We start from the raw sequence: 1,111,881 nt of genomic DNA, 5'->3' as shown, positions 1-1,111,881 counted from the left end.
ATTTGGGCCTCACTTTACCTCTGCTGGAGACAGGAAGGTGGCAGGTGACCGGGACCTGCCAAGAGCAGAGCAGAAGCTGTGCCCCTGAGCAGTGGTGCCTGGCTCTCTCTCATTGGTCGCAGAGGGTCTGCAAGATTCGAGGGGGTTCTTGACGGCCCCACCATGCTGGCGAGCCGTGCCGTCTCATCTCATCGGGAATCTGACCCCTCATCAGCAAGCGTAGCCATGTGCCCGCACCCTGAGTCTCTAAACCCTTCCCAGACCATCGCTCGGCCCGCCTTCTCCTCTCGGGCAGAATGAACCTGGGCTTCTCTCCTGGGACAGGTCCTTCTGTGTCATGGGATGTCCTCTTTACTCCTATTGCCGGCAATAGGAGTATTGATGGGCTGCTCATAGGTCAGAGACTCCTCATTCGTATTACCCAGAGGCTTCTCTTCAGTCAGTAAATTTTGTTCCTTTGACCTTAAAGGGATTGCCTTTGAAGACTATCATTTCTGACCTAGTCGCAAACCGTCTCTTTTGAGGAACTTCCTTAGGGTTCCAGGGATTAAGACAGTTTGCTTCCATTGCAAAGGGCACAGATTCATTCCTCGATTGCAGGATCTAGATCTCCTGTGCCTCACACTCTAGCCAAAAAGGTATATTTTAAATATAAAAGGGCCAAGCATAAACCTACTACTTTCCCTTTCCATTATTATGATAATAATCTAATTCTCTTCAAGGCAACACAAATGTTTCTTACTAACTAGAAGGATCATGTCGCGGAAATTATAAAGAGAAAAACAGGGAATTACTTCATGATATCTCACTATATCCGTCTCTGATCCAGCGTACGAAACATCAAGGAAGTCCACGTGAAATATCATCTTTAAATAGAGCTCTCCGCTTTGAGAGGATAGAACTAAACTCATTAAAACTAAGTTTTCCAGCATGTGGCTGCTTTGAAATCTTGCATCCAACCAACAATTCTGGAACCTATGATAATTCGGAATTGAGTAACCGATGACACAAACACTCTATTAGTCAGGGGGACGTTTTGGATCGCCTGAGTTCTACGTTCTCAATGTTATCAAGCCAGACAACAATCCTCACGGTTTTTCATAGATCTTGTAATATCTTTTTTAAAATTTCAACTTTTTTGAGGTATAATTGACATACAACATTGCAAGAAATTGAAATATAACTGTGGTGGTTTCATGTGTTTACGATGTGAAAGGATTCCTCATCCAGTTAATTCATATCACCTCACATATTTCACCTTCTTTTTTTTTTTCTTCCCTCCATCTTTCCTACTTAGATTTTTATCTTCATATAAGATTTCATTTATACAAAACATGTCAAAAAGATTGCCGTGTTTTACGTTAGATCCTCAGACTCTATTCATCTTATAGCTGAATATTTGTTCCCTTTTACCAACCTCTCCCCATAGCCCTAGTAACCACTTTTCTACTCTCTGTATGAGTTTTACTTTTTCCGGGATGCAATATCAGAGCCAGTCCTGAAATGTCCTCCAATTGCAATTCTTCTCTCAGAGTCATCAGTCCATTTTGTGTTCTCTTTCATGTTTTACAACATTACTCCTAACCAGCAATGGAGCGGGTGTGGCAGGCAATGAGCCAAGAAGATTTACAGGGTGGCATCCACTTACTGTGGGAATTAACCACGGCATTGATCAGTCTATCAACCTAGAAAGAGATCACTGGACATTGCACAAAAATTTGCTTATTTCTTTGTAGAAGTTTGGCATTAAACTAAACCCTTAGTTTGGGATGGGATGGGATGGGGTGGGATGGGATGGGATGGGATGGGGTGGGGGGTGGGGGGTGGAGGAAACGGGAGCACCCAGAACGAGGAGGAGACTGTCGGCCGTGCCGAGACACGGAAACATCGCACGGCTGGGGACCCGTTCCTATCGTCTTCCCCGGGGTGTGAAAGAGACTTGGCCTCCCGTCTCCTGAGAGTTCATCTCCCCAGCAACAACGGTCAGGCAAGCTGTCGGGTGTGTGTGTGTTGCGGGGGGTTGGGGGGCGGGGTGGGGAGAAAAAAGAAGACACCTTTCAAGTGAAAGGAGGGAGCGTAAAGGTCACTGAACCCTCTGACAGCGGCCTTCCATTTTCCAGACCAGTGACACGTTCCCCCAAGTCGCCCGGTTCCAGAAAACGCTTTTCGGAAACAGAATCCTCGGGGCCCGCGAACTCCTGAGGAATCCTCGGATGAGCTTCCGGGCCAGGCTATACCGTAGGCAGCGTGCTTCCCCTGAAGCCAAAGCCACGGGCTCCAGAGGGCCGCGTCCAAGAAGCTGATCTCGTACGGAACCCGGTGTCTTCTTCTCTAGGACACTCCTAGAAGCAGCAAGAGTGCCAGTTTGTGAGACTCGAAGGTGAAGCCGGCACGACGTAAACCCAGCGATGTGTGCGGTCAGAGGCCCATCTAGATTCGAGCTCCAGTGCTGGAGGGGAGCAGTGGGGACAGGAGGGTGGCCTGCGAGTCCGCCGTCCCGTCCCCACTCCTCCTGTGAACATCCGCCCCGTGGAAGGTGTCGAGGAACCTCATGACCTGACCTGCGGGGTGAACCGTCGCCAAAGACAAAGAATTCCTCCAGCCAGGCGTCGTCCGCAGCCACGAACCCCTTCCCTCCGTCGCCCGGCCTTTCAGAATGCCACGTGGAGCCCTCTCGAGACGTGTGGGGCTTGGAGGTATGGGCCCCCGAATTCTCCTCGCCCGGCCCTGCAAGAAACCATCCCGGGCCTGCCCCACATGAAGACTTCTCGGGCTTTTCGGTGGACCGGGCCTCCCAGGGTGCCCCTGCACCCGGCACCCTGCGACACCCCGAGAGATCCCACGGAGAAACGTCTCCGGCCACTCGCGCGGCACCTGCCTCGCTGGCGGGCGCCCCTTCCAACCTCCCCAGAGATACGTGAGCACGGACGCTTCTTCCCCATCTGGGTCCCCTCACAGGCTCTGTGAGTTCCTGCGGTTCCGCACGCCCTCGACTTGGCTGTGGTTCGGGGCTCTGTTCTGTTCTGTGTTTGCTCTCCGGCCCACGTGATCTCTCTGGCTAGGGCACCCAGGAAAAGCGAAAAGAAATCGAGTCCGTGTGAGTACTATTCAGGCATCAAGTGGGGATACCTACCAACGACCTCTAACGTGGATCCACCAAGATGGCGGCCGTGTGGGGTTCAGGAGGATCATTTTGCGTTTTCTGGGGGCGCTGTTTGCTCTCAATGATTTCACGTGCCTTTGGGGCATGGCTCACGGAGATGGACGTGAAGCAGCAGGGCAGCCACATCTGGCGTCTCGGCCTAGCTAGGGCGGCTCCACGAGTGACCTCTCGGAACCGGGGCTGAGACCGCCATCCCTCCCCGGGCCCCCCTCGGTGGCTGGGTATGGGGGGGAGGAGGGGGAGGTTTCGGAGGGGAGACGGGAGATCTGGGCTTGTGGTTGGGGGCGCGCGGGGCCACACGTGTCCTGTCATGATATTCCTGTAACGCTCCAACGAGATACGTATTATTCTCTATTCTGCAGATTGCTATCTGTATCTGAATGGAAATGTATTAGACTCTTGAAATCTGAGCCTTGACGAGGGGTGCGCCCTGTACGTCTCGGGCTACAGGCAGCATACGGAAACTGAAGATATCAGGAATCACGTATAAAGGTTCAAGTCAAAGAAACGGACCTAGTTCAGGGGCAGACTTAGTCTTCCTCGCTGCAGCCTCAAGGTAAATGCTGGGGGTACCCAGTCTATTCTTGGGAAGATACAGTGTTTATCTTAACTGTTGCCAGCAGCGCAGCTTCTCCTCTACCGGAGTTGAAATTGAGATTTAGTTCTTGCAGCTAGTAGTTCTTTTTCAGAACATCTATCGGGAAGGATCTGAATAGCTTGTCATGTCCCTGAAAATATACTAGACAACATTTGGTTCAGCTCTCGTACCCAGAGACTGGGGAAATTAAGGGGGCACTAGAAATCGCACCTTTGCGTTATATAGTATCTTTCCTGGAAAACAGGCTGCTCTGAAACTCTAATTGTATCAAACAGTAGCAGGGATAAGAAGTGCACGATCCACAAGTTTCAGTAAAGCCGGCTCTCCCGCGCCTTAACATTGTATACATTGTTAACAAAAGTTTAGAACTGGACACTCGATGGCAACAAAGAGGCATCCTGTTTGGCGTTTCTTTGGACTGCAGCCGGGAGAGGAGCAGAGCCGACTTGTTCAGTCCCCGGTCCCGCTACTCCTAGGCCTTTCCTCACACTTGACCTTGGATGCTCTGGGGCAGGTTGTGTCTGCCACAAGCACTCGATGTGTCCGGAAGCACTGAATCCTCTGTTCGTTGACTTTGTTCCCAGGACTGTCTCAGGAGGTGACGATGTTTTCCCATGGGGGAATCTGTGTCAGAGGCTTGCCAACCATACTTTTCACGTGGTTCATGAAAAGCTCGCCCGTCGCCGGTCACCTGTCGACTCACCATCCGTACGAGAGTCAGCACCAACACGCCCGGCAGAGCTGAGCGTCAAGAAGGGGTTGCGTGGAAAGAGATTTGTGTGCTTGGTCCTGGTCCTGGTTATAGACAGAAAGTATCAAGGGGGAATAACTCCCAGAATAAGTAGGCTTGCCTGGAATGCGAAATAGTGAGAAGAGGCCTCGCGCTTGGAGGATGGGTCAGAGCTCTAGCCACGGGAGAGTGAAAAGGAAAGGCCCGGGAAAGGGCCGTGGGGCAGGGGACGGTCTGAGCCCAGCACCAGCGGTGAAGGACGAGGAGGCACCTTGAAAGAACGTGCTGTTCGGAGGTTTGTGGTAAGAGCACACCGGTGCTGCTAAAGATGAGGCTTGTGGAACCCAGATGGTGAAGAGGAGCCAGAAACAGGCCAGGAAGGATGAGAATCCTGTGTACTGAGGACCTGCACTTCACCAAGCCCACAGCAAAGGGTGCTGTCTAGATTCAAACCCAGTCACTTGCGCAAACGCCCCTCAGCCACCTCCTCATCTACAAGGCCGACAGATACTCGGTGCGTGAGGTGCGTGTACAGTCTAGGTGGACGGCACTCACATTATCGGGCAACCACACAGCTACTACGTGCTTTGAAAGAACCAACAGTGAGCTGATAGCTTTTTCTGGATCTGCCTATAAGCAAAGATACCGCTCGCTGCATACTGTGGATCTCGACTCCTGTCTCACGTCTCCATGAAGCCGTCAGAAAAGTCCTGTTCGTGCTCCCTCTCAGGCCAGGAATGACACTTAAAGTGTAACGTGCTCACGAAGTCCTCAGAGATTCATGGATTTGAATCGAGAAATTCCACCTGGTCCTTTCGCTCCCGATCCACTCCTGCTCTCACCACTACTACCACACGGGTCAGACACGAGCGAGTTCCCCTGAATTAGCTTGCACACGTGGGGACGGAGTTAGCTTTCGGCACACGGATATTTAGAAATTCCATGGCAGTAGGCCAGGTATTCACATTATGTATCGGATATTCGCCTAATTTGATAATAAGAGAGCTCAGGCCTCAGGCGTAACTTCAGGCAGATTTCCCCTCCAACAGAAACAGCTCAGATGGGCTGGCAGCCCGAGAAAACGAGCAACTGCCACTGACAGACTGAGACACCCATGGGCTCCCTCCGCGGGGAGACCTTCTGCCAAGGCTTCTCCCTCAAGGGCCGTGACCCAGCCTGCGGGCATCAGCTGAGGAGAAGGGGAGGTGGGTGCCCCGGAAACCAGCCGCGCTCGAGTCAGTCTCCCAGGAGCTCTCATTCCAGCTCTGGACGCTCACTCCCGGGCCTGGGTTCCCACTCCCGCTTTCAGATGGATCCCAGGCCCTTCTTCAGAGAAGTTCCTCCAGATGAGTCCCCAGCCACCAGTGGGCCTCATTCGACCTTGCGGGACCTCCCTCCCCTTCTGAAGCTAGGTTCCGTCTCTCTCTTCACAAAACTTTACGTCCAAAATAGATTGTTAACAGTGACTTGCCGTTTCCTTTTGTTCTCACCATTATTCTGACTACTTGCATTTAACTCCGCTCACCTTCGGATTGCTTATGACACTCCAGGCCACCGAAAAAAAGAGAGTTTCCGTTCTGAGCTCAAAGATCCTCAGGCGGCATTTGGGCCTCACTTTACCTCTGCTGGAGACAGGAAGGTGGCAGGTGACCGGGACCTGCCAAGAGCAGAGCAGAAGCTGTGCCCCTGAGCAGTGGTGCCTGGCTCTCTCTCATTGGTCGCAGAGGGTCTGCAAGATTCGAGGGGGTTCTTGACGGCCCCACCATGCTGGCGAGCCGTGCCGTCTCATCTCATCGGGAATCTGACCCCTCATCAGCAAGCGTAGCCATGTGCCCGCACCCTGAGTCTCTAAACCCTTCCCAGACCATCGCTCGGCCCGCCTTCTCCTCTCGGGCAGAATGAACCTGGGCTTCTCTCCTGGGACAGGTCCTTCTGTGTCATGGGATGTCCTCTTTACTCCTATTGCCGGCAATAGGAGTATTGATGGGCTGCTCATAGGTCAGAGACTCCTCATTCGTATTACCCAGAGGCTTCTCTTCAGTCAGTAAATTTTGTTCCTTTGACCTTAAAGGGATTGCCTTTGAAGACTATCATTTCTGACCTAGTCGCAAACCGTCTCTTTTGAGGAACTTCCTTAGGGTTCCAGGGATTAAGACAGTTTGCTTCCATTGCAAAGGGCACAGATTCATTCCTCGATTGCAGGATCTAGATCTCCTGTGCCTCACACTCTAGCCAAAAAGGTATATTTTAAATATAAAAGGGCCAAGCATAAACCTACTACTTTCCCTTTCCATTATTATGATAATAATCTAATTCTCTTCAAGGCAACACAAATGTTTCTTACTAACTAGAAGGATCATGTCGCGGAAATTATAAAGAGAAAAACAGGGAATTACTTCATGATATCTCACTATATCCGTCTCTGATCCAGCGTACGAAACATCAAGGAAGTCCACGTGAAATATCATCTTTAAATAGAGCTCTCCGCTTTGAGAGGATAGAACTAAACTCATTAAAACTAAGTTTTCCAGCATGTGGCTGCTTTGAAATCTTGCATCCAACCAACAATTCTGGAACCTATGATAATTCGGAATTGAGTAACCGATGACACAAACACTCTATTAGTCAGGGGGACGTTTTGGATCGCCTGAGTTCTACGTTCTCAATGTTATCAAGCCAGACAACAATCCTCACGGTTTTTCATAGATCTTGTAATATCTTTTTTAAAATTTCAACTTTTTTGAGGTATAATTGACATACAACATTGCAAGAAATTGAAATATAACTGTGGTGGTTTCATGTGTTTACGATGTGAAAGGATTCCTCATCCAGTTAATTCATATCACCTCACATATTTCACCTTCTTTTTTTTTTTCTTCCCTCCATCTTTCCTACTTAGATTTTTATCTTCATATAAGATTTCATTTATACAAAACATGTCAAAAAGATTGCCGTGTTTTACGTTAGATCCTCAGACTCTATTCATCTTATAGCTGAATATTTGTTCCCTTTTACCAACCTCTCCCCATAGCCCTAGTAACCACTTTTCTACTCTCTGTATGAGTTTTACTTTTTCCGGGATGCAATATCAGAGCCAGTCCTGAAATGTCCTCCAATTGCAATTCTTCTCTCAGAGTCATCAGTCCATTTTGTGTTCTCTTTCATGTTTTACAACATTACTCCTAACCAGCAATGGAGCGGGTGTGGCAGGCAATGAGCCAAGAAGATTTACAGGGTGGCATCCACTTACTGTGGGAATTAACCACGGCATTGATCAGTCTATCAACCTAGAAAGAGATCACTGGACATTGCACAAAAATTTGCTTATTTCTTTGTAGAAGTTTGGCATTAAACTAAACCCTTAGTTTGGGATGGGATGGGATGGGGTGGGATGGGATGGGATGGGATGGGGTGGGGGGTGGGGGGTGGAGGAAACGGGAGCACCCAGAACGAGGAGGAGACTGTCGGCCGTGCCGAGACACGGAAACATCGCACGGCTGGGGACCCGTTCCTATCGTCTTCCCCGGGGTGTGAAAGAGACTTGGCCTCCCGTCTCCTGAGAGTTCATCTCCCCAGCAACAACGGTCAGGCAAGCTGTCGGGTGTGTGTGTGTTGCGGGGGGTTGGGGGGCGGGGTGGGGAGAAAAAAGAAGACACCTTTCAAGTGAAAGGAGGGAGCGTAAAGGTCACTGAACCCTCTGACAGCGGCCTTCCATTTTCCAGACCAGTGACACGTTCCCCCAAGTCGCCCGGTTCCAGAAAACGCTTTTCGGAAACAGAATCCTCGGGGCCCGCGAACTCCTGAGGAATCCTCGGATGAGCTTCCGGGCCAGGCTATACCGTAGGCAGCGTGCTTCCCCTGAAGCCAAAGCCACGGGCTCCAGAGGGCCGCGTCCAAGAAGCTGATCTCGTACGGAACCCGGTGTCTTCTTCTCTAGGACACTCCTAGAAGCAGCAAGAGTGCCAGTTTGTGAGACTCGAAGGTGAAGCCGGCACGACGTAAACCCAGCGATGTGTGCGGTCAGAGGCCCATCTAGATTCGAGCTCCAGTGCTGGAGGGGAGCAGTGGGGACAGGAGGGTGGCCTGCGAGTCCGCCGTCCCGTCCCCACTCCTCCTGTGAACATCCGCCCCGTGGAAGGTGTCGAGGAACCTCATGACCTGACCTGCGGGGTGAACCGTCGCCAAAGACAAAGAATTCCTCCAGCCAGGCGTCGTCCGCAGCCACGAACCCCTTCCCTCCGTCGCCCGGCCTTTCAGAATGCCACGTGGAGCCCTCTCGAGACGTGTGGGGCTTGGAGGTATGGGCCCCCGAATTCTCCTCGCCCGGCCCTGCAAGAAACCATCCCGGGCCTGCCCCACATGAAGACTTCTCGGGCTTTTCGGTGGACCGGGCCTCCCAGGGTGCCCCTGCACCCGGCACCCTGCGACACCCCGAGAGATCCCACGGAGAAACGTCTCCGGCCACTCGCGCGGCACCTGCCTCGCTGGCGGGCGCCCCTTCCAACCTCCCCAGAGATACGTGAGCACGGACGCTTCTTCCCCATCTGGGTCCCCTCACAGGCTCTGTGAGTTCCTGCGGTTCCGCACGCCCTCGACTTGGCTGTGGTTCGGGGCTCTGTTCTGTTCTGTGTTTGCTCTCCGGCCCACGTGATCTCTCTGGCTAGGGCACCCAGGAAAAGCGAAAAGAAATCGAGTCCGTGTGAGTACTATTCAGGCATCAAGTGGGGATACCTACCAACGACCTCTAACGTGGATCCACCAAGATGGCGGCCGTGTGGGGTTCAGGAGGATCATTTTGCGTTTTCTGGGGGCGCTGTTTGCTCTCAATGATTTCACGTGCCTTTGGGGCATGGCTCACGGAGATGGACGTGAAGCAGCAGGGCAGCCACATCTGGCGTCTCGGCCTAGCTAGGGCGGCTCCACGAGTGACCTCTCGGAACCGGGGCTGAGACCGCCATCCCTCCCCGGGCCCCCCTCGGTGGCTGGGTATGGGGGGGAGGAGGGGGAGGTTTCGGAGGGGAGACGGGAGATCTGGGCTTGTGGTTGGGGGCGCGCGGGGCCACACGTGTCCTGTCATGATATTCCTGTAACGCTCCAACGAGATACGTATTATTCTCTATTCTGCAGATTGCTATCTGTATCTGAATGGAAATGTATTAGACTCTTGAAATCTGAGCCTTGACGAGGGGTGCGCCCTGTACGTCTCGGGCTACAGGCAGCATACGGAAACTGAAGATATCAGGAATCACGTATAAAGGTTCAAGTCAAAGAAACGGACCTAGTTCAGGGGCAGACTTAGTCTTCCTCGCTGCAGCCTCAAGGTAAATGCTGGGGGTACCCAGTCTATTCTTGGGAAGATACAGTGTTTATCTTAACTGTTGCCAGCAGCGCAGCTTCTCCTCTACCGGAGTTGAAATTGAGATTTAGTTCTTGCAGCTAGTAGTTCTTTTTCAGAACATCTATCGGGAAGGATCTGAATAGCTTGTCATGTCCCTGAAAATATACTAGACAACATTTGGTTCAGCTCTCGTACCCAGAGACTGGGGAAATTAAGGGGGCACTAGAAATCGCACCTTTGCGTTATATAGTATCTTTCCTGGAAAACAGGCTGCTCTGAAACTCTAATTGTATCAAACAGTAGCAGGGATAAGAAGTGCACGATCCACAAGTTTCAGTAAAGCCGGCTCTCCCGCGCCTTAACATTGTATACATTGTTAACAAAAGTTTAGAACTGGACACTCGATGGCAACAAAGAGGCATCCTGTTTGGCGTTTCTTTGGACTGCAGCCGGGAGAGGAGCAGAGCCGACTTGTTCAGTCCCCGGTCCCGCTACTCCTAGGCCTTTCCTCACACTTGACCTTGGATGCTCTGGGGCAGGTTGTGTCTGCCACAAGCACTCGATGTGTCCGGAAGCACTGAATCCTCTGTTCGTTGACTTTGTTCCCAGGACTGTCTCAGGAGGTGACGATGTTTTCCCATGGGGGAATCTGTGTCAGAGGCTTGCCAACCATACTTTTCACGTGGTTCATGAAAAGCTCGCCCGTCGCCGGTCACCTGTCGACTCACCATCCGTACGAGAGTCAGCACCAACACGCCCGGCAGAGCTGAGCGTCAAGAAGGGGTTGCGTGGAAAGAGATTTGTGTGCTTGGTCCTGGTCCTGGTTATAGACAGAAAGTATCAAGGGGGAATAACTCCCAGAATAAGTAGGCTTGCCTGGAATGCGAAATAGTGAGAAGAGGCCTCGCGCTTGGAGGATGGGTCAGAGCTCTAGCCACGGGAGAGTGAAAAGGAAAGGCCCGGGAAAGGGCCGTGGGGCAGGGGACGGTCTGAGCCCAGCACCAGCGGTGAAGGACGAGGAGGCACCTTGAAAGAACGTGCTGTTCGGAGGTTTGTGGTAAGAGCACACCGGTGCTGCTAAAGATGAGGCTTGTGGAACCCAGATGGTGAAGAGGAGCCAGAAACAGGCCAGGAAGGATGAGAATCCTGTGTACTGAGGACCTGCACTTCACCAAGCCCACAGCAAAGGGTGCTGTCTAGATTCAAACCCAGTCACTTGCGCAAACGCCCCTCAGCCACCTCCTCATCTACAAGGCCGACAGATACTCGGTGCGTGAGGTGCGTGTACAGTCTAGGTGGACGGCACTCACATTATCGGGCAACCACACAGCTACTACGTGCTTTGAAAGAACCAACAGTGAGCTGATAGCTTTTTCTGGATCTGCCTATAAGCAAAGATACCGCTCGCTGCATACTGTGGATCTCGACTCCTGTCTCACGTCTCCATGAAGCCGTCAGAAAAGTCCTGTTCGTGCTCCCTCTCAGGCCAGGAATGACACTTAAAGTGTAACGTGCTCACGAAGTCCTCAGAGATTCATGGATTTGAATCGAGAAATTCCACCTGGTCCTTTCGCTCCCGATCCACTCCTGCTCTCACCACTACTACCACACGGGTCAGACACGAGCGAGTTCCCCTGAATTAGCTTGCACACGTGGGGACGGAGTTAGCTTTCGGCACACGGATATTTAGAAATTCCATGGCAGTAGGCCAGGTATTCACATTATGTATCGGATATTCGCCTAATTTGATAATAAGAGAGCTCAGGCCTCAGGCGTAACTTCAGGCAGATTTCCCCTCCAACAGAAACAGCTCAGATGGGCTGGCAGCCCGAGAAAACGAGCAACTGCCACTGACAGACTGAGACACCCATGGGCTCCCTCCGCGGGGAGACCTTCTGCCAAGGCTTCTCCCTCAAGGGCCGTGACCCAGCCTGCGGGCATCAGCTGAGGAGAAGGGGAGGTGGGTGCCCCGGAAACCAGCCGCGCTCGAGTCAGTCTCCCAGGAGCTCTCATTCCAGCTCTGGACGCTCACTCCCGGGCCTGGGTTCCCACTCCCGCTTTCAGATGGATCCCAGGCCCTTCTTCAGAGAAGTTCCTCCAGATGAGTCCCCAGCCACCAGTGGGCCTCATTCGACCTTGCGGGACCTCCCTCCCCTTCTGAAGCTAGGTTCCGTCTCTCTCTTCACAAAACTTTACGTCCAAAATAGATTGTTAACAGTGACTTGCCGTTTCCTTTTGTTCTCACCATTATTCTGACTACTTGCATTTAACTCCGCTCACCTTCGGATTGCTTATGACACTCCAGGCCACCGAAAAAAAGAGAGTTTCCGTTCTGAGCTCAAAGATCCTCAGGCGGCATTTGGGCCTCACTTTACCTCTGCTGGAGACAGGAAGGTGGCAGGTGACCGGGACCTGCCAAGAGCAGAGCAGAAGCTGTGCCCCTGAGCAGTGGTGCCTGGCTCTCTCTCATTGGTCGCAGAGGGTCTGCAAGATTCGAGGGGGTTCTTGACGGCCCCACCATGCTGGCGAGCCGTGCCGTCTCATCTCATCGGGAATCTGACCCCTCATCAGCAAGCGTAGCCATGTGCCCGCACCCTGAGTCTCTAAACCCTTCCCAGACCATCGCTCGGCCCGCCTTCTCCTCTCGGGCAGAATGAACCTGGGCTTCTCTCCTGGGACAGGTCCTTCTGTGTCATGGGATGTCCTCTTTACTCCTATTGCCGGCAATAGGAGTATTGATGGGCTGCTCATAGGTCAGAGACTCCTCATTCGTATTACCCAGAGGCTTCTCTTCAGTCAGTAAATTTTGTTCCTTTGACCTTAAAGGGATTGCCTTTGAAGACTATCATTTCTGACCTAGTCGCAAACCGTCTCTTTTGAGGAACTTCCTTAGGGTTCCAGGGATTAAGACAGTTTGCTTCCATTGCAAAGGGCACAGATTCATTCCTCGATTGCAGGATCTAGATCTCCTGTGCCTCACACTCTAGCCAAAAAGGTATATTTTAAATATAAAAGGGCCAAGCATAAACCTACTACTTTCCCTTTCCATTATTATGATAATAATCTAATTCTCTTCAAGGCAACACAAATGTTTCTTACTAACTAGAAGGATCATGTCGCGGAAATTATAAAGAGAAAAACAGGGAATTACTTCATGATATCTCACTATATCCGTCTCTGATCCAGCGTACGAAACATCAAGGAAGTCCACGTGAAATATCATCTTTAAATAGAGCTCTCCGCTTTGAGAGGATAGAACTAAACTCATTAAAACTAAGTTTTCCAGCATGTGGCTGCTTTGAAATCTTGCATCCAACCAACAATTCTGGAACCTATGATAATTCGGAATTGAGTAACCGATGACACAAACACTCTATTAGTCAGGGGGACGTTTTGGATCGCCTGAGTTCTACGTTCTCAATGTTATCAAGCCAGACAACAATCCTCACGGTTTTTCATAGATCTTGTAATATCTTTTTTAAAATTTCAACTTTTTTGAGGTATAATTGACATACAACATTGCAAGAAATTGAAATATAACTGTGGTGGTTTCATGTGTTTACGATGTGAAAGGATTCCTCATCCAGTTAATTCATATCACCTCACATATTTCACCTTCTTTTTTTTTTTCTTCCCTCCATCTTTCCTACTTAGATTTTTATCTTCATATAAGATTTCATTTATACAAAACATGTCAAAAAGATTGCCGTGTTTTACGTTAGATCCTCAGACTCTATTCATCTTATAGCTGAATATTTGTTCCCTTTTACCAACCTCTCCCCATAGCCCTAGTAACCACTTTTCTACTCTCTGTATGAGTTTTACTTTTTCCGGGATGCAATATCAGAGCCAGTCCTGAAATGTCCTCCAATTGCAATTCTTCTCTCAGAGTCATCAGTCCATTTTGTGTTCTCTTTCATGTTTTACAACATTACTCCTAACCAGCAATGGAGCGGGTGTGGCAGGCAATGAGCCAAGAAGATTTACAGGGTGGCATCCACTTACTGTGGGAATTAACCACGGCATTGATCAGTCTATCAACCTAGAAAGAGATCACTGGACATTGCACAAAAATTTGCTTATTTCTTTGTAGAAGTTTGGCATTAAACTAAACCCTTAGTTTGGGATGGGATGGGATGGGGTGGGATGGGATGGGATGGGATGGGGTGGGGGGTGGGGGGTGGAGGAAACGGGAGCACCCAGAACGAGGAGGAGACTGTCGGCCGTGCCGAGACACGGAAACATCGCACGGCTGGGGACCCGTTCCTATCGTCTTCCCCGGGGTGTGAAAGAGACTTGGCCTCCCGTCTCCTGAGAGTTCATCTCCCCAGCAACAACGGTCAGGCAAGCTGTCGGGTGTGTGTGTGTTGCGGGGGGTTGGGGGGCGGGGTGGGGAGAAAAAAGAAGACACCTTTCAAGTGAAAGGAGGGAGCGTAAAGGTCACTGAACCCTCTGACAGCGGCCTTCCATTTTCCAGACCAGTGACACGTTCCCCCAAGTCGCCCGGTTCCAGAAAACGCTTTTCGGAAACAGAATCCTCGGGGCCCGCGAACTCCTGAGGAATCCTCGGATGAGCTTCCGGGCCAGGCTATACCGTAGGCAGCGTGCTTCCCCTGAAGCCAAAGCCACGGGCTCCAGAGGGCCGCGTCCAAGAAGCTGATCTCGTACGGAACCCGGTGTCTTCTTCTCTAGGACACTCCTAGAAGCAGCAAGAGTGCCAGTTTGTGAGACTCGAAGGTGAAGCCGGCACGACGTAAACCCAGCGATGTGTGCGGTCAGAGGCCCATCTAGATTCGAGCTCCAGTGCTGGAGGGGAGCAGTGGGGACAGGAGGGTGGCCTGCGAGTCCGCCGTCCCGTCCCCACTCCTCCTGTGAACATCCGCCCCGTGGAAGGTGTCGAGGAACCTCATGACCTGACCTGCGGGGTGAACCGTCGCCAAAGACAAAGAATTCCTCCAGCCAGGCGTCGTCCGCAGCCACGAACCCCTTCCCTCCGTCGCCCGGCCTTTCAGAATGCCACGTGGAGCCCTCTCGAGACGTGTGGGGCTTGGAGGTATGGGCCCCCGAATTCTCCTCGCCCGGCCCTGCAAGAAACCATCCCGGGCCTGCCCCACATGAAGACTTCTCGGGCTTTTCGGTGGACCGGGCCTCCCAGGGTGCCCCTGCACCCGGCACCCTGCGACACCCCGAGAGATCCCACGGAGAAACGTCTCCGGCCACTCGCGCGGCACCTGCCTCGCTGGCGGGCGCCCCTTCCAACCTCCCCAGAGATACGTGAGCACGGACGCTTCTTCCCCATCTGGGTCCCCTCACAGGCTCTGTGAGTTCCTGCGGTTCCGCACGCCCTCGACTTGGCTGTGGTTCGGGGCTCTGTTCTGTTCTGTGTTTGCTCTCCGGCCCACGTGATCTCTCTGGCTAGGGCACCCAGGAAAAGCGAAAAGAAATCGAGTCCGTGTGAGTACTATTCAGGCATCAAGTGGGGATACCTACCAACGACCTCTAACGTGGATCCACCAAGATGGCGGCCGTGTGGGGTTCAGGAGGATCATTTTGCGTTTTCTGGGGGCGCTGTTTGCTCTCAATGATTTCACGTGCCTTTGGGGCATGGCTCACGGAGATGGACGTGAAGCAGCAGGGCAGCCACATCTGGCGTCTCGGCCTAGCTAGGGCGGCTCCACGAGTGACCTCTCGGAACCGGGGCTGAGACCGCCATCCCTCCCCGGGCCCCCCTCGGTGGCTGGGTATGGGGGGGAGGAGGGGGAGGTTTCGGAGGGGAGACGGGAGATCTGGGCTTGTGGTTGGGGGCGCGCGGGGCCACACGTGTCCTGTCATGATATTCCTGTAACGCTCCAACGAGATACGTATTATTCTCTATTCTGCAGATTGCTATCTGTATCTGAATGGAAATGTATTAGACTCTTGAAATCTGAGCCTTGACGAGGGGTGCGCCCTGTACGTCTCGGGCTACAGGCAGCATACGGAAACTGAAGATATCAGGAATCACGTATAAAGGTTCAAGTCAAAGAAACGGACCTAGTTCAGGGGCAGACTTAGTCTTCCTCGCTGCAGCCTCAAGGTAAATGCTGGGGGTACCCAGTCTATTCTTGGGAAGATACAGTGTTTATCTTAACTGTTGCCAGCAGCGCAGCTTCTCCTCTACCGGAGTTGAAATTGAGATTTAGTTCTTGCAGCTAGTAGTTCTTTTTCAGAACATCTATCGGGAAGGATCTGAATAGCTTGTCATGTCCCTGAAAATATACTAGACAACATTTGGTTCAGCTCTCGTACCCAGAGACTGGGGAAATTAAGGGGGCACTAGAAATCGCACCTTTGCGTTATATAGTATCTTTCCTGGAAAACAGGCTGCTCTGAAACTCTAATTGTATCAAACAGTAGCAGGGATAAGAAGTGCACGATCCACAAGTTTCAGTAAAGCCGGCTCTCCCGCGCCTTAACATTGTATACATTGTTAACAAAAGTTTAGAACTGGACACTCGATGGCAACAAAGAGGCATCCTGTTTGGCGTTTCTTTGGACTGCAGCCGGGAGAGGAGCAGAGCCGACTTGTTCAGTCCCCGGTCCCGCTACTCCTAGGCCTTTCCTCACACTTGACCTTGGATGCTCTGGGGCAGGTTGTGTCTGCCACAAGCACTCGATGTGTCCGGAAGCACTGAATCCTCTGTTCGTTGACTTTGTTCCCAGGACTGTCTCAGGAGGTGACGATGTTTTCCCATGGGGGAATCTGTGTCAGAGGCTTGCCAACCATACTTTTCACGTGGTTCATGAAAAGCTCGCCCGTCGCCGGTCACCTGTCGACTCACCATCCGTACGAGAGTCAGCACCAACACGCCCGGCAGAGCTGAGCGTCAAGAAGGGGTTGCGTGGAAAGAGATTTGTGTGCTTGGTCCTGGTCCTGGTTATAGACAGAAAGTATCAAGGGGGAATAACTCCCAGAATAAGTAGGCTTGCCTGGAATGCGAAATAGTGAGAAGAGGCCTCGCGCTTGGAGGATGGGTCAGAGCTCTAGCCACGGGAGAGTGAAAAGGAAAGGCCCGGGAAAGGGCCGTGGGGCAGGGGACGGTCTGAGCCCAGCACCAGCGGTGAAGGACGAGGAGGCACCTTGAAAGAACGTGCTGTTCGGAGGTTTGTGGTAAGAGCACACCGGTGCTGCTAAAGATGAGGCTTGTGGAACCCAGATGGTGAAGAGGAGCCAGAAACAGGCCAGGAAGGATGAGAATCCTGTGTACTGAGGACCTGCACTTCACCAAGCCCACAGCAAAGGGTGCTGTCTAGATTCAAACCCAGTCACTTGCGCAAACGCCCCTCAGCCACCTCCTCATCTACAAGGCCGACAGATACTCGGTGCGTGAGGTGCGTGTACAGTCTAGGTGGACGGCACTCACATTATCGGGCAACCACACAGCTACTACGTGCTTTGAAAGAACCAACAGTGAGCTGATAGCTTTTTCTGGATCTGCCTATAAGCAAAGATACCGCTCGCTGCATACTGTGGATCTCGACTCCTGTCTCACGTCTCCATGAAGCCGTCAGAAAAGTCCTGTTCGTGCTCCCTCTCAGGCCAGGAATGACACTTAAAGTGTAACGTGCTCACGAAGTCCTCAGAGATTCATGGATTTGAATCGAGAAATTCCACCTGGTCCTTTCGCTCCCGATCCACTCCTGCTCTCACCACTACTACCACACGGGTCAGACACGAGCGAGTTCCCCTGAATTAGCTTGCACACGTGGGGACGGAGTTAGCTTTCGGCACACGGATATTTAGAAATTCCATGGCAGTAGGCCAGGTATTCACATTATGTATCGGATATTCGCCTAATTTGATAATAAGAGAGCTCAGGCCTCAGGCGTAACTTCAGGCAGATTTCCCCTCCAACAGAAACAGCTCAGATGGGCTGGCAGCCCGAGAAAACGAGCAACTGCCACTGACAGACTGAGACACCCATGGGCTCCCTCCGCGGGGAGACCTTCTGCCAAGGCTTCTCCCTCAAGGGCCGTGACCCAGCCTGCGGGCATCAGCTGAGGAGAAGGGGAGGTGGGTGCCCCGGAAACCAGCCGCGCTCGAGTCAGTCTCCCAGGAGCTCTCATTCCAGCTCTGGACGCTCACTCCCGGGCCTGGGTTCCCACTCCCGCTTTCAGATGGATCCCAGGCCCTTCTTCAGAGAAGTTCCTCCAGATGAGTCCCCAGCCACCAGTGGGCCTCATTCGACCTTGCGGGACCTCCCTCCCCTTCTGAAGCTAGGTTCCGTCTCTCTCTTCACAAAACTTTACGTCCAAAATAGATTGTTAACAGTGACTTGCCGTTTCCTTTTGTTCTCACCATTATTCTGACTACTTGCATTTAACTCCGCTCACCTTCGGATTGCTTATGACACTCCAGGCCACCGAAAAAAAGAGAGTTTCCGTTCTGAGCTCAAAGATCCTCAGGCGGCATTTGGGCCTCACTTTACCTCTGCTGGAGACAGGAAGGTGGCAGGTGACCGGGACCTGCCAAGAGCAGAGCAGAAGCTGTGCCCCTGAGCAGTGGTGCCTGGCTCTCTCTCATTGGTCGCAGAGGGTCTGCAAGATTCGAGGGGGTTCTTGACGGCCCCACCATGCTGGCGAGCCGTGCCGTCTCATCTCATCGGGAATCTGACCCCTCATCAGCAAGCGTAGCCATGTGCCCGCACCCTGAGTCTCTAAACCCTTCCCAGACCATCGCTCGGCCCGCCTTCTCCTCTCGGGCAGAATGAACCTGGGCTTCTCTCCTGGGACAGGTCCTTCTGTGTCATGGGATGTCCTCTTTACTCCTATTGCCGGCAATAGGAGTATTGATGGGCTGCTCATAGGTCAGAGACTCCTCATTCGTATTACCCAGAGGCTTCTCTTCAGTCAGTAAATTTTGTTCCTTTGACCTTAAAGGGATTGCCTTTGAAGACTATCATTTCTGACCTAGTCGCAAACCGTCTCTTTTGAGGAACTTCCTTAGGGTTCCAGGGATTAAGACAGTTTGCTTCCATTGCAAAGGGCACAGATTCATTCCTCGATTGCAGGATCTAGATCTCCTGTGCCTCACACTCTAGCCAAAAAGGTATATTTTAAATATAAAAGGGCCAAGCATAAACCTACTACTTTCCCTTTCCATTATTATGATAATAATCTAATTCTCTTCAAGGCAACACAAATGTTTCTTACTAACTAGAAGGATCATGTCGCGGAAATTATAAAGAGAAAAACAGGGAATTACTTCATGATATCTCACTATATCCGTCTCTGATCCAGCGTACGAAACATCAAGGAAGTCCACGTGAAATATCATCTTTAAATAGAGCTCTCCGCTTTGAGAGGATAGAACTAAACTCATTAAAACTAAGTTTTCCAGCATGTGGCTGCTTTGAAATCTTGCATCCAACCAACAATTCTGGAACCTATGATAATTCGGAATTGAGTAACCGATGACACAAACACTCTATTAGTCAGGGGGACGTTTTGGATCGCCTGAGTTCTACGTTCTCAATGTTATCAAGCCAGACAACAATCCTCACGGTTTTTCATAGATCTTGTAATATCTTTTTTAAAATTTCAACTTTTTTGAGGTATAATTGACATACAACATTGCAAGAAATTGAAATATAACTGTGGTGGTTTCATGTGTTTACGATGTGAAAGGATTCCTCATCCAGTTAATTCATATCACCTCACATATTTCACCTTCTTTTTTTTTTTCTTCCCTCCATCTTTCCTACTTAGATTTTTATCTTCATATAAGATTTCATTTATACAAAACATGTCAAAAAGATTGCCGTGTTTTACGTTAGATCCTCAGACTCTATTCATCTTATAGCTGAATATTTGTTCCCTTTTACCAACCTCTCCCCATAGCCCTAGTAACCACTTTTCTACTCTCTGTATGAGTTTTACTTTTTCCGGGATGCAATATCAGAGCCAGTCCTGAAATGTCCTCCAATTGCAATTCTTCTCTCAGAGTCATCAGTCCATTTTGTGTTCTCTTTCATGTTTTACAACATTACTCCTAACCAGCAATGGAGCGGGTGTGGCAGGCAATGAGCCAAGAAGATTTACAGGGTGGCATCCACTTACTGTGGGAATTAACCACGGCATTGATCAGTCTATCAACCTAGAAAGAGATCACTGGACATTGCACAAAAATTTGCTTATTTCTTTGTAGAAGTTTGGCATTAAACTAAACCCTTAGTTTGGGATGGGATGGGATGGGGTGGGATGGGATGGGATGGGATGGGGTGGGGGGTGGGGGGTGGAGGAAACGGGAGCACCCAGAACGAGGAGGAGACTGTCGGCCGTGCCGAGACACGGAAACATCGCACGGCTGGGGACCCGTTCCTATCGTCTTCCCCGGGGTGTGAAAGAGACTTGGCCTCCCGTCTCCTGAGAGTTCATCTCCCCAGCAACAACGGTCAGGCAAGCTGTCGGGTGTGTGTGTGTTGCGGGGGGTTGGGGGGCGGGGTGGGGAGAAAAAAGAAGACACCTTTCAAGTGAAAGGAGGGAGCGTAAAGGTCACTGAACCCTCTGACAGCGGCCTTCCATTTTCCAGACCAGTGACACGTTCCCCCAAGTCGCCCGGTTCCAGAAAACGCTTTTCGGAAACAGAATCCTCGGGGCCCGCGAACTCCTGAGGAATCCTCGGATGAGCTTCCGGGCCAGGCTATACCGTAGGCAGCGTGCTTCCCCTGAAGCCAAAGCCACGGGCTCCAGAGGGCCGCGTCCAAGAAGCTGATCTCGTACGGAACCCGGTGTCTTCTTCTCTAGGACACTCCTAGAAGCAGCAAGAGTGCCAGTTTGTGAGACTCGAAGGTGAAGCCGGCACGACGTAAACCCAGCGATGTGTGCGGTCAGAGGCCCATCTAGATTCGAGCTCCAGTGCTGGAGGGGAGCAGTGGGGACAGGAGGGTGGCCTGCGAGTCCGCCGTCCCGTCCCCACTCCTCCTGTGAACATCCGCCCCGTGGAAGGTGTCGAGGAACCTCATGACCTGACCTGCGGGGTGAACCGTCGCCAAAGACAAAGAATTCCTCCAGCCAGGCGTCGTCCGCAGCCACGAACCCCTTCCCTCCGTCGCCCGGCCTTTCAGAATGCCACGTGGAGCCCTCTCGAGACGTGTGGGGCTTGGAGGTATGGGCCCCCGAATTCTCCTCGCCCGGCCCTGCAAGAAACCATCCCGGGCCTGCCCCACATGAAGACTTCTCGGGCTTTTCGGTGGACCGGGCCTCCCAGGGTGCCCCTGCACCCGGCACCCTGCGACACCCCGAGAGATCCCACGGAGAAACGTCTCCGGCCACTCGCGCGGCACCTGCCTCGCTGGCGGGCGCCCCTTCCAACCTCCCCAGAGATACGTGAGCACGGACGCTTCTTCCCCATCTGGGTCCCCTCACAGGCTCTGTGAGTTCCTGCGGTTCCGCACGCCCTCGACTTGGCTGTGGTTCGGGGCTCTGTTCTGTTCTGTGTTTGCTCTCCGGCCCACGTGATCTCTCTGGCTAGGGCACCCAGGAAAAGCGAAAAGAAATCGAGTCCGTGTGAGTACTATTCAGGCATCAAGTGGGGATACCTACCAACGACCTCTAACGTGGATCCACCAAGATGGCGGCCGTGTGGGGTTCAGGAGGATCATTTTGCGTTTTCTGGGGGCGCTGTTTGCTCTCAATGATTTCACGTGCCTTTGGGGCATGGCTCACGGAGATGGACGTGAAGCAGCAGGGCAGCCACATCTGGCGTCTCGGCCTAGCTAGGGCGGCTCCACGAGTGACCTCTCGGAACCGGGGCTGAGACCGCCATCCCTCCCCGGGCCCCCCTCGGTGGCTGGGTATGGGGGGGAGGAGGGGGAGGTTTCGGAGGGGAGACGGGAGATCTGGGCTTGTGGTTGGGGGCGCGCGGGGCCACACGTGTCCTGTCATGATATTCCTGTAACGCTCCAACGAGATACGTATTATTCTCTATTCTGCAGATTGCTATCTGTATCTGAATGGAAATGTATTAGACTCTTGAAATCTGAGCCTTGACGAGGGGTGCGCCCTGTACGTCTCGGGCTACAGGCAGCATACGGAAACTGAAGATATCAGGAATCACGTATAAAGGTTCAAGTCAAAGAAACGGACCTAGTTCAGGGGCAGACTTAGTCTTCCTCGCTGCAGCCTCAAGGTAAATGCTGGGGGTACCCAGTCTATTCTTGGGAAGATACAGTGTTTATCTTAACTGTTGCCAGCAGCGCAGCTTCTCCTCTACCGGAGTTGAAATTGAGATTTAGTTCTTGCAGCTAGTAGTTCTTTTTCAGAACATCTATCGGGAAGGATCTGAATAGCTTGTCATGTCCCTGAAAATATACTAGACAACATTTGGTTCAGCTCTCGTACCCAGAGACTGGGGAAATTAAGGGGGCACTAGAAATCGCACCTTTGCGTTATATAGTATCTTTCCTGGAAAACAGGCTGCTCTGAAACTCTAATTGTATCAAACAGTAGCAGGGATAAGAAGTGCACGATCCACAAGTTTCAGTAAAGCCGGCTCTCCCGCGCCTTAACATTGTATACATTGTTAACAAAAGTTTAGAACTGGACACTCGATGGCAACAAAGAGGCATCCTGTTTGGCGTTTCTTTGGACTGCAGCCGGGAGAGGAGCAGAGCCGACTTGTTCAGTCCCCGGTCCCGCTACTCCTAGGCCTTTCCTCACACTTGACCTTGGATGCTCTGGGGCAGGTTGTGTCTGCCACAAGCACTCGATGTGTCCGGAAGCACTGAATCCTCTGTTCGTTGACTTTGTTCCCAGGACTGTCTCAGGAGGTGACGATGTTTTCCCATGGGGGAATCTGTGTCAGAGGCTTGCCAACCATACTTTTCACGTGGTTCATGAAAAGCTCGCCCGTCGCCGGTCACCTGTCGACTCACCATCCGTACGAGAGTCAGCACCAACACGCCCGGCAGAGCTGAGCGTCAAGAAGGGGTTGCGTGGAAAGAGATTTGTGTGCTTGGTCCTGGTCCTGGTTATAGACAGAAAGTATCAAGGGGGAATAACTCCCAGAATAAGTAGGCTTGCCTGGAATGCGAAATAGTGAGAAGAGGCCTCGCGCTTGGAGGATGGGTCAGAGCTCTAGCCACGGGAGAGTGAAAAGGAAAGGCCCGGGAAAGGGCCGTGGGGCAGGGGACGGTCTGAGCCCAGCACCAGCGGTGAAGGACGAGGAGGCACCTTGAAAGAACGTGCTGTTCGGAGGTTTGTGGTAAGAGCACACCGGTGCTGCTAAAGATGAGGCTTGTGGAACCCAGATGGTGAAGAGGAGCCAGAAACAGGCCAGGAAGGATGAGAATCCTGTGTACTGAGGACCTGCACTTCACCAAGCCCACAGCAAAGGGTGCTGTCTAGATTCAAACCCAGTCACTTGCGCAAACGCCCCTCAGCCACCTCCTCATCTACAAGGCCGACAGATACTCGGTGCGTGAGGTGCGTGTACAGTCTAGGTGGACGGCACTCACATTATCGGGCAACCACACAGCTACTACGTGCTTTGAAAGAACCAACAGTGAGCTGATAGCTTTTTCTGGATCTGCCTATAAGCAAAGATACCGCTCGCTGCATACTGTGGATCTCGACTCCTGTCTCACGTCTCCATGAAGCCGTCAGAAAAGTCCTGTTCGTGCTCCCTCTCAGGCCAGGAATGACACTTAAAGTGTAACGTGCTCACGAAGTCCTCAGAGATTCATGGATTTGAATCGAGAAATTCCACCTGGTCCTTTCGCTCCCGATCCACTCCTGCTCTCACCACTACTACCACACGAGCGAGTTCCCCTGAATTAGCTCGCACACGTGGGGACGGAGTTAGCTTTCGGCACACGGATATTTAGAAATTCCATGGCAGTAGGCCAGGTATTCACATTATGTATCAGATATTCGCCTAATTTGATAATAAGAGAGCTCATGCCTCAGGCATAACTTCAGGCAGATTTCCCCTCCAACAGAAACAGCTCAGATGGGCTGGCAGCCCGAGAAAACGAGCAACTGCCACTGACAGACTGAGACACCTATGGGCTCCCTCCATGGGGAGACCTTCTGCCAAGGCTTCTCCCTCAAGGGCCGTGACCCAGCCTGCGGGCATCAGCTGAGGAGAAGGGGAGGTGGGTGCCCCGGAAACCAGCCGCGCTCGAGTCAGTCTCCCAGGAGCTCTCATTCCAGCTCTGGACACTCACTCCCGGGCCTGGGTTCTCACTCCCGCTTTCAGATGGATCCCAGGCCCTTCTTCAGAGAAGTTCCTCCAGATGAGTCCCCAGCCACCAGTGGGCCTCATTCGACCTTGCTGGACCTCCCTCCCCTTCTGAAGCTAGGTTCCGTCTCTCTCTTCACAAAACTTTAAGTCCAAAATAGATTGTTAACAATGACTTGCCATTTCCTTTTGTTCTCACCACTATTCTGACTACTTGCATTTAATTCTGCTCACCTTTGGATTGCTTATGACACTCCAGGCCACCGAAAAAAGAGAGTGTCCATTCTGAGCTCAAAGATTCTCAGGCGGCATTTGGGCCTCACTTTACCTCTGCTGGAGACCTAGGAAGGTGGCAGGTGACCGGGACCTGCCAAGAGCAGAGCAGAAGCTGTGCCCCTGAGCAGTGGTGCCTGGCTCTCTCTCATTGGTCGCAGAGGGTCTGCAAGATTCGAGGGGGTTCTTGACGGCCCCACCATGCTGGCGAGCCGTGTCGTCTCATCTCATCGGGAATCTGACCCCTCATCAGCAAGCGTAGCCATGTGCCCGCACCCTGAGTCTCTAAACCCTTCCCAGACCATCGCTCGGCCCGCCTTCTCCTCTCGGGCAGAATGAACCTGGGCTTCTCTCCTGGGACAGGTCCTTCTGTGTCATGGGATGTCCTCTTTACTCCTATTGCCGGCAATAGGAGTATTGATGGGCTGCTCATAGGTCAGAGACTCCTCATTCTTATTACCCAGAGGCTTTTCTTCAGTCAGTAAATTTTGTTCCTTTGACCTTAAAGGGATTGCCTTTGAAGACTATCATTTCTGACCTAGTCGCAAACCGTCTCTTTTGAGGAACTTCCTTAGGGTTCCAGGGATTAAGACAGTTTGCTTCCATTGCAAAGGGCACAGATTCATTCCTCGATTGCAGGATCTAGATCTCCTATGCCTCACACTGTAGCCAAAAAGGTATATTTTAAATATAAAAGGGCCAAGCATAAACCTACTACTTTCCCTTTCCATTATTATGATAATAATCTAATTCTCTTCAAGGCAACACAAATGTTTCTTACTAACTAGAAGGATCATGTCGCGGAAATTATAAAGAGAAAAACAGGGAATTACTTCATGATATCTCACTACATCCGTCTCTGATCCGACGTAGGAAAAATCAAGGAAGTCCACGTAAAGTATCATCTTTAAATAGAGCTCTCCGCTTTGAGAGAATAGAACTAAACTCATTAAAACTAAGTTTTCCAGTATGTGGCTGCTTTGAAATCTTGCATCCAACCAACAATTCTGGAACCTATGATAATTCAGAATTGAGTAACCGATGACACAAACACTCTATTAGTCAGGGGGACGTTTTGGATCGCCTGAGTTCTACGTTCTCAATGTTATCAAGCCAGACACAATCTTCACGGTTTTTCATAGATCTTGTAATATCTTTTTTAAAATTTCAACTTTTTTGAGGTATAATTGACATATAAAATTGCAAGAAATTGAAATATAACTGTGGTGATTTCATGTGTTTACGATGTGAAAGGATTCCTCATCCAGTTAATTCATATCACCTCACATATTTCACCTTCTTTTTTTTTTCTTCCCTCCATCTTTCCTACTTAGATTTTATCTTCATAAGATTTCATTTATACAAAACATGTCAAAAAGATTGCCGTGTTTTACATGAGATCCTCAGACTCTATTCATCTTATAGCTGAATATTTGTTCCCTTTTACCAACCTCTCCCCATAGCCCTAGTAACCACTTTTCTACTCTCTGTATGAGTTTTACTTTTTCCGGGATGCAATATCAGAGCCAGTCCTGAAATTTCCTCCAATTACAATTCTTTTCTCAGAGTCATCAGTCCATTTTGTGTTCTCTTTCATGTTTTACAATATTACTCCTAGGCGTCTCGGCCTAGCTAGGGCGGTTTCACAAGTGACCTCTCAGAACCACGGCTGAGACCTCCATCCCTCCCCGGGCCCCCCTCGGTGGCTGGGCGCTGGGGTGGTGGGGGGTGGGGAGAGGAGTCGGGGGAGCTGGTCTAGGGGTTGGGGGCGGGTGAGGGCCAGGGGACCGTCCCCGGTGGTCCCGCTGAGACGTGAAGGCAGGTTCTGTCCCGCTGAGAACTTCCTGCCTTCGGGCGTGTGAGAGGAGCAGATTTCTCTCCAATCCAAGGCCATGCATCGTTTTTGGCCTGTTCAACAAGGCTAGACAAGCACGTATTTGTGTGTCTATCTTGGCTTGTTTTCTGACGGAGGCCAAAGACCTCTTCAGGCGTGTCCAAAGGATCTGCCAGGGTGGGAGGGTGCAGGTCAATCCATGTGTCAAGAGAGCCAGAGAATCTGTCACAGCTGTGACTCAGGCCTTTTTCAGAAACAGGCCAACTTTGATGATTCCCCTGGACAGGAATCACCGCAGAAGTTTCCTTGAAGGGATCGAGTTGCAGGAGTCGGGGGCGTGGCCCCGCCGCCGCCAGAGGGCTTCCTCAGCCAGGCAAGGCCGGCCGCTGGCCGGGGCTATTGTCTGTGGGCCCCACCCCCACCGCCACCCTCCACCCTCCCCTCCCCCTCCCCCTTCCCCTTCCCCTCCCCCTCCCCCTCCCCCTCCCGCTCCCCCTGCAGGGCCCCTCGTGGGATAGCTTCATTCAAATGCAGAACGCTTTCCAGTCAAGGAAGAGCCTTTGGACTTTGCCTCGATTGAATGGTGATCCGCCCCGACCCCACCCCCATTTCTCCACCTTGAGGCTGCCCCTTCAGCACCGCGCGGAGGAATGGCCTTGGGGGGGGGGAGGGAGGCTGAGGGACAAACTCGCCTTGGGTCAGGCCAAAGGAGTCTCCTCCTTTTCGTAACCCAGGAAACCCCGCTAATGCATGTGAGGATCACGGACGTGCGTCGAAGCAGCCATCATCTCTTGACATCTTCCTCCGTGGGAGGCGTTTTTCCTTCCTGCCTGCCTTCAGAGAGACAGAAAAGGAGGGAGGGGCAGAGCGTTCCGCTGGCGCTGGCCGGTTCTTAAGTCACTTGAATCCAAAACACTCCATAGGGCACGGAGGGGTGCGTGCGTGGGGTGGGGTGGGGGCGGCGGCCTACTCCGGACCCCAGGCGTTCCCTCCTCTGACACTTGCCTGGAACCCATGAAAAGCTGAGCTGGTGACTGTGTGTGTGTGTGAATGCGTGCATGTGCGCGTGTCCGTGAGAGAAGGCACGTGTGCGTGAGAGAAAAAGAGAAAAAGGAAGGAGAGAAAGAAAGAGAGAGAGAGAAAGAAAGAGAAGGAAAGAAAGAGAGAGAGAGAGACAGAGAGAGAAAGAAAGAAAGGAAGACAGACAGACAGAGAGGGAGGGAGGGGGAGAGAGAGAGAGAGAGAGAAAGAAAGAATGAAAGAAAGAAAGAAAAAGAAAAGAAAATCCAGAATGAAAGGAGGAAGGAACGAGGGAAGGAGGGAGGGACCAAATAGGTTAGTTAGTACGGGCCTCCCTGTCATGGAAAAGAGTCTCTGAGCACAGATCCTCCGTTCAGTGAACCAGTTCTCATATCTCCTCTCAGGAGGCTGTGATGTCGATGGACGGGTTTGGGAAAGCAGGCCTGGGGTGCAAGCAATCAGGTATTTCCTCAGAGGCACTTGTAGGGAAACCAAGGAAACACACAGGTTCATCCCTGGAGCGGATTCGAAACCAGTCGGTGCAGGGGGAGTCAGTCAAGGAGATTTCTAGATGTCAGGGTCGGGTCCTGGAGCGGGTTGCCATGCCCTTCTCCAGGAGACCTTCCTGGCCCGGGGATGGAACCCGGGTCTCCTGCATCGCAGGCAGACTCTTGACCGTGTGAGCCACCAAGGAAGCTCTGTCGGAAATGTTCACCGAGTCCTCTTGTTGTAGCCACGCGTTCTGGGAAACAAACTCACTCAGAAGGACCATGCAGGTAGTGGAGTGCAGTTTCTTACACCAGCGGGCCCAAGGCAGAGTCTTCTCTTAGCCAAGGACCCCAACCAGCATTCGTGAAAATCTTTTATACCTCAGGGGTATGTGTCTGAACCCACCACCCCAAATTCCTTGAGACTTACCTAAACAAAGGAAGGGTAAAGACAATCCCGATAACCCCATCATTCATGTGTTATAAGACGAGATACACAGTGGACATTTATTCACAGGCCTGTGGTCATATCCTGATACACATAATGGAACTGATGGCTTTGTTCTGTGACAGAGATAATTAGCATATTCTTTTAGGCCACGGAGAGTCCAAGTACAAGCCCCAAAGGCTGTTTTATCCGGGTGTGTGTGTGTGTGTGTGTGTGTGTGTGCGCGCGCGCGCACGCGCGGGCAGGCGCCTGCGTGTGTGTGTGTGCGTGTCCGGTTTTCCATTGGTATGCCCCTTCTATAGACACCGGGCACAAAGTTCAGAGTCCATTGGGAGGGTGACCGTGCGTGTAGCCTCATGTTCGCAGCCTGGCCTAAGATGGAGTCCAGCTCTGTCTGTTTCCTCCTTCACTCTAGCTTCCATCTGCAGAGCTTCAGGCACAGGGCCTTTTGAGTTCTCCGTCAGAAGGGCAAGAGATGGTGGCAAATGTCCCCCCAGAGAGGGTTGTCCCCTCTGACAGAGCTTCCGATATCGGAGGCAACTCAGAAAACTTCAGGATCCAGTCCCACTTTCGGGGGAAGCACCACAGGCAAAGGACCAAACACACGTGGCCCAGGAATCTCCCATCCAGAAGTGGATATCCCCGTTTCACAGAAACATCCTCTGGGCCCCTAAGGAACGTATGGAAATCACTCTCTCGCCAAGGAGAGAAGAATCCTCACTGAGAGTTTCTGAAGTCTGGAAGGACCAGGTAGAGAGAAAAAGAGAAACGATTCTATTCCGCTGACAGGGGCATTATTGTTTGAAGCGACCAAGTGGATGTCCGTCTTTTCCAATTCCCATTTTAAACATTGTGTCCTTTCCGGTCCTTTGTGGTCTCTTTGGATCTGGAAAGCAACAGAGTTAACGGTAAGGTCCTTTTTTTTTTTTTTTTTTTTTATGATTATGATTATTTTCCCCCCCTGCCTGTCTGCCTGTCCCTCCCCCTCTTCTCTCTGTCTCTCGCGCTTTTCACTCAGGTTAGGGAATTCACAACAACAACAACAAAAGTAGTGAGAAATCTGTATTTCTGCAGGTCAGGAAGCAACAGGTAAGAACTAGACATGGAACACAACAGGCTGGTTCCAAATAGGGTAAGGAGTCCATCAAGGCTCTCTATCATCACCCTGCTTATTTAACTTACATGCCGAGTACAGCATCACGAGACACGCTGGGCTGGATGAAGCACAAGCTGGAATCAAAATGGCTGGGAGAAATAGCAATCCCCTCAGATATGCAGATGACACCACCCTTATGGCAGAAATGAAGTATAGAGTGGGTTTACAAAGTCGTGCTCGTTTCGGGTTTTCAGATTCTTTTCCCTCAGAGGTGAATCCAAAGTAGGAAGCCTACATTTCCTGTGCTGCCTGGTAGGTGCTTGTGGATTGTATGATGTACATGTCGTATGTGTACACGTTCAACCCGACCTCCTAAGTGGACCGTCCTGCCCCTCCCCGCCCCAACGTATTTTCGTCAAGAAGTCAGGCATCCATTTGAGCATCCTACTCCTCAGGTCATCCGATCCCATGGAAGAAGTCAATCCTCCCGTTTTTCCATCGGTCCTCTACACGTCGCCTGATGATGATGGGGGGTGACCGGAAGACTGACAGTTCTGAAGAATTTTGCAAGAGATTCGGTGAAGGCTCCTAGGATTTGCTCAGTGAAGTGGGTGGCGTGTCAACCACTAGGGACCGTGGAAGGTATGCCCCAAGTGGCAAACAGCGTTACCTTCCACAGAGAAAGCTCTACCTAGCATACCAAGGATGCTTGACCACGCACCCGCCCCGCCCCCCCCCCAGGTGACAGGCGTGACGGGTCAGACTGTAGAAATCTTCCTGTCAAGGGTGTATTAACAGGCAGAGGCACCTTAGAGGCACCCTGTCCTGTGAAGCTGGAGGTGGGGAGGAAGGGGCAGAGGGACGATGAAGAAGGGAAGGAGAAAGTGAGGGACAGGGACACCACACAGTGTGTGTGGGGGGCGTGTCTGTGCCGTGTGTGGGTTCCACGTGGGTGTGTGCGCCTGTGGGTGCGGGTGTGAGGGGAGGCGGGCAGAGGCAGAGGCAGGGAGACACACAGCCAGGTCAAGGATAACATAATGTGTGTGGGGGGAGGGGCGGGGGTGGGTGGGTGCGTGCGTGCGTGGTGTGTGCGTGGGGGGGGTGGCGCACAGGACCGTGTGTGAAGGAGGGCAGTGTGTGGGGGGCAAGTGTGTGTGTGGGGGGGTGTCTGTGCTGTGTGCGGGTGCCACGTGGTTGTTAAGCGGGGGGTGGGGGGGAGGGGCGGGCAGAGAGACACACCCGGGCCAAGGACAACGTACTGTGTGGCGGAGCGGGCGGGGGGTGGGTGGGAGTGTGGGTGCGGGGTGTGTGCGTGTGTGCGGTGCCCCATAGGACCGTGGGGGGGGGCAGTGTGTGTGTGGGGGTGTGGGTCTGTGCTGTGTGCAGATCCCACGTAAGTGTGAGTGAGGGGAGGGGCAGAGGTAGAGGCAGAGGGACACAGCCAGGCCAAGGACAACATAGTTTGGGGGAGGGTCGGGGTGGGGGGTGCGAGTGTGCGTGCGGGGTGTGTGCGTGTGTGCGATGGCGCCTAGGACTGTGCGGGGGGGCGGGCAGTGTGTGGGGGGTGGTGTGTCTGTGCTGTGTGCGGGTGCCACGTGGGTGTGTGCGCCTGTGGGTGCGGGTGTGGGGGAGGGGAGCGGGCAGTGACAGCGGCAGAGAGAGACAGCCAGGCCAAGGACAACGTAGTGTGTGGGGGAGCGGGCGGGGGGTGGGAGTGTGGGTGTGGGGTGTGTGCGTGTGTGCGGTGGCCCATAGGACCGTGGGGGGGCAGTGTGTGTGTGGGGGGGTGTCTGTGCTGTGTGCAGGTCCCACGGAGGTGTGAGTGGGGGGAGGGGCAGAGGCAGAGAGACACAGCCAGGCCAAGGACAACATAGTGGGGGGGGGCGGGGGGGTGGGAGTGTGCGTGCGGGGTGTGTGCGCGTGTGCGATGGCGCATAGGACCGTGTGTGGGGTGTTGCGTGTGTGCGACGGCACATAGGACCGTGTGTGGGGTGTTGTGTCTGTGCTGTGTGGGAATGCCACGGGGGTGTGTCCGGGTGTGTGGGGGGGCGGGCAGTGACAGAGGCAGAGAGAGACAGCCAGGCCAAGGACAACGTAGTGTGTGTGGGCGGGGTCGGGGTGCGGGGTGGGAGTGTGCGGGCAGGGTGTGTGCGGAGGCGCCTAGGACCGTGCGGGGGGGCGGGCAGTGTGTGGGGGGTGGTGTGTCTGTGCTGTGTGCGGGTGCCACGTGGGTGTGTGCGCCTGTGGGTGCGGGTGTGGGGGAGGGGAGCGGGCAGTGACAGCGGCAGAGAGAGACAGCCAGGCCAAGGACAACGTAGTGTGTGGGGGAGGGGGCGGGGGGGAGTGTGGGTGCGGGGTGTGTGCGGTGGCCCATAGGACCGTGGGGGGGGCAGTGTGTGTGTGTGGGGGGGTGTCTGTGCTGTGTGCAGGTCCCACGGAGGGGTGAGTGGGGGGAGGGGCAGAGGCAGAGGCAAAGAGACACAGCCAGGCCAAGGACAACATAGTGTGGGGGGGGCGGGGCGGGGGGTGGGAGTGTGCGTGCGGGGTGTGTGCGTGTGTGCGATGGCACCTAGGACCGTGTGTGTAGGGGGGCAGTGTGGGGGGATATTGTGTCTGTGCTGTGTGCGAATGCCACGGGGGTGTGTGCGCCTGTGGGTGCGGGTGTGGGAGGGGCGGGCAGTGACAGAGGCAGAGAGAGACAGCCAGGCCAAGGACAACGTAGTGTGGGTGGGCGGGTTCGGGGTGCGGGGTGGGGAGTGTGCGTGCGGGGTGTGTGCGTGTGTGCGGAGGCGCCTAGGACCGCGCGGGGGGGGGCAGAGGTATGTAGGGGGGGGTGTGTAGGGGGGGTGTAGGGGGGTGTGTAGGGGGGGGTGTGTAGGGGGGGGTGTCTCTGCTGTGTGCGGGTGCCACGTGGGTGTGAGGGGGGCGGCGGGCAGAGAGACACACAGCCCGGCCAAGGACAACATAGTGTGTGGAGGGGGAGGGGCGGGGGTGGGTGGGGGGTGTGTCTGTGCTGTGTGCGGGTGCCACGTGGTTGTTAAGGGGGGGGCGGGCAGAGAGACACACAGCCAGGCCAAGGACAACATAGTGTGTGGGGGAGGGGCGGGGGGGTGAGAAGCAGTGTGGGTGCCGGGTGTGTGCGTGGGTGCGGTGGCCCATAGGACCGTGTGGGGGAGGGCAGTGTGTGTGGGGGGTGTGTGTCTGTGCTGTGTGCAGGTCCCACGTAGTTGTGAGTGGGGGGAGGGGCAGAGGCAGAGGCAGAGGCAGAGAGACACACAGCCAGGCCAAGGACAACATAGTGGGGCGGGGTGGGGGGGGTGGGAGTGTGCGTGCGGGGTGTGTGCCTGTGTGCGGTGGCGCATAGGGCCGTGTGTGTAGGGGGCCAGTGTCGGGGTGGTGGTGTGTCTGTGCGCCACGTGGGTGTGGGGGGGGGCCGGCAGAGAGACAGAGCCAGTCCAAGGACAACGCTGTGTGTGTGTGTGAGTGGGTGTGCAGGGTGTGGCCGGCGTGTGTGCGGGTGCTGCGTAGGGCCGTGCGGGAGTGCGTGCGCTGTGTGTGTACGCGTTGGGGGCGTGGGCAGCGTGTGTAGGTGGTGCGGGCAGAGACAGAAAGACACAGTCAGCAAAGGACAACGTGCACGGATATTCTTCTGAATATTTGCTTGTGTTTTCTGAGCTCATCACCTCCGGGATCAAGCTCACTCCCGTGCAACGGGAGTCTGCCCCCCTCACCTCAGCCACCACCGGCCAGCACTTGTCTTGGGCAGACAAGGGAGTGTTCCGATTTGGCCGGCGCGGGGGGGGGGGGTGGGGTGGCGGAGGAGTGGGGTGGGTGCGCAGGGTTTCGTTGTCACGAGGCGAACTTTGACCCTTGTGTTCTGCCCCTGAACCTCACTGGAGCGACTGGACCCGCGTGACCTGTCACGTCTTGGTTTCAACATCCTTGGCGGGAGAACTAAGATTCCCCCATGCGAAGTGATCAGGCCAGAGAGAAGGAAGTCGATTCCCTTGGGATCCAATGCCCGTTTTCTCGAATCCAGTTAAGTTTCGTCAAGATTTCCCACCCAAACCGAAAAGCCGAAGTGGCTACCTATCCCCGCCCCCTTGACCTCTGTCCCAAGGTGCCCCTCCCACACCGCCTCCTTCCACAGCCTCAAGGCATTCAAGAGTTAGCCGGCCCGGGCCGGCTCCATCCGTGGTCGCCCCGCCCCAAGACCCTCTGAAAAAGCGCCCGACAGGCAGGTGGCGCCCGACCCCCAACCAGCTATCCAGTGAGCCAGCCCCAGCATAGGAGCTTAGTGGGCGACCGACGGGGACTCGTTGCCAGACGGAGCCCATCCTAGTTCGCGTTTCTCCGCTCAGTCAACGGCGCAGACAGGAGAACGGGATCCGCCCACACTTCTCGAGAACGTCCCTGGGCGAGGGATGACGGACGCACGGACGGACGGGACGGGAAGGATTCTTGACTCCCCACCCACGGAGCAGCGGAATGCACTCCCATCCGAGGGGGATCGCAGGCCCACGTCAGACGGTGTGAGCACACGCCCCAGAACAACAACTCGCCAGCATCCCCGTCCGTGTCCCCGTCACCATCTTTGGGCACGCCAGGAGAAAGCCCTTTTGTGACCCGGACGACGGCTCTTTCGGCAAAAGCAACGTTGAGCAACGGCACAAATGAAGAGACTTGGATTTGAAACGACGCGTTCATATTGCAGCGCCTCAAGAGCAAAAGCACGCACTCGTCCCTCACATAACCGCAACCAACAAACCCGACGCACCTGAAAAAGAAAAAGCAAACGGAAGAGAACGGGTCGATCTGGCGGCTCGGTCGCCGAGACCAGATCAACCCCGGAAGGCAGGGCGAGCCGAGAGCCCACTCGGGTGAGGTCGAGCGGGATCAACACGGCAGCTCGGCGGCAGAGGTCGCGAGTGGGAGAGGCCCGGCCGACAGCTGGACCCGCGGGCACCGCCAGCTCGGCGGCAGAGTGAGGGAAGGAGGGAGGAGGGGCGGAGTCCCTGCCAGGCGGGCGACGCGCGCGCTCCGGCGGCTGGGCGCCATAGGTCGCGAGTGCGAGAGGCCCGGCCGACAGGTGGACACGCGGGCACCGCCAGCTCGGCGGCAGAGTGAGGGAAGGGGGGGGAGGGGCAGACACCCTGACAACCGGGCGACGGGCGCGTGCTGGCGGCTCGGCGGGCGAGGTCGCGAGTGGGAGAGGCCCGGCCGACAGCTGGACCCGCGGGCACCGCCAGCTCGGCGGCAGAGTGAGGGAAGGAGGGAGGAGGGGCGGAGTCCCTGCCAGGCGGGCGACGCGCGCGCGCTGGCGGCTCGGCGGCAGAGGTCGCGAGTGCGAGAGGCCCGGCCGACAGGTGGACACGCGGGCACCGCCAGCTCGGCGGCAGAGTGAGGGAAGGAGGGAGGAGGGGCGGAGTCCCTGCCAGGCGGGCGACGCGCGCGCGCTGGCGGCTCGGCGGCAGAGGTCGCGAGTGCGAGAGGCCCGGCCGACAGGTGGACACGCGGGCACCGCCAGCTCGGCGGCAGAGTGAGGGAAGGGGGGGAGGGGCAGACAGCCTGACAACCGGGCGACGGGCGCGCGCTGGCGCCTCGGCTGGCGAGGTCGCGAGTGGGAGAGGCCCTGCCCGCAGGTGGACACGCGGGCACCCGCAGCTCGTCGAGAGTTAGGGAAGGGGGGAAGTTAGGGAAGGGGGGGAGGGGATAGAACCCCGTCGGGCTCGTCGACCCGCGGCTCCTGGCGGCTCTGCGGCCGAGTTAGGGGAGGAGTGGGGGAGGGGCAGACAGCCTGACAGCCGGGCGACGGGCGCGCGCTTCCGTCTCGGCGGGCGAGGTCGCGAGTGGGAGGGGCCCTGCCCGCAGGTGGACCCGCGGGCACCCGCAACTCGTCGACAAGGTTAGGGAAGGGGGGGAGTCAGGGAAGGGGGGGAGGGGATAGAACCCCGTCGGGCTCGTCGACCCGCGGCTCCTGGCGGCTCTGCGGCCGAGTTAGGGAAGCGGGGGGAGGGGCAGACAGCCTGACAGCCGGGCGACGGGCGCGCGCTGGCGGCTCGGCGGGCGAGGTCGCGAGTGGGAGAGACCCTGCCCGCAGGTGGACCCGCGGGCACCCGCAGCTCGTCGACAGATTTAGGGAAGGGGGGTAGTTAGGGAAGGGGGGGAGGGGATAGAACCCCTTCGGGCTCGTCGACCCGCGGCTCCAAGCGGCTCTGCGGCCGAGTTAGGGGAGGAGGGGGGGAGGGGCAGACAGCCTGACAGCCGGGCGACGGGCGCGCGCTGCCGGCTCGGCGGGCGAGGTCGCGAGTGGGAGAGGCCCTGCCCGCAGGTGGACCCGCGGGCACCCGCAGCTCGTCGACAGGGTTAGGGAAGGGGGGGAGGGGATAGAGCCCCGTCGGGCTCGTCGACCCGCGGCTCCTGGCGGCTCTGCGGCCGAGTTAGGGAAGGAGGGGGGGAGGGGCAGACCCCCTGCCAGGCGGGCGACGCTCGCGCGCTGGCGGCTCGGCGGCAGAGGTCGCGAGTGCGAGAGGCCCGGCCGACAGGTGGACACGTGGTCACGCCAGCTCGGCGGCAGAATGAGGGAAGGAGGGGGGGAGGGGCAGACTCCCTGCCAGGCGGGCGACGCTCGCGCGATGGCGGCTCGGCGGCAGAGGTCGCGAGTGCGAGAGGCCCGGCCGACAGGTGGACACGTGGTCACGCCAGCTCGGCGGCAGAATGAGGGAAGGAGGGGGGAGGGGCCGAGACCCTGACAGCCGGGCGACGCGCGCGCGCTGGCGGCTCGGCGGCAGAGGTCGCGAGTGGGGGAGGCCCGGCCGGCAGGTGGACCCGCGGGCACCGTCAGCTCGGCGGCAGAGTGAGGGAAGGGGGGCAGGGGATAGAGCCCCGTCGGGCTCGTCGACCCGCGGCTGCTGTGGGCTCTGCGGCCGAGTTAGCGAAGGAGGGGGGGAGGGGCAGACTCCCTGCCAGGCGGGCGACGCGCGCGCGCTGGCGGCTCGGCGCCAGAGGTCGCGAGTGCGAGAGGCCCGGCAGACACGTGGACACGCGGTCAGCGGCAGCTCGGCGGCAGAATGAGGAAAGGGGGGGAGGGGCAGACACCCTGACAACCGGGCGACGGGCGCGCGCTGGCGGCTCGGCGTGCGAGGTCGCGAGTGGGAGAGGCCCTGCCCGCAGGTGGACACGCGGGCACCCGCAGCTCGTCGACATGGTGAGGGAAGGGGGGGAGGGGATAGAGCCCCGTCGGGCTCGTCGACCCGCGGCTGCTGTGGGCTCTGCGGCCGAGTTAGGGAAGGAGGGGGGGAGGGGCAGACTCCCTGCCAGGCGGGCGACGCTCGCGCGCTGGCGGCTCGGCGGCAGAGGTCGCGAGTGCGAGAGGCCCGGCCGACAGGTGGACACGCGGTCACGCCAGCTCGGCGGCAGAGTGAGGGAAGGAGGGGGGAGGGGCGGAGACCCTGACAGCCGAGCGACGCGCGCGCGCTGGCGGCTCGGCGGCAGAGGTCGCGAGTAGGGGAGGCCCGGCCGGCAGGTGGACCCGCGGGCACCGCCAGCTCGGCGGCAGAGTGAGGAAAGGGGGGGGAGGGGCGGAGTCCCTTCCAGGCGGGAGACGGGCGCTCGCTGGCGGCTCGGCGCCAGAGGTCGCGAGTGCCAGAGGTCGCAGCTCGTCGACAGGGTGAGGGAAGGGGGGGAGGGGATAGAGCCCCGTCGGGCTCGTCGACCCGCGGCTGCTGTGGGCTCTGCAGCCGAGTTAGGGAAGGAGGGGGGGAGGGGCAGACTCCCTGCCAGCCGGGCGACGCGCGCGCGCTGGCGGCTCGGCGGCAGAGGTCGCGAGTGGGGGAGGCCCGGCCGGCAGGTGGACACGCGGGCACCGCCAGCTCGGCGGCAGAGTGAGGAAAGGAGGGGGGGAGGGGCGGAGACCCTGCCAGGCGGGCGACGGGCGCGCCCTGGCGCCTTGGCGGCATTGGTCGCGATTGGGGGAGTCCCGGCCGGCAGGTGGACCCGCGGGCACCGCCAGCTCGGCGGCAGAGTGAGGAAAGGGGGGGAAGGGGCAGACACCCTGACAGCCGGGAGACGGGCTCGCGCTGGCGGCTCGGCGTGCGAGGTCGCGAGTGGGAGAGGCCCTGCCCGCAGGTGGACACCCGGGCACCCGCAGCTCGTCGACAGGGTGAGGGAAGGGGGGGAGGGGATAGAGCCCCGTCGGGTCGTGGACCCGCGGCTGCTCTGGGCTCTGCGGCCGAGTTAGGGAAGGAGGCGGGGAAGGGCAGACTCCCTGCCAGGCGGGAGAGGAGCGCGCGCTGGCGGCTCGGCGCCAGAGGTCGCGAGTGCGAGAGGCCCGGCAGTCAGGTGGACCCGCGGTCACGCCAGCTCGGCGGCAGAGTGAGGAAAGGTGGGTGGAGGGGCAGACAGCCTGACAGCCTGGAGACGGGCGCGCGCTGGCGGCTCGGCGGCAGAGGTCGCGAGTGGGGGAGGCCCGGTCGGCAGGTGGACACGCGGTCACGCCAGCTCGGCGGCAGAGTGAGGGAAGGAGGGGGGAGGGGCGGAGACCCTGACAGCCGGGCGACGCGCGCGCGCTGGCGGCTCTGCGGCAGAGGTCGCGAGTGGGGGAGGCCCGGCCGTCAGGTGGAAACGCGGGCACCACCAGCTCGGCGGCAAAGTGAGCGGAGGAGGGGGGAGGGGCAGACAGCCTGACAGCCGGGAGACGGACCAGCGCTGGCGGCTCGGCGGGCGAGGTCGCGAGTGGGAGAGGCCCGGCCGACAGGTGGACCCGCGGGCACCGCCAGCTCGGCGGCAGAGTGAGGGAAGGAGGGGGAGGGGCGGAGTCCCTGCCAGGCGGGCGACGCGCGCGCGCTGGCGGCTCGGCGGGCGAGGTCGCGAGTGGCAGAGGCCCGGCCCGCATGTGGACATGCGGGCACCCGCAGCTCGTCGACAGAGTTAGGGAAGTGGGGGAGGGGATAGAGCCCCGTCCGGCTGGTCGACCCGCGCGCGCCCGTCGTCCGGCTGTCAGGCTGTCTGCCCCTACCCCCCTCCTTCCCTCACTCTGCCGCCGAGCTGGCGGTGCCCGCGGGTCCACCTGCCGGCCGGCGCACCTCCACTCGCGACCTCTGCCGCCGAGGCGCCGGCGTTCGCGCGTCGCCCGGCTGTCGGGGTGTCTTCCCCTCCCCTCCTCCTTCCCTAACTCGGCCGCAGAGCCGCCAGGAGCCGCGGGTCGACCAGCCGGACGGGGCTCTGTCCCCTCCCCCCCGTTCCCTAAGTCTGCCGCCGAGCTGGTGTTGCCCGAGGGTCCACCTTCCGGCCGGGCCTCCCCCACTCGCGACCTCCGGCGCCGAGCCGCCAGCGCGCGCGCGTCGCCCGGCTGTCAGGGTGTTCGCCCCTCCCGCCTCCTTCCCTAACTCTGCCGCCGAGCTGCCGGCGCCGGCGCGTCCATCTGCCGGCAGGGCCTCTCCCACTCGCCACCTCTGCCGCCGAGTCGCCAACGAGCGTGCGTCGCAAGCCTGGCAAGGTCTCTGCCCCTCCCCCCGCCTTCCCTAACTCGTCCGCAGAGCCGTCAGGTCGAAGAGGCGTCCGGGACTCTGCCCCTCCCCCCTACCACCCTAACTCGCCCACAGAAAGGCCAGCTCCCGCAGGTCGACGGGCAGGCCGGGCCTTTATACCCTCCCCCCTTCCCCAACCCTGTCGAAGAGCTGCCGGTGCCCGTGGTTCCACGTGCGGGCCGGGCCTCTCCGACTCGCGACCTCGGCGGCCGAGCCGCCAGCGCTCGCGCGTGGCCCGGCTGGCAGGATATCTGCCCCTCCCCCCCTCCTTCCCTAACTTGGGCGCACAGCCGCCGGCGCCCGCGGGTCCACCAGCCGGACGGGGCTCTATCCCCTCCTCCCCCTTCCCTAACTCTGTCGACGAGCTGCGGGTGCCCGTGGGTCCACCTGCCGGCCGGGCCTCCCCCACTCGCGACCTCCGGCGCCGAGCCGCCAGCGCGCGTGCGTCGCCCGGCTGTCAGGGTGTCCGCCCCTCCCCCCCTCCTTCCCTAACTCTGCCGCCGAGCTGCCGGCGCCGGCGCGTCCACCTGCCGGCCGGGCCTCTCCCACTCGCCACCTCTGCCGCCGAGTCGCCAACGCGCGCGCGTCGCAAGCCTGGCAAGGTCTCTGCCCCTCCCCCCGCCTTCCCTAACTCGTCCGCAGAGCCATCGGGTCGAAGAGGCGTCTGGGACTCTGCCCCTCTCCACCTCCAACCCTAACTCGCCTGTGGCAACCCGCTCCAGGACCCGACCCTGACATCTAGAAATCTCCTTGACTGACTCCCCCTGCACCGACTGGTTTCGAATCCGCTCCAGGGATGAACCTGTGTGTTTCCTTGGTTTCCCTACAAGTGCCTCTGAGGAAATACCTGATTGCTTGCACCCCAGGCCTGCTTTCCTGAACCCGTCCATCGACATCACAGCCTCCTGAGAAGAGATATGAGAACTGGTTCACTGAACGGAGGATCTGTGCTCAGAGACTATTTTCCACGACAGGGAGGCCCGTACTAACTAACCCATTTGGTCCCTCCCTCCTTCCCTCGTTCCTTCCTTCTTTCATTCTGGATTTTCTTTTATTTCTCTCTCTCTCTCTCCCTCCCTCCCTCTCTGTTTGTCTGTCTTTCTTTCTTTCTCTCCTTCTTTCTCTCTATTTCTCTCTCTCTCTTTCTTTCTTTCCTTCCCTTTTCTCTTTTTCTCTCACGCACACGCGCCGTCTCTCACGGACACGCGTACATGCACGCATTCACAAACACACAGTCACCAGCTCAGCTTTTCATGGGTTCCAGGCAAGTGTCAGAGGAGGGAACTCCTGGGGTCCGGAGTAGGCCGCCGCCCCCACCCCACCCTACCCCACGCCACACACGCACCCCTCCGTGCCCTATGGAGTGTTTTGGATTCAAGTGACTTAAGAACTTGCCAGCGCCAGCGGAACGCTCTGCCCCTCCCTCCTTTTCTGTCTCTCTGAAGGCAGGCAGGAAGGAAAAACGCCTCCCACGGAGGAAGATGTCAAGAGATGATGGCTGCTTCGACGCACGTCCGTGATCCTCACATGCATTAGCGGGGTTTCCTGGGTTACGAAAAGGAGGAGACTCCTTTGGCCTGACCCAAGGCGAGTTTGTCCCTCAGCCTCCCTCCCCACCCCCCAGCCCCTTTCCTCCGCACGGTGCCGAAGGGACAGCCTCAAGGTGGAGAAATGGGGGTGAGGTCGGGGCGGATCACCATTCAATAGGGAGAAGCTGGAGGGAAAGTTCAAAGGCTCTTCCTTGACTGGAAAGCGTTCGGCATTTGAATGAAGCTATCCCACGAGGGGCCCTGCAGCGGGAGCGGGAGGGGGAGCGGGAGGGGGAGGGGAAGGGGAACGGGGGAGGCTGGCGGTGGGGATGGGGCCCACACACAATAGCCCCCGCCGTCCTTGCCGGGCTGAGGAAGCCCTCTGGCGGCGGCGGGGCCACGCCCCCGACTCCTGCAACTCGAACCCTTCAAGGAAACTTCTGCGGTGACTCCTGTCCAGGGGAATCATCAAAGTTGGCCTGTTTCTGAAAAAGGCCCGGTCACAGCTGTGACGGATTCTCTGGATCTCTTGACACATTGATTGACCTGCACCCTCCCATTCTGGCAGATCCTTTGGACACGCCTGAAGAGGTGTTTGGCCTCCGCCAGAAAACAAGCCAAGATAGACACACAAATACGTTCTTGTCTAGTTTTGTTGAACAGGCCGAAAACGATGCATGGCCTTGGATTGGAGAGAAATCTGCTCCTCTCACACGCCTGAAGGCAGCAAGGTCTCAGGGGGACCACCGGGGGACGGTGCCCGGGCCCGGCACCCCCCAAACCGTAGCCCACCTCCCCCTCCCCACCCCCCCAACCCCGATCTCCTCTCCCCAACCTCCACCCCCACCCCACCCCTCCAGACCCCAGCCACTGAGGGGGAGCCGGGGAGGGTTGGAGGTCTCAGCCCCGGTTCTGAGAGGTCACTTGTGAAACCGCCCTAGCTAGGCCGAGATGCCAGATGTGGCTGCCCTGCTGCTTCATGTCCATCTCCGTGAGCCATGCCCAAAAGGCAAGTGAAATCATTGAGAGCAAATAGCGCCCCCAGAAAACGCAAAATGATCCTCCTGAACACCAAACGGCCATTTTGGTGGATCCACGTTAGAGGTCGTTGGTATCCCCACTTGATGCCTGAATAGTACTCACACGGACTTGATTTCTTTTCGCTTTTCCTGGGTGCCTTATCCAGAGAGATCATGTGGGCCAGAGAGCAAACACAGAACAGAACATAGCCCCGAACCACAGCCAAGTCGAGGGGGTGCGGAACTGCAGGAACTCACAGATCCTGTGAGGTGACCCAGATGGGGAAGAAGCGTCTGTGCTCACGTATTTCTGTGGAGGTTGGAAGGGGCACTCGCCAGCGATGCAGATGCTGAGCGAGTGGCCGGAGATGTTTCTCCATAGGATCTCTCGGAATGTCGCAGGGTGCCGGGTGCAGGGGCACCCTGGGAGGCCCGGTCCACTGAAAAGTCTGAAAAGTCTTCATGTGGGGTAGGCACGGAATGGTTTTTTGCAGGGCTGGGCGAAGAGAATTCAGGGCCCCATACCTCCAAGCCCCACACGTCTTGAGAGGGTTCCACGTGGCATTCTGAAAGGCCGGGCGATGGAGGGAAGGGGTTCGTGGCTGCAATCAACACCTGGCTGGAGGAATTCTTTGTCTTTGGCGAAGGTTCACCCCGTAGGTCAGGTCATGAGGTTCCTCGACACCTTCCATGGGGCAGATGTTCACAGGAGGAGTGGAGACAGGAGGGCGGACTCGCAGGCCACCCTCCTGTCCCCACTGCTCCCCTCCAGAACTGGAGTTCGAATCTAGATGGGCCTCTGACCACACACATCGCTGGGTTTACATCATGCCAGCTTCACCTTTGATTCTCACAAACTGGCACTCTTGTTGCTTCTAGAAGTGACCTGGAGAAGAAGACATCGGGTTCCGTACTAGATCAGCTTCTTTAACGTGGCCCTTTGGAGCCTGTGGCTTTGGCTTCAGGGGAAGCATGCTGCCTACAGTATAGCCTGGCCTGGAAGCTCATCCAAGGATTCCTAAGGATTTCGCGAGCCTCGAGGATTGTGTTTACGAAAAGCGTTTTCTGGAACCAGGCGACTTGGGAGAACGTGTCACTGGTCTGGAAAAAGGAAGGCCGCTGTCAGAGGGTTCAGTGACCTTTACGCTCCCTCCTTTCACTTGAAAGGTGTCTTCTTTTTTCTCCCCCCGACCCAACCGCCCGCAACACACACACACCCGAAAGCTTGCCTGACCATTGTTGCTGGGGAGATGAAATCCCAGGAGATGGGAGGCAAAGTCTCTTTCACACCCCGGGGTAAAAGATAGGAACGGGTCCCCAGCCGTGTGATGTTTCTGTGTCTCAGGATGGCCGATATTCTCCTCCTCTTTTTAGGTGCTCCCCTTTCCTCCACCCCCCACCCCCCACCCGCCACCCCACGCACCCCACCCCACCCCACCTCACCCCACCCCACCCCACCCTATCCCACCCCTACCCAATAGTACAGTTGGTTTTCTAGATGGCCTCTATGTCCTCGAACCCATAGGAAAATACACTTCAGGTTTTGCCAGGTCTCCGACCGTTGCTTGGTGTCATGAGGAGGGCTCGCCCCTTGCCCGCCGCCGAGTCATGTCTCACGTGGAACCCGGAAGACAGAAACGATGCATGGCCTTGGATTGGAGAGAAATCTGCTCCTCTCACACGCCTGAAGGCAGGAAGTTCTCAGCGGGACAGAACCTGCCTTCACCTCTCAGCGGGACCACCGGGGACGGTACCCTGCCTCCCACACCCCCCCAATCCCTAGCCAAGCTCCCCCGTCTCCTCTCCCCAACTCAAAACACGCCAGCCCCCAGCCACCGAGGGAGGCCCGGGGAGGGATGGCGGTCTTAGCCCCGGTTCTGAGAGGTCACTTGTGAAACCGCCCTAGCTAGGCCGAGATGCCAGATGTGGCTGCCCTGCTGCTTCATGTCCATCTCCGTGAGCCATGCCCAAAAGGCATGTGAAATCACTGAGAGCAAATAGCGCCCCCAGAAAACGAAAAATGATCCTCCTGAACCCCAAACGGCCATCTTGGTGGATCCACGTTAGAGGTCGTTGGTATCCCCACTTGATGCCTGAATAGTATTTACACGGACTCGCTTTTCCTGGGTGCCCTAGCCAGAGAGATCACGTGCGCCAGAGAGCAATCACAGAACAAAACAAAGCCCCAAACCACAGCCAAGTCGAGGGGGTGCTGAACCGCAGGAACTCACAGATCCTGTGAGGGGACCCAGATGGGGAAGAAGCGTCTGTGCTCAGGTATTTCTGTGGAGGTTGGAAGGGGCGCTCACCAGCGATGCAGATGCCGCGCGAGTGGCCGGAGATGTTTCTCCATGGGATCTCTCGGGATTTCGCAGGGTGCTGGATGCATGGGCACCCTGGGAGGCCCGGTCCACCGAAAAGCCCGAAAAGTCTTCATGTGGGGCAGGCACGGAATGGTTTCTTGCAGGGCCGGGCGAGGAGAATTTTAGGTTTTGCCACATCTCCGACCATTGCTTGGTGTCGTGAGGCGGGCTTGCCCCTCGCCCGCTGCTGTGTCATATGTCACGTTGGAGCTGGAAAACAGAAACGATGCGTGCTTCGCTTCTCTCCTTGCTGGTGATGCGAACCTATGGACGATCCATCGACACGTCCAAAGGAGGAGAACCGTGGGAGGGAGGGCTGGGTGTAGGAATCCTGGATGCCTATCATCCCACACCTGGCAGAGCCCCATGAATTGCTGTCTCCACGTCTGAAAGGCGCTTCGGTTCAGTTTGGTTCCGTTCCGTTCCGTTCAGTTCATTTCAGTCGCTCACTCGTGTCCAGCTCTTTACGATTCCGTGGGCTGCAGCACACAGGCTTCCCTGTTCGTCCCCGACTCCCGGCGCTCACGCCGACTCACGTCCCTTGAGTAGATGATGCCATCCAACCATCTCATCCTCTGTCGTCCCCTTTTCCTCCCGCCTTCAATCTTTCCCAGCGTCGGGGTCTTTTCCGATGAGTCAGTTCTTAGCATCAGGTGGCCAAAGATTGGCGTTTCAGCGTCGGCATCGGTCCTTCCGATGAATATCCAGGACTGGTCACGTCGATTTAGGATGGACAGATTGGATCTCCTCGCTGTGCGAGGGACTCTCGAGAGTCTTCTCCAACACCACGGTTCAAAAGCATCGTATTCATCGGCGCTGAGCGTTCTTTAGAGTCCAACTCTCACAACCATACGTGACTCCCGGGAAAGCCAAAACTTTGACGCCACAGGCCTCTGTTGGCAAAGTCGCATCTCTGCTTTTGAAGACGCTGTCTAGGTGGATTGTGACTTTTCTTCCAAGGAGTGGGCGTCTTCATTTCCTGGCCATAGTCATCAGCTGCAGTGATTTTGGAGCTCCGGGAAAAGCAAGTCTCTCACTCTTTCCGTTGTTTTCCCATCTATCTGCCATGAAGGAATGGGACCGGGTGCCGTGACCTTAGTTTTCTGAAGGCTGAGTTTGAAGCCAACAGTTTCGCGCTCCTCTTTGACGTTGTCACCCAGAGGCTCGTTCGCTCTTCTTTGGTTTCTGACCGACCCGTGTACAGATTTCTCAGGATGCAGGTCAGGGGGTCTGGGATTCCCACGTCTTGAAGAACGTTCCACAGTGTGTGGTGATCCACACAGTAGAAGGTTTTGGCATCGTTGATCAAGCCAAACTTGATGTTTTTCCGAAACTGTCTTGCAGGGTCACAGAGGGAGCATTGGATGTGACGTAGCAACGGCACGACAGCCACAACAAGTGGGATGGACAAACACAAAAGTTGGGTTTTTTTGGACTATGGAGCCCACCTTTGTTTGTGTGTGTGTGTGTGTGTGTGTGAGAGAGAGAGAGAGAGAGAGAAGGGGGGGTGGCTTTGTGGTTCTAAGGCAAGCACTGAGGATTTAAGGACTTTCTTTAACTAACATATTTTCCTTCATTTCAGTGGTGATGGTCAATGATTTGGATGAGGACATTGAATGTTTCAGGGTAGATGATTTTCGAAGGCTGAGGGACTTCCCTGCCTGGTGGTCCAGGGGTGAAGAATCCACCTGCCGAGGAGGCAGGGGACAGGGTGTTTTCGATCGATCCCTGATCCGGGAAGACGCCACTGGGCTCTGGGAAGGTTCAATAAAACCTACAGAACAGACAATGCCTGGCGTGAGGGCTAGGCCAAACGGGGTGAGGGGGGGACGACTCAGGACGAGGAGGACTGACACTGACGTCTCGGTGTAGATGGGGTGTGGCCAGCACACTCATCTGGGGCAGGATGTTCCTAGGACCGTGGGGGAGCACGCACGGGAGGAGCAGGTGACCTAAGGGGACTCTCCGTCCTCTCTGCTCCATTTTCTCCCCAGAAGCCTCATCTACTCCAAGAGAGGATTCATCCTATGGAAAGACAAACCCACACGTGAGTGAACCTCCTTTCGGGTTCACTTGGATTCGGAAAGCATGACGGCCAGATTCACTCAACTCTCTGGATTTCTGTGCTTCCTGAGATCCCGGCCTACTCACTGGAAGAACACGTGGAGCCGGATGAGCTCTCCCTCTGCACGGCGGCTCCAGTGTGCACACATTTCAATGGCTATGGCTTGTGGACATCGCACCGAGATCCTGACCCTGGTGTTTCAGACGCCTGTTTCCACAGTGGGTGAACAGGTCTAACTGCGGGAAGCCCCAAACCTGCCACTGCCTGTTCGATCTGCAGTGACTCTGTCAAGAAAACACGTGCCCGTTCTCGTGACCGATCCCCTTTTCGGAGCCAGCCTGGTGCGTGATCTGTTTTCCAGGCCACAGGCACGCACTGGCACAGGGGAGTTGTGTTCCTCCTCCTCCTCCTCCACTCTGCCCCCACTCTCCCCCCACCAACATGGACGCTCCCCCACCCCCACCCCGCCTGGCTCCGGCCCGTCCGGGTCTCCCCCACCCGTGGAAAAGACCAGGAAAAAATGGTCCCAGAACAACGCAGCGGAGAAACAGTGGAAGTCCACTTGGATGCGGTTAGGAGACACCTGAGCATACCCTAGGCCAACAGTGCCACCGTGTGGGGTGAGAGGTGCCACCGTGTGGGGTGAGAGGCCAGTGGGAGGAGTGCTCAAGAGTTTGGAGGAGGAGGAGGAGAGGGAGGGAAGGGAGGGATGGGAAGGAAGCGGTGGGGTGGGGGGAGGGACAGGCTGAAGCTGTCTCAGGGCGATGACATGGGTGAAAACGTTCCCCTTCAGAAGGGCGCTCCGAAGAGAGACCTTGAGAGCACAAAGGGCTTCCTTTTGGAGGCTGATCTTCAAGCTGGGAACGGGGGTGGGGGAGGGAATCATTCAGACATAGGAAAGACAGCAGACCGAGAAGGCAAGACAGATGCTTTCCGAAAGTGAATCGGATGCTTTTCTGTCAATGTTGTCCATAATCAGACGATCATGGAAATTCACCCATCCGTCCACCCACCCATCCACCCACCCACCCATCCATCCATCCATCCATCCATCCATCCACCATCGTTTTGCTCCTTTTCTGTTCTCTACATTTTTAATGGCGGCCAGTGAGTGAGAGAGTTGTTGGGAGCCGTTCTGGATCTACTGACGGATGACAAAGTCACGGCACCACTCCAGAAGAAACTGCAAAGCCGTTTCTCTCCAGGATTGGAACCTTCGCTCCTTCTTGTTTCTGTGCCTTTGTTGTGGCTAGCTGTGTTTCTTTCCTTGTTGGCAGGATTTAAAGGGGCTTCTGTAGTGATTTCACGAGAGTTTAGGGGAAAGAAAAATGATCCTCTGTCCCAAAGAAATATTCCCAAAATGATTAAACCTACTGAGGCTCCTGGCTGACGGGTCCCTAACACTCAGCCAGGGAGTAAGGCCATGTTCATTGAAAGAACAAGCCCTAAGCCTATTGTGATTTGGCCTCATGAGGAGATGATGATTGATGACCGAAAACTTGGATTGTGTCTTAAGAAAAATTACAGAAACTAATCCAATTGCCTTTTCTCGTAAAGATTGGGATGCTAGAGATATTTGTGCTGCCCCCCCCACCCCCACGGAACATGAACACAGACAAAAAGAAATATGTGAGTCATATTTCAGGTAGTTTCAGAGTAGACTGTAAAAGATTTGTTTTTGCCACAAATAGTCTTGTGATATGTGGGTAGATGGTAAACGGACCCCCACAGACAATGGCTGTACTATGAAAGACTCTTGACCTTAAATCCCGCTATAGTGCTCATTCCTTGAAGCAAGATGCTGTGTTCGCTGAAGGAGATAGAACAATATGATTTATGACATCATGGATCATGTTTTTAGTCAAATAACAATAGGTTTCATGGTAAAAATGTCACCAAAATGTAACAAAAGACCAGGAAAGAACATTTCCATCTTAGATTCAAGAGATCAATCATCTGAATAGGAAACTATTGCCAAAGAATCCTTACATGAATCCACGCCCATCGCGAGATGAGGCCCTTTTCCCATGCAGGGAGTTGAGAGCAAAGCCCCGAAACCTCTCCGGGCTCGGACTGGGGCTTGACTCTTTGCAGGGGTCCCCAGGTGTCCCCCGAGATACCCGTGCCAACCTGAGAAGGCCTGGCTTCGCACCACAACCCGAGAGCGTCCTCGGGATCCCCCCTCAATGCAAGACGGGGCCCATTGCACCTGCAGTGCCTCGAGAGCCATCCTGAGTTCCCTCTGGCACTTGAAAGGAGGCTGGACTCACTCTAGGCGGCCCCAGAGGCTCCCTGAGATACCCCTGTCCCCACGCGAGAGGAACCCCGAGTCTCCAGGTGCGGCTCAACAGCGACCCCACCTCCCCTACGCCACCTCTTCTCGGGAGGGGGCCGCCGGCTTTGCTTCCACTCGACAGGAATCTCTACTTTGCTTCGCACCTCAAGAGGAGGCCTGCCACTTTTACTGACACTCGAGAGGAGGCTCCAAGGCACCAGTTCTGGCCCTAAGACGAAAGGTCACCAAGGAACCCCGTAACGGCACATGGGGCCCAATTCCATTGAAGCGACTCGAGGGGAAGCCCAGCGGCCCCTGGCAATGGCAAAGGAGGCCTGGACTTCCCAGTGGCAACAAGAGAGGTTCCCTGAGGCGCCATGCATCGGATCGAGAGAGGCAACCCCCGCTACCCGCTGAAACTCGAGGAAAAGCACGAACTTCGACCCTGCATTCGAGATGAAGCCCGATTTCCCCTTGCTGTGACCCGAGAAAAAGGCTGAGTCCCCTCGACTCCCTTTATGCCACTCCACAGGTGCCCAATATACCTGTCCCCTCCCCCCCGAGGGGAACCCCGAGTGTCCTACCTCAATGTATGACGAGGACCCAGGGCGCTGCAAAGCCTCCTGGGGAATCCCGAGGCTGCTCCCTCCCCTCGCTGCTCGAAAGAAGCCACCACGACCCCGCTGGGCCAAAGGGGAGACGGGCCAGGGTACCTGCCGCAACTCGAGAACACACCACCGCAAGTCGAGAAAACCCACGTGATGCCACGCCCATTGCGTGATGAGGTGCTTTTCCCTTGCAGGGCATTGAGAGCATGCCCTGGCACCTCTCCCGGCTCAGAACGGGGCTTGACTCCTTGCGGGCGACACCAGGTGTCCCCCGAGATACCTGTGCCAACCTGAAAAGAAGGCAGGGCTTCCCGCCACACCACGAGAGCATCCTCTAGACCCTGCTCCCTTCGAGATGAGGCCCTTTGTATCTGCAGTGACTCGAGAGCCATCCTGAGGTCTCTCTGGCACTGGAAAGGAGGCTGGACTCCCTCTAGGCTCCCCCAGAGGTTCCCCGAGATTCCTGTGTCCCCATGCAAGTGGAACCCTGAGTCTCCAGACGCAGCTCGAGAGGGGCCCCCCGTCGCTCTCGCCCCCTCCTCTCCAAAGGGGGGTCGAATCCCCTACCTGAACTCAACCGGAATCCCTACATTCCCTCGCACCTCCAGAGTGGGTCTGTTGCCTATACTGAGGTTCGAGAAGAGGCCCCAAGAGGCCAGTTCCGGCCCCAAGATGAAAGGTCACCGAGGAACCCCCCGTCGGCAAACGAGTCCAATTCCCTTTCAGCGACTCGAGGGGAAGCCCAGCTGCCCCGAGCAACGCCAAAGGAGGCCTGGACTTCGCAGAGGCAAAAAGAGAGGCTCCCTGAGGCGATCCTCTCGGGACGCCAGAGGCACAGCCAGCTTCTTGCTGCAACTCACAGAAAAGCACGAGCTTTGACCCTCCACACGAGATGAAGACTGATTTCCCTTTGCAGTGACCTGATAGAATGGCTGAGTCCCCTCCACTCCCTTTGTGCCACTGCAGAGATGCCCCGAGATATCTGTCACACCTCGAGGGGCACCCCGAGGGTCCTGCCTCAATGCTTGACGAGGACCTGTGCGCTGCAGTGACTCTTGAGGGATACCGAGGCTGAACCTCCGATCGCCGCTCGAAAGGAGGCACCACGACCATGCTGGGCTAACAGGGGAGACTGGCAGGGGTACCCGCTGCCACTCGAGAGCCCTCTGCCGTACGTTGAGAAAACCCACCTGAATCCATGTCCAGCGAGAGATGAGGCCGTTTTCCCATGCATGGCGTAGAGAGCAAAGCCCCGGCACCTCTCCCGGCTCGGACAGGGGCTTGACTCGTTGTGGGAGACCCCAGGTGTCCCCCGAGATACCCATGCCAACCTGAGAAGGCCTGGCTTCCTGCCACAACCCGAGAGCGTCCACGGGATCCCCCCCTCAATGCGAGATGGGGCCCTTTGCACCTGCAGTGCCTCGAGAGCCATCCTGAATTCCCTCTGGCACTTGAAAGGAGGCTGAACTCACTCTAGGCGGCCCCAGAGGCTCCCCGAGATCCCGGTGTCCCCACATGAGCGGAACCCCGAGTCTCCAGGCGTGGCTCGACAGCGACCCCGCCTCCCCTATGCCACCTCTTCTTGAGAGGGGGGCCGCCGGCTTTGCCTCCACTCGACGGGAATCCCTAGTTTCCTTCGCACCTCAAGAGGAGGCCTGTCACTTCTACTGACGCTCAAGAGGAGGCCCCAAGACACCAGTTCCGGCCCCAAGATGAAAGGTCACCTGGCACCTCCCATGGGCCCCTAACCTAACTCTAACCCTAACAGTAACCCTAAACCTAACACTAACCCCTAACCCCAACTTTAACCCTAACCCTTAGCTTAACTCTAATGCTACCCTAACATTAACTCTAACCCTAACCCTAAACCTAACCCTAACACATTCCTAGGTTAACGCAGGCCTGCCCATGGGGAAGGAGGCTGAACATTGCATTTGACCTCGCCAGGTGACATGATCGCAGTCACCTGGCCGAGGGTACGTGGAACCTCCCAAGGGCCCCTACACTAAATCTAACCCTATCCCCAACTCTAACCCTAACCCTAAATCTAACCATAACCCTAATGCTAATCCTACCCTAACCCTAACCCCTAAGCCTAAAATTAACCCTAACTCTAAATACTAAACCTAATGCTAACCTGACCCCTAACCCTAACCCTAACATATTTCTAGATTAGCATGGTCTTGCACATGGGGAAGGAGGATTCAAAGTGCATCTGATGGGACCAGTTGCCATGCTGGGTTCACCTGTCCGAGGGTACCGGGCACTTATCTTGGGCCACTGCAATAACCCTAACCCTAACCCTAACTCCTAACCCTAACCTAACCCTAAACCTATCCGAACCCAAACTCTAACCCTAATCCTAATCCTAACCCTAACACATTTCTAGGTCATCGTGGTCTTGCACATGGGGAAGGAGGCTTCAAAGTGCGTATGACGGGGCCGAGAGCCATGGCAGCGTCACCTTGCTGAGGGCATAGGGCACCTCCCATGGGCCACTACCCTCACCCTAAACCTAGCCCATCCCTAACCCTAAGCCTAACCCTAACCCTAAAACCTAACCCTAAGCCTAACTCTAACTGTAACCCTAACCCCTACCATAAACCTAACCCTAAGCCAAACCCTAGTCTAATACTAACCCTAACCCAAAGCCTAAACCCTAAGACAAACAGTAACCCTAACCTTAACCCTAACCCTACCCTAACTCTGCCCTAAACCTAACACTGACCCTAACCCTAACCTAACACATTCCTAGGTCAGCATGGTCCTGCCCATGGTGAAAGGGGCTGTGGAGTGCTTCTGAGGGGGCCTGGTGTCAAGCCGGGGTCACCTGGCCGAGGGCACCTGAAATCTCCCAAGGGGCCCCTACCGTAAAATTAAATGTATCCCAAAGCCTAACCGCTAACCCTAACCCTAACTTTAACACTAACACTAACACTAACCATAACTCTAACTTCTAACCCTAAAACAAACTGTAAGCCTAATTCTAACCCAAAATCCTAACCCTAATCCTGACCCTTCAGTTCAGTTCAGTCACTCAGTCGTGTCCGACTCTTTGCAACCCCATGAATTGCAGCACGCCAGGCCTCTCTGTCCATCACCAACTCCCAGAGTCTACCCAAACCCATGTCCATCGAGTCAGTGATGCATTCCAACCATCTCATCCTCTGTCGTACCCTTCTCCTCCTGCCCCCAATCCTACCAAGCATTAAGGTCTTTTCCAATGAGTCAACTCTTCACATGAGGTGGCCAAAGTATTGGAGTTTCAGCTTCAACATCAGTCCTTCCAATGAAGACCCAGGATTGATCTCCTTTAGGATGGATTGATTGGATCTCCTTGCAGTCCAAGGGACTCTCAAGAGTCTTCTACAACACCACAGTTAAAAAGCATCAATTCTGCGGCACTCAGCTTTCTTCACTGTCCAACTCTCACATACATACACGACCACTGGAAAAACCGTAGCCTTGACTAGACGGACTTTTGTTGGCAAAGTAATGTCTCTGCTGTTAAATATGCTATCTAGGGTGGCCATAACCTTCCTTCCAAGGAGTAAGAGTCTTTTAATTTCATAGCTGCAATCACCATCAGCAGTGATTTTGGAGCCCCAAAAAATAAAGTCTGACACTGTTTCCACTGTTTCCCCATCTATTTCCCATGAAGTGATGGGACCATATGTCATGATCTTAGTTTTCTGAACGTTGAGCTTTAAGCCAAATGTTTCACTCTCCTCTTTCACTTTCATCAAGAGGCTCTTTAGCTCTTCTTCACTTTCTGCCATAAGGGTGGTGTGGTGTCATCTGCATATCTGAGGTTATTGATATTTCTCCCGGCCTTCTTCATTCCAGCTTGTGTTTCTTCCAGCCCAGCGTTTCTCATGATGTACTCTGCATATAAGTTAAATAAGCAGGGTGACAATATACAGCCTTGACGGACTCATTTTTCTATTTGGAACCGTCTGTTGTTCCATGTCCAGTTCTAACTGTTGCTTCCTCGCCTGCATACAGGTTTCTCAAGAGACAGGTCAGATGGTCTGGTATTCCCATCTCTTTCAGAATTTTCCACAGTTTATTGTGATCCACACAGTCAAAGGCTTTGACATAGTCAATAAAGCAGAAATAGATGTTTTTCTGGAACTCTCTTGCTTTTTCGATGATCCAGCGGATATTGACAATTTGATCTCTGCTTCCTCTGCCTTTTCAAAAACTGGCTTGAACATCTGGAAGTTCACAGTTCACATATTGCTGATGTCTGGCTTGGAGAATTTAGAGCATTACTTTACTAGCATGTGAGATGAGTGCAATTATGCGGTAGTTTGAGCATTCTTTGGCATTGCCTTTCTTTTGGATTGGAATGAAAACTGACCTTTTCCAGGCTTGTGGCCACTGCTGAGTTTGCCAAATTTGCTGGCATATCAAGTGCAGCACTTTCACAGCCTCATCTTTCAGGATTTGAAATAGCTCAACTGGAATTCCATCACCTCCCTAGCTTTGTTCGTAGTGATGCTTTCTAAGGCCCACTTGACTTCACACTCCAGGATGTCTGGCTCTAGGTGAGTGATCACACCATCGTGATTATCTGGGTCGTGAAGATCTTTTTTGTACAGTTCTTCTGTGTATTCTTGCCACCTCTTCTTAATATTTTCTTCTTCTGTTAGGTCCATACCATTTCTGTCCTTTATCGAGCCCATCTTTGCATGAATGTTCCTTTGGTATCTCTAATTTTCTTGAAGAGATCTCTAGTCTTTCCCAATCTGTCGTATTCCTCTATTTCTTTGCATTGATCACTGAGGAAGGCTGTCTTATCTCTCCTTGCTATTCTTTGGAACTCTGCATTCAGATGGGGATATCTTTCCTTTTCTCCTTTGCTTTTCACTTCTCTTCTCTTCCCAGCTATCTGTACGGCCTCCTCAGACAGTCATTTTGCTTTATTGCATTTCTTTTCCCTGGAGATTGTCTTGATCCCTGTCTCCTGTACAATGTCACGAACCTCTGTCCATAGTTCATCAGGCATTCTGTCTATCAGATCTAGGCCCTTAAATCTATTTGTCACTTCTACTGTATACTCATAAGGGATTTGATCTAGGTCATAACTGAATGGACTAGTGGTTTTCCCTACTTTCTTCAATTTAAGTCTGAATTTTGCATTAAGGAGTTCATGATCTCAGCCACAGTCTGCTCCTGGTCTTGTTTTTGCTGACTGTATAGAGCTTCTCCATCTTTGGCTGCAAAGAATATAATCAGTCTGATTTCGGTGTTGTCCATCTGGTGATGTCCACGTGTAGAGTCTTCTCTTGTGCTGTTGGAAGAAGGTGTTTGCTATGACCAGTGCGTTGTCTTGGCCAAACTCTATTAGCCTTTGCCCTGCTTCATTCTGTACTCCAAGGCCAAATTTGCCTGTTATGCCAGGTGTTTCTTGACTTTCTACTTTTGCATTCCAATTCCCTATAATGAAAATGACATATTTTGGGGGTGTTAGTTCTAGAAGGTCTTGTAGATCTTCATAGAACCGTTCAACTTCAGCTTCTTCGGCGTTACTGGTTGGGGCATAAACTTGGATTACTCTGATATTGAATGGTTTGCCTTGGAAACAAACAGAGATCATTCTATCGTTTTTGAGATTGCATCCAAGTACTGCCTTTCGGACTCTTTTGTTGACCATGATGGCTACTCCATTTCTTCTAAGGGATTCCTGCCCACAGTAGTAGATATAATGGTTATCTGAGTTAAATTCACCCATTCCAGTCCATCTTAGTTCGCTGATTCCTAGAATGTCCACGTTCACTCTTGCCATCTCCTGTTTGACCACTTCCAATTTGCCTTGATTCATGGACCTAACATTCCAGGTTCCTATGCAATAATGCTCTTTACAGCATCGGACTTTGCTTCTATCACCAGTCACATCCACAGCTGGGTATCGTTTTTGCTTTGGTTCCATCTCATCTTTCTTTCTGGAGTTATTTCACCACTGATCTCCAGTAGAATATTGGGCACTTACTGACCTGGGGAGTTCATCTTTCAGTGTCCTATCTTTTTGCCTTTTCATACTGTTCATGGTGTTCTCAATGCAAGAGCACTGAAGTGGTTTGCCATGCCCTTCTCCAGTGGACCACATTCTGTCAGACCTCTCCACCATGACCCATCCGTCTTGGGTGGCCCCACACGACATGGCTTAGTTTCATTGAGATAGACAAGGCTGTGGTCTGTGTGATCAGATTAGCTAGTTTTCTGTAATTTTAGTTTCAGTGTGTCGGCCCTCTGATGCCCTCTCGCAACACCTACCGTCTTACTTGGGTTTCTCTTACCTTGGACATGGCGTATTTCTTCACGGCTGATCCAGCAAAGTGCAGCCATTGCTCCTTACCTTGGACAAGGGGTATATACTCACGACGGCCCCTCCTGACCTTGAATGTGAAGTAACTCCTCTCAGCGCATCTCTGCCCATGCAGCCGCTGCTCCATGGGCCTGGGGTAACTCCTCTCACTGCCACCCCTGGGCCCCAGCCCGGCCTAGCTCCTCTCATAGCTGCCCTCAGCCCCAGCTCGGCCTAGCTCCTCTCGGCCGCCGCACCCGGCCCCCGGCCCGGCCTAGCTCCTCTCGGCCACTCTTCTTTGTGGAGCCGTCGCAGCCACCTCGCTTCTGCGCGGAGCCATCGCAGCCACCTCGCTTCTGCACGGAGCCGTCGCAGCCACCTCGCTTCTGCGCGGAGCCGTCGCAGCCACCTCGCTTCTGTGCGGAGCTGTCGCAGCCGCCTCGCTTCCCTTAACCCTAATTCTAACGCTAACACTTACCCTAAACCTAACACTAACCCTAACCCTAACCCTTACCAAAACCCTAACCCTAACCCTTAACCCTAACCCTAAACCTAACTTTAACCTTTACCCTAAACCCTAACACTAACCCTAACCCTATCCCTAAAGCATAACCCTAATCCTAATCCTGGTGCTAACCCTATCACCTAACCCTCATCCTAACACTAACCCCTAACCCTAACCCTATCCCACACATAAACCTAACCCTCATCCTAACCATAACTCTAACACTAACCACAGGGGCCATTGCCACTGCAAAAATCACCTCACAGGCAGCACTTCCCTTCCTGTGGTGACTCTTAGCCAACAGGCACCTGGGGATGCTATCATCTTTGGAGGCAGGAGAGGCAGCCCCAGAGAGTAGGTTTTCAGGCCTCCATCGCATAGCCAATGTGTGGCACCTCAGACTCCAGACCTCCGGGCCTGTTTCCAGGGCCTCAATTCCTGAGTCAGGATCGAGTGTCTGCCTGCACTCAGCGAGTCTTGCCAACACATTCCCAGGTCAGCGCGGTCCTGCCTGTGGGGAAGGAGGCTGTAGAGTGCATCTGAGGTGGCCACAGGCCATGCCAGGGTCACCTGGTCAAGGGCACCTGTTACCTCCCATGGGCTCCAACCTTAACCCTAACAAAACCCTAACCCTATCCCTAAACTCTAACACTAATCCTAACACTAACTGTAACCCAAACTTCTAACACTTACCCTAACCCCTAAACCTAACCATAACCTTAACTTTTACCCTAAACCTAACCCTAACCTTAACCCCAAAACTCTAGCCCTAACCCTAACTCCTAACCCTAAAAGTCACCCTAACCCTAACCCCTATCCCCTACCTTAACCCTCACCCAAAACCTTAACCCTAACCCTAAACTAACCCTAACTCTAAACATAACCCCAGGGTTCATTGCCACTGCCAAATGACCTCGCAGCCAGCGCTTCCCAGCCGGGGGTGACTCTCAACCCACAGGCGCCTGAGGATGTTGTAGTCCATGAGGGCAGAAAAGGCAGCCGCAGAGGCTAGGTTTTCAGGCCTCCATCGTGTAGCCAGTGTGTGGCTCTTCAGACGCCAGACCTCCAGGCCTGTTCCCTGGACCTCAATACCGGAGTCAGGGCCGTGTGTCTGTCTGCACTCTGCGAGCCTTGCAAAAACATTCCTAGGTCAAGGTCAGTGTGGTCCTGCCCATGGGGATGGAGGCTCCGGAGTGCATCTGAGGGGGCCGGGTGCCACGACAGGGTACCTGCCCGAGGGCAGCTGGGAACTCCCAGAGGCCCCTAACCTAACTCTAACCCTAACCAGAACCTTTTTCCATAACCTTAACCCTAAACCTAACTCTAACCCTAACAATGAACCCTAACCCTACCCCTAAAACTAACTGTACCTTAACTTCTAAACTTAACCCTAACCCTAGCCCTTAACCTTAAACCTAACACTAAGCCTAACACTAAACCCTAACCCTAAACCTAGCACTAACCCTAACCTTAGGTGTCTTTTTCACTGCAAAATGACCTCCCAGCCAGCCCTTCACATCCAGGGGTGACTCTCAGGCCGCAGGTGTCTGTGGACACTATTGTCCTTGGAGGCAGGAAAGGCAGCCCCAGAGAGTGGATTTTCAGGACTCTATTGTGCAGCCAGTGTGTGGCTCAGGCCTGCTCTGTGGGCCTCAATTTCAGAGTCATGCCGTGTGTCTGCCTGCCTGTTGGGGGCCTTGCAAACACATTCCTAGGTCAGCGCAGTCCTGCTCATGGAGAAGGAGGCTGCGGAGTGTGTCTGAGGGGCGCAGGTGCCATGCCGGGGTATCTGTCCGAAGGCACCTGGCAACTCCTAGAAGCCCCTAAACTAACTCTAACCCTAACCTTTACCCCTAACCCTAACCCTAAACCTAACTCTAAAACTAACCATAAACACTGCTGCTGCTGCTAAGTTGCTTCAGTCGTGTCCAACTCTGTGTGACCCCACAGATGGCATCCCACCAGGCTCCGCCGTCCCTGGGATTCTTGAGGCAAGAATGCTGGAATGGGTTGCCATTTCCTTCTCCAATGCATGAAAGTGAAAAGTGAAAGTGAAGTCGCTCAGTCGTGTCTGACTTTTAGCGACCCCATGGACTGCAGCCCACCAGGCTCCTCTGTCCATGGGATTTTCCAGGCAAGAGTACTGGAGTGGGGTGCCATTGCCTTCTCCAACCATAAACACTAACCCTACCCTTAACACTAACTGTAACCCTAATTTCTAAACCTAATGCTAACCCTAACACTAAGCCTAACCCCAGCCCTAAACCTATAGCTAAACCTAAACCTAGCCCTAGCCCTAGCCCTACCCCTAACACTAACACTAAACCCTAAACCTAAACCTAACCCTTAACAGAACCCTAACCTTAACCCTAACCCTTAATCTAACCCTATCCCTAAAACTTAAACCTAACCCTAACCCTACCCTAACCCTAACCCTAAACACTTACCCAAACCCTAAACCTTAACTTACACTAACCCTAACCCTAACAATAAACCAAATCATTACACTAACCCTATACCCTAACCCTCAGCCTAACCCTAAATCCTAACCCTTACCCTACCCTAACCCTAACCCTCACCATAACCCTAACCCTAACACTAACCCTAACCCCTAACCCAAACACTAACACTAAATGCTTACCAAAACAGGAAACCTAATGCTAACCCTACGCCTGAAACTTAAACCTAACCCCTAACACTAAACCTATCCCTTACCAAACCCTAGTCTAACACTTACCCTAACCCAAACCTAACCCTAACCCTATCCCTAACCCTAAACCCTAATCCTAAAAGTATCCCTAACCCTAAACCTATCACTAAACCCTAACCCTAATGCTAAACTTAACCCTTAACTCTAAACATAAGCTTAACCCAAACCCTAGTCTAACCCTAAACCTAACACTAAACTTAACCCTAACTGTAATCATAACCCTACCCTAACCTTAACCCTAACCCTAACCGTAAACATAACTTTTAAACCTAACCCTAACCCTAACACAAAACCTAATCCTAAAACCTAACCCTAACACCTAACCCTAACCCTAACACCAAACCCTAAACCTAAACCAAACACTTATCATAACCCTAACCCAACCCTAACCCTAACCCTAAACTCTAACTCTAATCTTAATCTATCCCAAACCCTAAAACTAAAGCCTAACCCTATCCATAACTGTAACCCTAACCCTAACACTTACCCTGACCCTAACCCCTAACAGTAACCCTAAACCCTTACAATAACTCTAACACTAACCATAAACCCAAACCCTAACTGTAACCCTAACCCACGTGTGTGGGTCATGTGTCTGGGACCATGGGTCTGGGTCACGTGTCTGGGCCATGTGTCTTGACCACAATCTGAGTCCATGTGTCTGGGCCACTTGAGGTGGAGCATGAGTTTGGGTCTTGTCTCTAGGCCACGTGTCTGGGTCACATTTCTAAGCCACGTGGCTTATTCCATGTTTCTTGGTCATGTGTCTGGGCCACGTGGCTTGATAAATATGTCTTGGTCACGTGACTGGGTCACGTATCTGGGCCCTGTGACCCGGAGCATGAGTGTGGGTTACGTGTCTGGGCCACATGTCTTGGTCCATTTGACTTGGTCATGTGTCCGGGCCACGTGACTGGGTCACGTATCTGGGTCACGTGTCCCAGATCATAAGTTGGCTCTCCTCTCTAGGCCACACGATTGGATCACGTGTCTGTTCCACGTGTCTGGGTCACGTGACTCGGTCCATGTGTCTTGGTCATGTGTCTGGGCCATATGACTGGGTCACGTGTCTGGGCCACGTGACTGGACTGGGCCTTGGGTCTGGGTATCGTGTCTGGGACACGTGTCTGGGGCATGGAACCGGAACATGAATCTGGGTCTCATCTCTAGGCCACATGACCCGAAGCATGAGTGTGGGTCACATGTCTACGCCACGTGTCTGGGCTACGTTCTGGGTCACGTGTCTAGGCCATTAACTTGGTCCATGTGTCTTGGTCACGTATCTGGGTCATGTGTCTGAGCCACGTGACCCAGAGCATGAGTTTGGACCACCTGTCTGGGTCACGTGTATAGGCCACGTGGCTTGGTCCATGTGTCTTGGTCACGTATCTGGGCCACATGTCTGGGCCACGTGTGTGGGTCCATCTGTCTCGGTCACATGCGTAGGTCATGTGTCTGGGCCATGTGTGTGGGTTCTCGTGTCTGTGCCACGTACCTGTGTCACGTATCTGGGCCACGTGTCTTGGCCACATGGCTTGATCCAACTGTCTTGGTCATGTGACTGGATCACGTGTCTGGGCCACATGTCTGGGTCCATTTTCCTCGGTCACATGTCTGGGTCATGTGTCTGGGCCACGTGTCAGGGTACACATGTCTGGGCCACATGTATGGGTCCATTTGTCTTGGTCACATGTCTTGACCACGTGACCAGAACATGAGTTGGATCACGTGTCTGCACCACGTGACTTGGAGCATGAGTTTGGGTCCCGTATCTAGGCCACGTGTCTGTGTCACGTGTTTAGGCCACGTGGCTTGGTCCATGTGTCTTGGTGACATATCTGGGCCACGTGACCCAGAACAAGAGTCTTGGTCATGTGTCTGGGCCACGTGACCCAGAACAAGAGTCTGGGTCCACGTCTAGACTATGTGTCTGGGCCATGTGTCTGTGTCAATTTGACTCGGTCACGTGTCTGGGTCAAGTGTCCAGGCCACGTGACTGTGTCACATGTCTGGGGCATGGGTCTGGGTCCATTTGACTCAGTCAGGTGTCTGGGTCATTTGTCCAGGCCACGTGACTCAGTCACGTGTCTGGTCCACATGACCTGGAACATGAGTCTGGGTCTTGTCTCTAGGCCACGTGCCTGGGTCCATGTGTCTTGGTCCCATGCATAGGTCACCTGTCTGGGCCACGTGACCGGGAACATGAGTCTGGGTCTCCTCTCTAGGCCACGTGGCTTGATCCATGAGTCTTGGCCACGTGACTGGGAACATGAGCCTGGGTCTCGTCTCTAGGACACGTGTCTGGGTCACGTGTCAGGGCCACATGACCAGCAGCATGAGTATGGGTCACATATCTAGGCCACGTGTGTGGGCCATGTGGCTTGATCCATGTGTCTTGTTCACGTGTCTGGATCACGTGCTTGAGCCACGTGTCTGGGACATGTGTCTGGGTAATGGGTCTCCGTCAAGTGTCTGGATCACGCGTCTGGGCCACAAGACCTGGAAAATAAGTATGGGCCACATTTCTAGGCCATGTTTCTGGGTAACGTGTCTGGGCCACATGTATGGGTCACATGTCTGGGTCATGGGTCTGGATCACGTGTCTGGAGACCACGTGTCTGGCCCTCGATGGGGCCCTTTGCACCTGCAACACCTCGAGAGAAATCCTGAGTTCCCTCTGGCACTGGAAAGAAGGTTGATTCCCTTTTGGCGGCCCCAGAGGTTCCCTGAGATACCCTTGTCCCACTCGAGTGGAACCGCAAGTCTCCAGATGCAGTTCAAAAGGGGCCCTGCATTGCCCCCCTCATCTCGAGAGGGGGGCCGACTCCCCTGCATCCACTCAGCGAGAATCCCTACTTTCCCTAGAACCTCAAGAGGAGGCCTGTCTCCTCTGCTGAGGCTTGAGAGGAGGCCCAAGATGCCAGTTCTGGCCCCAAGATGAAAGGTAACCGCATACCCCTTCAACGGCACATGAGACACAATTCCCTTGCAGCGACTTGAGAGTAACTCCAGCTGGTCCCTAGCAACACCAAAGGAGGCCTGGAGTTTCCAGAGGCAAAAAGAGGGGTTAACTGAGGCACTCCCCATCGGAACTCAAGAGGCACCCCCAGCTTCCCGCTGCAACACGTGGAAAAGCACGAGCTTCGACCCTCCACGTGAGATGAAGCCCGATTTCCCTTTTCAGTTACCTGAGCGAAACTCTGAGCCCCCTCAACTTTAGGCCACTTCGGAGGTGCCCCGTGATACCAGTCCCCTGTCAAGGGGCACTCTGTGTGTCCTGCCTCAACATGATGAGGACCCAGTGCACTGCAGCGACTCCTGAGGAATCCCGAGGCTGCCGTTGCCCCTCGCTGCTCAAAAGGAGGCACCCTGACCCCACTGGGGTAACAGGGGAGACTGGCCAGTATACCTGCCACAACTCGAGAGACACCAGCCTCAACTCGAGAAAACCCATGTGATTCCACGCCCATGGTGAGATGAGGCCCTTTTCCCTTGCAGGGCCTGGAGAGCCATCCACTGGTCCCTCTCCCAGCTTTGAAGGGGGCTTGACTCCTTCTGTGCGACTACAGGGGTCCCTCAAGATACCCGTCCCAAACTGAGAAGAATGCCGAGCTTCACGCCACAAAGCGAGAGTGTCCATGGGATACTCTGTCAACACAAGATAGGGCCCATTGCAATTGCAGCACCTCGAGAGTAATCATGAGCTCCCTCTGGCACTTGAAAGGAGGCTTGAGTCCCTTTAGACGGCCCCAGAGGTTCCCTGAAATACCCTTGTCGCCACTCGAGTGGAACCCCGAGTCTCCAGACGTAGTTCAAGAGGGGCCCGGTGATCCCCCCTCCACTCGAGAGGGGGGCCGACTCCCCTGCCTCCACTCAACGGGAATCCGTACTTTCCCTCACACCTCAAGAGGAGGCCTGTCTCCTCTACTGAGGCTTGAGAGGAGGCCCGCAGACGCCAGTTCCAGTCCCAAGACGAAAGGTCACTGTGTACCCCTTCAATGGAACATGGGGCACAATTCCATTGCAGTGACTCGAGAATAACCCCAGCTGATCCCTGGCAACGCCAAAGGAAGCCTGGACTTCCCAGAGGCAACAAGAGAGGTTCCCTGAGGCACCCCTCATTGGAACTCGAGAGGCACCCCAGCTTCCCCCTGCAACTCGTGGAAAAGCACAAGCTTGGACCCTCCACGCGAAATGAAGTCCGATTTCCCTTTGCAGTGACCTGAGAGAAACACTGAGTACCCTCGGCTCCATTTATGCCACTCTGGAGGTGCCCCGAGATACCCGTCCCTCCTCAAGGGACACCTCGCATATCCTGCCTCAACGCCTGACGAAAAACCAGCTCGCTACAGTGACTCCTGAGGAATCCCGAGGCTGACCCTGCCCCTCGCTGCTCGAAAGGAGGCACCTCGACCCCGCTGGGGTAACGGGGGAGACTAGCCATGGTACCCACCACAACTCAAGAGCCCTCTGCCGCAACTCGAGAAAACCCACGTAATTCCATGCCCACAATGAGATGAGGCCCTTATCCCTTGCATGGCGTGGAGAGCAATCCCCCAGTCTCTCTCACGGCTTGGAATGTGGCTTGACTCTTTGCGTGCGACCCCAGGTGTCCCCCGAGATACCACCCAACCTGAGAAGAATGCTGAGCTTTGCACCACAATGCGAGAACACCCACGAGACTCCCCCTCAACATGAGACGGAGACCTTTGCACCTGCAGCGCCTCAAGAGCCATCCTGAGTTCCCTCTGGCACTTGAAAGGAGGCTTGACTCCCTTTAGGCTGTCCCAGAGGTTCCCTGAGATAAACTTGTCCCCACTCAAGTGGCACCCCGAGTCTCCAGATGCATCTCAAGAGGGGCCTCACGTTACCCCCTTCTCTCGAGAGTGGGGCCAACCCCCCTTCCTCCACTCAGTGGGAATCCTTACTTTCCCTCACACCTCAAGAGGAGGTCTGTCTCCTCTACTGAGGCTCAAGAGGAGGCCCCCAGACGACAGTTTCAGCCCCAAATCAAAAGGTCACCGAGTAACCCCCCAACGGCATACGGGGCCCAATTCCCTTGCAGCGACTCGAGGGGAACCGCAGCTGCACCCTGGCAAGGCCAAAGGAGGCCTGGACTTCCCAGAGGCAACAAGAGAGGTTCCCTGAGGTGCCCCCCATCAGAACACGAGAGGCACCCCCAGCTTCCCGCTGCAACTCATGGAAAAGCACGAGCTTTGACCCTCCATGCGAGATGAAGCCTGATGTCCCTTTTCAGTGACCTGAGAGAAACGCTGAGTACACTCAGCTCTGATTGTGCCACTCCGGAGGTGCCCCCAGATGCCTGTTGCCCCTCGAGGAGCACCCCAAGTGTCCTTCCTGAACACTTGACAAGGAGCCAGTGTTCTGCAGCAACTCAGGAATTCCGAGGCTGCCCCTGTCCCTCAGCGCTCAAAAGGAGGCACCCCGACCCCGCTGGAGCAACAGGAGAGACTGGACGGGGTACCTGCCACAACTCACCCCCCCCCCCACCGCAACTCGAGAAAACCCACATGATTCCACGCCCATCACTAGACGAGGCCCTTTTTCCTTGCCGGGCATTAAGAGGAATCCCGTGGTCTCTCTCCCGGCTGGGAAGGGGGCTTGACTCCTTCCGTGCGACCCCAGATATCCTGCGAGATAACCATCCCAACCTGAGAAGAACGCCAAGCTATGCGCCACAATGCAAGATCATACATGAGATTTCCCCTTAATGCGAGACGGGGCCCTTTGCACCTCCAGTGCCTCGAGAGCAATCCTGAGTTCACTCTGACACCTGAAAGGAGGCTTGACTCCCTTTTGGCGGCCCTGGAGGCTCCCCGAGATACCCTTGCACCCACTCGAGTGGAATCCCAACTCTCCAGACGCAGCTGGAGATGGGGCCTGTTTTCCCCCACTCCTCTCGACAGCAGGGCCGACCCCCTTGCCTCCACTCGACGGGAATCCCTACTTCCCCCGCATCTCAGGAGGAGGCCTGTCTCCTCTACTGAGGCTCGAGAGAAGGCCCCCAGATGCCAGTTGCGGCCCCAAGACGAAAGGTCACTGAGTAACCCCCCAATGGCACATGGGGCCCAATTCCCTTGTAGCGACTCGAGGGGAACCACAGCTGCCCCTGGCGATGCCAAAGGAGGCCGGACTTCCCAGAGGCAACAAGAGAGGTTCCCTGAGTCACCCCCATCGGTACTCGAGAGGCACCAACAGCCTCCCGCTGCAACTTGTGGAAAAGCACGAGCTTCGACCCTCCATGCGAGATGAAGCCCTATTTCCCTTTGCAGTGATCTGGGAGAAACGCTGAGTCCCCTCTACTCCCTTTATGCCACTCCAGAGGTGCCCTGAGATACCTGTCCCCTCTCGAGTGGCACACGGTGTGTCCTGCCTCAACGCTTGACGAGGACCCAGTGTGCTGTAGTGACTCCTGAGGAATCCTAAAGCTGTCCCTGCCCGTTGCCGCTCGAAAGGAGGCATCTTGACCCCGCTGGGATAACAGGGGAGACTGGCTGGGGTACCCGTCACAACTCGAGAAAATACACGTCATTCCATGCCCATCGGGTGATGAAGCCCTTTTCCCTTGCAGGGCGTGGAGAGCCATCCACTTGTCCCTCTCCTGGCTTGGAAGGGAGCTTGACTACTTTCGTGTCACGCCAGGTGTCCCCCGAGACACCCGTCCCGACCTGAGAACACCCAGATTCCTGCCACAATGCGAGAGCATCCATGAGATTCCCCCTCAAGGCGAAACGGGACCCTTTTCACCTACAGCACCTCGAGAGCATTCCTGAGTTCCCTCTGGCACTTGAAAGGAGGCTTGACTCCCTTTAGGCAGATCCAGAAGTTCCCCAAGATAGCTGTCCCAACTCGAGACGAACCCTGAGTTTCCTGCCTCAACGCTTGATGAGGACCCATTCCACTGCAGCGACTCCTGAGGAATCCCTAAGGTGCCCCTCGCAGTTCGAAAGGAGGCATCCTGACTTCCCTGAGGTAACAGGGTAGACTGGCTGAGGCACCTGTTGCAACTCGAGAGCTTCCGCTGCAATTCGAGAAAAACCACGGGTTTCTCTTCTCACTTGAAAGGAAGCTTGACTCCCCTCATGGAAGTCCAGGAGCCACAGACTGCTCAGGAAGAGGACACACACAAATAAGACAGCTGCAGTTCGTTCATAGAATACAAATCACAAACCTGCAAGGCTGGGGACAAAGTAAAAACAAAAATAATTTTGCCGAAGAGAAGAACGTCTCCAAATCTTCCTGGTTCTGACCAAGCCTCTAATGTAAATAGGGTGTAAGTTCTGAGTGGTTGGGCCCTGAAGAAACCTGGTGGAACGGACTGGCACTCCTTGGCAGGAAGTGTCTGTGCTCAATACCTGCTATCTTGTTCAGAGCCTCCGTAAATTAATAAAGTGTAATCTCACTTGTCAGCTGGTCTTGTTTGGGTTTGGCATGTGTGAATCAGCTTCTTGGAGGCTGACTATCCCCAGGGAACAAAGAAAACTGGTTTCCTGGGCAGGCAACAGTGAGGACAGACTCAGGGTGCAGAGAAGAGACTTTCCCCCTTCCTGAGCACATGCTGGGACGACAATAGTCCCCTGACAGCCAGTACTAACTGGCCCTTCTCCTTGAAAGCTGGTGGCCTCAAGACAAGCAAATGTGGGAGCTCCTTTCCACCAACTGCTAAGCTTTGCTGCTCAGAGGCAGCCTGGAGCAATGTGTTTTGTTTATTTTGTAGGACAGGAAACTGAGGCTCAGCACAGCTCCCTTTGGCAAAGCCTCCTTTAGCTAGGATTGGAACCTCCGCATGTCTCCCCAGGACGAGAACAGAGGGCCCAGGTTGGCATCTGCAGCCCTTGTAATACAACAACCCCTGTGTGTGCTAAGTCATTTCAGTAGTGTCCGACTCTTTGTGACCCTAAGGACTGTAGTCCACCAGGCTGCTCTGTCCATGGGATTCCCTAGGCAAGAATACTAGAGTGGATTTCCATGCCCTCTTTCAGGGATCTTCCCAACCCAAGGATAGAACCTGAGGCAGTGTAGGTGTGACCAAACCAGTGAGAGGGTCGGTGGAGAAAGGACCCCCAAGCCCTACAGTTCCAAGGAGTAGGACCCAGGCCTTACCCAGCTGTGCCCACAGTCCCCAGCGGCACTGATCCAAAGGGGATGGAATGTGCTCAAACTTCTCTCTAGGGGGAAGGCAGGTGCAGAAGGCCAGGGCCTGGCAGGCTAACTCCAGCCCTAGTCCCCCAAGTGCCCCAGGCCATTCTGGCTTCATCCCAGCCTAGTCCAAGAGGATGACATCTACTTCCTCCAAGGGCCCGAGCTGGAGGGCAGTGAGGGTGAGGCAGAGCAGGGGGCTGCTTTGTGGAGCCCAGTCCCAGGGGTTCATGGGGCTCAATCCTTGGAAAGCTTGGAGCAACTTGTAAATTTATTCCCTGCGAGGAGGAGTCTGAGAAGTCACCCAGGGGTGGGCAAGGCGGCCAGGGGAGCTGCTCAGAGAGGGGAGGATCTTGGCCAGGTCTCCCAAGCCTTCTTCACTCTCCAAACTTTCACCAAACTCTTGGCCCCCGCCTGCCTGAAACCAAAACACAACAAGCTCAGGAGGAGCGACGAGCAGCACCGCGGGGTAGGCAGACTCGCAGCGGCACAGAGCCTCAAGAGGCTGATGCAACTTTCCCTTTAAGAAAGCCACCTGGGCGCCCCGCGGTGCGGACTCAGCTCGCCTGGGTCGGGAGCTGCAGCGTGGGAAGGGGGGTTGGGTAGGGGGAGCTGCAGCCCGAGCCTCGCTCTATCCTGCCGGCGGTCTGGGTGTTTGGGGGCTCCACGGGGCTGAGCCCCAGGAAGAGCGAGAGCGCGCGAGCGAGTGTGTGCGCGTGTGTGTGATTGCACATGCATGCAGGCCTCTGTGGATGAGTCTGGGTGCACGCGTGGGGATGTCTGTCTCTCCGAAAGGTCGGGTAGGTGCGTACGTCTGGGTGTCACTACTGTCACCAAGGAGCTGCAGTGGACAGAACGGCGGCGGCGGGGGTGGGGTGGGGGGCGGGCCTGCTGCTGGAGGAGGGGAGCTGCTTGCTGCTGACAGTTTGGTCTCCAGCGGAGGGCACGTGTCAGTACCGGAAGCGCCGAAACCAGAGCTTCCGTTCCGGGCGCCAGTTGGGTCTTCACGCTGGGGACCTGCCGATGCCAGGAACTTCCAGCCGGCCTGCCTCCCTATCTGCCCGCCGGCTCGCCGGTCGGGTGCGGGTTCCTGCGTGCCCAAAGGTCCTGGGAAGCCGTGCCAGGGAATCTCGGTGCCCTCGGACCCTTGTCTGCCGCTATCGGCTTTGGGAAGGGGCTACCGCCGCGGTGTTCTCTGGCGGTTGCTCTCCCAGGAAGAATCCGCGCCATCCCCATCCCAACCGTCAATCCAGGTGCGCTTAGGGCAGTCCCAGTGGGCCGCAGGTGAGGGTAGGAGCCTAGCAGCCAGGGGCGTTCACCCCTAGCCAGTGCCCGCATCACGCAGGGGAGGGGAGGGGCCTAGCAGGCCGCGGTTCCCACCCCCAGCCGGTGCCCCGCACCCTGCAGACAAGGCCTGCGGGAGTGGACTGCGAGGATGGGCCCGGACGGGAGGGGGGCTTTCCCGGAGGGCCGGAGGGGCCTTTTCCCACGGTTCAGGGGCCGGCCTCTTCTGGGTGGACCGGCTGCTTCTTAAAGGAGCCACGCCCCCTTTCGGGCCAGTTCTCCGCAGGCCACGCCCCCTCGCTGGTCACTGGGGAAGGAGCCGCGTCCCCATCTCTCTGACAGCTCTCATAAGGCCTAGGTCTGTTTCTTCGCTGAAACAAGCTTGATGCTGCAGCTGGAAGAAGACAAAGGTTGTTGGGCCGAAGAGTGGAGAAGGAGAGAAGGGCCTGAGAGGTTAAAGAACCCCAAAGTGAGGGAATATCAGAAGATTGGAGGGTAGTGGGTGAGGGGGACTGGTTCTAGGAAGGGACTAATGGGCCCAAGTGATTCCGAGCACCACAAGAAAATGCCCCCTTAACTCGGCCTACACTGTGACTGAGGCTCAGTGCCCAGCTCTGAGGATCCAGAAGAATCACACCTCTGCCCTGGAATCTCTCCAGCTGGTGGGGAAGGCAGATTTGAACACAAGTAACCATGCTCCAATGGCTGCGTGTGAGGAACGTGTTGATCAGATGTACACTGGGTGTAACCAGGGGCACAGTGGAAAGACTGACAGCAAATGGAAGAGAAAGGAAGGCTTCTTGGTGGTAATGGCTTTGGAACAGGTTTTGAAGATGTTTGGGGTAAATACAGATGGAAATGGGGACAAGGGTGCTCAAGGAAGAGGGAATTGCCTAAGCAACGGAATGGAAGGCAAGAATCCTCTGGGGATGCTGGATAGTCCCACACGGCCCGCAGGTGGCCATAAGTGGCTGTAGGTAGCTGATTTTGGCTCTAGGCAGAAGTAAGGGCCCTCCCCCACTCCCACAGCCCCTCCATCCTCTTCTATCTTTCTCCTAAACTGTGAGGTTCTTGAAGGAGGGAAAGAACCTTGTCACCTTTCCATCCCCAGTAAAGACTTAAAGGCTTGGCCCAGATGGACCCTTAAAATTGATTGACCTGAAAATCCTGTTTGGAGGAGAGGAAGACTGAGCAATGAGATAGCAAAGATGGATCAGGTCCTATGATTATCCTCTCCCAATTCTCCCTTGGGTGGCTCACAGGCAGCTTGAACCCAGCTCACCCAACCTAGCTCATCCTCTCCCCCACTCCAAATCTGCAGCATCCCCAGCATTTCTGTCTCTGGTCTCTGGGATGGATACTGGCTTCTTCCTATTATACCTTTAGAAACCAGAGACCCCTCCTTATCCCTCACCCCCAAGTCCAATGCATCACCAAGTCCTACCAAACTTACCTTCTATATTTTTCTCAAATCTGTGCACCTCTCCCCACACCGTCATCAACTTCCTGAGCCAAGGCGCCTCATTCCTGGCCTGGCCTAGTCCTAATCAATGTCCTTTCTTCCCCTCTTCCCTCCCTCCAGTCCTTTCTCCATACTAATCTAGGTTGGTGTTTTCAAAATGCACACACCACCAATTGTTCCTCCTCTCAGTTACAACTCTGGTTTAAAGACTTCAGTGACAGTCATTGCCCTCAGGATAAAGATCAAAACAAGGCCCCAACGACCTTGACCCTGCTTTTGCATCCACCTTCATCTTTGGCCACTTTCTCCCTCACTCTCTGAGCCCCAGGCTCCTGGTCTTTTTCTGTATTATTTCATTTGCTTGAATCTCTCTTCCTCTTCTGTGGCTCACTGTTGCCTAATCATCCCCCCTCTGACTCTCAAACATCACTTCCTCAGAAAAGTCCTCTATAACACTCAGACAAGGCCAGGCCCCGCTGGTGTAAACTCTGGTTAAAGAGGATCTTTCACTTTTGCACCCTTTATCCTAGGCTCTAATGATATGCATCTGAGTCACCTGTTTAACTGGTTTCTCTTTCCACCCAGCCTGTAAGCTGCAGGAGGCCAGAGGCTGAAGAGTTCATGGCACTCAGCACAGGTCTGGCCCAGAGCAAGCCCAAAATAAATATTTGTGGAATAAATGAATTGAACTGTGGCCAGCCCTAACTGCCTGCTGAACGATTTAGGCCATATCCTGTTGGCTGTGGAAGACTATTGCAGGGAATCAGGGTTTGGGGGACTTTGGGAAGATTAATGGATTGGAGGGGAGGAGAAAGTGGAGGACCTGTAGAGTCAAAACTTAAGCAGAAACTTCAGAAGGTACAAAGCAAGTATAATTATCCCCATCTTCCAGATTGAGAAAACCAAGGATCAGAGAGGTTAAGTAATTTGCTTGAAGTCACATACCTAGTGAGTTGGCAGAGTCGGCTCTCCTCCCAGGTCAGAGTCCAAGCTCTTCATCACAAACTAACCTGACTCTGACCCTCAAGGCACAGACACCTTGTCAATAGTGGTCCATATGTGGGTGAGGGGCAGGCCTGGTGCCTGGGTAATGTGGATGCCCAACTGCTATCAGAGTGCCTGAACTATCATAGGCTTTCAGGTGGTACTTTTTGAATGGATGGATGGGGCCAGTTAACAGAAACAACAGAGGCAGGAGAAGCAGCAAAGCTTTGCACCCAACTCATTGTCCTGGGAGCAGCTGCCAAGCAGTCTTTTTTCCACTGAGAAAGAGAAGCACCTTGAACACAAGGGCCATGTTTGCATTCCTCAGGGATATCACCCTGTATCACAAGTTCCAGGACAGAGTGTCCTCAGTTTACTCATCTGACCAGAAGGCATGATGTCCAAGCCATGAGGTGGCTGTGCTTCATTACTGTCATCATTGTCATTATTATTTGTTAACCAAAGAGTGACAGCTTTGAAGAGAATAAGTCCAGAGTTTATAGCCTGGAGGGAGGGAGGTGGTGAATGAGAACAAGGGTATGATCACATTCCCTCTTCTCCTGACTGCCCCCAGAAGATCAAAGCCATGGGCAGGGACTTGTCTACATAGGCAGGAAACCTGGCCTGGGTGACTAACCGAAGGGAAACGGTCACAAGTCCCACCCTTGCCTGGCCCTGAGGAGGTTATGCAGCACACCTGGTGGCCAGGGGAAAGGCCAAAGGGAACCTAGGGTGGGGTTTGATTGAGGTCATACCTGAATGGTCTAGTGGTTTTCCCCACTTTCTTCAATTTAAGTCTGAATTTGGCAATAAGGAGTTCATGATCTGAGCCACAGTCAGCTCCCGGTCTTATTTTTGCTGACTGTAAAGAGTTTCTCCATCTCTGGCTGCAAAGAATATAATCAATCTGATTTCGGTGTTGGCCATCTGGTGATGTCCATGTGTAGAGTCTTCTCTTGTGTTGTTGGAAGACGGTGTTTGCTATGACCAGTGTGTTCTCTTGGCAAAACTCTATTAGCCTTTGCCCTGCTTCATTCTGTACTCCAAGGCCAAATTTACCTGTTACTCCAGGTGTTGGACTTCCCTCGTGGCTCAGATGGTAAAGCGTCTGCCTACAATGCAGGAGACCCAGGTTCAATACGTGGGTGGGGAAGGTCTCCTGGAGAAGGAAATGGCAACCCACTCCAATACTCTTGACTGGAAAATCCCACAGATGGAGGAGCCTGGTAGGCTACAATCCATAGGGTCGCAAAGAGTCGGACACGATTGAACGACTTCACTTTCACTTTTTCCAGGTGTTTCATGACTTCTTACTTTTGCATTCCAGTCCCCTATAATGAAAAGGACATATTTTTTCGGTGTTATTTCTAGAAGGTCTTGTAAGTCTTCATAGAACCGTTCAAGTTCAGCTTCTTCAGCATTACTGGTCGGGGCATAGACTTGGATTACCGTGATACTGAATGGTTTGCCTTGGAAATGAACAGAGATCATTCTGTCGTTTTTGAGATTGCATCCAAGTACTGCATTTCGGACTCTTCTGTTGACCATGATGGCTACTCCATTTCTTCTAAGGGATTCCTGCCCACAGTAGTAGATATAATGGTCATCTGAGTTAAATTCACCCATTCCAGTCCATCTTAGTTCGCTGATTCCTAGAATGTCCACGTTCACTCTTGCCATCTCCTGTTTGACCACTTCCAGTTTGCCTTGATTCATGGACCTAACATTCCAGGTTCCTATGCAATATTGCTCTTTACAGCATCAGACCACGCTTCCATCACCAGTCACACCCACAACTGGGTATTGTTTTTGCTTTGGCTCCATCCCTTCATTCTTTCTGGAGTTATTTCTCCACTGCTCTCCAGGAGCATATTGGGCACCTACCGACCTGGGGAGTTCATCTTTCAGTGTCCCATCTTGTTGCCTTTTCAAACTCTTTATAGGGTTCTCAAGGCAAGAATACTGAAGTGGTTTGCCATTCCCTTCTCCAGTGGACCACATTCTGGTTTGTGACATTGTACAGGAGACAGGGATTGAGACCATCCCCAAGAAAAAGAAATGAAAAAAAGCAAAATGGCTGTCTGAGGAGGCCTTACAAATAGCTGGGAAAAGAAGAGAAGCTAAAAGCAAAGGAGAAAAGGAAAGATAAACCCATTTGAATGCAGAGTTCCAAAGGATAGCAAGGAGCGATAAGGAAGCCTTCCTCAGCGATCAAAAGAAATAGAGGAAAACAGTATAATGGGAAAGATTTGAGATGTCTTCAAGATAATTAGAGATAGAGATACCAAGGGAACATTTCATGCAAAGATGGGCTCAATAAAGGACAGAAATGATATGGACCTAACACAAGCAGAAGATATTAAGAAGAGGTGGCAAGAATACACAGAAGAAATGTACAAAAAATATCTTCATGACCAAGATAATCACGATGATGTGATCACTCACCTAGAGCCAGACATCCTGGAATGTGAAGTCAAGTGGGGCCTAGGAAGCATCACTACGAACAAAGCTAGTGGAGGTCATGGAATTCCAGTTGAGCTATTTCAAATCCTAAAAGATGATGCTGTGAAAGTGCTGCACTCAATATGCCAGAAATTTGGAAAACTCAGCAGTGGCCACAGGACTGGGAAAGGTCAGTTTTCGTTCCAATCCCAAAGAAAGGTAATGCCAAAGAATGCTCAAACTACTACATAATTGCACTCATCTCACACGCTAGTAAAGTAATGCTCAAAATTCTCCAAGCCAGGCTTCAGCAATACGTGAACCGTGAACTTCCAGATGTTCAAGGTGGTTTTAGAAAAGGCAGAGGAACCAGACATCAAATTGCCAACATCCGCTGGATCATCAAAAAAACAAGAGAGTTCCAGAAAAACATCTATTTCTGATTTATTGACTATGCCAAAGCCTTTGACCATGCGAATTGCAATAAACTGTGGAAAATTCTGAAAGAGATGGGAATCCCAGACCATCTGACCTGCCTCTTGAGAAACCTGTATGGAGGTCAGGAAGCAACAGTTAGAACTGGAGATGGAACAACAGACTGATTCCAAATAGCTAAAGGAGTATGTCAAGGCTGTATATTTTCACCCTGCTTATTTAAGTTATATGCAGAGTACATCATGAGAAATGCTGGGCGTTTCTCCAGCACAAGCTGGAATCAAGATTGCCAGGAGAAATATCAATAACCTCAGATATGCAGATGACACCACCCTTATGGCAGAAAGCAAAGAGGAACTAAAGACCTTCTTGATGAAGGTGACAGAGGTGAGTGAGAAAGTTGGCTTAAAACACAGCGTTCAGAAAACTAAGATCATGGCATCTGTCTGGTCCCAACACTTCATGGCAAATAGATGGGGAACAGCAGCAACAGTGACAGACTTTATTTTGGGGGGCTCCAAAATCACTGCAGACGGTGACCGCAGTCATGAAATTAAAAGACGCTTGCTTGCTCCTTGAAAGGAAATTTATGACCAACCTAGACAGCATATTAAAAAGCAGAGACATTACTTTGCTAACAAAGGTCCATCTAGTCAAGGCGATGGTTTTTCCAGTAGTCATGTATGGATGTGAGAGTTGGACTATAAAGAAAGCTGAGTGCTGAAGAATTGATGCTTTTGGAGAAGACTTATGAGAGTCCCTTTGACTGCAAGGATATTCAACCAGTCCATCCTAAAGGAAATCAGCCCTGAATATTCATTGGAAGGACTGATATTGAAGCTGAAACTCCAATACTTTGGCCACCTGATGCAAAGAGCTGACTCATTTGAAAAAGATCCTGATGCTGGGAAAGATTGAAGGCAGGAGGTGAAGGGGACAACAGAGGATGAGATGGTTGGATGTTATCACCGACTCAATGGACATGAGTTTGGATAAACTCCAGGAGTTGGTGATGGACAGGGAGGCCTGGCATGCTGCAGTTAATGGGGTGGCAAAGAGCCGGACAGGACTAAGTGACTGAACTGAACTGAACCTAGGGTGGATTTGCAGAGGCAAAGAAAAGCTGTTCCGTCCTCTTTTCTAGCTTTCCAATGACTTCCTGGGTCTGTGAACTCTTGAGGTGGCTGTCAGGGAGGCCGAGTGACACAGAATAGCCTTTGAAGTAGAGTCTACTCCCTGAGAGTACCCAGAGAAGACCCCAGTCCTTCCTGTTACCAGGTCCTATGAAGGGTGAACATCCTTGTCCATCTGACCATGGGTTTTCCTCCCATGAGAGTGTTCTTTGTGGCTCTCGAAGGTTGATTCCGTTCCTGTGGCATGATTCCATTCCTGTGGCGTGTCAAAAAGTACCTTGTCTTCCATCTGCATCTGTCAAACATCAAATCTTCAGACGCCAGCAGATGCATGGCCGTGCCTCCTGTCAGTCCGTTTGCTCCCCACCCCCCACTGTCAGCCCCACTTAACTGTGAAAGATCTCTGCAGCTGACCTGGCTCCTGATTCCACGGCCTTGGTGTTATCCATTTCTCTTCAACTCAATTCCAGCAACACTTTCTGCAAGCAGAACTGGGCCCAGAAGGGTCAATAAAACACATCCAATCCCTCAGGGAACTGCCTAGCCCACAGTTGACAGACATAAGCAAATATGTCTAGAGTGAGTTTATAAGAACACTGGCAGCACAAAACACAAAAGAGGAAGCAATCTGTTCATTCTGGAGTGGAGTGGGGGCCGTGTCAGGAAAAGCAACAGAGGAGAGGTGACACTGAAGCAGGGTCCCAAAGGGTTTGTAGAATTTCACCTGGGGAGCAGGAGGGAAGGTGTTCGGCAGGGGCCGTTCTGAGCAAGGGCACGGAGGCGTGCCTGCATATGTGGTGTTTGCTGTGCCCAGAGCTTCTGGTCCAAGTTAGTGATGTAACTACTGATGCTTGGAGCCCAGGCTGAGCAGCATCAGGATAGGGAAGGCCCATTCTGACCGTCTGGCTGGGGCAAAGTGGGGGAGCATGTGCTCATCCAAGCTGACTCCCTTTCAGGGGAAAGGTTGAGGCCATTCACACAGACGATGAAGGAATTGGACCCTGTCCCAGTTCTGTGTTCATTTTTTTTTTTATATAGAATTGGGCGTCTGGAGAGTCAAAAATAAACCTTTGCCCATTGGGACAGGAAGCCTGGAGACCAAGGGTTTCAGGGGTAAGGTTTGGAGAAGAGTGAGGTAGGAACTGGATTGAGGGTCATCCAGAAAGGAACAGGATGGGAGGGAAGAGCGGCAGGTTGTCTGGGCCTTGCACTACCTGTTCTGGAGAGCCACACACGTCCTGCTCTGCCTTTCCCGTGCCAAATCCTCACCTCATTCTCTGCTGTCTCCACAGCTCTGGAAGCCTGTACTCTGAAAGGTGCTAGAAACAAAGCCTGCGAGTGTGATCCGGGACTCCAGAGCCCCTAACCCACCACCACCATGGCAGGAAAAGGTGCCAAAGGGATGCTGGTGAGTACAGGAACCAGACTGCAGCGAGGGGGTGGGGGTCATGAGCACCATCCATCCCTTCTGGGGCCTGCTGTCAGCTGCTGGCCCCGACAGGAGGGCTTAGGAGGCTCCACGGGACCCCAAGTCTGGCACTGCCAGGACTCCTGAGTGCTAGGACTATTGCAGGCACCTAGCAGGTTAGATACTGCCATGGTTCAGAGCCCACAGCAGGCAGATTCTGCTACAGAGCCCGAAAGTCATGCTGGGAGGCAGGAAGCACACTCCCTACTCTCATCACAAGATACCCTGGAGATCAGGCTGTAGTCCATCCTTCCGGGAGGGCTGTCCTGTGGCTGACACCCCGGCACCCTCATCCTGTGCTCTGCCTGCTGTGGGGATCATTCAGTAGGGGCTGATCAAGGAGTCCTCAGAGACTGATTTTTCTCTTCTTCCACTCGAAAAATAGCATAGAACATTTCATATTGAATCCTCTTGTGAGGTCTTTCAGGAAACATCCCTCTCCCCTTTCCCCAAGTCACCGCTCTTCACTGCCCACTGCCTCAGAGCACAGGAGAGGTGGTGCGAAGCAGAGGGGAAGAGCAGAGCCAGCTCATGGATGGATGGCTCATGGATGGTCGGAGCAGGCCAGCTCTGGAATCAGAAGCCAGGAAAATACCCCAAGGGCAGTTGCTGTCTTCCTTCTCTGGGGATATTGCCTCAAGAACCAGTGAGACTGGGCAGCTGACCGGGAGGAAGCCAGTGGCTAAGCATGGACCTTCCCTTGGCTCCTCCCTTCCCCACGTGGATTCTCCTGTTGCTGTCTCATTCAGTGAAAGACTGATTGACTTAGGGTCTCTTACTGAGCCCTCCCCAAACAATCCCTGTCTCTCACCAGGGATTTCTGGGACTCCGAAGTCCTCAGTCCAGAGAAATGCTGTTGGGGAGGGAACCAAACAGTTGTGCTCCAGGCTCAAGACCCTCTCTCTTGCCTGGTCCTTAACTTCCAGCATCCAGCCCCTCAGGCTCGCTCTGGTCTGGCCCACTCCTGATTGGAACAAGTCTGAATGAATTAGGCTTCTCAAAGTATTCCTGAGCCAGCCTGAGCTCTTGAGTGCTCAGATGTGGGCAGAGACGGAGGTCTCAAGACCTGCATACTTGCTAGGGGAGTAGATGCCATGATAGGATCAAGACTGGCTTTCTTCTTGCCAGAAGTGTTGGAATTGCCATGGGCCTGTAGCAGAAAGTGGAGTGCAGCTCTGCCCCTCCCTCCATGGAGATTCTGAGTGCCATGAAACTTAAGAAACTCTCTGAGTACTCATTGGCTGCTCTGCTTTCTCTGGAGTGACCCTGAAAGGACTGGGGCAGGCAGGCAGGGGTGATGTGGGACCCACATGGGCAGCACAGAGAGCCTGAATCCCAAGGCCCTAGAACCCCTGCCGGGGTTGAGCTTCCCAGACCCCAGGCTCTGAAGACTATCCCGTCTGTGGAAGGGAATGCCGCCTTGGGACGCCTGTTCCCAGCACCAGGATATGCCTAAAGATAGCCAGAGCGTAGTTTCCTTCGTGCCCTTTGACCTTTGACATCTGCCCCCTGCCGCTGCATCTGAGGCTCCATTACAGGTCCCCTGGGCACCCCCAGTGGTTGCTCGAGATTCTATTCCTGCTTCTTTCTCAGTTTTGCTTATGACCCTGGACTACACTAGTCTCAGGACTTAGTTGGAACCAGTGCTGCCTCCATGTAGCACTTGTCTCTGAGGAGCGTCATCCCTCTTAGCTAACCTGGGCAGCTGTACCTGGACTTCATTAGCTGCCCGTGGTCCCCTAAGGGCAGATCATGAAGGATGTTCCTTCTCTAGAGGCCACGGTGGGGCAGAACATAGGGAGCTGAGGGCCATGCGTGTAAACCAGGGGCACTTGGACCCTCCCAGTTCTGTGACTCCTGTTGCCAATTGTGTCCTGGTATGCGGGAGTAAGCAGCTGGCCCTGGCCACGAGGTCCTCACTTCCATCCCCCTTTGCCCCAGGCTTGGGTGTGAAGACATGGGCCCCCTGGGTCTCCTCAGTGTCTACCATGTGTCATCCTTGGAGCCTCTGCTGGGCTCTCCATGCGGCAGGTGCCCCATGGAGGGCAAGCCACTTCCCAGCACGTGCCCAGGTCCACATGCCTGCCACATATGTTCCTCCCCGCCACTCCCAGCCTAGACGGTCTCTGCCAGGCCAGCTCAGCTGCCTCCCTCATGCCTAAGCAGCTCCTCGGACAGGGCCATGCAGGAACCCAGCTGGCTAGGGTGCTTCCAAGCCTGGGAGCAGCTGGGATAGTTGGCGGCACCAGAGATGGAGGTGGGGGTGGTTCCTTTCATGGGGACCTAGTGCCTCTATTTATACATATGTAGAGCTGAGTCACCAGGGGCTCAGAGGACAGGGAGCTGGTAGAGAGGAACCCAGGACAGGAGAGCCCCACTGGGTCAGCTTTAATCCAATGGTTTCACAGAAAGTCCAACTCAGTCCCCTTCCCTGCGGGCATGGAGGAGCTCCTGGTCTCGGACTGACACTTCTACAGCCACCTGTGGTAGGGGTCAGCCCATGAGGGCTGCAGAGGCCCAGGAAACACGTGTTGATCCTGGGAGCTTGGTAGGATCTGGGTTTTGGAGTACGAGGAACAGAATACCAGACAGATACAAAGAGAAGCGCTTTGCAGGAAGAGGGATAACTACACGCAGATATGAGTGGAAGGAAAGACTTCATCCAGTGGCCAGTTATCCCTCAGGCTGGGATAGCCAGGCTGCGAGGACTGGGTTAGAGAGGGCTAGGGGCTGAGTGAGATAAATGAGCAGCAGCGTGTTCATCAGTGAATGGTAGCAACTTACGTCTCACATATCCTTATGAAGAGGGTGATGTTCCCATTTTGCAGGTGAGGATACTAAAGCTCAAAAAGGATGATTGACTTTCCCAGACTCTCACACAGTAAAGGGTAGCAGGACCCATGTGCAATCCCAGGCTCCAGATCTCCTCCTATTAGTACCATCTTGTGTTGTCTTTGTGTGAAAGCAACAAATTGTCTAGGAGAAATGGCGTTTGTGTCCTGAAGGCCTGGGGTGAAGCAGCATGGGAGAGTGAAGTTGGCTTCATCTGCCAGCAGCTGTCACCGGGACCTCAGCATCATCAAGGACCATCTAAACGTGTCTCACATTGACAAGGTTGCTGGACACCTGCGGTGAGGCCCCCAAGTGTGTGAAGTGGGGGTGGAGACAGGGAGGGTGGGACTGCGGATGGACCCTGATATACCACCCCTCACCTGGAGGAGGGTGTTCCCATCTGTTCTCCTTAGGTGGAACAGGGCATAGAATGGAATGCACCCGACAAGGACAGAATCATAAGGAAGCCAATGGCCTCGGCCCAGCTTGGGTAACTGTACTGATTGTAGGTGATGGATCCTGGTACTCGATCACCAGGAAGAGAAGAATCAACTGCAAAGAGTGGGGATTGGGAGTGGGCATGAGTCCTGCCCAGCCTCATGCAGGCCTTAGGCCTCCTATCAGCACTGTTCCCCTCCCTCTCCATTTTCCCAGACTAGAAAGAGACAATTCAGGGAGGGCAGGGGTGACATCAACCTTTGGGTAGCAGAAGAAGCTGATGGCACCAGGGGTCCGGGGTATGATGGGCAGGTGGGCACTGTGGAAGGGTAGGGGCCTGGCTTCTGGATAATCCTGAAGCAGGCAAGAAACTGTTCAGCTGCTGTGGCCTTTGGAAGTCAGTTATACTCAAAGATTTGCAGTGGTCCCCACCGCCTGCTGAATTAAGGCCAAATCCGTGTCCTTTAAGGCTTCAATGGCATTTCCCATCTACTAAGCATTTTTTGAATGTTTCCTCCAGACCTGGGAGCTCCTGAGATTGCATGAACTCTAGGTCTCCAGTGCCCAGCATAGCGTCTGGCACAATCTCATGTGCTGATCTGAACTGATTGACACAGGGAGGTGGGAGCAATGGGGGAAGGAAAGGGAGAAGTCCTGTCAGTCTATGGCTGCAGAGACGGCGATGGACAGCCGAGGGGAGGCTCCGAAGCCCAGAAACTGTGTCAGGCTGGGAGTGCTCTCAGAAACCGCTTTGGAAAGAGCCAAGGGACACCAGAGGTAAAGCCTAGGGTTGCAGCAAGAAAAATACTGCAGGAAGCAGAAAGATGGGCAGGTGGTTCATGGGCCACTTGGAGGGCCTGGGACAATGGGTGCTGCTTGTCAGGAGGCCTCAGCATACACTTCCCAAGCCGTCAGCCACATCCTGGAGCTCAGGCCCCTCCAGCCTTTTTAGTGACTAAATTTTAGAAGTCAAGACCCACATCCAGGGGATGCTGCACTTAGAGGAGCTTATAACAAGTTTCCTGAATGGAACTAGAGCCTGATTTCACGTGCAGACAAATTCTTTATTTGAGCTGACAGAAGGATGGAGTTTGTAGACTAAAAAAAAACAGATCTTTTCAGCACTATGAAGAAGTAAAGCCTCCAAAAGAAAACTAACAGCCTGGAAGCACGTGGTCCACAGAACCTGGCATCCTCACCCTAAGATGATTCCAGCCTGGCTTTCTGAGCACAGAGAGGATGCTGCAGGCTTTGCCTCAGTTTCCTGGAGACACCGGGCCCAGGTTGCCTCCTGCCTCCTGCCTGGGTGGTGCTCTGGGTCTCCCCACAGGGTGGCAGCTTCCTGGGAGCCCTGGAGGATGAGCTCCCCCAGGGAAGGTCCTGAGCCAAAGCCACAACCCCCGAGGGCACAGTGCTTGGTGGTGGCGTCTACCCTCCCCCGCCTCCCACCGCTTACAGGACACTTCCTCTCCTCCTGTTTCAAAGCTGGACCAGTGGCCAGAGCTGGTGCCTGTGCCAGGCTTGGGAAGATCCCACACCCCATGTGATGGAGTCCTCAGCCCCTCAGGGGCCTTTTTCTTTTCTCAGAAACATGAGCCAATGTGGAAATCTGGTGCTGACCTCTCTGTGGCACAGAGGAGCTGGCATGACAGGGAGCATGACTCCAGACACTGCCCTGATCATCAGGCTGACCCCTCTGTCACTCAGAGACGGCCCTGCCTCTTTTCTGTGGAGGGACCATTACACTAGCAAATCCCCCCCCCCAGCCCCTACCCCCATCCCCACCCCCAACTTCTCACCCTGATCATAAAGGAACAAAATCAGAAGGTTTGTAGTCACAGACCACTCCTCCTCCTAAACTTGTTTCTAGTGCAGCATGGGCCCAGCACGAACGCTCCAGATCAGACCACCTGCTTTGCATGAGGGCTCTGACTCTTGGAAGCTATATAACCTTGGGTCAAGTACTTAACATCTCAGAGCCTCAGTTTCCTCATCTGTAAAGTGGGGATAATAATGAAACCATGGCGAGTTGTCTCATGAGACTTAGTATATTGTTCCTGGTCATGGTGGGCTTTCCCTCCATCATTTCCACTCCCTGCTGGGGGGTCTGTCTTCCAGGTGTTGAATACTGGTGGAAACCCAGAACTCCCGTAAATGTACATAATGGACACACACATGATAGAGGAGATGATGACCAAGGAGTAGCTGGCCACATATTTGTCCATCAGCAGCAGCCAGTAGATGCCTGTCTACGGGCCAGTGGGTAGCTGAGTTGGGGGTGCCTGAGGCTACGCTCCCCTTCTCTCTGCTGTCTTCCCGCCATACCCTGGCAACTCCAGCCCAGCCTTCCCCTTGGTTCTTACCTGGCTGGTGAGGGGTATGCCCAGAAGGAAGCCAGCCACAGCCACACCCAAGGTCACATAAATCTTTCTCTGCAGGATCCACTCATTCCCTACCTCATCCACAGTGGCTGTGACCAGCGTCTCTAGGAGGCAAAACTGCAGGATACGGCCATCAGAGCAGGGGCCTACACTTGGCCCTGCCTCCTCCCACCCCAAGCCACAGGCCCGAGTCCTGCGCCTCGTACCTGAGTGCCCAGCCCCATCAAGATGAGCATGAAGAAGAGCATGGACCAGAATGGGGCAATGGGCAGCAGTGTGAGGGCCTCTGGGTATGCCACGAAGGCCAGGCCCGGGCTGTGGTCTGCCATGTTGGACACATCCACGCCCAGGTGATTGGCCATGACGCCCAGGATGGAGAAGATGACAAAGTTGGCATAGACACTGGTGGCACAGTTAGTCATGCTGATGATGACACTGTGTCTAATGGGGAGGGAAACATGTGGTCAGTACACGCAGCTTAGTTCCTCCTGCCCAATTTGGGCCAGCAGACTTGGAGACAGGGAAAGTTCTAGGAACAAAAGGACCCCCAATCTCCTCTCTTGTCTGTTCTTGGCCTCTTTAAGTGGGTGTGAGGCTCTTGAGTCCTTACAGACCCCTAGGGCATCACTAACGTCACCCCTTCTCTCTTTTGCCTAAGTGTTCTCTGTTCTGCAGTGACTGGAACCAGACCCGGCATTGCCAAGATCTGAAGGCTGTGAGTGGAAGGGAGGGTGCTGGTGGGCCAGAAGGCTGCACTGGATCTGGTGGGTCTGGGGGAAGCAGGGTCAGGCTGAAGAAAGGGCAGGAACAGGGGGCAGCCCCAGCGCTGGCAGAGAGACTCTCAACGGTAACAGTTGTTGTGGAACTTGTTGTAGGAAGCCATGGTGATGAGACAACCCCACGCACAGCCCAGCGAGTAGAAGATCTGGGAGGCGGCGTCCCCTCATACCTGAAGGAGTTGTGGTCAGAGGCTGGCGCCTCTCTGCCCCTCCTCGTCCCTCCAGGTCACCTTCCACCCACAGCCCACCTTGGCCTCCAGGATCTTGTCCCACTGTGGGGTCAGGTAGTACTTGATGCCTGTGGAGGCTCCTTCCAGGGTCACGTCACGGACGAACAGGATGGTCAGCACCATGTAGGGGAATGTGGCCCTAAAGTACACCACCTGGGGGTGAGAGGGGTCCCACTGGACTCCTTTGGGCTCTTCCCAATCCACCCCCCAACCTGCCCCCTCAACCACCACGGATCCCCTGGTCCCTCTTTCCCTCCGACATGCTTTCATCACTCTCCCACCCACCCCTCCACACACAAAACCCAGGCAGGGGAGGTAGGATATTTCTCGATGGACACAGATCCTGGAGGGAGGGGGACTTTCTTTCCTGAAGACCTGACCCCTTGGCTGAGGCAGATGAAGACGACCACCCAGGAGACAAGGAGACAGCTGAGGAGGTGAAACCACACCTACTCGAAGTTTCTGATGGCATTTGACAGCTTCAGCACATTGAGCCTGGAAGGGGATACTCTGTCACTGAGGGCCAGACGCACCATCCAGCAACACATTCCCAAGGCCAGGGCCCAGCCTTGCAGCTCCCTCCTTTCTCACGGAGTCCCAGCAGCCGGCTTGTCTGAGATGAGAGCCTTGGCGAGGCCCTAGCCTCAGCCTTCCCAGGCCTCTCTGCCGGCTGTCTTTCCCAGGATCCTCGAGGGTGTCTGCAGGCCACACCCCAGGCCTGGGCTAGCTTCCTCAGCCCCTGGGGAGTGGAGGTCTCCCTGTCCCTGCTCAGACCCAGCCCAGGCCTTTCCTTTAGGAAGGCCCTCTCCTCCAGACTGGACGCACCCTATCTGGCGTCACCTCCTCCAGGAAGGTTTCTGTGACACTTTCACCCACACTAGTCCTACAACTCTGATGAACAGAGGGAGGCAGTAGAGTACTCAGAAAAGACAGAGGCTTCCCAGGTGGCGCTAGTGGTAAAGAACCTGCCTGTCAATGCAGGAGACATAAGAGATAGGGGTTTGATCTCTGGGTTGGGAAGATCCCCCAGAGGAGGAAATGGCAACTCACTTCACTATCCTTGCCTGGAGAATCCTATGGACAGAGGAGCATGCAGGGCTATAGTCCATGGGGTCACAAAGAGTTGGACTTGACTAAAGCGACTTAGCACACACACTGGAGCACACAAGCCTAGATTTGAAACTGAATTCCTCTCCTGAGTATGCATGACTCTCTCTGGAGCCCTATACCATGCCAGCTGTGTTTCTTCAATCTACTGGACGTTGATGTGCTAAGCCCTTGCTAGTTGCTGGGCATATTGACCTAAATCAGGTGTTGTGGGCACTGCCAGGAGCGTCTTAACCCCATTTGGAGGAACACACTGGAAGCATTCCTGGAAGAGGGGAGGCTTGAGCCAAAGTTTGAAGAATGCAGAGAAAGTAAGTGAAGAGAAACGAAAGCACATGCCAGGCTGAGGACATGTGTCAGGGTCAGGTCATGACCCAGCAGGACAGGGTCAGGAACTGCCTGGGCATGTTGGTAACTCAGGAAGGCTGGAGGAGAAGGGAAGGTGAATAGATAAGGATGAAGATAGGAAGGAACAAGATCAAGAGAAGTTGTGAAGTCAAGGTGGAGAAGTTTGGATTTTATTCTGAGAGCAGTGAGAAGCTTCTGGAGGGTTTTTAGAAGAGGTCTCTCAGGGCTTCTCCTTGGCTCAAAACCTTGTAGCAACTCCCATCTCTGGCCGTGGAAAAAACAAAGTCCATACAGTGGCTACAAAGCCCTTCATGATCCACTATGTCCTAACTGCCATCTCTCAAATCTCCTCTCCTCCCTTCCCGCCTTACTCACTGCTCCAGCTGCATTGGGTTCCTTGTTGTTCCTTAAATGTGCCAGGCCCACTCCCACCTCAGGGCCTTTACACATGCTCTTCCCTGTCTGACATACTATTTCCCCAGATCTCCACATGTCCACATGGTTGTGAGATCTGTGCAGGCACACAGGTCCCCGTGCTCAGGAGGCCTTGTGCTTGGCTTAATGTCCTGCCATTGCCATCTTGAAATCCTGAAGGCATTTGAACAAGAGGCCCCATCTTTTCATTTTGCACTGGGCCCCACAAATTACACAGTTAGGGTTGTCGACATGGTTGCCTCCCTCCTTCTTTCCTTCAAATCTTTACTTGGGTGTCCTCTTTGCAAAGGGGCCTATTCTGGATACCCGGATTAAACCTGCAACCCCAGCCCCAGCCTGGCACACCTTACCCCATTCTTGGCTGTGGTTTCCTCCAGAGTATGTCTCTTTCTATCAAACTGTACATTTTACTATTCAGTTTGTTATCTGCTTTCTATGAAAGCAAAGGTTTTTGTCTGTTTTGTTCACTCTCGTATCCCTCCAGTGGTTCGCAAAGTGCCTGGCACAGAGCCATGCCCAATAAGCATTTGCTGAATGGATGAATGAATTGACATCATGGAAAATGGGCTGGGAAGTATAAAGGGGAGTATCTGGAGGGGGACTGGCTTAGCTGTTGGAGTTGTCCAGGCCAGAACTGATGAGCAGGAGACAAACTTTGACCCTCAGTCTCCTCATCTTTAAAATGGGCATCATAACTTCAACCTAGGATAATCTGTAGATAAATTTAGAAAAATACAGGCTCCTTTCCCCTCTTTCAGTGAAGACTTCTCAGCATAACTCATAGGCTGTTCTCTACTCTTAGCTATTTTTACTTTTTTTTTGCCAACTCTGTTCTCAAACTCATGAAAACATGTTTAATACCTTGTGATGGGTGGTCACCCTGGCCCCTCATGGGACAATGTGGCCACGTCCGGGATTTGCGTGTTTGGTCAGCCCACCAGCCTGTCAGACTTGCAAGCACCTTAGTAGGCCTCCTCTGCCTCAAATCTTCTCCTTCTTCATATTGTGACCTGCAGAGGGTGCTGACCAACACATCTGTCTTGTGCCAAACTCCTGCCTCTGTGTTGGTACACTCAACAGGCATCAGGGTCAGAAACTTTCCAGGCTCTCAGTCCATAGGGGAACTAAAGATAAAGGGATGAATAAGATCCACCCCCCCCTCCCAGGAGTAGCTCCTGGACCCTTGTGGCTGTGCTTTCCAATTTTTTTTCCCCTTTGGGATATGCAGAAAAAAATACTTTGGGCCCATGGGGCAAATAGACAAGGCCACTCAAAGCTGAAGGCAGCAGAGCTGGAGATTCTGGGCTGCCCAGGCCCGACCGGACTGGCACACTATTTAGGGCACATCGTGTTGGGAGGCTCTGCCTTCCAGAATAGCCACCGGGTCTTACTGCTACAGCTGAGAGGTGATTTACTTTAAGCACCAGCATTCAAAGTAAAGAACCCATTCCTTGCTCAAAAGACTCTCTAAAAACTTTGTCTAGTTACATATGTTAAACTGGTAGTGCTTTTTATTATTTTCTTATTGCAAGGGTTCATCATACAATACAAGGGGAAAAGAAGAAGTAAAACTCTCACTGTTTGCAGATGACATGATCCTCTACATAGGAAACCCTAAAGATTCTACCAGAAAATTACTAGAGCTAATCAATGAATATAATAAAGTTGCAGGATATAAAATTAACACACAGAAATCCCTTGCATTCCTATACACCAATAATGAGAAAACAGAAAGAGAAATTAAGGAAACAATACCATTCACCATTGCAACAAAAAGAATAAAATACTTAGGAATATATCTACCTAAAGAAACAAAAGACTTATATATAGAAAACCATAAAACACCAATGAAAGAAATCAAAGAGGACACAAACAGATGGAGAAATATACCGTGTTCATGGGTTGGAAGAATTAAGATAGTGAAAATGAGTATACTACCCAAAGCAATCTATAGATTCAGTGCAATCCCTATCAAGCTACCAACGGTATTTTTCACAGAACTAGAACAAATCATTTCACAATTTGTATGGAAATATAAAAAACCTTGAATAGCCAAAGCAATCTTGAGAAAGAAGAATGGAACTGGAGGAATCAACCTGCCCGACTTCAGGCTCTACTACAAAGCCACAGTCATCAAGACAGTATGATACTGGCACAAAGATAGAAATATAGATCAATGGAACAAAATAGAAAGCTCAGAGATAAATCCACACACCTATGGACACCTTATCTTCGACAAAGGAGGCAAGAATATACAATGGAGAAAAGACAATCTCTTTAACAAGTGGTGCTGGGAAAACTGGCCAACCACTTGTAAAAGAATGAAACTAGAACACTTTCTAACACCATACACAAAAATAAACTCAAATGGATTAAAGATCTAAACATAAGACCAGAAACTATAAAACTCCTAGAGGAAAACATAGGCAAAACACTCTCCGACATAAATCACAGCAGGATCCTCCATGACCCACCTCCCAAAATATTGGAAATAAAAGCAAAAATAAACAAATGGGACCTAATTAAAATTAAAAGCTTTTGCACAACAAAGGAAACTATAAGCAAGGTGAAAAGACAGCCTTCAGAATGGGAGAAAATAATAGCAAACGAAGCAACAGACAAACAATTAATCTCAAAAATATACAAGTAACTCCTGCAGCTGAATTCCAGAAAAATAAACGACCCAATCAAAAAAATGGGCCAAAGAACTAAACAGACATTTCTCCAAAGAAGACATACAGATGGCTAACAAACATGAAAAGATGCTCAACATCTCTCATTATTAGAGAAATGCAAATCAAAGCCACAATGAGGTACCATTTCACACCAGTCAGAATGGCTGCTATCCAAAAGTCTACAAGCAATAAATGCTGGAGAGGGTGTGGAGAAAAGGGAACCCTCTTACACTGTTGGTGGGAATGCAAACTAGTACAGCCACTATGGAGAACAGTGTGGAGATTCCTTAAAAAACTGGGAATAGAACTGCCATATGACCAAGCAACCCCACTGCTGGGCATACACACCGAGGAAACCAGAATTGAGAGACGCGTGTACCCCAATGTTCATCGCAGCACTGTTTACAATAGCCAGGACATGGAAGCAACCTAGATGTCCATCAGCAGATGAATGGATAAGGAAGTTGTGGTACATATACACAATGGAATATTACTCAGCCATTAAAAACAATACATTTGAGTCAGTTATATTGAGATGGATGAAACTGGAGCCCATTATACACAGTGAAGTAAGCCAGAAAGAAAAACACCAATACAGTATACTAATGCATATATATATGGAATTTGAAAGATAGTAATGATAACCCTATATGCAAGACAGAATAAGAGACACAGATGCATAGAACAGTCTTATGGACTCTGAGGGAGAAGGTGAGGGTGGGACGTTCTGAGAGAATAGCATTGAAACATGTATATTATCATATGTGAAACAGAACACCATTCCAGGTTCGATGCATGAGACAAATGCTCAGGGCTAGGGCAATGGGATGACCCAGAGGGATGGGATGGGGAGGGAGTTGGGAGGGGGTTCAGAATGGGGAACACATGTAAACCCATGGCTGATTCATGTCAATGTATGGCAAAAACCACTACAATATTGTAAAGTAATTAGCCCCCAACTAAGATAAATAAATTTATTTAATAAAAAAATTTAAAAAAAGAGTTTGGAAGGCTAATCTTATGAACTCTAACTTTCTTTTTATGACACCGTATTTAATGTTTGGTTTTGGTTTTGGACCATGTGCTTTTGAGACCAAAGAACTAACTGAAAAACTTTTAGAACCACGCATATTTGCAAGCTGGCTTTCACACAACATCTCTGGACTTATTCTGCATTATTTTTTAATTTCCCCAACCAGATGGTAAACACCTTGAGAACAGGACACTCTTGTCTATTTCACTGCATCTCCAGCAGTGGGTATCACTATGCTTACTGAGCACCCGTCACTGTTCTTAGTGATTTCTGCTACATCTTTATAATAACAATAATAACAAGAATGATGTTGTAACCACCCCCACTTAACTGATGAACAGCTGAGACTTAAAGAGGTTTGGTGACCTCACAAGGCCAAGCTTGTATGTAGCACAGCCAGGATTTGAGTGAGGTCTGTGTGGCTCTAGAGCTGGCATGAAGACTGGAGAGAGGGGTGCTGGGATCCAAGTCCCATTGTGTGTCAGGTGTCTGCTGGGGAGATGAGGGCATGGGCCTGAGCTTAGGGCCTGCCTGGCAGGCATCAGATCAGCTCTCAGAGGGCTGTAAGGTAATGCTGTAAAGACATGGTGAGGGCAGGGAAGGCTGGAGGCCAAAGGGTAGGCAAAAGGCAGATCTGGGCTCAGAAATCTGCCCGAAGAGCTCTTCTCCTTTAAAGGAGTCAATCTTTCTCTTGATTTGCTTTGTTCACTTGTAAAACGGGAATATTTTATAAAACCTGCACACACTATCTAATAGGGTTGCTGTGGGGCTCAAATGAGATTGTGCAGCTTTCCAAAGGGTCACTGGAGACTGTGGACCCAGAACGCCTACAGAGTATCATCAGCCTAATTCATATTAGGCACCAGGTACAGCAGGGCATGCATATCCTGACACATGTATACCCTGACACAGCATTGCGGCCCAGTTCCTTAACATCGGGGAATCAGTCTCTGAATCTGAAATTGGGGGTGATATCATATAATATGCCTAGCACATAGTTCCCTGGTGGCTCGGGGGTAAAGAATCCACCTGCCAATGCAGGAGATTTAGGTTTGATCTCTTGGTTGGGAGGATCCCCTGGAGAAGGAAATGGCAACCCACTCTAGTATTCTTGCCTAGAGAATCCCATCGACAGACGAGCCTGGAGAGCTACAGCCCAAGGGGTTGCAAAAGAGTTGGGCACGACTGAGCAACTTAACAATAAGGACATAGTAGGTACCCAGAAATGGGGGTGCTTGCTCACCTCATCTTGCTGAAGCCAGCTTGGACAACCCTCTCAAAGGTCACTTACCTAGGCTTTCCAGGAGGGGGCAGCATGGAGCCATCCTGAAGGGAAGGAGTCCTGCCTGGGACTGAGGTTCCTTAGGGAAGCCTGGCTCCAGCCCCGGACAAGGAGTGGAGTTCAGCGGGCCATCCCGTGGACCTCCTGACCCATGGCTAGTTTTCTTGGAGGGAAATTCTCCTCTAATTGCACTGGATAAAATCTCCTGAGCTTTGCCAAGCAGTAGCCCCACCCTGGAAGACAGCCCCTGGGGTGATAATTTCTGGAGCATCTCCGGACTTTGTGCTTCTGGAACCTTCCAGAAGGTTCTCCCTAGTCTAGATCAAGTTGCCCAGTCCACACCATGCCCCAAATGTAGCAGAATAACTAAGTGGGCAGAGTCTCTTACTCCCCACTCTGTTCCTGCTCTGAGTACAGTTCTCGGTACCTACTTGGTGCTCAGGAAATGACCCGTCCAATGACTGAACGACTGAATCTGCCCAGAGGTAATTTTGCCCAAACCTCACTGGGAGGCAACGGCTCTATGGTCTCCACCATGAGTCTTGAGGATGGTGACCACATCTTAACTGTCTTTGAACATCTATAGCGCAGCACAGGGCCTTCCCAGGTGGCTCAGTGGTAAAGAATCTGCCTGCTAATGCAGGAGGTGCAGGAAACACTGGTTCAATCCCTGGGTCAGGGAGATCCTCTGGAGTAGGAAATGGCAACCCATACCAGTATTCCTGCCCGGAAAATTCCATGGACAGAGGCACCTGGCAGGCTACAGTCCATGGTGTTGCCAAGAGTCAGACACAATTGAGCACGTATGCAGCAGCAGCAGCCCAGGGACACTGGGCCCTGAGGCTCTGAGTGCTGGCCCTCGGCTTTGAGGATGTGGACCTGCTAGGACTTTGAGTGTCACTGGGACCTCCACTGCTCAGCCCTGACTCTCCATCACAACGTGGAGAAGACCTCGAACCCTCTGACCAGCAGGGGAAGCCCTGTGCCTTTTGATGTCCTGGCCTCCTCTGTCCCAATTCTCTGTCCTACCTGCTCCCAACCCCAGCTCCAGTCTGCCACCTCCTGGCTGCAGTTCATCTGCCCATTTGCCCCAATCCTTCTATACTTCCTTTCTCACTCCTCTGGGAAGTCCTGTTTTTGTTTTTTTTTTTCTATGATTTATTTTTTGACTGTGTCATGCTTGTCATGTGGGATCTTAGTTCCCTGAGGAGGTATTGAACCTGTGCCCCCTGCAGTGGAGGCATTGTAAGCTCAGAGTCTTAGACACTGGACCTTGAGAGAAGTTCATGGGAAGCCTCCTCGATCACCTTCTGTTGCCCTCACCACACACCTGCATATACCTGCACTGAGGCCCCTGCCACAAACAGCATTAACTACCCATCTCCATTCTAGACTGTGACCGTCTCGTGGCATGGTCTCAGGACTGTTCATACCCCATGGGCACACGGGGCCCGGCAGAGTGGATGCCATAAGTGTTTGTGGAATGAATGAATGAGGCCTGCCAACCAGTCCACAAAACCCTCTTCCCATGAGCTCCCCAACAGGATGTGGCAATTTCTTCTAGGATGTCCTGCTGTGCCCTCACACCCACCCAGCTGGGACAAGATGTTTCAAACAGCCCCAGCAACAGCTTCCCTTCAAGCTAGCCCTGGGACTCCGTTCTCTGTCACCACAGAGCTCAGGGGTTCCAGGCTGCCCTTCCCAAACACAACTTGATAATGACAGCTCTGGGCTCAGGAAACTTCCACAGCTCTTCTTTGGTTCTGCTGGGTTAGGTCCACGCTTCATACTTGTAAGCCCTCCAAAAGTCACGTACTCCCTGTAGGCTACCACATGACTGGTGAGTTCCCCACACACCTGTTACTCCTCATCACAACGGCTTTCCCTCAGGCTCATCTGAGACTAAGGGCTTCTGCTCGTGCTCTTCTGCTTACCAGGAAGCCACCACTCTTTGCCTCGACCCTCCTCTTCTGACCTGCCTGACTGTTGGAGCCTCAATGCTGCTGTGTAAGGACTCTCACAAACTCACAAAGCTTGTGAGTCAGCCTCTCCTGAAGTGGGCTGTGAGCTCCTTACATTTCTTCCCACACCTCTGCCCTGCTCCGTTCCTGGCACTGTCCCTAGACTGCAGACTACTGCCCTTTGGCGAAGACGGTGGGCTGAAGATAGGCTCCCAGGGTAACCCCTAGAAGCCCAGGTCCCATAGGGGCCTCACCTATAATACTCCTCGCTGGGGCTTGTCCTCTTGAGGGTCTGGTTGAGTGCCTGAGAGACGTTGCCAGGCAGAGCAGGAGGCTGCAAGCTGTTGGTGATGTTGGGGTTATCCAGCAAGCTCACGTAGTCAGGCGTGTTCCAAGGGTTATTGCAGTAGGTCCAGGGCAGCACGGATGTCATGGACGAGAAGTAGTAGTAGAAGGCGATGCAGACGACCACGTTGTAGTAGATGCTGATGTATGTGGACACCACCATCATGCGGTAGCCCACACCTGGGGGATGGGAGGGGCAGGAGCAGCCTCACACACCTAGCTGAAGGACGTGAAGCTAATTTTGAAGGGCTTAACGGGCAGGCTTTCATGGAGGGCCACAGAAGGGGCAGGTCAAAGCCTTGGCAGGAGCGAGCTGGGAGCTGAGTGGGGAAGGTGGGCGAAGGGCTTTTGTGTATGCATGTGGTAGAAGGAGAGGGTGGAGGTCAAGTAAACAATGGATCCCAGCATGTATCCCTGGCCTTGGCCATTGATGCGGGCCTCGGGTCAACACCCGGATTCCATAGGGGTTGGCAGTCTTTATACAGATGGGTGAGTCAGCACGGCCCCCAGGAGCCTCTGTGTGTGTGTGTGTGTGTGTGTGTGTGTGTGTGTGTGCACGCACGCGCACACACACGCGTGCGTACACACGTGCACGTGTGTGTACCCCATCCAGGCTTCACCTTTGAACATGGGGCTGATCCTCCAGACCACCAGGCAGCCCTACTTGCAAACTGGCCAAAGGAGAGTTCCGTGAAGAAGAGGGGGATCCTGCAGAAGATAAGCATTATGAAGTTGGGGATCATGAAGGCTCCTGGTGGGCAGAGAGAGGGCTATCTCAGGGCCAGATTTGGGGGATCCCACCTTCTTCCTGCTCAGAATCCGACAGCAGAACCTTTGCAATTGGCTGGGCTTCCAAGAGGGTGTGCCATGCCCTGGACTGGAGCCTCAGTCTGAGGCACACTGCTCACGGCCTGTTTTTGAACTTGACAGGGGTTCCCAGGAAATCTGTTCTGAGCTGCACCCAGGTCCTAGAGCTGCCATGTTTGGGTGGGAATTGATGACTTAACCAAGCAATTTCACACACATTAGCTGATGGGGTCCTCAAATATCCCCTGAATCATTTTGGGGGTGGCTGTTGAAATGCAGGAGGTATAAAACTGAGACTTGAGAGGCTGGGTTGCTTTCCTCTCTACCTTTCCTCCCCTCGAGAGATTAGGCTGCCAACATCAGGGGGTAAAGGGTACCTAAGACAGGGGTGGGGGCAAAGGAGATTAGGGCCAGAGGCCAGCCTGTCTGGAGTGGGGTGTGTGCCAGAAGAGAGTGACTGGGCCCTGGTGGCTGGGCTCTATCCACGTGGGTGGCCCCTGCCCTGTGCCAATGGGTACCTCCCTCGTTGAGAAAGCAGAGATATTGGAAGCACCAGACATTACCAAGGCCCACGGCATAGCCCACACTCATCAGTACAAACTCAATTTGGTTGCCCCAGCTGCCCCAATGGAGGCTGCGGTCCTTCTTAGTGGCCTCGCTGGGCATAGCACGATTCTGTGCAGACAGGAGAAAAGCTACCATCAGCAAGGCATTGGCATGAGGTGCCTGACCCTTCAGGCCTCCCCCAGTGGGGACACTGTGGACCCTGCAGGCCCCAACCACCACCCTGGGCTTCCCCTCTGCTGGCAGGAACTGCAGGCAGGACTGGCAGAGGAGCACAGATGAAAGAGTGGCTTCCAGGGGGTGCCAAGCTGGGCCTCCCTCACCAGCCCCCCAGCACCCTGTGCTTGGGGCACCAGCCCACCTGAGGAGCTGCTGTCAGCATCTGAGAGGTGGGACACTGAGTGGGAGCTCGAATTGAGAGCCCCCCAGCCCCTCTGAAGCCTCCCCTCTCCCCTCTGGGTGAGGATCTGGGAACAGCTGAGCCTCATACTTCAGTCAAGCTTGGCTGGGCACGAAGGGGCCTGTGTCCAGACAGCCCCCCAACCCGCTGCCACCATATCCCCAGATTGAGCATGCTGCCCATGGCAGGTGGCTGTGGGGGAGGGGACGCTGGGCCCCTCCTGCAACTGAAGGCTTTTTCTAGGGGGCACATGGTGGTCAGGGCTGTAGGGTACAAGAAGGGGGAAGCAACTGAGCTGGGCCACACCCGAGGAAGGCATTCTGGGACTCAGGATGGGAGGGCCAGGGGAGCCATCTCTAATTCTCTAATTGCCCATGACTGAGGAGGGGAGCCCTGGGGAAGCTGACCTGCACTGGCGGGGGGAGTTGCTGGCCATGAGTTGGGGGAGGAGATCAGAGTTGTAGGCCCCATGCCAGACTTGGAGAACAGACTCTGGGGAGTTCTAGTTCCAGTTCCTTCAGGGGAACTAGAGGGAGTGACTCTGGAAAAGGGTCTCTGAGCTGAGAGAGCATGGGCTGAAGAAGAGGAAGCTGGTCAGGAAGGGCTGATGAGGGGGTTCGCCCCAAAGGAAGGATGTGGGCTTGCTTGCCTGGGGAGCTGTGGGGCCGGACTGGGTGGACTGAAGCCCCACTGAGGACCCCAACCCCACAGTTGAGACTAACCCAGTAAGTCCCTTTATAAGTGTGAGCAGACCCATCCCCCATGCCATGTCCCTTCCACCCTTCCCACTGAGTCAGCCACCCTGAACCAGAGCCTGAGGGGTCAGAGGAGTCTCACTAAGAGGCAAGGGAGGACCCTGAGAGTCACCAACAGAGAATCCCAGAGAGTCCTTGAGTGACAGAGACAGTCTCCCAATGGTGGACTGTTCTCTTGAGAGAAACGGCCAGGTGTCCCTGAGGACACCCAGGATCAGAGACATAGCCGCACGACCTCTGAGGGACAACGCAGTAGTGACACTGACCCTCAGTTTGAAAGAGACAGATTTATGGCACGCAGGCAAATAAACACACGGACCTGATGCTTTGATATGCTGCTGGACTCTGACACTGACCAACAGGCGCAGAGGGGGGGAATGGTCTCACCGGGCCTGCGCCTTCCAGGAAGGCCTATTTGGGAAGGCAGGCCCAGAGGCCCCAGCACCTGATGGTGGCCCTCCTAGCCACGCACCCTTTGCTCTCAGTGGGCACATCTGGGGGGCCACTTCGGGCATGTACAGCACGTGGGCACTACTGCACAGACACCCTTGTGTGCAAAGGTGTCACCTCCCATGCAGCACTGTCCAGAGGAGACCCTGAGCCTCACATGGCCCTGGGAGGTTTGGGGCCCAGTACCAGGAACCCTTCACAGAGCACCCAGAGCCGACTAGCAGAGCCTGTGTGCATTCATTCGTGGAGGTTTTAAAGCACCTACTATGTGCCAGGCCCTACCTCAGGCTCAGGAAATTCAGATGGGAACAAAACACACCCCGACCCACTCAGAGCTAGAAGTCCAGGGGGAAGTAAGCCATTAATGAGATAAACACATAATTTTGACATGCAACTTCAACGTGACCACAAAGAGGAATTTCTCAAGACACATGAGCGTGAAAGGATGACTAGGGTTGGGGTGGGAGCAGGGTGAGGTCACAGAAGACTGCCCTGATGAAGAGGCTTGAAGGCCACCTTGGCCCTGGGAGAGGGCAACTCCTAGTCCTGATGTGACAGGTCCCTACAGAATCCTGGTTAAGCCTGTCACCACCTCCTAGGGGGCCTTTTTTGGGGACAGGCCTAGCAACAGCGTGGGGTACAGGGGGCATTTTTTCAGAGGGAATGAGGCCTGCCTAACGTAGTTTATCCATTCCCAAACAAAACCCAGCCGAACAGGCTTCCTACATGTTGATCCTACAATAACAGTTTTATTCGGTCTAAGGCTTGTTTACTTAGGGGCACAATGGAGGATTGCAGCAGCTGCAGAGTACATGGATGAGGTCACGAAGCAGCAGTTATACCCATAAGAGAAACAACTGAGGATCCAGGGTGGCCTCATGGGTAGAACAAGAGGCAAGGCCTCTTGCAGAAACCGAGGTCCTAAGGTTTGATGTTCAAGGCCTGACCAAGTGTAGTAGGACGAGACTTTGGCCTCTGAGGTCACTGCCCCTCCCTTGGTGTGGAGGAGCCTGGGAGGGTGGCCAGCAGTGAGTCACAGGCTGACTGAGCCCTCAGGAGTCAGAGGTGGCGTTCACGAGCAGCACACTCCTGAGTCTTGCACTCAACACTTCAGCCCTGCTGGCTGTGCCCCTTGGAGGCCCGAGCCTGGGGGACTGGAGCCTGGAACTGGAGTTGGGGATGGGACCGTGGCAGGAAGTAACAGACAACACGAGGAGTCCGCTGTGCAGAAGGAGGTGCAATGATGCCCTGAAAGTGGTGGGAGGAGCTCCCAGCTGAAGCAGCACCACCACTGCTCCCTGGCCCTGTATCCCAGCCCTTCAGAGCCCCATTCAGAAGCTGTGGAGGGAATGCTGCCATGGGGGCCTGGTCCACAGCTAGGCCTCTGATTTTTCATTCCAGTGCAAGCTATGTGCAGGCAGTCTGACTGGTGAGGGCGTGGTGCTCAGCAAAGGACAGAGGAAGCCCACCTTCCTGCAAGAACACTAGAAGGAAGGGTCCCTTTGTGGGGGCACTGGGGGGCTCTAGTTCCCTTCCAGCTCTCCAATGGGGACTCCCCTCCACTAACTTCCTGGACAGCAATGTCCAAGGCTGGGGAGACATTTTTAATGCTGCACAACATTTTTTCTCCTTGCATAATTTTCCTCATTCTAAGCCCTCCATTCTTATTTACCTTCTGGGTCGAAGGCCTGTCACTGATAGTAACAATCCTTGCAGAGGTTGTTGGCTCTGAGGTGCCCACAAAAGAATCGCTTTGTGCTCATGGGTTTGACCCAGACAGGTGGCCCCTCTGAGCTTTCTGCCACAACTTGAGAAAAACCACGTTATTCCACACTCATTGTGAGATGAGGCCCTTTCCCTTGCAGGGCTTTGAGAGCAATTCCCGGGTTCCTCTCCAAACATGAAAGGAGGCTTGACTCCTTTCATGAAACTCCAGGTGTCCCCTGAAATACCCGTCCCAACCTGAGAAGAACCCCGAGCTTCCTGCCACAATGCAAGAGGACACACGAGAGTCCCCCTAACATGACACTGGGCCCTTTTTACCTGCAGTGCCTTGAGAACAATGCTGTTTCCTCTGGCACGTGAAATGAGGCTTGACTCCCTTTCAGCAGCTCCATATGTTCCCCAAGATACCCATACCAACTAGAGTGTAACCTCCAGGATCCAGACACAATTTGAGAGGAGCCCCGTGTTCCCCACAACCACCACCCCTCATCTCGAGATGAGGGCCGAGTCCCCTGCTTCCACTTGACAGAAATCCCTGCTTTCCCTCACACCACAAGAGGAGGCCTGTCTCATCCATTGAAACTCGAGAAGAAACGCGCAGTTCCTGCCACAAGACGAAAGGTCATCGAGTACCCCCCCCCAACGGCACATGGGGCCTAATTCCCTTTCAGTGACTCAGGAGAAACACTGGCTGCCCCTGGCAACTCCAAAGGAAGCCTGACTTCCCAGAGGAAACAAGAGAGGTTCCCTGAGGTCCCCCATCAGGACTCGAAAGGAACCCCTAGCTGCCTGTGGCAACTCATGAAAAACCATGAGATTCGATCCTCAACACCAGATGAAGCACGATTCCCTTGCAGTGACTTGAGAGAAACACTGAGTTCCCTCTGGAAACTTGGAAGGAAGCTGGACTCCCTTTGTGCCACTCTGGATGTTCCCCAAGATACCAGTCCCAACTCGAGAGGAGCCCTGAGTTTCTTGCCTCAACGCTTGATGAGGACCCATTCCGCTGCAGCGACTCCTTAGGAATCCTGAAGGTGTCCCTCGCAGCTCGAAGGGAGGCATCCTGACTTCCCTGAGGTCACAGGGGAGACTGGCTGTGGAAAGTGTCAGAACTTGAGAGCTTCTGCTCCAATTTGAGGAAAACCACGTGATTCCATGGTCATCGCGAGATGAGGCCCTTTTCCCTTGCAGGGCCTTGAGGGCAATCCCCAGGTTCCTCTCCCAACTTGAAAGGAGGCTTGATTCCCCTTAGGCAGCTCCAGAGGTTCCCCGAGATACCTTTGCAACTCAAGAGGAACCCTGAGTTTCCTGCCTCAATGCTTGATGAGGACTTATTCTGCTGCAGTGACTTCTGAGGAATCCCAAAGTTGCCCCTGCCAGCTTGAAAGGAGGCATCCGGACTGCCCTGAGGTCACAGGGAAGATTCGCTGAGGTAGCCGTTGGAACTCCAGAGGATCCCGAGCTGACCCTGGCAACTCCAAAGGAGGTCTGACTTCCCTGAGGCAACAAGAGAGGTTCCCTGAGATCCCCAGTCAGAACTCGGGCGGAACCCCAAGCTTCCCACTGAAGCTCGTGAAAAACCATGAGATTTGATCCTCAACGCAAGATGAAACCTGATTCCCTTGCAGTGACTTGAGAGAAATGCTGAGTTCCCTCTCGAAACTAGGATGGAATCCTGTCTGCCTTTGTGCCACTCTGGAGGTTACCCAAGATACCCGTCCCAACTCGAGAAGAACCCTGTTTCCTGCCTCAATGCTTGATGAGGACCCACTCTGCTACAGCGACTCCAGAGGAATCCCGAAGGTGCCCCTCGCAGCTTGAAAGGTGGCATCCTGACCTCCCTGAGATCACAGGAGTAATTGGTGAGGAACACGTCGAACTCGAGAGCTTCCACAGACTCGAGAGAAACCACGTGATTCCATGCTTATTGTGAGATGAGGCCCTTTTCCCTTGTAATGCTTTGAGAGCAATCCCCGGGTTCCTCTCCCAACTTGAAAGGACGCTTGACTCCTTTCATGCAACTCCAGGTGTTCCCCGAGATACCCATCCCAACCTGAGAAGAACCCCGAACTTCACGCCACAATGTGAGAGCATCCATGAGATTGCCCCTCAAGGCAACACAGGACCCTTTTAACCTGCAGTGCCTCGAGAGCAGTCCTGAGTTCCCTCTAGCTCTTGAAAGGAGGCTTGACTCCCTATAGGCAGCTCCAGAGTTTCCAAGAGATGCCTGTCCCAACTCAGGTGGAACCCCGAATCTCCAGAAGCAATTCAAGAGTAGCCCTATGTTCCCCACCCCCCACTGCACTCATCACGAGATGAGGGCCGAGTCCCTTGCTTCCACTCAACAGGAATCCCTAGTTTCCCTCGCACCTCAAGAATTAGCCTGACTCATCTATTGAAACTCACAAGGAAACGTGCAGTTCCTGCCACAAGAAGAAATGCCATTGAGTACCCCCCTCAACTGCACATACGCTCTAATTCCCTTGCAGCGACTCGAGAGGAACCTGAGCTGCATCTGACAAATCCAAAGGAGGCCTGACTTCCCCGAGGCAACAAGAGAGGTTCCCTGAGGTTCCCTGAGGTCCCGGGTCAAAACTCGAGAGGAACCACCAGCTACCCACTACAACTTGTGAAAACACATGAGAGTCGATCCTCAACGCAAGATGAAGCCCAATTCCCTTGCAGTGACCTGAGAGAAATGCTGAATTGCCCCTCGAAACTCGAATGGAAACTTGACTCCCTTTATGCCACTCCAGAGGTTCCTGGAGGTACCCGTTCCAACTCGAGAGGAAGCCTGAGTTTCCTGCCTCAACACTTGATGAGGACGAATTCTGCTTCAACGACTCCTGATGAATCCCAAAGGTGCCCCTTGCAGCTCGAAAGGAGGCATCCTGACTTTTCTGAGGTAACAGGGGAGATTCACTGAGGTATCCATCGCAACTCCAGAGCTTCCGCTGCAAATCGAGAAAAAACCACGTGATTCCATGCTCATTGCGAGATGAGGCACTTTTCCCCTGCAGAGCCTTGGAGCAATCCCTTGGTTCCTCTCCCAACTTTAAAGGAAGCTTGACTCCTTTCATGCAACTCCAGGTGTTCCCCGAGATACCCGTCCCAACCTGAGAAGAACCCAGAGATTCCTGCCACAACACGAGAGAATCCACGAGACTCCCCCTCAAGGCAAGATGGGGCCCTTTTCACCTGCAGTGCCTCGAGAGCAATCCCGAGTTCTCTCTGGTACTTGAAAGGAGGCTTGACTCCCTTAGGCAGCTCCAGAGGTTCCCCAAGATACCTGTCCCAACTCGAGTGAAACCCCGAGTCTCCAGATGCAATTCGAGAGGAGCCACTTGTCCCACCCCCCTCATCTCGAGATGAGGGCTGAGTCGACTGCTTCCACTCGACAGGACTCCGTACTTTCCCTCGCACCTCAAGAGGATACCTGTCTTCATTTATTGAAACTTGAGAGGAAACGTGAAGTTCCTGCCACAAGACGAAAGGACATTGAGTACCCCCCTCAACTGCACGTGGGGCTTAATTCCCTTGCAGCGACTCGGGAGCAACATGAGCTGCCCCTGTCAACTCCAAAGGAAGCCTGACTTCCCAGAGGAAACAAGAGAGGTTCCCTGAGGTCCCCCATCAGAACTCGAAAGGAACCCCAAGCTGCCTGCGGCAACTCGTGAAAAACCACGAGATTCGATTATCAACATGAGATGAAGCACGATTCCCTTGCAGTGACGTGAGAGAAACACTGAGTTCCCTCTCGAAACTCGAAAGGAAGCTGAACTCCCTTTGTGCCACTCTGGATGTCCCCCAAGATACCAGTCCCAACTCGAGAGGAACCCTGAGTTTCCTGCTTCAATGCTTGATGAGGACCTATTCTGCTGCAGCGACTCCTGAAGAATCCCAAATTTGCCCCTGGCAGGTCGAAAGGAGGCATCCGGACTTCCTTGAGGTCACAAGGGAGATCACTGAAGTAGCTGTCGGAACTCCAGAGGATCCCGAACTGACCCTGGCAACTCCAAAGGAGGCCTGACGTCCCTGAGGCAACAAGAGAGGTTCCCTGAGATCCCCAGTCAGAACTCGGGTGGAAGCCCAAGCTTCCCGCTGCAGCTCGTGAAAAACCATGAGATTCGATCCTCAACTTGAGGTGAAGCCCAATTCCCTTGCAGTGACTTGAGAGAAATGCTGAGTTCCCTCTCAAAACTAGGATGGAATCCTGTCTGCCTTTGTGCCACTCTAGAAGTTACCCGAGATACCCGTCCCAACTTGAGAGGAACCCTGAGTTTCCTGCCTCAATGCTTGATGAGGACCCACTGTGCTGCAGTGACTCCAGAGGAATCCCGAAGGTGCCCCTCGCAGCTTGAAAGGTGGCACCCTGACCTCCCTGAGATGACAGGAGTTATTGGTGAGGTACCTGTTGCAACTTGAGAGCTTCCACAGACTCGAGAGAAACCACATGATTCCACGCTCATCGCGAGATGAGGCTCTTTTCCCTTGCAGGGCCTTGAAAGCAATCACCGGTTTCCTCTCCCAACTTGAAAGGATGCTTGACTCCTTTCATGCAACTCCAGGTGTTCTCCGAGCTACCCGTCCCAAACTGAGAAGAACCCCGAGCTTCCCGCCACAATGCGAGAGCATCCACGAGATTCCCCCTCAAGGCGAGAAGGGGTCCTTTTCACCAGCAGCGCATCGAGAGCAATCCTGAGTTCCCTCTGGCATGTGAAAGGAGGCTTGACTTCCTTTAGACAGCTCTAGAGGTTCCCCAAGATACCCATACCAACTTGAGTGTAACCCCCAGTATCCAGATGCAATTCGAGGAGTCACTTGTTCCCCACTCCCCACCCCCTGCATCTCAAGGTGAATGCCGAGTCCCTTGCTTCCACTCCACAGGAATCCCTACTTTCCCTAGCACCTCAAGAGGTGGCCCGTCTCATCTACTAAAACTCGAGAGGAAATGCACAGTTCCTGCCACAAGAAGAAAGGTCATCAAGTACCCCCCCTCAACTCCACAAACGCCCTAATTCCCTTGCAGCGACTCCAGAGGAACCTGCTCTGCAACTGGCAAATCCAAAGGAGGCCTGACTTCCCCGAGGCAATAAGAGAGGTTCCCTGAGGTCCCACGTCAAAACTCGAGAAGAACCACAAGCTACTCGCTGCAACTCGTGAAAAATCATGCGAGTCGATCCTCAACGTGAGATGAAGCCCAATTCCCTTGCAGTGACTCAAGAGAAATGCTGAGTTCCCTCTCGAAACTCGGATGGAAGCTTGACTCCCTTTGTGCCACTCCAGAGGTTCCCGAGATACCTGTCCCAGCTCGAGAGGAACCCTGAGTTTCCTGCCTCAATGCTTGATGAGGACCCATTCCGCTGCAGCTACTCCTGAGGAATCCCCACGTTGCCCCTCGCAGCTAGAAAGAAGGCATCCTGACTTCCCTATGATCACAGGAGAAACTGGCTGAGGTACCCGTCACAACTCGAGAAAAACCACGTGATCCCACGCTCATCGCGAGATGAGGCCTTTTTCCCTTGCAGGGCCTTGAGAGCAATCCCCGGGTTCCTCTCTCAACTCGAAAGCAGGCTTGACTCCTTTCATGCAACTCCAGGTGTTCCCCAAGATACCTGTCCCAACCTGAGAAGAACCCCGAGCTTCTGCCACAACGCGAGAGCATCCACGAGATTGCCCCTCAAGGCGAGATGGGGCCCTTTTCACCTGCAGCGCCTTGAGAGCAATCCTGCGTTCCCTCTGTCACTTGAAAGGAGGCTTGACCCCCTGTAGGCTGTTCCAGAGGTTCCTCGAGATACCCGTCCCAACTCGAGTAGAACCCCGAGTCTCCAGACGTAATTTCAGAGGAGTCCCGTGTTCTCCCCACCCCCAACTCATCTCGAGATGAGGGCCAAGTCCCCTGCTTCTCCTCGACAGGAATCCATCCTTTCCATTGCATGTCAAGAGGAGGCCTGTCTCATCTATTGAAACTCGAGAGGAAATGTCCAGTTCCTGCCACAAGATGAAAGGTCATCGAGTACCCCCCTCAACTGCACATAGGGCCTAATTCCCTTGCAGCGACTCGAGAGGAACCTGAGCTGTCCCTGGCAACTCCATAGGAGGCCTGAGCGAACTCGAGAGGAAACCTGAGTTTTCCTGCTCAAAGCTTGATCGAATGTCCACCCATCACCCTGGAGCGCGTCTCCTTCGTGGCAGCCTCCTTGGGAGGTATTTCCCAGCTCCTCTCCCTCCCTCTGCGTCCTTGGTCGCGTTGCGTCGCGGCTGTCGGAGGCGGAGGCTGCAGGCCGAACTCATGCGTTTGGGCGGCTGTTGCTGTGGCGTCCTCAGCGCCCGGTGACAGCGACCCGTCCTCGGGACATTCGAGCCGGTTGTCGGGCGCCACCTGGCGGCCAATTTTATATTGTCGCTCCCCTCCGGACCTTTGGCGACCTTCTGGAGTGCTCTGACTCAGCCGCTGGGCCCGAGGCAGAGCTCTCAGAGACCAGCTAAGCTGGTGGCGACAGTGCCAGTGGCACCGAGCCCTAGGGACGTCCTGCTGTCGCCGGAGATTGGTTCTCTAGGTTTCTGAGGAGGTTGACCGTCGCGGCGGTGGTGTTCCAGAGCCGGGCTCTGGGGTGGCCTGAGCGGATCGACCAACATCTCCCCGTGCCCCTCCGGCCATGGAGACGGACTGGCCTGACCCTACCTGGGCCAGGCCACCGCGGTGGGAAGAGAGAGGGTCTTCCCTCCCTGGAGGGCCTGGGACTTGGCGTTCTGGCCTCCTCCTGGGCTACACTCAGGAGCGTTCGCTTTGCCCTCGGCCACGCAGTCCCGCAGCGCCCTGCTCCGGAGTTGGGGACTGGCCCAGACTGTGGCGTGGAGACCAGTGGAGGGCGCTCCTGGGTCTAGGCTCTCAGGCTCTTTCTGACAGAGGTTTTTTTATCCACGTCGCACTCCGGAGGTGGCGACCCGCCTGCCAGAGTTGTGAGGGGTGACCTGGAGAGGCCAGCCAGCATGGGTGTCTGTGGGTTCCCCCTTGGGGTCTGGTCACCTGAGCCGTCATCCTGCACACATGCTTTTCTTTTTCAAAGTCTCAATTGGTCCGGAGACGTGGATGGACCAGACCCTGCTTCCACAGGGAGGGCACACTCGACCCTTCAGTGTGCCCTCGTGGGTCTCAGTTGTCGGATGTGACTTTTTCTCACCCCTCCCTAACTCCCTGAATCCCGATCAGGAACCAACTCGAGTCGTCCTGGGTGCCCCATATAGGACGGTCTAGGGCCTGGGTGTGGTCCCTCGTTGGGGCCCGCTCATCTTGGAGGTGCCTCGCTGACAGTATTCTTTTTTCTTTTTGCAAATCGAAGCCAAATCCACTTTCGGAGACTTGGACGGATAGGTACACCTACCCGTGTGGGTGAAGCAGGGAGGGCATCCCCTGCCAGCTCCCTCTCCCTTGACGTCAGAGACCCCACTTTTTCCACCCTCCCCCCGCCCTGGTCGACCAGATGACCCCTGACAGCTCCGGGCCTGGTGTTCATGGTAGTGCTGGGGACAGGTGGTCAGGCCAAGTTTCCAAGGTCCCACTCTGCGAGTCATAGGTGGGGTCCACTGTCGGGTGCTGTCATTTTGCCACCCAAAATGGGCCTTTTTTGCCACCAGGTAAGTGCTGACAAGGTCTCTCTCAGTGTTTGCCACCAAGGACTTTGGGCCTCTGGATGCACGTGGGGTTCTGGGCCTTTGGGCTGCCAGCTGGCACCCAGTTCGTCCCTTCCCGCTGGAGCCACCCACCTGAGCCTGTGCACCGGCTCCTGTGTGGCGTGTCTGGTAGACCCAACCCGTGGCACCACCTCCAGTCTCTGGGCGACCCGAGGGGGAGGCGCCATGGGTCTTCTATAACCTGTGCGCTCCCCACTGCGGGCACCCGATGGCAGCTAGGACGTCCCCCACCCTGTAGGCTCCATGCCCCGTATCAGGCGTTCCTCCTCCTGGGGTCGTCAGCCACTCTCGCCCGAGGTGAGGTGCTGGGGGGAGGTTGTCGGTGGGACTTAAAGTGGGCCCCTCCAGTGACTGTCCTCACCGTGTCTTTCCCCCTCCCCCTTGGGTCAACGGATCGATGTGGTGTGGTCGTTCTCTCCTGGGCCGGGCCTAAGCCGTGCCGGATGAGGGACAGGCGTTCCTGGTGAACGTGTGCGGTCTTCTCGGTCTGTCTGTGGGGCCCCTCTCCTGTCTTTCCCCCTGCCCGTCGGGGAGGGTGAGGAAGGCAGGAGGTGGGAGCAGTCTCTGGCCGTGACCTTCACTCTCTTATATCCCGCCTCAGGGCGTCGGTGGGGCCGTCAGTTTTCAGAAACAGCAGATGCTCTTGCTTCCCCTTCTAGGAATGTGCCCCGTGAGTGGCCCTCCCCGCGGTGGGGAGGTCTGTGCTGCTGCTGTGCCACGCGCCCCACGTGGGTGGGTGAGCGTGCCTCGTTTGACCCTCAGTGGTGCCCCTGGAGCGCTCCACGTCGCCCCTCAGGTGCCTGAGGCCGAGCGGTGGTGTCGTTTTCCTTAACCCGGTGTCCTCCTCGGGTCCCCACCAAGGTGGTGTGTGTGTCCCGTGAGTGGCTCTCTTTGGGGAGGGGGTGAGACGGTAAGAGAGAGGCGTGCCTGTTCCCCTCGCCTCTTCCAATGGGGGCAGGTGCTGCCTCATCGTGGAGGCATGGATAATGCTCCGGCCCTGACCGTGCACATGCACCTGTGTGGTCGTCCGCTTACCTGTACTGCAGACCCCTCCCACCCAGTTGAGGACTGGCGGCTCATGGGGCATCTCCGTGGGCCTGAAGGAGAGGCAATGGGGTGAGGGACGGCGTGCCCTTGGTGAGAAAGCCTTCTCTAGTGATCCGAGAGGGAGCCTTGGGGTACCAGAGCCCCCAGCCACTGCCCCTCCTGAGTGAGCAATGGCCACCGTGGTGACTGCCAGAGCACGAGGGCAGAAGCCTCCCTCTCCTCTGTTGGAGGGGGGATGGGTGTGCTGGCCATGCATTGGGCCTGTGTGCTGCTTGTTGTCTACCACGGCCAATGCCTCCCCTCTCAGTCGGCGTTCTTCTTAGATTGGGACGGGTATCTTGGGGGATACATGGGGTCGCATGGAAGGAGTCAAGCCCCCTTCCAAGCCAAGAGAGGGACTGGGCGACTGCTCTCCACGCCCTGCAAGAGAAAAGGGCCTCATTCCACGATGGTCATGGAATCACGTGGGTTTTCTCGAGTTGTGGCGGGGGGCTCTTGAGATGCGGTGGGTACCCTGGCCAGTCTCCCCTGTTAACCCAACAGTGTCAGGGTGCCTCCTTTTGAGCAGCAAGGGGCAGGGGCAGCCTCGGGATTCCTCAGGAGTCACTGCAGCATACTGGGTCCTCGGCAAGGATTGAGGCAGGACACTCGGAGTGCCCCTCGAGGGGGGATGGGTATCTCGGGGCACCTCCAGAGTGGCCTAAAGGGAGTTGACGGGATTCAACGTTTCGCTCAGGTCACTGCAAAGGGAAATTGGGCTTCATCTCGCGTGGAGAGTTAAAGCTCGTGCTTTTCCATGAGTTGCAGTGGGAAGCTGGGGGTGCCTCTCGAGTTCTGATGGGGGGAACCTCAGGGAACCTCTCTTGTTGTCTCTGGAAAGTCCAGGCCTCCTTTGGCATTGCCAGGGGGCAGCTGGAGTTCCCTTCGAGTCACTGCAAGGGAATTGTGCCCCATGTGCCGTTGAGGGTGTACTCGGTGACCTTTTGTCTTGGGGCTAGAACTGCGGGTTTCCTCTCGGGTTTCAATAGATGACACAGGCCTCCTCTTGAGGTGGGAGGGAAACTAGGGATTCCTGTTGAGTGGAAAGAGGGGACTCGGCCCTAATCTCGAAAAGAGTTGGGGTGGGGTATGGGGCTCCTCTCGAATTGCATCTGGAAACTCGGGGTTCCACTCGAGTTGGAACGGGTATCTCGGGGAACCTCTGAAGCTGCCTAAAGGGGATCAAGCCTCCTTTCAAGTGCCAGAGGAACTCAGGATTGTTCTCAAGGTGCTGCAAGTGAAAAGGGCCCCGTCTCACACTGAGGGGGAATCTCGTGGATGCTCTCGCATTGTGGCAAGAAGCTCAGGGTTCTTCTCAGGTTGGGACGGGTAGCTCGGAGAACACCTGGAGTTGCATGAAAGGAGTCAAGTCTCCTTTCAAGTTGGGAGAGAAACCCAGGGATTGCTCTCAAGGCCCTGCAAGGGAAAATGGCCTCATCTCGCGATGAGCATGGAATCATGTGGTTTTTCTCAAGTTGTGGTGGGAAGCTCTCGAGTTGCTACTGGTACCTCAGCAAATATCCCCTGTTGCCTCAGGGAAGTCAGGATGCCTCCTTTCGAGCTGTGAGGGGAACCTTTGGGATTCCTCAGGAGTGCTGCAGCAGAATGGGTCCTCATCAAGTGTAGAGGCAGGAAAGTCAGGGTTCCTTTCGAGCAGGAACGGGTATCTTGGGGAACCTCTGGAGTGGCATAAAGGGATTCAAGCTTCCATTCAAGTTTTGAGAGGAAACTCAGCGCTTCTCTCAAGTCACTGCAAGTGAATCAGGCTTCATCTCGCGTTGAGGATCGAATTCTTGTGGTTTTTCATGAGTTGCAGCAGGAAGCTTGGGGTTCCTTTCGAGTTCTGACAGAGGACATCAGGGAACGTCTCTTGTTGCCTCTGGGAAGTCAGGCCTCCTTTGGAGTTGCCGGGGCAGCTGGATTCCTCTCGAGTTGCTGCAAGGGAATTAGCCCCTATGTGCATTTGAGAAGGGTACACGATGACCTTTCTTCTTGTGGCCAGAACTGCGTGTTTCCTCTCGAGTTTCAATAGATGAGACAGACCTCCTCTTGAGGTGAGAGGGAAAGTAGAGATTCCTGTCAAGTGGAAACAGGGGACTTGGCCCTCATCTACAGACGAGGGGGGTGGGGTGTGGTGAACACGGGGCTCCTCTCGAACTGTGTCTGGAGACTCGGTGTTCCTCTTAAGTTGGGACAGGTATCTCGGGGAACCTCTGGAGCTGCCTAAAGGGAGTCAAACCTCCTTTCAAGTGCCAGAGGGAATTCAGGATTGTTCTCGAGGCTCTTCAGGTGAAAAGGGCCCCATCTTGTGCTGAGGGGGAGTCTCGTGGATGCTCTCTCGTTGTGGTGGGAAGCTCGGGGTTCTTTCCTTGTTGGGAAGGGTATCTCAGGGAACACCTCCACTGTTGCCATTCGAGAGGTATCCCCAGTTTCCCATCGCAACTCGAGAGGAACCCCATGATTCCGGCCGCAGATCAAAAGGACACCGAGTTCCCCCTCAACTCAAGGACGGATTCCCTTGCTGCAACTTGAATGGAACCCCAAGTCTCCCCTTGCAAGTTGAATGAAGTTCTGACTCCCATGTTGCAATTCAAGAATATCCCAATGTCCCCCGCTTCAACTCGACAGGAGACCTGACACCCCTTTCACAACTGGAGAAGAAATCGGAGTTCCATGCCTCAACACGAGACAAGTCCTGACTCCCCTGTTGCAACTCGAGAGGAATCCTGAGATCCCTGGAGCAACTCGAGTGGAACCACGAGATACCAGTCACAACTCGAGAGAGACCCCAAGTTTCCGACTTCAACTAGAGTTGAAGCTCAATTCCCCTACTGCGACTCAAGAGCAATCCTGAGTTCCCCCTCACAACTCGAAAGGAGTCTGGCTCCTCTGAGGCAACATGAGAGATTCCCTGAAGTCCTTGTCTCAACTGGAGAGAAACGCTGAGATTCCCACCACAACTCGAGAAAAAGCATGAGATTCCCCTCTCAATGTGAGATGAGTCCTGATTACCCTGTAGTGACTTGTGAGGAACCCCGAGTTCCCCATCCCAACTTGACATGAATGCCAAGAAACTGATGCAACTGCAGAGGATTCCCAAGAGGAGCCTACACAACCCCAACTGGAGAAGAGCCCTGTACCACAACCAGAGAGGACGTTTCATACCACAAGTGAGGAGGAGGCCCGCCCTGCCACATATAGCCAGTAGCTTCCCACACTTCACAACTAGTAAAAAGCCCCTTTCCATTACAACCATAGAGGAGTCACCTACCTCTCAGTTTGAGAAGAGCACTCTACCTCATTTAGTTCAGCTAAGTTCAGTTCAGTCCGGTGGCTCAGTCGTGTCTGACTCTGCGCCCCCATGAATCGTAGTATGCCAGGCCTCCCTGTCCATCACCAACTCCTGGAGTCTACCCAAACCCATGTCCATCGAGTCGGTGATGCTATCCAGCCATCTCATCCTCTGTTGTTCCCTTCTCCTCCTGCTCCCAATCCTTCCCAGCATTAGGGTCTTTTCCAATGAGTCAACTCTTCACATGAGGTGGCCAAAGTATTGGAGTTTCAGCTTCAACATCAGTTCTTCCAATGAACACCCAGGACTAATCTCCTTTAGGATGGACTGGTTGGATCTCCTTGCAGTCCATGGGACTCTCAAGAATCTTCTCCAACACCACAGTTCAAAAGCATCAATTCTTTGGTGCTCAGCTTTCTTCACCATCCAACTCTCACATCCATACATGACTATGGAAAAACCATAGCCTTGACTAGACGAACAAGGATCCCAACTAACACACTTAGAGAGGAGTTCCCCTGCCACAAAGAGAGAGGTGGCTGCAAACGACAACTAGAGACGAGCTGATCCACAGCAAATAAAGAGCAGACACCCACTGCAATGAGTGGACTCCAAGCCGTATCTAGAGAGTAGCCTCCCACACATTGCACTTAGACACGGACCAGCTTGCACATCACTACTAGAGAGGATCTTCCTTACTCTAGTTCAAGAGGAGTCTCCACCACAACTTTAAAGGAACCCCAAGTCATATACTGCAACTCAAGAGGCACCCCGATTTCCCCGCTGCAATTTTACAGGATCCTTTGGCTGGCTCAAGAAAAGGGGCCAGAGTACCAAATGACAGAAGGACTCTCCGGCCAAAACTGAAGTGGATTTTCCAGGCACAACTTGAGAGGTGTCCCTCAGGATATCACACCTAGAGAGAAGACCTTCTGCCTCCAATGGAGACGAGCTCCCTGAAGGAAGTCGAGTGCAGGCCCTCATAACTAGAGAGCAGCAATCACACGAATAGAATTGAGACACCCATAGTGCCAAAAGCACAGAGGACCTCCCTCATGGAGACAAGCGCACCCCAACCAGAGAGGACACAGCCTCACCCCTCGAGAGGAGCCCTCCACCACAACTTGAGAGGAGCCCACTGGATATCACACACAGAGAGGAGCCCCTCTTCTGCTAATACAGACAAACCTCACACCACAAGCAGAAAGGAGCTTGCACACCACCACTAGAGAGACTTGAAATCCCCACAACTACAGAATGGACCCCAACCACAACGATAATCCCTTGCAAAACTAGTGAGCCACCACCTGTCATTGCAACAAGACAGGAGCCATCCTGCACATCCTTGCTAGAGACGAGTCTCCCCAAGAGAACTCGAGGGGTTCCCTGAGGTCCCCATTGCAACTCGAGAGTAAACCCGAGTTTCCTGCTACAACTCAAGAAAAACCACCAACTTCATCCCTCAACGCGAGATTAGGCCCGTTTTCCCTGCAGTGACTTGAGAGCAATCCCGAGTTTCTTCCTGCAACCCGAATGGAGGCTTGACTCTCTTTTTACAACTCTAGAGGTTCCTTGAGATACCTGTCACAACTCGAGAGGAACCCCGAGTTTCCGCCACAACTCAAGATGAACCCCATGTTGCCCACCTCATCTTGAGATGAGGGTCGATGCCCCTGCTTCGAGTCCTGAGGAATCCCGACTTCCCCTCGCACCTCAAGAGGAAGCCTGTCTCACCTATTGCATCTCCAGGTGATCCTCAAATTCTGCATTGCAACTCGAGAGAAACCGCAAGTTTCCCACCACAACTCAAGAAGAACCCCGGGTTCCCCATCCCAATTCGAAATGTGGCCCGATTCCCCTGCAGTGACACAAGAGGAACCCCAAGTTCCCTGTCCTAACTCGACATGAGCCCCAAGACCCTCATGCAACTGCAGAGGATGCCCAAGAGATTACCCCACCACAATTGGAGAAGAACGGTAGACCACAGAGAGGAAGCCTCATACCATAACTAACCCAGAGGCCCACCCGGCCACAAATAGCCAGTAGCTGCCTGCACTTCGCAACTAGAAAAAGTGCCCCTTCTCATCATAACGATGAAGGAGTCACCCACCTCCTAATTTGAGAAGAGCACTCTATTGCATCTAGAGAGGAGCCCAACTACCACAGTTAAAGAGAAGCCCCCCTGTCACAACAAGATAGGTGGCTGCAAATGACAACTAGAGATGAGCCGATCCATAGCAAATAAAGAGCGGACACCCACTGCAATTAGAGTGGAGCCCATGCTGCATCTAGGGAGTAGACTCCCACACATTGCACTTAGACAGGGACCAGCTTGCACATCGCTAGTACAGAGGATGTGCCCCAGATTCATGAATCTAGTTTAAGAGGAGTCTCCACCACAACTCTTAAGGAACCTCGAGTCATATGCTGCCACTCAAGACACACCCCGAGATCCCTGCTGCAATTTCACAGGATCCCTAGGCTGGCACAAGAAAAGGGGCCTGGGATCAAATGACGGAGGGGCTCTCTGGCCAAAACTGAAGTGGATTCCCCAGGCACAACTAGAGAGTTGTCCCCAAGGATAACGCAACTAGAGAGAAGACCTTCTGCCTCCAATGAAGATGAGCTTCCTGAAATAAGTCAAGTGGAGGCCCTGACAACTAGAGAGCAGGTATCTCACGAATATAAGGGAGGAACCCATAGCACCAAAAGCAGAGAGGACCTCCCAAGGGAAGACACTAACACTCCAACCCAAGAGGACACAGCCTAGCCCCTCGAGAGGAGCCCTCCTCCACAACTTGAGAGGCGCCTGCTGGACATCACACACAGAGAGGAACCCCTATTTTGCTAAGACAGATGAATCTCACACCCCCAGGGGAGAGGAGCTGGGACACCACCACTAGAGAGAATCAAAGCCCCCACAAATACAGAGGTGACCAAGACCACAATGATAGAGCAGTCCCTTTTCAAAACTAGTGAGCAGTCACCCATCATTGCAACAAGGCACAAGCCACCCTGCACATCCCTGCTAGAGACAAGTCACCCCAGGAGGACTTGACAGGAGGCCCCACCAGAAGTTGCCAGGAACACTGAGTACCAACCAAGCTCGAGTATAACTCTGACTTTCACAACAGAACTCCAGTGGAATCCTGAATCCCATGCTGTAGATCCATAGGAACACTGATTTCTTGCTGCACTTTGAGAGGCGTTCTCAGGTGCTGTGGCAACTCTTCAGCAAACACTGAGTTTCCAGCCACCCCTAGAGAAGAACCCTGAGTTTCTGCTGCAACTCGAGAGGAAACACGACTTCCTAACCTCAACTCGAGAGGAGTCTTGATTCTCGTTGCTATTCAAGATGTATCCCCAGATCTCCATCGCAACTCAAAAGGAACTCCGTGTTTCCCGCCACAAGTCGAAAGAACACCGAGTTCCCCCTCAGCTGAAATAAGGCCTGATTTCCCTGCAGCGACTCAAATGGAATCCCAAGTTTCCCCTCAAAACAAGAAGGGAGGTCTGAATCCCCTGTTGCAACTCGAGAAAAATCCCGAGTTCCTCGCCTCAACTTGAGGAGGCCTGACACTCCTTTCACAATTTGAGAGGAAAGTAGAGTACCATGACTCAACATGAGACGAACCCTGACTTCTCTGTTGAAACTCGATAGAAACCCCGAGATCCATGTTGCAACTGGAGAGGAACACCGAGTTTCCTGCCTCAACTTGAAATGAGGCCCTATATCCCTGAAGCGACTCGAGAGGAATCTATAGGTTCCCCTCACAACTCGATAGGAGGCCTGACTCCCCTGAGGCAACATGAGAGGTTCCCTGAGGTCCCTGTCACAACTCGAGAGGAACCCTGTGTTTCCCGCCTCAACTCGCGATGAGGTGAGGCCTGATTCCCCTGCAGCGACTCGAGAGGAATGCGGAGTTCCCCCTCACAACTCAAAAGGGTGCCTGACTCCCCTGAGGCAACAGGACAGGTTTCCTGAGGTCAACGTCGCAACTCGAGAAAAACCCCGGATATCCCGCCTCAACTCGAGATGAGTCCCTATTCCCCTACAGTGACTCGAGAGGAATCCTGAGGTGTCCCTCACAACTAGAAAGGAGGCCTGACTCTCCTGAGGCAACCGAAGCATCCCTAAGATCCCGTGGCAACTTCAGAGGAACCCCGAGATACCCGTCGCAACTCGAGAGGAACCCCGAGTTTCCAGCCTCAATTCGAGATGAGGTCCATTTCCCTTGAAGCAACTCAAGAGGAATCCTGAGTTTCCCATCGCAACTTGAAAAGATGCCTGACTCCCCTAAGGGAACACGAGATGTTCCCTGAGGTCCCTGTCACAACTCAAGAGGAACCCTGAGCTTCCCACCATAACTCAAGAAAAACCAGCAGGTTCATCCCTCAACGTGATTTGAGGCCCAATTCCTCTGCAACGACTCGAGAGCAATCCCAAGTTCCTCCTCGCAACTCAAAAGGAGGTTTGACGCTCTTTTTCCAACTGGAGATGTTCCCCGAGACATCTGTCGCAACTTGAGAGGAACCCTGAGTTTCACGCCACAACTGAAGAATACCGTGTTCCCCACCTCATCTTGAGATGAGGGCCGAGTCCCCTGCTTCGACTCAAGAGGAGTGCTGACTTCCCCCTCGCTCCTCAAGAGGAGGCCTGTCTCACCTATTGCAACTCCACAGGTTCTCTGAGTTCCCCGTTGTAACTCAAAAGAAACCCCAATTTTCCCACCACAACTCGAGAAGAACCCTGTGTTCCCCACCTCAACTTGACAGGAAACCTGACACCTCTTTTACCTTCCAGAGGAAAGCGGAGTTCCAAGCCTCAACACGAGACAAGGCCTGACTCCCCTGCTGCAACTCAAGAGGAACCCGAGATCTCTGTCACAACTGAAGAGGAACCCCGAGTTTCCCACCTCAACTCGAGGTGAGGCCTGATTCCCCTACAGTGACTCAAAAGGCATCCAGAGTTCAACCTCAAAACTCGAAAGGATGCTTGACTACCCACAGGTAACACAAAAGCTTCCCTAAGGTACCTGTTGCAACTCGAGAGGAACCCCTAGCTTCACGCCACTACTCAAGAAAAACCACCAGATTCATCCCTCACTGTGAGATGAGGCCCAATTTCCCTGCAGCAACTCGAGAGTAATCCTGAGATTGTCCTCGCAAGTCAAAAGGATGCTTGACTCCATTTTTGCCACTCGAGAGGTTCCCTGAGATACACGTCGCAACTCGAGAGGAACTCTGAGATTGCCGCAGCAACTCAAAAAGAACCCTGTGTTCTACACCTCATCTCGAGATGAGGGCGTATTCCCCTGCAGTGACTCGAGAGCAATCTTGTGTTCCCTCTCTCATCTCAAAAGGAGAACTGACTCCCTTTCTGCAACTCGAGAGGTTCCCGCAGATACAAGTCACAACTAGAGAGGAATCTTGAGTTTCACACAGCAAATGGAGAAGGACCCCGTGTTGCCCACATCTTGAGATGAGGGCCAATTCCCCTGCTTCAACTCCAAGGAATCCCGACTTCCCCCTTGCACCTCAAGACGAGGCCTGTCTCACCTATTGCAACTCGAGAGGATCCCCGAGTTCCCCATTGCAACTCGAGAGAAACCCCGAGGTTCACACCACAACTCGAGAAGTACCTCGAGTTCCCTGCCTCAATTGAGATATGTCCCAATTCCCCTGCAGTGACTCGAGAGGAATCCTGCGTTCCCCCTCTCAACTCGAAAGGATGGCTGACTCCCCTGAGGTAACAAGAAAGGTTCCCTGAGGTCCCCATCACAACTCAAGAGGAACCCTGAGCTTCCTCTCCCAACTCTAGAAAAACCACCAAATTCATCCCTCAAAGTGAGATGAGGCCTGATTCCCCTGCAGTGACTCGAGAGCAATCCTGAGATCCCCCTCACAACTCGAAACGAGGCTTGACTCCCTTTCTGCAACTCGAGATGTTCCCCAAGGTAGCCTTCACAACTCGATAGGAACCCCGTGTCCCCGACCTCTTTTCAAGATGAGGGCCAATTCCCCTGCTTCGAGTCAAGAGGAATCCTGACTTCCCCTTCGCACCTCAAGAGGAGGCCTGTCTCATTTATTGCAACTCAAGAGGATCTCCGAGTTCTGCATCACAAATTGAGACAAACTCAGAGCTTCCCACCACAACTCAAGAAGAACCCTGTATTCCTCATCTCATTTCTTGATGAAGGCCGATCTCCAGCTCCAACTCAAGAGGTATCCCTACTTCCCACTTGCTCCTCAAGAGGAGGCCTGTCTCACCTATGGCAACTCAAGGGGATCCCCGAGTTCCCCATCACAACTCGAGAGAAACCCCGAGTATCTTGCCACAATGCAAAACGAACCCTGGGTCCCCACCTCAAATCGAGATGCGGTCCAATTCCCCTGCAGTGACTGGAGAGGAACCCCGAGTTCCCCAGCCCACTTGAAACTAGCCCCAAGACCCTGATGCAACTGCAGAGGATTCCCAAGAGGAGCTTAACCCACTACAATTGGAGAAGAGCCCTCTATGGCAACCGGAGAGGAAGCCTCATACCACAACTAACCCTGAGGCCCACCCTGCCACAAATAGCCAGTAGCTTACTGCACTTCACAACTAGAAAAAGCGCCCCTTCTTACTACAACCGTAGAGCAGTCACCCACTTCCCAATTTGAGAAGAGCACTCTGCCGCATCTAGAGGGGAGCCAAACTACCACAATTAAAGAGGAATTCCGCTGCCACATGAGAGAGCTGGCTACAAACAACAACTATAGTTGAGAAGACCCACAGCAAATAAAGAGCACGCCCCCACTGCAATTAAAGTGGAGCCCATGCTGCATCTAGAGAGTAGCCTCCCACACATTGCACTTAGATGGGGACTGGCTTACACATCGCTGCTATGGAGGATCTGCCTCAGATAGATGAATCTAATTCAAGAGGAGTCTCCACGTCAACTCTAAAGGAACCACGAGTCATATGCTGCAACTCAAGATGCATCCCGAGTTCCCTCTGCAATTTCACAGGATCCCTAGGCTGGAACAAGAAAAAGGGCCACTGGACCAAACGACGGAGTGGCTTCCTGGCCAAAACTGAAGTGGATTCCCCGGGCACAAGTAGAGACGTGTCCCCCAGGATATCACACCTAGAGAGAAGACCTTGCGCCTCCAATGGAGACGAGCTCCCTGAAGGAAGTTGAGTGCAGGCCCTCACAACCAGAGAACAGGAATCCCATGAATAGAAGTGAGGAACCCATAGCACCAAAAGCAGAGTGGACCTCCTCCTTGGAGACATGCACAGCTCTACCAGAGAGGACCCAGCATCAACCTTCGAGAGGAGCCCTCAACCACAACTTGAGAGGAGCCTGCTGGCCATCACAAGCAGAAAGAAGCCCCTCTTCTGCTAAAACAGACGAAGCTCACACCACAAGGAGAGAGGAGCTGGCACACCACCACTAGAGAAATCATAGCCCCTGCAACTACAGAGTTGACCCTGACTACAACAATAGAGTAGCCCCTTTACAAAACTGGTGAGCAGCCACTCGTCACTGCAACAAGACACAAGCCACCCTTCACATCCCTGCTAGAGATGAGTCGCCCCAAGAGAACTCGACAGGAGGTCCCACCACAAGTCGCCAGGAACCCTGAGTACCAACCAAGCTCGAGGAGAACCCCGACTTCCGTGCCACGACTCCAGTGGAATCCTGCCTCCTGTGCTGCAAATCCAGAGGAACGCTGATTTCTTGCTGCACTTCGAGAGGAGCTCTCAGCACCTGCAACAACTCTCGAGGAAACCCTGAGTTTCCAGCAACAACTAGAGAAGAACCCCGAGTTTCTGCTGCTACTCCAGAGGAAGCCCGACTCCTCTGCTGCAACTCGAGAGGAAACACAACTTCCCCACCTCAACTCTAGAAGAGTCCTGACTCCCCTGTTGCCACTCTAGACGTATCCCCAGATCCCAATCACTTCTCGAGAGGAACCCCGAGTTACCCACCACAAGTTGAAAGGACACCGAGTCCCGCCTCGACTTGAGATAAGGCTTGATTCCCCTGCAGCGACTCGAATGGAACCCCGAGTTTCCCCTCACAACACGATGGGATGTCCGACTCCCCTGTTGCAACTCTAGAAAATCCCGAATTCCCCTCCTCAACTCGACAGGAAGACTGACACCCCTTTTACCACTCTAGAGGAAAGCGAAGGTCCATACCTCAACACGAGACACGGCCTGACTCCCCTCTTGCAACTCGAGAGGAACCCTGATATCCCTGTTGCAACTGGAGATGTAGCCAGAGTTTCCTGCCTGAACTCGAGATCCTGCCCTATTCCCATGCAGCGACTTGAGAGGAATCCCGAGTTGCCCCTTGCAACTCGAAAGGAGACCTGACTTCCCAGAGGCAACCCAAGCATTCCCTGGGATCCCTGTCACAACTTGAGAGGAACCCTGAGTTTCCCACCTCAACTCGAGATGAGGTTAACTCGAGTGGAGGACCTGAAAATTAGAGCAGAGCAATCTAACGAAAAACTAGTGAGGAGATCCCAGTGCCAAAAGTAAAGAGGATGCCCCACCTCACTGAGACTACCCATCAGTATTGAATAGGAAGCATCACCACAATTCGAGAGGAGCTCTGAGTCCACTGCCTCAACTCAAGAGGAGCCTTCCACAGTGACTTGAGAGGAACTCAGAGTTGTGTTCTGTACTCGAGAGGAATACGAAGTACCTGCTGCAAATTGAGGGAAGCCCTGAGTCCTCTGTTGCAACTTGAGAGGGACCTCGAGTTCCCTGTCACAACTTGAAAGGATCCCAAGACACCTGCAGCAATTTAAGAGGAGACACCACCAGAACTCAAGAGGAGCTCTGAGTCCCCTGCCTCAACTCAAGAGGAGCATGCTCGGCAAATCAAGATAAGACCGCAGGACAACTAGAGAGGAACACCACCCCACCACAAGAGAGGAGCCCAGGCACACATCACTATGAGAGAGGGGAACCCATGGCACAATTAGTACAATGCAGCTAGCCACAACTAGAGAGGAGTCCACACACCACATCTGGAGAAGAGCTCCACCACACATTTCAGCTATTGAGAAAAAGCCCTGTCCAATGCACCTAGAGAGGAGACCTCCACCACAATTAGAAACTTGACCACCTACCACAACTCGAGAGTTGAACCCCACAGCAACTAGAGAGGAGCCTTTTGGATAAAACGAAATTGGAAACCCCACCACAACTAGAGATCAGCACCTTGCACACAGCAACTAGAGTAATGCCTGCAACAACTTGAAGGAGCCACCACATCACAACTAAAGAGAAACCCACAGTACAGTGCAACTACACAGAACCCCTGGCCACAACTTGTGTGTTGACCATGCACCACAATGAGAGAGGAGCATGCAAACTACAAGGTAAATAGAGAGGAACCACTGAGTCCATTGCTGCAACACGAGAGGAGCCACTGACCCCAGTGACAGAGGAACTCCCACCAAAACTGGAGAGGTTTACCTTACCACATGTAGAGAGGTGACCAGGAAGACATCACACATAGAGCGGAGTTCCTCTGCTGCACATAGAGATGAGCCCCATGAAGTAACTCGAGAGGAGGCCCTCATAAGCAGAGAGGAACATCCATACAAAAATTTGTGAGGAACACTGAGTGACGAAAGAAAAGAGGAACTCCCTTCACAGCCACCCATCACCACCTAAGAGGAGAGTCCACTGAAACGCTAGAGGAGCCCCAAGTCCACAATTGCAACTGAAGAGAAGGGCTCCACTGCTATTCGAGAGAAGCCACAAGCCACAAGGTGAGAGCATGCCCCCAGACAACATACCTAGAGAGGAGTCACTCTGTGGGAGATATAGATGAGTCCCCCAACCACAATAAGGAGGCCCTGCACATTGCAATGAGAGTGAACTACCTGCAGATATTGCAGCTAAAGAGCCCATCACCATAAATAGAAAGGAGCCTGCACACCACAACTAAGAGTAGGCCACTAGCATATCAAAACTAGAAAAGAGCAGCCACACCATAGCTAGAGATAATCCCTAACCACAACTAGAGAGGAGCTTGCACATCACAATTAGGATCAAACCCACCACAACTACAGAGTTGACCACAACCACAGCTAGAGTAAAGACCCATGCCAAAACAAGTGAGTAGCCACTGGGAAATAGCAACAAGAGAGGAGCCATACTGCACAACCCTGCTAGAGAAGAGTAGACCCAAGATAACTCATGAGTAGGCTCCCCTGCAACTCAAGAGGAACCCTGAGTAACCTCCAACTAGAGAGGAACCTCGAGTTCCCTGCCACGGCTCGAGTGGAACCTTCAGACCTATACTGCAACTCGAGAGGAACCTTGAGTTTCCACCGCAACTCAAGAGGAGTTGTGAGTACTCTGCTGCAACTGGAGAAGGACCCCAAGTTTCTCTCTGAAACTCAAGAATAAACCTGTGTTCCCAACCGCAACTCAACTGGAGCCCCAGGCCCCCTGTTGCCACTTGAGAGGAACCCCGAGTTGCCTGCCTCAACTCAGGAAGAGGCACAATTCCCCAGGTGTAACTAGAGAGGAACCCCAAGTTAGCCCACTGTAACTCAAAAGGACCCCAAGCACCCTGCTGCATTTCGACAGGAGGCACCACCACAACACAAGAAGAGCTCTGAGCCCCTCACCTCAAGAGGAGCTCTCATGGAAAACTGAGACAAGACATCAGCAAAACTAGAGGAGCACCTTGCCACTACAAGAGAGGGACTCAGGCACACATTACTACAAGAGAGGAGCACTCACAGCACAATTAGAGAAGTGCAGCTCGCCAAAACTTGAGAGGAGCCCACATACCACACTTGGAGAACAGTCCCTCCTCACATTGCAACTATTGAGGAAAACCCCTGCCCAATGCAACTAGAGAGGAGACTCACCACCACAACTAGACAGTGGACCTCCACTTCAATTAGAGAGGAACCTGGATAAAACTAGATTGGAAATCCCACCACAGCTGGAGAGTATCCCTTTGCCCACAGCAAACAGAGTAACAACTGCAACAACTCAAAGGAGCCACCACACCAGAAACAGAGAGAAACCCCTAGTACAATGCAACTAGAGAGTGCCCCAGGTCACAACTAGTGTGTTGAACATGCTCCACAATAGGAGAGGAGCCGGCACCCCTAATCTTGACAGGAGTCCCCAGCATACTACAAAGATTGAAGAGCACCACTCCCCAATGCAACTAGAAAGGAACAACCGAGTACTTTGTTGCAAAACGAGAGGAACCATTGGCCACAATGACAGAGGAGACGCCCACCAGAACTAGCGAGGTTTCCCCCACCACAGGTAGAGAGGTGTCCTCCAAGACATCACAAATAGATAGAATCCCCTCTGTAGCAAATAGAGAGGACCACCTTGAATTAACTCGAGAGGGGGCCCTCATAAGTTGAGAGGACCAACCACGATAAAAATTGTGAGGAATGCCTAGTGCCAAAAGAAGAGAGGAACCCTCTGCAGAGCCCCCCTCCCCTTACAACCTAAGAGGAGGGACCACTGAAAACCGAGAGAAGCCCCAAGTCCACAACCACAACTCAGGAGGAGGACTCCACCGCTTAAGTGAAGCCACCAGCGACAATGTGAGAGTATGCACACAGACATCATACCTAGAGAGGAATCAGTATGCGGTAAATATAGATGAGTAAACTCCAACTCAAGAGGAAACACGAGTTCCTTGCCACAGTGCAAGGGGCTCCCTGAGTCCTATGCTGCACCTCGAGAGGAACCCCAAGTTCTTCAGTGCAACTCGAGAGGAACCCTGAGTTCCCCGCCTCAACTAGAGAGGAGGCCCAACTCTCCTGCTGCTACTCGAGAGGAACCCTGTGTTCCCCGTTGGAACTCAAGATAAGCATCAAGTCCCCTGAAGCACTTTGAGAAGATTCCTAAGACCACCACTGCAACTCAAGAGCAACCATGAGAATCCAGCTCAACTGAGAGGAGCCCTATTCCCCTTCACAAGGACATCCCCCAGAAACAAAGACAGAGAAACTCTCCCACCAGACAGAGAGGATCTCCTCACCAAAATGAGAGCGGGGTCCCCAGGACATCGCACCTAAAAAGGAGTCACTTGGCCACAAATAGAGATGAGCCCACTGAAATATGTTGAGAGGAGCTCTGCAAAATTACAGAAGAGCAATCCCATGAAAAACTAGTGAGGAGACTCAGTGCCAGAAGTAGAGAGGACACCCCATCCCATGGAGGCAACCTACCACAACTCGGGAGGAAGCATCACCACAACTTGAGAGGAGCTCTGATTCCCGTGGCTCAACTAAAGAGGAGCTTTCCATGGAAACTGGAGAGGAACTCCTAGTTCCTCTGTACTCGAGCAGAACACCGAGTACCCTCCACAACTCAAGTGGAGCTCCAAGTCCACTGCTGCAACTCTTGAAGAACCCTGAGTTCCCTGCCACAATTCAAAAGGACCCCAAGCTGGCTGCTGCAACTCGAGAGGAGTTCTGAGTCCCCTTCCTCAACTCAAGAGGAGGTCTCACGGCAAATCAAGATAAGACTTCAGCGTTACTAGAGAGGAACACCGCACCATCACGAGAGTCGGGTCCAGGTCGTATCACTACAAGAGAGGAGCACCCACAGCACAATTAGAGAAGTGCAGCTCTCCACATCTACTGAGGAGCCCACACACCACATCTGGAGAAGAACCCCACTGCACATTGCAAATATTGAGGAAAACCCCTGCCCGTTGCCAATAGAGAGGAGACCCCCACCACAACTAGAGAGTTGAACCTCACTGCAAATACAGAGGAGCCTTCTGGATAAAACTAGATTGGAAAACCCACCACAACTAGAGAGGAGCCCCTCACTGAAACTCGAGAGGAGTCCCAGATCTCGCCAGGATCTGCTGCCCCCTTTTAGAAGAGTCCCGAGCTCCCACAGCATATTGATATGTGCTTCCTGAGACAAATAAAGAGGAGCCCACAACCTCAAGTACAGAGATGCTCTCACCACAACTCGAGAGCCCAGTGAACACCACAATTAGCTTGGAGTCCCCTGCCACAACAACAAGTTACACCCTGACACAATTAGAGAGGAGTGTGCATATCACAACTAGAGAGAAGTTACCCACAACTAGCAAGGAGCCCCTGGAAATTGACTTAGAGAGGAGCCCGTTGACACAACAAAAGACAAGCACTGCACCACAACTCCAGACGAGCCTACAATCCTCATGCGGTGAAGAGCCACATAGGCATTCCTCCTATTGAGGAAAAGCCCTTTCCAATAAACAAAGAAAGAAGCACTCTCAACACAACTACAGAGTTGACTACCCATCACAACGAGAGAGAGTCAACCCCAACAAAATTACTGAGGAACCGCTGGTGCCAAAGGTGGAGAGGACCTCCCCTGTGAAGCCACCCACACCCCAACCAGAGAGGACACATCCCCGCAACTTAACAGGAGGCCTCCACCACAACTCAAGAGGAGCCCGCTGGACATCACACATAGAGTGGAGTCACTCTGCTGCTAATAAAGATGAACCTAACACCACAAGTAGAGGGAAGCGTGCACACTAAAGAGAATCAAACCCACTACAACTACAGAGTTGACCCCGACCATGATGATAGAGACGTTCCATGCCAAAACTAGTGAGTATCCACCCAACATTGCTACAAGACAGTAGCCACCCTGCACATCTCTGCTAGAGATGTCTCCCCAAGACAACTCGAGAGGAGGTCCCTCCACAAGTTGAGAGGGACCCTGAGTACTCCTCCCAAACTTGAGAGAAACCCCAGGTTCCCCACCACAGCTCGAGTGGAACCCTGAGACCCACGCTGCAACTGGAGAGGAACACTGTGCTCCCATTTCATCTTGAGAGGAGCTCTGAGTCCCCTGCTGCAACTCAAAAGGAACCCCAAGTTTCCCTCCACAACTCAAGATAAACCCAGAGATCCCCACTACAACTAGAGAGGAGGCCCTTCTCTGCTGCAAATCGAGAGAAATCCCGAGTTACCCAGAGCAACTCAAGAAGAGCCCCAAGTCACCTGATGCAACTCGAGAGGCTTTCCAAGAGGAGCCAAACCCACCACAATCTGAGAGGAGCACTCTACCACAACAGGAGAGGAAGCCCCATACCATTTCTAAAGAGTAGACCACCGCTCCCCACCACAACTAGAGAGGAGTCTGCAAACCACAACTAGAGAGGAGCTGAAACAAAAATGTCAGTTGACCCCACTGCAACTGGAGTGGAGCCCAATGCATAACTATACAGTAGCGTACCACACATAACAATGAGGCAGGAGCCAGCTGCTAATCGCTACTAGAGAGGAGTTGCCCCATGCAGCTCAAGAGGAGGCCCAATTACAACTATACAAGTCACCTGTCCGAATACGAGAGGAACCCTGAGTCTTCCACCATAACTCTACAGGACCCCTATATCATCACAAGGAAGGAGCCCCTGGCAACAAAGAGAGGAATCCCCCACCAAAACTGGAAATGATTCCCCTGTCAAAATTAGAGAGGAGCCCTCTGGCACACTGCACCTAGAGAGGTGGCCCTCTGCCACAAATAGAGACATGGACCCTGACATAACTCAAGATGAGCCTCTCACCATTAGAGTGGAGCAACCCCGTGAAAACTAGAAAGGAGTCCCCAATGCCACAAGTAGAACACTCTCCCCACAGAGAACCCCCAAAGGTTGCACCACCACAATTAGAGAGGAGCCCGGAGTTCCCACCTGAACTTGAGGGAAGACCTATGCCAAAACTCAAGAGAAACCTATGGCCACAATGATAGAGGAACCCACTCGCCAAAACTGGAGATTTCCCCACCACCACAACTGGAGAGAAGAACCAGGACATCGCACCTAGAGAGGGCCCCCTCCACCGCAAATAGAGACGAGCCTCTGCTGCAAGTCGAATAGAATCCCCTACCACCGACAGAGAGGAATAACCTCGACATTACTAGAGAGTAGAAGTCACATGCAACTAGAGAGGAACCCCCTGAACGTCGACAATTGAGAGCAGCATTCTTGTACATTGTGATTATACAGAAGCTTCCTTTCAAAACTGGAAAGGAGGCTTCCATGGCAAAACTAAAGAGGAGGGGCCATGTGATAATTAGAGAGTAGGTTCATGGATATCGCACCTGAAAAGAGTGCCTGTGCACACTGCTACCAGAGAGCAAATCCTCTCCATATTTTGAAAGGAACATTCGACCTCAACTCTAGAGGTGACCTCTGCCCACCATAACTAGAGAAGAGCCCCACTAATACAACCCGAGAGGAGACTGCACAACACTAGAGAGGAGCCCACCAACAAAACTAAGAGTTGACCCCCCACACCAACTAGAGAGGAACCCCACGCTGCAGGTAGTTTAGCCACCAACACATCACAACAAAACAGAAGCCACCCTGCACATTGCTACTAGAGAGGAGCCACCCCGCCTCAACTTGAGGGGAACACCAAGTGTCATTATGCAACTCAAAAGGAGTCCCTCACCACAACTAGAGGGGAGCCCACACACTGCAACTAAAGAGGAGCCCACTCGGACACAACATGAAGAAAGGAGGCCCTGTGCCCCGCCCCTAGAGAGGGGCAATCTCATACACCACGTCTAGAGAGGAAGTTTCACACCACTGCTAAAGAGTTGCCCCTCAAGCCACAAATAGAAATGAGCAAGCAAACTGCACCAAGAGAAGAGCCTCACAGCATTATGCAACAAGACAGGAGTTCCCAATCCAAAACTAGAAAGGACTTCCCCAGGCATAGCACAACTAGGGAAGTGCACCCCAGCACATCACAACTTTGAGCCCAACCGCCAAAACTAGAGGGCTGAATACATGCCAGAGCTAGATAGTTGATCCCCAGGTGCAATTAGTGAAGAGCACACTGCTGCAACTATAGAAGAACCCCCATCCCATATATCGCATCTAGAGTGTAAAACCACTGCCACAACTAGAGTGGACACCCCTGCCACAGGTAGATAGGAGCCGGCCCCACACATCACAGTTAGAGAAAAGTGCCCATGTCCATCAAAACTAGAGTGGAACTCCCACAGGGATCGTAATGAAAGAGGAGGCCAGCACTGCAATTAGAGAGGAGACCCATGCCGTAATTAGAAATAAGCCCCTGTGAACATTGCCATTAGAGAGGAGCATACTCACACCCACACATCACAATTAGACAGAAGAACCCTGCCATGAGTAGAGAGGAACCCACCATGCTGAAACTAAAAAGGACTCCTTCTGCCACAACTATAGAGTAGCCTCCTGCAAATCACAGGAAAAAGGGCCTAGTCACATCACAGAGGATCCACCCCCATCACAATTTGAGAAGAACACTCTATTGCAAGTAGAGAGGAACCCAACTACCACAACGAAAGAAGAGCCTCCCCTGCCACAACTAGAGAGGAGTCTACAAATAACAACTAGAGAGGAGCTGAACCACCAAAAATAAAGAGTGCACCCCTACTGCAACTAGAGTAAAGCCCCATGCTGCAAGTAGACAGTAGCCTGCACACTGCAACTAGATAGGGACCAGCCTGCACATCACTACTAGAGAGGATCTGGCCCACTGAAGCTCGACTGAAGGATCCACCACAACTCTCAAGGAAGCCTGAGTCACCTGTGGTAACTCATGAGACACCAGGAGTTCCCTGCTGCAATTTGACAGAAGCACTTAGCTGTAACAAGAAAAGGAGCCACTGGCCAAAATGACAGAGGGGCTCCCCAGCAAAACTAGAGTGGAGTCCCGCAGGACTTAGAGAGAAGATCCTTCTGCCCCAAATAGAGACAAGCTCCATGAAGTAAGTCGAGTGGAGTCCCTCACAACTAGAGAGCAGCAATCCCAATAATGTTAGTGAGGAACCCCTAGCACCAAAAGTAGAGAGGACCTCCCCCATGGAGGCACCCACACCCCAACCACAGAGGACACAGCCCCATAACTCAATAGGAGTCTGCTGGACATCACAGGGAGTAATGAGCTCTTCTGCTGCTAATAGAGTTGAACCTCACACCACAAAGAGAGAGGAGCTTGCACACCACAACTAGAGGAAATGGAAACCACCACAACTACAGAGTTGACCCTGACCACAACGACAGAGAAGTCCCAGGCCAAAACTAGTGAGTAGCCAACCGACATTGCAACAAGTAATGAGCTACCCTGCACGTCCCTACTAGAGATGAGTCGGCCCAAGACAACTCAAGAGGAGGCCCCACCACAAGTTGGGAGAACCCCTTAATAGGCCCCTAATTTGAGAGGAACACCGAGTTCCCCATCACGGCTTGTGTGGAACCCAGAGTCTTGCAGTGCAACACAAGAAGAACACTGAGTTCATACTGTGACTCGAGAGGAGATCTGAGTCTCCTGCTGCAACTCGAGAGGAACCCCAAGTTCCCCGCTGCAACTCTAGAGGAGGTCTGACTCCCTGTTGCAACTTGAGAGGAACCATGAGAATCCGCCTAAATTCAAGAGGAGCCCTATTCCGCATCACATTGAGAACCCCCAGCAACAAAGACAGAGGCACTCCCCTGCCAGAGCTGGAGAGGATGTCCTCACCACAACTCGAGAGGTGTCCCCAGGACATCACACCTTAAAAGGAGTCGCTCTGCCACAAATAGAGATGAGCCCACTGAAGCAGCTTGAGAGAATACCTTCAAAATTATAGAGGAGCAATCCCGAGAAAAACTAGTGAGGATTGCCCAGTGCCAAAAGTGGAGATGATGCCCCACCCCACAGAGACCACCTACCAAAACACAAGAGGCAGTATCACTGAAACTCGAGAGGACCTTTGTGTCCCCTGTCTCACCTGAAGAGGATCCTTCCATGGCCATTCAAGAGGAACTCCTAGTTCCGCACTGTACATTAAAGGAACACTGAGTACTCACCACAAATCAAGAGGAGCCCTTGTCCACTGCTGGAACTTGACAAAAAAAACCCGAGTTCCCTGCTGCAACTCAAGAGGTGGCACCACCAGAACTCGAATGGAGCTCTGAGTGCCCTTCCTCAACTCAAGAGGCTCTCTCACAGTAAATCGAGAATAAGACTTCAGCACAACTAACCAGTAGCACCATGCCACAATTAGAGATGAGCCCACACCACACCTGGAGAAGAACCCCACTGCACGTTGCAACCACTGAGGAAATCCCCTGCACAATGGAACTAGAGGGGAGACCACCACCATCACTAGAGACTTGACTACCCACCACAACAAGAGTGTTGACCCCCACTGCAAATAAAGAGGAGCCTTCTGGATAAAACAAAATGGCAAACCCCACCACAACTACAGAGTAGGCCCTTGCCCTCAACAAATAGGATAACGACTGCAACAACTCGAAGGAACTACCACACCACAACTAGAGAGAAACTCCTAGTACAGTGCAACTAGTGAGAGCCCCTGACCACAACTAGTGTGTTCACCACATGACACAGCATGAAAGGAGCTTGCAAGCACATCTGAAAAAGAGTTCCCCACAAACCACAGTGATTGAGGAACACCATTGCCCAATGCAAGTAGAGAGGCACCACTAAGTCCTCTGCTGCAAAATGAGAGGAACCAATGTCCAGAATGACTGAGAAGCCCCCCACCAAAACTGGAGAGATTTCCCCCATCACAAGCAGAGAAGAGTCCACAAGATATCACACACAGAAAGGAGTGCCTCTGCAACATATGGAGATATGCCTCCTGACGTAAATAGAGAGGAGGCCCTCACAAATAGAGAGGAACAACCATGCTAAAATCTGTAGGAACATCTAGTGCCAAAAGAAGAGAGGATCCCCTTCAGATCCTCTCATCACAACCTTAGAGGAGAGTCCACTGCAACTTGAGAGGAGCCCCGAGGCCTGTGCCACAAGTCAAGAGGAGGACACTGCTACTTCTTCAGAGAAGTCACCAGCCACAATGAGAGAGGAGGCCTCCAGATGTTATATGTAGAGAGAAGTCACTCTGTGGCAAATAAAGATGAGCCCCACCACCACCACAAGAAAGGAGGCCCCCGCACTTTGCAATGAGAGAGAAGTCCACACAGATATTTCAACTAAAGAGCCCCTTACCATAACTAGAAAAGAGACCACACATCGCAACTAAAGAGTAACCCACCAGCAAACCACAACTGGAAAGAAGCAGGTACACAACAGCCAGAGATAATTGCCCATGACAGCTAGAGAGGAGCCCCCACTGATATTGGAGAGGATCTCACCAGCACACTGCAACTGGAAAGAAACACCCATGCCACATGTAGAGAGGAGTCAACAACAACTAGAGACCCCCACTGAAATTCAAGAGGAGCCCCTTTGCTTCATCTCAACAGGATCTGTTGCCTCTTTTTAGAGGAGCCCGAACGCCCACAGCAAATGGATATGTGCCTCCTGACATCAATAGAGAAGAGGCCACCACCTCAAGTACAGAGATACCCACAACACAACTAGAGATTCCTGTGAAGACCAAAACTAGCATGGAGTCCCTGCCACAACAAGAAACTTGCACCCTGCCACAACTAGAGTGGAGCCTGCACATCACAACTAGAGAGAAGTCCCCAACAACTAGACAGGAGCCCCTGGAGTTCAACTTAGAGAGGAGCCCGCCGGCACAATGATACACAAGCCTCCCACCACAACTCCAGAGGAGCCTGCATTCCTCATGTGGAGGAGAGCTCCATACAAACTGAAACTATTGAGGAAAAGCCCCACAAACACAACTAGAGAGGCACTTCCTTACCACAACTAGAGAAATGACCACTCATCACAAAGAGAGAAGTTGAAACTCAAAATTAGTGAGGAAACCCTAGTGCTACAAGTAGAGAAGACCCATCACCATGGAGCCCCCGCATGACAAACACGATAGCAGGCACAACAGCAACTCAAGAGGAGGCCCGAGTACCTGCAGGAACTCTAGAGGAGCCCCGCGATGAAACTCGAGATGCTCCATGCAGCAACTCGAGAGGTGCCTCCTACTACAACTAGAGAGAAGCCCAGCCACAAATTAAGAGCACCACACACCCTGTAACAATCTTAGAGCCCCCTGCCACACCTGGAAAGGAGCACCTGTTCACAACTAAAGATGAACCTGCAAACCACAACTAGGGAAAAGGCCCCCCAAAATAGAGAGGAGCTCCCAATTGGATCAGAATAAGAGCAGAGCCAAACACAACTTGAAGGGAGAACCCCACCACAAATAGGCATTAACATCGCTGAACGTCACCACTAGAGATGAGCACATCCACATATGACAATTAAATATAACCCCCTTGTGATGAATAGAGAGGAGACCAACACATCACAACTAATGAGGATGCACCCTGCCACAGCTAGAGAGTGCCCTCCTTCACTTCACAACTGGAAAATGTGCCCCTTCACATGACAAGCAGAGAGAAACCACCCCAACCATGGTTCGAGAGGAGCATTCTACCGCAACTAGAGAGGAACCCCCATACCACAACTAAAAAGATTAACCCCACCACAACTAGAAGAGTCTGCAAACCACAACAACAGAGGAGCAGGAAAAAAAAAAAAACTGTCAGTCTAACCCCACTGCAACTAGAGTAGATCATGCCTTAACAATACAGTAGCCCACTGCACATCACAACTACACAGGAGCCAGCCTGCTAATCACTCCTACAGAGGAGCTGTAGTATGCAGCTCGAGAGCAGGCCTCACCACAACTATAAAGGAACACCAAGTCACCTGTGGAAATTCAAGTGGATCCCCGGGTCACCCAATGCATCTTGACAGGAGCCCGATGCTGTCACAAGGAAGGAGCCCTCGGCAACAAAGACAGAGGAGTTCCCACCCAAACTGGAGAGGATTCCCTGGTCAGAACTAGAGAGGAACCTTCTGTCACATTGCGCCTATAGAGGAGCCCCTCTGCTGCAAATAGAGACAAGGCCCCAGAAGTAAACCAAGATGAGCCTCTCACAACTACACCAGGGCCATAACCTGGACACTAGTGAGAAACCGCCAATGCCACAAGCAGAGAGAACACCCTCCCCACAGAGAACCCCCAGAGGTGGCACCACTGCAACTAGGGAGATGCCCCTCCTGAACTTGAGACAAGGCCTATGCCACAACTCAAGAGAAGTCCATGGCTATAACGACAGAGGAGCTCATCCAGCAAAACTGGAGAGTGTCCCCAAACCACAACTAGAGAGGTGATCCTGGACATTACACCTAGAAAGAGTCCCCTCCACCGCAAATAGAGATGAAACCCTCCTGCAAGTTGAGTAGATTCCCCTACCACCATCAGAGAGGCACATCCTTGCCACAGCTAGAGAGTAGACCCCATGCTGCAACTAGAGAGCAGCCCCCTGAACACTGACACTTGAGAAGAGCATTCCCGCACATTGCAATTAGACAGAAGCCTCCTTCCACAACTGGAGAGGGGGCCCCCACTCCACAACTAAAGAGGAGGGGCCATGCCAAAATTAGAGAGTAGGCTCGTGTATATCACAAAAGAGTGCCTGTGCACATTGCTACCCGAGAGGAAACCCCCACCACAATCAGAAAGGAAAAATCTACTGCAACTCTAGAGGTGCCCACCACACATCACAACAATAGAAGAGCCCCCCCAACACAACTTGAGAGGAGCTTGCACACTATAACTGAAGAGGAGCCCACCCAACACAACTAACAGCTGACTCTCCACACCAACTAGAGAGGAGCCCCATGCCACAGGTTGTGTAGCCACCCACACACCGAAACTAAACAGAAGCAAACCTGCACAATGCTACTGGAGAGGAGCCACCCCACCACAGCTCGAATGAAGGCACCACCACAACTCGAGAGGAACACGAATTCCCCCAATGCACATCGAGAGGAGTCTCCCACCAAAACTAGAGAGGAGCCCACCCAGACACCACAAGTAGAAAGGAGGCCTCACACCCTGTAACTCGAGAGGAGCAATCTCACACACCACATCCAGAGAGGAGGCTCTACACCACTACTAGAGAGTAGCCCCTCAAGCTACAAATAGAAATGAGTCTGAAATTGAACCTGGAGAAGAGCTGCACAGCACAATGCAACAAGACAGGAGTTCCCACTTCACAATTAAACAGGACTTCTCCAGGCACAGAACACTGAGGGAGGACCACCCCGTCATATCACAACTAGAGGGAAGCCCAACTGCTAAAACTAGAGTTGAATGCACACCACAACTAGATAGTTGACCCTCAGGCACTAGTGAGGAGCACAATGCAGAAAACTAGAGAGGTTCCATCTCCCCCCATATATCGCAACTAGAGTGGAGCACCACCTCCACAACTAAATGGACACCCCTGCCACAGGTAGATACAAGCCCTCCCCACACAGCACAATTAAAGAAAAGTGCCCATGCACATCACAACTAGAGTGGAACTCCCACATGGATCATTACAATAGAAGAGGGCAACGCTGGGACTAGAGAGGAGACTTCTTTCACAACTAGAGATAAGCACCCCTGAACATCGTCATTAGAGAGTAGCACACCTACACATCACAATTAGACAGAAGCCTCCTGCGATGAGTAGACTGGAGCCCACCATGCCATAACTAAAGAGGACTTCCACTGCCACAACAAGACAGTAGCCTCCTACTATCGTAACTAGAAAAAGCATCCCTTCAGTTCACAACCAGAGAGGAGACACTCCCAGCACAATTTTGAGAAGAGTATTCTACTGCAATTAGAGAAGAGCCCAATTACCACAACTAAAGAGAACCCCTCCCCCACCGCCGCAACTAGAAAGGAGTCTGCAATTGAGATTTAGAGAGGAGTCACTGCACCACCAATAAAGAATGGACCCCCACTGCAACTAGATTGGAGCCCCATATAGCAACTAGACAGGAACCAGCCTGCATTTTGCTACTAGAGAGCATCTGCCCCACTGCAATTCGAGAGGAGGCTCCACTGCAACTCTAAACAAACCACAAATAAACTGCTGCAACTCAAGGGGAACCCCGGGTTCCCCACTGCAACTTTACAAAAGCCCTATGCTGTAACAGGAAAGGAGCCCCTGGCAACAATGACAGAGGAGTCGCTCCCCCAAAACTGAAGTGGATTCCCCTGGCACAAATAGTGGAGTCACCCAGGACATAACACCTAAAGAAAAGCCACTCTGTCACAAATAGAGATGAGCTCCCTGCAGTAAGTTGTGTGGAACCCCTCACAACTAGAGAGAAGTGACCCCACTAAATATTAGTCAGGAATCCTAGCACCAAAAGTGGAGAGGATCTCCTCTGTGGAGCCACCCACACTCCAAGAAGAGAGGACACAGGCCCACAACTCGAGAGGAGCCCTCCACCACAACTCAAGAGGAGCCCAGTGGACATCACATATAGAGAGGAGCCCCTCTGCTGCTAATAGAGACGAACCTCACACCATAACTGTAGAGAATCTTGTACAGCACAACTAGAGAAAATCGAACCCACCACAAACACAGACTTGACCCCGACCACAACTAGAGAAAAAACCCATGCCAGAATTAGTGAGTACCCACCCACACACTACTGCAAGACAGGAGTACATCCTGTACATGCCTGCTAGAGACAAGTTGCCCCTAGACAGCTATAGAGAAAGCCCCACTGCAACTGGAGAGGCACACTGCATCCCCCACCACAGCTCTAGTGTAACCCTGAGTCCTGCACTGCAACACGAGATGAATCGCGAGTTCCCGCCAAAACTCCAGAGGAGCTCTGAGTCCCTGGCTGCAAGTCAGAGTTTCCCACCACATCTCAACAGGAACACTAAGTTCCTCACCTCAACTCAAGAGGAGGTCCAACTCTGTTGCTGCCACTCAAGAGGAACCCCGAGTTCCCTGTTACAATTCAAGACAAGCCTCAATCCCCCTGATGCATCTCATGAGGGTCCTAAGACCCCCACTCCAAATCAAGAGTGAGGATCTACCTCAATTCAAGAGAAGCCCTATTCCGAATCAAGAGGGTGGCCCCCGGCAACAAAAACAGAGGTACTTCCCCTCCAGAGCTGGAGAGGTTCCAATCACCGCAACTAGAGAGGTGCCCCCAGGACATTGCACCTAAAAAGGAGTCCCACTTCTGTAAATAGAGCTGAGTAAACTGAAGTAACTTTAGAGGAGACCCTCAAAATTAGAGAGTAGCAATCCCACCAAAAACTACTGAGGAGACCCCTGTACCAAAAGTAGAGAGGACTGCTCGCCCCACGAAGACACACACCCACCACAACTCGAGAGGAGCTCTGAGTCCCCTGCCTCAACTCAAGAGGAGCCTTGTACGGCAAGTTGAGAGGAACTCCGAGTTGTGTGCTGTATTTGAGAGGATTATCGAGTAAGCACCACAACTCGAGAGGATCCGCAAGTACACTGCTGCAACTCGAGAGGAACCCAGAGTTCACCACCACAACTCTAAAGGAACCTGAGCCCCTGTGGCAACTCGAGAGGAACTCCGAGTTCACCGACACAACTCGAAAGGGCCTGGAGCCCCCTACTGAAACTCGAGAGGAGGCACCACCAGAACTCGAGAGGAACTCTGAGTCCCCTGCCTCAACTCAAGAGGAGTTCTCATGGCAAATCGAGATAAGACCTCAGCACAACTAGAAAGGAGCACCACGCCACCACAAGAGAGGAGCCCAGGCAGACAAAACTACAAGAAAGGAGCACCCACGGCACAAATATAAAAGTGCAGCTCAAGACAACTAGAGAGGAGACCACATACCATACTTGGAAAAGTTCCCCACCCCACGTGCCTACTGTTGAGGAAAATCTCTGCCAAATACAACTAGAGAGGAGACCCACACCACAACTAGAGACTTGAACACCCACCACAACTAGGGTGTTGACCCCCAGGGCAACTAGAGAGGAGTGTTCTGGATAAAACTAGATTGGAAAACCCACCACAACTAGAAAGTGGTACCTTGCCAACAGCAACTAGAGTAACGATTGTAACAACTCAAAGGAGCCACCACACCACAACTAGAGAGAAACCCCTAGTAAAGTGCAACTAGAGAGAGCTCATGGTCACAGATAGTGTGTTGAACCCGGGCCACAACCAGAGGGGAGGCTGCACATCGCATCTGGAGATGAATCTGAAACATATTGCAAAGATTTAGGAACACCACTGTCCAAGACAACTAGACAGGAACCACCAAGTCCTTTGCTTCAACAGGAGAGGAGTCAGTGACCACAATGACAGAGGAGTCCCCCACCAGAACTGGAGAGGTTTCCTCCACCACAAGTAGAGAGGAGTCCACCAAGACATCACACATAGAGGAGTCCCTTTGAAGCAGATAGAGATGAGCAACCTGAAGTAACTCTAGACGAGGCCCTCACAAGTAGAGAGGAGCAACCACATTAAAATTTGTGAGAAACACCTAGGGCCAAAAGAAGTGAGGACCCCCATTGCAGAGACCCTCATCACAACCTAAGAGGAGGGACCACTGCAACGCAGGAGAAGCTCCAAGTCAAAGTTATAACTCAAGGGAAGACTCCACCCCTACCCAAGAGAAGCCACCGGCCACAATGCGAGAGGATGCCCCCCAAAATCATGACAAATATAGTTGATCTCTCCCACCACAACATGCACTGTATACTGCAATGAGAGTAAACTCCTTTCACATATTGTAACAAAGAGTCCCTCACCATAACTAGAAAGGAGCCCACATACTGCAACTAGAGAGTAGCCCACCAGCACACCACAACTAGAAATGAGCAGCCACACCACAGCTAGAGATAACCCCCACCACAACTAGAGAGGAGCCCCCATTGATATTTGAGATGAGCTCACCAGCACACTACAACCTAGAAAGAAACCTCCATGCCACAAAAAGAGAAGAGTCACAAAACATAACTAGAGAGGAGTCCCCCACCACTGAAACTCGAGAGGAGACCCATGCTTCCTCTCCATACAATCCTCTCCCTTGTTTTAGAGGAGCCCTGCACCCCCACAGAAAATTGATATATGCCTCCTGAGACAAACATATGCCCACCACCGCAAGTACAGAGATGCCCCCACCACAACTTGAGAACCCCTTGAACACCACAACTAGCTTGCTGTCCCCTGCCACAATAAGAAAGTTGCACCTTGCCACAACTAGAAAGGAGCCCGAACATCCCAACTAGAGAAAGGCCTGCACAACTAGACAGGAGCCCCTAGAAATCGACTTAGAGAGGAGGCTGATGGCACAAGAATACACAAGCCTTCTACTACAACTCCAGAGAAGCCTGCATTCCTCATATGGAGAAGAGCCATATACACACTGCAATTATTGAGGAAAAGGCACACCCAACACAACTAGAGAGAATCTTCCTCTCCACAGCTAGAGAGTTGACTGCCCATCACAACTAGAGAAAGTCAACTCCACCAAATTAGTGAGGAAACCCTAGTGCTAAAACTAGAGAAGATGCCTCACCCTGGAGCCCCGCACATGACATACACGAGAGGAGGCCCAACCACAACTCAAGAGGAGACCCGAGTACCCTGCAGAAACTCTAGAAGAGCCCTACAACACAAGTTGAGAGAAGCCGCTGTCCACAACGAAAGAGGAACCCTCTGGACATCACATCTAGAGAGGAGCCAATACACTGCAAATACATACAAAGCCCACACCACAACTAGAGAGGAGATCCCCTTCACATCACAATGAGAGGAGGGCCCTCAGACATCACAACTGAAGAAGAGCACCTCGCCGCACCTCGAGTGGAGCATGCGCACTGCAACTAAAAACAGGCCACCATTTTACATCTATAGAGAAGTCCACCACTGAACTTGGAGAGGAGCTGCCCACTGACTTAAGAGGAGCTCACCAGCACACCACTAGTAGAAAGGAGGCACTATACCACAGCTAGAGAGGAGTCCCCCACCACAATTACAGATGAGTCTCCCACAAAAACTCCAGAGGAGCCACCTACAACAAATCGAGAGGTGCCTCCCACTACAACTAGAGAGGAGTCTCAGACACAAATTGAGAGCTAGCTGTACCCTGCAACTAGCTTAGAACCCCCTGCCACAACTAGAAAGGAGCACCCCTCCAAAACTAGCGAGGAGCCTGCACACCATAACTAGAGATAAAGTCCCCACAACTAGAGAGGAGCTCCCACTCACATCGTAATAAGAGAGGAGCCCCACACCAAAACTATAGGGCAGAATCCCACTTTAGGAGACACTAGCCCCACTGAACTTTGCCACTAGAGAGGGGTACACTCACACATTACAATTAAATGTAAGTCCTCTGCCTTGAATATAGAGGAGCTCAACATGCCACAACTAAGGAGGGTGCCCCCGGTCTTAACGAGAGAGTATGCTGCTTCACATCACAACTGGAAAAAAGTGCCCCTTCACATCACAAGCAGAGGGGAGCTACCTCCACCTCAATTCGAGAGGAGCACTCTATCACTACTAGACAGGAACCCTCATACCACAACTAAAGAGGAGCACACCCCCCCTCCACCACAACTAGAGAGGAGTCTGCAAACCAAAACTACTGACAAACTGAAACAAATACATCATTGACCTCCACAGCAACTAAAGTGGAGCCACATGCCATAACTATACAGTGAAAGTGAAAGTGAAGTCACTCAGTCATGTCTGACTCTTTGCGACCCCATGAACTGTAGCCTACCAGGCTCTTCCGTCCATGGGATTTTCCAGGCAAGAATACTGGAGTGGGTTGCCATTTCCTTCTCCAGGAGATCTTCCTAACCTAGGGATTGAACCCGGGTCTCCCACATTGTAGGCAGATGCTTTACTGTCTGAGCCACCAGGGAAGTCTATACAGTAGCCTACCACATATCACAAGTAGACAGGAGAGAGCCTGATAATCGCTATTAGAGAACAGCTGCCCCACACAGCTTGAGGAGTTTCCTCCACAACTTTAAAGGAACCCCAAGTTACCTATCGCAATTCGAGAGGAACCCTGAGTTCCTCACCTCAATTCAACAGGCACCCTATGCCGTCACAAGGAAGGAGCCCCAGGCGATAAAGACAAAGGAGGGGACCCACCAAAATTTTAGAGGATTCCCCTGCCAAATCTTGAGTGGAGCCCTCCAGCACATTGCACCTAGAGAGAAGCTCCTCTGCCACAAATAGAGGTGAGGCCCCTGAAGTAACTCAAGAGGACCTCCTCACAACTACAGTGGAGCAAACCCATGAAAACTAATGAGAATTCCCCAATGCCACAAGTAGAGAGAACACCCGCCCCACAGAGAACCACCAGAGGTGGTACCACCACAACTAGAGAGATGTCCTGAGTCCCCTCCTGAAATTAAGAGGAGGCCTATGCCACAACTCAAGAGAAGCCCATGGCCACAACGACATAGGAGCCCACCTGGCAAAACTGGAGAGTGCCCCCCCCCCAACTAAAGAGATTATCTCGGACATCGCACTTAGAAAGCATCCCCTCCACTGCAAATAGAGACGAACCCCTCCTGCAAGTTGAGTAGATTCCCCTACCACCATCAGAGAGGTGCATCCTTGTCACAGCTAGAGAGTAGACGCTCCACCACAATTCAAGAGGAACATGAAGTCCCTTGACACACATCAAGAGGAGTCTCCCACCACAATTAAAGAGGAGCCCACACATGGAAACAAGAGAGGAGCTCACCACATGTAGGAAGGAGGCCAGGCACCCCATAACTAGAGAGGAGCAATTTCACACACCACATCTAGAGAGGAGGCTCTACATCACTTCTAGAGAGTAGCCCCTCAAACTACAAATAGAAATGAGCCAGCAAATTGAACCTGGAGAAGAGCTACACAGCATAATGCAACAAGACGGGAGTTCCCACTCCACAACTAGACTGGACTGCCGCAGGCACAGCACTAAGGTGGACTACCCCAGCACATCACAACTAGAGAGAAGCCCAACCGCCAAAGCTAGAGAGTTGAATATATGCTATAACTAGATAGTTGACCCTCAGGCACAACTAGCGAGGAGCACACTGCCAAAACAGAGAAGTGCTACCCCCCTCCCCACCGTACATTGAAACTAGAGTGTAGTACCACCACAACTAGAGTGGACACTCCTGCCACAGGTAGATACGAGCCCTCCCCACACATCACAATTAGAGAAGAGTGCCCATGCACATCACAACTAGAGTGGAACTCCCACATGGATCATAACGATAGAGGAGGGCAATGCCAGAACTAGAGAGGAGACCTCTTCCACAACCAGAGATAAGTGCCCCCGAACATCGCCACTAGAAAGAAACATACCCACACATCACAATTAGACATAAGTCCCCTGCAATGAGTAGAGTGGAGCCCACCATGCCACAACTAAAGAGAACTCGCACTGCCACAACTATATTGTAGCCTCCTGCTATGGTAACTGGAAAAAAGCATCCCTTCACTTCACAATCAGAGAGGAGCCACTCCCAGCACAATTTTGAGAAGAGCACCCTACCACAAATAGAGAAGAGCCCAACTACCACAACTAAAGAGAAGTCCCTGTGCTACAAATAGAGTGGAGTCTGCAAAGGAGATCTAAGAGGAGCCGCCTCACCACAAGTAAAGAATGGACCTCCACTGCAACTAGAGTGAAGCCCCATGCTGCACCTAGACAGGAGCCAGCCTGCATTTTGCTACTAGAGAGCATCTGCCCCACTGCAGTTCGAGAGGAGGCTCCACCGCAACTCTAAAGAAATCCCGAATAATCTGATGCAACTCAAGGGGAACCCCGAGTTCCTCACTGCAATTTGACAAAAGCCCTATGCTGTAACAGGAAAAGAGTCCCTGGCCACAATGACAGAGGTGCCCCTCTGCCAAAACTGAAGCAGATTCTCCGGGCACAAATAGTGGAGTCACCCAGGACATAACACCTAGAGAGAAGACCCTCTGCTGCAAATAGAGATGAGCTCCCTGAAGTAAGTCGATTGGAATCCCTCAAAACTAGAGAGAAGCAACCCCATTAATATTAGTGAGGAACCCCTAACGCCAAAAGTAGAGAGGACCTTCCCTGTGGAGCCACCCACATCCCAAGCAGAGAGGACACAGCCCACCAACTCAAGAGGAGCCCTCCACCACAACTCAAGAGGAGCCCGCTGGATATCACACATAGAGAGGATCCCCTCTACTGCTAATAGAGACGAACCTCACACCACAACTATAGGAAATCTTGTACATCACAACTAGAGAAAATTGATCCCACCACAAGAACAGAGTTGACTCCTACCACAACTAGAGAAAAAAATCCATGCCAGAACTAGCGAGTAGCCACCCACACATTGCCACAAGACAGGAGCCATCCTGCACATCCCTGTTAGAGATGAGTCAGCCCTAGACAACTCTAGAGGAAGCCGTACTGCAATTCAATAGGCACACTGTATTCCCCACCATGGCTCTAGTGTAACCCTGGGTCTGGCACTGAATCTTGAGAGGAAACTTGAGTTCCTGCCACAACTCGAGAGGGTCTCTGAGTCCCCTAGATCAACTCAAGAGGAGCATCCCGTGGCAACTCCAGAGGAACTCCAAGTTCCACGCTGTACTTGAGAGAAACACTGAATTCCCATTGCAATTCGAGAGGAGACCTGATTCCACTGCTGCAACTCGAGAGGAACACCAGGTTCCATGCCTCAGCCTGGGAGGAGGCCCAACTCCCCTGCTGCAACTTGAGAGGAGCCTTGAGTTCCCTGTTGCAACTCGAGATGAGCCCCAAGCCCCATGATGTAACTCAAGAGGATTCCCGATACCGCCAATGCAACTAAAGAGGAACGATGAGAATCTGCCTCAATTGAAGTCGAACCCTATTCCACATCATGAGGAGAGCACCCGGCAACAAAGAAAGAGGCACTCCCCTGGCACAGCTGGAGAGAATCCCATCATCACATCTAGAGAAGAGCCCCTAGGACATTGCACCTAAAAAGGAGTCACTCTACCACAAATAGAAATGAGTCCACTGAAGTAACTCAAGAGGAGACCAGAATGCCCTGGCGCAACTCGAAGGACCCTCAGCCCCCAGCTGCAACTCGAAAGGAGGCAGCACCAGAACTCGAGAGGAGCCCCAAGGCCTCTCAAGAGGAGCTATCACAGCAAATTGAGATAAGATCTCAACACAATTAAACAGGAGCACCACGCCACCACAAGAGAGGAGCCCAGGCACACATCTCTACAAGAGAGGAGACACCCACGGCACAATTAGAGGAGTACAGCTTGCCACAACTAGAGAGGAGACCACACACCACATCTGGAGAAGACCGCACATTGCAACTATTGAGGAAAACCCCTGACCAATGCAACTAGAGAGGAGACCCCCACAACAACTAGAGAATTGACCCACACTGCAACTAGAGAGGAGCCTTCTCAATTAAACTCGGTTAGAAAGCCCACCACAACAAGAGAGTAGCCCCTTGCACACTGCAACTACAGTAACAACTAAAACAACTCAAAGGAGATACCACATCACAACTAGAGAGAAAGCCAGGTACAGTGCAATTAGAGAGAGCCCCTGGCCTCAAATAGTGTGTTGACAATGAGCCACAGTGAGAGACGAGCCTGCACACCGCATCTGGAGAAGAGTCCCCTGCATACCACAATGACAGAGGAACACCAATGCCCAACACAACTAGAGAGGAACCACCGAGTCCATTGCTGCAACACAACAGGAGCCACTGGGGACAAGGACAGAGGAGACCCCACCAAAACTGGAGAAGCTTCCCCCATCACCAATAGACAGGAGACCACCAAAGCATCAAACTTAGAGAGGAAACATTCGGCTGCAAACAGAGAAGACTTCCCTGAAGTAACTCGAGAGGAGGGCCCTCACAAGTAGACAGGATCAACCACGCTAAAATTTATGAGGAACACCTACTGCCAATGAAGAGCAGAGGCCTCTGCAGAGGCCCCCATCACAACCTAAGAGGAGGGACCACTGCAACTTGAGAAGAGCTCCGAGTCCACTGCCACAACTCAAGAGGAGGACTCCTCCACTACTCAAGAGAAGCCAGAGGGCACAACGAGAGAGTATGCACCCCAGATATCACACCTAGAAAGGATTCACTCTGTGACAAATATAGAAGAGCCCCCACCACAACAAGAAAGGAGGCCCTTGCAGATTGCAATGAGAGAGGACCCCCCTCAGATACTGCAACTAAAGTGTCCCTCACCATAACTAGAAAGGAGTCTGCATACCACAACTAGAGATTAGCCCACCAGCACACAACTAGAAAAGAGCATCCACACCATGGCTAGAGATAATCTCCCACCACAACTAGAGAGAAACCACCACTGATGCTCGATATGAGCTCACCAGCACACTGCAACTAGAAAGAAACACCCGTGTCACAGATGTAGAGGAGTCCTTGACCACAACTAAATAGGAACCCCCCATTGAAACTCGAGAAGAGCCCCCTGCTTCATCTCAAAAGGATCTAATGCCTCCTTTTAGAGGAGCCCTGAGCCCCCACACCAAATCAATATATTCTGCCTGAGAAAAACACAGAGGAGCACACTACTGCAATTACATAGTTGTGCCTACCACAACTGGAGAGTCCTTGAATATCCCAAGTATCTTGGAGTACCCTGCCACAACAAGAAACTAGCACCTTACCACAACTAGAGTGGAGCATGCACATCAAAATTAGAGAGAAGCCCCTGACGACTAGACAGGAGCTCCGGGAAATCGTCTCTTAGACGAGCCCACCGGCACAATAGGGAAGCCTCCGTATATAGCTCCAGAGGAGCCTACATTCCTCATGCGGAGAAGAGCCCCATTCACCGCAACTATTGAGGAAAAGCCCCTCCCTACGTGACTAGAGAGGAGCTCACTCACCACAACTAGAGATAGAACACCCATCACAACTAGAGAAGGTAAACTCCACCAAAATTTCTGAGGAACTCTTAGCACCAAAGGTAGAGAGAACCTCCACAGTGCAGCCACCCCTTCCCCAACCAGAGAGGACACAGTGGCATAAATCCAGAGGAGTCCTCCACCACAACTCGAGAGGAGCCCACTGGACATCACACATAGAGAGGGACCCCTCTGCTGCTAATAGAGATGAACCTCACACCACAACAAGAGAGGAGCTTGCACACCACAACTAGAGAGAATCAAATACATCACGACTACAGAGTTGATCCCGACCATTTCTAGAGTAAAGACCCATGCTAAAACTTGTGAGTATGCACCCACACATTGCAACAAGACAGAAACCGCCCTGTACATCCCTGCAAGAGAAGAGATGCCCCAAGACAAGTCGACAGGAGGCCCCATGGCAACTCAAGATGAACCCTGAACACTCCCCCCAGCTCGAGAGGAACCCCGAGTTTCCCGTCATGGCTTGAGTGGAACCCTGTGTCCCACGCTACAACTTGAGAGGAATCCTGAGATCTTGCCACAACCCTAGAGGAGCTCCGAGTCACCTGCTGCAACTTGACAGGAACCCTGAGTCTCCCACCACTACTCGAGAGGAATCCTACATTCCCACTCGAAACTTGAGTGGAGCCCCAAACCACTATTTTAACTCAAGAGGAACCCCGAGTCTCCCACCACAACTAGCGAGGAAACCTGAGTTCCAAGCCACAATTTGAGAGAGGGCCTGACTCCCCTGCTGCAGCTCAAGAGGAACCCCGAGGTCCGAATCACAACTGGAGACGAGTCCCAAGCCCCCTGATGCAACTTGAGAGGATTCCAAATATCCCCAACGAAACTCAAGAGAACTGTAAGAATCCGCCCTAATTCAAGAGGAGCCATATTCTGAATCATAAGGGGAGCCCCCAGCAACAAATCAGTGACACTCCCCCGCCAGAGTTGGAGAGGATCGCCTCACCACACCTAGAGAGGAAGCCCCAGGACATCTCACCTAAAAAAGTGCCACAAATAGAGAGGAGCACACTGAAATAACTCGAGAGAATCTCTCACAATTGTGGAGGAGAAATCTCGTAAAAAACAAGTGAGGAGGACCCAGTACCAAAACTAGAGGGGACTCCCCACCCATGGAGACAATCCATCACAACTCTAGAGGAGACAAAATGAAACTCAACAGGAGCTTTGAGTCCCCTGCCTCAACTCAAGTGGAGCCTTCCACGGCAACTCAAGAGGAACTCTGAATTCCAGGCTGTAATTGAGAGGAACAAGTACCCACTGCAAATCGAGAGAAGCCCTGAGCCAATTGCTGCAAATGGAGAGGTGGCACCAAAAGAACTCGAGAGGAGTTCTGAGTTCCCTGCCTCAACTCAAGAGGAGCTATCATGGCAAATCCAGGTAAGACCTCAGCACAACTAGAGAGGAGCACCATGCCACCACAAGAGAGGAACCCAGGCATACATCACTACAAGAGAGGATCACCCTCAATTAGAGAAGTGCAGCTTGCCACAATTAGAGAGGAGCCCACACACCACATCTGGTGTAGAGCCCCACCACACATTGCAACCTCTGTCCAATGTAATTAGAGAGGAGACCTCCACCACGAGTAGAGACTTGACCACCCATTACAAATAGAGAGTTACCCAACTGTGACAAGAGAGGAGCCTTCTGGATAAAACTGTATTGGAAACCCCAGCACAACTAGAGAGCAGCCTCTTGCCAATAGCAAATAGAATAACAAGTGTAACAACTCAAAGGAGCCACCACACCTCAAATAGTTAGAAACCTCTAGTACAGTGCAACTAGGGAGAGCCCCTGGCCACAACTAGTGTGTTGACTAGGTGCCACAATGAGAGAGGAGCCTGCAAACCACATCTGGACAAGAGGCCCCACATCCCACAATGACTGAGGAGCAACACTGCCTAACACAACTATAGAGGAACCACCGAGTCCTGTGCTGCAACATGAGTGGAGCCACTGGCCACAAAAACAAAGGAGCTACCCACCAAAACTGGAGAGGTTTCCTCAGCCACAAGTAGAGAGGAATCCACCACGACATCACACATAGAGAAGAATCCCTCTGCTGCATATAAAGATGAGCCCACTGAAATAACTCAAGAGTAGGCCATCACAAATAGAGAGGAGCAATCATGCTACAATTTTGAGGAACACGTAGTTCCCAAAGAAGAGAGAACCGCCCTGTAGAGCCCCCCATCACAACCTAAGAGGAGACCTTGATGCAAATCGAGGAGCCACAAGTCCACTGCAACAACTCAAGAGGACTCCACCGCTCCTCGAGAGAAGCCACCAGCCACAATGGAAGAGAATACCCCAGACAGCATATCTAAAAAGTGTCACTCTGCAGCAAATATAGATGAGCACCCCCACCAAAAACAAAGGAAGCCCCTGAACATTGCAATGAGAGAGGACTCACTGAAGATATTGCAACTAAAGAGCCCCTCACCATAACTAGAAAGGAGCCAGCATACCACAACTAGAGAGCAGCTCACCAGCACATCAGAACTAGAAAGGAGCAGCCACACTGCAGCTAGAGATATTTCCCACTGATACTCAAGAGGAGCTCACCAGCACACTGCAACTATAAAGAAACCCCCAAGCAACAGGTAGAGAGGAGTTGCCAACCACAACTAGAGAAGAGCCTGCCACCGAAACTCAAGAGAAGCCACCTGCTTCATGTCGACAGGATCTACTACCTAATCTTAGAGGAGCCCTGAGGCCCCGTAACAAATTGTTATGTGCCTGCTGAGACTATTAGAGAGGAGCCAACCACCACAAGTACAGAGATGCAACCACCACAACACGAGAGCCCCGTGAAGACCACAACTAGCTTGGAGTGCACTGACACAACAAGAAACTTGAACCTTGCCACAACTACAGAGGAGCCTGCCCATCAAAACTATAGAGAAGACCTGCACAACTAGACAGGAGCCACTGGAATTCGCCTTTGAGAAGAGCCCGCTGTCACAACAGTACACAAGCCTCCTGCCACAACTTCAGAGGAGACTGCATTCCTCAGGTGGAGAAGAGCCCCACACACCCCACAACTGTTGTGGAAAATCCCCACCCAATGCAACTAGCCAGGTGCCCCTACAACCCAACTAGAGAGTTGACCACCTGTCACAATAGAGAGGGTCAACCTCACCAAAGTTAGTGAGTAAGCCCTAGTGCTAAAAGTAGAGAAGACCCCCCTCACTGTGGAGTTCTCCACATGACAAACGTGAGACGAGGCACACCCGCAACTCAAAAGGAGACCCGAGTACCCTGTGGAAACTCTAGAGGAGCCCTACAATGCAACTCAAGAAAAGCCACTGTCCTCAATGAGAGAGACGCCCTCTGGACATCACATCCAGAGAGGCGCTCCCATGGAACAATTAGACAAGTGCAGCTCACCCACATGTAGGGAGGAGCCTGCACACCACATCTGGAGAAGAGTCCCACGCATACCGCAATGATTGAGAAACACCACTGCCCAAGGCAACTAGAGAGAAACCACCGAGTCCTTTGCTGAAATATGAGAGGAGCCACTGGCCCCAATGCCAGAGGATCCCCCCACCAAAACTGGGGAAGTTTCCCTCACCACAAGTAGAGAGAAGTCCACCAAGACATCACACGTAGATAGGAATGCCTCTGCCGAAGATAGAGATGAATCCCCCAAAGTAACTTGGGAGGAGGCCCCCACAAATAGAGAGGAGCGACCACACAAAACTTTGTGAGCAAAACCTAGTGCCAAAAGAAGAAAGGACTATCCTGCACACCACCCATCAGAATATAAGAGCAGCGACAACTGAAACTCGAGAGAAGCCACAAGTCCACTGTCACAACTCAAGAGGAGGACGCCACTGATATTTGAGAGAAGTCACAGACCACAGTATGAGAGGATGTGCCCAGATATAGTACCTGAAGATGAGTCACTCTGAGGCAATTATAGATGAGCCCACCAACCACAACAAGAATAAAGGCCCCTGCACATGGCAATGAGAGAGGACTCCCCTCAGATATTGCAACTAAAGAGACCCACACCATAAATAGAAAGGAGCCCACACACCACAACCACAACTAGAGAGTAGCCCACTAGCACATCACAACTACAAAGGAGCAGCCACATCACAGCTGGAAAAAATCCCCCACACAACTAGAGTGGAGCCCCCACTGATATTTTAGAGGAGCTCACCAGAATACCACAACTAGAAAGAAACCCCCAAGCCACAGGTAGAGAGGAATCCTCAACCACAATTAGAGAGGAGTCTGCCACTGAAACTTGAGAGGAGCCACCTGCTTCACCTCAACAGGATTCACTGCCTCCTTTTAGAGGATCCCAAACCCCCACAGCAAATTGATATGTGCATCCTGAGACAAACAGAGAGGAGTCCACCACTGCAAGTACAAAGAAGCTCCCCACCACAACTTGAGAGCACTGTGAATACCACAGCTAGCTTGGAGTCCATTGCCACAATAAGAAAGTTGCACCTTGCCACCACTAGAGAGGAGCCAGAACATCACAACTAGAGAGAAACCCCCACAATTAGACAGGAGCCCCTGGAAATTCACTTAGAGAGGATCTTGCCAGCACAACAATACACAAGCCTTCTGCCTCAACTCCAGAAGAGCCTGCATTCCTCATGTGGAGAAGAGCCAAACACACACCATAACTATTGAGGAAAAGCCTCAGCATCAGAGAGCCACCCACTGAAACTTAAGAGGAGATCACCAGCACACCACAACTAGAAAGGCGGCCCCACATCACAGCTAGAAAGGAGTCCCCCACCATAATTACAGATGAACCCCGCACAAAATCTCGAGAGGTGCCCCCTACAGCAACTCAAGAGATGCCTCTCACTACAGCTAGAGAGAAGCCACGGCCACAAGTTGAAAACCCCATGCACCCTGCAACAAACTTAGAGCCCACTACCACAACTAGAAAAGGATCAACCCTCCACGACTAGAGAGAAACCTGCACACCTCAACTAGAGAGGAGCCCACCTGACATAATTAAGAGTTGACATCTGACATCAACTAGAGAGGATCCCCATGCTGCAGGTAGTGTAGCCACCTACACGTTGCAACTAAACAGAAACCACCCTGCACATTGCTAGTACAGAGGGCCACCCCACCTCCACTGGAGTGGAGGCTCCACCTCACCTCGAGAGGAACACCAAGGCCCCTGATGAAACTCCAGCGGAGTCCCCTACCAGAACTAGAGAGGAGCCCACACACTGCAACAAGAGAGGAGCCCACCTAGACACATGTGGAAAGGAGGACCCTAACCCTGCAACTAGAGAGGGGCAATTTTGCACACCACATCTTGAGAGGTGGCTCCACACCACTACTAGAGAGTAGCCCATCAAACCACAAATAGAGATGAGCCAGCAAACTTCACCTAGAGAAGAGACACACTGCATAAAGCAATAATACAGGAATTACAACTCCACAAGTAGAGAGGACTCCCCCAGGCACAGCAAATCTAGGGAGGAGCACCCTAGCACATCACAACTAGAGAGAAGCCCAACCGCCCAAATAGAGAGTTAAATACATGCCACAACTATATAGGTGATCCTCAGGTGCAACTATTGAGAAGCACACTGCTGACACTAGAGAGGTGCCTCCCAATACATCTAGAATCTAGAACTACTAACACAACTGGAGTGGACACCCCTGCCACAGGTAGAGAGGAGCCCGCCACACCCATCACAATTAGAGGAAAGTGCCTATGCACATCGAAACTAGAGTGGAACTCCCACACGGATCATAATGAAAGAGGAGGCCAACACTGCAACTAGAGAGGCTACCCCTACTTCAGTTAGATATAAGCCCCCCTGAACATCGCCATTAGAGAGGAGCATACTCACACATGTCAATTAGACAGAAGACCCCTGCCACCAGTAGAGAGGAGCCCACCATGCTACAATGAAAGAGGACTCCCACTGCCACAACTTGAGAGTAGCCTCCTGCACATCACAACTAGAAAAAGTGTCCCTTCCCATCACACCAGAGAGGAGCCACCCCCATCACAATTTGAGAAGAGCACACTACCGCAACTAGAGAGGAGCCCAACTACCACAACAAGGAGGAGCCCCCTGCCACAACTAGAGAGGAGTCTGCAAACAAAAACTAGAGAGGAGCTGACCCACCACAAATGAAGAGTGGAAACCCACTGCAACTAGAGTGGAGCCCCTTGCTCCAACTAGAGAGTAGCCTCCCACATATTCCTGCTAGACAGAAGCCAGCCTGCACATCACTATTAGATAGGCTCTCTCCCACTGCAGCTAGAGAGGAGGCTCCAGCACAACTCTAAAGGAACCCTGAGTCACCTGCTGCAACTCAAATGGAACCCCGAGTTCCCCACTGCAATTCTACTGGAGCCCTGTGCTGTAATAATGCAGGAGACCCTGGCAAAATGACATAGAAACCCCCCAGCCATTAGTGAATTGGATTCCCCTGGCACTATCAGAGTGGACACCCCAGAATATCACACCTAGAGAGAAGCCCCTCTGCCACACATACAGATGAGCTCCCTGAAGTAAGTTGAGTGGAGTCCCTCACAACTAGAGAGAAGCAGCCCCACTAATATTCATGAGAAATCCCTAGTGCCAAAATTACAGAGGACCTACCCCATGGAAATCCCCACAACCTAACCAGAGAGGACACAGCCCCACAACTTGAGAGGATCCCTCCACCACAACTCGAGAAGAGCCCACAAGGCCTCACACATAGAGAGTAGCCTCTCTGCTGCTAATAGAGATGAACTCACAACACAACTAAAGAGGAGTTTTCACACCACAACTAGAGAGAATTAAACCCACCACAACTACAGAGTTTACTCTGAAAACAACTAGAGAAAAGACAAATGTCAAAACTAGAGACTAGCTACTCACATATTGCAACAAGACAGGAGCCACCCTGCACATCCCTGGTAGAGATGAGCCGCCCCAAGGCAATTTGAGAGGAAGCCGCACCACAACTAGAAAGGAATCCTGCACACCCCTCAACTCGAAAGGAATCCCGAGATCCCCCCATGGCTCAAGAGGAACCCCTGAGTTCCATGCTGCAACTGGAGAGGAACACAGTGTTCTCGCCACTACTTGAGAGGAGCTCTGAGTCCCCTGCCTCAACTCAAGAGGAGCCTTCCATGGCAACTAGAAAGGAAATCCGAGTTGTGCACTGTAACTGAGAGGAACACAGAATATCCACTCCAACCCGTGAGGAGCCCTGATTCCACAGGTGCAACTTGAGAGGAACCACCAGCTTACTGCCACAACTCAAAAGGACCCCGAGCCTCCTGCTGCAACTCAAGAGGAGGCACCACCAGAACTCGAGAGGATCTCTGAGTCCCCTGCCTTAACTCAAGAGGAGCTCTCATGGCAAATTGAGATAAGACCACAGCACAACTAGAGAGGAGCATCACACCACCAAAAGAGAGGAGTCCAGGCACACATCATTACAAGACAGGAGCACCCACCGCACAATTAGAGAAGTGCAGCTCACGACAACTAGAAAGGCTCTCACACATCACATCTGGAGAAGAGACCCACCTCACATTGCAACTATTTAGGAAAGCCCTGTCCAATGCAACTATAGAGGAGATTCCCACCACAACTAGAGACTTAACCAAGAGCCACGACTAGAGAGTTGATCCCCACTGAAACTAGAGAGGAGCCTTCTGGATAAAACTAAATTGGATATCCCACCTCAGCAAGAGAGTAGCATCTTGCCCACACCAACTAGAGTAACGACTACAACAACTTGAAGGAGCAGCACACCACATCTAGAGAAAAACCCCTAGTACAGTGCAACTAGAGCCCCTGGCCACAGCTAGTGTGTTTACCACAAGCCACAGTGAGAGAAGCCTACACACTGCCTATGTAGAGTCCCCTGCATACTGCAATGACTGAGAAGCACCACTGCTCAATGCAACTAGGGAGGTACCACTGAGTCCTTCCATGAAACATAGCAATGCAACACTGGCCACAGTTACAGAGGAGCCCTCCACCAAAACTGGAGAAGTTTCTCCCTCCACAAGTAGAGAGGAGTCCACCAAAGCATCACAGATAGAGATAAGCCCCTGAAGTAACTCGAGAGGAGGTTTTCACAAGTAGAGAGGAGTAACAGCACTAAAATTTGTGAGGAACACCTAGTGTCAAAAGAAGAGCAACGCCACCTGCAGAGTCTCCCATCACAACCTAAGAGGAAAGACCACTGCAACTTCAGAGGAGCCCTGAGTACACTGCCACAACTCAATAAAAGAACTCCGAGCTACTTGAGAGAAGCCACTGGTCACAACACGAGAGGATGCCCACAGACATCATAAGTAGAGAGGAGTCACTCTTCAGCAAATATAGATGAGCCCCTCTACCACAACCAGAAAGGAGGCCCCTGCACATTACAATGAGAGGGGACTCCCCATAGGTATTGCAGCTAATGACCCCCTCACCATAACCAGAAAGGAGCCCATACACCACAACTAGAGGTTAGCCCATAAACACACCACAACTAGAAAGGAGAAGCCACACAACTGCTAGAGATAATCTCCTGCTACAACTACAGAGGAGCCCACCAGCACACCACAACTAGAAAGAAACATCCATGCCACAGGTAGAGAGGAGTCCCCAACCACAACTAGAGAGGTGCTTGCACACCACAACTAGAGAGAATTGAAACCACCACAGCTACAGAATTGAATCTGACCCAAACTAGAGAAAAGACCCATGCCAAAACTAGTCAGTAGCCATCCGCACATTGCAGCAAGACAGGAGCCCCCCTGAACATCCCTGCTAGAGACAAGTCACACCAATACAACTTGAGAGGAGGCCCCATTGCAACTTGAGAGGAACCCTGAATACACCCCAAATGGAGAGGAACCCTGAATTCCCTGCCACAGCTCGAGTGGAACACTGATTCTCACGCTGCAACTCAAGAGGAATCCTGAGATCCCACTGCAACTCGAGAGGAGCCCTGAGCCCCCTGCTGCAACTCGAGAGGTACCCCTACTTCCCAGCCACACCTCGAGTGGAGCCCCAGGTCCCCTGTTGCAACTTGATAGGAAGCCTGAGCTTTCTGCTGCAACTAGAGAGGAACGCTGAGTTTTCAGCCACAGTTCTAATGGACCATAATCCCCTGTTGCAACTTAAGAGGAACTCTGAGTTCTCTACCTCAACTCGAGAGGAGGACTTACTCCCTTCCTGTAACTCGAGAGGAACCTTGAGTTTCCCATCGCAATTTGAGACTAAATCCTAGCCCCCTAATGCAATTCAAGAGGATTCCCAAGACCCCGACCACAACTCAAGAGGAACCGAGAGAATCCACCTCAATTCAAGAGGAGCCCTATTCCGCATCACGAGGGGAGCCCTCAGCAACAAGGTCAGAGGCATTCCCACACCAGAGCTGGAGAGGATGCCCTCACCACAACTAGAGAACAGCCCCCAGGACATCTCACCTTATAGGGGTCACTGTGTCGCAAATAGAGATGAGCCCATGAAGTAACTCGAGAGGAGCCACTCAAAATTAGAGAATAGCAGTCCCTTTAAAAACTAGTGAGGAGACTCCAGTGTCAAAACTAGAGAGGATTCCCCACTCCAGGGAGACAACACACCACAACTCAAGAGGAAGCATCACCACAACACGAGAGAAGCTCTGAGTCCCCTGCCTCAAATCAAGAGGAGTCTTTCATGGCAATTTGAGAGGAAATCTGAGTTGTGCACTGTAATCCAGAGGAAAACTAAGTACCTGCCACAACTCGACAGGAGTCCTGGGTCCACTGCTGCAACTCGAGGGGAACCTCTAGTTCCCTGATGCAACTCAAAAGGACCCCAACCCCCCTGGTGCAACTTGAGAGGAGGCACCACCAGAAATCGAGAGGAGCTCGGAATCCACTGCCTCAACTCAAGAGGAGCTCCTATGGCAAATCGAGATAAGACCTCAGCATGACCAGAGAGGAGCACCATGCCACCACAAGAGGAACCCAGGCACACATCACTACATGAAAGGAGCCCCCACGGCACAATTAGAGAAGTGCAGCTTGCCACAACTAGAGAGGCGCCCACATATCAAATTTGGAGAAGAGCCCTACCACACATAGTAACTGTTGAGGAAAACCCCTGCCCACTGCAACTAGAGAGGGGAACCCCACCACAGCTAGAGACTAGACCACCCACCATAAATAGAGTGTTGACCTCCACTGCAACTAGAGAGGAGCCTTCTGGATAAAACTAGATTTGATATGTCACCTCAACTAGAGAGTAGCACCTTGCTCACAGCAACTAGAGTAACGACTGCAACAACTTGAAAAAGCCACCACACAACTAGAAAGAAACCCCTAGTATAGTACAACTAGAGAGAGCCCCTGGCCACAGCTAGCTTGTTGACCACACGCCAAAATGAGAGAGGTGTCTTCACACTGCATATGTATAGAATCTCTTGCGTACTGCAATGATTGAGAAACACCACTGCCAAGGCAACTAGAGAGGTACCACAAAGTTCTTTGCTGCAACACGAGAGGAGTCACTGGCCACAATGACAGAGGAGACCTCCACAAAAACTGGACAGATTTCCCCCAGCATAAGTAGAGAGGAGTTCACCAAGACATAACATGTAGAGAAGAGCTCCTCTGCTGCAAATAGAGAGGACCACCCTGAAGTAAATTGAGAGGAGGTCCTCACAAGTAGAGAGGAGTTACCATGCTAAAATTTGTAAGGAACACCTAGTGTCAAAAGAAGAGCAGAACCACCTGCAGAGCCCCCCATCACAACCTAAGAGGAGGGACTACTGCAACTCGAGAGGAGCCCTGAGTACACTGCCACAACTCAAGAAAAGAACTCTACCGCCACTAGAGAAAAGCCACTGGACAAAAGGCGAGACAATGTCCCCACACATTATACCTAAAGTGGAGTCATACTGTGGCAAATATTGATGAGCTACCCCACCACAAGAAAGGAAACCTTTGCACGTTGCAATGAGAGAGGACTCCTGTTAGATATTGCAACTAATGAGACCCTCATCATAACTAGAAAGGAGCCTGCACATCGCATCTAGAGAGTAGCCCACCAGCACACCAAAAATAGAAGGGAGCAGCCACACCGCAGCTAGAGATTATCACCCACAACTAGAGAAGAGCCCCCACTGACACTCGAGAGGAGCTCACCAGCACACCACAACTAGAAAGAAACCCCCATGCCACAGGTAGAGAGGAGTCCCCAACCACAATTAGAGAGGAGCCCCCCAAAGGAACTCCAGAGGAGCCTCCTGCTTCATCTCAACAGGATCCTCTGCCTCCTTTTAGAGGAGCCCAGAGCTCCCACAGCAAAATGATATCTGTCTCCTGAGACAAATAAGGAGGAGCCCACGACTGCAAATACAGAGATACCCCCACCACAAATAGAGAGACCCATGAACAACGCAATTATCTTGGAGTCCTTTGCCACAATAAGAAAGTTGCATCCTGCCACCACTAGAGAGGAGCCTGCACAACACAACTAGAGAGAAGTCCCCCACAACTAAACAGGAGAACCTGGAATTAGACTTAGAGTGGAGCCTGCCTTAACAACAATAGACAAGCCTCCCACTGAAACTGCAGAAGAGCCTGCATTCCTCATGTGGAGAAGACCCACAGACAAACCACAACTATTGAGGAAAAGCCCCGCCCAATGCAACCGGAGAGGGGTTCCTCATCAAAACTAGAGAGTTGACCACACGTCACAACTAGAGGGAGTCAACCACACCAAAATGAGTGAGGAACCATAGCGCAAAAAGTAGAGAAGACCCCTTGCCATGTAGCTCCCCACATGACAAATGCTAGAGGAGGCACAACCACATCTCAAGAGGAGTTCCAAGTACCCTGTGAAAACTCTAGAGGAGATCTTCGACCCAACTCAAGAGAAGCCCCCGTCCACAACGGGAGAGGAGCCCTCTGGACATCACATCTAGAGAGGAGCCCATTCACTGCAAAGAGAGACAAGCCTAATGTCACAACTAGAGAGGAGACTCCCTGCACATCGCAATGAGAGAGGAATCCCCACAGACATCACAACTAAAGAAGAGCACCTCACTACAACTAGAGAGGACCCTGTGCACTGCAGCTAGAAATAGTCCCCCATATTACAGCTATAGATGAGTCCACCATCACACCTAGAGAGGAGCTGCCCACTGAAACTTGAGTGGAGCTAAGCATCACAACACAACTAGAAAGGAGGCACCATGCCACAGATAGAAAGGAGTCCCCCACCACAATTACAGATGATCGTGTGTTAGCTGCTCAGTCGTCTCTGACTCTTTGTGACCCCATGGACTGTGTAGCTAGCCAGGCTCTTCTGTCCATGGGATTCTACAGGCAAGAATACCAGAGTGGGTTGCCATGCACTTCTCCAGGGGATCTTCCCGACCCAGGGATCAAACGCAGGTCTCCTGCATCCCAGGCAGATTCTTTACTATCTTAGCCACCGTGGGCCTATGATGAAAAGTGAAAGTTAATTCGTTCAGTAGTGTCTGACTCTTTGCAACCCCATGGACTGTAGCCTAGCAGGCTCCTCCCTCCATGGGATTTTCCAGGCATGAGTACTAGAGTTGGTTGCAATTTCCATCTCCAATTTCAGATGAGCCCCCCATCAAAACTCGAGAGGTGCCTCCTGCAGCAACTCGAGAGGTGACTCATGCTACAGCTGGAGAGGAGTCCCAGCCACAATTTGAGAGCCTCGTGAACCCTGCAGCTAGCTCAGAGCCTCCTGTCACAACTAGAAAGGAGCACCCTTCCACAACTAGAGAGGAGCCTACACAAGACAACTAGAGAAAAGGGCTCCACAACTAGAGAGGACCTTTCACTCAGATCATAATAAGAGGGAGCCCCACACCACAACTAGAGGGGAGAATTAGCCCCGCTGATCATTTCCACTAGAGAGAAGCACATCAACACATCACAGCTAAACATAAGCCCCCAGCTATGAGTAGAGAAGAGGCCAACACACCACAACAAAAGAGGATGTCCCTTGCTACAATTAGAGAGTATACTCCTTCAACTCACAACTGGAAAAAGTGCTCTTTCACATCACAAGCAGAGAAGAGGCACCCTCACCACAGTCCGAGAAGAGTATGTTACCACATCTAGAGAGGAATCCCCATACCACAACTAAAGAGGAACCCACCCCCCTGCTGCCACAACTGTAGACGAGTCTGCAAACCACAACTAGAGGGAAGCAGAAACAAAAATGTCAGTTGACCCCCACTGCAACTAGAGTGGAACCCTATACCGTAACTATACAGTAGCATACCACACATCACAACTAGACAGGAGCCAGCCTACTAATTGCTACTAGAGTGGAGCTACCCCATGCAGCTTGAGAGTATGCCCCTCCACAAATCTAAAGGAACCCCAAGTTACCTGTCACAACTCGAGAGGAACACCTAGTCCTCCACAACAATTCGACTGGAATCCTTTGCCATCACAAGGAAGGAGCCCCCAGCGAAGAAACTAGGAGACATCCCCCTCAAAACTGGAGAGAATTTCCCTGCCAAAACTAGAGAGGACCCCTCTGGCACATTGCACCTAGAGAGGAGCCCCTGTGCCGCAAACAGTGATGAAGCCACTGAAGTAACTCGAGAGAAGCCCATCACAACTAGAGTGGAGCAACCCCATGAAAAAAAAAAAGTTAGGAGCCCCCAAACAACAAGTAGTGCGAATACTGACTCCACAGAGAACCCCCAGATAAGGCACCCTGCAACGAGAACGGAGCCCCAAACCCCTCCTGAATTTGAGAGGAAGCCTATGCCACAACTCGAGAGAAGCCAATGGCCACAATGAAAGAGGAGCCTACTCCCCAAAACTGGAGAGTATCACCCCTACAACAGCTAGAGAGGAGACCTCTGACATTGCACCTAGACAGGGTCACCTCCACAGCAAAAAGAGACGAACCCACTCCTGCAAGTCGAGTAGATGCCCCTACAAATGTCAGAGAGGAACAAACTAGCCAAAACTAGCAAGTAGATCACACGCCACAAATAGAGAGCAGCTCCCTGAACATCAACACTTGAGAGGAGTATTCCAGCACAATGCAATTAGACAGAAGTCTCCTGCCAAAACAAGAGAGGAGACACAGATGCCACAACTAAAGAACGAGGGGCCATGTCAAAATTAGCAGGCTCATGGATATCACACCTGGAAAAAACGCCTGTGCACATCACTCCCAGAGAGCAAACCCTCACCACAATTCGAGAGGAACACTCCACCACAACTCTAGAGGTGCCCTCCGAACACTACAACTAGGGAAGATCTCGCTTAACAAAACTCGAGAGGAGCCTGCACACCACAACTAGAAAGGAGCCCCCCCCCAACCCAACTAAGAGTTGACCCCCCCACACCAACTAGAGAGGAGCCCCATGCCACAGATAGTTTAGCCACCCACACATCGAAACTAAACAGAAGCAACCCTGCACGCTGCTACTAGAGAGGGGCCACCCCACCAAAACTTGAGTGGAGGCCCTACCTCAACTCAAAGGAACAAGTTCCCCAACGCAACTCGATTGGAGTCCCCCACCACAACTTGGGAGGAGCGCAACACTGCAACAAGAGAGGAGCCAAACCGGACACTGCATGTAGAAAGGAGGACCTACACCCCACACCTAAAGAGAAGCAATCGTAAACACCACATCTAGAGAAGAGGATCCACTCCAATACTAGCGAGTAGACACTCAAACCACAAATAGAGATGAGCCAGCAAACTGCACCTAGAGAGGAGCAGCACAGCATAATGCAACAAACAGGAGTTCCCACTCCACAACTAGAGAGGACAACCCCAGGAAGAATGCAACTAGGGGAGAGCACCACAGCACTTCACCACTAGAGAGAATCCCAACTGCCAAAACTGGAGTTGAATACATGCCACAACTAGATAACTGACATTCAGGCGTAAGGAGCGTATCGCTGCAACTACATAATAAGGAGCATATTGCTGCAACTACAGAGGTTTCACCCCTGCCTTAAATCGCAACTAGAGTGTAACACCACTGCCATAACCTGAGTGAATAACCCTTGCACAGGTAGATAGGAGTGTGTCCAACACATCACAATTAGAGAAAAGTTCCCATGCACATCAAAACTAGAGTGGAACTCCCACACGGAGGAGGCCAACACTGCAACTAAAGAGGAGACCCCTGCTACAGCTAGAGATAAGCCCCCCTGAACATTGCCATTAGAGAGGAGCACACCCACATATCACAATCAGACAGAAGCCCTTTGCCACGAGTAGAAAGGAGCCCACCATGCCACAACTAAAGAAAACACCCACAACCATAACTAGAGAGTAGCCTCCTGCACATTGCAAGTAGAAAAGGCCCCTTCACACCACAACCAGAGAGGAGACGCACCCATCACAATTTGAGAAGAGCTCTTTACCACAACTAGAGAGGAGCCCAACTACACAACTAAGGAGGACCCCCTCTCCTGCCACAACTAGAGAGGAGGAGCCCCCCTGCCAAAGCTAGAGAGGAGTCTGAAAATGACAACTAGAGAGGAGCTGACCCACCACAAATAAAGAGTGGATCCCCACTGCAACTGGAGTGGAGCCCCATGCTGCAACTAGAGAGTAGAGTCCCACAAATTGCAACAAGACAGGAGCCAGCCTGCATGTCACTTCTAGAGGTTCTGCCCCAGTGCGATTCAAGAGGAGGCTCCCCCACAACTTAAAGGAACCCTGAGTCCCCTGCTGAAGCTCAAGAGAAATGCCAAGTTCCCCACTGCAATCTGACAGGAACACTATATTGTAACAAGAAAGGATAACCTGGCCAAATGACAGAGGAGCTCCTCTGGCAAAACTGTAGTGGATTCCCCAGGCAGAAATAGAGTGGAGTCCCCCAGGACATCACATCTAGAGAGAAGTCCCTATGCAGCAAATAGAAATAAGCTCCCTGAATTAAATCGAGTGGAGTCACTCACAACTAGAGAGAAGCAAGTCCACTAATATTAGGAACCTCTAGTGCCGAAAGTAGAGCGGACCTTTCCCACGGAGCCACCCACACCCCAACCAGAGAGGACACAGCCTGGCAACTCGAGAGGAGCCTGCTGGACATCACACATAGAGAGGATCTCTTCTGCTGCTAATAGAGACGACCCTCACAACACAACTAGACAGGAGCTTGCAGACCACAACCAGAGAGAATTGAACCCACCACAACTACAGAGTTGACCTCGACCATATCTAGAGAGAAGTCCCATGCCAAAACTAGTGAGTAGTCACCCACATATTGTAACAAGAGAGAAGCCAACCTGCACATCCCTACTAGAGACCAGTCACCCCAAGACATCACGAGAGGAGGCCCCATCACAACATGAGAGGAACCATGTATAGTCCCCCAACTTGAGAAGAAAACTGAGCTCCCCACCACAGCTCAAGTGGAACCCTGAGTCCCACGCTGCAACTCAAGAGGAACCCAGAGTTCTTGCCACAACTCGAGAGGAACTCTGGAGTACCCTGCTGTAACTCGAAAGGAACTCCAAGATTAATGCTGCAACTTGAGAGCTACCCAGTGTTATCAGCCGCAACTCGAGTGGAAACCCAAGCCCCCTGTTGCAACTAGAGAAGAACCCTGAGTTCCCTCTCACAACTTGAGAGGAGGCCTGACTCCCCTGCTGCAACTCGAGAGGAAACCCAAGTTTCTCGCCTCAACTCGAGAGGAGACCTGACTCCCCTGTTGCAACTCGAGGTGAAAACTGAGTTTCCCCATCACAACTCAAGAGGAATCCTGAGTTTCCCGCTGAAACTTGGGAAGAACCCTGAATTACCCACCTCAACTGGAGAAGAGGCCTGATTCCCTTACTGCCACTCAAGAGGAACACAGAGTTCCCTGTAGCAAATCGAGAACAGCCCCAAGCACTGAGGCAACTCGAGAGGATTCCCAACAGGAGCCACCTCCACCATAATTCAAGAGGAGAACTCTACTGCAACAAGAGAGGTAGCGTCATACCACAACTAAAGAGGAGTCCTACCCTGCCACAACTAAAGAGGAGTCTGCAAACCACAACCAGAGAGGAGTCCAAACCACAGCTAGAGAGGAGTGGAAACAAAAACGTCAGTTGACTCCACTGCAACTAGAGTGGAGTCCCATGCTCTAACTATACAATAGCCTACCTCATATCACAAGTAGACAGGAGGCAGCCTGCTAATCGCTACTAGAGAGGAGCTGCCCCATGCAGCTCAAGAGGAGGCCCCACCACAACTCTAAAGGAACCCCAAGTCACCTGTCCCAACTTGAGAGGAACCCCGAGTCCTCCGCTGCATCTCGAGAGAAGCCCTATGCCATCACAAGAAAAGAGCCCCCAGTGACAAAGCTAGGAGCACCTCCACCAAAACTGAGAGGATTCCCCTGCCAACATTAGATAGGAACCCTCCAGCACATTGCGCCTAGGGAGGAGCCCCTCTGCTGCAAATAGAGATGAGGAACCTGAAGGAATTTGAGATGAGCCTGTCACAACTAGAGTGGAGGAACCCCGTGAAAACTAGTGAAGAACCCCCAATGCCACAAGTAGATAGAACAAACTCCCCACATAGGACCCTCAGAGGAATCACCATCCCAAGTAGAGAGGAACCCCAAGGTCCCTGGTAAACTTGAGAGGAGGCCTATGCCGCAGCTCAAGAGAAGCCCATGGCCACAATGAGAAAGGAGCCTACCCGCCAAAACTGGAGAGTGTCCCACCACCACAACAGGAGACGAAACCCTGGACATTGCACCTAGAGAGGGTCCCCTCCACCACAAATAGAGATGATCCTCTGCTGCAAGTCGAGCACATTCCCCTACCACAATCAGAGAGGAGTAACCTCACCACATCTATAGAGTAGACCCCATGCTGCAACTAGAGAGCAGTCCCTTAAACATTGCCACTTGAGAGGAGCATTCCTACACATCACAATTACTCAGAAGCCTCCTTCCACAACTAGAGAGGAGGCTCCCATGCCGCAACTAAAGAGGAGGGGCCATGCCAAAATTAGAGTAGGCTCGCAAATATCACACCTGGAAAGAGTGCCTGTGCACATTGCTACCAGAGAGAAAACCCCCTTCCCAATTGGAGAGGAACATTCCACTGCAGCTTTAGAGGTGCCCCCCAAACAGCATAAATAGAGAAGAGATCCCTATCACAACTTGAAAGGAGACTGCACACCACAACTAGAGGGAAGCCAAACCAACACAACTAAGAGTTGACCCCCCACACCTACTAGAGAGGAGACCCATACCGCAGGGAGTTTAGCCATCTACACATCACAACTAAACAGAAGCCACCCTTCACAATGCTACAAGAGGGGAACCACCCCACCAAAACTCGAGTGGAGGCCCCACCTCACCTTGAGAGAAACATCAAGTCTCCCCCACCACAACTAGAGAAGATCCCACACACTGCAACAAGGAAGGAGCCCACCCAGACACCACATGAAGAAAGGAGGCCCCACACCCTGCCCCAAGAGAGGAGCAATCTCCTACACCTCATCTAGAGAGGTGGCTCTACACCACTACTAGAGAGTAGCCCATCAAATCACAAATAGAGATGAGCCAGAAAACTTCACCTAGAGAAGAGTTAGTTACACAGTTTAATGCAAAAAGAAAGGAGTTCCCACTCCACAGCTAAAGAGGATTTCCCCAGGCACAGCACACCTAGAGAGGAGTGCCTCAGCACATTACAACTAGAGAGAAGTCCAACTGCCAAAACTGGAGAGTTGAATATACACCACAACTAGATAGTTTACCCTCAGGCACAAATAGAGGAGCACACCGCCAAAACTAGAGAGGTATCCTGCCCTACCTTACACTGCATTTAGAGCGGAGAACCACTGCCACAACTAGAGTGGACACCCCTCCCACAGGTAGATATGAGCGCATCTCACACATCACAATTAGAAAAAAGTGCCCATGCACATCACAACTAGAGTGGAATTCCTATACGGATCAAAATCAAAGAGGAGGCCAACACTGCAGCTAGAGAGGAGACCCCTGTTACAATGAGAGATAACCCCCCCCTTAACATTGCCATTAGAGAGGCTCATACCCACACACCACAATTAGACAGAAGCCTCCTTCCACAAGTAGAGTGGAGCCCACCATGTTACAACTAAAGAGACCTCCCATTGATGCAACTAGAGAGTAGCCTCCTGCACATTAAAGCTAGAAAAAGTGCCCCTTCGCATCACAACCAGACAGTAGCCACCCCCATCACAGTTTGAGGAAAGCACTCTACCACAACTGGAGAGGAGCCCAACTACCACAACTAAAGAGGCCCCCTGACACAACTAGAGAGGAGTCTGCAAATGACAAGTAGAGAGGAGCTGATCCACCACAAATAAAAAGTGGACCCCCACTGCAACTAGAGTGGAGCCTCATGCCACGATTAGAGAGTAGCCTCCCACACAATGGAGGTAGACAGGGACTAGCCTGCTCAGCACTACTAGAAAGGATCTGCCCCACTGAAGCTCGAGAGGAGGTTCCACCACAACTCTAAAGGAATCCTGAGTCACCTGCTCTAACTCAAGAGGCACGTCGAGTTCCTTGCTGCAATTTGACAGGAGCCCTAGGCAATAACAAGAAAAGGGGCATCTGGCCATACTGATGCTGGGGCTCCCTGGATAAAACTGAAGTGGATTCCCCCAGAAAAACTAGAGTGGATTCACCCAGGACATCACACCTAGAGAGAAGCTGCTCTGCCACGAAGAGAGATGAGCTCCTTGAAATAAGTTGAGTGGCATCCTTCACTAGAGAGAAGCAACCCCACTAATGTTAGTGAGGAACCCCTATTGCCAAAAATAGAAGACCTTCCCCATGGAGCCACCCACACCCCAACCAGAAAGGACTCTTCAATTTGAGAGGAGCCCTCCACCACTACTTGAGAGGAACCCAATGGACATCACACATTGAGATGAGCCCCTCTGCTGCTAATAGAGACGAACCTCACACCACAACTAGAGAGAATCGAGCCCACCACAACTATAGAGTTGACCCTGACCACAACTAGAGAAATCCCATGCCAAAACTAGTGAGTAGTCACCCGCACATTGCAACAAGAAAGGAGCCACCCTGCACATCCCTGCTAGAGATGAATTGCCCAAAGGAAACTCGAGTGGAGGCCCCACCACAAGTCGAGAAGAACCCTGAGTAAACCCCCAACTCAAGAGGAACCCAAGTTCCCTGCCATGCCTCGAGTGGAACCCTAAGTTCCACCCTGCAGTTGGAGAGAACACTGAGTTCCCGTGGCAACTAGAAGGGAGCTTTGAGGCCCCTGATACAACTCAAGAGGAATCCCAAGTTTCTCGCCACAACTTGAGAGGAACCCCATGTTCCCCACTGCAATTCTAGAGGAACCCTGGAATCAGATTTCCACATTCTCCAGAGTGACACCCTTCACACACCCTGAAGCGGGGTCACACGTCCATGTTCACCAGGTTATAACCCCTCCCAGTTCGTGCACCTGGTCTCACATATCCACAGTCTCCAGGTTAACACCCCTCCCATTTCTTGTACCTGGCTCACACATCCACAGTCTTCAGTGTGACCCCATGTCTCAGGCTCCGCACCTTGTGTCACATAGCCACAGTCTCCAGTGTGACTCCCCTCTTCCATCTGGGGTCACACATCCATAGATTCCAGGGTGACACCCCTCCCAGACACTGCAGCTGGGGTTACACATCCACAGTCTCCAATGTGACCCCCCTCACCAAACTTTGTATCTCGGTTTACTTGGCCTCAGTCTCCAGGGTGACCCCATATCTCAGACCCTGTACCTGGGGTCATATTTTCATGGTGGCCAGGATGACAACCCTCCCCAGACTCTGTACCGGTGTCACATGGGCACAGTCGCCAGGGTTACCCCAACTTCCAGACTCTGTACCTGGGGTCACACATACACAGTCTCCAAGGTGAGCCCCTCGCAGACACTCCCCCTGGAATCACATATCCACAGTCTCCAGAGTGACTCATCCAAAATCCTGTACCTGGGGTCACACGTTTAGTCTCCAGGGGGACTTCCTCCCAGACCCTGCACCTGGGGTCACGTGTCCACAGTCTCCTGTATGATGTCACTTCCCAGACACTGAACCTGTGGTCACATGTCCACAGGCTCCAGTGTAACTCCCTTGCCAGATTCTGTAATTGAGATCACATGTCCTCAGTTTCCAGTGTGACCCTACCTCTCATAATCTGTACCTGGGGTGAGTTGTCCACAGTTTCCAGGGTGACCCCCTGCTCTCCAGACCCTGTACTTGTTTCCACACGTCCACAGTCTCCAGGATGACTGCCTTCTCCTACCCTGCAGCTGGATTCACATGTCCACAGTCTCCAGTGTGAACTCCATTTCACACACTGCACCTGGGCTCACACGTCCAGTTTCCAGAGTGACCCCCCTCCCTCCAACCCTGTACTTGTTTCCACACACGTCCACATTCTCCAGGATGACTGCCCTCCCCTATCCTGCAGCTGGATTCACATGTCCACAGTCTCCAGCGTGAACTCCATTTCACACACTGCACCCGGGCTCACATGTCCACATTCTCTAGGGTGACACTCCTTGAAGGCCCTTTACCTGTGGTTAAAAGTCTGCTGTCTCCAGAGTGAACCTCCATACACTGTACCTGGCGTTGAAAGGTTGTTGCGGAACCACGAAGAGACTCAGGGATTCTTGGCCTCCGGAGGAGAAGAATTCAATACAGGGCCAGAGACGAGGCTTGATCGCTTAGAGCTCTTGTGTAATAAAGTTTTATTAAAGTATAAAGGAGATAGAGAAAGCTTCTGACATAGGCCTCTGAAGGGGGCAGAAATATTACCCCCTTGTTAGTGTTAGCGATGGAATTATATACTCTCTAATTAATTATTACACTAAATCAAAAGAATGTCTGGAGGTTGTAAAGACCTCACCAGACCCACTCCCATAATTTACATTTTAAGATAACAGGATTATCCAGAAGGTTTTTTCCAGAGACTGTCCTCAAGCAGGATACATTATTGTTATATATTCCTAAGGAATGTAGAGGGGGAAAAAAAGTTTGTCCTTTTTTCCTCCTTGAGAATTCCAGACCCCTCTCTCCTTGGGGACCCCTGGACTTCTTATCAACCTGCCTAGGAAATGACTCTTTCAGGGTCACATGTCCAGAGTCTCCTGGGTCATTCCCGCCCCAGACCCTGTACCTGGGGTCACATGTCCACAATCTGCAAGGTGACACTCTCCCAAACCCTATACCTAGGGTCACACAGCTACAGTCCCCTGGGTGATCCCTCCCAGACATTGTACTTGGAGTCACAGGTCCACAGTCTCCAGGGTACCTCCTCCTGTCCGTTCCCCTGGGGTCACATATCCACATTCTCCAGGGTGACCACGCCAGTCCCTGTCCATGGGGTCACATAGCCACAGTCTCCAGGATGACACTCCTCCCCAGACCCTGAATCTTGGGTTACACATCCACACTTTCCAGGGTGACTGCACCCTCCAGACCAGAACCTGGGGTCACACATCCACCGTCTTCATGGTGAACATGCTCCCTACACCCTGCAACTGGGGTCGCACATCCACAGTCTCCAGAGTGACCCCACACTCAAGACCCTGTTTGTGGGTTCACACATCCACAGTCTCCAGGGTGACCCCACCACCCAGATCCTGAACCCAGGGTCTGATGTCCACTGTCTCCAGGGTGACACCCCTCCCAGACTCTGAACCTGGAGTCACACGTCCTCAGTCTCTGGGGTGACAACACCTCACAGTGCCTCCACCTGAGGTCAAATTTCCAGTCTCCAGGGTTATGCCATCCCAGACCCTGTACCTGCAGACACACGTCCACAGTCTCAAGGGTGACCCCACACTCCAGACCCTTTTCCTGGGGTCACACATTCAGTCTCCATGGTGAAACCCTCCCCAGGCCCTGTACCTGGGGTCACAGGTCCACAGTCTCCAGGGTGCCCTCACCCTCTAGATCTGTACCTGGGGTCACATATCCTCAGTCTCAAAGGTGACACCCCTCCCCACATCCTGTACTAGAGATCACATGTTCAGTCTCCAGGGTGATCCCACCCTCAAGACCCTGTACCTGGCTTCACAAGTCCACACTCCCGGGTGACCACACATCCCAGACTCCACACCTAGGCTCACACATCCACAGTCTCCAGGTTGACCCCACCTCCCAGTAATGTACCTGGGGTCACATGTCCACAGTCTCAAGGGTGACCCCACCTCGTAGACCCTCTACTGGGGTCACACATCCACAGTCCCCATGGTGAACCCACCTCCCAGAACCCGCACCTGGGTAGTGGTGACAACAGACAATGCAGAAATAGATGGATTATATTAGACTTGTATGAACAACTATGTGTCAGTAAAATCAATAAATGGAACAAATGGACAGATTCTTAGAAAAGTTCAGTTATTCAAGATTGTATCCACAGCATCCAAATTTGATGAAGGTTGAAACACACACCTGGCCAAAGAAGATAAAGAGATTGTAAATAAGCATACAAGAGTATACTCAAGATGCTGGTGGAATGCATGTACAGTCAACTTTGGAAGACAGTTTGGCACATTTCTCCAAATCTACAGAGTCTCACCTTAGGAATCAACAAGTGCACCTCTTGTATTTAGACAATTGCTTCGGAAAACTGAAATAAAATCTAGCATCAAGTAATGTACGAGAGCTCGATTCATAATTCATAATAATTAAAAACTTAAAAATATCAGGATATCTTCCCATAGATGTGTATTCATAGGTAAATTAGGGCACAGACATTTCAAGGGGAGCACAAAACAGCACACCTAAAATCTGCCCATTTGACAAAAGGATTATTTTAGACTGATTAGTTTAAAAAACAGCAGCCCTCAGGGAATCTGAAAACCAAGTAGAAATGCCATTTTATGAAGTAGATTTACATTTATTAAGGATATCTCCATCTGTAAGGATGTGTCCCTCTCTGAACAAAGAAATGGAGGATGACGAAATATCAAGAATGACTTGACTTGACTAAATATCAAGAAGATCTATGGAATGGACCTGGATGTTAATCTGCATAACCACCATACCTTTGTTTACTGTGCTTCACGTAATAATCTCCCTTAAATGGCTTCTTCCATTCCCTAACCTCCTTCTTTCATTCTTAGCTGATGATAGCATTTAAGGTAAAGTCTTGGACCATTTCAGGAAGTGACTCAGTATTCCCAGGTATCTTTCAACTATACAGAAGGTATGCATGGCATATATTAAACTTCTGATTGTTTTTCTCCAGTCCATCTCCCTTTCATTACGAGAATCTCAATGAAGAACATTGATCGTAGAGGGAAAATTATTTTTCCTCTCATATAATGCAATACAATAGTATTCAGAGATATAAAGGAATGAACGATGAACACATTTATAAAAAAGAAAAGAAAAGAAAAGAAAGGCATAAATCTAACACTTATATTACTAAATGAAGGAATCCAGCCTCAAGTGCTATACACTGTATGACCTTATAAGACATTTTAGAAAAGGTAAAACAGACATGATAAACAGTTTATGGAATATGTGGCTGAAATATTTCACATGGTATTTTAATGATGAATACCTGCCACTATGCATTTGTCTAAGCACACAGATGTTTGTTTTCAGAACCCAACAAGTAAATTACTACCTATTAACATTTATTTATTTATGGTATGGGAGTGTCAAAGACTGGAATGCAGAATTTAACAAAGAATCTAACAGATTGCAAAATATATGAAAAACTTCAGACTTCCCTGGTGGGCCAGTGGTTAAGATTCCATGTTACCAATGAAGTAGAGGTGGGTTCAATTCCTGGTCAGGGACCTAAAATTCCACATGCCACAGCACAGCCAAGAGATTAAAAAAGAAGAAGAAATTTTTTCAAAAGCCACTCTTAGTGTTAGGACAAAATTATCTGACCTAAGTTCACTGCGGAAATGAATAGAATCTGCAGGCCAAAGGCAAAAATGTATGAAACATAAGCAATGGGCTCTGTAAGTTCTTTCTGCAGGGTGTTGTAGCCAGCAGGACTGAAACTACCGTATCAGTCATCTAATGGAGCAAGCACTGAATTTGATAAATGACAAGTAGTGGAAGCCAGGCTTCTTACCACTGGAGTGGGAAGTTACAGGCAGACAAAGAGGAAAGGTTATAATACCTGTGTCATAAGAGATCAGGTTGGAGACATCATTATAAACTATCTTTAGCCTAATACAAAAACACGTAGCTCCATGTGAAAATCTTCATAACCGTGTGTATTCATAGTCTAGGATACATCCATATGTATTTCCATTCATTTTCTGCTGAGATTATTAAGTTCCCACCTGCAAATTTTTATTATCATTTTTTTAATCAAAAGGAACAAGGACACTTTAAATATGTGGTTGATACTAGGACTGGGGCAGTAAATATGAAAATCAGTATAATCTTAAAATATGAGAAAGAAGAACCAAAAAACCCCATGAAAGCTGAGTTATGTAAAAATAAAATCAGGATAGCACGGAAAAAGCTCTCAATAGCCAAAGCAAGAATGAGCTAAGAAGTCTAATTGGCTGAATTATAGTCAAAAGAAAGTGAAAGTGAAGTCTCTCAGTCATGCCTGACTCTCTGTGACCCCATGGACTGCAGCCTAAGAGGCTGCTCCATCCATGAAGTTTTCCAGGCAAGAGTACTGAAATGGGTTGCCATTTCCTTCTCCAGGGCATTTTCCCCACCCACAGATCAAACCCAGTTTTCCTGCATGGCAAGCAGATGCTTTTACAGTCTGAGCCACCAGGGAAGCTCTCAAAAGTTTAAAATAATTTTCAGGTGTCGAAACAGGTTTAAAAAAAAGCAACATAGATTATAAGAGTAGTGTTGAATAAAAATCTCTATGCAGAAAAATTCTAAATAATTGATACGGACACTCAGCTGTCCATCAAGCATGTGAAGCTAACTCCCCTCTCCTCAAATGTGGGTCCTACATTATGACTTCCTCCTTAATAAGGCACTCAGGATGGACGTGGGGAAAATCAACAATAAAGACTAATGACAAATGTTGGTGAAACTGTACAGAAATTGGAACTCAAACTTTACTTGTGAAGATGTAAAATGGTGCGATCTATGTGTGTAAAACCAGCATTTAATCAAAAACATGAAAATATAATTATATCACTCAGCAGTGGCCACAGGACTGGAAAAGGTCAGTTTTCATTCCAATTCCAAAGAAAGGCAATGCCAAAGAATGTTCCAACTACTGCACAGTTGCACTCATCTCACACGTTAGCAAAGTAATGCTCAAAATTCTCCAAGCCAGGCTTCAACAGTACATGAACCATGAACATCCAGATGTTCAAGCTGGATTTAGAAAAGGCAGAGGAACCAGCGATCAAATTGCCAACATCCGTTGGATCATTGAAAAAGCAAGAGAGAAAAACATCCAGAAAAACATCTACTTCTGTTTTATTTACAACCCAAAGCCTTTGACTGTGTGGATCACCACAAACTGTTGAATATTCTTAGAGATGGGAATACCAGACCACCTTACCTGCCTCCTGAGACATCTGTATGCAGGTCAAGAAGCAACAGCTAGAACTGGACATAGCACAATGGACTGGTTCCAAATCGGGAAAGGATTACAGCAAGGATGTATATTGTCACCCTGCTTATTTAACTTATATGCAGAGTACATCATGTGAAATCCTGGGGCTGGATGAAGCACAAGCTGGAATCAAGACTGCCGGAAGAAATATCAATAATCTCAGATACACAGATGACTCCACTCTTATGTAGAAAGCAAAGAAGAACTAAAGAGCATCTTGATGAAAGTGAAAGAGGAGAGTGAAAAAGTTGTTTTAAAACTCAGTATTCAGAAAACTAAGATCATGTTATCTGGTCCCATCACTTTATGGCAAATAGATAGGGAAACAATGGAAACAGTGACAGACTTTATTTCAGGAGGCTCCAAAATCACTGCAGATGGTGACTGCAGCCATGAAATTAAAAGACGCCTGCTCCTTGGAAGAAAAGTTATGACCTACCTAGACAGCATATTAAAAAGCAGAGACATTCCCAACAAAGGTCTGTGTACGCAAAGCTATGGTTTTTCCACTAGTCATGTATCGATGTTAGAGCTGTACTTCAAAGAAAACCAAATGCCTAAGAAGTGATGCTTTTGAATTGTGGCATTGGAGAAGACTCTTGAGAACCTCTTGAACTGCAAGGAGATCCAACCAGTCAATCCTAAGGAAAATCATCCCTGAATATTCATTGGAAGGACTGATGCTGAAGCTGAAACTGCAATACTTTGGCCACCTGATGTGAAGAACTGATTCATTGGAAAAGACCCTGATGCTGAGTAAGACTGAAGGCAGAAGCAGAAGAGGATAACAGGTTGAGATGGTTGGATGGCATCACCAACTCGATGGACATGAGTTTGAGCAAGCTCTGGGAGTTGGTGATGGATAGGAAAGCCTGGTGTGCTGCATTCTATGGGGTCACAAAGAATCGGACATAACTGAGTGACTGAACTGAATTATCATATGTTTTGGCAACTCCACTCCTAGATATACATCCAAAGAATTTAAAACAGGTGTTCAAATATAAACTTGCACACCAATATTCACAGCAGCAGTGTTCTTGAGAGCCCAAGATAAAAACAATGAAAATGTCCACCAACAGGTGAATGGAAGAGCAAATAAGGTAGATCCACCCATAGTAATCGATCCATGCGTTATTTTGCCATGTAGAGGAATATAGTAAAGTAGTGCCACAGCTGCAGAAAACAGTAGGGGGATTCTCAAAAACTTAAACACAGAGTTAACATAGAATCTACCAATTCCGGTCCAGGTTATACACCCAAAATATTTAAAACCAAGAACTGGAACAGATATTCAAACCCCACATTCATAGCAGCATTATTCACAGTAGCCAAAAGGTGGAAGCAACACAAGTGTTCAACAGATGGCTGGATAAGCACAATGTAGTGAAAACACAATGGAATATTATTCAACCTTTAAAAACAAGATAACTCTCACACATGCTATAATGTGGATGAAACCTCAAGTCATTATGCGAAGTGAAACAAGCCAAACACAAAAGGAAAAATGTGCTATGATCCACTAGTATGAGATATCCATATAAGACAAATTCCAAGTAGAATAAGATGGCCAGGGATTGAGGGTGGTGAGTGTTTAATAATTACAGTGTCACGTCAGGAAAAGGAAAAGATTCTGGAGATGAATGGTGGGGAAAATTTTTACAACAATGTGAGTGCAGTTAATGCTATAGAAGTGCATACTTAAAAGGACTCAAATGATAAATGTTGTTATATGTTTGTAAGCACAATGAAAAAATGACACATGGGACAACATGGAAAAGCACCAAAAACATCCCCAGTGAAAGAAACCACACAGAAAAAGCCACCCAGATCATAGTCATCTTGTCACTTTAAATCCATGAAGGTTTTTATTTTGAGGGAAAGCCCCAGTGATGGCTCCAGAAAATGAAAACTGCATTAGAATGGAGAGTCATTTGCACAAAGCTTGGGCAGCTGATGAAAGTTGAATTGGTCCTATGGATAGGATTGTAATGTGGAAGCCATAATTATCCCCCATTTTGGGGTTATGGGCTGGTTCCCCAGGAAAGTGACTCTGTTTTGGGTAAAACACATTGCAGTATTTGATGTGAATGTAGAAAACTTTGTACCACTATTTAAAGTCGAAGCATTTGAAATTTTACCAGAAAGTAAATTACTTTTCAATACAACCATGTAAGTCACATGCCAGAAAATTAGAGATGACATTGAACATTGCAACAGAGGCCAAGGCTTAATCAAACCACATTCAACTAAAGTTCAGTTCAGTCGTTCAGTCACGTCCAACTCTTTGCGACCCCATGAATTGCAGCACGCCAGGCCTCTCTGTCCATCACCAACTCCCGGAGTCTACTCAAATGCATGTCCATCGAGTCAGTGATGCCATCCAGCCATCTCATCCTCTGTTGTCCCCTTCTCCTCCCGTCCCCAATCCCACCCAGCATTAGGGTCTTTTCTAATGAGTCAACACTTCGCATGAGGTGGCCAAAGTATTGGAGTTTCAGCTTCAACATCAGTCCTTCCAATGAACACCCAGGATTGATCTCCTTTAGGATGGATTGATTGGATCTCCTTGCAGTCCAAGGGACTCTCAAGAGTCTTATCCAACACCACAGTTCAAAAGCATCAATTCTGTGGTGCTCAGCTTTCTTCGCTATACAACACTCACATCCATACATGACCACTGGAAAAACCATAGCCTTGACTAGACGGACTTTTGTTGGCAAAGTAATGTCTCTGCTTTTAAATATGCTATCTAGGGTGGCCATAACCTTCCTTCCAAGGAGTAAGCGTCTTTTAATTTCATGGCTGCAATCACCACCAGCAGTGACTTTAAAGCCCAAAAAACCAAAGTCTGACACTGTTGCCACAGTTTCCCCATCTATTTCCCATGAAGTGATGGGACCAGATGCCATGGTCTTAGTTTACTGAATGTTGAGCTTTAAGCCAACTGTTTCAGTCTCCTCTTTCACTTTCATCAAGAGGCTCTTTAGTTCTTCACTTTCTGCCATAAGGCTGGTGTCATCTGCATATCTGACTTTATTGATATTTCTCCTGGCAATCTTGATTCCAGCTAGTGTTTCTTCCAGCCCAGCATTTCTCATGATGTATTCTGCATGTAAGTTAAATAAGCAGGGTGACAATATACAGCCTTGAGGGACTCCTTTTCCTATTTGGAACCAGTCTGTTGTTCCATGTCCAGTTCTAACTGTGGCTTCCTGACCTGCATACAGGTTTCTCAAGAGACAGGTCAGATGGTCTTGTATTCCCATCGCTTTCAGGATTTTCCACAATTTATTGTGATCCACACAGTCAAAGGCTTTGGTATAGTCAATAAAGCAGAAATAGATGTTTTTCTGGAACTCTCTTGCTTTTTCAATGATCCAGCGAATATTGGCAATTTGATCTCTGGTTCCTCTGCCTTTTCGAAAACCAGCTTGAACATCTGGAAGTTCATGGTTAACATATTGCTGAAGCCTGGCTTGGAGAATTTTGAGCATTGCTTTTCTAGCATGTGAGATGAGTGCAATTGTGCTGTAGTTTGAGCATTCTTTGGCATTGCCTTTCTTTGGTATTGGAATGAAAACTGGCCTTTTCCAGTCCTGTGGCCACTGCTGAGTTTTCCAAATTTGCTGGCATATCGAGTGCAGCACTTTCACAGCATCATCTTTCAGGATTTGAAATAGCTCAACTTGAATTTCATCACCTCCACTAGCTTTGTTTGTAGTGATTCTTTCTAAGGCCCACTTGACTTCACATTCCAGGATGTCTGGCTCTAGGTGAGTGATCACACCATCGTGATTATCTGGGTCGTGAAGATCTTTTTTGTACAGTTCTTCTGTGTATTCTTGCCACCTCTTCTTAATATCTAAAGTAGTGATGCTAATTGCCTTGTACTAATCCACATGGTATTAAAAGACACTGTAGGAAGAGTATATTAGTAGACACCATGCCTTGGGTGCTGTGAATGACCCAGATGGAACTGAAACTATGAGATGTATTAATTCTAGTTTTCCACATCACACTACACCAAAGCAACTGTCAGAACTTAAAAGCGAATTCATGGACTTGCCTGACAGCCCAGTGGTTAAGACTCTGCACTTCCACTGCAGGGGGTACGAGTTTGATCCTTTGTCAGGGAACATGTCATCCAACATGTCGAGCTGCAGGGCCAAAAAAAAAATCAGTAGAACTGCAAGATCATTTGTGATTCTCTACACTAATAATGGACTATTAGAAAGAGAAATTAAGAAAATAATCCCTTTTACAATTGCATCCCCCCACCCCCGCCAAAAAACTAGAAATCTAACCAAGGACTTGAAAGACCTGCAAGCTAAAAACTACAAGACAATGATCAAAGAAAGTGAATGGACACAAGTAAAATGATAGCCTATGTTTATGGGTGAAAATACCATTAAAATATCCATTCTAACCAAAGCAACATACACATTCATGCAATCACTGCCAACATTTCAATGATATTTTTCACAGAAACAAAAGCAATCTTCACATCTGTGTGGAGACACAAAAGAACCAGAAGATCCAAAGAAAGCAGACCAGCCTGGTGGCATGTCTATTCCTGACTTCAATCTAGAGTATGCACCTAAAGTCACCACAAGACGTGTGGAATTGGCAGAGAAATAGGCACAGAGACAAGAGAGCTCAGAAGTAAACCTACAGGTACATGGTAATTAATTTACAATAAAGGAACTAAGAATATACACGCAGGAAAGGACAGTCCCTCCCAATAAACCATGCTGGAAGAAATGGAAATCACAGAACAAGGAGCAATACAGGACACCATCTTATACCACAGACAAAAACTGACTACAATCCCACAACTTTCCACATCAAGCCCTAACAGTCCTAGGTCCTCTTAAGGCAGACTTTCAGCAACAGCCACACACAGAAAGCTTCTTCCCAATTTTCCTCACATTTTCCTTCACAGCACCACCTCCTTGCAGATCTTGAGGAAACTAGACTCCCGTCAGACTCGACTAAACCCCACAATGTCCCAAAGCTGAAGCCCCAGAGGGTCCTGAGGATACCAGATTCCATCAGCCTGAACTGAACACCACAACGTCCCAAAGCCAAAACCACATGGGTCCTGTGGTGATCCATCTCCTGTCAGCCTGAGCTGAGCCCCACAATGTCCCAAAGCTGAAACCATGCGGGTCCTGTAGTGACCTATCTCCTGTCAGCCTGAACTGAACCTCACACTGTCCTGAATCTGAAGCCCCAGCAGGTCCTGAGGAGACCAGAGTCCTGTCAGTGGCCACCCACAGCCACTGGAAGTGCTCTAGCAGAGCGAGGAGTTCCCCTTGCGGTGGGGGGTGGGGGTGTCAGGGAGGTGGGCTCTGCATTATCACGGACAGGCATGATCAAGCAGGTTTGCAGGGGCTAGGACAGGGTGAAGGAGGCAAGCTCCAGCTCCAAGTATTGTAAGTCCCTACTTTCTGAGACTGTGTGACCTACGTGATCTAGACTTTGCAAGGAGCAGGAGGTGATTTAAAATTTTAACGTTTCCTCTTCAGGTACAGGAATATGGAGGCCTCCCAGGTTCCCAGTTCCTCGTGCCCCAGTGACTGTGAGCTCCTCCTCCAGTGTGTATGGCCAACCCCCACACTAAGTCCCCTCGACATCCACAGTCCTGGCCCAAGCCTAACCCCTCCATTAGGCCCTGACAAAGCTCCCTTCCCCCACAGTGCCTCTCACATCCCGTCCCAACGTGGTCTTTTTGAAGCCTGAACAAGACCATGCCCCTCTTCTCCCTGTGATTTCCCTTGCCTGATGAAACCAGGCCTTCATCCATTCCAAGTGACTCCAAGGGCCTCATTATCTCCACACTCCATGTGTGTGGCCACTGTCTGTACCCATCTATATGGTTCTGTGGTGATCTCCTAAAATGAGGGTTGTTTGATACACAGAGAATGGGGTGAATGGTGGCCACCAAAGATGTGTCCCTGCAGAACAGGGCCGTATCTGGGAAAAGGATCTTTGTAGATGTAGTTAAGGATATCAAGGTAAGGTCATCTAGGGTTAGGGTGACCTTCAATCCAACTGACAGAGTCCTTCGAAGAGCCAAATGAGGACACAGAAGAGAAGCCTCTTAAAGGCAGAGGCAGAGATGGGAGGGAGGGGGCCACAAGCCCAGGGACCCCTGGAGCCCCTGAAGCTGAAAAAGGCAGGAAGGATCCTATCCTGGAGCCTCTGGAGGGACCTCAGCCCTGTGCCACCTTGATCTCACGTGTCTGGTCTCCAGGACTGGGGGAGGATGAACTCCTGTTGTTTTAACCCACCCAGCTTGTGATCATTTGTTAGAGAAGCTACAGAGCAGCCACACAGACCCTGCTCTGTAAGATCCTAGAAGTGTGGGTCTCACTAAAGGCAGATAGAGCCTGGATTACAGAACCCTTAGAGTCATCACTGCTACTGCTAAGTTGCTGCTAAGTCACTTCAGTCATGTCCGACTCTGTGCGACCCCATAGACGGCAGCCCACCAGGCTCCGCCATCCCTGGGATTCTCCAGGAAAGAATACTGGAGTGGGTTGCCATTTCCTTCTCCAGTGCATGAAAGGGAAAAGTGAAAGTGAAGTCGCTCAGTCGTGTCCGACTCTTAGCGACCCCATGGACTGCAGCCTACCAGGCTCCTCCTTCCATGGGATTTTCCAGGCAAGAGTACTGGAGTGGGGTGCCATTGCCTTCTCCAAGAGTCATCACTGGGCCCTCAGAAATGCTAAAGCAGTAGCTGTACTTCAGAATGTTGAGGATCCAAGTCTGAAGCCTGTCCCTAGGGGTACTGGCTGCACACGCCTCCTCAGGTTCTTACACTGGTACATGTGGTGTAACATCTCAGTCCTGACTGAGGACATTTTTTATCACTGTTCATATTGCTAATTAAGAAGCTGCTAGTTACACAGGTGAAAACCCAATTAGGACGCTTGCTCCAGGGATGAGTAATTCTGAAGATAGTCAGGGGTGGGGACTTACTCATGTGCAGCCAGCAGCCCCTCCACAGTACCTACCCACCCCTCCCCTCCCAACAAGGGTCTTCAGTGGGTAGCTGGGAGACCCCACGGAGTCATCTCTAAGTAAATGCTGGCTGACCCCCAGGACAGCCACTCCCGAACCTCATCCACACTTCCCAGGTAAAACACTTGAATATGTGCAAAGACCTCACAGGCTGGAGAAAAGTGTTGGGAGCCACAGCCACTCCAGTGACAGCACGCTTACCAAATTGGCTCTTGTAGGTCAGGCAGGATGGTCCTGGCCTGGGTGATCTTCTGGAAACTTTCCACTTTCCTACCTGAGTTACTCCTCCTGTCCTGCTCCCACTGCCTGTTTTCTTGCTTCCTCACCTCTGCCTGAGAAGATTTCCAACAGCAGGAACAGGCAACACAGCCCATCCTTAGCAAGTGACAGCCTAGCACCTCCTGAAGAAGGTCCAGCAGAGCCCCAAAAAGACCAGATCCCCTGAAACACCATGGCCCCTCACTCTCTCTCACCAAACCATCCCTGCAATGTCTAAGCAGAAAAGACGGCATCAAGTACAGCTGCAGGCACTTGATGGGGTTTATATAGATCTCAACCCACGCACATGTGCAAAGGGCAGGCCAGCCAGGTCAGTCAATCACTGCCCATCTGGGCTTGTGGTTTCAGAAAATCGGCCTCATTGTGCTGGTCAAGGTTCCAGGAGCACGTGTGAGTCCTGAGGGTGAGGATGGATATGGGGCTGCAGCTCTGACTTGTCTTCTAATCATTTTATCTGGTCCACAAGAGAGAGAATTTCTCTCTCCACCTGGGAGAGAATTTCAGGAAGACCTTTTTCTAATGAGAGGGACCCAGGGGTTGGGGGTGGGGGTGGTAGGTGGAGACAGGCTCAGTGCCCAGGTGCAATGGAAGCCTCTGGAAAACCTGCTGGAAGGAGGCTGCACACAGTGAAGCCCAGGGTCACAGACCTGTCCAGAAGCTGCTGTTTGTTATCTCAGGTCCTGCTCTAAGGGGCTCAAGGTCAGATCTGTCCAACAGAGGGGCTGGGGGTGCTCTGCAATGAGGGCTTTGTGGACAGTTCCTGGGTGCTGAGCCCTGCGGAATACCTGCCCAGGTGAACTCCATATCTTGGGAGGTGCCTGCCCATAAGAATCCCGTGCTCCTGGGAGGTGTGAGTGAACAAGTATTCTCTCTGTGAAGTCATCACAGAGTACCTTAGCAACTCTCACATGGGCAGTGTTGGGATTAGATGAGAACAAGACATGCTGGGGGACATCCCCAGAAACACCCCAAGGCCCATCCAGAGTGAAGAGGTCAGTAGAGGGGTACTGGTTGCTGTGCTGGTGTGGGTACCTCTTGTTTCTTCCACCTGACACCACAGAGGCCTCTCCAGGACACGGAAGGCAGCCTGGCCAGGGACAGTAGGAGCTCCTGGTGACCAGGCATGGGATGTGAGAGGGAAGGACCAGGCCGAGGGGGCCTTTCTGTTCTGAGCTGGGAGTGGACAACAAATGGTGAGTGTGATCCAGGAAAGTGGCCCTGGTGATGGGAGACTTGTTGAGGCAGTCTGAGCATGAATTGAAAAAGAATTTCTAGACACAGAGTGTTTCAGAAGGGAGTGAGTTTTTATTATGAACAAAGAGCAGAGATAAAGTGGGCACTGTGAGAGCAGCAGGCCAACCTGGTGACAGACTAGGGAAAGTCGACAGCTTTTGTGGCTTCAAGACAAAGAAAATTCCTGCTGGAAGGTTGATGTTAGGTGATTGGTTGGGGCACCATAGGGTGTTTACTGGAGTGGGCATCTTTACCTGGTAGGGAGTCAGGAAGCTTGTTAGTGATGATCAGGGGCTTTTGGCAACAGTTGCAAATGGACTCAGTCAGATTCACAGGTGACCTTCGTTCTGGGCTCCATGTCTGTGGCCGTGGTGTGAGGCCTCCCAGCTGTGGCCTTGGGGAAGAACTCACCTCAACAAGACTCACCCTTCAGAGTAAAAGTTCCATTAACTTATCTCTGTAGGAGAGATCCAGTGATTCTAGGTCTGTTTGGAAAATTCTTGGATACTGCAGGGACAAATACTGAGTGTGAACCTTGTTATTAAACCCTGTTGGCAAAATTAGCATTTTCTCTCTGTTGGCGCTAAAAGGGTGTGGGCTGGCAGCTGCCTGATAATCCATTCAAATGATGTTGGTCAAACTTTTTCGATTTCTGGTGCAAGCAGGCAGCTTGCTACTCCTTGCTGCAGGATCATTTCCATTAGAATGTCAGCTAATCAAGGTAAGAACAGTATGGCACTCAGCACTCTTAGACAATTTCCCAAGCCTGTTTCCTCAGGGGCAGACCCAATATGAGCTAGGAATGGGTTCACAAGGCTCAGGAAATGCAGGGAAATATACTGCCTATGACTCTGGAAATTAAGGCCTCTTGCAAATCTGGAGTTCTCACATCTTAGAATCTAGACAGTTGCTGATAGATAGATGTCTGAAAAGCATTCTGTTTTTATGCCTTTCATTCATCTGGGAGGTGGGGTCACCCTGAGGACTGTGGATGTGTGATTCAAAGTGCAGATTTAGGGGAGGGTGCTCTACCTGGAGACTGTGGACATGTGATCCAAGGTGCATGCTTTAGGAGGGGGTCACCATAGAAACTGGATGTGCAACTCCAGGTATAGGGTCTAGGAAGTAGTGTTACCCTGCCGATTGTGGACATGTTTCTACAGGGGCAGGGTCTGGGGGGTGGGGTCATCCTGGAGACTGTGCCTGTATGACCGCAGGTACAGGGTCTAGGGAGAAGTGTCACCCTAGAGACTGTGGAATGTGACCCCAGGTGCAGGGTTGGGTAGGGGTCACCCTGGAGATAGTCGTCTTGTGATCCGGGATGCATGATCTAGGAGAGAGTCACCATGGATACTATGGATGTGTGCCTACAGGTTTAGGCTTTGGGGTTACCCTGGACTGTGGATATATACTCCTAGTTTTTCGCTCTGAGGGGTGGAGTCACCCTGAAGACTGTGGATGTGTGACCCCAGGTACAGTGTCTGAGGAGGGGTGTCACCTTAGAAACTGGAAATGTGACCCAGGTCCAGAGTCGAGAGGGTGAACCCTGGATATTGTGGACATGTGACCCCAGGTGCAGGGTCTAGGAAGTGGGGTCACACTGGAGACTTTGGACATGTGACCCCAGACGCAGAATCTCTGAGCTGGGGTTTCCCTGGAGACTGTACACATGTACAGTACAGGTTCTGGGAGGTGGGTTCATTAGGAGACTGTGGACGTGTGACCCAAAGTGCAGTGTCTGGGGAAGAGGCTGACCTTGGAGACTGTGGACTTATGACAATATGTATATAGTCTGGAAGGGGGAAACCCTGGACATTATGTACTTGTGACCACAGGTGTAGGTTTGGGAGGTGTGTCACCTTGAGACTGTAGATGTGAGAACCCAGGTGCAGAGTCTGAGAGCTGGGATCACCCTGGAAACTATGAACATTTGACCCCAGGTACAGGGTCGAGGAGGTGGGGTCACCCTGGAGACTGTGGACATGTGACCCCAGGTCCAAAGGGGGACACCTTTGGAGCTTGTAGATGTGCCTCCCCAGGTGCAGGGTCTGGGGGTGTGGTAAGCCTGGAGACTGTGGATGTGTGACCCAAGGTGCAGGTTATGGGGAGGGTCTCACCCAGGAGATTGTGGACATATGACCCCAGATATGTGGTCACCATGGAGACTGTGAATATGTTACCTCAGATGCAGGTTCTGGGAGGGGTTTACCCTGGAGACTGTGGTCGTGAAAACCCAGGGGCAGAGTCTGTAAGGTTAGGTCACCTCAAGACTGTGGTCCTGATGCCCCAGACCAGGGTCAGTGAGGTTGGGTCACCCTGGAAAATGTGGACGTGTGACCCCAAGTATACCATCTGGGGAACATTGTCACCCTGGAGACTGTGGACATGTGGACAGCAGGTGCAGAGTCTGGCAGGGGGGTGTCACAATGGAGACTGTGGACATATGACCCCAGGTGCAGGGTCTGGAAGGGGTGTCAACCTGGATACTGTGGACTTGTGAACCGAGGTGCAGGGTCTGAGAGGGGTGTCACCCTGGATACTGTGGACCTGTGAACTGAAGTGCAGGATCTGGACGGGGTCACAGAGGAGACTTTGGATATGTGAACTCAGGTGCAGTGTTAGGGAGTCATCACCCTGAAGACTGAATATGTGACCCCAGGTACAGGGTCTGGGAAGGGTGTCACCCTAGAGACTATTCATGTGTGACTCCAGGTGCAGGGTGTGTGAGAGGGGTCACCTTGGGGACTGGACGTGTGACCCCAGGACATGGTCTGGGAGGGAAATCACACTGGTGAGTGTGCATATGTGACACCAGGGAAAGAGTCTGGGAGGAGGGGTCACCCTGGGGGCTCTGGACCTGTGACCACAGATGCTGGGTCATGGAGGGGGCTCACCCTGGGATACATGGATGTGTGTTCCCAGGTACAGGGTCAGGGAGGGTGTTAGCCTGTAAACTGCAGATATTTGACCCTAGGTACAGGGTCTGTGAGGGTGATCACACTGGAGACTGTGCACAGGTGACACCAGGTGCAGGATTTGGGCGGGGATGTCATCCTGAATATTTTGTAAGTGTGACCTCAGGTACAGGGTATGAAGGGTGTCCTCTGAAGATGGCAGATATTTGACCCCAGGTACATGGTATGGGTAGGGGTTCACACTTAAGACTGTGGACATGTGACCCAGGTACAAGGTCTGGGAAATGACATCACCTCGGAGACTATGGACATGTGTCACCAGGTACTGGGTCTGGGAGAATGCACACGGTAGAGAGTGTGGATATGTGACCCCAAATACAGTGCCTGGGAGAGGTCACCCTGGGGACAGAAGACATGTGATCTCAGATACAGGATCTGGGAGGGTGTCACTCTGGAAACTGTGGACATGTAACACAAGGATATGGTCTGGGAGGGGAGTTCACAATGGAAACTGTGGCCGTATCATCCCAGATGCTCAGACTGATGTGGTAGTGTCACCCTGAAGTCTGTGGACTGTGTCCACAGGTACGGGTCTGGGGGGGGGGGTGTCACCCTGGAGACTGGAAATGTGACCAGAGGTTCAAAATCTGGGAGTGGTGGCCACCCTGGAGACTGTGTACACGTGACCAGAGGTAAAAGTTCTGGTGAGGTGGGGTCACCATGGAGAATGTGGACATGTGATCCCAGGTGTAGAGTCTGGAAGAGGCGGTTATCCTGGAAACTGAAAATGTGATCCCAGGTACAGGGTCTGGGCGAGGTGTCACCAAGGAGACTATGGACATTTGACCCCAGGTGCTTGTATTTCAAAGGGGTCACCCTTTAGCCAGTGGATGTGTGACCCCAGGTGAAATGTCTGGGAGTAGGGGTCACCCTGGACTGTGGACATCTAACATCAGGTGCAGGGTCTGGGGAGAGGGCTGTTTGTGGAGACTGTGGACATGTGACCCCAGATGCAGGTTCTGTGAGGTGTTTTCTCTCTGGAGAAAGAGGACGGGTGACCCAAAATGCAGTGTCTGGGGTAGAGGCTGACTCTGGAGCCTGTGGATGAGTAAAACCAGGTAAAGTGTCTGGAAGGTGGGGTCACCGTGGAGACTGTGGACGTGTAAACCCAGGTGAAGGATCTGGGACAATGTTCACCCTGAAGACTATGGACATGTGACCCTATGAATAGGGTCTGTGAAGGGGTTCACCAGAGAAACTGGCCATGTGACACCAGGTAAAGGATCTGACGTGGGGTGTGAACGTGGAGACTGTGGTCATATAACCCCTGGTGCAGGGGGGAAGGGGGTCACCCTGGGAAGTGTGGGTGTGTGACCCAGGTACATGGTCTGGGAGGGGTTCATCATGGAGATTATGGACGTGAAATTCTAGTTATAGGGTCTGGGAGGTGGGGTTACCATGCAGATTGTGTGCAGGTGTTTCTGGTTACTGGGTCTGGGTGGTGGGGTCACCCTGAGGACTATGGACGTGTGACCCAAAGTGCAGGGTCTGGGGAGGGGGCTCTCCCTGCATACTGTGGATGTGTGAACCCAGGGCAAGGGTCTGGGAGGTGGGGTCACCCTTGAGACTCTGGACATGCAACCCCAGGTGTAGAGTCTTGAGGCAGGTTCAGCCTGGAGAATGTGGACATGTGATTCCATGTACAGTGTTTGCAAAGCTGTTCACCAGGCAGACTGTGGCCATGTGACACCTGGTATAGTGTCTGAAGAGGGATGTCAGCATGAAGACTGTGAACATGCACACCAGGTGTTTGGATGTGGGCTGTGGTCACCCTGGAGACTGTGCATGTATGACCCAGTTTCAGTGTCTGGGATGTTTGTCACCCTGGAGATGGTGCACCTTTTACTTCAGGTACAGGGTCTGGGAGATGCTGTCACCCTGGGGACTGTGGACATGTGGCAGTAGGTACAGGGTCAGAGTGATGGGGTCACCCTATGGACTAGGGACATGTGATCCCATGTGCAGGGTCTGGAAAGGGGCCTCTGTAGATACCATGGATTTCTTACTCTAGGTGCAGAGTCTGGGAGGAGGTCACCATGAACACTGTGGATGCGTGACCCCAGGTACTGGGTCTTGGGGACAGGGTTGCCCTGGAGACTGTGGACATGTGACCCCAGGTACAGCATCTGGGAGGTGGGGTCAACATAGGTAATGTGGATATTTGACCCAAAGTATAGGGTCTGGGGAGAAGTCTAACCCTGAAGACTGAATGCCTGATTCACGTGCATGGTCTGGGAGGGTGTCACCCTGGAGATTGTGGATGCATGACTCCACATATAGGGTATAGGAGGGGGGATCACACTTTAGACTGTAGACATGTGACCCCGGTCCAGAGTCACCCTGGAGATTGTGGACATAGGATCCCAGGTGCAGGGTCTGGGAGGTGGCTCACCCTGGAGACTGTCACATCAGATCCCAAGTACATTGTTTGGGAGTTGGATCACCCTGGAGACTGTGGACATGTGACCCCAGGTGCAGGGTCTTGGAGGGGGGTCACCCTGGAGACTGAACGTGTGACCCCAGATACAGGTTATGGGCAGGAGGGACACCCTGTATATTGTCAAAGTGTGACCCCAGGCACAGGGTCTGGGCATTCCCTGATAGCTCAAAAGCTTCCCCCATAGTTCAGTCGGTAAAGAATCTACCTGCAATGCAGGAGACCTGGGTTCGATTCCTGGGTTGAGAAGATTTCCTGGAGAAGGAAATGGCAACCCACTCCAGTATTATTCCTGGAGAATCCCGCTGGCTACAGTCCATGGGGTCACAAGAGTTGGACACGACTTAGTGACTAAACCACCACCACTAAGGACTGTTAAGGGGTTCTGCTGCTGCTGCTAAGTCGCTTCAGTCGTATCCGACTCTGTGCGACCCCATAGACAGCAGCCCACCAGGCTCCGCCATCCCTGGGATTCTCTAGGCAAGAACACTGGAGTGGGTTGCCATTTCCTTCTCCAATGCGTGAAAGTGAAGTTGCTCAGTCATGTCTGACTCTTCACCACCCCATGGACTGCAGCCTACCAGGCTCCTCTGTCCATGGGATTTTCCAGGCAAGAGTACTGGAGTGGGGTGCCATTGCCTTCTCTTAAGGGGTGAGAGGTTAGTAAATAGAAAATAAATAGACAGGGTCTGGGATAAGGGGTCACCATGGAGACTGTGTACATGTGACCCCATGTACAGTGTCTGGAAAGGGTGTCACCCTGGTGACTGTGAACATGTGACCCCAGGTACAGGGTATGGAAGGAGGGTCACCATTACCCCAGGTACAGGGTAGGTAGCATAAGGTCACTGTGGAGACTGGACATGTGACACTAGGTGAGGGTCTGGGAGGGGTTCACTTTGGAGTCTGTGGACAAGTGACACAATGTATAGGGTCTGGGTGTGGGGATTATCATGGAAACTGGAAATGTGACTCCAGGTACACGGACTGGTAGGTGGGATAACCAGGGAGACTGTGAACTTGTAACAACTTGTATATGGTCTGAGAGTGGTTAACCCTGAGACTATGTACATGTGACCACAGGTGTAGGTTTGTGAAGGAGTGTAAGAGTGTGTTCAGGTGTGAGAGGGAATATAAGAGTGTGTAAGAGAGTGTAAGAGTGTGCAAGGGTATGTGAGTAATAGTGCATGAGGACATGCGAGGGAGTGTAAGAGTGTGCGAGGGTATGTCAGTAACAGTGCATGAGGGCATGTGAGGGAGTGTAAGAGTGTGCGAGGGTATGTCAGTAACAGTGCATGAGGGCATGTGAGGGAGTGTAAGAGTGCAAGGATGTGTGAGGGAGTGTAAAGTGTATAAGGGAGTGTAAAAGTGTGCGAGGGTATATGATGGAGTGAGAGAGCATGTGAGGGTGTGCAAGGGAGTGTCAGAGTGTGTGAAGGAATGTAATAGTGTGCAAGTTGTCTGAGAGTGTGTACGAGTGTGCAAGGGTGTGTGCAGGAGTGTAACAATGTGTGAGGATGTGTGATGCAATGTAAGAGTGTGTGAGGGTGTGCAGGAGAGTGTAAGTGCATATGAGGGAGTGTAAGAGTGTGCAAGGGTGTGCAAAGGATTGTAAGTCTGCCAGGTTGTGCCATGGAGTGTAAGACCATGCAAGGGAGTGTAAGAGTGTGTGAGGGTGTCCGATGGAGTGTAAGGGTGATCGAAGGTGTGCAAGGGACTGTAAGAGCCTGCAAGGAAGTGTAAGAGCATTTAAGGTTGTGAGAGGGAGTATAAGAGCATGATAGGGACTGCAAGAGTGTGCAAGGCTGTGGGAAAGTGTGTAAGAGCGTGTGTGGGACTGTAACAGTGTGTGAGGGTATGCAATGGAGTGTAATAGCATGCAAGGGAGTGTAAGAGCGTGTGATGGTGTGTGAGGGAGTGTAAGAGCGTGAGAGGTGTGCAAAGAAGTGTAACCGCATGTGATGTAGTGTAAGAGTGTGCAAGGGTGTGTGATGAAGTGTAAGGGTGTGTGACGGTGGGCGAGGAAATGTCAGAGCATTCAAAGGAGTGTAAAGAGTGTGTGAAGATGAGTGAGGGAGTGTAAGTGTGTGGGTGTGCAAGGGAGTGTAGGAGGGTGTGAGGCAGTGTAGTACTATGTGAGAGAGTGTAAGAGTGTGGGATGCTGTGCGAGGGAGTGGAAGAGCATGTAAGCTAGTGTAAGAGTATGTGAGGGTCTGCAAGGGAATATAAGAGTGTGTGAGGGTGTGCTAGGGCGTGAGATGGAGTGTAATAGTGTGAGAGAGTGTGCCAGGGAGTGGAAGAGCATAAGAGGGAATATAAGAATGTGGGAAGGTATGCAAGGGAGTATAAGAGTGTGTGAGAGTGCTGTCAGGTAGTGTAAGAGTGTGCTAGGGTGTGAGATGGAATGTAAGAGTGTGAGAGGGTGTTCCAGGGAATTTAAGAGATCCCAGGTGTAGGATAGGTTGAGAGTCACCCTGGAACTAGTGATTGTTTCAGAGATTGTAAGAACATAGGAGGAAGGATAAGAATGTGCGAGGGTGTGCAAGGAGTGTAAAAGCCAGCAAGGGAGTGTAAGTGTGTGAGGGTGTGCAATGGAACATAAGAGTGTGTGAGGGAATGCAAGGGAGTATAAGAGTGTGCAAGGGTGTGCAAGAGTGTGTGACATGGTGTGAATGAGGAGGTGTAAGACTGCAAAGGTGTGAGAGGAGTGTAACAATGTGTGAGGTAGTGGGAGGGAGTGTAATAGTGTGCAAGTGTGTGCGAGTGACTGTAAGAGTGTATGAGGGTGTGCAAGAGCATGCGAGGATGTGCAAGAGTGTGTGATGGTGTGCAAGGGCAGGCAGTTTCATTTGAGGATGTGTGAGGACGTATGAGAGCATACAAGGATATTCAAGGATGTGCAAGGTTAAGCAAGAGTGTATGAGGGGATGCGAGAGCATGTGAGGACATGGAAGGGTGTGTGTGGTCATGTGAGTATGAGGGCGTGTGAAGGCATGTGAGAGCATCCAGGGACATGTGAGACTGTGCAAGGATTTGTGAGGGCATGAGAGGACAGGAAATAGCGAGAGGGTGTGCAAGGACGTGGGAGAGTATGTGGGGGAGTAAGAGGCCGTGCAAGGGTGTATGAAAGCAAGCAAGCGTGAGGACGTGTGAGAGTGTGCGAAGACATGCAAGGGCATGTGAGGACATGCGAGGACACAGAGGGAGTGAGAGAGCATGTGAGGCCCTGTGAGAGACTGCGAGGGCAGGTGAAGCCATGTGAGGGTTTCCAAGGGTGTGTGAGAGCATGTGGGGTCGAGCAAGAGTGTGTAAGGGTGAGCAAGACCCTGTGATGGTGTGCCAGAGTGTGTGAGGCCGTGTTAGGGAGTGCAAGGACGTGAGAGGTCATGTGAGAATGTTCAAGGATGTGCAAGGGTGTGTGAGGGTATGCAAGGGCGTGCAAGGGCGTGCAAGGGCGTGTGAGGGCCTGTGAGAGGGTGAGAGGGAGTGGGAGGGCCTACGAGGTAGTTCAAGTGGGTGTGAGAGTATGTGAGTAGGTGTAAGGGGATGCGAGGGCATGCAAGAGCGAGTGAGGTCATGCAAGGAATTGCGAGAGTGTGTGAGGACACTCGAGAGTGTGAGGCCATGCAAGTACATGCAAGAGGGTGCAAGGACATGCAAGGGGAGACGAGTGCATGGGAGGACATGCAAGGCCATGTGAGGGTATGCATAGGTGTGCGAGGCTGTGTGAGGGCATGCAAGTGTGTGTGAGGACATGCGAGGAAGTGTGAGGCCATGTGAGAGCACGTGAGGGAGTGTGAGCATGTGCAAGAGGGTGCAAAGATGTGCAAGGGGATGTAAGAGCATGCACGGGTGTGCTAGGGCATACAAGTGCATGTGAGGGCATGATAGGATATGCGAGAGCATGCAAGGTCGTGTGAGGGTGTGCAAGGGTGTGTGAGGGAAGTGAGAGCACGTGAGGGCATGTGAGTGCATGCAAGAGGGTGCAAGGACATGTGAGGGGACGTGAGGGCATGCTAGGGTGTTCAAGTTCATGTGAGGGCGTGGTAGGGCGTCCAATAATGTGCGAGAGCATGCAAGATCGTGGAGGGTGTGCAAGGGTGCATGAGGTCATGTGAGGGCGTGTGTGAGGATGTTCAAGAGTGTGTGAGGGCGTGTGAGCACTTGAGAGGGCATGCGAGGATGTGGAAGGGCATGAGGGAGTGTGTGAGGGCATGAGAGGCCATTTGAGGTCATGCAAGTGCATGCCAGGATGTGCGAGAATATGCAAACATGGGCAAGAGTGTGGTAAGGCCTGCAAGGGTGTGTGAGGGTGTGTGTGGTCGTGTGAGGGCTTGGGAGTACGTTTGTGGCTGTGAGAGAGTGTGCAAGCGCATGCAAGAGAATTTGAGGGCGAACGAGGGTGTGCGAAACTGTACAAGGGCATGTGAGGGCATGCAAAAGCATATGAAGATGTTGGAGGGTGTGTGAGGGCTTGCAAGAGAGTGGGAGGACGTGCGAGAATTTGTAATGTCATGTGAGGGCGTGAGAGGCCATGTGAGTGTGTGCGAGAATGTGCAAGGCTGTGTGAGAGCAGGTGAGCATGTGCAAGGGTGTGCAAGAGCATGTGAGGCTGTGCAAGAGTGTGTGAGGGCTTGTGGGGATGGATGTGTGAGGGCATATGATGATGTGCGAGTGCATGTGAGGCCGTGGGAGAGTGTGCGAGGGCATGCAAGGATGTGTGAGAATCTACGAGGGCATACGAGGATGTGAGAGAGCATGCCATGATATGTGAGAGCTTACGAGAATGTGCGAGGTGTGCAAGGCCGTGCAAGGGCGTGAGGTGGCATGCGGGACTTGTGAGAGTGTGCAAGGACATTTGAGTGCATGTGAGGCTGTGTGACGGAGAAGGCAATGGCACCCCACTCCAGTACTCTTGCCTGGAAAATCCCATGGACGGAGGAGCCTGGTAGGCTACAGGCCATGGGGTCGCTAAGAGTCGGACATGACTGAGTGACTTCACTTTCACTTTTCCCTTTCATGCACTGGAGAAGGAAATGGCAACCCACTCCAGTATTCTTTCCTGGAGAATCCCAGGGATGGCGGAGCCTGGTGGGCTGCCGTCTATGGGGTCGCCCAGAGTCGGACACGACTGAAGTGACTTAGCAGCAGCAGCAGAGGCTGTGTGAAAGCATGTGAGGATGTGCGAGAATGTGTGAGGGCGTGCTAGGGCATGCACGGACATGTGAGGGCATGCAAAGATGTGCAAGAGCATGTGAGGACGTGCAAGAATATGTGAGCACAGGCAAGGGCATTCTAGAATGTGTGCAGGCATGTGAGGGCGTGCCAGGTCGTGCGAGAGTGTGTGAGGATCTGCGAGCATGGGCAAGTGTGTGCTAGAGCATACATGGGCATGTGAGGGCGTGTGAGGTCATCTGAGGGTGTGTGAATGTGTGTGAGTATGGACAAGAGCATGTGAGGGTGTGCAAGGACATGAAAAAGTGTGCAAGGGTGTGTGAGGACGTGTGAGAGTGGACGAAGGTGTGGGAGAGCTTATGAGAGCATGTGAGAACATGCAAGGACTGCAAGAGGGTGCAAGGATGTGCAAGAGGGTGTAACAATGTGCAAGGGAGTGCAAGACTGTGTGACAGTGTGCAAAGGTATGTGAGTGCATGGGAGAATGTGAAAGAGCATACGAGGACATGCGAGGGTGTGCAAAGGCATGCAATAGCATGCGAGGTCATACGAGGGTGTGTGAGGATGTGCAAGAGCATTCGACAATGTGCAAGAGAGTGCGAGGGTATGCAGGGGTGTGTGTGGGCATTTGAGGATGTGTTAGGGCATAGGGAAAGGTGGTAGGACGTGCAAGTGCGTGCAAGGTCATGCAAGGAGGTGTGTGGCCGTGTGAGAGTGTTCGTGTGCATGTGAAAGCATTTGAGGGCATATGAGGACGTGCGAGTGCATGTGAGGGCATGTGAGGCTGTGCAAGGACGTGCGAGAGCATTCAACAGTGTGTGAGATCACAAGGGCATGAAGGAGTGTGCGAGGGCATTTGAGGACATGTTAGGTTGTGGGAGGACATGTGAAGGTGTGCAAGTGTGTGTGAGGAGATATGTGGCTGTTCGAGATATGTGTGTGAGTGCAAGAGCTTTTGAGGGCATCTGAGGGTGTGAGAGGATGTGCAAGGCTGCCCGAGGGTGTGCATGAGTGTGTGGGCACATGTGAGAGCATGCTAGGACGTTCAAGGGCATGCAAGGGCTTGCAAGGGCATGCAAGGAAGTGTGAGGATGTGCAACCCCATGCGAGCGTGTGTGAGTGTGTGTGAAAATGTGTGAGAGTGGGTGAGCACATGTGAGGGCATAAAGATCATGTGAGTCCATGTGAGAGTGTACAAGGGCATGGGAGGACGTGCAGGAGTGTGCAATGGTGTGTGATGGCGTGCCAGGGTATACAAGGATATGCAAGTGTATGTGTAGCTACGTAAGAGTGTGCAAGGGTATGCGAGGATGTGAAAGGGAATGCAGGGTCATACATGAGCAGGTGAGGGCATGCGAGAGTGTGTGAGGAAGTTAGAGAGTGTGCAATGACCTGCAAGGGTATATGAGGACATATGAGACCATACAAGGGAGTTCGATAGTGTGTAAGGCCCTGTGAAGGCATGCAAAGGCATGCAAGCATTTGCGAGGGTTTGTGAGGACCTGCGAGGCTGTGTGATGGCATGCAAGAGCAGACGAATGCATGCAAGGGCTTTTGAGAGCATTCTAGGACGTACAAGAGTGTGTGAGGACGTGCGAGAACATGTGACCACATGAGAGGGCATGCTAGGGCATTCAAGAGCATGTGAGGGCGTGCGAGGGCCTTCGAGGTCATGCAAGAGCATGCAGGGGCATGAGAGGGTGTGGAAGAGCGTGTGAGGTTGTGCAAGGGTGTGTGAAGATGTGCAAGAGCATATGAAGGCATGCAATGGCATGCGAGGACATGTGAAAGCATGAGTGGACATGTGAGAGTGTTGGAGAATATGCTAGTGTGGGTGAGGTCGTGCTAGGGTGTGCGAGGGCGAGTGAGGGGGTGCAAGGGCATGAGAAAGCTTGCAAGAGCGTGTGAGTATGTATGAGAAATGTGAGGATGTACGAGAGCATGCAAGAGCATGTCAGGTCGTCTGATGCTGTGCAATACCTTGTCAGGGCATGCGAGGAGGTGGGAAGGTGAGCGAGGGCATGAGAGCATGCAGTGAGGGGTGAGAGCATGTGATGGCATACGAGAGCTTGCATAAGCATACGAGGGCATTTGAGGGCATGCAAGAATGTGTGAGAGCATGCAAGAGAGTGCAAAGACTTGCAAGAGCGTGCAAGAGCATACGAGGGTGTATGAGACCATGTGAGGGTGTGTGAGAATGTGAGAGGATGTGGGAGAGCATGGAAGGGCATGCAAGGGTATGTGAGGACGTGCAAATCTGAACAAGGATGTGCGACAGCGTGTGAGGACATGCAAGGGCATGTGATGGTGTGTGAGTGTGTGAGAGAACATGTAAGGGCCAGCAAAGACGTGCGAGGTCATGCAAGGGCGTGCAAGGGCTTGGGAGAATGTGCGATGATGTGAGGCCATGGGAGAGCATTCGAGGGCGTGTGAGGGTGTTTGAGGGCATGCGAGGATATGCAAGGACGTGTGAGACTGTACGAGAGCATGCAAGAGTGTTTGAGGACGTGCAAGGGTGTGCGAGCTTGTGTGAGGACATGCAAGGGCATGCAAGGTTGTACGAGGACGTGAAATGGTGGGCCAGTTTGTGCAAGAATGTGGGAGGGCATGTGAGGGCATGCAAATTCGTCTGAGGGTGTCCAAGGGCGTGCTAGAGTTTGTGAGGGCATGTGAGGACTTGCGAGAATGTGTGAGGGTGTGCCAGGACGTGCAAAGGTGTTCGAGTTCATGTGTGATAATGCCGTGCAAGTGTGTGCAGGATCATGGAAGAACATGTGGGAGTTTGCAAGGGCATGTGAGGGTGTGCAAAGATGTGCAAGGGCGTGGGAGGGCATGTGAGGATATGCAAGGGTGTGTGATGGTGTGGGAGGCCATATGAGAGCATTCGAGGGCATGAGAGGGTGTGCAAGGACACGTGAGGCCATTTGAGAGGATGTGAGGGTGTGTGAAGACCTGCAAAAGTGTGCAAGTTTGTGTGAGAGGGGCAAGGGTGTGCGAGAATGTGTGAGACTGTGGGAGAGCATGAAAGGTCATATGATTCTGTGAGAGGGTGATCTAGGACGTGTGAAGGTGTAGGCGGGCATACTAGGATGTGCAAAGGCATGTGAGGACATGTGAGAGCATGGCAGGGCATGGGAGAACGTGCAAGGGTGTGTGAGGATGTGCGAGGTCGTGTGAGGAAGTGCAAGAACTTGGGAGGGAATGCGAGAGTATGTGAGGCCGTGCAAAGGCCGAATGAGGCCGTGCAATTGTGTTTGGGACATGTGAGGGTGTGTGAGGATGTGTGAGGGCATCCAAGCTGTGCAAGGATGTGTGACGAACAGGTGAGAGGGAGTGTGGTGGTGTGAGAGAGTGTGCAAGGGTATGCGAGATTTTGCAAAGACGTGCTAGGTTGTGCAAGGGTGTGCAAGAGCATAGTGGCCATGTGAGGCCTTGTGAGCACGTGCAGCATCATTCAAGGACGTGTGAGTATGTGCACGAGTGTGCAAGGCCATGCGAGAGAGTGCAAGAGTATGCATGGGGGGGCAAGAGCAGGCGAGTCCATGAAAGAACGTGCAAGGGCATGCGAGGGTGTGTGAGAGCATGCAATGCCATGTGATGGCATGCAAGGATGCGCGAGGGTATGTGAAGGCGTGAGAGGTCTTGCAAGAGTGTATGAGGCAATGAGAGGGCATGGGAGGGCTTGTGAGAGGGTGAGAGGATGTGCAAGGTCATTCAAGTTCCTGTGAAGGTGTGCAAGGGCATGTGAGTTTGTGTGAGGATGCAGGAGGGTGTGTGAGGGTGTTTGAGGGCATGGAATGCCATGAGAGTGTGCGAAATGTGCAAGAGCGTGTGAGCTCGTGCAAGGACATGCGAGGGCGTTTGAAGTTGTGCCAGGACATGCAATGGCATGCAAGTTCATGCAAAGACATGCCAGGTCATGGGTGGGTGTGCTAGAATGTATGAAGACATGCAAGGACGTATGAGAGCATGGGAGGTAGGGAGAGGGCGTGCAAGAGTCTACAAGGCCATCTGAGGGCGTGCAAGGGTATGCAAAGGGCATATGAGGATGTGCGAGAGAGTGCAAGTGTGTGCGAGGATGTGCCAAAGAGTGCAAGTGGGTGCAAGGGCATGAGAGAGCAACTCAAGATGAGCCCCAAGACCCCTGATGCAACTCCAGAGGATTCCCAAGAGGAGCCACCCCAAACACAATTTGAGAGGAGCATGCCACCACAACAAGAAGCCCCATACCATAACTAAAGAGGAGAACCCCGCCCCGCCCCGCCCCCCCCCCCCGCCACAACTATAGAGGAGTCTGCAAACCACAACAAGAGAGGTGCAGGAAAAAAAAATAAGTTGACCCCACTGCAACTAGAGTGGAGCCCCATGCAATAAAAATACAGTAGCCTACCGCACATCACAACTAGACAGGAGCCAGCCTGCTAATCACTACTAGGGAGGAGCTGCCCCACTCAGCTCAAGAGGAGGCCCCACCACAACTCTAAATGAACCCCAAGTCACCTGTCCCAATTCGAGAGGAACCCCAAGTCGCCCACCACTACCCGACAGGAGTCCTGTGCTGTCACAGGGAAGGAGCCCCCAGCAACAAACAGAGGAGTGCCGTGCCATAACTTGAGAGGATTGCCCTGCCAAAACTAGAGAGGAGCCCTACAGCACATTGTGCTGAGAGAGGATCCCCTCTGCTGCAAACAGAGATGAGGCCCCTGAAGTAACTCAAAACAAGCCTCTAACAACTGGAGTGGAGCAACCCTGTGAAAACTAGTGCTGCTGCTGCTGTGCTGCTGCTAAGTTGCTTCAGTCATGGCCGACTCTGTGCGACCCCATAGATGGCAGCCCACCAGGCTCCCCCGTCCCTGGGATTTTCCAGGCAAGAACACTGAAGTGGGTTGCCATTTCCTTCTCCAATGCATGAAAGTGAAAAGTGAAAGTGAAGTCGCTCAGTAGTGTCCAACTCTTCGCAACCCCATGGACTGCAGCCTACCAGGCTCCTCCATCCATGGGATTTTCCAGGCAGGAGTACTGGAGTGGGGTGCCATCGCCTTCTCCGGAAAATGAATGAGGAGCCCCCAATGCCACAAGTAGAGAGAACAGCCTCCCCACAGAGAACTCTCAGAGGAGGTGACACCATAACTAGAGATGTGCCCTGAGTCCCCTCCTAAACTTGAGAGGGGGCCTATGCCAAAACTCAAGAGAAGCCCATGGCAACAACGAGAGAGGAGCCCACTGACCAGAACTAGAGAGTGTTCCACCACTCCAATGGGAGAGGAGACCCCAGACATCGCACCTACAGAGGGTCCCCTCCAATGCAAATAGAGATGAACGCTGTGCTGCTAGTCGAGTAGATCCCCCTACCACCATCAGAGAGGAGTAACCTCGTCACACCTAGAGAGCAGCCCCTTGAACATCGCCATTTGAGAGGAGCATTTCTGCACATTGGAATTATACAGAATCCTCCTTCCACAACTCGAGAGGAGGCTCCCATGGGACAACTAAAGAGCAGGATTCATGCCAAAATTCAAGAGCAGGCTAACACATACTGCACCTGGAAAGATTGCCTGTGCACACAGCTACCAGAGAGGAAACCCCCTCAACAATTCAAGAGGAACAGTGCACTACAACACTAGAGGTGCCCCCCACACACACCACAACTAGAGAAAATCCCCCCTAAAACTTGAGAGGAGACTGCACACCACAACTAGAGAGGAGCCCACTCGAGACAACTAAGAGTTGACCCCCCACATAAACTAGAGAGTACCCCATGCCACAGAGAGTTTAGCCACCCACACATCACAACTAAACAGAAGCCACCCTGCACAATGCTACTAGAGGGGAGCCACCCCACCAAAACTTCAGGAGGCCCCACCTCAACTCGAGAGGAGCACCAAGTCCCCCGATGCAACTCGAGAGGAGTCCTGCACCACAACTAGAGAAGAACCCACCCGGACACTGCATTAAGAAAGGAGGCCCCACACCCTGCCCCTAGAGTGGAGCAATCTTGTACACCACATCGAGAAAGGAGGCTCCACACCACTCCTAGAGAGTAGTCCCTCAAACCACAAATAGAGATGAGCCAGAAAACTGCACCTAGAGAAGAGCCACACAACATGATGCAACAAGACAGGAGTTCCCATCCACAACTAGAGAGGACTTCCCCAGGAACAGCACAACTAGGGAGGAGCACTCTGGCACAACACAGCTTGAGAGAAGCCCAGACGCCAAAACTAGAGAGTTGACTCTCAGGCACAAATAGTGAGAAGCACAAGGCTGTAACTAGATAGGTGCCCAACCCCTCCTGTACATCACATCTAGAGTGGAGAACCACTGCCACAACTAGAGTGGACACACCTGCTACAGGTAGATAGGAGCCTGCCCCACACATCACAATTAGAGAAAATTGCCCATGCACATCAAAACTAGAGTGGAACTCCCATATGGATCATATTGAAAGAGGAGGCCCCTGCTGCAGTTAGAGCTAATCCCCCCCGAATATAGCCATTAGACAGGAGCATACCCACACAGCACAATTAGACAGAAGCCACCCACCACAAGTAGAGAGGAGCCCACCATGCTACAACTAAAGAGGACTCCCACTGCCACAACGAGAGTGTAGCCTCCTGCACATCGCAACTAGAAAAAGTGTCCCTTCTCATCACAACCAGAGGGGAGTCATCCCAATCACAATTTGAGAAGAAAGTTCTACAGCAACTAGAGAGGAGTTGTCCTCCCACAAGAAGGACCCCCTCTGCCAAAACTAGAGAGGAGTCTGCAAATGAGAGCTAGAGAGTAGCCAATTCACCGCAAATAAAGAGTGGACACTCTCGGCAACTAGAATGGAGCCCCATGCGACAACTAGAGAGTATCCTCCCACACATTGCACTCAGACTGGGGCAAGCCAGCACATCGCTACTAGAGAATATATGCCCCACTTCAGCTCAAGAGGAGGCTCTACCACAACTCTAAAGGAACTTCAAGTCACTTGCTGCAACTCAAGAGGCACTGTGGGTTCCCTGCTGCAATTTGACAGGAGCCCTAGCCTGGAACAAGAAAAGGGGGGACAGGCCAAAATGACGGAGGGGAACCATGGCTGAAGCTGAAGTGGATTCCCCCAGCACAGCTAGATAGGAGTCCCCCAGGATATCACAACTAGAGAGATGCTTTCTGCCACAAATAAAGACAAGCTCCCTAAAGTAAGTTGAGTGAAGTCCACCACAACTCGACAGGGTCAAACAGCAGAACATCTTGGCAGCAAGTGATCTGGCTGGGAGCTCCTCTCCACTCTGGAGGCCTGGATACCCGGGTTGCGGGTTCTGTTGGGTTCTGTTGCCGGCAAGTGACATCAATTCCTTGTGTTCGTGCTAAGGTCCCTTCCCCAAAACTCCCCAAGGGAATCTCTGGGTTTCTGACTGCTCGACCACCCCCTTAGGCTATGTGCAGGCACAGTGACACACACACAGCCCACCCCACAGCCTTGGGGAGGCCTGGGTGCAGCCAGGGCCTGAGCTCCGAGGACCCCGCTGCTCTCAGACCAGACTCCTCCTTCTCATAAGTGATGTGGCCCTGGGCAAGCATATGCCCCTCAGGGTTTCCCCAGTCTCTCCATCTGCAGAGTGGGGGTCTTTCTCCTATCTGCTTCCTAGGTCTGTTGGCCTACAAGCAGCTCCATGCCTTTCCACCTGGGGCCGATATCACGTGGAGCTTGTGCGCTGAGACTTCAGAAAGAAAGATTCCATCCAGGGCTCACATAGCACAGAATGGGGCAGAACGAGGCCTGGATGTGCTGTGGTACCCAGGAAAAGGCACTCCTCCTCCTGACTGTTTTGAGACCCCGCATCCAAGTTGGAGGACCGAAAGGAAGACTCGAAGGTCTCCCTCTCTTATAGAAAAGAGTAGCCAAATTTCTGGTCCTCTGTTTCCATTGAGATTCTGTTCAAGTATCCCAGCTCAGCTTCTGCGGGTGGCTGAGCTTCTAATGGCTCCCTGCGTTCTTGTCTTTTACTCTCAAAACCTTCTGTCCTGTTCCCCCTTTTGGGGTGGATGGGGGCTGTCATTGCTTGCAACTTCGCGATAGATTGAGGAAAAGTCTGGAAAATCTACTTCTTTCCTCCCTTTGGTTCCGTGTCTCTCTCTGGCTGTGTCCCTCTCTTTTCCTTTCTAAATTCAGTCTGTGTCTTCCTCTTTCTCTCTCCTGTGTGGATGGATGGAGGCTATGAATGCACATGTATATGATTAGATGAGGGTTATGTTTTAGGGATAGGTTAGAGGGAGAGAACAAGTAGGATTTAGGTTGGAGTTGGTCATGGGAGAAGGGTCAAGGGTGGTGGTGGTGTTTCTTGGAATCTGAGGGCTGTGCATTCTTAGTCTCTTTCCATATGAACCCCTTCTCAGATACACCACTTGCAAGGAGTCTCTCGTGTTCCGTTTCCTATCATCTGGATTTGTGAATGCTTAGCTTTTCTGTTGGGAAGAGGTTCCATTGGATGGAAACCCATTGGTGTACTTCATTTTCTTCTTTCCCTTACTTGAAGTGACCCATTTCTATCTCCATCCACCAAATGGAAAGGGGATTCTGATGTTAAGGAGGCTTTGACCTACGCTTCTTTCTAGCTATCTCATAACATCAGTCTTTAGGGTGAGGTTTTTCCCGATATTGAGGTGGTCTGAGATAAAAACCAATAGCATTCTTCAGATGTAGCTGTCCGGTTTTCCCATGCACATTGATTGAAGAGGCTTTCTTGTTCCCATTTGGATATTCTCCCCTTCTGTGTCAGAGATGAGTTGATCATGGATGCTGGGGTTTGTTTCTGGACTCTCAACTTTAGTCCATCGATCTGGATCTGTGTATGTTGTTGTATTCCCAATAGCATACTGTCCTGCTGCTGCTGCTGCTGCTAAGTCGCTTCAGTCGTGTCTGACTCTGCGCGACCCCATGGCCTGCAGCCTACCAGGCTCCTCCATCCAGGGCATTTTCCAGGCAAGAGTACTGGAGTGGGTTGCCATTGCCTTCTCCGATACTCTACTGAGGATCCTAGTTTTGTAGTTTAATTTCCTTTCACACAACCTTGGATTTACATATCGGGGCTTTTTCGACGGATTGTATTGACAATTTAGGCTCTTTTCTGTTTCCGCACACCTTTTGGAATTCTTTGTTCGGTGCAATAATGCATTGGCATTTTGGGAGGAATAGCATCGAAGCTATGGATTGCCTTGTGGGGCTGTGACATAATTTTCCCAATCGGAATTCTTTCAAGCCATGAGCACAGCTTATCTTTCCAGTGATTTGTGTCAGCTTGATCTTCTTTCTTCTATCCCTTGCCGTTTGGTGAGAACAGGTCCTTCCTTCCCTTTTGGGTTACTTGTTGTCAGCGGGGGTGATAATTCCCTTCTCATTGGAAGACTTTGCTGTGAGTATTAGAAATGCAAATGATTTCTCTTCCCCTTCCTCCCTGTCCATCTCTCAGGGCCACCGGGAAACACAGGCCTCATCCAGGGTCACACAGGACTGAGGGAGTGCGACTAGACTGTGGTTTTTCAGGCCCTCAGTGCTGGACATCATCTGGGATACTCTGTGTGTGTCTTCCTCGGTCTGGTGTCCCTTCAGACCTTTCCCTAGTTTTCACAGGCTTGTTGTGTTGGTGTTCTTTGTCTGTTTGGAGACAAATCCTTGATAAGCTTTGTGTTTCCACTCATTCGTCTCGCGATGTATGACCTGTCTTTTGCTTTTGTAATAAGGTCTTTACCACAGCAAATAGCTTTGATATTACAAAGTCCACTGTATTCTCTGGGTTTTTTTGTGGACTGCCTTTTAGTTTTGTGTGTGAAGACTCAAAGCACGTGTCCAATTTCTGCTCCTTGTTCTTCTAGATTTGTGACAAGTTTTCATGGAAAATTTGTCTAGGGATAATTGGAAGTGAACTCGGTGTAAGGTGTCAAGTCTCCATCTCCATTCATGTCATCCCCTGCAGTTTCCAATTCCCTGTTCCTGAGTTGTTTTGGAGACCTTGTGGGAAGTTTGGTTGCATTTGAATTTGAATGTCCACCTTGATTAGATTCACACTGTTCTGCCCTCAGGGACACTGTCAAGGGGGAGTGAGGAGCAGCCTGCACTTCCAGCAGTGACCACACGGTGGGGCGAGTGCTGCTCTCCCCTCTGGGAGCCCCAGGCCACAGGCATCCCAGTGAGGAGCCAGCTCTGTGCTCAGCTGAAAGGAGTTAGTCTCTCAGGAGCCTCTGAGCCCTTGCCTTTGGGTCACCCAGGGTGGGCATTTACTGTGACAGAAAAAATTGCCCTGAATTCCATGGACAGAAGAGCCTGGCTGTGTAGAGTTCGTGAGTTGCCATGAATCAGACACAACTGAGCACACAAAAATTCAAAATATTAAAACACTTTTTTTTCGGGGGGGGAGGTGGAAGGGGGTGTTGTGGGTTTTTGTGTCTCATATAATGGCTAAGGGAAATCTAGTTTAAACCGAAATTCACGTAGATGGGAAAGGTATAGCTCTCCGTCACCCTATTAAAAAGAAAATAACTATTAAGTTTTTCTGAAAGTTTATTTAGTAGCCTCCTTGAGCAGTTCATTATGAAAGTTTTTTCTTTTTCTGTGAAGTTGGCCTCATTAAAAAGTACGGTTTACCTTTACTGGATAACTTTATTCATTGGTTTCTTAGGGAATCTTGGTAATATTTGAGTTTCCTGGTGAGTATGGTCACATGACCGGGCGCTGGCCAATTGGTGTGTTCCACCTCCCTGGCCACTGTGATTGGCTCCGGACTGGGGCAGTGCCCATTCGGGGCCAAGGGCGGGGCCTCACGTGGACTCCTGCTCGGGTAGGGGAAGGGGTGGGGCCGGGGGAGGTCAGGCTCCAGCAGTGGGAGGGGCGTGAGGTCCGCCTGCGGCAGTTGGTGACCTTCCTGCTCCCCTCAGGGCAGAGACGAGGGCCTGAGAATGAGGGCGCTGCTGAGCCCAGGGCCTGAGATGGCCAGGTGCTGCTGTGGTCCCAGAGCTCCACCCGAGACATGAGGGAAGCCGCCTGCCCATGAGTCTTCTCCTGCTTGTCTGTCAGCTTGTTTGAACCAGGCTGGGTTTTCTGCCCAGCTGGCTAAGGGGAGTCCCTGGAAATGCAAGGGTGTGGATTTTCGCTGACTTCAGGGAAGACATGCCAGATGACACTGGGAGACTCCAGCTTAATCTAGATTCAGGGGATATCTCTTCGGGCCAGATAGTAATTGTAGGATAATTCTAATGAGTCTTCACAGGATGAAAAGAGTAACGTGCTAAGGTAGCAATCGATGTCTCATTCGAGAGGATGAAGCTGGTGTTCAGAGAAGGGGGAACTTGGCAAGAGCAAGGAGGTGTGCACCCAGACAGAAAGCCCAGATCCAGCCATTTGAGCTCAGGGAAGCCACTGGTGTGGCTTGTCCCTGTCACAGGGGCTGAGGCACGCAGCCCACCCTGATGCCTGTGGGGGCCTGACTTGGGAAGTGCCATCTGGTAGCTTTGAGACTCACAAAACCAAATTGCACTGGAGAGAGGAAGGACACGTCCCTTCATCCACCCCACCACCCCCTCCGGATTCCCACATACCCTGACCCCTTTCTCTTGATTTCGGAGCCATTTCCAGAGTCCCGCTCATGTGACCTCATTAGACGTCCACTGTGGACAAGCTGCCGTCTTCAGCTGCTACCACAGCAGCCAAGGGCTTTTGCTCCCGAGTACCTCCCTTCCTTTGGAACTTGGGGGCCCTCTACTCCCCACTTGCACACCACAGACCTTTGCTGAGGATTGTGGGGACCCTCACTCAGTTTGCAGCACGTTGTAGCCATCACTGTCCTCTCAATAGCTCCCTTGAAACTCAGCTTGTTAGCTCCTTTGGAGCAGTGTGGCCCACCTGGCTGCAACGGAAGAGACACAGCTGACAGTGAAACCGTAGCTTAGATCTGACAGCCAGAAAGCTCTGTCAAAAGGGACCTCCCTCTTCACACCATAGAGGCTGTAGGAGCCGCCAGGGTTTCGGAACCAGTGCTGGGGCCAAAATGACTCCACAGCTGTTTTCCTTCCTGGGGAGGGTTCTGGCTCGAGTGGGAATGGCTCAAGTCTCCTGAAGTTCTGAAAGCCCACTGGATGCAGATTCACGGTACACAGAGAGGAGAAGGTGGAGTCCTGCCCTGGAGGTGGTCACAGCTCATGGATGAGCCAGGCAGGCAGGCAGGGCATGAGAACACCTGAGCTGCCTTCATGAGTGAATGGGGTAGGGGCAGAGGAAGAGAAGCCAGTCTGCTCCCACATGTGGTGCCCAGGGCAGGTTGTCCCCAGAGGAAACCCTTACGACGGTGAGGACTATCACTGCTGTTTCCAAAGGGGTTCCATTGGTGCGTGTCTTCCCCGGAGCAGTCAGGCCGTCTCTAAAGTACACTGGCCATGGGCATTGCCTCTCCTTGGAACTCCCCATGTGTTCTCTTTTGTATGGAACATTGATTTTCCAGAGGAGTTCTGGGCCACAAGGATGTTGGGTCATTTTCTAACCTTCTCTCATGAAGAACGCTTTCCTGGGTGTTGGGGTGGTTTGTTTTTTCAGCTCCCTTTCTTGGCTTCTTTTGGGAGCTGGTGCAACAAGAGGAGCTCAGCATCTGCCTTCTGGCTGAGATGTCACCCTTCAAACAGCAATGCCTGCCTGGGGATTATGATGGCATCTGCCAAAAGGGCTTCGTTTGGCACATGGTATCTTGAAAGGACGTAGACCGTCCTTTCAGACATCAAAGGCTAGTTCAAAAGTCATAAAAATGAGAATTCTCCAATGTAGTCTTACAGTACGTGGGGAGTACGAAAAAAAAAACTGCTTCAGTCATTTCACTGAGAGTCATTGATTGGGGACATCCAGAATATAGGAAGAAATACAGAAAGAAAAGATGAAATGGTGTACAGGATCAGGGGGAGGGATGAACAGGGCATGCTTGCCTTGAATCCAGGCTTTGTTGGGGGGTGTGGCATAAAGATCGAAAAGGTCTGAAACTACAAAGTGGTGATGGTAACACAGTATCACCAGAGTTACACAACAGTGTTCCCAAATTGCAATAATGATGATAAAGTTTACTAATCCCAACTTAACCAACAAAAATACACGGAACCATAGAAAAAATAAAACATCACCAGAAAGGTGGAAACAAACCAAATGCAAAGAAGTTCAGGGGAAAGGAACTCCATGTCCCCTGGGGGCGGACTGAGTTGACGGCGTCCACGGTGAGCAGACAGGGATGGAAGCTGCAGAGCCGACCGCTTGCTGGACATGGTGTTTCTGGCAAGAGCTCTGGGTCTCTGTCCAGAGCGGGGGCCCGTTCTCCCTGCAGGGGTGGGTGAGTCATCATGGGTGTCTGGGTGTTGCGCAGGAGCCAGGGCAGGCTCTCCCTGCTGAGGCGGTGAGTCCTCCTCTGCCTTGGGTTCTCCTGCCAAAGCCCGAGCAGGTGCAGGTGCATTTGGAGGTGGAGGTTCTCGCTGAGGGGGTGGGACATCAGTGCCTGGGGCTGCGGGTCCTGCAGACACAGAGATCCGATCTGCCCTGTGCGCTGGCCCGTACTCAGCTGGCCTGGTGTCTCTGTGAGGGCACGTCTCAGTTCTCCATCTCCCCTCAGTGGATCCCTGGGTCCTGCACCTGGAGTCACCACCTCTGTAGGGAAAGGTCTGGGAGGTGGAACCTGGTACCTGTTGGAGGCCAGTGCTAGAGCTGGGAGAGAAGAAAAGTTTGCCCACAGGCCAGCCTTGGCATGTGCGTTTCCCGGCACAGAAAGCTTCCAAGAGATTCCCAAAGAATACCCAGCGTCGGATGTCTTTTGGGACTGAGGTGTGCAAGATTGGTGGTGTGAGGCCAGCGCTTGCCCCAGGCCCAGCAGCAGCTTTCGGGGACTCGTCCCTGTGTAGCTCAGCACCCCCTCCCCACACACTCCCGTGCACCAGCCCCAGCGTCCTCACCTCTGTGCTCTGCCGTGCTGGGCTCCAGGTCCTCCTGCTGTCTCAGAGGCCGGGGTTCTTGGGGCTCTGGGTCAGAGCCGGGTGTGCTGAGCTCCGTGGCAGCCTCAGACTGGGCCGCCGGGTGTATCCTGGCTGGTGTCTGGGCAGCAGGCCTTGCCCGCTTCTGCTTTGCCCCCGGTTGGGCTGAAGACTCCGTGGGCACGCTCACCTGGAGCCTGCCCTGGGCCTCACGGGCAGGGGGGTGGTGCTCCGACCCCTCCCTCCAGGAAGTGGATGGGGTGTCCCCGTCCTCGGCCTCATCACGTGGGAAGCTCTGCAACGACAGTGACCGTCAGCTAGCCATGCTTGGAGTTTTCTGAGCTGGGCCTGGCCAGTGGAGCTGCTGCTTCTGCCCGCTCGAACTTCTCTTCCCAGAAGGGGCAGAGATGTGTGTCTGCTCAGATCCCCACCCGGGAGGAATGAGACCCACCTGAGGGCGTGAGGTCAGCCTGGGCGGCCGACGCTGCCCGCACTCTCCCCATCCCGCCCAGCCTGCTCTCCCCTGGGGTGTGGACACAACTTGTCCGCAGGCTTCTGACCCCACATCCACCTGGGCTTGCTTGAGGGAGAGACACCCCGAGAAACCCGCATCCACACACACAGGAAAGGACCCGGTGTTTCCGGGTGGCATGGGAGAGGTGGCCTGGCCCGGCCTGGGGCTCCCCGTGTTACCTTTCTGTTTCTCCGGGCAAAGGGCCAGAGGCCTCTCGGGGGGGCCCTGAGCCAGCATCGACAGGGTTCCCACACACTCTGCCTGTGAACTCTCCTGAGGCCCCGGCCTCTGGATAGGGGCAAACAGCATAACATCTTTGCAGCAAGTGATCTGGCTGGGGCTCCTCTCCGCTCTGGTGGCATGGATACCTGTGTTCCAAGTCTGTTATGTTCTGTTGCCGGGAAGTGCAATCATTTCCTGAGGTTTGTGCTGAAGTCCCTTCCCCAAAGCTCCCCACGAAATTTCGTGGTTTCTGACTGCTGAACCACCCCCTTAGGCCATGTGCAGGCACAGTGACACCCACACAGCCCAACCCACAGCCGTGGGGAGGCTTGGTTGCATCCAGGGCCTGAGCTCGGAATACCCCGCTGTGCTCAGACCAGGCTCCTTCTTCTCATAAGTGATGTGGCCCTGGACAAGCATATTCCCCTCAGGGTTTCCCCAGTCTCTCCATCTGCAGAGTGTGGATCATTCTCCCATATGCCTCCTAGGTCTGTCAGCCTATGAGCACGTCCATGCCTTTCAACCTGAGGCTGATATCTCTCTGCGCTTGTGCACTGAGACTTCAGAAAGAAGAATTCAATATAGGGCTGACATACCACTGAATGGGGCAGAACGTGACCTGGATGTGTTTTGGACCTAGGAAAAGGCAGTCGTCTCCCCTTCCTGACTATTTCAAGATTCCACCACCCTCCGCACAGTGGGAGATCTTGAGGTAAGATTCAGACCTCTCCCCTCTAATATACAACAACCTTCGTCACTCTCCTGTTCCATTGATATTCTGGCTCAAGTGTCCCACCTCGGTCTCTAGGGGAGATGGAGACTTCCCCTATGATGCCTCCCAGCCTTCTCTCTTTTACTCTCATCCCCTTGGGTCATATCCCCCCTTGCAGTGTGAATGGGCCTCTCATTGTTTCAAATCTTGAGATTGATTCATGCAAATTCTGTGAAATCTCATTTTCTCTCTCCTTTTTCAGTCTCTCTCTCTAGATGTGGCTGTTTCTTAACCTTTCTAAATTCACGCTATCAATTTTCCCTCTCTCTCTGACTGTTCTGTGTATGCATGCCTATGAATATATGTATGCATGTCTATTGTTAACCTATGGTTAAGCTTTAGGATTTAGTTTTCAGTGATATAAAGGATTGGGGTTGGAGTTGCTGTGAGGGGAAGGGATGGGGTGATGCTGTTGTTTCTGGTTCACTGAGTGGTGTGAGTTCTTAGTCTGTTTTTCATATGAACCCCTCCTCATAGACACCACTTGCAAATAGTCCCTCATGTTCAGTTTGCTACCTGTTTTATTTGTGAATGCTTAGCCTTTTCGTTGCAAAACTGTTCAATTGCATGGAAGCCCCGGGTTTTCTTTGGTTTCCTGTTTCCCTTACTTGAAGAGACCCATTTTTGCTTCCCACACCAAATGTTAAGGAGCCTAAGGCACATGCTTATTTCAAGGAGTTTCAAACCTCCCTTGTGGCTCATCCGGTAAAGAATCCACCTGCAAGGCGGGAGACCTGGGTTCGATTCCCGGGTTGGGAAATCCCCTGGAGAAGGGAAAAGCTACCCGCTCCAGTATTCTGGCCTGGAGAATCCAATGGCCTGTATAGTCCATGGGGTTGCAAAGAGTCAGATACAACTGAGCGACTTTCACTTTCACTCATAACTTCTAGCTTTGGGTTGACGTGTTTCATTGATTTTGAGGTGCTATGAGAACAAAAGCCAACGTGATTCCTCAGATGCAGCCACCCAGTTTTGCCATGGCCCTTTCTTGAAGAGGCTTTTGTGTTCCCATTTGCATATTCTCCCCTCCTTAGTAGTAGGTGAATTGACCATAGAAGCTTGGGTTTATTTCTTGGACTCTCAACTCTATTGTATGGATCTGGATCTGTGTGTATGTTTGTGTACCCAACACCATACTGTCCAGATGATCCTGGTGTTGCAGTCTAGTTGGCTATCAGGCATCCTGGTAGGCCCATATCAGGCCTTCTTTCCTTAGACTGTACAGACAATATAGGCTCCTTTGTGTTTCTATACCCATTTTGGAGTTGCTTGGTTTAGTGCCCTGAGAACATCCTTTGGTGATTTGAGAGGAATAGTACGGACCCTCTGGATTGCCTTCGGGGATGTGACATCATTTTACCAATAGGAATCCTTCCAATCCATGAGCTCAGCTTATTTTCCATCGGATCATGTGGATATCATCTTCTTTAATCCATCTCTTGCAGTTTTCTGAGACCAGGTCCTTCTCTCCTGGATTAGATGGATCCTGGGTATTTCTTCCCAGTGTATGTTATTGTCAATGGGGTTGATACTTACCTTCTCATTCTAAGAGACTGTGGTGAACATTGGAAATGCAAACGATTTTCCTCCCTTCCTCCCTGTCCATCTCTCTGAGCCACGAGGTAGAACAGGCCTAGTCAGGGTCACACGGGGCTCAGGGAGTGCAGCTAGACCGTGTTTCTCAGGCCCTCAGTGCTGGGCATCATTTGGTATACTCTCCATTGTCCTTCCTTGGTCTGGTGTCCCTTCAGACCTTTCCCTAGTTTTAATAACCTTGCTTGTGTTCTTTGTCTCTTTGGAGACACATCCTTTATCAGCTGTGTGTTTGCAAGTATTTGTCTGCCAGTGTGTGACGTGTCCTTTGCTTTTTTTCATAAGGTCTTTACCAGAGCGGAGACCTTTGATTTTGCACAGTCCACAGTATTGCCTTTCTGTGCATTGCCTTTCTGTATTGTGTGTGAAGATTCAAAGCTCATGTCTAGCCTCTGCTCGATTTTCTGCTGGATTTGTGAGATGTTTGGCATGGAAAATATGTCTCAGAAAAATTTGAAACGAATTTGGTGTAAGGTGTCAAGTTTCCATCCTCATTCATGTCATCCCCTCTGATTTTCAATTCATCGCTCCTGAACTCTTTTGGAGACCTTGTGGGAAGTTTGCTTGCCTTTCAGTTTGAATTTCTGCTCTTTAATAGATTCACCCAGTTGTGCCAGCAGGGACACGTGAAAGGGGGAGTGAGGGGCAGCCTGCACTCCCAGCACTGACCACACTGTGGGGTGAGTGTTGCTCTCCCCTCTGGGAGCCACAGGCCACAGGCATCCCAGTGAATAGCCAGCTCTGTTCGCAGCTGAAAGGAGTTAGTCTCTCAGGAGCCTCTGTGAGGTTGCCTTTGGGTCACCCAGGGTGGGAGTTTACAGTGACAGGAACCATTGAACTGCAAGTGAAGTAAGAACCCATATGACATCCGCCACTGCTCTTAAAGAGATGCACCTGAGGCTCCTTGAAGGTCCTGCACAGAGAGCTCTTTAGTGGGCATGCTGAAGACTCTGTTCCCTTGTGGGCTGCCCAGGACAGGATCTCACCAGTCCAGACATGGACCATGGTGATGACTGGCCCTGCTGTCTCCAAAGGGTTTTCATTGGTGCGTATCTTCATCTGAGCAGTCAGGCCATGTGCACTGCCTCTCCTTGCAACTTCTAGGCCAGTGCTCCTAGGCTAGAACTCTCAGGTCTAACTTGTAGGACTAGGCTACACTGGCCAAGTGCATGCCTGTCCTCACAACTTCACAGCTTTCTTCTCTTCTTTACTGCACATTGATTTTCAAGAGTGTGTTTGGGCCACAAGGATGTTGGGTCTTTCTCTAGCCTTGTCTCATGAAGTTGAGACAACCTCATTGTTTCTGGTTGTTGGTGTGCTCTCTTTTGCCCATTCTCTTTCCTGGCTTCTTTTTGTGACTTTGTTTGTGCCTGAGGAAGAGCTCAGCATTTCTCTTCTGGCTGAGACATCACACAACAGTAATGCCTACCTGGAGATTAGTTGCCAAAAGGGCCTCGTTTTGCAGATGACATCTTGAAATCACCTGCACTGCCCTTTCTGATACACAAAGGCTGCCTTAAAGGAAATAAAAAACAAGAAGTCCCAAGTCTAGTCTTAAAATATGTGGGTTGTCTAATGAAACCACCTTTTCTATGATTTCATTGATAGGCATTAACTGGAGACATCCAGAATATGGGAAGACACTGAGATATGAGAGAATTAAAGGTTGTCAGGGGCAAGGGAGGAACAGGGTGTGCTTGAGGTGAATACAGGATTTGCAGGGGGTGAGGGAGGGTTGGTCGTGGAGAATGAAAGGGTCCCAAACTAGAAAGTGGTGATGGTTGCAGAGGATTGTGAAAGTCCTTAATGCTCCAGAAATGTACCACCTAACATCAATTTTATTGATTAAAAATTTAAGGAAAAAATACACAAATCTGTGACAAACAAAATATAAATCAAGAAAATAAAATACAGAAAAACTGAATGAAAAGAAGCTCAGGGCAAGCGAATTCAATCTCCACTGGGTAGAGAGCGAGTTGATGGCATCAACGGGGGGCAGAGAGGGATGGAGGATGCAAAGCCAAACCCTCCCCTGGACACGGTGTTTCCAGAAATGGAAATTTGCAAAGGGCTCTGGGTCTCTGTCGAGAGGAGGGGCCCATTCTCCTTGCAGATGTGGTTCAGTCATTGTGGGCATCTGGGTCTTGGGCAGAAGCTAGGGCAGGCTCTCCCTTCAGAGGTGTTGTCTTATCCCCTGACTCAGGTTCTCCTGCCAAAATCCCAGCACGGGCAGGCATAACCGAACATGTAGGTGGAGGTGGAGGTGGAGGTTCTCCCCTGGGGATTGGAGCATTGGTGCCTGGGCCTGGGGGTCCTGCTTGCACAGAGATCTGATCTTCCCAGTGTGCTGGCCAATACCCAGTTGGCTTGGTGTCTATGAGAAGGCATGTCTCAGGTCTCGATCTCCCCTCAGTGGATCCCTGAGTCATGGACATGTAGCAACCACCTCTGTAGGGACAGGTCTGGGAAGTGGAGCCTGGTTGAACCTGGGAGCTGGTGCTGGAGCTGTGAGAGAATAAAAGGTTACCCACAGGCCTGCCTTTCCCCTTTGCCTCTCTGGAGACAATTCTACCCTGAGCTTTTGAGACAATTCTCAGTTTAGGAAGTCACAATAGGATGTCATCCTGACTGCAGTCCACCAAGCGGATGGTCTGAGGCCAGCCGTTGCTCCAGGCTCAGCACAAGCTTTGGAGGACTCCTCCTCTGTAGCTCAGGACCCCTTCCCCACACACTCACATGCACCAGCACCTACTCACTTCTGTGCTCACCGTGCTGGGCTCCTGGTCCTCCTGCTGCCTCAGAGGCAGAGGTTCTCAGTGGTCTGGGTCAGAACCGGGTGTGCTGAACTCCGTGGCAGCTTGAGACTGGGCCGCTGGGTGTGTCTTGGGTGGTGAGTGGGCAGCAGGCCTTCCCCGCTTCCTCTTCATTCCCATTTGGGCTGAACCCTCTGTGGGCTCGCTCACCTGGAGGCTGCATTGGTCCTCAAGGGCGGGGGGTGGTGCTCCGACCCCCCCCCCCCTCGGGGAGGTGGATGGGGTGTCCCTCTCATTGGCCATATCCAGTGGGGAGCTCTGCAATGACAGTGACCATCAGCCAGCCCTGCTTGGAGTTTTCCGAGCTGGGCCTGGTCAGTATGGCTGTTGCTTCTGCCTACTCAAACTTTTGCTCCCAGAATGAACAGAGACGTGTGTCTGCTCAGATATCTACCCGGGAGAATGGAGACCCACCTGAGGGTGTGAGGTTAGCCTGGGTGGCTGGTGTTGCCTGCACTGTCCTCATCCCACCCAGCCTGCTCTCCCCTGGGATGTGGACACAACCGGCCCACAGGCTTCTGACCCCACATCCGCCTTGGCTTGCTTGAGGCAGACACACCCCAAGAAACCCCCATCCACACACACAGGGAAAGGACACACTGTTTCCAGGTGGGATGGGAGAGGTGTCCTGCCCCAGCCTGGGGCTCCCCGTGTTACCTTTCTGTTCGTTTGGGCAAAGGGTCAGAGGCCTCTCAGGGGAGCCAGCGTCGACTGCATTCACACATACTCTGCCTGTGAGCTCTCCTGAGGACCCGGCCTCTGGGCAGGGGCAAACAGCAGAACATCTTGGCAGTAAGTGATCTGGCTGGGGGCTCCTCTCCACTCTGGAGGCCTGAATACCCGGGTTCCAGGTTTTGTTGAGTTCTGTGCCGAGAAATGACATCATTTCCTGGGGTACATTGCCGAGGTCACTTACACAAAGCTCCCCAAGGGAACCTCTGTTCAACCACTCCTTTGGCCATGTGCAGGCACACGAACACCCACACAACCCACCTCACAACATTAGGGAGGCCTGGGTGTAGCCATTGCCTGAGCTCTGAGGACACAGCTGCTTTCAGACCAGGCTCCTTCTTCTCATAAGTCATGTGGCCCTGGACAAGCCATGTACCCCTCAGGGTTTCCCCAGTCTCTCAATCTGCAGAGTGGGAGTCATTCTCCCATCTACTGCCTAGGTCTCTTGGCCTACGAACAGCTGCAGTGTCTGTTCAACCCGTGGACTGATATCACGTGGAGCTCATGCCCTGAGACTTCACAGAGGAAGGATTTAATACAGTGCTGACATAGCACAGAATGGGGCAGAAACAGACCTGGATTGTGCTCTGGGACCTAGGAAAAGGCACTCCCCTTCCTGCCTATTTCGAGACCCTCCACTGGGAAGATTAACAGTAAGATTAAGACATTACATTCTCTCGTACCTTCCTCATCCCCCTGTCCCATTGAGATTCTGCTTCAACTGTCCCTTCTCTGCCTCTAGTGGATACGGAGGCTGCCCCTATAATGGCTGCCAGCTCTAAGGCGAGTGCAGAAAAAAAAAGAGCAAGCAAGGCAGTCAGGCAAGAAAGAAAAAAAAAAGAAATTTATTAGAGGGAAAAGAGAGGTTGATCACCTCTTAAGGAGAACCAGTGTTCTCCCTTTCTGACGGATCTCTGAAGGAATGGTCACGTAGCCAGTGGTCTGGAATCTGGTGGTCTCACAGCTTTGAGAAGACAGGCGCCAGTGAGATAACAGGATGCTTTTTGGCAATTTGATCATTCTCACAGATCACTGTGATTTATTCTTTGTCTGTGAGGTCAACATAATGAACCGTCTTATTAATGAGCCCCCATGTGGGCCCTATCATTCCAGCCGTTTGATTTAGGATAAGGGCTGAAGGTCAGTCTTCTATAACTGCTTCCTGTGGGACAGGGGTGTCATGGGGGTAAGATAAGAAAAGGCTGCAATGCAGGTCATGGGGATCTGTGTGTGGTGGAAGTTCTTGATAACCTGAGTAGTTAGAAGGAACTCATGGATGGTTCAATTGGTGAAGGCTTAAAAGTGGTTCTGAAGAAATTTTGAAAAAAAGATGCATTCAGCAAAAACAAGACTGGGAGCTGACTGTGGCTCAGATCATGAACTCCTTATTGCCAAATTCAGACTTAAATTGAAGAAAGTGGGGAAAAGCACTAGACCATTCAAGTATGACCTAAGTCAAATCCCTTATTATTATACAGTGGAAGTGAGAAATATATTTAAGGGACTGGATCTGATAGACATAGTGCCTGATGAAGTAAGGACAGAAGTTTGTGACATTGTACAGGAGACAGGGATCAAGATCATCCCCAAGAAAAAGAAATGCAAAAAAGCAAAATGGCTGTCTGAGGAGGCCTTACCAATACCTGTGAAAAGAGAAGTGAAAAGCAAAGGAGAAAAGGAAAGATATACCCATTTCAATACAGAGTTCCAAAGAATAGCAAGGAGAGATAAGAAAGCCTTCCTCAGGGATCAATGCAAAGAAATAGAGGAAAACAACAGAATGGGAAAGACTAGAGATCTCTTCAAGAAAATTAGAGATACCAAGGGAATATTTCATGCAAAGATGGGCTCAATAAAGGACAGAAATTGTATGGACCTAACAGAAGCAGAAGATATTAAGACGAGGTGGCAAGAGTGCACAGAAGAACTATACAAAAAGACCTTCATGACCCAGATAATCACGATGGTGTGATCAATCACCTCGAGCCAGATATTCTGGAATGTGAAGTCAAGTGGGCCTTAGAGAGCATCACTACGAACAAAGCTACTGGAGGTGATGGGATTCCAGTTGAGCTGTTTCAAATCCTTAAAGATGATGCTGTGAACGTGATGCACTCAATATGCCAGCAAATCTGGAAAACGCAGCAGTAGCCACAGGACTGAAAAAGGTCAGTTTTCATTCCAATCCCAAAGAAAGGCAATGCCAAAGAATGCTCAAACTATCGCACAATTGCACTCATCTCACACGCTAGTAAAGTAATGCTCAAAATTCTCCAAGCCAGTCTTCAGCAATATGTGAACCATGAACTTCCAGATGTTTCAGCTGGTTTTAGAAAAGGCAGAGGAACCAGAGATCAAATTGCTTACATTCCTGGATCACTGAAAAACCAAGAGAGTTCCAGAAAAACATCTATTTCTGCTTTGTTGACTATACCAAAGCCTTTGACTGTGCAGATCACAATAAACTGTGGAAAATTCTTCAAGAGATGGGAATACCAGACCACCTGACCTGCCTCTTGAGAAACCTGTATGCAGGTCAGGAAGCAACAGTTAGAACATGGAACAACAGACTGGTTCCAAATAAGAAAAGGAGTATGCAAATGCTGTATATTGTCACCCTACTTATTTAACTTATATGCAAAATACATCATGAGAAATGCCAGGCTGGATGAAGCACAAGCTGGAATCAAGTTTGCCTGGAGAAATATCAACAACCTCAGATATGCAATTGACACCACCCTTATAGCAGAAAGTGCAGAAGAACTAAAGAGCTTCTTGATGAAAGTGAAAGAGGAGAGTGAAGAAGTTGGCTTAAAGCTCAACATTCAGAAAACTAAGATCATGACATCCGGTCCCAACACTTCATGGCAAACAGAAGGGGAAATAGTGGAAACAGTAGCTGATTTTATTTTGGGGGGCTCCAAAATCACTGCAGATGGTGACTGTAGCTATGAAACTGAAAGACGCTTACTCCTTGGAAGGAAAGTTATGACCAACATAGACAGCAGATTAAAAACAGAGACATTACTTTGTGAACAAAGGTCCATCTCGTCAAGGCTATGGTTTTTCCAATAGTTATGTATGGATGTGAGAGTTGGACTATAAAGAAAGCTGAGCACTGACGAATTGATGCTTTTGAACTGTGGTATTGGAGAAGACTCTTGAGAGTCCCTTGGACTGCAAGGAGAATCAACCCATCCATCCTAAAGGAAATCGGTCCTGGGTATTCTTTAGCAGGACTGTTGCTGAAGCTGAAACTCCAATACTTTGGCCACCTGATGCAAAGAGCTCATTTGGAAAGATGAGTCATTTCCTTGATGTTGGAAAAGATTGAAGTCGGGAGAGGAAGGGGACGGCAGAGGATGAGATGTTTGGATGACATCACCCACTCAATGGACATGAGTTTGGGTAAACTCTGGGAGTTGGTGATGGGCAGGGAGGCCTGGCGTGCTGTGGTTCATGGGGTCACAAAGAGTCGAACACGACCCAGTGACTGAACTGAACTTAAAGTTAGAATAATGGTAAGTAGAAGGAGAGGGCCTAGAAAAGGTATCCAATTCCAATTACTTAACCAGTTTTCCCATGAATTACTGGTGTGTTGGTGTCCCCTCTTTCTTGCTGCTTCCTTTACACTGCCTGATTTATTGGCGTACAATCAGCAGGCTTCCTCCAAAAATAGGCATAGCCCTCCTTTGTCTGCTATGAGGAAGTCTAATCCTCTTTTGTTTTGGAGGACCCTGGTTATCAGGGAATCTAGCTGGTTTCAGATAGTGAAAAGGCTGTTAGCTGTTTCTTCTAGGCTGTCAGTGAGGTCTTAAGAAAGGCTTTGATAGTAATTTAAAAGAGGTTGTGAGTCCAGCGGTCCTTGTCCCAATCCCAGTGGCTATTCCTAAACTTATTAACAGAGGAATGAATTGAATTGCCCATCTGGGTCAGTTACGAGTTAGTGGGATAAGAAGGGTTTGAGTGTTAGGAGCAATAGACATATCTGGGGCCAGATATACCAGGGTGCATGTTCCTGTCCAGTTAGTAGGAAGACATAAATAAGTAGTGGTTCCACAAAAGAAAAATATTCCAGGAGTAAGAAGACAACAGCTGAAATCAATAGCAAATAGGAGCAGATTACCTGCCCCCTCCTAGGAGGAAAATACTAAGAGGGGCCCCTGGTGAAACATCCAGGGCATACCCACTCACGGTCTAGACACTGAGTGGGGCTCGGTTGAAAGATACAGAGGAATTCCCACCCAGTCAAAAGATGCTGGGTGAGGGGGCTGGCTGAAAGATGCCAGGAGAATTGCCCACGCAATGGAAAGGTACTGGGTAGGGGGGCTTGACTGGGAAAAAAAAATCAACGAATACCCGGGGCTCGGCTGAAAGATGCCGAGGTAGCTCCGTTGTAGGGGACTGAATGGTCTTGGCTGAGTGGTCAAGTAAGAGGCTGATCTGACACTTTTCCTCAATGTGACTGCCATTATAGAATATGACAGGATAAAAGTGAGGAAAATACATGAGAGCTTTGCTCTGAAGAAAAGGGACAAGACTCCTCCCGGCCAGTTTCGGTTTTGTCCAATGACTGAGAAATTTACGGGAGTGGTGGAGGCCTAGTCCTCATACCGTTCGATGCTCCCATAGGAAACCCACTCATTAACTAAAATACCGGATCGTCTTCGGGTCGCACATGAGGACTGGCCATTCAGCCGTCTGAGCAGCCACAGTGTTCCTTGATTGCCGGAGGCAGAATCCAAGACATGTAAGATGAGGTGAAATGACTCTGGGGTGACTCCTGGAGGAGTTAAGCTCACAAGCAGCACATGGGCCCACTACATAAGTTCACTAGTGATTTTTATCCCTGAAAAATTCAGATTAAAATGGGAAATAGAATCTCTCAAAAACAGAAACAAACGGGTGTCAGAATGTCAGCCTCTAACACTCTAGCTAGCTTCATGTACAATACATATGGAGCTTATACTTGCAAGTACCTCGTTAATTGGAGAAATTATACTAAAAGGGATCTCAACCTAAAATGGCCAAATTGGGGCTCTTTTGATATTCTAAAATTGATATTTTTTGATGCACAGTTAAAAAACGCTGGCTGTGCTTTGAATGGTATCTAGAAGCTTGTAAAACAGAAACTGGTAGAGTCACTTCTTTGCAGAAAATCAACAAGAAATTGCTTGAAACTATCAGAACTAAAAAGGCTGCTAGCACTGACTCTGCCAGTTCACAGGTATAGTGGAACTGGGAAGTCACGTTTGGCATTTATGCCATTTGGTTTTTGCTTTTTGGGGCACTCTTGCCACTTGGCTTTTGATTTCTGGCCATCTCTTTTGCTTTTTGTTTCATTTGGAGTGTGACTCCTGGCTGGTGAAGTTCTGGTTCAGTCTGGTTTGTTGGTTTGGTTTGAGTGCACAGATATCTGGTACAAACTGTTGAAGCTAATATGTGAATTGCTCACTCTAAGGTTCTACACCCCACCTGGGAACCGCTTGGGGAAAGTTTTTAAGTGACTGGTCAATCTATAGCTGTGATCTGATTCCAAGAAAAATGGCCTAAAAATATTAGATCTTTATTGGAATAGGATAGGAAAATGGACTGAAGTTCCCTTACTTCCAGGACTTCCTCCGGTAATCAACAGCCAGGGGCTGATCAAACTGAGACCCCTACTTCCCCAGAGGGACAATCCCTCTGGGACCAATCTGCCCTTGTTATCAGAGCCAAGTTGGGCACTATCTGGTCTAAATTTCAGCTATAAAACTATGGTAACAAAAAAATACAATTTTTGACAATGTGGTCACAATATTTAGACTCCAGAGGAAGCTTGAAGAAAAAATTACCTCTTTAAAAATTCTTGCCCTGAGGAAATAACTCCTCTTATACATCTAGACCATATCTAATTCCTGAAACCAAAAGGAACATAAAGGAGGAAAAAGCCTTTTAAAATCTTACTCCACCCATTTTTTTATTCATAACTAAGTTTGGAAAACAAAGCTATAGGATCTCTTGTGTCTATTTGGATGTATGTATGTCTCAGTGCGTGTCTTTGCTTTTTTTTTTTTTGATAATATTGGTGATTGCTGAGATCAGTTTGTAAATGAGCTCTAATTTAACTGACCCTAAAAAAAAAAGTAAACGCTTACAAATGAATAATTCTAAATACAAGACATATTAACCTAAATGAATTTCAGGTTCATGTGAAATGGGAAATATTCAGTGTTAAATACCTGATATTAATGTTTATTTGTTGATCTAAATAATGTAAACATGTCTAAGAGTACTTAATATTAAGCAGAATATTTCCATTGTACCTAGGTTTAATATAAGTTAAATATTATTTTATCTATTACAAGGATGTCAGCAAGGAAAAGATCTCGAGTGAAAAGGTTTCTAAACAATGTATATGAGATATGAGCCTTTATATAGACACTATTAAAAATAATTATGCTCTTTAGGAAAATGTGTCTAAAATAGTCTCTCCAGATTGGGGTAACTTGAACTTCTAAGGGTTGTGCTAAACTAAGTGTTGGAAGTCTATTGAATAGCTAAGTTATTTCCAAGTAAAATAAGATTTTGAAACAGTTACTACTAAACACTAATTACCTCTTACAGAGAAACTAAAGAGATTTCAGATTAACATAAACATAAATGATGTTTGGTGCCATTCTAAAATGTTCTCTAAGAAAACAAAGGTTTTAAAAATTATCACTGGTATTTATTTATTTATAAAATTCTAATATAATAGTCAGTTCTTGGTTGCTTAAGGGAAGTTGGAAGTGTGTTTTCAGTAAAGAAGGTATGAGGAATAGAATTGCATTTGTGAAGGGAAACGGAAGTAAGTCTGACTTACAGGTGATGTTTTAGGATGGAAGAACACAGTAATGGGTACAGAAAGTGATAAGGTTTTTGTGAAAATTGAATCATGAGGAAAGAGTTATATATATATATATATATATATATATATATATATATATATATAACTGAGTTATATATATATAACTTAACTATATATATATATATATATATATGGTTAAGACTAAGTTTAAAATAAAGTTAACTAAGTTTACCTTTTAAGTAAAGTAAGCTGGTGCAAACACCTGAATTTATCTTTTTCTCTCTGTTAAGAGGACACCTTTTCTTCAGATAAAGAACTGCCTTTGACAATAGATTTAAGTTTCTATATCTCTTAAATGATCCATTCTGAAACTCTTTATTGTGACTTTGGCTAGCTGAACAGTACTGTTTCATAATGACCTGTAGTCCTATCTGACTGAGTTGTTCTAAACCTCTTTGCTATTTGTTGACAAAGCTTCTTAAATCATTGTAATGAAGAAGATGTCCAGCCTAACTTTGGGATGTTTCAGAGAGCCCCTGAAACATCCCAAAGAGAGATGTTACACTAATTAGGTTTGTTTTGTATACAGAATTACATGGGAAGCATTGCCAAGTGAGTAATAAGTCTCAGGTTATATTGTATGGTAATACGTTACTAATATAGATATCCTAGAAACTGTATGGAGTTCCTAAAGTTTTGATATGTTTGGGTAAAATGTTATCAGGCATAATTCTGTTACTATCTCAAAATATTGTCATAGCACTAACCAAATTTCACAAAAATGCTTCCTCTTCAAGATTTATAAAAAGAACTTTTAGATAAATACCAGTTTCTGAACTGAGGAAACATTCTAATGAAAAATCTGCTGACTTCACAAAGGTTAACAACAGAACTGAACGAACTAGTGAATATGCTTATCACTTTTATGGTTTCTAGTTTTCCAGGTTTAAGAAAAACCTTCCCCTCAAACTAATTATGATGGTAATTTGGTCAAATTATATTTTATAAACAAATTGAAACATTTACCTTTTCTCTCTATCTGAACCCTCCAGAGATTGGAAACTCTTAGTTTCCAGTAATTTTATCAGATAAGTTAGGAAGATGATTTCACTAACAGATACAGAAATCTGAAGGAACTTGAAGGAACCTGAGACCTTGAGAGAGGAGGAATTCATGTAGAATCTGTTAGGCAAAATCTGTGATAAACGTTTGGCATGACTTTCCTAGCCCTGAAAGGTTTTATTTTAAAAGTTCAGTCTGAGACTTTTATAGTCTCAGCAAAGCAAAAACGTCTATGATCAATTATGGTTATCCAAATCATCAGGCAAAGTTCATTGCGACCAGACCTATATTACAAACAAGTTTTAATTTGGCTATATTTGGTAAAAATGATGGTGATTTTAGGGAGAAAAAGATGTTTCAATGAATGTTAAGTCCCAGTTTGTTAATGGAGGTCTGTATCTACTAAGACTCATTTCCTGGATAGTTCTTTGTAGGGTATATTAATGTAAAATTTAATTGCATTATTAAAGGACACTCTAGGGTTGTTTCTGAAGTTTATTTTAGTAATCTGTCTTTGGATGAAGATCAGATGCCTCAGGCATGACCTGCAACCAAGACTGAAAGAAGACATAATTTAAGGAACTTTCCAAGCTGGATGGATGGACCTTTCTATCAGGTACTCTTAACTAGCTCATGCCCAGTGAAATTGAAGGAAAATTGACTCTTGGGTTAACTCCCACTTCCAAAGGTCCCTAAGCTGGACTGGTCTATAGAGAGGCCTGCTGACCTCAAACGCACCTTAAAACAATGCTCAGACAGAGGAAACTGCACTACACTAGGATGAGAAGAGGAGGATATCAGAAATAGACAGCGTGCCCAGGATGCTGATCTGAGTTTTATGATCATTTATCATGTTTTCTTGATTCCTTGGACTTATGACTACCAATCAAATCTTTTCTATCATGGACACGATTCTATGCTAGTTTAAAACTCAATCCAATTTTCTGATTGTGGCCAATTACTTATGTCTAGTACTTCTGGGTTTCCTTGGTGGATTTCTGTTCTCTAGGGATATGCACTAGGAAATTTATTTTAGGTGAGTGTTCAGTCTTGGCCTATCTTCATGATATTACAGATGGGATTCCCTCACCTGGCCAATTAATAATACCTGCTCTGGGGATGCTGGCCATAGATTTAAGTTTTATCTTAGGGTCATTTTAACTCAATCAGAGTGATGAGCTAAGTCTCAAATAAAAAAAATTAACCTCTCATCTGTGAAAAGGAAAATTCCCACAATTATGGGGTGGATCTACATGGTTAACACCAGACTATGGTCATTTAAATTTAAAAGCTCCTCTCTGTTGGGAAGGGTCAAATCACACTAAAAATTATCAACTTGGTAATTATGAGACAAGGCTGGGTGCTTTTTGAACTGTGACTCTTATTACCCTTAGAGAGACTGATTGGTATGGGACTCGGTGGATTTGTGGCACTAATTTATGGCCTTCACATCTACAGAGTTGGATACGAAGGTGTGGCCTGGGATTCCCATGAATTTTAGGTCATACATGTTAACGAGTTAGAGAGAACCCTAACCAATCTACCATTGGTATGATCCCAATGGGTCAAAGATCTGTATTCTATTGGTATGACCATTTAGCAGCTTGTGTGTATGCATGTGTGTGTGTGTGTGTGTGTGTGTGTGTGTGTGTGTGTGTGTGTGTGTGTGTGTGCCTTCAATGGGGCTGGAGTATGTAATTGACCATATCTAAGCCTTAACATCTTTCATAAGCTTTAAGTTAGAGTAACCGAGCTATTAGCCTATTGAATTTTGAGATCTCTATGATGAGAGAGGCAGTGCTACACAACTTCAAGGCCCTTGACACCTTAAAATATCTCAGGGAGATATCTGTGCTATAATGCAAACTGAATGCTATATTTTCATACCTGGTAAATCCTTTAATGTAACACAATTGAAAAACATGAAAAATCAGATTTCTGCTTTAAGTGACCCATTCCCTAATCTTGACGATCTTTTAAGAAAACTGGTGTGGGAGGTTCATGGCTAAAATATTTACTTTTATTTCCACTAGTGTTATTAACTATACCATTTGTATTTTGCTTGTTTCACAAGATTATCATTTCTTGTATTACCAATTGTATGAACCTCCAGTGAAAATGATGACTAGAATTGAAGCAGTTGATCAAATATATAGCTCGATATATGATCAATGATTGTAATAGTGTAACTCTAGGTTTGAACAGATGCAATGAGAGGGAATACTTTCCTGGACCATAACTAGAAGACAGGTGTCCAAAGATCTTTGACTATTAAGACCTAGTCCAGTAATAGCACATTGAGTGTCTTATCAACCAAAACCTTCAGAAGTGGGAACGAGCCTTCCCAGCAACGTGGAACAAAACGGTCATGAAATGACCCCCAAAGTATGATCGGATTTATGACCACATGGGGGCGTGTCAACTACAAATTGGCATATACCCAGAGCATTGTCAACGACTGAACAACGAAAGCGTCTACAGAGACTGAACCCCGCGCTACTATAGCTGTTGACCTTCAACAACCCCTGATGGAGTTCAGGGTGGAGTGAGGCACTCTGTGCTCCAGGGAATCTGGTGGGACAGGTCTTTAGATAATTGGATGTTTTTAGGAACAGATTTTATGATCTCAATCCTTGCATCTCCTCATATCTAGAGAAACACTAAATTCCTTCATGGTGATATCAGATCCTCATGACTAACAAAAAGCCTTTATAAAATGAGTGCTTCATGGTATTGAACTCCCCCTTTGGTAAAGAATCTGCCTGCAGTGCAGGAGACCCGGGTTCAATTCCTGGGTCGGGAGGATCCCCTGGAGAAGGAATTGGCAATCCACTCCAGTATTCTTGCCTGGAGAATCCCATGGACAGAGGAGCCTGGTGGGCTACAGTCCATGAAGTCACAAGAATTGGACATGACTTACCGACTAAAGGACTACTACTACTACTTCCCACAAACCTTATATATTGTTTTTCCCCCACTGCTGCTTGAGAGCAGTCTCTCAGAACTATCTGAGATGTTGCCTTCTGGGCTGCAGTCCTCATTTTGCCAAAAATAAAACTTAACTCACAACTCTCAAGTTGTACCTCTTTTTTTAGTCTACACACACCACTGTAAAATTACCCTAGGCTTCATAGAGGTGATGAGAGTTGGGGCCTGGGGCCCTGGGCACCTCCAGTATTTCAGCACTGAGCCTGAGGAGGCTGGGTAGAGCTGGGTCAGAGAACTCCTGCTCAGGACCAGGAGGGGATGTCTGTTTAGCTAGAGGGGTCCAATGTCCTTTTTTGCCACAGCTGTGACATGGACCTGGAGGGGGCCTTGGTTTTAGGCATGAGTAAACCCAGTGGTCTTCTTTGCCACATTTGAAGCAGGGCCCAGGTGGCTTCCTTTCTTTGTTGGTTGATGGAGGCTTGGAGCCATGTAGAGCAGGTTGTGAAACTAGATCTGGAGCTGCTGCAAGGGAATCAGGAGCTATAGAGGGTGGGCTGTGGTCAGAAAGGTCGAAGGAAGAAGAATAAAAGTCTGAACAGCGATCAAGAGACATTGTGTTTGGAGGATGTGGCCCAGAATGGGTTCACAGAGAGAGGGGCGAGAGCAAAAAGCAAAGAAAGCCTGAACATAGGAGATTTCTAACCACTTGCCATTGTGGTGGCAGAAGTTATTGAGGTCCAGTATAGTATCATAATCAAGAGTTCCATTTTCTTGCCATTGGGACCTGTAATCAAGTCTGTATTGCAGCCAGACAGTGTTAGAATAGTAAATAAGTCTTTCTGGTCCTATCTCTCCTTGGAAGCCCAAGGCTGTTAGGTTATGGAGAAGGCATCCTAAAGTAGTATATTTTGAGCGCTGAGATTGACATTTTCCCATTGCCACTGAATAGGGAGGTTAGACAAGGGTGAGAGAAAGCGAGGAGAAAGTTCCAAGAGAAAAGGCTTCCTCATTCTCTAGACTTTCTCTGAGAGTAGTAACAGTCTGCTTTGAAATGGGTGTCCCCTATTTCAAAGTCAGATGGGGTGCAAGGGCCATGGAAATCCTCCCACCCAGTAAGAGAGAGAGGATCCGAGAGAATGGAATTTCACTCACCTTTGTAACCTATGGATGAAAAGTGGGCCGGTGTTTGGATGTCAGTCCAGCAAGGCAAGTGGAGAGTCCCGGACGGAGATCGTCTCAGTTTCTTGGCAAGGTCCAAGGGAGGGGAACACCGGAGGTGGGCTCATAAGAGGAGTCCATCCAGTTGCCATGATTCTTTCTTCCAGAGTTTTGGCACCAAAATGTAAGGCGAGTGCAGAGAAAAAGAGAGCAAGCCAGGCAGTCAGACAAGAAAAGGAAATTTATCAGAGGGAAAAAAGAGGGTGAGTGGCTCTAAGGAGAACCAGGCTTCTCCCTTTCTGATGGAGTCCTTCTTATACCCCACCAGTGGAAAATTCTCTGAAGGGATTATCACGTAGCCAGAGGTCTGGAATCTTGTGGTCTCACAGCTTTGAGAAGATAGGCACCAGTGAGATTACAGGATGCCATTTGTGCAATTTGGTCAGTTTCACAGATCACTGTGATTTATTCTTTGTGAGATCATCATAACGAGCCATCTTATCAATGAGATCCCATGTGGGCCCTAGCACATAATATGCTTGTGCCAAAGTACTGATGCTGAAAATCAGCTCACAGGCAGCAGCTTGAAAAGTGCATAGGTCATATGGGAAAAAAGAATCATGGACTGATTTTAGGACAAGTGCCAAAGGGGCAGGGATTTGTTGGAACTTTCTCTAGGGATGAAAAAGCACTGACGTTTTAAAAAATCCTCCCTATACACAGCTGGCCCAGTGCTAGCAGGAGACATTTCTGACATTCCCCACTTACCTTGCTAGCACTGCTTGCCCTGCCAGTCTCTCTGTTCCCTGTGAAATACACATATCCAACCCAGCCATGCCCACAATGCTCCTCCAAAATGGCTTCCCCCTGAGGTCTTGGATTCCCCCACAATAGACTCCATCCCTACCACACACAGTGGGTGGACTCAGCCATGACTTGCATCCCCTCAAGGTGGTTCCCACTCCAGGTCAGATCCAGTCAGAAACACATCTGCAACTGTTGAGGTGGGGCTCAAGGTCAGCTGCACTGGTGGTCACCCAGACCCACAAGCATGCCCAAAGCAACGATGGTACGTCCAACAGTACACCACATTCAGCCTACACAGGACACACGGTGTATTTCCTGTCTCTGGTGACCTGGGACAACTGTTTTTCTGAGCCACAAAGGAGATACTGTACATAAGTCCACTAATTCATCTTGGTGACATAGTTCATCTACCTAATATTAATGTATAGGAAGAGAAAGATAGGCAAACTAAGGAGACAAAAAAAAAACCAAAAGTTTTGGTCCTCTGTTTCCATTGAGATTCTGTTCAAGTGTCCCAGCTCGGCTTCTGCGGGTGGCTGAGCTTCTAATGGCTCCCTGCATTCTTGTCTTGACCAAAACAAAAAAATCCCAGAGAATACAGTGGACTTTGTAAAATCAAAGATATCTACTGTGGTAAAGACCTTATTACAAAAGCAAAAGACAGGTCATACACCTTGAGAAAAATAATTGCAAACACATAGCTTACCAAGGATTTGTCTCCAAACAGACAAAAAACACCAACAAAAAAAGCCTGTGAAAACTAGGGAAAGGTCTGAAGGGACACCAGACCAAGGAAGAAACACAGAGTATCCCGGATGATGTCCAGCACTGACAGCCTGAAGAAACAAAAGTCTAGTTGCACTCTCTCAGTCCTATGTGACCCTGGATGAGGCCTGTGTTTCCCGGTGGCTCTGAGAGATGGACAGGGAAGAAGGGGAAGAGAAATCATTTGCATTTCTAATACTCACAGCAAAGTCTTCCAATGAGAAGGGAATTATCACCCCCATTGACAATGCCGTTCACTGAAGTGAAATACCCACGAGTCCATCTAACCCAGAAGGGAAGGAAGGACCTGTTCAAGAAAACTGCAAGAGATGGAAGAAAGAAGATGAAAGCCACACAAACCAGTGGAAAGATAGGCTGTGCTCATGGATTGAAAGAATTCCTATTGATAAAATGAAGTCACACCCCCACAATGCAATCCATAGGTTCTATGCTATTCCTCCCAAAATACAAATGGAGTTTTGCAGTGAGCAAAGAACTCCTAAAGGTGCATGGAAAGAGAAAAGAGCCTACATAGTCAATGCAAACTGACGAAAAAGCCCCAAGATGACCATACAAGGTTGTGTGAAAGGAAATTAGACTATAAAATTAGGATCCTCAGGACAGTATTGGAGAAGGCAATGGCAAACCAATCCACTACTCTTGCCTGGAAAATGCCCTGGATGGAGAAATCTGGTAGGCTGCAGGCCATGGGGTTGTGAAGAGTCAGACAGGACTGAAGTGACTTAGCAGCAGCAGCAGCAGAACAGTATGCTACAGGTAATATACAACAACACACAGAGATCCAGATCGATGGAATAAAGTTGAGAGTCCAGAAACAAACCACAGCATCCATGGTCAACTCATCTCTGACAATGAAGGGGAGAATATCCAAATGGGAACAAGAAAGCCTCTTCGATAAATGTCCATGTGAAAACCAGACAGCTACATCTGAAGAATTCTATTGGTTTTTAACTCAGACCACCTCAATATCGGTGAAAAACGTCAACCTAAAGACTGATGTTATGAGATAGCTAGAAATAAGCGTAGGTATAAGGCTCCTTAACATCAGAGTCACCTTCGCGTTTGGTGGGTGGAAGCGGAAATGGGTCTCTTCAAGTAAAGGCAACAGGAAAAAGAAGTACACCAATGGATTTCCAACCATTTGAACATCTTTGCAACAGAAAAGCTAAGCATTCACAAATCCAAAAGATAGTAAACTGAACATGAGAGACTCCTGGAAAGTGGTGTATCTGAGAAGGGGTTCATATGGAAAGAGACCAAGAATGCACAACACTCAGTCTCCAAGAAATACCACCACCACCCTTGACACTTTCCCCAATACCAACTCCAATCTAAAGCCTTTATCTCACTCTAACCTATCCCTAAAAAATAACGCAGAGTTAATAATATACTTGTGCATTCATAGGCATCCATCCATCCATACACGAGAGAGAAAGAGGAAGACATAGACTGAATTTAGAAAGGAAAAAGAGAGGCACATCCAGAGAGAGACATGAAAGAAAAGAGAGGAAATGAGTAGATTGTACAGACTTTTCAAAAATGTATATCAAAGTTAGAAGCAATGACAGGGCCCATCAACCCCAGAAGGGGGAAAATGACCCAAGGTTATGAGAGTAAAAGACAAGAATGCAGGGAGCCATTAGAAGCTCAGCCACCCGCAGAAGCCGAGCTGGGACACTTGAACAGAATCTCAATGGAAACAGAGGACCAGCAAGTTGGCTACGCTTTTCTGTAACAGAGGGAGACATTCGAGTCTTCCTTTCGGTCCTCCAACTTGGATGCGGGGTCTCAGAACAGTCAGGAGGGGGAGTGCCTTTTCCTGGGTACCACAGCCCATCCAGGCCTCGTTCTGCCCCATTCTGTGCTATGTCAGCCCTGGATGGAATCTTTCTTTCTGAAGTCTCAGCGCACAAGCTCCACGTGATATCGGCCCCAGGTGGAAAGGCATGGAGCTGCTCGTAGGCGGACAGATCTAGGAAGCAGATGGGAGAATGACCCCCACTCTGCAGATGGAGAGACTGGGGAAACCCTGAGGGGCATATGCTTGTCCAGGGCCACACCACTCATGAGAAGAAGGAGCCTGGCCTGAGAGCAGCGGGGTCCTCGGAACTCAGGCCCTGGCTGCACCCAGGCCTCCCCAAAGCTGTGGGCTGGGCTGTGTGGGTGTCACTGTGCCTGCACATGGCCTAAGGGGGGTGGTCGAGCAGTCAGAAACCCAAAGATTCCCTTGGGAAGTTTTGGGGAAGGGACCTCAGCACGAACCCCAGGAAATGATGTCACTTGCTGGCAACAGAACCCAACAGAACCCGCAACCCGGGTATCCAGGCCTCCAGAGCGGAGAGGAGCCCCCAGCCAGATCACTTGCTGCCAAAATGTTCTGCTGTTTGCCCCTGCCCAGAGGCCGGGGCCTCAGGAGAGCTCACAGGCAGAGTGTGTGGGAACCCTGTCAACGCTGGATCAGGGCCCCCCCGAGATGCCTCTGGCCCTTTGCCTGAAGGAACAGAAAGGTAACATGGGAGCCCCAGGCCACCTCTCCCATGCCACCCGGAAACACTGGGTCCTTTGCCTGTGTGTGTGGATGTGGGTTTCTCGGTGTGTGTCTCCCTCAAGTAAGCCCAGGTGGATGTGGGGTCAGAAGCCTGCAGACAATATGTGTCCACACCCCAGGGGAGAGCAAGCTGGGCGGGATGGGGAGAGTGTGGGTAGCGCCGGCCTCCCAGGCTGACCTTACACACTCAGGTGGGTCTCCTTTCTCCCGGGCGGGGATCTGAGCAGACACACGTCTCTGCCCCTTCTGGGAAGAGAAGTTCGAGCGGGCAGAAGCAGCAGCTCTACTGGCTAGGCCCAGCTCGCAAAACTCTAAGCATGGCAGGCTGATGGTCACGGTCGTTGCAGATCTTCCCACATGATGAGGCCAATGACAAGTACACCCCATCCACTTCCCCGAGGGAGGGGTCGGAGCACTACCTCTCTCCCTGTGAGGCCCAATGCAGGCTCCAGGTGAGCGTGCCCACGGAGGGTTGAGCCGAAATGGGGATGAAGAGGAAGCGGGGAAGGCCTGCTGCCCAGACACCAGCCAGGATACAGTCGGCGGCCCATTCTCAGCCTGCCACGCACCTCAGCACAGCTGGCTCTGAACCAGAGCACCGAGAACCCCTGCTTCTGAGGCAGAAGGAGGACCTGGAGCCCAACACTGCAGAGCACAAGGGTAAGGACACTGGGGATGTTGCATGGGAGTGTGTGGGGAGGGGTGTTGAGCTACCCAGGGACAAGTTCCCGAAAGTTGGTGCTGGGCCTGGAGCAAAGTCTAGCCTCAGAGCACTCATCTCGCACACTTCAGTCAGAAAAGACATCCTACACTGAGTATTCTTTGGGAATCTCTTGGAAGATTTCTGTCCCTGGATACACACATGACAAGGCTGGCCTGTGGGGAATCTTTTCTTCTCTCCCAGCTCTAGCACTGGCCTCCAACTGTAACCAGGTTCCACTTCCCAGACCTGTCCCTACAGAGGTGGTTTCTTCAGGTTCAGGGCCCAGGGATCCTCTGAGGGGAGATCGAGACCTGAGACTTGCCCTCGCAGAGACACCAGGCCAGCTGGGTACTGGCCAGCACACCGGGCAGATCGGATCTCTGTGCCTGCAGGACCCCCAGCTCCAGGAACTGATATCCCACCCCCTCAGCCAGAACCTCCACCTCCACGTGCACCTGCACCTGCTCGGGCTTTGGCAGGAGAACCTGAGGCAGAGGAGGAGTCACCGCCTCGGCAGGGAGAGCCTGCCCTGCCTCCTGCACAACACCCAGACGCCTACGATGACTCACCCACCCCTGCAGGGAGAACGGTTCCCCGCTCTGGACAGAGACCCAGAGCCCTTTCTGGAAACATCATGTTCAGGGGAGTGGTTGGCTCTGCAGCTTTCACCCCTCTCTGATACTGTAGATGCTATCAACTCGGTTCCACCCTGGGGAGATTGAGTTCCTTTCCCCGGAAATTCTTTGCATTTGGTTTGCTTCTAACTTTTTTGTGATGTTTTATTTTTTTATCGCTTCCTATATATATATATATTTGGTTAAATTTGGATTAGTAAATTCTATAATAATTGTTGCACTATGGGATCACTGTTGTGCAACTGTGGTGATGCTGTGTTACCATCACCACTTTGTAGTTTCTGACCCTTTCAATGTTTATGCCCCACCTCCCAACACATCCTGTATTCACAGCAAGCAGGCCCTCTTCATCCCTACACCCAATCCTGAACACACATGAATATTTCCTTCTTCAGTCCTTCTTATATTCTGGGTGTCCTCACCCAATGACTATCAGTGAGATGACTGAAGAATTTTTTATTCTGCCTCCCCACATATTGTAATACTACATTTGAGAATTCTTATTTTTATGTCATTTCAACCAGCCTTTGATATCTGAAGGGATGGTGTACGTCCTTTCAAGATATCATGTGCCAAACGAAGCCCTTTTGGCAAATGCCATCATAATATCCAGGGAGGCATTGCTGTTTTCAGGGTGACATCTCAGCCAGAAGGCATATACTGAGCTCTTCTTGTTGCACAAGCTCACAAAAGAAGCCAAGAAAGGGAGCTGGAAAAACAAACCACCTCAACATCCAGTAAAGCGTTCCTCATGAGAGAAGGCTAGAAAATGACCCAACACACTTCTGGCCCAGAAACCCTCTAGAAAATCAATGTTCCATAAAAAAGAGAACACAAGGGAAGTTCCAAGGAGAGGCAATGCCCATGGCCAGTGTAGTTTAGAGACAGCTTTACCACTGAGAGGAAGACATGCACCAATGGAAACCCTTGGGAAACAGCAGTGATATTCCTCACAGTCGTAAGTGTTTCCTTTGGTGACAACCTGCCCTGGGTATCACATGAGGGAGCAGACCAGCTTCTCTCCCTCTGCCCCCACACCATTCACTCATGAAGGCAGCTCAGGTGCTATCATGCCCTGCCTGCCTGCCTGGCTCATCCATGAGCTGTGACCATCTCCAGGGCAGGACTCCACTTTCTCCTCTCTGTGTACCGTGAATCTGCACACAGTGAACTTTCAGCACCTCAGGATTCTTGAGCTGTTCCCACCGGAGCTAGAGCCCTCCCTAGGAATCAAAACACCTGTGGAGTCATTTTAGCCCAAGCACTGGGTCTGAAACTCTGGTGGCTCCTACAGCCTCTAGGGTGTGAAGAATGAGGTCCCGTTTTACAGAGCTTTACAGCTGTCGGATCTTAGCTCTTGTTTCATTGTCAGCTCTCTCTCTTCCAGTGCAGCCAGGTGGACCACGCTGCTGCAAAGAGCTCACAAGCTGAGTTTCACAGGAGGTATTGAAAGGACAGTGATGGCTACAACGTGCTGCAAACTGAGTGAGGGTCCCCACAATATTCAGAAAAGGTCTGTGGTGTGCAAGTGGGAAGTAGAGGGCCCCCACGTTCCAAAGTAAGAGAGATTCTCGAGACATAGGTCCTTGGCTGCTGTTGTAGCAGCTCCAGATGGCAGCTCGTGAAGAGTGTACATCAAATGTGGTCACATGAGCAGGACTCTGGAAATGGCTCAGAAATCAGGAGAAAGGGGTCAGGATATGTGGGAATCCAGAGCGGATGGTGAGGTGGATGAAGCGTGGTGTTCTTTCTCTCTCCAGTGCAGTTTGGTTTTCTGAGTCTGAAAGCTACCAGATGGCAGTTACCAAGGCAGGCCCCCACAGTAACCAGGGTGGGCTGCGTGCCTCGGCCCCTGCCACAGGGACAAGCCACACCAGTGGCTTCCCTGAGCTCAAATGACCGGATCTGGGGGTTCTGTCTGGGTACACACCTACTTGCTCTTACGAAGTTACCCCCTTCTCTGAGCACCAGGTTCATCATCTTGAATGAAGGTATCTATTGCTACCTTAGCAGGTTACTGTCTTCATCCTATGAAGACTCATTAGGGTTATCCTACAGTTAATATCTGGCCTGAAGAGATATCACCTGAATCCAGATTAAGCTGGAATCTCCCAGGGTCATCTGGCATTTCTTCCCTGAAGGCAGCCAAAACCCACACTTTGCATTTCCAGGCACTCCCCTTAGCCAGCTGGGCAGAAAATCCAGCATGGTTCAAACAAGCTGACAGACAAGCAGGGGAGGACTCACGGGCAGACGGCTTCCCTCAGGTCTCGGGTGGAGCTCTGGGACCACAGCAGGAGCTGGCGATCTCAGCCCCTGAGCTCAGCAGTGCCCTCATTCTCGGGCCAGCAGCTCTGCTCTGAGGGGAGCAGGAATGTCACCAACTGCCCCAGGCGGACCTCACGCCCCTCCCACTGCTGGAGCCTGAACTCTCCCGGCCACACCCCTACCCCTACCCGAGCAGGACAAGAGCTCGTCTTCCCCTTTGTTTCAACCAGAGGCCCGGCCCTGGGCCCCGATTGGGCACTACCCCAGTCCGGAGCCAATCACAGGGGCCAGGGAGGTGGAACACACCGATTGGCCAGGGCCAGGTCATGTGGCCATACTCTCCAGGAAACTCCTGAGCTACTCACCCTGTGCCAGGGCTGGTGACTATGTGATGCCCCAAGAGCAGGGCTGAGAGTCCAGTCACTGTGTCCTCATGCTCTGGGTCCTGGTACATGTCTGTGCATCCTCTCTGCACACCATGCTGTCTTTTACAGACAAAATATTCTGGACACACCTCTTCCCTTCCAAGCCCTGTTTTACGCACCCAGGTTCAGGGGAGCAAGTCTTCCAGTTTGAAGATAGGTTTGGAGATCCTCTCCCAGGCTCTAGGCTTGTTGTTTGTGTCATATTACAATAACATATTCAGCCAAAAACCACCCACGAGCACTGCCACATTCTGCTCTGTGTTTTCAGGATTGTTGGCTGTTCTGAGTAGATGACATGGCCCAGAAGCCTCCCAAAGGGACTGCATTTTTTCCAGAGAAGTACCTGAAACAGGGAATCACTGAATCACTTTGCTGTACACATGAAACTAACACATCATTAAAAAGCAACAATACTTCAATTAAAAAAAAAAGATATTCACGACTCAAAAATTGTTATAAAATTTGTCAAGTTTTTCTTTCAATTGTTCATTCTTCTCATGTGTCTAATTGCTTTGGTGGTGTTTTGTGAGGTAAGGATCCAAATTAATTACTCACCCAATGGATATCAAAGAGTTCCAGTGGGCCTCCTTTCTCTATTTACATATTAAGAAGCATTTTCTAAAATCCCAAGAATCAAGGACTTCAGATCTTTTGTAATTTGTTAAGCACCCCAGAGGCAGGTGTCGTTTTCTGCAACTGCTCGTCATATTTGACTTTTGGGAGATTCTAGTATACACAAGAGGAGAAGGAAATGGCAACCCACTCCAGTATTCTTGCCTGGAGAATACTGTGGACAGAGGAGCCTGGTGGGGTGCCGTCTATGGGGTTGCACAGAGTCGTACACGACTGAAGCGACGTAGCAGCAGCAGCAGCAGCCATAGACACAAGTTGCCCCGGACAGTTCTCTATAGTGAAACATGTGTGTTACAGTGAGGACAGAGGATCTGAGCATGGAGGAGGGACTGAGTCCATAGTGACCACTGAGCATGCTGAGCAAGCCCAACATTCAGTCTGGCTACGACTTCCAAAGACACGGTTTGTGTTTCTTCCTTTGGAGTCTGCATGCACACAGTAAGGTTGGTGGATTGGGACTTTGGTCTCTGGGGCCTGCACAGTGTAGATTCATCTCCTCAGCAAATTAGACCCACAGAATAATTTTCCATTGTATATCCTCCATGTGGGCTCTCCTGAGCTGCTGTGGAGATATTTCAGATATACATTTCTGCTAAAGTCCTGAAAAGTAGTCAATCCTACTGCTTCCCATCCCCTGCCTCGTCTGTACTTCTGTCATTTTGCTAAATATATTTCATGATCAATGTTGTTAGCCCTTGTGTCATTCTGACAATCAGGCACCTGTGGTTTAATAGACCTGCAGCTCCCGAGAGCTCTTTTCCTGGTGGAGACAGGAAGAACTCAGGGAGCAGCACCACATCACACCGGAGCCTGGACCGTGAACCGTGAACTTCCAGATATTCAAGCTTGATTTAGAAAAGGCAGAGGAACCAGAGATCAAACTGCTAACATTTGTGGAATCATCAAAAGAGCAAGAGAGTTCCAGATAAAATATCTATTTCTGCTTTACTGATGATGTCAGAGCCTTTGACTGTGTGGATCACAATAAACTGTGAAAAATTCTTCAAGAGATGGGAATACCAGGTGACCCAATGTGCCTCTTGAGAAACCTGTATGCAGGTCAGGAAGCTAGTTGGAACTGAACATGGAACAACAGACTGCTTCCAAATAGGAAAAGGAGTGTTCCAGGGTGTATATTGTCACCCTGCTTATTTCATTTCTATGCAGAGTACATCATGAGAAACGATGGGTTGGAAGAAGCACCAGCTGGAATCAAGAATGCCAGGAGAAGTCTCAATAACCTCCAATATCCACATGACACTACCCGTATGGCATGAAAGTAAAGAAGAACTAAAGAGTCACTTGATGAAAGTGAAAGAGACGTGTGAAAAAGTTGGCTTAAAGCTCAACATTCAGAAAGCTAAGATCATGGCCTTGGGTCCCATGTTGCCAGAATTCCGGGGCTACTCCCACAGCCTCAATTCACGAGTCAGGCGAGGCCTAGTGTAGTGAGCTCTCTCTGACAGAGCAAACGTGATGGGACAACTGTGTGGAGGGTGCCTGGGTGTTCCCGGGCAGTGTGGGGGCCCTACACGGACGCGGGGGCCGAGCGGCTCTGGCCCCTAAAAAGTGACTTCCCAGCTAGCACTTGCCAGCCCCATGTGACTTTCAGCCCGAAGGTGGCATGACAGGCTCGCTTCCTCGGAGGGAGGAAAGGCAGCCCCAGAGAGTGGGTTTTCAGTCCTCCCTCCCACAGCAAGTGTGGGGCTCTTCAGACGCCAGAATAATGGGACTGCTCCCAGGGCCTCAATTCTTGAGTCAAGCCAGGCCTAGTCTCGCGAGCTCTCTGCTGCAGAGCAAACGTGTCGGAACAGCTGGATGGAGGGTGCCTTGACGTTCCCGGGCAATGTGGGAGCCCTACCCGGGCGTTGGGGCCTATTCGCTATGCCCCCTAAAAACTGACTTCCCAGCTAGCACTTCCCAGCCCCATGTGACTTTCTGCCCGAAGGCGGCTTGGCAGGCGCTCTTCCTTTCAGGGAGGAAAGGCAGCCCCAGAGAGTGGGTTTTCAGTCCTCCCTCCCACAGCAAGTGTGGGGCTCTTCAGATGCCAGAACAATGGGGCTGCTTCCAGGGCCTCAATTCCCGAGTCACACCAGGCCTAGTCTCGCGAGCTCTCTCCTGCAGAGCAAACGTGTCAGAAGAGCCGTATGGAGGGTGCCTTGATGTTCCCGGGGCCATGTGGGAGCCCTTCCTGTGAGCGTGTGCCCAGGGGCCATTGACCCTAAAAACTGACTTCCCAGCTATCACTTCACTGCCCCATGTGACTTTCAGCCTGAAGGCGGCCTGGCAGGCTCTCTTCCTTGGAGGGAGGAAAGGCGGCCCTTGAGAGTGGGTTTTCAGTCCTCCTTCGTACAGCAAGTGTGGGGCTCTTCAGACGCCAGAAAAAAACTCTTCAACCACTACCTCAATTCCGGAGTCAAGCCAGGCCTAGTCTCGCGAGCTCTCTCCTGCAGAGAAAACGTGACGGAACAGCTGTGTGGAGGTTGCCTTGATGTTCCTGGGCAGTGTGGGAGGCCTACCCGGAAGCGTGGGCACAGCAGCCATGGCCCCTAAAAACCGACTTCCCAGCTAGCACTTCCCAGCCGTATGTGACTTTCAGCCTGAAGGCGGCCTTGCAGGTTCTCTTCCTTGGAGGGAGGAAAGGCAGCCCAAGAGAGTGGGTTTTCAGTCCTCCCTGGCACAGCAAGTGTGGGGCTGTTCAGACGCTAGAACACTGGGGCTGTTCCAGGGCCTCACTTCCCGAGTCAGGACAGGCCTAGTCTCACGATTTCTCTCCTGCAGAGCAAATGTTACAGAACAGCTGTGTGGAGGGTGCCTTGATGTTTCCGGGCAGTATGGGAGCCCTACATGGATGCATGGGCCCACCGGCCATGGCCCCTAAAAACTGACTTCCCAGCTAGCATTTCCCAGCCCGATGGAACTTTCAGCCTGAAGGCGGCCTGGCAGGCTCTCTTCCTTGGAGGGAGGAAAGGCAGCCCAAGAGAGTGGGTTTTCAGTCCTCCCTCACGCAGCAAGTGTGGGGCTCTTCAGACGCCAGAACAAAAGTCTGCAACCACTACTTCAGTTCCGGAGTAAAGCCAGGCCTAGTCTCACGAGCTCTCTCCAGCAGAGCAAATGTGTTGGAACAGCTGTGTGGAGAGGGCCTTGATATTCCCAGGCAGTGTGGGAGCCCTACCTGGACTCATGGGCCCAGCGGCCATGGCCCCTAAAAACTGACTTCCCAGCTAGCACTTCCCAGCCCGATGGAACTTTCAGCCCGAAGGCGGCCTGGCAGGCTCTCTTCCTTGGAGGGAGGAAAGGCAGCCCCAGAGAGTGGGTTTTCAGTCCTCCCTCACGCAGCAAGTGTGGGGTTGTTCAGACGCCACAACAGTGGGTCTGCTCCCAGGGCCTTAATTCCCAAGTCAGGCCCGGCCTAGTCTTGGGAACTCTCTGCTGCAGAGCAAATGTGACAGAACAGCCATGTGGAGGGTGCCTTGACTTTCCCTGGCCTTGTGGGAGGTCTACCTGGGTGTGGGGCCCATGCGGCTATGTGCCGGGAGCCAGCTCACGAGATCCCACCTATGGCAAAGCCATGAGGAAAAGGACTGATTGAGCACAGCTTCTCAGGCCTCAGGGATTCTTGGAAGGCTGCCTTAGCACTCACCTTAAAGATGATATCTATCTTTCTGATGTTAGCTATAATAAACCTCTTCTTATTTTCTGTGACTTGGCCAAAAGGCTTTTCCTGGTTCTCTTCTAAAATAGATCTATCTGAAACCTCAGTTGATAAAGCCCCTGAACGGTAGCGCCCTAATAAAATTATCTAAGACATAGAGTATACTAATCCAAATTCCTCTTGCTAGCATATTAATATGTTTTTTAATAAATGTACCTGTGCCTTTGGAGCTAGTGTGCATGACTGCTCCTTAACAATAAAACAGTATTGAGAGCCTCCGCACAGAAAGCCCCAATGGGCACAGAACCCTTCGTAGGAAAAAAGGCTTATTAGGAAATATAAAAAATATTGCTTTATGAAACTGTCACTTAGTTTTTATTTACTCACTATGTTTTAGCTCTTAATGTATTTAGCCTATATAATGAAAGCATAATAGTTAGAGATTTATATAAATAGAAGTTTAGCCTTAATACAAATAATAAGACAATTGTTGATTTAACTGATGATTCTTACTTAGAGCTGACCTTCAGCTTGCTGTTCTATGACTTTATGGAACCACATTCTTTTCTGTTAAGCTCAAGGCATAGGATAGATTACCGAAAACAGGTTTTACCTTAAAACTTTCTATTGATGAATTCTTTCCTGCTGTGCCTGATACAAAAGTGTTCTGACTGATCAACCCTTATCAATGGAGAATCATAAGATGTTAGCAGGCCCCCAGGCCAGAAGATGATGTAAACAAAATGAGGCTGTCTGTAACTAAAGATATGCAAACGGTTTCAATGAGGGTCAAAACTGCCGACCCATTAAGCTGATTTGGTATGACTCTACACTTTACATTTGTTTCTATGTACCGCTACAAATATAAAAGCTGTCTTAAAAACAATAAAGTCAGAAGACACTTGGAAACACCGAGATTCGCTGTGTCTTCTCATTCACATCGCCGATGTCATCCATCCTGAGGGAACCCCTGGACCAGCTGGAGCTGGACTCCGGCAAGTGGCGCCCGAACGGGGACCTGAAGGTAATTCTCCCCATTGTTCAGTTTTCGGAGACGGATAGGCCCCCCACTGAGGGTGCTGTAGGCCCCCCTGCATAAGATAGGTAGGGTGAGGAATAGTGGGTAGGTCAGAACATTTTGTAAAGATTTTGAGGCCTCGAGAATAATTCTCAAAGAATATATATTTAAAAAAGATATTCTTGGAGGGGTTTTTGAGAACAAAAAAGATTAAGATGAGTAACAGCGAGTCAAAAAAATGACAACTTCTTATACAAGTCATCTTACAGTTGTTGAACAAAAGAGGAATTAAGGTGAAGAATGCTAGTGTCCACTTTTCTTCCAGAAGAGGGTACTGTTAACTTAGATACCTGGGAGAAAGCAGGAAAACAATTAAAAACTTATTATACTCTGCACGGTCCAGAAAAGGTGCCTACTGATACCTTTTCCTTATGGAACATGATTAGAGATGCCATAGATCCCGTGCATGAATCGAAAAAAAATACCTGATTAAAAAAATAAGAAAGAAGAGCCCAAGCTTAACTATCAACAGTTAAAAAATATGCTGGCTGCCATGACCACCGATGGGCCTATAAAAAATAAAAATAAAAAAGAGGAACAACTTTCACCCCAGGATGAGGAAAGTTTGGAAGCAGCAGCAGCTCTTTACCATTCTGATGAAAATTGGTCCTTCTTAGCCAAGGAAGCTCCTAAAAGTTTAAAAGAAATATCTCTAACTATGCCATCCATGAAATCTAATCAGGCTCCAAAATCAAAAAAGAAAACCAAAAAAGGCAAATAGACATTTTAAATTTGAAGTGGAAAACTGAGGTTTTTGTCTGTCCAGATTTATGTGTGTCTCAGTATGTTCTGCCTGTCGTTGTACAACATTGCTAAAGCCTAATTGGTCAATGAGCTCTATTTAATTGGCTTAAAAGAAAAGTAAGTGCTTACAAATCAGACAATTCTAAATACAAGAAAAATTAACCTAACTGAATTTCAGATTCACGTGAACTCAAAAATATTCAATATTAAGTATCTAATATTAATGTTTATTTGCTAATCTAATATAGACATGTCTAATAGTCATTAACATTAAGCATATTTTATTGTACCTTGGTTTACTACAAGTTAAATATTGTTATATTGTTATATCTGTCACAAGTTTGTCGATAAGGAAGGTACCTCGAGTGAAGAAACTTAAAATATATATATATATATATAAATGAGATATGAACTTTTAGATAAACTCTATTAAGATTAAAAATGTCTATCTAAAACAGTCTCTCTGAATTTCAGTAACCTGAATTTCTAGGGTTGTGCTAAACTAAATAACAGAAGTTTATTAAATAGCTAGGTCATTTCCAAAGAAAATAAGATTCTGAAACATGCATTACTAAATACTAACTTACAAAAAAAGATTTTGGACTATTAATAAATAATGTTTGATGCCATCCTGAAAAGTTTGCTAAAATTTTTAAAAAATTATCACTGGTATTTATGTTCACCAATCTATAAAATGCTAATATAAAGGTCAGTTCTTGGTTGCTTAAGAAAAGTAGGATGTGTGTTTTCAGTAAAGAAGGTATGAGGAATGAAGTTACATTTTATACTGGGAAAAGGAAGTAGGTCTGACTTACAAGTGGCTGTTTCAAGATGGGAGAACAAATGGGTAGAGTAAGTGATAAAAAGTTTTTGTGGAAAGTAGACCCCAAGGAAAGAGTTTTGCAAGTTTTCTTGAGATGTTGAACTGCCTTTGGTAATGAATTTTAAGTTTCTTTACATCTGAAGTGATCTGTTCTATGTTTACCTTACCTGAAATCTTCTTTGTTACTTTGGCTAAGTGAATATATTATTTCATAGTGATCTATTTGATTCTATCTGACTGAATGTTATAAACTCTTCTGATATCTATCGACAAAACTGCCTAAATAACTTGACTTCTAGCTACCTTTGGGATGCTTCAAAGGGCCCCTGAGACATCCCAAAGAGCTGTTAAACTACCTGAGTTCATTTTCCTTCAATAACAGATTATGAATTTCTTTGCCTTTAAGTGATTTATATTTGTTTTTAATGTCTTTTGTTACTTTGGTAAAGTAAATAAGCATTATTTAAGATTATGGTACATGTAAAAGCTTATTCTGAAAATCAAAGAGTCAGGGCTATGGGAAATCCAAGAGGGCCGCTTGGCTTTTCCCAGCTCCCTGACAAACCTCATTTTTATTTGATGGGTTAAATCCTCGATGATGAAAAAATCATGTTTCACCAAATATTAAGTTTTATAAATTGTTAAACTAAGTTTCTAGTTTTGTTAAATTAAAGTCTAGTGTTTACTAAGACTCACTTCTGAGATAGTTCTTTCTTATATTTTATTGCTAAAAGATTTAATTAAGTTATTAAAAAGGACACTCTTAAGTTTGTTTCTAAGGCTTATCTCAGTAACCAATCTTCAGATAAAGATCAGATGCTCCATGATGTACAACCAGGAGATTAACACCAGGCTACAATCATTTAACAAATGAAGTCAGATGATCTGGGGTATACTGGGCTGTACCTAATAAAAGTTCATGACTTATAATTCTTACTTATGACTTTACGAATAACTGCTAGCTATAGCTATATTATCTTCTATGTCACTTGTTTCAAAAGATTATTTCATACGTTAACAAATGTGTGACTGAGCCTGTGATGTAATGCTGATATGCAGTTCCATATGAGATCAATGATTATAATAATATAACTCTAGATATGAGAAAAAGCAACAAGAAGAAATATTTTCCTGGATCAAGAGGCTGGTAAGACAGTGGTCCAGAGACTTTTGCTACTTACAAGGCCTGGTCCAATAACAACGCACTGAGTGGCCTATCAATAAAATTTTCCCGAGACCTGGAAATGAGCTCTCCCAAGGTTTTGCCTCAGGGAATAAAAAATAACCCCACCTTGTGTCAAAAATTTGTGGATCAAGATGTGCAAAATGTTAGACGAAAATATAAAGATTTATATTTGATACACTATATGGATGATATTTTGGCTTCCCATAAAGATAGAGCCTTATAGCAACAAATCTTATCTGAATTGATTGAGGCCTCGAGAAACTGGGGTTTGAAGATAGCTCCAAATAAGATACAAGTAAATCCTCCTTTTTCTTATTTAAAAAGGGTGTTAAATACCCATACTGTGAGTCATGCTCCTTTGCAGCTGCAAAGAGATCGTTTACTAACTTTAAATAACTTCCAAAAATTATTAGGAGATATTAATTAGATACACTCACATTTAAGACTGACTACTGCAGATTTAAAGCCTTTATTTATTGCTTAAGGGGTGATCCTAATCCCAGTTCTAAGAGAAAATTGACTAGTGAGACAGAGTCGGCTCTTGTTAAAGTGGATGAGGCTTTAAATGATCAGTTAATTAGAATTAATATTACCAGAAGATGGGATTTAATTATTGTCACCACAAAACATACACCTACAGGATGCTTGTGGCAAAAAGGCCCAAGAATGACTCCATCTACCAGTGACCCCCCAAAAATAGTTTTGTCTTCTCCCAGCTTGGTGGCACAATTAATCATAAAAGGTAAAAAAAAAAAGTATAAAATTTTTAAAAAAGAAGTAGCAAGTATAGTGATTCTGTTCAATAATGATCAACTGCAACTTCTTTTACAAAATAGTGATGATTGGCAAATTGCCCTGATAGATTTCAGGGGACAAATTTTGTTTCATTTACCCTCAAGCCCCCTTTTACATTTTTTAAAAAACACATTCCGTGATTTTTCCAAAAAAAATTTTCTTCAACCTTTAAAAGGGGCAATTTTAGTTTTCACAGATGGTTCCTCTAAGGGTAAAGCAGTTACAATTATTACTAAAAAATTCCATGTTCAGGTAACTGTAGAGACATCTGCCCAAAGAGCTGAGTTAACAGCAGTTATTTGGGCTTTTCAACTTTTAAAAGACCATGCCTTCAATCTTTTAACTGACTTCCGATATATTGTAGGGATGTTTCCTCATATTAAAACTGCTAATATTCCGAAAAATAAGACTACTATCTTCTCCTTGTTATTTAATTTACAAAAAGAAATTAAACACAGAGATAAAAAATATTTTTGTGGGACATATTAGAGCCCATTCCGTCTTGCCCGGCCCTTTAAAAAAAAAAAATGCTTTGGCAGATGCATTAACTAAAATAATTACTCTAAACTTACATAAAAAGATTGACAAGGTTAAAAATTCTCACAAAATTCACCGTCAAAATGCAGCTGGTTTAAGGCATGAATTTCATATCCCTAGGGAGGCAGCTAGACAAATAGTCAAGTTGTGTCCAGACTGCCCAACATCTAGTCCATCTCTACCATTAAGAATAAATCCCCAAGACCAAGCCATAATAAAAAGGGCGCACCAGACTTCAAAAAATCAGACAGCTAAATTAAGACAGGTAAAATTTAAGTATTCCTCTCCACATTATGTTCTACACCATGCTTTGTTTATAATTAATCATTTAAACGTAGACTCACAGGGGCAGACTGCTATGATGAGACACTGGATTCCTGAAGGGGCTATGACTCAGCCCCTGGTTAAGTGAAAAGACCTCCTTACTAGAGAGTAAAAAGGGCCATTTGTGCTGTTAACTTGCGAGAGAGGGTATGCTTGTGTTTCCGCAGGATTCCACTTCTCCTGGTTAGATTCCTGACTTGACAAACACACAAAAAAAAGCCAAAAGGGAAATGACCTGAGGCTTCACTACTAGTACATTGCTTCAGGCACCTGGCGCTTCAAGAGAGACATACTGCTCGAGTCCATCTTCCACCGGCGCTAAAAAAGCAGCCCCCACCCCCTCCCAAAAACCCACAGCCTCTTTCAAAACAGGCACCGCCCTGTCAGCAGTTTCAGAATCTCACTCTGAACGACGCTTCTGAACGACGCTCCAGGACCCATTCGCCCCAGACGGCGACCTACACCTGTGCCGCACAGACATCCTCACCCTGCTGCTTCGACTAGAGCCACTGCCTTTCTACCTGGGGCCAAGTTAGGAGGTTGACTGTGGATGCTCACAGGCTCGTGGCCGAGCGGGGAGCTGCCACAACTCCCGGACATCTTTTTGTTGTTATTGTTGTTACGCTTACATTGCTTGCCTGTCACAGTAAATACCTATTGGTATGACAATTACGGTCTAGCTGTTCTGCAACAATTACAAGATTTAATGTGTCCCCGATGGTTTGTGGGACTACTTATATTAAGAATTTCAGCTTTAATAACAGCAATTACTTCTGTTACTGTGGCAACAATATCGTTGACTCAACATGTACATATTGCTCAATATGTCAATACTATATCCAAAAATATTTCTCTAACTTTAGCTATGCAAGAAATTATAGATAAAAAATTAAAAATGAACGTGGACACTCTAGAGGAGGCAGGCATGCATATTGAAACCGAGTTACAGGCTTTAAAAGTAAAGTTAACCTTATCCTGTCATTCGGACTATCGATGGATTTGTGTTACACACTAAAAGGTAAATGATACAGATTATAATTAGAAAAAAATTAAAAACCATATTTCAGGTGTTTGGAATAGCTCCAACATTAGCTGAGATCTGAAAAAACTTCATGATCAAATAAGGACCTTGGAGCAGTCCCGTCTAGATTTCACTACTGCAAGGGCCGCTAATGATTTCTTTCATATCTTTTCCAACTTCATTACTAAAAAAAAAAAAATCTTATCAACTATCTTCAGTTATGTTGCTGTAGCTGTCTTAATTCTGCTTCTCATTATAATCCTTCCTTATATTGTCAGAGCTCTCCGGCTGAGCACTCAAAATCTCGTGACTAAAATCCATCTGGCCGTCTTAAAAAATAAAAAAAGGGGGAGATGCCGGGAGCCAGCTCACGAGATCCCACCCATGGCAAGGCCATGAGGAAAAGGACTGATTGAGCACGGCTTCTCAGGCCTCAGGGATTCTCAGAAGGCTGCCTCAGCACTCACCTTAAAGATGATATCTGTCTTTCTGATGTTAGCTATAATAAACCTCTTCTTATTTTCTGTGACTTGGGCAAAAGGATTTTCCTGATTCTCTTCTAAAATAGATCTATCTGAAACCTCAATCAATAAGGCCCCTGAAGAGAAGCACCCTAATAAAATTATCTAAGACATAGAGTATACTAATCCAAATTCCTCTTGCTAGCATATTAATATGTTTTTTAATAAATGTACCTGTGCCTTTGGAGCTAGTGTGCATGACTGCTCCTTAACAATAAAACAGTATTGAGAGCCTCCGCACAGAAAGCCCCAATGGGCACAGAACCCTTCGTAGGAAAAAAGGCTTATTAGGAAATATAAAAAATATTGCTTTATGAAACTGTTACTTAGTTTATATTTACTCACTATGCTTTTGCTCTTAATGTATTTAGTCTATATAATGAAAGCATAATAGTTATAGATTTATATAAATAGAAGTTTAGCCTTAATACAAATAATAAGACAATTGTTGATTTAACTGATGATTCTTACTTAGAGCTGACCTTCAGCTTGCTGTTCTATGACTTTATGGAACCACATTCTTTTCTGTTAAGCTCAAGGCATAGGATAGATTACCGAAAACAGGTTTTACCTTAAAGCTTTCTATTGATGAATTCTTTCCTGCTGTGCCTGATACAAAAGTGTTCTGACTGATCAACCCTTATCAATGGAGAATCATAAGATGCTAGCAGGCCCCCAGGCCAGAAGATGATGTAAACAAAATGAGGCTGTTTGTAACTAAAGATATGCAAACGGTTTCAATGAGGGTCAAAACTGCCGACCCATTAAGCTGATTTGGTATGACTCTACACTTTACATTTGTTTCTATGTACCGCTACAAATATAAAAGCTGTCTTAAAAACAATAAAGTCAGAAGACACTTGGAAACACCGAGACTCGCTGTGTCTTCTCATTCACATTGCCGACCCCGTCCATCCTGAGGGAACCCCTGGACCAGCTGGAGCTGGACTCCGGCAGCTATAGCCCCTAAAAACTGACTTCCCAGCTAGCACTTCTAAGCCCCATGTGATTTTCAGCCTGAAGGCGTCCTGGCAGGCTCTCTTCCATAGATGGAGGAAAGGCAGCCCCAGAGTGCGCTGGGGCCTATTTGCTATGGCCCCTAAAAACTGAATTCCCAGCTAGCACTTCCTAGCCCCATGTGACTTTCAGCGCAAAGGCGGCCTGGCAGGCTCTCTTCCGTGGAGGGAGGAAATGCAGCCTCAGAGAGTGGTTTTTCACTCCTCCCTCGCACAGCAAGTGTGGGGCTCTTCAGATGCCAGGACAATGGGGCTGATCCCAGGGCCTCAATTCCCAAGTCAGGCCAGGCCTAGGCTTGCGAGCTCTCTCCTGCAGAGCAAACATGACCGAACAGACTTATGGAGGGTGCCTTGCCATTCCCGGGCACTGTGGGAGCCCTACCAGGGCACTGGGGCCTATGCCCTATGGCCCCTAAAAACTGAGTTCCCAGTGAGCACTTCCCAGTCCCATGTCACTTTCAGCCCGAAGGTGGCCTGGCAGGCTCTCTTCCTTGAAGGGAGGAAAGGCAGCCTCAGAGAGTGGGTTTTCATTCCTTCCTCATGCAGCAAGTGTGGGGCCCTTCAGACGCCAGGACAATGGGGCTGCTCCCAGGGCCTCAATTCCCAAGTCAGGCCAGGCCTAGTCTCGCGAGCTCTCTCCTGCAGAGCAAACGTGACAGAATAGCCGTATGGAGGGGGCCTTGACGTTCCCGGTCCCTGTGGGAGCTCTACCCTGTTGCTGGGGCCTGTGTGTTATGGGGGAGGGGAGAGAAAAAAGAAGAAACCTTTCAAGTGAAAGGAGGGAGAGTAAAGGTCACTGAACCCTCTGACAGCGGCCTTCCTTTTTCCACACCAGTGACACGTTCTCCCAAGTTGCCTGGTTGAAGAAAACACCTTTCGTAAAGAGAATCCTGGAGGCTCGCGGAATCCTTAGGAATCCTTGGATGAGCTTCCCGGCCAGGCTATACTATAGGCAGCATGCTTCACCTGAAGCCAAAGCCACAGACTCCAAAGGGTCACGTCAAAGAAGCTGATCTTGTACAGAACCTGATGTCTTCTTCTCTAGGACACTTCTAGAAGCAGCAAGAGTGCCAGTTTGTGAGAACCGAAGGTCAAGCCGACATGATGTAAACCCAGCAATGTGTGCAGTCAGAGGCCCATCTAGATTCGAACTCCAGTTCTCGGAAGGGAGCAGTGGGAACAGAAGGGTGGCCTGTGAGCCCACCCTCCTGTTCCCACTCCTCCTGTGAGCATCTGCCCCGTGGAAAGTGTCTAGGAACTTCATGACCTGACCTACAGGGTGAACCATCACCAAAGACAAAGAATTCCTCCAGCCAGACGTTGTTTGCAACCACCAACCCCTTTTCTCCATTGCCTGGCCTTTCAGAATGCTACGTGGAATACTTTCAAGGCGTGTGGGGCTTCGAGGTATGGGCCCCTGAATTCTCGCCTGGCCCTACAAGAAATCATTCTGTGTCTGCCCCACATGCCGATTTTTTGGACTTTTTGGTGGATCGGGCCTCCCAGGGTGCCCCTGCACCCAGCACCCTGTGACATCCCAAGAGATCCTGTGGAGAAACTTCTCCGGCCACTCGCGCAGCACCTGTATCGCTGGCAAGGGCCCCTTCCAACCTCCACAGAAATACGTGAGCACAATCGCTTCTTCACAATCTGGGTCACCTCATAGGATCTGTGAGTTCCTGCAGTTCAGCACCCCCTCAACTTGGCTGTGGTTTAGGGTTTTGTTCTCTTCTGTGTTTACTTTCTGGCCCACGTGATCTCTCTGGATAGGGCACCCAGGAAAAGCGAAAAGAAATCAAGTCCGTGTGAATACTATTCATGCATCAAGTGGGGATATCAACGACCTCTACCGTGGATCAATAAAAATGGCCGTTTGGTGTTCAGGAGGATCATTTTGCATTTTCTGGGTGCGCTATTTGCTGTCAATTATTTCACGTGCCTTTTGGGCATGGCTGATGGAGATGGACATGAAGCAGCAGGGCAGCCATATCTGGCATCTCGGCCTAGCTAGGGGGTTTCATAAGTGACATCTCAGAACCAGGGCTGAGACCACCATGCCTCCCCAGCCCCCCCTCAGTGGCTGGGGGCTGGGAGGGGTGGGGGGTTGGGGAGAGGAGACGGGGGAGCTGGACTAGGGTTTGGGGGCACGCAGGGCCAGGGGACGGACCCCGGTGATCCCGCTGAGACGTGAAGGCAGGTTCTGTCCTGCTGAGAACTTCCTGCCTTCAGGCATGTGAGAGGAGCAGATTTCTCTCCAACCAAGGCCATGCATCGTTTTTGGCCTGTTCAACAAAACTAGACAAGAACGTATTTGTGTGTCTATCTTGGCTTGTTTTCTGGCAGAGGACAAAGACCTCTTCAGGCATGTCCAAAGGGTCTGCCAGGATGGGAGGGTGCAGGTCAATCCATGTGTCAAGAGATCCAGAGAATCCGTCACAGCTGTGACTCGGGCCTTTTTCAGAAAGAGGCCAACTTTGATGATCCCCTGGACAGGAGTCACTGCAGAAGTTTCCTTGAAGGGATCGAGTTGCAGGAGTCGGGGGCGTGGCCCTGCCGCCGCCAGAGGGCTTCCTCAGCCCGGAAAGGTGGGCTGGCGGCCGGGGCTATTGTCTGTGGGCCCCACCGCCACCGCCACCATCCCCTTTCCCCCTCCAGCTCCCGCTCCCCCTGCAGGCCCCTCCTCACTGAAATGCAGAAAGCTTTCCAGTCAAGGAAGAGCCTTTGGACTTTGCCTGGAGCTTTTCTCTGCTGAATGGTGATCTGCCCTGACCCACCCCCATTTCTCCTCCTTGAGGCTGCCCCTTGGGCACCGCGTGGAAGAAAGGGGCTGGGGGATGGGGAGGGAGGCTAAGGGACAAACTCGCCTTGTGTCAGGCCAAAGAAGTATCCTCCTTTTCGTAACCCAGGAAACCCCGCTAATGCATGTGAGGATCATGGACGTGGGTCGAAGCAGCCATCATCACTTGACATCTTCCTCTGTGGGAGGCGTTTTTTCTTCTTTCCTGCCTGCCTTCAGTGAGACAGAAAAGGAGGGAGGGGCAGAGCGTTCCTCTGGTGCTGGCCAGTTCTTAACTCACTTGTATGCAAAACATTCCATAGGGCACAGAGGGGTGCGTGCGTGGGGTGGGGTGGTGTGGGGTGGGGGCGGCGGCCTACTCCGGACCCCAGCATTTCCCTCCTCTGACACTTCCTGGAACCCATGAAAAGCTGAGCTGGTGACTGTGTGTGTGTGTGAATGCATGCATGTACGCATGTACATGAGAGATGGCGCGTGTGTATGAGAGAAAAAGAGAAAAAGGAAGGAGAGAAAGAAAGAAAGAGAGAGAGAGAGAAAGAGAGAGAAGGAAAGAAAGTGAGAAAAGGAGAAAGAGAGAAAGAAAGAAAAGAAAATCCAGAAGGAAAGAAGGAAGGAATGAGGGAAGAAGGGAGGGACCCAATACGTTAGTTAGTATGAGCCTCCCTGTCATGGAAGGAGTTTCTGAGCACAGATCCTCCGTTCAGTGAACCAGTTCTCATATCTCCTCTCAGGAGGCTGTGATGTCGATGGACGGGTTCGGAGAAGCAGGCCTGGGGTGCAAGCGATCAGGTATTTCCTCATAGGCACTTGTAGGGAAACCAAGGAAACACACAGGTTCATCCCTGGAGCGGATTCGAAACCGGTCAGTGGAGGGGGAATCAGTCAAGGAGATTTCGAGATGTCAGGGTTGGGTCCTGGAGTGGGTTGCCATGTCCTTCTCCAGGAGACATTCCTGGCCTGGGGATGGAACCCGGGTCTCCTGCATCACAGGCAGACTCTAGACTGTGTGAGCCACCAAGCAAGCTCTGTCGGAAATGTTCACCAAGTCCTCTTGTTGTAGCCACGCATTCTGAGAAACAAATTCACTCAGAAGGACCATGCAGGGAGTTGAGTGCAGTTTATTACACAGGCGAGCCCAAGACAGAGTCTTCTCTTAGCCAAGGACCCCGACCAGCATTCGTGAAAATCTTTTATACCTCAGGGATATGTGTCTGAACCTACCACCCCAAATTCCTTGAGACTTACCTAAACAAAGGAAGGGTAAAGACAATCCCAATAACCCCATCATTCATGTGTTATAAGACTAGATACACAGTGGACATTTATCCATAGGCCTGTGGTCATATTCTGGTACACATAATGGAAATGACGACTTTGTTCTGTGACAGAGATAATTAGCATATTCTTTTAGGCCACGGAGAGTCCAAGTACAAGCCCTAAAGGCTGCTTTATCCGTGTGTGTGTGTGTGTCCGGTTTTCCATTGGTATGCCCTTTCTATAGACACTGGGCACAAAGTTCAGAGTCCATTGGGAGGGTGACCATGCGTGTAGCCTCATGTTCGCAGCCTGGCCTAAGATGGAGTCCAGCTCTCTCTGTTTCCTCCTTCACTCTAGCTTCCATCTGCAGAGCTTCAGGCACGGGGCCTTTTGAGTTCTCCGTCAGAAGGGCAAGAGATGGTGGGAAATGTCCCCCCAGAGAGGGTTGTCCCCCGATATCGGAGGCAACTCAGAAAACTTCAGGATCCAGTCCCACTTTCGGGGGAAGCACCACAGGCAAAGGAACAAACACATGTAGCCCAGGAATCTCCTATCCAGAAGTGTGTATCCCCGTTTCACGGAAACATCCTCTGGGCCCCTAAGGAACGTATGGAAATGACTCTATCGCCAAAGAGATAAGAATCCTCACTGAGAGTTTCTGAAGTCTGGAAGGACCAGGTAGAGAGAAAAAGAGAAACAATTCTATTCTGCTGACAGGGGTATTATTGTTTGAAGCGACCAAGTGGATATCTGTCTTTTCCAATTCACATTTTAAACATTGTGTCCTTTCCGGTCCTTTGTGGTCTCTTTGGGTCTGGAAAGCAACAGATTTAATGGTAAGGTCCTTTTTTTATGATTATGATTATGATTATGATTATTCCCCCCCCCCGCCTGTCTGCCTGTCCCTCCCCCTCTTCTCTCTGTCTCTTGCGCTTTTCACTCAGGTTAGGGAATTCACAACAACAACAACAACGGCAACAAAAGTAGTGAGAAATCTGTATTTCTGCAGGTCACGAAGCAACAGGTAAGAACTAGACATGGAACACAACAAGCTGGTTCCAAATAGGTTAAGGAGTCCATCAAGGCTGTCTATCGTCACCCTGCTTATTTAACTTATATGCCGAACACAGCATCACGAGAAACGCTGGGCTGGATGAAGCACAAGCTGGAATCAAAATGGCTGGGAGAAATAGCAATCCCCTCAGATATGCAGATGACACCACCCTTATGGCAGAAATGAAGTATAGAGTCGGTTTACAAAGTCGTGCTCGTTTCGGGTTTTCAGATTCTTTTCCCTCAGAGGTGAATCCAAAGTAGGAAGCCTACATTTCCTGTGCTGCCTAGTAGGTGCTTGTGGATTGTTTGATGTACATGTCGTATGTGTACACGTTCAACCCGACCTCCTAAGTGGACCGTCCTGCCCCTCCCCACCCCACCGTATTTTCATCAAGAAGTCATGCATCCATTTTAGCATCCTACTCCTCAGTTCATCCAATCCCATGGAAGAAGTCAATCCTCCTGTTTTTCCATCGGTCCTCTACACATCGCCTGATGATGGGGGGTGACCAGAAGACTGGCAGTTCTGAAGAATGTTGCAAGAGATTCGGTGAAGTCTCCTAGGATTTGCTCAGTGAAGTGGGTGGCCTGTCAACCACTACAGACCGTGGAAGGTATGCCCAAAGTGGCAAACAGCGTTTGCTTCCACCTTTCACAGAGAAAGTTCTACCTAGAATACCAAGGATGCTTGACTACCCCCCCGCCTCCCAGGTGACAGGCGTGACAGGTCAGACTATAGAAATCTTCATGTCAAGGGTGTATTAACAGGCAGACGCATCTTAGAGGCACCCTGTCCTGTGAAGCTGGAGGCGGGGAGGGAAGGGCAGAGGGACGATGAGGAAGGGAAGGAGAAAATGAGGGAGAGGGACACCACACAGTATGTGTGTGTTTGTGGGGGGGGGTGTCTGTGCCGTGTGTGGGTGCCACTTGGGTGTGTGCGCCTGTGGGTGCAGGTGTGAGGGGAGGCGGGCAGAGACAGAGGCAGAGAGACACAGCCAGGCCAAGGACAACACAGTGTGTGGGGTGGGCGGGGGATGGGAGTGTGCGTGCAGGGTGTGTGCATGTGTGGGGTGGAACATAGGACCGTGTGTGTAGGGGGGCAGTGTGTGTGTGGGGGGTGTCTGTGCTGTGTGCGGGTGTCACGTGGGTATGTGCACCTGTGGGTGCAGGTGTGTGGGGGATGGCGGGCAGTGACAGAGGCAGAGACAGACAGCCAGGCCAAGGACAACATAGTGTGGGGATGGGCGGGGTGGGGAGTGGGAGTGTGTGTGCAGGGTGTGTGCGTGTTTGGGATGGCGCATAGGACAGTGTGTGTAGGGGGGCAGTGTGTGTGGGGGCAGTGTTTGTCGGGGGGATGTGTCTGTGTTGTGCGGGTGCCATGTGGGTGTGTGCACCTGTGGGTGTGGGTGTGAAGGGGGGGCGGGCAGAGACAGAGGAAGAGAGACACATCCAGTCCAAGGACAACACAGTAGGGGGGGAGTGTGCGTGTGGGGTGTATGCCTGTGTGGGGTGGCGCAGAGGACCGTGTCTGTAGGGGGGCAGTGTCGGGGGAGAAGGTGTGTCTGTGCTGTGTGTGGGTGCCACGTGCGTGTGAGGAGGGGGGCGAGCAGAGACAGAGTCAGAGAGACACACAGCCAGGCCAAGGAAAACAGAGAGGGTGGGGGGGTCGGGGGGGAGTGTGCGTGCGGGGTGTGTGCCTGTGTGGGGTGGTGCATAGGACCGTGTGTGTAGGGGGGCAGTGTCAGGGTGGAGGTGTGTCTGTGCTGTGTGTGTGTGTGATTGGGTGGGCAGGGTGTGGCCGGTGTGTGTGCGGGTGCTGCATAGGGCCATGGAGGAGTGCGTGTGCTGTGTGTGTATGCGTTGGGGGCATGGGCAGCGTGTGTAGGTGGTGCAGGCAGAGACAGAAAGACACAGTCAGGCAAAGGACAACGTGCACGGATATTCTTCTGAATATTTGCTTGTGTTTTCTGAGCTCATCGCCTCCGGGATCAAGCTCACTCCCGTGAAACGGTAGTCTGCCACCCTCACCTCAGCCACCACCAGCCAGCATTTGTCTTTGGCAGACAAGGGAGTGTTTCGAATTGGCCAAGGTGGGGAGGGGGGTGGGTGGGTGCGCAGGGTTTTGTTGTCATGAGGCGAACTTTGACCCTTGTGTTCTGCCCCTGAACCTCACTGGAGCGAATGGGCCCGCGTGATCTGTCATGTCTTGGTTTCAACATCCTTGGCGGGAGAAATAAGATTCCCTCATGCGAAGTGACAAGGCCAGAAAGAAGGAAGTCGATTCGCTTGGGATCCAATGCCCGTTTTCTCAAATACAGTAAGTTTCGAAAAGATTTCCCACCCAAACCAAAAAGCCGAAGTGGCTAGCCATCCCCTCACCCTTGACCTCTGTCCAAAGGTGCCCCTCCCACACCGCCTCCTTCCACAGCCTCAAGGCATTCAAGAGTTAGCCAGCCCGGGCCGGCTCCATCCATGGTCGCCCCACCCCAAGACCATCTGAAAAAGCGCCCGACAGGCAGGTGGCGCCCGACCCCCAACCAGCTATCCAGTGAGCCAGCCCCAGCATAGGAGCTTAGTGGGCGACCTACAGGGACTGGTTGCCAGACGGAGCCCATCCTAGTGCGCGATTCTCCGCTCATTCCAGGGCACAGACTGGAGAACGGGATCCGCCCACACTTCTCGAGAACGTGCCTGGGCGAGGGATGATGGAGGGACGGACAGGAGGAGACGGGAAGGATTCATGACTCTCCACCCACGGAACAGCAGAATGCACTCCCATCCGAGGGGGACCACAGGCTCACGTCAGACGGCGCGAGCACCCGCCCCAAAACAATAACTCACCAGCACCCCTGACCGAGTCCCTGTCACCACCTTTGGGCATGCTAGGAGAAAGCCCTTTTGTGACCAGGACGACAGCTCTTTCGGCAAAACCAACCTTCAGTAACGGCACAAATAAAGAGAATTTGATTTGAAACTACGCTTTTGTATTGCAGCACTGGAAAGGAGGCTGGACTCCCTCTAGGCGGCCCCAGAGGCTTCCCGAGATCCGCGTGTCCCCAAGCGAGCAGAACCCCGAGTCTCCAGGTGCGGCTCGACAGCGACCCCGTCTCCCCTACACCACCTCTTTTCGAGAGGGGGGGCGGCCGGCTTTGCCTCCATTCGACGGGAAAGCCTACTTTCCTTCACACCTGAAGAAGAGGCCTGTCACTTCTACTGACGCTGGAGAGGAGGCCCCAAGACCCCAGTTCCGGCCCCAAGACGAAAGGTCCCCAAGGAACCCAACCACCGCACACGGGGCCCAATTCCCTTGCAGGGACACGAGGGGAAGCGCAGCTGCCCCTGGCAATGGCAAAGGAGGCCTGGACTTCCCAGAGGCAACAAGAGAGGCTCCCTGAGGCGCCACGCAGCGGATGGAGAGAGGCAACCCCCGCTTCCCGCTGCCACTCGTGGAAAAGCACGACCTTCCACCCTGCATTCGAGAGGAAGCCCGATTTCCCCTTGCTGTGACCCGAGAGAAAGGCTGAGTCCCCTTGACTCCCTTTATGCCACTCCACAGGTGCCCGGTATAGCTGTCCCCTCCCCACCGAGGGGAACCCCGAGTGTCCTAGCTCAATGCTTGACTCGGACCCAGTGCACGGCAGCGCCTCCTGGGGATTCCCGAGGCTGCTCCCTTCCCTCGCCGCTCCAAAGGAGGCACCACGACCCCGCTGGGCTAACAGGGTAGACGGGCCAGGGTACCCGCCGCAACTCGAGAACACACCGCCGCAAGTCGAGAAACACACCTGATGCCACGTCCCTTGCGTGATAAGGCGATTTTCCCTTGCAGGGCGTTGAGAGCATGCCCCGGCACCTCTCCCGGCTCTCAACGGGGCTTGACTCCTTGCGGGCGACACCAGGTGTCCCTCGAGATCCCCGTGCCAACCTGAAAAGAAGGCAGGGCTTCCCTCCACACCGCGAGAGCGTCCCCTGGACCCCCCTCCCTGCGAGACGGGGCCCTTGGTATTTGCAGCAACTCGAGAGCCAGCCTGAGTTCTCTCTGGCACTGGAAAGAAGGCTGGACACCCTCGAGGCGCCCTCAGAGGTTCCCCGAGATTCCCGTGTCCCCACACGAGCGGAACCCTGAGTCTCCAGACGCAGCTCGAGAGGTGCCCCCCGTCGCCCTCGACCCCTCCTCTCGAGAGGGGGGTCGAATCCCCTACCTGAACTCAACCGGAATCCCTACATTCCCTCGCACCTCCAGAGCGGGCCTGGCGCCTCTCCTGAGGTTTGAAATGAGGCCCCAAGAGGCCAGTTCCGGACGCAAGACGAAAGGTCCCCGAGGAACCCCCCCCCCGTCGGCAAACGAGTCCAACTCCCTTGCAGCGACTCGAGGGGAAGCACAGCTGCCCCCTGGCAACGCCAAAGGCGGCTTGCACTTCGCAGAGGCAAAAAGAGAGGCTCCCTGAGGCGATCCCCGCCTCCCAACGCCAGAGGCACAGCCAGCTTCCTGCTGCAATTAACGGAAAAGCACGACCTTGGACCCTCCACACGAGATGAAGACGGATTTCCCTTTGCAGTGACCTTAGAGAAAGGCTGCGTCCCCTCCACTCCCTTTATGCCACTCCAGAGATGCCCCGAGATGCCAGTCCCACCTCGAGGGAGCACCCCGAGGGTCCTGCCTCAACGCTTGACGAGGACCTGTGTGCTGCAGTGGCTCTTGAGGGATCCCGAGGCTGCCCCCTCCCATCGACGCTCAAAAGGAGGCACCACGACCGCGCTGGGCTAACAGGGGAGACTGGCAGGGCAACCCGCCTCCACTCGAGAGCCCCCTGCCGCACGTTGAGAAAACCCACCTGAATCCACGCCCATCGCGAGATGAGACAATTTTCCCATGCAGGGCGTGGAGAGCAAAGCCCCGGCACCTCTCCCGGCTCGGACCGGGGCTTGACTCATTGCGGGACACCCCAGGTGTCCCCCGAGGTACCCGTGCCAACCTGAGAAGGCTTGGCTTCCCGCCACAACACGAGAGCGTCCATGGGATCCCCCCCTCAACGCGAGACGGGGCCCTGGACTTCCCAGAGGCAACAAGAGAGGCTCCCTGAGGCGCCACGCAGCGGATGGAGAGAGGCAACCCCCGCTTCCAGCTGCGACTCGCGGAAAAGCACTACCTTCCACCCTGCATTCGAGAAGAAGCCCGATTTCCCCTTGCTGTGACCCGAGAGAAAGGCTGAGTCCCCTCGACTCCCTTTATGCCACTCCACAGGTGCCCGGTATAGCTGTCCCCTCCCCCCCGAGGGGAACCCCGAGTGTCCTAGCTCAATGCTTGACTCGGACCCAGTGCACGGCAGCGCCTCCTGGGGATTCCCGAGGCTGCTCCCTTCCCTCGCCGCTCCAAAGGAGGCACCACGACCCCGCTGGGCTAACAGGGTAGACGGGCCAGGGTACCCGCCGCAACTCGAGAACACACCGCCACAAGTCGAGAAAACCAACCTGATGCCATGCCCATTGCTTGATGAGGCGTTTTCCCCTTGCAGGGCGTTGAGAGCATGCCCCGGCACCTCTCCCGGCTCTCAACGGGGCTTGACTCCTTGCGGGCGACACCAGGTGTCCCTCGAGATCCCCGTGCCAACCTGAAAAGAAGGCAGGGCTTCCCTCCACACCGCGAGAGCGTCCCCTGGAACCCCTCCCTGCGAGACGGGGCCCTTGAGATGTGCAGCGACTCGAGAGCCAGCCTGAGTTCTGTCTGGCACTGGAAAGGAGGCTGGACTCCCTCGAGGCGCCCCCAGAGGTTCCCCGAGATTCCCGTGTCCCCACGTGCGCGGAACCCTGAGTCTTCAGACGCAGCTCGAGAGGGGCCCCCCCGTCGCCCTCGCCCCCTCCTCTCGAGAGGGGGGTCGAATCCCCTACCTGAACTCAGCCGGAATCCCTACATTTCCTCGCACCTCCAGAGCAGGCCTGGCGCCTCTCCTGAGGTTCGAAAGGAGGCCCTAAGAGGCTAGTTCCGGACGCAGGACGAAAGGTCCCCAAGGAACCCCCCCGTCGGCAAACGAGTCCAACTCCCTTGCAGCGACTCGAGGGGAAGCACAGCTGCCCCCTGGCAACGCCAAAGGCGGCTTGCACTTCGCAGAGGCAAGAAGAGAGGCTCCCTGAGGCGACCTCCCCTCCAGGAACGCGAGAGGCACAGCCAGCTTCCTGCTGCAACTAACGGAAAAGCAAGAGCTTGGACCCTCAACACGAGATGAAGACGGATTTCCCTTTGCAGTGACCTTAGAGAAAGGCTGCGTCCCCTCCACTCCCTTTATGCCACTCCAGAGATGCCCCGAGATGCCAGTCCCACCTCAAGGGTGCACCCCGAGGGTCCTGCCTCAACGCTTGACGAGGACCTGTGTGCTGCAGTGGCTCTTGAGGGATCCCGAGGCTGCCCCCTCCCACCGCCGCTTGAAAGGAGGCACCACGACCGCACTGGGCTAACAGGGGAGACTGGCAGGGATACCCACCTACACTCGAGAGCCCCCTGCCGCACGTTGAGAAAACCGACGTGAATCCAAGCCCATCGCGAGATGAGGCCCTTTTCCCATGCAGAGCGTGAAGAGCAAAGCCCCGGCACCTCTCCCGGCTCGGACTGCAGCTTGACTCGTTGCGGGACCCAGGTGTCCCCCGAGGTACCCGTGCCAACCTGAGAAGGCTTGGCTTCCCGCCACAACACGAGAGCGTCCACGGGATCCCCCCCTCAACGCGAGACGGGGCCCCTTGCACCTGCAGTGCCTCGAGAGCCATCCTGAGTTCCCTCTGGCACTAGAAAGGAGGCTGGACTCCCTCGAGGCGCCCCCAGAGGTTCCCCGAGATCCCCGTGTCCCCATGTGAGCAGAACCCCGAGTCTCCAGACGCAGCTCAAGAGGGGAGATCCGATCTCCCCGGTGTGCTGGCCAGTACCCAGCTGGCCTGGTGTCTCTGCGAGGGCAAGTCTCAGTTCTCCATCTGCCTTCAGTGGATCCCTGGGTCCTGCACCTGGAGTCACCCCCTCTGTAGGGAGAGGTCTGGAAAGGGGAGCCTGGTTCCAGATGGAGGCCAGTGCTAGAGCTGGTGGAGAAGAAAAGTTTGCCCAAAAGCCAGCCTTGGCATGTGCGTATCCCGGGACAGAAAGCTTCCAAGAGATTCCCAAAGAATACCCAGCATCAGATGACTTTGTGACTGAAGTGTGCAAGATGGTGTGTGTGTGTGTGTGTGTGTGTTTGTGTGTGTGTGAGGCCAGCGCTTGCTCCTGGCCCAGCTACAGCTTTTGGGGACTAGTCCCTGTGTAGCTCAGCACCCCCTCTCCACACACTCCCGTGCACCAGCCCCACCGTCCTCACCTCTGTGCTCTGCTCTGATGGGGTTCAGGTCCTCCTGCTGCCTCAGAGGCCGGGGTTCTCAGGACTCTGGGTCGGAGCCGGGTGTGCTGAGCTCCGTGGCAGCCTCAGACTGGGCCACTGGGGGTATCCTTGGTGGTTTCTGGGCAGCAGGCCTTCCCCGCTTCCGCTTCGCCACCGGTGGGGCTGATGTCTCCGTGGGTACGCTCACCTGGAGCCTGCGCTGGGCCTCACGGGCGGGGGGGTGTTGCTCCGACCCCTCCCTCCGGAAGGTGGATGGGGTGTCCCCGTCCTCGGCCTCATCACGTGGGAAGCTCTGCAACGACAGTGACCGTCAGCTAGCCATGCTTGGAGTTTTCCGAGCTGGGCCTGGCCAGTGGAGCCGCTGCTTCTCCCTGCTTGAAATTCTCTTCCCAGAAGGGTCAGAGACGTGTGTCTGCTCAGATCCCCACCCGGGAGGAAAGAGACCACCTGAGGGTGTGAGGTCAGCCTGGGAGGCCGGCGCTGCCCGCACTCTCCCCATCCCGCCCAGCCTGATCTCCCCTGGGGTGTGGACACAACTTGTCCGCAGGCTTCTGACCCCACATCCGCCTGGGCTTCCTTGAGGGAGACACACCCCGAGAAACCCGCATCCACACACACAGGAAAAGGACCCAGTGTTTCCGGGTGGCTTGGGAGAGGTGGCCTGGCCCGGCCTGGGGCTCCCCGTGTTACCTTTCTGTTTCTCCGGGCAAAGGGCCAGAGGCCTCTCGGGGGGGGGGGGGGCCCTGAGCCAGCGTCGACAGGGTTCCCATGCACATTGCCTGTGAGCTCCCTGAGGCCCCGGCCTCTGGGCAGGGGCAAACAGCAGAACATCTTGGCAGCAGGTGATCTGGCCGGGGGCTCCTCTCCGCTCTGGAGGCCTGGATACCCGGGTTGCGGGTTCTGTTGGGTTCTGTTGCCAGCAAGTGACATCATTTCCTGGGGTTCGTGCTGAGGTCCCTTCCCCAAAACTCCCCAAGGGAATCTTTGGGTTTCTGACTGCTCGACCACCCCCCTTAGGCCATGTGCAGGCACAGTGACACCCACACAGCCCAGCCCACAGCTTTGGGGAGGCCTTGGTGCAGCCAGGGCCTGAGTTCCGAGGACCCCGCTGCTCTCAGGCCAGGCTCCTTCTTCTCATGAGTGGTGTGGCCCTGGACAAGCATATGCCCCTCAGGGTTTCCCCAGTCTCTCCATCTGCAGAGTGGTGGTCATTCTCCCATCTGCTTCCTAGGTCTGTCGGCCTACGAGCAGCTCCATGCCTTTCCACCTGGGGCCGATATCACGTGGAGCTTGTGCGCTGAGACTTCAGAAAGAAAGATTCCATCCAGGGCTGACATAGCACAGAATGGGGCAGAACGAGGCCTGGATGGGCCGTGGTACCCAGGAAAAGGCACTCCCCCTCCTGACTGTTCTGAGACCCCGCATCCAAGTTGGAGGACCGAAAGGAAGACTCGAATGTCTCCCTCTGTTACAGAAAAGCGTAGCCAACTTGCTGGTCCTCTGTTTCCATTGAGATTCTGTTCAAGTGTCCCAGCTCGGCTTCTGCGGGTGGCTGAGCTTCTAATGGCTCCCTGCGTTCTTGTCTTTTCCTCTCCAAACCTTCCGTCCTTTTCCCCCTTCTGGGGTGGATGGGCGCTGTCATTGCTTCTAACTTCTAGATAGATTGATGAAAAGTCTGGACAATCGACTCCTTTCCTCTCTTTCCTTCCGTGTCTCTCTCTGGCTGTGTCCCTCTCATTTCCTTTCTCAATTCAGTCTGTGTCTTCCTCTTTCTCTCTTGCGTATGGATGGATGGATGCTAGGAATGCACATGTATATGTTTACATGAGGGTTATGTTTTAGGGATACGCTAGAGGGAGAGAAAGGCTTTAGGTCGGAGTTGGTCATGGGGGAAGGGTCAAGGGAGGTGGTGGTGTTTCTTGGAATCTGAGTGCTGTGCATTCTTCGTCTCTTTCCATATGAACCCCTTCTCAGATACACCACTTGCAAGGAGTCTCTCGTGTTCCAGTTCCTATCTTTTGCATTTGTGAATGCTTAGCTTCTCTGTTGTGAAGAGGTTCCATTGGATGGAAACCCATGGGTGTACTTCGTGTACCTCTTTCCCTTACTTGAAGAGACCCATTTCTACCTCTGCTGAGCAAATGGCAAGGAGAATCTGATGTAAAGGAGACTTTGACCTACGCTTCTTTCTAGCTATCTCATAACAGCAGTTTTTAGGGTGAGGTTTTTTCCTCGATATTGAGGTGGTCTGAGATCAAATCCAATAGCGTTCTTCAGATGTAGCTGTCTGGTTTTCCCATGGACATTGATTGAAGAGGCTTTCTTGTTCCCATTTGGATATTCTCCCCTTCTGTGTCAGAGATGAGTTGACCATGGATGCTGGGGTTTGTTTCTGGACCCTCAACTTTATTCCATCGATCTGGATCTGTGTGTGTTTTTGTATTCCCAATAGCATACTGTCCTGCTGCTGCTGCTGCGGCTAAGTCACTTCAGTCGTGTCTGACTCTGCGTGACCCCATGGCCTGCAGCCTACCAGGCTCCTCCGTCCAGGACATTTTCCAGGCAAGAGTACTGGAGTGGGTCGCCATTGCCTTCTCCGATACTCTCCTGAGGATCCTAGTTTGGTCGTCTAATTTGCTTTCACGCAACCTTGGATGTCCGTATCGGGGCTTTTTCATTAGATTGTATTGACAATTTAGGCTCTTTTCTGTTTCCGTACCCCTTTTGCAATTCTTTGTTCGGTGCGAAAATGCATTGGCATTTTGGGAGGAATAGCACTGAAGCTGTGGATTGCCTTGTGGGGCTGTGACATCATTTTCCCAATAGGAATTCTTTCAAGCCCTGAGCACAGCTTCTCTTTCCAGTGATTGGTGTGGGCTTCATCTTCTTTCTTCCATCTCTTGCCCTTTTGTGAGAACAGGTCCATGCTTCCCTTCTGGGTTAGATGGACTCGTGGGTATCACTTCAGAGAATGGCATTGTCAGTGTGGGTGATAATTCCCTTCTCATTGGAAGACTTTGCTGTGAGTATTAGAAATGCAAGTGATTTCTCTTCCCCTTCATGCCTGTCCACCTCTCAGAGCCACCAGGAAACAGAGGCCTCATCCAGGGTCACACAGGCCTGAGGGAGTGCAACTAGACTGTTGTTTCTTCAGGCCCTCAGTGCTGGACATCATCCGGGATACTCTGTGTGTGTCTTCCCCGGTCTGGTGTCCCTTCAGACCTTTCCCTAGTTTTCACAGGCTTGTTGTGTTGGTGTTCTTTGTCTGTTTGGAGACACATCCTTGATAAGCTGTGTGTTTCCACTTATTTGTCTCGCGATGTATGACCTGTCTTTTGCTTTTGTAATGAGGTCTTTCCCACAGTAGATATCTTTGATTTTGCAAAGTCCACTGTATTCTCTGGGTTTTTTTGTGGACTGCCTTTTAGTTTTGTGTGTGAAGACTCAAAGCACGTGTCCGATTTCTGCTCATTGTTCTTCGAGATTTGTGACAAGTTTTCATGGAAAGTTTGTCTAGGGATAACTGGAAGTGAACTCGGTGTAAGGTGTCAAGTCTCCATCTCCATTCCTGTCATCCCCTGCAGTTTCCAATTCCCTGTTCCTGAGTGGTTTTGGAGACCTTGTGGGAAGTTTGGTTGCATTGGAGTTTGCATTTCCACCTTGATTCGATTCACACTGTTCTGCCCTCAGGGACACTGGAAAGGGGGAGTGAGGAGCAGCCTGCACTTCCAGCAGTGACCACACGGTGGGGCGAGTGCTGCTCTCCCCTCTGGGAGCCCCAGGCCACAGGCATCCCAGTGAGGAGCCAGCTCTGTGCTCAGCTGAAAGGAGTTAGTCTCTCAGGAGCCACTGAGCCCTTGCCTTTGGATCACCCAGGCTGGGCATTTACTGTGACAGAAAAAATTGCCCTGAATTCCATGGACGGAAGAGCCTGGCTGTGTAGAGTTCGTGAGTTGCTGTGAATCAGACACAACTGAGCACACAAAAATTCAAAATATTAAAACACTTTTTTTGGGGGTGGGTAAGTGGAAGTGGGTGATGTGGGTTTTTTTCTCTTATATAGTAGCCAAGGGAAATCTAGATTAAAGCTAAATTCACATAGATGGGAAAGGTATAGCTCTCCGTCATCCTATTAATAAAAAAAAAACTATTAAACTTTTCTGAAAGTTTATTTAGTAGCTTCCTTGGGCAGTTCATTGTGAAGCATTGTTTTTTTTCTGTGAAATTGGCCTCATTAAAAAGTACGGTTTGCCTTTACTGGATAATTTTGTTCATTGGTTTCTTAGCGAATCTTGGTAATATTTGCGTTTCCTGGCGATTATGGTCACATGACCTGGCCCTGGCCAATCGGTGCGTTCCACCTCCCTGGCCACTGTGATTGGCTCCAGACTGGGGCAGTGCCCAACTGGGGCCCAGGGCCGGGCCTCACGTTGGAAGCAAGGGGAAGACGAGCTCTCCTCCTGATCGGGTAGGGGAAGGGGTGGGGCTGGTGGAGGTCAGGCTCCAGCAGTGGGAGGGGCGTGAGGTCCGCCTGGGGCAGTTGGTGACCTTCCTGCTCCCCTCAGGGCAGAGCCACCGGCCCGAGAATGAGGGCGCTGCTGACCCAGGGGCTGAGATGGCCCGTTGCTGCTGTGGTCCCAGAGCTCTACCCGAGACCTGAGGGAAGCCGTCAGCCCGTGAGTCCTCTCCCGCTTGTCTGTCAGCTTGTTTGAAGCATGCTGGGTTTTCTGCCCAGCTGGCTAAGGGGAGTCCCTGGAAATGCAAGGGTGTGGGTTTTGGCAGACTTCAGGGAAGACATGCCAGATGAGCCTGGGAGACTCCAGCTTAATCTGGATTCAGGAGATATCTCTTCGGGCCAGCTAGTAATTGTAGGATAAGCCTAATGAGTCTTCACAGGATGAAGAGAGTAACGTGCTAAGGTAGCAATGGATGTCCTCCTTCGAGAGGATGAAGCTGGTGCTCAGAGAAGGGGGGAACTTGGCCACAGCCAGGAGGTGTGCACCCAGACAGAACACCCAGATCCGGCCATTGGAGTTCAGGGAAGCCACTGGTGTGGCTTGTCCCTGTGACAGGGGCCGAGGCACGCAGCCCACCCTGATTCCTGCGGGGGCCTGACTTGGGAAGTGCCATCTTGTAGCTTTGAGACTCACCAAACCAAATTGCACTGGAAAGAGGAAGGACACCTTCCTTCATCCACCCCCCACCCCCGCCAGATTCCCACATACCCTGACCCCTTTCTCTTGATTTCGGAGCCATTTCCAGAATCCCACTCATATGACCTCATTCGAAGTGCACTGTGGACGAGCTGCCATCTGCAGCTGCTACCACAGCAGCCAAGGGCTTTAGCTCCTGAGTACCTCCCTTCCTTTGGAACTTGGGGGCCCTCTACTCCCCACTTGCACACCACAGACCTTTGCTGAGGATTGTGGGGACCCTCACTCAGTTTGAGCACATTGTAGCCATCCCTGTCCTCTCAATACCTCCCTTGAAACTCAGCTTGTGAGCTCCTTTGGAGCAGCGTGGCCCACCTGGCTGCCACGGAAGAGACACAGCTGACAGTGAAACCACAGCTTAGATCTGACCGCCGGAAAGCTCTGTCAAAAGGGACCTCCCTCTTCACACCGTAGAGGCTGTAGGAGCCGCCAGGGTTTCGGAACCAGTGCTGGGGCCAAAATGACTCCACCGCTGTTTTCCTTCCTGGGGAGGGTTCTGGCTCGAGTGGGAATGGCTCAAGTCTCCTAAGGTTCTGAAAGCCCACTGTGTGCAGATTCGCGGTACACGGAGAGGAGAAGTTGGAGTCCTGCCCTGGAGGTGGTCACAGCTCACGGATGAGCCAGGCAGGCAGGCAGGGCATGAGAACACCTGAGCTGCCTTCATGAGTGAATGGTGTGGGGGCAGAGGAAGAGAAGCCGGTCTGCTCCCTCGTGTGGTGCCCCGGGCAGGTTGTCCCCAGAGGAAACCCTTACGACGGTGAGGACTATCACTGCTGTTTCCCAAGGGGTTCCGTCGGTGCATGTCTTCCCCGGATTGGTCAGGCCGTCTCTCAAGTACACTGGCCATGGGCATTGCCTCTCCTTGGAACTTCCCATGTGTTTCTCTTTTTTATGGGAGATTGATTTTCTAGAGGGGTTCTGGGCCACAAGGATGTTGGGTCGTTTTCTAGCCATCTCTCATGAAGAACACTTTCCTGGGTTTTGGGGTGGTTTGTTGTTCCAGCTCCCTTTCTTGGCTTCTTTTGGGAGCTGGTGCAACAAGAGGAGCTCAGCCTCTGCCTTCTGGCTGAGATGTCACCCTTCAAACAGCAATGCCTGCCTGGAGATGATGATGGCATTTGCCGAAAGGGCTTCGTTTGGCACATGGTATCTTGAAAGGACGTACACCGTCCTTTCAGATATCAAAGGCTAGTTCAAATGACATAAAAATGAGAACTCTCCAAGGTAGTCTTACAGTAGGTGTGGAGTCCGAAAAAAACTCCTTCAGTCATTTCACTGAGAGTCCTTGATTGGGGACACCAAGGATATAGGAAGGAATTCAGAAAGAAAAGATGAAATTGTGTTCAGGATCTGGGGGAGGGATGAACAGGGCGTGCTTGCCTTGAATCCAGGCTTTGTTGGGGGGTGGGGCATAAAGATCGAACGGGTCTGAAACTACAAAGTGGTGATGGTAACACAGTATCACCAGAGTTACACAACAGTGTTCCCCAATTGCAACGATGATGAAAAAGTTTACTAATCCCAACTTAACCAACAAAAATACAGGAAACCATACAAAAAAGAAAACATCACCAGAAAGGTGGAAACAAACCAAATGCAAAGCAGTTCAGGGGAAAGGAACTCCATATCCCCTGGGGGCAGACCGAGTTGCTGGCGTCCACAGTGAGCAGACAGGGGTGGAGGCTGCAGAGCCGACCGCTCCCCTGGACGTGGTGTTTCCGGCAAGGGCTCTGGGTGTCTGTCCAGAGTGGGGGCTCGTTCTCCCTGTAGGGGTGGGTGAGTCATCGTGGGCGTCTGGTTGTTTCGCTCAGGGTTCCGCTCGTGTGGGGACACGGGGATCTCGGGGAACCTCTGGGGGCACCTAGAGGGAGTCCAGCCTCCTTTGCAGTGCCAGAGAGAACTCAGAATGGCTCTCGAGTCGCTGCATATCCAAATGGCCCCGTCTCACAGGAAGGGGTGTCAAGGGGACACTCTCGCGGTGTGGCGGGAAGCCCTGCCTCCTTTGCTGGGTGGCAAGGGTATCTCGGGGGACACCTGGGATCCCCCGCAAGGAATCAAGCCCCGTTCTGAGCCGGGAGAGGTGCCGGGGCATGCTCTCAATGCCCTGTAAGGGAAAAACGCCTCTTCACGCAATGGGCGTGGCATCACGTGTGTTTTCTCGATTTGTGGCGGTGTGTTCTTGAGTTGCAGCGGCTACCCTGGCACGTCTTGCCTGTGAGCCCAGCGAGGTGGTGGTGCCTCCTTTCAAGCAGCAAGGGGAGCGAGCAGCCTCGGGATTCCCCAGGAGGCGCTGCAGCCCACTGGGTCCACGTCAAGCATTGAGCTAGGACCCTCGGGGTTCCCCTCAGCGGGGAGGGGACAGGTATAGCGGGCACCTGTGGAGTGGCATAACGGGAGTCGAGGTGACTCAGCCTTTCTCTCGGGTCACAGCAAGGGGAAATCGGGCTTCGTCTCGAATGCAGGGTCGAAGGTCCTGCTTTTCCGCGAGTCGCAGCGGGAGGCGGGGGTTGCCTCTCTGGATCCGATGCGAGCCGCCTCAGGGAGCCTCTCTTGTTGCCTCTGGGAAGTCCCGGCCTCCGTTGCCATTGCCCGCGGCAGCGGGGCTTCCCCTCGAGTCGCTGCAATGCAATTGGGCCCCATGTGCAATTGCGGGGTTCCTCGGGGACCTTCCATCTTGGGGCCGGAACTGGTGTCTTGGGGCCTCCTCTCGAGCGTCATTAGAAGTGGCAGGCCTCCTCTTGAGGTGCAAAGGAAAGTAGGGATTCCAGTCGAGGGGAGGCAAAGCCGGCGGCCCCCCTCTCGAGAAGAGGTGGCGTAGGGGAGGCAGGGTCGCTGTCGAGCCGCACCTGGAGTCTCGGGGTTCCGCTCGCGTGGGGACACGGGGATCTCGGGGAGCCTCTGGGGCTGCCTAGAGGGAGTGCAGCCTCCTTTCCAGCGCCAGAGGGAACTCAGGATGGCTCTCGAGGCACTGGAGGTGCAAAGGGCCCTGTCTCGCGTTGAGGGGGGCATCCCGTGCACGCTCTCCGGTTGTGGCAGGAAGCCCTGCCTTCTTTGTAGGGTGGCACGGGTATCTCGGGGGACACCTGGGGTCTCCCGCAACGAGTCAAGCCCCGGTCCAAGCCGGGAGAGGTGCCGGGGCTTTTTTCTCCACGCCCTGCATGGGAAAAGGGCCTCATCTCGCAATGGGCGTGGATTCAGGTGGGTTTTCTCAACGTGCGGCAGGAGGCTCTCGAGTGGCGGCAGGTACCCCTGCCAGTCTCCCCCGTTAGCCCAGCGCGGTCGTGGAGCCTCCTTTCGAGCGGCGATGGGAGGGGGCAGCCTCGGGGTCCCTCAAGAGCCACTGCAGTGCACAGGTCCTCGTCAAGCATTGAAGCAGGACCCTCGGGGTGCCCTCGAGGTGGGATGGGCATCTCGGGGCATCTCCGGAGTGGCATAAAGGGAGTGGAGGGGACGCAGCCTTTCTCTCAGGTCACTGAAAAGGGAAATCAGTCTTCATCTCGTGTGGAGAGTCAAAGCTGGTGCTTTTCCGTGAGTTGCAGCAGGAAGCTGGCTGTGCCTCGGGTGTTCCAGGGGTGGTGGGGTCGCCTCAGGGAGCCTCTCTTCTTGCCTCTGCGAAGTGCAGGCCTCCTTTGGCGTTGCCAGGGGGCAGCTGGGCTTCCCCTCGAGTCGCTTCAAGGGAATTGGACTCGTTTGCCGACGGGGGGTTCCTCGGGCACCTTTCGTCTTGCGGCCCGAACTGGCCTCTTGGGGCCTCTTTTCGAAGCTCAGGAGAGGCGACAGGCCCGCTCTGGAGGTGCGAGGGAATGTAGGGATTCCGGTTGAGTTCAGGTAGGGGATTCAACCCCCTTTTCGAGAGGAGGGGGCGAGGGCGACGGGGGGCCCCTCTCGAGCTGCGTCTGCAGGCTCAGGGTTCCGCTCGCCTGGGGAGACGGGGATCTCGGGGAACCTCTGGGGGCGCCTAGAGGGAGTCCAGCCTCCTTTCCAGTGCTGCAATACAAATGGGTATTTTCAAATCAAAGTCTCTTTATTTGTGCCATTGCTGAACTTTGCTTTTGCTGAAAGAGCCGTCGTCTGGGTCACAAAAGGGCTTTCTCCTGGCATGCTCAAAGCTGGTGACAGGGACATGGACGGGGATCCTGGCTAGTTATTGTTTTGGGTGGGTGCTCACACCGTCTGAAGTGGGCCTGCAGTCCCCCTCGGATGGGAGTGCATTCCGCTGCTCCGTGGGTGGGGAGTCAAGAATCCTTCCTGTCCCCTGCCGTCCGTCCGTCTGTCATCCATCTCCCAGGGACGTTCTCAAGAAGTGTGGGCTGGTCCCGTTCTCCTGTTTGCGCGGTTGACTGAGCGAAGAAACGCGCGCTACGATGGGCTCCGTCTGGCAACGAGTCTCCGTCGGTCGCCCACTAAGCTCCTATGCTGGGGCTGGCTCACTGGATAGCTGGTTGGGGGTCGGGCGCCACCTGCCTGTCGGTCGCTTTTTCAGATGGTCTTGGGGCGGGGCGACCACGGATGGAGCCGGCCCGGGCTGGCTAACTCTTGAATGCCTTGAGGCTGTGGAAGGAGGCGGTGTCGGATGGGCACCTTGGGACAGAGATCAAGGGGGCGGGGATGGGTAGCCACTTCGGCTTTTCGGTTTGGGTTGGAAATCTTCTTTTCGTAACTTGATGGATTTGAGAAAATGGGCATTGGAACCCAAGGGAATCGACTTCCTTCTTTCTGGCCTTATCACTTCACATGGGGGAATCCTATTTCTCCCGCCGAGGATGTTGAAACCAAGACATGACAGATCACGCGGGCCCATTCGCTCCAGTGAGGTTCAGGGGCAGAACACAAGGATCAAAGCTCGCCTCTTGACAGCAAAACCCTGCGCACCCACCCCCCCCCCCGGCCAAATTGGAACACTCCCTTGTCTGCCAAAGACAAATGCTGGCTGGTGGTGGCTGAGGTGAGGGTGGCAGACTCCTGTTTCACGAGAGTGAGCTTGATCCCGGAGGCGATGAGCTCAGAAAACACAAGCAAATATTCAGAAGAATATCCGTGCACGTTGTCCTTTGCCTGACTGTGTCTTTCTGTCTCTGCCCGCACCACCTGCACACGCTGCACACGCCCCCAACGCGTACACACACAGCACACGCACTCCTCCATGGCCCTACACAGCACCCGCACACACACCAGCCACATCCCGCACACCCACTCACACACACACAGAATTGTCCTTGGCCTGGCTGTGTCTCTCTGCCCGCCCCCCCCCCCACTCACACCCGCACCCACAGGCGCACACACCCACGTGGCACCCGCACACAGCACAGACACACCACCCCCCAAACACTGCCACCCTACACACACGGTCCTATGCGCCACCCTACACAGGCACACACCCCACACGCACACTCCCCCCATCCCCCCTCCACACTATGTTGTCCTTGGCCTGGCTGTGTCTCTCTGCCTCTGTCTCTGCCCGCCCCCACCTCACACCCACACCCTCAGGCGCACACACCCACGTGGCACCCGCTCACAGCACAGACACACCACTCCACACATACTGCCCCCCCCACACTGCCCCCCTTCACACACGGTCCTATGCGTCATCCCACACACGCACACACCCCGCATGCACACACCCACCCCCCACCCCGCCCCCCCACACTATGTTGTCCTTGGCCTGGCTGTGTCTCTTTGCCTCTGTCTCTGCCCGCCCCCCCCCACACCCACGTGGCACCCGCACACAAAACAGACACACCACACACACACACACTGCCCCCCCACGGTCCTATGCGCCACTGCACACACACACACACACACACACACCCCGCACCTACACTCCCACCCACCCCCGCCCCCTCCCCCACACACTAGGTTGTCCTTCACCTGGCTATGTGTCTCTCTGCCTCTGTCCCTGCCCGCCCCCCCCAACACCCAAGTGGCGCACACACACAGCACAGACACACTTCGACCCCGACACTGCCCCCCTACACACACGGTCCTATGCACCACCCCACATAGGCACACACCCCGCACGCCCACTCCCACCTCCCACTGCTGCCCCACACACAACCTGTGTTGTCCTTGGCCTGGCTGTGTCTCTCTGCCTCTGTCTCTGCCCGCCTCCCTTCACACCCGCACCCACAGGTGCACACACCCACGTGGCACCCGCACACGGCACAGACACCCCCCCCACACACACACACTGTGTGGTGTCCCTGTCCCTCACTTTCTCCTTCCCTTCCTCATCGTCCCTCTGTCCTTCCCTCCCCTCCCTCCAGCCTCACAGAACAGGGTGCCTCTAAGATGCGTCTGCCTGTTAATACACCCTTGACATGAAGATTTCTACAGTCTGACCCATCACACCTGTCACCTGGGAGGCGGGAGGGGGGGTGGCGGTCAAGCATCCTTGGTATGCTAGGTAGAGCTTTCTCTGTGGAAGGTGGAAGCAAACGCTGTGTGCCACTTGGGGCATACCTTCCACGGTCTCTAGTGGTTGACACGCCACCCACTTCACTGAGCAAATCCTAGATGCCTTCACCGAATCTCTTGCAAAATTCTTCAGAACTGTCAGTCTTCCGGTCACCCCCCCATCATCAGGTGAGGAGTAGAGGACCGATGGAAAAACGGGAGGATTGACTTCTTCCATGGGATTGGATGAACTGAGGAGTAGGTGGCTAAAATGGATGCATAACTTCTTGATGAAAATACAGTGGGGAGGGGACAGGCAGGACAGTCAACTTAGGAGGTCGTGTTGAACGTGTACACATACGACATGTACATCAAACAATCCACAAGCACCTACTAAGCAGCACAGGAAATGTAGGCTTCCTACTTTGGATTAACCTCTAAGGGAAAAGAATCTGAAAACCCGAAACGAGCACGACTTTGTAAATCCACTCTATACTTCATTTCTGCCATAGGAGTGGTGTCATCTGCATATCTGAGGTGGTTGCTATTTCTCCCAGCCATCTTGATTCCAGCTTGTGCTTCATCCAGCCCAGCGTTTCTCATGATGCTGTATTCAGCATATAAGTTAAATAAGCAGGGTGACAATAGACAGCCTTGATGGACTCCTTACCCTATTTGGAACCAGTCTGTTGTGTTCCATGTCTAGTTCTTACTTGTTGCTTCCCGACCTGCAGAAATACACATTTCTCACTACTTTTGTTGTTGTTGTTGTTGTTGTGAATTCCCTAACCTGAGTGAAAAGCGCGAGAGACAGAGAGAAGAGGGGGAGGGACAGGCAGACAGGCAGGGGGGGAAATAATCATAATCATAATCATAAAAAAAAGACCTTACCATTAAATCTGTTGCTTTCCAGATCCAAAGAGACCATAAAGGACCGGAAAGGAGACAATGTTTAAAATGTGAATTGGAAAAGACGGATATCCACTTGGTCGCTTCAAACAATAATACCCCTGTCAGCAGAATAGAATCGTTTCTCTTTTTCTCTCTACCTGGTCCTTCCAGACTTCAGAAACTCTCAGTGAGGATTCTTATCTCCTTGGCGAGAGAGTGATTTCCATATGTTCCTTAGGGGCCCAGAGGATGTTTCCATGAAACGGGGATACACACTTCTGGATAGGAGATTCCTGGGCTACATGTGTTTGTTCCTTTGCCTGTGGTGCTTCCCCCGAAAGTGGGACTGGATCCTGAAGTTTTCTGAGTTGCCTCCGATATTGGGGGACAACCCTCTCTGGGGGGACATTTCCCACCATCTCTTGCCCTTCTGATGGAGAACTCAAAAGGTCCTGTGCCTGAAGCTCTGCAGATGGAAGCTAGAGTGAAGGAGGAAGCAGACGGAGCTGAACTCCATCTTAGGCCAGGCTGCGAACATGAGGCTACACATACGGTCACCCTCCCAATGGACTCTGAACTTTGTGCCCAGTGTCTATACAAAGGGCATACCAATGGAAAACCGGGCACAAACGCACACACACACACACACGGATAAAACAGCCTTTAGGGCTTGTACTTGGACTCTCCGTGGCCTAAAAGAATATTCTAATTATCTCTGTCACAGGACAAAGTCATCAATTCCATTATGTGTAGCAGGATATGACCGCAGGCCTATGGATAAATGTCCACTGTGTATCTAGTCTTATAACACATGAATGATGGGGTTATTGGGATTGTCTTTACCCTTCCTTTGTTTAGGTAAGTCTCAAGGAATTTGGGGTGGTGGGTTCAGACACTTACCCCTGAGGTATAAAAGATTTTCACGAATGCTGGTCAGGGTCCTTGGCTAAGAGAAGACTCTCCCTTGGGCCTGCCGGTGTAATAAACTGCGCTCCACTACCTGCATGGTCCTTCTGAGTGGGTTTGTTTTCCAGAACGCGTGGCTACAACAAGAGAACTTGGTGAACATTTCTGACAGAGCTTCCTTGGTGGCTCACATGGTCAAGAGTCTGCCTGCGATGCAGAAGACCCGGGTTCCATCCCCGGGCCAGGAAGTTCTCCTGGAGAAGGACATGGCAACCCGCTCCAGGACCCGACCCTGACATCTAGAAATCTCCTTGACTGACTCCCCCTCCACCGACTGGTTTCGAATCCACTCCAGGGATGAACCTGTGTGTTTCCTTGGATTCCCTACAAGTGCCTCTGAGGAAATACCTGATTGCTTGCACACCAGGCCTGCTTTCCTGAACCCGTCCATCGACATCACAGCCTCCTGAGAGGAGATATGAGAACTGGTTCACTGAACGGGGGATCTGTGCTCAGAAACTCTTTCCACGACAGGGAGGCCCATAATAACTAACCTATTTGGTCCCTCCCTCCTTCCCTCGTTCCTTCCTTCTTTCCTTCTGGATTTTCTTTTCTTTCTTTCCTTCATTCATTCATTCTTTCTTTCTTTTTTTCTTTATTTCTGTCTTTCTTTCTTTCTTTCTCTTTCTCTCTTTCTCTCCTTCTCTCTTTCTCTCTTTCTTTCTCTGTCTCTCTCTATTTCTTTCTATCTTTCTCTTTCTTTCTCTCTCTCTCTTTCTTTCTCTCCTTCCTTTTTCTCTTTTTCTCTCATGCACACCTGCCGTCTCTCACATGCACGTGTACACACACACATTCACACACACACTCAGTCACCAGCTCAGCTTTTCATGAGTTCCAGGCAAGTGTCAGAGGAGGGAACTTCTGGGATCCAGAGTAGGCCGCTTCCCCCACCCCACACCACACCACCCCACGCACACACCCCTCCTTGCCCTATGGAGTGTTTTGGATTCAAGTGACTTAAGAACCGGCCAGCGCCAGAGGAACGCTCTGCCCCTCCCTCCTTTTCTGTCTCTCTGAAGGCAGGAAGGAAGGAAAAACTCCTCCCACGGAGGAAGATGTCAAGTGATGATGGCTGCTTTGACGCACGTCCGTGATCCTCACATGCATTAGCGGGGTTTCCTGGGTTACGAAAAGGAGGAGACTCCTTTGGCCTGACACAAGGCGAGCTTGTCCCTCAGCCTCCCTCCCCAACCCCCAGCCCCTTTCCTCCGCGCAGTGCCGAAGGGGCAGACTCAAGGTGGAGAAATAGGGGTGGGGTCGGGGTGGATCACCATTCAATGGAGAGAAGCTTGAGGCAAAGTCCAAAGGCTCTTCCTTGACTGGAAAGCTTTCTGCATTTGAATGAAGCTATCCAAGAGGGGCCCTGCAGGGGGAGCGGGAGCGGGAGCGGGAGGGGGAAAGGGGAGGGTGGCGGTGGGGGTGGGGCCCACAGACAACAGCCCCCACCGGCCTTGCCAGGCTGAGGAAGCCCTCTGGAGGGGGCGGGGCCATGCCCCCGACTCCTGCAACTCGACCCCTTCAAGGAAACTTCTGCAGTGTCTCCTGTCCAGGGGAATCATCAAAGTTGGCCTGTTTCTGAAAAAGGCCTGAGTCACAGCTGTGATGGATTCTCTGGATCTCTTGACACATGGATTGACCTGCACCCTCCCATCCTGGCAGATCCTTTGGACATGCCTGAAGAGGTCTTTGTCCTCTGCCAGAAAACAAGCCAAGATAGACAAACAAATACTTTCTTGTCTAGTTTTGTTGAACAGGTCGAAAACGATGCATGGCCTTGGATTGGAGAGAAATCTGCTCCTCTCACACGCCTGAAGGCAGGAAGTTCTCAGCGGGACAGAACCTGCCTTCACGTCTCAGCGGACCACCGGGGGATGGTCCCCTGGCCCTGTGCACCCCCAAACCCTAGCCCAGATCCCCTGTATCCTCTCCCCAACGCCCCCACACCCCCAAGCCCCCAGCCACGAAGGGGGAGCCAGGGAGGGATGGCAGTCTCAGCCCCGGTTCTGAGATGTCACTTATGAAACCACCCTAGCTAGGCCGAGATGCTAGATGTGGCTGCCCTTCTGCTTCATGTCCATCTCCGTCAGCCATGCCCAGAAGGCACGTGAAATAATTGACAGCAAAGAGCGCACCCAGAAAATGCAAAATGATCCTCCTGAACACCAAACGGCCATTTTTATTGATCCACGGTAGAGGTCGTTGATATCCCCACATGATGCATGAATAGTATTCACATGGACTCGATTTCTTTTCACTTTTCCTGGGTGCCCTATCCAGAGAGATCACATGGGCCAGAAAGCAAACACAGAAGAGAACAAAACCCAAAACCACAGCCAAGTCAAGGGTGTGCTGAACCGCAGGAACTCACAGATCCTATGAGGTGACCCAGATTCTGAAGAAGCATTTGTACTCATGTATTTCTGTGGAGGTTGAAAGGGGCACTCGCCAGCAATGCAGATGCCACGCGAGTGGCCGGAGATGTTTCTTCATAAGATCTCTTGGGATGTCGCATGGTGCTGGTTGCAGGGGCACCCTGGGAGGCCCGATCTAGCAAAAAGTCTGAAAAGTCGTCATGTGGGGCAGGCACAGAATGGTTTCTTGCAGGGCCTGGCGAGGAGAATTCAGGGGCCCATGCCTCCAAGCCCCACACGCCTTGAAAGGGTTCCATGTAGCATTCTGAAAGGCCAGGTGATGGAGAGAAGAGTTTTGTGGCTGCAAAAAACGTCTAGCTGGAGGAATTCTTTGTCTTTGGTGATGGTTCACCCCATAGGTCAGGTCATGAGGTTCCTAGACACTTTCCACGGGGCAGATGTTCACAGGAGGAGTGGGAACAGGAGGGTGGACTCGCAAGCCACCCTCCTGTTCCCACTGCTCCCCTCCGATAACTGGAGGTCGAACTAGATGGGCCTCTGACCACACACATCGCTGGGTTTACATCATGCCGGTTTGACCTTTGGTTCTCACAACCTGGCACTCTTGCTGCTTCTAGAAGTGTCCTAGAGAAGAAGACGTCAGGTTCCATATTAGATCAGCTTCTTTGAAGTGATCCTTTGGAGTCTGTGGCTTTGGCTTCAGATGAAGCATGCTGCCTGTGGTACAGCCTGGCCGGGAAGCTCATCCAAGGATTCCTAAGGATTTCGCAAGCCTCCAGGATTTTGATTACGAAAGGCGTTTTCTGGAACCAGACAACTTGGGAGAACGTGTCACTGGTCTGGAAAAAGGAAGGCCACTGTCAGAGGGTTCAGTGACCTTTACTCTCCCTCCTTTCATTTGAAAGATTTCTTCTTTTTTCTCTCCCGCCCCCATAACGCACAGGCGCCAGCACCCAGGTAGGTCTCCCACAGGGTCTGGGAATGTCAAGGAGCCCTCCATATGGCTATTCTGTCACGTTTGCTCTGCAGGAGAGAGCTCGCGAGACTAGGCCTGGCCTGACTCGGGAATTAAGGCACTGGCATCAGCCCCATTGTCCTAGCGTCTGAAGAGCCCCACACTTGCTGCGAGAGGGAGAAGTGAAAACCCACTCTCTGAGGCTGCCTTCCTCCCTCCAAAGAAGAGAGCCTGCCAGGCCGCCTTCGGGCTGAAAGTCACATGGGGCTGGGAAGTGCTAGCTGGGAATTCAGTTTTTAGGAGCCATAGCGAATAGGCCCCAGCACACGGGCAGGGCTCCCACAGTGCCCGTGAATGTCAAGACACCCTCCATAAGGCTGTTCCGATACGTTTACCCTGCAACAGAGAGCTCGCGAGACTGGGCCTGGCCTCACTGGGGAATTGAGGCCCTGGGAGCAGCCGCATTGTTCTAGCGTCTGAACAGCCCCACAATTGCTGTGCGAGGGAGGACTGAAAACCCACTCTCTGGGGCTGCCTTTCCTCCCTCCATGGAAGAGATCCTCCCAGGCTGCCTTCGGGCTGAAAGTCACATGGGGCTGGGAAGTGACAGCTGGGAAGTTAGTTTTTAGGGGCCATGGCCGCTGGGCACACATGCCCTTTAAGGGCTCCCACACTGCCCGGGAATGTCAAGGCACCCTATATACGGCTGTTCCGTCACGTTTGCTATGCAGGAGAGAGCTCGCGAGACTAGGCCTAGCTTGACTCTGGAATTGAGGTAGTGGTTGCAGACTTTTGTTCTGGGGTCTGAAGAGCCCCACACTTGCTGCGCGAGGGAGGACTGAAAACCTACTCTCAGGGGCTGCCTTTCCTCCCTCCAAGGAAGAGAGCCTGCCAGGCCGCCTTCAGGCTGAAAGTTACATCAGGCTTGGGAGTACTAACTGGGAAGTCAGTTTTTAGGGCCCATGGCCGCTGGGCCCATGCGTCCGGGTAGGGCTCCCACACTGCCCTGGAACATCAAGGCCCTCTCCAAACAGATGTTCCATCACGTTTGCTCTGCTGGAGAGAGGTTTCAAGACTAGGCCTGGCTTGACTCCAGAATTGAGGTAGTGGTTGCAGACTTTTGTTCTGGCGTCTGAAGAGCCCCACACTTGCTGCACGAGGGAGGACTGAAAACTCACTCTCAGGGGCTGCCTTTCCTCCCTCCAAGGAAGAGAGACTATCAGGCCGCCTTCAGGCTGAAAGTCACATGGGATAGTGAAGTGCTAGCTGGGAAGTCAGTTTTTAGGGTCCATGGCCCCTGAGCACATGCGCACAGGAAGGCCTCCCACACGGCCCGGGAACATCAAGGCACCCTCCACACGGCTGTTCCGACACGTTTGCTCTGCAGGAGAGAGCTCGTGAGACTAGGCCTGGTGTGACTCGGGAATTGAGGCCCTGGGAGCAGCCCCATTGTTCTGGCGTCTGAAGAGCCCCACATTAGCTCTGCGAGGGAGGACTGAAAACCCACTCTCTGGGGCTGCCTTTCCTCCCTGCACGGAAGAGAGCCTGCCAGGCTGCCTTCGAGCAGAAAGTCACATGGGGCTGGGAAGTGCTAGCTGGGAAGTCAGTTTTTAGGGGCCATAGCACTATGGCCCCAATGCCCAGGTAGGGCTCCCACCCTGCCCGGGAACGCCCAGGCACCCTCCACAGGGCTGATCCGTCACGTTTGCTCTGTCGGAGAGAGCTCGCTAGACTAGGCCTGACCTGACTCGTGAATTGAGGCCATGGGAGAAACCCCGGAATTCTGGCATCATGGGACCCGAGGCCATGATCTTAGCTTTCTGAATGTTGAGCTTTAAGCCAACTTTTTCACACTTCTCTTTCACTTTCATCAAGTGACTCTTTAGTTCTTCTTTACTTTCATGCCATAAGGGTAGTGTCATGTGCATATTGGAGGCTATTGAGACTTCTCCTGGCATTCTTGATTCCAGCTTCTGCTTCTTCCAACCCATCATTTCTCATGATGTACTCTGCATAGAAATGAAATAAGCAGGGTGACAATATACACCCTGGAACACTCCTTTTCCTATTTGGAAGCAGTCTGTTGTTCCATGTTCAGTTCCAACTAGCTTCCTGACCTGCACTGCATGCGGGTTGCTCAAGAGGCAGATCAGGTCGTCTGGTATTCCCATCTCTTGAATTTTTCACAGTTTATTGCGATCCACACAGTCAAAGGCTCTGACATCGTCAGTAAAGCAGAAATAGATATTTTATCTGGAGCTCTCTTGCTCTTTTGATGATTCCACGAATGTTAGCAGTTTGATCTCTGATTCCTCTGCCTTTTCTAAATCAAGCTTGAACATCTGGAAGTTCACGGTTCACGGTCCAGGCTCCAGTGTGATGTGGTGCTGCTCCCTGAGTTCTTCCCATCTCCACCAGGAAAAGAGCTCTCGGGAGCTGCAGGTCTATTAAACCACAGGTGCCTGATTGTCAGAATGACACAAGGGCTAACAACATTCATCATGAAATATATTTAACAAAATGACAGAAGTACAGATGAGGCAGGGAATGGGAAGCAGTAGGATTGACTGCTTTTCAGGACTTTAGCAGAAATGTATCCGAAATATCTCCACAGCAGCTCAGGAGAGCCCACGTGGAGGAAATACAATGGACAATCAGGCTGTGGGTCTAATTTGCTGAGGAGATGAATCTACACTGTCCAGGCCCCAGAGACCAAAGTCTCCATCCACCAACCTTACTGTGAGCATGCAGACTCCAAAGGAAGAAACACAGACCTTGCCTTTGGAAATCGTAGCCAGACTGAATGTTGGACTTGCTCAGCATGGTCAGTGGTCACTATGGACCCAGTCCCTCCTCCATGCTCAGATCCTCTGTCCTCACTGTAACACACATGGTTCACTACAGAGAACTTTCCAGGGGTACTTGTGTCCATGGCTGCTGCTGCTGCTGCTGCTACATCGCTTCAGTCGTGTATGACTCTGTGGGACCCCATAGACGGCAGCCCACCAGGCTCCTCTGTCCACAGTATTCTCCAGGCAAGAATACTGTAGTGGGTTGCCATTTCCTTCTCCTCTTGTGTATACTAGAATCTCCCAAAAGTCAAATATGACGAGAAGATGCAGAAAACGACACCTGCCTCTGGGGTGCTTAACAAATTACAAAAGATCTGAAGTCCTTGATACTTGGGATTTTAGGAAATGCTTCTTAATATGTAAATAGAGAAAGGAGGCCCACTGGAACTCTTTGGTATCCATTGGGTGAGTAATTAAATTGGATCCTTACCTCACAAAACATGACCAAAGCAATTAGACACATAAGAAGAATGGACAATTGAAAGAAAAACTTGACAAATTTTACAACAATTTTTGAGTCGTGAATATCTTTTTTTTTATTGAAGTATTGTTGCTTTTTAATGCTGTGTTAGTTTCATGTGTACAGCAAAGTGAGTCAGTGATTCCCTGTTTCCAGTGCTTCTCTGGAAAAAATGCAATCCCTTTGGGAGGCCTCTGGGCCATGTCATCTACTCAGAACTGCCAACAATCCTGAAAACATGGAGCAGAACGTGGCGGTGCTCGTGGGTGGTTTTTGGCTGAATACGTTATTCTAATATGACAGAAACAACAAGCCTAGAGCCTGGGAGAGGATCTCCAAACCTATCTTCAAACAGGAAGACTTGCTCCCCTGAACCTGGGTGCATAAAACAGGGCTTGGAAGGGAAAAGGTGTGTCCAGAATATTTTATCTGTAAAGGACAGTGTGGTGTGCAGAGAGGATGCACAGACATGTCCCGAGACCCAGAGCGTGTGGACACCGTGACTGGACCCTCAGCCCTGCTCTTGGGGCATCGCATAGTCACCAGCCCTGGCACAGGGTGAGCAGCTTAGGAGTTTCCTGGAGAGTATGGTCACATGAGCTGGCCCTGGCCAATTGGTGTGTTCCACCTCCCTGGCCCCTGTGATTGGCTCTGGACTGGGGCAGTGACCAAACGGGGCCCAGGGCCGGGCCTCTCATTGGAACCAAGGGGAAGACAAGCTCTCGTCCTGCTCGGGTAGGTGTAGGGGTGTGGCCGGGGAAGGTCAGGCTCCAGCAGTGGGAGGGGCGTGAGGTCCGCCTGGGGCTGTTGGTGACCTTCCTGCTCCCTTCAAGGCAGAGCCGCTGGCCTGAGAATGAGGGCACTGCTGAGCTCAGGGGCTGAGATTGCCAGTTGCTGCTGTGGTCCCAGAGCTCCACCAGAGACCTGAGGGAAGCCGTCTGCCCGTGAATCCTCTCCTGCTTGTCTGTCAGCTTGTTTGAACCATGCTGGGTTTTCTGCCCAACTGGCTAAGTGGAGTCCCTGGAAATGCAAAAGTGTGGGTTTGGGCTGACTTCAGGGAAGAAATGCCAGATGACCCTGGGAGACTCCAGCTGAATCTGGATTCAAGGGATATCTCTTCCGGCCAGATATTAATTGTAGGATAACCCTAATGAGTCTTCATAGGATGAAGACAGTAACCTGCTAAGGTAGCAATAGATATCCTCATTTGAGATGATGAACCTGGTGCTCAGAGAAGGGGGTAACTTTGTAAGAGCAAGTAGGTGTGTACCCAGACAGAACCCCCAGATCCAGTCATTGAGCTCAGGGAAGCCACTGGTGTGGCTTGTCCCTGTGGCAGGGGCCGAGGCATGCAGCCCACCCTGGTTACGGTCGGGGCCTGCCTTGGTAACTGCCATCTAGTAGCTTTCAGACTCAGAAAACATTATTGCACTGGAGAGAGAAAGGACACCACGCTTCATCCACCTCACCATCCCCTCCGGTTTCCTACTTACCCTGACCCCTTTCTCTTGATTTCTGAGCCATTTCCAGAGTCCCGCTCATATGACCTCATTTGGTGTACACTCTTCAAGAGCTGTCATCTAGAGCCGCTACAACAGCAGCCAAGGGCCTTTGTCCCTAGAATATCTCTTCCTTTGGAACGTGGGGGCCCTCTACTTCCCACTTGCACACCACAGACCTTTTCTGAATATTGTGGGGTCCCTCACTCAGTTTGCAGCATGTTGTAGCCATCACTGTCCTTTCAATACCTCCTGTGAAACTCAGCTTGTGAGCTCTTTGCAGCAGCGTGGTCCACCTGGCTGCACTGGAAGAGAGAGAGCTGACAATGAAACAACAGCTAAGATCTGACAGCCGAAAAGCTCTGTAAAACAGGACCTCATTCTTCACACCATAGACGCTGTAGGAGCCGCCAGAGTTTCAGAACCAGTGCTTGGGCTAAAATGACTCCATAGCTGTTTTGATTCCTGGGGAAGGTTCTGGCTCCAGTGGGAACAGCTCAAGTCTCCTGAGGTGCTGAAAGCTCACTGTGTGCAGATTCACAATACACAGAGAGGAGAAAGTGGAGTCCTGCCCTGGCGGTGGTTACAGCTCATGGATCAGCCAGGCAGGCAGGCAGGGCATGATAACACCTGAGCTGCCTTCATGAGTGAATGGTGTGGGGGCAGAGGACGAGAAGCTGGTCTGCTCCCTCACGTGGTGCCCAGGGCAGGTTGTCACCAGAGGAAACACTTACGACTGTGAGGACTATTGCTGCTGTTTCCGAAGGGTTTCCATTGGTGCATGTCTTCCTCTCAGTGGTAAAGCCGTCTCTAAAGTACACTGGCCACGGGCATTGCCTCTCCTTGGAACTTCCCATGTGTTCTCTTTTTTATGGAACATTGATTTTCCAGAGGGTTTCTGCGCCACAAGGGTGTTGGGTCATTTTCTAGCCTTCTCTCATGAGGAATGCTTTACTGGGTGTTGGGGTGGTTTGTTTTCCCAGCTCCCTTTCTTGGCTACTTTTGGGGGCTGGTGCAACAAGATGAGCTCAGCATCTGCCTTCTGGCTGAGATGTCACCCTTAAAACAGCAATACCTGCTTGGATATTATGACGGCATTTGCCAAAAGGGCTTCGTTTGGCACATAATATCTTGAATGGACATACACCATCCCTTCAGATATCAAAGGCTAATTGAAATGACATAAAAATGAGAATTCTCAAATGTAGTATTACAATATGTGGAGAGACTGAATAAAAAATTCTTCAGTCATCTCACTGATAGTCATTGATTGAGGACACCCATAATATAGGGAGGAACGAAGAAAGAAATATTCATGTGTGTTCAGGATTGGGGGCAGGGATGAAGAGGGCGTGCTTGCTGTGAATACAGGATGTGTTGGGAGGTGGGGCATAAAGATTGAAAGGGTCTGAAACTACAATGTGGTGATGGTAACACAGCATCAGCACAGTTACACAACAGTGACCCCATAGTGCAAAAATTATGATAAAATTTACTAATCCAAATTTAACCAAAAAAAAAAAATACAGGGAGCCATAAAAAAAATCACAAAAAAGTTAGAAGCAAACCAAATGCAAAGAATTTCCAGGAAAGGAACTCAATCTCCCCTGGGTGGAACCAAGTTGATAGCATCGACAGTGCCAGACAGGGATGAAAGCTGCAGAGCCGACCACTGCCCTGGACATGGTGTTTCCGGCAAGGACTCTGGGTCTCTGTCCAGAGTGGGGGCCCGTTCTACCTGCAGCGGTGGGGGAGTCATCGTGGGTTTCTGGGTGTTGCCCAGGAGCCAGGGCCGGCTCTCCCTGCCGAGGCAGTGACTCCTCCTCTGCTTCGGGTTCTCCTGCCAAAGCCCGAGCAGGTGCAGGTGCACATGGAGGTGGAGGTTCTCGCTGAGGGGGTGGGACATCAGTGCCTGGGGCTGGGGGTCCTGCAGGCACAGAGATCCGATCTGCCCGGTGTGCTGGCCAGTACCCAGCTGGCCTGGTGTCTCTGCGAGGGCAAGTCTCGGTTCTCCATCTGCCCTCAGTGGATCCCTGGGTCCTGCACCTGGAGCCACCACCTCTGTAGGGACAGGTCTGGGAAGTGGAGCCTGGTTCCAGTTGGAGGCCAGTGCTAGAGCTGGGAGAGAAGAAAATTTTCCCCACAGGCCAGTTTTGTCATGTGCATATCCAGGGACAGAAATATTCCACGAGATTACCAAAGAATACCCAGGGTAGGATGTCTTTTCTGACTGAAGTGTGCGAGATGGGTGCTGTGAGGCTAGACTTTGCTCCAGGCCCAGCACCGACTTTCGGGGACTCGTCGCTGTGTAGCTCAGCACCCCTCGCCACACACTCCCATGCACCAGCCCCCGCGTCCTCACCTCTGTGCCCTGCCGAGTTGGGCTCCAGGTCCTCCTGCTGCCTCAGAGGCTGGGGTTCTCGGGGCTCTGGGTTGGAGCCAGGTGTGCTGAGGTCCGTGGCAGGCTGAGAATGGGCCACTGGGTGTATCCCGGCTGGTGTCTGGGCAGCAGGCCTTCCCTGCTTCCTCTTCATCCTCATTTCGGCTGAACCCTCTGTGGGCATGCTCACCTGCAGCCTGCACTGGGCCTCACGGGCAGGGAGGTGTTGCTCCAACCCCTCCCTCGGGGAAGTGGATGGGGTGTACTGTCATTGGCCTAATGATGTGGGAAGCTCTACAACGACCGTGACCGTCAACCAGCCCTGCTTGGAGTTTTGCGAGCTGGGCCTAGCCAGTAGAGCTGCTGCTTCTGCCCGTTCGAAGTTCTCTTTCCAGAAGGGTCAGAGACATGTGTCTGCTCAGATCCCCACCTGGGAGGAAGGAGACCCACCTGAGGGCGTGAGGTCAGCCTGGGTGGCCGGCACTGCCTGCACTGTCCCCATCCCGCCCAGCCTGCTCTCCCCTGGGGTGTGGACACAACTTGTCCACAGGCTTCTGACCCCACATTCACCTGGGCCTACTTGAGGGAGACACACCCCCGAGAAACCCGCATCCACACACAGGCAAAGGACCCAGTGTTTCCGGCTGGCATGGGAAAGGTGGCCTGGCCCGGCCTGGGGCTCCCCGTGTTACCTTTCTCTTCTTTCGGGCAAAGGGCCAGAGACCTGTCAGGGGGGCCCTGAGCCAGCGTCGACAGGGTTCCCACACACTCTGCCTGGGAGCTCTCCTGAGGCCCCGGCCTCTGGGCAGGGGTAAACAGAACATCTTTGCAGCCAGCGATCTGGCTGGGGGCTCCTCTCCGCTCTGAAGGCCTGGATAACCCGCGTTCCAGGTTCTGTTTGGTTCTGTTGCTGGGAAGTGACATCATTTCCTGGGTTTTGTGTTGAGGTCCCTTACACAAAGCTCCCTAAGAGAGTCTCTGTGTTTCTGACTGGTCAACCACCCCCTTAGGCCATGTGCAGGCACAGTGACACCCACACAGCCCATGCCACAACCTTGGGGAGGCCTGGGTGCAGCCAGGGCCTGAGCTCGGAGGAACCCACTGCTTTCAGTCCAGGCTCCTCCTTCTTATAAGTGATGTGGCCCTGGACAAGCATATGCCCCTCAGGGTTTCCCCAGTCTCTCCCTCTGCAGAGTGGGGGTCATTCTCCCATCTGCCTCTTAGGTCTTTTGCCCTAGGATTACCTCCATGCCTTTCCACCTGGGGCCGATATCCCATGGAGCTTCTGTGCTGAGACTTCAGAAAGAAAGATTCCATCCAGGGCTGACATAGCACAGAATGGGGCAGAACGAGGCCTGGATGGGCTGTGGTACCCAGGAAAAGCCACTCCCCCTCCTGTTTTGAGACCGTGCATCGAAGTTGGAGGACAGAATAGAAGACTCGAATGTCTCCCTCTGTTTCAGAAAAGAGTAGCCAACTTTCTGGTCCTGTTTCCATTGAGATTCTGTTCAAGTGTCCCAGCTCGGCTTCTGTGGTTGGCTGAGCTGTTAATGGATCCCTGCGTTCTTGCCTTTTACTCTCATAGCCTTGGGTCATTTTCCCCCTTCTGGGGTGGATGGGCACTGTCATTGCTTCTACCTTCAAGACAGATTGATGAAAAGTCTGGACAAACTACTCCTTTCCTCCCTTTTCTTCCGTGTCTCTCTCTGGATGTGTCTCTCTTTTTCCTTTCTAAATTCAGTCTATGTCTTCCTCTTTCTCTCTCGTGTGTGGATGGATGGATGCCTATGAATGAACATGTATATTATTAAATTAGGGTGATTTTTTAGGGATAGGTTAGTGTGAGATAAAGGCTTTAGTTTGGAGTTGGTGTTGGTGAAAATGTCAAGGGTGGTTGTGGTGTTTCTTGGAGACTGAGTGCTGTGTGTTCTTAGTCTCATTATGTATGAACCCCTTCTCAGATACACCACTTGTAAGAAGTCTCTCATGTTCAGTTTACTATCTTTTGGATTTGTGAATGCTTAGCTTTTCTGTTGCGAATATGTTCAATTGGTTGGAAACCCATTGGTGTACACTTCTTTTTCCTGTTTCCTTTACTTGAAGAGAGCTATTTCTGCTTCCACCCACCAAATGTGAAGGTGACTCTGATGTTAAGGAGCCTTAGACCTATGCTTATTTGTAGCTATCTCATAACATCAGTCTTTAGGTTGACGTTTTTCACCGATATTGAGGTGGTCTGAGATAAAAACCAATAGAATTCTTCAGATGTAGCTGTCTGGTTTTCCCATGGACATTTATTGAAGAAGCTTTCTTGTTCCCATTTGGATATTCTCCCCTTCTGTGTCAGAGATGAGTTGACCATGGATGCTGGGGTATATTTCTGGACTCTCAACTTTATCGCATTGATCTGGATCTGTGTGTGCTGTTGTATATTACCAGTAGGCTACTGTCGTGCTGCTGCTGCTAAGTCGCTTCAGTCGTGTCTGACTCTTTGCTACCCCATGGCCTGCAGCCTACCAGATTCCTCCGTCAAGGGTACTTCCCAGGCAAGAATATTGGAGTGGGTTGCCATTGCCTTCTCCAATAGTGTCCTCAGGATCCTACTTTTGTAGTCTAATTTCCTTTCACACAACCTTGTATGGCCATCTTGGGACTTTTTCGTCGGATTGTATTGAATATTTAGGCTCTTTTCTCTTTCCATACACCTTTAGGAGTTCTTTGTTCACTGCGACAATCCATTGGTATTTTGGGAGGCATAGCATCAAACCTATGGATTACCTGTGGGGGTGTAACTTCATTTTATCAATAGGAATTCTTTCAATCCATGAGCACAACCTATCTTTCCACTGGTTTGTGTGGATTTCATCTTCTTTCTTCCATCTCTTGCATTTTTCTAGAACAGAACCTTCCTTCCCTTCTGGATTAGATGGACTCGTGGGAATTTCACTTCAGTGAATGGCATTGTCAATGGGGGTGATAATTCCCTTCTCATTGGAAGACTTTGCTGTGAGTATTAGAAATGCTAATGATTTCTCTTCCCTTTCCTCCCTGTCCATCTCCCAGAGCCACGGGAAAACACACGTCTCATCCAGGGTCACACAGGACTGAGGGAGTGCAACTAGACTGTTGTTTCTTCAGGCCCTCAGTGCTGGACATCATCCGGAATACTCTGTGTGTCTTCTTTGGTCTGGTGTCTCTTCAGACCTTTCCCTAATTTTAACAGGCTTGTTTTGTTAGTGTTCTTTGTCTGTTTGGAGACAAATCCTTGGTAAGCTATGTGTTTGCAATTATTTTTCTCAAGGTGTATGACCTGTCTTTTGCTCTTGTAATAAGGTCTTTACCAGAGTAGATATCTTTGATTTTACAAAGTCCACTGTATTCTCTGGGATTTTTTTTTTTGGTCTCCTTAGTTTGCCTATCTTTCTCTTTCTATACATTAATATTAGGTAGATGAAGTATGTCACTCTGATGAATTAGTGGACTTATGTACAGTGTCTCCTTTGTGGCTCAGAAGAACAGTTGTCCCAGGTCACCAGAGACAGGAAATACAGCGTGTCACCTGTGTAGGCTGAATGTGGTGTACTGTGGGATGTACCATCGTTGCTGTGGGCATGCTTTTGGGTCTGGTTGACCACCAGTGCAGCTGACCTTGAGCCCCACCTCAACAGTTGCAGATGTGTTTCTGGCTGGAGCTGACCTGGAGTGGGAACCACCTTGAGGGGATGCAAGTCATGGCTGAGTCCACCCACTGTTTGTGGTAGGGATGGAGTCTATTGTGGGGGAATCCAAGCCCTCGGGGGGAAGCCATTTTGGAGGAGCATTGTGGGCATGGCTGGGTTGGATATGTGTGTTTCACCGGGAACAGAGAGACTGGCAGGGCAAGCAGTGCCAGCAAGGTAAGTGGGGAATGTCAGAAATATCTCCTGCTAGCACTGGGCCAGCTGTGTACAGGGAGGATTTTTTAAAAAGTCAGTGATTTTTCATCTCTAGAGAAAGTTCCAACAAATCCTTGCCACTTTGGCACTTGTCCTAAAATCAGTCCATGATTCTTTTCCCCATATTACCCATGTACTTTTCAAGCTGCTGCCTGTGAGCTGATTTTCAGCATGAGTACTTTGGCACAAGCATATTACGTGCTAAGGCCCACATGGGATCTCATTGATAAGATGGCTCGTTATGATGATCTCACAAAGAATAAATCACAGTGATTTGTGAAACTGACCAAATTGCCCAAATGGCACCCTGTAATCTCACTGGTGCCTATCTTCTCAAAGCTGTGAGACCACAAGATTCCAGACCTCTGGCTACGTGATAATCCCTTCAGAGAATTTTCCACTGGTGGGGTATAAGAAGGACTCCATCAGAAAGGGAGAAGCCTGGTTCTCCTTAAGAGCCACTCACCCTCTTTTTTCCCTCTGATAAATTTCCTTTTCTTGTCTGACTGCCTGGCTTGCTCTCTTTTTCTCTGCACTCGCCTTACATTTTGGTGCCAAAACCCTGGAAGAAAGAATCATGGCAACTGGGTGGGCTCCTCTTACGAGCCCACGTCCGGTGGTCTCCTCCCTTGGACCTTGCCGAGAAACTGAGACGATCTCCGTCCGGGACTCTCCACTTGCCTTGCTGGGCTGACATCCACACACCGGCCCACTTTTCATCCATAGGTTACAAAGGTGAGTGAAATCCCATTCTCTCGGATCCTCTCTCTCTCACTGGGCGGGAGGATTTCCATGGCCCTTGCATCCCATCTGACTTTGAAATAGGGGACGCCCATTTCAAAGCAGACTGTTACTACTCTCTGAGAAAGTCCAGAGAACAGGGAAGCCTTTTCTCTCGGAACTTTCTCCTCGCTTTCTCTCGCCCTTGTCTAACCTCCCTATTCAGTGGCAATGGGAAAATCTCAACCCCAGCCCTCAAAACCTACTCCTTTAGGATGCCTTCTCCATAACCTAACAGCCTTGGGCTTCCAAGGGGGAGATAAGACCAAAAAGACTTATTTACCATTCTAACACTGTCTGGCTGCAATACAGACTTGGTAACATGTCCCAATGGCAAGAAAATGGAACTCTTGATTATGATACTATACTGGACCTCGATAACTTCTGCCACCACAATGGCAAGTGGTTAGAAATCTCTTATGTTCAGGCTTTCTTTGCTTTTTGCTCTCACCCCTCTCTCTGTGAATCCATTCTGGTGCTCCAAACACAATGTCTCTTGATCCCTGTTCAGACTTTTCTTCTTCTTCCTTCGACCCTTCTGACCACAGCCCACCCTCTATAGCTCCTGATCCCCTTGCAGCAGCTCCAGATCCAGTTTCACCATCTCCACCTTACGCCCCCTACTCCCTCCCTCCTTCTCAGGCTGCAGCTCCCAATCCCCCTCCCCAGCCTGTGCCTGAGATAAGCTCTGAGACCTCAGCCCCACCCTCTACACAGAGGGTGCCAAGGCTTTACCCCACCTCCTTAGATCCCCTCCCTAGTACCCTGTCCCGAACACCTTTAAAACAGGAAACTCCACCACAGGAGTCAGCTCCTTTCTCTGCTCCACTCCTCCCTTTAGGGGAAGTAGCTGGGACAGAAGACATTGTTCGGGTTCGTGCCCCATTCTTCCTCTCTGATCTATCTCAGATTGAAAAGCGTTTTGACTCCTTCTCCTCAGAGCTTGATAATTATCTAAAAGAATTCAAGCATCTTACCCAGTCTTACAACTGAACCTGGCATGATATTTATATCATCCTTTCCTCCACTCTTCTCCCAGAAGAGAAGGAACGAGTATGGCAAGGGTCTCAGGCACATACTGATGAGATACACAGGACAGACGACATTAAGCCCATATGGGCAATGGCAAGGCATAAAGCTGTCAACTTTGATAAGCTCTCAGAAATAACTCAAGGGCTAGATGAAAACCCAGCACAATTTCTAGCCAGGTTAACAGAAGCGTTACAAAAATACACAACATTAGACCCCACTTCAGCAGAGGGCACCATTGTCCTCAATAACCATTTTATCTGCCAGTCATCCCCAGATATCTGAAAGAAACTATAAAAGGCAGAAGGTCCTCAAACCCCTCAACGAGACCTTTTAAATTTAGCCTTTAAGATTTTCTATAACCAGGAAGGACAGGCAAATCTAGAGAAGGGCCAACAAGATCAGGCCAAATGCCACCTTTTAGCCACTGCTCTACATGGTTCCAAGCCTCCATCAACCAACAAAGAAAGGAAGCCACCTGGGCCCTGCTTCAAATGCGGCAAAGAAGGCCACTGGGTTCACTCATGCCTAAAACCAAGGCCCCCTCCAGGTCCATGTCCCAGCTGTGGCAAAAAAGGACATTGGGCCCCTCTAGCGAACCAGACATCCCCTCCTGGTCCTGAGCAGGAGTTCTCTGACCCAGCTCTGCCCAGACACCTCAGGCTCAGCACTGAAATACTGGAGGTGCCCAGGGCCCCAGGCCCCAACTCTCATCACCTCTGTGGAGCCTCGGGTAATTTTACAGTGGCAGGTGTAGACTAAAAAAAGATTTACAACTTGAGAGTTGTGAGTTAAGTTTTATTTGGGGCAAAATGAGGACTGCAGCCCAGAAGGCAACATCTCAGATAGCTCTGAGAGACTGCTCTCAAGCAGCAGTGGGGGAAGACAATATATAAGGTTTGGGGGAATTAGTAGTAGTAGTATTCATTTAGTCGGTAAGTCATGTACAACTCTTGCAACCCCATGGACTGTAGCCCACCGGCTCCTCTGTCCATGGGATTCTCCAGGAAAGAATACTGGAGTGGATTGCCATTTCCTTCTCCAGGGGATCTTCCCGACCCAGGAATTGAACCCGGGTCTCCTGCACTGCAGGCAGATTCTTTACCAAAGTGGGAGTTCAATACCATGAAGTACTCATTTTATAAAGGCTTTTTGTTAATCATGAGGATCTCATATCACCATGAAGGGATTTAGTGTTACTCTAGATACGAGGAGAGGCAAGGATTGAGATCATAAAATCTGTTCCTAAAAACATCCAATTATCTAAAGACCTGTCCCACCAGATTCCCTGGAGCACAGAGTGCCTCACTCCACCCTGAACTCCATCAGGGGTTGTTGAAGGTCAACAGCTATAGCAGCGTGGGGTTCAGTCTCTGTAGACGCTTTCATTGTTCAGTCGTTGACAATGCTCTGGGTACATGCCAATTTGTAGTTGACACGGCCCCCATGTGGTCATAAATCCGATCATACTTTGGGGGTCATTTCATGACCATTTTGTTCCACGCTGCTGGGAAGGCTCGTTCCCACTTCTGAAGGTTTTGGTTGATAAGACACTCAATGTGCTATTACTGGACTAGGTCTTAATAGTCAAAGATCTTTGGACACCTGTCTTCTAGTTATGATCCAGGAAAGTATTCCCTCTCATTGCATCTGTTCAAACCTAGAGTTACACTATTACAATCATTGGTCATATTGAGCTATACATTTGATCAACTGCTTCAAGTCTAGTCATCATTTTCGTTGGAGGTTCATACACTTGGTAATAGAAGAAAAAATAATCTTGTGAAACAAGCAAAATACAAATGGTATAGTTAATAACACTAGTGGAATTAAAAGTAAATATTTTAGCCATGAACCTCCCACACCAGTTTTCTTAAAAGATCGTCAAGATTAGGGAATGGGTCACTTAAAGCAGAAATCTGATTTTTCATATGGTTCAAATGTGTTACATTAAAGGATTTACCAGGTATGAAAATATAGCATTCAGTTTGCATTATAGCACAGATATCTCCCTGAGATGTTTTAAGGTGTCAAGGTCCTTGAAGTTTTTTAGCACTGCCTCTCTCATCATAGAGATCTCAGAATTCAATAGGCTAATAGCTCGGTTACTCTCACTTAAAGCTTATGAAAGATGTTAAGGCTTATATATGGCCAATTACATCCTCCAGCCCCATTGAAGGCACGCACACACACACACACACACACACACACACACACACACACACACATACACACAAGCTGCTAAATTGTCATACCAATAGAATACAGATCTTTGACCCATTGGGATCATACCAATGGTAGATTGGTTAGGGTTCTCTCTAATTCGTTAACATGCATGACCTAAAATTCATGGGAATCCCAGGCCACACCTTTGTATCCAACTCTGTAGATGTGAAGGCCATAAATTAGTGCCACAAATCCACCAACTCCCATACCAATCAGTCTCTCTAAGGGTAATAAGAGACATAGATCATAAAGCACCCAGCCTTGTCTCATAATCACCAAGTTGATGATTTTTAGTATGATTTGACCCTTCCCAACATAGAGGAGCTTTTAAATTTAAATGACCATAGCCTGGTGTTAACCATATAGATCCACCCCACAATTGTGGGAATTGTCCTTTTCACAGATGAGAGGTTAATTTTTTTTAACTGAGACTTAGCTCATCACTCTGATTGAGTTAAATGACCCTAAGATAAAACTTAAATATATGGCCAGCTTCCCCAGAGCAGGTATTATTAATTGGCCAGGTGAGGGAATCCCATCTGTAATATCATGAAGATAGGCCAAGACTGAACACTCACCTAAAATAAATTTCCTAGTGGGTATCCCTAGAGAACAGAAGTCCACCAAGGAAACCCAGAAGTATTAGACATAGGTAATTGGCCACAATCAGAAAATTGGATTGAGTTTTAAACTAGCATAGAATCGTGTCCATGATAGAAAAGATTTGATTGGTATTCATAGGTCCAAGGAATCAAGAAAACATGATAAATGATCATAAAACTCAGATCAGCATCTTGGGCACGCTGTCTACTTCTGATGTCCTCCTCTTCTCATCCTAGTGTACTGCAGTTTCCTCTGTTTGAGCATTGTTTTAAGGTGCATTTGAGGTCAGCAGGCCTCTCTATAGACCAGTCCAGCTTAGGGGCCTTTGGAAGTGGGAGCTAACCCAAGAGTCAATTTTCCTTCAATTTCACTGGGCATGAGCTAGTTAAGAGTATCTGATAGAAAGGTCCATCCATCCAGGTTGGAAAGTTCCTTAAATTATGTCTTCTTTCAGTCTTGATTGCAGGTCATGCCTGAGGCATCTGATCTTCATCCAAAGACAGATTACTAATATAAGCTTCAGAAACAACCCTAGAGTGTCCTTTAATATTGCAATTAAATTTTACATTAATATACCCTAACAACAAAGAACTATCCAGGAAATGAGTCTTAGTAGATACAGACCTCCATTAACAAACTGGGATTTAACATTCCTTGAAACATCTTTTTCTCCCTAAAATCACCATCATTTTTACCAAATATAGCCAAATTAAGACTTGTTTGTAATATAGGTCTGGTCACAATGCACTTTGCCTGATGATTTGGATAACCATAATTGAACATAGACTGTTTTGCTTTGCTGAGACTATAAAAGTCTCAGACTGAACTTTTAAAATAAAACCTTTCAGGGCTAGGAAAGTCATGCCAAACGTTTATTACAGATTTTGCCTAACAGATTCTACGTGAATTCCTCCTCTCTCAAGGTCTCAGATTCCTTCAAGTTCCTTCAGATTTCTGTATCTGTTAGTGAAATCATCTTCCTAACTTATCTGATAAAATTACTGGAAACTAAGAGTTTCCAATCTCTGGAGGGTTCAGATAGAGAGAAAAGGTAAATGTTTCAATTTGTTTATAAAATATAATTTGACCAAATTACCATCATAATTAGTTTGAGGGGAAGGTTTTTCTTAAGCCTGGAAAACTAGGAACCATAAAAGTGATAAGCATATTCACCAGTTCATTCAGTCCTTTTGTTAACCTTTGTGAAGTCAGCAGATTTTTCATTAGAATCTTTCCTCAGTTCAGAAACTGGTGTTTATCTAAAAGTCCTTTTTATAAATCTTGAAGAGGAAGCATTTTTGCGAAATTTGGTTAGTGCTATGACAATATTTTGAGATAGTAACAAAATTATGCCTGATAACATTTTACCCAAACATACCAAAATTTTAGGAACTCCATACAGATTCTAGGATATCTATATTAGTAACATATTACCATACAATATAACCTGAGACTTATTACTCACTTGGCAATGCTTCCCATGTAATTCTGTATACAAAACGAACCTAATTAGTGTAATATCTCTCTTTGGGATATTTCAGGAGCCCTCTGAAGCATCCCAAAGTTAGGCTATAAATCTTCTTCATTAGAATGATTTAAGAAGCTTTGTCAACAAATAGCAAAAAGGTTTAGAACAACTCAGTCAGATAGGACTACAGGTCATTGAGAAACAGTACTGTTCAGCTAGCCAAAGTCACAATAAAGAATTTCAGAACGGATCATTTAAGAGATATAGAAACTTAAATCTATTGTCAAAAGCAGTTCTTTATCTGAAGAAAATGTGTCCTCTTAACAGAGAGAAAAAGATAAATTCAAGTGTTTGACTCTCCGACATAAATCACAGCAGGATCCTCCATGACCCACCTCCCAGAATATTGGAAATAAAAGCAAAAATAAACAAATGGGACCTAATTAAAATTAAAAGCTTTTGCACAACAAAGGAAACTATAAGCAAGGTGAAAAGACAGCCTTCAGAATGGGAGAAAATAATAGCAAATGAAGCAACAGACAAACAATTAATCTCAAAAATATACAAGCAACTTCTGCAGCTGAATTCCAGAAAAATAAACGACCCAATCAAAAAATGGGCCAAAGAACTAAACAGACATTTCTCCAAAGAAGACATACAGATGGCTAACAAACACATGAAAAGATGCTCAACATCACTCATTATTAGAGAAATGCAAATCAAAACCACAATGAGGTATCAGTCAGAATGGCTGCTATCCAAAAGTCTACAAGCAATAAATGCTGGAGAGGGTGTGGAGAAAAGGGAAACCTCTTACACTGTTGGTGGGAATGCAAACTAGTACAGCCACTATGGAGAACAGTGTGGAGATTCCTTAAAAAACTGGGAATAGAACTGCCATATGACCCAGCAATCCCACTGCTTGGCATATACACCGAGGAAACCAGAATTGAAAGAGACGCGTGTACCCCAATGTTCATCACAGCACTGTTTACAATAGCCAGGACATGGAAGCAACCTAGATGTCCATCAGCAGACGAATGGATAAGGAAACTGTGGTACATATACACAATGGAATATTACTCAGCCATTAAAAAAAAATACATTTGAATCGGTTCTACTGAGATGGATGAAACTGGAGCCCATTATACAGAGTGAAGTAAGCCAGAAAGAAAAACAACAATACAGTATACTAATGCATATATATGGGATTTGAAAGACGGTAACGGTAACCCTATATGCAAGACAGAATAAGAGACACAGATGCATAGAACAATTTTGTGGACTCTGAGGGAGAAGGTGAGGGTGGGACGTTCTGGGGGAATAGCATTGAAACATGTATATTATCATATGTGAAAGAGAACACCATTCCATGTTCGATGCATGAGACAAGGGCTCAGGGCCGGGGCAATGGGATGACCCAGAGGGATGGGATGGGGAGGGAGGTGGGTGGGGGGTCCAGGAAGGGGAACACATGTAAACCCATGGCTGATTCATGTCAATGTATGGCAAAAACTATTACAATATTGTAAAGTAATTAGCCCCCAACTAAAATAAATAAATTTATATAAAAAAAAGTCAAGTGTTTGCACCAGTTTACTTTACTTAAAAGGTAAACTTAGTTAACTTTATTTTAAACTTAGTCTTAACCATATATATATAACTCTTTCCTCATGATTCACTTTTCACAAACCTTATCACTTTCTGTACCCATTACTGTGTTCTTCTATCCTAAAAAGTCACCTGTAAGTCAGACTTACTTCCTTTTCCCTTCACAAAATGCAATTCTATTCCTCATACCTTCCTTACTGAAAACACACTTCCTACTTCCCTTAAGCAACCAAGAACTGACTTTTATATTAGCATTTTATAGATAAATAAATACAAGTGATAATTTCTAAAACCTTTGTTTTCTTAGAGAACATTTTAGAATGTCACCAAACATCATTTATGTTTATGTTAATCTCAAATCTCTTTAGTTTCTCGCTAAGAGGTAATTAGTGTTTAGTAGTAAATGTTTCAAAATCTTATTTTACTTGGAAATAACTTAGCTATTCAATAGCCTTCCAACACTTAGTTTAGCACAACCCTTAGAAGTTCAAGTTACCCCAATCTGGAGAGACTATTTTAGACACATTTTCCTAAAGAGCATAATTATTTTTAATAGTGTCTCATATCTCATCTACATTGTTTAGAAGCCTTTTCACTCGAGGTCTTTTCCTTGCTGACATACTTGTAACAGATAAAATAATATTTAACTTATATTAAACCTAGGTACAATGGAAATATTCTGCTTAATATTAAGTACTCTTAGACATGTTTACATTATTTAGATCAACAAATAAACATTAATATCAGGTATTTAACATTGAATGTTTCCCATTTCACATGAACCTGAAATTGATTTAGGTTAATATGTCTTGTATTTAGAATTATTGATTTGTAAGCGTTTACTTCTTTTTTTTTAGGGTCAATTGAATTAGAGCTCATTTACAAACTGATCTCAGCAATCACCAATATTATCAAAAAAAGCAAAGACACGCACTGAGACATACATACATCCAAATAGATACAAGAGATCCTATAGCTTTGTTTTCGAAACTTAGTTATGAATAAAAAAAATGGTTGGAGTAAGATTTTAAAAGGCTTTTTCCCCCTTTATGTTCCTTTTGGTTTCAGGAATTCGATATGGTCTAGATGTATAAGAGGAGTTATTTCCTCAGGGCAAGAGCTCTTAAAGAGATAATTTTTTCTTCAAGCTTCCTCTGGAGTCTAAATATTGTGACCACATTGTCAAAAATTGTATTTTTTGTTACCATAGCTTTATAGCTGAAATTTAGACCAGATAGTGCCCAACTTGGCCCTGATAACAAGGGCAGATTGGTTCCAGCAGGGATTGTCCCTCTGGGGAAGTAGGGGTCTCAGTTTGATCAGCCCCTGGCTGTTGATTACCGGAGGAAGTCCTGGAAGTAAGGGAACTTCAGTCCATTTTCCTATCCTATGCCAATAAAGATCTAATATTTTTAGGCCATTTTTCTTGGAATCAGATCATAGCTATAGATTGACCAGTCATTGAAAACCTTTCCCCAAGCGGTTCCCAGGTGGGGTGTAGAACCTTAGAGTGAGCAATTCACATATTAGCTTCAACAGTTTGTACCAGATATCTGTGCACTCAAACCAAACCAACAAACCAGACTGAACCAGAACTTCGCCAGCCAGGAGTCACACTCCAAATGAAACAAAAAGCAAAGAGATGGCCAGAAATCAAAAGCCAAGTGGCAAGAGTGCCCCAAAAAGCAAAAACCAAATGGCATAAATGCCAAACATGACTTCCCAGTTTCACTATACCTGTGAACTGGCAAAGTCAGTGCTAGCAGCCTTTTTAGTTCTGATAGTTTCAAGCAATTTCTTGTTGATTTTCTGCAAAGAAGTGACTCTACCAGTTTCTGTTTTACAAGCTTCTAGATACCAGTCAAAGCACAGCCGGCGTTTTTTAACTGTGTGCCAAAAAATATCAATTTTAGAATATCAAAAGAGCTCCAATTTGGACATTTTAGGTTGAGAACCCTTTTAGTATAATTTCTCCAATTAACTAGGTACTTGCAAGTATGAGCTCCATATGGATTGTACATGAAGCTAGCTAGAGTGTTAGTCAGAGGCTGACATTCTGACACCCGTTTGTTTCTGTTTTTGAGAGATTCTATTTCCCATTTTAATCTGAATTTTTCAGGAATAAAAATCACTAGTGAACTTATGTAGTGGGCCCATGTGCTGCTTGTGAGCTTAACTCCTCCAGGAGTCACCCCAGAGTCATTTCACCTCATCTTACATGTCTTGGATTCTGCCTCTGGCAATCTAGGAACACTGTGGCTGCTCAGAGGGCTGAATGGCCAGTCCTCATGTGCGACCCCCAGACGAGCCGGTATTTTAATTAATGAGTGGGTTGCCTATGGGACCATTGAACGGTATGAGGACTAGGCCTCCACCACTCCCGTAAATTTCTCAGTCACCGGACAAAACCGAAATTGGCTGGGAGGAGTCTTCTCCCTTTTTTTCAGAGCAAAGCTCTCATGTATTTTTCTCACTTTTATCCTGTCATATTCTATAATGGCAGTCACATTGAGGAAAAGTGTCAGATCAGCCTCTTACTTGACCACTCAGCCAAGACCATTCAGTCCCCTACAACGGAGCTACCTCGGCATCTTTCAGCCGAGCCCCGGGTATTCGTTGATTTTTTTTTCCCAGTCAAGCCCCCCTACCCAGTACCTTTCCATTGCGTGGGCAATTCTCCTGGCATCTTTCAGCCAGCCCCCTCACCCAGCATCTTTTGACTGGGTGGGAATTCCTCTGTATCTTTCAACCGAGCCCCACTCAGTGTCTAGACCGTGAGTGGGTATGCCCTGGATGTTTCACCAGGGGCCCCTCTTAGTATTTTCCTCCTAGGAGGGGGCAGGTAATCTGCTCCTATTTGCTATTGATTTCAGCTGTTGTCTTCTTACTCCTGGAATATTTTTCTTTTGTGGAACCACTACTTATTTATGTCTTCCTACTAACTGGACAGGAACATGCACCCTGGTATATCTGGCCCCAGATATGTCTATTGCTCCTAACATTCAAACCCTTCTTATCCCACTAACTCATAACTGACCCAGATGGGCAATTCAATTCATTCCTCTATTAATCGGTTTCGGAATAGCCACTGGGATTGGGAGAGGGACTGCTGGACTCACAACCTCTTTAAATTACTATCAAAGCCTTTCTAAAGACCTCAGTGACAGCCTAGAAGAAACAGCTAACAGCCTTATCACTGTCTGAAACCAGCTAGATTCCCTCATAACCATGGTCCTCCAAAACAAAAGAGGATTAGACTTCCTCATAGCAGACAAAGGAGGGCTATGCCTATTTTTGGAGGAAGCCTGCTGATTGTACGCCAATAAATCAGGCAGTGTAAAGGAAGCAGCAAGAAATAGGGGACACCAACACACCAGTAATTCATGGGAAAACTGGTAAAGTAATTGGAATTGGATACCTTTTCTAGGCTCTCTCCTTCTACTTACCATTATTCTAACTTTAAGTTCAGTTCAGTCACTGGGTCGTGTTCGACTCTTTGTGACCCCATGAACCACAGCACGCCAGGCCTCCCTGCCCATCACCAACTCCCAGAGATTACCCAAACTCATGTCCATTGAGTCGGTGATGCCACCCAAACATCTCATCCTCTGCCGTCCCCTTCCTCTCCTGACTTCAATCTTTGCCAACATCAAGGAAATGACTCATCTTTCCAAATGAGCTCTTTGCATCAGGTGGCCAAAGTATTGGAGTTTCAGCTTCAGCAACAGTCCTGCTAAATAACACCCAGGACCGATTTCCTTTAGGATGGATGGGTTGATTCTCCTTGCAGTCCAAGGGACTCTCAAGAGTCTTCTCCAACACCACAGTTCAAAAGCATCAATTCGTCAGTGCTCAGCTTTCTTTATAGTCCAACTCTCACATCCATATGCAACTACTGGAAAAAACATAGCTTTGACGAGATGGACCTTTGTTCACAAAGTAATGTCTCTGCTTTTTAATATGCTGTTTAGGTTGGTCATAACTTTCCTTCCAAGCAGTAAGTGTCTTTTAGTTTCATAGCTACAGTCACCATCTGCAGTGATTTTGGAGCCCCCCAAAATAAAATCAGCTACTGATTCCACTGTTTCCCCATCTGTTTGCCATGAAGTGATGGGACCGGATGCCATGATCTTAGTTTTCTGAATGTTGAGCTTTAAGCCAACTTCTTCACTCTCCTCTTTCACTTTCATCAAGAACCTCTTTAGTTCTTCTGCACTTTCTGCTATAAGGGTGGTGTCAATTGCATATCTGAGGTTGTTGATATTTCTCCTGGCAGTCTTGATTCCAGCTTGTGCTTCATCCAGCCTGGCATTTCTTATGATGTATTCTGCATATAAGTTAAATAAGCAGTGTGACAATATACAGCATTTGCATACTCCTTTTCCTATTTGGAACAAGTCTGTTGTTCCATGTTCTAACTGTTGCTTCCTGACCTGCATACAGGTTTCTCAAGAGGCAGGTCAGGTGGTCTGGTATTCCCATCTCTTCAAGAATTTGCCACAGTTTACTGTGATCCACACAGTCAAAGGCTTTGGCATAGTCAATAAAGCAGAAATAGATGTTTTTCTGGAACTCTCGCTTTTTCGATGATACAGGAATGTAGGCAATTTGATTTCTGGTTCCTCTGCCTTTTCTAAAACCAGCTGAAACATCTGGAAGTTCACGGTTCACATATTGCTGAAGACTGGCTTGGAGAATTTTGAGCATTACTTTACTAGCGTGTGAGATGAGTGCAATTGTGCGATAGTCTGAGCATTCTTTGGCATTGCCTTTCTTTGGGATTGGAATGAAAACTGACCTTATCCAGTCCTGTGGCCACTGCTGAGTTTTCCAGATTTGCTGGCATGTTGAGTGTAGCACTTTCACAGCATCATCTTTTAGATTTGAAATAGCTCAGTTGGAATCCCATCACCTCCACTAGCTTTGTTCATAGTGATGCTCTCTAAGGCCCACTTGACTTCACATTCCAGGATATCTGGCTCTAGGTGAGTGATCACACCATCGTGATTATCTGGGTCATGAAGATCTTTTTTGTATAGTTCTTCTGTGCACTCTTGCCACCTCGTCTTGATATCTTCTGCTTCTGTTAGGTCCATACCATTTCTGTCCTTTATTGAGCCCATCTTTGCATGAAATATTCCCTTGGTATCTCTAATTTTCTTGAAGCGATCTCTAGTCTTTCCCATTCTGTTGTTTTCCTCCATTTCTTTGCATTGATCTCTGAGGAAGGATTTCTTATCTCTCCTTGCTATTCTTTGGAACTCTGTATTCAAATGGGTATATCTTTCCTTTTTTCCTTTGCTTTTCACTTCTCTTCTTTTCAAAGCTATTGGTAAGGCCTCCTCAGACAGCCATTTTGCTTTTTTGCATTTCTTTTTCTTGGGGATGATCTTGATCCCTGTCTCCTGTACAATGTCACAAACTTCTGTCCTTAGTTCATCAGGCACTATGTCTAACAGATCTAGTCCCTTAAATATATTTCTCACTTCCACTGTATAATCATAAGGGATTTGACATAGGTCATACCTGAATGGTCTAGTGCTTTTCCCCACTTTCTTGAATTTAAGTATGAATTTGGCAATAAGGAATTCACGATCTGAGCCACAGTCAGCTCCCAGTCTTGTTTTTGCTGAATGCATCTTTTTTCAAAATTTCTTCATGACCACTTTTAAGCCTTCACCAATTGAACTATCCATGAGTTACTTCTGACTACTCAGGTTATCAAGAACTTCCACTCCACACAAATCCCCATGACCTGCATTGCAGCCTTTTCTTATCTTACCCCCATGACACCCCTGTCCCACAGGAAGCAGTTACAGAAGACTGACCTTCAGCCCTATCCTAAATCAAACGGCTGGAATGATAGGGCCCACATGGGGGCTCATTGATAAGATGGATCGTTATGTCGACCTCACAGACAAAGAATAAATCACAGTGATCTGTGAGCATGATCAAATTGCCCAGATAGCATCCTGTTATCTCACTGACGCCTGTCTTCTCAAAGCTGTGAGACCACCAGATTCCAGACCTCTGGCTACATGACCATCCCTTCAGAGATCCGTCAGAAAGGGAGAATGCTGGTTCTCCTTAAGAGCGGGTCAACCTCTCTTTTCCCTCTAATAAATTTCTTTTTTTGTTTGTTTCTTGCCTGACTGCCTTGCTTGCTCTTTTTTTTTCTGCACACGCCTTAGAGTTGGCAGCCATTTTAGTGGCAGCCTCTCCATCCACTAGAGGCAGAGAAGGGACACTTGAAGCAGAATCTCAATGGAACAGGAGGATGAGGAAGGTACGAGAGAGGGTAATGTCTGAATCTTACTGTCGATCTTCCCAGTGGAGGGTCTCGAAATAGGCAGGAAGGGGAGTGCCTTTTCCTAGGTACCAGAGCCCAATCCAGGTCTGTTTCTGCCCCATTCTGTGCTATGGCAGCCCTGTATTGAATCCTTCCTCTGTGAAGTCTCAGGGCATGAGCTCCACGTGATATCAGTCCACGGGCTAAACAGGCACTGGAGCTGTTCATAGGCCAAGAGACCTAGGCAGTAGATGGGAGAATGACTTCCACTCTGCAGATTGACAGACTGGGGAAACTCTGAGGGGTACATGGCTTGTCCAGGGCCACATGACTTAATGAGAAGGAGCCTGGTCTGAAAGCAGCTGTGTCCTCAGAGCTCAGGCAATGTCTACACCCAGGCCTCCCTAAGGTTGTGGGGTGGGCTGTGTGGGTGTTCCTGTGCCTGCACATGGCCAAAGGAGTGGTTGAAGAGAGGTTCCCTTGGGGAGCTTTGTGTAAGGGACCACGGCAATGAACCCCAGGAAATGATGTCACTTCCCGGCAACAGAACCCAACAAAACCCGGAACCCGGGTATTCAGGCCTCCAGAGTGGAGAGGAGCCCCCAGCCAGATCACTTACTGCCAAGATGTTCTGCTGTTTGCCCCTGCCCAGAGGCTGGGGCCTCAGGAGAGCACACAGGCAGGGTATGTGTGAACGCAGTCAACGCTGGCTCCCCCGAGAGGCCTCTGGCCCTTTGCCCAAAGGAACAGAAAAGTAACACGGGGAGCCCCAGGCTGGGGCAGGACACCTCTCCCATCCCACCTGGAAACAGTGTGTCCTTTCCCTGTGTGTGTGGATGGGGGTTTCTTGGGGTGTGTCTGCCTCAAGCAAGCCGAGGCGGATGTGGGGTCAGAAGCCTGTGGGCCGGTTGTGTCCACACCCCAGGGGAGAGCAGGCTGGGCGGGATGAGGACAGTGCAGGCAACACCAGCCGCCCAGGCTGACCTCACACCCTCAGGTGGGTTTCCATTCTCCCGGGTAGGCATCTGAGCAGACACACGTCTCTGTTCGTTCTGGGAGCAAAAGTTTGAGTAGGCAGAAGCAACAGCCATACTGACCAGGCCCAGCTCGGAAAACTCCAAGCAGGGCTGGCTGATGGTCATTGTCATTGCAGAGCTTCCCACTGGATATGGCCGATGAGGGGGACACCCCATCCACCTCCCCGAGGGAGGGGTTGGAGCACCACCCCCCACCCTTGAGGCCCAGTGCAGCCTCCAGGTGAGCAAGCCCACAGAGGGTTCAGCCCAAATGGGAATGAAGAGGAAGCGGGGAAGGCCTGCTTCCCACTCACCACCCAAGACACAGCCGGTGGCCCAGTCTCAGGCTGCCATGGAGCTCAGCACACCCGGTTCCAACCCAGAGCACTGAGAACCTCTGCCTCTGAGGCAGCAGGAGGACCAGGAGCCTAACACGGTGAGCACAGAGGTGACGAGGTGCTGGTGCATGTGTGTGTGGGGAGGAGGAGTCCTGAGCTACACAGGAGGAGTCACCCAAAGCTGGTGCTGGGCCTGGAGAAAAGGCTGGCCTCAGACCATTCGCTTGGTGGACTGCAGTCAGGACGACATCCTATTGTGACTTCCTAAACTGAGAATTGTCTCAAAAGCTCAGGGTAGAATTGTCTCCAGAGAGGCAAAGGGCAAAGGCAGGCCTGTGGGTAAACTTTCCTTCTCTAACAGCTCCAGCACCAGCCCCCAGTTTCAACCAGGCTCCACTTCACAGACCTGTCCCTACAGAAGTGGTTGCTACATGTCCAGGACTCAGGGATCCACTGAGGGGAGATTGAGACCTGAGACATGCCTTCCCATAGACACCAGGCCAACTGGGTATTGGCCAGCACACTGGGAAGACCAGATCTCTGTGCAAGCAGGACCCCCAGGCCCAGGCACCAATGCTCCAATCCCCGGTGGAGAACCTCCACCTCCACCTACATGTTCAGTTATGCCTGCCCCTGCTCGGATTTTGGCAGGAGAACCTGAGTCAGGGGATAAGAGAACACCTCTGAAGGGAGAGCCTTCCCTGGTTTCTGCCCAAGACCCAGATTCCCACGATGACGGACCCACCTCTGCAAGGAGAATGGGCCCCTGCTCTGGACAGAGACCCAGAGCCCTTTCCAAATTTCCATTTCTGGAAACACCGTGTCCAGGGGAGGGTTTGGCTTTGCAACCTCCATCCCTCTCTGCCCCCCGTTGATGCCATCAACTAGCTTTCTACCCAGTGGAGGTTGAATTCGCTTCCCCTGAGCTTCTTTTCATTCAGTTTTTCTGTATTTTATTTTCTTGATTTATATTTTGTTTCTCAGAGATTTGTGTATTTTTCCCTTAAATTTTTAATCAATAAAATTGATGTTAGGTCGTACATTTCTGGAACATTAAGGACCTTCACAATCCTCTGCAACCAACACCACTTTCTAGCTTGGGAACCTTTCATTCTCCACAACCAACCCTCCCTCACCCCCTGCAAATCCTGTATTCACCTCAAGCACTCCCTGTTCCTCCCTTGCCCCTGACAACCTTTAATTCTCTCATATCTCAGTGTCTTCCCATATTCTGGATGTCTCCAGTTAATGCCTATCAATGAAATCATAGAAAAGGTGGTTTCATTAGACAACCCACATATTTTAAGACTAGACTTGGGACTTCTTGTTTTTTATTTCCTTTAAGGCAGCCTTTGTGTATCAGAAAGGGCAGTGCAGGTGATTTCAAGATGTCATCTGCAAAACGAGGCCCTTTTGGCAACTAATCTCCAGGTAGGCATTACTGTTGTGTGATGTCTCAGCCAGAAGAGAAATGCTGAGCTCTTCCTCAGGCACAAACAAAGTCACAAAAAGAAGCCAGGAAAGAGAATGGACAAAAGAGAGCACACCAACAACCAGAAACAATGAGGTTGTCTCAACTTCATGAGACAAGGCTAGAGAACGACCCAACAACCTTGTGGCCCAAACACACTCTTGAAAATCAATGTTCAGTAAAGAAGAGAAGAAAGCTGTGAAGTTGCGAGGACAGGCAATGCACGTGGCCAGTGTAGCCTAGTCCTACAAGTTAGACCTGAGAGTTCTAGCCTAGGAGCCCTGGCCTAGAAGTTGCAAGGAGAGGCAGTGCACATGGCCTGACTACTCAGATGAGGGTACACACCAAAGAAAACCCTTTGGAGAGAGCAGGGCCAGTCATCACCGTGGTCTGTGTCTGGACTGGTGAGAGCCTGCCCTGGGTAGCCCACGATGGAACAGAGTCTCTGGCATGCCCACTAAAGAGCTCTCTGTGCAGGACCTTCAAGGGGCCTCAGGTGCATCTCTTTAGGAGCAGTGGTGGATGTCATATGGGTTCTCACTTCACTTGCAGTGCAATGGTTCCTGTCACTGTAAACGTCCACCCTGGGTGACCAAAAAGCAAGGGCTCAGAGGCTCCTGAGAGACTAACTCCTTTCAGCTGAGCACAGAGCTGGATCATCACTGGGATGCCTGTGGCCTGGGGCTCCCAGAGGGGAGAGCAGCACTCGCCCCACCGTGTGGTCACTGCTGGAAGTGCAGGCTGCTCCTCACTCCCCCTTTCCAGTGTCCCTGAGGGCAGAACAGTGTGATTCTAACCAAGGTGGAAATTCAAATTCAGATGCAACCAAACTTCCCATAAGGTCTCCTAAACAACTCAGGAACAGGGAATTGGAAATTGGAGGTGATGACATGAATGGAGATGGAGACTTGTCACCTTACACTGAGTTCACTTCCAGTTACACCTAGACAAACTTTCCATGAAAACTTGCACAAATCTAGAAGAACAATGAGCAGAAATTGGACATGTGCTCTGAGTCTTCACACACAAACCTAAAAGGCAGTCCCCCCCCAAAAAAAAACAATCCAGAGAATACAGTGGACTTTGCAAAATCAAAGATATCTACTGTTGGAAAGACCTTATTACAAAAGCTAAAGACAGGTCATACATCGCGAGACAAATAAGTGGAAACACAAAGCTTATCAAGGATGTGTCTCCAAACAGACAAAGAACACCAACACAACAAGCCTGTGAAACCTAGGGAAAGGTCTGAAGGGACACCAGTCCGAGGAGGACACACACAGAGTATACTGGATGATGTCCAGCACTGAGGGCCTGAAGAAACAACAGTCTAGTTGCACTCCCTCAGTCCTGTGTGACCCTGGATGAGGCCTCCGTTTCCAGGTGGCTTTGAGAGATGGACAGGGAGGAAGGGGAAGAGAAATCAGTTGCATCTCTAATACTCACAGAAAAGTTTTCCAATGAGAAGGGAATTATCACCCCCACTGACAATGCCATTCACTGAAGTGATACGCACGAGTCCATCGAACCCAAAAGGGAAGGAAGGACCTGTTCTCACAAAAGGGCAAGAGATGGAAGAAAGAAGATCAAGCCCACACAAATCACTGGAAAGATAAGCTGTGCTCATGGCTTGAAAGAATTCCGATTGGGAAAATGATGTCACAGCCCCACTAGGCAATCAATAGCTTCGATGCTATTCCTCCCAAAATGCCAATACATTTTCGCACCGAACAAAGAATTCCAAAAGGTGTATGGAGACAGAAAAGAGCCTAAAGAGTCAATACAATCTGAAGACAAAACCCTGATACGGATATCCAAGGTTGTGTTAAAGGAAATTAGACTACCAAACTAGGATCCTCAGGAGAGTATCGGAGAAGACAATGGCGACCCACTCCAGTACGCTTGCCTGGAAAATGCCCTGGATGGAGGAGCCTGGTAGGCTAAAGGCCAAGGGGTCGTGCAGAGTCAGACATGACTGAAGCGATTTAGCAGCAGCAAAAGCAGCAGCAGAACAGTATGCTATTCGAAATACAACAACACTCACAGATCCAGATCGATGGAATAAAGTTGAGAGTCCAGAAACAAACTCCAGCATCCATGGTCAACTCATCTCTGACACAGAAGGGGAGAATATCCAAATGGGAACAAGAAAGCCTCTTCAATAAATGTCCATAGGAAAACCAGACAGCTAAATCTGAAGAACACTATTGGTTTTGATCTCAGACCACCTCAATATCGGGGAAAATCCTCAACCTAAAGACTGATGTTATGAGATAGCTAGAAAGAAGCGTAGATCAAAGGCACCTTAACATCAGAGTCTCCTTGCCATTTGGTGCGCGGAGGTAGAAATGGGTCTCTTCAAGTAAGGGAAAGAGGGAACAAAGTACACCAATGGGTTTCCATCCAATGGAACCTCTTCACAACAGAGAAGCTAAGCACTCACAAATGCAAAAGATAGGAAACGGAAAATGAGAGACTCCTTGCAAGTGGTGTATCTGATAAGGGATTCTTAGGGAAAGAGACTAAGAATGCACAGCACTCAGATTCCAAGAAACACCACCACCACCCTTGACCCTTCCTCCATGACCAACTCCGACCTAAAGCCTTTCTCTCCCTGTAACCTATCCCTAAAACATAACCCTCATGTAATCATACACATGTGCATTCATAGCATCCATCCATCCACACACGAGAGACAATGAGGAAGACACAGACTGAATTGAGAAAGGAAAAAAGAGGGACACAGCCAGAGAGAGACATGCAACCAAAGAGAGGAAAGGAGTCGATTGTCCAGACTTTTCATCCGTCTATCTCCAAGTTAGAAGCAATGACAGTGCCCATCCACCCCAGAAGGGGGAAAAGGAGGGAAGGTTTGGAGAGTAAAAGACAAGAACGCAGGGAGCCATTAGAAATTCAGCCACCCACAGAAGCCGAGCTGGGACACTTGAACAGAATCTCAATGGAAACAGAGGACCAGGAAGTTTGCTACTCTTTTCTATAAGAGAGGGAGACCTTCGAGTCTTCCTTTCGGTTCACCAACTTGGATTCTGGGTCTCAGAACATTCAGGAGGGGGAGGGCCTTTCGCTGGGTACCACAGCACATCCAGGCCTCGTTCTGCCCCATTCTGTGCTAGGTCAGCCCTGGATGGAATCTTTCTTTCTGAAGTCTCAGCGCGCAAGCTCCACGTGACATGGGCCACAGGTGGAAAGGCATGGAGGTGCTCGTAGGCCGACAGACCTAGGAAGCAGATGGGAGAATGACCCCCACTCTGCAGATGGAGAGACTGGGGAAACCCTGAGGGGCATATGCTTGTCCAGGGCCACACCACTTATGAGAAGAAGGAGCCTAGTCTGAGAGCAGCGAGGTCCGCCGAGCTCAGGCCCTGGCTGCACCCAGGCCTCGCCAAGGCTGTGGAGTGGGCTGTGTGGGTGTCACTGTGCCTGCACATGGCCTAAGGGAGTGGTCGAGAAGTCAGTAACCCAGAGATTCCCTTGGGGAGTTTTGGGGAAGGGACCTCAGCACGAACCCCAGGAAATGATGTCACTTGCCGGCAACAGAACCCAACAGAACCCGCAACGTGGGTATCCAGGCCTCCAGAGCGGAGAGGATCCCCAAGCCAGATCACTTGCTGCCAAGATGTTCTGCTGTTTGCCCCTGCGCAGAGGCTGGGGCCTCAGGAGAGCTCCCAGGCAGAGTGTGTGGGAACCCTGTCAACGCTGGCTCAGGGCCCCCTCGAGAGGCTTCTGGCCCTTTGCCCGGAGAAACAGAAAGGTAACACGAGGAGCCCCAGGCTGGGCCAGGCCACCTCTCCCATGCCACCCGGAAACACCGGGTCCTTTGCCTGTGTGTGTGGATGCGGGTTTCTCAGGGTGTGTCTCCCTCAAGGAAGCCCAGGCGGATGTGGGGTCACAAGCCTGCGGACAAATTGTGTCCACACCCCATGGGAGAGCAGGCGGGGTGGGATGGGGAGAGTGCGGGCAGCGCCGGCCGCCCAGGCTGACCTCACACCCTCAGGTGGTCTCTTTCCTCCCGGGTGGGGATCTGAGCAGACACACGTCTCTGACCCTTCTGGGAAGAGAAGTTCGAGCAGGCAGAAGCAGCGGCTCCACTGGCCAGGCCCAGCTCGGAAAACTCCCAGCATGGCTGGCTGGTGGTCACTGTCATTGCAGAGCTTCCCACGTGATGAGGCCGAGGACGGGGACACCCCATCCACCTCCCGGAGGCAGGGGTCAGAGCACCACCCTTCTGCCCGTGAGGCCCAGTGCAGGCCCCAGGTGAGCGTGCCCATGGAGGCTTCAGCCCAACCGAGGGTGAAGCAGAAGCGGGGAAAGCCTGCTGCCCAGATACCACCCAGGCTACACCCGGCGGCCCAGTCTCAGGCTGCCACGGAGCTCAGCACACCCGGCTCCGACCCAGAGCCCTGAGAACCCCGGGCTCTGAGGAAGCAGGAGGACCTGGAACCCAGCACGGCACAGCACAGAGGAGAGGACGCTTGGGCTCTTGCCCGGGAGTGTGTGGGGAGGGGCTGCTGAGCTAGACAGGGATGAGTCCCCGAAAGCTGCTGCTGGGCCTGGAGCAAGCGCTGGCCTCACACCCCCATCTTGCAGACTTCAGTACCAAAAGACATCCGACGCTGGGTATTCTTTGGGAATCTCTTGGAAGCTTTCTGTCCCGGTATACGCACATGCCAAGGCTGGTCTGTGGGCAAACTTTGCTTCTCTCCCAGCTCTAGCACTGGCCTCCAACTGGAACCAGGCTCCACTTTCCAGACCTGTCCCTACAGAAGTGGTGGCTCCAGGTGCAGGACCCAGGGATCCACCGAGGGGAGATGGAGACCTGAGATTTGCCCTCGCAGAGACACCAGGCCAGCTGGGTACTGGCCAGCACACTGGGCAGTTCGGATCTCCATGCCTGCAGGACCCCCAGCCCCAGGCTCTGATTTCCCACCCCCTCAGCGAGAACCTCCACCTCCACGTGCACCTGCACCTGCTAGGGCTTTGGCAGGAGAACCCGAGGCAGAGGAGGAGTCAGCCGTTCGGCAGGGAGAGCCTTCTGTGGCTCCTGAGCAACAACCAGACGCCCACGATGACTCACCCACCCCTGCAGGGAGAACGGGCCCCCGCTCTGGACAGAGACCCAGAGCCCTTGCCGGAAACACCATGTCCAGGGGAGCAGTCGGCTCTGCATCCCTGTCTGCTCACCATGGACGCTGTCAACTCGGTCCGCCCCCAGGGGACATGGAGTCCTTTCCCCTGAACTTCTTTGCATTTGGTTTGTTTTGAACTTTCTTGTGATTTTTTTTTTTTTTTATGGCTTCCTGTTTTTTGTTTTGTTTTGTTTTGTTTTGTTTTTGGTTAAGTTGGGATTAGTAAACTGTATCATTATTGTTGCAATTTGGGAACACTGTTGTGTAACTGTGGTGACGCTGTGTTACCATCACCACTTTGTAATTTCAGACCCGTTCGATCTTTATGCCCCACCTCTGAACAAATCCTGTATTCAAGGCAAGCAGGCCCTGTTCATCCCTACCCACGATCCTGAACACACTTTCATCTTTCCTTTCTTCATTTCTTCCTATATTCTGCGTGTCCCCAATCAATGACTATCAGTGAAATGACTGAAGGAGTTTTTTGGACTGCCCTCATACTGTAAGACTACATTTTAGAATTCTCATTTTTATGTCATTTGAACTAGCCTTTTATATCTGAAAGGACATTGTACTTACTTTCAAAATTTCATGTGCCATATGAAGCCCTTTTTTCAAGTGCCGTCATAATGTCCAGGTAGGCATTGCTGTTTTAAGTGTTACATCTCAGCCTGATGGCAGATGCTAAGCTCTTCTTGTTGCACAAGCTCAGAAAAAAAGCCAGAAAGGGAGCTGGAGAAACAATCCACCCCAACAACCAGGAAAGCGTTCCTCATGATAGGTTAGAAAATGACCCAACATCCTTGTGGCCCAGAAACCCTCTAGAAAATCAAGGTTCCATAAAAAAGAGAACACATGGGAAGGTTCAAGGAGAAGCAATGCCCATGGCCAGTGTAGTTTAGAGACGGCCTGACCGCTCAGAGGAAGACACGCACCAATGGAAACCCTCTGCAGACAGCTGTGTCTGTCATCCACTGGTAAGTGCTTAGTCTGATGAAAAAATGCCCTGGGCACCACATGAGGGAGCAGACCAGCTTCTCTTCCTCTGCCCCCACACCATCCACTCACGAAGGCTGCTCAGGTGTTATCATGCCCTGCCTGCCTGCCTGGCTCATCCATGAGCTGTGACCACCTCCAGGGCAGGACTCCACCTTCTCCTCTCTGTGCACCGTGAACCTGCACACAGTGGGCCTTCAGAAACTCAGGAGACTCTAGCAATTCCCTTCTAGCCAGAACCCTCCCCATGCATTAAAACCCCTGTGAATTCACTTTGGCTCAAGCACTGGTTCTAGAACCCTGGAAGCTATGACAGCCTCTACAGTGTGAAGAGTGAGGTCCCTTTTTTACAGAGCTTCTGATCTGTTGTTTCACTGTCAGCTCTGTCCGTCTGGTAGCAGCCAGGTGGGCCACACCATTGCAAAGGAGCATACAAGGTGAGTTTCATGGTGGGTATTGAAAGGACAGTGATGGATACAACGTGCTGCAAACTGAATGAGGGTCTCCACAATACTTGGAAAAGATCTGTTGCGTGCAAGTGGGGAGTAGGGCCCACAAGGTTCAAAGGAAGAGAGGTACTTGGGTGCAAAGGCCCTTGGCTGCTGTTGTAGCAGCTCCAGATGGCAGCTCGTGAACAGTGGACATCAAGTGAGGTCACATGAGTGGGACTCTGTAAATGTCTCAGAAAGCAAGAGAAAGGGGTTAGGGTGTGTGGCAATCTGGATGTTGTGGTGGGTTGAATGAAGTCGGTGCCCTTTCTCTCTTCAGTTCAAACTGCTTTTGTGAGTCTCAAAGCTACCAGATGGCATGTACCAAGTCAGGTGCCCACAGTAACCAGTGTGGGTTGGGTGCCTTAGCCCCTGTCCAAAGACAAGCCACATCAGCAGCTTCCCTGAGTTTACACGGCATGATCTGGGCATCCTGTTTGGGTACACACCTCCTTGCTGAAGCCACGTTATCCCCTTCTCTGAGCACCAGTTTCATCCTCTAGAATGAGGACATCGATTGCTTCCTTAGCACGTTGCTATCTTAATCCTGTGAAGACTAATTTGGGTTACCTGAGAATTAATATCTAGCCCTTAGAGATATCACCTGAATCCAGAATAACTTGAGTCTCTCAGTGTCATCTGGCATTTCTTCCCTGAAGCCACCCAAAACCCACACACTTGAATTTCCAGGGTCTCCACTTAGCCAGCTGGACAGAACACCCGGCGTGGTTCAAACAAGTTGACAGACAAGCAGCAGAGGACTCACAGGTAGACAGTGTCCATCGGTCTCAGGTGGAGCTCCGTGACCACAGCAGGAACCGGCGATCTCAACCCCTGGGCTCGGCAGCACACTCATTCTCAGGCCGGTGGCTCTGCCCTGACTCGTGAAGGAAGGTCACCAACAGCCCCAGGCTGACATCAGGCCCCTCCCACTACTGTAGACCTACGTCACCCAGCCCCACCCCTTCCGGCAGAAAGAGAGCTCCTCTTTCTCTTGATTCCAGCTTGAGGCCCAGCCCTGGACCCTGATTGGTTAATGTGACAGTCCTGAGCCAATCACAGTGGCCAGGGAGGACAGAACCCACCGATTGGCCAGGTCCAGGTCAGGTGACCATACTCTCCAGTTTATGTGGGAGCTGCTCATCGTATGTCAGGGGTGGAGACAGTGCAATGCCCCACAAGAAGGGCTGAGAGTCCAGTCACTGTGTCAATGTGCTCAGTGTCCTGGGATGTGCCTGCTCCTCTGTACACACCGCCTTGTCCTATGCAGACAAAATATTCATAACACAGCTCTTCCCTTTCCAAGCCCTGTTTCAAGCACCCAGATTCAAGGGAGCAAGGCTTCCTGTTTTAAGATATGTTTGGAGATCTTCTACTAGTCTCTAGGTTTGTTTTTTGTGTCATATTAGAATAATTTATTTTGTCAAAAAACACCAGCGAGCAACATCACATGCTGCTCTGTGGTTTCAGGATTATTAACAGTTCTGAGTAGAGGACATGGCCCAGGGGCTTGCCAAAGGGAGTGAATTTTGTCCAAGGAAGCACCTGAGACACCAAACCACTGAATCCCTTAGCTGTACACCATGAACTAACAAATCATTAAAAATCAACAATACCTCAAGTAAAAAAAAGAAAAGAAAAGATACTTACTCATCAAAAATAGTTCTAAAATTTGTCAAGTTCTCCTTTCAAGTGTTGGTTCTTGGTATGTTTCTAATTGCTTTGGTGGTGTTTTGTGAGGTAGGGATCCAACTTCCTTTCCCAATGGATACTGAATAGTCCCAATGGGCTTCCCTTCTCCATTTACATATTAAGAAACATTTTTCAAAATCCTAAGTATTAAGAACTTCAGATCTTTGGCAATGTGTGGAGCACTCCAGAGGCAGGTGTCCTTTTCTGTGTCTTCTCCTTGCACGTCACCATTGCCAGTTTCTAGTACGCACAAGTACCTCCAGAAAGTTCTGTGTAGTGAACCATGCATGTTTCTGTGAGGACAGAGGATGTGAGCACAGAAGAGCGGCTGAGTCCATAGGGACCACTGACCATTCTGAGCAACCCCAACCTTAAGTCTGGCTGTGACTTCCTAAGGCAAGGTCTGTGTTTCTTCCTTTGTTGTCTGGCTGCTTACAAAAAGTTTGATGGGTTGAAACTTGGGTCTCTGGAACCAGCAGTGTAAAGATTAGATCCATAACCTGATCGTCCATTAATTTCTACCCTTTGGGCTCTCTTGAGCTGGTGGGGAGATATTTCTGATACATTTCTGGTAAAGGCCCGAAAGGCAGTCAGTCCTTGTGCTTCCCACCCCTTGCCTCGTCTGTACTTCTGTCATTTTTATCAATATAATTCATTTTCAATGCTCTTAGTCCTTGTGTCATTCTGACACTCAGGCACCTGTGGTTTAATAGACCTCCAGCTCCAGGGGGCTCTTTGCCTGGTGGAGACATGGAGAACTCTGCAAACAACACCACAACACACTGGAGCCTGGACCAGAGAGAAGGTTCTTCCCAGGAAGGCTCCATCCCTGCTGTGGGGAGTTTGGAGTTGTCACTTCTGATTGTACATCCCCCACGCTCTTGGTTCAGGCCCCACTCTGAGATCTGGAAAGGAGGTGGCTTCCCCCTCTGAAAAAAAACTAGTATTTTTTTTTTTTGCTTCGGTCCACATCCAGCCCCATCTGCTCCCCTGCTCCACACTGGACCCTCACCCACAGGTTGAGGAGAGCCCAGTTCCAGAAAAGTTTCACGCAAGGAGAGCCTGCTGGAGACCCTCCAACCCCCTGGTCTCAATAAGCCTTTCCTTTTAGTTTCACAACCCTGGGAGGAGGTACTGGTTTTGTATCCATTTTGCAGTTGCAATGGTTGAGCCTCAGGTCATTGTGTGATTTGCCCAGGATCACTCAGCATGTCAATGAGTGAGCTGGGATTTCAACCCAGAATTCCTGTCTCGGAATCCATGACTCTGTACAAGTCGTTGGGCTCCTGGTTTACATTGATTTCAAGGTATTTTATTCCTTTTGATCCATTTGTAAACGGGACTATTTTCTTCATTTCTCTCTCTGATGGTTCATATCCTGTTGTCTTGTTGAATTTAATAGTTCTAATAGTCGTTTTATGGTGGAGATTTTAGGGTTTCATGTAATATCAGGTCATAATCGAATAGTGACAGTTTTACATCTTCTGTTCCAATGCGGATGTCTTTTCTTTTCTTTTGTTCCCTAACTGTTCTGGGGAGGATTTCCAATACTATGTTGAATAAAGTTGGCAAAGCGAGCATGCTTGCATTATTCCTGATCTTTTGGGAAAACTTTCAAATTTTACCACTTAGTCAGATATTAGCTGTGGTCTTTTCTTATATAGCCTTTAGTATGGTCCATGTATAAACACTTTATTGAAAGTTGGAATGATATATAGATATTACACTTGATCAAGAGCTTTTTTTGCAACTATTGAGGTGATCATATGATTTTTGTTCTTTATTTTGTTTATATGTTGTATTGCATTGATTGAGTTACATCTGATGTCATCCTTGCATCCCTAGAAATAATTCCATTAGATTATAGTGTATGATGGAGGAGGCAATGGCAACCCATTCCAGTACTCTTGCCTGGAAAATCCCATGGACGGAGGAGCCTGGTAGGCTGCACTCCATGTGGTCGTTAAGAGTCGGACACGACTGAGCGACTTCACTTTCACTTTTCCTTTCATGCGTTGGAGAAGGAAATGGCAAACCACTCCAGTGTTCTTGCCAGGAGAATCCCAGGGACAGGGAGCCTGGTGGGCTGCCGTCTATCAAGTCACACAGAGTCGGACACGACTGAAGCAACTTAGCAGCAGCAGCAGCATAGTGTATGATTCTTTTAATGTATACTTGAATTTGGTTTGCTAATATTCTTTTTGGTATTTTTGCATCCATTTACACCATGGTCAGGCTTCTCTGGTGGTTCAGATGTTAGAGAATCTGCCTACCATGCAGGAGATCCATGTTTGATCCCTGGGTCAGGAAGGACCCCTGGAGGAGGAAATGGCTACCTGCTCCAGTATTCTTGCCAGGAGAATTGTTTGGACAGAAGAGCCTGTCAAGATACAGTCCATGGGTCACAAAGAATCGGACACGACTGAGTGACTAACAAACACAAGGGTCCCTCTTGACATTCTTTAAATTTAAAATGTTATTTAACTGAAAAAGTACAATCAAAGGAAAAATTACACAAATAAAAGAGTCTTTAGAACAAAATGACAATAAAGCATTACAGATGAAAAAATATTCCAAATAATGACTTTTCATAAGAATTTTAGATCTTCAGAGGAATTCTCTTTAAACTGAATTTAACATGAAAGGTTTAATTTTAAATATAAACTATTCTGGTATTATATTTCTATGATGAGACTGAATTTTTTCTAATTTACGTAAGATATTAGGGAAAAGGGTGTAGCGATTAAAATCATATTTCAAAATCATTTAAGGAATAAGCACTAAAATATATTGGGAAAGTAGCTATAAATAGAAGATGATCTCATACAGTTTAGACGACAGTACAGACGTATTGAGTGAGTGTTTCCAAATTTATTTATTTTTAATTGAGGAATAACTGCTTTACAATGTTTAGTTGCTTTCCCTCATACAACAACATGAGTCAGTTGTAAGTATATATATATATCCCCTCTTTGGTGAGCCTCCCTCCCACCTCCCGCCATCCCACCCTTCTAGGTCATCACAGAGTACTGTGTTGGACTCCCTATATTATATAGCAACTTCCCACTAGCTACCTATTTTACATATGGTACTGGCTATGTTTCCGTGCTATTCTCTCAAATTGCCCCACCCTCTCCTACCATAGCTAGGCAGACAAGTTTTGCCTTTGCATCTGTGTAACTATTTCTGCCTTGGAAAAAAATTCACCAGTACCATTTTCCAAGATTCCATATGTATGCACTGGTATATTATATTTGTTTATCCCTTTCTGATTTAGTTCAGTCAGTATCAATGGCTCTAGATTCATCCGCCTCAGTTAAACTGACTTGTATTTGATCCTTTTGAGAGCTCAATAATATTCCATTGTGTATATGTTCCATAACATCTTTATCCATACATCCGCCGATGGACATCTTGGTTGCTTCCATGCCCTGACTGTGTAAATTGTGCTTTAATGAACACTGGGGTACATATGTCTTTTTTCAATTATTATCTCAGGGTGTATGTCCAGGAAGGGATTGTTTGGTCATATGATAGTTTTATACCTAGTTTATAAAGAAACCTCCATAGAGTTCTCTTTAGTGGCTATATCCATTTCTATTCCCTCAAACAGTGCAAGAGGCTTCTCTTTTTCCCATTTCCTGTCCAGCATTTATTGCTTGTAGAATTTCTGATGATGGTCTTTCTAACTGGCATGACATGATACCTCATGAAGTTTTGATTTGTATTTCTTTAATAATGGGCAGTGTTGATCATCTTTCATATGCATATTGGCCTTCTTAATGTCTTCTTTGAAGAAATGTCTGTTAAAGTATTCTGCTTACTTCTTAATTGGTTGTTGGTTTTTCTGATATCGAACTGTATGATCTACCTGTAAGCTTTGAGATGAATCACTTTTCAGTTCTTCGTTTGCAATTATTTCCTCCCATACTGACAGTTGTCTTTTCATCTAGTTTATAGTTTTCTTTCCTTCCTGCTTAAATAGTTTGAAGTTTAGCTAAATGCCATTTGTGTTTTTTGTTTGTTTGTTTGTTTTTATTTCTATTACTCTAGGAGGTGTGTCAAAGAGGATCTTGCTTTGATATATGTCAAAGAGTGTTCTGCCTATGTTTTCCTCTAAGGTTTTATAGTTTCTGGCCTTACACTTAGGTCTGTAATCAATCTTGCATTTACTTTTGTGTATAGTGCTAAGAAGTGTTCTAATTTGATTCTTGTACATATAGCTGTCCACTTTCCCCAGAACCACTTATTGAAGAGGCTCTCTTTTCTGTCTTTTATCCACATTATATGCATGCCTCCTTTGTGAGAGAAAAGGTACCTATAGGTGCATGAGTTTATCTGTCAGCTTTGTATCTTGTTCAATTGGTTTCTATTTCTGTTCTTGTGCCAGTACCATACTGTCTTGATGACACTCGCTTTGTAGTATCGTCTGAAGTCAGAAAAGTTGATACCTCTAGTTCCACATTTCTTTTTCAAGATTGCTTTGGCCATTAGGGGTCTTGTTTTTTCTCATACAAATTATTAAATTATATGTTATAGTTCTTTGAAAAATGCCATGGGTAATTTGGTAGAGATGAATTTAATCTGCAGATTTCTTTGGGTATTACAGTCATTTTCACAATATTGATTCTTCCAGTTCGAGAACATCATATACCTTTCTGTTTGTATCATCTTTGATATTTTTCCTCATGCAGCATTCCTTGCTGCATACACATGTTTTGTCTCTTTAGATAGGTTTATTCCTAGGTATTTTATTTTTCTTGCAGTTGTGAATGATACTGTTACCTTAATTTCTATTTCTGATTTTTTATTGATGTTGTATAGGAATGCAATGGATTTCTGTGTATTAATTATGTGTCTTGTGCTTTACTAAATTCATTGAGTAGCTCTTGTAATTCTCTGGTTGTATCTTTAGGGTTTTCTATAGAAACAGGTCATCTGCAAACAATGAGAGTTTTACTTCTTGTTTTATAGTCTGGATTGTTTTTATTTCTTTTTCTTGTCTGATTGCTCTGGCTATGACTTACAAACCTATATTGTATAATAACAGTGAGAGTAGGCACCCTGGTCTTGTTCCTGATCTTAGAGGAAATACTTTCAGGTTTTAACCATCAGGAATAATGTTTGCTGTGAGATTGTCTTATATGACCTTTATTATGTTGAGGTAGGCTCCTTCTGGAGCCTATTTTCTGGAGCATGCCCATTTTCTGGAGTTTTTTTTTTTAAATCATAAATTGGTGTTGAATTTTGTCAAAAAACTTTTTCTTCTCCTACTGAAATCATCATATGATTTTTATCTTTCAATTTGTTAATATAGTGTATCAAATTGTTTGATTTGCATATAGTGAAAAATTTACACACCCTGGGATAGCCTCCACTGGGACTTGGTGTGCCATCCTGTTAATGTAGCATTGTTTTTTTTTTTTTTTCTTCTAGTGTTTTGTTCAAGATTTTTGTATCTATGTTCATCAGTGATATTGGCTTTTTATTTTCTTCTTTGTGTGGTATTTCTGTTGGTTTTGGTATCACCATGATGGCAGTCTCACAGAATGAGTTTGGGAATTTCCCCTGCTTGCAGTTTTAGAAAGACTTTGATCAGGATGGGTGTTAGCTCATCACTAAACCTTCGATAGCATTCACCTGTGAAGCCCTGGGCTTTTGTTCATTGTAGACTTTTGATCACAGTTAGTAGTGGTTGTGATTAATTATTCATATACAGAACTTGTGAAGAGTGTTAGTGACAGGCTCACTCCCAAGGAAAAATGGTTCCAATTTACACTTCACATCCCAAGAGAGGCACTTTGTCTTCAAAAGGAAAGTATTTAGTCATAAAAATAAGGACAGTTTTATCTGCATGCCACCCATGAGTTGTGACATAGTGATCACATATTGAAATGATAATATTTTGTGTATGCTGGATTAAAATATGATTTGAATATTAATTTCAACTGCTTCATTTTGCTTTTTAAATGTGGATACTAGAAAATTTAAGATTTTATATGGAACTTGAATTTGTAGTTCACATTACCCTCCATGGAAAGCTTTGGCCTAGAACGGAAGCCAGGTCAAAGTGACCTAATGACCATCAGGCTGGGAGCTGGGCACACCTTTGCCCATACAGAGTTAGACTATCCCCATTAGAGCCATGTGTGATTGAACTGGTTGTGGGCGTATAGAATCCTTGAGTGTAGTTTGTCTTCACAAAATTTTCATCGTTTTTTTTTTTTTTTTTTTTGGTTCTGACCAAATCTTGGTGGTTTTTGATTGATGACCGAACAAACAGGCCTGGAGTGCATTTCCTGTTAAGTGTATCTGAGCTGGGGCTTCCCAGGTGACTCTAGTGGTCAAGAACCCATCTACCAATGTAGGAGACATTAGAGACTCAGGCTTGATCCCTTGGTCGGGAAGATCCTCTGGAGGAGGGCACGGCAATTCACTCCAGTATTGTTGCCTGGAGAATCCATGGACAGAGAAGCCTGGTGGACTATAGTTTATGGGGTCACACAGCATCAGACATGACAGAAGCGACTGAGCACACACACGTATTTGCAGTTGAATGATGACAGCAGATTGAGACATGTCAGTGGAGGCAGAATGGCGGTGGAATGAGGGTGAGTTGAGAAAGGTTCTGGTTTCTGAAGCTGTACTGTGTTGTCCTTTTATGTTCTTCTTTTTCTTTCTTTAGTTTTAAGATTGCATGTTGGTGGTGGCAGGACAATACTGATTGTGTTTGCTAGAAGATGTCCTCATTAATTTAGATTTTAGAGACCAAAATTAAGGAGGGTGCACTATGCAATATGGAATAGGCAAATGAATATTTCATCCACCAAGTTCAATCTCTGAAAGCCTCCTGACTTCTGAAAACTATTTACAGGGCTAAATTATTGGAGGAGGGACATCTTTCTGTAACTGCCAATATCTTAGACTCTCATAGTTTTGAACTAGGATTGAAAATCTCTTTGATCATTCACTCCCTTCCTCCCCTATACTCCCTAACCTTCTGAAGTTTTGGGAAAGTCAAGAAACCTTAGTGAGAGCAAAGTAAATACAAATTTAAGAGCATGTAGAGTCCAAGGGCTTGGTCTAAGATTTAATAACCTCACCACCACACAGTTCCATTTACAATCTCTAAGCCAACCACATCAACCCAGAGAGTCGGTTCTTGCTGCAGGATCCAACTTCTGTCCATTTCCACTTTTCCAAGTGGTCTCATCACCCGCTGATCATATTGCCACAGTGTCCCCCAGGTACCTTGTCACCAGGTCGAGGAAATGATCCCCAAGATGTCAGGCCAGTGGGAAGTTGCTGCCACTCACCTTAGCAGCTGGCAGTCTTGTAAATCTGGTGATAACTTCACTAACCCTCAGCCTTCCCTGACTCTAGGTCTTCTCTTTGGCATTGTTCTTGTTAATTTGAGGACTTCTGTAGGACACGTATGACACATGGCTCTTCAGAAAGAGGAGCTGATGTCCTTGGCTGGCAGAATGAGGCATGGGGCTGTGTGCCAGGCTCCATTTTCTGAGAAGGAGAATGCCTCACTTCTAGCTTCCTTGAGCTCTCAGGCCCAAAGGAGACAGACAAAGAGTGTAGAAATGGTGGTAGGTGCTGAGCAGGAAAACTATGTGAGAAGGTGTTGCTACTGGCTGTGTCCCGGCTCTCGTGGGTAGTCCAGGCTCACCTGGAGAGGGAAGAGTCGGACATGACTGAGTGACTGAACTGAACTCAACTAGGGCAACGGCATCTGGCTTAGAGTTCTTCCAGGTGAAGCTGGAGGTTTGCCAGAGGCTTATCCCCTAGAGAAGGGAATTCCACCCACTGCAGTTTCTTGCCTAGAGAACTCCATGGAAAGAGGAGCCTGGTGGGCTACAGTCCATAAGTTCACAAAGAGTTGGATATGATGGAGCATCTACCACCACCATCATACACAGTCATTGGCCCTTGTCCAAGACCAACAGGTCTAACTCCCCTCAGCCCCTGGCACCCTTTTTCTACTTTGTCTTTGCAGTAGACTTACATGAACACTTCATAGTGGAAACATAGAATGTCTGTCCTTTTGTGTCTTGTTTGTTTCACTTAGCATAGTAACTTCAAAGTTTACTCACTTTGCAGCACGTTTCAGAATTTCTTTAGTTGTTAATAATATCACATAGGTTCAACATCATGTACTATCTGGGAATTACAGATTAAAATCGTGACATATCACACCACAACTTTTAGGACTGCTAAACTCCAAATATATGATTAAACCAATCACTGGAGGCTGAGCAACAATAGGAACTATCCCTCATTGCTGGTGGTATGCAGGTACAGTCACGTTCTGAGGCAGTTTGGCAGTTCTTCCCCAAAGCTAAACAAGTCTCACCTTGGGATTTAAAATTCATGCTTTCAGTATTTAGGCAATTGCTCTGAAAATGCAAACAAGGATGTGATTATGCACAGCAGTTCTATTCAAAATGGCTATAAATTTTAAGAAATCATGATATCCTTCAGTAGATGAATGTGTAGGTAAATTGGGTTACATCCAAATCAAGGGGGTAAGAACACGTCACCCTAAGATATGTCTCTGACATAGGGTTATTTTGCTCTGTTTAATCAATAAAATAAAAGAAGAAAAGCTGAGTAGAAGTTGCCCTTTTTTATTTTAAGATGTATTAATTTATTTTTGGCCATGCTGAGTCTTCGTTGCTTTGAGAGGGCTGTTTCTAGTTTTGAAGGGTGGGGGCTACTTTTGTTGCATAGCACAGGTTCCTGGTGTGCAGGCTTCAGTAGTTGTGGTGCATATGTTTAGTAGCTGTGACTCCCAGGCTCTAGAATGCTGGCTCAGTAGTTGTGGTGGATGAGTTTAGCTACTCTGAGGCATGTGAGATGCTCCTGGACCAAGAATCAAACCCTATCCCATGCATAAGCAGGCAGATCCTTAACCAGTAGAACACCAGGGGAGCCCGAGGTTGCCCTTTTGTGAGTTACATTTACGTTTAGTAAGGAAGTCTCTGTAAGGGGATGTCCCTCTTTGCACCTGAAATAAGATAGTTACATCTCAAGGAACTCTTATCAATGAAGAGGTCCCGACATAAATCTGCAGTCAATCATATGCTTGTTTACTGTGCTTTCCATGATAACCAGCCATAACTGGCCTTCCCCTTTTCCCCAAGGTCTTTCATATGTTTTTAGCTGAAGACAGTATTTAAGGTGATGGCTTTGGTCACTACAGGAAGTGACTCAGCTTTCTTTGGCGTCTCCCCCATATGCAAGGGGTATACATGTTATTAAACTTCTGTTCTCTCCTGATAATTTGGCTTCAATTATGGAGAAGGAAGGCTCAACCAAGAACCAAAAGGGCAGAGGGAGATGGTGTTTCCTCCTATACACATGCAAAGGAATAATACTCAACAGTGGACAGGAGTCAAAAGTCAGCCCTTGAAAGACAGGGAGACATGTTAGATGCATATGGCTAAGTAAAAGAATCCAGTCTGAAGAGGCTGCACACAGTATGACCACATTGATGACATTCTTGGAAAGGCAAAGCTACATAGATGTTAAAACAGATCCTGGGGTGGGGAATTTGAAGTGATCCTTTAAATGGATTCCTGTAGATATGCATTTGCTAACCATGTAATTTCATATAGTCCAAGGGGTCAATCACGATCTATTCAAATTTACTTTTTTAGGCTACAGGAGTGCATAGAACGGAATGCCAAATACAACAGAATCTAACTGTATTAGAAATGCATGGAAAAACTTCATCGTAGAGGATGGGGAAAAGGTGCTGACCTAAATGAACTGTAGAAATGAACAGAATCTCTAGACTAAAGGCAAAATGGACCATACATAAGCAGTAGGCTTTGTTTTATGGAGTTGTTTCCACAGTGTGAAAGTGAAAGTCACTCAGTCCTGTCTGACTCTTTGTGACCCCATGGAATTCTCCAGGCCAGAATACTGGAGTGGGTAGCCTTTCCCTTCTCCAGGGGATCTTCCCAACCCAGGGATCGAACCTGGGTCTCCCACATTGCAGGTGGATTCTTTACCAGCTGAGCCACAAGGGAAGTGTAGTAGCTAACAATCTGAAACCACTGTTTATGTAATCTGGAAAGGTACAATGCACAGATAAATGGCAGATGGTGGGAGCCTGGTTCCTCACTGTGGGAGTGGAAGTTATGGATAAGCAAGGGGAGATAAGAGATATAGATAAGCCCTCCACATCCTAGATCTAGGCTTCCTTGGAGGATGGTGTGGGGAGTTGACTACCTGGGAAAATGCAGATCTTCATACCTGGAATGCCATGCAGATGTAGTACCCTCACACACTATCATTCCACCCACATTAGCTGGAAATGAGGTAGAAGAGAGGCCCCAGACTGAGAACCTGGAGGCTCTCCTATGTGGACAGACACTACAAGATGAAGACAATAGCAGGAGGGAAAAGGAGCTGATCCCTGTTAAGATAACAGATAAAAGACCACAGAGTCCTCATTCTCAAGGTCGAGGAAACCTTTTCCACTACACATGTGAAGACAAGCTCAAAAGGGTCAAAGGGCGAGAGGGAACCACCTTAGAGTCAGTAAGTGACATCAACTAACCTTAGGCTTCCTTGCTAGAACCTGACTTGGCTAAGATATGCACACACATGGGAAGAACCCTGAGATAGACCAAATGTGGACTCAGAACCAGGCAGAGCAAGATGACTGGCCAGAAAACTTGAAAGAAACACTGCATATAAGTGATTTAAGCAAGCACAATGGTGAAACCTCTTTCTGAGTGCACCATTTTGTCTATTCACACATAGTGTTTTTCGTCCTAATAAGCACTGTACTTGTTTCAATACTGTCTGCTTCTTTGCGGAAATTCATTTCTATAAAGCCACTCAGCCAGGGCCTGGTCAATGACAACTGGTCTAGCGGTAAGGATTTAATTCTTTCACTGTCATTACATGACTGCATTCTCTGGCTCAGAACAGAAATCCTCATTCAGACAATGCTGGCCAAGGCTGCCTAAGACCAAAAACACTCAGATTCTTTTAAGACATGCTCATGTCTCAGCAGATACAGGAGTAAGAGGGTCCTGCTACCCCAAAGCCATCCTGAAATCCAGGCCCTGAGAAGTGGAACCATGATGGCGGTGTCTGTGCCTCTGATCAGCAGGTGAAAAGGAGGATGTCCAGTCCTGAGGGCAGAGATTGCCTTAAATATGTGAGCCATGGTGCCCTGATGGAACTTATTCCTGGGGTGGACATGAGCATAACTACCTTGTTTCTTTTTTTAATCCAAGCCCCTCTGATGAGGCTAATGAAGGGCTAGGCCCAGAAAACTGGTGGTGTCACAAACTCTGACACAATAGCATTACAAGGAACAAGAGTATATGCTTCAGAACATTCTAAAATGAGGGCGAGAAGAGTGAAAATCAGAGAGGTGAACCTGATGAGCTTTTCCTACAAAGTGCACGTTTACACTCAGATTTCAGGGTTTTTTGTTTGTTTTGGGTTTGTTTTGGCCATGCTGCTTGCTGAATATCAGTTTCCCAACCAGGGATTGAACTCTGGTCACAACAGAGAAAGAGTCAAATCCTAACCATCATGCTACCAGGCAACTCTCTCATCATTGATTTTAGCTATCCCTCCGGCCACCCCCCAAAAGTGGACTTTTAGCAGCAACTAAGACACCATTTTTCAGAGTGCATCATGAAAAACGCTGGGCTAGATGAAGCACAAGTCAGAATCAAGATTGCCAGGAGAAGTAACAATAACATCAGATATGCAGATGACACCACCTTTATGCCAGAAAGCAAAGAACTAAAGAGTCTCTTGATGAAAGTGAAAGAGGAGAGTGAAAAAGTTGGCTTAAAACTCAACATTCAGAAGATTAAGATCATCACATCTGGTCAGATCACTTCATGTTAAATAGATGGGGTAACAGTGGAAACCGTGACAAATTTTATTTTCTTGTGCTCCAAAATCACTGCAGATGGTGGCTGCAGCCATGAAATTAACAGACACTTGCTCCTTGGAAGAAACTTTACGACCAACCTAGACAGCATATTAAAAATCAGAGACATGATTTTGCCAACAATGGTCCGTCTAGTCAAAGCTATGGTTTTTCCATAGTCATGTATAGATATGAGAGTTGGGTTATAAATAAAGGTGAGTGCCGAATAATTGATGGTTTTGAACTGTGGTGTTGAAGAAGACCCTGAGAGTTCCTTGGACTGGAAGGAGATCCAACCAGCCCATCTTAAAGGAAATCAGTAGTGCATATTCATTGGAAGGACTGATGCCAAAGCTGAAACTCCAGTACTTTGGCCACCTGATGCAAAGAACTGACTCATTTGAAAAGACACTGATGCTGGGAAAGGTGGGAGGAGAAGGGGATGGCAGAAGATGAGATGGTTGGATGGCATCACTGACGTGATGAACGTAAGTTTGAGTAGGCTCCAGGAATTGGTGATGGACAGGAAAGCCTGTCATGCTGCAATCCATGGGGTCGCAAAGAGTCGGACGTGACTGAGCCACTGAACTGAACTGTTTATAACAGTTTTACTTAAAATATCAAAACTTTGTGGGAAAAGAAGCAATTGTTCAACAGATGAACAGTTTATGTCTGAACAATTCAGAAGTAGCTTAATAAATGAATGAACTGCAGATACACTTAAAATTTGTGAATATCAAAACATTATGCCTAGAGATCAAAGATGACACAAACAGATGGAGAGATACACCATGTTCTTGGATTCAACGAATCCATATTGTGAAAATGACTCTACTACCCAAAGCAATCTAGAGAGTTGTAAGGTAGCATTTAACAGAAGGCTTCCCGTATGCTGTTTTCGGTCTTGCATAAATCCTTTGTTCCTCATTAGCACCTGAATGCAGGCGCTGGAGGAGGCCCACGGGGTTCCCGGAATAATAACAACTTATGCATCTCGTTCATATGGAAAGCAGCTTCTCCATACGGTGAAAAGCAGCCATTTACAACTCTCTTCCCTCCTGATATGGAAAGTAACTTTTACAATCCCCTCCCTTGAAAATGATTCTAGCCTCAAGCTTCCTGAATAACTTGTAAGATTTTTTTTTATCCCTGTCTCTGCTAAAAAGGGCTATCTTGTAAGTGAGTATATATGCTGCTGCTGCTGCTAAGTCGCTTCAGTCGTGTCCGACTCTGTGCGACCCCACAGATGGAAGCCCACCAGGCTCCCCCATCCCTGGGACTCTCCAAGCAAGAATACTGGAGTGGGGTGCCATTGTCTTCTCCAGAGAGTATATATATATGAATAAATGCCTTTGTTCTATCAGAACACTGGTCCCCATGTCTTTCCTCATTTTGTTCGCTCTTTCTCTCTCTCTCTCTCCCCCTCCCTTTCATGCTGCTTCCACGGAGTACAGGTGTCCACCATGTCGACTTACTTGCCCAGGCTTTCAAGACCTCTTCGAGAGAGTGCCCTGAGCCTACGTAGACAGTGTTAGCTCTTTGTCCGAGAGTTATATTGGCATACTGTGTAAACCAGGGAATATCAGCCTCTTTTCTTCCTTCTTTCACTTTCTTATCGGTCGACTCTGTACCCCCAAGTTCTGGTCTATTAAAGAACCACAACAGAGAGTCAATGGAATCCCTGTCAAGCTACCAATGGCAGTTTTCACAGAATTAGGACAAAAATTTTTACAATTTGTATGGAAACACAAAAGCTCCCGAATAGCCAAAGTCATCTTAAGGATGAGAAATGTATCTGGAACAATCAGCCTCCCTCACTTCAGACTATATCACAAAGCTACAGTAATCAAGATAGTATGGCATCGACACAAGAACAGAAATAAAGATCAATGGAGGCTGAAACATAGAAGAAGACTTTGATGTCTTCCAAAGAAGACATCAGTTCAGTTCAGTTCAGTTCAGTCGCTCAGTTGTGTCCGACCCTATGGGACCCCATGAATTGCAGCACGCCAGGCCTCCCTGTCCATCACCATCTCCCAGAGTTTACCCAAACCCATGTCCATCAAGTTGGTGATGCCATCCAACCATCTCATCCTCTGTCATCCCCTTCTCCTCCTGCCCTCAGTCCTTCCCAGCATTAGGGTCTTTTCCAATGAGTCAACTCTTCACATGAGGTGGCCAAAGTATTGGAGTTTCAGCTTTAACATCAGTCCTTTCAATGAACAACCAGTACTGATCTCCTTTAGAATGGACTGGTTGGATCTTCTTGCAGTCCAAGGGACTCTCAAGAGTCTTCTCCAACACCACAGTTCAAAAGCATCAATTCTTCAGCTCTCAGCTTTCTTTATAGTCCAACTCTCACATCCATACATGACCACTGGAAAAACCATAGCCTTGACTAGACGGATCTTTGTTAGCAAAGTAATGTCTCTGCTTTTAAATATGCTATCTAGGTTGGTCATAACCTTCCTTCCAAGGAGTAAGCATCTTTTAATTTCATGGCTGTAGTCACCATCAGCAGTGATTTTGGAGTCCCCAAAAATAAATTCTGACACTGTTTCCACTGTTTCCCCATCTACTTCCCATCAAGTGATGGGACCAGATGCCATGATCTTAGTCTTCTGAACGTTGAGTGTTAAGCCAGCTTTTTCATTCTCCTCTTTCACTTTCATCAAGAGGCTTTTTAGTTCTTCTTCACTTTCTGCCATAAGGATGGTGTCATCTGCATATCTGAGGTAATTGATATTTCTCCCGGCAATCTTGATTCCAGCTTGTGTTTCTTCCAGCCCAGCGTTTCTCATGATGTACTCTGCATATAAGTTAAATAAGCAGGGTGACAGTATACAACCTTGACATACTCCTTTTCCTATTTGGAACCAGTCTGTTGTTCCATGTCCAGTTCTAACTGTTGCTTCCTGACCTGCATACAGGTTTCTCAAGAGACAGGTCCGATGGTCTGGTATGCCCATCTGTTTCAGAATTTTCCACAGTTGTGATCCCCACAGTCAAAGACTTTGGCATAGTCAATAAAGCAGAAACAGATGATTTTCTGGAACTCTCTTGCTTTTTCAATGATACAGCAGATGTTGGCAATTTCATCTCTGGTCCCTCTGCCTTTTCTAAAACCAGCTTGAACATCTGGAAGTCCACAGTTCACGTATTGCTGAAGCCTGTCTTGGAGAATTTTGAGCATTACTTTATTAGCATGTGAGATGAGTGTAATTTTGCGGTAGTTTGAGCATTCTTTGGCATTGCCTTTCTTTGGGATTGGAATGAAAACTGATCTTTTGCAGTCCTTTACAGATGGCCAAAACCCATGAAAAGATGCTCAGCATCACTCACTATTCTGTCAGTACTAGAGAAATGCAAATCAAAACGACAAATGTGGTATTACCTCACACCAATCACAATGGGCATCAACAAAAATCTACAAGCAATGCAGGAGAGGATGTAGAGAAAAAGGAACCCTCTTGTGCTCTTGCTGGGAATGCACACTGATATAGCCACTATGGAGGGCAGTATGGAGGTTCCTTAAAAATCTGAAAATAATACTGCCATATGACACAGCAGTCCCACTACTTGACAATACCCTGAGAAAACCATAATTTGAAAAGACACATGCACCCTACTGTTCATGGGGTCACAAGGAGTCAGACAAGACTGAGCAACTAAGCACAGCATGTGTGTGTGTGTGTGTGTGTGTGTGTGTGTGTATGGAATCTAGAAAAATGGTACTGATAAATCTATTTACAGAGCAGAAACAGCATAAGACATAAAAAACGAACTTGTGGACACAGCAAGGGAGGGAGAGAAGTGGACGAACTGAGAGACTAGCATTGACGTATATACATTACCATGTGTAAAATGGTAGCTAGTGGAAAGCTGCAAATTAGCACAGGGAGCTCAGCTTGGTCCTCTAGGATGACCTAACATGGAATGAAGGGTGGAGGGAGGATCAATAGGGAGGGGTATATACACATACAAATGATTCATTCATTTTACAGCAGAGACTAATTCAGCGTTGTAAAATAACTATAACCCAATTAAAAATAAGGAAAAAGAAAGAACAAATGAAAATATGAATATCTGGCACTCCCCTGCTGGTCCAGTGCTGAAAATTCCATGCTCTTGATACAAGGATCCCAGATTCCTGTACTAGTCAGGGAACTAGATCCCACATGCTACAGCTGAGACCCAGAGCAACCAAATAAAAAACTAAATTAAAAAATACAAACATCGCAGACAGCATAAATAAACAAAATGTTATGCATATATTTCTAACGAAAGTTATAAAGAATGGGTCCATTTCCTTTTAAGGAAAAGGCTTGAACTTTTAGAGAAATACATTAAAGAAATTTAAATAAATTAAGGAAATTTAAAAACAAACAAAAAGCAACCGAAAACTTACTATGCCAAACAAAAGATGTCAGACATAAAGAAAAATACATGATCCAATTAGTATGAAATCCTAGAAAAGAAGAACTAATCTCTGGAGATCAGCAGATTATTGGATGCCTGGGGTTGATTGAAGTGGTTGGGAAAAGGACAAGAGAATATTTCGAGTAATGGATGTATTCGGTATCTGTTACATATGTAGGTAACCCTGAAACAACACAGGTGTGAACTGCACAGGTCCTCTTACACCTGGATTGTTTAGATGAATGCATACTATGACATGACCCATGGTTTTTGAATCCACAGATGTGAAACTGAGGCTACAGAGGGCAGACTGTAAAGTGTAGACATAATTTTTGGCTACATGGAGGGCCTTAATACTGTTTTGCTTTCAAATAACTAAATTTTCTAAAGGGAATGGAGCTTAGAGGTATAAATTGTTACTATCATCTCCACCTGCCTACTTCCCATCTTCATGTTGGTATCTAAGAGATGCCTAAACCTCAGGCAAGTCCACAGCCATGAGTTGTCACTTCCCATCTGTTCCTCCAGGATTCTCCCCCATAGCCGTCACCGCTTCTTATTTCTCAGGCCCAAACAACAGTGTCATTCTTGGCTGTTTCATTTTCCACCTATTCCAGATATGAAGATATGCTGCTGCTGCTGCTAAGTCGCTTCAGTCATGTCCTACTCTTCACGGCCCCATGGACTGCAGCCTACCAGGCTCCTCCATCCATGGGATTTTCCAGGCAAGAGTACTGGAGTGGGTTGCCATTGCTTTCTCTGAACTGCACATGTAGATGGAATAAAATCAATCCAACAAAGTCAGTTCCAAGTGAACAGTGGCTCTAAATGGAAAGGTAAGAAAACCTGGAAGAAGACACAGGGGGATATCTTCATGATCTCAGGTAGGTAAAAATCCAAGGACAGGAAATCGTATCTGCTTTGTTTATGCCACATCTCCAGTGTAGATGCCCAGTATTAACAGAAAGAACATAAAGGAAATTTCAACGCCGTTTGGAGATACCTACACACATGCAAGTACTAGAGTCATTTTGAAGACATACACTGTTCTTAATGATCAGATTGAATGTTAGAAGTGTCACTTCTTATTAGTCTAACATCTAATGCAATCCTAATTAAATAACATTCAGATTGATTTTCAGGATAAACTGAGTCTAAGCTTCACACAGAAAAACTGAGCAAGAATTCCTAAGGAAACCTCTGAGGGAGAAAAATCAGGTCAAGCGATGAGGTGTGATAAGGCCTACCAGGAGATGAGACAGATTTTAAAGCCATGATTATTATCATTTTGTTGAATAATCCAGGCTACTGTATAGTACAAGGTGCATTACTGGCTCATGAACCACCACTAAAAATACTGCCTATTCTTAAGGTTCTGACTTGTTAAGTGCCTCCCAATTCAGAGATCTCAGAAGTGTGAAGACACATGTGCCTTGTACTGGCCTTGTTGCATGGATTCTCACAGAGATGAAGAGAACAATGAAAAAGCCAGATATAGACTCCCAAATAATGCATAATTTTAGTAGAAGATTAACATAATGTTTCAGACAGTTGGGAAAAGGGAGATCTTTTCTTGACTGATAGTGAGAAAACTAGGTAGTCATCTAGGAAAAAATATTCTTCTCTCACACTTTATACACAGACACACACACCTCCTACAACTGGACCAAAGATGTGCAACCAAAAGCCAAGAGACAAACAGTTGTGTAGAAGCCAAGGGATAACAATTATTACATCCTCAGAATAGGAAAGGCCTTTCCAAATATGCAAAGAGTCTACAAGCCACACAAACTGATAATCTGACTGCATAAAAACGAAGCCCAGTGGTGAGGCCAACCCTATCACAGAACTGAAGTGCAAACCCAAAAGGTAAGATTGGAGGTAGGCTAGCCCCTAGCCCCAGCCCGTCCTGTTTTCAGAGTCCTCATTGTCCCCAGAACCCCACCCACATGGCTGGTGTTGTTCCAATTTATATGGGACCTCAGTCAGTTCCTAGAAGAAGAGGGTCACTTTATATAGAAAGCAGATTGAATGGTGTCCCCGAAAGATGTGTGCCCCAGAATCTGTGAAGGGATCTTGTCTGAGAAAAGGGTCTTTGATATCAATAGACTTGCTCAAGAAAGGGCTGGTACAAACCATCGATTTGTTTATTTTTTTTTCCAAGGAAGTGATATGTGAAGGGCAATAAATCAAAACTCAGTAAGTCAAGACATGTCTGCACTTAGTGTAGCCTAGAAGGATGCCTCGTTGTCCCCTAGCCAGTGACCTCACAGAACAGGGTTATCCAGCATTGCAACTTCGAAATCTCTTGGAGCTGGCCTGTGTTCTGCCTCCTCTAATGTCCTACAAGCTATTCTGCTTTTAAGGGACTCTTAAAGTAACAGCTCTATTGAGATAAAATTCATATTAACATGCAATTCATCCATTTAGAGCTTACAATTCAGTGGTTTTTTATTATATTCAAAAATAGCCATTACACTATGTAATTTCAGAAACTTTCATCACCTCAAGGTGAAAACCAGGGACTTCCCTGGTGGGCCAGTGGTTGAGAGTTCACCTTGCAATTCAGGGGACTCAGGAACTGGAATCCCACATACCATGAAGCTGCTGGGTCTGTGCACCACAACTGCTGAGGCCTGCACACTCTGGAGGCCATGTGACACAACTGGAGAGTCTGTGCACCACAGCAAGGGGTCTGGCAAAATGCAGTGAAGATCCAACATGCAGCAACTAACATTCGACGAAACCAAATCCTTAAAATTAAAAAAAAGAAACATCATACTTAAGAGTGTTTAAAATTTTAATATTTTTATAGAAAAAATTTTAAATTCTAAGGTACTCTACAATCAAAAGTTTCACACGTGATTTCACCTAATCTCCTATATTCCCATAATAACGTTTTTCTTTATCCCCCACCCCATATTATTCTCCCCACGACTATATTTTATAGATATATAAAATCGTGAACTCTGAAAAATAATTGCAAAACACACACACACACACACACACACACACACACACACACATTGATGCAATGTGCCATCTTAACAGGGCAGGGTGATCCTTGATTCCCCTAGTGATTAGTGAGGCTGAATATCTTTAACTTGTTGGACATTTGTGTGTCTTTGTTAAATGTGTATTTAACTATTTCGTGCATATTCCAAACAGGTTGTTTATGTTCGGATTTAGGAGTTCTCAATGTTTAAGGTATAAATCCCTTATAAGATGTGATTTTATTACACTAGACTTAATGTTGGGGTTGCTCGGCATGGTCAGTGGTCACTATGAACTCAGCCCCTCCTCTGCGCTCACATCCCCTTTCCTCACAGAAACATACATGGTTCACTACAGAGAACCCTCTGAGGCACTTGTGTACTAGAAACTGGCAATGGCCAAATGCGAGGAGAAGACACAGAAAAGGAAACCTGCCTCTGGGGCACTCCACAAACTGCCAAAAATCTGAAGGCCTTGCTACCTTAGATTTTGAAAAATGTTTCTTAATATGCAAATGGAGAGAGGAGGCCCATTGGGGCTATTTTGCATCCATTGGGAAAGTAAGTTGGACCCCTGCCTCACAAAACATAACCAAAGCAATTAGACACATAGTAAGAACCAACACTTGAAGGGAAAACTTGATAAATTTTACAATTTTTGATGAGTGAATATCTTTATTTTTACTTGAGGTAGTATGGATTTTTAAAGATTTGTTAGTTTAAGGTGTACAGCAAAGTGATTCAGGGATTCAGTGTCTCAGGTGCTTCCTTGGACAAAATTCACTCAATTTGAGGGGCCCCTGGGCCATGCCCTCTACTCAGAACAGACAATGATCCTGAAAACACAGAGCAGCATGTGGTGGTGCTTGTGGGTATTTTTTTGACTGAATCAATTATTCTAACATGACACACAAAAGAAGCCTAGATGCTAGGAGGGGATCTCCAAACCTATCTTCAAACAGGAGGCCTTTCTCCCTTGAACGTGGATGCATGAAACAGGGCTTGGGAAGGGAAGAGGTGTGTCATGAATATTTTGTCTGCAGAGGACAAAGCAGTGTGTAGCGAAGATGTGCAGGGTCGTCTCAGGACACTGAGCACACGGACACAGTGACTGGACTCTCGGCACTGCTCTTGGGGCATCACACTATCTCCACCCATGACACAGGGTGAGCAGCTCCCACGTGTCCTGGAGAGTATGGTCACATGACCTGGACCTGTCCAGGTGTGTTCCATCCTTCCTGGCCACCGTGATTCGCACAGGACTGAGGTGGTGACCAATTGGGGTCCAGGGGCACGCTACACGCAAAAATCAAGGGGAAGAGGGGCTCTAGTTCTGCCGGAAGGGGCGGGGCCAAGTGAGGTCAGGCTACAGCAGTGGGAGGAGCGTGAGGTCAGCCTGGGGCAGTTGGTGACCTTCCTACTCCCGTCAGGGCAGAGCCGCTGGCCTAAGAATGAGGGCACTGCCGAGCCCAGGGACTGAGAGCCCCGGTTCCTGCTGGGGTCTGGAGCTCCGCCTGAGACTTGAAGGAAGTCATCTGCCTGTGAGTCCTCTCCTGCTTATCTGTCAGCTTGTTTGAACCCCGCTGGGTTTTCTGTCCAGCAGGGTAAGTGGAGACCCAGGAAATGCAAGTGTGTGGGTTTTGGCTGGCTTCAGGGAAGAAATGCAAGGTGACACTGAGAGACTCCAGTCTAATCTGGATTCAGGTGATATCTCTTGAACGTGAAGTGAAAAGTCCCTCAGTCGTGTCCGAGTCTTTGAGACCACATAGACTATATGATCCATGGAATTCTGCAGGCAAGAATACTGGAGTGTGCAGCCTTTCCCTTCGCCAGGGGATCTTCCAAACCCAGGAATCGAACCCAGGTCTCCCACATTGCAGGGAGATTCTTTACCAGCTGAAGCAGAAGGGAGGCCCAAGAATACTGGACTGGGTAGCCTGTCCCTTCTGCAGGGTACCAGGATTGTTGACCCTGGAATCAATCCGGGGTCTCCTGCATTGCAGGAAGATTCTTTACCAGCTGAGGTATCAGGGAAGCCCAATATCTCTTAAGGCCGGATATTAATTTTAGGATTACCCTAATGAGTCTTCACAGGATTAAGGTAGCAACCTGCTAAGGTAGCAATCGATGTCCTTATTCTAGAGGAAAAAACTGAGGCTCCAAGAAGGGGGTAACCCAGCTATAGCAAGGAAGTGTGTACCCAGACAAAACCCCCAGATCCTGCTGTTAGAACTCAGGGAAGCCACGCGGTGGGGCTTCTCTGTGTGACAGGGGCTAAGGCACCCAGCCCACACTGGGTACTGTGGGGACCTGACTTGGTAACTGCTGTCTGGCAGCTATGAGACTCACAAAAGCAGTTTGCACTAAAGAGAAGAAGGGCACCTCCCTTCATCCATCCCACCACACCTTTCAGGTACTCCCACACCCTGCCCCCTATCTCTTGCTTTGTGACGAAATTGAAGTCATGCTCATGTGTCCACATTGGCTGTCCACTGTTCGTGGGCTACCAACTGGAGCTGCTACAGGAGAGGCCAAGAGCCTTTGCCACAGAGTACCTCTCTTTCCTTTCACCATGGGGGCCCTCCTCCACACTTGCACACCAGAGGCCTTTTCTGAGACATGCAGGGACCCTCCCTTAGTTTGCAACATGTTGTATCCATCACTGTACTTACAATGCCTGCTTTGAAATTCAGCCCATGAGCTTCTTTGCCTGCATCACAGCCCATCTGGCTGCCACGGGAGGGACAGAGCTGACTGTGAATTCAAAACTCAGGTCTGATAGCTGGGAATCTGTGTATAAAGGACCTGATCATTCACCCTGTAGAGGCTGTGGTAGGCTCCAGGGATCCAGAACCAAGGCTTGGGCCAAAGTGATGCCCAGGGAGGCTTCTGGCTATAGTGGGGCTGGGGTGAGTTTCTTGATTTTCTGAAGGCCCACTGTGTTCAGGTTCATGGTGCATAGGGAAGAGAAGGTGGAGTCCTGCCCTGGAGGTGGTCTTAGCTCACGGATGAGCCAGACAGGCAGGCAGGTCCCGAAAGCACCTTAGCTGCCTTCATGAGGGGGTGGGATGAGGGCAGAGGAAGAGACCCAGGTCTCCTCCCTTGTGTGGTGCCCAGGGCAGGTTGTCACCAGACCAAACACTTACCACGGTGATGACCATCACTGCTGTCTGCAAAGGTTTACACTGGTGTGTGTCTTTCTCTGAGCGGTCAGGCCGTCTCTAAACTACACTGGCCATGGACATTACCTCTCCTTGGACCTTCACATGTTTCTTCTCTTCCTTACTGGACATTCACTTCCAAGAGGGTTTTTGGGCCATAAAATGTTGGGTTTTCACTAGCTTTGTCACATGAGGAACGTTTTTCTGGTTGTTGGTGTGGTTCGTTTTTCCAGCTCTTTCTTGGCTTATTCTGTGTATTTGTTTGTGCCACACAAAGAGCTCAGCATTTGCCTTCTGGCTGAGATGTCACACTTACAATAGCAATGCCTACCTGGAGATTCTGATCACATGTGCGGAAAGGGTGTCATTTTGCAGATGACATCTTGAAAGTACCTAGACTGTGCTTTCAGATACCCAAGGTTACTTCAAAAGAAATAAAAACAAGAATTCTCAGGTTTTGTCTTACAACATGTGGAGAGTCAGAAAAATCCCCTGGAGAAGGGAAAAGCTACCCACTCCAGTATTCTGGCCTAGAGAATTCCATGGACTGTAAAATCCATGTGGCTGTAGAGTCGAACAAGATTGAGAGACTATAAATTTCACTTTCAGTCAGAAAAAAATCCAGTTTTCTAGCATTTCAGTGATTGGCATTGATTGGGGACACCCAAAGGATGGGGACAAATGGAGAAAGAAGACTAAAGGTTGTTAAGGTGAGAGGGTAACAGACAGGAAGGCCAGGGGGCTCCATATGGAGGAAATAGGCTGCAAGTGTCAGACATTTTTATCTCTTAAGCGGCAGGAGGAAACGAACTGGTGGTGTGTGTGTGTGTGTGTGTGTGTGTGTGTGTGTGTATATATATATATATATATATATATATATATACACACAGTATATATATATACACAGTATATATATATATATTTCTCCTTCTCTACACAACTTTAAAAGGTTTCTCTTAAAATACTGTGTTGCCATAATGACACCTGATTCCACTTGAAGTTAACTATTTTCAAATCTTGAGTTAACCAATTCATTCTTCTTATGGAAACGTTTGTCTTAAGCTATGTTAATGTACTATGCATTTACCCCAAACCCTGTCTTCAAGTCGATTCCTCTTAATGGCTCAGAAGCGACTTGACAAACAAGTATGTTATACTCAGACATTGTTCCCCTAATCTATGTAAACAAAACTATTTGTATGGTAATCTGTCTTTCTACACAATTCAAGTCAATCGGTTTATGGCCCAGGATGACTCCTCTGGTGTCAGATTATCCCAAAATGCATCTTATGGATGAGGGGCCTGGTGCCATTCTGAGTTTTAAGGCATTCCTTTCTTTCATTAACAGACTGCTGATGACTATCTAACATTCAGCTAGGATCTATCAGGGGGTACTCTTTCTGCCCGCTTCTGATGCCTGTGTTAGAAGCTTTCTCTATCTCCTTTATACTTTAATAAAATTTTATCACATAAAAGCTCTGAGTGATCAAGCCTCGTCTCTGGCCCCAGATTGAATTCTTCTTCTCCGGAGGGCAAGAATCCCAGCGTTTTTTCATGGTTCAGCAATAACCTTTCATCTTGAGGGCACACCCGGGATTCTTCAGGACAAGGTAAGGATTCTTGGAGCTCTAGTTCTTTGTTCTCCTAGTGAACACGTTTTCTGCAGTAGTTTACTAACTCTACGGTGTGCTTGTGTGAATGAATGAAACGCCCTGCACGAAGCAAGTGAGGAGCTCTGTTCTGCGGTTCTGCAGTGACCTCATACGGCTTATGGCAGAAACCTGTTGGGGGTTTATACCTACCTGCCAATGCCAAGAGGCACACAATGTCTCCTCTGTGGATTGACCAGAAATGGGCAAAGCATGTGAACCGAACTCTCCTTTCTCGATCAAACTTTTCAGTCTCTTTGACCATTTCATAACTCCTTGAGAATTAGATGTACTAACCTGTCTACCTTATCATAGACTTTCAAGAGACTTGTGATCTATACTATTACTGTGTACTGTTACTTAGGTCCCAAACTTGGATTGGTAGTCAGGAAACGCCTAGCCTCACTAGGAATCGAAAGTTCAGAAGATAGATGGAGCTCTAGCTCCAAGAACATCTCTGAGGTTAAAGGTTACTCAGACTGGAACTACAATGTTTTATTTATTTATTTTTTCCTTTGGTAACACTGGCTCTTAGTGGACCAGAGGAGGCTCTTATACTGGTATGGTGACACTTGGAAGGAACACCTCAGTTTTATATTTTTATCGATCTTATCATGATCAGGAATATACTCAAGGTCATGCACAGGCACTCAGGTAACGTATGTTTCTCCCAGCAGTCTTAGCTTGGGAGGCATTCCGGAAGATTACTCTGATTGCAACCCTGGTGGCATCAGAGGCAAGCAAGGTTTTATTGGTGAGGAGCTGGACGTCAGTCAAGGATGCCATCAAGTCTACTCCTGTAGCATCCCCACCCCCTCTTGGTGATAGAACCAGGAGGGATGAGTACGGTGCCTGTGTCACTAAGGGACAGGCTAAGTCCGGCCAGGAAGGAAAAGCTTTGGTGTAAAGTCTGTCTGCAACCCCATCTAGAGCAGGGAGGGACACCTCCGGTAGAAAGATGGTGCTGGTCGCTTTTTTTCTCTTTTACAGATGGGAGCTAACAATTCCAGCCTCACTCTTTTGAACTGTATCCTGAAAAACTGGGATAGATTTTATCCCCAGGGCTTAAAGTAGACACACCTGGTCTTCCTGTGTGATACTGCATGGCTGTGGTACCCACTGGAGGATGACAAGCGGTGGCCAGTTGGAGGGTGTCTTAGGTATAATACTGTTTTACAATTAGACCAGTTCTGTAGAAAACAAGGGAAATGGGTAGAAGTAGCATATCTGTTGCCTCTTTTCTCTCTGTGAAATATGCCAGACTTCTGTCCTAAGGGTATAGATTTGGGTGTGACACCTTCAGCTCCCTCCTGTCCTCCTACTTTGCCCCCATACCCGGGGCTCCCAACTGAACAAACTGAAAGCCAGAGAAACCCCCCCCCTCCAAGAAGGGTTGCCTTGGTCTCAGGGGAAAGCCGAACTAAGATTCAAACTGCCCATGTAGAGGTCCAAACAACTCCTGTCTCAGTATGACCTCAGACTATTCTGGTTTCAATAGAAACTCAGACCTTCCAAATAAGAGATGAGATGGAGGACTGGAGACAAGGAGATAAAGAAAAGCAGGTTTCTCCAATCTATCCCTGAGATCATATGCTCAGAGAAGCCAGAGAGACTGAGGAACAGCCACACAAGCTGTTGCCTCTTCAGGAAGCACCCACCAGGAGAAATAATCAGTCTATGAAAATTAATAAGCCTTTTTCTTAACAAGCAATACAAAGAATCAAGGAGAATCTGGGAGAATATTTAGAGGGCCCAGAAAAATATATTAGTGTTTTTAAAGGTGTCACTCTGCTTTATGACCTTACTTGGAAGGATGTGATGTACATCTTGGGACAAACCCTGATTCCCGACTGAAAAAGTCAAAATTTGGGGAAAGCAGTTGCTTACGGAGATGAATGGCTTGGTAATGAATATGTAGGGAAGAGGGAGGACGAGATAGCTGCCCTCTGCATTGGGAATCAGGCGGTCCCCATTACAGAACCAGACTGGGACTACAACACAGCTAAAGGAAGATGGGATCAGAGTTATTTTGTCAGATGTATTCTTGAAGGACTCAGGCAGTTGTGTGCTAAGCCTTTAAACTATGGCAAATTGGCAAACATAGAACAGGAGGAGAAGGAAGCTCCTGGTAAATTCCTAGACAGACTGAGAGAAGCCCTCCACAGATTCACTGAGATTGATCACGAAAGTGAAGAGGGAAAAGTGATTTTAAAAGATAGATTTCTCACTCAGTCGGCTCCAGATATCTGCCGTAAGCTATTAAAACAGGCGTATGGACCAAATCAGTCTTTACATAATCTGTTACAACTGGCTCAGACAGTCTATTATGGTAGGGAATATGAGGAAAGAAAAGAAGGGCAGAAAAAGACAAAGGAACAGGTAGAAGCCTTCACAATGGCTATGAGAACCGTTCTTAAACAGCCTGAGAAAAATGCCTAGAGGGACCCAGGTGAAAAGGGATGGGCTTGCTATTACTGTGGAAAGGAGGTGCACCACAAGCGGGATTGCGCTCAGGCATCCAAGCTGCCCCCCGCTGTATGTACAGTCTGCAAAGGACCACACTGGAGGAGAGACTGTCCCCAGATGCATAGGTTTCGGGGGTCAGACTCTCAAGACAATCAGGACCGAATGTGCCCGCGGGTCCCCACACAAGCTCCCATCCTAATTACACCTGAGGAACCCTGGGTATTAATAACTGTGGGGGGCCAATCCATCTATTTCCTTTTAGATACTGGGGCAACTTACTCCATGTTTACTGAAGCTCCTGGCCCACTTTCTTCCCGATCCGCTTCCGTAATGGGACAGTCTGAACGAGCCAAAAGGTATTACTTCAGTGTTCTTTAAGTTGTAACTGGGACTCTGTGCTAGTTTCACACTAGTTTCTGATCATGACAGAGTTTCCCTCACCCCCTCTGGGGAGGGATATACTGAGAAATATCCATGCCTCTGTTTTCATGAATATGGAGCCCTCCCTTTCTCTCCATTTAATTGAACAAAATGTACATCCTAGACTATGGGCTAATGGAAAATCTGTGGGTTGAGCACAAAATGCTATTCCTGTAGCTGTCAAGCTCAAAGACCCAAACTTATTTCCACATAAGAAGCAGTATCCACTGAAACCTGAGGTTAAGGAAAGGTTAAAACCCATCATCGAAAATTAAAGAAGCAGAGACTATTAATTTCCTGTAACAATCTATACAACACTCCTATTTTGGGTATAAAGAAATCAAATGGTAAATGGAGACTAGCTCAATATTTACAAATAATAAATGAGGCTGTAGATACTTTACACTGCATGGTGCCTAATCCTTACACTCTATTGTCTGAAATTCCTGAGCGAGCCAAACATTTCTCAGTAATTGATTTGAAAGATGCCTTCTATTCAGTGCCTTTGATGGAGGAAAGTCAATTTCTATTATTTGCCTTTGAAGACCCTACGGAGCCAGCTTCTCAGTTAACCTGGACAGTTTTGCCCCAAAGATTTCGTGACAGCCCTCACTTATTTGGACAAAGTTTGTCACGAGATCTACAAAACTTTAATAGCTCTGAAGCAGTGGTGTTATAATATGTAGATGATATTTTGCTCTGTGCTGAGACAGAGGAAGCTTGTTCACGAGCCTCAGACGATTTCTTCAACTTTCTGGCAGGCTGTGGTTACAAAGCATCAGGAGAAAAGGCTCAGCTTTGTCAACAATCTGTTAGATATCTGGGCCTAATCATATCAGAAAGGACTAGGGCTATAGGCCCCGAGAGAATTAAACCTATACTAAATAATCCCCTACCTATGACTTTAAAACAACTGAGAGGATTTTTGGGAATCACAGGCTACTGTCACATTTGGATTCCGGGTTATGGGGAACTTGCCTGGCCTTTATATAAACTTATAGCTGAAACTCAGCAGGCCCAAACCGACAAACTGGTTTGGTCTTCCAGATACTCAAAAGGCTTTTAAGGTTCTTCAGACTGCTCTCCTGTAAGCTCCCGCTTTGAGCTTGCCCACAGGGTCAGAATTTAATTTGTTTGTCACTGAAAGACAAGGTATGGCCTTGGGAGTTTTGACACAACCCCGAGGGCCTCACCAGCAACCTATCACATATCTAAGCTGAGAATTAGGCATAATTTCACGTGGGTGGCCCCGCTGCCTAAGAGTAATTGGGGCAGCGGCTTTATTAGCGCCTGAAGATTTAAAAATAATTAATGGATGAAACCTTACTGTACTGACTTCTCATGATGTGAGTGGAATCTTAAATTCTAAGGTTAATATTTGGATGAGAGAGAGTAGCCTTCTTAAATATCAGTCATTGTTGTTAGAAGGATCAGTAACTAAGCTTAAAGTTTGTGGAAATTTAAATCCTGCCACTTTCCTTTCTGAGAAAGGAAATGAAACACCTAATCACGATTGTTCCCAATTTCTAACTTTAAACTATGCAGCTCGGGAAGATCTAATGGATACCCCATTAGACAATTGACATGGAAATATTTACAGATGGCAGTTCTTTTGTTCGGGATGGAAAGCATAAAGCAGGTTACGCCGTGGGGACAGCTGTACAGGTTTTAGAAGCAAAATCTCTCCCCCAGGGAACCAGTGCTCAGTTAGCGGAGCTTGTGGCTCTGACCCGAGCTCAAGAGTTAAGCAAAGGGCAGTGGGTAAATATCTACACTGATTCTAAGCATGCTTATTTGACTTTATATGCTCATGCTGCAATATGGAAAGAAAGACAGTTTAAAACAGCAACAGGAGAACCTATTAAGCATTTCAGAGAGATCGAGAGACTTTTAATTGCTATATATTTTCCTAAAGAAGTAGCTGTTATGCATTGCAAAGGGCACAGCAAGGATGGGAGTAAAGTAGCCAAAGGCAATCAGTTGGCTGACTGTCAAGCCAGAAAAGCGGCACTTTACGGAACCCCTTCACTACAGATGCCTTTGATCTGGACAGGTCCTGTGGAACAGGAATAACCACAATATACTGAGGAAGAATTAGAAAGATATGAGAAAAGAGGAGCAAAGATTACTGATAAAGGATGGTTATAGTCCAAGGATGGACGATTAATAATTCCTCAAAACGCTCAGTGGAAAATTTTTAAGGATTTACACCAGAGTTTCCATTTGGGTGCAGAGAGTACTTACCAGATGGTTTCTTGTTTGTTTGAAGGTAAAAATGTAATGAAAACTTTAAAGAACATTATCAAAAGGTGTGAGGTTTGTCAGACAAATAACCCAAAGACTGAAAAGCTAGCAAAATCTGGATTACAACCAAGTGGAAAGTATCCTGGAGAGGACTGGGAAATTGATTTTACTCATATGCCCAAAGCTAATGGATATTCTTGCTTACAAGTTTGGGTAGATACTTTTACTGGATGGGTTGAGGCTTTTCCCTGTCATAGTGAACAGGCTAAGGAGGTTATAAAGATTTTAATCCATGAAATTATCCCCAGGTTTGGGCTGCCATGGAGCCTTCAGAGTGACAATGGCTCTGCCTTTAAAGCTGCTGTAACTCAGGGAGTGTCTAAAGCTCTAGGAATAGAATATCACTTACACTGTTCCTGGAGACCCCAATCCTCAGAAAAGGTTGAAAAAGCTAATGGCATTATCAAAAAGACATCTGCACAAATTAACTCAAGAGACACAGGACAATTGGATTAAAGTCCTACCCATAGCTTTAATGAGGGCTTGAACTGCCCGAAAAAGGAGGGACTGTCCCCTTTTGAATGCATTTGTGAAAGGCCTTTCTTACGCACAGATATTGTTTTAGACCCTGAAGCCTTGGAATTAACTAATTATGTAACTCAGCTCTCAGCTTTTCAACAGGCATTAGCGGAACTCTGGGAGATGACTCCTGACCCAGCCTCTGAGTCAAGCAAGCCTCTAATTGAGCCAGGAACCGAGGTCCTCATTAAAACATTGGGGTCTGGGGGGCCCACCCCTCGAACCCCTCTGGGAAGGCCCTTACCAGGTTATTCTTTCTTCTCCCACAGCTGTCAAAGTGCCAGGAATTGATTCGTGGGTACATCACACTCGAGTTAGGAGGTGGAACCCTGACCAGAACTAAGTGACTTCATTTTATGTCTTTACTTTCTATGCTCTGACTTTGTACTTTTTAGATGGGCCTGATAATCTATGTGAGCCTACTTCTGCTGACACCAAAAATCCTGAGTCTGCCGTTTGATCCTCAAGACAATGACTTCCTGTCCTGGGCTTACTCCTACACTACATCCCACAATCAGTCTAACTGCTGGGTCTGTGATGAAGCACTCCTGTCTTCATCAGTGGAAGGCTTCCCGTGGTGGACAGCTCCATTTCAAGGAAGAGACTTCCTCCAAGTCTGCGAATACCTTCAACAACAATCATATGTGATGCCTATTCTTCATCTGATGACATCTAACAACCCTAAAATGGACTGGTGCAAAACTTTGTACTTTAACTATGGACATAGTGTGACTTTTAATTTTGATTATACATTGTCTTGGTTTAATGCTGATTGTTTTGTTTTTGCTCTTTGCTCCCTGCATCTGTAACAGTGTAACTGGATTTGTTTCTAGTTGCATGAAAGCTTCTAAGTTACAAACGGTTGCTCAAACTCATGCTACTGCTGCAGCTTCTTCCAACTACTACTTAGGGGCCCTGGATCAGAAATCCTCAGTATGAGGGTTATGAGAATATGTTGCTTCACCAATTTAAGGACAACACCAATTGTCAGCTTGGAAGCCGTTACGGAATGAGAACGACACCCCTTTTCCCTAGGCGACATAATTCTCCTTAAAGAAAAGGGGGGAATGAGAGGGTAACAGACAGGAAGGCCAGGGGTCTCCAAATGGGGGAAATAAGCTGCGAGTGCCAGACATTTTTATCTCTTAAGCGGCAGGAGGAAACAAACTGGTGATATTTTCCCCTTCTCTATACAAATTTAAAAGGAGGTTTCTCTTAAAATACTGTGTTGCAATAATGACACCTGGTTCCACCTGAACTTAAGTATTTTCAAACCTTGAGTTAACCAATTTATTCTTATGGAAACATTTGTCTTAACCTATGTTAATGTACTATGCATTTACCCCAAACCCTGTCTTCAAGTCGATTCCTCTTAATGGCTCAGAACCGACTTGACAAACCAGTATGTTATACTCAGACATTGTTCCCCTAATCTATGTAAACGAAACTATTTGTATGGTAATCTGCCTTTCTACAAGATTCAAGTCAATCGGTTTATGGCCCTGGATGGCTCCTCTGGTGCCAAGATTATCCCAAAATACATCTTATGGATGGGGGCCTGGTGCCATTCTGAGTTTTAAGACATTCCTTTCTTTCGTTAACAGACTGCTGGTGACTATATAACATTCAGCTAGGATCTAGTAAGGGGTACTGTTTGTGCAACCTTCTAGTGCTCTGTCAGAAGCTTTCTCTATCTCCTTTATACCTGAATAAAACTTTATCACACAAAACCACTGAGCAATCAAGTTTCGTCTCTGGCAGTGAATTCTTCTTCTCTGGAGACCAAGAATTCCAGCATCTTTTCATGGTTCAGCAACACCATTTCAATGGGCCAGTGGTGGGGGAGGGAGGAACAGAGAGTGCTTGACATGAATACAGGCTTTGCTGGGAAGTGGGGGGGGGGTTAGAATGAGAGGGTCTGAATGTAGACAGTGGTGATGGTTACACACCACTGTGAAGGCCTTAATATTCCCAAATTGCATCAATTAAGGTAAATTTTATTAATAAAAATTAACAAAAAAATACAGGAAGCTGTTAAAAAAATATAACATCACAAGGAAGCTACACACAAACCAGATGAAAAGAGGTTCAGGGGAAAGGAACTCAATCTCCCCTGGGTGCGGACTGAGTTGTTGGTGTCCACAGTGAGCACATAGGGATGGAGGCTGCAGAGCCGACCGCTCCCCTGGACGTGGTGTTTCCAGAAAGGGCTCTGGATCTCTGTCCAGAGCGGGGGCCCGTTCTCCCTGCAGGGGTGGGGGAGTCATCGTGGGCATCTGGGTGTTGCACAGGAGCCAGGGCAGGCTCTGCCTGCCGAGGCGGTGACTCCTCCTCTGCCTCGGGTTCTCCTGCCAAAGCCCGAGCAGGTGCAGGTGCACGTGGAGGTGGAGGTTCTGGCTGAGGGGGTGGGACATCAGTGCCTGGGGCTGGGGGTCCTGCAGGCACGGAGATCCGATCTGCCCGGTGTGCTGGCCAGTACCCAGCTGGCCTGGTGTCTCTGCGAGGGCAAGTCTCAGTTCTCCATCTGCCCTCAGTGGATCCCTGGGTCCTGCACCTGGAGGAACCACCTCTGTAGGGACAGATCTGGGAAGTGGAGCCTGGTTGCAGTTGGAGACCAGTGCTAGATCTGGGAGAGAAGAAAAGTTTACCCACAGGCCAGCCTTTTCATGCGTGTATCCTGGAATGGAAAGCTTCCAAGAGATTCCCAAAGAATACCCAGCATAGGATGTCTTTTCTAACTGAAGTGTGCAAGATGGGTGGTGTGAGGCCAGCCTTTACTCCAGGCCCAGCAGCAGCTTTCAGGGACTCGCCCCTGTGTAGCTCAGCACCCTCTTCCCACACACTCCCATGCACTAGCCCTAGCGTCCTCACCTCTGTGCTTTGCCATGCTGGGCTCCAGGTCCTTCTGCTGCCTCAGAGGCAGGGGCTCTCGGTGTTCTGGTCAGAACTGGGTGTGCTGAGATCTGTGGCAGCCTGAGACTGGGCCGCCGGGTGTGTCCTGGGCAGTGTCTGGGCAGTAGGCCTTCCCTGCTTCCTCTTTGTCCGCAGCTGGGCTGAAACCTCTGTGGGCATGCTCACCTGGAGCCTGCGCTGGGCCTCACGGGTGGGGGTGGTGGTGCTCCAACCCCACCCTCAAGGAGGTGGATGGGGTATCCCCATCATCAGCCTCATCACGTGGGAAGCTCTGCAATGACAGTGACCATCAGCCAGCCCTACTTGGAGTATTCCGAGCTGGGCCTGGCCAGTATAGCTGCTGCTTCTGCCCGCTCAAACTTCTGTTCCCAGAAGGGGCAGAGACGTGTGTCTGCTCAGATTCCATCGCCCCCCTCCCCCGGGAGGAAGGAGACCCACCGTAGGGTGTGAGGTCAGCCTGGGCGGGCGGCGCTGCCCGCACTCTCCCCATCCCACCCAGCCTGCTCTCCCCTGGGGTGTGGACGCAACTTGTCAACAGGCATCTGACCCCACATCCACCTGGGCTTACTTGAGGGAGACACACCCCGAGAAACCCACATCCACACACACAGGGAAAGGACCCAGTGTTGCCAGGTGGCATGGGAGAGGTGGCCTGGCCCAGCCTGGGGCTCCCCGTTTTACCTTTCTATTCCTATGGGCAAAGAGTGAGAAGCTTTTCGTGGGTGCCCTGAGCCAGCGTCGACAGTGTTCCCATGCACTCTGCCTGTGAGCTCTCCTGAGGCCCTGGCCTCTGGGCAGGTGCAAACAGCAGAACATCTTGGCAGCAAGTGATCTGGCTGGGGGCTCCTCTCTGCTCAGGAGGCCTGGATACCCGGTTCTGGGTTCTGTTGGGTTCTGTTGCCGGGAAGTGACATCATTTCCTGGGGTTCATGCTGAGGTCCCTTACACAAAGCTCTCCAAGTGAATCTCTAGGTTCCTGACTGCTCAACCACCCCCTTAGGCCATGTGCAGACACAGTGACACCCACAGAGACCACCCCACAGCCTTGGATAGGCTTGGATGCAGCCAGGTCCTGATCTCTGAGGACCTTGCTGATTTCAGACCAGGCTCCTTCTTCTCATAAGTGATGTGGCCCTGGACAAGTATATTCCCCTAAGGGCTTCCCCCGTCTCTCCACCTGCAGAGTAGGGGTCATTTTTTCAACGGCTTCCTAGCTCTGTTGGCCTACGAGCACCTCCATGCCTTTCAACCTGGGGTGAGTATCACATGGAGCTTGTGAACTGAGACTTCAGAAAGAAGGATTCGATACCGGGCTGACATAGCACAGAATAGGGCAGTACGAGGCCTGGATGCACTGCGGTACCCAGGAAAAGGCACTCCCCCTCCTGACTGTTTTGAGACCCCACATCCAAGTTGGACGACTGAAAGGAAGACTTGAAGGTCTCCCTCTGTTATAGAAAAGAGTAGCCAACTTTCTGGTCCTCTGTTTCCATTGAGATTCTGTTCAAGTGTCCCAGCTCGGCTTCTGCGTGTGGCTGAGCTTCTAATGGCTCCCTGCGTTCTTGTCTTTTACTCTCATAACTTTGGGTCATTTTCCCCCTTCTGGGGTGGATGGGCACTGTCATTACTTCTAACTTCGATATACATTTTTGAAAAGTCTGTTCAATCTGCTCATTTCCTCTCTTTTGTTTCATGTCTCTCTATGGGTGTGTCACTCTCTTTTCATTTCTAAATCCAATTTATAACTTCCTCGTTCTCTCTCCTGTGTGGATGGATGGATGCCTATATGAATGCACATGTATATGATTAGAAGAGGTTTATTTTTAGGGATAGGTTAGAGAGAGATAAAGGCTTTAGGTTGGAGTTGGAATTGGGGTTGGGGTTAAGGGTGGTGGTAGTGTTTCTTGGAGACTGAGTGCTGTGCATTCTTAGTCTCTTTACATATGAACCCCTTATCAGATACACCACTTGCAAGGAGTCTGTCATGTTCAGTTTACTATTTTTTGGGTTTGTGAATGCTTAGTTTTTCTGTTACATAGATGTTCAATTGGATGGAAAACCATTGGTGTACTTAGTTTTCCTGTCTCCCTTACTTGAAGAGACCCATTTCTGCTTATGCCCACTAAATGTGAAGGGGACTCTGATGTTAAGGAGTCTTTGACCTATGCTTATTTCTAGCTATCTCATAACATCAGTCTTTAGGCTGACATTTTTCACCGATATTGAGGTGGTCTGAGATAAAAACCAATAGAATTCTCCAGATGTAGCTGTCTGGTTTTCCCATGGACATTTATTGAAGAGGCTTTCTTATTCCCATTTGTATATTCTCCCCTTCTTTGTCAGAGATGAGTTGATCATGGATGGTGGGGTTTATTTCTGGACGCTCAACTTTATTCCATCGATCTGGATCTGTGTGTATTTTTGCATTACCAATACCATACTCTCCTACTGCTGCTGCTGCTATGTCACTTCAGTCGTGTCTGACTCTGCACGACCCCATGACCTGCAACCTACCAGGCTCCTCCATCCAGGGCATTTTCCAGGCAAGTGTACTGGAGTGTGTTGCCATTGGCTTCTCTGATACTGTCCTGAGGATCTTAGTTTTGTATTCTAATTTCCTTTCACACAACCTTGTATGTCCATATCGGGGCTTTTTCGTCATATTATATTGACTATTTAGGCTCTTTTCTGCTTCCATAAACCTTTGGAATTCTTTGTTCAGTGCGAAAACCCATTGGAATTTTGGGAGGAATAACATCGAAGCTATGGATTGCCTGGGGGTGTGACATCATTTTACCAATAGGAATTCTTTCAATCCATGAGCACAGCTTATCATTCCCTTGGTTTGTGTGGGCTTGATCTTCTTTCTTCCATCTCTTGCAGTTTTCTGACAACAGTTCCTTCCTTCCCTTCTGGGTTAGATGGAATCGTGGGTATTTCACTTCAGTGAATGGCATTGTCAGTGGGGGTGATAATTCCCTTCTCATTGGAAGACTTTACTGTGAGTATTAGAAATGCAAATGATTTCTCTTCCCCTTCCTCCCTGTCCATCTCTCAGAGCCACTGGGAAACACAAGCCTAATCCAAAGTCACACAGGCCTGAGGGAGTGCATCTAGACTGTTGTTTCTTCAGGCCCTCAGTGCTGGACATCATCCGGGATACTCTGTGTGTGTCTTCCTTGGTCTGGTGTCGCTTCAGACCTTTCCCTCATTTTAACAGGCTTGTTTTGTTAGTGTTCTTTGTCTGTTTGGAGACAAATCCTTGATAAGCTATGTGTTTGCACTTATTTGTCTTACGATGTATGACCTGTCTTTTGCTTTTGTAATAAGTTCTTTCCCACAGTAGATATCTTTGATTTTGCAAAGTCCACTGTATTCTCTGGGTTTGTTTGTGGACTGACTTTTAGTTTTGTGTGTGAAGACTCAAAGCACTCGTCCAGTTTCTGCTCATTGTTCTTCTAGATTTATGACAAAGTTTTCATGGAAAGTTTGTCTAGGGATAATTGGAAGTGAATTCGGTGTAAGGTGTCAAGTCTCCATCTCCATTCATGCCATCCCCTCCACTTTCCAATTCCCTGTTCCTGAGTGGTTTTGGAGACCTTGTGGGAAGTTTGGTTGCATTGGAGTTTGCATTTCCACCTTGATTCGATTCACACTGTTCTGCCCTCAGGGACACTGGAAAGGGGGAGTGAGGAGCAGCCTGCACTTCCAGCAGTGACCACACGGTGGGGCGAGTGCTGCTCTCCCCTCTGGGAGCCCCAGGCCACAGGCATCCCAGTGAGGAGCCAGCTCTGTGCTCAGCTGAAAGGAGTTAGTCTCTCAGGAGCCTCTGAGCCCTTGCCTTTGGGTCATCCAGGGTAGGCATTTACTGTGACAAAAAAATAGCCCTGAATTCCATGGATAGAAGAGCCTGGCTGGGTAGAGTTCTTGGAGTTGCCATGAATCAGACACAACTGAGCACACACAAACACAATATATTAAAATCAATTTTTTTGGGGGGGTGAAGGGGGAGTCGTGGGTTTTTTTTGCCTTATATAATAGCCAAGACAAAACTAATTTAAACCTAAATTCACATAGATGGGAGGGGTATATCTCTCCTTCACCTTTTTTTTTTTTTTTTGCAAACCTATTAAACTTATTTTAAGGTTTAGTAGAACCTTCCTTGAACAGTTCATTATGAAGCATTTTTGTGTGTGTGTGTGAAATTCGCCTCATTAAAAGTACGGTTTGCCTTTCCTGGATAATTTTGTTCATTGGTTTCTTAGGCAAACTTAGTAATGTTTGATTCATAATAAAGTTTTAATCTTCTTGTATAATTTTTGTCTCTAGGGCAAAATGGCCATATGCTGTCCCTATAATTGCACAGTCTTACTTGAAAGTGCCCAAGAATATATATGTTGGTACTTTGGACCTAGTTATAAGTTTCCTTGAGTTATTCTTTACATCTTATGAAGTGTATGCCTTTTTCACATTGTACTGTTCTTTGGCCTTTGAATTCATTTCAATATAAATTATTCAATATAAATTCATTTCAAAATAAAATTTATTTATTTTAGTTGGGGGCTAATTACTTTACAATATTGTAATAGTTTTTGCCATACATTGACATGAATCAGCCATGGGGTTACATGAAATTGGCCTCTTAACGAATCATTAGTGAAAACTGACCTTTTATTTAAATTATTGGTGATTAATTGCAAGTTGTGTAGTTCAGTCGATCAGTCGTGTCCAACTCTTTGAAACCCCATGGACCATAACACAACAGTCTTCGGTGTCCATCAGCAACTCCCGGAGCTACCTCAAATTCATGTCCATAGAGTTGGTGATGCCATCCACTCAGCTCATCCTCTGTCGTCCCCTTGTCCACCCGCCTTCCATCTTTCCCGACATCAGAGCCTTTTCCAATGAGTCAGTTCTTTTCTTCAGGTGGCCAAAGTATTGGAGCTTCAGCATCAGTCCTTCCAAAGAATATTAAGACTGATTTCCTTTAGGATGGACTGGTTGGATCTCCTTTCAGTCCAAGGGCCTCTCAAGAGTCTTCTCCAGCAACACAGTTCAAAAGCATCAATTCTTCAGCACTCGGCTTTCTTGAAGTCCGACTCTCACATCCATACATGACTACTGGAAAAACCATAGCCTTGCCTAGACGGACTTTTGTTGGCAAAGTAGTGTCTCTGCTTTTTAATATGCTGTCAAGGTTGGTCATAATTTTCCTTCCAAGGATTAAGCGTCTTTTAATTTCATGACTGCAGTCAACATCTGCAGTGATTTTGGAGCCCTGAAAAATAAAGTCTGCCACTCTTTCCCAATCTGTTTGCCATGATGTGATGGGACCCGAGGCCATGATCTTAACTTTCTGAATGTTGAGCTTTAAGCCAACTTTATCACTTCTCTTTCACTTTCATCAAGAGTCTCTTTAGTACTTCTTCACTTTCATGCCATAAGGGTGGTGTCATGTGCATATTTGAGGTTATTGATACTTCTCCCAGCATTCTTGATTCCAGCTTGTGCTTCATCCAACCCAGCATTTCTCATGATGTACTCTGCATATAAGTTAAATAAGCAGGGTGATGATATACAGCCTGGAACACTCCTTTTCCTATTTGGAACCAGTCTGTTGTTCCATGCTGAGTTCCAACTAGCTTCCTGACCTGCATACAGGTTTCTCAAGAGGCAGGACAGGTACTTCGGTCTCACTGGGAGAAAAATGCCGGTTGGGGCCCCTAGGCCCAGGATCCAGGTGGGTGCCCAGGGTGTTCTCCCCGCAGGAGCCGAGCAGAGTGCAGACAGGCCTATTCTCATGAGTTCTCTCCTGCAGAGCAAGTGTGATAGAAGAGCCATGTGGAGGGGGACTTGATATTCCCGGGCAGTGTGGGAGCCCTCCCTGGGCGTGGGGGCCCAGAGACCATGGCGCCTGAAAAATGACCTCCCAGGCAGTGCTTCCCAGCCGGGGGTGACTCTCAGCCCGCAGGCGGCTGGGGACATTATCTTGCTTGGAGGCAGGAAAGGTAGCCCCAGAGAGTGGGTTTTCAGGCCTCTCGCATGCAGCCAGTGTGGGGCTCCTCAGATGCTAGACCTCTGGTCGTCCTCCCAGGGCCTCAATTTCTGAGTCAGGTCAGGGAGTCTGCCCGCACTCTGGGAGCCTTTCAAAGACATTCCTAGGGCAGTGTGGTCCTGCCTATTGGGCAGGAGGCCGCGGGAGGGCAGTGGAGGGGGCCAGGGGACATGCTGGGGTCCTCCGGCTGAGGGCAACCAGCACCTCCCTGGGGCCCCCGGCAAGGGTTGGCGGGCCTGCCCCAGGCCTGGTCAACGCCACCGTGAGGAGCAAAGTTAGCTCCGGCAGAAGGAAGCAAAGAGCCCAGGATGCCTCCGCAGGCAGTTGTTGGGCCGCCCCGCGTGAAGCCTCCCCAGAAGAAAAATGCCGGTTGGGAACCCTAGGCCCTGGATCCAGGCGGGCACCCAGGGTACACTCCCCACAGGAGCCGAGCATGCTGCAGACAGTCCTAGTCTTGTGAGCTCTCTCCTGCAGAGCAAACGTGATGGAAGAGCTGTGTGGAGGGTGCCTTGACTTTCCCGAGCAGTGTGGGAGCCCTCCATGGGTGCAGGGACCCAGGGGCCATGGCCCCTGAAAAATGACCTCCCAGCCAGCGCTTCCCAGTCAGGGGTGACTGTCAGCCCACAGGCGGCTGGGGACGCTGTCTTGCTTGGAGGCAGGAAAGGTAGCCCCAGAGAGTGGGTTTTCAGGCGTCTCATGTGCAGCCAGTGTGGGGCTCCTCAGATGCCAGACCTCCGAGCCTCCTCCCAGGGCCTCAATTCCCGAGTCAGGCCAGGGTGACTGCCCGCACTCTGGGAGACTTGCAAAGACCTTCCTAGGGCAGCACGGTACCTCTCATGGGCCCTTACCCTAAAACTAACCCTATCTCTAACCCTAACCCTAACCCTAACCCTAACCCTAACCCTATCCCTAACACTAACCCTAAACCTAACCCTAAACTTAACTTAAACCATAACCTTAATCCAACCCCTAACCCTAAACCTAACCCTAACCCAAATCTTAGTCTAATCCTAACCCTTACACTAACCCTAACACTACACTAACGTTAACTCTAACCTAACCTTAAACCTAACCGTAACACATTCCTAGGTTAGCACAGTCCTGCCTATGGGGAAGAAGGCTGCAAAATGCATCTAAGCCGGCTGGGTGACATGCCGGGGTCACCTGGCCGAGGGCATCTCTAACATCGATTGGGCCCTTACCCTAAACCTAACGCTATCCCTAACCCTAACTGCTAAACCTAAGCCTAACATTAACCCTAACACTACCACTAACAATAACCCTAACTTCTAACCCTAACACTAACCATAACCATAATGCTAACCCAAAACCCTAAACCTAACCCTAACCATAAACCTAACCTTAACTCAAACCTTAGTCCAAACCTAACCCTAACGTTACCCTATCATTAACTCTAAACCTAACCCTAACAATTTCCTAGGTTAGGACAGTCCTGCCCATGGGGAAGGAGGATGCAATCTGCATATGAGCAGGCCGGATCACATGCTGGGGACACCTGGCCAAGGACACGTGGAACATCCCATGGGCACCTACACTAATCCTAACCCTAACCCTAACCGCTAACACTAACACTAATAATAACCCCAAACACTAACACTAACCCTAAACCTAAACCTTTCCAATGCCTTAACCGTAACCAATAACCCTAACACTAACTCTAACACTTACCCTAAGCTACCCTAACCCTAATCCTATCTGTAACACTAATCTTAACCCTAACCCCAACCCTATCCCTAAAGCATAACCCTAATCCTATCCCTAAAACATAACCCTAACCCTAACCTCTAACCCTAACCTTAACCTTCAATTCCCGAGTCAAAATAGTGTGTTACTCTGCACTCTGCAAGACTTGCAATCACATTCCTATGTCAACGTGGTCCAGACAATGGGAATGGAGGCTGTGCAATGCGTCTGATGGGGTCGGGTGCCATGCCATGGTCTCCTTGTGAAGGGAACCTGTCACCTCCCATGGGCCATACCCTAAACCTAACCCTAACCCAAACACTAAACGTAACGCTATTGCTAATCCTAAAACAAACCCTACCCTAACCATAACCTTAAACCTAACCCTAATCTGAAACCTAACCCCTAAGCCTAACTCTATACCAAATCCCTAACCCAAAACCTTGCCCAAAACCTAATCCCTAACAGTATTCCCAACTCTAGCCCTAAACGTAAACCCTAACCCTAACCCTAACTCTAACACATTCCTAGGTTAACACAGTCCTGCCCATGGGGAAGGAGGCTGCAAAGTGCATCTGAGTGGGCTGGATCACATGGCGGGGTCACCTGGCTGAGGGCACGTGGAACCTCCCATGGGCTCTTTACCCTAAAACTAACCCTATCCCTAACCCTAACCCTAACCCTAATCTTAACCTTAAACCATAAACTTAACCCAACCCCTAACCCTAACCCTACCCCTAACCCAAATCGTAGTCTAATCCTAACCCTTACACTAACCGTAACGCTACACTAAGGTTAACTCTAACCTAACCCTAACACATTCCTAGGTTAGCGCAAACAGGCCGGGGACACCTGGCCAAGGGCACCTGGAACCTTCCATGGGCCCTTACACTAAACCTAATGCTATCCCTAACCCTAACCGCTAAACCTAAGCTTAACATTAACCCTAATACTAACACTAACCATAACCCTGACTTCTAACCCTAACACTAACCATAACCCTAATGCTAACTGAAAATCCTAACCCTAACCCTAAACCTTACCAAAACACTAGCCCTAACCCTTAATCCTAACCCTATCTCTAACACTTACCCTAACCCTAACCCTATCCTAATCCTAATCTTAAACCTTCCCTAAACCAAACCCTAACCCTAAACCTAACCCTAACCAAAACCTCAGTCTAATCCTAACCCTTAACCTAACCCTAACGCTACCCTAACGTGAACTCTAAATCTAACCCTAACACATTACTGGTTAGCACAGTCCTGCCCATGGAGAAGGAGACTGCAAAGTACATCTGAGTGGACCGGGTGACATGCTGGGGTCACCTGGCCAAGGGCACGTGGAACCTCCCATGGGCCCCTTCTCTAAACCTTAACCCTATCCCTAAACCTAACTGCTAACCCTAACCCTACCCTAACTTTAACCCTAACATTAACACTAACCGTAACCCTAACCTCTAACCCTAAAACTAACACAAATACTAACACAAAACCCTAATGCTAACTGTAACCCTAAAACTTACCAAAATACTTACCCTAACCCTCAACCTTAACTTTCGGGAGCTGCGATAGGCATTACTGACAAAATGGAGGCACGGCCCCAACCCCCTCTCCTCATCCCGCAGGCACGGTCCCGGGATGAAGGAGTTAGGTCTTGTGATTCTGACTTGTCCTTTCTTTCCTCCGGTTGAGTTGGCTGGAAAGAATGTTACAATCCGTAACGTTAACTATTGACATTTGTTCAAGGATCTTTACAAAGAATGCTCCAGGATGAGCACATAGGCTGCAGCCTAAGATCATGGGAAACATTGTTATCTGAAACCTGCCTGTAAGGGGAATGTTTATGGCAAAAGAAGTTTGCTGAGTTTAGGGGTTAGGAATAATTAAGAATAGTTAGAAGCTAAACGTTTGAGGTATGTTGTAGTGTTGGCATATTTTACTATAGCTTATGGAAACTAGGTATTTTAGAGATACTAATAGCCAAAAGCCTGTTTATGAGATGATGAGCTTAAGTTACTAGGGGATAGCAGGATTTAAAGAGATAAGAAATAAACTGAGGAATGTAATATACAGCCCAGAGACAAACTTGAGTTACAATGTTATCACAAGGACACTTAAGAAGAAACTCTGAAGGACAACAATGATTTATGGAGACAGTAAATATGGGTGAGAGGAAACTGAAGATGTCATACCTCTGACCTAATGCTTTTGTAAAAGTATAAAAGAAAACCTGATGCTTAAAATAAACATGCAGCCCAGTGTTTTGAGCGAGAGACTGCATCATTTTCATTTGCTGACCCCATTCATCCCTTCAGGGTGATTCCCTGGCTGCCAGAGCTGGACTCTGGCACTTAATCCTAACTCTAACACTTACCCTAGGTTACCCTGTCCCTATCCCTAACCCAAAACCCTAACACTAACCCTAAACCTAAAACTAACCCTAAATCTTACCAAAACCCTAACCCTAACCTTGAATCTTACACTTACCCTAACCCTAATATTAACCCTATCCTAACCCTAACCCAATCCTTAGTCTACTCCTAAACCTTACCCTAACCCTAACACTACCCTAATGTTAACTCTAAACCTAACCTTAAACCTAACCCTAACTAATTCCTAGGTTAGCGCACTCATGTCCATGGGGAAGGAGGCTGCAAAGTGCAGCTGAGCAGGCCAGGTGACATGCCAGTGTCACCTGGCTGAGGGCACGTGGAACATCCCAAGGGCACCTACCCTAAACCTAACCTTATCCTTAACACTAACCGCTAACCCTAAGCCTACCCTGACTTTAACCCTAATACTAACACTAAATGTAACCCTAAATTCTAACCCTAACACTAACCATAACCCTAATGCTAACCCAAAACCCTAACCCTAAACTTAACCCTACACCTTACCAAAACACTAACCCTAACCATTAACCAGAACCCTAACTCTAACACTTACCCTAAGCTACCCTATCCCTAACCCTAAACACTAACCCTACCCTAATCCTATCCCTAAAGCATAAAGCTAACCCTATCCCTAAAGCATAAGCCTAACCCTAACCCTAACCCTATCCCTAAAGCATAAACCTAACCCTATATCCAAAGCATAACCCTAACCCTAACCATAACCCTTACAAAACACTAACCCTAATGCTTAAACCTAATCCTATCTCTAACACTTACCCTAACCCTAACCCTACCCTAACCATAACCCTAACAATAACCTAACCCTAACTTAACCCTAATGCCAACCCAAAACCCTAAACCTAACCCAAACCTAAACCTAACCCTAACCCTTACCAAAACACTAACCCTAATCCTTAACCCTAAACCTAACTCTAACACTTACCCTAACCCTAACCTTAACGCTACCCTAACCCTAACCCTAACCCTAAACCTAACTCTAACCCAAACCTTAGTCTAGTCCTAACCCTTATCCTAACCCTAACATTACACTAACGTTAACTCTAAACCTAACCCTAAACCTATCCCTAACAAAATCCTAGGTTAGCACACTCATGCTCATGGGGAAGGAGGCTGCAAAGTGCATCTGAGCGGGCCGGGTGACATGCCAGGGTCACCAGGTCGAGGGCACGTGGAACTACCCATGGGCACCTACCCGAAAACTCACCTTATCCCTAACCCTAACTGCTAACCCTAACCCTACCCTAACTTTAAGCCTAGCACTAACACTAATCCTAACCCTAACTTCTAACCCTAACACTAACCGTAACCCTAATGCTGACCCAAAGCCCTAACCTTAACCCTAACCCTAACCCTAAAACTTACCAAAACCCTAACCCGAATCATTAACCTGAACCCTAACTCTAACACTTACCCTAAGCTATGCTAACCCTAACCATAAACTCTAACCCTAAACCTAACCCTAATACTAACACAAAACTCTAACCCTAAACCTAACCCTAACCCTTACCAAAAAACTAACCTAAAGCTCTAACCCTAATCCTATCTCTAACACTTACACTAACCATAACACTACCCTAACCCTAACCCAAACATCTAACCTAACCGTAAACCTTCCCTAACCCTATCCTTAACCCTAATCCTAGACCTAACCCTAACTAAAACCTTAGTCTTACCGTAACCCTAACCCTCACCGTAACACTACCCTAACGTTAACTCTAAACCTAACCCTAAATCTAACACTGACACATTCCTACCTTACAGCAGTCCTACCCATGCGGAAGGAGGCTGCAAAGTGCATTTGAGAAGGCCAGGTGACATGCCTGGGTCACCAGCTCGAGAGCACGTGGAACTACCCGAGGGCACCTGCCCTGAATTTAACATTATCCCTAGCCCTAACCACTAACCCTAACCCTACCCTAACTTTAAGCCTAACACTAACACTAACTCTAACTTCTAACCCTAACACTAACTGTAACCCTAATGCTAACCCAAAACCATAACCTTAACGCTAAACCTTACCGAAACCCTAACCCTAAACATTAACCAGAACCCTAACTCTAACACTTACCCTAACCTATGCTAACCCCAATCATAAACACTAACCCTAACCCTAACACGAATACTAACCCAAAACTAACCCTAACCTTCCCAAAACACTAACCCTAAAGCTTAACCCTAACCCTATCTCTAACATTTACACTAACCCTAACCCTACCCTAACCCTAACCTCTAACCCTAACCCTTCCCTAACCCTAACCCTAACCCTAACCATAACCCTATCCCTAATCTTAACGCTAAACCTAACCCAACGCAACCCTAAGCCTAAACCTAACTCAACCCCAACCCGAACCCTAACCCTAACACCAACCCTAACCCTAAACCTAACCCTAACACAACTCTAACTCTAATCCTAACCACTAACCCTATCCCTAACATTAAACCTAACACTAAAGCTAACCCTAAACCAACCCTAACCCAAACCAAACCATAACCCTAACCCAAACCTAACCCTAACTCAAACTGAAACACTAAACGTAACCCTAAACCTATCCCTTAAACTAAACATAAACCTAACCAAAATCCTAACCCTAAACCTATCCCTAATCCTAACACTAACCCTAACCCAAATATACCCATAACACTAAACTTAATGCTAACTCTAACCCTAACCCTAAACCTAACCCAGCCATAACCCTAACCCAAACCCAACCCTATCTCTAACCGTAATCCTTTCCCTAACCCTAACACTAATCTTAACATAACCATAACCCTATCCCAAGTCCTAACTCTAACCCTAATCCTAACCCTAACCCAAACCCAACCATAACCTTAACTCTTGCCCTAACCCTAAATCTAACCCTAACCCTAAACCTAACCCTAACACCAAAACTAGCCCTAACCCTTTCCCTAAACCTAACCCTATCCCTAACCTTAAACCTAATCCTAACCCTAAATCTAACCCTAACCCTAACATCAAAACTAACCCTAACCCAATCCCTAACCCTAACCCTAACACTAACACTAACCCTAACCCAGCCCTAACACAACCCTAACCATAACCCTAAACCTAACCCATCCCTAACCCTAAACGTAACCCTAACCCTAACCCCAACCCTAATCCTAACCCTAGGACTAAACTTAACCCAAACTGTAACCCTATCCCAACCCTAACTCTAAACCTAACCTAAACCTAACACCAACCCTAACCCTAAACCTAACCTTAACCCTAATCCTACTGCTAACCCTACCCTAAAAACAACTGTAATCCTATCCCTAACCCTACTCCTACACCTACCCTGAACCCTAAACCTAACACCAACCATAATTCTAACACAATCCCTAACCCTAACACAGCCCTAACCCTAAACATAACCCTAACCCTACCCTAATCCTTACCCTAACCCAACCCTAAATCTAACCCTCATCCTAACAGCAACCATAACCCTAACCCTAACCCAAATCTAACCCTAACAATTACCCACGCCCCGAACCATAAACCTAACACTAACCCTAACACTAACCCAACCCTAAACCTAACTCAAACCCTAACACCAACCCAAAACCTAACCCAAACCTCATCTAACCCTATCCCTAACCCTAACCCTAAACCCAAACCTAACCCTAACCCTAATCTTAAACCTAAACTTGACCCTAACCATAATCCAATCCCTATTCCTAACCCTAACTCTAACCTTAACACCACCTCTAAACCTAACCCTAACCCAAATCTAACCCTAAAACTAACCCTATCGCTAATCCTGACCCTAACATGAAAACTAAACTTAACCCAATCCCTAACCTTAATCCTATCCCAAACCTAAACCTAACCCTAACCCAACCATATCGCTAACCCTATCCCTAACCCTAACCTTAATCCTAACCCTAACCCTAAGCATAACTCTATCCTTAAACCTAACATTAACCCACACCCTAACCCCAATCCTAACCTTAACCCTAACCCAACCCTAATTCTAACCCTAACCCTAACCCTAACCCTAACAATAACCCAACTCTAACCCTAATCCTAAACCTAACCCTAACCCAACACGAACCCTAACTTTTACCCTAACCCTAACCATAACCCTAACTCAACCCTAAACCTAACCCTAATCCCTATCCCAAACCCTAAAAGTAACCCTAACCCTACCCTAATCTTAACCATAACCCTAACACAAAGCCTAAAACTAATAGTGACCCTAACCTTAATCCTACCTCTACCCCTACCCCAAACCCTAAGCCTAAGCCTAACCCTAACTCTAATCCTAACCCTATCCCTACACTAACCCTAACCCCACTCCTAACCCCAACCCCAACCCAAACTCTAACCATAACCCAGCCCTAACTTTAAGCCCAAACCTATCCCTAACCTAATCCTACCCCTAACCCTAACACTAACCCGAAACATAAAACTACCCCTACCCCTATCCCGAACCCTAAACCTAAATCTATTCTAAACCTATCCCTAAACCTAAATCTATTCTAAACCTATCCCTAAAACTACCCCTAACACCAACCCTAACCCTAACCATAACCATAACCATAAAATTAACCCTAACCCTAACCGTAACCCTAACCCCAACCCCATCCCCAACCCCAACCCCAACCCTAACCCTACTAACCCTAACCCAAACCGAAACTCAAACCCTAACTCTAACCCTAACTCAACCCTAAACCAAACCCTAACCCTAAACCTAAAACTAACCCTAACCCTGACCCGAAGCCCTAATCCTAACCCTAAACTTAACCCCAACACTAAACCTAACCCTAACCCTAACCTAAAACAAACTCTTAGTCTAACCTTAACCAAATCGTAACCCTAACCTTAAACCTAAAAAAATCCTAAACCTAACCCTAACTGAAAACCAACCCTAAAGCTAACCCTAACCATAACCATAAAATTAACCCTAAGCCTAACCGAAACCCTAACCGCAACCCCATCCCTAACCCCAACCCCAACCCCAACCCTAACCCTAACCTAGAATTCCCGAGTCAGAGTAATGTGTTTCTCTGCACTCTGCAAGGGTTGCAATCACATTCCAATACCACTGTGGTCCTGCCAATGGCGATGGAGGCTGTGCAGTGCATCTGATGAGGTCGGGTGCCATGCTTCGGTCTCCTTGTGAAGGGCACCTGGCACCTCCTATGGGCCCTACCCTAAACCTAACCCTAAACCAAACCCAACCGTAACCCTATTGCTAATCCTAACACTAACTCTACCCTAATCGTAACCCTAACCCTAAGCTTAATCCGAACCCTAACCCCTAAGCCTAACACTAAACCTAATCCCTAACCCTAAACCTAACCCAAAATCTAATCCTTAACAGTATTGCCAACCCTAACCATAAAACATAAAACTTAGCCCTAACCCTAACCTTAACCCTAACCCTAACACATTTCTAGGTTAAGGCAATCCTGCCCATTGGGAAGGAGGCTGCAAAGGGCACCTGAGCAGGCTGGATGGCGTGCTGGGGTCACCTGGCTGAGGGCACACGGAACCTCCCATGGGCCCTTATCCTAAACCTAACCCTATCCCTAAACCTGACCGCTAAACCTGTCCCTAACCTTAACCTTAACACTAACACTAACTGTAACCCTAACCTCAAACCCTAACACTGTCCGTAACACTAATGCTAACCCAAAACCCTAACCCTAAACTTTAAACCTAACTCTAACCATTACCAAAACACTAACCGTAACCCTTAACCCTAACCCTAACTCTAACACTTACCTAACACAATCTTAACCCTACCCTAACCCTAACCTCTAACCCTGACCCTAACCTTTTCCTAACCCTAACCCTAACCCTAATACTAACCCTAACCCAAACCTTAGTCTAAACCTAACCCTTACCCTAACCCTAACACTGCCCTATCATTAACTCTAAACCTAACTGTAACAAATTCCTAGGTTACCACAGTTCTGCACATGGGGAAGGAGACTGCACAGTGCATCTGAGCAGGCCGGGTGACATGCCGGGGTCACCTGGCTGAGGGCATGTGGAAACTCCCATGGGCACCTACCCTAATCCTAACACTAATCCCATCCCTAACCGCTAACATTAACCCTAATGATAACCCCAAACACTAACAGTAACCCTAAACCTAAACATTTCCAATGCTCTAACCATAATCATTAACACTAATCCTAACCCTAACACTTAGCCTAAGCTACCCTAACACTAACCCTAACCCTATCCATATCCCTAAAGCAAAACCCTAACCCTAACCCTATCTCTAACATTTATCCTAACCCTAACCCTACCCTAACCCTAACCCTAACCTCTAATCCTAACCCTAACCCTAACCCAAACCTTTGTCTTACCCTAACCGTAACACTACCCTAACGTTAACTCTAACCCTAAACCTAACTCTAACACATTCCTAGGGTAATGCAGTCCTGCCCATGGGGAAGGAAGCTGCAAAGTGCATCTGAGCAGGCCAGGTGATATGCCGGGGTCACCTGGCCGAGGGCACATGGAATCTCCCATGGGCCCCAACACTAAACGGACAATTATCCCTAACCCTAACTGCTAACCCTAAACCTAAACCTAACACTAACCTAAAACTAGCACTAACCGTAACCGTCTTAATAAACCAAAACTCTAACCATAACCCTTACCAAAAGCCTAACCCTAACCCTTAACCCTAACCATAACACTTATCCTAACCTTAACCCTTCCTTAACCCTAAACCTAAAACCTAACCCTAACCTTTACCCTATCCTTAAAGCATAACCTTAACCTGATCCCTAAAGCATAACCCTAACACTAACCCTAAACCTAACCTTAACCCTAACACTAACACTAACCCTAACCCTAACTCTAACTCTAACCCTATCACCTAAGGCTAACCCTAACCCTAAAACCTAAACCCTAACCCTAACCCGTAAGCCTAAACCTAACCTAAACCCAAAACCTAGTCTAATCCTCGCACTAACCCTAACTATCCCTAACTCTAACCTTAACCCTAACACATTCCTAGTCAATGCGGTCCTCCCCATGGGGAAGGAGGCTACAAAGTGCATCTGAGGAGGCTTGGTGCCATGTCGGGTTCACCTAACTGAGGGCACCTGGCACCTCCTATGGGCGCAAATCCTAACCCTAACCTTAACTCAAACCCTAACAGTAACCTCAATGCTAACCCTGATGCTAACCATAAACCTAATCCTAATCCTACCTGAACCCTAACCCCTAAGCCTAAATTTAATCCTATACCTAAACACTAAACCTATCCCTAACCCTGAACCCTAATCCTAAAAGTAACCCTAACCCTAACACTAATCCTAACCCTAAGCCTATCCTTAAACCTAACCCTAACCCTAACAGTAACCATAACCCTAACCCTAGCCACTAACCCTAATCTTAAACCTTTACCCTAACCCTAAACACTAACTCTAATAGTAACCCTAACCCTAAACCTAACATTTACCCTAAACCATAACCTTAACACTAACCTTTAAACCTAACCCTAACACTAACAATAACCCTAATGCTAATGCAAAACCCTAACCCTAACCGTTACCAAAACGGTAACCCTAACCCTAACTCTAACACGTATCCTAACCCTAACCCTACTCTAATCCTAACACTAACCTCTAACCCTAACCCAAACCCTAAACTTACCCTAACCCTAAACCCTAACCCTAACACTAACACTAACCTTAACCCTAACCCAGCAATAACCATAACCCTAACCCTAAACCCTTACCCTAACAGTAACCCTAACCCTAAAGGTACACCCTAGCCATAACCTTAACACTAACCCCTAACCCTAAACCTAACACTAACACCTAACCCTAACCCTAACCCTCAGTTCCCAAGTGAGGGCAGTGTGTTTGTCTGTACTCTTCGAGCCTTGCAATCACATTCCTAGATCAGCGCTGCCCTGCCCATGGGGATGGAGACTGTGGAGTGTGTCTAATGGGGTTGGGTGCCATGCCGGTGTCACCTTGCGGCGGGCACCTGTTACCTCCCATGGGCCCTACCCTAACCCTAAACCCAACCCAAAACCTAACCATAATACTATCTCTAATCCTAACACTAACCCTACCCCTAAATGTAACCCTAACCCTAATCCTTAACTGAACCCTAACCCGAAAACCTAACCTTAAGCCTAATCCCTAAGACTAACACTAACCATAACCCTAAACCCTAACAGTAACCCAAAAAACAACCTAACCAAACCAGTAACCCTAAAACTACCCCAAAGCCAAAACCTATTCTAACCCTAACACTAACACGAATCCTAACCCTAAGCCTATGTCTAATGTTAACACTAACAATAACTCTAACCCTCACCCCTAAACCTAAACTTAAGCTTAAACCTAACCCTACACCCTAACCCTAACCTTAAACTTAAACCATAAACTTAACCCAACCCCTAACTCTATCCGTAACCCTAACCGCTAAACCTAACCCTACCCTAACTTTAACCCTAACACTAACACTAACCGTAACACTAACTTCTTACCCTAACATTAACGTAACACTAATGCTAACCCTACATCCTAATCCTAACCCTTGCCTTAAACCAAACCCTAACCCTTACCAAAACACTAACCCTAATCCTTAACCCTAAACCTAACTCTAACACTTACCCTAACCCTAACCTTAACGCTACCCTAACCCTAACCCTAAACCTAACTCTAACCCAAACCTTAGTCTAGTCCTAACCCTTATCCTAACCCTAACATTACACTAACGTTAACTCTAAACCTAACCCTAAACCTATCCCTAACAAAATCCTAGGTTAGCACACTCATGCTCATGGGGAAGGAGGCTGCAAAGTGCATCTGAGCGGGCCGGGTGACATGCCAGGGTCACCAGGTCGAGGGCACGTGGAACTACCCATGGGCACCTACCCGAAAACTCACCTTATCCCTAACCCTAACTGCTAACCCTAACCCTACCCTAACTTTAAGCCTAGCACTAACACTAATCCTAACCCTAACTTCTAACCCTAACACTAACCGTAACCCTAATGCTGACCCAAAGCCCTAACCTTAACCCTAACCCTAACCCTAAAACTTACCAAAACCCTAACCCGAATCATTAACCTGAACCCTAACTCTAACACTTACCCTAAGCTATGCTAACCCTAACCATAAACTCTAACCCTAAACCTAACCCTAATACTAACACAAAACTCTAACCCTAAACCTAACCCTAACCCTTACCAAAAAACTAACCTAAAGCTCTAACCCTAATCCTATCTCTAACACTTACACTAACCATAACACTACCCTAACCCTAACCCAAACATCTAACCTAACCGTAAACCTTCCCTAACCCTAACCTTAACCCTAATCCTAGACCTAACTCTAACCCAAACCTTAGTCTTACCGTAACCCTAACCCTCACCGTAACACTACCCTAACGTTAACTCTAAACCTAACCCTAAATCTAACACTGACACATTCCTACTTTACAGCAGTCCTACCCATGCGGAAGGAGGCTGCAAAGTGCATTTGAGAAGGCCGGGTGACATGCCGGGGTCACCAGGTCAAGAGCACGTGGAACTACCCGAGGGCATCTGCCCTAAATTTAACATTATCCCTAGCCCTAACCACTAACCCTAACCCTACCCTAACTTTAAGCCTAACACTAACACTAACTTTAACTTCTAACCCTAACACTAACCGTAACCCTAATGCTAACCCAAAACCTAACGTTAAACCTAAACTTAACCCTAAACCTTACCAAAACCCTAACCCTAAACATTAACCAGAACCCTAACTCTAACACTTACCCTAACCTATGCTAACCCTAATCATAAACACTAACCCAAACCCTAACACGAATACTAATCCAAAACTAACCCTAACCTTCCCAAAACACTAACCCTAAAGCTTAACCCTAACCCTATCTCTAACATTTACACTAACCCTAACCCTACCCTAACCCTTCCCTAACCCTAGCCCTAACCTTAACCCTAAACCTAACCCTAACCCAAACCTTAGTCTTACCATAACCCATACCCTAACCATAACACTACCCTAATGTAAACTCTAACTTAAACATAACCCTAACACTACACTAACGTTAACTCTAAACCTAATCCTAAACCTATCCCTAACAAATTCCTAGGTTACCACAATCATGCCCATGGGTAAGGAGGCTGCAAAATGCATCTGAGTGGGCCGGGTCACATGACAGGGTCACCTGGTTGAGGGCACGTGGAACCTCCCATGGACCGGTACCCTAAACCTAACCATATTCCTAACCCTAAACGCTAACCCTAACCCTAAACCTAACACTAAGCGTAATACTAACTTCTAACCCTATTTCTAACCCAAACCCTAACCCTAACCCTAATGCTAACCCAAAACCCCAACCCTAAACCTAAACCTAACCCTTACCAAAACCCTAACCCAAACTCTTAACCTTAACCATAACTCTAACACTTACCCTAATCTTAACCGTACCCTAACCCTAACCCTAAACCCTAATCCTAACCCTATCCCTAAAGCATAACCCTAACCCCATCCCTAAAGCATAACCCTGACCCTGATCCTAACACTAACCCTAAACCTAACCCTAACCGTATCGCTAACCCTGTCACCCAACCCCAACCCTAACCCTAACCTCCAACCCTAACCATATCTTTGAATTCCCGAGTCAGAGTAGTGTGTTTTGCTGCACTCTGCAAGGCTTGCAATCACATTCCTATGTCATCGTGGTCCTGCCAATGGGGATGGAGGCTGTGCAGTGTGTCTGATGGGGTCGGGTGCCATGCCACGGTCTCCTTGTGAAGGGCACCTGGCACCTCCCATAGGCTTTACCCTAAACCTAACCCTAACCCAAACCCAAAACGTAACCCTATTGCTAATCCTAACACTATCCCTACCCTAACTCCAACCCTAACCCTAAACCTACCCTAAACCTAACCCGTAACCCTAAACCTAACAAAACCCAAACCCTAGTCTAACCCTAGCACTAACACTAACCCTAACCCTAACCCTAAACATCTCTAGGTTAATGCAGTCCTGCCCATGGGAAAGGAGGCTGCAAAGTGCATGTGAGTGGGCCGGGTCACATGCCGGGGTCACCTGGCCTATGGCACGTGGAAGCTCCCATAGGCACTTACCCTAAACCTAACCCTATCCCTAACCCTCACCGTTAACCCTAACCTTAACCTTAACACTAACACTCACTTAAACCTAACTTCTAACCCTAACACTGTCCATAACCCTAATGCTAACCCAAAACCTAAACCTAATCCTAAACCTTACCAAAACACTAACCCTAACCCTTAACCCTAACCTTATCTCTAAATCTTACCCTAAACATAAGCCTACCCTAACCCTAACCCTTACCTCTAACCCTAACCCTTCCCTAACCCTAACACTTCCCGAACACTAATTCTAACCCTAACCCTAACCCTAACACATTCCTAGGTTAACGCTGTCCTGCCCACGGGGAAGGAGGCTGAAAAGTGCATCTGAGCAGGCCAGGTCACATGCAGGGGTCACCTGGCCTAGGGTATGTGGAACCTCCCATGGGCCCGTACCCTAAACCTAACACTACCCCTAACCCTAAACGCTAAACCTAACCCTAACCCTAACTTTAACATAAAACTAACACTAAATGTAACACTAACTTCTAACCCTAACCCTAACCCTAACCCTAATGCTAACCGAAATCCCTGACCTAACCCTAAACTTAACCTTTAACCCTAGCCATAGCTCTAACAATTACGTGAACCCTAACCATACCCTAACCCTAACCCTAAACCCTAACCCTAACCCTTAAAACTAACCATAACTCTAAGACTTATCCTAACCCTAACCATACCCTAACCCTAACCCTAACCCTAACCCTAACCTTATCCCTAAAGCATAACCCCAACCTGACCCCTATAGCATAACCCTAACCCTGACCCTAGCACTTACCATAAACCTAGCCCTAACCCAAACCCTAACCGTAACGTATTGCTAATCTTAACACTAACCTTACTCTAGCCATAACCCTAAACCTAAAACCAACCTGAACTCTAACCCTTAAGCCTAAACGTAAACCTAATCCATAAACCAAAACCTCATCTGAAACCTAATCCCTCACAGTATCCTCAACCCTAACTCTAAAACGTAAACCCTAACCCTAACCCTAATCGGTAACCTTAAACCTAAAGTAAACCCAAACCATAGTATAACCCTAGCACTAACCCTAACTCTAACTGTAACACATTCCTAGGTTAACACAGTCCTGCCCATGCGGAGGGAGGCTGAAAAGTACATCTGAGTGGGCCAGGTCACATGTCGGGGTCAGCTGGTGTAGGGCACGTGGAACCTCCCATGGGCCCTTACCTTAAACCTAACCCTATCTCTAACTCTGACCACTAACCATAACCCTAACCCTAACCTTAACCCTAACACTAACACTAACTGTAACCCTAACTTCTAACCCTACCACTGTCCGTAACCCTAATACTGACTCAAAACCCTAATCCTAAATCTAAAGCTAACACTAACCCCTTAATAAAACACTAACCCTAACCCTTAACCCTAACCCTAACCCTAACACTTACCTAACCCTAACCTTAACTCTATCCTAACCCTAAGCCTAACCCTAACCCTAACCCTAAACCTAACCTTAACCCAAACCTTAGTCTAAACCTAACCCTTACACTAACCCTAACAAATTCCTAGGTTAGCACAGTCCTGCCCATGGGGAAGGAGGGTGAAAAGTGCATCTGATCGGGCCGGGTCACATGACGGGGTCACCTGGCCGAGGGCACGTGGAAACTCCCATGGGCCAGAGTCCTAAACATAACCGTAAACTCTGACCCTAACCCTAACCCTAACCCTAAACCAAACACTAACCCTTAGCAAACACTAACTGTAATCCTTAACCCTATCCCTAACTCTAACACTTACTGTAACCCTAAGCTTAACCGTACTCTATCCCTAAACTCTAACCCTAACCCTAACGCTTCCCTAACCCTAACCCTAACACTAATGTTTAACTCTAAACCTAACCCTAAACCTATCCCTAACAAATTCCTAGGTTAGTGCACTCATGCCATGGGGAAGGAGGCTGCAAAGTTCATCTGAGCATGCCGGGTCACATCCCAGGGTCACTTGGCCAACGGCACGTAGAACTACCCATGGGCACCTACCCTAAACCTAACCTTATCCCTCAACCTAACCGTTAATCCTAACCCTACATTAACTTTCACCCTAACCCTAACACTAAACGTAACCCTAACTTCTAACCCTAACACTAACCGTAACCCTGATGCTAACCCAAAACCCTTACCCTAACCTAATCCTAGCCTCTAACCTAAACCATTACCAAAACCTTAACCCTAACCATTAACCAGAACCCTAACTCTAACACTGACCCTAAGCTACCTTAACCCTAACCCAAACCCTAATCCAAACCTAACCCTATCCCTAAAGCATAAACCTAACACTATCCCTAAAAGATAAACCTAACCCTAACACTAACCCTAAGGAGGCTGAAAAGTGCATCTGAGCGGGCCAGGTGACACGCCAAGGTCACTTAGCTGAGGGCACGTGGAACCTCCCAATGGGCCCCTACCCTAAACCTAACCCTGACCCTAACCCTAACCCTACCTTAACCCCAAACCTAACTCTATCCCTAACCCTTACCCTAACCCTAACACTACCCTAACGTTAACTATAAACCTAACCTTAAACCTATCCCTAACAAATTCCTAGGTTACCACACTAACGCCCATGGGGAAGGAGGCTGCAAAGTGCATCTCAGTGGGCTGGGTGATGTGCTGGGGTCACCAGGTTGAAGATACGTGGAACTACCCAAGGGCAACTCCCCTAAACTTTACCTTATCCCTAACCCTAACTGCTAACCCTAACCCTACCCTAACTTTAAGCCTAACACTAACACTAACCCTAACCCTAACTTCTAACCTTAACACTAACTGTACCCCTAATGTTAACCCAAAACCCTAACCTTAACCCTAAACTTAACCCTAAACCTTACAAAAACCCTAACCCTAAACATTAACCAGAAACCTAACTCTAACACTTACCCTAACCTATGCTAACCCTAACCGTAAACCCTAACTCTAACACGAATACTAACCCAAAACTCTAACCCAACCTTACCAAAACACTAACCCTAATGCTTAACCCTAACCCTATCTCTAACATTTACACTAACCCTAACCCTACCCTAACCCTAACCCTAACCCTAACCTTAACCCTAAACCTAACCTAAACCTTAGTCTTACCGTTACCCCTACCCTAACCATAACACTACCCTAATGTAAGCTCTAACCTAAACATAACCCTAACACTACCCTAACATTAATTCTAAACCTAACCCTAAACCTATCTCTAAAAAATTCCTAGGTTACCATGATCATGCCCATGGGGAAGGAGGCTGCAAAGTGCATCTGAGAGGGCCGGGTCACATGACGGTGCCACCTGGCTGAGGGCACATGGAACCTCCCATGGGCCGGTACCTTAAACATAACCATGTCCCTAACCCTAAATGCTAACCCTAACCCTAAGCCTAACTTTAACCCTAACACTAACACTAAACATAACAGTAACTTCTAACCCTAACCCTAATCCTAATGCTATCCCAAAACCCTAAACCTAACCCTAACACTTACCAAAACCCTAACCCTATCCTTAACCCTAACTATAACTCTAACACTTACCCCAAACCTAACCGTACCCTAACGCTAACCCTAAAGCCTAACCCTAAACCTATCCCTAAAGCATAACCCTAACCCGATTCCTAAAGCATAACCGCCCATGGGCCCTTACCCTAAACCTAATTCCATCCCTAACCCTGACCACTAACCCGAACCATAAGTTTTCCCTAACACTAACACTAACTGTAACCCTAACTTCTAACCCTAACACTGTCAGTAACCCTAATGCTAACCCCAAACCCTAAACCTAAATCTAAACCAAACCTTAAACCTTAAGAAAACCCTAACCCTAACCCTTAAACCTAACCCTAACTCTAACACTTATCCTAACCATAACCCTACCCTAACCCTAACCCTAACCCTAACACTAAACTTAACACTAACAATTACCCTAATGCTAATCCAAAACCCTAACCCTAATCCTAACCCTAAACCTAGCCCTAACCCTTATCAAAACACTAACAATAACACTTAACCCTAACCCTATTTCTAACACTTACCCTAAACCTAAACCTACCCTAACGCTAACAGTAACCCTTACCTCTAACCCTAACCCTAACCCTTCCCTAACACTAACCCTAACCCTAACCCTAACCCTAACCCAAACCCTAAACCTAACCCTAACACATTCCTAGGTTAACGCAGTCCTGCCCATGGGAAAGGAGGATGCAAAGTTCATCTGAAAGGGCCGGGTCATATGCCGGTGTCACTTCTCTGAGGGCACATGGAACCTCCCATGGGCCCGTACCCTAAACTTAACACTATCGCTAACTCTACGCTAACCATAAGCCTACTTTAACCCTAACACTAACACTAATTGTAAAACTGCTAACCATAACCCTAACCCTAATGCTAACCCCAATCCCTGCTCTAACCCTAAACCCTAAGCCTAACCCTTAACCTAACCCTAAAACTAACCCTATCCCTAAAGCATGACGCTAACCCGATCTTTAAAGCATAGCCCTAACCCTGACCTTAACACTTGCCCTAAACCAAACCCTAACCCTATAGTTAACCCTATCACCTAACCCCACACCTAAACTTAACCTCTAACCCTAACCCTAACCTTGAATTCCCGAGTCAGAATAGTGTGTTTCTCTACACTCTGCAAGGCTTGCAATCACATGCCTATGTCAGCGTGGCCCTGCCAATGGGGAGGGAGGCTGTGCAGTGCGTCTGATGGGGTCGGGTGCCATGCCACGGTCTGCTTGTGAAGGGCAACTGGCACCTCCCATGGGCCCTACCCTAAACCTAACCCTATCCCTAACCCTAAACGCGAACCCTAACCCTAATCAAAACAGTAACCCTAACCTTATCTCTAATACATACACTAACTCTAACCCTACCCTAACTCTGATCCCAAGCAATACCTCTAACCCTAACCCTAACCCTTCCCTAACCCTAACCCTAACCCTAACCTTTAACCCTAACCCTTCCCTAAACCTAACCCTAACCTCTAACCCTAACCCTATCTTAATCCTACCTCTAACCCTAAACCTAACTCTAACCCAAAAATTAGTCTAATCCTAACCCTTACCCTAACCCTAACACTACCCTAACCTTAACTCTAAACCTATCCCTAACAAATTCCTAGGTTACCACACTCCTGCCCATGGGGAAGGAGGCTGCAAAGTGCATCTGAGTGTGCCAGGGTTGACATGCCAGGGTAACCAGGTTGAGGGCACATGGAACTACCCGTGGGCACCTACCCTAAACTTAACCTTATCCCTAACCCTAACCACTAACCCTAACCCTACCCTAAATTTAAGCCTAACACTAACCCTAACCCTAACTTCCTACCCTAACACTAACAGTAACACTAATGCTAACCCAAAACCCTAATGTCGGCAGCTGTGATAGGCATTACTGACAAAATGCAGGCACGGCCCCAACGCCCTCTCCTCATCCTGCAGGCGCATGGTCCCGGGATGAAGGAGTTAGGTCTTGTGATTCTGACTTGTCCTTTCCTTCCTCCAGTTGAGTTGGCTGGAAAGAATATTATAATCCATAAAGTTAACTATTGGCATTTATTCAAGGATCTTTACAAAGAATGCTCCAAGATGAGCACATTGGCTGCAGCTTGAGACCATGGGAAACATTGTTATCTGAAACCTGCCTGTAAGGGGAATGTTTATGGCAAAAGAAGTTTGCTGAGTTTAGGAGTGAGGAATAATTAAGAATAGTTAGAAGCTAAAAGTTTAAGGTATGTTGTAGTGTTGGCATATTTTACTATAGCTTATAGAAACTAGGAATTTCAGAGATACTAATAGCTAAAAGCCTTTTTAGGAGATGATGAGCTTAAGTTACTAGGGGATAACAGGATTTAAAGAGATAAGAAATAAACTGAGGAATGTGATATACAGCCCAGAGACAAACCTGAGTTACAATGTCATCACAAGGACACTTAAGAGGGAACTCTGAAGGACAACAATGATTTATAGAGACAATAAATATGGGTGAGAAGAAGACCTGACGAGCAAGGCAACTCAGGCCTCAGGGATCTTGATAAGCTGCCTTGGCGCTCACCTTAAAAATGATATGTATCTTTCTGATGCTTGCTATAATAGACTGCTCCCTAATTTCTGTGGCTTAGGCAGAAGACCTTCCCTGATCCTTTCCTAACCAGGTCGATTTAAAACTCTAATCCACATGCCCCCCGAATGGCAGCACTCTATAAAATTATCCATAAAAGAGAGTATTTTAATCTAAACTCCTCTTGTAAGCATCTTAGTTTGTTTGATAAATGTGCCTGTGCCTTTAGAGCTAATATGCATGACTGCTCCTTAACAACAAACAGCGTTGAGAGCCTGAACACATAAAAAGTCCCAATGGGCACAGAACCCTTCGAAAGGGAGAAAGTCTATTAAAAAAAAACACAAGAAATATTATTCTGTAAAATTGTTATTTGATCTATATTTACTTGCTATGCTTTTGCTCCTAACATGTTGAACCTGTATTGTAAAAGTATAATAGTCAGAGGCTTATATAAATAAAGGTTTAGCACTAATATAAAAATAATAAGACAATTGTTAATCTAGCTGGTATGTTCTGTGCCTGACACAAAAATACTTTTAGAAAAGGTGTTCTGGCTGATCAACCCTTATCAATAGAGTCATAAGATGTTAGCAGGCCTCCAGGCCAGAAGATGATGTAAACAACATGAGACTTTTGTAATTAAGATATGCAAAAAGTATCCTGGTTTCAATAGGGGTCAAAAACTGTTGACCCATTGAGCTGATTTGGCATGACTCTACATTTTACATTTTCCTCTATGTACAACTTAAGATATAAAAACTCCCTTTGAAAAATAAAGCTGAGACACTGCTTCACACATGCCTAGACTCACTGTGTCTTCTATTCCCTTCACAGACATCGCCAATCCTGAGGGAACCCCTGGACCAGCTGGAGCAGGACCCCAGCACCCTAACCTTAACACTAACCCTAACCCTAAACCTTACCAAAACCCTAACCCTAAACATTAACCAGAACCCTAACTCTAACACTTACCCTAACCTATGCTAACTCTAACCATAAACCCTAACTCTAACACTAACACTAATACTAACCCAAAACTCTAACCCTAACCTTACCAAAACACCAACCCTAACGCTTAACACTATCTCTAACATTTACACTAACTCTAACCCTACCCTAACCCTAACCTCTAAACCTAACCCTAACCGTTCCCTAACCCTAAACTTAACCCTAAACCTTACCCTAACCCAAACCTTAGTCTTACCGTAATCTATACCCTAACCATAACACTACCCTAACGTAAACTCTAACCTAAACATAACCCTAACACTACCCAAACGTTAACTCTAAACCTAACCCTAAACCTACCCCTAACAAATTCCTAGGTTACCACAATCATGTCCATGGGGAAGGAGGTTGCAAAGTGCATATGAGTGGGCTGGGTCACATGACAGGGTCACCTGGCTGAGGGCACGTGGAACCTCCCATGGACCGGTACCCTAAACCTAACCATATTCTTAACCCTAAACGCTAACCCTAACCCTAAACCTAATTTTAACCCTAACCCTAACACTAAACATAACACTAACTTCTAACCCTAACTCTAATCCTAATGCTATCCCAAAACCCTAACCCTAAACCTAACGCTAACCCTTACTAAAACCCTAAACCTAACCCTTAACCCTAATCATAACTCTAATTCTTACCCTAACCCTAACCGTACCCTAACCCTAAACCTAAAGCATAACCCTAACCTTGGTCCTAACACTAACCCTAACCCTAACCGTATCGCTAACCCTGTCACCCAACCCCAGCCCTAACCCTAGCCTCCAACCCTAACCCTATCCTTGAATTCCCGAGTCAGAGTAGTGTGTTTTGCTGCACTCTGCAAGGCTTGCAATCACATTCCTATGTCAGCATGGTCCTGCCAATGGGGATGGAGGCTGTGCAGTGTGTCTGATGGGGTCGGGTGCCATGCCACGGTCTCCTTGTGAAGAGCAACTGGCACCTCCCATGGGCCCTACCCTAAACCTAACCCTTACCCAAACCCTAAACACTAACCCTATTGCTAATCCTAACACTAACCCTACCCTAACCAGAACCCTAACACTAAACCTAATCCCTAAACCAAAACCTAATCCCTAAACCAAAACCTAACCCAAAACATAATCCCTAAGAGTATCCCCAACCCTAAACCTCAAAATAAAACCTAGCCTTAACCGGTAACCCTAAACCTAACCTAAGCCCAAACCCTAGTCTAACCCTAACCCTAACACTAACTCTAACACATTCCTAGGTTAACGCAGTCCTGCCCAAGGGCAAGGAGGCTGAAAAGTGCATCTGAGCAGGCCAGGTCACATGCAGGGGTCACCTGGCCTAGGGCATGTGGAACCTCCCATGGGCCCTTACCCTAAACCTAACGCTATCCCTAACCCTGACTGCTAAGCCAAACCGTAACCTTAACCCTAACAATAACTGTAACCCTATCTTCTAACCCGAAAACTGTCAGTAACCTTAATGATAACCCAGAACCCTAAACCAAAATCTAAACCTAACCCTAAACCTAAAGAAAACCCTAACCCTTAAACCTAACACTAACTCTAACACTTACCCTAACCATAACCCTTCCCTAACCCTAACCCTAAACCCTAACCCTAAACCTGTCTCTAAAGCATAAGGCTAAACCTAACCCTAACACTAACCCTAAACCTAATGCTAACCCTATCACCTAACCCTATCCCTAACCCTAATGATAACCCAAAACCCTAACCTTAACCCTAGCGTAACACTAACCCTAACCTCTAACCCTAACCCTTCCCTAACCTAAACCTAACCCTAAACCTAATCTTAACCCTTACCAAAACACTAACCCTAACGCTTAACTCTAACCCTACCTCTAACACTTACCCAAACAGTAACCCTAACCTAACCCTAACATTAACGCTAAACCTAACACTAACACTTACCCTAATGCTAACCCAAAACCCTAACCCTAATCCTAAACCTAAACCTATCCCTAACCCTTATCAAAGGACTAACACTAACACTTAATCCTAACCCTATCTCTAACACTTACCCTAAACTTAAACCTACCCTAACCCTAACCCTAACCCTTACCTCTAACCCTAACCCTAACACTTCCCTAATCCTAACCCTAACCCTAACCCTAACCCTAAACCTAACCCTAACACATTCCTAGTTTAACACAGTCCTGCCCATGGGAAAGGAGGACGCAAAGTTCCTCTGAGAGGGCCAGGTCATATGCAGGAGTCACTTCTCTGAGGGCACGTGGAACCTCCCATGGGGCCGTTCCCTAAACCTAAAACTATCGCTAACTCTAAACGCTAAACCTAACTCTAACCCTAACTTTAACCCTAATACTAGCACTAAACGTAACACTGAGTGTTAACCATAACCCTAAACCTAACCCTAATGCTAACTCAAATCCCTACTCTAACCCTATACTTAGATAGCGTATTTAAAAGCAGAGACATTACTTTGCCAACAAAGGTCCGTCTAGTCAAGGCTATGGTTTTTCCAGTGGTCATGTATGGATGTGAGAGTTGGACGGTGAAGAAAGCTGAGTGCTGCAGAATTGATGCTTTTGAACTGTGGTGTTGGAGAAGACTCTTGAGAGTCCCTTGGACTGCAAGGAGATCCAGTCAATCCATCCTAAAGGAGATCAGTCCTGGGTGTTCATTGAAAGGACTTATGTTGAAGCTGAAACTCCAATACTTTGGCCGCCTCATGCGAAGAGGTGACTCATTGGAAAAGACCCTAATGCTGGGTAGGATTGGGGGCAGGAGGAGAAGGGGCCGACAGAGGATGAGATGGTTAGATGGCATCACTGACTCGATGGACATGGGTTTGGGTAAACTCCGGGAGTTGGTGATGGACAGGGAGGACTGGGGTGCTGCGATTCATGGGGTCGCAAAGAGTCGGAAATGACTGAGCGACTGAACTGAACCCTAAACCTAACCCTTAATCCTAGCCATAGATCTAACACTTATTGTAACCCTAATCATACCCTAAACCGAACCCTAAACCCTAACCCTAACCCTTAGCCTAACACTAACCCTAACACTTAACCTAACCCTAACCCTAAACCTATTCCTAAAGAATAACCCTAACAAGATCCCTAAAGCATAACCCTAAACCTGATCCTAACACTTACCCTAAACCTAACCCTAACCCTATCGTTAACCTTATCACCTAACCCCAAACCTAACCTTAACCTCTAACCCTAACCCTAACCTTGAATTCCAGAATCAGAATAGTGTGTTTCTCTGCACTCTGCAAGGCTTGCAATCACATTCCTATGTCAGTGTGGCCCTGCCAATGGGGAGGGAGGCTGTGCAGTGCGTCTGATGTGTTTGGGTGCCATGCCATGGTCTCCTTGTGAAGGGCAACTGGCACTTCCCATGGGCCCTACCCTAAACCTAACCCTATCCCTAACACTAACCATAAAACCTAACCCTAACCCAACCCTAACCCTAACCCTATCCCTAACCCTAAACCTAATTCTTACCCTAACCCTGCCCCTAATCCTGCCCCAACACTAACCCTAACCCCAACCCTAACCCCAACCCCAAGCCCATTGCTAACCATAACCTAACCCTATCCATAACACTGACCATACCCTAACTTAACCTTAACCCTAAATGTAACCCTAACACTAACCCTAATTCTTAACCTAACCCAACTCTAAACCTATCCCTAACTGTAACACCAACCCTAAGCCTAAGCCTAACCCTAACCCTAACCATAACCCTATCCCTAATCTTAACCCTAAACCTAACCCAACGCAACCCTAAGCCTAAACCTAACTCAACCCCAACCCGAACCCTAACCCTAACACCAACCCTAACCCTAAACCTAACCCTAACACAACTCTAACTCTAATCCTAACCACTAACCCTATCCCTAATATAAAACCTAACACTAATGCTAACTCTAAACCAACTCTAACCCTAACCAAACCATAACCCTAACCCAAACCTAACCCTAACTCAAACCGTAACACTAAACGTAACCCTAACCCTATCCCTTAAACTAACCCTAAACCTAACCAAAATCCTAACCCTAAACCTATCCCTAATCCTAACCCTAACCCAAACATAACCATAACCCTAAACTTAACGCTAACTCTAACCCTAACCCTGAATCTAACCCAACCATAACCCTAACCCAAACCCAACCCTAACTCTAACCATAATCATTTCCTTAACCCTAACACTAATCTTAACATAACCATAACCCTATCCCAAGTCCTAAATTTAACCCTAATCCTAACCCTAACCCTAACCCCTAACCCAAACCCTAACACCAACCCTAAGCCTAACCCTAACCATAACCATAACCATAACCCTATCCCTAATCTTAACGCTAAACCTAACCCAACGCAACCCTAAGCCTAAACCTAACTCAACCCCAACCCGAACCCTAACGCTAACACCAACCCTAACCCTAAACCTAACCCTAACACAACTCTAACTCTAATCCTAACCACTAACCCTATCCCTAACATTAAACCTAACACTAAAGCTAACCCTAAACCAACCCTAACCCAAACCAAACCATAACCCTAACTCAAACCTAACCCTAACTCAAACCGTAACAGTAAACGTAACCCTAACCCTAACACTATCCCTTAAACTAAACCTAACCAAAATCCTAACCCTAAACCTATCCCTAATCCTAACACTAACCCTAACCCAAATATAATCATAACCCTAAACTTAACGCTAACTCTAACCCTAACCCTAAACCTAACCCAAACCCAACCCTAACTCTAACCGTAATCCTTTCCCTAACCCTAACACTAATCTTAACATAACCATAACCCTATCCCAAGTCCTAACTCTAACCCTAATCCTAACCCTAACCCAAACCCAACCATAACCTTAACTCTTACCCTAACCCTAACCCTAAATCTAACCCTAACTCTAAGCATAACCCTGTCCCTATTCCTAATTCTAACCCTAATCCTAAACCTAACCCTAACACCAAAACTAACCCTAACCCTTGCCCTAAACCTAACCCTACCCCTAACCTTAAACCTAATCCTAACCCTAAATCTAACCCTAACCCTAACATAAAAACTAACCCTAACCCAATCCCTAACCCTAACCCTAACACAACCCTAACCATAACCCTAAGCCTAACCCACCCCTAACCCTAAACGTAACCCTAACCCTAACCCCAACCCTAATCCTAACCCTAGGACTAAACTTAACCCAAACTGTAACCCTATCCCAACCCTAACTCTAAACCTAACCTAAACCTAACACCAACCCTAACCCTAACCCTAATCCTACTGCTAACCCTACCCTAAAAACAACTGTAATCCTATCCCTAACCCTAACCCTAACCTACCCTGAACCCTAAACCTAACACCAACCATAATTCTAACATAATCCCTAACCCTAACACAGCCCTAACCCTAAACATAACCCTAACCCTACCCTAATCCTTACCCTAACCCAACCCTAAATCTAACCCTCATCCTAACAGCAACCATAACCCTAACCCTAACCCTAACCCAAATCTAACCCTAACAATTACCCACGCCCCGAACCATAAACCTAACACTAACCCTAACACTAACCCAACCCTAAACCTAACTCAAACCCTAACACCAACCCAAAACCTAACCCAAACCTCATCTAACCCTATCCCTAACCCTAACCCTAAACCCAAACCTAACCCTAACCCTAATCTTAAACCTAAACTTGACCCTAACCATAATCCAATCCCTAATCCTAACCCTAACTCTAACCTTAACACCACCTCTAAACCTAACCCTAACCCAAATCTAACCCTAAAACTAACCCTAACGCTAATCCTGACCCTAACACGAAAACTAAACTTAACCCAATCCCTAACCTTAATCCTATCCCAAACCTAAACCTAACCCTAACCGTAACCCTAACCCTAACGCAACTCTAACCTTAATCCTAACCATAACACCAACCTTAAGCCTAAGCCTAAGCCTTACCCAAACCTAACCCTAACCCTAACCCAACCATAATGCTAACCCTATCCCTAACCCTAACCTTAATCCTAACCCTAACCCTAAGCATAACTCTATCCTTAAACCTAACATTAACCCACACCCTAACCCTAATCCTAACCTTAACCCTAACCCAACCCTAATTCTAACCCTAACCCTAAACCTAACACTAATTCTCAACCTAACCCTAAACTTAACCCTAAATCTAACCCAAACCTAACCTTAACCCTACACTAACCCAACCCTAACCTTAACCCTACCCTAACTGTAACCATAATCCTTACCATAACCCTATCCCTAATCCTAACCCTAACCTGAACCCGAAACTAACCCTAACCCTAACCCTAATGCTTACCCTAACCCTAACCCTAACCATAATCCTATCCTTAGTCCTAACCCAAACCCTAACCCTAACCCTAACAATAACCCAACTCTAACCCTAATCCTAAACCTAACCCTAACCCAACATGAACCCTAACTTTTACCCTAACCCTAATCATAACCCTAACTCAACCCTAAACCTAACCCTACCCCTACCCCTACCCCGAACCCTAAAAGTAACCTTAACCCTACCCTAACCTTAACCATAACCCTAACACAAAGCCTAAAACTAATAGTGACCCTAACCTTAATCCTACCTCTACCCCTACCCCGAACCCTAAGCCTAACCCTAACTCTAATCCTAACCCTATCCCTACACTAACCCTAACCCAACTCCTAACCCCAACCCCAACCCCAACCCTAACCATAACCCAACCCTAACTTTAACCCTAAACCTATCCCTAACCTAATCCTACCCCTAACCCTAACACTAACCCGAAACATAAAACTACCCCTACCCCTATCCCAAACCCTAAACCTAAATCTATTCTAAACCTATCCCTAAACCTAAACCTAAATCTATTCTAAACCTATCCCTAAAACTACCCCTAACACCAACCCTAACCCTAACCCTAACCATAACCATAAAATTAACCCTAACCCTAACCGTAACCCTAACCCCAACCCCATCCCCAACCCCAACCCTAACCCTACTAACCCTAACCCAAACCGAAACTCAAACCCTAACTCTAACCCTAACTCAATCCTAAACCAAACCCTAACCCTAAACCTAAAACTAACCCTAACCCTGACCCTAAGCTCTAATCCTAACCCTAAACCTAACCCCAACACTAAACCTAACCCTAACCCTAACCTAAAACAAACTCTTAGTCTAACCTTAACCAAATCGTAACCCTAACCTTAAACCTAAAAAAATCCTAACCCTAACCCTAACCCTAACTGAAAACCAACCCTAAACCTAACCCTAACCATAACCATAAAATTAACCCTAAGCCTAACCGAAACCCTAACCGCAACCCCATCCCTAACCCCAACCCCAACCCTAACCCTAACCCTAACCTTACTCAACCCTAACCCGAACCGAAACTCAAACCCTAACTCAACCTTAACCCTAACCATAAACCTAAACCTAGAATTCACCCTGACCCTAAGCCCTAACCCTAATCCTAACCCCAACACTAAACCTAACCTTAACCCTAACCTAAAACAAACTCTTACTCTAACCCTAACCAAATCCTAAACCGAACCCAAACCCTAACCCTAACCCGAACACTAAAACTAAACTAAACCTAACATTAACCCTAACCCCTATCCCTACCCCTACCCCTAACCCCAACTTCAAAACTACCCCAACCCTAACTCTAACCCTAATCCTAACCCAAACCTAACTCAACCCTAAACCTAATCCTAACCCTAAGCCAAACCTAACCCTTACCCTAATCCTACTCCTAAACCTAACACTAACATAACAGTAACCCTAACCCTAATACTAACACCAAACATAACTCTAAACATAACCCCAAACCCAACCCCAACCCCAACCCTAACCCTAACCCTAAACCTAACCCTATCCTCAACACTAACCCTATCCCTATCCCTAACTCTAAAACTAACCCTAGCCCTAAACCTAACTCAAACCTAACCCTAACCCTAAAACGAACTCTAACCCTAATCCTAACGCTAACCTCAACCCCAAACCCAACCCTACCCCAAACTCAACCCTAACCCCTACACTAACTCTAATGCTAACCTTAACCCTAATAATAACTCTAACCCTAACTCCAACACGTGCACTAACCCTAACCCTAACTATTATCCTAACCCCAAAACTAACCCTAACCATTACCATAAACCTAAAGCTAACCCCAACCCCAAACTTAACCCTAACCCTAACCCTAACCCTAACCCTAACCCTAACCCTAACCCTAATTCAACCCTAACCCTAAACCTAAACGTAACCCTAACCCTAATCCCAACCCTAACCCTTAACCTATCCTAGCCCTAACCCTACCTCAACCCTAATCCCAACCCTAATCTGAACCATTACCCTAACCCTAACACTAACGTTAACCCAAACCCCAAATCTAACCCTAACCCTAACCCTAAAACTAACCCTAACCTTAACCCTAACACTAACCCGTATCCCAACCACAACACTAATGCTAAAGTTAACCCTAACCCTAAGCCCAAACCAACCTGAAACCCAACTCTAAATTTAACCCTAACACTAAACAGAATCCCTAACTCTAACCCTAACTCTAACCCTAAACCCAACCCCAACCCCAACCCTAAACCTCACCACAAGCCTAACTCAACCCTAAACCTAACCCTAACCATAATCCTAAAATTAACCCTAAACCTAACACTATCTCTAACCCTTATCTCTAACCATAACCATAACTCTAAACCCAACCCCAACACCAAATCCAACCCCAAACCTAAATCTAACCCTACTCAAAACCCAACCCCTACCTCTAACCCTAACACAAATCCTAATCCCAAACCCAAACCCAACACTAACCCTAACCCTAAATCTAAAACTAACCCTAACCCTAACCCTACCGCTAATCCCAAACCCAAATCCAACCCTAACCCCAACCGTAAACCTAACCCTAACCCTAAAACTAACCCAATCCCCAACCTTAATGCAAACCCCAACAAAAATCCAAACCACACCCTAAGCCAAACCCTAACTCAAACCTAACCCTAGCGCTAACCCTAACCCTAACGCCAACCCCAAACCCAACCGTAACTGTAACCCGAACCCTAACCCTAACTCAATTCTAAACACAACCCTAATTCTAACTCTAAACAGAAAACTAACCCTAATGCTAACCCTAACCCTAACCCAAACCCCAACACTAACCCCAACCCTAAACCTAACCCTAACCCTAATCCCAAACCGAAACCTAAAACTAAAACTAACCCTAACCCTAACCGAAAACTAACCCTAAAGCTAACCCTAACCCTAATCATAAGATTAACCCTAACCCTAACCCTAATCCTAACCCTAACACCAACCCCAACCCTAACCCTAACCCTACTCAAACCTAACCCTAACCCTAACTCAACCCTAAACCTAACCCTACTCAAACCTAACCCTAACCCTACTCAAACCTAACTCTAACCCTAACTCAACCCTAAACCTAACCCTAATGCTAAACCTAAAACTAACCCTAACCCTGACCCTAAGCCCTAACCCTAACTCCAACACTAAGCCTAAGCCTAAGCCCTAACCTAAATCAAAGTCTTACTCTAATCCTAACCTAATCCTAACCCTAACCCTAACCCTAAACCCAACTCCAACCCTACCCCCACCCTAACTCTAACCCTAATCCTAACCCAACCCTAACTCAACCCTAAACCTAATCCTAACCCTAAGCCAACCCTAACTCTTACCCTAACCCTACTCCTAAACCTAATACTAACACTAACCTTAATAATAACCCCAAACATAACTCTAACCATAACACCAACCCCAACCCCAATCGAACCCTAAACATGAAACTAACCCTAACCCTAACCTTAAAGTTAAACCTAACCCTAACCCTAAGGCTAACCTCAAACCCAACACCAACCCTAACCCTAACCCTAGCCCTAAACCTAACTCACCCCTAACCCTAACCCTATCCCTAAAACTAACCCTAACCCTAACCCCTTACTCTAACCCTAACCCTAAAATTCATCCTAAACCTAACACTAACACTAATCTCTTACTCTAAAAAAACCCTAAACCTAACCCCAAACCCAACCCTAGATCAAACCCTAACACTAACCCTAACCCCTAACTCTAACCCTAATCCCAAACCCAACCCCAACTCTAACCCTGACCCTAACTCAAACTTAACACTAACCCTAACCAAACCCTAACCTTAACCCTAAAACTAAACCTAATCCTAACTCTAACCCTTATACTAAGCCTAATTCTTCCCCTAAACCTAAACCTAACCCGAACCCCAACCTTAACCTTAACCCTAACTCTAAACCTAAAACTAACCCTAACCCTAACACTACCCCTAACCCTAACCCCATACCCTAACCCTAACCCTAACCTCTGATCCTAACCCTAAACCTAACCCTAACCCCAACACTAACCCTAACCCTAACCCTAATTCTACAACTAACCCAAACCCTAACCCTAACGCGAACCTCAACCCAACCCCAACCCCAACTGTAACGGCAAACCAAACACTAACTCAAATTTAACCCTAATCCTAAATCTAAAACTAACCCTAACCCTAACACAATCACCAAACCCGACCCCAACTCTAACCCTAACCTTAACTCACCCCTAAACCTAACCCTAATCCTAAAACTAACCCTAACGCCAACCCCAAACAAAACCCTAACGCTAACCATAAACCTAACTGTAACCCATGGGGTCGCTAAGAGTCAGACATGACTGAGCGACTTCACTTTCACTTTTCACTTTCATGCATTGGAGAAGGAAATGGCAACCCACTCCAGTGTTCTTGCCTGGAGAATCCCACGGATGGCGGAGCCTGGTGGGCTGCCGTCTATGGGATCGCACAGAGTCAAACACGACTGAGGTGACTTAGCAGCAGCAACCCTAACTCAACTCCAACTCTAACCCTAACACTTACCCTAACCCTAAAACTAACCATAAACGTAACACTAACCCCTAACTCTCACCCTAACCGAAACCTTAACTCCATCCCATTCTAACCCTACCCTAACCCTAACCCTAAAAGTAACCCTAAACCTAACTCAACCATTACCCTAAACCTAACTCAACCCTAACCCTAACCCTAAAACTAATCCTAACCCTAACCCTAAAACTAACCCTAACCCTAAACTTAACCCTAACCCTAACCATTACCCTACCTTTAAAACTAACCCTTGCCCTAACTCTAACCCTAACCCTAAAACTAACACTAACCTTAATCCCAAACCCTAACATTAACACTAACACTAAAACTAACCCTAACCCTAACTCTAACGCTAATCCCAATCGGAACCACAACCCTAATACCAACACTAAATCTAACCCTAACACTAAACCTAATCTCTAACGCTAACTCTAACACTTATCCCAATCCCAACCCCAACCCTAACACTAAAACTAATCCTAAACCTAACTCAAACCTAATCCTAACCCTAAACCAAACCCTAAACCTAAACCTAAAACTCACCCTAAACATAACACTAACCCTAACCCCTTACTCTAACCCTAAACCTAACCCCAACCCCAACGCCAACCCTAAATCAAACCCTAACACTAACCCTAACCCATAACTCTAACCCTAACCCTAATCCCAAACCCAAACCCAACCTTAACCCTAACCCTAATCCTGACCCTAACTCAACCCTAACCCTAACCCTAACCTAACCCTAACCCTAATACTAACCCTAACCACAAACACTAATGCTAACCCTAATCCTATCCCCAAACCCTAACACTAACCTTAAACCTAACCCCTAACCATAAACCTAACCCTAACCCTAACCCCAACACTAACCCTAACCCTAATCCTCACTCTAAATCTAACACAAACCCTAACCCTAACACTAACTCCAACCCAACCCCACTCCTAACTGTAACAGGAAACCTAACACTACTCAAACCTAACTCTAAACCTAACCCTAAAACTTACCCTAACCCTAACCCTAACGCAATCCCCAACCCAACCCTAACCCTAACTCACCCCTAAACATAACCCTAGTCCTAACCATTACCGTAACCCTAAAACTAACCCTAACCCTAATCCTAAATCTAACCCCTAACCCTAACCATAACCCTAAACCCTAACCCTAAGCCCAACACTAACCCTAACCCTAACCCTGAAACTAACCCTATACCTAATCCCTAACCCAAAACCTAATCCGAAACCTAATCCCTAACAGGATCCCCAACCCTAACCCTAACCCTAATGCATAACCCTAAACCTAAATTAAACCCAAACCCTACTCTAACCCTAGCACTAACCCTAACCCTGACCCTAACCCTAACATTAACTCTAACACATTCCTAGGTTAACGCAGTCCTGCCCATGGGGAAGGAGGCTGCCATGTGCATCTCACTGGTCCGGGTCACATGCCAGGGTCATGTGCCCGAGTGCACCTGGTACCTCTCATGGACCCTTACCCTAAAACTAACCCTATCTCTAACCCTAACCCTAAACCTATCCCTAACACTAACCCTAAACCTAACCCTAACCTTAACTTAAACCATAACCTTAATCCAACCCCTACCCCTAAACTTAACTCTAACCCAAATCTTAGTCTAATCCTAACCCTAATGCTACACTAATGTTAACTCTAACCCAACCCTAAACCTAACCGTAACACATTTGTAGGTTAGCACAGTCCTGCCTATGGGGAAGAAGGCTGCAAAATGCATCTAAGCAGGCTGGGTGACATATCGGGGACACCTCGCCAAGGACACCTGGAACATCGCATGGGCCCTTACCCTAAACCTAACGCTATCCCTAACCATAACTGCTAAACTGTAGCCTAACATTAACCCTAACACTAACACTAACCGTAACCCTAATGTTAACGCATAACCCTAACCCTAACCTTAACCTTAACACTACCACTAACCGTAATCCTAACTTCTAACCGTAACTCTAATGCTAACCCAAAACCCTAACCCTAACCCTAAACCTAATCCTAACCTTATCAAAAGAGTAACCCAAACACTTAACCCTAACCCTAACTCTAACACTTACCTAAATCTAACCTTAACCCAAACCTTACACCAAACCTAACCCGAACGTTACCCAATCATTAACTCTAAACCTAACCTTAATAATTTCCTAGGTTAGGACACTCCTGCTCATAGGGAAGGGGTCTGCAATCTGCATCTGAGCAGGCCAGGTCACATGCCGAAGACAACTGGCTGAAGACGCGTGGAACATCCCATGGGCACCTACACTAATCCTAACCCTAACCCTAAATGCTAACAATAACACTAATGATAACTCAAAACACTAACCCTAAACCTAAACCTTTCCTTGCTGTTGCCAAGTTCCCCCCTCCTCTGAGAACCAGCTTCATCCTCTCGAATGAGGACATCCATTGCTACCTTAGCACGTGACTCTCTTCATCCTGTGAAGACTCATTAGGCTTATCCTACAATTACTAGCTGGCCCGAGCAGGTATCCTCTGAATTCAGATTCAGCTGGAGTCTCCCAGGGTCAACTGGCATGTCTTCCCTGAAGTCTGCCAAAACCCACACCCTTGCATTTTCAGGGACTCCCCTTAGCCAGCTGGGCAGAAAACCCAGCATGCTTCAAACAAGCTGACAGACAAGCGGGAGAGGACTCACAGGGAGACGGCTTCCCTCAGGTCTCGGGTGGAGCTCTGGGACCACAGCAGCAACGGGCCATCTCAGCCCCTGGGCTCAGCAGCGCCCCTCATTCTCAGGTCGGCGGCTCTGCCCTGAGGGGAGCAGAAAGGTCACCAACTGCCCTAGGCGGACCTCACGCCCCTCCCACTGCTGGAGCCTGACCTCCCCCGGCCCCATCCCTTCCCCTACCCCAGCAGGACGAGAGCTCGTCTTCCCCTTGCTTCCAACGTGAGGCCCGGGCTGGGCCCCGATTGGGCACTGCCCCAGTCCGGAGCCAATCACAGTGGCCAGGGAGGTGGAACGCACCAATTGGCCAGGGCCAGGTCATGTGAACATACTCCCCAGGAAACTCAAATATCACCAAGATTCCCTAAGAAACCAATGTAAAAAATTATCCAGTAAAGGGAAACCGTACTTTTTAATGAGGCCAATTTCACAGGAAAAAAGAAAATGCTTCCTAATGAACTGCTCAAGGAAGCTACTAAATAAACTTTCAGAAAAGATTAATACTTGTTTTTTTTAATAGGGTGACGGAGAGCTATACCTTTCCCATCTATGTGAATTTAGGTTTAAACTAGATTTCCCTTGGCTATTATATAAGACAAAAAAACCCACAACACCCCCTTCCACTTCCCTCCCCAACAAAATTGATTTAATATATTGAATTTTTGTGTGCTCCACTGTGTCTGATTCACGGCAACTCACGAACTCTACACAGCCAGACTCTTGCGTCCATGGAATTCAGGGCAATTTTTTCTGTCCCAGTAAACGCCCACCCTGGGTGACCCAAAGGCAAGGGCTCAGAGGCTCCTGAGAGACTAACTCCTTTCAGCTGAGCACAGAGCTGGCTCCTCACTGGGATGCCTGTGGCCTGGGGCTCCCTGAGGGGAGAGCAGCACTCGCCCCACCGTGTGGTCACCGCTGGAAGTGCAGGCTGCTCCTCACTCCCCCTTGACAGTGTCCCTGAGGGCAGAACAGTGTGAATCGAATCAAGGTGGAAATGCAAACACCAATGCAACCAAACTTCCCACAAGGTCTCCAAAACCACTCAGGAACAGGGAATTGGAAACGGCAGGGGATGACATGAATGGAGATGGAGACTTGACATCTCTTACACCGAGTTCACTTCCAGTTATCCCTAGACAAACTTTCCATGAAAACTTATCACAAATTTAGAAGATCAATCAGCAGAAATTGGACACGTGCTTTGACTCTTCACACACTCAACTAAAAACCAGTTCAGAAAAAAAACCCAGAGAATACAGTGGACTTTGCAAAAGCAAAGATATCTACTGTGGGAAAGACCTCATTACAAAAGCAAAAGACAGGTCATATATCGCGAGACAAATAATTGGAAACACAAAGCTTATCAAGGATTTGTCTCCAAACAGACAAAGAACATCAACACAACAAGCCTGTGAAAACTAGGGAAAGGTCTGAAGGGACACCAGACCGAGGAAGACACACACAAAGTATCCCGCATGATGTCCAGCACTGAGGGCCTGAAGAAACAACAGTCTAGTTGCACTGCCTCAGGCCTGTGTGACCCTGGATGTGGCCTCTGTTTCCCGGTGGCTCTAAGAGATGGACAGGGAGGAAGGGGAAGAGAAAATACTTGCATTTCTACTACTCACAGCAAAGTCTTCCAAGGAGAAGGGAATCATCACCCCCACTGACAATGCCATTCACTGAAGTGATAGCCACGAGTCCATCTAACCCAGAAGGGAATGATGGACCTGTTCTCACAAAACGGCGAGAGATGGAAGAAGGAAGATCAAGCCAAACCAATCACTGGAAAGAGAAGCTGTGCTCAGGGCTTGAAAGAATTCCTATTGGGAAAATGATGTCACAGCCCCACAAGGCAATCCACAGCTTCGATGCTATTCCTCCCAACATGCCAATGCATTTTCGCACCGAACAAAGAATTGCAAAAGGGGTACGGAGACAGAAAAGAGCCTAAACTGTCAATACAACCCGACGAAAAAGCCCCGATACGGACATCCAAGGTTGTGTGAAAGGAAATTAGACGACCAAACTAGGATCCTCAGGAGAGTATCGGAGAAGGCAATGGCGACCCACTCCAGTACTCTTGCCTGGAAAATGCCCTGGATGGAGGAGCCTGGTAGGCTGCAGGCCGTGGGGTCACGCAGAGTCCGACATGACTGAAGCGACTTAGCAGCAGCAGGACAGTATGCTATTGGGAATACAACAACACACACAGATCCAGATCGATGGAATAAAGTTGAGGGTCCAGAAACAAACCCCAGCATCATTGGTCAACTCACCTCTGACACAGAAGGGGAGAATATCCAAATGGGAACAAGAAAGCCTCTTCAATCAATGTCCATGGGAAAACCAGGCAGCTACATCTGAAGAACGCTTTTGGTTTTGAACTCAGACAACCTCAATATCGGGGAAAAACCTCACCCTAAAGACTGATGTTATGAGATAGCAGGAAAGAAGCATAGGTCAAAGGCTCCTTAACATCAGAGTCTCCTTGCCATTTAGTGGGCGGAGGTAGAAATGGGTCTCTTCAAGTAAGGGAAACAGGCAAACGAAGTACACCAGTGGATTTCCATCCAATGGAACCTCTTCACAACAGAGAAGCTAAGCATTCACAAATCGAAAAGATAGGAAATGGAACATGAGAGACACCTTTCAAGTGGTGTATCTGAGAAGGGGTTCATATGGAAAGAGACGAAGAATGCACAGCACTCAGATTCCAAGAAACACCACCACCACCCTTGACACTTCCCCCATGACAAACTCCGACCTAAAGCCTTTCTCTTCCTCAAACCTATCCCTAAAACATAACCCTCATCTAATCATATACATGTGCATTCATAGCATCCATCCATCCAAACACGAGAGAGAAAGAGGAAGACACAGACGGAATTGAGAAAGGAAAAGAGAGGGACACAGCCAGAGAGAGACACGGAACCAAAGAGAGGAAAGGAGTCGATTGTCCAGACTTTTCATCAATCTATCTCCAGGTTAGAAGCTATGACAGCGCCCATCCACCCCAGAAGGGGGAAAAGGACGGAAGGTTTTGAGAGTAAAAGACAAGAATGCAGGGAGCCATTAGAAGCTGAGCCACCCGCAAAGCCAAGCTGGGACACTTGAACAGAATCTCAATGGAAACAAGAGGACCAGAAAGTTGACTACTCTTTTCTATAAGAGAGGGAGAACTTCGAGTCTTCCTTTCGGTCCTCCAACTTGGACGCGGGGTCTCAAAACAATCAGGAGGGGGAGTTCCTTTTCCTGGGTACCACAGCACATCCAGGCCTTGTTCTGCCCCATTCGGTGCTAGGTCAGCCCTGGATGGAATCTTTCTTTCTGAAGTCTCAGTGCACAAACGCCACGTGGCATCAGCCCCAGGTGGAAAGGAATGGAGCGGCTCGTAGGCTGACAGACCTGGAAGCAGATGGGAGAATGACCCCCACTCTGCAGAGGGAGAGATTGGGGAAACCCGGAGGGGCATATGCTTGTCCAGGGTCACACCACTTATGAGAAGAAGGAGCCTGGTCTGAGAGCAGCGGGGTTCTCTGAGCTCAGGTCCTTGCTGCACACAGGCCTCCCCAGGGCTGTGGGCTGGGCTGTGTGGGTGTCACTGTGCCTGCACATGGCCTAAGGGGGTGGTCGAGCAGTCAGAAACACAGATATTCCCTTGGGGAGTTTTGGGGAAGGGACCTCAGGACGAACCCCAGGAAAATGATGTCACTTGCCGGCAACAGAACCTGAGACCCGGGTATCAAGGCCTCCAGAGCGGAGAGGAGCCCCCAGCCAGATCACTTGCTGCCAAGATGTTCTGCTGTTTGCCCCTGCCCAGAGGCCGGGGCCTCAGGAGAGCTCAGAGGCAGTGTGCGTGGGCACCCTGTCGACGTTGGCTCAGGACACCCCCGAGAGGCCTCTGGCCCTTTGCCCGGAGAAACAGAAAGGTAACACGGGGAGCCCCAGGCCGGGCCAGGCCACCTCTCCCATGCCACCCGGAAACACCGGGTCCTTTGCCTGTGTGTGTGGATGCGGGTTTCTCGGGTTGTGTCTCCCTCAAGGAAGCCCAGGCGGATGTGGGGTCAGAAGCCTGCGGACAAGTTGTGTCCACACCCCAGGGGAGAGCAGGCTGGGCGGGATGGGGAGAGTGTGGGCAGCGGCAGCCGCCCAGGCTGACCTCACACCCTCAGGTGGGTCTTTGTCCTCCCGGGTGGGGATCTGAGCAGACACACGTCTCTGACCCTTCTGGGAAGAGAAGTTCGAGCAGGCAGAAGCAGCGGCTCCACTGCCCAGGCTCAGCTCGGAAAACTCCCAGCATGGCTGGCTGACGGTCACTGTCGTTGCAGAGCTTCCCACGTGATGAGGCCGAGGACGGGGACACCCCATCCACCTCCCGGAGGGAGGGGTCGGAGCACCACCCCCCCGCCCATGAGGCCCAGTGCAGGCTCCAGGTGAGCGTGCCCACAGAGGCATCAGCACCATCGGGGGGAGAAGCGGAGGCGGGGAAGGCCTGCTGCCGAGACACCGCCCAGGATACACCCGGCGGCCCAGTCTGAGGCTGCCACGGAGCTCAGCACACCCGGCTCCGACCCAGAGTCCCGAGAACCCCGGCCTCTCAGGCAGCAGGAGGACCTGGAGCCCAGCACGCCAGAGCACAGAGGTGAGGACGCTGGGGCTGGTGCATGGGAGTGTGTGGGGAGGGGGTGCTGAGCTACACAGGGACGAGTCCCCGAAAGCTGCTGCTGGGCCTGCAGCAAGCGCTGGCCTCACACCCCCTGCCCCCCATCTTGCACACTTCAGTCCCAAAAGACATCCGACGCTGGGTATTCTTTGGGAATCTCTTGGAAGCTTTCTGTCCCAGGAGACGCACATGCCAAGGCTGGCCTGTGGGCAAACTTTGCTTCTCCCCCAGCTCTAGCACTGGCCTCCAACTGGAACCAGGCTCCGCTTCCCAGACCTGTCCCTACAGAGGTGCTGGCTCCAGGCCCAGGACCCAGGGATCCACCGAGGGCAGATGGAGAACCGAGACTTGCCCTCGCAGAGACACCAGGCCAGCTGGGTACTGGCCAGCACACCGGGCAGATCGGATCTCCGTGCCTGCAGGACCCCTAGTCCCAGGCACTGATGTCCCACACCCTCAGCTAGAACCTCCACCTCCACGTGCACCTCTACCTGCTCGGGCTCTGGCAGGAGAACCCGAGGCAGAGGAGGAGTCACCGCCTTGGCAGGGAGAGCCTGCCCTGGCTCCCGCGCAACAGCCAGACGCCCACGATGACTCACCCACCCTTGCAGGGAGAACGAGCCCCCGCTCTGGACAGACACCCAGAGCCCTTGCCGGATACACCACGTCCAGGGGAGCGGTCGGCTCTGCAGCCTCCATCCCCGTCTGCTCACCGTGGACGCTGGCAACTCGGTCTGCCCCCAGGGGACATGGAGTTCCTTTCCCCTGAACTGCTTTGCAGTTGCTTTGTTTCCACCTTTCTGGTGATGTTTTATTTTTGGTATGGTTTCCTGTATTTTTGTTGGTAAAGTTGGGATTAGTAAACTTTTTCATCATTGTTGCAATTTGGGAACACTGTTGTGTAACTCTGGTGATACTGTGTTACCATCACCACTTTGTAGTTTCAGACCCGTTTGATCTTTATGCCCCACCCCCCAACAAAGCCTGGATTCAAGGCAAGCACGCCCTGTTCATCCCTTCCCCCGATCCTGAACACAATTTCATCCTTTCTTTGTGCATTCCTTCCTATATTCTTGGTGTCCCCAATCAATGACTCTCAGTGAAATGACTGAAGGAGTGTCTTTTGGACTCTCGAACTACTGTAAGACTCCATTGGAGAGTTCTCATTTTTATGTCATTTGAACTAGCCTTTGATATCTGAAAGGACGGTGTACGTCCTTTCAAGATACCATGTGCCAAACGAAGCCCTTTTGGCAACTGCCATCATTATCTCCAGGCAGGCATTGCTGTGTCAAGGGTGACATCTCAGCCAGAAGGCAGAGGCTGAGCTCGTCTTGTTGCACCAGCTCCCAAAAGAAGCCAAGAAAGGGAGCTGGAACAACAAACCACCCCAACACCCAGGAAAGGGTTCTTCATGACAGAAGGCTAGAAAATGACCCAACATCCTTGTGGCCCAGAACCCCTCTAGAAAATCACTGTTCCATAAAAAAGAGAAACACATGGGAAGTTCCAAGGAGAGGCAATGCCCATGGCCAGTGTACTTGAGAGACGGCCTGACCGCTCCGGGGAAGACACGCACCGACGGAACCCCTTGGGAAACAGCAGTGATAGTCCTCACCGTCGTAAGGGTTTCCTCTGGGGACAACCTGCCTGGGGCACCACACGAGGGAGCAGACCGGCTTCTCTTCCTCTGCCCCCACACCATTCACTCATGAAGGCAGCTCAGGTGTTCTCATGCCCTGCCTGCCTGCCTGCCTGGCTCATCCGTGAGCTCTGACCACCTCCAGGGCAGGACTCCAACTTCTCCTCTCTGTGTACCGTGAATCTGCACACAGTGGGCTTGCAGAACCTTAGGAGACTTGAGCCATTCCCACTCGAGCCAGAACCCTCCCCAGGAAGGAAAACAGCTGTGGAGTCATTTTGGCCCCAGCACTGGTTCGAAAGCCTGGCGGCTCCTACAGCCTCTACGGTGTGAAGAGGGAGGTCCCTTCTGACAGAGCTTTCCGGGTCTCAGATCTAAGCTGTTGTTTCACTGTCAGCTGTGTCTCTTCCGTTGCAGCCAGGTGGGCCATGCTGCTCCAAAGGAGCTCACAAGCTGAGTTTCAAGGGAGGTATAGAGAGGACAGGGATGGCTACAACGTGCTGCAAACTGAGTGAGGGTCCCCATAATCCTCAGCAAAGTTCTGTGGTGTGCAAGTGGGGAGTAGAGGGCCCCCAAGTTCCAAAGGAAGGGAGGTACTCGGGAGCTAAAGCCCTTGGCTGCTGTGGTAGTAGCTGCAGATGGCAGCTCGTCCACAGTGCACTTCGAATGAGGTCATATGAGCGGGACTCTGGAAATGGCTCCGAAATCGGGAGAAAGGGGTCAGGGTATGTGGGAATCCGGCAGGGGTGGGGGGTGGATGAAGGAAGGTGTCCCTCCTCTCTCCAGTGCAATTTGGTTTGGTGAGTCTCAAAGCTACCAGATGGCACTTCCCAAGTCAGGCCCCCGCAGGAATCAGGGTGGGCTGCGTGCCTCGGCCCCTGCCACAGGGCCAAGCCACACCAGTGGCCGCCCTGAGCTCCAATGGCCGGATCTGGGGGTTCTGTCTGGGTGCACACCTCCTTGCTGTGGCCAAGTTCCCCCCTTCTCTGAGCACCAGCTTCATCCTCTCGAAGGAGGACATCGATTGCTACCTTGGCACGTTACTCTCTTCATCCTGTGAAGACTCATTAGGCTTATCCTACAATTACTAGCTGGCCCGAAGAGATATCTCCTGAATCCAGATTAAGCTGGAGTCTCCCAGGCTCATCTGGCATGTCTTCCCTGAAGTCTGCCAAAACCCACACCCTTGCATTTCCAGGGACTCCCCTTAGCCAGCTGGGCAGAAAACCCAGCATGGTTCAAACAAGCTGATAGACGAGCGGGAGAGGACTCACGGGCAGACGGCTTCCCTCAGGTCTCGGGTGGAGCTCTGGGACCACAGCAGCAACGGGCCATCCCAGGCCCTGGGCTCAGCAGCGCCCTCATTCTGAGGCCGGCGGCTCTGCCCTGAGCGGAGCAGGAAGGTCACCAACTGCCGCAGGCGGACCTCACGCCCCTCCCACTGCTGGAGCCTGACCTCCCCCGGCCCTACCCCTCCCCCTACCCCAGCAGGACGACAGCTCGTCTTCCTCTGGCTTCCAACGGGAGGCCCGGCCCTGGGCCCCGATTGGGCACTGCCCCAGCCCGGAGCCAATCACAGTGGCCAGGGAGGTGGAACGCACCGATTGGCCAGGGCCAGGTCATGTGACCATACTCCCCAGGAAACTCAAATATTACCAAGGTTCCCTAAGAAACCAATGAACAGAATTATCCAGTAAAGGCAAACCGTGCTTTTTAATGGGGCCAATGTCACAGAAAAAGAAAAAAATGCTTCAAAATGAACTGCTCAAGGAAGCTACTAAATAAACTTTGAGAAAAGTTTAGTAGTTTTTTTTTTTTTTTTAATAGGGTGACGGAGAGCTATACCTTTCCCGTCTATGTGGATTAAGGTTTAAACTAGATTTCCCTTGGCTATTATATAAGACAAAAAAACCCACATCCCCCCCTTTCACTCCCCCCCACCCCCAAAAAGTGTTTTAACCTATAGAATTTTTGTGTCCTCAGTTGTGTCTGATTGGCGGCAACTCACGAACTCTACACAGCCAGGCTCTTCCGTCCATGGAATTCAGGGCATTTTTTTCTGTCCCAGTAAATGCCCACCCTGGGTGATCCAAAGGCAAGGGCTCAGAGGCTCCTGAGAGACTAACTCCTTTCAGCTGAGCACAGAGCTGGCTCCTCACTGGAATGCCTGTGGCCTGGGGCTCCCTGAGGGGAGAGCAGCACTCGCCCCACCGTGTGGTCACTGCTGGAAGTGCAGGCTGCTCCTCACTCCCCCTTGACAGTGTCCCTGAGGGCAGAACAGTGTGAATCGAATCAAGGTGGAAATGCAAACTCCAATGCAACCAAACTCCCCACAAGGTCTCTAAAACCACTCAGGAACAGGGAATTGGAAACTGCAGGGGATGACAGGAATGGAGATGGAGACTTGACACCTTACACCGAGTTCACTTCCAGTTATCCCTAGACAAACTTTCCATGAAAACTTGTCACAAATCTCGAAGAACAATGAGCAGAAACCGGACACGTGCTTTGAGTCTTCACACACAGAACTAAAAGGCAGTCCACAAAAAAAAACCCCAGACAATACAGTGGACTTTGCAAAATCAAAGATATCTACTGTGGGAAAGACCTCATGACAAAAGCAAAAGACAGGTCATACGTCGCGAGACGAATGAGTGGAAACACAAAGCTTATCAAGGATGTGTCTCCAAACAGACAAAGAACACCAACACAACAAGCCTGTGAAAACTAGGGAAAGGTCTGAAGGGACACCAGACTGAGGAAGACACACACAGAGTATCCCGGATGATGTCCAGCACTGAGGGCCTGAAGAAACAACAGTCTAGTTGCACCCCCTCAGGCCTGTGTGACCGTGGATGAGGCCTCTGTTTCCCGGTGGCTCTGAGAGATGGACAGGGAGGAAGGGGAAGAGAAGTCACTCGCATTTCTAATACTCACAGCAAAGTCTTCCAATGAGAAGGGAATTATCACCCCTACTGACAATGCCATTCACTGAAGTGATACCCACCAGTCCATCTAACCCAGAAGGGAAGGATGGACCTGTTCTCACAAAACGGCGAGAGATGGAAGAAGGAAGATCAAGCCCACACCAATCACTGGAAAGAGAAGCTGTGCTCAGGGCTTGAAACAATTCCTATTGGGAAAATGATGTCACAGCCCCACAAGGCAATCCACAGCTTCGATGCTATTCCTCCCAAAATGCCAATGCATTTTCGCACCGAACAAAGAATTGCAAAAGGGTTACGGAGACAGAAAAGAGCCTAAACTGTCAATACAACCCGACGAAAAAGCCCCGATACGGACATCCAAGGTTGTGTGAAAGGAAATTAGACGACCAAACTAGGATCCTCAGGAGAGTATCGGAGAAGGCAATGGCGACCCACTCCAGTACTCTTGCCTGGAAAATGTCCTGGACGGAGGAGCCTGGCAGGCTGCAGGCCATGGGGTCACGCAGAGTCAGACACGACTGAAGTGACTTAGCCGCAGCAGCAGCAGCAGGACAGTATGCTATTGGGAATACAACAACACACACAGATCCAGATCGATGGAATAAAGTGGAGGGTCCAGAAACAAACCCCAGCATCCATGGTCAACTCATCTCTGACACAGAAGGGGAGAATATCCAAATGGGAACAAGAAAGCCTCTTCAATCAATGTCCATGGGAAAACCAGACAGCTACATCTGAAGAACGCTATTGGTTTTGATCTCATACCACCTCAATATAGGGGGAAAACCTCACCCTAAAGACTGATGTCATGAGATAGCTAGAAAGAAGCGTAGGTCAAAGGCTCCTTAACATCAGAGTCTCCTTGCCATTTGCTGGGCGGAGGTCAAAATGGGTCTCTTCAAGTAAGGCAAAGAGGTACACGAAGTACACCCATGGGTTTCCATCCAATGGAACCTCTTCACAACAGAGAAGCTAAGCATTCACAAATGCAAAAGATAGGAAACAGAACATGAGAGACTCCTTGCAAGTGGTGTATCTGAGAAGGGGTTCATATGGAAAGAGACGAAGAATGCACAGCACTCAGATTCCAAGAAACAACACCACCACCACCCTTGACCCTTCCCCCATGACCAACTCCGACCTAAAGCCTTTCTCTCCCTCTAACCTATCCCTAAAACATAACCCTCATCTAATCATATACATGTGCATCCCTAGCATCCATCCATCCACACACGAGAGAGAAAGAGGAAGACACAGACGCAATTGAGAAAGGAAAAGAGAGGGACACAGCCAGAGAGAGACACGGAACCAAAGAGAGGAAAGGAGTCGACGGTCCAGACTTTTCCTCAATCTGCCTCGAAGGTAGAAGCAATGACAGCGCCCTTCCACCCCAGAAGGGGGAAAAGGACGGAAGGTTTGGAGAGGAAAAGACAAGAACGCAGGGAGCCATTAGAAGCTCAGCCACCCGCAGAAGCCGAGCTGGGACACTTGAACAGAATCTCAATGGAAACAGAGGAGCAGAAAGTTGGCTACTCTTTTCTATAAGAGAGGGAGACCTTCGAGTCTTCCTTTCGGTCCTCCAACTTGGATGCGGGGTCTCAAAACAGTCAGGAGGGGGAGTGCCTTTTCCTGGGTACCACGGCGCATCCAGGCCTCGTTCTGCCCCATTCTGTGCTGTGTCAGCCCTGGATGGAATCTTTCTTTCTGAAGTCTCAGCGCACAAGCTCCACGTGATATCGGCCCCAGGTGGAAAGGCATGGAGCTGCTCGTAGGCCGACAGACCTAGGAAGCAGATGGGAGAATGACCACCACTCTGCAGATGGAGAGACTGGGGCAACCCTGAGGGGCATATGCTTGTCCAGGGCCACACCACTTATGAGAAGAAGGAGCCTGGTCTGAGAGCAGTGGGGTCCTCGGAGCTCAGGCCCTGGCTGAACCCAGGCCTCCCCAGGGCTGTGGGCTGGGCTGTGTGGGTGTCACTGTGCCTGCACATGGCCTAAGGGGGGTGGTCGAGCAGTCAGAAACCCAGAGATTCCCTTGGGAAGTTTTGGGGAAGGGACCTCAGCACGAACCCCAGGAGATGATGTCACCTGCCGGCAACAGAACCCAACAGAACCCGCAGCCCGGGTATCCAGGCCTCCAGAGCGGAGAGGAGCCCCCAGCCAGTTCACTGGCTGCCAGGATGTTCTGCTGTTTGCCCCTGCCCAGAGGCCGGGGCCTCAGGAGTGCTCACAGGCAGTGTGCGCGGGCACCCTGTCGACGTTGGCTCAGGACACCCCCGAGAGGCCTCTGGCCCTTTGCCCGGAGAAACAGAAAGGTAACACGGGGAGCCCCAGGACGGACCAGGCCGCCTCTCCCATGCCACCCGGAAACAGCGGGTCCTTTGCCTGTGTGTGTGGATGCGGGTTTCTTGGGGTGTGTCTCCCTCAAGGAAGCCCAGGCGGATGTGGGGTCAGAAGCCTGCGGACAAGTTGTGTCCACACCCCAGGGGAGAGCAGGCTGGGCGGGATGGGGAGAGTGCGGGCAGCGGCGGCCGCCCAGGCGGACCTCACACCCTCAGGTGGGTCTCTTTCCTCCCGGGTGGGGATCTGAGCAGACACACGTCTCTGACCCTTCTGGGAAGAGAAGTTCGAGCAGGCAGAAGCAGCGGCTCCACTGCCCAGGCCCAGCTCGGAAAACTCCTAGCATGGCTGGCTGACGGTCACTGTCGTTGCAGAGCTTCCCACGTGATGAGGCCGAGGACGGGGACACCCCATCCACCTCCCGGAGGGAGGGGTCGGAGCACCACCCCCCCGCCCGTGAGGCCCAGTGCAGGCTCCAGGTGAGCGTGCCCACGGAGGCATCAGCCCCACCGGGGGAGAAGCGGAGGCGGGGAAGGCCTGCTGCCGAGACACCGCCCAGGATACACCCGGCGGCCCAGTCTGAGGCTGCCACGGAGCTCAGCACACCCGGCTCCGACCCAGAGTCCCGAGAACCCCGGCCTCTGAGGCAGCAGGAGGACCTGGAGCCCAGCACGCCAGAGCACAGAGGTGAGGACGCTGGGGCTGGTGCACGGGAGTGTGTGGGGAGGGGGTGCTGAGCTACACAGGGACGAGTCCCCGAAAGCTGCTGCTGGGCCTGCAGCAAGCGCTGGCCTCACACCCCCCGCCCCCCATCTTGCACACTTCAGTCCCAAAAGACATCCGACGCTGGGTATTCTTTGGGAATCTCTTGGAAGCTTTCTGTCCCGGGAGACGCACATGCCAAGGCTGGCCTGTGGGCAAACTTTGCTTCTCCCCCAGCTCTAGCACTGGCCTCCAACTGGAACCAGGCTCCGCTTCCCAGACCTGTCCCTACAGAGGTGCTGGCTCCAGGTGCAGGACCCAGGGATCCACCGAGGGCAGATGGAGAACCGAGACTTGCCCTCGCAGAGACACCAGGCCAGCTGGGTACTGGCCAGCACACCGGGCAGATCGGATCTCCATGCCTGCAGGACCCCCAGCCCCAGGCACTGATGTCCCACCCCCTCAGCCAGAACCTCCACCTCCACGTGCACCTCTACCTGCTCGGGCTCTGGCAGGAGAACCCGAGGCAGAGGAGGAGTCACCGCCTCGGCAGGGAGAGCCTGCCCTGGCTCCCGCGCAACACCCAGACGCCCACGATGACTCACCCACCCCTGCAGGGAGAACGAGCCCCCGCTCTGGACAGACACCCAGAGCCCTTGCCGGAAACACCACGTCCAGGGGAGCGGTCGGCTCTGCAGCCTCCATCGCCGTCTGCTCACCGTGGACGCTGGCAACTCGGTCTGCCCCCAGGGGACATGGAGTTCCTTTCCCCTGAACTGCTTTGCAGTTGCTTTGTTTCCACCTTTCTGGTGATGTTTTATTTTTTGTATGGTTTCCTGTACTTTTGTTGGTTAAGTTGGGATTAGTAAACTTTTTCATCATTGTTGCAATTTGGGAACACTGTTGTGTAACTCTGGTGATACTGTGTTACCATCACCACTTTGTAGTTTCAGACCCGTTTGATCTTTATGCCCCACCCCCCAACAAAGCCTGGATTCAAGGCAAGCACGCCCTGTTCATCCCTTCCCCCGATCCTGAACACAATTTCATCCTTTCTTTGTGCATTCCTTCCTATATTCTTGGTGTCCCCAATCAATGACTCCCAGTGAAATGACTGAAGGAGTGTTTTTTGGACTCTCCAACTACTGTAAGACTCCATTGGAGAGTTCTCATTTGTATGTCATTTGAACTAGCCTTTGATATCTGAAAGGACGGTGTACGTCCTTTCAAGATACCATGTGCCAAACGAAGCCCTTTTGGCAACTGCCATCATTATCTCCAGGCAGGCATTGCTGTGTCAAGGGTGACATCTCAGCCAGAAGGCAGAGGCTGAGCTCGTCTTGTTGCACCAGCTCCCAAAAGAAGCCAAGAAAGGGAGCTGGAACAACAAACCACCCCAACACCCAGGAAAGCGTTCTTCATGACAGAAGGCTAGAAAATGACCCAACATCCTTGTGGCCCAGAACCCCTCTAGAAAATCACTGTTCCATAAAAAAGAGAAACACATGGGAAGTTCCAAGGAGAGGCAATGCCCATGGCCCGTGTACTTGAGAGACGGCCTGACCGCTCCGGGGAAGACACGCACCTACGGAACCCCTTGGGAAACAGCAGTGATAGTCCTCACCGTCGTAAGGGTTTCCTCTGGGGACAACCTGCCCGGGGCACCACACGAGGGAGCAGACCAGCTTCTCTTCCTCTGCCCCCACACCATTCACTCATGAAGGCAGCTCAGGTGTTCTCATGCCCTGCCTGCCTGCCTGCCTGCCTGGCTCATCCGTGAGCTGTGACCACCTACAGGGCAGGACTCCACCTTCTCCTCTCTGTGTACCGTGAATCTGCACACAGTGGGCTTGCAGAACCTTAGGAGACTTGAGCCATTCCCACTCGAGCCAGAACCCTCCCCAGGAAGGAAAACAGCTGTGGAGTCATTTTGGCCCCAGCACTGGTTCGAAAGCCTGGCGCCTCCTACAGCCTCTACGGTGTGAAGAGGGAGGTCCCTTCTGACAGAGCTTTCCGGGTCTCAGATCTAAGCTGTTGTTTCACTGTCAGCTGTGTCTCTTCCGTTGCAGCCAGGTGGGCCACGCTGCTCCAAAGGAGCTCACAAGCTGAGTTTCAAGGGAGGTATAGAGAGGACAGGGATGGCTACAACGTACTGCAAACTGAGTGAGGGTCCCCACAATCCTCAGCAAATGTCTGTGGTGTGCAAGTGGGGAGTAGAGGGCCCCCAAGTTCCAAAGGAAGGGAGGTACTCGGGAGCTAAAGCCCTTGGCCGCTGTGGTAGTAGCTGCAGATGGCAGCTCGTCCACAGTGCACTTCGAATGAGGTCATATGAGCGGGACTCTGGAAATGGCTCCGAAATCGGGAGAAAGGGGTCAGGGTATGTGGGAATCCGGCGGGGGTGGGGGGTGGATGAAGGAAGGTGTCCCTCCTCTCTCCAGTGCAATTTGGTTTGGTGAGTCTCAAAGCTACCAGATGGCACTTCCCAAGTCAGGCCCCCGCAGGAATCAGGGTGGGCTGCGTGCCTCGGCCCCTGCCACAGGGACAAGCCACACCAGTGGCCTCCCTGAGCTCCAATGGCCGGATCTGGGGGTTCTGTCTGGGTGCACACCTCCTTGCTGTGGCCAAGTTCCCCCCTTCTCTGAGCAACAGCTTCATCCTCTCGAATGAGGACATCGATTGCTACCTTGGCACGTTACTCTCTTCATCCTGTGAAGACTCATTAGGCTTATCCTACAATTACTAGCTGGCCCGAAGAGATATCTCCTGAATCCAGATTAAGCTGGAGTCTCCCAGGCTCATCTGGCATGTCTTCCCTGAAGTCTGCCAAAACCCACACCCTTGCATTTCCAGGGACTCCCCTTAGCCAGCTGGGCAGAAAACCCAGCATGGTTCAAACAAGCTGACAGACAAGCGGGAGAGGACTCACGGGCAGACGGCTTCCCTCAGGTCTCGGGTGGAGCTCTGGGACCACAGCAGCAACGGGCCATCCCAGGCCCTGGGCTCAGCAGCGCCCTCATTCTCAGGCCGGCGGCTCTGCCCTGAGGGGAGCAGGAAGGTCACCAACTGCCGCAGGCGGGCCTCACGCCCCTCCCACTGCTGGAGCCTGACCTCCCCCGGCCCCACCCCTTCCCCTACCCCAGCAGGACGACAGCTCGTCTTCCCCTGGCTTCCAACGGGAGGCCCGGCCCTGGGCCCCGATTGGGCACTGCCCCAGCCCGGAGCCAATCACAGTGGCCAGGGAGGTGGAACGCACCGATTGGCCAGGGCCAGGTCATGTGACCATACTCCCCAGGAAACTCAAATATTACCAAGGTTCCCTAAGAAACCAATGAACAGAATTATCCAGTAAAGGCAAACCGTGCTTTTTAATGAGGCCAATGTCACAGAAAAAAAAAAAAAATGCTTCACAATGAACTGCTCAAGGAAGCTACTAAATAAACTTTCAGAAAAGTTTAGTAGTTTTTTTTTTTTTTAATAGGGTGACGGAGAGCTATACCTTTCCCGTCTATGTGAATTTAGGTTTAAACTAGATTTCCCTTGGCTATTATATAAGACAAAAAAACCCACATCCCCCCCTTTCACTCCCCCCCACCCCCAAAAAGTGTTTTAATCTATAGAATTTTTGTGTCCTCAGTTGTGTCTGATTCGCGGCAACTCACGAACTCTACACAGCCAGGCTCTTCCGTCCATGGAATTCAGGGCAATTTTTTCTGTCCCAGTAAGTGCCCACCCTGGGTGATCCAAAGGCAAGGGCTCAGAGGCTCCTGAGAGACTAACTCCTTTCAGCTGAGCACAGAGCTGGCTCCTCACTGGGATGCCTGTGGCCTGGGGCTCCCTGAGGGGAGAGCAGCACTCGCCCCACCGTGTGGTCACTGCTGGAAGTGCAGGCTGCTCCTCACTCCCCCTTGACAGTGTCCCTGAGGGCAGAACAGTGTGAATCGAATCAAGGTGGAAATGCAAACTCCAATGCAACCAAACTCCCCACAAGGTCTCTAAAACCACTCAGGAACAGGGAATTGGAAACTGCAGGGGATGACAGGAATGGAATTGGAGACTTGACACCTTACACCGAGTTCACTTCCAGTTATCCCTAGACAAACTTTCCATGAAAACTTGTCACAAATCTCGAAGAACAATGAGCAGAAACCGGACACGTGCTTTGAGTCTTCACACACAAAACTAAAAGGCAGTCCCGTGGCCGAGACAGGGGACCCATACAGTGGCCTAACTGATAACCCAGACTCAAATTCAAGGTCATATGTCACAAACACGTTACCCTGACCCATATACCTGGCCACGTGGCCCAGATATATGACCCCCCACTCATATTCCGGGTCAGCTGGCCAAGACACGTGACCACAAAGATTTGCCTAGACTTCTATCCCAGACTCACACTGAAAGTCACGTGGCCCAGACACGTGACCCAGACTCATATTCCTGGTCACGTGGCCCAGACATGTGATGCAGACTGATATTCCAGGTCATGTGGCCCAGACCGGTGACCCCTAAAGTGGCCTAGACTCATAACTCAGACTCAAATTCAAGGTCACGTAGCGCAGACACGTTACCTGGACTCATATTATGGGTCACATGGCCCAGACACGTGACAGAAAAAGTTGTCTAGACTCGTATCCCAGACTCATATTCAAGATCATGTGGCCCAGACACGTGACCCTGACTCATATTCCAGGTCACGTGCCCCAGACACGTGACACCAAAAGTGGCGTAGACTCATAACCTAGAGTCATATTAAAGTTCACGTGTCCCAGACACGTGTCCCTGACTCATATTCTTGGTCACGTGGCGCAGACACGTGACCCTGACTCATATTCCTCGTCACGTGACCCAGACACGTGGCCCTGACTCATATTCAAGGACACGTGGCCCAGACACGTGACTGCGACTCATATTCCGGGTCTCGTGGCCCAGACACGTGACCCCAAAAAGGTGTCTAGACTCGTATCCCAGACTCATATTCAAGGTCACGTGGCCCAGACACGTGGCCTTGACTCATATACCTCGTCACGTGGCCCAGACACGTGACCCTGACTCATATTCAAGGTCACATGGCCCAGACACGTGACCGCGACTCATATTCGGGGTCACGGTGCCCAGTCACGTGACCCCAAAAAGTTGTCTAGACTCGTATCCCAGTCTCATATTCAAGGTCACGTGGCCCAGATACGTGACCCTGACTCATATTCCCGGTCACGTGGCCCAGACACTTGACCCTGACTCATATTCCAGGTCACGTGCCCCAGACACGTGACACCAAAAGTGGCGTAGACTCATAACCTAGCGTCATATTAAAGTTCACGTGTCCCAGACACGTGACCCTGACTCATAATCCAGGTCACGTGTCCCAGACACGTGACCCCTACTCATATTCCGTGTCACGTGGCAGAGACACTTGACCTCGACTCATATTCCGGGTCACGTGGCCCCGACACGTGACCGTGACTCATATTCCGGGTCACGTGGCCCAGTCGCGTGACCTAAATAAGTTGTCCAGACTCGTATCCAAGACTCATATTCTAGGTCACGTGGCCCAGACACGTGACCCACACTCATATTCGAAGTCACGTGGCCCAGACACGTGACACCAAAATTGGCGTAGACTCATAACCCAGACTCATATTCACGATCACGTGGCCCAGACTCGCAACCCTGACTCATATTCCTGGTCACGTGTCCCAGACACTTGACCCAGACTCATATTCCGGGTCACGTGGCCCAGACACGTGACCCAAAAAGTTGTCTAGGCTCGTATCCCAGACTCATATTCAAGGTCACGTGGCCCAGACACGTGGCCTTGACTCATATTCCTCGTCACGTGGCCCAGACACGTGACCGCGACTCATATTCCGGGTCACGGGGCCCAGTCACGTGACCCCAAAAAGTTGTCTAGACTCGTATCCCAGACTCATATTCAAGGTCACGTGGCCCAGACACGTGACCCTGACTCATATTCCCGGTCACGTGGCCCAGACCCTTGACCCTGACTCATATTCCAGGTCACGTGCCCCAGACACGTGACACCAAAAGTGGCGTAGACTCATAACCTAGCGTCATATTGATGTTCACGTGTCCCAGACACGTGACCCTGACTCATAATCCAGGTCACGTGTCCCAGACACGTGACCCCGACTCATATTCCGTGTCACGTGGCAGAGACACTTGACCTCGACTCATATTCCGGGTCACGTGGCCCCGACACGTGTCCCAGACTCATATGCCAGGTCACGTGGCCCAGACAAGTGATCCTGACTCATATTCCTCGTCACGTGGCCCAGACACTTGACCGCAACTCATATTCCAGGTCACGTGGCCCCGACACGTGACCGTGACTCATATTCCGGGTCACGTGGCCCAGTCGCGTGACCTAAATAAGTTGTCCAGACTCGTATCCAAGACTCATATTCTAGGTCACGTGGCCCAGACACGTGACCCACACTCATATTCGAAGTCACGTGGCCCAGACACGTGACACCAAAATTGGCGTAGACTCATAACCCAGACTCATATTCACGATCACGTGGCCCAGACTCGCAACCCTGACTCATATTCCTGGTCACGTGTCCCAGACACTTGACCCAGACTCATATTCCGGGTCACGTGGCCCAGACACGTGACCCAAAAAGTTGTCTAGGCTCGTATCCCAGACTCATATTCAAGGTCACGTGGCCCAGACACGTGGCCTTGACTCATATTCCTCATCACGTGGCCCAGACACGTGACCCTGACTCATATTCAAGGTCACGTTGCCCAGACACGTGACCGCGACTAATATTCTGGGTCACGGGGCCCAGTCCCGTGACCCCAAAAAGTTGTCTAGACTCGTATCCCAGACTCATATTCAAGGTCACGTGGTCCAGACACGTGACCCTGACTCATATTCAAGGTCACGTGGCCCAGACCCGTGACCCCAAAGTGACGTAGACTCATAACCCAGACTCAAATTCAAGGTCACGTTGCCCAGACACGTGACTGCGACTCCTATTCCGGGTCACGTGGCCCTGACTCCTATTCCAGGTCACGTGGCCCAGACACGTGATCCTGACTCATATTCCTCGTCACGTGGCCCAGAGACGTGACCCAGACACGTAGCCTAGACACGTGTTCCTAACTCATATTCCTGGTCACATGGCCCAGACACGTGACACAGATTCATTTTGCAGGTAACGTGGCCGAGACACATGACCCCAACTCATATTCCAGGTCACGAGGCCCAGACAGGTGACCCCTAAAGTGGCCTAGACTGATAACCCAGACTCAAATTCAAGGTCACATGGCCCAGACACTTGACCGCAACTCATATTCCGGGTCACGTGGCCCAGAGACGTGACCATGACTCTTATTCCGGGTCACGTGGCCAAGACCCATGGCAGAGACACGTGAGCCTGACTTACATTCCTGATCACGTGACCCAGACACGTGACGCAAACTCATATTCCGGGTCACGGGTCTGAGACACATGTCTCAGACTCATATTCCCGGTGACGTGGCCCAGACACGTGACCCAGACTCATATTACAGGTGACGTGGCTGAGACCCGTGACCAAAAAAAGTGGCCTAGACACGTGACCCAGACTTATTTTCTGGATCACATGGCCCAGAGATTTAACCCAGACTCATATTCTGGATCACATGGCCCAGAAACATAACCCAGACTCATATTCCCAGTCACATGGCCAAGACACGTGACCCTGACTCATATTCCTGGTCACGTGGCCCAGACACGTGGCCAAGACTCATATTCCAGGTCACGTGGCCTAGACTCGTGACCCAGATTCATATTCCGGGTCACGTGGCCCAGACACGTGACCCCAAAATGAGGCCTAGACTCTTAACCCAGACTCATATTCTGGATCACGGGAACAGACACGTGACCCAGACTCATATTCCTGGTCATGTGGCGCACGTGACCCAGACTCATATTCCAGGTCATGTGGTCCAGACATGTGACCCAAAAAAGTGACATAGACACGTGACCAAGACTCATATTCCTGATCACCTGTCCCAGACAGGTAACCCAGACTCATATTTCGGGTCACGTGGCCCAGACACGTGACCCAGACACGTGGCCAAGACACTTGACCCAGACTCATATTCCTGGTCAGGTGGCGCAAACACATTACCCAGACCCATATTCTGGGTCACATGGCCCAGACAAGTGACCCAAAATAGTGGCCTAGACATGTGACCCAGAATCATATTCCAGATTACGTGGCCCAGACACATGATCCAGACTCATATTCCGGGTCAGGTGTTGCAGACACGTAATCCAAACAAGTGGCCTAGACACGTGACCCAGACTCATATTCCGGATCATGTGGCACAGATACGTGACCCAGACTCATATTCGGGTCACATGGCCCAGACACGGGACAAGACACGTGTCCTAGACACGTGACCCAGACGTGTGGCCTGGACACGTGACCCTGACTCATATTCCTGGTCACGTGACCCAGACACGTGACCCCGACTCATATTCTGGGTCATGTGGCCCAGACACGTGGCCCTGAATCTTATTTCGGGTCAACTGGCCCAGACACATGACGCAGACATGCGGCCTGGACACGTGACCCTGACGCATATTCCAGGTCGCTTGGCCCAGACATGTGGCCTAGACTTGTGACCCAGACTCGTATTCCGGGTCACGTGCCCCAGACACGTGATCGAGCCTCATATTCCGGGTCACGTGGCAGAGACATGTGATGCAGAAAGGTGGCCTAGACAGGTGTCCCTGACTCAAATTCCAAGTCACGTGGCCCAGATACGTGACCCAGACTCATATTCCGTGCCACGTGGCCCAGACATGTGACCTACACTCGTGGCCTAGACGCATGACCTGACTGATATTCTGGATCACGTGGCCCAGATACGTGACACAGATTCATGTTCCAGGCCACATGGCCCAGACTCGTTACCCAGACTCATGTTCTAGGTCACGTAGCCCAGACACAAGACCCAGTCTCATATTCCATGTCACGTGGTGCAGACACGAGACCCTGTCTCATATTCCAGGTCACGTGGCCCAGGCATGTGACCCAGACTCATTACGGGTCATGTGGCCAAGACACGTGACCCAGACTCCTATTCTTGGTCATGTGGTCCAGACACGTGACCCGAAAATGTGACATAGACACGTGACCCAGACTCATATTCCTGATCACCTGTCCCAGACAAGTAACTAAGACTCATATTTTGGGCCACAAGGCCCAGACATGTGACCCAGACTCATATTCCAGGTCATGTGGCCCAGACACGTGACCCAAACTCATATTCCTGGTCACGTGGCCCAGACACGTGACCCAGATTCAAATTCCGGGTCACGTGGCGCAACGTAACCAAAAAAAGTGGCCTAGACACGTGATCAAGGCTCATATTCCAGGTCACGTGGCCCAGACACGGGATAAGACACGTGTCCTAGACAAGTGACACAGACACGTGGCCTAGACATGTGTCCCTGACTCATCTTCCTGGGCACGTGGCCAAGACACGTCACCAGATACGTGTCCTAGACACGTGACCTAGGTTCACATTCCAGGTCACGTGGCCCAGACACGTGACCCTGACACATGTTCTGGGTCACGTGGGCCAGACATGTGATCTAGACTCGTGGCACAGACACATAACCCTGACTGATATTACGGATCACGTGAGACCGGTTATGGCCACAAGACGAAAGGTCACTGAGGAACCCCCCGTCGGCAAACGAGTCCAATTCTCTTGCAGCGACTCGAGGGGAAGCCCGGCTACCCTTGGCAACGGTAAAGGAGGCTGAGACTTCCCAGAGGCAACAAGAGGCTCCCTGAGGCACCTCGCATCGGATCCAGAGAGGCACCACGGCTTCTTGCTGCGACTGGGGGAAAAGAAGACCTTTGACGCCGCATTCAGGATGAAACCCGATTTCCCCTTGCTGTGACCCGAGAGAAAGGCTGAGTCCCCTCGACTCCCTTTATTCCACTCCAGAGATGCCCCGAGATGCCCATCCCAAATCAAGGGACACCCCGAGGGTCCTGCTTGACGAGGACCTGTGCGCTGCAGTGGCTCTTGAGGGATCCCGAGGATGCCCCCTCCCATCGCCGCTCGAAAGGAGGTGCCACGACCGTGCTGGGCTAACGGGGGAGACTGGCAGGGGTACCCGCCACCACTCGAGAGCCCCCTGCCGCTCATTGAGAAAACCCAACTGAATCCAGGCCCATGGCGAGATGAGGCTCTTTTCCCATGCAGGGCGTGGAGAGCAAAGCCCCGGCACGTCTCCCGGCTAGGACCGGGGCTTGACTCGTTGCGGGAGACCCTGGGAGATACACGTGCCACCCTGCAAAGAAGGCAGGGCTTCCTGCCACAACCCGAGAGTGTGCAAGGGATGCCCCTCTCAACGCGAGACGGGGCCCTTTGCACCTGCAGTGCCTCGAGAGCCATCCTGAGTTCCCTCTGGCACTTGAAAGGAGGCTGCACTCCCTCTAGGCGGCCACAGAGGCTCCCCAAGATCCCCGTGTCCCCACGCGAGCGGAACCCTGAGCCTGCAGACGCAGCTCAGGAGGGGCCCCACGTCGCCCTCGACCCCTCCTCTTGAAAGAGGGGTCGAATCCCCTACCTGACTCAACCGGAATCCCTACATTCCCTCGTAACCCCAGAGCGGGCCTGTTACCTCTCCTGAGCTTCGAAAAGAGGCCCCAAGAGGCCGGTTCCGGCCGCAAGACGAAAGGTCCCCGAGGAACCCCCCTCGGGAAACGAGTCCAATTCCCTTGCAGATATGCCAGGGGAAGCCCAGCTGCCCCCTGGCAATGCCAAAGGAGGCCTGCACTTCGCAGAGGCTAGATGAGAGGCTCCCTGACGCGACCCCGCCACCCCCCCACAGGAACGCCGGAGGCAGAGCCAGCTTCCTGCTGCAAATCACGGAAAAGCACAAGCTTCGACTCTCCACACGAGATGAAGACTCATTTCCCTTTGCAGTGAGCTGCAAGAAAGGCTGCATCCCCTCCACCCCCTTGATGCCACTCCAGAGATGCTCCGAGATGCCCCATCCCACCTCGAGGGGCACCCCGAGGGTCCTGCCTCAACGCTTGACGAGGACTTTGCGCTGCAGTGGCTCTTGAGGGATCCCGAGGTTGCTCCCTCCCATCGCCGCTTGAAAGGAGGTGCCACAACCGCGATGGCCTAATGGGGGAGACTGGCAGGGGTACCCGCCACCACTCGAGAGCCCCCTGCCGCACGTTAAGTAAACCCACCTGAATCCAAGCCCAAGGCGAGACGAGGCCCTTTTCCCATGCAGGGCGTGGAGAACAAAGCCCCGGCACGTCTCCCGGCTCGGACCGGGGCTTGCCTCGTTGCGGGAGATGCCAGGTTGCCCCGACATACCCATGTCACCCTGCAAAAAGGCAGGGCTTCCGCGACAACACGAGAGCGTGCACGGGATGCCCCCCTCAATGCGAAACGGGGCCTTTGCACCTGCAGTGCCTCGAGAGGCATCCTGAGTTCCCTCTGGCACTGGAAAAGAGGCACCACTCCCTCTAGGCGGCCCCAGAGGCTCCCTGAGAACCCCGTGTCCCCACGCGAGCGGAACCCCGAGTCTCCAGGCGCGGATCGACAGCGACCCCGCCCCCCCTACACCACCTCTTCTCGAGAGGGGGGCCGCCGGCTTTGCCTCCACTCGACGGGAATCCCTACTTACCTTCGCACCTCAAGAGGAGGCCTGTCACTTCTACTGATGCTCTAGAGGAGGCCCCAAGACACCAGTTCCGGCCCCAAGACCAAAGGTCCCCAAGGAAGCCCGCAGTGGCACATGGGGCCCCATTGCATTGCAGCGAATCGACGGGAAGCCCAGCTGCCCCTGGCAATGGCAAAGGAGGCCGGCACTTCCAAGAGGCAACAAGAGAGGCTCCCTGAGGCGCCTGCGTCGGATCCAGAGAGGCAACCGCCGCCTCCCGCTGCGACTGGCAGAAAATCACGACCTTCCACCCTGCATTCGAGATGAAGCCCGATTTCCCCTTGCTGTGACCCAAGAGAAAGTCTGAGTCCCCTCGGCTCCCTTGTTGCCACTCCAGAGATGCCCCGAGATGCGCATCCCACCTAGAGGGGCACCCCGAGGGTCCTAGCTCAATGCTTGCCGCGGACGTGCTGCGCTCCAACACCTTCTGGGGAAACCCGCGGAGGATCCCTCCCCTCGCCGCTCCAAAGGAGGCACCACGACCCCGCTGGGCTAAAAGGAGCGACGGGCCAGGGTACACGCTGCAACTCAAGAACCCACCGCCGTAAGTCGAGGAAACCCACGTGATGCCACGCCCATAGCGTGACGAGTCCCTTTTCCCCTGCAGGGCATGGAGAGCATGCTCCGGCCCCTCTCCCGGCTCACAACGGACCTTGACTCCGTGAGGGCGACACCAGGTGTCCCCCGAGATACCCGAGCCCACCCGCCAGGAAGGCAGGGCTTTCCGCCACACCGCGAGAGCGTCCCGTGGGCCCCCCTCCCTGCGAGAAGGGGCTTTGTGTCTGAAGCGACTCGAGAGCCATCCTGAGCGACCTCTCGCCCTGGAAAGGAGGCTGGACTCCCTCTAGGCGCCCCCAGAGGTTCCCCGAGATCCCTGTGTCCCCACGCGAGCAGAACCCCGAGTCTCCAGGCAGGGCTCGACAGCGACCCCGCCTCCCCTATGCCACCTCTTCTCGAGAGGGGGGGCGCCGGCTTTGCCTCCCCTCGACGGAAATCCCTAATTTCCTTCGCACTTCAAGAGGAAGCCTGTCACTTCTCCTGATGCTCGAGTGGAGGCCCCAAGACACCAGTTCCGGCCCCAAGACCAAAGGTCCCCAAGGAAGCCCGCAGTGGCACATGGGGCCCCATTGCATTGCAGCGAATCGACGGGAAGCCCAGCTGCCCCTGGCAATGGCAAAGGAGGCCAGCACTTCCAAGAGGCAACAAGAGAGGCTCCCTGAGGCGCCTCCGTCGGATCCAGAGAGGCAACCCCTGCCTCCCGCTGCGACTCGCTGAAAAGCACGACCTTCGACCCTGCATTCGAGATGAAGCCCGATTTCCCCTGGCTGTGAGCCGAGAGAAAGGCTGAGTCCCCTCGGCTCCCTTGATGCCACTCCAGAGATGCCCCGAGATGCCCATCCCACCTCGAGAGGCACCGGGTTGGTCCTAGCTCAATGCTTGACGCGGACCCGGTGCGCAGCAGCGCCTCCTGGGGAATCCCGTGGCGGCTCCCTCCCCTCGCCGCTCCAAAGGAGGCACCACGACCCCGCTGGGCTAACAGGGGCGACAGGCCAGGGCCCCGTCGCAACTCGAGAGCCCACCGCCGCAGGACGAGAAAACCCACGTGATGCCACGCCCATTGCGCGAGGAGGCGCTTTTCCCTTGCAGGGCATGGAGAGCATGCCCCAGCACCTCTCCCGGCTCAGAATGGGGCTTGACTCCGTGCGGGCGACACCAGGTGTGACCCGAGATACCCGTGCCAACCCGCCAAGAAGGCAGGGCTTCCCGCTACAGCGCGAGAGCATCCCCTGGGCCCCCCTCCATGCCAGACGCTGCCCTTTGTATCTGCAGCGACTCGATTGCCATCCTGAGTGCTCTCTGGCCCTGGAAAGGAGGCTGGACTCCCTCTAGGCGCCCCCAGAGGTTGCCCGAGATCCCCGTGACCCCACGCGAGCGGAACCCCGAGTCGCCAGGCGCGGCTCGACAGCGCCCCCGCCCCCCTACGCCAACTCTTCTCGAGAGGGGGGCCGCCGGCTTTGCCTCCACTCGACGGGAATCCCTACTTTCCTTCGCACCTCAAGAGGAGGCCTGTCACTTCTCTTGACTCTCCAGAGGAGGCCCCAAGACACCAGTTCCGGCCCCAAGACCAAAGGTCCCCAAGGAAGCCCGCAATGTCACATGGGGCCCCAAGGCATTGCAGCGACTCGCGGGGAAGCCCAGCTGCCCCTGGCAATGGCAAAGGAGGCCGGCACTTCCCAGAGGCAACAAGAGATGCTCCCTGAAGTGCCTAGCATTGGATCCAGAGAGGCATCTCCCGCCTCCCGCTGCGACTTGTGGAAAAGCAGGACCTTCGACCCTGCATTCGAGATGAAGCCCGGTTTCCCCTTGCTGTGACCCCAGAGAAAGGCTGAGTCCCCTCGGCTCCCTTGATGCCATTCCAGAGATGCCCCGAGATGCCCATCCCACCTCGAGGGGCACCCCGAGGGTCCTAGCTCAATGCTTGAGCGGACCCGGTGCGCTCTACGCCTCCTGGGAAAACCCGCGGCGGGTACCTCCCCTCGCCGTTCCAAAGGAGGCACCACGACCCCGCTGGGCTCACAGGGGCGACGGGCAAGGGTCCCCGCCACAACTCGAGAACCCACCGCCGCAAGTCGAGAGACCCCACGTGATGCCACGCCCATCGCGTGAGGAGGCGCTTTTCCCTTGCAGGCCATGGAGAGCATGCCCCTGCACCTCTCCCGGCTCAGAACGGGGCTTGACTCCGTGCGGGCGACACCAGGTGTCCCTGGAGATACACCCGCGAACCGGCCAAGAAGGCAGGGCTTCCCGCCAGAGCGCGAGAGCGTCCCCTGGGCCCCCATCCCTGCGAGAAGGGGCCCTTTGTATCTGCAGCGAATCGAGAGCCATCCTGAGCGCCCTCTCGCCCTGGAAAGGAGGCTGCACTCCCTCTAGGCGCCCCCAGAGGTTCCCCGAGATCCCCGTGTCCCCACGCCAGCAGAACCCCGAGTCTCCAGGCAGGGCTCGACCGCGACCCCGCCTCCCCTATGCCACCTCTTCTCGAGAGGGGGGGCGCCGGCTTTGCCTCCCCTCGACGGAAATCCCAAATGTCCTTCGCACTTCCAGAGGAAGCCTGTCACTTCTCCTGATGCTCGAGTGGAGGCCCCAAGACACCAGTTCCGGCCCCAAGACCAAAGGTCCCCAAGGAAGCCCGCAGTGGCACATGGGGCCCCATTGCATTGCAGCGAATCGACGGGAAGCCCAGCTGCCCCTGGCAATGGCAAAGGAGGCCGGCACTTCCAAGAGGCAACAAGAGAGGCTCCCTGAGGCGCCTCCGTCGGATCCAGAGAGGCAACCCACGCCTCCCGCTGCGACTCGCGGAAAAGCACGACCTTCGGCCCTGCATTCGAGATGAAGCCCGATTTCCCCTTGCTGTGAGCCGAGAGAAAGGCTGAGTCCCGTCGGCTCCCTTGATGCCACTCCAGAGATGCCCCGAGATGCCCATCCCACCTCGAGAGGCACCCGGTTGGTCCTAGCTCAATGCTTGAAGTGGACCCGGTGCGCTGCAGCGCCTCCTGGGGAACCCGTGGCGGCTCCCTCCCCTCGCCGCTCCAAAGGAGGCACCACGACCCCGCTGGGCTAACAGGGTCGACGGGCCAGGGCCCCTTCGCAACTCGAGAACCCACCGCCGCAGGACGAGAAAACCCACGTGATGCCACGCCCATTGCGCGAGGAGGCGCTTTTCCCTTGCAGGGCATGGAGAGCATGCCCCAGCACCTCTCCCGGCTCAGAATGGGGCTTGACTCCGTGCGGGCGACACCAGGTGTGCCCCGAGATACCCGTGCCAACCCGCCAATAAGGCAGGGCTTCCCGCCACAGCGCAAGAGCGTCCCGTGGGCCACCCTCCCTGCGAGAAGGGGACCTTTGTATCTGCAGCGACTCCAGAGCCATCCTGAGTGCTCTCTCGCCCTGGAAAGGAGGCTGGACTCCCTCTAGGCGCCCGCAGAGGTTCCCCGAAATCCCCGTGTCCCCACGCGAGCGGAACCCCGAGTCTCCAGGCGCGGCTCGACAGCGACCCCGCCACCTCTACGCCACCTCTTCTCGAGAGGGCAGCCGCCGGCTTTGCCTCCCCTCGACGGGAATCCCTACTTACCTTCGCACCTCAAGAGGAGGCCTGTCACTTCTACTGACGCTCGAGAGGAGGCCCCAAGACACCAGTTCCGACCCCAAGACCAAAGGTCCCCAAGGAAGCCCGCAATGTCCCATGGGGCCCCAAGGCATTGCAGCGACTCGAGGGGAAGCCCAGCTGCCCCTGGCAATGGCAAAGGAGGCCGGCACTTCCCAGAGGCAACAAGAGATGCTCCCTGAAGTGCCTAGCATTGGATCCAGAGAGGTATCTCCCGCCTCCCGCTGCGACTTGTGGAAAAGCAGGACCTTCGACCCTGCATTCGAGATGAAGCCCGGTTTCCCCTTGCTGTGACCCGAGAGAAAGGCTGAGTCCCCTCGGCTCCCTTGATGCCACTCCAGAGATGCCCCGAGATGCCCATCCCACCTCGAGGGGCACCCCGAGGGTCTTAGCTCAATGCTGGAGCGGACCCGGTGCGCTCTACCGCCTCCTGGGAAAACCCGCGGCGGGTACCTCCCCTTGCCGTTCCAAACGAGGCACCACGACCCCGCTGGGCTAACAGGGGCGACGGGCAAGGGTCCCCGCCGCAACTCGAGAACCCACCGCCGCAAGTCGAGAGACCCCACGTGATGCCACGCCCATCGCGTGAGGAGGCGCTTTTCCCTTGCAGGCCATGGAGAGCATGCCCCTGCACCTCTCCCGGCTCAGAACGGGGCTTGACTCCGTGCGGGCGACACCAGGTGTCCCTGGAGATACACCCGCGAACCGGCCAAGAAGGCAGGGCTTCCCGCCAGAGCGCGAGAGCGTCCCCTGGGCCCCCATCCCTGCGAGAAGGGGCCCTTTGTATCTGCAGCGAATCGAGAGCCATCCTGAGCGCCCTCTCGCCCTGGAAAGGAGGCTGCACTCCCTCTAGGCGCCCCCAGAGGTTCCCCGAGATCCCCGTGTCCCCACGCCAGCAGAACCCCGAGTCTCCAGGCAGGGCTCGACCGCGACCCCGCCTCCCCTATGCCACCTCTTCTCGAGAGGGGGGGCGCCGGCTTTGCCTCCCCTCGACGGAAATCCCAAATGTCCTTCGCACTTCCAGAGGAAGCCTGTCACTTCTCCTGATGCTCGAGTGGAGGCCCCAAGACACCAGTTCCGGCCCCAAGACCAAAGGTCCCCAAGGAAGCCCGCAGTGGCACATGGGGCCCCATTGCATTGCAGCGAATCGACGGGAAGCCCAGCTGCCCCTGGCAATGGCAAAGGAGGCCGGCACTTCCAAGAGGCAACAAGAGAGGCTCCCTGAGGCGCCTCCGTCGGATCCAGAGAGGCAACCCACGCCTCCCGCTGCGACTCGCGGAAAAGCACGACCTTCGGCCCTGCATTCGAGATGAAGCCCGATTTCCCCTTGCTGTGAGCCGAGAGAAAGGCTGAGTCCCCTCGGCTCCCTTGATGCCACTCCAGAGATGCCCCGAGATGCCCATCCCACCTCGAGAGGCACCCGGTTGGTCCTAGCTCAATGCTTGAAGTGGACCCGGTGCGCTGCAGCGCCTCCTGGGGAACTCGTGGCGGCTCCCTCCCCTCGCCGCTCCAAAGGAGGCACCACGACCCCGCTGGGCTAACAGGGTCGACGGGCCAGGGCCCCTTCGCAACTCGAGAACCCACCGCCGCAGGACGAGAAAACCCACGTGATGCCACGCCCATTGCGCGAGGAGGCGCTTTTCCCTTGCAGGGCATGGAGAGCATGCCCCAGCACCTCTCCCGGCTCAGAATGGGGCTTGACTCCGTGCGGGCGACACCAGGTGTGCCCCGAGATACCCGTGCCAACCCGCCAATAAGGCAGGGCTTCCCGCCACAGCGCAAGAGCGTCCCGTGGGCCACCCTCCCTGCGAGAAGGGGACCTTTGTATCTGCAGCGACTCCAGAGCCATCCTGAGTGCTCTCTCGCCCTGGAAAGGAGGCTGGACTCCCTCTAGGCGCCCGCAGAGGTTCCCCGAAATCCCCGTGTCCCCACGCGAGCGGAACCCCGAGTCTCCAGGCGCGGCTCGACAGCGACCCCGCCACCTCTACGCCACCTCTTCTCGAGAGGGCAGCCGCCGGCTTTGCCTCCCCTCGACGGGAATCCCTACTTACCTTCGCACCTCAAGAGGAGGCCTGTCACTTCTACTGACGCTCGAGAGGAGGCCCCAAGACACCAGTTCCGGCCCCAAGACCAAAGGTCCCCAAGGAAGCCCGCAATGTCCCATGGGGCCCCAAGGCATTGCAGCGACTCGAGGGGAAGCCCAGCTGCCCCTGGCAATGGCAAAGGAGGCCGGCACTTCCCAGAGGCAACAAGAGATGCTCCCTGAAGTGCCTAGCATTGGATCCAGAGAGGTATCTCCCGCCTCCCGCTGCGACTTGTGGAAAAGCAGGACCTTCGACCCTGCATTCGAGATGAAGCCCGGTTTCCCCTTGCTGTGACCCGAGAGAAAGGCTGAGTCCCCTCGGCTCCCTTGATGCCACTCCAGAGATGCCCCGAGATGCCCATCCCACCTCGAGGGGCACCCCGAGGGTCTTAGCTCAATGCTGGAGCGGACCCGGTGCGCTCTACCGCCTCCTGGGAAAACCCGCGGCGGGTACCTCCCCTCGCCGTTCCAAAGGAGGCACCACGACCCCGCTGGGCTAACAGGGGCGACGGGCAAGGGTCCCCGCCGCAACTCGAGAACCCACCGCCGCAAGTCGAGAGACCCCACGTGATGCCACGCCCATCGCGTGAGGAGGCGCTTTTCCCTTGCAGGCCATGGAGAGCATGCCCCGGCACATATCCCGGCTCAGAACGGGGCTTGACTCCGTGCGGGCGACACCAGGTGTCCTGGGAGATACACCAGCGAACCGGCCAAGAAGGCAGGGCTTCCCGCCAGAGCGCGAGAGTGTCCCCTGGGCCCGCTTCCCTGCGAGAAGGGGCCCTTTGTATCTGCAGCGACTCGAGAGCCATCCTGAGTGTCCTGACGCCCTGCAAAGGAGGCTGGACTCCCTCTAGGCGCCCCAAGAGGTTCCCCGAGATCCCCGTGTCCCCACGCGAGTGGAACACCGAGTCTCCAGGCGCGGAACGACAGCGACCTCGCCTCCCCTACGCCACCTCTTCTCGAGAGGGGGGCCGCCGGCTTTGCCTCCACTCGACGGAAATCCCTACTTACGTTCGCACTTCAAGAGGAGGCCTGTCACTTCTACTGACGCTCGAGAGGAGGCCCCAAGACATCAGTTCCGGCCCCAAGACCAAAGGTCCCCAAGGAAGCCCGCAATGGCACATGGGGCCCCATTGCATTGCAGCCACTCGAGGGGAAGCTCAGCTGCCCCTGGCAATGGCAAAGCAGTCCGGCACTTCCCAGAGGCAACAAGAGAGGCTCCCTGAGGCGCCTCGCATCAGATCCAGATAGGCAACCCCCGCCTGCCATTGCAACTCGCGGAAAAGCACGACCTTCGACCCTGCATTCGAGATGAAGCCCGATTTCCCCTTGAGGTGACGCTAGAGAAAGGCTGAGTCTCCTCGGCTCCCTTCATGCCACTCCAGAGATGCCCCGAGATGCCCATCCCACCTCGAGGGGCACCCCGAGGGTCCTAGCTCAATGCTTGCCGCGGACCCGCTTCGCTGCAGCATCTCCTGGGGAAACCCGCGGAGGATCCCTCCCCTCGCCGCTCCAAAGGAGGCACCACGACCCCGCTGGGCTAATAGGAGCGACGGGCCAGGGTACCTGTGGCAACTCGAGAACCCACTACCATAAGTCGAGGAAGCCCACGTGAAGCCCCGCCCATTGTATGAGGAGGCGCTTTTCCCGTGCAGGGAATTGAGAGCATGCCCCGGCACCTCTCCCGGCTCAGAACGGGGCTGGACTCCGTGTAGGCGACACCAGGTGTCCCCCGAGATACCCGTGCCAACCCGCCAATAAGGCAGGGCTTCCCGCCACAGCGCAAGAGTGTCCCGTGGGCCACCCTCCCTGCGAGAAGGGGACCTTTGTATCTGCAGCGACTCCAGAGCCATCCTGAGTGCTCTCTCGCCCTGGAAAGGAGGCTGGACTCCCTCTAGGCGCCCGCAGAGGTTCCCCGAAATCCCCGTGTCCCCACGCGAGCGGAACCCCGAGTCTCCAGGCGCGGCTCGACAGCGACCCCGCCACCTCTACGCCACCTCTTCACGAGAGGGCAGCCGCCGGCTTTGCCTCCCCTCGACGGGAATCCCTACTTACCTTCGCACCTCAAGAGGAGGCCTGTCACTTCTACTGACGCTGGAGAGGAGGCCCCAAGACACCAGTCCCGGCCCCAAGACCAAAGGTCCCCAAGGAAGCCCGCAATGATACATGGGGCCCCGTTGCATTGCAGCGACTCGAGCGAAGCCCAGCTGCCCCTGGCAATGGCAAAGGAGGCCGGCACTTCCCAGAGGCAACAAGAGATGCTCCCTGAAGTGCCTAGCATTGGATCCAGAGAGGCATCTCCCGCCTCCCGCTGCGACTTGTGGAAAAGCAGGACCTTCGACCCTGCATTCGAGATGAAGCCCGGTTTCCCCTTGCTGTGACCCGAGAGAAAGGCTGAGTCCCCTCGGCTCCCTTGATGCCACTCCAGAGATGCCCCGAGATGCCAATCCCACCTCGAGGGGCACCCCGAGGGTCCTAGCTCAATGCTTGAGTGGACCCGGTGCGCTCTACCGCCTCCTGGGAAAACCCGAGGCGGGTACCTCCCCTCGCCGTTCGAAAGGAGGCACCACTACCCCGCTGGGCTAACCGGGGCGACGGGCAAGGGTCCCCGCCGCAACTCGAGAACCCACCGCCGCAAGTCGAGAGACCTCACGTGATGCCACGCCCATCGCGTGAGGAGGCGCTTTTCCCTTGCAGGCCATGGAGAGCATGCCCCGGCACCTCTCCCGGCTCAGAACGAGGCTTGACTCCGTGCGGGCGACACCAGGTGTCCCTGGAGATACACCCGCGAACCGGCCAAGAAGGCAGGGCTTCCCGCCAGAGCGAGAGAGCGTCCCCTGGGCCCCCATCCCTGTGAGAAGGGGCCCTTTGTATCTGCAGCGAATCCAGAGCCATCCTGAGCGTCCTCTCGCCCTGGAAAGGAGGCTGCACTCCCTCTAGGCGCCCCCAGAGGTTCCCCGAGATCCCCGTGTCCCCACGCCAGCAGAACCCCGAGTCTCCAGGCAGGGCTCGTCCGCGACCCCGCCTCCCCTATGCCACCTCTTCTCGAGAGGGGGGGCGCCGTCTTTGCCTCCCCTCGACGGAAATCCCAAATGTCCTTCGCACTTCCAGAGGAAGCCTGTCACTTCTCCTGATGCTCGAGTGGAGGCCCCAAGACACCAGTTCCGGCCCCAAGACCAAAGGTCCCCAAGGAAGCCCGCAGTGGCACATGGGGCCCCATTGCATTGCAGCGAATCGACGGGAAGCCCAGCTGCCCCTGGCAATGGCAAAGGAGGCCGGCACTTCCAAGAGGCAACAAGAGAGGCTCCCTGAGGCGCCTCCGTCGGATCCAGAGAGGCAACCCCCGCCTCCCGCTGCGACTCGCAGAAAAGCACGACCTTCGGCCCTGCATTCGAGATGAAGCGCGATTTCCCCTTGCTGTGAGCCGAGAGAAAGGCTGAGTCCCCTCGGCTCCCTTGATGCCACTCCAGAGATGCCCCGAGATGCCCATCCCACCTCGAGAGGCACCGGGTTGGTCCTAGCTCAATGCTTGACGTGGACCCGGTGCGCTGCAGCGCCTCCTGGGGAATCCCGTGGCGGCTCCATCCCCTCGCCGCTCCAAAGGAGGCACCACGACCCCGCTGGGCTAACAGGGGCGACAGGCCAGGGCCCCTTCGCAACTCGAGAACCCACCGCCTCAAGTCGAGAGACCTCACGTGATGCCACGCCCATCGCGTGAGGAGGCGCTTTTCCCTTGCAGGCCATGGAGAGCATGCCCCTGCACCTCTCCCGGTTCAGAACGGGGCTTGACTCCGTGCGGTCGACACCAGGTGTCCCTGGAGATACACCCGCGAACCGCCCAAGAAGGCAGGGCTTCCCGCCAGAGCGGGAGAGCGTCCCCTGGGCCCCCATCCCTGCGAGAAGAGGCCCTTTGTATCTGCAGCGAATCGAGAGCCATCCTGAGCGCCCTCTCGCCCTGGAAAGGAGGCTGCACTCCCTCTAGGCGCCCCCAGAGGTTCCCCGAGATCCCCGTGTCCCCACGCGAGCAGAACCCCGAGTCTCCAGGCAGGGCTCGACAGCGACCCCGCCTCCCCTACGCCACCTTTTCTCGAGAGGGGGGGCACCGGCTTTGCCTCCACTCGACGGGAATCCCTACTTTCCTTCGCACCTCAAGAGGAGGCCTGTCACTTCTCTTGACTCTCCAGAGGAGGCCCCAAGACACCAGTTCCGGCCCCAAGACCAAAGGTCCCCAAGGAAGCCCGCAATGTCCCATGGGGCCCCAAGGCATTGCAGCGACTCGAGGGGAAGCCCAGCTGCCCCTGGCAATGGCAAAGGAGGCCGGCACTTCCCAGAGGCAACAAGAGATGCTCCCTGAAGTGCCTAGCATTGGATCCAGAGAGGTATCTCCCGCCTCCCACTGCGACTTGTGGAAAAGCAGGACCTTCGACCCTGCATTCGAGATGAAGCCCGGTTTCCCCTTGCTGTGACCCGAGAGAAAGGCTGAGTCCCCTCGGCTCCCTTGATGCCACTCCAGAGATGCCCCGAGATGCCCATCCCACCTCGAGAGGCACCAGGTTGGTCCTAGCTCAATGGTTGACGCGGACCCGCTGCGCTGCAGCACCTCCTGGGGAAACCCACGGAGGATCCCTCCCCTCGCCGCTCCAAAGGAGGCACCACGACCCCGCTGGGCTAACAGGTGCGACGGGGCAGGGTACCCGCTGTAACTCGGGAACCCACTACCGTAAGTCGAAGAAACCCACGTGATGCCACACCCATTGTATGAGGAGGCGCTTTTCCTGAGCAGGGCATGGAGAGCATGCCCCGGCATCTCCCGGCTCAGAACGGGGCTTGACTCCGTGCGGGCGACACCAGGTGTCCCCTCAGATACCGGTGCCAACCCGCCAAGAAGTCAGGGCTTCCCGCCACAGCACGAGATCGTCCTGTGGGCCACCCTCCCTGCGAGAAGGGGCCCTTTGTATCTGCAGCGACTCCAGAGCCATCCTGAGTGCTCTCTCGCCCTGGAAAGGAGGCTGGACTCCCTCTAGGCGCCCCCAGAGGTTCCCCGAGATCCCCGTGTCCCCACGCGAGCGGAACCCCGAGTCTCCAGGTGCGGCTCGACAGTGACCAAGCCTCCCCTACTCCACCTCTTCTCGAGAGGGGAGCCGGCGGCTTTGCCTCCCCTCGACGGGATCCCTACTTACCTTCGCACCTCAAGAGGAGGCCTGTCACTTCTACTGACGCTTGAGAGGAGGCCCCAAGACACCAGTTCCGGCCCCAAGACCAAAGGTCCCCAAGGAAGCCCGCAATGGCACATGGGGCCCCATTGCATTGCAGCGACTCGAGGGGAAGCTCAGCTGCCCCTGGCAATGGCAAAGGAGGCCTGCACTTCGCAGAGGCAAGATGAGAGGCTCCTTGATGCGACCCCGTCCCGGAACGCAGTAGGCACAGCCAGCTTCCTGCTGCAACTCACGGAAAAGCACCAGCTTCGACTCTCCACACGAGATGAAGACTCATTTCCCTTTGCAGTGAGCTGAGAGAAAGGCTGCGTCCCCTCCACTCCCTTGATGCCACTCCAAAGATGCCCCGAGATGCCCCATCCCACCTCGAGGGGCACCCCGAGGGTCCTGCCTCAACGCTTGACGAGGACCTGTGCGCTTCAGTGGCTCTTGATGGATCCCGAGGTTGCCCCCTCCCATCGCCGCTTGAAAGGAGGTGCCACGACCACGCTGGGCTAACGGGGGAGACTGGCAGGGATACCCGCCGCCACTCGAGAGCCCCCTGCCGCTCTTTGAGAAAACCCAACTGAATCCACGCTCATGGCGAGATGAGGCTCTTTTCCCATGCAGGGCGTGGAGAGAAAAGCCCCGGCACGTCTCCCGGCTCGGACCGGGGCTTGACTCGTAGCGGGAGACCCCAGGTTGCCCCGACATACCCGTGTCACCCTGCAAAAAGGCAGGGCTTCCCGCGACAACACGAGAGCATGCACGGGATGCCCCCCTCAATGCGATATGGGGCCCTTTGTACCTGAAGTGCCTGGAGAGCCATCCTGAGTTCCCTCTGGCACTGGAAAAGAGGCAGCACTCCCTCTAGGGGGCCCCAGAGGCTCCCTGAGATCCCCTTGTCCCCTCGCGAGCGGAACCCCGAGTCTCCAGGCGCGGCTCGACAGTGACCCCGCCTCCCCTACGCCACCTCTTCTCGAGAGGGGGGCCGCCGGATTTGCCTCCACACGACGGGAATCCCTACTTACCTTTGCACCTCAAGAGGAGGCCTGTCACTTCTACTGACGCTCTAGAGGAGGCCCCAAGACACCAGTTCCGGCCCCAAGACCAAAGGTCCCCAAGGAAGCCCGCAATGGCACATGGGGCCCCATTGCATGGCAGCGACTTGAGGGGAAGCCCAGCTGCCCCTGGCAATGGCAAAGGAGGCCGGCACTAACCAGAAGCAACAAGAGAGGCTCCCTTAGGCGCCACGCATTAGATCCAGAGAGGCAACCACCGCCTCCCGCTGCAACTGGCAGAAAAGCATGACCTTCGACCCTGCATTCGAGATGAAGCCCGATTTCCCCTTGCTGTGACCCGAGAGAAAGGCTGAGTCCCCTCGGCTCCCTTGATGCCACTCCAGAGATGCCCCGAGATTCCCATCCCACCTCGAGGGGTACCCCGAGGGTACTAGCTCAATGCTTGCCGCGGACCCGGGGCCCTGCAGCGCCTCCTGGGTCAATCCCGAGGCGGCTCCCTCCCCTCGCCGCTCCAAAGGAGGCACCACGACCCCGCTGGGCTATCAGGGGAGACGGGCCAGGGCCCCACCGCAACTCGAAAACCCACCGCCACAAGTCCAAAAAACCCACGTGATGCCACACACATTGCATGAGGAGGCGCTTTTCCCTTGCAGGCCGTGGAAAGCTTGCCCCGGCACGTCTCTGGGCTCAAAACGGGGCTTGACTCCGTGCGGTCGACACCAGGTGTCCCCCGAGATACACGTGCCAACCCGCCAAGAAAGCAGGGCTTCCCGCCACAGCGAGAGAGCGTCTCCTGTACCACCCTCCCTGCGAGTCGGAACCCTTTGCATCTGCAGCGACTTGAGAGCCATCCTGAGTTCTCTCTGGCACTGGAAAGGAGGCTGGACTCTCTCTAGGCGACCCCATAGGTTCCCCGAGATCCCCGTGTCCCCACGCGAGAGGAACCCTGAGCCTGCAGACGCAGCTCGAGAGGGGCCCTCCCGTCGCCCTCGACCCCTCCTCTAGAAAGAGTGGTTGAATCCCCTACCTGACTCAACCGGAATCCCTACATTCCCTCGCACCCCCAGAGCGGGCCTGTCGCCTGTCCTGAGCTTCGAAAAGCGGCTCCAAGAGGCCGGTCCCGGCTGCAAGATGAAAGGTCCCCGAGGAACCCCCCGTGGGCAAACGAGTCCAATTCCCTTGCAGCGATGCCAGGGGAAGCCCAGCTGTCCCCTGGCAACGCCAAAAGAGGCCTGAACTTCGCAGAGGCAACATGAGAGGCTCCCTGATGCGACCCCGCCCCGGAACGCAGGAGGCACAGCCAGCTTCCTGCTGCAACTCACGGAAAAGCACCAGCTTCGACTCTCCACACGAGATGAAGACTCATTTCCCTTTGCACTGAGCTGAGAGAAAGGCTGCGTCCCCTCCACTCCCTTGATGCCACACCAGAGATGCCCCGAGATGCCCCATCCCACCTCGAGGGGTACCCCGAGGGTCCTAGCTCAATGCTTGCCCCGGATCCGGTGCACTGCAGAGCCTCCTGGGGAATCCGGAGGCGGCTCCCTCCCCTCGCCGCTCCAAAGGAGGCACCACGACCCCGCTGGGCTCACAAGTGAGACGGGCCAGGGTCCCCGCCACAAATCGTGAACTCACCGCCGGAAGTCGAGAAACGCCACGTGATGACACGCCCATTGCGTGAGGAGGCGCTTTTCCCCTGCAGGGCATGGAGGGCATCCCCAGCATCTCTCCCGGCTCAGATCGGTGCTTGACTCCGTGCGGGTGACACCACGTGTCCCCCGAGATACCCCTGCCAACCCACAAAGAAGGCAGGGCTTCCCGCCAAAACGCGAGAACATCCCCTGGGCCCGCTTCCCTGCGAGAAGGGGCCCTTTGTATCTGCAGCGACTCGAGAGCCATCCTGAGTGTCCTGACGCCCTGCAAAGGAGGCTGGACTCCCTCTAGGCGCCCCAAGAGGTTCCCCGAGATCCCCGTGTCCCCACGCGAGTGGAACACCGAGTCTCCAGGCGCGGAACGACAGCGACCTCGCCTCCCCTACGCCACCTCTTCTCGAGAGGGGGGCCGCCGGCTTTGCCTCCACTCGACGGAAATCCCTACTTACGTTCGCACTTCAAGAGGAGGCCTGTCACTTCTACTGACGCTCGAGAGGAGGCCCCAAGACATCAGTTCCGGCCCCAAGACCAAAGGTCCCCAAGGAAGCCCGCAATGGCACATGGGGCCCCATTGCATTGCAGCCACTCGAGGGGAAGCTCAGCTGCCCCTGGCAATGGCAAAGCAGTCCGGCACTTCCCAGAGGCAACAAGAGAGGCTCCCTGAGGCGCCTCGCATCAGATCCAGATAGGCAACCCCCGCCTGCCATTGCAACTCGCGGAAAAGCACGACCTTCGACCCTGCATTCGAGATGAAGCCCGATTTCCCCTTGCTGTGACCCTAGAGAAAGGCTGAGTCTCCTCGGCTCCCTTCATGCCACTCCAGAGATGCCCCGAGATGCCCATCCCACCTCGAGGGGCACCCCGAGGGTCCTAGCTCAATGCTTGCCGCGGACCCGCTTCGCTGCAGCATCTCCTGGGGAAACCCGCGGAGGATCCCTCCCCTCGCCGCTCCAAAGGAGGCACCACGACCCCGCTGGGCTAACAGGAGCGACGGGCCAGGGTACCTGTGGCAACTCGAGAACCCACTACCATAAGTCGAGGAAGCCCACGTGAAGCCCCGCCCATTGTATGAGGAGGCGCTTTTCCCGTGCAGGGCATTGAGAGCATGCCCCGGCACCTCTCCCGGCTCAGAACGGGGCTGGACTCCGTGTAGGCGACACCAGGTGTCCCCCGAGATACCCGTGCCAACCCGCCAATAAGGCAGGGCTTCCCGCCACAGCGCAAGAGCGTCCCGTGGGCCACCCTCCCTGCGAGAAGGGGCCCTTTGTATCTGCAGCGACTCCAGAGCCATCCTGAGTGCTCTCTCGCTCTGGAAAGGAGGCTGGACTCCCTCTAGGCGCCCGCAGAGGTTCCCCGAAATCCCCGTGTCCCCACGCGAGCGGAACCCCGAGTCTCCAGGCGCGGCTCGACAGCGACCCCGCCACCTCTACGCCACCTCTTCTCGAGAGGGCAGCCGCCGGCTTTGCCTCCCCTCGACGGGAATCCCTACTTACCTTCGCACCTCAAGAGGAGGCCTGTCACTTCTACTGACGCTCGAGAGGAGGCCCCAAGACACCAGTCCCGGCCCCAAGACCAAAGGTCCCCAAGGAAGCCCGCAATGATACATGGGGCCCCGTTGCATTGCAGCGACTCGAGCGAAGCCCAGCTGCCCCTGGCAATGGCAAAGGAGGCCGGCACTTCTCAGAGGTAACATCAGAGGTTCCTTGAGGCGCCTCCATCGGATCCAGAGAGGCAACCCCCGTCTCGGGCTGCGACTGGGGGAAAATCAGGACCTTCCACCCTGCATTCGAGATGAAGCCCGATTTCCCCTTGCTGTGACCCAAGAGAAGGTCTGAATCCCCTCGGCTCCCTTGTTGCCACTCCAGAGATGCCCTGAGATGCGCATCCCACCTCGAGGGGCACCCCGAGGGTCCTAGCTCAATGCTTGCAGCGGACCCGGTGCGCTGCCGCACCTCCTGGGGAAACCCGCGGAGGATCTCTCCCCTCGCTGCTCCAAAGGAGGCACCACGACCCCGCTGGGCTAACAGGAGCGACGGGCCAGGGTACCCGCTGCAACTCGAGAACACACCGCCCTAAGTCGAGGAATCCCACGTGATGCCACGCCCATTGCGTGAGGAGGCCCTGTTCCCGTGCAGGGCATGGAGAGCATGCCCCAGCACCTCTCCCGGCTCAGAACGGGGCTTGACTCCGTGCGGGCGACACCAGGTGTCCCGGGAGATACACCCGCGAACCGGCCAAGAAGGCAGGGCTTCCCGCCAGAGCGCGAGAGCGTCCCCTGGGCCCCCATCCCTGCGAGAAGGGGCCCTTTGTATCTGCAGCGAATCGAGAGCCATCCTGAGTGCCCTCTCGCCCTGGAAAGGAGGCTGCACTCCCTCTAAGCGCCCCCAGAGGTTCCCCGATATCCCCGTTTCCCCACGCGAGCAGAACTCCGAGTTTCCAGGCACGGCTCCTTAGCGACCCCGCCTCCCCTATGCCACCTCTTCTCGAGAGGGGGGGCGCCGGCTTTGCCTCCACTCGACGGAAATCCCTAATTTCCTTCGCACCTCAAGAGGAAGCCTGTCACTTCTCCTGATGCTCGAGTGGAGGCCCCAGACACCAGTTCCGGCCCCAAGACCAAAGGTCCCCAAGGAAGTCCGCAGTGGCACATGGGGCCCTATTGCATTGCAGCGAATCGACGGGAAGCCCAGCTGCTCCTGGAAATGGCAAAGGACGCCGGCACTTCCAAGAGGCAACAAGAGAGGCTCCCTGAGGCGCCTCCCTCGGATCCAGAGAGTCAACCCCCTCCTTCTGCTGCGACTGGCGGAAAAGCACGACCTTCGACCCTGCATTCCAGATGAAGCCCGACTTCCCCTTGCTGTGACCCGAGAGAAAGGCTGAGTTCCCTCGGCTCCCTTGTTGCCACTCCAGAGATGCCCCGAGATACGCATCCCACCTCGAGGGTCACCCCGAGGGTCCTAGCTCAATGCTTGCTGCGGTCCCGCTGCGCTGCAGGACCTCCTGGGGAAACCCGCGGAGGATCCCTCCCCTCGCCGCTCCAAGGGAGGCACCACGACCCCACTGGGCTAACAGGAGCGTCGGGCCAAGGTACCCGCTGCAACTCGAGAACCCACCACCATAAGTCCAGGAACCCCACGTGATGCCACGCCCATTGCGTGAGGAGGCGCTTTTCCCGTGCAGGGCATGGAGAGCATGCCCCGGCACCTCTCCCGGCTCAGAACGGGGCTTGACTCCGTGCGGGCGACACCAGGTGTGCCCCGAGATACCCGTGCCAACCCGCCAAGAAGGCAGGGCTTCCCGCTACAGCGCGAGAGCGTCCCCTGGGCCCCCCTCCATGCGAGACGTTGCCCTTTGTATCTGCAGCGACTCGATTGCCATCCTGAGTGCTCTCTGGCCCTGGAAAGGAGGCTGGACTCCCTCTAGGCGCCCCCAGAGGTTGCCCGAGATCCCCGTGACACAACGCGAGCGGAACCCCGAGTCGCCAGGCGCGGCTGGACAGCGACCCCGCCCCCCTACGCCAACTCTTCTCCAGAGGGGGGCCGCCGGCTTTGCCTCCACTCGACGGGAATCCCTACTTTCCTTCGCACCTCAAGAGGAGGCCTGTCACGTCTCTTGACTCTCCAGAGGAGGCCCCAAGACAGCAGTTCCAGCCCCAAGACCAAAGGTCCCCAAGGAAGCCCGCAGTGTCACATGCGGCCCCAAGGCATTGCAGCGACTCGAGGGGAAGCCCAGCTGCCCCTGGCAATGGCAAAGGAGGCCGGCACTTCGCAGAGGCAACAAGAGATGCTCCCTGAAGTGCCTAGCATTGGATCCAGAGAGGCATCTCCCGCCTCCCGCTGCGACTTGTGGAAAAGCAGGACCTTCGACCCTGCATTCGAGATGAAGCCCGGTTTCCCCTTGCTGTGACCCGAGAGAAAGGCTGAGTCCCCTCGGCTCCCTTGATGCCACTCCAGAGATGCCCCGAGATGCCCATCCCACCTCGAGGCGCACCCCGAGGGTCCTAGCTCAATGCTTGAGCGGACCCGGTGCGCTCTACCGCCTCCTGGGAAAACCCGCGGCGGGTACCTCCCCTCGCCGTTCCAAAGGAGGCACCACGACCCCGCTGGGCTAACAGGGGCGACGGGCAAGGGTCCCCGCCGCAACTCGAGAACCCACCGCCGGAAGACGAGAAAACCCACGTGATGCCACGCCCATTGCGCGAGGAGGCGCTTTTCCCTTGCAGGGCATGGAGAGCATGCCCCAGCACCTCTCCCGGCTCAGAATGGGGCTTGATTCCGTGCGGGCGACACCAGGTGTGCCCCGAGATACCCGAGCCAACCCGCCAAGAAGGCATGGCTTCCAGCTACAGCGCGAGAGCGTTCCCTGGGCCCCCCTCCATGCGAGACGTTGCCCTTTGTATCTGCAGCGACTCGATTGCCATCCTGAGTGCTCTCTGGCCCTGGAAAGGAGGCTGGACTCCCTCTAGGCGCCCCCAGAGGTTGCCCGAGATCCCCGTGACCCCACGCGAGCGGAACCCCGAGTCGCCAGGCGCGGTTCGACAGCGACCCCACCCCCCTACGCCAACTCTTCTCGAGAGGGGGGCCGCCGGCTTTGCCTCCACTCGACGGGAATCCCTACTTTCCTTCGCACCACAAGAGGAGGCCTGTCACGTCTCTTGACTCTCCAGAGGAGGCCCCAAGACAGCAGTTCCGGCCCCAAGACCAAAGGTCCCCAAGGAAGCCCGCAATGTCAAATGGGGCTCCAAGGCATTGCAGCGACTCGAGGGGAAGCCCAACTGCCCCTGGCAATGGCAAAGGAGGCCGGCACTTCCAAGAGGCAACAAGAGATGCTCCCTGAAGTGCCTAACATTGGATCCAGAGAGGCATCTCCCGCCTCCCACTGCGACTCGAGGAAAAGCACGACCTTCGACCCTGCATTCGAGATGAAGCCCGATTTCCCCTTGCTGTGAGCCGAGAGAAAGGCTGAGTCCCCTCGGCTCCCTTGATGCCACTCCAGAGATGCCCCGAGATGCCCATCCCACCTCGAGGGGCACCCCGAGGGCCCTAGCTCAATGCTTGACGGAGACCCGGTGCACCGCAGCGCCTCCTGGGGAATACCGAGGCGGCTCCCTGCCCTCACCGCTCTAAAGGAGCCAACACCACCCCACTGGGCTAACAGGGGAGACTGGCCAGGGCCCCGCCACAACTCGAGAACCCACCGCCCCAAGTCGAGAAAACCCACGTGATGCCACGCCCATTGCGTGAGGAGGCACTTTTCCCGTGCAGGGCATGGAGAACATGCCCCGGCACCTCTCCCGTCCAGAACGGGGCTTGACTCCATGCGGGTGACACCAGGTGTCCCCCGAGATACCCGTGCCAACCCGCTAAGAAGGCAGGGCTTCCCGCCACAGCGTGAGAGTGTCCCGTGGGCCCCCCTCCCTGCGAGAAGGGGCCCTTTGTATCTGCAGCGACTCGAGAGCCATCCTGAGTGCTCTCTGGCCCTGGAAAGGAGGCTGGACTCCCTCTAGGAGCCCCCAGAGGTTCCCCGAGATCCCCGTGTCCCAAAGCGAGCGGAACCCCGAGTCTCCAGGAGCGGCTCGGCAGCGACCCTGCCTCTCCTACGCCACCTCTTCTCGAGAGGGGGGCCGCCGGCTTTGCCTCCACTCGACGGGAATCCCTACTTTGCTTCGCACCTCAAGAGGAGGCCTGTCACTTCTCCTGACGCTCCAGAGGAGGCCCCAAGACACCAGTTCTAGCCCCAAGAACAAAGGTCCCCAAGGAAAACCGTAATGGCACATGGGGCCCCATTGCATCGCAGCGAATCGACGGGAAGCCCAGCTGCCCCTGGCAATGGCAAAGGAGGTCGGCACTTCCCAGAGGCAACAAGAGAAGCTCCCTGAGGAGCCTGGCATGGGATCCAGAGAGGCATCCACTGCCTCCCACTGGGACTCGCATAAAAGCACGACCTTGGAAACTGCATTCCAGATAAAGCCCGGTTTCCGCTTGCTGTGACCCCAGAGAAAGCCTGAGTCCCCTCGGCTCCCTTGATGATACTCCAGAGATGCCCCGAGATGCCCATCCCACCTCGAGGGGTACTCAGATGGTCCTAGCTCAATGCTTGACGCGGACCCGGTGCACTGCAGCGCCTCCTGGGGAATCCCGAGGCGGCTCCCTCCCCTCGCCGCTCCAAAGGAGGCAACACGACCCCAGTGGGCTAACAGGGGACACGGGCCAGGGCCCCGCCACAACTCGAGAACCAACCGCTGCAAGTCAAGAAAACCCACGTGATGCCACGCCCATTGCGTGAGGAGGCACTTCTCCCGCGCAGGGCATGGAGAGCATGCCCCGGCACCTCTCCCGGCTCAGAACGGGGCTTGACTCCGTGCGGGTGACACCAGGTGTCCCCCGAGATACCCGTACCAACCCGCCAAGAAGGCAGGGCTTCCCGCCACAGCGCGAGAGCGTCCCGTGGGCCCCCCTCCCTGCGAGAAGGGGCACTTTGTATCTGCAGCGACTCGAGAGCCATCCTGAGTGCTCTCTGGCCCTGCAAAGCAGGCTGGACTCCGTCTAGGCGGCCCCAGAAGTTCCCCGAGATCCCCGTGTCCCCACGCGAGTGGAACCCCGAGTCTCAAGGCACAGTTAGACAGCGATCCCACCTCCCTTACGCCACCTCTTCTCGAGAAGGGGGCCGCCAGCTTTGCCTCCACTCGACGGGAATCCCAACTTTCCTTCGCACCTCAAGAGGAGGCCTGTCACTTCTCCTGACGCTCCAGAGGAGGCCCCCAGACACCAGATCCGGCCCCAAGACCAAAGGTCCCCAAGGAAGCCCGCAATGGCACATGGGGCCCCATTGCATAGCAGCGAATCGACGGGAAGCCCAGCTGCCCCTGGCAATGGCAAAGGAGGCGGGCACTTCCCAGAGGCAACAAGAGAAGCTCCCTGAGGAGCCCGGCATGAGATCCAGAGAGGCAACCCCCGCCTCACGCTGCGACTCCAGGAAAAGCACGACCTTCGACCCTGCATTCGAGATGAAGCCCGGTTTCCCCTTACTGTGACCCGAGAGAAAGGCTGAGTCCCCGCGGCTCCCTTGATGCCACTCCAGAGATGCCCCGAGATGACCATCCCACCTCGAGGGGCACCCCGAGGGTCCTAGCTCAATGCTTGCCGCAGACCCGGTGCGCTGCAGCGCCTCCTGGGGAAACCCAAGGCGGCTCCCTCCCCTCGCCGCTCCATAGGAGGCACCACGACCCCGCTGGGCTAATAGGGGCGACGGGCAAGGGGCCCCGCCGCAACTCGAGAACCCACCGCCGCACGTCGAGAAACCCCACGTGATGCCACGCCCACTGCGTGAGGAGGCGCTTTTCCCGTGCAGGGCGTGGAGAGCATGCCCCGGTACCTCTCCCGGCTCAGAACGGGGCTTGACTCCGTGCGGCCGACACCAGGTGTCCCCCGAGATACCCGTGCCAACCGGTCAAGAAGGCAGGGCTTCCCGCCACAGCGCGAGAGCGTCCCATGGGCCCCCCTCCCTGCGAGAAGGGGCACTTTGTATCTGCAACGACTCGAGAGGCATCCTGAGTGCTCTCTGGCCCTGCAAAGCAGGCTGGACTCCGCCTAGGCAGCCCCAAAGGTTCCCCGAGATCCTCGTGTCCCCACGCGAGTGGAACCCCGAGTCTCCCGGCGCGGCTCGACAGCGACCCCGCCTCTCCTACGCCACCTCTTCTCGAGAGGGGGGCCGCCAGCTTTGCCTCCACTCGACTGGAATTCCTACTTTCCTTCGCACCTGAAGAGGAGGCCTGTCCCTTCTCCTGATGCTCCAGAGGAGGCCCCAAGACAGCACTTCCGGCCCCAAGTCCAAAGATCCCCAAGGAAGACCGCAATGGCACATGGGGCCCCATTGCATCGCAGCGAATCGACGGGAAGCCCAGCTGCCCCTGGCAATGGTAAAGGAGACCAGCCGGCACTTCCCAGAGGCAACAAGAGAGGCTCCCTGAGGCGCCTGTCATCGGATCCAGAGAGGCAACCCCCGCCTCCCGCTGCGACTCCAGGAGAAGCACGACCTTCGACCCTGCATTCGAGATGAAGCCCGGTTTCCCCGTGCTGTGACCCGAGAGAAAGGCTGAGTCCCCTCGGCTCCCTTGATGCCACTCCAGAGATGCCCCGAGATGCCCATCCCACCTCGAGGGGCACTGAGATGATCCTAGCTCAATGCCTGACGCTGACCCGGTGCACTGCAGTGCCTCCTGTGGAATCCTGAGGCGGCTCCCTCCCCTCGCCGCTCCAAAGGAGGCAACACGACCCCAGTGGGCTAACAGGGGACACGGGCCAGGGCCCGCCACAACTCGAGAACCCACCGCTCCAAGTAGAGAAAACCCACGTGATGCCACGCCCATTGCGTGATGAGGCACTTTTCCCGCGCAGGGCATGGAGAGCATGCCCCGGCACCTCTCCCGGCTCAGAACGGGGCTTGACTCCATGCGGCCGACACCACGTGTCCCCCGAGATACCCGTACCCACCCGCCAGGAAGGCAGGGCTTCCCGCCACAGCGCGAGAGTGTCCCGTGGGCCCCCCTCCCTGCGAGAAGGGGCCCTTTGTATCTGCAGCGACTCGAGAGCCATCCTGAGTGCTCTCTGGCCCTGGAAAGGAGGCTGGACTCCCTCTAGGAGCCCCCAGAGGTTCCCCGAGATCCCCGTGTCCCCACGCGAGTGGAACCCCGAGTCTCCAGGCACAGTTAGACAGCAATCCCACCTCCCCTACGCCACCTCTTCTCGAGAGGGGGGCCGCCGGCTTTGCCTCCACTCGACGGGAATCCCTACTTTCCTTCGCACCTCAAGAGGAGGCCTGTCACTTCTCCTGACGCTCCAGAGGAGGCCCCCAGAGACCAATTAAGGCCCCAAGACCTAAGGTCCCCAAGGAAGCCCGCAATGGCACATGGGGCCGCATTGCATTGCAGCGAATCGACGGGAAGCCCAGCTGCCCCTGGCAATGGCAAAGGAGGCGGGCACTTCCCAGAGGCAACAAGAGAGGCTCCCTGAGGCGCCTGGCATCGGATCCAGAGAGGCAACACCCGCCTCCCGCTGCGACTCCAGGTAAAGCAGGTCCTTCGACCCTGCATTCAATATGAAGCCTGGATTCCCCTTGCTGTGACCCGAGAGAAAGGCTGAGTCCCCTCGGTTCCCTTGATGTCACTCCAGAGATGCCCGGCGATGCCCATCCCACATCGAGGGACACCCCGAGGGTCCTAGCTCAATGCTTGATGGAGACCAGGTGCACCACAGCACCCCCTGGGGAATCCCGTGGCGGCTCCCTCCCCTCGCCGCTCCAAAGGAGGCAACACGACCCCACTGGGCTAACAGGGGAGACGGGCCTGGGCCCCGCCAAAACTCAAGAACCCACCGCCACAAGTCCAGAAAACCCACGTGATGCCACGCCCATTGCGTGAGGAGGCACTTTTCCCGGGCAGGGCATGGAGAGCATGCCCCAGCACCTCTCCCGGCTCAGAACGGGGCTTGACTTCGTGCGAGTGACACCAGGTGTCCCCCGAGATGCCCGTACCAACCCGCCAAGAAGGCAGGGCTTCCCGCCACAGCGCGAGAGCGTCCCGTTGGCCCCACTCCCTGTGAGAAGGGGCACTTTGTATCTGCAGCGACTCGAGAGCAACCCAGAGTGCTCTCTGGCCCTGGAAAGGAGGCTGGACTCCATCTAGGCGCCCCCAGAGGTTCCCAGAGATCCCTGTGTCCCCACGTGAGCGGAAGCCTGATTCTCCAGGCGCGGCTCGACAGCGACCCCGCCTCCCCTACGCCACCTCTTCTTGAGACGGAAGCCGTCGGGTTTCCCTCCGCTCGACGGGAATCCCTACTTTCCTTCGCACCTCAAGAGGAGGCCTGTCACTTCTCCTGACGCTCCAGAGGAGGCCCCAAGACCCCAGATCCGGCCCCAAGACCAAAGGTCCCCAAGGAAGCCCGCAATGGCACATGGGGCCACATTCCATTGCAGCGAATCGACGGGAAGCCCAGCTGCCCCTGGCAATGGCAAAGGAGGCCGGCACTTCCCAGAGGCAACAAGAGAGGCTCCCTGAGGCGCCTGGCATCGGATCCAGAGAGGCAACCCCCGCCTCCCGCTGGAACTCGCATAAAAGCACGACCTTCGAACCTGCATTCGAGATGAACCCCGGTTTCTGCTTGCTGTGACCGGAGAGAAAGGCTGAGTCCCCTCGGCTCCCTTGATGATACTCCAGAGATGCCCCGAGATGCCCATCCCACCTCGAGGGGCACTCAGATGGTCCTAGCTCAATGCTTGACGCGGACCCGGTGCACTGCAGCGCCTCCTGGGGAATCCCGAGGCGGCTCCCTCCCTTCGCTGCTCCAAAGGAGGCAACACGACGCCAGTGGGCTAACACGGGACACGGGCAAGGGCTCCGCCACAACTCGAGAACCCACCGCTGCAAGTCGGGAAAACCCACGTGATGCCACGCCCATTGCGTGAGGAGGCACTTTTCCCGTGCAGGGCATGGAGAGCATGCCCCGGCACCTCTCCCGGCTCAGAACGGGGCTTGACTCCTTGCGGGTGACACCAGGTGTCCCCCGAGATACCGGTACCAACGCAGCAAGAAGGCAGGGCTTCCCGCCACAGCGCGAGAGCGTCCCGTGGGCCCCCCTCCCTGAGAGAAGGGGCACTTTGTATCTGCAGCGACTCGAGAGCCATCCTGAGTGCTCTCTGGCCCTGCAAAGCAGGTTGGACTCCGTCTAGGTGGCCCCAGAGGTTCCCCGAGATCCCCGTGTCCCAACGAGAGCGGAACCCCGAGTCTCCAGGCACAGTTAGACAGTGATCCCACCTCCCCTACGCCACTTCTTCTCGAGAGGGGGGCCGCCGGCTTTGCCTCCACTCGACGGGAATCCCTACTTTCCTTCGCAACTCAAGAGGAGGCCTGTCACTTCTCCTGACGCTCGAGAGGAGGCCCCCAGACACCAATTCCGGCCCCAAGACCAAAGGTCCCCAAGGAAGCCCGCAATGGCACATGGGGCCCCATTGCATTGCAGCGAATCGACGGGAAGCCCAGCTGCCCCTGGCCATGGCAAAGGAGGCGGGCACTGCCCAGAGGCAACAAGAGAGGCTCCCTGAGGCGCCTGGCTTGGGATCCAGAGAGGCAACCCCCGCCTCCCGCTGGGACTTGGAGAAAAGCACGACCTTCGACCCTGCATTCGAGATGAAGCCAGGTTTCCCCTTGCTGTGACACAAGAGAAAGTCTGAGTCCCCTTGGCTCCCTTGATGCCACTCCAGAGATGCCCCGAGATGCCCATCCCACCTCGAGGGGCACCCCGAGGGTCCTAGCTCAATGCTTGAGGGAGACCCGGTGCACCGCAGCGCCCCCTGGGGAATCCCGAGGCGGCTCCCTCCCCTCGCCGCTCCAAAGGAGGCAACACGACCCCAGTGGGCTAACAGGGGACACGGGCCAGGACCCCGCCACAACTCGAGAACGCACCGCCGCAAGTCGAGAAACCCCACGTGATGCCACGCCCACTGCGTGAGGAGGCCCTTTTCCCGTGCAGGGCATGGAGAGCATGCCCCGGCACCTCTCCCGGCTCAGAATGGGGCTTGACTCCGAACGGTTGACACCAGGTGTCCCCCGAGATACCCGGGCCAACCCGCTAAGAAGGCAGGGCTTCCCGCCACAGTGCGAGAGTGTCCCGTGGGCCCCCCTCCCTTCGAGAAGGGGCCCTTTGTATCTGCAGCGACTCGAGAGCCATCCTGAGTGCTCTCTGGCCCTGGAAAGGAGGCTGGACTCCCTCTAGGAGCCCCCAGAGGTTCCCCGAGATCCCCGTGTCCCGAAGCGAGCAGAAACCCGAGTCTCCAGACGCGGCTCGGCAGCGACCCCGCCTCTCCTACGCCACCTCTTCTCGAGAGGGGGGCCGCCGGCTTTGCCTCCACTCGACGGGAATCCCTACTTTCCTTCGCACCTCAAGAGGAGGCCTGTCACTTCTCCTGACGCTCCAGAGGAGGCCCCCAGCCACCAATTAAGGCCCCAAGACCAAAGGTCCCCAAGGAAGCCCGCAATGGAACATGGGGCCCCATTGCATTGCAGCGAATCGACGGGAAGCCCAGCTGCCCCTGGCAATGGCAAAGGAGGCGGGCACTTCCCAGAGGCAACAACAGAGGCTCCCTGAGGCGCCTGGCATTGGATCCAGAGAGGCAACACCCGCCTCCTGCTGGGACTCACATAAAAGCACGACCTTCGACCCTGCATTCGAGATGAAGCCTGGTTTCCTCTTGCTGTGACCCGAGAGAAAGGCTGAATCCCCTCGGCTCCCTTGATGCCACTCCAGAGATGCCCCGTCATGCCCATCCCACCTCAAGGGGCACCCCGAGGGTCCTAGTTCAATGCGTGCCTAGGACCCGGTCCGCTGCATCGCCTCCTGGGGAAACCCGCGGCGACTCCCTCCCCTTGCTCCTCCATAGGAGGAACCACGACCACGCTGGGCTAACAGGGGCGACATGCCAGGGTCCCCACCGTAACTGGAGAACCCACCACCGCAAGTCGAGAAAAGCCACGTGATGCCACGCCCATTGCGTGAGGAGGCGCTTTTCCCGTGCAGGGCGTGGAGAGCATGCCCCGGCACCTCTCCCGGCTCAGAACGGGGCTTGACTCCGTGCGGGTGACACCAGGTGTCCCCCGAGATACCCGTTCCAACCCGCCAAGAAGGCAGGGCTTCCCGCCACAGCGCGAGAGCGTCCCGTGGGCCCCCCTCCCTGCGAGAAGGGGCCCTTTGTGTTTGCAGCGACTCGAGAGCCATCCTGAGTGCTCTCTGGCCCTGGAAAGGAGGCTGGACTCCCTCTAGGCGACCCGGGAGTTTTCCCGAGATCCCCGTGTCCCCACGTGAGCGGAACCCCGAGTCTCGAGGCGTGGTTCGACACCAACCCCCCCTCCCCTACGCCACCTCTTCTCGAGAGGGGGCAGCCGGCTTTGCCTCCACTCGACGGGAATCCCTACTTTCCTTCGCACCTCAAGAGGAGGCCTGTCACTTCTCCTGAAGCTCTAGAGGAGGCCCCAAGGCACCAGTTCCAGCCACAAGACCAAAGGTCCCCAAGGAAGCCCGCAATGGCACATGGGGCCCCATTGCATTGCACCGAATCGAGGGGAAGCCCAGCTGCCCCTGGCAATGGCAAAGGAGGCCGGCAATTCCCAGAGTCAACAAGAGAGGCTCCCTGAGGCGCCTTGCATCAGATCCAGAGAGGCAACCACCGCCTCCTGCTGCGACTCGTAGGAAAGCATGACCTTCGATCCTCCATTTGAGATGAAGCCCGATTTCCCCTTGCTGTGACCCCAGAGAAAGGCTGAGTCCCCTCGGCTCCCAAGATGCCACTCCAGAGATGCCCCTAGATGCCCATCCCACTCGAGGGGCACCCCGAGGGTCCTAGCTCAGTGCTTGACGTGGACCCGGTGTGCTGCAGCGCCTCCTTGGGTATCCCGAGGCGGCTCCCTCCCCTCGCCGCTCCAAAGGAGGCACCACGACCCCGCTGGGCTAACAGGGGCAACGGGCCAGGGTACCCGCCGCAACTCGAGAACCCACCGCCGCTAGTCGAGAAAAACCACGTGATGCCACGCCCATTGCGTGAGGAGGCGCTTTTCCCTTGCAGGGCACTTAGAGCATTCCCCGGCACCTCTCCCGGCTCTGAACGGGGCTTGACTCCTTGCAGGCGACCCCAGGTGTCCCCTGAGATACCCATGCCACCCTGCAAAAAGGTAGGGCTTCCCGCCACACTGCGAGAGCGTCCCCTGGACCACCCTCCCTGCGAGTCGGAACCCTTTGGATCTGCAGCGACTGGAGAGCCATTCTGAGTTCTCTCTGGCACTGGAAAGGAGGCTGGACTCTCTCTAGGCGCCCCCAGAGGTTCCCCGAGATCCCCGTGTCCCCACAGGAGAGGAACCCTTAGCCTGCAGACGCAGCTCAAGAGGGGCCCCCCGTCGCCCTCGACCCCTCCTCTAGAAAGAGGGGTCGAATCCCCTACCTGACTCAACCGGAATCCCTACATTCCCTCGCACCCCCAGAGCGAGCCTGTAACCTCTCCTGAGCTTCGAAAAGAGGCCCCAAGAGGCCGGTTCCGGCCGCAAGACGAAAGGTCCCCAAGGAAAGCCCCCGTTGGCAAACGAGTCCAATTTCCTTGCAGCGACGCCAGGGGAAGCCCAGCTGCCCCCTGGCAACGCCAAAGGAGGCCTGCACTTCGCAGACGCAAGATGAGAGGCTCCCTGATGCGACCCCGCCCGGGAACGCCAGAGGCACAGCCAGCTTCCTGATGCAACTCACGGAAAAGCACCAGCTTCGACTCTCCACACGTGATGAAGACTGATTTCCCTTTGCAGTGAGCTGAGAGAAAGGCTGCGTCCCCTCCACTCCCTTGATGCCACTCCAGAGATGCCCCGAGGTGCCCCATCCCACCTCGAGGGGCACCCCGAGGGTCCTGCCTCAACGCTTGACAAGGACCTGTGTGCTTCAGTGGCTCTTGAGGGATCCCGAGGCTGCCCCCTCCCATCGCCGCTCGAAAGGAGGTGCCACGACCGTGCTGGGCTAACGGGGGAGACTGGCAGGGGTACCCGCCGCCACTCGAGAGCCCCCTGCCGCACGTTGAGAAAACCCAACTGAATCCACGCCCATGGCGAGATGAGGCTCTTTTCCGATGCAGGGGGTGGAGAGCAAGCCCCGGCACGTCTCCCGGTTCGAACCGGGGCTTGACTCGTTGCGGGAGACCCCAGGTGTCCCCCAAGATAGCCGTGTCACCCTGCAAAAAGGCAGGGCTTCCCGCGACAACCTGAGAGCGTGCACGGGATGCCCCCCTCAATGCGATACGGGGCCCTTTGCACCTGCAGTGCCTCGAGAGCCATCCTGAGTTCCCTCTGGCACTGGAAAGGAGGCTGCACTCCCTCTAGGCGCCCCCAGAGGCTCCCTGAGATCCCCGTGTCCCCACGCGAGCGGAACCCCGAGTCTCCAGGCGCGGCTCGACAGCGACCCCGCCTCCCCTACACCACCTCTTCTCGAGAGGGGGGCCGCCGGCTTTGCATCCCCTCGACGGGAATCCCTACTTACCTTCGCACCTCAAGAAGAGGCCTGTCACTTCTACTGATGCTCGAGAGGAGGCCCCAAGACACCAGTTCCGGCCCCAAGACAAAAGGTCCCCGAGGAATCCCGCAATGGCACATGGGGCAGAAGGAGGCCTGGATGCGCCGTGGTACCCAGGAAAAGGCACTCCCCCTCCTGACTGTTTTCAGACCCCGCATCCAATTTGGAGGACCGAAAGGAAGACTCGAAGGCCTCCCTCTCTTATATAAAAGAGAAGCCAAAATTCTGCTCCTCGGTTTCCATTGCGATACTGTTCAAGTGTCCCAGCTCGGCTTCTGCGGATGGCTGAGCTTCTAATGGCTCCCTGCGTTCTTGTTTTTTCCTCTCGAAACCTTCTGTCCTTTTCCCCCTTCTGGGGTGGATGGGCGCTGTCAGTGCTTCTAACTTGGAGATAGACGGATGAAAAGTCTTGACAATCGACTCCTTTCCTCTCTTTGGTTCCGTGTCTCTCTCTGGCTGTGTCCCTCTCTTTTCCTTTCTCTGTGTCTTCCTCTTTGTCTCTCGTGTGTGGATGGATGGATACTATGAATGCACATGTATATGATTAGATGAGGGTTATGTTTTAGGGATAGGTTAGAGAGATAGAAAGGCTTTAGGTCCGAATTGGTCATGGGGGAAGGGCCAAGGGAGGTGGTGGTGTTTCATGGAATCTGAGTGCTGTGCATTCTTCATCTCTTTCCATATGAACCCCTTCTCAGATACATCACTTGCAAGGAGTCTCTCATGTTCCGTCTCCTATCTTTTGCATTTGTGAATGCTTAGCTTCTCTGTTGTGAAGAGGTTTCCATTGGATGTAAACCAATTGGTGTACTTCGTTTCCCTCTTTCCCTTACTTGAAGAGACCCATTTCTACCTTCACCCAGCAAATGGCAAGGAGACTCTGATGTTAAGGAGCCTTTGACGTACGCTTCTTTCTAGCTATCTCATGACATCAGTCTTTAGGGTGAGGTTTTTCCCCAATATTGAGGTAGTCTGAGATCAAAACCAATAGCATTCTTCAGATGTAGCTGTCTGGTTTTCCCATGGACATTTATTGAAGAGGCTTTCTTGTTCCCATTTGGATATTCTCCCCTTCTGTGTCAGAGATGAGTTGACCATGGATGCTGGGGTTTGTTTCTGGACCCTCAACTTTATTCCATCGATCTGGATCTGTGTGTGTTGTTGTATTCCCAGTAGCATACTGTCCTGCTGCTGCTGCTGCTGCTGTTGCTACTGCTGCTAAGTGGCTTCTGTCGTGTCTGACTCTGCACAATCCCATGGACTGCAGCCTACCAGGTTCCTCCGTCCAGGGCATTTTCCAGGCAAGAGTACTGGAGTGGGTCGCCATTGCCTTCTCCGATACTCTCCTCAGGATCCTAGTTTGGTAGTCTAATCTTCTTTCACACAACCTTGGATGTCCGTATCAGTACTTTTCCGTCAGATTGTATTGACTCTTTAGGCTCTTTTCTCTCTCCGTACACCTTTTGGAATTCTTTGTTCGGTGCGAAAATGCATTGGCCTTTTGGGAGGAATAGCATCGAAGCTATGGATTGCATTGTGGAGCTGTGACATTTTCCCAATAGGAATTCTTTCAAGCCATCAGCACAGCTTATCTTTCCAGTGATTGGTGTGGGCTTGATCTTCTTTCTTCCATCTCTTGCCGTTTTGTGAGAACAGATCCTTCCTTCCCTTCTGGGTTCGATCGACTCGTGGGTATCACTTCAGTGAATGGCATTGTCAGTGGGGGTGATGATACCCTTCTCATTGGAAGACTTTGCTGTGAGTATTAGCAATGCAACTGACTTCTCTTCCCCTTCCTCCCTGTCCATCTCTCAGAGCCACTGGGAAACAGAGGCCTCATCCAGGGTCGCATAGGACTGAGGGAGTGCAACTAGACTGTTGTGTCTTCAGGCCCTCAGTGCTGGACATCATGCCGGATACCCTGTGTGTGTCTTCCTCGATCTGGTGTCCCTTCAGACCTTTCCCTAGTTTTCACAGGCTTGTTGTGTTGGTGTCCTTTGTCTGTTTGGAGACACATGCTTGATAAGCTTTGTGTTTCCACTCATTCATCTCGCGATGTATGACCTGTCTTTTGCTTTTGTAATAAGGTCTTTCCCACAGTAGATATCTTTGATGTTGCAAAGTCCACTGTATTCTCTGGGTTTTTTTGAGGACTGCCTTTTAGTTTTGTGTGTGAAGACTCAAACCACGTGTCCAATTTCTACTCATTGATCTTCTAGATTTGTGACAAGTTTTCATGGAAAGTTTGTCTAGTGATAACTGGAAGTGAACTCAGTGTAAGGTGTCAAGTCTCCATCTCCATTCATGTCATCCCCTGCAGTTTCCAATTCCCTGTTCCTGAGTGGTTTTGGAGACCTTGTGGGAAGTTTGGTTGCATTGGAGTTTGCATTTCCACCTTGATTCGATTCACACTGTTCTGCCCTCAGGGACACTGTCAAGGGGGAGTGAGGAGCAGCCTGCACTTCCAGCAGTGACCACACGGTGGGGCGAGTGCTGCTCTCCCCTCAGGGAGCCCCAGGCCACAGGCATCCCAGTGAGGAGCCAGCTCTGTGCTCAGCTGAAAGGAGTTAGTCTCTCAGGAGCCTCTGAGCCCTTGCCTTTGGATCACCCAGGGTGGGCATTTACTGGGACAGAAAAAATTGCCCTGAATTCCATGGACGGAAGAGCCTGGCTGTGTAGAGTTCGTGAGTTGCCATGAATCAGACACAACAGAGCACACAAAAATTCAATATTTTAAATCACTTTTGGGGGGGAGGGAGGTGGAAGGGGGTGTTGTGGGTTTTTTTGTCTTATATAATAGCCAAGGGAAATCTAGTTTAAACGTAAATTCACATAGATGGGAAAGGTATAGCTCTCCGTCACCCTATTAAAAAAAAAAACACACTATTAATCTTTTCTGAAAGTTTATTTAGTAGCTTCCTTGAGCAGTTCATTTGGAAGCATTTTTTATCCCTGTGAAATTGGCCTCATTAAAAAGTACGGTTTTCCTTTACTGGATAATTTTGTTCATTGGTTTCTTAGGGAAACTTGGTGATGTTTGAGTTTCCTGGCGAGTATGGTCACATGACCAGGCCCTGGCCAATCTGTGCGTTCCACCTCCCTGGCCACTGTGATTGGCTCCGGGCTGGGGCAGTGCCCAATCGGGGCCCAAGGCCGGGCCTGACGTTGGAAGCCAGGGGAAGACGAGCTCTCGTCCTGCTGGGGTAGGGGAAGGGGTGGGGCCGGAGGAGGTCAGGCTCCAGCAGTGGGAAGGGCGTGAGGTCACCTGCGGCAGTTGGTGACCTTCCTGCTCCCCTCAGGGCAGAGCCGCCGGCCTGAGAATGAGAGCGCTGCTGAGCCCAGGGGCTGGGATGGCCCGTTGCTGCTGTGGTCCCAGAGCTCCACCCGAGACCTGAGGGAAGCCGTCTGCCCGTGAGTCCTCTCCCGCTTGTCTGTCAGCTTGTTTGAACCATGCAGGGTTTTCTGCCCAGCTGGCTGAGGGGAGTCCCTGGAAATGCAAGGGTGTGGGTTTTGGCAGACTTCAGGGAAGACATGCCAGATGAGCCTGCGAGACTCCAGCTGAATCTGGATTCAGGGGATACTTGTTCGGGCCAGCTAGTAATTGTAGGATAACCCTAATGAGTCTTCAGAGGATGAAGAGAATAACGTGCTAAGGTAGCAATTGATGTCCTCATTCGTGAGGATGAAGCTGGTGCTCAGAGGAGGGGGGAACTTGGCAATAGCAAGGAAACGTTTAGGTTTAGGGTTAGTGTTTTGGGTTATCATTAGTGTTATTGTTAGCGGTTAGGGTTAGGTTTAGGATTAGTGTAGGTTCCCATGGGATGTTCCACGTGTCCTCGGCCAGTTGTCTATGGCATGTGACCCGGCCTGCTCAGATGAAGATTACAGACCCCTTCCCCATGAGCAGGACTGTCCTAACCTAGGAAATTGTTAGGGTTAGGTTTAGAGTTAATGATTGGGTAACGTTCGGGTTAGGTTTGGAGTAAGGTTTGGGTTAAGGTTAGGTTTAGGTAAGTGTTAGGGTTAGGGTTAAGTGTTTGGGTTAGTCTTTTGATAAGGTTAGGATTAGGTTTAGGGTTAGGGTTAGGGTTTTGGGTTAGCATTAGAGTTACGGTTAGAAGTTAGGTTTACGGTTAGTGGTAGTGTTAAGGTTAAGGTTAGGGTTAGGGTTATGCGTTAACATTAGGGTTACGGTTAGTGTTAGTGTTAGGGTTAATGTTAGGCTACAGTTTAGCACACTGAAGTCGGGTTGGTGATTGTGTTAGGGTTAGGGTTAGTTTTAGATTTAGGATTAGGGTTAAATTTGAGTTAGTGTTTGGTTTGCCGTTACAGTTAGGGTTGGGGTTGGGTTGGTGTTCGCGTTAGGGTTAGGGTTTGGGTTAGTTGTAGAATTAGGGTTAGGATTAGGGTTAGTGTTGGGGTTAGGGTTAGGTTTAGGGTTGGGATCAGAGGTTAGGGTTAGGGTTAGGGTATGGGGTTAGGGTTAGGGGTAGTGTTAGGGTTAGGGTTAGTTTTAGGTTTAGAATTAGGGTTAAGGTTAAGGTTGGGGTTCGGGATAGGTTTAGGTTTAGGGGAAGAATTAGGCTTAGTATAAGGGTTAGAGTTAGGATTAGGTTTAGTTTTAGGGTTAGGGTTAGGGTTTGGTTAGGGTTAGGGTTAAGTTTGAGTTAGGGTCAAGGTTAGAGTTGGGGTTGGGTTTGGGATTAGGGTTAGAGTTAGGGGTTAGGGTTAGTGTTAGGGTTTGATCTAGGGTTGGGTTTGGGGTTAGGTTTAGGGTAAGAGATTAGTGTTAGTGTTAGGTTTAGGATGAATTTTAGGGTTAGGGTTAGTTTTAGGGATAGGGTTAGGGTTAGGGTTGAGTTAGGTTTAGGGCTAGGGTTAGGGTTAGGGTTGGTGTTGGGTTTGAGGGTAGCCTTAGGGTTAGGGTTAGGTTTAACTTTAAGGTTAGGGTTAGGGTTAGTTTCATGTTTAGGGTTTGATTGGGGTTGGGTTTAGTGTTATGGTTAGAGTTATGTTTGGGGTTATTATTAAGGTTAGTGTTAGTATTAGGTTTAGGAGTAGGGTTAGGGTAAGAGTTAGGGTTGGCTTAGGGTTAGGATTAGGTTTAGGGTTGAGTTAGGGTTGGGTTAGGATAAGGGTTAGAGTTAGGGTGGGGGTAGGGTTGGAGTTGGGTTTAGGGTTAGGGTTAGGGTTAGTGTTTGGGATAGGTTTAGGGTTAGGGTTAGGGTTAGGATTAGTGTAAGACTTTGATTTAGGTTAGGGTTAGGCTTAGGCTTAGGCTTAGTGTTGGAGTTAGGGTTAGGGTTAGGGCTTAGGGTCAGGGTTAGGGTTAGTTTTAGGTTTAACATTAGGGTTTGGTTTAGGATTGAGTTAGGATTAGAGTTAGGTTTGAGTAGGGTTAGGGTTAGGTTTGAGTAGGTTTAGGTTTAGGGTTGAGTTAGGGTTAGGTTTAGGTTTGAGTAGGGTTAGGGTTAGGGTTGGGGTTGGTGCTAGGGTTAGGGTTAATTTTATGATTAGGGTTAGGGTTAGCTTTAGGGTTAGTTTTCGGTTAGGGTTAGGGTTAGTTTTAGTTTTAGGTTTCGGTTTGGGGTTAGGGTTAGGTTTAGGGTTGGGGTTAGTGTTGGGGTTTGGGTTTGGGTTTGGGTTTGGGTTAGGGTTAGGGTTAGCGTTAGGGTTAGTTTTCTGTTTAGAGTTAGAATTAGGGTTGCATTTCGAATTGAGTTAGGGTTAGGGTTCGGGTTACAGTTATGGTTGGGTTTGGGGTTGGCGTTAGGGTTAGGGTTAGCGCTAGGGTTAGGTTTGAGTTAGGGTTTGGCTTAGGGTGTGGTTTGGATTTTTGTTGGGGTTTGCATTAAGGTTGGGGATTGGGTTAGTTTTAGGGTTAGGTTTACGGTTGGGGTTAGGGTTGGATTTGGGTTTGGGATTAGCAGTAGGGGTAGGGTTACGGTTAGTTTTAGATTTAGGGTTAGGGTTAGTGTTGGGTTTGGGTTTGGGATTAGGATTTGTGTTAGGGTTAGAGGTAGGGGTTGGGTTTAGAGTAGGGTTAGATTTAGTTTTGGGGTTGGATTTGGTGTTGGGGTTGGGTTTAGAGTTATGGTTATGGTTAGAGATAAGGGTTAGAGATAGTGTTAGGTTTAGGGTTAATTTTAGGATTATGGTTAGGGTTAGGTTTAGGGTTGAGTTAGGCTTGTGGTGAGGTTTAGGGTTGGGGTTGGGGTTGGGTTTAGGGTTAGAGTTAGGGTTAGAGTTAGGGATTCTGTTTAGTGTTAGGGTTAAATTTAGAGTTGGGTTTCAGGTTGGTTTTGGCTTAGGGTTAGGGTTAGCTTTAGCGTTAGGGTTGTGGTTGGGATAGGGGTTAGCATTAGGGTTAGGGTTAGGGTTAGATTTGGGGTTTGGGTTAACGTTAGTGTTAGGGTTAGGGTAATGGTTCAGATTAGGGTTGGGGTTAGGGTTGAGGTAGGGTTAGGGCTAGGATAGGTTAAGGGTTAGGGTTGGGATTAGGGTTAGGGTTACGTTTAGGTTTAGGGTTAGGGTTGAATTAGGGTTAGGGTTAGGTTTGGAATTGGGGTTGGAATTAGGGTTAAGGTTAGGTTTAGGGTTGAGAAAGGGTTAGGGTAAGGGTTGGGGTTAGGGTTATGGTTAGGGTTAGGGTTGAGTTAAGGTTAGAGTTAGGGTTAGGGTTGGGGTTTGTTTTAGGGTTAGGGTTAGGGCTAGAGTAAGGGGTTAGGGTTAGTATTAGGTTTAGGGTGAGTTTTAGGGTTAGGGTTAGGATTAGGTTTAGGGTCAAGGCTAGGTTTGAGTTAGGTATAGGATTAGATTTAGGGTTAGGGTTGGGGTTGGGGTTAGGATAAGTGTTAGAGTTAGCATTAGAGTTAGAGATCAGGGTTAGCTTTAAATTTAGATTTAGATTTGGGATTAGGGTTGCGGTTGGTGTTGGGTTTAGCATTAGGGTTAGGTTTAGGTTAGTTTTAGTGTTAGGGTTAAGTTTAGGGTTAGGGTTTAGGGTTAGTGTTAGTTTTAGGTTTAGGGTTAAATTTGGGGTTGGGGTTAGCTTTAGGTTTATGGTAATGGTTAGGGTTAGTTTTGGGGTTAGGATAATAGTTAGGGTTAGGGTTAGTGTACGTGTTGGAGTTAGGGTTAGAGTTATTATTAGGGTTAAGGTTAGCATTAGAGTTAGTGTAGGGGTTAGGGTTGAGTTTGGGGTAGGGTTGGGTTTGGGGTTGAGGTTAGCGTTAGGATTAGGGTTAGAGTTCGTTTTAGGGTTAGGGTTAGGTTTGAGTTAGGTTTAGGGCTAGGGTTAGTTTTAGAGTTAGGGATAGGGATAGGGTTAGTGTTGAGGATAGGGTTAGGGTTAGGTTTAGGTTTAGGGTTAGGGTTGGGGTTGGGTTTGGGGTTATGTTTAGAGTTATGTTTGGTGTTAGTATTAGGGTTAGGGTTACTGTTAGTGTTAGGTTTAGGAGTAGGATTAGGCTAAGGGTTAGGTTTGGCTTAGGGTTAGGATTAGGTTTAGGGTTGAGTTAGGTTTGGGTTAGGATTAGGGTTAGAGTTAGGGTTGGGGTAGTTTTGAAGTTGGGGTTAGGGTTAGGGGTAGGGTAGGGGTTAGGGTCAATGTTAGGTTTAGTTTAGTTTTAGTGTTCAGGTTAGGGTTAGGGTTTGGGTTAGGTTTAGGATTTGGTTAGGGTTAGAGTAAGAGTTTGTTTTAGGTTAGGGTTAGGGTTAAGGTTAGGTTTAGTGTTTGGGTTAGGATTAGGGTTAGGGCTTAGGGTCAGGGTGAATTCTAGGTTTACGTTTATGGTTAGGGTTAAGGTTGAGTTAGGGTTTGAGTTTCGGTTGGGGTTAGGGTTGAGTAAGGTTAGGGTTAGGGTTAGGGTTGGGGTTGGGGTTGGGGTTGGGGTTAGGGATGGGGTTGCGGTTAGGGTTTCGGTTAGGCTTAGGGTTAATTTTATGGTTATGGTTAGGGTTAGCTTTAAGGTTGGTTTTCAGTTAGGGTTAGGGTTAGGTTTAGGATTTTTTTAGGTTTAAGGTTAGGGTTACGATTTGGTTAAGGTTAGACTAAGAGTTTGTTTTAGGTTAGGGTTAGGTTTAGTGTTGGGGTTAAGTTTAGGGTTAGGATTAGGGCTTCGGGTCAGGGTTAGGGTTAGTTTTGGTTTAGGGTTAGGGTTTGGTTTAGGGTTGAGTTAGGGTTAGAGTTAGGGTTTGAGTTTCGGTTTGGGTTAGGGTTAGTAGGGTTAGGGTTGGGGTTGGGGTTGGGGATGGGGTTGGAGTTAGGGTTACGGTTAGGGTTAGGGTTAATTTTATGGTTATGGTTAGGGTTAGGGTTAGGGTTGGTGTTAGGGGTAGTTTTAGGGATAGGTTTAGAATAGATTTAGGTTTAGGTTAGGGATAGGTTTAGAATAGATTTAGGTTTAGGGTTCGGGATAGGGGTGGGGTAGTTTTATGTTTTGGATTAGTGTTAGGGTTAGGGGTAGGATTAGGTTAGGGATAGGTTTGGGCTTAAAGTTAGGGTTGGGTTATGGTTAGGGTTGGGGTTGGGGTTGGGGTTAGGAGTGGGGTTAGGGTTAGTGTAGGGATAGGGTTAGGATTAGAGTTAGGGTTAGGGTTAGGCTTAGGGTTTGGGGTAGGTGTAGAGGTAGGATTAAGGTTAGGGTCACTATTAGTTTTAGGCTTTGTGTTAGGGTTATGGTTAAGATTAGGGTAGGGTTAGGGTTACTTTTAGGGTTCGGGGTAGGGATTAGGGTTAGGTTTAGGGTTGAGTTAGGGTTAGGGTTAGGGTAAAAGTTAGGGTTCGTGTTGGGTTAGGGTTAGGTTTAGGATTAGGGTTAGAGTTGGGTTATTGTTAGGGTTAGGGTTAGGGTTTGGCTTAGGACTAAGGATAGGATTATGGTTAGGGTTAGGGTTAGGGTAAGCATTAGGGTTAGGGTTAGGGTTAGTTTCGGGTTCAGGTTAGGGTTAGGATTAGGGATAGGGTTATGGTAAGGATTATGGTTACAGTTAGGGTAGGGTTAAGGTTAGGGTTGATTTAGTGTAGGGTTAAGGTTAGGTTTGGGTTAGATTTAGGGTTAGGTTTAGAATTAGTGTTAGGTTTAGGGTTATGGTTAGAATTAGGGTTGGGTTATGGTTAAGGTTAGGATTAGGGTTAGGGTGTGGGTTAATGTTAGGTTTAAGGATAGAGTTATGCTTAGGGTTAAGGTTAGGATTAAAGTTAGGGTTAGGGATAGGGTTAGCGTTATGGTTGGGTTAGGGTTAGGTTTAGGTTTGGGATAGGATTAAGGTTAGGGATTGGGTTAAGTTTAGTTTTCATGTTAGGGTCAGGGTTAGCGATAGGGTTAGTTTTAGGGTTAGATTTGGGTTAGGGTTAGGTTTAGAGGTGGTGTTAAGGTTAGAGTTAGGGTTAGGATTAGGGATTGGATTATGGTTAGGGTCAAGTTTAGGTTTAAGATTAGGGTTAGGGTTAGGTTTGGGTTTAGGATTAGGGTTAGGGATAGGGTTAGATGAGGTTTGGGTTAGGTTTTGGGTTGGTGTTAGGGTTTGAGTTAGGTTTAGGGTTGGGTTAGTGTTAGGTTTATGGTTCGGGGCGTGGGTAATTGTTAGGGTTAGATTTGGGTTAGGGTTAGGGTTAGGGTTATGGTTGCTGTTAGGATTAGGGTTAGATTTAGGGTTGGGTTAGGGTAAGGATTAGGGTAGGGTTAGGGTTATGTTTAGGGTTAGGGCTGTGTTAGGGTTAGGGATTGTGTTAGAATTATGGTTGGTGTTAGGTTTAGGGTTAGGCTTAGGTTTAGGGTTCAGGGTAGGTGTAGGAGTAGGGTTAGGGATAGGATTACAGTTGTTTTTAGGGTAGGGTTAGCAGTAGGATTAGGGTTAAGGTTAGGTTTAGGGTTAGGGTTGGTGTTAGGTTTAGGTTAGGTTTAGAGTTAGGGTTGGGGTAGGGTTACAGTTTGGGTTAAGTTTAGTCCTAGGGTTAGAATTAGGGTTGGGGTTAGGGTTAGGGTTACGTTTAGGGTTAGGGATGGGTTAGGTTTAGGGTTATGGTTAGGGTTGTGTTAGGGCTGGGTTAGGGTTAGTGTTAGTGTTAGGGTTAGGGTTAGGGATTGGGTTAGGGTTAGTTTTGATGTTAGGGTTAGGGTTAGATTTAGGGTTAGGATTAGGTTTAAGGTTAGGGATAGGGTTAGGTTTAGGGAAAGGGTTAGGGTTAGTTTTGGTGTTAGGGTTAGGTTTAGGGTTAAGGTTAGATTTAGGGTTAGGGTTAGGGTAAAAGTTAAGGTTATGGTTGGGTTTGGGTTAGGGTTAGGATTAGGGTTAGAGTTAGGACTTGGGATAGGGTTATGGTTATGTTAAGATTAGTGTTAGGGTTAGGGAAAGGATTACGGTTAGAGTTAGGGTTGGGTTTGGGTTAGGGTGATGGCTGGGTTAGGTTTAGGGTTAGGGTTAGAGTTAGCGTTAAGTTTAGTGTTATGGGTATATTTGGGTTAGGGTTAGTGTTAGGATTAGGGATAGGTTTAGGGTTAGGATTTTGGTTAGGTTTATGTTTAGTTTAAGGGATAGGTTTAGGGTTACGTTTAGTGTTTCAGTTTGAGTTAGGGTTAGGTTTGGGTTAGGGTTATGGTTTGGTTTGGGTTAGGGTTGGTTTAGGGTTAGCTTTAGTGTTAGGTTTAATGTTAGGGATAGGGTTAGTGGTTAGGATTAGAGTTAGAGTTGTGTTAGGGTTAGGTTTAGGGTTAGGGTTGGTGTTAGGGTTAGGGTTCGGGTTGGGGTTGAGTTAGGTTTAGGCTTAGGGTTGCGTTGGGTTAGGTTTAGGGTTAAGATTAGGGATAGGGTTATGGTTATGGTTAGGGTTAGGGTTAGGCTTAGGTTTGGTGTTAGGGTTTGGGTTAGGGGTTAGGGTTAGGATTAGGATTAGGGTTAAATTTAGGACTTGGGATAGGGTTATGGTTATGTTAAAATTAGTGTTAGGGTTAGGGAAATGATTATGGTTAGAGTTAGGGTTGGGTTTGGGTTAAGGTTATGTTTGGGTTATGTTTAGGGTTAGGGTTAGAGTTAGCGTTAAGTTTAGGGTTACGGTTATGTTTGGGTTAGGGTTAGGATTAGGGATATGTTTAGGGTTAGGATTTTGGTTAGGTTTAGGGTTAGTTTAAGGGATAGGGTTAGGGTTTGGGTTAGGGTTACGTTTAGTGTTACGGTTTGAGTTAGGGTTAGGTTTGGGTTAGGGTTATGGTTTGGTTAGGGTTAGGGTTGGTTTAGAGTTAGCATTAGTGTTAGGTTTTATGTTAGGGATAGGGTTAGTGGTTAGGGTTAGAGTTAGAGTTGTGTTAGGGTTAGGTTTAGGGTTAGGGTTGGTGTTAGGGTTAGGGTTCGGGTTGGGGTTGAGTTAGGTTTAGGCTTAGGGTTGCCTTGGGTTAGGTTTAGGGTTAAGATTAGGGATAGGGTTATGGTTAGGGTTAGGCTTAGGCTTAGGTTTAGGGTTGGTGTTACAGTTAGGGATAGGTTTAGAGTTGGGTTAGGTTAAGAATTAGGGTTAGTGTTAGGGTTACATTTAGGGTTAAGGTTAAGTTAGGGTATGGTCAGTGTTATGGATAGGGTTAGGTTATGGTTAGCATTGGGCTTGGGGTTGGGGTTAGGGTTGGGGTTAGGGTTAGTGTTGGGGTAGGATTAGGGGCAGGGTTTAGGGTTAGGGATAGGGTTAGGGTTGGGTTAGGGTTAGGTTTCATGGTTAGTGTTAGGGATAGGGTTAGGTTTAGGGTAGGGCCCATGGGAAGTGCCAGTTGCCCTTCACAAGGAGACCGTGGCATGGCACCCGAACACATCAGACGCACTGCACAGCCTCCCACCCCATTGGCAGGGCCACACTGACATAGGAATGTGATTGCAAGCCTTGCAGCGTGCAGAGAAACACACTATTCTGATTCTGGAATTCAAGGTTAGGGTTAGGGTTAGAAGTTAAGGTTAGGTTTGAGGTTAGGTGATATGGTTAACGAGAGGGTTAAGGTTAGGTTTAGGGTAAGTGTTAGGATCAGGTTTAGGGTTATGCTTTAGGGATCTTGTTAGGGTTATTCTTTAGGAATAGGTTTAGGGTTAGGGTTAGGTTAAGTGTTAGGGTTAGTGTTAGGCTAAGGGTTAGGGTTAGGGTTTAGGGTTAGGTTTAGGGTATGATTAGGGTTACAGTAAGTGTTAGATCTATGGCTAGGATTAAGGGTTAGGTTTAGGGTTCAGTTCAGTCGCTCAGTCATTTCCGACTCTTTGCAACCCCATGAATCGCAGCACCCCAGTCCTCCCTGTCCATCACCAACTCCCGGAGTTTACCCAAACCATGTCCATCGAGTCAGTGATGCCATCTAACCATCTCATCCTCTGTCGGCCCCTTCTCCTCCTGCCCCCAATCCTACCCAGCATTAGGGTCTTTTCCAATGAGTCACCTCTTCGCATGAGGCGGCCAAAGTATTGGAGTTTCAGCTTCAACATAAGTCCTTTCAATGAACACCCAGGACTGATATCCTTTAGGATGGATTGACTGGATCTCCTTGCAGTCCAAGGGACTCTCAAGAGTCTTCTCCAACACCACAGTTCAAAAGCATCAATTCTGAAGCACTCAGCTTTCTTCACCGTCCAACTCTCACATCCATACATGACCACTGGAAAAACCATAGCCTTGACTAGACGGACCTTTGTTGGCAAAGTAATGTCTCTGCTTTTAAATACGCTATCTAAGTATAGGGTTAGAGTAGGGATTTGAGTTAGCATTAGGGTTAGGTTTAGGGTTATGGTTAACACTCAGTGTTACGTTTAGTGTTAGTATTAGGGTTAAAGTTAGGGTTAGAGTTAGGTTTAGCGTTTAGAGTTAGCGATAGTTTTAGGTTTAGGGAACGGCCCCATGGGAGGTTCCACGTGCCCTCAGAGAAGTGACTCCTGCATATGACCTGGCCCTCTCAGAGGAACTTTGCGTCCTCCTTTCCCATGGGCAGGACTGCATTAAACTAGGAATGTGTTAGGGTTAGGGTTAGGGTTAGGGTTAGGGTTAGGGTTAGGGAAGCGTTAGGGTAAGGGTTAGGGTTAGGGTTAGGGTAGGTTTAAGTTTAGGGTAAGTGTTAGAGATAGGGTTAGGATTAAGCGTTAGGGTTAGTCCTTTGATAAGGGTTAGGGTTAGGTTAGGGAAGGGTTAGGGTTAGAGGTTAGGGTTAGGGTTAGAGGTTAGGGTTAGTGTTATGCTAGGGTTAATGTTGGGGTTTTGGGTTATCATTAGGGTTAGGGATAGGGTTAGGTGATAGGGTTAGCGTTAGGTTTAGGGTTAGTGTTAGGGTTAGGTTTAGCATTATGCTTTAGAGATAGGTTTAGGGTTAGTGTTTAGTGTTAGGGTTAGGGAAGGGTTAGGGTTAGGGTAAGTGTTAGAGTTAGTGTTAGGTTTAAGGGTTAGGGTTTTCTTAAGGTTTAGGGTTAGGTTTAGATTTTGGTTTAGGGTTCTGGGTTATCATTAAGGTTACTGACAGTTTTAGGGTTAGAAGATAGGGTTACAGTTATTGTTAGGGTTAAGGTTACGGTTTGGCTTAGCAGTCAGGGTTAGGGATAGCATTAGGTTTAGGGTAAGAGCCCATGGGAGGTTCCACGTGCCCTAGGCCAGGTGACCCCTGCATGTGACCTGGCCTGCTCAGATGCACTTTTCAGCCTCCTTGCCCTTGGGCAGGACTGTGTTAACCTAGGAATGTGTTAGAGTTAGTGTTAGGGTTAGGGTTAGACTAGGGTTTGGGCTTAGGTTAGGTTTAGGGTTACCGGTTAAGGCTAGGTTTTATGTTTGAGGTTTAGGGTTGGGGATACTCTTAGGGATTAGGTTTTGGTTTAGGGATTAGGTTTCAGATTAGGTTTAGGGTTAGGGTTCTGGTTAGGGTAGGGTTAGTGTTAGGATTAGCAATAGGGTTAGTGTTTAGGGTTTGGGTTAGGGTTAGGTTTAGGGTAGGGCCCACGGGAGGTGCCAGGTGCTCTTCACAAGGAGACCATGGCATGGCACCCGACCCCATCAGACACACTGCACAGCCTCCATCCCCATTGGCAGGACCATGCTGACATAGGAATGTGATTGCAAGCCTTGCAGAGTGCAGCAAAACACACTACTCTGACTCGGGAATTCAAGGATAGGGTTAGGGTTGGAGGTTAGGGTTAGGGCTGGGGTTGGGTGACTGGGTTAGTGATACGGTTAGGGTTAGGGTTAGGGTTAGTGTTAGGACCAAGGTTAGGGTTATGCTTTAGGTTTAGGGTTAGGGTGCGGTTAGGGTTAGGGTAAGAGTTAGAGTTATGATTAGGGTTAAGGGTTAGGTTTAGGGTTTTGGTAAGGGTTAGCGTTAGGTTTAGGGTTAGGGTTAGGGTTTTGGGATAGCATTAGGGTTAGAGTTAGGGTTAGAAGTTAGTGTTACGTTTAGTGTTAGGGTTAGGGTTAAAATTAGGTTTAGGGTTAGGGTTAGCATTTAGGGTTAGGAATATGGTTAGGTTTAGGGTACTGGTCCATGGGAGGGTCCATGTGCCCTCAGCCAGGTGACCCTGTCATGTGACCCAGCCCACTCATATGCACTTTGCAACCTCCTTCCCCATGGACATGATTGTGGTAACCTAGGAATTTGTTAGGAGTAGGTTTAGGGTTAGGTTTAGAGTTAACGTTTGGGTAGTGTTAGGGTTATGTTTAGGTTAGAGTTTACATTAGGGTAGTGTTATGGTTAGGGTATAGGTTACGGTAAGACTAAGGTTTGGGTTAGGGTTAGGTTTAGGGTTAAGTTTAGGGTTAGGGAAGGGTTAGGGTTAGGGTTAGAGGTTAGGGTTAGGGTAGGGTTAGAGTTAGTGTAAATGTTAGAGATTGTGTTAAGCATTAGGGTTAGAGTTTCGGGTTAGTATTAGTGTTAGTGTTAGAGTTAGGGTTTATGGTTAGGATTAGCATAGGTTAGGGTAAGTGTTAGAGTTAGGGTTCTGGTTAATGTTTAGGGTTAGGGTTTTGGTAAGGTTTAGTGTTAGGGTTAGTGTTAAGGTTAGGGTGCTGGAGTCCTGCTCCAGCTGGTCCAGGGGTTCCCTCAGGATTGGCGATGTCTGCGAAGGGAATAGAAGACACAGTGAGTCTAGGCATGTGTGAAGCAGTGTCTGAGCTTTATTTTTCAAAGGGAGTTTTTATATCTTAACTTGTACATAGAGGAAAATGTAAAATGTAGAGTCATGCCAAATCAGCTCAACGGGTCAACAGTTTTTGACCCCTATCGAAACCAGGATACTTTTTGTATATCTTAATTACAAAAGTCTCATGTTGTTTACATCATCTTCTGGCCTGGAGGCCTGCTAACATCTTATGACTCTTTATTGATAAGGGTTGATCAGCCAGAACACCTTTTCTGAAAGTATTTTTGTGTCAGGCACAGAACATACCAGCTAGATTAACAATTGTCTTATTATTTTTATATTAGTGCTAAACCTTTATTTATATAAGCCTCTAACTATTATACTTTTACAATACAGGTTCAACATGTTAGGAGCAAAAACATAGCAAGTAAATATAGATCAAATAACAGTTTTACAGAATAATATCTCTTATGTTTTTTTTTTAATAGACTTTCTCCCCTTCGAAGGGTTCTGTGCCCATTGGGACTTTTTATGTGTTCAGGCTCTCAACGCTGTTTGTTGTTAAGGAGCAGTCATGCACATCAGCTCTAAAGGCACAGGCACATTTATCAAACAAACTAAGATGCTAACAAGAGGAGTTTAGATTAAAATACTCTCTTTTATAGATAATCTTATAGAGTGTTGCCATTCGGGGGGCATGTGGATTAGAGTTTTAAATCGACCTGGTTAGGAAAGGATCAGGGAAGGTCTTCTGCCTAAGCCACAGAAATTAGGGAGCAGTCTATTATAGCAAGCATCAGAAAGATAGATATCATTTTTAAGGTGAGCGCCGAGGCAGCGTATCAAGATCCCTGAGGCCTGAGTTGCCTTGCTTGTCAGGTCTTCTTCTCACCCATATTTATTGTCTCCATAAATCGTTGTTGTCCTTCAGAGTTCCCTCTTAAGTGTCCTTGTGATGACATTATAACTCAAGTTTGTCTCTGGGCTGTATATCACATTCATCAGTTTATTTCTTATCTCTTTAAATCCTGTTATCCCCTAGTAACTTAAGCTCATCATCTCCTAAAAAGGCTTTTAGCTATTAGTATCTCTAAAATTCCTAGTTTCTATAAGCTATAGTAAAATATGCCAACACTACAACATACCTTAAACTTTTAGCTTCTAACTATTCTTAATTATTCCTCACTCCTAAACTCAGCAAACTTCTTTTGCCATAAACTTCCCCTTACAGGCAGGTTTCAGATAACAATGTTTCCCATGGTCTCAAGCTGCAGCCAATGTGCTCATCTTGGAGCATTCTTTGTAAAGATCCTTGAATAAATGCCAATAGTTAACTTTATGGATTATAACATTCTTTCCAGCCAACTCAACTGGAGGAAGGAAAGGACAAGTCAGAATCACAAGACCTAACTCCTTCATCCTGGGACCGTGCCTGCGGGATGAGGAGAGGGGGTTGGGGCCGTGCCTGCATTTTGTCAGTAATGCCTATCACAGCTGCCGACATTAGGGTTTTGGGTTAGCATTAGGGTTACTGTTAGTGTTAGGGTTAGAAGTTAGGGTTAGGATTAGTGTTAGGCTTAAATTTAGGGTAGGGTTAGGGTTAGTGGTTAGGGTTAGGGATAAGGTTAAGTTTAGGGTAGGTGCCCACGGGTAGTTCCATGTGCCCTCGACCTGGTTACCCTGGCATGTCAACCGGCATGCTCAGATGCACTTTGCAGCCTCCTTCCCCATGGGCAGGAGTGTGGTAACCTAGGCATTTGTTAGGGATAGGTTTAGAGTTAAGGTTAGGGTAGTGTTAGGGTTAGGGTAAGGGTTAGGATTAGACTAAGGTTTGGGTTAGAGTTAGGTTTAGGGTTAGAGTTAGGGTTAAGGTTAGAGGTTAGGGTTAGGTTTAGGGAAGGGTTAGGGTTAGGGTTAGAGGTATTGCTTGGGGTTAGGGTTAGGGTAGGGTTAGAGTTAGTGTAAGTGTTAGAGATAGGGTTAGGGTTAGTGTTTTGATTAGGGTTAGGGTTCGCGTTTAGGGTTAGGGATAGGGTTAGGTTTAGGGTAGGGCCCATGGGACGTGCCAGTTGCCCTTCACAAGGAGACCGTGGCATGGCACCCGACCGCATCAGACGCACTGCACAGCCTCCCTCCCCATTGGCAGGGCCACGCTGATATAGGAATGTGATTGCAAGCCTTGCAGCGTGCAGAGAAACACACTATTCTGACTCGGGAATTCAAGGTTAGGGTTAGGGTTAGAGGTTAAGTTTAGGTTTGGGGTTAGGTGATAGGGTTAACTATAGGGTTAGGGTTTGGTTTAGGGCAAGTGTTAAGGTCAGGGTTAGAGTTATGCTTTAAAGATCGGGTTAGCGTCATGCCTTAGGGATAGGGTTAGTTTTAGGGTTAGGTTAAGGGTTAGGCTTAGGGTTTAGGGTTAGAGCAGGGATTGGGGTTAGCATTAGGGTTAGGGTTATGGTTAGCAGTTTTACAATTAGTGTTAGTGTTAGGGTTAAAGTAGGCTTATGGTTAGCGTTTAGAGTTAGCGATAGTGTTAAGTTTAGGGTACGGGCCCATGGGAGGTTCTATGTGCCCTTGGAGAAGTGACACCAGCATATGACCCGGCCCTTTCAGATGAACTTTGCATCCTCCTTTCCCATGGGCAGGACTGCGTTAACCTAGGAATGTGTTAGGGTTAGGTTTAGGGTTTGGGTTAGGGTTAGGGTTAGTGTTAGGGAAGGGTTAGGGTTAGGGTTAGAGGTAAGGGTTACTGTTAGCGTTGGGGTAGGTTTAGGTTTAGGGTAAGTGTTAGAAATAGGGTTAGGGTTGGTGACGTCAGGCCGCGCGGCCGGGCTGGGACGGGGCGCCGGCTCGCTGAGGCGCTTCCCGAGAGCGCGACGCGCCGACTCCCCTCCCCGCGGCCCGCCCGCCCGCCGGCCTCGCCGCCGCCTCCTTCGCTCCCTCAGCGCGGGCCAGCTGCCGGGGCGGAGGCTCGGGGGCGTCGCGGCGCCGAGAGGACGGGCGGCCGGGCTTCGGCGCGTCCGGCGGCCGGTCGGTGCGCGGCGGCGGGCGGCGGCGGCGGCGGGCGCCGGTCTATATGGCGGCGGCTCTGTCGGGCCTGGCTGTCCGGCTCTCGCGCTCGGCCGCCGCCCGCTCTTATGGGGTCTTCTGCAAGGGGCTGACCCGCACGCTGCTCATCTTCTTCGACCTGGCCTGGCGCCTGCGCATCAACTTCCCCTACCTCTACATCGTGGCTTCCATGATGCTCAACGTCCGTCTGCAGGTTCATATTGAGATCCACTGAAGGCCTTCCGTGGACTGACCGGCGTGTCCTGGGGCTCAGGGGTCAGAGACACAGCATGAAGGACGGACGCAGGCCTCTCCGCACCCGCCTCGCGGAGGAGCAGGGAGCGGGCGCTGCCTTGGACAGAGCCCTGTGCAGAGAACTCTGGAGTGAGAGATGGCAGAAGGAGGGCCCTCGGCCAGCAGATGCCGCTTCCCGGGTGAAGAGGCCTGCGATCGATGCCTGGGGAAATCCACGAAAGGAGGAGTCCTCACTGGAAGCAAAGCATGACCTGCATGGGGCCAGCTCCTTGCTTCGCAGTGGCCTCGAAGCACTTCCACGGTGGCAAGAATCAGTACAAAGAAATTCAGCCTCAGCGGCCGCGCAGAACAACACTGCAGGTCTGTCCTTGGCTCCTGCAGGGGAGCGAGGTGTGGGGCCGGTCCGCTGCGTCGGGGAGGCTCCGGGCACGGACTGGCTACAGGCAGCGCCCAGGCCCACTGGCGGCCACAGAGGACGGAGCCACAGTGGAGAGCCTTGGGGGTCCGGACTGCTGGGCCAGCAGAGAGGGTCCACAAAGGGGGCTTCTGAGGACGACCCGCCCAGTGCTTTCCTGGAGAAGCTGGACTTGGCATTTGCACCCTCTTGCCTGCGATCCATCTTGCTGCACGCACATCCCCTAATATTCTTGAATGATGAGACGAAAAGTGTTCTCCCTGGCCATTCAGAGCCCATGTTTTCAGAGCCAAGAGTAGGATACAAGAAAATGTTTTCATGGGAAAAAAGTACCTCAGATGATCTGCAGATAACAGTGGCATCAGTAGCTCCACAAGCTTTTGAATGAGCAACTCTGTTATGCCGTGGTTAAGGTACAGGCAGAACAATAAAAATAGTGAGACTAACTTGAAGCGCTGTCCTCGAATGCTGTCTTTTGCGTTAACTCTGGACGCACACGCTGCGGCAGTGAAGCTCCGGCTTTGATTCGTGTGACAGACAAAGTCAGTGGAACTTAAACCCACAGAAAGCTGGTTGATACGGAAGGAAATCTCTGTGCTTGAAAGACATTTAGGGTTGGGAAGCCATGTCAAGGAGGTTATTGATACTACCTTATACACCTATCAGACTAAAATCGAAAGATGTAACAGCAAGTTTTAAGTTTACCTTCAGCACCCATCCAGCAGGGCTGCCATCCCAGGCACTATCTCTCCAGCCTGTCTCTGACCATCTGATGAGAGGAGATATTTGTAAAAGTCTACCCTGCTGGGCTTGGTCTGAGCCAGGCCAAGTTGATGGCAAGCTGTTGTCATCTCTGCGTTTTGTAGAATAATTTGAGCAAAAATCTGATATCTTTTCTCACACCCCTTTCCTTCCACTTGACATGCAATTTACATGGAGGCCCTATGGTGAAAGCTGCAATATTAATGTTACCTTTAGATAACCCTTCCTCAAACTAGGAACCCTAGCAGTGTTACCCAAGATAAAAAATGAGCTCGAGCCTGTCCACCGGAGCTCAGTCATGGAGGAAAAAACAGCAAGGACTTCCCCTTAGAGAAGGTCTCCAGTCTCTAGGAGTTGAGATGCCTCCTACACTAAAATGTTTTCTGAGATAACCCCTCTTGTTGTGTGTTGCTAGCTTTGATAAAAGGCACTGAAGAGCAGAAGTTTTGAAGGAGTCCCCAAGTAAGACATCCCCATTTTCGGAATTATTGGTCGCATATATCAGTTTCTGTTGTGTGCTAAATTACTATGCCGTGTGCTATTTTAGTGTTCTGGGGAAATGAAAAATAAACCCTGTTGTTTAGTGTAATAAACGTCTTATTTTACGTGTGTAAAAAAAAAAAAAAGAAATAGGGTTAGGGTTAAGTGTTATTGTTAGTGTTTTGATAAGGGTTAGGGCTAGGTTTAGGGTTAGGATTAGGGTTAGGGCTTTGGATTAGCATTAGGGTAATGGTTAGTGTTAGGTTTAGTGTTAGTGTTAGGGTAGGGTTATGGTTAGGATAAGTGTTAGAGTTAGGGTTAGGTTTAAGGGTTAGAGTTAAGGTTTTCTTAAGGTTTAAGGTTAGGTTTAGATTTAGGTTTAGGGTTTGGGGTTAGCATTAGTGTTACTGACAGTGTTAGGGTTAGAAGTTAGGGTTACAGTTAGTGTTAGTGTTAGGGAAAAACTTATGGTTCGGGTTAGTGGTCAGGGTTAGGGATAGAATTAGGTTTAGGGTAAGGGCCAATGGGCGGTTATGCTTTAGGAATCGGGTTAGGGTTATGCTTTAGGGATAGGTTTAGGGTTAGGCTTTAGGGTTAGCGTTAGGGTACGGTTAGGTTTAGGGTAAGTGTTAGAGTTATAGTTAGGGTTAAGGATAGGGTTAGGGTTTTGGTAAGTGTTAGGGTTAGGTTTAGGGTTTTGGGATAGCATTAGGATTAGGGTTAGGGTTAGAAGTTACTGTTATGTTTAGTGTTAGTGTTAGGGTTAAAGTTAGGCTTAGGGTTAGGGTTAGCGTTTAGGGTTAGGGACATGGTTATGTTTAAGGTACCGGCCCATGGGAGGTTCCATGTGCCCTCAGCCAGGTGGCACCGTCATGTGACCCGGCCCTCTCAGATGCACTTTGCAGCCTCCTTCCCCATGGGCATGATTATGGTAACCTAGGAATTTGTTAGGGATAGGTTTAGGGTTAGGTTTAGAATTAATGTTAGGGTAGTGTTAGGGTTATGTTTAGGTTAGAGTTTACGTTAGGGTAGTGTTATGGTTAGGGTATGGGTAATGGTAAGACTAAGGTTTGGGTTAGGGTTAGGTTTAGGGTTAGGGTTAGGGAAGGGTTAGGGTTAGGGTTTGGGTAGGGTTAGGGTTAGTGTAAATGTTAGAGATAGGGTTAGGGTTAAGCATTAGGGTTAGTGTTTTGGTAAGGTTGGGTTAGAGTTTTGGGTTAGTATTCGTGTTAGAGTTAGGGTTTATGGTTAGGGTTAGCATAGGTTAGGGTAAGTGTTAGAGTTAGGGTTCTGGTTAATGTTTAGGGTTAGGGTTTTGGTAAGGTTTAGGGTTAAGTTTAGGGTTAAGGTTAGGGTTTTGGGTTAACATTAGGGTTACAGTTAGTGTTAAGGTTAGAAGTTAGGGTTAGGGTTAGTGTTAGTGTTAGGCTTAAAGTTAGGGTAGGGTTAGGGTTAGCGGTTAGGGTTAGGGATAAGGTAAAGTTTAGGGGAGGTGCCCTTGGGTAGTTCCACGCACCTTCAACCTGGTGACCCCAGCACATCACCCGGCCCACTGAGATGCACTTTGCAGCCTCCTTCCCCATGGGCATTAGTGTGGTAACCTAGGAATTTGTTAGGGCTAGGTTTAAGGTTAGGTTTATAGTTAACGTTAGGGTAGTGTTAGCGTTAGGGTAAGGGTTAGGGTTAGAGTTAGGTTTGGGGTTAAGGTAGGGTTAGAGTTAGGGTCAGGGTTAGGTTTAGGGTAGGGGCCCATTGGGAGGTTCCACGTGCCCTCAGCCAAGTGACCTTGGCATGTCACCTGGCCCGCTCAGATGCACTTTTCAGCCTCCTTAGGGTTAGTGTTAGGGTTAGGTTTATCTTTTAGGGATAGTGTTAGGTTTATGCTTCAGGGATAGGGTTAGGTTTGGGTTTGGATTAGGGTTTGGATTAGGGTTAAGGTAGCTTAGGGTCAGTGTTAGAGTTAGGCTTCTGGTTAATGGTTAGGGTTAAGGTTTTGGTAATGGTTTAGGTTAGAGGTTAGGATTAGGTTAGGGTAAGGGTTTTGGGTTAGCATCAGGGTTACGGTTAGTGTTAGGGTTAGAAGTTAGGGTTACGTTTAGTGTTAGGGTTAGGGTTAAAGTTAAGATAGCGTTAGGATTAATGGTTAGGTTGAGGGATAAAGTTAGGTTTAGGGTAAGTGCCCATGGGTAGTTCTACGTGCCGTTGGCCAAGTGACCCTGGGATGTGACCCGGCATGCTCAGATGAACTTTGCAGCCTCCTTCCCCATGGCATGAGTGCACTAACCTAGGAATTTGTTAGGGATAGGTTTAGGGTTAGGTGTAGAGTTAAACATTAGTGTTAGGGTTAGGGTTAGGGTTAGAGTTTAGGGTTAGGGTATGGTTAAGCTTAGGGTTACAGTAAGTGTTAGAGTTAGGGGTAGGGTTAAGGATTAGGGTTAGTGTTTGGTAAGTGTTAGGGTTAGGGTCAGGGTCAGAGTTTATGGTTATGTTTAGGACTCTGGCCCATGGGAGTTTCCACGTGCCCTCGGCCAGGTGACCCCATCATGTGACCCGGCCCACTCAGATGCACTTTGCACCCTCCTTCCCCATGGGCAGGACTGTGCTAACCTAGGAATTTGTTAGGGTTAGGGTAAGGGTTAGGTTTAGACTAAGGTTTGAGTTAAGGTTAGGTTTAGGTTTAGGGTTAGGGTTAGGCTTAGGCTTAGGGTTAGGGTAGGGTTAAGGTTAGGGTTAGGTAAGTGTTAGAGTTAGGGTTAGGGTTAAGGGTTAGGGTTAGTGTTTTATTAAGGGTTAGTGTTAGCTTTAGGTTTAGGATTAGGGTTTTGAGTCAGTATTAGGGTTACGGACAGTGGTAGGGTTAGAAGTTAGGGTTACAGTTAGTGTTAGGGTTAGGGTTAAGGTTAGGGTTAGGATTATGGTTAGTGGTCAGAGTTAGAGATAGGGTTAGGTTTAAGGTAAGGGCCCATGGGAGGTTCCACGTGCCCTACACCAGCTGACCCCGACATGTGACCTGGCCCACTCAGATGTACTTTTCAGCCTCCCTCCGCATGGGCAGGACTGTGTTAACCTAGGAATGTGTTACAGTTAGGGTTAGGGTTAGTGCTAGGGTTATACTATGGTTTGGGTTTACTTTAGGTTTAAGGTTACTGATTAGGGTTAGGGTTAGGGTTTACGTTTTAGAGTTAGGGTTGGGGATACTGTGAGGGATTAGGTTTCAGATGAGGTTTTGGTTTATGGATTAGGTTTACGTTTAGGCTTAGGGGTTAGAGTTCAGGTTGGTTTTAGGGTTAGGGTTACGGCTAGAGTAAGGTTAGTGTTAGGATTAGCAATACGTTACGGTTAGGGTTTGGGTTAGGGCTAGGTTTATGGTAAGTGCTAGGGTCAGGGTTAGGGTTACGCTTTAGGGATCAGGTTAGGGTTAGGGTTAGGGTATGGTTAGGGTTAGGATAAATCTTAGAGTTATGGTTAGTTTTAAGGGTTAGGGTTAGGGTTTAGGGTTAGGGTATGGTTAGGGTTCACGTAATTGTTAGAGCTATGGATAGGGTTAAGGGTTAAGTTTAGGGTTAGGTCAGGGATTTCGGTTAGCATTAGGGTTAGGGTTAGGGTTAGAAGTTAGTGTTACATTTAGTGTTAGTTTTAGGTTAAAGTTAGGGTTAGGGTTAGGTTTAGCGTTAGGGTTAGGGATAGTGTTAGGTTTAGGGTACGGGCCCATGGGAGGTTCCACATACCCTAGGCCAGGTGACCCCTGCATGTGACCTGGCCTGCACAGATGCACTTTTCAGCCTCCTTCCCCGTGGGCAGGACAGCGTTAACCTAGGAATGTGTTAGGGTTAGGGTTAGGGTTAGGGTTAGAATTAGTGTTCGGGAAGTGTTAGGGTTAGGGAAGGGTTAGGGTTAGAAGTAAGGGTTAGGGTAGGGTAGGCTTATGTTTAGGGTAAGATTTAGAGATAGGGTTAGGGTTAAGGGTTAACGTTAGTGTTTTGGTAAGGTGTAGGATTAGGTTTAGGTTTTGGGTTAACATTAGGGTTACAGACAGTGTTAGGGTTAGAAGTTAGGTTTAAGTGAGTGTTAGTGTTAAGGTTAAGGTTAGGGTTAGTGGTGAGGGTTAGGGATAGGGTTAGGGTTAGGGTGAGAGTAAGTGCCTATGGGAGGTGCCAGGTGCCCTTCACAAGGAGACCGTGGCATGGCACCCAACCCCATCAGACGCACTGCACAGCCTCCATCCCCATTGGCAGGACCACGATGACATAGGAATGTGATTGCAAGCCTTGCAGAGTGCAGCAAAACACACTACTCTGACTCGGGAGTTCAAAGATAGGGTTAGGGTTGGAGGTTAGGGTTAGGGTTAGGGTTAGGGTTAGGATCAGGGTCAGGGTTATGCTTTAGGGATGGGGTTAGTGTTATGCTTTAGGGATAGGGTTAGGATTAGGGTTTAGGGTTAGGGTACGGTTAGGGTTAGGGTAAGTGTTAGAGTTATGGTTAAGGTTAAGAGTTTGGGTTAGGGTTTTGGTAAGGGTTAGGTTTAGGTTTAGGGTTTGGGTTTTGGGTTGGCATTAGGGTTAGGGTTTGGGTTAGAGATAGGGTTAGAAGTCAGTATTACGTTTAGTGTTAGGGTTAGGGTTAAAGTTAGGTTTAGGGTTAGGGTTAGTGTTTAGGGTTAGGAATATGGTTAGGTTTAGGGTACCGGTCCATGGGAGGTTCCACGTGCCCTCAACCAGGTGACCCTGTCATGTGACCTGGCCCGCTCAGATGCACTTTGCAGCCTCCTTACCCATGGACATGATTGTGGTAACCTAGGAATTTGTTAGGGATAGGTTTAGGATTAGGTTTAGAGTTAACGTTAGTGTAGTGTTAGGGTTATGTTTAAGTTAGAGTTTACGTTAGGGTAGTGTTACGGTTAGGGTATGGGTTATGGTAAGACTAAGGTTTGGGTTAGGGTTAGGTTTAGGGTTAAGGTTAGGGTTAGGGTTAGGGAAGGGTTAGGGTTAGGGTTAGAGGTTAGGGTTAGGGTAGGGTTAGGGTTAGTGTAAATGTTAGAGATAGGGTTAGGGTTAAGCTTTAGGGTTAGTGTTTTGGGAAGGTTAGGGTTAGTTTTGGGTTAGTATTTGTGTTAGGGTTAGGGTTAGTGTTTATGATTAGGGTTAGCATAGGTTAGGGTAAGTGTTAGAGTTAGGGTTCTGGTTAATGTTTAGGGTTAGGGTTTCGGTAAGGTTTAGCGTTAAGGTTATGGTTTTGGGTTAGCATTAGGGTTACAGTTAGTGTTAGGGTTAGAAGTTAGAGTTAGTGTTAGTGTTAGGCTTAAAGTTAGGGTAGGGTTAGGGTTAGTGGTTAGGGCTAGGGATAATGTTAAATTCAGGGCAGGTGCCCTCGGGTAGTTCCACGTGCTCTCGAGCTGGTGACCCCGGCATGTCATCTGGCCTTCTCAAATGCACTTTGCAGCCTCCTTCCACATGGGTAGGACTGCTGTAAGGTAGGAATGTGTCAGTGTTAGATTTAGGGTTAGGTTTAGAGTTAACGTTAGGGTAGTGTTACGGTGAGGGTTAGGGTTACGGTAAGACTAAGGTTTGAGTTAGGGTTAGGTCTAGGATTAGGGTTAAGGATAGGGTTAGGGAAGGTTTACGATTAGGTTAGATGTTTGGGTTAGGGTTAGGGTAGTGTTATGGTTTGTGTAAGTGTTAGAGATAGGATTAGGGTTAGAGCGTTAGGTTAGTTTTTGGTAAGGGTTAGGGTTAGGTTTAGGGTTAGAGTTTTGTGTTAGTATTAGGGTTAGGTTTAGGGTTAGAGTTTATGGTTAGGGTTAGCATAGCTTAGGGTAAGTGTTAGAGTTAGGGTTCAGGTTAATGATTCGGGTTAGGGTTTTGGTAAGTTTTAGGGTTAGGGTTAGGGTTAAGGTTAGGGCTTTGGGTCAGCATTAGGGTTACGGTTAGTGTTAGGGTTAGAAGTTAGGGTTAGGGTTAGTGTTAGTGCTAGGCTTAAAGTTAGGGTAGGGTTAGGGTTAGCAGTTAGGGTTAGGGATAAGGTGAGTTTTCGGGTAGGTGCCCATGGGTAGTTCCACGTGCCCTCAACCTGGTGACCCCAGCATGTCACCCGGCCCGCTCAGATGCACTTTGCAGCCTCCTTCCCCATGAGCATGAGTGTGCTAACCTAGGATTTTGTTAGGGATAGGTTTAGGGTTAGGTTTAGAGTTAACGTTAGTGTAATGTTAGGGTTAGGATAAGGGTTAGGACTAGACTAAGGTTTGGGTTAGAGTTAGGTTTAGGGTTAGGGTTAGGGTTAGGGTAGCGTTAAGGTTAGGGTTAGGGTAGGTGTTAGAGTTAGGTTTAGGGTTAAGGATTAGGGTTAGTGTTTTGGTAAGGGTTAGGGTTAGGTTTAGGGTTGGGTTAGGTTTAGGGTTTTGGGTTGGCATTAGGGTTAAGGTTAGGGTTAGGTTATTGTTAGGGTTATGGTTAGGGTAGGGTTAGGGTTAGGGTAAGTGTTAGAGATAGGATTAGGTTTAAGCATTAGGGTTAGTGTTTGGTAAGGGTTAGGGTTAGGGTTAGGGTTATGCTTTGAATATAGGGTTAGGTTTATGCTTTAGGGATAGGGTTAGGGTTAGGGTTAGGCTTATGCTTTAGGGATAGGGTTAGCTTTATGCTTTAGGGATAGGATTAGGGTAGGGTTAGTGTTTAGGGTTAGGGATAGGATAGCTTAGGGTAAGTGTTAGAGTTAGGGTTCTGGTTAATGGTTAGGGTTAGTGTTTTGGTAAGGTGTAGGGTTAAGTTTAGGGTTAGGGTTATGGTTAGGGTTTTGGGTTAGCATTAGGGTTATGGTTAGTGTTAGGGTTAGAATTTAGGGTTACATTTAGTGTTAGTATTAGGGTTAAAGTCAGGGTAGGCTTAGGGTTAGTGGTTAGTGTTAAGGATAAGGTTAGGTTTAGGGTAGGTGCCCTTGGGATGTTCCACGTGCCCTCAGCCAGGTGACACTGGCATGTCACCTGGCCTGCTCAGCTGCACTTTGCAGCCTCCTTCCCCATGGACATGAGTGCGCTAACCTAGGAATTAGTTAGGGTTAGGTTTAAGGTTAGGTTTAGAGTTAACATTAGGGTAGTGTTAGGGTTAGGGTAAGGTTTAGGAGTAGACTAAGGATTGGGTTAGGGTTAGGGTTAGGATAGGGTTAATATTAGGGTTAGGGTAAGTGTAAGATTCAAGGTTAGGGTTAGGGTTTTGGTAAGATTTAGGGTTAGTTTTAGGTTTAGGGTTAGTGTTAGGGTTTTGGGTTAGGGATAGGGACAGGGTAACCTAGGGTAAGTGTTAGAGTTAGGATTAAGTGCCAGAGTCCAGCTCTGGCAGCCAGGGAATCACCCTGAAGGGATGAATGGGGTCGGCAAATGAAAATGATGCAGTCTCTCGCTCAAAGCACTGGGCTGCATGTTTATTTTAAGCATCAGGTTTTCTTTTATACTTTTACAAAAGCATTAGGTCAGAGGTATGACATCTTCAGTTTCCTCTCACCCATATTTACTGTCTCCATAAATCATTGTTGTCCTTCAGAGTTTCTTCTTAAGTGTCCTTGTGATAACATTGTAACTCAAGTTTGTCTCTGGGCTGTATATTACATTCCTCAGTTTATTTCTTATCTCTTTAAATCCTGCTATCCCCTAGTAACTTAAGCTCATCATCTCATAAACAGGCTTTTGGCTATTAGTATCTCTAAAATACCTAGTTTCCATAAGCTATAGTAAAATATGCCAACACTACAACATACCTCAAACGTTTAGCTTCTAACTATTCTTAATTATTCCTAACCCCTAAACTCAGCAAACTTCTTTTGCCATAAACATTCCCCTTACAGGCAGGTTTCAGGTAACAATGTTTCCCATGATCTTAGGCTGCAGCCTATGTGCTCATCCTGGAGCATTCTTTGTAAAGATCCTTGAACAAATGTCAATAGTTAACGTTACGGATTGTAACATTCTTTCCAGCCAACTCAACCGGAGGAAAGAAAGGACAAGTCAGAATCACAAGACCTAACTCCTTCATCCCGGGACCGTGCCTGCGGGATGAGGAGAGGGGGTTGGGGCCGTGCCTCCATTTTGTCAGTAATGCCTATTGCGGCTCCCGACAGTTAAGGTTGAGGGTTAGGGTAAGTATTTTGGTAAGTTTTAGGGTTGCAGTTAGCATTAGGGTTTTGTGTTAGTATTTGTGTTAGTTTTAGGGTTACAGGTTAGGGTTACGGTTAGTGTTAATGTTAGGGTTAAAGTTAGGGTAGGGTTAGGGTTAGCAGTTAGGTTTAGGGATAGGGTTAAGGTTTAGAGAAGGGGCCCATGGGAGGTTCCACGTGCCCTTGGCCAGGTGACCCCAGCATGTCACCCGGTCCACTCAGATATACTTTGCAGTCTCCTTCTCCATGGGCAGGACTGTGCTAACCAGTAATGTGTTAGGGTTAGATTTAAGGTTAGGTTAGAGTTAACGTTAGTGTAGCGTTAGGGTTAGTGTAAGGGTTAGGATTAGACTAAGATTTGGGTTAGGGTTAGGTTTAGGGTTAGAAGTTGGATTAAGGTTATGGTTTAAGTTAAGGTTAGGGTTAGGTTTAGGGTTAGTGTTAGGGATAGGGTTAGGGTTAGGGTTAGGGTTAGAGATAGGGTTAGTTTTAGGGTAAGGGCCCATGAGAGGTACCGTGCTGCCCTAGGAAGGTCTTTGCGAGTCTCCCAGAGTGCGGGCAGTCACCCTGGCCTGACTCGGGAATTGAGGCCCTGGGAGGAGGCTCGGAGGTCTGGCATCTGAGGAGCCCCACACTGGCTGCACATGAGACGCCTGAAAACCCACTCTCTGGGGCTACCTTTCCTGCCTCCAAGCAAGACAGCGTCCCCAGCCGCCTGTGGGCTGACAGTCACCCCTGACTGGGAAGCGCTGGCTGGGAGGTCATTTTTCAGGGGCCATGGCCCCTGGGTCCCTGCACCCATGGAGGGCTCCCACACTGCTCGGGAAAGTCAAGGCACCCTCCACACGGCTCTTCCATCACGTTTGCTCTGCAGGAGAGAGCTCAAAAGACTAGGACTGTCTGCAGCATGCTCGGCTCCTGTGGGGAGTGTACCCTGGGTGCCCGCCTGGATCCAGGGCCTAGGGTTCCCAACCGGCATTTTTCTCCCGGGGAGGCTTCACGCGGGGCGGCCCAACAACTGCCTGCGGAGGCATCCTGGGCTCTTTGCTTCCTTCTGCTGGAGCTAACTTTGCTCCTCACGGTGGCGTTGACCAGGCCTGGGGCAGGCCCGCCAACCCTTGCCGGGGGCCCCAGAGAGGTGCTGGTTGCCCTCGGCCGGAGGACCCCAGCATGTCCCCTGGCCCCCTCCACTGCCCTCCCGTGGCCTCCTGCCCAATAGGCAGGACCACACTGCCCTAGGAATGTCTTTGAAAGGCTCCCAGAGTGCGGGCAGACTCCCTGACCTGACTCAGAAATTGAGGCCCTGGGAGCACAACCAGAGGTCTAGCATCTGAGGAGCCCCACACTGGCTGCATGCGAGAGGCCTGAAAACCCACTCTCTGGGGCTACCTTTCCTGCCTCCAAGCAAGATAATGTCCCCAGCCGCCTGCGGGCTGAGAGTCACCCCCGGCTGGGAAGCACTGCCTGGGAGGTCATTTTTCAGGCGCCATGGTCTCTGGGCCCCCACGCCCAGGGAGGGCTCCCACACTGCCCGGGAATGTCAAGTCCCCCTCCACATGGCTCTTCTATCACACTTGCTCTGCAGGAGAGAACTCATGAGAATAGGCCTGTCTGCACTCTGCTCGGCTTCTGCAGGGAGAACACCCTGGGCACCCACCTGGATCCTGGGCCTAGGGGCCCCAACCGGCATTTTTCTCCCAGCGAGACCGAAGTACCTGTCCTGCCTCTTGAGAAACCTGTATGCAGGTCAGGAAGCTAGTTGGAACTCAGCATGGAACAACAGACTGGTTCCAAATAGGAAAAGGAGTGTTCCAGGCTGTATATCATCACCCTGCTTATTTAACTTATATGCAGAGTACATCATGAGAAACGCTGGGTTGGATGAAGCACAAGCTGGAATCAAGAATGCTGGGAGAAGTATCAATAACCTCAAATATGCACATGACACCACCCTTATGGCATGAAAGTGAAGAAGTACTAAAGAGACTCTTGATGAAAGTGAAAGAGAAGTGATAAAGTTGGCTTAAAGCTCAACATTCAGAAAGTTAAGATCATGGCCTCGGGTCCCATCACATCATGGCAAACAGATTGGGAAAGAGTGGCAGACTTTATTTTTCAGGGCTCCAAAATCACTGCAGATGTTGACTGCAGTCATGAAATTAAAAGACGCTTAATCCTTGGAAGGAAAATTATGACCAACCTTGACAGCATATTAAAAAGCAGAGACACTACTTTGCCAACAAAAGTCCGTCTAGGCAAGGCTATGGTTTTTCCAGTAGTCATGTATGGATGTGAGAGTCGGACTTCAAGAAAGCCGAGTGCTGAAGAATTGATGCTTTTGAACTGTGTTGCTGGAGAAGACTCTTGAGAGGCCCTTGGACTGAAAGGAGATCCAACCAGTCCATCCTAAAGGAAATCAGTCTTAATATTCTTTGGAAGGACTGATGCTGAAGCTCCAATACTTTGGCCACCTGAAGAAAAGAACTGACTCATTGGAAAAGGCTCTGATGTCGGGAAAGATGGAAGGTGGGTGGACAAGGGGACGACAGAGGATGAGCTGAGTGGATGGCATCACCAACTCTATGGACATGAATTTGAGGTAGCTCCAGGAGTTGCTGATGGACACCGAAGACTGTTGTGTTATGGTCCATGGGGTTTCAAAGAGTTGGACACGACTGATCGACTGAACTACACAACTTGCAATTAATCACCAATAATTTAAATAAAAGGTTAGTTTTCACTAATGATTCGTTAAAAGGCCAATTTCATGTAAACCCATGGCTGATTCATGTCAATGTATGGCAAAAACTATTACAATATTGTAAAGTAATTAGCCCCCAACTAAAATAAATAAATTTTATTTTGAAATGAATTTATATTGAATAATTTATATTGAAATGAATTCAAAGGCCAAAGAACAGTACAATGTGAAAAAGGCATACACTTCATGAGATGTAAAGAATAACTCAAGGAAACTTATAACTAGGTCCAAAGTACCAACATATATATTCTTGGGCACTTTCAAGTAAGACTGTGCAATTATAGGGACAGCATATGGCCATTTTGCACTAGAGACAAAAAAATTATACAAGAAGATTAAAACTTTATTATGAATCAAACATTACTAAGTTTGCCTAAGAAACCAATGAACAAAATTATCCAGGAAAGGCAAACCGTACTTTTAATGAGGCGAATTTCACACACACACACAAAAATGCTTCATAATGAACTGTTCAAGGAAGGTTCTACTAAACCTTAAAATAAGTTTAATAGGTTTGCAAAAAAAAAAAAAAAGGTGAAGGAGAGCTATACCCCTCCCATCTATGTGAATTTAGGTTTAAATTAGTTTTGTCTTGGCTATTATATAAGGCAAAAAAAACCCACGACTCCCCCTTCACCCCCCAAAAAACATTGATTTTAATATATTGTGTTTGTGTGTGCTCAGTTGCGTCTGATTCATGGCAACTCCAAGAACTCTACCCAGCCAGGCTCTTCTATCCATGGAATTCAGGGCTATTTTTTTGTCACAGTAAATGCCTACCCTGGATGACCCAAAGGCAAGGGCTCAGAGGCTCCTGAGAGACTAACTCCTTTCAGCTGAGCACAGAGCTGGCTCCTCACTGGGATGCCTGTGGCCTGGGGCTCCCAGAGGGGAGAGCAGCACTCGCCCCAGTGTGTGGTCACTGCTGGAAGTGCAGGCTGCTCCTCACTCCCCCTTTCCAGTGTCTCTGAGGGCAGAACAGTGTGAATCTATTCAAGGTGGAAATTCAAACTCCAATGCAACCAAACTTCCCACAAGGTCTCCAAAACCACTCAGGAACAGGGAATTGGAAACTGCAGGGGATGACATGAATGGAGATGGAGACTTGACACCTTACACCGAATTCATTTCCAATTATCCCTAGACAAACTTTCCATGAAAACTTGTCATAAATCTAGAAGAACAATGAGCAGAAACTGGACGAGTGCTTTGAGTCTTCACACACAAAACTAAAAGGCAGTCCACAAACAAACCCAGAGAATACAGTGGACTTTGCAAAATCAAAGATATCTACTGTGGTAAAGAACTTATTACAAAAGCAAAAGACAGGTCATACATCGCGAGACGAATGAGTGGAAACACAAAGCTTATCAAGGATGTGTCTCCAAACAGACAAAGAACACCAACAAAACAAGCCTGTTAAAATGAGGGAAAGGTCTGAAGCGACACCAGACCAAGGAAGAGAAACACAGAGTATCCCGGATGATGTCCAGCACTGAGGGCCTGAAGAAACAACAGTCTAGTTGCACCCCCTCAGGCCTGTGTGACTTTGGATTAGGCTTGTGTTTCCCAGTGGCTCTGAGAGATGCACAGGGAGGAAGGGGAAGAGAAATCATTTGCATTTCTAATACTCACAGTAAAGTCTTCCAATGAGAAGGGAATTATCACCCCCACTGACAATGCCATTCACTGAAGTGAAATACCCACGATTCCATCTAACCCAGAAGGGAAGGAAGGAACTGTTGTCAGAAAACTGCAAGAGATGGAAGAAAGAAGATCAAGCCCACACAAACCAAGGGAATGATAAGCTGTGCTCATGGATTGAAAGAATTCCTATTGGTAAAATTATGTCACACCCCCAGGCAATCCATAGCTTCGATGTTATTCCTCCCAAAATTCCAATGGGTTTTCGCACTGAACAAAGAATTCCAAAGGTTTATGGAAGCAGAAAAGAGCCTAAATAGTCAATATAATACGACGAAAAAGCCCCGATATGGACATACAAGGTTGTGTGAAAGGAAATTAGAATACAAAACTAAGATCCTCAGGACAGTATCGGAGAAGCCAATGGCAACACACTCCAGTACACTTGCCTGGAAAATGCCCTGGATGGAGGAGCCTGGTAGGTTGCAGGTCATGGGGTCGTGCAGAGTCAGACACGACTGAAGTGACATAGCAGCAGCAGCAGTAGGAGAGTATGGTATTGGTAATACAAAAATACACACAGATCCAGATCGATGGAATAAAGTTGAGCGTCCAGAAATAAACCCCACCATCCATGATCAACTCATCTCTGACAAAGAAGGGGAGAATATACAAATGGGAATAAGAAAGCCTCTTCAATAAATGTCCATGGGAAAACCAGACAGCTACATCTGGAGAATTCTATTGGTTTTTATCTCAGACCACCTCAATATCGGTGAAAAATGTCAACCTAAAGACTGATGTTATGAGATAGCTAGAAATAAGCATAGGTCAAAGACTCCTTAACATCAGAGTCTCCTTCACATTTAGTGGGCATAAGCAGAAATGGGTCTCTTCAAGTAAGGGAAACAGGAAAACTAAGTACACCAATGGTTTTCCATCCAATTGAACATCTATGTAACAGAAAAACTAAGCATTCACAAACCCAAAAAATAGTAAACTGAACATGACAGACTCCTTGCAAGTGGTGTATCTGATAAGGGGTTCATATGTAAAGAGACTAAGAATGCACAGCACTCAGTCTCCAAGAAACACCACCACCACCCTTAACCCTAACCCCAATTCCAACTCCAACCTAAAGCCTTTATCTCTCTCTAACCTATCCCTAAAAATAAACCTCTTCTAATCATATACATGTGCATTCATATAGGTATCCATCCATCCACACAGGAGAGAGAACGAGGAAGTTATAAATTGGATTTAGAAATGAAAAGAGAGTGACACACCCATAGAGAGACATGAAACAAAAGAGAGGAAATGAGTAGATTGAACAGACTTTTCAAAAATGTATATCGAAGTTAGAAGTAATGACAGTGCCCATTCACCCCAGAAGGGTGAAAATGACCCACAGTTATGAGAGTAAAAGACAAGAACGCAGGGAGCCATTAGAAGCTCAGCCACACGCAGAAGCCGAGCTGGGACACTTGAACAGAATCTCAATGGAAACAGAGGACCAGAAAGTTGGCTACTCTTTTCTATAACAGAGGGAGACCTTCAAGTCTTCCTTTCAGTCGTCCAACTTGGATGTGGGGTCTCAAAACAGTCAGGAGGGGGAGTGCCTTTTCCTGGGTACCGCAGTGCATCCAGGCCTCGTACTGCCCTATTCTGTGCTATGTCAGCCCGGTATCGAATCCTTCTTTCTGAAGTCTCAGTTCACAAGCTCCATGTGATACTCACCCCAGGTTGAAAGGCATGGAGGTGCTCGTAGGCCAACAGAGCTAGGAAGCCGTTGAAAAAATGACCCCTACTCTGCAGGTGGAGAGACGGGGGAAACCCTTAGGGGAATATACTTGTCCAGGGCCACATCACTGATGAGAAGAAGGAGCCTGGTCTGAAATCAGCAAGGTCCTCAGAGATCAGGACCTGGCTGCATCCAAGCCTATCCAAGGCTGTGGGGTGGTCTCTGTGGGTGTCACTGTGTCTGCACATGGCCTAAGGGGGTGGTTGAGCAGTCAGGAACCTAGAGATTCACTTGGAGAGCTTTGTGTAAGGGGCCTCAGCATGAACCCCAGGAAATGATGTCACTTCCCGGCAACAGAACCCAACAGAACCCAGAACCGGGTATCCAGGCCTCCTGAGCAGAGAGGAGCCCCCAGCCATATCACTTGCTGCCAAGATGTTCTGCTGTTTGCACCTGCCCAGAGGCCGGGGCCTCAGGAGAGCTCACAGGCAGAGTGTATGGGAACACTGTCAACGCTGGCTCAGGGCACCCACGAAAAGCTTCTCGCTCTTTGCCCATAGGAATAGAAAGGTAAAACGGGGAGCCCCAGACTGGGCCAGGCCACTTCTCCCATGCCACCTGGCAACACTGGGTCCTTTCCCTGTGTGTGTGGATGTGGGTTTCTCGGGGTGTGTCTCCCTCAAGTAAGCCCAGGTGGATGTGGGGTCAGATGCCTGTGGACAAGTTGCGTCCACACCCCAGGGGAGAACAGGCTGGGTGGGATGGGGAGAGTGCGGGCAGCGCCGCCCGCCCAGGCTGACCTCACACCCTACGGTGGGTCTCCTTCCTCCCGGGGGGGGGGCGGTGGGATCTGAGCAGACACACGTCTCTGCCCCTTCTGGGAACAGAAGTTTGAGCGGGCAGAAGCAGCAGCTATACTGGCCAGGCCCAGCTCGGAATACTCCAAGTAGGGCTGGCTGATGGTCACTGTCATTGCAGAGCTTCCCACGTGATGAGGCCGATGATGGGGATACCCCATCCACCTCCTTGAGGGTGGGGTTGGAGCACCACCACCCCCACCCGTGAGGCCCAGCGCAGGCTCCAGGTGAGCATGCCCACAGAGGTTTCAGCCCAGCTGCGGACAAAGAGGAAGCAGGGAAGGCCTACTGCCCAGACACTGCCCAGGACACACCCGGCGGCCCAGTCTCAGGCTGCCACAGATCTCAGCACACCCAGTTCTGACCAGAACACCGAGAGCCCCTGCCTGTGAGGCGGCAGAAGGACCTGGAGCCAAGCATGGCAAAGCACAGAGGTGAGGACGCTAGGGCTAGTGCATGGGAGTGTGTGGGAAGAGGGTGCTGAGCTACACAGGGGCGAGTCCCTGAAAGCTTCTGCTGAGCCTGGAGTAAAGGCTGGCCTCACACCACCCATCTTGCACACTTCAGTTAGAAAAGACATCCTACGCTGGGTATTCTTTGGGAATTTCTTGGAAGCTTTCCATCCCAGGATACACGCATGAAAAGGCTGGCCTGTGGGTAAACTTTTCTTCTCTCCCAGATCTAGCACTGGTCTCCAACTGCAACCAGGCTTCACTTCCCAGATCTGTCCCTACAGAGGTGGTTCCTCCAGGTGCAGGACCCAGGGATCCACTGAGGGCAGATGGAGAACTGAGACTTGCCCTCGCAGAGACACCAGGCCAGCTGGGTATTGGCCAGCACACCGGGCAGATCGCATATCTGTGCCTGCAGGACCCCCAGCCCCAGGCACAGATGACCCACCCCCTCAGCGAGAACCTCCACCTCCACGTGCACCTGTACTTGCTCGGGCTCTGGCAAGAGAACCCGAGGCAGAGGAGGAGTCACCGCCTCGGCAGGGAGAGCCTGCCCTGGCTCCCGCGCAACACCCAGACGCCCACGATGACTCACCCACCCCTGCAGGGAGAACGAGCCCCCGCTCTGGACAGACACCCAGAGCCCTTGCCGGAAACACCACGTCCAGGGGAGCGGTCGGCTCTGCAGCCTACATCCCTGTCTGCTCACCGTGGACGCCGGCAACTCGGTCTGCCCCCAGGGAACATGGAGTTCCTTTCCCCTGAACTGCTTTGCATTTGGTTTGTTTCCACCTTTCTGGTGATGTTTTATTTTTTGTATGGTTTCCTGTATTTTTGTTGGTTAAGTTGGGATTAGTAAACTTCTTCATCATTGTTGCAATTTGGGAACACTGTTGTGTAACTCTGGTGATACTGTGTTACCATCACCACTTTGTAGTTTCAGACCCGTTCGATCTTTATGCCCCAACCCCCAGGAAAGCCTGGATTCAAGGCAAGCACGCCCTGTTCATCCCTTCCCCCGATCCTGAACACAATTTCATCTTTTCTTTGTGCATTCAATCCTATATTCTTGGTGTCCCCAATCAATGACTCTCAGTGAAATGACTGAAGGAGTGTTTTTCAGACTCTCCACGTACTGTAAGACTCCATTGGAGAGTTCTCATTTTTATGTCATTTGAACTAGCCTTTGATATCTGAAAGGACGGTGTACGTCCTTTCAAGATACCATGTGCCAAACGAAGCCCTTTTGGAAACTGCCATCATTATCTCCAGGCAGGCACTGCTGTTTGAAGGGTGACATCTCAGCCAGAAGGCAGAGGCTGAGCTCGTCTTGTTGCACCAGCTCCCAAAAGAAGCCAAGAAAGGGAGCTGGAACAACAAACCACCCCAACGCCCAGGAAAGCATTCTTCATGACAGAAGGCTAGAAAATGACCCAGCATCCATGTGGCCCAGAACCCCTCTAGAAAATCACTGTTCCATAAAAAAGAGAAACACATGGGGAGTTCCAAGGAGAGGCAATGCCCATGGCCAGTGTACTTGAGAGACGGCCTGACCGCTCCGGGGAAGACACGCACCGACGGAACCCCTTAGGAAACAGCAGTGATAGTCCTCACCGTCGTAAGGGTTTCCTCTGGGGACAACCTGCCCGGGGCACCACACGAGGGAGCAGACCGGCTTCCCTCCCTCTGCCTCCACACCATTCACTCATGAAGGCAGCTCAGGTGTTCTCATGCCCTGCCTGCCTGCCTGCCTGGCTCATCTGTGAGCTGTGACCACCTCCAGGGCAGGACTCCACCTTCTCCTCTCTGTGTACCGTGAATCTGCACACAGTGGGCTTTCAGCACCATAGGAGACTTGAGCCATTCCCACTCGAGCCAGAACCCTCCCCAGGAAGGAAAACAGCTGTGGAGTCATTTTGGCCCCAGCATTGGTTCGAAAGCCTGGCGGCTCCTACAGCCTCTACGGTGTGAAGAGGGAGGTCCCTTCTGACAAAGCTTTCCGGGTCTCAGATCTAAGCTGTTGTTTCACTGTCAGCTGTGTCTCTTCCGTTGCAGCCAGGTGGGCCACGCTGCTCCAAAGGAGCTCACAAGCTGAGTTTCAAGGGAGGTATTGAGAGGACAGGGATGGCTGCAAACTGAGTGAGGGTCCCCACAATCCTCAGCAAAGGTCTGTGGTGTGCAAGTGGGGAGTAGAGGGCCCCCAAGTTCCAAAGGAAGGGAGGTACTCGGGAGCTAAAGCCCTTGGCTGCTGTGGTAGTAGCTGCAGATGGCAGCTCGTCCACAGTGCACTTCGAATGAGGTCATATGAGCGGGACTCTGGCAATGGCTCCGAAATCGGGAGAAAGGGGTCAGGGTATGTGGGAATCCGGCGGGGGTGGGGGGTGGATGAAGGAAGGTGTCCCTCCTCTCTCCAGTGCAATTTGGTTTGGTGAGTCTCAAAGCTACCAGATGGCACTTCCCAAGTCAGGCCCCCGCAGGAATCAGGGTGGGCTGCGTGCCTCGGCCCCTGCCACAGGGACAAGCCACACCAGTGGCCTCCCTGAGCTCCAATGGCCGGATCTGGGGGTTCTGTCTGGGTGCACACCTCCTTGCTGTGGCCAAGTTCCCCCCTTCTCTGAGCACCAGCTTCATCCTCTCGAATGAGGACATCGATTGCTACCTTGGCACGTTACTCTCTTCATCCTGTGAAGACTCATTAGGCTTATCCTACAATTACTAGCTGGCCCGAAGAGATATCTCCTGAATCCAGATTAAGCTGGAGTCTCCCAGGCTCATCTGGCATGTCTTCCCTGAAGACTGCCAAAACCCACACCCTTGCATTTCCAGGGACTCCCCTCAGCCAGCTGGGCAGAAAACCCGGCATGCTTCAAACAAGCTGACAGACAAGCGGGAGAGGACTCACGGGCAGACGGCTTCCCTCAGGTCTCGGGTGGAGCTCTGGGACCACAGCAGCAACGGGCCATCCCAGGCCCTGGGCTCAGCAGCGCCCTCATTCTCAGGCCGGCGGCTCTGCCCTGAGGGGAGCAGGAAGGTCACCAACTGCCGCAGGCGGGCCTCACGCCCCTCCCACTGCTGGAGCCTGACCTCCCCCGGCCCCACCCCTTCCCCTACCCCAGCAGGACGACAGCTCGTCTTCCCCTGGCTTCCAACGGGAGGCCCGGCCCTGGGCCCCGATTGGGCACTGCCCCAGCCCGGAGCCAATCACAGTGGCCAGGGAGGTGGAACGCACCGATTGGCCAGGGCCAGGTCATGTGACCATACTCCCCAGGAAACTCAAATATTACCAAGGTTCCCTAAGAAACCAATGAACAGAATTATCCAGTAAAGGCAAACCGTGCTTTTTAATGAGGCCAATGTCACAGAAAAAAAAAAATGCTTCACAATGAACTGCTCAAGGAAGCTACTAAATAAACTTTCAGAAAAGTTTAGTAGTTTTTTTTTTTTTTTAATAGGGTGACGGAGAGCTATACCTTTCCCGTCTATGTGAATTTAGGTTTAAACTAGATTTCCCTTGGCTATTATATAAGACAAAAAAACCCACATCCCCCCCTTTCACTACCCCCCACCCCCAAAAAGTGTTTTAATCTATAGAATTTTTGTGTCCTCAGTTGTGTCTGATTCGCGGCAACTCACGAACTCTACACAGCCAGGCTCTTCCGTCCATGGAATTCAGGGCAATTTTTTCTGTCCCAGTAAATGCCCACCCTGGGTGATCCAAAGGCAAGGGCTCAGAGGCTCCTGAGAGACTAACTCCTTTCAGCTGAGCACAGAGCTGGCTCCTCACTGGGATGCCTGTGGCCTGGGGCTCCCTGAGGGGAGAGCAGCACTCGCCCCACCGTGTGGTCACTGCTGGAAGTGCAGGCTGCTCCTCACTCCCCCTTGACAGTGTCCCTGAGGGCAGAACAGTGTGAATCGAATCAAGGTGGAAATGCAAACTCCAATGCAACCAAACTCCCCACAAGGTCTCTAAAACCACTCAGGAACAGGGAATTGGAAACTGCAGGGGATGACAGGAATGGAGATGGAGACTTGACACCTTACACCGAGTTCACTTCCAGTTATCCCTAGACAAACTTTCCATGAAAACTTGTCACAAATCTCGAAGAACAATGAGCAGAAACCGGACACGTGCTTTGAGTCTTCACACACAAAACTAAAAGCCAGTCCACAAAAAAAAAAAAACCCAGAGAATACAGTGGACTTTGCAAAATCAAAGATATCTACTGTGGGAAAGACCTCATGACAAAAGCAAAAGACAGGTCATACATCGCGAGACGAATGAGTGGAAACACAAAGCTTATCAAGGATGTGTCTCCAAACAGACAAAGAACACCAACGCAACAAGCCTGTGAAAACTAGGGAAAGGTCTGAAGGGACACCAGACTGAGGAAGACACACACAGAGGATCCCGGATGATGTCCAGCACTGAGGGCCTGAAGAAACAACAGTCTAGTTGCACCCCCTCAGGCCTGTGTGACCGTGGATGAGGCCTCTGTTTCCCGGTGGCTCTGAGAGATGGACAGGGAGGAAGGGGAAGAGAAGTCACTTGCATTTCTAATACTCACAGCAAAGTCTTCCAACGAGAAGGGAATTATCACCCCCACTGACAATGCCATTCACTGAAGTGATACCCACCAGTCCATCTAACCCAGAAGGGAAGGATGGACCTGTTCTCACAAAACGGCGAGAGATGGAAGAAGGAAGATCAAGCCCACACCAATCACTGGAAAGAGAAGCTGTGCTCAGGGCTTGAAAGAATTCCTATTGGGAAAATGATGTCACAGCCCCACAAGGCAATCCACAGCTTCGATGCTATTCCTCCCAACATGCCAATGCATTTTCGCACCGAACAAAGAATTGCAAAAGGGGTACGGAGACAGAAAAGAGCCTAAACTGTCAATACAATCCGACGAAAAAGCCCCGATACGGACATCCAAGGTTGTGTGAAAGGAAATTAGACGACCAAACTAGGATCCTCAGGAGAGTATCGGAGAAGGCAATGGCGACCCACTCCAGTACTCTTGCCTGGAAAACGTCCTGGACGGAGGAGCCTGGTAGGCTGCAGGCCATGGGGTCACGCAGAGTCAGACACGACTGAAGTGACTTAGCCGCAGCAGCAGCAGCAGGACAGTATGCTATTGGGAATACAACAACACACACAGATCCAGATCGATGGAATAAAGTGGAGGGTCCAGAAACAAACCCCAGCATCCATGGTCAACTCATCTCTGACACAGAAGGGGAGAATATCCAAATGGGAACAAGAAAGCCTCTTCAATCAATGTCCATGGGAAAACCAGACAGCTACATCTGAAGAACGCTATTGGTTTTGATCTCATACCACCTCAATATAGGGGGAAAACCTCACCCTAAAGACTGATGTCATGAGATAGCTAGAAAGAAGCGTAGGTCAAAGGCTCCTTAACATCAGAGTCTCCTTGCCATTTGCTGGGCGGAGGTCGAAATGGGTCTCTTCAAGTAAGGCAAAGAGGTACACGAAGTACACCCATGGGTTTCCATCCAATGGAACCTCTTCACAACAGAGAAGCTAAGCATTCACAAATGCAAAAGATAGGAAACAGAACATGAGAGACTCCTTGCAAGTGGTGTATCTGAGAAGGGGTTCATATGGAAAGAGACGAAGAATGCACAGCACTCAGATTCCAAGAAACAACACCACCACCACCCTTGACCCTTCCCCCATGACCAACTCCGACCTAAAGCCTTTCTCTCCCTCTAACCTATCCCTAAAACATAACCCTCATCTAATCATATACATGTGCATCCCTAGCATCCATCCATCCACACACGAGAGAGAAAGAGGAAGACACAGACGGAACTGAGAAAGGAAAAGAGAGGGACACAGCCAGAGAGAGACACGGAACCAAAGAGAGGAAAGGAGTCGACGGTCCAGACTTTTCCTCAATCTGCCTCGAAGGTAGAAGCAATGACAGCGCCCTTCCACCCCAGAAGGGGGAAAAGGACGGAAGGTTTGGAGAGGAAAAGACAAGAACGCAGGGAGCCACTAGAAGCTCAGCCACCCGCAGAAGCCGAGCTGGGACACTTGAACAGAATCTCAATGGAAACAGAGGAGCAGAAAGTTGGCTACTCTTTTCTATAAGAGAGGGAGACCTTCGAGTCTTCCTTTCGGTCCTCCAACTTGGATGCGGGGTCTCAAAACAGTCAGGAGGGGGAGTGCCTTTTCCTGGGTACCACGGCACATCCAGGCCTCGTTCTGCCCCATTCTGTGCTGTGTCAGCCCTGGATGGAATCTTTCTTTCTGAAGTCTCAGCGCACAAGCTCCACGTGATATCGGCCCCAGGTGGAAAGGCATGGAGCTGCTCGTAGGCCGACAGACCTAGGAAGCAGATGGGAGAATGACCACCACTCTGCAGATGGAGAGACTGGGGCAACCCTGAGGGGCATATGCTTGTCCAGGGCCACACCACTTATGAGAAGAAGGAGCCTGGTCTGAGAGCAGTGGGGTCCTCGGAGCTCAGGCCCTGGCTGAACCCAGGCCTCCCCAGGGCTGTGGGCTGGGCTGTGTGGGTGTCACTGTGCCTGCACATGGCCTAAGGGGGGTGGTCGAGCAGTCAGAAACCCAGAGATTCCCTTGGGAAGTTTTGGGGAAGGGACCTCAGCACGAACCCCAGGAGATGATGTCACCTGCCGGCAACAGAACCCAACAGAACCCGCAGCCCGGGTATCCAGGCCTCCAGAGCGGAGAGGAGCCCCCAGCCAGTTCACTGGCTGCCAGGATGTTCTGCTGTTTGCCCCTGCCCAGAGGCCGGGGCCTCAGGAGTGCTCACAGGCAGTGTGCGCGGGCACCCTGTCGACGTTGGCTCAGGACACCCCCGAGAGGCCTCTGGCCCTTTGCCCGGAGAAACAGAAAGGTAACATGGGGAGCCCCAGGACGGACCAGGCCGCCTCTCCCATGCCACCCGGAAACACCGGGTCCTTTGCCTGTGTGTGTGGATGCGGGTTTCTTGGGGTGTGTCTCCCTCAAGGAAGCCCAGGCGGATGTGGGGTCAGAAGCCTGCGGACAAGTTGTGTCCACACCCCAGGGGAGAGCAGGCTGGGCGGGATGGGGAGAGTGCGGGCAGCGGCGGCCGCCCAGGCGGACCTCACACCCTCAGGTGGGACTCTTTCCTCCCGGGTGGGGATCTGAGCAGACACACGTCTCTGACCCTTCTGGGAAGAGAAGTTCGAGCAGGCAGAAGCAGCGGCTCCACTGCCCAGGCCCAGCTCGGAAAACTCCTAGCATGGCTGGCTGACGGTCACTGTCGTTGCAGAGCTTCCCACGTGATGAGGCCGAGGACGGGGACACCCCATCCACCTCCCGGAGGGAGGGGTCGGAGCACCACCCCCCCGCCCGTGAGGCCCAGTGCAGGCTCCAGGTGAGCGTGCCCACGGAGGCATCAGCCCCACCGGGGGAGAAGCGGAGGCGGGGAAGGCCTGCTGCCGAGACACCGCCCAGGATACACCCGGCGGCCCAGTCTGAGGCTGCCACGGAGCTCAGCACACCCGGCTCCGACCCAGAGTCCCGAGAACCCCGGCCTCTGAGGCAGCAGGAGGACCTGGAGCCCAGCACGCCAGAGCACAGAGGTGAGGACGCTGGGGCTGGTGCACGGGAGTGTGTGGGGAGGGGGTGCTGAGCTACACAGGGACGAGTCCCCGAAAGCTGCTGCTGGGCCTGCAGCAAGCGCTGGCCTCACACCCCCCGCCCCCCATCTTGCACACTTCAGTCCCAAAAGACATCCGACACTGGGTATTCTTTGGGAATCTCTTGGAAGCTTTCTGTCCCGGGAGACGCACATGCCAAGGCTGGCCTGTGGGCAAACTTTGCTTCTCCCCCAGCTCTAGCACTGGCCTCCAACTGGAACCAGGCTCCGCTTCCCAGACCTGTCCCTACAGAGGTGCTGGCTCCAGGTGCAGGACCCAGGGATCCACCGAGGGCAGATGGAGAACCGAGACTTGCCCTCGCAGAGACACCAGGCCAGCTGGGTACTGGCCAGCACACCGGGCAGATCGGATCTCCATGCCTGCAGGACCCCCAGCCCCAGGCACTGATGTCCCACCCCCTCAGCCAGAACCTCCACCTCCACGTGCACCTCTACCTGCTCGGGCTCTGGCAGGAGAACCCGAGGCAGAGGAGGAGTCACCGCCTCGGCAGGGAGAGCCTGCCCTGGCTCCCGCGCAACACCCAGACGCCCACGATGACTCACCCACCCCTGCAGGGAGAACGAGCCCCCGCTCTGGACAGACACCCAGAGCCCTTGCCGGAAACACCACGTCCAGGGGAGCGGTCGGCTCTGCAGCCTCCATCCCCGTCTGCTCACCGTGGACGCTGGCAACTCGGTCTGCCCCCAGGGGACATGGAGTTCCTTTCCCCTGAACTGCTTTGCATTTGGTTTGTTTCCACCTTTCTGGTGATGTTTTATTTTTTGTATGGTTTCCTGTACTTTTGTTGGTTAAGTTGGGATTAGTAAACTTTTTCATCATTGTTGCAATTTGGGAACACTGTTGTGTAACTCTGGTGATACTGTGTTACCATCACCACTTTGTAGTTTCAGACCCGTTTGATCTTTATGCCCCACCCCCCCAACAAAGCCTGGATTCAAGGCAAGCACGCCCTGTTCATCCCTTCCCCCGATCCTGAACACAATTTCATCCTTTCTTTGTGCATTCCTTCCTATATTCTTGGTGTCCCCAATCAATGACTCTCAGTGAAATGACTGACGGAGTGTTTTTTGGACTCTCCAACTAATGTAAGACTCCATTGGAGAGTTCTCATTTGTATGTCATTTGAACTAGCCTTTGATATCTGAAAGGACGGTGTACGTCCTTTCAAGATACCATGTGCCAAACGAAGCCCTTTTGGCAACTGCCATCATTATCTCCAGGCAGGCATTGCTGTGTCAAGGGTGACATCTCAGCCAGAAGGCAGAGGCTGAGCTCGTCTTGTTGCACCAGCTCCCAAAAGAAGCCAAGAAAGGGAGCTGGAACAACAAACCACCCCAACACCCAGGAAAGCGTTCTTCATGACAGAAGGCTAGAAAATGACCCAACATCCTTGTGGCCCAGAACCCCTCTAGAAAATCACTGTTCCATAAAAAAGAGAAACACATGGGAAGTTCCAAGGAGAGGCAATGCCCATGGCCCGTGTACTTGAGAGACGGCCTGACCGCTCCGGGGAAGACACGCACCGACGGAACCCCTTGGGAAACAGCAGTGATAGTCCTCACCGTCGTAAGGGTTTCCTCTGGGGACAACCTGCCCGGGGCACCACACGAGGGAGCAGACCGGCTTCTCTTCCTCTGCCCCCACACCATTCACTCATGAAGGCAGCTCAGGTGTTCTCATGCCCTGCCTGCCTGCCTGCCTGGCTCATCCGTGAGCTGTGACCACCTACAGGGCAGGACTCCACCTTCTCCTCTCTGTGTACCGTGAATCTGCACAGAGTGGGCTTGCAGAACCTTAGGAGACTTGAGCCATTCCCACTCGAGCCAGAACCCTCCCCAGGAAGGAAAACAGCTGTGGAGTCATTTTGGCCCCAGCACTGGTTCGAAAGCCTGGCGCCTCCTACAGCCTCTACGGTGTGAAGAGGGAGGTCCCTTCTGACAGAGCTTTCCGGGTCTCAGATCTAAGCTGTTGTTTCACTGTCAGCTGTGTCTCTTCCGTTGCAGCCAGGTGGGCCACGCTGCTCCAAAGGAGCTCACAAGCTGAGTTTCAAGGGAGGTATAGAGAGGACAGGGATGGCTACAACGTACTGCAAACTGAGTGAGGGTCCCCACAATCCTCAGCAAAGGTCTGTGGTGTGCAAGTGGGGAGTAGAGGGCCCCCAAGTTCCAAAGGAAGGGAGGTAGTCGGGAGCTAAAGCCCTTGGCCGCTGTGGTAGTAGCTGCAGATGGCAGCTCGTCCACAGTGCACTTCGAATGAGGTCATATGAGCGGGACTCTGGAAATGGCTCCGAAATCGGGAGAAAGGGGTCAGGGTATGTGGGAATCCGGCGGGGGTGGGGGGTGGATGAAGGAAGGTGTCCCTCCTCTCTCCAGTGCAATTTGGTTTGGTGAGTCTCAAAGCTACCAGATGGCACTTCCCAAGTCAGGCCCCCGCAGGAATCAGGGTGGGCTGCGTGCCTCGGCCCCTGCCACAGGGACAAGCCACACCAGTGGCCTCCCTGAGCTCCAATGGCCGGATCTGGGGGTTCTGTCTGGGTGCACACCTCCTTGCTGTGGCCAAGTTCCCCCCTTCTCTGAGCACCAGCTTCATCCTCTCGAATGAGGACATCGATTGCTACCTTGGCACGTTACTCTCTTCATCCTGTGAAGACTCATTAGGCTTATCCTACAATTACTAGCTGGCCCGAAGAGATATCTCCTGAATCCAGATTAAGCTGGAGTCTCCCAGGCTCATCTGGCATGTCTTCCCTGAAGTCTGCCAAAACCCACACCCTTGCATTTCCAGGGACTCCCCTTAGCCAGCTGGGCAGAAAACCCAGCATGGTTCAAACAAGCTGACAGACAAGCGGGAGAGGACTCACGGGCAGACGGCTTCCCTCAGGTCTCGGGTGGAGCTCTGGGACCACAGCAGCAACGGGCCATCCCAGGCCCTGGGCTCAGCAGCGCCCTCATTCTCAGGCCGGCGGCTCTGCCCTGAGGGGAGCAGGAAGGTCACCAACTGCCGCAGGCGGGCCTCACGCCCCTCCCACTGCTGGAGCCTGACCTCCCCCGGCCCCACCCCTTCCCCTACCCCAGCAGGACGACAGCTCGTCTTCCCCTGGCTTCCAACGGGAGGCCCGGCCCTGGGCCCCGATTGGGCACTGCCCCAGCCCGGAGCCAATCACAGTGGCCAGGGAGGTGGAACGCACCGATTGGCCAGGGCCAGGTCATGTGACCATACTCCCCAGGAAACTCAAATATTACCAAGGTTCCCTAAGAAACCAATGAACAGAATTATCCAGTAAAGGCAAACCGTGCTTTTTAATGAGGCCAATGTCACAGAAAAAAAAAAATGCTTCACAATGAACTGCTCAAGGAAGCTACTAAATAAACTTTCAGAAAAGTTTAGTAGTTTTTTTTTTTTTTTTTTAATAGGGTGACGGAGAGCTATACCTTTCCCGTCTATGTGAATTTAGGTTTAAACTAGATTTCCCTTGGCTATTATATAAGACAAAAAAGCCCACATCCCCCCCTTTCACTCCCCCCCACCCCCAAAAAGTGTTTTAATCTATAGAATTTTTGTGTCCTCAGTTGTGTCTGATTCGCGGCAACTCACGAACTCTACACAGCCAGGCTCTTCCGTCCATGGAATTCAGGGCAATTTTTTCTGTCCCAGTAAATGCCCACCCTGGGTGATCCAAAGGCAAGGGCTCAGAGGCTCCTGAGAGACTAACTCCTTTCAGCTGAGCACAGAGCTGGCTCCTCACTGGGATGCCTGTGGCCTGGGGCTCCCTGAGGGGAGAGCAGCACTCGCCCCACCGTGTGGTCACTGCTGGAAGTGCAGGCTGCTCCTCACTCCCCCTTGACAGTGTCCCTGAGGGCAGAACAGTGTGAATCGAATCAAGGTGGAAATGCAAACTCCAATGCAACCAAACTCCCCACAAGGTCTCTAAAACCACTCAGGAACAGGGAATTGGAAACTGCAGGGGATGACAGGAATGGAGATGGAGACTTGACACCTTACACCGAGTTCACTTCCAGTTATCCCTAGACAAACTTTCCATGAAAACTTGTCACAAATCTCGAAGAACAATGAGCAGAAACCGGACACGTGCTTTGAGTCTTCACACACAAAACTAAAAGCCAGACCACAAAAAAAAAACCCAGAGAATACAGTGGACTTTGCAAAATCAAAGATATCTACTGTGGGAAAGACCTCATGACAAAAGCAAAAGACAGGTCATACATCGCGAGACGAATGAGTGGAAACACAAAGCTTATCAAGGATGTGTCTCCAAACAGACAAAGAACACCAACGCAACAAGCCTGTGAAAACTAGGGAAAGGTCTGAAGGGACACCAGACTGAGGAAGACACACACAGAGGATCCCGGATGATGTCCAGCACTGAGGGCCTGAAGAAACAACGGTCTAGTTGCACCCCCTCAGGCCTGTGTGACCGTGGATGAGGCCTCTGTTTCCCGGTGGCTCTGAGAGATGGACAGGGAGGAAGGGGAAGAGAAGTCACTTGCATTTCTAATACTCACAGCAAAGTCTTCCAACGAGAAGGGAATTATCACCCCCACTGACAATGCCATTCACTGAAGTGATACCCACCAGTCCATCTAACCCAGAAGGGAAGGATGGACCTGTTCTCACAAAACGGCGAGAGATGGAAGAAGGAAGATCAAGCCCACACCAATCACTGGAAAGAGAAGCTGTGCTCAGGGCTTGAAAGAATTCCTATTGGGAAAATGATGTCACAGCCCCACAAGGCAATCCACAGCTTCGATGCTATTCCTCCCAAAATGCCAATGCATTTTCGCACCGAACAAAGAATTGCAAAAGGGGTACGGAGACAGAAAAGAGCCTAAACTGTCAATACAATCCGACGAAAAAGCCCCAATACGGACATCCAAGGTTGTGTGAAAGGAAATTAGACGACCAAACTAGGATCCTCAGGAGAGTATCGGAGAAGGCAATGGCGACCCACTCCAGTACTCTTGCCTGGAAAACGTCCTGGACGGAGGAGCCTGGTAGGCTGCAGGCCATGGGGTCACGCAGAGTCAGACACGACTGAAGTGACTTAGCCGCAGCAGCAGCAGCAGGACAGTATGCTATTGGGAATACAACAACACACACAGATCCAGATCGATGGAATAAAGTGGAGGGTCCAGAAACAAACCCCAGCATCCATGGTCAACTCATCTCTGACACAGAAGGGGAGAATATCCAAATGGGAACAAGAAAGCCTCTTCAATCAATGTCCATGGGAAAACCAGACAGCTACATCTGAAGAACGCTATTGGTTTTGATCTCATACCACCTCAATATAGGGGGAAAACCTCACCCTAAAGACTGATGTCATGAGATAGCTAGAAAGAAGCGTAGGTCAAAGGCTCCTTAACATCAGAGTCTCCTTGCCATTTGCTGGGCGGAGGTCGAAATGGGTCTCTTCAAGTAAGGCAAAGAGGTACACGAAGTACACCCATGGGTTTCCATCCAATGGAACCTCTTCACAACAGAGAAGCTAAGCATTCACAAATGCAAAAGATAGGAAACAGAACATGAGAGACTCCTTGCAAGTGGTGTATCTGAGAAGGGGTTCATATGGAAAGAGACGAAGAATGCACAGCACTCAGATTCCAAGAAACAACACCACCACCACCCTTGACCCTTCCCCCATGACCAACTCCGACCTAAAGCCTTTCTCTCCCTCTAACCTATCCCTAAAACATAACCCTCATCTAATCATATACATGTGCATCCCTAGCATCCATCCATCCACACACGAGAGAGAAAGAGGAAGACACAGACGGAACTGAGAAAGGAAAAGAGAGGGACACAGCCAGAGAGAGACACGGAACCAAAGAGAGGAAAGGAGTCGACGGTCCAGACTTTTCCTCAATCTGCCTCGAAGGTAGAAGCAATGACAGCGCCCTTCCACCCCAGAAGGGGGAAAAGGACGGAAGGTTTGGAGAGGAAAAGACAAGAACGCAGGGAGCCACTAGAAGCTCAGCCACCCGCAGAAGCCGAGCTGGGACACTTGAACAGAATCTCAATGGAAACAGAGGAGCAGAAAGTTGGCTACTCTTTTCTATAAGAGAGGGAGACCTTCGAGTCTTCCTTTCGGTCCTCCAACTTGGATGCGGGGTCTCAAAACAGTCAGGAGGGGGAGTGCCTTTTCCTGGGTACCACGGCGCATCCAGGCCTCGTTCTGCCCCATTCTGTGCTGTGTCAGCCCTGGATGGAATCTTTCTTTCTGAAGTCTCAGCGCACAAGCTCCACGTGATATCGGCCCCAGGTGGAAAGGCATGGAGCTGCTCGTAGGCCGACAGACCTAGGAAGCAGATGGGAGAATGACCACCACTCTGCAGATGGAGAGACTGGGGCAACCCTGAGGGGCATATGCTTGTCCAGGGCCACACCACTTATGAGAAGAAGGAGCCTGGTCTGAGAGCAGTGGGGTCCTCGGAGCTCAGGCCCTGGCTGAACCCAGGCCTCCCCAGGGCTGTGGGCTGGGCTGTGTGGGTGTCACTGTGCCTGCACATGGCCTAAGGGGGGTGGTCGAGCAGTCAGAAACCCAGAGATTCCCTTGGGAAGTTTTGGGGAAGGGACCTCAGCACGAACCCCAGGAGATGATGTCACCTGCCGGCAACAGAACCCAACAGAACCCGCAGCCCGGGTATCCAGGCCTCCAGAGCGGAGAGGAGCCCCCAGCCAGTTCACTGGCTGCCAGGATGTTCTGCTGTTTGCCCCTGCCCAGAGGCCGGGGCCTCAGGAGTGCTCACAGGCAGTGTGCGCGGGCACCCTGTCGACGTTGGCTCAGGACACCCCCGAGAGGCCTCTGGCCCTTTGCCCGGAGAAACAGAAAGGTAACATGGGGAGCCCCAGGACGGACCAGGCCGCCTCTCCCATGCCACCCGGAAACACCGGGTCCTTTGCCTGTGTGTGTGGATGCGGGTTTCTTGGGGTGTGTCTCCCTCAAGGAAGCCCAGGCGGATGTGGGGTCAGAAGCCTGCGGACAAGTTGTGTCCACACCCCAGGGGAGAGCAGGCTGGGCGGGATGGGGAGAGTGTGGGCAGCGGCGGCCGCCCAGGCGGACCTCACACCCTCAGGTGGGACTCTTTCCTCCCGGGTGGGGATCTGAGCAGACACACGTCTCTGACCCTTCTGGGAAGAGAAGTTCGAGCAGGCAGAAGCAGCGGCTCCACTGCCCAGGCCCAGCTCGGAAAACTCCTAGCATGGCTGGCTGACGGTCACTGTCGTTGCAGAGCTTCCCACGTGATGAGGCCGAGGACGGGGACACCCCATCCACCTCCCGGAGGGAGGGGTCGGAGCACCACCCCCCCGCCCGTGAGGCCCAGTGCAGGCTCCAGGTGAGCGTGCCCACGGAGGCATCAGCCCCACCGGGGGAGAAGCGGAGGCGGGGAAGGCCTGCTGCCGAGACACCGCCCAGGATACACCCGGCGGCCCAGTCTGAGGCTGCCACGGAGCTCAGCACACCCGGCTCCGACCCAGAGTCCCGAGAACCCCGGCCTCTGAGGCAGCAGGAGGACCTGGAGCCCAGCACGCCAGAGCACAGAGGTGAGGACGCTGGGGCTGGTGCACGGGAGTGTGTGGGGAGGGGGTGCTGAGCTACACAGGGACGAGTCCCCGAAAGCTGCTGCTGGGCCTGCAGCAAGCGCTGGCCTCACACCCCCCGCCCCCCATCTTGCACACTTCAGTCCCAAAAGACATCCGACGCTGGGTATTCTTTGGGAATCTCTTGGAAGCTTTCTGTCCCGGGAGACGCACATGCCAAGGCTGGCCTGTGGGCAAACTTTGCTTCTCCCCCAGCTCTAGCACTGGCCTCCAACTGGAACCAGGCTCCGCTTCCCAGACCTGTCCCTACAGAGGTGCTGGCTCCAGGTGCAGGACCCAGGGATCCACCGAGGGCAGATGGAGAACCGAGACTTGCCCTCGCAGAGACACCAGGCCAGCTGGGTACTGGCCAGCACACCGGGCAGATCGGATCTCCATGCCTGCAGGACCCCCAGCCCCAGGCACTGATGTCCCACCCCCTCAGCCAGAACCTCCACCTCCACGTGCACCTCTACCTGCTCGGGCTCTGGCAGGAGAACCCGAGGCAGAGGAGGAGTCACCGCCTCGGCAGGGAGAGCCTGCCCTGGCTCCCGCGCAACACCCAGACGCCCACGATGACTCACCCACCCCTGCAGGGAGAACGAGCCCCCGCTCTGGACAGACACCCAGAGCCCTTGCCGGAAACACCACGTCCAGGGGAGCGGTCGGCTCTGCAGCCTCCATCCCCGTCTGCTCACCGTGGACGCTGGCAACTCGGTCTGCCCCCAGGGGACATGGAGTTCCTTTCCCCTGAACTGCTTTGCATTTGGTTTGTTTCCACCTTTCTGGTGATGTTTTATTTTTTGTATGGTTTCCTGTACTTTTGTTGGTTAAGTTGGGATTAGTAAACTTTTTCATCATTGTTGCAATTTGGGAACACTGTTGTGTAACTCTGGTGATACTGTGTTACCATCACCACTTTGTAGTTTCAGACCCGTTTGATCTTTATGCCCCACCCCCCCAACAAAGCCTGGATTCAAGGCAAGCACGCCCTGTTCATCCCTTCCCCCGATCCTGAACACAATTTCATCCTTTCTTTGTGCATTCCTTCCTATATTCTTTGTGTCCCCAATCAATGACTCTCAGTGAAATGACTGACGGAGTGTTTTTTGGACTCTCCAACTACTGTAAGACTCCATTGGAGAGTTCTCATTTTTATGTCATTTGAACTAGCCTTTGATATCTGAAAGGACGGTGTACGTCCTTTCAAGATACCATGTGCCAAACGAAGCCCTTTTGGCAACTGCCATCATTATCTCCAGGCAGGCATTGCTGTGTCAAGGGTGACATCTCAGCCAGAAGGCAGAGGCTGAGCTCGTCTTGTTGCACCAGCTCCCAAAAGAAGCCAAGAAAGGGAGCTGGAACAACAAACCACCCGAACACCCAGGAAAGCGTTCTTCATGACAGAAGGCTAGAAAATGACCCAACATCCTTGTGGCCCAGAACCCCTCTAGAAAATCACTGTTCCATAAAAAAGAGAAACACATGGGAAGTTCCAAGGAGAGGCAATGCCCATGGCCCGTGTACTTGAGAGACGGCCTGACCGCTCCGGGGAAGACACGCACCGACGGAACCCCTTGGGAAACAGCAGTGATAGTCCTCACCGTCGTAAGGGTTTCCTCTGGGGACAACCTGCCCGGGGCACCACACGAGGGAGCAGACCGGCTTCTCTTCCTCTGCCCCCACACCATTCACTCATGAAGGCAGCTCAGGTGTTCTCATGCCCTGCCTGCCTGCCTGCCTGGCTCATCCGTGAGCTGTGACCACCTACAGGGCAGGACTCCACCTTCTCCTCTCTGTGTACCGTGAATCTGCACACAGTGGGCTTGCAGCACCTTGGGAGACTTGAGCCATTCCCACTCGAGCCAGAACCCTCCCCAGGAAGGAAAACAGTTGTGGAGTCATTTTGGCCCCAGCATTGGTTCGAAAGCCTGGCGGCTCCTACAGCCTCTACGGTGTGAAGAGGGAGGTCCCTTCTGACAGAGCTTTCCGGGTCTCAGATCTAAGCTGTTGTTTCACTGTCAGCTGTGTCTCTTCCGTTGCAGCCAGGTGGGCCACGCTGCTCCAAAGGAGCTCACAAGCTGAGTTTCAAGGGAGGTATAGAGAGGACAGGGATGGCTACAACGTACTGCAAACTGAGTGAGGGTCCCCACAATCCTCAGCAAAGGTCTGTGGTGTGCAAGTGGGGAGTAGAGGGCCCCCAAGTTCCAAAGGAAGGGAGGTAGTCGGGAGCTAAAGCCCTTGGCCGCTGTGGTAGTAGCTGCAGATGGCAGCTCGTCCACAGTGCACTTCGAATGAGGTCATATGAGCGGGACTCTGGAAATGGCTCCGAAATCGGGAGAAAGGGGTCAGGGTATGTGGGAATCCGGCGGGGGTGGGGGGTGGATGAAGGAAGGTGTCCCTCCTCTCTCCAGTGCAATTTGGTTTGGTGAGTCTCAAAGCTACCAGATGGCACTTCCCAAGTCAGGCCCCCGCAGGAATCAGGGTGGGCTGCGTGCCTCGGCCCCTGCCACAGGGACAAGCCACACCAGTGGCCTCCCTGAGCTCCAATGGCCGGATCTGGGGGTTCTGTCTGGGTGCACACCTCCTTGCTGTGGCCAAGTTCCCCCCTTCTCTGAGCACCAGCTTCATCCTCTCGAATGAGGACATCGATTGCTACCTTGGCACGTTACTCTCTTCATCCTGTGAAGACTCATTAGGCTTATCCTACAATTACTAGCTGGCCCGAAGAGATATCTCCTGAATCCAGATTAAGCTGGAGTCTCCCAGGCTCATCTGGCATGTCTTCCCTGAAGTCTGCCGAAACCCACACCCTTGCATTTCCAGGGACTCCCCTTAGCCAGCTGGGCAGAAAACCCAGCATGGTTCAAACAAGCTGACAGACAAGCGGGAGAGGACTCACGGGCAGACGGCTTCCCTCAGGTCTCGGGTGGAGCTCTGGGACCACAGCAGCAACGGGCCATCCCAGGCCCTGGGCTCAGCAGCGCCCTCATTCTCAGGCCGGCGGCTCTGCCCTGAGGGGAGCAGGAAGGTCACCAACTGCCGCAGGCGGGCCTCACGCCCCTCCCACTGCTGGAGCCTGACCTCCCCCGGCCCCACCCCTTCCCCTACCCCAGCAGGACGACAGCTCGTCTTCCCCTGGCTTCCAACGGGAGGCCCGGCCCTGGGCCCCGATTGGGCACTGCCCCAGCCCGGAGCCAATCACAGTGGCCAGGGAGGTGGAACGCACCGATTGGCCAGGGCCAGGTCATGTGACCATACTCCCCAGGAAACTCAAATATTACCAAGGTTCCCTAAGAAACCAATGAACAGAATTATCCAGTAAAGGCAAACCGTGCTTTTTAATGAGGCCAATGTCACAGAAAAAAAAAAAAATGCTTCACAATGAACTGCTCAAGGAAGCTACTAAATAAACTTTCAGAAAAGTTTAGTAGTTTTTTTTTTTTTTTTAATAGGGTGACGGAGAGCTATATCTTTCCCCTCTATGTGAATTTAGGTTTAAACTAGATTTCCCTTGGCTATTATATAAGACAAAAAAACCCACATCCCCCCCTTTCACTCCCCCCCACCCCCAAAAAGTGTTTTAATCTATAGAATTTTTGTGTCCTCAGTTGTGTCTGATTCGCGGCAACTCACGAACTCTACACAGCCAGGCTCTTCCGTCCATGGAATTCAGGGCAATTTTTTCTGTCCCAGTAAATGCCCACCCTGGGTGATCCAAAGGCAAGGGCTCAGAGGCTCCTGAGAGACTAACTCCTTTCAGCTGAGCACAGAGCTGGCTCCTCACTGGGATGCCTGTGGCCTGGGGCTCCCTGAGGGGAGAGCAGCACTCGCCCCACCGTGTGGTCACTGCTGGAAGTGCAGGCTGCTCCTCACTCCCCCTTGACAGTGTCCCTGAGGGCAGAACAGTGTGAATCGAATCAAGGTGGAAATGCAAACTCCAATGCAACCAAACTCCCCACAAGGTCTCTAAAACCACTCAGGAACAGGGAATTGGAAACTGCAGGGGATGACAGGAATGGAGATGGAGACTTGACACCTTACACCGAGTTCACTTCCAGTTATCCCTAGACAAACTTTCCATGAAAACTTGTCACAAATCTCGAAGAACAATGAGCAGAAACCGGACACGTGCTTTGAGTCTTCACACACAAAACTAAAAGCCAGTCCACAAAAAAAAAAAAACCCAGAGAATACAGTGGACTTTGCAAAATCAAAGATATCTACTGTGGGAAAGACCTCATGACAAAAGCAAAAGACAGGTCATACATCGCGAGACGAATGAGTGGAAACACAAAGCTTATCAAGGATGTGTCTCCAAACAGACAAAGAACACCAACGCAACAAGCCTGTGAAAACTAGGGAAAGGTCTGAAGGGACACCAGACTGAGGAAGACACACACAGAGGATCCCGGATGATGTCCAGCACTGAGGGCCTGAAGAAACAACGGTCTAGTTGCACCCCCTCAGGCCTGTGTGACCGTGGATGAGGCCTCTGTTTCCCGGTGGCTCTGAGAGATGGACAGGGAGGAAGGGGAAGAGAAGTCACTTGCATTTCTAATACTCACAGCAAAGTCTTCCAACGAGAAGGGAATTATCACCCCCACTGACAATGCCATTCACTGAAGTGATACCCACCAGTCCATCTAACCCAGAAGGGAAGGATGGACCTGTTCTCACAAAACGGCGAGAGATGGAAGAAGGAAGATCAAGCCCACACCAATCACTGGAAAGAGAAGCTGTGCTCAGGGCTTGAAAGAATTCCTATTGGGAAAATGATGTCACAGCCCCACAAGGCAATCCACAGCTTCGATGCTATTCCTCCCAAAATGCCAATGCATTTTCGCACCGAACAAAGAATTGCAAAAGGGGTACGGAGACAGAAAAGAGCCTAAACTGTCAATACAATCCGACGAAAAAGCCCCGATACGGACATCCAAGGTTGTGTGAAAGGAAATTAGACGACCAAACTAGGATCCTCAGGAGAGTATCGGAGAAGGCAATGGCGACCCACTCCAGTACTCTTGCCTGGAAAACGTCCTGGACGGAGGAGCCTGGTAGGCTGCAGGCCATGGGGTCACGCAGAGTCAGACACGACTGAAGTGACTTAGCCGCAGCAGCAGCAGCAGGACAGTATGCTATTGGGAATACAACAACACACACAGATCCAGATCGATGGAATAAAGTGGAGGGTCCAGAAACAAACCCCAGCATCCATGGTCAACTCATCTCTGACACAGAAGGGGAGAATATCCAAATGGGAACAAGAAAGCCTCTTCAATCAATGTCCATGGGAAAACCAGACAGCTACATCTGAAGAACGCTATTGGTTTTGATCTCATACCACCTCAATATAGGGGGAAAACCTCACCCTAAAGACTGATGTCATGAGATAGCTAGAAAGAAGCGTAGGTCAAAGGCTCCTTAACATCAGAGTCTCCTTGCCATTTGCTGGGCGGAGGTCGAAATGGGTCTCTTCAAGTAAGGCAAAGAGGTACACGAAGTACACCCATGGGTTTCCATCCAATGGAACCTCTTCACAACAGAGAAGCTAAGCATTCACAAATGCAAAAGATAGGAAACAGAACATGAGAGACTCCTTGCAAGTGGTGTATCTGAGAAGGGGTTCATATGGAAAGAGACGAAGAATGCACAGCACTCAGATTCCAAGAAACAACACCACCACCACCCTTGACCCTTCCCCCATGACCAACTCCGACCTAAAGCCTTTCTCTCCCTCTAACCTATCCCTAAAACATAACCCTCATCTAATCATATACATGTGCATCCCTAGCATCCATCCATCCACACACGAGAGAGAAAGAGGAAGACACAGACGGAACTGAGAAAGGAAAAGAGAGGGACACAGCCAGAGAGAGACACGGAACCAAAGAGAGGAAAGGAGTCGACGGTCCAGACTTTTCCTCAATCTGCCTCGAAGGTAGAAGCAATGACAGCGCCCTTCCACCCCAGAAGGGGGAAAAGGACGGAAGGTTTGGAGAGGAAAAGACAAGAACGCAGGGAGCCACTAGAAGCTCAGCCACCCGCAGAAGCCGAGCTGGGACACTTGAACAGAATCTCAATGGAAACAGAGGAGCAGAAAGTTGGCTACTCTTTTCTATAAGAGAGGGAGACCTTCGAGTCTTCCTTTCGGTCCTCCAACTTGGATGCGGGGTCTCAAAACAGTCAGGAGGGGGAGTGCCTTTTCCTGGGTACCACGGCACATCCAGGCCTCGTTCTGCCCCATTCTGTGCTGTGTCAGCCCTGGATGGAATCTTTCTTTCTGAAGTCTCAGCGCACAAGCTCCACGTGATATCGGCCCCAGGTGGAAAGGCATGGAGCTGCTCGTAGGCCGACAGACCTAGGAAGCAGATGGGAGAATGACCACCACTCTGCAGATGGAGAGACTGGGGCAACCCTGAGGGGCATATGCTTGTCCAGGGCCACACCACTTATGAGAAGAAGGAGCCTGGTCTGAGAGCAGTGGGGTCCTCGGAGCTCAGGCCCTGGCTGAACCCAGGCCTCCCCAGGGCTGTGGGCTGGGCTGTGTGGGTGTCACTGTGCCTGCACATGGCCTAAGGGGGGTGGTCGAGCAGTCAGAAACCCAGAGATTCCCTTGGGAAGTTTTGGGGAAGGGACCTCAGCACGAACCCCAGGAGATGATGTCACCTGCCGGCAACAGAACCCAACAGAACCCGCAGCCCGGGTATCCAGGCCTCCAGAGCGGAGAGGAGCCCCCAGCCAGTTCACTGGCTGCCAGGATGTTCTGCTGTTTGCCCCTGCCCAGAGGCCGGGGCCTCAGGAGTGCTCACAGGCAGTGTGCGCGGGCACCCTGTCGACGTTGGCTCAGGACACCCCCGAGAGGCCTCTGGCCCTTTGCCCGGAGAAACAGAAAGGTAACACGGGGAGCCCCAGGACGGACCAGGCCGCCTCTCCCATGCCACCCGGAAACACCGGGTCCTTTGCCTGTGTGTGTGGATGCGGGTTTCTTGGGGTGTGTCTCCCTCAAGGAAGCCCAGGCGGATGTGGGGTCAGAAGCCTGCGGACAAGTTGTGTCCACACCCCAGGGGAGAGCAGGCTGGGCGGGATGGGGAGAGTGCGGGCAGCGGCGGCCGCCCAGGCGGACCTCACACCCTCAGGTGGGACTCTTTCCTCCCGGGTGGGGATCTGAGCAGACACACGTCTCTGACCCTTCTGGGAAGAGAAGTTCGAGCAGGCAGAAGCAGCGGCTCCACTGCCCAGGCCCAGCTCGGAAAACTCCTAGCATGGCTGGCTGACGGTCACTGTCGTTGCAGAGCTTCCCACGTGATGAGGCCGAGGACGGGGACACCCCATCCACCTCCCGGAGGGAGGGGTCGGAGCACCACCCCCCCGCCCGTGAGGCCCAGTGCAGGCTCCAGGTGAGCGTGCCCACGGAGGCATCAGCCCCACCGGGGGAGAAGCGGAGGCGGGGAAGGCCTGCTGCCGAGACACCGCCCAGGATACACCCGGCGGCCCAGTCTGAGGCTGCCACGGAGCTCAGCACACCCGGCTCCGACCCAGAGTCCCGAGAACCCCGGCCTCTGAGGCAGCAGGAGGACCTGGAGCCCAGCACGCCAGAGCACAGAGGTGAGGACGCTGGGGCTGGTGCACGGGAGTGTGTGGGGAGGGGGTGCTGAGCTACACAGGGACGAGTCCCCGAAAGCTGCTGCTGGGCCTGCAGCAAGCGCTGGCCTCACACCCCCCGCCCCCCATCTTGCACACTTCAGTCCCAAAAGACATCCGACGCTGGGTATTCTTTGGGAATCTCTTGGAAGCTTTCTGTCCCGGGAGACGCACATGCCAAGGCTGGCCTGTGGGCAAACTTTGCTTCTCCCCCAGCTCTAGCACTGGCCTCCAACTGGAACCAGGCTCCGCTTCCCAGACCTGTCCCTACAGAGGTGCTGGCTCCAGGTGCAGGACCCAGGGATCCACCGAGGGCAGATGGAGAACCGAGACTTGCCCTCGCAGAGACACCAGGCCAGCTGGGTACTGGCCAGCACACCGGGCAGATCGGATCTCCATGCCTGCAGGACCCCCAGCCCCAGGCACTGATGTCCCACCCCCTCAGCCAGAACCTCCACCTCCACGTGCACCTCTACCTGCTCGGGCTCTGGCAGGAGAACCCGAGGCAGAGGAGGAGTCACCGCCTCGGCAGGGAGAGCCTGCCCTGGCTCCCGCGCAACACCCAGACGCCCACGATGACTCACCCACCCCTGCAGGGAGAACGAGCCCCCGCTCTGGACAGACACCCAGAGCCCTTGCCGGAAACACCACGTCCAGGGGAGCGGTCGGCTCTGCAGCCTCCATCCCCGTCTGCTCACCGTGGACGCTGGCAACTCGGTCTGCCCCCAGGGGACATGGAGTTCCTTTCCCCTGAACTGCTTTGCATTTGGTTTGTTTCCACCTTTCTGGTGATGTTTTATTTTTTGTATGGTTTCCTGTACTTTTGTTGGTTAAGTTGGGATTAGTAAACTTTTTCATCATTGTTGCAATTTGGGAACACTGTTGTGTAACTCTGGTGATACTGTGTTACCATCACCACTTTGTAGTTTCAGACCCGTTTGATCTTTACGCCCCACCCCCCCAACAAAGCCTGGATTCAAGGCAAGCACGCCCTGTTCATCCCTTCCCCCGATCCTGAACACAATTTCATCCTTTCTTTGTGCATTCCTTCCTATATTCTTGGTGTCCCCAATCAATGACTCTCAGTGAAATGACTGAAGGAGTGTTTTTTGGACTCTCCAACTACTGTAAGACTCCATTGGAGAGTTCTCATTTGTATGTCATTTGAACTAGCCTTTGATATCTGAAAGGACGGTGTACGTCCTTTCAAGATACCATGTGCCAAACGAAGCCCTTTTGGCAACTGCCATCATTATCTCCAGGCAGGCATTGCTGTGTCAAGGGTGACATCTCAGCCAGAAGGCAGAGGCTGAGCTCGTCTTGTTGCACCAGCTCCCAAAAGAAGCCAAGAAAGGGAGCTGGGACAACAAACCACCCCAACACCCAGGAAAGCGTTCTTCATGACAGAAGGCTAGAAAATGACCCAACATCCTTGTGGCCCAGAACCCCTCTAGAAAATCACTGTTCCATAAAAAAGAGAAACACATGGGAAGTTCCAAGGAGAGGCAATGCCCATGGCCCGTGTACTTGAGAGACGGCCTGACCGCTCCGGGGAAGACACGCACCGACGGAACCCCTTGGGAAACAGCAGTGATAGTCCTCACCGTCGTAAGGGTTTCCTCTGGGGACAACCTGCCCGGGGCACCACACGAGGGAGCAGACCGGCTTCTCTTCCTCTGCCCCCACACCATTCACTCATGAAGGCAGCTCAGGTGTTCTCATGCCCTGCCTGCCTGCCTGCCTGGCTCATCCGTGAGCTGTGACCACCTACAGGGCAGGACTCCACCTTCTCCTCTCTGTGTACCGTGAATCTGCACAGAGTGGGCTTGCAGAACCTTAGGAGACTTGAGCCATTCCCACTCGAGCCAGAACCCTCCCCAGGAAGGAAAACAGCTGTGGAGTCATTTTGGCCCCAGCACTGGTTCGAAAGCCTGGCGCCTCCTACAGCCTCTACGGTGTGAAGAGGGAGGTCCCTTCTGACAGAGCTTTCCGGGTCTCAGATCTAAGCTGTTGTTTCACTGTCAGCTGTGTCTCTTCCGTTGCAGCCAGGTGGGCCACGCTGCTCCAAAGGAGCTCACAAGCTGAGTTTCAAGGGAGGTATAGAGAGGACAGGGATGGCTACAACGTACTGCAAACTGAGTGAGGGTCCCCACAATCCTCAGCAAAGGTCTGTGGTGTGCAAGTGGGGAGTAGAGGGCCCCCAAGTTCCAAAGGAAGGGAGGTAGTCGGGAGCTAAAGCCCTTGGCCGCTGTGGTAGTAGCTGCAGATGGCAGCTCGTCCACAGTGCACTTCGAATGAGGTCATATGAGCGGGACTCTGGAAATGGCTCCGAAATCGGGAGAAAGGGGTCAGGGTATGTGGGAATCCGGCGGGGGTGGGGGGTGGATGAAGGAAGGTGTCCCTCCTCTCTCCAGTGCAATTTGGTTTGGTGAGTCTCAAAGCTACCAGATGGCACTTCCCAAGTCAGGCCCCCGCAGGAATCAGGGTGGGCTGCGTGCCTCGGCCCCTGCCACAGGGACAAGCCACACCAGTGGCCTCCCTGAGCTCCAATGGCCGGATCTGGGGGTTCTGTCTGGGTGCACACCTCCTTGCTGTGGCCAAGTTCCCCCCTTCTCTGAGCACCAGCTTCATCCTCTCGAATGAGGACATCGATTGCTACCTTGGCACGTTACTCTCTTCATCCTGTGAAGACTCATTAGGCTTATCCTACAATTACTAGCTGGCCCGAAGAGATATCTCCTGAATCCAGATTAAGCTGGAGTCTCCCAGGCTCATCTGGCATGTCTTCCCTGAAGTCTGCCAAAACCCACACCCTTGCATTTCCAGGGACTCCCCTTAGCCAGCTGGGCAGAAAACCCAGCATGGTTCAAACAAGCTGACAGACAAGCGGGAGAGGACTCACGGGCAGACGGCTTCCCTCAGGTCTCGGGTGGAGCTCTGGGACCACAGCAGCAACGGGCCATCCCAGGCCCTGGGCTCAGCAGCGCCCTCATTCTCAGGCCGGCGGCTCTGCCCTGAGGGGAGCAGGAAGGTCACCAACTGCCGCAGGCGGGCCTCACGCCCCTCCCACTGCTGGAGCCTGACCTCCCCCGGCCCCACCCCTTCCCCTACCCCAGCAGGACGACAGCTCGTCTTCCCCTGGCTTCCAACGGGAGGCCCGGCCCTGGGCCCCGATTGGGCACTGCCCCAGCCCGGAGCCAATCACAGTGGCCAGGGAGGTGGAACGCACCGATTGGCCAGGGCCAGGTCATGTGACCATACTCCCCAGGAAACTCAAATATTACCAAGGTTCCCTAAGAAACCAATGAACAGAATTATCCAGTAAAGGCAAACCGTGCTTTTTAATGAGGCCAATGTCACAGAAAAAAAAAAAATGCTTCACAATGAACTGCTCAAGGAAGCTACTAAATAAACTTTCAGAAAAGTTTAGTAGTTTTTTTTTTTTTTTTAATACGGTGACGGAGAGCTATACCTTTCCCGTCTATGTGAATTTAGGTTTATACTAGATTTCCCTTGGCTATTATATAAGACAAAAAAACCCACATCCCCCCCTTTCACTCCCCCCCACCCCCAAAAAGTGTTTTAATCTATAGAATTTTTGTGTCCTCAGTTGTGTCTGATTCGCGGCAACTCACGAACTCTACACAGCCAGGCTCTTCCGTCCATGGAATTCAGGGCAATTTTTTCTGTCCCAGTAAATGCCCACCCTGGGTGATCCAAAGGCAAGGGCTCAGAGGCTCCTGAGAGACTAACTCCTTTCAGCTGAGCACAGAGCTGGCTCCTCACTGGGATGCCTGTGGCCTGGGGCTCCCTGAGGGGAGAGCAGCACTCGCCCCACCGTGTGGTCACTGCTGGAAGTGCAGGCTGCTCCTCACTCCCCCTTGACAGTGTCCCTGAGGGCAGAACAGTGTGAATCGAATCAAGGTGGAAATGCAAACTCCAATGCAACCAAACTCCCCACAAGGTCTCTAAAACCACTCAGGAACAGGGAATTGGAAACTGCAGGGGATGACAGGAATGGAGATGGAGACTTGACACCTTACACCGAGTTCACTTCCAGTTATCCCTAGACAAACTTTCCATGAAAACTTGTCACAAATCTCGAAGAACAATGAGCAGAAACCGGACACGTGCTTTGAGTCTTCACACACAAAACTAAAAGCCAGTCCACAAAAAAAAAAAAACCCAGAGAATACAGTGGACTTTGCAAAATCAAAGATATCTACTGTGGGAAAGACCTCATGACAAAAGCAAAAGACAGGTCATACATCGCGAGACGAATGAGTGGAAACACAAAGCTTATCAAGGATGTGTCTCCAAACAGACAAAGAACACCAACGCAACAAGCCTGTGAAAACTAGGGAAAGGTCTGAAGGGACACCAGACTGAGGAAGACACACACAGAGGATCCCGGATGATGTCCAGCACTGAGGGCCTGAAGAAACAACGGTCTAGTTGCACCCCCTCAGGCCTGTGTGACCGTGGATGAGGCCTCTGTTTCCCGGTGGCTCTGAGAGATGGACAGGGAGGAAGGGGAAGAGAAGTCACTTGCATTTCTAATACTCACAGCAAAGTCTTCCAACGAGAAGGGAATTATCACCCCCACTGACAATGCCATTCACTGAAGTGATACCCACCAGTCCATCTAACCCAGAAGGGAAGGATGGACCTGTTCTCACAAAACGGCGAGAGATGGAAGAAGGAAGATCAAGCCCACACCAATCACTGGAAAGAGAAGCTGTGCTCAGGGCTTGAAAGAATTCCTATTGGGAAAATGATGTCACAGCCCCACAAGGCAATCCACAGCTTCGATGCTATTCCTCCCAAAATGCCAATGCATTTTCGCACCGAACAAAGAATTGCAAAAGGGGTACGGAGACAGAAAAGAGCCTAAACTGTCAATACAATCCGACGAAAAAGCCCCGATACGGACATCCAAGGTTGTGTGAAAGGAAATTAGACGACCAAACTAGGATCCTCAGGAGAGTATCGGAGAAGACAATGGCGACCCACTCCAGTACTCTTGCCTGGAAAACGTCCTGGACGGAGGAGCCTGGTAGGCTGCAGGCCATGGGGTCACGCAGAGTCAGACACGACTGAAGTGACTTAGCCGCAGCAGCAGCAGCAGGACAGTATGCTATTGGGAATACAACAACACACACAGATCCAGATCGATGGAATAAAGTGGAGGGTCCAGAAACAAACCCCAGCATCCATGGTCAACTCATCTCTGACACAGAAGGGGAGAATATCCAAATGGGAACAAGAAAGCCTCTTCAATCAATGTCCATGGGAAATCCAGACAGCTACATCTGAAGAACGCTATTGGTTTTGATCTCATACCACCTCAATATAGGGGGAAAACCTCACCCTAAAGACTGATGTCATGAGATAGCTAGAAAGAAGCGTAGGTCAAAGGCTCCTTGACATCAGAGTCTCCTTGCCATTTGCTGGGCGGAGGTCGAAATGGGTCTCTTCAAGTAAGGCAAAGAGGTACACGAAGTACACCCATGGGTTTCCATCCAATGGAACCTCTTCACAACAGAGAAGCTAAGCATTCACAAATGCAAAAGATAGGAAACAGAACATGAGAGACTCCTTGCAAGTGGTGTATCTGAGAAGGGGTTCATATGGAAAGAGACGAAGAATGCACAGCACTCAGATTCCAAGAAACAACACCACCACCACCCTTGACCCTTCCCCCATGACCAACTCCGACCTAAAGCCTTTCTCTCCCTCTAACCTATCCCTAAAACATAACCCTCATCTAATCATATACATGTGCATCCCTAGCATCCATCCATCCACACACGAGAGAGAAAGAGGAAGACACAGACGGAACTGAGAAAGGAAAAGAGAGGGACACAGCCAGAGAGAGACACGGAACCAAAGAGAGGAAAGGAGTCGACGGTCCAGACTTTTCCTCAATCTGCCTCGAAGGTAGAAGCAATGACAGCGCCCTTCCACCCCAGAAGTGGGGAAAGGACGGAAGGTTTGGAGAGGAAAAGACAAGAACGCAGGGAGCCATTAGAAGCTCAGCCACCCGCAGAAGCCGAGCTGGGACACTTGAACAGAATCTCAATGGAAACAGAGGAGCAGAAAGTTGGCTACTCTTTTCTATAAGAGAGGGAGACCTTCGAGTCTTCCTTTCGGTCCTCCAACTTGGATGCGGGGTCTCAAAACAGTCAGGAGGGGGAGTGCCTTTTCCTGGGTACCACGGCACATCCAGGCCTCGTTCTGCCCCATTCTGTGCTGTGTCAGCCCTGGATGGAATCTTTCTTTCTGAAGTCTCAGCGCACAAGCTCCACGTGATATCGGCCCCAGGTGGAAAGGCATGGAGCTGCTCGTAGGCCGACAGACCTAGGAAGCAGATGGGAGAATGACCACCACTCTGCAGATGGAGAGACTGGGGCAACCCTGAGGGGCATATGCTTGTCCAGGGCCACACCACTTATGAGAAGAAGGAGCCTGGTCTGAGAGCAGTGGGGTCCTCGGAGCTCAGGCCCTGGCTGAACCCAGGCCTCCCCAGGGCTGTGGGCTGGGCTGTGTGGGTGTCACTGTGCCTGCACATGGCCTAAGGGGGGTGGTCGAGCAGTCAGAAACCCAGAGATTCCCTTGGGAAGTTTTGGGGAAGGGACCTCAGCACGAACCCCAGGAGATGATGTCACCTGCCGGCAACAGAACCCAACAGAACCCGCAGCCCGGGTATCCAGGCCTCCAGAGCGGAGAGGAGCCCCCAGCCAGTTCACTGGCTGCCAGGATGTTCTGCTGTTTGCCCCTGCCCAGAGGCCGGGGCCTCAGGAGTGCTCACAGGCAGTGTGCGCGGGCACCCTGTCGACGTTGGCTCAGGACACCCCCGAGAGGCCTCTGGCCCTTTGCCCGGAGAAACAGAAAGGTAACACGGGGAGCCCCAGGACGGACCAGGCCGCCTCTCCCATGCCACCCGGAAACACCGGGTCCTTTGCCTGTGTGTGTGGATGCGGGTTTCTTGGGGTGTGTCTCCCTCAAGGAAGCCCAGGCGGATGTGGGGTCAGAAGCCTGCGGACAAGTTGTGTCCACACCCCAGGGGAGAGCAGGCTGGGCGGGATGGGGAGAGTGCGGGCAGCGGCGGCCGCCCAGGCGGACCTCACACCCTCAGGTGGGACTCTTTCCTCCCGGGTGGGGATCTGAGCAGACACACGTCTCTGACCCTTCTGGGAAGAGAAGTTCGAGCAGGCAGAAGCAGCGGCTCCACTGCCCAGGCCCAGCTCGGAAAACTCCTAGCATGGCTGGCTGACGGTCACTGTCGTTGCAGAGCTTCCCACGTGATGAGGCCGAGGACGGGGACACCCCATCCACCTCCCGGAGGGAGGGGTCGGAGCACCACCCCCCCGCCCGTGAGGCCCAGTGCAGGCTCCAGGTGAGCGTGCCCACGGAGGCATCAGCCCCACCGGGGGAGAAGCGGAGGCGGGGAAGGCCTGCTGCCGAGACACCGCCCAGGATACACCCGGCGGCCCAGTCTGAGGCTGCCACGGAGCTCAGCACACCCGGCTCCGACCCAGAGTCCCGAGAACCCCGGCCTCTGAGGCAGCAGGAGGACCTGGAGCCCAGCACGCCAGAGCACAGAGGTGAGGACGCTGGGGCTGGTGCACGGGAGTGTGTGGGGAGGGGGTGCTGAGCTACACAGGGACGAGTCCCCGAAAGCTGCTGCTGGGCCTGCAGCAAGCGCTGGCCTCACACCCCCCGCCCCCCATCTTGCACACTTCAGTCCCAAAAGACATCCGACGCTGGGTATTCTTTGGGAATCTCTTGGAAGCTTTCTGTCCCGGGAGACGCACATGCCAAGGCTGGCCTGTGGGCAAACTTTGCTTCTCCCCCAGCTCTAGCACTGGCCTCCAACTGGAACCAGGCTCCGCTTCCCAGACCTGTCCCTACAGAGGTGCTGGCTCCAGGTGCAGGACCCAGGGATCCACCGAGGGCAGATGGAGAACCGAGACTTGCCCTCGCAGAGACACCAGGCCAGCTGGGTACTGGCCAGCACACCGGGCAGATCGGATCTCCATGCCTGCAGGACCCCCAGCCCCAGGCACTGATGTCCCACCCCCTCAGCCAGAACCTCCACCTCCACGTGCACCTCTACCTGCTCGGGCTCTGGCAGGAGAACCCGAGGCAGAGGAGGAGTCACCGCCTCGGCAGGGAGAGCCTGCCCTGGCTCCCGCGCAACACCCAGACGCCCACGATGACTCACCCACCCCTGCAGGGAGAACGAGCCCCCGCTCTGGACAGACACCCAGAGCCCTTGCCGGAAACACCACGTCCAGGGGAGCGGTCGGCTCTGCAGCCTCCATCCCCGTCTGCTCACCGTGGACGCTGGCAACTCGGTCTGCCCCCAGGGGACATGGAGTTCCTTTCCCCTGAACTGCTTTGCATTTGGTTTGTTTCCACCTTTCTGGTGATGTTTTATTTTTTGTATGGTTTCCTGTACTTTTGTTGGTTAAGTTGGGATTAGTAAACTTTTTCATCATTGTTGCAATTTGGGAACACTGTTGTGTAACTCTGGTGATACTGTGTTACCATCACCACTTTGTAGTTTCAGACCCGTTTGATCTTTACGCCCCACCCCCCCAACAAAGCCTGGATTCAAGGCAAGCACGCCCTGTTCATCCCTTCCCCCGATCCTGAACACAATTTCATCCTTTCTTTGTGCATTCCTTCCTATATTCTTGGTGTCCCCAATCAATGACTCTCAGTGAAATGACTGAAGGAGTGTTTTTTGGACTCTCCAACTACTGTAAGACTCCATTGGAGAGTTCTCATTTGTATGTCATTTGAACTAGCCTTTGATATCTGAAAGGACGGTGTACGTCCTTTCAAGATACCATGTGCCAAACGAAGCCCTTTTGGCAACTGCCATCATTATCTCCAGGCAGGCATTGCTGTGTCAAGGGTGACATCTCAGCCAGAAGGCAGAGGCTGAGCTCGTCTTGTTGCACCAGCTCCCAAAAGAAGCCAAGAAAGGGAGCTGGGACAACAAACCACCCCAACACCCAGGAAAGCGTTCTTCATGACAGAAGGCTAGAAAATGACCCAACATCCTTGTGGCCCAGAACCCCTCTAGAAAATCACTGTTCCATAAAAAAGAGAAACACATGGGAAGTTCCAAGGAGAGGCAATGCCCATGGCCCGTGTACTTGAGAGACGGCCTGACCGCTCCGGGGAAGACACGCACCGACGGAACCCCTTGGGAAACAGCAGTGATAGTCCTCACCGTCGTAAGGGTTTCCTCTGGGGACAACCTGCCCGGGGCACCACACGAGGGAGCAGACCGGCTTCTCTTCCTCTGCCCCCACACCATTCACTCATGAAGGCAGCTCAGGTGTTCTCATGCCCTGCCTGCCTGCCTGCCTGGCTCATCCGTGAGCTGTGACCACCTACAGGGCAGGACTCCACCTTCTCCTCTCTGTGTACCGTGAATCTGCACAGAGTGGGCTTGCAGAACCTTAGGAGACTTGAGCCATTCCCACTCGAGCCAGAACCCTCCCCAGGAAGGAAAACAGCTGTGGAGTCATTTTGGCCCCAGCACTGGTTCGAAAGCCTGGCGCCTCCTACAGCCTCTACGGTGTGAAGAGGGAGGTCCCTTCTGACAGAGCTTTCCGGGTCTCAGATCTAAGCTGTTGTTTCACTGTCAGCTGTGTCTCTTCCGTTGCAGCCAGGTGGGCCACGCTGCTCCAAAGGAGCTCACAAGCTGAGTTTCAAGGGAGGTATAGAGAGGACAGGGATGGCTACAACGTACTGCAAACTGAGTGAGGGTCCCCACAATCCTCAGCAAAGGTCTGTGGTGTGCAAGTGGGGAGTAGAGGGCCCCCAAGTTCCAAAGGAAGGGAGGTAGTCGGGAGCTAAAGCCCTTGGCCGCTGTGGTAGTAGCTGCAGATGGCAGCTCGTCCACAGTGCACTTCGAATGAGGTCATATGAGCGGGACTCTGGAAATGGCTCCGAAATCGGGAGAAAGGGGTCAGGGTATGTGGGAATCCGGCGGGGGTGGGGGGTGGATGAAGGAAGGTGTCCCTCCTCTCTCCAGTGCAATTTGGTTTGGTGAGTCTCAAAGCTACCAGATGGCACTTCCCAAGTCAGGCCCCCGCAGGAATCAGGGTGGGCTGCGTGCCTCGGCCCCTGCCACAGGGACAAGCCACACCAGTGGCCTCCCTGAGCTCCAATGGCCGGATCTGGGGGTTCTGTCTGGGTGCACACCTCCTTGCTGTGGCCAAGTTCCCCCCTTCTCTGAGCACCAGCTTCATCCTCTCGAATGAGGACATCGATTGCTACCTTGGCACGTTACTCTCTTCATCCTGTGAAGACTCATTAGGCTTATCCTACAATTACTAGCTGGCCCGAAGAGATATCTCCTGAATCCAGATTAAGCTGGAGTCTCCCAGGCTCATCTGGCATGTCTTCCCTGAAGTCTGCCAAAACCCACACCCTTGCATTTCCAGGGACTCCCCTTAGCCAGCTGGGCAGAAAACCCAGCATGGTTCAAACAAGCTGACAGACAAGCGGGAGAGGACTCACGGGCAGACGGCTTCCCTCAGGTCTCGGGTGGAGCTCTGGGACCACAGCAGCAACGGGCCATCCCAGGCCCTGGGCTCAGCAGCGCCCTCATTCTCAGGCCGGCGGCTCTGCCCTGAGGGGAGCAGGAAGGTCACCAACTGCCGCAGGCGGGCCTCACGCCCCTCCCACTGCTGGAGCCTGACCTCCCCCGGCCCCACCCCTTCCCCTACCCCAGCAGGACGACAGCTCGTCTTCCCCTGGCTTCCAACGGGAGGCCCGGCCCTGGGCCCCGATTGGGCACTGCCCCAGCCCGGAGCCAATCACAGTGGCCAGGGAGGTGGAACGCACCGATTGGCCAGGGCCAGGTCATGTGACCATACTCCCCAGGAAACTCAAATATTACCAAGGTTCCCTAAGAAACCAATGAACAGAATTATCCAGTAAAGGCAAACCGTGCTTTTTAATGAGGCCAATGTCACAGAAAAAAAAAAAATGCTTCACAATGAACTGCTCAAGGAAGCTACTAAATAAACTTTCAGAAAAGTTTAGTAGTTTTTTTTTTTTTTTTAATACGGTGACGGAGAGCTATACCTTTCCCGTCTATGTGAATTTAGGTTTATACTAGATTTCCCTTGGCTATTATATAAGACAAAAAAACCCACATCCCCCCCTTTCACTCCCCCCCACCCCCAAAAAGTGTTTTAATCTATAGAATTTTTGTGTCCTCAGTTGTGTCTGATTCGCGGCAACTCACGAACTCTACACAGCCAGGCTCTTCCGTCCATGGAATTCAGGGCAATTTTTTCTGTCCCAGTAAATGCCCACCCTGGGTGATCCAAAGGCAAGGGCTCAGAGGCTCCTGAGAGACTAACTCCTTTCAGCTGAGCACAGAGCTGGCTCCTCACTGGGATGCCTGTGGCCTGGGGCTCCCTGAGGGGAGAGCAGCACTCGCCCCACCGTGTGGTCACTGCTGGAAGTGCAGGCTGCTCCTCACTCCCCCTTGACAGTGTCCCTGAGGGCAGAACAGTGTGAATCGAATCAAGGTGGAAATGCAAACTCCAATGCAACCAAACTCCCCACAAGGTCTCTAAAACCACTCAGGAACAGGGAATTGGAAACTGCAGGGGATGACAGGAATGGAGATGGAGACTTGACACCTTACACCGAGTTCACTTCCAGTTATCCCTAGACAAACTTTCCATGAAAACTTGTCACAAATCTCGAAGAACAATGAGCAGAAACCGGACACGTGCTTTGAGTCTTCACACACAAAACTAAAAGCCAGTCCACAAAAAAAAAAAAACCCAGAGAATACAGTGGACTTTGCAAAATCAAAGATATCTACTGTGGGAAAGACCTCATGACAAAAGCAAAAGACAGGTCATACATCGCGAGACGAATGAGTGGAAACACAAAGCTTATCAAGGATGTGTCTCCAAACAGACAAAGAACACCAACGCAACAAGCCTGTGAAAACTAGGGAAAGGTCTGAAGGGACACCAGACTGAGGAAGACACACACAGAGGATCCCGGATGATGTCCAGCACTGAGGGCCTGAAGAAACAACGGTCTAGTTGCACCCCCTCAGGCCTGTGTGACCGTGGATGAGGCCTCTGTTTCCCGGTGGCTCTGAGAGATGGACAGGGAGGAAGGGGAAGAGAAGTCACTTGCATTTCTAATACTCACAGCAAAGTCTTCCAACGAGAAGGGAATTATCACCCCCACTGACAATGCCATTCACTGAAGTGATACCCACCAGTCCATCTAACCCAGAAGGGAAGGATGGACCTGTTCTCACAAAACGGCGAGAGATGGAAGAAGGAAGATCAAGCCCACACCAATCACTGGAAAGAGAAGCTGTGCTCAGGGCTTGAAAGAATTCCTATTGGGAAAATGATGTCACAGCCCCACAAGGCAATCCACAGCTTCGATGCTATTCCTCCCAAAATGCCAATGCATTTTCGCACCGAACAAAGAATTGCAAAAGGGGTACGGAGACAGAAAAGAGCCTAAACTGTCAATACAATCCGACGAAAAAGCCCCGATACGGACATCCAAGGTTGTGTGAAAGGAAATTAGACGACCAAACTAGGATCCTCAGGAGAGTATCGGAGAAGACAATGGCGACCCACTCCAGTACTCTTGCCTGGAAAACGTCCTGGACGGAGGAGCCTGGTAGGCTGCAGGCCATGGGGTCACGCAGAGTCAGACACGACTGAAGTGACTTAGCCGCAGCAGCAGCAGCAGGACAGTATGCTATTGGGAATACAACAACACACACAGATCCAGATCGATGGAATAAAGTGGAGGGTCCAGAAACAAACCCCAGCATCCATGGTCAACTCATCTCTGACACAGAAGGGGAGAATATCCAAATGGGAACAAGAAAGCCTCTTCAATCAATGTCCATGGGAAATCCAGACAGCTACATCTGAAGAACGCTATTGGTTTTGATCTCATACCACCTCAATATAGGGGGAAAACCTCACCCTAAAGACTGATGTCATGAGATAGCTAGAAAGAAGCGTAGGTCAAAGGCTCCTTGACATCAGAGTCTCCTTGCCATTTGCTGGGCGGAGGTCGAAATGGGTCTCTTCAAGTAAGGCAAAGAGGTACACGAAGTACACCCATGGGTTTCCATCCAATGGAACCTCTTCACAACAGAGAAGCTAAGCATTCACAAATGCAAAAGATAGGAAACAGAACATGAGAGACTCCTTGCAAGTGGTGTATCTGAGAAGGGGTTCATATGGAAAGAGACGAAGAATGCACAGCACTCAGATTCCAAGAAACAACACCACCACCACCCTTGACCCTTCCCCCATGACCAACTCCGACCTAAAGCCTTTCTCTCCCTCTAACCTATCCCTAAAACATAACCCTCATCTAATCATATACATGTGCATCCCTAGCATCCATCCATCCACACACGAGAGAGAAAGAGGAAGACACAGACGGAACTGAGAAAGGAAAAGAGAGGGACACAGCCAGAGAGAGACACGGAACCAAAGAGAGGAAAGGAGTCGACGGTCCAGACTTTTCCTCAATCTGCCTCGAAGGTAGAAGCAATGACAGCGCCCTTCCACCCCAGAAGTGGGGAAAGGACGGAAGGTTTGGAGAGGAAAAGACAAGAACGCAGGGAGCCATTAGAAGCTCAGCCACCCGCAGAAGCCGAGCTGGGACACTTGAACAGAATCTCAATGGAAACAGAGGAGCAGAAAGTTGGCTACTCTTTTCTATAAGAGAGGGAGACCTTCGAGTCTTCCTTTCGGTCCTCCAACTTGGATGCGGGGTCTCAAAACAGTCAGGAGGGGGAGTGCCTTTTCCTGGGTACCACGGCACATCCAGGCCTCGTTCTGCCCCATTCTGTGCTGTGTCAGCCCTGGATGGAATCTTTCTTTCTGAAGTCTCAGCGCACAAGCTCCACGTGATATCGGCCCCAGGTGGAAAGGCATGGAGCTGCTCGTAGGCCGACAGACCTAGGAAGCAGATGGGAGAATGACCACCACTCTGCAGATGGAGAGACTGGGGCAACCCTGAGGGGCATATGCTTGTCCAGGGCCACACCACTTATGAGAAGAAGGAGCCTGGTCTGAGAGCAGTGGGGTCCTCGGAGCTCAGGCCCTGGCTGAACCCAGGCCTCCCCAGGGCTGTGGGCTGGGCTGTGTGGGTGTCACTGTGCCTGCACATGGCCTAAGGGGGGTGGTCGAGCAGTCAGAAACCCAGAGATTCCCTTGGGAAGTTTTGGGGAAGGGACCTCAGCACGAACCCCAGGAGATGATGTCACCTGCCGGCAACAGAACCCAACAGAACCCGCAGCCCGGGTATCCAGGCCTCCAGAGCGGAGAGGAGCCCCCAGCCAGTTCACTGGCTGCCAGGATGTTCTGCTGTTTGCCCCTGCCCAGAGGCCGGGGCCTCAGGAGTGCTCACAGGCAGTGTGCGCGGGCACCCTGTCGACGTTGGCTCAGGACACCCCCGAGAGGCCTCTGGCCCTTTGCCCGGAGAAACAGAAAGGTAACACGGGGAGCCCCAGGACGGACCAGGCCGCCTCTCCCATGCCACCCGGAAACACCGGGTCCTTTGCCTGTGTGTGTGGATGCGGGTTTCTTGGGGTGTGTCTCCCTCAAGGAAGCCCAGGCGGATGTGGGGTCAGAAGCCTGCGGACAAGTTGTGTCCACACCCCAGGGGAGAGCAGGCTGGGCGGGATGGGGAGAGTGCGGGCAGCGGCGGCCGCCCAGGCGGACCTCACACCCTCAGGTGGGACTCTTTCCTCCCGGGTGGGGATCTGAGCAGACACACGTCTCTGACCCTTCTGGGAAGAGAAGTTCGAGCAGGCAGAAGCAGCGGCTCCACTGCCCAGGCCCAGCTCGGAAAACTCCTAGCATGGCTGGCTGACGGTCACTGTCGTTGCAGAGCTTCCCACGTGATGAGGCCGAGGACGGGGACACCCCATCCACCTCCCGGAGGGAGGGGTCGGAGCACCACCCCCCCGCCCGTGAGGCCCAGTGCAGGCTCCAGGTGAGCGTGCCCACGGAGGCATCAGCCCCACCGGGGGAGAAGCGGAGGCGGGGAAGGCCTGCTGCCGAGACACCGCCCAGGATACACCCGGCGGCCCAGTCTGAGGCTGCCACGGAGCTCAGCACACCCGGCTCCGACCCAGAGTCCCGAGAACCCCGGCCTCTGAGGCAGCAGGAGGACCTGGAGCCCAGCACGCCAGAGCACAGAGGTGAGGACGCTGGGGCTGGTGCACGGGAGTGTGTGGGGAGGGGGTGCTGAGCTACACAGGGACGAGTCCCCGAAAGCTGCTGCTGGGCCTGCAGCAAGCGCTGGCCTCACACCCCCCGCCCCCCATCTTGCACACTTCAGTCCCAAAAGACATCCGACGCTGGGTATTCTTTGGGAATCTCTTGGAAGCTTTCTGTCCCGGGAGACGCACATGCCAAGGCTGGCCTGTGGGCAAACTTTGCTTCTCCCCCAGCTCTAGCACTGGCCTCCAACTGGAACCAGGCTCCGCTTCCCAGACCTGTCCCTACAGAGGTGCTGGCTCCAGGTGCAGGACCCAGGGATCCACCGAGGGCAGATGGAGAACCGAGACTTGCCCTCGCAGAGACACCAGGCCAGCTGGGTACTGGCCAGCACACCGGGCAGATCGGATCTCCATGCCTGCAGGACCCCCAGCCCCAGGCACTGATGTCCCACCCCCTCAGCCAGAACCTCCACCTCCACGTGCACCTCTACCTGCTCGGGCTCTGGCAGGAGAACCCGAGGCAGAGGAGGAGTCACCGCCTCGGCAGGGAGAGCCTGCCCTGGCTCCCGCGCAACACCCAGACGCCCACGATGACTCACCCACCCCTGCAGGGAGAACGAGCCCCCGCTCTGGACAGACACCCAGAGCCCTTGCCGGAAACACCACGTCCAGGGGAGCGGTCGGCTCTGCAGCCTCCATCCCCGTCTGCTCACCGTGGACGCTGGCAACTCGGTCTGCCCCCAGGGGACATGGAGTTCCTTTCCCCTGAACTGCTTTGCATTTGGTTTGTTTCCACCTTTCTGGTGATGTTTTATTTTTTGTATGGTTTCCTGTACTTTTGTTGGTTAAGTTGGGATTAGTAAACTTTTTCATCATTGTTGCAATTTGGGAACACTGTTGTGTAACTCTGGTGATACTGTGTTACCATCACCACTTTGTAGTTTCAGACCCGTTTGATCTTTACGCCCCACCCCCCCAACAAAGCCTGGATTCAAGGCAAGCACGCCCTGTTCATCCCTTCCCCCGATCCTGAACACAATTTCATCCTTTCTTTGTGCATTCCTTCCTATATTCTTGGTGTCCCCAATCAATGACTCTCAGTGAAATGACTGAAGGAGTGTTTTTTGGACTCTCCAACTACTGTAAGACTCCATTGGAGAGTTCTCATTTGTATGTCATTTGAACTAGCCTTTGATATCTGAAAGGACGGTGTACGTCCTTTCAAGATACCATGTGCCAAACGAAGCCCTTTTGGCAACTGCCATCATTATCTCCAGGCAGGCATTGCTGTGTCAAGGGTGACATCTCAGCCAGAAGGCAGAGGCTGAGCTCGTCTTGTTGCACCAGCTCCCAAAAGAAGCCAAGAAAGGGAGCTGGGACAACAAACCACCCCAACACCCAGGAAAGCGTTCTTCATGACAGAAGGCTAGAAAATGACCCAACATCCTTGTGGCCCAGAACCCCTCTAGAAAATCACTGTTCCATAAAAAAGAGAAACACATGGGAAGTTCCAAGGAGAGGCAATGCCCATGGCCCGTGTACTTGAGAGACGGCCTGACCGCTCCGGGGAAGACACGCACCGACGGAACCCCTTGGGAAACAGCAGTGATAGTCCTCACCGTCGTAAGGGTTTCCTCTGGGGACAACCTGCCCGGGGCACCACACGAGGGAGCAGACCGGCTTCTCTTCCTCTGCCCCCACACCATTCACTCATGAAGGCAGCTCAGGTGTTCTCATGCCCTGCCTGCCTGCCTGCCTGGCTCATCCGTGAGCTGTGACCACCTACAGGGCAGGACTCCACCTTCTCCTCTCTGTGTACCGTGAATCTGCACAGAGTGGGCTTGCAGAACCTTAGGAGACTTGAGCCATTCCCACTCGAGCCAGAACCCTCCCCAGGAAGGAAAACAGCTGTGGAGTCATTTTGGCCCCAGCACTGGTTCGAAAGCCTGGCGCCTCCTACAGCCTCTACGGTGTGAAGAGGGAGGTCCCTTCTGACAGAGCTTTCCGGGTCTCAGATCTAAGCTGTTGTTTCACTGTCAGCTGTGTCTCTTCCGTTGCAGCCAGGTGGGCCACGCTGCTCCAAAGGAGCTCACAAGCTGAGTTTCAAGGGAGGTATAGAGAGGACAGGGATGGCTACAACGTACTGCAAACTGAGTGAGGGTCCCCACAATCCTCAGCAAAGGTCTGTGGTGTGCAAGTGGGGAGTAGAGGGCCCCCAAGTTCCAAAGGAAGGGAGGTAGTCGGGAGCTAAAGCCCTTGGCCGCTGTGGTAGTAGCTGCAGATGGCAGCTCGTCCACAGTGCACTTCGAATGAGGTCATATGAGCGGGACTCTGGAAATGGCTCCGAAATCGGGAGAAAGGGGTCAGGGTATGTGGGAATCCGGCGGGGGTGGGGGGTGGATGAAGGAAGGTGTCCCTCCTCTCTCCAGTGCAATTTGGTTTGGTGAGTCTCAAAGCTACCAGATGGCACTTCCCAAGTCAGGCCCCCGCAGGAATCAGGGTGGGCTGCGTGCCTCGGCCCCTGCCACAGGGACAAGCCACACCAGTGGCCTCCCTGAGCTCCAATGGCCGGATCTGGGGGTTCTGTCTGGGTGCACACCTCCTTGCTGTGGCCAAGTTCCCCCCTTCTCTGAGCACCAGCTTCATCCTCTCGAATGAGGACATCGATTGCTACCTTGGCACGTTACTCTCTTCATCCTGTGAAGACTCATTAGGCTTATCCTACAATTACTAGCTGGCCCGAAGAGATATCTCCTGAATCCAGATTAAGCTGGAGTCTCCCAGGCTCATCTGGCATGTCTTCCCTGAAGTCTGCCAAAACCCACACCCTTGCATTTCCAGGGACTCCCCTTAGCCAGCTGGGCAGAAAACCCAGCATGGTTCAAACAAGCTGACAGACAAGCGGGAGAGGACTCACGGGCAGACGGCTTCCCTCAGGTCTCGGGTGGAGCTCTGGGACCACAGCAGCAACGGGCCATCCCAGGCCCTGGGCTCAGCAGCGCCCTCATTCTCAGGCCGGCGGCTCTGCCCTGAGGGGAGCAGGAAGGTCACCAACTGCCGCAGGCGGGCCTCACGCCCCTCCCACTGCTGGAGCCTGACCTCCCCCGGCCCCACCCCTTCCCCTACCCCAGCAGGACGACAGCTCGTCTTCCCCTGGCTTCCAACGGGAGGCCCGGCCCTGGGCCCCGATTGGGCACTGCCCCAGCCCGGAGCCAATCACAGTGGCCAGGGAGGTGGAACGCACCGATTGGCCAGGGCCAGGTCATGTGACCATACTCCCCAGGAAACTCAAATATTACCAAGGTTCCCTAAGAAACCAATGAACAGAATTATCCAGTAAAGGCAAACCGTGCTTTTTAATGAGGCCAATGTCACAGAAAAAAAAAAATGCTTCACAATGAACTGCTCAAGGAAGCTACTAAATAAACTTTCAGAAAAGTTTAGTAGTTTTTTTTTTTTTTTTTTTAATAGGGTGACGGAGAGCTATACCTTTCCCGTCTATGTGAATTTAGGTTTAAACTAGATTTCCCTTGGCTATTATATAAGACAAAAAAGCCCACATCCCCCCCTTTCACTCCCCCCCACCCCCAAAAAGTGTTTTAATCTATAGAATTTTTGTGTCCTCAGTTGTGTCTGATTCGCGGCAACTCACGAACTCTACACAGCCAGGCTCTTCCGTCCATGGAATTCAGGGCAATTTTTTCTGTCCCAGTAAATGCCCACCCTGGGTGATCCAAAGGCAAGGGCTCAGAGGCTCCTGAGAGACTAACTCCTTTCAGCTGAGCACAGAGCTGGCTCCTCACTGGGATGCCTGTGGCCTGGGGCTCCCTGAGGGGAGAGCAGCACTCGCCCCACCGTGTGGTCACTGCTGGAAGTGCAGGCTGCTCCTCACTCCCCCTTGACAGTGTCCCTGAGGGCAGAACAGTGTGAATCGAATCAAGGTGGAAATGCAAACTCCAATGCAACCAAACTCCCCACAAGGTCTCTAAAACCACTCAGGAACAGGGAATTGGAAACTGCAGGGGATGACAGGAATGGAGATGGAGACTTGACACCTTACACCGAGTTCACTTCCAGTTATCCCTAGACAAACTTTCCATGAAAACTTGTCACAAATCTCGAAGAACAATGAGCAGAAACCGGACACGTGCTTTGAGTCTTCACACACAAAACTAAAAGCCAGACCACAAAAAAAAACCCAGAGAATACAGTGGACTTTGCAAAATCAAAGATATCTACTGTGGGAAAGACCTCATGACAAAAGCAAAAGACAGGTCATACATCGCGAGACGAATGAGTGGAAACACAAAGCTTATCAAGGATGTGTCTCCAAACAGACAAAGAACACCAACGCAACAAGCCTGTGAAAACTAGGGAAAGGTCTGAAGGGACACCAGACTGAGGAAGACACACACAGAGGATCCCGGATGATGTCCAGCACTGAGGGCCTGAAGAAACAACGGTCTAGTTGCACCCCCTCAGGCCTGTGTGACCGTGGATGAGGCCTCTGTTTCCCGGTGGCTCTGAGAGATGGACAGGGAGGAAGGGGAAGAGAAGTCACTTGCATTTCTAATACTCACAGCAAAGTCTTCCAACGAGAAGGGAATTATCACCCCCACTGACAATGCCATTCACTGAAGTGATACCCACCAGTCCATCTAACCCAGAAGGGAAGGATGGACCTGTTCTCACAAAACGGCGAGAGATGGAAGAAGGAAGATCAAGCCCACACCAATCACTGGAAAGAGAAGCTGTGCTCAGGGCTTGAAAGAATTCCTATTGGGAAAATGATGTCACAGCCCCACAAGGCAATCCACAGCTTCGATGCTATTCCTCCCAAAATGCCAATGCATTTTCGCACCGAACAAAGAATTGCAAAAGGGGTACGGAGACAGAAAAGAGCCTAAACTGTCAATACAATCCGACGAAAAAGCCCCGATACGGACATCCAAGGTTGTGTGAAAGGAAATTAGACGACCAAACTAGGATCCTCAGGAGAGTATCGGAGAAGGCAATGGCGACCCACTCCAGTACTCTTGCCTGGAAAACGTCCTGGACGGAGGAGCCTGGTAGGCTGCAGGCCATGGGGTCACGCAGAGTCAGACACGACTGAAGTGACTTAGCCGCAGCAGCAGCAGCAGGACAGTATGCTATTGGGAATACAACAACACACACAGATCCAGATCGATGGAATAAAGTGGAGGGTCCAGAAACAAACCCCAGCATCCATGGTCAACTCATCTCTGACACAGAAGGGGAGAATATCCAAATGGGAACAAGAAAGCCTCTTCAATCAATGTCCATGGGAAAACCAGACAGCTACATCTGAAGAACGCTATTGGTTTTGATCTCATACCACCTCAATATAGGGGGAAAACCTCACCCTAAAGACTGATGTCATGAGATAGCTAGAAAGAAGCGTAGGTCAAAGGCTCCTTAACATCAGAGTCTCCTTGCCATTTGCTGGGCGGAGGTCGAAATGGGTCTCTTCAAGTAAGGCAAAGAGGTACACGAAGTACACCCATGGGTTTCCATCCAATGGAACCTCTTCACAACAGAGAAGCTAAGCATTCACAAATGCAAAAGATAGGAAACAGAACATGAGAGACTCCTTGCAAGTGGTGTATCTGAGAAGGGGTTCATATGGAAAGAGACGAAGAATGCACAGCACTCAGATTCCAAGAAACAACACCACCACCACCCTTGACCCTTCCCCCATGACCAACTCCGACCTAAAGCCTTTCTCTCCCTCTAACCTATCCCTAAAACATAACCCTCATCTAATCATATACATGTGCATCCCTAGCATCCATCCATCCACACACGAGAGAGAAAGAGGAAGACACAGACGGAACTGAGAAAGGAAAAGAGAGGGACACAGCCAGAGAGAGACACGGAACCAAAGAGAGGAAAGGAGTCGACGGTCCAGACTTTTCCTCAATCTGCCTCGAAGGTAGAAGCAATGACAGCGCCCTTCCACCCCAGAAGGGGGAAAAGGACGGAAGGTTTGGAGAGGAAAAGACAAGAACGCAGGGAGCCATTAGAAGCTCAGCCACCCGCAGAAGCCGAGCTGGGACACTTGAACAGAATCTCAATGGAAACAGAGGAGCAGAAAGTTGGCTACTCTTTTCTATAAGAGAGGGAGACCTTCGAGTCTTCCTTTCGGTCCTCCAACTTGGATGCGGGGTCTCAAAACAGTCAGGAGGGGGAGTGCCTTTTCCTGGGTACCACGGCACATCCAGGCCTCGTTCTGCCCCATTCTGTGCTGTGTCAGCCCTGGATGGAATCTTTCTTTCTGAAGTCTCAGCGCACAAGCTCCACGTGATATCGGCCCCAGGTGGAAAGGCATGGAGCTGCTCGTAGGCCGACAGACCTAGGAAGCAGATGGGAGAATGACCACCACTCTGCAGATGGAGAGACTGGGGCAACCCTGAGGGGCATATGCTTGTCCAGGGCCACACCACTTATGAGAAGAAGGAGCCTGGTCTGAGAGCAGTGGGGTCCTCGGAGCTCAGGCCCTGGCTGAACCCAGGCCTCCCCAGGGCTGTGGGCTGGGCTGTGTGGGTGTCACTGTGCCTGCACATGGCCTAAGGGGGGTGGTCGAGCAGTCAGAAACCCAGAGATTCCCTTGGGAAGTTTTGGGGAAGGGACCTCAGCACGAACCCCAGGAGATGATGTCACCTGCCGGCAACAGAACCCAACAGAACCCGCAGCCCGGGTATCCAGGCCTCCAGAGCGGAGAGGAGCCCCCAGCCAGTTCACTGGCTGCCAGGATGTTCTGCTGTTTGCCCCTGCCCAGAGGCCGGGGCCTCAGGAGTGCTCACAGGCAGTGTGCGCGGGCACCCTGTCGACGTTGGCTCAGGACACCCCCGAGAGGCCTCTGGCCCTTTGCCCGGAGAAACAGAAAGGTAACACGGGGAGCCCCAGGACGGACCAGGCCGCCTCTCCCATGCCACCCGGAAACACCGGGTCCTTTGCCTGTGTGTGTGGATGCGGGTTTCTTGGGGTGTGTCTCCCTCAAGGAAGCCCAGGCGGATGTGGGGTCAGAAGCCTGCGGACAAGTTGTGTCCACACCCCAGGGGAGAGCAGGCTGGGCGGGATGGGGAGAGTGCGGGCAGCGGCGGCCGCCCAGGCGGACCTCACACCCTCAGGTGGGACTCTTTCCTCCCGGGTGGGGATCTGAGCAGACACACGTCTCTGACCCTTCTGGGAAGAGAAGTTCGAGCAGGCAGAAGCAGCGGCTCCACTGCCCAGGCCCAGCTCGGAAAACTCCTAGCATGGCTGGCTGACGGTCACTGTCGTTGCAGAGCTTCCCACGTGATGAGGCCGAGGACGGGGACACCCCATCCACCTCCCGGAGGGAGGGGTCGGAGCACCACCCCCCCGCCCGTGAGGCCCAGTGCAGGCTCCAGGTGAGCGTGCCCACGGAGGCATCAGCCCCACCGGGGGAGAAGCGGAGGCGGGGAAGGCCTGCTGCCGAGACACCGCCCAGGATACACCCGGCGGCCCAGTCTGAGGCTGCCACGGAGCTCAGCACACCCGGCTCCGACCCAGAGTCCCGAGAACCCCGGCCTCTGAGGCAGCAGGAGGACCTGGAGCCCAGCACGCCAGAGCACAGAGGTGAGGACGCTGGGGCTGGTGCACGGGAGTGTGTGGGGAGGGGGTGCTGAGCTACACAGGGACGAGTCCCCGAAAGCTGCTGCTGGGCCTGCAGCAAGCGCTGGCCTCACACCCCCCGCCCCCCATCTTGCACACTTCAGTCCCAAAAGACATCCGACGCTGGGTATTCTTTGGGAATCTCTTGGAAGCTTTCTGTCCCGGGAGACGCACATGCCAAGGCTGGCCTGTGGGCAAACTTTGCTTCTCCCCCAGCTCTAGCACTGGCCTCCAACTGGAACCAGGCTCCGCTTCCCAGACCTGTCCCTACAGAGGTGCTGGCTCCAGGTGCAGGACCCAGGGATCCACCGAGGGCAGATGGAGAACCGAGACTTGCCCTCGCAGAGACACCAGGCCAGCTGGGTACTGGCCAGCACACCGGGCAGATCGGATCTCCATGCCTGCAGGACCCCCAGCCCCAGGCACTGATGTCCCACCCCCTCAGCCAGAACCTCCACCTCCACGTGCACCTCTACCTGCTCGGGCTCTGGCAGGAGAACCCGAGGCAGAGGAGGAGTCACCGCCTCGGCAGGGAGAGCCTGCCCTGGCTCCCGCGCAACACCCAGACGCCCACGATGACTCACCCACCCCTGCAGGGAGAACGAGCCCCCGCTCTGGACAGACACCCAGAGCCCTTGCCGGAAACACCACGTCCAGGGGAGCGGTCGGCTCTGCAGCCTCCATCCCCGTCTGCTCACCGTGGACGCTGGCAACTCGGTCTGCCCCCAGGGGACATGGAGTTCCTTTCCCCTGAACTGCTTTGCATTTGGTTTGTTTCCACCTTTCTGGTGATGTTTTATTTTTTGTATGGTTTCCTGTACTTTTGTTGGTTAAGTTGGGATTAGTAAACTTTTTCATCATTGTTGCAATTTGGGAACACTGTTGTGTAACTCTGGTGATACTGTGTTACCATCACCACTTTGTAGTTTCAGACCCGTTTGATCTTTACGCCCCACCCCCCCAACAAAGCCTGGATTCAAGGCAAGCACGCCCTGTTCATCCCTTCCCCCGATCCTGAACACAATTTCATCCTTTCTTTGTGCATTCCTTCCTATATTCTTGGTGTCCCCAATCAATGACTCTCAGTGAAATGACTGAAGGAGTGTTTTTTGGACTCTCCAACTACTGTAAGACTCCATTGGAGAGTTCTCATTTGTATGTCATTTGAACTAGCCTTTGATATCTGAAAGGACGGTGTACGTCCTTTCAAGATACCATGTGCCAAACGAAGCCCTTTTGGCAACTGCCATCATTATCTCCAGGCAGGCATTGCTGTGTCAAGGGTGACATCTCAGCCAGAAGGCAGAGGCTGAGCTCGTCTTGTTGCACCAGCTCCCAAAAGAAGCCAAGAAAGGGAGCTGGGACAACAAACCACCCCAACACCCAGGAAAGCGTTCTTCATGACAGAAGGCTAGAAAATGACCCAACATCCTTGTGGCCCAGAACCCCTCTAGAAAATCACTGTTCCATAAAAAAGAGAAACACATGGGAAGTTCCAAGGAGAGGCAATGCCCATGGCCCGTGTACTTGAGAGACGGCCTGACCGCTCCGGGGAAGACACGCACCGACGGAACCCCTTGGGAAACAGCAGTGATAGTCCTCACCGTCGTAAGGGTTTCCTCTGGGGACAACCTGCCCGGGGCACCACACGAGGGAGCAGACCGGCTTCTCTTCCTCTGCCCCCACACCATTCACTCATGAAGGCAGCTCAGGTGTTCTCATGCCCTGCCTGCCTGCCTGCCTGGCTCATCCGTGAGCTGTGACCACCTACAGGGCAGGACTCCACCTTCTCCTCTCTGTGTACCGTGAATCTGCACAGAGTGGGCTTGCAGAACCTTAGGAGACTTGAGCCATTCCCACTCGAGCCAGAACCCTCCCCAGGAAGGAAAACAGCTGTGGAGTCATTTTGGCCCCAGCACTGGTTCGAAAGCCTGGCGCCTCCTACAGCCTCTACGGTGTGAAGAGGGAGGTCCCTTCTGACAGAGCTTTCCGGGTCTCAGATCTAAGCTGTTGTTTCACTGTCAGCTGTGTCTCTTCCGTTGCAGCCAGGTGGGCCACGCTGCTCCAAAGGAGCTCACAAGCTGAGTTTCAAGGGAGGTATAGAGAGGACAGGGATGGCTACAACGTACTGCAAACTGAGTGAGGGTCCCCACAATCCTCAGCAAAGGTCTGTGGTGTGCAAGTGGGGAGTAGAGGGCCCCCAAGTTCCAAAGGAAGGGAGGTAGTCGGGAGCTAAAGCCCTTGGCCGCTGTGGTAGTAGCTGCAGATGGCAGCTCGTCCACAGTGCACTTCGAATGAGGTCATATGAGCGGGACTCTGGAAATGGCTCCGAAATCGGGAGAAAGGGGTCAGGGTATGTGGGAATCCGGCGGGGGTGGGGGGTGGATGAAGGAAGGTGTCCCTCCTCTCTCCAGTGCAATTTGGTTTGGTGAGTCTCAAAGCTACCAGATGGCACTTCCCAAGTCAGGCCCCCGCAGGAATCAGGGTGGGCTGCGTGCCTCGGCCCCTGCCACAGGGACAAGCCACACCAGTGGCCTCCCTGAGCTCCAATGGCCGGATCTGGGGGTTCTGTCTGGGTGCACACCTCCTTGCTGTGGCCAAGTTCCCCCCTTCTCTGAGCACCAGCTTCATCCTCTCGAATGAGGACATCGATTGCTACCTTGGCACGTTACTCTCTTCATCCTGTGAAGACTCATTAGGCTTATCCTACAATTACTAGCTGGCCCGAAGAGATATCTCCTGAATCCAGATTAAGCTGGAGTCTCCCAGGCTCATCTGGCATGTCTTCCCTGAAGTCTGCCAAAACCCACACCCTTGCATTTCCAGGGACTCCCCTTAGCCAGCTGGGCAGAAAACCCAGCATGGTTCAAACAAGCTGACAGACAAGCGGGAGAGGACTCACGGGCAGACGGCTTCCCTCAGGTCTCGGGTGGAGCTCTGGGACCACAGCAGCAACGGGCCATCCCAGGCCCTGGGCTCAGCAGCGCCCTCATTCTCAGGCCGGCGGCTCTGCCCTGAGGGGAGCAGGAAGGTCACCAACTGCCGCAGGCGGGCCTCACGCCCCTCCCACTGCTGGAGCCTGACCTCCCCCGGCCCCACCCCTTCCCCTACCCCAGCAGGACGACAGCTCGTCTTCCCCTGGCTTCCAACGGGAGGCCCGGCCCTGGGCCCCGATTGGGCACTGCCCCAGCCCGGAGCCAATCACAGTGGCCAGGGAGGTGGAACGCACCGATTGGCCAGGGCCAGGTCATGTGACCATACTCCCCAGGAAACTCAAATATTACCAAGGTTCCCTAAGAAACCAATGAACAGAATTATCCAGTAAAGGCAAACCGTGCTTTTTAATGAGGCCAATGTCACAGAAAAAAAAAAATGCTTCACAATGAACTGCTCAAGGAAGCTACTAAATAAACTTTCAGAAAAGTTTAGTAGTTTTTTTTTTTTTTTTTTTAATAGGGTGACGGAGAGCTATACCTTTCCCGTCTATGTGAATTTAGGTTTAAACTAGATTTCCCTTGGCTATTATATAAGACAAAAAAGCCCACATCCCCCCCTTTCACTCCCCCCCACCCCCAAAAAGTGTTTTAATCTATAGAATTTTTGTGTCCTCAGTTGTGTCTGATTCGCGGCAACTCACGAACTCTACACAGCCAGGCTCTTCCGTCCATGGAATTCAGGGCAATTTTTTCTGTCCCAGTAAATGCCCACCCTGGGTGATCCAAAGGCAAGGGCTCAGAGGCTCCTGAGAGACTAACTCCTTTCAGCTGAGCACAGAGCTGGCTCCTCACTGGGATGCCTGTGGCCTGGGGCTCCCTGAGGGGAGAGCAGCACTCGCCCCACCGTGTGGTCACTGCTGGAAGTGCAGGCTGCTCCTCACTCCCCCTTGACAGTGTCCCTGAGGGCAGAACAGTGTGAATCGAATCAAGGTGGAAATGCAAACTCCAATGCAACCAAACTCCCCACAAGGTCTCTAAAACCACTCAGGAACAGGGAATTGGAAACTGCAGGGGATGACAGGAATGGAGATGGAGACTTGACACCTTACACCGAGTTCACTTCCAGTTATCCCTAGACAAACTTTCCATGAAAACTTGTCACAAATCTCGAAGAACAATGAGCAGAAACCGGACACGTGCTTTGAGTCTTCACACACAAAACTAAAAGCCAGACCACAAAAAAAAACCCAGAGAATACAGTGGACTTTGCAAAATCAAAGATATCTACTGTGGGAAAGACCTCATGACAAAAGCAAAAGACAGGTCATACATCGCGAGACGAATGAGTGGAAACACAAAGCTTATCAAGGATGTGTCTCCAAACAGACAAAGAACACCAACGCAACAAGCCTGTGAAAACTAGGGAAAGGTCTGAAGGGACACCAGACTGAGGAAGACACACACAGAGGATCCCGGATGATGTCCAGCACTGAGGGCCTGAAGAAACAACGGTCTAGTTGCACCCCCTCAGGCCTGTGTGACCGTGGATGAGGCCTCTGTTTCCCGGTGGCTCTGAGAGATGGACAGGGAGGAAGGGGAAGAGAAGTCACTTGCATTTCTAATACTCACAGCAAAGTCTTCCAACGAGAAGGGAATTATCACCCCCACTGACAATGCCATTCACTGAAGTGATACCCACCAGTCCATCTAACCCAGAAGGGAAGGATGGACCTGTTCTCACAAAACGGCGAGAGATGGAAGAAGGAAGATCAAGCCCACACCAATCACTGGAAAGAGAAGCTGTGCTCAGGGCTTGAAAGAATTCCTATTGGGAAAATGATGTCACAGCCCCACAAGGCAATCCACAGCTTCGATGCTATTCCTCCCAAAATGCCAATGCATTTTCGCACCGAACAAAGAATTGCAAAAGGGGTACGGAGACAGAAAAGAGCCTAAACTGTCAATACAATCCGACGAAAAAGCCCCGATACGGACATCCAAGGTTGTGTGAAAGGAAATTAGACGACCAAACTAGGATCCTCAGGAGAGTATCGGAGAAGGCAATGGCGACCCACTCCAGTACTCTTGCCTGGAAAACGTCCTGGACGGAGGAGCCTGGTAGGCTGCAGGCCATGGGGTCACGCAGAGTCAGACACGACTGAAGTGACTTAGCCGCAGCAGCAGCAGCAGGACAGTATGCTATTGGGAATACAACAACACACACAGATCCAGATCGATGGAATAAAGTGGAGGGTCCAGAAACAAACCCCAGCATCCATGGTCAACTCATCTCTGACACAGAAGGGGAGAATATCCAAATGGGAACAAGAAAGCCTCTTCAATCAATGTCCATGGGAAAACCAGACAGCTACATCTGAAGAACGCTATTGGTTTTGATCTCATACCACCTCAATATAGGGGGAAAACCTCACCCTAAAGACTGATGTCATGAGATAGCTAGAAAGAAGCGTAGGTCAAAGGCTCCTTGACATCAGAGTCTCCTTGCCATTTGCTGGGCGGAGGTCGAAATGGGTCTCTTCAAGTAAGGCAAAGAGGTACACGAAGTACACCCATGGGTTTCCATCCAATGGAACCTCTTCACAACAGAGAAGCTAAGCATTCACAAATGCAAAAGATAGGAAACAGAACATGAGAGACTCCTTGCAAGTGGTGTATCTGAGAAGGGGTTCATATGGAAAGAGACGAAGAATGCACAGCACTCAGATTCCAAGAAACAACACCACCACCACCCTTGACCCTTCCCCCATGACCAACTCCGACCTAAAGCCTTTCTCTCCCTCTAACCTATCCCTAAAACATAACCCTCATCTAATCATATACATGTGCATCCCTAGCATCCATCCATCCACACACGAGAGAGAAAGAGGAAGACACAGACGGAACTGAGAAAGGAAAAGAGAGGGACACAGCCAGAGAGAGACACGGAACCAAAGAGAGGAAAGGAGTCGACGGTCCAGACTTTTCCTCAATCTGCCTCGAAGGTAGAAGCAATGACAGCGCCCTTCCACCCCAGAAGGGGGAAAAGGACGGAAGGTTTGGAGAGGAAAAGACAAGAACGCAGGGAGCCATTAGAAGCTCAGCCACCCGCAGAAGCCGAGCTGGGACACTTGAACAGAATCTCAATGGAAACAGAGGAGCAGAAAGTTGGCTACTCTTTTCTATAAGAGAGGGAGACCTTCGAGTCTTCCTTTCGGTCCTCCAACTTGGATGCGGGGTCTCAAAACAGTCAGGAGGGGGAGTGCCTTTTCCTGGGTACCACGGCACATCCAGGCCTCGTTCTGCCCCATTCTGTGCTGTGTCAGCCCTGGATGGAATCTTTCTTTCTGAAGTCTCAGCGCACAAGCTCCACGTGATATCGGCCCCAGGTGGAAAGGCATGGAGCTGCTCGTAGGCCGACAGACCTAGGAAGCAGATGGGAGAATGACCACCACTCTGCAGATGGAGAGACTGGGGCAACCCTGAGGGGCATATGCTTGTCCAGGGCCACACCACTTATGAGAAGAAGGAGCCTGGTCTGAGAGCAGTGGGGTCCTCGGAGCTCAGGCCCTGGCTGAACCCAGGCCTCCCCAGGGCTGTGGGCTGGGCTGTGTGGGTGTCACTGTGCCTGCACATGGCCTAAGGGGGGTGGTCGAGCAGTCAGAAACCCAGAGATTCCCTTGGGAAGTTTTGGGGAAGGGACCTCAGCACGAACCCCAGGAGATGATGTCACCTGCCGGCAACAGAACCCAACAGAACCCGCAGCCCGGGTATCCAGGCCTCCAGAGCGGAGAGGAGCCCCCAGCCAGTTCACTGGCTGCCAGGATGTTCTGCTGTTTGCCCCTGCCCAGAGGCCGGGGCCTCAGGAGTGCTCACAGGCAGTGTGCGCGGGCACCCTGTCGACGTTGGCTCAGGACACCCCCGAGAGGCCTCTGGCCCTTTGCCCGGAGAAACAGAAAGGTAACACGGGGAGCCCCAGGACGGACCAGGCCGCCTCTCCCATGCCACCCGGAAACACCGGGTCCTTTGCCTGTGTGTGTGGATGCGGGTTTCTTGGGGTGTGTCTCCCTCAAGGAAGCCCAGGCGGATGTGGGGTCAGAAGCCTGCGGACAAGTTGTGTCCACACCCCAGGGGAGAGCAGGCTGGGCGGGATGGGGAGAGTGCGGGCAGCGGCGGCCGCCCAGGCGGACCTCACACCCTCAGGTGGGACTCTTTCCTCCCGGGTGGGGATCTGAGCAGACACACGTCTCTGACCCTTCTGGGAAGAGAAGTTCGAGCAGGCAGAAGCAGCGGCTCCACTGCCCAGGCCCAGCTCGGAAAACTCCTAGCATGGCTGGCTGACGGTCACTGTCGTTGCAGAGCTTCCCACGTGATGAGGCCGAGGACGGGGACACCCCATCCACCTCCCGGAGGGAGGGGTCGGAGCACCACCCCCCCGCCCGTGAGGCCCAGTGCAGGCTCCAGGTGAGCGTGCCCACGGAGGCATCAGCCCCACCGGGGGAGAAGCGGAGGCGGGGAAGGCCTGCTGCCGAGACACCGCCCAGGATACACCCGGCGGCCCAGTCTGAGGCTGCCACGGAGCTCAGCACACCCGGCTCCGACCCAGAGTCCCGAGAACCCCGGCCTCTGAGGCAGCAGGAGGACCTGGAGCCCAGCACGCCAGAGCACAGAGGTGAGGACGCTGGGGCTGGTGCACGGGAGTGTGTGGGGAGGGGGTGCTGAGCTACACAGGGACGAGTCCCCGAAAGCTGCTGCTGGGCCTGCAGCAAGCGCTGGCCTCACACCCCCCGCCCCCCATCTTGCACACTTCAGTCCCAAAAGACATCCGACGCTGGGTATTCTTTGGGAATCTCTTGGAAGCTTTCTGTCCCGGGAGACGCACATGCCAAGGCTGGCCTGTGGGCAAACTTTGCTTCTCCCCCAGCTCTAGCACTGGCCTCCAACTGGAACCAGGCTCCGCTTCCCAGACCTGTCCCTACAGAGGTGCTGGCTCCAGGTGCAGGACCCAGGGATCCACCGAGGGCAGATGGAGAACCGAGACTTGCCCTCGCAGAGACACCAGGCCAGCTGGGTACTGGCCAGCACACCGGGCAGATCGGATCTCCATGCCTGCAGGACCCCCAGCCCCAGGCACTGATGTCCCACCCCCTCAGCCAGAACCTCCACCTCCACGTGCACCTCTACCTGCTCGGGCTCTGGCAGGAGAACCCGAGGCAGAGGAGGAGTCACCGCCTCGGCAGGGAGAGCCTGCCCTGGCTCCCGCGCAACACCCAGACGCCCACGATGACTCACCCACCCCTGCAGGGAGAACGAGCCCCCGCTCTGGACAGACACCCAGAGCCCTTGCCGGAAACACCACGTCCAGGGGAGCGGTCGGCTCTGCAGCCTCCATCCCCGTCTGCTCACCGTGGACGCTGGCAACTCGGTCTGCCCCCAGGGGACATGGAGTTCCTTTCCCCTGAACTGCTTTGCATTTGGTTTGTTTCCACCTTTCTGGTGATGTTTTATTTTTTGTATGGTTTCCTGTACTTTTGTTGGTTAAGTTGGGATTAGTAAACTTTTTCATCATTGTTGCAATTTGGGAACACTGTTGTGTAACTCTGGTGATACTGTGTTACCATCACCACTTTGTAGTTTCAGACCCGTTTGATCTTTACGCCCCACCCCCCCAACAAAGCCTGGATTCAAGGCAAGCACGCCCTGTTCATCCCTTCCCCCGATCCTGAACACAATTTCATCCTTTCTTTGTGCATTCCTTCCTATATTCTTGGTGTCCCCAATCAATGACTCTCAGTGAAATGACTGAAGGAGTGTTTTTTGGACTCTCCAACTACTGTAAGACTCCATTGGAGAGTTCTCATTTGTATGTCATTTGAACTAGCCTTTGATATCTGAAAGGACGGTGTACGTCCTTTCAAGATACCATGTGCCAAACGAAGCCCTTTTGGCAACTGCCATCATTATCTCCAGGCAGGCATTGCTGTGTCAAGGGTGACATCTCAGCCAGAAGGCAGAGGCTGAGCTCGTCTTGTTGCACCAGCTCCCAAAAGAAGCCAAGAAAGGGAGCTGGGACAACAAACCACCCCAACACCCAGGAAAGCGTTCTTCATGACAGAAGGCTAGAAAATGACCCAACATCCTTGTGGCCCAGAACCCCTCTAGAAAATCACTGTTCCATAAAAAAGAGAAACACATGGGAAGTTCCAAGGAGAGGCAATGCCCATGGCCCGTGTACTTGAGAGACGGCCTGACCGCTCCGGGGAAGACACGCACCGACGGAACCCCTTGGGAAACAGCAGTGATAGTCCTCACCGTCGTAAGGGTTTCCTCTGGGGACAACCTGCCCGGGGCACCACACGAGGGAGCAGACCGGCTTCTCTTCCTCTGCCCCCACACCATTCACTCATGAAGGCAGCTCAGGTGTTCTCATGCCCTGCCTGCCTGCCTGCCTGGCTCATCCGTGAGCTGTGACCACCTACAGGGCAGGACTCCACCTTCTCCTCTCTGTGTACCGTGAATCTGCACAGAGTGGGCTTGCAGAACCTTAGGAGACTTGAGCCATTCCCACTCGAGCCAGAACCCTCCCCAGGAAGGAAAACAGCTGTGGAGTCATTTTGGCCCCAGCACTGGTTCGAAAGCCTGGCGCCTCCTACAGCCTCTACGGTGTGAAGAGGGAGGTCCCTTCTGACAGAGCTTTCCGGGTCTCAGATCTAAGCTGTTGTTTCACTGTCAGCTGTGTCTCTTCCGTTGCAGCCAGGTGGGCCACGCTGCTCCAAAGGAGCTCACAAGCTGAGTTTCAAGGGAGGTATAGAGAGGACAGGGATGGCTACAACGTACTGCAAACTGAGTGAGGGTCCCCACAATCCTCAGCAAAGGTCTGTGGTGTGCAAGTGGGGAGTAGAGGGCCCCCAAGTTCCAAAGGAAGGGAGGTAGTCGGGAGCTAAAGCCCTTGGCCGCTGTGGTAGTAGCTGCAGATGGCAGCTCGTCCACAGTGCACTTCGAATGAGGTCATATGAGCGGGACTCTGGAAATGGCTCCGAAATCGGGAGAAAGGGGTCAGGGTATGTGGGAATCCGGCGGGGGTGGGGGGTGGATGAAGGAAGGTGTCCCTCCTCTCTCCAGTGCAATTTGGTTTGGTGAGTCTCAAAGCTACCAGATGGCACTTCCCAAGTCAGGCCCCCGCAGGAATCAGGGTGGGCTGCGTGCCTCGGCCCCTGCCACAGGGACAAGCCACACCAGTGGCCTCCCTGAGCTCCAATGGCCGGATCTGGGGGTTCTGTCTGGGTGCACACCTCCTTGCTGTGGCCAAGTTCCCCCCTTCTCTGAGCACCAGCTTCATCCTCTCGAATGAGGACATCGATTGCTACCTTGGCACGTTACTCTCTTCATCCTGTGAAGACTCATTAGGCTTATCCTACAATTACTAGCTGGCCCGAAGAGATATCTCCTGAATCCAGATTAAGCTGGAGTCTCCCAGGCTCATCTGGCATGTCTTCCCTGAAGTCTGCCAAAACCCACACCCTTGCATTTCCAGGGACTCCCCTTAGCCAGCTGGGCAGAAAACCCAGCATGGTTCAAACAAGCTGACAGACAAGCGGGAGAGGACTCACGGGCAGACGGCTTCCCTCAGGTCTCGGGTGGAGCTCTGGGACCACAGCAGCAACGGGCCATCCCAGGCCCTGGGCTCAGCAGCGCCCTCATTCTCAGGCCGGCGGCTCTGCCCTGAGGGGAGCAGGAAGGTCACCAACTGCCGCAGGCGGGCCTCACGCCCCTCCCACTGCTGGAGCCTGACCTCCCCCGGCCCCACCCCTTCCCCTACCCCAGCAGGACGACAGCTCGTCTTCCCCTGGCTTCCAACGGGAGGCCCGGCCCTGGGCCCCGATTGGGCACTGCCCCAGCCCGGAGCCAATCACAGTGGCCAGGGAGGTGGAACGCACCGATTGGCCAGGGCCAGGTCATGTGACCATACTCCCCAGGAAACTCAAATATTACCAAGGTTCCCTAAGAAACCAATGAACAGAATTATCCAGTAAAGGCAAACCGTGCTTTTTAATGAGGCCAATGTCACAGAAAAAAAAAAAATGCTTCACAATGAACTGCTCAAGGAAGCTACTAAATAAACTTTCAGAAAAGTTTAGTAGTTTTTTTTTTTTTTTTAATACGGTGACGGAGAGCTATACCTTTCCCGTCTATGTGAATTTAGGTTTATACTAGATTTCCCTTGGCTATTATATAAGACAAAAAAACCCACATCCCCCCCTTTCACTCCCCCCCACCCCCAAAAAGTGTTTTAATCTATAGAATTTTTGTGTCCTCAGTTGTGTCTGATTCGCGGCAACTCACGAACTCTACACAGCCAGGCTCTTCCGTCCATGGAATTCAGGGCAATTTTTTCTGTCCCAGTAAATGCCCACCCTGGGTGATCCAAAGGCAAGGGCTCAGAGGCTCCTGAGAGACTAACTCCTTTCAGCTGAGCACAGAGCTGGCTCCTCACTGGGATGCCTGTGGCCTGGGGCTCCCTGAGGGGAGAGCAGCACTCGCCCCACCGTGTGGTCACTGCTGGAAGTGCAGGCTGCTCCTCACTCCCCCTTGACAGTGTCCCTGAGGGCAGAACAGTGTGAATCGAATCAAGGTGGAAATGCAAACTCCAATGCAACCAAACTCCCCACAAGGTCTCTAAAACCACTCAGGAACAGGGAATTGGAAACTGCAGGGGATGACAGGAATGGAGATGGAGACTTGACACCTTACACCGAGTTCACTTCCAGTTATCCCTAGACAAACTTTCCATGAAAACTTGTCACAAATCTCGAAGAACAATGAGCAGAAACCGGACACGTGCTTTGAGTCTTCACACACAAAACTAAAAGCCAGTCCACAAAAAAAAAAAAACCCAGAGAATACAGTGGACTTTGCAAAATCAAAGATATCTACTGTGGGAAAGACCTCATGACAAAAGCAAAAGACAGGTCATACATCGCGAGACGAATGAGTGGAAACACAAAGCTTATCAAGGATGTGTCTCCAAACAGACAAAGAACACCAACGCAACAAGCCTGTGAAAACTAGGGAAAGGTCTGAAGGGACACCAGACTGAGGAAGACACACACAGAGGATCCCGGATGATGTCCAGCACTGAGGGCCTGAAGAAACAACGGTCTAGTTGCACCCCCTCAGGCCTGTGTGACCGTGGATGAGGCCTCTGTTTCCCGGTGGCTCTGAGAGATGGACAGGGAGGAAGGGGAAGAGAAGTCACTTGCATTTCTAATACTCACAGCAAAGTCTTCCAACGAGAAGGGAATTATCACCCCCACTGACAATGCCATTCACTGAAGTGATACCCACCAGTCCATCTAACCCAGAAGGGAAGGATGGACCTGTTCTCACAAAACGGCGAGAGATGGAAGAAGGAAGATCAAGCCCACACCAATCACTGGAAAGAGAAGCTGTGCTCAGGGCTTGAAAGAATTCCTATTGGGAAAATGATGTCACAGCCCCACAAGGCAATCCACAGCTTCGATGCTATTCCTCCCAAAATGCCAATGCATTTTCGCACCGAACAAAGAATTGCAAAAGGGGTACGGAGACAGAAAAGAGCCTAAACTGTCAATACAATCCGACGAAAAAGCCCCGATACGGACATCCAAGGTTGTGTGAAAGGAAATTAGACGACCAAACTAGGATCCTCAGGAGAGTATCGGAGAAGACAATGGCGACCCACTCCAGTACTCTTGCCTGGAAAACGTCCTGGACGGAGGAGCCTGGTAGGCTGCAGGCCATGGGGTCACGCAGAGTCAGACACGACTGAAGTGACTTAGCCGCAGCAGCAGCAGCAGGACAGTATGCTATTGGGAATACAACAACACACACAGATCCAGATCGATGGAATAAAGTGGAGGGTCCAGAAACAAACCCCAGCATCCATGGTCAACTCATCTCTGACACAGAAGGGGAGAATATCCAAATGGGAACAAGAAAGCCTCTTCAATCAATGTCCATGGGAAATCCAGACAGCTACATCTGAAGAACGCTATTGGTTTTGATCTCATACCACCTCAATATAGGGGGAAAACCTCACCCTAAAGACTGATGTCATGAGATAGCTAGAAAGAAGCGTAGGTCAAAGGCTCCTTGACATCAGAGTCTCCTTGCCATTTGCTGGGCGGAGGTCGAAATGGGTCTCTTCAAGTAAGGCAAAGAGGTACACGAAGTACACCCATGGGTTTCCATCCAATGGAACCTCTTCACAACAGAGAAGCTAAGCATTCACAAATGCAAAAGATAGGAAACAGAACATGAGAGACTCCTTGCAAGTGGTGTATCTGAGAAGGGGTTCATATGGAAAGAGACGAAGAATGCACAGCACTCAGATTCCAAGAAACAACACCACCACCACCCTTGACCCTTCCCCCATGACCAACTCCGACCTAAAGCCTTTCTCTCCCTCTAACCTATCCCTAAAACATAACCCTCATCTAATCATATACATGTGCATCCCTAGCATCCATCCATCCACACACGAGAGAGAAAGAGGAAGACACAGACGGAACTGAGAAAGGAAAAGAGAGGGACACAGCCAGAGAGAGACACGGAACCAAAGAGAGGAAAGGAGTCGACGGTCCAGACTTTTCCTCAATCTGCCTCGAAGGTAGAAGCAATGACAGCGCCCTTCCACCCCAGAAGTGGGGAAAGGACGGAAGGTTTGGAGAGGAAAAGACAAGAACGCAGGGAGCCATTAGAAGCTCAGCCACCCGCAGAAGCCGAGCTGGGACACTTGAACAGAATCTCAATGGAAACAGAGGAGCAGAAAGTTGGCTACTCTTTTCTATAAGAGAGGGAGACCTTCGAGTCTTCCTTTCGGTCCTCCAACTTGGATGCGGGGTCTCAAAACAGTCAGGAGGGGGAGTGCCTTTTCCTGGGTACCACGGCACATCCAGGCCTCGTTCTGCCCCATTCTGTGCTGTGTCAGCCCTGGATGGAATCTTTCTTTCTGAAGTCTCAGCGCACAAGCTCCACGTGATATCGGCCCCAGGTGGAAAGGCATGGAGCTGCTCGTAGGCCGACAGACCTAGGAAGCAGATGGGAGAATGACCACCACTCTGCAGATGGAGAGACTGGGGCAACCCTGAGGGGCATATGCTTGTCCAGGGCCACACCACTTATGAGAAGAAGGAGCCTGGTCTGAGAGCAGTGGGGTCCTCGGAGCTCAGGCCCTGGCTGAACCCAGGCCTCCCCAGGGCTGTGGGCTGGGCTGTGTGGGTGTCACTGTGCCTGCACATGGCCTAAGGGGGGTGGTCGAGCAGTCAGAAACCCAGAGATTCCCTTGGGAAGTTTTGGGGAAGGGACCTCAGCACGAACCCCAGGAGATGATGTCACCTGCCGGCAACAGAACCCAACAGAACCCGCAGCCCGGGTATCCAGGCCTCCAGAGCGGAGAGGAGCCCCCAGCCAGTTCACTGGCTGCCAGGATGTTCTGCTGTTTGCCCCTGCCCAGAGGCCGGGGCCTCAGGAGTGCTCACAGGCAGTGTGCGCGGGCACCCTGTCGACGTTGGCTCAGGACACCCCCGAGAGGCCTCTGGCCCTTTGCCCGGAGAAACAGAAAGGTAACACGGGGAGCCCCAGGACGGACCAGGCCGCCTCTCCCATGCCACCCGGAAACACCGGGTCCTTTGCCTGTGTGTGTGGATGCGGGTTTCTTGGGGTGTGTCTCCCTCAAGGAAGCCCAGGCGGATGTGGGGTCAGAAGCCTGCGGACAAGTTGTGTCCACACCCCAGGGGAGAGCAGGCTGGGCGGGATGGGGAGAGTGCGGGCAGCGGCGGCCGCCCAGGCGGACCTCACACCCTCAGGTGGGACTCTTTCCTCCCGGGTGGGGATCTGAGCAGACACACGTCTCTGACCCTTCTGGGAAGAGAAGTTCGAGCAGGCAGAAGCAGCGGCTCCACTGCCCAGGCCCAGCTCGGAAAACTCCTAGCATGGCTGGCTGACGGTCACTGTCGTTGCAGAGCTTCCCACGTGATGAGGCCGAGGACGGGGACACCCCATCCACCTCCCGGAGGGAGGGGTCGGAGCACCACCCCCCCGCCCGTGAGGCCCAGTGCAGGCTCCAGGTGAGCGTGCCCACGGAGGCATCAGCCCCACCGGGGGAGAAGCGGAGGCGGGGAAGGCCTGCTGCCGAGACACCGCCCAGGATACACCCGGCGGCCCAGTCTGAGGCTGCCACGGAGCTCAGCACACCCGGCTCCGACCCAGAGTCCCGAGAACCCCGGCCTCTGAGGCAGCAGGAGGACCTGGAGCCCAGCACGCCAGAGCACAGAGGTGAGGACGCTGGGGCTGGTGCACGGGAGTGTGTGGGGAGGGGGTGCTGAGCTACACAGGGACGAGTCCCCGAAAGCTGCTGCTGGGCCTGCAGCAAGCGCTGGCCTCACACCCCCCGCCCCCCATCTTGCACACTTCAGTCCCAAAAGACATCCGACGCTGGGTATTCTTTGGGAATCTCTTGGAAGCTTTCTGTCCCGGGAGACGCACATGCCAAGGCTGGCCTGTGGGCAAACTTTGCTTCTCCCCCAGCTCTAGCACTGGCCTCCAACTGGAACCAGGCTCCGCTTCCCAGACCTGTCCCTACAGAGGTGCTGGCTCCAGGTGCAGGACCCAGGGATCCACCGAGGGCAGATGGAGAACCGAGACTTGCCCTCGCAGAGACACCAGGCCAGCTGGGTACTGGCCAGCACACCGGGCAGATCGGATCTCCATGCCTGCAGGACCCCCAGCCCCAGGCACTGATGTCCCACCCCCTCAGCCAGAACCTCCACCTCCACGTGCACCTCTACCTGCTCGGGCTCTGGCAGGAGAACCCGAGGCAGAGGAGGAGTCACCGCCTCGGCAGGGAGAGCCTGCCCTGGCTCCCGCGCAACACCCAGACGCCCACGATGACTCACCCACCCCTGCAGGGAGAACGAGCCCCCGCTCTGGACAGACACCCAGAGCCCTTGCCGGAAACACCACGTCCAGGGGAGCGGTCGGCTCTGCAGCCTCCATCCCCGTCTGCTCACCGTGGACGCTGGCAACTCGGTCTGCCCCCAGGGGACATGGAGTTCCTTTCCCCTGAACTGCTTTGCATTTGGTTTGTTTCCACCTTTCTGGTGATGTTTTATTTTTTGTATGGTTTCCTGTACTTTTGTTGGTTAAGTTGGGATTAGTAAACTTTTTCATCATTGTTGCAATTTGGGAACACTGTTGTGTAACTCTGGTGATACTGTGTTACCATCACCACTTTGTAGTTTCAGACCCGTTTGATCTTTACGCCCCACCCCCCCAACAAAGCCTGGATTCAAGGCAAGCACGCCCTGTTCATCCCTTCCCCCGATCCTGAACACAATTTCATCCTTTCTTTGTGCATTCCTTCCTATATTCTTGGTGTCCCCAATCAATGACTCTCAGTGAAATGACTGAAGGAGTGTTTTTTGGACTCTCCAACTACTGTAAGACTCCATTGGAGAGTTCTCATTTGTATGTCATTTGAACTAGCCTTTGATATCTGAAAGGACGGTGTACGTCCTTTCAAGATACCATGTGCCAAACGAAGCCCTTTTGGCAACTGCCATCATTATCTCCAGGCAGGCATTGCTGTGTCAAGGGTGACATCTCAGCCAGAAGGCAGAGGCTGAGCTCGTCTTGTTGCACCAGCTCCCAAAAGAAGCCAAGAAAGGGAGCTGGGACAACAAACCACCCCAACACCCAGGAAAGCGTTCTTCATGACAGAAGGCTAGAAAATGACCCAACATCCTTGTGGCCCAGAACCCCTCTAGAAAATCACTGTTCCATAAAAAAGAGAAACACATGGGAAGTTCCAAGGAGAGGCAATGCCCATGGCCCGTGTACTTGAGAGACGGCCTGACCGCTCCGGGGAAGACACGCACCGACGGAACCCCTTGGGAAACAGCAGTGATAGTCCTCACCGTCGTAAGGGTTTCCTCTGGGGACAACCTGCCCGGGGCACCACACGAGGGAGCAGACCGGCTTCTCTTCCTCTGCCCCCACACCATTCACTCATGAAGGCAGCTCAGGTGTTCTCATGCCCTGCCTGCCTGCCTGCCTGGCTCATCCGTGAGCTGTGACCACCTACAGGGCAGGACTCCACCTTCTCCTCTCTGTGTACCGTGAATCTGCACAGAGTGGGCTTGCAGAACCTTAGGAGACTTGAGCCATTCCCACTCGAGCCAGAACCCTCCCCAGGAAGGAAAACAGCTGTGGAGTCATTTTGGCCCCAGCACTGGTTCGAAAGCCTGGCGCCTCCTACAGCCTCTACGGTGTGAAGAGGGAGGTCCCTTCTGACAGAGCTTTCCGGGTCTCAGATCTAAGCTGTTGTTTCACTGTCAGCTGTGTCTCTTCCGTTGCAGCCAGGTGGGCCACGCTGCTCCAAAGGAGCTCACAAGCTGAGTTTCAAGGGAGGTATAGAGAGGACAGGGATGGCTACAACGTACTGCAAACTGAGTGAGGGTCCCCACAATCCTCAGCAAAGGTCTGTGGTGTGCAAGTGGGGAGTAGAGGGCCCCCAAGTTCCAAAGGAAGGGAGGTAGTCGGGAGCTAAAGCCCTTGGCCGCTGTGGTAGTAGCTGCAGATGGCAGCTCGTCCACAGTGCACTTCGAATGAGGTCATATGAGCGGGACTCTGGAAATGGCTCCGAAATCGGGAGAAAGGGGTCAGGGTATGTGGGAATCCGGCGGGGGTGGGGGGTGGATGAAGGAAGGTGTCCCTCCTCTCTCCAGTGCAATTTGGTTTGGTGAGTCTCAAAGCTACCAGATGGCACTTCCCAAGTCAGGCCCCCGCAGGAATCAGGGTGGGCTGCGTGCCTCGGCCCCTGCCACAGGGACAAGCCACACCAGTGGCCTCCCTGAGCTCCAATGGCCGGATCTGGGGGTTCTGTCTGGGTGCACACCTCCTTGCTGTGGCCAAGTTCCCCCCTTCTCTGAGCACCAGCTTCATCCTCTCGAATGAGGACATCGATTGCTACCTTGGCACGTTACTCTCTTCATCCTGTGAAGACTCATTAGGCTTATCCTACAATTACTAGCTGGCCCGAAGAGATATCTCCTGAATCCAGATTAAGCTGGAGTCTCCCAGGCTCATCTGGCATGTCTTCCCTGAAGTCTGCCAAAACCCACACCCTTGCATTTCCAGGGACTCCCCTTAGCCAGCTGGGCAGAAAACCCAGCATGGTTCAAACAAGCTGACAGACAAGCGGGAGAGGACTCACGGGCAGACGGCTTCCCTCAGGTCTCGGGTGGAGCTCTGGGACCACAGCAGCAACGGGCCATCCCAGGCCCTGGGCTCAGCAGCGCCCTCATTCTCAGGCCGGCGGCTCTGCCCTGAGGGGAGCAGGAAGGTCACCAACTGCCGCAGGCGGGCCTCACGCCCCTCCCACTGCTGGAGCCTGACCTCCCCCGGCCCCACCCCTTCCCCTACCCCAGCAGGACGACAGCTCGTCTTCCCCTGGCTTCCAACGGGAGGCCCGGCCCTGGGCCCCGATTGGGCACTGCCCCAGCCCGGAGCCAATCACAGTGGCCAGGGAGGTGGAACGCACCGATTGGCCAGGGCCAGGTCATGTGACCATACTCCCCAGGAAACTCAAATATTACCAAGGTTCCCTAAGAAACCAATGAACAGAATTATCCAGTAAAGGCAAACCGTGCTTTTTAATGAGGCCAATGTCACAGAAAAAAAAAAAATGCTTCACAATGAACTGCTCAAGGAAGCTACTAAATAAACTTTCAGAAAAGTTTAGTAGTTTTTTTTTTTTTTTTAATACGGTGACGGAGAGCTATACCTTTCCCGTCTATGTGAATTTAGGTTTATACTAGATTTCCCTTGGCTATTATATAAGACAAAAAAACCCACATCCCCCCCTTTCACTCCCCCCCACCCCCAAAAAGTGTTTTAATCTATAGAATTTTTGTGTCCTCAGTTGTGTCTGATTCGCGGCAACTCACGAACTCTACACAGCCAGGCTCTTCCGTCCATGGAATTCAGGGCAATTTTTTCTGTCCCAGTAAATGCCCACCCTGGGTGATCCAAAGGCAAGGGCTCAGAGGCTCCTGAGAGACTAACTCCTTTCAGCTGAGCACAGAGCTGGCTCCTCACTGGGATGCCTGTGGCCTGGGGCTCCCTGAGGGGAGAGCAGCACTCGCCCCACCGTGTGGTCACTGCTGGAAGTGCAGGCTGCTCCTCACTCCCCCTTGACAGTGTCCCTGAGGGCAGAACAGTGTGAATCGAATCAAGGTGGAAATGCAAACTCCAATGCAACCAAACTCCCCACAAGGTCTCTAAAACCACTCAGGAACAGGGAATTGGAAACTGCAGGGGATGACAGGAATGGAGATGGAGACTTGACACCTTACACCGAGTTCACTTCCAGTTATCCCTAGACAAACTTTCCATGAAAACTTGTCACAAATCTCGAAGAACAATGAGCAGAAACCGGACACGTGCTTTGAGTCTTCACACACAAAACTAAAAGCCAGTCCACAAAAAAAAAAAAACCCAGAGAATACAGTGGACTTTGCAAAATCAAAGATATCTACTGTGGGAAAGACCTCATGACAAAAGCAAAAGACAGGTCATACATCGCGAGACGAATGAGTGGAAACACAAAGCTTATCAAGGATGTGTCTCCAAACAGACAAAGAACACCAACGCAACAAGCCTGTGAAAACTAGGGAAAGGTCTGAAGGGACACCAGACTGAGGAAGACACACACAGAGGATCCCGGATGATGTCCAGCACTGAGGGCCTGAAGAAACAACGGTCTAGTTGCACCCCCTCAGGCCTGTGTGACCGTGGATGAGGCCTCTGTTTCCCGGTGGCTCTGAGAGATGGACAGGGAGGAAGGGGAAGAGAAGTCACTTGCATTTCTAATACTCACAGCAAAGTCTTCCAACGAGAAGGGAATTATCACCCCCACTGACAATGCCATTCACTGAAGTGATACCCACCAGTCCATCTAACCCAGAAGGGAAGGATGGACCTGTTCTCACAAAACGGCGAGAGATGGAAGAAGGAAGATCAAGCCCACACCAATCACTGGAAAGAGAAGCTGTGCTCAGGGCTTGAAAGAATTCCTATTGGGAAAATGATGTCACAGCCCCACAAGGCAATCCACAGCTTCGATGCTATTCCTCCCAAAATGCCAATGCATTTTCGCACCGAACAAAGAATTGCAAAAGGGGTACGGAGACAGAAAAGAGCCTAAACTGTCAATACAATCCGACGAAAAAGCCCCGATACGGACATCCAAGGTTGTGTGAAAGGAAATTAGACGACCAAACTAGGATCCTCAGGAGAGTATCGGAGAAGACAATGGCGACCCACTCCAGTACTCTTGCCTGGAAAACGTCCTGGACGGAGGAGCCTGGTAGGCTGCAGGCCATGGGGTCACGCAGAGTCAGACACGACTGAAGTGACTTAGCCGCAGCAGCAGCAGCAGGACAGTATGCTATTGGGAATACAACAACACACACAGATCCAGATCGATGGAATAAAGTGGAGGGTCCAGAAACAAACCCCAGCATCCATGGTCAACTCATCTCTGACACAGAAGGGGAGAATATCCAAATGGGAACAAGAAAGCCTCTTCAATCAATGTCCATGGGAAATCCAGACAGCTACATCTGAAGAACGCTATTGGTTTTGATCTCATACCACCTCAATATAGGGGGAAAACCTCACCCTAAAGACTGATGTCATGAGATAGCTAGAAAGAAGCGTAGGTCAAAGGCTCCTTGACATCAGAGTCTCCTTGCCATTTGCTGGGCGGAGGTCGAAATGGGTCTCTTCAAGTAAGGCAAAGAGGTACACGAAGTACACCCATGGGTTTCCATCCAATGGAACCTCTTCACAACAGAGAAGCTAAGCATTCACAAATGCAAAAGATAGGAAACAGAACATGAGAGACTCCTTGCAAGTGGTGTATCTGAGAAGGGGTTCATATGGAAAGAGACGAAGAATGCACAGCACTCAGATTCCAAGAAACAACACCACCACCACCCTTGACCCTTCCCCCATGACCAACTCCGACCTAAAGCCTTTCTCTCCCTCTAACCTATCCCTAAAACATAACCCTCATCTAATCATATACATGTGCATCCCTAGCATCCATCCATCCACACACGAGAGAGAAAGAGGAAGACACAGACGGAACTGAGAAAGGAAAAGAGAGGGACACAGCCAGAGAGAGACACGGAACCAAAGAGAGGAAAGGAGTCGACGGTCCAGACTTTTCCTCAATCTGCCTCGAAGGTAGAAGCAATGACAGCGCCCTTCCACCCCAGAAGTGGGGAAAGGACGGAAGGTTTGGAGAGGAAAAGACAAGAACGCAGGGAGCCATTAGAAGCTCAGCCACCCGCAGAAGCCGAGCTGGGACACTTGAACAGAATCTCAATGGAAACAGAGGAGCAGAAAGTTGGCTACTCTTTTCTATAAGAGAGGGAGACCTTCGAGTCTTCCTTTCGGTCCTCCAACTTGGATGCGGGGTCTCAAAACAGTCAGGAGGGGGAGTGCCTTTTCCTGGGTACCACGGCACATCCAGGCCTCGTTCTGCCCCATTCTGTGCTGTGTCAGCCCTGGATGGAATCTTTCTTTCTGAAGTCTCAGCGCACAAGCTCCACGTGATATCGGCCCCAGGTGGAAAGGCATGGAGCTGCTCGTAGGCCGACAGACCTAGGAAGCAGATGGGAGAATGACCACCACTCTGCAGATGGAGAGACTGGGGCAACCCTGAGGGGCATATGCTTGTCCAGGGCCACACCACTTATGAGAAGAAGGAGCCTGGTCTGAGAGCAGTGGGGTCCTCGGAGCTCAGGCCCTGGCTGAACCCAGGCCTCCCCAGGGCTGTGGGCTGGGCTGTGTGGGTGTCACTGTGCCTGCACATGGCCTAAGGGGGGTGGTCGAGCAGTCAGAAACCCAGAGATTCCCTTGGGAAGTTTTGGGGAAGGGACCTCAGCACGAACCCCAGGAGATGATGTCACCTGCCGGCAACAGAACCCAACAGAACCCGCAGCCCGGGTATCCAGGCCTCCAGAGCGGAGAGGAGCCCCCAGCCAGTTCACTGGCTGCCAGGATGTTCTGCTGTTTGCCCCTGCCCAGAGGCCGGGGCCTCAGGAGTGCTCACAGGCAGTGTGCGCGGGCACCCTGTCGACGTTGGCTCAGGACACCCCCGAGAGGCCTCTGGCCCTTTGCCCGGAGAAACAGAAAGGTAACACGGGGAGCCCCAGGACGGACCAGGCCGCCTCTCCCATGCCACCCGGAAACACCGGGTCCTTTGCCTGTGTGTGTGGATGCGGGTTTCTTGGGGTGTGTCTCCCTCAAGGAAGCCCAGGCGGATGTGGGGTCAGAAGCCTGCGGACAAGTTGTGTCCACACCCCAGGGGAGAGCAGGCTGGGCGGGATGGGGAGAGTGCGGGCAGCGGCGGCCGCCCAGGCGGACCTCACACCCTCAGGTGGGACTCTTTCCTCCCGGGTGGGGATCTGAGCAGACACACGTCTCTGACCCTTCTGGGAAGAGAAGTTCGAGCAGGCAGAAGCAGCGGCTCCACTGCCCAGGCCCAGCTCGGAAAACTCCTAGCATGGCTGGCTGACGGTCACTGTCGTTGCAGAGCTTCCCACGTGATGAGGCCGAGGACGGGGACACCCCATCCACCTCCCGGAGGGAGGGGTCGGAGCACCACCCCCCCGCCCGTGAGGCCCAGTGCAGGCTCCAGGTGAGCGTGCCCACGGAGGCATCAGCCCCACCGGGGGAGAAGCGGAGGCGGGGAAGGCCTGCTGCCGAGACACCGCCCAGGATACACCCGGCGGCCCAGTCTGAGGCTGCCACGGAGCTCAGCACACCCGGCTCCGACCCAGAGTCCCGAGAACCCCGGCCTCTGAGGCAGCAGGAGGACCTGGAGCCCAGCACGCCAGAGCACAGAGGTGAGGACGCTGGGGCTGGTGCACGGGAGTGTGTGGGGAGGGGGTGCTGAGCTACACAGGGACGAGTCCCCGAAAGCTGCTGCTGGGCCTGCAGCAAGCGCTGGCCTCACACCCCCCGCCCCCCATCTTGCACACTTCAGTCCCAAAAGACATCCGACGCTGGGTATTCTTTGGGAATCTCTTGGAAGCTTTCTGTCCCGGGAGACGCACATGCCAAGGCTGGCCTGTGGGCAAACTTTGCTTCTCCCCCAGCTCTAGCACTGGCCTCCAACTGGAACCAGGCTCCGCTTCCCAGACCTGTCCCTACAGAGGTGCTGGCTCCAGGTGCAGGACCCAGGGATCCACCGAGGGCAGATGGAGAACCGAGACTTGCCCTCGCAGAGACACCAGGCCAGCTGGGTACTGGCCAGCACACCGGGCAGATCGGATCTCCATGCCTGCAGGACCCCCAGCCCCAGGCACTGATGTCCCACCCCCTCAGCCAGAACCTCCACCTCCACGTGCACCTCTACCTGCTCGGGCTCTGGCAGGAGAACCCGAGGCAGAGGAGGAGTCACCGCCTCGGCAGGGAGAGCCTGCCCTGGCTCCCGCGCAACACCCAGACGCCCACGATGACTCACCCACCCCTGCAGGGAGAACGAGCCCCCGCTCTGGACAGACACCCAGAGCCCTTGCCGGAAACACCACGTCCAGGGGAGCGGTCGGCTCTGCAGCCTCCATCCCCGTCTGCTCACCGTGGACGCTGGCAACTCGGTCTGCCCCCAGGGGACATGGAGTTCCTTTCCCCTGAACTGCTTTGCATTTGGTTTGTTTCCACCTTTCTGGTGATGTTTTATTTTTTGTATGGTTTCCTGTACTTTTGTTGGTTAAGTTGGGATTAGTAAACTTTTTCATCATTGTTGCAATTTGGGAACACTGTTGTGTAACTCTGGTGATACTGTGTTACCATCACCACTTTGTAGTTTCAGACCCGTTTGATCTTTACGCCCCACCCCCCCAACAAAGCCTGGATTCAAGGCAAGCACGCCCTGTTCATCCCTTCCCCCGATCCTGAACACAATTTCATCCTTTCTTTGTGCATTCCTTCCTATATTCTTGGTGTCCCCAATCAATGACTCTCAGTGAAATGACTGAAGGAGTGTTTTTTGGACTCTCCAACTACTGTAAGACTCCATTGGAGAGTTCTCATTTGTATGTCATTTGAACTAGCCTTTGATATCTGAAAGGACGGTGTACGTCCTTTCAAGATACCATGTGCCAAACGAAGCCCTTTTGGCAACTGCCATCATTATCTCCAGGCAGGCATTGCTGTGTCAAGGGTGACATCTCAGCCAGAAGGCAGAGGCTGAGCTCGTCTTGTTGCACCAGCTCCCAAAAGAAGCCAAGAAAGGGAGCTGGGACAACAAACCACCCCAACACCCAGGAAAGCGTTCTTCATGACAGAAGGCTAGAAAATGACCCAACATCCTTGTGGCCCAGAACCCCTCTAGAAAATCACTGTTCCATAAAAAAGAGAAACACATGGGAAGTTCCAAGGAGAGGCAATGCCCATGGCCCGTGTACTTGAGAGACGGCCTGACCGCTCCGGGGAAGACACGCACCGACGGAACCCCTTGGGAAACAGCAGTGATAGTCCTCACCGTCGTAAGGGTTTCCTCTGGGGACAACCTGCCCGGGGCACCACACGAGGGAGCAGACCGGCTTCTCTTCCTCTGCCCCCACACCATTCACTCATGAAGGCAGCTCAGGTGTTCTCATGCCCTGCCTGCCTGCCTGCCTGGCTCATCCGTGAGCTGTGACCACCTACAGGGCAGGACTCCACCTTCTCCTCTCTGTGTACCGTGAATCTGCACAGAGTGGGCTTGCAGAACCTTAGGAGACTTGAGCCATTCCCACTCGAGCCAGAACCCTCCCCAGGAAGGAAAACAGCTGTGGAGTCATTTTGGCCCCAGCACTGGTTCGAAAGCCTGGCGCCTCCTACAGCCTCTACGGTGTGAAGAGGGAGGTCCCTTCTGACAGAGCTTTCCGGGTCTCAGATCTAAGCTGTTGTTTCACTGTCAGCTGTGTCTCTTCCGTTGCAGCCAGGTGGGCCACGCTGCTCCAAAGGAGCTCACAAGCTGAGTTTCAAGGGAGGTATAGAGAGGACAGGGATGGCTACAACGTACTGCAAACTGAGTGAGGGTCCCCACAATCCTCAGCAAAGGTCTGTGGTGTGCAAGTGGGGAGTAGAGGGCCCCCAAGTTCCAAAGGAAGGGAGGTAGTCGGGAGCTAAAGCCCTTGGCCGCTGTGGTAGTAGCTGCAGATGGCAGCTCGTCCACAGTGCACTTCGAATGAGGTCATATGAGCGGGACTCTGGAAATGGCTCCGAAATCGGGAGAAAGGGGTCAGGGTATGTGGGAATCCGGCGGGGGTGGGGGGTGGATGAAGGAAGGTGTCCCTCCTCTCTCCAGTGCAATTTGGTTTGGTGAGTCTCAAAGCTACCAGATGGCACTTCCCAAGTCAGGCCCCCGCAGGAATCAGGGTGGGCTGCGTGCCTCGGCCCCTGCCACAGGGACAAGCCACACCAGTGGCCTCCCTGAGCTCCAATGGCCGGATCTGGGGGTTCTGTCTGGGTGCACACCTCCTTGCTGTGGCCAAGTTCCCCCCTTCTCTGAGCACCAGCTTCATCCTCTCGAATGAGGACATCGATTGCTACCTTGGCACGTTACTCTCTTCATCCTGTGAAGACTCATTAGGCTTATCCTACAATTACTAGCTGGCCCGAAGAGATATCTCCTGAATCCAGATTAAGCTGGAGTCTCCCAGGCTCATCTGGCATGTCTTCCCTGAAGTCTGCCAAAACCCACACCCTTGCATTTCCAGGGACTCCCCTTAGCCAGCTGGGCAGAAAACCCAGCATGGTTCAAACAAGCTGACAGACAAGCGGGAGAGGACTCACGGGCAGACGGCTTCCCTCAGGTCTCGGGTGGAGCTCTGGGACCACAGCAGCAACGGGCCATCCCAGGCCCTGGGCTCAGCAGCGCCCTCATTCTCAGGCCGGCGGCTCTGCCCTGAGGGGAGCAGGAAGGTCACCAACTGCCGCAGGCGGGCCTCACGCCCCTCCCACTGCTGGAGCCTGACCTCCCCCGGCCCCACCCCTTCCCCTACCCCAGCAGGACGACAGCTCGTCTTCCCCTGGCTTCCAACGGGAGGCCCGGCCCTGGGCCCCGATTGGGCACTGCCCCAGCCCGGAGCCAATCACAGTGGCCAGGGAGGTGGAACGCACCGATTGGCCAGGGCCAGGTCATGTGACCATACTCCCCAGGAAACTCAAATATTACCAAGGTTCCCTAAGAAACCAATGAACAGAATTATCCAGTAAAGGCAAACCGTGCTTTTTAATGAGGCCAATGTCACAGAAAAAAAAAAATGCTTCACAATGAACTGCTCAAGGAAGCTACTAAATAAACTTTCAGAAAAGTTTAGTAGTTTTTTTTTTTTTTTTTTTAATAGGGTGACGGAGAGCTATACCTTTCCCGTCTATGTGAATTTAGGTTTAAACTAGATTTCCCTTGGCTATTATATAAGACAAAAAAGCCCACATCCCCCCCTTTCACTCCCCCCCACCCCCAAAAAGTGTTTTAATCTATAGAATTTTTGTGTCCTCAGTTGTGTCTGATTCGCGGCAACTCACGAACTCTACACAGCCAGGCTCTTCCGTCCATGGAATTCAGGGCAATTTTTTCTGTCCCAGTAAATGCCCACCCTGGGTGATCCAAAGGCAAGGGCTCAGAGGCTCCTGAGAGACTAACTCCTTTCAGCTGAGCACAGAGCTGGCTCCTCACTGGGATGCCTGTGGCCTGGGGCTCCCTGAGGGGAGAGCAGCACTCGCCCCACCGTGTGGTCACTGCTGGAAGTGCAGGCTGCTCCTCACTCCCCCTTGACAGTGTCCCTGAGGGCAGAACAGTGTGAATCGAATCAAGGTGGAAATGCAAACTCCAATGCAACCAAACTCCCCACAAGGTCTCTAAAACCACTCAGGAACAGGGAATTGGAAACTGCAGGGGATGACAGGAATGGAGATGGAGACTTGACACCTTACACCGAGTTCACTTCCAGTTATCCCTAGACAAACTTTCCATGAAAACTTGTCACAAATCTCGAAGAACAATGAGCAGAAACCGGACACGTGCTTTGAGTCTTCACACACAAAACTAAAAGCCAGACCACAAAAAAAAACCCAGAGAATACAGTGGACTTTGCAAAATCAAAGATATCTACTGTGGGAAAGACCTCATGACAAAAGCAAAAGACAGGTCATACATCGCGAGACGAATGAGTGGAAACACAAAGCTTATCAAGGATGTGTCTCCAAACAGACAAAGAACACCAACGCAACAAGCCTGTGAAAACTAGGGAAAGGTCTGAAGGGACACCAGACTGAGGAAGACACACACAGAGGATCCCGGATGATGTCCAGCACTGAGGGCCTGAAGAAACAACGGTCTAGTTGCACCCCCTCAGGCCTGTGTGACCGTGGATGAGGCCTCTGTTTCCCGGTGGCTCTGAGAGATGGACAGGGAGGAAGGGGAAGAGAAGTCACTTGCATTTCTAATACTCACAGCAAAGTCTTCCAACGAGAAGGGAATTATCACCCCCACTGACAATGCCATTCACTGAAGTGATACCCACCAGTCCATCTAACCCAGAAGGGAAGGATGGACCTGTTCTCACAAAACGGCGAGAGATGGAAGAAGGAAGATCAAGCCCACACCAATCACTGGAAAGAGAAGCTGTGCTCAGGGCTTGAAAGAATTCCTATTGGGAAAATGATGTCACAGCCCCACAAGGCAATCCACAGCTTCGATGCTATTCCTCCCAAAATGCCAATGCATTTTCGCACCGAACAAAGAATTGCAAAAGGGGTACGGAGACAGAAAAGAGCCTAAACTGTCAATACAATCCGACGAAAAAGCCCCGATACGGACATCCAAGGTTGTGTGAAAGGAAATTAGACGACCAAACTAGGATCCTCAGGAGAGTATCGGAGAAGGCAATGGCGACCCACTCCAGTACTCTTGCCTGGAAAACGTCCTGGACGGAGGAGCCTGGTAGGCTGCAGGCCATGGGGTCACGCAGAGTCAGACACGACTGAAGTGACTTAGCCGCAGCAGCAGCAGCAGGACAGTATGCTATTGGGAATACAACAACACACACAGATCCAGATCGATGGAATAAAGTGGAGGGTCCAGAAACAAACCCCAGCATCCATGGTCAACTCATCTCTGACACAGAAGGGGAGAATATCCAAATGGGAACAAGAAAGCCTCTTCAATCAATGTCCATGGGAAAACCAGACAGCTACATCTGAAGAACGCTATTGGTTTTGATCTCATACCACCTCAATATAGGGGGAAAACCTCACCCTAAAGACTGATGTCATGAGATAGCTAGAAAGAAGCGTAGGTCAAAGGCTCCTTAACATCAGAGTCTCCTTGCCATTTGCTGGGCGGAGGTCGAAATGGGTCTCTTCAAGTAAGGCAAAGAGGTACACGAAGTACACCCATGGGTTTCCATCCAATGGAACCTCTTCACAACAGAGAAGCTAAGCATTCACAAATGCAAAAGATAGGAAACAGAACATGAGAGACTCCTTGCAAGTGGTGTATCTGAGAAGGGGTTCATATGGAAAGAGACGAAGAATGCACAGCACTCAGATTCCAAGAAACAACACCACCACCACCCTTGACCCTTCCCCCATGACCAACTCCGACCTAAAGCCTTTCTCTCCCTCTAACCTATCCCTAAAACATAACCCTCATCTAATCATATACATGTGCATCCCTAGCATCCATCCATCCACACACGAGAGAGAAAGAGGAAGACACAGACGGAACTGAGAAAGGAAAAGAGAGGGACACAGCCAGAGAGAGACACGGAACCAAAGAGAGGAAAGGAGTCGACGGTCCAGACTTTTCCTCAATCTGCCTCGAAGGTAGAAGCAATGACAGCGCCCTTCCACCCCAGAAGGGGGAAAAGGACGGAAGGTTTGGAGAGGAAAAGACAAGAACGCAGGGAGCCATTAGAAGCTCAGCCACCCGCAGAAGCCGAGCTGGGACACTTGAACAGAATCTCAATGGAAACAGAGGAGCAGAAAGTTGGCTACTCTTTTCTATAAGAGAGGGAGACCTTCGAGTCTTCCTTTCGGTCCTCCAACTTGGATGCGGGGTCTCAAAACAGTCAGGAGGGGGAGTGCCTTTTCCTGGGTACCACGGCACATCCAGGCCTCGTTCTGCCCCATTCTGTGCTGTGTCAGCCCTGGATGGAATCTTTCTTTCTGAAGTCTCAGCGCACAAGCTCCACGTGATATCGGCCCCAGGTGGAAAGGCATGGAGCTGCTCGTAGGCCGACAGACCTAGGAAGCAGATGGGAGAATGACCACCACTCTGCAGATGGAGAGACTGGGGCAACCCTGAGGGGCATATGCTTGTCCAGGGCCACACCACTTATGAGAAGAAGGAGCCTGGTCTGAGAGCAGTGGGGTCCTCGGAGCTCAGGCCCTGGCTGAACCCAGGCCTCCCCAGGGCTGTGGGCTGGGCTGTGTGGGTGTCACTGTGCCTGCACATGGCCTAAGGGGGGTGGTCGAGCAGTCAGAAACCCAGAGATTCCCTTGGGAAGTTTTGGGGAAGGGACCTCAGCACGAACCCCAGGAGATGATGTCACCTGCCGGCAACAGAACCCAACAGAACCCGCAGCCCGGGTATCCAGGCCTCCAGAGCGGAGAGGAGCCCCCAGCCAGTTCACTGGCTGCCAGGATGTTCTGCTGTTTGCCCCTGCCCAGAGGCCGGGGCCTCAGGAGTGCTCACAGGCAGTGTGCGCGGGCACCCTGTCGACGTTGGCTCAGGACACCCCCGAGAGGCCTCTGGCCCTTTGCCCGGAGAAACAGAAAGGTAACACGGGGAGCCCCAGGACGGACCAGGCCGCCTCTCCCATGCCACCCGGAAACACCGGGTCCTTTGCCTGTGTGTGTGGATGCGGGTTTCTTGGGGTGTGTCTCCCTCAAGGAAGCCCAGGCGGATGTGGGGTCAGAAGCCTGCGGACAAGTTGTGTCCACACCCCAGGGGAGAGCAGGCTGGGCGGGATGGGGAGAGTGCGGGCAGCGGCGGCCGCCCAGGCGGACCTCACACCCTCAGGTGGGACTCTTTCCTCCCGGGTGGGGATCTGAGCAGACACACGTCTCTGACCCTTCTGGGAAGAGAAGTTCGAGCAGGCAGAAGCAGCGGCTCCACTGCCCAGGCCCAGCTCGGAAAACTCCTAGCATGGCTGGCTGACGGTCACTGTCGTTGCAGAGCTTCCCACGTGATGAGGCCGAGGACGGGGACACCCCATCCACCTCCCGGAGGGAGGGGTCGGAGCACCACCCCCCCGCCCGTGAGGCCCAGTGCAGGCTCCAGGTGAGCGTGCCCACGGAGGCATCAGCCCCACCGGGGGAGAAGCGGAGGCGGGGAAGGCCTGCTGCCGAGACACCGCCCAGGATACACCCGGCGGCCCAGTCTGAGGCTGCCACGGAGCTCAGCACACCCGGCTCCGACCCAGAGTCCCGAGAACCCCGGCCTCTGAGGCAGCAGGAGGACCTGGAGCCCAGCACGCCAGAGCACAGAGGTGAGGACGCTGGGGCTGGTGCACGGGAGTGTGTGGGGAGGGGGTGCTGAGCTACACAGGGACGAGTCCCCGAAAGCTGCTGCTGGGCCTGCAGCAAGCGCTGGCCTCACACCCCCCGCCCCCCATCTTGCACACTTCAGTCCCAAAAGACATCCGACGCTGGGTATTCTTTGGGAATCTCTTGGAAGCTTTCTGTCCCGGGAGACGCACATGCCAAGGCTGGCCTGTGGGCAAACTTTGCTTCTCCCCCAGCTCTAGCACTGGCCTCCAACTGGAACCAGGCTCCGCTTCCCAGACCTGTCCCTACAGAGGTGCTGGCTCCAGGTGCAGGACCCAGGGATCCACCGAGGGCAGATGGAGAACCGAGACTTGCCCTCGCAGAGACACCAGGCCAGCTGGGTACTGGCCAGCACACCGGGCAGATCGGATCTCCATGCCTGCAGGACCCCCAGCCCCAGGCACTGATGTCCCACCCCCTCAGCCAGAACCTCCACCTCCACGTGCACCTCTACCTGCTCGGGCTCTGGCAGGAGAACCCGAGGCAGAGGAGGAGTCACCGCCTCGGCAGGGAGAGCCTGCCCTGGCTCCCGCGCAACACCCAGACGCCCACGATGACTCACCCACCCCTGCAGGGAGAACGAGCCCCCGCTCTGGACAGACACCCAGAGCCCTTGCCGGAAACACCACGTCCAGGGGAGCGGTCGGCTCTGCAGCCTCCATCCCCGTCTGCTCACCGTGGACGCTGGCAACTCGGTCTGCCCCCAGGGGACATGGAGTTCCTTTCCCCTGAACTGCTTTGCATTTGGTTTGTTTCCACCTTTCTGGTGATGTTTTATTTTTTGTATGGTTTCCTGTACTTTTGTTGGTTAAGTTGGGATTAGTAAACTTTTTCATCATTGTTGCAATTTGGGAACACTGTTGTGTAACTCTGGTGATACTGTGTTACCATCACCACTTTGTAGTTTCAGACCCGTTTGATCTTTACGCCCCACCCCCCCAACAAAGCCTGGATTCAAGGCAAGCACGCCCTGTTCATCCCTTCCCCCGATCCTGAACACAATTTCATCCTTTCTTTGTGCATTCCTTCCTATATTCTTGGTGTCCCCAATCAATGACTCTCAGTGAAATGACTGAAGGAGTGTTTTTTGGACTCTCCAACTACTGTAAGACTCCATTGGAGAGTTCTCATTTGTATGTCATTTGAACTAGCCTTTGATATCTGAAAGGACGGTGTACGTCCTTTCAAGATACCATGTGCCAAACGAAGCCCTTTTGGCAACTGCCATCATTATCTCCAGGCAGGCATTGCTGTGTCAAGGGTGACATCTCAGCCAGAAGGCAGAGGCTGAGCTCGTCTTGTTGCACCAGCTCCCAAAAGAAGCCAAGAAAGGGAGCTGGGACAACAAACCACCCCAACACCCAGGAAAGCGTTCTTCATGACAGAAGGCTAGAAAATGACCCAACATCCTTGTGGCCCAGAACCCCTCTAGAAAATCACTGTTCCATAAAAAAGAGAAACACATGGGAAGTTCCAAGGAGAGGCAATGCCCATGGCCCGTGTACTTGAGAGACGGCCTGACCGCTCCGGGGAAGACACGCACCGACGGAACCCCTTGGGAAACAGCAGTGATAGTCCTCACCGTCGTAAGGGTTTCCTCTGGGGACAACCTGCCCGGGGCACCACACGAGGGAGCAGACCGGCTTCTCTTCCTCTGCCCCCACACCATTCACTCATGAAGGCAGCTCAGGTGTTCTCATGCCCTGCCTGCCTGCCTGCCTGGCTCATCCGTGAGCTGTGACCACCTACAGGGCAGGACTCCACCTTCTCCTCTCTGTGTACCGTGAATCTGCACACAGTGGGCTTGCAGAACCTTAGGAGACTTGAGCCATTCCCACTCGAGCCAGAACCCTCCCCAGGAAGGAAAACAGCTGTGGAGTCATTTTGGCCCCAGCACTGGTTCGAAAGCCTGGCGCCTCCTACAGCCTCTACGGTGTGAAGAGGGAGGTCCCTTCTGACAGAGCTTTCCGGGTCTCAGATCTAAGCTGTTGTTTCACTGTCAGCTGTGTCTCTTCCGTTGCAGCCAGGTGGGCCACGCTGCTCCAAAGGAGCTCACAAGCTGAGTTTCAAGGGAGGTATAGAGAGGACAGGGATGGCTACAACGTACTGCAAACTGAGTGAGGGTCCCCACAATCCTCAGCAAAGGTCTGTGGTGTGCAAGTGGGGAGTAGAGGGCCCCCAAGTTCCAAAGGAAGGGAGGTAGTCGGGAGCTAAAGCCCTTGGCCGCTGTGGTAGTAGCTGCAGATGGCAGCTCGTCCACAGTGCACTTCGAATGAGGTCATATGAGCGGGACTCTGGAAATGGCTCCGAAATCGGGAGAAAGGGGTCAGGGTATGTGGGAATCCGGCGGGGGTGGGGGGTGGATGAAGGAAGGTGTCCCTCCTCTCTCCAGTGCAATTTGGTTTGGTGAGTCTCAAAGCTACCAGATGGCACTTCCCAAGTCAGGCCCCCGCAGGAATCAGGGTGGGCTGCGTGCCTCGGCCCCTGCCACAGGGACAAGCCACACCAGTGGCCTCCCTGAGCTCCAATGGCCGGATCTGGGGGTTCTGTCTGGGTGCACACCTCCTTGCTGTGGCCAAGTTCCCCCCTTCTCTGAGCACCAGCTTCATCCTCTCGAATGAGGACATCGATTGCTACCTTGGCACGTTACTCTCTTCATCCTGTGAAGACTCATTAGGCTTATCCTACAATTACTAGCTGGCCCGAAGAGATATCTCCTGAATCCAGATTAAGCTGGAGTCTCCCAGGCTCATCTGGCATGTCTTCCCTGAAGTCTGCCAAAACCCACACCCTTGCATTTCCAGGGACTCCCCTTAGCCAGCTGGGCAGAAAACCCAGCATGGTTCAAACAAGCTGACAGACAAGCGGGAGAGGACTCACGGGCAGACGGCTTCCCTCAGGTCTCGGGTGGAGCTCTGGGACCACAGCAGCAACGGGCCATCCCAGGCCCTGGGCTCAGCAGCGCCCTCATTCTCAGGCCGGCGGCTCTGCCCTGAGGGGAGCAGGAAGGTCACCAACTGCCGCAGGCGGGCCTCACGCCCCTCCCACTGCTGGAGCCTGACCTCCCCCGGCCCCACCCCTTCCCCTACCCCAGCAGGACGACAGCTCGTCTTCCCCTGGCTTCCAACGGGAGGCCCGGCCCTGGGCCCCGATTGGGCACTGCCCCAGCCCGGAGCCAATCACAGTGGCCAGGGAGGTGGAACGCACCGATTGGCCAGGGCCAGGTCATGTGACCATACTCCCCAGGAAACTCAAATATTACCAAGGTTCCCTAAGAAACCAATGAACAGAATTATCCAGTAAAGGCAAACCGTGCTTTTTAATGAGGCCAATGTCACAGAAAAAAAAAAATGCTTCACAATGAACTGCTCAAGGAAGCTACTAAATAAACTTTCAGAAAAGTTTAGTAGTTTTTTTTTTTTTTTTAATACGGTGACGGAGAGCTATACCTTTCCCGTCTATGTGAATTTAGGTTTATACTAGATTTCCCTTGGCTATTATATAAGACAAAAAAACCCACATCCCCCCCTTTCACTCCCCCCCACCCCCAAAAAGTGTTTTAATCTATAGAATTTTTGTGTCCTCAGTTGTGTCTGATTCGCGGCAACTCACGAACTCTACACAGCCAGGCTCTTCCATCCATGGAATTCAGGGCAATTTTTTCTGTCCCAGTAAATGCCCACCCTGGGTGATCCAAAGGCAAGGGCTCAGAGGCTCCTGAGAGACTAACTCCTTTCAGCTGAGCACAGAGCTGGCTCCTCACTGGGATGCCTGTGGCCTGGGGCTCCCTGAGGGGAGAGCAGCACTCGCCCCACCGTGTGGTCACTGCTGGAAGTGCAGGCTGCTCCTCACTCCCCCTTGACAGTGTCCCTGAGGGCAGAACAGTGTGAATCGAATCAAGGTGGAAATGCAAACTCCAATGCAACCAAACTCCCCACAAGGTCTCTAAAACCACTCAGGAACAGGGAATTGGAAACTGCAGGGGATGACAGGAATGGAGATGGAGACTTGACACCTTACACCGAGTTCACTTCCAGTTATCCCTAGACAAACTTTCCATGAAAACTTGTCACAAATCTCGAAGAACAATGAGCAGAAACCGGACACGTGCTTTGAGTCTTCACACACAAAACTAAAAGCCAGTCCACAAAAAAAAAAAACCCAGAGAATACAGTGGACTTTGCAAAATCAAAGATATCTACTGTGGGAAAGACCTCATGACAAAAGCAAAAGACAGGTCATACATCGCGAGACGAATGAGTGGAAACACAAAGCTTATCAAGGATGTGTCTCCAAACAGACAAAGAACACCAACGCAACAAGCCTGTGAAAACTAGGGAAAGGTCTGAAGGGACACCAGACTGAGGAAGACACACACAGAGGATCCCGGATGATGTCCAGCACTGAGGGCCTGAAGAAACAACGGTCTAGTTGCACCCCCTCAGGCCTGTGTGACCGTGGATGAGGCCTCTGTTTCCCGGTGGCTCTGAGAGATGGACAGGGAGGAAGGGGAAGAGAAGTCACTTGCATTTCTAATACTCACAGCAAAGTCTTCCAACGAGAAGGGAATTATCACCCCCACTGACAATGCCATTCACTGAAGTGATACCCACCAGTCCATCTAACCCAGAAGGGAAGGATGGACCTGTTCTCACAAAACGGCGAGAGATGGAAGAAGGAAGATCAAGCCCACACCAATCACTGGAAAGAGAAGCTGTGCTCAGGGCTTGAAAGAATTCCTATTGGGAAAATGATGTCACAGCCCCACAAGGCAATCCACAGCTTCGATGCTATTCCTCCCAAAATGCCAATGCATTTTCGCACCGAACAAAGAATTGCAAAAGGGGTACGGAGACAGAAAAGAGCCTAAACTGTCAATACAATCCGACGAAAAAGCCCCGATACGGACATCCAAGGTTGTGTGAAAGGAAATTAGACGACCAAACTAGGATCCTCAGGAGAGTATCGGAGAAGACAATGGCGACCCACTCCAGTACTCTTGCCTGGAAAACGTCCTGGACGGAGGAGCCTGGTAGGCTGCAGGCCATGGGGTCACGCAGAGTCAGACACGACTGAAGTGACTTAGCCGCAGCAGCAGCAGCAGGACAGTATGCTATTGGGAATACAACAACACACACAGATCCAGATCGATGGAATAAAGTGGAGGGTCCAGAAACAAACCCCAGCATCCATGGTCAACTCATCTCTGACACAGAAGGGGAGAATATCCAAATGGGAACAAGAAAGCCTCTTCAATCAATGTCCATGGGAAAACCAGACAGCTACATCTGAAGAACGCTATTGGTTTTGATCTCATACCACCTCAATATAGGGGGAAAACCTCACCCTAAAGACTGATGTCATGAGATAGCTAGAAAGAAGCGTAGGTCAAAGGCTCCTTGACATCAGAGTCTCCTTGCCATTTGCTGGGCGGAGGTCGAAATGGGTCTCTTCAAGTAAGGCAAAGAGGTACACGAAGTACACCCATGGGTTTCCATCCAATGGAACCTCTTCACAACAGAGAAGCTAAGCATTCACAAATGCAAAAGATAGGAAACAGAACATGAGAGACTCCTTGCAAGTGGTGTATCTGAGAAGGGGTTCATATGGATAGAGACGAAGAATGCACAGCACTCAGATTCCAAGAAACAACACCACCACCACCCTTGACCCTTCCCCCATGACCAACTCCGACCTAAAGCCTTTCTCTCCCTCTAACCTATCCCTAAAACATAACCCTCATCTAATCATATACATGTGCATCCCTAGCATCCATCCATCCACACACGAGAGAGAAAGAGGAAGACACAGACGGAACTGAGAAAGGAAAAGAGAGGGACACAGCCAGAGAGAGACACGGAACCAAAGAGAGGAAAGGAGTCGACGGTCCAGACTTTTCCTCAATCTGCCTCGAAGGTAGAAGCAATGACAGCGCCCTTCCACCCCAGAAGTGGGGAAAGGACGGAAGGTTTGGAGAGGAAAAGACAAGAACGCAGGGAGCCATTAGAAGCTCAGCCACCCGCAGAAGCCGAGCTGGGACACTTGAACAGAATCTCAATGGAAACAGAGGAGCAGAAAGTTGGCTACTCTTTTCTATAAGAGAGGGAGACCTTCGAGTCTTCCTTTCGGTCCTCCAACTTGGATGCGGGGTCTCAAAACAGTCAGGAGGGGGAGTGCCTTTTCCTGGGTACCACGGCACATCCAGGCCTCGTTCTGCCCCATTCTGTGCTGTGTCAGCCCTGGATGGAATCTTTCTTTCTGAAGTCTCAGCGCACAAGCTCCACGTGATATCGGCCCCAGGTGGAAAGGCATGGAGCTGCTCGTAGGCCGACAGACCTAGGAAGCAGATGGGAGAATGACCACCACTCTGCAGATGGAGAGACTGGGGCAACCCTGAGGGGCATATGCTTGTCCAGGGCCACACCACTTATGAGAAGAAGGAGCCTGGTCTGAGAGCAGTGGGGTCCTCGGAGCTCAGGCCCTGGCTGAACCCAGGCCTCCCCAGGGCTGTGGGCTGGGCTGTGTGGGTGTCACTGTGCCTGCACATGGCCTAAGGGGGGTGGTCGAGCAGTCAGAAACCCAGAGATTCCCTTGGGAAGTTTTGGGGAAGGGACCTCAGCACGAACCCCAGGAGATGATGTCACCTGCCGGCAACAGAACCCAACAGAACCCGCAGCCCGGGTATCCAGGCCTCCAGAGCGGAGAGGAGCCCCCAGCCAGTTCACTGGCTGCCAGGATGTTCTGCTGTTTGCCCCTGCCCAGAGGCCGGGGCCTCAGGAGTGCTCACAGGCAGTGTGCGCGGGCACCCTGTCGACGTTGGCTCAGGACACCCCCGAGAGGCCTCTGGCCCTTTGCCCGGAGAAACAGAAAGGTAACACGGGGAGCCCCAGGACGGACCAGGCCGCCTCTCCCATGCCACCCGGAAACACCGGGTCCTTTGCCTGTGTGTGTGGATGCGGGTTTCTTGGGGTGTGTCTCCCTCAAGGAAGCCCAGGCGGATGTGGGGTCAGAAGCCTGCGGACAAGTTGTGTCCACACCCCAGGGGAGAGCAGGCTGGGCGGGATGGGGAGAGTGCGGGCAGCGGCGGCCGCCCAGGCGGACCTCACACCCTCAGGTGGGACTCTTTCCTCCCGGGTGGGGATCTGAGCAGACACACGTCTCTGACCCTTCTGGGAAGAGAAGTTCGAGCAGGCAGAAGCAGCGGCTCCACTGCCCAGGCCCAGCTCGGAAAACTCCTAGCATGGCTGGCTGACGGTCACTGTCGTTGCAGAGCTTCCCACGTGATGAGGCCGAGGACGGGGACACCCCATCCACCTCCCGGAGGGAGGGGTCGGAGCACCACCCCCCCGCCCGTGAGGCCCAGTGCAGGCTCCAGGTGAGCGTGCCCACGGAGGCATCAGCCCCACCGGGGGAGAAGCGGAGGCGGGGAAGGCCTGCTGCCGAGACACCGCCCAGGATACACCCGGCGGCCCAGTCTGAGGCTGCCACGGAGCTCAGCACACCCGGCTCCGACCCAGAGTCCCGAGAACCCCGGCCTCTGAGGCAGCAGGAGGACCTGGAGCCCAGCACGCCAGAGCACAGAGGTGAGGACGCTGGGGCTGGTGCACGGGAGTGTGTGGGGAGGGGGTGCTGAGCTACACAGGGACGAGTCCCCGAAAGCTGCTGCTGGGCCTGCAGCAAGCGCTGGCCTCACACCCCCCGCCCCCCATCTTGCACACTTCAGTCCCAAAAGACATCCGACGCTGGGTATTCTTTGGGAATCTCTTGGAAGCTTTCTGTCCCGGGAGACGCACATGCCAAGGCTGGCCTGTGGGCAAACTTTGCTTCTCCCCCAGCTCTAGCACTGGCCTCCAACTGGAACCAGGCTCCGCTTCCCAGACCTGTCCCTACAGAGGTGCTGGCTCCAGGTGCAGGACCCAGGGATCCACCGAGGGCAGATGGAGAACCGAGACTTGCCCTCGCAGAGACACCAGGCCAGCTGGGTACTGGCCAGCACACCGGGCAGATCGGATCTCCATGCCTGCAGGACCCCCAGCCCCAGGCACTGATGTCCCACCCCCTCAGCCAGAACCTCCACCTCCACGTGCACCTCTACCTGCTCGGGCTCTGGCAGGAGAACCCGAGGCAGAGGAGGAGTCACCGCCTCGGCAGGGAGAGCCTGCCCTGGCTCCCGCGCAACACCCAGACGCCCACGATGACTCACCCACCCCTGCAGGGAGAACGAGCCCCCGCTCTGGACAGACACCCAGAGCCCTTGCCGGAAACACCACGTCCAGGGGAGCGGTCGGCTCTGCAGCCTCCATCCCCGTCTGCTCACCGTGGACGCTGGCAACTCGGTCTGCCCCCAGGGGACATGGAGTTCCTTTCCCCTGAACTGCTTTGCATTTGGTTTGTTTCCACCTTTCTGGTGATGTTTTATTTTTTGTATGGTTTCCTGTACTTTTGTTGGTTAAGTTGGGATTAGTAAACTTTTTCATCATTGTTGCAATTTGGGAACACTGTTGTGTAACTCTGGTGATACTGTGTTACCATCACCACTTTGTAGTTTCAGACCCGTTTGATCTTTACGCCCCACCCCCCCAACAAAGCCTGGATTCAAGGCAAGCACGCCCTGTTCATCCCTTCCCCCGATCCTGAACACAATTTCATCCTTTCTTTGTGCATTCCTTCCTATATTCTTGGTGTCCCCAATCAATGACTCTCAGTGAAATGACTGAAGGAGTGTTTTTTGGACTCTCCAACTACTGTAAGACTCCATTGGAGAGTTCTCATTTGTATGTCATTTGAACTAGCCTTTGATATCTGAAAGGACGGTGTACGTCCTTTCAAGATACCATGTGCCAAACGAAGCCCTTTTGGCAACTGCCATCATTATCTCCAGGCAGACATTGCTGTGTCAAGGGTGACATCTCAGCCAGAAGGCAGAGGCTGAGCTCGTCTTGTTGCACCAGCTCCCAAAAGAAGCCAAGAAAGGGAGCTGGGACAACAAACCACCCCAACACCCAGGAAAGCGTTCTTCATGACAGAAGGCTAGAAAATGACCCAACATCCTTGTGGCCCAGAACCCCTCTAGAAAATCACTGTTCCATAAAAAAGAGAAACACATGGGAAGTTCCAAGGAGAGGCAATGCCCATGGCCCGTGTACTTGAGAGACGGCCTGACCGCTCCGGGGAAGACACGCACCGACGGAACCCCTTGGGAAACAGCAGTGATAGTCCTCACCGTCGTAAGGGTTTCCTCTGGGGACAACCTGCCCGGGGCACCACACGAGGGAGCAGACCGGCTTCTCTTCCTCTGCCCCCACACCATTCACTCATGAAGGCAGCTCAGGTGTTCTCATGCCCTGCCTGCCTGCCTGCCTGGCTCATCCGTGAGCTGTGACCACCTACAGGGCAGGACTCCACCTTCTCCTCTCTGTGTACCGTGAATCTGCACACAGTGGGCTTGCAGAACCTTAGGAGACTTGAGCCATTCCCACTCGAGCCAGAACCCTCCCCAGGAAGGAAAACAGCTGTGGAGTCATTTTGGCCCCAGCACTGGTTCGAAAGCCTGGCGCCTCCTACAGCCTCTACGGTGTGAAGAGGGAGGTCCCTTCTGACAGAGCTTTCCGGGTCTCAGATCTAAGCTGTTGTTTCACTGTCAGCTGTGTCTCTTCCGTTGCAGCCAGGTGGGCCACGCTGCTCCAAAGGAGCTCACAAGCTGAGTTTCAAGGGAGGTATAGAGAGGACAGGGATGGCTACAACGTACTGCAAACTGAGTGAGGGTCCCCACAATCCTCAGCAAAGGTCTGTGGTGTGCAAGTGGGGAGTAGAGGGCCCCCAAGTTCCAAAGGAAGGGAGGTAGTCGGGAGCTAAAGCCCTTGGCCGCTGTGGTAGTAGCTGCAGATGGCAGCTCGTCCACAGTGCACTTCGAATGAGGTCATATGAGCGGGACTCTGGAAATGGCTCCGAAATCGGGAGAAAGGGGTCAGGGTATGTGGGAATCCGGCGGGGGTGGGGGGTGGATGAAGGAAGGTGTCCCTCCTCTCTCCAGTGCAATTTGGTTTGGTGAGTCTCAAAGCTACCAGATGGCACTTCCCAAGTCAGGCCCCCGCAGGAATCAGGGTGGGCTGCGTGCCTCGGCCCCTGCCACAGGGACAAGCCACACCAGTGGCCTCCCTGAGCTCCAATGGCCGGATCTGGGGGTTCTGTCTGGGTGCACACCTCCTTGCTGTGGCCAAGTTCCCCCCTTCTCTGAGCACCAGCTTCATCCTCTCGAATGAGGACATCGATTGCTACCTTGGCACGTTACTCTCTTCATCCTGTGAAGACTCATTAGGCTTATCCTACAATTACTAGCTGGCCCGAAGAGATATCTCCTGAATCCAGATTAAGCTGGAGTCTCCCAGGCTCATCTGGCATGTCTTCCCTGAAGTCTGCCAAAACCCACACCCTTGCATTTCCAGGGACTCCCCTTAGCCAGCTGGGCAGAAAACCCAGCATGGTTCAAACAAGCTGACAGACAAGCGGGAGAGGACTCACGGGCAGACGGCTTCCCTCAGGTCTCGGGTGGAGCTCTGGGACCACAGCAGCAACGGGCCATCCCAGGCCCTGGGCTCAGCAGCGCCCTCATTCTCAGGCCGGCGGCTCTGCCCTGAGGGGAGCAGGAAGGTCACCAACTGCCGCAGGCGGGCCTCACGCCCCTCCCACTGCTGGAGCCTGACCTCCCCCGGCCCCACCCCTTCCCCTACCCCAGCAGGACGACAGCTCGTCTTCCCCTGGCTTCCAACGGGAGGCCCGGCCCTGGGCCCCGATTGGGCACTGCCCCAGCCCGGAGCCAATCACAGTGGCCAGGGAGGTGGAACGCACCGATTGGCCAGGGCCAGGTCATGTGACCATACTCCCCAGGAAACTCAAATATTACCAAGGTTCCCTAAGAAACCAATGAACAGAATTATCCAGTAAAGGCAAACCGTGCTTTTTAATGAGGCCAATGTCACAGAAAAAAAAAAATGCTTCACAATGAACTGCTCAAGGAAGCTACTAAATAAACTTTCAGAAAAGTTTAGTAGTTTTTTTTTTTTTTTTTTAATAGGGTGACGGAGAGCTATACCTTTCCCGTCTATGTGAATTTAGGTTTAAACTAGATTTCCCTTGGCTATTATATAAGACAAAAAAGCCCACATCCCCCCCTTTCACTCCCCCCCACCCCCAAAAAGTGTTTTAATCTATAGAATTTTTGTGTCCTCAGTTGTGTCTGATTCGCGGCAACTCACGAACTCTACACAGCCAGGCTCTTCCGTCCATGGAATTCAGGGCAATTTTTTCTGTCCCAGTAAATGCCCACCCTGGGTGATCCAAAGGCAAGGGCTCAGAGGCTCCTGAGAGACTAACTCCTTTCAGCTGAGCACAGAGCTGGCTCCTCACTGGGATGCCTGTGGCCTGGGGCTCCCTGAGGGGAGAGCAGCACTCGCCCCACCGTGTGGTCACTGCTGGAAGTGCAGGCTGCTCCTCACTCCCCCTTGACAGTGTCCCTGAGGGCAGAACAGTGTGAATCGAATCAAGGTGGAAATGCAAACTCCAATGCAACCAAACTCCCCACAAGGTCTCTAAAACCACTCAGGAACAGGGAATTGGAAACTGCAGGGGATGACAGGAATGGAGATGGAGACTTGACACCTTACACCGAGTTCACTTCCAGTTATCCCTAGACAAACTTTCCATGAAAACTTGTCACAAATCTCGAAGAACAATGAGCAGAAACCGGATACGTGCTTTGAGTCTTCACACACAAAACTAAAAGCCAGACCACAAAAAAAAAACCCAGAGAATACAGTGGACTTTGCAAAATCAAAGATATCTACTGTGGGAAAGACCTCATGACAAAAGCAAAAGACAGGTCATACATCGCGAGACGAATGAGTGGAAACACAAAGCTTATCAAGGATGTGTCTCCAAACAGACAAAGAACACCAACGCAACAAGCCTGTGAAAACTAGGGAAAGGTCTGAAGGGACACCAGACTGAGGAAGACACACACAGAGGATCCCGGATGATGTCCAGCACTGAGGGCCTGAAGAAACAACGGTCTAGTTGCACCCCCTCAGGCCTGTGTGACCGTGGATGAGGCCTCTGTTTCCCGGTGGCTCTGAGAGATGGACAGGGAGGAAGGGGAAGAGAAGTCACTTGCATTTCTAATACTCACAGCAAAGTCTTCCAACGAGAAGGGAATTATCACCCCCACTGACAATGCCATTCACTGAAGTGATACCCACCAGTCCATCTAACCCAGAAGGGAAGGATGGACCTGTTCTCACAAAACGGCGAGAGATGGAAGAAGGAAGATCAAGCCCACACCAATCACTGGAAAGAGAAGCTGTGCTCAGGGCTTGAAAGAATTCCTATTGGGAAAATGATGTCACAGCCCCACAAGGCAATCCACAGCTTCGATGCTATTCCTCCCAAAATGCCAATGCATTTTCGCACCGAACAAAGAATTGCAAAAGGGGTACGGAGACAGAAAAGAGCCTAAACTGTCAATACAATCCGACGAAAAAGCCCCGATACGGACATCCAAGGTTGTGTGAAAGGAAATTAGACGACCAAACTAGGATCCTCAGGAGAGTATCGGAGAAGGCAATGGCGACCCACTCCAGTACTCTTGCCTGGAAAACGTCCTGGACGGAGGAGCCTGGTAGGCTGCAGGCCATGGGGTCACGCAGAGTCAGACACGACTGAAGTGACTTAGCCGCAGCAGCAGCAGCAGGACAGTATGCTATTGGGAATACAACAACACACACAGATCCAGATCGATGGAATAAAGTGGAGGGTCCAGAAACAAACCCCAGCATCCATGGTCAACTCATCTCTGACACAGAAGGGGAGAATATCCAAATGGGAACAAGAAAGCCTCTTCAATCAATGTCCATGGGAAAACCAGACAGCTACATCTGAAGAACGCTATTGGTTTTGATCTCATACCACCTCAATATAGGGGGAAAACCTCACCCTAAAGACTGATGTCATGAGATAGCTAGAAAGAAGCGTAGGTCAAAGGCTCCTTAACATCAGAGTCTCCTTGCCATTTGCTGGGCGGAGGTCGAAATGGGTCTCTTCAAGTAAGGCAAAGAGGTACACGAAGTACACCCATGGGTTTCCATCCAATGGAACCTCTTCACAACAGAGAAGCTAAGCATTCACAAATGCAAAAGATAGGAAACAGAACATGAGAGACTCCTTGCAAGTGGTGTATCTGAGAAGGGGTTCATATGGAAAGAGACGAAGAATGCACAGCACTCAGATTCCAAGAAACAACACCACCACCACCCTTGACCCTTCCCCCATGACCAACTCCGACCTAAAGCCTTTCTCTCCCTCTAACCTATCCCTAAAACATAACCCTCATCTAATCATATACATGTGCATCCCTAGCATCCATCCATCCACACACGAGAGAGAAAGAGGAAGACACAGACGGAACTGAGAAAGGAAAAGAGAGGGACACAGCCAGAGAGAGACACGGAACCAAAGAGAGGAAAGGAGTCGACGGTCCAGACTTTTCCTCAATCTGCCTCGAAGGTAGAAGCAATGACAGCGCCCTTCCACCCCAGAAGGGGGAAAAGGACGGAAGGTTTGGAGAGGAAAAGACAAGAACGCAGGGAGCCATTAGAAGCTCAGCCACCCGCAGAAGCCGAGCTGGGACACTTGAACAGAATCTCAATGGAAACAGAGGAGCAGAAAGTTGGCTACTCTTTTCTATAAGAGAGGGAGACCTTCGAGTCTTCCTTTCGGTCCTCCAACTTGGATGCGGGGTCTCAAAACAGTCAGGAGGGGGAGTGCCTTTTCCTGGGTACCACGGCACATCCAGGCCTCGTTCTGCCCCATTCTGTGCTGTGTCAGCCCTGGATGGAATCTTTCTTTCTGAAGTCTCAGCGCACAAGCTCCACGTGATATCGGCCCCAGGTGGAAAGGCATGGAGCTGCTCGTAGGCCGACAGACCTAGGAAGCAGATGGGAGAATGACCACCACTCTGCAGATGGAGAGACTGGGGCAACCCTGAGGGGCATATGCTTGTCCAGGGCCACACCACTTATGAGAAGAAGGAGCCTGGTCTGAGAGCAGTGGGGTCCTCGGAGCTCAGGCCCTGGCTGAACCCAGGCCTCCCCAGGGCTGTGGGCTGGGCTGTGTGGGTGTCACTGTGCCTGCACATGGCCTAAGGGGGGTGGTCGAGCAGTCAGAAACCCAGAGATTCCCTTGGGAAGTTTTGGGGAAGGGACCTCAGCACGAACCCCAGGAGATGATGTCACCTGCCGGCAACAGAACCCAACAGAACCCGCAGCCCGGGTATCCAGGCCTCCAGAGCGGAGAGGAGCCCCCAGCCAGTTCACTGGCTGCCAGGATGTTCGGCTGTTTGCCCCTGCCCAGAGGCCGGGGCCTCAGGAGTGCTCACAGGCAGTGTGCGCGGGCACCCTGTCGACGTTGGCTCAGGACACCCCCGAGAGGCCTCTGGCCCTTTGCCCGGAGAAACAGAAAGGTAACACGGGGAGCCCCAGGACGGACCAGGCCGCCTCTCCCATGCCACCCGGAAACACCGGGTCCTTTGCCTGTGTGTGTGGATGCGGGTTTCTTGGGGTGTGTCTCCCTCAAGGAAGCCCAGGCGGATGTGGGGTCAGAAGCCTGCGGACAAGTTGTGTCCACACCCCAGGGGAGAGCAGGCTGGGCGGGATGGGGAGAGTGCGGGCAGCGGCGGCCGCCCAGGCGGACCTCACACCCTCAGGTGGGTCTCTTTCCTCCCGGGTGGGGATCTGAGCAGACACACGTCTCTGACCCTTCTGGGAAGAGAAGTTCGAGCAGGCAGAAGCAGCGGCTCCACTGCCCAGGCCCAGCTCGGAAAACTCCTAGCATGGCTGGCTGACGGTCACTGTCGTTGCAGAGTTTCCCACGTGATGAGGCCGAGGACGGGGACACCCCATCCACCTCCCGGAGGGAGGGGTCGGAGCACCACCCCCCCGCCCGTGAGGCCCAGTGCAGGCTCCAGGTGAGCGTGCCCACGGAGGCATCAGCCCCACCGGGGGAGAAGCGGAGGCGGGGAAGGCCTGCTGCCGAGACACCGCCCAGGATACACCCGGCGGCCCAGTCTGAGGCTGCCACGGAGCTCAGCACACCCGGCTCCGACCCAGAGTCCCGAGAACCCCGGCCTCTGAGGCAGCAGGAGGACCTGGAGCCCAGCACGCCAGAGCACAGAGGTGAGGACGCTGGGGCTGGTGCACGGGAGTGTGTGGGGAGAGGGTGCTGAGCTACACAGGGACGAGTCCCCGAAAGCTGCTGCTGGGCCTGCAGCAAGCGCTGGCCTCACACCCCCCGCCCCCCATCTTGCACACTTCAGTCCCAAAAGACATCCGACGCTGGGTATTCTTTGGGAATCTCTTGGAAGCTTTCTGTCCCGGGAGACGCACATGCCAAGGCTGGCCTGTGGGCAAACTTTGCTTCTCCCCCAGCTCTAGCACTGGCCTCCAACTGGAACCAGGCTCCGCTTCCCAGACCTGTCCCTACAGAGGTGCTGGCTCCAGGTGCAGGACCCAGGGATCCACCGAGGGCAGATGGAGAACCGAGACTTGCCCTCGCAGAGACACCAGGCCAGCTGGGTACTGGCCAGCACACCGGGCAGATCGGATCTCCATGCCTGCAGGACCCCCAGCCCCAGGCACTGATGTCCCACCCCCTCAGCCAGAACCTCCACCTCCACGTGCACCTCTACCTGCTCGGGCTCTGGCAGGAGAACCCGAGGCAGAGGAGGAGTCACCGCCTCGGCAGGGAGAGCCTGCCCTGGCTCCCGCGCAACACCCAGACGCCCACGATGACTCACCCACCCCTGCAGGGAGAACGAGCCCCCGCTCTGGACAGACACCCAGAGCCCTTGCCGGAAACACCACGTCCAGGGGAGCGGTCGGCTCTGCAGCCTCCATCCCCGTCTGCTCACCGTGGACGCTGGCAACTCGGTCTGCCCCCAGGGGACATGGAGTTCCTTTCCCCTGAACTGCTTTGCATTTGGTTTGTTTCCACCTTTCTGGTGATGTTTTATTTTTTGTATGGTTTCCTGTACTTTTGTTGGTTAAGTTGGGATTAGTAAACTTTTTCATCATTGTTGCAATTTGGGAACACTGTTGTGTAACTCTGGTGATACTGTGTTACCATCACCACTTTGTAGTTTCAGACCCGTTTGATCTTTACGCCCCACCCCCCCAACAAAGCCTGGATTCAAGGCAAGCACGCCCTGTTCATCCCTTCCCCCGATCCTGAACACAATTTCATCCTTTCTTTGTGCATTCCTTCCTATATTCTTGGTGTCCCCAATCAATGACTCTCAGTGAAATGACTGACGGAGTGCTTTTTGGACTCTCCAACTACTGTAAGACTCCATTGGAGAGTTCTCATTTGTATGTCATTTGAACTAGCCTTTGATATCTGAAAGGACGGTGTACGTCCTTTCAAGATACCATGTGCCAAACGAAGCCCTTTTGGCAACTGCCATCATTATCTCCAGGCAGGCATTGCTGTGTCAAGGGTGACATCTCAGCCAGAAGGCAGAGGCTGAGCTCGTCTTGTTGCACCAGCTCCCAAAAGAAGCCAAGAAAGGGAGCTGGAACAACAAACCACCCCAACACCCAGGAAAGCGTTCTTCATGACAGAAGGCTAGAAAATGACCCAACATCCTTGTGGCCCAGAACCCCTCTAGAAAATCACTGTTCCATAAAAAAGAGAAACACATGGGAAGTTCCAAGGAGAGGCAATGCCCATGGCCCGTGTACTTGAGAGACGGCCTGACCGCTCCGGGGAAGACACGCACCGACGGAACCCCTTGGGAAACAGCAGTGATAGTCCTCACCGTCGTAAGGGTTTCCTCTGGGGACAACCTGCCCGGGGCACCACACGAGGGAGCAGACCGGCTTCTCTTCCTCTGCCCCCACACCATTCACTCAGGAAGGCAGCTCAGGTGTTCTCATGCCCTGCCTGCCTGCCTGCCTGGCTCATCCGTGAGCTGTGACCACCTACAGGGCAGGACTCCACCTTCTCCTCTCTGTGTACCGTGAATCTGCACACAGTGGGCTTGCAGAACCTTAGGAGACTTGAGCCATTCCCACTCGAGCCAGAACCCTCCCCAGGAAGGAAAACAGCTGTGGAGTCATTTTGGCCCCAGCACTGGTTCGAAAGCCTGGCGCCTCCTACAGCCTCTACGGTGTGAAGAGGGAGGTCCCTTCTGACAGAGCTTTCCGGGTCTCAGATCTAAGCTGTTGTTTCACTGTCAGCTGTGTCTCTTCCGTTGCAGCCAGGTGGGCCACGCTGCTCCAAAGGAGCTCACAAGCTGAGTTTCAAGGGAGGTATAGAGAGGACAGGGATGGCTACAACGTACTGCAAACTGAGTGAGGGTCCCCACAATCCTCAGCAAAGGTCTGTGGTGTGCAAGTGGGGAGTAGAGGGCCCCCAAGTTCCAAAGGAAGGGAGGTAGTCGGGAGCTAAAGCCCTTGGCCGCTGTGGTAGTAGCTGCAGATGGCAGCTCGTCCACAGTGCACTTCGAATGAGGTCATATGAGCGGGACTCTGGAAATGGCTCCGAAATCGGGAGAAAGGGGTCAGGGTATGTGGGAATCCGGCGGGGGTGGGGGGTGGATGAAGGAAGGTGTCCCTCCTCTCTCCAGTGCAATTTGGTTTGGTGAGTCTCAAAGCTACCAGATGGCACTTCCCAAGTCAGGCCCCCGCAGGAATCAGGGTGGGCTGCGTGCCTCGGCCCCTGCCACAGGGACAAGCCACACCAGTGGCCTCCCTGAGCTCCAATGGCCGGATCTGGGGGTTCTGTCTGGGTGCACACCTCCTTGCTGTGGCCAAGTTCCCCCCTTCTCTGAGCACCAGCTTCATCCTCTCGAATGAGGACATCGATTGCTACCTTGGCACGTTACTCTCTTCATCCTGTGAAGACTCATTAGGCTTATCCTACAATTACTAGCTGGCCCGAAGAGATATCTCCTGAATCCAGATTAAGCTGGAGTCTCCCAGGCTCATCTGGCATGTCTTCCCTGAAGTCTGCCAAAACCCACACCCTTGCATTTCCAGGGACTCCCCTTAGCCAGCTGGGCAGAAAACCCAGCATGGTTCAAACAAGCTGACAGACAAGCGGGAGAGGACTCACGGGCAGACGGCTTCCCTCAGGTCTCGGGTGGAGCTCTGGGACCACAGCAGCAACGGGCCATCCCAGGCCCTGGGCTCAGCAGCGCCCTCATTCTCAGGCCGGCGGCTCTGCCCTGAGGGGAGCAGGAAGGTCACCAACTGCCGCAGGCGGGCCTCACGCCCCTCCCACTGCTGGAGCCTGACCTCCCCCGGCCCCACCCCTTCCCCTACCCCAGCAGGACGACAGCTCGTCTTCCCCTGGCTTCCAACGGGAGGCCAGGCCCTGGGCCCCGATTGGGCACTGCCCCAGCCCGGAGCCAATCACAGTGGCCAGGGAGGTGGAACGCACCGATTGGCCAGGGCCAGGTCATGTGACCATACTCCCCAGGAAACTCAAATATTACCAAGGTTCCCTAAGAAACCAATGAACAGAATTATCCAGTAAAGGCAAACCGTGCTTTTTAATGAGGCCAATGTCACAGAAAAAAAAAAAATGCTTCACAATGAACTGCTCAAGGAAGCTACTAAATAAACTTTCAGAAAAGTTTAGTAGTTTTTTTTTTTTTTTTTTAATAGGGTGACGGAGAGCTATACCTTTCCCGTCTATGTGAATTTAGGTTTAAACTAGATTTCCCTTGGCTATTATATAAGACAAAAAAACCCACATCCCCCCCTTTCACTCCCCCCCACCCCCAAAAAGTGTTTTAATCTATAGAATTTTTGTGTCCTCAGTTGTGTCTGATTCGCGGCAACTCACGAACTCTACACAGCCAGGCTCTTCCGTCCATGGAATTCAGGGCAATTTTTTCTGTCCCAGTAAATGCCCACCCTGGGTGATCCAAAGGCAAGGGCTCAGAGGCTCCTGAGAGACTAACTCCTTTCAGCTGAGCACAGAGCTGGCTCCTCACTGGGATGCCTGTGGCCTGGGGCTCCCTGAGGGGAGAGCAGCACTCGCCCCACCGTGTGGTCACTGCTGGAAGTGCAGGCTGCTCCTCACTCCCCCTTGACAGTGTCCCTGAGGGCAGAACAGTGTGAATCGAATCAAGGTGGAAATGCAAACTCCAATGCAACCAAACTCCCCACAAGGTCTCTAAAACCACTCAGGAACAGGGAATTGGAAACTGCAGGGGATGACAGGAATGGAGATGGAGACTTGACACCTTACACCGAGTTCACTTCCAGTTATCCCTAGACAAACTTTCCATGAAAACTTGTCACAAATCTCGAAGAACAATGAGCAGAAACCGGACACGTGCTTTGAGTCTTCACACGCAAAACTAAAAGCCAGTCCACAAAAAAAAAAAAAAAACCCAGAGAATACAGTGGACTTTGCAAAATCAAAGATATCTACTGTGGGAAAGACCTCATGACAAAAGCAAAAGACAGGTCATACATCGCGAGACGAATGAGTGGAAACACAAAGCTTATCAAGGATGTGTCTCCAAACAGACAAAGAACACCAACGCAACAAGCCTGTGAAAACTAGGGAAAGGTCTGAAGGGACACCAGACTGAGGAAGACACACACAGAGGATCCCGGATGATGTCCAGCACTGAGGGCCTGAAGAAACAACGGTCTAGTTGCACCCCCTCAGGCCTGTGTGACCGTGGATGAGGCCTCTGTTTCCCGGTGGCTCTGAGAGATGGACAGGGAGGAAGGGGAAGAGAAGTCACTTGCATTTCTAATACTCACAGCAAAGTCTTCCAACGAGAAGGGAATTATCACCCCCACTGACAATGCCATTCACTGAAGTGATACCCACCAGTCCATCTAACCCAGAAGGGAAGGATGGACCTGTTCTCACAAAACGGCGAGAGATGGAAGAAGGAAGATCAAGCCCACACCAATCACTGGAAAGAGAAGCTGTGCTCAGGGCTTGAAAGAATTCCTATTGGGAAAATGATGTCACAGCCCCACAAGGCAATCCACAGCTTCGATGCTATTCCTCCCAAAATGCCAATGCATTTTCGCACCGAACAAAGAATTGCAAAAGGGGTACGGAGACAGAAAAGAGCCTAAACTGTCAATACAATCCGACGAAAAAGCCCCGATACGGACATCCAAGGTTGTGTGAAAGGAAATTAGACGACCAAACTAGGATCCTCAGGAGAGTATCGGAGAAGGCAATGGCGACCCACTCCAGTACTCTTGCCTGGAAAACGTCCTGGACGGAGGAGCCTGGTAGGCTGCAGGCCATGGGGTCACGCAGAGTCAGACACGACTGAAGTGACTTAGCCGCAGCAGCAGCAGCAGGACAGTATGCTATTGGGAATACAACAACACACACAGATCCAGATCGATGGAATAAAGTGGAGGGTCCAGAAACAAACCCCAGCATCCATGGTCAACTCATCTCTGACACAGAAGGGGAGAATATCCAAATGGGAACAAGAAAGCCTCTTCAATCAATGTCCATGGGAAAACCAGACAGCTACATCTGAAGAACGCTATTGGTTTTGATCTCATACCACCTCAATATAGGGGGAAAACCTCACCCTAAAGACTGATGTCATGAGATAGCTAGAAAGAAGCGTAGGTCAAAGGCTCCTTAACATCAGAGTCTCCTTGCCATTTGCTGGGCGGAGGTCGAAATGGGTCTCTTCAAGTAAGGCAAAGAGGTACACGAAGTACACCCATGGGTTTCCATCCAATGGAACCTCTTCACAACAGAGAAGCTAAGCATTCACAAATGCAAAAGATAGGAAACAGAACATGAGAGACTCCTTGCAAGTGGTGTATCTGAGAAGGGGTTCATATGGAAAGAGACGAAGAATGCACAGCACTCAGATTCCAAGAAACAACACCACCACCACCCTTGACCCTTCCCCCATGACCAACTCCGACCTAAAGCCTTTCTCTCCCTCTAACCTATCCCTAAAACATAACCCTCATCTAATCATATACATGTGCATCCCTAGCATCCATCCATCCACACACGAGAGAGAAAGAGGAAGACACAGACGGAACTGAGAAAGGAAAAGAGAGGGACACAGCCAGAGAGAGACACGGAACCAAAGAGAGGAAAGGAGTCGACGGTCCAGACTTTTCCTCAATCTGCCTCGAAGGTAGAAGCAATGACAGCGCCCTTCCACCCCAGAAGGGGGAAAAGGACGGAAGGTTTGGAGAGGAAAAGACAAGAACGCAGGGAGCCATTAGAAGCTCAGCCACCCGCAGAAGCCGAGCTGGGACACTTGAACAGAATCTCAATGGAAACAGAGGAGCAGAAAGTTGGCTACTCTTTTCTATAAGAGAGGGAGACCTTCGAGTCTTCCTTTCGGTCCTCCAACTTGGATGCGGGGTCTCAAAACAGTCAGGAGGGGGAGTGCCTTTTCCTGGGTACCACGGCACATCCAGGCCTCGTTCTGCCCCATTCTGTGCTGTGTCAGCCCTGGATGGAATCTTTCTTTCTGAAGTCTCAGCGCACAAGCTCCACGTGATATCGGCCCCAGGTGGAAAGGCATGGAGCTGCTCGTAGGCCGACAGACCTAGGAAGCAGATGGGAGAATGACCACCACTCTGCAGATGGAGAGACTGGGGCAACCCTGAGGGGCATATGCTTGTCCAGGGCCACACCACTTATGAGAAGAAGGAGCCTGGTCTGAGAGCAGTGGGGTCCTCGGAGCTCAGGCCCTGGCTGAACCCAGGCCTCCCCAGGGCTGTGGGCTGGGCTGTGTGGGTGTCACTGTGCCTGCACATGGCCTAAGGGGGGTGGTCGAGCAGTCAGAAACCCAGAGATTCCCTTGGGAAGTTTTGGGGAAGGGACCTCAGCACGAACCCCAGGAGATGATGTCACCTGCCGGCAACAGAACCCAACAGAACCCGCAGCCCGGGTATCCAGGCCTCCAGAGCGGAGAGGAGCCCCCAGCCAGTTCACTGGCTGCCAGGATGTTCGGCTGTTTGCCCCTGCCCAGAGGCCGGGGCCTCAGGAGTGCTCACAGGCAGTGTGCGCGGGCACCCTGTCGACGTTGGCTCAGGACACCCCCGAGAGGCCTCTGGCCCTTTGCCCGGAGAAACAGAAAGGTAACACGGGGAGCCCCAGGACGGACCAGGCCGCCTCTCCCATGCCACCCGGAAACACCGGGTCCTTTGCCTGTGTGTGTGGATGCGGGTTTCTTGGGGTGTGTCTCCCTCAAGGAAGCCCAGGCGGATGTGGGGTCAGAAGCCTGCGGACAAGTTGTGTCCACACCCCAGGGGAGAGCAGGCTGGGCGGGATGGGGAGAGTGCGGGCAGCGGCGGCCGCCCAGGCGGACCTCACACCCTCAGGTGGGTCTCTTTCCTCCCGGGTGGGGATCTGAGCAGACACACGTCTCTGACCCTTCTGGGAAGAGAAGTTCGAGCAGGCAGAAGCAGCGGCTCCACTGCCCAGGCCCAGCTCGGAAAACTCCTAGCATGGCTGGCTGACGGTCACTGTCGTTGCAGAGTTTCCCACGTGATGAGGCCGAGGACGGGGACACCCCATCCACCTCCCGGAGGGAGGGGTCGGAGCACCACCCCCCCGCCCGTGAGGCCCAGTGCAGGCTCCAGGTGAGCGTGCCCACGGAGGCATCAGCCCCACCGGGGGAGAAGCGGAGGCGGGGAAGGCCTGCTGCCGAGACACCGCCCAGGATACACCCGGCGGCCCAGTCTGAGGCTGCCACGGAGCTCAGCACACCCGGCTCCGACCCAGAGTCCCGAGAACCCCGGCCTCTGAGGCAGCAGGAGGACCTGGAGCCCAGCACGCCAGAGCACAGAGGTGAGGACGCTGGGGCTGGTGCACGGGAGTGTGTGGGGAGAGGGTGCTGAGCTACACAGGGACGAGTCCCCGAAAGCTGCTGCTGGGCCTGCAGCAAGCGCTGGCCTCACACCCCCCGCCCCCCATCTTGCACACTTCAGTCCCAAAAGACATCCGACGCTGGGTATTCTTTGGGAATCTCTTGGAAGCTTTCTGTCCCGGGAGACGCACATGCCAAGGCTGGCCTGTGGGCAAACTTTGCTTCTCCCCCAGCTCTAGCACTGGCCTCCAACTGGAACCAGGCTCCGCTTCCCAGACCTGTCCCTACAGAGGTGCTGGCTCCAGGTGCAGGACCCAGGGATCCACCGAGGGCAGATGGAGAACCGAGACTTGCCCTCGCAGAGACACCAGGCCAGCTGGGTACTGGCCAGCACACCGGGCAGATCGGATCTCCATGCCTGCAGGACCCCCAGCCCCAGGCACTGATGTCCCACCCCCTCAGCCAGAACCTCCACCTCCACGTGCACCTCTACCTGCTCGGGCTCTGGCAGGAGAACCCGAGGCAGAGGAGGAGTCACCGCCTCGGCAGGGAGAGCCTGCCCTGGCTCCCGCGCAACACCCAGACGCCCACGATGACTCACCCACCCCTGCAGGGAGAACGAGCCCCCGCTCTGGACAGACACCCAGAGCCCTTGCCGGAAACACCACGTCCAGGGGAGCGGTCGGCTCTGCAGCCTCCATCCCCGTCTGCTCACCGTGGACGCTGGCAACTCGGTCTGCCCCCAGGGGACATGGAGTTCCTTTCCCCTGAACTGCTTTGCATTTGGTTTGTTTCCACCTTTCTGGTGATGTTTTATTTTTTGTATGGTTTCCTGTACTTTTGTTGGTTAAGTTGGGATTAGTAAACTTTTTCATCATTGTTGCAATTTGGGAACACTGTTGTGTAACTCTGGTGATACTGTGTTACCATCACCACTTTGTAGTTTCAGACCCGTTTGATCTTTACGCCCCACCCCCCCAACAAAGCCTGGATTCAAGGCAAGCACGCCCTGTTCATCCCTTCCCCCGATCCTGAACACAATTTCATCCTTTCTTTGTGCATTCCTTCCTATATTCTTGGTGTCCCCAATCAATGACTCTCAGTGAAATGACTGACGGAGTGTTTTTTGGACTCTCCAACTACTGTAAGACTCCATTGGAGAGTTCTCATTTGTATGTCATTTGAACTAGCCTTTGATATCTGAAAGGACGGTGTACGTCCTTTCAAGATACCATGTGCCAAACGAAGCCCTTTTGGCAACTGCCATCATTATCTCCAGGCAGGCATTGCTGTGTCAAGGGTGACATCTCAGCCAGAAGGCAGAGGCTGAGCTCGTCTTGTTGCACCAGCTCCCAAAAGAAGCCAAGAAAGGGAGCTGGAACAACAAACCACCCCAACACCCAGGAAAGCGTTCTTCATGACAGAAGGCTAGAAAATGACCCAACATCCTTGTGGCCCAGAACCCCTCTAGAAAATCACTGTTCCATAAAAAAGAGAAACACATGGGAAGTTCCAAGGAGAGGCAATGCCCATGGCCCGTGTACTTGAGAGACGGCCTGACCGCTCCGGGGAAGACACGCACCGACGGAACCCCTTGGGAAACAGCAGTGATAGTCCTCACCGTCGTAAGGGTTTCCTCTGGGGACAACCTGCCCGGGGCACCACACGAGGGAGCAGACCGGCTTCTCTTCCTCTGCCCCCACACCATTCACTCATGAAGGCAGCTCAGGTGTTCTCATGCCCTGCCTGCCTGCCTGCCTGGCTCATCCGTGAGCTGTGACCACCTACAGGGCAGGACTCCACCTTCTCCTCTCTGTGTACCGTGAATCTGCACACAGTGGGCTTGCAGAACCTTAGGAGACTTGAGCCATTCCCACTCGAGCCAGAACCCTCCCCAGGAAGGAAAACAGCTGTGGAGTCATTTTGGCCCCAGCACTGGTTCGAAAGCCTGGCGCCTCCTACAGCCTCTACGGTGTGAAGAGGGAGGTCCCTTCTGACAGAGCTTTCCGGGTCTCAGATCTAAGCTGTTGTTTCACTGTCAGCTGTGTCTCTTCCGTTGCAGCCAGGTGGGCCACGCTGCTCCAAAGGAGCTCACAAGCTGAGTTTCAAGGGAGGTATAGAGAGGACAGGGATGGCTACAACGTACTGCAAACTGAGTGAGGGTCCCCACAATCCTCAGCAAAGGTCTGTGGTGTGCAAGTGGGGAGTAGAGGGCCCCCAAGTTCCAAAGGAAGGGAGGTAGTCGGGAGCTAAAGCCCTTGGCCGCTGTGGTAGTAGCTGCAGATGGCAGCTCGTCCACAGTGCACTTCGAATGAGGTCATATGAGCGGGACTCTGGAAATGGCTCCGAAATCGGGAGAAAGGGGTCAGGGTATGTGGGAATCCGGCGGGGGTGGGGGGTGGATGAAGGAAGGTGTCCCTCCTCTCTCCAGTGCAATTTGGTTTGGTGAGTCTCAAAGCTACCAGATGGCACTTCCCAAGTCAGGCCCCCGCAGGAATCAGGGTGGGCTGCATGCCTCGGCCCCTGCCACAGGGACAAGCCACACCAGTGGCCTCCCTGAGCTCCAATGGCCGGATCTGGGGGTTCTGTCTGGGTGCACACCTCCTTGCTGTGGCCAAGTTCCCCCCTTCTCTGAGCACCAGCTTCATCCTCTCGAATGAGGACATCGATTGCTACCTTGGCACGTTACTCTCTTCATCCTGTGAAGACTCATTAGGCTTATCCTACAATTACTAGCTGGCCCGAAGAGATATCTCCTGAATCCAGATTAAGCTGGAGTCTCCCAGGCTCATCTGGCATGTCTTCCCTGAAGTCTGCCAAAACCCACACCCTTGCATTTCCAGGGACTCCCCTTAGCCAGCTGGGCAGAAAACCCAGCATGGTTCAAACAAGCTGACAGACAAGCGGGAGAGGACTCACGGGCAGACGGCTTCCCTCAGGTCTCGGGTGGAGCTCTGGGACCACAGCAGCAACGGGCCATCCCAGGCCCTGGGCTCAGCAGCGCCCTCATTCTCAGGCCGGCGGCTCTGCCCTGAGGGGAGCAGGAAGGTCACCAACTGCCGCAGGCGGGCCTCACGCCCCTCCCACTGCTGGAGCCTGACCTCCCCCGGCCCCACCCCTTCCCCTACCCCAGCAGGACGACAGCTCGTCTTCCCCTGGCTTCCAACGGGAGGCCAGGCCCTGGGCCCCGATTGGGCACTGCCCCAGCCCGGAGCCAATCACAGTGGCCAGGGAGGTGGAAAGCACCGATTGGCCAGGGCCAGGTCATGTGACCATACTCCCCAGGAAACTCAAATATTACCAAGGTTCCCTAAGAAACCAATGAACAGAATTATCCAGTAAAGGCAAACCGTGCTTTTTAATGAGGCCAATGTCACAGAAAAAAAAAAAAATGCTTCACAATGAACTGCTCAAGGAAGCTACTAAATAAACTTTCAGAAAAGTTTAGTAGTTTTTTTTTTTTTTTTTTAATAGGGTGACGGAGAGCTATACCTTTCCCGTCTATGTGAATTTAGGTTTAAACTAGATTTCCCTTGGCTATTATATAAGACAAAAAAACCCACATCCCCCCCTTTCACTCCCCCCCACCCCCAAAAAGTGTTTTAATCTATAGAATTTTTGTGTCCTCAGTTGTGTCTGATTCGCGGCAACTCACGAACTCTACACAGCCAGGCTCTTCCATCCATGGAATTCAGGGCAATTTTTTCTGTCCCAGTAAATGCCCACCCTGGGTGATCCAAAGGCAAGGGCTCAGAGGCTCCTGAGAGACTAACTCCTTTCAGCTGAGCACAGAGCTGGCTCCTCACTGGGATGCCTGTGGCCTGGGGCTCCCTGAGGGGAGAGCAGCACTCGCCCCACCGTGTGGTCACTGCTGGAAGTGCAGGCTGCTCCTCACTCCCCCTTGACAGTGTCCCTGAGGGCAGAACAGTGTGAATCGAATCAAGGTGGAAATGCAAACTCCAATGCAACCAAACTCCCCACAAGGTCTCTAAAACCACTCAGGAACAGGGAATTGGAAACTGCAGGGGATGACAGGAATGGAGATGGAGACTTGACACCTTACACCGAGTTCACTTCCAGTTATCCCTAGACAAACTTTCCATGAAAACTTGTCACAAATCTCGAAGAACAATGAGCAGAAACCGGACACGTGCTTTGAGTCTTCACACGCAAAACTAAAAGCCAGTCCACAAAAAAAAAAAAAACCCAGAGAATACAGTGGACTTTGCAAAATCAAAGATATCTACTGTGGGAAAGACCTCATGACAAAAGCAAAAGACAGGTCATACATCGCGAGACGAATGAGTGGAAACACAAAGCTTATCAAGGATGTGTCTCCAAACAGACAAAGAACACCAACGCAACAAGCCTGTGAAAACTAGGGAAAGGTCTGAAGGGACACCAGACTGAGGAAGACACACACAGAGGATCCCGGATGATGTCCAGCACTGAGGGCCTGAAGAAACAACGGTCTAGTTGCACCCCCTCAGGCCTGTGTGACCGTGGATGAGGCCTCTGTTTCCCGGTGGCTCTGAGAGATGGACAGGGAGGAAGGGGAAGAGAAGTCACTTGCATTTCTAATACTCACAGCAAAGTCTTCCAACGAGAAGGGAATTATCACCCCCACTGACAATGCCATTCACTGAAGTGATACCCACCAGTCCATCTAACCCAGAAGGGAAGGATGGACCTGTTCTCACAAAACGGCGAGAGATGGAAGAAGGAAGATCAAGCCCACACCAATCACTGGAAAGAGAAGCTGTGCTCAGGGCTTGAAAGAATTCCTATTGGGAAAATGATGTCACAGCCCCACAAGGCAATCCACAGCTTCGATGCTATTCCTCCCAAAATGCCAATGCATTTTCGCACCGAACAAAGAATTGCAAAAGGGGTACGGAGACAGAAAAGAGCCTAAACTGTCAATACAATCCGACGAAAAAGCCCCGATACGGACATCCAAGGTTGTGTGAAAGGAAATTAGACGACCAAACTAGGATCCTCAGGAGAGTATCGGAGAAGGCAATGGCGACCCACTCCAGTACTCTTGCCTGGAAAACGTCCTGGACGGAGGAGCCTGGTAGGCTGCAGGCCATGGGGTCACGCAGAGTCAGACACGACTGAAGTGACTTAGCCGCAGCAGCAGCAGCAGGACAGTATGCTATTGGGAATACAACAACACACACAGATCCAGATCGATGGAATAAAGTGGAGGGTCCAGAAACAAACCCCAGCATCCATGGTCAACTCATCTCTGACACAGAAGGGGAGAATATCCAAATGGGAACAAGAAAGCCTCTTCAATCAATGTCCATGGGAAAACCAGACAGCTACATCTGAAGAACGCTATTGGTTTTGATCTCATACCACCTCAATATAGGGGGAAAACCTCACCCTAAAGACTGATGTCATGAGATAGCTAGAAAGAAGCGTAGGTCAAAGGCTCCTTAACATCAGAGTCTCCTTGCCATTTGCTGGGCGGAGGTCGAAATGGGTCTCTTCAAGTAAGGCAAAGAGGTACACGAAGTACACCCATGGGTTTCCATCCAATGGAACCTCTTCACAACAGAGAAGCTAAGCATTCACAAATGCAAAAGATAGGAAACAGAACATGAGAGACTCCTTGCAAGTGGTGTATCTGAGAAGGGGTTCATATGGAAAGAGACGAAGAATGCACAGCACTCAGATTCCAAGAAACAACACCACCACCACCCTTGACCCTTCCCCCATGACCAACTCCGACCTAAAGCCTTTCTCTCCCTCTAACCTATCCCTAAAACATAACCCTCATCTAATCATATACATGTGCATCCCTAGCATCCATCCATCCACACACGAGAGAGAAAGAGGAAGACACAGACGGAACTGAGAAAGGAAAAGAGAGGGACACAGCCAGAGAGAGACACGGAACCAAAGAGAGGAAAGGAGTCGACGGTCCAGACTTTTCCTCAATCTGCCTCGAAGGTAGAAGCAATGACAGCGCCCTTCCACCCCAGAAGGGGGAAAAGGACGGAAGGTTTGGAGAGGAAAAGACAAGAACGCAGGGAGCCATTAGAAGCTCAGCCACCCGCAGAAGCCGAGCTGGGACACTTGAACAGAATCTCAATGGAAACAGAGGAGCAGAAAGTTGGCTACTCTTTTCTATAAGAGAGGGAGACCTTCGAGTCTTCCTTTCGGTCCTCCAACTTGGATGCGGGGTCTCAAAACAGTCAGGAGGGGGAGTGCCTTTTCCTGGGTACCACGGCACATCCAGGCCTCGTTCTGCCCCATTCTGTGCTGTGTCAGCCCTGGATGGAATCTTTCTTTCTGAAGTCTCAGCGCACAAGCTCCACGTGATATCGGCCCCAGGTGGAAAGGCATGGAGCTGCTCGTAGGCCGACAGACCTAGGAAGCAGATGGGAGAATGACCACCACTCTGCAGATGGAGAGACTGGGGCAACCCTGAGGGGCATATGCTTGTCCAGGGCCACACCACTTATGAGAAGAAGGAGCCTGGTCTGAGAGCAGTGGGGTCCTCGGAGCTCAGGCCCTGGCTGAACCCAGGCCTCCCCAGGGCTGTGGGCTGGGCTGTGTGGGTGTCACTGTGCCTGCACATGGCCTAAGGGGGGTGGTCGAGCAGTCAGAAACCCAGAGATTCCCTTGGGAAGTTTTGGGGAAGGGACCTCAGCACGAACCCCAGGAGATGATGTCACCTGCCGGCAACAGAACCCAACAGAACCCGCAGCCCGGGTATCCAGGCCTCCAGAGCGGAGAGGAGCCCCCAGCCAGTTCACTGGCTGCCAGGATGTTCTGCTGTTTGCCCCTGCCCAGAGGCCGGGGCCTCAGGAGTGCTCACAGGCAGTGTGCGCGGGCACCCTGTCGACGTTGGCTCAGGACACCCCCGAGAGGCCTCTGGCCCTTTGCCCGGAGAAACAGAAAGGTAACACGGGGAGCCCCAGGACGGACCAGGCCGCCTCTCCCATGCCACCCGGAAACACCGGGTCCTTTGCCTGTGTGTGTGGATGCGGGTTTCTTGGGGTGTGTCTCCCTCAAGGAAGCCCAGGCGGATGTGGGGTCAGAAGCCTGCGGACAAGTTGTGTCCACACCCCAGGGGAGAGCAGGCTGGGCGGGATGGGGAGAGTGCGGGCAGCGGCGGCCGCCCAGGCGGACCTCACACCCTCAGGTGGGACTCTTTCCTCCCGGGTGGGGATCTGAGCAGACACACGTCTCTGACCCTTCTGGGAAGAGAAGTTCGAGCAGGCAGAAGCAGCGGCTCCACTGCCCAGGCCCAGCTCGGAAAACTCCTAGCATGGCTGGCTGACGGTCACTGTCGTTGCAGAGCTTCCCACGTGATGAGGCCGAGGACGGGGACACCCCATCCACCTCCCGGAGGGAGGGGTCGGAGCACCACCCCCCCGCCCGTGAGGCCCAGTGCAGGCTCCAGGTGAGCGTGCCCACGGAGGCATCAGCCCCACCGGGGGAGAAGCGGAGGCGGGGAAGGCCTGCTGCCGAGACACCGCCCAGGATACACCCGGCGGCCCAGTCTGAGGCTGCCACGGAGCTCAGCACACCCGGCTCCGACCCAGAGTCCCGAGAACCCCGGCCTCTGAGGCAGCAGGAGGACCTGGAGCCCAGCACGCCAGAGCACAGAGGTGAGGACGCTGGGGCTGGTGCACGGGAGTGTGTGGGGAGGGGGTGCTGAGCTACACAGGGACGAGTCCCCGAAAGCTGCTGCTGGGCCTGCAGCAAGCGCTGGCCTCACACCCCCCGCCCCCCATCTTGCACACTTCAGTCCCAAAAGACATCCGACGCTGGGTATTCTTTGGGAATCTCTTGGAAGCTTTCTGTCCCGGGAGACGCACATGCCAAGGCTGGCCTGTGGGCAAACTTTGCTTCTCCCCCAGCTCTAGCACTGGCCTCCAACTGGAACCAGGCTCCGCTTCCCAGACCTGTCCCTACAGAGGTGCTGGCTCCAGGTGCAGGACCCAGGGATCCACCGAGGGCAGATGGAGAACCGAGACTTGCCCTCGCAGAGACACCAGGCCAGCTGGGTACTGGCCAGCACACCGGGCAGATCGGATCTCCATGCCTGCAGGACCCCCAGCCCCAGGCACTGATGTCCCACCCCCTCAGCCAGAACCTCCACCTCCACGTGCACCTCTACCTGCTCGGGCTCTGGCAGGAGAACCCGAGGCAGAGGAGGAGTCACCGCCTCGGCAGGGAGAGCCTGCCCTGGCTCCCGCGCAACACCCAGACGCCCACGATGACTCACCCACCCCTGCAGGGAGAACGAGCCCCCGCTCTGGACAGACACCCAGAGCCCTTGCCGGAAACACCACGTCCAGGGGAGCGGTCGGCTCTGCAGCCTCCATCCCCGTCTGCTCACCGTGGACGCTGGCAACTCGGTCTGCCCCCAGGGGACATGGAGTTCCTTTCCCCTGAACTGCTTTGCATTTGGTTTGTTTCCACCTTTCTGGTGATGTTTTATTTTTTGTATGGTTTCCTGTACTTTTGTTGGTTAAGTTGGGATTAGTAAACTTTTTCATCATTGTTGCAATTTGGGAACACTGTTGTGTAACTCTGGTGATACTGTGTTACCATCACCACTTTGTAGTTTCAGACCCGTTTGATCTTTACGCCCCACCCCCCCAACAAAGCCTGGATTCAAGGCAAGCACGCCCTGTTCATCCCTTCCCCCGATCCTGAACACAATTTCATCCTTTCTTTGTGCATTCCTTCCTATATTCTTGGTGTCCCCAATCAATGACTCTCAGTGAAATGACTGACGGAGTGTTTTTTGGACTCTCCAACTACTGTAAGACTCCATTGGAGAGTTCTCATTTGTATGTCATTTGAACTAGCCTTTGATATCTGAAAGGACGGTGTACGTCCTTTCAAGATACCATGTGCCAAACGAAGCCCTTTTGGCAACTGCCATCATTATCTCCAGGCAGGCATTGCTGTGTCAAGGGTGACATCTCAGCCAGAAGGCAGAGGCTGAGCTCGTCTTGTTGCACCAGCTCCCAAAAGAAGCCAAGAAAGGGAGCTGGAACAACAAACCACCCCAACACCCAGGAAAGCGTTCTTCATGACAGAAGGCTAGAAAATGACCCAACATCCTTGTGGCCCAGAACCCCTCTAGAAAATCACTGTTCCATAAAAAAGAGAAACACATGGGAAGTTCCAAGGAGAGGCAATGCCCATGGCCCGTGTACTTGAGAGACGGCCTGACCGCTCCGGGGAAGACACGCACCGACGGAACCCCTTGGGAAACAGCAGTGATAGTCCTCACCGTCGTAAGGGTTTCCTCTGGGGACAACCTGCCCGGGGCACCACACGAGGGAGCAGACCGGCTTCTCTTCCTCTGCCCCCACACCATTCACTCATGAAGGCAGCTCAGGTGTTCTCATGCCCTGCCTGCCTGCCTGCCTGGCTCATCCGTGAGCTGTGACCACCTACAGGGCAGGACTCCACCTTCTCCTCTCTGTGTACCGTGAATCTGCACACAGTGGGCTTGCAGAACCTTAGGAGACTTGAGCCATTCCCACTCGAGCCAGAACCCTCCCCAGGAAGGAAAACAGCTGTGGAGTCATTTTGGCCCCAGCACTGGTTCGAAAGCCTGGCGCCTCCTACAGCCTCTACGGTGTGAAGAGGGAGGTCCCTTCTGACAGAGCTTTCCGGGTCTCAGATCTAAGCTGTTGTTTCACTGTCAGCTGTGTCTCTTCCGTTGCAGCCAGGTGGGCCACGCTGCTCCAAAGGAGCTCACAAGCTGAGTTTCAAGGGAGGTATAGAGAGGACAGGGATGGCTACAACGTACTGCAAACTGAGTGAGGGTCCCCACAATCCTCAGCAAAGGTCTGTGGTGTGCAAGTGGGGAGTAGAGGGCCCCCAAGTTCCAAAGGAAGGGAGGTAGTCGGGAGCTAAAGCCCTTGGCCGCTGTGGTAGTAGCTGCAGATGGCAGCTCGTCCACAGTGCACTTCGAATGAGGTCATATGAGCGGGACTCTGGAAATGGCTCCGAAATCGGGAGAAAGGGGTCAGGGTATGTGGGAATCCGGCGGGGGTGGGGGGTGGATGAAGGAAGGTGTCCCTCCTCTCTCCAGTGCAATTTGGTTTGGTGAGTCTCAAAGCTACCAGATGGCACTTCCCAAGTCAGGCCCCCGCAGGAATCAGGGTGGGCTGCGTGCCTCGGCCCCTGCCACAGGGACAAGCCACACCAGTGGCCTCCCTGAGCTCCAATGGCCGGATCTGGGGGTTCTGTCTGGGTGCACACCTCCTTGCTGTGGCCAAGTTCCCCCCTTCTCTGAGCACCAGCTTCATCCTCTCGAATGAGGACATCGATTGCTACCTTGGCACGTTACTCTCTTCATCCTGTGAAGACTCATTAGGCTTATCCTACAATTACTAGCTGGCCCGAAGAGATATCTCCTGAATCCAGATTAAGCTGGAGTCTCCCAGGCTCATCTGGCATGTCTTCCCTGAAGTCTGCCAAAACCCACACCCTTGCATTTCCAGGGACTCCCCTTAGCCAGCTGGGCAGAAAACCCAGCATGGTTCAAACAAGCTGACAGACAAGCGGGAGAGGACTCACGGGCAGACGGCTTCCCTCAGGTCTCGGGTGGAGCTCTGGGACCACAGCAGCAACGGGCCATCCCAGGCCCTGGGCTCAGCAGCGCCCTCATTCTCAGGCCGGCGGCTCTGCCCTGAGGGGAGCAGGAAGGTCACCAACTGCCGCAGGCGGGCCTCACGCCCCTCCCACTGCTGGAGCCTGACCTCCCCCGGCCCCACCCCTTCCCCTACCCCAGCAGGACGACAGCTCGTCTTCCCCTGGCTTCCAACGGGAGGCCAGGCCCTGGGCCCCGATTGGGCACTGCCCCAGCCCGGAGCCAATCACAGTGGCCAGGGAGGTGGAACGCACCGATTGGCCAGGGCCAGGTCATGTGACCATACTCCCCAGGAAACTCAAATATTACCAAGGTTCCCTAAGAAACCAATGAACAGAATTATCCAGTAAAGGCAAACCATGCTTTTTAATGAGGCCAATGTCACAGAAAAAAAAAAAAATGCTTCACAATGAACTGCTCAAGGAAGCTACTAAATAAACTTTCAGAAAAGTTTAGTAGTTTTTTTTTTTTTTTTTTAATAGGGTGACGGAGAGCTATACCTTTCCCGTCTATGTGAATTTAGGTTTAAACTAGATTTCCCTTGGCTATTATATAAGACAAAAAAACCCACATCCCCCCCTTTCACTCCCCCCCACCCCCAAAAAGTGTTTTAATCTATAGAATTTTTGTGTCCTCAGTTGTGTCTGATTCGCGGCAACTCACGAACTCTACACAGCCAGGCTCTTCCGTCCATGGAATTCAGGGCAATTTTTTCTGTCCCAGTAAATGCCCACCCTGGGTGATCCAAAGGCAAGGGCTCAGAGGCTCCTGAGAGACTAACTCCTTTCAGCTGAGCACAGAGCTGGCTCCTCACTGGGATGCCTGTGGCCTGGGGCTCCCTGAGGGGAGAGCAGCACTCGCCCCACCGTGTGGTCACTGCTGGAAGTGCAGGCTGCTCCTCACTCCCCCTTGACAGTGTCCCTGAGGGCAGAACAGTGTGAATCGAATCAAGGTGGAAATGCAAACTCCAATGCAACCAAACTCCCCACAAGGTCTCTAAAACCACTCAGGAACAGGGAATTGGAAACTGCAGGGGATGACAGGAATGGAGATGGAGACTTGACACCTTACACCGAGTTCACTTCCAGTTATCCCTAGACAAACTTTCCATGAAAACTTGTCACAAATCTCGAAGAACAATGAGCAGAAACCGGACACGTGCTTTGAGTCTTCACACACAAAACTAAAAGCCAGTCCACAAAAAAAAAAAAAACCCAGAGAATACAGTGGACTTTGCAAAATCAAAGATATCTACTGTGGGAAAGACCTCATGACAAAAGCAAAAGACAGGTCATACATCGCGAGACGAATGAGTGGAAACACAAAGCTTATCAAGGATGTGTCTCCAAACAGACAAAGAACACCAACGCAACAAGCCTGTGAAAACTAGGGAAAGGTCTGAAGGGACACCAGACTGAGGAAGACACACACAGAGGATCCCGGATGATGTCCAGCACTGAGGGCCTGAAGAAACAACGGTCTAGTTGCACCCCCTCAGGCCTGTGTGACCGTGGATGAGGCCTCTGTTTCCCGGTGGCTCTGAGAGATGGACAGGGAGGAAGGGGAAGAGAAGTCACTTGCATTTCTAATACTCACAGCAAAGTCTTCCAACGAGAAGGGAATTATCACCCCCACTGACAATGCCATTCACTGAAGTGATACCCACCAGTCCATCTAACCCAGAAGGGAAGGATGGACCTGTTCTCACAAAACGGCGAGAGATGGAAGAAGGAAGATCAAGCCCACACCAATCACTGGAAAGAGAAGCTGTGCTCAGGGCTTGAAAGAATTCCTATTGGGAAAATGATGTCACAGCCCCACAAGGCAATCCACAGCTTCGATGCTATTCCTCCCAAAATGCCAATGCATTTTCGCACCGAACAAAGAATTGCAAAAGGGGTACGGAGACAGAAAAGAGCCTAAACTGTCAATACAATCCGACGAAAAAGCCCCGATACGGACATCCAAGGTTGTGTGAAAGGAAATTAGACGACCAAACTAGGATCCTCAGGAGAGTATCGGAGAAGGCAATGGCGACCCACTCCAGTACTCTTGCCTGGAAAACGTCCTGGACGGAGGAGCCTGGTAGGCTGCAGGCCATGGGGTCACGCAGAGTCAGACACGACTGAAGTGACTTAGCCGCAGCAGCAGCAGCAGGACAGTATGCTATTGGGAATACAACAACACACACAGATCCAGATCGATGGAATAAAGTGGAGGGTCCAGAAACAAACCCCAGCATCCATGGTCAACTCATCTCTGACACAGAAGGGGAGAATATCCAAATGGGAACAAGAAAGCCTCTTCAATCAATGTCCATGGGAAAACCAGACAGCTACATCTGAAGAACGCTATTGGTTTTGATCTCATACCACCTCAATATAGGGGGAAAACCTCACCCTAAAGACTGATGTCATGAGATAGCTAGAAAGAAGCGTAGGTCAAAGGCTCCTTAACATCAGAGTCTCCTTGCCATTTGCTGGGCGGAGGTCGAAATGGGTCTCTTCAAGTAAGGCAAAGAGGTACACGAAGTACACCCATGGGTTTCCATCCAATGGAACCTCTTCACAACAGAGAAGCTAAGCATTCACAAATGCAAAAGATAGGAAACAGAACATGAGAGACTCCTTGCAAGTGGTGTATCTGAGAAGGGGTTCATATGGAAAGAGACGAAGAATGCACAGCACTCAGATTCCAAGAAACAACACCACCACCACCCTTGACCCTTCCCCCATGACCAACTCCGACCTAAAGCCTTTCTCTCCCTCTAACCTATCCCTAAAACATAACCCTCATCTAATCATATACATGTGCATCCCTAGCATCCATCCATCCACACACGAGAGAGAAAGAGGAAGACACAGACGGAACTGAGAAAGGAAAAGAGAGGGACACAGCCAGAGAGAGACACGGAACCAAAGAGAGGAAAGGAGTCGACGGTCCAGACTTTTCCTCAATCTGCCTCGAAGGTAGAAGCAATGACAGCGCCCTTCCACCCCAGAAGGGGGAAAAGGACGGAAGGTTTGGAGAGGAAAAGACAAGAACGCAGGGAGCCATTAGAAGCTCAGCCACCCGCAGAAGCCGAGCTGGGACACTTGAACAGAATCTCAATGGAAACAGAGGAGCAGAAAGTTGGCTACTCTTTTCTATAAGAGAGGGAGACCTTCGAGTCTTCCTTTCGGTCCTCCAACTTGGATGCGGGGTCTCAAAACAGTCAGGAGGGGGAGTGCCTTTTCCTGGGTACCACGGCACATCCAGGCCTCGTTCTGCCCCATTCTGTGCTGTGTCAGCCCTGGATGGAATCTTTCTTTCTGAAGTCTCAGCGCACAAGCTCCACGTGATATCGGCCCCAGGTGGAAAGGCATGGAGCTGCTCGTAGGCCGACAGACCTAGGAAGCAGATGGGAGAATGACCACCACTCTGCAGATGGAGAGACTGGGGCAACCCTGAGGGGCATATGCTTGTCCAGGGCCACACCACTTATGAGAAGAAGGAGCCTGGTCTGAGAGCAGTGGGGTCCTCGGAGCTCAGGCCCTGGCTGAACCCAGGCCTCCCCAGGGCTGTGGGCTGGGCTGTGTGGGTGTCACTGTGCCTGCACATGGCCTAAGGGGGGTGGTCGAGCAGTCAGAAACCCAGAGATTCCCTTGGGAAGTTTTGGGGAAGGGACCTCAGCACGAACCCCAGGAGATGATGTCACCTGCCGGCAACAGAACCCAACAGAACCCGCAGCCCGGGTATCCAGGCCTCCAGAGCGGAGAGGAGCCCCCAGCCAGTTCACTGGCTGCCAGGATGTTCGGCTGTTTGCCCCTGCCCAGAGGCCGGGGCCTCAGGAGTGCTCACAGGCAGTGTGCGCGGGCACCCTGTCGACGTTGGCTCAGGACACCCCCGAGAGGCCTCTGGCCCTTTGCCCGGAGAAACAGAAAGGTAACACGGGGAGCCCCAGGACGGACCAGGCCGCCTCTCCCATGCCACCCGGAAACACCGGGTCCTTTGCCTGTGTGTGTGGATGCGGGTTTCTTGGGGTGTGTCTCCCTCAAGGAAGCCCAGGCGGATGTGGGGTCAGAAGCCTGCGGACAAGTTGTGTCCACACCCCAGGGGAGAGCAGGCTGGGCGGGATGGGGAGAGTGTGGGCAGCGGCGGCCGCCCAGGCGGACCTCACACCCTCAGGTGGGACTCTTTCCTCCCGGGTGGGGATCTGAGCAGACACACGTCTCTGACCCTTCTGGGAAGAGAAGTTCGAGCAGGCAGAAGCAGCGGCTCCACTGCCCAGGCCCAGCTCGGAAAACTCCTAGCATGGCTGGCTGACGGTCACTGTCGTTGCAGAGCTTCCCACGTGATGAGGCCGAGGACGGGGACACCCCATCCACCTCCCGGAGGGAGGGGTCGGAGCACCACCCCCCCGCCCGTGAGGCCCAGTGCAGGCTCCAGGTGAGCGTGCCCACGGAGGCATCAGCCCCACCGGGGGAGAAGTGGAGGCGGGGAAGGCCTGCTGCCGAGACACCGCCCAGGATACACCCGGCGGCCCAGTCTGAGGCTGCCACGGAGCTCAGCACACCCGGCTCCGACCCAGAGTCCCGAGAACCCCGGCCTCTGAGGCAGCAGGAGGACCTGGAGCCCAGCACGCCAGAGCACAGAGGTGAGGACGCTGGGGCTGGTGCACGGGAGTGTGTGGGGAGGGGGTGCTGAGCTACACAGGGACGAGTCCCCGAAAGCTGCTGCTGGGCCTGCAGCAAGCGCTGGCCTCACACCCCCCGCCCCCCATCTTGCACACTTCAGTCCCAAAAGACATCCGACGCTGGGTATTCTTTGGGAATCTCTTGGAAGCTTTCTGTCCCGGGAGACGCACATGCCAAGGCTGGCCTGTGGGCAAACTTTGCTTCTCCCCCAGCTCTAGCACTGGCCTCCAACTGGAACCAGGCTCCGCTTCCCAGACCTGTCCCTACAGAGGTGCTGGCTCCAGGTGCAGGACCCAGGGATCCACCGAGGGCAGATGGAGAACCGAGACTTGCCCTCGCAGAGACACCAGGCCAGCTGGGTACTGGCCAGCACACCGGGCAGATCGGATCTCCATGCCTGCAGGACCCCCAGCCCCAGGCACTGATGTCCCACCCCCTCAGCCAGAACCTCCACCTCCACGTGCACCTCTACCTGCTCGGGCTCTGGCAGGAGAACCCGAGGCAGAGGAGGAGTCACCGCCTCGGCAGGGAGAGCCTGCCCTGGCTCCCGCGCAACACCCAGACGCCCACGATGACTCACCCACCCCTGCAGGGAGAACGAGCCCCCGCTCTGGACAGACACCCAGAGCCCTTGCCGGAAACACCACGTCCAGGGGAGCGGTCGCCTCTGCAGCCTCCATCCCCGTCTGCTCACCGTGGACGCTGGCAACTCGGTCTGCCCCCAGGGGACATGGAGTTCCTTTCCCCTGAACTGCTTTGCATTTGGTTTGTTTCCACCTTTCTGGTGATGTTTTATTTTTTGTATGGTTTCCTGTACTTTTGTTGGTTAAGTTGGGATTAGTAAACTTTTTCATCATTGTTGCAATTTGGGAACACTGTTGTGTAACTCTGGTGATACTGTGTTACCATCACCACTTTGTAGTTTCAGACCCGTTTGATCTTTATGCCCCACCCCCCCAACAAAGCCTGGATTCAAGGCAAGCACGCCCTGTTCATCCCTTCCCCCGATCCTGAACACAATTTCATCCTTTCTTTGTGCATTCCTTCCTATATTCTTGGTGTCCCCAATCAATGACTCTCAGTGAAATGACTGACGGAGTGTTTTTTGGACTCTCCAACTACTGTAAGACTCCATTGGAGAGTTCTCATTTGTATGTCATTTGAACTAGCCTTTGATATCTGAAAGGACGGTGTACGTCCTTTCAAGATACCATGTGCCAAACGAAGCCCTTTTGGCAACTGCCATCATTATCTCCAGGCAGGCATTGCTGTGTCAAGGGTGACATCTCAGCCAGAAGGCAGAGGCTGAGCTCGTCTTGTTGCACCAGCTCCCAAAAGAAGCCAAGAAAGGGAGCTGGAACAACAAACCACCCCAACACCCAGGAAAGCGTTCTTCATGACAGAAGGCTAGAAAATGACCCAACATCCTTGTGGCCCAGAACCCCTCTAGAAAATCACTGTTCCATAAAAAAGAGAAACACATGGGAAGTTCCAAGGAGAGGCAATGCCCATGGCCCGTGTACTTGAGAGACGGCCTGACCGCTCCGGGGAAGACACGCACCGACGGAACCCCTTGGGAAACAGCAGTGATAGTCCTCACCGTCGTAAGGGTTTCCTCTGGGGACAACCTGCCCGGGGCACCACACGAGGGAGCAGACCGGCTTCTCTTCCTCTGCCCCCACACCATTCACTCATGAAGGCAGCTCAGGTGTTCTCATGCCCTGCCTGCCTGCCTGCCTGGCTCATCCGTGAGCTGTGACCACCTACAGGGCAGGACTCCACCTTCTCCTCTCTGTGTACCGTGAATCTGCACACAGTGGGCTTGCAGAACCTTAGGAGACTTGAGCCATTCCCACTCGAGCCAGAACCCTCCCCAGGAAGGAAAACAGCTGTGGAGTCATTTTGGCCCCAGCACTGGTTCGAAAGCCTGGCGCCTCCTACAGCCTCTACGGTGTGAAGAGGGAGGTCCCTTCTGACAGAGCTTTCCGGGTCTCAGATCTAAGCTGTTGTTTCACTGTCAGCTGTGTCTCTTCCGTTGCAGCCAGGTGGGCCACGCTGCTCCAAAGGAGCTCACAAGCTGAGTTTCAAGGGAGGTATAGAGAGGACAGGGATGGCTACAACGTACTGCAAACTGAGTGAGGGTCCCCACAATCCTCAGCAAAGGTCTGTGGTGTGCAAGTGGGGAGTAGAGGGCCCCCAAGTTCCAAAGGAAGGGAGGTAGTCGGGAGCTAAAGCCCTTGGCCGCTGTGGTAGTAGCTGCAGATGGCAGCTCGTCCACAGTGCACTTCGAATGAGGTCATATGAGCGGGACTCTGGAAATGGCTCCGAAATCGGGAGAAAGGGGTCAGGGTATGTGGGAATCCGGCGGGGGTGGGGGGTGGATGAAGGAAGGTGTCCCTCCTCTCTCCAGTGCAATTTGGTTTGGTGAGTCTCAAAGCTACCAGATGGCACTTCCCAAGTCAGGCCCCCGCAGGAATCAGGGTGGGCTGCGTGCCTCGGCCCCTGCCACAGGGACAAGCCACACCAGTGGCCTCCCTGAGCTCCAATGGCCGGATCTGGGGGTTCTGTCTGGGTGCACACCTCCTTGCTGTGGCCAAGTTCCCCCCTTCTCTGAGCACCAGCTTCATCCTCTCGAATGAGGACATCGATTGCTACCTTGGCACGTTACTCTCTTCATCCTGTGAAGACTCATTAGGCTTATCCTACAATTACTAGCTGGCCCGAAGAGATATCTCCTGAATCCAGATTAAGCTGGAGTCTCCCAGGCTCATCTGGCATGTCTTCCCTGAAGTCTGCCAAAACCCACACCCTTGCATTTCCAGGGACTCCCCTTAGCCAGCTGGGCAGAAAACCCAGCATGGTTCAAACAAGCTGACAGACAAGCGGGAGAGGACTCACGGGCAGACGGCTTCCCTCAGGTCTCGGGTGGAGCTCTGGGACCACAGCAGCAACGGGCCATCCCAGGCCCTGGGCTCAGCAGCGCCCTCATTCTCAGGCCGGCGGCTCTGCCCTGAGGGGAGCAGGAAGGTCACCAACTGCCGCAGGCGGGCCTCACGCCCCTCCCACTGCTGGAGCCTGACCTCCCCCGGCCCCACCCCTTCCCCTACCCCAGCAGGACGACAGCTCGTCTTCCCCTGGCTTCCAACGGGAGGCCAGGCCCTGGGCCCCGATTGGGCACTGCCCCAGCCCGGAGCCAATCACAGTGGCCAGGGAGGTGGAACGCACCGATTGGCCAGGGCCAGGTCATGTGACCATACTCCCCAGGAAACTCAAATATTACCAAGGTTCCCTAAGAAACCAATGAACAGAATTATCCAGTAAAGGCAAACCGTGCTTTTTAATGAGGCCAATGTCACAGAAAAAAAAAAAAATGCTTCACAATGAACTGCTCAAGGAAGCTACTAAATAAACTTTCAGAAAAGTTTAGTAGTTTTTTTTTTTTTTTTTTAATAGGGTGACGGAGAGCTATACCTTTCCCGTCTATGTGAATTTAGGTTTAAACTAGATTTCCCTTGGCTATTATATAAGACAAAAAAACCCACATCCCCCCCTTTCACTCCCCCCCACCCCCAAAAAGTGTTTTAATCTATAGAATTTTTGTGTCCTCAGTTGTGTCTGATTCGCGGCAACTCACGAACTCTACACAGCCAGGCTCTTCCGTCCATGGAATTCAGGGCAATTTTTTCTGTCCCAGTAAATGCCCACCCTGGGTGATCCAAAGGCAAGGGCTCAGAGGCTCCTGAGAGACTAACTCCTTTCAGCTGAGCACAGAGCTGGCTCCTCACTGGGATGCCTGTGGCCTGGGGCTCCCTGAGGGGAGAGCAGCACTCGCCCCACCGTGTGGTCACTGCTGGAAGTGCAGGCTGCTCCTCACTCCCCCTTGACAGTGTCCCTGAGGGCAGAACAGTGTGAATCGAATCAAGGTGGAAATGCAAACTCCAATGCAACCAAACTCCCCACAAGGTCTCTAAAACCACTCAGGAACAGGGAATTGGAAACTGCAGGGGATGACAGGAATGGAGATGGAGACTTGACACCTTACACCGAGTTCACTTCCAGTTATCCCTAGACAAACTTTCCATGAAAACTTGTCACAAATCTCGAAGAACAATGAGCAGAAACCGGACACGTGCTTTGAGTCTTCACACGCAAAACTAAAAGCCAGTCCACAAAAAAAAAAAAAACCCAGAGAATACAGTGGACTTTGCAAAATCAAAGATATCTACTGTGGGAAAGACCTCATGACAAAAGCAAAAGACAGGTCATACATCGCGAGACGAATGAGTGGAAACACAAAGCTTATCAAGGATGTGTCTCCAAACAGACAAAGAACACCAACGCAACAAGCCTGTGAAAACTAGGGAAAGGTCTGAAGGGACACCAGACTGAGGAAGACACACACAGAGGATCCCGGATGATGTCCAGCACTGAGGGCCTGAAGAAACAACGGTCTAGTTGCACCCCCTCAGGCCTGTGTGACCGTGGATGAGGCCTCTGTTTCCCGGTGGCTCTGAGAGATGGACAGGGAGGAAGGGGAAGAGAAGTCACTTGCATTTCTAATACTCACAGCAAAGTCTTCCAACGAGAAGGGAATTATCACCCCCACTGACAATGCCATTCACTGAAGTGATACCCACCAGTCCATCTAACCCAGAAGGGAAGGATGGACCTGTTCTCACAAAACGGCGAGAGATGGAAGAAGGAAGATCAAGCCCACACCAATCACTGGAAAGAGAAGCTGTGCTCAGGGCTTGAAAGAATTCCTATTGGGAAAATGATGTCACAGCCCCACAAGGCAATCCACAGCTTCGATGCTATTCCTCCCAAAATGCCAATGCATTTTCGCACCGAACAAAGAATTGCAAAAGGGGTACGGAGACAGAAAAGAGCCTAAACTGTCAATACAATCCGACGAAAAAGCCCCGATACGGACATCCAAGGTTGTGTGAAAGGAAATTAGACGACCAAACTAGGATCCTCAGGAGAGTATCGGAGAAGGCAATGGCGACCCACTCCAGTACTCTTGCCTGGAAAACGTCCTGGACGGAGGAGCCTGGTAGGCTGCAGGCCATGGGGTCACGCAGAGTCAGACACGACTGAAGTGACTTAGCCGCAGCAGCAGCAGCAGGACAGTATGCTATTGGGAATACAACAACACACACAGATCCAGATCGATGGAATAAAGTGGAGGGTCCAGAAACAAACCCCAGCATCCATGGTCAACTCATCTCTGACACAGAAGGGGAGAATATCCAAATGGGAACAAGAAAGCCTCTTCAATCAATGTCCATGGGAAAACCAGACAGCTACATCTGAAGAACGCTATTGGTTTTGATCTCATACCACCTCAATATAGGGGGAAAACCTCACCCTAAAGACTGATGTCATGAGATAGCTAGAAAGAAGCGTAGGTCAAAGGCTCCTTAACATCAGAGTCTCCTTGCCATTTGCTGGGCGGAGGTCGAAATGGGTCTCTTCAAGTAAGGCAAAGAGGTACACGAAGTACACCCATGGGTTTCCATCCAATGGAACCTCTTCACAACAGAGAAGCTAAGCATTCACAAATGCAAAAGATAGGAAACAGAACATGAGAGACTCCTTGCAAGTGGTGTATCTGAGAAGGGGTTCATATGGAAAGAGACGAAGAATGCACAGCACTCAGATTCCAAGAAACAACACCACCACCACCCTTGACCCTTCCCCCATGACCAACTCCGACCTAAAGCCTTTCTCTCCCTCTAACCTATCCCTAAAACATAACCCTCATCTAATCATATACATGTGCATCCCTAGCATCCATCCATCCACACACGAGAGAGAAAGAGGAAGACACAGACGGAACTGAGAAAGGAAAAGAGAGGGACACAGCCAGAGAGAGACACGGAACCAAAGAGAGGAAAGGAGTCGACGGTCCAGACTTTTCCTCAATCTGCCTCGAAGGTAGAAGCAATGACAGCGCCCTTCCACCCCAGAAGGGGGAAAAGGACGGAAGGTTTGGAGAGGAAAAGACAAGAACGCAGGGAGCCATTAGAAGCTCAGCCACCCGCAGAAGCCGAGCTGGGACACTTGAACAGAATCTCAATGGAAACAGAGGAGCAGAAAGTTGGCTACTCTTTTCTATAAGAGAGGGAGACCTTCGAGTCTTCCTTTCGGTCCTCCAACTTGGATGCGGGGTCTCAAAACAGTCAGGAGGGGGAGTGCCTTTTCCTGGGTACCACGGCACATCCAGGCCTCGTTCTGCCCCATTCTGTGCTGTGTCAGCCCTGGATGGAATCTTTCTTTCTGAAGTCTCAGCGCACAAGCTCCACGTGATATCGGCCCCAGGTGGAAAGGCATGGAGCTGCTCGTAGGCCGACAGACCTAGGAAGCAGATGGGAGAATGACCACCACTCTGCAGATGGAGAGACTGGGGCAACCCTGAGGGGCATATGCTTGTCCAGGGCCACACCACTTATGAGAAGAAGGAGCCTGGTCTGAGAGCAGTGGGGTCCTCGGAGCTCAGGCCCTGGCTGAACCCAGGCCTCCCCAGGGCTGTGGGCTGGGCTGTGTGGGTGTCACTGTGCCTGCACATGGCCTAAGGGGGGTGGTCGAGCAGTCAGAAACCCAGAGATTCCCTTGGGAAGTTTTGGGGAAGGGACCTCAGCACGAACCCCAGGAGATGATGTCACCTGCCGGCAACAGAACCCAACAGAACCCGCAGCCTGGGTATCCAGGCCTCCAGAGCGGAGAGGAGCCCCCAGCCAGTTCACTGGCTGCCAGGATGTTCTGCTGTTTGCCCCTGCCCAGAGGCCGGGGCCTCAGGAGTGCTCACAGGCAGTGTGCGCGGGCACCCTGTCGACGTTGGCTCAGGACACCCCCGAGAGGCCTCTGGCCCTTTGCCCGGAGAAACAGAAAGGTAACACGGGGAGCCCCAGGACGGACCAGGCCGCCTCTCCCATGCCACCCGGAAACACCGGGTCCTTTGCCTGTGTGTGTGGATGCGGGTTTCTTGGGGTGTGTCTCCCTCAAGGAAGCCCAGGCGGATGTGGGGTCAGAAGCCTGCGGACAAGTTGTGTCCACACCCCAGGGGAGAGCAGGCTGGGCGGGATGGGGAGAGTGCGGGCAGCGGCGGCCGCCCAGGCGGACCTCACACCCTCAGGTGGGACTCTTTCCTCCCGGGTGGGGATCTGAGCAGACACACGTCTCTGACCCTTCTGGGAAGAGAAGTTCGAGCAGGCAGAAGCAGCGGCTCCACTGCCCAGGCCCAGCTCGGAAAACTCCTAGCATGGCTGGCTGACGGTCACTGTCGTTGCAGAGCTTCCCACGTGATGAGGCCGAGGACGGGGACACCCCATCCACCTCCCGGAGGGAGGGGTCGGAGCACCACCCCCCCGCCCGTGAGGCCCAGTGCAGGCTCCAGGTGAGCGTGCCCACGGAGGCATCAGCCCCACCGGGGGAGAAGCGGAGGCGGGGAAGGCCTGCTGCCGAGACACCGCCCAGGATACACCCGGCGGCCCAGTCTGAGGCTGCCACGGAGCTCAGCACACCCGGCTCCGACCCAGAGTCCCGAGAACCCCGGCCTCTGAGGCAGCAGGAGGACCTGGAGCCCAGCACGCCAGAGCACAGAGGTGAGGACGCTGGGGCTGGTGCACGGGAGTGTGTGGGGAGGGGGTGCTGAGCTACACAGGGACGAGTCCCCGAAAGCTGCTGCTGGGCCTGCAGCAAGCGCTGGCCTCACACCCCCCGCCCCCCATCTTGCACACTTCAGTCCCAAAAGACATCCGACGCTGGGTATTCTTTGGGAATCTCTTGGAAGCTTTCTGTCCCGGGAGACGCACATGCCAAGGCTGGCCTGTGGGCAAACTTTGCTTCTCCCCCAGCTCTAGCACTGGCCTCCAACTGGAACCAGGCTCCGCTTCCCAGACCTGTCCCTACAGAGGTGCTGGCTCCAGGTGCAGGACCCAGGGATCCACCGAGGGCAGATGGAGAACCGAGACTTGCCCTCGCAGAGACACCAGGCCAGCTGGGTACTGGCCAGCACACCGGGCAGATCGGATCTCCATGCCTGCAGGACCCCCAGCCCCAGGCACTGATGTCCCACCCCCTCAGCCAGAACCTCCACCTCCACGTGCACCTCTACCTGCTCGGGCTCTGGCAGGAGAACCCGAGGCAGAGGAGGAGTCACCGCCTCGGCAGGGAGAGCCTGCCCTGGCTCCCGCGCAACACCCAGACGCCCACGATGACTCACCCACCCCTGCAGGGAGAACGAGCCCCCGCTCTGGACAGACACCCAGAGCCCTTGCCGGAAACACCACGTCCAGGGGAGCGGTCGGCTCTGCAGCCTCCATCCCCGTCTGCTCACCGTGGACGCTGGCAACTCGGTCTGCCCCCAGGGGACATGGAGTTCCTTTCCCCTGAACTGCTTTGCATTTGGTTTGTTTCCACCTTTCTGGTGATGTTTTATTTTTTGTATGGTTTCCTGTACTTTTGTTGGTTAAGTTGGGATTAGTAAACTTTTTCATCATTGTTGCAATTTGGGAACACTGTTGTGTAACTCTGGTGATACTGTGTTACCATCACCACTTTGTAGTTTCAGACCCGTTTGATCTTTATGCCCCACCCCCCCAACAAAGCCTGGATTCAAGGCAAGCACGCCCTGTTCATCCCTTCCCCCGATCCTGAACACAATTTCATCCTTTCTTTGTGCATTCCTTCCTATATTCTTGGTGTCCCCAATCAATGACTCTCAGTGAAATGACTGACGGAGTGTTTTTTGGACTCTCCAACTACTGTAAGACTCCATTGGAGAGTTCTCATTTGTATGTCATTTGAACTAGCCTTTGATATCTGAAAGGACGGTGTACGTCCTTTCAAGATACCATGTGCCAAACGAAGCCCTTTTGGCAACTGCCATCATTATCTCCAGGCAGGCATTGCTGTGTCAAGGGTGACATCTCAGCCAGAAGGCAGAGGCTGAGCTCGTCTTGTTGCACCAGCTCCCAAAAGAAGCCAAGAAAGGGAGCTGGAACAACAAACCACCCCAACACCCAGGAAAGCGTTCTTCATGACAGAAGGCTAGAAAATGACCCAACATCCTTGTGGCCCAGAACCCCTCTAGAAAATCACTGTTCCATAAAAAAGAGAAACACATGGGAAGTTCCAAGGAGAGGCAATGCCCATGGCCCGTGTACTTGAGAGACGGCCTGACCGCTCCGGGGAAGACACGCACCGACGGAACCCCTTGGGAAACAGCAGTGATAGTCCTCACCGTCGTAAGGGTTTCCTCTGGGGACAACCTGCCCGGGGCACCACACGAGGGAGCAGACCGGCTTCTCTTCCTCTGCCCCCACACCATTCACTCAGGAAGGCAGCTCAGGTGTTCTCATGCCCTGCCTGCCTGCCTGCCTGGCTCATCCGTGAGCTGTGACCACCTACAGGGCAGGACTCCACCTTCTCCTCTCTGTGTACCGTGAATCTGCACACAGTGGGCTTGCAGAACCTTAGGAGACTTGAGCCATTCCCACTCGAGCCAGAACCCTCCCCAGGAAGGAAAACAGCTGTGGAGTCATTTTGGCCCCAGCACTGGTTCGAAAGCCTGGCGCCTCCTACAGCCTCTACGGTGTGAAGAGGGAGGTCCCTTCTGACAGAGCTTTCCGGGTCTCAGATCTAAGCTGTTGTTTCACTGTCAGCTGTGTCTCTTCCGTTGCAGCCAGGTGGGCCACGCTGCTCCAAAGGAGCTCACAAGCTGAGTTTCAAGGGAGGTATAGAGAGGACAGGGATGGCTACAACGTACTGCAAACTGAGTGAGGGTCCCCACAATCCTCAGCAAAGGTCTGTGGTGTGCAAGTGGGGAGTAGAGGGCCCCCAAGTTCCAAAGGAAGGGAGGTAGTCGGGAGCTAAAGCCCTTGGCCGCTGTGGTAGTAGCTGCAGATGGCAGCTCGTCCACAGTGCACTTCGAATGAGGTCATATGAGCGGGACTCTGGAAATGGCTCCGAAATCGGGAGAAAGGGGTCAGGGTATGTGGGAATCCGGCGGGGGTGGGGGGTGGATGAAGGAAGGTGTCCCTCCTCTCTCCAGTGCAATTTGGTTTGGTGAGTCTCAAAGCTACCAGATGGCACTTCCCAAGTCAGGCCCCCGCAGGAATCAGGGTGGGCTGCGTGCCTCGGCCCCTGCCACAGGGACAAGCCACACCAGTGGCCTCCCTGAGCTCCAATGGCCGGATCTGGGGGTTCTGTCTGGGTGCACACCTCCTTGCTGTGGCCAAGTTCCCCCCTTCTCTGAGCACCAGCTTCATCCTCTCGAATGAGGACATCGATTGCTACCTTGGCACGTTACTCTCTTCATCCTGTGAAGACTCATTAGGCTTATCCTACAATTACTAGCTGGCCTGAAGAGATATCTCCTGAATCCAGATTAAGCTGGAGTCTCCCAGGCTCATCTGGCATGTCTTCCCTGAAGTCTGCCAAAACCCACACCCTTGCATTTCCAGGGACTCCCCTTAGCCAGCTGGGCAGAAAACCCAGCATGGTTCAAACAAGCTGACAGACAAGCGGGAGAGGACTCACGGGCAGACGGCTTCCCTCAGGTCTCGGGTGGAGCTCTGGGACCACAGCAGCAACGGGCCATCCCAGGCCCTGGGCTCAGCAGCGCCCTCATTCTCAGGCCGGCGGCTCTGCCCTGAGGGGAGCAGGAAGGTCACCAACTGCCGCAGGCGGGCCTCACGCCCCTCCCACTGCTGGAGCCTGACCTCCCCCGGCCCCACCCCTTCCCCTACCCCAGCAGGACGACAGCTCGTCTTCCCCTGGCTTCCAACGGGAGGCCAGGCCCTGGGCCCCGATTGGGCACTGCCCCAGCCCGGAGCCAATCACAGTGGCCAGGGAGGTGGAACGCACCGATTGGCCAGGGCCAGGTCATGTGACCATACTCCCCAGGAAACTCAAATATTACCAAGGTTCCCTAAGAAACCAATGAACAGAATTATCCAGTAAAGGCAAACCGTGCTTTTTAATGAGGCCAATGTCACAGAAAAAAAAAAAAATGCTTCACAATGAACTGCTCAAGGAAGCTACTAAATAAACTTTCAGAAAAGTTTAGTAGTTTTTTTTTTTTTTTTTTAATAGGGTGACGGAGAGCTATACCTTTCCCGTCTATGTGAATTTAGGTTTAAACTAGATTTCCCTTGGCTATTATATAAGACAAAAAAACCCACATCCCCCCCTTTCACTCCCCCCCACCCCCAAAAAGTGTTTTAATCTATAGAATTTTTGTGTCCTCAGTTGTGTCTGATTCGCGGCAACTCACGAACTCTACACAGCCAGGCTCTTCCGTCCATGGAATTCAGGGCAATTTTTTCTGTCCCAGTAAATGCCCACCCTGGGTGATCCAAAGGCAAGGGCTCAGAGGCTCCTGAGAGACTAACTCCTTTCAGCTGAGCACAGAGCTGGCTCCTCACTGGGATGCCTGTGGCCTGGGGCTCCCTGAGGGGAGAGCAGCACTCGCCCCACCGTGTGGTCACTGCTGGAAGTGCAGGCTGCTCCTCACTCCCCCTTGACAGTGTCCCTGAGGGCAGAACAGTGTGAATCGAATCAAGGTGGAAATGCAAACTCCAATGCAACCAAACTCCCCACAAGGTCTCTAAAACCACTCAGGAACAGGGAATTGGAAACTGCAGGGGATGACAGGAATGGAGATGGAGACTTGACACCTTACACCGAGTTCACTTCCAGTTATCCCTAGACAAACTTTCCATGAAAACTTGTCACAAATCTCGAAGAACAATGAGCAGAAACCGGACACGTGCTTTGAGTCTTCACACGCAAAACTAAAAGCCAGTCCACAAAAAAAAAAAAAACCCAGAGAATACAGTGGACTTTGCAAAATCAAAGATATCTACTGTGGGAAAGACCTCATGACAAAAGCAAAAGACAGGTCATACATCGCGAGACGAATGAGTGGAAACACAAAGCTTATCAAGGATGTGTCTCCAAACAGACAAAGAACACCAACGCAACAAGCCTGTGAAAACTAGGGAAAGGTCTGAAGGGACACCAGACTGAGGAAGACACACACAGAGGATCCCGGATGATGTCCAGCACTGAGGGCCTGAAGAAACAACGGTCTAGTTGCACCCCCTCAGGCCTGTGTGACCGTGGATGAGGCCTCTGTTTCCCGGTGGCTCTGAGAGATGGACAGGGAGGAAGGGGAAGAGAAGTCACTTGCATTTCTAATACTCACAGCAAAGTCTTCCAACGAGAAGGGAATTATCACCCCCACTGACAATGCCATTCACTGAAGTGATACCCACCAGTCCATCTAACCCAGAAGGGAAGGATGGACCTGTTCTCACAAAACGGCGAGAGATGGAAGAAGGAAGATCAAGCCCACACCAATCACTGGAAAGAGAAGCTGTGCTCAGGGCTTGAAAGAATTCCTATTGGGAAAATGATGTCACAGCCCCACAAGGCAATCCACAGCTTCGATGCTATTCCTCCCAAAATGCCAATGCATTTTCGCACCGAACAAAGAATTGCAAAAGGGGTACGGAGACAGAAAAGAGCCTAAACTGTCAATACAATCCGACGAAAAAGCCCCGATACGGACATCCAAGGTTGTGTGAAAGGAAATTAGACGACCAAACTAGGATCCTCAGGAGAGTATCGGAGAAGGCAATGGCGACCCACTCCAGTACTCTTGCCTGGAAAACGTCCTGGACGGAGGAGCCTGGTAGGCTGCAGGCCATGGGGTCACGCAGAGTCAGACACGACTGAAGTGACTTAGCCGCAGCAGCAGCAGCAGGACAGTATGCTATTGGGAATACAACAACACACACAGATCCAGATCGATGGAATAAAGTGGAGGGTCCAGAAACAAACCCCAGCATCCATGGTCAACTCATCTCTGACACAGAAGGGGAGAATATCCAAATGGGAACAAGAAAGCCTCTTCAATCAATGTCCATGGGAAAACCAGACAGCTACATCTGAAGAACGCTATTGGTTTTGATCTCATACCACCTCAATATAGGGGGAAAACCTCACCCTAAAGACTGATGTCATGAGATAGCTAGAAAGAAGCGTAGGTCAAAGGCTCCTTAACATCAGAGTCTCCTTGCCATTTGCTGGGCGGAGGTCGAAATGGGTCTCTTCAAGTAAGGCAAAGAGGTACACGAAGTACACCCATGGGTTTCCATCCAATGGAACCTCTTCACAACAGAGAAGCTAAGCATTCACAAATGCAAAAGATAGGAAACAGAACATGAGAGACTCCTTGCAAGTGGTGTATCTGAGAAGGGGTTCATATGGAAAGAGACGAAGAATGCACAGCACTCAGATTCCAAGAAACAACACCACCACCACCCTTGACCCTTCCCCCATGACCAACTCCGACCTAAAGCCTTTCTCTCCCTCTAACCTATCCCTAAAACATAACCCTCATCTAATCATATACATGTGCATCCCTAGCATCCATCCATCCACACACGAGAGAGAAAGAGGAAGACACAGACGGAACTGAGAAAGGAAAAGAGAGGGACACAGCCAGAGAGAGACACGGAACCAAAGAGAGGAAAGGAGTCGACGGTCCAGACTTTTCCTCAATCTGCCTCGAAGGTAGAAGCAATGACAGCGCCCTTCCACCCCAGAAGGGGGAAAAGGACGGAAGGTTTGGAGAGGAAAAGACAAGAACGCAGGGAGCCATTAGAAGCTCAGCCACCCGCAGAAGCCGAGCTGGGACACTTGAACAGAATCTCAATGGAAACAGAGGAGCAGAAAGTTGGCTACTCTTTTCTATAAGAGAGGGAGACCTTCGAGTCTTCCTTTCGGTCCTCCAACTTGGATGCGGGGTCTCAAAACAGTCAGGAGGGGGAGTGCCTTTTCCTGGGTACCACGGCACATCCAGGCCTCGTTCTGCCCCATTCTGTGCTGTGTCAGCCCTGGATGGAATCTTTCTTTCTGAAGTCTCAGCGCACAAGCTCCACGTGATATCGGCCCCAGGTGGAAAGGCATGGAGCTGCTCGTAGGCCGACAGACCTAGGAAGCAGATGGGAGAATGACCACCACTCTGCAGATGGAGAGACTGGGGCAACCCTGAGGGGCATATGCTTGTCCAGGGCCACACCACTTATGAGAAGAAGGAGCCTGGTCTGAGAGCAGTGGGGTCCTCGGAGCTCAGGCCCTGGCTGAACCCAGGCCTCCCCAGGGCTGTGGGCTGGGCTGTGTGGGTGTCACTGTGCCTGCACATGGCCTAAGGGGGGTGGTCGAGCAGTCAGAAACCCAGAGATTCCCTTGGGAAGTTTTGGGGAAGGGACCTCAGCACGAACCCCAGGAGATGATGTCACCTGCCGGCAACAGAACCCAACAGAACCCGCAGCCCGGGTATCCAGGCCTCCAGAGCGGAGAGGAGCCCCCAGCCAGTTCACTGGCTGCCAGGATGTTCTGCTGTTTGCCCCTGCCCAGAGGCCGGGGCCTCAGGAGTGCTCACAGGCAGTGTGCGCGGGCACCCTGTCGACGTTGGCTCAGGACACCCCCGAGAGGCCTCTGGCCCTTTGCCCGGAGAAACAGAAAGGTAACACGGGGAGCCCCAGGACGGACCAGGCCGCCTCTCCCATGCCACCCGGAAACACCGGGTCCTTTGCCTGTGTGTGTGGATGCGGGTTTCTTGGGGTGTGTCTCCCTCAAGGAAGCCCAGGCGGATGTGGGGTCAGAAGCCTGCGGACAAGTTGTGTCCACACCCCAGGGGAGAGCAGGCTGGGCGGGATGGGGAGAGTGCGGGCAGCGGCGGCCGCCCAGGCGGACCTCACACCCTCAGGTGGGACTCTTTCCTCCCGGGTGGGGATCTGAGCAGACACACGTCTCTGACCCTTCTGGGAAGAGAAGTTCGAGCAGGCAGAAGCAGCGGCTCCACTGCCCAGGCCCAGCTCGGAAAACTCCTAGCATGGCTGGCTGACGGTCACTGTCGTTGCAGAGCTTCCCACGTGATGAGGCCGAGGACGGGGACACCCCATCCACCTCCCGGAGGGAGGGGTCGGAGCACCACCCCCCCGCCCGTGAGGCCCAGTGCAGGCTCCAGGTGAGCGTGCCCACGGAGGCATCAGCCCCACCGGGGGAGAAGCGGAGGCGGGGAAGGCCTGCTGCCGAGACACCGCCCAGGATACACCCGGCGGCCCAGTCTGAGGCTGCCACGGAGCTCAGCACACCCGGCTCCGACCCAGAGTCCCGAGAACCCCGGCCTCTGAGGCAGCAGGAGGACCTGGAGCCCAGCACGCCAGAGCACAGAGGTGAGGACGCTGGGGCTGGTGCACGGGAGTGTGTGGGGAGGGGGTGCTGAGCTACACAGGGACGAGTCCCCGAAAGCTGCTGCTGGGCCTGCAGCAAGCGCTGGCCTCACACCCCCCGCCCCCCATCTTGCACACTTCAGTCCCAAAAGACATCCGACGCTGGGTATTCTTTGGGAATCTCTTGGAAGCTTTCTGTCCCGGGAGACGCACATGCCAAGGCTGGCCTGTGGGCAAACTTTGCTTCTCCCCCAGCTCTAGCACTGGCCTCCAACTGGAACCAGGCTCCGCTTCCCAGACCTGTCCCTACAGAGGTGCTGGCTCCAGGTGCAGGACCCAGGGATCCACCGAGGGCAGATGGAGAACCGAGACTTGCCCTCGCAGAGACACCAGGCCAGCTGGGTACTGGCCAGCACACCGGGCAGATCGGATCTCCATGCCTGCAGGACCCCCAGCCCCAGGCACTGATGTCCCACCCCCTCAGCCAGAACCTCCACCTCCACGTGCACCTCTACCTGCTCGGGCTCTGGCAGGAGAACCCGAGGCAGAGGAGGAGTCACCGCCTCGGCAGGGAGAGCCTGCCCTGGCTCCCGCGCAACACCCAGACGCCCACGATGACTCACCCACCCCTGCAGGGAGAACGAGCCCCCGCTCTGGACAGACACCCAGAGCCCTTGCCGGAAACACCACGTCCAGGGGAGCGGTCGCCTCTGCAGCCTCTATCCCCGTCTGCTCACCGTGGACGCTGGCAACTCGGTCTGCCCCCAGGGGACATGGAGTTCCTTTCCCCTGAACTGCTTTGCATTTGGTTTGTTTCCACCTTTCTGGTGATGTTTTATTTTTTGTATGGTTTCCTGTACTTTTGTTGGTTAAGTTGGGATTAGTAAACTTTTTCATCATTGTTGCAATTTGGGAACACTGTTGTGTAACTCTGGTGATACTGTGTTACCATCACCACTTTGTAGTTTCAGACCCGTTTGATCTTTATGCCCCACCCCCCCAACAAAGCCTGGATTCAAGGCAAGCACGCCCTGTTCATCCCTTCCCCCGATCCTGAACACAATTTCATCCTTTCTTTGTGCATTCCTTCCTATATTCTTGGTGTCCCCAATCAATGACTCTCAGTGAAATGACTGACGGAGTGTTTTTTGGACTCTCCAACTACTGTAAGACTCCATTGGAGAGTTCTCATTTGTATGTCATTTGAACTAGCCTTTGATATCTGAAAGGACGGTGTACGTCCTTTCAAGATACCATGTGCCAAACGAAGCCCTTTTGGCAACTGCCATCATTATCTCCAGGCAGGCATTGCTGTGTCAAGGGTGACATCTCAGCCAGAAGGCAGAGGCTGAGCTCGTCTTGTTGCACCAGCTCCCAAAAGAAGCCAAGAAAGGGAGCTGGAACAACAAACCACCCCAACACCCAGGAAAGCGTTCTTCATGACAGAAGGCTAGAAAATGACCCAACATCCTTGTGGCCCAGAACCCCTCTAGAAAATCACTGTTCCATAAAAAAGAGAAACACATGGGAAGTTCCAAGGAGAGGCAATGCCCATGGCCCGTGTACTTGAGAGACGGCCTGACCGCTCCGGGGAAGACACGCACTGACGGAACCCCTTGGGAAACAGCAGTGATAGTCCTCACCGTCGTAAGGGTTTCCTCTGGGGACAACCTGCCCGGGGCACCACACGAGGGAGCAGACCGGCTTCTCTTCCTCTGCCCCCACACCATTCACTCATGAAGGCAGCTCAGGTGTTCTCATGCCCTGCCTGCCTGCCTGCCTGGCTCATCCGTGAGCTGTGACCACCTACAGGGCAGGACTCCACCTTCTCCTCTCTGTGTACCGTGAATCTGCACACAGTGGGCTTGCAGAACCTTAGGAGACTTGAGCCATTCCCACTCGAGCCAGAACCCTCCCCAGGAAGGAAAACAGCTGTGGAGTCATTTTGGCCCCAGCACTGGTTCGAAAGCCTGGCGCCTCCTACAGCCTCTACGGTGTGAAGAGGGAGGTCCCTTCTGACAGAGCTTTCCGGGTCTCAGATCTAAGCTGTTGTTTCACTGTCAGCTGTGTCTCTTCCGTTGCAGCCAGGTGGGCCACGCTGCTCCAAAGGAGCTCACAAGCTGAGTTTCAAGGGAGGTATAGAGAGGACAGGGATGGCTACAACGTACTGCAAACTGAGTGAGGGTCCCCACAATCCTCAGCAAAGGTCTGTGGTGTGCAAGTGGGGAGTAGAGGGCCCCCAAGTTCCAAAGGAAGGGAGGTAGTCGGGAGCTAAAGCCCTTGGCCGCTGTGGTAGTAGCTGCAGATGGCAGCTCGTCCACAGTGCACTTCGAATGAGGTCATATGAGCGGGACTCTGGAAATGGCTCCGAAATCGGGAGAAAGGGGTCAGGGTATGTGGGAATCCGGCGGGGGTGGGGGGTGGATGAAGGAAGGTGTCCCTCCTCTCTCCAGTGCAATTTGGTTTGGTGAGTCTCAAAGCTACCAGATGGCACTTCCCAAGTCAGGCCCCCGCAGGAATCAGGGTGGGCTGCGTGCCTCGGCCCCTGCCACAGGGACAAGCCACACCAGTGGCCTCCCTGAGCTCCAATGGCCGGATCTGGGGGTTCTGTCTGGGTGCACACCTCCTTGCTGTGGCCAAGTTCCCCCCTTCTCTGAGCACCAGCTTCATCCTCTCGAATGAGGACATCGATTGCTACCTTGGCACGTTACTCTCTTCATCCTGTGAAGACTCATTAGGCTTATCCTACAATTACTAGCTGGCCCGAAGAGATATCTCCTGAATCCAGATTAAGCTGGAGTCTCCCAGGCTCATCTGGCATGTCTTCCCTGAAGTCTGCCAAAACCCACACCCTTGCATTTCCAGGGACTCCCCTTAGCCAGCTGGGCAGAAAACCCAGCATGGTTCAAACAAGCTGACAGACAAGCGGGAGAGGACTCACGGGCAGACGGCTTCCCTCAGGTCTCGGGTGGAGCTCTGGGACCACAGCAGCAACGGGCCATCCCAGGCCCTGGGCTCAGCAGCGCCCTCATTCTCAGGCCGGCGGCTCTGCCCTGAGGGGAGCAGGAAGGTCACCAACTGCCGCAGGCGGGCCTCACGCCCCTCCCACTGCTGGAGCCTGACCTCCCCCGGCCCCACCCCTTCCCCTACCCCAGCAGGACGACAGCTCGTCTTCCCCTGGCTTCCAACGGGAGGCCAGGCCCTGGGCCCCGATTGGGCACTGCCCCAGCCCGGAGCCAATCACAGTGGCCAGGGAGGTGGAACGCACCGATTGGCCAGGGCCAGGTCATGTGACCATACTCCCCAGGAAACTCAAATATTACCAAGGTTCCCTAAGAAACCAATGAACAGAATTATCCAGTAAAGGCAAACCGTGCTTTTTAATGAGGCCAATGTCACAGAAAAAAAAAAAAATGCTTCACAATGAACTGCTCAAGGAAGCTACTAAATAAACTTTCAGAAAAGTTTAGTAGTTTTTTTTTTTTTTTTTTTAATAGGGTGACGGAGAGCTATACCTTTCCCGTCTATGTGAATTTAGGTTTAAACTAGATTTCCCTTGGCTATTATATAAGACAAAAAAACCCACATCCCCCCCTTTCACTCCCCCCCACCCCCAAAAAGTGTTTTAATCTATAGAATTTTTGTGTCCTCAGTTGTGTCTGATTCGCGGCAACTCACGAACTCTACACAGCCAGGCTCTTCCGTCCATGGAATTCAGGGCAATTTTTTCTGTCCCAGTAAATGCCCACCCTGGGTGATCCAAAGGCAAGGGCTCAGAGGCTCCTGAGAGACTAACTCCTTTCAGCTGAGCACAGAGCTGGCTCCTCACTGGGATGCCTGTGGCCTGGGGCTCCCTGAGGGGAGAGCAGCACTCGCCCCACCGTGTGGTCACTGCTGGAAGTGCAGGCTGCTCCTCACTCCCCCTTGACAGTGTCCCTGAGGGCAGAACAGTGTGAATCGAATCAAGGTGGAAATGCAAACTCCAATGCAACCAAACTCCCCACAAGGTCTCTAAAACCACTCAGGAACAGGGAATTGGAAACTGCAGGGGATGACAGGAATGGAGATGGAGACTTGACACCTTACACCGAGTTCACTTCCAGTTATCCCTAGACAAACTTTCCATGAAAACTTGTCACAAATCTCGAAGAACAATGAGCAGAAACCGGACACGTGCTTTGAGTCTTCACACGCAAAACTAAAAGCCAGTCCACAAAAAAAAAAAAACCCAGAGAATACAGTGGACTTTGCAAAATCAAAGATATCTACTGTGGGAAAGACCTCATGACAAAAGCAAAAGACAGGTCATACATCGCGAGACGAATGAGTGGAAACACAAAGCTTATCAAGGATGTGTCTCCAAACAGACAAAGAACACCAACGCAACAAGCCTGTGAAAACTAGGGAAAGGTCTGAAGGGACACCAGACTGAGGAAGACACACACAGAGGATCCCGGATGATGTCCAGCACTGAGGGCCTGAAGAAACAACGGTCTAGTTGCACCCCCTCAGGCCTGTGTGACCGTGGATGAGGCCTCTGTTTCCCGGTGGCTCTGAGAGATAGACAGGGAGGAAGGGGAAGAGAAGTCACTTGCATTTCTAATACTCACAGCAAAGTCTTCCAACGAGAAGGGAATTATCACCCCCACTGACAATGCCATTCACTGAAGTGATACCCACCAGTCCATCTAACCCAGAAGGGAAGGATGGACCTGTTCTCACAAAACGGCGAGAGATGGAAGAAGGAAGATCAAGCCCACACCAATCACTGGAAAGAGAAGCTGTGCTCAGGGCTTGAAAGAATTCCTATTGGGAAAATGATGTCACAGCCCCACAAGGCAATCCACAGCTTCGATGCTATTCCTCCCAAAATGCCAATGCATTTTCGCACCGAACAAAGAATTGCAAAAGGGGTACGGAGACAGAAAAGAGCCTAAACTGTCAATACAATCCGACGAAAAAGCCCCGATACGGACATCCAAGGTTGTGTGAAAGGAAATTAGACGACCAAACTAGGATCCTCAGGAGAGTATCGGAGAAGGCAATGGCGACCCACTCCAGTACTCTTGCCTGGAAAACGTCCTGGACGGAGGAGCCTGGTAGGCTGCAGGCCATGGGGTCACGCAGAGTCAGACACGACTGAAGTGACTTAGCCGCAGCAGCAGCAGCAGGACAGTATGCTATTGGGAATACAACAACACACACAGATCCAGATCGATGGAATAAAGTGGAGGGTCCAGAAACAAACCCCAGCATCCATGGTCAACTCATCTCTGACACAGAAGGGGAGAATATCCAAATGGGAACAAGAAAGCCTCTTCAATCAATGTCCATGGGAAAACCAGACAGCTACATCTGAAGAACGCTATTGGTTTTGATCTCATACCACCTCAATATAGGGGGAAAACCTCACCCTAAAGACTGATGTCATGAGATAGCTAGAAAGAAGCGTAGGTCAAAGGCTCCTTAACATCAGAGTCTCCTTGCCATTTGCTGGGCGGAGGTCGAAATGGGTCTCTTCAAGTAAGGCAAAGAGGTACACGAAGTACACCCATGGGTTTCCATCCAATGGAACCTCTTCACAACAGAGAAGCTAAGCATTCACAAATGCAAAAGATAGGAAACAGAACATGAGAGACTCCTTGCAAGTGGTGTATCTGAGAAGGGGTTCATATGGAAAGAGACGAAGAATGCACAGCACTCAGATTCCAAGAAACAACACCACCACCACCCTTGACCCTTCCCCCATGACCAACTCCGACCTAAAGCCTTTCTCTCCCTCTAACCTATCCCTAAAACATAACCCTCATCTAATCATATACATGTGCATCCCTAGCATCCATCCATCCACACACGAGAGAGAAAGAGGAAGACACAGACGGAACTGAGAAAGGAAAAGAGAGGGACACAGCCAGAGAGAGACACGGAACCAAAGAGAGGAAAGGAGTCGACGGTCCAGACTTTTCCTCAATCTGCCTCGAAGGTAGAAGCAATGACAGCGCCCTTCCACCCCAGAAGGGGGGAAAGGACGGAAGGTTTGGAGAGGAAAAGACAAGAACGCAGGGAGCCATTAGAAGCTCAGCCACCCGCAGAAGCCGAGCTGGGACACTTGAACAGAATCTCAATGGAAACAGAGGAGCAGAAAGTTGGCTACTCTTTTCTATAAGAGAGGGAGACCTTCGAGTCTTCCTTTCGGTCCTCCAACTTGGATGCGGGGTCTCAAAACAGTCAGGAGGGGGAGTGCCTTTTCCTGGGTACCACGGCACATCCAGGCCTCGTTCTGCCCCATTCTGTGCTGTGTCAGCCCTGGATGGAATCTTTCTTTCTGAAGTCTCAGCGCACAAGCTCCACGTGATATCGGCCCCAGGTGGAAAGGCATGGAGCTGCTCGTAGGCCGACAGACCTAGGAAGCAGATGGGAGAATGACCACCACTCTGCAGATGGAGAGACTGGGGCAACCCTGAGGGGCATATGCTTGTCCAGGGCCACACCACTTATGAGAAGAAGGAGCCTGGTCTGAGAGCAGTGGGGTCCTCGGAGCTCAGGCCCTGGCTGAACCCAGGCCTCCCCAGGGCTGTGGGCTGGGCTGTGTGGGTGTCACTGTGCCTGCACATGGCCTAAGGGGGGTGGTCGAGCAGTCAGAAACCCAGAGATTCCCTTGGGAAGTTTTGGGGAAGGGACCTCAGCACGAACCCCAGGAGATGATGTCACCTGCCGGCAACAGAACCCAACAGAACCCGCAGCCCGGGTATCCAGGCCTCCAGAGCGGAGAGGAGCCCCCAGCCAGTTCACTGGCTGCCAGGATGTTCTGCTGTTTGCCCCTGCCCAGAGGCCGGGGCCTCAGGAGTGCTCACAGGCAGTGTGCGCGGGCACCCTGTCGACGTTGGCTCAGGACACCCCCGAGAGGCCTCTGGCCCTTTGCCCGGAGAAACAGAAAGGTAACACGGGGAGCCCCAGGACGGACCAGGCCGCCTCTCCCATGCCACCCGGAAACACCGGGTCCTTTGCCTGTGTGTGTGGATGCGGGTTTCTTGGGGTGTGTCTCCCTCAAGGAAGCCCAGGCGGATGTGGGGTCAGAAGCCTGCGGACAAGTTGTGTCCACACCCCAGGGGAGAGCAGGCTGGGCGGGATGGGGAGAGTGCGGGCAGCGGCGGCCGCCCAGGCGGACCTCACACCCTCAGGTGGGACTCTTTCCTCCCGGGTGGGGATCTGAGCAGACACACGTCTCTGACCCTTCTGGGAAGAGAAGTTCGAGCAGGCAGAAGCAGCGGCTCCACTGCCCAGGCCCAGCTCGGAAAACTCCTAGCATGGCTGGCTGACGGTCACTGTCGTTGCAGAGCTTCCCACGTGATGAGGCCGAGGACGGGGACACCCCATCCACCTCCCGGAGGGAGGGGTCGGAGCACCACCCCCCCGCCCGTGAGGCCCAGTGCAGGCTCCAGGTGAGCGTGCCCACGGAGGCATCAGCCCCACCGGGGGAGAAGCGGAGGCGGGGAAGGCCTGCTGCCGAGACACCGCCCAGGATACACCCGGCGGCCCAGTCTGAGGCTGCCACGGAGCTCAGCACACCCGGCTCCGACCCAGAGTCCCGAGAACCCCGGCCTCTGAGGCAGCAGGAGGACCTGGAGCCCAGCACGCCAGAGCACAGAGGTGAGGACGCTGGGGCTGGTGCACGGGAGTGTGTGGGGAGGGGGTGCTGAGCTACACAGGGACGAGTCCCCGAAAGCTGCTGCTGGGCCTGCAGCAAGCGCTGGCCTCACACCCCCCGCCCCCCATCTTGCACACTTCAGTCCCAAAAGACATCCGACGCTGGGTATTCTTTGGGAATCTCTTGGAAGCTTTCTGTCCCGGGAGACGCACATGCCAAGGCTGGCCTGTGGGCAAACTTTGCTTCTCCCCCAGCTCTAGCACTGGCCTCCAACTGGAACCAGGCTCCGCTTCCCAGACCTGTCCCTACAGAGGTGCTGGCTCCAGGTGCAGGACCCAGGGATCCACCGAGGGCAGATGGAGAACCGAGACTTGCCCTCGCAGAGACACCAGGCCAGCTGGGTACTGGCCAGCACACCGGGCAGATCGGATCTCCATGCCTGCAGGACCCCCAGCCCCAGGCACTGATGTCCCACCCCCTCAGCCAGAACCTCCACCTCCACGTGCACCTCTACCTGCTCGGGCTCTGGCAGGAGAACCCGAGGCAGAGGAGGAGTCACCGCCTCGGCAGGGAGAGCCTGCCCTGGCTCCCGCGCAACACCCAGACGCCCACGATGACTCACCCACCCCTGCAGGGAGAACGAGCCCCCGCTCTGGACAGACACCCAGAGCCCTTGCCGGAAACACCACGTCCAGGGGAGCGGTCGGCTCTGCAGCCTCCATCCCCGTCTGCTCACCGTGGACGCTGGCAACTCGGTCTGCCCCCAGGGGACATGGAGTTCCTTTCCCCTGAACTGCTTTGCATTTGGTTTGTTTCCACCTTTCTGGTGATGTTTTATTTTTTGTATGGTTTCCTGTACTTTTGTTGGTTAAGTTGGGATTAGTAAACTTTTTCATCATTGTTGCAATTTGGGAACACTGTTGTGTAACTCTGGTGATACTGTGTTACCATCACCACTTTGTAGTTTCAGACCCGTTTGATCTTTATGCCCCACCCCCCCAACAAAGCCTGGATTCAAGGCAAGCACGCCCTGTTCATCCCTTCCCCCGATCCTGAACACAATTTCATCCTTTCTTTGTGCATTCCTTCCTATATTCTTGGTGTCCCCAATCAATGACTCTCAGTGAAATGACTGACGGAGTGTTTTTTGGACTCTCCAACTACTGTAAGACTCCATTGGAGAGTTCTCATTTGTATGTCATTTGAACTAGCCTTTGATATCTGAAAGGACGGTGTACGTCCTTTCAAGATACCATGTGCCAAACGAAGCCCTTTTGGCAACTGCCATCATTATCTCCAGGCAGGCATTGCTGTGTCAAGGGTGACATCTCAGCCAGAAGGCAGAGGCTGAGCTCGTCTTGTTGCACCAGCTCCCAAAAGAAGCCAAGAAAGGGAGCTGGAACAACAAACCACCCCAACACCCAGGAAAGCGTTCTTCATGACAGAAGGCTAGAAAATGACCCAACATCCTTGTGGCCCAGAACCCCTCTAGAAAATCACTGTTCCATAAAAAAGAGAAACACATGGGAAGTTCCAAGGAGAGGCAATGCCCATGGCCCGTGTACTTGAGAGACGGCCTGACCGCTCCGGGGAAGACACGCACCGACGGAACCCCTTGGGAAACAGCAGTGATAGTCCTCACCGTCGTAAGGGTTTCCTCTGGGGACAACCTGCCCGGGGCACCACACGAGGGAGCAGACCGGCTTCTCTTCCTCTGCCCCCACACCATTCACTCATGAAGGCAGCTCAGGTGTTCTCATGCCCTGCCTGCCTGCCTGCCTGGCTCATCCGTGAGCTGTGACCACCTACAGGGCAGGACTCCACCTTCTCCTCTCTGTGTACCGTGAATCTGCACACAGTGGGCTTGCAGAACCTTAGGAGACTTGAGCCATTCCCACTCGAGCCAGAACCCTCCCCAGGAAGGAAAACAGCTGTGGAGTCATTTTGGCCCCAGCACTGGTTCGAAAGCCTGGCGCCTCCTACAGCCTCTACGGTGTGAAGAGGGAGGTCCCTTCTGACAGAGCTTTCCGGGTCTCAGATCTAAGCTGTTGTTTCACTGTCAGCTGTGTCTCTTCCGTTGCAGCCAGGTGGGCCACGCTGCTCCAAAGGAGCTCACAAGCTGAGTTTCAAGGGAGGTATAGAGAGGACAGGGATGGCTACAACGTACTGCAAACTGAGTGAGGGTCCCCACAATCCTCAGCAAAGGTCTGTGGTGTGCAAGTGGGGAGTAGAGGGCCCCCAAGTTCCAAAGGAAGGGAGGTAGTCGGGAGCTAAAGCCCTTGGCCGCTGTGGTAGTAGCTGCAGATGGCAGCTCGTCCACAGTGCACTTCGAATGAGGTCATATGAGCGGGACTCTGGAAATGGCTCCGAAATCGGGAGAAAGGGGTCAGGGTATGTGGGAATCCGGCGGGGGTGGGGGGTGGATGAAGGAAGGTGTCCCTCCTCTCTCCAGTGCAATTTGGTTTGGTGAGTCTCAAAGCTACCAGATGGCACTTCCCAAGTCAGGCCCCCGCAGGAATCAGGGTGGGCTGCGTGCCTCGGCCCCTGCCACAGGGACAAGCCACACCAGTGGCCTCCCTGAGCTCCAATGGCCGGATCTGGGGGTTCTGTCTGGGTGCACACCTCCTTGCTGTGGCCAAGTTCCCCCCTTCTCTGAGCACCAGCTTCATCCTCTCGAATGAGGACATCGATTGCTACCTTGGCACGTTACTCTCTTCATCCTGTGAAGACTCATTAGGCTTATCCTACAATTACTAGCTGGCCCGAAGAGATATCTCCTGAATCCAGATTAAGCTGGAGTCTCCCAGGCTCATCTGGCATGTCTTCCCTGAAGTCTGCCAAAACCCACACCCTTGCATTTCCAGGGACTCCCCTTAGCCAGCTGGGCAGAAAACCCAGCATGGTTCAAACAAGCTGACAGACAAGCGGGAGAGGACTCACGGGCAGACGGCTTCCCTCAGGTCTCGGGTGGAGCTCTGGGACCACAGCAGCAACGGGCCATCCCAGGCCCTGGGCTCAGCAGCGCCCTCATTCTCAGGCCGGCGGCTCTGCCCTGAGGGGAGCAGGAAGGTCACCAACTGCCGCAGGCGGGCCTCACGCCCCTCCCACTGCTGGAGCCTGACCTCCCCCGGCCCCACCCCTTCCCCTACCCCAGCAGGACGACAGCTCGTCTTCCCCTGGCTTCCAACGGGAGGCCCGGCCCTGGGCCCCGATTGGGCACTGCCCCAGCCCGGAGCCAATCACAGTGGCCAGGGAGGTGGAACGCACCGATTGGCCAGGGCCAGGTCATGTGACCATACTCCCCAGGAAACTCAAATATTACCAAGGTTCCCTAAGAAACCAATGAACAGAATTATCCAGTAAAGGCAAACCGTGCTTTTTAATGAGGCCAATGTCACAGAAAAAAAAAAATGCTTCACAATGAACTGCTCAAGGAAGCTACTAAATAAACTTTCAGAAAAGTTTAGTAGTTTTTTTTTTTTTTTTAATACGGTGACGGAGAGCTATACCTTTCCCGTCTATGTGAATTTAGGTTTATACTAGATTTCCCTTGGCTATTATATAAGACAAAAAAACCCACATCCCCCCCTTTCACTCCCCCCCACCCCCAAAAAGTGTTTTAATCTATAGAATTTTTGTGTCCTCAGTTGTGTCTGATTCGCGGCAACTCACGAACTCTACACAGCCAGGCTCTTCCATCCATGGAATTCAGGGCAATTTTTTCTGTCCCAGTAAATGCCCACCCTGGGTGATCCAAAGGCAAGGGCTCAGAGGCTCCTGAGAGACTAACTCCTTTCAGCTGAGCACAGAGCTGGCTCCTCACTGGGATGCCTGTGGCCTGGGGCTCCCTGAGGGGAGAGCAGCACTCGCCCCACCGTGTGGTCACTGCTGGAAGTGCAGGCTGCTCCTCACTCCCCCTTGACAGTGTCCCTGAGGGCAGAACAGTGTGAATCGAATCAAGGTGGAAATGCAAACTCCAATGCAACCAAACTCCCCACAAGGTCTCTAAAACCACTCAGGAACAGGGAATTGGAAACTGCAGGGGATGACAGGAATGGAGATGGAGACTTGACACCTTACACCGAGTTCACTTCCAGTTATCCCTAGACAAACTTTCCATGAAAACTTGTCACAAATCTCGAAGAACAATGAGCAGAAACCGGACACGTGCTTTGAGTCTTCACACACAAAACTAAAAGCCAGTCCACAAAAAAAAAAAACCCAGAGAATACAGTGGACTTTGCAAAATCAAAGATATCTACTGTGGGAAAGACCTCATGACAAAAGCAAAAGACAGGTCATACATCGCGAGACGAATGAGTGGAAACACAAAGCTTATCAAGGATGTGTCTCCAAACAGACAAAGAACACCAACGCAACAAGCCTGTGAAAACTAGGGAAAGGTCTGAAGGGACACCAGACTGAGGAAGACACACACAGAGGATCCCGGATGATGTCCAGCACTGAGGGCCTGAAGAAACAACGGTCTAGTTGCACCCCCTCAGGCCTGTGTGACCGTGGATGAGGCCTCTGTTTCCCGGTGGCTCTGAGAGATGGACAGGGAGGAAGGGGAAGAGAAGTCACTTGCATTTCTAATACTCACAGCAAAGTCTTCCAACGAGAAGGGAATTATCACCCCCACTGACAATGCCATTCACTGAAGTGATACCCACCAGTCCATCTAACCCAGAAGGGAAGGATGGACCTGTTCTCACAAAACGGCGAGAGATGGAAGAAGGAAGATCAAGCCCACACCAATCACTGGAAAGAGAAGCTGTGCTCAGGGCTTGAAAGAATTCCTATTGGGAAAATGATGTCACAGCCCCACAAGGCAATCCACAGCTTCGATGCTATTCCTCCCAAAATGCCAATGCATTTTCGCACCGAACAAAGAATTGCAAAAGGGGTACGGAGACAGAAAAGAGCCTAAACTGTCAATACAATCCGACGAAAAAGCCCCGATACGGACATCCAAGGTTGTGTGAAAGGAAATTAGACGACCAAACTAGGATCCTCAGGAGAGTATCGGAGAAGGCAATGGCGACCCACTCCAGTACTCTTGCCTGGAAAACGTCCTGGACGGAGGAGCCTGGTAGGCTGCAGGCCATGGGGTCACGCAGAGTCAGACACGACTGAAGTGACTTAGCCGCAGCAGCAGCAGCAGGACAGTATGCTATTGGGAATACAACAACACACACAGATCCAGATCGATGGAATAAAGTGGAGGGTCCAGAAACAAACCCCAGCATCCATGGTCAACTCATCTCTGACACAGAAGGGGAGAATATCCAAATGGGAACAAGAAAGCCTCTTCAATCAATGTCCATGGGAAAACCAGACAGCTACATCTGAAGAACGCTATTGGTTTTGATCTCATACCACCTCAATATAGGGGGAAAACCTCACCCTAAAGACTGATGTCATGAGATAGCTAGAAAGAAGCGTAGGTCAAAGGCTCCTTAACATCAGAGTCTCCTTGCCATTTGCTGGGCGGAGGTCGAAATGGGTCTCTTCAAGTAAGGCAAAGAGGTACACGAAGTACACCCATGGGTTTCCATCCAATGGAACCTCTTCACAACAGAGAAGCTAAGCATTCACAAATGCAAAAGATAGGAAACAGAACATGAGAGACTCCTTGCAAGTGGTGTATCTGAGAAGGGGTTCATATGGAAAGAGACGAAGAATGCACAGCACTCAGATTCCAAGAAACAACACCACCACCACCCTTGACCCTTCCCCCATGACCAACTCCGACCTAAAGCCTTTCTCTCCCTCTAACCTATCCCTAAAACATAACCCTCATCTAATCATATACATGTGCATCCCTAGCATCCATCCATCCACACACGAGAGAGAAAGAGGAAGACACAGACGGAACTGAGAAAGGAAAAGAGAGGGACACAGCCAGAGAGAGACACGGAACCAAAGAGAGGAAAGGAGTCGACGGTCCAGACTTTTCCTCAATCTGCCTCGAAGGTAGAAGCAATGACAGCGCCCTTCCACCCCAGAAGGGGGGAAAGGACGGAAGGTTTGGAGAGGAAAAGACAAGAACGCAGGGAGCCATTAGAAGCTCAGCCACCCGCAGAAGCCGAGCTGGGACACTTGAACAGAATCTCAATGGAAACAGAGGAGCAGAAAGTTGGCTACTCTTTTCTATAAGAGAGGGAGACCTTCGAGTCTTCCTTTCGGTCCTCCAACTTGGATGCGGGGTCTCAAAACAGTCAGGAGGGGGAGTGCCTTTTCCTGGGTACCACGGCACATCCAGGCCTCGTTCTGCCCCATTCTGTGCTGTGTCAGCCCTGGATGGAATCTTTCTTTCTGAAGTCTCAGCGCACAAGCTCCACGTGATATCGGCCCCAGGTGGAAAGGCATGGAGCTGCTCGTAGGCCGACAGACCTAGGAAGCAGATGGGAGAATGACCACCACTCTGCAGATGGAGAGACTGGGGCAACCCTGAGGGGCATATGCTTGTCCAGGGCCACACCACTTATGAGAAGAAGGAGCCTGGTCTGAGAGCAGTGGGGTCCTCGGAGCTCAGGCCCTGGCTGAACCCAGGCCTCCCCAGGGCTGTGGGCTGGGCTGTGTGGGTGTCACTGTGCCTGCACATGGCCTAAGGGGGGTGGTCGAGCAGTCAGAAACCCAGAGATTCCCTTGGGAAGTTTTGGGGAAGGGACCTCAGCACGAACCCCAGGAGATGATGTCACCTGCCGGCAACAGAACCCAACAGAACCCGCAGCCCGGGTATCCAGGCCTCCAGAGCGGAGAGGAGCCCCCAGCCAGTTCACTGGCTGCCAGGATGTTCTGCTGTTTGCCCCTGCCCAGAGGCCGGGGCCTCAGGAGTGCTCACAGGCAGTGTGCGCGGGCACCCTGTCGACGTTGGCTCAGGACACCCCCGAGAGGCCTCTGGCCCTTTGCCCGGAGAAACAGAAAGGTAACACGGGGAGCCCCAGGACGGACCAGGCCGCCTCTCCCATGCCACCCGGAAACACCGGGTCCTTTGCCTGTGTGTGTGGATGCGGGTTTCTTGGGGTGTGTCTCCCTCAAGGAAGCCCAGGCGGATGTGGGGTCAGAAGCCTGCGGACAAGTTGTGTCCACACCCCAGGGGAGAGCAGGCTGGGCGGGATGGGGAGAGTGCGGGCAGCGGCGGCCGCCCAGGCGGACCTCACACCCTCAGGTGGGACTCTTTCCTCCCGGGTGGGGATCTGAGCAGACACACGTCTCTGACCCTTCTGGGAAGAGAAGTTCGAGCAGGCAGAAGCAGCGGCTCCACTGCCCAGGCCCAGCTCGGAAAACTCCTAGCATGGCTGGCTGACGGTCACTGTCGTTGCAGAGCTTCCCACGTGATGAGGCCGAGGACGGGGACACCCCATCCACCTCCCGGAGGGAGGGGTCGGAGCACCACCCCCCCGCCCGTGAGGCCCAGTGCAGGCTCCAGGTGAGCGTGCCCACGGAGGCATCAGCCCCACCGGGGGAGAAGCGGAGGCGGGGAAGGCCTGCTGCCGAGACACCGCCCAGGATACACCCGGCGGCCCAGTCTGAGGCTGCCACGGAGCTCAGCACACCCGGCTCCGACCCAGAGTCCCGAGAACCCCGGCCTCTGAGGCAGCAGGAGGACCTGGAGCCCAGCACGCCAGAGCACAGAGGTGAGGACGCTGGGGCTGGTGCACGGGAGTGTGTGGGGAGGGGGTGCTGAGCTACACAGGGACGAGTCCCCGAAAGCTGCTGCTGGGCCTGCAGCAAGCGCTGGCCTCACACCCCCCGCCCCCCATCTTGCACACTTCAGTCCCAAAAGACATCCGACGCTGGGTATTCTTTGGGAATCTCTTGGAAGCTTTCTGTCCCGGGAGACGCACATGCCAAGGCTGGCCTGTGGGCAAACTTTGCTTCTCCCCCAGCTCTAGCACTGGCCTCCAACTGGAACCAGGCTCCGCTTCCCAGACCTGTCCCTACAGAGGTGCTGGCTCCAGGTGCAGGACCCAGGGATCCACCGAGGGCAGATGGAGAACCGAGACTTGCCCTCGCAGAGACACCAGGCCAGCTGGGTACTGGCCAGCACACCGGGCAGATCGGATCTCCATGCCTGCAGGACCCCCAGCCCCAGGCACTGATGTCCCACCCCCTCAGCCAGAACCTCCACCTCCACGTGCACCTCTACCTGCTCGGGCTCTGGCAGGAGAACCCGAGGCAGAGGAGGAGTCACCGCCTCGGCAGGGAGAGCCTGCCCTGGCTCCCGCGCAACACCCAGACGCCCACGATGACTCACCCACCCCTGCAGGGAGAACGAGCCCCCGCTCTGGACAGACACCCAGAGCCCTTGCCGGAAACACCACGTCCAGGGGAGCGGTCGGCTCTGCAGCCTCCATCCCCGTCTGCTCACCGTGGACGCTGGCAACTCGGTCTGCCCCCAGGGGACATGGAGTTCCTTTCCCCTGAACTGCTTTGCATTTGGTTTGTTTCCACCTTTCTGGTGATGTTTTATTTTTTGTATGGTTTCCTGTACTTTTGTTGGTTAAGTTGGGATTAGTAAACTTTTTCATCATTGTTGCAATTTGGGAACACTGTTGTGTAACTCTGGTGATACTGTGTTACCATCACCACTTTGTAGTTTCAGACCCGTTTGATCTTTATGCCCCACCCCCCCAACAAAGCCTGGATTCAAGGCAAGCACGCCCTGTTCATCCCTTCCCCCGATCCTGAACACAATTTCATCCTTTCTTTGTGCATTCCTTCCTATATTCTTGGTGTCCCCAATCAATGACTCTCAGTGAAATGACTGACGGAGTGTTTTTTGGACTCTCCAACTACTGTAAGACTCCATTGGAGAGTTCTCATTTGTATGTCATTTGAACTAGCCTTTGATATCTGAAAGGACGGTGTACGTCCTTTCAAGATACCATGTGCCAAACGAAGCCCTTTTGGCAACTGCCATCATTATCTCCAGGCAGGCATTGCTGTGTCAAGGGTGACATCTCAGCCAGAAGGCAGAGGCTGAGCTCGTCTTGTTGCACCAGCTCCCAAAAGAAGCCAAGAAAGGGAGCTGGAACAACAAACCACCCCAACACCCAGGAAAGCGTTCTTCATGACAGAAGGCTAGAAAATGACCCAACATCCTTGTGGCCCAGAACCCCTCTAGAAAATCACTGTTCCATAAAAAAGAGAAACACATGGGAAGTTCCAAGGAGAGGCAATGCCCATGGCCCGTGTACTTGAGAGACGGCCTGACCGCTCCGGGGAAGACACGCACCGACGGAACCCCTTGGGAAACAGCAGTGATAGTCCTCACCGTCGTAAGGGTTTCCTCTGGGGACAACCTGCCCGGGGCACCACACGAGGGAGCAGACCGGCTTCTCTTCCTCTGCCCCCACACCATTCACTCATGAAGGCAGCTCAGGTGTTCTCATGCCCTGCCTGCCTGCCTGCCTGGCTCATCCGTGAGCTGTGACCACCTACAGGGCAGGACTCCACCTTCTCCTCTCTGTGTACCGTGAATCTGCACACAGTGGGCTTGCAGAACCTTAGGAGACTTGAGCCATTCCCACTCGAGCCAGAACCCTCCCCAGGAAGGAAAACAGCTGTGGAGTCATTTTGGCCCCAGCACTGGTTCGAAAGCCTGGCGCCTCCTACAGCCTCTACGGTGTGAAGAGGGAGGTCCCTTCTGACAGAGCTTTCCGGGTCTCAGATCTAAGCTGTTGTTTCACTGTCAGCTGTGTCTCTTCCGTTGCAGCCAGGTGGGCCACGCTGCTCCAAAGGAGCTCACAAGCTGAGTTTCAAGGGAGGTATAGAGAGGACAGGGATGGCTACAACGTACTGCAAACTGAGTGAGGGTCCCCACAATCCTCAGCAAAGGTCTGTGGTGTGCAAGTGGGGAGTAGAGGGCCCCCAAGTTCCAAAGGAAGGGAGGTAGTCGGGAGCTAAAGCCCTTGGCCGCTGTGGTAGTAGCTGCAGATGGCAGCTCGTCCACAGTGCACTTCGAATGAGGTCATATGAGCGGGACTCTGGAAATGGCTCCGAAATCGGGAGAAAGGGGTCAGGGTATGTGGGAATCCGGCGGGGGTGGGGGGTGGATGAAGGAAGGTGTCCCTCCTCTCTCCAGTGCAATTTGGTTTGGTGAGTCTCAAAGCTACCAGATGGCACTTCCCAAGTCAGGCCCCCGCAGGAATCAGGGTGGGCTGCGTGCCTCGGCCCCTGCCACAGGGACAAGCCACACCAGTGGCCTCCCTGAGCTCCAATGGCCGGATCTGGGGGTTCTGTCTGGGTGCACACCTCCTTGCTGTGGCCAAGTTCCCCCCTTCTCTGAGCACCAGCTTCATCCTCTCGAATGAGGACATCGATTGCTACCTTGGCACGTTACTCTCTTCATCCTGTGAAGACTCATTAGGCTTATCCTACAATTACTAGCTGGCCCGAAGAGATATCTCCTGAATCCAGATTAAGCTGGAGTCTCCCAGGCTCATCTGGCATGTCTTCCCTGAAGTCTGCCAAAACCCACACCCTTGCATTTCCAGGGACTCCCCTTAGCCAGCTGGGCAGAAAACCCAGCATGGTTCAAACAAGCTGACAGACAAGCGGGAGAGGACTCACGGGCAGACGGCTTCCCTCAGGTCTCGGGTGGAGCTCTGGGACCACAGCAGCAACGGGCCATCCCAGGCCCTGGGCTCAGCAGCGCCCTCATTCTCAGGCCGGCGGCTCTGCCCTGAGGGGAGCAGGAAGGTCACCAACTGCCGCAGGCGGGCCTCACGCCCCTCCCACTGCTGGAGCCTGACCTCCCCCGGCCCCACCCCTTCCCCTACCCCAGCAGGACGACAGCTCGTCTTCCCCTGGCTTCCAACGGGAGGCCCGGCCCTGGGCCCCGATTGGGCACTGCCCCAGCCCGGAGCCAATCACAGTGGCCAGGGAGGTGGAACGCACCGATTGGCCAGGGCCAGGTCATGTGACCATACTCCCCAGGAAACTCAAATATTACCAAGGTTCCCTAAGAAACCAATGAACAGAATTATCCAGTAAAGGCAAACCGTGCTTTTTAATGAGGCCAATGTCACAGAAAAAAAAAAATGCTTCACAATGAACTGCTCAAGGAAGCTACTAAATAAACTTTCAGAAAAGTTTAGTAGTTTTTTTTTTTTTTTTAATACGGTGACGGAGAGCTATACCTTTCCCGTCTATGTGAATTTAGGTTTATACTAGATTTCCCTTGGCTATTATATAAGACAAAAAAACCCACATCCCCCCCTTTCACTCCCCCCCACCCCCAAAAAGTGTTTTAATCTATAGAATTTTTGTGTCCTCAGTTGTGTCTGATTCGCGGCAACTCACGAACTCTACACAGCCAGGCTCTTCCATCCATGGAATTCAGGGCAATTTTTTCTGTCCCAGTAAATGCCCACCCTGGGTGATCCAAAGGCAAGGGCTCAGAGGCTCCTGAGAGACTAACTCCTTTCAGCTGAGCACAGAGCTGGCTCCTCACTGGGATGCCTGTGGCCTGGGGCTCCCTGAGGGGAGAGCAGCACTCGCCCCACCGTGTGGTCACTGCTGGAAGTGCAGGCTGCTCCTCACTCCCCCTTGACAGTGTCCCTGAGGGCAGAACAGTGTGAATCGAATCAAGGTGGAAATGCAAACTCCAATGCAACCAAACTCCCCACAAGGTCTCTAAAACCACTCAGGAACAGGGAATTGGAAACTGCAGGGGATGACAGGAATGGAGATGGAGACTTGACACCTTACACCGAGTTCACTTCCAGTTATCCCTAGACAAACTTTCCATGAAAACTTGTCACAAATCTCGAAGAACAATGAGCAGAAACCGGACACGTGCTTTGAGTCTTCACACACAAAACTAAAAGCCAGTCCACAAAAAAAAAAAACCCAGAGAATACAGTGGACTTTGCAAAATCAAAGATATCTACTGTGGGAAAGACCTCATGACAAAAGCAAAAGACAGGTCATACATCGCGAGACGAATGAGTGGAAACACAAAGCTTATCAAGGATGTGTCTCCAAACAGACAAAGAACACCAACGCAACAAGCCTGTGAAAACTAGGGAAAGGTCTGAAGGGACACCAGACTGAGGAAGACACACACAGAGGATCCCGGATGATGTCCAGCACTGAGGGCCTGAAGAAACAACGGTCTAGTTGCACCCCCTCAGGCCTGTGTGACCGTGGATGAGGCCTCTGTTTCCCGGTGGCTCTGAGAGATGGACAGGGAGGAAGGGGAAGAGAAGTCACTTGCATTTCTAATACTCACAGCAAAGTCTTCCAACGAGAAGGGAATTATCACCCCCACTGACAATGCCATTCACTGAAGTGATACCCACCAGTCCATCTAACCCAGAAGGGAAGGATGGACCTGTTCTCACAAAACGGCGAGAGATGGAAGAAGGAAGATCAAGCCCACACCAATCACTGGAAAGAGAAGCTGTGCTCAGGGCTTGAAAGAATTCCTATTGGGAAAATGATGTCACAGCCCCACAAGGCAATCCACAGCTTCGATGCTATTCCTCCCAAAATGCCAATGCATTTTCGCACCGAACAAAGAATTGCAAAAGGGGTACGGAGACAGAAAAGAGCCTAAACTGTCAATACAATCCGACGAAAAAGCCCCGATACGGACATCCAAGGTTGTGTGAAAGGAAATTAGACGACCAAACTAGGATCCTCAGGAGAGTATCGGAGAAGGCAATGGCGACCCACTCCAGTACTCTTGCCTGGAAAACGTCCTGGACGGAGGAGCCTGGTAGGCTGCAGGCCATGGGGTCACGCAGAGTCAGACACGACTGAAGTGACTTAGCCGCAGCAGCAGCAGCAGGACAGTATGCTATTGGGAATACAACAACACACACAGATCCAGATCGATGGAATAAAGTGGAGGGTCCAGAAACAAACCCCAGCATCCATGGTCAACTCATCTCTGACACAGAAGGGGAGAATATCCAAATGGGAACAAGAAAGCCTCTTCAATCAATGTCCATGGGAAAACCAGACAGCTACATCTGAAGAACGCTATTGGTTTTGATCTCATACCACCTCAATATAGGGGGAAAACCTCACCCTAAAGACTGATGTCATGAGATAGCTAGAAAGAAGCGTAGGTCAAAGGCTCCTTAACATCAGAGTCTCCTTGCCATTTGCTGGGCGGAGGTCGAAATGGGTCTCTTCAAGTAAGGCAAAGAGGTACACGAAGTACACCCATGGGTTTCCATCCAATGGAACCTCTTCACAACAGAGAAGCTAAGCATTCACAAATGCAAAAGATAGGAAACAGAACATGAGAGACTCCTTGCAAGTGGTGTATCTGAGAAGGGGTTCATATGGAAAGAGACGAAGAATGCACAGCACTCAGATTCCAAGAAACAACACCACCACCACCCTTGACCCTTCCCCCATGACCAACTCCGACCTAAAGCCTTTCTCTCCCTCTAACCTATCCCTAAAACATAACCCTCATCTAATCATATACATGTGCATCCCTAGCATCCATCCATCCACACACGAGAGAGAAAGAGGAAGACACAGACGGAACTGAGAAAGGAAAAGAGAGGGACACAGCCAGAGAGAGACACGGAACCAAAGAGAGGAAAGGAGTCGACGGTCCAGACTTTTCCTCAATCTGCCTCGAAGGTAGAAGCAATGACAGCGCCCTTCCACCCCAGAAGGGGGGAAAGGACGGAAGGTTTGGAGAGGAAAAGACAAGAACGCAGGGAGCCATTAGAAGCTCAGCCACCCGCAGAAGCCGAGCTGGGACACTTGAACAGAATCTCAATGGAAACAGAGGAGCAGAAAGTTGGCTACTCTTTTCTATAAGAGAGGGAGACCTTCGAGTCTTCCTTTCGGTCCTCCAACTTGGATGCGGGGTCTCAAAACAGTCAGGAGGGGGAGTGCCTTTTCCTGGGTACCACGGCACATCCAGGCCTCGTTCTGCCCCATTCTGTGCTGTGTCAGCCCTGGATGGAATCTTTCTTTCTGAAGTCTCAGCGCACAAGCTCCACGTGATATCGGCCCCAGGTGGAAAGGCATGGAGCTGCTCGTAGGCCGACAGACCTAGGAAGCAGATGGGAGAATGACCACCACTCTGCAGATGGAGAGACTGGGGCAACCCTGAGGGGCATATGCTTGTCCAGGGCCACACCACTTATGAGAAGAAGGAGCCTGGTCTGAGAGCAGTGGGGTCCTCGGAGCTCAGGCCCTGGCTGAACCCAGGCCTCCCCAGGGCTGTGGGCTGGGCTGTGTGGGTGTCACTGTGCCTGCACATGGCCTAAGGGGGGTGGTCGAGCAGTCAGAAACCCAGAGATTCCCTTGGGAAGTTTTGGGGAAGGGACCTCAGCACGAACCCCAGGAGATGATGTCACCTGCCGGCAACAGAACCCAACAGAACCCGCAGCCCGGGTATCCAGGCCTCCAGAGCGGAGAGGAGCCCCCAGCCAGTTCACTGGCTGCCAGGATGTTCTGCTGTTTGCCCCTGCCCAGAGGCCGGGGCCTCAGGAGTGCTCACAGGCAGTGTGCGCGGGCACCCTGTCGACGTTGGCTCAGGACACCCCCGAGAGGCCTCTGGCCCTTTGCCCGGAGAAACAGAAAGGTAACACGGGGAGCCCCAGGACGGACCAGGCCGCCTCTCCCATGCCACCCGGAAACACCGGGTCCTTTGCCTGTGTGTGTGGATGCGGGTTTCTTGGGGTGTGTCTCCCTCAAGGAAGCCCAGGCGGATGTGGGGTCAGAAGCCTGCGGACAAGTTGTGTCCACACCCCAGGGGAGAGCAGGCTGGGCGGGATGGGGAGAGTGCGGGCAGCGGCGGCCGCCCAGGCGGACCTCACACCCTCAGGTGGGACTCTTTCCTCCCGGGTGGGGATCTGAGCAGACACACGTCTCTGACCCTTCTGGGAAGAGAAGTTCGAGCAGGCAGAAGCAGCGGCTCCACTGCCCAGGCCCAGCTCGGAAAACTCCTAGCATGGCTGGCTGACGGTCACTGTCGTTGCAGAGCTTCCCACGTGATGAGGCCGAGGACGGGGACACCCCATCCACCTCCCGGAGGGAGGGGTCGGAGCACCACCCCCCCGCCCGTGAGGCCCAGTGCAGGCTCCAGGTGAGCGTGCCCACGGAGGCATCAGCCCCACCGGGGGAGAAGCGGAGGCGGGGAAGGCCTGCTGCCGAGACACCGCCCAGGATACACCCGGCGGCCCAGTCTGAGGCTGCCACGGAGCTCAGCACACCCGGCTCCGACCCAGAGTCCCGAGAACCCCGGCCTCTGAGGCAGCAGGAGGACCTGGAGCCCAGCACGCCAGAGCACAGAGGTGAGGACGCTGGGGCTGGTGCACGGGAGTGTGTGGGGAGGGGGTGCTGAGCTACACAGGGACGAGTCCCCGAAAGCTGCTGCTGGGCCTGCAGCAAGCGCTGGCCTCACACCCCCCGCCCCCCATCTTGCACACTTCAGTCCCAAAAGACATCCGACGCTGGGTATTCTTTGGGAATCTCTTGGAAGCTTTCTGTCCCGGGAGACGCACATGCCAAGGCTGGCCTGTGGGCAAACTTTGCTTCTCCCCCAGCTCTAGCACTGGCCTCCAACTGGAACCAGGCTCCGCTTCCCAGACCTGTCCCTACAGAGGTGCTGGCTCCAGGTGCAGGACCCAGGGATCCACCGAGGGCAGATGGAGAACCGAGACTTGCCCTCGCAGAGACACCAGGCCAGCTGGGTACTGGCCAGCACACCGGGCAGATCGGATCTCCATGCCTGCAGGACCCCCAGCCCCAGGCACTGATGTCCCACCCCCTCAGCCAGAACCTCCACCTCCACGTGCACCTCTACCTGCTCGGGCTCTGGCAGGAGAACCCGAGGCAGAGGAGGAGTCACCGCCTCGGCAGGGAGAGCCTGCCCTGGCTCCCGCGCAACACCCAGACGCCCACGATGACTCACCCACCCCTGCAGGGAGAACGAGCCCCCGCTCTGGACAGACACCCAGAGCCCTTGCCGGAAACACCACGTCCAGGGGAGCGGTCGGCTCTGCAGCCTCCATCCCCGTCTGCTCACCGTGGACGCTGGCAACTCGGTCTGCCCCCAGGGGACATGGAGTTCCTTTCCCCTGAACTGCTTTGCATTTGGTTTGTTTCCACCTTTCTGGTGATGTTTTATTTTTTGTATGGTTTCCTGTACTTTTGTTGGTTAAGTTGGGATTAGTAAACTTTTTCATCATTGTTGCAATTTGGGAACACTGTTGTGTAACTCTGGTGATACTGTGTTACCATCACCACTTTGTAGTTTCAGACCCGTTTGATCTTTATGCCCCACCCCCCCAACAAAGCCTGGATTCAAGGCAAGCACGCCCTGTTCATCCCTTCCCCCGATCCTGAACACAATTTCATCCTTTCTTTGTGCATTCCTTCCTATATTCTTGGTGTCCCCAATCAATGACTCTCAGTGAAATGACTGACGGAGTGTTTTTTGGACTCTCCAACTACTGTAAGACTCCATTGGAGAGTTCTCATTTGTATGTCATTTGAACTAGCCTTTGATATCTGAAAGGACGGTGTACGTCCTTTCAAGATACCATGTGCCAAACGAAGCCCTTTTGGCAACTGCCATCATTATCTCCAGGCAGGCATTGCTGTGTCAAGGGTGACATCTCAGCCAGAAGGCAGAGGCTGAGCTCGTCTTGTTGCACCAGCTCCCAAAAGAAGCCAAGAAAGGGAGCTGGAACAACAAACCACCCCAACACCCAGGAAAGCGTTCTTCATGACAGAAGGCTAGAAAATGACCCAACATCCTTGTGGCCCAGAACCCCTCTAGAAAATCACTGTTCCATAAAAAAGAGAAACACATGGGAAGTTCCAAGGAGAGGCAATGCCCATGGCCCGTGTACTTGAGAGACGGCCTGACCGCTCCGGGGAAGACACGCACCGACGGAACCCCTTGGGAAACAGCAGTGATAGTCCTCACCGTCGTAAGGGTTTCCTCTGGGGACAACCTGCCCGGGGCACCACACGAGGGAGCAGACCGGCTTCTCTTCCTCTGCCCCCACACCATTCACTCATGAAGGCAGCTCAGGTGTTCTCATGCCCTGCCTGCCTGCCTGCCTGGCTCATCCGTGAGCTGTGACCACCTACAGGGCAGGACTCCACCTTCTCCTCTCTGTGTACCGTGAATCTGCACACAGTGGGCTTGCAGAACCTTAGGAGACTTGAGCCATTCCCACTCGAGCCAGAACCCTCCCCAGGAAGGAAAACAGCTGTGGAGTCATTTTGGCCCCAGCACTGGTTCGAAAGCCTGGCGCCTCCTACAGCCTCTACGGTGTGAAGAGGGAGGTCCCTTCTGACAGAGCTTTCCGGGTCTCAGATCTAAGCTGTTGTTTCACTGTCAGCTGTGTCTCTTCCGTTGCAGCCAGGTGGGCCACGCTGCTCCAAAGGAGCTCACAAGCTGAGTTTCAAGGGAGGTATAGAGAGGACAGGGATGGCTACAACGTACTGCAAACTGAGTGAGGGTCCCCACAATCCTCAGCAAAGGTCTGTGGTGTGCAAGTGGGGAGTAGAGGGCCCCCAAGTTCCAAAGGAAGGGAGGTAGTCGGGAGCTAAAGCCCTTGGCCGCTGTGGTAGTAGCTGCAGATGGCAGCTCGTCCACAGTGCACTTCGAATGAGGTCATATGAGCGGGACTCTGGAAATGGCTCCGAAATCGGGAGAAAGGGGTCAGGGTATGTGGGAATCCGGCGGGGGTGGGGGGTGGATGAAGGAAGGTGTCCCTCCTCTCTCCAGTGCAATTTGGTTTGGTGAGTCTCAAAGCTACCAGATGGCACTTCCCAAGTCAGGCCCCCGCAGGAATCAGGGTGGGCTGCGTGCCTCGGCCCCTGCCACAGGGACAAGCCACACCAGTGGCCTCCCTGAGCTCCAATGGCCGGATCTGGGGGTTCTGTCTGGGTGCACACCTCCTTGCTGTGGCCAAGTTCCCCCCTTCTCTGAGCACCAGCTTCATCCTCTCGAATGAGGACATCGATTGCTACCTTGGCACGTTACTCTCTTCATCCTGTGAAGACTCATTAGGCTTATCCTACAATTACTAGCTGGCCCGAAGAGATATCTCCTGAATCCAGATTAAGCTGGAGTCTCCCAGGCTCATCTGGCATGTCTTCCCTGAAGTCTGCCAAAACCCACACCCTTGCATTTCCAGGGACTCCCCTTAGCCAGCTGGGCAGAAAACCCAGCATGGTTCAAACAAGCTGACAGACAAGCGGGAGAGGACTCACGGGCAGACGGCTTCCCTCAGGTCTCGGGTGGAGCTCTGGGACCACAGCAGCAACGGGCCATCCCAGGCCCTGGGCTCAGCAGCGCCCTCATTCTCAGGCCGGCGGCTCTGCCCTGAGGGGAGCAGGAAGGTCACCAACTGCCGCAGGCGGGCCTCACGCCCCTCCCACTGCTGGAGCCTGACCTCCCCCGGCCCCACCCCTTCCCCTACCCCAGCAGGACGACAGCTCGTCTTCCCCTGGCTTCCAACGGGAGGCCAGGCCCTGGGCCCCGATTGGGCACTGCCCCAGCCCGGAGCCAATCACAGTGGCCAGGGAGGTGGAACGCACCGATTGGCCAGGGCCAGGTCATGTGACCATACTCCCCAGGAAACTCAAATATTACCAAGATTCCCTAAGAAACCAATGAACAGAATTATCCAGTAAAGGCAAACCGTGCTTTTTAATGAGGCCAATGTCACAGAAAAAAAAAAAATGCTTCACAATGAACTGCTCAAGGAAGCTACTAAATAAACTTTCAGAAAAGTTTAGTAGTTTTTTTTTTTTTTTTTTTAATAGGGTGACGGAGAGCTATACCTTTCCCGTCTATGTGAATTTAGGTTTAAACTAGATTTCCCTTGGCTATTATATAAGACAAAAAAACCCACATCCCCCCCTTTCACTCCCCCCCACCCCCAAAAAGTGTTTTAATCTATAGAATTTTTGTGTCCTCAGTTGTGTCTGATTCGCGGCAACTCACGAACTCTACACAGCCAGGCTCTTCCGTCCATGGAATTCAGGGCAATTTTTTCTGTCCCAGTAAATGCCCACCCTGGGTGATCCAAAGGCAAGGGCTCAGAGGCTCCTGAGAGACTAACTCCTTTCAGCTGAGCACAGAGCTGGCTCCTCACTGGGATGCCTGTGGCCTGGGGCTCCCTGAGGGGAGAGCAGCACTCGCCCCACCGTGTGGTCACTGCTGGAAGTGCAGGCTGCTCCTCACTCCCCCTTGACAGTGTCCCTGAGGGCAGAACAGTGTGAATCGAATCAAGGTGGAAATGCAAACTCCAATGCAACCAAACTCCCCACAAGGTCTCTAAAACCACTCAGGAACAGGGAATTGGAAACTGCAGGGGATGACAGGAATGGAGATGGAGACTTGACACCTTACACCGAGTTCACTTCCAGTTATCCCTAGACAAACTTTCCATGAAAACTTGTCACAAATCTCGAAGAACAATGAGCAGAAACCGGACACGTGCTTTGAGTCTTCACACGCAAAACTAAAAGCCAGTCCACAAAAAAAAAAAAAACCCAGAGAATACAGTGGACTTTGCAAAATCAAAGATATCTACTGTGGGAAAGACCTCATGACAAAAGCAAAAGACAGGTCATACATCGCGAGACGAATGAGTGGAAACACAAAGCTTATCAAGGATGTGTCTCCAAACAGACAAAGAACACCAACGCAACAAGCCTGTGAAAACTAGGGAAAGGTCTGAAGGGACACCAGACTGAGGAAGACACACACAGAGGATCCCGGATGATGTCCAGCACTGAGGGCCTGAAGAAACAACGGTCTAGTTGCACCCCCTCAGGCCTGTGTGACCGTGGATGAGGCCTCTGTTTCCCGGTGGCTCTGAGAGATGGACAGGGAGGAAGGGGAAGAGAAGTCACTTGCATTTCTAATACTCACAGCAAAGTCTTCCAACGAGAAGGGAATTATCACCCCCACTGACAATGCCATTCACTGAAGTGATACCCACCAGTCCATCTAACCCAGAAGGGAAGGATGGACCTGTTCTCACAAAACGGCGAGAGATGGAAGAAGGAAGATCAAGCCCACACCAATCACTGGAAAGAGAAGCTGTGCTCAGGGCTTGAAAGAATTCCTATTGGGAAAATGATGTCACAGCCCCACAAGGCAATCCACAGCTTCGATGCTATTCCTCCCAAAATGCCAATGCATTTTCGCACCGAACAAAGAATTGCAAAAGGGGTACGGAGACAGAAAAGAGCCTAAACTGTCAATACAATCCGACGAAAAAGCCCCGATACGGACATCCAAGGTTGTGTGAAAGGAAATTAGACGACCAAACTAGGATCCTCAGGAGAGTATCGGAGAAGGCAATGGCGACCCACTCCAGTACTCTTGCCTGGAAAACGTCCTGGACGGAGGAGCCTGGTAGGCTGCAGGCCATGGGGTCACGCAGAGTCAGACACGACTGAAGTGACTTAGCCGCAGCAGCAGCAGCAGGACAGTATGCTATTGGGAATACAACAACACACACAGATCCAGATCGATGGAATAAAGTGGAGGGTCCAGAAACAAACCCCAGCATCCATGGTCAACTCATCTCTGACACAGAAGGGGAGAATATCCAAATGGGAACAAGAAAGCCTCTTCAATCAATGTCCATGGGAAAACCAGACAGCTACATCTGAAGAACGCTATTGGTTTTGATCTCATACCACCTCAATATAGGGGGAAAACCTCACCCTAAAGACTGATGTCATGAGATAGCTAGAAAGAAGCGTAGGTCAAAGGCTCCTTAACATCAGAGTCTCCTTGCCATTTGCTGGGCGGAGGTCGAAATGGGTCTCTTCAAGTAAGGCAAAGAGGTACACGAAGTACACCCATGGGTTTCCATCCAATGGAACCTCTTCACAACAGAGAAGCTAAGCATTCACAAATGCAAAAGATAGGAAACAGAACATGAGAGACTCCTTGCAAGTGGTGTATCTGAGAAGGGGTTCATATGGAAAGAGACGAAGAATGCACAGCACTCAGATTCCAAGAAACAACACCACCACCACCCTTGACCCTTCCCCCATGACCAACTCCGACCTAAAGCCTTTCTCTCCCTCTAACCTATCCCTAAAACATAACCCTCATCTAATCATATACATGTGCATCCCTAGCATCCATCCATCCACACACGAGAGAGAAAGAGGAAGACACAGACGGAACTGAGAAAGGAAAAGAGAGGGACACAGCCAGAGAGAGACACGGAACCAAAGAGAGGAAAGGAGTCGACGGTCCAGACTTTTCCTCAATCTGCCTCGAAGGTAGAAGCAATGACAGCGCCCTTCCACCCCAGAAGGGGGAAAAGGACGGAAGGTTTGGAGAGGAAAAGACAAGAACGCAGGGAGCCATTAGAAGCTCAGCCACCCGCAGAAGCCGAGCTGGGACACTTGAACAGAATCTCAATGGAAACAGAGGAGCAGAAAGTTGGCTACTCTTTTCTATAAGAGAGGGAGACCTTCGAGTCTTCCTTTCGGTCCTCCAACTTGGATGCGGGGTCTCAAAACAGTCAGGAGGGGGAGTGCCTTTTCCTGGGTACCACGGCACATCCAGGCCTCGTTCTGCCCCATTCTGTGCTGTGTCAGCCCTGGATGGAATCTTTCTTTCTGAAGTCTCAGCGCACAAGCTCCACGTGATATCGGCCCCAGGTGGAAAGGCATGGAGCTGCTCGTAGGCCGACAGACCTAGGAAGCAGATGGGAGAATGACCACCACTCTGCAGATGGAGAGACTGGGGCAACCCTGAGGGGCATATGCTTGTCCAGGGCCACACCACTTATGAGAAGAAGGAGCCTGGTCTGAGAGCAGTGGGGTCCTCGGAGCTCAGGCCCTGGCTGAACCCAGGCCTCCCCAGGGCTGTGGGCTGGGCTGTGTGGGTGTCACTGTGCCTGCACATGGCCTAAGGGGGGTGGTCGAGCAGTCAGAAACCCAGAGATTCCCTTGGGAAGTTTTGGGGAAGGGACCTCAGCACGAACCCCAGGAGATGATGTCACCTGCCGGCAACAGAACCCAACAGAACCCGCAGCCCGGGTATCCAGGCCTCCAGAGCGGAGAGGAGCCCCCAGCCAGTTCACTGGCTGCCAGGATGTTCTGCTGTTTGCCCCTGCCCAGAGGCCGGGGCCTCAGGAGTGCTCACAGGCAGTGTGCGCGGGCACCCTGTCGACGTTGGCTCAGGACACCCCCGAGAGGCCTCTGGCCCTTTGCCCGGAGAAACAGAAAGGTAACACGGGGAGCCCCAGGACGGACCAGGCCGCCTCTCCCATGCCACCCGGAAACACCGGGTCCTTTGCCTGTGTGTGTGGATGCGGGTTTCTTGGGGTGTGTCTCCCTCAAGGAAGCCCAGGCGGATGTGGGGTCAGAAGCCTGCGGACAAGTTGTGTCCACACCCCAGGGGAGAGCAGGCTGGGCGGGATGGGGAGAGTGCGGGCAGCGGCGGCCGCCCAGGCGGACCTCACACCCTCAGGTGGGACTCTTTCCTCCCGGGTGGGGATCTGAGCAGACACACGTCTCTGACCCTTCTGGGAAGAGAAGTTCGAGCAGGCAGAAGCAGCGGCTCCACTGCCCAGGCCCAGCTCGGAAAACTCCTAGCATGGCTGGCTGACGGTCACTGTCGTTGCAGAGCTTCCCACGTGATGAGGCCGAGGACGGGGACACCCCATCCACCTCCCGGAGGGAGGGGTCGGAGCACCACCCCCCCGCCCGTGAGGCCCAGTGCAGGCTCCAGGTGAGCGTGCCCACGGAGGCATCAGCCCCACCGGGGGAGAAGCGGAGGCGGGGAAGGCCTGCTGCCGAGACACCGCCCAGGATACACCCGGCGGCCCAGTCTGAGGCTGCCACGGAGCTCAGCACACCCGGCTCCGACCCAGAGTCCCGAGAACCCCGGCCTCTGAGGCAGCAGGAGGACCTGGAGCCCAGCACGCCAGAGCACAGAGGTGAGGACGCTGGGGCTGGTGCACGGGAGTGTGTGGGGAGGGGGTGCTGAGCTACACAGGGACGAGTCCCCGAAAGCTGCTGCTGGGCCTGCAGCAAGCGCTGGCCTCACACCCCCCGCCCCCCATCTTGCACACTTCAGTCCCAAAAGACATCCGACGCTGGGTATTCTTTGGGAATCTCTTGGAAGCTTTCTGTCCCGGGAGACGCACATGCCAAGGCTGGCCTGTGGGCAAACTTTGCTTCTCCCCCAGCTCTAGCACTGGCCTCCAACTGGAACCAGGCTCCGCTTCCCAGACCTGTCCCTACAGAGGTGCTGGCTCCAGGTGCAGGACCCAGGGATCCACCGAGGGCAGATGGAGAACCGAGACTTGCCCTCGCAGAGACACCAGGCCAGCTGGGTACTGGCCAGCACACCGGGCAGATCGGATCTCCATGCCTGCAGGACCCCCAGCCCCAGGCACTGATGTCCCACCCCCTCAGCCAGAACCTCCACCTCCACGTGCACCTCTACCTGCTCGGGCTCTGGCAGGAGAACCCGAGGCAGAGGAGGAGTCACCGCCTCGGCAGGGAGAGCCTGCCCTGGCTCCCGCGCAACACCCAGACGCCCACGATGACTCACCCACCCCTGCAGGGAGAACGAGCCCCCGCTCTGGACAGACACCCAGAGCCCTTGCCGGAAACACCACGTCCAGGGGAGCGGTCGGCTCTGCAGCCTCCATCCCCGTCTGCTCACCGTGGACGCTGGCAACTCGGTCTGCCCCCAGGGGACATGGAGTTCCTTTCCCCTGAACTGCTTTGCATTTGGTTTGTTTCCACCTTTCTGGTGATGTTTTATTTTTTGTATGGTTTCCTGTACTTTTGTTGGTTAAGTTGGGATTAGTAAACTTTTTCATCATTGTTGCAATTTGGGAACACTGTTGTGTAACTCTGGTGATACTGTGTTACCATCACCACTTTGTAGTTTCAGACCCGTTTGATCTTTATGCCCCACCCCCCCAACAAAGCCTGGATTCAAGGCAAGCACGCCCTGTTCATCCCTTCCCCCGATCCTGAACACAATTTCATCCTTTCTTTGTGCATTCCTTCCTATATTCTTGGTGTCCCCAATCAATGACTCTCAGTGAAATGACTGACGGAGTGTTTTTTGGACTCTCCAACTACTGTAAGACTCCATTGGAGAGTTCTCATTTGTATGTCATTTGAACTAGCCTTTGATATCTGAAAGGACGGTGTACGTCCTTTCAAGATACCATGTGCCAAACGAAGCCCTTTTGGCAACTGCCATCATTATCTCCAGGCAGGCATTGCTGTGTCAAGGGTGACATCTCAGCCAGAAGGCAGAGGCTGAGCTCGTCTTGTTGCACCAGCTCCCAAAAGAAGCCAAGAAAGGGAGCTGGAACAACAAACCACCCCAACACCCAGGAAAGCGTTCTTCATGACAGAAGGCTAGAAAATGACCCAACATCCTTGTGGCCCAGAACCCCTCTAGAAAATCACTGTTCCATAAAAAAGAGAAACACATGGGAAGTTCCAAGGAGAGGCAATGCCCATGGCCCGTGTACTTGAGAGACGGCCTGACCGCTCCGGGGAAGACACACACCGACGGAACCCCTTGGGAAACAGCAGTGATAGTCCTCACCGTCGTAAGGGTTTCCTCTGGGGACAACCTGCCCGGGGCACCACACGAGGGAGCAGACCGGCTTCTCTTCCTCTGCCCCCACACCATTCACTCATGAAGGCAGCTCAGGTGTTCTCATGCCCTGCCTGCCTGCCTGCCTGGCTCATCCGTGAGCTGTGACCACCTACAGGGCAGGACTCCACCTTCTCCTCTCTGTGTACCGTGAATCTGCACACAGTGGGCTTGCAGAACCTTAGGAGACTTGAGCCATTCCCACTCGAGCCAGAACCCTCCCCAGGAAGGAAAACAGCTGTGGAGTCATTTTGGCCCCAGCACTGGTTCGAAAGCCTGGCGCCTCCTACAGCCTCTACGGTGTGAAGAGGGAGGTCCCTTCTGACAGAGCTTTCCGGGTCTCAGATCTAAGCTGTTGTTTCACTGTCAGCTGTGTCTCTTCCGTTGCAGCCAGGTGGGCCACGCTGCTCCAAAGGAGCTCACAAGCTGAGTTTCAAGGGAGGTATAGAGAGGACAGGGATGGCTACAACGTACTGCAAACTGAGTGAGGGTCCCCACAATCCTCAGCAAAGGTCTGTGGTGTGCAAGTGGGGAGTAGAGGGCCCCCAAGTTCCAAAGGAAGGGAGGTAGTCGGGAGCTAAAGCCCTTGGCCGCTGTGGTAGTAGCTGCAGATGGCAGCTCGTCCACAGTGCACTTCGAATGAGGTCATATGAGCGGGACTCTGGAAATGGCTCCGAAATCGGGAGAAAGGGGTCAGGGTATGTGGGAATCCGGCGGGGGTGGGGGGTGGATGAAGGAAGGTGTCCCTCCTCTCTCCAGTGCAATTTGGTTTGGTGAGTCTCAAAACTACCAGATGGCACTTCCCAAGTCAGGCCCCCGCAGGAATCAGGGTGGGCTGCGTGCCTCGGCCCCTGCCACAGGGACAAGCCACACCAGTGGCCTCCCTGAGCTCCAATGGCCGGATCTGGGGGTTCTGTCTGGGTGCACACCTCCTTGCTGTGGCCAAGTTCCCCCCTTCTCTGAGCACCAGCTTCATCCTCTCGAATGAGGACATCGATTGCTACCTTGGCACGTTACTCTCTTCATCCTGTGAAGACTCATTAGGCTTATCCTACAATTACTAGCTGGCCCGAAGAGATATCTCCTGAATCCAGATTAAGCTGGAGTCTCCCAGGCTCATCTGGCATGTCTTCCCTGAAGTCTGCCAAAACCCACACCCTTGCATTTCCAGGGACTCCCCTTAGCCAGCTGGGCAGAAAACCCAGCATGGTTCAAACAAGCTGACAGACAAGCGGGAGAGGACTCACGGGCAGACGGCTTCCCTCAGGTCTCGGGTGGAGCTCTGGGACCACAGCAGCAACGGGCCATCCCAGGCCCTGGGCTCAGCAGCGCCCTCATTCTCAGGCCGGCGGCTCTGCCCTGAGGGGAGCAGGAAGGTCACCAACTGCCGCAGGCGGGCCTCACGCCCCTCCCACTGCTGGAGCCTGACCTCCCCCGGCCCCACCCCTTCCCCTACCCCAGCAGGACGACAGCTCGTCTTCCCCTGGCTTCCAACGGGAGGCCCGGCCCTGGGCCCCGATTGGGCACTGCCCCAGCCCGGAGCCAATCACAGTGGCCAGGGAGGTGGAACGCACCGATTGGCCAGGGCCAGGTCATGTGACCATACTCCCCAGGAAACTCAAATATTACCAAGGTTCCCTAAGAAACCAATGAACAGAATTATCCAGTAAAGGCAAACCGTGCTTTTTAATGAGGCCAATGTCACAGAAAAAAAAAAAAATGCTTCACAATGAACTGCTCAAGGAAGCTACTAAATAAACTTTCAGAAAAGTTAAGTCGTTTTTTTTTTTTTTTTTAATAGGGTGACGGAGAGCTATACCTTTCCCGTCTATGTGAATTTAGGTTTAAACTAGATTTCCCTTGGCTATTATATAAGACAAAAAAACCCACATCCCCCCCTTTCACTCCCCCCCAACTCCAAAAAGTGTTTTAATCTATAGAATTTTTGTGTCCTCAGTTGTGTCTGATTCGCGGCAACTCACGAACTCTACACAGCCAGGCTCTTCCGTCCATGGAATTCAGGGCAATTTTTTCTGTCCCAGTAAATGCCCACCCTGGGTGATCCAAAGGCAAGGGCTCAGAGGCTCCTGAGAGACTAACTCCTTTCAGCTGAGCACAGAGCTGGCTCCTCACTGGGATGCCTGTGGCCTGGGGCTCCCTGAGGGGAGAGCAGCACTCGCCCCACCGTGTGGTCACTGCTGGAAGTGCAGGCTGCTCCTCACTCCCCCTTGACAGTGTCCCTGAGGGCAGAACAGTGTGAATCGAATCAAGGTGGAAATGCAAACTCCAATGCAACCAAACTCCCCACAAGGTCTCTAAAACCACTCAGGAACAGGGAATTGGAAACTGCAGGGGATGACAGGAATGGAGATGGAGACTTGACACCTTACACCGAGTTCACTTCCAGTTATCCCTAGACAAACTTTCCATGAAAACTTGTCACAAATCTCGAAGAACAATGAGCAGAAACCGGACACGTGCTTTGAGTCTTCACACGCAAAACTAAAAGCCAGTCCACAAAAAAAAAAAAAAAACCCAGAGAATACAGTGGACTTTGCAAAATCAAAGATATCTACTGTGGGAAAGACCTCATGACAAAAGCAAAAGACAGGTCATACATCGCGAGACGAATGAGTGGAAACACAAAGCTTATCAAGGATGTGTCTCCAAACAGACAAAGAACACCAACGCAACAAGCCTGTGAAAACTAGGGAAAGGTCTGAAGGGACACCAGACTGAGGAAGACACACACAGAGGATCCCGGATGATGTCCAGCACTGAGGGCCTGAAGAAACAACGGTCTAGTTGCACCCCCTCAGGCCTGTGTGACCGTGGATGAGGCCTCTGTTTCCCGGTGGCTCTGAGAGATGGACAGGGAGGAAGGGGAAGAGAAGTCACTTGCATTTCTAATACTCACAGCAAAGTCTTCCAACGAGAAGGGAATTATCACCCCCACTGACAATGCCATTCACTGAAGTGATACCCACCAGTCCATCTAACCCAGAAGGGAAGGATGGACCTGTTCTCACAAAATGGCGAGAGATGGAAGAAGGAAGATCAAGCCCACACCAATCACTGGAAAGAGAAGCTGTGCTCAGGGCTTGAAAGAATTCCTATTGGGAAAATGATGTCACAGCCCCACAAGGCAATCCACAGCTTCGATGCTATTCCTCCCAAAATGCCAATGCATTTTCGCACCGAACAAAGAATTGCAAAAGGGGTACGGAGACAGAAAAGAGCCTAAACTGTCAATACAATCCGACGAAAAAGCCCCGATACGGACATCCAAGGTTGTGTGAAAGGAAATTAGACGACCAAACTAGGATCCTCAGGAGAGTATCGGAGAAGGCAATGGCGACCCACTCCAGTACTCTTGCCTGGAAAACGTCCTGGACGGAGGAGCCTGGTAGGCTGCAGGCCATGGGGTCACGCAGAGTCAGACACGACTGAAGTGACTTAGCCGCAGCAGCAGCAGCAGGACAGTATGCTATTGGGAATACAACAACACACACAGATCCAGATCGATGGAATAAAGTGGAGGGTCCAGAAACAAACCCCAGCATCCATGGTCAACTCATCTCTGACACAGAAGGGGAGAATATCCAAATGGGAACAAGAAAGCCTCTTCAATCAATGTCCATGGGAAAACCAGACAGCTACATCTGAAGAACGCTATTGGTTTTGATCTCATACCACCTCAATATAGGGGGAAAACCTCACCCTAAAGACTGATGTCATGAGATAGCTAGAAAGAAGCGTAGGTCAAAGGCTCCTTAACATCAGAGTCTCCTTGCCATTTGCTGGGCGGAGGTCGAAATGGGTCTCTTCAAGTAAGGCAAAGAGGTACACGAAGTACACCCATGGGTTTCCATCCAATGGAACCTCTTCACAACAGAGAAGCTAAGCATTCACAAATGCAAAAGATAGGAAACAGAACATGAGAGACTCCTTGCAAGTGGTGTATCTGAGAAGGGGTTCATATGGAAAGAGACGAAGAATGCACAGCACTCAGATTCCAAGAAACAACACCACCACCACCCTTGACCCTTCCCCCATGACCAACTCCGACCTAAAGCCTTTCTCTCCCTCTAACCTATCCCTAAAACATAACCCTCATCTAATCATATACATGTGCATCCCTAGCATCCATCCATCCACACACGAGAGAGAAAGAGGAAGACACAGACGGAACTGAGAAAGGAAAAGAGAGGGACACAGCCAGAGAGAGACACGGAACCAAAGAGAGGAAAGGAGTCGACGGTCCAGACTTTTCCTCAATCTGCCTCGAAGGTAGAAGCAATGACAGCGCCCTTCCACCCCAGAAGGGGGAAAAGGACGGAAGGTTTGGAGAGGAAAAGACAAGAACGCAGGGAGCCATTAGAAGCTCAGCCACCCGCAGAAGCCGAGCTGGGACACTTGAACAGAATCTCAATGGAAACAGAGGAGCAGAAAGTTGGCTACTCTTTTCTATAAGAGAGGGAGACCTTCGAGTCTTCCTTTCGGTCCTCCAACTTGGATGCGGGGTCTCAAAACAGTCAGGAGGGGGAGTGCCTTTTCCCGGGTACCACGGCACATCCAGGCCTCGTTCTGCCCCATTCTGTGCTGTGTCAGCCCTGGATGGAATCTTTCTTTCTGAAGTCTCAGCGCACAAGCTCCACGTGATATCGGCCCCAGGTGGAAAGGCATGGAGCTGCTCGTAGGCCGACAGACCTAGGAAGCAGATGGGAGAATGACCACCACTCTGCAGATGGAGAGACTGGGGCAACCCTGAGGGGCATATGCTTGTCCAGGGCCACACCACTTATGAGAAGAAGGAGCCTGGTCTGAGAGCAGTGGGGTCCTCGGAGCTCAGGCCCTGGCTGAACCCAGGCCTCCCCAGGGCTGTGGGCTGGGCTGTGTGGGTGTCACTGTGCCTGCACATGGCCTAAGGGGGGTGGTCGAGCAGTCAGAAACCCAGAGATTCCCTTGGGAAGTTTTGGGGAAGGGACCTCAGCACGAACCCCAGGAGATGATGTCACCTGCCGGCAACAGAACCCAACAGAACCCGCAGCCCGGGTATCCAGGCCTCCAGAGCGGAGAGGAGCCCCCAGCCAGTTCACTGGCTGCCAGGATGTTCTGCTGTTTGCCCCTGCCCAGAGGCCGGGGCCTCAGGAGTGCTCACAGGCAGTGTGCGCGGGCACCCTGTCGACGTTGGCTCAGGACACCCCCGAGAGGCCTCTGGCCCTTTGCCCGGAGAAACAGAAAGGTAACACGGGGAGCCCCAGGACGGACCAGGCCGCCTCTCCCATGCCACCCGGAAACACCGGGTCCTTTGCCTGTGTGTGTGGATGCGGGTTTCTTGGGGTGTGTCTCCCTCAAGGAAGCCCAGGCGGATGTGGGGTCAGAAGCCTGCGGACAAGTTGTGTCCACACCCCAGGGGAGAGCAGGCTGGGCGGGATGGGGAGAGTGCGGGCAGCGGCGGCCGCCCAGGCGGACCTCACACCCTCAGGTGGGACTCTTTCCTCCCGGGTGGGGATCTGAGCAGACACACGTCTCTGACCCTTCTGGGAAGAGAAGTTCGAGCAGGCAGAAGCAGCGGCTCCACTGCCCAGGCCCAGCTCGGAAAACTCCTAGCATGGCTGGCTGACGGTCACTGTCGTTGCAGAGCTTCCCACGTGATGAGGCCGAGGACGGGGACACCCCATCCACCTCCCGGAGGGAGGGGTCGGAGCACCACCCCCCCGCCCGTGAGGCCCAGTGCAGGCTCCAGGTGAGCGTGCCCACGGAGGCATCAGCCCCACCGGGGGAGAAGCGGAGGCGGGGAAGGCCTGCTGCCGAGACACCGCCCAGGATACACCCGGCGGCCCAGTCTGAGGCTGCCACGGAGCTCAGCACACCCGGCTCCGACCCAGAGTCCCGAGAACCCCGGCCTCTGAGGCAGCAGGAGGACCTGGAGCCCAGCACGCCAGAGCACAGAGGTGAGGACGCTGGGGCTGGTGCACGGGAGTGTGTGGGGAGGGGGTGCTGAGCTACACAGGGACGAGTCCCCGAAAGCTGCTGCTGGGCCTGCAGCAAGCGCTGGCCTCACACCCCCCGCCCCCCATCTTGCACACTTCAGTCCCAAAAGACATCCGACGCTGGGTATTCTTTGGGAATCTCTTGGAAGCTTTCTGTCCCGGGAGACGCACATGCCAAGGCTGGCCTGTGGGCAAACTTTGCTTCTCCCCCAGCTCTAGCACTGGCCTCCAACTGGAACCAGGCTCCGCTTCCCAGACCTGTCCCTACAGAGGTGCTGGCTCCAGGTGCAGGACCCAGGGATCCACCGAGGGCAGATGGAGAACCGAGACTTGCCCTCGCAGAGACACCAGGCCAGCTGGGTACTGGCCAGCACACCGGGCAGATCGGATCTCCATGCCTGCAGGACCCCCAGCCCCAGGCACTGATGTCCCACCCCCTCAGCCAGAACCTCCACCTCCACGTGCACCTCTACCTGTTCGGGCTCTTGCAGGAGAACCCGAGGCAGAGGAGGAGTCACCGCCTCGGCAGGGAGAGCCTGCCCTGGCTCCCGCGCAACACCCAGACGCCCACGATGACTCACCCACCCCTGCAGGGAGAACGAGCCCCCGCTCTGGACAGACACCCAGAGCCCTTGCCGGAAACACCACGTCCAGGGGAGCGGTCGGCTCTGCAGCCTCCATCCCCGTCTGCTCACCGTGGACGCTGGCAACTCGGTCTGCCCCCAGGGGACATGGAGTTCCTTTCCCCTGAACTGCTTTGCATTTGGTTTGTTTCCACCTTTCTGGTGATGTTTTATTTTTTGTATGGTTTCCTGTACTTTTGTTGGTTAAGTTGGGATTAGTAAACTTTTTCATCATTGTTGCAATTTGGGAACACTGTTGTGTAACTCTGGTGATACTGTGTTACCATCACCACTTTGTAGTTTCAGACCCGTTTGATCTTTATGCCTCACCCCCCCAACAAAGCCTGGATTCAAGGCAAGCACGCCCTGTTCATCCCTTCCCCCGATCCTGAACACAATTTCATCCTTTCTTTGTGCATTCCTTCCTATATTCTTGGTGTCCCCAATCAATGACTCTCAGTGAAATGACTGACGGAGTGTTTTTTGGACTCTCCAACTACTGTAAGACTCCATTGGAGAGTTCTCATTTGTATGTCATTTGAACTAGCCTTTGATATCTGAAAGGACGGTGTACGTCCTTTCAAGATACCATGTGCCAAACGAAGCCCTTTTGGCAACTGCCATCATTATCTCCAGGCAGGCATTGCTGTGTCAAGGGTGACATCTCAGCCAGAAGGCAGAGGCTGAGCTCGTCTTGTTGCACCAGCTCCCAAAAGAAGCCAAGAAAGGGAGCTGGGACAACAAACCACCCCAACACCCAGGAAAGCGTTCTTCATGACAGAAGGCTAGAAAATGACCCAACATCCTTGTGGCCCAGAACCCCTCTAGAAAATCACTGTTCCATAAAAAAGAGAAACACATGGGAAGTTCCAAGGAGAGGCAATGCCCATGGCCCGTGTACTTGAGAGAGGGCCTGACCGCTCCGGGGAAGACACGCACCGACGGAACCCCTTGGGAAACAGCAGTGATAGTCCTCACCGTCGTAAGGGTTTCCTCTGGGGACAACCTGCCCGGGGCACCACACGAGGGAGCAGACCGGCTTCTCTTCCTCTGCCCCCACACCATTCACTCATGAAGGCAGCTCAGGTGTTCTCATGCCCTGCCTGCCTGCCTGCCTGGCTCATCCGTGAGCTGTGACCACCTACAGGGCAGGACTCCACCTTCTCCTCTCTGTGTACCGTGAATCTGCACACAGTGGGCTTGCAGAACCTTAGGAGACTTGAGCCATTCCCACTCGAGCCAGAACCCTCCCCAGGAAGGAAAACAGCTGTGGAGTCATTTTGGCCCCAGCACTGGTTCGAAAGCCTGGCGCCTCCTACAGCCTCTACGGTGTGAAGAGGGAGGTCCCTTCTGACAGAGCTTTCCGGGTCTCAGATCTGAGCTGTTGTTTCACTGTCAGCTGTGTCTCTTCCGTTGCAGCCAGGTGGGCCACGCTGCTCCAAAGGAGCTCACAAGCTGAGTTTCAAGGGAGGTATAGAGAGGACAGGGATGGCTACAACGTACTGCAAACTGAGTGAGGGTCCCCACAATCCTCAGCAAAGGTCTGTGGTGTGCAAGTGGGGAGTAGAGGGCCCCCAAGTTCCAAAGGAAGGGAGGTAGTCGGGAGCTAAAGCCCTTGGCCGCTGTGGTAGTAGCTGCAGATGGCAGCTCGTCCACAGTGCACTTCGAATGAGGTCATATGAGCGGGACTCTGGAAATGGCTCCGAAATCGGGAGAAAGGGGTCAGGGTATGTGGGAATCCGGCGGGGGTGGGGGGTGGATGAAGGAAGGTGTCCCTCCTCTCTCCAGTGCAATTTGGTTTGGTGAGTCTCAAAGCTACCAGATGGCACTTCCCAAGTCAGGCCCCCGCAGGAATCAGGGTGGGCTGCGTGCCTCGGCCCCTGCCACAGGGACAAGCCACACCAGTGGCCTCCCTGAGCTCCAATGGCCGGATCTGGGGGTTCTGTCTGGGTGCACACCTCCTTGCTGTGGCCAAGTTCCCCCCTTCTCTGAGCACCAGCTTCATCCTCTCGAATGAGGACATCGATTGCTACCTTGGCACGTTACTCTCTTCATCCTGTGAAGACTCATTAGGCTTATCCTACAATTACTAGCTGGCCCGAAGAGATATCTCCTGAATCCAGATTAAGCTGGAGTCTCCCAGGCTCATCTGGCATGTCTTCCCTGAAGTCTGCCAAAACCCACACCCTTGCATTTCCAGGGACTCCCCTTAGCCAGCTGGGCAGAAAACCCAGCATGGTTCAAACAAGCTGACAGACAAGCGGGAGAGGACTCACGGGCAGACGGCTTCCCTCAGGTCTCGGGTGGAGCTCTGGGACCACAGCAGCAACGGGCCATCCCAGGCCCTGGGCTCAGCAGCGCCCTCATTCTCAGGCCGGCGGCTCTGCCCTGAGGGGAGCAGGAAGGTCACCAACTGCCGCAGGCGGGCCTCACGCCCCTCCCACTGCTGGAGCCTGACCTCCCCCGGCCCCACCCCTTCCCCTACCCCAGCAGGACGACAGCTCGTCTTCCCCTGGCTTCCAACGGGAGGCCCGGCCCTGGGCCCCGATTGGGCACTGCCCCAGCCCGGAGCCAATCACAGTGGCCAGGGAGGTGGAACGCACCGATTGGCCAGGGCCAGGTCATGTGACCATACTCCCCAGGAAACTCAAATATTACCAAGGTTCCCTAAGAAACCAATGAACAGAATTATCCAGTAAAGGCAAACCGTGCTTTTTAATGAGGCCAATGTCACAGAAAAAAAAAAAAATGCTTCACAATGAACTGCTCAAGGAAGCTACTAAATAAACTTTCAGAAAAGTTTAGTAGTTTTTTTTTTTTTTTTTTAATAGGGTGACGGAGAGCTATACCTTTCCCGTCTATGTGAATTTAGGTTTAAACTAGATTTCCCTTGGCTATTATATAAGACAAAAAAGCCCACGTCCCCCCCTTTCACTCCCCCCCACCCCCAAAAAGTGTTTTAATCTATAGAATCTTTGTGTCCTCAGTTGTGTCTGATTCGCGGCAACTCACGAACTCTACACAGCCAGGCTCTTCCGTCCATGGAATTCAGGGCAATTTTTTCTGTCCCAGTAAATGCCCACCCTGGGTGATCCAAAGGCAAGGGCTCAGAGGCTCCTGAGAGACTAACTCCTTTCAGCTGAGCACAGAGCTGGCTCCTCACTGGGATGCCTGTGGCCTGGGGCTCCCTGAGGGGAGAGCAGCACTCGCCCCACCGTGTGGTCACTGCTGGAAGTGCAGGCTGCTCCTCACTCCCCCTTGACAGTGTCCCTGAGGGCAGAACAGTGTGAATCGAATCAAGGTGGAAATGCAAACTCCAATGCAACCAAACTCCCCACAAGGTCTCTAAAACCACTCAGGAACAGGGAATTGGAAACTGCAGGGGATGACAGGAATGGAGATGGAGACTTGACACCTTACACCGAGTTCACTTCCAGTTATCCCTAGACAAACTTTCCATGAAAACTTGTCACAAATCTCGAAGAACAATGAGCAGAAACCGGACACGTGCTTTGAGTCTTCACACGCAAAACTAAAAGCCAGTCCACAAAAAAAAAAAAAAAACCCAGAGAATACAGTGGACTTTGCAAAATCAAAGATATCTACTGTGGGAAAGACCTCATGACAAAAGCAAAAGACAGGTCATACATCGCGAGACGAATGAGTGGAAACACAAAGCTTATCAAGGATGTGTCTCCAAACAGACAAAGAACACCAACGCAACAAGCCTGTGAAAACTAGGGAAAGGTCTGAAGGGACACCAGACTGAGGAAGACACACACAGAGGATCCCGGATGATGTCCAGCACTGAGGGCCTGAAGAAACAACGGTCTAGTTGCACCCCCTCAGGCCTGTGTGACCGTGGATGAGGCCTCTGTTTCCCGGTGGCTCTGAGAGATGGACAGGGAGGAAGGGGAAGAGAAGTCACTTGCATTTCTAATACTCACAGCAAAGTCTTCCAACGAGAAGGGAATTATCACCCCCACTGACAATGCCATTCACTGAAGTGATACCCACCAGTCCATCTAACCCAGAAGGGAAGGATGGACCTGTTCTCACAAAACGGCGAGAGATGGAAGAAGGAAGATCAAGCCCACACCAATCACTGGAAAGAGAAGCTGTGCTCAGGGCTTGAAAGAATTCCTATTGGGAAAATGATGTCACAGCCCCACAAGGCAATCCACAGCTTCGATGCTATTCCTCCCAAAATGCCAATGCATTTTCGCACCGAACAAAGAATTGCAAAAGGGGTACGGAGACAGAAAAGAGCCTAAACTGTCAATACAATCCGACGAAAAAGCCCCGATACGGACATCCAAGGTTGTGTGAAAGGAAATTAGACGACCAAACTAGGATCCTCAGGAGAGTATCGGAGAAGGCAATGGCGACCCACTCCAGTACTCTTGCCTGGAAAACGTCCTGGACGGAGGAGCCTGGTAGGCTGCAGGCCATGGGGTCACGCAGAGTCAGACACGACTGAAGTGACTTAGCCGCAGCAGCAGCAGCAGGACAGTATGCTATTGGGAATACAACAACACACACAGATCCAGATCGATGGAATAAAGTGGAGGGTCCAGAAACAAACCCCAGCATCCATGGTCAACTCATCTCTGACACAGAAGGGGAGAATATCCAAATGGGAACAAGAAAGCCTCTTCAATCAATGTCCATGGGAAAACCAGACAGCTACATCTGAAGAACGCTATTGGTTTTGATCTCATACCACCTCAATATAGGGGGAAAACCTCACCCTAAAGACTGATGTCATGAGATAGCTAGAAAGAAGCGTAGGTCAAAGGCTCCTTAACATCAGAGTCTCCTTGCCATTTGCTGGGCGGAGGTCGAAATGGGTCTCTTCAAGTAAGGCAAAGAGGTACACGAAGTACACCCATGGGTTTCCATCCAATGGAACCTCTTCACAACAGAGAAGCTAAGCATTCACAAATGCAAAAGATAGGAAACAGAACATGAGAGACTCCTTGCAAGTGGTGTATCTGAGAAGGGGTTCATATGGAAAGAGACGAAGAATGCACAGCACTCAGATTCCAAGAAACAACACCACCACCACCCTTGACCCTTCCCCCATGACCAACTCCGACCTAAAGCCTTTCTCTCCCTCTAACCTATCCCTAAAACATAACCCTCATCTAATCATATACATGTGCATCCCTAGCATCCATCCATCCACACACGAGAGAGAAAGAGGAAGACACAGACGGAACTGAGAAAGGAAAAGAGAGGGACACAGCCAGAGAGAGACACGGAACCAAAGAGAGGAAAGGAGTCGACGGTCCAGACTTTTCCTCAATCTGCCTCGAAGGTAGAAGCAATGACAGCGCCCTTCCACCCCAGAAGGGGGAAAAGGACGGAAGGTTTGGAGAGGAAAAGACAAGAACGCAGGGAGCCATTAGAAGCTCAGCCACCCGCAGAAGCCGAGCTGGGACACTTGAACAGAATCTCAATGGAAACAGAGGAGCAGAAAGTTGGCTACTCTTTTCTATAAGAGAGGGAGACCTTCGAGTCTTCCTTTCGGTCCTCCAACTTGGATGCGGGGTCTCAAAACAGTCAGGAGGGGGAGTGCCTTTTCCTGGGTACCACGGCACATCCAGGCCTCGTTCTGCCCCATTCTGTGCTGTGTCAGCCCTGGATGGAATCTTTCTTTCTGAAGTCTCAGCGCACAAGCTCCACGTGATATCGGCCCCAGGTGGAAAGGCATGGAGCTGCTCGTAGGCCGACAGACCTAGGAAGCAGATGGGAGAATGACCACCACTCTGCAGATGGAGAGACTGGGGCAACCCTGAGGGGCATATGCTTGTCCAGGGCCACACCACTTATGAGAAGAAGGAGCCTGGTCTGAGAGCAGTGGGGTCCTCGGAGCTCAGGCCCTGGCTGAACCCAGGCCTCCCCAGGGCTGTGGGCTGGGCTGTGTGGGTGTCACTGTGCCTGCACATGGCCTAAGGGGGGTGGTCGAGCAGTCAGAAACCCAGAGATTCCCTTGGGAAGTTTTGGGGAAGGGACCTCAGCACGAACCCCAGGAGATGATGTCACCTGCCGGCAACAGAAACCAACAGAACCCGCAGCCCGGGTATCCAGGCCTCCAGAGCGGAGAGGAGCCCCCAGCCAGTTCACTGGCTGCCAGGATGTTCTGCTGTTTGCCCCTGCCCAGAGGCCGGGGCCTCAGGAGTGCTCACAGGCAGTGTGCGCGGGCACCCTGTCGACGTTGGCTCAGGACACCCCCGAGAGGCCTCTGGCCCTTTGCCCGGAGAAACAGAAAGGTAACACGGGGAGCCCCAGGACGGACCAGGCCGCCTCTCCCATGCCACCCGGAAACACCGGGTCCTTTGCCTGTGTGTGTGGATGCGGGTTTCTTGGGGTGTGTCTCCCTCAAGGAAGCCCAGGCGGATGTGGGGTCAGAAGCCTGCGGACAAGTTGTGTCCACACCCCAGGGGAGAGCAGGCTGGGCGGGATGGGGAGAGTGCGGGCAGCGGCGGCCGCCCAGGCGGACCTCACACCCTCAGGTGGGACTCTTTCCTCCCGGGTGGGGATCTGAGCAGACACACGTCTCTGACCCTTCTGGGAAGAGAAGTTCGAGCAGGCAGAAGCAGCGGCTCCACTGCCCAGGCCCAGCTCGGAAAACTCCTAGCATGGCTGGCTGACGGTCACTGTCGTTGCAGAGCTTCCCACGTGATGAGGCCGAGGACGGGGACACCCCATCCACCTCCCGGAGGGAGGGGTCGGAGCACCACCCCCCCGCCCGTGAGGCCCAGTGCAGGCTCCAGGTGAGCGTGCCCACGGAGGCATCAGCCCCACCGGGGGAGAAGCGGAGGCGGGGAAGGCCTGCTGCCGAGACACCGCCCAGGATACACCCGGCGGCCCAGTCTGAGGCTGCCACGGAGCTCAGCACACCCGGCTCCGACCCAGAGTCCCGAGAACCCCGGCCTCTGAGGCAGCAGGAGGACCTGGAGCCCAGCACGCCAGAGCACAGAGGTGAGGACGCTGGGGCTGGTGCACGGGAGTGTGTGGGGAGGGGGTGCTGAGCTACACAGGGACGAGTCCCCGAAAGCTGCTGCTGGGCCTGCAGCAAGCGCTGGCCTCACACCCCCCGCCCCCCATCTTGCACACTTCAGTCCCAAAAGACATCCGACGCTGGGTATTCTTTGGGAATCTCTTGGAAGCTTTCTGTCCCGGGAGACGCACATGCCAAGGCTGGCCTGTGGGCAAACTTTGCTTCTCCCCCAGCTCTAGCACTGGCCTCCAACTGGAACCAGGCTCCGCTTCCCAGACCTGTCCCTACAGAGGTGCTGGCTCCAGGTGCAGGACCCAGGGATCCACCGAGGGCAGATGGAGAACCGAGACTTGCCCTCGCAGAGACACCAGGCCAGCTGGGTACTGGCCAGCACACCGGGCAGATCGGATCTCCATGCCTGCAGGACCCCCAGCCCCAGGCACTGATGTCCCACCCCCTCAGCCAGAACCTCCACCTCCACGTGCACCTCTACCTGCTCGGGCTCTGGCAGGAGAACCCGAGGCAGAGGAGGAGTCACCGCCTCGGCAGGGAGAGCCTGCCCTGGCTCCCGCGCAACACCCAGACGCCCACGATGACTCACCCACCCCTGCAGGGAGAACGAGCCCCCGCTCTGGACAGACACCCAGAGCCCTTGCCGGAAACACCACGTCCAGGGGAGCGGTCGGCTCTGCAGCCTCCATCCCCGTCTGCTCACCGTGGACGCTGGCAACTCGGTCTGCCCCCAGGGGACATGGAGTTCCTTTCCCCTGAACTGCTTTGCATTTGGTTTGTTTCCACCTTTCTGGTGATGTTTTATTTTTTGTATGGTTTCCTGTACTTTTGTTGGTTAAGTTGGGATTAGTAAACTTTTTCATCATTGTTGCAATTTGGGAACACTGTTGTGTAACTCTGGTGATACTGTGTTACCATCACCACTTTGTAGTTTCAGACCCGTTTGATCTTTATGCCCCACCCCCCCAACAAAGCCTGGATTCAAGGCAAGCACGCCCTGTTCATCCCTTCCCCCGATCCTGAACACAATTTCATCCTTTCTTTGTGCATTCCTTCCTATATTCTTGGTGTCCCCAATCAATGACTCTCAGTGAAATGACTGACGGAGTGTTTTTTGGACTCTCCAACTACTGTAAGACTCCATTGGAGAGTTCTCATTTGTATGTCATTTGAACTAGCCTTTGATATCTGAAAGGACGGTGTACGTCCTTTCAAGATACCATGTGCCAAACGAAGCCCTTTTGGCAACTGCCATCATTATCTCCAGGCAGGCATTGCTGTGTCAAGGGTGACATCTCAGCCAGAAGGCAGAGGCTGAGCTCGTCTTGTTGCACCAGCTCCCAAAAGAAGCCAAGAAAGGGAGCTGGGACAACAAACCACCCCAACACCCAGGAAAGCGTTCTTCATGACAGAAGGCTAGAAAATGACCCAACATCCTTGTGGCCCAGAACCCCTCTAGAAAATCACTGTTCCATAAAAAAGAGAAACACATGGGAAGTTCCAAGGAGAGGCAATGCCCATGGCCCGTGTACTTGAGAGACGGCCTGACCGCTCCGGGGAAGACACGCACCGACGGAACCCCTTGGGAAACAGCAGTGATAGTCCTCACCGTCGTAAGGGTTTCCTCTGGGGACAACCTGCCCGGGGCACCACACGAGGGAGCAGACCGGCTTCTCTTCCTCTGCCCCCACACCATTCACTCAGGAAGGCAGCTCAGGTGTTCTCATGCCCTGCCTGCCTGCCTGCCTGGCTCATCCGTGAGCTGTGACCACCTACAGGGCAGGACTCCACCTTCTCCTCTCTGTGTACCGTGAATCTGCACACAGTGGGCTTGCAGAACCTTAGGAGACTTGAGCCATTCCCACTCGAGCCAGAACCCTCCCCAGGAAGGAAAACAGCTGTGGAGTCATTTTGGCCCCAGCACTGGTTCGAAAGCCTGGCGCCTCCTACAGCCTCTACGGTGTGAAGAGGGAGGTCCCTTCTGACAGAGCTTTCCGGGTCTCAGATCTAAGCTGTTGTTTCACTGTCAGCTGTGTCTCTTCCGTTGCAGCCAGGTGGGCCACGCTGCTCCAAAGGAGCTCACAAGCTGAGTTTCAAGGGAGGTATAGAGAGGACAGGGATGGCTACAACGTACTGCAAACTGAGTGAGGGTCCCCACAATCCTCAGCAAAGGTCTGTGGTGTGCAAGTGGGGAGTAGAGGGCCCCCAAGTTCCAAAGGAAGGGAGGTAGTCGGGAGCTAAAGCCCTTGGCCGCTGTGGTAGTAGCTGCAGATGGCAGCTCGTCCACAGTGCACTTCGAATGAGGTCATATGAGCGGGACTCTGGAAATGGCTCCGAAATCGGGAGAAAGGGGTCAGGGTATGTGGGAATCCGGCGGGGGTGGGGGGTGGATGAAGGAAGGTGTCCCTCCTCTCTCCAGTGCAATTTGGTTTGGTGAGTCTCAAAGCTACCAGATGGCACTTCCCAAGTCAGGCCCCCGCAGGAATCAGGGTGGGCTGCGTGCCTCGGCCCCTGCCACAGGGACAAGCCACACCAGTGGCCTCCCTGAGCTCCAATGGCCGGATCTGGGGGTTCTGTCTGGGTGCACACCTCCTTGCTGTGGCCAAGCTCCCCCCTTCTCTGAGCACCAGCTTCATCCTCTCGAATGAGGACATCGATTGCTACCTTGGCACGTTACTCTCTTCATCCTGTGAAGACTCATTAGGCTTATCCTACAATTACTAGCTGGCCCGAAGAGATATCTCCTGAATCCAGATTAAGCTGGAGTCTCCCAGGCTCATCTGGCATGTCTTCCCTGAAGTCTGCCAAAACCCACACCCTTGCATTTCCAGGGACTCCCCTTAGCCAGCTGGGCAGAAAACCCAGCATGGTTCAAACAAGCTGACAGACAAGCGGGAGAGGACTCACGGGCAGACGGCTTCCCTCAGGTCTCGGGTGGAGCTCTGGGACCACAGCAGCAACGGGCCATCCCAGGCCCTGGGCTCAGCAGCGCCCTCATTCTCAGGCCGGCGGCTCTGCCCTGAGGGGAGCAGGAAGGTCACCAACTGCCGCAGGCGGGCCTCACGCCCCTCCCACTGCTGGAGCCTGACCTCCCCCGGCCCCACCCCTTCCCCTACCCCAGCAGGACGACAGCTCGTCTTCCCCTGGCTTCCAACGGGAGGCCAGGCCCTGGGCCCCGATTGGGCACTGCCCCAGCCCGGAGCCAATCACAGTGGCCAGGGAGGTGGAACGCACCGATTGGCCAGGGCCAGGTCATGTGACCATACTCCCCAGGAAACTCAAATATTACCAAGGTTCCCTAAGAAACCAATGAACAGAATTATCCAGTAAAGGCAAACCGTGCTTTTTAATGAGGCCAATGTCACAGAAAAAAAAAAAATGCTTCACAATGAACTGCTCAAGGAAGCTACTAAATAAACTTTCAGAAAAGTTTAGTAGTTTTTTTTTTTTTTTTTAATAGGGTGACGGAGAGCTATACCTTTCCCGTCTATGTGAATTTAGGTTTAAACTAGATTTCCCTTGGCTATTATATAAGACAAAAAAACCCACATCCCCCCCTTTCACTCCCCCCCACCCCCAAAAAGTGTTTTAATCTATAGAATTTTTGTGTCCTCAGTTGTGTCTGATTCGCGGCAACTCACGAACTCTACACAGCCAGGCTCTTCCGTCCATGGAATTCAGGGCAATTTTTCCTGTCCCAGTAAATGCCCACCCTGGGTGATCCAAAGGCAAGGGCTCAGAGGCTCCTGAGAGACTAACTCCTTTCAGCTGAGCACAGAGCTGGCTCCTCACTGGGATGCCTGTGGCCTGGGGCTCCCTGAGGGGAGAGCAGCACTCGCCCCACCGTGTGGTCACTGCTGGAAGTGCAGGCTGCTCCTCACTCCCCCTTGACAGTGTCCCTGAGGGCAGAACAGTGTGAATCGAATCAAGGTGGAAATGCAAACTCCAATGCAACCAAACTCCCCACAAGGTCTCTAAAACCACTCAGGAACAGGGAATTGGAAACTGCAGGGGATGACAGGAATGGAGATGGAGACTTGACACCTTACACCGAGTTCACTTCCAGTTATCCCTAGACAAACTTTCCATGAAAACTTGTCACAAATCTCGAAGAACAATGAGCAGAAACCGGACACGTGCTTTGAGTCTTCACACGCAAAACTAAAAGCCAGTCCACAAAAAAAAAAAAAAAAAACCCAGAGAATACAGTGGACTTTGCAAAATCAAAGATATCTACTGTGGGAAAGACCTCATGACAAAAGCAAAAGACAGGTCATACATCGCGAGACGAATGAGTGGAAACACAAAGCTTATCAAGGATGTGTCTCCAAACAGACAAAGAACACCAACGCAACAAGCCTGTGAAAACTAGGGAAAGGTCTGAAGGGACACCAGACTGAGGAAGACACACACAGAGGATCCCGGATGATGTCCAGCACTGAGGGCCTGAAGAAACAACGGTCTAGTTGCACCCCCTCAGGCCTGTGTGACCGTGGATGAGGCCTCTGTTTCCCGGTGGCTCTGAGAGATGGACAGGGAGGAAGGGGAAGAGAAGTCACTTGCATTTCTAATACTCACAGCAAAGTCTTCCAACGAGAAGGGAATTATCACCCCCACTGACAATGCCATTCACTGAAGTGATACCCACCAGTCCATCTAACCCAGAAGGGAAGGATGGACCTGTTCTCACAAAGCGGCGAGAGATGGAAGAAGGAAGATCAAGCCCACACCAATCACTGGAAAGAGAAGCTGTGCTCAGGGCTTGAAAGAATTCCTATTGGGAAAATGATGTCACAGCCCCACAAGGCAATCCACAGCTTCGATGCTATTCCTCCCAAAATGCCAATGCATTTTCGCACCGAACAAAGAATTGCAAAAGGGGTACGGAGACAGAAAAGAGCCTAAACTGTCAATACAATCCGACGAAAAAGCCCCGATACGGACATCCAAGGTTGTGTGAAAGGAAATTAGACGACCAAACTAGGATCCTCAGGAGAGTATCGGAGAAGGCAATGGCGACCCACTCCAGTACTCTTGCCTGGAAAACGTCCTGGACGGAGGAGCCTTGTAGGCTGCAGGCCATGGGGTCACGCAGAGTCAGACACGACTGAAGTGACTTAGCCGCAGCAGCAGCAGCAGGACAGTATGCTATTGGGAATACAACAACACACACAGATCCAGATCGATGGAATAAAGTGGAGGGTCCAGAAACAAACCCCAGCATCCATGGTCAACTCATCTCTGACACAGAAGGGGAGAATATCCAAATGGGAACAAGAAAGCCTCTTCAATCAATGTCCATGGGAAAACCAGACAGCTACATCTGAAGAACGCTATTGGTTTTGATCTCATACCACCTCAATATAGGGGGAAAACCTCACCCTAAAGACTGATGTCATGAGATAGCTAGAAAGAAGCGTAGGTCAAAGGCTCCTTAACATCAGAGTCTCCTTGCCATTTGCTGGGCGGAGGTCGAAATGGGTCTCTTCAAGTAAGGCAAAGAGGTACACGAAGTACACCCATGGGTTTCCATCCAATGGAACCTCTTCACAACAGAGAAGCTAAGCATTCACAAATGCAAAAGATAGGAAACAGAACATGAGAGACTCCTTGCAAGTGGTGTATCTGAGAAGGGGTTCATATGGAAAGAGACGAAGAATGCACAGCACTCAGATTCCAAGAAACAACACCACCACCACCCTTGACCCTTCCCCCATGACCAACTCCGACCTAAAGCCTTTCTCTCCCTCTAACCTATCCCTAAAACATAACCCTCATCTAATCATATACATGTGCATCCCTAGCATCCATCCATCCACACACGAGAGAGAAAGAGGAAGACACAGACGGAACTGAGAAAGGAAAAGAGAGGGACACAGCCAGAGAGAGACACGGAACCAAAGAGAGGAAAGGAGTCGACGGTCCAGACTTTTCCTCAATCTGCCTCGAAGGTAGAAGCAATGACAGCGCCCTTCCACCCCAGAAGGGGGAAAAGGACGGAAGGTTTGGAGAGGAAAAGACAAGAACGCAGGGAGCCATTAGAAGCTCAGCCACCCGCAGAAGCCGAGCTGGGACACTTGAACAGAATCTCAATGGAAACAGAGGAGCAGAAAGTTGGCTACTCTTTTCTATAAGAGAGGGAGACCTTCGAGTCTTCCTTTCGGTCCTCCAACTTGGATGCGGGGTCTCAAAACAGTCAGGAGGGGGAGTGCCTTTTCCCGGGTACCACGGCACATCCAGGCCTCGTTCTGCCCCATTCTGTGCTGTGTCAGCCCTGGATGGAATCTTTCTTTCTGAAGTCTCAGCGCACAAGCTCCACGTGATATCGGCCCCAGGTGGAAAGGCATGGAGCTGCTCGTAGGCCGACAGACCTAGGAAGCAGATGGGAGAATGACCACCACTCTGCAGATGGAGAGACTGGGGCAACCCTGAGGGGCATATGCTTGTCCAGGGCCACACCACTTATGAGAAGAAGGAGCCTGGTCTGAGAGCAGTGGGGTCCTCGGAGCTCAGGCCCTGGCTGAACCCAGGCCTCCCCAGGGCTGTGGGCTGGGCTGTGTGGGTGTCACTGTGCCTGCACATGGCCTAAGGGGGGTGGTCGAGCAGTCAGAAACCCAGAGATTCCCTTGGGAAGTTTTGGGGAAGGGACCTCAGCACGAACCCCAGGAGATGATGTCACCTGCCGGCAACAGAACCCAACAGAACCCGCAGCCCGGGTATCCAGGCCTCCAGAGCGGAGAGGAGCCCCCAGCCAGTTCACTGGCTGCCAGGATGTTCTGCTGTTTGCCCCTGCCCAGAGGCCGGGGCCTCAGGAGTGCTCACAGGCAGTGTGCGCGGGCACCCTGTCGACGTTGGCTCAGGACACCCCCGAGAGGCCTCTGGCCCTTTGCCCGGAGAAACAGAAAGGTAACACGGGGAGCCCCAGGACGGACCAGGCCGCCTCTCCCATGCCACCCGGAAACACCGGGTCCTTTGCCTGTGTGTGTGGATGCGGGTTTCTTGGGGTGTGTCTCCCTCAAGGAAGCCCAGGCGGATGTGGGGTCAGAAGCCTGCGGACAAGTTGTGTCCACACCCCAGGGGAGAGCAGGCTGGGCGGGATGGGGAGAGTGCGGGCAGCGGCGGCCGCCCAGGCGGACCTCACACCCTCAGGTGGGACTCTTTCCTCCCGGGTGGGGATCTGAGCAGACACACGTCTCTGACCCTTCTGGGAAGAGAAGTTCGAGCAGGCAGAAGCAGCGGCTCCACTGCCCAGGCCCAGCTCGGAAAACTCCTAGCATGGCTGGCTGACGGTCACTGTCGTTGCAGAGCTTCCCACGTGATGAGGCCGAGGACGGGGACACCCCATCCACCTCCCGGAGGGAGGGGTCGGAGCACCACCCCCCCGCCCGTGAGGCCCAGTGCAGGCTCCAGGTGAGCGTGCCCACGGAGGCATCAGCCCCACCGGGGGAGAAGCGGAGGCGGGGAAGGCCTGCTGCCGAGACACCGCCCAGGATACACCCGGCGGCCCAGTCTGAGGCTGCCACGGAGCTCAGCACACCCGGCTCCGACCCAGAGTCCCGAGAACCCCGGCCTCTGAGGCAGCAGGAGGACCTGGAGCCCAGCACGCCAGAGCACAGAGGTGAGGACGCTGGGGCTGGTGCACGGGAGTGTGTGGGGAGGGGGTGCTGAGCTACACAGGGACGAGTCCCCGAAAGCTGCTGCTGGGCCTGCAGCAAGCGCTGGCCTCACACCCCCCGCCCCCCATCTTGCACACTTCAGTCCCAAAAGACATCCGACGCTGGGTATTCTTTGGGAATCTCTTGGAAGCTTTCTGTCCCGGGAGACGCACATGCCAAGGCTGGCCTGTGGGCAAACTTTGCTTCTCCCCCAGCTCTAGCACTGGCCTCCAACTGGAACCAGGCTCCGCTTCCCAGACCTGTCCCTACAGAGGTGCTGGCTCCAGGTGCAGGACCCAGGGATCCACCGAGGGCAGATGGAGAACCGAGACTTGCCCTCGCAGAGACACCAGGCCAGCTGGGTACTGGCCAGCACACCGGGCAGATCGGATCTCCATGCCTGCAGGACCCCCAGCCCCAGGCACTGATGTCCCACCCCCTCAGCCAGAACCTCCACCTCCACGTGCACCTCTACCTGCTCGGGCTCTGGCAGGAGAACCCGAGGCAGAGGAGGAGTCACCGCCTCGGCAGGGAGAGCCTGCCCTGGCTCCCGCGCAACACCCAGACGCCCACGATGACTCACCCACCCCTGCAGGGAGAACGAGCCCCCGCTCTGGACAGACACCCAGAGCCCTTGCCGGAAACACCACGTCCAGGGGAGCGGTCGGCTCTGCAGCCTCCATCCCCGTCTGCTCACCGTGGACGCTGGCAACTCGGTCTGCCCCCAGGGGACATGGAGTTCCTTTCCCCTGAACTGCTTTGCATTTGGTTTGTTTCCACCTTTCTGGTGATGTTTTATTTTTTGTATGGTTTCCTGTGCTTTTGTTGGTTAAGTTGGGATTAGTAAACTTTTTCATCATTGTTGCAATTTGGGAACACTGTTGTGTAACTCTGGTGATACTGTGTTACCATCACCACTTTGTAGTTTCAGACCCGTTTGATCTTTATGCCCCACCCCCCAACAAAGCCTGGATTCAAGGCAAGCACGCCCTGTTCATCCCTTCCCCCGATCCTGAACACAATTTCATCCTTTCTTTGTGCATTCCTTCCTATATTCTTGGTGTCCCCAATCAATGACTCTCAGTGAAATGACTGACGGAGTGTTTTTTGGACTCTCCAACTACTGTAAGACTCCATTGGAGAGTTCTCATTTGTATGTCATTTGAACTAGCCTTTGATATCTGAAAGGACGGTGTACGTCCTTTCAAGATACCATGTGCCAAACGAAGCCCTTTTGGCAACTGCCATCATTATCTCCAGGCAGGCATTGCTGTGTCAAGGGTGACATCTCAGCCAGAAGGCAGAGGCTGAGCTCGTCTTGTTGCACCAGCTCCCAAAAGAAGCCAAGAAAGGGAGCTGGGACAACAAACCACCCCAACACCCAGGAAAGCGTTCTTCATGACAGAAGGCTAGAAAATGACCCAACATCCTTGTGGCCCAGAACCCCTCTAGAAAATCACTGTTCCATAAAAAAGAGAAACACATGGGAAGTTCCAAGGAGAGGCAATGCCCATGGCCCGTGTACTTGAGAGACGGCCTGACCGCTCCGGGGAAGACACGCACCAACGGAACCCCTTGGGAAACAGCAGTGATAGTCCTCACCGTCGTAAGGGTTTCCTCTGGGGACAACCTGCCCGGGGCACCACACGAGGGAGCAGACCGGCTTCTCTTCCTCTGCCCCCACACCATTCACTCAGGAAGGCAGCTCAGGTGTTCTCATGCCCTGCCTGCCTGCCTGCCTGGCTCATCCGTGAGCTGTGACCACCTACAGGGCAGGACTCCACCTTCTCCTCTCTGTGTACCGTGAATCTGCACACAGTGGGCTTGCAGAACCTTAGGAGACTTGAGCCATTCCCACTCGAGCCAGAACCCTCCCCAGGAAGGAAAACAGCTGTGGAGTCATTTTGGCCCCAGCACTGGTTCGAAAGCCTGGCGCCTCCTACAGCCTCTACGGTGTGAAGAGGGAGGTCCCTTCTGACAGAGCTTTCCGGGTCTCAGATCTAAGCTGTTGTTTCACTGTCAGCTGTGTCTCTTCCGTTGCAGCCAGGTGGGCCACGCTGCTCCAAAGGAGCTCACAAGCTGAGTTTCAAGGGAGGTATAGAGAGGACAGGGATGGCTACAACGTACTGCAAACTGAGTGAGGGTCCCCACAATCCTCAGCAAAGGTCTGTGGTGTGCAAGTGGGGAGTAGAGGGCCCCCAAGTTCCAAAGGAAGGGAGGTAGTCGGGAGCTAAAGCCCTTGGCCGCTGTGGTAGTAGCTGCAGATGGCAGCTCGTCCACAGTGCACTTCGAATGAGGTCATATGAGCGGGACTCTGGAAATGGCTCCGAAATCGGGAGAAAGGGGTCAGGGTATGTGGGAATCCGGCGGGGGTGGGGGGTGGATGAAGGAAGGTGTCCCTCCTCTCTCCAGTGCAATTTGGTTTGGTGAGTCTCAAAGCTACCAGATGGCACTTCCCAAGTCAGGCCCCCGCAGGAATCAGGGTGGGCTGCGTGCCTCGGCCCCTGCCACAGGGACAAGCCACACCAGTGGCCTCCCTGAGCTCCAATGGCCGGATCTGGGGGTTCTGTCTGGGTGCACACCTCCTTGCTGTGGCCAAGTTCCCCCCTTCTCTGAGCACCAGCTTCATCCTCTCGAATGAGGACATCGATTGCTACCTTGGCACGTTACTCTCTTCATCCTGTGAAGACTCATTAGGCTTATCCTACAATTACTAGCTGGCCCGAAGAGATATCTCCTGAATCCAGATTAAGCTGGAGTCTCCCAGGCTCATCTGGCATGTCTTCCCTGAAGTCTGCCAAAACCCACACCCTTGCATTTCCAGGGACTCCCCTTAGCCAGCTGGGCAGAAAACCCAGCATGGTTCAAACAAGCTGACAGACAAGCGGGAGAGGACTCACGGGCAGACGGCTTCCCTCAGGTCTCGGGTGGAGCTCTGGGACCACAGCAGCAACGGGCCATCCCAGGCCCTGGGCTCAGCAGCGCCCTCATTCTCAGGCCGGCGGCTCTGCCCTGAGGGGAGCAGGAAGGTCACCAACTGCCGCAGGCGGGCCTCACGCCCCTCCCACTGCTGGAGCCTGACCTCCCCCGGCCCCACCCCTTCCCCTACCCCAGCAGGACGACAGCTCGTCTTCCCCTGGCTTCCAACGGGAGGCCAGGCCCTGGGCCCCGATTGGGCACTGCCCCAGCCCGGAGCCAATCACAGTGGCCAGGGAGGTGGAACGCACCGATTGGCCAGGGCCAGGTCATGTGACCATACTCCCCAGGAAACTCAAATATTACCAAGGTTCCCTAAGAAACCAATGAACAGAATTATCCAGTAAAGGCAAACCGTGCTTTTTAATGAGGCCAATGTCACAGAAAAAAAAAAATGCTTCACAATGAACTGCTCAAGGAAGCTACTAAATAAACTTTCAGAAAAGTTTAGTAGTTTTTTTTTTTTTTTTTAATAGGGTGACGGAGAGCTATACCTTTCCCGTCTATGTGAATTTAGGTTTAAACTAGATTTCCCTTGGCTATTATATAAGACAAAAAAACCCACATCCCCCCCTTTCACTCCCCCCCACCCCCAAAAAGTGTTTTAATCTATAGAATTTTTGTGTCCTCAGTTGTGTCTGATTCGCGGCAACTCACGAACTCTACACAGCCAGGCTCTTCCGTCCATGGAATTCAGGGCAATTTTTTCTGTCCCAGTAAATGCCCACCCTGGGTGATCCAAAGGCAAGGGCTCAGAGGCTCCTGAGAGACTAACTCCTTTCAGCTGAGCACAGAGCTGGCTCCTCACTGGGATGCCTGTGGCCTGGGGCTCCCTGAGGGGAGAGCAGCACTCGCCCCACCGTGTGGTCACTGCTGGAAGTGCAGGCTGCTCCTCACTCCCCCTTGACAGTGTCCCTGAGGGCAGAACAGTGTGAATCGAATCAAGGTGGAAATGCAAACTCCAATGCAACCAAACTCCCCACAAGGTCTCTAAAACCACTCAGGAACAGGGAATTGGAAACTGCAGGGGATGACAGGAATGGAGATGGAGACTTGACACCTTACACCGAGTTCACTTCCAGTTATCGCTAGACAAACTTTCCATGAAAACTTGTCACAAATCTCGAAGAACAATGAGCAGAAACCGGACACGTGCTTTGAGTCTTCACACGCAAAACTAAAAGCCAGTCCACAAAAAAAAAAAAAAAACCGAGAGAATACAGTGGACTTTGCAAAATCAAAGATATCTACTGTGGGAAAGACCTCATGACAAAAGCAAAAGACAGGTCATACATCGCGAGACGAATGAGTGGAAACACAAAGCTTATCAAGGATGTGTCTCCAAACAGACAAAGAACACCAACGCAACAAGCCTGTGAAAACTAGGGAAAGGTCTGAAGGGACACCAGACTGAGGAAGACACACACAGAGGATCCCGGATGATGTCCAGCACTGAGGGCCTGAAGAAACAACGGTCTAGTTGCACCCCCTCAGGCCTGTGTGACCGTGGATGAGGCCTCTGTTTCCCGGTGGCTCTGAGAGATGGACAGGGAGGAAGGGGAAGAGAAGTCACTTGCATTTCTAATACTCACAGCAAAGTCTTCCAACGAGAAGGGAATTATCACCCCCACTGACAATGCCATTCACTGAAGTGATACCCACCAGTCCATCTAACCCAGAAGGGAAGGATGGACCTGTTCTCACAAAGCAGCGAGAGATGGAAGAAGGAAGATCAAGCCCACACCAATCACTGGAAAGAGAAGCTGTGCTCAGGGCTTGAAAGAATTCCTATTGGGAAAATGATGTCACAGCCCCACAAGGCAATCCACAGCTTCGATGCTATTCCTCCCAAAATGCCAATGCATTTTCGCACCGAACAAAGAATTGCAAAAGGGGTACGGAGACAGAAAAGAGCCTAAACTGTCAATACAATCCGACGAAAAAGCCCCGATACGGACATCCAAGGTTGTGTGAAAGGAAATTAGACGACCAAACTAGGATCCTCAGGAGAGTATCGGAGAAGGCAATGGCGACCCACTCCAGTACTCTTGCCTGGAAAACGTCCTGGACGGAGGAGCCTTGTAGGCTGCAGGCCATGGGGTCACGCAGAGTCAGACACGACTGAAGTGACTTAGCCGCAGCAGCAGCAGCAGGACAGTATGCTATTGGGAATACAACAACACACACAGATCCAGATCGATGGAATAAAGTGGAGGGTCCAGAAACAAACCCCAGCATCCATGGTCAACTCATCTCTGACACAGAAGGGGAGAATATCCAAATGGGAACAAGAAAGCCTCTTCAATCAATGTCCATGGGAAAACCAGACAGCTACATCTGAAGAACGCTATTGGTTTTGATCTCATACCACCTCAATATAGGGGGAAAACCTCACCCTAAAGACTGATGTCATGAGATAGCTAGAAAGAAGCGTAGGTCAAAGGCTCCTTAACATCAGAGTCTCCTTGCCATTTGCTGGGCGGAGGTCGAAATGGGTCTCTTCAAGTAAGGCAAAGAGGTACACGAAGTACACCCATGGGTTTCCATCCAATGGAACCTCTTCACAACAGAGAAGCTAAGCATTCACAAATGCAAAAGATAGGAAACAGAACATGAGAGACTCCTTGCAAGTGGTGTATCTGAGAAGGGGTTCATATGGAAAGAGACGAAGAATGCACAGCACTCAGATTCCAAGAAACAACACCACCACCACCCTTGACCCTTCCCCCATGACCAACTCCGACCTAAAGCCTTTCTCTCCCTCTAACCTATCCCTAAAACATAACCCTCATCTAATCATATACATGTGCATCCCTAGCATCCATCCATCCACACACGAGAGAGAAAGAGGAAGACACAGACGGAACTGAGAAAGGAAAAGAGAGGGACACAGCCAGAGAGAGACACGGAACCAAAGAGAGGAAAGGAGTCGACGGTCCAGACTTTTCCTCAATCTGCCTCGAAGGTAGAAGCAATGACAGCGCCCTTCCACCCCAGAAGGGGGAAAAGGACGGAAGGTTTGGAGAGGAAAAGACAAGAACGCAGGGAGCCACTAGAAGCTCAGCCACCCGCAGAAGCCGAGCTGGGACACTTGAACAGAATCTCAATGGAAACAGAGGAGCAGAAAGTTGGCTACTCTTTTCTATAAGAGAGGGAGACCTTCGAGTCTTCCTTTCGGTCCTCCAACTTGGATGCGGGGTCTCAAAACAGTCAGGAGGGGGAGTGCCTTTTCCTGGGTACCACGGCACATCCAGGCCTCGTTCTGCCCCATTCTGTGCTGTGTCAGCCCTGGATGGAATCTTTCTTTCTGAAGTCTCAGCGCACAAGCTCCACGTGATATCGGCCCCAGGTGGAAAGGCATGGAGCTGCTCGTAGGCCGACAGACCTAGGAAGCAGATGGGAGAATGACCACCACTCTGCAGATGGAGAGACTGGGGCAACCCTGAGGGGCATATGCTTGTCCAGGGCCACACCACTTATGAGAAGAAGGAGCCTGGTCTGAGAGCAGTGGGGTCCTCGGAGCTCAGGCCCTGGCTGAACCCAGGCCTCCCCAGGGCTGTGGGCTGGGCTGTGTGGGTGTCACTGTGCCTGCACATGGCCTAAGGGGGGTGGTCGAGCAGTCAGAAACCCAGAGATTCCCTTGGGAAGTTTTGGGGAAGGGACCTCAGCACGAACCCCAGGAGATGATGTCACCTGCCGGCAACAGAACCCAACAGAACCCGCAGCCCGGGTATCCAGGCCTCCAGAGCGGAGAGGAGCCCCCAGCCAGTTCACTGGCTGCCAGGATGTTCTGCTGTTTGCCCCTGCCCAGAGGCCGGGGCCTCAGGAGTGCTCACAGGCAGTGTGCGCGGGCACCCTGTCGACGTTGGCTCAGGACACCCCCGAGAGGCCTCTGGCCCTTTGCCCGGAGAAACAGAAAGGTAACACGGGGAGCCCCAGGACGGACCAGGCCGCCTCTCCCATGCCACCCGGAAACACCGGGTCCTTTGCCTGTGTGTGTGGATGCGGGTTTCTTGGGGTGTGTCTCCCTCAAGGAAGCCCAGGCGGATGTGGGGTCAGAAGCCTGCGGACAAGTTGTGTCCACACCCCAGGGGAGAGCAGGCTGGGCGGGATGGGGAGAGTGCGGGCAGCGGCGGCCGCCCAGGCGGACCTCACACCCTCAGGTGGGACTCTTTCCTCCCGGGTGGGGATCTGAGCAGACACACGTCTCTGACCCTTCTGGGAAGAGAAGTTCGAGCAGGCAGAAGCAGCGGCTCCACTGCCCAGGCCCAGCTCGGAAAACTCCTAGCATGGCTGGCTGACGGTCACTGTCGTTGCAGAGCTTCCCACGTGATGAGGCCGAGGACGGGGACACCCCATCCACCTCCCGGAGGGAGGGGTCGGAGCACCACCCCCCCGCCCGTGAGGCCCAGTGCAGGCTCCAGGTGAGCGTGCCCACGGAGGCATCAGCCCCACCGGGGGAGAAGCGGAGGCGGGGAAGGCCTGCTGCCGAGACACCGCCCAGGATACACCCGGCGGCCCAGTCTGAAGCTGCCACGGAGCTCAGCACACCCGGCTCCGACCCAGAGTCCCGAGAACCCCGGCCTCTGAGGCAGCAGGAGGACCTGGAGCCCAGCACGCCAGAGCACAGAGGTGAGGACGCTGGGGCTGGTGCACGGGAGTGTGTGGGGAGGGGGTGCTGAGCTACACAGGGACGAGTCCCCGAAAGCTGCTGCTGGGCCTGCAGCAAGCGCTGGCCTCACACCCCCCGCCCCCCATCTTGCACACTTCAGTCCCAAAAGACATCCGACGCTGGGTATTCTTTGGGAATCTCTTGGAAGCTTTCTGTCCCGGGAGACGCACATGCCAAGGCTGGCCTGTGGGCAAACTTTGCTTCTCCCCCAGCTCTAGCACTGGCCTCCAACTGGAACCAGGCTCCGCTTCCCAGACCTGTCCCTACAGAGGTGCTGGCTCCAGGTGCAGGACCCAGGGATCCACCGAGGGCAGATGGAGAACCGAGACTTGCCCTCGCAGAGACACCAGGCCAGCTGGGTACTGGCCAGCACACCGGGCAGATCGGATCTCCATGCCTGCAGGACCCCCAGCCCCAGGCACTGATGTCCCACCCCCTCAGCCAGAACCTCCACCTCCACGTGCACCTCTACCTGCTCGGGCTCTGGCAGGAGAACCCGAGGCAGAGGAGGAGTCACCGCCTCGGCAGGGAGAGCCTGCCCTGGCTCCCGCGCAACACCCAGACGCCCACGATGACTCACCCACCCCTGCAGGGAGAACGAGCCCCCGCTCTGGACAGACACCCAGAGCCCTTGCCGGAAACACCACGTCCAGGGGAGCGGTCGGCTCTGCAGCCTCCATCCCCGTCTGCTCACCGTGGACGCTGGCAACTCGGTCTGCCCCCAGGGGACATGGAGTTCCTTTCCCCTGAACTGCTTTGCATTTGGTTTGTTTCCACCTTTCTGGTGATGTTTTATTTTTTGTATGGTTTCCTGTACTTTTGTTGGTTAAGTTGGGATTAGTAAACTTTTTCATCATTGTTGCAATTTGGGAACACTGTTGTGTAACTCTGGTGATACTGTGTTACCATCACCACTTTGTAGTTTCAGACCCGTTTGATCTTTATGCCCCACCCCCCCAACAAAGCCTGGATTCAAGGCAAGCACGCCCTGTTCATCCCTTCCCCCGATCCTGAACACAATTTCATCCTTTCTTTGTGCATTCCTTCCTATATTCTTGGTGTCCCCAATCAATGACTCTCAGTGAAATGACTGACGGAGTGTTTTTTGGACTCTCCAACTACTGTAAGACTCCATTGGAGAGTTCTCATTTGTATGTCATTTGAACTAGCCTTTGATATCTGAAAGGACGGTGTACGTCCTTTCAAGATACCATGTGCCAAACGAAGCCCTTTTGGCAACTGCCATGATTATCTCCAGGCAGGCATTGCTGTGTCAAGGGTGACATCTCAGCCAGAAGGCAGAGGCTGAGCTCGTCTTGTTGCACCAGCTCCCAAAAGAAGCCAAGAAAGGGAGCTGGGACAACAAACCACCCCAACACCCAGGAAAGCGTTCTTCATGACAGAAGGCTAGAAAATGACCCAACATCCTTGTGGCCCAGAACCCCTCTAGAAAATCACTGTTCCATAAAAAAGAGAAACACATGGGAAGTTCCAAGGAGAGGCAATGCCCATGGCCCGTGTACTTGAGAGACGGCCTGACCGCTCCGGGGAAGACACGCACCGACGGAACCCCTTGGGAAACAGCAGTGATAGTCCTCACCGTCGTAAGGGTTTCCTCTGGGGACAACCTGCCCGGGGCACCACACGAGGGAGCAGACCGGCTTCTCTTCCTCTGCCCCCACACCATTCACTCAGGAAGGCAGCTCAGGTGTTCTCATGCCCTGCCTGCCTGCCTGCCTGGCTCATCCGTGAGCTGTGACCACCTACAGGGCAGGACTCCACCTTCTCCTCTCTGTGTACCGTGAATCTGCACACAGTGGGCTTGCAGAACCTTAGGAGACTTGAGCCATTCCCACTCGAGCCAGAACCCTCCCCAGGAAGGAAAACAGCTGTGGAGTCATTTTGGCCCCAGCACTGGTTCGAAAGCCTGGCGCCTCCTACAGCCTCTACGGTGTGAAGAGGGAGGTCCCTTCTGACAGAGCTTTCCGGGTCTCAGATCTAAGCTGTTGTTTCACTGTCAGCTGTGTCTCTTCCGTTGCAGCCAGGTGGGCCACGCTGCTCCAAAGGAGCTCACAAGCTGAGTTTCAAGGGAGGTATAGAGAGGACAGGGATGGCTACAACGTACTGCAAACTGAGTGAGGGTCCCCACAATCCTCAGCAAAGGTCTGTGGTGTGCAAGTGGGGAGTAGAGGGCCCCCAAGTTCCAAAGGAAGGGAGGTAGTCGGGAGCTAAAGCCCTTGGCCGCTGTGGTAGTAGCTGCAGATGGCAGCTCGTCCACAGTGCACTTCGAATGAGGTCATATGAGCGGGACTCTGGAAATGGCTCCGAAATCGGGAGAAAGGGGTCAGGGTATGTGGGAATCCGGCGGGGGTGGGGGGTGGATGAAGGAAGGTGTCCCTCCTCTCTCCAGTGCAATTTGGTTTGGTGAGTCTCAAAGCTACCAGATGGCACTTCCCAAGTCAGGCCCCCGCAGGAATCAGGGTGGGCTGCGTGCCTCGGCCCCTGCCACAGGGACAAGCCACACCAGTGGCCTCCCTGAGCTCCAATGGCCGGATCTGGGGGTTCTGTCTGGGTGCACACCTCCTTGCTGTGGCCAAGTTCCCCCCTTCTCTGAGCACCAGCTTCATCCTCTCGAATGAGGACATCGATTGCTACCTTGGCACGTTACTCTCTTCATCCTGTGAAGACTCATTAGGCTTATCCTACAATTACTAGCTGGCCCGAAGAGATATCTCCTGAATCCAGATTAAGCTGGAGTCTCCCAGGCTCATCTGGCATGTCTTCCCTGAAGTCTGCCAAAACCCACACCCTTGCATTTCCAGGGACTCCCCTTAGCCAGCTGGGCAGAAAACCCAGCATGGTTCAAACAAGCTGACAGACAAGCGGGAGAGGACTCACGGGCAGACGGCTTCCCTCAGGTCTCGGGTGGAGCTCTGGGACCACAGCAGCAACGGGCCATCCCAGGCCCTGGGCTCAGCAGCGCCCTCATTCTCAGGCCGGCGGCTCTGCCCTGAGGGGAGCAGGAAGGTCACCAACTGCCGCAGGCGGGCCTCACGCCCCTCCCACTGCTGGAGCCTGACCTCCCCCGGCCCCACCCCTTCCCCTACCCCAGCAGGACGACAGCTCGTCTTCCCCTGGCTTCCAACGGGAGGCCCGGCCCTGGGCCCCGATTGGGCACTGCCCCAGCCCGGAGCCAATCACAGTGGCCAGGGAGGTGGAACGCACCGATTGGCCAGGGCCAGGTCATGTGACCATACTCCCCAGGAAACTCAAATATTACCAAGGTTCCCTAAGAAACCAATGAACAGAATTATCCAGTAAAGGCAAACCGTGCTTTTTAATGAGGCCAATGTCACAGAAAAAAAAAAAAATGCTTCACAATGAACTGCTCAAGGAAGCTACTAAATAAACTTTCAGAAAAGTTTAGTAGTTTTTTTTTTTTTTTTTTTTAATAGGGTGACGGAGAGCTATACCTTTCCCGTCTATGTGAATTTAGGTTTAAACTAGATTTCCCTTGGCTATTATATAAGACAAAAAAGCCCACATCCCCCCCTTTCACTCCCCCCCACCCCCAAAAAGTGTTTTAATCTATAGAATCTTTGTGTCCTCAGTTGTGTCTGATTCGCGGCAACTCACGAACTCTACACAGCCAGGCTCTTCCGTCCATGGAATTCAGGGCAATTTTTTCTGTCCCAGTAAATGCCCACCCTGGGTGATCCAAAGGCAAGGGCTCAGAGGCTCCTGAGAGACTAACTCCTTTCAGCTGAGCACAGAGCTGGCTCCTCACTGGGATGCCTGTGGCCTGGGGCTCCCTGAGGGGAGAGCAGCACTCGCCCCACCGTGTGGTCACTGCTGGAAGTGCAGGCTGCTCCTCACTCCCCCTTGACAGTGTCCCTGAGGGCAGAACAGTGTGAATCGAATCAAGGTGGAAATGCAAACTCCAATGCAACCAAACTCCCCACAAGGTCTCTAAAACCACTCAGGAACAGGGAATTGGAAACTGCAGGGGATGACAGGAATGGAGATGGAGACTTGACACCTTACACCGAGTTCACTTCCAGTTATCCCTAGACAAACTTTCCATGAAAACTTGTCACAAATCTCGAAGAACAATGAGCAGAAACCGGACACGTGCTTTGAGTCTTCACACACAAAACTAAAAGCCAGTCCACAAAAAAAAACCCAGAGAATACAGTGGACTTTGCAAAATCAAAGATATCTACTGTGGGAAAGACCTCATGACAAAAGCAAAAGACAGGTCATACATCGCGAGACGAATGAGTGGAAACACAAAGCTTATCAAGGATGTGTCTCCAAACAGACAAATAACACCAACACAACAAGCCTGTGAAAACTAGGGAAAGGTCTGAAGGGACACCAGACTGAGGAAGACACACACAGAGGATCCCGGATGATGTCCAGCACTGAGGGCCTGAAGAAACAACAGTCTAGTTGCACCCCCTCAGGCCTGTGTGACCGTGGATGAGGCCTCTGTTTCCCGGTGGCTCTGAGAGATGGACAGGGAGGAAGGGGAAGAGAAGTCACTTGCATTTCTAATACTCACAGCAAAGTCTTCCAACGAGAAGGGAATTATCACCCCCACTGACAATGCCATTCACTGAAGTGATACCCACCAGTCCATCTAACCCAGAAGGGAAGGATGGATCTGTTCTCACAAAACGGCGAGAGATGGAAGAAGGAAGATCAAGCCCACACCAATCACTGGAAAGAGAAGCTGTGCTCAGGGCTTGAAAGAATTCCTATTGGGAAAATGATGTCACAGCCCCACAAGGCAATCCACAGCTTCGATGCTATTCCTCCCAAAATGCCAATGCATTTTCGCACCGAACAAAGAATTGCAAAAGGGGTACGGAGACAGAAAAGAGCCTAAACTGTCAATACAATCCGACGAAAAAGCCCCGATACGGACATCCAAGGTTGTGTGAAAGGAAATTAGACGACCAAACTAGGATCCTCAGGAGAGTATCGGAGAAGGCAATGGCGACCCACTCCAGTACTCTTGCCTGGAAAACGTCCTGGACGGAGGAGCCTGGTAGGCTGCAGGCCATGGGGTCACGCAGAGTCAGACACGACTGAAGTGACTTAGCCGCAGCAGCAGCAGCAGGACAGTATGCTATTGGGAATACAACAACACACACAGATCCAGATCGATGGAATAAAGTGGAGGGTCCAGAAACAAACCCCAGCATCCATGGTCAACTCATCTCTGACACAGAAGGGGAGAATATCCAAATGGGAACAAGAAAGCCTCTTCAATCAATGTCCATGGGAAAACCAGACAGCTACATCTGAAGAACGCTATTGGTTTTGATCTCATACCACCTCAATATAGGGGGAAAACCTCACCCTAAAGACTGATGTCATGAGATAGCTAGAAAGAAGCGTAGGTCAAAGGCTCCTTAACATCAGAGTCTCCTTGCCATTTGCTGGGCGGAGGTCGAAATGGGTCTCTTCAAGTAAGGCAAAGAGGTACACGAAGTACACCCATGGGTTTCCATCCAATGGAACCTCTTCACAACAGAGAAGCTAAGCATTCACAAATGCAAAAGATAGGAAACAGAACATGAGAGACTCCTTGCAAGTGGTGTATCTGAGAAGGGGTTCATATGGAAAGAGACGAAGAATGCACAGCACTCAGATTCCAAGAAACAACACCACCACCACCCTTGACCCTTCCCCCATGACCAACTCCGACCTAAAGCCTTTCTCTCCCTCTAACCTATCCCTAAAACATAACCCTCATCTAATCATATACATGTGCATCCCTAGCATCCATCCATCCACACACGAGAGAGAAAGAGGAAGACACAGACGGAACTGAGAAAGGAAAAGAGAGGGACACAGCCAGAGAGAGACACGGAAGCAAAGAGAGGAAAGGAGTCGACGGTCCAGACTTTTCCTCAATCTGCCTCGAAGGTAGAAGCAATGACAGCGCCCTTCCACCCCAGAAGGGGGGAAAGGACGGAAGGTTTGGAGAGGAAAAGACAAGAATGCAGGGAGCCATTAGAAGCTCAGCCACCCGCAGAAGCCGAGCTGGGACACTTGAACAGAATCTCAATGGAAACAGAGGAGCAGAAAGTTGGCTACTCTTTTCTATAAGAGAGGGAGACCTTCGAGTCTTCCTTTCGGTCCTCCAACTTGGATGCGGGGTCTCAAAACAGTCAGGAGGGGGAGTGCCTTTTCCCGGGTACCACGGCACATCCAGGCCTCGTTCTGCCCCATTCTGTGCTGTGTCAGCCCTGGATGGAATCTTTCTTTCTGAAGTCTCAGCGCACAAGCTCCACGTGATATCGGCCCCAGGTGGAAAGGCATGGAGCTGCTCGTAGGCCGACAGACCTAGGAAGCAGATGGGAGAATGACCACCACTCTGCAGATGGAGAGACTGGGGCAACCCTGAGGGGCATATGCTTGTCCAGGGCCACACCACTTATGAGAAGAAGGAGCCTGGTCTGAGAGCAGTGGGGTCCTCGGAGCTCAGGCCCTGGCTGAACCCAGGCCTCCCCAGGGCTGTGGGCTGGGCTGTGTGGGTGTCACTGTGCCTGCACATGGCCTAAGGGGGGTGGTCGAGCAGTCAGAAACCCAGAGATTCCCTTGGGAAGTTTTGGGGAAGGGACCTCAGCACGAACCCCAGGAGATGATGTCACCTGCCGGCAACAGAACCCAACAGAACCCGCAGCCCGGGTATCCAGGCCTCCAGAGCGGAGAGGAGCCCCCAGCCAGTTCACTGGCTGCCAGGATGTTCTGCTGTTTGCCCCTGCCCAGAGGCCGGGGCCTCAGGAGTGCTCACAGGCAGTGTGCGCGGGCACCCTGTCGACGTTGGCTCAGGACACCCCCGAGAGGCCTCTGGCCCTTTGCCCGGAGAAACAGAAAGGTAACACGGGGAGCCCCAGGACGGACCAGGCCGCCTCTCCCATGCCACCCGGAAACACCGGGTCCTTTGCCTGTGTGTGTGGATGCGGGTTTCTTGGGGTGTGTCTCCCTCAAGGAAGCCCAGGCGGATGTGGGGTCAGAAGCCTGCGGACAAGTTGTGTCCACACCCCAGGGGAGAGCAGGCTGGGCGGGATGGGGAGAGTGCGGGCAGCGGCGGCCGCCCAGGCGGACCTCACACCCTCAGGTGGGACTCTTTCCTCCCGGGTGGGGATCTGAGCAGACACACGTCTCTGACCCTTCTGGGAAGAGAAGTTCGAGCAGGCAGAAGCAGCGGCTCCACTGCCCAGGCCCAGCTCGGAAAACTCCTAGCATGGCTGGCTGACGGTCACTGTCGTTGCAGAGCTTCCCACGTGATGAGGCCGAGGACGGGGACACCCCATCCACCTCCCGGAGGGAGGGGTCGGAGCACCACCCCCCCGCCCGTGAGGCCCAGTGCAGGCTCCAGGTGAGCGTGCCCACGGAGGCATCAGCCCCACCGGGGGAGAAGCGGAGGCGGGGAAGGCCTGCTGCCGAGACACCGCCCAGGATACACCCGGCGGCCCAGTCTGAGGCTGCCACGGAGCTCAGCACACCCGGCTCCGACCCAGAGTCCCGAGAACCCCGGCCTCTGAGGCAGCAGGAGGACCTGGAGCCCAGCACGCCAGAGCACAGAGGTGAGGACGCTGGGGCTGGTGCACGGGAGTGTGTGGGGAGGGGGTGCTGAGCTACACAGGGACGAGTCCCCGAAAGCTGCTGCTGGGCCTGCAGCAAGCGCTGGCCTCACACCCCCCGCCCCCCATCTTGCACACTTCAGTCCCAAAAGACATCCGACGCTGGGTATTCTTTGGGAATCTCTTGGAAGCTTTCTGTCCCGGGAGACGCACATGCCAAGGCTGGCCTGTGGGCAAACTTTGCTTCTCCCCCAGCTCTAGCACTGGCCTCCAACTGGAACCAGGCTCCGCTTCCCAGACCTGTCCCTACAGAGGTGCTGGCTCCAGGTGCAGGACCCAGGGATCCACCGAGGGCAGATGGAGAACCGAGACTTGCCCTCGCAGAGACACCAGGCCAGCTGGGTACTGGCCAGCACACCGGGCAGATCGGATCTCCATGCCTGCAGGACCCCCAGCCCCAGGCACTGATGTCCCACCCCCTCAGCCAGAACCTCCACCTCCACGTGCACCTCTACCTGTTCGGGCTCTTGCAGGAGAACCCGAGGCAGAGGAGGAGTCACCGCCTCGGCAGGGAGAGCCTGCCCTGGCTCCCGCGCAACACCCAGACGCCCACGATGACTCACCCACCCCTGCAGGGAGAACGAGCCCCCGCTCTGGACAGACACCCAGAGCCCTTGCCGGAAACACCACGTCCAGGGGAGCGGTCGGCTCTGCAGCCTCCATCCCCGTCTGCTCACCGTGGACGCTGGCAACTCGGTCTGCCCCCAGGGGACATGGAGTTCCTTTCCCCTGAACTGCTTTGCATTTGGTTTGTTTCCACCTTTCTGGTGATGTTTTATTTTTTGTATGGTTTCCTGTACTTTTGTTGGTTAAGTTGGGATTAGTAAACTTTTTCATCATTGTTGCAATTTGGGAACACTGTTGTGTAACTCTGGTGATACTGTGTTACCATCACCACTTTGTAGTTTCAGACCCGTTTGATCTTTATGCCTCACCCCCCCAACAAAGCCTGGATTCAAGGCAAGCACGCCCTGTTCATCCCTTCCCCCGATCCTGAACACAATTTCATCCTTTCTTTGTGCATTCCTTCCTATATTCTTGGTGTCCCCAATCAATGACTCTCAGTGAAATGACTGACGGAGTGTTTTTTGGACTCTCCAACTACTGTAAGACTCCATTGGAGAGTTCTCATTTGTATGTCATTTGAACTAGCCTTTGATATCTGAAAGGACGGTGTACGTCCTTTCAAGATACCATGTGCCAAACGAAGCCCTTTTGGCAACTGCCATCATTATCTCCAGGCAGGCATTGCTGTGTCAAGGGTGACATCTCAGCCAGAAGGCAGAGGCTGAGCTCGTCTTGTTGCACCAGCTCCCAAAAGAAGCCAAGAAAGGGAGCTGGGACAACAAACCACCCCAACACCCAGGAAAGCGTTCTTCATGACAGAAGGCTAGAAAATGACCCAACATCCTTGTGGCCCAGAACCCCTCTAGAAAATCACTGTTCCATAAAAAAGAGAAACACATGGGAAGTTCCAAGGAGAGGCAATGCCCATGGCCCGTGTACTTGAGAGAGGGCCTGACCGCTCCGGGGAAGACACGCACCGACGGAACCCCTTGGGAAACAGCAGTGATAGTCCTCACCGTCGTAAGGGTTTCCTCTGGGGACAACCTGCCCGGGGCACCACACGAGGGAGCAGACCGGCTTCTCTTCCTCTGCCCCCACACCATTCACTCATGAAGGCAGCTCAGGTGTTCTCATGCCCTGCCTGCCTGCCTGCCTGGCTCATCCGTGAGCTGTGACCACCTACAGGGCAGGACTCCACCTTCTCCTCTCTGTGTACCGTGAATCTGCACACAGTGGGCTTGCAGAACCTTAGGAGACTTGAGCCATTCCCACTCGAGCCAGAACCCTCCCCAGGAAGGAAAACAGCTGTGGAGTCATTTTGGCCCCAGCACTGGTTCGAAAGCCTGGCGCCTCCTACAGCCTCTACGGTGTGAAGAGGGAGGTCCCTTCTGACAGAGCTTTCCGGGTCTCAGATCTGAGCTGTTGTTTCACTGTCAGCTGTGTCTCTTCCGTTGCAGCCAGGTGGGCCACGCTGCTCCAAAGGAGCTCACAAGCTGAGTTTCAAGGGAGGTATAGAGAGGACAGGGATGGCTACAACGTACTGCAAACTGAGTGAGGGTCCCCACAATCCTCAGCAAAGGTCTGTGGTGTGCAAGTGGGGAGTAGAGGGCCCCCAAGTTCCAAAGGAAGGGAGGTAGTCGGGAGCTAAAGCCCTTGGCCGCTGTGGTAGTAGCTGCAGATGGCAGCTCGTCCACAGTGCACTTCGAATGAGGTCATATGAGCGGGACTCTGGAAATGGCTCCGAAATCGGGAGAAAGGGGTCAGGGTATGTGGGAATCCGGCGGGGGTGGGGGGTGGATGAAGGAAGGTGTCCCTCCTCTCTCCAGTGCAATTTGGTTTGGTGAGTCTCAAAGCTACCAGATGGCACTTCCCAAGTCAGGCCCCCGCAGGAATCAGGGTGGGCTGCGTGCCTCGGCCCCTGCCACAGGGACAAGCCACACCAGTGGCCTCCCTGAGCTCCAATGGCCGGATCTGGGGGTTCTGTCTGGGTGCACACCTCCTTGCTGTGGCCAAGTTCCCCCCTTCTCTGAGCACCAGCTTCATCCTCTCGAATGAGGACATCGATTGCTACCTTGGCACGTTACTCTCTTCATCCTGTGAAGACTCATTAGGCTTATCCTACAATTACTAGCTGGCCCGAAGAGATATCTCCTGAATCCAGATTAAGCTGGAGTCTCCCAGGCTCATCTGGCATGTCTTCCCTGAAGTCTGCCAAAACCCACACCCTTGCATTTCCAGGGACTCCCCTTAGCCAGCTGGGCAGAAAACCCAGCATGGTTCAAACAAGCTGACAGACAAGCGGGAGAGGACTCACGGGCAGACGGCTTCCCTCAGGTCTCGGGTGGAGCTCTGGGACCACAGCAGCAACGGGCCATCCCAGGCCCTGGGCTCAGCAGCGCCCTCATTCTCAGGCCGGCGGCTCTGCCCTGAGGGGAGCAGGAAGGTCACCAACTGCCGCAGGCGGGCCTCACGCCCCTCCCACTGCTGGAGCCTGACCTCCCCCGGCCCCACCCCTTCCCCTACCCCAGCAGGACGACAGCTCGTCTTCCCCTGGCTTCCAACGGGAGGCCCGGCCCTGGGCCCCGATTGGGCACTGCCCCAGCCCGGAGCCAATCACAGTGGCCAGGGAGGTGGAACGCACCGATTGGCCAGGGCCAGGTCATGTGACCATACTCCCCAGGAAACTCAAATATTACCAAGGTTCCCTAAGAAACCAATGAACAGAATTATCCAGTAAAGGCAAACCGTGCTTTTTAATGAGGCCAATGTCACAGAAAAAAAAAAAAATGCTTCACAATGAACTGCTCAAGGAAGCTACTAAATAAACTTTCAGAAAAGTTTAGTAGTTTTTTTTTTTTTTTTTAATAGGGTGACGGAGAGCTATACCTTTCCCGTCTATGTGAATTTAGGTTTAAACTAGATTTCCCTTGGCTATTATATAAGACAAAAAAGCCCACGTCCCCCCCTTTCACTCCCCCCCACCCCCAAAAAGTGTTTTAATCTATAGAATCTTTGTGTCCTCAGTTGTGTCTGATTCGCGGCAACTCACGAACTCTACACAGCCAGGCTCTTCCGTCCATGGAATTCAGGGCAATTTTTTCTGTCCCAGTAAATGCCCACCCTGGGTGATCCAAAGGCAAGGGCTCAGAGGCTCCTGAGAGACTAACTCCTTTCAGCTGAGCACAGAGCTGGCTCCTCACTGGGATGCCTGTGGCCTGGGGCTCCCTGAGGGGAGAGCAGCACTCGCCCCACCGTGTGGTCACTGCTGGAAGTGCAGGCTGCTCCTCACTCCCCCTTGACAGTGTCCCTGAGGGCAGAACAGTGTGAATCGAATCAAGGTGGAAATGCAAACTCCAATGCAACCAAACTCCCCACAAGGTCTCTAAAACCACTCAGGAACAGGGAATTGGAAACTGCAGGGGATGACAGGAATGGAGATGGAGACTTGACACCTTACACCGAGTTCACTTCCAGTTATCCCTAGACAAACTTTCCATGAAAACTTGTCACAAATCTCGAAGAACAATGAGCAGAAACCGGACACGTGCTTTGAGTCTTCACACACAAAACTAAAAGCCAGTCCACAAAAAAAAAAAAAAACCCAGAGAATACAGTGGACTTTGCAAAATCAAAGATATCTACTGTGGGAAAGACCTCATGACAAAAGCAAAAGACAGGTCATACATCGCGAGACGAATGAGTGGAAACACAAAGCTTATCAAGGATGTGTCTCCAAACAGACAAAGAACACCAACGCAACAAGCCTGTGAAAACTAGGGAAAGGTCTGAAGGGACACCAGACTGAGGAAGACACACACAGAGGATCCCGGATGATGTCCAGCACTGAGGGCCTGAAGAAACAACGGTCTAGTTGCACCCCCTCAGGCCTGTGTGACCGTGGATGAGGCCTCTGTTTCCCGGTGGCTCTGAGAGATGGACAGGGAGGAAGGGGAAGAGAAGTCACTTGCATTTCTAATACTCACAGCAAAGTCTTCCAACGAGAAGGGAATTATCACCCCCACTGACAATGCCATTCACTGAAGTGATACCCACCAGTCCATCTAACCCAGAAGGGAAGGATGGACCTGTTCTCACAAAACGGCGAGAGATGGAAGAAGGAAGATCAAGCCCACACCAATCACTGGAAAGAGAAGCTGTGCTCAGGGCTTGAAAGAATTCCTATTGGGAAAATGATGTCACAGCCCCACAAGGCAATCCACAGCTTCGATGCTATTCCTCCCAAAATGCCAATGCATTTTCGCACCGAACAAAGAATTGCAAAAGGGGTACGGAGACAGAAAAGAGCCTAAACTGTCAATACAATCCGACGAAAAAGCCCCGATACGGACATCCAAGGTTGTGTGAAAGGAAATTAGACGACCAAACTAGGATCCTCAGGAGAGTATCGGAGAAGGCAATGGCGACCCACTCCAGTACTCTTGCCTGGAAAACGTCCTGGACGGAGGAGCCTGGTAGGCTGCAGGCCATGGGGTCACGCAGAGTCAGACACGACTGAAGTGACTTAGCCGCAGCAGCAGCAGCAGGACAGTATGCTATTGGGAATACAACAACACACACAGATCCAGATCGATGGAATAAAGTGGAGGGTCCAGAAACAAACCCCAGCATCCATGGTCAACTCATCTCTGACACAGAAGGGGAGAATATCCAAATGGGAACAAGAAAGCCTCTTCAATCAATGTCCATGGGAAAACCAGACAGCTACATCTGAAGAACGCTATTGGTTTTGATCTCATACCACCTCAATATAGGGGGAAAACCTCACCCTAAAGACTGATGTCATGAGATAGCTAGAAAGAAGCGTAGGTCAAAGGCTCCTTAACATCAGAGTCTCCTTGCCATTTGCTGGGCGGAGGTCGAAATGGGTCTCTTCAAGTAAGGCAAAGAGGTACACGAAGTACACCCATGGGTTTCCATCCAATGGAACCTCTTCACAACAGAGAAGCTAAGCATTCACAAATGCAAAAGATAGGAAACAGAACATGAGAGACTCCTTGCAAGTGGTGTATCTGAGAAGGGGTTCATATGGAAAGAGACGAAGAATGCACAGCACTCAGATTCCAAGAAACAACACCACCACCACCCTTGACCCTTCCCCCATGACCAACTCCGACCTAAAGCCTTTCTCTCCCTCTAACCTATCCCTAAAACATAACCCTCATCTAATCATATACATGTGCATCCCTAGCATCCATCCATCCACACACGAGAGAGAAAGAGGAAGACACAGACGGAACTGAGAAAGGAAAAGAGAGGGACACAGCCAGAGAGAGACACGGAACCAAAGAGAGGAAAGGAGTCGACGGTCCAGACTTTTCCTCAATCTGCCTCGAAGGTAGAAGCAATGACAGCGCCCTTCCACCCCAGAAGGGGGAAAAGGACGGAAGGTTTGGAGAGGAAAAGACAAGAACGCAGGGAGCCATTAGAAGCTCAGCCACCCGCAGAAGCCGAGCTGGGACACTTGAACAGAATCTCAATGGAAACAGAGGAGCAGAAAGTTGGCTACTCTTTTCTATAAGAGAGGGAGACCTTCGAGTCTTCCTTTCGGTCCTCCAACTTGGATGCGGGGTCTCAAAACAGTCAGGAGGGGGAGTGCCTTTTCCTGGGTACCACGGCACATCCAGGCCTCGTTCTGCCCCATTCTGTGCTGTGTCAGCCCTGGATGGAATCTTTCTTTCTGAAGTCTCAGCGCACAAGCTCCACGTGATATCGGCCCCAGGTGGAAAGGCATGGAGCTGCTCGTAGGCCGACAGACCTAGGAAGCAGATGGGAGAATGACCACCACTCTGCAGATGGAGAGACTGGGGCAACCCTGAGGGGCATATGCTTGTCCAGGGCCACACCACTTATGAGAAGAAGGAGCCTGGTCTGAGAGCAGTGGGGTCCTCGGAGCTCAGGCCCTGGCTGAACCCAGGCCTCCCCAGGGCTGTGGGCTGGGCTGTGTGGGTGTCACTGTGCCTGCACATGGCCTAAGGGGGGTGGTCGAGCAGTCAGAAACCCAGAGATTCCCTTGGGAAGTTTTGGGGAAGGGACCTCAGCACGAACCCCAGGAGATGATGTCACCTGCCGGCAACAGAAACCAACAGAACCCGCAGCCCGGGTATCCAGGCCTCCAGAGCGGAGAGGAGCCCCCAGCCAGTTCACTGGCTGCCAGGATGTTCTGCTGTTTGCCCCTGCCCAGAGGCCGGGGCCTCAGGAGTGCTCACAGGCAGTGTGCGCAGGCACCCTGTCGACGTTGGCTCAGGACACCCCTGAGAGGCCTCTGGCCCTTTGCCCGGAGAAACAGAAAGGTAACACGGGGAGCCCCAGGACGGACCAGGCCGCCTCTCCCATGCCACCCGGAAACACCGGGTCCTTTGCCTGTGTGTGTGGATGCGGGTTTCTTGGGGTGTGTCTCCCTCAAGGAAGCCCAGGCGGATGTGGGGTCAGAAGCCTGCGGACAAGTTGTGTCCACACCCCAGGGGAGAGCAGGCTGGGCGGGATGGGGAGAGTGCGGGCAGCGGCGGCCGCCCAGGCGGACCTCACACCCTCAGGTGGGACTCTTTCCTCCCGGGTGGGGATCTGAGCAGACACACGTCTCTGACCCTTCTGGGAAGAGAAGTTCGAGCAGGCAGAAGCAGCGGCTCCACTGCCCAGGCCCAGCTCGGAAAACTCCTAGCATGGCTGGCTGACGGTCACTGTCGTTGCAGAGCTTCCCACGTGATGAGGCCGAGGACGGGGACACCCCATCCACCTCCCGGAGGGAGGGGTCGGAGCACCACCCCCCCGCCCGTGAGGCCCAGTGCAGGCTCCAGGTGAGCGTGCCCACGGAGGCATCAGCCCCACCGGGGGAGAAGCGGAGGCGGGGAAGGCCTGCTGCCGAGACACCGCCCAGGATACACCCGGCGGCCCAGTCTGAGGCTGCCACGGAGCTCAGCACACCCGGCTCCGACCCAGAGTCCCGAGAACCCCGGCCTCTGAGGCAGCAGGAGGACCTGGAGCCCAGCACGCCAGAGCACAGAGGTGAGGACGCTGGGGCTGGTGCACGGGAGTGTGTGGGGAGGGGGTGCTGAGCTACACAGGGACGAGTCCCCGAAAGCTGCTGCTGGGCCTGCAGCAAGCGCTGGCCTCACACCCCCCGCCCCCCATCTTGCACACTTCAGTCCCAAAAGACATCCGACGCTGGGTATTCTTTGGGAATCTCTTGGAAGCTTTCTGTCCCGGGAGACGCACATGCCAAGGCTGGCCTGTGGGCAAACTTTGCTTCTCCCCCAGCTCTAGCACTGGCCTCCAACTGGAACCAGGCTCCGCTTCCCAGACCTGTCCCTACAGAGGTGCTGGCTCCAGGTGCAGGACCCAGGGATCCACCGAGGGCAGATGGAGAACCGAGACTTGCCCTCGCAGAGACACCAGGCCAGCTGGGTACTGGCCAGCACACCGGGCAGATCGGATCTCCATGCCTGCAGGACCCCCAGCCCCAGGCACTGATGTCCCACCCCCTCAGCCAGAACCTCCACCTCCACGTGCACCTCTACCTGCTCGGGCTCTGGCAGGAGAACCCGAGGCAGAGGAGGAGTCACCGCCTCGGCAGGGAGAGCCTGCCCTGGCTCCCGCGCAACACCCAGACGCCCACGATGACTCACCCACCCCTGCAGGGAGAACGAGCCCCCGCTCTGGACAGACACCCAGAGCCCTTGCCGGAAACACCACGTCCAGGGGAGCGGTCGGCTCTGCAGCCTCCATCCCCGTCTGCTCACCGTGGACGCTGGCAACTCGGTCTGCCCCCAGGGGACATGGAGTTCCTTTCCCCTGAACTGCTTTGCATTTGGTTTGTTTCCACCTTTCTGGTGATGTTTTATTTTTTGTATGGTTTCCTGTACTTTTGTTGGTTAAGTTGGGATTAGTAAACTTTTTCATCATTGTTGCAATTTGGGAACACTGTTGTGTAACTCTGGTGATACTGTGTTACCATCACCACTTTGTAGTTTCAGACCCGTTTGATCTTTATGCCCCACCCCCCCAACAAAGCCTGGATTCAAGGCAAGCACGCCCTGTTCATCCCTTCCCCCGATCCTGAACACAATTTCATCCTTTCTTTGTGCATTCCTTCCTATATTCTTGGTGTCCCCAATCAATGACTCTCAGTGAAATGACTGACGGAGTGTTTTTTGGACTCTCCAACTACTGTAAGACTCCATTGGAGAGTTCTCATTTGTATGTCATTTGAACTAGCCTTTGATATCTGAAAGGACGGTGTACGTCCTTTCAAGATACCATGTGCCAAACGAAGCCCTTTTGGCAACTGCCATGATTATCTCCAGGCAGGCATTGCTGTGTCAAGGGTGACATCTCAGCCAGAAGGCAGAGGCTGAGCTCGTCTTGTTGCACCAGCTCCCAAAAGAAGCCAAGAAAGGGAGCTGGGACAACAAACCACCCCAACACCCAGGAAAGCGTTCTTCATGACAGAAGGCTAGAAAATGACCCAACATCCTTGTGGCCCAGAACCCCTCTAGAAAATCACTGTTCCATAAAAAAGAGAAACACATGGGAAGTTCCAAGGAGAGGCAATGCCCATGGCCCGTGTACTTGAGAGACGGCCTGACCGCTCCGGGGAAGACACGCACCGACGGAACCCCTTGGGAAACAGCAGTGATAGTCCTCACCGTCGTAAGGGTTTCCTCTGGGGACAACCTGCCCGGGGCACCACACGAGGGAGCAGACCGGCTTCTCTTCCTCTGCCCCCACACCATTCACTCAGGAAGGCAGCTCAGGTGTTCTCATGCCCTGCCTGCCTGCCTGCCTGGCTCATCCGTGAGCTGTGACCACCTACAGGGCAGGACTCCACCTTCTCCTCTCTGTGTACCGTGAATCTGCACACAGTGGGCTTGCAGAACCTTAGGAGACTTGAGCCATTCCCACTCGAGCCAGAACCCTCCCCAGGAAGGAAAACAGCTGTGGAGTCATTTTGGCCCCAGCACTGGTTCGAAAGCCTGGCGCCTCCTACAGCCTCTACGGTGTGAAGAGGGAGGTCCCTTCTGACAGAGCTTTCCGGGTCTCAGATCTAAGCTGTTGTTTCACTGTCAGCTGTGTCTCTTCCGTTGCAGCCAGGTGGGCCACGCTGCTCCAAAGGAGCTCACAAGCTGAGTTTCAAGGGAGGTATAGAGAGGACAGGGATGGCTACAACGTACTGCAAACTGAGTGAGGGTCCCCACAATCCTCAGCAAAGGTCTGTGGTGTGCAAGTGGGGAGTAGAGGGCCCCCAAGTTCCAAAGGAAGGGAGGTAGTCGGGAGCTAAAGCCCTTGGCCGCTGTGGTAGTAGCTGCAGATGGCAGCTCGTCCACAGTGCACTTCGAATGAGGTCATATGAGCGGGACTCTGGAAATGGCTCCGAAATCGGGAGAAAGGGGTCAGGGTATGTGGGAATCCGGCGGGGGTGGGGGGTGGATGAAGGAAGGTGTCCCTCCTCTCTCCAGTGCAATTTGGTTTGGTGAGTCTCAAAGCTACCAGATGGCACTTCCCAAGTCAGGCCCCCGCAGGAATCAGGGTGGGCTGCGTGCCTCGGCCCCTGCCACAGGGACAAGCCACACCAGTGGCCTCCCTGAGCTCCAATGGCCGGATCTGGGGGTTCTGTCTGGGTGCACACATCCTTGCTGTGGCCAAGCTCCCCCCTTCTCTGAGCACCAGCTTCATCCTCTCGAATGAGGACATCGATTGCTACCTTGGCACGTTACTCTCTTCATCCTGTGAAGACTCATTAGGCTTATCCTACAATTACTAGCTGGCCCGAAGAGATATCTCCTGAATCCAGATTAAGCTGGAGTCTCCCAGGCTCATCTGGCATGTCTTCCCTGAAGTCTGCCAAAACCCACACCCTTGCATTTCCAGGGACTCCCCTTAGCCAGCTGGGCAGAAAACCCAGCATGGTTCAAACAAGCTGACAGACAAGCGGGAGAGGACTCACGGGCAGACGGCTTCCCTCAGGTCTCGGGTGGAGCTCTGGGACCACAGCAGCAACGGGCCATCCCAGGCCCTGGGCTCAGCAGCGCCCTCATTCTCAGGCCGGCGGCTCTGCCCTGAGGGGAGCAGGAAGGTCACCAACTGCCGCAGGCGGGCCTCACGCCCCTCCCACTGCTGGAGCCTGACCTCCCCCGGCCCCACCCCTTCCCCTACCCCAGCAGGACGACAGCTCGTCTTCCCCTGGCTTCCAACGGGAGGCCAGGCCCTGGGCCCCGATTGGGCACTGCCCCAGCCCGGAGCCAATCACAGTGGCCAGGGAGGTGGAACGCACCGATTGGCCAGGGCCAGGTCATGTGACCATACTCCCCAGGAAACTCAAATATTACCAAGGTTCCCTAAGAAACCAATGAACAGAATTATCCAGTAAAGGCAAACCGTGCTTTTTAATGAGGCCAATGTCACAGAAAAAAAAAAAATGCTTCACAATGAACTGCTCAAGGAAGCTACTAAATAAACTTTCAGAAAAGTTTAGTAGTTTTTTTTTTTTTTTTTAATAGGGTGACGGAGAGCTATACCTTTCCCGTCTATGTGAATTTAGGTTTAAACTAGATTTCCCTTGGCTATTATATAAGACAAAAAAACCCACATCCCCCCCTTTCACTACCCCCCACCCCCAAAAAGTGTTTTAATCTATAGAATTTTTGTGTCCTCAGTTGTGTCTGATTCGCGGCAACTCACGAACTCTACACAGCCAGGCTCTTCCGTCCATGGAATTCAGGGCAATTTTTCCTGTCCCAGTAAATGCCCACCCTGGGTGATCCAAAGGCAAGGGCTCAGAGGCTCCTGAGAGACTAACTCCTTTCAGCTGAGCACAGAGCTGGCTCCTCACTGGGATGCCTGTGGCCTGGGGCTCCCTGAGGGGAGAGCAGCACTCGCCCCACCGTGTGGTCTCTGCTGGAAGTGCAGGCTGCTCCTCACTCCCCCTTGACAGTGTCCCTGAGGGCAGAACAGTGTGAATCGAATCAAGGTGGAAATGCAAACTCCAATGCAACCAAACTCCCCACAAGGTCTCTAAAACCACTCAGGAACAGGGAATTGGAAACTGCAGGGGATGACAGGAATGGAGATGGAGACTTGACACCTTACACCGAGTTCACTTCCAGTTATCCCTAGACAAACTTTCCATGAAAACTTGTCACAAATCTCGAAGAACAATGAGCAGAAACCGGACACGTGCTTTGAGTCTTCACACGCAAAACTAAAAGCCAGTCCACAAAAAAAAAAAAAAAAACCCAGAGAATACAGTGGACTTTGCAAAATCAAAGATATCTACTGTGGGAAAGACCTCATGACAAAAGCAAAAGACAGGTCATACATCGCGAGACGAATGAGTGGAAACACAAAGCTTATCAAGGATGTGTCTCCAAACAGACAAAGAACACCAACGCAACAAGCCTGTGAAAACTAGGGAAAGGTCTGAAGGGACACCAGACTGAGGAAGACACACACAGAGGATCCCGGATGATGTCCAGCACTGAGGGCCTGAAGAAACAACGGTCTAGTTGCACCCCCTCAGGCCTGTGTGACCGTGGATGAGGCCTCTGTTTCCCGGTGGCTCTGAGAGATGGACAGGGAGGAAGGGGAAGAGAAGTCACTTGCATTTCTAATACTCACAGCAAAGTCTTCCAACGAGAAGGGAATTATCACCCCCACTGACAATGCCATTCACTGAAGTGATACCCACCAGTCCATCTAACCCAGAAGGGAAGGATGGACCTGTTCTCACAAAGCGGCGAGAGATGGAAGAAGGAAGATCAAGCCCACACCAATCACTGGAAAGAGAAGCTGTGCTCAGGGCTTGAAAGAATTCCTATTGGGAAAATGATGTCACAGCCCCACAAGGCAATCCACAGCTTCGATGCTATTCCTCCCAAAATGCCAATGCATTTTCGCACCGAACAAAGAATTGCAAAAGGGGTACGGAGACAGAAAAGAGCCTAAACTGTCAATACAATCCGACGAAAAAGCCCCGATACGGACATCCAAGGTTGTGTGAAAGGAAATTAGACGACCAAACTAGGATCCTCAGGAGAGTATCGGAGAAGGCAATGGCGACCCACTCCAGTACTCTTGCCTGGAAAACGTCCTGGACGGAGGAGCCTTGTAGGCTGCAGGCCATGGGGTCACGCAGAGTCAGACACGACTGAAGTGACTTAGCCGCAGCAGCAGCAGCAGGACAGTATGCTATTGGGAATACAACAACACACACAGATCCAGATCGATGGAATAAAGTGGAGGGTCCAGAAACAAACCCCAGCATCCATGGTCAACTCATCTCTGACACAGAAGGGGAGAATATCCAAATGGGAACAAGAAAGCCTCTTCAATCAATGTCCATGGGAAAACCAGACAGCTACATCTGAAGAACGCTATTGGTTTTGATCTCATACCACCTCAATATAGGGGGAAAACCTCACCCTAAAGACTGATGTCATGAGATAGCTAGAAAGAAGCGTAGGTCAAAGGCTCCTTAACATCAGAGTCTCCTTGCCATTTGCTGGGCGGAGGTCGAAATGGGTCTCTTCAAGTAAGGCAAAGAGGTACACGAAGTACACCCATGGGTTTCCATCCAATGGAACCTCTTCACAACAGAGAAGCTAAGCATTCACAAATGCAAAAGATAGGAAACAGAACATGAGAGACTCCTTGCAAGTGGTGTATCTGAGAAGGGGTTCATATGGAAAGAGACGAAGAATGCACAGCACTCAGATTCCAAGAAACAACACCACCACCACCCTTGACCCTTCCCCCATGACCAACTCCGACCTAAAGCCTTTCTCTCCCTCTAACCTATCCCTAAAACATAACCCTCATCTAATCATATACATGTGCATCCCTAGCATCCATCCATCCACACACGAGAGAGAAAGAGGAAGACACAGACGGAACTGAGAAAGGAAAAGAGAGGGACACAGCCAGAGAGAGACACGGAACCAAAGAGAGGAAAGGAGTCGACGGTCCAGACTTTTCCTCAATCTGCCTCGAAGGTAGAAGCAATGACAGCGCCCTTCCACCCCAGAAGGGGGAAAAGGACGGAAGGTTTGGAGAGGAAAAGACAAGAACGCAGGGAGCCATTAGAAGCTCAGCCACCCGCAGAAGCCGAGCTGGGACACTTGAACAGAATCTCAATGGAAACAGAGGAGCAGAAAGTTGGCTACTCTTTTCTATAAGAGAGGGAGACCTTCGAGTCTTCCTTTCGGTCCTCCAACTTGGATGCGGGGTCTCAAAACAGTCAGGAGGGGGAGTGCCTTTTCCCGGGTACCACGGCACATCCAGGCCTCGTTCTGCCCCATTCTGTGCTGTGTCAGCCCTGGATGGAATCTTTCTTTCTGAAGTCTCAGCGCACAAGCTCCACGTGATATCGGCCCCAGGTGGAAAGGCATGGAGCTGCTCGTAGGCCGACAGACCTAGGAAGCAGATGGGAGAATGACCACCACTCTGCAGATGGAGAGACTGGGGCAACCCTGAGGGGCATATGCTTGTCCAGGGCCACACCACTTATGAGAAGAAGGAGCCTGGTCTGAGAGCAGTGGGGTCCTCGGAGCTCAGGCCCTGGCTGAACCCAGGCCTCCCCAGGGCTGTGGGCTGGGCTGTGTGGGTGTCACTGTGCCTGCACATGGCCTAAGGGGGGTGGTCGAGCAGTCAGAAACCCAGAGATTCCCTTGGGAAGTTTTGGGGAAGGGACCTCAGCACGAACCCCAGGAGATGATGTCACCTGCCGGCAACAGAACCCAACAGAACCCGCAGCCCGGGTATCCAGGCCTCCAGAGCGGAGAGGAGCCCCCAGCCAGTTCACTGGCTGCCAGGATGTTCTGCTGTTTGCCCCTGCCCAGAGGCCGGGGCCTCAGGAGTGCTCACAGGCAGTGTGCGCGGGCACCCTGTCGACGTTGGCTCAGGACACCCCCAAGAGGCCTCTGGCCCTTTGCCCGGAGAAACAGAAAGGTAACACGGGGAGCCCCAGGACGGACCAGGCCGCCTCTCCCATGCCACCCGGAAACACCGGGTCCTTTGCCTGTGTGTGTGGATGCGGGTTTCTTGGGGTGTGTCTCCCTCAAGGAAGCCCAGGCGGATGTGGGGTCAGAAGCCTGCGGACAAGTTGTGTCCACACCCCAGGGGAGAGCAGGCTGGGCGGGATGGGGAGAGTGCGGGCAGCGGCGGCCGCCCAGGCGGACCTCACACCCTCAGGTGGGACTCTTTCCTCCCGGGTGGGGATCTGAGCAGACACACGTCTCTGACCCTTCTGGGAAGAGAAGTTCGAGCAGGCAGAAGCAGCGGCTCCACTGCCCAGGCCCAGCTCGGAAAACTCCTAGCATGGCTGGCTGACGGTCACTGTCGTTGCAGAGCTTCCCACGTGATGAGGCCGAGGACGGGGACACCCCATCCACCTCCCGGAGGGAGGGGTCGGAGCACCACCCCCCCGCCCGTGAGGCCCAGTGCAGGCTCCAGGTGAGCGTGCCCACGGAGGCATCAGCCCCACCGGGGGAGAAGCGGAGGCGGGGAAGGCCTGCTGCCGAGACACCGCCCAGGATACACCCGGCGGCCCAGTCTGAGGCTGCCACGGAGCTCAGCACACCCGGCTCCGACCCAGAGTCCCGAGAACCCCGGCCTCTGAGGCAGCAGGAGGACCTGGAGCCCAGCACGCCAGAGCACAGAGGTGAGGACGCTGGGGCTGGTGCACGGGAGTGTGTGGGGAGGGGGTGCTGAGCTACACAGGGACGAGTCCCCGAAAGCTGCTGCTGGGCCTGCAGCAAGCGCTGGCCTCACACCCCCCGCCCCCCATCTTGCACACTTCAGTCCCAAAAGACATCCGACGCTGGGTATTCTTTGGGAATCTCTTGGAAGCTTTCTGTCCCGGGAGACGCACATGCCAAGGCTGGCCTGTGGGCAAACTTTGCTTCTCCCCCAGCTCTAGCACTGGCCTCCAACTGGAACCAGGCTCCGCTTCCCAGACCTGTCCCTACAGAGGTGCTGGCTCCAGGTGCAGGACCCAGGGATCCACCGAGGGCAGATGGAGAACCGAGACTTGCCCTCGCAGAGACACCAGGCCAGCTGGGTACTGGCCAGCACACCGGGCAGATCGGATCTCCATGCCTGCAGGACCCCCAGCCCCAGGCACTGATGTCCCACCCCCTCAGCCAGAACCTCCACCTCCACGTGCACCTCTACCTGCTCGGGCTCTGGCAGGAGAACCCGAGGCAGAGGAGGAGTCACCGCCTCGGCAGGGAGAGCCTGCCCTGGCTCCCGCGCAACACCCAGACGCCCACGATGACTCACCCACCCCTGCAGGGAGAACGAGCCCCCGCTCTGGACAGACACCCAGAGCCCTTGCCGGAAACACCACGTCCAGGGGAGCGGTCGGCTCTGCAGCCTCCATCCCCGTCTGCTCACCGTGGATGCTGGCAACTCGGTCTGCCCCCAGGGGACATGGAGTTCCTTTCCCCTGAACTGCTTTGCATTTGGTTTGTTTCCACCTTTACACTAATTGTAAAACTGCTAACCATAACCCTAACCCTAATGCTAACCCCAATCCCTGCTCTAACCCTAAACCCTAAGCCTAACCCTTAACCTAACCCTAAAACTAACCCTATCCCTAAAGCATGACGCTAACCCGATCTTTAAAGCATAGCCCTAACCCTGACCTTAACACTTGCCCTAAACCAAACCCTAACCCTATAGTTAACCCTATCACCTAACCCCACACCTAAACTTAACCTCTAACCCTAACCCTAACCTTGAATTCCCGAGTCAGAATAGTGTGTTTCTCTACACTCTGCAAGGCTTGCAATCACATGCCTATGTCAGCGTGGCCCTGCCAATGGGGAGGGAGGCTGTGCAGTGCGTCTGATGGGGTCGGGTGCCATGCCACGGTCTGCTTGTGAAGGGCAACTGGCACCTCCCATGGGCCCTACCCTAAACCTAACCCTATCCCTAACCCTAAACGCGAACCCTAACCCTAATCAAAACAGTAACCCTAACCTTATCTCTAATACATACACTAACTCTAACCCTACCCTAACTCTGATCCCAAGCAATACCTCTAACCCTAACCCTAACCCTTCCCTAACCCTAACCCTAACCCTAACCTTTAACCCTAACCCTTCCCTAAACCTAACCCTAACCTCTAACCCTAACCCTATCTTAATCCTACCTCTAACCCTAAACCTAACTCTAACCCAAAAATTAGTCTAATCCTAACCCTTACCCTAACCCTAACACTACCCTAACCTTAACTCTAAACCTATCCCTAACAAATTCCTAGGTTACCACACTCCTGCCCATGGGGAAGGAGGCTGCAAAGTGCATCTGAGTGTGCCAGGGTTGACATGCCAGGGTAACCAGGTTGAGGGCACATGGAACTACCCGTGGGCACCTACCCTAAACTTAACCTTATCCCTAACCCTAACCACTAACCCTAACCCTACCCTAAATTTAAGCCTAACACTAACCCTAACCCTAACTTCCTACCCTAACACTAACAGTAACACTAATGCTAACCCAAAACCCTAATGTCGGCAGCTGTGATAGGCATTACTGACAAAATGCAGGCACGGCCCCAACCCCCTCTCCTCATCCTGCAGGCGCATGGTCCCGGGATGAAGGAGTTAGGTCTTGTGATTCTGACTTGTCCTTTCCTTCCTCCAGTTGAGTTGGCTGGAAAGAATATTATAATCCATAAAGTTAACTATTGGCATTTATTCAAGGATCTTTACAAAGAATGCTCCAAGATGAGCACATTGGCTGCAGCTTGAGACCATGGGAAACATTGTTATCTGAAACCTGCCTGTAAGGGGAATGTTTATGGCAAAAGAAGTTTGCTGAGTTTAGGAGTGAGGAATAATTAAGAATAGTTAGAAGCTAAAAGTTTAAGGTATGTTGTAGTGTTGGCATATTTTACTATAGCTTATAGAAACTAGGAATTTCAGAGATACTAATAGCTAAAAGCCTTTTTAGGAGATGATGAGCTTAAGTTACTAGGGGATAACAGGATTTAAAGAGATAAGAAATAAACTGAGGAATGTGATATACAGCCCAGAGACAAACCTGAGTTACAATGTCATCACAAGGACACTTAAGAGGGAACTCTGAAGGACAACAATGATTTATAGAGACAATAAATATGGGTGAGAAGAAGACCTGACGAGCAAGGCAACTCAGGCCTCAGGGATCTTGATAAGCTGCCTTGGCGCTCACCTTAAAAATGATATGTATCTTTCTGATGCTTGCTATAATAGACTGCTCCCTAATTTCTGTGGCTTAGGCAGAAGACCTTCCCTGATCCTTTCCTAACCAGGTCGATTTAAAACTCTAATCCACATGCCCCCCGAATGGCAGCACTCTATAAAATTATCCATAAAAGAGAGTATTTTAATCTAAACTCCTCTTGTAAGCATCTTAGTTTGTTTGATAAATGTGCCTGTGCCTTTAGAGCTAATATGCATGACTGCTCCTTAACAACAAACAGCGTTGAGAGCCTGAACACATAAAAAGTCCCAATGGGCACAGAACCCTTCAAAAGGGAGAAAGTCTATTAAAAAAAAACACAAGAAATATTATTCTGTAAAATTGTTATTTGATCTATATTTACTTGCTATGCTTTTGCTCCTAACATGTTGAACCTGTATTGTAAAAGTATAATAGTCAGAGGCTTATATAAATAAAGGTTTAGCACTAATATAAAAATAATAAGACAATTGTTAATCTAGCTGGTATGTTCTGTGCCTGACACAAAAATACTTTTAGAAAAGGTGTTCTGGCTGATCAACCCTTATCAATAGAGTCATAAGATGTTAGCAGGCCTCCAGGCCAGAAGATGATGTAAACAACATGAGACTTTTGTAATTAAGATATGCAAAAAGTATCCTGGTTTCAATAGGGGTCAAAAACTGTTGACCCATTGAGCTGATTTGGCATGACTCTACATTTTACATTTTCCTCTATGTACAACTTAAGATATAAAAACTCCCTTTGAAAAATAAAGCTGAGACACTGCTTCACACATGCCTAGACTCACTGTGTCTTCTATTCCCTTCACAGACATCGCCAATCCTGAGGGAACCCCTGGACCAGCTGGAGCAGGACCCCAGCACCCTAACCTTAACACTAACCCTAACCCTAAACCTTACCAAAACCCTAACCCTAAACATTAACCAGAACCCTAACTCTAACACTTACCCTAACCTATGCTAACTCTAACCATAAACCCTAACTCTAACACTAACACTAATACTAACCCAAAACTCTAACCCTAACCTTACCAAAACACCAACCCTAACGCTTAACACTATCTCTAACATTTACACTAACTCTAACCCTACCCTAACCCTAACCTCTAAACCTAACCCTAACCGTTCCCTAACCCTAAACTTAACCCTAAACCTTACCCTAACCCAAACCTTAGTCTTACCGTAATCTATACCCTAACCATAACACTACCCTAACGTAAACTCTAACCTAAACATAACCCTAACACTACCCAAACGTTAACTCTAAACCTAACCCTAAACCTACCCCTAACAAATTCCTAGGTTACCACAATCATGTCCATGGGGAAGGAGGTTGCAAAGTGCATATGAGTGGGCTGGGTCACATGACAGGGTCACCTGGCTGAGGGCACGTGGAACCTCCCATGGACCGGTACCCTAAACCTAACCATATTCTTAACCCTAAACGCTAACCCTAACCCTAAACCTAATTTTAACCCTAACCCTAACACTAAACATAACACTAACTTCTAACCCTAACTCTAATCCTAATGCTATCCCAAAACCCTAACCCTAAACCTAACGCTAACCCTTACTAAAACCCTAAACCTAACCCTTAACCCTAATCATAACTCTAATTCTTACCCTAACCCTAACCGTACCCTAACCCTAAACCTAAAGCATAACCCTAACCTTGGTCCTAACACTAACCCTAACCCTAACCGTATCGCTAACCCTGTCACCCAACCCCAGCCCTAACCCTAGCCTCCAACCCTAACCCTATCCTTGAATTCCCGAGTCAGAGTAGTGTGTTTTGCTGCACTCTGCAAGGCTTGCAATCACATTCCTATGTCAGCATGGTCCTGCCAATGGGGATGGAGGCTGTGCAGTGTGTCTGATGGGGTCGGGTGCCATGCCACGGTCTCCTTGTGAAGAGCAACTGGCACCTCCCATGGGCCCTACCCTAAACCTAACCCTTACCCAAACCCTAAACACTAACCCTATTGCTAATCCTAACACTAACCCTACCCTAACCAGAACCCTAACACTAAACCTAATCCCTAAACCAAAACCTAATCCCTAAACCAAAACCTAACCCAAAACATAATCCCTAAGAGTATCCCCAACCCTAAACCTCAAAATAAAACCTAGCCTTAACCGGTAACCCTAAACCTAACCTAAGCCCAAACCCTAGTCTAACCCTAACCCTAACACTAACTCTAACACATTCCTAGGTTAACGCAGTCCTGCCCAAGGGCAAGGAGGCTGAAAAGTGCATCTGAGCAGGCCAGGTCACATGCAGGGGTCACCTGGCCTAGGGCATGTGGAACCTCCCATGGGCCCTTACCCTAAACCTAACGCTATCCCTAACCCTGACTGCTAAGCCAAACCGTAACCTTAACCCTAACAATAACTGTAACCCTATCTTCTAACCCGAAAACTGTCAGTAACCTTAATGATAACCCAGAACCCTAAACCAAAATCTAAACCTAACCCTAAACCTAAAGAAAACCCTAACCCTTAAACCTAACACTAACTCTAACACTTACCCTAACCATAACCCTTCCCTAACCCTAACCCTAAACCCTAACCCTAAACCTGTCTCTAAAGCATAAGGCTAAACCTAACCCTAACACTAACCCTAAACCTAATGCTAACCCTATCACCTAACCCTATCCCTAACCCTAATGATAACCCAAAACCCTAACCTTAACCCTAGCGTAACACTAACCCTAACCTCTAACCCTAACCCTTCCCTAACCTAAACCTAACCCTAAACCTAATCTTAACCCTTACCAAAACACTAACCCTAACGCTTAACTCTAACCCTACCTCTAACACTTACCCAAACAGTAACCCTAACCTAACCCTAACATTAACGCTAAACCTAACACTAACACTTACCCTAATGCTAACCCAAAACCCTAACCCTAATCCTAAACCTAAACCTATCCCTAACCCTTATCAAAGGACTAACACTAACACTTAATCCTAACCCTATCTCTAACACTTACCCTAAACTTAAACCTACCCTAACCCTAACCCTAACCCTTACCTCTAACCCTAACCCTAACACTTCCCTAATCCTAACCCTAACCCTAACCCTAACCCTAAACCTAACCCTAACACATTCCTAGTTTAACACAGTCCTGCCCATGGGAAAGGAGGACGCAAAGTTCCTCTGAGAGGGCCAGGTCATATGCAGGAGTCACTTCTCTGAGGGCACGTGGAACCTCCCATGGGGCCGTTCCCTAAACCTAAAACTATCGCTAACTCTAAACGCTAAACCTAACTCTAACCCTAACTTTAACCCTAATACTAGCACTAAACGTAACACTGAGTGTTAACCATAACCCTAAACCTAACCCTAATGCTAACTCAAATCCCTACTCTAACCCTATACTTAGATAGCGTATTTAAAAGCAGAGACATTACTTTGCCAACAAAGGTCCGTCTAGTCAAGGCTGTGGTTTTTCCAGTGGTCATGTATGGATGTGAGAGTTGGACGGTGAAGAAAGCTGAGTGCTGCAGAATTGATGCTTTTGAACTGTGGTGTTGGAGAAGACTCTTGAGAGTCCCTTGGACTGCAAGGAGATCCAGTCAATCCATCCTAAAGGAGATCAGTCCTGGGTGTTCATTGAAAGGACTTATGTTGAAGCTGAAACTCCAATACTTTGGCCGCCTCATGCGAAGAGGTGACTCATTGGAAAAGACCCTAATGCTGGGTAGGATTGGGGGCAGGAGGAGAAGGGGCCGACAGAGGATGAGATGGTTAGATGGCATCACTGACTCGATGGACATGGGTTTGGGTAAACTCCGGGAGTTGGTGATGGACAGGGAGGACTGGGGTGCTGCGATTCATGGGGTCGCAAAGAGTCGGAAATGACTGAGCGACTGAACTGAACCCTAAACCTAACCCTTAATCCTAGCCATAGATCTAACACTTATTGTAACCCTAATCATACCCTAAACCGAACCCTAAACCCTAACCCTAACCCTTAGCCTAACACTAACCCTAACACTTAACCTAACCCTAACCCTAAACCTATTCCTAAAGAATAACCCTAACAAGATCCCTAAAGCATAACCCTAAACCTGATCCTAACACTTACCCTAAACCTAACCCTAACCCTATCGTTAACCTTATCACCTAACCCCAAACCTAACCTTAACCTCTAACCCTAACCCTAACCTTGAATTCCAGAATCAGAATAGTGTGTTTCTCTGCACTCTGCAAGGCTTGCAATCACATTCCTATGTCAGTGTGGCCCTGCCAATGGGGAGGGAGGCTGTGCAGTGCGTCTGATGTGTTTGGGTGCCATGCCATGGTCTCCTTGTGAAGGGCAACTGGCACTTCCCATGGGCCCTACCCTAAACCTAACCCTATCCCTAACACTAACCATAAAACCTAACCCTAACCCAACCCTAACCCTAACCCTATCCCTAACCCTAAACCTAATTCTTACCCTAACCCTGCCCCTAATCCTGCCCCAACACTAACCCTAACCCCAACCCTAACCCCAACCCCAAGCCCATTGCTAACCATAACCTAACCCTATCCATAACACTGACCATACCCTAACTTAACCTTAACCCTAAATGTAACCCTAACACTAACCCTAATTCTTAACCTAACCCAACTCTAAACCTATCCCTAACTGTAACACCAACCCTAAGCCTAAGCCTAACCCTAACCCTAACCATAACCCTATCCCTAATCTTAACCCTAAACCTAACCCAACGCAACCCTAAGCCTAAACCTAACTCAACCCCAACCCGAACCCTAACCCTAACACCAACCCTAACCCTAAACCTAACCCTAACACAACTCTAACTCTAATCCTAACCACTAACCCTATCCCTAATATAAAACCTAACACTAATGCTAACTCTAAACCAACTCTAACCCTAACCAAACCATAACCCTAACCCAAACCTAACCCTAACTCAAACCGTAACACTAAACGTAACCCTAACCCTATCCCTTAAACTAACCCTAAACCTAACCAAAATCCTAACCCTAAACCTATCCCTAATCCTAACCCTAACCCAAACATAACCATAACCCTAAACTTAACGCTAACTCTAACCCTAACCCTGAATCTAACCCAACCATAACCCTAACCCAAACCCAACCCTAACTCTAACCATAATCATTTCCTTAACCCTAACACTAATCTTAACATAACCATAACCCTATCCCAAGTCCTAAATTTAACCCTAATCCTAACCCTAACCCTAACCCCTAACCCAAACCCTAACACCAACCCTAAGCCTAACCCTAACCATAACCATAACCATAACCCTATCCCTAATCTTAACGCTAAACCTAACCCAACGCAACCCTAAGCCTAAACCTAACTCAACCCCAACCCGAACCCTAACGCTAACACCAACCCTAACCCTAAACCTAACCCTAACACAACTCTAACTCTAATCCTAACCACTAACCCTATCCCTAACATTAAACCTAACACTAAAGCTAACCCTAAACCAACCCTAACCCAAACCAAACCATAACCCTAACTCAAACCTAACCCTAACTCAAACCGTAACAGTAAACGTAACCCTAACCCTAACACTATCCCTTAAACTAAACCTAACCAAAATCCTAACCCTAAACCTATCCCTAATCCTAACACTAACCCTAACCCAAATATAATCATAACCCTAAACTTAACGCTAACTCTAACCCTAACCCTAAACCTAACCCAAACCCAACCCTAACTCTAACCGTAATCCTTTCCCTAACCCTAACACTAATCTTAACATAACCATAACCCTATCCCAAGTCCTAACTCTAACCCTAATCCTAACCCTAACCCAAACCCAACCATAACCTTAACTCTTACCCTAACCCTAACCCTAAATCTAACCCTAACTCTAAGCATAACCCTGTCCCTATTCCTAATTCTAACCCTAATCCTAAACCTAACCCTAACACCAAAACTAACCCTAACCCTTGCCCTAAACCTAACCCTACCCCTAACCTTAAACCTAATCCTAACCCTAAATCTAACCCTAACCCTAACATAAAAACTAACCCTAACCCAATCCCTAACCCTAACCCTAACACAACCCTAACCATAACCCTAAGCCTAACCCACCCCTAACCCTAAACGTAACCCTAACCCTAACCCCAACCCTAATCCTAACCCTAGGACTAAACTTAACCCAAACTGTAACCCTATCCCAACCCTAACTCTAAACCTAACCTAAACCTAACACCAACCCTAACCCTAACCCTAATCCTACTGCTAACCCTACCCTAAAAACAACTGTAATCCTATCCCTAACCCTAACCCTAACCTACCCTGAACCCTAAACCTAACACCAACCATAATTCTAACATAATCCCTAACCCTAACACAGCCCTAACCCTAAACATAACCCTAACCCTACCCTAATCCTTACCCTAACCCAACCCTAAATCTAACCCTCATCCTAACAGCAACCATAACCCTAACCCTAACCCTAACCCAAATCTAACCCTAACAATTACCCACGCCCCGAACCATAAACCTAACACTAACCCTAACACTAACCCAACCCTAAACCTAACTCAAACCCTAACACCAACCCAAAACCTAACCCAAACCTCATCTAACCCTATCCCTAACCCTAACCCTAAACCCAAACCTAACCCTAACCCTAATCTTAAACCTAAACTTGACCCTAACCATAATCCAATCCCTAATCCTAACCCTAACTCTAACCTTAACACCACCTCTAAACCTAACCCTAACCCAAATCTAACCCTAAAACTAACCCTAACGCTAATCCTGACCCTAACACGAAAACTAAACTTAACCCAATCCCTAACCTTAATCCTATCCCAAACCTAAACCTAACCCTAACCGTAACCCTAACCCTAACGCAACTCTAACCTTAATCCTAACCATAACACCAACCTTAAGCCTAAGCCTAAGCCTTACCCAAACCTAACCCTAACCCTAACCCAACCATAATGCTAACCCTATCCCTAACCCTAACCTTAATCCTAACCCTAACCCTAAGCATAACTCTATCCTTAAACCTAACATTAACCCACACCCTAACCCTAATCCTAACCTTAACCCTAACCCAACCCTAATTCTAACCCTAACCCTAAACCTAACACTAATTCTCAACCTAACCCTAAACTTAACCCTAAATCTAACCCAAACCTAACCTTAACCCTACACTAACCCAACCCTAACCTTAACCCTACCCTAACTGTAACCATAATCCTTACCATAACCCTATCCCTAATCCTAACCCTAACCTGAACCCGAAACTAACCCTAACCCTAACCCTAATGCTTACCCTAACCCTAACCCTAACCATAATCCTATCCTTAGTCCTAACCCAAACCCTAACCCTAACCCTAACAATAACCCAACTCTAACCCTAATCCTAAACCTAACCCTAACCCAACATGAACCCTAACTTTTACCCTAACCCTAATCATAACCCTAACTCAACCCTAAACCTAACCCTACCCCTACCCCTACCCCGAACCCTAAAAGTAACCTTAACCCTACCCTAACCTTAACCATAACCCTAACACAAAGCCTAAAACTAATAGTGACCCTAACCTTAATCCTACCTCTACCCCTACCCCGAACCCTAAGCCTAACCCTAACTCTAATCCTAACCCTATCCCTACACTAACCCTAACCCAACTCCTAACCCCAACCCCAACCCCAACCCTAACCATAACCCAACCCTAACTTTAACCCTAAACCTATCCCTAACCTAATCCTACCCCTAACCCTAACACTAACCCGAAACATAAAACTACCCCTACCCCTATCCCAAACCCTAAACCTAAATCTATTCTAAACCTATCCCTAAACCTAAACCTAAATCTATTCTAAACCTATCCCTAAAACTACCCCTAACACCAACCCTAACCCTAACCCTAACCATAACCATAAAATTAACCCTAACCCTAACCGTAACCCTAACCCCAACCCCATCCCCAACCCCAACCCTAACCCTACTAACCCTAACCCAAACCGAAACTCAAACCCTAACTCTAACCCTAACTCAATCCTAAACCAAACCCTAACCCTAAACCTAAAACTAACCCTAACCCTGACCCTAAGCTCTAATCCTAACCCTAAACCTAACCCCAACACTAAACCTAACCCTAACCCTAACCTAAAACAAACTCTTAGTCTAACCTTAACCAAATCGTAACCCTAACCTTAAACCTAAAAAAATCCTAACCCTAACCCTAACCCTAACTGAAAACCAACCCTAAACCTAACCCTAACCATAACCATAAAATTAACCCTAAGCCTAACCGAAACCCTAACCGCAACCCCATCCCTAACCCCAACCCCAACCCTAACCCTAACCCTAACCTTACTCAACCCTAACCCGAACCGAAACTCAAACCCTAACTCAACCTTAACCCTAACCATAAACCTAAACCTAGAATTCACCCTGACCCTAAGCCCTAACCCTAATCCTAACCCCAACACTAAACCTAACCTTAACCCTAACCTAAAACAAACTCTTACTCTAACCCTAACCAAATCCTAAACCGAACCCAAACCCTAACCCTAACCCGAACACTAAAACTAAACTAAACCTAACATTAACCCTAACCCCTATCCCTACCCCTACCCCTAACCCCAACTTCAAAACTACCCCAACCCTAACTCTAACCCTAATCCTAACCCAAACCTAACTCAACCCTAAACCTAATCCTAACCCTAAGCCAAACCTAACCCTTACCCTAATCCTACTCCTAAACCTAACACTAACATAACAGTAACCCTAACCCTAATACTAACACCAAACATAACTCTAAACATAACCCCAAACCCAACCCCAACCCCAACCCTAACCCTAACCCTAAACCTAACCCTATCCTCAACACTAACCCTATCCCTATCCCTAACTCTAAAACTAACCCTAGCCCTAAACCTAACTCAAACCTAACCCTAACCCTAAAACGAACTCTAACCCTAATCCTAACGCTAACCTCAACCCCAAACCCAACCCTACCCCAAACTCAACCCTAACCCCTACACTAACTCTAATGCTAACCTTAACCCTAATAATAACTCTAACCCTAACTCCAACACGTGCACTAACCCTAACCCTAACTATTATCCTAATCCCAAAACTAACCCTAACCATTACCATAAACCTAAAGCTAACCCCAACCCCAAACTTAACCCTAACCCTAACCCTAACCCTAACCCTAACCCTAACCCTAACCCTAATTCAACCCTAACCCTAAACCTAAACGTAACCCTAACCCTAATCCCAACCCTAACCCTTAACCTATCCTAGCCCTAACCCTACCTCAACCCTAATCCCAACCCTAATCTGAACCATTACCCTAACCCTAACACTAACGTTAACCCAAACCCCAAATCTAACCCTAACCCTAACCCTAAAACTAACCCTAACCTTAACCCTAACACTAACCCGTATCCCAACCACAACACTAATGCTAAAGTTAACCCTAACCCTAAGCCCAAACCAACCTGAAACCCAACTCTAAATTTAACCCTAACACTAAACAGAATCCCTAACTCTAACCCTAACTCTAACCCTAAACCCAACCCCAACCCCAACCCTAAACCTCACCACAAGCCTAACTCAACCCTAAACCTAACCCTAACCATAATCCTAAAATTAACCCTAAACCTAACACTATCTCTAACCCTTATCTCTAACCATAACCATAACTCTAAACCCAACCCCAACACCAAATCCAACCCCAAACCTAAATCTAACCCTACTCAAAACCCAACCCCTACCTCTAACCCTAACACAAATCCTAATCCCAAACCCAAACCCAACACTAACCCTAACCCTAAATCTAAAACTAACCCTAACCCTAACCCTACCGCTAATCCCAAACCCAAATCCAACCCTAACCCCAACCGTAAACCTAACCCTAACCCTAAAACTAACCCAATCCCCAACCTTAATGCAAACCCCAACAAAAATCCAAACCACACCCTAAGCCAAACCCTAACTCAAACCTAACCCTAGCGCTAACCCTAACCCTAACGCCAACCCCAAACCCAACCGTAACTGTAACCCGAACCCTAACCCTAACTCAATTCTAAACACAACCCTAATTCTAACTCTAAACAGAAAACTAACCCTAATGCTAACCCTAACCCTAACCCAAACCCCAACACTAACCCCAACCCTAAACCTAACCCTAACCCTAATCCCAAACCGAAACCTAAAACTAAAACTAACCCTAACCCTAACCGAAAACTAACCCTAAAGCTAACCCTAACCCTAATCATAAGATTAACCCTAACCCTAACCCTAATCCTAACCCTAACACCAACCCCAACCCTAACCCTAACCCTACTCAAACCTAACCCTAACCCTAACTCAACCCTAAACCTAACCCTACTCAAACCTAACCCTAACCCTACTCAAACCTAACTCTAACCCTAACTCAACCCTAAACCTAACCCTAATGCTAAACCTAAAACTAACCCTAACCCTGACCCTAAGCCCTAACCCTAACTCCAACACTAAGCCTAAGCCTAAGCCCTAACCTAAATCAAAGTCTTACTCTAATCCTAACCTAATCCTAACCCTAACCCTAACCCTAAACCCAACTCCAACCCTACCCCCACCCTAACTCTAACCCTAATCCTAACCCAACCCTAACTCAACCCTAAACCTAATCCTAACCCTAAGCCAACCCTAACTCTTACCCTAACCCTACTCCTAAACCTAATACTAACACTAACCTTAATAATAACCCCAAACATAACTCTAACCATAACACCAACCCCAACCCCAATCGAACCCTAAACATGAAACTAACCCTAACCCTAACCTTAAAGTTAAACCTAACCCTAACCCTAAGGCTAACCTCAAACCCAACACCAACCCTAACCCTAACCCTAGCCCTAAACCTAACTCACCCCTAACCCTAACCCTATCCCTAAAACTAACCCTAACCCTAACCCCTTACTCTAACCCTAACCCTAAAATTCATCCTAAACCTAACACTAACACTAATCTCTTACTCTAAAAAAACCCTAAACCTAACCCCAAACCCAACCCTAGATCAAACCCTAACACTAACCCTAACCCCTAACTCTAACCCTAATCCCAAACCCAACCCCAACTCTAACCCTGACCCTAACTCAAACTTAACACTAACCCTAACCAAACCCTAACCTTAACCCTAAAACTAAACCTAATCCTAACTCTAACCCTTATACTAAGCCTAATTCTTCCCCTAAACCTAAACCTAACCCGAACCCCAACCTTAACCTTAACCCTAACTCTAAACCTAAAACTAACCCTAACCCTAACACTACCCCTAACCCTAACCCCATACCCTAACCCTAACCCTAACCTCTGATCCTAACCCTAAACCTAACCCTAACCCCAACACTAACCCTAACCCTAACCCTAATTCTACAACTAACCCAAACCCTAACCCTAACGCGAACCTCAACCCAACCCCAACCCCAACTGTAACGGCAAACCAAACACTAACTCAAATTTAACCCTAATCCTAAATCTAAAACTAACCCTAACCCTAACACAATCACCAAACCCGACCCCAACTCTAACCCTAACCTTAACTCACCCCTAAACCTAACCCTAATCCTAAAACTAACCCTAACGCCAACCCCAAACAAAACCCTAACGCTAACCATAAACCTAACTGTAACCCATGGGGTCGCTAAGAGTCAGACATGACTGAGCGACTTCACTTTCACTTTTCACTTTCATGCATTGGAGAAGGAAATGGCAACCCACTCCAGTGTTCTTGCCTGGAGAATCCCACGGATGGCGGAGCCTGGTGGGCTGCCGTCTATGGGATCGCACAGAGTCAAACACGACTGAGGTGACTTAGCAGCAGCAACCCTAACTCAACTCCAACTCTAACCCTAACACTTACCCTAACCCTAAAACTAACCATAAACGTAACACTAACCCCTAACTCTCACCCTAACCGAAACCTTAACTCCATCCCATTCTAACCCTACCCTAACCCTAACCCTAAAAGTAACCCTAAACCTAACTCAACCATTACCCTAAACCTAACTCAACCCTAACCCTAACCCTAAAACTAATCCTAACCCTAACCCTAAAACTAACCCTAACCCTAAACTTAACCCTAACCCTAACCATTACCCTACCTTTAAAACTAACCCTTGCCCTAACTCTAACCCTAACCCTAAAACTAACACTAACCTTAATCCCAAACCCTAACATTAACACTAACACTAAAACTAACCCTAACCCTAACTCTAACGCTAATCCCAATCGGAACCACAACCCTAATACCAACACTAAATCTAACCCTAACACTAAACCTAATCTCTAACGCTAACTCTAACACTTATCCCAATCCCAACCCCAACCCTAACACTAAAACTAATCCTAAACCTAACTCAAACCTAATCCTAACCCTAAACCAAACCCTAAACCTAAACCTAAAACTCACCCTAAACATAACACTAACCCTAACCCCTTACTCTAACCCTAAACCTAACCCCAACCCCAACGCCAACCCTAAATCAAACCCTAACACTAACCCTAACCCATAACTCTAACCCTAACCCTAATCCCAAACCCAAACCCAACCTTAACCCTAACCCTAATCCTGACCCTAACTCAACCCTAACCCTAACCCTAACCTAACCCTAACCCTAATACTAACCCTAACCACAAACACTAATGCTAACCCTAATCCTATCCCCAAACCCTAACACTAACCTTAAACCTAACCCCTAACCATAAACCTAACCCTAACCCTAACCCCAACACTAACCCTAACCCTAATCCTCACTCTAAATCTAACACAAACCCTAACCCTAACACTAACTCCAACCCAACCCCACTCCTAACTGTAACAGGAAACCTAACACTACTCAAACCTAACTCTAAACCTAACCCTAAAACTTACCCTAACCCTAACCCTAACGCAATCCCCAACCCAACCCTAACCCTAACTCACCCCTAAACATAACCCTAGTCCTAACCATTACCGTAACCCTAAAACTAACCCTAACCCTAATCCTAAATCTAACCCCTAACCCTAACCATAACCCTAAACCCTAACCCTAAGCCCAACACTAACCCTAACCCTAACCCTGAAACTAACCCTATACCTAATCCCTAACCCAAAACCTAATCCGAAACCTAATCCCTAACAGGATCCCCAACCCTAACCCTAACCCTAATGCATAACCCTAAACCTAAATTAAACCCAAACCCTACTCTAACCCTAGCACTAACCCTAACCCTGACCCTAACCCTAACATTAACTCTAACACATTCCTAGGTTAACGCAGTCCTGCCCATGGGGAAGGAGGCTGCCATGTGCATCTCACTGGTCCGGGTCACATGCCAGGGTCATGTGCCCGAGTGCACCTGGTACCTCTCATGGACCCTTACCCTAAAACTAACCCTATCTCTAACCCTAACCCTAAACCTATCCCTAACACTAACCCTAAACCTAACCCTAACCTTAACTTAAACCATAACCTTAATCCAACCCCTACCCCTAAACTTAACTCTAACCCAAATCTTAGTCTAATCCTAACCCTAATGCTACACTAATGTTAACTCTAACCCAACCCTAAACCTAACCGTAACACATTTGTAGGTTAGCACAGTCCTGCCTATGGGGAAGAAGGCTGCAAAATGCATCTAAGCAGGCTGGGTGACATATCGGGGACACCTCGCCAAGGACACCTGGAACATCGCATGGGCCCTTACCCTAAACCTAACGCTATCCCTAACCATAACTGCTAAACTGTAGCCTAACATTAACCCTAACACTAACACTAACCGTAACCCTAATGTTAACGCATAACCCTAACCCTAACCTTAACCTTAACACTACCACTAACCGTAATCCTAACTTCTAACCGTAACTCTAATGCTAACCCAAAACCCTAACCCTAACCCTAAACCTAATCCTAACCTTATCAAAAGAGTAACCCAAACACTTAACCCTAACCCTAACTCTAACACTTACCTAAATCTAACCTTAACCCAAACCTTACACCAAACCTAACCCGAACGTTACCCAATCATTAACTCTAAACCTAACCTTAATAATTTCCTAGGTTAGGACACTCCTGCTCATAGGGAAGGGGTCTGCAATCTGCATCTGAGCAGGCCAGGTCACATGCCGAAGACAACTGGCTGAAGACGCGTGGAACATCCCATGGGCACCTACACTAATCCTAACCCTAACCCTAAATGCTAACAATAACACTAATGATAACTCAAAACACTAACCCTAAACCTAAACCTTTCCTTGCTGTTGCCAAGTTCCCCCCTCCTCTGAGAACCAGCTTCATCCTCTCGAATGAGGACATCCATTGCTACCTTAGCACGTGACTCTCTTCATCCTGTGAAGACTCATTAGGCTTATCCTACAATTACTAGCTGGCCCGAGCAGGTATCCTCTGAATTCAGATTCAGCTGGAGTCTCCCAGGGTCAACTGGCATGTCTTCCCTGAAGTCTGCCAAAACCCACACCCTTGCATTTTCAGGGACTCCCCTTAGCCAGCTGGGCAGAAAACCCAGCATGCTTCAAACAAGCTGACAGACAAGCGGGAGAGGACTCACAGGGAGACGGCTTCCCTCAGGTCTCGGGTGGAGCTCTGGGACCACAGCAGCAACGGGCCATCTCAGCCCCTGGGCTCAGCAGCGCCCCTCATTCTCAGGTCGGCGGCTCTGCCCTGAGGGGAGCAGAAAGGTCACCAACTGCCCTAGGCGGACCTCACGCCCCTCCCACTGCTGGAGCCTGACCTCCCCCGGCCCCATCCCTTCCCCTACCCCAGCAGGACGAGAGCTCGTCTTCCCCTTGCTTCCAACGTGAGGCCCGGGCTGGGCCCCGATTGGGCACTGCCCCAGTCCGGAGCCAATCACAGTGGCCAGGGAGGTGGAACGCACCAATTGGCCAGGGCCAGGTCATGTGAACATACTCCCCAGGAAACTCAAATATCACCAAGATTCCCTAAGAAACCAATGTAAAAAATTATCCAGTAAAGGGAAACCGTACTTTTTAATGAGGCCAATTTCACAGGAAAAAAGAAAATGCTTCCTAATGAACTGCTCAAGGAAGCTACTAAATAAACTTTCAGAAAAGATTAATACTTGTTTTTTTTAATAGGGTGACGGAGAGCTATACCTTTCCCATCTATGTGAATTTAGGTTTAAACTAGATTTCCCTTGGCTATTATATAAGACAAAAAAACCCACAACACCCCCTTCCACTTCCCTCCCCAACAAAATTGATTTAATATATTGAATTTTTGTGTGCTCCACTGTGTCTGATTCACGGCAACTCACGAACTCTACACAGCCAGACTCTTGCGTCCATGGAATTCAGGGCAATTTTTTCTGTCCCAGTAAACGCCCACCCTGGGTGACCCAAAGGCAAGGGCTCAGAGGCTCCTGAGAGACTAACTCCTTTCAGCTGAGCACAGAGCTGGCTCCTCACTGGGATGCCTGTGGCCTGGGGCTCCCTGAGGGGAGAGCAGCACTCGCCCCACCGTGTGGTCACCGCTGGAAGTGCAGGCTGCTCCTCACTCCCCCTTGACAGTGTCCCTGAGGGCAGAACAGTGTGAATCGAATCAAGGTGGAAATGCAAACACCAATGCAACCAAACTTCCCACAAGGTCTCCAAAACCACTCAGGAACAGGGAATTGGAAACGGCAGGGGATGACATGAATGGAGATGGAGACTTGACATCTCTTACACCGAGTTCACTTCCAGTTATCCCTAGACAAACTTTCCATGAAAACTTATCACAAATTTAGAAGATCAATCAGCAGAAATTGGACACGTGCTTTGACTCTTCACACACTCAACTAAAAACCAGTTCAGAAAAAAAACCCAGAGAATACAGTGGACTTTGCAAAAGCAAAGATATCTACTGTGGGAAAGACCTCATTACAAAAGCAAAAGACAGGTCATATATCGCGAGACAAATAATTGGAAACACAAAGCTTATCAAGGATTTGTCTCCAAACAGACAAAGAACATCAACACAACAAGCCTGTGAAAACTAGGGAAAGGTCTGAAGGGACACCAGACCGAGGAAGACACACACAAAGTATCCCGCATGATGTCCAGCACTGAGGGCCTGAAGAAACAACAGTCTAGTTGCACTGCCTCAGGCCTGTGTGACCCTGGATGTGGCCGATGTTTCCCGGTGGCTCTAAGAGATGGACAGGGAGGAAGGGGAAGAGAAAATACTTGCATTTCTACTACTCACAGCAAAGTCTTCCAAGGAGAAGGGAATCATCACCCCCACTGACAATGCCATTCACTGAAGTGATAGCCACGAGTCCATCTAACCCAGAAGGGAATGATGGACCTGTTCTCACAAAACGGCGAGAGATGGAAGAAGGAAGATCAAGCCAAACCAATCACTGGAAAGAGAAGCTGTGCTCAGGGCTTGAAAGAATTCCTATTGGGAAAATGATGTCACAGCCCCACAAGGCAATCCACAGCTTCGATGCTATTCCTCCCAACATGCCAATGCATTTTCGCACCGAACAAAGAATTGCAAAAGGGGTACGGAGACAGAAAAGAGCCTAAACTGTCAATACAACCCGACGAAAAAGCCCCGATACGGACATCCAAGGTTGTGTGAAAGGAAATTAGACGACCAAACTAGGATCCTCAGGAGAGTATCGGAGAAGGCAATGGCGACCCACTCCAGTACTCTTGCCTGGAAAATGCCCTGGATGGAGGAGCCTGGTAGGCTGCAGGCCGTGGGGTCACGCAGAGTCCGACATGACTGAAGCGACTTAGCAGCAGCAGGACAGTATGCTATTGGGAATACAACAACACACACAGATCCAGATCGATGGAATAAAGTTGAGGGTCCAGAAACAAACCCCAGCATCATTGGTCAACTCACCTCTGACACAGAAGGGGAGAATATCCAAATGGGAACAAGAAAGCCTCTTCAATCAATGTCCATGGGAAAACCAGGCAGCTACATCTGAAGAACGCTTTTGGTTTTGAACTCAGACAACCTCAATATCGGGGAAAAGCCTCACCCTAAAGACTGATGTTATGAGATAGCAGGAAAGAAGCATAGGTCAAAGGCTCCTTAACATCAGAGTCTCCTTGCCATTTAGTGGGCGGAGGTAGAAATGGGTCTCTTCAAGTAAGGGAAACAGGCAAACGAAGTACACCAGTGGATTTCCATCCAATGGAACCTCTTCACAACAGAGAAGCTAAGCATTCACAAATCGAAAAGATAGGAAATGGAACATGAGAGACACCTTTCAAGTGGTGTATCTGAGAAGGGGTTCATATGGAAAGAGACGAAGAATGCACAGCACTCAGATTCCAAGAAACACCACCACCACCCTTGACACTTCCCCCATGACAAACTCCGACCTAAAGCCTTTCTCTTCCTCAAACCTATCCCTAAAACATAACCCTCATCTAATCATATACATGTGCATTCATAGCATCCATCCATCCAAACACGAGAGAGAAAGAGGAAGACACAGACGGAATTGAGAAAGGAAAAGAGAGGGACACAGCCAGAGAGAGACACGGAACCAAAGAGAGGAAAGGAGTCGATTGTCCAGACTTTTCATCAATCTATCTCCAGGTTAGAAGCTATGACAGCGCCCATCCACCCCAGAAGGGGGAAAAGGACGGAAGGTTTTGAGAGTAAAAGACAAGAATGCAGGGAGCCATTAGAAGCTGAGCCACCCGCAAAGCCAAGCTGGGACACTTGAACAGAATCTCAATGGAAACAAGAGGACCAGAAAGTTGACTACTCTTTTCTATAAGAGAGGGAGAACTTCGAGTCTTCCTTTCGGTCCTCCAACTTGGACGCGGGGTCTCAAAACAATCAGGAGGGGGAGTTCCTTTTCCTGGGTACCACAGCACATCCAGGCCTTGTTCTGCCCCATTCGGTGCTAGGTCAGCCCTGGATGGAATCTTTCTTTCTGAAGTCTCAGTGCACAAACGCCACGTGGCATCAGCCCCAGGTGGAAAGGAATGGAGCGGCTCGTAGGCTGACAGACCTGGAAGCAGATGGGAGAATGACCCCCACTCTGCAGAGGGAGAGATTGGGGAAACCCGGAGGGGCATATGCTTGTCCAGGGTCACACCACTTATGAGAAGAAGGAGCCTGGTCTGAGAGCAGCGGGGTTCTCTGAGCTCAGGTCCTTGCTGCACACAGGCCTCCCCAGGGCTGTGGGCTGGGCTGTGTGGGTGTCACTGTGCCTGCACATGGCCTAAGGGGGTGGTCGAGCAGTCAGAAACACAGATATTCCCTTGGGGAGTTTTGGGGAAGGGACCTCAGGACGAACCCCAGGAAAATGATGTCACTTGCCGGCAACAGAACCTGAGACCCGGGTATCAAGGCCTCCAGAGCGGAGAGGAGCCCCCAGCCAGATCACTTGCTGCCAAGATGTTCTGCTGTTTGCCCCTGCCCAGAGGCCGGGGCCTCAGGAGAGCTCAGAGGCAGTGTGCGTGGGCACCCTGTCGACGTTGGCTCAGGACACCCCCGAGAGGCCTCTGGCCCTTTGCCCGGAGAAACAGAAAGGTAACACGGGGAGCCCCAGGCCGGGCCAGGCCACCTCTCCCATGCCACCCGGAAACACCGGGTCCTTTGCCTGTGTGTGGATGCGGGTTTCTCGGGGTGTGTCTCCCTCAAGGAAGCCCAGGCGGATGTGGGGTCAGAAGCCTGCGGACAAGTTGTGTCCACACCCCAGGGGAGAGCAGGCTGGGCGGGATGGGGAGAGTGTGGGCAGCGGCAGCCGCCCAGGCTGACCTCACACCCTCAGGTGGGTCTTTGTCCTCCCGGGTGGGGATCTGAGCAGACACACGTCTCTGACCCTTCTGGGAAGAGAAGTTCGAGCAGGCAGAAGCAGCGGCTCCACTGCCCAGGCTCAGCTCGGAAAACTCCCAGCATGGCTGGCTGACGGTCACTGTCGTTGCAGAGCTTCCCACGTGATGAGGCCGAGGACGGGGACACCCCATCCACCTCCCGGAGGGAGGGGTCGGAGCACCACCCCCCCGCCCATGAGGCCCAGTGCAGGCTCCAGGTGAGCGTGCCCACAGAGGCATCAGCACCATCGGGGGGAGAAGCGGAGGCGGGGAAGGCCTGCTGCCGAGACACCGCCCAGGATACACCCGGCCGCCCAGTCTGAGGCTGCCACGGAGCTCAGCACACCCGGCTCCGACCCAGAGTCCCGAGAACCCCGGCCTCTCAGGCAGCAGGAGGACCTGGAGCCCAGCACGCCAGAGCACAGAGGTGAGGACGCTGGGGCTGGTGCATGGGAGTGTGTGGGGAGGGGGTGCTGAGCTACACAGGGACGAGTCCCCGAAAGCTGCTGCTGGGCCTGCAGCAAGCGCTGGCCTCACACCCCCTGCCCCCCATCTTGCACACTTCAGTCCCAAAAGACATCCGACGCTGGGTATTCTTTGGGAATCTCTTGGAAGCTTTCTGTCCCAGGAGACGCACATGCCAAGGCTGGCCTGTGGGCAAACTTTGCTTCTCCCCCAGCTCTAGCACTGGCCTCCAACTGGAACCAGGCTCCGCTTCCCAGACCTGTCCCTACAGAGGTGCTGGCTCCAGGCCCAGGACCCAGGGATCCACCGAGGGCAGATGGAGAACCGAGACTTGCCCTCGCAGAGACACCAGGCCAGCTGGGTACTGGCCAGCACACCGGGCAGATCGGATCTCCGTGCCTGCAGGACCCCTAGTCCCAGGCACTGATGTCCCACACCCTCAGCTAGAACCTCCACCTCCACGTGCACCTCTACCTGCTCGGGCTCTGGCAGGAGAACCCGAGGCAGAGGAGGAGTCACCGCCTTGGCAGGGAGAGCCTGCCCTAGCTCCCGCGCAACAGCCAGACGCCCACGATGACTCACCCACCCCTGCAGGGAGAACGAGCCCCCGCTCTGGACAGACACCCAGAGCCCTTGCCGGATACACCACGTCCAGGGGAGCGGTCGGCTCTGCAGCCTCCATCCCCGTCTGCTCACCGTGGACGCTGGCAACTCGGTCTGCCCCCAGGGGACATGGAGTTCCTTTCCCCTGAACTGCTTTGCAGTTGCTTTGTTTCCACCTTTCTGGTGATGTTTTATTTTTGGTATGGTTTCCTGTATTTTTGTTGGTAAAGTTGGGATTAGTAAACTTTTTCATCATTGTTGCAATTTGGGAACACTGTTGTGTAACTCTGGTGATACTGTGTTACCATCACCACTTTGTAGTTTCAGACCCGTTTGATCTTTATGCCCCACCCCCCAACAAAGCCTGGATTCAAGGCAAGCACGCCCTGTTCATCCCTTCCCCCGATCCTGAACACAATTTCATCCTTTCTTTGTGCATTCCTTCCTATATTCTTGGTGTCCCCAATCAATGACTCTCAGTGAAATGACTGAAGGAGTGTCTTTTGGACTCTCGAACTACTGTAAGACTCCATTGGAGAGTTCTCATTTTTATGTCATTTGAACTAGCCTTTGATATCTGAAAGGACGGTGTACGTCCTTTCAAGATACCATGTGCCAAACGAAGCCCTTTTGGCAACTGCCATCATTATCTCCAGGCAGGCATTGCTGTGTCAAGGGTGACATCTCAGCCAGAAGGCAGAGGCTGAGCTCGTCTTGTTGCACCAGCTCCCAAAAGAAGCCAAGAAAGGGAGCTGGAACAACAAACCACCCCAACACCCAGGAAAGGGTTCTTCATGACAGAAGGCTAGAAAATGACCCAACATCCTTGTGGCCCAGAACCCCTCTAGAAAATCACTGTTCCATAAAAAAGAGAAACACATGGGAAGTTCCAAGGAGAGGCAATGCCCATGGCCAGTGTACTTGAGAGACGGCCTGACCGCTCCGGGGAAGACACGCACCGACGGAACCCCTTGGGAAACAGCAGTGATAGTCCTCACCGTCGTAAGGGTTTCCTCTGGGGACAACCTGCCTGGGGCACCACACGAGGGAGCAGACCGGCTTCTCTTCCTCTGCCCCCACACCATTCACTCATGAAGGCAGCTCAGGTGTTCTCATGCCCTGCCTGCCTGCCTGCCTGGCTCATCCGTGAGCTCTGACCACCTCCAGGGCAGGACTCCAACTTCTCCTCTCTGTGTACCGTGAATCTGCACACAGTGGGCTTGCAGAACCTTAGGAGACTTGAGCCATTCCCACTCGAGCCAGAACCCTCCCCAGGAAGGAAAACAGCTGTGGAGTCATTTTGGCCCCAGCACTGGTTCGAAAGCCTGGCGGCTCCTACAGCCTCTACGGTGTGAAGAGGGAGGTCCCTTCTGACAGAGCTTTCCGGGTCTCAGATCTAAGCTGTTGTTTCACTGGCAGCTGTGTCTCTTCCGTTGCAGCCAGGTGGGCCATGCTGCTCCAAAGGAGCTCACAAGCTGAGTTTCAAGGGAGGTATAGAGAGGACAGGGATGGCTACAACGTGCTGCAAACTGAGTGAGGGTCCCCATAATCCTCAGCAAAGTTCTGTGGTGTGCAAGTGGGGAGTAGAGGGCCCCCAAGTTCCAAAGGAAGGGAGGTACTCGGGAGCTAAAGCCCTTGGCTGCTGTGGTAGTAGCTGCAGATGGCAGCTCGTCCACAGTGCACTTCGAATGAGGTCATATGAGCGGGACTCTGGAAATGGCTCCGAAATCGGGAGAAAGGGGTCAGGGTATGTGGGAATCCGGCAGGGGTGGGGGGTGGATGAAGGAAGGTGTCCCTCCTCTCTCCAGTGCAATTTGGTTTGGTGAGTCTCAAAGCTACCAGATGGCACTTCCCAAGTCAGGCCCCCGCAGGAATCAGGGTGGGCTGCGTGCCTCGGCCCCTGCCACAGGGACAAGCCACACCAGTGGCCGCCCTGAGCTCCAACGGCCGGATCTGGGGGTTCTGTCTGGGTGCACACCTCCTTGCTGTGGCCAAGTTCCCCCCTTCTCTGAGCACCAGCTTCATCCTCTCGAAGGAGGACATCGATTGCTACCTTGGCACGTTACTCTCTTCATCCTGTGAAGACTCATTAGGCTTATCCTACAATTACTAGCTGGCCCGAAGAGATATCTCCTGAATCCAGATTAAGCTGGAGTCTCCCAGGCTCATCTGGCATGTCTTCCCTGAAGTCTGCCAAAACCCACACCCTTGCATTTCCAGGGACTCCCCTTAGCCAGCTGGGCAGAAAACCCAGCATGGTTCAAACAAGCTGATAGACGAGCGGGAGAGGACTCACGGGCAGACGGCTTCCCTCAGGTCTCGGGTGGAGCTCTGGGACCACAGCAGCAACGGGCCATCCCAGGCCCTGGGCTCAGCAGCGCCCTCATTCTGAGGCCGGCGGCTCTGCCCTGAGCGGAGCAGGAAGGTCACCAACTGCCGCAGGCGGACCTCACGCCCCTCCCACTGCTGGAGCCTGACCTCCCCCGGCCCCACCCCTCCCCCTACCCCAGCAGGACGACAGCTCGTCTTCCTCTGGCTTCCAACGGGAGGCCCGGCCCTGGGCCCCGATTGGGCACTGCCCCAGCCCGGAGCCAATCACAGTGGCCAGGGAGGTGGAACGCACCGATTGGCCAGGGCCAGGTCATGTGACCATACTCCCCAGGAAACTCAAATATTACCAAGGTTCCCTAAGAAACCAATGAACAGAATTATCCAGTAAAGGCAAACCGTGCTTTTTAATGGGGCCAATGTCACAGAAAAAGAAAAAAATGCTTCAAAATGAACTGCTCAAGGAAGCTACTAAATAAACTTTGAGAAAAGTTTAGTAGTTTTTTTTTTTTTTTTAATAGGGTGACGGAGAGCTATACCTTTCCCGTCTATGTGGATTAAGGTTTAAACTAGATTTCCCTTGGCTATTATATAAGACAAAAAAACCCACATCCCCCCCTTTCACTCCCCCCCACCCCCAAAAAGTGTTTTAACCTATAGAATTTTTGTGTCCTCAGTTGTGTCTGATTGGCGGCAACTCACGAACTCTACACAGCCAGGCTCTTCCGTCCATGGAATTCAGGGCATTTTTTTCTGTCCCAGTAAATGCCCACCCTGGGTGATCCAAAGGCAAGGGCTCAGAGGCTCCTGAGAGACTAACTCCTTTCAGCTGAGCACAGAGCTGGCTCCTCACTGGAATGCCTGTGGCCTGGGGCTCCCTGAGGGGAGAGCAGCACTCGCCCCACCGTGTGGTCACTGCTGGAAGTGCAGGCTGCTCCTCACTCCCCCTTGACAGTGTCCCTGAGGGCAGAACAGTGTGAATCGAATCAAGGTGGAAATGCAAACTCCAATGCAACCAAACTCCCCACAAGGTCTCTAAAACCACTCAGGAACAGGGAATTGGAAACTGCAGGGGATGACAGGAATGGAGATGGAGACTTGACACCTTACACCGAGTTCACTTCCAGTTATCCCTAGACAAACTTTCCATGAAAACTTGTCACAAATCTCGAAGAACAATGAGCAGAAACCGGACACGTGCTTTGAGTCTTCACACACAGAACTAAAAGGCAGTCCACAAAAAAAAACCCCAGACAATACAGTGGACTTTGCAAAATCAAAGATATCTACTGTGGGAAAGACCTCATGACAAAAGCAAAAGACAGGTCATACGTCGCGAGACGAATGAGTGGAAACACAAAGCTTATCAAGGATGTGTCTCCAAACAGACAAAGAACACCAACACAACAAGCCTGTGAAAACTAGGGAAAGGTCTGAAGGGACACCAGACTGAGGAAGACACACACAGAGTATCCCGGATGATGTCCAGCACTGAGGGCCTGAAGAAACAACAGTCTAGTTGCACCCCCTCAGGCCTGTGTGACCGTGGATGAGGCCTCTGTTTCCCGGTGGCTCTGAGAGATGGACAGGGAGGAAGGGGAAGAGAAGTCACTCGCATTTCTAATACTCACAGCAAAGTCTTCCAATGAGAAGGGAATTATCACCCCTACTGACAATGCCATTCACTGAAGTGATACCCACCAGTCCATCTAACCCAGAAGGGAAGGATGGACCTGTTCTCACAAAACGGCGAGAGATGGAAGAAGGAAGATCAAGCCCACACCAATCACTGGAAAGAGAAGCTGTGCTCAGGGCTTGAAACAATTGCTATTGGGAAAATGATGTCACAGCCCCACAAGGCAATCCACAGCTTCGATGCTATTCCTCCCAAAATGCCAATGCATTTTCGCACCGAACAAAGAATTGCAAAAGGGGTACGGAGACAGAAAAGAGCCTAAACTGTCAATACAACCCGACGAAAAAGCCCCGATACGGACATCCAAGGTTGTGTGAAAGGAAATTAGACGACCAAACTAGGATCCTCAGGAGAGTATCGGAGAAGGCAATGGCGACCCACTCCAGTACTCTTGCCTGGAAAATGTCCTGGACGGAGGAGCCTGGCAGGCTGCAGGCCATGGGGTCACGCAGAGTCAGACACGACTGAAGTGACTTAGCCGCAGCAGCAGCAGCAGGACAGTATGCTATTGGGAATACAACAACACACACAGATCCAGATCGATGGAATAAAGTGGAGGGTCCAGAAACAAACCCCAGCATCCATGGTCAACTCATCTCTGACACAGAAGGGGAGAATATCCAAATGGGAACAAGAAAGCCTCTTCAATCAATGTCCATGGGAAAACCAGACAGCTACATCTGAAGAACGCTATTGGTTTTGATCTCATACCACCTCAATATAGGGGGAAAACCTCACCCTAAAGACTGATGTCATGAGATAGCTAGAAAGAAGCGTAGGTCAAAGGCTCCTTAACATCAGAGTCTCCTTGCCATTTGCTGGGCGGAGGTCGAAATGGGTCTCTTCAAGTAAGGCAAAGAGGTACACGAAGTACACCCATGGGTTTCCATCCAATGGAACCTCTTCACAACAGAGAAGCTAAGCATTCACAAATGCAAAAGATAGGAAACAGAACATGAGAGACTCCTTGCAAGTGGTGTATCTGAGAAGGGGTTCATATGGAAAGAGACGAAGAATGCACAGCACTCAGATTCCAAGAAACAACACCACCACCACCCTTGACCCTTCCCCCATGACCAACTCCGACCTAAAGCCTTTCTCTCCCTCTAACCTATCCCTAAAACATAACCCTCATCTAATCATATACATGTGCATCCCTAGCATCCATCCATCCACACACGAGAGAGAAAGAGGAAGACACAGACGCAATTGAGAAAGGAAAAGAGAGGGACACAGCCAGAGAGAGACACGGAACCAAAGAGAGGAAAGGAGTCGACGGTCCAGACTTTTCCTCAATCTGCCTCGAAGGTAGAAGCAATGACAGCGCCCTTCCACCCCAGAAGGGGGAAAAGGACGGAAGGTTTGGAGAGGAAAAGACAAGAACGCAGGGAGCCATTAGAAGCTCAGCCACCCGCAGAAGCCGAGCTGGGACACTTGAACAGAATCTCAATGGAAACAGAGGAGCAGAAATTTGGCTACTCTTTTCTATAAGAGAGGGAGACCTTCGAGTCTTCCTTTCGGTCCTCCAACTTGGATGCGGGGTCTCAAAACAGTCAGGAGGGGGAGTGCCTTTTCCTGGGTACCACGGCGCATCCAGGCCTCGTTCTGCCCCATTCTGTGCTGTGTCAGCCCTGGATGGAATCTTTCTTTCTGAAGTCTCAGCGCACAAGCTCCACGTGATATCGGCCCCAGGTGGAAAGGCATGGAGCTGCTCGTAGGCCGACAGACCTAGGAAGCAGATGGGAGAATGACCACCACTCTGCAGATGGAGAGACTGGGGCAACCCTGAGGGGCATATGCTTGTCCAGGGCCACACCACTTATGAGAAGAAGGAGCCTGGTCTGAGAGCAGTGGGGTCCTCGGAGCTCAGGCCCTGGCTGAACCCAGGCCTCCCCAGGGCTGTGGGCTGGGCTGTGTGGGTGTCACTGTGCCTGCACATGGCCTAAGGGGGGTGGTCGAGCAGTCAGAAACCCAGAGATTCCCTTGGGAAGTTTTGGGGAAGGGACCTCAGCACGAACCCCAGGAGATGATGTCACCTGCCGGCAACAGAACCCAACAGAACCCGCAGCCCGGGTATCCAGGCCTCCAGAGCGGAGAGGAGCCCCCAGCCAGTTCACTGGCTGCCAGGATGTTCTGCTGTTTGCCCCTGCCCAGAGGCCGGGGCCTCAGGAGTGCTCACAGGCAGTGTGCGCGGGCACCCTGTCGACGTTGGCTCAGGACACCCCCGAGAGGCCTCTGGCCCTTTGCCCGGAGAAACAGAAAGGTAACACGGGGAGCCCCAGGACGGACCAGGCCGCCTCTCCCATGCCACCCGGAAACAGCGGGTCCTTTGCCTGTGTGTGTGGATGCGGGTTTCTTGGGGTGTGTCTCCCTCAAGGAAGCCCAGGCGGATGTGGGGTCAGAAGCCTGCGGACAAGTTGTGTCCACACCCCAGGGGAGAGCAGGCTGGGCGGGATGGGGAGAGTGCGGGCAGCGGCGGCCGCCCAGGCGGACCTCACACCCTCAGGTGGGTCTCTTTCCTCCCGGGTGGGGATCTGAGCAGACACACGTCTCTGACCCTTCTGGGAAGAGAAGTTCGAGCAGGCAGAAGCAGCGGCTCCACTGCCCAGGCCCAGCTCGGAAAACTCCTAGCATGGCTGGCTGACGGTCACTGTCGTTGCAGAGCTTCCCACGTGATGAGGCCGAGGACGGGGACACCCCATCCACCTCCCGGAGGGAGGGGTCGGAGCACCACCCCCCCGCCCGTGAGGCCCAGTGCAGGCTCCAGGTGAGCGTGCCCACGGAGGCATCAGCCCCACCGGGGGAGAAGCGGAGGCGGGGAAGGCCTGCTGCCGAGACACCGCCCAGGATACACCCGGCGGCCCAGTCTGAGGCTGCCACGGAGCTCAGCACACCCGGCTCCGACCCAGAGTCCCGAGAACCCCGGCCTCTGAGGCAGCAGGAGGACCTGGAGCCCAGCACGCCAGAGCACAGAGGTGAGGACGCTGGGGCTGGTGCACGGGAGTGTGTGGGGAGGGGGTGCTGAGCTACACAGGGACGAGTCCCCGAAAGCTGCTGCTGGGCCTGCAGCAAGCGCTGGCCTCACACCCCCCGCCCCCCATCTTGCACACTTCAGTCCCAAAAGACATCCGACGCTGGGTATTCTTTGGGAATCTCTTGGAAGCTTTCTGTCCCGGGAGACGCACATGCCAAGGCTGGCCTGTGGGCAAACTTTGCTTCTCCCCCAGCTCTAGCACTGGCCTCCAACTGGAACCAGGCTCCGCTTCCCAGACCTGTCCCTACAGAGGTGCTGGCTCCAGGTGCAGGACCCAGGGATCCACCGAGGGCAGATGGAGAACCGAGACTTGCCCTCGCAGAGACACCAGGCCAGCTGGGTACTGGCCAGCACACCGGGCAGATCGGATCTCCATGCCTGCAGGACCCCCAGCCCCAGGCACTGATGTCCCACCCCCTCAGCCAGAACCTCCACCTCCACGTGCACCTCTACCTGCTCGGGCTCTGGCAGGAGAACCCGAGGCAGAGGAGGAGTCACCGCCTCGGCAGGGAGAGCCTGCCCTGGCTCCCGCGCAACACCCAGACGCCCACGATGACTCACCCACCCCTGCAGGGAGAACGAGCCCCCGCTCTGGACAGACACCCAGAGCCCTTGCCGGAAACACCACGTCCAGGGGAGCGGTCGGCTCTGCAGCCTCCATCGCCGTCTGCTCACCGTGGACGCTGGCAACTCGGTCTGCCCCCAGGGGACATGGAGTTCCTTTCCCCTGAACTGCTTTGCAGTTGCTTTGTTTCCACCTTTCTGGTGATGTTTTATTTTTTGTATGGTTTCCTGTACTTTTGTTGGTTAAGTTGGGATTAGTAAACTTTTTCATCATTGTTGCAATTTGGGAACACTGTTGTGTAACTCTGGTGATACTGTGTTACCATCACCACTTTGTAGTTTCAGACCCGTTTGATCTTTATGCCCCACCCCCCAACAAAGCCTGGATTCAAGGCAAGCACGCCCTGTTCATCCCTTCCCCCGATCCTGAACACAATTTCATCCTTTCTTTGTGCATTCCTTCCTATATTCTTGGTGTCCCCAATCAATGACTCCCAGTGAAATGACTGAAGGAGTGTTTTTTGGACTCTCCAACTACTGTAAGACTCCATTGGAGAGTTCTCATTTGTATGTCATTTGAACTAGCCTTTGATATCTGAAAGGACGGTGTACGTCCTTTCAAGATACCATGTGCCAAACGAAGCCCTTTTGGCAACTGCCATCATTATCTCCAGGCAGGCATTGCTGTGTCAAGGGTGACATCTCAGCCAGAAGGCAGAGGCTGAGCTCGTCTTGTTGCACCAGCTCCCAAAAGAAGCCAAGAAAGGGAGCTGGAACAACAAACCACCCCAACACCCAGGAAAGCGTTCTTCATGACAGAAGGCTAGAAAATGACCCAACATCCTTGTGGCCCAGAACCCCTCTAGAAAATCACTGTTCCATAAAAAAGAGAAACACATGGGAAGTTCCAAGGAGAGGCAATGCCCATGGCCCGTGTACTTGAGAGACGGCCTGACCGCTCCGGGGAAGACACGCACCTACGGAACCCCTTGGGAAACAGCAGTGATAGTCCTCACCGTCGTAAGGGTTTCCTCTGGGGACAACCTGCCCGGGGCACCACACGAGGGAGCAGACCGGCTTCTCTTCCTCTGCCCCCACACCATTCACTCATGAAGGCAGCTCAGGTGTTCTCATGCCCTGCCTGCCTGCCTGCCTGCCTGGCTCATCCGTGAGCTGTGACCACCTACAGGGCAGGACTCCACCTTCTCCTCTCTGTGTACCGTGAATCTGCACACAGTGGGCTTGCAGAACCTTAGGAGACTTGAGCCATTCCCACTCGAGCCAGAACCCTCCCCAGGAAGGAAAACAGCTGTGGAGTCATTTTGGCCCCAGCACTGGTTCGAAAGCCTGGCGCCTCCTACAGCCTCTACGGTGTGAAGAGGGAGGTCCCTTCTGACAGAGCTTTCCGGGTCTCAGATCTAAGCTGTTGTTTCACTGTCAGCTGTGTCTCTTCCGTTGCAGCCAGGTGGGCCACGCTGCTCCAAAGGAGCTCACAAGCTGAGTTTCAAGGGAGGTATAGAGAGGACAGGGATGGCTACAACGTACTGCAAACTGAGTGAGGGTCCCCACAATCCTCAGCAAATGTCTGTGGTGTGCAAGTGGGGAGTAGAGGGCCCCCAAGTTCCAAAGGAAGGGAGGTACTCGGGAGCTAAAGCCCTTGGCCGCTGTGGTAGTAGCTGCAGATGGCAGCTCGTCCACAGTGCACTTCGAATGAGGTCATATGAGCGGGACTCTGGAAATGGCTCCGAAATCGGGAGAAAGGGGTCAGGGTATGTGGGAATCCGGCGGGGGTGGGGGGTGGATGAAGGAAGGTGTCCCTCCTCTCTCCAGTGCAATTTGGTTTGGTGAGTCTCAAAGCTACCAGATGGCACTTCCCAAGTCAGGCCCCCGCAGGAATCAGGGTGGGCTGCGTGCCTCGGCCCCTGCCACAGGGACAAGCCACACCAGTGGCCTCCCTGAGCTCCAATGGCCGGATCTGGGGGTTCTGTCTGGGTGCACACCTCCTTGCTGTGGCCAAGTTCCCCCCTTCTCTGAGCAACAGCTTCATCCTCTCGAATGAGGACATCGATTGCTACCTTGGCACGTTACTCTCTTCATCCTGTGAAGACTCATTAGGCTTATCCTACAATTACTAGCTGGCCCGAAGAGATATCTCCTGAATCCAGATTAAGCTGGAGTCTCCCAGGCTCATCTGGCATGTCTTCCCTGAAGTCTGCCAAAACCCACACCCTTGCATTTCCAGGGACTCCCCTTAGCCAGCTGGGCAGAAAACCCAGCATGGTTCAAACAAGCTGACAGACAAGCGGGAGAGGACTCACGGGCAGACGGCTTCCCTCAGGTCTCGGGTGGAGCTCTGGGACCACAGCAGCAAAGGGCCATCCCAGGCCCTGGGCTCAGCAGCGCCCTCATTCTCAGGCCGGCGGCTCTGCCCTGAGGGGAGCAGGAAGGTCACCAACTGCCGCAGGCGGGCCTCACGCCCCTCCCACTGCTGGAGCCTGACCTCCCCCGGCCCCACCCCTTCCCCTACCCCAGCAGGACGACAGCTCGTCTTCCCCTGGCTTCCAACGGGAGGCCCGGCCCTGGGCCCCGATTGGGCACTGCCCCAGCCCGGAGCCAATCACAGTGGCCAGGGAGGTGGAACGCACCGATTGGCCAGGGCCAGGTCATGTGACCATACTCCCCAGGAAACTCAAATATTACCAAGGTTCCCTAAGAAACCAATGAACAGAATTATCCAGTAAAGGCAAACCGTGCTTTTTAATGAGGCCAATGTCACAGAAAAAAAAAAAAATGCTTCACAATGAACTGCTCAAGGAAGCTACTAAATAAACTTTCAGAAAAGTTTAGTAGTTTTTTTTTTTTTTAATAGGGTGACGGAGAGCTATACCTTTCCCGTCTATGTGAATTTAGGTTTAAACTAGATTTCCCTTGGCTATTATATAAGACAAAAAAACCCACATCCCCCCCTTTCACTCCCCCCCACCCCCAAAAAGTGTTTTAATCTATAGAATTTTTGTGTCCTCAGTTGTGTCTGATTCGCGGCAACTCACGAACTCTACACAGCCAGGCTCTTCCGTCCATGGAATTCAGGGCAATTTTTTCTGTCCCAGTAAGTGCCCACCCTGGGTGATCCAAAGGCAAGGGCTCAGAGGCTCCTGAGAGACTAACTCCTTTCAGCTGAGCACAGAGCTGGCTCCTCACTGGGATGCCTGTGGCCTGGGGCTCCCTGAGGGGAGAGCAGCACTCGCCCCACCGTGTGGTCACTGCTGGAAGTGCAGGCTGCTCCTCACTCCCCCTTGACAGTGTCCCTGAGGGCAGAACAGTGTGAATCGAATCAAGGTGGAAATGCAAACTCCAATGCAACCAAACTCCCCACAAGGTCTCTAAAACCACTCAGGAACAGGGAATTGGAAACTGCAGGGGATGACAGGAATGGAATTGGAGACTTGACACCTTACACCGAGTTCACTTCCAGTTATCCCTAGACAAACTTTCCATGAAAACTTGTCACAAATCTCGAAGAACAATGAGCAGAAACCGGACACGTGCTTTGAGTCTTCACACACAAAACTAAAAGGCAGTCCCGTGGCCGAGACAGGGGACCCATACAGTGGCCTAACTGATAACCCAGACTCAAATTCAAGGTCATATGTCACAAACACGTTACCCTGACCCATATACCTGGCCACGTGGCCCAGATATATGACCCCCCACTCATATTCCGGGTCAGCTGGCCAAGACACGTGACCACAAAGATTTGCCTAGACTTCTATCCCAGACTCACACTGAAAGTCACGTGGCCCAGACACGTGACCCAGACTCATATTCCTGGTCACGTGGCCCAGACATGTGATGCAGACTGATATTCCAGGTCATGTGGCCCAGACCGGTGACCCCTAAAGTGGCCTAGACTCATAACTCAGACTCAAATTCAAGGTCACGTAGCGCAGACACGTTACCTGGACTCATATTATGGGTCACATGGCCCAGACACGTGACAGAAAAAGTTGTCTAGACTCGTATCCCAGACTCATATTCAAGATCATGTGGCCCAGACACGTGACCCTGACTCATATTCCAGGTCACGTGCCCCAGACACGTGACACCAAAAGTGGCGTAGACTCATAACCTAGAGTCATATTAAAGTTCACGTGTCCCAGACACGTGTCCCTGACTCATATTCTTGGTCACGTGGCGCAGACACGTGACCCTGACTCATATTCCTCGTCACGTGACCCAGACACGTGGCCCTGACTCATATTCAAGGACACGTGGCCCAGACACGTGACTGCGACTCATATTCCGGGTCTCGTGGCCCAGACACGTGACCCCAAAAAGGTGTCTAGACTCGTATCCCAGACTCATATTCAAGGTCACGTGGCCCAGACACGTGGCCTTGACTCATATACCTCGTCACGTGGCCCAGACACGTGACCCTGACTCATATTCAAGGTCACATGGCCCAGACACGTGACCGCGACTCATATTCGGGGTCACGGTGCCCAGTCACGTGACCCCAAAAAGTTGTCTAGACTCGTATCCCAGTCTCATATTCAAGGTCACGTGGCCCAGATACGTGACCCTGACTCATATTCCCGGTCACGTGGCCCAGACACTTGACCCTGACTCATATTCCAGGTCACGTGCCCCAGACACGTGACACCAAAAGTGGCGTAGACTCATAACCTAGCGTCATATTAAAGTTCACGTGTCCCAGACACGTGACCCTGACTCATAATCCAGGTCACGTGTCCCAGACACGTGACCCCTACTCATATTCCGTGTCACGTGGCAGAGACACTTGACCTCGACTCATATTCCGGGTCACGTGGCCCCGACACGTGACCGTGACTCATATTCCGGGTCACGTGGCCCAGTCGCGTGACCTAAATAAGTTGTCCAGACTCGTATCCAAGACTCATATTCTAGGTCACGTGGCCCAGACACGTGACCCACACTCATATTCGAAGTCACGTGGCCCAGACACGTGACACCAAAATTGGCGTAGACTCATAACCCAGACTCATATTCACGATCACGTGGCCCAGACTCGCAACCCTGACTCATATTCCTGGTCACGTGTCCCAGACACTTGACCCAGACTCATATTCCGGGTCACGTGGCCCAGACACGTGACCCAAAAAGTTGTTTAGGCTCGTATCCCAGACTCATATTCAAGGTCACGTGGCCCAGACACGTGGCCTTGACTCATATTCCTCGTCACGTGGCCCAGACTCGTGACCGCGACTCATATTCCGGGTCACGGGGCCCAGTCACGTGACCCCAAAAAGTTGTCTAGACTCGTATCCCAGACTCATATTCAAGGTCACGTGGCCCAGACACGTGACCCTGACTCATATTCCCGGTCACGTGGCCCAGACCCTTGACCCTGACTCATATTCCAGGTCACGTGCCCCAGACACGTGACACCAAAAGTGGCGTAGACTCATAACCTAGCGTCATATTGATGTTCACGTGTCCCAGACACGTGACCCTGACTCATAATCCAGGTCACGTGTCCCAGACACGTGACCCCGACTCATATTCCGTGTCACGTGGCAGAGACACTTGACCTCGACTCATATTCCGGGTCACGTGGCCCCGACACGTGTCCCAGACTCATATGCCAGGTCACGTGGCCCAGACAAGTGATCCTGACTCATATTCCTCGTCACGTGGCCCAGACACTTGACCGCAACTCATATTCCAGGTCACGTGGCCCCGACACGTGACCGTGACTCATATTCCGGGTCACGTGGCCCAGTCGCATGACCTAAATAAGTTGTCCAGACTCGTATCCAAGACTCATATTCTAGGTCACGTGGCCCAGACACGTGACCCACACTCATATTCGAAGTCACGTGGCCCAGACACGTGACACCAAAATTGGCGTAGACTCATAACCCAGACTCATATTCACGATCACGTGGCCCAGACTCGCAACCCTGACTCATATTCCTGGTCACGTGTCCCAGACACTTGACCCAGACTCATATTCCGGGTCACGTGGCCCAGACACGTGACCCAAAAAGTTGTCTAGGCTCGTATCCCAGACTCATATTCAAGGTCACGTGGCCCAGACACGTGGCCTTGACTCATATTCCTCATCACGTGGCCCAGACACGTGACCCTGACTCATATTCAAGGTCACGTTGCCCAGACACGTGACCGCGACTAATATTCTGGGTCACGGGGCCCAGTCCCGTGACCCCAAAAAGTTGTCTAGACTCGTATCCCAGACTCATATTCAAGGTCACGTGGTCCAGACACGTGACCCTGACTCATATTCAAGGTCACGTGGCCCAGACCCGTGACCCCAAAGTGACGTAGACTCATAACCCAGACTCAAATTCAAGGTCACGTTGCCCAGACACGTGACTGCGACTCCTATTCCGGGTCACGTGGCCCTGACTCCTATTCCAGGTCACGTGGCCCAGACACGTGATCCTGACTCATATTCCTCGTCACGTGGCCCAGAGACGTGACCCAGACACGTAGCCTAGACACGTGTTCCTAACTCATATTCCTGGTCACATGGCCCAGACACGTGACACAGATTCATTTTGCAGGTAACGTGGCCGAGACACATGACCCCAACTCATATTCCAGGTCACGAGGCCCAGACAGGTGACCCCTAAAGTGGCCTAGACTGATAACCCAGACTCAAATTCAAGGTCACATGGCCCAGACACTTGACCGCAACTCATATTCCGGGTCACGTGGCCCAGAGACGTGACCATGACTCTTATTCCGGGTCACGTGGCCAAGACCCATGGCAGAGACACGTGAGCCTGACTTACATTCCTGATCACGTGACCCAGACACGTGACGCAAACTCATATTCCGGGTCACGGGTCTGAGACACATGTCTCAGACTCATATTCCCGGTGACGTGGCCCAGACACGTGACCCAGACTCATATTACAGGTGACGTGGCTGAGACCCGTGACCAAAAAAAGTGGCCTAGACACGTGACCCAGACTTATTTTCTGGATCACATGGCCCAGAGATTTAACCCAGACTCATATTCTGGATCACATGGCCCAGAAACATAACCCAGACTCATATTCCCAGTCACATGGCCAAGACACGTGACCCTGACTCATATTCCTGGTCACGTGGCCCAGACACGTGGCCAAGACTCATATTCCAGGTCACGTGGCCTAGACTCGTGACCCAGATTCATATTCCGGGTCACGTGGCCCAGACACGTGACCCCAAAATGAGGCCTAGACTCTTAACCCAGACTCATATTCTGGATCACGGGAACAGACACGTGACCCAGACTCATATTCCTGGTCATGTGGCGCACGTGACCCAGACTCATATTCCAGGTCATGTGGTCCAGACATGTGACCCAAAAAAGTGACATAGACACGTGACCAAGACTCATATTCCTGATCACCTGTCCCAGACAGGTAACCCAGACTCATATTTCGGGTCACGTGGCCCAGACACGTGACCCAGACACGTGGCCAAGACACTTGACCCAGACTCATATTCCTGGTCAGGTGGCGCAAACACATTACCCAGACCCATATTCTGGGTCACATGGCCCAGACAAGTGACCCAAAATAGTGGCCTAGACATGTGACCCAGAATCATATTCCAGATTACGTGGCCCAGACACATGATCCAGACTCATATTCCGGGTCAGGTGTTGCAGACACGTAATCCAAACAAGTGGCCTAGACACGTGACCCAGACTCATATTCCGGATCATGTGGCACAGATACGTGACCCAGACTCATATTCGGGTCACATGGCCCAGACACGGGACAAGACACGTGTCCTAGACACGTGACCCAGACGTGTGGCCTGGACACGTGACCCTGACTCATATTCCTGGTCACGTGACCCAGACACGTGACCCCGACTCATATTCTGGGTCATGTGGCCCAGACACGTGGCCCTGAATCTTATTTCGGGTCAACTGGCCCAGACACATGACGCAGACATGCGGCCTGGACACGTGACCCTGACGCATATTCCAGGTCGCTTGGCCCAGACATGTGGCCTAGACTTGTGACCCAGACTCGTATTCCGGGTCACGTGCCCCAGACACGTGATCGAGCCTCATATTCCGGGTCACGTGGCAGAGACATGTGATGCAGAAAGGTGGCCTAGACAGGTGTCCCTGACTCAAATTCCAAGTCACGTGGCCCAGATACGTGACCCAGACTCATATTCCGTGCCACGTGGCCCAGACATGTGACCTACACTCGTGGCCTAGACGCATGACCTGACTGATATTCTGGATCACGTGGCCCAGATACGTGACACAGATTCATGTTCCAGGCCACATGGCCCAGACTCGTTACCCAGACTCATGTTCTAGGTCACGTAGCCCAGACACAAGACCCAGTCTCATATTCCATGTCACGTGGTGCAGACACGAGACCCTGTCTCATATTCCAGGTCACGTGGCCCAGGCATGTGACCCAGACTCATTACGGGTCATGTGGCCAAGACACGTGACCCAGACTCCTATTCTTGGTCATGTGGTCCAGACACGTGACCCGAAAATGTGACATAGACACGTGACCCAGACTCATATTCCTGATCACCTGTCCCAGACAAGTAACTAAGACTCATATTTTGGGCCACAAGGCCCAGACATGTGACCCAGACTCATATTCCAGGTCATGTGGCCCAGACACGTGACCCAAACTCATATTCCTGGTCACGTGGCCCAGACACGTGACCCAGATTCAAATTCCGGGTCACGTGGCGCAACGTAACCAAAAAAAGTGGCCTAGACACGTGATCAAGGCTCATATTCCAGGTCACGTGGCCCAGACACGGGATAAGACACGTGTCCTAGACAAGTGACACAGACACGTGGCCTAGACATGTGTCCCTGACTCATCTTCCTGGGCACGTGGCCAAGACACGTCACCAGATACGTGTCCTAGACACGTGACCTAGGTTCACATTCCAGGTCACGTGGCCCAGACACGTGACCCTGACACATGTTCTGGGTCACGTGGGCCAGACATGTGATCTAGACTCGTGGCACAGACACATAACCCTGACTGATATTACGGATCACGTGAGACCGGTTATGGCCACAAGACGAAAGGTCACTGAGGAACCCCCCGTCGGCAAACGAGTCCAATTCTCTTGCAGCGACTCGAGGGGAAGCCCGGCTACCCTTGGCAACGGTAAAGGAGGCTGAGACTTCCCAGAGGCAACAAGAGGCTCCCTGAGGCACCTCGCATCGGATCCAGAGAGGCACCACGGCTTCTTGCTGCGACTGGGGGAAAAGAAGACCTTTGACGCCGCATTCAGGATGAAACCCGATTTCCCCTTGCTGTGACCCGAGAGAAAGGCTGAGTCCCCTCGACTCCCTTTATTCCACTCCAGAGATGCCCCGAGATGCCCATCCCAAATCAAGGGACACCCCGAGGGTCCTGCTTGACGAGGACCTGTGCGCTGCAGTGGCTCTTGAGGGATCCCGAGGATGCCCCCTCCCATCGCCGCTCGAAAGGAGGTGCCACGACCGTGCTGGGCTAACGGGGGAGACTGGCAGGGGTACCCGCCACCACTCGAGAGCCCCCTGCCGCTCATTGAGAAAACCCAACTGAATCCAGGCCCATGGCGAGATGAGGCTCTTTTCCCATGCAGGGCGTGGAGAGCAAAGCCCCGGCACGTCTCCCGGCTAGGACCGGGGCTTGACTCGTTGCGGGAGACCCTGGGAGATACACGTGCCACCCTGCAAAGAAGGCAGGGCTTCCTGCCACAACCCGAGAGTGTGCAAGGGATGCCCCTCTCAACGCGAGACGGGGCCCTTTGCACCTGCAGTGCCTCGAGAGCCATCCTGAGTTCCCTCTGGCACTTGAAAGGAGGCTGCACTCCCTCTAGGCGGCCACAGAGGCTCCCCAAGATCCCCGTGTCCCCACGCGAGCGGAACCCTGAGCCTGCAGACGCAGCTCAGGAGGGGCCCCACGTCGCCCTCGACCCCTCCTCTTGAAAGAGGGGTCGAATCCCCTACCTGACTCAACCGGAATCCCTACATTCCCTCGTAACCCCAGAGCGGGCCTGTTACCTCTCCTGAGCTTCGAAAAGAGGCCCCAAGAGGCCGGTTCCGGCCGCAAGACGAAAGGTCCCCGAGGAACCCCCCTCGGGAAACGAGTCCAATTCCCTTGCAGATATGCCAGGGGAAGCCCAGCTGCCCCCTGGCAATGCCAAAGGAGGCCTGCACTTCGCAGAGGCTAGATGAGAGGCTCCCTGACGCGACCCCGCCACCCCCCCACAGGAACGCCGGAGGCAGAGCCAGCTTCCTGCTGCAAATCACGGAAAAGCACAAGCTTCGACTCTCCACACGAGATGAAGACTCATTTCCCTTTGCAGTGAGCTGCAAGAAAGGCTGCATCCCCTCCACCCCCTTGATGCCACTCCAGAGATGCTCCGAGATGCCCCATCCCACCTCGAGGGGCACCCCGAGGGTCCTGCCTCAACGCTTGACGAGGACTTTGCGCTGCAGTGGCTCTTGAGGGATCCCGAGGTTGCTCCCTCCCATCGCCGCTTGAAAGGAGGTGCCACAACCGCGATGGCCTAATGGGGGAGACTGGCAGGGGTACCCGCCACCACTCGAGAGCCCCCTGCCGCACGTTAAGTAAACCCACCTGAATCCAAGCCCAAGGCGAGACGAGGCCCTTTTCCCATGCAGGGCGTGGAGAACAAAGCCCCGGCACGTCTCCCGGCTCGGACCGGGGCTTGCCTCGTTGCGGGAGATGCCAGGTTACCCCGACATACCCATGTCACCCTGCAAAAAGGCAGGGCTTCCGCGACAACACGAGAGCATGCACGGGATGCCCCCCTCAATGCGAAACGGGGCCTTTGCACCTGCAGTGCCTCGAGAGGCATCCTGAGTTCCCTCTGGCACTGGAAAGGAGGCACCACTCCCTCTAGGCGGCCCCAGAGGCTCCCTGAGAACCCCGTGTCCCCACGCGAGCGGAACCCCGAGTCTCCAGGCGCGGATCGACAGCGACCCCGCCCCCCCTACACCACCTCTTCTCGAGAGGGGGGCCGCCGGCTTTGCCTCCACTCGACGGGAATCCCTACTTACCTTCGCACCTCAAGAGGAGGCCTGTCACTTCTACTGATGCTCTAGAGGAGGCCCCAAGACACCAGTTCCGGCCCCAAGACCAAAGGTCCCCAAGGAAGCCCGCAGTGGCACATGGGGCCCCATTGCATTGCAGCGAATCGACGGGAAGCCCAGCTGCCCCTGGCAATGGCAAAGGAGGCCGGCACTTCCAAGAGGCAACAAGAGAGGCTCCCTGAGGCGCCTGCGTCGGATCCAGAGAGGCAACCGCCGCCTCCCGCTGCGACTGGCAGAAAATCACGACCTTCCACCCTGCATTCGAGATGAAGCCCGATTTCCCCTTGCTGTGACCCAAGAGAAAGTCTGAGTCCCCTCGGCTCCCTTGTTGCCACTCCAGAGATGCCCCGAGATGCGCATCCCACCTAGAGGGGCACCCCGAGGGTCCTAGCTCAATGCTTGCCGCGGACGTGCTGCGCTCCAACACCTTCTGGGGAAACCCGCGGAGGATCCCTCCCCTCGCCGCTCCAAAGAAGGCACCACGACCCCGCTGGGCTAAAAGGAGCGACGGGCCAGGGTACACGCTGCAACTCAAGAACCCACCGCCGTAAGTCGAGGAAACCCACGTGATGCCACGCCCATAGCGTGACGAGTCCCTTTTCCCCTGCAGGGCATGGAGAGCATGCTCCGGCCCCTCTCCCGGCTCACAACGGACCTTGACTCCGTGAGGGCGACACCAGGTGTCCCCCGAGATACCCGAGCCCACCCGCCAGGAAGGCAGGGCTTTCCGCCACACCGCGAGAGCGTCCCGTGGGCCCCCCTCCCTGCGAGAAGGGGCTTTGTGTCTGAAGCGACTCGAGAGCCATCCTGAGCGACCTCTCGCCCTGGAAAGGAGGCTGGACTCCCTCTAGGCGCCCCCAGAGGTTCCCCGAGATCCCTGTGTCCCCACGCGAGCAGAACCCCGAGTCTCCAGGCAGGGCTCGACAGCGACCCCGCCTCCCCTATGCCACCTCTTCTCGAGAGGGGGGGCGCCGGCTTTGCCTCCCCTCGACGGAAATCCCTAATTTCCTTCGCACTTCAAGAGGAAGCCTGTCACTTCTCCTGATGCTCGAGTGGAGGCCCCAAGACACCAGTTCCGGCCCCAAGACCAAAGGTCCCCAAGGAAGCCCGCAGTGGCACATGGGGCCCCATTGCATTGCAGCGAATCGACGGGAAGCCCAGCTGCCCCTGGCAATGGCAAAGGAGGCCAGCACTTCCAAGAGGCAACAAGAGAGGCTCCCTGAGGCGCCTCCGTCGGATCCAGAGAGGCAACCCCTGCCTCCCGCTGCGACTCGCTGAAAAGCACGACCTTCGACCCTGCATTCGAGATGAAGCCCGATTTCCCCTGGCTGTGAGCCGAGAGAAAGGCTGAGTCCCCTCGGCTCCCTTGATGCCACTCCAGAGATGCCCCGAGATGCCCATCCCACCTCGAGAGGCACCCGGTTGGTCCTAGCTCAATGCTTGACGCGGACCCGGTGCGCAGCAGCGCCTCCTGGGGAATCCCGTGGCGGCTCCCTCCCCTCGCCGCTCCAAAGGAGGCACCACGACCCCGCTGGGCTAACAGGGGCGACAGGCCAGGGCCCCGTCGCAACTCGAGAGCCCACCGCCGCAGGACGAGAAAACCCACGTGATGCCACGCCCATTGCGCGAGGAGGCGCTTTTCCCTTGCAGGGCATGGAGAGCATGCCCCAGCACCTCTCCCGGCTCAGAATGGGGCTTGACTCCGTGCGGGCGACACCAGGTGTGACCCGAGATACCCGTGCCAACCCGCCAAGAAGGCAGGGCTTCCCGCTACAGCGCGAGAGCATCCCCTGGGCCCCCCTCCATGCGAGACGCTGCCCTTTGTATCTGCAGCGACTCGATTGCCATCCTGAGTGCTCTCTGGCCCTGGAAAGGAGGCTGGACTCCCTCTAGGCGCCCCCAGAGGTTGCCCGAGATCCCCGTGACCCCACGCGAGCGGAACCCCGAGTCGCCAGGCGCGGCTCGACAGCGCCCCCGCCCCCCTACGCCAACTCTTCTCGAGAGGGGGGCCGCCGGCTTTGCCTCCACTCGACGGGAATCCCTACTTTCCTTCGCACCTCAAGAGGAGGCCTGTCACTTCTCTTGACTCTCCAGAGGAGGCCCCAAGACACCAGTTCCGGCCCCAAGACCAAAGGTCCCCAAGGAAGCCCGCAATGTCACATGGGGCCCCAAGGCATTGCAGCGACTCGCGGGGAAGCCCAGCTGCCCCTGGCAATGGCAAAGGAGGCCGGCACTTCCCAGAGGCAACAAGAGATGCTCCCTGAAGTGCCTAGCATTGGATCCAGAGAGGCATCTCCCGCCTCCCGCTGCGACTTGTGGAAAAGCAGGACCTTCGACCCTGCATTCGAGATGAAGCCCGGTTTCCCCTTGCTGTGACCCGAGAGAAAGGCTGAGTCCCCTCGGCTCCCTTGATGCCACTCCAGAGATGCCCCGAGATGCCCATCCCACCTCGAGGGGCACCCCGAGGGTCTTAGCTCAATGCTGGAGCGGACCCGGTGCGCTCTACCGCCTCCTGGGAAAACCCGCGGCGGGTACCTCCCCTTGCCGTTCCAAACGAGGCACCACGACCCCGCTGGGCTAACAGGGGCGACGGGCAAGGGTCCCCGCCGCAACTCGAGAACCCACCGCCGCAAGTCGAGAGACCCCACGTGATGCCACGCCCATCGCGTGAGGAGGCGCTTTTCCCTTGCAGGCCATGGAGAGCATGCCCCTGCACCTCTCCCGGCTCAGAACGGGGCTTGACTCCGTGCGGGCGACACCAGGTGTCCCTGGAGATACACCCGCGAACCGGCCAAGAAGGCAGGGCTTCCCGCCAGAGCGAGAGAGCGTCCCCTGGGCCCCCATCCCTGCGAGAAGGGGCCCTTTGTATCTGCAGCGAATCGAGAGCCATCCTGAGCGCCCTCTCGCCCTGGAAAGGAGGCTGCACTCCCTCTAGGCGCCCCCAGAGGTTCCCCGAGATCCCCGTGTCCCCACGCCAGCAGAACCCCGAGTCTCCAGGCAGGGCTCGACCGCGACCCCGCCTCCCCTATGCCACCTCTTCTCGAGAGGGGGGGCGCCGGCTTTGCCTCCCCTCGACGGAAATCCCAAATGTCCTTCGCACTTCCAGAGGAAGCCTGTCACTTCTCCTGATGCTCGAGTGGAGGCCCCAAGACACCAGTTCCGGCCCCAAGACCAAAGGTCCCCAAGGAAGCCCGCAGTGGCACATGGGGCCCCATTGCATTGCAGCGAATCGACGGGAAGCCCAGCTGCCCCTGGCAATGGCAAAGGAGGCCGGCACTTCCAAGAGGCAACAAGAGAGGCTCCCTGAGGCGCCTCCGTCGGATCCAGAGAGGCAACCCACGCCTCCCGCTGCGACTCGCGGAAAAGCACGACCTTCGGCCCTGCATTCGAGATGAAGCCCGATTTCCCCTTGCTGTGAGCCGAGAGAAAGGCTGAGTCCCGTCGGCTCCCTTGATGCCACTCCAGAGATGCCCCGAGATGCCCATCCCACCTCGAGAGGCACCCGGTTGGTCCTAGCTCAATGCTTGAAGTGGACCCGGTGCGCTGCAGCGCCTCCTGGGGAACTCGTGGCGGCTCCCTCCCCTCGCCGCTCCAAAGGAGGCACCACGACCCCGCTGGGCTAACAGGGTCGACGGGCCAGGGCCCCTTCGCAACTCGAGAACCCACCGCCGCAGGACGAGAAAACCCACGTGATGCCACGCCCATTGCGCGAGGAGGCGCTTTTCCCTTGCAGGGCATGGAGAGCATGCCCCAGCACCTCTCCCGGCTCAGAATGGGGCTTGACTCCGTGCGGGCGACACCAGGTGTGCCCCGAGATACCCGTGCCAACCCGCCAATAAGGCAGGGCTTCCCGCCACAGCGCAAGAGCGTCCCGTGGGCCACCCTCCCTGCGAGAAGGGGACCTTTGTATCTGCAGCGACTCCAGAGCCATCCTGAGTGCTCTCTCGCCCTGGAAAGGAGGCTGGACTCCCTCTAGGCGCCCGCAGAGGTTCCCCGAAATCCCCGTGTCCCCACGCGAGCGGAACCCCGAGTCTCCAGGCGCGGCTCGACAGCGACCCCGCCACCTCTACGCCACCTCTTCTCGAGAGGGCAGCCGCCGGCTTTGCCTCCCCTCGACGGGAATCCCTACTCACCTTCGCACCTCAAGAGGAGGCCTGTCACTTCTACTGACGCTCGAGAGGAGGCCCCAAGACACCAGTTCCGGCCCCAAGACCAAAGGTCCCCAAGGAAGCCCGCAATGTCCCATGGGGCCCCAAGGCATTGCAGCGACTCGAGGGGAAGCCCAGCTGCCCCTGGCAATGGCAAAGGAGGCCGGCACTTCCCAGAGGCAACAAGAGATGCTCCCTGAAGTGCCTAGCATTGGATCCAGAGAGGTATCTCCCGCCTCCCGCTGCGACTTGTGGAAAAGCAGGACCTTCGACCCTGCATTCGAGATGAAGCCCGGTTTCCCCTTGCTGTGACCCGAGAGAAAGGCTGAGTCCCCTCGGCTCCCTTGATGCCACTCCAGAGATGCCCCGAGATGCCCATCCCACCTCGAGGGGCACCCCGAGGGTCTTAGCTCAATGCTGGAGCGGACCCGGTGCGCTCTACCGCCTCCTGGGAAAACCCGCGGCGGGTACCTCCCCTCGCCGTTCCAAAGGAGGCACCACGACCCCGCTGGGCTAACAGGGGCGACGGGCAAGGGTCCCCGCCGCAACTCGAGAACCCACCGCCGCAAGTTGAGAGACCCCACGTGATGCCACGCCCATCGCGTGAGGAGGCGCTTTTCCCTTGCAGGCCATGGAGAGCATGCCCCGGCACATATCCCGGCTCAGAACGGGGCTTGACTCCGTGCGGGCGACACCAGGTGTCCTGGGAGATACACCAGCGAACCGGCCAAGAAGGCAGGGCTTCCCGCCAGAGCGCGAGAGTGTCCCCTGGGCCCGCTTCCCTGCGAGAAGGGGCCCTTTGTATCTGCAGCGACTCGAGAGCCATCCTGAGTGTCCTGACGCCCTGCAAAGGAGGCTGGACTCCCTCTAGGCGCCCCAAGAGGTTCCCCGAGATCCCCGTGTCCCCACGCGAGTGGAACACCGAGTCTCCAGGCGCGGAACGACAGCGACCTCGCCTCCCCTACGCCACCTCTTCTCGAGAGGGGGGCCGCCGGCTTTGCCTCCACTCGACGGAAATCCCTACTTACGTTCGCACTTCAAGAGGAGGCCTGTCACTTCTACTGACGCTCGAGAGGAGGCCCCAAGACATCAGTTCCGGCCCCAAGACCAAAGGTCCCCAAGGAAGCCCGCAATGGCACATGGGGCCCCATTGCATTGCAGCCACTCGAGGGGAAGCTCAGCTGCCCCTGGCAATGGCAAAGCAGTCCGGCACTTCCCAGAGGCAACAAGAGAGGCTCCCTGAGGCGCCTCGCATCAGATCCAGATAGGCAACCCCCGCCTGCCATTGCAACTCGCGGAAAAGCACGACCTTCGACCCTGCATTCGAGATGAAGCCCGATTTCCCCTTGAGGTGACGCTAGAGAAAGGCTGAGTCTCCTCGGCTCCCTTCATGCCACTCCAGAGATGCCCCGAGATGCCCATCCCACCTCGAGGGGCACCCCGAGGGTCCTAGCTCAATGCTTGCCGCGGACCCGCTTCGCTGCAGCATCTCCTGGGGAAACCCGCGGAGGATCCCTCCCCTCGCCGCTCCAAAGGAGGCACCACGACCCCGCTGGGCTAATAGGAGCGACGGGCCAGGGTACCTGTGGCAACTCGAGAACCCACTACCATAAGTCGAGGAAGCCCACGTGAAGCCCCGCCCATTGTATGAGGAGGCGCTTTTCCCGTGCAGGGAATTGAGAGCATGCCCCGGCACCTCTCCCGGCTCAGAACGGGGCTGGACTCCGTGTAGGCGACACCAGGTGTCCCCCGAGATACCCGTGCCAACCCGCCAATAAGGCAGGGCTTCCCGCCACAGCGCAAGAGTGTCCCGTGGGCCACCCTCCCTGCGAGAAGGGGACCTTTGTATCTGCAGCGACTCCAGAGCCATCCTGAGTGCTCTCTCGCCCTGGAAAGGAGGCTGGACTCCCTCTAGGCGCCCGCAGAGGTTCCCCGAAATCCCCGTGTCCCCACGCGAGCGGAACCCCGAGTCTCCAGGCGCGGCTCGACAGCGACCCCGCCACCTCTACGCCACCTCTTCACGAGAGGGCAGCCGCCGGCTTTGCCTCCCCTCGACGGGAATCCCTACTTACCTTCGCACCTCAAGAGGAGGCCTGTCACTTCTACTGACGCTGGAGAGGAGGCCCCAAGACACCAGTCCCGGCCCCAAGACCAAAGGTCCCCAAGGAAGCCCGCAATGATACATGGGGCCCCGTTGCATTGCAGCGACTCGAGCGAAGCCCAGCTGCCCCTGGCAATGGCAAAGGAGGCCGGCACTTCCCAGAGGCAACAAGAGATGCTCCCTGAAGTGCCTAGCATTGGATCCAGAGAGGCATCTCCCGCCTCCCGCTGCGACTTGTGGAAAAGCAGGACCTTCGACCCTGCATTCGAGATGAAGCCCGGTTTCCCCTTGCTGTGACCCGAGAGAAAGGCTGAGTCCCCTCGGCTCCCTTGATGCCACTCCAGAGATGCCCCGAGATGCCCATCCCACCTCGAGGGGCACCCCGAGGGTCCTAGCTCAATGCTTGAGTGGACCCGGTGCGCTCTACCGCCTCCTGGGAAAACCCGAGGCGGGTACCTCCCCTCGCCGTTCGAAAGGAGGCACCACTACCCCGCTGGGCTAACCGGGGCGACGGGCAAGGGTCCCCGCCGCAACTCGAGAACCCACCGCCGCAAGTCGAGAGACCTCACGTGATGCCACGCCCATCGCGTGAGGAGGCGCTTTTCCCTTGCAGGCCATGGAGAGCATGCCCCGGCACCTCTCCCGGCTCAGAACGAGGCTTGACTCCGTGCGGGCGACACCAGGTGTCCCTGGAGATACACCCGCGAACCGGCCAAGAAGGCAGGGCTTCCCGCCAGAGCGAGAGAGCGTCCCCTGGGCCCCCATCCCTGTGAGAAGGGGCCCTTTGTATCTGCAGCGAATCCAGAGCCATCCTGAGCGTCCTCTCGCCCTGGAAAGGAGGCTGCACTCCCTCTAGGCGCCCCCAGAGGTTCCCCGAGATCCCCGTGTCCCCACGCCAGCAGAACCCCGAGTCTCCAGGCAGGGCTCGTCCGCGACCCCGCCTCCCCTATGCCACCTCTTCTCGAGAGGGGGGGCGCCGTCTTTGCCTCCCCTCGACGGAAATCCCAAATGTCCTTCGCACTTCCAGAGGAAGCCTGTCACTTCTCCTGATGCTCGAGTGGAGGCCCCAAGACACCAGTTCCGGCCCCAAGACCAAAGGTCCCCAAGGAAGCCCGCAGTGGCACATGGGGCCCCATTGCATTGCAGCGAATCGACGGGAAGCCCAGCTGCCCCTGGCAATGGCAAAGGAGGCCGGCACTTCCAAGAGGCAACAAGAGAGGCTCCCTGAGGCGCCTCCGTCGGATCCAGAGAGGCAACCCCCGCCTCCCGCTGCGACTCGCAGAAAAGCACGACCTTCGGCCCTGCATTCGAGATGAAGCGCGATTTCCCCTTGCTGTGAGCCGAGAGAAAGGCTGAGTCCCCTCGGCTCCCTTGATGCCACTCCAGAGATGCCCCGAGATGCCCATGCCACCTCGAGAGGCACCGGGTTGGTCCTAGCTCAATGCTTGACGTGGACCCGGTGCGCTGCAGCGCCTCCTGGGGAATCCCGTGGCGGCTCCATCCCCTCGCCGCTCCAAAGGAGGCACCACGACCCCGCTGGGCTAACAGGGGCGACAGGCCAGGGCCCCTTCGCAACTCGAGAACCCACCGCCTCAAGTCGAGAGACCTCACGTGATGCCACGCCCATCGCGTGAGGAGGCGCTTTTCCCTTGCAGGCCATGGAGAGCATGCCCCTGCACCTCTCCCGGTTCAGAACGGGGCTTGACTCCGTGCGGTCGACACCAGGTGTCCCTGGAGATACACCCGCGAACCGCCCAAGAAGGCAGGGCTTCCCGCCAGAGCGGGAGAGCGTCCCCTGGGCCCCCATCCCTGCGAGAAGAGGCCCTTTGTATCTGCAGCGAATCGAGAGCCATCCTGAGCGCCCTCTCGCCCTGGAAAGGAGGCTGCACTCCCTCTAGGCGCCCCCAGAGGTTCCCCGAGATCCCCGTGTCCCCACGCGAGCAGAACCCCGAGTCTCCAGGCAGGGCTCGACAGCGACCCCGCCTCCCCTACGCCACCTTTTCTCGAGAGGGGGGGCACCGGCTTTGCCTCCACTCGACGGGAATCCCTACTTTCCTTCGCACCTCAAGAGGAGGCCTGTCACTTCTCTTGACTCTCCAGAGGAGGCCCCAAGACACCAGTTCCGGCCCCAAGACCAAAGGTCCCCAAGGAAGCCCGCAATGTCCCATGGGGCCCCAAGGCATTGCAGCGACTTGAGGGGAAGCCCAGCTGCCCCTGGCAATGGCAAAGGAGGCCGGCACTTCCCAGAGGCAACAAGAGATGCTCCCTGAAGTGCCTAGCATTGGATCCAGAGAGGTATCTCCCGCCTCCCACTGCGACTTGTGGAAAAGCAGGACCTTCGACCCTGCATTCGAGATGAAGCCCGGTTTCCCCTTGCTGTGACCCGAGAGAAAGGCTGAGTCCCCTCGGCTCCCTTGATGCCACTCCAGAGATGCCCCGAGATGCCCATCCCACCTCGAGAGGCACCAGGTTGGTCCTAGCTCAATGGTTGACGCGGACCCGCTGCGCTGCAGCACCTCCTGGGGAAACCCACGGAGGATCCCTCCCCTCGCCGCTCCAAAGGAGGCACCACGACCCCGCTGGGCTAACAGGTGCGACGGGGCAGGGTACCCGCTGTAACTCAGGAACCCACTACCGTAAGTCGAAGAAACCCACGTGATGCCACACCCATTGTATGAGGAGGCGCTTTTCCTGAGCAGGGCATGGAGAGCATGCCCCGGCATCTCCCGGCTCAGAACGGGGCTTGACTCCGTGCGGGCGACACCAGGTGTCCCCTCAGATACCGGTGCCAACCCGCCAAGAAGTCAGGGCTTCCCGCCACAGCACGAGATCGTCCTGTGGGCCACCCTCCCTGCGAGAAGGGGCCCTTTGTATCTGCAGCGACTCCAGAGCCATCCTGAGTGCTCTCTCGCCCTGGAAAGGAGGCTGGACTCCCTCTAGGCGCCCCCAGAGGTTCCCCGAGATCCCCGTGTCCCCACGCGAGCGGAACCCCGAGTCTCCAGGTGCGGCTCGACAGTGACCAAGCCTCCCCTACTCCACCTCTTCTCGAGAGGGGAGCCGGCGGCTTTGCCTCCCCTCGACGGGATCCCTACTTACCTTCGCACCTCAAGAGGAGGCCTGTCACTTCTACTGACGCTTGAGAGGAGGCCCCAAGACACCAGTTCCGGCCCCAAGACCAAAGGTCCCCAAGGAAGCCCGCAATGGCACATGGGGCCCCATTGCATTGCAGCGACTCGAGGGGAAGCTCAGCTGCCCCTGGCAATGGCAAAGGAGGCCTGCACTTCGCAGAGGCAAGATGAGAGGCTCCTTGATGCGACCCCGTCCCGGAACGCAGGAGGCACAGCCAGCTTCCTGCTGCAACTCACGGAAAAGCACCAGCTTCGACTCTCCACACGAGATGAAGACTCATTTCCCTTTGCAGTGAGCTGAGAGAAAGGCTGCGTCCCCTCCACTCCCTTGATGCCACTCCAAAGATGCCCCGAGATGCCCCATCCCACCTCGAGGGGCACCCCGAGGGTCCTGCCTCAACGCTTGACGAGGACCTGTGCGCTTCAGTGGCTCTTGATGGATCCCGAGGTTGCCCCCTCCCATCGCCGCTTGAAAGGAGGTGCCACGACCACGCTGGGCTAACGGGGGAGACTGGCAGGGATACCCGCCGCCACTCGAGAGCCCCCTGCCGCTCTTTGAGAAAACCCAACTGAATCCACGCTCATGGCGAGATGAGGCTCTTTTCCCATGCAGGGCGTGGAGAGAAAAGCCCCGGCACGTCTCCCGGCTCGGACCGGGGCTTGACTCGTAGCGGGAGACCCCAGGTTGCCCCGACATACCCGTGTCACCCTGCAAAAAGGCAGGGCTTCCCGCGACAACACGAGAGCATGCACGGGATGCCCCCCTCAATGCGATATGGGGCCCTTTGTACCTGAAGTGCCTGGAGAGCCATCCTGAGTTCCCTCTGGCACTGGAAAAGAGGCAGCACTCCCTCTAGGGGGCCCCAGAGGCTCCCTGAGATCCCCTTGTCCCCTCGCGAGCGGAACCCCGAGTCTCCAGGCGCGGCTCGACAGTGACCCCGCCTCCCCTACGCCACCTCTTCTCGAGAGGGGGGCCGCCGGATTTGCCTCCACACGACGGGAATCCCTACTTACCTTTGCACCTCAAGAGGAGGCCTGTCACTTCTACTGACGCTCTAGAGGAGGCCCCAAGACACCAGTTCCGGCCCCAAGACCAAAGGTCCCCAAGGAAGCCCGCAATGGCACATGGGGCCCCATTGCATGGCAGCGACTTGAGGGGAAGCCCAGCTGCCCCTGGCAATGGCAAAGGAGGCCGGCACTAACCAGAAGCAACAAGAGAGGCTCCCTTAGGCGCCACGCATTAGATCCAGAGAGGCAACCACCGCCTCCCGCTGCAACTGGCAGAAAAGCATGACCTTCGACCCTGCATTCGAGATGAAGCCCGATTTCCCCTTGCTGTGACCCGAGAGAAAGGCTGAGTCCCCTCGGCTCCCTTGATGCCACTCCAGAGATGCCCCGAGATTCCCATCCCACCTCGAGGGGTACCCCGAGGGTACTAGCTCAATGCTTGCCGCGGACCCGGGGCCCTGCAGCGCCTCCTGGGTCAATCCCGAGGCGGCTCCCTCCCCTCGCCGCTCCAAAGGAGGCACCACGACCCCGCTGGGCTATCAGGGGAGACGGGCCAGGGCCCCACCGCAACTCGAAAACCCACCGCCACAAGTCCAAAAAACCCACGTGATGCCACACACATTGCATGAGGAGGCGCTTTTCCCTTGCAGGCCGTGGAAAGCTTGCCCCGGCACGTCTCTGGGCTCAAAACGGGGCTTGACTCCGTGCGGTCGACACCAGGTGTCCCCCGAGATACACGTGCCAACCCGCCAAGAAAGCAGGGCTTCCCGCCACAGCGAGAGAGCGTCTCCTGTACCACCCTCCCTGCGAGTCGGAACCCTTTGCATCTGCAGCGACTTGAGAGCCATCCTGAGTTCTCTCTGGCACTGGAAAGGAGGCTGGACTCTCTCTAGGCGACCCCATAGGTTCCCCGAGATCCCCGTGTCCCCACGCGAGAGGAACCCTGAGCCTGCAGACGCAGCTCGAGAGGGGCCCTCCCGTCGCCCTCGACCCCTCCTCTAGAAAGAGTGGTTGAATCCCCTACCTGACTCAACCGGAATCCCTACATTCCCTCGCACCCCCAGAGCGGGCCTGTCGCCTGTCCTGAGCTTCGAAAAGCGGCTCCAAGAGGCCGGTCCCGGCTGCAAGATGAAAGGTCCCCGAGGAACCCCCCGTGGGCAAACGAGTCCAATTCCCTTGCAGCGATGCCAGGGGAAGCCCAGCTGTCCCCTGGCAACGCCAAAAGAGGCCTGAACTTCGCAGAGGCAACATGAGAGGCTCCCTGATGCGACCCCGCCCCGGAACGCAGGAGGCACAGCCAGCTTCCTGCTGCAACTCACGGAAAAGCACCAGCTTCGACTCTCCACACGAGATGAAGACTCATTTCCCTTTGCACTGAGCTGAGAGAAAGGCTGCGTCCCCTCCACTCCCTTGATGCCACACCAGAGATGCCCCGAGATGCCCCATCCCACCTCGAGGGGTACCCCGAGGGTCCTAGCTCAATGCTTGCCCCGGATCCGGTGCACTGCAGAGCCTCCTGGGGAATCCGGAGGCGGCTCCCTCCCCTCGCCGCTCCAAAGGAGGCACCACGACCCCGCTGGGCTCACAAGTGAGACGGGCCAGGGTCCCCGCCACAAATCGTGAACTCACCGCCGGAAGTCGAGAAACGCCACGTGATGACACGCCCATTGCGTGAGGAGGCGCTTTTCCCCTGCAGGGCATGGAGGGCATCCCCAGCATCTCTCCCGGCTCAGATCGGTGCTTGACTCCGTGCGGGTGACACCACGTGTCCCCCGAGATACCCCTGCCAACCCACAAAGAAGGCAGGGCTTCCCGCCAAAACGCGAGAACATCCCCTGGGCCCGCTTCCCTGCGAGAAGGGGCCCTTTGTATCTGCAGCGACTCGAGAGCCATCCTGAGTGTCCTGACGCCCTGCAAAGGAGGCTGGACTCCCTCTAGGCGCCCCAAGAGGTTCCCCGAGATCCCCGTGTCCCCACGCGAGTGGAACACCGAGTCTCCAGGCGCGGAACGACAGCGACCTCGCCTCCCCTACGCCACCTCTTCTCGAGAGGGGGGCCGCCGGCTTTGCCTCCACTCGACGGAAATCCCTACTTACGTTCGCACTTCAAGAGGAGGCCTGTCACTTCTACTGACGCTCGAGAGGAGGCCCCAAGACATCAGTTCCGGCCCCAAGACCAAAGGTCCCCAAGGAAGCCCGCAATGGCACATGGGGCCCCATTGCATTGCAGCCACTCGAGGGGAAGCTCAGCTGCCCCTGGCAATGGCAAAGCAGTCCGGCACTTCCCAGAGGCAACAAGAGAGGCTCCCTGAGGCGCCTCGCATCAGATCCAGATAGGCAACCCCCGCCTGCCATTGCAACTCGCGGAAAAGCACGACCTTCGACCCTGCATTCGAGATGAAGCCCGATTTCCCCTTGCTGTGACCCTAGAGAAAGGCTGAGTCTCCTCGGCTCCCTTCATGCCACTCCAGAGATGCCCCGAGATGCCCATCCCACCTCGAGGGGCACCCCGAGGGTCCTAGCTCAATGCTTGCCGCGGACCCGCTTCGCTGCAGCATCTCCTGGGGAAACCCGCGGAGGATCCCTCCCCTCGCCGCTCCAAAGGAGGCACCACGACCCCGCTGGGCTAACAGGAGCGACGGGCCAGGGTACCTGTGGCAACTCGAGAACCCACTACCATAAGTCGAGGAAGCCCACGTGAAGCCCCGCCCATTGTATGAGGAGGCGCTTTTCCCGTGCAGGGCATTGAGAGCATGCCCCGGCACCTCTCCCGGCTCAGAACGGGGCTGGACTCCGTGTAGGCGACACCAGGTGTCCCGCGAGATACCCGTGCCAACCCGCCAATAAGGCAGGGCTTCCCGCCACAGCGCAAGAGCGTCCCGTGGGCCACCCTCCCTGCGAGAAGGGGCCCTTTGTATCTGCAGCGACTCCAGAGCCATCCTGAGTGCTCTCTCGCTCTGGAAAGGAGGCTGGACTCCCTCTAGGCGCCCGCAGAGGTTCCCCGAAATCCCCGTGTCCCCACGCGAGCGGAACCCCGAGTCTCCAGGCGCGGCTCGACAGCGACCCCGCCACCTCTACGCCACCTCTTCTCGAGAGGGCAGCCGCCGGCTTTGCCTCCCCTCGACGGGAATCCCTACTTACCTTCGCACCTCAAGAGGAGGCCTGTCACTTCTACTGACGCTCGAGAGGAGGCCCCAAGACACCAGTCCCGGCCCCAAGACCAAAGGTCCCCAAGGAAGCCCGCAATGATACATGGGGCCCCGTTGCATTGCAGCGACTCGAGCGAAGCCCAGCTGCCCCTGGCAATGGCAAAGGAGGCCGGCACTTCTCAGAGGTAACATCAGAGGTTCCTTGAGGCGCCTCCATCGGATCCAGAGAGGCAACCCCCGTCTCGGGCTGCGACTGGGGGAAAATCAGGACCTTCCACCCTGCATTCGAGATGAAGCCCGATTTCCCCTTGCTGTGACCCAAGAGAAGGTCTGAATCCCCTCGGCTCCCTTGTTGCCACTCCAGAGATGCCCTGAGATGCGCATCCCACCTCGAGGGGCACCCCGAGGGTCCTAGCTCAATGCTTGCAGCGGACCCGGTGCGCTGCCGCACCTCCTGGGGAAACCCGCGGAGGATCTCTCCCCTCGCTGCTCCAAAGGAGGCACCACGACCCCGCTGGGCTAACAGGAGCGACGGGCCAGGGTACCCGCTGCAACTCGAGAACACACCGCCCTAAGTCGAGGAATCCCACGTGATGCCACGCCCATTGCGTGAGGAGGCGCTGTTCCCGTGCAGGGCATGGAGAGCATGCCCCAGCACCTCTCCCGGCTCAGAACGGGGCTTGACTCCGTGCGGGCGACACCAGGTGTCCCGGGAGATACACCCGCGAACCGGCCAAGAAGGCAGGGCTTCCCGCCAGAGCGCGAGAGCGTCCCCTGGGCCCCCATCCCTGCGAGAAGGGGCCCTTTGTATCTGCAGCGAATCGAGAGCCATCCTGAGTGCCCTCTCGCCCTGGAAAGGAGGCTGCACTCCCTCTAAGCGCCCCCAGAGGTTCCCCGATATCCCCGTTTCCCCACGCGAGCAGAACTCCGAGTTTCCAGGCACGGCTCCTTAGCGACCCCGCCTCCCCTATGCCACCTCTTCTCGAGAGGGGGGGCGCCGGCTTTGCCTCCACTCGACGGAAATCCCTAATTTCCTTCGCACCTCAAGAGGAAGCCTGTCACTTCTCCTGATGCTCGAGTGGAGGCCCCAGACACCAGTTCCGGCCCCAAGACCAAAGGTCCCCAAGGAAGTCCGCAGTGGCACATGGGGCCCTATTGCATTGCAGCGAATCGACGGGAAGCCCAGCTGCTCCTGGAAATGGCAAAGGACGCCGGCACTTCCAAGAGGCAACAAGAGAGGCTCCCTGAGGCGCCTCCCTCGGATCCAGAGAGTCAACCCCCTCCTTCTGCTGCGACTGGCGGAAAAGCACGACCTTCGACCCTGCATTCCAGATGAAGCCCGACTTCCCCTTGCTGTGACCCGAGAGAAAGGCTGAGTTCCCTCGGCTCCCTTGTTGCCACTCCAGAGATGCCCCGAGATACGCATCCCACCTCGAGGGGCACCCCGAGGGTCCTAGCTCAATGCTTGCTGCGGTCCCGCTGCGCTGCAGGACCTCCTGGGGAAACCCGCGGAGGATCCCTCCCCTCGCCGCTCCAAGGGAGGCACCACGACCCCACTGGGCTAACAGGAGCGTCGGGCCAAGGTACCCGCTGCAACTCGAGAACCCACCACCATAAGTCCAGGAACCCCACGTGATGCCACGCCCATTGCGTGAGGAGGCGCTTTTCCCGTGCAGGGCATGGAGAGCATGCCCCGGCACCTCTCCCGGCTCAGAACGGGGCTTGACTCCGTGCGGGCGACACCAGGTGTGCCCCGAGATACCCGTGCCAACCCGCCAAGAAGGCAGGGCTTCCCGCTACAGCGCGAGAGCGTCCCCTGGGCCCCCCTCCATGCGAGACGTTGCCCTTTGTATCTGCAGCGACTCGATTGCCATCCTGAGTGCTCTCTGGCCCTGGAAAGGAGGCTGGACTCCCTCTAGGCGCCCCCAGAGGTTGCCCGAGATCCCCGTGACACAACGCGAGCGGAACCCCGAGTCGCCAGGCGCGGCTGGACAGCGACCCCGCCCCCCTACGCCAACTCTTCTCCAGAGGGGGGCCGCCGGCTTTGCCTCCACTCGACGGGAATCCCTACTTTCCTTCGCACCTCAGGAGGAGGCCTGTCACGTCTCTTGACTCTCCAGAGGAGGCCCCAAGACAGCAGTTCCAGCCCCAAGACCAAAGGTCCCCAAGGAAGCCCGCAGTGTCACATGCGGCCCCAAGGCATTGCAGCGACTCGAGGGGAAGCCCAGCTGCCCCTGGCAATGGCAAAGGAGGCCGGCACTTCGCAGAGGCAACAAGAGATGCTCCCTGAAGTGCCTAGCATTGGATCCAGAGAGGCATCTCCCGCCTCCCGCTGCGACTTGTGGAAAAGCAGGACCTTCGACCCTGCATTCGAGATGAAGCCCGGTTTCCCCTTGCTGTGACCCGAGAGAAAGGCTGAGTCCCCTCGGCTCCCTTGATGCCACTCCAGAGATGCCCCGAGATGCCCATCCCACCTCGAGGCGCACCCCGAGGGTCCTAGCTCAATGCTTGAGCGGACCCGGTGCGCTCTACCGCCTCCTGGGAAAACCCGCGGCGGGTACCTCCCCTCGCCGTTCCAAAGGAGGCACCACGACCCCGCTGGGCTAACAGGGGCGACGGGCAAGGGTCCCCGCCGCAACTCGAGAACCCACCGCCGGAAGACGAGAAAACCCACGTGATGCCACGCCCATTGCGCGAGGAGGCGCTTTTCCCTTGCAGGGCATGGAGAGCATGCCCCAGCACCTCTCCCGGCTCAGAATGGGGCTTGATTCCGTGCGGGCGACACCAGGTGTGCCCCGAGATACCCGAGCCAACCCGCCAAGAAGGCATGGCTTCCAGCTACAGCGCGAGAGCGTTCCCTGGGCCCCCCTCCATGCGAGACGTTGCCCTTTGTATCTGCAGCGACTCGATTGCCATCCTGAGTGCTCTCTGGCCCTGGAAAGGAGGCTGGACTCCCTCTAGGCGCCCCCAGAGGTTGCCCGAGATCCCCGTGACCCCACGCGAGCGGAACCCCGAGTCGCCAGGCGCGGTTCGACAGCGACCCCACCCCCCTACGCCAACTCTTCTCGAGAGGGGGGCCGCCGGCTTTGCCTCCACTCGACGGGAATCCCTACTTTCCTTCGCACCTCAAGAGGAGGCCTGTCACGTCTCTTGACTCTCCAGAGGAGGCCCCAAGACAGCAGTTCCGGCCCCAAGACCAAAGGTCCCCAAGGAAGCCCGCAATGTCAAATGGGGCTCCAAGGCATTGCAGCGACTCGAGGGGAAGCCCAACTGCCCCTGGCAATGGCAAAGGAGGCCGGCACTTCCAAGAGGCAACAAGAGATGCTCCCTGAAGTGCCTAACATTGGATCCAGAGAGGCATCTCCCGCCTCCCACTGCGACTCGAGGAAAAGCACGACCTTCGACCCTGCATTCGAGATGAAGCCCGATTTCCCCTTGCTGTGAGCCGAGAGAAAGGCTGAGTCCCCTCGGCTCCCTTGATGCCACTCCAGAGATGCCCCGAGATGCCCATCCCACCTCGAGGGGCACCCCGAGGGCCCTAGCTCAATGCTTGACGGAGACCCGGTGCACCGCAGCGCCTCCTGGGGAATACCGAGGCGGCTCCCTGCCCTCACCGCTCTAAAGGAGCCAACACCACCCCACTGGGCTAACAGGGGAGACTGGCCAGGGCCCCGCCACAACTCGAGAACCCACCGCCCCAAGTCGAGAAAACCCACGTGATGCCACGCCCATTGCGTGAGGAGGCACTTTTCCCGTGCAGGGCATGGAGAACATGCCCCGGCACCTCTCCCGTCCAGAACGGGGCTTGACTCCATGCGGGTGACACCAGGTGTCCCCCGAGATACCCGTGCCAACCCGCTAAGAAGGCAGGGCTTCCCGCCACAGCGTGAGAGTGTCCCGTGGGCCCCCCTCCCTGCGAGAAGGGGCCCTTTGTATCTGCAGCGACTCGAGAGCCATCCTGAGTGCTCTCTGGCCCTGGAAAGGAGGCTGGACTCCCTCTAGGAGCCCCCAGAGGTTCCCCGAGATCCCCGTGTCCCAAAGCGAGCGGAACCCCGAGTCTCCAGGAGCGGCTCGGCAGCGACCCTGCCTCTCCTACGCCACCTCTTCTCGAGAGGGGGGCCGCCGGCTTTGCCTCCACTCGACGGGAATCCCTACTTTGCTTCGCACCTCAAGAGGAGGCCTGTCACTTCTCCTGACGCTCCAGAGGAGGCCCCAAGACACCAGTTCTAGCCCCAAGAACAAAGGTCCCCAAGGAAAACCGTAATGGCACATGGGGCCCCATTGCATCGCAGCGAATCGACGGGAAGCCCAGCTGCCCCTGGCAATGGCAAAGGAGGTCGGCACTTCCCAGAGGCAACAAGAGAAGCTCCCTGAGGAGCCTGGCATGGGATCCAGAGAGGCATCCACTGCCTCCCACTGGGACTCGCATAAAAGCACGACCTTGGAAACTGCATTCCAGATAAAGCCCGGTTTCCGCTTGCTGTGACCCCAGAGAAAGGCTGAGTCCCCTCGGCTCCCTTGATGATACTCCAGAGATGCCCCGAGATGCCCATCCCACCTCGAGGGGTACTCAGATGGTCCTAGCTCAATGCTTGACGCGGACCCGGTGCACTGCAGCGCCTCCTGGGGAATCCCGAGGCGGCTCCCTCCCCTCGCCGCTCCAAAGGAGGCAACACGACCCCAGTGGGCTAACAGGGGACACGGGCCAGGGCCCCGCCACAACTCGAGAACCAACCGCTGCAAGTCAAGAAAACCCACGTGATGCCACGCCCATTGCGTGAGGAGGCACTTCTCCCGCGCAGGGCATGGAGAGCATGCCCCGGCACCTCTCCCGGCTCAGAACGGGGCTTGACTCCGTGCGGGTGACACCAGGTGTCCCCCGAGATACCCGTACCAACCCGCCAAGAAGGCAGGGCTTCCCGCCACAGCGCGAGAGCGTCCCGTGGGCCCCCCTCCCTGCGAGAAGGGGCACTTTGTATCTACAGCGACTCGAGAGCCATCCTGAGTGCTCTCTGGCCCTGCAAAGCAGGCTGGACTCCGTCTAGGCGGCCCCAGAGGTTCCCCGAGATCCCCGTGTCCCCACGCGAGTGGAACCCCGAGTCTCAAGGCACAGTTAGACAGCGATCCCACCTCCCTTACGCCACCTCTTCTCGAGAAGGGGGCCGCCAGCTTTGCCTCCACTCGACGGGAATCCCAACTTTCCTTCGCACCTCAAGAGGAGGCCTGTCACTTCTCCTGACGCTCCAGAGGAGGCCCCCAGACACCAGATCCGGCCCCAAGACCAAAGGTCCCCAAGGAAGCCCGCAATGGCACATGGGGCCCCATTGCATAGCAGCGAATCGACGGGAAGCCCAGCTGCCCCTGGCAATGGCAAAGGAGGCGGGCACTTCCCAGAGGCAACAAGAGAAGCTCCCTGAGGAGCCCGGCATGAGATCCAGAGAGGCAACCCCCGCCTCACGCTGTGACTCCAGGAAAAGCACGACCTTCGACCCTGCATTCGAGATGAAGCCCGGTTTCCCCTTACTGTGACCCGAGAGAAAGGCTGAGTCCCCGCGGCTCCCTTGATGCCACTCCAGAGATGCCCCGAGATGACCATCCCACCTCGAGGGGCACCCCGAGGGTCCTAGCTCAATGCTTGCCGCAGACCCGGTGCGCTGCAGCGCCTCCTGGGGAAACCCAAGGCGGCTCCCTCCCCTCGCCGCTCCATAGGAGGCACCACGACCCCGCTGGGCTAATAGGGGCGACGGGCAAGGGGCCCCGCCGCAACTCGAGAACCCACCGCCGCACGTCGAGAAACCCCACGTGATGCCACGCCCACTGCGTGAGGAGGCGCTTTTCCCGTGCAGGGCGTGGAGAGCATGCCCCGGTACCTCTCCCGGCTCAGAACGGGGCTTGACTCCGTGCGGCCGACACCAGGTGTCCCCCGAGATACCCGTGCCAACCGGTCAAGAAGGCAGGGCTTCCCGCCACAGCGCGAGAGCGTCCCATGGGCCCCCCTCCCTGCGAGAAGGGGCACTTTGTATCTGCAACGACTCGAGAGGCATCCTGAGTGCTCTCTGGCCCTGCAAAGCAGGCTGGACTCCGCCTAGGCAGCCCCAAAGGTTCCCCGAGATCCTCGTGTCCCCACGCGAGTGGAACCCCGAGTCTCCCGGCGCGGCTCGACAGCGACCCCGCCTCTCCTACGCCACCTCTTCTCGAGAGGGGGGCCGCCAGCTTTGCCTCCACTCGACTGGAATTCCTACTTTCCTTCGCACCTGAAGAGGAGGCCTGTCCCTTCTCCTGATGCTCCAGAGGAGGCCCCAAGACAGCACTTCCGGCCCCAAGTCCAAAGATCCCCAAGGAAGACCGCAATGGCACATGGGGCCCCATTGCATCGCAGCGAATCGACGGGAAGCCCAGCTGCCCCTGGCAATGGTAAAGGAGACCAGCCGGCACTTCCCAGAGGCAACAAGAGAGGCTCCCTGAGGCGCCTGTCATCGGATCCAGAGAGGCAACCCCCGCCTCCCGCTGCGACTCCAGGAGAAGCACGACCTTCGACCCTGCATTCGAGATGAAGCCCGGTTTCCCCGTGCTGTGACCCGAGAGAAAGGCTGAGTCCCCTCGGCTCCCTTGATGCCACTCCAGAGATGCCCCGAGATGCCCATCCCACCTCGAGGGGCACTGAGATGATCCTAGCTCAATGCCTGACGCTGACCCGGTGCACTGCAGCGCCTCCTGTGGAATCCTGAGGCGGCTCCCTCCCCTCGCCGCTCCAAAGGAGGCAACACGACCCCAGTGGGCTAACAGGGGACACGGGCCAGGGCCCGCCACAACTCGAGAACCCACCGCTCCAAGTAGAGAAAACCCACGTGATGCCACGCCCATTGCGTGATGAGGCACTTTTCCCGCGCAGGGCATGGAGAGCATGCCCCGGCACCTCTCCCGGCTCAGAACGGGGCTTGACTCCATGTGGCCGACACCACGTGTCCCCCGAGATACCCGTACCCACCCGCCAGGAAGGCAGGGCTTCCCGCCACAGCGCGAGAGTGTCCCGTGGGCCCCCCTCCCTGCGAGAAGGGGCCCTTTGTATCTGCAGCGACTCGAGAGCCATCCTGAGTGCTCTCTGGCCCTGGAAAGGAGGCTGGACTCCCTCTAGGAGCCCCCAGAGGTTCCCCGAGATCCCCGTGTCCCCACGCGAGTGGAACCCCGAGTCTCCAGGCACAGTTAGACAGCAATCCCACCTCCCCTACGCCACCTCTTCTCGAGAGGGGGGCCGCCGGCTTTGCCTCCACTCGACGGGAATCCCTACTTTCCTTCGCACCTCAAGAGGAGGCCTGTCACTTCTCCTGACGCTCCAGAGGAGGCCCCCAGAGACCAATTAAGGCCCCAAGACCTAAGGTCCCCAAGGAAGCCCGCAATGGCACATGGGGCCGCATTGCATTGCAGCGAATCGACGGGAAGCCCAGCTGCCCCTGGCAATGGCAAAGGAGGCGGGCACTTCCCAGAGGCAACAAGAGAGGCTCCCTGAGGCGCCTGGCATCGGATCCAGAGAGGCAACACCCGCCTCCCGCTGCGACTCCAGGTAAAGCAGGTCCTTCGACCCTGCATTCAATATGAAGCCTGGATTCCCCTTGCTGTGACCCGAGAGAAAGGCTGAGTCCCCTCGGTTCCCTTGATGTCACTCCAGAGATGCCCGGCGATGCCCATCCCACATCGAGGGACACCCCGAGGGTCCTAGCTCAATGCTTGATGGAGACCAGGTGCACCACAGCACCCCCTGGGGAATCCCGTGGCGGCTCCCTCCCCTCGCCGCTCCAAAGGAGGCAACACGACCCCACTGGGCTAACAGGGGAGACGGGCCTGGGCCCCGCCAAAACTCAAGAACCCACCGCCACAAGTCCAGAAAACCCACGTGATGCCACGCCCATTGCGTGAGGAGGCACTTTTCCCGGGCAGGGCATGGAGAGCATGCCCCAGCACCTCTCCCGGCTCAGAACGGGGCTTGACTTCGTGCGAGTGACACCAGGTGTCCCCCGAGATGCCCGTACCAACCCGCCAAGAAGGCAGGGCTTCCCGCCACAGCGCGAGAGCGTCCCGTTGGCCCCACTCCCTGTGAGAAGGGGCACTTTGTATCTGCAGCGACTCGAGAGCAACCCAGAGTGCTCTCTGGCCCTGGAAAGGAGGCTGGACTCCATCTAGGCGCCCCCAGAGGTTCCCAGAGATCCCTGTGTCCCCACGTGAGCGGAAGCCTGATTCTCCAGGCGCGGCTCGACAGCGACCCCGCCTCCCCTACGCCACCTCTTCTTGAGACGGAAGCCGTCGGGTTTCCCTCCGCTCGACGGGAATCCCTACTTTCCTTCGCACCTCAAGAGGAGGCCTGTCACTTCTCCTGACGCTCCAGAGGAGGCCCCAAGACCCCAGATCCGGCCCCAAGACCAAAGGTCCCCAAGGAAGCCCGCAATGGCACATGGGGCCACATTCCATTGCAGCGAATCGACGGGAAGCCCAGCTGCCCCTGGCAATGGCAAAGGAGGCCGGCACTTCCCAGAGGCAACAAGAGAGGCTCCCTGAGGCGCCTGGCATCGGATCCAGAGAGGCAACCCCCGCCTCCCGCTGGAACTCGCATAAAAGCACGACCTTCGAACCTGCATTCGAGATGAACCCCGGTTTCTGCTTGCTGTGACCGGAGAGAAAGGCTGAGTCCCCTCGGCTCCCTTGATGATACTCCAGAGATGCCCCGAGATGCCCATCCCACCTCGAGGGGCACTCAGATGGTCCTAGCTCAATGCTTGACGCGGACCCGGTGCACTGCAGCGCCTCCTGGGGAATCCCGAGGCGGCTCCCTCCCCTCGCTGCTCCAAAGGAGGCAACACGACGCCAGTGGGCTAACACGGGACACGGGCAAGGGCTCCGCCACAACTCGAGAACCCACCGCTGCAAGTCGGGAAAACCCACGTGATGCCACGCCCATTGCGTGAGGAGGCACTTTTCCCGTGCAGGGCATGGAGAGCATGCCCCGGCACCTCTCCCGGCTCAGAACGGGGCTTGACTCCTTGCGGGTGACACCAGGTGTCCCCCGAGATACCGGTACCAACGCAGCAAGAAGGCAGGGCTTCCCGCCACAGCGCGAGAGCGTCCCGTGGGCCCCCCTCCCTGAGAGAAGGGGCACTTTGTATCTGCAGCGACTCGAGAGCCATCCTGAGTGCTCTCTGGCCCTGCAAAGCAGGTTGGACTCCGTCTAGGTGGCCCCAGAGGTTCCCCGAGATCCCCGTGTCCCAACGAGAGCGGAACCCCGAGTCTCCAGGCACAGTTAGACAGCGATCCCACCTCCCCTACGCCACTTCTTCTCGAGAGGGGGGCCGCCGGCTTTGCCTCCACTCGACGGGAATCCCTACTTTCCTTCGCAACTCAAGAGGAGGCCTGTCACTTCTCCTGACGCTCGAGAGGAGGCCCCCAGACACCAATTCCGGCCCCAAGACCAAAGGTCCCCAAGGAAGCCCGCAATGGCACATGGGGCCCCATTGCATTGCAGCGAATCGACGGGAAGCCCAGCTGCCCCTGGCCATGGCAAAGGAGGCGGGCACTGCCCAGAGGCAACAAGAGAGGCTCCCTGAGGCGCCTGGCTTGGGATCCAGAGAGGCAACCCCAACTCCCGCTGGGACTTGGAGAAAAGCACGACCTTCGACCCTGCATTCGAGATGAAGCCAGGTTTCCCCTTGCTGTGACACAAGAGAAAGTCTGAGTCCCCTTGGCTCCCTTGATGCCACTCCAGAGATGCCCCGAGATGCCCATCCCACCTCGAGGGGCACCCCGAGGGTCCTAGCTCAATGCTTGAGGGAGACCCGGTGCACCGCAGCGCCCCCTGGGGAATCCCGAGGCGGCTCCCTCCCCTCGCCGCTCCAAAGGAGGCAACACGACCCCAGTGGGCTAACAGGGGACACGGGCCAGGACCCCGCCACAACTCGAGAACGCACCGCCGCAAGTCGAGAAACCCCACGTGATGCCACGCCCACTGCGTGAGGAGGCCCTTTTCCCGTGCAGGGCATGGAGAGCATGCCCCGGCACCTCTCCCGGCTCAGAATGGGGCTTGACTCCGAACGGTTGACACCAGGTGTCCCCCGAGATACCCGGGCCAACCCGCTAAGAAGGCAGGGCTTCCCGCCACAGTGCGAGAGTGTCCCGTGGGCCCCCCTCCCTTCGAGAAGGGGCCCTTTGTATCTGCAGCGACTCGAGAGCCATCCTGAGTGCTCTCTGGCCCTGGAAAGGAGGCTGGACTCCCTCTAGGAGCCCCCAGAGGTTCCCCGAGATCCCCGTGTCCCGAAGCGAGCAGAAACCCGAGTCTCCAGACGCGGCTCGGCAGCGACCCCGCCTCTCCTACGCCACCTCTTCTCGAGAGGGGGGCCGCCGGCTTTGCCTCCACTCGACGGGAATCCCTACTTTCCTTCGCACCTCAAGAGGAGGCCTGTCACTTCTCCTGACGCTCCAGAGGAGGCCCCCAGCCACCAATTAAGGCCCCAAGACCAAAGGTCCCCAAGGAAGCCCGCAATGGAACATGGGGCCCCATTGCATTGCAGCGAATCGACGGGAAGCCCAGCTGCCCCTGGCAATGGCAAAGGAGGCGGGCACTTCCCAGAGGCAACAACAGAGGCTCCCTGAGGCGCCTGGCATTGGATCCAGAGAGGCAACACCCGCCTCCTGCTGGGACTCACATAAAAGCACGACCTTCGACCCTGCATTCGAGATGAAGCCTGGTTTCCTCTTGCTGTGACCCGAGAGAAAGGATGAATCCCCTCGGCTCCCTTGATGCCACTCCAGAGATGCCCCGTCATGCCCATCCCACCTCAAGGGGCACCCCGAGGGTCCTAGTTCAATGCGTGCCTAGGACCCGGTCCGCTGCATCGCCTCCTGGGGAAACCCGCGGCGACTCCCTCCCCTTGCTCCTCCATAGGAGGAACCACGACCACGCTGGGCTAACAGGGGCGACATGCCAGGGTCCCCACCGTAACTGGAGAACCCACCACCGCAAGTCGAGAAAAGCCACGTGATGCCACGCCCATTGCGTGAGGAGGCGCTTTTCCCGTGCAGGGCGTGGAGAGCATGCCCCGGCACCTCTCCCGGCTCAGAACGGGGCTTGACTCCGTGCGGGTGACACCAGGTGTCCCCCGAGATACCCGTTCCAACCCGCCAAGAAGGCAGGGCTTCCCGCCACAGCGCGAGAGCGTCCCGTGGGCCCCCCTCCCTGCGAGAAGGGGCCCTTTGTGTTTGCAGCGACTCGAGAGCCATCCTGAGTGCTCTCTGGCCCTGGAAAGGAGGCTGGACTCCCTCTAGGCGACCCGGGAGTTTTCCCGAGATCCCCGTGTCCCCACGTGAGCGGAACCCCGAGTCTCGAGGCGTGGTTCGACACCAACCCCCCCTCCCCTACGCCACCTCTTCTCGAGAGGGGGCAGCCGGCTTTGCCTCCACTCGACGGGAATCCCTACTTTCCTTCGCACCTCAAGAGGAGGCCTGTCACTTCTCCTGAAGCTCTAGAGGAGGCCCCAAGGCACCAGTTCCAGCCACAAGACCAAAGGTCCCCAAGGAAGCCCGCAATGGCACATGGGGCCCCATTGCATTGCACCGAATCGAGGGGAAGCCCAGCTGCCCCTGGCAATGGCAAAGGAGGCCGGCAATTCCCAGAGTCAACAAGAGAGGCTCCCTGAGGCGCCTTGCATCAGATCCAGAGAGGCAACCACCGCCTCCTGCTGCGACTCGTAGGAAAGCATGACCTTCGATCCTCCATTTGAGATGAAGCCCGATTTCCCCTTGCTGTGACCCCAGAGAAAGGCTGAGTCCCCTCGGCTCCCAAGATGCCACTCCAGAGATGCCCCTAGATGCCCATCCCACTCGAGGGGCACCCCGAGGGTCCTAGCTCAGTGCTTGACGTGGACCCGGTGTGCTGCAGCGCCTCCTTGGGTATCCCGAGGCGGCTCCCTCCCCTCGCCGCTCCAAAGGAGGCACCACGACCCCGCTGGGCTAACAGGGGCAACGGGCCAGGGTACCCGCCGCAACTCGAGAACCCACCGCCGCTAGTCGAGAAAAACCACGTGATGCCACGCCCATTGCGTGAGGAGGCGCTTTTCCCTTGCAGGGCACTTAGAGCATTCCCCGGCACCTCTCCCGGCTCTGAACGGGGCTTGACTCCTTGCAGGCGACCCCAGGTGTCCCCTGAGATACCCATGCCACCCTGCAAAAAGGTAGGGCTTCCCGCCACACTGCGAGAGCGTCCCCTGGACCACCCTCCCTGCGAGTCGGAACCCTTTGGATCTGCAGCGACTGGAGAGCCATTCTGAGTTCTCTCTGGCACTGGAAAGGAGGCTGGACTCTCTCTATGCGCCCCCAGAGGTTCCCCGAGATCCCCGTGTCCCCACAGGAGAGGAACCCTTAGCCTGCAGACGCAGCTCAAGAGGGGCCCCCCGTCGCCCTCGACCCCTCCTCTAGAAAGAGGGGTCGAATCCCCTACCTGACTCAACCGGAATCCCTACATTCCCTCGCACCCCCAGAGCGAGCCTGTAACCTCTCCTGAGCTTCGAAAAGAGGCCCCAAGAGGCCGGTTCCGGCCGCAAGACGAAAGGTCCCCAAGGAAAGCCCCCGTTGGCAAACGAGTCCAATTTCCTTGCAGCGACGCCAGGGGAAGCCCAGCTGCCCCCTGGCAACGCCAAAGGAGGCCTGCACTTCGCAGACGCAAGATGAGAGGCTCCCTGATGCGACCCCGCCCGGGAACGCCAGAGGCACAGCCAGCTTCCTGATGCAACTCACGGAAAAGCACCAGCTTCGACTCTCCACACGTGATGAAGACTGATTTCCCTTTGCAGTGAGCTGAGAGAAAGGCTGCGTCCCCTCCACTCCCTTGATGCCACTCCAGAGATGCCCCGAGGTGCCCCATCCCACCTCGAGGGGCACCCCGAGGGTCCTGCCTCAACGCTTGACAAGGACCTGTGTGCTTCAGTGGCTCTTGAGGGATCCCGAGGCTGCCCCCTCCCATCGCCGCTCGAAAGGAGGTGCCACGACCGTGCTGGGCTAACGGGGGAGACTGGCAGGGGTACCCGCCGCCACTCGAGAGCCCCCTGCCGCACGTTGAGAAAACCCAACTGAATCCACGCCCATGGCGAGATGAGGCTCTTTTCCGATGCAGGGGGTGGAGAGCAAGCCCCGGCACGTCTCCCGGTTCGAACCGGGGCTTGACTCGTTGCGGGAGACCCCAGGTGTCCCCCAAGATAGCCGTGTCACCCTGCAAAAAGGCAGGGCTTCCCGCGACAACCTGAGAGCGTGCACGGGATGCCCCCCTCAATGCGATACGGGGCCCTTTGCACCTGCAGTGCCTCGAGAGCCATCCTGAGTTCCCTCTGGCACTGGAAAGGAGGCTGCACTCCCTCTAGGCGCCCCCAGAGGCTCCCTGAGATCCCCGTGTCCCCACGCGAGCGGAACCCCGAGTCTCCAGGCGCGGCTCGACAGCGACCCCGCCTCCCCTACACCACCTCTTCTCGAGAGGGGGGCCGCCGGCTTTGCATCCCCTCGACGGGAATCCCTACTTACCTTCGCACCTCAAGAAGAGGCCTGTCACTTCTACTGATGCTCGAGAGGAGGCCCCAAGACACCAGTTCCGGCCCCAAGACAAAAGGTCCCCGAGGAATCCCGCAATGGCACATGGGGCAGAAGGAGGCCTGGATGCGCCGTGGTACCCAGGAAAAGGCACTCCCCCTCCTGACTGTTTTCAGACCCCGCATCCAATTTGGAGGACCGAAAGGAAGACTCGAAGGCCTCCCTCTCTTATATAAAAGAGAAGCCAAAATTCTGCTCCTCGGTTTCCATTGCGATACTGTTCAAGTGTCCCAGCTCGGCTTCTGCGGATGGCTGAGCTTCTAATGGCTCCCTGCGTTCTTGTTTTTTCCTCTCGAAACCTTCTGTCCTTTTCCCCCTTCTGGGGTGGATGGGCGCTGTCAGTGCTTCTAACTTGGAGATAGACGGATGAAAAGTCTTGACAATCGACTCCTTTCCTCTCTTTGGTTCCGTGTCTCTCTCTGGCTGTGTCCCTCTCTTTTCCTTTCTCTGTGTCTTCCTCTTTGTCTCTCGTGTGTGGATGGATGGATACTATGAATGCACATGTATATGATTAGATGAGGGTTATGTTTTAGGGATAGGTTAGAGAGATAGAAAGGCTTTAGGTCCGAATTGGTCATGGGGGAAGGGCCAAGGGAGGTGGTGGTGTTTCATGGAATCTGAGTGCTGTGCATTCTTCATCTCTTTCCATATGAACCCCTTCTCAGATACATCACTTGCAAGGAGTCTCTCATGTTCCGTCTCCTATCTTTTGCATTTGTGAATGCTTAGCTTCTCTGTTGTGAAGAGGTTTCCATTGGATGTAAACCAATTGGTGTACTTCGTTTCCCTCTTTCCCTTACTTGAAGAGACCCATTTCTACCTTCACCCAGCAAATGGCAAGGAGACTCTGATGTTAAGGAGCCTTTGACGTACGCTTCTTTCTAGCTATCTCATGACATCAGTCTTTAGGGTGAGGTTTTTCCCCAATATTGAGGTAGTCTGAGATCAAAACCAATAGCATTCTTCAGATGTAGCTGTCTGGTTTTCCCATGGACATTTATTGAAGAGGCTTTCTTGTTCCCATTTGGATATTCTCCCCTTCTGTGTCAGAGATGAGTTGACCATGGATGCTGGGGTTTGTTTCTGGACCCTCAACTTTATTCCATCGATCTGGATCTGTGTGTGTTGTTGTATTCCCAGTAGCATACTGTCCTGCTGCTGCTGCTGCTGCTGTTGCTACTGCTGCTAAGTGGCTTCTGTCGTGTCTGACTCTGCACAATCCCATGGACTGCAGCCTACCAGGTTCCTCCGTCCAGGGCATTTTCCAGGCAAGAGTACTGGAGTGGGTCGCCATTGCCTTCTCCGATACTCTCCTCAGGATCCTAGTTTGGTAGTCTAATCTTCTTTCACACAACCTTGGATGTCCGTATCAGTACTTTTCCGTCAGATTGTATTGACTCTTTAGGCTCTTTTCTCTCTCCGTACACCTTTTGGAATTCTTTGTTCGGTGCGAAAATGCATTGGCCTTTTGGGAGGAATAGCATCGAAGCTATGGATTGCATTGTGGAGCTGTGACATTTTCCCAATAGGAATTCTTTCAAGCCATCAGCACAGCTTATCTTTCCAGTGATTGGTGTGGGCTTGATCTTCTTTCTTCCATCTCTTGCCGTTTTGTGAGAACAGATCCTTCCTTCCCTTCTGGGTTCGATCGACTCGTGGGTATCACTTCAGTGAATGGCATTGTCAGTGGGGGTGATGATACCCTTCTCATTGGAAGACTTTGCTGTGAGTATTAGCAATGCAACTGACTTCTCTTCCCCTTCCTCCCTGTCCATCTCTCAGAGCCACTGGGAAACAGAGGCCTCATCCAGGGTCGCATAGGACTGAGGGAGTGCAACTAGACTGTTGTGTCTTCAGGCCCTCAGTGCTGGACATCATGCCGGATACCCTGTGTGTGTCTTCCTCGATCTGGTGTCCCTTCAGACCTTTCCCTAGTTTTCACAGGCTTGTTGTGTTGGTGTCCTTTGTCTGTTTGGAGACACATGCTTGATAAGCTTTGTGTTTCCACTCATTCATCTCGCGATGTATGACCTGTCTTTTGCTTTTGTAATAAGGTCTTTCCCACAGTAGATATCTTTGATGTTGCAAAGTCCACTGTATTCTCTGGGTTTTTTTGAGGACTGCCTTTTAGTTTTGTGTGTGAAGACTCAAACCACGTGTCCAATTTCTACTCATTGATCTTCTAGATTTGTGACAAGTTTTCATGGAAAGTTTGTCTAGTGATAACTGGAAGTGAACTCAGTGTAAGGTGTCAAGTCTCCATCTCCATTCATGTCATCCCCTGCAGTTTCCAATTCCCTGTTCCTGAGTGGTTTTGGAGACCTTGTGGGAAGTTTGGTTGCATTGGAGTTTGCATTTCCACCTTGATTCGATTCACACTGTTCTGCCCTCAGGGACACTGTCAAGGGGGAGTGAGGAGCAGCCTGCACTTCCAGCAGTGACCACACGGTGGGGCGAGTGCTGCTCTCCCCTCAGGGAGCCCCAGGCCACAGGCATCCCAGTGAGGAGCCAGCTCTGTGCTCAGCTGAAAGGAGTTAGTCTCTCAGGAGCCTCTGAGCCCTTGCCTTTGGATCACCCAGGGTGGGCATTTACTGGGACAGAAAAAATTGCCCTGAATTCCATGGACGGAAGAGCCTGGCTGTGTAGAGTTCGTGAGTTGCCATGAATCAGACACAACAGAGCACACAAAAATTCAATATTTTAAATCACTTTTGGGGGGGAGGGAGGTGGAAGGGGGTGTTGTGGGTTTTTTTGTCTTATATAATAGCCAAGGGAAATCTAGTTTAAACGTAAATTCACATAGATGGGAAAGGTATAGCTCTCCGTCACCCTATTAAAAAAAAAACACACTATTAATCTTTTCTGAAAGTTTATTTAGTAGCTTCCTTGAGCAGTTCATTTGGAAGCATTTTTTATCCCTGTGAAATTGGCCTCATTAAAAAGTACGGTTTTCCTTTACTGGATAATTTTGTTCATTGGTTTCTTAGGGAAACTTGGTGATGTTTGAGTTTCCTGGCGAGTATGGTCACATGACCAGGCCCTGGCCAATCTGTGCGTTCCACCTCCCTGGCCACTGTGATTGGCTCCGGGCTGGGGCAGTGCCCAATCGGGGCCCAAGGCCGGGCCTGACGTTGGAAGCCAGGGGAAGACGAGCTCTCGTCCTGCTGGGGTAGGGGAAGGGGTGGGGCCGGAGGAGGTCAGGCTCCAGCAGTGGGAAGGGCGTGAGGTCACCTGCGGCAGTTGGTGACCTTCCTGCTCCCCTCAGGGCAGAGCCGCCGGCCTGAGAATGAGAGCGCTGCTGAGCCCAGGGGCTGGGATGGCCCGTTGCTGCTGTGGTCCCAGAGCTCCACCCGAGACCTGAGGGAAGCCGTCTGCCCGTGAGTCCTCTCCCGCTTGTCTGTCAGCTTGTTTGAACCATGCAGGGTTTTCTGCCCAGCTGGCTGAGGGGAGTCCCTGGAAATGCAAGGGTGTGGGTTTTGGCAGACTTCAGGGAAGACATGCCAGATGAGCCTGCGAGACTCCAGCTGAATCTGGATTCAGGGGATACTTGTTCGGGCCAGCTAGTAATTGTAGGATAACCCTAATGAGTCTTCAGAGGATGAAGAGAATAACGTGCTAAGGTAGCAATTGATGTCCTCATTCGTGAGGATGAAGCTGGTGCTCAGAGGAGGGGGGAACTTGGCAATAGCAAGGAAACGTTTAGGTTTAGGGTTAGTGTTTTGGGTTATCATTAGTGTTATTGTTAGCGGTTAGGGTTAGGTTTAGGATTAGTGTAGGTTCCCATGGGATGTTCCACGTGTCCTCGGCCAGTTGTCTATGGCATGTGACCCGGCCTGCTCAGATGAAGATTACAGACCCCTTCCCCATGAGCAGGACTGTCCTAACCTAGGAAATTGTTAGGGTTAGGTTTAGAGTTAATGATTGGGTAACGTTCGGGTTAGGTTTGGAGTAAGGTTTGGGTTAAGGTTAGGTTTAGGTAAGTGTTAGGGTTAGGGTTAAGTGTTTGGGTTAGTCTTTTGATAAGGTTAGGATTAGGTTTAGGGTTAGGGTTAGGGTTTTGGGTTAGCATTAGAGTTACGGTTAGAAGTTAGGTTTACGGTTAGTGGTAGTGTTAAGGTTAAGGTTAGGGTTAGGGTTATGCGTTAACATTAGGGTTACGGTTAGTGTTAGTGTTAGGGTTAATGTTAGGCTACAGTTTAGCACACTGAAGTCGGGTTGGTGATTGTGTTAGGGTTAGGGTTAGTTTTAGATTTAGGATTAGGGTTAAATTTGAGTTAGTGTTTGGTTTGCCGTTACAGTTAGGGTTGGGGTTGGGTTGGTGTTCGCGTTAGGGTTAGGGTTTGGGTTAGTTGTAGAATTAGGGTTAGGATTAGGGTTAGTGTTGGGGTTAGGGTTAGGTTTAGGGTTGGGATCAGAGGTTAGGGTTAGGGTTAGGGTATGGGGTTAGGGTTAGGGGTAGTGTTAGGGTTAGGGTTAGTTTTAGGTTTAGAATTAGGGTTAAGGTTAAGGTTGGGGTTCGGGATAGGTTTAGGTTTAGGGGAAGAATTAGGCTTAGTATAAGGGTTAGAGTTAGGATTAGGTTTAGTTTTAGGGTTAGGGTTAGGGTTTGGTTAGGGTTAGGGTTAAGTTTGAGTTAGGGTCAAGGTTAGAGTTGGGGTTGGGTTTGGGATTAGGGTTAGAGTTAGGGGTTAGGGTTAGTGTTAGGGTTTGATCTAGGGTTGGGTTTGGGGTTAGGTTTAGGGTAAGAGATTAGTGTTAGTGTTAGGTTTAGGATGAATTTTAGGGTTAGGGTTAGTTTTAGGGATAGGGTTAGGGTTAGGGTTGAGTTAGGTTTAGGGCTAGGGTTAGGGTTAGGGTTGGTGTTGGGTTTGAGGGTAGCCTTAGGGTTAGGGTTAGGTTTAACTTTAAGGTTAGGGTTAGGGTTAGTTTCATGTTTAGGGTTTGATTGGGGTTGGGTTTAGTGTTATGGTTAGAGTTATGTTTGGGGTTATTATTAAGGTTAGTGTTAGTATTAGGTTTAGGAGTAGGGTTAGGGTAAGAGTTAGGGTTGGCTTAGGGTTAGGATTAGGTTTAGGGTTGAGTTAGGGTTGGGTTAGGATAAGGGTTAGAGTTAGGGTGGGGGTAGGGTTGGAGTTGGGTTTAGGGTTAGGGTTAGGGTTAGTGTTTGGGATAGGTTTAGGGTTAGGGTTAGGGTTAGGATTAGTGTAAGACTTTGATTTAGGTTAGGGTTAGGCTTAGGCTTAGGCTTAGTGTTGGAGTTAGGGTTAGGGTTAGGGCTTAGGGTCAGGGTTAGGGTTAGTTTTAGGTTTAACATTAGGGTTTGGTTTAGGATTGAGTTAGGATTAGAGTTAGGTTTGAGTAGGGTTAGGGTTAGGTTTGAGTAGGTTTAGGTTTAGGGTTGAGTTAGGGTTAGGTTTAGGTTTGAGTAGGGTTAGGGTTAGGGTTGGGGTTGGTGCTAGGGTTAGGGTTAATTTTATGATTAGGGTTAGGGTTAGCTTTAGGGTTAGTTTTCGGTTAGGGTTAGGGTTAGTTTTAGTTTTAGGTTTCGGTTTGGGGTTAGGGTTAGGTTTAGGGTTGGGGTTAGTGTTGGGGTTTGGGTTTGGGTTTGGGTTTGGGTTAGGGTTAGGGTTAGCGTTAGGGTTAGTTTTCTGTTTAGAGTTAGAATTAGGGTTGCATTTCGAATTGAGTTAGGGTTAGGGTTCGGGTTACAGTTATGGTTGGGTTTGGGGTTGGCGTTAGGGTTAGGGTTAGCGCTAGGGTTAGGTTTGAGTTAGGGTTTGGCTTAGGGTGTGGTTTGGATTTTTGTTGGGGTTTGCATTAAGGTTGGGGATTGGGTTAGTTTTAGGGTTAGGTTTACGGTTGGGGTTAGGGTTGGATTTGGGTTTGGGATTAGCAGTAGGGGTAGGGTTACGGTTAGTTTTAGATTTAGGGTTAGGGTTAGTGTTGGGTTTGGGTTTGGGATTAGGATTTGTGTTAGGGTTAGAGGTAGGGGTTGGGTTTAGAGTAGGGTTAGATTTAGTTTTGGGGTTGGATTTGGTGTTGGGGTTGGGTTTAGAGTTATGGTTATGGTTAGAGATAAGGGTTAGAGATAGTGTTAGGTTTAGGGTTAATTTTAGGATTATGGTTAGGGTTAGGTTTAGGGTTGAGTTAGGCTTGTGGTGAGGTTTAGGGTTGGGGTTGGGGTTGGGTTTAGGGTTAGAGTTAGGGTTAGAGTTAGGGATTCTGTTTAGTGTTAGGGTTAAATTTAGAGTTGGGTTTCAGGTTGGTTTTGGCTTAGGGTTAGGGTTAGCTTTAGCGTTAGGGTTGTGGTTGGGATAGGGGTTAGCATTAGGGTTAGGGTTAGGGTTAGATTTGGGGTTTGGGTTAACGTTAGTGTTAGGGTTAGGGTAATGGTTCAGATTAGGGTTGGGGTTAGGGTTGAGGTAGGGTTAGGGCTAGGATAGGTTAAGGGTTAGGGTTGGGATTAGGGTTAGGGTTACGTTTAGGTTTAGGGTTAGGGTTGAATTAGGGTTAGGGTTAGGTTTGGAATTGGGGTTGGAATTAGGGTTAAGGTTAGGTTTAGGGTTGAGAAAGGGTTAGGGTAAGGGTTGGGGTTAGGGTTATGGTTAGGGTTAGGGTTGAGTTAAGGTTAGAGTTAGGGTTAGGGTTGGGGTTTGTTTTAGGGTTAGGGTTAGGGCTAGAGTAAGGGGTTAGGGTTAGTATTAGGTTTAGGGTGAGTTTTAGGGTTAGGGTTAGGATTAGGTTTAGGGTCAAGGCTAGGTTTGAGTTAGGTATAGGATTAGATTTAGGGTTAGGGTTGGGGTTGGGGTTAGGATAAGTGTTAGAGTTAGCATTAGAGTTAGAGATCAGGGTTAGCTTTAAATTTAGATTTAGATTTGGGATTAGGGTTGCGGTTGGTGTTGGGTTTAGCATTAGGGTTAGGTTTAGGTTAGTTTTAGTGTTAGGGTTAAGTTTAGGGTTAGGGTTTAGGGTTAGTGTTAGTTTTAGGTTTAGGGTTAAATTTGGGGTTGGGGTTAGCTTTAGGTTTATGGTAATGGTTAGGGTTAGTTTTGGGGTTAGGATAATAGTTAGGGTTAGGGTTAGTGTACGTGTTGGAGTTAGGGTTAGAGTTATTATTAGGGTTAAGGTTAGCATTAGAGTTAGTGTAGGGGTTAGGGTTGAGTTTGGGGTAGGGTTGGGTTTGGGGTTGAGGTTAGCGTTAGGATTAGGGTTAGAGTTCGTTTTAGGGTTAGGGTTAGGTTTGAGTTAGGTTTAGGGCTAGGGTTAGTTTTAGAGTTAGGGATAGGGATAGGGTTAGTGTTGAGGATAGGGTTAGGGTTAGGTTTAGGTTTAGGGTTAGGGTTGGGGTTGGGTTTGGGGTTATGTTTAGAGTTATGTTTGGTGTTAGTATTAGGGTTAGGGTTACTGTTAGTGTTAGGTTTAGGAGTAGGATTAGGCTAAGGGTTAGGTTTGGCTTAGGGTTAGGATTAGGTTTAGGGTTGAGTTAGGTTTGGGTTAGGATTAGGGTTAGAGTTAGGGTTGGGGTAGTTTTGAAGTTGGGGTTAGGGTTAGGGGTAGGGTAGGGGTTAGGGTCAATGTTAGGTTTAGTTTAGTTTTAGTGTTCAGGTTAGGGTTAGGGTTTGGGTTAGGTTTAGGATTTGGTTAGGGTTAGAGTAAGAGTTTGTTTTAGGTTAGGGTTAGGGTTAAGGTTAGGTTTAGTGTTTGGGTTAGGATTAGGGTTAGGGCTTAGGGTCAGGGTGAATTCTAGGTTTACGTTTATGGTTAGGGTTAAGGTTGAGTTAGGGTTTGAGTTTCGGTTGGGGTTAGGGTTGAGTAAGGTTAGGGTTAGGGTTAGGGTTGGGGTTGGGGTTGGGGTTGGGGTTAGGGATGGGGTTGCGGTTAGGGTTTCGGTTAGGCTTAGGGTTAATTTTATGGTTATGGTTAGGGTTAGCTTTAAGGTTGGTTTTCAGTTAGGGTTAGGGTTAGGTTTAGGATTTTTTTAGGTTTAAGGTTAGGGTTACGATTTGGTTAAGGTTAGACTAAGAGTTTGTTTTAGGTTAGGGTTAGGTTTAGTGTTGGGGTTAAGTTTAGGGTTAGGATTAGGGCTTCGGGTCAGGGTTAGGGTTAGTTTTGGTTTAGGGTTAGGGTTTGGTTTAGGGTTGAGTTAGGGTTAGAGTTAGGGTTTGAGTTTCGGTTTGGGTTAGGGTTAGTAGGGTTAGGGTTGGGGTTGGGGTTGGGGATGGGGTTGGAGTTAGGGTTACGGTTAGGGTTAGGGTTAATTTTATGGTTATGGTTAGGGTTAGGGTTAGGGTTGGTGTTAGGGGTAGTTTTAGGGATAGGTTTAGAATAGATTTAGGTTTAGGTTAGGGATAGGTTTAGAATAGATTTAGGTTTAGGGTTCGGGATAGGGGTGGGGTAGTTTTATGTTTTGGATTAGTGTTAGGGTTAGGGGTAGGATTAGGTTAGGGATAGGTTTGGGCTTAAAGTTAGGGTTGGGTTATGGTTAGGGTTGGGGTTGGGGTTGGGGTTAGGAGTGGGGTTAGGGTTAGTGTAGGGATAGGGTTAGGATTAGAGTTAGGGTTAGGGTTAGGCTTAGGGTTTGGGGTAGGTGTAGAGGTAGGATTAAGGTTAGGGTCACTATTAGTTTTAGGCTTTGTGTTAGGGTTATGGTTAAGATTAGGGTAGGGTTAGGGTTACTTTTAGGGTTCGGGGTAGGGATTAGGGTTAGGTTTAGGGTTGAGTTAGGGTTAGGGTTAGGGTAAAAGTTAGGGTTCGTGTTGGGTTAGGGTTAGGTTTAGGATTAGGGTTAGAGTTGGGTTATTGTTAGGGTTAGGGTTAGGGTTTGGCTTAGGACTAAGGATAGGATTATGGTTAGGGTTAGGGTTAGGGTAAGCATTAGGGTTAGGGTTAGGGTTAGTTTCGGGTTCAGGTTAGGGTTAGGATTAGGGATAGGGTTATGGTAAGGATTATGGTTACAGTTAGGGTAGGGTTAAGGTTAGGGTTGATTTAGTGTAGGGTTAAGGTTAGGTTTGGGTTAGATTTAGGGTTAGGTTTAGAATTAGTGTTAGGTTTAGGGTTATGGTTAGAATTAGGGTTGGGTTATGGTTAAGGTTAGGATTAGGGTTAGGGTGTGGGTTAATGTTAGGTTTAAGGATAGAGTTATGCTTAGGGTTAAGGTTAGGATTAAAGTTAGGGTTAGGGATAGGGTTAGCGTTATGGTTGGGTTAGGGTTAGGTTTAGGTTTGGGATAGGATTAAGGTTAGGGATTGGGTTAAGTTTAGTTTTCATGTTAGGGTCAGGGTTAGCGATAGGGTTAGTTTTAGGGTTAGATTTGGGTTAGGGTTAGGTTTAGAGGTGGTGTTAAGGTTAGAGTTAGGGTTAGGATTAGGGATTGGATTATGGTTAGGGTCAAGTTTAGGTTTAAGATTAGGGTTAGGGTTAGGTTTGGGTTTAGGATTAGGGTTAGGGATAGGGTTAGATGAGGTTTGGGTTAGGTTTTGGGTTGGTGTTAGGGTTTGAGTTAGGTTTAGGGTTGGGTTAGTGTTAGGTTTATGGTTCGGGGCGTGGGTAATTGTTAGGGTTAGATTTGGGTTAGGGTTAGGGTTAGGGTTATGGTTGCTGTTAGGATTAGGGTTAGATTTAGGGTTGGGTTAGGGTAAGGATTAGGGTAGGGTTAGGGTTATGTTTAGGGTTAGGGCTGTGTTAGGGTTAGGGATTGTGTTAGAATTATGGTTGGTGTTAGGTTTAGGGTTAGGCTTAGGTTTAGGGTTCAGGGTAGGTGTAGGAGTAGGGTTAGGGATAGGATTACAGTTGTTTTTAGGGTAGGGTTAGCAGTAGGATTAGGGTTAAGGTTAGGTTTAGGGTTAGGGTTGGTGTTAGGTTTAGGTTAGGTTTAGAGTTAGGGTTGGGGTAGGGTTACAGTTTGGGTTAAGTTTAGTCCTAGGGTTAGAATTAGGGTTGGGGTTAGGGTTAGGGTTACGTTTAGGGTTAGGGATGGGTTAGGTTTAGGGTTATGGTTAGGGTTGTGTTAGGGCTGGGTTAGGGTTAGTGTTAGTGTTAGGGTTAGGGTTAGGGATTGGGTTAGGGTTAGTTTTGATGTTAGGGTTAGGGTTAGATTTAGGGTTAGGATTAGGTTTAAGGTTAGGGATAGGGTTAGGTTTAGGGAAAGGGTTAGGGTTAGTTTTGGTGTTAGGGTTAGGTTTAGGGTTAAGGTTAGATTTAGGGTTAGGGTTAGGGTAAAAGTTAAGGTTATGGTTGGGTTTGGGTTAGGGTTAGGATTAGGGTTAGAGTTAGGACTTGGGATAGGGTTATGGTTATGTTAAGATTAGTGTTAGGGTTAGGGAAAGGATTACGGTTAGAGTTAGGGTTGGGTTTGGGTTAGGGTGATGGCTGGGTTAGGTTTAGGGTTAGGGTTAGAGTTAGCGTTAAGTTTAGTGTTATGGGTATATTTGGGTTAGGGTTAGTGTTAGGATTAGGGATAGGTTTAGGGTTAGGATTTTGGTTAGGTTTATGTTTAGTTTAAGGGATAGGTTTAGGGTTACGTTTAGTGTTTCAGTTTGAGTTAGGGTTAGGTTTGGGTTAGGGTTATGGTTTGGTTTGGGTTAGGGTTGGTTTAGGGTTAGCTTTAGTGTTAGGTTTAATGTTAGGGATAGGGTTAGTGGTTAGGATTAGAGTTAGAGTTGTGTTAGGGTTAGGTTTAGGGTTAGGGTTGGTGTTAGGGTTAGGGTTCGGGTTGGGGTTGAGTTAGGTTTAGGCTTAGGGTTGCGTTGGGTTAGGTTTAGGGTTAAGATTAGGGATAGGGTTATGGTTATGGTTAGGGTTAGGGTTAGGCTTAGGTTTGGTGTTAGGGTTTGGGTTAGGGGTTAGGGTTAGGATTAGGATTAGGGTTAAATTTAGGACTTGGGATAGGGTTATGGTTATGTTAAAATTAGTGTTAGGGTTAGGGAAATGATTATGGTTAGAGTTAGGGTTGGGTTTGGGTTAAGGTTATGTTTGGGTTATGTTTAGGGTTAGGGTTAGAGTTAGCGTTAAGTTTAGGGTTACGGTTATGTTTGGGTTAGGGTTAGGATTAGGGATATGTTTAGGGTTAGGATTTTGGTTAGGTTTAGGGTTAGTTTAAGGGATAGGGTTAGGGTTTGGGTTAGGGTTACGTTTAGTGTTACGGTTTGAGTTAGGGTTAGGTTTGGGTTAGGGTTATGGTTTGGTTAGGGTTAGGGTTGGTTTAGAGTTAGCATTAGTGTTAGGTTTTATGTTAGGGATAGGGTTAGTGGTTAGGGTTAGAGTTAGAGTTGTGTTAGGGTTAGGTTTAGGGTTAGGGTTGGTGTTAGGGTTAGGGTTCGGGTTGGGGTTGAGTTAGGTTTAGGCTTAGGGTTGCCTTGGGTTAGGTTTAGGGTTAAGATTAGGGATAGGGTTATGGTTAGGGTTAGGCTTAGGCTTAGGTTTAGGGTTGGTGTTACAGTTAGGGATAGGTTTAGAGTTGGGTTAGGTTAAGAATTAGGGTTAGTGTTAGGGTTACATTTAGGGTTAAGGTTAAGTTAGGGTATGGTCAGTGTTATGGATAGGGTTAGGTTATGGTTAGCATTGGGCTTGGGGTTGGGGTTAGGGTTGGGGTTAGGGTTAGTGTTGGGGTAGGATTAGGGGCAGGGTTTAGGGTTAGGGATAGGGTTAGGGTTGGGTTAGGGTTAGGTTTCATGGTTAGTGTTAGGGATAGGGTTAGGTTTAGGGTAGGGCCCATGGGAAGTGCCAGTTGCCCTTCACAAGGAGACCGTGGCATGGCACCCGAACACATCAGACGCACTGCACAGCCTCCCACCCCATTGGCAGGGCCACACTGACATAGGAATGTGATTGCAAGCCTTGCAGCGTGCAGAGAAACACACTATTCTGATTCTGGAATTCAAGGTTAGGGTTAGGGTTAGAAGTTAAGGTTAGGTTTGAGGTTAGGTGATATGGTTAACGAGAGGGTTAAGGTTAGGTTTAGGGTAAGTGTTAGGATCAGGTTTAGGGTTATGCTTTAGGGATCTTGTTAGGGTTATTCTTTAGGAATAGGTTTAGGGTTAGGGTTAGGTTAAGTGTTAGGGTTAGTGTTAGGCTAAGGGTTAGGGTTAGGGTTTAGGGTTAGGTTTAGGGTATGATTAGGGTTACAGTAAGTGTTAGATCTATGGCTAGGATTAAGGGTTAGGTTTAGGGTTCAGTTCAGTCGCTCAGTCATTTCCGACTCTTTGCAACCCCATGAATCGCAGCACCCCAGTCCTCCCTGTCCATCACCAACTCCCGGAGTTTACCCAAACCATGTCCATCGAGTCAGTGATGCCATCTAACCATCTCATCCTCTGTCGGCCCCTTCTCCTCCTGCCCCCAATCCTACCCAGCATTAGGGTCTTTTCCAATGAGTCACCTCTTCGCATGAGGCGGCCAAAGTATTGGAGTTTCAGCTTCAACATAAGTCCTTTCAATGAACACCCAGGACTGATATCCTTTAGGATGGATTGACTGGATCTCCTTGCAGTCCAAGGGACTCTCAAGAGTCTTCTCCAACACCACAGTTCAAAAGCATCAATTCTGAAGCACTCAGCTTTCTTCACCGTCCAACTCTCACATCCATACATGACCACTGGAAAAACCATAGCCTTGACTAGACGGACCTTTGTTGGCAAAGTAATGTCTCTGCTTTTAAATACGCTATCTAAGTATAGGGTTAGAGTAGGGATTTGAGTTAGCATTAGGGTTAGGTTTAGGGTTATGGTTAACACTCAGTGTTACGTTTAGTGTTAGTATTAGGGTTAAAGTTAGGGTTAGAGTTAGGTTTAGCGTTTAGAGTTAGCGATAGTTTTAGGTTTAGGGAACGGCCCCATGGGAGGTTCCACGTGCCCTCAGAGAAGTGACTCCTGCATATGACCTGGCCCTCTCAGAGGAACTTTGCGTCCTCCTTTCCCATGGGCAGGACTGCATTAAACTAGGAATGTGTTAGGGTTAGGGTTAGGGTTAGGGTTAGGGTTAGGGTTAGGGAAGCGTTAGGGTAAGGGTTAGGGTTAGGGTTAGGGTAGGTTTAAGTTTAGGGTAAGTGTTAGAGATAGGGTTAGGATTAAGCGTTAGGGTTAGTCCTTTGATAAGGGTTAGGGTTAGGTTAGGGAAGGGTTAGGGTTAGAGGTTAGGGTTAGGGTTAGAGGTTAGGGTTAGTGTTATGCTAGGGTTAATGTTGGGGTTTTGGGTTATCATTAGGGTTAGGGATAGGGTTAGGTGATAGGGTTAGCGTTAGGTTTAGGGTTAGTGTTAGGGTTAGGTTTAGCATTATGCTTTAGAGATAGGTTTAGGGTTAGTGTTTAGTGTTAGGGTTAGGGAAGGGTTAGGGTTAGGGTAAGTGTTAGAGTTAGTGTTAGGTTTAAGGGTTAGGGTTTTCTTAAGGTTTAGGGTTAGGTTTAGATTTTGGTTTAGGGTTCTGGGTTATCATTAAGGTTACTGACAGTTTTAGGGTTAGAAGATAGGGTTACAGTTATTGTTAGGGTTAAGGTTACGGTTTGGCTTAGCAGTCAGGGTTAGGGATAGCATTAGGTTTAGGGTAAGAGCCCATGGGAGGTTCCACGTGCCCTAGGCCAGGTGACCCCTGCATGTGACCTGGCCTGCTCAGATGCACTTTTCAGCCTCCTTGCCCTTGGGCAGGACTGTGTTAACCTAGGAATGTGTTAGAGTTAGTGTTAGGGTTAGGGTTAGACTAGGGTTTGGGCTTAGGTTAGGTTTAGGGTTACCGGTTAAGGCTAGGTTTTATGTTTGAGGTTTAGGGTTGGGGATACTCTTAGGGATTAGGTTTTGGTTTAGGGATTAGGTTTCAGATTAGGTTTAGGGTTAGGGTTCTGGTTAGGGTAGGGTTAGTGTTAGGATTAGCAATAGGGTTAGTGTTTAGGGTTTGGGTTAGGGTTAGGTTTAGGGTAGGGCCCACGGGAGGTGCCAGGTGCTCTTCACAAGGAGACCATGGCATGGCACCCGACCCCATCAGACACACTGCACAGCCTCCATCCCCATTGGCAGGACCATGCTGACATAGGAATGTGATTGCAAGCCTTGCAGAGTGCAGCAAAACACACTACTCTGACTCGGGAATTCAAGGATAGGGTTAGGGTTGGAGGTTAGGGTTAGGGCTGGGGTTGGGTGACTGGGTTAGTGATACGGTTAGGGTTAGGGTTAGGGTTAGTGTTAGGACCAAGGTTAGGGTTATGCTTTAGGTTTAGGGTTAGGGTGCGGTTAGGGTTAGGGTAAGAGTTAGAGTTATGATTAGGGTTAAGGGTTAGGTTTAGGGTTTTGGTAAGGGTTAGCGTTAGGTTTAGGGTTAGGGTTAGGGTTTTGGGATAGCATTAGGGTTAGAGTTAGGGTTAGAAGTTAGTGTTACGTTTAGTGTTAGGGTTAGGGTTAAAATTAGGTTTAGGGTTAGGGTTAGCATTTAGGGTTAGGAATATGGTTAGGTTTAGGGTACTGGTCCATGGGAGGGTCCATGTGCCCTCAGCCAGGTGACCCTGTCATGTGACCCAGCCCACTCATATGCACTTTGCAACCTCCTTCCCCATGGACATGATTGTGGTAACCTAGGAATTTGTTAGGAGTAGGTTTAGGGTTAGGTTTAGAGTTAACGTTTGGGTAGTGTTAGGGTTATGTTTAGGTTAGAGTTTACATTAGGGTAGTGTTATGGTTAGGGTATAGGTTACGGTAAGACTAAGGTTTGGGTTAGGGTTAGGTTTAGGGTTAAGTTTAGGGTTAGGGAAGGGTTAGGGTTAGGGTTAGAGGTTAGGGTTAGGGTAGGGTTAGAGTTAGTGTAAATGTTAGAGATTGTGTTAAGCATTAGGGTTAGAGTTTCGGGTTAGTATTAGTGTTAGTGTTAGAGTTAGGGTTTATGGTTAGGATTAGCATAGGTTAGGGTAAGTGTTAGAGTTAGGGTTCTGGTTAATGTTTAGGGTTAGGGTTTTGGTAAGGTTTAGTGTTAGGGTTAGTGTTAAGGTTAGGGTGCTGGAGTCCTGCTCCAGCTGGTCCAGGGGTTCCCTCAGGATTGGCGATGTCTGCGAAGGGAATAGAAGACACAGTGAGTCTAGGCATGTGTGAAGCAGTGTCTGAGCTTTATTTTTCAAAGGGAGTTTTTATATCTTAACTTGTACATAGAGGAAAATGTAAAATGTAGAGTCATGCCAAATCAGCTCAACGGGTCAACAGTTTTTGACCCCTATCGAAACCAGGATACTTTTTGTATATCTTAATTACAAAAGTCTCATGTTGTTTACATCATCTTCTGGCCTGGAGGCCTGCTAACATCTTATGACTCTTTATTGATAAGGGTTGATCAGCCAGAACACCTTTTCTGAAAGTATTTTTGTGTCAGGCACAGAACATACCAGCTAGATTAACAATTGTCTTATTATTTTTATATTAGTGCTAAACCTTTATTTATATAAGCCTCTAACTATTATACTTTTACAATACAGGTTCAACATGTTAGGAGCAAAAACATAGCAAGTAAATATAGATCAAATAACAGTTTTACAGAATAATATCTCTTATGTTTTTTTTTTAATAGACTTTCTCCCCTTCGAAGGGTTCTGTGCCCATTGGGACTTTTTATGTGTTCAGGCTCTCAACGCTGTTTGTTGTTAAGGAGCAGTCATGCACATCAGCTCTAAAGGCACAGGCACATTTATCAAACAAACTAAGATGCTAACAAGAGGAGTTTAGATTAAAATACTCTCTTTTATGGATAATCTTATAGAGTGTTGCCATTCGGGGGGCATGTGGATTAGAGTTTTAAATCGACCTGGTTAGGAAAGGATCAGGGAAGGTCTTCTGCCTAAGCCACAGAAATTAGGGAGCAGTCTATTATAGCAAGCATCAGAAAGATAGATATCATTTTTAAGGTGAGCGCCGAGGCAGCGTATCAAGATCCCTGAGGCCTGAGTTGCCTTGCTTGTCAGGTCTTCTTCTCACCCATATTTATTGTCTCCATAAATCGTTGTTGTCCTTCAGAGTTCCCTCTTAAGTGTCCTTGTGATGACATTATAACTCAAGTTTGTCTCTGGGCTGTATATCACATTCATCAGTTTATTTCTTATCTCTTTAAATCCTGTTATCCCCTAGTAACTTAAGCTCATCATCTCCTAAAAAGGCTTTTAGCTATTAGTATCTCTAAAATTCCTAGTTTCTATAAGCTATAGTAAAATATGCCAACACTACAACATACCTTAAACTTTTAGCTTCTAACTATTCTTAATTATTCCTCACTCCTAAACTCAGCAAACTTCTTTTGCCATAAACTTCCCCTTACAGGCAGGTTTCAGATAACAATGTTTCCCATGGTCTCAAGCTGCAGCCAATGTGCTCATCTTGGAGCATTCTTTGTAAAGATCCTTGAATAAATGCCAATAGTTAACTTTATGGATTATAACATTCTTTCCAGCCAACTCAACTGGAGGAAGGAAAGGACAAGTCAGAATCACAAGACCTAACTCCTTCATCCTGGGACCGTGCCTGCGGGATGAGGAGAGGGGGTTGGGGCCGTGCCTGCATTTTGTCAGTAATGCCTATCACAGCTGCCGACATTAGGGTTTTGGGTTAGCATTAGGGTTACTGTTAGTGTTAGGGTTAGAAGTTAGGGTTAGGATTAGTGTTAGGCTTAAATTTAGGGTAGGGTTAGGGTTAGTGGTTAGGGTTAGGGATAAGGTTAAGTTTAGGGTAGGTGCCCACGGGTAGTTCCATGTGCCCTCGACCTGGTTACCCTGGCATGTCAACCGGCATGCTCAGATGCACTTTGCAGCCTCCTTCCCCATGGGCAGGAGTGTGGTAACCTAGGCATTTGTTAGGGATAGGTTTAGAGTTAAGGTTAGGGTAGTGTTAGGGTTAGGGTAAGGGTTAGGATTAGACTAAGGTTTGGGTTAGAGTTAGGTTTAGGGTTAGAGTTAGGGTTAAGGTTAGAGGTTAGGGTTAGGTTTAGGGAAGGGTTAGGGTTAGGGTTAGAGGTATTGCTTGGGGTTAGGGTTAGGGTAGGGTTAGAGTTAGTGTAAGTGTTAGAGATAGGGTTAGGGTTAGTGTTTTGATTAGGGTTAGGGTTCGCGTTTAGGGTTAGGGATAGGGTTAGGTTTAGGGTAGGGCCCATGGGACGTGCCAGTTGCCCTTCACAAGGAGACCGTGGCATGGCACCCGACCGCATCAGACGCACTGCACAGCCTCCCTCCCCATTGGCAGGGCCACGCTGATATAGGAATGTGATTGCAAGCCTTGCAGCGTGCAGAGAAACACACTATTCTGACTCGGGAATTCAAGGTTAGGGTTAGGGTTAGAGGTTAAGTTTAGGTTTGGGGTTAGGTGATAGGGTTAACTATAGGGTTAGGGTTTGGTTTAGGGCAAGTGTTAAGGTCAGGGTTAGAGTTATGCTTTAAAGATCGGGTTAGCGTCATGCCTTAGGGATAGGGTTAGTTTTAGGGTTAGGTTAAGGGTTAGGCTTAGGGTTTAGGGTTAGAGCAGGGATTGGGGTTAGCATTAGGGTTAGGGTTATGGTTAGCAGTTTTACAATTAGTGTTAGTGTTAGGGTTAAAGTAGGCTTATGGTTAGCGTTTAGAGTTAGCGATAGTGTTAAGTTTAGGGTACGGGCCCATGGGAGGTTCTATGTGCCCTTGGAGAAGTGACACCAGCATATGACCCGGCCCTTTCAGATGAACTTTGCATCCTCCTTTCCCATGGGCAGGACTGCGTTAACCTAGGAATGTGTTAGGGTTAGGTTTAGGGTTTGGGTTAGGGTTAGGGTTAGTGTTAGGGAAGGGTTAGGGTTAGGGTTAGAGGTAAGGGTTACTGTTAGCGTTGGGGTAGGTTTAGGTTTAGGGTAAGTGTTAGAAATAGGGTTAGGGTTGGTGACGTCAGGCCGCGCGGCCGGGCTGGGACGGGGCGCCGGCTCGCTGAGGCGCTTCCCGAGAGCGCGACGCGCCGACTCCCCTCCCCGCGGCCCGCCCGCCCGCCGGCCTCGCCGCCGCCTCCTTCGCTCCCTCAGCGCGGGCCAGCTGCCGGGGCGGAGGCTCGGGGGCGTCGCGGCGCCGAGAGGACGGGCGGCCGGGCTTCGGCGCGTCCGGCGGCCGGTCGGTGCGCGGCGGCGGGCGGCGGCGGCGGCGGGCGCCGGTCTATATGGCGGCGGCTCTGTCGGGCCTGGCTGTCCGGCTCTCGCGCTCGGCCGCCGCCCGCTCTTATGGGGTCTTCTGCAAGGGGCTGACCCGCACGCTGCTCATCTTCTTCGACCTGGCCTGGCGCCTGCGCATCAACTTCCCCTACCTCTACATCGTGGCTTCCATGATGCTCAACGTCCGTCTGCAGGTTCATATTGAGATCCACTGAAGGCCTTCCGTGGACTGACCGGCGTGTCCTGGGGCTCAGGGGTCAGAGACACAGCATGAAGGACGGACGCAGGCCTCTCCGCACCCGCCTCGCGGAGGAGCAGGGAGCGGGCGCTGCCTTGGACAGAGCCCTGTGCAGAGAACTCTGGAGTGAGAGATGGCAGAAGGAGGGCCCTCGGCCAGCAGATGCCGCTTCCCGGGTGAAGAGGCCTGCGATCGATGCCTGGGGAAATCCACGAAAGGAGGAGTCCTCACTGGAAGCAAAGCATGACCTGCATGGGGCCAGCTCCTTGCTTCGCAGTGGCCTCGAAGCACTTCCACGGTGGCAAGAATCAGTACAAAGAAATTCAGCCTCAGCGGCCGCGCAGAACAACACTGCAGGTCTGTCCTTGGCTCCTGCAGGGGAGCGAGGTGTGGGGCCGGTCCGCTGCGTCGGGGAGGCTCCGGGCACGGACTGGCTACAGGCAGCGCCCAGGCCCACTGGCGGCCACAGAGGACGGAGCCACAGTGGAGAGCCTTGGGGGTCCGGACTGCTGGGCCAGCAGAGAGGGTCCACAAAGGGGGCTTCTGAGGACGACCCGCCCAGTGCTTTCCTGGAGAAGCTGGACTTGGCATTTGCACCCTCTTGCCTGCGATCCATCTTGCTGCACGCACATCCCCTAATATTCTTGAATGATGAGACGAAAAGTGTTCTCCCTGGCCATTCAGAGCCCATGTTTTCAGAGCCAAGAGTAGGATACAAGAAAATGTTTTCATGGGAAAAAAGTACCTCAGATGATCTGCAGATAACAGTGGCATCAGTAGCTCCACAAGCTTTTGAATGAGCAACTCTGTTATGCCGTGGTTAAGGTACAGGCAGAACAATAAAAATAGTGAGACTAACTTGAAGCGCTGTCCTCGAATGCTGTCTTTTGCGTTAACTCTGGACGCACACGCTGCGGCAGTGAAGCTCCGGCTTTGATTCGTGTGACAGACAAAGTCAGTGGAACTTAAACCCACAGAAAGCTGGTTGATACGGAAGGAAATCTCTGTGCTTGAAAGACATTTAGGGTTGGGAAGCCATGTCAAGGAGGTTATTGATACTACCTTATACACCTATCAGACTAAAATCGAAAGATGTAACAGCAAGTTTTAAGTTTACCTTCAGCACCCATCCAGCAGGGCTGCCATCCCAGGCACTATCTCTCCAGCCTGTCTCTGACCATCTGATGAGAGGAGATATTTGTAAAAGTCTACCCTGCTGGGCTTGGTCTGAGCCAGGCCAAGTTGATGGCAAGCTGTTGTCATCTCTGCGTTTTGTAGAATAATTTGAGCAAAAATCTGATATCTTTTCTCACACCCCTTTCCTTCCACTTGACATGCAATTTACATGGAGGCCCTATGGTGAAAGCTGCAATATTAATGTTACCTTTAGATAACCCTTCCTCAAACTAGGAACCCTAGCAGTGTTACCCAAGATAAAAAATGAGCTCGAGCCTGTCCACCGGAGCTCAGTCATGGAGGAAAAAACAGCAAGGACTTCCCCTTAGAGAAGGTCTCCAGTCTCTAGGAGTTGAGATGCCTCCTACACTAAAATGTTTTCTGAGATAACCCCTCTTGTTGTGTGTTGCTAGCTTTGATAAAAGGCACTGAAGAGCAGAAGTTTTGAAGGAGTCCCCAAGTAAGACATCCCCATTTTCGGAATTATTGGTCGCATATATCAGTTTCTGTTGTGTGCTAAATTACTATGCCGTGTGCTATTTTAGTGTTCTGGGGAAATGAAAAATAAACCCTGTTGTTTAGTGTAATAAACGTCTTATTTTACGTGTGTAAAAAAAAAAAAAAGAAATAGGGTTAGGGTTAAGTGTTATTGTTAGTGTTTTGATAAGGGTTAGGGCTAGGTTTAGGGTTAGGATTAGGGTTAGGGCTTTGGATTAGCATTAGGGTAATGGTTAGTGTTAGGTTTAGTGTTAGTGTTAGGGTAGGGTTATGGTTAGGATAAGTGTTAGAGTTAGGGTTAGGTTTAAGGGTTAGAGTTAAGGTTTTCTTAAGGTTTAAGGTTAGGTTTAGATTTAGGTTTAGGGTTTGGGGTTAGCATTAGTGTTACTGACAGTGTTAGGGTTAGAAGTTAGGGTTACAGTTAGTGTTAGTGTTAGGGAAAAACTTATGGTTCGGGTTAGTGGTCAGGGTTAGGGATAGAATTAGGTTTAGGGTAAGGGCCAATGGGCGGTTATGCTTTAGGAATCGGGTTAGGGTTATGCTTTAGGGATAGGTTTAGGGTTAGGCTTTAGGGTTAGCGTTAGGGTACGGTTAGGTTTAGGGTAAGTGTTAGAGTTATAGTTAGGGTTAAGGATAGGGTTAGGGTTTTGGTAAGTGTTAGGGTTAGGTTTAGGGTTTTGGGATAGCATTAGGATTAGGGTTAGGGTTAGAAGTTACTGTTATGTTTAGTGTTAGTGTTAGGGTTAAAGTTAGGCTTAGGGTTAGGGTTAGCGTTTAGGGTTAGGGACATGGTTATGTTTAAGGTACCGGCCCATGGGAGGTTCCATGTGCCCTCAGCCAGGTGGCACCGTCATGTGACCCGGCCCTCTCAGATGCACTTTGCAGCCTCCTTCCCCATGGGCATGATTATGGTAACCTAGGAATTTGTTAGGGATAGGTTTAGGGTTAGGTTTAGAATTAATGTTAGGGTAGTGTTAGGGTTATGTTTAGGTTAGAGTTTACGTTAGGGTAGTGTTATGGTTAGGGTATGGGTAATGGTAAGACTAAGGTTTGGGTTAGGGTTAGGTTTAGGGTTAGGGTTAGGGAAGGGTTAGGGTTAGGGTTTGGGTAGGGTTAGGGTTAGTGTAAATGTTAGAGATAGGGTTAGGGTTAAGCATTAGGGTTAGTGTTTTGGTAAGGTTGGGTTAGAGTTTTGGGTTAGTATTCGTGTTAGAGTTAGGGTTTATGGTTAGGGTTAGCATAGGTTAGGGTAAGTGTTAGAGTTAGGGTTCTGGTTAATGTTTAGGGTTAGGGTTTTGGTAAGGTTTAGGGTTAAGTTTAGGGTTAAGGTTAGGGTTTTGGGTTAACATTAGGGTTACAGTTAGTGTTAAGGTTAGAAGTTAGGGTTAGGGTTAGTGTTAGTGTTAGGCTTAAAGTTAGGGTAGGGTTAGGGTTAGCGGTTAGGGTTAGGGATAAGGTAAAGTTTAGGGGAGGTGCCCTTGGGTAGTTCCACGCACCTTCAACCTGGTGACCCCAGCACATCACCCGGCCCACTGAGATGCACTTTGCAGCCTCCTTCCCCATGGGCATTAGTGTGGTAACCTAGGAATTTGTTAGGGCTAGGTTTAAGGTTAGGTTTATAGTTAACGTTAGGGTAGTGTTAGCGTTAGGGTAAGGGTTAGGGTTAGAGTTAGGTTTGGGGTTAAGGTAGGGTTAGAGTTAGGGTCAGGGTTAGGTTTAGGGTAGGGGCCCATTGGGAGGTTCCACGTGCCCTCAGCCAAGTGACCTTGGCATGTCACCTGGCCCGCTCAGATGCACTTTTCAGCCTCCTTAGGGTTAGTGTTAGGGTTAGGTTTATCTTTTAGGGATAGTGTTAGGTTTATGCTTCAGGGATAGGGTTAGGTTTGGGTTTGGATTAGGGTTTGGATTAGGGTTAAGGTAGCTTAGGGTCAGTGTTAGAGTTAGGCTTCTGGTTAATGGTTAGGGTTAAGGTTTTGGTAATGGTTTAGGTTAGAGGTTAGGATTAGGTTAGGGTAAGGGTTTTGGGTTAGCATCAGGGTTACGGTTAGTGTTAGGGTTAGAAGTTAGGGTTACGTTTAGTGTTAGGGTTAGGGTTAAAGTTAAGATAGCGTTAGGATTAATGGTTAGGTTGAGGGATAAAGTTAGGTTTAGGGTAAGTGCCCATGGGTAGTTCTACGTGCCGTTGGCCAAGTGACCCTGGGATGTGACCCGGCATGCTCAGATGAACTTTGCAGCCTCCTTCCCCATGGCATGAGTGCACTAACCTAGGAATTTGTTAGGGATAGGTTTAGGGTTAGGTGTAGAGTTAAACATTAGTGTTAGGGTTAGGGTTAGGGTTAGAGTTTAGGGTTAGGGTATGGTTAAGCTTAGGGTTACAGTAAGTGTTAGAGTTAGGGGTAGGGTTAAGGATTAGGGTTAGTGTTTGGTAAGTGTTAGGGTTAGGGTCAGGGTCAGAGTTTATGGTTATGTTTAGGACTCTGGCCCATGGGAGTTTCCACGTGCCCTCGGCCAGGTGACCCCATCATGTGACCCGGCCCACTCAGATGCACTTTGCACCCTCCTTCCCCATGGGCAGGACTGTGCTAACCTAGGAATTTGTTAGGGTTAGGGTAAGGGTTAGGTTTAGACTAAGGTTTGAGTTAAGGTTAGGTTTAGGTTTAGGGTTAGGGTTAGGCTTAGGCTTAGGGTTAGGGTAGGGTTAAGGTTAGGGTTAGGTAAGTGTTAGAGTTAGGGTTAGGGTTAAGGGTTAGGGTTAGTGTTTTATTAAGGGTTAGTGTTAGCTTTAGGTTTAGGATTAGGGTTTTGAGTCAGTATTAGGGTTACGGACAGTGGTAGGGTTAGAAGTTAGGGTTACAGTTAGTGTTAGGGTTAGGGTTAAGGTTAGGGTTAGGATTATGGTTAGTGGTCAGAGTTAGAGATAGGGTTAGGTTTAAGGTAAGGGCCCATGGGAGGTTCCACGTGCCCTACACCAGCTGACCCCGACATGTGACCTGGCCCACTCAGATGTACTTTTCAGCCTCCCTCCGCATGGGCAGGACTGTGTTAACCTAGGAATGTGTTACAGTTAGGGTTAGGGTTAGTGCTAGGGTTATACTATGGTTTGGGTTTACTTTAGGTTTAAGGTTACTGATTAGGGTTAGGGTTAGGGTTTACGTTTTAGAGTTAGGGTTGGGGATACTGTGAGGGATTAGGTTTCAGATGAGGTTTTGGTTTATGGATTAGGTTTACGTTTAGGCTTAGGGGTTAGAGTTCAGGTTGGTTTTAGGGTTAGGGTTACGGCTAGAGTAAGGTTAGTGTTAGGATTAGCAATACGTTACGGTTAGGGTTTGGGTTAGGGCTAGGTTTATGGTAAGTGCTAGGGTCAGGGTTAGGGTTACGCTTTAGGGATCAGGTTAGGGTTAGGGTTAGGGTATGGTTAGGGTTAGGATAAATCTTAGAGTTATGGTTAGTTTTAAGGGTTAGGGTTAGGGTTTAGGGTTAGGGTATGGTTAGGGTTCACGTAATTGTTAGAGCTATGGATAGGGTTAAGGGTTAAGTTTAGGGTTAGGTCAGGGATTTCGGTTAGCATTAGGGTTAGGGTTAGGGTTAGAAGTTAGTGTTACATTTAGTGTTAGTTTTAGGTTAAAGTTAGGGTTAGGGTTAGGTTTAGCGTTAGGGTTAGGGATAGTGTTAGGTTTAGGGTACGGGCCCATGGGAGGTTCCACATACCCTAGGCCAGGTGACCCCTGCATGTGACCTGGCCTGCACAGATGCACTTTTCAGCCTCCTTCCCAGTGGGCAGGACAGCGTTAACCTAGGAATGTGTTAGGGTTAGGGTTAGGGTTAGGGTTAGAATTAGTGTTCGGGAAGTGTTAGGGTTAGGGAAGGGTTAGGGTTAGAAGTAAGGGTTAGGGTAGGGTAGGCTTATGTTTAGGGTAAGATTTAGAGATAGGGTTAGGGTTAAGGGTTAACGTTAGTGTTTTGGTAAGGTGTAGGATTAGGTTTAGGTTTTGGGTTAACATTAGGGTTACAGACAGTGTTAGGGTTAGAAGTTAGGTTTAAGTGAGTGTTAGTGTTAAGGTTAAGGTTAGGGTTAGTGGTGAGGGTTAGGGATAGGGTTAGGGTTAGGGTGAGAGTAAGTGCCTATGGGAGGTGCCAGGTGCCCTTCACAAGGAGACCGTGGCATGGCACCCAACCCCATCAGACGCACTGCACAGCCTCCATCCCCATTGGCAGGACCACGATGACATAGGAATGTGATTGCAAGCCTTGCAGAGTGCAGCAAAACACACTACTCTGACTCGGGAGTTCAAAGATAGGGTTAGGGTTGGAGGTTAGGGTTAGGGTTAGGGTTAGGGTTAGGATCAGGGTCAGGGTTATGCTTTAGGGATGGGGTTAGTGTTATGCTTTAGGGATAGGGTTAGGATTAGGGTTTAGGGTTAGGGTACGGTTAGGGTTAGGGTAAGTGTTAGAGTTATGGTTAAGGTTAAGAGTTTGGGTTAGGGTTTTGGTAAGGGTTAGGTTTAGGTTTAGGGTTTGGGTTTTGGGTTGGCATTAGGGTTAGGGTTTGGGTTAGAGATAGGGTTAGAAGTCAGTATTACGTTTAGTGTTAGGGTTAGGGTTAAAGTTAGGTTTAGGGTTAGGGTTAGTGTTTAGGGTTAGGAATATGGTTAGGTTTAGGGTACCGGTCCATGGGAGGTTCCACGTGCCCTCAACCAGGTGACCCTGTCATGTGACCTGGCCCGCTCAGATGCACTTTGCAGCCTCCTTACCCATGGACATGATTGTGGTAACCTAGGAATTTGTTAGGGATAGGTTTAGGATTAGGTTTAGAGTTAACGTTAGTGTAGTGTTAGGGTTATGTTTAAGTTAGAGTTTACGTTAGGGTAGTGTTACGGTTAGGGTATGGGTTATGGTAAGACTAAGGTTTGGGTTAGGGTTAGGTTTAGGGTTAAGGTTAGGGTTAGGGTTAGGGAAGGGTTAGGGTTAGGGTTAGAGGTTAGGGTTAGGGTAGGGTTAGGGTTAGTGTAAATGTTAGAGATAGGGTTAGGGTTAAGCTTTAGGGTTAGTGTTTTGGGAAGGTTAGGGTTAGTTTTGGGTTAGTATTTGTGTTAGGGTTAGGGTTAGTGTTTATGATTAGGGTTAGCATAGGTTAGGGTAAGTGTTAGAGTTAGGGTTCTGGTTAATGTTTAGGGTTAGGGTTTCGGTAAGGTTTAGCGTTAAGGTTATGGTTTTGGGTTAGCATTAGGGTTACAGTTAGTGTTAGGGTTAGAAGTTAGAGTTAGTGTTAGTGTTAGGCTTAAAGTTAGGGTAGGGTTAGGGTTAGTGGTTAGGGCTAGGGATAATGTTAAATTCAGGGCAGGTGCCCTCGGGTAGTTCCACGTGCTCTCGAGCTGGTGACCCCGGCATGTCATCTGGCCTTCTCAAATGCACTTTGCAGCCTCCTTCCACATGGGTAGGACTGCTGTAAGGTAGGAATGTGTCAGTGTTAGATTTAGGGTTAGGTTTAGAGTTAACGTTAGGGTAGTGTTACGGTGAGGGTTAGGGTTACGGTAAGACTAAGGTTTGAGTTAGGGTTAGGTCTAGGATTAGGGTTAAGGATAGGGTTAGGGAAGGTTTACGATTAGGTTAGATGTTTGGGTTAGGGTTAGGGTAGTGTTATGGTTTGTGTAAGTGTTAGAGATAGGATTAGGGTTAGAGCGTTAGGTTAGTTTTTGGTAAGGGTTAGGGTTAGGTTTAGGGTTAGAGTTTTGTGTTAGTATTAGGGTTAGGTTTAGGGTTAGAGTTTATGGTTAGGGTTAGCATAGCTTAGGGTAAGTGTTAGAGTTAGGGTTCAGGTTAATGATTCGGGTTAGGGTTTTGGTAAGTTTTAGGGTTAGGGTTAGGGTTAAGGTTAGGGCTTTGGGTCAGCATTAGGGTTACGGTTAGTGTTAGGGTTAGAAGTTAGGGTTAGGGTTAGTGTTAGTGCTAGGCTTAAAGTTAGGGTAGGGTTAGGGTTAGCAGTTAGGGTTAGGGATAAGGTGAGTTTTCGGGTAGGTGCCCATGGGTAGTTCCACGTGCCCTCAACCTGGTGACCCCAGCATGTCACCCGGCCCGCTCAGATGCACTTTGCAGCCTCCTTCCCCATGAGCATGAGTGTGCTAACCTAGGATTTTGTTAGGGATAGGTTTAGGGTTAGGTTTAGAGTTAACGTTAGTGTAATGTTAGGGTTAGGATAAGGGTTAGGACTAGACTAAGGTTTGGGTTAGAGTTAGGTTTAGGGTTAGGGTTAGGGTTAGGGTAGCGTTAAGGTTAGGGTTAGGGTAGGTGTTAGAGTTAGGTTTAGGGTTAAGGATTAGGGTTAGTGTTTTGGTAAGGGTTAGGGTTAGGTTTAGGGTTGGGTTAGGTTTAGGGTTTTGGGTTGGCATTAGGGTTAAGGTTAGGGTTAGGTTATTGTTAGGGTTATGGTTAGGGTAGGGTTAGGGTTAGGGTAAGTGTTAGAGATAGGATTAGGTTTAAGCATTAGGGTTAGTGTTTGGTAAGGGTTAGGGTTAGGGTTAGGGTTATGCTTTGAATATAGGGTTAGGTTTATGCTTTAGGGATAGGGTTAGGGTTAGGGTTAGGCTTATGCTTTAGGGATAGGGTTAGCTTTATGCTTTAGGGATAGGATTAGGGTAGGGTTAGTGTTTAGGGTTAGGGATAGGATAGCTTAGGGTAAGTGTTAGAGTTAGGGTTCTGGTTAATGGTTAGGGTTAGTGTTTTGGTAAGGTGTAGGGTTAAGTTTAGGGTTAGGGTTATGGTTAGGGTTTTGGGTTAGCATTAGGGTTATGGTTAGTGTTAGGGTTAGAATTTAGGGTTACATTTAGTGTTAGTATTAGGGTTAAAGTCAGGGTAGGCTTAGGGTTAGTGGTTAGTGTTAAGGATAAGGTTAGGTTTAGGGTAGGTGCCCTTGGGATGTTCCACGTGCCCTCAGCCAGGTGACACTGGCATGTCACCTGGCCTGCTCAGCTGCACTTTGCAGCCTCCTTCCCCATGGACATGAGTGCGCTAACCTAGGAATTAGTTAGGGTTAGGTTTAAGGTTAGGTTTAGAGTTAACATTAGGGTAGTGTTAGGGTTAGGGTAAGGTTTAGGAGTAGACTAAGGATTGGGTTAGGGTTAGGGTTAGGATAGGGTTAATATTAGGGTTAGGGTAAGTGTAAGATTCAAGGTTAGGGTTAGGGTTTTGGTAAGATTTAGGGTTAGTTTTAGGTTTAGGGTTAGTGTTAGGGTTTTGGGTTAGGGATAGGGACAGGGTAACCTAGGGTAAGTGTTAGAGTTAGGATTAAGTGCCAGAGTCCAGCTCTGGCAGCCAGGGAATCACCCTGAAGGGATGAATGGGGTCGGCAAATGAAAATGATGCAGTCTCTCGCTCAAAGCACTGGGCTGCATGTTTATTTTAAGCATCAGGTTTTCTTTTATACTTTTACAAAAGCATTAGGTCAGAGGTATGACATCTTCAGTTTCCTCTCACCCATATTTACTGTCTCCATAAATCATTGTTGTCCTTCAGAGTTTCTTCTTAAGTGTCCTTGTGATAACATTGTAACTCAAGTTTGTCTCTGGGCTGTATATTACATTCCTCAGTTTATTTCTTATCTCTTTAAATCCTGCTATCCCCTAGTAACTTAAGCTCATCATCTCATAAACAGGCTTTTGGCTATTAGTATCTCTAAAATACCTAGTTTCCATAAGCTATAGTAAAATATGCCAACACTACAACATACCTCAAACGTTTAGCTTCTAACTATTCTTAATTATTCCTAACCCCTAAACTCAGCAAACTTCTTTTGCCATAAACATTCCCCTTACAGGCAGGTTTCAGGTAACAATGTTTCCCATGATCTTAGGCTGCAGCCTATGTGCTCATCCTGGAGCATTCTTTGTAAAGATCCTTGAACAAATGTCAATAGTTAACGTTACGGATTGTAACATTCTTTCCAGCCAACTCAACCGGAGGAAAGAAAGGACAAGTCAGAATCACAAGACCTAACTCCTTCATCCCGGGACCGTGCCTGCGGGATGAGGAGAGGGGGTTGGGGCCGTGCCTCCATTTTGTCAGTAATGCCTATTGCGGCTCCCGACAGTTAAGGTTGAGGGTTAGGGTAAGTATTTTGGTAAGTTTTAGGGTTGCAGTTAGCATTAGGGTTTTGTGTTAGTATTTGTGTTAGTTTTAGGGTTACAGGTTAGGGTTACGGTTAGTGTTAATGTTAGGGTTAAAGTTAGGGTAGGGTTAGGGTTAGCAGTTAGGTTTAGGGATAGGGTTAAGGTTTAGAGAAGGGGCCCATGGGAGGTTCCACGTGCCCTTGGCCAGGTGACCCCAGCATGTCACCCGGTCCACTCAGATATACTTTGCAGTCTCCTTCTCCATGGGCAGGACTGTGCTAACCAGTAATGTGTTAGGGTTAGATTTAAGGTTAGGTTAGAGTTAACGTTAGTGTAGCGTTAGGGTTAGTGTAAGGGTTAGGATTAGACTAAGATTTGGGTTAGGGTTAGGTTTAGGGTTAGAAGTTGGATTAAGGTTATGGTTTAAGTTAAGGTTAGGGTTAGGTTTAGGGTTAGTGTTAGGGATAGGGTTAGGGTTAGGGTTAGGGTTAGAGATAGGGTTAGTTTTAGGGTAAGGGCCCATGAGAGGTACCGTGCTGCCCTAGGAAGGTCTTTGCGAGTCTCCCAGAGTGCGGGCAGTCACCCTGGCCTGACTCGGGAATTGAGGCCCTGGGAGGAGGCTCGGAGGTCTGGCATCTGAGGAGCCCCACACTGGCTGCACATGAGACGCCTGAAAACCCACTCTCTGGGGCTACCTTTCCTGCCTCCAAGCAAGACAGCGTCCCCAGCCGCCTGTGGGCTGACAGTCACCCCTGACTGGGAAGCGCTGGCTGGGAGGTCATTTTTCAGGGGCCATGGCCCCTGGGTCCCTGCACCCATGGAGGGCTCCCACACTGCTCGGGAAAGTCAAGGCACCCTCCACACGGCTCTTCCATCACGTTTGCTCTGCAGGAGAGAGCTCAAAAGACTAGGACTGTCTGCAGCATGCTCGGCTCCTGTGGGGAGTGTACCCTGGGTGCCCGCCTGGATCCAGGGCCTAGGGTTCCCAACCGGCATTTTTCTCCCGGGGAGGCTTCACGCGGGGCGGCCCAACAACTGCCTGCGGAGGCATCCTGGGCTCTTTGCTTCCTTCTGCTGGAGCTAACTTTGCTCCTCACGGTGGCGTTGACCAGGCCTGGGGCAGGCCCGCCAACCCTTGCCGGGGGCCCCAGAGAGGTGCTGGTTGCCCTCGGCCGGAGGACCCCAGCATGTCCCCTGGCCCCCTCCACTGCCCTCCCGTGGCCTCCTGCCCAATAGGCAGGACCACACTGCCCTAGGAATGTCTTTGAAAGGCTCCCAGAGTGCGGGCAGACTCCCTGACCTGACTCAGAAATTGAGGCCCTGGGAGCACAACCAGAGGTCTAGCATCTGAGGAGCCCCACACTGGCTGCATGCGAGAGGCCTGAAAACCCACTCTCTGGGGCTACCTTTCCTGCCTCCAAGCAAGATAATGTCCCCAGCCGCCTGCGGGCTGAGAGTCACCCCCGGCTGGGAAGCACTGCCTGGGAGGTCATTTTTCAGGCGCCATGGTCTCTGGGCCCCCACGCCCAGGGAGGGCTCCCACACTGCCCGGGAATGTCAAGTCCCCCTCCACATGGCTCTTCTATCACACTTGCTCTGCAGGAGAGAACTCATGAGAATAGGCCTGTCTGCACTCTGCTCGGCTTCTGCAGGGAGAACACCCTGGGCACCCACCTGGATCCTGGGCCTAGGGGCCCCAACCGGCATTTTTCTCCCAGCGAGACCGAAGTACCTGTCCTGCCTCTTGAGAAACCTGTATGCAGGTCAGGAAGCTAGTTGGAACTCAGCATGGAACAACAGACTGGTTCCAAATAGGAAAAGGAGTGTTCCAGGCTGTATATCATCACCCTGCTTATTTAACTTATATGCAGAGTACATCATGAGAAACGCTGGGTTGGATGAAGCACAAGCTGGAATCAAGAATGCTGGGAGAAGTATCAATAACCTCAAATATGCACATGACACCACCCTTATGGCATGAAAGTGAAGAAGTACTAAAGAGACTCTTGATGAAAGTGAAAGAGAAGTGATAAAGTTGGCTTAAAGCTCAACATTCAGAAAGTTAAGATCATGGCCTCGGGTCCCATCACATCATGGCAAACAGATTGGGAAAGAGTGGCAGACTTTATTTTTCAGGGCTCCAAAATCACTGCAGATGTTGACTGCAGTCATGAAATTAAAAGACGCTTAATCCTTGGAAGGAAAATTATGACCAACCTTGACAGCATATTAAAAAGCAGAGACACTACTTTGCCAACAAAAGTCCGTCTAGGCAAGGCTATGGTTTTTCCAGTAGTCATGTATGGATGTGAGAGTCGGACTTCAAGAAAGCCGAGTGCTGAAGAATTGATGCTTTTGAACTGTGTTGCTGGAGAAGACTCTTGAGAGGCCCTTGGACTGAAAGGAGATCCAACCAGTCCATCCTAAAGGAAATCAGTCTTAATATTCTTTGGAAGGACTGATGCTGAAGCTCCAATACTTTGGCCACCTGAAGAAAAGAACTGACTCATTGGAAAAGGCTCTGATGTCGGGAAAGATGGAAGGCGGGTGGACAAGGGGACGACAGAGGACGAGCTGAGTGGATGGCATCACCAACTCTATGGACATGAATTTGAGGTAGCTCCGGGAGTTGCTGATGGACACCGAAGACTGTTGTGTTATGGTCCATGGGGTTTCAAAGAGTTGGACACGACTGATCGACTGAACTACACAACTTGCAATTAATCACCAATAATTTAAATAAAAGGTTAGTTTTCACTAATGATTCGTTAAAAGGCCAATTTCATGTAAACCCATGGCTGATTCATGTCAATGTATGGCAAAAACTATTACAATATTGTAAAGTAATTAGCCCCCAACTAAAATAAATAAATTTTATTTTGAAATGAATTTATATTGAATAATTTATATTGAAATGAATTCAAAGGCCAAAGAACAGTACAATGTGAAAAAGGCATACACTTCATGAGATGTAAAGAATAACTCAAGGAAACTTATAACTAGGTCCAAAGTACCAACATATATATTCTTGGGCACTTTCAAGTAAGACTGTGCAATTATAGGGACAGCATATGGCCATTTTGCACTAGAGACAAAAAAATTATACAAGAAGATTAAAACTTTATTATGAATCAAACATTACTAAGTTTGCCTAAGAAACCAATGAACAAAATTATCCAGGAAAGGCAAACCGTACTTTTAATGAGGCGAATTTCACACACACACACAAAAATGCTTCATAATGAACTGTTCAAGGAAGGTTCTACTAAACCTTAAAATAAGTTTAATAGGTTTGCAAAAAAAAAAAAAAAAGGTGAAGGAGAGCTATACCCCTCCCATCTATGTGAATTTAGGTTTAAATTAGTTTTGTCTTGGCTATTATATAAGGCAAAAAAAACCCACGACTCCCCCTTCACCCCCCAAAAAACATTGATTTTAATATATTGTGTTTGTGTGTGCTCAGTTGCGTCTGATTCATGGCAACTCCAAGAACTCTACCCAGCCAGGCTCTTCTATCCATGGAATTCAGGGCTATTTTTTTGTCACAGTAAATGCCTACCCTGGATGACCCAAAGGCAAGGGCTCAGAGGCTCCTGAGAGACTAACTCCTTTCAGCTGAGCACAGAGCTGGCTCCTCACTGGGATGCCTGTGGCCTGGGGCTCCCAGAGGGGAGAGCAGCACTCGCCCCAGTGTGTGGTCACTGCTGGAAGTGCAGGCTGCTCCTCACTCCCCCTTTCCAGTGTCTCTGAGGGCAGAACAGTGTGAATCTATTCAAGGTGGAAATTCAAACTCCAATGCAACCAAACTTCCCACAAGGTCTCCAAAACCACTCAGGAACAGGGAATTGGAAACTGCAGGGGATGACATGAATGGAGATGGAGACTTGACACCTTACACCGAATTCATTTCCAATTATCCCTAGACAAACTTTCCATGAAAACTTGTCATAAATCTAGAAGAACAATGAGCAGAAACTGGACGAGTGCTTTGAGTCTTCACACACAAAACTAAAAGGCAGTCCACAAACAAACCCAGAGAATACAGTGGACTTTGCAAAATCAAAGATATCTACTGTGGTAAAGAACTTATTACAAAAGCAAAAGACAGGTCATACATCGCGAGACGAATGAGTGGAAACACAAAGCTTATCAAGGATGTGTCTCCAAACAGACAAAGAACACCAACAAAACAAGCCTGTTAAAATGAGGGAAAGGTCTGAAGCGACACCAGACCAAGGAAGAGAAACACAGAGTATCCCGGATGATGTCCAGCACTGAGGGCCTGAAGAAACAACAGTCTAGTTGCACCCCCTCAGGCCTGTGTGACTTTGGATTAGGCTTGTGTTTCCCAGTGGCTCTGAGAGATGCACAGGGAGGAAGGGGAAGAGAAATCATTTGCATTTCTAATACTCACAGTAAAGTCTTCCAATGAGAAGGGAATTATCACCCCCACTGACAATGCCATTCACTGAAGTGAAATACCCACGATTCCATCTAACCCAGAAGGGAAGGAAGGAACTGTTGTCAGAAAACTGCAAGAGATGGAAGAAAGAAGATCAAGCCCACACAAACCAAGGGAATGATAAGCTGTGCTCATGGATTGAAAGAATTCCTATTGGTAAAATTATGTCACACCCCCAGGCAATCCATAGCTTCGATGTTATTCCTCCCAAAATTCCAATGGGTTTTCGCACTGAACAAAGAATTCCAAAGGTTTATGGAAGCAGAAAAGAGCCTAAATAGTCAATATAATACGACGAAAAAGCCCCGATATGGACATACAAGGTTGTGTGAAAGGAAATTAGAATACAAAACTAAGATCCTCAGGACAGTATCGGAGAAGCCAATGGCAACACACTCCAGTACACTTGCCTGGAAAATGCCCTGGATGGAGGAGCCTGGTAGGTTGCAGGTCATGGGGTCGTGCAGAGTCAGACACGACTGAAGTGACATAGCAGCAGCAGCAGTAGGAGAGTATGGTATTGGTAATACAAAAATACACACAGATCCAGATCGATGGAATAAAGTTGAGCGTCCAGAAATAAACCCCACCATCCATGATCAACTCATCTCTGACAAAGAAGGGGAGAATATACAAATGGGAATAAGAAAGCCTCTTCAATAAATGTCCATGGGAAAACCAGACAGCTACATCTGGAGAATTCTATTGGTTTTTATCTCAGACCACCTCAATATCGGTGAAAAATGTCAACCTAAAGACTGATGTTATGAGATAGCTAGAAATAAGCATAGGTCAAAGACTCCTTAACATCAGAGTCTCCTTCACATTTAGTGGGCATAAGCAGAAATGGGTCTCTTCAAGTAAGGGAAACAGGAAAACTAAGTACACCAATGGTTTTCCATCCAATTGAACATCTATGTAACAGAAAAACTAAGCATTCACAAACCCAAAAAATAGTAAACTGAACATGACAGACTCCTTGCAAGTGGTGTATCTGATAAGGGGTTCATATGTAAAGAGACTAAGAATGCACAGCACTCAGTCTCCAAGAAACACCACCACCACCCTTAACCCTAACCCCAATTCCAACTCCAACCTAAAGCCTTTATCTCTCTCTAACCTATCCCTAAAAATAAACCTCTTCTAATCATATACATGTGCATTCATATAGGTATCCATCCATCCACACAGGAGAGAGAACGAGGAAGTTATAAATTGGATTTAGAAATGAAAAGAGAGTGACACACCCATAGAGAGACATGAAACAAAAGAGAGGAAATGAGTAGATTGAACAGACTTTTCAAAAATGTATATCGAAGTTAGAAGTAATGACAGTGCCCATTCACCCCAGAAGGGTGAAAATGACCCACAGTTATGAGAGTAAAAGACAAGAACGCAGGGAGCCATTAGAAGCTCAGCCACACGCAGAAGCCGAGCTGGGACACTTGAACAGAATCTCAATGGAAACAGAGGACCAGAAAGTTGGCTACTCTTTTCTATAACAGAGGGAGACCTTCAAGTCTTCCTTTCAGTCGTCCAACTTGGATGTGGGGTCTCAAAACAGTCAGGAGGGGGAGTGCCTTTTCCTGGGTACCGCAGTGCATCCAGGCCTCGTACTGCCCTATTCTGTGCTATGTCAGCCCGGTATCGAATCCTTCTTTCTGAAGTCTCAGTTCACAAGCTCCATGTGATACTCACCCCAGGTTGAAAGGCATGGAGGTGCTCGTAGGCCAACAGAGCTAGGAAGCCGTTGAAAAAATGACCCCTACTCTGCAGGTGGAGAGACGGGGGAAACCCTTAGGGGAATATACTTGTCCAGGGCCACATCACTGATGAGAAGAAGGAGCCTGGTCTGAAATCAGCAAGGTCCTCAGAGATCAGGACCTGGCTGCATCCAAGCCTATCCAAGGCTGTGGGGTGGTCTCTGTGGGTGTCACTGTGTCTGCACATGGCCTAAGGGGGTGGTTGAGCAGTCAGGAACCTAGAGATTCACTTGGAGAGCTTTGTGTAAGGGGCCTCAGCATGAACCCCAGGAAATGATGTCACTTCCCGGCAACAGAACCCAACAGAACCCAGAACCGGGTATCCAGGCCTCCTGAGCAGAGAGGAGCCCCCAGCCATATCACTTGCTGCCAAGATGTTCTGCTGTTTGCACCTGCCCAGAGGCCGGGGCCTCAGGAGAGCTCACAGGCAGAGTGTATGGGAACACTGTCAACGCTGGCTCAGGGCACCCACGAAAAGCTTCTCGCTCTTTGCCCATAGGAATAGAAAGGTAAAACGGGGAGCCCCAGACTGGGCCAGGCCACTTCTCCCATGCCACCTGGCAACACTGGGTCCTTTCCCTGTGTGTGTGGATGTGGGTTTCTCGGGGTGTGTCTCCCTCAAGTAAGCCCAGGTGGATGTGGGGTCAGATGCCTGTGGACAAGTTGCGTCCACACCCCAGGGGAGAACAGGCTGGGTGGGATGGGGAGAGTGCGGGCAGCGCCGCCCGCCCAGGCTGACCTCACACCCTACGGTGGGTCTCCTTCCTCCCGGGGGGGGGGCGGTGGGATCTGAGCAGACACACGTCTCTGCCCCTTCTGGGAACAGAAGTTTGAGCGGGCAGAAGCAGCAGCTATACTGGCCAGGCCCAGCTCGGAATACTCCAAGTAGGGCTGGCTGATGGTCACTGTCATTGCAGAGCTTCCCACGTGATGAGGCCGATGATGGGGATACCCCATCCACCTCCTTGAGGGTGGGGTTGGAGCACCACCACCCCCACCCGTGAGGCCCAGCGCAGGCTCCAGGTGAGCATGCCCACAGAGGTTTCAGCCCAGCTGCGGACAAAGAGGAAGCAGGGAAGGCCTACTGCCCAGACACTGCCCAGGACACACCCGGCGGCCCAGTCTCAGGCTGCCACAGATCTCAGCACACCCAGTTCTGACCAGAACACCGAGAGCCCCTGCCTGTGAGGCGGCAGAAGGACCTGGAGCCAAGCATGGCAAAGCACAGAGGTGAGGACGCTAGGGCTAGTGCATGGGAGTGTGTGGGAAGAGGGTGCTGAGCTACACAGGGGCGAGTCCCTGAAAGCTTCTGCTGAGCCTGGAGTAAAGGCTGGCCTCACACCACCCATCTTGCACACTTCAGTTAGAAAAGACATCCTACGCTGGGTATTCTTTGGGAATTTCTTGGAAGCTTTCCATCCCAGGATACACGCATGAAAAGGCTGGCCTGTGGGTAAACTTTTCTTCTCTCCCAGATCTAGCACTGGTCTCCAACTGCAACCAGGCTTCACTTCCCAGATCTGTCCCTACAGAGGTGGTTCCTCCAGGTGCAGGACCCAGGGATCCACTGAGGGCAGATGGAGAACTGAGACTTGCCCTCGCAGAGACACCAGGCCAGCTGGGTATTGGCCAGCACACCGGGCAGATCGCATATCTGTGCCTGCAGGACCCCCAGCCCCAGGCACAGATGACCCACCCCCTCAGCGAGAACCTCCACCTCCACGTGCACCTGTACTTGCTCGGGCTCTGGCAAGAGAACCCGAGGCAGAGGAGGAGTCACCGCCTCGGCAGGGAGAGCCTGCCCTGGCTCCCGCGCAACACCCAGACGCCCACGATGACTCACCCACCCCTGCAGGGAGAACGAGCCCCCGCTCTGGACAGACACCCAGAGCCCTTGCCGGAAACACCACGTCCAGGGGAGCGGTCGGCTCTGCAGCCTACATCCCTGTCTGCTCACCGTGGACGCCGGCAACTCGGTCTGCCCCCAGGGAACATGGAGTTCCTTTCCCCTGAACTGCTTTGCATTTGGTTTGTTTCCACCTTTCTGGTGATGTTTTATTTTTTGTATGGTTTCCTGTATTTTTGTTGGTTAAGTTGGGATTAGTAAACTTCTTCATCATTGTTGCAATTTGGGAACACTGTTGTGTAACTCTGGTGATACTGTGTTACCATCACCACTTTGTAGTTTCAGACCCGTTCGATCTTTATGCCCCAACCCCCAGGAAAGCCTGGATTCAAGGCAAGCACGCCCTGTTCATCCCTTCCCCCGATCCTGAACACAATTTCATCTTTTCTTTGTGCATTCAATCCTATATTCTTGGTGTCCCCAATCAATGACTCTCAGTGAAATGACTGAAGGAGTGTTTTTCAGACTCTCCACGTACTGTAAGACTCCATTGGAGAGTTCTCATTTTTATGTCATTTGAACTAGCCTTTGATATCTGAAAGGACGGTGTACGTCCTTTCAAGATACCATGTGCCAAACGAAGCCCTTTTGGAAACTGCCATCATTATCTCCAGGCAGGCACTGCTGTTTGAAGGGTGACATCTCAGCCAGAAGGCAGAGGCTGAGCTCGTCTTGTTGCACCAGCTCCCAAAAGAAGCCAAGAAAGGGAGCTGGAACAACAAACCACCCCAACGCCCAGGAAAGCATTCTTCATGACAGAAGGCTAGAAAATGACCCAGCATCCATGTGGCCCAGAACCCCTCTAGAAAATCACTGTTCCATAAAAAAGAGAAACACATGGGGAGTTCCAAGGAGAGGCAATGCCCATGGCCAGTGTACTTGAGAGACGGCCTGACCGCTCCGGGGAAGACACGCACCGACGGAACCCCTTAGGAAACAGCAGTGATAGTCCTCACCGTCGTAAGGGTTTCCTCTGGGGACAACCTGCCCGGGGCACCACACGAGGGAGCAGACCGGCTTCCCTCCCTCTGCCTCCACACCATTCACTCATGAAGGCAGCTCAGGTGTTCTCATGCCCTGCCTGCCTGCCTGCCTGGCTCATCTGTGAGCTGTGACCACCTCCAGGGCAGGACTCCACCTTCTCCTCTCTGTGTACCGTGAATCTGCACACAGTGGGCTTTCAGCACCATAGGAGACTTGAGCCATTCCCACTCGAGCCAGAACCCTCCCCAGGAAGGAAAACAGCTGTGGAGTCATTTTGGCCCCAGCATTGGTTCGAAAGCCTGGCGGCTCCTACAGCCTCTACGGTGTGAAGAGGGAGGTCCCTTCTGACAAAGCTTTCCGGGTCTCAGATCTAAGCTGTTGTTTCACTGTCAGCTGTGTCTCTTCCGTTGCAGCCAGGTGGGCCACGCTGCTCCAAAGGAGCTCACAAGCTGAGTTTCAAGGGAGGTATTGAGAGGACAGGGATGGCTGCAAACTGAGTGAGGGTCCCCACAATCCTCAGCAAAGGTCTGTGGTGTGCAAGTGGGGAGTAGAGGGCCCCCAAGTTCCAAAGGAAGGGAGGTACTCGGGAGCTAAAGCCCTTGGCTGCTGTGGTAGTAGCTGCAGATGGCAGCTCGTCCACAGTGCACTTCGAATGAGGTCATATGAGCGGGACTCTGGCAATGGCTCCGAAATCGGGAGAAAGGGGTCAGGGTATGTGGGAATCCGGCGGGGGTGGGGGGTGGATGAAGGAAGGTGTCCCTCCTCTCTCCAGTGCAATTTGGTTTGGTGAGTCTCAAAGCTACCAGATGGCACTTCCCAAGTCAGGCCCCCGCAGGAATCAGGGTGGGCTGCGTGCCTCGGCCCCTGCCACAGGGACAAGCCACACCAGTGGCCTCCCTGAGCTCCAATGGCCGGATCTGGGGGTTCTGTCTGGGTGCACACCTCCTTGCTGTGGCCAAGTTCCCCCCTTCTCTGAGCACCAGCTTCATCCTCTCGAATGAGGACATCGATTGCTACCTTGGCACGTTACTCTCTTCATCCTGTGAAGACTCATTAGGCTTATCCTACAATTACTAGCTGGCCCGAAGAGATATCTCCTGAATCCAGATTAAGCTGGAGTCTCCCAGGCTCATCTGGCATGTCTTCCCTGAAGACTGCCAAAACCCACACCCTTGCATTTCCAGGGACTCCCCTCAGCCAGCTGGGCAGAAAACCCGGCATGCTTCAAACAAGCTGACAGACAAGCGGGAGAGGACTCACGGGCAGACGGCTTCCCTCAGGTCTCGGGTGGAGCTCTGGGACCACAGCAGCAACGGGCCATCCCAGGCCCTGGGCTCAGCAGCGCCCTCATTCTCAGGCCGGCGGCTCTGCCCTGAGGGGAGCAGGAAGGTCACCAACTGCCGCAGGCGGGCCTCACGCCCCTCCCACTGCTGGAGCCTGACCTCCCCCGGCCCCACCCCTTCCCCTACCCCAGCAGGACGACAGCTCGTCTTCCCCTGGCTTCCAACGGGAGGCCCGGCCCTGGGCCCCGATTGGGCACTGCCCCAGCCCGGAGCCAATCACAGTGGCCAGGGAGGTGGAACGCACCGATTGGCCAGGGCCAGGTCATGTGACCATACTCCCCAGGAAACTCAAATATTACCAAGGTTCCCTAAGAAACCAATGAACAGAATTATCCAGTAAAGGCAAACCGTGCTTTTTAATGAGGCCAATGTCACAGAAAAAAAAAAATGCTTCACAATGAACTGCTCAAGGAAGCTACTAAATAAACTTTCAGAAAAGTTTAGTAGTTTTTTTTTTTTTTTTAATAGGGTGACGGAGAGCTATACCTTTCCCGTCTATGTGAATTTAGGTTTAAACTAGATTTCCCTTGGCTATTATATAAGACAAAAAAAACCACATCCCCCCCTTTCACTACCCCCCACCCCCAAAAAGTGTTTTAATCTATAGAATTTTTGTGTCCTCAGTTGTGTCTGATTCGCGGCAACTCACGAACTCTACACAGCCAGGCTCTTCCGTCCATGGAATTCAGGGCAATTTTTTCTGTCCCAGTAAATGCCCACCCTGGGTGATCCAAAGGCAAGGGCTCAGAGGCTCCTGAGAGACTAACTCCTTTCAGCTGAGCACAGAGCTGGCTCCTCACTGGGATGCCTGTGGCCTGGGGCTCCCTGAGGGGAGAGCAGCACTCGCCCCACCGTGTGGTCACTGCTGGAAGTGCAGGCTGCTCCTCACTCCCCCTTGACAGTGTCCCTGAGGGCAGAACAGTGTGAATCGAATCAAGGTGGAAATGCAAACTCCAATGCAACCAAACTCCCCACAAGGTCTCTAAAACCACTCAGGAACAGGGAATTGGAAACTGCAGGGGATGACAGGAATGGAGATGGAGACTTGACACCTTACACCGAGTTCACTTCCAGTTATCCCTAGACAAACTTTCCATGAAAACTTGTCACAAATCTCGAAGAACAATGAGCAGAAACCGGACACGTGCTTTGAGTCTTCACACACAAAACTAAAAGCCAGTCCACAAAAAAAAAAAACCCAGAGAATACAGTGGACTTTGCAAAATCAAAGATATCTACTGTGGGAAAGACCTCATGACAAAAGCAAAAGACAGGTCATACATCGCGAGACGAATGAGTGGAAACACAAAGCTTATCAAGGATGTGTCTCCAAACAGACAAAGAACACCAACGCAACAAGCCTGTGAAAACTAGGGAAAGGTCTGAAGGGACACCAGACTGAGGAAGACACACACAGAGGATCCCGGATGATGTCCAGCACTGAGGGCCTGAAGAAACAACAGTCTAGTTGCACCCCCTCAGGCCTGTGTGACCGTGGATGAGGCCTCTGTTTCCCGGTGGCTCTGAGAGATGGACAGGGAGGAAGGGGAAGAGAAGTCACTTGCATTTCTAATACTCACAGCAAAGTCTTCCAACGAGAAGGGAATTATCACCCCCACTGACAATGCCATTCACTGAAGTGATACCCACCAGTCCATCTAACCCAGAAGGGAAGGATGGACCTGTTCTCACAAAACGGCGAGAGATGGAAGAAGGAAGATCAAGCCCACACCAATCACTGGAAAGAGAAGCTGTGCTCAGGGCTTGAAAGAATTCCTATTGGGAAAATGATGTCACAGCCCCACAAGGCAATCCACAGCTTCGATGCTATTCCTCCCAACATGCCAATGCATTTTCGCACCGAACAAAGAATTGCAAAAGGGGTACGGAGACAGAAAAGAGCCTAAACTGTCAATACAATCCGACGAAAAAGCCCCGATACGGACATCCAAGGTTGTGTGAAAGGAAATTAGACGACCAAACTAGGATCCTCAGGAGAGTATCGGAGAAGGCAATGGCGACCCACTCCAGTACTCTTGCCTGGAAAACGTCCTGGACGGAGGAGCCTGGTAGGCTGCAGGCCATGGGGTCACGCAGAGTCAGACACGACTGAAGTGACTTAGCCGCAGCAGCAGCAGCAGGACAGTATGCTATTGGGAATACAACAACACACACAGATCCAGATCGATGGAATAAAGTGGAGGGTCCAGAAACAAACCCCAGCATCCATGGTCAACTCATCTCTGACACAGAAGGGGAGAATATCCAAATGGGAACAAGAAAGCCTCTTCAATCAATGTCCATGGGAAAACCAGACAGCTACATCTGAAGAACGCTATTGGTTTTGATCTCATACCACCTCAATATAGGGGGAAAACCTCACCCTAAAGACTGATGTCATGAGATAGCTAGAAAGAAGCGTAGGTCAAAGGCTCCTTAACATCAGAGTCTCCTTGCCATTTGCTGGGCGGAGGTCGAAATGGGTCTCTTCAAGTAAGGCAAAGAGGTACACGAAGTACACCCATGGGTTTCCATCCAATGGAACCTCTTCACAACAGAGAAGCTAAGCATTCACAAATGCAAAAGATAGGAAACAGAACATGAGAGACTCCTTGCAAGTGGTGTATCTGAGAAGGGGTTCATATGGAAAGAGACGAAGAATGCACAGCACTCAGATTCCAAGAAACAACACCACCACCACCCTTGACCCTTCCCCCATGACCAACTCCGACCTAAAGCCTTTCTCTCCCTCTAACCTATCCCTAAAACATAACCCTCATCTAATCATATACATGTGCATCCCTAGCATCCATCCATCCACACACGAGAGAGAAAGAGGAAGACACAGACGGAACTGAGAAAGGAAAAGAGAGGGACACAGCCAGAGAGAGACACGGAACCAAAGAGAGGAAAGGAGTCGACGGTCCAGACTTTTCCTCAATCTGCCTCGAAGGTAGAAGCAATGACAGCGCCCTTCCACCCCAGAAGTGGGGAAAGGACGGAAGGTTTGGAGAGGAAAAGACAAGAACGCAGGGAGCCATTAGAAGCTCAGCCACCCGCAGAAGCCGAGCTGGGACACTTGAACAGAATCTCAATGGAAACAGAGGAGCAGAAAGTTGGCTACTCTTTTCTATAAGAGAGGGAGACCTTCGAGTCTTCCTTTCGGTCCTCCAACTTGGATGCGGGGTCTCAAAACAGTCAGGAGGGGGAGTGCCTTTTCCTGGGTACCACGGCACATCCAGGCCTCGTTCTGCCCCATTCTGTGCTGTGTCAGCCCTGGATGGAATCTTTCTTTCTGAAGTCTCAGCGCACAAGCTCCACGTGATATCGGCCCCAGGTGGAAAGGCATGGAGCTGCTCGTAGGCCGACAGACCTAGGAAGCAGATGGGAGAATGACCACCACTCTGCAGATGGAGAGACTGGGGCAACCCTGAGGGGCATATGCTTGTCCAGGGCCACACCACTTATGAGAAGAAGGAGCCTGGTCTGAGAGCAGTGGGGTCCTCGGAGCTCAGGCCCTGGCTGAACCCAGGCCTCCCCAGGGCTGTGGGCTGGGCTGTGTGGGTGTCACTGTGCCTGCACATGGCCTAAGGGGGGTGGTCGAGCAGTCAGAAACCCAGAGATTCCCTTGGGAAGTTTTGGGGAAGGGACCTCAGCACGAACCCCAGGAGATGATGTCACCTGCCGGCAACAGAACCCAACAGAACCCGCAGCCCGGGTATCCAGGCCTCCAGAGCGGAGAGGAGCCCCCAGCCAGTTCACTGGCTGCCAGGATGTTCTGCTGTTTGCCCCTGCCCAGAGGCCGGGGCCTCAGGAGTGCTCACAGGCAGTGTGCGCGGGCACCCTGTCGACGTTGGCTCAGGACACCCCCGAGAGGCCTCTGGCCCTTTGCCCGGAGAAACAGAAAGGTAACACGGGGAGCCCCAGGACGGACCAGGCCGCCTCTCCCATGCCACCCGGAAACACCGGGTCCTTTGCCTGTGTGTGTGGATGCGGGTTTCTTGGGGTGTGTCTCCCTCAAGGAAGCCCAGGCGGATGTGGGGTCAGAAGCCTGCGGACAAGTTGTGTCCACACCCCAGGGGAGAGCAGGCTGGGCGGGATGGGGAGAGTGCGGGCAGCGGCGGCCGCCCAGGCGGACCTCACACCCTCAGGTGGGACTCTTTCCTCCCGGGTGGGGATCTGAGCAGACACACGTCTCTGACCCTTCTGGGAAGAGAAGTTCGAGCAGGCAGAAGCAGCGGCTCCACTGCCCAGGCCCAGCTCGGAAAACTCCTAGCATGGCTGGCTGACGGTCACTGTCGTTGCAGAGCTTCCCACGTGATGAGGCCGAGGACGGGGACACCCCATCCACCTCCCGGAGGGAGGGGTCGGAGCACCACCCCCCCGCCCGTGAGGCCCAGTGCAGGCTCCAGGTGAGCGTGCCCACGGAGGCATCAGCCCCACCGGGGGAGAAGCGGAGGCGGGGAAGGCCTGCTGCCGAGACACCGCCCAGGATACACCCGGCGGCCCAGTCTGAGGCTGCCACGGAGCTCAGCACACCCGGCTCCGACCCAGAGTCCCGAGAACCCCGGCCTCTGAGGCAGCAGGAGGACCTGGAGCCCAGCACGCCAGAGCACAGAGGTGAGGACGCTGGGGCTGGTGCACGGGAGTGTGTGGGGAGGGGGTGCTGAGCTACACAGGGACGAGTCCCCGAAAGCTGCTGCTGGGCCTGCAGCAAGCGCTGGCCTCACACCCCCCGCCCCCCATCTTGCACACTTCAGTCCCAAAAGACATCCGACACTGGGTATTCTTTGGGAATCTCTTGGAAGCTTTCTGTCCCGGGAGACGCACATGCCAAGGCTGGCCTGTGGGCAAACTTTGCTTCTCCCCCAGCTCTAGCACTGGCCTCCAACTGGAACCAGGCTCCGCTTCCCAGACCTGTCCCTACAGAGGTGCTGGCTCCAGGTGCAGGACCCAGGGATCCACCGAGGGCAGATGGAGAACCGAGACTTGCCCTCGCAGAGACACCAGGCCAGCTGGGTACTGGCCAGCACACCGGGCAGATCGGATCTCCATGCCTGCAGGACCCCCAGCCCCAGGCACTGATGTCCCACCCCCTCAGCCAGAACCTCCACCTCCACGTGCACCTCTACCTGCTCGGGCTCTGGCAGGAGAACCCGAGGCAGAGGAGGAGTCACCGCCTCGGCAGGGAGAGCCTGCCCTGGCTCCCGCGCAACACCCAGACGCCCACGATGACTCACCCACCCCTGCAGGGAGAACGAGCCCCCGCTCTGGACAGACACCCAGAGCCCTTGCCGGAAACACCACGTCCAGGGGAGCGGTCGGCTCTGCAGCCTCCATCCCCGTCTGCTCACCGTGGACGCTGGCAACTCGGTCTGCCCCCAGGGGACATGGAGTTCCTTTCCCCTGAACTGCTTTGCATTTGGTTTGTTTCCACCTTTCTGGTGATGTTTTATTTTTTGTATGGTTTCCTGTACTTTTGTTGGTTAAGTTGGGATTAGTAAACTTTTTCATCATTGTTGCAATTTGGGAACACTGTTGTGTAACTCTGGTGATACTGTGTTACCATCACCACTTTGTAGTTTCAGACCCGTTTGATCTTTATGCCCCACCCCCCCAACAAAGCCTGGATTCAAGGCAAGCACGCCCTGTTCATCCCTTCCCCCGATCCTGAACACAATTTCATCCTTTCTTTGTGCATTCCTTCCTATATTCTTGGTGTCCCCAATCAATGACTCTCAGTGAAATGACTGACGGAGTGTTTTTTGGACTCTCCAACTACTGTAAGACTCCATTGGAGAGTTCTCATTTGTATGTCATTTGAACTAGCCTTTGATATCTGAAAGGACGGTGTACGTCCTTTCAAGATACCATGTGCCAAACGAAGCCCTTTTGGCAACTGCCATCATTATCTCCAGGCAGGCATTGCTGTGTCAAGGGTGACATCTCAGCCAGAAGGCAGAGGCTGAGCTCGTCTTGTTGCACCAGCTCCCAAAAGAAGCCAAGAAAGGGAGCTGGAACAACAAACCACCCCAACACCCAGGAAAGCGTTCTTCATGACAGAAGGCTAGAAAATGACCCAACATCCTTGTGGCCCAGAACCCCTCTAGAAAATCACTGTTCCATAAAAAAGAGAAACACATGGGAAGTTCCAAGGAGAGGCAATGCCCATGGCCCGTGTACTTGAGAGACGGCCTGACCGCTCCGGGGAAGACACGCACCGACGGAACCCCTTGGGAAACAGCAGTGATAGTCCTCACCGTCGTAAGGGTTTCCTCTGGGGACAACCTGCCCGGGGCACCACACGAGGGAGCAGACCGGCTTCTCTTCCTCTGCCCCCACACCATTCACTCATGAAGGCAGCTCAGGTGTTCTCATGCCCTGCCTGCCTGCCTGCCTGGCTCATCCGTGAGCTGTGACCACCTACAGGGCAGGACTCCACCTTCTCCTCTCTGTGTACCGTGAATCTGCACAGAGTGGGCTTGCAGAACCTTAGGAGACTTGAGCCATTCCCACTCGAGCCAGAACCCTCCCCAGGAAGGAAAACAGCTGTGGAGTCATTTTGGCCCCAGCACTGGTTCGAAAGCCTGGCGCCTCCTACAGCCTCTACGGTGTGAAGAGGGAGGTCCCTTCTGACAGAGCTTTCCGGGTCTCAGATCTAAGCTGTTGTTTCACTGTCAGCTGTGTCTCTTCCGTTGCAGCCAGGTGGGCCACGCTGCTCCAAAGGAGCTCACAAGCTGAGTTTCAAGGGAGGTATAGAGAGGACAGGGATGGCTACAACGTACTGCAAACTGAGTGAGGGTCCCCACAATCCTCAGCAAAGGTCTGTGGTGTGCAAGTGGGGAGTAGAGGGCCCCCAAGTTCCAAAGGAAGGGAGGTAGTCGGGAGCTAAAGCCCTTGGCCGCTGTGGTAGTAGCTGCAGATGGCAGCTCGTCCACAGTGCACTTCGAATGAGGTCATATGAGCGGGACTCTGGAAATGGCTCCGAAATCGGGAGAAAGGGGTCAGGGTATGTGGGAATCCGGCGGGGGTGGGGGGTGGATGAAGGAAGGTGTCCCTCCTCTCTCCAGTGCAATTTGGTTTGGTGAGTCTCAAAGCTACCAGATGGCACTTCCCAAGTCAGGCCCCCGCAGGAATCAGGGTGGGCTGCGTGCCTCGGCCCCTGCCACAGGGACAAGCCACACCAGTGGCCTCCCTGAGCTCCAATGGCCGGATCTGGGGGTTCTGTCTGGGTGCACACCTCCTTGCTGTGGCCAAGTTCCCCCCTTCTCTGAGCACCAGCTTCATCCTCTCGAATGAGGACATCGATTGCTACCTTGGCACGTTACTCTCTTCATCCTGTGAAGACTCATTAGGCTTATCCTACAATTACTAGCTGGCCCGAAGAGATATCTCCTGAATCCAGATTAAGCTGGAGTCTCCCAGGCTCATCTGGCATGTCTTCCCTGAAGTCTGCCGAAACCCACACCCTTGCATTTCCAGGGACTCCCCTTAGCCAGCTGGGCAGAAAACCCAGCATGGTTCAAACAAGCTGACAGACAAGCGGGAGAGGACTCACGGGCAGACGGCTTCCCTCAGGTCTCGGGTGGAGCTCTGGGACCACAGCAGCAACGGGCCATCCCAGGCCCTGGGCTCAGCAGCGCCCTCATTCTCAGGCCGGCGGCTCTGCCCTGAGGGGAGCAGGAAGGTCACCAACTGCCGCAGGCGGGCCTCACGCCCCTCCCACTGCTGGAGCCTGACCTCCCCCGGCCCCACCCCTTCCCCTACCCCAGCAGGACGACAGCTCGTCTTCCCCTGGCTTCCAACGGGAGGCCCGGCCCTGGGCCCCGATTGGGCACTGCCCCAGCCCGGAGCCAATCACAGTGGCCAGGGAGGTGGAACGCACCGATTGGCCAGGGCCAGGTCATGTGACCATACTCCCCAGGAAACTCAAATATTACCAAGGTTCCCTAAGAAACCAATGAACAGAATTATCCAGTAAAGGCAAACCGTGCTTTTTAATGAGGCCAATGTCACAGAAAAAAAAAAAAAAATGCTTCACAATGAACTGCTCAAGGAAGCTACTAAATAAACTTTCAGAAAAGTTTAGTAGTTTTTTTTTTTTTTTTTAATAGGGTGACGGAGAGCTATATCTTTCCCCTCTATGTGAATTTAGGTTTAAACTAGATTTCCCTTGGCTATTATATAAGACAAAAAAACCCACATCCCCCCCTTTCACTCCCCCCCACCCCCAAAAAGTGTTTTAATCTATAGAATTTTTGTGTCCTCAGTTGTGTCTGATTCGCGGCAACTCACGAACTCTACACAGCCAGGCTCTTCCGTCCATGGAATTCAGGGCAATTTTTTCTGTCCCAGTAAATGCCCACCCTGGGTGATCCAAAGGCAAGGGCTCAGAGGCTCCTGAGAGACTAACTCCTTTCAGCTGAGCACAGAGCTGGCTCCTCACTGGGATGCCTGTGGCCTGGGGCTCCCTGAGGGGAGAGCAGCACTCGCCCCACCGTGTGGTCACTGCTGGAAGTGCAGGCTGCTCCTCACTCCCCCTTGACAGTGTCCCTGAGGGCAGAACAGTGTGAATCGAATCAAGGTGGAAATGCAAACTCCAATGCAACCAAACTCCCCACAAGGTCTCTAAAACCACTCAGGAACAGGGAATTGGAAACTGCAGGGGATGACAGGAATGGAGATGGAGACTTGACACCTTACACCGAGTTCACTTCCAGTTATCCCTAGACAAACTTTCCATGAAAACTTGTCACAAATCTCGAAGAACAATGAGCAGAAACCGGACACGTGCTTTGAGTCTTCACACACAAAACTAAAAGCCAGTCCACAAAAAAAAAAAACCCAGAGAATACAGTGGACTTTGCAAAATCAAAGATATCTACTGTGGGAAAGACCTCATGACAAAAGCAAAAGACAGGTCATACATCGCGAGACGAATGAGTGGAAACACAAAGCTTATCAAGGATGTGTCTCCAAACAGACAAAGAACACCAACGCAACAAGCCTGTGAAAACTAGGGAAAGGTCTGAAGGGACACCAGACTGAGGAAGACACACACAGAGGATCCCGGATGATGTCCAGCACTGAGGGCCTGAAGAAACAACGGTCTAGTTGCACCCCCTCAGGCCTGTGTGACCGTGGATGAGGCCTCTGTTTCCCGGTGGCTCTGAGAGATGGACAGGGAGGAAGGGGAAGAGAAGTCACTTGCATTTCTAATACTCACAGCAAAGTCTTCCAACGAGAAGGGAATTATCACCCCCACTGACAATGCCATTCACTGAAGTGATACCCACCAGTCCATCTAACCCAGAAGGGAAGGATGGATCTGTTCTCACAAAACGGCGAGAGATGGAAGAAGGAAGATCAAGCCCACACCAATCACTGGAAAGAGAAGCTGTGCTCAGGGCTTGAAAGAATTCCTATTGGGAAAATGATGTCACAGCCCCACAAGGCAATCCACAGCTTCGATGCTATTCCTCCCAAAATGCCAATGCATTTTCGCACCGAACAAAGAATTGCAAAAGGGGTACGGAGACAGAAAAGAGCCTAAACTGTCAATACAATCCGACGAAAAAGCCCCGATACGGACATCCAAGGTTGTGTGAAAGGAAATTAGACGACCAAACTAGGATCCTCAGGAGAGTATCGGAGAAGGCAATGGCGACCCACTCCAGTACTCTTGCCTGGAAAACGTCCTGGACGGAGGAGCCTGGTAGGCTGCAGGCCATGGGGTCACGCAGAGTCAGACACGACTGAAGTGACTTAGCCGCAGCAGCAGCAGCAGGACAGTATGCTATTGGGAATACAACAACACACACAGATCCAGATCGATGGAATAAAGTGGAGGGTCCAGAAACAAACCCCAGCATCCATGGTCAACTCATCTCTGACACAGAAGGGGAGAATATCCAAATGGGAACAAGAAAGCCTCTTCAATCAATGTCCATGGGAAAACCAGACAGCTACATCTGAAGAACGCTATTGGTTTTGATCTCATACCACCTCAATATAGGGGGAAAACCTCACCCTAAAGACTGATGTCATGAGATAGCTAGAAAGAAGCGTAGGTCAAAGGCTCCTTAACATCAGAGTCTCCTTGCCATTTGCTGGGCGGAGGTCGAAATGGGTCTCTTCAAGTAAGGCAAAGAGGTACACGAAGTACACCCATGGGTTTCCATCCAATGGAACCTCTTCACAACAGAGAAGCTAAGCATTCACAAATGCAAAAGATAGGAAACAGAACATGAGAGACTCCTTGCAAGTGGTGTATCTGAGAAGGGGTTCATATGGAAAGAGACGAAGAATGCACAGCACTCAGATTCCAAGAAACAACACCACCACCACCCTTGACCCTTCCCCCATGACCAACTCCGACCTAAAGCCTTTCTCTCCCTCTAACCTATCCCTAAAACATAACCCTCATCTAATCATATACATGTGCATCCCTAGCATCCATCCATCCACACACGAGAGAGAAAGAGGAAGACACAGACGGAACTGAGAAAGGAAAAGAGAGGGACACAGCCAGAGAGAGACACGGAACCAAAGAGAGGAAAGGAGTCGACGGTCCAGACTTTTCCTCAATCTGCCTCGAAGGTAGAAGCAATGACAATGCCCTTCCACCCCAGAAGGGGGGAAAGGACGGAAGGTTTGGAGAGGAAAAGACAAGAACGCAGGGAGCCATTAGAAGCTCAGCCACCCGCAGAAGCCGAGCTGGGACACTTGAACAGAATCTCAATGGAAACAGAGGAGCAGAAAGTTGGCTACTCTTTTCTATAAGAGAGGGAGACCTTCGAGTCTTCCTTTCGGTCCTCCAACTTGGATGCGGGGTCTCAAAACAGTCAGGAGGGGGAGTGCCTTTTCCCGGGTACCACGGCGCATCCAGGCCTCGTTCTGCCCCATTCTGTGCTGTGTCAGCCCTGGATGGAATCTTTCTTTCTGAAGTCTCAGCGCACAAGCTCCACGTGATATCGGCCCCAGGTGGAAAGGCATGGAGCTGCTCGTAGGCCGACAGACCTAGGAAGCAGATGGGAGAATGACCACCACTCTGCAGATGGAGAGACTGGGGCAACCCTGAGGGGCATATGCTTGTCCAGGGCCACACCACTTATGAGAAGAAGGAGCCTGGTCTGAGAGCAGTGGGGTCCTCGGAGCTCAGGCCCTGGCTGAACCCAGGCCTCCCCAGGGCTGTGGGCTGGGCTGTGTGGGTGTCACTGTGCCTGCACATGGCCTAAGGGGGGTGGTCGAGCAGTCAGAAACCCAGAGATTCCCTTGGGAAGTTTTGGGGAAGGGACCTCAGCACGAACCCCAGGAGATGATGTCACCTGCCGGCAACAGAACCCAACAGAACCCGCAGCCCGGGTATCCAGGCCTCCAGAGCGGAGAGGAGCCCCCAGCCAGTTCACTGGCTGCCAGGATGTTCTGCTGTTTGCCCCTGCCCAGAGGCCGGGGCCTCAGGAGTGCTCACAGGCAGTGTGCGCGGGCACCCTGTCGACGTTGGCTCAGGACACCCCCGAGAGGCCTCTGGCCCTTTGCCCGGAGAAACAGAAAGGTAACACGGGGAGCCCCAGGACGGACCAGGCCGCCTCTCCCATGCCACCCGGAAACACCGGGTCCTTTGCCTGTGTGTGTGGATGCGGGTTTCTTGGGGTGTGTCTCCCTCAAGGAAGCCCAGGCGGATGTGGGGTCAGAAGCCTGCGGACAAGTTGTGTCCACACCCCAGGGGAGAGCAGGCTGGGCGGGATGGGGAGAGTGCGGGCAGCGGCGGCCGCCCAGGCGGACCTCACACCCTCAGGTGGGACTCTTTCCTCCCGGGTGGGGATCTGAGCAGACACACGTCTCTGACCCTTCTGGGAAGAGAAGTTCGAGCAGGCAGAAGCAGCGGCTCCACTGCCCAGGCCCAGCTCGGAAAACTCCTAGCATGGCTGGCTGACGGTCACTGTCGTTGCAGAGCTTCCCACGTGATGAGGCCGAGGACGGGGACACCCCATCCACCTCCCGGAGGGAGGGGTCGGAGCACCACCCCCCCGCCCGTGAGGCCCAGTGCAGGCTCCAGGTGAGCGTGCCCACGGAGGCATCAGCCCCACCGGGGGAGAAGCGGAGGCGGGGAAGGCCTGCTGCCGAGACACCGCCCAGGATACACCCGGCGGCCCAGTCTGAGGCTGCCACGGAGCTCAGCACACCCGGCTCCGACCCAGAGTCCCGAGAACCCCGGCCTCTGAGGCAGCAGGAGGACCTGGAGCCCAGCACGCCAGAGCACAGAGGTGAGGACGCTGGGGCTGGTGCACGGGAGTGTGTGGGGAGGGGGTGCTGAGCTACACAGGGACGAGTCCCCGAAAGCTGCTGCTGGGCCTGCAGCAAGCGCTGGCCTCACACCCCCCGCCCCCCATCTTGCACACTTCAGTCCCAAAAGACATCCGACGCTGGGTATTCTTTGGGAATCTCTTGGAAGCTTTCTGTCCCGGGAGACGCACATGCCAAGGCTGGCCTGTGGGCAAACTTTGCTTCTCCCCCAGCTCTAGCACTGGCCTCCAACTGGAACCAGGCTCCGCTTCCCAGACCTGTCCCTACAGAGGTGCTGGCTCCAGGTGCAGGACCCAGGGATCCACCGAGGGCAGATGGAGAACCGAGACTTGCCCTCGCAGAGACACCAGGCCAGCTGGGTACTGGCCAGCACACCGGGCAGATCGGATCTCCATGCCTGCAGGACCCCCAGCCCCAGGCACTGATGTCCCACCCCCTCAGCCAGAACCTCCACCTCCACGTGCACCTCTACCTGCTCGGGCTCTGGCAGGAGAACCCGAGGCAGAGGAGGAGTCACCGCCTCGGCAGGGAGAGCCTGCCCTGGCTCCCGCGCAACACCCAGACGCCCACGATGACTCACCCACCCCTGCAGGGAGAACGAGCCCCCGCTCTGGACAGACACCCAGAGCCCTTGCCGGAAACACCACGTCCAGGGGAGCGGTCGGCTCTGCAGCCTCCATCCCCGTCTGCTCACCGTGGACGCTGGCAACTCGGTCTGCCCCCAGGGGACATGGAGTTCCTTTCCCCTGAACTGCTTTGCATTTGGTTTGTTTCCACCTTTCTGGTGATGTTTTATTTTTTGTATGGTTTCCTGTACTTTTGTTGGTTAAGTTGGGATTAGTAAACTTTTTCATCATTGTTGCAATTTGGGAACACTGTTGTGTAACTCTGGTGATACTGTGTTACCATCACCACTTTGTAGTTTCAGACCCGTTTGATCTTTATGCCCCACCCCCCCAACAAAGCCTGGATTCAAGGCAAGCACGCCCTGTTCATCCCTTCCCCCGATCCTGAACACAATTTCATCCTTTCTTTGTGCATTCCTTCCTATATTCTTGGTGTCCCCAATCAATGACTCTCAGTGAAATGACTGACGGAGTGTTTTTTGGACTCTCCAACTACTGTAAGACTCCATTGGAGAGTTCTCATTTGTATGTCATTTGAACTAGCCTTTGATATCTGAAAGGACGGTGTACGTCCTTTCAAGATACCATGTGCCAAACGAAGCCCTTTTGGCAACTGCCATCATTATCTCCAGGCAGGCATTGCTGTGTCAAGGGTGACATCTCAGCCAGAAGGCAGAGGCTGAGCTCGTCTTGTTGCACCAGCTCCCAAAAGAAGCCAAGAAAGGGAGCTGGAACAACAAACCACCCCAACACCCAGGAAAGCGTTCTTCATGACAGAAGGCTAGAAAATGACCCAACATCCTTGTGGCCCAGAACCCCTCTAGAAAATCACTGTTCCATAAAAAAGAGAAACACATGGGAAGTTCCAAGGAGAGGCAATGCCCATGGCCCGTGTACTTGAGAGACGGCCTGACCGCTCCGGGGAAGACACGCACCGACGGAACCCCTTGGGAAACAGCAGTGATAGTCCTCACCGTCGTAAGGGTTTCCTCTGGGGACAACCTGCCCGGGGCACCACACGAGGGAGCAGACCGGCTTCTCTTCCTCTGCCCCCACACCATTCACTCATGAAGGCAGCTCAGGTGTTCTCATGCCCTGCCTGCCTGCCTGCCTGGCTCATCCGTGAGCTGTGACCACCTACAGGGCAGGACTCCACCTTCTCCTCTCTGTGTACCGTGAATCTGCACAGAGTGGGCTTGCAGAACCTTAGGAGACTTGAGCCATTCCCACTCGAGCCAGAACCCTCCCCAGGAAGGAAAACAGCTGTGGAGTCATTTTGGCCCCAGCACTGGTTCGAAAGCCTGGCGCCTCCTACAGCCTCTACGGTGTGAAGAGGGAGGTCCCTTCTGACAGAGCTTTCCGGGTCTCAGATCTAAGCTGTTGTTTCACTGTCAGCTGTGTCTCTTCCGTTGCAGCCAGGTGGGCCACGCTGCTCCAAAGGAGCTCACAAGCTGAGTTTCAAGGGAGGTATAGAGAGGACAGGGATGGCTACAACGTACTGCAAACTGAGTGAGGGTCCCCACAATCCTCAGCAAAGGTCTGTGGTGTGCAAGTGGGGAGTAGAGGGCCCCCAAGTTCCAAAGGAAGGGAGGTAGTCGGGAGCTAAAGCCCTTGGCCGCTGTGGTAGTAGCTGCAGATGGCAGCTCGTCCACAGTGCACTTCGAATGAGGTCATATGAGCGGGACTCTGGAAATGGCTCCGAAATCGGGAGAAAGGGGTCAGGGTATGTGGGAATCCGGCGGGGGTGGGGGGTGGATGAAGGAAGGTGTCCCTCCTCTCTCCAGTGCAATTTGGTTTGGTGAGTCTCAAAGCTACCAGATGGCACTTCCCAAGTCAGGCCCCCGCAGGAATCAGGGTGGGCTGCGTGCCTCGGCCCCTGCCACAGGGACAAGCCACACCAGTGGCCTCCCTGAGCTCCAATGGCCGGATCTGGGGGTTCTGTCTGGGTGCACACCTCCTTGCTGTGGCCAAGTTCCCCCCTTCTCTGAGCACCAGCTTCATCCTCTCGAATGAGGACATCGATTGCTACCTTGGCACGTTACTCTCTTCATCCTGTGAAGACTCATTAGGCTTATCCTACAATTACTAGCTGGCCCGAAGAGATATCTCCTGAATCCAGATTAAGCTGGAGTCTCCCAGGCTCATCTGGCATGTCTTCCCTGAAGTCTGCCGAAACCCACACCCTTGCATTTCCAGGGACTCCCCTTAGCCAGCTGGGCAGAAAACCCAGCATGGTTCAAACAAGCTGACAGACAAGCGGGAGAGGACTCACGGGCAGACGGCTTCCCTCAGGTCTCGGGTGGAGCTCTGGGACCACAGCAGCAACGGGCCATCCCAGGCCCTGGGCTCAGCAGCGCCCTCATTCTCAGGCCGGCGGCTCTGCCCTGAGGGGAGCAGGAAGGTCACCAACTGCCGCAGGCGGGCCTCACGCCCCTCCCACTGCTGGAGCCTGACCTCCCCCGGCCCCACCCCTTCCCCTACCCCAGCAGGACGACAGCTCGTCTTCCCCTGGCTTCCAACGGGAGGCCCGGCCCTGGGCCCCGATTGGGCACTGCCCCAGCCCGGAGCCAATCACAGTGGCCAGGGAGGTGGAACGCACCGATTGGCCAGGGCCAGGTCATGTGACCATACTCCCCAGGAAACTCAAATATTACCAAGGTTCCCTAAGAAACCAATGAACAGAATTATCCAGTAAAGGCAAACCGTGCTTTTTAATGAGGCCAATGTCACAGAAAAAAAAAAAAAAATGCTTCACAATGAACTGCTCAAGGAAGCTACTAAATAAACTTTCAGAAAAGTTTAGTAGTTTTTTTTTTTTTTTTTAATAGGGTGACGGAGAGCTATATCTTTCCCCTCTATGTGAATTTAGGTTTAAACTAGATTTCCCTTGGCTATTATATAAGACAAAAAAACCCACATCCCCCCCTTTCACTCCCCCCCACCCCCAAAAAGTGTTTTAATCTATAGAATTTTTGTGTCCTCAGTTGTGTCTGATTCGCGGCAACTCACGAACTCTACACAGCCAGGCTCTTCCGTCCATGGAATTCAGGGCAATTTTTTCTGTCCCAGTAAATGCCCACCCTGGGTGATCCAAAGGCAAGGGCTCAGAGGCTCCTGAGAGACTAACTCCTTTCAGCTGAGCACAGAGCTGGCTCCTCACTGGGATGCCTGTGGCCTGGGGCTCCCTGAGGGGAGAGCAGCACTCGCCCCACCGTGTGGTCACTGCTGGAAGTGCAGGCTGCTCCTCACTCCCCCTTGACAGTGTCCCTGAGGGCAGAACAGTGTGAATCGAATCAAGGTGGAAATGCAAACTCCAATGCAACCAAACTCCCCACAAGGTCTCTAAAACCACTCAGGAACAGGGAATTGGAAACTGCAGGGGATGACAGGAATGGAGATGGAGACTTGACACCTTACACCGAGTTCACTTCCAGTTATCCCTAGACAAACTTTCCATGAAAACTTGTCACAAATCTCGAAGAACAATGAGCAGAAACCGGACACGTGCTTTGAGTCTTCACACACAAAACTAAAAGCCAGTCCACAAAAAAAAAAAACCCAGAGAATACAGTGGACTTTGCAAAATCAAAGATATCTACTGTGGGAAAGACCTCATGACAAAAGCAAAAGACAGGTCATACATCGCGAGACGAATGAGTGGAAACACAAAGCTTATCAAGGATGTGTCTCCAAACAGACAAAGAACACCAACGCAACAAGCCTGTGAAAACTAGGGAAAGGTCTGAAGGGACACCAGACTGAGGAAGACACACACAGAGGATCCCGGATGATGTCCAGCACTGAGGGCCTGAAGAAACAACGGTCTAGTTGCACCCCCTCAGGCCTGTGTGACCGTGGATGAGGCCTCTGTTTCCCGGTGGCTCTGAGAGATGGACAGGGAGGAAGGGGAAGAGAAGTCACTTGCATTTCTAATACTCACAGCAAAGTCTTCCAACGAGAAGGGAATTATCACCCCCACTGACAATGCCATTCACTGAAGTGATACCCACCAGTCCATCTAACCCAGAAGGGAAGGATGGATCTGTTCTCACAAAACGGCGAGAGATGGAAGAAGGAAGATCAAGCCCACACCAATCACTGGAAAGAGAAGCTGTGCTCAGGGCTTGAAAGAATTCCTATTGGGAAAATGATGTCACAGCCCCACAAGGCAATCCACAGCTTCGATGCTATTCCTCCCAAAATGCCAATGCATTTTCGCACCGAACAAAGAATTGCAAAAGGGGTACGGAGACAGAAAAGAGCCTAAACTGTCAATACAATCCGACGAAAAAGCCCCGATACGGACATCCAAGGTTGTGTGAAAGGAAATTAGACGACCAAACTAGGATCCTCAGGAGAGTATCGGAGAAGGCAATGGCGACCCACTCCAGTACTCTTGCCTGGAAAACGTCCTGGACGGAGGAGCCTGGTAGGCTGCAGGCCATGGGGTCACGCAGAGTCAGACACGACTGAAGTGACTTAGCCGCAGCAGCAGCAGCAGGACAGTATGCTATTGGGAATACAACAACACACACAGATCCAGATCGATGGAATAAAGTGGAGGGTCCAGAAACAAACCCCAGCATCCATGGTCAACTCATCTCTGACACAGAAGGGGAGAATATCCAAATGGGAACAAGAAAGCCTCTTCAATCAATGTCCATGGGAAAACCAGACAGCTACATCTGAAGAACGCTATTGGTTTTGATCTCATACCACCTCAATATAGGGGGAAAACCTCACCCTAAAGACTGATGTCATGAGATAGCTAGAAAGAAGCGTAGGTCAAAGGCTCCTTAACATCAGAGTCTCCTTGCCATTTGCTGGGCGGAGGTCGAAATGGGTCTCTTCAAGTAAGGCAAAGAGGTACACGAAGTACACCCATGGGTTTCCATCCAATGGAACCTCTTCACAACAGAGAAGCTAAGCATTCACAAATGCAAAAGATAGGAAACAGAACATGAGAGACTCCTTGCAAGTGGTGTATCTGAGAAGGGGTTCATATGGAAAGAGACGAAGAATGCACAGCACTCAGATTCCAAGAAACAACACCACCACCACCCTTGACCCTTCCCCCATGACCAACTCCGACCTAAAGCCTTTCTCTCCCTCTAACCTATCCCTAAAACATAACCCTCATCTAATCATATACATGTGCATCCCTAGCATCCATCCATCCACACACGAGAGAGAAAGAGGAAGACACAGACGGAACTGAGAAAGGAAAAGAGAGGGACACAGCCAGAGAGAGACACGGAACCAAAGAGAGGAAAGGAGTCGACGGTCCAGACTTTTCCTCAATCTGCCTCGAAGGTAGAAGCAATGACAATGCCCTTCCACCCCAGAAGGGGGGAAAGGACGGAAGGTTTGGAGAGGAAAAGACAAGAACGCAGGGAGCCATTAGAAGCTCAGCCACCCGCAGAAGCCGAGCTGGGACACTTGAACAGAATCTCAATGGAAACAGAGGAGCAGAAAGTTGGCTACTCTTTTCTATAAGAGAGGGAGACCTTCGAGTCTTCCTTTCGGTCCTCCAACTTGGATGCGGGGTCTCAAAACAGTCAGGAGGGGGAGTGCCTTTTCCCGGGTACCACGGCGCATCCAGGCCTCGTTCTGCCCCATTCTGTGCTGTGTCAGCCCTGGATGGAATCTTTCTTTCTGAAGTCTCAGCGCACAAGCTCCACGTGATATCGGCCCCAGGTGGAAAGGCATGGAGCTGCTCGTAGGCCGACAGACCTAGGAAGCAGATGGGAGAATGACCACCACTCTGCAGATGGAGAGACTGGGGCAACCCTGAGGGGCATATGCTTGTCCAGGGCCACACCACTTATGAGAAGAAGGAGCCTGGTCTGAGAGCAGTGGGGTCCTCGGAGCTCAGGCCCTGGCTGAACCCAGGCCTCCCCAGGGCTGTGGGCTGGGCTGTGTGGGTGTCACTGTGCCTGCACATGGCCTAAGGGGGGTGGTCGAGCAGTCAGAAACCCAGAGATTCCCTTGGGAAGTTTTGGGGAAGGGACCTCAGCACGAACCCCAGGAGATGATGTCACCTGCCGGCAACAGAACCCAACAGAACCCGCAGCCCGGGTATCCAGGCCTCCAGAGCGGAGAGGAGCCCCCAGCCAGTTCACTGGCTGCCAGGATGTTCTGCTGTTTGCCCCTGCCCAGAGGCCGGGGCCTCAGGAGTGCTCACAGGCAGTGTGCGCGGGCACCCTGTCGACGTTGGCTCAGGACACCCCCGAGAGGCCTCTGGCCCTTTGCCCGGAGAAACAGAAAGGTAACACGGGGAGCCCCAGGACGGACCAGGCCGCCTCTCCCATGCCACCCGGAAACAGCGGGTCCTTTGCCTGTGTGTGTGGATGCGGGTTTCTTGGGGTGTGTCTCCCTCAAGGAAGCCCAGGCGGATGTGGGGTCAGAAGCCTGCGGACAAGTTGTGTCCACACCCCAGGGGAGAGCAGGCTGGGCGGGATGGGGAGAGTGCGGGCAGCGGCGGCCGCCCAGGCGGACCTCACACCCTCAGGTGGGTCTCTTTCCTCCCGGGTGGGGATCTGAGCAGACACACGTCTCTGACCCTTCTGGGAAGAGAAGTTCGAGCAGGCAGAAGCAGCGGCTCCACTGCCCAGGCCCAGCTCGGAAAACTCCTAGCATGGCTGGCTGACGGTCACTGTCGTTGCAGAGCTTCCCACGTGATGAGGCCGAGGACGGGGACACCCCATCCACCTCCCGGAGGGAGGGGTCGGAGCACCACCCCCCCGCCCGTGAGGCCCAGTGCAGGCTCCAGGTGAGCGTGCCCACGGAGGCATCAGCCCCACCGGGGGAGAAGCGGAGGCGGGGAAGGCCTGCTGCCGAGACACCACACAGGATACACCCGGCGGCCCAGTCTGAGGCTGCCACGGAGCTCAGCACACCCGGCTCCGACCCAGAGTCCCGAGAACCCCGGCCTCTGAGGCAGCAGGAGGACCTGGAGCCCAGCACGCCAGAGCACAGAGGTGAGGACGCTGGGGCTGGTGCACGGGAGTGTGTGGGGAGGGGGTGCTGAGCTACACAGGGACGAGTCCCCGAAAGCTGCTGCTGGGCCTGCAGCAAGCGCTGGCCTCACACCCCCCGCCCCCCATCTTGCACACTTCAGTCCCAAAAGACATCCGACGCTGGGTATTCTTTGGGAATCTCTTGGAAGCTTTCTGTCCCGGGAGACGCACATGCCAAGGCTGGCCTGTGGGCAAACTTTGCTTCTCCCCCAGCTCTAGCACTGGCCTCCAACTGGAACCAGGCTCCGCTTCCCAGACCTGTCCCTACAGAGGTGCTGGCTCCAGGTGCAGGACCCAGGGATCCACCGAGGGCAGATGGAGAACCGAGACTTGCCCTCGCAGAGACACCAGGCCAGCTGGGTACTGGCCAGCACACCGGGCAGATCGGATCTCCATGCCTGCCAGACCCCCAGCCCCAGGCACTGATGTCCCACCCCCTCAGCCAGAACCTCCACCTCCACGTGCACCTCTACCTGCTCGGGCTCTGGCAGGAGAACCCGAGGCAGAGGAGGAGTCACCGCCTCGGCAGGGAGAGCCTGCCCTGGCTCCCGCGCAACACCCAGACGCCCACGATGACTCACCCACCCCTGCAGGGAGAACGAGCCCCCGCTCTGGACAGACACCCAGAGCCCTTGCCGGAAACACCACGTCCAGGGGAGCGGTCGGCTCTGCAGCCTCCATCCCCGTCTGCTCACCGTGGACGCTGGCAACTCGGTCTGCCCCCAGGGGACATGGAGTTCCTTTCCCCTGAACTGCTTTGCATTTGCTTTGTTTCCACCTTTCTGGTGATGTTTTATTTTTTGTATGGTTTCCTGTACTTTTGTTGGTTAAGTTGGGATTAGTAAACTTTTTCATCATTGTTGCAATTTGGGAACACTGTTGTGTAACTCTGGTGATACTGTGTTACCATCACCACTTTGTAGTTTCAGACCCGTTTGATCTTTATGCCCCACCCCCCAACAAAGCCTGGATTCAAGGCAAGCACGCCCTGTTCATCCCTTCCCCCGATCCTGAACACAATTTCATCCTTTCTTTGTGCATTCCTTCCTATATTCTTGGTGTCCCCAATCAATGACTCTCAGTGAAATGACTGAAGGAGTGTTTTTTGGACTCTCCAACTACTGTAAGACTCCATTGGAGAGTTCTCATTTTTATGTCATTTGAACTAGCCTTTGATATCTGAAAGGACGGTGTACGTCCTTTCAAGATACCATGTGCCAAACGAAGCCCTTTTGGCAACTGCCATCATTATCTCCAGGCAGGCATTGCTGTGTCAAGGGTGACATCTCAGCCAGAAGGCAGAGGCTGAGCTCGTCTTGTTGCACCAGCTCCCAAAAGAAGCCAAGAAAGGGAGCTGGAACAACAAACCACCCCAACACCCAGGAAAGCGTTCTTCATGACAGAAGGCTAGAAAATGACCCAACATCCTTGTGGCCCAGAACCCCTCTAGAAAATCACTGTTCCATAAAAAAGAGGAACACATGGGAAGTTCTAAGGAGAGGCAATGCCCATGGCCCGTGTACTTGAGAGACGGCCTGACCGCTCCGGGGAAGACACGCACCGACGGAACCCCTTGGGAAACAGCAGTGATAGTCCTCACCGTCGTAAGGGTTTCCTCTGGGGACAACCTGCCCGGGGCACCACACGAGGGAGCAGACCGGCTTCTCTTCCTCTGCCCCCACACCATTCACTCATGAAGGCAGCTCAGGTGTTCTCATGCCCTGCCTGCCTGCCTGCCTGGCTCATCCGTGAGCTGTGACCACCTACAGGGCAGGACTCCACCTTCTCCTCTCTGTGTACCGTGAATCTGCACACAGTGGGCTTGCAGAACCTTAGGAGATTTGAGCCATTCCCACTCGAGCCAGAACCCTCCCCAGGAAGGAAAACAGCTGTGGAGTCATTTTGGCCCCAGCACTGGTTCGAAAGCCTGGCGCCTCCTACAGCCTCTACGGTGTGAAGAGGGAGGTCCCTTCTGACAGAGCTTTCCGGGTCTCAGATCTAAGCTGTTGTTTCACTGTCAGCTGTGTCTCTTCCGTTCCAGCCAGGTGGGCCACGCTGCTCCAAAGGAGCTCACAAGCTGAGTTTCAAGGGAGGTATAGAGAGGACAGGGATGGCTACAACGTACTGCAAACTGAGTGAGGGTCCCCACAATCCTCAGCAAAGGTCTGTGGTGTGCAAGTGGGGAGTAGAGGGCCCCCAAGTTCCAAAGGAAGGGAGGTAGTCGGGAGCTAAAGCCCTTGGCCGCTGTGGTAGTAGCTGCAGATGGCAGCTCGTCCACAGTGCACTTCGAATGAGGTCATATGAGCGGGACTCTGGAAATGGCTCCGAAATCGGGAGAAAGGGGTCAGGGTATGTGGGAATCCGGCGGGGGTGGGGGGTGGATGAAGGAAGGTGTCCCTCCTCTCTCCAGTGCAATTTGGTTTGGTGAGTCTCAAAGCTACCAGATGGCACTTCCCAAGTCAGGCCCCCGCAGGAATCAGGGTGGGCTGCGTGCCTCGGCCCCTGCCACAGGGACAAGCCACACCAGTGGCCTCCCTGAGCTCCAATGGCCGGATCTGGGGGTTCTGTCTGGGTGCACACCTCCTTGCTGTGGCCAAGTTCCCCCCTTCTCTGAGCACCAGCTTCATCCTCTCGAATGAGGACATCGATTGCTACCTTGGCACGTTACTCTCTTCATCCTGTGAAGACTCATTAGGCTTATCCTACAATTACTAGCTGGCCCGAAGAGATATCTCCTGAATCCAGATTAAGCTGGAGTCTCCCAGGCTCATCTGGCATGTCTTCCCTGAAGTCTGCCAAAACCCACACCCTTGCATTTCCAGGGACTCCCCTTAGCCAGCTGGGCAGAAAACCCAGCATGGTTCAAACAAGCTGACAGACAAGCGGGAGAGGACTCACGGGCAGACGGCTTCCCTCAGGTCTCGGGTGGAGCTCTGGGACCACAGCAGCAACGGGCCATCCCAGGCCCTGGGCTCAGCAGCGCCCTCATTCTCAGGCCGGCGGCTCTGCCCTGAGGGGAGCAGGAAGGTCACCAACTGCCGCAGGCGGGCCTCACGCCCCTCCCACTGCTGGAGCCTGACCTCCCCCGGCCCCACCCCTTCCCCTACCCCAGCAGGACGACAGCTCGTCTTCCCCTGGCTTCCAACGGGAGGCCCGGCCCTGGGCCCCGATTGGGCACTGCCCCAGCCCGGAGCCAATCACAGTGGCCAGGGAGGTGGAACGCACCGATTGGCCAGGGCCAGGTCATGTGACCATACTCCCCAGGAAACTCAAATATTACCAAGGTTCCCTAAGAAACCAATGAACAGAATTATCCAGTAAAGGCAAACCGTGCTTTTTAATGAGGCCAATGTCACAGAAAAAAAAAAATGCTTCACAATGAACTGCTCAAGGAAGCTACTAAATAAACTTTCAGAAAAGTTTAGTAGTTTTTTTTTTTTTTTTAATAGGGTGACGGAGAGCTATACCTTTCCCGTCTATGTGAATTTAGGTTTAAACTAGATTTCCCTTGGCTATTATATAAGAGAAAAAAACCCACATCCCCCCCTTTCACTACCCCCCACCCCCAAAAAGTGTTTTAATCTATAGAATTTTTGTGTCCTCAGTTGTGTCTGATTCGCGGCAACTCACGAACTCTACACAGCCAGGCTCTTCCGTCCATGGAATTCAGGGCAATTTTTTCTGTCCCAGTAAATGCCCACCCTGGGTGATCCAAAGGCAAGGGCTCAGAGGCTCCTGAGAGACTAACTCCTTTCAGCTGAGCACAGAGCTGGCTCCTCACTGGGATGCCTGTGGCCTGGGGCTCCCTGAGGGGAGAGCAGCACTCGCCCCACCGTGTGGTCACTGCTGGAAGTGCAGGCTGCTCCTCACTCCCCCTTGACAGTGTCCCTGAGGGCAGAACAGTGTGAATCGAATCAAGGTGGAAATGCAAACTCCAATGCAACCAAACTCCCCACAAGGTCTCTAAAACCACTCAGGAACAGGGAATTGGAAACTGCAGGGGATGACAGGAATGGAGATGGAGACTTGACACCTTACACCGAGTTCACTTCCAGTTATCCCTAGACAAACTTTCCATGAAAACTTGTCACAAATCTCGAAGAACAATGAGCAGAAACCGGACACGTGCTTTGAGTCTTCACACACAAAACTAAAAGCCAGTCCACAAAAAAAAAAAACCCAGAGAATACAGTGGACTTTGCAAAATCAAAGATATCTACTGTGGGAAAGACCTCATGACAAAAGCAAAAGACAGGTCATACATCGCGAGACGAATGAGTGGAAACACAAAGCTTATCAAGGATGTGTCTCCAAACAGACAAAGAACACCAACGCAACAAGCCTGTGAAAACTAGGGAAAGGTCTGAAGGGACACCAGACTGAGGAAGACACACACAGAGGATCCCGGATGATGTCCAGCACTGAGGGCCTGAAGAAACAACAGTCTAGTTGCACCCCCTCAGGCCTGTGTGACCGTGGATGAGGCCTCTGTTTCCCGGTGGCTCTGAGAGATGGACAGGGAGGAAGGGGAAGAGAAGTCACTTGCATTTCTAATACTCACAGCAAAGTCTTCCAACGAGAAGGGAATTATCACCCCCACTGACAATGCCATTCACTGAAGTGATACCCACCAGTCCATCTAACCCAGAAGGGAAGGATGGACCTGTTCTCACAAAACGGCGAGAGATGGAAGAAGGAAGATCAAGCCCACACCAATCACTGGAAAGAGAAGCTGTGCTCAGGGCTTGAAAGAATTCCTATTGGGAAAATGATGTCACAGCCCCACAAGGCAATCCACAGCTTCGATGCTATTCCTCCCAACATGCCAATGCATTTTCGCACCGAACAAAGAATTGCAAAAGGGGTACGGAGACAGAAAAGAGCCTAAACTGTCAATACAATCCGACGAAAAAGCCCCGATACGGACATCCAAGGTTGTGTGAAAGGAAATTAGACGACCAAACTAGGATCCTCAGGAGAGTATCGGAGAAGGCAATGGCGACCCACTCCAGTACTCTTGCCTGGAAAACGTCCTGGACGGAGGAGCCTGGTAGGCTGCAGGCCATGGGGTCACGCAGAGTCAGACACGACTGAAGTGACTTAGCCGCAGCAGCAGCAGCAGGACAGTATGCTATTGGGAATACAACAACACACACAGATCCAGATCGATGGAATAAAGTGGAGGGTCCAGAAACAAACCCCAGCATCCATGGTCAACTCATCTCTGACACAGAAGGGGAGAATATCCAAATGGGAACAAGAAAGCCTCTTCAATCAATGTCCATGGGAAAACCAGACAGCTACATCTGAAGAACGCTATTGGTTTTGATCTCATACCACCTCAATATAGGGGGAAAACCTCACCCTAAAGACTGATGTCATGAGATAGCTAGAAAGAAGCGTAGGTCAAAGGCTCCTTAACATCAGAGTCTCCTTGCCATTTGCTGGGCGGAGGTCGAAATGGGTCTCTTCAAGTAAGGCAAAGAGGTACACGAAGTACACCCATGGGTTTCCATCCAATGGAACCTCTTCACAACAGAGAAGCTAAGCATTCACAAATGCAAAAGATAGGAAACAGAACATGAGAGACTCCTTGCAAGTGGTGTATCTGAGAAGGGGTTCATATGGAAAGAGACGAAGAATGCACAGCACTCAGATTCCAAGAAACAACACCACCACCACCCTTGACCCTTCCCCCATGACCAACTCCGACCTAAAGCCTTTCTCTCCCTCTAACCTATCCCTAAAACATAACCCTCATCTAATCATATACATGTGCATCCCTAGCATCCATCCATCCACACACGAGAGAGAAAGAGGAAGACACAGACGGAACTGAGAAAGGAAAAGAGAGGGACACAGCCAGAGAGAGACACGGAACCAAAGAGAGGAAAGGAGTCGACGGTCCAGACTTTTCCTCAATCTGCCTCGAAGGTAGAAGCAATGACAGCGCCCTTCCACCCCAGAAGGGGGAAAAGGACGGAAGGTTTGGAGAGGAAAAGACAAGAACGCAGGGAGCCACTAGAAGCTCAGCCACCCGCAGAAGCCAAGCTGGGACACTTGAACAGAATCTCAATGGAAACAGAGGAGCAGAAAGTTGGCTACTCTTTTCTATAAGAGAGGGAGACCTTCGAGTCTTCCTTTCGGTCCTCCAACTTGGATGCGGGGTCTCAAAACAGTCAGGAGGGGGAGTGCCTTTTCCTGGGTACCACGGCACATCCAGGCCTCGTTCTGCCCCATTCTGTGCTGTGTCAGCCCTGGATGGAATCTTTCTTTCTGAAGTCTCAGCGCACAAGCTCCACGTGATATCGGCCCCAGGTGGAAAGGCATGGAGCTGCTCGTAGGCCGACAGACCTAGGAAGCAGATGGGAGAATGACCACCACTCTGCAGATGGAGAGACTGGGGCAACCCTGAGGGGCATATGCTTGTCCAGGGCCACACCACTTATGAGAAGAAGGAGCCTGGTCTGAGAGCAGTGGGGTCCTCGGAGCTCAGGCCCTGGCTGAACCCAGGCCTCCCCAGGGCTGTGGGCTGGGCTGTGTGGGTGTCACTGTGCCTGCACATGGCCTAAGGGGGGTGGTCGAGCAGTCAGAAACCCAGAGATTCCCTTGGGAAGTTTTGGGGAAGGGACCTCAGCACGAACCCCAGGAGATGATGTCACCTGCCGGCAACAGAACCCAACAGAACCCGCAGCCCGGGTATCCAGGCCTCCAGAGCGGAGAGGAGCCCCCAGCCAGTTCACTGGCTGCCAGGATGTTCTGCTGTTTGCCCCTGCCCAGAGGCCGGGGCCTCAGGAGTGCTCACAGGCAGTGTGCGCGGGCACCCTGTCGACGTTGGCTCAGGACACCCCCGAGAGGCCTCTGGCCCTTTGCCCGGAGAAACAGAAAGGTAACACGGGGAGCCCCAGGACGGACCAGGCCGCCTCTCCCATGCCACCCGGAAACACCGGGTCCTTTGCCTGTGTGTGTGGATGCGGGTTTCTTGGGGTGTGTCTCCCTCAAGGAAGCCCAGGCGGATGTGGGGTCAGAAGCCTGCGGACAAGTTGTGTCCACACCCCAGGGGAGAGCAGGCTGGGCGGGATGGGGAGAGTGCGGGCAGCGGCGGCCGCCCAGGCGGACCTCACACCCTCAGGTGGGACTCTTTCCTCCCGGGTGGGGATCTGAGCAGACACACGTCTCTGACCCTTCTGGGAAGAGAAGTTCGAGCAGGCAGAAGCAGCGGCTCCACTGCCCAGGCCCAGCTCGGAAAACTCCTAGCATGGCTGGCTGACGGTCACTGTCGTTGCAGAGCTTCCCACGTGATGAGGCCGAGGACGGGGACACCCCATCCACCTCCCGGAGGGAGGGGTCGGAGCACCACCCCCCCGCCCGTGAGGCCCAGTGCAGGCTCCAGGTGAGCGTGCCCACGGAGGCATCAGCCCCACCGGGGGAGAAGCGGAGGCGGGGAAGGCCTGCTGCCGAGACACCGCCCAGGATACACCCGGCGGCCCAGTCTGAGGCTGCCACGGAGCTCAGCACACCCGGCTCCGACCCAGAGTCCCGAGAACCCCGGCCTCTGAGGCAGCAGGAGGACCTGGAGCCCAGCACGCCAGAGCACAGAGGTGAGGACGCTGGGGCTGGTGCACGGGAGTGTGTGGGGAGGGGGTGCTGAGCTACACAGGGACGAGTCCCCGAAAGCTGCTGCTGGGCCTGCAGCAAGCGCTGGCCTCACACCCCCCGCCCCCCATCTTGCACACTTCAGTCCCAAAAGACATCCGACACTGGGTATTCTTTGGGAATCTCTTGGAAGCTTTCTGTCCCGGGAGACGCACATGCCAAGGCTGGCCTGTGGGCAAACTTTGCTTCTCCCCCAGCTCTAGCACTGGCCTCCAACTGGAACCAGGCTCCGCTTCCCAGACCTGTCCCTACAGAGGTGCTGGCTCCAGGTGCAGGACCCAGGGATCCACCGAGGGCAGATGGAGAACCGAGACTTGCCCTCGCAGAGACACCAGGCCAGCTGGGTACTGGCCAGCACACCGGGCAGATCGGATCTCCATGCCTGCAGGACCCCCAGCCCCAGGCACTGATGTCCCACCCCCTCAGCCAGAACCTCCACCTCCACGTGCACCTCTACCTGCTCGGGCTCTGGCAGGAGAACCCGAGGCAGAGGAGGAGTCACCGCCTCGGCAGGGAGAGCCTGCCCTGGCTCCCGCGCAACACCCAGACGCCCACGATGACTCACCCACCCCTGCAGGGAGAACGAGCCCCCGCTCTGGACAGACACCCAGAGCCCTTGCCGGAAACACCACGTCCAGGGGAGCGGTCGGCTCTGCAGCCTCCATCCCCGTCTGCTCACCGTGGACGCTGGCAACTCGGTCTGCCCCCAGGGGACATGGAGTTCCTTTCCCCTGAACTGCTTTGCATTTGGTTTGTTTCCACCTTTCTGGTGATGTTTTATTTTTTGTATGGTTTCCTGTACTTTTGTTGGTTAAGTTGGGATTAGTAAACTTTTTCATCATTGTTGCAATTTGGGAACACTGTTGTGTAACTCTGGTGATACTGTGTTACCATCACCACTTTGTAGTTTCAGACCCGTTTGATCTTTATGCCCCACCCCCCCAACAAAGCCTGGATTCAAGGCAAGCACGCCCTGTTCATCCCTTCCCCCGATCCTGAACACAATTTCATCCTTTCTTTGTGCATTCCTTCCTATATTCTTGGTGTCCCCAATCAATGACTCTCAGTGAAATGACTGACGGAGTGTTTTTTGGACTCTCCAACTACTGTAAGACTCCATTGGAGAGTTCTCATTTGTATGTCATTTGAACTAGCCTTTGATATCTGAAAGGACGGTGTACGTCCTTTCAAGATACCATGTGCCAAACGAAGCCCTTTTGGCAACTGCCATCATTATCTCCAGGCAGGCATTGCTGTGTCAAGGGTGACATCTCAGCCAGAAGGCAGAGGCTGAGCTCGTCTTGTTGCACCAGCTCCCAAAAGAAGCCAAGAAAGGGAGCTGGAACAACAAACCACCCCAACACCCAGGAAAGCGTTCTTCATGACAGAAGGCTAGAAAATGACCCAACATCCTTGTGGCCCAGAACCCCTCTAGAAAATCACTGTTCCATAAAAAAGAGAAACACATGGGAAGTTCCAAGGAGAGGCAATGCCCATGGCCCGTGTACTTGAGAGACGGCCTGACCGCTCCGGGGAAGACACGCACCGACGGAACCCCTTGGGAAACAGCAGTGATAGTCCTCACCGTCGTAAGGGTTTCCTCTGGGGACAACCTGCCCGGGGCACCACACGAGGGAGCAGACCGGCTTCTCTTCCTCTGCCCCCACACCATTCACTCAGGAAGGCAGCTCAGGTGTTCTCATGCCCTGCCTGCCTGCCTGCCTGGCTCATCCGTGAGCTGTGACCACCTACAGGGCAGGACTCCACCTTCTCCTCTCTGTGTACCGTGAATCTGCACAGAGTGGGCTTGCAGAACCTTAGGAGACTTGAGCCATTCCCACTCGAGCCAGAACCCTCCCCAGGAAGGAAAACAGCTGTGGAGTCATTTTGGCCCCAGCACTGGTTCGAAAGCCTGGCGCCTCCTACAGCCTCTACGGTGTGAAGAGGGAGGTCCCTTCTGACAGAGCTTTCCGGGTCTCAGATCTAAGCTGTTGTTTCACTGTCAGCTGTGTCTCTTCCGTTGCAGCCAGGTGGGCCACGCTGCTCCAAAGGAGCTCACAAGCTGAGTTTCAAGGGAGGTATAGAGAGGACAGGGATGGCTACAACGTACTGCAAACTGAGTGAGGGTCCCCACAATCCTCAGCAAAGGTCTGTGGTGTGCAAGTGGGGAGTAGAGGGCCCCCAAGTTCCAAAGGAAGGGAGGTAGTCGGGAGCTAAAGCCCTTGGCCGCTGTGGTAGTAGCTGCAGATGGCAGCTCGTCCACAGTGCACTTCGAATGAGGTCATATGAGCGGGACTCTGGAAATGGCTCCGAAATCGGGAGAAAGGGGTCAGGGTATGTGGGAATCCGGCGGGGGTGGGGGGTGGATGAAGGAAGGTGTCCCTCCTCTCTCCAGTGCAATTTGGTTTGGTGAGTCTCAAAGCTACCAGATGGCACTTCCCAAGTCAGGCCCCCGCAGGAATCAGGGTGGGCTGCGTGCCTCGGCCCCTGCCACAGGGACAAGCCACACCAGTGGCCTCCCTGAGCTCCAATGGCCGGATCTGGGGGTTCTGTCTGGGTGCACACCTCCTTGCTGTGGCCAAGTTCCCCCCTTCTCTGAGCACCAGCTTCATCCTCTCGAATGAGGACATCGATTGCTACCTTGGCACGTTACTCTCTTCATCCTGTGAAGACTCATTAGGCTTATCCTACAATTACTAGCTGGCCCGAAGAGATATCTCCTGAATCCAGATTAAGCTGGAGTCTCCCAGGCTCATCTGGCATGTCTTCCCTGAAGTCTGCCAAAACCCACACCCTTGCATTTCCAGGGACTCCCCTTAGCCAGCTGGGCAGAAAACCCAGCATGGTTCAAACAAGCTGACAGACAAGCGGGAGAGGACTCACGGGCAGACGGCTTCCCTCAGGTCTCGGGTGGAGCTCTGGGACCACAGCAGCAACGGGCCATCCCAGGCCCTGGGCTCAGCAGCGCCCTCATTCTCAGGCCGGCGGCTCTGCCCTGAGGGGAGCAGGAAGGTCACCAACTGCCGCAGGCGGGCCTCACGCCCCTCCCACTGCTGGAGCCTGACCTCCCCCGGCCCCACCCCTTCCCCTACCCCAGCAGGACGACAGCTCGTCTTCCCCTGGCTTCCAACGGGAGGCCCGGCCCTGGCCCCGATTGGGCACTGCCCCAGCCCGGAGCCAATCACAGTGGCCAGGGAGGTGGAACGCACCGATTGGCCAGGGCCAGGTCATGTGACCATACTCCCCAGGAAACTCAAATATTACCAAGGTTCCCTAAGAAACCAATGAACAGAATTATCCAGTAAAGGCAAACCGTGCTTTTTAATGAGGCCAATGTCACAGAAAAAAAAAAATGCTTCACAATGAACTGCTCAAGGAAGCTACTAAATAAACTTTCAGAAACGTTTAGTAGTTTTTTTTTTTTTTTTAATAGGGTGACGGAGAGCTATACCTTTCCCGTCTATGTGAATTTAGGTTTAAACTAGATTTCCCTTGGCTATTATATAAGACAAAAAAGCCCACATCCCCCCCTTTCACTCCCCCCACCCCCAAAAAGTGTTTTAATCTATAGAATTTTTGTGTCCTCAGTTGTGTCTGATTCGCGGCAACTCACGAACTCTACACAGCCAGGCTCTTCCGTCCATGGAATTCAGGGCAATTTTTTCTGTCCCAGTAAATGCCCACCCTGGGTGATCCAAAGGCAAGGGCTCAGAGGCTCCTGAGAGACTAACTCCTTTCAGCTGAGCACAGAGCTGGCTCCTCACTGGGATGCCTGTGGCCTGGGGCTCCCTGAGGGGAGAGCAGCACTCGCCCCACCGTGTGGTCACTGCTGGAAGTGCAGGCTGCTCCTCACTCCCCCTTGACAGTGTCCCTGAGGGCAGAACAGTGTGAATCGAATCAAGGTGGAAATGCAAACTCCAATGCAACCAAACTCCCCACAAGGTCTCTAAAACCACTCAGGAACAGGGAATTGGAAACTGCAGGGGATGACAGGAATGGAGATGGAGACTTGACACCTTACACCGAGTTCACTTCCAGTTATCCCTAGACAAACTTTCCATGAAAACTTGTCACAAATCTCGAAGAACAATGAGCAGAAACCAGACACGTGCTTTGAGTCTTCACACACAAAACTAAAAGCCAGTCCACAAAAAAAAAAAAAAAACCCAGAGAATACAGTGGACTTTGCAAAATCAAAGATATCTACTGTGGGAAAGACCTCATGACAAAAGCAAAAGACAGGTCATACATCGCGAGACGAATGAGTGGAAACACAAAGCTTATCAAGGATGTGTCTCCAAACAGACAAAGAACACCAACGCAACAAGCCTGTGAAAACTAGGGAAAGGTCTGAAGGGACACCAGACTGAGGAAGACACACACAGAGGATCCCGGATGATGTCCAGCACTGAGGGCCTGAAGAAACAACGGTCTAGTTGCACCCCCTCAGGCCTGTGTGACCGTGGATGAGGCCTCTGTTTCCCGGTGGCTCTGAGAGATGGACAGGGAGGAAGGGGAAGAGAAGTCACTTGCATTTCTAATACTCACAGCAAAGTCTTCCAACGAGAAGGGAATTATCACCCCCACTGACAATGCCATTCACTGAAGTGATACCCACCAGTCCATCTAACCCAGAAGGGAAGGATGGACCTGTTCTCACAAAACGGCGAGAGATGGAAGAAGGAAGATCAAGCCCACACCAATCACTGGAAAGAGAAGCTGTGCTCAGGGCTTGAAAGAATTCCTATTGGGAAAATGATGTCACAGCCCCACAAGGCAATCCACAGCTTCGATGCTATTCCTCCCAACATGCCAATGCATTTTCGCACCGAACAAAGAATTGCAAAAGGGGTACGGAGACAGAAAAGAGCCTAAACTGTCAATACAATCCGACGAAAAAGCCCCGATACGGACATCCAAGGTTGTGTGAAAGGAAATTAGACGACCAAACTAGGATCCTCAGGAGAGTATCGGAGAAGGCAATGGCGACCCACTCCAGTACTCTTGCCTGGAAAACGTCCTGGACGGAGGAGCCTGGTAGGCTGCAGGCCATGGGGTCACGCAGAGTCAGACACGACTGAAGTGACTTAGCCGCAGCAGCAGCAGCAGGACAGTATGCTATTGGGAATACAACAACACACACAGATCCAGATCGATGGAATAAAGTGGAGGGTCCAGAAACAAACCCCAGCATCCATGGTCAACTCATCTCTGACACAGAAGGGGAGAATATCCAAATGGGAACAAGAAAGCCTCTTCAATCAATGTCCATGGGAAAACCAGACAGCTACATCTGAAGAACGCTATTGGTTTTGATCTCATACCACCTCAATATAGGGGGAAAACCTCACCCTAAAGACTGATGTCATGAGATAGCTAGAAAGAAGCGTAGGTCAAAGGCTCCTTAACATCAGAGTCTCCTTGCCATTTGCTGGGCGGAGGTCGAAATGGGTCTCTTCAAGTAAGGCAAAGAGGTACACGAAGTACACCCATGGGTTTCCATCCAATGGAACCTCTTCACAACAGAGAAGCTAAGCATTCACAAATGCAAAAGATAGGAAACAGAACATGAGAGACTCCTTGCAAGTGGTGTATCTGAGAAGGGGTTCATATGGAAAGAGACGAAGAATGCACAGCACTCAGATTCCAAGAAACAACACCACCACCACCCTTGACCCTTCCCCCATGACCAACTCCGACCTAAAGCCTTTCTCTCCCTCTAACCTATCCCTAAAACATAACCCTCATCTAATCATATACATGTGCATCCCTAGCATCCATCCATCCACACACGAGAGAGAAAGAGGAAGACACAGACGGAACTGAGAAAGGAAAAGAGAGGGACACAGCCAGAGAGAGACACGGAACCAAAGAGAGGAAAGGAGTCGACGGTCCAGACTTTTCCTCAATCTGCCTCGAAGGTAGAAGCAATGACAGCGCCCTTCCACCCCAGAAGGGGGAAAAGGACGGAAGGTTTGGAGAGGAAAAGACAAGAACGCAGGGAGCCATTAGAAGCTCAGCCACCCGCAGAAGCCGAGCTGGGACACTTGAACAGAATCTCAATGGAAACAGAGGAGCAGAAAGTTGGCTACTCTTTTCTATAAGAGAGGGAGACCTTCGAGTCTTCCTTTCGGTCCTCCAACTTGGATGCGGGGTCTCAAAACAGTCAGGAGGGGGAGTGCCTTTTCCTGGGTACCACGGCACATCCAGGCCTCGTTCTGCCCCATTCTGTGCTGTGTCAGCCCTGGATGGAATCTTTCTTTCTGAAGTCTCAGCGCACAAGCTCCACGTGATATCGGCCCCAGGTGGAAAGGCATGGAGCTGCTCGTAGGCCGACAGACCTAGGAAGCAGATGGGAGAATGACCACCACTCTGCAGATGGAGAGACTGGGGCAACCCTGAGGGGCATATGCTTGTCCAGGGCCACACCACTTATGAGAAGAAGGAGCCTGGTCTGAGAGCAGTGGGGTCCTCGGAGCTCAGGCCCTGGCTGAACCCAGGCCTCCCCAGGGCTGTGGGCTGGGCTGTGTGGGTGTCACTGTGCCTGCACATGGCCTAAGGGGGGTGGTCGAGCAGTCAGAAACCCAGAGATTCCCTTGGGAAGTTTTGGGGAAGGGACCTCAGCACGAACCCCAGGAGATGATGTCACCTGCCGGCAACAGAACCCAACAGAACCCGCAGCCCGGGTATCCAGGCCTCCAGAGCGGAGAGGAGCCCCCAGCCAGTTCACTGGCTGCCAGGATGTTCTGCTGTTTGCCCCTGCCCAGAGGCCGGGGCCTCAGGAGTGCTCACAGGCAGTGTGCGCGGGCACCCTGTCGACGTTGGCTCAGGACACCCCCGAGAGGCCTCTGGCCCTTTGCCCGGAGAAACAGAAAGGTAACACGGGGAGCCCCAGGACGGACCAGGCCGCCTCTCCCATGCCACCCGGAAACACCGGGTCCTTTGCCTGTGTGTGTGGATGCGGGTTTCTTGGGGTGTGTCTCCCTCAAGGAAGCCCAGGCGGATGTGGGGTCAGAAGCCTGCGGACAAGTTGTGTCCACACCCCAGGGGAGAGCAGGCTGGGCGGGATGGGGAGAGTGCGGGCAGCGGCGGCCGCCCAGGCGGACCTCACACCCTCAGGTGGGACTCTTTCCTCCCGGGTGGGGATCTGAGCAGACACACGTCTCTGACCCTTCTGGGAAGAGAAGTTCGAGCAGGCAGAAGCAGCGGCTCCACTGCCCAGGCCCAGCTCGGAAAACTCCTAGCATGGCTGGCTGACGGTCACTGTCGTTGCAGAGCTTCCCACGTGATGAGGCCGAGGACGGGGACACCCCATCCACCTCCCGGAGGGAGGGGTCGGAGCACCACCCCCCCGCCCGTGAGGCCCAGTGCAGGCTCCAGGTGAGCGTGCCCACGGAGGCATCAGCCCCACCGGGGGAGAAGCGGAGGCGGGGAAGGCCTGCTGCCGAGACACCGCCCAGGATACACCCGGCGGCCCAGTCTGAGGCTGCCACGGAGCTCAGCACACCCGGCTCCGACCCAGAGTCCCGAGAACCCCGGCCTCTGAGGCAGCAGGAGGACCTGGAGCCCAGCACGCCAGAGCACAGAGGTGAGGACGCTGGGGCTGGTGCACGGGAGTGTGTGGGGAGGGGGTGCTGAGCTACACAGGGACGAGTCCCCGAAAGCTGCTGCTGGGCCTGCAGCAAGCGCTGGCCTCACACCCCCCGCCCCCCATCTTGCACACTTCAGTCCCAAAAGACATCCGACGCTGGGTATTCTTTGGGAATCTCTTGGAAGCTTTCTGTCCCGGGAGACGCACATGCCAAGGCTGGCCTGTGGGCAAACTTTGCTTCTCCCCCAGCTCTAGCACTGGCCTCCAACTGGAACCAGGCTCCGCTTCCCAGACCTGTCCCTACAGAGGTGCTGGCTCCAGGTGCAGGACCCAGGGATCCACCGAGGGCAGATGGAGAACCGAGACTTGCCCTCGCAGAGACACCAGGCCAGCTGGGTACTGGCCAGCACACCGGGCAGATCGGATCTCCATGCCTGCAGGACCCCCAGCCCCAGGCACTGATGTCCCACCCCCTCAGCCAGAACCTCCACCTCCACGTGCACCTCTACCTGCTCGGGCTCTGGCAGGAGAACCCGAGGCAGAGGAGGAGTCACCGCCTCGGCAGGGAGAGCCTGCCCTGGCTCCCGCGCAACACCCAGACGCCCACGATGACTCACCCACCCCTGCAGGGAGAACGAGCCCCCGCTCTGGACAGACACCCAGAGCCCTTGCCGGAAACACCACGTCCAGGGGAGCGGTCGGCTCTGCAGCCTCCATCCCCGTCTGCTCACCGTGGACGCTGGCAACTCGGTCTGCCCCCAGGGGACATGGAGTTCCTTTCCCCTGAACTGCTTTGCATTTGCTTTGTTTCCACCTTTCTGGTGATGTTTTATTTTTTGTATGGTTTCCTGTACTTTTGTTGGTTAAGTTGGGATTAGTAAACTTTTTCATCATTGTTGCAATTTGGGAACACTGTTGTGTAACTCTGGTGATACTGTGTTACCATCACCACTTTGTAGTTTCAGACCCGTTTGATCTTTACGCCCCACCCCCCCAACAAAGCCTGGATTCAAGGCAAGCACGCCCTGTTCATCCCTTCCCCCGATCCTGAACACAATTTCATCCTTTCTTTGTGCATTCCTTCCTATATTCTTGGTGTCCCCAATCAATGACTCTCAGTGAAATGACTGAAGGAGTGTTTTTTGGACTCTCCAACTACTGTAAGACTCCATTGGAGAGTTCTCATTTGTATGTCATTTGAACTAGCCTTTGATATCTGAAAGGACGGTGTACGTCCTTTCAAGATACCATGTGCCAAACGAAGCCCTTTTGGCAACTGCCATCATTATCTCCAGGCAGGCATTGCTGTGTCAAGGGTGACATCTCAGCCAGAAGGCAGAGGCTGAGCTCGTCTTGTTGCACCAGCTCCCAAAAGAAGCCAAGAAAGGGAGCTGGGACAACAAACCACCCCAACACCCAGGAAAGCGTTCTTCATGACAGAAGGCTAGAAAATGACCCAACATCCTTGTGGCCCAGAACCCCTCTAGAAAATCACTGTTCCATAAAAAAGAGAAACACATGGGAAGTTCCAAGGAGAGGCAATGCCCATGGCCCGTGTACTTGAGAGACGGCCTGACCGCTCCGGGGAAGACACGCACCGACGGAACCCCTTGGGAAACAGCAGTGATAGTCCTCACCGTCGTAAGGGTTTCCTCTGGGGACAACCTGCCCGGGGCACCACACGAGGGAGCAGACCGGCTTCTCTTCCTCTGCCCCCACACCATTCACTCATGAAGGCAGCTCAGGTGTTCTCATGCCCTGCCTGCCTGCCTGCCTGGCTCATCCGTGAGCTGTGACCACCTACAGGGCAGGACTCCACCTTCTCCTCTCTGTGTACCGTGAATCTGCACAGAGTGGGCTTGCAGAACCTTAGGAGACTTGAGCCATTCCCACTCGAGCCAGAACCCTCCCCAGGAAGGAAAACAGCTGTGGAGTCATTTTGGCCCCAGCACTGGTTCGAAAGCCTGGCGCCTCCTACAGCCTCTACGGTGTGAAGAGGGAGGTCCCTTCTGACAGAGCTTTCCGGGTCTCAGATCTAAGCTGTTGTTTCACTGTCAGCTGTGTCTCTTCCGTTGCAGCCAGGTGGGCCACGCTGCTCCAAAGGAGCTCACAAGCTGAGTTTCAAGGGAGGTATAGAGAGGACAGGGATGGCTACAACGTACTGCAAACTGAGTGAGGGTCCCCACAATCCTCAGCAAAGGTCTGTGGTGTGCAAGTGGGGAGTAGAGGGCCCCCAAGTTCCAAAGGAAGGGAGGTAGTCGGGAGCTAAAGCCCTTGGCCGCTGTGGTAGTAGCTGCAGATGGCAGCTCGTCCACAGTGCACTTCGAATGAGGTCATATGAGCGGGACTCTGGAAATGGCTCCGAAATCGGGAGAAAGGGGTCAGGGTATGTGGGAATCCGGCGGGGGTGGGGGGTGGATGAAGGAAGGTGTCCCTCCTCTCTCCAGTGCAATTTGGTTTGGTGAGTCTCAAAGCTACCAGATGGCACTTCCCAAGTCAGGCCCCCGCAGGAATCAGGGTGGGCTGCGTGCCTCGGCCCCTGCCACAGGGACAAGCCACACCAGTGGCCTCCCTGAGCTCCAATGGCCGGATCTGGGGGTTCTGTCTGGGTGCACACCTCCTTGCTGTGGCCAAGTTCCCCCCTTCTCTGAGCACCAGCTTCATCCTCTCGAATGAGGACATCGATTGCTACCTTGGCACGTTACTCTCTTCATCCTGTGAAGACTCATTAGGCTTATCCTACAATTACTAGCTGGCCCGAAGAGATATCTCCTGAATCCAGATTAAGCTGGAGTCTCCCAGGCTCATCTGGCATGTCTTCCCTGAAGTCTGCCAAAACCCACACCCTTGCATTTCCAGGGACTCCCCTTAGCCAGCTGGGCAGAAAACCCAGCATGGTTCAAACAAGCTGACAGACAAGCGGGAGAGGACTCACGGGCAGACGGCTTCCCTCAGGTCTCGGGTGGAGCTCTGGGACCACAGCAGCAACGGGCCATCCCAGGCCCTGGGCTCAGCAGCGCCCTCATTCTCAGGCCGGCGGCTCTGCCCTGAGGGGAGCAGGAAGGTCACCAACTGCCGCAGGCGGGCCTCACGCCCCTCCCACTGCTGGAGCCTGACCTCCCCCGGCCCCACCCCTTCCCCTACCCCAGCAGGACGACAGCTCGTCTTCCCCTGGCTTCCAACGGGAGGCCCGGCCCTGGCCCCGATTGGGCACTGCCCCAGCCCGGAGCCAATCACAGTGGCCAGGGAGGTGGAACGCACCGATTGGCCAGGGCCAGGTCATGTGACCATACTCCCCAGGAAACTCAAATATTACCAAGGTTCCCTAAGAAACCAATGAACAGAATTATCCAGTAAAGGCAAACCGTGCTTTTTAATGAGGCCAATGTCACAGAAAAAAAAAAATGCTTCACAATGAACTGCTCAAGGAAGCTACTAAATAAACTTTCAGAAACGTTTAGTAGTTTTTTTTTTTTTTTTAATAGGGTGACGGAGAGCTATACCTTTCCCGTCTATGTGAATTTAGGTTTAAACTAGATTTCCCTTGGCTATTATATAAGACAAAAAAGCCCACATCCCCCCCTTTCACTCCCCCCACCCCCAAAAAGTGTTTTAATCTATAGAAATTTTGTGTCCTCAGTTGTGTCTGATTCGCGGCAACTCACGAACTCTACACAGCCAGGCTCTTCCGTCCATGGAATTCAGGGCAATTTTTTCTGTCCCAGTAAATGCCCACCCTGGGTGATCCAAAGGCAAGGGCTCAGAGGCTCCTGAGAGACTAACTCCTTTCAGCTGAGCACAGAGCTGGCTCCTCACTGGGATGCCTGTGGCCTGGGGCTCCCTGAGGGGAGAGCAGCACTCGCCCCACCGTGTGGTCACTGCTGGAAGTGCAGGCTGCTCCTCACTCCCCCTTGACAGTGTCCCTGAGGGCAGAACAGTGTGAATCGAATCAAGGTGGAAATGCAAACTCCAATGCAACCAAACTCCCCACAAGGTCTCTAAAACCACTCAGGAACAGGGAATTGGAAACTGCAGGGGATGACAGGAATGGAGATGGAGACTTGACACCTTACACCGAGTTCACTTCCAGTTATCCCTAGACAAACTTTCCATGAAAACTTGTCACAAATCTCGAAGAACAATGAGCAGAAACCAGACACGTGCTTTGAGTCTTCACACACAAAACTAAAAGCCAGTCCACAAAAAAAAAAAAACCCAGAGAATACAGTGGACTTTGCAAAATCAAAGATATCTACTGTGGGAAAGACCTCATGACAAAAGCAAAAGACAGGTCATACATCGCGAGACGAATGAGTGGAAACACAAAGCTTATCAAGGATGTGTCTCCAAACAGACAAAGAACACCAACGCAACAAGCCTGTGAAAACTAGGGAAAGGTCTGAAGGGACACCAGACTGAGGAAGACACACACAGAGGATCCCGGATGATGTCCAGCACTGAGGGCCTGAAGAAACAACGGTCTAGTTGCACCCCCTCAGGCCTGTGTGACCGTGGATGAGGCCTCTGTTTCCCGGTGGCTCTGAGAGATGGACAGGGAGGAAGGGGAAGAGAAGTCACTTGCATTTCTAATACTCACAGCAAAGTCTTCCAACGAGAAGGGAATTATCACCCCCACTGACAATGCCATTCACTGAAGTGATACCCACCAGTCCATCTAACCCAGAAGGGAAGGATGGACCTGTTCTCACAAAACGGCGAGAGATGGAAGAAGGAAGATCAAGCCCACACCAATCACTGGAAAGAGAAGCTGTGCTCAGGGCTTGAAAGAATTCCTATTGGGAAAATGATGTCACAGCCCCACAAGGCAATCCACAGCTTCGATGCTATTCCTCCCAACATGCCAATGCATTTTCGCACCGAACAAAGAATTGCAAAAGGGGTACGGAGACAGAAAAGAGCCTAAACTGTCAATACAATCCGACGAAAAAGCCCCGATACGGACATCCAAGGTTGTGTGAAAGGAAATTAGACGACCAAACTAGGATCCTCAGGAGAGTATCGGAGAAGGCAATGGCGACCCACTCCAGTACTCTTGCCTGGAAAACGTCCTGGACGGAGGAGCCTGGTAGGCTGCAGGCCATGGGGTCACGCAGAGTCAGACACGACTGAAGTGACTTAGCCGCAGCAGCAGCAGCAGGACAGTATGCTATTGGGAATACAACAACACACACAGATCCAGATCGATGGAATAAAGTGGAGGGTCCAGAAACAAACCCCAGCATCCATGGTCAACTCATCTCTGACACAGAAGGGGAGAATATCCAAATGGGAACAAGAAAGCCTCTTCAATCAATGTCCATGGGAAAACCAGACAGCTACATCTGAAGAACGCTATTGGTTTTGATCTCATACCACCTCAATATAGGGGGAAAACCTCACCCTAAAGACTGATGTCATGAGATAGCTAGAAAGAAGCGTAGGTCAAAGGCTCCTTAACATCAGAGTCTCCTTGCCATTTGCTGGGCGGAGGTCGAAATGGGTCTCTTCAAGTAAGGCAAAGAGGTACACGAAGTACACCCATGGGTTTCCATCCAATGGAACCTCTTCACAACAGAGAAGCTAAGCATTCACAAATGCAAAAGATAGGAAACAGAACATGAGAGACTCCTTGCAAGTGGTGTATCTGAGAAGGGGTTCATATGGAAAGAGACGAAGAATGCACAGCACTCAGATTCCAAGAAACAACACCACCACCACCCTTGACCCTTCCCCCATGACCAACTCCGACCTAAAGCCTTTCTCTCCCTCTAACCTATCCCTAAAACATAACCCTCATCTAATCATATACATGTGCATCCCTAGCATCCATCCATCCACACACGAGAGAGAAAGAGGAAGACACAGACGGAACTGAGAAAGGAAAAGAGAGGGACACAGCCAGAGAGAGACACGGAACCAAAGAGAGGAAAGGAGTCGACGGTCCAGACTTTTCCTCAATCTGCCTCGAAGGTAGAAGCAATGACAGCGCCCTTCCACCCCAGAAGGGGGAAAAGGACGGAAGGTTTGGAGAGGAAAAGACAAGAACGCAGGGAGCCATTAGAAGCTCAGCCACCCGCAGAAGCCGAGCTGGGACACTTGAACAGAATCTCAATGGAAACAGAGGAGCAGAAAGTTGGCTACTCTTTTCTATAAGAGAGGGAGACCTTCGAGTCTTCCTTTCGGTCCTCCAACTTGGATGCGGGGTCTCAAAACAGTCAGGAGGGGGAGTGCCTTTTCCTGGGTACCACGGCACATCCAGGCCTCGTTCTGCCCCATTCTGTGCTGTGTCAGCCCTGGATGGAATCTTTCTTTCTGAAGTCTCAGCGCACAAGCTCCACGTGATATCGGCCCCAGGTGGAAAGGCATGGAGCTGCTCGTAGGCCGACAGACCTAGGAAGCAGATGGGAGAATGACCACCACTCTGCAGATGGAGAGACTGGGGCAACCCTGAGGGGCATATGCTTGTCCAGGGCCACACCACTTATGAGAAGAAGGAGCCTGGTCTGAGAGCAGTGGGGTCCTCGGAGCTCAGGCCCTGGCTGAACCCAGGCCTCCCCAGGGCTGTGGGCTGGGCTGTGTGGGTGTCACTGTGCCTGCACATGGCCTAAGGGGGGTGGTCGAGCAGTCAGAAACCCAGAGATTCCCTTGGGAAGTTTTGGGGAAGGGACCTCAGCACGAACCCCAGGAGATGATGTCACCTGCCGGCAACAGAACCCAACAGAACCCGCAGCCCGGGTATCCAGGCCTCCAGAGCGGAGAGGAGCCCCCAGCCAGTTCACTGGCTGCCAGGATGTTCTGCTGTTTGCCCCTGCCCAGAGGCCGGGGCCTCAGGAGTGCTCACAGGCAGTGTGCGCGGGCACCCTGTCGACGTTGGCTCAGGACACCCCCGAGAGGCCTCTGGCCCTTTGCCCGGAGAAACAGAAAGGTAACACGGGGAGCCCCAGGACGGACCAGGCCGCCTCTCCCATGCCACCCGGAAACACCGGGTCCTTTGCCTGTGTGTGTGGATGCGGGTTTCTTGGGGTGTGTCTCCCTCAAGGAAGCCCAGGCGGATGTGGGGTCAGAAGCCTGCGGACAAGTTGTGTCCACACCCCAGGGGAGAGCAGGCTGGGCGGGATGGGGAGAGTGCGGGCAGCGGCGGCCGCCCAGGCGGACCTCACACCCTCAGGTGGGACTCTTTCCTCCCGGGTGGGGATCTGAGCAGACACACGTCTCTGACCCTTCTGGGAAGAGAAGTTCGAGCAGGCAGAAGCAGCGGCTCCACTGCCCAGGCCCAGCTCGGAAAACTCCTAGCATGGCTGGCTGACGGTCACTGTCGTTGCAGAGCTTCCCACGTGATGAGGCCGAGGACGGGGACACCCCATCCACCTCCCGGAGGGAGGGGTCGGAGCACCACCCCCCCGCCCGTGAGGCCCAGTGCAGGCTCCAGGTGAGCGTGCCCACGGAGGCATCAGCCCCACCGGGGGAGAAGCGGAGGCGGGGAAGGCCTGCTGCCGAGACACCGCCCAGGATACACCCGGCGGCCCAGTCTGAGGCTGCCACGGAGCTCAGCACACCCGGCTCCGACCCAGAGTCCCGAGAACCCCGGCCTCTGAGGCAGCAGGAGGACCTGGAGCCCAGCACGCCAGAGCACAGAGGTGAGGACGCTGGGGCTGGTGCACGGGAGTGTGTGGGGAGGGGGTGCTGAGCTACACAGGGACGAGTCCCCGAAAGCTGCTGCTGGGCCTGCAGCAAGCGCTGGCCTCACACCCCCCGCCCCCCATCTTGCACACTTCAGTCCCAAAAGACATCCGACGCTGGGTATTCTTTGGGAATCTCTTGGAAGCTTTCTGTCCCGGGAGACGCACATGCCAAGGCTGGCCTGTGGGCAAACTTTGCTTCTCCCCCAGCTCTAGCACTGGCCTCCAACTGGAACCAGGCTCCGCTTCCCAGACCTGTCCCTACAGAGGTGCTGGCTCCAGGTGCAGGACCCAGGGATCCACCGAGGGCAGATGGAGAACCGAGACTTGCCCTCGCAGAGACACCAGGCCAGCTGGGTACTGGCCAGCACACCGGGCAGATCGGATCTCCATGCCTGCAGGACCCCCAGCCCCAGGCACTGATGTCCCACCCCCTCAGCCAGAACCTCCACCTCCACGTGCACCTCTACCTGCTCGGGCTCTGGCAGGAGAACCCGAGGCAGAGGAGGAGTCACCGCCTCGGCAGGGAGAGCCTGCCCTGGCTCCCGCGCAACACCCAGACGCCCACGATGACTCACCCACCCCTGCAGGGAGAACGAGCCCCCGCTCTGGACAGACACCCAGAGCCCTTGCCGGAAACACCACGTCCAGGGGAGCGGTCGGCTCTGCAGCCTCCATCCCCGTCTGCTCACCGTGGACGCTGGCAACTCGGTCTGCCCCCAGGGGACATGGAGTTCCTTTCCCCTGAACTGCTTTGCATTTGGTTTGTTTCCACCTTTCTGGTGATGTTTTATTTTTTGTATGGTTTCCTGTACTTTTGTTGGTTAAGTTGGGATTAGTAAACTTTTTCATCATTGTTGCAATTTGGGAACACTGTTGTGTAACTCTGGTGATACTGTGTTACCATCACCACTTTGTAGTTTCAGACCCGTTTGATCTTTACGCCCCACCCCCCCAACAAAGCCTGGATTCAAGGCAAGCACGCCCTGTTCATCCCTTCCCCCGATCCTGAACACAATTTCATCCTTTCTTTGTGCATTCCTTCCTATATTCTTGGTGTCCCCAATCAATGACTCTCAGTGAAATGACTGAAGGAGTGTTTTTTGGACTCTCCAACTACTGTAAGACTCCATTGGAGAGTTCTCATTTGTATGTCATTTGAACTAGCCTTTGATATCTGAAAGGACGGTGTACGTCCTTTCAAGATACCATGTGCCAAACGAAGCCCTTTTGGCAACTGCCATCATTATCTCCAGGCAGGCATTGCTGTGTCAAGGGTGACATCTCAGCCAGAAGGCAGAGGCTGAGCTCGTCTTGTTGCACCAGCTCCCAAAAGAAGCCAAGAAAGGGAGCTGGGACAACAAACCACCCCAACACCCAGGAAAGCGTTCTTCATGACAGAAGGCTAGAAAATGACCCAACATCCTTGTGGCCCAGAACCCCTCTAGAAAATCACTGTTCCATAAAAAAGAGAAACACATGGGAAGTTCCAAGGAGAGGCAATGCCCATGGCCCGTGTACTTGAGAGACGGCCTGACCGCTCCGGGGAAGACACGCACCGACGGAACCCCTTGGGAAACAGCAGTGATAGTCCTCACCGTCGTAAGGGTTTCCTCTGGGGACAACCTGCCCGGGGCACCACACGAGGGAGCAGACCGGCTTCTCTTCCTCTGCCCCCACACCATTCACTCATGAAGGCAGCTCAGGTGTTCTCATGCCCTGCCTGCCTGCCTGCCTGGCTCATCCGTGAGCTGTGACCACCTACAGGGCAGGACTCCACCTTCTCCTCTCTGTGTACCGTGAATCTGCACAGAGTGGGCTTGCAGAACCTTAGGAGACTTGAGCCATTCCCACTCGAGCCAGAACCCTCCCCAGGAAGGAAAACAGCTGTGGAGTCATTTTGGCCCCAGCACTGGTTCGAAAGCCTGGCGCCTCCTACAGCCTCTACGGTGTGAAGAGGGAGGTCCCTTCTGACAGAGCTTTCCGGGTCTCAGATCTAAGCTGTTGTTTCACTGTCAGCTGTGTCTCTTCCGTTGCAGCCAGGTGGGCCACGCTGCTCCAAAGGAGCTCACAAGCTGAGTTTCAAGGGAGGTATAGAGAGGACAGGGATGGCTACAACGTACTGCAAACTGAGTGAGGGTCCCCACAATCCTCAGCAAAGGTCTGTGGTGTGCAAGTGGGGAGTAGAGGGCCCCCAAGTTCCAAAGGAAGGGAGGTAGTCGGGAGCTAAAGCCCTTGGCCGCTGTGGTAGTAGCTGCAGATGGCAGCTCGTCCACAGTGCACTTCGAATGAGGTCATATGAGCGGGACTCTGGAAATGGCTCCGAAATCGGGAGAAAGGGGTCAGGGTATGTGGGAATCCGGCGGGGGTGGGGGGTGGATGAAGGAAGGTGTCCCTCCTCTCTCCAGTGCAATTTGGTTTGGTGAGTCTCAAAGCTACCAGATGGCACTTCCCAAGTCAGGCCCCCGCAGGAATCAGGGTGGGCTGCGTGCCTCGGCCCCTGCCACAGGGACAAGCCACACCAGTGGCCTCCCTGAGCTCCAATGGCCGGATCTGGGGGTTCTGTCTGGGTGCACACCTCCTTGCTGTGGCCAAGTTCCCCCCTTCTCTGAGCACCAGCTTCATCCTCTCGAATGAGGACATCGATTGCTACCTTGGCACGTTACTCTCTTCATCCTGTGAAGACTCATTAGGCTTATCCTACAATTACTAGCTGGCCCGAAGAGATATCTCCTGAATCCAGATTAAGCTGGAGTCTCCCAGGCTCATCTGGCATGTCTTCCCTGAAGTCTGCCAAAACCCACACCCTTGCATTTCCAGGGACTCCCCTTAGCCAGCTGGGCAGAAAACCCAGCATGGTTCAAACAAGCTGACAGACAAGCGGGAGAGGACTCACGGGCAGACGGCTTCCCTCAGGTCTCGGGTGGAGCTCTGGGACCACAGCAGCAACGGGCCATCCCAGGCCCTGGGCTCAGCAGCGCCCTCATTCTCAGGCCGGCGGCTCTGCCCTGAGGGGAGCAGGAAGGTCACCAACTGCCGCAGGCGGGCCTCACGCCCCTCCCACTGCTGGAGCCTGACCTCCCCCGGCCCCACCCCTTCCCCTACCCCAGCAGGACGACAGCTCGTCTTCCCCTGGCTTCCAACGGGAGGCCCGGCCCTGGGCCCCGATTAGGCACTGCCCCAGCCCGGAGCCAATCACAGTGGCCAGGGAGGTGGAACGCACCGATTGGCCAGGGCCAGGTCATGTGACCATACTCCCCAGGAAACTCAAATATTACCAAGGTTCCCTAAGAAACCAATGAACAGAATTATCCAGTAAAGGCAAACCGTGCTTTTTAATGAGGCCAATGTCACAGAAAAAAAAAAATGCTTCACAATGAACTGCTCAAGGAAGCTACTAAATAAACTTTCAGAAAAGTTTAGTAGTTTTTTTTTTTTTTTTAATACGGTGACGGAGAGCTATACCTTTCCCGTCTATGTGAATTTAGGTTTATACTAGATTTCCCTTGGCTATTATATAAGACAAAAAAACCCACATCCCCCCCTTTCACTCCCCCCCACCCCCAAAAAGTGTTTTAATCTATAGAATTTTTGTGTCCTCAGTTGTGTCTGATTTGCGGCAACTCACGAACTCTACACAGCCAGGCTCTTCCGTCCATGGAATTCAGGGCAATTTTTTCTGTCCCAGTAAATGCCCACCCTGGGTGATCCAAAGGCAAGGGCTCAGAGGCTCCTGAGAGACTAACTCCTTTCAGCTGAGCACAGAGCTGGCTCCTCACTGGGATGCCTGTGGCCTGGGGCTCCCTGAGGGGAGAGCAGCACTCGCCCCACCGTGTGGTCACTGCTGGAAGTGCAGGCTGCTCCTCACTCCCCCTTGACAGTGTCCCTGAGGGCAGAACAGTGTGAATCGAATCAAGGTGGAAATGCAAACTCCAATGCAACCAAACTCCCCACAAGGTCTCTAAAACCACTCAGGAACAGGGAATTGGAAACTGCAGGGGATGACAGGAATGGAGATGGAGACTTGACACCTTACACCGAGTTCACTTCCAGTTATCCCTAGACAAACTTTCCATGAAAACTTGTCACAAATCTCGAAGAACAATGAGCAGAAACCGGACACGTGCTTTGAGTCTTCACACACAAAACTAAAAGCCAGTCCACAAAAAAAAAAAAACCCAGAGAATACAGTGGACTTTGCAAAATCAAAGATATCTACTGTGGGAAAGACCTCATGACAAAAGCAAAAGACAGGTCATACATCGCGAGACGAATGAGTGGAAACACAAAGCTTATCAAGGATGTGTCTCCAAACAGACAAAGAACACCAACGCAACAAGCCTGTGAAAACTAGGGAAAGGTCTGAAGGGACACCAGACTGAGGAAGACACACACAGAGGATCCCGGATGATGTCCAGCACTGAGGGCCTGAAGAAACAACGGTCTAGTTGCACCCCCTCAGGCCTGTGTGACCGTGGATGAGGCCTCTGTTTCCCGGTGGCTCTGAGAGATGGACAGGGAGGAAGGGGAAGAGAAGTCACTTGCATTTCTAATACTCACAGCAAAGTCTTCCAACGAGAAGGGAATTATCACCCCCACTGACAATGCCATTCACTGAAGTGATACCCACCAGTCCATCTAACCCAGAAGGGAAGGATGGACCTGTTCTCACAAAACGGCGAGAGATGGAAGAAGGAAGATCAAGCCCACACCAATCACTGGAAAGAGAAGCTGTGCTCAGGGCTTGAAAGAATTCCTATTGGGAAAATGATGTCACAGCCCCACAAGGCAATCCACAGCTTCGATGCTATTCCTCCCAAAATGCCAATGCATTTTCGCACCGAACAAAGAATTGCAAAAGGGGTACGGAGACAGAAAAGAGCCTAAACTGTCAATACAATCCGACGAAAAAGCCCCGATACGGACATCCAAGGTTGTGTGAAAGGAAATTAGACGACCAAACTAGGATCCTCAGGAGAGTATCGGAGAAGACAATGGCGACCCACTCCAGTACTCTTGCCTGGAAAACGTCCTGGACGGAGGAGCCTGGTAGGCTGCAGGCCATGGGGTCACGCAGAGTCAGACACGACTGAAGTGACTTAGCCGCAGCAGCAGCAGCAGGACAGTATGCTATTGGGAATACAACAACACACACAGATCCAGATCGATGGAATAAAGTGGAGGGTCCAGAAACAAACCCCAGCATCCATGGTCAACTCATCTCTGACACAGAAGGGGAGAATATCCAAATGGGAACAAGAAAGCCTCTTCAATCAATGTCCATGGGAAAACCAGACAGCTACATCTGAAGAACGCTATTGGTTTTGATCTCATACCACCTCAATATAGGGGGAAAACCTCACCCTAAAGACTGATGTCATGAGATAGCTAGAAAGAAGCGTAGGTCAAAGGCTCCTTGACATCAGAGTCTCCTTGCCATTTGCTGGGCGGAGGTCGAAATGGGTCTCTTCAAGTAAGGCAAAGAGGTACACGAAGTACACCCATGGGTTTCCATCCAATGGAACCTCTTCACAACAGAGAAGCTAAGCATTCACAAATGCAAAAGATAGGAAACAGAACATGAGAGACTCCTTGCAAGTGGTGTATCTGAGAAGGGGTTCATATGGAAAGAGACGAAGAATGCACAGCACTCAGATTCCAAGAAACAACACCACCACCACCCTTGACCCTTCCCCCATGACCAACTCCGACCTAAAGCCTTTCTCTCCCTCTAACCTATCCCTAAAACATAACCCTCATCTAATCATATACATGTGCATCCCTAGCATCCATCCATCCACACACGAGAGAGAAAGAGGAAGACACAGACGGAACTGAGAAAGGAAAAGAGAGGGACACAGCCAGAGAGAGACACGGAACCAAAGAGAGGAAAGGAGTCGACGGTCCAGACTTTTCCTCAATCTGCCTCGAAGGTAGAAGCAATGACAGCGCCCTTCCACCCCAGAAGTGGGGAAAGGACGGAAGGTTTGGAGAGGAAAAGACAAGAACGCAGGGAGCCATTAGAAGCTCAGCCACCCGCAGAAGCCGAGCTGGGACACTTGAACAGAATCTCAATGGAAACAGAGGAGCAGAAAGTTGGCTACTCTTTTCTATAAGAGAGGGAGACCTTCGAGTCTTCCTTTCGGTCCTCCAACTTGGATGCGGGGTCTCAAAACAGTCAGGAGGGGGAGTGCCTTTTCCTGGGTACCACGGCACATCCAGGCCTCGTTCTGCCCCATTCTGTGCTGTGTCAGCCCTGGATGGAATCTTTCTTTCTGAAGTCTCAGCGCACAAGCTCCACGTGATATCGGCCCCAGGTGGAAAGGCATGGAGCTGCTCGTAGGCCGACAGACCTAGGAAGCAGATGGGAGAATGACCACCACTCTGCAGATGGAGAGACTGGGGCAACCCTGAGGGGCATATGCTTGTCCAGGGCCACACCACTTATGAGAAGAAGGAGCCTGGTCTGAGAGCAGTGGGGTCCTCGGAGCTCAGGCCCTGGCTGAACCCAGGCCTCCCCAGGGCTGTGGGCTGGGCTGTGTGGGTGTCACTGTGCCTGCACATGGCCTAAGGGGGGTGGTCGAGCAGTCAGAAACCCAGAGATTCCCTTGGGAAGTTTTGGGGAAGGGACCTCAGCACGAACCCCAGGAGATGATGTCACCTGCCGGCAACAGAACCCAACAGAACCCGCAGCCCGGGTATCCAGGCCTCCAGAGCGGAGAGGAGCCCCCAGCCAGTTCACTGGCTGCCAGGATGTTCTGCTGTTTGCCCCTGCCCAGAGGCCGGGGCCTCAGGAGTGCTCACAGGCAGTGTGCGCGGGCACCCTGTCGACGTTGGCTCAGGACACCCCCGAGAGGCCTCTGGCCCTTTGCCCGGAGAAACAGAAAGGTAACACGGGGAGCCCCAGGACGGACCAGGCCGCCTCTCCCATGCCACCCGGAAACACCGGGTCCTTTGCCTGTGTGTGTGGATGCGGGTTTCTTGGGGTGTGTCTCCCTCAAGGAAGCCCAGGCGGATGTGGGGTCAGAAGCCTGCGGACAAGTTGTGTCCACACCCCAGGGGAGAGCAGGCTGGGCGGGATGGGGAGAGTGCGGGCAGCGGCGGCCGCCCAGGCGGACCTCACACCCTCAGGTGGGACTCTTTCCTCCCGGGTGGGGATCTGAGCAGACACACGTCTCTGACCCTTCTGGGAAGAGAAGTTCGAGCAGGCAGAAGCAGCGGCTCCACTGCCCAGGCCCAGCTCGGAAAACTCCTAGCATGGCTGGCTGACGGTCACTGTCGTTGCAGAGCTTCCCACGTGATGAGGCCGAGGACGGGGACACCCCATCCACCTCCCGGAGGGAGGGGTCGGAGCACCACCCCCCCGCCCGTGAGGCCCAGTGCAGGCTCCAGGTGAGCGTGCCCACGGAGGCATCAGCCCCACCGGGGGAGAAGCGGAGGCGGGGAAGGCCTGCTGCCGAGACACCGCCCAGGATACACCCGGCGGCCCAGTCTGAGGCTGCCACGGAGCTCAGCACACCCGGCTCCGACCCAGAGTCCCGAGAACCCCGGCCTCTGAGGCAGCAGGAGGACCTGGAGCCCAGCACGCCAGAGCACAGAGGTGAGGACGCTGGGGCTGGTGCACGGGAGTGTGTGGGGAGGGGGTGCTGAGCTACACAGGGACGAGTCCCCGAAAGCTGCTGCTGGGCCTGCAGCAAGCGCTGGCCTCACACCCCCCGCCCCCCATCTTGCACACTTCAGTCCCAAAAGACATCCGACGCTGGGTATTCTTTGGGAATCTCTTGGAAGCTTTCTGTCCCGGGAGACGCACATGCCAAGGCTGGCCTGTGGGCAAACTTTGCTTCTCCCCCAGCTCTAGCACTGGCCTCCAACTGGAACCAGGCTCCGCTTCCCAGACCTGTCCCTACAGAGGTGCTGGCTCCAGGTGCAGGACCCAGGGATCCACCGAGGGCAGATGGAGAACCGAGACTTGCCCTCGCAGAGACACCAGGCCAGCTGGGTACTGGCCAGCACACCGGGCAGATCGGATCTCCATGCCTGCAGGACCCCCAGCCCCAGGCACTGATGTCCCACCCCCTCAGCCAGAACCTCCACCTCCACGTGCACCTCTACCTGCTCGGGCTCTGGCAGGAGAACCCGAGGCAGAGGAGGAGTCACCGCCTCGGCAGGGAGAGCCTGCCCTGGCTCCCGCGCAACACCCAGACGCCCACGATGACTCACCCACCCCTGCAGGGAGAACGAGCCCCCGCTCTGGACAGACACCCAGAGCCCTTGCCGGAAACACCACGTCCAGGGGAGCGGTCGGCTCTGCAGCCTCCATCCCCGTCTGCTCACCGTGGACGCTGGCAACTCGGTCTGCCCCCAGGGGACATGGAGTTCCTTTCCCCTGAACTGCTTTGCATTTGGTTTGTTTCCACCTTTCTGGTGATGTTTTATTTTTTGTATGGTTTCCTGTACTTTTGTTGGTTAAGTTGGGATTAGTAAACTTTTTCATCATTGTTGCAATTTGGGAACACTGTTGTGTAACTCTGGTGATACTGTGTTACCATCACCACTTTGTAGTTTCAGACCCGTTTGATCTTTACGCCCCACCCCCCCAACAAAGCCTGGATTCAAGGCAAGCACGCCCTGTTCATCCCTTCCCCCGATCCTGAACACAATTTCATCCTTTCTTTGTGCATTCCTTCCTATATTCTTGGTGTCCCCAATCAATGACTCTCAGTGAAATGACTGAAGGAGTGTTTTTTGGACTCTCCAACTACTGTAAGACTCCATTGGAGAGTTCTCATTTGTATGTCATTTGAACTAGCCTTTGATATCTGAAAGGACGGTGTACGTCCTTTCAAGATACCATGTGCCAAACGAAGCCCTTTTGGCAACTGCCATCATTATCTCCAGGCAGGCATTGCTGTGTCAAGGGTGACATCTCAGCCAGAAGGCAGAGGCTGAGCTCGTCTTGTTGCACCAGCTCCCAAAAGAAGCCAAGAAAGGGAGCTGGGACAACAAACCACCCCAACACCCAGGAAAGCGTTCTTCATGACAGAAGGCTAGAAAATGACCCAACATCCTTGTGGCCCAGAACCCCTCTAGAAAATCACTGTTCCATAAAAAAGAGAAACACATGGGAAGTTCCAAGGAGAGGCAATGCCCATGGCCCGTGTACTTGAGAGACGGCCTGACCGCTCCGGGGAAGACACGCACCGACGGAACCCCTTGGGAAACAGCAGTGATAGTCCTCACCGTCGTAAGGGTTTCCTCTGGGGACAACCTGCCCGGGGCACCACACGAGGGAGCAGACCGGCTTCTCTTCCTCTGCCCCCACACCATTCACTCATGAAGGCAGCTCAGGTGTTCTCATGCCCTGCCTGCCTGCCTGCCTGGCTCATCCGTGAGCTGTGACCACCTACAGGGCAGGACTCCACCTTCTCCTCTCTGTGTACCGTGAATCTGCACAGAGTGGGCTTGCAGAACCTTAGGAGACTTGAGCCATTCCCACTCGAGCCAGAACCCTCCCCAGGAAGGAAAACAGCTGTGGAGTCATTTTGGCCCCAGCACTGGTTCGAAAGCCTGGCGCCTCCTACAGCCTCTACGGTGTGAAGAGGGAGGTCCCTTCTGACAGAGCTTTCCGGGTCTCAGATCTAAGCTGTTGTTTCACTGTCAGCTGTGTCTCTTCCGTTGCAGCCAGGTGGGCCACGCTGCTCCAAAGGAGCTCACAAGCTGAGTTTCAAGGGAGGTATAGAGAGGACAGGGATGGCTACAACGTACTGCAAACTGAGTGAGGGTCCCCACAATCCTCAGCAAAGGTCTGTGGTGTGCAAGTGGGGAGTAGAGGGCCCCCAAGTTCCAAAGGAAGGGAGGTAGTCGGGAGCTAAAGCCCTTGGCCGCTGTGGTAGTAGCTGCAGATGGCAGCTCGTCCACAGTGCACTTCGAATGAGGTCATATGAGCGGGACTCTGGAAATGGCTCCGAAATCGGGAGAAAGGGGTCAGGGTATGTGGGAATCCGGCGGGGGTGGGGGGTGGATGAAGGAAGGTGTCCCTCCTCTCTCCAGTGCAATTTGGTTTGGTGAGTCTCAAAGCTACCAGATGGCACTTCCCAAGTCAGGCCCCCGCAGGAATCAGGGTGGGCTGCGTGCCTCGGCCCCTGCCACAGGGACAAGCCACACCAGTGGCCTCCCTGAGCTCCAATGGCCGGATCTGGGGGTTCTGTCTGGGTGCACACCTCCTTGCTGTGGCCAAGTTCCCCCCTTCTCTGAGCACCAGCTTCATCCTCTCGAATGAGGACATCGATTGCTACCTTGGCACGTTACTCTCTTCATCCTGTGAAGACTCATTAGGCTTATCCTACAATTACTAGCTGGCCCGAAGAGATATCTCCTGAATCCAGATTAAGCTGGAGTCTCCCAGGCTCATCTGGCATGTCTTCCCTGAAGTCTGCCAAAACCCACACCCTTGCATTTCCAGGGACTCCCCTTAGCCAGCTGGGCAGAAAACCCAGCATGGTTCAAACAAGCTGACAGACAAGCGGGAGAGGACTCACGGGCAGACGGCTTCCCTCAGGTCTCGGGTGGAGCTCTGGGACCACAGCAGCAACGGGCCATCCCAGGCCCTGGGCTCAGCAGCGCCCTCATTCTCAGGCCGGCGGCTCTGCCCTGAGGGGAGCAGGAAGGTCACCAACTGCCGCAGGCGGGCCTCACGCCCCTCCCACTGCTGGAGCCTGACCTCCCCCGGCCCCACCCCTTCCCCTACCCCAGCAGGACGACAGCTCGTCTTCCCCTGGCTTCCAACGGGAGGCCCGGCCCTGGGCCCCGATTGGGCACTGCCCCAGCCCGGAGCCAATCACAGTGGCCAGGGAGGTGGAACGCACCGATTGGCCAGGGCCAGGTCATGTGACCATACTCCCCAGGAAACTCAAATATTACCAAGGTTCCCTAAGAAACCAATGAACAGAATTATCCAGTAAAGGCAAACCGTGCTTTTTAATGAGGCCAATGTCACAGAAAAAAAAAATGCTTCACAATGAACTGCTCAAGGAAGCTACTAAATAAACTTTCAGAAAAGTTTAGTAGTTTTTTTTTTTTTTTTTTTAATAGGGTGACGGAGAGCTATACCTTTCCCGTCTATGTGAATTTAGGTTTAAACTAGATTTCCCTTGGCTATTATATAAGACAAAAAAGCCCACATCCCCCCCTTTCACTCCCCCCCACCCCCAAAAAGTGTTTTAATCTATAGAATTTTTGTGTCCTCAGTTGTGTCTGATTCGCGGCAACTCACGAACTCTACACAGCCAGGCTCTTCCGTCCATGGAATTCAGGGCAATTTTTTCTGTCCCAGTAAATGCCCACCCTGGGTGATCCAAAGGCAAGGGCTCAGAGGCTCCTGAGAGACTAACTCCTTTCAGCTGAGCACAGAGCTGGCTCCTCACTGGGATGCCTGTGGCCTGGGGCTCCCTGAGGGGAGAGCAGCACTCGCCCCACCGTGTGGTCACTGCTGGAAGTGCAGGCTGCTCCTCACTCCCCCTTGACAGTGTCCCTGAGGGCAGAACAGTGTGAATCGAATCAAGGTGGAAATGCAAACTCCAATGCAGCCAAACTCCCCACAAGGTCTCTAAAACCACTCAGGAACAGGGAATTGGAAACTGCAGGGGATGACAGGAATGGAGATGGAGACTTGACACCTTACACCGAGTTCACTTCCAGTTATCCCTAGACAAACTTTCCATGAAAACTTGTCACAAATCTCGAAGAACAATGAGCAGAAACCGGACACGTGCTTTGAGTCTTCACACACAAAACTAAAAGCCAGACCACAAAAAAAAAACCCAGAGAATACAGTGGACTTTGCAAAATCAAAGATATCTACTGTGGGAAAGACCTCATGACAAAAGCAAAAGACAGGTCATACATCGCGAGACGAATGAGTGGAAACACAAAGCTTATCAAGGATGTGTCTCCAAACAGACAAAGAACACCAACGCAACAAGCCTGTGAAAACTAGGGAAAGGTCTGAAGGGACACCAGACTGAGGAAGACACACACAGAGGATCCCGGATGATGTCCAGCACTGAGGGCCTGAAGAAACAACGGTCTAGTTGCACCCCCTCAGGCCTGTGTGACCGTGGATGAGGCCTCTGTTTCCCGGTGGCTCTGAGAGATGGACAGGGAGGAAGGGGAAGAGAAGTCACTTGCATTTCTAATACTCACAGCAAAGTCTTCCAACGAGAAGGGAATTATCACCCCCACTGACAATGCCATTCACTGAAGTGATACCCACCAGTCCATCTAACCCAGAAGGGAAGGATGGACCTGTTCTCACAAAACGGCGAGAGATGGAAGAAGGAAGATCAAGCCCACACCAATCACTGGAAAGAGAAGCTGTGCTCAGGGCTTGAAAGAATTCCTATTGGGAAAATGATGTCACAGCCCCACAAGGCAATCCACAGCTTCGATGCTATTCCTCCCAAAATGCCAATGCATTTTCGCACCGAACAAAGAATTGCAAAAGGGGTACGGAGACAGAAAAGAGCCTAAACTGTCAATACAATCCGACGAAAAAGCCCCGATACGGACATCCAAGGTTGTGTGAAAGGAAATTAGACGACCAAACTAGGATCCTCAGGAGAGTATCGGAGAAGGCAATGGCGACCCACTCCAGTACTCTTGCCTGGAAAACGTCCTGGACGGAGGAGCCTGGTAGGCTGCAGGCCATGGGGTCACGCAGAGTCAGACACGACTGAAGTGACTTAGCCGCAGCAGCAGCAGCAGGACAGTATGCTATTGGGAATACAACAACACACACAGATCCAGATCGATGGAATAAAGTGGAGGGTCCAGAAACAAACCCCAGCATCCATGGTCAACTCATCTCTGACACAGAAGGGGAGAATATCCAAATGGGAACAAGAAAGCCTCTTCAATCAATGTCCATGGGAAAACCAGACAGCTACATCTGAAGAACGCTATTGGTTTTGATCTCATACCACCTCAATATAGGGGGAAAACCTCACCCTAAAGACTGATGTCATGAGATAGCTAGAAAGAAGCGTAGGTCAAAGGCTCCTTAACATCAGAGTCTCCTTGCCATTTGCTGGGCGGAGGTCGAAATGGGTCTCTTCAAGTAAGGCAAAGAGGTACACGAAGTACACCCATGGGTTTCCATCCAATGGAACCTCTTCACAACAGAGAAGCTAAGCATTCACAAATGCAAAAGATAGGAAACAGAACATGAGAGACTCCTTGCAAGTGGTGTATCTGAGAAGGGGTTCATATGGAAAGAGACGAAGAATGCACAGCACTCAGATTCCAAGAAACAACACCACCACCACCCTTGACCCTTCCCCCATGACCAACTCCGACCTAAAGCCTTTCTCTCCCTCTAACCTATCCCTAAAACATAACCCTCATCTAATCATATACATGTGCATCCCTAGCATCCATCCATCCACACACGAGAGAGAAAGAGGAAGACACAGACGGAACTGAGAAAGGAAAAGAGAGGGACACAGCCAGAGAGAGACACGGAACCAAAGAGAGGAAAGGAGTCGACGGTCCAGACTTTTCCTCAATCTGCCTCGAAGGTAGAAGCAATGACAGCGCCCTTCCACCCCAGAAGGGGGAAAAGGACGGAAGGTTTGGAGAGGAAAAGACAAGAACGCAGGGAGCCATTAGAAGCTCAGCCACCCGCAGAAGCCGAGCTGGGACACTTGAACAGAATCTCAATGGAAACAGAGGAGCAGAAAGTTGGCTACTCTTTTCTATAAGAGAGGGAGACCTTCGAGTCTTCCTTTCGGTCCTCCAACTTGGATGCGGGGTCTCAAAACAGTCAGGAGGGGGAGTGCCTTTTCCTGGGTACCACGGCACATCCAGGCCTCGTTCTGCCCCATTCTGTGCTGTGTCAGCCCTGGATGGAATCTTTCTTTCTGAAGTCTCAGCGCACAAGCTCCACGTGATATCGGCCCCAGGTGGAAAGGCATGGAGCTGCTCGTAGGCCGACAGACCTAGGAAGCAGATGGGAGAATGACCACCACTCTGCAGATGGAGAGACTGGGGCAACCCTGAGGGGCATATGCTTGTCCAGGGCCACACCACTTATGAGAAGAAGGAGCCTGGTCTGAGAGCAGTGGGGTCCTCGGAGCTCAGGCCCTGGCTGAACCCAGGCCTCCCCAGGGCTGTGGGCTGGGCTGTGTGGGTGTCACTGTGCCTGCACATGGCCTAAGGGGGGTGGTCGAGCAGTCAGAAACCCAGAGATTCCCTTGGGAAGTTTTGGGGAAGGGACCTCAGCACGAACCCCAGGAGATGATGTCACCTGCCGGCAACAGAACCCAACAGAACCCGCAGCCCGGGTATCCAGGCCTCCAGAGCGGAGAGGAGCCCCCAGCCAGTTCACTGGCTGCCAGGATGTTCGGCTGTTTGCCCCTGCCCAGAGGCCGGGGCCTCAGGAGTGCTCACAGGCAGTGTGCGCGGGCACCCTGTCGACGTTGGCTCAGGACACCCCCGAGAGGCCTCTGGCCCTTTGCCCGGAGAAACAGAAAGGTAACACGGGGAGCCCCAGGACGGACCAGGCCGCCTCTCCCATGCCACCCGGAAACACCGGGTCCTTTGCCTGTGTGTGTGGATGCGGGTTTCTTGGGGTGTGTCTCCCTCAAGGAAGCCCAGGCGGATGTGGGGTCAGAAGCCTGCGGACAAGTTGTGTCCACACCCCAGGGGAGAGCAGGCTGGGCGGGATGGGGAGAGTGCGGGCAGCGGCGGCCGCCCAGGCGGACCTCACACCCTCAGGTGGGTCTCTTTCCTCCCGGGTGGGGATCTGAGCAGACACACGTCTCTGACCCTTCTGGGAAGAGAAGTTCGAGCAGGCAGAAGCAGCGGCTCCACTGCCCAGGCCCAGCTCGGAAAACTCCTAGCATGGCTGGCTGACGGTCACTGTCGTTGCAGAGTTTCCCACGTGATGAGGCCGAGGACGGGGACACCCCATCCACCTCCCGGAGGGAGGGGTCGGAGCACCACCCCCCCGCCCGTGAGGCCCAGTGCAGGCTCCAGGTGAGCGTGCCCACGGAGGCATCAGCCCCACCGGGGGAGAAGCGGAGGCGGGGAAGGCCTGCTGCCGAGACACCGCCCAGGATACACCCGGCGGCCCAGTCTGAGGCTGCCACGGAGCTCAGCACACCCGGCTCCGACCCAGAGTCCCGAGAACCCCGGCCTCTGAGGCAGCAGGAGGACCTGGAGCCCAGCACGCCAGAGCACAGAGGTGAGGACGCTGGGGCTGGTGCACGGGAGTGTGTGGGGAGAGGGTGCTGAGCTACACAGGGACGAGTCCCCGAAAGCTGCTGCTGGGCCTGCAGCAAGCGCTGGCCTCACACCCCCCGCCCCCCATCTTGCACACTTCAGTCCCAAAAGACATCCGACGCTGGGTATTCTTTGGGAATCTCTTGGAAGCTTTCTGTCCCGGGAGACGCACATGCCAAGGCTGGCCTGTGGGCAAACTTTGCTTCTCCCCCAGCTCTAGCACTGGCCTCCAACTGGAACCAGGCTCCGCTTCCCAGACCTGTCCCTACAGAGGTGCTGGCTCCAGGTGCAGGACCCAGGGATCCACCGAGGGCAGATGGAGAACCGAGACTTGCCCTCGCAGAGACACCAGGCCAGCTGGGTACTGGCCAGCACACCGGGCAGATCGGATCTCCATGCCTGCAGGACCCCCAGCCCCAGGCACTGATGTCCCACCCCCTCAGCCAGAACCTCCACCTCCACGTGCACCTCTACCTGCTCGGGCTCTGGCAGGAGAACCCGAGGCAGAGGAGGAGTCACCGCCTCGGCAGGGAGAGCCTGCCCTGGCTCCCGCGCAACACCCAGACGCCCACGATGACTCACCCACCCCTGCAGGGAGAACGAGCCCCCGCTCTGGACAGACACCCAGAGCCCTTGCCGGAAACACCACGTCCAGGGGAGCGGTCGGCTCTGCAGCCTCCATCCCCGTCTGCTCACCGTGGACGCTGGCAACTCGGTCTGCCCCCAGGGGACATGGAGTTCCTTTCCCCTGAACTGCTTTGCATTTGGTTTGTTTCCACCTTTCTGGTGATGTTTTATTTTTTGTATGGTTTCCTGTACTTTTGTTGGTTAAGTTGGGATTAGTAAACTTTTTCATCATTGTTGCAATTTGGGAACACTGTTGTGTAACTCTGGTGATACTGTGTTACCATCACCACTTTGTAGTTTCAGACCCGTTTGATCTTTATGCCTCACCCCCCCAACAAAGCCTGGATTCAAGGCAAGCACGCCCTGTTCATCCCTTCCCCCGATCCTGAACACAATTTCATCCTTTCTTTGTGCATTCCTTCCTATATTCTTGGTGTCCCCAATCAATGACTCTCAGTGAAATGACTGAAGGAGTGTTTTTTGGACTCTCCAACTACTGTAAGACTCCATTGGAGAGTTCTCATTTGTATGTCATTTGAACTAGCCTTTGATATCTGAAAGGACGGTGTACGTCCTTTCAAGATACCATGTGCCAAACGAAGCCCTTTTGGCAACTGCCATCATTATCTCCAGGCAGGCATTGCTGTGTCAAGGGTGACATCTCAGCCAGAAGGCAGAGGCTGAGCTCGTCTTGTTGCACCAGCTCCCAAAAGAAGCCAAGAAAGGGAGCTGGGACAACAAACCACCCCAACACCCAGGAAAGCGTTCTTCATGACAGAAGGCTAGAAAATGACCCAACATCCTTGTGGCCCAGAACCCCTCTAGAAAATCACTGTTCCATAAAAAAGAGAAACACATGGGAAGTTCCAAGGAGAGGCAATGCCCATGGCCCGTGTACTTGAGAGACGGCCTGACCGCTCCGGGGAAGACACGCACCGACGGAACCCCTTGGGAAACAGCAGTGATAGTCCTCACCGTCGTAAGGGTTTCCTCTGGGGACAACCTGCCCGGGGCACCACACGAGGGAGCAGACCGGCTTCTCTTCCTCTGCCCCCACACCATTCACTCATGAAGGCAGCTCAGGTGTTCTCATGCCCTGCCTGCCTGCCTGCCTGGCTCATCCGTGAGCTGTGACCACCTACAGGGCAGGACTCCACCTTCTCCTCTCTGTGTACCGTGAATCTGCACACAGTGGGCTTGCAGAACCTTAGGAGACTTGAGCCATTCCCACTCGAGCCAGAACCCTCCCCAGGAAGGAAAACAGCTGTGGAGTCATTTTGGCCCCAGCACTGGTTCGAAAGCCTGGCGCCTCCTACAGCCTCTACGGTGTGAAGAGGGAGGTCCCTTCTGACAGAGCTTTCCGGGTCTCAGATCTAAGCTGTTGTTTCACTGTCAGCTGTGTCTCTTCCGTTGCAGCCAGGTGGGCCACGCTGCTCCAAAGGAGCTCACAAGCTGAGTTTCAAGGGAGGTATAGAGAGGACAGGGATGGCTACAACGTACTGCAAACTGAGTGAGGGTCCCCACAATCCTCAGCAAAGGTCTGTGGTGTGCAAGTGGGGAGTAGAGGGCCCCCAAGTTCCAAAGGAAGGGAGGTAGTCGGGAGCTAAAGCCCTTGGCCGCTGTGGTAGTAGCTGCAGATGGCAGCTCGTCCACAGTGCACTTCGAATGAGGTCATATGAGCGGGACTCTGGAAATGGCTCCGAAATCGGGAGAAAGGGGTCAGGGTATGTGGGAATCCGGCGGGGGTGGGGGGTGGATGAAGGAAGGTGTCCCTCCTCTCTCCAGTGCAATTTGGTTTGGTGAGTCTCAAAGCTACCAGATGGCACTTCCCAAGTCAGGCCCCCGCAGGAATCAGGGTGGGCTGCGTGCCTCGGCCCCTGCCACAGGGACAAGCCACACCAGTGGCCTCCCTGAGCTCCAATGGCCGGATCTGGGGGTTCTGTCTGGGTGCACACCTCCTTGCTGTGGCCAAGTTCCCCCCTTCTCTGAGCACCAGCTTCATCCTCTCGAATGAGGACATCGATTGCTACCTTGGCACGTTACTCTCTTCATCCTGTGAAGACTCATTAGGCTTATCCTACAATTACTAGCTGGCCCGAAGAGATATCTCCTGAATCCAGATTAAGCTGGAGTCTCCCAGGCTCATCTGGCATGTCTTCCCTGAAGTCTGCCAAAACCCACACCCTTGCATTTCCAGGGACTCCCCTTAGCCAGCTGGGCAGAAAACCCAGCATGGTTCAAACAAGCTGACAGACAAGCGGGAGAGGACTCACGGGCAGACGGCTTCCCTCAGGTCTCGGGTGGAGCTCTGGGACCACAGCAGCAACGGGCCATCCCAGGCCCTGGGCTCAGCAGCGCCCTCATTCTCAGGCCGGCGGCTCTGCCCTGAGGGGAGCAGGAAGGTCACCAACTGCCGCAGGCGGGCCTCACGCCCCTCCCACTGCTGGAGCCTGACCTCCCCCGGCCCCACCCCTTCCCCTACCCCAGCAGGACGACAGCTCGTCTTCCCCTGGCTTCCAACGGGAGGCCCGGCCCTGGCCCCGATTGGGCACTGCCCCAGCCCGGAGCCAATCACAGTGGCCAGGGAGGTGGAACGCACCGATTGGCCAGGGCCAGGTCATGTGACCATACTCCCCAGGAAACTCAAATATTACCAAGGTTCCCTAAGAAACCAATGAACAGAATTATCCAGTAAAGGCAAACCGTGCTTTTTAATGAGGCCAATGTCACAGAAAAAAAAAAATGCTTCACAATGAACTGCTCAAGGAAGCTACTAAATAAACTTTCAGAAACGTTTAGTAGTTTTTTTTTTTTTTTTAATAGGGTGACGGAGAGCTATACCTTTCCCGTCTATGTGAATTTAGGTTTAAACTAGATTTCCCTTGGCTATTATATAAGACAAAAAAGCCCACATCCCCCCCTTTCACTCCCCCCACCCCCAAAAAGTGTTTTAATCTATAGAAATTTTGTGTCCTCAGTTGTGTCTGATTCGCGGCAACTCACGAACTCTACACAGCCAGGCTCTTCCGTCCATGGAATTCAGGGCAATTTTTTCTGTCCCAGTAAATGCCCACCCTGGGTGATCCAAAGGCAAGGGCTCAGAGGCTCCTGAGAGACTAACTCCTTTCAGCTGAGCACAGAGCTGGCTCCTCACTGGGATGCCTGTGGCCTGGGGCTCCCTGAGGGGAGAGCAGCACTCGCCCCACCGTGTGGTCACTGCTGGAAGTGCAGGCTGCTCCTCACTCCCCCTTGACAGTGTCCCTGAGGGCAGAACAGTGTGAATCGAATCAAGGTGGAAATGCAAACTCCAATGCAACCAAACTCCCCACAAGGTCTCTAAAACCACTCAGGAACAGGGAATTGGAAACTGCAGGGGATGACAGGAATGGAGATGGAGACTTGACACCTTACACCGAGTTCACTTCCAGTTATCCCTAGACAAACTTTCCATGAAAACTTGTCACAAATCTCGAAGAACAATGAGCAGAAACCAGACACGTGCTTTGAGTCTTCACACACAAAACTAAAAGCCAGTCCACAAAAAAAAAAAAAAAACCCAGAGAATACAGTGGACTTTGCAAAATCAAAGATATCTACTGTGGGAAAGACCTCATGACAAAAGCAAAAGACAGGTCATACATCGCGAGACGAATGAGTGGAAACACAAAGCTTATCAAGGATGTGTCTCCAAACAGACAAAGAACACCAACGCAACAAGCCTGTGAAAACTAGGGAAAGGTCTGAAGGGACACCAGACTGAGGAAGACACACACAGAGGATCCCGGATGATGTCCAGCACTGAGGGCCTGAAGAAACAACGGTCTAGTTGCACCCCCTCAGGCCTGTGTGACCGTGGATGAGGCCTCTGTTTCCCGGTGGCTCTGAGAGATGGACAGGGAGGAAGGGGAAGAGAAGTCACTTGCATTTCTAATACTCACAGCAAAGTCTTCCAACGAGAAGGGAATTATCACCCCCACTGACAATGCCATTCACTGAAGTGATACCCACCAGTCCATCTAACCCAGAAGGGAAGGATGGACCTGTTCTCACAAAACGGCGAGAGATGGAAGAAGGAAGATCAAGCCCACACCAATCACTGGAAAGAGAAGCTGTGCTCAGGGCTTGAAAGAATTCCTATTGGGAAAATGATGTCACAGCCCCACAAGGCAATCCACAGCTTCGATGCTATTCCTCCCAAAATGCCAATGCATTTTCGCACCGAACAAAGAATTGCAAAAGGGGTACGGAGACAGAAAAGAGCCTAAACTGTCAATACAATCCGACGAAAAAGCCCCGATACGGACATCCAAGGTTGTGTGAAAGGAAATTAGACGACCAAACTAGGATCCTCAGGAGAGTATCGGAGAAGGCAATGGCGACCCACTCCAGTACTCTTGCCTGGAAAACGTCCTGGACGGAGGAGCCTGGTAGGCTGCAGGCCATGGGGTCACGCAGAGTCAGACACGACTGAAGTGACTTAGCCGCAGCAGCAGCAGCAGGACAGTATGCTATTGGGAATACAACAACACACACAGATCCAGATCGATGGAATAAAGTGGAGGGTCCAGAAACAAACCCCAGCATCCATGGTCAACTCATCTCTGACACAGAAGGGGAGAATATCCAAATGGGAACAAGAAAGCCTCTTCAATCAATGTCCATGGGAAAACCAGACAGCTACATCTGAAGAACGCTATTGGTTTTGATCTCATACCACCTCAATATAGGGGGAAAACCTCACCCTAAAGACTGATGTCATGAGATAGCTAGAAAGAAGCGTAGGTCAAAGGCTCCTTAACATCAGAGTCTCCTTGCCATTTGCTGGGCGGAGGTCGAAATGGGTCTCTTCAAGTAAGGCAAAGAGGTACACGAAGTACACCCATGGGTTTCCATCCAATGGAACCTCTTCACAACAGAGAAGCTAAGCATTCACAATGCAAAAGATAGGAAACAGAACATGAGAGACTCCTTGCAAGTGGTGTATCTGAGAAGGGGTTCATATGGAAAGAGACGAAGAATGCACAGCACTCAGATTCCAAGAAACAACACCACCACCACCCTTGACCCTTCCCCCATGACCAACTCCGACCTAAAGCCTTTCTCTCCCTCTAACCTATCCCTAAAACATAACCCTCATCTAATCATATACATGTGCATCCCTAGCATCCATCCATCCACACACGAGAGAGAAAGAGGAAGACACAGACGGAACTGAGAAAGGAAAAGAGAGGGACACAGCCAGAGAGAGACACGGAACCAAAGAGAGGAAAGGAGTCGACGGTCCAGACTTTTCCTCAATCTGCCTCGAAGGTAGAAGCAATGACAGCGCCCTTCCACCCCAGAAGGGGGAAAAGGACGGAAGGTTTGGAGAGGAAAAGACAAGAACGCAGGGAGCCATTAGAAGCTCAGCCACCCGCAGAAGCCGAGCTGGGACACTTGAACAGAATCTCAATGGAAACAGAGGAGCAGAAAGTTGGCTACTCTTTTCTATAAGAGAGGGAGACCTTCGAGTCTTCCTTTCGGTCCTCCAACTTGGATGCGGGGTCTCAAAACAGTCAGGAGGGGGAGTGCCTTTTCCTGGGTACCACGGCACATCCAGGCCTCGTTCTGCCCCATTCTGTGCTGTGTCAGCCCTGGATGGAATCTTTCTTTCTGAAGTCTCAGCGCACAAGCTCCACGTGATATCGGCCCCAGGTGGAAAGGCATGGAGCTGCTCGTAGGCCGACAGACCTAGGAAGCAGATGGGAGAATGACCACCACTCTGCAGATGGAGAGACTGGGGCAACCCTGAGGGGCATATGCTTGTCCAGGGCCACACCACTTATGAGAAGAAGGAGCCTGGTCTGAGAGCAGTGGGGTCCTCGGAGCTCAGGCCCTGGCTGAACCCAGGCCTCCCCAGGGCTGTGGGCTGGGCTGTGTGGGTGTCACTGTGCCTGCACATGGCCTAAGGGGGGTGGTCGAGCAGTCAGAAACCCAGAGATTCCCTTGGGAAGTTTTGGGGAAGGGACCTCAGCACGAACCCCAGGAGATGATGTCACCTGCCGGCAACAGAACCCAACAGAACCCGCAGCCCGGGTATCCAGGCCTCCAGAGCGGAGAGGAGCCCCCAGCCAGTTCACTGGCTGCCAGGATGTTCTGCTGTTTGCCCCTGCCCAGAGGCCGGGGCCTCAGGAGTGCTCACAGGCAGTGTGCGCGGGCACCCTGTCGACGTTGGCTCAGGACACCCCCGAGAGGCCTCTGGCCCTTTGCCCGGAGAAACAGAAAGGTAACACGGGGAGCCCCAGGACGGACCAGGCCGCCTCTCCCATGCCACCCGGAAACACCGGGTCCTTTGCCTGTGTGTGTGGATGCGGGTTTCTTGGGGTGTGTCTCCCTCAAGGAAGCCCAGGCGGATGTGGGGTCAGAAGCCTGCGGACAAGTTGTGTCCACACCCCAGGGGAGAGCAGGCTGGGCGGGATGGGGAGAGTGCGGGCAGCGGCGGCCGCCCAGGCGGACCTCACACCCTCAGGTGGGACTCTTTCCTCCCGGGTGGGGATCTGAGCAGACACACGTCTCTGACCCTTCTGGGAAGAGAAGTTCGAGCAGGCAGAAGCAGTGGCTCCACTGCCCAGGCCCAGCTCGGAAAACTCCTAGCATGGCTGGCTGACGGTCACTGTCGTTGCAGAGCTTCCCACGTGATGAGGCCGAGGACGGGGACACCCCATCCACCTCCCGGAGGGAGGGGTCGGAGCACCACCCCCCCGCCCGTGAGGCCCAGTGCAGGCTCCAGGTGAGCGTGCCCACGGAGGCATCAGCCCCACCGGGGGAGAAGCGGAGGCGGGGAAGGCCTGCTGCCGAGACACCGCCCAGGATACACCCGGCGGCCCAGTCTGAGGCTGCCACGGAGCTCAGCACACCCGGCTCCGACCCAGAGTCCCGAGAACCCCGGCCTCTGAGGCAGCAGGAGGACCTGGAGCCCAGCACGCCAGAGCACAGAGGTGAGGACGCTGGGGCTGGTGCACGGGAGTGTGTGGGGAGGGGGTGCTGAGCTACACAGGGACGAGTCCCCGAAAGCTGCTGCTGGGCCTGCAGCAAGCGCTGGCCTCACACCCCCCGCCCCCCATCTTGCACACTTCAGTCCCAAAAGACATCCGACGCTGGGTATTCTTTGGGAATCTCTTGGAAGCTTTCTGTCCCGGGAGACGCACATGCCAAGGCTGGCCTGTGGGCAAACTTTGCTTCTCCCCCAGCTCTAGCACTGGCCTCCAACTGGAACCAGGCTCCGCTTCCCAGACCTGTCCCTACAGAGGTGCTGGCTCCAGGTGCAGGACCCAGGGATCCACCGAGGGCAGATGGAGAACCGAGACTTGCCCTCGCAGAGACACCAGGCCAGCTGGGTACTGGCCAGCACACCGGGCAGATCGGATCTCCATGCCTGCAGGACCCCCAGCCCCAGGCACTGATGTCCCACCCCCTCAGCCAGAACCTCCACCTCCACGTGCACCTCTACCTGCTCGGGCTCTGGCAGGAGAACCCGAGGCAGAGGAGGAGTCACCGCCTCGGCAGGGAGAGCCTGCCCTGGCTCCCGCGCAACACCCAGACGCCCACGATGACTCACCCACCCCTGCAGGGAGAACGAGCCCCCGCTCTGGACAGACACCCAGAGCCCTTGCCGGAAACACCACGTCCAGGGGAGCGGTCGGCTCTGCAGCCTCCATCCCCGTCTGCTCACCGTGGACGCTGGCAACTCGGTCTGCCCCCAGGGGACATGGAGTTCCTTTCCCCTGAACTGCTTTGCATTTGGTTTGTTTCCACCTTTCTGGTGATGTTTTATTTTTTGTATGGTTTCCTGTACTTTTGTTGGTTAAGTTGGGATTAGTAAACTTTTTCATCATTGTTGCAATTTGGGAACACTGTTGTGTAACTCTGGTGATACTGTGTTACCATCACCACTTTGTAGTTTCAGACCCGTTTGATCTTTACGCCCCACCCCCCCAACAAAGCCTGGATTCAAGGCAAGCACGCCCTGTTCATCCCTTCCCCCGATCCTGAACACAATTTCATCCTTTCTTTGTGCATTCCTTCCTATATTCTTGGTGTCCCCAATCAATGACTCTCAGTGAAATGACTGAAGGAGTGTTTTTTGGACTCTCCAACTACTGTAAGACTCCATTGGAGAGTTCTCATTTGTATGTCATTTGAACTAGCCTTTGATATCTGAAAGGACGGTGTACGTCCTTTCAAGATACCATGTGCCAAACGAAGCCCTTTTGGCAACTGCCATCATTATCTCCAGGCAGGCATTGCTGTGTCAAGGGTGACATCTCAGCCAGAAGGCAGAGGCTGAGCTCGTCTTGTTGCACCAGCTCCCAAAAGAAGCCAAGAAAGGGAGCTGGGACAACAAACCACCCCAACACCCAGGAAAGCGTTCTTCATGACAGAAGGCTAGAAAATGACCCAACATCCTTGTGGCCCAGAACCCCTCTAGAAAATCACTGTTCCATAAAAAAGAGAAACACATGGGAAGTTCCAAGGAGAGGCAATGCCCATGGCCCGTGTACTTGAGAGACGGCCTGACCGCTCCGGGGAAGACACGCACCGACGGAACCCCTTGGGAAACAGCAGTGATAGTCCTCACCGTCGTAAGGGTTTCCTCTGGGGACAACCTGCCCGGGGCACCACACGAGGGAGCAGACCGGCTTCTCTTCCTCTGCCCCCACACCATTCACTCATGAAGGCAGCTCAGGTGTTCTCATGCCCTGCCTGCCTGCCTGCCTGGCTCATCCGTGAGCTGTGACCACCTACAGGGCAGGACTCCACCTTCTCCTCTCTGTGTACCGTGAATCTGCACACAGTGGGCTTGCAGAACCTTAGGAGACTTGAGCCATTCCCACTCGAGCCAGAACCCTCCCCAGGAAGGAAAACAGCTGTGGAGTCATTTTGGCCCCAGCACTGGTTCGAAAGCCTGGCGCCTCCTACAGCCTCTACGGTGTGAAGAGGGAGGTCCCTTCTGACAGAGCTTTCCGGGTCTCAGATCTAAGCTGTTGTTTCACTGTCAGCTGTGTCTCTTCCGTTGCAGCCAGGTGGGCCACGCTGCTCCAAAGGAGCTCACAAGCTGAGTTTCAAGGGAGGTATAGAGAGGACAGGGATGGCTACAACGTACTGCAAACTGAGTGAGGGTCCCCACAATCCTCAGCAAAGGTCTGTGGTGTGCAAGTGGGGAGTAGAGGGCCCCCAAGTTCCAAAGGAAGGGAGGTAGTCGGGAGCTAAAGCCCTTGGCCGCTGTGGTAGTAGCTGCAGATGGCAGCTCGTCCACAGTGCACTTCGAATGAGGTCATATGAGCGGGACTCTGGAAATGGCTCCGAAATCGGGAGAAAGGGGTCAGGGTATGTGGGAATCCGGCGGGGGTGGGGGGTGGATGAAGGAAGGTGTCCCTCCTCTCTCCAGTGCAATTTGGTTTGGTGAGTCTCAAAGCTACCAGATGGCACTTCCCAAGTCAGGCCCCCGCAGGAATCAGGGTGGGCTGCGTGCCTCGGCCCCTGCCACAGGGACAAGCCACACCAGTGGCCTCCCTGAGCTCCAATGGCCGGATCTGGGGGTTCTGTCTGGGTGCACACCTCCTTGCTGTGGCCAAGTTCCCCCCTTCTCTGAGCACCAGCTTCATCCTCTCGAATGAGGACATCGATTGCTACCTTGGCACGTTACTCTCTTCATCCTGTGAAGACTCATTAGGCTTATCCTACAATTACTAGCTGGCCCGAAGAGATATCTCCTGAATCCAGATTAAGCTGGAGTCTCCCAGGCTCATCTGGCATGTCTTCCCTGAAGTCTGCCAAAACCCACACCCTTGCATTTCCAGGGACTCCCCTTAGCCAGCTGGGCAGAAAACCCAGCATGGTTCAAACAAGCTGACAGACAAGCGGGAGAGGACTCACGGGCAGACGGCTTCCCTCAGGTCTCGGGTGGAGCTCTGGGACCACAGCAGCAACGGGCCATCCCAGGCCCTGGGCTCAGCAGCGCCCTCATTCTCAGGCCGGCGGCTCTGCCCTGAGGGGAGCAGGAAGGTCACCAACTGCCGCAGGCGGGCCTCACGCCCCTCCCACTGCTGGAGCCTGACCTCCCCCGGCCCCACCCCTTCCCCTACCCCAGCAGGACGACAGCTCGTCTTCCCCTGGCTTCCAACGGGAGGCCCGGCCCTGGCCCCGATTGGGCACTGCCCCAGCCCGGAGCCAATCACAGTGGCCAGGGAGGTGGAACGCACCGATTGGCCAGGGCCAGGTCATGTGACCATACTCCCCAGGAAACTCAAATATTACCAAGGTTCCCTAAGAAACCAATGAACAGAATTATCCAGTAAAGGCAAACCGTGCTTTTTAATGAGGCCAATGTCACAGAAAAAAAAAAATGCTTCACAATGAACTGCTCAAGGAAGCTACTAAATAAACTTTCAGAAACGTTTAGTAGTTTTTTTTTTTTTTTAATAGGGTGACGGAGAGCTATACCTTTCCCGTCTATGTGAATTTAGGTTTAAACTAGATTTCCCTTGGCTATTATATAAGACAAAAAAGCCCACATCCCCCCCTTTCACTCCCCCCACCCCCAAAAAGTGTTTTAATCTATAGAAATTTTGTGTCCTCAGTTGTGTCTGATTCGCGGCAACTCACGAACTCTACACAGCCAGGCTCTTCCGTCCATGGAATTCAGGGCAATTTTTTCTGTCCCAGTAAATGCCCACCCTGGGTGATCCAAAGGCAAGGGCTCAGAGGCTCCTGAGAGACTAACTCCTTTCAGCTGAGCACAGAGCTGGCTCCTCACTGGGATGCCTGTGGCCTGGGGCTCCCTGAGGGGAGAGCAGCACTCGCCCCACCGTGTGGTCACTGCTGGAAGTGCAGGCTGCTCCTCACTCCCCCTTGACAGTGTCCCTGAGGGCAGAACAGTGTGAATCGAATCAAGGTGGAAATGCAAACTCCAATGCAACCAAACTCCCCACAAGGTCTCTAAAACCACTCAGGAACAGGGAATTGGAAACTGCAGGGGATGACAGGAATGGAGATGGAGACTTGACACCTTACACCGAGTTCACTTCCAGTTATCCCTAGACAAACTTTCCATGAAAACTTGTCACAAATCTCGAAGAACAATGAGCAGAAACCAGACACGTGCTTTGAGTCTTCACACACAAAACTAAAAGCCAGTCCACAAAAAAAAAAAAAAAACCAGAGAATACAGTGGACTTTGCAAAATCAAAGATATCTACTGTGGGAAAGACCTCATGACAAAAGCAAAAGACAGGTCATACATCGCGAGACGAATGAGTGGAAACACAAAGCTTATCAAGGATGTGTCTCCAAACAGACAAAGAACACCAACGCAACAAGCCTGTGAAAACTAGGGAAAGGTCTGAAGGGACACCAGACTGAGGAAGACACACACAGAGGATCCCGGATGATGTCCAGCACTGAGGGCCTGAAGAAACAACGGTCTAGTTGCACCCCCTCAGGCCTGTGTGACCGTGGATGAGGCCTCTGTTTCCCGGTGGCTCTGAGAGATGGACAGGGAGGAAGGGGAAGAGAAGTCACTTGCATTTCTAATACTCACAGCAAAGTCTTCCAACGAGAAGGGAATTATCACCCCCACTGACAATGCCATTCACTGAAGTGATACCCACCAGTCCATCTAACCCAGAAGGGAAGGATGGACCTGTTCTCACAAAACGGCGAGAGATGGAAGAAGGAAGATCAAGCCCACACCAATCACTGGAAAGAGAAGCTGTGCTCAGGGCTTGAAAGAATTCCTATTGGGAAAATGATGTCACAGCCCCACAAGGCAATCCACAGCTTCGATGCTATTCCTCCCAAAATGCCAATGCATTTTCGCACCGAACAAAGAATTGCAAAAGGGGTACGGAGACAGAAAAGAGCCTAAACTGTCAATACAATCCGACGAAAAAGCCCCGATACGGACATCCAAGGTTGTGTGAAAGGAAATTAGACGACCAAACTAGGATCCTCAGGAGAGTATCGGAGAAGGCAATGGCGACCCACTCCAGTACTCTTGCCTGGAAAACGTCCTGGACGGAGGAGCCTGGTAGGCTGCAGGCCATGGGGTCACGCAGAGTCAGACACGACTGAAGTGACTTAGCCGCAGCAGCAGCAGCAGGACAGTATGCTATTGGGAATACAACAACACACACAGATCCAGATCGATGGAATAAAGTGGAGGGTCCAGAAACAAACCCCAGCATCCATGGTCAACTCATCTCTGACACAGAAGGGGAGAATATCCAAATGGGAACAAGAAAGCCTCTTCAATCAATGTCCATGGGAAAACCAGACAGCTACATCTGAAGAACGCTATTGGTTTTGATCTCATACCACCTCAATATAGGGGGAAAACCTCACCCTAAAGACTGATGTCATGAGATAGCTAGAAAGAAGCGTAGGTCAAAGGCTCCTTAACATCAGAGTCTCCTTGCCATTTGCTGGGCGGAGGTCGAAATGGGTCTCTTCAAGTAAGGCAAAGAGGTACACGAAGTACACCCATGGGTTTCCATCCAATGGAACCTCTTCACAACAGAGAAGCTAAGCATTCACAAATGCAAAAGATAGGAAACAGAACATGAGAGACTCCTTGCAAGTGGTGTATCTGAGAAGGGGTTCATATGGAAAGAGACGAAGAATGCACAGCACTCAGATTCCAAGAAACAACACCACCACCACCCTTGACCCTTCCCCCATGACCAACTCCGACCTAAAGCCTTTCTCTCCCTCTAACCTATCCCTAAAACATAACCCTCATCTAATCATATACATGTGCATCCCTAGCATCCATCCATCCACACACGAGAGAGAAAGAGGAAGACACAGACGGAACTGAGAAAGGAAAAGAGAGGGACACAGCCAGAGAGAGACACGGAACCAAAGAGAGGAAAGGAGTCGACGGTCCAGACTTTTCCTCAATCTGCCTCGAAGGTAGAAGCAATGACAGCGCCCTTCCACCCCAGAAGGGGGAAAAGGACGGAAGGTTTGGAGAGGAAAAGACAAGAACGCAGGGAGCCATTAGAAGCTCAGCCACCCGCAGAAGCCGAGCTGGGACACTTGAACAGAATCTCAATGGAAACAGAGGAGCAGAAAGTTGGCTACTCTTTTCTATAAGAGAGGGAGACCTTCGAGTCTTCCTTTCGGTCCTCCAACTTGGATGCGGGGTCTCAAAACAGTCAGGAGGGGGAGTGCCTTTTCCTGGGTACCACGGCACATCCAGGCCTCGTTCTGCCCCATTCTGTGCTGTGTCAGCCCTGGATGGAATCTTTCTTTCTGAAGTCTCAGCGCACAAGCTCCACGTGATATCGGCCCCAGGTGGAAAGGCATGGAGCTGCTCGTAGGCCGACAGACCTAGGAAGCAGATGGGAGAATGACCACCACTCTGCAGATGGAGAGACTGGGGCAACCCTGAGGGGCATATGCTTGTCCAGGGCCACACCACTTATGAGAAGAAGGAGCCTGGTCTGAGAGCAGTGGGGTCCTCGGAGCTCAGGCCCTGGCTGAACCCAGGCCTCCCCAGGGCTGTGGGCTGGGCTGTGTGGGTGTCACTGTGCCTGCACATGGCCTAAGGGGGGTGGTCGAGCAGTCAGAAACCCAGAGATTCCCTTGGGAAGTTTTGGGGAAGGGACCTCAGCACGAACCCCAGGAGATGATGTCACCTGCCGGCAACAGAACCCAACAGAACCCGCAGCCCGGGTATCCAGGCCTCCAGAGCGGAGAGGAGCCCCCAGCCAGTTCACTGGCTGCCAGGATGTTCTGCTGTTTGCCCCTGCCCAGAGGCCGGGGCCTCAGGAGTGCTCACAGGCAGTGTGCGCGGGCACCCTGTCGACGTTGGCTCAGGACACCCCCGAGAGGCCTCTGGCCCTTTGCCCGGAGAAACAGAAAGGTAACACGGGGAGCCCCAGGACGGACCAGGCCGCCTCTCCCATGCCACCCGGAAACACCGGGTCCTTTGCCTGTGTGTGTGGATGCGGGTTTCTTGGGGTGTGTCTCCCTCAAGGAAGCCCAGGCGGATGTGGGGTCAGAAGCCTGCGGGCAAGTTGTGTCCACACCCCAGGGGAGAGCAGGCTGGGCGGGATGGGGAGAGTGCGGGCAGCGGCGGCCGCCCAGGCGGACCTCACACCCTCAGGTGGGACTCTTTCCTCCCGGGTGGGGATCTGAGCAGACACACGTCTCTGACCCTTCTGGGAAGAGAAGTTCGAGCAGGCAGAAGCAGCGGCTCCACTGCCCAGGCCCAGCTCGGAAAACTCCTAGCATGGCTGGCTGACGGTCACTGTCGTTGCAGAGCTTCCCACGTGATGAGGCCGAGGACGGGGACACCCCATCCACCTCCCGGAGGGAGGGGTCGGAGCACCACCCCCCCGCCCGTGAGGCCCAGTGCAGGCTCCAGGTGAGCGTGCCCACGGAGGCATCAGCCCCACCGGGGGAGAAGCGGAGGCGGGGAAGGCCTGCTGCCGAGACACCGCCCAGGATACACCCGGCGGCCCAGTCTGAGGCTGCCACGGAGCTCAGCACACCCGGCTCCGACCCAGAGTCCCGAGAACCCCGGCCTCTGAGGCAGCAGGAGGACCTGGAGCCCAGCACGCCAGAGCACAGAGGTGAGGACGCTGGGGCTGGTGCACGGGAGTGTGTGGGGAGGGGGTGCTGAGCTACACAGGGACGAGTCCCCGAAAGCTGCTGCTGGGCCTGCAGCAAGCGCTGGCCTCACACCCCCCGCCCCCCATCTTGCACACTTCAGTCCCAAAAGACATCCGACGCTGGGTATTCTTTGGGAATCTCTTGGAAGCTTTCTGTCCCGGGAGACGCACATGCCAAGGCTGGCCTGTGGGCAAACTTTGCTTCTCCCCCAGCTCTAGCACTGGCCTCCAACTGGAACCAGGCTCCGCTTCCCAGACCTGTCCCTACAGAGGTGCTGGCTCCAGGTGCAGGACCCAGGGATCCACCGAGGGCAGATGGAGAACCGAGACTTGCCCTCGCAGAGACACCAGGCCAGCTGGGTACTGGCCAGCACACCGGGCAGATCGGATCTCCATGCCTGCAGGACCCCCAGCCCCAGGCACTGATGTCCCACCCCCTCAGCCAGAACCTCCACCTCCACGTGCACCTCTACCTGCTCGGGCTCTGGCAGGAGAACCCGAGGCAGAGGAGGAGTCACCGCCTCGGCAGGGAGAGCCTGCCCTGGCTCCCGCGCAACACCCAGACGCCCACGATGACTCACCCACCCCTGCAGGGAGAACGAGCCCCCGCTCTGGACAGACACCCAGAGCCCTTGCCGGAAACACCACGTCCAGGGGAGCGGTCGGCTCTGCAGCCTCTATCCCCGTCTGCTCACCGTGGACGCTGGCAACTCGGTCTGCCCCCAGGGGACATGGAGTTCCTTTCCCCTGAACTGCTTTGCATTTGGTTTGTTTCCACCTTTCTGGTGATGTTTTATTTTTTGTATGGTTTCCTGTACTTTTGTTGGTTAAGTTGGGATTAGTAAACTTTTTCATCATTGTTGCAATTTGGGAACACTGTTGTGTAACTCTGGTGATACTGTGTTACCATCACCACTTTGTAGTTTCAGACCCGTTTGATCTTTACGCCCCACCCCCCCAACAAAGCCTGGATTCAAGGCAAGCACGCCCTGTTCATCCCTTCCCCCGATCCTGAACACAATTTCATCCTTTCTTTGTGCATTCCTTCCTATATTCTTGGTGTCCCCAATCAATGACTCTCAGTGAAATGACTGAAGGAGTGTTTTTTGGACTCTCCAACTACTGTAAGACTCCATTGGAGAGTTCTCATTTGTATGTCATTTGAACTAGCCTTTGATATCTGAAAGGACGGTGTACGTCCTTTCAAGATACCATGTGCCAAACGAAGCCCTTTTGGCAACTGCCATCATTATCTCCAGGCAGGCATTGCTGTGTCAAGGGTGACATCTCAGCCAGAAGGCAGAGGCTGAGCTCGTCTTGTTGCACCAGCTCCCAAAAGAAGCCAAGAAAGGGAGCTGGGACAACAAACCACCCCAACACCCAGGAAAGCGTTCTTCATGACAGAAGGCTAGAAAATGACCCAACATCCTTGTGGCCCAGAACCCCTCTAGAAAATCACTGTTCCATAAAAAAGAGAAACACATGGGAAGTTCCAAGGAGAGGCAATGCCCATGGCCCGTGTACTTGAGAGACGGCCTGACCGCTCCGGGGAAGACACGCACCGACGGAACCCCTTGGGAAACAGCAGTGATAGTCCTCACCGTCGTAAGGGTTTCCTCTGGGGACAACCTGCCCGGGGCACCACACGAGGGAGCAGACCGGCTTCTCTTCCTCTGCCCCCACACCATTCACTCATGAAGGCAGCTCAGGTGTTCTCATGCCCTGCCTGCCTGCCTGCCTGGCTCATCCGTGAGCTGTGACCACCTACAGGGCAGGACTCCACCTTCTCCTCTCTGTGTACCGTGAATCTGCACACAGTGGGCTTGCAGAACCTTAGGAGACTTGAGCCATTCCCACTCGAGCCAGAACCCTCCCCAGGAAGGAAAACAGCTGTGGAGTCATTTTGGCCCCAGCACTGGTTCGAAAGCCTGGCGCCTCCTACAGCCTCTACGGTGTGAAGAGGGAGGTCCCTTCTGACAGAGCTTTCCGGGTCTCAGATCTAAGCTGTTGTTTCACTGTCAGCTGTGTCTCTTCCGTTGCAGCCAGGTGGGCCACGCTGCTCCAAAGGAGCTCACAAGCTGAGTTTCAAGGGAGGTATAGAGAGGACAGGGATGGCTACAACGTACTGCAAACTGAGTGAGGGTCCCCACAATCCTCAGCAAAGGTCTGTGGTGTGCAAGTGGGGAGTAGAGGGCCCCCAAGTTCCAAAGGAAGGGAGGTAGTCGGGAGCTAAAGCCCTTGGCCGCTGTGGTAGTAGCTGCAGATGGCAGCTCGTCCACAGTGCACTTCGAATGAGGTCATATGAGCGGGACTCTGGAAATGGCTCCGAAATCGGGAGAAAGGGGTCAGGGTATGTGGGAATCCGGCGGGGGTGGGGGGTGGATGAAGGAAGGTGTCCCTCCTCTCTCCAGTGCAATTTGGTTTGGTGAGTCTCAAAGCTACCAGATGGCACTTCCCAAGTCAGGCCCCCGCAGGAATCAGGGTGGGCTGCGTGCCTCGGCCCCTGCCACAGGGACAAGCCACACCAGTGGCCTCCCTGAGCTCCAATGGCCGGATCTGGGGGTTCTGTCTGGGTGCACACCTCCTTGCTGTGGCCAAGTTCCCCCCTTCTCTGAGCACCAGCTTCATCCTCTCGAATGAGGACATCGATTGCTACCTTGGCACGTTACTCTCTTCATCCTGTGAAGACTCATTAGGCTTATCCTACAATTACTAGCTGGCCCGAAGAGATATCTCCTGAATCCAGATTAAGCTGGAGTCTCCCAGGCTCATCTGGCATGTCTTCCCTGAAGTCTGCCAAAACCCACACCCTTGCATTTCCAGGGACTCCCCTTAGCCAGCTGGGCAGAAAACCCAGCATGGTTCAAACAAGCTGACAGACAAGCGGGAGAGGACTCACGGGCAGACGGCTTCCCTCAGGTCTCGGGTGGAGCTCTGGGACCACAGCAGCAACGGGCCATCCCAGGCCCTGGGCTCAGCAGCGCCCTCATTCTCAGGCCGGCGGCTCTGCCCTGAGGGGAGCAGGAAGGTCACCAACTGCCGCAGGCGGGCCTCACGCCCCTCCCACTGCTGGAGCCTGACCTCCCCCGGCCCCACCCCTTCCCCTACCCCAGCAGGACGACAGCTCGTCTTCCCCTGGCTTCCAACGGGAGGCCCGGCCCTGGGCCCCGATTGGGCACTGCCCCAGCCCGGAGCCAATCACAGTGGCCAGGGAGGTGGAACGCACCGATTGGCCAGGGCCAGGTCATGTGACCATACTCCCCAGGAAACTCAAATATTACCAAGGTTCCCTAAGAAACCAATGAACAGAATTATCCAGTAAAGGCAAACCGTGCTTTTTAATGAGGCCAATGTCACAGAAAAAAAAAAATGCTTCACAATGAACTGCTCAAGGAAGCTACTAAATAAACTTTCAGAAAAGTTTAGTAGTTTTTTTTTTTTTTTTAATACGGTGACGGAGAGCTATACCTTTCCCGTCTATGTGAATTTAGGTTTATACTAGATTTCCCTTGGCTATTATATAAGACAAAAAAACCCACATCCCCCCCTTTCACTCCCCCCCACCCCCAAAAAGTGTTTTAATCTATAGAATTTTTGTGTCCTCAGTTGTGTCTGATTCGCGGCAACTCACGAACTCTACACAGCCAGGCTCTTCCGTCCATGGAATTCAGGGCAATTTTTTCTGTCCCAGTAAATGCCCACCCTGGGTGATCCAAAGGCAAGGGCTCAGAGGCTCCTGAGAGACTAACTCCTTTCAGCTGAGCACAGAGCTGGCTCCTCACTGGGATGCCTGTGGCCTGGGGCTCCCTGAGGGGAGAGCAGCACTCGCCCCACCGTGTGGTCACTGCTGGAAGTGCAGGCTGCTCCTCACTCCCCCTTGACAGTGTCCCTGAGGGCAGAACAGTGTGAATCGAATCAAGGTGGAAATGCAAACTCCAATGCAACCAAACTCCCCACAAGGTCTCTAAAACCACTCAGGAACAGGGAATTGGAAACTGCAGGGGATGACAGGAATGGAGATGGAGACTTGACACCTTACACCGAGTTCACTTCCAGTTATCCCTAGACAAACTTTCCATGAAAACTTGTCACAAATCTCGAAGAACAATGAGCAGAAACCGGACACGTGCTTTGAGTCTTCACACACAAAACTAAAAGCCAGTCCACAAAAAAAAAAAAAACCCAGAGAATACAGTGGACTTTGCAAAATCAAAGATATCTACTGTGGGAAAGACCTCATGACAAAAGCAAAAGACAGGTCATACATCGCGAGACGAATGAGTGGAAACACAAAGCTTATCAAGGATGTGTCTCCAAACAGACAAAGAACACCAACGCAACAAGCCTGTGAAAACTAGGGAAAGGTCTGAAGGGACACCAGACTGAGGAAGACACACACAGAGGATCCCGGATGATGTCCAGCACTGAGGGCCTGAAGAAACAACGGTCTAGTTGCACCCCCTCAGGCCTGTGTGACCGTGGATGAGGCCTCTGTTTCCCGGTGGCTCTGAGAGATGGACAGGGAGGAAGGGGAAGAGAAGTCACTTGCATTTCTAATACTCACAGCAAAGTCTTCCAACGAGAAGGGAATTATCACCCCCACTGACAATGCCATTCACTGAAGTGATACCCACCAGTCCATCTAACCCAGAAGGGAAGGATGGACCTGTTCTCACAAAACGGCGAGAGATGGAAGAAGGAAGATCAAGCCCACACCAATCACTGGAAAGAGAAGCTGTGCTCAGGGCTTGAAAGAATTCCTATTGGGAAAATGATGTCACAGCCCCACAAGGCAATCCACAGCTTCGATGCTATTCCTCCCAAAATGCCAATGCATTTTCGCACCGAACAAAGAATTGCAAAAGGGGTACGGAGACAGAAAAGAGCCTAAACTGTCAATACAATCCGACGAAAAAGCCCCGATACGGACATCCAAGGTTGTGTGAAAGGAAATTAGACGACCAAACTAGGATCCTCAGGAGAGTATCGGAGAAGACAATGGCGACCCACTCCAGTACTCTTGCCTGGAAAACGTCCTGGACGGAGGAGCCTGGTAGGCTGCAGGCCATGGGGTCACGCAGAGTCAGACACGACTGAAGTGACTTAGCCGCAGCAGCAGCAGCAGGACAGTATGCTATTGGGAATACAACAACACACACAGATCCAGATCGATGGAATAAAGTGGAGGGTCCAGAAACAAACCCCAGCATCCATGGTCAACTCATCTCTGACACAGAAGGGGAGAATATCCAAATGGGAACAAGAAAGCCTCTTCAATCAATGTCCATGGGAAAACCAGACAGCTACATCTGAAGAACGCTATTGGTTTTGATCTCATACCACCTCAATATAGGGGGAAAACCTCACCCTAAAGACTGATGTCATGAGATAGCTAGAAAGAAGCGTAGGTCAAAGGCTCCTTGACATCAGAGTCTCCTTGCCATTTGCTGGGCGGAGGTCGAAATGGGTCTCTTCAAGTAAGGCAAAGAGGTACACGAAGTACACCCATGGGTTTCCATCCAATGGAACCTCTTCACAACAGAGAAGCTAAGCATTCACAAATGCAAAAGATAGGAAACAGAACATGAGAGACTCCTTGCAAGTGGTGTATCTGAGAAGGGGTTCATATGGAAAGAGACGAAGAATGCACAGCACTCAGATTCCAAGAAACAACACCACCACCACCCTTGACCCTTCCCCCATGACCAACTCCGACCTAAAGCCTTTCTCTCCCTCTAACCTATCCCTAAAACATAACCCTCATCTAATCATATACATGTGCATCCCTAGCATCCATCCATCCACACACGAGAGAGAAAGAGGAAGACACAGACGGAACTGAGAAAGGAAAAGAGAGGGACACAGCCAGAGAGAGACACGGAACCAAAGAGAGGAAAGGAGTCGACGGTCCAGACTTTTCCTCAATCTGCCTCGAAGGTAGAAGCAATGACAGCGCCCTTCCACCCCAGAAGTGGGGAAAGGACGGAAGGTTTGGAGAGGAAAAGACAAGAACGCAGGGAGCCATTAGAAGCTCAGCCACCCGCAGAAGCCGAGCTGGGACACTTGAACAGAATCTCAATGGAAACAGAGGAGCAGAAAGTTGGCTACTCTTTTCTATAAGAGAGGGAGACCTTCGAGTCTTCCTTTCGGTCCTCCAACTTGGATGCGGGGTCTCAAAACAGTCAGGAGGGGGAGTGCCTTTTCCTGGGTACCACGGCACATCCAGGCCTCGTTCTGCCCCATTCTGTGCTGTGTCAGCCCTGGATGGAATCTTTCTTTCTGAAGTCTCAGCGCACAAGCTCCACGTGATATCGGCCCCAGGTGGAAAGGCATGGAGCTGCTCGTAGGCCGACAGACCTAGGAAGCAGATGGGAGAATGACCACCACTCTGCAGATGGAGAGACTGGGGCAACCCTGAGGGGCATATGCTTGTCCAGGGCCACACCACTTATGAGAAGAAGGAGCCTGGTCTGAGAGCAGTGGGGTCCTCGGAGCTCAGGCCCTGGCTGAACCCAGGCCTCCCCAGGGCTGTGGGCTGGGCTGTGTGGGTGTCACTGTGCCTGCACATGGCCTAAGGGGGGTGGTCGAGCAGTCAGAAACCCAGAGATTCCCTTGGGAAGTTTTGGGGAAGGGACCTCAGCACGAACCCCAGGAGATGATGTCACCTGCCGGCAACAGAACCCAACAGAACCCGCAGCCCGGGTATCCAGGCCTCCAGAGCGGAGAGGAGCCCCCAGCCAGTTCACTGGCTGCCAGGATGTTCTGCTGTTTGCCCCTGCCCAGAGGCCGGGGCCTCAGGAGTGCTCACAGGCAGTGTGCGCGGGCACCCTGTCGACGTTGGCTCAGGACACCCCCGAGAGGCCTCTGGCCCTTTGCCCGGAGAAACAGAAAGGTAACACGGGGAGCCCCAGGACGGACCAGGCCGCCTCTCCCATGCCACCCGGAAACACCGGGTCCTTTGCCTGTGTGTGTGGATGCGGGTTTCTTGGGGTGTGTCTCCCTCAAGGAAGCCCAGGCGGATGTGGGGTCAGAAGCCTGCGGACAAGTTGTGTCCACACCCCAGGGGAGAGCAGGCTGGGCGGGATGGGGAGAGTGCGGGCAGCGGCGGCCGCCCAGGCGGACCTCACACCCTCAGGTGGGACTCTTTCCTCCCGGGTGGGGATCTGAGCAGACACACGTCTCTGACCCTTCTGGGAAGAGAAGTTCGAGCAGGCAGAAGCAGCGGCTCCACTGCCCAGGCCCAGCTCGGAAAACTCCTAGCATGGCTGGCTGACGGTCACTGTCGTTGCAGAGCTTCCCACGTGATGAGGCCGAGGACGGGGACACCCCATCCACCTCCCGGAGGGAGGGGTCGGAGCACCACCCCCCCGCCCGTGAGGCCCAGTGCAGGCTCCAGGTGAGCGTGCCCACGGAGGCATCAGCCCCACCGGGGGAGAAGCGGAGGCGGGGAAGGCCTGCTGCCGAGACACCGCCCAGGATACACCCGGCGGCCCAGTCTGAGGCTGCCACGGAGCTCAGCACACCCGGCTCCGACCCAGAGTCCCGAGAACCCCGGCCTCTGAGGCAGCAGGAGGACCTGGAGCCCAGCACGCCAGAGCACAGAGGTGAGGACGCTGGGGCTGGTGCACGGGAGTGTGTGGGGAGGGGGTGCTGAGCTACACAGGGACGAGTCCCCGAAAGCTGCTGCTGGGCCTGCAGCAAGCGCTGGCCTCACACCCCCCGCCCCCCATCTTGCACACTTCAGTCCCAAAAGACATCCGACGCTGGGTATTCTTTGGGAATCTCTTGGAAGCTTTCTGTCCCGGGAGACGCACATGCCAAGGCTGGCCTGTGGGCAAACTTTGCTTCTCCCCCAGCTCTAGCACTGGCCTCCAACTGGAACCAGGCTCCGCTTCCCAGACCTGTCCCTACAGAGGTGCTGGCTCCAGGTGCAGGACCCAGGGATCCACCGAGGGCAGATGGAGAACCGAGACTTGCCCTCGCAGAGACACCAGGCCAGCTGGGTACTGGCCAGCACACCGGGCAGATCGGATCTCCATGCCTGCAGGACCCCCAGCCCCAGGCACTGATGTCCCACCCCCTCAGCCAGAACCTCCACCTCCACGTGCACCTCTACCTGCTCGGGCTCTGGCAGGAGAACCCGAGGCAGAGGAGGAGTCACCGCCTCGGCAGGGAGAGCCTGCCCTGGCTCCCGCGCAACACCCAGACGCCCACGATGACTCACCCACCCCTGCAGGGAGAACGAGCCCCCGCTCTGGACAGACACCCAGAGCCCTTGCCGGAAACACCACGTCCAGGGGAGCGGTCGGCTCTGCAGCCTCCATCCCCGTCTGCTCACCGTGGACGCTGGCAACTCGGTCTGCCCCCAGGGGACATGGAGTTCCTTTCCCCTGAACTGCTTTGCATTTGGTTTGTTTCCACCTTTCTGGTGATGTTTTATTTTTTGTATGGTTTCCTGTACTTTTGTTGGTTAAGTTGGGATTAGTAAACTTTTTCATCATTGTTGCAATTTGGGAACACTGTTGTGTAACTCTGGTGATACTGTGTTACCATCACCACTTTGTAGTTTCAGACCCGTTTGATCTTTACGCCCCACCCCCCCAACAAAGCCTGGATTCAAGGCAAGCACGCCCTGTTCATCCCTTCCCCCGATCCTGAACACAATTTCATCCTTTCTTTGTGCATTCCTTCCTATATTCTTGGTGTCCCCAATCAATGACTCTCAGTGAAATGACTGAAGGAGTGTTTTTTGGACTCTCCAACTACTGTAAGACTCCATTGGAGAGTTCTCATTTGTATGTCATTTGAACTAGCCTTTGATATCTGAAAGGACGGTGTACGTCCTTTCAAGATACCATGTGCCAAACGAAGCCCTTTTGGCAACTGCCATCATTATCTCCAGGCAGGCATTGCTGTGTCAAGGGTGACATCTCAGCCAGAAGGCAGAGGCTGAGCTCGTCTTGTTGCACCAGCTCCCAAAAGAAGCCAAGAAAGGGAGCTGGGACAACAAACCACCCCAACACCCAGGAAAGCGTTCTTCATGACAGAAGGCTAGAAAATGACCCAACATCCTTGTGGCCCAGAACCCCTCTAGAAAATCACTGTTCCATAAAAAAGAGAAACACATGGGAAGTTCCAAGGAGAGGCAATGCCCATGGCCCGTGTACTTGAGAGACGGCCTGACCGCTCCGGGGAAGACACGCACCGACGGAACCCCTTGGGAAACAGCAGTGATAGTCCTCACCGTCGTAAGGGTTTCCTCTGGGGACAACCTGCCCGGGGCACCACACGAGGGAGCAGACCGGCTTCTCTTCCTCTGCCCCCACACCATTCACTCATGAAGGCAGCTCAGGTGTTCTCATGCCCTGCCTGCCTGCCTGCCTGGCTCATCCGTGAGCTGTGACCACCTACAGGGCAGGACTCCACCTTCTCCTCTCTGTGTACCGTGAATCTGCACAGAGTGGGCTTGCAGAACCTTAGGAGACTTGAGCCATTCCCACTCGAGCCAGAACCCTCCCCAGGAAGGAAAACAGCTGTGGAGTCATTTTGGCCCCAGCACTGGTTCGAAAGCCTGGCGCCTCCTACAGCCTCTACGGTGTGAAGAGGGAGGTCCCTTCTGACAGAGCTTTCCGGGTCTCAGATCTAAGCTGTTGTTTCACTGTCAGCTGTGTCTCTTCCGTTGCAGCCAGGTGGGCCACGCTGCTCCAAAGGAGCTCACAAGCTGAGTTTCAAGGGAGGTATAGAGAGGACAGGGATGGCTACAACGTACTGCAAACTGAGTGAGGGTCCCCACAATCCTCAGCAAAGGTCTGTGGTGTGCAAGTGGGGAGTAGAGGGCCCCCAAGTTCCAAAGGAAGGGAGGTAGTCGGGAGCTAAAGCCCTTGGCCGCTGTGGTAGTAGCTGCAGATGGCAGCTCGTCCACAGTGCACTTCGAATGAGGTCATATGAGCGGGACTCTGGAAATGGCTCCGAAATCGGGAGAAAGGGGTCAGGGTATGTGGGAATCCGGCGGGGGTGGGGGGTGGATGAAGGAAGGTGTCCCTCCTCTCTCCAGTGCAATTTGGTTTGGTGAGTCTCAAAGCTACCAGATGGCACTTCCCAAGTCAGGCCCCCGCAGGAATCAGGGTGGGCTGCGTGCCTCGGCCCCTGCCACAGGGACAAGCCACACCAGTGGCCTCCCTGAGCTCCAATGGCCGGATCTGGGGGTTCTGTCTGGGTGCACACCTCCTTGCTGTGGCCAAGTTCCCCCCTTCTCTGAGCACCAGCTTCATCCTCTCGAATGAGGACATCGATTGCTACCTTGGCACGTTACTCTCTTCATCCTGTGAAGACTCATTAGGCTTATCCTACAATTACTAGCTGGCCCGAAGAGATATCTCCTGAATCCAGATTAAGCTGGAGTCTCCCAGGCTCATCTGGCATGTCTTCCCTGAAGTCTGCCAAAACCCACACCCTTGCATTTCCAGGGACTCCCCTTAGCCAGCTGGGCAGAAAACCCAGCATGGTTCAAACAAGCTGACAGACAAGCGGGAGAGGACTCACGGGCAGACGGCTTCCCTCAGGTCTCGGGTGGAGCTCTGGGACCACAGCAGCAACGGGCCATCCCAGGCCCTGGGCTCAGCAGCGCCCTCATTCTCAGGCCGGCGGCTCTGCCCTGAGGGGAGCAGGAAGGTCACCAACTGCCGCAGGCGGGCCTCACGCCCCTCCCACTGCTGGAGCCTGACCTCCCCCGGCCCCACCCCTTCCCCTACCCCAGCAGGACGACAGCTCGTCTTCCCCTGGCTTCCAACGGGAGGCCCGGCCCTGGGCCCCGATTGGGCACTGCCCCAGCCCGGAGCCAATCACAGTGGCCAGGGAGGTGGAACGCACCGATTGGCCAGGGCCAGGTCATGTGACCATACTCCCCAGGAAACTCAAATATTACCAAGGTTCCCTAAGAAACCAATGAACAGAATTATCCAGTAAAGGCAAACCGTGCTTTTTAATGAGGCCAATGTCACAGAAAAAAAAAAATGCTTCACAATGAACTGCTCAAGGAAGCTACTAAATAAACTTTCAGAAAAGTTTAGTAGTTTTTTTTTTTTTTTTTTAATAGGGTGACGGAGAGCTATACCTTTCCCGTCTATGTGAATTTAGGTTTAAACTAGATTTCCCTTGGCTATTATATAAGACAAAAAAGCCCACATCCCCCCCTTTCACTCCCCCCCACCCCCAAAAAGTGTTTTAATCTATAGAATTTTTGTGTCCTCAGTTGTGTCTGATTCGCGGCAACTCACGAACTCTACACAGCCAGGCTCTTCCGTCCATGGAATTCAGGGCAATTTTTTCTGTCCCAGTAAATGCCCACCCTGGGTGATCCAAAGGCAAGGGCTCAGAGGCTCCTGAGAGACTAACTCCTTTCAGCTGAGCACAGAGCTGGCTCCTCACTGGGATGCCTGTGGCCTGGGGCTCCCTGAGGGGAGAGCAGCACTCGCCCCACCGTGTGGTCACTGCTGGAAGTGCAGGCTGCTCCTCACTCCCCCTTGACAGTGTCCCTGAGGGCACAACAGTGTGAATCGAATCAAGGTGGAAATGCAAACTCCAATGCAACCAAACTCCCCACAAGGTCTCTAAAACCACTCAGGAACAGGGAATTGGAAACTGCAGGGGATGACAGGAATGGAGATGGAGACTTGACACCTTACACCGAGTTCACTTCCAGTTATCCCTAGACAAACTTTCCATGAAAACTTGTCACAAATCTCGAAGAACAATGAGCAGAAACCGGACACGTGCTTTGAGTCTTCACACACAAAACTAAAAGCCAGACCACAAAAAAAAACCCAGAGAATACAGTGGACTTTGCAAAATCAAAGATATCTACTGTGGGAAAGACCTCATGACAAAAGCAAAAGACAGGTCATACATCGCGAGACGAATGAGTGGAAACACAAAGCTTATCAAGGATGTGTCTCCAAACAGACAAAGAACACCAACGCAACAAGCCTGTGAAAACTAGGGAAAGGTCTGAAGGGACACCAGACTGAGGAAGACACACACAGAGGATCCCGGATGATGTCCAGCACTGAGGGCCTGAAGAAACAACGGTCTAGTTGCACCCCCTCAGGCCTGTGTGACCGTGGATGAGGCCTCTGTTTCCCGGTGGCTCTGAGAGATGGACAGGGAGGAAGGGGAAGAGAAGTCACTTGCATTTCTAATACTCACAGCAAAGTCTTCCAACGAGAAGGGAATTATCACCCCCACTGACAATGCCATTCACTGAAGTGATACCCACCAGTCCATCTAACCCAGAAGGGAAGGATGGACCTGTTCTCACAAAACGGCGAGAGATGGAAGAAGGAAGATCAAGCCCACACCAATCACTGGAAAGAGAAGCTGTGCTCAGGGCTTGAAAGAATTCCTATTGGGAAAATGATGTCACAGCCCCACAAGGCAATCCACAGCTTCGATGCTATTCCTCCCAAAATGCCAATGCATTTTCGCACCGAACAAAGAATTGCAAAAGGGGTACGGAGACAGAAAAGAGCCTAAACTGTCAATACAATCCGACGAAAAAGCCCCGATACGGACATCCAAGGTTGTGTGAAAGGAAATTAGACGACCAAACTAGGATCCTCAGGAGAGTATCGGAGAAGGCAATGGCGACCCACTCCAGTACTCTTGCCTGGAAAACGTCCTGGACGGAGGAGCCTGGTAGGCTGCAGGCCATGGGGTCACGCAGAGTCAGACACGACTGAAGTGACTTAGCCGCAGCAGCAGCAGCAGGACAGTATGCTATTGGGAATACAACAACACACACAGATCCAGATCGATGGAATAAAGTGGAGGGTCCAGAAACAAACCCCAGCATCCATGGTCAACTCATCTCTGACACAGAAGGGGAGAATATCCAAATGGGAACAAGAAAGCCTCTTCAATCAATGTCCATGGGAAAACCAGACAGCTACATCTGAAGAACGCTATTGGTTTTGATCTCATACCACCTCAATATAGGGGGAAAACCTCACCCTAAAGACTGATGTCATGAGATAGCTAGAAAGAAGCGTAGGTCAAAGGCTCCTTAACATCAGAGTCTCCTTGCCATTTGCTGGGCGGAGGTCGAAATGGGTCTCTTCAAGTAAGGCAAAGAGGTACACGAAGTACACCCATGGGTTTCCATCCAATGGAACCTCTTCACAACAGAGAAGCTAAGCATTCACAAATGCAAAAGATAGGAAACAGAACATGAGAGACTCCTTGCAAGTGGTGTATCTGAGAAGGGGTTCATATGGAAAGAGACGAAGAATGCACAGCACTCAGATTCCAAGAAACAACACCACCACCACCCTTGACCCTTCCCCCATGACCAACTCCGACCTAAAGCCTTTCTCTCCCTCTAACCTATCCCTAAAACATAACCCTCATCTAATCATATACATGTGCATCCCTAGCATCCATCCATCCACACACGAGAGAGAAAGAGGAAGACACAGACGGAACTGAGAAAGGAAAAGAGAGGGACACAGCCAGAGAGAGACACGGAACCAAAGAGAGGAAAGGAGTCGACGGTCCAGACTTTTCCTCAATCTGCCTCGAAGGTAGAAGCAATGACAGCGCCCTTCCACCCCAGAAGGGGGAAAAGGACGGAAGGTTTGGAGAGGAAAAGACAAGAACGCAGGGAGCCATTAGAAGCTCAGCCACCCGCAGAAGCCGAGCTGGGACACTTGAACAGAATCTCAATGGAAACAGAGGAGCAGAAAGTTGGCTACTCTTTTCTATAAGAGAGGGAGACCTTCGAGTCTTCCTTTCGGTCCTCCAACTTGGATGCGGGGTCTCAAAACAGTCAGGAGGGGGAGTGCCTTTTCCTGGGTACCACGGCACATCCAGGCCTCGTTCTGCCCCATTCTGTGCTGTGTCAGCCCTGGATGGAATCTTTCTTTCTGAAGTCTCAGCGCACAAGCTCCACGTGATATCGGCCCCAGGTGGAAAGGCATGGAGCTGCTCGTAGGCCGACAGACCTAGGAAGCAGATGGGAGAATGACCACCACTCTGCAGATGGAGAGACTGGGGCAACCCTGAGGGGCATATGCTTGTCCAGGGCCACACCACTTATGAGAAGAAGGAGCCTGGTCTGAGAGCAGTGGGGTCCTCGGAGCTCAGGCCCTGGCTGAACCCAGGCCTCCCCAGGGCTGTGGGCTGGGCTGTGTGGGTGTCACTGTGCCTGCACATGGCCTAAGGGGGGTGGTCGAGCAGTCAGAAACCCAGAGATTCCCTTGGGAAGTTTTGGGGAAGGGACCTCAGCACGAACCCCAGGAGATGATGTCACCTGCCGGCAACAGAACCCAACAGAACCCGCAGCCCGGGTATCCAGGCCTCCAGAGCGGAGAGGAGCCCCCAGCCAGTTCACTGGCTGCCAGGATGTTCGGCTGTTTGCCCCTGCCCAGAGGCCGGGGCCTCAGGAGTGCTCACAGGCAGTGTGCGCGGGCACCCTGTCGACGTTGGCTCAGGACACCCCCGAGAGGCCTCTGGCCCTTTGCCCGGAGAAACAGAAAGGTAACACGGGGAGCCCCAGGACGGACCAGGCCGCCTCTCCCATGCCACCCGGAAACACCGGGTCCTTTGCCTGTGTGTGTGGATGCGGGTTTCTTGGGGTGTGTCTCCCTCAAGGAAGCCCAGGCGGATGTGGGGTCAGAAGCCTGCGGACAAGTTGTGTCCACACCCCAGGGGAGAGCAGGCTGGGCGGGATGGGGAGAGTGCGGGCAGCGGCGGCCGCCCAGGCGGACCTCACACCCTCAGGTGGGACTCTTTCCTCCCGGGTGGGGATCTGAGCAGACACACGTCTCTGACCCTTCTGGGAAGAGAAGTTCGAGCAGGCAGAAGCAGCGGCTCCACTGCCCAGGCCCAGCTCGGAAAACTCCTAGCATGGCTGGCTGACGGTCACTGTCGTTGCAGAGCTTCCCACGTGATGAGGCCGAGGACGGGGACACCCCATCCACCTCCCGGAGGGAGGGGTCGGAGCACCACCCCCCCGCCCGTGAGGCCCAGTGCAGGCTCCAGGTGAGCGTGCCCACGGAGGCATCAGCCCCACCGGGGGAGAAGCGGAGGCGGGGAAGGCCTGCTGCCGAGACACCGCCCAGGATACACCCGGCGGCCCAGTCTGAGGCTGCCACGGAGCTCAGCACACCCGGCTCCGACCCAGAGTCCCGAGAACCCCGGCCTCTGAGGCAGCAGGAGGACCTGGAGCCCAGCACGCCAGAGCACAGAGGTGAGGACGCTGGGGCTGGTGCACGGGAGTGTGTGGGGAGGGGGTGCTGAGCTACACAGGGACGAGTCCCCGAAAGCTGCTGCTGGGCCTGCAGCAAGCGCTGGCCTCACACCCCCCGCCCCCCATCTTGCACACTTCAGTCCCAAAAGACATCCGACACTGGGTATTCTTTGGGAATCTCTTGGAAGCTTTCTGTCCCGGGAGACGCACATGCCAAGGCTGGCCTGTGGGCAAACTTTGCTTCTCCCCCAGCTCTAGCACTGGCCTCCAACTGGAACCAGGCTCCGCTTCCCAGACCTGTCCCTACAGAGGTGCTGGCTCCAGGTGCAGGACCCAGGGATCCACCGAGGGCAGATGGAGAACCGAGACTTGCCCTCGCAGAGACACCAGGCCAGCTGGGTACTGGCCAGCACACCGGGCAGATCGGATCTCCATGCCTGCAGGACCCCCAGCCCCAGGCACTGATGTCCCACCCCCTCAGCCAGAACCTCCACCTCCACGTGCACCTCTACCTGCTCGGGCTCTGGCAGGAGAACCCGAGGCAGAGGAGGAGTCACCGCCTCGGCAGGGAGAGCCTGCCCTGGCTCCCGCGCAACACCCAGACGCCCACGATGACTCACCCACCCCTGCAGGGAGAACGAGCCCCCGCTCTGGACAGACACCCAGAGCCCTTGCCGGAAACACCACGTCCAGGGGAGCGGTCGGCTCTGCAGCCTCTATCCCCGTCTGCTCACCGTGGACGCTGGCAACTCGGTCTGCCCCCAGGGGACATGGAGTTCCTTTCCCCTGAACTGCTTTGCATTTGGTTTGTTTCCACCTTTCTGGTGATGTTTTATTTTTTGTATGGTTTCCTGTACTTTTGTTGGTTAAGTTGGGATTAGTAAACTTTTTCATCATTGTTGCAATTTGGGAACACTGTTGTGTAACTCTGGTGATACTGTGTTACCATCACCACTTTGTAGTTTCAGACCCGTTTGATCTTTACGCCCCACCCCCCCAACAAAGCCTGGATTCAAGGCAAGCACGCCCTGTTCATCCCTTCCCCCGATCCTGAACACAATTTCATCCTTTCTTTGTGCATTCCTTCCTATATTCTTGGTGTCCCCAATCAATGACTCTCAGTGAAATGACTGAAGGAGTGTTTTTTGGACTCTCCAACTACTGTAAGACTCCATTGGAGAGTTCTCATTTGTATGTCATTTGAACTAGCCTTTGATATCTGAAAGGACGGTGTACGTCCTTTCAAGATACCATGTGCCAAACGAAGCCCTTTTGGCAACTGCCATCATTATCTCCAGGCAGGCATTGCTGTGTCAAGGGTGACATCTCAGCCAGAAGGCAGAGGCTGAGCTCGTCTTGTTGCACCAGCTCCCAAAAGAAGCCAAGAAAGGGAGCTGGGACAACAAACCACCCCAACACCCAGGAAAGCGTTCTTCATGACAGAAGGCTAGAAAATGACCCAACATCCTTGTGGCCCAGAACCCCTCTAGAAAATCACTGTTCCATAAAAAAGAGAAACACATGGGAAGTTCCAAGGAGAGGCAATGCCCATGGCCCGTGTACTTGAGAGACGGCCTGACCGCTCCGGGGAAGACACGCACCGACGGAACCCCTTGGGAAACAGCAGTGATAGTCCTCACCGTCGTAAGGGTTTCCTCTGGGGACAACCTGCCCGGGGCACCACACGAGGGAGCAGACCGGCTTCTCTTCCTCTGCCCCCACACCATTCACTCATGAAGGCAGCTCAGGTGTTCTCATGCCCTGCCTGCCTGCCTGCCTGGCTCATCCGTGAGCTGTGACCACCTACAGGGCAGGACTCCACCTTCTCCTCTCTGTGTACCGTGAATCTGCACACAGTGGGCTTGCAGAACCTTAGGAGACTTGAGCCATTCCCACTCGAGCCAGAACCCTCCCCAGGAAGGAAAACAGCTGTGGAGTCATTTTGGCCCCAGCACTGGTTCGAAAGCCTGGCGCCTCCTACAGCCTCTACGGTGTGAAGAGGGAGGTCCCTTCTGACAGAGCTTTCCGGGTCTCAGATCTAAGCTGTTGTTTCACTGTCAGCTGTGTCTCTTCCGTTGCAGCCAGGTGGGCCACGCTGCTCCAAAGGAGCTCACAAGCTGAGTTTCAAGGGAGGTATAGAGAGGACAGGGATGGCTACAACGTACTGCAAACTGAGTGAGGGTCCCCACAATCCTCAGCAAAGGTCTGTGGTGTGCAAGTGGGGAGTAGAGGGCCCCCAAGTTCCAAAGGAAGGGAGGTAGTCGGGAGCTAAAGCCCTTGGCCGCTGTGGTAGTAGCTGCAGATGGCAGCTCGTCCACAGTGCACTTCGAATGAGGTCATATGAGCGGGACTCTGGAAATGGCTCCGAAATCGGGAGAAAGGGGTCAGGGTATGTGGGAATCCGGCGGGGGTGGGGGGTGGATGAAGGAAGGTGTCCCTCCTCTCTCCAGTGCAATTTGGTTTGGTGAGTCTCAAAGCTACCAGATGGCACTTCCCAAGTCAGGCCCCCGCAGGAATCAGGGTGGGCTGCGTGCCTCGGCCCCTGCCACAGGGACAAGCCACACCAGTGGCCTCCCTGAGCTCCAATGGCCGGATCTGGGGGTTCTGTCTGGGTGCACACCTCCTTGCTGTGGCCAAGTTCCCCCCTTCTCTGAGCACCAGCTTCATCCTCTCGAATGAGGACATCGATTGCTACCTTGGCACGTTACTCTCTTCATCCTGTGAAGACTCATTAGGCTTATCCTACAATTACTAGCTGGCCCGAAGAGATATCTCCTGAATCCAGATTAAGCTGGAGTCTCCCAGGCTCATCTGGCATGTCTTCCCTGAAGTCTGCCAAAACCCACACCCTTGCATTTCCAGGGACTCCCCTTAGCCAGCTGGGCAGAAAACCCAGCATGGTTCAAACAAGCTGACAGACAAGCGGGAGAGGACTCACGGGCAGACGGCTTCCCTCAGGTCTCGGGTGGAGCTCTGGGACCACAGCAGCAACGGGCCATCCCAGGCCCTGGGCTCAGCAGCGCCCTCATTCTCAGGCCGGCGGCTCTGCCCTGAGGGGAGCAGGAAGGTCACCAACTGCCGCAGGCGGGCCTCACGCCCCTCCCACTGCTGGAGCCTGACCTCCCCCGGCCCCACCCCTTCCCCTACCCCAGCAGGACGACAGCTCGTCTTCCCCTGGCTTCCAACGGGAGGCCCGGCCCTGGGCCCCGATTGGGCACTGCCCCAGCCCGGAGCCAATCACAGTGGCCAGGGAGGTGGAACGCACCGATTGGCCAGGGCCAGGTCATGTGACCATACTCCCCAGGAAACTCAAATATTACCAAGGTTCCCTAAGAAACCAATGAACAGAATTATCCAGTAAAGGCAAACCGTGCTTTTTAATGAGGCCAATGTCACAGAAAAAAAAAAATGCTTCACAATGAACTGCTCAAGGAAGCTACTAAATAAACTTTCAGAAAAGTTTAGTAGTTTTTTTTTTTTTTTTAATACGGTGACGGAGAGCTATACCTTTCCCGTCTATGTGAATTTAGGTTTATACTAGATTTCCCTTGGCTATTATATAAGACAAAAAAACCCACGTCCCCCCCTTTCACTCCCCCCCACCCCCAAAAAGTGTTTTAATCTATAGAATCTTTGTGTCCTCAGTTGTGTCTGATTCGCGGCAACTCACGAACTCTACACAGCCAGGCTCTTCCGTCCATGGAATTCAGGGCAATTTTTTCTGTCCCAGTAAATGCCCACCCTGGGTGATCCAAAGGCAAGGGCTCAGAGGCTCCTGAGAGACTAACTCCTTTCAGCTGAGCACAGAGCTGGCTCCTCACTGGGATGCCTGTGGCCTGGGGCTCCCTGAGGGGAGAGCAGCACTCGCCCCACCGTGTGGTCACTGCTGGAAGTGCAGGCTGCTCCTCACTCCCCCTTGACAGTGTCCCTGAGGGCAGAACAGTGTGAATCGAATCAAGGTGGAAATGCAAACTCCAATGCAACCAAACTCCCCACAAGGTCTCTAAAACCACTCAGGAACAGGGAATTGGAAACTGCAGGGGATGACAGGAATGGAGATGGAGACTTGACACCTTACACCGAGTTCACTTCCAGTTATCCCTAGACAAACTTTCCATGAAAACTTGTCACAAATCTCGAAGAACAATGAGCAGAAACCGGACACGTGCTTTGAGTCTTCACACACAAAACTAAAAGCCAGTCCACAAAAAAAAAAAACCCAGAGAATACAGTGGACTTTGCAAAATCAAAGATATCTACTGTGGGAAAGACCTCATGACAAAAGCAAAAGACAGGTCATACATCGCGAGACGAATGAGTGGAAACACAAAGCTTATCAAGGATGTGTCTCCAAACAGACAAAGAACACCAACGCAACAAGCCTGTGAAAACTAGGGAAAGGTCTGAAGGGACACCAGACTGAGGAAGACACACACAGAGGATCCCGGATGATGTCCAGCACTGAGGGCCTGAAGAAACAACGGTCTAGTTGCACCCCCTCAGGCCTGTGTGACCGTGGATGAGGCCTCTGTTTCCCGGTGGCTCTGAGAGATGGACAGGGAGGAAGGGGAAGAGAAGTCACTTGCATTTCTAATACTCACAGCAAAGTCTTCCAACGAGAAGGGAATTATCACCCCCACTGACAATGCCATTCACTGAAGTGATACCCACCAGTCCATCTAACCCAGAAGGGAAGGATGGACCTGTTCTCACAAAACGGCGAGAGATGGAAGAAGGAAGATCAAGCCCACACCAATCACTGGAAAGAGAAGCTGTGCTCAGGGCTTGAAAGAATTCCTATTGGGAAAATGATGTCACAGCCCCACAAGGCAATCCACAGCTTCGATGCTATTCCTCCCAAAATGCCAATGCATTTTCGCACCGAACAAAGAATTGCAAAAGGGGTACGGAGACAGAAAAGAGCCTAAACTGTCAATACAATCCGACGAAAAAGCCCCGATACGGACATCCAAGGTTGTGTGAAAGGAAATTAGACGACCAAACTAGGATCCTCAGGAGAGTATCGGAGAAGACAATGGCGACCCACTCCAGTACTCTTGCCTGGAAAACGTCCTGGACGGAGGAGCCTGGTAGGCTGCAGGCCATGGGGTCACGCAGAGTCAGACACGACTGAAGTGACTTAGCCGCAGCAGCAGCAGCAGGACAGTATGCTATTGGGAATACAACAACACACACAGATCCAGATCGATGGAATAAAGTGGAGGGTCCAGAAACAAACCCCAGCATCCATGGTCAACTCATCTCTGACACAGAAGGGGAGAATATCCAAATGGGAACAAGAAAGCCTCTTCAATCAATGTCCATGGGAAAACCAGACAGCTACATCTGAAGAACGCTATTGGTTTTGATCTCATACCACCTCAATATAGGGGGAAAACCTCACCCTAAAGACTGATGTCATGAGATAGCTAGAAAGAAGCGTAGGTCAAAGGCTCCTTGACATCAGAGTCTCCTTGCCATTTGCTGGGCGGAGGTCGAAATGGGTCTCTTCAAGTAAGGCAAAGAGGTACACGAAGTACACCCATGGGTTTCCATCCAATGGAACCTCTTCACAACAGAGAAGCTAAGCATTCACAAATGCAAAAGATAGGAAACAGAACATGAGAGACTCCTTGCAAGTGGTGTATCTGAGAAGGGGTTCATATGGAAAGAGACGAAGAATGCACAGCACTCAGATTCCAAGAAACAACACCACCACCACCCTTGACCCTTCCCCCATGACCAACTCCGACCTAAAGCCTTTCTCTCCCTCTAACCTATCCCTAAAACATAACCCTCATCTAATCATATACATGTGCATCCCTAGCATCCATCCATCCACACACGAGAGAGAAAGAGGAAGACACAGACGGAACTGAGAAAGGAAAAGAGAGGGACACAGCCAGAGAGAGACACGGAACCAAAGAGAGGAAAGGAGTCGACGGTCCAGACTTTTCCTCAATCTGCCTCGAAGGTAGAAGCAATGACAGCGCCCTTCCACCCCAGAAGTGGGGAAAGGACGGAAGGTTTGGAGAGGAAAAGACAAGAACGCAGGGAGCCATTAGAAGCTCAGCCACCCGCAGAAGCCGAGCTGGGACACTTGAACAGAATCTCAATGGAAACAGAGGAGCAGAAAGTTGGCTACTCTTTTCTATAAGAGAGGGAGACCTTCGAGTCTTCCTTTCGGTCCTCCAACTTGGATGCGGGGTCTCAAAACAGTCAGGAGGGGGAGTGCCTTTTCCTGGGTACCACGGCACATCCAGGCCTCGTTCTGCCCCATTCTGTGCTGTGTCAGCCCTGGATGGAATCTTTCTTTCTGAAGTCTCAGCGCACAAGCTCCACGTGATATCGGCCCCAGGTGGAAAGGCATGGAGCTGCTCGTAGGCCGACAGACCTAGGAAGCAGATGGGAGAATGACCACCACTCTGCAGATGGAGAGACTGGGGCAACCCTGAGGGGCATATGCTTGTCCAGGGCCACACCACTTATGAGAAGAAGGAGCCTGGTCTGAGAGCAGTGGGGTCCTCGGAGCTCAGGCCCTGGCTGAACCCAGGCCTCCCCAGGGCTGTGGGCTGGGCTGTGTGGGTGTCACTGTGCCTGCACATGGCCTAAGGGGGGTGGTCGAGCAGTCAGAAACCCAGAGATTCCCTTGGGAAGTTTTGGGGAAGGGACCTCAGCACGAACCCCAGTAGATGATGTCACCTGCCGGCAACAGAACCCAACAGAACCCGCAGCCCGGGTATCCAGGCCTCCAGAGCGGAGAGGAGCCCCCAGCCAGTTCACTGGCTGCCAGGATGTTCGGCTGTTTGCCCCTGCCCAGAGGCCGGGGCCTCAGGAGTGCTCACAGGCAGTGTGCGCGGGCACCCTGTCGACGTTGGCTCAGGACACCCCCGAGAGGCCTCTGGCCCTTTGCCCGGAGAAACAGAAAGGTAACACGGGGAGCCCCAGGACGGACCAGGCCGCCTCTCCCATGCCACCCGGAAACACCGGGTCCTTTGCCTGTGTGTGTGGATGCGGGTTTCTTGGGGTGTGTCTCCCTCAAGGAAGCCCAGGCGGATGTGGGGTCAGAAGCCTGCGGACAAGTTGTGTCCACACCCCAGGGGAGAGCAGGCTGGGCGGGATGGGGAGAGTGCGGGCAGCGGCGGCCGCCCAGGCGGACCTCACACCCTCAGGTGGGTCTCTTTCCTCCCGGGTGGGGATCTGAGCAGACACACGTCTCTGACCCTTCTGGGAAGAGAAGTTCGAGCAGGCAGAAGCAGCGGCTCCACTGCCCAGGCCCAGCTCGGAAAACTCCTAGCATGGCTGGCTGACGGTCACTGTCGTTGCAGAGTTTCCCACGTGATGAGGCCGAGGACGGGGACACCCCATCCACCTCCCGGAGGGAGGGGTCGGAGCACCACCCCCCCCGCCCGTGAGGCCCAGTGCAGGCTCCAGGTGAGCGTGCCCACGGAGGCATCAGCCCCACCGGGGGAGAAGCGGAGGCGGGGAAGGCCTGCTGCCGAGACACCGCCCAGGATACACCCGGCGGCCCAGTCTGAGGCTGCCACGGAGCTCAGCACACCCGGCTCCGACCCAGAGTCCCGAGAACCCCGGCCTCTGAGGCAGCAGGAGGACCTGGAGCCCAGCACGCCAGAGCACAGAGGTGAGGACGCTGGGGCTGGTGCACGGGAGTGTGTGGGGAGAGGGTGCTGAGCTACACAGGGACGAGTCCCCGAAAGCTGCTGCTGGGCCTGCAGCAAGCGCTGGCCTCACACCCCCCGCCCCCCATCTTGCACACTTCAGTCCCAAAAGACATCCGACGCTGGGTATTCTTTGGGAATCTCTTGGAAGCTTTCTGTCCCGGGAGACGCACATGCCAAGGCTGGCCTGTGGGCAAACTTTGCTTCTCCCCCAGCTCTAGCACTGGCCTCCAACTGGAACCAGGCTCCGCTTCCCAGACCTGTCCCTACAGAGGTGCTGGCTCCAGGTGCAGGACCCAGGGATCCACCGAGGGCAGATGGAGAACCGAGACTTGCCCTCGCAGAGACACCAGGCCAGCTGGGTACTGGCCAGCACACCGGGCAGATCGGATCTCCATGCCTGCAGGACCCCCAGCCCCAGGCACTGATGTCCCACCCCCTCAGCCAGAACCTCCACCTCCACGTGCACCTCTACCTGCTCGGGCTCTGGCAGGAGAACCCGAGGCAGAGGAGGAGTCACCGCCTCGGCAGGGAGAGCCTGCCCTGGCTCCCGCGCAACACCCAGACGCCCACGATGACTCACCCACCCCTGCAGGGAGAACGAGCCCCCGCTCTGGACAGACACCCAGAGCCCTTGCCGGAAACACCACGTCCAGGGGAGCGGTCGGCTCTGCAGCCTCCATCCCCGTCTGCTCACCGTGGACGCTGGCAACTCGGTCTGCCCCCAGGGGACATGGAGTTCCTTTCCCCTGAACTGCTTTGCATTTGCTTTGTTTCCACCTTTCTGGTGATGTTTTATTTTTTGTATGGTTTCCTGTACTTTTGTTGGTTAAGTTGGGATTAGTAAACTTTTTCATCATTGTTGCAATTTGGGAACACTGTTGTGTAACTCTGGTGATACTGTGTTACCATCACCACTTTGTAGTTTCAGACCCGTTTGATCTTTACGCCCCACCCCCCCAACAAAGCCTGGATTCAAGGCAAGCACGCCCTGTTCATCCCTTCCCCCGATCCTGAACACAATTTCATCCTTTCTTTGTGCATTCCTTCCTATATTCTTGGTGTCCCCAATCAATGACTCTCAGTGAAATGACTGAAGGAGTGTTTTTTGGACTCTCCAACTACTGTAAGACTCCATTGGAGAGTTCTCATTTGTATGTCATTTGAACTAGCCTTTGATATCTGAAAGGACGGTGTACGTCCTTTCAAGATACCATGTGCCAAACGAAGCCCTTTTGGCAACTGCCATCATTATCTCCAGGCAGACATTGCTGTGTCAAGGGTGACATCTCAGCCAGAAGGCAGAGGCTGAGCTCGTCTTGTTGCACCAGCTCCCAAAAGAAGCCAAGAAAGGGAGCTGGGACAACAAACCACCCCAACACCCAGGAAAGCGTTCTTCATGACAGAAGGCTAGAAAATGACCCAACATCCTTGTGGCCCAGAACCCCTCTAGAAAATCACTGTTCCATAAAAAAGAGAAACACATGGGAAGTTCCAAGGAGAGGCAATGCCCATGGCCCGTGTACTTGAGAGACGGCCTGACCGCTCCGGGGAAGACACGCACCGACGGAACCCCTTGGGAAACAGCAGTGATAGTCCTCACCGTCGTAAGGGTTTCCTCTGGGGACAACCTGCCCGGGGCACCACACGAGGGAGCAGACCGGCTTCTCTTCCTCTGCCCCCACACCATTCACTCATGAAGGCAGCTCAGGTGTTCTCATGCCCTGCCTGCCTGCCTGCCTGGCTCATCCGTGAGCTGTGACCACCTACAGGGCAGGACTCCACCTTCTCCTCTCTGTGTACCGTGAATCTGCACACAGTGGGCTTGCAGAACCTTAGGAGACTTGAGCCATTCCCACTCGAGCCAGAACCCTCCCCAGGAAGGAAAACAGCTGTGGAGTCATTTTGGCCCCAGCACTGGTTCGAAAGCCTGGCGCCTCCTACAGCCTCTACGGTGTGAAGAGGGAGGTCCCTTCTGACAGAGCTTTCCGGGTCTCAGATCTAAGCTGTTGTTTCACTGTCAGCTGTGTCTCTTCCGTTGCAGCCAGGTGGGCCACGCTGCTCCAAAGGAGCTCACAAGCTGAGTTTCAAGGGAGGTATAGAGAGGACAGGGATGGCTACAACGTACTGCAAACTGAGTGAGGGTCCCCACAATCCTCAGCAAAGGTCTGTGGTGTGCAAGTGGGGAGTAGAGGGCCCCCAAGTTCCAAAGGAAGGGAGGTAGTCGGGAGCTAAAGCCCTTGGCCGCTGTGGTAGTAGCTGCAGATGGCAGCTCGTCCACAGTGCACTTCGAATGAGGTCATATGAGCGGGACTCTGGAAATGGCTCCGAAATCGGGAGAAAGGGGTCAGGGTATGTGGGAATCCGGCGGGGGTGGGGGGTGGATGAAGGAAGGTGTCCCTCCTCTCTCCAGTGCAATTTGGTTTGGTGAGTCTCAAAGCTACCAGATGGCACTTCCCAAGTCAGGCCCCCGCAGGAATCAGGGTGGGCTGCGTGCCTCGGCCCCTGCCACAGGGACAAGCCACACCAGTGGCCTCCCTGAGCTCCAATGGCCGGATCTGGGGGTTCTGTCTGGGTGCACACCTCCTTGCTGTGGCCAAGTTCCCCCCTTCTCTGAGCACCAGCTTCATCCTCTCGAATGAGGACATCGATTGCTACCTTGGCACGTTACTCTCTTCATCCTGTGAAGACTCATTAGGCTTATCCTACAATTACTAGCTGGCCCGAAGAGATATCTCCTGAATCCAGATTAAGCTGGAGTCTCCCAGGCTCATCTGGCATGTCTTCCCTGAAGTCTGCCAAAACCCACACCCTTGCATTTCCAGGGACTCCCCTTAGCCAGCTGGGCAGAAAACCCAGCATGGTTCAAACAAGCTGACAGACAAGCGGGAGAGGACTCACGGGCAGACGGCTTCCCTCAGGTCTCGGGTGGAGCTCTGGGACCACAGCAGCAACGGGCCATCCCAGGCCCTGGGCTCAGCAGCGCCCTCATTCTCAGGCCGGCGGCTCTGCCCTGAGGGGAGCAGGAAGGTCACCAACTGCCGCAGGCGGGCCTCACGCCCCTCCCACTGCTGGAGCCTGACCTCCCCCGGCCCCACCCCTTCCCCTACCCCAGCAGGACGACAGCTCGTCTTCCCCTGGCTTCCAACGGGAGGCCAGGCCCTGGGCCCCGATTGGGCACTGCCCCAGCCCGGAGCCAATCACAGTGGCCAGGGAGGTGGAACGCACCGATTGGCCAGGGCCAGGTCATGTGACCATACTCCCCAGGAAACTCAAATATTACCAAGGTTCCCTAAGAAACCAATGAACAGAATTATCCAGTAAAGGCAAACCGTGCTTTTTAATGAGGCCAATGTCACAGAAAAAAAAAAAAATGCTTCACAATGAACTGCTCAAGGAAGCTACTAAATAAACTTTCAGAAAAGTTTAGTAGTTTTTTTTTTTTTTTTTAATAGGGTGACGGAGAGCTATACCTTTCCCGTCTATGTGAATTTAGGTTTAAACTAGATTTCCCTTGGCTATTATATAAGACAAAAAAACCCACATCCCCCCCTTTCACTCCCCCCCACCCCCAAAAAGTGTTTTAATCTATAGAATTTTTGTGTCCTCAGTTGTGTCTGATTCGCGGCAACTCACGAACTCTACACAGCCAGGCTCTTCCGTCCATGGAATTCAGGGCAATTTTTTCTGTCCCAGTAAATGCCCACCCTGGGTGATCCAAAGGCAAGGGCTCAGAGGCTCCTGAGAGACTAACTCCTTTCAGCTGAGCACAGAGCTGGCTCCTCACTGGGATGCCTGTGGCCTGGGGCTCCCTGAGGGGAGAGCAGCACTCGCCCCACCGTGTGGTCACTGCTGGAAGTGCAGGCTGCTCCTCACTCCCCCTTGACAGTGTCCCTGAGGGCAGAACAGTGTGAATCGAATCAAGGTGGAAATGCAAACTCCAATGCAACCAAACTCCCCACAAGGTCTCTAAAACCACTCAGGAACAGGGAATTGGAAACTGCAGGGGATGACAGGAATGGAGATGGAGACTTGACACCTTACACCGAGTTCACTTCCAGTTATCCCTAGACAAACTTTCCATGAAAACTTGTCACAAATCTCGAAGAACAATGAGCAGAAACCGGACACGTGCTTTGAGTCTTCACACGCAAAACTAAAAGCCAGTCCACAAAAAAAAAAAACAAACCCAGAGAATACAGTGGACTTTGCAAAATCAAAGATATCTACTGTGGGAAAGACCTCATGACAAAAGCAAAAGACAGGTCATACATCGCGAGACGAATGAGTGGAAACACAAAGCTTATCAAGGATGTGTCTCCAAACAGACAAAGAACACCAACGCAACAAGCCTGTGAAAACTAGGGAAAGGTCTGAAGGGACACCAGACTGAGGAAGACACACACAGAGGATCCCGGATGATGTCCAGCACTGAGGGCCTGAAGAAACAACGGTCTAGTTGCACCCCCTCAGGCCTGTGTGACCGTGGATGAGGCCTCTGTTTCCCGGTGGCTCTGAGAGATGGACAGGGAGGAAGGGGAAGAGAAGTCACTTGCATTTCTAATACTCACAGCAAAGTCTTCCAACGAGAAGGGAATTATCACCCCCACTGACAATGCCATTCACTGAAGTGATACCCACCAGTCCATCTAACCCAGAAGGGAAGGATGGACCTGTTCTCACAAAACGGCGAGAGATGGAAGAAGGAAGATCAAGCCCACACCAATCACTGGAAAGAGAAGCTGTGCTCAGGGCTTGAAAGAATTCCTATTGGGAAAATGATGTCACAGCCCCACAAGGCAATCCACAGCTTCGATGCTATTCCTCCCAAAATGCCAATGCATTTTCGCACCGAACAAAGAATTGCAAAAGGGGTACGGAGACAGAAAAGAGCCTAAACTGTCAATACAATCCGACGAAAAAGCCCCGATACGGACATCCAAGGTTGTGTGAAAGGAAATTAGACGACCAAACTAGGATCCTCAGGAGAGTATCGGAGAAGGCAATGGCGACCCACTCCAGTACTCTTGCCTGGAAAACGTCCTGGACGGAGGAGCCTGGTAGGCTGCAGGCCATGGGGTCACGCAGAGTCAGACACGACTGAAGTGACTTAGCCGCAGCAGCAGCAGCAGGACAGTATGCTATTGGGAATACAACAACACACACAGATCCAGATCGATGGAATAAAGTGGAGGGTCCAGAAACAAACCCCAGCATCCATGGTCAACTCATCTCTGACACAGAAGGGGAGAATATCCAAATGGGAACAAGAAAGCCTCTTCAATCAATGTCCATGGGAAAACCAGACAGCTACATCTGAAGAACGCTATTGGTTTTGATCTCATACCACCTCAATATAGGGGGAAAACCTCACCCTAAAGACTGATGTCATGAGATAGCTAGAAAGAAGCGTAGGTCAAAGGCTCCTTAACATCAGAGTCTCCTTGCCATTTGCTGGGCGGAGGTCGAAATGGGTCTCTTCAAGTAAGGCAAAGAGGTACACGAAGTACACCCATGGGTTTCCATCCAATGGAACCTCTTCACAACAGAGAAGCTAAGCATTCACAAATGCAAAAGATAGGAAACAGAACATGAGAGACTCCTTGCAAGTGGTGTATCTGAGAAGGGGTTCATATGGAAAGAGACGAAGAATGCACAGCACTCAGATTCCAAGAAACAACACCACCACCACCCTTGACCCTTCCCCCATGACCAACTCCGACCTAAAGCCTTTCTCTCCCTCTAACCTATCCCTAAAACATAACCCTCATCTAATCATATACATGTGCATCCCTAGCATCCATCCATCCACACACGAGAGAGAAAGAGGAAGACACAGACGGAACTGAGAAAGGAAAAGAGAGGGACACAGCCAGAGAGAGACACGGAACCAAAGAGAGGAAAGGAGTCGACGGTCCAGACTTTTCCTCAATCTGCCTCGAAGGTAGAAGCAATGACAGCGCCCTTCCACCCCAGAAGGGGGAAAAGGACGGAAGGTTTGGAGAGGAAAAGACAAGAACGCAGGGAGCCATTAGAAGCTCAGCCACCCGCAGAAGCCGAGCTGGGACACTTGAACAGAATCTCAATGGAAACAGAGGAGCAGAAAGTTGGCTACTCTTTTCTATAAGAGAGGGAGACCTTCGAGTCTTCCTTTCGGTCCTCCAACTTGGATGCGGGGTCTCAAAACAGTCAGGAGGGGGAGTGCCTTTTCCTGGGTACCACGGCACATCCAGGCCTCGTTCTGCCCCATTCTGTGCTGTGTCAGCCCTGGATGGAATCTTTCTTTCTGAAGTCTCAGCGCACAAGCTCCACGTGATATCGGCCCCAGGTGGAAAGGCATGGAGCTGCTCGTAGGCCGACAGACCTAGGAAGCAGATGGGAGAATGACCACCACTCTGCAGATGGAGAGACTGGGGCAACCCTGAGGGGCATATGCTTGTCCAGGGCCACACCACTTATGAGAAGAAGGAGCCTGGTCTGAGAGCAGTGGGGTCCTCGGAGCTCAGGCCCTGGCTGAACCCAGGCCTCCCCAGGGCTGTGGGCTGGGCTGTGTGGGTGTCACTGTGCCTGCACATGGCCTAAGGGGGGTGGTCGAGCAGTCAGAAACCCAGAGATTCCCTTGGGAAGTTTTGGGGAAGGGACCTCAGCACGAACCCCAGGAGATGATGTCACCTGCCGGCAACAGAACCCAACAGAACCCGCAGCCCGGGTATCCAGGCCTCCAGAGCGGAGAGGAGCCCCCAGCCAGTTCACTGGCTGCCAGGATGTTCTGCTGTTTGCCCCTGCCCAGAGGCCGGGGCCTCAGGAGTGCTCACAGGCAGTGTGCGCGGGCACCCTGTCGACGTTGGCTCAGGACACCCCCGAGAGGCCTCTGGCCCTTTGCCCGGAGAAACAGAAAGGTAACACGGGGAGCCCCAGGACGGACCAGGCCGCCTCTCCCATGCCACCCGGAAACACCGGGTCCTTTGCCTGTGTGTGTGGATGCGGGTTTCTTGGGGTGTGTCTCCCTCAAGGAAGCCCAGGCGGATGTGGGGTCAGAAGCCTGCGGACAAGTTGTGTCCACACCCCAGGGGAGAGCAGGCTGGGCGGGATGGGGAGAGTGCGGGCAGCGGCGGCCGCCCAGGCGGACCTCACACCCTCAGGTGGGACTCTTTCCTCCCGGGTGGGGATCTGAGCAGACACACGTCTCTGACCCTTCTGGGAAGAGAAGTTCGAGCAGGCAGAAGCAGCGGCTCCACTGCCCAGGCCCAGCTCGGAAAACTCCTAGCATGGCTGGCTGACGGTCACTGTCGTTGCAGAGCTTCCCACGTGATGAGGCCGAGGACGGGGACACCCCATCCACCTCCCGGAGGGAGGGGTCGGAGCACCACCCCCCCGCCCGTGAGGCCCAGTGCAGGCTCCAGGTGAGCGTGCCCACGGAGGCATCAGCCCCACCGGGGGAGAAGCGGAGGCGGGGAAGGCCTGCTGCCGAGACACCGCCCAGGATACACCCGGCGGCCCAGTCTGAGGCTGCCACGGAGCTCAGCACACCCGGCTCCGACCCAGAGTCCCGAGAACCCCGGCCTCTGAGGCAGCAGGAGGACCTGGAGCCCAGCACGCCAGAGCACAGAGGTGAGGACGCTGGGGCTGGTGCACGGGAGTGTGTGGGGAGGGGGTGCTGAGCTACACAGGGACGAGTCCCCGAAAGCTGCTGCTGGGCCTGCAGCAAGCGCTGGCCTCACACCCCCCGCCCCCCATCTTGCACACTTCAGTCCCAAAAGACATCCGACGCTGGGTATTCTTTGGGAATCTCTTGGAAGCTTTCTGTCCCGGGAGACGCACATGCCAAGGCTGGCCTGTGGGCAAACTTTGCTTCTCCCCCAGCTCTAGCACTGGCCTCCAACTGGAACCAGGCTCCGCTTCCCAGACCTGTCCCTACAGAGGTGCTGGCTCCAGGTGCAGGACCCAGGGATCCACCGAGGGCAGATGGAGAACCGAGACTTGCCCTCGCAGAGACACCAGGCCAGCTGGGTACTGGCCAGCACACCGGGCAGATCGGATCTCCATGCCTGCAGGACCCCCAGCCCCAGGCACTGATGTCCCACCCCCTCAGCCAGAACCTCCACCTCCACGTGCACCTCTACCTGCTCGGGCTCTGGCAGGAGAACCCGAGGCAGAGGAGGAGTCACCGCCTCGGCAGGGAGAGCCTGCCCTGGCTCCCGCGCAACACCCAGACGCCCACGATGACTCACCCACCCCTGCAGGGAGAACGAGCCCCCGCTCTGGACAGACACCCAGAGCCCTTGCCGGAAACACCACGTCCAGGGGAGCGGTCGGCTCTGCAGCCTCCATCCCCGTCTGCTCACCGTGGACGCTGGCAACTCGGTCTGCCCCCAGGGGACATGGAGTTCCTTTCCCCTGAACTGCTTTGCATTTGCTTTGTTTCCACCTTTCTGGTGATGTTTTATTTTTTGTATGGTTTCCTGTACTTTTGTTGGTTAAGTTGGGATTAGTAAACTTTTTCATCATTGTTGCAATTTGGGAACACTGTTGTGTAACTCTGGTGATACTGTGTTACCATCACCACTTTGTAGTTTCAGACCCGTTTGATCTTTACGCCCCACCCCCCCAACAAAGCCTGGATTCAAGGCAAGCACGCCCTGTTCATCCCTTCCCCCGATCCTGAACACAATTTCATCCTTTCTTTGTGCATTCCTTCCTATATTCTTGGTGTCCCCAATCAATGACTCTCAGTGAAATGACTGACGGAGTGTTTTTTGGACTCTCCAACTACTGTAAGACTCCATTGGAGAGTTCTCATTTGTATGTCATTTGAACTAGCCTTTGATATCTGAAAGGACGGTGTACGTCCTTTCAAGATACCATGTGCCAAACGAAGCCCTTTTGGCAACTGCCATCATTATCTCCAGGCAGGCATTGCTGTGTCAAGGGTGACATCTCAGCCAGAAGGCAGAGGCTGAGCTCGTCTTGTTGCACCAGCTCCCAAAAGAAGCCAAGAAAGGGAGCTGGAACAACAAACCACCCCAACACCCAGGAAAGCGTTCTTCATGACAGAAGGCTAGAAAATGACCCAACATCCTTGTGGCCCAGAACCCCTCTAGAAAATCACTGTTCCATAAAAAAGAGAAACACATGGGAAGTTCCAAGGAGAGGCAATGCCCATGGCCCGTGTACTTGAGAGACGGCCTGACCGCTCCGGGGAAGACACGCACCGACGGAACCCCTTGGGAAACAGCAGTGATAGTCCTCACCGTCGTAAGGGTTTCCTCTGGGGACAACCTGCCCGGGGCACCACACGAGGGAGCAGACCGGCTTCTCTTCCTCTGCCCCCACACCATTCACTCATGAAGGCAGCTCAGGTGTTCTCATGCCCTGCCTGCCTGCCTGCCTGGCTCATCCGTGAGCTGTGACCACCTACAGGGCAGGACTCCACCTTCTCCTCTCTGTGTACCGTGAATCTGCACACAGTGGGCTTGCAGAACCTTAGGAGACTTGAGCCATTCCCACTCGAGCCAGAACCCTCCCCAGGAAGGAAAACAGCTGTGGAGTCATTTTGGCCCCAGCACTGGTTCGAAAGCCTGGCGCCTCCTACAGCCTCTACGGTGTGAAGAGGGAGGTCCCTTCTGACAGAGCTTTCCGGGTCTCAGATCTAAGCTGTTGTTTCACTGTCAGCTGTGTCTCTTCCGTTGCAGCCAGGTGGGCCACGCTGCTCCAAAGGAGCTCACAAGCTGAGTTTCAAGGGAGGTATAGAGAGGACAGGGATGGCTACAACGTACTGCAAACTGAGTGAGGGTCCCCACAATCCTCAGCAAAGGTCTGTGGTGTGCAAGTGGGGAGTAGAGGGCCCCCAAGTTCCAAAGGAAGGGAGGTAGTCGGGAGCTAAAGCCCTTGGCCGCTGTGGTAGTAGCTGCAGATGGCAGCTCGTCCACAGTGCACTTCGAATGAGGTCATATGAGCGGGACTCTGGAAATGGCTCCGAAATCGGGAGAAAGGGGTCAGGGTATGTGGGAATCCGGCGGGGGTGGGGGGTGGATGAAGGAAGGTGTCCCTCCTCTCTCCAGTGCAATTTGGTTTGGTGAGTCTCAAAGCTACCAGATGGCACTTCCCAAGTCAGGCCCCCGCAGGAATCAGGGTGGGCTGCGTGCCTCGGCCCCTGCCACAGGGACAAGCCACACCAGTGGCCTCCCTGAGCTCCAATGGCCGGATCTGGGGGTTCTGTCTGGGTGCACACCTCCTTGCTGTGGCCAAGTTCCCCCCTTCTCTGAGCACCAGCTTCATCCTCTCGAATGAGGACATCGATTGCTACCTTGGCACGTTACTCTCTTCATCCTGTGAAGACTCATTAGGCTTATCCTACAATTACTAGCTGGCCCGAAGAGATATCTCCTGAATCCAGATTAAGCTGGAGTCTCCCAGGCTCATCTGGCATGTCTTCCCTGAAGTCTGCCAAAACCCACACCCTTGCATTTCCAGGGACTCCCCTTAGCCAGCTGGGCAGAAAACCCAGCATGGTTCAAACAAGCTGACAGACAAGCGGGAGAGGACTCACGGGCAGACGGCTTCCCTCAGGTCTCGGGTGGAGCTCTGGGACCACAGCAGCAACGGGCCATCCCAGGCCCTGGGCTCAGCAGCGCCCTCATTCTCAGGCCGGCGGCTCTGCCCTGAGGGGAGCAGGAAGGTCACCAACTGCCGCAGGCGGGCCTCACGCCCCTCCCACTGCTGGAGCCTGACCTCCCCCGGCCCCACCCCTTCCCCTACCCCAGCAGGACGACAGCTCGTCTTCCCCTGGCTTCCAACGGGAGGCCAGGCCCTGGGCCCCGATTGGGCACTGCCCCAGCCCGGAGCCAATCACAGTGGCCAGGGAGGTGGAACGCACCGATTGGCCAGGGCCAGGTCATGTGACCATACTCCCCAGGAAACTCAAATATTACCAAGGTTCCCTAAGAAACCAATGAACAGAATTATCCAGTAAAGGCAAACCGTGCTTTTTAATGAGGCCAATGTCACAGAAAAAAAAAAAAATGCTTCACAATGAACTGCTCAAGGAAGCTACTAAATAAACTTTCAGAAAAGTTTAGTAGTTTTTTTTTTTTTTTTTTTAATAGGGTGACGGAGAGCTATACCTTTCCCGTCTATGTGAATTTAGGTTTAAACTAGATTTCCCTTGGCTATTATATAAGACAAAAAAACCCACATCCCCCCCTTTCACTCCCCCCCACCCCCAAAAAGTGTTTTAATCTATAGAATTTTTGTGTCCTCAGTTGTGTCTGATTCGCGGCAACTCACGAACTCTACACAGCCAGGCTCTTCCGTCCATGGAATTCAGGGCAATTTTTTCTGTCCCAGTAAATGCCCACCCTGGGTGATCCAAAGGCAAGGGCTCAGAGGCTCCTGAGAGACTAACTCCTTTCAGCTGAGCACAGAGCTGGCTCCTCACTGGGATGCCTGTGGCCTGGGGCTCCCTGAGGGGAGAGCAGCACTCGCCCCACCGTGTGGTCACTGCTGGAAGTGCAGGCTGCTCCTCACTCCCCCTTGACAGTGTCCCTGAGGGCAGAACAGTGTGAATCGAATCAAGGTGGAAATGCAAACTCCAATGCAACCAAACTCCCCACAAGGTCTCTAAAACCACTCAGGAACAGGGAATTGGAAACTGCAGGGGATGACAGGAATGGAGATGGAGACTTGACACCTTACACCGAGTTCACTTCCAGTTATCCCTAGACAAACTTTCCATGAAAACTTGTCACAAATCTCGAAGAACAATGAGCAGAAACCGGACACGTGCTTTGAGTCTTCACACGCAAAACTAAAAGCCAGTCCACAAAAAAAAAAAAAAACCCAGAGAATACAGTGGACTTTGCAAAATCAAAGATATCTACTGTGGGAAAGACCTCATGACAAAAGCAAAAGACAGGTCATACATCGCGAGACGAATGAGTGGAAACACAAAGCTTATCAAGGATGTGTCTCCAAACAGACAAAGAACACCAACGCAACAAGCCTGTGAAAACTAGGGAAAGGTCTGAAGGGACACCAGACTGAGGAAGACACACACAGAGGATCCCGGATGATGTCCAGCACTGAGGGCCTGAAGAAACAACGGTCTAGTTGCACCCCCTCAGGCCTGTGTGACCGTGGATGAGGCCTCTGTTTCCCGGTGGCTCTGAGAGATGGACAGGGAGGAAGGGGAAGAGAAGTCACTTGCATTTCTAATACTCACAGCAAAGTCTTCCAACGAGAAGGGAATTATCACCCCCACTGACAATGCCATTCACTGAAGTGATACCCACCAGTCCATCTAACCCAGAAGGGAAGGATGGACCTGTTCTCACAAAACGGCGAGAGATGGAAGAAGGAAGATCAAGCCCACACCAATCACTGGAAAGAGAAGCTGTGCTCAGGGCTTGAAAGAATTCCTATTGGGAAAATGATGTCACAGCCCCACAAGGCAATCCACAGCTTCGATGCTATTCCTCCCAAAATGCCAATGCATTTTCGCACCGAACAAAGAATTGCAAAAGGGGTACGGAGACAGAAAAGAGCCTAAACTGTCAATACAATCCGACGAAAAAGCCCCGATACGGACATCCAAGGTTGTGTGAAAGGAAATTAGACGACCAAACTAGGATCCTCAGGAGAGTATCGGAGAAGGCAATGGCGACCCACTCCAGTACTCTTGCCTGGAAAACGTCCTGGACGGAGGAGCCTGGTAGGCTGCAGGCCATGGGGTCACGCAGAGTCAGACACGACTGAAGTGACTTAGCCGCAGCAGCAGCAGCAGGACAGTATGCTATTGGGAATACAACAACACACACAGATCCAGATCGATGGAATAAAGTGGAGGGTCCAGAAACAAACCCCAGCATCCATGGTCAACTCATCTCTGACACAGAAGGGGAGAATATCCAAATGGGAACAAGAAAGCCTCTTCAATCAATGTCCATGGGAAAACCAGACAGCTACATCTGAAGAACGCTATTGGTTTTGATCTCATACCACCTCAATATAGGGGGAAAACCTCACCCTAAAGACTGATGTCATGAGATAGCTAGAAAGAAGCGTAGGTCAAAGGCTCCTTAACATCAGAGTCTCCTTGCCATTTGCTGGGCGGAGGTCGAAATGGGTCTCTTCAAGTAAGGCAAAGAGGTACACGAAGTACACCCATGGGTTTCCATCCAATGGAACCTCTTCACAACAGAGAAGCTAAGCATTCACAAATGCAAAAGATAGGAAACAGAACATGAGAGACTCCTTGCAAGTGGTGTATCTGAGAAGGGGTTCATATGGAAAGAGACGAAGAATGCACAGCACTCAGATTCCAAGAAACAACACCACCACCACCCTTGACCCTTCCCCCATGACCAACTCCGACCTAAAGCCTTTCTCTCCCTCTAACCTATCCCTAAAACATAACCCTCATCTAATCATATACATGTGCATCCCTAGCATCCATCCATCCACACACGAGAGAGAAAGAGGAAGACACAGACGGAACTGAGAAAGGAAAAGAGAGGGACACAGCCAGAGAGAGACACGGAACCAAAGAGAGGAAAGGAGTCGACGGTCCAGACTTTTCCTCAATCTGCCTCGAAGGTAGAAGCAATGACAGCGCCCTTCCACCCCAGAAGGGGGAAAAGGACGGAAGGTTTGGAGAGGAAAAGACAAGAACGCAGGGAGCCATTAGAAGCTCAGCCACCCGCAGAAGCCGAGCTGGGACACTTGAACAGAATCTCAATGGAAACAGAGGAGCAGAAAGTTGGCTACTCTTTTCTATAAGAGAGGGAGACCTTCGAGTCTTCCTTTCGGTCCTCCAACTTGGATGCGGGGTCTCAAAACAGTCAGGAGGGGGAGTGCCTTTTCCTGGGTACCACGGCACATCCAGGCCTCGTTCTGCCCCATTCTGTGCTGTGTCAGCCCTGGATGGAATCTTTCTTTCTGAAGTCTCAGCGCACAAGCTCCACGTGATATCGGCCCCAGGTGGAAAGGCATGGAGCTGCTCGTAGGCCGACAGACCTAGGAAGCAGATGGGAGAATGACCACCACTCTGCAGATGGAGAGACTGGGGCAACCCTGAGGGGCATATGCTTGTCCAGGGCCACACCACTTATGAGAAGAAGGAGCCTGGTCTGAGAGCAGTGGGGTCCTCGGAGCTCAGGCCCTGGCTGAACCCAGGCCTCCCCAGGGCTGTGGGCTGGGCTGTGTGGGTGTCACTGTGCCTGCACATGGCCTAAGGGGGGTGGTCGAGCAGTCAGAAACCCAGAGATTCCCTTGGGAAGTTTTGGGGAAGGGACCTCAGCACGAACCCCAGGAGATGATGTCACCTGCCGGCAACAGAACCCAACAGAACCCGCAGCCCGGGTATCCAGGCCTCCAGAGCGGAGAGGAGCCCCCAGCCAGTTCACTGGCTGCCAGGATGTTCTGCTGTTTGCCCCTGCCCAGAGGCCGGGGCCTCAGGAGTGCTCACAGGCAGTGTGCGCGGGCACCCTGTCGACGTTGGCTCAGGACACCCCCGAGAGGCCTCTGGCCCTTTGCCCGGAGAAACAGAAAGGTAACACGGGGAGCCCCAGGACGGACCAGGCCGCCTCTCCCATGCCACCCGGAAACACCGGGTCCTTTGCCTGTGTGTGTGGATGCGGGTTTCTTGGGGTGTGTCTCCCTCAAGGAAGCCCAGGCGGATGTGGGGTCAGAAGCCTGCGGACAAGTTGTGTCCACACCCCAGGGGAGAGCAGGCTGGGCGGGATGGGGAGAGTGCGGGCAGCGGCGGCCGCCCAGGCGGACCTCACACCCTCAGGTGGGACTCTTTCCTCCCGGGTGGGGATCTGAGCAGACACACGTCTCTGACCCTTCTGGGAAGAGAAGTTCGAGCAGGCAGAAGCAGCGGCTCCACTGCCCAGGCCCAGCTCGGAAAACTCCTAGCATGGCTGGCTGACGGTCACTGTCGTTGCAGAGCTTCCCACGTGATGAGGCCGAGGACGGGGACACCCCATCCACCTCCCGGAGGGAGGGGTCGGAGCACCACCCCCCCGCCCGTGAGGCCCAGTGCAGGCTCCAGGTGAGCGTGCCCACGGAGGCATCAGCCCCACCGGGGGAGAAGCGGAGGCGGGGAAGGCCTGCTGCCGAGACACCGCCCAGGATACACCCGGCGGCCCAGTCTGAGGCTGCCACGGAGCTCAGCACACCCGGCTCCGACCCAGAGTCCCGAGAACCCCGGCCTCTGAGGCAGCAGGAGGACCTGGAGCCCAGCACGCCAGAGCACAGAGGTGAGGACGCTGGGGCTGGTGCACGGGAGTGTGTGGGGAGGGGGTGCTGAGCTACACAGGGACGAGTCCCCGAAAGCTGCTGCTGGGCCTGCAGCAAGCGCTGGCCTCACACCCCCCGCCCCCCATCTTGCACACTTCAGTCCCAAAAGACATCCGACGCTGGGTATTCTTTGGGAATCTCTTGGAAGCTTTCTGTCCCGGGAGACGCACATGCCAAGGCTGGCCTGTGGGCAAACTTTGCTTCTCCCCCAGCTCTAGCACTGGCCTCCAACTGGAACCAGGCTCCGCTTCCCAGACCTGTCCCTACAGAGGTGCTGGCTCCAGGTGCAGGACCCAGGGATCCACCGAGGGCAGATGGAGAACCGAGACTTGCCCTCGCAGAGACACCAGGCCAGCTGGGTACTGGCCAGCACACCGGGCAGATCGGATCTCCATGCCTGCAGGACCCCCAGCCCCAGGCACTGATGTCCCACCCCCTCAGCCAGAACCTCCACCTCCACGTGCACCTCTACCTGCTCGGGCTCTGGCAGGAGAACCCGAGGCAGAGGAGGAGTCACCGCCTCGGCAGGGAGAGCCTGCCCTGGCTCCCGCGCAACACCCAGACGCCCACGATGACTCACCCACCCCTGCAGGGAGAACGAGCCCCCGCTCTGGACAGACACCCAGAGCCCTTGCCGGAAACACCACGTCCAGGGGAGCGGTCGGCTCTGCAGCCTCCATCCCCGTCTGCTCACCGTGGACGCTGGCAACTCGGTCTGCCCCCAGGGGACATGGAGTTCCTTTCCCCTGAACTGCTTTGCATTTGCTTTGTTTCCACCTTTCTGGTGATGTTTTATTTTTTGTATGGTTTCCTGTACTTTTGTTGGTTAAGTTGGGATTAGTAAACTTTTTCATCATTGTTGCAATTTGGGAACACTGTTGTGTAACTCTGGTGATACTGTGTTACCATCACCACTTTGTAGTTTCAGACCCGTTTGATCTTTACGCCCCACCCCCCCAACAAAGCCTGGATTCAAGGCAAGCACGCCCTGTTCATCCCTTCCCCCGATCCTGAACACAATTTCATCCTTTCTTTGTGCATTCCTTCCTATATTCTTGGTGTCCCCAATCAATGACTCTCAGTGAAATGACTGACGGAGTGTTTTTTGGACTCTCCAACTACTGTAAGACTCCATTGGAGAGTTCTCATTTGTATGTCATTTGAACTAGCCTTTGATATCTGAAAGGACGGTGTACGTCCTTTCAAGATACCATGTGCCAAACGAAGCCCTTTTGGCAACTGCCATCATTATCTCCAGGCAGGCATTGCTGTGTCAAGGGTGACATCTCAGCCAGAAGGCAGAGGCTGAGCTCGTCTTGTTGCACCAGCTCCCAAAAGAAGCCAAGAAAGGGAGCTGGAACAACAAACCACCCCAACACCCAGGAAAGCGTTCTTCATGACAGAAGGCTAGAAAATGACCCAACATCCTTGTGGCCCAGAACCCCTCTAGAAAATCACTGTTCCATAAAAAAGAGAAACACATGGGAAGTTCCAAGGAGAGGCAATGCCCATGGCCCGTGTACTTGAGAGACGGCCTGACCGCTCCGGGGAAGACACGCACCGACGGAACCCCTTGGGAAACAGCAGTGATAGTCCTCACCGTCGTAAGGGTTTCCTCTGGGGACAACCTGCCCGGGGCACCACACGAGGGAGCAGACCGGCTTCTCTTCCTCTGCCCCCACACCATTCACTCATGAAGGCAGCTCAGGTGTTCTCATGCCCTGCCTGCCTGCCTGCCTGGCTCATCCGTGAGCTGTGACCACCTACAGGGCAGGACTCCACCTTCTCCTCTCTGTGTACCGTGAATCTGCACACAGTGGGCTTGCAGAACCTTAGGAGACTTGAGCCATTCCCACTCGAGCCAGAACCCTCCCCAGGAAGGAAAACAGCTGTGGAGTCATTTTGGCCCCAGCACTGGTTCGAAAGCCTGGCGCCTCCTACAGCCTCTACGGTGTGAAGAGGGAGGTCCCTTCTGACAGAGCTTTCCGGGTCTCAGATCTAAGCTGTTGTTTCACTGTCAGCTGTGTCTCTTCCGTTGCAGCCAGGTGGGCCACGCTGCTCCAAAGGAGCTCACAAGCTGAGTTTCAAGGGAGGTATAGAGAGGACAGGGATGGCTACAACGTACTGCAAACTGAGTGAGGGTCCCCACAATCCTCAGCAAAGGTCTGTGGTGTGCAAGTGGGGAGTAGAGGGCCCCCAAGTTCCAAAGGAAGGGAGGTAGTCGGGAGCTAAAGCCCTTGGCCGCTGTGGTAGTAGCTGCAGATGGCAGCTCGTCCACAGTGCACTTCGAATGAGGTCATATGAGCGGGACTCTGGAAATGGCTCCGAAATCGGGAGAAAGGGGTCAGGGTATGTGGGAATCCGGCGGGGGTGGGGGGTGGATGAAGGAAGGTGTCCCTCCTCTCTCCAGTGCAATTTGGTTTGGTGAGTCTCAAAGCTACCAGATGGCACTTCCCAAGTCAGGCCCCCGCAGGAATCAGGGTGGGCTGCGTGCCTCGGCCCCTGCCACAGGGACAAGCCACACCAGTGGCCTCCCTGAGCTCCAATGGCCGGATCTGGGGGTTCTGTCTGGGTGCACACCTCCTTGCTGTGGCCAAGTTCCCCCCTTCTCTGAGCACCAGCTTCATCCTCTCGAATGAGGACATCGATTGCTACCTTGGCACGTTACTCTCTTCATCCTGTGAAGACTCATTAGGCTTATCCTACAATTACTAGCTGGCCCGAAGAGATATCTCCTGAATCCAGATTAAGCTGGAGTCTCCCAGGCTCATCTGGCATGTCTTCCCTGAAGTCTGCCAAAACCCACACCCTTGCATTTCCAGGGACTCCCCTTAGCCAGCTGGGCAGAAAACCCAGCATGGTTCAAACAAGCTGACAGACAAGCGGGAGAGGACTCACGGGCAGACGGCTTCCCTCAGGTCTCGGGTGGAGCTCTGGGACCACAGCAGCAACGGGCCATCCCAGGCCCTGGGCTCAGCAGCGCCCTCATTCTCAGGCCGGCGGCTCTGCCCTGAGGGGAGCAGGAAGGTCACCAACTGCCGCAGGCGGGCCTCACGCCCCTCCCACTGCTGGAGCCTGACCTCCCCCGGCCCCACCCCTTCCCCTACCCCAGCAGGACGACAGCTCGTCTTCCCCTGGCTTCCAACGGGAGGCCAGGCCCTGGGCCCCGATTGGGCACTGCCCCAGCCCGGAGCCAATCACAGTGGCCAGGGAGGTGGAACGCACCGATTGGCCAGGGCCAGGTCATGTGACCATACTCCCCAGGAAACTCAAATATTACCAAGGTTCCCTAAGAAACCAATGAACAGAATTATCCAGTAAAGGCAAACCGTGCTTTTTAATGAGGCCAATGTCACAGAAAAAAAAAAAAATGCTTCACAATGAACTGCTCAAGGAAGCTACTAAATAAACTTTCAGAAAAGTTTAGTAGTTTTTTTTTTTTTTTTTTTAATAGGGTGACGGAGAGCTATACCTTTCCCGTCTATGTGAATTTAGGTTTAAACTAGATTTCCCTTGGCTATTATATAAGACAAAAAAACCCACATCCCCCCCTTTCACTCCCCCCCACCCCCAAAAAGTGTTTTAATCTATAGAATTTTTGTGTCCTCAGTTGTGTCTGATTCGCGGCAACTCACGAACTCTACACAGCCAGGCTCTTCCGTCCATGGAATTCAGGGCAATTTTTTCTGTCCCAGTAAATGCCCACCCTGGGTGATCCAAAGGCAAGGGCTCAGAGGCTCCTGAGAGACTAACTCCTTTCAGCTGAGCACAGAGCTGGCTCCTCACTGGGATGCCTGTGGCCTGGGGCTCCCTGAGGGGAGAGCAGCACTCGCCCCACCGTGTGGTCACTGCTGGAAGTGCAGGCTGCTCCTCACTCCCCCTTGACAGTGTCCCTGAGGGCAGAACAGTGTGAATCGAATCAAGGTGGAAATGCAAACTCCAATGCAACCAAACTCCCCACAAGGTCTCTAAAACCACTCAGGAACAGGGAATTGGAAACTGCAGGGGATGACAGGAATGGAGATGGAGACTTGACACCTTACACCGAGTTCACTTCCAGTTATCCCTAGACAAACTTTCCATGAAAACTTGTCACAAATCTCGAAGAACAATGAGCAGAAACCGGACACGTGCTTTGAGTCTTCACACGCAAAACTAAAAGCCAGTCCACAAAAAAAAAAAAAAACCCAGAGAATACAGTGGACTTTGCAAAATCAAAGATATCTACTGTGGGAAAGACCTCATGACAAAAGCAAAAGACAGGTCATACATCGCGAGACGAATGAGTGGAAACACAAAGCTTATCAAGGATGTGTCTCCAAACAGACAAAGAACACCAACGCAACAAGCCTGTGAAAACTAGGGAAAGGTCTGAAGGGACACCAGACTGAGGAAGACACACACAGAGGATCCCGGATGATGTCCAGCACTGAGGGCCTGAAGAAACAACGGTCTAGTTGCACCCCCTCAGGCCTGTGTGACCGTGGATGAGGCCTCTGTTTCCCGGTGGCTCTGAGAGATGGACAGGGAGGAAGGGGAAGAGAAGTCACTTGCATTTCTAATACTCACAGCAAAGTCTTCCAACGAGAAGGGAATTATCACCCCCACTGACAATGCCATTCACTGAAGTGATACCCACCAGTCCATCTAACCCAGAAGGGAAGGATGGACCTGTTCTCACAAAACGGCGAGAGATGGAAGAAGGAAGATCAAGCCCACACCAATCACTGGAAAGAGAAGCTGTGCTCAGGGCTTGAAAGAATTCCTATTGGGAAAATGATGTCACAGCCCCACAAGGCAATCCACAGCTTCGATGCTATTCCTCCCAAAATGCCAATGCATTTTCGCACCGAACAAAGAATTGCAAAAGGGGTACGGAGACAGAAAAGAGCCTAAACTGTCAATACAATCCGACGAAAAAGCCCCGATACGGACATCCAAGGTTGTGTGAAAGGAAATTAGACGACCAAACTAGGATCCTCAGGAGAGTATCGGAGAAGGCAATGGCGACCCACTCCAGTACTCTTGCCTGGAAAACGTCCTGGACGGAGGAGCCTGGTAGGCTGCAGGCCATGGGGTCACGCAGAGTCAGACACGACTGAAGTGACTTAGCCGCAGCAGCAGCAGCAGGACAGTATGCTATTGGGAATACAACAACACACACAGATCCAGATCGATGGAATAAAGTGGAGGGTCCAGAAACAAACCCCAGCATCCATGGTCAACTCATCTCTGACACAGAAGGGGAGAATATCCAAATGGGAACAAGAAAGCCTCTTCAATCAATGTCCATGGGAAAACCAGACAGCTACATCTGAAGAACGCTATTGGTTTTGATCTCATACCACCTCAATATAGGGGGAAAACCTCACCCTAAAGACTGATGTCATGAGATAGCTAGAAAGAAGCGTAGGTCAAAGGCTCCTTAACATCAGAGTCTCCTTGCCATTTGCTGGGCGGAGGTCGAAATGGGTCTCTTCAAGTAAGGCAAAGAGGTACACGAAGTACACCCATGGGTTTCCATCCAATGGAACCTCTTCACAACAGAGAAGCTAAGCATTCACAAATGCAAAAGATAGGAAACAGAACATGAGAGACTCCTTGCAAGTGGTGTATCTGAGAAGGGGTTCATATGGAAAGAGACGAAGAATGCACAGCACTCAGATTCCAAGAAACAACACCACCACCACCCTTGACCCTTCCCCCATGACCAACTCCGACCTAAAGCCTTTCTCTCCCTCTAACCTATCCCTAAAACATAACCCTCATCTAATCATATACATGTGCATCCCTAGCATCCATCCATCCACACACGAGAGAGAAAGAGGAAGACACAGACGGAACTGAGAAAGGAAAAGAGAGGGACACAGCCAGAGAGAGACACGGAACCAAAGAGAGGAAAGGAGTCGACGGTCCAGACTTTTCCTCAATCTGCCTCGAAGGTAGAAGCAATGACAGCGCCCTTCCACCCCAGAAGGGGGAAAAGGACGGAAGGTTTGGAGAGGAAAAGACAAGAACGCAGGGAGCCATTAGAAGCTCAGCCACCCGCAGAAGCCGAGCTGGGACACTTGAACAGAATCTCAATGGAAACAGAGGAGCAGAAAGTTGGCTACTCTTTTCTATAAGAGAGGGAGACCTTCGAGTCTTCCTTTCGGTCCTCCAACTTGGATGCGGGGTCTCAAAACAGTCAGGAGGGGGAGTGCCTTTTCCTGGGTACCACGGCACATCCAGGCCTCGTTCTGCCCCATTCTGTGCTGTGTCAGCCCTGGATGGAATCTTTCTTTCTGAAGTCTCAGCGCACAAGCTCCACGTGATATCGGCCCCAGGTGGAAAGGCATGGAGCTGCTCGTAGGCCGACAGACCTAGGAAGCAGATGGGAGAATGACCACCACTCTGCAGATGGAGAGACTGGGGCAACCCTGAGGGGCATATGCTTGTCCAGGGCCACACCACTTATGAGAAGAAGGAGCCTGGTCTGAGAGCAGTGGGGTCCTCGGAGCTCAGGCCCTGGCTGAACCCAGGCCTCCCCAGGGCTGTGGGCTGGGCTGTGTGGGTGTCACTGTGCCTGCACATGGCCTAAGGGGGGTGGTCGAGCAGTCAGAAACCCAGAGATTCCCTTGGGAAGTTTTGGGGAAGGGACCTCAGCACGAACCCCAGGAGATGATGTCACCTGCCGGCAACAGAACCCAACAGAACCCGCAGCCCGGGTATCCAGGCCTCCAGAGCGGAGAGGAGCCCCCAGCCAGTTCACTGGCTGCCAGGATGTTCGGCTGTTTGCCCCTGCCCAGAGGCCGGGGCCTCAGGAGTGCTCACAGGCAGTGTGCGCGGGCACCCTGTCGACGTTGGCTCAGGACACCCCCGAGAGGCCTCTGGCCCTTTGCCCGGAGAAACAGAAAGGTAACACGGGGAGCCCCAGGACGGACCAGGCCGCCTCTCCCATGCCACCCGGAAACACCGGGTCCTTTGCCTGTGTGTGTGGATGCGGGTTTCTTGGGGTGTGTCTCCCTCAAGGAAGCCCAGGCGGATGTGGGGTCAGAAGCCTGCGGACAAGTTGTGTCCACACCCCAGGGGAGAGCAGGCTGGGCGGGATGGGGAGAGTGCGGGCAGCGGCGGCCGCCCAGGCGGACCTCACACCCTCAGGTGGGACTCTTTCCTCCCGGGTGGGGATCTGAGCAGACACACGTCTCTGACCCTTCTGGGAAGAGAAGTTCGAGCAGGCAGAAGCAGCGGCTCCACTGCCCAGGCCCAGCTCGGAAAACTCCTAGCATGGCTGGCTGACGGTCACTGTCGTTGCAGAGCTTCCCACGTGATGAGGCCGAGGACGGGGACACCCCATCCACCTCCCGGAGGGAGGGGTCGGAGCACCACCCCCCCGCCCGTGAGGCCCAGTGCAGGCTCCAGGTGAGCGTGCCCACGGAGGCATCAGCCCCACCGGGGGAGAAGCGGAGGCGGGGAAGGCCTGCTGCCGAGACACCGCCCAGGATACACCCGGCGGCCCAGTCTGAGGCTGCCACGGAGCTCAGCACACCCGGCTCCGACCCAGAGTCCCGAGAACCCCGGCCTCTGAGGCAGCAGGAGGACCTGGAGCCCAGCACGCCAGAGCACAGAGGTGAGGACGCTGGGGCTGGTGCACGGGAGTGTGTGGGGAGGGGGTGCTGAGCTACACAGGGACGAGTCCCCGAAAGCTGCTGCTGGGCCTGCAGCAAGCGCTGGCCTCACACCCCCCGCCCCCCATCTTGCACACTTCAGTCCCAAAAGACATCCGACGCTGGGTATTCTTTGGGAATCTCTTGGAAGCTTTCTGTCCCGGGAGACGCACATGCCAAGGCTGGCCTGTGGGCAAACTTTGCTTCTCCCCCAGCTCTAGCACTGGCCTCCAACTGGAACCAGGCTCCGCTTCCCAGACCTGTCCCTACAGAGGTGCTGGCTCCAGGTGCAGGACCCAGGGATCCACCGAGGGCAGATGGAGAACCGAGACTTGCCCTCGCAGAGACACCAGGCCAGCTGGGTACTGGCCAGCACACCGGGCAGATCGGATCTCCATGCCTGCAGGACCCCCAGCCCCAGGCACTGATGTCCCACCCCCTCAGCCAGAACCTCCACCTCCACGTGCACCTCTACCTGCTCGGGCTCTGGCAGGAGAACCCGAGGCAGAGGAGGAGTCACCGCCTCGGCAGGGAGAGCCTGCCCTGGCTCCCGCGCAACACCCAGACGCCCACGATGACTCACCCACCCCTGCAGGGAGAACGAGCCCCCGCTCTGGACAGACACCCAGAGCCCTTGCCGGAAACACCACGTCCAGGGGAGCGGTCGCCTCTGCAGCCTCCATCCCCGTCTGCTCACCGTGGACGCTGGCAACTCGGTCTGCCCCCAGGGGACATGGAGTTCCTTTCCCCTGAACTGCTTTGCATTTGGTTTGTTTCCACCTTTCTGGTGATGTTTTATTTTTTGTATGGTTTCCTGTACTTTTGTTGGTTAAGTTGGGATTAGTAAACTTTTTCATCATTGTTGCAATTTGGGAACACTGTTGTGTAACTCTGGTGATACTGTGTTACCATCACCACTTTGTAGTTTCAGACCCGTTTGATCTTTATGCCCCACCCCCCCAACAAAGCCTGGATTCAAGGCAAGCACGCCCTGTTCATCCCTTCCCCCGATCCTGAACACAATTTCATCCTTTCTTTGTGCATTCCTTCCTATATTCTTGGTGTCCCCAATCAATGACTCTCAGTGAAATGACTGACGGAGTGTTTTTTGGACTCTCCAACTACTGTAAGACTCCATTGGAGAGTTCTCATTTGTATGTCATTTGAACTAGCCTTTGATATCTGAAAGGACGGTGTACGTCCTTTCAAGATACCATGTGCCAAACGAAGCCCTTTTGGCAACTGCCATCATTATCTCCAGGCAGGCATTGCTGTGTCAAGGGTGACATCTCAGCCAGAAGGCAGAGGCTGAGCTCGTCTTGTTGCACCAGCTCCCAAAAGAAGCCAAGAAAGGGAGCTGGAACAACAAACCACCCCAACACCCAGGAAAGCGTTCTTCATGACAGAAGGCTAGAAAATGACCCAACATCCTTGTGGCCCAGAACCCCTCTAGAAAATCACTGTTCCATAAAAAAGAGAAACACATGGGAAGTTCCAAGGAGAGGCAATGCCCATGGCCCGTGTACTTGAGAGACGGCCTGACCGCTCCGGGGAAGACACGCACCGACGGAACCCCTTGGGAAACAGCAGTGATAGTCCTCACCGTCGTAAGGGTTTCCTCTGGGGACAACCTGCCCGGGGCACCACACGAGGGAGCAGACCGGCTTCTCTTCCTCTGCCCCCACACCATTCACTCATGAAGGCAGCTCAGGTGTTCTCATGCCCTGCCTGCCTGCCTGCCTGGCTCATCCGTGAGCTGTGACCACCTACAGGGCAGGACTCCACCTTCTCCTCTCTGTGTACCGTGAATCTGCACACAGTGGGCTTGCAGAACCTTAGGAGACTTGAGCCATTCCCACTCGAGCCAGAACCCTCCCCAGGAAGGAAAACAGCTGTGGAGTCATTTTGGCCCCAGCACTGGTTCGAAAGCCTGGCGCCTCCTACAGCCTCTACGGTGTGAAGAGGGAGGTCCCTTCTGACAGAGCTTTCCGGGTCTCAGATCTAAGCTGTTGTTTCACTGTCAGCTGTGTCTCTTCCGTTGCAGCCAGGTGGGCCACGCTGCTCCAAAGGAGCTCACAAGCTGAGTTTCAAGGGAGGTATAGAGAGGACAGGGATGGCTACAACGTACTGCAAACTGAGTGAGGGTCCCCACAATCCTCAGCAAAGGTCTGTGGTGTGCAAGTGGGGAGTAGAGGGCCCCCAAGTTCCAAAGGAAGGGAGGTAGTCGGGAGCTAAAGCCCTTGGCCGCTGTGGTAGTAGCTGCAGATGGCAGCTCGTCCACAGTGCACTTCGAATGAGGTCATATGAGCGGGACTCTGGAAATGGCTCCGAAATCGGGAGAAAGGGGTCAGGGTATGTGGGAATCCGGCGGGGGTGGGGGGTGGATGAAGGAAGGTGTCCCTCCTCTCTCCAGTGCAATTTGGTTTGGTGAGTCTCAAAGCTACCAGATGGCACTTCCCAAGTCAGGCCCCCGCAGGAATCAGGGTGGGCTGCGTGCCTCGGCCCCTGCCACAGGGACAAGCCACACCAGTGGCCTCCCTGAGCTCCAATGGCCGGATCTGGGGGTTCTGTCTGGGTGCACACCTCCTTGCTGTGGCCAAGTTCCCCCCTTCTCTGAGCACCAGCTTCATCCTCTCGAATGAGGACATCGATTGCTACCTTGGCACGTTACTCTCTTCATCCTGTGAAGACTCATTAGGCTTATCCTACAATTACTAGCTGGCCCGAAGAGATATCTCCTGAATCCAGATTAAGCTGGAGTCTCCCAGGCTCATCTGGCATGTCTTCCCTGAAGTCTGCCAAAACCCACACCCTTGCATTTCCAGGGACTCCCCTTAGCCAGCTGGGCAGAAAACCCAGCATGGTTCAAACAAGCTGACAGACAAGCGGGAGAGGACTCACGGGCAGACGGCTTCCCTCAGGTCTCGGGTGGAGCTCTGGGACCACAGCAGCAACGGGCCATCCCAGGCCCTGGGCTCAGCAGCGCCCTCATTCTCAGGCCGGCGGCTCTGCCCTGAGGGGAGCAGGAAGGTCACCAACTGCCGCAGGCGGGCCTCACGCCCCTCCCACTGCTGGAGCCTGACCTCCCCCGGCCCCACCCCTTCCCCTACCCCAGCAGGACGACAGCTCGTCTTCCCCTGGCTTCCAACGGGAGGCCAGGCCCTGGGCCCCGATTGGGCACTGCCCCAGCCCGGAGCCAATCACAGTGGCCAGGGAGGTGGAACGCACCGATTGGCCAGGGCCAGGTCATGTGACCATACTCCCCAGGAAACTCAAATATTACCAAGGTTCCCTAAGAAACCAATGAACAGAATTATCCAGTAAAGGCAAACCGTGCTTTTTAATGAGGCCAATGTCACAGAAAAAAAAAAAATGCTTCACAATGAACTGCTCAAGGAAGCTACTAAATAAACTTTCAGAAAAGTTTAGTAGTTTTTTTTTTTTTTTTTTTTAATAGGGTGACGGAGAGCTATACCTTTCCCGTCTATGTGAATTTAGGTTTAAACTAGATTTCCCTTGGCTATTATATAAGACAAAAAAACCCACATCCCCCCCTTTCACTCCCCCCCACCCCCAAAAAGTGTTTTAATCTATAGAATTTTTGTGTCCTCAGTTGTGTCTGATTCGCGGCAACTCACGAACTCTACACAGCCAGGCTCTTCCGTCCATGGAATTCAGGGCAATTTTTTCTGTCCCAGTAAATGCCCACCCTGGGTGATCCAAAGGCAAGGGCTCAGAGGCTCCTGAGAGACTAACTCCTTTCAGCTGAGCACAGAGCTGGCTCCTCACTGGGATGCCTGTGGCCTGGGGCTCCCTGAGGGGAGAGCAGCACTCGCCCCACCGTGTGGTCACTGCTGGAAGTGCAGGCTGCTCCTCACTCCCCCTTGACAGTGTCCCTGAGGGCAGAACAGTGTGAATCGAATCAAGGTGGAAATGCAAACTCCAATGCAACCAAACTCCCCACAAGGTCTCTAAAACCACTCAGGAACAGGGAATTGGAAACTGCAGGGGATGACAGGAATGGAGATGGAGACTTGACACCTTACACCGAGTTCACTTCCAGTTATCCCTAGACAAACTTTCCATGAAAACTTGTCACAAATCTCGAAGAACAATGAGCAGAAACCGGACACGTGCTTTGAGTCTTCACACGCAAAACTAAAAGCCAGTCCACAAAAAAAAAAAAAAACCCAGAGAATACAGTGGACTTTGCAAAATCAAAGATATCTACTGTGGGAAAGACCTCATGACAAAAGCAAAAGACAGGTCATACATCGCGAGACGAATGAGTGGAAACACAAAGCTTATCAAGGATGTGTCTCCAAACAGACAAAGAACACCAACGCAACAAGCCTGTGAAAACTAGGGAAAGGTCTGAAGGGACACCAGACTGAGGAAGACACACACAGAGGATCCCGGATGATGTCCAGCACTGAGGGCCTGAAGAAACAACGGTCTAGTTGCACCCCCTCAGGCCTGTGTGACCGTGGATGAGGCCTCTGTTTCCCGGTGGCTCTGAGAGATGGACAGGGAGGAAGGGGAAGAGAAGTCACTTGCATTTCTAATACTCACAGCAAAGTCTTCCAACGAGAAGGGAATTATCACCCCCACTGACAATGCCATTCACTGAAGTGATACCCACCAGTCCATCTAACCCAGAAGGGAAGGATGGACCTGTTCTCACAAAACGGCGAGAGATGGAAGAAGGAAGATCAAGCCCACACCAATCACTGGAAAGAGAAGCTGTGCTCAGGGCTTGAAAGAATTCCTATTGGGAAAATGATGTCACAGCCCCACAAGGCAATCCACAGCTTCGATGCTATTCCTCCCAAAATGCCAATGCATTTTCGCACCGAACAAAGAATTGCAAAAGGGGTACGGAGACAGAAAAGAGCCTAAACTGTCAATACAATCCGACGAAAAAGCCCCGATACGGACATCCAAGGTTGTGTGAAAGGAAATTAGACGACCAAACTAGGATCCTCAGGAGAGTATCGGAGAAGGCAATGGCGACCCACTCCAGTACTCTTGCCTGGAAAACGTCCTGGACGGAGGAGCCTGGTAGGCTGCAGGCCATGGGGTCACGCAGAGTCAGACACGACTGAAGTGACTTAGCCGCAGCAGCAGCAGCAGGACAGTATGCTATTGGGAATACAACAACACACACAGATCCAGATCGATGGAATAAAGTGGAGGGTCCAGAAACAAACCCCAGCATCCATGGTCAACTCATCTCTGACACAGAAGGGGAGAATATCCAAATGGGAACAAGAAAGCCTCTTCAATCAATGTCCATGGGAAAACCAGACAGCTACATCTGAAGAACGCTATTGGTTTTGATCTCATACCACCTCAATATAGGGGGAAAACCTCACCCTAAAGACTGATGTCATGAGATAGCTAGAAAGAAGCGTAGGTCAAAGGCTCCTTAACATCAGAGTCTCCTTGCCATTTGCTGGGCGGAGGTCGAAATGGGTCTCTTCAAGTAAGGCAAAGAGGTACACGAAGTACACCCATGGGTTTCCATCCAATGGAACCTCTTCACAACAGAGAAGCTAAGCATTCACAAATGCAAAAGATAGGAAACAGAACATGAGAGACTCCTTGCAAGTGGTGTATCTGAGAAGGGGTTCATATGGAAAGAGACGAAGAATGCACAGCACTCAGATTCCAAGAAACAACACCACCACCACCCTTGACCCTTCCCCCATGACCAACTCCGACCTAAAGCCTTTCTCTCCCTCTAACCTATCCCTAAAACATAACCCTCATCTAATCATATACATGTGCATCCCTAGCATCCATCCATCCACACACGAGAGAGAAAGAGGAAGACACAGACGGAACTGAGAAAGGAAAAGAGAGGGACACAGCCAGAGAGAGACACGGAACCAAAGAGAGGAAAGGAGTCGACGGTCCAGACTTTTCCTCAATCTGCCTCGAAGGTAGAAGCAATGACAGCGCCCTTCCACCCCAGAAGGGGGAAAAGGACGGAAGGTTTGGAGAGGAAAAGACAAGAACGCAGGGAGCCATTAGAAGCTCAGCCACCCGCAGAAGCCGAGCTGGGACACTTGAACAGAATCTCAATGGAAACAGAGGAGCAGAAAGTTGGCTACTCTTTTCTATAAGAGAGGGAGACCTTCGAGTCTTCCTTTCGGTCCTCCAACTTGGATGCGGGGTCTCAAAACAGTCAGGAGGGGGAGTGCCTTTTCCTGGGTACCACGGCACATCCAGGCCTCGTTCTGCCCCATTCTGTGCTGTGTCAGCCCTGGATGGAATCTTTCTTTCTGAAGTCTCAGCGCACAAGCTCCACGTGATATCGGCCCCAGGTGGAAAGGCATGGAGCTGCTCGTAGGCCGACAGACCTAGGAAGCAGATGGGAGAATGACCACCACTCTGCAGATGGAGAGACTGGGGCAACCCTGAGGGGCATATGCTTGTCCAGGGCCACACCACTTATGAGAAGAAGGAGCCTGGTCTGAGAGCAGTGGGGTCCTCGGAGCTCAGGCCCTGGCTGAACCCAGGCCTCCCCAGGGCTGTGGGCTGGGCTGTGTGGGTGTCACTGTGCCTGCACATGGCCTAAGGGGGGTGGTCGAGCAGTCAGAAACCCAGAGATTCCCTTGGGAAGTTTTGGGGAAGGGACCTCAGCACGAACCCCAGGAGATGATGTCACCTGCCGGCAACAGAACCCAACAGAACCCGCAGCCCGGGTATCCAGGCCTCCAGAGCGGAGAGGAGCCCCCAGCCAGTTCACTGGCTGCCAGGATGTTCTGCTGTTTGCCCCTGCCCAGAGGCCGGGGCCTCAGGAGTGCTCACAGGCAGTGTGCGCGGGCACCCTGTCGACGTTGGCTCAGGACACCCCCGAGAGGCCTCTGGCCCTTTGCCCGGAGAAACAGAAAGGTAACACGGGGAGCCCCAGGACGGACCAGGCCGCCTCTCCCATGCCACCCGGAAACACCGGGTCCTTTGCCTGTGTGTGTGGATGCGGGTTTCTTGGGGTGTGTCTCCCTCAAGGAAGCCCAGGCGGATGTGGGGTCAGAAGCCTGCGGACAAGTTGTGTCCACACCCCAGGGGAGAGCAGGCTGGGCGGGATGGGGAGAGTGCGGGCAGCGGCGGCCGCCCAGGCGGACCTCACACCCTCAGGTGGGACTCTTTCCTCCCGGGTGGGGATCTGAGCAGACACACGTCTCTGACCCTTCTGGGAAGAGAAGTTCGAGCAGGCAGAAGCAGCGGCTCCACTGCCCAGGCCCAGCTCGGAAAACTCCTAGCATGGCTGGCTGACGGTCACTGTCGTTGCAGAGCTTCCCACGTGATGAGGCCGAGGACGGGGACACCCCATCCACCTCCCGGAGGGAGGGGTCGGAGCACCACCCCCCCGCCCGTGAGGCCCAGTGCAGGCTCCAGGTGAGCGTGCCCACGGAGGCATCAGCCCCACCGGGGGAGAAGCGGAGGCGGGGAAGGCCTGCTGCCGAGACACCGCCCAGGATACACCCGGCGGCCCAGTCTGAGGCTGCCACGGAGCTCAGCACACCCGGCTCCGACCCAGAGTCCCGAGAACCCCGGCCTCTGAGGCAGCAGGAGGACCTGGAGCCCAGCACGCCAGAGCACAGAGGTGAGGACGCTGGGGCTGGTGCACGGGAGTGTGTGGGGAGGGGGTGCTGAGCTACACAGGGACGAGTCCCCGAAAGCTGCTGCTGGGCCTGCAGCAAGCGCTGGCCTCACACCCCCCGCCCCCCATCTTGCACACTTCAGTCCCAAAAGACATCCGACGCTGGGTATTCTTTGGGAATCTCTTGGAAGCTTTCTGTCCCGGGAGACGCACATGCCAAGGCTGGCCTGTGGGCAAACTTTGCTTCTCCCCCAGCTCTAGCACTGGCCTCCAACTGGAACCAGGCTCCGCTTCCCAGACCTGTCCCTACAGAGGTGCTGGCTCCAGGTGCAGGACCCAGGGATCCACCGAGGGCAGATGGAGAACCGAGACTTGCCCTCGCAGAGACACCAGGCCAGCTGGGTACTGGCCAGCACACCGGGCAGATCGGATCTCCATGCCTGCAGGACCCCCAGCCCCAGGCACTGATGTCCCACCCCCTCAGCCAGAACCTCCACCTCCACGTGCACCTCTACCTGCTCGGGCTCTGGCAGGAGAACCCGAGGCAGAGGAGGAGTCACCGCCTCGGCAGGGAGAGCCTGCCCTGGCTCCCGCGCAACACCCAGACGCCCACGATGACTCACCCACCCCTGCAGGGAGAACGAGCCCCCGCTCTGGACAGACACCCAGAGCCCTTGCCGGAAACACCACGTCCAGGGGAGCGGTCGGCTCTGCAGCCTCCATCCCCGTCTGCTCACCGTGGACGCTGGCAACTCGGTCTGCCCCCAGGGGACATGGAGTTCCTTTCCCCTGAACTGCTTTGCATTTGCTTTGTTTCCACCTTTCTGGTGATGTTTTATTTTTTGTATGGTTTCCTGTACTTTTGTTGGTTAAGTTGGGATTAGTAAACTTTTTCATCATTGTTGCAATTTGGGAACACTGTTGTGTAACTCTGGTGATACTGTGTTACCATCACCACTTTGTAGTTTCAGACCCGTTTGATCTTTATGCCCCACCCCCCCAACAAAGCCTGGATTCAAGGCAAGCACGCCCTGTTCATCCCTTCCCCCGATCCTGAACACAATTTCATCCTTTCTTTGTGCATTCCTTCCTATATTCTTGGTGTCCCCAATCAATGACTCTCAGTGAAATGACTGACGGAGTGTTTTTTGGACTCTCCAACTACTGTAAGACTCCATTGGAGAGTTCTCATTTGTATGTCATTTGAACTAGCCTTTGATATCTGAAAGGACGGTGTACGTCCTTTCAAGATACCATGTGCCAAACGAAGCCCTTTTGGCAACTGCCATCATTATCTCCAGGCAGGCATTGCTGTGTCAAGGGTGACATCTCAGCCAGAAGGCAGAGGCTGAGCTCGTCTTGTTGCACCAGCTCCCAAAAGAAGCCAAGAAAGGGAGCTGGAACAACAAACCACCCCAACACCCAGGAAAGCGTTCTTCATGACAGAAGGCTAGAAAATGACCCAACATCCTTGTGGCCCAGAACCCCTCTAGAAAATCACTGTTCCATAAAAAAGAGAAACACATGGGAAGTTCCAAGGAGAGGCAATGCCCATGGCCCGTGTACTTGAGAGACGGCCTGACCGCTCCGGGGAAGACACGCACCGACGGAACCCCTTGGGAAACAGCAGTGATAGTCCTCACCGTCGTAAGGGTTTCCTCTGGGGACAACCTGCCCGGGGCACCACACGAGGGAGCAGACCGGCTTCTCTTCCTCTGCCCCCACACCATTCACTCATGAAGGCAGCTCAGGTGTTCTCATGCCCTGCCTGCCTGCCTGCCTGGCTCATCCGTGAGCTGTGACCACCTACAGGGCAGGACTCCACCTTCTCCTCTCTGTGTACCGTGAATCTGCACACAGTGGGCTTGCAGAACCTTAGGAGACTTGAGCCATTCCCACTCGAGCCAGAACCCTCCCCAGGAAGGAAAACAGCTGTGGAGTCATTTTGGCCCCAGCACTGGTTCGAAAGCCTGGCGCCTCCTACAGCCTCTACGGTGTGAAGAGGGAGGTCCCTTCTGACAGAGCTTTCCGGGTCTCAGATCTAAGCTGTTGTTTCACTGTCAGCTGTGTCTCTTCCGTTGCAGCCAGGTGGGCCACGCTGCTCCAAAGGAGCTCACAAGCTGAGTTTCAAGGGAGGTATAGAGAGGACAGGGATGGCTACAACGTACTGCAAACTGAGTGAGGGTCCCCACAATCCTCAGCAAAGGTCTGTGGTGTGCAAGTGGGGAGTAGAGGGCCCCCAAGTTCCAAAGGAAGGGAGGTAGTCGGGAGCTAAAGCCCTTGGCCGCTGTGGTAGTAGCTGCAGATGGCAGCTCGTCCACAGTGCACTTCGAATGAGGTCATATGAGCGGGACTCTGGAAATGGCTCCGAAATCGGGAGAAAGGGGTCAGGGTATGTGGGAATCCGGCGGGGGTGGGGGTGGATGAAGGAAGGTGTCCCTCCTCTCTCCAGTGCAATTTGGTTTGGTGAGTCTCAAAGCTACCAGATGGCACTTCCCAAGTCAGGCCCCCGCAGGAATCAGGGTGGGCTGCGTGCCTCGGCCCCTGCCACAGGGACAAGCCACACCAGTGGCCTCCCTGAGCTCCAATGGCCGGATCTGGGGGTTCTGTCTGGGTGCACACCTCCTTGCTGTGGCCAAGTTCCCCCCTTCTCTGAGCACCAGCTTCATCCTCTCGAATGAGGACATCGATTGCTACCTTGGCACGTTACTCTCTTCATCCTGTGAAGACTCATTAGGCTTATCCTACAATTACTAGCTGGCCCGAAGAGATATCTCCTGAATCCAGATTAAGCTGGAGTCTCCCAGGCTCATCTGGCATGTCTTCCCTGAAGTCTGCCAAAACCCACACCCTTGCATTTCCAGGGACTCCCCTTAGCCAGCTGGGCAGAAAACCCAGCATGGTTCAAACAAGCTGACAGACAAGCGGGAGAGGACTCACGGGCAGACGGCTTCCCTCAGGTCTCGGGTGGAGCTCTGGGACCACAGCAGCAACGGGCCATCCCAGGCCCTGGGCTCAGCAGCGCCCTCATTCTCAGGCCGGCGGCTCTGCCCTGAGGGGAGCAGGAAGGTCACCAACTGCCGCAGGCGGGCCTCACGCCCCTCCCACTGCTGGAGCCTGACCTCCCCCGGCCCCACCCCTTCCCCTACCCCAGCAGGACGACAGCTCGTCTTCCCCTGGCTTCCAACGGGAGGCCAGGCCCTGGGCCCCGATTGGGCACTGCCCCAGCCCGGAGCCAATCACAGTGGCCAGGGAGGTGGAACGCACCGATTGGCCAGGGCCAGGTCATGTGACCATACTCCCCAGGAAACTCAAATATTACCAAGGTTCCCTAAGAAACCAATGAACAGAATTATCCAGTAAAGGCAAACCGTGCTTTTTAATGAGGCCAATGTCACAGAAAAAAAAAAAAATGCTTCACAATGAACTGCTCAAGGAAGCTACTAAATAAACTTTCAGAAAAGTTTAGTAGTTTTTTTTTTTTTTTTTTAATAGGGTGACGGAGAGCTATACCTTTCCCGTCTATGTGAATTTAGGTTTAAACTAGATTTCCCTTGGCTATTATATAAGACAAAAAAACCCACATCCCCCCCTTTCACTCCCCCCCACCCCCAAAAAGTGTTTTAATCTATAGAATTTTTGTGTCCTCAGTTGTGTCTGATTCGCGGCAACTCACGAACTCTACACAGCCAGGCTCTTCCGTCCATGGAATTCAGGGCAATTTTTTCTGTCCCAGTAAATGCCCACCCTGGGTGATCCAAAGGCAAGGGCTCAGAGGCTCCTGAGAGACTAACTCCTTTCAGCTGAGCACAGAGCTGGCTCCTCACTGGGATGCCTGTGGCCTGGGGCTCCCTGAGGGGAGAGCAGCACTCGCCCCACCGTGTGGTCACTGCTGGAAGTGCAGGCTGCTCCTCACTCCCCCTTGACAGTGTCCCTGAGGGCAGAACAGTGTGAATCGAATCAAGGTGGAAATGCAAACTCCAATGCAACCAAACTCCCCACAAGGTCTCTAAAACCACTCAGGAACAGGGAATTGGAAACTGCAGGGGATGACAGGAATGGAGATGGAGACTTGACACCTTACACCGAGTTCACTTCCAGTTATCCCTAGACAAACTTTCCATGAAAACTTGTCACAAATCTCGAAGAACAATGAGCAGAAACCGGACACGTGCTTTGAGTCTTCACACGCAAAACTAAAAGCCAGTCCACAAAAAAAAAAAAAACCCAGAGAATACAGTGGACTTTGCAAAATCAAAGATATCTACTGTGGGAAAGACCTCATGACAAAAGCAAAAGACAGGTCATACATCGCGAGACGAATGAGTGGAAACACAAAGCTTATCAAGGATGTGTCTCCAAACAGACAAAGAACACCAACGCAACAAGCCTGTGAAAACTAGGGAAAGGTCTGAAGGGACACCAGACTGAGGAAGACACACACAGAGGATCCCGGATGATGTCCAGCACTGAGGGCCTGAAGAAACAACGGTCTAGTTGCACCCCCTCAGGCCTGTGTGACCGTGGATGAGGCCTCTGTTTCCCGGTGGCTCTGAGAGATGGACAGGGAGGAAGGGGAAGAGAAGTCACTTGCATTTCTAATACTCACAGCAAAGTCTTCCAACGAGAAGGGAATTATCACCCCCACTGACAATGCCATTCACTGAAGTGATACCCACCAGTCCATCTAACCCAGAAGGGAAGGATGGACCTGTTCTCACAAAACGGCGAGAGATGGAAGAAGGAAGATCAAGCCCACACCAATCACTGGAAAGAGAAGCTGTGCTCAGGGCTTGAAAGAATTCCTATTGGGAAAATGATGTCACAGCCCCACAAGGCAATCCACAGCTTCGATGCTATTCCTCCCAAAATGCCAATGCATTTTCGCACCGAACAAAGAATTGCAAAAGGGGTACGGAGACAGAAAAGAGCCTAAACTGTCAATAAAATCCGACGAAAAAGCCCCGATACGGACATCCAAGGTTGTGTGAAAGGAAATTAGACGACCAAACTAGGATCCTCAGGAGAGTATCGGAGAAGGCAATGGCGACCCACTCCAGTACTCTTGCCTGGAAAACGTCCTGGACGGAGGAGCCTGGTAGGCTGCAGGCCATGGGGTCACGCAGAGTCAGACACGACTGAAGTGACTTAGCCGCAGCAGCAGCAGCAGGACAGTATGCTATTGGGAATACAACAACACACACAGATCCAGATCGATGGAATAAAGTGGAGGGTCCAGAAACAAACCCCAGCATCCATGGTCAACTCATCTCTGACACAGAAGGGGAGAATATCCAAATGGGAACAAGAAAGCCTCTTCAATCAATGTCCATGGGAAAACCAGACAGCTACATCTGAAGAACGCTATTGGTTTTGATCTCATACCACCTCAATATAGGGGGAAAACCTCACCCTAAAGACTGATGTCATGAGATAGCTAGAAAGAAGCGTAGGTCAAAGGCTCCTTAACATCAGAGTCTCCTTGCCATTTGCTGGGCGGAGGTCGAAATGGGTCTCTTCAAGTAAGGCAAAGAGGTACACGAAGTACACCCATGGGTTTCCATCCAATGGAACCTCTTCACAACAGAGAAGCTAAGCATTCACAAATGCAAAAGATAGGAAACAGAACATGAGAGACTCCTTGCAAGTGGTGTATCTGAGAAGGGGTTCATATGGAAAGAGACGAAGAATGCACAGCACTCAGATTCCAAGAAACAACACCACCACCACCCTTGACCCTTCCCCCATGACCAACTCCGACCTAAAGCCTTTCTCTCCCTCTAACCTATCCCTAAAACATAACCCTCATCTAATCATATACATGTGCATCCCTAGCATCCATCCATCCACACACGAGAGAGAAAGAGGAAGACACAGACGGAACTGAGAAAGGAAAAGAGAGGGACACAGCCAGAGAGAGACACGGAACCAAAGAGAGGAAAGGAGTCGACGGTCCAGACTTTTCCTCAATCTGCCTCGAAGGTAGAAGCAATGACAGCGCCCTTCCACCCCAGAAGGGGGAAAAGGACGGAAGGTTTGGAGAGGAAAAGACAAGAACGCAGGGAGCCATTAGAAGCTCAGCCACCCGCAGAAGCCGAGCTGGGACACTTGAACAGAATCTCAATGGAAACAGAGGAGCAGAAAGTTGGCTACTCTTTTCTATAAGAGAGGGAGACCTTCGAGTCTTCCTTTCGGTCCTCCAACTTGGATGCGGGGTCTCAAAACAGTCAGGAGGGGGAGTGCCTTTTCCTGGGTACCACGGCACATCCAGGCCTCGTTCTGCCCCATTCTGTGCTGTGTCAGCCCTGGATGGAATCTTTCTTTCTGAAGTCTCAGCGCACAAGCTCCACGTGATATCGGCCCCAGGTGGAAAGGCATGGAGCTGCTCGTAGGCCGACAGACCTAGGAAGCAGATGGGAGAATGACCACCACTCTGCAGATGGAGAGACTGGGGCAACCCTGAGGGGCATATGCTTGTCCAGGGCCACACCACTTATGAGAAGAAGGAGCCTGGTCTGAGAGCAGTGGGGTCCTCGGAGCTCAGGCCCTGGCTGAACCCAGGCCTCCCCAGGGCTGTGGGCTGGGCTGTGTGGGTGTCACTGTGCCTGCACATGGCCTAAGGGGGGTGGTCGAGCAGTCAGAAACCCAGAGATTCCCTTGGGAAGTTTTGGGGAAGGGACCTCAGCACGAACCCCAGGAGATGATGTCACCTGCCGGCAACAGAAACCAACAGAACCCGCAGCCCGGGTATCCAGGCCTCCAGAGCGGAGAGGAGCCCCCAGCCAGTTCACTGGCTGCCAGGATGTTCTGCTGTTTGCCCCTGCCCAGAGGCCGGGGCCTCAGGAGTGCTCACAGGCAGTGTGCGCGGGCACCCTGTCGACGTTGGCTCAGGACACCCCCGAGAGGCCTCTGGCCCTTTGCCCGGAGAAACAGAAAGGTAACACGGGGAGCCCCAGGACGGACCAGGCCGCCTCTCCCATGCCACCCGGAAACACCGGGTCCTTTGCCTGTGTGTGTGGATGCGGGTTTCTTGGGGTGTGTCTCCCTCAAGGAAGCCCAGGCGGATGTGGGGTCAGAAGCCTGCGGACAAGTTGTGTCCACACCCCAGGGGAGAGCAGGCTGGGCGGGATGGGGAGAGTGCGGGCAGCGGCGGCCGCCCAGGCGGACCTCACACCCTCAGGTGGGACTCTTTCCTCCCGGGTGGGGATCTGAGCAGACACACGTCTCTGACCCTTCTGGGAAGAGAAGTTCGAGCAGGCAGAAGCAGCGGCTCCACTGCCCAGGCCCAGCTCGGAAAACTCCTAGCATGGCTGGCTGACGGTCACTGTCGTTGCAGAGCTTCCCACGTGATGAGGCCGAGGACGGGGACACCCCATCCACCTCCCGGAGGGAGGGGTCGGAGCACCACCCCCCCGCCCGTGAGGCCCAGTGCAGGCTCCAGGTGAGCGTGCCCACGGAGGCATCAGCCCCACCGGGGGAGAAGCGGAGGCGGGGAAGGCCTGCTGCCGAGACACCGCCCAGGATACACCCGGCGGCCCAGTCTGAGGCTGCCACGGAGCTCAGCACACCCGGCTCCGACCCAGAGTCCCGAGAACCCCGGCCTCTGAGGCAGCAGGAGGACCTGGAGCCCAGCACGCCAGAGCACAGAGGTGAGGACGCTGGGGCTGGTGCACGGGAGTGTGTGGGGAGGGGGTGCTGAGCTACACAGGGACGAGTCCCCGAAAGCTGCTGCTGGGCCTGCAGCAAGCGCTGGCCTCACACCCCCCGCCCCCCATCTTGCACACTTCAGTCCCAAAAGACATCCGACGCTGGGTATTCTTTGGGAATCTCTTGGAAGCTTTCTGTCCCGGGAGACGCACATGCCAAGGCTGGCCTGTGGGCAAACTTTGCTTCTCCCCCAGCTCTAGCACTGGCCTCCAACTGGAACCAGGCTCCGCTTCCCAGACCTGTCCCTACAGAGGTGCTGGCTCCAGGTGCAGGACCCAGGGATCCACCGAGGGCAGATGGAGAACCGAGACTTGCCCTCGCAGAGACACCAGGCCAGCTGGGTACTGGCCAGCACACCGGGCAGATCGGATCTCCATGCCTGCAGGACCCCCAGCCCCAGGCACTGATGTCCCACCCCCTCAGCCAGAACCTCCACCTCCACGTGCACCTCTACCTGCTCGGGCTCTGGCAGGAGAACCCGAGGCAGAGGAGGAGTCACCGCCTCGGCAGGGAGAGCCTGCCCTGGCTCCCGCGCAACACCCAGACGCCCACGATGACTCACCCACCCCTGCAGGGAGAACGAGCCCCCGCTCTGGACAGACACCCAGAGCCCTTGCCGGAAACACCACGTCCAGGGGAGCGGTCGCCTCTGCAGCCTCTATCCCCGTCTGCTCACCGTGGACGCTGGCAACTCGGTCTGCCCCCAGGGGACATGGAGTTCCTTTCCCCTGAACTGCTTTGCATTTGGTTTGTTTCCACCTTTCTGGTGATGTTTTATTTTTTGTATGGTTTCCTGTACTTTTGTTGGTTAAGTTGGGATTAGTAAACTTTTTCATCATTGTTGCAATTTGGGAACACTGTTGTGTAACTCTGGTGATACTGTGTTACCATCACCACTTTGTAGTTTCAGACCCGTTTGATCTTTATGCCCCACCCCCCCAACAAAGCCTGGATTCAAGGCAAGCACGCCCTGTTCATCCCTTCCCCCGATCCTGAACACAATTTCATCCTTTCTTTGTGCATTCCTTCCTATATTCTTGGTGTCCCCAATCAATGACTCTCAGTGAAATGACTGACGGAGTGTTTTTTGGACTCTCCAACTACTGTAAGACTCCATTGGAGAGTTCTCATTTGTATGTCATTTGAACTAGCCTTTGATATCTGAAAGGACGGTGTACGTCCTTTCAAGATACCATGTGCCAAACGAAGCCCTTTTGGCAACTGCCATCATTATCTCCAGGCAGGCATTGCTGTGTCAAGGGTGACATCTCAGCCAGAAGGCAGAGGCTGAGCTCGTCTTGTTGCACCAGCTCCCAAAAGAAGCCAAGAAAGGGAGCTGGAACAACAAACCACCCCAACACCCAGGAAAGCGTTCTTCATGACAGAAGGCTAGAAAATGACCCAACATCCTTGTGGCCCAGAACCCCTCTAGAAAATCACTGTTCCATAAAAAAGAGAAACACATGGGAAGTTCCAAGGAGAGGCAATGCCCATGGCCCGTGTACTTGAGAGACGGCCTGACCGCTCCGGGGAAGACACGCACCGACGGAACCCCTTGGGAAACAGCAGTGATAGTCCTCACCGTCGTAAGGGTTTCCTCTGGGGACAACCTGCCCGGGGCACCACACGAGGGAGCAGACCGGCTTCTCTTCCTCTGCCCCCACACCATTCACTCATGAAGGCAGCTCAGGTGTTCTCATGCCCTGCCTGCCTGCCTGCCTGGCTCATCCGTGAGCTGTGACCACCTACAGGGCAGGACTCCACCTTCTCCTCTCTGTGTACCGTGAATCTGCACACAGTGGGCTTGCAGAACCTTAGGAGACTTGAGCCATTCCCACTCGAGCCAGAACCCTCCCCAGGAAGGAAAACAGCTGTGGAGTCATTTTGGCCCCAGCACTGGTTCGAAAGCCTGGCGCCTCCTACAGCCTCTACGGTGTGAAGAGGGAGGTCCCTTCTGACAGAGCTTTCCGGGTCTCAGATCTAAGCTGTTGTTTCACTGTCAGCTGTGTCTCTTCCGTTGCAGCCAGGTGGGCCACGCTGCTCCAAAGGAGCTCACAAGCTGAGTTTCAAGGGAGGTATAGAGAGGACAGGGATGGCTACAACGTACTGCAAACTGAGTGAGGGTCCCCACAATCCTCAGCAAAGGTCTGTGGTGTGCAAGTGGGGAGTAGAGGGCCCCCAAGTTCCAAAGGAAGGGAGGTAGTCGGGAGCTAAAGCCCTTGGCCGCTGTGGTAGTAGCTGCAGATGGCAGCTCGTCCACAGTGCACTTCGAATGAGGTCATATGAGCGGGACTCTGGAAATGGCTCCGAAATCGGGAGAAAGGGGTCAGGGTATGTGGGAATCCGGCGGGGGTGGGGGGTGGATGAAGGAAGGTGTCCCTCCTCTCTCCAGTGCAATTTGGTTTGGTGAGTCTCAAAGCTACCAGATGGCACTTCCCAAGTCAGGCCCCCGCAGGAATCAGGGTGGGCTGCGTGCCTCGGCCCCTGCCACAGGGACAAGCCACACCAGTGGCCTCCCTGAGCTCCAATGGCCGGATCTGGGGGTTCTGTCTGGGTGCACACCTCCTTGCTGTGGCCAAGTTCCCCCCTTCTCTGAGCACCAGCTTCATCCTCTCGAATGAGGACATCGATTGCTACCTTGGCACGTTACTCTCTTCATCCTGTGAAGACTCATTAGGCTTATCCTACAATTACTAGCTGGCCCGAAGAGATATCTCCTGAATCCAGATTAAGCTGGAGTCTCCCAGGCTCATCTGGCATGTCTTCCCTGAAGTCTGCCAAAACCCACACCCTTGCATTTCCAGGGACTCCCCTTAGCCAGCTGGGCAGAAAACCCAGCATGGTTCAAACAAGCTGACAGACAAGCGGGAGAGGACTCACGGGCAGACGGCTTCCCTCAGGTCTCGGGTGGAGCTCTGGGACCACAGCAGCAACGGGCCATCCCAGGCCCTGGGCTCAGCAGCGCCCTCATTCTCAGGCCGGCGGCTCTGCCCTGAGGGGAGCAGGAAGGTCACCAACTGCCGCAGGCGGGCCTCACGCCCCTCCCACTGCTGGAGCCTGACCTCCCCCGGCCCCACCCCTTCCCCTACCCCAGCAGGACGACAGCTCGTCTTCCCCTGGCTTCCAACGGGAGGCCAGGCCCTGGGCCCCGATTGGGCACTGCCCCAGCCCGGAGCCAATCACAGTGGCCAGGGAGGTGGAACGCACCGATTGGCCAGGGCCAGGTCATGTGACCATACTCCCCAGGAAACTCAAATATTACCAAGGTTCCCTAAGAAACCAATGAACAGAATTATCCAGTAAAGGCAAACCGTGCTTTTTAATGAGGCCAATGTCACAGAAAAAAAAAAAAAATGCTTCACAATGAACTGCTCAAGGAAGCTACTAAATAAACTTTCAGAAAAGTTTAGTAGTTTTTTTTTTTTTTTTTTTAATAGGGTGACGGAGAGCTATACCTTTCCCGTCTATGTGAATTTAGGTTTAAACTAGATTTCCCTTGGCTATTATATAAGACAAAAAAACCCACATCCCCCCCTTTCACTCCCCCCCACCCCCAAAAAGTGTTTTAATCTATAGAATTTTTGTGTCCTCAGTTGTGTCTGATTCGCGGCAACTCACGAACTCTACACAGCCAGGCTCTTCCGTCCATGGAATTCAGGGCAATTTTTTCTGTCCCAGTAAATGCCCACCCTGGGTGATCCAAAGGCAAGGGCTCAGAGGCTCCTGAGAGACTAACTCCTTTCAGCTGAGCACAGAGCTGGCTCCTCACTGGGATGCCTGTGGCCTGGGGCTCCCTGAGGGGAGAGCAGCACTCGCCCCACCGTGTGGTCACTGCTGGAAGTGCAGGCTGCTCCTCACTCCCCCTTGACAGTGTCCCTGAGGGCAGAACAGTGTGAATCGAATCAAGGTGGAAATGCAAACTCCAATGCAACCAAACTCCCCACAAGGTCTCTAAAACCACTCAGGAACAGGGAATTGGAAACTGCAGGGGATGACAGGAATGGAGATGGAGACTTGACACCTTACACCGAGTTCACTTCCAGTTATCCCTAGACAAACTTTCCATGAAAACTTGTCACAAATCTCGAAGAACAATGAGCAGAAACCGGACACGTGCTTTGAGTCTTCACACGCAAAACTAAAAGCCAGTCCACAAAAAAAAAAAAAACCCAGAGAATACAGTGGACTTTGCAAAATCAAAGATATCTACTGTGGGAAAGACCTCATGACAAAAGCAAAAGACAGGTCATACATCGCGAGACGAATGAGTGGAAACACAAAGCTTATCAAGGATGTGTCTCCAAACAGACAAAGAACACCAACGCAACAAGCCTGTGAAAACTAGGGAAAGGTCTGAAGGGACACCAGACTGAGGAAGACACACACAGAGGATCCCGGATGATGTCCAGCACTGAGGGCCTGAAGAAACAACGGTCTAGTTGCACCCCCTCAGGCCTGTGTGACCGTGGATGAGGCCTCTGTTTCCCGGTGGCTCTGAGAGATGGACAGGGAGGAAGGGGAAGAGAAGTCACTTGCATTTCTAATACTCACAGCAAAGTCTTCCAACGAGAAGGGAATTATCACCCCCACTGACAATGCCATTCACTGAAGTGATACCCACCAGTCCATCTAACCCAGAAGGGAAGGATGGACCTGTTCTCACAAAACGGCGAGAGATGGAAGAAGGAAGATCAAGCCCACACCAATCACTGGAAAGAGAAGCTGTGCTCAGGGCTTGAAAGAATTCCTATTGGGAAAATGATGTCACAGCCCCACAAGGCAATCCACAGCTTCGATGCTATTCCTCCCAAAATGCCAATGCATTTTCGCACCGAACAAAGAATTGCAAAAGGGGTACGGAGACAGAAAAGAGCCTAAACTGTCAATACAATCCGACGAAAAAGCCCCGATACGGACATCCAAGGTTGTGTGAAAGGAAATTAGACGACCAAACTAGGATCCTCAGGAGAGTATCGGAGAAGGCAATGGCGACCCACTCCAGTACTCTTGCCTGGAAAACGTCCTGGACGGAGGAGCCTGGTAGGCTGCAGGCCATGGGGTCACGCAGAGTCAGACACGACTGAAGTGACTTAGCCGCAGCAGCAGCAGCAGGACAGTATGCTATTGGGAATACAACAACACACACAGATCCAGATCGATGGAATAAAGTGGAGGGTCCAGAAACAAACCCCAGCATCCATGGTCAACTCATCTCTGACACAGAAGGGGAGAATATCCAAATGGGAACAAGAAAGCCTCTTCAATCAATGTCCATGGGAAAACCAGACAGCTACATCTGAAGAACGCTATTGGTTTTGATCTCATACCACCTCAATATAGGGGGAAAACCTCACCCTAAAGACTGATGTCATGAGATAGCTAGAAAGAAGCGTAGGTCAAAGGCTCCTTAACATCAGAGTCTCCTTGCCATTTGCTGGGCGGAGGTCGAAATGGGTCTCTTCAAGTAAGGCAAAGAGGTACACGAAGTACACCCATGGGTTTCCATCCAATGGAACCTCTTCACAACAGAGAAGCTAAGCATTCACAAATGCAAAAGATAGGAAACAGAACATGAGAGACTCCTTGCAAGTGGTGTATCTGAGAAGGGGTTCATATGGAAAGAGACGAAGAATGCACAGCACTCAGATTCCAAGAAACAACACCACCACCACCCTTGACCCTTCCCCCATGACCAACTCCGACCTAAAGCCTTTCTCTCCCTCTAACCTATCCCTAAAACATAACCCTCATCTAATCATATACATGTGCATCCCTAGCATCCATCCATCCACACACGAGAGAGAAAGAGGAAGACACAGACGGAACTGAGAAAGGAAAAGAGAGGGACACAGCCAGAGAGAGACACGGAACCAAAGAGAGGAAAGGAGTCGACGGTCCAGACTTTTCCTCAATCTGCCTCGAAGGTAGAAGCAATGACAGCGCCCTTCCACCCCAGAAGGGGGAAAAGGACGGAAGGTTTGGAGAGGAAAAGACAAGAACGCAGGGAGCCATTAGAAGCTCAGCCACCCGCAGAAGCCGAGCTGGGACACTTGAACAGAATCTCAATGGAAACAGAGGAGCAGAAAGTTGGCTACTCTTTTCTATAAGAGAGGGAGACCTTCGAGTCTTCCTTTCGGTCCTCCAACTTGGATGCGGGGTCTCAAAACAGTCAGGAGGGGGAGTGCCTTTTCCTGGGTACCACGGCACATCCAGGCCTCGTTCTGCCCCATTCTGTGCTGTGTCAGCCCTGGATGGAATCTTTCTTTCTGAAGTCTCAGCGCACAAGCTCCACGTGATATCGGCCCCAGGTGGAAAGGCATGGAGCTGCTCGTAGGCCGACAGACCTAGGAAGCAGATGGGAGAATGACCACCACTCTGCAGATGGAGAGACTGGGGCAACCCTGAGGGGCATATGCTTGTCCAGGGCCACACCACTTATGAGAAGAAGGAGCCTGGTCTGAGAGCAGTGGGGTCCTCGGAGCTCAGGCCCTGGCTGAACCCAGGCCTCCCCAGGGCTGTGGGCTGGGCTGTGTGGGTGTCACTGTGCCTGCACATGGCCTAAGGGGGGTGGTCGAGCAGTCAGAAACCCAGAGATTCCCTTGGGAAGTTTTGGGGAAGGGACCTCAGCACGAACCCCAGGAGATGATGTCACCTGCCGGCAACAGAACCCAACAGAACCCGCAGCCCGGGTATCCAGGCCTCCAGAGCGGAGAGGAGCCCCCAGCCAGTTCACTGGCTGCCAGGATGTTCTGCTGTTTGCCCCTGCCCAGAGGCCGGGGCCTCAGGAGTGCTCACAGGCAGTGTGCGCGGGCACCCTGTCGACGTTGGCTCAGGACACCCCCGAGAGGCCTCTGGCCCTTTGCCCGGAGAAACAGAAAGGTAACACGGGGAGCCCCAGGACGGACCAGGCCGCCTCTCCCATGCCACCCGGAAACACCGGGTCCTTTGCCTGTGTGTGTGGATGCGGGTTTCTTGGGGTGTGTCTCCCTCAAGGAAGCCCAGGCGGATGTGGGGTCAGAAGCCTGCGGACAAGTTGTGTCCACACCCCAGGGGAGAGCAGGCTGGGCGGGATGGGGAGAGTGCGGGCAGCGGCGGCCGCCCAGGCGGACCTCACACCCTCAGGTGGGACTCTTTCCTCCCGGGTGGGGATCTGAGCAGACACACGTCTCTGACCCTTCTGGGAAGAGAAGTTCGAGCAGGCAGAAGCAGCGGCTCCACTGCCCAGGCCCAGCTCGGAAAACTCCTAGCATGGCTGGCTGACGGTCACTGTCGTTGCAGAGCTTCCCACGTGATGAGGCCGAGGACGGGGACACCCCATCCACCTCCCGGAGGGAGGGGTCGGAGCACCACCCCCCCGCCCGTGAGGCCCAGTGCAGGCTCCAGGTGAGCGTGCCCACGGAGGCATCAGCCCCACCGGGGGAGAAGCGGAGGCGGGGAAGGCCTGCTGCCGAGACACCGCCCAGGATACACCCGGCGGCCCAGTCTGAGGCTGCCACGGAGCTCAGCACACCCGGCTCCGACCCAGAGTCCCGAGAACCCCGGCCTCTGAGGCAGCAGGAGGACCTGGAGCCCAGCACGCCAGAGCACAGAGGTGAGGACGCTGGGGCTGGTGCACGGGAGTGTGTGGGGAGGGGGTGCTGAGCTACACAGGGACGAGTCCCCGAAAGCTGCTGCTGGGCCTGCAGCAAGCGCTGGCCTCACACCCCCCGCCCCCCATCTTGCACACTTCAGTCCCAAAAGACATCCGACGCTGGGTATTCTTTGGGAATCTCTTGGAAGCTTTCTGTCCCGGGAGACGCACATGCCAAGGCTGGCCTGTGGGCAAACTTTGCTTCTCCCCCAGCTCTAGCACTGGCCTCCAACTGGAACCAGGCTCCGCTTCCCAGACCTGTCCCTACAGAGGTGCTGGCTCCAGGTGCAGGACCCAGGGATCCACCGAGGGCAGATGGAGAACCGAGACTTGCCCTCGCAGAGACACCAGGCCAGCTGGGTACTGGCCAGCACACCGGGCAGATCGGATCTCCATGCCTGCAGGACCCCCAGCCCCAGGCACTGATGTCCCACCCCCTCAGCCAGAACCTCCACCTCCACGTGCACCTCTACCTGCTCGGGCTCTGGCAGGAGAACCCGAGGCAGAGGAGGAGTCACCGCCTCGGCAGGGAGAGCCTGCCCTGGCTCCCGCGCAACACCCAGACGCCCACGATGACTCACCCACCCCTGCAGGGAGAACGAGCCCCCGCTCTGGACAGACACCCAGAGCCCTTGCCGGAAACACCACGTCCAGGGGAGCGGTCGGCTCTGCAGCCTCCATCCCCGTCTGCTCACCGTGGACGCTGGCAACTCGGTCTGCCCCCAGGGGACATGGAGTTCCTTTCCCCTGAACTGCTTTGCATTTGGTTTGTTTCCACCTTTCTGGTGATGTTTTATTTTTTGTATGGTTTCCTGTACTTTTGTTGGTTAAGTTGGGATTAGTAAACTTTTTCATCATTGTTGCAATTTGGGAACACTGTTGTGTAACTCTGGTGATACTGTGTTACCATCACCACTTTGTAGTTTCAGACCCGTTTGATCTTTATGCCCCACCCCCCCAACAAAGCCTGGATTCAAGGCAAGCACGCCCTGTTCATCCCTTCCCCCGATCCTGAACACAATTTCATCCTTTCTTTGTGCATTCCTTCCTATATTCTTGGTGTCCCCAATCAATGACTCTCAGTGAAATGACTGACGGAGTGTTTTTTGGACTCTCCAACTACTGTAAGACTCCATTGGAGAGTTCTCATTTGTATGTCATTTGAACTAGCCTTTGATATCTGAAAGGACGGTGTACGTCCTTTCAAGATACCATGTGCCAAACGAAGCCCTTTTGGCAACTGCCATCATTATCTCCAGGCAGGCATTGCTGTGTCAAGGGTGACATCTCAGCCAGAAGGCAGAGGCTGAGCTCGTCTTGTTGCACCAGCTCCCAAAAGAAGCCAAGAAAGGGAGCTGGAACAACAAACCACCCCAACACCCAGGAAAGCGTTCTTCATGACAGAAGGCTAGAAAATGACCCAACATCCTTGTGGCCCAGAACCCCTCTAGAAAATCACTGTTCCATAAAAAAGAGAAACACATGGGAAGTTCCAAGGAGAGGCAATGCCCATGGCCCGTGTACTTGAGAGACGGCCTGACCGCTCCGGGGAAGACACGCACCGACGGAACCCCTTGGGAAACAGCAGTGATAGTCCTCACCGTCGTAAGGGTTTCCTCTGGGGACAACCTGCCCGGGGCACCACACGAGGGAGCAGACCGGCTTCTCTTCCTCTGCCCCCACACCATTCACTCATGAAGGCAGCTCAGGTGTTCTCATGCCCTGCCTGCCTGCCTGCCTGGCTCATCCGTGAGCTGTGACCACCTACAGGGCAGGACTCCACCTTCTCCTCTCTGTGTACCGTGAATCTGCACACAGTGGGCTTGCAGAACCTTAGGAGACTTGAGCCATTCCCACTCGAGCCAGAACCCTCCCCAGGAAGGAAAACAGCTGTGGAGTCAATTTGGCCCCAGCACTGGTTCGAAAGCCTGGCGCCTCCTACAGCCTCTACGGTGTGAAGAGGGAGGTCCCTTCTGACAGAGCTTTCCGGGTCTCAGATCTAAGCTGTTGTTTCACTGTCAGCTGTGTCTCTTCCGTTGCAGCCAGGTGGGCCACGCTGCTCCAAAGGAGCTCACAAGCTGAGTTTCAAGGGAGGTATAGAGAGGAGAGGGATGGCTACAACGTACTGCAAACTGAGTGAGGGTCCCCACAATCCTCAGCAAAGGTCTGTGGTGTGCAAGTGGGGAGTAGAGGGCCCCCAAGTTCCAAAGGAAGGGAGGTAGTCGGGAGCTAAAGCCCTTGGCCGCTGTGGTAGTAGCTGCAGATGGCAGCTCGTCCACAGTGCACTTCGAATGAGGTCATATGAGCGGGACTCTGGAAATGGCTCCGAAATCGGGAGAAAGGGGTCAGGGTATGTGGGAATCCGGCGGGGGTGGGGGGTGGATGAAGGAAGGTGTCCCTCCTCTCTCCAGTGCAATTTGGTTTGGTGAGTCTCAAAACTACCAGATGGCACTTCCCAAGTCAGGCCCCCGCAGGAATCAGGGTGGGCTGCGTGCCTCGGCCCCTGCCACAGGGACAAGCCACACCAGTGGCCTCCCTGAGCTCCAATGGCCGGATCTGGGGGTTCTGTCTGGGTGCACACCTCCTTGCTGTGGCCAAGTTCCCCCCTTCTCTGAGCACCAGCTTCATCCTCTCGAATGAGGACATCGATTGCTACCTTGGCACGTTACTCTCTTCATCCTGTGAAGACTCATTAGGCTTATCCTACAATTACTAGCTGGCCCGAAGAGATATCTCCTGAATCCAGATTAAGCTGGAGTCTCCCAGGCTCATCTGGCATGTCTTCCCTGAAGTCTGCCAAAACCCACACCCTTGCATTTCCAGGGACTCCCCTTAGCCAGCTGGGCAGAAAACCCAGCATGGTTCAAACAAGCTGACAGACAAGCGGGAGAGGACTCACGGGCAGACGGCTTCCCTCAGGTCTCGGGTGGAGCTCTGGGACCACAGCAGCAACGGGCCATCCCAGGCCCTGGGCTCAGCAGCGCCCTCATTCTCAGGCCGGCGGCTCTGCCCTGAGGGGAGCAGGAAGGTCACCAACTGCCGCAGGCGGGCCTCACGCCCCTCCCACTGCTGGAGCCTGACCTCCCCCGGCCCCACCCCTTCCCCTACCCCAGCAGGACAACAGCTCGTCTTCCCCTGGCTTCCAACGGGAGGCCCGGCCCTGGGCCCCGATTGGGCACTGCCCCAGCCCGGAGCCAATCACAGTGGCCAGGGAGGTGGAACGCACCGATTGGCCAGGGCCAGGTCATGTGACCATACTCCCCAGGAAACTCAAATATTACCAAGGTTCCCTAAGAAACCAATGAACAGAATTATCCAGTAAAGGCAAACCGTGCTTTTTAATGAGGCCAATGTCACAGAAAAAAAAAAAAAATGCTTCACAATGAACTGCTCAAGGAAGCTACTAAATAAACTTTCAGAAAAGTTTAGTAGTTTTTTTTTTTTTTTTTTTAATAGGGTGACGGAGAGCTATACCTTTCCCGTCTATGTGAATTTAGGTTTAAACTAGATTTCCCTTGGCTATTATATAAGACAAAAAAACCCACATCCCCCCCTTTCACTCCCCCCCACCCCCAAAAAGTGTTTTAATCTATAGAATTTTTGTGTCCTCAGTTGTGTCTGATTCGCGGCAACTCACGAACTCTACACAGCCAGGCTCTTCCGTCCATGGAATTCAGGGCAATTTTTTCTGTCCCAGTAAATGCCCACCCTGGGTGATCCAAAGGCAAGGGCTCAGAGGCTCCTGAGAGACTAACTCCTTTCAGCTGAGCACAGAGCTGGCTCCTCACTGGGATGCCTGTGGCCTGGGGCTCCCTGAGGGGAGAGCAGCACTCGCCCCACCGTGTGGTCACTGCTGGAAGTGCAGGCTGCTCCTCACTCCCCCTTGACAGTGTCCCTGAGGGCAGAACAGTGTGAATCGAATCAAGGTGGAAATGCAAACTCCAATGCAACCAAACTCCCCACAAGGTCTCTAAAACCACTCAGGAACAGGGAATTGGAAACTGCAGGGGATGACAGGAATGGAGATGGAGACTTGACACCTTACACCGAGTTCACTTCCAGTTATCCCTAGACAAACTTTCCATGAAAACTTGTCACAAATCTCGAAGAACAATGAGCAGAAACCGGACACGTGCTTTGAGTCTTCACACGCAAAACTAAAAGCCAGTCCACAAAAAAAAAAAAAACCCAGAGAATACAGTGGACTTTGCAAAATCAAAGATATCTACTGTGGGAAAGACCTCATGACAAAAGCAAAAGACAGGTCATACATCGCGAGACGAATGAGTGGAAACACAAAGCTTATCAAGGATGTGTCTCCAAACAGACAAAGAACACCAACGCAACAAGCCTGTGAAAACTAGGGAAAGGTCTGAAGGGACACCAGACTGAGGAAGACACACACAGAGGATCCCGGATGATGTCCAGCACTGAGGGCCTGAAGAAACAACGGTCTAGTTGCACCCCCTCAGGCCTGTGTGACCGTGGATGAGGCCTCTGTTTCCCGGTGGCTCTGAGAGATGGACAGGGAGGAAGGGGAAGAGAAGTCACTTGCATTTCTAATACTCACAGCAAAGTCTTCCAACGAGAAGGGAATTATCACCCCCACTGACAATGCCATTCACTGAAGTGATACCCACCAGTCCATCTAACCCAGAAGGGAAGGATGGACCTGTTCTCACAAAACGGCGAGAGATGGAAGAAGGAAGATCAAGCCCACACCAATCACTGGAAAGAGAAGCTGTGCTCAGGGCTTGAAAGAATTCCTATTGGGAAAATGATGTCACAGCCCCACAAGGCAATCCACAGCTTCGATGCTATTCCTCCCAAAATGCCAATGCATTTTCGCACCGAACAAAGAATTGCAAAAGGGGTACGGAGACAGAAAAGAGCCTAAACTGTCAATACAATCCGACGAAAAAGCCCCGATACGGACATCCAAGGTTGTGTGAAAGGAAATTAGACGACCAAACTAGGATCCTCAGGAGAGTATCGGAGAAGGCAATGGCGACCCACTCCAGTACTCTTGCCTGGAAAACGTCCTGGACGGAGGAGCCTGGTAGGCTGCAGGCCATGGGGTCACGCAGAGTCAGACACGACTGAAGTGACTTAGCCGCAGCAGCAGCAGCAGGACAGTATGCTATTGGGAATACAACAACACACACAGATCCAGATCGATGGAATAAAGTGGAGGGTCCAGAAACAAACCCCAGCATCCATGGTCAACTCATCTCTGACACAGAAGGGGAGAATATCCAAATGGGAACAAGAAAGCCTCTTCAATCAATGTCCATGGGAAAACCAGACAGCTACATCTGAAGAACGCTATTGGTTTTGATCTCATACCACCTCAATATAGGGGGAAAACCTCACCCTAAAGACTGATGTCATGAGATAGCTAGAAAGAAGCGTAGGTCAAAGGCTCCTTAACATCAGAGTCTCCTTGCCATTTGCTGGGCGGAGGTCGAAATGGGTCTCTTCAAGTAAGGCAAAGAGGTACACGAAGTACACCCATGGGTTTCCATCCAATGGAACCCCTTCACAACAGAGAAGCTAAGCATTCACAAATGCAAAAGATAGGAAACAGAACATGAGAGACTCCTTGCAAGTGGTGTATCTGAGAAGGGGTTCATATGGAAAGAGACGAAGAATGCACAGCACTCAGATTCCAAGAAACAACACCACCACCACCCTTGACCCTTCCCCCATGACCAACTCCGACCTAAAGCCTTTCTCTCCCTCTAACCTATCCCTAAAACATAACCCTCATCTAATCATATACATGTGCATCCCTAGCATCCATCCATCCACACACGAGAGAGAAAGAGGAAGACACAGACGGAACTGAGAAAGGAAAAGAGAGGGACACAGCCAGAGAGAGACACGGAACCAAAGAGAGGAAAGGAGTCGACGGTCCAGACTTTTCCTCAATCTGCCTCGAAGGTAGAAGCAATGACAGCGCCCTTCCACCCCAGAAGGGGGAAAAGGACGGAAGGTTTGGAGAGGAAAAGACAAGAACGCAGGGAGCCATTAGAAGCTCAGCCACCCGCAGAAGCCGAGCTGGGACACTTGAACAGAATCTCAATGGAAACAGAGGAGCAGAAAGTTGGCTACTCTTTTCTATAAGAGAGGGAGACCTTCGAGTCTTCCTTTCGGTCCTCCAACTTGGATGCGGGGTCTCAAAACAGTCAGGAGGGGGAGTGCCTTTTCCTGGGTACCACGGCACATCCAGGCCTCGTTCTGCCCCATTCTGTGCTGTGTCAGCCCTGGATGGAATCTTTCTTTCTGAAGTCTCAGCGCACAAGCTCCACGTGATATCGGCCCCAGGTGGAAAGGCATGGAGCTGCTCGTAGGCCGACAGACCTAGGAAGCAGATGGGAGAATGACCACCACTCTGCAGATGGAGAGACTGGGGCAACCCTGAGGGGCATATGCTTGTCCAGGGCCACACCACTTATGAGAAGAAGGAGCCTGGTCTGAGAGCAGTGGGGTCCTCGGAGCTCAGGCCCTGGCTGAACCCAGGCCTCCCCAGGGCTGTGGGCTGGGCTGTGTGGGTGTCACTGTGCCTGCACATGGCCTAAGGGGGGTGGTCGAGCAGTCAGAAACCCAGAGATTCCCTTGGGAAGTTTTGGGGAAGGGACCTCAGCACGAACCCCAGGAGATGATGTCACCTGCCGGCAACAGAACCCAACAGAACCCGCAGCCCGGGTATCCAGGCCTCCAGAGCGGAGAGGAGCCCCCAGCCAGTTCACTGGCTGCCAGGATGTTCTGCTGTTTGCCCCTGCCCAGAGGCCGGGGCCTCAGGAGTGCTCACAGGCAGTGTGCGCGGGCACCCTGTCGACGTTGGCTCAGGACACCCCCGAGAGGCCTCTGGCCCTTTGCCCGGAGAAACAGAAAGGTAACACGGGGAGCCCCAGGACGGACCAGGCCGCCTCTCCCATGCCACCCGGAAACACCGGGTCCTTTGCCTGTGTGTGTGGATGCGGGTTTCTTGGGGTGTGTCTCCCTCAAGGAAGCCCAGGCGGATGTGGGGTCAGAAGCCTGCGGACAAGTTGTGTCCACACCCCAGGGGAGAGCAGGCTGGGCGGGATGGGGAGAGTGCGGGCAGCGGCGGCCGCCCAGGCGGACCTCACACCCTCAGGTGGGACTCTTTCCTCCCGGGTGGGGATCTGAGCAGACACACGTCTCTGACCCTTCTGGGAAGAGAAGTTCGAGCAGGCAGAAGCAGCGGCTCCACTGCCCAGGCCCAGCTCGGAAAACTCCTAGCATGGCTGGCTGACGGTCACTGTCGTTGCAGAGCTTCCCACGTGATGAGGCCGAGGACGGGGACACCCCATCCACCTCCCGGAGGGAGGGGTCGGAGCACCACCCCCCCGCCCGTGAGGCCCAGTGCAGGCTCCAGGTGAGCGTGCCCACGGAGGCATCAGCCCCACCGGGGGAGAAGCGGAGGCGGGGAAGGCCTGCTGCCGAGACACCGCCCAGGATACACCCGGCGGCCCAGTCTGAGGCTGCCACGGAGCTCAGCACACCCGGCTCCGACCCAGAGTCCCGAGAACCCCGGCCTCTGAGGCAGCAGGAGGACCTGGAGCCCAGCACGCCAGAGCACAGAGGTGAGGACGCTGGGGCTGGTGCACGGGAGTGTGTGGGGAGGGGGTGCTGAGCTACACAGGGACGAGTCCCCGAAAGCTGCTGCTGGGCCTGCAGCAAGCGCTGGCCTCACACCCCCCGCCCCCCATCTTGCACACTTCAGTCCCAAAAGACATCCGACGCTGGGTATTCTTTGGGAATCTCTTGGAAGCTTTCTGTCCCGGGAGACGCACATGCCAAGGCTGGCCTGTGGGCAAACTTTGCTTCTCCCCCAGCTCTAGCACTGGCCTCCAACTGGAACCAGGCTCCGCTTCCCAGACCTGTCCCTACAGAGGTGCTGGCTCCAGGTGCAGGACCCAGGGATCCACCGAGGGCAGATGGAGAACCGAGACTTGCCCTCGCAGAGACACCAGGCCAGCTGGGTACTGGCCAGCACACCGGGCAGATCGGATCTCCATGCCTGCAGGACCCCCAGCCCCAGGCACTGATGTCCCACCCCCTCAGCCAGAACCTCCACCTCCACGTGCACCTCTACCTGCTCGGGCTCTGGCAGGAGAACCCGAGGCAGAGGAGGAGTCACCGCCTCGGCAGGGAGAGCCTGCCCTGGCTCCCGCGCAACACCCAGACGCCCACGATGACTCACCCACCCCTGCAGGGAGAACGAGCCCCCGCTCTGGACAGACACCCAGAGCCCTTGCCGGAAACACCACGTCCAGGGGAGCGGTCGGCTCTGCAGCCTCCATCCCCGTCTGCTCACCGTGGACGCTGGCAACTCGGTCTGCCCCCAGGGGACATGGAGTTCCTTTCCCCTGAACTGCTTTGCATTTGGTTTGTTTCCACCTTTCTGGTGATGTTTTATTTTTTGTATGGTTTCCTGTACTTTTGTTGGTTAAGTTGGGATTAGTAAACTTTTTCATCATTGTTGCAATTTGGGAACACTGTTGTGTAACTCTGGTGATACTGTGTTACCATCACCACTTTGTAGTTTCAGACCCGTTTGATCTTTATGCCCCACCCCCCCAACAAAGCCTGGATTCAAGGCAAGCACGCCCTGTTCATCCCTTCCCCCGATCCTGAACACAATTTCATCCTTTCTTTGTGCATTCCTTCCTATATTCTTGGTGTCCCCAATCAATGACTCTCAGTGAAATGACTGACGGAGTGTTTTTTGGACTCTCCAACTACTGTAAGACTCCATTGGAGAGTTCTCATTTGTATGTCATTTGAACTAGCCTTTGATATCTGAAAGGACGGTGTACGTCCTTTCAAGATACCATGTGCCAAACGAAGCCCTTTTGGCAACTGCCATCATTATCTCCAGGCAGGCATTGCTGTGTCAAGGGTGACATCTCAGCCAGAAGGCAGAGGCTGAGCTCGTCTTGTTGCACCAGCTCCCAAAAGAAGCCAAGAAAGGGAGCTGGAACAACAAACCACCCCAACACCCAGGAAAGCGTTCTTCATGACAGAAGGCTAGAAAATGACCCAACATCCTTGTGGCCCAGAACCCCTCTAGAAAATCACTGTTCCATAAAAAAGAGAAACACATGGGAAGTTCCAAGGAGAGGCAATGCCCATGGCCCGTGTACTTGAGAGACGGCCTGACCGCTCCGGGGAAGACACGCACCGACGGAACCCCTTGGGAAACAGCAGTGATAGTCCTCACCGTCGTAAGGGTTTCCTCTGGGGACAACCTGCCCGGGGCACCACACGAGGGAGCAGACCGGCTTCTCTTCCTCTGCCCCCACACCATTCACTCAGGAAGGCAGCTCAGGTGTTCTCATGCCCTGCCTGCCTGCCTGCCTGGCTCATCCGTGAGCTGTGACCACCTACAGGGCAGGACTCCACCTTCTCCTCTCTGTGTACCGTGAATCTGCACACAGTGGGCTTGCAGAACCTTAGGAGACTTGAGCCATTCCCACTCGAGCCAGAACCCTCCCCAGGAAGGAAAACAGCTGTGGAGTCAATTTGGCCCCAGCACTGGTTCGAAAGCCTGGCGCCTCCTACAGCCTCTACGGTGTGAAGAGGGAGGTCCCTTCTGACAGAGCTTTCCGGGTCTCAGATCTAAGCTGTTGTTTCACTGTCAGCTGTGTCTCTTCCGTTGCAGCCAGGTGGGCCACGCTGCTCCAAAGGAGCTCACAAGCTGAGTTTCAAGGGAGGTATAGAGAGGAGAGGGATGGCTACAACGTACTGCAAACTGAGTGAGGGTCCCCACAATCCTCAGCAAAGGTCTGTGGTGTGCAAGTGGGGAGTAGAGGGCCCCCAAGTTCCAAAGGAAGGGAGGTAGTCGGGAGCTAAAGCCCTTGGCCGCTGTGGTAGTAGCTGCAGATGGCAGCTCGTCCACAGTGCACTTCGAATGAGGTCATATGAGCGGGACTCTGGAAATGGCTCCGAAATCGGGAGAAAGGGGTCAGGGTATGTGGGAATCCGGCGGGGGTGGGGGGTGGATGAAGGAAGGTGTCCCTCCTCTCTCCAGTGCAATTTGGTTTGGTGAGTCTCAAAACTACCAGATGGCACTTCCCAAGTCAGGCCCCCGCAGGAATCAGGGTGGGCTGCGTGCCTCGGCCCCTGCCACAGGGACAAGCCACACCAGTGGCCTCCCTGAGCTCCAATGGCCGGATCTGGGGGTTCTGTCTGGGTGCACACCTCCTTGCTGTGGCCAAGTTCCCCCCTTCTCTGAGCACCAGCTTCATCCTCTCGAATGAGGACATCGATTGCTACCTTGGCACGTTACTCTCTTCATCCTGTGAAGACTCATTAGGCTTATCCTACAATTACTAGCTGGCCCGAAGAGATATCTCCTGAATCCAGATTAAGCTGGAGTCTCCCAGGCTCATCTGGCATGTCTTCCCTGAAGTCTGCCAAAACCCACACCCTTGCATTTCCAGGGACTCCCCTTAGCCAGCTGGGCAGAAAACCCAGCATGGTTCAAACAAGCTGACAGACAAGCGGGAGAGGACTCACGGGCAGACGGCTTCCCTCAGGTCTCGGGTGGAGCTCTGGGACCACAGCAGCAACGGGCCATCCCAGGCCCTGGGCTCAGCAGCGCCCTCATTCTCAGGCCGGCGGCTCTGCCCTGAGGGGAGCAGGAAGGTCACCAACTGCCGCAGGCGGGCCTCACGCCCCTCCCACTGCTGGAGCCTGACCTCCCCCGGCCCCACCCCTTCCCCTACCCCAGCAGGACGACAGCTCGTCTTCCCCTGGCTTCCAACGGGAGGCCCGGCCCTGGGCCCCGATTGGGCACTGCCCCAGCCCGGAGCCAATCACAGTGGCCAGGGAGGTGGAACGCACCGATTGGCCAGGGCCAGGTCATGTGACCATACTCCCCAGGAAACTCAAATATTACCAAGGTTCCCTAAGAAACCAATGAACAGAATTATCCAGTAAAGGCAAACCGTGCTTTTTAATGAGGCCAATGTCACAGAAAAAAAAAAAAAATGCTTCACAATGAACTGCTCAAGGAAGCTACTAAATAAACTTTCAGAAAAGTTTAGTAGTTTTTTTTTTTTTTTTTAATAGGGTGACGGAGAGCTATACCTTTCCCGTCTATGTGAATTTAGGTTTAAACTAGATTTCCCTTGGCTATTATATAAGACAAAAAAACCCACATCCCCCCCTTTCACTCCCCCCCAACTCCAAAAAGTGTTTTAATCTATAGAATTTTTGTGTCCTCAGTTGTGTCTGATTCGCGGCAACTCACGAACTCTACACAGCCAGGCTCTTCCGTCCATGGAATTCAGGGCAATTTTTTCTGTCCCAGTAAATGCCCACCCTGGGTGATCCAAAGGCAAGGGCTCAGAGGCTCCTGAGAGACTAACTCCTTTCAGCTGAGCACAGAGCTGGCTCCTCACTGGGATGCCTGTGGCCTGGGGCTCCCTGAGGGGAGAGCAGCACTCGCCCCACCGTGTGGTCACTGCTGGAAGTGCAGGCTGCTCCTCACTCCCCCTTGACAGTGTCCCTGAGGGCAGAACAGTGTGAATCGAATCAAGGTGGAAATGCAAACTCCAATGCAACCAAACTCCCCACAAGGTCTCTAAAACCACTCAGGAACAGGGAATTGGAAACTGCAGGGGATGACAGGAATGGAGATGGAGACTTGACACCTTACACCGAGTTCACTTCCAGTTATCCCTAGACAAACTTTCCATGAAAACTTGTCACAAATCTCGAAGAACAATGAGCAGAAACCGGACACGTGCTTTGAGTCTTCACACGCAAAACTAAAAGCCAGTCCACAAAAAAAAAAAAAAACCCAGAGAATACAGTGGACTTTGCAAAATCAAAGATATCTACTGTGGGAAAGACCTCATGACAAAAGCAAAAGACAGGTCATACATCGCGAGACGAATGAGTGGAAACACAAAGCTTATCAAGGATGTGTCTCCAAACAGACAAAGAACACCAACGCAACAAGCCTGTGAAAACTAGGGAAAGGTCTGAAGGGACACCAGACTGAGGAAGACACACACAGAGGATCCCGGATGATGTCCAGCACTGAGGGCCTGAAGAAACAACGGTCTAGTTGCACCCCCTCAGGCCTGTGTGACCGTGGATGAGGCCTCTGTTTCCCGGTGGCTCTGAGAGATGGACAGGGAGGAAGGGGAAGAGAAGTCACTTGCATTTCTAATACTCACAGCAAAGTCTTCCAACGAGAAGGGAATTATCACCCCCACTGACAATGCCATTCACTGAAGTGATACCCACCAGTCCATCTAACCCAGAAGGGAAGGATGGACCTGTTCTCACAAAATGGCGAGAGATGGAAGAAGGAAGATCAAGCCCACACCAATCACTGGAAAGAGAAGCTGTGCTCAGGGCTTGAAAGAATTCCTATTGGGAAAATGATGTCACAGCCCCACAAGGCAATCCACAGCTTCGATGCTATTCCTCCCAAAATGCCAATGCATTTTCGCACCGAACAAAGAATTGCAAAAGGGGTACGGAGACAGAAAAGAGCCTAAACTGTCAATACAATCCGACGAAAAAGCCCCGATACGGACATCCAAGGTTGTGTGAAAGGAAATTAGACGACCAAACTAGGATCCTCAGGAGAGTATCGGAGAAGGCAATGGCGACCCACTCCAGTACTCTTGCCTGGAAAACGTCCTGGACGGAGGAGCCTGGTAGGCTGCAGGCCATGGGGTCACGCAGAGTCAGACACGACTGAAGTGACTTAGCCGCAGCAGCAGCAGCAGGACAGTATGCTATTGGGAATACAACAACACACACAGATCCAGATCGATGGAATAAAGTGGAGGGTCCAGAAACAAACCCCAGCATCCATGGTCAACTCATCTCTGACACAGAAGGGGAGAATATCCAAATGGGAACAAGAAAGCCTCTTCAATCAATGTCCATGGGAAAACCAGACAGCTACATCTGAAGAACGCTATTGGTTTTGATCTCATACCACCTCAATATAGGGGGAAAACCTCACCCTAAAGACTGATGTCATGAGATAGCTAGAAAGAAGCGTAGGTCAAAGGCTCCTTAACATCAGAGTCTCCTTGCCATTTGCTGGGCGGAGGTCGAAATGGGTCTCTTCAAGTAAGGCAAAGAGGTACACGAAGTACACCCATGGGTTTCCATCCAATGGAACCTCTTCACAACAGAGAAGCTAAGCATTCACAAATGCAAAAGATAGGAAACAGAACATGAGAGACTCCTTGCAAGTGGTGTATCTGAGAAGGGGTTCATATGGAAAGAGACGAAGAATGCACAGCACTCAGATTCCAAGAAACAACACCACCACCACCCTTGACCCTTCCCCCATGACCAACTCCGACCTAAAGCCTTTCTCTCCCTCTAACCTATCCCTAAAACATAACCCTCATCTAATCATATACATGTGCATCCCTAGCATCCATCCATCCACACACGAGAGAGAAAGAGGAAGACACAGACGGAACTGAGAAAGGAAAAGAGAGGGACACAGCCAGAGAGAGACACGGAACCAAAGAGAGGAAAGGAGTCGACGGTCCAGACTTTTCCTCAATCTGCCTCGAAGGTAGAAGCAATGACAGCGCCCTTCCACCCCAGAAGGGGGAAAAGGACGGAAGGTTTGGAGAGGAAAAGACAAGAACGCAGGGAGCCATTAGAAGCTCAGCCACCCGCAGAAGCCGAGCTGGGACACTTGAACAGAATCTCAATGGAAACAGAGGAGCAGAAAGTTGGCTACTCTTTTCTATAAGAGAGGGAGACCTTCGAGTCTTCCTTTCGGTCCTCCAACTTGGATGCGGGGTCTCAAAACAGTCAGGAGGGGGAGTGCCTTTTCCCGGGTACCACAGCACATCCAGGCCTCGTTCTGCCCCATTCTGTGCTGTGTCAGCCCTGGATGGAATCTTTCTTTCTGAAGTCTCAGCGCACAAGCTCCACGTGATATCGGCCCCAGGTGGAAAGGCATGGAGCTGCTCGTAGGCCGACAGACCTAGGAAGCAGATGGGAGAATGACCACCACTCTGCAGATGGAGAGACTGGGGCAACCCTGAGGGGCATATGCTTGTCCAGGGCCACACCACTTATGAGAAGAAGGAGCCTGGTCTGAGAGCAGTGGGGTCCTCGGAGCTCAGGCCCTGGCTGAACCCAGGCCTCCCCAGGGCTGTGGGCTGGGCTGTGTGGGTGTCACTGTGCCTGCACATGGCCTAAGGGGGGTGGTCGAGCAGTCAGAAACCCAGAGATTCCCTTGGGAAGTTTTGGGGAAGGGACCTCAGCACGAACCCCAGGAGATGATGTCACCTGCCGGCAACAGAACCCAACAGAACCCGCAGCCCGGGTATCCAGGCCTCCAGAGCGGAGAGGAGCCCCCAGCCAGTTCACTGGCTGCCAGGATGTTCTGCTGTTTGCCCCTGCCCAGAGGCCGGGGCCTCAGGAGTGCTCACAGGCAGTGTGCGCGGGCACCCTGTCGACGTTGGCTCAGGACACCCCCGAGAGGCCTCTGGCCCTTTGCCCGGAGAAACAGAAAGGTAACACGGGGAGCCCCAGGACGGACCAGGCCGCCTCTCCCATGCCACCCGGAAACACCGGGTCCTTTGCCTGTGTGTGTGGATGCGGGTTTCTTGGGGTGTGTCTCCCTCAAGGAAGCCCAGGCGGATGTGGGGTCAGAAGCCTGCGGACAAGTTGTGTCCACACCCCAGGGGAGAGCAGGCTGGGCGGGATGGGGAGAGTGCGGGCAGCGGCGGCCGCCCAGGCGGACCTCACACCCTCAGGTGGGACTCTTTCCTCCCGGGTGGGGATCTGAGCAGACACACGTCTCTGACCCTTCTGGGAAGAGAAGTTCGAGCAGGCAGAAGCAGCGGCTCCACTGCCCAGGCCCAGCTCGGAAAACTCCTAGCATGGCTGGCTGACGGTCACTGTCGTTGCAGAGCTTCCCACGTGATGAGGCCGAGGACGGGGACACCCCATCCACCTCCCGGAGGGAGGGGTCGGAGCACCACCCCCCCGCCCGTGAGGCCCAGTGCAGGCTCCAGGTGAGCGTGCCCACGGAGGCATCAGCCCCACCGGGGGAGAAGCGGAGGCGGGGAAGGCCTGCTGCCGAGACACCGCCCAGGATACACCCGGCGGCCCAGTCTGAGGCTGCCACGGAGCTCAGCACACCCGGCTCCGACCCAGAGTCCCGAGAACCCCGGCCTCTGAGGCAGCAGGAGGACCTGGAGCCCAGCACGCCAGAGCACAGAGGTGAGGACGCTGGGGCTGGTGCACGGGAGTGTGTGGGGAGGGGGTGCTGAGCTACACAGGGACGAGTCCCCGAAAGCTGCTGCTGGGCCTGCAGCAAGCGCTGGCCTCACACCCCCCGCCCCCCATCTTGCACACTTCAGTCCCAAAAGACATCCGACACTGGGTATTCTTTGGGAATCTCTTGGAAGCTTTCTGTTCCGGGAGACGCACATGCCAAGGCTGGCCTGTGGGCAAACTTTGCTTCTCCCCCAGCTCTAGCACTGGCCTCCAACTGGAACCAGGCTCCGCTTCCCAGACCTGTCCCTACAGAGGTGCTGGCTCCAGGTGCAGGACCCAGGGATCCACCGAGGGCAGATGGAGAACCGAGACTTGCCCTCGCAGAGACACCAGGCCAGCTGGGTACTGGCCAGCACACCGGGCAGATCGGATCTCCATGCCTGCAGGACCCCCAGCCCCAGGCACTGATGTCCCACCCCCTCAGCCAGAACCTCCACCTCCACGTGCACCTCTACCTGCTCGGGCTCTGGCAGGAGAACCCGAGGCAGAGGAGGAGTCACCGCCTCGGCAGGGAGAGCCTGCCCTGGCTCCCGCGCAACACCCAGACACCCACGATGACTCACCCACCCCTGCAGGGAGAACGAGCCCCCGCTCTGGACAGACACCCAGAGCCCTTGCCGGAAACACCACGTCCAGGGGAGCGGTCGGCTCTGCAGCCTCCATCCCCGTCTGCTCACCGTGGACGCTGGCAACTCGGTCTGCCCCCAGGGGACATGGAGTTCCTTTCCCCTGAACTGCTTTGCATTTGGTTTGTTTCCACCTTTCTGGTGATGTTTTATTTTTTGTATGGTTTCCTGTACTTTTGTTGGTTAAGTTGGGATTAGTAAACTTTTTCATCATTGTTGCAATTTGGGAACACTGTTGTGTAACTCTGGTGATACTGTGTTACCATCACCACTTTGTAGTTTCAGACCCGTTTGATCTTTATGCCCCACCCCCCCAACAAAGCCTGGATTCAAGGCAAGCACGCCCTGTTCATCCCTTCCCCCGATCCTGAACACAATTTCATCCTTTCTTTGTGCATTCCTTCCTATATTCTTGGTGTCCCCAATCAATGACTCTCAGTGAAATGACTGACGGAGTGTTTTTTGGACTCTCCAACTACTGTAAGACTCCATTGGAGAGTTCTCATTTGTATGTCATTTGAACTAGCCTTTGATATCTGAAAGGACGGTGTACGTCCTTTCAAGATACCATGTGCCAAACGAAGCCCTTTTGGCAACTGCCATCATTATCTCCAGGCAGGCATTGCTGTGTCAAGGGTGACATCTCAGCCAGAAGGCAGAGGCTGAGCTCGTCTTGTTGCACCAGCTCCCAAAAGAAGCCAAGAAAGGGAGCTGGGACAACAAACCACCCCAACACCCAGGAAAGCGTTCTTCATGACAGAAGGCTAGAAAATGACCCAACATCCTTGTGGCCCAGAACCCCTCTAGAAAATCACTGTTCCATAAAAAAGAGAAACACATGGGAAGTTCCAAGGAGAGGCAATGCCCATGGCCCGTGTACTTGAGAGACGGCCTGACCGCTCCGGGGAAGACACGCACCGACGGAACCCCTTGGGAAACAGCAGTGATAGTCCTCACCGTCGTAAGGGTTTCCTCTGGGGACAACCTGCCCGGGGCACCACACGAGGGAGCAGACCGGCTTCTCTTCCTCTGCCCCCACACCATTCACTCAGGAAGGCAGCTCAGGTGTTCTCATGCCCTGCCTGCCTGCCTGCCTGGCTCATCCGTGAGCTGTGACCACCTACAGGGCAGGACTCCACCTTCTCCTCTCTGTGTACCGTGAATCTGCACACAGTGGGCTTGCAGAACCTTAGGAGACTTGAGCCATTCCCACTCGAGCCAGAACCCTCCCCAGGAAGGAAAACAGCTGTGGAGTCATTTTGGCCCCAGCACTGGTTCGAAAGCCTGGCGCCTCCTACAGCCTCTACGGTGTGAAGAGGGAGGTCCCTTCTGACAGAGCTTTCCGGGTCTCAGATCTAAGCTGTTGTTTCACTGTCAGCTGTGTCTCTTCCGTTGCAGCCAGGTGGGCCACGCTGCTCCAAAGGAGCTCACAAGCTGAGTTTCAAGGGAGGTATAGAGAGGACAGGGATGGCTACAACGTACTGCAAACTGAGTGAGGGTCCCCACAATCCTCAGCAAAGGTCTGTGGTGTGCAAGTGGGGAGTAGAGGGCCCCCAAGTTCCAAAGGAAGGGAGGTAGTCGGGAGCTAAAGCCCTTGGCCGCTGTGGTAGTAGCTGCAGATGGCAGCTCGTCCACAGTGCACTTCGAATGAGGTCATATGAGCGGGACTCTGGAAATGGCTCCGAAATCGGGAGAAAGGGGTCAGGGTATGTGGGAATCCGGCGGGGGTGGGGGGTGGATGAAGGAAGGTGTCCCTCCTCTCTCCAGTGCAATTTGGTTTGGTGAGTCTCAAAGCTACCAGATGGCACTTCCCAAGTCAGGCCCCCGCAGGAATCAGGGTGGGCTGCGTGCCTCGGCCCCTGCCACAGGGACAAGCCACACCAGTGGCCTCCCTGAGCTCCAATGGCCGGATCTGGGGGTTCTGTCTGGGTGCACACCTCCTTGCTGTGGCCAAGTTCCCCCCTTCTCTGAGCACCAGCTTCATCCTCTCGAATGAGGACATCGATTGCTACCTTGGCACGTTACTCTCTTCATCCTGTGAAGACTCATTAGGCTTATCCTACAATTACTAGCTGGCCCGAAGAGATATCTCCTGAATCCAGATTAAGCTGGAGTCTCCCAGGCTCATCTGGCATGTCTTCCCTGAAGTCTGCCAAAACCCACACCCTTGCATTTCCAGGGACTCCCCTTAGCCAGCTGGGCAGAAAACCCAGCATGGTTCAAACAAGCTGACAGACAAGCGGGAGAGGACTCACGGGCAGACGGCTTCCCTCAGGTCTCGGGTGGAGCTCTGGGACCACAGCAGCAACGGGCCATCCCAGGCCCTGGGCTCAGCAGCGCCCTCATTCTCAGGCCGGCGGCTCTGCCCTGAGGGGAGCAGGAAGGTCACCAACTGCCGCAGGCGGGCCTCACGCCCCTCCCACTGCTGGAGCCTGACCTCCCCCGGCCCCACCCCTTCCCCTACCCCAGCAGGACGACAGCTCGTCTTCCCCTGGCTTCCAACGGGAGGCCCGGCCCTGGGCCCCGATTGGGCACTGCCCCAGCCCGGAGCCAATCACAGTGGCCAGGGAGGTGGAACGCACCGATTGGCCAGGGCCAGGTCATGTGACCATACTCCCCAGGAAACTCAAATATTACCAAGGTTCCCTAAGAAACCAATGAACAGAATTATCCAGTAAAGGCAAACCGTGCTTTTTAATGAGGCCAATGTCACAGAAAAAAAAAAAAATGCTTCACAATGAACTGCTCAAGGAAGCTACTAAATAAACTTTCAGAAAAGTTTAGTAGTTTTTTTTTTTTTTTTTAATAGGGTGACGGAGAGCTATACCTTTCCCGTCTATGTGAATTTAGGTTTAAACTAGATTTCCCTTGGCTATTATATAAGACAAAAAAGCCCACGTCCCCCCCTTTCACTCCCCCCCACCCCCAAAAAGTGTTTTAATCTATAGAATCTTTGTGTCCTCAGTTGTGTCTGATTCGCGGCAACTCACGAACTCTACACAGCCAGGCTCTTCCGTCCATGGAATTCAGGGCAATTTTTTCTGTCCCAGTAAATGCCCACCCTGGGTGATCCAAAGGCAAGGGCTCAGAGGCTCCTGAGAGACTAACTCCTTTCAGCTGAGCACAGAGCTGGCTCCTCACTGGGATGCCTGTGGCCTGGGGCTCCCTGAGGGGAGAGCAGCACTCGCCCCACCGTGTGGTCACTGCTGGAAGTGCAGGCTGCTCCTCACTCCCCCTTGACAGTGTCCCTGAGGGCAGAACAGTGTGAATCGAATCAAGGTGGAAATGCAAACTCCAATGCAACCAAACTCCCCACAAGGTCTCTAAAACCACTCAGGAACAGGGAATTGGAAACTGCAGGGGATGACAGGAATGGAGATGGAGACTTGACACCTTACACCGAGTTCACTTCCAGTTATCCCTAGACAAACTTTCCATGAAAACTTGTCACAAATCTCGAAGAACAATGAGCAGAAACCGGACACGTGCTTTGAGTCTTCACACGCAAAACTAAAAGCCAGTCCACAAAAAAAAAAAAAAAACCCAGAGAATACAGTGGACTTTGCAAAATCAAAGATATCTACTGTGGGAAAGACCTCATGACAAAAGCAAAAGACAGGTCATACATCGCGAGACGAATGAGTGGAAACACAAAGCTTATCAAGGATGTGTCTCCAAACAGACAAAGAACACCAACGCAACAAGCCTGTGAAAACTAGGGAAAGGTCTGAAGGGACACCAGACTGAGGAAGACACACACAGAGGATCCCGGATGATGTCCAGCACTGAGGGCCTGAAGAAACAACGGTCTAGTTGCACCCCCTCAGGCCTGTGTGACCGTGGATGAGGCCTCTGTTTCCCGGTGGCTCTGAGAGATGGACAGGGAGGAAGGGGAAGAGAAGTCACTTGCATTTCTAATACTCACAGCAAAGTCTTCCAACGAGAAGGGAATTATCACCCCCACTGACAATGCCATTCACTGAAGTGATACCCACCAGTCCATCTAACCCAGAAGGGAAGGATGGACCTGTTCTCACAAAACGGCGAGAGATGGAAGAAGGAAGATCAAGCCCACACCAATCACTGGAAAGAGAAGCTGTGCTCAGGGCTTGAAAGAATTCCTATTGGGAAAATGATGTCACAGCCCCACAAGGCAATCCACAGCTTCGATGCTATTCCTCCCAAAATGCCAATGCATTTTCGCACCGAACAAAGAATTGCAAAAGGGGTACGGAGACAGAAAAGAGCCTAAACTGTCAATACAATCCGACGAAAAAGCCCCGATACGGACATCCAAGGTTGTGTGAAAGGAAATTAGACGACCAAACTAGGATCCTCAGGAGAGTATCGGAGAAGGCAATGGCGACCCACTCCAGTACTCTTGCCTGGAAAACGTCCTGGACGGAGGAGCCTGGTAGGCTGCAGGCCATGGGGTCACGCAGAGTCAGACACGACTGAAGTGACTTAGCCGCAGCAGCAGCAGCAGGACAGTATGCTATTGGGAATACAACAACACACACAGATCCAGATCGATGGAATAAAGTGGAGGGTCCAGAAACAAACCCCAGCATCCATGGTCAACTCATCTCTGACACAGAAGGGGAGAATATCCAAATGGGAACAAGAAAGCCTCTTCAATCAATGTCCATGGGAAAACCAGACAGCTACATCTGAAGAACGCTATTGGTTTTGATCTCATACCACCTCAATATAGGGGGAAAACCTCACCCTAAAGACTGATGTCATGAGATAGCTAGAAAGAAGCGTAGGTCAAAGGCTCCTTAACATCAGAGTCTCCTTGCCATTTGCTGGGCGGAGGTCGAAATGGGTCTCTTCAAGTAAGGCAAAGAGGTACACGAAGTACACCCATGGGTTTCCATCCAATGGAACCTCTTCACAACAGAGAAGCTAAGCATTCACAAATGCAAAAGATAGGAAAGAGAACATGAGAGACTCCTTGCAAGTGGTGTATCTGAGAAGGGGTTCATATGGAAAGAGACGAAGAATGCACAGCACTCAGATTCCAAGAAACAACACCACCACCACCCTTGACCCTTCCCCCATGACCAACTCCGACCTAAAGCCTTTCTCTCCCTCTAACCTATCCCTAAAACATAACCCTCATCTAATCATATACATGTGCATCCCTAGCATCCATCCATCCACACACGAGAGAGAAAGAGGAAGACACAGACGGAACTGAGAAAGGAAAAGAGAGGGACACAGCCAGAGAGAGACACGGAACCAAAGAGAGGAAAGGAGTCGACGGTCCAGACTTTTCCTCAATCTGCCTCGAAGGTAGAAGCAATGACAGCGCCCTTCCACCCCAGAAGGGGGAAAAGGACGGAAGGTTTGGAGAGGAAAAGACAAGAACGCAGGGAGCCATTAGAAGCTCAGCCACCCACAGAAGCCGAGCTGGGACACTTGAACAGAATCTCAATGGAAACAGAGGAGCAGAAAGTTGGCTACTCTTTTCTATAAGAGAGGGAGACCTTCGAGTCTTCCTTTCGGTCCTCCAACTTGGATGCGGGGTCTCAAAACAGTCAGGAGGGGGAGTGCCTTTTCCTGGGTACCACGGCACATCCAGGCCTCGTTCTGCCCCATTCTGTGCTGTGTCAGCCCTGGATGGAATCTTTCTTTCTGAAGTCTCAGCGCACAAGCTCCACGTGATATCGGCCCCAGGTGGAAAGGCATGGAGCTGCTCGTAGGCCGACAGACCTAGGAAGCAGATGGGAGAATGACCACCACTCTGCAGATGGAGAGACTGGGGCAACCCTGAGGGGCATATGCTTGTCCAGGGCCACACCACTTATGAGAAGAAGGAGCCTGGTCTGAGAGCAGTGGGGTCCTCGGAGCTCAGGCCCTGGCTGAACCCAGGCCTCCCCAGGGCTGTGGGCTGGGCTGTGTGGGTGTCACTGTGCCTGCACATGGCCTAAGGGGGGTGGTCGAGCAGTCAGAAACCCAGAGATTCCCTTGGGAAGTTTTGGGGAAGGGACCTCAGCACGAACCCCAGGAGATGATGTCACCTGCCGGCAACAGAACCCAACAGAACCCGCAGCCCGGGTATCCAGGCCTCCAGAGCGGAGAGGAGCCCCCAGCCAGTTCACTGGCTGCCAGGATGTTCTGCTGTTTGCCCCTGCCCAGAGGCCGGGGCCTCAGGAGTGCTCACAGGCAGTGTGCGCGGGCACCCTGTCGACGTTGGCTCAGGACACCCCCGAGAGGCCTCTGGCCCTTTGCCCGGAGAAACAGAAAGGTAACACGGGGAGCCCCAGGACGGACCAGGCCGCCTCTCCCATGCCACCCGGAAACACCGGGTCCTTTGCCTGTGTGTGTGGATGCGGGTTTCTTGGGGTGTGTCTCCCTCAAGGAAGCCCAGGCGGATGTGGGGTCAGAAGCCTGCGGACAAGTTGTGTCCACACCCCAGGGGAGAGCAGGCTGGGCGGGATGGGGAGAGTGCGGGCAGCGGCGGCCGCCCAGGCGGACCTCACACCCTCAGGTGGGACTCTTTCCTCCCGGGTGGGGATCTGAGCAGACACACGTCTCTGACCCTTCTGGGAAGAGAAGTTCGAGCAGGCAGAAGCAGCGGCTCCACTGCCCAGGCCCAGCTCGGAAAACTCCTAGCATGGCTGGCTGACGGTCACTGTCGTTGCAGAGCTTCCCACGTGATGAGGCCGAGGACGGGGACACCCCATCCACCTCCCGGAGGGAGGGGTCGGAGCACCACCCCCCCGCCCGTGAGGCCCAGTGCAGGCTCCAGGTGAGCGTGCCCACGGAGGCATCAGCCCCACCGGGGGAGAAGCGGAGGCGGGGAAGGCCTGCTGCCGAGACACCGCCCAGGATACACCCGGCGGCCCAGTCTGAGGCTGCCACGGAGCTCAGCACACCCGGCTCCGACCCAGAGTCCCGAGAACCCCGGCCTCTGAGGCAGCAGGAGGACCTGGAGCCCAGCACGCCAGAGCACAGAGGTGAGGACGCTGGGGCTGGTGCACGGGAGTGTGTGGGGAGGGGGTGCTGAGCTACACAGGGACGAGTCCCCGAAAGCTGCTGCTGGGCCTGCAGCAAGCGCTGGCCTCACACCCCCCGCCCCCCATCTTGCACACTTCAGTCCCAAAAGACATCCGACGCTGGGTATTCTTTGGGAATCTCTTGGAAGCTTTCTGTCCCGGGAGACGCACATGCCAAGGCTGGCCTGTGGGCAAACTTTGCTTCTCCCCCAGCTCTAGCACTGGCCTCCAACTGGAACCAGGCTCCGCTTCCCAGACCTGTCCCTACAGAGGTGCTGGCTCCAGGTGCAGGACCCAGGGATCCACCGAGGGCAGATGGAGAACCGAGACTTGCCCTCGCAGAGACACCAGGCCAGCTGGGTACTGGCCAGCACACCGGGCAGATCGGATCTCCATGCCTGCAGGACCCCCAGCCCCAGGCACTGATGTCCCACCCCCTCAGCCAGAACCTCCACCTCCACGTGCACCTCTACCTGTTCGGGCTCTTGCAGGAGAACCCGAGGCAGAGGAGGAGTCACCGCCTCGGCAGGGAGAGCCTGCCCTGGCTCCCGCGCAACACCCAGACGCCCACGATGACTCACCCACCCCTGCAGGGAGAACGAGCCCCCGCTCTGGACAGACACCCAGAGCCCTTGCCGGAAACACCACGTCCAGGGGAGCGGTCGGCTCTGCAGCCTCCATCCCCGTCTGCTCACCGTGGACGCTGGCAACTCGGTCTGCCCCCAGGGGACATGGAGTTCCTTTCCCCTGAACTGCTTTGCATTTGCTTTGTTTCCACCTTTCTGGTGATGTTTTATTTTTTGTATGGTTTCCTGTACTTTTGTTGGTTAAGTTGGGATTAGTAAACTTTTTCATCATTGTTGCAATTTGGGAACACTGTTGTGTAACTCTGGTGATACTGTGTTACCATCACCACTTTGTAGTTTCAGACCCGTTTGATCTTTATGCCTCACCCCCCCAACAAAGCCTGGATTCAAGGCAAGCACGCCCTGTTCATCCCTTCCCCCGATCCTGAACACAATTTCATCCTTTCTTTGTGCATTCCTTCCTATATTCTTGGTGTCCCCAATCAATGACTCTCAGTGAAATGACTGACGGAGTGTTTTTTGGACTCTCCAACTACTGTAAGACTCCATTGGAGAGTTCTCATTTGTATGTCATTTGAACTAGCCTTTGATATCTGAAAGGACGGTGTACGTCCTTTCAAGATACCATGTGCCAAACGAAGCCCTTTTGGCAACTGCCATCATTATCTCCAGGCAGGCATTGCTGTGTCAAGGGTGACATCTCAGCCAGAAGGCAGAGGCTGAGCTCGTCTTGTTGCACCAGCTCCCAAAAGAAGCCAAGAAAGGGAGCTGGGACAACAAACCACCCCAACACCCAGGAAAGCGTTCTTCATGACAGAAGGCTAGAAAATGACCCAACATCCTTGTGGCCCAGAACCCCTCTAGAAAATCACTGTTCCATAAAAAAGAGAAACACATGGGAAGTTCCAAGGAGAGGCAATGCCCATGGCCCGTGTACTTGAGAGAGGGCCTGACCGCTCCGGGGAAGACACGCACCGACGGAACCCCTTGGGAAACAGCAGTGATAGTCCTCACCGTCGTAAGGGTTTCCTCTGGGGACAACCTGCCCGGGGCACCACACGAGGGAGCAGACCGGCTTCTCTTCCTCTGCCCCCACACCATTCACTCAGGAAGGCAGCTCAGGTGTTCTCATGCCCTGCCTGCCTGCCTGCCTGGCTCATCCGTGAGCTGTGACCACCTACAGGGCAGGACTCCACCTTCTCCTCTCTGTGTACCGTGAATCTGCACACAGTGGGCTTGCAGAACCTTAGGAGACTTGAGCCATTCCCACTCGAGCCAGAACCCTCCCCAGGAAGGAAAACAGCTGTGGAGTCATTTTGGCCCCAGCACTGGTTCGAAAGCCTGGCGCCTCCTACAGCCTCTACGGTGTGAAGAGGGAGGTCCCTTCTGACAGAGCTTTCCGGGTCTCAGATCTGAGCTGTTGTTTCACTGTCAGCTGTGTCTCTTCCGTTGCAGCCAGGTGGGCCACGCTGCTCCAAAGGAGCTCACAAGCTGAGTTTCAAGGGAGGTATAGAGAGGACAGGGATGGCTACAACGTACTGCAAACTGAGTGAGGGTCCCCACAATCCTCAGCAAAGGTCTGTGGTGTGCAAGTGGGGAGTAGAGGGCCCCCAAGTTCCAAAGGAAGGGAGGTAGTCGGGAGCTAAAGCCCTTGGCCGCTGTGGTAGTAGCTGCAGATGGCAGCTCGTCCACAGTGCACTTCGAATGAGGTCATATGAGCGGGACTCTGGAAATGGCTCCGAAATCGGGAGAAAGGGGTCAGGGTATGTGGGAATCCGGCGGGGGTGGGGGGTGGATGAAGGAAGGTGTCCCTCCTCTCTCCAGTGCAATTTGGTTTGGTGAGTCTCAAAGCTACCAGATGGCACTTCCCAAGTCAGGCCCCCGCAGGAATCAGGGTGGGCTGCGTGCCTCGGCCCCTGCCACAGGGACAAGCCACACCAGTGGCCTCCCTGAGCTCCAATGGCCGGATCTGGGGGTTCTGTCTGGGTGCACACCTCCTTGCTGTGGCCAAGTTCCCCCCTTCTCTGAGCACCAGCTTCATCCTCTCGAATGAGGACATCGATTGCTACCTTGGCACGTTACTCTCTTCATCCTGTGAAGACTCATTAGGCTTATCCTACAATTACTAGCTGGCCCGAAGAGATATCTCCTGAATCCAGATTAAGCTGGAGTCTCCCAGGCTCATCTGGCATGTCTTCCCTGAAGTCTGCCAAAACCCACACCCTTGCATTTCCAGGGACTCCCCTTAGCCAGCTGGGCAGAAAACCCAGCATGGTTCAAACAAGCTGACAGACAAGCGGGAGAGGACTCACGGGCAGACGGCTTCCCTCAGGTCTCGGGTGGAGCTCTGGGACCACAGCAGCAACGGGCCATCCCAGGCCCTGGGCTCAGCAGCGCCCTCATTCTCAGGCCGGCGGCTCTGCCCTGAGGGGAGCAGGAAGGTCACCAACTGCCGCAGGCGGGCCTCACGCCCCTCCCACTGCTGGAGCCTGACCTCCCCCGGCCCCACCCCTTCCCCTACCCCAGCAGGACGACAGCTCGTCTTCCCCTGGCTTCCAACGGGAGGCCCGGCCCTGGGCCCCGATTGGGCACTGCCCCAGCCCGGAGCCAATCACAGTGGCCAGGGAGGTGGAACGCACCGATTGGCCAGGGCCAGGTCATGTGACCATACTCCCCAGGAAACTCAAATATTACCAAGGTTCCCTAAGAAACCAATGAACAGAATTATCCAGTAAAGGCAAACCGTGCTTTTTAATGAGGCCAATGTCACAGAAAAAAAAAAAAAATGCTTCACAATGAACTGCTCAAGGAAGCTACTAAATAAACTTTCAGAAAAGTTTAGTAGTTTATTTTTTTTTTTTTTAATAGGGTGACGGAGAGCTATACCTTTCCCGTCTATGTGAATTTAGGTTTAAACTAGATTTCCCTTGGCTATTATATAAGACAAAAAAGCCCACGTCCCCCCCTTTCACTCCCCCCCACCCCCAAAAAGTGTTTTAATCTATAGAATCTTTGTGTCCTCAGTTGTGTCTGATTCGCGGCAACTCACGAACTCTACACAGCCAGGCTCTTCCGTCCATGGAATTCAGGGCAATTTTTTCTGTCCCAGTAAATGCCCACCCTGGGTGATCCAAAGGCAAGGGCTCAGAGGCTCCTGAGAGACTAACTCCTTTCAGCTGAGCACAGAGCTGGCTCCTCACTGGGATGCCTGTGGCCTGGGGCTCCCTGAGGGGAGAGCAGCACTCGCCCCACCGTGTGGTCACTGCTGGAAGTGCAGGCTGCTCCTCACTCCCCCTTGACAGTGTCCCTGAGGGCAGAACAGTGTGAATCGAATCAAGGTGGAAATGCAAACTCCAATGCAACCAAACTCCCCACAAGGTCTCTAAAACCACTCAGGAACAGGGAATTGGAAACTGCAGGGGATGACAGGAATGGAGATGGAGACTTGACACCTTACACCGAGTTCACTTCCAGTTATCCCTAGACAAACTTTCCATGAAAACTTGTCACAAATCTCGAAGAACAATGAGCAGAAACCGGACACGTGCTTTGAGTCTTCACACGCAAAACTAAAAGCCAGTCCACAAAAAAAAAAAAAAACCCAGAGAATACAGTGGACTTTGCAAAATCAAAGATATCTACTGTGGGAAAGACCTCATGACAAAAGCAAAAGACAGGTCATACATCGCGAGACGAATGAGTGGAAACACAAAGCTTATCAAGGATGTGTCTCCAAACAGACAAAGAACACCAACGCAACAAGCCTGTGAAAACTAGGGAAAGGTCTGAAGGGACACCAGACTGAGGAAGACACACACAGAGGATCCCGGATGATGTCCAGCACTGAGGGCCTGAAGAAACAACGGTCTAGTTGCACCCCCTCAGGCCTGTGTGACCGTGGATGAGGCCTCTGTTTCCCGGTGGCTCTGAGAGATGGACAGGGAGGAAGGGGAAGAGAAGTCACTTGCATTTCTAATACTCACAGCAAAGTCTTCCAACGAGAAGGGAATTATCACCCCCACTGACAATGCCATTCACTGAAGTGATACCCACCAGTCCATCTAACCCAGAAGGGAAGGATGGACCTGTTCTCACAAAACGGCGAGAGATGGAAGAAGGAAGATCAAGCCCACACCAATCACTGGAAAGAGAAGCTGTGCTCAGGGCTTGAAAGAATTCCTATTGGGAAAATGATGTCACAGCCCCACAAGGCAATCCACAGCTTCGATGCTATTCCTCCCAAAATGCCAATGCATTTTCGCACCGAACAAAGAATTGCAAAAGGGGTACGGAGACAGAAAAGAGCCTAAACTGTCAATACAATCCGACGAAAAAGCCCCGATACGGACATCCAAGGTTGTGTGAAAGGAAATTAGACGACCAAACTAGGATCCTCAGGAGAGTATCGGAGAAGGCAATGGCGACCCACTCCAGTACTCTTGCCTGGAAAACGTCCTGGACGGAGGAGCCTGGTAGGCTGCAGGCCATGGGGTCACGCAGAGTCAGACACGACTGAAGTGACTTAGCCGCAGCAGCAGCAGCAGGACAGTATGCTATTGGGAATACAACAACACACACAGATCCAGATCGATGGAATAAAGTGGAGGGTCCAGAAACAAACCCCAGCATCCATGGTCAACTCATCTCTGACACAGAAGGGGAGAATATCCAAATGGGAACAAGAAAGCCTCTTCAATCAATGTCCATGGGAAAACCAGACAGCTACATCTGAAGAACGCTATTGGTTTTGATCTCATACCACCTCAATATAGGGGGAAAACCTCACCCTAAAGACTGATGTCATGAGATAGCTAGAAAGAAGCGTAGGTCAAAGGCTCCTTAACATCAGAGTCTCCTTGCCATTTGCTGGGCGGAGGTCGAAATGGGTCTCTTCAAGTAAGGCAAAGAGGTACACGAAGTACACCCATGGGTTTCCATCCAATGGAACCTCTTCACAACAGAGAAGCTAAGCATTCACAAATGCAAAAGATAGGAAAGAGAACATGAGAGACTCCTTGCAAGTGGTGTATCTGAGAAGGGGTTCATATGGAAAGAGACGAAGAATGCACAGCACTCAGATTCCAAGAAACAACACCACCACCACCCTTGACCCTTCCCCCATGACCAACTCCGACCTAAAGCCTTTCTCTCCCTCTAACCTATCCCTAAAACATAACCCTCATCTAATCATATACATGTGCATCCCTAGCATCCATCCATCCACACACGAGAGAGAAAGAGGAAGACACAGACGGAACTGAGAAAGGAAAAGAGAGGGACACAGCCAGAGAGAGACACGGAACCAAAGAGAGGAAAGGAGTCGACGGTCCAGACTTTTCCTCAATCTGCCTCGAAGGTAGAAGCAATGACAGCGCCCTTCCACCCCAGAAGGGGGAAAAGGACGGAAGGTTTGGAGAGGAAAAGACAAGAACGCAGGGAGCCATTAGAAGCTCAGCCACCCGCAGAAGCCGAGCTGGGACACTTGAACAGAATCTCAATGGAAACAGAGGAGCAGAAAGTTGGCTACTCTTTTCTATAAGAGAGGGAGACCTTCGAGTCTTCCTTTCGGTCCTCCAACTTGGATGCGGGGTCTCAAAACAGTCAGGAGGGGGAGTGCCTTTTCCTGGGTACCACGGCACATCCAGGCCTCGTTCTGCCCCATTCTGTGCTGTGTCAGCCCTGGATGGAATCTTTCTTTCTGAAGTCTCAGCGCACAAGCTCCACGTGATATCGGCCCCAGGTGGAAAGGCATGGAGCTGCTCGTAGGCCGACAGACCTAGGAAGCAGATGGGAGAATGACCACCACTCTGCAGATGGAGAGACTGGGGCAACCCTGAGGGGCATATGCTTGTCCAGGGCCACACCACTTATGAGAAGAAGGAGCCTGGTCTGAGAGCAGTGGGGTCCTCGGAGCTCAGGCCCTGGCTGAACCCAGGCCTCCCCAGGGCTGTGGGCTGGGCTGTGTGGGTGTCACTGTGCCTGCACATGGCCTAAGGGGGGTGGTCGAGCAGTCAGAAACCCAGAGATTCCCTTGGGAAGTTTTGGGGAAGGGACCTCAGCACGAACCCCAGGAGATGATGTCACCTGCCGGCAACAGAAACCAACAGAACCCGCAGCCCGGGTATCCAGGCCTCCAGAGCGGAGAGGAGCCCCCAGCCAGTTCACTGGCTGCCAGGATGTTCTGCTGTTTGCCCCTGCCCAGAGGCCGGGGCCTCAGGAGTGCTCACAGGCAGTGTGCGCGGGCACCCTGTCGACGTTGGCTCAGGACACCCCCGAGAGGCCTCTGGCCCTTTGCCCGGAGAAACAGAAAGGTAACACGGGGAGCCCCAGGACGGACCAGGCCGCCTCTCCCATGCCACCCGGAAACAGCGGGTCCTTTGCCTGTGTGTGTGGATGCGGGTTTCTTGGGGTGTGTCTCCCTCAAGGAAGCCCAGGCGGATGTGGGGTCAGAAGCCTGCGGACAAGTTGTGTCCACACCCCAGGGGAGAGCAGGCTGGGCGGGATGGGGAGAGTGCGGGCAGCGGCGGCCGCCCAGGCGGACCTCACACCCTCAGGTGGGACTCTTTCCTCCCGGGTGGGGATCTGAGCAGACACACGTCTCTGACCCTTCTGGGAAGAGAAGTTCGAGCAGGCAGAAGCAGCGGCTCCACTGCCCAGGCCCAGCTCGGAAAACTCCTAGCATGGCTGGCTGACGGTCACTGTCGTTGCAGAGCTTCCCACGTGATGAGGCCGAGGACGGGGACACCCCATCCACCTCCCGGAGGGAGGGGTCGGAGCACCACCCCCCCGCCCGTGAGGCCCAGTGCAGGCTCCAGGTGAGCGTGCCCACGGAGGCATCAGCCCCACCGGGGGAGAAGCGGAGGCGGGGAAGGCCTGCTGCCGAGACACCGCCCAGGATACACCCGGCGGCCCAGTCTGAGGCTGCCACGGAGCTCAGCACACCCGGCTCCGACCCAGAGTCCCGAGAACCCCGGCCTCTGAGGCAGCAGGAGGACCTGGAGCCCAGCACGCCAGAGCACAGAGGTGAGGACGCTGGGGCTGGTGCACGGGAGTGTGTGGGGAGGGGGTGCTGAGCTACACAGGGACGAGTCCCCGAAAGCTGCTGCTGGGCCTGCAGCAAGCGCTGGCCTCACACCCCCCGCCCCCCATCTTGCACACTTCAGTCCCAAAAGACATCCGACGCTGGGTATTCTTTGGGAATCTCTTGGAAGCTTTCTGTCCCGGGAGACGCACATGCCAAGGCTGGCCTGTGGGCAAACTTTGCTTCTCCCCCAGCTCTAGCACTGGCCTCCAACTGGAACCAGGCTCCGCTTCCCAGACCTGTCCCTACAGAGGTGCTGGCTCCAGGTGCAGGACCCAGGGATCCACCGAGGGCAGATGGAGAACCGAGACTTGCCCTCGCAGAGACACCAGGCCAGCTGGGTACTGGCCAGCACACCGGGCAGATCGGATCTCCATGCCTGCAGGACCCCCAGCCCCAGGCACTGATGTCCCACCCCCTCAGCCAGAACCTCCACCTCCACGTGCACCTCTACCTGCTCGGGCTCTGGCAGGAGAACCCGAGGCAGAGGAGGAGTCACCGCCTCGGCAGGGAGAGCCTGCCCTGGCTCCCGCGCAACACCCAGACGCCCACGATGACTCACCCACCCCTGCAGGGAGAACGAGCCCCCGCTCTGGACAGACACCCAGAGCCCTTGCCGGAAACACCACGTCCAGGGGAGCGGTCGGCTCTGCAGCCTCCATCCCCGTCTGCTCACCGTGGACGCTGGCAACTCGGTCTGCCCCCAGGGGACATGGAGTTCCTTTCCCCTGAACTGCTTTGCATTTGCTTTGTTTCCACCTTTCTGGTGATGTTTTATTTTTTGTATGGTTTCCTGTACTTTTGTTGGTTAAGTTGGGATTAGTAAACTTTTTCATCATTGTTGCAATTTGGGAACACTGTTGTGTAACTCTGGTGATACTGTGTTACCATCACCACTTTGTAGTTTCAGACCCGTTTGATCTTTATGCCTCACCCCCCCAACAAAGCCTGGATTCAAGGCAAGCACGCCCTGTTCATCCCTTCCCCCGATCCTGAACACAATTTCATCCTTTCTTTGTGCATTCCTTCCTATATTCTTGGTGTCCCCAATCAATGACTCTCAGTGAAATGACTGACGGAGTGTTTTTTGGACTCTCCAACTACTGTAAGACTCCATTGGAGAGTTCTCATTTGTATGTCATTTGAACTAGCCTTTGATATCTGAAAGGACGGTGTACGTCCTTTCAAGATACCATGTGCCAAACGAAGCCCTTTTGGCAACTGCCATCATTATCTCCAGGCAGGCATTGCTGTGTCAAGGGTGACATCTCAGCCAGAAGGCAGAGGCTGAGCTCGTCTTGTTGCACCAGCTCCCAAAAGAAGCCAAGAAAGGGAGCTGGGACAACAAACCACCCCAACACCCAGGAAAGCGTTCTTCATGACAGAAGGCTAGAAAATGACCCAACATCCTTGTGGCCCAGAACCCCTCTAGAAAATCACTGTTCCATAAAAAAGAGAAACACATGGGAAGTTCCAAGGAGAGGCAATGCCCATGGCCCGTGTACTTGAGAGAGGGCCTGACCGCTCCGGGGAAGACACGCACCGACGGAACCCCTTGGGAAACAGCAGTGATAGTCCTCACCGTCGTAAGGGTTTCCTCTGGGGACAACCTGCCCGGGGCACCACACGAGGGAGCAGACCGGCTTCTCTTCCTCTGCCCCCACACCATTCACTCAGGAAGGCAGCTCAGGTGTTCTCATGCCCTGCCTGCCTGCCTGCCTGGCTCATCCGTGAGCTGTGACCACCTACAGGGCAGGACTCCACCTTCTCCTCTCTGTGTACCGTGAATCTGCACACAGTGGGCTTGCAGAACCTTAGGAGACTTGAGCCATTCCCACTCGAGCCAGAACCCTCCCCAGGAAGGAAAACAGCTGTGGAGTCATTTTGGCCCCAGCACTGGTTCGAAAGCCTGGCGCCTCCTACAGCCTCTACGGTGTGAAGAGGGAGGTCCCTTCTGACAGAGCTTTCCGGGTCTCAGATCTAAGCTGTTGTTTCACTGTCAGCTGTGTCTCTTCCGTTGCAGCCAGGTGGGCCACGCTGCTCCAAAGGAGCTCACAAGCTGAGTTTCAAGGGAGGTATAGAGAGGACAGGGATGGCTACAACGTACTGCAAACTGAGTGAGGGTCCCCACAATCCTCAGCAAAGGTCTGTGGTGTGCAAGTGGGGAGTAGAGGGCCCCCAAGTTCCAAAGGAAGGGAGGTAGTCGGGAGCTAAAGCCCTTGGCCGCTGTGGTAGTAGCTGCAGATGGCAGCTCGTCCACAGTGCACTTCGAATGAGGTCATATGAGCGGGACTCTGGAAATGGCTCCGAAATCGGGAGAAAGGGGTCAGGGTATGTGGGAATCCGGCGGGGGTGGGGGGTGGATGAAGGAAGGTGTCCCTCCTCTCTCCAGTGCAATTTGGTTTGGTGAGTCTCAAAGCTACCAGATGGCACTTCCCAAGTCAGGCCCCCGCAGGAATCAGGGTGGGCTGCGTGCCTCGGCCCCTGCCACAGGGACAAGCCACACCAGTGGCCTCCCTGAGCTCCAATGGCCGGATCTGGGGGTTCTGTCTGGGTGCACACCTCCTTGCTGTGGCCAAGCTCCCCCCTTCTCTGAGCACCAGCTTCATCCTCTCGAATGAGGACATCGATTGCTACCTTGGCACGTTACTCTCTTCATCCTGTGAAGACTCATTAGGCTTATCCTACAATTACTAGCTGGCCCGAAGAGATATCTCCTGAATCCAGATTAAGCTGGAGTCTCCCAGGCTCATCTGGCATGTCTTCCCTGAAGTCTGCCAAAACCCACACCCTTGCATTTCCAGGGACTCCCCTTAGCCAGCTGGGCAGAAAACCCAGCATGGTTCAAACAAGCTGACAGACAAGCGGGAGAGGACTCACGGGCAGACGGCTTCCCTCAGGTCTCGGGTGGAGCTCTGGGACCACAGCAGCAACGGGCCATCCCAGGCCCTGGGCTCAGCAGCGCCCTCATTCTCAGGCCGGCGGCTCTGCCCTGAGGGGAGCAGGAAGGTCACCAACTGCCGCAGGCGGGCCTCACGCCCCTCCCACTGCTGGAGCCTGACCTCCCCCGGCCCCACCCCTTCCCCTACCCCAGCAGGACGACAGCTCGTCTTCCCCTGGCTTCCAACGGGAGGCCAGGCCCTGGGCCCCGATTGGGCACTGCCCCAGCCCGGAGCCAATCACAGTGGCCAGGGAGGTGGAACGCACCGATTGGCCAGGGCCAGGTCATGTGACCATACTCCCCAGGAAACTCAAATATTACCAAGGTTCCCTAAGAAACCAATGAACAGAATTATCCAGTAAAGGCAAACCGTGCTTTTTAATTAGGCCAATGTCACAGAAAAAAAAAAAAATGCTTCACAATGAACTGCTCAAGGAAGCTACTAAATAAACTTTCAGAAAAGTTTAGTAGTTTTTTTTTTTTTTTTTTAATAGGGTGACGGAGAGCTATACCTTTCCCGTCTATGTGAATTTAGGTTTAAACTAGATTTCCCTTGGCTATTATATAAGACAAAAAAACCCACATCCCCCCCTTTCACTCCCCCCCACCCCCAAAAAGTGTTTTAATCTATAGAATTTTTGTGTCCTCAGTTGTGTCTGATTCGCGGCAACTCACGAACTCTACACAGCCAGGCTCTTCCGTCCATGGAATTCAGGGCAATTTTTCCTGTCCCAGTAAATGCCCACCCTGGGTGATCCAAAGGCAAGGGCTCAGAGGCTCCTGAGAGACTAACTCCTTTCAGCTGAGCACAGAGCTGGCTCCTCACTGGGATGCCTGTGGCCTGGGGCTCCCTGAGGGGAGAGCAGCACTCGCCCCACCGTGTGGTCACTGCTGGAAGTGCAGGCTGCTCCTCACTCCCCCTTGACAGTGTCCCTGAGGGCAGAACAGTGTGAATCGAATCAAGGTGGAAATGCAAACTCCAATGCAACCAAACTCCCCACAAGGTCTCTAAAACCACTCAGGAACAGGGAATTGGAAACTGCAGGGGATGACAGGAATGGAGATGGAGACTTGACACCTTACACCGAGTTCACTTCCAGTTATCCCTAGACAAACTTTCCATGAAAACTTGTCACAAATCTCGAAGAACAATGAGCAGAAACCGGACACGTGCTTTGAGTCTTCACACGCAAAACTAAAAGCCAGTCCACAAAAAAAAAAAAAAACCCAGAGAATACAGTGGACTTTGCAAAATCAAAGATATCTACTGTGGGAAAGACCTCATGACAAAAGCAAAAGACAGGTCATACATCGCGAGACGAATGAGTGGAAACACAAAGCTTATCAAGGATGTGTCTCCAAACAGACAAAGAACACCAACGCAACAAGCCTGTGAAAACTAGGGAAAGGTCTGAAGGGACACCAGACTGAGGAAGACACACACAGAGGATCCCGGATGATGTCCAGCACTGAGGGCCTGAAGAAACAACGGTCTAGTTGCACCCCCTCAGGCCTGTGTGACCGTGGATGAGGCCTCTGTTTCCCGGTGGCTCTGAGAGATGGACAGGGAGGAAGGGGAAGAGAAGTCACTTGCATTTCTAATACTCACAGCAAAGTCTTCCAACGAGAAGGGAATTATCACCCCCACTGACAATGCCATTCACTGAAGTGATACCCACCAGTCCATCTAACCCAGAAGGGAAGGATGGACCTGTTCTCACAAAGCGGCGAGAGATGGAAGAAGGAAGATCAAGCCCACACCAATCACTGGAAAGAGAAGCTGTGCTCAGGGCTTGAAAGAATTCCTATTGGGAAAATGATGTCACAGCCCCACAAGGCAATCCACAGCTTCGATGCTATTCCTCCCAAAATGCCAATGCATTTTCGCACCGAACAAAGAATTGCAAAAGGGGTACGGAGACAGAAAAGAGCCTAAACTGTCAATACAATCCGACGAAAAAGCCCCGATACGGACATCCAAGGTTGTGTGAAAGGAAATTAGACGACCAAACTAGGATCCTCAGGAGAGTATCGGAGAAGGCAATGGCGACCCACTCCAGTACTCTTGCCTGGAAAACGTCCTGGACGGAGGAGCCTTGTAGGCTGCAGGCCATGGGGTCACGCAGAGTCAGACACGACTGAAGTGACTTAGCCGCAGCAGCAGCAGCAGGACAGTATGCTATTGGGAATACAACAACACACACAGATCCAGATCGATGGAATAAAGTGGAGGGTCCAGAAACAAACCCCAGCATCCATGGTCAACTCATCTCTGACACAGAAGGGGAGAATATCCAAATGGGAACAAGAAAGCCTCTTCAATCAATGTCCATGGGAAAACCAGACAGCTACATCTGAAGAACGCTATTGGTTTTGATCTCATACCACCTCAATATAGGGGGAAAACCTCACCCTAAAGACTGATGTCATGAGATAGCTAGAAAGAAGCGTAGGTCAAAGGCTCCTTAACATCAGAGTCTCCTTGCCATTTGCTGGGCGGAGGTCGAAATGGGTCTCTTCAAGTAAGGCAAAGAGGTACACGAAGTACACCCATGGGTTTCCATCCAATGGAACCTCTTCACAACAGAGAAGCTAAGCATTCACAAATGCAAAAGATAGGAAACAGAACATGAGAGACTCCTTGCAAGTGGTGTATCTGAGAAGGGGTTCATATGGAAAGAGACGAAGAATGCACAGCACTCAGATTCCAAGAAACACCACCACCACCACCCTTGACCCTTCCCCCATGACCAACTCCGACCTAAAGCCTTTCTCTCCCTCTAACCTATCCCTAAAACATAACCCTCATCTAATCATATACATGTGCATCCCTAGCATCCATCCATCCACACACGAGAGAGAAAGAGGAAGACACAGACGGAACTGAGAAAGGAAAAGAGAGGGACACAGCCAGAGAGAGACACGGAACCAAAGAGAGGAAAGGAGTCGACGGTCCAGACTTTTCCTCAATCTGCCTCGAAGGTAGAAGCAATGACAGCGCCCTTCCACCCCAGAAGGGGGAAAAGGACGGAAGGTTTGGAGAGGAAAAGACAAGAACGCAGGGAGCCATTAGAAGCTCAGCCACCCGCAGAAGCCGAGCTGGGACACTTGAACAGAATCTCAATGGAAACAGAGGAGCAGAAAGTTGGCTACTCTTTTCTATAAGAGAGGGAGACCTTCGAGTCTTCCTTTCGGTCCTCCAACTTGGATGCGGGGTCTCAAAACAGTCAGGAGGGGGAGTGCCTTTTCCCGGGTACCACGGCACATCCAGGCCTCGTTCTGCCCCATTCTGTGCTGTGTCAGCCCTGGATGGAATCTTTCTTTCTGAAGTCTCAGCGCACAAGCTCCACGTGATATCGGCCCCAGGTGGAAAGGCATGGAGCTGCTCGTAGGCCGACAGACCTAGGAAGCAGATGGGAGAATGACCACCACTCTGCAGATGGAGAGACTGGGGCAACCCTGAGGGGCATATGCTTGTCCAGGGCCACACCACTTATGAGAAGAAGGAGCCTGGTCTGAGAGCAGTGGGGTCCTCGGAGCTCAGGCCCTGGCTGAACCCAGGCCTCCCCAGGGCTGTGGGCTGGGCTGTGTGGGTGTCACTGTGCCTGCACATGGCCTAAGGGGGGTGGTCGAGCAGTCAGAAACCCAGAGATTCCCTTGGGAAGTTTTGGGGAAGGGACCTCAGCACGAACCCCAGGAGATGATGTCACCTGCCGGCAACAGAACCCAACAGAACCCGCAGCCCGGGTATCCAGGCCTCCAGAGCGGAGAGGAGCCCCCAGCCAGTTCACTGGCTGCCAGGATGTTCTGCTGTTTGCCCCTGCCCAGAGGCCGGGGCCTCAGGAGTGCTCACAGGCAGTGTGCGCGGGCACCCTGTCGACGTTGGCTCAGGACACCCCCGAGAGGCCTCTGGCCCTTTGCCCGGAGAAACAGAAAGGTAACACGGGGAGCCCCAGGACGGACCAGGCCGCCTCTCCCATGCCACCCGGAAACACCGGGTCCTTTGCCTGTGTGTGTGGATGCGGGTTTCTTGGGGTGTGTCTCCCTCAAGGAAGCCCAGGCGGATGTGGGGTCAGAAGCCTGCGGACAAGTTGTGTCCACACCCCAGGGGAGAGCAGGCTGGGCGGGATGGGGAGAGTGCGGGCAGCGGCGGCCGCCCAGGCGGACCTCACACCCTCAGGTGGGACTCTTTCCTCCCGGGTGGGGATCTGAGCAGACACACGTCTCTGACCCTTCTGGGAAGAGAAGTTCGAGCAGGCAGAAGCAGCGGCTCCACTGCCCAGGCCCAGCTCGGAAAACTCCTAGCATGGCTGGCTGACGGTCACTGTCGTTGCAGAGCTTCCCACGTGATGAGGCCGAGGACGGGGACACCCCATCCACCTCCCGGAGGGAGGGGTCGGAGCACCACCCCCCCGCCCGTGAGGCCCAGTGCAGGCTCCAGGTGAGCGTGCCCACGGAGGCATCAGCCCCACCGGGGGAGAAGCGGAGGCGGGGAAGGCCTGCTGCCGAGACACCGCCCAGGATACACCCGGCGGCCCAGTCTGAGGCTGCCACGGAGCTCAGCACACCCGGCTCCGACCCAGAGTCCCGAGAACCCCGGCCTCTGAGGCAGCAGGAGGACCTGGAGCCCAGCACGCCAGAGCACAGAGGTGAGGACGCTGGGGCTGGTGCACGGGAGTGTGTGGGGAGGGGGTGCTGAGCTACACAGGGACGAGTCCCCGAAAGCTGCTGCTGGGCCTGCAGCAAGCGCTGGCCTCACACCCCCCGCCCCCCATCTTGCACACTTCAGTCCCAAAAGACATCCGACGCTGGGTATTCTTTGGGAATCTCTTGGAAGCTTTCTGTCCCGGGAGACGCACATGCCAAGGCTGGCCTGTGGGCAAACTTTGCTTCTCCCCCAGCTCTAGCACTGGCCTCCAACTGGAACCAGGCTCCGCTTCCCAGACCTGTCCCTACAGAGGTGCTGGCTCCAGGTGCAGGACCCAGGGATCCACCGAGGGCAGATGGAGAACCGAGACTTGCCCTCGCAGAGACACCAGGCCAGCTGGGTACTGGCCAGCACACCGGGCAGATCGGATCTCCATGCCTGCAGGACCCCCAGCCCCAGGCACTGATGTCCCACCCCCTCAGCCAGAACCTCCACCTCCACGTGCACCTCTACCTGCTCGGGCTCTGGCAGGAGAACCCGAGGCAGAGGAGGAGTCACCGCCTCGGCAGGGAGAGCCTGCCCTGGCTCCCGCGCAACACCCAGACGCCCACGATGACTCACCCACCCCTGCAGGGAGAACGAGCCCCCGCTCTGGACAGACACCCAGAGCCCTTGCCGGAAACACCACGTCCAGGGGAGCGGTCGGCTCTGCAGCCTCCATCCCCGTCTGCTCACCGTGGACGCTGGCAACTCGGTCTGCCCCCAGGGGACATGGAGTTCCTTTCCCCTGAACTGCTTTGCATTTGGTTTGTTTCCACCTTTCTGGTGATGTTTTATTTTTTGTATGGTTTCCTGTGCTTTTGTTGGTTAAGTTGGGATTAGTAAACTTTTTCATCATTGTTGCAATTTGGGAACACTGTTGTGTAACTCTGGTGATACTGTGTTACCATCACCACTTTGTAGTTTCAGACCCGTTTGATCTTTATGCCCCACCCCCCAACAAAGCCTGGATTCAAGGCAAGCACGCCCTGTTCATCCCTTCCCCCGATCCTGAACACAATTTCATCCTTTCTTTGTGCATTCCTTCCTATATTCTTGGTGTCCCCAATCAATGACTCTCAGTGAAATGACTGACGGAGTGTTTTTTGGACTCTCCAACTACTGTAAGACTCCATTGGAGAGTTCTCATTTGTATGTCATTTGAACTAGCCTTTGATATCTGAAAGGACGGTGTACGTCCTTTCAAGATACCATGTGCCAAACGAAGCCCTTTTGGCAACTGCCATCATTATCTCCAGGCAGGCATTGCTGTGTCAAGGGTGACATCTCAGCCAGAAGGCAGAGGCTGAGCTCGTCTTGTTGCACCAGCTCCCAAAAGAAGCCAAGAAAGGGAGCTGGGACAACAAACCACCCCAACACCCAGGAAAGCGTTCTTCATGACAGAAGGCTAGAAAATGACCCAACATCCTTGTGGCCCAGAACCCCTCTAGAAAATCACTGTTCCATAAAAAAGAGAAACACATGGGAAGTTCCAAGGAGAGGCAATGCCCATGGCCCGTGTACTTGAGAGACGGCCTGACCGCTCCGGGGAAGACACGCACCGACGGAACCCCTTGGGAAACAGCAGTGATAGTCCTCACCGTCGTAAGGGTTTCCTCTGGGGACAACCTGCCCGGGGCACCACACGAGGGAGCAGACCGGCTTCTCTTCCTCTGCCCCCACACCATTCACTCAGGAAGGCAGCTCAGGTGTTCTCATGCCCTGCCTGCCTGCCTGCCTGGCTCATCCGTGAGCTGTGACCACCTACAGGGCAGGACTCCACCTTCTCCTCTCTGTGTACCGTGAATCTGCACACAGTGGGCTTGCAGAACCTTAGGAGACTTGAGCCATTCCCACTCGAGCCAGAACCCTCCCCAGGAAGGAAAACAGCTGTGGAGTCATTTTGGCCCCAGCACTGGTTCGAAAGCCTGGCGCCTCCTACAGCCTCTACGGTGTGAAGAGGGAGGTCCCTTCTGACAGAGCTTTCCGGGTCTCAGATCTAAGCTGTTGTTTCACTGTCAGCTGTGTCTCTTCCGTTGCAGCCAGGTGGGCCACGCTGCTCCAAAGGAGCTCACAAGCTGAGTTTCAAGGGAGGTATAGAGAGGACAGGGATGGCTACAACGTACTGCAAACTGAGTGAGGGTCCCCACAATCCTCAGCAAAGGTCTGTGGTGTGCAAGTGGGGAGTAGAGGGCCCCCAAGTTCCAAAGGAAGGGAGGTAGTCGGGAGCTAAAGCCCTTGGCCGCTGTGGTAGTAGCTGCAGATGGCAGCTCGTCCACAGTGCACTTCGAATGAGGTCATATGAGCGGGACTCTGGAAATGGCTCCGAAATCGGGAGAAAGGGGTCAGGGTATGTGGGAATCCGGCGGGGGTGGGGGGTGGATGAAGGAAGGTGTCCCTCCTCTCTCCAGTGCAATTTGGTTTGGTGAGTCTCAAAGCTACCAGATGGCACTTCCCAAGTCAGGCCCCCGCAGGAATCAGGGTGGGCTGCGTGCCTCGGCCCCTGCCACAGGGACAAGCCACACCAGTGGCCTCCCTGAGCTCCAATGGCCGGATCTGGGGGTTCTGTCTGGGTGCACACCTCCTTGCTGTGGCCAAGTTCCCCCCTTCTCTGAGCACCAGCTTCATCCTCTCGAATGAGGACATCGATTGCTACCTTGGCACGTTACTCTCTTCATCCTGTGAAGACTCATTAGGCTTATCCTACAATTACTAGCTGGCCCGAAGAGATATCTCCTGAATCCAGATTAAGCTGGAGTCTCCCAGGCTCATCTGGCATGTCTTCCCTGAAGTCTGCCAAAACCCACACCCTTGCATTTCCAGGGACTCCCCTTAGCCAGCTGGGCAGAAAACCCAGCATGGTTCAAACAAGCTGACAGACAAGCGGGAGAGGACTCACGGGCAGACGGCTTCCCTCAGGTCTCGGGTGGAGCTCTGGGACCACAGCAGCAACGGGCCATCCCAGGCCCTGGGCTCAGCAGCGCCCTCATTCTCAGGCCGGCGGCTCTGCCCTGAGGGGAGCAGGAAGGTCACCAACTGCCGCAGGCGGGCCTCACGCCCCTCCCACTGCTGGAGCCTGACCTCCCCCGGCCCCACCCCTTCCCCTACCCCAGCAGGACGACAGCTCGTCTTCCCCTGGCTTCCAACGGGAGGCCAGGCCCTGGGCCCCGATTGGGCACTGCCCCAGCCCGGAGCCAATCACAGTGGCCAGGGAGGTGGAACGCACCGATTGGCCAGGGCCAGGTCATGTGACCATACTCCCCAGGAAACTCAAATATTACCAAGGTTCCCTAAGAAACCAATGAACAGAATTATCCAGTAAAGGCAAACCGTGCTTTTTAATGAGGCCAATGTCACAGAAAAAAAAAAATGCTTCACAATGAACTGCTCAAGGAAGCTACTAAATAAACTTTCAGAAAAGTTTAGTAGTTTTTTTTTTTTTTTTTAATAGGGTGACGGAGAGCTATACCTTTCCCGTCTATGTGAATTTAGGTTTAAACTAGATTTCCCTTGGCTATTATATAAGACAAAAAAACCCACATCCCCCCCTTTCACTCCCCCCCACCCCCAAAAAGTGTTTTAATCTATAGAATTTTTGTGTCCTCAGTTGTGTCTGATTCGCGGCAACTCACGAACTCTACACAGCCAGGCTCTTCCGTCCATGGAATTCAGGGCAATTTTTTCTGTCCCAGTAAATGCCCACCCTGGGTGATCCAAAGGCAAGGGCTCAGAGGCTCCTGAGAGACTAACTCCTTTCAGCTGAGCACAGAGCTGGCTCCTCACTGGGATGCCTGTGGCCTGGGGCTCCCTGAGGGGAGAGCAGCACTCGCCCCACCGTGTGGTCACTGCTGGAAGTGCAGGCTGCTCCTCACTCCCCCTTGACAGTGTCCCTGAGGGCAGAACAGTGTGAATCGAATCAAGGTGGAAATGCAAACTCCAATGCAACCAAACTCCCCACAAGGTCTCTAAAACCACTCAGGAACAGGGAATTGGAAACTGCAGGGGATGACAGGAATGGAGATGGAGACTTGACACCTTACACCGAGTTCACTTCCAGTTATCGCTAGACAAACTTTCCATGAAAACTTGTCACAAATCTCGAAGAACAATGAGCAGAAACCGGACACGTGCTTTGAGTCTTCACACGCAAAACTAAAAGCCAGTCCACAAAAAAAAAAAAAAAACCGAGAGAATACAGTGGACTTTGCAAAATCAAAGATATCTACTGTGGGAAAGACCTCATGACAAAAGCAAAAGACAGGTCATACATCGCGAGACGAATGAGTGGAAACACAAAGCTTATCAAGGATGTGTCTCCAAACAGACAAAGAACACCAACGCAACAAGCCTGTGAAAACTAGGGAAAGGTCTGAAGGGACACCAGACTGAGGAAGACACACACAGAGGATCCCGGATGATGTCCAGCACTGAGGGCCTGAAGAAACAACGGTCTAGTTGCACCCCCTCAGGCCTGTGTGACCGTGGATGAGGCCTCTGTTTCCCGGTGGCTCTGAGAGATGGACAGGGAGGAAGGGGAAGAGAAGTCACTTGCATTTCTAATACTCACAGCAAAGTCTTCCAACGAGAAGGGAATTATCACCCCCACTGACAATGCCATTCACTGAAGTGATACCCACCAGTCCATCTAACCCAGAAGGGAAGGATGGACCTGTTCTCACAAAGCGGCGAGAGATGGAAGAAGGAAGATCAAGCCCACACCAATCACTGGAAAGAGAAGCTGTGCTCAGGGCTTGAAAGAATTCCTATTGGGAAAATGATGTCACAGCCCCACAAGGCAATCCACAGCTTCGATGCTATTCCTCCCAAAATGCCAATGCATTTTCGCACCGAACAAAGAATTGCAAAAGGGGTACGGAGACAGAAAAGAGCCTAAACTGTCAATACAATCCGACGAAAAAGCCCCGATACGGACATCCAAGGTTGTGTGAAAGGAAATTAGACGACCAAACTAGGATCCTCAGGAGAGTATCGGAGAAGGCAATGGCGACCCACTCCAGTACTCTTGCCTGGAAAACGTCCTGGACGGAGGAGCCTGGTAGGCTGCAGGCCATGGGGTCACGCAGAGTCAGACACGACTGAAGTGACTTAGCCGCAGCAGCAGCAGCAGGACAGTATGCTATTGGGAATACAACAACACACACAGATCCAGATCGATGGAATAAAGTGGAGGGTCCAGAAACAAACCCCAGCATCCATGGTCAACTCATCTCTGACACAGAAGGGGAGAATATCCAAATGGGAACAAGAAAGCCTCTTCAATCAATGTCCATGGGAAAACCAGACAGCTACATCTGAAGAACGCTATTGGTTTTGATCTCATACCACCTCAATATAGGGGGAAAACCTCACCCTAAAGACTGATGTCATGAGATAGCTAGAAAGAAGCGTAGGTCAAAGGCTCCTTAACATCAGAGTCTCCTTGCCATTTGCTGGGCGGAGGTCGAAATGGGTCTCTTCAAGTAAGGCAAAGAGGTACACGAAGTACACCCATGGGTTTCCATCCAATGGAACCTCTTCACAACAGAGAAGCTAAGCATTCACAAATGCAAAAGATAGGAAACAGAACATGAGAGACTCCTTGCAAGTGGTGTATCTGAGAAGGGGTTCATATGGAAAGAGACGAAGAATGCACAGCACTCAGATTCCAAGAAACAACACCACCACCACCCTTGACCCTTCCCCCATGACCAACTCCGACCTAAAGCCTTTCTCTCCCTCTAACCTATCCCTAAAACATAACCCTCATCTAATCATATACATGTGCATCCCTAGCATCCATCCATCCACACACGAGAGAGAAAGAGGAAGACACAGACGGAACTGAGAAAGGAAAAGAGAGGGACACAGCCAGAGAGAGACACGGAACCAAAGAGAGGAAAGGAGTCGACGGTCCAGACTTTTCCTCAATCTGCCTCGAAGGTAGAAGCAATGACAGCGCCCTTCCACCCCAGAAGGGGGAAAAGGACGGAAGGTTTGGAGAGGAAAAGACAAGAACGCAGGGAGCCATTAGAAGCTCAGCCACCCGCAGAAGCCGAGCTGGGACACTTGAACAGAATCTCAATGGAAACAGAGGAGCAGAAAGTTGGCTACTCTTTTCTATAAGAGAGGGAGACCTTCGAGTCTTCCTTTCGGTCCTCCAACTTGGATGCGGGGTCTCAAAACAGTCAGGAGGGGGAGTGCCTTTTCCTGGGTACCACGGCACATCCAGGCCTCGTTCTGCCCCATTCTGTGCTGTGTCAGCCCTGGATGGAATCTTTCTTTCTGAAGTCTCAGCGCACAAGCTCCACGTGATATCGGCCCCAGGTGGAAAGGCATGGAGCTGCTCGTAGGCCGACAGACCTAGGAAGCAGATGGGAGAATGACCACCACTCTGCAGATGGAGAGACTGGGGCAACCCTGAGGGGCATATGCTTGTCCAGGGCCACACCACTTATGAGAAGAAGGAGCCTGGTCTGAGAGCAGTGGGGTCCTCGGAGCTCAGGCCCTGGCTGAACCCAGGCCTCCCCAGGGCTGTGGGCTGGGCTGTGTGGGTGTCACTGTGCCTGCACATGGCCTAAGGGGGGTGGTCGAGCAGTCAGAAACCCAGAGATTCCCTTGGGAAGTTTTGGGGAAGGGACCTCAGCACGAACCCCAGGAGATGATGTCACCTGCCGGCAACAGAACCCAACAGAACCCGCAGCCCGGGTATCCAGGCCTCCAGAGCGGAGAGGAGCCCCCAGCCAGTTCACTGGCTGCCAGGATGTTCTGCTGTTTGCCCCTGCCCAGAGGCCGGGGCCTCAGGAGTGCTCACAGGCAGTGTGCGCGGGCACCCTGTCGACGTTGGCTCAGGACACCCCCGAGAGGCCTCTGGCCCTTTGCCCGGAGAAACAGAAAGGTAACACGGGGAGCCCCAGGACGGACCAGGCCGCCTCTCCCATGCCACCCGGAAACACCGGGTCCTTTGCCTGTGTGTGTGGATGCGGGTTTCTTGGGGTGTGTCTCCCTCAAGGAAGCCCAGGCGGATGTGGGGTCAGAAGCCTGCGGACAAGTTGTGTCCACACCCCAGGGGAGAGCAGGCTGGGCGGGATGGGGAGAGTGCGGGCAGCGGCGGCCGCCCAGGCGGACCTCACACCCTCAGGTGGGACTCTTTCCTCCCGGGTGGGGATCTGAGCAGACACACGTCTCTGACCCTTCTGGGAAGAGAAGTTCGAGCAGGCAGAAGCAGCGGCTCCACTGCCCAGGCCCAGCTCGGAAAACTCCTAGCATGGCTGGCTGACGGTCACTGTCGTTGCAGAGCTTCCCACGTGATGAGGCCGAGGACGGGGACACCCCATCCACCTCCCGGAGGGAGGGGTCGGAGCACCACCCCCCCGCCCGTGAGGCCCAGTGCAGGCTCCAGGTGAGCGTGCCCACGGAGGCATCAGCCCCACCGGGGGAGAAGCGGAGGCGGGGAAGGCCTGCTGCCGAGACACCGCCCAGGATACACCCGGCGGCCCAGTCTGAGGCTGCCACGGAGCTCAGCACACCCGGCTCCGACCCAGAGTCCCGAGAACCCCGGCCTCTGAGGCAGCAGGAGGACCTGGAGCCCAGCACGCCAGAGCACAGAGGTGAGGACGCTGGGGCTGGTGCACGGGAGTGTGTGGGGAGGGGGTGCTGAGCTACACAGGGACGAGTCCCCGAAAGCTGCTGCTGGGCCTGCAGCAAGCGCTGGCCTCACACCCCCCGCCCCCCATCTTGCACACTTCAGTCCCAAAAGACATCCGACGCTGGGTATTCTTTGGGAATCTCTTGGAAGCTTTCTGTCCCGGGAGACGCACATGCCAAGGCTGGCCTGTGGGCAAACTTTGCTTCTCCCCCAGCTCTAGCACTGGCCTCCAACTGGAACCAGGCTCCGCTTCCCAGACCTGTCCCTACAGAGGTGCTGGCTCCAGGTGCAGGACCCAGGGATCCACCGAGGGCAGATGGAGAACCGAGACTTGCCCTCGCAGAGACACCAGGCCAGCTGGGTACTGGCCAGCACACCGGGCAGATCGGATCTCCATGCCTGCAGGACCCCCAGCCCCAGGCACTGATGTCCCACCCCCTCAGCCAGAACCTCCACCTCCACGTGCACCTCTACCTGCTCGGGCTCTGGCAGGAGAACCCGAGGCAGAGGAGGAGTCACCGCCTCGGCAGGGAGAGCCTGCCCTGGCTCCCGCGCAACACCCAGACGCCCACGATGACTCACCCACCCCTGCAGGGAGAACGAGCCCCCGCTCTGGACAGACACCCAGAGCCCTTGCCGGAAACACCACGTCCAGGGGAGCGGTCGGCTCTGCAGCCTCCATCCCCGTCTGCTCACCGTGGACGCTGGCAACTCGGTCTGCCCCCAGGGGACATGGAGTTCCTTTCCCCTGAACTGCTTTGCATTTGCTTTGTTTCCACCTTTCTGGTGATGTTTTATTTTTTGTATGGTTTCCTGTACTTTTGTTGGTTAAGTTGGGATTAGTAAACTTTTTCATCATTGTTGCAATTTGGGAACACTGTTGTGTAACTCTGGTGATACTGTGTTACCATCACCACTTTGTAGTTTCAGACCCGTTTGATCTTTATGCCCCACCCCCCCAACAAAGCCTGGATTCAAGGCAAGCACGCCCTGTTCATCCCTTCCCCCGATCCTGAACACAATTTCATCCTTTCTTTGTGCATTCCTTCCTATATTCTTGGTGTCCCCAATCAATGACTCTCAGTGAAATGACTGACGGAGTGTTTTTTGGACTCTCCAACTACTGTAAGACTCCATTGGAGAGTTCTCATTTGTATGTCATTTGAACTAGCCTTTGATATCTGAAAGGACGGTGTACGTCCTTTCAAGATACCATGTGCCAAACGAAGCCCTTTTGGCAACTGCCATCATTATCTCCAGGCAGGCATTGCTGTGTCAAGGGTGACATCTCAGCCAGAAGGCAGAGGCTGAGCTCGTCTTGTTGCACCAGCTCCCAAAAGAAGCCAAGAAAGGGAGCTGGAACAACAAACCACCCCAACACCCAGGAAAGCGTTCTTCATGACAGAAGGCTAGAAAATGACCCAACATCCTTGTGGCCCAGAACCCCTCTAGAAAATCACTGTTCCATAAAAAAGAGAAACACATGGGAAGTTCCAAGGAGAGGCAATGCCCATGGCCCGTGTACTTGAGAGACGGCCTGACCGCTCCGGGGAAGACACGCACCGACGGAACCCCTTGGGAAACAGCAGTGATAGTCCTCACCGTCGTAAGGGTTTCCTCTGGGGACAACCTGCCCGGGGCACCACACGAGGGAGCAGACCGGCTTCTCTTCCTCTGCCCCCACACCATTCACTCAGGAAGGCAGCTCAGGTGTTCTCATGCCCTGCCTGCCTGCCTGCCTGGCTCATCCGTGAGCTGTGACCACCTACAGGGCAGGACTCCACCTTCTCCTCTCTGTGTACCGTGAATCTGCACACAGTGGGCTTGCAGAACCTTAGGAGACTTGAGCCATTCCCACTCGAGCCAGAACCCTCCCCAGGAAGGAAAACAGCTGTGGAGTCATTTTGGCCCCAGCACTGGTTCGAAAGCCTGGCGCCTCCTACAGCCTCTACGGTGTGAAGAGGGAGGTCCCTTCTGACAGAGCTTTCCGGGTCTCAGATCTAAGCTGTTGTTTCACTGTCAGCTGTGTCTCTTCCGTTGCAGCCAGGTGGGCCACGCTGCTCCAAAGGAGCTCACAAGCTGAGTTTCAAGGGAGGTATAGAGAGGACAGGGATGGCTACAACGTACTGCAAACTGAGTGAGGGTCCCCACAATCCTCAGCAAAGGTCTGTGGTGTGCAAGTGGGGAGTAGAGGGCCCCCAAGTTCCAAAGGAAGGGAGGTAGTCGGGAGCTAAAGCCCTTGGCCGCTGTGGTAGTAGCTGCAGATGGCAGCTCGTCCACAGTGCACTTCGAATGAGGTCATATGAGCGGGACTCTGGAAATGGCTCCGAAATCGGGAGAAAGGGGTCAGGGTATGTGGGAATCCGGCGGGGGTGGGGGGTGGATGAAGGAAGGTGTCCCTCCTCTCTCCAGTGCAATTTGGTTTGGTGAGTCTCAAAGCTACCAGATGGCACTTCCCAAGTCAGGCCCCCGCAGGAATCAGGGTGGGCTGCGTGCCTCGGCCCCTGCCACAGGGACAAGCCACACCAGTGGCCTCCCTGAGCTCCAATGGCCGGATCTGGGGGTTCTGTCTGGGTGCACACCTCCTTGCTGTGGCCAAGTTCCCCCCTTCTCTGAGCACCAGCTTCATCCTCTCGAATGAGGACATCGATTGCTACCTTGGCACGTTACTCTCTTCATCCTGTGAAGACTCATTAGGCTTATCCTACAATTACTAGCTGGCCCGAAGAGATATCTCCTGAATCCAGATTAAGCTGGAGTCTCCCAGGCTCATCTGGCATGTCTTCCCTGAAGTCTGCCAAAACCCACACCCTTGCATTTCCAGGGACTCCCCTTAGCCAGCTGGGCAGAAAACCCAGCATGGTTCAAACAAGCTGACAGACAAGCGGGAGAGGACTCACGGGCAGACGGCTTCCCTCAGGTCTCGGGTGGAGCTCTGGGACCACAGCAGCAACGGGCCATCCCAGGCCCTGGGCTCAGCAGCGCCCTCATTCTCAGGCCGGCGGCTCTGCCCTGAGGGGAGCAGGAAGGTCACCAACTGCCGCAGGCGGGCCTCACGCCCCTCCCACTGCTGGAGCCTGACCTCCCCCGGCCCCACCCCTTCCCCTACCCCAGCAGGACGACAGCTCGTCTTCCCCTGGCTTCCAACGGGAGGCCCGGCCCTGGGCCCCGATTGGGCACTGCCCCAGCCCGGAGCCAATCACAGTGGCCAGGGAGGTGGAACGCACCGATTGGCCAGGGCCAGGTCATGTGACCATACTCCCCAGGAAACTCAAATATTACCAAGGTTCCCTAAGAAACCAATGAACAGAATTATCCAGTAAAGGCAAACCGTGCTTTTTAATGAGGCCAATGTCACAGAAAAAAAAAAAATGCTTCACAATGAACTGCTCAAGGAAGCTACTAAATAAACTTTCAGAAAAGTTTAGTAGTTTTTTTTTTTTTTTTTTAATAGGGTGACGGAGAGCTATACCTTTCCCGTCTATGTGAATTTAGGTTTAAACTAGATTTCCCTTGGCTATTATATAAGACAAAAAAACCCACATCCCCCCCTTTCACTCCCCCCCACCCCCAAAAAGTGTTTTAATCTATAGAATTTTTGTGTCCTCAGTTGTGTCTGATTCGCAGCAACTCACGAACTCTACACAGCCAGGCTCTTCCGTCCATGGAATTCAGGGCAATTTTTTCTGTCCCAGTAAATGCCCACCCTGGGTGATCCAAAGGCAAGGGCTCAGAGGCTCCTGAGAGACTAACTCCTTTCAGCTGAGCACAGAGCTGGCTCCTCACTGGGATGCCTGTGGCCTGGGGCTCCCTGAGGGGAGAGCAGCACTCGCCCCACCGTGTGGTCACTGCTGGAAGTGCAGGCTGCTCCTCACTCCCCCTTGACAGTGTCCCTGAGGGCAGAACAGTGTGAATCGAATCAAGGTGGAAATGCAAACTCCAATGCAACCAAACTCCCCACAAGGTCTCTAAAACCACTCAGGAACAGGGAATTGGAAACTGCAGGGGATGACAGGAATGGAGATGGAGACTTGACACCTTACACCGAGTTCACTTCCAGTTATCCCTAGACAAACTTTCCATGAAAACTTGTCACAAATCTCGAAGAACAATGAGCAGAAACCGGACACGTGCTTTGAGTCTTCACACACAAAACTAAAAGCCAGTCCACAAAAAAAAAAAAACCCAGAGAATACAGTGGACTTTGCAAAATCAAAGATATCTACTGTGGGAAAGACCTCATGACAAAAGCAAAAGACAGGTCATACATCGCGAGACGAATGAGTGGAAACACAAAGCTTATCAAGGATGTATCTCCAAACAGACAAAGAACACCAACGCAACAAGCCTGTGAAAACTAGGGAAAGGTCTGAAGGGACACCAGACTGAGGAAGACACACACAGAGGATCCCGGATGATGTCCAGCACTGAGGGCCTGAAGAAACAACGGTCTAGTTGCACCCCCTCAGGCCTGTGTGACCGTGGATGAGGCCTCTGTTTCCCGGTGGCTCTGAGAGATGGACAGGGAGGAAGGGGAAGAGAAGTCACTTGCATTTCTAATACTCACAGCAAAGTCTTCCAACGAGAAGGGAATTATCACCCCCACTGACAATGCCATTCACTGAAGTGATACCCACCAGTCCATCTAACCCACAAGGGAAGGATGGACCTGTTCTCACAAAATGGCGAGAGATGGAAGAAGGAAGATCAAGCCCACACCAATCACTGGAAAGAGAAGCTGTGCTCAGGGCTTGAAAGAATTCCTATTGGGAAAATGATGTCACAGCCCCACAAGGCAATCCACAGCTTCGATGCTATTCCTCCCAAAATGCCAATGCATTTTCGCACCGAACAAAGAATTGCAAAAGGGGTACGGAGACAGAAAAGAGCCTAAACTGTCAATACAATCCGACGAAAAAGCCCCGATACGGACATCCAAGGTTGTGTGAAAGGAAATTAGACGACCAAACTAGGATCCTCAGGAGAGTATCGGAGAAGGCAATGGCGACCCACTCCAGTACTCTTGCCTGGAAAACGTCCTGGACGGAGGAGCCTGGTAGGCTGCAGGCCATGGGGTCACGCAGAGTCAGACACGACTGAAGTGACTTAGCCGCAGCAGCAGCAGCAGGACAGTATGCTATTGGGAATACAACAACACACACAGATCCAGATCGATGGAATAAAGTGGAGGGTCCAGAAACAAACCCCAGCATCCATGGTCAACTCATCTCTGACACAGAAGGGGAGAATATCCAAATGGGAACAAGAAAGCCTCTTCAATCAATGTCCATGGGAAAACCAGACAGCTACATCTGAAGAACGCTATTGGTTTTGATCTCATACCACCTCAATATAGGGGGAAAACCTCACCCTAAAGACTGATGTCATGAGATAGCTAGAAAGAAGCGTAGGTCAAAGGCTCCTTAACATCAGAGTCTCCTTGCCATTTGCTGGGCGGAGGTCGAAATGGGTCTCTTCAAGTAAGGCAAAGAGGTACACGAAGTACACCCATGGGTTTCCATCCAATGGAACCTCTTCACAACAGAGAAGCTAAGCATTCACAAATGCAAAAGATAGGAAACAGAACATGAGAGACTCCTTGCAAGTGGTGTATCTGAGAAGGGGTTCATATGGAAAGAGACGAAGAATGCACAGCACTCAGATTCCAAGAAACAACACCACCACCACCCTTGACCCTTCCCCCATGACCAACTCCGACCTAAAGCCTTTCTCTCCCTCTAACCTATCCCTAAAACATAACCCTCATCTAATCATATACATGTGCATCCCTAGCATCCATCCATCCACACACGAGAGAGAAAGAGGAAGACACAGACGGAACTGAGAAAGGAAAAGAGAGGGACACAGCCAGAGAGAGACACGGAAGCAAAGAGAGGAAAGGAGTCGACGGTCCAGACTTTTCCTCAATCTGCCTCGAAGGTAGAAGCAATGACAGCGCCCTTCCACCCCAGAAGGGGGGAAAGGACGGAAGGTTTGGAGAGGAAAAGACAAGAATGCAGGGAGCCATTAGAAGCTCAGCCACCCGCAGAAGCCGAGCTGGGACACTTGAACAGAATCTCAATGGAAACAGAGGAGCAGAAAGTTGGCTACTCTTTTCTATAAGAGAGGGAGACCTTCGAGTCTTCCTTTCGGTCCTCCAACTTGGATGCGGGGTCTCAAAACAGTCAGGAGGGGGAGTGCCTTTTCCTGGGTACCACGGCACATCCAGGCCTCGTTCTGCCCCATTCTGTGCTGTGTCAGCCCTGGATGGAATCTTTCTTTCTGAAGTCTCAGCGCACAAGCTCCACGTGATATCGGCCCCAGGTGGAAAGGCATGGAGCTGCTCGTAGGCCGACAGACCTAGGAAGCAGATGGGAGAATGACCACCACTCTGCAGATGGAGAGACTGGGGCAACCCTGAGGGGCATATGCTTGTCCAGGGCCACACCACTTATGAGAAGAAGGAGCCTGGTCTGAGAGCAGTGGGGTCCTCGGAGCTCAGGCCCTGGCTGAACCCAGGCCTCCCCAGGGCTGTGGGCTGGGCTGTGTGGGTGTCACTGTGCCTGCACATGGCCTAAGGGGGGTGGTCGAGCAGTCAGAAACCCAGAGATTCCCTTGGGAAGTTTTGGGGAAGGGACCTCAGCACGAACCCCAGGAGATGATGTCACCTGCCGGCAACAGAACCCAACAGAACCCGCAGCCCGGGTATCCAGGCCTCCAGAGCGGAGAGGAGCCCCCAGCCAGTTCACTGGCTGCCAGGATGTTCTGCTGTTTGCCCCTGCCCAGAGGCCGGGGCCTCAGGAGTGCTCACAGGCAGTGTGCGCGGGCACCCTGTCGACGTTGGCTCAGGACACCCCCGAGAGGCCTCTGGCCCTTTGCCCGGAGAAACAGAAAGGTAACACGGGGAGCCCCAGGACGGACCAGGCCGCCTCTCCCATGCCACCCGGAAACACCGGGTCCTTTGCCTGTGTGTGTGGATGCGGGTTTCTTGGGGTGTGTCTCCCTCAAGGAAGCCCAGGCGGATGTGGGGTCAGAAGCCTGCGGACAAGTTGTGTCCACACCCCAGGGGAGAGCAGGCTGGGCGGGATGGGGAGAGTGCGGGCAGCGGCGGCCGCCCAGGCGGACCTCACACCCTCAGGTGGGACTCTTTCCTCCCGGGTGGGGATCTGAGCAGACACACGTCTCTGACCCTTCTGGGAAGAGAAGTTCGAGCAGGCAGAAGCAGCGGCTCCACTGCCCAGGCCCAGCTCGGAAAACTCCTAGCATGGCTGGCTGACGGTCACTGTCGTTGCAGAGCTTCCCACGTGATGAGGCCGAGGACGGGGACACCCCATCCACCTCCCGGAGGGAGGGGTCGGAGCACCACCCCCCCGCCCGTGAGGCCCAGTGCAGGCTCCAGGTGAGCGTGCCCACGGAGGCATCAGCCCCACCGGGGGAGAAGCGGAGGCGGGGAAGGCCTGCTGCCGAGACACCGCCCAGGATACACCCGGCGGCCCAGTCTGAGGCTGCCACGGAGCTCAGCACACCCGGCTCCGACCCAGAGTCCCGAGAACCCCGGCCTCTGAGGCAGCAGGAGGACCTGGAGCCCAGCACGCCAGAGCACAGAGGTGAGGACGCTGGGGCTGGTGCACGGGAGTGTGTGGGGAGGGGGTGCTGAGCTACACAGGGACGAGTCCCCGAAAGCTGCTGCTGGGCCTGCAGCAAGCGCTGGCCTCACACCCCCCCGCCCCCCATCTTGCACACTTCAGTCCCAAAAGACATCCGACGCTGGGTATTCTTTGGGAATCTCTTGGAAGCTTTCTGTCCCGGGAGACGCACATGCCAAGGCTGGCCTGTGGGCAAACTTTGCTTCTCCCCCAGCTCTAGCACTGGCCTCCAACTGGAACCAGGCTCCGCTTCCCAGACCTGTCCCTACAGAGGTGCTGGCTCCAGGTGCAGGACCCAGGGATCCACCGAGGGCAGATGGAGAACCGAGACTTGCCCTCGCAGAGACACCAGGCCAGCTGGGTACTGGCCAGCACACCGGGCAGATCGGATCTCCATGCCTGCAGGACCCCCAGCCCCAGGCACTGATGTCCCACCCCCTCAGCCAGAACCTCCACCTCCACGTGCACCTCTACCTGCTCGGGCTCTGGCAGGAGAACCCGAGGCAGAGGAGGAGTCACCGCCTCGGCAGGGAGAGCCTGCCCTGGCTCCCGCGCAACACCCAGACGCCCACGATGACTCACCCACCCCTGCAGGGAGAACGAGCCCCCGCTCTGGACAGACACCCAGAGCCCTTGCCGGAAACACCACGTCCAGGGGAGCGGTCGGCTCTGCAGCCTCCATCCCCGTCTGCTCACCGTGGACGCTGGCAACTCGGTCTGCCCCCAGGGGACATGGAGTTCCTTTCCCCTGAACTGCTTTGCATTTGCTTTGTTTCCACCTTTCTGGTGATGTTTTATTTTTTGTATGGTTTCCTGTACTTTTGTTGGTTAAGTTGGGATTAGTAAACTTTTTCATCATTGTTGCAATTTGGGAACACTGTTGTGTAACTCTGGTGATACTGTGTTACCATCACCACTTTGTAGTTTCAGACCCGTTTGATCTTTATGCCCCACCCCCCCAACAAAGCCTGGATTCAAGGCAAGCACGCCCTGTTCATCCCTTCCCCCGATCCTGAACACAATTTCATCCTTTCTTTGTGCATTCCTTCCTATATTCTTGGTGTCCCCAATCAATGACTCTCAGTGAAATGACTGACGGAGTGTTTTTTGGACTCTCCAACTACTGTAAGACTCCATTGGAGAGTTCTCATTTGTATGTCATTTGAACTAGCCTTTGATATCTGAAAGGACGGTGTACGTCCTTTCAAGATACCATGTGCCAAACGAAGCCCTTTTGGCAACTGCCATGATTATCTCCAGGCAGGCATTGCTGTGTCAAGGGTGACATCTCAGCCAGAAGGCAGAGGCTGAGCTCGTCTTGTTGCACCAGCTCCCAAAAGAAGCCAAGAAAGGGAGCTGGAACAACAAACCACCCCAACACCCAGGAAAGCGTTCTTCATGACAGAAGGCTAGAAAATGACCCAACATCCTTGTGGCCCAGAACCCCTCTAGAAAATCACTGTTCCATAAAAAAGAGAAACACATGGGAAGTTCCAAGGAGAGGCAATGCCCATGGCCCGTGTACTTGAGAGACGGCCTGACCGCTCCGGGGAAGACACGCACCGACGGAACCCCTTGGGAAACAGCAGTGATAGTCCTCACCGTCGTAAGGGTTTCCTCTGGGGACAACCTGCCCGGGGCACCACACGAGGGAGCAGACCGGCTTCTCTTCCTCTGCCCCCACACCATTCACTCAGGAAGGCAGCTCAGGTGTTCTCATGCCCTGCCTGCCTGCCTGCCTGGCTCATCCGTGAGCTGTGACCACCTACAGGGCAGGACTCCACCTTCTCCTCTCTGTGTACCGTGAATCTGCACACAGTGGGCTTGCAGAACCTTAGGAGACTTGAGCCATTCCCACTCGAGCCAGAACCCTCCCCAGGAAGGAAAACAGCTGTGGAGTCATTTTGGCCCCAGCACTGGTTCGAAAGCCTGGCGCCTCCTACAGCCTCTACGGTGTGAAGAGGGAGGTCCCTTCTGACAGAGCTTTCCGGGTCTCAGATCTAAGCTGTTGTTTCACTGTCAGCTGTGTCTCTTCCGTTGCAGCCAGGTGGGCCACGCTGCTCCAAAGGAGCTCACAAGCTGAGTTTCAAGGGAGGTATAGAGAGGACAGGGATGGCTACAACGTACTGCAAACTGAGTGAGGGTCCCCACAATCCTCAGCAAAGGTCTGTGGTGTGCAAGTGGGGAGTAGAGGGCCCCCAAGTTCCAAAGGAAGGGAGGTAGTCGGGAGCTAAAGCCCTTGGCCGCTGTGGTAGTAGCTGCAGATGGCAGCTCGTCCACAGTGCACTTCGAATGAGGTCATATGAGCGGGACTCTGGAAATGGCTCCGAAATCGGGAGAAAGGGGTCAGGGTATGTGGGAATCCGGCGGGGGTGGGGGGTGGATGAAGGAAGGTGTCCCTCCTCTCTCCAGTGCAATTTGGTTTGGTGAGTCTCAAAGCTACCAGATGGCACTTCCCAAGTCAGGCCCCCGCAGGAATCAGGGTGGGCTGCGTGCCTCGGCCCCTGCCACAGGGACAAGCCACACCAGTGGCCTCCCTGAGCTCCAATGGCCGGATCTGGGGGTTCTGTCTGGGTGCACACCTCCTTGCTGTGGCCAAGTTCCCCCCTTCTCTGAGCACCAGCTTCATCCTCTCGAATGAGGACATCGATTGCTACCTTGGCACGTTACTCTCTTCATCCTGTGAAGACTCATTAGGCTTATCCTACAATTACTAGCTGGCCCGAAGAGATATCTCCTGAATCCAGATTAAGCTGGAGTCTCCCAGGCTCATCTGGCATGTCTTCCCTGAAGTCTGCCAAAACCCACACCCTTGCATTTCCAGGGACTCCCCTTAGCCAGCTGGGCAGAAAACCCAGCATGGTTCAAACAAGCTGACAGACAAGCGGGAGAGGACTCACGGGCAGACGGCTTCCCTCAGGTCTCGGGTGGAGCTCTGGGACCACAGCAGCAACGGGCCATCCCAGGCCCTGGGCTCAGCAGCGCCCTCATTCTCAGGCCGGCGGCTCTGCCCTGAGGGGAGCAGGAAGGTCACCAACTGCCGCAGGCGGGCCTCACGCCCCTCCCACTGCTGGAGCCTGACCTCCCCCGGCCCCACCCCTTCCCCTACCCCAGCAGGACGACAGCTCGTCTTCCCCTGGCTTCCAACGGGAGGCCCGGCCCTGGGCCCCGATTGGGCACTGCCCCAGCCCGGAGCCAATCACAGTGGCCAGGGAGGTGGAACGCACCGATTGGCCAGGGCCAGGTCATGTGACCATACTCCCCAGGAAACTCAAATATTACCAAGGTTCCCTAAGAAACCAATGAACAGAATTATCCAGTAAAGGCAAACCGTGCTTTTTAATGAGGCCAATGTCACAGAAAAAAAAAAAATGCTTCACAATGAACTGCTCAAGGAAGCTACTAAATAAACTTTCAGAAAAGTTTAGTAGTTTTTTTTTTTTTTTTTAATAGGGTGACGGAGAGCTATACCTTTCCCGTCTATGTGAATTTAGGTTTAAACTAGATTTCCCTTGGCTATTATATAAGACAAAAAAACCCACATCCCCCCCTTTCACTCCCCCCCACCCCCAAAAAGTGTTTTAATCTATAGAATTTTTGTGTCCTCAGTTGTGTCTGATTCGCAGCAACTCACGAACTCTACACAGCCAGGCTCTTCCGTCCATGGAATTCAGGGCAATTTTTTCTGTCCCAGTAAATGCCCACCCTGGGTGATCCAAAGGCAAGGGCTCAGAGGCTCCTGAGAGACTAACTCCTTTCAGCTGAGCACAGAGCTGGCTCCTCACTGGGATGCCTGTGGCCTGGGGCTCCCTGAGGGGAGAGCAGCACTCGCCCCACCGTGTGGTCACTGCTGGAAGTGCAGGCTGCTCCTCACTCCCCCTTGACAGTGTCCCTGAGGGCAGAACAGTGTGAATCGAATCAAGGTGGAAATGCAAACTCCAATGCAACCAAACTCCCCACAAGGTCTCTAAAACCACTCAGGAACAGGGAATTGGAAACTGCAGGGGATGACAGGAATGGAGATGGAGACTTGACACCTTACACCGAGTTCACTTCCAGTTATCCCTAGACAAACTTTCCATGAAAACTTGTCACAAATCTCGAAGAACAATGAGCAGAAACCGGACACGTGCTTTGAGTCTTCACACACAAAACTAAAAGCCAGTCCACAAAAAAAAAAAAAACCCAGAGAATACAGTGGACTTTGCAAAATCAAAGATATCTACTGTGGGAAAGACCTCATGACAAAAGCAAAAGACAGGTCATACATCGCGAGACGAATGAGTGGAAACACAAAGCTTATCAAGGATGTATCTCCAAACAGACAAAGAACACCAACGCAACAAGCCTGTGAAAACTAGGGAAAGGTCTGAAGGGACACCAGACTGAGGAAGACACACACAGAGGATCCCGGATGATGTCCAGCACTGAGGGCCTGAAGAAACAACGGTCTAGTTGCACCCCCTCAGGCCTGTGTGACCGTGGATGAGGCCTCTGTTTCCCGGTGGCTCTGAGAGATGGACAGGGAGGAAGGGGAAGAGAAGTCACTTGCATTTCTAATACTCACAGCAAAGTCTTCCAACGAGAAGGGAATTATCACCCCCACTGACAATGCCATTCACTGAAGTGATACCCACCAGTCCATCTAACCCACAAGGGAAGGATGGACCTGTTCTCACAAAATGGCGAGAGATGGAAGAAGGAAGATCAAGCCCACACCAATCACTGGAAAGAGAAGCTGTGCTCAGGGCTTGAAAGAATTCCTATTGGGAAAATGATGTCACAGCCCCACAAGGCAATCCACAGCTTCGATGCTATTCCTCCCAAAATGCCAATGCATTTTCGCACCGAACAAAGAATTGCAAAAGGGGTACGGAGACAGAAAAGAGCCTAAACTGTCAATACAATCCGACGAAAAAGCCCCGATACGGACATCCAAGGTTGTGTGAAAGGAAATTAGACGACCAAACTAGGATCCTCAGGAGAGTATCGGAGAAGGCAATGGCGACCCACTCCAGTACTCTTGCCTGGAAAACGTCCTGGACGGAGGAGCCTGGTAGGCTGCAGGCCATGGGGTCACGCAGAGTCAGACACGACTGAAGTGACTTAGCCGCAGCAGCAGCAGCAGGACAGTATGCTATTGGGAATACAACAACACACACAGATCCAGATCGATGGAATAAAGTGGAGGGTCCAGAAACAAACCCCAGCATCCATGGTCAACTCATCTCTGACACAGAAGGGGAGAATATCCAAATGGGAACAAGAAAGCCTCTTCAATCAATGTCCATGGGAAAACCAGACAGCTACATCTGAAGAACGCTATTGGTTTTGATCTCATACCACCTCAATATAGGGGGAAAACCTCACCCTAAAGACTGATGTCATGAGATAGCTAGAAAGAAGCGTAGGTCAAAGGCTCCTTAACATCAGAGTCTCCTTGCCATTTGCTGGGCGGAGGTCGAAATGGGTCTCTTCAAGTAAGGCAAAGAGGTACACGAAGTACACCCATGGGTTTCCATCCAATGGAACCTCTTCACAACAGAGAAGCTAAGCATTCACAAATGCAAAAGATAGGAAACAGAACATGAGAGACTCCTTGCAAGTGGTGTATCTGAGAAGGGGTTCATATGGAAAGAGACGAAGAATGCACAGCACTCAGATTCCAAGAAACAACACCACCACCACCCTTGACCCTTCCCCCATGACCAACTCCGACCTAAAGCCTTTCTCTCCCTCTAACCTATCCCTAAAACATAACCCTCATCTAATCATATACATGTGCATCCCTAGCATCCATCCATCCACACACGAGAGAGAAAGAGGAAGACACAGACGGAACTGAGAAAGGAAAAGAGAGGGACACAGCCAGAGAGAGACACGGAAGCAAAGAGAGGAAAGGAGTCGACGGTCCAGACTTTTCCTCAATCTGCCTCGAAGGTAGAAGCAATGACAGCGCCCTTCCACCCCAGAAGGGGGGAAAGGACGGAAGGTTTGGAGAGGAAAAGACAAGAATGCAGGGAGCCATTAGAAGCTCAGCCACCCGCAGAAGCCGAGCTGGGACACTTGAACAGAATCTCAATGGAAACAGAGGAGCAGAAAGTTGGCTACTCTTTTCTATAAGAGAGGGAGACCTTCGAGTCTTCCTTTCGGTCCTCCAACTTGGATGCGGGGTCTCAAAACAGTCAGGAGGGGGAGTGCCTTTTCCTGGGTACCACGGCACATCCAGGCCTCGTTCTGCCCCATTCTGTGCTGTGTCAGCCCTGGATGGAATCTTTCTTTCTGAAGTCTCAGCGCACAAGCTCCACGTGATATCGGCCCCAGGTGGAAAGGCATGGAGCTGCTCGTAGGCCGACAGACCTAGGAAGCAGATGGGAGAATGACCACCACTCTGCAGATGGAGAGACTGGGGCAACCCTGAGGGGCATATGCTTGTCCAGGGCCACACCACTTATGAGAAGAAGGAGCCTGGTCTGAGAGCAGTGGGGTCCTCGGAGCTCAGGCCCTGGCTGAACCCAGGCCTCCCCAGGGCTGTGGGCTGGGCTGTGTGGGTGTCACTGTGCCTGCACATGGCCTAAGGGGGGTGGTCGAGCAGTCAGAAACCCAGAGATTCCCTTGGGAAGTTTTGGGGAAGGGACCTCAGCACGAACCCCAGGAGATGATGTCACCTGCCGGCAACAGAACCCAACAGAACCCGCAGCCCGGGTATCCAGGCCTCCAGAGCGGAGAGGAGCCCCCAGCCAGTTCACTGGCTGCCAGGATGTTCTGCTGTTTGCCCCTGCCCAGAGGCCGGGGCCTCAGGAGTGCTCACAGGCAGTGTGCGCGGGCACCCTGTCGACGTTGGCTCAGGACACCCCCGAGAGGCCTCTGGCCCTTTGCCCGGAGAAACAGAAAGGTAACACGGGGAGCCCCAGGACGGACCAGGCCGCCTCTCCCATGCCACCCGGAAACACCGGGTCCTTTGCCTGTGTGTGTGGATGCGGGTTTCTTGGGGTGTGTCTCCCTCAAGGAAGCCCAGGCGGATGTGGGGTCAGAAGCCTGCGGACAAGTTGTGTCCACACCCCAGGGGAGAGCAGGCTGGGCGGGATGGGGAGAGTGCGGGCAGCGGCGGCCGCCCAGGCGGACCTCACACCCTCAGGTGGGACTCTTTCCTCCCGGGTGGGGATCTGAGCAGACACACGTCTCTGACCCTTCTGGGAAGAGAAGTTCGAGCAGGCAGAAGCAGCGGCTCCACTGCCCAGGCCCAGCTCGGAAAACTCCTAGCATGGCTGGCTGACGGTCACTGTCGTTGCAGAGCTTCCCACGTGATGAGGCCGAGGACGGGGACACCCCATCCACCTCCCGGAGGGAGGGGTCGGAGCACCACCCCCCCGCCCGTGAGGCCCAGTGCAGGCTCCAGGTGAGCGTGCCCACGGAGGCATCAGCCCCACCGGGGGAGAAGCGGAGGCGGGGAAGGCCTGCTGCCGAGACACCGCCCAGGATACACCCGGCGGCCCAGTCTGAGGCTGCCACGGAGCTCAGCACACCCGGCTCCGACCCAGAGTCCCGAGAACCCCGGCCTCTGAGGCAGCAGGAGGACCTGGAGCCCAGCACGCCAGAGCACAGAGGTGAGGACGCTGGGGCTGGTGCACGGGAGTGTGTGGGGAGGGGGTGCTGAGCTACACAGGGACGAGTCCCCGAAAGCTGCTGCTGGGCCTGCAGCAAGCGCTGGCCTCACACCCCCCCGCCCCCCATCTTGCACACTTCAGTCCCAAAAGACATCCGACGCTGGGTATTCTTTGGGAATCTCTTGGAAGCTTTCTGTCCCGGGAGACGCACATGCCAAGGCTGGCCTGTGGGCAAACTTTGCTTCTTCCCCAGCTCTAGCACTGGCCTCCAACTGGAACCAGGCTCCGCTTCCCAGACCTGTCCCTACAGAGGTGCTGGCTCCAGGTGCAGGACCCAGGGATCCACCGAGGGCAGATGGAGAACCGAGACTTGCCCTCGCAGAGACACCAGGCCAGCTGGGTACTGGCCAGCACACCGGGCAGATCGGATCTCCATGCCTGCAGGACCCCCAGCCCCAGGCACTGATGTCCCACCCCCTCAGCCAGAACCTCCACCTCCACGTGCACCTCTACCTGCTCGGGCTCTGGCAGGAGAACCCGAGGCAGAGGAGGAGTCACCGCCTCGGCAGGGAGAGCCTGCCCTGGCTCCCGCGCAACACCCAGACGCCCACGATGACTCACCCACCCCTGCAGGGAGAACGAGCCCCCGCTCTGGACAGACACCCAGAGCCCTTGCCGGAAACACCACGTCCAGGGGAGCGGTCGGCTCTGCAGCCTCCATCCCCGTCTGCTCACCGTGGACGCTGGCAACTCGGTCTGCCCCCAGGGGACATGGAGTTCCTTTCCCCTGAACTGCTTTGCATTTGCTTTGTTTCCACCTTTCTGGTGATGTTTTATTTTTTGTATGGTTTCCTGTACTTTTGTTGGTTAAGTTGGGATTAGTAAACTTTTTCATCATTGTTGCAATTTGGGAACACTGTTGTGTAACTCTGGTGATACTGTGTTACCATCACCACTTTGTAGTTTCAGACCCGTTTGATCTTTATGCCCCACCCCCCCAACAAAGCCTGGAATCAAGGCAAGCACGCCCTGTTCATCCCTTCCCCCGATCCTGAACACAATTTCATCCTTTCTTTGTGCATTCCTTCCTATATTCTTGGTGTCCCCAATCAATGACTCTCAGTGAAATGACTGACGGAGTGTTTTTTGGACTCTCCAACTACTGTAAGACTCCATTGGAGAGTTCTCATTTGTATGTCATTTGAACTAGCCTTTGATATCTGAAAGGACGGTGTACGTCCTTTCAAGATACCATGTGCCAAACGAAGCCCTTTTGGCAACTGCCATCATTATCTCCAGGCAGGCATTGCTGTGTCAAGGGTGACATCTCAGCCAGAAGGCAGAGGCTGAGCTCGTCTTGTTGCACCAGCTCCCAAAAGAAGCCAAGAAAGGGAGCTGGAACAACAAACCACCCCAACACCCAGGAAAGCGTTCTTCATGACAGAAGGCTAGAAAATGACCCAACATCCTTGTGGCCCAGAACCCCTCTAGAAAATCACTGTTCCATAAAAAAGAGAAACACATGGGAAGTTCCAAGGAGAGGCAATGCCCATGGCCCGTGTACTTGAGAGACGGCCTGACCGCTCCGGGGAAGACACGCACCGACGGAACCCCTTGGGAAACAGCAGTGATAGTCCTCACCGTCGTAAGGGTTTCCTCTGGGGACAACCTGCCCGGGGCACCACACGAGGGAGCAGACCGGCTTCTCTTCCTCTGCCCCCACACCATTCACTCATGAAGGCAGCTCAGGTGTTCTCATGCCCTGCCTGCCTGCCTGCCTGGCTCATCCGTGAGCTGTGACCACCTACAGGGCAGGACTCCACCTTCTCCTCTCTGTGTACCGTGAATCTGCACACAGTGGGCTTGCAGAACCTTAGGAGACTTGAGCCATTCCCACTCGAGCCAGAACCCTCCCCAGGAAGGAAAACAGCTGTGGAGTCATTTTGGCCCCAGCACTGGTTCGAAAGCCTGGCGCCTCCTACAGCCTCTATGGTGTGAAGAGGGAGGTCCCTTCTGACAGAGCTTTCCGGGTCTCAGATCTAAGCTGTTGTTTCACTGTCAGCTGTGTCTCTTCCGTTGCAGCCAGGTGGGCCACGCTGCTCCAAAGGAGCTCACAAGCTGAGTTTCAAGGGAGGTATAGAGAGGACAGGGATGGCTACAACGTACTGCAAACTGAGTGAGGGTCCCCACAATCCTCAGCAAAGGTCTGTGGTGTGCAAGTGGGGAGTAGAGGGCCCCCAAGTTCCAAAGGAAGGGAGGTAGTCGGGAGCTAAAGCCCTTGGCCGCTGTGGTAGTAGCTGCAGATGGCAGCTCGTCCACAGTGCACTTCGAATGAGGTCATATGAGCGGGACTCTGGAAATGGCTCCGAAATCGGGAGAAAGGGGTCAGGGTATGTGGGAATCCGGCGGGGGTGGGGGGTGGATGAAGGAAGGTGTCCCTCCTCTCTCCAGTGCAATTTGGTTTGGTGAGTCTCAAAGCTACCAGATGGCACTTCCCAAGTCAGGCCCCCGCAGGAATCAGGGTGGGCTGCGTGCCTCGGCCCCTGCCACAGGGACAAGCCACACCAGTGGCCTCCCTGAGCTCCAATGGCCGGATCTGGGGGTTCTGTCTGGGTGCACACCTCCTTGCTGTGGCCAAGTTCCCCCCTTCTCTGAGCACCAGCTTCATCCTCTCGAATGAGGACATCGATTGCTACCTTGGCACGTTACTCTCTTCATCCTGTGAAGACTCATTAGGCTTATCCTACAATTACTAGCTGGCCCGAAGAGATATCTCCTGAATCCAGATTAAGCTGGAGTCTCCCAGGCTCATCTGGCATGTCTTCCCTGAAGTCTGCCAAAACCCACACCCTTGCATTTCCAGGGACTCCCCTTAGCCAGCTGGGCAGAAAACCCAGCATGGTTCAAACAAGCTGACAGACAAGCGGGAGAGGACTCACGGGCAGACGGCTTCCCTCAGGTCTCGGGTGGAGCTCTGGGACCACAGCAGCAACGGGCCATCCCAGGCCCTGGGCTCAGCAGCGCCCTCATTCTCAGGCCGGCGGCTCTGCCCTGAGGGGAGCAGGAAGGTCACCAACTGCCGCAGGCGGGCCTCACGCCCCTCCCACTGCTGGAGCCTGACCTCCCCCGGCCCCACCCCTTCCCCTACCCCAGCAGGACGACAGCTCGTCTTCCCCTGGCTTCCAACGGGAGGCCCGGCCCTGGGCCCCGATTGGGCACTGCCCCAGCCCGGAGCCAATCACAGTGGCCAGGGAGGTGGAACGCACCGATTGGCCAGGGCCAGGTCATGTGACCATACTCCCCAGGAAACTCAAATATTACCAAGGTTCCCTAAGAAACCAATGAACAGAATTATCCAGTAAAGGCAAACCGTGCTTTTTAATGAGGCCAATGTCACAGAAAAAAAAAAAATGCTTCACAATGAACTGCTCAAGGAAGCTACTAAATAAACTTTCAGAAAAGTTTAGTAGTTTTTTTTTTTTTTTTTTTTAATAGGGTGACGGAGAGCTATACCTTTCCCGTCTATGTGAATTTAGGTTTAAACTAGATTTCCCTTGGCTATTATATAAGACAAAAAAGCCCACATCCCCCCCTTTCACTCCCCCCCACCCCCAAAAAGTGTTTTAATCTATAGAATCTTTGTGTCCTCAGTTGTGTCTGATTCGCGGCAACTCACGAACTCTACACAGCCAGGCTCTTCCGTCCATGGAATTCAGGGCAATTTTTTCTGTCCCAGTAAATGCCCACCCTGGGTGATCCAAAGGCAAGGGCTCAGAGGCTCCTGAGAGACTAACTCCTTTCAGCTGAGCACAGAGCTGGCTCCTCACTGGGATGCCTGTGGCCTGGGGCTCCCTGAGGGGAGAGCAGCACTCGCCCCACCGTGTGGTCACTGCTGGAAGTGCAGGCTGCTCCTCACTCCCCCTTGACAGTGTCCCTGAGGGCAGAACAGTGTGAATCGAATCAAGGTGGAAATGCAAACTCCAATGCAACCAAACTCCCCACAAGGTCTCTAAAACCACTCAGGAACAGGGAATTGGAAACTGCAGGGGATGACAGGAATGGAGATGGAGACTTGACACCTTACACCGAGTTCACTTCCAGTTATCCCTAGACAAACTTTCCATGAAAACTTGTCACAAATCTCGAAGAACAATGAGCAGAAACCGGACACGTGCTTTGAGTCTTCACACACAAAACTAAAAGCCAGTCCACAAAAAAAAACCCAGAGAATACAGTGGACTTTGCAAAATCAAAGATATCTACTGTGGGAAAGACCTCATGACAAAAGCAAAAGACAGGTCATACATCGCGAGACGAATGAGTGGAAACACAAAGCTTATCAAGGATGTGTCTCCAAACAGACAAAGAACACCAACACAACAAGCCTGTGAAAACTAGGGAAAGGTCTGAAGGGACACCAGACTGAGGAAGACACACACAGAGGATCCCGGATGATGTCCAGCACTGAGGGCCTGAAGAAACAACAGTCTAGTTGCACCCCCTCAGGCCTGTGTGACCGTGGATGAGGCCTCTGTTTCCCGGTGGCTCTGAGAGATGGACAGGGAGGAAGGGGAAGAGAAGTCACTTGCATTTCTAATACTCACAGCAAAGTCTTCCAACGAGAAGGGAATTATCACCCCCACTGACAATGCCATTCACTGAAGTGATACCCACCAGTCCATCTAACCCAGAAGGGAAGGATGGATCTGTTCTCACAAAACGGCGAGAGATGGAAGAAGGAAGATCAAGCCCACACCAATCACTGGAAAGAGAAGCTGTGCTCAGGGCTTGAAAGAATTCCTATTGGGAAAATGATGTCACAGCCCCACAAGGCAATCCACAGCTTCGATGCTATTCCTCCCAAAATGCCAATGCATTTTCGCACCGAACAAAGAATTGCAAAAGGGGTACGGAGACAGAAAAGAGCCTAAACTGTCAATACAATCCGACGAAAAAGCCCCGATACGGACATCCAAGGTTGTGTGAAAGGAAATTAGACGACCAAACTAGGATCCTCAGGAGAGTATCGGAGAAGGCAATGGCGACCCACTCCAGTACTCTTGCCTGGAAAACGTCCTGGACGGAGGAGCCTGGTAGGCTGCAGGCCATGGGGTCACGCAGAGTCAGACACGACTGAAGTGACTTAGCCGCAGCAGCAGCAGCAGGACAGTATGCTATTGGGAATACAACAACACACACAGATCCAGATCGATGGAATAAAGTGGAGGGTCCAGAAACAAACCCCAGCATCCATGGTCAACTCATCTCTGACACAGAAGGGGAGAATATCCAAATGGGAACAAGAAAGCCTCTTCAATCAATGTCCATGGGAAAACCAGACAGCTACATCTGAAGAACGCTATTGGTTTTGATCTCATACCACCTCAATATAGGGGGAAAACCTCACCCTAAAGACTGATGTCATGAGATAGCTAGAAAGAAGCGTAGGTCAAAGGCTCCTTAACATCAGAGTCTCCTTGCCATTTGCTGGGCGGAGGTCGAAATGGGTCTCTTCAAGTAAGGCAAAGAGGTACACGAAGTACACCCATGGGTTTCCATCCAATGGAACCTCTTCACAACAGAGAAGCTAAGCATTCACAAATGCAAAAGATAGGAAACAGAACATGAGAGACTCCTTGCAAGTGGTGTATCTGAGAAGGGGTTCATATGGAAAGAGACGAAGAATGCACAGCACTCAGATTCCAAGAAACAACACCACCACCACCCTTGACCCTTCCCCCATGACCAACTCCGACCTAAAGCCTTTCTCTCCCTCTAACCTATCCCTAAAACATAACCCTCATCTAATCATATACATGTGCATCCCTAGCATCCATCCATCCACACACGAGAGAGAAAGAGGAAGACACAGACGGAACTGAGAAAGGAAAAGAGAGGGACACAGCCAGAGAGAGACACGGAACCAAAGAGAGGAAAGGAGTCGACGGTCCAGACTTTTCCTCAATCTGCCTCGAAGGTAGAAGCAATGACAGCGCCCTTCCACCCCAGAAGGGGGGAAAGGACGGAAGGTTTGGAGAGGAAAAGACAAGAACGCAGGGAGCCATTAGAAGCTCAGCCACCCGCAGAAGCCGAGCTGGGACACTTGAACAGAATCTCAATGGAAACAGAGGAGCAGAAAGTTGGCTACTCTTTTCTATAAGAGAGGGAGACCTTCGAGTCTTCCTTTCGGTCCTCCAACTTGGATGCGGGGTCTCAAAACAGTCAGGAGGGGGAGTGCCTTTTCCTGGGTACCACGGCACATCCAGGCCTCGTTCTGCCCCATTCTGTGCTGTGTCAGCCCTGGATGGAATCTTTCTTTCTGAAGTCTCAGCGCACAAGCTCCACGTGATATCGGCCCCAGGTGGAAAGGCATGGAGCTGCTCGTAGGCCGACAGACCTAGGAAGCAGATGGGAGAATGACCACCACTCTGCAGATGGAGAGACTGGGGCAACCCTGAGGGGCATATGCTTGTCCAGGGCCACACCACTTATGAGAAGAAGGAGCCTGGTCTGAGAGCAGTGGGGTCCTCGGAGCTCAGGCCCTGGCTGAACCCAGGCCTCCCCAGGGCTGTGGGCTGGGCTGTGTGGGTGTCACTGTGCCTGCACATGGCCTAAGGGGGGTGGTCGAGCAGTCAGAAACCCAGAGATTCCCTTGGGAAGTTTTGGGGAAGGGACCTCAGCACGAACCCCAGGAGATGATGTCACCTGCCGGCAACAGAACCCAACAGAACCCGCAGCCCGGGTATCCAGGCCTCCAGAGCGGAGAGGAGCCCCCAGCCAGTTCACTGGCTGCCAGGATGTTCTGCTGTTTGCCCCTGCCCAGAGGCCGGGGCCTCAGGAGTGCTCACAGGCAGTGTGCGCGGGCACCCTGTCGACGTTGGCTCAGGACACCCCCGAGAGGCCTCTGGCCCTTTGCCCGGAGAAACAGAAAGGTAACACGGGGAGCCCCAGGACGGACCAGGCCGCCTCTCCCATGCCACCCGGAAACACCGGGTCCTTTGCCTGTGTGTGTGGATGCGGGTTTCTTGGGGTGTGTCTCCCTCAAGGAAGCCCAGGCGGATGTGGGGTCAGAAGCCTGCGGACAAGTTGTGTCCACACCCCAGGGGAGAGCAGGCTGGGCGGGATGGGGAGAGTGCGGGCAGCGGCGGCCGCCCAGGCGGACCTCACACCCTCAGGTGGGACTCTTTCCTCCCGGGTGGGGATCTGAGCAGACACACGTCTCTGACCCTTCTGGGAAGAGAAGTTCGAGCAGGCAGAAGCAGCGGCTCCACTGCCCAGGCCCAGCTCGGAAAACTCCTAGCATGGCTGGCTGACGGTCACTGTCGTTGCAGAGCTTCCCACGTGATGAGGCCGAGGACGGGGACACCCCATCCACCTCCCGGAGGGAGGGGTCGGAGCACCACCCCCCCGCCCGTGAGGCCCAGTGCAGGCTCCAGGTGAGCGTGCCCACGGAGGCATCAGCCCCACCGGGGGAGAAGCGGAGGCGGGGAAGGCCTGCTGCCGAGACACCGCCCAGGATACACCCGGCGGCCCAGTCTGAGGCTGCCACGGAGCTCAGCACACCCGGCTCCGACCCAGAGTCCCGAGAACCCCGGCCTCTGAGGCAGCAGGAGGACCTGGAGCCCAGCACGCCAGAGCACAGAGGTGAGGACGCTGGGGCTGGTGCACGGGAGTGTGTGGGGAGGGGGTGCTGAGCTACACAGGGACGAGTCCCCGAAAGCTGCTGCTGGGCCTGCAGCAAGCGCTGGCCTCACACCCCCCGCCCCCCATCTTGCACACTTCAGTCCCAAAAGACATCCGACGCTGGGTATTCTTTGGGAATCTCTTGGAAGCTTTCTGTCCCGGGAGACGCACATGCCAAGGCTGGCCTGTGGGCAAACTTTGCTTCTCCCCCAGCTCTAGCACTGGCCTCCAACTGGAACCAGGCTCCGCTTCCCAGACCTGTCCCTACAGAGGTGCTGGCTCCAGGTGCAGGACCCAGGGATCCACCGAGGGCAGATGGAGAACCGAGACTTGCCCTCGCAGAGACACCAGGCCAGCTGGGTACTGGCCAGCACACCGGGCAGATCGGATCTCCATGCCTGCAGGACCCCCAGCCCCAGGCACTGATGTCCCACCCCCTCAGCCAGAACCTCCACCTCCACGTGCACCTCTACCTGCTCGGGCTCTGGCAGGAGAACCCGAGGCAGAGGAGGAGTCACCGCCTCGGCAGGGAGAGCCTGCCCTGGCTCCCGCGCAACACCCAGACGCCCACGATGACTCACCCACCCCTGCAGGGAGAACGAGCCCCCGCTCTGGACAGACACCCAGAGCCCTTGCCGGAAACACCACGTCCAGGGGAGCGGTCGGCTCTGCAGCCTCCATCCCCGTCTGCTCACCGTGGACGCTGGCAACTCGGTCTGCCCCCAGGGGACATGGAGTTCCTTTCCCCTGAACTGCTTTGCATTTGGTTTGTTTCCACCTTTCTGGTGATGTTTTATTTTTTGTATGGTTTCCTGTACTTTTGTTGGTTAAGTTGGGATTAGTAAACTTTTTCATCATTGTTGCAATTTGGGAACACTGTTGTGTAACTCTGGTGATACTGTGTTACCATCACCACTTTGTAGTTTCAGACCCGTTTGATCTTTGTGCCTCACCCCCCCAACAAAGCCTGGATTCAAGGCAAGCACGCCCTGTTCATCCCTTCCCCCGATCCTGAACACAATTTCATCCTTTCTTTGTGCATTCCTTCCTATATTCTTGGTGTCCCCAATCAATGACTCTCAGTGAAATGACTGACGGAGTGTTTTTTGGACTCTCCAACTACTGTAAGACTCCATTGGAGAGTTCTCATTTGTATGTCATTTGAACTAGCCTTTGATATCTGAAAGGACGGTGTACGTCCTTTCAAGATACCATGTGCCAAACGAAGCCCTTTTGGCAACTGCCATCATTATCTCCAGGCAGGCATTGCTGTGTCAAGGGTGACATCTCAGCCAGAAGGCAGAGGCTGAGCTCGTCTTGTTGCACCAGCTCCCAAAAGAAGCCAAGAAAGGGAGCTGGAACAACAAACCACCCCAACACCCAGGAAAGCGTTCTTCATGACAGAAGGCTAGAAAATGACCCAACATCCTTGTGGCCCAGAACCCCTCTAGAAAATCACTGTTCCATAAAAAAGAGAAACACATGGGAAGTTCCAAGGAGAGGCAATGCCCATGGCCCGTGTACTTGAGAGACGGCCTGACCGCTCCGGGGAAGACACGCACCGACGGAACCCCTTGGGAAACAGCAGTGATAGTCCTCACCGTCGTAAGGGTTTCCTCTGGGGACAACCTGCCCGGGGCACCACACGAGGGAGCAGACCGGCTTCTCTTCCTCTGCCCCCACACCATTCACTCATGAAGGCAGCTCAGGTGTTCTCATGCCCTGCCTGCCTGCCTGCCTGGCTCATCCGTGAGCTGTGACCACCTACAGGGCAGGACTCCACCTTCTCCTCTCTGTGTACCGTGAATCTGCACACAGTGGGCTTGCAGAACCTTAGGAGACTTGAGCCATTCCCACTCGAGCCAGAACCCTCCCCAGGAAGGAAAACAGCTGTGGAGTCATTTTGGCCCCAGCACTGGTTCGAAAGCCTGGCGCCTCCTACAGCCTCTACGGTGTGAAGAGGGAGGTCCCTTCTGACAGAGCTTTCCGGGTCTCAGATCTAAGCTGTTGTTTCACTGTCAGCTGTGTCTCTTCCGTTGCAGCCAGGTGGGCCACGCTGCTCCAAAGGAGCTCACAAGCTGAGTTTCAAGGGAGGTATAGAGAGGACAGGGATGGCTACAACGTACTGCAAACTGAGTGAGGGTCCCCACAATCCTCAGCAAAGGTCTGTGGTGTGCAAGTGGGGAGTAGAGGGCCCCCAAGTTCCAAAGGAAGGGAGGTAGTCGGGAGCTAAAGCCCTTGGCCGCTGTGGTAGTAGCTGCAGATGGCAGCTCGTCCACAGTGCACTTCGAATGAGGTCATATGAGCGGGACTCTGGAAATGGCTCCGAAATCGGGAGAAAGGGGTCAGGGTATGTGGGAATCCGGCGGGGGTGGGGGGTGGATGAAGGAAGGTGTCCCTCCTCTCTCCAGTGCAATTTGGTTTGGTGAGTCTCAAAGCTACCAGATGGCACTTCCCAAGTCAGGCCCCCGCAGGAATCAGGGTGGGCTGCGTGCCTCGGCCCCTGCCACAGGGACAAGCCACACCAGTGGCCTCCCTGAGCTCCAGTGGCCGGATCTGGGGGTTCTGTCTGGGTGCACACCTCCTTGCTGTGGCCAAGTTCCCCCCTTCTCTGAGCACCAGCTTCATCCTCTCGAATGAGGACATCGATTGCTACCTTGGCACGTTACTCTCTTCATCCTGTGAAGACTCATTAGGCTTATCCTACAATTACTAGCTGGCCCGAAGAGATATCTCCTGAATCCAGATTAAGCTGGAGTCTCCCAGGCTCATCTGGCATGTCTTCCCTGAAGTCTGCCAAAACCCACACCCTTGCATTTCCAGGGACTCCCCTTAGCCAGCTGGGCAGAAAACCCAGCATGGTTCAAACAAGCTGACAGACAAGCGGGAGAGGACTCACGGGCAGACGGCTTCCCTCAGGTCTCGGGTGGAGCTCTGGGACCACAGCAGCAACGGGCCATCCCAGGCCCTGGGCTCAGCAGCGCCCTCATTCTCAGGCCGGCGGCTCTGCCCTGAGGGGAGCAGGAAGGTCACCAACTGCCGCAGGCGGGCCTCACGCCCCTCCCACTGCTGGAGCCTGACCTCCCCCGGCCCCACCCCTTCCCCTACCCCAGCAGGACGACAGCTCGTCTTCCCCTGGCTTCCAACGGGAGGCCCGGCCCTGGGCCCCGATTGGGCACTGCCCCAGCCCGGAGCCAATCACAGTGGCCAGGGAGGTGGAACGCACCGATTGGCCAGGGCCAGGTCATGTGACCATACTCCCCAGGAAACTCAAATATTACCAAGGTTCCCTAAGAAACCAATGAACAGAATTATCCAGTAAAGGCAAACCGTGCTTTTTAATGAGGCCAATGTCACAGAAAAAAAAAAAAATGCTTCACAATGAACTGCTCAAGGAAGCTACTAAATAAACTTTCAGAAAAGTTTAGTAGTTTTTTTTTTTTTTTAATAGGGTGACGGAGAGCTATACCTTTCCCGTCTATGTGAATTTAGGTTTAAACTAGATTTCCCTTGGCTATTATATAAGACAGAAAAGCCCACATCCCCCCCTTTCACTCCCCCCCACCCCCAAAAAGTGTTTTAATCTATAGAATTTTTGTGTCCTCAGTTGTGTCTGATTCGCGGCAACTCACGAACTCTACACAGCCAGGCTCTTCCGTCCATGGAATTCAGGGCAATTTTTTCTGTCCCAGTAAATGCCCACCCTGGGTGATCCAAAGGCAAGGGCTCAGAGGCTCCTGAGAGACTAACTCCTTTCAGCTGAGCACAGAGCTGGCTCCTCACTGGGATGCCTGTGGCCTGGGGCTCCCTGAGGGGAGAGCAGCACTCGCCCCACCGTGTGGTCACTGCTGGAAGTGCAGGCTGCTCCTCACTCCCCCTTGACAGTGTCCCTGAGGGCAGAACAGTGTGAATCGAATCAAGGTGGAAATGCAAACTCCAATGCAACCAAACTCCCCACAAGGTCTCTAAAACCACTCAGGAACAGGGAATTGGAAACTGCAGGGGATGACAGGAATGGAGATGGAGACTTGACACCTTACACCGAGTTCACTTCCAGTTATCCCTAGACAAACTTTCCATGAAAACTTGTCACAAATCTCGAAGAACAATGAGCAGAAACCGGACACGTGCTTTGAGTCTTCACACACAAAACTAAAAGCCAGTCCACAAAAAAAAAAAACCCAGAGAATACAGTGGACTTTGCAAAATCAAAGATATCTACTGTGGGAAAGACCTCATGACAAAAGCAAAAGACAGGTCATACATCGCGAGACGAATGAGTGGAAACACAAAGCTTATCAAGGATGTGTCTCCAAACAGACAAAGAACACCAACGCAACAAGCCTGTGAAAACTAGGGAAAGGTCTGAAGGGACACCAGACTGAGGAAGACACACACAGAGGATCCCGGATGATGTCCAGCACTGAGGGCCTGAAGAAACAACGGTCTAGTTGCACCCCCTCAGGCCTGTGTGACCGTGGATGAGGCCTCTGTTTCCCGGTGGCTCTGAGAGATGGACAGGGAGGAAGGGGAAGAGAAGTCACTTGCATTTCTAATACTCACAGCAAAGTCTTCCAACGAGAAGGGAATTATCACCCCCACTGACAATGCCATTCACTGAAGTGATACCCACCAGTCCATCTAACCCAGAAGGGAAGGATGGACCTGTTCTCACAAAACGGCGAGAGATGGAAGAAGGAAGATCAAGCCCACACCAATCACTGGAAAGAGAAGCTGTGCTCAGGGCTTGAAAGAATTCCTATTGGGAAAATGATGTCACAGCCCCACAAGGCAATCCACAGCTTCGATGCTATTCCTCCCAAAATGCCAATGCATTTTCGCACCGAACAAAGAATTGCAAAAGGGGTACGGAGACAGAAAAGAGCCTAAACTGTCAATACAATCCGACGAAAAAGCCCCGATACGGACATCCAAGGTTGTGTGAAAGGAAATTAGACGACCAAACTAGGATCCTCAGGAGAGTATCGGAGAAGACAATGGCGACCCACTCCAGTACTCTTGCCTGGAAAACGTCCTGGACGGAGGAGCCTGGTAGGCTGCAGGCCATGGGGTCACGCAGAGTCAGACACGACTGAAGTGACTTAGCCGCAGCAGCAGCAGCAGGACAGTATGCTATTGGGAATACAACAACACACACAGATCCAGATCGATGGAATAAAGTGGAGGGTCCAGAAACAAACCCCAGCATCCATGGTCAACTCATCTCTGACACAGAAGGGGAGAATATCCAAATGGGAACAAGAAAGCCTCTTCAATCAATGTCCATGGGAAAACCAGACAGCTACATCTGAAGAACGCTATTGGTTTTGATCTCATACCACCTCAATATAGGGGGAAAACCTCACCCTAAAGACTGATGTCATGAGATAGATAGAAAGAAGCGTAGGTCAAAGGCTCCTTGACATCAGAGTCTCCTTGCCATTTGCTGGGCGGAGGTCGAAATGGGTCTCTTCAAGTAAGGCAAAGAGGTACACGAAGTACACCCATGGGTTTCCATCCAATGGAACCTCTTCACAACAGAGAAGCTAAGCATTCACAAATGCAAAAGATAGGAAACAGAACATGAGAGACTCCTTGCAAGTGGTGTATCTGAGAAGGGGTTCATATGGAAAGAGACGAAGAATGCACAGCACTCAGATTCCAAGAAACAACACCACCACCACCCTTGACCCTTCCCCCATGACCAACTCCGACCTAAAGCCTTTCTCTCCCTCTAACCTATCCCTAAAACATAACCCTCATCTAATCATATACATGTGCATCCCTAGCATCCATCCATCCACACACGAGAGAGAAAGAGGAAGACACAGACGGAACTGAGAAAGGAAAAGAGAGGGACACAGCCAGAGAGAGACACGGAACCAAAGAGAGGAAAGGAGTCGACGGTCCAGACTTTTCCTCAATCTGCCTCGAAGGTAGAAGCAATGACAGCGCCCTTCCACCCCAGAAGGGGGGAAAGGACGGAAGGTTTGGAGAGGAAAAGACAAGAACGCAGGGAGCCATTAGAAGCTCAGCCACCCGCAGAAGCCGAGCTGGGACACTTGAACAGAATCTCAATGGAAACAGAGGAGCAGAAAGTTGGCTACTCTTTTCTATAAGAGAGGGAGACCTTCGAGTCTTCCTTTCGGTCCTCCAACTTGGATGCGGGGTCTCAAAACAGTCAGGAGGGGGAGTGCCTTTTCCTGGGTACCACGGCACATCCAGGCCTCGTTCTGCCCCATTCTGTGCTGTGTCAGCCCTGGATGGAATCTTTCTTTCTGAAGTCTCAGCGCACAAGCTCCACGTGATATCGGCCCCAGGTGGAAAGGCATGGAGCTGCTCGTAGGCCGACAGACCTAGGAAGCAGATGGGAGAATGACCACCACTCTGCAGATGGAGAGACTGGGGCAACCCTGAGGGGCATATGCTTGTCCAGGGCCACACCACTTATGAGAAGAAGGAGCCTGGTCTGAGAGCAGTGGGGTCCTCGGAGCTCAGGCCCTGGCTGAACCCAGGCCTCCCCAGGGCTGTGGGCTGGGCTGTGTGGGTGTCACTGTGCCTGCACATGGCCTAAGGGGGGTGGTCGAGCAGTCAGAAACCCAGAGATTCCCTTGGGAAGTTTTGGGGAAGGGACCTCAGCACGAACCCCAGGAGATGATGTCACCTGCCGGCAACAGAACCCAACAGAACCCGCAGCCCGGGTATCCAGGCCTCCAGAGCGGAGAGGAGCCCCCAGCCAGTTCACTGGCTGCCAGGATGTTCTGCTGTTTGCCCCTGCCCAGAGGCCGGGGCCTCAGGAGTGCTCACAGGCAGTGTGCGCGGGCACCCTGTCGACGTTGGCTCAGGACACCCCCGAGAGGCCTCTGGCCCTTTGCCCGGAGAAACAGAAAGGTAACACGGGGAGCCCCAGGACGGACCAGGCCGCCTCTCCCATGCCACCCGGAAACACCGGGTCCTTTGCCTGTGTGTGTGGATGCGGGTTTCTTGGGGTGTGTCTCCCTCAAGGAAGCCCAGGCGGATGTGGGGTCAGAAGCCTGCGGACAAGTTGTGTCCACACCCCAGGGGAGAGCAGGCTGGGCGGGATGGGGAGAGTGCGGGCAGCGGCGGCCGCCCAGGCGGACCTCACACCCTCAGGTGGGACTCTTTCCTCCCGGGTGGGGATCTGAGCAGACACACGTCTCTGACCCTTCTGGGAAGAGAAGTTCGAGCAGGCAGAAGCAGCGGCTCCACTGCCCAGGCCCAGCTCGGAAAACTCCTAGCATGGCTGGCTGACGGTCACTGTCGTTGCAGAGCTTCCCACGTGATGAGGCCGAGGACGGGGACACCCCATCCACCTCCCGGAGGGAGGGGTCGGAGCACCACCCCCCCGCCCGTGAGGCCCAGTGCAGGCTCCAGGTGAGCGTGCCCACGGAGGCATCAGCCCCACCGGGGGAGAAGCGGAGGCGGGGAAGGCCTGCTGCCGAGACACCGCCCAGGATACACCCGGCGGCCCAGTCTGAGGCTGCCACGGAGCTCAGCACACCCGGCTCCGACCCAGAGTCCCGAGAACCCCGGCCTCTGAGGCAGCAGGAGGACCTGGAGCCCAGCACGCCAGAGCACAGAGGTGAGGACGCTGGGGCTGGTGCACGGGAGTGTGTGGGGAGGGGGTGCTGAGCTACACAGGGACGAGTCCCCGAAAGCTGCTGCTGGGCCTGCAGCAAGCGCTGGCCTCACACCCCCCGCCCCCCATCTTGCACACTTCAGTCCCAAAAGACATCCGACGCTGGGTATTCTTTGGGAATCTCTTGGAAGCTTTCTGTCCCGGGAGACGCACATGCCAAGGCTGGCCTGTGGGCAAACTTTGCTTCTCCCCCAGCTCTAGCACTGGCCTCCAACTGGAACCAGGCTCCGCTTCCCAGACCTGTCCCTACAGAGGTGCTGGCTCCAGGTGCAGGACCCAGGGATCCACCGAGGGCAGATGGAGAACCGAGACTTGCCCTCGCAGAGACACCAGGCCAGCTGGGTACTGGCCAGCACACCGGGCAGATCGGATCTCCATGCCTGCAGGACCCCCAGCCCCAGGCACTGATGTCCCACCCCCTCAGCCAGAACCTCCACCTCCACGTGCACCTCTACCTGCTCGGGCTCTGGCAGGAGAACCCGAGGCAGAGGAGGAGTCACCGCCTCGGCAGGGAGAGCCTGCCCTGGCTCCCGCGCAACACCCAGACGCCCACGATGACTCACCCACCCCTGCAGGGAGAACGAGCCCCCGCTCTGGACAGACACCCAGAGCCCTTGCCGGAAACACCACGTCCAGGGGAGCGGTCGGCTCTGCAGCCTCCATCCCCGTCTGCTCACCGTGGACGCTGGCAACTCGGTCTGCCCCCAGGGGACATGGAGTTCCTTTCCCCTGAACTGCTTTGCATTTGCTTTGTTTCCACCTTTCTGGTGATGTTTTATTTTTTGTATGGTTTCCTGTACTTTTGTTGGTTAAGTTGGGATTAGTAAACTTTTTCATCATTGTTGCAATTTGGGAACACTGTTGTGTAACTCTGGTGATACTGTGTTACCATCACCACTTTGTAGTTTCAGACCCGTTTGATCTTTATGCCTCACCCCCCCAACAAAGCCTGGATTCAAGGCAAGCACGCCCTGTTCATCCCTTCCCCCGATCCTGAACACAATTTCATCCTTTCTTTGTGCATTCCTTCCTATATTCTTGGTGTCCCCAATCAATGACTCTCAGTGAAATGACTGACGGAGTGTTTTTTGGACTCTCCAACTACTGTAAGACTCCATTGGAGAGTTCTCATTTGTATGTCATTTGAACTAGCCTTTGATATCTGAAAGGACGGTGTACGTCCTTTCAAGATACCATGTGCCAAACGAAGCCCTTTTGGCAACTGCCATCATTATCTCCAGGCAGGCATTGCTGTGTCAAGGGTGACATCTCAGCCAGAAGGCAGAGGCTGAGCTCGTCTTGTTGCACCAGCTCCCAAAAGAAGCCAAGAAAGGGAGCTGGAACAACAAACCACCCCAACACCCAGGAAAGCGTTCTTCATGACAGAAGGCTAGAAAATGACCCAACATCCTTGTGGCCCAGAACCCCTCTAGAAAATCACTGTTCCATAAAAAAGAGAAACACATGGGAAGTTCCAAGGAGAGGCAATGCCCATGGCCCGTGTACTTGAGAGACGGCCTGACCGCTCCGGGGAAGACACGCACCGACGGAACCCCTTGGGAAACAGCAGTGATAGTCCTCACCGTCGTAAGGGTTTCCTCTGGGGACAACCTGCCCGGGGCACCACACGAGGGAGCAGACCGGCTTCTCTTCCTCTGCCCCCACACCATTCACTCATGAAGGCAGCTCAGGTGTTCTCATGCCCTGCCTGCCTGCCTGCCTGGCTCATCCGTGAGCTGTGACCACCTACAGGGCAGGACTCCACCTTCTCCTCTCTGTGTACCGTGAATCTGCACACAGTGGGCTTGCAGAACCTTAGGAGACTTGAGCCATTCCCACTCGAGCCAGAACCCTCCCCAGGAAGGAAAACAGCTGTGGAGTCATTTTGGCCCCAGCACTGGTTCGAAAGCCTGGCGCCTCCTACAGCCTCTACGGTGTGAAGAGGGAGGTCCCTTCTGACAGAGCTTTCCGGGTCTCAGATCTAAGCTGTTGTTTCACTGTCAGCTGTGTCTCTTCCGTTGCAGCCAGGTGGGCCACGCTGCTCCAAAGGAGCTCACAAGCTGAGTTTCAAGGGAGGTATAGAGAGGACAGGGATGGCTACAACGTACTGCAAACTGAGTGAGGGTCCCCACAATCCTCAGCAAAGGTCTGTGGTGTGCAAGTGGGGAGTAGAGGGCCCCCAAGTTCCAAAGGAAGGGAGGTAGTCGGGAGCTAAAGCCCTTGGCCGCTGTGGTAGTAGCTGCAGATGGCAGCTCGTCCACAGTGCACTTCGAATGAGGTCATATGAGCGGGACTCTGGAAATGGCTCCGAAATCGGGAGAAAGGGGTCAGGGTATGTGGGAATCCGGCGGGGGTGGGGGGTGGATGAAGGAAGGTGTCCCTCCTCTCTCCAGTGCAATTTGGTTTGGTGAGTCTCAAAGCTACCAGATGGCACTTCCCAAGTCAGGCCCCCGCAGGAATCAGGGTGGGCTGCGTGCCTCGGCCCCTGCCACAGGGACAAGCCACACCAGTGGCCTCCCTGAGCTCCAGTGGCCGGATCTGGGGGTTCTGTCTGGGTGCACACCTCCTTGCTGTGGCCAAGTTCCCCCCTTCTCTGAGCACCAGCTTCATCCTCTCGAATGAGGACATCGATTGCTACCTTGGCACGTTACTCTCTTCATCCTGTGAAGACTCATTAGGCTTATCCTACAATTACTAGCTGGCCCGAAGAGATATCTCCTGAATCCAGATTAAGCTGGAGTCTCCCAGGCTCATCTGGCATGTCTTCCCTGAAGTCTGCCAAAACCCACACCCTTGCATTTCCAGGGACTCCCCTTAGCCAGCTGGGCAGAAAACCCAGCATGGTTCAAACAAGCTGACAGACAAGCGGGAGAGGACTCACGGGCAGACGGCTTCCCTCAGGTCTCGGGTGGAGCTCTGGGACCACAGCAGCAACGGGCCATCCCAGGCCCTGGGCTCAGCAGCGCCCTCATTCTCAGGCCGGCGGCTCTGCCCTGAGGGGAGCAGGAAGGTCACCAACTGCCGCAGGCGGGCCTCACGCCCCTCCCACTGCTGGAGCCTGACCTCCCCCGGCCCCACCCCTTCCCCTACCCCAGCAGGACGACAGCTCGTCTTCCCCTGGCTTCCAACGGGAGGCCCGGCCCTGGGCCCCGATTGGGCACTGCCCCAGCCCGGAGCCAATCACAGTGGCCAGGGAGGTGGAACGCACCGATTGGCCAGGGCCAGGTCATGTGACCATACTCCCCAGGAAACTCAAATATTACCAAGGTTCCCTAAGAAACCAATGAACAGAATTATCCAGTAAAGGCAAACCGTGCTTTTTAATGAGGCCAATGTCACAGAAAAAAAAAAAATGCTTCACAATGAACTGCTCAAGGAAGCTACTAAATAAACTTTCAGAAAAGTTTAGTAGTTTTTTTTTTTTTTTAATAGGGTGACGGAGAGCTATACCTTTCCCGTCTATGTGAATTTAGGTTTAAACTAGATTTCCCTTGGCTATTATATAAGACAGAAAAGCCCACATCCCCCCCTTTCACTCCCCCCCACCCCCAAAAAGTGTTTTAATCTATAGAATTTTTGTGTCCTCAGTTGTGTCTGATTCGCGGCAACTCACGAACTCTACACAGCCAGGCTCTTCCGTCCATGGAATTCAGGGCAATTTTTTCTGTCCCAGTAAATGCCCACCCTGGGTGATCCAAAGGCAAGGGCTCAGAGGCTCCTGAGAGACTAACTCCTTTCAGCTGAGCACAGAGCTGGCTCCTCACTGGGATGCCTGTGGCCTGGGGCTCCCTGAGGGGAGAGCAGCACTCGCCCCACCGTGTGGTCACTGCTGGAAGTGCAGGCTGCTCCTCACTCCCCCTTGACAGTGTCCCTGAGGGCAGAACAGTGTGAATCGAATCAAGGTGGAAATGCAAACTCCAATGCAACCAAACTCCCCACAAGGTCTCTAAAACCACTCAGGAACAGGGAATTGGAAACTGCAGGGGATGACAGGAATGGAGATGGAGACTTGACACCTTACACCGAGTTCACTTCCAGTTATCCCTAGACAAACTTTCCATGAAAACTTGTCACAAATCTCGAAGAACAATGAGCAGAAACCGGACACGTGCTTTGAGTCTTCACACACAAAACTAAAAGCCAGTCCACAAAAAAAAAAAACCCAGAGAATACAGTGGACTTTGCAAAATCAAAGATATCTACTGTGGGAAAGACCTCATGACAAAAGCAAAAGACAGGTCATACATCGCGAGACGAATGAGTGGAAACACAAAGCTTATCAAGGATGTGTCTCCAAACAGACAAAGAACACCAACGCAACAAGCCTGTGAAAACTAGGGAAAGGTCTGAAGGGACACCAGACTGAGGAAGACACACACAGAGGATCCCGGATGATGTCCAGCACTGAGGGCCTGAAGAAACAACGGTCTAGTTGCACCCCCTCAGGCCTGTGTGACCGTGGATGAGGCCTCTGTTTCCCGGTGGCTCTGAGAGATGGACAGGGAGGAAGGGGAAGAGAAGTCACTTGCATTTCTAATACTCACAGCAAAGTCTTCCAACGAGAAGGGAATTATCACCCCCACTGACAATGCCATTCACTGAAGTGATACCCACCAGTCCATCTAACCCAGAAGGGAAGGATGGACCTGTTCTCACAAAACGGCGAGAGATGGAAGAAGGAAGATCAAGCCCACACCAATCACTGGAAAGAGAAGCTGTGCTCAGGGCTTGAAAGAATTCCTATTGGGAAAATGATGTCACAGCCCCACAAGGCAATCCACAGCTTCGATGCTATTCCTCCCAAAATGCCAATGCATTTTCGCACCGAACAAAGAATTGCAAAAGGGGTACGGAGACAGAAAAGAGCCTAAACTGTCAATACAATCCGACGAAAAAGCCCCGATACGGACATCCAAGGTTGTGTGAAAGGAAATTAGACGACCAAACTAGGATCCTCAGGAGAGTATCGGAGAAGACAATGGCGACCCACTCCAGTACTCTTGCCTGGAAAACGTCCTGGACGGAGGAGCCTGGTAGGCTGCAGGCCATGGGGTCACGCAGAGTCAGACACGACTGAAGTGACTTAGCCGCAGCAGCAGCAGCAGGACAGTATGCTATTGGGAATACAACAACACACACAGATCCAGATCGATGGAATAAAGTGGAGGGTCCAGAAACAAACCCCAGCATCCATGGTCAACTCATCTCTGACACAGAAGGGGAGAATATCCAAATGGGAACAAGAAAGCCTCTTCAATCAATGTCCATGGGAAAACCAGACAGCTACATCTGAAGAACGCTATTGGTTTTGATCTCATACCACCTCAATATAGGGGGAAAACCTCACCCTAAAGACTGATGTCATGAGATAGATAGAAAGAAGCGTAGGTCAAAGGCTCCTTGACATCAGAGTCTCCTTGCCATTTGCTGGGCGGAGGTCGAAATGGGTCTCTTCAAGTAAGGCAAAGAGGTACACGAAGTACACCCATGGGTTTCCATCCAATGGAACCTCTTCACAACAGAGAAGCTAAGCATTCACAAATGCAAAAGATAGGAAACAGAACATGAGAGACTCCTTGCAAGTGGTGTATCTGAGAAGGGGTTCATATGGAAAGAGACGAAGAATGCACAGCACTCAGATTCCAAGAAACAACACCACCACCACCCTTGACCCTTCCCCCATGACCAACTCCGACCTAAAGCCTTTCTCTCCCTCTAACCTATCCCTAAAACATAACCCTCATCTAATCATATACATGTGCATCCCTAGCATCCATCCATCCACACACGAGAGAAAGAGGAAGACACAGACGGAACTGAGAAAGGAAAAGAGAGGGACACAGCCAGAGAGAGACACGGAACCAAAGAGAGGAAAGGAGTCGACGGTCCAGACTTTTCCTCAATCTGCCTCGAAGGTAGAAGCAATGACAGCGCCCTTCCACCCCAGAAGGGGGGAAAGGACGGAAGGTTTGGAGAGGAAAAGACAAGAACGCAGGGAGCCATTAGAAGCTCAGCCACCCGCAGAAGCCGAGCTGGGACACTTGAACAGAATCTCAATGGAAACAGAGGAGCAGAAAGTTGGCTACTCTTTTCTATAAGAGAGGGAGACCTTCGAGTCTTCCTTTCGGTCCTCCAACTTGGATGCGGGGTCTCAAAACAGTCAGGAGGGGGAGTGCCTTTTCCTGGGTACCACGGCACATCCAGGCCTCGTTCTGCCCCATTCTGTGCTGTGTCAGCCCTGGATGGAATCTTTCTTTCTGAAGTCTCAGCGCACAAGCTCCACGTGATATCGGCCCCAGGTGGAAAGGCATGGAGCTGCTCGTAGGCCGACAGACCTAGGAAGCAGATGGGAGAATGACCACCACTCTGCAGATGGAGAGACTGGGGCAACCCTGAGGGGCATATGCTTGTCCAGGGCCACACCACTTATGAGAAGAAGGAGCCTGGTCTGAGAGCAGTGGGGTCCTCGGAGCTCAGGCCCTGGCTGAACCCAGGCCTCCCCAGGGCTGTGGGCTGGGCTGTGTGGGTGTCACTGTGCCTGCACATGGCCTAAGGGGGGTGGTCGAGCAGTCAGAAACCCAGAGATTCCCTTGGGAAGTTTTGGGGAAGGGACCTCAGCACGAACCCCAGGAGATGATGTCACCTGCCGGCAACAGAACCCAACAGAACCCGCAGCCCGGGTATCCAGGCCTCCAGAGCGGAGAGGAGCCCCCAGCCAGTTCACTGGCTGCCAGGATGTTCTGCTGTTTGCCCCTGCCCAGAGGCCGGGGCCTCAGGAGTGCTCACAGGCAGTGTGCGCGGGCACCCTGTCGACGTTGGCTCAGGACACCCCCGAGAGGCCTCTGGCCCTTTGCCCGGAGAAACAGAAAGGTAACACGGGGAGCCCCAGGACGGACCAGGCCGCCTCTCCCATGCCACCCGGAAACACCGGGTCCTTTGCCTGTGTGTGTGGATGCGGGTTTCTTGGGGTGTGTCTCCCTCAAGGAAGCCCAGGCGGATGTGGGGTCAGAAGCCTGCGGACAAGTTGTGTCCACACCCCAGGGGAGAGCAGGCTGGGCGGGATGGGGAGAGTGCGGGCAGCGGCGGCCGCCCAGGCGGACCTCACACCCTCAGGTGGGACTCTTTCCTCCCGGGTGGGGATCTGAGCAGACACACGTCTCTGACCCTTCTGGGAAGAGAAGTTCGAGCAGGCAGAAGCAGCGGCTCCACTGCCCAGGCCCAGCTCGGAAAACTCCTAGCATGGCTGGCTGACGGTCACTGTCGTTGCAGAGCTTCCCACGTGATGAGGCCGAGGACGGGGACACCCCATCCACCTCCCGGAGGGAGGGGTCGGAGCACCACCCCCCCGCCCGTGAGGCCCAGTGCAGGCTCCAGGTGAGCGTGCCCACGGAGGCATCAGCCCCACCGGGGGAGAAGCGGAGGCGGGGAAGGCCTGCTGCCGAGACACCGCCCAGGATACACCCGGCGGCCCAGTCTGAGGCTGCCACGGAGCTCAGCACACCCGGCTCCGACCCAGAGTCCCGAGAACCCCGGCCTCTGAGGCAGCAGGAGGACCTGGAGCCCAGCACGCCAGAGCACAGAGGTGAGGACGCTGGGGCTGGTGCACGGGAGTGTGTGGGGAGGGGGTGCTGAGCTACACAGGGACGAGTCCCCGAAAGCTGCTGCTGGGCCTGCAGCAAGCGCTGGCCTCACACCCCCCGCCCCCCATCTTGCACACTTCAGTCCCAAAAGACATCCGACGCTGGGTATTCTTTGGGAATCTCTTGGAAGCTTTCTGTCCCGGGAGACGCACATGCCAAGGCTGGCCTGTGGGCAAACTTTGCTTCTCCCCCAGCTCTAGCACTGGCCTCCAACTGGAACCAGGCTCCGCTTCCCAGACCTGTCCCTACAGAGGTGCTGGCTCCAGGTGCAGGACCCAGGGATCCACCGAGGGCAGATGGAGAACCGAGACTTGCCCTCGCAGAGACACCAGGCCAGCTGGGTACTGGCCAGCACACCGGGCAGATCGGATCTCCATGCCTGCAGGACCCCCAGCCCCAGGCACTGATGTCCCACCCCCTCAGCCAGAACCTCCACCTCCACGTGCACCTCTACCTGCTCGGGCTCTGGCAGGAGAACCCGAGGCAGAGGAGGAGTCACCGCCTCGGCAGGGAGAGCCTGCCCTGGCTCCCGCGCAACACCCAGACGCCCACGATGACTCACCCACCCCTGCAGGGAGAACGAGCCCCCGCTCTGGACAGACACCCAGAGCCCTTGCCGGAAACACCACGTCCAGGGGAGCGGTCGGCTCTGCAGCCTCCATCCCCGTCTGCTCACCGTGGACGCTGGCAACTCGGTCTGCCCCCAGGGGACATGGAGTTCCTTTCCCCTGAACTGCTTTGCATTTGGTTTGTTTCCACCTTTCTGGTGATGTTTTATTTTTTGTATGGTTTCCTGTACTTTTGTTGGTTAAGTTGGGATTAGTAAACTTTTTCATCATTGTTGCAATTTGGGAACACTGTTGTGTAACTCTGGTGATACTGTGTTACCATCACCACTTTGTAGTTTCAGACCCGTTTGATCTTTACGCCCCACCCCCCCAACAAAGCCTGGATTCAAGGCAAGCACGCCCTGTTCATCCCTTCCCCCGATCCTGAACACAATTTCATCCTTTCTTTGTGCATTCCTTCCTATATTCTTGGTGTCCCCAATCAATGACTCTCAGTGAAATGACTGACGGAGTGTTTTTTGGACTCTCCAACTACTGTAAGACTCCATTGGAGAGTTCTCATTTGTATGTCATTTGAACTAGCCTTTGATATCTGAAAGGACGGTGTACGTCCTTTCAAGATACCATGTGCCAAACGAAGCCCTTTTGGCAACTGCCATCATTATCTCCAGGCAGGCATTGCTGTGTCAAGGGTGACATCTCAGCCAGAAGGCAGAGGCTGAGCTCGTCTTGTTGCACCAGCTCCCAAAAGAAGCCAAGAAAGGGAGCTGGAACAACAAACCACCCCAACACCCAGGAAAGCGTTCTTCATGACAGAAGGCTAGAAAATGACCCAACATCCTTGTGGCCCAGAACCCCTCTAGAAAATCACTGTTCCATAAAAAAGAGAAACACATGGGAAGTTCCAAGGAGAGGCAATGCCCATGGCCCGTGTACTTGAGAGACGGCCTGACCGCTCCGGGGAAGACACGCACCGACGGAACCCCTTGGGAAACAGCAGTGATAGTCCTCACCGTCGTAAGGGTTTCCTCTGGGGACAACCTGCCCGGGGCACCACACGAGGGAGCAGACCGGCTTCTCTTCCTCTGCCCCCACACCATTCACTCATGAAGGCAGCTCAGGTGTTCTCATGCCCTGCCTGCCTGCCTGCCTGGCTCATCCGTGAGCTGTGACCACCTACAGGGCAGGACTCCACCTTCTCCTCTCTGTGTACCGTGAATCTGCACACAGTGGGCTTGCAGAACCTTAGGAGACTTGAGCCATTCCCACTCGAGCCAGAACCCTCCCCAGGAAGGAAAACAGCTGTGGAGTCATTTTGGCCCCAGCACTGGTTCGAAAGCCTGGCGCCTCCTACAGCCTCTACGGTGTGAAGAGGGAGGTCCCTTCTGACAGAGCTTTCCGGGTCTCAGATCTAAGCTGTTGTTTCACTGTCAGCTGTGTCTCTTCCGTTGCAGCCAGGTGGGCCACGCTGCTCCAAAGGAGCTCACAAGCTGAGTTTCAAGGGAGGTATAGAGAGGACAGGGATGGCTACAACGTACTGCAAACTGAGTGAGGGTCCCCACAATCCTCAGCAAAGGTCTGTGGTGTGCAAGTGGGGAGTAGAGGGCCCCCAAGTTCCAAAGGAAGGGAGGTAGTCGGGAGCTAAAGCCCTTGGCCGCTGTGGTAGTAGCTGCAGATGGCAGCTCGTCCACAGTGCACTTCGAATGAGGTCATATGAGCGGGACTCTGGAAATGGCTCCGAAATCGGGAGAAAGGGGTCAGGGTATGTGGGAATCCGGCGGGGGTGGGGGGTGGATGAAGGAAGGTGTCCCTCCTCTCTCCAGTGCAATTTGGTTTGGTGAGTCTCAAAGCTACCAGATGGCACTTCCCAAGTCAGGCCCCCGCAGGAATCAGGGTGGGCTGCGTGCCTCGGCCCCTGCCACAGGGACAAGCCACACCAGTGGCCTCCCTGAGCTCCAGTGGCCGGATCTGGGGGTTCTGTCTGGGTGCACACCTCCTTGCTGTGGCCAAGTTCCCCCCTTCTCTGAGCACCAGCTTCATCCTCTCGAATGAGGACATCGATTGCTACCTTGGCACGTTACTCTCTTCATCCTGTGAAGACTCATTAGGCTTATCCTACAATTACTAGCTGGCCCGAAGAGATATCTCCTGAATCCAGATTAAGCTGGAGTCTCCCAGGCTCATCTGGCATGTCTTCCCTGAAGTCTGCCAAAACCCACACCCTTGCATTTCCAGGGACTCCCCTTAGCCAGCTGGGCAGAAAACCCAGCATGGTTCAAACAAGCTGACAGACAAGCGGGAGAGGACTCACGGGCAGACGGCTTCCCTCAGGTCTCGGGTGGAGCTCTGGGACCACAGCAGCAACGGGCCATCCCAGGCCCTGGGCTCAGCAGCGCCCTCATTCTCAGGCCTGCGGCTCTGCCCTGAGGGGAGCAGGAAGGTCACCAACTGCCGCAGGCGGGCCTCACGCCCCTCCCACTGCTGGAGCCTGACCTCCCCCGGCCCCACCCCTTCCCCTACCCCAGCAGGACGACAGCTCGTCTTCCCCTGGCTTCCAACGGGAGGCCCGGCCCTGGGCCCCGATTGGGCACTGCCCCAGCCCGGAGCCAATCACAGTGGCCAGGGAGGTGGAACGCACCGATTGGCCAGGGCCAGGTCATGTGACCATACTCCCCAGGAAACTCAAATATTACCAAGGTTCCCTAAGAAACCAATGAACAGAATTATCCAGTAAAGGCAAACCGTGCTTTTTAATGAGGCCAATGTCACAGAAAAAAAAAAAAAATGCTTCACAATGAACTGCTCAAGGAAGCTACTAAATAAACTTTCAGAAAAGTTTAGTAGTTTTTTTTTTTTTTTTTTTAATAGGGTGACGGAGAGCTATACCTTTCCCGTCTATGTGAATTTAGGTTTAAACTAGATTTCCCTTGGCTATTATATAAGACAAAAAAGCCCACATCCCTCCCTTTCACTCCCCCCCACCCCCAAAAAGTGTTTTAATCTATAGAATTTTTGTGTCCTCAGTTGTGTCTGATTCGCGGCAACTCACGAACTCTACACAGCCAGGCTCTTCCGTCCATGGAATTCAGGGCAATTTTTTCTGTCCCAGTAAATGCCCACCCTGGGTGATCCAAAGGCAAGGGCTCAGAGGCTCCTGAGAGACTAACTCCTTTCAGCTGAGCACAGAGCTGGCTCCTCACTGGGATGCCTGTGGCCTGGGGCTCCCTGAGGGGAGAGCAGCACTCGCCCCACCGTGTGGTCACTGCTGGAAGTGCAGGCTGCTCCTCACTCCCCCTTGACAGTGTCCCTGAGGGCAGAACAGTGTGAATCGAATCAAGGTGGAAATGCAAACTCCAATGAAACCAAACTCCCCACAAGGTCTCTAAAACCACTCAGGAACAGGGAATTGGAAACTGCAGGGGATGACAGGAATGGAGATGGAGACTTGACACCTTACACCGAGTTCACTTCCAGTTATCCCTAGACAAACTTTCCATGAAAACTTGTCACAAATCTCGAAGAACAATGAGCAGAAACCGGACACGTGCTTTGAGTCTTCACACACAAAACTAAAAGCCAGTCCACAAAAAAAAAAAAAAACCCAGAGAATACAGTGGACTTTGCAAAATCAAAGATATCTACTGTGGGAAAGACCTCATGACAAAAGCAAAAGACAGGTCATACATCGCGAGACGAATGAGTGGAAACACAAAGCTTATCAAGGATGTGTCTCCAAACAGACAAAGAACACCAACACAACAAGCCTGTGAAAACTAGGGAAAGGTCTGAAGGGACACCAGACTGAGGAAGACACACACAGAGGATCCCGGATGATGTCCAGCACTGAGGGCCTGAAGAAACAACAGTCTAGTTGCACCCCCTCAGGCCTGTGTGACCGTGGATGAGGCCTCTGTTTCCCGGTGGCTCTGAGAGATGGACAGGGAGGAAGGGGAAGAGAAGTCACTTGCATTTCTAATACTCACAGCAAAGTCTTCCAACGAGAAGGGAATTATCACCCCCACTGACAATGCCATTCACTGAAGTGATACCCACCAGTCCATCTAACCCAGAAGGGAAGGATGGACCTGTTCTCACAAAACGGCGAGAGATGGAAGAAGGAAGATCAAGCCCACACCAATCACTGGAAAGAGAAGCTGTGCTCAGGGCTTGAAAGAATTCCTATTGGGAAAATGATGTCACAGCCCCACAAGGCAATCCACAGCTTCGATGCTATTCCTCCCAAAATGCCAATGCATTTTCGCACCGAACAAAGAATTGCAAAAGGGGTACGGAGACAGAAAAGAGCCTAAACTGTCAATACAATCCGACGAAAAAGCCCCGATACGGACATCCAAGGTTGTGTGAAAGGAAATTAGACGACCAAACTAGGATCCTCAGGAGAGTATCGGAGAAGACAATGGCAACCCACTCCAGTACTCTTGCCTGGAAAACGTCCTGGACGGAGGAGCCTGGTAGGCTGCAGGCCATGGGGTCACGCAGAGTCAGACACGACTGAAGTGACTTAGCCGCAGCAGCAGCAGCAGGACAGTATGCTATTGGGAATACAACAACACACACAGATCCAGATCGATGGAATAAAGTGGAGGGTCCAGAAACAAACCCCAGCATCCATGGTCAACTCATCTCTGACACAGAAGGGGAGAATATCCAAATGGGAACAAGAAAGCCTCTTCAATCAATGTCCATGGGAAAACCAGACAGCTACATCTGAAGAACGCTATTGGTTTTGATCTCATACCACCTCAATATAGGGGGAAAACCTCACCCTAAAGACTGATGTCATGAGATAGATAGAAAGAAGCGTAGGTCAAAGGCTCCTTGACATCAGAGTCTCCTTGCCATTTGCTGGGCGGAGGTCGAAATGGGTCTCTTCAAGTAAGGCAAAGAGGTACACGAAGTACACCCATGGGTTTCCATCCAATGGAACCTCTTCACAACAGAGAAGCTAAGCATTCACAAATGCAAAAGATAGGAAACAGAACATGAGAGACTCCTTGCAAGTGGTGTATCTGAGAAGGGGTTCATATGGAAAGAGACGAAGAATGCACAGCACTCAGATTCCAAGAAACAACACCACCACCACCCTTGACCCTTCCCCCATGACCAACTCCGACCTAAAGCCTTTCTCTCCCTCTAACCTATCCCTAAAACATAACCCTCATCTAATCATATACATGTGCATCCCTAGCATCCATCCATCCACACACGAGAGAGAAAGAGGAAGACACAGACGGAACTGAGAAAGGAAAAGAGAGGGACACAGCCAGAGAGAGACACGGAACCAAAGAGAGGAAAGGAGTCGACGGTCCAGACTTTTCCTCAATCTGCCTCGAAGGTAGAAGCAATGACAGCGCCCTTCCACCCCAGAAGGGGGGAAAGGACGGAAGGTTTGGAGAGGAAAAGACAAGAACGCAGGGAGCCATTAGAAGCTCAGCCACCCGCAGAAGCCGAGCTGGGACACTTGAACAGAATCTCAATGGAAACAGAGGAGCAGAAAGTTGGCTACTCTTTTCTATAAGAGAGGGAGACCTTCGAGTCTTCCTTTCGGTCCTCCAACTTGGATGCGGGGTCTCAAAACAGTCAGGAGGGGGAGTGCCTTTTCCTGGGTACCACGGCACATCCAGGCCTCGTTCTGCCCCATTCTGTGCTGTGTCAGCCCTGGATGGAATCTTTCTTTCTGAAGTCTCAGCGCACAAGCTCCACGTGATATCGGCCCCAGGTGGAAAGGCATGGAGCTGCTCGTAGGCCGACAGACCTAGGAAGCAGATGGGAGAATGACCACCACTCTGCAGATGGAGAGACTGGGGCAACCCTGAGGGGCATATGCTTGTCCAGGGCCACACCACTTATGAGAAGAAGGAGCCTGGTCTGAGAGCAGTGGGGTCCTCGGAGCTCAGGCCCTGGCTGAACCCAGGCCTCCCCAGGGCTGTGGGCTGGGCTGTGTGGGTGTCACTGTGCCTGCACATGGCCTAAGGGGGGTGGTCGAGCAGTCAGAAACCCAGAGATTCCCTTGGGAAGTTTTGGGGAAGGGACCTCAGCACGAACCCCAGGAGATGATGTCACCTGCCGGCAACAGAACCCAACAGAACCCGCAGCCCGGGTATCCAGGCCTCCAGAGCGGAGAGGAGCCCCCAGCCAGTTCACTGGCTGCCAGGATGTTCTGCTGTTTGCCCCTGCCCAGAGGCCGGGGCCTCAGGAGTGCTCACAGGCAGTGTGCGCGGGCACCCTGTCGACGTTGGCTCAGGACACCCCCGAGAGGCCTCTGGCCCTTTGCCCGGAGAAACAGAAAGGTAACACGGGGAGCCCCAGGACGGACCAGGCCGCCTCTCCCATGCCACCCGGAAACACCGGGTCCTTTGCCTGTGTGTGTGGATGCGGGTTTCTTGGGGTGTGTCTCCCTCAAGGAAGCCCAGGCGGATGTGGGGTCAGAAGCCTGCGGACAAGTTGTGTCCACACCCCAGGGGAGAGCAGGCTGGGCGGGATGGGGAGAGTGCGGGCAGCGGCGGCCGCCCAGGCGGACCTCACACCCTCAGGTGGGACTCTTTCCTCCCGGGTGGGGATCTGAGCAGACACACGTCTCTGACCCTTCTGGGAAGAGAAGTTCGAGCAGGCAGAAGCAGCGGCTCCACTGCCCAGGCCCAGCTCGGAAAACTCCTAGCATGGCTGGCTGACGGTCACTGTCGTTGCAGAGCTTCCCACGTGATGAGGCCGAGGACGGGGACACCCCATCCACCTCCCGGAGGGAGGGGTCGGAGCACCACCCCCCCGCCCGTGAGGCCCAGTGCAGGCTCCAGGTGAGCGTGCCCACGGAGGCATCAGCCCCACCGGGGGAGAAGCGGAGGCGGGGAAGGCCTGCTGCCGAGACACCGCCCAGGATACACCCGGCGGCCCAGTCTGAGGCTGCCACGGAGCTCAGCACACCCGGCTCCGACCCAGAGTCCCGAGAACCCCGGCCTCTGAGGCAGCAGGAGGACCTGGAGCCCAGCACGCCAGAGCACAGAGGTGAGGACGCTGGGGCTGGTGCACGGGAGTGTGTGGGGAGGGGGTGCTGAGCTACACAGGGACGAGTCCCCGAAAGCTGCTGCTGGGCCTGCAGCAAGCGCTGGCCTCACACCCCCCGCCCCCCATCTTGCACACTTCAGTCCCAAAAGACATCCGACGCTGGGTATTCTTTGGGAATCTCTTGGAAGCTTTCTGTCCCGGGAGACGCACATGCCAAGGCTGGCCTGTGGGCAAACTTTGCTTCTCCCCCAGCTCTAGCACTGGCCTCCAACTGGAACCAGGCTCCGCTTCCCAGACCTGTCCCTACAGAGGTGCTGGCTCCAGGTGCAGGACCCAGGGATCCACCGAGGGCAGATGGAGAACCGAGACTTGCCCTCGCAGAGACACCAGGCCAGCTGGGTACTGGCCAGCACACCGGGCAGATCGGATCTCCATGCCTGCAGGACCCCCAGCCCCAGGCACTGATGTCCCACCCCCTCAGCCAGAACCTCCACCTCCACGTGCACCTCTACCTGCTCGGGCTCTGGCAGGAGAACCCGAGGCAGAGGAGGAGTCACCGCCTCGGCAGGGAGAGCCTGCCCTGGCTCCCGCGCAACACCCAGACGCCCACGATGACTCACCCACCCCTGCAGGGAGAACGAGCCCCCGCTCTGGACAGACACCCAGAGCCCTTGCCGGAAACACCACGTCCAGGGGAGCGGTCGGCTCTGCAGCCTCCATCCCCGTCTGCTCACCGTGGACGCTGGCAACTCGGTCTGCCCCCAGGGGACATGGAGTTCCTTTCCCCTGAACTGCTTTGCATTTGCTTTGTTTCCACCTTTCTGGTGATGTTTTATTTTTTGTATGGTTTCCTGTACTTTTGTTGGTTAAGTTGGGATTAGTAAACTTTTTCATCATTGTTGCAATTTGGGAACACTGTTGTGTAACTCTGGTGATACTGTGTTACCATCACCACTTTGTAGTTTCAGACCCGTTTGATCTTTACGCCCCACCCCCCCAACAAAGCCTGGATTCAAGGCAAGCACGCCCTGTTCATCCCTTCCCCCGATCCTGAACACAATTTCATCCTTTCTTTGTGCATTCCTTCCTATATTCTTGGTGTCCCCAATCAATGACTCTCAGTGAAATGACTGACGGAGTGTTTTTTGGACTCTCCAACTACTGTAAGACTCCATTGGAGAGTTCTCATTTTTATGTCATTTGAACTAGCCTTTGATATCTGAAAGGACGGTGTACGTCCTTTCAAGATACCATGTGCCAAACGAAGCCCTTTTGGCAACTGCCATCATTATCTCCAGGCAGGCATTGCTGTGTCAAGGGTGACATCTCAGCCAGAAGGCAGAGGCTGAGCTCGTCTTGTTGCACCAGCTCCCAAAAGAAGCCAAGAAAGGGAGCTGGAACAACAAACCACCCCAACACCCAGGAAAGCGTTCTTCATGACAGAAGGCTAGAAAATGACCCAACATCCTTGTGGCCCAGAACCCCTCTAGAAAATCACTGTTCCATAAAAAAGAGAAACACATGGGAAGTTCCAAGGAGAGGCAATGCCCATGGCCCGTGTACTTGAGAGACGGCCTGACCGCTCCGGGGAAGACACGCACCGACGGAACCCCTTGGGAAACAGCAGTGATAGTCCTCACCGTCGTAAGGGTTTCCTCTGGGGACAACCTGCCCGGGGCACCACACGAGGGAGCAGACCGGCTTCTCTTCCTCTGCCCCCACACCATTCACTCATGAAGGCAGCTCAGGTGTTCTCATGCCCTGCCTGCCTGCCTGCCTGGCTCATCCGTGAGCTGTGACCACCTACAGGGCAGGACTCCACCTTCTCCTCTCTGTGTACCGTGAATCTGCACACAGTGGGCTTGCAGAACCTTAGGAGACTTGAGCCATTCCCACTCGAGCCAGAACCCTCCCCAGGAAGGAAAACAGCTGTGGAGTCATTTTGGCCCCAGCACTGGTTCGAAAGCCTGGCGCCTCCTACAGCCTCTACGGTGTGAAGAGGGAGGTCCCTTCTGACAGAGCTTTCCGGGTCTCAGATCTAAGCTGTTGTTTCACTGTCAGCTGTGTCTCTTCCGTTGCAGCCAGGTGGGCCACGCTGCTCCAAAGGAGCTCACAAGCTGAGTTTCAAGGGAGGTATAGAGAGGACAGGGATGGCTACAACGTACTGCAAACTGAGTGAGGGTCCCCACAATCCTCAGCAAAGGTCTGTGGTGTGCAAGTGGGGAGTAGAGGGCCCCCAAGTTCCAAAGGAAGGGAGGTAGTCGGGAGCTAAAGCCCTTGGCCGCTGTGGTAGTAGCTGCAGATGGCAGCTCGTCCACAGTGCACTTCGAATGAGGTCATATGAGCGGGACTCTGGAAATGGCTCCGAAATCGGGAGAAAGGGGTCAGGGTATGTGGGAATCCGGCGGGGGTGGGGGGTGGATGAAGGAAGGTGTCCCTCCTCTCTCCAGTGCAATTTGGTTTGGTGAGTCTCAAAGCTACCAGATGGCACTTCCCAAGTCAGGCCCCCGCAGGAATCAGGGTGGGCTGCGTGCCTCGGCCCCTGCCACAGGGACAAGCCACACCAGTGGCCTCCCTGAGCTCCAGTGGCCGGATCTGGGGGTTCTGTCTGGGTGCACACCTCCTTGCTGTGGCCAAGTTCCCCCCTTCTCTGAGCACCAGCTTCATCCTCTCGAATGAGGACATCGATTGCTACCTTGGCACGTTACTCTCTTCATCCTGTGAAGACTCATTAGGCTTATCCTACAATTACTAGCTGGCCCGAAGAGATATCTCCTGAATCCAGATTAAGCTGGAGTCTCCCAGGCTCATCTGGCATGTCTTCCCTGAAGTCTGCCAAAACCCACACCCTTGCATTTCCAGGGACTCCCCTTAGCCAGCTGGGCAGAAAACCCAGCATGGTTCAAACAAGCTGACAGACAAGCGGGAGAGGACTCACGGGCAGACGGCTTCCCTCAGGTCTCGGGTGGAGCTCTGGGACCACAGCAGCAACGGGCCATCCCAGGCCCTGGGCTCAGCAGCGCCCTCATTCTCAGGCCGGTGGCTCTGCCCTGAGGGGAGCAGGAAGGTCACCAACTGCCGCAGGCGGGCCTCACGCCCCTCCCACTGCTGGAGCCTGACCTCCCCCGGCCCCACCCCTTCCCCTACCCCAGCAGGACGACAGCTCGTCTTCCCCTGGCTTCCAACGGGAGGCCCGGCCCTGGGCCCCGATTGGGCACTGCCCCAGCCCGGAGCCAATCACAGTGGCCAGGGAGGTGGAACGCACCGATTGGCCAGGGCCAGGTCATGTGACCATACTCCCCAGGAAACTCAAATATTACCAAGGTTCCCTAAGAAACCAATGAACAGAATTATCCAGTAAAGGCAAACCGTGCTTTTTAATGAGGCCAATGTCACAGAAAAAAAAAAAAAATGCTTCACAATGAACTGCTCAAGGAAGCTACTAAATAAACTTTCAGAAAAGTTTAGTAGTTTTTTTTTTTTTTTTAATAGGGTGACGGAGAGCTATACCTTTCCCGTCTATGTGAATTTAGGTTTAAACTAGATTTCCCTTGGCTATTATATAAGACAAAAAAGCCCACATCCCTCCCTTTCACTCCCCCCCACCCCCAAAAAGTGTTTTAATCTATAGAATTTTTGTGTCCTCAGTTGTGTCTGATTCGCGGCAACTCACGAACTCTACACAGCCAGGCTCTTCCGTCCATGGAATTCAGGGCAATTTTTTCTGTCCCAGTAAATGCCCACCCTGGGTGATCCAAAGGCAAGGGCTCAGAGGCTCCTGAGAGACTAACTCCTTTCAGCTGAGCACAGAGCTGGCTCCTCACTGGGATGCCTGTGGCCTGGGGCTCCCTGAGGGGAGAGCAGCACTCGCCCCACCGTGTGGTCACTGCTGGAAGTGCAGGCTGCTCCTCACTCCCCCTTGACAGTGTCCCTGAGGGCAGAACAGTGTGAATCGAATCAAGGTGGAAATGCAAACTCCAATGCAACCAAACTCCCCACAAGGTCTCTAAAACCACTCAGGAACAGGGAATTGGAAACTGCAGGGGATGACAGGAATGGAGATGGAGACTTGACACCTTACACCGAGTTCACTTCCAGTTATCCCTAGACAAACTTTCCATGAAAACTTGTCACAAATCTCGAAGAACAATGAGCAGAAACCGGACACGTGCTTTGAGTCTTCACACACAAAACTAAAAGCCAGTCCACAAAAAAAAACCCAGAGAATACAGTGGACTTTGCAAAATCAAAGATATCTACTGTGGGAAAGACCTCATGACAAAAGCAAAAGACAGGTCATACATCGCGAGACGAATGAGTGGAAACACAAAGCTTATCAAGGATGTGTCTCCAAACAGACAAAGAACACCAACACAACAAGCCTGTGAAAACTAGGGAAAGGTCTGAAGGGACACCAGACTGAGGAAGACACACACAGAGGATCCCGGATGATGTCCAGCACTGAGGGCCTGAAGAAACAACAGTCTAGTTGCACCCCCTCAGGCCTGTGTGACCGTGGATGAGGCCTCTGTTTCCCGGTGGCTCTGAGAGATGGACAGGGAGGAAGGGGAAGAGAAGTCACTTGCATTTCTAATACTCACAGCAAAGTCTTCCAACGAGAAGGGAATTATCACCCCCACTGACAATGCCATTCACTGAAGTGATACCCACCAGTCCATCTAACCCAGAAGGGAAGGATGGATCTGTTCTCACAAAACGGCAAGAGATGGAAGAAGGAAGATCAAGCCCACACCAATCACTGGAAAGAGAAGCTGTGCTCAGGGCTGGAAAGAATTCCTATTGGGAAAATGATGTCACAGCCCCACAAGGCAATCCACAGCTTCGATGCTATTCCTCCCAACATGCCAATGCATTTTCGCACCGAACAAAGAATTGCAAAAGGGGTACGGAGACAGAAAAGAGCCTAAACTGTCAATACAATCCGACGAAAAAGCCCCGATACGGACATCCAAGGTTGTGTGAAAGGAAATTAGACGACCAAACTAGGATCCTCAGGAGAGTATCGGAGAAGGCAATGGCGACCCACTCCAGTACTCTTGCCTGGAAAACGTCCTGGACGGAGGAGCCTGGTAGGCTGCAGGCCATGGGGTCACGCAGAGTCAGACACGACTGAAGTGACTTAGCCGCAGCAGCAGCAGCAGGACAGTATGCTATTGGGAATACAACAACACACACAGATCCAGATCGATGGAATAAAGTGGAGGGTCCAGAAACAAACCCCAGCATCCATGGTCAACTCATCTCTGACACAGAAGGGGAGAATATCCAAATGGGAACAAGAAAGCCTCTTCAATCAATGTCCATGGGAAAACCAGACAGCTACATCTGAAGAACGCTATTGGTTTTGATCTCATACCACCTCAATATAGGGGGAAAACCTCACCCTAAAGACTGATGTCATGAGATAGCTAGAAAGAAGCGTAGGTCAAAGGCTCCTTAACATCAGAGTCTCCTTGCCATTTGCTGGGCGGAGGTCGAAATGGGTCTCTTCAAGTAAGGCAAAGAGGTACACGAAGTACACCCATGGGTTTCCATCCAATGGAACCTCTTCACAACAGAGAAGCTAAGCATTCACAAATGCAAAAGATAGGAAACAGAACATGAGAGACTCCTTGCAAGTGGTGTATCTGAGAAGGGGTTCATATGGAAAGAGACGAAGAATGCACAGCACTCAGATTCCAAGAAACAACACCACCACCACCCTTGACCCTTCCCCCATGACCAACTCCGACCTAAAGCCTTTCTCTCCCTCTAACCTATCCCTAAAACATAACCCTCATCTAATCATATACATGTGCATCCCTAGCATCCATCCATCCACACACGAGAGAGAAAGAGGAAGACACAGACGGAACTGAGAAAGGAAAAGAGAGGGACACAGCCAGAGAGAGACACGGAACCAAAGAGAGGAAAGGAGTCGACGGTCCAGACTTTTCCTCAATCTGCCTCGAAGGTAGAAGCAATGACAGCGCCCTTCCACCCCAGGAGGGGGAAAAGGACGGAAGGTTTGGAGAGGAAAAGACAAGAACGCAGGGAGCCATTAGAAGCTCAGCCACCCGCAGAAGCCGAGCTGGGACACTTGAACAGAATCTCAATGGAAACAGAGGAGCAGAAAGTTGGCTACTCTTTTCTATAAGAGAGGGAGACCTTCGAGTCTTCCTTTCGGTCCTCCAACTTGGATGCGGGGTCTCAAAACAGTCAGGAGGGGGAGTGCCTTTTCCTGGGTACCACGGCACATCCAGGCCTCGTTCTGCCCCATTCTGTGCTGTGTCAGCCCTGGATGGAATCTTTCTTTCTGAAGTCTCAGCGCACAAGCTCCACGTGATATCGGCCCCAGGTGGAAAGGCATGGAGCTGCTCGTAGGCCGACAGACCTAGGAAGCAGATGGGAGAATGACCACCACTCTGCAGATGGAGAGACTGGGGCAACCCTGAGGGGCATATGCTTGTCCAGGGCCACACCACTTATGAGAAGAAGGAGCCTGGTCTGAGAGCAGTGGGGTCCTCGGAGCTCAGGCCCTGGCTGAACCCAGGCCTCCCCAGGGCTGTGGGCTGGGCTGTGTGGGTGTCACTGTGCCTGCACATGGCCTAAGGGGGGTGGTCGAGCAGTCAGAAACCCAGAGATTCCCTTGGGAAGTTTTGGGGAAGGGACCTCAGCACGAACCCCAGGAGATGATGTCACCTGCCGGCAACAGAACCCAACAGAACCCGCAGCCCGGGTATCCAGGCCTCCAGAGCGGAGAGGAGCCCCCAGCCAGTTCACTGGCTGCCAGGATGTTCTGCTGTTTGCCCCTGCCCAGAGGCCGGGGCCTCAGGAGTGCTCACAGGCAGTGTGCGCGGGCACCCTGTCGACGTTGGCTCAGGACACCCCCGAGAGGCCTCTGGCCCTTTGCCCGGAGAAACAGAAAGGTAACACGGGGAGCCCCAGGACGGACCAGGCCGCCTCTCCCATGCCACCCGGAAACACCGGGTCCTTTGCCTGTGTGTGTGGATGCGGGTTTCTTGGGGTGTGTCTCCCTCAAGGAAGCCCAGGCGGATGTGGGGTCAGAAGCCTGCGGACAAGTTGTGTCCACACCCCAGGGGAGAGCAGGCTGGGCGGGATGGGGAGAGTGCGGGCAGCGGCGGCCGCCCAGGCGGACCTCACACCCTCAGGTGGGACTCTTTCCTCCCGGGTGGGGATCTGAGCAGACACACGTCTCTGACCCTTCTGGGAAGAGAAGTTCGAGCAGGCAGAAGCAGCGGCTCCACTGCCCAGGCCCAGCTCGGAAAACTCCTAGCATGGCTGGCTGACGGTCACTGTCGTTGCAGAGCTTCCCACGTGATGAGGCCGAGGACGGGGACACCCCATCCACCTCCCGGAGGGAGGGGTCGGAGCACCACCCCCCCGCCCGTGAGGCCCAGTGCAGGCTCCAGGTGAGCGTGCCCACGGAGGCATCAGCCCCACCGGGGGAGAAGCGGAGGCGGGGAAGGCCTGCTGCCGAGACACCGCCCAGGATACACCCGGCGGCCCAGTCTGAGGCTGCCACGGAGCTCAGCACACCCGGCTCCGACCCAGAGTCCCGAGAACCCCGGCCTCTGAGGCAGCAGGAGGACCTGGAGCCCAGCACGCCAGAGCACAGAGGTGAGGACGCTGGGGCTGGTGCACGGGAGTGTGTGGGGAGGGGGTGCTGAGCTACACAGGGACGAGTCCCCGAAAGCTGCTGCTGGGCCTGCAGCAAGCGCTGGCCTCACACCCCCCGCCCCCCATCTTGCACACTTCAGTCCCAAAAGACATCCGACGCTGGGTATTCTTTGGGAATCTCTTGGAAGCTTTCTGTCCCGGGAGACGCACATGCCAAGGCTGGCCTGTGGGCAAACTTTGCTTCTCCCCCAGCTCTAGCACTGGCCTCCAACTGGAACCAGGCTCCGCTTCCCAGACCTGTCCCTACAGAGGTGCTGGCTCCAGGTGCAGGACCCAGGGATCCACCGAGGGCAGATGGAGAACCGAGACTTGCCCTCGCAGAGACACCAGGCCAGCTGGGTACTGGCCAGCACACCGGGCAGATCGGATCTCCATGCCTGCAGGACCCCCAGCCCCAGGCACTGATGTCCCACCCCCTCAGCCAGAACCTCCACCTCCACGTGCACCTCTACCTGCTCGGGCTCTGGCAGGAGAACCCGAGGCAGAGGAGGAGTCACCGCCTCGGCAGGGAGAGCCTGCCCTGGCTCCCGCGCAACACCCAGACGCCCACGATGACTCACCCACCCCTGCAGGGAGAACGAGCCCCCGCTCTGGACAGACACCCAGAGCCCTTGCCGGAAACACCACGTCCAGGGGAGCGGTCGGCTCTGCAGCCTCCATCCCCGTCTGCTCACCGTGGACGCTGGCAACTCGGTCTGCCCCCAGGGGACATGGAGTTCCTTTCCCCTGAACTGCTTTGCATTTGCTTTGTTTCCACCTTTCTGGTGATGTTTTATTTTTTGTATGGTTTCCTGTACTTTTGTTGGTTAAGTTGGGATTAGTAAACTTTTTCATCATTGTTGCAATTTGGGAACACTGTTGTGTAACTCTGGTGATACTGTGTTACCATCACCACTTTGTAGTTTCAGACCCGTTTGATCTTTACGCCCCACCCCCCCAACAAAGCCTGGATTCAAGGCAAGCACGCCCTGTTCATCCCTTCCCCCGATCCTGAACACAATTTCATCCTTTCTTTGTGCATTCCTTCCTATATTCTTGGTGTCCCCAATCAATGACTCTCAGTGAAATGACTGACGGAGTGTTTTTTGGACTCTCCAACTACTGTAAGACTCCATTGGAGAGTTCTCATTTTTATGTCATTTGAACTAGCCTTTGATATCTGAAAGGACGGTGTACGTCCTTTCAAGATACCATGTGCCAAACGAAGCCCTTTTGGCAACTGCCATCATTATCTCCAGGCAGGCATTGCTGTGTCAAGGGTGACATCTCAGCCAGAAGGCAGAGGCTGAGCTCGTCTTGTTGCACCAGCTCCCAAAAGAAGCCAAGAAAGGGAGCTGGAACAACAAACCACCCCAACACCCAGGAAAGCGTTCTTCATGACAGAAGGCTAGAAAATGACCCAACATCCTTGTGGCCCAGAACCCCTCTAGAAAATCACTGTTCCATAAAAAAGAGAAACACATGGGAAGTTCCAAGGAGAGGCAATGCCCATGGCCCGTGTACTTGAGAGACGGCCTGACCGCTCCGGGGAAGACACGCACCGACGGAACCCCTTGGGAAACAGCAGTGATAGTCCTCACCGTCGTAAGGGTTTCCTCTGGGGACAACCTGCCCGGGGCACCACACGAGGGAGCAGACCGGCTTCTCTTCCTCTGCCCCCACACCATTCACTCATGAAGGCAGCTCAGGTGTTCTCATGCCCTGCCTGCCTGCCTGCCTGGCTCATCCGTGAGCTGTGACCACCTACAGGGCAGGACTCCACCTTCTCCTCTCTGTGTACCGTGAATCTGCACACAGTGGGCTTGCAGAACCTTAGGAGACTTGAGCCATTCCCACTCGAGCCAGAACCCTCCCCAGGAAGGAAAACAGCTGTGGAGTCATTTTGGCCCCAGCACTGGTTCGAAAGCCTGGCGCCTCCTACAGCCTCTACGGTGTGAAGAGGGAGGTCCCTTCTGACAGAGCTTTCCGGGTCTCAGATCTAAGCTGTTGTTTCACTGTCAGCTGTGTCTCTTCCGTTGCAGCCAGGTGGGCCACGCTGCTCCAAAGGAGCTCACAAGCTGAGTTTCAAGGGAGGTATAGAGAGGACAGGGATGGCTACAACGTACTGCAAACTGAGTGAGGGTCCCCACAATCCTCAGCAAAGGTCTGTGGTGTGCAAGTGGGGAGTAGAGGGCCCCCAAGTTCCAAAGGAAGGGAGGTAGTCGGGAGCTAAAGCCCTTGGCCGCTGTGGTAGTAGCTGCAGATGGCAGCTCGTCCACAGTGCACTTCGAATGAGGTCATATGAGCGGGACTCTGGAAATGGCTCCGAAATCGGGAGAAAGGGGTCAGGGTATGTGGGAATCCGGCGGGGGTGGGGGGTGGATGAAGGAAGGTGTCCCTCCTCTCTCCAGTGCAATTTGGTTTGGTGAGTCTCAAAGCTACCAGATGGCACTTCCCAAGTCAGGCCCCCGCAGGAATCAGGGTGGGCTGCGTGCCTCGGCCCCTGCCACAGGGACAAGCCACACCAGTGGCCTCCCTGAGCTCCAGTGGCCGGATCTGGGGGTTCTGTCTGGGTGCACACCTCCTTGCTGTGGCCAAGTTCCCCCCTTCTCTGAGCACCAGCTTCATCCTCTCGAATGAGGACATCGATTGCTACCTTGGCACGTTACTCTCTTCATCCTGTGAAGACTCATTAGGCTTATCCTACAATTACTAGCTGGCCCGAAGAGATATCTCCTGAATCCAGATTAAGCTGGAGTCTCCCAGGCTCATCTGGCATGTCTTCCCTGAAGTCTGCCAAAACCCACACCCTTGCATTTCCAGGGACTCCCCTTAGCCAGCTGGGCAGAAAACCCAGCATGGTTCAAACAAGCTGACAGACAAGCGGGAGAGGACTCACGGGCAGACGGCTTCCCTCAGGTCTCGGGTGGAGCTCTGGGACCACAGCAGCAACGGGCCATCCCAGGCCCTGGGCTCAGCAGCGCCCTCATTCTCAGGCCGGTGGCTCTGCCCTGAGGGGAGCAGGAAGGTCACCAACTGCCGCAGGCGGGCCTCACGCCCCTCCCACTGCTGGAGCCTGACCTCCCCCGGCCCCACCCCTTCCCCTACCCCAGCAGGACGACAGCTCGTCTTCCCCTGGCTTCCAACGGGAGGCCCGGCCCTGGGCCCCGATTGGGCACTGCCCCAGCCCGGAGCCAATCACAGTGGCCAGGGAGGTGGAACGCACCGATTGGCCAGGGCCAGGTCATGTGACCATACTCCCCAGGAAACTCAAATATTACCAAGGTTCCCTAAGAAACCAATGAACAGAATTATCCAGTAAAGGCAAACCGTGCTTTTTAATGAGGCCAATGTCACAGAAAAAAAAAAAAATGCTTCACAATGAACTGCTCAAGGAAGCTACTAAATAAACTTTCAGAAAAGTTTAGTAGTTTTTTTTTTTTTTTTAATAGGGTGACGGAGAGCTATACCTTTCCCGTCTATGTGAATTTAGGTTTAAACTAGATTTCCCTTGGCTATTATATAAGACAAAAAAGCCCACATCCCTCCCTTTCACTCCCCCCCACCCCCAAAAAGTGTTTTAATCTATAGAATTTTTGTGTCCTCAGTTGTGTCTGATTCGCGGCAACTCACGAACTCTACACAGCCAGGCTCTTCCGTCCATGGAATTCAGGGCAATTTTTTCTGTCCCAGTAAATGCCCACCCTGGGTGATCCAAAGGCAAGGGCTCAGAGGCTCCTGAGAGACTAACTCCTTTCAGCTGAGCACAGAGCTGGCTCCTCACTGGGATGCCTGTGGCCTGGGGCTCCCTGAGGGGAGAGCAGCACTCGCCCCACCGTGTGGTCACTGCTGGAAGTGCAGGCTGCTCCTCACTCCCCCTTGACAGTGTCCCTGAGGGCAGAACAGTGTGAATCGAATCAAGGTGGAAATGCAAACTCCAATGCAACCAAACTCCCCACAAGGTCTCTAAAACCACTCAGGAACAGGGAATTGGAAACTGCAGGGGATGACAGGAATGGAGATGGAGACTTGACACCTTACACCGAGTTCACTTCCAGTTATCCCTAGACAAACTTGCCATGAAAACTTGTCACAAATCTCGAAGAACAATGAGCAGAAACCGGACACGTGCTTTGAGTCTTCACACACAAAACTAAAAGCCAGTCCACAAAAAAAAACCCAGAGAATACAGTGGACTTTGCAAAATCAAAGATATCTACTGTGGGAAAGACCTCATGACAAAAGCAAAAGACAGGTCATACATCGCGAGACGAATGAGTGGAAACACAAAGCTTATCAAGGATGTGTCTCCAAACAGACAAAGAACACCAACACAACAAGCCTGTGAAAACTAGGGAAAGGTCTGAAGGGACACCAGACTGAGGAAGACACACACAGAGGATCCCGGATGATGTCCAGCACTGAGGGCCTGAAGAAACAACAGTCTAGTTGCACCCCCTCAGGCCTGTGTGACCGTGGATGAGGCCTCTGTTTCCCGGTGGCTCTGAGAGATGGACAGGGAGGAAGGGGAAGAGAAGTCACTTGCATTTCTAATACTCACAGCAAAGTCTTCCAACGAGAAGGGAATTATCACCCCCACTGACAATGCCATTCACTGAAGTGATACCCACTGACAATGCCATTCACTGAAGTGATACCCACCAGTCCATCTAACCCAGAAGGGAAGGATGGATCTGTTCTCACAAAACGGCGAGAGATGGAAGAAGGAAGATCAAGCCCACACCAATCACTGGAAAGAGAAGCTGTGCTCAGGGCTGGAAAGAATTCCTATTGGGAAAATGATGTCACAGCCCCACAAGGCAATCCACAGCTTCGATGCTATTCCTCCCAAAATGCCAATGCATTTTCGCACCGAACAAAGAATTGCAAAAGGGGTACGGAGACAGAAAAGAGCCTAAACTGTCAATACAATCCGACGAAAAAGCCCCGATACGGACATCCAAGGTTGTGTGAAAGGAAATTAGACGACCAAACTAGGATCCTCAGGAGAGTATCGGAGAAGGCAATGGCGACCCACTCCAGTACTCTTGCCTGGAAAACGTCCTGGACGGAGGAGCCTGGTAGGCTGCAGGCCATGGGGTCACGCAGAGTCAGACACGACTGAAGTGACTTAGCCGCAGCAGCAGCAGCAGGACAGTATGCTATTGGGAATACAACAACACACACAGATCCAGATCGATGGAATAAAGTGGAGGGTCCAGAAACAAACCCCAGCATCCATGGTCAACTCATCTCTGACACAGAAGGGGAGAATATCCAAATGGGAACAAGAAAGCCTCTTCAATCAATGTCCATGGGAAAACCAGACAGCTACATCTGAAGAACGCTATTGGTTTTGATCTCATACCACCTCAATATAGGGGGAAAACCTCACCCTAAAGACTGATGTCATGAGATAGCTAGAAAGAAGCGTAGGTCAAAGGCTCCTTAACATCAGAGTCTCCTTGCCATTTGCTGGGCGGAGGTCGAAATGGGTCTCTTCAAGTAAGGCAAAGAGGTACACGAAGTACACCCATGGGTTTCCATCCAATGGAACCTCTTCACAACAGAGAAGCTAAGCATTCACAAATGCAAAAGATAGGAAACAGAACATGAGAGACTCCTTGCAAGTGGTGTATCTGAGAAGGGGTTCATATGGAAAGAGACGAAGAATGCACAGCACTCAGATTCCAAGAAACAACACCACCACCACCCTTGACCCTTCCCCCATGACCAACTCCGACCTAAAGCCTTTCTCTCCCTCTAACCTATCCCTAAAACATAACCCTCATCTAATCATATACATGTGCATCCCTAGCATCCATCCATCCACACACGAGAGAGAAAGAGGAAGACACAGACGGAACTGAGAAAGGAAAAGAGAGGGACACAGCCAGAGAGAGACACGGAACCAAAGAGAGGAAAGGAGTCGACGGTCCAGACTTTTCCTCAATCTGCCTCGAAGGTAGAAGCAATGACAGCGCCCTTCCACCCCAGGAGGGGGAAAAGGACGGAAGGTTTGGAGAGGAAAAGACAAGAACGCAGGGAGCCATTAGAAGCTCAGCCACCCGCAGAAGCCGAGCTGGGACACTTGAACAGAATCTCAATGGAAACAGAGGAGCAGAAAGTTGGCTACTCTTTTCTATAAGAGAGGGAGACCTTCGAGTCTTCCTTTCGGTCCTCCAACTTGGATGCGGGGTCTCAAAACAGTCAGGAGGGGGAGTGCCTTTTCCTGGGTACCACGGCACATCCAGGCCTCGTTCTGCCCCATTCTGTGCTGTGTCAGCCCTGGATGGAATCTTTCTTTCTGAAGTCTCAGCGCACAAGCTCCACGTGATATCGGCCCCAGGTGGAAAGGCATGGAGCTGCTCGTAGGCCGACAGACCTAGGAAGCAGATGGGAGAATGACCACCACTCTGCAGATGGAGAGACTGGGGCAACCCTGAGGGGCATATGCTTGTCCAGGGCCACACCACTTATGAGAAGAAGGAGCCTGGTCTGAGAGCAGTGGGGTCCTCGGAGCTCAGGCCCTGGCTGAACCCAGGCCTCCCCAGGGCTGTGGGCTGGGCTGTGTGGGTGTCACTGTGCCTGCACATGGCCTAAGGGGGGTGGTCGAGCAGTCAGAAACCCAGAGATTCCCTTGGGAAGTTTTGGGGAAGGGACCTCAGCACGAACCCCAGGAGATGATGTCACCTGCCGGCAACAGAACCCAACAGAACCCGCAGCCCGGGTATCCAGGCCTCCAGAGCGGAGAGGAGCCCCCAGCCAGTTCACTGGCTGCCAGGATGTTCTGCTGTTTGCCCCTGCCCAGAGGCCGGGGCCTCAGGAGTGCTCACAGGCAGTGTGCGCGGGCACCCTGTCGACGTTGGCTCAGGACACCCCCGAGAGGCCTCTGGCCCTTTGCCCGGAGAAACAGAAAGGTAACACGGGGAGCCCCAGGACGGACCAGGCCGCCTCTCCCATGCCACCCGGAAACACCGGGTCCTTTGCCTGTGTGTGTGGATGCGGGTTTCTTGGGGTGTGTCTCCCTCAAGGAAGCCCAGGCGGATGTGGGGTCAGAAGCCTGCGGACAAGTTGTGTCCACACCCCAGGGGAGAGCAGGCTGGGCGGGATGGGGAGAGTGCGGGCAGCGGCGGCCGCCCAGGCGGACCTCACACCCTCAGGTGGGACTCTTTCCTCCCGGGTGGGGATCTGAGCAGACACACGTCTCTGACCCTTCTGGGAAGAGAAGTTCGAGCAGGCAGAAGCAGCGGCTCCACTGCCCAGGCCCAGCTCGGAAAACTCCTAGCATGGCTGGCTGACGGTCACTGTCGTTGCAGAGCTTCCCACGTGATGAGGCCGAGGACGGGGACACCCCATCCACCTCCCGGAGGGAGGGGTCGGAGCACCACCCCCCCGCCCGTGAGGCCCAGTGCAGGCTCCAGGTGAGCGTGCCCACGGAGGCATCAGCCCCACCGGGGGAGAAGCGGAGGCGGGGAAGGCCTGCTGCCGAGACACCGCCCAGGATACACCCGGCGGCCCAGTCTGAGGCTGCCACGGAGCTCAGCACACCCGGCTCCGACCCAGAGTCCCGAGAACCCCGGCCTCTGAGGCAGCAGGAGGACCTGGAGCCCAGCACGCCAGAGCACAGAGGTGAGGACGCTGGGGCTGGTGCACGGGAGTGTGTGGGGAGGGGGTGCTGAGCTACACAGGGACGAGTCCCCGAAAGCTGCTGCTGGGCCTGCAGCAAGCGCTGGCCTCACACCCCCCGCCCCCCATCTTGCACACTTCAGTCCCAAAAGACATCCGACGCTGGGTATTCTTTGGGAATCTCTTGGAAGCTTTCTGTCCCGGGAGACGCACATGCCAAGGCTGGCCTGTGGGCAAACTTTGCTTCTCCCCCAGCTCTAGCACTGGCCTCCAACTGGAACCAGGCTCCGCTTCCCAGACCTGTCCCTACAGAGGTGCTGGCTCCAGGTGCAGGACCCAGGGATCCACCGAGGGCAGATGGAGAACCGAGACTTGCCCTCGCAGAGACACCAGGCCAGCTGGGTACTGGCCAGCACACCGGGCAGATCGGATCTCCATGCCTGCAGGACCCCCAGCCCCAGGCACTGATGTCCCACCCCCTCAGCCAGAACCTCCACCTCCACGTGCACCTCTACCTGCTCGGGCTCTGGCAGGAGAACCCGAGGCAGAGGAGGAGTCACCGCCTCGGCAGGGAGAGCCTGCCCTGGCTCCCGCGCAACACCCAGACGCCCACGATGACTCACCCACCCCTGCAGGGAGAACGAGCCCCCGCTCTGGACAGACACCCAGAGCCCTTGCCGGAAACACCACGTCCAGGGGAGCGGTCGGCTCTGCAGCCTCCATCCCCGTCTGCTCACCGTGGACGCTGGCAACTCGGTCTGCCCCCAGGGGACATGGAGTTCCTTTCCCCTGAACTGCTTTGCATTTGCTTTGTTTCCACCTTTCTGGTGATGTTTTATTTTTTGTATGGTTTCCTGTACTTTTGTTGGTTAAGTTGGGATTAGTAAACTTTTTCATCATTGTTGCAATTTGGGAACACTGTTGTGTAACTCTGGTGATACTGTGTTACCATCACCACTTTGTAGTTTCAGACCCGTTTGATCTTTATGCCCCACCCCCCAACAAAGCCTGGATTCAAGGCAAGCACGCCCTGTTCATCCCTTCCCCCGATCCTGAACACAATTTCATCCTTTCTTTGTGCATTCCTTCCTATATTCTTGGTGTCCCCAATCAATGACTCTCAGTGAAATGACTGACGGAGTGTTTTTTGGACTCTCCAACTACTGTAAGACTCCATTGGAGAGTTCTCATTTGTATGTCATTTGAACTAGCCTTTGATATCTGAAAGGACGGTGTACGTCCTTTCAAGATACCATGTGCCAAACGAAGCCCTTTTGGCAACTGCCATCATTATCTCCAGGCAGGCATTGCTGTGTCAAGGGTGACATCTCAGCCAGAAGGCAGAGGCTGAGCTCGTCTTGTTGCACCAGCTCCCAAAAGAAGCCAAGAAAGGGAGCTGGAACAACAAACCACCCCAACACCCAGGAAAGCGTTCTTCATGACAGAAGGCTAGAAAATGACCCAACATCCTTGTGGCCCAGAACCCCTCTAGAAAATCACTGTTCCATAAAAAAGAGAAACACATGGGAAGTTCCAAGGAGAGGCAATGCCCATGGCCCGTGTACTTGAGAGACGGCCTGACCGCTCCGGGGAAGACACGCACCGACGGAACCCCTTGGGAAACAGCAGTGATAGTCCTCACCGTCGTAAGGGTTTCCTCTGGGGACAACCTGCCCGGGGCACCACACGAGGGAGCAGACCGGCTTCTCTTCCTCTGCCCCCACACCATTCACTCATGAAGGCAGCTCAGGTGTTCTCATGCCCTGCCTGCCTGCCTGCCTGGCTCATCCGTGAGCTGTGACCACCTACAGGGCAGGACTCCACCTTCTCCTCTCTGTGTACCGTGAATCTGCACACAGTGGGCTTGCAGAACCTTAGGAGACTTGAGCCATTCCCACTCGAGCCAGAACCCTCCCCAGGAAGGAAAACAGCTGTGGAGTCATTTTGGCCCCAGCACTGGTTCGAAAGCCTGGCGCCTCCTACAGCCTCTACGGTGTGAAGAGGGAGGTCCCTTCTGACAGAGCTTTCCGGGTCTCAGATCTAAGCTGTTGTTTCACTGTCAGCTGTGTCTCTTCCGTTGCAGCCAGGTGGGCCACGCTGCTCCAAAGGAGCTCACAAGCTGAGTTTCAAGGGAGGTATAGAGAGGACAGGGATGGCTACAACGTACTGCAAACTGAGTGAGGGTCCCCACAATCCTCAGCAAAGGTCTGTGGTGTGCAAGTGGGGAGTAGAGGGCCCCCAAGTTCCAAAGGAAGGGAGGTAGTCGGGAGCTAAAGCCCTTGGCCGCTGTGGTAGTAGCTGCAGATGGCAGCTCGTCCACAGTGCACTTCGAATGAGGTCATATGAGCGGGACTCTGGAAATGGCTCCGAAATCGGGAGAAAGGGGTCAGGGTATGTGGGAATCCGGCGGGGGTGGGGGGTGGATGAAGGAAGGTGTCCCTCCTCTCTCCAGTGCAATTTGGTTTGGTGAGTCTCAAAGCTACCAGATGGCACTTCCCAAGTCAGGCCCCCGCAGGAATCAGGGTGGGCTGCGTGCCTCGGCCCCTGCCACAGGGACAAGCCACACCAGTGGCCTCCCTGAGCTCCAGTGGCCGGATCTGGGGGTTCTGTCTGGGTGCACACCTCCTTGCTGTGGCCAAGTTCCCCCCTTCTCTGAGCACCAGCTTCATCCTCTCGAATGAGGACATCGATTGCTACCTTGGCACGTTACTCTCTTCATCCTGTGAAGACTCATTAGGCTTATCCTACAATTACTAGCTGGCCCGAAGAGATATCTCCTGAATCCAGATTAAGCTGGAGTCTCCCAGGCTCATCTGGCATGTCTTCCCTGAAGTCTGCCAAAACCCACACCCTTGCATTTCCAGGGACTCCCCTTAGCCAGCTGGGCAGAAAACCCAGCATGGTTCAAACAAGCTGACAGACAAGCGGGAGAGGACTCACGGGCAGACGGCTTCCCTCAGGTCTCGGGTGGAGCTCTGGGACCACAGCAGCAACGGGCCATCCCAGGCCCTGGGCTCAGCAGCGCCCTCATTCTCAGGCCGGCGGCTCTGCCCTGAGGGGAGCAGGAAGGTCACCAACTGCCGCAGGCGGGCCTCACGCCCCTCCCACTGCTGGAGCCTGACCTCCCCCGGCCCCACCCCTTCCCCTACCCCAGCAGGACGACAGCTCGTCTTCCCCTGGCTTCCAACGGGAGGCCCGGCCCTGGGCCCCGATTGGGCACTGCCCCAGCCCGGAGCCAATCACAGTGGCCAGGGAGGTGGAACGCACCGATTGGCCAGGGCCAGGTCATGGGACCATACTCCCCAGGAAACTCAAATATTACCAAGGTTCCCTAAGAAACCAATGAACAGAATTATCCAGTAAAGGCAAACCGTGCTTTTTAATGAGGCCAATGTCACAGAAAAAAAAAAAATGCTTCACAATGAACTGCTCAAGGAAGCTACTAAATAAACTTTCAGAAAAGTTTAGTAGTTTTTTTTTTTTTTTTTTAATAGGGTGACGGAGAGCTATACCTTTCCCGTCTATGTGAATTTAGGTTTAAACTAGATTTCCCTTGGCTATTATATAAGACAAAAAAACCCACATCCCCCCCTTTCACTCCCCCCCAACCCCAAAAAGTGTTTTAAGCTATAGAATTTTTGTGTCCTCAGTTGTGTCTGATTCGCGGCAACTCACGAACTCTACACAGCCAGGCTCTTCCGTCCATGGAATTCAGGGCAATTTTTTCTGTCCCAGTAAATGCCCACCCTGGGTGATCCAAAGGCAAGGGCTCAGAGGCTCCTGAGAGACTAACTCCTTTCAGCTGAGCACAGAGCTGGCTCCTCACTGGGATGCCTGTGGCCTGGGGCTCCCTGAGGGGAGAGCAGCACTCGCCCCACCGTGTGGTCACTGCTGGAAGTGCAGGCTGCTCCTCACTCCCCCTTGACAGTGTCCCTGACGGCAGAACAGTGTGAATCGAATCAAGGTGGAAATGCAAACTCCAATGCAACCAAACTCCCCACAAGGTCTCTAAAACCACTCAGGAACAGGGAATTGGAAACTGCAGGGGATGACAGGAATGGAGATGGAGACTTGACACCTTACACCGAGTTCACTTCCAGTTATCCCTAGACAAACTTGCCATGAAAACTTGTCACAAATCTCGAAGAACAATGAGCAGAAACCGGACACGTGCTTTGAGTCTTCACACACAAAACTAAAAGCCAGTCCACAAATAAAAAAACCCAGAGAATACAGTGGACTTTGCAAAATCAAAGATATCTACTGTGGGAAAGACCTCATGACAAAAGCAAAAGACAGGTCATACATCGCGAGATGAATGAGTGGAAACACAAAGCTTATCAAGGATGTGTCTCCAAACAGACAAAGAACACCAACACAACAAGCCTGTGAAAACTAGGGAAAGGTCTGAAGGGACACCAGACTGAGGAAGACACACACAGAGGATCCCGGATGATGTCCAGCACTGAGGGCCTGAAGAAACAACAGTCTAGTTGCACCCCCTCAGGCCTGTGTGACCGTGGATGAGGCCTCTGTTTCCCGGTGGCTCTGAGAGATGGACAGGGAGGAAGGGGAAGAGAAGTCACTTGCATTTCTAATACTCACAGCAAAGTCTTCCAACGAGAAGGGAATTATCACCCCCACTGACAATGCCATTCACTGAAGTGATACCCACCAGTCCATCTAACCCAGAAGGGAAGGATGGACCTGTTCTCACAAAACGGCGAGAGATGGAAGAAGGAAGATCAAGCCCACACCAATCACTGGAAAGAGAAGCTGTGCTCAGGGCTGGAAAGAATTCCTATTGGGAAAATGATGTCACAGCCCCACAAGGCAATCCACAGCTTCGATGCTATTCCTCCCAAAATGCCAATGCATTTTCGCACCGAACAAAGAATTGCAAAAGGGGTACGGAGACAGAAAAGAGCCTAAACTGTCAATACAATCCGACGAAAAAGCCCCGATACGGACATCCAAGGTTGTGTGAAAGGAAATTAGACGACCAAACTAGGATCCTCAGGAGAGTATCGGAGAAGGCAATGGCGACCCACTCCAGTACTCTTGCCTGGAAAACGTCCTGGACGGAGGAGCCTGGTAGGCTGCAGGCCATGGGGTCACGCAGAGTCAGACACGACTGAAGTGACTTAGCCGCAGCAGCAGCAGCAGGACAGTATGCTATTGGGAATACAACAACACACACAGATCCAGATCGATGGAATAAAGTGGAGGGTCCAGAAACAAACCCCAGCATCCATGGTCAACTCATCTCTGACACAGAAGGGGAGAATATCCAAATGGGAACAAGAAAGCCTCTTCAATCAATGTCCATGGGAAAACCAGACAGCTACATCTGAAGAACGCTATTGGTTTTGATCTCATACCACCTCAATATAGGGGGAAAACCTCACCCTAAAGACTGATGTCATGAGATAGCTAGAAAGAAGCGTAGGTCAAAGGCTCCTTAACATCAGAGTCTCCTTGCCATTTGCTGGGCGGAGGTCGAAATGGGTCTCTTCAAGTAAGGCAAAGAGGTACACGAAGTACACCCATGGGTTTCCATCCAATGGAACCTCTTCACAACAGAGAAGCTAAGCATTCACAAATGCAAAAGATAGGAAACAGAACATGAGAGACTCCTTGCAAGTGGTGTATCTGAGAAGGGGTTCATATGGAAAGAGACGAAGAATGCACAGCACTCAGATTCCAAGAAACAACACCACCACCACCCTTGACCCTTCCCCCATGACCAACTCCGACCTAAAGCCTTTCTCTCCCTCTAACCTATCCCTAAAACATAACCCTCATCTAATCATATACATGTGCATCCCTAGCATCCATCCATCCACACACGAGAGAGAAAGAGGAAGACACAGACGGAACTGAGAAAGGAAAAGAGAGGGACACAGCCAGAGAGAGACACGGAACCAAAGAGAGGAAAGGAGTCGACGGTCCAGACTTTTCCTCAATCTGCCTCGAAGGTAGAAGCAATGACAGCGCCCTTCCACCCCAGGAGGGGGAAAAGGACGGAAGGTTTGGAGAGGAAAAGACAAGAACGCAGGGAGCCATTAGAAGCTCAGCCACCCGCAGAAGCCGAGCTGGGACACTTGAACAGAATCTCAATGGAAACAGAGGAGCAGAAAGTTGGCTACTCTTTTCTATAAGAGAGGGAGACCTTCGAGTCTTCCTTTCGGTCCTCCAACTTGGATGCGGGGTCTCAAAACAGTCAGGAGGGGGAGTGCCTTTTCCTGGGTACCACGGCACATCCAGGCCTCGTTCTGCCCCATTCTGTGCTGTGTCAGCCCTGGATGGAATCTTTCTTTCTGAAGTCTCAGCGCACAAGCTCCACGTGATATCGGCCCCAGGTGGAAAGGCATGGAGCTGCTCGTAGGCCGACAGACCTAGGAAGCAGATGGGAGAATGACCACCACTCTGCAGATGGAGAGACTGGGGCAACCCTGAGGGGCATATGCTTGTCCAGGGCCACACCACTTATGAGAAGAAGGAGCCTGGTCTGAGAGCAGTGGGGTCCTCGGAGCTCAGGCCCTGGCTGAACCCAGGCCTCCCCAGGGCTGTGGGCTGGGCTGTGTGGGTGTCACTGTGCCTGCACATGGCCTAAGGGGGGTGGTCGAGCAGTCAGAAACCCAGAGATTCCCTTGGGAAGTTTTGGGGAAGGGACCTCAGCACGAACCCCAGGAGATGATGTCACCTGCCGGCAACAGAACCCAACAGAACCCGCAGCCCGGGTATCCAGGCCTCCAGAGCGGAGAGGAGCCCCCAGCCAGTTCACTGGCTGCCAGGATGTTCTGCTGTTTGCCCCTGCCCAGAGGCCGGGGCCTCAGGAGTGCTCACAGGCAGTGTGCGCGGGCACCCTGTCGACGTTGGCTCAGGACACCCCCGAGAGGCCTCTGGCCCTTTGCCCGGAGAAACAGAAAGGTAACACGGGGAGCCCCAGGACGGACCAGGCCGCCTCTCCCATGCCACCCGGAAACAGCGGGTCCTTTGCCTGTGTGTGTGGATGCGGGTTTCTTGGGGTGTGTCTCCCTCAAGGAAGCCCAGGCGGATGTGGGGTCAGAAGCCTGCGGACAAGTTGTGTCCACACCCCAGGGGAGAGCAGGCTGGGCGGGATGGGGAGAGTGCGGGCAGCGGCGGCCGCCCAGGCGGACCTCACACCCTCAGGTGGGTCTCTTTCCTCCCGGGTGGGGATCTGAGCAGACACACGTCTCTGACCCTTCTGGGAAGAGAAGTTCGAGCAGGCAGAAGCAGCGGCTCCACTGCCCAGGCCCAGCTCGGAAAACTCCTAGCATGGCTGGCTGACGGTCACTGTCGTTGCAGAGCTTCCCACGTGATGAGGCCGAGGACGGGGACACCCCATCCACCTCCCGGAGGGAGGGGTCGGAGCACCACCCCCCCGCCCGTGAGGCCCAGTGCAGGCTCCAGGTGAGCGTGCCCACGGAGGCATCAGCCCCACCGGGGGAGAAGCGGAGGCGGGGAAGGCCTGCTGCCGAGACACCGCCCAGGATACACCCGGCGGCCCAGTCTGAGGCTGCCACGGAGCTCAGCACACCCGGCTCCGACCCAGAGTCCCGAGAACCCCGGCCTCTGAGGCAGCAGGAGGACCTGGAGCCCAGCACGCCAGAGCACAGAGGTGAGGACGCTGGGGCTGGTGCACGGGAGTGTGTGGGGAGGGGGTGCTGAGCTACACAGGGACGAGTCCCCGAAAGCTGCTGCTGGGCCTGCAGCAAGCGCTGGCCTCACACCCCCCGCCCCCCATCTTGCACACTTCAGTCCCAAAAGACATCCGACGCTGGGTATTCTTTGGGAATCTCTTGGAAGCTTTCTGTCCCGGGAGACGCACATGCCAAGGCTGGCCTGTGGGCAAACTTTGCTTCTCCCCCAGCTCTAGCACTGGCCTCCAACTGGAACCAGGCTCCGCTTCCCAGACCTGTCCCTACAGAGGTGCTGGCTCCAGGTGCAGGACCCAGGGATCCACCGAGGGCAGATGGAGAACCGAGACTTGCCCTCGCAGAGACACCAGGCCAGCTGGGTACTGGCCAGCACACCGGGCAGATCGGATCTCCATGCCTGCAGGACCCCCAGCCCCAGGCACTGATGTCCCACCCCCTCAGCCAGAACCTCCACCTCCACGTGCACCTCTACCTGCTCGGGCTCTGGCAGGAGAACCCGAGGCAGAGGAGGAGTCACCGCCTCGGCAGGGAGAGCCTGCCCTGGCTCCCGCGCAACACCCAGACGCCCACGATGACTCACCCACCCCTGCAGGGAGAACGAGCCCCCGCTCTGGACAGACACCCAGAGCCCTTGCCGGAAACACCACGTCCAGGGGAGCGGTCGGCTCTGCAGCCTCCATCCCCGTCTGCTCACCGTGGACGCTGGCAACTCGGTCTGCCCCCAGGGGACATGGAGTTCCTTTCCCCTGAACTGCTTTGCATTTGCTTTGTTTCCACCTTTCTGGTGATGTTTTATTTTTTGTATGGTTTCCTGTACTTTTGTTGGTTAAGTTGGGATTAGTAAACTTTTTCATCATTGTTGCAATTTGGGAACACTGTTGTGTAACTCTGGTGATACTGTGTTACCATCACCACTTTGTAGTTTCAGACCCGTTTGATCTTTATGCCCCACCCCCCAACAAAGCCTGGATTCAAGGCAAGCACGCCCTGTTCATCCCTTCCCCCGATCCTGAACACAATTTCATCCTTTCTTTGTGCATTCCTTCCTATATTCTTGGTGTCCCCAATCAATGACTCTCAGTGAAATGACTGACGGAGTGTTTTTTGGACTCTCCAACTACTGTAAGACTCCATTGGAGAGTTCTCATTTGTATGTCATTTGAACTAGCCTTTGATATCTGAAAGGACGGTGTACGTCCTTTCAAGATACCATGTGCCAAACGAAGCCCTTTTGGCAACTGCCATCATTATCTCCAGGCAGGCATTGCTGTGTCAAGGGTGACATCTCAGCCAGAAGGCAGAGGCTGAGCTCGTCTTGTTGCACCAGCTCCCAAAAGAAGCCAAGAAAGGGAGCTGGAACAACAAACCACCCCAACACCCAGGAAAGCGTTCTTCATGACAGAAGGCTAGAAAATGACCCAACATCCTTGTGGCCCAGAACCCCTCTAGAAAATCACTGTTCCATAAAAAAGAGAAACACATGGGAAGTTCCAAGGAGAGGCAATGCCCATGGCCCGTGTACTTGAGAGACGGCCTGACCGCTCCGGGGAAGACACGCACCGACGGAACCCCTTGGGAAACAGCAGTGATAGTCCTCACCGTCGTAAGGGTTTCCTCTGGGGACAACCTGCCCGGGGCACCACACGAGGGAGCAGACCGGCTTCTCTTCCTCTGCCCCCACACCATTCACTCATGAAGGCAGCTCAGGTGTTCTCATGCCCTGCCTGCCTGCCTGCCTGGCTCATCCGTGAGCTGTGACCACCTACAGGGCAGGACTCCACCTTCTCCTCTCTGTGTACCGTGAATCTGCACACAGTGGGCTTGCAGAACCTTAGGAGACTTGAGCCATTCCCACTCGAGCCAGAACCCTCCCCAGGAAGGAAAACAGCTGTGGAGTCATTTTGGCCCCAGCACTGGTTCGAAAGCCTGGCGCCTCCTACAGCCTCTACGGTGTGAAGAGGGAGGTCCCTTCTGACAGAGCTTTCCGGGTCTCAGATCTAAGCTGTTGTTTCACTGTCAGCTGTGTCTCTTCCGTTGCAGCCAGGTGGGCCACGCTGCTCCAAAGGAGCTCACAAGCTGAGTTTCAAGGGAGGTATAGAGAGGACAGGGATGGCTACAACGTACTGCAAACTGAGTGAGGGTCCCCACAATCCTCAGCAAAGGTCTGTGGTGTGCAAGTGGGGAGTAGAGGGCCCCCAAGTTCCAAAGGAAGGGAGGTAGTCGGGAGCTAAAGCCCTTGGCCGCTGTGGTAGTAGCTGCAGATGGCAGCTCGTCCACAGTGCACTTCGAATGAGGTCATATGAGCGGGACTCTGGAAATGGCTCCGAAATCGGGAGAAAGGGGTCAGGGTATGTGGGAATCCGGCGGGGGTGGGGGGTGGATGAAGGAAGGTGTCCCTCCTCTCTCCAGTGCAATTTGGTTTGGTGAGTCTCAAAGCTACCAGATGGCACTTCCCAAGTCAGGCCCCCGCAGGAATCAGGGTGGGCTGCGTGCCTCGGCCCCTGCCACAGGGACAAGCCACACCAGTGGCCTCCCTGAGCTCCAGTGGCCGGATCTGGGGGTTCTGTCTGGGTGCACACCTCCTTGCTGTGGCCAAGTTCCCCCCTTCTCTGAGCACCAGCTTCATCCTCTCGAATGAGGACATCGATTGCTACCTTGGCACGTTACTCTCTTCATCCTGTGAAGACTCATTAGGCTTATCCTACAATTACTAGCTGGCCCGAAGAGATATCTCCTGAATCCAGATTAAGCTGGAGTCTCCCAGGCTCATCTGGCATGTCTTCCCTGAAGTCTGCCAAAACCCACACCCTTGCATTTCCAGGGACTCCCCTTAGCCAGCTGGGCAGAAAACCCAGCATGGTTCAAACAAGCTGACAGACAAGCGGGAGAGGACTCACGGGCAGACGGCTTCCCTCAGGTCTCGGGTGGAGCTCTGGGACCACAGCAGCAACGGGCCATCCCAGGCCCTGGGCTCAGCAGCGCCCTCATTCTCAGGCCGGCGGCTCTGCCCTGAGGGGAGCAGGAAGGTCACCAACTGCCGCAGGCGGGCCTCACGCCCCTCCCACTGCTGGAGCCTGACCTCCCCCGGCCCCACCCCTTCCCCTACCCCAGCAGGACGACAGCTCGTCTTCCCCTGGCTTCCAACGGGAGGCCCGGCCCTGGGCCCCGATTGGGCACTGCCCCAGCCCGGAGCCAATCACAGTGGCCAGGGAGGTGGAACGCACCGATTGGCCAGGGCCAGGTCATGGGACCATACTCCCCAGGAAACTCAAATATTACCAAGGTTCCCTAAGAAACCAATGAACAGAATTATCCAGTAAAGGCAAACCGTGCTTTTTAATGAGGCCAATGTCACAGAAAAAAAAAAAAATGCTTCACAATGAACTGCTCAAGGAAGCTACTAAATAAACTTTCAGAAAAGTTTAGTAGTTTTTTTTTTTTTTTTTTTAATAGGGTGACGGAGAGCTATACCTTTCCCGTCTATGTGAATTTAGGTTTAAACTAGATTTCCCTTGGCTATTATATAAGACAAAAAAACCCACATCCCCCCCTTTCACTCCCCCCCAACCCCAAAAAGTGTTTTAAGCTATAGAATTTTTGTGTCCTCAGTTGTGTCTGATTCGCGGCAACTCACGAACTCTACACAGCCAGGCTCTTCCGTCCATGGAATTCAGGGCAATTTTTTCTGTCCCAGTAAATGCCCACCCTGGGTGATCCAAAGGCAAGGGCTCAGAGGCTCCTGAGAGACTAACTCCTTTCAGCTGAGCACAGAGCTGGCTCCTCACTGGGATGCCTGTGGCCTGGGGCTCCCTGAGGGGAGAGCAGCACTCGCCCCACCGTGTGGTCACTGCTGGAAGTGCAGGCTGCTCCTCACTCCCCCTTGACAGTGTCCCTGAGGGCAGAACAGTGTGAATCGAATCAAGGTGGAAATGCAAACTCCAATGCAACCAAACTCCCCACAAGGTCTCTAAAACCACTCAGGAACAGGGAATTGGAAACTGCAGGGGATGACAGGAATGGAGATGGAGACTTGACACCTTACACCGAGTTCACTTCCAGTTATCCCTAGACAAACTTGCCATGAAAACTTGTCACAAATCTCGAAGAACAATGAGCAGAAACCGGACACGTGCTTTGAGTCTTCACACACAAAACTAAAAGCCAGTCCACAAATAAAAAAACCCAGAGAATACAGTGGACTTTGCAAAATCAAAGATATCTACTGTGGGAAAGACCTCATGACAAAAGCAAAAGACAGGTCATACATCGCGAGACGAATGAGTGGAAACACAAAGCTTATCAAGGATGTGTCTCCAAACAGACAAAGAACACCAACACAACAAGCCTGTGAAAACTAGGGAAAGGTCTGAAGGGACACCAGACTGAGGAAGACACACACAGAGGATCCCGGATGATGTCCAGCACTGAGGGCCTGAAGAAACAACAGTCTAGTTGCACCCCCTCAGGCCTGTGTGACCGTGGATGAGGCCTCTGTTTCCCGGTGGCTCTGAGAGATGGACAGGGAGGAAGGGGAAGAGAAGTCACTTGCATTTCTAATACTCACAGCAAAGTCTTCCAACGAGAAGGGAATTATCACCCCCACTGACAATGCCATTCACTGAAGTGATACCCACCAGTCCATCTAACCCAGAAGGGAAGGATGGACCTGTTCTCACAAAACGGCGAGAGATGGAAGAAGGAAGATCAAGCCCACACCAATCACTGGAAAGAGAAGCTGTGCTCAGGGCTGGAAAGAATTCCTATTGGGAAAATGATGTCACAGCCCCACAAGGCAATCCACAGCTTCGATGCTATTCCTCCCAAAATGCCAATGCATTTTCGCACCGAACAAAGAATTGCAAAAGGGGTACGGAGACAGAAAAGAGCCTAAACTGTCAATACAATCCGACGAAAAAGCCCCGATACGGACATCCAAGGTTGTGTGAAAGGAAATTAGACGACCAAACTAGGATCCTCAGGAGAGTATCGGAGAAGGCAATGGCGACCCACTCCAGTACTCTTGCCTGGAAAACGTCCTGGACGGAGGAGCCTGGTAGGCTGCAGGCCATGGGGTCACGCAGAGTCAGACACGACTGAAGTGACTTAGCCGCAGCAGCAGCAGCAGGACAGTATGCTATTGGGAATACAACAACACACACAGATCCAGATCGATGGAATAAAGTGGAGGGTCCAGAAACAAACCCCAGCATCCATGGTCAACTCATCTCTGACACAGAAGGGGAGAATATCCAAATGGGAACAAGAAAGCCTCTTCAATCAATGTCCATGGGAAAACCAGACAGCTACATCTGAAGAACGCTATTGGTTTTGATCTCATACCACCTCAATATAGGGGGAAAACCTCACCCTAAAGACTGATGTCATGAGATAGCTAGAAAGAAGCGTAGGTCAAAGGCTCCTTAACATCAGAGTCTCCTTGCCATTTGCTGGGCGGAGGTCGAAATGGGTCTCTTCAAGTAAGGCAAAGAGGTACACGAAGTACACCCATGGGTTTCCATCCAATGGAACCTCTTCACAACAGAGAAGCTAAGCATTCACAAATGCAAAAGATAGGAAACAGAACATGAGAGACTCCTTGCAAGTGGTGTATCTGAGAAGGGGTTCATATGGAAAGAGACGAAGAATGCACAGCACTCAGATTCCAAGAAACAACACCACCACCACCCTTGACCCTTCCCCCATGACCAACTCCGACCTAAAGCCTTTCTCTCCCTCTAACCTATCCCTAAAACATAACCCTCATCTAATCATATACATGTGCATCCCTAGCATCCATCCATCCACACACGAGAGAGAAAGAGGAAGACACAGACGGAACTGAGAAAGGAAAAGAGAGGGACACAGCCAGAGAGAGACACGGAACCAAAGAGAGGAAAGGAGTCGACGGTCCAGACTTTTCCTCAATCTGCCTCGAAGGTAGAAGCAATGACAGCGCCCTTCCACCCCAGAAGGGGGAAAAGGACGGAAGGTTTGGAGAGGAAAAGACAAGAACGCAGGGAGCCACTAGAAGCTCAGCCACCCGCAGAAGCCGAGCTGGGACACTTGAACAGAATCTCAATGGAAACAGAGGAGCAGAAAGTTGGCTACTCTTTTCTATAAGAGAGGGGGACCTTCGAGTCTTCCTTTCGGTCCTCCAACTTGGATGCGGGGTCTCAAAACAGTCAGGAGGGGGAGTGCCTTTTCCTGGGTACCACGGCACATCCAGGCCTCGTTCTGCCCCATTCTGTGCTGTGTCAGCCCTGGATGGAATCTTTCTTTCTGAAGTCTCAGCGCACAAGCTCCACGTGATATCGGCCCCAGGTGGAAAGGCATGGAGCTGCTCGTAGGCCGACAGACCTAGGAAGCAGATGGGAGAATGACCACCACTCTGCAGATGGAGAGACTGGGGCAACCCTGAGGGGCATATGCTTGTCCAGGGCCACACCACTTATGAGAAGAAGGAGCCTGGTCTGAGAGCAGTGGGGTCCTCGGAGCTCAGGCCCTGGCTGAACCCAGGCCTCCCCAGGGCTGTGGGCTGGGCTGTGTGGGTGTCACTGTGCCTGCACATGGCCTAAGGGGGGTGGTCGAGCAGTCAGAAACCCAGAGATTCCCTTGGGAAGTTTTGGGGAAGGGACCTCAGCACGAACCCCAGGAGATGATGTCACCTGCCGGCAACAGAACCCAACAGAACCCGCAGCCCGGGTATCCAGGCCTCCAGAGCGGAGAGGAGCCCCCAGCCAGTTCACTGGCTGCCAGGATGTTCTGCTGTTTGCCCCTGCCCAGAGGCCGGGGCCTCAGGAGTGCTCACAGGCAGTGTGCGCGGGCACCCTGTCGACGTTGGCTCAGGACACCCCCGAGAGGCCTCTGGCCCTTTGCCCGGAGAAACAGAAAGGTAACACGGGGAGCCCCAGGACGGACCAGGCCGCCTCTCCCATGCCACCCGGAAACAGCGGGTCCTTTGCCTGTGTGTGTGGATGCGGGTTTCTTGGGGTGTGTCTCCCTCAAGGAAGCCCAGGCGGATGTGGGGTCAGAAGCCTGCGGACAAGTTGTGTCCACACCCCAGGGGAGAGCAGGCTGGGCGGGATGGGGAGAGTGCGGGCAGCGGCGGCCGCCCAGGCGGACCTCACACCCTCAGGTGGGTCTCTTTCCTCCCGGGTGGGGATCTGAGCAGACACACGTCTCTGACCCTTCTGGGAAGAGAAGTTCGAGCAGGCAGAAGCAGCGGCTCCACTGCCCAGGCCCAGCTCGGAAAACTCCTAGCATGGCTGGCTGACGGTCACTGTCGTTGCAGAGCTTCCCACGTGATGAGGCCGAGGACGGGGACACCCCATCCACCTCCCGGAGGGAGGGGTCGGAGCACCACCCCCCCGCCCGTGAGGCCCAGTGCAGGCTCCAGGTGAGCGTGCCCACGGAGGCATCAGCCCCACCGGGGGAGAAGCGGAGGCGGGGAAGGCCTGCTGCCGAGACACCGCCCAGGATACACCCGGCGGCCCAGTCTGAGGCTGCCACGGAGCTCAGCACACCCGGCTCCGACCCAGAGTCCCGAGAACCCCGGCCTCTGAGGCAGCAGGAGGACCTGGAGCCCAGCACGCCAGAGCACAGAGGTGAGGACGCTGGGGCTGGTGCACGGGAGTGTGTGGGGAGGGGGTGCTGAGCTACACAGGGACGAGTCCCCGAAAGCTGCTGCTGGGCCTGCAGCAAGCGCTGGCCTCACACCCCCCGCCCCCCATCTTGCACACTTCAGTCCCAAAAGACATCCGACGCTGGGTATTCTTTGGGAATCTCTTGGAAGCTTTCTGTCCCGGGAGACGCACATGCCAAGGCTGGCCTGTGGGCAAACTTTGCTTCTCCCCCAGCTCTAGCACTGGCCTCCAACTGGAACCAGGCTCCGCTTCCCAGACCTGTCCCTACAGAGGTGCTGGCTCCAGGTGCAGGACCCAGGGATCCACCGAGGGCAGATGGAGAACCGAGACTTGCCCTCGCAGAGACACCAGGCCAGCTGGGTACTGGCCAGCACACCGGGCAGATCGGATCTCCATGCCTGCAGGACCCCCAGCCCCAGGCACTGATGTCCCACCCCCTCAGCCAGAACCTCCACCTCCACGTGCACCTCTACCTGCTCGGGCTCTGGCAGGAGAACCCGAGGCAGAGGAGGAGTCACCGCCTCGGCAGGGAGAGCCTGCCCTGGCTCCCGCGCAACACCCAGACGCCCACGATGACTCACCCACCCCTGCAGGGAGAACGAGCCCCCGCTCTGGACAGACACCCAGAGCCCTTGCCGGAAACACCACGTCCAGGGGAGCGGTCGGCTCTGCAGCCTCCATCCCCGTCTGCTCACCGTGGACGCTGGCAACTCGGTCTGCCCCCAGGGGACATGGAGTTCCTTTCCCCTGAACTGCTTTGCATTTGCTTTGTTTCCACCTTTCTGGTGATGTTTTATTTTTTGTATGGTTTCCTGTACTTTTGTTGGTTAAGTTGGGATTAGTAAACTTTTTCATCATTGTTGCAATTTGGGAACACTGTTGTGTAACTCTGGTGATACTGTGTTACCATCACCACTTTGTAGTTTCAGACCCGTTTGATCTTTATGCCCCACCCCCCAACAAAGCCTGGATTCAAGGCAAGCACGCCCTGTTCATCCCTTCCCCCGATCCTGAACACAATTTCATCCTTTCTTTGTGCATTCCTTCCTATATTCTTGGTGTCCCCAATCAATGACTCTCAGTGAAATGACTGACGGAGTGTTTTTTGGACTCTCCAACTACTGTAAGACTCCATTGGAGAGTTCTCATTTGTATGTCATTTGAACTAGCCTTTGATATCTGAAAGGACGGTGTACGTCCTTTCAAGATACCATGTGCCAAACGAAGCCCTTTTGGCAACTGCCATCATTATCTCCAGGCAGGCATTGCTGTGTCAAGGGTGACATCTCAGCCAGAAGGCAGAGGCTGAGCTCGTCTTGTTGCACCAGCTCCCAAAAGAAGCCAAGAAAGGGAGCTGGAACAACAAACCACCCCAACACCCAGGAAAGCGTTCTTCATGACAGAAGGCTAGAAAATGACCCAACATCCTTGTGGCCCAGAACCCCTCTAGAAAATCACTGTTCCATAAAAAAGAGAAACACATGGGAAGTTCCAAGGAGAGGCAATGCCCATGGCCCGTGTACTTGAGAGACGGCCTGACCGCTCCGGGGAAGACACGCACCGACGGAACCCCTTGGGAAACAGCAGTGATAGTCCTCACCGTCGTAAGGGTTTCCTCTGGGGACAACCTGCCCGGGGCACCACACGAGGGAGCAGACCGGCTTCTCTTCCTCTGCCCCCACACCATTCACTCATGAAGGCAGCTCAGGTGTTCTCATGCCCTGCCTGCCTGCCTGCCTGGCTCATCCGTGAGCTGTGACCACCTACAGGGCAGGACTCCACCTTCTCCTCTCTGTGTACCGTGAATCTGCACACAGTGGGCTTGCAGAACCTTAGGAGACTTGAGCCATTCCCACTCGAGCCAGAACCCTCCCCAGGAAGGAAAACAGCTGTGGAGTCATTTTGGCCCCAGCACTGGTTCGAAAGCCTGGCGCCTCCTACAGCCTCTACGGTGTGAAGAGGGAGGTCCCTTCTGACAGAGCTTTCCGGGTCTCAGATCTAAGCTGTTGTTTCACTGTCAGCTGTGTCTCTTCCGTTGCAGCCAGGTGGGCCACGCTGCTCCAAAGGAGCTCACAAGCTGAGTTTCAAGGGAGGTATAGAGAGGACAGGGATGGCTACAACGTACTGCAAACTGAGTGAGGGTCCCCACAATCCTCAGCAAAGGTCTGTGGTGTGCAAGTGGGGAGTAGAGGGCCCCCAAGTTCCAAAGGAAGGGAGGTAGTCGGGAGCTAAAGCCCTTGGCCGCTGTGGTAGTAGCTGCAGATGGCAGCTCGTCCACAGTGCACTTCGAATGAGGTCATATGAGCGGGACTCTGGAAATGGCTCCGAAATCGGGAGAAAGGGGTCAGGGTATGTGGGAATCCGGCGGGGGTGGGGGGTGGATGAAGGAAGGTGTCCCTCCTCTCTCCAGTGCAATTTGGTTTGGTGAGTCTCAAAGCTACCAGATGGCACTTCCCAAGTCAGGCCCCCACAGGAATCAGGGTGGGCTGCGTGCCTCGGCCCCTGCCACAGGGACAAGCCACACCAGTGGCCTCCCTGAGCTCCAATGGCCGGATCTGGGGGTTCTGTCTGGGTGCACACCTCCTTGCTGTGGCCAAGTTCCCCCCTTCTCTGAGCACCAGCTTCATCCTCTCGAATGAGGACATCGATTGCTACCTTGGCACGTTACTCTCTTCATCCTGTGAAGACTCATTAGGCTTATCCTACAATTACTAGCTGGCCCGAAGAGATATCTCCTGAATCCAGATTAAGCTGGAGTCTCCCAGGCTCATCTGGCATGTCTTCCCTGAAGTCTGCCAAAACCCACACCCTTGCATTTCCAGGGACTCCCCTTAGCCAGCTGGGCAGAAAACCCAGCATGGTTCAAACAAGCTGACAGACAAGCGGGAGAGGACTCACGGGCAGACGGCTTCCCTCAGGTCTCGGGTGGAGCTCTGGGACCACAGCAGCAACGGGCCATCCCAGGCCCTGGGCTCAGCAGCGCCCTCATTCTCAGGCCGGCGGCTCTGCCCTGAGGGGAGCAGGAAGGTCACCAACTGCCGCAGGCGGGCCTCACGCCCCTCCCACTGCTGGAGCCTGACCTCCCCCGGCCCCACCCCTTCCCCTACCCCAGCAGGACGACAGCTCGTCTTCCCCTGGCTTCCAACGGGAGGCCCGGCCCTGGGCCCCGATTGGGCACTGCCCCAGCCCGGAGCCAATCACAGTGGCCAGGGAGGTGGAACGCACCGATTGGCCAGGGCCAGGTCATGTGACCATACTCCCCAGGAAACTCAAATATTACCAAGGTTCCCTAAGAAACCAATGAACAGAATTATCCAGTAAAGGCAAACCGTGCTTTTTAATGAGGCCAATGTCACAGAAAAAAAAAAATGCTTCACAATGAACTGCTCAAGGAAGCTACTAAATAAACTTTCAGAAAAGTTTAGTAGTTTTTTTTTTTTTTTTAATAGGGTGACGGAGAGCTATACCTTTCCCGTCTATGTGAATTTAGGTTTAAACTAGATTTCCCTTGGCTATTATATAAGACAGAAAAGCCCACATCCCCCGCTTTCACTCCCCCCCACCCCCAAAAAGTGTTTTAATCTATAGAATTTTTGTGTCCTCAGTTGTGTCTGATTCGCGGCAACTCACGAACTCTACACAGCCAGGCTCTTCCGTCCATGGAATTCAGGGCAATTTTTTCTGTCCCAGTAAATGCCCACCCTGGGTGATCCAAAGGCAAGGGCTCAGAGGCTCCTGAGAGACTAACTCCTTTCAGCTGAGCACAGAGCTGGCTCCTCACTGGGATGCCTGTGGCCTGGGGCTCCCTGAGGGGAGAGCAGCACTCGCCCCACCGTGTGGTCACTGCTGGAAGTGCAGGCTGCTCCTCACTCCCCCTTGACAGTGTCCCTGAGGGCAGAACAGTGTGAATCGAATCAAGGTGGAAATGCAAACTCCAATGCAACCAAACTCCCCACAAGGTCTCTAAAACCACTCAGGAACAGGGAATTGGAAACTGCAGGGGATGACAGGAATGGAGATGGAGACTTGACACCTTACACCGAGTTCACTTCCAGTTATCCCTAGACAAACTTTCCATGAAAACTTGTCACAAATCTCGAAGAACAATGAGCAGAAACCGGACACGTGCTTTGAGTCTTCACACACAAAACTAAAAGCCAGTCCACAAAAAAAAACCCAGAGAATACAGTGGACTTTGCAAAATCAAAGATATCTACTGTGGGAAAGACCTCACGACAAAAGCAAAAGACAGGTCATACATCGCGAGACGAATGAGTGGAAACACAAAGCTTATCAAGGATGTGTCTCCAAACAGACAAAGAACACCAACACAACAAGCCTGTGAAAACTAGGGAAAGGTCTGAAGGGACACCAGACTGAGGAAGACACACACAGAGGATCCCGGATGATGTCCAGCACTGAGGGCCTGAAGAAACAACGGTCTAGTTGCACCCCCTCAGGCCTGTGTGACCGTGGATGAGGCCTCTGTTTCCCAGTGGCTCTGAGAGATGGACAGGGAGGAAGGGGAAGAGAAGTCACTTGCATTTCTAATACTCACAGCAAAGTCTTCCAACGAGAAGGGAATTATCACCCCCACTGACAATGCCATTCACTGAAGTGATACCCACCAGTCCATCTAACCCAGAAGGGAAGGATGGATCTGTTCTCACAAAACGGCGAGAGATGGAAGAAGGAAGATCAAGCCCACACCAATCACTGGAAAGAGAAGCTGTGCTCAGGGCTGGAAAGAATTCCTATTGGGAAAATGATGTCACAGCCCCACAAGGCAATCCACAGCTTCGATGCTATTCCTCCCAAAATGCCAATGCATTTTCGCACCGAACAAAGAATTGCAAAAGGGGTACGGAGACAGAAAAGAGCCTAAACTGTCAATACAATCCGACGAAAAAGCCCCGATACGGACATCCAAGGTTGTGTGAAAGGAAATTAGACGACCAAACTAGGATCCTCAGGAGAGTATGCCTGGCTCATCCGTGAGCTGTGACCACCTACAGGGCAGGACTCCACCTTCTCCTCTCTGTGTACCGTGAATCTGCACACAGTGGGCTTGCAGAACCTTAGGAGACTTGAGCCATTCCCACTCGAGCCAGAACCCTCCCCAGGAAGGAAAACAGCTGTGGAGTCATTTTGGCCCCAGCACTGGTTCGAAAGCCTGGCGCCTCCTACAGCCTCTACGGTGTGAAGAGGGAGGTCCCTTCTGACAGAGCTTTCCGGGTCTCAGATCTAAGCTGTTGTTTCACTGTCAGCTGTGTCTCTTCCGTTGCAGCCAGGTGGGCCACGCTGCTCCAAAGGAGCTCACAAGCTGAGTTTCAAGGGAGGTATAGAGAGGACAGGGATGGCTACAACGTACTGCAAACTGAGTGAGGGTCCCCACAATCCTCAGCAAAGGTCTGTGGTGTGCAAGTGGGGAGTAGAGGGCCCCCAAGTTCCAAAGGAAGGGAGGTAGTCGGGAGCTAAAGCCCTTGGCCGCTGTGGTAGTAGCTGCAGATGGCAGCTCGTCCACAGTGCACTTCGAATGAGGTCATATGAGCGGGACTCTGGAAATGGCTCCGAAATCGGGAGAAAGGGGTCAGGGTATGTGGGAATCCGGCGGGGGTGGGGGGTGGATGAAGGAAGGTGTCCCTCCTCTCTCCAGTGCAATTTGGTTTGGTGAGTCTCAAAGCTACCAGATGGCACTTCCCAAGTCAGGCCCCCGCAGGAATCAGGGTGGGCTGCGTGCCTCGGCCCCTGCCACAGGGACAAGCCACACCAGTGGCCTCCCTGAGCTCCAATGGCCGGATCTGGGGGTTCTGTCTGGGTGCACACCTCCTTGCTGTGGCCAAGTTCCCCCCTTCTCTGAGCACCAGCTTCATCCTCTCGAATGAGGACATCGATTGCTACCTTGGCACGTTACTCTCTTCATCCTGTGAAGACTCATTAGGCTTATCCTACAATTACTAGCTGGCCCGAAGAGATATCTCCTGAATCCAGATTAAGCTGGAGTCTCCCAGGCTCATCTGGCATGTCTTCCCTGAAGTCTGCCAAAACCCACACCCTTGCATTTCCAGGGACTCCCCTTAGCCAGCTGGGCAGAAAACCCAGCATGGTTCAAACAAGCTGACAGACAAGCGGGAGAGGACTCACGGGCAGACGGCTTCCCTCAGGTCTCGGGTGGAGCTCTGGGACCACAGCAGCAACGGGCCATCCCAGGCCCTGGGCTCAGCAGCGCCCTCATTCTCAGGCCGGCGGCTCTGCCCTGAGGGGAGCAGGAAGGTCACCAACTGCCGCAGGCGGGCCTCACGCCCCTCCCACTGCTGGAGCCTGACCTCCCCCGGCCCCACCCCTTCCCCTACCCCAGCAGGACGACAGCTCGTCTTCCCCTGGCTTCCAACGGGAGGCCAGGCCCTGGGCCCCGATTGGGCACTGCCCCAGCCCGGAGCCAATCACAGTGGCCAGGGAGGTGGAACGCACCGATTGGCCAGGGCCAGGTCATGTGACCATACTCCCCAGGAAACTCAAATATTACCAAGGTTCCCTAAGAAACCAATGAACAGAATTATCCAGTAAAGGCAAACCGTGCTTTTTAATGAGGCCAATGTCACAGAAAAAAAAAAATGCTTCACAATGAACTGCTCAAGGAAGCTACTAAATAAACTTTCAGAAAAGTTTAGTAGTTTTTTTTTTTTTTTTTAATAGGGTGACGGAGAGCTATACCTTTCCCGTCTATGTGAATTTAGGTTTAAACTAGATTTCCCTTGGCTATTATATAAGACAAAAAAACCCACATCCCCCCCTTTCACTCCCCCCCACCCCCAAAAAGTGTTTTAATCTATAGAATTTTTGTGTCCTCAGTTGTGTCTGATTCGCGGCAACTCACGAACTCTACACAGCCAGGCTCTTCCGTCCATGGAATTCAGGGCAATTTTTTCTGTCCCAGTAAATGCCCACCCTGGGTGATCCAAAGGCAAGGGCTCAGAGGCTCCTGAGAGACTAACTCCTTTCAGCTGAGCACAGAGCTGGCTCCTCACTGGGATGCCTGTGGCCTGGGGCTCCCTGAGGGGAGAGCAGCACTCGCCCCACCGTGTGGTCACTGCTGGAAGTGCAGGCTGCTCCTCACTCCCCCTTGACAGTGTCCCTGAGGGCAGAACAGTGTGAATCGAATCAAGGTGGAAATGCAAACTCCAATGCAACCAAACTCCCCACAAGGTCTCTAAAACCACTCAGGAACAGGGAATTGGAAACTGCAGGGGATGACAGGAATGGAGATGGAGACTTGACACCTTACACCGAGTTCACTTCCAGTTATCGCTAGACAAACTTTCCATGAAAACTTGTCACAAATCTCGAAGAACAATGAGCAGAAACCGGACACGTGCTTTGAGTCTTCACACGCAAAACTAAAAGCCAGTCCACAAAAAAAAAAAAAAAACCGAGAGAATACAGTGGACTTTGCAAAATCAAAGATATCTACTGTGGGAAAGACCTCATGACAAAAGCAAAAGACAGGTCATACATCGCGAGACGAATGAGTGGAAACACAAAGCTTATCAAGGATGTGTCTCCAAACAGACAAAGAACACCAACGCAACAAGCCTGTGAAAACTAGGGAAAGGTCTGAAGGGACACCAGACTGAGGAAGACACACACAGAGGATCCCGGATGATGTCCAGCACTGAGGGCCTGAAGAAACAACGGTCTAGTTGCACCCCCTCAGGCCTGTGTGACCGTGGATGAGGCCTCTGTTTCCCGGTGGCTCTGAGAGATGGACAGGGAGGAAGGGGAAGAGAAGTCACTTGCATTTCTAATACTCACAGCAAAGTCTTCCAACGAGAAGGGAATTATCACCCCCACTGACAATGCCATTCACTGAAGTGATACCCACCAGTCCATCTAACCCAGAAGGGAAGGATGGACCTGTTCTCACAAAGCGGCGAGAGATGGAAGAAGGAAGATCAAGCCCACACCAATCACTGGAAAGAGAAGCTGTGCTCAGGGCTTGAAAGAATTCCTATTGGGAAAATGATGTCACAGCCCCACAAGGCAATCCACAGCTTCGATGCTATTCCTCCCAAAATGCCAATGCATTTTCGCACCGAACAAAGAATTGCAAAAGGGGTACGGAGACAGAAAAGAGCCTAAACTGTCAATACAATCCGACGAAAAAGCCCCGATACGGACATCCAAGGTTGTGTGAAAGGAAATTAGACGACCAAACTAGGATCCTCAGGAGAGTATCGGAGAAGGCAATGGCGACCCACTCCAGTACTCTTGCCTGGAAAACGTCCTGGACGGAGGAGCCTGGTAGGCTGCAGGCCATGGGGTCACGCAGAGTCAGACACGACTGAAGTGACTTAGCCGCAGCAGCAGCAGCAGGACAGTATGCTATTGGGAATACAACAACACACACAGATCCAGATCGATGGAATAAAGTGGAGGGTCCAGAAACAAACCCCAGCATCCATGGTCAACTCATCTCTGACACAGAAGGGGAGAATATCCAAATGGGAACAAGAAAGCCTCTTCAATCAATGTCCATGGGAAAACCAGACAGCTACATCTGAAGAACGCTATTGGTTTTGATCTCATACCACCTCAATATAGGGGGAAAACCTCACCCTAAAGACTGATGTCATGAGATAGCTAGAAAGAAGCGTAGGTCAAAGGCTCCTTAACATCAGAGTCTCCTTGCCATTTGCTGGGCGGAGGTCGAAATGGGTCTCTTCAAGTAAGGCAAAGAGGTACACGAAGTACACCCATGGGTTTCCATCCAATGGAACCTCTTCACAACAGAGAAGCTAAGCATTCACAAATGCAAAAGATAGGAAACAGAACATGAGAGACTCCTTGCAAGTGGTGTATCTGAGAAGGGGTTCATATGGAAAGAGACGAAGAATGCACAGCACTCAGATTCCAAGAAACAACACCACCACCACCCTTGACCCTTCCCCCATGACCAACTCCGACCTAAAGCCTTTCTCTCCCTCTAACCTATCCCTAAAACATAACCCTCATCTAATCATATACATGTGCATCCCTAGCATCCATCCATCCACACACGAGAGAGAAAGAGGAAGACACAGACGGAACTGAGAAAGGAAAAGAGAGGGACACAGCCAGAGAGAGACACGGAACCAAAGAGAGGAAAGGAGTCGACGGTCCAGACTTTTCCTCAATCTGCCTCGAAGGTAGAAGCAATGACAGCGCCCTTCCACCCCAGAAGGGGGAAAAGGACGGAAGGTTTGGAGAGGAAAAGACAAGAACGCAGGGAGCCATTAGAAGCTCAGCCACCCGCAGAAGCCGAGCTGGGACACTTGAACAGAATCTCAATGGAAACAGAGGAGCAGAAAGTTGGCTACTCTTTTCTATAAGAGAGGGAGACCTTCGAGTCTTCCTTTCGGTCCTCCAACTTGGATGCGGGGTCTCAAAACAGTCAGGAGGGGGAGTGCCTTTTCCTGGGTACCACGGCACATCCAGGCCTCGTTCTGCCCCATTCTGTGCTGTGTCAGCCCTGGATGGAATCTTTCTTTCTGAAGTCTCAGCGCACAAGCTCCACGTGATATCGGCCCCAGGTGGAAAGGCATGGAGCTGCTCGTAGGCCGACAGACCTAGGAAGCAGATGGGAGAATGACCACCACTCTGCAGATGGAGAGACTGGGGCAACCCTGAGGGGCATATGCTTGTCCAGGGCCACACCACTTATGAGAAGAAGGAGCCTGGTCTGAGAGCAGTGGGGTCCTCGGAGCTCAGGCCCTGGCTGAACCCAGGCCTCCCCAGGGCTGTGGGCTGGGCTGTGTGGGTGTCACTGTGCCTGCACATGGCCTAAGGGGGGTGGTCGAGCAGTCAGAAACCCAGAGATTCCCTTGGGAAGTTTTGGGGAAGGGACCTCAGCACGAACCCCAGGAGATGATGTCACCTGCCGGCAACAGAACCCAACAGAACCCGCAGCCCGGGTATCCAGGCCTCCAGAGCGGAGAGGAGCCCCCAGCCAGTTCACTGGCTGCCAGGATGTTCTGCTGTTTGCCCCTGCCCAGAGGCCGGGGCCTCAGGAGTGCTCACAGGCAGTGTGCGCGGGCACCCTGTCGACGTTGGCTCAGGACACCCCCGAGAGGCCTCTGGCCCTTTGCCCGGAGAAACAGAAAGGTAACACGGGGAGCCCCAGGACGGACCAGGCCGCCTCTCCCATGCCACCCGGAAACACCGGGTCCTTTGCCTGTGTGTGTGGATGCGGGTTTCTTGGGGTGTGTCTCCCTCAAGGAAGCCCAGGCGGATGTGGGGTCAGAAGCCTGCGGACAAGTTGTGTCCACACCCCAGGGGAGAGCAGGCTGGGCGGGATGGGGAGAGTGCGGGCAGCGGCGGCCGCCCAGGCGGACCTCACACCCTCAGGTGGGACTCTTTCCTCCCGGGTGGGGATCTGAGCAGACACACGTCTCTGACCCTTCTGGGAAGAGAAGTTCGAGCAGGCAGAAGCAGCGGCTCCACTGCCCAGGCCCAGCTCGGAAAACTCCTAGCATGGCTGGCTGACGGTCACTGTCGTTGCAGAGCTTCCCACGTGATGAGGCCGAGGACGGGGACACCCCATCCACCTCCCGGAGGGAGGGGTCGGAGCACCACCCCCCCGCCCGTGAGGCCCAGTGCAGGCTCCAGGTGAGCGTGCCCACGGAGGCATCAGCCCCACCGGGGGAGAAGCGGAGGCGGGGAAGGCCTGCTGCCGAGACACCGCCCAGGATACACCCGGCGGCCCAGTCTGAGGCTGCCACGGAGCTCAGCACACCCGGCTCCGACCCAGAGTCCCGAGAACCCCGGCCTCTGAGGCAGCAGGAGGACCTGGAGCCCAGCACGCCAGAGCACAGAGGTGAGGACGCTGGGGCTGGTGCACGGGAGTGTGTGGGGAGGGGGTGCTGAGCTACACAGGGACGAGTCCCCGAAAGCTGCTGCTGGGCCTGCAGCAAGCGCTGGCCTCACACCCCCCGCCCCCCATCTTGCACACTTCAGTCCCAAAAGACATCCGACGCTGGGTATTCTTTGGGAATCTCTTGGAAGCTTTCTGTCCCGGGAGACGCACATGCCAAGGCTGGCCTGTGGGCAAACTTTGCTTCTCCCCCAGCTCTAGCACTGGCCTCCAACTGGAACCAGGCTCCGCTTCCCAGACCTGTCCCTACAGAGGTGCTGGCTCCAGGTGCAGGACCCAGGGATCCACCGAGGGCAGATGGAGAACCGAGACTTGCCCTCGCAGAGACACCAGGCCAGCTGGGTACTGGCCAGCACACCGGGCAGATCGGATCTCCATGCCTGCAGGACCCCCAGCCCCAGGCACTGATGTCCCACCCCCTCAGCCAGAACCTCCACCTCCACGTGCACCTCTACCTGCTCGGGCTCTGGCAGGAGAACCCGAGGCAGAGGAGGAGTCACCGCCTCGGCAGGGAGAGCCTGCCCTGGCTCCCGCGCAACACCCAGACGCCCACGATGACTCACCCACCCCTGCAGGGAGAACGAGCCCCCGCTCTGGACAGACACCCAGAGCCCTTGCCGGAAACACCACGTCCAGGGGAGCGGTCGGCTCTGCAGCCTCCATCCCCGTCTGCTCACCGTGGACGCTGGCAACTCGGTCTGCCCCCAGGGGACATGGAGTTCCTTTCCCCTGAACTGCTTTGCATTTGCTTTGTTTCCACCTTTCTGGTGATGTTTTATTTTTTGTATGGTTTCCTGTACTTTTGTTGGTTAAGTTGGGATTAGTAAACTTTTTCATCATTGTTGCAATTTGGGAACACTGTTGTGTAACTCTGGTGATACTGTGTTACCATCACCACTTTGTAGTTTCAGACCCGTTTGATCTTTATGCCCCACCCCCCCAACAAAGCCTGGATTCAAGGCAAGCACGCCCTGTTCATCCCTTCCCCCGATCCTGAACACAATTTCATCCTTTCTTTGTGCATTCCTTCCTATATTCTTGGTGTCCCCAATCAATGACTCTCAGTGAAATGACTGACGGAGTGTTTTTTGGACTCTCCAACTACTGTAAGACTCCATTGGAGAGTTCTCATTTGTATGTCATTTGAACTAGCCTTTGATATCTGAAAGGACGGTGTACGTCCTTTCAAGATACCATGTGCCAAACGAAGCCCTTTTGGCAACTGCCATCATTATCTCCAGGCAGGCATTGCTGTGTCAAGGGTGACATCTCAGCCAGAAGGCAGAGGCTGAGCTCGTCTTGTTGCACCAGCTCCCAAAAGAAGCCAAGAAAGGGAGCTGGAACAACAAACCACCCCAACACCCAGGAAAGCGTTCTTCATGACAGAAGGCTAGAAAATGACCCAACATCCTTGTGGCCCAGAACCCCTCTAGAAAATCACTGTTCCATAAAAAAGAGAAACACATGGGAAGTTCCAAGGAGAGGCAATGCCCATGGCCCGTGTACTTGAGAGACGGCCTGACCGCTCCGGGGAAGACACGCACCGACGGAACCCCTTGGGAAACAGCAGTGATAGTCCTCACCGTCGTAAGGGTTTCCTCTGGGGACAACCTGCCCGGGGCACCACACGAGGGAGCAGACCGGCTTCTCTTCCTCTGCCCCCACACCATTCACTCAGGAAGGCAGCTCAGGTGTTCTCATGCCCTGCCTGCCTGCCTGCCTGGCTCATCCGTGAGCTGTGACCACCTACAGGGCAGGACTCCACCTTCTCCTCTCTGTGTACCGTGAATCTGCACACAGTGGGCTTGCAGAACCTTAGGAGACTTGAGCCATTCCCACTCGAGCCAGAACCCTCCCCAGGAAGGAAAACAGCTGTGGAGTCATTTTGGCCCCAGCACTGGTTCGAAAGCCTGGCGCCTCCTACAGCCTCTACGGTGTGAAGAGGGAGGTCCCTTCTGACAGAGCTTTCCGGGTCTCAGATCTAAGCTGTTGTTTCACTGTCAGCTGTGTCTCTTCCGTTGCAGCCAGGTGGGCCACGCTGCTCCAAAGGAGCTCACAAGCTGAGTTTCAAGGGAGGTATAGAGAGGACAGGGATGGCTACAACGTACTGCAAACTGAGTGAGGGTCCCCACAATCCTCAGCAAAGGTCTGTGGTGTGCAAGTGGGGAGTAGAGGGCCCCCAAGTTCCAAAGGAAGGGAGGTAGTCGGGAGCTAAAGCCCTTGGCCGCTGTGGTAGTAGCTGCAGATGGCAGCTCGTCCACAGTGCACTTCGAATGAGGTCATATGAGCGGGACTCTGGAAATGGCTCCGAAATCGGGAGAAAGGGGTCAGGGTATGTGGGAATCCGGCGGGGGTGGGGGGTGGATGAAGGAAGGTGTCCCTCCTCTCTCCAGTGCAATTTGGTTTGGTGAGTCTCAAAGCTACCAGATGGCACTTCCCAAGTCAGGCCCCCGCAGGAATCAGGGTGGGCTGCGTGCCTCGGCCCCTGCCACAGGGACAAGCCACACCAGTGGCCTCCCTGAGCTCCAATGGCCGGATCTGGGGGTTCTGTCTGGGTGCACACCTCCTTGCTGTGGCCAAGTTCCCCCCTTCTCTGAGCACCAGCTTCATCCTCTCGAATGAGGACATCGATTGCTACCTTGGCACGTTACTCTCTTCATCCTGTGAAGACTCATTAGGCTTATCCTACAATTACTAGCTGGCCCGAAGAGATATCTCCTGAATCCAGATTAAGCTGGAGTCTCCCAGGCTCATCTGGCATGTCTTCCCTGAAGTCTGCCAAAACCCACACCCTTGCATTTCCAGGGACTCCCCTTAGCCAGCTGGGCAGAAAACCCAGCATGGTTCAAACAAGCTGACAGACAAGCGGGAGAGGACTCACGGGCAGACGGCTTCCCTCAGGTCTCGGGTGGAGCTCTGGGACCACAGCAGCAACGGGCCATCCCAGGCCCTGGGCTCAGCAGCGCCCTCATTCTCAGGCCGGCGGCTCTGCCCTGAGGGGAGCAGGAAGGTCACCAACTGCCGCAGGCGGGCCTCACGCCCCTCCCACTGCTGGAGCCTGACCTCCCCCGGCCCCACCCCTTCCCCTACCCCAGCAGGACGACAGCTCGTCTTCCCCTGGCTTCCAACGGGAGGCCCGGCCCTGGGCCCCGATTGGGCACTGCCCCAGCCCGGAGCCAATCACAGTGGCCAGGGAGGTGGAACGCACCGATTGGCCAGGGCCAGGTCATGTGACCATACTCCCCAGGAAACTCAAATATTACCAAGGTTCCCTAAGAAACCAATGAACAGAATTATCCAGTAAAGGCAAACCGTGCTTTTTAATGAGGCCAATGTCACAGAAAAAAAAAAAATGCTTCACAATGAACTGCTCAAGGAAGCTACTAAATAAACTTTCAGAAAAGTTTAGTAGTTTTTTTTTTTTTTTTTTAATAGGGTGACGGAGAGCTATACCTTTCCCGTCTATGTGAATTTAGGTTTAAACTAGATTTCCCTTGGCTATTATATAAGACAAAAAAACCCACATCCCCCCCTTTCACTCCCCCCCACCCCCAAAAAGTGTTTTAATCTATAGAATTTTTGTGTCCTCAGTTGTGTCTGATTCGCAGCAACTCACGAACTCTACACAGCCAGGCTCTTCCGTCCATGGAATTCAGGGCAATTTTTTCTGTCCCAGTAAATGCCCACCCTGGGTGATCCAAAGGCAAGGGCTCAGAGGCTCCTGAGAGACTAACTCCTTTCAGCTGAGCACAGAGCTGGCTCCTCACTGGGATGCCTGTGGCCTGGGGCTCCCTGAGGGGAGAGCAGCACTCGCCCCACCGTGTGGTCACTGCTGGAAGTGCAGGCTGCTCCTCACTCCCCCTTGACAGTGTCCCTGAGGGCAGAACAGTGTGAATCGAATCAAGGTGGAAATGCAAACTCCAATGCAACCAAACTCCCCACAAGGTCTCTAAAACCACTCAGGAACAGGGAATTGGAAACTGCAGGGGATGACAGGAATGGAGATGGAGACTTGACACCTTACACCGAGTTCACTTCCAGTTATCCCTAGACAAACTTTCCATGAAAACTTGTCACAAATCTCGAAGAACAATGAGCAGAAACCGGACACGTGCTTTGAGTCTTCACACACAAAACTAAAAGCCAGTCCACAAAAAAAAAAAAACCCAGAGAATACAGTGGACTTTGCAAAATCAAAGATATCTACTGTGGGAAAGACCTCATGACAAAAGCAAAAGACAGGTCATACATCGCGAGACGAATGAGTGGAAACACAAAGCTTATCAAGGATGTATCTCCAAACAGACAAAGAACACCAACGCAACAAGCCTGTGAAAACTAGGGAAAGGTCTGAAGGGACACCAGACTGAGGAAGACACACACAGAGGATCCCGGATGATGTCCAGCACTGAGGGCCTGAAGAAACAACGGTCTAGTTGCACCCCCTCAGGCCTGTGTGACCGTGGATGAGGCCTCTGTTTCCCGGTGGCTCTGAGAGATGGACAGGGAGGAAGGGGAAGAGAAGTCACTTGCATTTCTAATACTCACAGCAAAGTCTTCCAACGAGAAGGGAATTATCACCCCCACTGACAATGCCATTCACTGAAGTGATACCCACCAGTCCATCTAACCCACAAGGGAAGGATGGACCTGTTCTCACAAAATGGCGAGAGATGGAAGAAGGAAGATCAAGCCCACACCAATCACTGGAAAGAGAAGCTGTGCTCAGGGCTTGAAAGAATTCCTATTGGGAAAATGATGTCACAGCCCCACAAGGCAATCCACAGCTTCGATGCTATTCCTCCCAAAATGCCAATGCATTTTCGCACCGAACAAAGAATTGCAAAAGGGGTACGGAGACAGAAAAGAGCCTAAACTGTCAATACAATCCGACGAAAAAGCCCCGATACGGACATCCAAGGTTGTGTGAAAGGAAATTAGACGACCAAACTAGGATCCTCAGGAGAGTATCGGAGAAGGCAATGGCGACCCACTCCAGTACTCTTGCCTGGAAAACGTCCTGGACGGAGGAGCCTGGTAGGCTGCAGGCCATGGGGTCACGCAGAGTCAGACACGACTGAAGTGACTTAGCCGCAGCAGCAGCAGCAGGACAGTATGCTATTGGGAATACAACAACACACACAGATCCAGATCGATGGAATAAAGTGGAGGGTCCAGAAACAAACCCCAGCATCCATGGTCAACTCATCTCTGACACAGAAGGGGAGAATATCCAAATGGGAACAAGAAAGCCTCTTCAATCAATGTCCATGGGAAAACCAGACAGCTACATCTGAAGAACGCTATTGGTTTTGATCTCATACCACCTCAATATAGGGGGAAAACCTCACCCTAAAGACTGATGTCATGAGATAGCTAGAAAGAAGCGTAGGTCAAAGGCTCCTTAACATCAGAGTCTCCTTGCCATTTGCTGGGCGGAGGTCGAAATGGGTCTCTTCAAGTAAGGCAAAGAGGTACACGAAGTACACCCATGGGTTTCCATCCAATGGAACCTCTTCACAACAGAGAAGCTAAGCATTCACAAATGCAAAAGATAGGAAACAGAACATGAGAGACTCCTTGCAAGTGGTGTATCTGAGAAGGGGTTCATATGGAAAGAGACGAAGAATGCACAGCACTCAGATTCCAAGAAACAACACCACCACCACCCTTGACCCTTCCCCCATGACCAACTCCGACCTAAAGCCTTTCTCTCCCTCTAACCTATCCCTAAAACATAACCCTCATCTAATCATATACATGTGCATCCCTAGCATCCATCCATCCACACACGAGAGAGAAAGAGGAAGACACAGACGGAACTGAGAAAGGAAAAGAGAGGGACACAGCCAGAGAGAGACACGGAAGCAAAGAGAGGAAAGGAGTCGACGGTCCAGACTTTTCCTCAATCTGCCTCGAAGGTAGAAGCAATGACAGCGCCCTTCCACCCCAGAAGGGGGGAAAGGACGGAAGGTTTGGAGAGGAAAAGACAAGAATGCAGGGAGCCATTAGAAGCTCAGCCACCCGCAGAAGCCGAGCTGGGACACTTGAACAGAATCTCAATGGAAACAGAGGAGCAGAAAGTTGGCTACTCTTTTCTATAAGAGAGGGAGACCTTCGAGTCTTCCTTTCGGTCCTCCAACTTGGATGCGGGGTCTCAAAACAGTCAGGAGGGGGAGTGCCTTTTCCTGGGTACCACGGCACATCCAGGCCTCGTTCTGCCCCATTCTGTGCTGTGTCAGCCCTGGATGGAATCTTTCTTTCTGAAGTCTCAGCGCACAAGCTCCACGTGATATCGGCCCCAGGTGGAAAGGCATGGAGCTGCTCGTAGGCCGACAGACCTAGGAAGCAGATGGGAGAATGACCACCACTCTGCAGATGGAGAGACTGGGGCAACCCTGAGGGGCATATGCTTGTCCAGGGCCACACCACTTATGAGAAGAAGGAGCCTGGTCTGAGAGCAGTGGGGTCCTCGGAGCTCAGGCCCTGGCTGAACCCAGGCCTCCCCAGGGCTGTGGGCTGGGCTGTGTGGGTGTCACTGTGCCTGCACATGGCCTAAGGGGGGTGGTCGAGCAGTCAGAAACCCAGAGATTCCCTTGGGAAGTTTTGGGGAAGGGACCTCAGCACGAACCCCAGGAGATGATGTCACCTGCCGGCAACAGAACCCAACAGAACCCGCAGCCCGGGTATCCAGGCCTCCAGAGCGGAGAGGAGCCCCCAGCCAGTTCACTGGCTGCCAGGATGTTCTGCTGTTTGCCCCTGCCCAGAGGCCGGGGCCTCAGGAGTGCTCACAGGCAGTGTGCGCGGGCACCCTGTCGACGTTGGCTCAGGACACCCCCGAGAGGCCTCTGGCCCTTTGCCCGGAGAAACAGAAAGGTAACACGGGGAGCCCCAGGACGGACCAGGCCGCCTCTCCCATGCCACCCGGAAACACCGGGTCCTTTGCCTGTGTGTGTGGATGCGGGTTTCTTGGGGTGTGTCTCCCTCAAGGAAGCCCAGGCGGATGTGGGGTCAGAAGCCTGCGGACAAGTTGTGTCCACACCCCAGGGGAGAGCAGGCTGGGCGGGATGGGGAGAGTGCGGGCAGCGGCGGCCGCCCAGGCGGACCTCACACCCTCAGGTGGGACTCTTTCCTCCCGGGTGGGGATCTGAGCAGACACACGTCTCTGACCCTTCTGGGAAGAGAAGTTCGAGCAGGCAGAAGCAGCGGCTCCACTGCCCAGGCCCAGCTCGGAAAACTCCTAGCATGGCTGGCTGACGGTCACTGTCGTTGCAGAGCTTCCCACGTGATGAGGCCGAGGACGGGGACACCCCATCCACCTCCCGGAGGGAGGGGTCGGAGCACCACCCCCCCGCCCGTGAGGCCCAGTGCAGGCTCCAGGTGAGCGTGCCCACGGAGGCATCAGCCCCACCGGGGGAGAAGCGGAGGCGGGGAAGGCCTGCTGCCGAGACACCGCCCAGGATACACCCGGCGGCCCAGTCTGAGGCTGCCACGGAGCTCAGCACACCCGGCTCCGACCCAGAGTCCCGAGAACCCCGGCCTCTGAGGCAGCAGGAGGACCTGGAGCCCAGCACGCCAGAGCACAGAGGTGAGGACGCTGGGGCTGGTGCACGGGAGTGTGTGGGGAGGGGGTGCTGAGCTACACAGGGACGAGTCCCCGAAAGCTGCTGCTGGGCCTGCAGCAAGCGCTGGCCTCACACCCCCCCGCCCCCCATCTTGCACACTTCAGTCCCAAAAGACATCCGACGCTGGGTATTCTTTGGGAATCTCTTGGAAGCTTTCTGTCCCGGGAGACGCACATGCCAAGGCTGGCCTGTGGGCAAACTTTGCTTCTCCCCCAGCTCTAGCACTGGCCTCCAACTGGAACCAGGCTCCGCTTCCCAGACCTGTCCCTACAGAGGTGCTGGCTCCAGGTGCAGGACCCAGGGATCCACCGAGGGCAGATGGAGAACCGAGACTTGCCCTCGCAGAGACACCAGGCCAGCTGGGTACTGGCCAGCACACCGGGCAGATCGGATCTCCATGCCTGCAGGACCCCCAGCCCCAGGCACTGATGTCCCACCCCCTCAGCCAGAACCTCCACCTCCACGTGCACCTCTACCTGCTCGGGCTCTGGCAGGAGAACCCGAGGCAGAGGAGGAGTCACCGCCTCGGCAGGGAGAGCCTGCCCTGGCTCCCGCGCAACACCCAGACGCCCACGATGACTCACCCACCCCTGCAGGGAGAACGAGCCCCCGCTCTGGACAGACACCCAGAGCCCTTGCCGGAAACACCACGTCCAGGGGAGCGGTCGGCTCTGCAGCCTCCATCCCCGTCTGCTCACCGTGGACGCTGGCAACTCGGTCTGCCCCCAGGGGACATGGAGTTCCTTTCCCCTGAACTGCTTTGCATTTGCTTTGTTTCCACCTTTCTGGTGATGTTTTATTTTTTGTATGGTTTCCTGTACTTTTGTTGGTTAAGTTGGGATTAGTAAACTTTTTCATCATTGTTGCAATTTGGGAACACTGTTGTGTAACTCTGGTGATACTGTGTTACCATCACCACTTTGTAGTTTCAGACCCGTTTGATCTTTATGCCCCACCCCCCCAACAAAGCCTGGATTCAAGGCAAGCACGCCCTGTTCATCCCTTCCCCCGATCCTGAACACAATTTCATCCTTTCTTTGTGCATTCCTTCCTATATTCTTGGTGTCCCCAATCAATGACTCTCAGTGAAATGACTGACGGAGTGTTTTTTGGACTCTCCAACTACTGTAAGACTCCATTGGAGAGTTCTCATTTGTATGTCATTTGAACTAGCCTTTGATATCTGAAAGGACGGTGTACGTCCTTTCAAGATACCATGTGCCAAACGAAGCCCTTTTGGCAACTGCCATGATTATCTCCAGGCAGGCATTGCTGTGTCAAGGGTGACATCTCAGCCAGAAGGCAGAGGCTGAGCTCGTCTTGTTGCACCAGCTCCCAAAAGAAGCCAAGAAAGGGAGCTGGAACAACAAACCACCCCAACACCCAGGAAAGCGTTCTTCATGACAGAAGGCTAGAAAATGACCCAACATCCTTGTGGCCCAGAACCCCTCTAGAAAATCACTGTTCCATAAAAAAGAGAAACACATGGGAAGTTCCAAGGAGAGGCAATGCCCATGGCCCGTGTACTTGAGAGACGGCCTGACCGCTCCGGGGAAGACACGCACCGACGGAACCCCTTGGGAAACAGCAGTGATAGTCCTCACCGTCGTAAGGGTTTCCTCTGGGGACAACCTGCCCGGGGCACCACACGAGGGAGCAGACCGGCTTCTCTTCCTCTGCCCCCACACCATTCACTCAGGAAGGCAGCTCAGGTGTTCTCATGCCCTGCCTGCCTGCCTGCCTGGCTCATCCGTGAGCTGTGACCACCTACAGGGCAGGACTCCACCTTCTCCTCTCTGTGTACCGTGAATCTGCACACAGTGGGCTTGCAGAACCTTAGGAGACTTGAGCCATTCCCACTCGAGCCAGAACCCTCCCCAGGAAGGAAAACAGCTGTGGAGTCATTTTGGCCCCAGCACTGGTTCGAAAGCCTGGCGCCTCCTACAGCCTCTACGGTGTGAAGAGGGAGGTCCCTTCTGACAGAGCTTTCCGGGTCTCAGATCTAAGCTGTTGTTTCACTGTCAGCTGTGTCTCTTCCGTTGCAGCCAGGTGGGCCACGCTGCTCCAAAGGAGCTCACAAGCTGAGTTTCAAGGGAGGTATAGAGAGGACAGGGATGGCTACAACGTACTGCAAACTGAGTGAGGGTCCCCACAATCCTCAGCAAAGGTCTGTGGTGTGCAAGTGGGGAGTAGAGGGCCCCCAAGTTCCAAAGGAAGGGAGGTAGTCGGGAGCTAAAGCCCTTGGCCGCTGTGGTAGTAGCTGCAGATGGCAGCTCGTCCACAGTGCACTTCGAATGAGGTCATATGAGCGGGACTCTGGAAATGGCTCCGAAATCGGGAGAAAGGGGTCAGGGTATGTGGGAATCCGGCGGGGGTGGGGGGTGGATGAAGGAAGGTGTCCCTCCTCTCTCCAGTGCAATTTGGTTTGGTGAGTCTCAAAGCTACCAGATGGCACTTCCCAAGTCAGGCCCCCGCAGGAATCAGGGTGGGCTGCGTGCCTCGGCCCCTGCCACAGGGACAAGCCACACCAGTGGCCTCCCTGAGCTCCAATGGCCGGATCTGGGGGTTCTGTCTGGGTGCACACCTCCTTGCTGTGGCCAAGTTCCCCCCTTCTCTGAGCACCAGCTTCATCCTCTCGAATGAGGACATCGATTGCTACCTTGGCACGTTACTCTCTTCATCCTGTGAAGACTCATTAGGCTTATCCTACAATTACTAGCTGGCCCGAAGAGATATCTCCTGAATCCAGATTAAGCTGGAGTCTCCCAGGCTCATCTGGCATGTCTTCCCTGAAGTCTGCCAAAACCCACACCCTTGCATTTCCAGGGACTCCCCTTAGCCAGCTGGGCAGAAAACCCAGCATGGTTCAAACAAGCTGACAGACAAGCGGGAGAGGACTCACGGGCAGACGGCTTCCCTCAGGTCTCGGGTGGAGCTCTGGGACCACAGCAGCAACGGGCCATCCCAGGCCCTGGGCTCAGCAGCGCCCTCATTCTCAGGCCGGCGGCTCTGCCCTGAGGGGAGCAGGAAGGTCACCAACTGCCGCAGGCGGGCCTCACGCCCCTCCCACTGCTGGAGCCTGACCTCCCCCGGCCCCACCCCTTCCCCTACCCCAGCAGGACGACAGCTCGTCTTCCCCTGGCTTCCAACGGGAGGCCCGGCCCTGGGCCCCGATTGGGCACTGCCCCAGCCCGGAGCCAATCACAGTGGCCAGGGAGGTGGAACGCACCGATTGGCCAGGGCCAGGTCATGTGACCATACTCCCCAGGAAACTCAAATATTACCAAGGTTCCCTAAGAAACCAATGAACAGAATTATCCAGTAAAGGCAAACCGTGCTTTTTAATGAGGCCAATGTCACAGAAAAAAAAAAAATGCTTCACAATGAACTGCTCAAGGAAGCTACTAAATAAACTTTCAGAAAAGTTTAGTAGTTTTTTTTTTTTTTTTTTAATAGGGTGACGGAGAGCTATACCTTTCCCGTCTATGTGAATTTAGGTTTAAACTAGATTTCCCTTGGCTATTATATAAGACAAAAAAACCCACATCCCCCCCTTTCACTCCCCCCCACCCCCAAAAAGTGTTTTAATCTATAGAATTTTTGTGTCCTCAGTTGTGTCTGATTCGCAGCAACTCACGAACTCTACACAGCCAGGCTCTTCCGTCCATGGAATTCAGGGCAATTTTTTCTGTCCCAGTAAATGCCCACCCTGGGTGATCCAAAGGCAAGGGCTCAGAGGCTCCTGAGAGACTAACTCCTTTCAGCTGAGCACAGAGCTGGCTCCTCACTGGGATGCCTGTGGCCTGGGGCTCCCTGAGGGGAGAGCAGCACTCGCCCCACCGTGTGGTCACTGCTGGAAGTGCAGGCTGCTCCTCACTCCCCCTTGACAGTGTCCCTGAGGGCAGAACAGTGTGAATCGAATCAAGGTGGAAATGCAAACTCCAATGCAACCAAACTCCCCACAAGGTCTCTAAAACCACTCAGGAACAGGGAATTGGAAACTGCAGGGGATGACAGGAATGGAGATGGAGACTTGACACCTTACACCGAGTTCACTTCCAGTTATCCCTAGACAAACTTTCCATGAAAACTTGTCACAAATCTCGAAGAACAATGAGCAGAAACCGGACACGTGCTTTGAGTCTTCACACACAAAACTAAAAGCCAGTCCACAAAAAAAAAAAAACCCAGAGAATACAGTGGACTTTGCAAAATCAAAGATATCTACTGTGGGAAAGACCTCATGACAAAAGCAAAAGACAGGTCATACATCGCGAGACGAATGAGTGGAAACACAAAGCTTATCAAGGATGTATCTCCAAACAGACAAAGAACACCAACGCAACAAGCCTGTGAAAACTAGGGAAAGGTCTGAAGGGACACCAGACTGAGGAAGACACACACAGAGGATCCCGGATGATGTCCAGCACTGAGGGCCTGAAGAAACAACGGTCTAGTTGCACCCCCTCAGGCCTGTGTGACCGTGGATGAGGCCTCTGTTTCCCGGTGGCTCTGAGAGATGGACAGGGAGGAAGGGGAAGAGAAGTCACTTGCATTTCTAATACTCACAGCAAAGTCTTCCAACGAGAAGGGAATTATCACCCCCACTGACAATGCCATTCACTGAAGTGATACCCACCAGTCCATCTAACCCACAAGGGAAGGATGGACCTGTTCTCACAAAATGGCGAGAGATGGAAGAAGGAAGATCAAGCCCACACCAATCACTGGAAAGAGAAGCTGTGCTCAGGGCTTGAAAGAATTCCTATTGGGAAAATGATGTCACAGCCCCACAAGGCAATCCACAGCTTCGATGCTATTCCTCCCAAAATGCCAATGCATTTTCGCACCGAACAAAGAATTGCAAAAGGGGTACGGAGACAGAAAAGAGCCTAAACTGTCAATACAATCCGACGAAAAAGCCCCGATACGGACATCCAAGGTTGTGTGAAAGGAAATTAGACGACCAAACTAGGATCCTCAGGAGAGTATCGGAGAAGGCAATGGCGACCCACTCCAGTACTCTTGCCTGGAAAACGTCCTGGACGGAGGAGCCTGGTAGGCTGCAGGCCATGGGGTCACGCAGAGTCAGACACGACTGAAGTGACTTAGCCGCAGCAGCAGCAGCAGGACAGTATGCTATTGGGAATACAACAACACACACAGATCCAGATCGATGGAATAAAGTGGAGGGTCCAGAAACAAACCCCAGCATCCATGGTCAACTCATCTCTGACACAGAAGGGGAGAATATCCAAATGGGAACAAGAAAGCCTCTTCAATCAATGTCCATGGGAAAACCAGACAGCTACATCTGAAGAACGCTATTGGTTTTGATCTCATACCACCTCAATATAGGGGGAAAACCTCACCCTAAAGACTGATGTCATGAGATAGCTAGAAAGAAGCGTAGGTCAAAGGCTCCTTAACATCAGAGTCTCCTTGCCATTTGCTGGGCGGAGGTCGAAATGGGTCTCTTCAAGTAAGGCAAAGAGGTACACGAAGTACACCCATGGGTTTCCATCCAATGGAACCTCTTCACAACAGAGAAGCTAAGCATTCACAAATGCAAAAGATAGGAAACAGAACATGAGAGACTCCTTGCAAGTGGTGTATCTGAGAAGGGGTTCATATGGAAAGAGACGAAGAATGCACAGCACTCAGATTCCAAGAAACAACACCACCACCACCCTTGACCCTTCCCCCATGACCAACTCCGACCTAAAGCCTTTCTCTCCCTCTAACCTATCCCTAAAACATAACCCTCATCTAATCATATACATGTGCATCCCTAGCATCCATCCATCCACACACGAGAGAGAAAGAGGAAGACACAGACGGAACTGAGAAAGGAAAAGAGAGGGACACAGCCAGAGAGAGACACGGAAGCAAAGAGAGGAAAGGAGTCGACGGTCCAGACTTTTCCTCAATCTGCCTCGAAGGTAGAAGCAATGACAGCGCCCTTCCACCCCAGAAGGGGGGAAAGGACGGAAGGTTTGGAGAGGAAAAGACAAGAATGCAGGGAGCCATTAGAAGCTCAGCCACCCGCAGAAGCCGAGCTGGGACACTTGAACAGAATCTCAATGGAAACAGAGGAGCAGAAAGTTGGCTACTCTTTTCTATAAGAGAGGGAGACCTTCGAGTCTTCCTTTCGGTCCTCCAACTTGGATGCGGGGTCTCAAAACAGTCAGGAGGGGGAGTGCCTTTTCCTGGGTACCACGGCACATCCAGGCCTCGTTCTGCCCCATTCTGTGCTGTGTCAGCCCTGGATGGAATCTTTCTTTCTGAAGTCTCAGCGCACAAGCTCCACGTGATATCGGCCCCAGGTGGAAAGGCATGGAGCTGCTCGTAGGCCGACAGACCTAGGAAGCAGATGGGAGAATGACCACCACTCTGCAGATGGAGAGACTGGGGCAACCCTGAGGGGCATATGCTTGTCCAGGGCCACACCACTTATGAGAAGAAGGAGCCTGGTCTGAGAGCAGTGGGGTCCTCGGAGCTCAGGCCCTGGCTGAACCCAGGCCTCCCCAGGGCTGTGGGCTGGGCTGTGTGGGTGTCACTGTGCCTGCACATGGCCTAAGGGGGGTGGTCGAGCAGTCAGAAACCCAGAGATTCCCTTGGGAAGTTTTGGGGAAGGGACCTCAGCACGAACCCCAGGAGATGATGTCACCTGCCGGCAACAGAACCCAACAGAACCCGCAGCCCGGGTATCCAGGCCTCCAGAGCGGAGAGGAGCCCCCAGCCAGTTCACTGGCTGCCAGGATGTTCTGCTGTTTGCCCCTGCCCAGAGGCCGGGGCCTCAGGAGTGCTCACAGGCAGTGTGCGCGGGCACCCTGTCGACGTTGGCTCAGGACACCCCCGAGAGGCCTCTGGCCCTTTGCCCGGAGAAACAGAAAGGTAACACGGGGAGCCCCAGGACGGACCAGGCCGCCTCTCCCATGCCACCCGGAAACACCGGGTCCTTTGCCTGTGTGTGTGGATGCGGGTTTCTTGGGGTGTGTCTCCCTCAAGGAAGCCCAGGCGGATGTGGGGTCAGAAGCCTGCGGACAAGTTGTGTCCACACCCCAGGGGAGAGCAGGCTGGGCGGGATGGGGAGAGTGCGGGCAGCGGCGGCCGCCCAGGCGGACCTCACACCCTCAGGTGGGACTCTTTCCTCCCGGGTGGGGATCTGAGCAGACACACGTCTCTGACCCTTCTGGGAAGAGAAGTTCGAGCAGGCAGAAGCAGCGGCTCCACTGCCCAGGCCCAGCTCGGAAAACTCCTAGCATGGCTGGCTGACGGTCACTGTCGTTGCAGAGCTTCCCACGTGATGAGGCCGAGGACGGGGACACCCCATCCACCTCCCGGAGGGAGGGGTCGGAGCACCACCCCCCCGCCCGTGAGGCCCAGTGCAGGCTCCAGGTGAGCGTGCCCACGGAGGCATCAGCCCCACCGGGGGAGAAGCGGAGGCGGGGAAGGCCTGCTGCCGAGACACCGCCCAGGATACACCCGGCGGCCCAGTCTGAGGCTGCCACGGAGCTCAGCACACCCGGCTCCGACCCAGAGTCCCGAGAACCCCGGCCTCTGAGGCAGCAGGAGGACCTGGAGCCCAGCACGCCAGAGCACAGAGGTGAGGACGCTGGGGCTGGTGCACGGGAGTGTGTGGGGAGGGGGTGCTGAGCTACACAGGGACGAGTCCCCGAAAGCTGCTGCTGGGCCTGCAGCAAGCGCTGGCCTCACACCCCCCCGCCCCCCATCTTGCACACTTCAGTCCCAAAAGACATCCGACGCTGGGTATTCTTTGGGAATCTCTTGGAAGCTTTCTGTCCCGGGAGACGCACATGCCAAGGCTGGCCTGTGGGCAAACTTTGCTTCTTCCCCAGCTCTAGCACTGGCCTCCAACTGGAACCAGGCTCCGCTTCCCAGACCTGTCCCTACAGAGGTGCTGGCTCCAGGTGCAGGACCCAGGGATCCACCGAGGGCAGATGGAGAACCGAGACTTGCCCTCGCAGAGACACCAGGCCAGCTGGGTACTGGCCAGCACACCGGGCAGATCGGATCTCCATGCCTGCAGGACCCCCAGCCCCAGGCACTGATGTCCCACCCCCTCAGCCAGAACCTCCACCTCCACGTGCACCTCTACCTGCTCGGGCTCTGGCAGGAGAACCCGAGGCAGAGGAGGAGTCACCGCCTCGGCAGGGAGAGCCTGCCCTGGCTCCCGCGCAACACCCAGACGCCCACGATGACTCACCCACCCCTGCAGGGAGAACGAGCCCCCGCTCTGGACAGACACCCAGAGCCCTTGCCGGAAACACCACGTCCAGGGGAGCGGTCGGCTCTGCAGCCTCCATCCCCGTCTGCTCACCGTGGACGCTGGCAACTCGGTCTGCCCCCAGGGGACATGGAGTTCCTTTCCCCTGAACTGCTTTGCATTTGCTTTGTTTCCACCTTTCTGGTGATGTTTTATTTTTTGTATGGTTTCCTGTACTTTTGTTGGTTAAGTTGGGATTAGTAAACTTTTTCATCATTGTTGCAATTTGGGAACACTGTTGTGTAACTCTGGTGATACTGTGTTACCATCACCACTTTGTAGTTTCAGACCCGTTTGATCTTTATGCCCCACCCCCCCAACAAAGCCTGGAATCAAGGCAAGCACGCCCTGTTCATCCCTTCCCCCGATCCTGAACACAATTTCATCCTTTCTTTGTGCATTCCTTCCTATATTCTTGGTGTCCCCAATCAATGACTCTCAGTGAAATGACTGACGGAGTGTTTTTTGGACTCTCCAACTACTGTAAGACTCCATTGGAGAGTTCTCATTTGTATGTCATTTGAACTAGCCTTTGATATCTGAAAGGACGGTGTACGTCCTTTCAAGATACCATGTGCCAAACGAAGCCCTTTTGGCAACTGCCATCATTATCTCCAGGCAGGCATTGCTGTGTCAAGGGTGACATCTCAGCCAGAAGGCAGAGGCTGAGCTCGTCTTGTTGCACCAGCTCCCAAAAGAAGCCAAGAAAGGGAGCTGGAACAACAAACCACCCCAACACCCAGGAAAGCGTTCTTCATGACAGAAGGCTAGAAAATGACCCAACATCCTTGTGGCCCAGAACCCCTCTAGAAAATCACTGTTCCATAAAAAAGAGAAACACATGGGAAGTTCCAAGGAGAGGCAATGCCCATGGCCCGTGTACTTGAGAGACGGCCTGACCGCTCCGGGGAAGACACGCACCGACGGAACCCCTTGGGAAACAGCAGTGATAGTCCTCACCGTCGTAAGGGTTTCCTCTGGGGACAACCTGCCCGGGGCACCACACGAGGGAGCAGACCGGCTTCTCTTCCTCTGCCCCCACACCATTCACTCATGAAGGCAGCTCAGGTGTTCTCATGCCCTGCCTGCCTGCCTGCCTGGCTCATCCGTGAGCTGTGACCACCTACAGGGCAGGACTCCACCTTCTCCTCTCTGTGTACCGTGAATCTGCACACAGTGGGCTTGCAGAACCTTAGGAGACTTGAGCCATTCCCACTCGAGCCAGAACCCTCCCCAGGAAGGAAAACAGCTGTGGAGTCATTTTGGCCCCAGCACTGGTTCGAAAGCCTGGCGCCTCCTACAGCCTCTATGGTGTGAAGAGGGAGGTCCCTTCTGACAGAGCTTTCCGGGTCTCAGATCTAAGCTGTTGTTTCACTGTCAGCTGTGTCTCTTCCGTTGCAGCCAGGTGGGCCACGCTGCTCCAAAGGAGCTCACAAGCTGAGTTTCAAGGGAGGTATAGAGAGGACAGGGATGGCTACAACGTACTGCAAACTGAGTGAGGGTCCCCACAATCCTCAGCAAAGGTCTGTGGTGTGCAAGTGGGGAGTAGAGGGCCCCCAAGTTCCAAAGGAAGGGAGGTAGTCGGGAGCTAAAGCCCTTGGCCGCTGTGGTAGTAGCTGCAGATGGCAGCTCGTCCACAGTGCACTTCGAATGAGGTCATATGAGCGGGACTCTGGAAATGGCTCCGAAATCGGGAGAAAGGGGTCAGGGTATGTGGGAATCCGGCGGGGGTGGGGGGTGGATGAAGGAAGGTGTCCCTCCTCTCTCCAGTGCAATTTGGTTTGGTGAGTCTCAAAGCTACCAGATGGCACTTCCCAAGTCAGGCCCCCGCAGGAATCAGGGTGGGCTGCGTGCCTCGGCCCCTGCCACAGGGACAAGCCACACCAGTGGCCTCCCTGAGCTCCAATGGCCGGATCTGGGGGTTCTGTCTGGGTGCACACCTCCTTGCTGTGGCCAAGTTCCCCCCTTCTCTGAGCACCAGCTTCATCCTCTCGAATGAGGACATCGATTGCTACCTTGGCACGTTACTCTCTTCATCCTGTGAAGACTCATTAGGCTTATCCTACAATTACTAGCTGGCCCGAAGAGATATCTCCTGAATCCAGATTAAGCTGGAGTCTCCCAGGCTCATCTGGCATGTCTTCCCTGAAGTCTGCCAAAACCCACACCCTTGCATTTCCAGGGACTCCCCTTAGCCAGCTGGGCAGAAAACCCAGCATGGTTCAAACAAGCTGACAGACAAGCGGGAGAGGACTCACGGGCAGACGGCTTCCCTCAGGTCTCGGGTGGAGCTCTGGGACCACAGCAGCAACGGGCCATCCCAGGCCCTGGGCTCAGCAGCGCCCTCATTCTCAGGCCGGCGGCTCTGCCCTGAGGGGAGCAGGAAGGTCACCAACTGCCGCAGGCGGGCCTCACGCCCCTCCCACTGCTGGAGCCTGACCTCCCCCGGCCCCACCCCTTCCCCTACCCCAGCAGGACGACAGCTCGTCTTCCCCTGGCTTCCAACGGGAGGCCCGGCCCTGGGCCCCGATTGGGCACTGCCCCAGCCCGGAGCCAATCACAGTGGCCAGGGAGGTGGAACGCACCGATTGGCCAGGGCCAGGTCATGTGACCATACTCCCCAGGAAACTCAAATATTACCAAGGTTCCCTAAGAAACCAATGAACAGAATTATCCAGTAAAGGCAAACCGTGCTTTTTAATGAGGCCAATGTCACAGAAAAAAAAAAAAATGCTTCACAATGAACTGCTCAAGGAAGCTACTAAATAAACTTTCAGAAAAGTTTAGTAGTTTTTTTTTTTTTTTTTTTTAATAGGGTGACGGAGAGCTATACCTTTCCCGTCTATGTGAATTTAGGTTTAAACTAGATTTCCCTTGGCTATTATATAAGACAAAAAAGCCCACATCCCCCCCTTTCACTCCCCCCCACCCCCAAAAAGTGTTTTAATCTATAGAATCTTTGTGTCCTCAGTTGTGTCTGATTCGCGGCAACTCACGAACTCTACACAGCCAGGCTCTTCCGTCCATGGAATTCAGGGCAATTTTTTCTGTCCCAGTAAATGCCCACCCTGGGTGATCCAAAGGCAAGGGCTCAGAGGCTCCTGAGAGACTAACTCCTTTCAGCTGAGCACAGAGCTGGCTCCTCACTGGGATGCCTGTGGCCTGGGGCTCCCTGAGGGGAGAGCAGCACTCGCCCCACCGTGTGGTCACTGCTGGAAGTGCAGGCTGCTCCTCACTCCCCCTTGACAGTGTCCCTGAGGGCAGAACAGTGTGAATCGAATCAAGGTGGAAATGCAAACTCCAATGCAACCAAACTCCCCACAAGGTCTCTAAAACCACTCAGGAACAGGGAATTGGAAACTGCAGGGGATGACAGGAATGGAGATGGAGACTTGACACCTTACACCGAGTTCACTTCCAGTTATCCCTAGACAAACTTTCCATGAAAACTTGTCACAAATCTCGAAGAACAATGAGCAGAAACCGGACACGTGCTTTGAGTCTTCACACACAAAACTAAAAGCCAGTCCACAAAAAAAAACCCAGAGAATACAGTGGACTTTGCAAAATCAAAGATATCTACTGTGGGAAAGACCTCATGACAAAAGCAAAAGACAGGTCATACATCGCGAGACGAATGAGTGGAAACACAAAGCTTATCAAGGATGTGTCTCCAAACAGACAAAGAACACCAACACAACAAGCCTGTGAAAACTAGGGAAAGGTCTGAAGGGACACCAGACTGAGGAAGACACACACAGAGGATCCCGGATGATGTCCAGCACTGAGGGCCTGAAGAAACAACAGTCTAGTTGCACCCCCTCAGGCCTGTGTGACCGTGGATGAGGCCTCTGTTTCCCGGTGGCTCTGAGAGATGGACAGGGAGGAAGGGGAAGAGAAGTCACTTGCATTTCTAATACTCACAGCAAAGTCTTCCAACGAGAAGGGAATTATCACCCCCACTGACAATGCCATTCACTGAAGTGATACCCACCAGTCCATCTAACCCAGAAGGGAAGGATGGATCTGTTCTCACAAAACGGCGAGAGATGGAAGAAGGAAGATCAAGCCCACACCAATCACTGGAAAGAGAAGCTGTGCTCAGGGCTTGAAAGAATTCCTATTGGGAAAATGATGTCACAGCCCCACAAGGCAATCCACAGCTTCGATGCTATTCCTCCCAAAATGCCAATGCATTTTCGCACCGAACAAAGAATTGCAAAAGGGGTACGGAGACAGAAAAGAGCCTAAACTGTCAATACAATCCGACGAAAAAGCCCCGATACGGACATCCAAGGTTGTGTGAAAGGAAATTAGACGACCAAACTAGGATCCTCAGGAGAGTATCGGAGAAGGCAATGGCGACCCACTCCAGTACTCTTGCCTGGAAAACGTCCTGGACGGAGGAGCCTGGTAGGCTGCAGGCCATGGGGTCACGCAGAGTCAGACACGACTGAAGTGACTTAGCCGCAGCAGCAGCAGCAGGACAGTATGCTATTGGGAATACAACAACACACACAGATCCAGATCGATGGAATAAAGTGGAGGGTCCAGAAACAAACCCCAGCATCCATGGTCAACTCATCTCTGACACAGAAGGGGAGAATATCCAAATGGGAACAAGAAAGCCTCTTCAATCAATGTCCATGGGAAAACCAGACAGCTACATCTGAAGAACGCTATTGGTTTTGATCTCATACCACCTCAATATAGGGGGAAAACCTCACCCTAAAGACTGATGTCATGAGATAGCTAGAAAGAAGCGTAGGTCAAAGGCTCCTTAACATCAGAGTCTCCTTGCCATTTGCTGGGCGGAGGTCGAAATGGGTCTCTTCAAGTAAGGCAAAGAGGTACACGAAGTACACCCATGGGTTTCCATCCAATGGAACCTCTTCACAACAGAGAAGCTAAGCATTCACAAATGCAAAAGATAGGAAACAGAACATGAGAGACTCCTTGCAAGTGGTGTATCTGAGAAGGGGTTCATATGGAAAGAGACGAAGAATGCACAGCACTCAGATTCCAAGAAACAACACCACCACCACCCTTGACCCTTCCCCCATGACCAACTCCGACCTAAAGCCTTTCTCTCCCTCTAACCTATCCCTAAAACATAACCCTCATCTAATCATATACATGTGCATCCCTAGCATCCATCCATCCACACACGAGAGAGAAAGAGGAAGACACAGACGGAACTGAGAAAGGAAAAGAGAGGGACACAGCCAGAGAGAGACACGGAACCAAAGAGAGGAAAGGAGTCGACGGTCCAGACTTTTCCTCAATCTGCCTCGAAGGTAGAAGCAATGACAGCGCCCTTCCACCCCAGAAGGGGGGAAAGGACGGAAGGTTTGGAGAGGAAAAGACAAGAACGCAGGGAGCCATTAGAAGCTCAGCCACCCGCAGAAGCCGAGCTGGGACACTTGAACAGAATCTCAATGGAAACAGAGGAGCAGAAAGTTGGCTACTCTTTTCTATAAGAGAGGGAGACCTTCGAGTCTTCCTTTCGGTCCTCCAACTTGGATGCGGGGTCTCAAAACAGTCAGGAGGGGGAGTGCCTTTTCCTGGGTACCACGGCACATCCAGGCCTCGTTCTGCCCCATTCTGTGCTGTGTCAGCCCTGGATGGAATCTTTCTTTCTGAAGTCTCAGCGCACAAGCTCCACGTGATATCGGCCCCAGGTGGAAAGGCATGGAGCTGCTCGTAGGCCGACAGACCTAGGAAGCAGATGGGAGAATGACCACCACTCTGCAGATGGAGAGACTGGGGCAACCCTGAGGGGCATATGCTTGTCCAGGGCCACACCACTTATGAGAAGAAGGAGCCTGGTCTGAGAGCAGTGGGGTCCTCGGAGCTCAGGCCCTGGCTGAACCCAGGCCTCCCCAGGGCTGTGGGCTGGGCTGTGTGGGTGTCACTGTGCCTGCACATGGCCTAAGGGGGGTGGTCGAGCAGTCAGAAACCCAGAGATTCCCTTGGGAAGTTTTGGGGAAGGGACCTCAGCACGAACCCCAGGAGATGATGTCACCTGCCGGCAACAGAACCCAACAGAACCCGCAGCCCGGGTATCCAGGCCTCCAGAGCGGAGAGGAGCCCCCAGCCAGTTCACTGGCTGCCAGGATGTTCTGCTGTTTGCCCCTGCCCAGAGGCCGGGGCCTCAGGAGTGCTCACAGGCAGTGTGCGCGGGCACCCTGTCGACGTTGGCTCAGGACACCCCCGAGAGGCCTCTGGCCCTTTGCCCGGAGAAACAGAAAGGTAACACGGGGAGCCCCAGGACGGACCAGGCCGCCTCTCCCATGCCACCCGGAAACACCGGGTCCTTTGCCTGTGTGTGTGGATGCGGGTTTCTTGGGGTGTGTCTCCCTCAAGGAAGCCCAGGCGGATGTGGGGTCAGAAGCCTGCGGACAAGTTGTGTCCACACCCCAGGGGAGAGCAGGCTGGGCGGGATGGGGAGAGTGCGGGCAGCGGCGGCCGCCCAGGCGGACCTCACACCCTCAGGTGGGACTCTTTCCTCCCGGGTGGGGATCTGAGCAGACACACGTCTCTGACCCTTCTGGGAAGAGAAGTTCGAGCAGGCAGAAGCAGCGGCTCCACTGCCCAGGCCCAGCTCGGAAAACTCCTAGCATGGCTGGCTGACGGTCACTGTCGTTGCAGAGCTTCCCACGTGATGAGGCCGAGGACGGGGACACCCCATCCACCTCCCGGAGGGAGGGGTCGGAGCACCACCCCCCCGCCCGTGAGGCCCAGTGCAGGCTCCAGGTGAGCGTGCCCACGGAGGCATCAGCCCCACCGGGGGAGAAGCGGAGGCGGGGAAGGCCTGCTGCCGAGACACCGCCCAGGATACACCCGGCGGCCCAGTCTGAGGCTGCCACGGAGCTCAGCACACCCGGCTCCGACCCAGAGTCCCGAGAACCCCGGCCTCTGAGGCAGCAGGAGGACCTGGAGCCCAGCACGCCAGAGCACAGAGGTGAGGACGCTGGGGCTGGTGCACGGGAGTGTGTGGGGAGGGGGTGCTGAGCTACACAGGGACGAGTCCCCGAAAGCTGCTGCTGGGCCTGCAGCAAGCGCTGGCCTCACACCCCCCGCCCCCCATCTTGCACACTTCAGTCCCAAAAGACATCCGACGCTGGGTATTCTTTGGGAATCTCTTGGAAGCTTTCTGTCCCGGGAGACGCACATGCCAAGGCTGGCCTGTGGGCAAACTTTGCTTCTCCCCCAGCTCTAGCACTGGCCTCCAACTGGAACCAGGCTCCGCTTCCCAGACCTGTCCCTACAGAGGTGCTGGCTCCAGGTGCAGGACCCAGGGATCCACCGAGGGCAGATGGAGAACCGAGACTTGCCCTCGCAGAGACACCAGGCCAGCTGGGTACTGGCCAGCACACCGGGCAGATCGGATCTCCATGCCTGCAGGACCCCCAGCCCCAGGCACTGATGTCCCACCCCCTCAGCCAGAACCTCCACCTCCACGTGCACCTCTACCTGCTCGGGCTCTGGCAGGAGAACCCGAGGCAGAGGAGGAGTCACCGCCTCGGCAGGGAGAGCCTGCCCTGGCTCCCGCGCAACACCCAGACGCCCACGATGACTCACCCACCCCTGCAGGGAGAACGAGCCCCCGCTCTGGACAGACACCCAGAGCCCTTGCCGGAAACACCACGTCCAGGGGAGCGGTCGGCTCTGCAGCCTCCATCCCCGTCTGCTCACCGTGGACGCTGGCAACTCGGTCTGCCCCCAGGGGACATGGAGTTCCTTTCCCCTGAACTGCTTTGCATTTGGTTTGTTTCCACCTTTCTGGTGATGTTTTATTTTTTGTATGGTTTCCTGTACTTTTGTTGGTTAAGTTGGGATTAGTAAACTTTTTCATCATTGTTGCAATTTGGGAACACTGTTGTGTAACTCTGGTGATACTGTGTTACCATCACCACTTTGTAGTTTCAGACCCGTTTGATCTTTGTGCCTCACCCCCCCAACAAAGCCTGGATTCAAGGCAAGCACGCCCTGTTCATCCCTTCCCCCGATCCTGAACACAATTTCATCCTTTCTTTGTGCATTCCTTCCTATATTCTTGGTGTCCCCAATCAATGACTCTCAGTGAAATGACTGACGGAGTGTTTATTGGACTCTCCAACTACTGTAAGACTCCATTGGAGAGTTCTCATTTGTATGTCATTTGAACTAGCCTTTGATATCTGAAAGGACGGTGTACGTCCTTTCAAGATACCATGTGCCAAACGAAGCCCTTTTGGCAACTGCCATCATTATCTCCAGGCAGGCATTGCTGTGTCAAGGGTGACATCTCAGCCAGAAGGCAGAGGCTGAGCTCGTCTTGTTGCACCAGCTCCCAAAAGAAGCCAAGAAAGGGAGCTGGAACAACAAACCACCCCAACACCCAGGAAAGCGTTCTTCATGACAGAAGGCTAGAAAATGACCCAACATCCTTGTGGCCCAGAACCCCTCTAGAAAATCACTGTTCCATAAAAAAGAGAAACACATGGGAAGTTCCAAGGAGAGGCAATGCCCATGGCCCGTGTACTTGAGAGACGGCCTGACCGCTCCGGGGAAGACACGCACCGACGGAACCCCTTGGGAAACAGCAGTGATAGTCCTCACCGTCGTAAGGGTTTCCTCTGGGGACAACCTGCCCGGGGCACCACACGAGGGAGCAGACCGGCTTCTCTTCCTCTGCCCCCACACCATTCACTCATGAAGGCAGCTCAGGTGTTCTCATGCCCTGCCTGCCTGCCTGCCTGGCTCATCCGTGAGCTGTGACCACCTACAGGGCAGGACTCCACCTTCTCCTCTCTGTGTACCGTGAATCTGCACACAGTGGGCTTGCAGAACCTTAGGAGACTTGAGCCATTCCCACTCGAGCCAGAACCCTCCCCAGGAAGGAAAACAGCTGTGGAGTCATTTTGGCCCCAGCACTGGTTCGAAAGCCTGGCGCCTCCTACAGCCTCTACGGTGTGAAGAGGGAGGTCCCTTCTGACAGAGCTTTCCGGGTCTCAGATCTAAGCTGTTGTTTCACTGTCAGCTGTGTCTCTTCCGTTGCAGCCAGGTGGGCCACGCTGCTCCAAAGGAGCTCACAAGCTGAGTTTCAAGGGAGGTATAGAGAGGACAGGGATGGCTACAACGTACTGCAAACTGAGTGAGGGTCCCCACAATCCTCAGCAAAGGTCTGTGGTGTGCAAGTGGGGAGTAGAGGGCCCCCAAGTTCCAAAGGAAGGGAGGTAGTCGGGAGCTAAAGCCCTTGGCCGCTGTGGTAGTAGCTGCAGATGGCAGCTCGTCCACAGTGCACTTCGAATGAGGTCATATGAGCGGGACTCTGGAAATGGCTCCGAAATCGGGAGAAAGGGGTCAGGGTATGTGGGAATCCGGCGGGGGTGGGGGGTGGATGAAGGAAGGTGTCCCTCCTCTCTCCAGTGCAATTTGGTTTGGTGAGTCTCAAAGCTACCAGATGGCACTTCCCAAGTCAGGCCCCCGCAGGAATCAGGGTGGGCTGCGTGCCTCGGCCCCTGCCACAGGGACAAGCCACACCAGTGGCCTCCCTGAGCTCCAGTGGCCGGATCTGGGGGTTCTGTCTGGGTGCACACCTCCTTGCTGTGGCCAAGTTCCCCCCTTCTCTGAGCACCAGCTTCATCCTCTCGAATGAGGACATCGATTGCTACCTTGGCACGTTACTCTCTTCATCCTGTGAAGACTCATTAGGCTTATCCTACAATTACTAGCTGGCCCGAAGAGATATCTCCTGAATCCAGATTAAGCTGGAGTCTCCCAGGCTCATCTGGCATGTCTTCCCTGAAGTCTGCCAAAACCCACACCCTTGCATTTCCAGGGACTCCCCTTAGCCAGCTGGGCAGAAAACCCAGCATGGTTCAAACAAGCTGACAGACAAGCGGGAGAGGACTCACGGGCAGACGGCTTCCCTCAGGTCTCGGGTGGAGCTCTGGGACCACAGCAGCAACGGGCCATCCCAGGCCCTGGGCTCAGCAGCGCCCTCATTCTCAGGCCGGCGGCTCTGCCCTGAGGGGAGCAGGAAGGTCACCAACTGCCGCAGGCGGGCCTCACGCCCCTCCCACTGCTGGAGCCTGACCTCCCCCGGCCCCACCCCTTCCCCTACCCCAGCAGGACGACAGCTCGTCTTCCCCTGGCTTCCAACGGGAGGCCCGGCCCTGGGCCCCGATTGGGCACTGCCCCAGCCCGGAGCCAATCACAGTGGCCAGGGAGGTGGAACGCACCGATTGGCCAGGGCCAGGTCATGTGACCATACTCCCCAGGAAACTCAAATATTACCAAGGTTCCCTAAGAAACCAATGAACAGAATTATCCAGTAAAGGCAAACCGTGCTTTTTAATGAGGCCAATGTCACAGAAAAAAAAAAAAATGCTTCACAATGAACTGCTCAAGGAAGCTACTAAATAAACTTTCAGAAAAGTTTAGTAGTTTTTTTTTTTTTTTAATAGGGTGACGGAGAGCTATACCTTTCCCGTCTATGTGAATTTAGGTTTAAACTAGATTTCCCTTGGCTATTATATAAGACAGAAAAGCCCACATCCCCCCCTTTCACTCCCCCCCACCCCCAAAAAGTGTTTTAATCTATAGAATTTTTGTGTCCTCAGTTGTGTCTGATTCGCGGCAACTCACGAACTCTACACAGCCAGGCTCTTCCGTCCATGGAATTCAGGGCAATTTTTTCTGTCCCAGTAAATGCCCACCCTGGGTGATCCAAAGGCAAGGGCTCAGAGGCTCCTGAGAGACTAACTCCTTTCAGCTGAGCACAGAGCTGGCTCCTCACTGGGATGCCTGTGGCCTGGGGCTCCCTGAGGGGAGAGCAGCACTCGCCCCACCGTGTGGTCACTGCTGGAAGTGCAGGCTGCTCCTCACTCCCCCTTGACAGTGTCCCTGAGGGCAGAACAGTGTGAATCGAATCAAGGTGGAAATGCAAACTCCAATGCAACCAAACTCCCCACAAGGTCTCTAAAACCACTCAGGAACAGGGAATTGGAAACTGCAGGGGATGACAGGAATGGAGATGGAGACTTGACACCTTACACCGAGTTCACTTCCAGTTATCCCTAGACAAACTTTCCATGAAAACTTGTCACAAATCTCGAAGAACAATGAGCAGAAACCGGACACGTGCTTTGAGTCTTCACACACAAAACTAAAAGCCAGTCCACAAAAAAAAAAAACCCAGAGAATACAGTGGACTTTGCAAAATCAAAGATATCTACTGTGGGAAAGACCTCATGACAAAAGCAAAAGACAGGTCATACATCGCGAGACGAATGAGTGGAAACACAAAGCTTATCAAGGATGTGTCTCCAAACAGACAAAGAACACCAACGCAACAAGCCTGTGAAAACTAGGGAAAGGTCTGAAGGGACACCAGACTGAGGAAGACACACACAGAGGATCCCGGATGATGTCCAGCACTGAGGGCCTGAAGAAACAACGGTCTAGTTGCACCCCCTCAGGCCTGTGTGACCGTGGATGAGGCCTCTGTTTCCCGGTGGCTCTGAGAGATGGACAGGGAGGAAGGGGAAGAGAAGTCACTTGCATTTCTAATACTCACAGCAAAGTCTTCCAACGAGAAGGGAATTATCACCCCCACTGACAATGCCATTCACTGAAGTGATACCCACCAGTCCATCTAACCCAGAAGGGAAGGATGGACCTGTTCTCACAAAACGGCGAGAGATGGAAGAAGGAAGATCAAGCCCACACCAATCACTGGAAAGAGAAGCTGTGCTCAGGGCTTGAAAGAATTCCTATTGGGAAAATGATGTCACAGCCCCACAAGGCAATCCACAGCTTCGATGCTATTCCTCCCAAAATGCCAATGCATTTTCGCACCGAACAAAGAATTGCAAAAGGGGTACGGAGACAGAAAAGAGCCTAAACTGTCAATACAATCCGACGAAAAAGCCCCGATACGGACATCCAAGGTTGTGTGAAAGGAAATTAGACGACCAAACTAGGATCCTCAGGAGAGTATCGGAGAAGACAATGGCGACCCACTCCAGTACTCTTGCCTGGAAAACGTCCTGGACGGAGGAGCCTGGTAGGCTGCAGGCCATGGGGTCACGCAGAGTCAGACACGACTGAAGTGACTTAGCCGCAGCAGCAGCAGCAGGACAGTATGCTATTGGGAATACAACAACACACACAGATCCAGATCGATGGAATAAAGTGGAGGGTCCAGAAACAAACCCCAGCATCCATGGTCAACTCATCTCTGACACAGAAGGGGAGAATATCCAAATGGGAACAAGAAAGCCTCTTCAATCAATGTCCATGGGAAAACCAGACAGCTACATCTGAAGAACGCTATTGGTTTTGATCTCATACCACCTCAATATAGGGGGAAAACCTCACCCTAAAGACTGATGTCATGAGATAGATAGAAAGAAGCGTAGGTCAAAGGCTCCTTGACATCAGAGTCTCCTTGCCATTTGCTGGGCGGAGGTCGAAATGGGTCTCTTCAAGTAAGGCAAAGAGGTACACGAAGTACACCCATGGGTTTCCATCCAATGGAACCTCTTCACAACAGAGAAGCTAAGCATTCACAAATGCAAAAGATAGGAAACAGAACATGAGAGACTCCTTGCAAGTGGTGTATCTGAGAAGGGGTTCATATGGAAAGAGACGAAGAATGCACAGCACTCAGATTCCAAGAAACAACACCACCACCACCCTTGACCCTTCCCCCATGACCAACTCCGACCTAAAGCCTTTCTCTCCCTCTAACCTATCCCTAAAACATAACCCTCATCTAATCATATACATGTGCATCCCTAGCATCCATCCATCCACACACGAGAGAGAAAGAGGAAGACACAGACGGAACTGAGAAAGGAAAAGAGAGGGACACAGCCAGAGAGAGACACGGAACCAAAGAGAGGAAAGGAGTCGACGGTCCAGACTTTTCCTCAATCTGCCTCGAAGGTAGAAGCAATGACAGCGCCCTTCCACCCCAGAAGGGGGGAAAGGACGGAAGGTTTGGAGAGGAAAAGACAAGAACGCAGGGAGCCATTAGAAGCTCAGCCACCCGCAGAAGCCGAGCTGGGACACTTGAACAGAATCTCAATGGAAACAGAGGAGCAGAAAGTTGGCTACTCTTTTCTATAAGAGAGGGAGACCTTCGAGTCTTCCTTTCGGTCCTCCAACTTGGATGCGGGGTCTCAAAACAGTCAGGAGGGGGAGTGCCTTTTCCTGGGTACCACGGCACATCCAGGCCTCGTTCTGCCCCATTCTGTGCTGTGTCAGCCCTGGATGGAATCTTTCTTTCTGAAGTCTCAGCGCACAAGCTCCACGTGATATCGGCCCCAGGTGGAAAGGCATGGAGCTGCTCGTAGGCCGACAGACCTAGGAAGCAGATGGGAGAATGACCACCACTCTGCAGATGGAGAGACTGGGGCAACCCTGAGGGGCATATGCTTGTCCAGGGCCACACCACTTATGAGAAGAAGGAGCCTGGTCTGAGAGCAGTGGGGTCCTCGGAGCTCAGGCCCTGGCTGAACCCAGGCCTCCCCAGGGCTGTGGGCTGGGCTGTGTGGGTGTCACTGTGCCTGCACATGGCCTAAGGGGGGTGGTCGAGCAGTCAGAAACCCAGAGATTCCCTTGGGAAGTTTTGGGGAAGGGACCTCAGCACGAACCCCAGGAGATGATGTCACCTGCCGGCAACAGAACCCAACAGAACCCGCAGCCCGGGTATCCAGGCCTCCAGAGCGGAGAGGAGCCCCCAGCCAGTTCACTGGCTGCCAGGATGTTCTGCTGTTTGCCCCTGCCCAGAGGCCGGGGCCTCAGGAGTGCTCACAGGCAGTGTGCGCGGGCACCCTGTCGACGTTGGCTCAGGACACCCCCGAGAGGCCTCTGGCCCTTTGCCCGGAGAAACAGAAAGGTAACACGGGGAGCCCCAGGACGGACCAGGCCGCCTCTCCCATGCCACCCGGAAACACCGGGTCCTTTGCCTGTGTGTGTGGATGCGGGTTTCTTGGGGTGTGTCTCCCTCAAGGAAGCCCAGGCGGATGTGGGGTCAGAAGCCTGCGGACAAGTTGTGTCCACACCCCAGGGGAGAGCAGGCTGGGCGGGATGGGGAGAGTGCGGGCAGCGGCGGCCGCCCAGGCGGACCTCACACCCTCAGGTGGGACTCTTTCCTCCCGGGTGGGGATCTGAGCAGACACACGTCTCTGACCCTTCTGGGAAGAGAAGTTCGAGCAGGCAGAAGCAGCGGCTCCACTGCCCAGGCCCAGCTCGGAAAACTCCTAGCATGGCTGGCTGACGGTCACTGTCGTTGCAGAGCTTCCCACGTGATGAGGCCGAGGACGGGGACACCCCATCCACCTCCCGGAGGGAGGGGTCGGAGCACCACCCCCCCGCCCGTGAGGCCCAGTGCAGGCTCCAGGTGAGCGTGCCCACGGAGGCATCAGCCCCACCGGGGGAGAAGCGGAGGCGGGGAAGGCCTGCTGCCGAGACACCGCCCAGGATACACCCGGCGGCCCAGTCTGAGGCTGCCACGGAGCTCAGCACACCCGGCTCCGACCCAGAGTCCCGAGAACCCCGGCCTCTGAGGCAGCAGGAGGACCTGGAGCCCAGCACGCCAGAGCACAGAGGTGAGGACGCTGGGGCTGGTGCACGGGAGTGTGTGGGGAGGGGGTGCTGAGCTACACAGGGACGAGTCCCCGAAAGCTGCTGCTGGGCCTGCAGCAAGCGCTGGCCTCACACCCCCCGCCCCCCATCTTGCACACTTCAGTCCCAAAAGACATCCGACGCTGGGTATTCTTTGGGAATCTCTTGGAAGCTTTCTGTCCCGGGAGACGCACATGCCAAGGCTGGCCTGTGGGCAAACTTTGCTTCTCCCCCAGCTCTAGCACTGGCCTCCAACTGGAACCAGGCTCCGCTTCCCAGACCTGTCCCTACAGAGGTGCTGGCTCCAGGTGCAGGACCCAGGGATCCACCGAGGGCAGATGGAGAACCGAGACTTGCCCTCGCAGAGACACCAGGCCAGCTGGGTACTGGCCAGCACACCGGGCAGATCGGATCTCCATGCCTGCAGGACCCCCAGCCCCAGGCACTGATGTCCCACCCCCTCAGCCAGAACCTCCACCTCCACGTGCACCTCTACCTGCTCGGGCTCTGGCAGGAGAACCCGAGGCAGAGGAGGAGTCACCGCCTCGGCAGGGAGAGCCTGCCCTGGCTCCCGCGCAACACCCAGACGCCCACGATGACTCACCCACCCCTGCAGGGAGAACGAGCCCCCGCTCTGGACAGACACCCAGAGCCCTTGCCGGAAACACCACGTCCAGGGGAGCGGTCGGCTCTGCAGCCTCCATCCCCGTCTGCTCACCGTGGACGCTGGCAACTCGGTCTGCCCCCAGGGGACATGGAGTTCCTTTCCCCTGAACTGCTTTGCATTTGCTTTGTTTCCACCTTTCTGGTGATGTTTTATTTTTTGTATGGTTTCCTGTACTTTTGTTGGTTAAGTTGGGATTAGTAAACTTTTTCATCATTGTTGCAATTTGGGAACACTGTTGTGTAACTCTGGTGATACTGTGTTACCATCACCACTTTGTAGTTTCAGACCCGTTTGATCTTTATGCCTCACCCCCCCAACAAAGCCTGGATTCAAGGCAAGCACGCCCTGTTCATCCCTTCCCCCGATCCTGAACACAATTTCATCCTTTCTTTGTGCATTCCTTCCTATATTCTTGGTGTCCCCAATCAATGACTCTCAGTGAAATGACTGACGGAGTGTTTTTTGGACTCTCCAACTACTGTAAGACTCCATTGGAGAGTTCTCATTTGTATGTCATTTGAACTAGCCTTTGATATCTGAAAGGACGGTGTACGTCCTTTCAAGATACCATGTGCCAAACGAAGCCCTTTTGGCAACTGCCATCATTATCTCCAGGCAGGCATTGCTGTGTCAAGGGTGACATCTCAGCCAGAAGGCAGAGGCTGAGCTCGTCTTGTTGCACCAGCTCCCAAAAGAAGCCAAGAAAGGGAGCTGGAACAACAAACCACCCCAACACCCAGGAAAGCGTTCTTCATGACAGAAGGCTAGAAAATGACCCAACATCCTTGTGGCCCAGAACCCCTCTAGAAAATCACTGTTCCATAAAAAAGAGAAACACATGGGAAGTTCCAAGGAGAGGCAATGCCCATGGCCCGTGTACTTGAGAGACGGCCTGACCGCTCCGGGGAAGACACGCACCGACGGAACCCCTTGGGAAACAGCAGTGATAGTCCTCACCGTCGTAAGGGTTTCCTCTGGGGACAACCTGCCCGGGGCACCACACGAGGGAGCAGACCGGCTTCTCTTCCTCTGCCCCCACACCATTCACTCATGAAGGCAGCTCAGGTGTTCTCATGCCCTGCCTGCCTGCCTGCCTGGCTCATCCGTGAGCTGTGACCACCTACAGGGCAGGACTCCACCTTCTCCTCTCTGTGTACCGTGAATCTGCACACAGTGGGCTTGCAGAACCTTAGGAGACTTGAGCCATTCCCACTCGAGCCAGAACCCTCCCCAGGAAGGAAAACAGCTGTGGAGTCATTTTGGCCCCAGCACTGGTTCGAAAGCCTGGCGCCTCCTACAGCCTCTACGGTGTGAAGAGGGAGGTCCCTTCTGACAGAGCTTTCCGGGTCTCAGATCTAAGCTGTTGTTTCACTGTCAGCTGTGTCTCTTCCGTTGCAGCCAGGTGGGCCACGCTGCTCCAAAGGAGCTCACAAGCTGAGTTTCAAGGGAGGTATAGAGAGGACAGGGATGGCTACAACGTACTGCAAACTGAGTGAGGGTCCCCACAATCCTCAGCAAAGGTCTGTGGTGTGCAAGTGGGGAGTAGAGGGCCCCCAAGTTCCAAAGGAAGGGAGGTAGTCGGGAGCTAAAGCCCTTGGCCGCTGTGGTAGTAGCTGCAGATGGCAGCTCGTCCACAGTGCACTTCGAATGAGGTCATATGAGCGGGACTCTGGAAATGGCTCCGAAATCGGGAGAAAGGGGTCAGGGTATGTGGGAATCCGGCGGGGGTGGGGGGTGGATGAAGGAAGGTGTCCCTCCTCTCTCCAGTGCAATTTGGTTTGGTGAGTCTCAAAGCTACCAGATGGCACTTCCCAAGTCAGGCCCCCGCAGGAATCAGGGTGGGCTGCGTGCCTCGGCCCCTGCCACAGGGACAAGCCACACCAGTGGCCTCCCTGAGCTCCAGTGGCCGGATCTGGGGGTTCTGTCTGGGTGCACACCTCCTTGCTGTGGCCAAGTTCCCCCCTTCTCTGAGCACCAGCTTCATCCTCTCGAATGAGGACATCGATTGCTACCTTGGCACGTTACTCTCTTCATCCTGTGAAGACTCATTAGGCTTATCCTACAATTACTAGCTGGCCCGAAGAGATATCTCCTGAATCCAGATTAAGCTGGAGTCTCCCAGGCTCATCTGGCATGTCTTCCCTGAAGTCTGCCAAAACCCACACCCTTGCATTTCCAGGGACTCCCCTTAGCCAGCTGGGCAGAAAACCCAGCATGGTTCAAACAAGCTGACAGACAAGCGGGAGAGGACTCACGGGCAGACGGCTTCCCTCAGGTCTCGGGTGGAGCTCTGGGACCACAGCAGCAACGGGCCATCCCAGGCCCTGGGCTCAGCAGCGCCCTCATTCTCAGGCCGGCGGCTCTGCCCTGAGGGGAGCAGGAAGGTCACCAACTGCCGCAGGCGGGCCTCACGCCCCTCCCACTGCTGGAGCCTGACCTCCCCCGGCCCCACCCCTTCCCCTACCCCAGCAGGACGACAGCTCGTCTTCCCCTGGCTTCCAACGGGAGGCCCGGCCCTGGGCCCCGATTGGGCACTGCCCCAGCCCGGAGCCAATCACAGTGGCCAGGGAGGTGGAACGCACCGATTGGCCAGGGCCAGGTCATGTGACCATACTCCCCAGGAAACTCAAATATTACCAAGGTTCCCTAAGAAACCAATGAACAGAATTATCCAGTAAAGGCAAACCGTGCTTTTTAATGAGGCCAATGTCACAGAAAAAAAAAAAATGCTTCACAATGAACTGCTCAAGGAAGCTACTAAATAAACTTTCAGAAAAGTTTAGTAGTTTTTTTTTTTTTTTAATAGGGTGACGGAGAGCTATACCTTTCCCGTCTATGTGAATTTAGGTTTAAACTAGATTTCCCTTGGCTATTATATAAGACAGAAAAGCCCACATCCCCCCCTTTCACTCCCCCCCACCCCCAAAAAGTGTTTTAATCTATAGAATTTTTGTGTCCTCAGTTGTGTCTGATTCGCGGCAACTCACGAACTCTACACAGCCAGGCTCTTCCGTCCATGGAATTCAGGGCAATTTTTTCTGTCCCAGTAAATGCCCACCCTGGGTGATCCAAAGGCAAGGGCTCAGAGGCTCCTGAGAGACTAACTCCTTTCAGCTGAGCACAGAGCTGGCTCCTCACTGGGATGCCTGTGGCCTGGGGCTCCCTGAGGGGAGAGCAGCACTCGCCCCACCGTGTGGTCACTGCTGGAAGTGCAGGCTGCTCCTCACTCCCCCTTGACAGTGTCCCTGAGGGCAGAACAGTGTGAATCGAATCAAGGTGGAAATGCAAACTCCAATGCAACCAAACTCCCCACAAGGTCTCTAAAACCACTCAGGAACAGGGAATTGGAAACTGCAGGGGATGACAGGAATGGAGATGGAGACTTGACACCTTACACCGAGTTCACTTCCAGTTATCCCTAGACAAACTTTCCATGAAAACTTGTCACAAATCTCGAAGAACAATGAGCAGAAACCGGACACGTGCTTTGAGTCTTCACACACAAAACTAAAAGCCAGTCCACAAAAAAAAAAAACCCAGAGAATACAGTGGACTTTGCAAAATCAAAGATATCTACTGTGGGAAAGACCTCATGACAAAAGCAAAAGACAGGTCATACATCGCGAGACGAATGAGTGGAAACACAAAGCTTATCAAGGATGTGTCTCCAAACAGACAAAGAACACCAACGCAACAAGCCTGTGAAAACTAGGGAAAGGTCTGAAGGGACACCAGACTGAGGAAGACACACACAGAGGATCCCGGATGATGTCCAGCACTGAGGGCCTGAAGAAACAACGGTCTAGTTGCACCCCCTCAGGCCTGTGTGACCGTGGATGAGGCCTCTGTTTCCCGGTGGCTCTGAGAGATGGACAGGGAGGAAGGGGAAGAGAAGTCACTTGCATTTCTAATACTCACAGCAAAGTCTTCCAACGAGAAGGGAATTATCACCCCCACTGACAATGCCATTCACTGAAGTGATACCCACCAGTCCATCTAACCCAGAAGGGAAGGATGGACCTGTTCTCACAAAACGGCGAGAGATGGAAGAAGGAAGATCAAGCCCACACCAATCACTGGAAAGAGAAGCTGTGCTCAGGGCTTGAAAGAATTCCTATTGGGAAAATGATGTCACAGCCCCACAAGGCAATCCACAGCTTCGATGCTATTCCTCCCAAAATGCCAATGCATTTTCGCACCGAACAAAGAATTGCAAAAGGGGTACGGAGACAGAAAAGAGCCTAAACTGTCAATACAATCCGACGAAAAAGCCCCGATACGGACATCCAAGGTTGTGTGAAAGGAAATTAGACGACCAAACTAGGATCCTCAGGAGAGTATCGGAGAAGACAATGGCGACCCACTCCAGTACTCTTGCCTGGAAAACGTCCTGGACGGAGGAGCCTGGTAGGCTGCAGGCCATGGGGTCACGCAGAGTCAGACACGACTGAAGTGACTTAGCCGCAGCAGCAGCAGCAGGACAGTATGCTATTGGGAATACAACAACACACACAGATCCAGATCGATGGAATAAAGTGGAGGGTCCAGAAACAAACCCCAGCATCCATGGTCAACTCATCTCTGACACAGAAGGGGAGAATATCCAAATGGGAACAAGAAAGCCTCTTCAATCAATGTCCATGGGAAAACCAGACAGCTACATCTGAAGAACGCTATTGGTTTTGATCTCATACCACCTCAATATAGGGGGAAAACCTCACCCTAAAGACTGATGTCATGAGATAGATAGAAAGAAGCGTAGGTCAAAGGCTCCTTGACATCAGAGTCTCCTTGCCATTTGCTGGGCGGAGGTCGAAATGGGTCTCTTCAAGTAAGGCAAAGAGGTACACGAAGTACACCCATGGGTTTCCATCCAATGGAACCTCTTCACAACAGAGAAGCTAAGCATTCACAAATGCAAAAGATAGGAAACAGAACATGAGAGACTCCTTGCAAGTGGTGTATCTGAGAAGGGGTTCATATGGAAAGAGACGAAGAATGCACAGCACTCAGATTCCAAGAAACAACACCACCACCACCCTTGACCCTTCCCCCATGACCAACTCCGACCTAAAGCCTTTCTCTCCCTCTAACCTATCCCTAAAACATAACCCTCATCTAATCATATACATGTGCATCCCTAGCATCCATCCATCCACACACGAGAGAAAGAGGAAGACACAGACGGAACTGAGAAAGGAAAAGAGAGGGACACAGCCAGAGAGAGACACGGAACCAAAGAGAGGAAAGGAGTCGACGGTCCAGACTTTTCCTCAATCTGCCTCGAAGGTAGAAGCAATGACAGCGCCCTTCCACCCCAGAAGGGGGGAAAGGACGGAAGGTTTGGAGAGGAAAAGACAAGAACGCAGGGAGCCATTAGAAGCTCAGCCACCCGCAGAAGCCGAGCTGGGACACTTGAACAGAATCTCAATGGAAACAGAGGAGCAGAAAGTTGGCTACTCTTTTCTATAAGAGAGGGAGACCTTCGAGTCTTCCTTTCGGTCCTCCAACTTGGATGCGGGGTCTCAAAACAGTCAGGAGGGGGAGTGCCTTTTCCTGGGTACCACGGCACATCCAGGCCTCGTTCTGCCCCATTCTGTGCTGTGTCAGCCCTGGATGGAATCTTTCTTTCTGAAGTCTCAGCGCACAAGCTCCACGTGATATCGGCCCCAGGTGGAAAGGCATGGAGCTGCTCGTAGGCCGACAGACCTAGGAAGCAGATGGGAGAATGACCACCACTCTGCAGATGGAGAGACTGGGGCAACCCTGAGGGGCATATGCTTGTCCAGGGCCACACCACTTATGAGAAGAAGGAGCCTGGTCTGAGAGCAGTGGGGTCCTCGGAGCTCAGGCCCTGGCTGAACCCAGGCCTCCCCAGGGCTGTGGGCTGGGCTGTGTGGGTGTCACTGTGCCTGCACATGGCCTAAGGGGGGTGGTCGAGCAGTCAGAAACCCAGAGATTCCCTTGGGAAGTTTTGGGGAAGGGACCTCAGCACGAACCCCAGGAGATGATGTCACCTGCCGGCAACAGAACCCAACAGAACCCGCAGCCCGGGTATCCAGGCCTCCAGAGCGGAGAGGAGCCCCCAGCCAGTTCACTGGCTGCCAGGATGTTCTGCTGTTTGCCCCTGCCCAGAGGCCGGGGCCTCAGGAGTGCTCACAGGCAGTGTGCGCGGGCACCCTGTCGACGTTGGCTCAGGACACCCCCGAGAGGCCTCTGGCCCTTTGCCCGGAGAAACAGAAAGGTAACACGGGGAGCCCCAGGACGGACCAGGCCGCCTCTCCCATGCCACCCGGAAACACCGGGTCCTTTGCCTGTGTGTGTGGATGCGGGTTTCTTGGGGTGTGTCTCCCTCAAGGAAGCCCAGGCGGATGTGGGGTCAGAAGCCTGCGGACAAGTTGTGTCCACACCCCAGGGGAGAGCAGGCTGGGCGGGATGGGGAGAGTGCGGGCAGCGGCGGCCGCCCAGGCGGACCTCACACCCTCAGGTGGGACTCTTTCCTCCCGGGTGGGGATCTGAGCAGACACACGTCTCTGACCCTTCTGGGAAGAGAAGTTCGAGCAGGCAGAAGCAGCGGCTCCACTGCCCAGGCCCAGCTCGGAAAACTCCTAGCATGGCTGGCTGACGGTCACTGTCGTTGCAGAGCTTCCCACGTGATGAGGCCGAGGACGGGGACACCCCATCCACCTCCCGGAGGGAGGGGTCGGAGCACCACCCCCCCGCCCGTGAGGCCCAGTGCAGGCTCCAGGTGAGCGTGCCCACGGAGGCATCAGCCCCACCGGGGGAGAAGCGGAGGCGGGGAAGGCCTGCTGCCGAGACACCGCCCAGGATACACCCGGCGGCCCAGTCTGAGGCTGCCACGGAGCTCAGCACACCCGGCTCCGACCCAGAGTCCCGAGAACCCCGGCCTCTGAGGCAGCAGGAGGACCTGGAGCCCAGCACGCCAGAGCACAGAGGTGAGGACGCTGGGGCTGGTGCACGGGAGTGTGTGGGGAGGGGGTGCTGAGCTACACAGGGACGAGTCCCCGAAAGCTGCTGCTGGGCCTGCAGCAAGCGCTGGCCTCACACCCCCCGCCCCCCATCTTGCACACTTCAGTCCCAAAAGACATCCGACGCTGGGTATTCTTTGGGAATCTCTTGGAAGCTTTCTGTCCCGGGAGACGCACATGCCAAGGCTGGCCTGTGGGCAAACTTTGCTTCTCCCCCAGCTCTAGCACTGGCCTCCAACTGGAACCAGGCTCCGCTTCCCAGACCTGTCCCTACAGAGGTGCTGGCTCCAGGTGCAGGACCCAGGGATCCACCGAGGGCAGATGGAGAACCGAGACTTGCCCTCGCAGAGACACCAGGCCAGCTGGGTACTGGCCAGCACACCGGGCAGATCGGATCTCCATGCCTGCAGGACCCCCAGCCCCAGGCACTGATGTCCCACCCCCTCAGCCAGAACCTCCACCTCCACGTGCACCTCTACCTGCTCGGGCTCTGGCAGGAGAACCCGAGGCAGAGGAGGAGTCACCGCCTCGGCAGGGAGAGCCTGCCCTGGCTCCCGCGCAACACCCAGACGCCCACGATGACTCACCCACCCCTGCAGGGAGAACGAGCCCCCGCTCTGGACAGACACCCAGAGCCCTTGCCGGAAACACCACGTCCAGGGGAGCGGTCGGCTCTGCAGCCTCCATCCCCGTCTGCTCACCGTGGACGCTGGCAACTCGGTCTGCCCCCAGGGGACATGGAGTTCCTTTCCCCTGAACTGCTTTGCATTTGGTTTGTTTCCACCTTTCTGGTGATGTTTTATTTTTTGTATGGTTTCCTGTACTTTTGTTGGTTAAGTTGGGATTAGTAAACTTTTTCATCATTGTTGCAATTTGGGAACACTGTTGTGTAACTCTGGTGATACTGTGTTACCATCACCACTTTGTAGTTTCAGACCCGTTTGATCTTTACGCCCCACCCCCCCAACAAAGCCTGGATTCAAGGCAAGCACGCCCTGTTCATCCCTTCCCCCGATCCTGAACACAATTTCATCCTTTCTTTGTGCATTCCTTCCTATATTCTTGGTGTCCCCAATCAATGACTCTCAGTGAAATGACTGACGGAGTGTTTTTTGGACTCTCCAACTACTGTAAGACTCCATTGGAGAGTTCTCATTTGTATGTCATTTGAACTAGCCTTTGATATCTGAAAGGACGGTGTACGTCCTTTCAAGATACCATGTGCCAAACGAAGCCCTTTTGGCAACTGCCATCATTATCTCCAGGCAGGCATTGCTGTGTCAAGGGTGACATCTCAGCCAGAAGGCAGAGGCTGAGCTCGTCTTGTTGCACCAGCTCCCAAAAGAAGCCAAGAAAGGGAGCTGGAACAACAAACCACCCCAACACCCAGGAAAGCGTTCTTCATGACAGAAGGCTAGAAAATGACCCAACATCCTTGTGGCCCAGAACCCCTCTAGAAAATCACTGTTCCATAAAAAAGAGAAACACATGGGAAGTTCCAAGGAGAGGCAATGCCCATGGCCCGTGTACTTGAGAGACGGCCTGACCGCTCCGGGGAAGACACGCACCGACGGAACCCCTTGGGAAACAGCAGTGATAGTCCTCACCGTCGTAAGGGTTTCCTCTGGGGACAACCTGCCCGGGGCACCACACGAGGGAGCAGACCGGCTTCTCTTCCTCTGCCCCCACACCATTCACTCATGAAGGCAGCTCAGGTGTTCTCATGCCCTGCCTGCCTGCCTGCCTGGCTCATCCGTGAGCTGTGACCACCTACAGGGCAGGACTCCACCTTCTCCTCTCTGTGTACCGTGAATCTGCACACAGTGGGCTTGCAGAACCTTAGGAGACTTGAGCCATTCCCACTCGAGCCAGAACCCTCCCCAGGAAGGAAAACAGCTGTGGAGTCATTTTGGCCCCAGCACTGGTTCGAAAGCCTGGCGCCTCCTACAGCCTCTACGGTGTGAAGAGGGAGGTCCCTTCTGACAGAGCTTTCCGGGTCTCAGATCTAAGCTGTTGTTTCACTGTCAGCTGTGTCTCTTCCGTTGCAGCCAGGTGGGCCACGCTGCTCCAAAGGAGCTCACAAGCTGAGTTTCAAGGGAGGTATAGAGAGGACAGGGATGGCTACAACGTACTGCAAACTGAGTGAGGGTCCCCACAATCCTCAGCAAAGGTCTGTGGTGTGCAAGTGGGGAGTAGAGGGCCCCCAAGTTCCAAAGGAAGGGAGGTAGTCGGGAGCTAAAGCCCTTGGCCGCTGTGGTAGTAGCTGCAGATGGCAGCTCGTCCACAGTGCACTTCGAATGAGGTCATATGAGCGGGACTCTGGAAATGGCTCCGAAATCGGGAGAAAGGGGTCAGGGTATGTGGGAATCCGGCGGGGGTGGGGGGTGGATGAAGGAAGGTGTCCCTCCTCTCTCCAGTGCAATTTGGTTTGGTGAGTCTCAAAGCTACCAGATGGCACTTCCCAAGTCAGGCCCCCGCAGGAATCAGGGTGGGCTGCGTGCCTCGGCCCCTGCCACAGGGACAAGCCACACCAGTGGCCTCCCTGAGCTCCAGTGGCCGGATCTGGGGGTTCTGTCTGGGTGCACACCTCCTTGCTGTGGCCAAGTTCCCCCCTTCTCTGAGCACCAGCTTCATCCTCTCGAATGAGGACATCGATTGCTACCTTGGCACGTTACTCTCTTCATCCTGTGAAGACTCATTAGGCTTATCCTACAATTACTAGCTGGCCCGAAGAGATATCTCCTGAATCCAGATTAAGCTGGAGTCTCCCAGGCTCATCTGGCATGTCTTCCCTGAAGTCTGCCAAAACCCACACCCTTGCATTTCCAGGGACTCCCCTTAGCCAGCTGGGCAGAAAACCCAGCATGGTTCAAACAAGCTGACAGACAAGCGGGAGAGGACTCACGGGCAGACGGCTTCCCTCAGGTCTCGGGTGGAGCTCTGGGACCACAGCAGCAACGGGCCATCCCAGGCCCTGGGCTCAGCAGCGCCCTCATTCTCAGGCCTGCGGCTCTGCCCTGAGGGGAGCAGGAAGGTCACCAACTGCCGCAGGCGGGCCTCACGCCCCTCCCACTGCTGGAGCCTGACCTCCCCCGGCCCCACCCCTTCCCCTACCCCAGCAGGACGACAGCTCGTCTTCCCCTGGCTTCCAACGGGAGGCCCGGCCCTGGGCCCCGATTGGGCACTGCCCCAGCCCGGAGCCAATCACAGTGGCCAGGGAGGTGGAACGCACCGATTGGCCAGGGCCAGGTCATGTGACCATACTCCCCAGGAAACTCAAATATTACCAAGGTTCCCTAAGAAACCAATGAACAGAATTATCCAGTAAAGGCAAACCGTGCTTTTTAATGAGGCCAATGTCACAGAAAAAAAAAAAAATGCTTCACAATGAACTGCTCAAGGAAGCTACTAAATAAACTTTCAGAAAAGTTTAGTAGTTTTTTTTTTTTTTTTTTAATAGGGTGACGGAGAGCTATACCTTTCCCGTCTATGTGAATTTAGGTTTAAACTAGATTTCCCTTGGCTATTATATAAGACAAAAAAGCCCACATCCCTCCCTTTCACTCCCCCCCACCCCCAAAAAGTGTTTTAATCTATAGAATTTTTGTGTCCTCAGTTGTGTCTGATTCGCGGCAACTCACGAACTCTACACAGCCAGGCTCTTCCGTCCATGGAATTCAGGGCAATTTTTTCTGTCCCAGTAAATGCCCACCCTGGGTGATCCAAAGGCAAGGGCTCAGAGGCTCCTGAGAGACTAACTCCTTTCAGCTGAGCACAGAGCTGGCTCCTCACTGGGATGCCTGTGGCCTGGGGCTCCCTGAGGGGAGAGCAGCACTCGCCCCACCGTGTGGTCACTGCTGGAAGTGCAGGCTGCTCCTCACTCCCCCTTGACAGTGTCCCTGAGGGCAGAACAGTGTGAATCGAATCAAGGTGGAAATGCAAACTCCAATGAAACCAAACTCCCCACAAGGTCTCTAAAACCACTCAGGAACAGGGAATTGGAAACTGCAGGGGATGACAGGAATGGAGATGGAGACTTGACACCTTACACCGAGTTCACTTCCAGTTATCCCTAGACAAACTTTCCATGAAAACTTGTCACAAATCTCGAAGAACAATGAGCAGAAACCGGACACGTGCTTTGAGTCTTCACACACAAAACTAAAAGCCAGTCCACAAAAAAAAAAAAAAACCCAGAGAATACAGTGGACTTTGCAAAATCAAAGATATCTACTGTGGGAAAGACCTCATGACAAAAGCAAAAGACAGGTCATACATCGCGAGACGAATGAGTGGAAACACAAAGCTTATCAAGGATGTGTCTCCAAACAGACAAAGAACACCAACACAACAAGCCTGTGAAAACTAGGGAAAGGTCTGAAGGGACACCAGACTGAGGAAGACACACACAGAGGATCCCGGATGATGTCCAGCACTGAGGGCCTGAAGAAACAACAGTCTAGTTGCACCCCCTCAGGCCTGTGTGACCGTGGATGAGGCCTCTGTTTCCCGGTGGCTCTGAGAGATGGACAGGGAGGAAGGGGAAGAGAAGTCACTTGCATTTCTAATACTCACAGCAAAGTCTTCCAACGAGAAGGGAATTATCACCCCCACTGACAATGCCATTCACTGAAGTGATACCCACCAGTCCATCTAACCCAGAAGGGAAGGATGGACCTGTTCTCACAAAACGGCGAGAGATGGAAGAAGGAAGATCAAGCCCACACCAATCACTGGAAAGAGAAGCTGTGCTCAGGGCTTGAAAGAATTCCTATTGGGAAAATGATGTCACAGCCCCACAAGGCAATCCACAGCTTCGATGCTATTCCTCCCAAAATGCCAATGCATTTTCGCACCGAACAAAGAATTGCAAAAGGGGTACGGAGACAGAAAAGAGCCTAAACTGTCAATACAATCCGACGAAAAAGCCCCGATACGGACATCCAAGGTTGTGTGAAAGGAAATTAGACGACCAAACTAGGATCCTCAGGAGAGTATCGGAGAAGACAATGGCAACCCACTCCAGTACTCTTGCCTGGAAAACGTCCTGGACGGAGGAGCCTGGTAGGCTGCAGGCCATGGGGTCACGCAGAGTCAGACACGACTGAAGTGACTTAGCCGCAGCAGCAGCAGCAGGACAGTATGCTATTGGGAATACAACAACACACACAGATCCAGATCGATGGAATAAAGTGGAGGGTCCAGAAACAAACCCCAGCATCCATGGTCAACTCATCTCTGACACAGAAGGGGAGAATATCCAAATGGGAACAAGAAAGCCTCTTCAATCAATGTCCATGGGAAAACCAGACAGCTACATCTGAAGAACGCTATTGGTTTTGATCTCATACCACCTCAATATAGGGGGAAAACCTCACCCTAAAGACTGATGTCATGAGATAGATAGAAAGAAGCGTAGGTCAAAGGCTCCTTGACATCAGAGTCTCCTTGCCATTTGCTGGGCGGAGGTCGAAATGGGTCTCTTCAAGTAAGGCAAAGAGGTACACGAAGTACACCCATGGGTTTCCATCCAATGGAACCTCTTCACAACAGAGAAGCTAAGCATTCACAAATGCAAAAGATAGGAAACAGAACATGAGAGACTCCTTGCAAGTGGTGTATCTGAGAAGGGGTTCATATGGAAAGAGACGAAGAATGCACAGCACTCAGATTCCAAGAAACAACACCACCACCACCCTTGACCCTTCCCCCATGACCAACTCCGACCTAAAGCCTTTCTCTCCCTCTAACCTATCCCTAAAACATAACCCTCATCTAATCATATACATGTGCATCCCTAGCATCCATCCATCCACACACGAGAGAGAAAGAGGAAGACACAGACGGAACTGAGAAAGGAAAAGAGAGGGACACAGCCAGAGAGAGACACGGAACCAAAGAGAGGAAAGGAGTCGACGGTCCAGACTTTTCCTCAATCTGCCTCGAAGGTAGAAGCAATGACAGCGCCCTTCCACCCCAGAAGGGGGGAAAGGACGGAAGGTTTGGAGAGGAAAAGACAAGAACGCAGGGAGCCATTAGAAGCTCAGCCACCCGCAGAAGCCGAGCTGGGACACTTGAACAGAATCTCAATGGAAACAGAGGAGCAGAAAGTTGGCTACTCTTTTCTATAAGAGAGGGAGACCTTCGAGTCTTCCTTTCGGTCCTCCAACTTGGATGCGGGGTCTCAAAACAGTCAGGAGGGGGAGTGCCTTTTCCTGGGTACCACGGCACATCCAGGCCTCGTTCTGCCCCATTCTGTGCTGTGTCAGCCCTGGATGGAATCTTTCTTTCTGAAGTCTCAGCGCACAAGCTCCACGTGATATCGGCCCCAGGTGGAAAGGCATGGAGCTGCTCGTAGGCCGACAGACCTAGGAAGCAGATGGGAGAATGACCACCACTCTGCAGATGGAGAGACTGGGGCAACCCTGAGGGGCATATGCTTGTCCAGGGCCACACCACTTATGAGAAGAAGGAGCCTGGTCTGAGAGCAGTGGGGTCCTCGGAGCTCAGGCCCTGGCTGAACCCAGGCCTCCCCAGGGCTGTGGGCTGGGCTGTGTGGGTGTCACTGTGCCTGCACATGGCCTAAGGGGGGTGGTCGAGCAGTCAGAAACCCAGAGATTCCCTTGGGAAGTTTTGGGGAAGGGACCTCAGCACGAACCCCAGGAGATGATGTCACCTGCCGGCAACAGAACCCAACAGAACCCGCAGCCCGGGTATCCAGGCCTCCAGAGCGGAGAGGAGCCCCCAGCCAGTTCACTGGCTGCCAGGATGTTCTGCTGTTTGCCCCTGCCCAGAGGCCGGGGCCTCAGGAGTGCTCACAGGCAGTGTGCGCGGGCACCCTGTCGACGTTGGCTCAGGACACCCCCGAGAGGCCTCTGGCCCTTTGCCCGGAGAAACAGAAAGGTAACACGGGGAGCCCCAGGACGGACCAGGCCGCCTCTCCCATGCCACCCGGAAACACCGGGTCCTTTGCCTGTGTGTGTGGATGCGGGTTTCTTGGGGTGTGTCTCCCTCAAGGAAGCCCAGGCGGATGTGGGGTCAGAAGCCTGCGGACAAGTTGTGTCCACACCCCAGGGGAGAGCAGGCTGGGCGGGATGGGGAGAGTGCGGGCAGCGGCGGCCGCCCAGGCGGACCTCACACCCTCAGGTGGGACTCTTTCCTCCCGGGTGGGGATCTGAGCAGACACACGTCTCTGACCCTTCTGGGAAGAGAAGTTCGAGCAGGCAGAAGCAGCGGCTCCACTGCCCAGGCCCAGCTCGGAAAACTCCTAGCATGGCTGGCTGACGGTCACTGTCGTTGCAGAGCTTCCCACGTGATGAGGCCGAGGACGGGGACACCCCATCCACCTCCCGGAGGGAGGGGTCGGAGCACCACCCCCCCGCCCGTGAGGCCCAGTGCAGGCTCCAGGTGAGCGTGCCCACGGAGGCATCAGCCCCACCGGGGGAGAAGCGGAGGCGGGGAAGGCCTGCTGCCGAGACACCGCCCAGGATACACCCGGCGGCCCAGTCTGAGGCTGCCACGGAGCTCAGCACACCCGGCTCCGACCCAGAGTCCCGAGAACCCCGGCCTCTGAGGCAGCAGGAGGACCTGGAGCCCAGCACGCCAGAGCACAGAGGTGAGGACGCTGGGGCTGGTGCACGGGAGTGTGTGGGGAGGGGGTGCTGAGCTACACAGGGACGAGTCCCCGAAAGCTGCTGCTGGGCCTGCAGCAAGCGCTGGCCTCACACCCCCCGCCCCCCATCTTGCACACTTCAGTCCCAAAAGACATCCGACGCTGGGTATTCTTTGGGAATCTCTTGGAAGCTTTCTGTCCCGGGAGACGCACATGCCAAGGCTGGCCTGTGGGCAAACTTTGCTTCTCCCCCAGCTCTAGCACTGGCCTCCAACTGGAACCAGGCTCCGCTTCCCAGACCTGTCCCTACAGAGGTGCTGGCTCCAGGTGCAGGACCCAGGGATCCACCGAGGGCAGATGGAGAACCGAGACTTGCCCTCGCAGAGACACCAGGCCAGCTGGGTACTGGCCAGCACACCGGGCAGATCGGATCTCCATGCCTGCAGGACCCCCAGCCCCAGGCACTGATGTCCCACCCCCTCAGCCAGAACCTCCACCTCCACGTGCACCTCTACCTGCTCGGGCTCTGGCAGGAGAACCCGAGGCAGAGGAGGAGTCACCGCCTCGGCAGGGAGAGCCTGCCCTGGCTCCCGCGCAACACCCAGACGCCCACGATGACTCACCCACCCCTGCAGGGAGAACGAGCCCCCGCTCTGGACAGACACCCAGAGCCCTTGCCGGAAACACCACGTCCAGGGGAGCGGTCGGCTCTGCAGCCTCCATCCCCGTCTGCTCACCGTGGACGCTGGCAACTCGGTCTGCCCCCAGGGGACATGGAGTTCCTTTCCCCTGAACTGCTTTGCATTTGCTTTGTTTCCACCTTTCTGGTGATGTTTTATTTTTTGTATGGTTTCCTGTACTTTTGTTGGTTAAGTTGGGATTAGTAAACTTTTTCATCATTGTTGCAATTTGGGAACACTGTTGTGTAACTCTGGTGATACTGTGTTA

The 1,111,881-nt window shown here is 53.0% G+C and overlaps 75 protein-coding genes, 5 long non-coding RNA genes and 1 pseudogene across 81 annotated transcripts in view; 76 read left to right on the top strand and 5 right to left on the bottom strand.

The window, feature by feature from the left end:
- The first annotated feature begins 67,238 nt into the window (after window positions 1–67,238).
- On the top strand, window positions 67,239–85,499 carry LOC145534811 (uncharacterized). Its single transcript, XR_014075006.1, has 6 exons — window positions 67,239–67,533; window positions 75,313–75,428; window positions 78,469–78,619; window positions 81,197–81,489; window positions 81,798–81,854; window positions 82,015–85,499. It is a non-coding gene; the product is annotated as an uncharacterized LOC145534811 (long non-coding RNA).
- LOC145534810 (sodium- and chloride-dependent glycine transporter 1-like) lies at window positions 80,793–92,077 on the bottom strand (annotated as a pseudogene). The gene is made up of 7 exons (XR_014075005.1): window positions 91,955–92,077; window positions 91,244–91,514; window positions 82,508–82,643; window positions 82,167–82,301; window positions 81,979–82,088; window positions 81,346–81,574; window positions 80,793–81,256 (listed from the first exon to the last, which is right to left on the bottom strand). The product of XR_014075005.1 is annotated as a sodium- and chloride-dependent glycine transporter 1-like (transcript).
- A 244,871-nt stretch (window positions 92,078–336,948) lies between these two features.
- On the bottom strand, window positions 336,949–387,636 carry LOC145534160 (uncharacterized). Its single transcript, XR_014074290.1, has 5 exons — window positions 387,435–387,636; window positions 379,826–379,938; window positions 338,567–338,779; window positions 337,844–338,156; window positions 336,949–337,598 (listed from the first exon to the last, which is right to left on the bottom strand). It is a non-coding gene; the product is annotated as an uncharacterized LOC145534160 (long non-coding RNA).
- A 336-nt stretch (window positions 387,637–387,972) lies between these two features.
- LOC145533990 (uncharacterized) lies at window positions 387,973–393,050 on the top strand. Its single transcript, XM_081561351.1, has 3 exons — window positions 387,973–391,425; window positions 391,825–392,137; window positions 392,390–393,050. Exons 1-3 carry the CDS (start codon window positions 391,189–391,191, stop codon window positions 393,016–393,018), a joined length of 1,179 nt encoding a protein of 392 aa, XP_081417477.1. The 5' UTR covers window positions 387,973–391,188; the 3' UTR covers window positions 393,019–393,050.
- A 57,793-nt stretch (window positions 393,051–450,843) lies between these two features.
- LOC145534147 (small integral membrane protein 10-like protein 3) lies at window positions 450,844–453,018 on the top strand. Its single transcript, XM_081561522.1, has one exon. It carries the CDS (start codon window positions 451,223–451,225, stop codon window positions 451,427–451,429), a length of 207 nt encoding a protein of 68 aa, XP_081417648.1. The 5' UTR covers window positions 450,844–451,222; the 3' UTR covers window positions 451,430–453,018.
- LOC145534835 (protein FAM220A-like) lies at window positions 451,485–452,252 on the top strand. Its single transcript, XM_081563136.1, has one exon. The coding sequence runs from the start codon at window positions 451,485–451,487 to the stop codon at window positions 452,250–452,252; it is 768 nt and encodes a 255-aa protein (XP_081419262.1).
- A 16,513-nt stretch (window positions 453,019–469,531) lies between the features above and the next one.
- LOC145534149 (uncharacterized) lies at window positions 469,532–1,011,343 on the bottom strand. Its single transcript, XR_014074275.1, has 62 exons — window positions 1,011,232–1,011,343; window positions 1,003,590–1,003,701; window positions 995,947–996,058; window positions 988,301–988,412; window positions 980,655–980,766; window positions 973,009–973,120; window positions 965,362–965,473; window positions 957,713–957,824; window positions 950,065–950,176; window positions 942,417–942,528; window positions 934,768–934,879; window positions 927,119–927,230; window positions 919,472–919,583; window positions 911,824–911,935; window positions 904,175–904,286; window positions 896,526–896,637; window positions 888,878–888,989; window positions 881,236–881,347; window positions 873,596–873,707; window positions 865,953–866,064; window positions 858,312–858,423; window positions 850,670–850,781; window positions 843,029–843,140; window positions 835,387–835,498; window positions 827,747–827,858; window positions 820,104–820,215; window positions 812,463–812,574; window positions 804,818–804,929; window positions 797,172–797,283; window positions 789,531–789,642; window positions 715,092–715,203; window positions 707,448–707,559; window positions 699,841–699,953; window positions 681,237–681,462; window positions 678,000–678,111; window positions 670,353–670,464; window positions 662,709–662,820; window positions 655,063–655,174; window positions 647,415–647,526; window positions 639,766–639,877; window positions 632,118–632,229; window positions 624,471–624,582; window positions 616,830–616,941; window positions 609,189–609,300; window positions 601,542–601,653; window positions 593,895–594,006; window positions 586,248–586,359; window positions 578,601–578,712; window positions 570,954–571,065; window positions 563,306–563,417; window positions 555,665–555,776; window positions 548,024–548,135; window positions 540,383–540,494; window positions 532,740–532,851; window positions 525,097–525,208; window positions 517,456–517,567; window positions 509,815–509,926; window positions 502,172–502,283; window positions 494,529–494,640; window positions 486,885–486,996; window positions 479,244–479,355; window positions 469,532–471,714 (listed from the first exon to the last, which is right to left on the bottom strand). It is a non-coding gene; the product is annotated as an uncharacterized LOC145534149 (long non-coding RNA).
- On the top strand, window positions 475,357–477,210 carry LOC145533920 (uncharacterized). Its single transcript, XM_081561269.1, has 3 exons — window positions 475,357–475,593; window positions 475,993–476,305; window positions 476,558–477,210. Exons 1-3 carry the CDS (start codon window positions 475,357–475,359, stop codon window positions 477,184–477,186), a joined length of 1,179 nt encoding a protein of 392 aa, XP_081417395.1. The 3' UTR covers window positions 477,187–477,210.
- On the top strand, window positions 479,775–484,851 carry LOC145533882 (uncharacterized). The gene is made up of 3 exons (XM_081561226.1): window positions 479,775–483,234; window positions 483,634–483,946; window positions 484,199–484,851. Exons 1-3 carry the CDS (start codon window positions 482,998–483,000, stop codon window positions 484,825–484,827), a joined length of 1,179 nt encoding a protein of 392 aa, XP_081417352.1. The 5' UTR covers window positions 479,775–482,997; the 3' UTR covers window positions 484,828–484,851.
- Window positions 487,423–492,495, top strand: LOC145533963 (uncharacterized). The gene is made up of 3 exons (XM_081561316.1): window positions 487,423–490,878; window positions 491,278–491,590; window positions 491,843–492,495. The coding sequence occupies exons 1-3, from the start codon at window positions 490,642–490,644 to the stop codon at window positions 492,469–492,471; spliced, it is 1,179 nt and encodes a 392-aa protein (XP_081417442.1). The 5' UTR covers window positions 487,423–490,641; the 3' UTR covers window positions 492,472–492,495.
- Window positions 495,066–500,138, top strand: LOC145533917 (uncharacterized). The gene is made up of 3 exons (XM_081561266.1): window positions 495,066–498,521; window positions 498,921–499,233; window positions 499,486–500,138. Exons 1-3 carry the CDS (start codon window positions 498,285–498,287, stop codon window positions 500,112–500,114), a joined length of 1,179 nt encoding a protein of 392 aa, XP_081417392.1. The 5' UTR covers window positions 495,066–498,284; the 3' UTR covers window positions 500,115–500,138.
- On the top strand, window positions 505,989–507,781 carry LOC145534069 (uncharacterized). The gene is made up of 3 exons (XM_081561438.1): window positions 505,989–506,164; window positions 506,564–506,876; window positions 507,129–507,781. Exons 1-3 carry the CDS (start codon window positions 506,030–506,032, stop codon window positions 507,755–507,757), a joined length of 1,077 nt encoding a protein of 358 aa, XP_081417564.1. The 5' UTR covers window positions 505,989–506,029; the 3' UTR covers window positions 507,758–507,781.
- On the top strand, window positions 510,351–515,430 carry LOC145533902 (uncharacterized). Its single transcript, XM_081561247.1, has 3 exons — window positions 510,351–513,805; window positions 514,205–514,517; window positions 514,770–515,430. The coding sequence occupies exons 1-3, from the start codon at window positions 513,569–513,571 to the stop codon at window positions 515,396–515,398; spliced, it is 1,179 nt and encodes a 392-aa protein (XP_081417373.1). The 5' UTR covers window positions 510,351–513,568; the 3' UTR covers window positions 515,399–515,430.
- On the top strand, window positions 521,271–523,065 carry LOC145534076 (uncharacterized). Its single transcript, XM_081561445.1, has 3 exons — window positions 521,271–521,446; window positions 521,846–522,158; window positions 522,411–523,065. The coding sequence occupies exons 1-3, from the start codon at window positions 521,312–521,314 to the stop codon at window positions 523,037–523,039; spliced, it is 1,077 nt and encodes a 358-aa protein (XP_081417571.1). The 5' UTR covers window positions 521,271–521,311; the 3' UTR covers window positions 523,040–523,065.
- Window positions 525,634–530,706, top strand: LOC145533914 (uncharacterized). The gene is made up of 3 exons (XM_081561262.1): window positions 525,634–529,089; window positions 529,489–529,801; window positions 530,054–530,706. The coding sequence occupies exons 1-3, from the start codon at window positions 528,853–528,855 to the stop codon at window positions 530,680–530,682; spliced, it is 1,179 nt and encodes a 392-aa protein (XP_081417388.1). The 5' UTR covers window positions 525,634–528,852; the 3' UTR covers window positions 530,683–530,706.
- On the top strand, window positions 533,277–538,349 carry LOC145533946 (uncharacterized). The gene is made up of 3 exons (XM_081561297.1): window positions 533,277–536,732; window positions 537,132–537,444; window positions 537,697–538,349. Exons 1-3 carry the CDS (start codon window positions 536,496–536,498, stop codon window positions 538,323–538,325), a joined length of 1,179 nt encoding a protein of 392 aa, XP_081417423.1. The 5' UTR covers window positions 533,277–536,495; the 3' UTR covers window positions 538,326–538,349.
- LOC145533923 (uncharacterized) lies at window positions 540,919–545,990 on the top strand. Its single transcript, XM_081561272.1, has 3 exons — window positions 540,919–544,373; window positions 544,773–545,085; window positions 545,338–545,990. The coding sequence occupies exons 1-3, from the start codon at window positions 544,137–544,139 to the stop codon at window positions 545,964–545,966; spliced, it is 1,179 nt and encodes a 392-aa protein (XP_081417398.1). The 5' UTR covers window positions 540,919–544,136; the 3' UTR covers window positions 545,967–545,990.
- On the top strand, window positions 551,839–553,631 carry LOC145534073 (uncharacterized). The gene is made up of 3 exons (XM_081561441.1): window positions 551,839–552,014; window positions 552,414–552,726; window positions 552,979–553,631. Exons 1-3 carry the CDS (start codon window positions 551,880–551,882, stop codon window positions 553,605–553,607), a joined length of 1,077 nt encoding a protein of 358 aa, XP_081417567.1. The 5' UTR covers window positions 551,839–551,879; the 3' UTR covers window positions 553,608–553,631.
- LOC145534089 (uncharacterized) lies at window positions 559,463–561,269 on the top strand. Its single transcript, XM_081561457.1, has 3 exons — window positions 559,463–559,655; window positions 560,055–560,367; window positions 560,620–561,269. The coding sequence occupies exons 1-3, from the start codon at window positions 559,521–559,523 to the stop codon at window positions 561,246–561,248; spliced, it is 1,077 nt and encodes a 358-aa protein (XP_081417583.1). The 5' UTR covers window positions 559,463–559,520; the 3' UTR covers window positions 561,249–561,269.
- Window positions 563,843–568,920, top strand: LOC145533978 (uncharacterized). The gene is made up of 3 exons (XM_081561335.1): window positions 563,843–567,303; window positions 567,703–568,015; window positions 568,268–568,920. The coding sequence occupies exons 1-3, from the start codon at window positions 567,067–567,069 to the stop codon at window positions 568,894–568,896; spliced, it is 1,179 nt and encodes a 392-aa protein (XP_081417461.1). The 5' UTR covers window positions 563,843–567,066; the 3' UTR covers window positions 568,897–568,920.
- LOC145533912 (uncharacterized) lies at window positions 571,492–576,575 on the top strand. The gene is made up of 3 exons (XM_081561260.1): window positions 571,492–574,950; window positions 575,350–575,662; window positions 575,915–576,575. The coding sequence occupies exons 1-3, from the start codon at window positions 574,714–574,716 to the stop codon at window positions 576,541–576,543; spliced, it is 1,179 nt and encodes a 392-aa protein (XP_081417386.1). The 5' UTR covers window positions 571,492–574,713; the 3' UTR covers window positions 576,544–576,575.
- Window positions 579,138–584,214, top strand: LOC145534019 (uncharacterized). The gene is made up of 3 exons (XM_081561386.1): window positions 579,138–582,597; window positions 582,997–583,309; window positions 583,562–584,214. The coding sequence occupies exons 1-3, from the start codon at window positions 582,361–582,363 to the stop codon at window positions 584,188–584,190; spliced, it is 1,179 nt and encodes a 392-aa protein (XP_081417512.1). The 5' UTR covers window positions 579,138–582,360; the 3' UTR covers window positions 584,191–584,214.
- Window positions 586,786–591,861, top strand: LOC145533939 (uncharacterized). Its single transcript, XM_081561289.1, has 3 exons — window positions 586,786–590,244; window positions 590,644–590,956; window positions 591,209–591,861. Exons 1-3 carry the CDS (start codon window positions 590,008–590,010, stop codon window positions 591,835–591,837), a joined length of 1,179 nt encoding a protein of 392 aa, XP_081417415.1. The 5' UTR covers window positions 586,786–590,007; the 3' UTR covers window positions 591,838–591,861.
- On the top strand, window positions 594,433–599,508 carry LOC145534007 (uncharacterized). The gene is made up of 3 exons (XM_081561370.1): window positions 594,433–597,891; window positions 598,291–598,603; window positions 598,856–599,508. Exons 1-3 carry the CDS (start codon window positions 597,655–597,657, stop codon window positions 599,482–599,484), a joined length of 1,179 nt encoding a protein of 392 aa, XP_081417496.1. The 5' UTR covers window positions 594,433–597,654; the 3' UTR covers window positions 599,485–599,508.
- On the top strand, window positions 602,080–607,155 carry LOC145533886 (uncharacterized). The gene is made up of 3 exons (XM_081561231.1): window positions 602,080–605,538; window positions 605,938–606,250; window positions 606,503–607,155. The coding sequence occupies exons 1-3, from the start codon at window positions 605,302–605,304 to the stop codon at window positions 607,129–607,131; spliced, it is 1,179 nt and encodes a 392-aa protein (XP_081417357.1). The 5' UTR covers window positions 602,080–605,301; the 3' UTR covers window positions 607,132–607,155.
- LOC145533907 (uncharacterized) lies at window positions 609,963–614,804 on the top strand. The gene is made up of 3 exons (XM_081561253.1): window positions 609,963–613,179; window positions 613,579–613,891; window positions 614,144–614,804. The coding sequence occupies exons 1-3, from the start codon at window positions 612,943–612,945 to the stop codon at window positions 614,770–614,772; spliced, it is 1,179 nt and encodes a 392-aa protein (XP_081417379.1). The 5' UTR covers window positions 609,963–612,942; the 3' UTR covers window positions 614,773–614,804.
- LOC145534077 (uncharacterized) lies at window positions 620,645–622,437 on the top strand. The gene is made up of 3 exons (XM_081561446.1): window positions 620,645–620,820; window positions 621,220–621,532; window positions 621,785–622,437. The coding sequence occupies exons 1-3, from the start codon at window positions 620,686–620,688 to the stop codon at window positions 622,411–622,413; spliced, it is 1,077 nt and encodes a 358-aa protein (XP_081417572.1). The 5' UTR covers window positions 620,645–620,685; the 3' UTR covers window positions 622,414–622,437.
- On the top strand, window positions 625,000–630,084 carry LOC145533906 (uncharacterized). Its single transcript, XM_081561252.1, has 3 exons — window positions 625,000–628,467; window positions 628,867–629,179; window positions 629,432–630,084. The coding sequence occupies exons 1-3, from the start codon at window positions 628,231–628,233 to the stop codon at window positions 630,058–630,060; spliced, it is 1,179 nt and encodes a 392-aa protein (XP_081417378.1). The 5' UTR covers window positions 625,000–628,230; the 3' UTR covers window positions 630,061–630,084.
- Window positions 632,655–637,732, top strand: LOC145533972 (uncharacterized). Its single transcript, XM_081561327.1, has 3 exons — window positions 632,655–636,115; window positions 636,515–636,827; window positions 637,080–637,732. Exons 1-3 carry the CDS (start codon window positions 635,879–635,881, stop codon window positions 637,706–637,708), a joined length of 1,179 nt encoding a protein of 392 aa, XP_081417453.1. The 5' UTR covers window positions 632,655–635,878; the 3' UTR covers window positions 637,709–637,732.
- On the top strand, window positions 642,739–645,389 carry LOC145533900 (uncharacterized). The gene is made up of 3 exons (XM_081561245.1): window positions 642,739–643,764; window positions 644,164–644,476; window positions 644,729–645,389. The coding sequence occupies exons 1-3, from the start codon at window positions 643,528–643,530 to the stop codon at window positions 645,355–645,357; spliced, it is 1,179 nt and encodes a 392-aa protein (XP_081417371.1). The 5' UTR covers window positions 642,739–643,527; the 3' UTR covers window positions 645,358–645,389.
- LOC145534122 (uncharacterized) lies at window positions 651,228–653,128 on the top strand. The gene is made up of 3 exons (XM_081561495.1): window positions 651,228–651,413; window positions 651,813–652,125; window positions 652,378–653,128. The coding sequence occupies exons 1-3, from the start codon at window positions 651,279–651,281 to the stop codon at window positions 653,004–653,006; spliced, it is 1,077 nt and encodes a 358-aa protein (XP_081417621.1). The 5' UTR covers window positions 651,228–651,278; the 3' UTR covers window positions 653,007–653,128.
- On the top strand, window positions 658,866–660,683 carry LOC145534111 (uncharacterized). The gene is made up of 3 exons (XM_081561481.1): window positions 658,866–659,058; window positions 659,458–659,770; window positions 660,023–660,683. The coding sequence occupies exons 1-3, from the start codon at window positions 658,924–658,926 to the stop codon at window positions 660,649–660,651; spliced, it is 1,077 nt and encodes a 358-aa protein (XP_081417607.1). The 5' UTR covers window positions 658,866–658,923; the 3' UTR covers window positions 660,652–660,683.
- On the top strand, window positions 666,510–668,319 carry LOC145534084 (uncharacterized). Its single transcript, XM_081561452.1, has 3 exons — window positions 666,510–666,702; window positions 667,102–667,414; window positions 667,667–668,319. Exons 1-3 carry the CDS (start codon window positions 666,568–666,570, stop codon window positions 668,293–668,295), a joined length of 1,077 nt encoding a protein of 358 aa, XP_081417578.1. The 5' UTR covers window positions 666,510–666,567; the 3' UTR covers window positions 668,296–668,319.
- On the top strand, window positions 674,168–675,974 carry LOC145534117 (uncharacterized). The gene is made up of 3 exons (XM_081561489.1): window positions 674,168–674,349; window positions 674,749–675,061; window positions 675,314–675,974. Exons 1-3 carry the CDS (start codon window positions 674,215–674,217, stop codon window positions 675,940–675,942), a joined length of 1,077 nt encoding a protein of 358 aa, XP_081417615.1. The 5' UTR covers window positions 674,168–674,214; the 3' UTR covers window positions 675,943–675,974.
- On the top strand, window positions 681,829–686,053 carry LOC145534036 (uncharacterized). The gene is made up of 3 exons (XM_081561402.1): window positions 681,829–681,997; window positions 682,397–682,709; window positions 682,962–686,053. Exons 1-3 carry the CDS (start codon window positions 681,863–681,865, stop codon window positions 683,618–683,620), a joined length of 1,107 nt encoding a protein of 368 aa, XP_081417528.1. The 5' UTR covers window positions 681,829–681,862; the 3' UTR covers window positions 683,621–686,053.
- On the top strand, window positions 705,209–795,138 carry LOC145533915 (uncharacterized). The gene is made up of 4 exons (XM_081561263.1): window positions 705,209–706,257; window positions 788,351–793,521; window positions 793,921–794,233; window positions 794,486–795,138. The coding sequence occupies exons 2-4, from the start codon at window positions 793,285–793,287 to the stop codon at window positions 795,112–795,114; spliced, it is 1,179 nt and encodes a 392-aa protein (XP_081417389.1). The 5' UTR covers window positions 705,209–706,257; window positions 788,351–793,284; the 3' UTR covers window positions 795,115–795,138.
- On the top strand, window positions 711,093–713,063 carry LOC145533977 (uncharacterized). The gene is made up of 3 exons (XM_081561334.1): window positions 711,093–711,438; window positions 711,838–712,150; window positions 712,403–713,063. Exons 1-3 carry the CDS (start codon window positions 711,202–711,204, stop codon window positions 713,029–713,031), a joined length of 1,179 nt encoding a protein of 392 aa, XP_081417460.1. The 5' UTR covers window positions 711,093–711,201; the 3' UTR covers window positions 713,032–713,063.
- On the top strand, window positions 765,920–770,945 carry LOC145534146 (small integral membrane protein 10-like protein 3). Its single transcript, XM_081561521.1, has one exon. It carries the CDS (start codon window positions 769,150–769,152, stop codon window positions 769,354–769,356), a length of 207 nt encoding a protein of 68 aa, XP_081417647.1. The 5' UTR covers window positions 765,920–769,149; the 3' UTR covers window positions 769,357–770,945.
- LOC145534070 (uncharacterized) lies at window positions 800,992–802,784 on the top strand. Its single transcript, XM_081561439.1, has 3 exons — window positions 800,992–801,167; window positions 801,567–801,879; window positions 802,132–802,784. Exons 1-3 carry the CDS (start codon window positions 801,033–801,035, stop codon window positions 802,758–802,760), a joined length of 1,077 nt encoding a protein of 358 aa, XP_081417565.1. The 5' UTR covers window positions 800,992–801,032; the 3' UTR covers window positions 802,761–802,784.
- Window positions 808,637–811,528, top strand: LOC145534133 (uncharacterized). The gene is made up of 3 exons (XM_081561506.1): window positions 808,637–808,813; window positions 809,213–809,525; window positions 809,778–811,528. Exons 1-3 carry the CDS (start codon window positions 808,679–808,681, stop codon window positions 810,404–810,406), a joined length of 1,077 nt encoding a protein of 358 aa, XP_081417632.1. The 5' UTR covers window positions 808,637–808,678; the 3' UTR covers window positions 810,407–811,528.
- LOC145534059 (uncharacterized) lies at window positions 816,278–818,078 on the top strand. Its single transcript, XM_081561427.1, has 3 exons — window positions 816,278–816,453; window positions 816,853–817,165; window positions 817,418–818,078. The coding sequence occupies exons 1-3, from the start codon at window positions 816,319–816,321 to the stop codon at window positions 818,044–818,046; spliced, it is 1,077 nt and encodes a 358-aa protein (XP_081417553.1). The 5' UTR covers window positions 816,278–816,318; the 3' UTR covers window positions 818,047–818,078.
- On the top strand, window positions 820,639–825,713 carry LOC145533889 (uncharacterized). Its single transcript, XM_081561234.1, has 3 exons — window positions 820,639–824,096; window positions 824,496–824,808; window positions 825,061–825,713. The coding sequence occupies exons 1-3, from the start codon at window positions 823,860–823,862 to the stop codon at window positions 825,687–825,689; spliced, it is 1,179 nt and encodes a 392-aa protein (XP_081417360.1). The 5' UTR covers window positions 820,639–823,859; the 3' UTR covers window positions 825,690–825,713.
- LOC145533964 (uncharacterized) lies at window positions 828,282–833,353 on the top strand. The gene is made up of 3 exons (XM_081561318.1): window positions 828,282–831,736; window positions 832,136–832,448; window positions 832,701–833,353. The coding sequence occupies exons 1-3, from the start codon at window positions 831,500–831,502 to the stop codon at window positions 833,327–833,329; spliced, it is 1,179 nt and encodes a 392-aa protein (XP_081417444.1). The 5' UTR covers window positions 828,282–831,499; the 3' UTR covers window positions 833,330–833,353.
- On the top strand, window positions 838,681–840,997 carry LOC145533956 (uncharacterized). The gene is made up of 3 exons (XM_081561308.1): window positions 838,681–839,378; window positions 839,778–840,090; window positions 840,343–840,997. Exons 1-3 carry the CDS (start codon window positions 839,142–839,144, stop codon window positions 840,969–840,971), a joined length of 1,179 nt encoding a protein of 392 aa, XP_081417434.1. The 5' UTR covers window positions 838,681–839,141; the 3' UTR covers window positions 840,972–840,997.
- Window positions 843,564–848,644, top strand: LOC145533988 (uncharacterized). Its single transcript, XM_081561348.1, has 3 exons — window positions 843,564–847,019; window positions 847,419–847,731; window positions 847,984–848,644. The coding sequence occupies exons 1-3, from the start codon at window positions 846,783–846,785 to the stop codon at window positions 848,610–848,612; spliced, it is 1,179 nt and encodes a 392-aa protein (XP_081417474.1). The 5' UTR covers window positions 843,564–846,782; the 3' UTR covers window positions 848,613–848,644.
- On the top strand, window positions 851,205–856,278 carry LOC145533962 (uncharacterized). Its single transcript, XM_081561315.1, has 3 exons — window positions 851,205–854,661; window positions 855,061–855,373; window positions 855,626–856,278. The coding sequence occupies exons 1-3, from the start codon at window positions 854,425–854,427 to the stop codon at window positions 856,252–856,254; spliced, it is 1,179 nt and encodes a 392-aa protein (XP_081417441.1). The 5' UTR covers window positions 851,205–854,424; the 3' UTR covers window positions 856,255–856,278.
- Window positions 858,847–863,927, top strand: LOC145534006 (uncharacterized). Its single transcript, XM_081561369.1, has 3 exons — window positions 858,847–862,302; window positions 862,702–863,014; window positions 863,267–863,927. Exons 1-3 carry the CDS (start codon window positions 862,066–862,068, stop codon window positions 863,893–863,895), a joined length of 1,179 nt encoding a protein of 392 aa, XP_081417495.1. The 5' UTR covers window positions 858,847–862,065; the 3' UTR covers window positions 863,896–863,927.
- LOC145533965 (uncharacterized) lies at window positions 866,489–871,562 on the top strand. Its single transcript, XM_081561319.1, has 3 exons — window positions 866,489–869,945; window positions 870,345–870,657; window positions 870,910–871,562. Exons 1-3 carry the CDS (start codon window positions 869,709–869,711, stop codon window positions 871,536–871,538), a joined length of 1,179 nt encoding a protein of 392 aa, XP_081417445.1. The 5' UTR covers window positions 866,489–869,708; the 3' UTR covers window positions 871,539–871,562.
- Window positions 877,400–881,459, top strand: LOC145534113 (uncharacterized). The gene is made up of 3 exons (XM_081561485.1): window positions 877,400–877,585; window positions 877,985–878,297; window positions 878,550–881,459. Exons 1-3 carry the CDS (start codon window positions 877,451–877,453, stop codon window positions 879,176–879,178), a joined length of 1,077 nt encoding a protein of 358 aa, XP_081417611.1. The 5' UTR covers window positions 877,400–877,450; the 3' UTR covers window positions 879,179–881,459.
- On the top strand, window positions 885,050–886,852 carry LOC145534140 (uncharacterized). Its single transcript, XM_081561514.1, has 3 exons — window positions 885,050–885,226; window positions 885,626–885,939; window positions 886,192–886,852. Exons 2-3 carry the CDS (start codon window positions 885,639–885,641, stop codon window positions 886,818–886,820), a joined length of 930 nt encoding a protein of 309 aa, XP_081417640.1. The 5' UTR covers window positions 885,050–885,226; window positions 885,626–885,638; the 3' UTR covers window positions 886,821–886,852.
- On the top strand, window positions 890,497–894,492 carry LOC145533904 (uncharacterized). Its single transcript, XM_081561250.1, has 3 exons — window positions 890,497–892,875; window positions 893,275–893,587; window positions 893,840–894,492. The coding sequence occupies exons 1-3, from the start codon at window positions 892,639–892,641 to the stop codon at window positions 894,466–894,468; spliced, it is 1,179 nt and encodes a 392-aa protein (XP_081417376.1). The 5' UTR covers window positions 890,497–892,638; the 3' UTR covers window positions 894,469–894,492.
- Window positions 897,064–902,141, top strand: LOC145533951 (uncharacterized). Its single transcript, XM_081561303.1, has 3 exons — window positions 897,064–900,524; window positions 900,924–901,236; window positions 901,489–902,141. Exons 1-3 carry the CDS (start codon window positions 900,288–900,290, stop codon window positions 902,115–902,117), a joined length of 1,179 nt encoding a protein of 392 aa, XP_081417429.1. The 5' UTR covers window positions 897,064–900,287; the 3' UTR covers window positions 902,118–902,141.
- LOC145533992 (uncharacterized) lies at window positions 904,713–909,790 on the top strand. Its single transcript, XM_081561353.1, has 3 exons — window positions 904,713–908,173; window positions 908,573–908,885; window positions 909,138–909,790. Exons 1-3 carry the CDS (start codon window positions 907,937–907,939, stop codon window positions 909,764–909,766), a joined length of 1,179 nt encoding a protein of 392 aa, XP_081417479.1. The 5' UTR covers window positions 904,713–907,936; the 3' UTR covers window positions 909,767–909,790.
- On the top strand, window positions 912,360–917,439 carry LOC145533957 (uncharacterized). Its single transcript, XM_081561310.1, has 3 exons — window positions 912,360–915,822; window positions 916,222–916,534; window positions 916,787–917,439. Exons 1-3 carry the CDS (start codon window positions 915,586–915,588, stop codon window positions 917,413–917,415), a joined length of 1,179 nt encoding a protein of 392 aa, XP_081417436.1. The 5' UTR covers window positions 912,360–915,585; the 3' UTR covers window positions 917,416–917,439.
- On the top strand, window positions 920,010–925,085 carry LOC145534008 (uncharacterized). The gene is made up of 3 exons (XM_081561371.1): window positions 920,010–923,468; window positions 923,868–924,180; window positions 924,433–925,085. The coding sequence occupies exons 1-3, from the start codon at window positions 923,232–923,234 to the stop codon at window positions 925,059–925,061; spliced, it is 1,179 nt and encodes a 392-aa protein (XP_081417497.1). The 5' UTR covers window positions 920,010–923,231; the 3' UTR covers window positions 925,062–925,085.
- Window positions 927,658–932,742, top strand: LOC145533968 (uncharacterized). The gene is made up of 3 exons (XM_081561322.1): window positions 927,658–931,117; window positions 931,517–931,829; window positions 932,082–932,742. The coding sequence occupies exons 1-3, from the start codon at window positions 930,881–930,883 to the stop codon at window positions 932,708–932,710; spliced, it is 1,179 nt and encodes a 392-aa protein (XP_081417448.1). The 5' UTR covers window positions 927,658–930,880; the 3' UTR covers window positions 932,711–932,742.
- On the top strand, window positions 935,307–940,383 carry LOC145533958 (uncharacterized). The gene is made up of 3 exons (XM_081561311.1): window positions 935,307–938,766; window positions 939,166–939,478; window positions 939,731–940,383. Exons 1-3 carry the CDS (start codon window positions 938,530–938,532, stop codon window positions 940,357–940,359), a joined length of 1,179 nt encoding a protein of 392 aa, XP_081417437.1. The 5' UTR covers window positions 935,307–938,529; the 3' UTR covers window positions 940,360–940,383.
- LOC145534004 (uncharacterized) lies at window positions 942,956–948,031 on the top strand. The gene is made up of 3 exons (XM_081561367.1): window positions 942,956–946,414; window positions 946,814–947,126; window positions 947,379–948,031. The coding sequence occupies exons 1-3, from the start codon at window positions 946,178–946,180 to the stop codon at window positions 948,005–948,007; spliced, it is 1,179 nt and encodes a 392-aa protein (XP_081417493.1). The 5' UTR covers window positions 942,956–946,177; the 3' UTR covers window positions 948,008–948,031.
- On the top strand, window positions 953,413–955,687 carry LOC145534014 (uncharacterized). Its single transcript, XM_081561378.1, has 3 exons — window positions 953,413–954,062; window positions 954,462–954,774; window positions 955,027–955,687. The coding sequence occupies exons 1-3, from the start codon at window positions 953,826–953,828 to the stop codon at window positions 955,653–955,655; spliced, it is 1,179 nt and encodes a 392-aa protein (XP_081417504.1). The 5' UTR covers window positions 953,413–953,825; the 3' UTR covers window positions 955,656–955,687.
- Window positions 960,929–963,328, top strand: LOC145533888 (uncharacterized). The gene is made up of 3 exons (XM_081561233.1): window positions 960,929–961,711; window positions 962,111–962,423; window positions 962,676–963,328. The coding sequence occupies exons 1-3, from the start codon at window positions 961,475–961,477 to the stop codon at window positions 963,302–963,304; spliced, it is 1,179 nt and encodes a 392-aa protein (XP_081417359.1). The 5' UTR covers window positions 960,929–961,474; the 3' UTR covers window positions 963,305–963,328.
- Window positions 969,174–971,074, top strand: LOC145534125 (uncharacterized). The gene is made up of 3 exons (XM_081561498.1): window positions 969,174–969,359; window positions 969,759–970,071; window positions 970,324–971,074. The coding sequence occupies exons 1-3, from the start codon at window positions 969,225–969,227 to the stop codon at window positions 970,950–970,952; spliced, it is 1,077 nt and encodes a 358-aa protein (XP_081417624.1). The 5' UTR covers window positions 969,174–969,224; the 3' UTR covers window positions 970,953–971,074.
- Window positions 976,092–978,621, top strand: LOC145533891 (uncharacterized). Its single transcript, XM_081561236.1, has 3 exons — window positions 976,092–977,004; window positions 977,404–977,716; window positions 977,969–978,621. Exons 1-3 carry the CDS (start codon window positions 976,768–976,770, stop codon window positions 978,595–978,597), a joined length of 1,179 nt encoding a protein of 392 aa, XP_081417362.1. The 5' UTR covers window positions 976,092–976,767; the 3' UTR covers window positions 978,598–978,621.
- LOC145533885 (uncharacterized) lies at window positions 983,979–986,267 on the top strand. The gene is made up of 3 exons (XM_081561230.1): window positions 983,979–984,649; window positions 985,049–985,361; window positions 985,615–986,267. The coding sequence occupies exons 1-3, from the start codon at window positions 984,413–984,415 to the stop codon at window positions 986,241–986,243; spliced, it is 1,179 nt and encodes a 392-aa protein (XP_081417356.1). The 5' UTR covers window positions 983,979–984,412; the 3' UTR covers window positions 986,244–986,267.
- On the top strand, window positions 991,698–993,913 carry LOC145533898 (uncharacterized). Its single transcript, XM_081561243.1, has 3 exons — window positions 991,698–992,295; window positions 992,695–993,007; window positions 993,261–993,913. Exons 1-3 carry the CDS (start codon window positions 992,059–992,061, stop codon window positions 993,887–993,889), a joined length of 1,179 nt encoding a protein of 392 aa, XP_081417369.1. The 5' UTR covers window positions 991,698–992,058; the 3' UTR covers window positions 993,890–993,913.
- Window positions 996,484–1,001,556, top strand: LOC145533950 (uncharacterized). The gene is made up of 3 exons (XM_081561302.1): window positions 996,484–999,939; window positions 1,000,339–1,000,651; window positions 1,000,904–1,001,556. The coding sequence occupies exons 1-3, from the start codon at window positions 999,703–999,705 to the stop codon at window positions 1,001,530–1,001,532; spliced, it is 1,179 nt and encodes a 392-aa protein (XP_081417428.1). The 5' UTR covers window positions 996,484–999,702; the 3' UTR covers window positions 1,001,533–1,001,556.
- LOC145533941 (uncharacterized) lies at window positions 1,004,127–1,009,198 on the top strand. The gene is made up of 3 exons (XM_081561291.1): window positions 1,004,127–1,007,581; window positions 1,007,981–1,008,293; window positions 1,008,546–1,009,198. The coding sequence occupies exons 1-3, from the start codon at window positions 1,007,345–1,007,347 to the stop codon at window positions 1,009,172–1,009,174; spliced, it is 1,179 nt and encodes a 392-aa protein (XP_081417417.1). The 5' UTR covers window positions 1,004,127–1,007,344; the 3' UTR covers window positions 1,009,175–1,009,198.
- A 424-nt stretch (window positions 1,011,344–1,011,767) lies between the features above and the next one.
- Window positions 1,011,768–1,016,839, top strand: LOC145533932 (uncharacterized). Its single transcript, XM_081561281.1, has 3 exons — window positions 1,011,768–1,015,220; window positions 1,015,620–1,015,932; window positions 1,016,185–1,016,839. Exons 1-3 carry the CDS (start codon window positions 1,014,984–1,014,986, stop codon window positions 1,016,811–1,016,813), a joined length of 1,179 nt encoding a protein of 392 aa, XP_081417407.1. The 5' UTR covers window positions 1,011,768–1,014,983; the 3' UTR covers window positions 1,016,814–1,016,839.
- Window positions 1,016,840–1,019,409: 2,570 nt separating this feature from the next.
- On the top strand, window positions 1,019,410–1,024,487 carry LOC145533911 (uncharacterized). Its single transcript, XM_081561259.1, has 3 exons — window positions 1,019,410–1,022,870; window positions 1,023,270–1,023,582; window positions 1,023,835–1,024,487. The coding sequence occupies exons 1-3, from the start codon at window positions 1,022,634–1,022,636 to the stop codon at window positions 1,024,461–1,024,463; spliced, it is 1,179 nt and encodes a 392-aa protein (XP_081417385.1). The 5' UTR covers window positions 1,019,410–1,022,633; the 3' UTR covers window positions 1,024,464–1,024,487.
- A 5,531-nt stretch (window positions 1,024,488–1,030,018) lies between these two features.
- LOC145533955 (uncharacterized) lies at window positions 1,030,019–1,032,128 on the top strand. The gene is made up of 3 exons (XM_081561307.1): window positions 1,030,019–1,030,511; window positions 1,030,911–1,031,223; window positions 1,031,476–1,032,128. The coding sequence occupies exons 1-3, from the start codon at window positions 1,030,275–1,030,277 to the stop codon at window positions 1,032,102–1,032,104; spliced, it is 1,179 nt and encodes a 392-aa protein (XP_081417433.1). The 5' UTR covers window positions 1,030,019–1,030,274; the 3' UTR covers window positions 1,032,105–1,032,128.
- LOC145534180 (uncharacterized) lies at window positions 1,032,054–1,042,026 on the bottom strand. Its single transcript, XR_014074315.1, has 2 exons — window positions 1,041,832–1,042,026; window positions 1,032,054–1,034,273 (listed from the first exon to the last, which is right to left on the bottom strand). It is a non-coding gene; the product is annotated as an uncharacterized LOC145534180 (long non-coding RNA).
- LOC145533924 (uncharacterized) lies at window positions 1,035,493–1,039,799 on the top strand. The gene is made up of 3 exons (XM_081561273.1): window positions 1,035,493–1,038,182; window positions 1,038,582–1,038,894; window positions 1,039,147–1,039,799. The coding sequence occupies exons 1-3, from the start codon at window positions 1,037,946–1,037,948 to the stop codon at window positions 1,039,773–1,039,775; spliced, it is 1,179 nt and encodes a 392-aa protein (XP_081417399.1). The 5' UTR covers window positions 1,035,493–1,037,945; the 3' UTR covers window positions 1,039,776–1,039,799.
- Window positions 1,042,027–1,045,648: 3,622 nt separating the features above from the next.
- Window positions 1,045,649–1,047,441, top strand: LOC145534060 (uncharacterized). The gene is made up of 3 exons (XM_081561428.1): window positions 1,045,649–1,045,824; window positions 1,046,224–1,046,536; window positions 1,046,789–1,047,441. The coding sequence occupies exons 1-3, from the start codon at window positions 1,045,690–1,045,692 to the stop codon at window positions 1,047,415–1,047,417; spliced, it is 1,077 nt and encodes a 358-aa protein (XP_081417554.1). The 5' UTR covers window positions 1,045,649–1,045,689; the 3' UTR covers window positions 1,047,418–1,047,441.
- Window positions 1,047,442–1,050,011: 2,570 nt separating this feature from the next.
- Window positions 1,050,012–1,055,085, top strand: LOC145533961 (uncharacterized). Its single transcript, XM_081561314.1, has 3 exons — window positions 1,050,012–1,053,468; window positions 1,053,868–1,054,180; window positions 1,054,433–1,055,085. Exons 1-3 carry the CDS (start codon window positions 1,053,232–1,053,234, stop codon window positions 1,055,059–1,055,061), a joined length of 1,179 nt encoding a protein of 392 aa, XP_081417440.1. The 5' UTR covers window positions 1,050,012–1,053,231; the 3' UTR covers window positions 1,055,062–1,055,085.
- An 8,676-nt stretch (window positions 1,055,086–1,063,761) lies between these two features.
- LOC145533895 (uncharacterized) lies at window positions 1,063,762–1,065,976 on the top strand. The gene is made up of 3 exons (XM_081561239.1): window positions 1,063,762–1,064,359; window positions 1,064,759–1,065,071; window positions 1,065,324–1,065,976. The coding sequence occupies exons 1-3, from the start codon at window positions 1,064,123–1,064,125 to the stop codon at window positions 1,065,950–1,065,952; spliced, it is 1,179 nt and encodes a 392-aa protein (XP_081417365.1). The 5' UTR covers window positions 1,063,762–1,064,122; the 3' UTR covers window positions 1,065,953–1,065,976.
- Window positions 1,065,977–1,071,354: 5,378 nt separating this feature from the next.
- LOC145533948 (uncharacterized) lies at window positions 1,071,355–1,073,622 on the top strand. The gene is made up of 3 exons (XM_081561299.1): window positions 1,071,355–1,072,004; window positions 1,072,404–1,072,716; window positions 1,072,970–1,073,622. Exons 1-3 carry the CDS (start codon window positions 1,071,768–1,071,770, stop codon window positions 1,073,596–1,073,598), a joined length of 1,179 nt encoding a protein of 392 aa, XP_081417425.1. The 5' UTR covers window positions 1,071,355–1,071,767; the 3' UTR covers window positions 1,073,599–1,073,622.
- Window positions 1,073,623–1,079,474: 5,852 nt separating this feature from the next.
- LOC145534061 (uncharacterized) lies at window positions 1,079,475–1,081,268 on the top strand. Its single transcript, XM_081561429.1, has 3 exons — window positions 1,079,475–1,079,650; window positions 1,080,050–1,080,362; window positions 1,080,616–1,081,268. The coding sequence occupies exons 1-3, from the start codon at window positions 1,079,516–1,079,518 to the stop codon at window positions 1,081,242–1,081,244; spliced, it is 1,077 nt and encodes a 358-aa protein (XP_081417555.1). The 5' UTR covers window positions 1,079,475–1,079,515; the 3' UTR covers window positions 1,081,245–1,081,268.
- Window positions 1,081,269–1,083,839: 2,571 nt separating this feature from the next.
- LOC145533935 (uncharacterized) lies at window positions 1,083,840–1,088,912 on the top strand. Its single transcript, XM_081561284.1, has 3 exons — window positions 1,083,840–1,087,295; window positions 1,087,695–1,088,007; window positions 1,088,260–1,088,912. Exons 1-3 carry the CDS (start codon window positions 1,087,059–1,087,061, stop codon window positions 1,088,886–1,088,888), a joined length of 1,179 nt encoding a protein of 392 aa, XP_081417410.1. The 5' UTR covers window positions 1,083,840–1,087,058; the 3' UTR covers window positions 1,088,889–1,088,912.
- A 2,570-nt stretch (window positions 1,088,913–1,091,482) lies between these two features.
- LOC145533913 (uncharacterized) lies at window positions 1,091,483–1,096,554 on the top strand. The gene is made up of 3 exons (XM_081561261.1): window positions 1,091,483–1,094,937; window positions 1,095,337–1,095,649; window positions 1,095,902–1,096,554. The coding sequence occupies exons 1-3, from the start codon at window positions 1,094,701–1,094,703 to the stop codon at window positions 1,096,528–1,096,530; spliced, it is 1,179 nt and encodes a 392-aa protein (XP_081417387.1). The 5' UTR covers window positions 1,091,483–1,094,700; the 3' UTR covers window positions 1,096,531–1,096,554.
- Window positions 1,096,555–1,102,400: 5,846 nt separating this feature from the next.
- Window positions 1,102,401–1,104,193, top strand: LOC145534081 (uncharacterized). Its single transcript, XM_081561450.1, has 3 exons — window positions 1,102,401–1,102,576; window positions 1,102,976–1,103,288; window positions 1,103,541–1,104,193. Exons 1-3 carry the CDS (start codon window positions 1,102,442–1,102,444, stop codon window positions 1,104,167–1,104,169), a joined length of 1,077 nt encoding a protein of 358 aa, XP_081417576.1. The 5' UTR covers window positions 1,102,401–1,102,441; the 3' UTR covers window positions 1,104,170–1,104,193.
- The window catches only part of LOC145534150 (uncharacterized), a 694,441-nt gene continuing 686,678 nt past the window's right edge, over window positions 1,104,119–1,111,881 (bottom strand). The window contains exon 91 of the long non-coding RNA XR_014074276.1: window positions 1,104,119–1,106,338. This is a non-coding gene — a long non-coding RNA (uncharacterized LOC145534150). The remainder of the gene's footprint in view (window positions 1,106,339–1,111,881) is intronic.
- On the top strand, window positions 1,110,049–1,111,841 carry LOC145534075 (uncharacterized). Its single transcript, XM_081561444.1, has 3 exons — window positions 1,110,049–1,110,224; window positions 1,110,624–1,110,936; window positions 1,111,189–1,111,841. Exons 1-3 carry the CDS (start codon window positions 1,110,090–1,110,092, stop codon window positions 1,111,815–1,111,817), a joined length of 1,077 nt encoding a protein of 358 aa, XP_081417570.1. The 5' UTR covers window positions 1,110,049–1,110,089; the 3' UTR covers window positions 1,111,818–1,111,841.

Source organism: Giraffa tippelskirchi, chromosome 14, assembly GCF_054371585.1.
Source record: "Giraffa tippelskirchi isolate mGirTip1 chromosome 14, T2T-mGirTip1v1.2.pri, whole genome shotgun sequence".
NCBI classification, from domain to species: Eukaryota; Metazoa; Chordata; class Mammalia; order Artiodactyla; family Giraffidae; genus Giraffa; species Giraffa tippelskirchi.
The sequence above is the reverse complement of the archived record's forward strand: the minus strand, read 5'-3'. Positions and strand labels throughout refer to the sequence as shown.

What these genes read in the sequence shown, in the direction of transcription:
- LOC145534133 (XM_081561506.1), top strand. Translation starts at nt 808,679, where the DNA reads ATGTTCTGCTGTTTGCCCCTGCCCAGAGGCCGGGGCCTCAGGAGTGCT. An exon ending in TTGCCCGGAGAAACAGAAAG is followed by an intron (nt 808,814 to 809,212) that starts GTAACACGGGGA and finishes CTGTCGTTGCAG; the next exon opens with AGCTTCCCACGTGATGAGGC. An exon ending in CAGCACGCCAGAGCACAGAG is followed by an intron (nt 809,526 to 809,777) that starts GTGAGGACGCTG and finishes CTTCTCCCCCAG; the next exon opens with CTCTAGCACTGGCCTCCAAC.
- LOC145534007 (XM_081561370.1), top strand. Translation starts at nt 597,655, where the DNA reads ATGATGTCACCTGCCGGCAACAGAACCCAACAGAACCCGCAGCCCGGG. An exon ending in TTGCCCGGAGAAACAGAAAG is followed by an intron (nt 597,892 to 598,290) that starts GTAACACGGGGA and finishes CTGTCGTTGCAG; the next exon opens with AGCTTCCCACGTGATGAGGC. An exon ending in CAGCACGCCAGAGCACAGAG is followed by an intron (nt 598,604 to 598,855) that starts GTGAGGACGCTG and finishes CTTCTCCCCCAG; the next exon opens with CTCTAGCACTGGCCTCCAAC.
- LOC145533958 (XM_081561311.1), top strand. Translation starts at nt 938,530, where the DNA reads ATGATGTCACCTGCCGGCAACAGAACCCAACAGAACCCGCAGCCCGGG. An exon ending in TTGCCCGGAGAAACAGAAAG is followed by an intron (nt 938,767 to 939,165) that starts GTAACACGGGGA and finishes CTGTCGTTGCAG; the next exon opens with AGCTTCCCACGTGATGAGGC. An exon ending in CAGCACGCCAGAGCACAGAG is followed by an intron (nt 939,479 to 939,730) that starts GTGAGGACGCTG and finishes CTTCTCCCCCAG; the next exon opens with CTCTAGCACTGGCCTCCAAC.
- LOC145533932 (XM_081561281.1), top strand. Translation starts at nt 1,014,984, where the DNA reads ATGATGTCACCTGCCGGCAACAGAACCCAACAGAACCCGCAGCCCGGG. An exon ending in TTGCCCGGAGAAACAGAAAG is followed by an intron (nt 1,015,221 to 1,015,619) that starts GTAACACGGGGA and finishes CTGTCGTTGCAG; the next exon opens with AGCTTCCCACGTGATGAGGC. An exon ending in CAGCACGCCAGAGCACAGAG is followed by an intron (nt 1,015,933 to 1,016,184) that starts GTGAGGACGCTG and finishes CTTCTCCCCCAG; the next exon opens with CTCTAGCACTGGCCTCCAAC.
- LOC145534113 (XM_081561485.1), top strand. Translation starts at nt 877,451, where the DNA reads ATGTTCGGCTGTTTGCCCCTGCCCAGAGGCCGGGGCCTCAGGAGTGCT. An exon ending in TTGCCCGGAGAAACAGAAAG is followed by an intron (nt 877,586 to 877,984) that starts GTAACACGGGGA and finishes CTGTCGTTGCAG; the next exon opens with AGCTTCCCACGTGATGAGGC. An exon ending in CAGCACGCCAGAGCACAGAG is followed by an intron (nt 878,298 to 878,549) that starts GTGAGGACGCTG and finishes CTTCTCCCCCAG; the next exon opens with CTCTAGCACTGGCCTCCAAC.
- LOC145534140 (XM_081561514.1), top strand. Translation starts at nt 885,639, where the DNA reads ATGAGGCCGAGGACGGGGACACCCCATCCACCTCCCGGAGGGAGGGGT. An exon ending in CAGCACGCCAGAGCACAGAG is followed by an intron (nt 885,940 to 886,191) that starts GTGAGGACGCTG and finishes CTTCTCCCCCAG; the next exon opens with CTCTAGCACTGGCCTCCAAC.
- LOC145533961 (XM_081561314.1), top strand. Translation starts at nt 1,053,232, where the DNA reads ATGATGTCACCTGCCGGCAACAGAACCCAACAGAACCCGCAGCCCGGG. An exon ending in TTGCCCGGAGAAACAGAAAG is followed by an intron (nt 1,053,469 to 1,053,867) that starts GTAACACGGGGA and finishes CTGTCGTTGCAG; the next exon opens with AGCTTCCCACGTGATGAGGC. An exon ending in CAGCACGCCAGAGCACAGAG is followed by an intron (nt 1,054,181 to 1,054,432) that starts GTGAGGACGCTG and finishes CTTCTCCCCCAG; the next exon opens with CTCTAGCACTGGCCTCCAAC.
- LOC145533914 (XM_081561262.1), top strand. Translation starts at nt 528,853, where the DNA reads ATGATGTCACCTGCCGGCAACAGAACCCAACAGAACCCGCAGCCCGGG. An exon ending in TTGCCCGGAGAAACAGAAAG is followed by an intron (nt 529,090 to 529,488) that starts GTAACACGGGGA and finishes CTGTCGTTGCAG; the next exon opens with AGCTTCCCACGTGATGAGGC. An exon ending in CAGCACGCCAGAGCACAGAG is followed by an intron (nt 529,802 to 530,053) that starts GTGAGGACGCTG and finishes CTTCTCCCCCAG; the next exon opens with CTCTAGCACTGGCCTCCAAC.
- LOC145533882 (XM_081561226.1), top strand. Translation starts at nt 482,998, where the DNA reads ATGATGTCACCTGCCGGCAACAGAACCCAACAGAACCCGCAGCCCGGG. An exon ending in TTGCCCGGAGAAACAGAAAG is followed by an intron (nt 483,235 to 483,633) that starts GTAACATGGGGA and finishes CTGTCGTTGCAG; the next exon opens with AGCTTCCCACGTGATGAGGC. An exon ending in CAGCACGCCAGAGCACAGAG is followed by an intron (nt 483,947 to 484,198) that starts GTGAGGACGCTG and finishes CTTCTCCCCCAG; the next exon opens with CTCTAGCACTGGCCTCCAAC.
- LOC145533889 (XM_081561234.1), top strand. Translation starts at nt 823,860, where the DNA reads ATGATGTCACCTGCCGGCAACAGAACCCAACAGAACCCGCAGCCCGGG. An exon ending in TTGCCCGGAGAAACAGAAAG is followed by an intron (nt 824,097 to 824,495) that starts GTAACACGGGGA and finishes CTGTCGTTGCAG; the next exon opens with AGCTTCCCACGTGATGAGGC. An exon ending in CAGCACGCCAGAGCACAGAG is followed by an intron (nt 824,809 to 825,060) that starts GTGAGGACGCTG and finishes CTTCTCCCCCAG; the next exon opens with CTCTAGCACTGGCCTCCAAC.
- LOC145534060 (XM_081561428.1), top strand. Translation starts at nt 1,045,690, where the DNA reads ATGTTCTGCTGTTTGCCCCTGCCCAGAGGCCGGGGCCTCAGGAGTGCT. An exon ending in TTGCCCGGAGAAACAGAAAG is followed by an intron (nt 1,045,825 to 1,046,223) that starts GTAACACGGGGA and finishes CTGTCGTTGCAG; the next exon opens with AGCTTCCCACGTGATGAGGC. An exon ending in CAGCACGCCAGAGCACAGAG is followed by an intron (nt 1,046,537 to 1,046,788) that starts GTGAGGACGCTG and finishes CTTCTCCCCCAG; the next exon opens with CTCTAGCACTGGCCTCCAAC.
- LOC145533912 (XM_081561260.1), top strand. Translation starts at nt 574,714, where the DNA reads ATGATGTCACCTGCCGGCAACAGAACCCAACAGAACCCGCAGCCCGGG. An exon ending in TTGCCCGGAGAAACAGAAAG is followed by an intron (nt 574,951 to 575,349) that starts GTAACACGGGGA and finishes CTGTCGTTGCAG; the next exon opens with AGCTTCCCACGTGATGAGGC. An exon ending in CAGCACGCCAGAGCACAGAG is followed by an intron (nt 575,663 to 575,914) that starts GTGAGGACGCTG and finishes CTTCTCCCCCAG; the next exon opens with CTCTAGCACTGGCCTCCAAC.
- LOC145533957 (XM_081561310.1), top strand. Translation starts at nt 915,586, where the DNA reads ATGATGTCACCTGCCGGCAACAGAACCCAACAGAACCCGCAGCCCGGG. An exon ending in TTGCCCGGAGAAACAGAAAG is followed by an intron (nt 915,823 to 916,221) that starts GTAACACGGGGA and finishes CTGTCGTTGCAG; the next exon opens with AGCTTCCCACGTGATGAGGC. An exon ending in CAGCACGCCAGAGCACAGAG is followed by an intron (nt 916,535 to 916,786) that starts GTGAGGACGCTG and finishes CTTCTCCCCCAG; the next exon opens with CTCTAGCACTGGCCTCCAAC.
- LOC145534075 (XM_081561444.1), top strand. Translation starts at nt 1,110,090, where the DNA reads ATGTTCTGCTGTTTGCCCCTGCCCAGAGGCCGGGGCCTCAGGAGTGCT. An exon ending in TTGCCCGGAGAAACAGAAAG is followed by an intron (nt 1,110,225 to 1,110,623) that starts GTAACACGGGGA and finishes CTGTCGTTGCAG; the next exon opens with AGCTTCCCACGTGATGAGGC. An exon ending in CAGCACGCCAGAGCACAGAG is followed by an intron (nt 1,110,937 to 1,111,188) that starts GTGAGGACGCTG and finishes CTTCTCCCCCAG; the next exon opens with CTCTAGCACTGGCCTCCAAC.
- LOC145533920 (XM_081561269.1), top strand. Translation starts at nt 475,357, where the DNA reads ATGATGTCACCTGCCGGCAACAGAACCCAACAGAACCCGCAGCCCGGG. An exon ending in TTGCCCGGAGAAACAGAAAG is followed by an intron (nt 475,594 to 475,992) that starts GTAACATGGGGA and finishes CTGTCGTTGCAG; the next exon opens with AGCTTCCCACGTGATGAGGC. An exon ending in CAGCACGCCAGAGCACAGAG is followed by an intron (nt 476,306 to 476,557) that starts GTGAGGACGCTG and finishes CTTCTCCCCCAG; the next exon opens with CTCTAGCACTGGCCTCCAAC.
- LOC145534004 (XM_081561367.1), top strand. Translation starts at nt 946,178, where the DNA reads ATGATGTCACCTGCCGGCAACAGAACCCAACAGAACCCGCAGCCCGGG. An exon ending in TTGCCCGGAGAAACAGAAAG is followed by an intron (nt 946,415 to 946,813) that starts GTAACACGGGGA and finishes CTGTCGTTGCAG; the next exon opens with AGCTTCCCACGTGATGAGGC. An exon ending in CAGCACGCCAGAGCACAGAG is followed by an intron (nt 947,127 to 947,378) that starts GTGAGGACGCTG and finishes CTTCTCCCCCAG; the next exon opens with CTCTAGCACTGGCCTCCAAC.
- LOC145533948 (XM_081561299.1), top strand. Translation starts at nt 1,071,768, where the DNA reads ATGATGTCACCTGCCGGCAACAGAACCCAACAGAACCCGCAGCCCGGG. An exon ending in TTGCCCGGAGAAACAGAAAG is followed by an intron (nt 1,072,005 to 1,072,403) that starts GTAACACGGGGA and finishes CTGTCGTTGCAG; the next exon opens with AGCTTCCCACGTGATGAGGC. An exon ending in CAGCACGCCAGAGCACAGAG is followed by an intron (nt 1,072,717 to 1,072,969) that starts GTGAGGACGCTG and finishes CTTCTCCCCCAG; the next exon opens with CTCTAGCACTGGCCTCCAAC.
- LOC145533941 (XM_081561291.1), top strand. Translation starts at nt 1,007,345, where the DNA reads ATGATGTCACCTGCCGGCAACAGAACCCAACAGAACCCGCAGCCCGGG. An exon ending in TTGCCCGGAGAAACAGAAAG is followed by an intron (nt 1,007,582 to 1,007,980) that starts GTAACACGGGGA and finishes CTGTCGTTGCAG; the next exon opens with AGCTTCCCACGTGATGAGGC. An exon ending in CAGCACGCCAGAGCACAGAG is followed by an intron (nt 1,008,294 to 1,008,545) that starts GTGAGGACGCTG and finishes CTTCTCCCCCAG; the next exon opens with CTCTAGCACTGGCCTCCAAC.
- LOC145533898 (XM_081561243.1), top strand. Translation starts at nt 992,059, where the DNA reads ATGATGTCACCTGCCGGCAACAGAACCCAACAGAACCCGCAGCCCGGG. An exon ending in TTGCCCGGAGAAACAGAAAG is followed by an intron (nt 992,296 to 992,694) that starts GTAACACGGGGA and finishes CTGTCGTTGCAG; the next exon opens with AGCTTCCCACGTGATGAGGC. An exon ending in CAGCACGCCAGAGCACAGAG is followed by an intron (nt 993,008 to 993,260) that starts GTGAGGACGCTG and finishes CTTCTTCCCCAG; the next exon opens with CTCTAGCACTGGCCTCCAAC.
- LOC145533964 (XM_081561318.1), top strand. Translation starts at nt 831,500, where the DNA reads ATGATGTCACCTGCCGGCAACAGAACCCAACAGAACCCGCAGCCCGGG. An exon ending in TTGCCCGGAGAAACAGAAAG is followed by an intron (nt 831,737 to 832,135) that starts GTAACACGGGGA and finishes CTGTCGTTGCAG; the next exon opens with AGCTTCCCACGTGATGAGGC. An exon ending in CAGCACGCCAGAGCACAGAG is followed by an intron (nt 832,449 to 832,700) that starts GTGAGGACGCTG and finishes CTTCTCCCCCAG; the next exon opens with CTCTAGCACTGGCCTCCAAC.
- LOC145533907 (XM_081561253.1), top strand. Translation starts at nt 612,943, where the DNA reads ATGATGTCACCTGCCGGCAACAGAACCCAACAGAACCCGCAGCCCGGG. An exon ending in TTGCCCGGAGAAACAGAAAG is followed by an intron (nt 613,180 to 613,578) that starts GTAACACGGGGA and finishes CTGTCGTTGCAG; the next exon opens with AGCTTCCCACGTGATGAGGC. An exon ending in CAGCACGCCAGAGCACAGAG is followed by an intron (nt 613,892 to 614,143) that starts GTGAGGACGCTG and finishes CTTCTCCCCCAG; the next exon opens with CTCTAGCACTGGCCTCCAAC.
- LOC145533988 (XM_081561348.1), top strand. Translation starts at nt 846,783, where the DNA reads ATGATGTCACCTGCCGGCAACAGAACCCAACAGAACCCGCAGCCCGGG. An exon ending in TTGCCCGGAGAAACAGAAAG is followed by an intron (nt 847,020 to 847,418) that starts GTAACACGGGGA and finishes CTGTCGTTGCAG; the next exon opens with AGTTTCCCACGTGATGAGGC. An exon ending in CAGCACGCCAGAGCACAGAG is followed by an intron (nt 847,732 to 847,983) that starts GTGAGGACGCTG and finishes CTTCTCCCCCAG; the next exon opens with CTCTAGCACTGGCCTCCAAC.
- LOC145533955 (XM_081561307.1), top strand. Translation starts at nt 1,030,275, where the DNA reads ATGATGTCACCTGCCGGCAACAGAACCCAACAGAACCCGCAGCCCGGG. An exon ending in TTGCCCGGAGAAACAGAAAG is followed by an intron (nt 1,030,512 to 1,030,910) that starts GTAACACGGGGA and finishes CTGTCGTTGCAG; the next exon opens with AGCTTCCCACGTGATGAGGC. An exon ending in CAGCACGCCAGAGCACAGAG is followed by an intron (nt 1,031,224 to 1,031,475) that starts GTGAGGACGCTG and finishes CTTCTCCCCCAG; the next exon opens with CTCTAGCACTGGCCTCCAAC.
- LOC145533915 (XM_081561263.1), top strand. Translation starts at nt 793,285, where the DNA reads ATGATGTCACCTGCCGGCAACAGAACCCAACAGAACCCGCAGCCCGGG. An exon ending in TTGCCCGGAGAAACAGAAAG is followed by an intron (nt 793,522 to 793,920) that starts GTAACACGGGGA and finishes CTGTCGTTGCAG; the next exon opens with AGCTTCCCACGTGATGAGGC. An exon ending in CAGCACGCCAGAGCACAGAG is followed by an intron (nt 794,234 to 794,485) that starts GTGAGGACGCTG and finishes CTTCTCCCCCAG; the next exon opens with CTCTAGCACTGGCCTCCAAC.
- LOC145533956 (XM_081561308.1), top strand. Translation starts at nt 839,142, where the DNA reads ATGATGTCACCTGCCGGCAACAGAACCCAACAGAACCCGCAGCCCGGG. An exon ending in TTGCCCGGAGAAACAGAAAG is followed by an intron (nt 839,379 to 839,777) that starts GTAACACGGGGA and finishes CTGTCGTTGCAG; the next exon opens with AGCTTCCCACGTGATGAGGC. An exon ending in CAGCACGCCAGAGCACAGAG is followed by an intron (nt 840,091 to 840,342) that starts GTGAGGACGCTG and finishes CTTCTCCCCCAG; the next exon opens with CTCTAGCACTGGCCTCCAAC.
- LOC145533951 (XM_081561303.1), top strand. Translation starts at nt 900,288, where the DNA reads ATGATGTCACCTGCCGGCAACAGAACCCAACAGAACCCGCAGCCCGGG. An exon ending in TTGCCCGGAGAAACAGAAAG is followed by an intron (nt 900,525 to 900,923) that starts GTAACACGGGGA and finishes CTGTCGTTGCAG; the next exon opens with AGCTTCCCACGTGATGAGGC. An exon ending in CAGCACGCCAGAGCACAGAG is followed by an intron (nt 901,237 to 901,488) that starts GTGAGGACGCTG and finishes CTTCTCCCCCAG; the next exon opens with CTCTAGCACTGGCCTCCAAC.
- LOC145534081 (XM_081561450.1), top strand. Translation starts at nt 1,102,442, where the DNA reads ATGTTCTGCTGTTTGCCCCTGCCCAGAGGCCGGGGCCTCAGGAGTGCT. An exon ending in TTGCCCGGAGAAACAGAAAG is followed by an intron (nt 1,102,577 to 1,102,975) that starts GTAACACGGGGA and finishes CTGTCGTTGCAG; the next exon opens with AGCTTCCCACGTGATGAGGC. An exon ending in CAGCACGCCAGAGCACAGAG is followed by an intron (nt 1,103,289 to 1,103,540) that starts GTGAGGACGCTG and finishes CTTCTCCCCCAG; the next exon opens with CTCTAGCACTGGCCTCCAAC.
- LOC145533935 (XM_081561284.1), top strand. Translation starts at nt 1,087,059, where the DNA reads ATGATGTCACCTGCCGGCAACAGAACCCAACAGAACCCGCAGCCCGGG. An exon ending in TTGCCCGGAGAAACAGAAAG is followed by an intron (nt 1,087,296 to 1,087,694) that starts GTAACACGGGGA and finishes CTGTCGTTGCAG; the next exon opens with AGCTTCCCACGTGATGAGGC. An exon ending in CAGCACGCCAGAGCACAGAG is followed by an intron (nt 1,088,008 to 1,088,259) that starts GTGAGGACGCTG and finishes CTTCTCCCCCAG; the next exon opens with CTCTAGCACTGGCCTCCAAC.
- LOC145533888 (XM_081561233.1), top strand. Translation starts at nt 961,475, where the DNA reads ATGATGTCACCTGCCGGCAACAGAAACCAACAGAACCCGCAGCCCGGG. An exon ending in TTGCCCGGAGAAACAGAAAG is followed by an intron (nt 961,712 to 962,110) that starts GTAACACGGGGA and finishes CTGTCGTTGCAG; the next exon opens with AGCTTCCCACGTGATGAGGC. An exon ending in CAGCACGCCAGAGCACAGAG is followed by an intron (nt 962,424 to 962,675) that starts GTGAGGACGCTG and finishes CTTCTCCCCCAG; the next exon opens with CTCTAGCACTGGCCTCCAAC.
- LOC145533895 (XM_081561239.1), top strand. Translation starts at nt 1,064,123, where the DNA reads ATGATGTCACCTGCCGGCAACAGAACCCAACAGAACCCGCAGCCCGGG. An exon ending in TTGCCCGGAGAAACAGAAAG is followed by an intron (nt 1,064,360 to 1,064,758) that starts GTAACACGGGGA and finishes CTGTCGTTGCAG; the next exon opens with AGCTTCCCACGTGATGAGGC. An exon ending in CAGCACGCCAGAGCACAGAG is followed by an intron (nt 1,065,072 to 1,065,323) that starts GTGAGGACGCTG and finishes CTTCTCCCCCAG; the next exon opens with CTCTAGCACTGGCCTCCAAC.
- LOC145534146 (XM_081561521.1), top strand. Translation starts at nt 769,150, where the DNA reads ATGGCGGCGGCTCTGTCGGGCCTGGCTGTCCGGCTCTCGCGCTCGGCC.
- LOC145534059 (XM_081561427.1), top strand. Translation starts at nt 816,319, where the DNA reads ATGTTCTGCTGTTTGCCCCTGCCCAGAGGCCGGGGCCTCAGGAGTGCT. An exon ending in TTGCCCGGAGAAACAGAAAG is followed by an intron (nt 816,454 to 816,852) that starts GTAACACGGGGA and finishes CTGTCGTTGCAG; the next exon opens with AGCTTCCCACGTGATGAGGC. An exon ending in CAGCACGCCAGAGCACAGAG is followed by an intron (nt 817,166 to 817,417) that starts GTGAGGACGCTG and finishes CTTCTCCCCCAG; the next exon opens with CTCTAGCACTGGCCTCCAAC.
- LOC145533917 (XM_081561266.1), top strand. Translation starts at nt 498,285, where the DNA reads ATGATGTCACCTGCCGGCAACAGAACCCAACAGAACCCGCAGCCCGGG. An exon ending in TTGCCCGGAGAAACAGAAAG is followed by an intron (nt 498,522 to 498,920) that starts GTAACACGGGGA and finishes CTGTCGTTGCAG; the next exon opens with AGCTTCCCACGTGATGAGGC. An exon ending in CAGCACGCCAGAGCACAGAG is followed by an intron (nt 499,234 to 499,485) that starts GTGAGGACGCTG and finishes CTTCTCCCCCAG; the next exon opens with CTCTAGCACTGGCCTCCAAC.
- LOC145534076 (XM_081561445.1), top strand. Translation starts at nt 521,312, where the DNA reads ATGTTCTGCTGTTTGCCCCTGCCCAGAGGCCGGGGCCTCAGGAGTGCT. An exon ending in TTGCCCGGAGAAACAGAAAG is followed by an intron (nt 521,447 to 521,845) that starts GTAACACGGGGA and finishes CTGTCGTTGCAG; the next exon opens with AGCTTCCCACGTGATGAGGC. An exon ending in CAGCACGCCAGAGCACAGAG is followed by an intron (nt 522,159 to 522,410) that starts GTGAGGACGCTG and finishes CTTCTCCCCCAG; the next exon opens with CTCTAGCACTGGCCTCCAAC.
- LOC145534077 (XM_081561446.1), top strand. Translation starts at nt 620,686, where the DNA reads ATGTTCTGCTGTTTGCCCCTGCCCAGAGGCCGGGGCCTCAGGAGTGCT. An exon ending in TTGCCCGGAGAAACAGAAAG is followed by an intron (nt 620,821 to 621,219) that starts GTAACACGGGGA and finishes CTGTCGTTGCAG; the next exon opens with AGCTTCCCACGTGATGAGGC. An exon ending in CAGCACGCCAGAGCACAGAG is followed by an intron (nt 621,533 to 621,784) that starts GTGAGGACGCTG and finishes CTTCTCCCCCAG; the next exon opens with CTCTAGCACTGGCCTCCAAC.
- LOC145534036 (XM_081561402.1), top strand. Translation starts at nt 681,863, where the DNA reads ATGTTCTGCTGTTTGCCCCTGCCCAGAGGCCGGGGCCTCAGGAGTGCT. An exon ending in TTGCCCGGAGAAACAGAAAG is followed by an intron (nt 681,998 to 682,396) that starts GTAACACGGGGA and finishes CTGTCGTTGCAG; the next exon opens with AGCTTCCCACGTGATGAGGC. An exon ending in CAGCACGCCAGAGCACAGAG is followed by an intron (nt 682,710 to 682,961) that starts GTGAGGACGCTG and finishes CTTCTCCCCCAG; the next exon opens with CTCTAGCACTGGCCTCCAAC.
- LOC145533913 (XM_081561261.1), top strand. Translation starts at nt 1,094,701, where the DNA reads ATGATGTCACCTGCCGGCAACAGAACCCAACAGAACCCGCAGCCCGGG. An exon ending in TTGCCCGGAGAAACAGAAAG is followed by an intron (nt 1,094,938 to 1,095,336) that starts GTAACACGGGGA and finishes CTGTCGTTGCAG; the next exon opens with AGCTTCCCACGTGATGAGGC. An exon ending in CAGCACGCCAGAGCACAGAG is followed by an intron (nt 1,095,650 to 1,095,901) that starts GTGAGGACGCTG and finishes CTTCTCCCCCAG; the next exon opens with CTCTAGCACTGGCCTCCAAC.
- LOC145533923 (XM_081561272.1), top strand. Translation starts at nt 544,137, where the DNA reads ATGATGTCACCTGCCGGCAACAGAACCCAACAGAACCCGCAGCCCGGG. An exon ending in TTGCCCGGAGAAACAGAAAG is followed by an intron (nt 544,374 to 544,772) that starts GTAACACGGGGA and finishes CTGTCGTTGCAG; the next exon opens with AGCTTCCCACGTGATGAGGC. An exon ending in CAGCACGCCAGAGCACAGAG is followed by an intron (nt 545,086 to 545,337) that starts GTGAGGACGCTG and finishes CTTCTCCCCCAG; the next exon opens with CTCTAGCACTGGCCTCCAAC.
- LOC145533904 (XM_081561250.1), top strand. Translation starts at nt 892,639, where the DNA reads ATGATGTCACCTGCCGGCAACAGAACCCAACAGAACCCGCAGCCCGGG. An exon ending in TTGCCCGGAGAAACAGAAAG is followed by an intron (nt 892,876 to 893,274) that starts GTAACACGGGGA and finishes CTGTCGTTGCAG; the next exon opens with AGCTTCCCACGTGATGAGGC. An exon ending in CAGCACGCCAGAGCACAGAG is followed by an intron (nt 893,588 to 893,839) that starts GTGAGGACGCTG and finishes CTTCTCCCCCAG; the next exon opens with CTCTAGCACTGGCCTCCAAC.
- LOC145533939 (XM_081561289.1), top strand. Translation starts at nt 590,008, where the DNA reads ATGATGTCACCTGCCGGCAACAGAACCCAACAGAACCCGCAGCCTGGG. An exon ending in TTGCCCGGAGAAACAGAAAG is followed by an intron (nt 590,245 to 590,643) that starts GTAACACGGGGA and finishes CTGTCGTTGCAG; the next exon opens with AGCTTCCCACGTGATGAGGC. An exon ending in CAGCACGCCAGAGCACAGAG is followed by an intron (nt 590,957 to 591,208) that starts GTGAGGACGCTG and finishes CTTCTCCCCCAG; the next exon opens with CTCTAGCACTGGCCTCCAAC.
- LOC145533891 (XM_081561236.1), top strand. Translation starts at nt 976,768, where the DNA reads ATGATGTCACCTGCCGGCAACAGAACCCAACAGAACCCGCAGCCCGGG. An exon ending in TTGCCCGGAGAAACAGAAAG is followed by an intron (nt 977,005 to 977,403) that starts GTAACACGGGGA and finishes CTGTCGTTGCAG; the next exon opens with AGCTTCCCACGTGATGAGGC. An exon ending in CAGCACGCCAGAGCACAGAG is followed by an intron (nt 977,717 to 977,968) that starts GTGAGGACGCTG and finishes CTTCTCCCCCAG; the next exon opens with CTCTAGCACTGGCCTCCAAC.
- LOC145534073 (XM_081561441.1), top strand. Translation starts at nt 551,880, where the DNA reads ATGTTCTGCTGTTTGCCCCTGCCCAGAGGCCGGGGCCTCAGGAGTGCT. An exon ending in TTGCCCGGAGAAACAGAAAG is followed by an intron (nt 552,015 to 552,413) that starts GTAACACGGGGA and finishes CTGTCGTTGCAG; the next exon opens with AGCTTCCCACGTGATGAGGC. An exon ending in CAGCACGCCAGAGCACAGAG is followed by an intron (nt 552,727 to 552,978) that starts GTGAGGACGCTG and finishes CTTCTCCCCCAG; the next exon opens with CTCTAGCACTGGCCTCCAAC.
- LOC145533972 (XM_081561327.1), top strand. Translation starts at nt 635,879, where the DNA reads ATGATGTCACCTGCCGGCAACAGAACCCAACAGAACCCGCAGCCCGGG. An exon ending in TTGCCCGGAGAAACAGAAAG is followed by an intron (nt 636,116 to 636,514) that starts GTAACACGGGGA and finishes CTGTCGTTGCAG; the next exon opens with AGCTTCCCACGTGATGAGGC. An exon ending in CAGCACGCCAGAGCACAGAG is followed by an intron (nt 636,828 to 637,079) that starts GTGAGGACGCTG and finishes CTTCTCCCCCAG; the next exon opens with CTCTAGCACTGGCCTCCAAC.
- LOC145533902 (XM_081561247.1), top strand. Translation starts at nt 513,569, where the DNA reads ATGATGTCACCTGCCGGCAACAGAACCCAACAGAACCCGCAGCCCGGG. An exon ending in TTGCCCGGAGAAACAGAAAG is followed by an intron (nt 513,806 to 514,204) that starts GTAACACGGGGA and finishes CTGTCGTTGCAG; the next exon opens with AGCTTCCCACGTGATGAGGC. An exon ending in CAGCACGCCAGAGCACAGAG is followed by an intron (nt 514,518 to 514,769) that starts GTGAGGACGCTG and finishes CTTCTCCCCCAG; the next exon opens with CTCTAGCACTGGCCTCCAAC.
- LOC145533886 (XM_081561231.1), top strand. Translation starts at nt 605,302, where the DNA reads ATGATGTCACCTGCCGGCAACAGAACCCAACAGAACCCGCAGCCCGGG. An exon ending in TTGCCCGGAGAAACAGAAAG is followed by an intron (nt 605,539 to 605,937) that starts GTAACACGGGGA and finishes CTGTCGTTGCAG; the next exon opens with AGCTTCCCACGTGATGAGGC. An exon ending in CAGCACGCCAGAGCACAGAG is followed by an intron (nt 606,251 to 606,502) that starts GTGAGGACGCTG and finishes CTTCTCCCCCAG; the next exon opens with CTCTAGCACTGGCCTCCAAC.
- LOC145533962 (XM_081561315.1), top strand. Translation starts at nt 854,425, where the DNA reads ATGATGTCACCTGCCGGCAACAGAACCCAACAGAACCCGCAGCCCGGG. An exon ending in TTGCCCGGAGAAACAGAAAG is followed by an intron (nt 854,662 to 855,060) that starts GTAACACGGGGA and finishes CTGTCGTTGCAG; the next exon opens with AGCTTCCCACGTGATGAGGC. An exon ending in CAGCACGCCAGAGCACAGAG is followed by an intron (nt 855,374 to 855,625) that starts GTGAGGACGCTG and finishes CTTCTCCCCCAG; the next exon opens with CTCTAGCACTGGCCTCCAAC.
- LOC145534084 (XM_081561452.1), top strand. Translation starts at nt 666,568, where the DNA reads ATGTTCTGCTGTTTGCCCCTGCCCAGAGGCCGGGGCCTCAGGAGTGCT. An exon ending in TTGCCCGGAGAAACAGAAAG is followed by an intron (nt 666,703 to 667,101) that starts GTAACACGGGGA and finishes CTGTCGTTGCAG; the next exon opens with AGCTTCCCACGTGATGAGGC. An exon ending in CAGCACGCCAGAGCACAGAG is followed by an intron (nt 667,415 to 667,666) that starts GTGAGGACGCTG and finishes CTTCTCCCCCAG; the next exon opens with CTCTAGCACTGGCCTCCAAC.
- LOC145533965 (XM_081561319.1), top strand. Translation starts at nt 869,709, where the DNA reads ATGATGTCACCTGCCGGCAACAGAACCCAACAGAACCCGCAGCCCGGG. An exon ending in TTGCCCGGAGAAACAGAAAG is followed by an intron (nt 869,946 to 870,344) that starts GTAACACGGGGA and finishes CTGTCGTTGCAG; the next exon opens with AGCTTCCCACGTGATGAGGC. An exon ending in CAGCACGCCAGAGCACAGAG is followed by an intron (nt 870,658 to 870,909) that starts GTGAGGACGCTG and finishes CTTCTCCCCCAG; the next exon opens with CTCTAGCACTGGCCTCCAAC.
- LOC145534019 (XM_081561386.1), top strand. Translation starts at nt 582,361, where the DNA reads ATGATGTCACCTGCCGGCAACAGAACCCAACAGAACCCGCAGCCCGGG. An exon ending in TTGCCCGGAGAAACAGAAAG is followed by an intron (nt 582,598 to 582,996) that starts GTAACACGGGGA and finishes CTGTCGTTGCAG; the next exon opens with AGCTTCCCACGTGATGAGGC. An exon ending in CAGCACGCCAGAGCACAGAG is followed by an intron (nt 583,310 to 583,561) that starts GTGAGGACGCTG and finishes CTTCTCCCCCAG; the next exon opens with CTCTAGCACTGGCCTCCAAC.
- LOC145534122 (XM_081561495.1), top strand. Translation starts at nt 651,279, where the DNA reads ATGTTCTGCTGTTTGCCCCTGCCCAGAGGCCGGGGCCTCAGGAGTGCT. An exon ending in TTGCCCGGAGAAACAGAAAG is followed by an intron (nt 651,414 to 651,812) that starts GTAACACGGGGA and finishes CTGTCGTTGCAG; the next exon opens with AGCTTCCCACGTGATGAGGC. An exon ending in CAGCACGCCAGAGCACAGAG is followed by an intron (nt 652,126 to 652,377) that starts GTGAGGACGCTG and finishes CTTCTCCCCCAG; the next exon opens with CTCTAGCACTGGCCTCCAAC.
- LOC145533885 (XM_081561230.1), top strand. Translation starts at nt 984,413, where the DNA reads ATGATGTCACCTGCCGGCAACAGAACCCAACAGAACCCGCAGCCCGGG. An exon ending in TTGCCCGGAGAAACAGAAAG is followed by an intron (nt 984,650 to 985,048) that starts GTAACACGGGGA and finishes CTGTCGTTGCAG; the next exon opens with AGCTTCCCACGTGATGAGGC. An exon ending in CAGCACGCCAGAGCACAGAG is followed by an intron (nt 985,362 to 985,614) that starts GTGAGGACGCTG and finishes CTTCTCCCCCAG; the next exon opens with CTCTAGCACTGGCCTCCAAC.
- LOC145533950 (XM_081561302.1), top strand. Translation starts at nt 999,703, where the DNA reads ATGATGTCACCTGCCGGCAACAGAACCCAACAGAACCCGCAGCCCGGG. An exon ending in TTGCCCGGAGAAACAGAAAG is followed by an intron (nt 999,940 to 1,000,338) that starts GTAACACGGGGA and finishes CTGTCGTTGCAG; the next exon opens with AGCTTCCCACGTGATGAGGC. An exon ending in CAGCACGCCAGAGCACAGAG is followed by an intron (nt 1,000,652 to 1,000,903) that starts GTGAGGACGCTG and finishes CTTCTCCCCCAG; the next exon opens with CTCTAGCACTGGCCTCCAAC.
- LOC145533978 (XM_081561335.1), top strand. Translation starts at nt 567,067, where the DNA reads ATGATGTCACCTGCCGGCAACAGAACCCAACAGAACCCGCAGCCCGGG. An exon ending in TTGCCCGGAGAAACAGAAAG is followed by an intron (nt 567,304 to 567,702) that starts GTAACACGGGGA and finishes CTGTCGTTGCAG; the next exon opens with AGTTTCCCACGTGATGAGGC. An exon ending in CAGCACGCCAGAGCACAGAG is followed by an intron (nt 568,016 to 568,267) that starts GTGAGGACGCTG and finishes CTTCTCCCCCAG; the next exon opens with CTCTAGCACTGGCCTCCAAC.
- LOC145533963 (XM_081561316.1), top strand. Translation starts at nt 490,642, where the DNA reads ATGATGTCACCTGCCGGCAACAGAACCCAACAGAACCCGCAGCCCGGG. An exon ending in TTGCCCGGAGAAACAGAAAG is followed by an intron (nt 490,879 to 491,277) that starts GTAACACGGGGA and finishes CTGTCGTTGCAG; the next exon opens with AGCTTCCCACGTGATGAGGC. An exon ending in CAGCACGCCAGAGCACAGAG is followed by an intron (nt 491,591 to 491,842) that starts GTGAGGACGCTG and finishes CTTCTCCCCCAG; the next exon opens with CTCTAGCACTGGCCTCCAAC.
- LOC145534147 (XM_081561522.1), top strand. Translation starts at nt 451,223, where the DNA reads ATGGCGGCGGCTCTGTCGGGCCTGGCTGTCCGGCTCTCGCGCTCGGCC.
- LOC145534835 (XM_081563136.1), top strand. Translation starts at nt 451,485, where the DNA reads ATGAAGGACGGACGCAGGCCTCTCCGCACCCGCCTCGCGGAGGAGCAG.
- LOC145534070 (XM_081561439.1), top strand. Translation starts at nt 801,033, where the DNA reads ATGTTCTGCTGTTTGCCCCTGCCCAGAGGCCGGGGCCTCAGGAGTGCT. An exon ending in TTGCCCGGAGAAACAGAAAG is followed by an intron (nt 801,168 to 801,566) that starts GTAACACGGGGA and finishes CTGTCGTTGCAG; the next exon opens with AGCTTCCCACGTGATGAGGC. An exon ending in CAGCACGCCAGAGCACAGAG is followed by an intron (nt 801,880 to 802,131) that starts GTGAGGACGCTG and finishes CTTCTCCCCCAG; the next exon opens with CTCTAGCACTGGCCTCCAAC.
- LOC145534008 (XM_081561371.1), top strand. Translation starts at nt 923,232, where the DNA reads ATGATGTCACCTGCCGGCAACAGAAACCAACAGAACCCGCAGCCCGGG. An exon ending in TTGCCCGGAGAAACAGAAAG is followed by an intron (nt 923,469 to 923,867) that starts GTAACACGGGGA and finishes CTGTCGTTGCAG; the next exon opens with AGCTTCCCACGTGATGAGGC. An exon ending in CAGCACGCCAGAGCACAGAG is followed by an intron (nt 924,181 to 924,432) that starts GTGAGGACGCTG and finishes CTTCTCCCCCAG; the next exon opens with CTCTAGCACTGGCCTCCAAC.
- LOC145533992 (XM_081561353.1), top strand. Translation starts at nt 907,937, where the DNA reads ATGATGTCACCTGCCGGCAACAGAACCCAACAGAACCCGCAGCCCGGG. An exon ending in TTGCCCGGAGAAACAGAAAG is followed by an intron (nt 908,174 to 908,572) that starts GTAACACGGGGA and finishes CTGTCGTTGCAG; the next exon opens with AGCTTCCCACGTGATGAGGC. An exon ending in CAGCACGCCAGAGCACAGAG is followed by an intron (nt 908,886 to 909,137) that starts GTGAGGACGCTG and finishes CTTCTCCCCCAG; the next exon opens with CTCTAGCACTGGCCTCCAAC.
- LOC145534125 (XM_081561498.1), top strand. Translation starts at nt 969,225, where the DNA reads ATGTTCTGCTGTTTGCCCCTGCCCAGAGGCCGGGGCCTCAGGAGTGCT. An exon ending in TTGCCCGGAGAAACAGAAAG is followed by an intron (nt 969,360 to 969,758) that starts GTAACACGGGGA and finishes CTGTCGTTGCAG; the next exon opens with AGCTTCCCACGTGATGAGGC. An exon ending in CAGCACGCCAGAGCACAGAG is followed by an intron (nt 970,072 to 970,323) that starts GTGAGGACGCTG and finishes CTTCTCCCCCAG; the next exon opens with CTCTAGCACTGGCCTCCAAC.
- LOC145534061 (XM_081561429.1), top strand. Translation starts at nt 1,079,516, where the DNA reads ATGTTCTGCTGTTTGCCCCTGCCCAGAGGCCGGGGCCTCAGGAGTGCT. An exon ending in TTGCCCGGAGAAACAGAAAG is followed by an intron (nt 1,079,651 to 1,080,049) that starts GTAACACGGGGA and finishes CTGTCGTTGCAG; the next exon opens with AGCTTCCCACGTGATGAGGC. An exon ending in CAGCACGCCAGAGCACAGAG is followed by an intron (nt 1,080,363 to 1,080,615) that starts GTGAGGACGCTG and finishes CTTCTTCCCCAG; the next exon opens with CTCTAGCACTGGCCTCCAAC.
- LOC145534089 (XM_081561457.1), top strand. Translation starts at nt 559,521, where the DNA reads ATGTTCGGCTGTTTGCCCCTGCCCAGAGGCCGGGGCCTCAGGAGTGCT. An exon ending in TTGCCCGGAGAAACAGAAAG is followed by an intron (nt 559,656 to 560,054) that starts GTAACACGGGGA and finishes CTGTCGTTGCAG; the next exon opens with AGTTTCCCACGTGATGAGGC. An exon ending in CAGCACGCCAGAGCACAGAG is followed by an intron (nt 560,368 to 560,619) that starts GTGAGGACGCTG and finishes CTTCTCCCCCAG; the next exon opens with CTCTAGCACTGGCCTCCAAC.
- LOC145533924 (XM_081561273.1), top strand. Translation starts at nt 1,037,946, where the DNA reads ATGATGTCACCTGCCGGCAACAGAACCCAACAGAACCCGCAGCCCGGG. An exon ending in TTGCCCGGAGAAACAGAAAG is followed by an intron (nt 1,038,183 to 1,038,581) that starts GTAACACGGGGA and finishes CTGTCGTTGCAG; the next exon opens with AGCTTCCCACGTGATGAGGC. An exon ending in CAGCACGCCAGAGCACAGAG is followed by an intron (nt 1,038,895 to 1,039,146) that starts GTGAGGACGCTG and finishes CTTCTCCCCCAG; the next exon opens with CTCTAGCACTGGCCTCCAAC.
- LOC145534069 (XM_081561438.1), top strand. Translation starts at nt 506,030, where the DNA reads ATGTTCTGCTGTTTGCCCCTGCCCAGAGGCCGGGGCCTCAGGAGTGCT. An exon ending in TTGCCCGGAGAAACAGAAAG is followed by an intron (nt 506,165 to 506,563) that starts GTAACACGGGGA and finishes CTGTCGTTGCAG; the next exon opens with AGCTTCCCACGTGATGAGGC. An exon ending in CAGCACGCCAGAGCACAGAG is followed by an intron (nt 506,877 to 507,128) that starts GTGAGGACGCTG and finishes CTTCTCCCCCAG; the next exon opens with CTCTAGCACTGGCCTCCAAC.
- LOC145533977 (XM_081561334.1), top strand. Translation starts at nt 711,202, where the DNA reads ATGATGTCACCTGCCGGCAACAGAACCCAACAGAACCCGCAGCCCGGG. An exon ending in TTGCCCGGAGAAACAGAAAG is followed by an intron (nt 711,439 to 711,837) that starts GTAACACGGGGA and finishes CTGTCGTTGCAG; the next exon opens with AGCTTCCCACGTGATGAGGC. An exon ending in CAGCACGCCAGAGCACAGAG is followed by an intron (nt 712,151 to 712,402) that starts GTGAGGACGCTG and finishes CTTCTCCCCCAG; the next exon opens with CTCTAGCACTGGCCTCCAAC.
- LOC145533946 (XM_081561297.1), top strand. Translation starts at nt 536,496, where the DNA reads ATGATGTCACCTGCCGGCAACAGAACCCAACAGAACCCGCAGCCCGGG. An exon ending in TTGCCCGGAGAAACAGAAAG is followed by an intron (nt 536,733 to 537,131) that starts GTAACACGGGGA and finishes CTGTCGTTGCAG; the next exon opens with AGCTTCCCACGTGATGAGGC. An exon ending in CAGCACGCCAGAGCACAGAG is followed by an intron (nt 537,445 to 537,696) that starts GTGAGGACGCTG and finishes CTTCTCCCCCAG; the next exon opens with CTCTAGCACTGGCCTCCAAC.
- LOC145533990 (XM_081561351.1), top strand. Translation starts at nt 391,189, where the DNA reads ATGATGTCACCTGCCGGCAACAGAACCCAACAGAACCCGCAGCCCGGG. An exon ending in TTGCCCGGAGAAACAGAAAG is followed by an intron (nt 391,426 to 391,824) that starts GTAACACGGGGA and finishes CTGTCGTTGCAG; the next exon opens with AGCTTCCCACGTGATGAGGC. An exon ending in CAGCACGCCAGAGCACAGAG is followed by an intron (nt 392,138 to 392,389) that starts GTGAGGACGCTG and finishes CTTCTCCCCCAG; the next exon opens with CTCTAGCACTGGCCTCCAAC.
- LOC145534006 (XM_081561369.1), top strand. Translation starts at nt 862,066, where the DNA reads ATGATGTCACCTGCCGGCAACAGAACCCAACAGAACCCGCAGCCCGGG. An exon ending in TTGCCCGGAGAAACAGAAAG is followed by an intron (nt 862,303 to 862,701) that starts GTAACACGGGGA and finishes CTGTCGTTGCAG; the next exon opens with AGCTTCCCACGTGATGAGGC. An exon ending in CAGCACGCCAGAGCACAGAG is followed by an intron (nt 863,015 to 863,266) that starts GTGAGGACGCTG and finishes CTTCTCCCCCAG; the next exon opens with CTCTAGCACTGGCCTCCAAC.
- LOC145534117 (XM_081561489.1), top strand. Translation starts at nt 674,215, where the DNA reads ATGTTCTGCTGTTTGCCCCTGCCCAGAGGCCGGGGCCTCAGGAGTGCT. An exon ending in TTGCCCGGAGAAACAGAAAG is followed by an intron (nt 674,350 to 674,748) that starts GTAACACGGGGA and finishes CTGTCGTTGCAG; the next exon opens with AGCTTCCCACGTGATGAGGC. An exon ending in CAGCACGCCAGAGCACAGAG is followed by an intron (nt 675,062 to 675,313) that starts GTGAGGACGCTG and finishes CTTCTCCCCCAG; the next exon opens with CTCTAGCACTGGCCTCCAAC.
- LOC145533968 (XM_081561322.1), top strand. Translation starts at nt 930,881, where the DNA reads ATGATGTCACCTGCCGGCAACAGAACCCAACAGAACCCGCAGCCCGGG. An exon ending in TTGCCCGGAGAAACAGAAAG is followed by an intron (nt 931,118 to 931,516) that starts GTAACACGGGGA and finishes CTGTCGTTGCAG; the next exon opens with AGCTTCCCACGTGATGAGGC. An exon ending in CAGCACGCCAGAGCACAGAG is followed by an intron (nt 931,830 to 932,081) that starts GTGAGGACGCTG and finishes CTTCTCCCCCAG; the next exon opens with CTCTAGCACTGGCCTCCAAC.
- LOC145533906 (XM_081561252.1), top strand. Translation starts at nt 628,231, where the DNA reads ATGATGTCACCTGCCGGCAACAGAACCCAACAGAACCCGCAGCCCGGG. An exon ending in TTGCCCGGAGAAACAGAAAG is followed by an intron (nt 628,468 to 628,866) that starts GTAACACGGGGA and finishes CTGTCGTTGCAG; the next exon opens with AGCTTCCCACGTGATGAGGC. An exon ending in CAGCACGCCAGAGCACAGAG is followed by an intron (nt 629,180 to 629,431) that starts GTGAGGACGCTG and finishes CTTCTCCCCCAG; the next exon opens with CTCTAGCACTGGCCTCCAAC.
- LOC145533900 (XM_081561245.1), top strand. Translation starts at nt 643,528, where the DNA reads ATGATGTCACCTGCCGGCAACAGAAACCAACAGAACCCGCAGCCCGGG. An exon ending in TTGCCCGGAGAAACAGAAAG is followed by an intron (nt 643,765 to 644,163) that starts GTAACACGGGGA and finishes CTGTCGTTGCAG; the next exon opens with AGCTTCCCACGTGATGAGGC. An exon ending in CAGCACGCCAGAGCACAGAG is followed by an intron (nt 644,477 to 644,728) that starts GTGAGGACGCTG and finishes CTTCTCCCCCAG; the next exon opens with CTCTAGCACTGGCCTCCAAC.
- LOC145534014 (XM_081561378.1), top strand. Translation starts at nt 953,826, where the DNA reads ATGATGTCACCTGCCGGCAACAGAACCCAACAGAACCCGCAGCCCGGG. An exon ending in TTGCCCGGAGAAACAGAAAG is followed by an intron (nt 954,063 to 954,461) that starts GTAACACGGGGA and finishes CTGTCGTTGCAG; the next exon opens with AGCTTCCCACGTGATGAGGC. An exon ending in CAGCACGCCAGAGCACAGAG is followed by an intron (nt 954,775 to 955,026) that starts GTGAGGACGCTG and finishes CTTCTCCCCCAG; the next exon opens with CTCTAGCACTGGCCTCCAAC.
- LOC145534111 (XM_081561481.1), top strand. Translation starts at nt 658,924, where the DNA reads ATGTTCTGCTGTTTGCCCCTGCCCAGAGGCCGGGGCCTCAGGAGTGCT. An exon ending in TTGCCCGGAGAAACAGAAAG is followed by an intron (nt 659,059 to 659,457) that starts GTAACACGGGGA and finishes CTGTCGTTGCAG; the next exon opens with AGCTTCCCACGTGATGAGGC. An exon ending in CAGCACGCCAGAGCACAGAG is followed by an intron (nt 659,771 to 660,022) that starts GTGAGGACGCTG and finishes CTTCTCCCCCAG; the next exon opens with CTCTAGCACTGGCCTCCAAC.
- LOC145533911 (XM_081561259.1), top strand. Translation starts at nt 1,022,634, where the DNA reads ATGATGTCACCTGCCGGCAACAGAACCCAACAGAACCCGCAGCCCGGG. An exon ending in TTGCCCGGAGAAACAGAAAG is followed by an intron (nt 1,022,871 to 1,023,269) that starts GTAACACGGGGA and finishes CTGTCGTTGCAG; the next exon opens with AGCTTCCCACGTGATGAGGC. An exon ending in CAGCACGCCAGAGCACAGAG is followed by an intron (nt 1,023,583 to 1,023,834) that starts GTGAGGACGCTG and finishes CTTCTCCCCCAG; the next exon opens with CTCTAGCACTGGCCTCCAAC.